Below are 1,153,433 nucleotides of genomic sequence, written 5' to 3'. Positions count from 1 at the left end.
TTATGGTTTTTACAAATACATTAAGGACAGCAGGGTAGAGAATAGGGCCCCTCAAAGATCAGCAAGGTGGCCTTTGTGTGGAACAAGAGGAGGTGGGGGGGGATGCTAAAAGAGCATTTTGAGTCAGTGTTTACAGTGGAAAAGGACATGGAAAGTGGAGTCACAGGTAGATAGGATAGTGAAGAAAGTGTTTGGTATGCTTTCCTTTATTGGTCAGAGTATTGAGTATAGGAGTCGGGAGGTCATGTTGCAGCTGTACAGGATATTGGTTGGGCCACTTTTGGAATATTGTATGCAATTCTGGTCTCCTTCTTATCGGAAAGATGTTGTGAAACTTGAAAGGGTTCAGAAAAGATTTACAAGGATGTTGCCAGGGTTGGAGGATTTGAGCTATAGGGAGAGGCTGTTTTCCCTGGAGCACCGGGCGTGAGGGGTGACCTTAGAGAGGTTTATAAAATTATGAGGGGCATGGATATGATAAGTAGACAAGGTCTCTTCCCTGGGATGTAAGGAGTCCAGAACTAGAGGGCATAGGTTTAGGGTGAGGGAGGAAAGATATAAAAGAGAACTAAGGGGCATTTTTTTTCACCTAGAGGGTGGTATGTGTATGGAATGAGCTGCCAGAGGAAGTGGTGGAGGCTAGTACGATTGCAACATTTAAAAGGCATTTGGATGGGTATATGAATAGGAAGGGGTTTGGAGGGATATGGGGCGGGTGCTAGCAGTTGGAACTACTTTGTGTTGGGATATCTGGTCAGCATGGACAGGTTGGATCGAAGAGTCTGTTTCTGTGCTGTATGTCTCTATGACTCTATGTCCTGTGGAGTGAGTCAAATTGGCTGAAGACTGACTTAGGAGGAGGCTTAGGTGAATCATCCACTCAACACTTCTGGCTGAAGATTACTGCAAATATTTCAGCCTTACCTTTTACACTGATGTGCTGGGCTCTTCCATCATTGAGGATGGAGATATCTGTGGAGCCACCTCCTCCAGTGAAGTGGTTCATTGTTCACTGCCATTCATGACTGGATGTGGCAGGACTGCAGAGCTCAGATCAGATCTGTTAATTGTGGGATCACTTAGCTCTGTCTATCACTTGATGCTTCCACCTTTTGGCAAGCAAATATTTCAATTAGTTGGCTTCAACAGGTTGACACCTTATCTTCAGGTGCTGCTCCTGACATGCTCTCCTGTGGTCTCATTGAACCAGAGTTCATCCCCTGGCTTGATGGTCATTGCTGAGTCGGGTATATGCCAGGCTGTGAGGTTACAGATTGTGTTTATAATGGCCCACAAGATCTGATGAATACCCAGTCTTGAGTTGCTGGATTTGTTCCAAGTCTGTCCCATTTAGCATAATGATGTTGCTACATAATTCAATGAAGAATATTCTCAGTATGAAGGCAGGACTTTGTCTTCACAAGGACTGTATGATGGTCACTTCTTTGATACTATCATGTACAGATGCACCTGCAGCTGACAGATTGGTAAGGATGAGGTCAAGTATGTTTTTCCCTGTTGATGATTCTCTCAATGCTTGTTACAGCCCCAGTCTGAGGGCAATGCCATAGATTCATAGAGATGCACAGCATGGAAACAGACCCTTCGGTCCAACTCGTCCATGCCGACCAGAAATCCCAACCCAATCAAGTCCAGCACCTGGCCCATATCCATCCAAACCCTTCTTATTCATATACATCCAAACATCTCTTAAATGTTGCAATTGTACAAGCCTCCATCACTTCCTCTGGCAGCTCATTCCATACACGTACCACGCCCTGCATGAAAAAGTTGCCCCGTGGGTCTCTTCTATATCTTTCCCCTCTCACCCTAAACCTGTGCCCTCTAGTTCTGGACTCCCCGACCCCATGGAAAAGACTTTGCCTTGACAAAGGGTCAGTTAGACTCGAAACGTCAGCTCTTTTCTCTCCTTAAAGATGCTGCCAGACCTGCTGAGATTTTCCAGCATTTTCTCTTTTGGTAAAAGACTTTGCCTATTTACCTTATCCATGCCCCTCATAATTTTGTAAACCTCTATAAAGTCACCCCTCAGTCTCCGACGCTCCAGGGAAAACAGCCCCAACCTGTTCAGCCTCTCCCTATAGCTCAAATCCTCCAACCCTGGCAACATCCTTGTAAATCTTTTCTGAACCCTTTCAAGTTTCACAACATCTTTCCGATAGGAAGGAGACCAGAATTGCACACAATATTCCAATAGTTGCCTAACCAATGTCCTGTACAGCCGCAACATGACCTCCCAACTCCTGTACTCAATACTCTGACCAATAAAGGAAAGCATACCAAATGCCGCCTTCACTATCCTATCTACCTGCAACTCCACTTTCAAGCAGCTATGAACCTGCACTCCAAGGTCTCTTTGTTCAGCAACACTACCTAGGACCTTACCATTAAGTGTATACGTCCTTTGGGACCTGACCAGTAATGCTGTTTCTGAACCACTCTTGGTGATGGACATTGACATTTTGTGTCCTTACCACTTTCCATGATTCCTCCAAGTGTTGTTCAACATGGAGGAGTATTGGTACATCAGCTGAAGGAGGACGGTATTCAGTATTCAGCTGGAGCTTTCCATGCCCATATTTAACTTGAAGCCATGAGACCCCATGTTGTCCAGAGTCAATGCTGAGGACTCCCATGGCAACTCCTTCCCGAATGTGTACCACTATGCCCTAACCTCTGTTAAATCTGTTCTTATGATGGGAGAGGAAAGATCCAGGGTTGGTAATGGTGGTGTCTGGGACATTGTTGATGAAGGATGATTCCATCAGGGTGGCTATATCAGACTGTTGCTTGACTAGTTATGAGACAGCTCTCCAAATTTTGGCATTAGCCCCAGCTGTAAGTAAGGACAACTTTGGACAGGGCTGTTTCTGCCATTGTCTTTTGTCGGTCAATGTCAGGTGGTCTGCTCCGTAAGACCATAAGACATAGGAGCGGAAGTAAGGCCATTCGGCCCATCGCGTCCATTCAATCATGGCTGATGGGCATTTCAACTCCACTTACCCGCATTCTCCCTGTGGCCCTTAATTCCTTGTGACATCAAGAATTTATCAATCTCTGCCTTGAAGACATTTAGCGTCCCGGCCTCCACTGCACTCCATGGCAATGAATTCCACAAGCCCACCACTCTCTGGCTGAAGAAATGTGTCTGCATTTCTGTTCTGAATTTACCCCCTCTAATTCTAAGGCTGCATCCACGGGTCCTAGTCTCCTCGCCTAACGGAAACAATTTCCTAGCGTCCATCCTTTCCAAGCCATGTATTATCTTGTAAGTTTCTGTTAGATCTCCCCTTAATCTTCTAAATTCCAATGAATACAATCCCAGGATTATATGTTACACCTCGTATGTTAGACCTACCATTCCAGGGATCATCCGTGTGAATCTCGCTGGACACGGTCCAGTGCCAGTATGTCCTTCCTGAGGTGTAGGGACCAAAACTGGACACATACTCCAAATGGGGCCTAACCAGAGCTTTATAAAGTCTCAGTAGCACAACGGTGCTTTTATATTCCAACCCTCTTGCTCTGTTCCATATCTGTATGTTTCATTCTTTGAGACTTTGTAGTAACTAGAATGGCTTGCTGCGCCATTTCAGAGGGCAGTAGAAAATGAAGACTGCAGAGAGATTAAGGGTTTATGCTCAAAATGTCAGTTCTCCTGTTCCTCAGATGCTGCCTGACTGGCTGTGCTTTTCCAATACCACACCTTCGACTATTTCAGAGGGCAATTGAGAGTCAACAACATTGCTGTGAGTCTGGAGAGATTGAGTGAATTGCGACTACACTCATTGGAAATTAGAAGAATGAAAGGGAAATCTTGTATAAAAATACAAAATTATGAAGGGAATAGGTAAGATACAAGCAGGGATGTGAATACCACTAGCAGGTAAAAGTAGAACTTAGGGACATAGCCTCAAAATAAGGGGGAGCAGATTTAAGACTGCGTTGAGGAGGAACATCTTCATTCAAAAGGTTGTGAATCTGTGGAATTCCCTGCCCAGTGAAGCAGTTGAAGCTGCCTCATTGAATATTTTATGGTAAAGTTTTGAACAGTAAAGGAATTAAGGGCATGCAGGTAAGTGGAGCCGAGTCCACAAAACAAACAGCCATGATCCGATTCAATGGCAAAGCATGCTTGATGGGCCAGATGGTCTACTCCTGCTCCTATTACTTATGGAGCCACATGTAAGTGAGTCCAGCTGACGATGGCAGATTTCCTCCCTTGAAGAACATTAGAGAAGTGGACGTGTTTTCCAACAATCAGCAATGGTTTCTTGGTCATCAGTAGATTCTTAATTCCAGAATTTTAAAACTGAATTCAAATCCTACCATCTGTCCCAGTGGGATTTGAACCCAGGTCCCCAGAACATGAGCTGAGTTTTTGGATAGTAGTCTAGCGATAAGGTGCTAAGACCTCATGGCAATGGTGACGGAGCCCCTGTTTACTTTTCTGGGTGAGCACAGGACCTGGCATTGGAATTGGTGGCTGCTACATCAACAGACATGATGTTGACGAGGTCAGCCCAGCAGTGAATGATGATGCCTGAGGATCAGCAGCGTTCTTGTTGGTTGGATCTGGCACTGGTAGCAGCGAAGTGGTGGCAAAAGGGCATCATGGTTGCAGTGATGAGGTGGACTCAGCAATGAGAGATACGACTCTGACATTGGTTGGTCCGGTGCAGGTGGCACCAAGGCAGTGATGGAGGAGAATCGGCCCAGCGGTGAAAGATGGTGCCTGAAGAGTGGCGATTTCAATGTTAATTGGGTCCAGTGTAGATCCTGGCAGTGGAGGAGGGCACAGGTTTTGTTGATGATGAAAGCAAATTACTGCAGATCAACATTGAAGTCGCCACTCTTCAGGCGCATCTTTCACCGCTGGGCCGACTCTGCTCCATCACTGTCAGCTTTGACAGAGGGTCAGTTAGACTCGAAACGTCAGCTCTTTGTTCTCCTTACAGACGCTGCCAGACCTGCTGAGATTTTCCAGCATTTTTTCTTTTGGTTTTGTTGATGATGAGCTGGCTCAGGAGTGATGGATTCTCTTTAAACTATATCTTTTTATTTTTTTCTAATTGTTAAAACTATGCAAAATGGCATCATTTCATGGCACCAGTGGAAACATTTTTCACTGTATTTTACTGTTTCTTTTGCTCTAAAGTGCACATGACAATGAAATCATTCATTCAATAGGCTGGCCGTGCATTGGTACATTCCACAGCATCTGACTTTGGGGCATCAGATTACAGATGTCCTGCAAACTGACTTTGACCACTCGTGTGAAATCACTTCTTGTGGCACTGCTGCCTGATCCTTGAGTCCAAATGCCAGGAATTGACCTCCTTGGCTTTTTGATGCAAATACCTTCTGAAAGTTATATTTTAGGGAAACACAAACATCCCTCCTTCTGTTCAATGCCACTCCCCAAGGCATCCTGCACTGCATTCATAATTCTGGAGCCTTGTCTTTTTTGTTCCATTTCCCTTATTGAAAATTACAGTAATTCAGTGCTACTTCCATTTAAACCGGACACACTGCCCAGAAGAATGGAACGCTATGACTCTCTGCTGAATGCAGGACCAGATAGCAGGGCAGCAGTCATTCCCTCTGTGACACGATCAGGTAAATGAGGTGGCAGCACTAAATTTGTGTGCTTGCCCTGCCCCCCGCTCCACTGGATCTGATCAAACAGGTTGTGAATTTGACTCCTATGCTCAATGAAAAACACCCCAACATTTAGCCCAGTAAATAAAACAAGGAGTAATTTGCATAATAGCAATCATGTCAAATGATGGAAAAAGATTGCAAAGTGACTTGCTAATAATATATGAATTTGTGTGTGCATCTGGCTCGGTAATTTAATTTGTAAATTATCATATTTATTAAAAGTAAATATAAACGACTGGATCGGTACAATATGACAAGTCCTGTCGCTCATTAATTCGATTGCTTACATATCAGTACAAATATCCCCTGAACGGCCAATTAGGTTGCCGATTATGGTCAAGTGACTTCTTTCGAAATAACTTAGCATCTGGCTTGTTATTTTTGTTTAACATTAATGTGTGTATATTTTACATAAAGCTAACACAAGTGTCTTTATCCTAGAAATAGTGCATTGGTCAGCACTGGGCCTAAGAACGAGATTTAACATCATTCTTGGTGTTGAAAAACAATTTTTTTTACAGCTGTTGTCACACTGGTTTAAAATACAGACTACCAGCAACTAAATATTGTCAACTAACTTAAGAGCATAGACTTTAGTTTTGGAGAAAGCAATAAAATTTAATCTGTGACTCTTTTTAAAATGGTGAAAATCATCTGACCTGAAAGTAGCCAAATGTAATAGGAGTTGAAATATGTACCATACCATGAAAAGGTGATGCAAGAGTAGTTGCTTGGACACGAGAATTCATTATCTGAAAATAAAGCTTATAATGAGACCTTCAAATATCTGAGAATGAAAGTTCTTGACTCCTGATATTTCTGAAAAATCAGCCGTGCCTCTAACCTGTCAAACACTTTTAATATTTTGTAAGCTTCAATGAGATCACCTCTCATGCTTTGAAACTCAAGAGAATACAGGCCCAATTTGCCAATCTCTCTTCATTGGGCTACTCTCTTTATGGGAATAATATCATTACTGAGATAAAAAGAACTAAATTGTACACAGTATTCCATGTGGTCTAAGCAAGCTCTTCGACAATTTACTCCTATATTCAAATCATCTTGCAGTAAAGGCTAACATTTGATTAGCTTTCCTAATAGTTCCCTGCACCTATATGCTACCCTTTAGTAACTTATTGCTCAGGATAACTCAGGGTCGTAAGCACTGATCCCTGAAGTACCCCACCAGCTGCAGCCTGCCAACATGAGAATGACCAATGTAATCCAACTCTCTGTTTTCTATTAGCTAATTGTTAATCTATGGCAGTGCAAAACCTTCTATCCCATGAGCTGTAACCTTTCCAACCAGTCCCTATGGCAGACCTATTAAAACTGTCTGAAAATCTAATTATACCACCTTCAGTAGCTCTCCTTTATCAATTTTCTTAGTAACATCTTCAAAAATCTCCAACAGGTTTATCAAACAAAATTTCCTATTCACAGATCCATTAACTATGCCTAATGAGAGTATTATCATACAAGCGTATATATAACCTAATACTAATTATATTTTCTTGCATTTCCCTTATATGATGTAAGGCTAGCAGATCTGTAGTTCCCCGTTTTCTGTCTCATTCTCTTCTTAAATAATGGGGTGACATTCATTACCTTCCAATATGTAAGCATCACTTTAGAATCTGTGGAATTTTGGAACATAACCACCAATGCATTGACTTTCTCGATGGCCATTTCTATTAACACTCTTGGATGTAGACCATGAGGTCCTGTGGGTTTGCTAACTTTAGCCCTAATTATTTATACAGCAAATAATTCTTAGTAATGCTAATTTGTTTCAATTTCTCATTCTCCTGAACCACTTGGATCTCTACTGTAAGATATTTCTGTTATCTTCCTCAGTGAAAACAGACACATTTCACTCCTTTGGCATTTTTCTATCTCCCATTATAAATTACCCTGACATCCTTTTAATGGACTCACATTTGTTTGAACCAAATGTTTCCTTTTTATATGCCAATAGAAGCATTTAAAGTTAATTTTTCTTGTTTATCAATAGACTGCATTCAAATTCAATTCTCAATTCCTTATCAGTTTCTTGAAACGCCTTTGATCTATTTGATAAATACCCAATGTTTATTTTTATGTTTATTGTTTATTGATATTTCTGGCAACGGTTTATGCCTTTTCTTTTGACCTTACATGTCCTGAACTCCTTTGTTCCAAACAGTTGATAAGGCTTCTTTGAGCTTTTGCACGTTGAAGGAATGTATAGTTGCTATAAGTCATGAAATACTTCTTTAAAGACGACCACTGCTTATATACAGTCATACCTTTAATATACTTCACAAATCCACTTTAGCCAATTTGTGTCTCAAGGCTTCATAATTTCACTTATTAAAATTTAACACTCTTGCTTCAGAATGAACTACCTCTTTTTCAAACATAATTTAAAATTTTATCATATTGTGGTTTGTCATCCCTAAAAGTTAATTTACATGATTAATTAGTTATTTTTCATTACATAATACTAGATCTAAAATTGCTCAGCACCTAGATAGCTTCTCAACATACTGTTCTAGCTAATATCCCCATGACACTCCAGAAACTCATCCTCCATAGCTTTAGTGCTCAGTCAGTTTACCCAGTCTATATGCAGATTAAAGTCATTAATGATTATTATGTTACATGCTTCTCTCATCTCTTGACAAGTACCATTCCCCACACTACCAATATAATTTGGTGGCCTTTAAATAAATCTAATCAATATCTTCTGATTCTTTCTGTTTCTTAACTCGACTCAAACAGATTCCAGACATTGTTCTTCTGATTAGACTTCCTCCCTTAAGAATATATTGGTCTATCCCATAATACCGGACCAACACTATCTCCACTTCCTTCTCATCAGTCTTTCCTAAATGTTGAATATGCAACCATGCAATCACCATGCAATCACCATGCAACAGTGGTTAGGTCAGACTCATGTGTCTCTATTTGTGCCTTTAGATTGTCTACCTACTGCAAATGCTGTGTATATACAGATACAGTGCCCTTGGATTTGTCTTTTTTTCCTGTTTTTAAAGTATATTCAATGTTTGCCTTTGTTTCTCTTGTCTTCTAGTATGCAGGACATCTTTTTGACTTCCTGTTCTGACTTGGTTCTCCTGTTAGGTAGTAAGTCAGTTGTCCCTTCATAACTGACCTCTTGCTTCTTCTGCACTGAAATTTTGGCAAACTGAAACTAATGGCCTCCGGTCTATTTATATACTCAGCAGTGTAAACATTCCATCCATTCACACCACAGGTCTTCTGCCAGTCACTTGATTGAAGTAATGCACCTTGTATTTGGGTCTATTTAGGTTATTGTTCCAAATGACTTTCTGACTTCTAAGAAAAACATGGACTTCACAATTTAAAATCTATCTGTCTCTATTTTAAAAATCCAAATCCCAAATTAGAGTACAATTTAGAACTACCTACTTTCAGTAGAACAATAGAACAAGTTCTGCTTGACCACCCCCCTTGCTAGAACCTCAAGTTGAACATCAGAATGTATAAGATTTGTAATTGTTATTCAGTTCTATTCCCAACAATGAACCTTGCTTTGCTTGCTTGTACACCAGTATGACACAAGGAACATTGAACGTTAGGAGCAGTTGTATGTCATTTGGCCCTTGAGCTAACTTCAACATTCAAAAAGAATATGACTGATCTGGTTCTAGTCGCAGTTTCACTTTCCTATCTGTACCATTGAATTCCTTGTCTATCAGAAAGATATTGAACTCAACACTAAATAAATTTAAAGACTCAGCATCCACTACCTTCTGGAGAAGAGAATTCTGCACTCTACTCATCCTTCGTGAGAAAATAAATCCTCATCTGTCTTCAAAGTGACTTTTAATCTATTACCACTAGTTTATGTACGAGTATGTGTCATGATGTCGAGGATGGCATTTACCTTTTTAATAACATTTATACCTTTTACTGAGTGAGTTTATAATGTGAAGGTCAGTGTCAAATCTAACCTGGTGACACTTCATGAAGTATTTTCAAATGTTCAACCATGTTAAAGGTTCTATATAAATGGAAATTGCCAATGACTTCTGCTTTATTTTCAGTACAATTAGCTTGCTGAATAAAAAGTTTGGAAGGAAGAAAATAAATTAATTACTACAAGTTGCTAAGCAGCATCAATATGTGCCACTGGGGAAAAAAATAAATTCTGTTGTCATTCAATATTGTGCCATTCGTTAATGCAACGCTATCATGAAATTTCTACCACAATAAAAGCAAAGTAAAACAAAATGCTTAAATCAATCACCTAATCAACAATGGCACTTGACTAGTTGAAACTACAAGACCATAAGAAGTGACATCTGGTAAATGCGTAGTCCATGTAATATCTGCACAGCATCACAATTCTGGTAAACCCATTCAGATAATACAAGCATGGAACAGAGCCACTGAAAGTAACTGTACAGTTCAGTTGTCTTGAATGTAAAATGAATGACTCAAAACAGAAAATGTCATTGGACAGAATTACTATTATCGATAAGTTTAGTGGAGATACTGTGTAGAATCACAGTTGACACATTAGAACATAGAACATAGAACATAGAACAATACAGCACAGAACAGGCCCTTCGGCCCACGATGTTGTGCCGAACATTTGTCCTAGCTTAAGCAACCATCCATGTACCTATCCAATTGCCACTTAAAGTTCGCCAATGATTCTGACTCTGCCACTCCCACAGGCAGCGCATTCCATGCCCCCACCACTCTCTGGGTAAAGAACCTACCCCTGACATCTCCCCTATACCTTCCACCCTTCACCTTAAATTTATGTCCCCTTGTAACACTCTGTTGTATCCGGGGAAAAAGTTTCTGATTGTCTACTCTATCAATTCCCCTGATCATCTTATACACCTCTATCAAGTCACCCCTCATCCTTCTCCGTTCCAATGAGAAAAGGCCTAGCACGCTCAACCTATCCTCGTACGACCTATTCTCCATTCCAGGCAACATCCTGGTAAATCTTCTCTGCACCCTCTCCAAAGCTTCCACATCTTTCCTAAAGTGAGGTGACCAGAACTGCACACAGTACTCCAAATGTGGCCTAACCAAAGTCCTGTACAGCTGTAACATCACTTCACGACTCTTGAATTCAATCCCTCTGCTAATGAACGCTAATACACCATAGGCCTTCTTACAAACTCTATCCACCTGAGTGGCAACTTTCAAAGATCTATGAACATAGACCCCAAGATCTCTCTGCTCCTCCACCTTACTAAGAACCCTACTGTTAACCCTGTATTCCGCATTCTTATTTGACCTTCCAAAATGGACAACCTCACACTTGGCAGGGTTGAACTCCATCTGCCACTCCTCAGTCCAGCTCTGCATCATATCTAAGTCCCTTTGCAGCTGACAACAGCCCTCCTCACTATCCACAACTCCACCAATCTTCGTATCATCTGCAAATTTACAGACCCACCCTTCGACTCCCTCTTCCAAGTCATTAATAAAAATTACAAACAGCAGAGGACCCAGAACTGATCTCTGTGGAACTCCACTTGTAACTGGGCTCTAGGCTGAATATTTACCATCTATCACCACTCTCTGACTTCGACCGGTTAGCCAGTTTTCTATCCAACTGGCCAAATTTCTCTCTATCCCATGCCTCCTGACTTTCCGCATAAGCCTACCATGGGGAACCTTATCAAATGCCTTACTAAAATCCATGTACACTACATCCACTGCTCTACCCTCATCCACATGCTTGGTCGCCTCCTCAAAGAATTCAATAAGACTTGTAAGGCAAGACCTACCCTTCACAATTCCGTGCTGGCTGTCCCTAATCAAGCAGTGTCTTTCCAGATACTCATAAAACCTATCCCTCAGTACCCTTTCCATTACTTTGCCTACCATCGAAGTAAGACTAACTGGCCTGTAATTCCCGGGGTTATCCCTATTCCCTTTTTTGAACAGGGGCACAACATTCGCCACTCTCCAGTCCCCTGGTACCACCCCTGTTGACAGTGAAGACGAAAAGATCATTGCCAACGGCTCTGCAATTTCCTCTCTTGCTTTCCACATAATCCTAGGATATATCCCGTCAGGCCCGGGGGACTTGTCTATCCTCAAGTTATTCAAAATGTTCAACACATCTTCCTTCCTAACAAGTATCTCCTCTCGCTTACCAGTCCATTTCACACTCTCCTCTTCAACAATACGGTCCCTCTTGTTTGTAAATACTGAAGAAAAGTACTCATTCAAGACCTCACTTATCTCTTCCGACTCAATACACAGTCTTCCACTACTGTCCTTGATCGGACCTACCCTCGTTCTCGTCATTCTCATGTTTCTCACATACGCATAAAATGCCTTTGGGTTATCCTTGATCCTATCCGCCAAAGATTTTTCATGCCCTCTCTTAGCTCTCCTAATCCCTTTCTTCAGGTCCCTCCTGGCTATCCTGTATCCCTCCAATGCTCTGTCTGAACCTTGTTTCCTCAACCTTATGTAAGCCCCCTTCTTCCTCTTTACAAGACATTCAACCTCCCTCGTCAACCAAGGTTCCCTCACACGACCATCTCTTTCCTGCCTGACAGGTACATACATATCAAGGACACGTCGTATCTGTTCCTTGAAAAAGTTCCACATTTCCATGACATACTTCCCTGACAGCCATGCTCCCAACTTTTGCTCCTCAGATCCTGTCTTACAGCATTGTATTTACCCTTCCCCCAATTGTAAAACCTACTCTGTTGCACGCACCTATCTCTCTCTCCATAACCAAGGTGAAAGTCATAGAATTGTGGTCACCATCACCAAAATGTTCACCCACTAACAAGCCCATCACTTGTCCCGGTTCGTTACCGAGTACCAAATCCAATATGGCCTCCCCTCTGGTCGGGCAATCTACATACTGAGTTAGAAAAGCTTCCTGTACACACTGCACAAACACCGCCCCATCCAATCTACTTGATCTAAAGAGCTTCCAATCAATGTTTGGGAAGTTGAAATCACCCATGACTACTACCCTGTGGTTTCTGCACCTTTCCAAAATCTGTTTCCCAATCTGTTTCTCCACATCTCTGCTGCTATTGGGGGGCCTATAGTAAACACCCAACAAGGTGACTGCACCTTTCCTATTTCTGACTTCAGCCCATACTACCTCCAAAGGCAGATCCCCCTCGAACTGCCTTTCTGCAGCCGTTATACCATTTCTAATTAGCAACGCCACCCCCCCTCCTTTTTTACCACCCTCCCTAATCTTACTGAAACATCTGTAACCAGGAACCTCCAACAACCATTCCTGTCCCTCTTCTATCCATGTTTCCGTGATGGCCACAACATTGTAGTCCCAGGTACCGATCCACGCCTTAAGTTCACCCACCTTATTTCTGATCTCCTTGCATTGAAGTATACACACTTGAGCCCATCTCTGTGTCCACAAGTACTCCCTGTCAGTGCTACCTTCTCCACAGCCTCCCTACATTCTTGGACATCCTATTACTTTGAGAAATATGAAAATTCAATCAATGTACAATAATTAATTGACTTCAACCATATCTTTTTCACAAAAAAAGCTTATAAATATTGTTTCAAAATATTTGAAAATCACTAAGAAATGTTAACATGTGTTCTTGAGAGCAATTCAAATTAATTGCATTCCTGAGCCTCGGCATGATCCTCTCTTGGACTCAAATCGTTAAGGTCGGTTACAAAGCTGGAAACTTTGGCTTTAAGCAACTCAAAGATGTTTAAACATGTAGTTTGAGCACCATGCACCTGTCAATGTTCCTGTAGCAACCTTCACCATTTTGTCAGGATTTTGACCACTGACATGTAAAGGAGAAAATGGAACAAAGCAAAAAAATACGAAAAGCAAAGACTTCAGTACACAAATGTCAAGGAAAAGCAACTTGAAGGTATCAAGAAAAGAGGGAAGGGAAAATATAGAGAAAGATATGACAATGCAAGACACCAGAGGTTCTCAAAGAAAATGTGAGATCAAGGGTATGCTGGCTGGCATACAGCAGCGTGTTGCTGAAGGTCTGCATCAGTCCTGCATTTACTATTGAAGGTCCTGCAGGCACCTTGTCTAAAATTTGAACGAAGGAATATTGTTCCTGACAACTGAACCAGGAGTAGATGTCACTTCTGCTCTCTCACATTCAAGACAACTGAACTGTACCAGTTACTTTCAGTGGCTCTGTTCCATGCATGTATTATCTGAATGGGTTTACCAGAATTGTGATGCTGTGCAGATATTACATGGATTATGCATTTACCAGATGTCACTTCTTCTGGTCTTGTGGTTTCATCTAGTCAGGAGCCATTGCCATTGATTTTATGCAATTTGTTCTACTTTGCTTTTATTGTGGTAGAAATTTCATGATAGCATTGTATTAACAAATAGCACAATACTGAATGACAAGAGCTTATTATTCCTCTAGTGTCACACATTAATGCTGCTTAGCAACATATTGTAATTAATTTATTTTCTCCCCTCCAAATTCTTATGCAGCGAGCTAATTGTACTGAAAATAAAGCAGAAGTCATTGGCAACTTGCACTAATATAGAATCTTTAACATGGTAGAACATTCAAAATTATTTCATGAAGTGTCACCAGGTTAAATTAGAATCTAGAAGCATGGGCAAGGACTAGTAAATGAGCAATGGCCATTTTTTGCTGATTCCTTTGCAATTACAATGCACCAATTCATTATAATTGCAGGTGAGGAAGGAGGAACAGGCTCCCCTTCTTTATTATGTAGTCATAGAGATGGGTGGAACTTAAGAAGGTTCCCTAGTTTAACTTAATATGTATGATTCATGGAGAAATTAGTTACAGTTTAGTGCTACAGGTGTGACACTTGTGCACCCTGGTCAATTACAATATGATAGCAGGGCCTGTTAGTCCTTCTTTCCTTCATACAGATTGCCAGCTCAGAGAAACTGTCAGCTTGCAGATATTTGCTACGAAATAATTAGCCCAAACTCAAAGGTGGTGGTCAAAACTACTAATCTGGTAATATCAGTTGCTCGAACAGATCTCCCTAGACCTAGAATGAGTTTGTGCATTTGCTTTTAGCATTATTACATTTCATGTGTAATAACATCATCATCTAAGCATTCGCAAATCACTCTATTGATGCCAAACTACTGCATGTACAGGGGAGCCTAGGATAGAGAATCTAGGAGCATGGGAAAAGACTAGTAAAGTAGCACTGGCCATTGAGCACCATCTTCACCCGCTTCTTCAAATGACCTACCCTCCATCACAAGGTCAGAAGTGGAGATGTTCACCGATGATTGCACAATGTTCAGCATCATTCACTGCTCATTGACATTCAATGGTGTTACCATCACTGAATCCCCAACACCCTGAGGGTCACCATTGACCAGAAACTCAACTGGACTCATCACATAAACACTGTGGCTACAAGAGCAGGTGAGAGGTTAGGGATATTGTGATGAGTAACTTACTTCCTGACTCCCCTAAGCATGTCCATCATCTATAAGGCACAAGTCAGGAGTGTGGTGGAATACTCCCCATTTGCTTGAACAAGTGCAGCCCCAATAATATTCAAGAAGCTTGACACCATTCAGGACAAAGCAGTCCACTTGATTAGCACCACCTCCACAAGCATCTACTTCCTCCACCACCAATGCTCAGAAGCACTGTACTATGTACAAGATGCACTGCAAGAATTCACCAAAGACCCTCAGACAGCACCCTCCAAATCCATGACCACTTTAATCTAGGAGGACAAGGGCAGCAGACGCAAGTTGCCCTCCAAGTAACTCACCATTCTGACTTGGAAATACATCACCATTCCTTCACTCCCACTAGGTCAAAATCCCTCCCTAACAGCGATGAAGGTCAACCCACAGCAGGTGGATTGCAGTAATTCCAAAGGACAGCTCACCACCAACATCCCAAGGGCAACTAGGGATGGGCAATAAATAGTGGCCAGTCAGTGATGCCCACATCCTACAAATAAATAAAATATAGAGTAATGCAGCCAGGCAGTTCCTCGTCTTGAGCAAAGAGAGAGATTGGCTCTGGAATGATTTTGGATTTGGGAGAGATTTTGATTTGATTTATTGTAGTTGTATGTACCTAAGTACAGTGAAAAGTTTTGTTTTACAAGCAGTACAGGCAGATCATAGCAAACACAGAAATACCGGTCATCGGGTGCTTAGACAGAGAGAGGCATACAACATTACAGCTGCACAGGAGGTGCACAAAGCAAGATTAACATTAGCAAGATCAACATATTTGAATTCAGTAACATTATCTAAAGAAGAGCTGACTGTACCAAAGACATTCCCCAACATTGCTTTCAGTTGCTGCTGCTTCATTGGACATCTAAGTTCTGATTAAATAGACTACCCTTCGAGTTGGAAGGCAGCTGTGTTTGTCACTTGGTAATGATATAACACTTGCAGGTAGAGTTTCTGTGTCTATATACGCCTTGTGGTTGCATTCCTGTGACACAGCCAGATATTAAACAAGGAGGAAAGATGGCTACTGTATGATGGGACCCTGTAACAAATACTGAATTGTTTTTCAAATAAGACATTGTTGAAGTTTCATTTCACAATCTGAATAACTCACACACCACCTCACAGTCTATAGGTAGATGGTGATGTTCACACCTTAAATATTCTTATTAACTAAATATCTTTGTGCTTAAATGAGTCTATTTACTTCTGTGGACATCCACTGAATTCTGAAAAGTCTTTTGTGTCTGGGAATGTTTTCTGTTCTTTTGTCTTGAGTTAAAGGAGAATTTGAAGCCATAATTCTGACTGGCATCTTTTACAGAAGTCATTTTAAATTTCAATCTTTTGTTTGTGCAGAGTAACCTTTCAAAATACATTTTTATAAGTTCATTGCATTGTCATTGATGGTTATGTTGTTTTACGTTCCAACATATTTCTATTCCTTCCTTACTGGGGATTCCTATGCGTTTCCTGTTGTTAACATGATACAAACTGAACTACATTTTCCTTGACATTTTCTATCTACCTTTTGAAATATCAGTGTTGGATATAGCTTTCCAGATGAAATATAACATTATGGGAACCATGATGTAGACAATCTTTTAATAAGTTGCCTAATGGCAAATTGGTCAATAAAGTAAGAGCCCATGTTGGTTTGAGAGAATACCAGCACACAATTTAACATCAGTTTAACTTGGAATAATATTAAATAGCATCCTTCATTTTATTTTGATAATATGATCTTTGAAGCAAAGATGATAGTTATACCTTAACAAACCTGATGAACTCTAAATAGGTAACCAATATGAGAATATTATAAACAACCACCCTTTCTCTGTGTTTCTCAGCAGCTTAATGTAGTGTTCCGTTACTGGTTGTTTGAAGCCAATAAAACGAGTTGATATGTATCTTACACTTGTTATTGCTCAAAAGAAGGCAAGTTACATTGAGAAGAGAGGTCCAAAGACTGTCATCAACTTTGCTTCAAGGGAAAGACAAAGAAACTTAAGCTACAGCTCCAAAATTGGAACCACCACACTGTTGTCACCATTCTGGTGCATCTACCGTCAAAGGCACATGAGTTGTCTAATGATCTGGCGAAATCTCTTCCATCAGGAGCCAGTAAATCACAGATTAGTTGGCCTTGTCTCAGTCACCTCAAGACTCAGATTTGTTACTGCACCATCACCATCATGCATGTGCATGAAGTCCAAAGAAAATCCACTGATAGTAAGTATGGAGATCTATCCAAGCAATGTAACATCTCCTGGAATGTCCATTAATACCAGAGGCTTGTAATTCTGAAGAGGTGAAGATTTTCAACTTTCAACCAGAGTCTGCACTAAACAGTGGCATGGATGCTGTGGTGATAAGACAAAAATAATAAAGGTGTAACACTAGCTCCTCAATGGTAAATTGACCACGAGCCGCTCACCAGTGAGACAAAATAGAGCATTTTGTTCTCAGTGTCTTATTATGTTGCTCAAGAATAATTACTGAGTCTACTGGGAAAAGGAAAATATTGTGTGGAATCTCCCAGGCCCTTAATCACATGGGTAATAGCTAGTTAAGTAGGAAGTATTGTATGAAATGGCCAATGAGAAACTTCTCAACTTTGAAGGCAAAATGCTTTATTTTCCAACCCAGTATTAAATGCTGATAGGTGATTTTCACTGGCGAGTGGCTCGTGGCCAATTTACCATCTTCAGCATTGTATTACCATCCTCAGTATAATGCCATTTTACCTCATTGATATGCACGCTTCCATTCTCTTGCCCAACAGATAGAAACCAGGACGTAATAATTCCCAACATGAAAGTCAGAACAAAAACCTGGTGACTCCAGTCACTTCCATCACAAACATCTCAGAGAAACACACCATGGGCAGCAATTACATGCACCTCCCCATCCAGTAGGACCTTCAGATCCCAGTCAGCAAAGCAGGGTACCAAATTGTGGGAGGACATGACAATGGCTGATACATCCACCTACAGTGAGTAAGTCAGTACAACTTGTGGGTGCCATGGGGTAATGAGACATGGATGAGTTTGGGAAGATAGTATGAGAAATTCCGTTAGGTCCTGTGGAGGGAAGTTTTATTTTTGCAATTTGGTTATTGTGCTGGTTAGCCAGTGAATATATTCACAAAGGCACCTCATAACATTGAAGAAGCATTTTAATATGCACTTGCAATGTCAAATCATCCAAGGATATGGGTTAACTGCTGGAAAATAGGATGAGAATAGTTAGTGATTGTTGGGTGACCAGCACAGACTGAATGGGCCAAAAGTCCTTTTTCTGTGCTGAATGATTCTATGACTTCAAGTCTGTTCAAAATACAGAAGAACACATATTTATTTTTTAAAAAGCAATAAGCAAAGAGGATCTCATCATTTGGAGCAGGGTTCTGAGGAGCCTGTCTACATGTGCTGAAGCGACTTGGGTTGCACCAGGCAAAAGGGGCAGGAGAAGAAAGAGGAAAACTCGGTAATCACATGAGGGTAATCAGATGCCTGTAAGAGAATACATATTCCACTCTCTAATAACATGAAATTTATTTATTAGCATCACTTGCAGAACAATGTTTGTAGACTGAATGCAATTCAATCAGTATACAATAGTCATGGTTGAAATTGTATTGCCTTCTGTAATCTTGCCACTTGTTTGCTACAGAACAAATTAGTTATTTTGGCTGTAATCCTACTTTACCACAATTACCTCATACTTCCTTTTTCCACAGCCAGTTAAACTTAACTTAATGCATAGTTGGCAATGATGAAAATATCAATTAGACTGATCGTTAAGCTTTAGACCTGAAAAGGAGAAACCAATGAGCCATTTCCCACATCACATATCCATGTTATTGTATTCCATTATTAGTCACATTGGAAATGGGGTTAAGTGCTGTCTATACAGAAGGATACTTTTACCAAGGTAATGTGTAGCAGTATAACCTCATGTGAATTCTGTATTTGTTTTGGTAGCTGCTGGTTCACAATAGTGCAGTGGAAAATAAGAGTCTGACAGTTCTTGAAGTCTCTTTTAGTACATTTTTAACATAATTTGCTTACTTGTTGACATGTTATCCGTAGCTGACTACATCCAGAAGCTCTTAGGTACATTGCATTAAGGACTTTTGAATAGGTTACAATATGTAAAGTGTGCTTTATGAGGTAGCCACGGTCTTAAAATCTGTCTACGCTGAAGCAGTGTTGTTACTCTGCATATAGAGTTAATTTTTGTAAAATATGTTCTACAAAGTTAATTCTGATTATTCTAGATGTTAATGAGACAAAATATTCTTTGTGAACTGATGAGCTCAGTGAAATTAACAATATTAAGTATTTGTTAGGAACTCTACTAGTCTTGCTAAAAATATATTGTGTCAAATTACCTGAAGTGATCTTGATAAATTGAAAGGGGAAGCCATGATATTTAAGGACATGGGCAGCTCAAAGATTATGAAGATTATGAACCAGGAATTCTTCTGCCCACTGGCAGGAGGTATTTATAAATATGAAGTGAGATTAAGATAAACTATAGATACAGAATATATATGTGAGAACATGCGTGTTTGAGAAAATCCTTAATCTGCCTCTTCATCTTTACATGTGGTTTATGAGGAGAGACTGAGTAGATTGGGAATATATTCATTGGAATTCAGAAGAATGAGGGAAGATCTTATGGAAACATATAAAATGATGAAGGGAATAGATAAGATAGAAGTAGAGAAGTTGTTTCTGCAGGTGGATGAAGCTATGACAAAAGGGCATAGCCTCAGAATTAGGGGGAGCAGATTTAGGACTGAATTGAGAAGGAACTTCTTCACCCAGAGGGTTGTGAATCTATGGAATTCCCTGCCCAGTGAAGTGGTTGAGGCTTTCTCAGTAAACGCTTTTAAAGCTAAGGTAGATAATATTTTCAACAGTAAAGGAATTAAGGGTAATGGTAAGAGGACGGGTAAGTGGAGCTTAAGCCACAAAAAGATCAGGCGTGATCATATTGAATGGCGGAGCAGGATCAAAGAGCCAGATGGTCGACTCCTGCTCCTGGTTCATGTTCTGACAAAGATTACTTTTCCTCCAGAGAGGATCCAATTGACTGGTCAAATTCCCTTACTTCAGTTTTCTCCCTCTTCGTTGGTACCTACTGCAAAGACCTTACTACGTATTTCTTTGCTTGAGACCTGCCATTTCATGAAGCTGTACACAAACACAGTGACTATTTCTTAAGGCACGGTATAACAGCACACTATAACAGTTTGATTGTGCCATGATGGCAAGAAAGTTCAGGTTCATGTTAGTGCCAGCATTCTCATCTTATAGCAGATGATTGGAAAAAGGGATTCAGTAATGGTAAGGTCATTGAATGCCAAGTGATGATGGTTAAATTCTCTCCCGTTGAATATGCTTATTGCCTGGCATATGTGTGGCACAAATGTCACTTGCTACTTCTCAACTGAAGTCTGGAAATTGTCCACTTCTTACTTCATTTAAAAATTGACTGCTTCAGTGTCTGAGGAGTTGTGAATGGAACTGAACATTGTGCAATCTTTGGCAACTCCTTCACCTCTGACCTTATGATGGAGGGAGGGCCATTCAAGAAGCAGCTGAAGATGTTCAGGCCTAGGACATCACTCTGATGAGCTCCTGGAGCTGAGATAACTGAGCTTCCCCAACCACACTCATTATCTTATGTACCAGGTATGACACCAAACAGCAGAGAGTTGTCCTCTGATTGCCGTGGACTGCAGTTTTGCTACAAGTTGCAGCAAGTTTTGGAGCACATCTTCAGTACTGCTGCCTGAATAATTTTCTGGCCCTGTTGCCTTTACAGTATTCAGTTTCTTGCTATCACATGGAGTGAATGAATTTGGCTGAAGACGGACATATGTTATTAAGGGGGCCTTTGGGGGAGGCGGAAATGGATATGTTAAGGTGTTTCCTCTCCGGTGAATTGTTTAAATGATTCATTATTGAGGGCAGTCTCATTTTAAGTGGCCAGCACTGTCACTATTGCAAGCTTTTGGAACATCCCTTGGACAGCATCAACCATGCGCTGTATGGTAGAGATAGGAAAGCAAGGACTGGATCTGCACAGTCTGTCAGCAATCTATTCTGTCTGCCTCTACAACTTGATATCTACATCCTGATCCACTTCCACAGTCAGATGCTGGTCTTTATCCTGTTTTCAGGAGTTCAGACTTTCCCAATATCCAATTGACATGATTCCGAACATCAACACAAGATAATTAAGGTTGTCACTACTAAGGCTCCTCAACTCTATCTGAACATTCCCATCCCTCATCACTTTGGCTGGGCAGTCATAGACTCATGCAGTACACCTTCAACTGCCTGTCTCTGTTAGATTTGAAGGAGGGATCCAGGCGCATGATGCAGATGAGCTTCACCAGTTCCTTGTATTGAAAGACAAGGCTCTCCTCTTTGGCTCCCTTGCACTCATGAAACCTCTGCTGTAGCTATGTCAGGCTATTAATGTCCACACAAAACCTTGTCAGAACCAAAAAGATCCTCTGCAGACTTCTTTGAATATCCATACCTCTCTCTGGGTTCAATTCCAGCCCTGGGTGACTGCCTGTGTGGAGTTTGCACATTCTTCCTGTGTCTGCTCCAGGTTCCTGCCATAGTCTGAAGATGTGTAGGTAGGTTAGACCATGCTAAATTGCCCATAGTGTTCAGGGATGTGGCAGGCTAGATAGATTAGCCATGGGAATTGTGGGAATTATAGGGCTGGGTCTGGGTGGGATGTTGTTCGGAGGGTTGGTGTAAACCCGATGGGCTGAATGGTCCCTATTGGCACTATGGGGATTCTGTGATTCTAAGTAATCCTCATTTACTCAAAGGTTTGATGCCCATGACACAGCTATCCCTCTAGAATACAATTAGGATTTACAGGGTCTCATCAAAACTTAACAGGTACGGTGGCTCAGTGGTTAGCACTGCTGCCTCATAGCACCAGGGTCCCAAGTTCGATTCCAGCCTCGGGCGACTGTCTGTGTGGAGTTTGCACATTCTCCCTGTGTCTGCGTGGGTGTGCTCTGGTTTCCTCCCACAATCCAAAGATGTGCGGGTCAGGTGAATTGGTCATGCTAAGTTGTCCATAGTGTAATGTTGCATCCCAGAGGGTTGGTGTGGACTTGCTGGGCTGAATGGCCTGTTTCCACACTGTAGGGAATCTAATACTGGAAAACTGCAGTCTTATCTCTCCCTTGTCTTTTACAGAATTTCTCCTTCATCCCTCTCCTTCATCCCTATCCTTCCCTCTGCACTTCTTTATCACCTGTTATACCACTAATATTTTCCAATTTTCATGAGAGATCATTGAGCTATTCACAGTTGCTGCCACACTTGCTGAGAATTTCTGATAATTTCCATTTCTAATGTGCATTTTCCTAACTCAGATACTCGATTATGTTCTGGACTCAGAAAGGTCACACAACTGAATTTATGTATTCTCTTCTACAAAACAATTAAAAAAAGAGAACACTTCTGTCCTGTTTTTAACAATCTCAGAGTATCCTAAAGTGGATTTGAATATTGTGCAATCATTGGTGAACATCCCCACTTCTGACCTTATGATAGAGGGAAGATCATTAATAAAACAGCTGAAGATGGTTGGGCCTAGGACTCTACCATGGGGAACTCCTGCAGAGATGTCCTGGAGCTGAGGTGACTGAGCTCCAACAATCATAACCGTCTTCCTAAGTGCCACGTATAACGGCACGGTGGCTCAGTGGTTAGCACTGCTACCTCACAGCACTTGGGCTCGATTCCCACCTGTCTGTGTGGAGTTTACACATTCTCCCTGTCTCTGTGTGGGTTTCCTCCCACAATCCAAAGATGTGCAGGTGAGGTGAATTGCCCACAGTGTTAGATGTGTTAGTCAGGGGTAAATATAGGGTAGAGGAGTGGGTTTCTCATCGGAGGGGCAGTGTGGACTTGTTGGGCCGAAGGGCCTGTTTCCACGATGTAGAGAATCTAATCTAAACTCCAACCAGCAGAGATTTTGCCCTGATAGCATTAATTAGTTTTACAACAGGTCTCAGTCAAATGTGGCTTTCATGTCAAAGACTGTGGAATCAAGGGTTATGGAGATAAGGCAGGAACAGGATACTGATTAAGAATGATCAGCCATGATCATATTGAATGGTGGTGCAGGCTCAAAGGGCAGAATGGCCTACTCCTGCACCTATTGTCTATTGTCTATTGACTGTCACTGTTACCTCATCTCTAGAATTCAACTCTTTTCTCCATGTTGGAAGAAGGCTGTAATGTGGAGAGGAGCTGAGTGGCCCTGGAGGAATCCAAACTGGACATCACTGAGCAGGTAACTGCTGAGCAGGTGCTGCTTGATAACACTATTTCTGACGCCTTCCATCACTTTACTGATGATCGAGAGTAGACAGATTGGGCAGTAATTGGCCAGATTGGATTTGTTCTACTTTTTGTTTCCAGTCTTCCCAGAATCTATCCAGCTTCCAACTCTCAGCAAGTAGAATATCCAACCAAGGGTAAGGTTCGCATTCCTCTGTAGCGTCAAGTGAACACACATTGGGTGTCTCTCTTTGGTTTGGCCTTGATATCCCATTTTTCTCTGTCAATGCCTGAGCCTTCAATGTTCCCTGAACAGCTTCAGTGTCTTTCATGGATATTGCCAATTTTCCAGCTGTCCAGTTCATTTCCCAAAGGTAGACTAGAGGATTTGACATTAACCCACCAGCAACAGTGGAATCCAGTTAAAAGTATTTCACAAGGGATCTAACTCCAAGTAGCAGGCATATCCTGGCAGCCATGGAGACTGATGTCTCATGCTTACCCTACTTCATAGGTGCCGTCTTTGCCTCACTAATGGCTCTGTTGCTGCACCTGCTGGCTAGGAATTGCCCAGAGATCCCACATTCAGGTGGTGATAATTGGCCCCAATGATGGTAGGAACCGGCTATCACCTTTAACCTGATGGGGCTCATGAAGATGTCTTCTTGGTTGATCAGCTCAAGGATGATAACTTTAAGGCCTTAAGATCATAAGATACAGGAGCAAATTAGGCCATGTGACCCATCGACTCTGCTCCACCATTCGATCATAGCTAATATGTTTCTCAATCCTATTTTCCTACCTTCTCCTTGTAACCCTTGACTCCCTTACTATTTCAAACCTATTTATCTCTGTCTTAAATACAGTCAATGACCTGGCCTCCACAGTTGTCTGTAGCAATGCGTTCCACAGATTCACCACCCTCTGACTGAAGAAATTCTTCCTCATCTCAGTTCTAAAGGGTCATCCTAGCTTAGGTTAGATTATCTATAGTGTGGAAGCAGGCCACTTGGCCCAACAAGTCCACACCGACCCTCCGAAGAATAACCTACCCTATTTGTAACAGTGAACCTCGTTACTCGCAGACCTTCAATTCAGCTGTGGCTTGCAATGTTTTGAAGATCATTTCATAATATCATTAGCTATAGTTTGAAGAGATGGGCCAATCTGAATTTGTTTTAAAAACCCACATTCTTCCTGAGGGAACCCTGTTCCCTGCTCAGAACATGGATTAAGTTTGTGGGAGGTTTAACACAATTTGGTTTGCTAAGTGACTCACCTTAATTAAACTGCACTCACAGCTCCAGCCTAAATTCAGGCAGCGACAATTTAAATTTAAACCCTTGTGGGCATAATATCAGAAACATGACAATTCCAAGACATGTGGTAAGAAAATTGCTAGCTGATAATAGAAGGTAGAGCCCTGGAAAAAAAAATGCTGTCAGTTTTCTGAGCTTGTGTGCACTTAACAGATTTGATTGTTGCACTATCTTGAGCATATTGGTGAATTCTTAAGCTTTGTCTTGGCTAGCATGTGCCTGAGCTCTCAGTACTAAAGGAGATGGGCTGAAGGTTTCCAAGAGAAGATCAGGGTAAATTGAGATTTGAAAGAGAAAATGACATTTGATAAACCATGGGAAAGAAAACAAAATCATTTGCTGAAGAAATAGCGATAAAAACCATCTGTGGAAATGTGCATAGATGGACAGGATGAATTTCATTAGCGTTTCTGCAGTGCATGTGGTGCTAAGAATTTTGTTATCCTGTTTTTATTTTCTCTGTAGTGGAGTTGATCCACAATGTTAGTACCAAAAGAAGTAGGATGACATGGATGAAATGGAATCCTTTTCTAAAATGCTTCTTTTGAGAAGTTAAAGTCTGAAGGACATTATGCCAGGTTTAGTGAAACATCCAGAGTTGATTTTGAGCAGGTTTGGGTAATTTCAAAGTTTGGCAGGCACAGCGGTATACAGTTGAGAAGGTGTTGCCCTGGGAGCCTGCAAACAGTGACTCCCGTCAAGATGAAATCTCATGTCATCAGGTCAAATATGGGTAAGGAAACCTCATGCTGATTAACATGTGTTGTTCTCCTTTGGCTAATGAATCAATCCTTCTCCGTGTTGAATAACATTTGGAGAAAGCACAGAGGGTGGTAAGGGTGCAGAATTTACTCTATGTGGGGAATTTCTATGCCCACCACCAAAGGTGGCTTGGCAGAAGCACTACAGTTTGAGCTGATCATGTCCTAAAAGCCATAGCTGCTAGACTGGGTCTGCAGTAGCTTATGAGGGAACCAACAAGAAGGAAAAACATACTTGACCTCTTTCTCTGCCTGTTGTAGATGAATCTGTCCATAATAGTATTGATAAGAATGACCACCACACAAGTCTTTGTGGAGAGAAAATTCCATTTCCACAATGAGAATACCTTTCATCATGCTATGTGGCACTACCACTCTGTCAAATGAGACAGAGCTCAAATACTCTAGACTGAGCTCCATGAGGCACCATGGACTAACAACAGCAGCAGCAAAACTAACGTCATTTACAAGATATCATGTAAGAACTGTGAAAAACACTACATCGGACAAACAAGCAGGAAACTTGCCACCAGGATACATGAATGCCAACTAGCCACCAAAAGACATGACCCACTATCACTTGTTTCCATACAGACAGACAAAAAAGGACACCACTTTGACTGGGACAACGCACACATCCTAGCACAGGCAAAACAAAGACATGCATGAGAATTCTTAGAGACATGGGATTCCAGCCAGAACACCATCAATAAGCACATCGATTTAGATCCCATCTGCCTTGTCTTGAAAAAAAAACTGGAAATAACATCAGCCACCTTGAGAAACAAAACCTATAAGTAGAGAGGTGGGACATACCACCAGTGCTTCACTGATGATGTTACCTAGTCACAAAACATCTGAAAACAAAGCTTCCAGCTCAGCGAGCTAACTTACATACTAATTACTGCTCCATTAGTTTTCCCTCAATCATCAGTAGAAGTGTCATCAACAGTGCTGTCAAGCAGCACTTGCCTAACAACAAGCAGCTCAACAAGCAGTTCAGTTTGGGTTTTGCCAGGACCACTCAGCCCCTGACTTCATTCCAGCCTTGGTTCAAACATGGACAAAAATGATTCTAGAAATAACTAAACACAGGCTGGTATCCCATCACTCAGTCACCCTTTATTTACACAAGAACTGTCACAGAGTCATAGAGATGTACAGCACGGAAACAGATCCTTCAGTCCAACTTGTCCATGCCAACCAGGTATCCCAAATTAATCTAGTCCCATATTCCTCTAAATCCTTCTTATTCATATACCCATCCAGCAGCCTTTTAAATGTTGTAATTGTACCAGCCTCCAGCACATTCTCTAGCAGCTCATTCCATACACGCACCATCCTCTGTGTGAAAAAGCCACACCTTAGGTCCCTTCTATATCTTTCCCCTCTCACGCTAAACCTATGCCCTCTAGTTCTGGACTCCCCCACCCCAGGGAACAGACCTTGTCTATTTACCCTATCTATGCCCCTCATGATTTTATAAATCTCGATAAACTTAATCCCTAAACTCCGACGCTCCAGGGAAAAAAGCCCCAGTCTATTCAGCCTCTCACTATAGCTCAAACTCTCCAACTCTGGCAACATCCTTGTAAATCTTTTCTGAACCCTTTCAAGTTTCACAACATCCTTCCAATAGGAAGGAGACCAAAATTGCACACAATATTCCAAAAGTGGCCTAACCAATGTCCTGTACAGCTATAACACAATGTCCTGACTCCTGTACTCGATGCTCTGACCAATAAAGGAAAGCATACCAAATGCCTCCTTCACTATCCTATCTACCTGCGACTCCACTTTTAGGAACAATGAACCTGAACTCCAAGGCTTTGACTATAGTACTGCCCCATACACAGTCAGGCACCAGAGTGTCAGTATCTCCGACATGCAACCTTTTTTATGTCAGCCAGGGCTTTCTGATTGGACCAGATATACAGAACAAATCAGTGAATTCATATTCTATGACATCCAGCTGACTGGCTTCATTACAATAGCTACAGCGATATGGGAAATGGGGGAATTCAATCCTAACAAAGAGAATGAGTGTAAGTATCAATAAAGTATCAATAAAGTTTGAAAGTGGGCGGCACGGTGGCAGTGGGCAGCACAGTGGCAGTGGGTGGCACGGTGGCACAGTGGTTAGCACTGCTGCCTCACAGCGCCTGAGACCCGGGTTCAGTTCCCGCCTCAGGCGACTGACTGTGTGGAATTTGCGCGTTCTCCCCGTGTCTGCGTGGGTTTCCTCCGGGTGATCCGGTTTCCTCCCACTGTCCAAAGATGTGCAGGTAAGGTGAATTGGCCATGCTAAATTGCCCGTAGTGTTAGGTAAGGGGTAAATGCAGGGGTATGGGTGGATTGCGCTTCGGCGGGTCGGTGTGGACTTGTTGGGCCGAAGGACCTGTTTCCACACTGTAATGTAATCTAATCTAAATAAAACAGAGAAAAAGGATTTTTTTTCTTCACTGTAATGGTGGCACTTTTGGGGTAGTGCATAACCATTGAGGAGAAAGTGAGGACTGCAGATGCTGGAGATCAGAGCTGAAAATGTGTTGCTGGAAAAGTCAGGCAGCATCCAAGGAGCAGGAGAATCGATGTTTCGGGCATAAGCCCTTCTTCAGGAATGAGGAAAGTATGCCCACCAGGCTAAGATAAAAGGTAGAGAGGAGGGACTTGGGGGAATGGCGTTGGAAATGCGATAGGTGTAAGGAGGTCAAGGTGAGGGTGATAGGCCGGAGTGGATGGGGGCAGAGAGGTCAGGAAGAAGATTGCAGATTAGGAAGGCGGTGCTGAGTTCGAGGGATTTGACTGAGACAAGGTGGGGGGAGGGGAAATGAGGAAACTGGAGAAATCTGAGTTCATCCCTTGTGGAACCTTCCAACCACAAGAAGGGCTTATGCCTGAAATGTCGATTCTCCTGCTCCTTGGATGCTGCCTGACCTGCTGCACTTTTCTAGCAACACATTTTCAGCTCTGATCTCCAGCATCTGGAGTCCTCACTTTCTCCTCCACAATAAAATATTGGTCAAGTTTTTGAAGAAACACAATAAGCAGACATTGAAGTGGTCTAAGATATGTGCACAGCTATGGAAATGGCAGAAAGAAATAGTTTTGGCCTACAAGGAAGTTCATTTTTGGGACCAGCAGGGAGTTTCAGTAGACTTCAGCATGATCTAGGCCAGGCTTGCCAAGTTCACTACCTGAGTGTCAGGAAATTAGATTTTTCCATTTAGATCACCATCGTCTGTTTCCAATCAAAGCACAATGTCTACAGGAAAGTTGGTCCTCTCCAGGTTGTGGAGCAGAGGAAATAGCACTGCTCCAAGCTTCAGCCATGTACCAGGGTTAATGTTGTTGAAGATCTAAAGCTAGTTTAGGAGCCTATAAATTTTTGAAGGTGCATATGGTAGGTGTGGAAATAGAGGTTAATGTCATTGAGCAGGAATATCTAGAGATCTGTCGTAGGTCAGGGAGAAAAACCAAATACCACGTAGAAAATGAGGATATTAGGGCCCATGGTGAAAGTTCATCATCCACAGTCCACAGGAAAATCTGAGATTCATAACTTATTTCTATCATTGAAACAGCTGCAGCTGAGTCCATAATATCAGAGAGTACAAATGTCCATTATTGTAAAACCAGTGTAAAACTGACTCTACTAACAGTTTTTTGGGTGAGTTTGTACTAAAGTGGATTGCAATATTGCATCCTATTACTTGCTGTTCAGAGTAGTAAAAGGGAAGAAAGTATCATTGATGGAAGGAATTCTCTGTAGATGATACAGGGGAGAATTATTCACAGTAGTACACAAAGTGGTCTAACCTTGCCTTCCAAAGAATACCATCCCTCGGAGCAGGAGATGTTCAGAGGTTGACACTGATTTTGATGGCTTATCAGTACAAGATTAAATACAAGAAATCAGTGGATCATACAATTATTGGTATTCTCTTAAAATTTCCTGTTGAGATCAATTTATTTTTAGCCACAGCTTTACCTGAAAATTACTTTCTATATATGAATCACATGACAATGTCTATCAGAGAAATTAGTAAAAAAAAAAACTCACAAGGATATGATGCTAAGTATAGCCTTGGAGTATAACAATGCAAAACTGCAAGAGTATTGCAAATGTAAAAATAACCTGAGTATACCTTAAAGAGTCTCTTATGAGGTTTAAGGGTCATTACTCCAACTAGATTTAGAGGAAGATTGTTCGAGAAATTTCGACATGAACGCAAAGAGATAGTCTGTATGAAAGTAGTAACAAGAAACTTTCTTTATATTCAAACCTAGGTAGAGAATTTAATGTGTTGGTGAGCAGTTATGAAGCGTGTCTCAGAATGAGAAATAATCAAGCCAGGATTCCTTTCAATTTACAAATAAATACGAGGAAGCAGTGGAAATGACTCGATGTCAAATTCTTTAATTTGGAAGGGAAAGAGTACCTTGTTTTAGTCATAAGTTACAGCAAGTAGTTTACATCAGAAGAGTTTGAAATATTTATAATTAAGAGCAGAGTCACTGTAAGAACACTATAATATTACCACTTACCACTGAATACTGCTGCAAAGGTTTGTTAACAGATCTTTGCAGAAGTATTTTCTGGCAGGCAGTAATTTCTCTTTCTCTTCAATGCAGGCTGGACTTTTTTTTGTTCCTTTCCCGAATAACCCCTCAGTTTCCTTCAGATTGTTCAGTTTAACAGTTGGTGTAGGAAAGATTTAAATCTGTGTAATAGAATGCCACTGTGAGTTAGAACATAGAATATAGAAAAGTACAGCTCAGAACAGGCCCTTTGGCCCAAAATGTTGTGCCGAGGTCTAATTCTATTGTAAAATATAGTAACTTAACCTACGCACCCCTCAACTCACTGCTATCCATGTGCATGTCTAGCAGTCACTTAAATGTCCCCAATGACTCTGCTTCCACCATCACAGCTGGCAACTCATTCCTTGCATTCACAACTCTCGGCGTAAAGAACCTAACTCTGACATTTCCTTTATACCTTCCTCCTATTATCTTCAAACTATGACTCCTTGTACCAGTCAATCCTGCCCTGGGGAAAAGTCCCTGGCTATTGATGGTATCTATTCCACTCATTATTTTGTACATTTCAATCAGGTCTCCTCTCTTCCTTCTTCTCTCCAGAGAGAAAAAAAATAAATCTTAATAAAAACAGAAAGATGAGAAATTAACTCATACATACTCCTAGGACAGGGCTAAGTTCACTTAACTCTGATATCATAGTAAAATAAAAGAAAACAATGCAAACTAAAGTTGAGTTGTGAGCAGGCATGAAAAATGAGGAGTTCCGTGCTGGTTCAAACTCATTGTGAAATACCATTGTGGTGATAAGCACTATGCAATTGAAGTTGTTTTAAACAGACTGGATGCATTCATATATTGAATTAAGATTGAATGAATACTCCATTAGTATCATGTAGTTCATTTTCTTCAAAGAGGAAATCTGATAAAGAGAGAACATGATAAAAATACAAACTTTAAATTAATCCAACAACCCAAATAAAGTGACAGTCAAAAAGTAACAGAACATTTTCTAATACTACAAAATCCACTATTTGAACAAAGTGGGTCAGGATTTTTGGTAGCAATAAATTAACTAAGGAAGGAATTCCAATGGTAAAGTCCTAGTGCAATTTGCAGCCAAAATAAAAGTTCAAAATTGATGCAGTCAGAGATGTTGAGAGAGATTAGTCGAGCAATTTGAAATAGAAGGAGATAGATAAAGGAAAAAAGAAGCTGGGGAGTTGGTGGGGGGGTTGGCTAACTTAAAATACATAGGTAGAAAGAAGAAATAAATTGTGCATTTGAATACTTCTTGTTAAATGATGACGCTTTTGTTAAATACTTGATGACATTGAAGAAAAATGTTTGTTTCCATGTACATTACTCTGGTGTGTTATTTATATGTGTATTTTGGTTATGATTACAGTTAAAAAGAGACATACAATCTAACCTATTAAATTTCAGTATGTTGATTTTGGTTTATTTATATATTCTAGGAAATTCTGTACTTGTACCATTTCACATCTTAATACATACATTTTTGCCAGTAAGTGGGAAGGGAGTGTAATATGTTGAAGTTCTGAGCATTTTCTTATACTGCCTTCTCTGCTGGGGAGGTGGAAATGATATACCTCCATAATGGCTACCTGCAATAGAGTAGGACAGGGCATAATGAATTCACTTGCATACCTGCTGCTGTATCAGTTGCAAAGTTACATAAACGTAGGAATAAATGTCATTTACACCATTCTCTGACTGTTTATAAATAGGGTAATAGGCAGAATGCTTTAACATTTCACGCTGTGCTGTCATCACAAAGCATTTCTAATATATATATTCACTTAATTCTCAAACCATTGATACATTATCACATTGGAGAATTGCAGATGCTGGAGATCAGAGCTGAAAATGTGTTGCTGGAAAAGTGCAGCAGGTCAGGCAGCATCCAAGGAGCAGGAGAATCGACGTTTCGGGCATAAGCATTCCTGAAGAAGGGCTCATGCCCGAAACGTCGATTCTCCTGCTCCTTGGATGCTGCCTGACCTGCTGCGCTTTTCCAGCAACACATTTTCAGCTACATTATCACATTGACGTTTTTGGGTTAAAGTAAACATCATGCAAACACTCTAATTCTTTTTTGACAATTGACCTAATGCTCAAATGATCCATAACAATATTTATGCTTGATGGAAAGGGCAGAATTAAAGCAGCTATCACCAAGAAAACTCATGCTTCTAACAATTCATTTTAAAGTATTTGCACTGGAAGGGAGCATTGGTAAACTTAAGTACAGGTTATGTCTATTTATAGACTGTGCTTAGATACTTTATTCCAATGCTTGGCAGGCAATGTCAGAAAGTAAATAAAATACATGCCGAGTACATGAATACCAAAAGCAAATGTGTTCAGAACTAACCATGTTAGAAATATAGTTATTTTATATGGAAGGTGCATTAACTGCAATCTAAGTACAGAATAGTATTTGTTATAGAAGCACCTATTGAGACACTTGTTATGTAATAATTTGCCATGAAGTGAAATGTACCTTTGAAGAGATATTTTTGCAAAATGTATTAAATCTTGAGAAATGTTGCCTTTGGTAATAATTAGATGGGGGACAGGGTGTCATCATTGGATCATTACCTAAGCTCAATACAGTTGAACCAATTTTGAAACAACACTTGGACAATATGATGCATTTATGTAGCTACCATCCCAAAATTTGACATACAATGCAAAACAGAATCAAATAACTTCACACATGTGATCAAGATGGGTAAAGTCTGTAGGGACATTATCTTCTTCTATTTATCCAGCTTCATTCTCCTGTTTACCAAATGTACCTTTTTCAAATGTACATCTATGACTCTATGACTCTAAATCAACACCTTGATGTCAATAAAAAATTAGTTGTGGTACAAGAAACATCTCAAATACTCAGATACCTTCGTTAGTGAAAAGTATTATTTCAATACATTTTATCTATCCAAAGGACTTCTGTTAGACTTCAAAAGATTTCAAAGAGAATGCATCAATGACATACATAGTTCAGCATCAGGACCATGATTGTTTTTGATATATACTGATGAATTGGAAGTAAGGGTATATGCAAGTAAGGTTTGAAATTTACAAATGGTACAAAGCTCATAAATGTAATAATATAGTGAGGAAGATAGCAATAAACGTCAATAGACAAGCAGAAGGCTGGGAGAACACAGCAAGCCAGGCAGCATCAGGAGTTGGAGAAGTCAATGTTTCAGGTGTAACCTTTCTTCAAGGCTGGGGTGGGTGTAAGGGGAGCTGCAGATAATGTTGGGGGGAAATGGGCAGGGTGGTGATGGAGGGATAGGTGAAGTCAAATAGACAGTACAACTTGATTGGTCGATGGGAGGAATGAATCCGGTTGGTGTCTGAGAGGAATAGAAGGGAGGGAGGGGCTGGAAAGGTAGTCGGGGAAGGGAAGGGAGGTTATTTGAAATTGGAGAGCTCAATATTGAGTCCTCCAGGCTGTAGGCTGCCCAGGGCGGAGGATGAGGTTTTGTTCCTCCAATTTGCGGTTTGATTCATTGTAGCAATGGGGAGGCCAAGGATGGTCATGTCGGAAAGGGAGTGGGAAGGGGAATTAAAATGAGCAATGACTGGGTCGTACCCTCTACCTGTCTTCACTTATCCTCACCTCACCAACCTGCCCCTCTACCCCCTTAACCTCCAGCTCAGTGAGCTAACTCACATCCATATCATCAATTTGAGCTACAAACTTTCTCAAAAATGTAAGCATCCAGTATATATTGCCTTGTGATAGATACAGATTCCTATTCTGACACTTACGTTCCATCTACATTTCCTTTCTTTCTATCTAGCACAATCCCACCTTACAGTGCTTTATTTTCTGTCCTATGCTTATCTAATTCATTTTTAAACCATTGAAGCTGTTTGCCTCAACTATTGCCTCTTCCTTTCTGTCTTATGTTTTACCAAACTAGTTTACCTAGCTTGACTATCATTTTCTTACAGTTTGACATTTTTAAATCTATTCCCATAGTATTGAGTTGGAAGCAGCGAACAATATTTTGCTGATTTAATTACACCTAACTATACAGATGCAGTAACTAATATGTCTTTGGTTTCGGTTATGGTGGAAGCAGAGACAATATATTTCAGACACGAGCTTAAAGAGTATTTGAAATACAAAATATACGAGTGAGGACAAAGCAATCAAACAGCTTTTCAAGATATCAAGGTAAACTATTTTTGCTATTTCCTTTTGTTATTATTAAAGTAAAAAAAAAGCATCCTGTCTTTCTCCAATGACAGTAATCTCTGAAATAGTTTCTACTTGGGAATCTCATGTGCATGTTCAAATTAGTAATTATCTGACAGAACTTGGTGGTCTCAATGTAACAATAGGATTCCAGCTTACCAAGAGACCCTGTAACGTGCATTGAGTGTTATGACAGGGCATTAATTCCTCTGAGACATTGGCTTACAAGCTCCATCTTTCTGATTTGTTTGTATCTCCACGCTGCAGACACTACTTGTTTGAAACTGACAGTTTTTGCAACACTTGCCTCAGCTGAAAAGAGAGCTGATGCATATTGATTAAAATGGCAATTATTCTTTCTACAACATAAGAGGGATTACAATTCAATAGATATTTCCGTTATATTTTCCAAGACATAGGGAATTTGTGATGTTGAACTAAAAGATTGAAGTGAAAATTCAATATGTGTTTTGAATTCTAATAAGCCACTTCCCTTTGAACCTGGCTTTTAAATACTTCAATATGTCTGAGCCAATTGCGTTTCAGTTTTAGTAAATTGCATCAAATAATATGTTTATATTAAAATATGAATGACCAGTTGTAAAGAAAGTTTGAGTTAATTTCTCATCTTTCTGTTTTTACTAAGGTTCCTTTTTTTTAGAAATCAAATTCCTAGTGCTATTCTCTGACATGAATCTAAAGCTTTCCTGGAAGTGTGATTCCCAGCACAAGATAATGGGGAAGACTTTAGCTGGACTGACCCCACAACAATTTCTCGGCCCACCTGATGTGTGAAGCACAGGAAAATGTCAAGTACTCTAAATGTCATTTGATTTAACTGGGAGTGGATAAGCTGTAGCAAGCTTTTAAACCGAGAGTTTGAAGCTCTTCATGCTTTTCTCATACTGACTACAGGGCACAGAGTTGAGATTTGACAAAATTGATATGGAAATTATTCAGACCACGTTTAGAAGCAGGAGAGGGGAGGGTAGCTTCTTAAAGGATGATAGGATCTCGGGATTATAGAGTCAGGTAATCAGGCTCTTTAATTTCCTGCCAAAGTAAAAAGGCATTTAAGGTAAAGGGAGTTGGCCACACTGTCCACACACTTACTACATTAGACAAGCAGCAGTTTTTGTTTGAGTTTTATCAGTTTTCTCGCAATCCTGGAATGGGTCCTTGTCTATATGTACCTCCACATTCATTTTCTTCTGTTACTCTGTGTTATGGAGTGCATCAACAAATCGTCATATATCATCTGCATTATGTTTTCCATTGTGACCACCTTAATGCTGAATGACAGACATATTTGAATTTATTAGCATCCACCATTTCTACAGCAGACAATATAAAGTTGAAAATGACCTAACATCTCCTGGAGAGTGCAATCAATCATGTGTTATTACTACATTGTCCCTCACCGTCAGAAAGTAAAGAGTCCTCACTAACTCATGTACACTTCATGATACACAGAGCACAAATCAATAGGAGCAGAGAGTAGTGGCATGTGTGCAGGAAGGTACAGTAAATCAGAATGCATCCCCTTTAAGCTATTTTTCATAGCCTATGTTGATAGAAATAGTACTGCAGGTACTAGAATCCTTGTCACCTGAGTTCTGTAAGTCATACCTTAGGTGGCAGTGTGGGAGTTTATAAGGAGGAGTTTGTACAGCAATCTACTATGGAGCAAAAGGAGTTACAAGAAATTGTTCAGCAGTCAATTCTACCTCAGAAGGCTTTATATAAATCTATGCTCCCTATTCAGAGTTGCTCCAGTGACTTCAGGCAGCAGATTGGAGAGGGCCATCTTTCCACTACTGACAGGCTTGATAACCATTTGTAAACAACCTAGATGCAGCCTTTCACTTAGTTCATTCAGACTATTATGTACACCTTCCTTCAGATTAATGATATTGTAGAAACAAGAGAACCATTACTAACAGTACACCAGGAAGGAAACATGGATGATGATTACAGTACATGTGCCCTCCAACTCAACACTAGAACATGTAGCTGAAAAGACGCATGGTCCAGCTTCCCATAAAATAGGAAATGAGGTGCTCCCTGTAGCAGACCTTAGCACTCAGCTTCCACGAGAAAGTGAATTCACAAACAACAGAAGTTAAAGGCATAGGCACCTGCTTTACACACTGTAATTAAGCAGAACTACAGTAGTAAGAAGCATTACGCACATATGCACAAACTACGAACTTCAAACCAAATTAGGCTAACATGCAGATATTGGTCCAGAATTTTCATGGAGCTGCTCCTCTTCTTCAGAAATGTGGTGCAAAACCCAGTTACCATCTCCAGTGAAATAAGAATGAGAAACGCAGGCAGAATTCCTCAAAAGGTCTGACAGAGTATGATGAAGGGTATGAATGGGAGTTGATTGACAGTAAAGAGAAGTTGGTAAATAATGGCATAAGTATGTGTTTTCAGGGGATCTAGATGCAGACAGCATTGCAGTAAGTGTCACACCATCCCATATAAACAATTTCTTCCCCACCATCTCCTGCTGCAATTAGAATGAAGATATGATAGATTTTCCATTTTCTTTGCTCCATCTCTAATGACTGTCATTTTAATTATGCATGTGCCCTTCAACATTCAGCGCAGTCCAGTGAGATCATCACATTTCTAAATTAGAGGCTGTAGTTTTAAGATCTACTCTAGGGCTTAACACAGAAGGTAAGATCACACTTTGGTGCAAGATTTCATAATATTAATGGTGCTGTGTTTTAGATCATATATTTATAACTTTACTGCTTCAGCTCACTACAAAAGACCACAAGGGCAGTAATCAATGTAAATCAAGGAAGGGAGTTTTTATGATGTTGGAAATCACAGCAGGTCCGACAGCCTCCATGGAGGGAGAATAATCTAGATGACTCTTCATCAGAGCTGATGTGAACTGTGGAGAGGGTAGCATTTATGCAATAGTGAGAGTTGGGGGTGGGGTGTGGAATGCTGGACAAGAAAGGGTGTTGATAGTGCAGATTAAGTGATTGGAATGTGAGAATGACAGAACAATAACTACCAAACAGAAAACACCAGACTGTCCCATTGCAGTGGGGGGAAGAGAGAGAGGACATGGTGACAGAGAATGTAACAAATAAAGCTAAAAGAAAGAGAAGGAATGGGAGTTTTTCCAGGTCAGCTCTGATGAAGAGTCATCTAAACTTGAAACATTAGCTTGCTCTCTCTCCATGGATGCTGCCTGATTTGTTGTGATTTCCAGTATTTTTTTTGTTTACAATGCTTTTTCCTGGATGATATCAGGTTGCTTGAATAATGTTCGACGTGAACTCATCCAAGAAAGTGGAGAGTATTTCTCACTTGTCGGTGAAGTGAAGGGTTTGGATAGTCAGGAGGTGAGCTCATCACCTCCCTCAATCAACATCATAGAAAACAGATTCACTATTAAAAAGATCCATCCTATGTTTTTGGGACTTCAATGTTTTACAAAATGGCAGCTGTGCTTGTCTGCACAGCAGGAGCGACTCTTGTTCCAAAGGAATTTATTGCATGTGAAGAGCTTTGGAATGCCGTCTGAACAAGATTGGGTAATGCGAGTTATTTTCCATTTCTCCCACAATCCATTCCCCCTCCCCGAACTATTTTACCGTTCATCTTCAATAAGCATTTGTTGCCGCTTCTTAACCTTCCCCATCTCCAATGGAGATCCTTTTGTCTGTTTACTAAATCCTGTTCCAAACATTTCCAAACATGATTGTGTAAGATTAATTTGTTGTGAAGCATATTGTGATCAATGTTTTCGATCTGCGTAGTCTGGTTCAACACTTAGGAAAGCAGACAACCAAGTTCACATGTCCTGATTCAATTACTTCAATAATTCCATTGAACATTGAAGAGGTATTTGTCTTAATTCATTAGTCAACCATTTACATGTCTCTCATGACATCTTTAATCTGAATGTTTTTAACTCTTTAAATATTTTGAATTTAGACAGTCCATAGATGCACAAATGTCCACTTCTTCTGAGGTATTAGAAATCATTGGATGGAGGACAGCTGGTATTTTCATATGTGATAAGCACAAGAACATTTACCTCTACTTAGATATTGATATATCACTACAAAGTAGTGACATTTTTGTGTCCTTGTCAATCCCAGCAGACTTCAAACTATGTGAACTAAGGATTCAGTTTACTCCAGTTAATTACTATCACATAATCCCAGCATGGGAAAGACTGCAATTAATCACAAATGCAATTATCAAGGGAGCAATTGTAGCTGTTGTACTAGAAGTGACTTTCACTGTCTTTTCTTATGCCTTCAAGATTGAAAGAAATATATTACAACTGGGGCAGTCCTTTTCCTGAAACATATTCATTTCAGTTTTCAGAGGTTGAAAGGGAAATGCCTGAAAATACTCAATATAGTTTGCTATCTAATTGTATCCTATCCAACACAGAACATTATAGGTTTAGGCCTCAACTGGGGAATTTAACTCCTTTTATTTGCAAAAATGAAATTAAATTCTTTTATTTTTGTTGTGTCTTCTGCAACCCCAGGATATTCTAAAGCATTTTGTAGTCAGTTAGGTACTTATGAGGGAATTACTGCGATAATACAATATAGGATACAGCCAATTTGTGTACAGTAAGAACCACAAATAACAATGTGCTCTTAATCAGTTTATCTTGGTTTTCGCAATGTTGAGTTCTTGATTATTATTAATCAATACGTCAGGAATATCTCACCTTCTCTTCTTCAAAATTGATCTGTCACATCCTCCTTAATGTAGTTTAATTCTCAGTGTAGGGCCCTATCTTCAAGACAACACCTTGAGCAGTGTAGCACTCATTCAGTAATGCAGTATTTTGTTCAAGACTTTGATGTAAGATTGGAATTCATAGCCCTTTAACTCAGTAGCAAGCATGCTACAGCCTGATCCATGTCTGATACTTAGGCAGCAAAGGGATTAAAAGCAAGTGCCTCCATTTGCAACTTCAATCTTATTCTTGTTCTTTACTAATGGCAGATGCCTGTCAAACTTAGAAGGGAGTCTTATTAATAAATTCTAATGGTTTACCTAGGAATCCAACGTGATTTTAAAATGTCTGGGATGTAAAATTCACCTGACAGTCATGGAGGCCTGTGTTGGACCCATTTCACTGTTTAGCTGAATGTAAATAATTGCATAGCACTCACCAAAAAGCAGTAAGGAGGGGATTGTTTAATACTTTTACTGAATATTTATCGGTTAACCAACATCACCAAACTAAATTACCTGGATATTCATCTCATTGATTTTTGTGGGATCTCACTTTGCATAAATAGGGTACTATCTCTTCCTGGAGAAAGTGAGGACTGCAGATGCTGGAGATCAGAGCTGAAAATGTGTTGCTGGAAAAGCGCAGCAGGTCAGGCAGCATCCAAGGAACAGGAGAATCGACGTTTCGGGCATAAGCCGAAGAAGGGCTTATGCCCGAAACAACGATTCTCCTGTTCCTTGGATGCTACCTGACCTGCTGCGCTTTTCCAGCAACACATTTTCAGCTACTATCTCTTCCTGCTTTACAAGAGTGACAACTGATGAAGCATTTCAGGGTGTCCTGAGGACATGAAGGCTGCTGTGTAAACATTATCTCTTTCTTTCAATGATCTGCATTGATCACATCTCTGAAATACTATGGATTTTCTTTGATTTGCAGAATATTAGATGGCTGATGAAAGCAAAGAAGTCAATGCAAATTGTACAACTCTAATTATAATATATACAAGGTGGTATTACTCTGCTAATTATAACCCAGTGCACTCCAACTTTAATCACATTCCAGTCCAAGTCTTGTTATTTGATTGTACAAGGCTGCTACCCATCACTGCCTGACATGAAACGAAAGAATATTTACCAAATTCTCTACATCTACTTACATAAGCTCCACTTGTTGTAAAGTCAATGTATGTAACAATGGAGAAAATACAAAATAAGCTGTTAATTCTAATTACACCATTGTACAACATTATACTAGGCTAAAATTACTCCTAGTTAATAATTTCAAAGTGCAGTGATTGCTAATACAAAATTATTTCTATGGAACTTACCATTCTTGACAAGGAAAAATAGAAACATACAAAATAGGAGCAGAAGTCAACCATTCAATAAGATCACAGCTGATCTGTGTGTATTTTTATTTCCACATTCCCATTTAACCTTTCATTCCTTTTGTTAACAAGAATCTATCCACTACTTCTTAAACAAAACTCAATAACCCCGCTTCCAACCCCTTCAAGTGCAGAAAGTTCCAAAGTCCTACACACCTCTGGGAGAAACCCCATTTTTCCTCATCCTTGCCATGAAAGAGTGACAACTAAATTTAAAGCAGTTCTGGGGTCACTTCTTTACCATGTTCACTTGTTGAGACCTTTCAGGATTTTATTCACTTCAATCAAATCGCTTCTCACCGCTTCTAAACTCCAGTGGAACAAGGACAATCTGTCCAACCTATCTTCATGAGACAATCCACTCATTCCAGTTATTGATCAAATAAACCCCCTCTGAACCAAATTCAGAGCATTTGCTTTCTTCCTTAAATAAGGAGATCAAGTCTGTACATACTAAGCAAAATGTGGTTTCACCAATGCCTTGTGTAACAAAAGTGATATCTCTATAGTAAAACAGATATCATAGAGTCATAGCATCCTACAGTGCAGATAGAGTTCAGTTCATTTAGGTGGTAAAAACAATGACTGCAGATGCTGGAAACCAGATTCTGGATCAGTGGTGCTGGAAGAGCACAGCAATTCAGGCAGCATCCGAAAAGCTTCGAAATCGACGTTTCGGGCAAAAGCCCTTCATCAGGAATAAAGGCAGAGAGCCTGAAGCGTGGAGAGATAAGCTAGAGGAGGGTGGGGGTGGGGATAGAGTAGCACAGAGTACAATAGGTCAGTGGGGGAGGAGATGAAGGTGATAGGTCAGAGAGGAGAGGGTGGAGTGGATAGGTGGAAAAGGAGCTGGGGAGGTCATCCTAGTTTCTAACCCTGGGGTTGAAGTGTTCCGAGGCGGAAGATGAGGCGTTCTTCTTCCATGCGTCTGGTGGTGAGGGAGCGGCGGTGGAGGAGGCCCAGCACCTCCATATCCTCGGCAGAGTGGGAGGCATTTTTGCAAGAGGTAGGGTGGCACTTTCCCCTGCCACCGCAGGAACTGTAAAACCTGTGCCCACACCTCCTCCCTCACCTCCATCCAAGGCCCTAAAGGAGCCTTCCACATCCATCAAAGTTTTACCTGCACATCCACTCATATCATTTATTGTATCCGTTGCTCCCGATGCGGTCTCCTCTACATTGGGGAGACTGGGCGCCTCCTAGCAGTGCGCTTTAGGGAACATCTCCGAGACACCCGCACCAATCAACCAAACCGCCCTGTGGCTCAACATTTCAACTCCCCCTCCCACTCTGCCGAGGATATGGAGGTGCTGGGCCTCCTCCACCGCCTCTCCCTCACCACCAGACGTCTGGAGGAAGAACGCCTCATCTTCCGCCTCGGAACACTTCAACCCCAGGGCATCAATGTGGATTTCAACAGCTTCCTCATTTCCCCTTCCCCCACCTCATCCTAGTTTCTAACTTCCAGCAACACGATCCCCTTGACTTGTCCGGACTTGTCCGACCTGCCCAGCTCCTTTTCCACCTATCCACTCCACCCTCTCCTCCCTGACCTATCACCTTCATCTCCTCCCCCACTGACCTATTGTACTCTATGCTACTCTATCCCCACCCCCACCCTCCTCTAGCTTATCTCTCCACGCTTCAGGCTCTCGGCCTTTATTCCTGATGAAGGGCTTTTGCCCGAAACGTCGATTTCGAAGCTTTTCGGATGCTGCCTGAATTGCTGTTCAGTTCATTTAGTCTGCACTGACTCACCAAATAGCATTCCAGCAACACCACACCACATCCATTCCCCATAACTCTGCATTTACTGGAGCTAATCTGTCTAGCCTGCACAATCCTGGACACTATCGGGCAATTTAGCTCATTCCTGATGAAGGGCTTTTGCCCGAAACATCAATTTTCCCGCTCCTCCAATGCTGCCTGACCTGCTGTACTTTTCCAGCACCACTCTCATCTTGACAGCAATTAAGCATGGCCAATCCATCTAACCTGCACATCTTTATAATATCATGTAACTTTGATATTATAATTGTGACTGTAAACTTTTATGTTTAATTCCTTTCTTAATAAATGATAGTATCCTATCAGCCTTCAACACGTAGCCAGACAGATAAATCAAATCAACCTCATTATGTTTGTATTTGAAAAACAGTAAAACTAAAACTTTCAAAGACCCTAAAAATTGACCAAATGGTTTCTAACCAGACATTTTGAATAACCAGTCCTAGACTTTGTAAATAATCAATCCTAGACACCAGGTTTATAGTTTAAACAAAATACTTAACAATTTGTTAACAGTGCAGTAGCTTTAGCAGAGAAAAGTTGAGCAATAAAGTAATCTAATTAATGTCTATGATTTAAACCCATTACCTTTGGTTTCAGTCCCATACACACAATAGATAGACAGAAAAACAAACTAAGCAGTAAATCTTTGAAAGGAAAAAGAACGAATGTTGTGCCATCATTCAAGAAGGGCTGCAAAGAAAAACTTGGGAACTATAGACCAGTAAACTTAACATCTGTTGTGGGTGAGGTACTTGAGAAGATTCTGAGTGATAAGATATACATGAATTGATTAGGAGTAGTCAGCATGGCTTTGTGAGTGGGAGATCATGCCTCACAAATTTGTTAGAGTTCTTTGGTAAAGTGACCAAGAAGGTTGACAAGGGCAGAGTAGTAGATGTGGTCAACATAGATTTCAGTAAGGCCTTTGATAAGGTACCACATGGTAGGCTGCTCTGGAAGTTTGGATTGTATTGAATCCAGGGCAAGCTGGCAAACTAGATAGAAAGTTAGCTTGTTGGTAGAATGGTAGTGGAAGGATTCTTTTCAGACTGGAGGTTTGTGACTAATGGAATGCCTCAGGGATCAGTGCTGGGCCCATTACTGTTTATTATCTATATCAATGATTTGTATAAAAATGTACAAGGCATGATTAGTAAGTTTGCTGATGTCACTAGAAAGGGCAGTATTGTGGACAGTGAGGAAGGTTATCAGAAATTGCAGCAGGACTTTGATCAGCTGGGGAAGTAAGCCCAGAAAGGTAAACGGAGTTTAATATAGATAAGTGTGAGGTCTTGAATTTTGGAAAGTCAAATCAAGGTAGGAGTTTCATGGTGAATGGTAGGGCCTTAAGGAGTGTAGTGGAACAGAGGGACCTTGGAGTTCAGGTGCACTGTTCTCTGAAAGTGGAGTCACAGGTAGACAGGGCAGTGAAGAAGGCTTTTGGCACAATGGCCTTCATCAGTAAGGGCACTAAGTATAGAAGTTGGGAGGTTATGTTGCAGTTGTACAGGATGTTGGTGAGGCCATGCTTGAAACATTGTATTCAGTTTTGGTCACCTTGTTAGAGGAAGGGTGTTATTAAACTGGGTAAAAACAATGACTGCAGATGCTGGAAACCAGATTCTGGACTAGTGGTGCGGGAAGAGCACAACAGTTCAGGCAGCATCCAAGGAGCAGCGAAATCGATGTTTCGGGCAAAAGCCCTTCTTTAGGAATAAAGGCAGAGAGCCTGAAGCGTGGAGAGATAAGCTAGAGGAAGGTGGGGGTGGGGAGAAAGTAGCATAGAGTACAATAGGTGAGTGGGGGAGGAGATGAAGGTGATAGGTCAGGGAGGAGAGGGTGGAGTGGATAGGTGGAAAAGGAGCTGGGCAGGTCGGACAAGTCCGGACAGGTCAGGGGATCGAGTTTCTGGAGGTTAGAAGCTAGGATGAGGTGGGGGAAGGGGAAATGAGGAAACTGTTGAAATCCACATTGATGCCCTGGGGTTGAAGTGTTCCGAGGTGGAAGATGAGGCAATCTTCCTCCAGACGTCTGGTGGTGAGGGAGCAGCGGTGAAGGAGGCCCAGGACCTCCATGTCCTCAGCAGAGTAGGAGGGGGAGTTGAAATGTTGGGCCACAGGGCGGTGTGGTTGATTGGTGCGGGTGTCTCGGAGATGTTCCCTAAAGTGCTTTGCTAGGAGGCACCCAGTCTCCCCAATGTAGAGGAAACCGCATCGGGAGCAACAGATACAATAAATGATATTAGTGGATGTGCAGGTAAAACTTTGATGGATGTGGAAGGCTCCTTTAGGGCCTTGGATAGAGGTGAGGGAGGAGGTGTAGGCGCAGGTTTTACAGTTCCTGCGGTGGCAGGGGAAAATGCCAGGATGGGAGGGTGGGTCGTAGGGGGGCGTGGACCTGACTAGGTAGTCACGGAAGGAACAGTCGTTGCGGAAGAGGGAAAGGGGTGGGGAGGGAAATATATCCCTGGTGGTGGGGACTTTTTGGAGGTGGCGGAAATGTTGGCAGATGATGCGGTCTCCTCTACATTGGGGAGACTGGGCGCCTCCTAGCAGAGCGCTTTAGGGAACATCTCCGGGACACCCGCACCAATCAACCACACCGCCCCGTGGCCCAACATTTCAACTCCCCCTCCCACTCTGCCGATGACATGGTGGTCCTGGACCTCCTTCATCGCTGCTTCCTCACCACCAGATGCCTGGAGGAAGAACGCCTCATCTTCCGCCTCAGAACACTTCAACCCCAGGGCATCAATGTGGACTTCAACAGTTTCCTCTTTTCCCCTTCCCCCACCTCACCCTAGTTCCAAACTTCCAGCTCAGCCCTGTCCCCATGATTTGTCCGGACTTGTCCTACCTGCCTATCTCCTTTTCCACCTATCCACTCCACCCTCTCCTCCCTGACCTATCACCTTCATCCCCTCCCCCACTCACCTAAGAGTCTCTTTCTCAGTTCACCTAAGCATAGACAACAATGCATCTAACTCAACTTTCTTCTTTTGGGATTCTAGAAGTTGGTGTATCAGATTAGGCAGGGAGCTTTCAAATCTGCATGCTGTCTCAGCAACAACCCAGGACCATCTCACAGAAAACATGGTTCAAAAAAACTAATTTTAACTCAGGTTCTGCCTTGATCGACTGTTAAAGTCCTCAATTACCATTCAACAAGTGCCATCTGCTTGAACATTGGATCTCTGCCAGATTTCACTGCACCAATTTCCAGGTACTGATCTCATTAATAGCCAACATCTGCTATTTGTTTGAACCCAATGCTCTTCCTGGTGGGACTGTGTCTGTTAGAACTTTTCATTAATCAAGGCTCAATTACCAACCCCTGGCTGCAAAACAAACAAGGCTCATTTGCTCTGTTCTTTTCCTTTTACCTCAAACTGTCCCAAAATCCATCAGTCATTTCCAGCTCATAATTCAAAATTGATAAAAGAATAAAAATAAAAATCATGAAAAGTCAGTGAGGATTCTAACAGGATGCATTAGTTGTTGGACAGTCAATCACCTGAAGATGCTACTGACCAGCTATAATTGTGTTGAACACTCCTTCGTACATCAATGATCCATGGGCTGGGTCGAGAATTTTGTATTCTGAAGGGTATAATAAAATGTAGAACCAATTACAAGTTCTATTAGCCTTTCAGCTATGTTAGCTTTGATTAAAATATGTACCACACCTTTACATCAAAACCTGCCTTTGTATTGGTCAATTGTTTCACCTGGCTGTTGTTGATATGAAATGGACTCAAGCTGGTATATGAGTCAAAAAGTGTGGTGCTGGAAAAGCACAGCCAGTCAGGCAGCATCCAAGGAGCAGGAGAGTCAATGTTTCAGGCATAAGTCCTTCATCACATTCCTGATCTCCACATCTGCAGTCCTCACTTACTCCTTCCTAAAGCTATCCTGAAGTTGACCCAAACTTGGAATATCTTTTAAGATCTTGACAATGTCTGGTCAATCTTTACAATCAGCATTAGAAATTCTGTTTTTTTCTTACTCTTTAATAAAGTAATCAGGGGTTTTAGTAAAAATCATAAAACTGAAGATGCTGGAAATCAGAAACAAAAACAGAAATTGCTGTAAAGGCTCAGCAGATCTGACAGCATCTGTGGCGAGGAATCAGAATTAATGTTTTGGGTCCAGTGACCCTTCCTCAGAACCAGGTTTTACTGCCTGTCTTTCTTTGGCAGCTACTTGTTGATCTAAGGGGGAATGATTGATTCTTTCTTTAAACGACAAAATTCTGACAGAATGTCAGTGGATTTCCAGTCATAGAATCACAGAGATGTACAGAGTGGAAACAGATCCTTTGGTCCAACTCGTTCATACCAACCAGATATACATTTGTCTCCAATCAGCTTTCGAAAGTTCTTGCCTAATTCTGTCAAAATTGGCCTTTCTCCAATTTAGAATTTCAACTTTTAGATCTGGTCTATCCTTTTCCATCTCTATTTTAAAGCTAATAGAAATACGGTCGCTGGCCCCAAAGTGCTCCCCCTCTGACATTTCAGTCACCTGCCCTGCCTTATTTCCCAAGAGTAGGTCAAGTTTTGCACCTTCTCTAATAGGTACATTCACATACTGAATCAGATAATTTTCTTGTACACAATTAACAAATTCCTTTCCATCTAAACCCTTAACATTATGGCAGTCCCAGTCTATGTTTGAAAAGTTAAAATCCCCTACCATAACCATCCTATTATTCTTTCAGATAACTGAGATCTCCTTCAAATTTGTTTCTCAATTTCCCTCTGACTATTAGGGGGTCTATATTACAATCACAACAAGGTGATCATCCCTTTCTTATTTATCATTTCCACACAAATAACTTCCCTCGATGTATTCCCAGGAATATCCTCCCAAAAGAACAGAGGAACCTCGATTATCCGAATATCAGATTATTTGAAGGAGATCTCGAGGTCCCGATAGAAACATTACATCAAAGACATGTTTCCAACATGATCGCTTCATTTGTTTATAGTGATTAAAAGTGAACTCGGCTTACTGAAATGCTGTCGAAATAGTCCTGGTCGTTGATAGGAGCCCAAGCACCGTCTGCAAATGACTGACCTCTTGCCCTCTTGCTCTCCCCCCCCACACTTTCCCTGGAGTTCGACACAGGGGTGGACCCTAAATCCCCTTTCCCCAGATAATCTCTCCAACATTGTCCTGTACAGGGCAAAGATGGAACCTGTCAAAAAGTTGTTGTAAAAAGTTGTATGTGTGTGTGTGTGTACACGTTGGAGACTCATTCACCCCAAAGGCAGCAGCTGCAGTCTTGCTGTTGGTGTCTAGTTTGGCTGCCCCTGAGAGGCGGTGGGGCAGACGGGGAGCGCACCGGGGGTGCTGGAAGGTCCATGGGGCGGGGGTTGGGGTGGTGGCGGTGTTGCATGGGGTTGGGAGTTGGGGTAGTAGGCGGTGTTGGACAGGGTTGGGGATGGGCGGGAGCAATGTTGGACGGAGTTGGGGGCAGTGTTTGATGGGGTTGGGGCGCAGGGGTGGGGTGGGGCCAGGTGGAGGGGCAGTGTTGGACTGGGTTTGGGGGACGGGCGTGGGGCAGTGTTGGATGGGGTTGGGGGGCAGGTGGGGGGTGGTGTCGGATGGGGTTGGGGCTCGGGTAGGGGTGGGCGCGGAGCAGTGTTGGACAGGGTTTGGGGGGCAGGCGGGGAGAGGGTGTGGGGCAGTGTTGGACTGGGTTTGGGGGCGGGCGTGGGGCAGTGTTGGACAGGGTTGGGGGGCAGGTGGGGGGTGGTGTCGGATGGAGTTGGGGGGCTGGGGTGGGTGTGGGGGTGGGCGGGGAGCAGTGTTGGACAGGGTCTGGGGGGCAGGTGGGGGAGAGGGCGTGGGGCGGTGTGAGATGGGGTTGGGAGTTAGGGGAAAGTAGACGGTGTTGGACAAGGCTGGGGATAGGTGGGAGCGATGTTGGACGGAGTTGGGGGCAGTATTTGATGGGGTTGGGGCGCTAGGGTGGGTGGGGCCAGGTGGAGGGGCAGTGTTGGACAGGTTTGGGGGCAGGTGGGGGGTGGTGTCGGATGGGGGTGGGGGGGGCTGGGGTAGGGGTGGGGGTGGGCCGGGAGCAGTGTTGGACAGGGTTTGGGGGCAGGTGGGGGAGAGGGCGTGGGGCGGTGTTGGACAGGGTTGGGGATGGGCGGGAGCGGTGTTGGACGGAGTTGGGGGCAGTGTTTGATGGGGTTGGGGTGCAGGGGTGGGGTGGGGCCGGGTGGAGGGGCAGTGTTGGACTGGGTTGGGGGCAGGTGGGGGATGGTGTCGGATGGGGTTGCGGGCTGGGGTAGGGGTGGGTGTGGCAGGGAGAAGTGTTGGACAGGGTCTGGGGGGCAGGCCGGGGAGAGGGCATGGGGCAATGTTGGACTGGGTTTGGGGGGGCAGGCAGGAAGGGGGCATGGGGCAATGTTGGACTGGGTTTGGGGGGGCAGGCAGGAGAGAGGGCATGGGGCAATGTTGGACTGGGCTTGGGGGGGTGGCGGGGGAGAGGGCGTGGGGTGGTGTTGGATGGTTTTGGGAGTGGGTGGAGAAGCAGGGTCTCGAGCACGGTGTGCTGCTGCCCAGTCTCCTGAACGGGAGTGGACTTAACAGAAAACTCCGAGCCATAGAGGAGAAGCATTGAACCAATTAACTGAATAATCACTTATCCAAACAAAATAATGCCCGCCCATTTTGTTCAGATAATCGAGGTTCCTCAGTACAGCAATAATGCTATCCCTTATCAAAAATGCCACTCTCCCTCCTCTCTTGCCTCCCTTTCTGTCCTCCCTGAAGCATTTGTATCCTGGAACATTAAGCTGCCAGTCCTGTCCTTCCTTGAGCCAGGTTTCTGTAATTGCTCTGATATCCCAGTCCCATGTTCCTAACCATGCCCTGAGTTCATCTGCCTTCCCTGTTAGGTTCCTTGCATTGAAATAAATGCAGTTTAATTTATCAGTCCTACCTTGTTCTCTGCTTTGTCCCTGCCTGCCCTGAATGTTTGACTCATTTCTTTTTTCAACTGCATCCATCTCAGATTGATCAGCATTCTCAAGTATTTGCTTTCCATTTTTTCTCAACTCTGTGTTTTTTTTACTATATCAGTGTGCAAATAGGTATTGAAAAGTAGTATGTACTTGTAGAGTAATTTTTACATAAAACTTTACATTTTATGCTTGTAATGATAGATGGTGTTTTCATTTTAAAAAAAGTCATGATATAATTTGTACCTCTCCATTAATTTTCACACCATTTCAAGAGTAACGGTGCGTAGTTGACTGACATCTAGATGTAGGTAAGCATTCTCCTTCTCCTTGGATGCTGCCTGACCTGCTGCGCTTTTCCAGCAACACATTTTTAGCTCTGATCTCCAGCATCTGCAGCCCTCACTTTCTCCTCGCAGGCAAGCCTTTCTAATGTAAAACACAGTTTTATTTCGGCCTTATTTTGCTCCAGGGCAAAGTTGATGGATTGGCGTTGTCCTTCAACACCATTTAAAATCCTGATTTTAAATTGGGTCAGGTGTGACCACCCCTTTTGAAGAAGCATGTATACCAGAAATGTTTCTTTGGTTATGGTTTTTATTATTCAGTGCAGATTTATTGAAATTTAGTCTTGGTTGTAGATGTAACTTCACCTCTGGATTTAGGTAAATAATGAACAGTGACTATTAAATTGACACTGCTGTAATCACCACTTTAGCCTTTCAGTACCAAACAACTGGCATTGCTTTACTGTGACCATTAGCTTTTAGTACCCACACAATTCCATCAATATATGGCATCGTGACATGGTTTTTTAAGTCTTACCACGCAGCCAGTATGCTCTGGTCTGAATGCCGTCCTCTTTGCTAACGGATATAACATATACTACAAATATTGGGTCCTTGTTGAGTCAGACATCTTAAAGTTTATTAATAATGTTATGTATTAACGTTGTTATTCTATGACGGACTTATACAGAGTCTGTGTGCTGTGCTTACTGATGTTATAGTTCATGACGTAAATATAATTGAACACATGACACATACTCCATCGTATTCAGAGACTGATTGGAGCCAAGGTGGGTATTCTTATGCCAGAACAGCACATGCTGTGATGTCATATAACTGCCATAAAAGTACATTACCTGCCTGGTCAGAAATCTATAACACAACACTAACCAATTGACCCATAAATTCCACCACAACATTTCAGGACAATGACAATCAGAACCATAAAATATATATCAAATTACCTTTGGCATTCATGTACTTTGTTGCTGTTTCAACTTAAATCTCTAAGCTACATTTAATAAGAAGTACAGAGCAGAGGTATCATACAATTATGTAAGTCCTAGTTATTGTCTATGTAATAGCTCAGGTGCATAAAAAGATGATGTTATTTGCAATGTTTGTGTTGGCCTTCACTTACAGTTGTTTACTGCATGCTGCTAGCATCTTCCAGCTCTTTCTATAGCTTTTTTAAATTTTCCCTGAGTCCACATCCAAGTTTAACTGAGTGAGAATCAGAAGCCAATGGATTCACTTAATCAAACGTAAAATAGTTGAACACAAAATTTGTGTTCAATCAAGGTTACATTACTTTACCAGTTACATACTAGTGACATCCTGCATATGGTTTCTGATTAATTTATGTGAATCCACTCATACATTATTGCCTGAAGTAGTCAGTCAAGAAAGGTTGTAAACCCTTACTGCTATTGCATTGCCATTGAAATATATAAGAAGTAAATTGATACTTGTTCCCTTTAAATGAATATTCCCACTTATTGACATTTAGAGCATTTCAATTGATTCTTTCAAGTCAAAAGTGCTCGTTGATTACAAGCAACAATACAAATAAATCTGTTTTCGTGATGCTGATTGGAATGCATCCAGAAAGCATCTGCCATCTACTGACAGCATTAACACACTGCAGCTTACAATGATGTGTCCTTTTTAATATCAAACAGCCAAATTATGGTCTCAGCAGTTCTATTGGACTGTAAAAGTCTAACGTGCCTAAATTTTAACATCATAGAGGTCTACAGCATTGAAAAATGGCCCTTGAGTCATTGAGTCTGATGGATAAAAACAATCACATAACTATTCTGATACTATTTGCCAGCACTTGGTGTATAGCTGTGTACGCCTTGGCATCATAAGTGCATATCAAAACACTTCTTAAATGTTATGAGGGTTTTTGCCTCTAACACCCTTACAGGCAGAGAGTTCCAGATTCTCACTCCTCTGGGTAGAAAGAAATCTTCATGTCTCTTCAAGTCATCTGCCCCTTGGTCTGTATGTGTCGTTTTCCTGTAGATGCTAGTTTGAAGTTCCCCATTGGCTGTTTGCTCTATTGTGACATCTAGGAATGGCAGTTTGTTGTTGTTTTCCTTCTCTTTAGTAAATTTAATGCCAGTAAGGGTATTATTGATGGTCTTGAAGCTTTCCTCTAATTTGTTTCGTTTCGTGATGACAAATGCACCAACACACTAAAACAGCAGCTAATAAACACAGCCCACCAATTTCTCAGTGACAAGCCCAAACAAGCAGTCAAAACATGTCCAAAAACCTGAGCCACATTCCCCTACATCAAAGACATCTCGGAAATGACAGACTACTCAGACCCCTTGGCATCATGGTAGCCCACAAAATCACCAACACACTAAAACAGCAGCTAATGAACTTGAAAAACAACAAGCAAAACTAATGTCATCTACAAAATACCTTGCAAGAATTGTCACAAACACTACATTAGACAAACAGGCAGAAAACGGACCACTAGGATACATGAACATCAACTAACCACAAAAAGATATGACCTACTCTCACTAGTATCCTTACATACGGGTAAGGAAGGACACCACTTCGACTGGGGCAACACATCCTTCCTAGGACAAGCCAAATAGGGACACGCAAGAGAATTCCTAGAAGCAAGGCATTCCAACCGGAACTCTGTCAAAAATTTTGAAAGCTGATTGGAGGCAGATGTTCGCAGATAAAGGGACGGCTGGAAAATGCGAAACCTTCAGAAATGAGATAGCAAGAATCCAGAGAATGTATATTCCTGTCAGGGTGAAAGGGAAGGCTGGTAGGTATAGGGAATGCTGGATGACTAAAGAAATTGAGGGTTTGGTTAAGAAAAAGAAGGAAGCATATGTCAGGTATAGATATGATAGATCGAGTGAATCCTTAGAAGAGTATAAAGGAAGTAGGAGTATGCATAAGAGGGAAATCAGGAGGGCAAAAAGGGGACATGAGATAGCTTTGGCAAATAGAATTAAGGAAAATCCAAAGGGTTTTTAAAAATATATTAAGGACAAAAGGGTAACTAAGGAGAGAATAGGGCCCCTCAAAGATCAGCAAGGTGGCCTTTGTGTGGAGCCACAGAAAATGGGGAAGATACTAAATGAATATTTTGCTTCAGTATTTACTGTGGAAAGGATATGGAAGATATAGACTGTAGGGAAGTAAATGGGGACATCTTGCAAAATGTCCAGATTACAGAGGAGGAAGTGCTGGATGTCTTGAAACAGTTAAAGGTGGATAAATCCCCAGGACCTGATCAGATGTACCCTAGAACTCTGTGGGAAGCTAGAGAAGTGATTGCTGGGCCTCTTGCTGAGATACTTGTATCATCGATAGTCACAGGTGAGGTGCCAGAAGACTGGAGGTTGGTAAACTTTGTGCCACTGTTTAAGAAGTGCGGTAAAGACAAGCCAGGGAACTATAGACCGATGAGCCTGACCTCAGTTGTGGGCAAGTTGTTGGAGGGAATCCTGAGGGACAGGATGTACATGTATTTGGAAAGGCAAGGACTGATTCGGGATAGTCAACATGGCTTTGTGTGTGGGAAATCATGTCTCACAAGCTTGATTGAGTTTTTTGAAGAAGTAACAAAGAAGATTGATGAGGGCAGAGCAGTAGATGTGATCTATATGGACTTCAGTAAGGCGTTCGACAAGGTTCCCCATGGGAGACTGATTAGCAAGGTTAGATCTCATGGAATACAGGGAGAACTAGCCATTTGGATACAGAACTGGCTCAAAGGTAGAAGACAGAGGATGGTGGTGGAGGGTTGTTTTTCAGACTGGAGGCCTGTGACCAGTGGAGTGCCACAAGGATCGGTGCTGGGTCCTCTACTTTTTGTCATTTACATAAATGATTTGGATGCGAGCATAAGAGGTACAGTTAGTAAGTTTGCAGATGACACCAAAATTGGAGGTGTAGTGGACAGTGAAGAAGGTTACCTCAGATTACAACAGGATCTGGACCAGATGAGTCAATGGGCTGAGAAGTGGCAGATGGAGTTTAATTCAGATAAATTCGAGGTGCTGCATTTTGGGAAAACAAATCTTAGCAGGACTTATACACTTAATGGTAAGGTCCTCGGGAGTGTTGCTAAACAAAGAGACCTTGGAGTGCAGGTTCATAGCTCCTTGAAAGTGGAGTCGCAGGTAGATAGGATAGTGAAGAAGGCGTTTGTTATGCTTTCCTTTATTGGTCAGAGTATTGAGTAAAGGCGTTGGGAGGTCATGTTGCGGCTCTACAGGACATCGGTTAGGCCACTGTTGGAATATTGTGTGCATTTCTGGTTTCCTTCCTATTGAAAAGATGTTGTGAAACTTGAAAGGGTTCAGAAAGGATTTACAAGGATGTTGCCGGGGTTGCAGGATTTGAGCTATAGGGATAGATTGAACAGGCTGGGGCTGTGTTCCCTGGAGCATCGGAGGCTGAGGGGTGATCTTGTAGAGGTTTACAAAATTATGAGGGGCATGGATAGGATAAATAGACAAAGCCTTTTCCCTGGGACCAGGGAGTCCAGAACTAGAGGGCATAGGTTTAGGGTGAGAGGGAAAAGATATAAAAGATATACCTAAGGGGCAACTTTTTCACACAGAGGGTGGTACATGTATGGAATGAGCTGCCAGAGGATGTGGTGGAGGCTGGTACAATTGCAACATTTAAGAGGCATTTGGATGGGTATATGAATAGGAAGGGTTTGGAGGGATATGTTCTGGGTGCTGGCAGGTGGGACTAGATTGGGTTGGGATGTCTGGTCGGCATGGATAGGTTGGAACGAAGGGTCTGTTTCCATGCTGTACATCTCTATGACTCTATGAATTGATGACTTGGATCCCATTTACCACCCCAAACAAACAGGAAATGACATCACCACAGGAAATGATATCACCACAGGTAATGATATCACCAACACAAGGAAACCCAAACACATAAGTAGAAAGCAGGCTATACCACCCGTGCTTCATCTGGAGACCCCCGCAGCTGTTACCTAGTATGGTGACGAATTGACCAGTGAACATGCATATCAAGCTACCTCTGACGTCCAGTGCCTCCCAGGCTCCTACTGTTCATCAAGTATTCGCTTCTCTTGTTTGTCCTGCCCGAGTGCATCAGCTCAAACCTTTATCCTTCTGTAATCTAAGGCTATCCTCCTTACTATTTAGTTAGATTAGAAAGATGGCATTGGAGTAGGGCTCCCCAGTTGGAGCTCATCTGCTCTGGCCATTTTTGTTTTTTTTATTCTGTCAATATCTTTATTAACCTCTTGACCCTGAGCTTGGTCGGCATCAATAACTGCAAGTGCCCAGCGTGGATCTTGAGTGGACAGACCTTGAGTCGGCCCAGCACACGGACCTTGAATGGGTCCACTGCTTGGAACTTGAGTGGACCCAGCTTGCAGACCTCGAATGGAGCTAGCACGTGGCTCTCAAGAGAGCCCTTACTTTTCTGGGGTGAGCATTGGAATTGGCCATTGCCACCTTGGCGGAGGTGATGTTGGCGCGGTAACCCCAGCAGTGAAAGATGGTACCTGAGGATTGGTGACTTTATCATTGGTTGGGTCTGGCACTGGTAGTGGTGAAGCAGAAGCAGAAGGCCATCGCAGCAACATCGATGAGGTGGGCGAGAGATGAGACTCTGATGCTGGTTGGTCCTGTGCAGGCGGTAGTTGAGGAGTATCAGCCCAACAGCGAAAAATGGCGCATGAGGATCGGTGACTTCAATGTTGGTTAGGTCCAGTGTAGACGATGGCAAAGCAGTGGACGAGGGTTGGTGATGCAGGCGTTGTTGGTGATGATGAGCTGGCACTGGACTGATGGATTCTCTTTAAGCTACGTCTTTGTTTTTTCTTTTCCTTATTCTTAAGCTGTTCAAAATGGCACCAAATCATGGCCACAAATGAAAGCTTTTCACTGTATTTTGTTGGATTCTTAATGTAGAATACATCTGGCAATAAAATAATTCATTCAAGTCAATCATTCATTTATTCACAACTAACTTTTGTATCATTCCCAGACTTAATAATCAACTTACCTACATTCAAGTCTAAGTCATTTATATACCACAAACAGCAAAGATCCCAATACTAATCATTGCAGACCCCACTGGATACAGGTTTCTTGTCACAAAAACACCCCTCGAAGATCACCTTCTGCTTCCTGCCACTCAGCCAATTCTGTCACCAATTTGCCTAGTTTCCTTGGATCCCGTGGTTCTGGATTAGTGGTGCTGGAAGAGCACAGCAGTTCAGGCAGCATCAGGATGAAGGGCTTTTGCCCAAAACGTCGATTTCAAAGCTCCTTGGATGCTGCCTGAATTGCTGTGCTCTTCCAGCACCACTAATCCAGAATATGGTTTCCAGCATCTGCAGTCATTGTTTTTACCTTGGATCCCGTGGTCTCTTGCCTTCACTATTAGTCTCCCATGTAGGACCTTGTCAAAAGCCTTGCTGATTCTGATTAATTAATGCAGATTAAATCTGTCCCTCAGAATTACTTTCAATAGTTTCCCCTCCGCTGAGGTTAGCCTGACTGACTGGCCTGTAGTATCCTGATTTATCCCTTACTCCCTTCTTGAATGATGGTACCAAATTGGCTATCTTCTAGTCCACTGGCACTGCTCCTGTGGCCAAAGCGGAATTGAAAATTATTGCTAATGCTCTGCTATTTCCTCCCTTGTCTCACTCAACAGCTTGCACAATATTTCATCCAGATTTGCAGATTTATCTATCTTTAAGCCTGCCAGTCCACACGGAACCTCCTCTGTGTCTAAACTAACTACTTTAAGTACATTATAGCCCTCCTCCTTGATATTTTTGTCCACATCATCTCTCTCACTCGTAAATACTGACACAAGCTGTTCATTTAGAACTCTACCTATGAATTCTGGTTCCATGCACAAATTACCACTGTGGTTCTTAATAGGTCCTATTCTTTCCCTAGTTATCCTTTTTGACTAATACTGATAGTCAGTTATTAAATATTTAACTAGACTACTGAACTTTAACCTTCAAAAAGGAGAGGGAAAAAAAGCCAGTTCAATTTTCACACAGTTCCAAATTCCAAAAAGCACACTCACTCAGGCAGTGCCTCACTTAACCTGTGTTCTGTCCCAAAAGCTCAAGTGAAACTGACTGAAAAAAGAGCTAAAATAATAAGATGAATTTTTTTTTGACAAAGCTTTATATTAGAATAAGAGGAGCCTTTGTTTAGTTTGGATTTGTCTCTTTCACCTTGAATGTACAGAATGTTAATTACTATAAGGAGCAAAGTGGTTCAATTTTATGAACCAAGAGATTCCTATTTAAATGAAACATGTAGTCGCCACTTCCAGTTGAAATATTATTTTGAAGATAAAACTTTCATTGAAGGATATCTATTAATCTAGCCCAATCTGCATTAATGAAACTCACCTTTTTCCTAAAAGAAGACAGCAAAATATTGTGTTTAAATCTTGTGATGATTGCTTCATGGATTCTCAGAAATAATGCTTTTATTTGAATACATTTTTAATGACAGGATTTCCTTGAAGTTTGAGTAATGGTTAGAGGTCATGATATGTTGACCCAGTGACCAGAGAGAGACATTATACCTTGGTGATTTTTCTGGTGCTTAACACATGAATATTAGAAGTGGCTTATTTTATTTATTGCTGCCCTATACTATGAAACAGCTAGTTTTCATTTTTACTTGGCTTGTTATACATTAATGATGCTGAGGAAATTGATAATCACTAAGTCAATAATTTTAACCAACATCCCTGTAATCCAGATTTATAGATGCTATGAGAGGTTGCCTCTTAAGTACTTATTTGAAAGGTTTTTCACCTTCAGTTCAAAAGCATGAGATTGAACATGAACAAAATCTACAAGTAGAGTTCTACATTGATAAGCTTAATCTTCTTATGAGCTCCGTTCACAGTTCAGGTCAGAGATAAGAAAAAAGCTAACAGCAAGTAATGTAAGGACTTTATACCTTTATACCAGCATGATACAAAATAAATCATTCCAAAAATCATCCAATATAAATTATTTGACAATGTAACAAGGCTTGTGATCAAGCAAATTTCACTTAAATTTATTTATACCCCTGTAGATGCAAATTTGAGTTGGGGTTAAAGCAACTTTGTAAACAACAGAGGAATTATAGTTCATTTTAAAAAAATGCTACACAGCCTAATTTTCCAGTGTCACAAAGCTAGTCCCTTTTTTCCTTGGCTCAGGGAGACTCTGTCCTTGATTTTTTTCAGAGTGGCAATAAACTGGGCCGGGATCCGATCAGTCTGATTTGGTACAGAGATGAAAAGGATTTTGCGAGGCCTTTTGTTTCTATGTAAACAGATGAGACCTCAGGCCAAAGTGGTCATGTTTTAGAAGTGACCTGTATAGTGAAAGTGGAGTGGTCAGCTCTTTAGCTGAGCTGAGCAACATTAGTTCAGTCTTGAAGTGGGAAGTCAACAGGGAGCTGTGTGGAAACTCTCTCTCTTTTCTGTCCTTCAACTTCAACCTGTAAGCATGTGTTCCATTTACACTGGGCTTTAAAAGGAGTTTGCTGATTGGAACTATTGTGTATATTTGGAACAGCATAATTAAGTCTAGTTGGATAGGCTAAGTTCTGCAGGAGTTCTTCATTTTGTTCTTTGTGTTTCATTGTGTAATTTTGTGAATACATTTTTGTTGTCATTTTAAAATCTAGTAGGCAACCTAGCTATCTTACTCTGGGTAATTTTCACTGCACACTTATCAAAACAAACTGCAAAGTTAGGTCTAGGGCTGCCTGCTTAACAATGGTTTGAGTTGTCTGGCCCAGTCCCTAACAAAGGGAAGCGTTGCAAATATGATGATAATTGTTGAGAAGAAAATTATTTTGACCTAGATCATTGAATTTGTGGCTTTGCAGATCAGTTTGTGGCGGAGGAAAAGGAGAAGGACACTCGCCAATCCCAGCAGTTGATAGTCTTGCAGTCAGTAACTCTACTCCAGTATGGTCAACTTTCTGGAAAGGATGGGGAGAGGTTAGAGTTAATTTGGAAATTATGTATCCTACAACTGACTGCGGACAAAGGGGGCGCAGTGGTAGTCTGGCGCACTGACCTCTACATCGCTGAAGCCAAACGCCAACTCGAGGACACCTCTTCCTACCGCCCCCTTGACCATGACCCCACCCCCCATCACCAAACCATCATCTCCCAGACCATACAGAACCTCATCACCTCAGGAGATCTCCCACACACAGCTTCCAACCTCATAGTCCGGGAACCCCGCACTGCCCGGTTCTACCTCCTTCCCAAGATCCACAAGCCTGACCACCCTGGCCGACCCATTGTCTCAGCATGCTCCTGCCCCACTGAACTCATCTCTACCTACCTCGACACTGTCCTATCCCCCCTAGTCCAGGAACTCCCCACATACGTTCGAGACACCACCCACGCCCTCCACCTCCTCCAAGACTTCCGTTTCCCCGGCCCCCAACACCTCATCTTCACCATGGATATCCAATCCCTCTACACCTCCATCCGCCATGACCAGGGCCTCCAAGCCCTCCGTTTTTTCCTCTCCAGACGTTCCCAACAGTACCCCTCCACCGACACTCTCATTCGTTTGGCCGAACTGGTCCTCACCCTTAACAATTTCTCCTTTGAATCCTCCCACTTCCTCCAGACCAAAGGGGTAGCCATGGGCACACGTATGGGCCCCAGCTATGCCTGTCTCTTTGTTGGCTACGTAGAGCAGTTGATCTTCCGTAATTACACCGGCACCACTCCCCACCTCTTCCTCCGCTACATTGATGACTGCATTGGCGCCACCTCGTGCTCCCGCGAGGAGGTTGAGCAATTCATCAACTTCACCAACACATTCCACCCTGACCTTAAATTTACCTGGACCATCTCTGACACCTCCCTCCCCTTCCTGGACCTCTCCATCTCCATCAGTGACGACCGACTTGACACTGACATCTTCTACAAACCCACCGACTCCCACAGCTACCTGGATTACACCTCTTCCCACCCTACCTCTTGCAAAAATGCCATCCCGTATTCCCAATTCCTCCGCCTCCGCCGTATCTGCTCCCAGGAGGAGCGGTTCCACCATAGAACACACCAGATGGCCTCCTTCTTTAGAGACCACAATTTCCCTTCCCACGTGGTTAAAGATGCCCTCCAACGCATCTCATCCACATCCCGCACCTCCGCCCTCAGACCCAACCCCTCCAACCGCAACAAGGACAGAACGCCCCTGGTGCTCACCTTCCACCCTACCAACCTTCGCATAAACCAAATCATCCGCTGACATTTCCGCCACCTCCAAACAGACCCCACCACCAGGGATATATTTCCCTCCCCACCCCTCTCCGCCTTCCGCAAAGACCGCTCCCTCCGTGACTACCTGGTCAGGTCCACGCCCCCCTACGACCCACCCTCCCATCCTGGCACTTTCCCCTGCCACCGCAGGAACTGTAAAACCTGCGCCCACACCTCCTCCCTCACCTCTATCCAAGGCCCCAAAGGAGCTTTCCACATCCATCAAAGTTTTACCTGCACATCCACTAATATCATCTATTGTATCCGTTGCTCCCGATGCGGTCTCCTCTACATTGGGGAGACTGGACGCCTCCTAGCAGAGCGCTTTAGGGAACATCTCCGAGACACCCGCACCAATCAACCACATCGCCCAGTGGCTCAACATTTCAACTCCCCCTCCCACTCTGCCGAGGATATGGAGGTGCTGGGCCTCCTCCACCGCCGCTCCCTCACCACCAGACGCCTGGAGGAAGAACGCCTCATCTTCCGCCTCGGAACACTTCAACCCCAGGGCATCAATGTGGATTTCAACAGTTTCCTCATTTCCCCTTCCCCCACCTCATCCTAGCTTCTAACCTCCAGAAACTCGATCCCCTGACCTGTCCGGACTTGTCCGACCTGCCCAGCTCCTTTTCCACCTATCCACTCCACCCTCTCCTCCCTGACCTATCACCTTCATCTCCTTCCCCACTGACCTATTGTACTCTATGCCACTCTCTCCCCACCCCCACCCTCCTCTAGCTTATCTCTCCACGCTTCAGGCTCTCTGCCTTTATTCCTGATGAAGGGCTTTTGCCCGAAACGTCGATTTTGCCTATCCTCGGATGCTGCCTGAATTGCTGTGCTCTTCCAGCACCACTGATCCAGAATCTGGAAAGTGAAGAGCAACTCCTTCTCCACAAGAACTGGAAGCCAATGAGAAGCCCAGCAGCTGTTCAGTACCTGCAGCGCCATTGGGACTAGTAACCACTATCTGGACTGTAGCAGACTCCAGGCCAGGAACCATACTGGAGACAATGGGACAGATGAAGTGGGGGTGGGGGAAGCTGACCAAGACCTATTAAGTAAGCTACATTAGCAGGTGGACAGCTGTTAGTTGAGAGAGCAGGAAGGGATTTCAGTCCATTGTGGGTAAAGTAAAATCGTAGAAAAAGAATCATCCAATGAAATCTAAACTTTAGTTAACTTTGTTTTGTGATGGTGCTGCTCCTTTAACAAGGTTATGTTTCCTTGGTTTTCTTTCAGAGGGGCCATAAAATCAGAGGTTCCAATATGTCTAGGTTTATCTACTTGAGAATGCTTTTTGGTCTTTCTTTTACAACACCTGTACAATGAAAGGGGAGTGGCCAGTTCTCTCAATTCAGAGTCTGATTTAGTTTTAGCAAGCAGTCAGTGTTTGAGGCTGCTGGTCAAAGAAACAGCTCCATGCTGATCCTTTCTCTCTCTCTGACATCTCTCCTGTAAGAACCTGGGTTTGATTTTACCTTTTTTTTTGCTAAGGGACGTTTATAGGACGTTTACAAATATTTCAAACAGCAACATTAAGTTGAGTCGATTGGGTTTTCAGGTAAGTCATGTTATTTTATATTCTGTTCTCTTTTGTTCACGTATAAATAAATATTGTTTTGTTTAAATCTGAATGTTTGGGCCAGCTGCATCACTCTTGGAATACCCACTGTACACCTGCATAAAACAATTAGAACAGTTAGGGTCTGGGCTACCTTCTTGAAATATTTTGAGGGGGTCTGGCCCGGTCCATAACAACAGTTATGGACCGGGCCAGACCCTTTGAAGCATTCAAACAACAGTTGGATTCTGAGGCAGAGCTACATTATCCAACATATTGTCATAGGCTGAAGTATAAATATTCACAGTAAGCAATTAGTATTACATCAAAACACATTGCAAACTCCTGCTAGATCCCCACCCAGATGCCTGATTTTTTCTCACCTGTCTTTCTAGCTAGACTACCTGATGACTACCATTAGATTTACATCCAATTTACCATCAAGGTAGTTGGTAAAGTGACCAATTAAAAAATGGCCTGAGGCAAACTTGCAATCTAGCTTCAAGCCTTCTTCTTTTAGCATAGAATTCACTGTCCTCAATCTAATTTAACTGGCAATTTTTCCCATATCCTTCTTACTGATGTCTCATGCTCCATCCTCCCAAAGCTTTGACTCATTCAAATGGAGCCATAAGTCAATCTAACAATCCAGCTTCCATCCTTGCCAAAATACACGCACTCTGCTCACCCAACACATGACTTGTTTTCCTCAAATTCCAATGGCGTATTCTTTTGAATTAAAATCTATGTCCTTGGCTTCAAATCCATGCTTGCCTTTCTTTGCAGAGTTTTTATTCCCTTCCATTGAAATCTTTCAGTCATGTTTCAATGCTTTTTCTCTCTGTTCCTTCTTTGGCAAGTTGCCTCCATCTCTAGAGACTTGAGGCTAAACTTTTGCATTTCTTCCTTAAAAACCTTTTCAAACATTACTTTTTGACTGAACATTTGGTTGCCAATTTCATGAATGAATGTTAAATATAATTTTCTAATGACTTGATGAATTCTTAAAACTTTTTTTCCATTTGAGAATTGTCTTGGTGCACATTAATTCAATTGACAAAAACGCCAGAAGGAAGATGGGAAGGTCTTTTAACATGGTGAACTGTTATGAACTGGATTATGTGCCTGCAATAGTGATGGATGAAAGTTTATTATTAACTTTCAAAAGGGAACTGGATAATCGGTGCCGATTCCAAAGAGTGAGAACAAATTTCAATGTGGTGGATGCAGTTCCAGCTGTGATCCAAAGGTGGCAGTCTCATATCTGAGTGAAAGAATTGAAGATTCAAGTCATTTTTATCAGAATATAAGAATCCAGGCAGAGTCTACAGCAAGGAGGGAGTGCTGCAGTGTTGGAAAAGTTGTTGGGTGGTGTTGATGTGGAGGTAATGTCACTGGACTTGCAATCCAGATTCTCAGACCAATGTTCTAAAGATCTGATACAAGTCCCACCATGGAAGATGTTAAAATTTAAATCCAATCCAAGCATCTAAAATCGAAAGCCAGCCTAATGATGACCAGGTAACCATTGTTAATTGCTATAAAAACAGATCTGGTTCACTAATGCCCTTGAAAGAAGGAAATTTGCTGATCTTACTTGGTTTGGCATACATGTGACTTCAGACCCACAGCAATATAGTTAACTCTTAATAAATACTAGTTAAGTGAGTGATGCCATATCCCATGCACAAATTAAAATCATATTAAATCAAGATACTGTTTGTCCTCTCAGGTGGTCACTATTTGTAGAAGAATTGAAATTATCTCCAGTGTCCTGGCCAACATTCACCCCTTCAATGGCATGACAAACATGCTATGTGTCATTATCATATTTCTCTTTGAGAGATTTTATGGAGGTCAGTGCATGCAAATTAGCAGATGCATTTTCTACTTTGCACTTCATGGGTTGTGATTCCTGTTATTGTGAAAGATGTCAAATAAATTCAAGTCTTTCTTTGAATGGCTTCCCTCTATCCTGTACAGTTCTTTGATAACACTGAATGTGATAGTTAACCTATAGGTTCCTAATAATTATGCAGTGATGAGTACGGTCATGTAAAAGTGGCAATTCTCTGGTGAATACTTGGCACATAGTTTGAAATGTTGATGAGGACCGACTGATACTAATGAACTGATTTGGTTTTGCACACTTCAATTTTCATAAAGGTTCTGAACTCAAAACACCGAAAGAATTATTTATTCCTCCAAGATGGCACAATTCATTGTATCCTGAAAAACTAGTTAAATGTCAGCATCAGCCAGGGGTCATAGACATGTTTTGTGCATCTTTGTCATTACATACTAGAGAGACACTGTGCCTGACAACTTTTCCTAAATTATTACAATTAACTGTACTTACTTTGAATAACTAAGAAATGCTTTTCAGCAACAAGTACAACAGAAAATAATGGAAGGGAACACACCCACACAAAATATTTCAACCATCAATTAATATAGACTACTGGTTTTTTTATGTGACAGTTGAAAACAATTCTTTGGCTAATCTTGCCTTGTAATGCCATGAATATTCTGACTATTTCACTTTTTACGATAATTGCACATCATGTTTGAGATAAAAAAAACGTTGTTAAAAAATACAAAATTAGACAAGACAGTGTGTCACTTTCACTCAAAACCATTTGTAATTGGTATTAAGCTCACAAACTTGAGAGAATGGAGGTGTTTGCCATTTAAAAATGAAATTTCAAAGTTTTGTGCTCTCTCAATTTCTTTTTTACCTTTTGTAAGGCAGAAAGTCTATTCCAAGAAAACATCACTTAACTTTAAATTTCTTGGCCAGCTAAGATCTGTTACAAAGGAAGACAATTTATTTTGTGTTTTATTTAGCAAAATCATGAATCAATTTTTAATTATTTTTTCATGGAATGTGGGTGTCGCCGACAAGCCCCATATTAAGCCACTCCTTTTATAATAACAATAGTACAATAATACAATACAAGGAACAGGCCTTTCAGCCCATCACATCTGCGCAGAGTCATAATCCTTATTTTACCCACTACTTATTACACTTACATGATTTCTATCGCTCTCTTCACCCCCCATTCATGGTCTATCCTGGTCTATCAAGATATGCCTTTAGTGTGGCTAACATGCCTGCTTCAACCACTTGCACTAGCAGTGCATTCAAGGCATCCGCCACCTTCTGTGTGAAAACCTTTCCCTACAATTCTCTCCTAAACTTTCCACCTCTCACCTTGAACCTGTGCCTCGTGTAGTTGACTTTTCTACCCTTGGGAAAAGCCTCTGACAAGCCACCCTGGCTCTGCCTTGCATAGTTTTGTAGATCTTTTACAGGTCACTCCTCAGCCTCCAGTGAAAACAATCTGAGTTTACCCAACCTCTCCTCATAACTAAGACCCTCTAGACCAGGCAACATCCTGATAATTCTTCTCTGCACCCTCTCCAAAGCATCCATGTCCTTCTGGTAGTGTGGCAATCAGTTCTGTCACAATATTCCAAATGTAGCTTAACTAAAGTTTATACCGTTGTAACAGAACTTGCCAAATGTATATTTGGTGCCCTGGCCGATGAAGGCAAACATGCTGTATGCCTTCTTGACCACCTTATCCACCATGTGTTACCACTTTCAGGGATCTGTGGACCTTGTACACCTAGATTGCTCCTAAGGGTTCTGTGAAGTGGAGATGCTGGTATTGGACTGGGGTGGACAAGGTCAAAAATCACACAACACTGGGTTATAATCCAACAGTTTTATTTGAAACCACAAGTTTTCAGAGCCACCGCTCCTTCTTCAGGCAGCGAGTGAGAGACAATAGATTGGACACAGAATTTATAGGTAAAAGATCAAAGGATCATACAACTTATCCAAATATATTGAACAAACCTATGTGACTATTAAGTCTACTATTTATTATATAATTTACAGCTGAATTTGATCTTTCAAAGTGCAACACCTCACGTTTGTCTGGATTATACTTCATCTACCAATTATTTGCCCAAATCTTCAATCAATATCCCACTGTATCCTTTGACAATCCTTCTCACTGTCTTTAACTCCCTCAATTTTTGTGTCAGTCCAAACTTACTAATCAGACCACCTACATTTTCCTACATCATCTATGTATATATTACAAACAACAAAGGTCCCAGCACTAATCCCTGCAGAACAAAATTAGTTACTGATCTCCATTCTGAAAAGCAACATTCCACCAGTACTCTCTGTCTTGTATGACTAAAACAGTTCAGTATCCACCTAGCCAGCTCACCCTGGATCCCATGACACTCTATGTTTGTACCAGCCTGCCGTGAGGTAACTTATCAAATATCTTACTAAAATCCATGTAGACAACGCTTTCCCTCATCAATCATACTTGTCACCTCCTCAAAAGGAGAAAGTGAGGACTGCAGATGCTGGAGACCAGACCTGAAAAATGTGGTCTTGGAAAAACACAGCAGGCCAGGCAGCATCCGAGGAGCAGGAGAATCGACATTTCGGGCATAAGCCCTTCTTCAGGACTGAAGCGGGGATGCCAAGTGGGCTGAGATAAAAGGTAGGGGGGAGGGAATTTGGGGGAGTGACGCTGGGAATACGATAGGTAGAAGGAGGTGAGGGTGAGCGTGATAGGCCGGAGAGGGGGTGGGGGCGGAGAGGTCGGGAAGAAGATTGCAGGTCAAGAGGGTGGTGCTAAATCCAGGGGTTGGGACTGAGATAAGATGGGGGGAGGGGAAATGAGGAAGCTGGAGAAATCTACCTTCATCCCTTGTGGTTGGAGGGTTCCTAGGCTGAAGATGAGGCGCTCTTCCTCCAGGCATCGTGTGGTCAGGGTCTGGCGATGGAGGAGGCCAAGGATCTGCATGTCCTTGGCGGAGTGGGAGGGAGAGTTAAAGTGTTCAGCCACGGGGCGGTTGGGTTGGTTGGTGCGGGTGTCCCAGAGGTGTTCCCTGAAATGTTCTGCAAGTAGGTGGCCTGTCTCCTCAATGTAGAGGAGACCACATCGGGTGCAGCGGATATAGTAAATGATGTGTGTGGAGGTGCAGGTGAATTTGCGATGGATATGGAAAAATCCATTGGGGCCTTGGAGGGAGGTGAGGGGGGAGGTGTGGGCACAAGTTTTTCACCTCTTGCGGTTGCAGGGGAAGGTGCCGGGTGTGGAGGTTGGGTTGGTGGGGGGTGTGTACCTGACGAGGGAGTCGCGGAGGGAGTGGTCTCTCCTGAACGCTGATAGAGGTGGGGAGGGAAATATATCCCTCATATCTTGACACACCAGCCTCATTCCTAAAGAAGGGCTTATGCCCGAAGCGTCGATTCTCCTGCTCCTTGGATGCTGCCTGGCCTGCTGTGTTTTTCCAGCACCACATTTTTCACCTCCTCAAAAGGCTCAATCAAATTAGTGAGATATGACCTTCCCATGACAAACCCATGCTGTCTATCACCAACAAGTCCATTTACTTCCAAATGTGAATAAATCCTGCCTTTCATTACCTTGTCCAACATCTTCCCCACCACTGATGTCAGGTTTACCATCTTATAATTACCTGCATTATCTCTGTTTCCCTTCTTAAACAAAGGAACAACATTGGCCATTCTCCAGTCCTCTGGAACCTTGCCTGAGGCCAAAGAGGATGCAGACATATCTGTTAAGGCTCCAGCTATTTAGAAATATGCCTCCTGGTTTTGAATTCCTCACTGTAGGGAAAAGACCTTTGTTATTCACCTTATCTATGTCCCTCATGATTTTATAAATCTCTATAAGGTCGCCCCTTAATTACTTACGCTCCATTGAAAAAAAGCCCCAGCCTATCCAGCCTTTTTACAACTCAAACCCTCCATTTCCTACAACATCCTGGTAAACCTTTCCTGAAATTTCTCCAGATTAATAATATCCTTCCATAAACAGGATGTCCAGAACTACACACAGTATTGCAGAAGAGGCCTCACCAATGTCCTGTACAACCTCAACATGATGTCCCAACTCTTATGCTCACAGGTCTGAGCAATGAAGGCAAGCGTGCTGAATGCCTTCTTAACCACATTCATCACATCCCTCTCTTTGGTGGATACCAATATAAAGAATCTCACTCTTGCTCCACATATAACCTCCCTCCTTTATCATTGAGTGGGGCTACTCTTGCCCTAGCTACACTCTTGATCCTAATATATGTATAACATGCCTTGAGATTCTCCTTAACTCTGCTGACCAAGAACATTTGATAGCCCCTTTTAGCCTTCTTAATTACCCAGTTGAGCTCTTTCATACTTCCTCTGTAATCTTCAAGAACTTTGTCTGTTTATAGTTGCACAAGCTTCAGGTATCCTTCCTTTTTATTTGACTGAGCTAATAATTTCCTCTGTTATCAAAGGTTCCTGGATGCTGCCATTCCTGTCCTTCATTTTCATAGGAATATGCCTGTCCTTCACTCCAATCAACTTTAAAAGACTCCCATATATCAGATGTGGATTTATTCTTAAACAGCTGCTCCCAATCCATTTTCTCCAATTCTAGCCTAGTTCAGTTATAGCTGGCCTACCCCCAGTTTAACACTTTCATCTGAGGTCCACTCTCATCTTTATCCAAAAATTTACAGAATTATTGTCGCTATTATTAAAATGCTCACCCACTGAAACTTTGATCTTCTGGCTGGGCTTATTTCCCAATATTATATCCAATGTAGTCCCCTCTATCATTGGACTGTCCACATACTGCTTCAAAAAAAAATTCCTGCATGCACCTAACAAATTGCTTCCCATCCAAACCCCTGGCACTAAGGGAGTCTGAGTCAATATGGGAGAAGTTTAAATCACCCAGCACAACAACCCTGCTATTTTCACATCTTTCCAGAATCTCACTACATACCTATTCCTCTATCTCTAGCTAAGTGTCTGTAGTACAATCCCAGCATTGTGATTGCACTCTTCCTAATCATGAGCTCTACCCATAATGCCTTGCTAAAAGACCTCTCCAGGGTATCCTCCTTCTACACAGGCATGATATACTCCCTAACTAGAAATGCAACTCCCCACCTCATTTGCTTTCACCTCCGTCTCATCAAAAACATTGATTTCCTAGAACGTTAAGCTTTCAATCCTATCCCTCTCTCAACCATGTCTCTGTGATAACAACAACATCATCATTCTATCTGAAATGTGCTTGTGTTTTTGAAGGTACAATCAGGAAAGCTTTCCCTAAAGTTTTCTGTGTTGATTTTCTGTATTTTTTTCTTTTTTCCATTATTTTGTCCACAATCATTCAGTGAGGACAGTTTGCTCTCCTTGAGTTTACACACAGAATCATTCATCGAGTGCAAGCATTGTTGATGAATTGCAGCAAACGTTTTGGCCAAGTGAGGATTCACATAACCAAAAGAAAAAATGCTGGAAAATCTCAGCAGGTCTGGCAGCATCTGTAAGGAGAGAAAAGAGCTGACATTTCGAGTCTAACTGACCCTTTGTCAAAGGATTCACATATATGAGTAAGCAAATCCAGTTCTCAGTTGGCATTCACAGTCACAGTGTTTTGTAACAGTGATTAGGTGCAGGAAGAAAGGGACAGGAAAAGTCATTGAGCAGATCCAGTCAGTCATTCTGATTGCTGTGCAATTTAATCCCACATTCCCTTTCTTTCTCCATATCTCTTAGCATTCAAATTACTGGTTTGACCTTTGTGACAGGAATGACAGCTACATTATTAGCCTCCACCTTCATTGCTCTTCTAAAACTGACACCATCTTCTGGAGTCCACACATGCCCAGTTAAACGCAATAGTCCAAAGGTTGTGTCTATGGTGCTGTTGAGAAAATCATAACTTCAGAGGGTGAAAGGGTTTGGAAATGGGCTAAGGGGAGACAGTGGTTCAGATCATGGAATAAGCAGCATGTCAGCAAGTCAATTCACCGACATCTACACTCAGAGAGTGCATTCAATACTTACTGTTTGCATGAAAATGCCCTCAGGAGTTGTGGGTTGCTACTTTCGAAGTTTATTACAAGCTATTTCAACTTTGTGGGTGTACAGATTTCCTGGACCTTCTGGCACTCACTATTGTATATGAAGTGAGAGCTTGGTGACTATTAAGAGAGCTGACAAAGGAATACTATCGAAGAAATAAGATCTAACAATGAGTCTAAATCATAAGACCATAAGATACAGGGGCAGAATAAGGTGATTTGGCTCAACAAATCTGCTTAGCCACTCGAATAATGGCTGAAATGTTTCTCAGCCCCATTCTCCTGCCTTTTCCCCGTAACCCTTGATCCTCTTCCTAATCAAGAAGCTATCTACTCTGTCTTAAAGACACTCAATTACTTGGCCTGTAAAGCCTTCTGTGGCAATAAGTTCCATAAATTCACCACCCTCTGGCTGAAGAAATTCCTCCTCGTCTTGGTCCTAAAAGGTCAGACCTTTACTCTGAGGTTGTGCCCTTGGGCCCTAGTCTGTCCTACTAGTGGAAACATCTTCTCCACATCCACTCTATTCAGCTTTATCACTCAGTTTTAATGAGATGCCCACTCATCCTTCTAAACTCCATCACATACAGATCCTGTGTCCTCAACCATTCATCCAGTCTAAGTGAAATGGCTTTTACTCACATTAGTTTTTTTTTGTTTGATCATGGGATATGAGCATTGCTAACTAGGCTAGGATTTACTGCCCATCCTTAATTGCCCAAAGGGCAGTTAAGAATCAATGATATTGCTGTGGGTCTGGAGTTACATGTGTTGCAGATCAGGTGAGAACAGCACTTTCCTCCCCTAAAGTGAACTGTATGTTTTGTTTTTGACAATCAACATTGGTTTCATGGTCATCATTAGCTCCTTAATTCCAAACTTTTATTGAATTCAAATTCCACCATCTACCATGGTGGGATCTGAACCCAGACCTCAGAACATTACCTGGTTCCGTGGATTAAGTTTAGATATAATAACATCAGGCCAATGTCTCCCCCTTTCTTGATCTGAGAGGCAACTTGTATTACTTTGGAGAAGTTCTCACTATTTTGGAGAATTATACATTTGATCTCAACTTTCTGTCATTCATCACTCATCAGAGTCACTGCTTCTGCTACTTGAACCTTATGAGTTCCTACTCTCCACTGTTGTACGGGGAAAATATTTAGATTATATTAGATGACTTACAGTGTGGAAACAGGCCCTTCGGCCCAACAAGTCCACACCGACCCACCGAAGCGCAACCCACCTAGACCCATTCCCCTACATTTACCCCTTCACCTAACACTACGGGCAATTTAGCATGGCCAATTCACCTAACCTGCACAGTTTTGGACTGTGGGAGGAAACCGGAGCACCCGGAGGAAACTCCACACAGACAGTCACCTGAGGCAGGAATTGCTCCTCAAAACTGCTTACTTTCTTCTGTTCATTGCTGTCAATGATTGTTGACTTTTCTGCTAAGGAAAATAGGTCATGTTATCCACATAATTTTACCTCAATTAAATGTCCTCTCAGCCTTGTCTACCCCAAAGGACAAAGGTCAACCTTTTCAATCTTTCTCACTAAAGCTTTTCAGTCCTCATACTCTCACTAGAGACAGAAAGTCACCCCACCTGTAACACAGTGACCCAAACTGTATATTGTTCTCCAGCTGTGGTCTAACAACTGTTTCTATATTTTAGCATAACCTCCCTGCTCTTTTATTCAATTACTTGACCAATAAAGGAAAGTATCCCTTATGCTGTTTCAAACACCTTATCTACCCACTACTTTCAACTTCTCAACACCCAAACTCATTCTCATGAAAATGCATACATTTCAGTATGTATAAGGTAAACAGAAATGGTAAAACTGAATAAATCCTGGAAATAAATGATAGCTGTTATTTATAGAGTCATAGAGATGTACAACATGGAAACAGACTCTTCGGTCCAACCTGTCCATGCCGACCAGATATCCCAACCTAATCTAGTCCCACTTGCCAGCACCTGGCCAATATCTCTCCAAATCTTTTCTTTTCATATACCCATCCAGATGCTTTTTAAATGTTGCAGTTGTACCAGCCTTCATCACTTCCTCTTGCAGTTCATTCCATACACGTACTCCCCTCTGCATGAAAAAGATTGCCCTGAGGTCCTTTTTATCCTTCCCCTCTCACCCTAAACCTATGCCCTCTAGTTCTGGACTCCCCTACCCCAGAGAAAAGACTTTGTCTACTTATCCTATCCATGCCCCTCATGATTTTGTAAACCTCTATAAGGTCACCCCTCAGCCATCGACGCTCCAGGAAAAATAGCCCCATCCTATTCAACCTCTCCCTATAGCTCAAATCTAAACTTCAGATTTTAAATGTAACAAACATAAAATATCCATCAAATATTAAAGTTAGGTTATTTTAATCCCCAAGTGTGTGAAACTTGTTAAATTAAAAATAAGCCTGAAATGAATTTAAGCAAGTTTCCAAATAGTAATTATAATGAATTTATTGGGTTGTTTAATTAATGATTGCGTAGAATGTTTCACTTTGATAATAATCTTTATTCAATATTTGTTGAAAGGACCACCTACTAAAATGAAGGTGCCTGATAAATTACTAAGTAATGTAACTTTGACTTTACTCTTGAAAACCAGAGTTAGGTGACGATGCTGTCACTTTGAAAAGATTATTTTCTCCTGGGTTTTTTTGAAGAGAGGTTGTAAAGGCAGAGGTGCCGAAGAGTCTAAGTTTAAGAGGCCTTTGGGTTTTAAAAAATAATTAAACAATGGGAGTGGAATGACCAATTCTCCCAGTTCAGGCTTTCTAGTTATTTTTAGCTGTAGCAATCACAAGATGTTGGAGTCCAGCAGAGTTGCAAGCTTCAGTAAGTGATTCCTCCTATTTCTCTGAAATCTCTCTCTGGATGTTGTTCCCTCCATCCTGTAAGAATCTGTGTTTGAATTTACCTTTATGCCAAGGTTTGTATTTACGAGATGTTACTATATTGGAACAGTTAATTAGTAACAGTTGCTGTATCAGGTCAGTTAAGTTTTCCAATAGTTAGGTTATTCTAAATTCCTTTTTTTGTTCATGTTTTAACTGTAGTGTTTAAATAATTAATGTTTTGCTTAAAGCTGAGTGGTTTGACCAGCTGCATCAAACCTGGAACATCACTTCACATCTCCCTTTACAATAAGAAAATGTTAAGGTCTAGGCTACTTTCTGAGGGGGTCTGGCCTGGTTCATAACAGATTGGTTCAATTTCCTTAGTCAAGTTTCAGGTTGGTGGGCAGAGGGACTTGTTAAATAAGTCATGGGACTTATCTGATTGCAACTTTATTTTTCAGAATGAATATTGTGCATTTACCTACTAGGGTATGGGCAAGACAACTACTATTTTTTATGTCCCTGTTAAAGAAATATATCCCGTTGTATGTATTACTAAAAAGTAACTTTCAACCATATACTCCTGTATTAATCTCATATATTATGAATCATTTTCCTTCACACTACCTCACTGATGAATAACTGAACTAGTTTAAATCCTATGAATTTCTATTGTGGAATATAACACATTTCATTCCCCAAACTATTGTCAGTTTCTTTCTTCCACAACTAGAGATGTTGAGGCCAGTTCTAGTGCTTTTATCATTTCAGGAGCTGAAATCGGCTGAGTCCAAAAGTGGGAAAAGTAAATGGAGAGAAACCTACAATCTATTTCACCTCAGAATGCCTACCAAATCTATCAGGCAGCTAATTGGTTTTTCCTGTGATAAGAAATCTAATTGAGAAAATATCATCCAGAAAGAACTGTTTCCCAGTCAGAACCTGGCAGCACAAGCACTTAACAGTGTCTGGAAGGAAACTGTAGCTGCTATTGCAACACGCTGTGGATTACTAGTACAATGAAATGGCCCAGAGAAAAGAAAGAGTGCTGTTTGGGTGGGAATTGTGGTGTGGTGATGATATGTATGGTCCATGTTGAGGTGGAGTCAACAGGAGGAAGGGCACTGGTGTCTGGAGTGTGAATATGAGGTGAACTCTGTACAATCATCATGCTGTACTATGTCACGCCCTCAATCGTGCACAAATCCTACAAATGGAGGCCTACTACTATACATTGCCACCACCCGCCAGCCCACCCACATTGGTTTATCAGATGGGTGAGTTGATTCATTTCTGTCTCACCTGTAATTGAAATAAACCCAGCTCAGGAAAGCTTAGGTGCTTCAGCAGTCATTCATTCACAACTTAAGGCCTCGTATGGTGGTGGGGCTGTAACATTGCAGCCAGAAATTAATTCCCCTTGAGGTCAGGAAAGTAATATGGTTCTGGTCCACAACCACCCTACCCAGTGATGATACTTTCTATCCTCTGCCCACCAACTCTGGGATTGGGAGATTCCACCGTTCATATCAAACTTTCTTGGCTTTTGTGCCTCATTTTCTGGGCGAGCAGAGCCATTGAGGGAACTGTTTCAAAATAACAATGGAAGACAACATGGACACCTATTATAAACAGAATTCTCCCTCAGTTTGTGGGTTTGTACCATTTGTGTACTGCAATCTGTCACAAGCTGTATTTTTGAACTGTAAAGCCATTTTTCATTTCATCATGCACACTGAATTATTATGTGTAAGAAATCTTTTAATTAGGATTTGGCAGCTTTTGTCTTCACATATCATTTTTAATCTGTTAGCACATGTGTCATGAATACTGGGAGCTTTCAGATAGTGACAATCCCTTTCATCCCTCTGCCTGCAACTGTCTTGCCCACAGAAATACCACGTTGCGACTACCTATTCTTGGCACAGATACAGATTGTTGTGCTGGTGCCAATCCAATAAAACAACTCCTTTCTTCATATTTGTATCTGTAGGTGATACCTCACTAAAGTATAACACTAGACAGCTGCACATAATTTATGGCATATATAAAGGCATCACATATATAAAGTAACTTTTGTAACAATTGTATGCGCCCTAAGCTGTTCGATTATTTTATAGATGTGTTGACTGCACAATTTTCCACAATTTTGCATACACATTGGACAATGCTCCAATCAAAAAGCTTTTTTAGCAATAGGAAAGCATTGTTTTATTTTTACATGTTATAAATCACTCCTCCTTCTGCTTACTTGAATTTTTATCAGCTTACTACTTCTGATCCAGCTGCTGTAATGTTGTGAAAATAAAATATGTAGTAACTGGTTGGAAAGGCAATAAATCTTTTGCAAATGCAATAGCAGTATTACTTGTAGTGGGAGGATATGTGACAATTGCATTAAGGATACTTAAAAAGATAATTCAGAGAATGATAAATATTTTACTATAAAACCATTGATCTAAATTCGTAAATACCCAAATCTTAAGCAATAAGGCAAAATTCTGTTTTTGCATTCTCATTACTGCGTAGGATCATCTGTTGTGATTGCAGAACCAGCTTTATTTATGATGTTTTATAGAAAGACAGTTAGGCAGATTCCTTTATATGTGTACACTGTGCCCAGCTTACCCAGGCTGATGTGGAGAACTTGATTCAATCAGTTTTACGCCCTGATTGTAGCAGAATCTGCTGAATTAGAGAAAAAATTGCTCAACAATTTTAACTTAAAGTGAGATACACCCCAAGCCACTTACTGTTCATGTAATCAGAGGGTCTACCATGTGACTCCACTATCATTTCCAAGTCAGAATCCTCAAAATTTCACCACCAAACACAATTGTGAAAGTAAGAAATGCAGCAGGTCAAAGACAGAACATCTCAGGGGGAAAGAAAAGTCCTTATTATCATCGTATATAAGCCAAAACCATTTTTCAGACAGATAAATTTTTATTTGATTAGGGCATCAAGTGTTATAGGGAAATGGTAGGAAAGTGGAATTGAGAATTATCAGATCAGTCTTGATCTCATTGAGTGATAGAACACACTTGATGGGCTGAATGATCTGCTTCTGCTCTTATGTCTTATGGTTGTATTTTTGTAAATTACTTTATCATCAACTTCAAAAGGCCTAATGGCCAGGGAAGATCTGATTACTTTCAACATCTTGTTTTTCTTGACCATGCGATTGGCCAAGATTGTAAGCACATACAGAACATGGACTGGGAAAATGTTATTCTTCTGATCAAGCTATCTCTTCCATAATATAGACCAGCTTTGTCATTGATATTACTTAATAAATTTTGCTCTCCAAAGAAAAATTCTGTGAGGCTTTCCTCTATTCCCTAAGGTAAATGAATCAAAAATCTAGAATGCTCCTCTAATCTAGCATTCTATAGGATTCATCTTTGATTGGTAGCCTGCATTAACATGATACTCTTATACATTCTACAAGTTAAGAATAATATGATCTAAACCTTTGATCAGGGATTGTTGCTGTAAATATTTCATGTTCATACCAAATCATCTTGTTAGCAAGACAAGATTCACTGCAGAAAATGAGAAACGTTATAATTTATGATATGTTCAGATTTATTGCCTTGATCTATGCTCTGTGAGTCATGCACTCACTATTCCCAGGCCAATTGAGAAACCTCCTCCCCGTCTCTGTCAATACAGCTCAATAACTGGCTGCAGTCCAGGATAAATCACTGTCCAGTATCTCTTCTATACATGTGTTTGGCATGACTGGACAGAGTGCATGACAAGGTAAATAGTTCAACTTCAGTGCAAGATAAATTGTCATTGACTTATTTTTCTCTGTCCCTCACTCCTGGCTTTTATTCTGAGAGTATGATGAAAAGTACTTACTGCTGATGTTTTGGTCCAGAGATAACTTGATTGCTAACTGAAGAAAAATGATTGCAAAATCTATAATAAGTGGGGGGAAAGGGCAAAGGATGACAAGAAGGGAATTACATCTTATTTAAGCTTATATAACTTGACCTGCAATTGGATCATTTCACAAGCAGGCTTTTGCCAGTAAATAGCAAACACAAGATTCAATAAATAAATGCTAATAATGACAGATTTCATCATCAAATTATCATAATCAGGTATAGACGGCCTCAACTGCTTCCACTAGCTTGGTTGAATATTACTAATTAATTCTAAATTGTCCATGAAACGTAGCTAATTTCAACAACTTAAACAGCATACTTGTTTATCAGGTGACAAATGGACAGTCAGGACTTTATTGATCCCAAAATCCAAATGATCTGATTGTCAGGTGGACCTATAATGGATAAGACATGGGATGAGTAGTTTTGGATAGGAAGCTTCTTACATACTTAAATCCAGTTTGGAAGTTAAAGCTTCGATAAATCAGAAGTACAAATTACCAGAGAATAGTGAAAGCAAATGTTGGCCCTTTAGAGGATGAAATTGGTGAAGTAATAATGGGAAATTCAGAAATGGCAGATGAACTGAACCAATTTTTTGCCTCTGTTTTCACAGTGCAAGATAATTTCTTTCCAAAAATTGCAGTTATTACAGAGGAATTTGTTGAAACTACTATAACTCGCGAGAAGGTATTAAGTAAACTGATGGAACTAAAGGAAGATAAATCCCCAGGGCCTGATGGCCTATATCCTAAGGTATTAAAGGAGGTGGCAACAGAGATAGTGGATGCATTAGTTTGATATTCCAAAATTCCCTGGATTAGATTAAGTAATCTAATCTAATTAGTTTGATATTCCAAAATTCCCTGGATTCTGGAAAGGTACCAGTGGATTGGAAACATGCTAATGAGACACACTTAATTAAAAAGGGAGATAGGCAAAAAGTGAGAAAGTTAGTTTGGGTCTGGAACAGAGTAGTTGCTGGGGTCAATCATAAAGGAAGAGATAACTAAACACTTGGAAAAAACAAAGCTCAATTCACCACAGTTTCATAAAGGACAAATTGTGCTTAACAAACCTGCTGGAGGTCTTTGAGGATGTAATCAGCAAAGTGAAAAATGGGCATCGAGTGGATAGGTATGTCTAGTCTTCCAGAAGGCATTTGAATAGGTGAAGCATAAAAAAAAAACTGATCCAGAAGGTTAGATGCCAGGGGGTTAGGGATTGGGTATTGGCTTGGATAGAGGATTGACTGAAACAAAACAGAGTGTTGCGATAAATGGGTCCTTCTCTGGATGGCAAACTGTAATTAGTGGGGGCTACAGGGTTCCCTTTTCTGAACTCAGCTATTTACAATGTATTTACAATCAGTGACGCAGAGCAAAAAACACAGAGAGATACTAAAATATGTGAGGGAGCAGGCTGTAATGAGGAGGTAAAGAGATTACAGATGGATATTGATAGGCTGGGAGAATGGGGCAGAAACTGGCAGATGGAGTTTAATGTGGATAAGTGCAAAGTTTTCCATTTTGGCTGCAAAAATAAATGTGCAAAGTATTATTTGAATAGGAAACAGCTGCAATGTGTGTAAGTGGGCAGGAATCTGAGTGTCTATGTGCATAAATTGCAGAAAGTAGGTATCCAGGTACAGCATATAATGAGAAAGATAAATTAAATCCTGGCAGTTATTGCAAAAGGACTGGATTACAAAAGTAAAGAAGTGTTGTTACTATTATACAAGGCACTAGTGGGACTATACTTAGTAAATTATGTCCAGTTCTGGTCTCCTTACTTGAGGAAGGATATAGTAGCCCTGGAAGCAGTTCAGAGAAGGTTCATCAGGTTGATTCCAGGGCTGAAGGGGCTGTCATACAAGGAGCAGTTGAATAGTTTGGGCTTGCACTCACTGCATTCAGAAGAATGACGGGGACCTGATTGAAGTATATAAAATGCTGAAGGGGATTGATAAAGTGGACATGGAACAGATGTTCCCCCTTTTGGGACAGTCTCAAATAAGAAGTCAGAGATATACAGTGAAAGGAGGTAGGTTCAAAACTGAGATGAGGAGAAGCTACTTCTCTCAGAGGGTTGTGAATGTGTGGAACACACTGCCCCAGAGCACAGTAGAGGAAGAATCAATCAACAGATTCAAGAAACAGATCGATATGTTTCTGATGAAAAGTGGAGTAAAAGCTTATGGGGTGCAGGCAGGAAAGTGGAGTTAAGATCAGGATAAGATCCACCATGGTCATGTTAAATGGTAGAAAGGCTCGATGGGCTGAATTGCCTACTCCCTGTGCTAATTCTTATGTTCCTATGCACATATGAAACTCTTCTCAATCAGCTCTTTTTAGTCAATAATAGATTGATATTTGCAAACACATTTGCAAGGCAACTACAAAAAGAGGTTTCTGGAAAAGCTCAGCTGGGTCTGGTAGCATCCGTGAAGAGAAATCCTAGATTGTTGAACTTCTCCCATTAACTCAGATCATTGAATCTTTTTAAATTTCTTCCGCACTCTTTCCAGTTTAATAACATCCTTCCTATAGCAAGGTGACCACAACTGAACACAATACTCCAAGTGTGGCCTCACCAATGCCCTGTATAAATACAACATAACTTTCCAACGTCTATACTCAGTAACCTGAATGATGAAGGCCAGTTTGTCAAAAGCTGTTTTCACTGTCCTGTCCACCTGTGACTCCTCTTTCAGGAAACTGTGAATCTGAACCCTCTGTTCCACTATACTCCTTAAGGCCCTACCATTTACCATGAAACTCCTACCTTGATTTGGCTTTCCAAAATGCAAGACTTCATACTTATCAATATTAAACTTAATTTGCCATTTCTCAGCCCACTTCCTCAGCTGATCAAGGTCTTGCTGCAATTTGTAATAACCTTCCTCACTGTCCACGGTACTGCCTATTTTAGTGTCATCTGCAAATCTAATAATCATACCTTGTACATTCTCATCAAAATCATTGATATCCATAACAAACAGTCATGAGCATTCCACTAGTCTCAGACCTCCAGTCCTAAATAGGACCCTTCAGCCCATTAAGTTGAAAGACCTGTCAAATGAGGTTTGGTTTAAGGTTTGACTAAACCAAGACCCTCAATCCATATAACAGAGATTGCAATTGGCAACTGTGATTTTTGATTTCTGTTTTACTTCAAAGTTAACTCTTTGCTATAATTGCATTTGTTTTGAAACTTTAGAAACACCACATCCAACTATATCTTTTACGAAATCCAGTAGATGAGAAAAACTCTCAGGGATTGGGCCTTGTCTCTTTATAATCCTTCTAGTGTTTTTAGTAAGATTTGTTAGCATTGACTCTTCTTTTCATAGTATTAAGAATGTTAATTCTTTACTGCCCCAGAGCAACAAGAATATTGAGTATTACACAGTGAAGAATTGCAACAACAGCAGGGTTCGGGTTTAGTGTGAAAATGTGTTTTAGTTAAAGCAAAATTATCAGCGTGTCTTTTTGAAATCTAATATATTTCCTGTTCTATCTTGCTGTGCTCAGTGGTATGGTCTCTTGAACTAATATGTTCCCTGTAACTGAACATAATCATTATTTTTCCTAACTTGCAGTAAGTTTTACACTATGAATATTCTATTATATATAGACTAACTCATCAGCTTCCAAATGTGAACAAAATTTGATTAGTTGAGTTTAAATGACTATGAAGGTATAATAACGTGCCCATATGGCTATGCGTAATTTAACAACTATTAGTCACTTAATCCAATATGTCCCTTTGTGTTACCACATTTAGTTGTATAATTATAATTTCACATTACAGAAATTTATACTGTATTTCAATAAAAGATACAAATCCATTGCTAGTGAATTGAGAAATGCGAATTGGGGCCTACATTCATCAGCATCCAAAATCAAATGCACTGCAAATAACATATTAAAATAGTAAGCCAGAATGGAAAGGTCCACAAATACACCCTTAAACCTCATCATCATCATCATCATCATCATCATCATTTAGGCAAACTATGAATATTAAAATATTTGCGAAGAAACAAACCACAAAGGTCCAACGAATGCAGTCAAGATGAAATGACAATAGCTGGGTAAGGAGTTGAACATAAAAATAAAGCAAAAAACTGTGATTGTAGCAGATCTGAAACAAAAATCAAACTTTCTGGAGAAGTTCAAGAGGTCTAGCAAAGTTAACATTTTGAATCCAGTAACCCTTCTTCAGAAGAGAGTCAAAGATGTTACTTAATGGTGCATGAATCTTTTGACAGGGAGTTGATATGTATTGTGCTGAGATACAGGATGGTCTTGTCCATTTAATAATAATTACTTACAGCAACACTTTTATACCACTTTTATTTGGTGATTTAACTATAGAGAAAAAACATTTCACTGTGGAATGTACCACAGTATTGAATGCCAATGATTTGCCAATAAGCAGCAATAAAGTTAATCACGTTCATTGATGTGAGTAACACATTATGTGTTACTTTATGTATGAGCAGGATGTCCAACTGGTTAGTGTCCAACTTGGTAAATTCAAAAGTACAATTTTTCAAAATTCTATCATCAGATATTCTATGATCCAAAGTATGAAGTGAGCAGCTCCTCCACCATATACGTGGAATGGTTGAATCATGTGACACATAGTTTGGCAACAAGGCTACGTCTTTCCAGGTCGACAGAAGTTGCTAATGTATCACCAGTCATATTCAGTCATTACCTTGCATGATGTGGTGAGGAGTCCTTGGGGCAAGGATTTGGACTGCATACAATTGGTTAATGACTTGGGTTCACAACGCATGTAATGCACGTAGGTGTGTTATTACTTACACCACGATGAAGGCCAACAGGGATCCTTCCTTAAACAGTGAGTCTCAGGCTCAGCCTTTTCATCTTGGTGAATCCCTAAACCTAAATGACCAATTCCCAGGACCCAGCTTCATTAACCTCATAAGATTTGTACCTCCCTAAGTTCCCACTCGTCATTTGTCTAATTGACCCTCCTCCCCCGCAATGTAAAGAAGCCAGGTCTAGTAATGTGTTGTCCCCCAATAAAAGCCAGCATGCTGCTTACAGTCAATAATGCCCCCACCCACATGATCTTTTTCCCTGCCATTCTGTACGATATCACCCCATATATATTGAGTTGCATCACTTCTGTGTTTTAATCCCTTCTTGATCCCAGTCTCCTGACTGCAATCCCCACAATTAAGTTCCTAAGCATCCCTCTCACAGAGATGTAGTTCCTGATGTACTCCCTCTTAACATTTCATGGACAGACCTCCAGGAGCGACTGTGGTCCACCTCCTTGAGTGACTTAACTGGGCGGCCCCGAATGATGAGTAGCCAGATGCCTGACTGATTTCTATACAGCACCTCAAATGTCTTCAGAAGACTCCCTGAACTGATTGTACTGAATAAAACAGGGTTGACTGTGCACCACTCCCTGAAGTGCAAAGCTATGGACTCCTGACCAAGCACACCCTAACCAGTCTGATATTGGAGACTGCCCTTGACTTACTCTGTCAGGAACACTGGGCTGAAGGGTGTTCCCTTCAACTTAAGTGAGGACAATTTTCCTTTGACTTTGTGGCCTGGCCATTTGTTTCTAGCATGTGCAGTGCGTTAGCTGTAAATGTGACACATGGTGCAGGGACGAAATTGAGGTAGCATGGTGCTGTTCAGAAACACGTCCACCCCTTTGACTGATGGCTGCTGACTAGTATGACAAGCTGTCTAGCTTTGTTTCGGCAAGACCGATGTATGTGAGACTTTAAAGTGCAGTTCAGGGGGCAAAGTGCGAAAGGACAAGGCAAGATAAGGCAGCGATGCTGTGAGCATGGAAGTAGGCACAAAGTGAGTGAGCACTAATTGGGAAATCAGGCAGCTTGGAACAATTCATGACCTCAATCTGACAATAAATTACCTTTCAATTCTATTCTTCCGATGCACCAAGTGTCTGTACAAGAGCATTCCAATGATTGTTGCCTGTATGTGCCAGAAGCTGTGCAGTGAACTGTTCATGGATCAGAGATGGGCCATAAATATGAGGAAAGGTTGGTAGATGTTGGATGTCCATGGATGGGAGGTGTGTGTATGCACTACCCATGCAGTGTGCCCTGAGATTTTAGTACTGAGTATTCAAGATCACAAAATCGTAGAATTGCTACAGTGTAAAAGGAGGCCATTCTGCCCAATGTGCCTGCTGAACCAGATCTTCAAAACAGCACCTTGACATTGCACCAATCTCCTACTTTCTCCCACACCCTCACACATTATTTTTATCCAAATAATCATCTAGTGCCCTGTTGAAAAGCTCATTTCAACCAGCCTTCATCACACCTCCAGGCAGTGAGTACAAGACTCTAACTACTCTCCAATTTTGTCACATCACTCTTGTTGCTTTTAAACATTACTTTAAATCTATATCCTCTCATTCTTCTTCCTTTTATGAATGGGATCAGTTTCTTCCTATCTACTTTATCCATGATTTCAAAAACCCCTTTTAAATTTCTTGTCAGCCTTCTTCTCTCCGAAGAACAGTCCCGACTTCTTCAATCCATCCTCATTACTAAACTTTCTCATTACTGGAACAATCTTGTAAATCGCTTCTGAACTCTCTCCAATGTATAACATCTTTCATACAATATATTGCTTACAACTGTACAGCTGAGATCAAACAAGTGTTTCATACAAATTCAACATCAGCTCCTTGATCTTGTACTCTATATCCCTGTTTATAAAACCTTGAACACCACATGCTCTATTAACTGCTCTTTCGACTTGCCACCTTCAATGGCATGACCATCTTCAATTACGTGTGCGCATATACATCCAGGTCCTTCTGTTTTTAGACTTGTATCCCTTATTTATAGTGCTTTTCAATGTTCTTCCAAAGTGTACCCCATCGTCCTCACATCTCAGCATTAAACCATATCTGCCACCGATTCACCCACTATATCAACCTGTCAATTTCTTTTGGACCTCTCACATCTTCTACTCACAGTTTGTAATTCTTCCAAGTTTTGTGTCATCTGAAAACTTGTAAATTGTCCCTTGCACACCAAGATCCAATTCATTAATATACATCAGGGAAGGTAAAGGCCCCAATACAGACACCTCGGAACACTATTACAAACCATTCCCCACCAAAAAATTCCATTGATCTTTATTCTCTGTTTCCTATTATTCAGTTAATTCTGTATCAAGTTGCTATTGTCCCCTTTTTTACCATGATCCATAATTTTCCTCACAGAAAGATTCTTTGGCACCTTAATAAATGCCTTCTGGAAATACATGAATAACACATCAACATTACCGTCATTGAGCCTTTCTGTTACCTCTTCAAAGAAAGATAATTAAACAAAATTTATCCTTTAGGAATACATGCTAAATCTTCCAAACCAACACAAAAGTTTCCATGTGACTACTGATTCTATCCCAAATAATTGTTTCTAGTTTCCCCGCTACTGAAGTTAAACTTCAGGGCGGCACAGTGGCTCAGTGGTCAGCGCTGCTGCCTCACAGCAGCAGGGTCCCAGGTTTGAGTCCAGCCTTGGGTGACTGTCTGTGTGGAGTTTGCACATTCTCCCCGTGTCTGCGTGGGTTTGCTCTGGCTTCCTCCCACAGTCCAAAGATGTACAGGTCAGATTAATTGGCCATGCTAAATTGTCCCATAACATTAGGTGTATTAGTCAGAGGGAAATGGGTCTGGGTGGGTTACTGTTCAGAGGGTCAGTGTGGGCTTGTTGGGCTGAAGGGCCTGTTTCCACACTGTAGGGAATCTAATCTAAAAAAACTGATTGTTCTTACAATTGCAAGGATTATCTTTACAAACGTTTTTGAACATGGCCATACGTTTGCAATTTTCAGTATTCTGGCACCATCCCCAAGTCCAAAGAAGATTGAAAAAATATGACCAATGCTCCTGCAATCTCTACCATTATTTCGTTCAAAATCCTTGGATGCATCTCACCAGTCCTGGTGCCTCGTCAAATTTAAGCACCAAAAATATATCCCGGTCTTCATATTTATCAATTTTGAAACTGCTAATGACAGGGTTTCTTCCTCTGTCACCATAACCTGAGCAGCATCCTCCTCTTTTATAAGGACAATTGCAAACTATTCATTTAACACCTTTATGGCCCTGCCTCCATATGTAAATGGGAGAAAGTGAGGACACTCTTGATGAAGGGCTTATGCTCAAACGTCGACTCTCCTGTTCCTCGGATGCTGCCTGACTGGCTGTGCTTTTCCAGCACACACTTTTTGACTCGGATCTCCAGCAACTGCAGTCCTCACTTTCTCCAAGTTGATTATAACCTTACTGTGAAGCCTGTTTCAAGGATGCCCACCTTGAAGAAGTTCTCCTCCTCCTTCTCCATATGTCAGCCCCAAATTGATCGAGAATTGGTCCTACTCCTATTTTTACCATTCTTTTACTACTTATATGCCTAGGGAGGCTTTAGGATCCCCCATCATGTTAGCTGCTGGTATTTCCTCATAATTTCTCTTTACGTTTCTCATTTGTTTTTTAACCTGCCCTCTAGACTTTTTGTAATCTTCTTTGTTCTCGATTGCATTTTCTGCCTTATGCCTGTCATAAACATACCTGTTTCTTTCTAATGCTAATTTCTATCTCCTTTTATAATCTAGGGAACTCTGCATTTGTTTGACTTATCTTTCCCATTTTAGGAAATATAGCTTGACTGAACCCAACCCATCTCTTTTTTGAAGGTAGCCTATTTTTCAGTTACTGCTTTTCCCACCAATGTCTTGTCCCCTAGTCAATCCTGCATAGCTCTGCTCTTACTCTACTGAAGACAACTCTCCACCAATTGATTTTTTTCTTTCTCTAGGTTGCGACATTTCATTCTCCATGACCATCTTGAACCTTATGATACACTGATCACGATCTCCTGAATGCTCCCCCACTAACATTTAATTCACTTTGCACTTTCCAAGGACCAGAGCCCACTGCATCCTTCCTTGTTGGATTGACTTTGTAGAAAACTCTTCTGAACACATCCTGGGAACACTTGCCCACCACTGCCATTTATACTACCAGTATCACAGTCTATATTTAGGTTATTAAAGTGCCCCATTTTAACTACTGTATAATACTGGCACTTCTTTGTAACTTCCCTGAGGATTTGTTCCTCTACATCCTTTCCACTAATTAGTGGCCTAGAGGCTTACAACGAGCAGTGGATTTGTCCCATTTCTATTCCTTTGACTTCCTTTTCTAGTTTTCATGAACAACTTACACCAGTAATATTCAAGACCCAGTGTTGCCTTTCCTTGTGCAAAGCCTCTGGTGTATTTCATCATATTTCCACATAGCAATCTGCAACTGTAACTCTCCAACCATTTCCCTATACTCCATGCACTAACACAAAGGAACGTTAACTCTGTTTGATATTTCCTTTTTTTCTCCCCTACATTGACTTAACCCATTAAATTGGTGTTCTCTGATTTAGTAACATTTGTATCCCCAAGTATTTTATTAACCCTGGTACTGTCCTCTACCATTCTCCCCTTGTTTCCATCCCCTGTCAGGTTAGTTTAAAGCCCTCCCTATGGCACAAGCAAAATGCCTCGCAAGGACCTTAATCCTAGCTCTGTTCAGATGTAACCCATTCAGCTTGCAGAGGTACCATTTTCTCCAGAGCCAGTCCTAGTGTGCCAGGAATCTAAACCCCTCCTTCCTGTACCATCTTTCCTCAATCCTGTACCATCACTCATTCATCTGCCTTATCCTGCTATTTCCGCACTCACTTGCACATGGCAGCGAGATTAATCCAAAGATGGTTACATTTGAGGTCCTGCTTGCTATCTTTCTATTTAGCTCCCTAAATTCTAATTTAAGGACCACATCCTCCTTCCTTCCTATGGTTTTGGTACCAAGATGGAACCACAACATCTGGCTATTCACCCTCCCACTGAACAATATCCAGTAGCCATTCAGTGACATCCTTAATCCTGGCACTGGGAAGGCACATACTATCCTGGAGTCACATTGATAGCCACAGAAATAAATGTTTGTCCATTCCCCTAATAATTTTCCATCCTCATTTCAACCTGGTCTCCAAATACATTGCTGCAGTACAACTAAATGGAGAAAGTAACAACTGAGTAGTACGGGCATAAATTGATAATTGTGGCTATCTCATAAGTTGTTTATTTAGCATAATGCACCACAATGGCCACCTTATGTAATTTTGTTTGTAATACAGGTACTTCAGCTACAAAAACCAGTTCCTTTTTTGCCGTTGTTTTATAAGTAGAATGGCCTGTATTGCAGGAAGATGAGCTGGTTGAACAAGAATGGAGTTGCAGTCCTTTGCGGTCACTGGCATTGACAATCCAAACTCCTTCTTATTACAGGGTTTGTCATTCAAAAGATCTGTAGAGAAGCAAAGCTTGAGTGAAGAATGTGATGACCATTTACATAGAAGCAAGTAAGGAAAATGTCTAATTTCTTTAAAATGTCCATGTAATCTGTAAACCACTTCAAAGAGTTTTTAAAAACAACTTTCAGAATTGGCATAAATTGCATCAGGATCAATTATACTCTATTTGAATAATAAGAAACACTGGGCTATCTGACCTGGAGACCCTTGACCTGAGAGTAATACCAAGGTATCAAGTCAACATATGAAAATCAGATGACAAAACAGAAAAGAGAGCCGCAGCAGTGGAGAGAACAGGGAAGATGTATTTACAAGAGGCCATTTGCGTGTAATACAGTTAAGCAGAACAAAATGAACAGAAGAACCAACGTGAAATGTATCTTAGAGTCATAGAGTCATAGAGATGTGCAGCATGGAAACAGACCTTTCGGTCCAACTCGTCCATGCTGACCTGATATCCCAATCCAATCTAGTGCCACCTGCCAGCACCCGGCCCATATTCCTCTAAACCCTTCCTATTCATATATCCATCCAAATGCCTTTTAAATGTTGCAATTGTACCAGCCTCCACCAATTCCTATAGCAGCTCATTCCATACATGTGCCACCCTCTCTGTGGAAAAGTTGTCCCATAAGTCTCTATTATATCGTTCTCCTCTCACCCTAAACCTATGCCCACTAGTTCTGGACTCCCCGACCCCAGGGAAAACACTTTGTCTATTTATCCTATCCTTGCCCCTCACAATTTTGTAAACCTCTATAAGGTCACCCCTCAGCCTCCGACACTCCAGGAAACATAGCCCCAGCTGTTCAGTCTCTGCCTATAGCTCAAATCCTCCAACCCTGGGAACATCCTTGTAAATCTTTTCTGAACCCTTTCAAGTTTCACAACATTTTTCCAATAGGAAGGAGATCTTGTTACCATTTGCCTGTCAATTCAAGTTTAATTTGCATTGGTTCTGATTGTGTTAAAATACAAGTTACAAAAAGTGAATTCTTGGTACTGTCTTGATTTGGGTGACATTTACAAAATGTGATTATTCTGGTTTACAGTACCATGATAACAAGACTACTTGGGACAGTCATTTGAATGGAGTGAAAATGAGAAAACAGAAAGAAAGACAGAAACATGCTAAGAATATAAATAGGAGCAGGTATGAAGAATTTAAGTCACTGAGAGCTGGAAAATCACTGAAAACAGTATCAATCAAGACTCAAAAGCAACAGAATATAAACGACAGCTATGCAGCATTGAACCAGTTTCAGAGATTGTAAAGAGCTGATGGCTGATTTCTTCATATTATGACTACTTTAAGAAACGAATTAGAGTTAAATAAAAAATGGTGCTAGTGCAGTACCATTGTGAGATGTTCTATTTCAATAGTTTTACCATCTTGGCACTTAAACTGGCATACTAGAATGCAATATAAATGCTTTTATTGAGATAGGTGACTGCGCTGACAAGGTTTGTATGATTTACATGGCCGCATCAGAGACTCTCATTTATTATTTTACCTCCTTGTCCTTGCAATTTCACGTGCTGTTAATTTCTGAAATTGACAGAGTTGTAACCATTTTCAGGCATCATCAGTTCATGATGGGCTTACCGCAACTCTACTTAAATATCAGAGGTCCCTATGGATACTTGTAATAAACATAAAATTAATAATCTGACAGGGTATAAAATTCAAAACTGGAACAACCTGAGCCATCTATTTTCTTTGTGAAATATTTGCCATTTTATTTCTCGAAGAATACTGATCAGCGTGTGAAAAATTGTTATTTGATAGCTAAAGGCGTATTTAAATGATCAGTGCCATTGTCACTACCTCTTTAATAAAGCCAGAATTATATGTAATTGTCAGATGTGTTTTTATCCTTTGCAATATATTTTATCATGAAGTGAGAATAGCAAATGAGAGTTGATGGTTTGCTGACTATTGGTGAAGTATTACCTTTATTGGAGAACTTTCCCTGATTGCTTATGACTGTCTTATATCGACCTGAACCATATTGTCCAATCTGTGCCAAATTAGGTGACCTCAGCCAAAGTGGCAGTCATCAAGTCATAGAGTCATGTATACAGAAACGGACCCTTCAGTCCAATTGTCCGCGCTGACCAGGTTTATTAAATGAACTAGTCCCATTTGCCTGCATTTGGCCCATATCCATCTAAACCTTTCCTATCCATGTACTTTTCCAAGTGTCTTTTAAATATTCTAATTGTACTCTCCTCTACCACTTCCTCTGGCAGCTTGTTCCATATATGTTCTGTGATAACGATGCTCCCCAGGTCCCTTTTAAGTCTTTCACCTCTCACCTTAAGACTATGCCCTCTAGTTTTGGACTCCTCTGCCCTGGGGAAAAGACCTTGACTATTCACCTTATCTTTGCCGTTCATGATTTTATGAACCTTTATAAGGTCACCCCTCAGCCTCCGACGTTACAGGGAACTGCTCCTATCCAGCCTCTCCTTTTAACTCGAACCCTCTGTTTTAAAAAATTCTCAAGGTCAGGTTCGTAGGAGAGTAGTCTGACACAGAACAAACGACCAAGAGGCGAGTCTGCTAGAATATGAGCATTTTATTCCCCGCAGCGTCGCCACAACCAGGTCTCATACTTACAACGGGTCTGGCTTATACTCACTCTACATGTTACCGGAACTGGGAGCCGTCAGTTCTCGTAGAGCGGTTGCCAACAATCCACGCTCGGCGGTTAAACGTAACCCCGGAGCAGACTCACCGAACTGGAGACTTTTCCAGCTGATATACTCTTTTCCAGATGTAAACATTCATGTGAACAGCAGAGCAAGGCTAAAAAACACATTCCATTCTGGTTACATACAGATAAGAAGATTCACACGGGGAGGTGTGTAATAAGATTCACACGGGACTAAGCAACACCTCCATTCCGGTTAGATTCACACATGTATTGGGACATAATTTTTAACCGTTTCACCACATTCCACTGCTTGGCCCAATACATGTGTTACATTATGATTCACACATGTATTGGGACATAATTTTACACCACATTCCACTGCTTGGCCCAATACATGTGTTACATTATGCTTAATTCAGTTCAATTCGTTTCAGTTAATTTCAGTTCAGTCAATTCAGTGTAGTTCAATTCAGCTCAGTTCAGGTCTGTTCAGTTCAATTCAATTGTGTTCAATTCAGTTCCGTCCATTTCAATTCAATTTAGCTCAGTTCCATTTTGTTCCGTTCAATTTGATTCACTTCAGTTCCACTCAGTTCAGTTCAGTTCAATCCCATTCAATTCTGTTAACTCCGCTTCAGCTTTTTGGACATGCCCACATCCTCCGCTGTACCCCAGGCAAGGGGTTCTTCGGCAGGACTGGGATCCTCTCAAGGGTGGACAGCAGCGACCCTGGGGTTCCTCCGGTCGCCCCCCACCATTTCTCAAACAAACTGCCACGTACATGCCCACATCCATGCCATCCCGGGACGGTCGGGACCTCCACAGTTTGTTCTTCTGGTTTCTTAGTCTTTTTCCAAAACATTGTTCTGTATCAAAATCTCTCCTCAATTGCGATTGACCCTGCTCGCAGCGCCAAAATGTTTTAAAAAATTCTCATGGTCAGGTTCGTAGGAGAGTAGTCTGACACAGAACAAACGACCAAGAGGCGAGTCTGCTAGAATATGAGCATTTTATTCCCCGCAGCGTCGCCACAACCAGGTCTCATACTTACAACGGGTCTGGCTTATACTCACTCTACATGTTACCGGAACTGGGAGCCGTCAGTTCTCGTAGAGCGGTTGCCAACAATCCACGCTCGGCGGTTAAACGTAACCCCGGAGCAGACTCACCGAACTGGAGACTTTTCCAGCTGATATACTCTTTTCCAGATGTAAACATTCATGTGAACAGCAGAGCAAGGCTAAAAAACACATTTCATTCTGGTTACATACAGATAAGATGATTCACACGGGGAGGTGTGTAATAAGATTCACACGGGACTAAGCAACACCTCCATTCCGGTTAGATTCACACATGTATTGGGACATAATTTTTAACCGTTTCACCACATTCCACTGCTTGGCCCAATACATGTGTTACATTATGATTCACACATGTATTGGGACATAATTTTACACCACACCCTCCAGTCTCGGTAACATCCTTGTCAATCTTTTTTGCACCCTTTCCATTTTGATAATATCCTTCCTATTGCAGGGTGCCCAGAATTGTATGCAGTACTCCAAATGTGGCCTTACCAATAGCTCACAGCATCATTGAATCTCCATAGTGTTTGAACAGGCCATTTGGCCCAACAATCTACACCGATCCTCTGAAGAGTATTCCACCCAGAACCATTCCTGTACCACTCTACATTTCCCCTGACTAATGCACCTTGCCTTCACATCCCTGAACACTGTGGGCAATTCACCTAACTTGCACATCTTTGGACTGTGAGAGGAAACCGGACCACCTGGAGGAAGCCCACGCAGACAAGTGGAGAATGTGCAAACTCCACACAGACAGTCACCCGAGGCTGAAATTGAACCCTGGTCCCATGCACGGTGAGCTACCGTGCCACTGTTGCATGATATCCCAACTCCTGTACACCATGCTCTGACCAAGGAATGCAAACATGCCAAACACTGCCTTCGCCACCCTGCAACTCCACTTTCAAGGAACTAAAAACCTGCAGCCTTAGGTGTCTGTGTTAGACAACACTCTGCAGGACACTACCATTAACTGTGTAAGTCCTGCCCTGATTTGTCTTACCAACATGCATCATCTTGCATTTACCTAAATTAAAATCCATCTGCCAATCTTTGGCCGACTAACCCAGTTGATCATGATATCATTGCATACTTTTATGGCATTTTTAGTGTCAAAGTTTCACACTCCTGATTGCTATTCTTCCTAAAAGGAGTGGATGAATGAATTATTGAGTTTTTTTTTTAATCAACCTTTTCAGATGTTCCATGACAAATCTCTGGATCAGGTAGCTTTTAAACATGCACCTTCTGGCTCACAGGTATGGCCACTACCACTTTGCCACCAGATACAGCCAAGGCAATTTAGATACTGACACTAGGATTGTCCGAAACCATGGTTAAATGATCCAGGGGCACTCATGGACACGGATAAGAAAAGGCCAGTTATCTGGAGAATGTGGTCATGGAGCTCAGTTCCTCAGGACAGCCAAATTTAACATTAGGACATGATTTCATACTTATAGAGGAGAGCATCAGTCACTGGCTTGGGAAATTGTCTTTGTCCCCATCATTTCCGTTTGAGTGCCTTATGTCAGATCCACTCCGAAGGCATAACCTTCTGAGAAGTATCTTCAACAACACCAGTGAGGTAAGAAAGGAACAGTCATCTCACCCTAAATTCACATCTATATTTTAGTAACAAAATGTCTGTCTTTAACTTTTGTCTGCTGATAATACAACTGAGCATTTCAATTAAAACACATGAGAAAAGTACTGATGGTTCTGATTTTGGTTACATCTTTCCTCACAAATATGATTGCTACATATAGAATGAGGAATGTTTTTGTTAAAAATTGCTGTTTGACCACTCCATCAACAGATGAAGTGTTTTTGAAAGGTTAGTTGAAAAACAGATTATCTATCATAAGTGTGTGACCTTTGCGCGAACAAAGGAAATTGAGAAATAATAAAAATTTTCCCACAGCACTTTCTGCTTTATCACACATTGACGAGCAAAGGCAGATAGCAGAAACAGCAGATTTGTGTGAATCTGCTGGACATGTGAGCAGACAAGCATTAGCATGAAAGTCTTGCTTGTTCCTAAGGATTGTCAGTGACCAGGCTGTCACTGTGAACCCGGATACCCTCCGGTGTAAGTAAATAGTTATTGGTAAATGGATGATTAGCAACTTAACAGCAAATTCTGGTTAATTCCTCAAGAGTTAATTACTTGATCTTTTGTTGCTAATTGCTCTACTCACAATTTCATCACTGCCTTTTAAACACAACGATTATCATGGCATCCTATAGCTAGTTAGAAAATTAATGGACTCTTCATTAAACTATTGGATGATTCCAAACTGTCAGGAAGTTCTTTCACATCCAGGTATTCTATATTTATAAAACTACCGAATACAGGTATTGAAAAGAAAATGAAAGTACAGAAAATTGTTTTAATGCTCCTATAATTTTTCTCCAGAGTAGCTCACAGGAGTAGCATGTAGAAAATTGATCTTCCATTCTTTAAGGCAAATCTGTGGCACTAGCAATCAGTTGCAGACTGCCTTTTTCTTGGAAGGCAGACACAAATTATATGAACTGAAATGGCAAAGTAGGCATAATTTTGAAAGAAATTACTGCTTGATCTAAAAGGCCATAACTTTTTTCTGTAGTTTTGATTGTGGAGCAGGATAGCACAATGGGTCAGGGGTTAGCACTGTTACCTTACAGTGGCAGGAACCCAGGTTCAATTCCAGCCTTGGGTAACTGTGTGGAGTTTGCACATTCTCCATTGTCTGTGCGGGTTTCCTCAGGGTGTTCTGATTTTCGCCTACAGTCCAAAGATGTGCAGGTTAGCTGGATTGGCAATGCTAAATTGCCCATAGCATCTAGGGGTGTGCAAACAAAGTAGATTAGCCATGGGAAATGCAGGGATAGGGTGGATCTAGGTAGGATGCCCTTCAGAGGGTCAATGTGGACTTGATGGGCTGAATGGCCTACTTTGCTACTGTAGGGATTCTATGAAATGGGAAAAAGACTAGTTTAAACAGCAAAGGATTGGCTGCATTTTTTTTAAAAGCAAGTTACCTGACACTCATTGTAAGTGCTGTTTTTACAAGAAGGGGTAAAGAGGGTGTCAGAGTATACTTGGGAGATAAATCAGGTGAGCTAAAAGGGACACAGGAGGCTTTGGCAGATAAGGTAAAGGAGAATCCAGAAAAATTCTACAATTACATGTCGGCAAAAAAAGTAACTAGGCACAGAATAGGACCTCTTAAAGATCAACAAGGTCATCCATGTGCAGAGCCACAAGAGATGGGTGAGATTCTAAATGAATATTTCTCATCAGTAATTACTGTCAAGAAAGGCACAGACGCGAGGGAACTTGGGGAAATAAATAGTAGTATCTTGAAGAGAACTGACATTATAGAGGAGGAGGTGCTGAAAGTCTTAAAACACATTAAGATAGATAAATCCCTGAATCCGATGAAGTGTATCATAGGAAATTGTAGGAGGTTAGGGAGGAAATTATGGGGTGCCTAGCGGAGATATTTGTATCATCGACAGCCACAGGTGAAGTGCCCCATAGTTGGAGGGTGGCTAATGTTGTGCCATCATTTAAGAACTTGGTGACAAGATGTTCATTTTTGTTTCATGTACTTTGCACTGAGTAAGCCAGCACACTGCAAACATTGTAACGTTCAGGAAATAAGCAGCTCAAAGGGCTGATGTTTGAGAATATCTCAATGTGTGTGTGTGTGTGTGTATAGCTGTGGTCTAATCACCATCTAATTATAATCGTCCTGCAGAAACATTTTCACAGTCCTTTCATAATGCAGTCATTGATTTCTTGGCTCCCACTGTAGGACCATACACTATATAGTTAGTTGCTGTTTCAGTTCCTCTGGACCCTTTTGTATCTGTCTCCTCTTAACTTAAACCTATGACATCTAGTTTTAGATTCCCCTATTATGGGGAAAATCTGTCGGCTATCTACCATATCTATGCCTGTCATGATTTCACAGACAGCCAGGCAGTATCAGGACATTGAAGTCAACTTTTTAGGTATAACCCTTCTTCAGAACTGGGAGTCAGTGTAAGGGGAGCTGTTGATAAAGGGGGCGGAGTGGTGGGGGTGGCAGGGTGGTGAGATGGGGATAGACGTCGACAGGTAGAGGGTACAATCTGGTTGGTTGATTGGAGGAATGAATCCAGTTGGTGGCTGGGAGGAGTGGAAGGAAGGGGGAGGGGGAGGGGAGGGACTGGGAAGAGAGTCAGGGGATGGGTCTCCGAGCTGTAGACTGTCCAGGCGAAAGATGAGGTGTTGTTACTCCAATTTGCAGTTTGATTCACTGTAGCAATGGAGGAGACCGAGGATGGTCATGCCGGAAAGGGAGTGGGAAGTGGAATTAAAATGGGCGGTGACTGGGAGGTCAGGTCGGCCCCTGCAGGCCCAGCTGAGATGCTTGGCAAAACGTTCTTTTAGTTTACGTTTAGTCTCCCAGATGGAGAGAAGACTGCATAGGGAGCATTGAATACAGTAAACTAGGTTGGAGGAGAGGCAGGTGAACCTCTGTCTCACCTGGAAGGACTGTTTGGGGCCCTGGATGGAAGTGAGGGGGGTGGTGTGCCTCCAGGTTTTGTATCTTTTCCAATCGCTAGGGAAGCTATTTGGAGGTTTGGGGGTGGGGTAGGTTGATGGGGAGAGTGGCACAAACCAAGGATTAGCAAATGGAACTGTCCTTATGTAAGGCAGAGAGAGGTGGAGAGAGGAAGATGTTTTTGGTGGTGGGGTCTAGCTGGAGTTGCTGGATGATGCTTTGAATGCGGAGATGGTGGGATAATAGGTGAGGACAACGGGTCTCTGTGTTTATTGCAACTGTGAGGGGGAGTTTAGAGCAGTGGAACGGGGAATGGAGGTGGTGCAAGTAAGGGCTGTCTGGATGACAGAGGGAGAAAAAGTACGTTGTTCGAAAAAGGTGGACATCTGGGATGCTTGGGAGTGGAATGTCTCCTCATTCGAGCAGATGCAGCAGAGGTGGAGAAATTAGGAAAATTGAGTTTTTGCAGGATATTGAGTGGAAGGAGGTGTGGTCCAGGTAGTTGTGAGAGTCTGTGGGTTTGTAGCAAACATCTGTCTGGAGACTGTCGCCGGAGATGGAAATGGTGAAGTCCAGAAAGGGGAAGGAGGTATCTGAAATGGATGATGTGAATTTGAGGGCAGGGTGGAAGTTGTGGGAGAAGTCAATGAACTGCTCCAGTTCAGCCTGGGTGCAGAACATTGCGTCGATGCAGTCAGCAATGTAATGGCAGAAGAGTTTGGGCACAGTGCCTGTGTAGTACTAAAGAGGGAATGCTTGACGTGGCCGACAAAGAGGCAGGCTGAACTGGGTAACGTTTTGCAGAGCATCTCAGCCGGGCCCGCAAGGGCTAACTGGACCTCCCAGTCACCACCCATTTTAAGTCCCCTTCCCACTCCCTTTCTGACATGACCATCCTTGACCTCCACCATTACCATAACATCTCAAACCACAACTTGGAGGAACAACACCTCACCTTGGCAGCCGACAGCTCGGAGACTCAACATTGAGTTCTCCAATTTCAAGTAACCTCCCTTCTCATTCGCAACTACCTTCCCAGCTCCTCCCCCTCCCTCTCAGCCACCTACTGGATTCATTCCTCCCAATGACCAACAAGGTTGTACCCTCTACCTGTCTCCACCTATCCCCACCTCACCACTCTGCCCCACCACTCCCTTTATCCACTCTCTTTATCCCTTTACAAACACCCCAAGTCCTGAAGAAAGGTTACATCTGAAACGGCGACTTCTCTACCTCTTGATGCTGCCTGGCTTGCTATGTTCTCCCAGCCTCCTGCTTGTCTACCTTGGATTCCAGCACCTGCAGTTTTTTGTCTCTCATGATGTTTTTGACACATTTCACGGTGAGAATGATGACGTAGATCAAAGTAAACAGGATTGACATAGTGAGTAGTGTTAAGTGATGCACCCACAGGTATATCTGTATGTATGAGCTCCAGTTCCAGCAGTCATCCTACCAATTAGTCACTTTAATTTCTCTGATACCCTTCTGAATTTGCTTTGTTTGCTGAATAACAGTAGCAAAAATGTGATTGTAACTGGACCCGCTGTAATTTTTCTAGCAGGAGTTCAATGTCAGTGTCATACTTCACTGACATTGACAAAGATCTCACTCCTCATAAAGATGTCTATGAGCTTGATTAGGCCTATCCTGGCTACTAGGTGTAACCTATTACTAAAGGTGGTGTTTTGGACGTTACAGTAAAGGTGCCATACTGACCGTATTCTCCCTTCCCCGTATACACATCCCTGCTGTAATGTTCAGGTTCCAGATCTCTACAGTGCATTTTAGAATGGTGTTTGTCAGAAAACCAAACAAGGCATGTTCTTTTGAACATCTGCATTGGTCAACACTTACTGGATAATTCAGAATTTACAAAGTATTATGCTAACAGATAATTTAGGATTTTCACTTGGAATCACAATTTGACATGCTGACATGTACAAGAAGTTGCATATATTAATACACAAGGCCCTATTCTTGGCAGACAATGATAACATGTACAAGCACTACATCGTTTCAACTCAACAAAATAGTAATAGCCATTTACTGGTTCATTTCTCGGGGCAATGCTTTGACCAATCACAGTCAACTTGCCTGCTTTAAAATGTAGGCAACAGTGAGGACTCCAGATGCTGGAAATCAGAGTCTACATTAGAGTGGTGCTGGATAAGCACAGCAGGTCAGGCAGCATCCGAGGAGCAGGAAAATGTAACAAAGCTTGGTAGCTAGCTGTCAATCGTCATTAGTTGATGAATTCATCATGGTACTCCTCTAAAATAACATTCAACACTGGACCCCCCCAAGGATATGTCCTCAATCCCCTACTGTACTCCCTGTACACCCACGACAGTATCACCAAATTCCAAATGAACACATCTACAAGTCTGCTGACGACATCACCATGGTGGGTTGGATATCTAACAATGATGAGTCGAAAAACAGAAGGAAGATAGAGGGTTTGGTGATGTGGTGCAATGAGAACAACCTCTCTCTCAATGTCAGCAAAACTAAAGAACTGGTCATTAACTTCAGAAAGAAAGAAGAAGAATGTGTCCCCATCTACATTGATGGAACTGAGGTTTAAAGGTTGGAGAACATCAAGGTCCTCAGAGTGACGATAACCATAAATCAGTCTGGACATGCTACGTAGATGTGATGGTCAAGAAAGCACAACCCTACCTCTTCTTCCTCAGGCAGCTCAGGAAATTTGGCATGCCAATAAGGAGAAAATGAGGTCTGCAGATGCTGGAGATCAGAGATGGAAATGTGTTGCTGGAGAAGCGCAGCAGGTCAGGCAGCATCTAGGGAACAGGAGAATCGACGTTTCGGGCATTAGCATTTCGGGCATTCCTGAAGAAGGGCTAATGCCCGAAACGTCGATTCTCCTGTTCCCTAGATGCTGCCTGACCTGCTGCGCTTCTCCAGCAACACATTTCCATGTCAATAAGGAGCCTCACCAACTTCTACAGATGCAGTATTGAAAGCATGTCCGGGTGCATAACGGCCTGATATGGCAACTGCTCTGCCGAGGACCATAACAAGCTACAGAAGGTGGTGTGCACAGCCCAGACCAGCACAGAAGCTAACCTTCCATCCATGGATCCCATTTACATGGCTCACTGCTGTGGAAAGGCTGTCAACATCATCATAGACCCATTACACCTCAGTAATGCTCTCTTACAATCTCTTCCATCGGGCAGAGGATACAGAAGCCTGAACGCATGCACCAGCAGATTCAGGATCAATTTCTTCCCAGTCATTATTAGATTGATGAATGGGCTCTATAGCCTCAAATATTGCGGATCTTGCTGATGCTGATCTTGCCTCGCGTACGCCCTGTGCAACATAACAATATGCCTCTGTCTAAGTCTTTTTGATCTGCACACCCTTGCTTACTATGATCTGCCTGTCCTGCTTGTAAACAAAGCTTTTCACTGTACTTCGGTACATGTGACAATCAATCAGTCAATCAATCAACATCTTTACAAAACAAAATCTTGTCAATGGCAAGTCAAATGCTCTTTTGTTCTACATCATGAGGCTATGTATCAAATCAGGGTTACCTGTTTATGACCACAAACACATTGTTGTAAGTAAACAGAAACTTGCAATCAATTAGAGATAGTAAAGGAAATTTACCAAGAGTAAAATACTTAATGTTTAACTTCAATATGAACTTCTTTATCATTAATATGTCATTAATGCTCTCAAAACAGCCACAGGAGTTATAGAAACAGACATTTTAAAACTAATTGGGTGTTTGTGTAAAGAAGTAGATTTATAAATTAAAACAGTCAGGGAACCAAGCCTAGTGCACATTCTGAGAAAGAGAGAGAGAGATAGTGAAAAAAAGACATCTGCATAAAATAATTCTAAAAAATAGATAAAACATTCCAACCGCTGAAGAAATTGTAGATCCCATTTTTTTTCAAATTTCATACCCAATTTAATAAGGGTAAGGCAGGATTGCATTTAGTGCAGTTACCGCTGCTGTTTTCAAATATCCCACTGATGCCTTCCAAGAATCAGAAGAACTCAGCCGTGACATTAACTGTATAGTTTAACACAGCCTCACATTACCCCACTTAATTATTTCAATATATCAGTCATCGTTATTTTGTGTTCCATATAGAAACATTTTTAATATTTAATGGAAGTTAAGAAAGACTCACATTTTCATGAAAATAACTGATTAAATTCACAGCTAAATGTAAATACATGTTGAGGGACTTTTATTCTTTATCTTGTTGGGATAACTATTATAGAGATTATGATGTTTTCCCTAAGTTTGGCTACTGTATTGGAAATATAATTTTGAGCAAAATAATTCTTCATCGTTATTTTCTATCCTTTTTGATTTTGGTAGATTTTATCCCAATCTTTCAGCTCTGTAAAAATCATATTTTTTGTGTTCAAAATATTAATGTCAACACTGAGATGATAAATCCTCTTTCTAAGCAAACAGGCATTTGTACAGTCTCCTCTTTCAAATATTTAATTAGGAAATAGTCCTAACACAATCAAATTATTAATTGAGTTCAAATAATTCGTGGATTTGTTGCTGTAGTCAGTAGCCACTTAAGCACAGCACAGTAGGAGACCATTTGACCCATTATGTCCATGTCATCAACAAATGTCTGATTATACCAATCCCACTTTCCAGAATCCTGAAAGCTCCAGCAGCGCAAGTTAATATTTAAGTGCTGCTTAAATGTTACATTTTTTTTTGACACAAGCACCCTTTCAGGCAAGAGTTAAACTCGCACCATTCACTGTATTAAAAATTTCTCCTCGACTGATCTCTGCGTCTTCTGCTTGTTACCATAAATCTTTGTCCTCTGCTTTTTGACCTCTCTATAAATGGAAAAATTGCCTTCCTATCCACCTTATCTAAGATCATTTTAATCTTATGCACCTTTATTAGGTGCATAAAGGGCTTTCAACTTTTGCTGTCAGAAAGAAACAAAATCAGTGTATCCAATCTTTCCTCACAGCTCAGACCCACTATGGAAGGAAGTATCCTGGGAAATCTCATCTACACCCTCTCCAGCGCAACTACATCCTTCCTTTAATGTGGTGACCAAAATGGCATGCAGTAAACCAGTTGTGGCCTATACCATTCCAGCATCATCAATGTAAACAATATTTAAACATGTGAAACAGGCTCTCAGTAGAGGTATTCCTCCTCCAAATTGTGTTAAGTCGACGTTATTACAATTATATAGCTTTTCCTTCCCTGATAGATTCTCTATAATGACAAAGCTGAACATGTTAACAAGAACAAAAACAGGCCAGTTGGCCCTTCAAGCCGGTCCTGTCATTTATCTCTCCCCCCTTCAGGCTCTTTGCCAGTATTCCTGATGAAGGGTTTTTGCCCGAAATGTCGATTTTACTGCTCCTTGGATGCTGCCTAAACTGCTGTGCTTTTCCAGCACCACTAATCCAGAATTATGTTATGGACCAAACCAAACCCTTTTAAAATATATTAAGAAGACAGCTTCTATTGTTCCAACTTTAAAAAAACACAAGACCTCGCAATTTGTTTACTTGATTGGTTTTGGAGCAGACTACTCATCATCTCTGCCCCATTATGAAAGAAACCAGGACCAAGTACACTTCTTAAAGTGATAGTATCATTGCGCAATCAGTGAGGTCATGATTGATCTGAATTTAACATCAACTCTACATTCCTGCAAAGCCCTGATCATCTTTCATTCCTTTGTTAATCTATCTACCTCTGCCTTTAAAATATTTAAAGATTCTGCATCCATTCCCCTTTGAGGAAGGAATTCCAAAAACTCACAATCTTCTGAGGGAAAAAAAAATTCCTCATCTTTGTCTTAAATGGGTGACATTTTTTTAAAAATTGACCCCTAGTTCTAGATTTTCCCACAAGAGGAAATGTCTTTTCCACATCTACATACATCCAGTCAAGTCCCCTCAGGATCTTAGATATTTCAAGTACTTCACCTCTGATACTTATAAACCCCACAGGATATATCTTAACCTTTCCATATATAGAAATCTGTTCATCATAGATATTAGTCCATTAAACCATCTCTGAACTGCTTCCAACACATCAACATCATCCTATAGGTATAGTGAACAGCGCTGTACACAATACAGTCAGTTCTGATGTAATGTGATAGTTCCATTCTCATTCAATCTTGCATTATAAGAAAATTTCATAATAACCTCACCATTTAAACTAGTGGGACTGGAATCGTATTATAGCCAATACTGGTAAGGAAAGTTCTCATTCGACAAATAATAGTCTAAATTTTTGAACTCATTAAAACCAATTCAATTTGAAGAAACTTGCTTTATAACAGAACCAACTGTATTCCAGATGCAGCCTCAGCAATACCTTGTATAACTGAAGCATAACCACCCTACTCTGGTATTCAATTCCCCTTATAATTATACATAATGTTTTGTTAGCTTTCCTGATTACTTATCAACCTGCAGACGAACATCGTGTGATTCCTGCCCTAAGACACCCAGAATTCTCTACATCTCAGAGCTCTGCAATCTCTCACCATTTAAATTATATATTTTTTTTATTCCTTTAGCCAAAATGGACAATTTTACACTATCAATTTGCTAGGTCTTTAACCACTCACATAATCCTTTGTGTTGTTTCACATAGGCTTTTCAGACCATGGGGGTTGTTCTCTCATTAGAGAGAAGCAACTGGTGGTGAGTTAATCCGAGGGCGACCAGACCTCAGGTAAGGTAACCTCAAACCAGTGATGGGAATTGAACCCATGCTGTCGGTATCACACTGTTCTGCAAAACCAACAATCCAGCAACTGAGCTAAACCAATTCCTATATGTCTTGGTAGCTCATTATTTCAACCTCACAGCTCACCTCCCTGTCTACTTTAGAGTCACCAGCAGATTTAGCTACCACACTTTCAATCCTTCATTCAAATTATTTACATTAATTGTAAAAATTTGAGGCCTCAGTGCCAAGCACCGTGGCACACTTCTGACATCCTGCCAGCCTGAAAAACAGTGACTAATTCCTACTATTTACTTCCTGTTAGTGAGCCAATCTTCTCCCTATGTGTATATGTTACCTTTGCATCATTTGTTTTCATTTTCTACAATAACCTTTTAGTGTGAAATGAATGCACAATGAATCCACCGATTCTCCTTTATTTACAGCACAAGTTACTTATTCAAAACACTCAAATAAATTAGTTAAATATGATTTCCTTTTGACAAAACTATGTTGACTGCCTGATTACTTTGAACTTATCCAAGTTTCCTGTTATAACATCTTTAATAAGAGTTTATCGCATGTTCCTTATGACAAATGTTAACAGCCCTGCAGTTTCCTGCTTTCTGCCTCTCTCCCCTTTTGAATAAATAGCAATAGCTTTTTTTCAATATAAAGAAAATTACCCTGAATGAGTTTTGAAAAATTACAACTGATGCATCAACTATTTCACTAGTTACTTGTTTTAAGAACCGAAGATAAAATCCATTAAGACCTGGGCACTTGTCAACTTGCAGTTCTAACTATTTATTCCATACTAATTCCCTAGTAATTGTAATTTTCCTGGATTCCTCTATCCCTTTGAAATCCTTATTTATAGCTATCTCTGGGATGTTATTTGTATTCTCTTCAGTGAGGATCAACACAAAATATCTCTTCAAGTTGTCTGCCATATCTTTATCCTCCTTTATTAATTCCCCAGACTCACTTTCTATAAGACCAACACATTGTTCTCTTTTTGTTCTTTTTAAAGTATTTGCGTATGTTTCCTTTCTGTTTTTATATTTATGGCTAACCTTCTCATTTTTCTCTCCTTATTCATCTTTTAGGAATTCTTTTCTTTGTTTTTTTTCATAGTCTGCCCAATTTTCTGACCTGCCAGCTATATTTGCACATAAACCTTTTCTTTGAGTTTGATATGATTTTTGAATTTTTTTTTAGTTCACCACAGTTTGCAGGATCATCCCTTAGAATTTCTCTTCTTTCTTTGGAATGCACGTATTCTGCATTTTCTGGAAAATCCATTTAACTGTTTGCTGCCGCATCCCTATTGACCAATCTGTTAAACTGATCTACCAGTTATATTTTTTCTAGTTGCCCTTCTTTAAATTTAAAATATTAGTGTTGAATCCATACTTCTTTCCCTTAAACTGTTCGTAACATTCAATGATTTTATGGTTGTTGTAACCCAGGAGTGTTTTTATGATTTTATAATCCTGTCTTGTTTGTCAATAGCATGTCTAGAACAGACTGCTCTCTGGTCAGTACCAGAACATGTTGGTCTAAAAAATTGTCTTATAAACCTTCAATTAATTCCTCATTTAGATGAAAGTTTAGAATATCCTTTATTGTCGTGTGTATTCAATGTAAAATGCCGTGAAAAGTGTGTACAATCACACGTACATAGACGCCATTCACGTTAACTTAGAGTAAAATAAACAAAAGAAAACTTAAAAAGAGTCCAACTTCGCCATCCCCGCTACAACACCATGCCATCACCAGAATCCTGTTCTGGGATTCCCAGCCCACACCATGCCGCAGGGAGTAATCCACTCTGGGCTTCCCAGCTCACACCATGCCGCAGGGAGTAATCCACTCTGGACCTCCCACAGGGAATAATCCACTCTGGGCCTCCCAGCCCACACCATGCCGCAGGGAGTAATCCACTCTGGGCCTCCCAGCCCACACCATGCCGCAGGGAGTAATCCACTCTGGGCCTCCCAGCACACAGCATGCCGCAGAGAGTAATCCACTCTGGGCCTCCCAGCCCACACCACACTTCAGGGAGTGATCCACTCTGGGCCTCCCTCAGGGAATAATCCACTCTTGGCCTCCCAGCCCACACCACACTGCAGGGTGTGATCCACTCTGGGCCTCCAAGCCCACACCACGCTGCAGGGAGTGATCCACTCTGCGCCTCCCAGCCCACACCACGCTGCAGAGAGTGATCCATTCTGGGCCTCCCAGCCCACACCATGCCACAGAGAGTAATCCACACTGGGCGTCCCAGCCTACACCATGCCGCAGGGAGTGATCCACTCTGGGCCTCCCAGCCATCACCATGCCGCAGGGAGTAATCCACTCTGGGCTTCCCATCCCACACCATGTCACAGGGAGTAATCTACTCTGGGCTTCCCAGCCCACACCATGTCACGGGAAGTAATCCACTCTGGGCCTCCCACAGGGAATAATCCACTCTGGACCTCCCAGCCCACAACATGATGCAGGGAGCAATTCACTCTGGGCCTCCCTGACGGAATAATCCACTCTGGGCCTCACAGCCCACACCATGCCACAGGGAATAATCCACTCTGGGCCTCCCAGCCCACACCATGCTGCAGGGAGTAATCCACTCTGGGCCTCCCAGCCCGCGCCATGCCACAGGGAGTAATCCACTCCATCCTCCCAGCCCACACCACGCTGCAGGGAGTGATCCACTCTGGGCCTCCCAGCTCACACCATGATGCAGGGAGTAATCCACTCTGGGCCTCCCAGCCCACACCATGCAGCAGGGAGTGATCCACTCTAGCCTCCCAGCCCACACCACGCCGCAGGGAGTAATCCATTCTGGGCCTCCCAGCCCACACCATGCAGCAGGGAGTGATCCACTCTAGCCTCCCAGCTCACACCACGCCGCAGGGAGTAATCCACTCTGGGCCTCACAGCCCACAACATGCCGCAGGGAGTAATCCACTCTGGGCTTCCCAGCCCACACCACGCTGCAGGGAGTAATCCACTCTGGGCCTCCCTCAGGGAGTGATCCATCTGGGCCTCCCAGCCCACACCACGCTGCAGGGAATGATCCACTCTGGGCCTCCCAGCCCACACCATGCCGCAGGGAGTAATCCACTCTGGGCCTCCTAGCCCACACGATGCCACAGGGAGTAATCCACTCTAGCCTCCCAGCCCACACCATGCTGCAGGGAGTGATCCACTCTGGGCCTCCCAGCTCACACCAGGATGCAGGGAGTAATCCACACTGGGCCTCCCAGCCCACACCATGCCGCAGGGAGTAATCCACTCTGGGCCTCCCAGCCCACACCATGCCGCAGGGAGTGATCCACTCTGGGCCTCCCAGCCCACAACATGCCGCAGAGAGTAATCCACTCTGGGCTTCCCAGCCCACACCACGCTGCAGCGAGTAATCCACTCTGGGCCTCCCTCAGGGAGTGATCCATCTGGACCTCCCAGCCCACACCACGCTGCAGGGAGTGATCCACTCTGGGTCTCCCAGCCCACGCCATGCCGCAGAGAGTGATCCACTCTGGGCCTCACAGCCCACACCATGCTGCAGGAGTGATCCACTCTGGGCTTCCTAGACCACACAATGCAGCAGGGAGTGATTCACTCTAGGTTTCCTAGCGCACACCATGCCACTGGGAGTAATCCACTCTGGGCCTCCCAGCCCACACTATGCCTTAGGGAGTAATCCACTCTGGGCCACCCAGCCCACACCATGCCGCAGGGAGTGATCCACTCTTGGCCTCCCAGCCCACGCCATGCCGCAGGCAGTGGTCCACTCTGGCCTCCCAGCCCACACCACTCTGGGCCTCCCAGCCCACACTATGCCTAAGGGAGTAATCCACTCTGGGCCACCCAGCCCACACCATGCCGCAGGGAGTGATCCACTCTTGGCCTCCCAGCCCACACCATGTCACGGGGCGTAATCCACTCTGGGCTTCCCAGCCCACACCATATCACGGGGAGTAATCCACTCTGGGCCATCCAGCCCACACCATGCCGCAGGGAGTGATCCACCCTTGGCCTCCAAGCCCACACCATGCCGCAGGGAGTAATCCACTCTGGGCCTCCCACAGGGAATAATCCACTCTGGGCCTCCCAGCCCACACCACGCTGTCGGGAGTGATCCATTCTGGGCCTCCCAGCCCACACCATGCCGTAGGGAGTAATCCACTCTGGGCCTCCCTCAGGGAATAATCCACTCTGGGCCTCCCAGCCCACACCACGCTGCAGGGAGTAATCCACTCTGGGCCTCCCTCAGGGGGTGATCCATCTGGACTTCCCAGCCCACACCACGCTGCAGGGAGTGATGCACTCTGGGCCTCCCAGCCCACACCATTCTGCAGGGAGTGATCCACTCTGGGCTTCCCAGCCCACCCCATGCAGCAGGGAGTGATCCACTCTGGGCCTCCCAGCCCACACCATGCCACAGGGAGTGATCCACTCTGGGCCTCCCAGCCCACACCATACCGCAGGGAGTAATCCACTCTGGGCCTCCAAGCCCACACCACGCAGCAGGGAGTGATCCACTCTGGACTTCCCAGCCCACACCATGCCGCAGGGAGTGATCCATTCTGGGCTTCCCAGCCCACACCTTGCCGCAGGGAGTAATCCACTCTGGGCCTCCAAGCCCACACCACGCAGCAGGGAGTAATCTACTCTGGGCTTCCCATCCCACACCATGCCGCAGGGAGTAATCCACTTTCGGCCTCCCAGCCCATACCATATCACCAAGAGTGACCCTCTTGCCCATACCATGCCACCACAAGTGACTGACTCTGGGCTTTCCAGCCCATGCCATGCCAACAGGTGACCCACTCTGGGTTTCCCAGCCCACACCATGCCACAGGGAGTGACCCACTCTGGGTTTCCCAGCCAATGACATGTTGCTGAGAGTGCCCCACTCCAGGCTTCTCAATCCACGCCAAGCCATGGAGAATGTCTCGCTCACCCATGCCATGCCATAGATCTTGTCCCACTCCGGGCTTCCCAGCCCACACCACACCAGGGCCCACTCCACAAGGAAACGAGAACACTGCTCCAGGCTTCACAGGCCAACTGACTGGCTCTGTCGCCATGCTGCCTCAGTACACCCTATCCTATAAGTTGTGACTGCCTCCTGGTACAAATATCCAGGTAAGTTCACCCTTCCACGATCGCAGTGTCTAGTTCAGCCTCCAGCTCAACCTCTGGGCTGAACCAACTCAAACTTCAAAGCCTCACCGTGGATATGTAAGCACTGGATCACAAAGGTATCCATCCCATATGATACAGCTTTGATGCACCACATGTGCTGTCGTCCTTAATGAGTTTTTGTTAATTATTTACTCGAATTGTTCACTTATTTATGTTGCTTTTTATATATCCCATTACCTTTACCACCAATGTACATACAATGTAAAAACTTGATAATAGAATAAGCATCAACTAATTAAAAGATAGTCCTCCTGGCTTCAATTCCTCCCCTTCCAACATCAGGCAATGAAATTAGATTGATGTCGGTCTTGATTGTTTCAATAAAAATTGACTGTAGGCCATTCTTCCTGGTTTGCCTCACTGCATTGTTGACTAAAGGCAGCTCTTTCCAATGTGCTTCACTGCGATACTGACAGCAGGCCACTCTTACATGAAAAAAAAATTGCATTAAGAGCTTCCACCTCACTGAAAAGATTTTAGGTCAATCCACATCCAGCAATCCAAACTGAAAACTTTGATCATATTTCGAGTGCCATGAAAAAATCCACCATAGCAGTGGAGACATTTCCACAATATTCTAAATCAATCAACCCACTATGTTCTTTTAAATTGGTTAGTTCATCCGATGGTAACGATTTTTTTCAAATCTAGATTTGTACCCACGTCAAGATCTAAATAGTTCTTCCCAGGGCCAAACCCTACCTGTGTACTTAGTTTTATTGAAACAAGTGCATCGGTCTTTGAAACTTCTCATTGCAGACAAACAAGTACACGGCAACAAAAACGTTACTTCCATCCACTTCAGTAATGAAGGCAAAGAGGTAGAACGATTTTCTTTAAAAGGTCATAGTTTCCATCTGGGTATTTGAAGGAAGTAATAGCTCATTATGCCAAGATTTGTGTAAGATTTTCCTTTGGTATCTTAATGGGCTCCACCTTTGAAATGGAAGTCAAATTTTTTTTAGAATTAGAATCCGAATCCCTACAGTGTGGAAACAGGCCCTTCAGCCCAACAAGTCCACACCGACCCTCTGAACAGTAACCCACCCAGACCCATTCCCCTTGACGAATGCACATATTGCCCCTGAACACGATGGGCAATTTTGCATGGCCAATTCACCTAACCTGCACATCATTGGACTGTGGGAGGAAACCGGAGAACCTGGAGGAAACCCACACAGACACCGGGAAAACGTGCAAACTCCACACAGACAGTCATCCGAGGCTGGAATCAAACCCAGGTCCCCGACACTGTCGGGCAGCAGTGCTAACCTCTGAGCCACCATGCCACCTCAAATGAGTTCCCTTTACTTGATATCCTAGTTGAGGAATCAGTCAGGTGGCTCTCTATTACTGTCTACCACAAGTCTACCTTTAAGGACAATATGAATGTTCAGATTTCAATAATTCCACAGTCTATAACATGGCCCCAGTAGCAAGCATGTAAAAAACTGGTCTATGCTATTTGTTCACTCTGCAAGCTGATATCGAATCTGCTAGTAGGGTGCACCTAAATGATGCTGCTTGATTATGACTACACTGATCTTATCACTTGGCATTGTATATCATGCAAACTCATGAACAGGCCTAAAATCATCATTTTTGTTGCTGCAAAGAGTCCAGTCTACCTCAGATTACCCTGGGGATAAGGTATCTCAAAAGACCAAACAACAGATGGCTCCAGCTGTCCATAAGCTGTCAGGCCTAGAAAGGCAGACCTCCTGTTATTCAAACAGTCTCCTTTGGCACACAGTCTGTAAAATGCACAACAGCTAGGGTGGGTACAGGACATATGCTGCTCCTCTTCTTTGGGGGATTGTGTGCCCAGAACACTTGCTCAATCTCACTGCTTCTGGGTTCAGGTAAAAGTGACTTTAATGGGTTTGCAAAGCATTGACTAAATATTGGCTCAAATCATCTATAGGAGCTGCCATTTTCAGTGCTGTAATTCATAGTATCATCTCCCTTAACTCTGGTCCTTGTGGGAGTACAATCACCACAAGGTGCCCAGGAAAGTTGATGGGATGCCAATGTTGCAGGCAGTAGTGGGGAGAGAAGCATACAAATTGCAAGGGAACCTTCACAAGACAGTGTTGGAGATAGGGAGTCTGGATTAGTGTGCTGGAAGAGCACAGCAGTTCAGGCAGAGATAGGGAGTACCCCTTTCAGATGTATATAGCCATAGAAGAAATTGATGTGAGCATGGTGTCGCAGAGGGTGTTCTACTGGTGGTAACCAACATTAACATAACCATCAAAGACAAGGATTAATAAAACAATAATGTGAGTTCCTTATTTAAATATATAGCGATCTGCATAGAAAATTAATTTCATATGCATATATTTAACTTCTGTATCTTCCCTCTTGTCTCACTCCAGTAGCATCCCACTCTCCTGCCAGACGAGTTTAAACCCTGCTGAATAACTCGAGCAAGTCTCTCCGCCAGGATAGTCATCCCCTTCCAGTTCAGGTGCAACCTGACCCTCTTGTACAGGCCACTTCTGCCCAAAACCTGAATCCCTGCCACCTGCACCAGCTCCTCAGCCACACATTCATTTGCCCCATTGTCCTATTTCTACTCTCACCAGCATGTGAAACTGGCAGTAATTCAGAGATTTCTAACCTTGAGATTCTGCTTTTTAACCTCCTGCCTAACTCCCTATATTCACTCTGCAGGACGTCATTATTTTTTCTAACTATGTTGCTGGTACCGACTTGTACATCGACTTCTGGCTATTCTGATCCTCTTTGAGAATTTTCTGCAACCATTGAGAGACACTCCGAGACTCCCTGACACCAGGGAGGCAACATGATATCCTGGAGTGTCAATGGCAGTTGCAGTAATGACTGTCTGTGCCCTGAGCAGACAGAGTCCCCTATCACAAATGCTAACAAGGACTTTGCCATGTCCTGGTTTGCCAGTCATGGTGCCAAAGACCTGGCTGTTGCTGCTATCTTCCCCTGAGAGGCTACCCTTCCCAACACAAAATGGTATCAGAGGGGCATAGCCACAGGAAACTGGTACAATACCTGATTATCTCTCCTGGAGGTTCACCCATCTACCTAACAGAACTTACAGTGTGACCAGCTCCCTGAAGCTACTGTCTATCACACTGTCTGCCTCATGTATGTTCCTCAGAGCTTCCAATTGCCACTCCAACCGATCCATGTATCCCCAGCCAGACAGACTTCCTGTAGAGATAGTCACCAGGGACACTCGACTGCTCCCTGATCTCCCACATCTGATAGGAGGGGAATACCACACCACTGACTGTCATCTTGGCCCCTTTAACAACCAGCACACTCAGGGGAAAGAAAGGTCTTAATATAGCCCTTACCTTGTTGCTGCTTGTCCTCATTAACAAAGCTCAGTATTCACCTCGGCCTGCTCTTAGATCAAGCCAGTAATGCCTTCACCACAAAGGAGCTCCTTTCAAAGAAAGCTGGAAAAAGTACACAGCAATGCCTTCCTCCCCCACTTGCCAAAATTCCCAAATCACTCCCAGTGATTGCACATTCTTGCTGGTTGCACTCTTGCTGGTCACCTCTTATTGTTCTAAACTCAGTGGATAAAAGCTGATACCAAAAGAGAAAATGCTGGAAAATCTCAGCAGTTCTGGCAGCATCTGTAAGGAGAGAAAAGAGCTGACGTTTTGAGTCTAATTGACCCTTTGTCAAAGCTAAAACAAAGGAGGTATTTATACTGGGCTGAGAGAAAGTGAGTTGAAAAATGTGGTGCTGGAAAAACACAGCAGGACAGGCAGCATCGGAGGAGCAGGAGAATTGACGTTTCGGGCATAGACCCTTCTTCAGGAAGAAGGGTTTATGCCCAAAACATCGATTCTCCTGCTCCTCGGATGCTGCCTGTCCTGCTGTGTTTTTCCAGCACCACATTTTTCAACTCTGGTCTCCAGCATGTGCAGTCCTCACTTTCTCCTGAGATAAGGTGAGTCATGGCTGCAGAAGCAAAGGTAGCAATAAAGAGGGGGATAATAACAGTGCATAGAGAGATTATAGGGAGATTAGGAGCTGCGAATGACCAAGGCTGGAGCCGGTGCTATATGACAAAATATGTGGGGGATGTGGGGGGAGAATGGGTGAAGCAGAGGCAAAATGGAAAACAGGGGAGAAGAGTAGTAAAGGGGGAAGATGAGAGGAAAAAGATGATGAGAGAGAGTGGGGAGCGAGAGAAAGAGAGACAACCGAGAAGTAAGAGGTACAGAACAGTGAAAAAAATATAAAAAAAGATAAATCAAATAAATTAAATAAAATTACGGACCAGAATGAAAACAGAGGGGTCGAGATGGGATGATCATCTGAAGTTGTTGAATTCAATGTTGAGACCGGCAGACTGTAACGTGCCTAGTCAGAAGATGAGATGCTGTTCGTCCAGTCTGTGTTGAGCCTACCGTCTCAACATTGAATTCAACAACTTCAAATGATTATCCCATCTCGACCCCTCTGTTTTCATTCTGCTCCGTAATTTTATTTTAATTTATTTATCCTTTTTTTTTCACTGTACTGTACCTCTTACTTCTTGGTTGTCTCTCTTTCTCTGGCTCCCCACTCTCTCTCATCACCTTTTTCCTCTCCTCTTCCCCCTTTCCTACCCTTCTCCCCTGTTTTCCATTTGCCTCTGCTTCACCCATTCCCCCCCCACATCCCCCACATATTTTGTCACATAGCGTTGGCTTCAGCCTTGGTCATTCCCAGCTCCTAATCTCCCTATAATCTCTCTATGCACTGTCATTGTCACCTCTTTATTGCTACCTTTGCTTCTGGAGTCATGACTCACCTTCTCTCAGCTGAGTATAAATATCTCCCTATTTCTCCCTTTTTTTAGCTTTGACAAAGGGTCAGTTAGACTCAAAATGTTAGCTCTTTTCTCTCCTTATAGATGCTGCCAGACCTGCTGAGATTTTCCAGCATTTTCTCTTTTGGTTTCAGATTCCAGCATCAGCAGTAATTTGCTTTTATCCAGAATAAAAACTGATGTTCCTCATAAAGAACCCTTCCTGTCTTATTCAACTCCAGGTAAAAATTGAGTCAACCTTCTCTGAACTGTTTTCAATGCAATTAAGACATTCCTAAATTAGATCAACAATACCCTATTCCAGGTAACTTCTCATCTGCACCCTGTACACCTGAAGTACAATCTTCCTAGTTTGCTATTCAATTCCTCTTGTGATTAAGTAATAACATCAGTTATCAGTTTAGTTTGTGGTTAGTTTTACAAATTACTTGCTGGACTTCTATATTAAGCTTTTACAATTCACACGCGAGGATGGCCAAATCCTCCTGTTCCCTCAGAGCTCAGAAAATGCTCACCATTTTGACAATGTGATTTATTTTGTTCTTCCTACCAAAATGCACATTTTCACATTTTTTTCTGACATGATATTCCACTTGCTGCATTTTTACCGATTCATGCAACCTATTTGTTGGTTTTTCACGACAACATCACATCCTGTCTCAGGTATCATGACTGAAAGCAGTTTAAGATATACTCGCTTAAAAGCTACATCATATCACAACATCCTTTTTTTTTTCTAAACTAAAAATGTACTTATAAAGAATCAAACAATTTACATGACTGCAAAAGGAAATAACATTGTGTTTAAAAATGCTCTGATACAAAGCATTAGACTTACAAGACTCCAATATGCATCAGTAATTTGATTATCCATCAAGACTTAGCTACAGTACTCTTGCCCAGATGCTGGTGTGTGTTTTCGGAATGCTGGCTATGGATAAATGTGCTGTTTTGGGTTGCATTCTGGTTGAAATCTGAATACTCGGTGACTATAGTTGTGGCATTGCTCTGATTTGACATCTGTTTCAGCTCATTGCCAATTGGAGTTTGTATGCTTTACAATCTAGGTTCTGGGCATAGGCTGACAATTTCCGATTGATTGCATGTGCCATCAATTGGGTGTTATTCTCTAATTTTTGACTGACATTCAGGTTGGATATTTCATTACCCACCTATTAGTTATTGACATTTTTCATATTCCCATGTTTTTCCAGTAATGATCATGTATCAGTAACTAGTAAGGGAAGGTTGTCCAATATGTGTCTGCCAACTAGAGATTCTGTGGGTGAGAGAACAGTCACAATAAGTAATGTCACTCTAAGGTGCAGCATAGCTACATGTCAACCATGTTTTGTTTAAATCATAGAATCCCTACAGTGTGGAAACAGGCCCAATAAGTCCATACTGACCCTCTGAAGGGTAACCCACCCAGACCTATTTCCCCGTCCTATTTTTCTAGATTTACCCCTGACTAATGCTATGGGCAAAGCAGCCAATTCACCTAATATGCACATCTTTGGGTTGTGGGAGGAAACCAGAGCAGCCAGAGGAAACCCATGCAGACACAGGGAGAACATGCAAACACCACACAGGCAGTTGGCCAAGGTTGGAATTGAACCCTGGTCACTGGCATTGTGAGCTGAAAATGTGTTGCTGGAAAAGCACAGCAGGTCAGGCAGCATCCAAGGAACAGGAGAATCGACGTTTCGGGCATAAGCCCTTCTTCAGGAACGAGGAAAGTGTGTCCAGCAGGCTAAGATAAAAGGTAGGGAGGAGAGACTTGGGGGAGGGGCGTTGGAAATGCGATAGGTGGAAGGAGGTCAAGGTGAGGGTGATAGACCGGAGTGGGGGTGGGGGCGGAGAGGTCAGGAAGAAGATTGCAGGTTAGGAAGGCGATGCTGAGTTCGAGGGATTTGACTGAGACAAGGTGGGGGGAGGGGAAATGAGGAAACTGGAGAAACTCCAGTTTCTCCAGCATCTTCAGTCCTCACTTTCTCCACTGGCATTATGAGGCAGCAGTGCTAACCACTGAGCCACCGTGTTTGACAGCATACTGGGGTGAAGGGTTTTTCAGTTAAACCACATGATCTGCAATTTTATGACATCTAGGAGCAAGTGGTGGCCTGGTTGACTCCACACCTCATACATCAAAATGTGCAAATTTCAACAATGGTTTTTGCTTGTGCCAGCAATAACAAGGCTGTCTACTATATTGATGTAACATGTGATTTTCACATGGTGCTGTCCATTTCTTATGGTAAAACATCCTGGCTTAAGGTGAGCATAAACGGCAACCTTTGGAAATAGTATCTACTGAAAGAAGTATGTCCTTAGTCCTGGGATGTCTTCTTCAAGTGCATTAATGAGTAGCCATTTTTGGCTTCAAGTTTAAAAAATAATTTGGTCTTCCAGACTGAGGGATTATCTCTCCAAGTGTGAATGTTTTATGAGGGCATTATTCTAAACTTCACACCTTACATTTAAGCAAATGTTTGTGGGGCCATTCCCTTAACAACACTCTGATGAATCTATATAAATCTACATGGTGCTGAACTGTTTAGACTATGTCATCTCTCTCCATGATATCCTTCTTGGTTTTCATATTGTTCGGGAGTAAAGTACTAAACTAGATGCAGGTCAATGGATCAAGTGGCATCTGTACACCATTGGAGCACAGGGGTGAATGTTGGAACCCTTTCAAGTTTCACAACATCTTTGCGATAGGAAGGAGACCAGAATTGCACGCAATATTCCAACATGACCTCCCAACTCCTGTACTCAATACTCTGACCTATAAAGGAAAATATACCAAACGCCTTCTTCACTATCCTATCTACCTGCGACTCCACTTTCAAGGAGCTATGAATCTGCACTTCAAGGTCTCTTTGTTCAGCAACACTCCCTAGGACCTTACCATTAAGTGTATAAGTCCTGCTAAGATTTGCTTTCCCAAAATGCACAGGGGTGAATGTTGCTCTTCCTGATAATATATTTTAAGATTGAGATCTTGAAATACAGGGCATCAGTTCAAAGTTCCTAGATTATATGAAACTTGGAAGCATTGTGTTCATTAAGGAGAATAGGGTCATATTTCAAAAGGACATAGGCACGCTGACAGAATGGACAGATAGGTGGCAAATTAAGATTAGAGTGACGCTGGAAAAGCACAGCAGGTTAGGCAGCATCCGAGGAGCAGAAAAATTAACTTTTTGGGCAAACGCCCTTCATCAGGAAGTTCCTGCTCCTTGGATGCTGCCTGACCTGCTGTGCTTTTCCAGCACCACTCTAATCTTGACTCTGATCTCCAGCATCTGCAGTACTCACTTTCACCCAGGTGGCAAATTAAACCTAACACTGAGAAGTGTGAAAAGATTCACTTAGGTAGGAACAACATGGATAATAAAAAGATAAAAAAAAGATACAGTTCTAAAGAGAGACCTTGCTGTATATCTGCACAATTCATTGAACGTGGAGGGCAGGTTGAGTTTGAGAGAATAGCTAATAAAGCACACAGTTCCCAAAGCTATATCAATAGGGTCTAGATTGTAAAGGCAATGAAGTTATGTTTACTTCCATTGAGTATTATTTTGGAATATTGAATCCAGTTCTGGATGCCTCACTTTTAAGAAGCTGTGGAGAGATTAAAGTGACTGCAGAAAACAATCATGAGAGCAGTTCCAGCATTAAGGAACCTCAGTTCCATTGAAAGATTGAGATATTGCAGGCTGATTTCCTTGGAGGGTGAAAGGGTGAAAGGAGATTTGATACAAGTGTTCAACATTAGGAGGTTTTGGATAGAGCAGAAAGGGCTATGGAGCCTATTGTAATGTAATAGTTATGTTCCTACTTCTGAACCAGAGATCTGGGCCCAAGTACCATCCCATTCCAGTGGTTGTAACAACATCTCTGAGCAGGTTGGGAAGGAAAATATCTGGAGTTGAAAGGGGAAAATCTGTTCCCATTGGTGAAGTGATTCAGAACAAAAGAGGACCGATTTAAGGTACAGGCAAACAAGCAGTACAACATGCAGAAATCATTTTTTGATGCAGCAAGTGGTTAAAATATTGAATTTTTTGCAATGGGAATATAGTGGAGCCAGCTTTAATTGAAGTTTTCAAGAAGGAAACTTCCTGAAAAGGAAGATAGTGCAAGACTATGAGGAGAATGAAGGTGAGTTAGTCATAGAGATGTACAGCATGGAAACAGACCCTTTGGTCCAACCCATCCATGCCGATCAGATATCCTAACCCACTCGAGTCCCACCTGCCGGCACCCGACCCATATCCCTCCAAACCTTTTCTATTCATATACCCATTCAAATGCCTCTCAAATGTTACAATTGTACCAGCCTCCACCACTTCCTCTGGCAGCTCATTCCATACACGTACACCCTCTGCGTGAAAAAGTTGCCCCTTAGGTTTCTTTTATATCTTTCCCCTCTCACCTTAAACCTATGCCCTCTAGTTCTGGACTCCCCGACCCCAGGGAAAAGACTTTGCCGATTTACCCTATCCATAATTTTGTAAACTTCTATAAGGTCACCCATCAGCATCAGATGCTCTAGGGAAAACAGCCCCAGCCTGTTCAGCCTCTCCTTGTAGCTCAAATCCTCCAACCCTGGCAACACCTTTGTAAATCTTTTCTGAACTCTTTCAAGTTTCACAGCATCTTTGCGATAGGAAGGAGACCAGAATTGCACGCAATATTCCAACATGACCTCCCAACTCCTGTACTCAATACTCTGACCTATAAAGGAAAATATACCAAACGCCTTCTTCACTATCCTATCTACCTGCGACTCCACTTTCAAGGAGCTATGAACCTGCACTTCAAGGTCTCTTTGTTCAGCAACACTCCCTAGGACCTTACCATTAAGTGTATAAGTCCTGCTAAGATTTGCTTTCCCAAAACGCTGCACCTCGCATTTATCTGAATTAAACTCCATCTGCCACTTTCAGCCCATTGGCCCATCTGGTCCAGATCCTGTTGTAATCTGAGGTAACCCTCTTCGCTGTCCACTACACCTCCAATTTTGGTGTCATCTGCAAACTTAGTAACTGTGCCGCTTATGCTCGCATTCAAATCATTTATGTAAATGACAAAAAGTAGAGGACCCAGCACCGATCCTTGTGGCACTTCACTGGTCACAAGCCTCCAGTCTGAAAAGCAACCCTCCACCACCACCCTCTGTCTTCTACCTTTGAACCAGTTTTGTATCCAAATGGCTAGTTGTCCCTGTATTCCATGAGATCTAACCTTGCTAATCAGTCTCCCATGGGAACCTTGTCGAACACCTTACTGAAGTCCATATAGATCACATCTACTGCTCTGCCCTCATCAATCCTCTTTGTTACTTCTTCAAAAAACTCAATCAAGTTTGTGAGACATGATTTCCCACACAGTTGTTCAATGTTCAAAGGAGATCTGCTGCAGATACAATGATCTGAATGGTCCGTGCCATAGTGATTTTCTATGATATCTCTGGAAAATCACTGTCTCTTTCTGCACTGGGTGCTGGACCAGCTTGAGGTATATTCTGCATTCCAGGTAATTTCTGCCTTGCTACTTGACAATGGTTTCTGTGTGTGCTCTCCTGCCAGTTAGGGACCTTTCTTTGTGTCATGTATTACTGCTGCACAGGCTTGCACTGGAATGTGGGAAGGAGCTGGATCTATATCCAGCTGCAGCATTCCTGTTGGCAATTTTAATTGGTGACCTTGGCAGAACGCCATGGTTTTGGTACTTACAAAGTCAGGAGCTGCCTCTTTATTCTTCCTGCGTGAAATTCCAGTAAGAATGAACAACAAAGAAAATGACAGCACAGGAACGAGCCCTTTGGCCCTCCAAGCCTGTGCCAACCCAGATCCTCTATCTAAACCTGTTGCCAATTTTCTAAGAGTCTGTACCCCTTTGCTCCCTGCCCATTCATGTACCTGTCTAGATATATCTTAAATGATGCTATCATGCCCACCTCTACCACCTCAGCTGGCAACGTGTTCCAGGCACCCACCACCCTCTGCATAGATTAGATTAGATTCCCTACAGTGTGGGAAACAGGCCATTCAGCTCAACAAGTTCACACTGACCCTCCGAAGAGCAAGCCACCCAGACCAATCCCCCTACATTTATCCCGTAAAGAACTTTCCACGCATACCTCCCCTCTCACTTTGAACTTGTGACCCCTATAAATTGAGTCCCCCACTCTGTGAAAAAGCTTCTTGCTATCCACCCTGTCTATACCTGTCATGATTCTGTAGACCTCAATCAGGTCCCCCCTCAACCTCCATATTTCTAATGAAAATAATCCTAATCTCCTCACCTTCTCTTCATAACTAGCATCCTTCACACCAGGCAACATCCTGATGAACCTCCTCTGCATCCTCTCCAAAGCATCCACATCCTTTTGGTAATGTGGTGACCAGAACTGTATGCAGTATTCCAAATGTGGCCAAGCCAAATTCTTATCCAACTGTAACATGACCTACCAACTCTTATACTCAATACCCAGTCATGCCATATGCCTTCTTGACCACTCTATTGACCTGTGTTAGCAGCTTCAGGGTACAATGTACCTGAACACCCAGATCTCTCATATATCAATTTTCCCCAGGACTTTTCATTTATTGTATAGTTTGCTCTTGAATTGGATCTTCCAAAATGCATCACCTCGTATTTACCTGAATTGAACTCCATCTGCCATTTCTCTGCCAAACTCTCCAATTTATCTACATTCTGCCGTATTCTCTGACAGTCCCCTGGTGTTGGGGACGTCTGGAGGTTAATGTCCCGGCGGCCTCCCAATGTCCCCAACAGTACCCTTCCACCGACAATCTCATTCCTTTGGCCAAACTGGTCCTCACCCTTAACAATTTCTCCTTTGAATCCTCCCACTTCCTCCAGACCAAAGGGGTAGCTATGGGCACACGTATGGGCCCCAGCTATGCCTGTCTCTTTGTTAGCTACGTAGAACAGTTGATCTTCCGTAATTACACCTGCACCACTCCCCACCTCTTCCTCCACTACATTGATGACTGCATTGGCGCCACCTCGTGCTCCCGCGAGGAGGTTGAGCAATTCATCAACTTCATCAACACATTCCACCCTGACCTTAAATTTACCTGGACCATCTCTGACACCTCCCTCCCCTTCCTGGACCTCTCCATCTCCATTAGTGACGACCGACTTGACACTGACATTTTTTACAAACCCACCGACTCCCACAGCTACCTGGATTACACCTCTTCCCACCCTATCTCTTGCAAAAATGCCATCCCATATTCCCAATTCCTCCGCCTCCGCCGTATCTGCTCCCAGGAGGACCAGTTCCGCCATAGAACACACCAGATGGCCTCCTTCTTTAGAGACCGCAATTTCACTTCCCTCGTGGTTAAAGATGCCCTCCAACGCATCTCGTCCACATCCCGCACCTCCGCCCTCAGACCCCACCCCTCCAACCGTAACAAGGACAGAACGACCTTGGTGCTCACCTTCCACCCTACAAACCTCCGCATAAACCAAATCATCCGCCGACATTTCCGCCACCTCCAAAAAGACCCCACCACCAGGGATATATTTCCCTCCTCACCCCTTTCCGCCTTCCGCAGAGACCATTCCCTCCGTGACTACCTGGTCAGGTCCACACTCCCCTACGACCCACCCTCCCATCCTGGCACTTTCCCCTGCTACCGCAGGAACTGTAAAACCTGCGCCCACACCTCCTCCCTCACCTCTATCCAAGAACCTAAAAGAGCCTTCCAAATCCATCAAAGTTTTACCTGCACATCCACTAATATCATTTATTGTATCCGTTGCTCCCGATGCAGTCTCCTCTATATTGGGGAGACTGGGCGCCTCCTAGCAGAGCGCTTTAGAGAACATCTCCGAGACACCTGCACCAATCAACCAAACCGCCCCGTGGCCCAACATTTCATCTCCCCCTCCCACTCTGCTGAGGACATGGAGGTCCTGGGCCTCCTTCACCTCCGCTCCCTCACCACCAGACGCCTGGAGGAAGAACGCCTCATCTTCCGCCTCAGAACACTTCAACCCCAGGACATCAATGTGGACTTCAACAGCTTCCTCATTTCCCCTTCCCCACCTCATCCGAGTTTCAAACTTCTAGCTCCGCACTGTCCCCATGACTTGTCCGGACTTGTCCGACCTCCCTAGCTCCTTTTCCACCTATCCACTCCACCCTCTCCTCCCTGACCTATCACCTTCATCTCCTCCCCCACTCACCTATTGTACTCTATGCTACTTTCTCCCCACCCCCACCCTCCTCTAGCTTATCTCTCCACGCTTCAGGCTCTCTGCCTTTATTCCTGATGAAGGGCTTTTGCCCGAAACGTCGATTTTGCTGCTCGTCGGATGCTGCCTGAATTGCTGTGCTCTTCCAGCACCACTGATCCAGAATTTGATAGGAACTGTCTGATTACACCAGTTGTAGTCTTTTTGACAACTGAATGGCTTGCAAGGCTAACTTAGAGAATAATCAAAAGTCACTCATGTTGAGTGTAGGTCTGCAGTCCCATATTGTTAAGACTAAGTAATAATAGCAGGTTTCCATCCCTAAAGAGCATTAGTGATCCAGCTGAGTTATTATAACAATCTACCAACTTTATCAGCACTGCTACTAATGCCAACATTTTGCTAGATTTATGAGATACTTCAAATTCTTACACTGTTATGGATAGATATGAGCATCACTCATCAGAAAAAGGTTGGAATTTATTATTAAGGAACTCCTGGCAACTGTCATGAGAATACTAGGTATATCTGCCTGCGAACTGTGAATTTGTAGAGCTTATTTATTTCCTCTTTTAGCTTTTCGAAGAATCCAATTTAAAACCAATCATAAGCAAAGCTTAGTTTTAAACATTCTATTATGAAATACTGAATAAATTGAGCATTTTTGAGTTCACTATAATAGAAATGATCTCATTGAAACAGAAACAATTCTGGAGGGGCTTGATAAGGGTGACATTGAGAGATTGTTTCCATGGGCTGGGGAATCTAGAACATGGTGGTGCCATCGCAAGATAAGGGCAGTCTCATTTACAACTGAGATGTTAAGAAATGCCTTCACTGAAAACATTGCAATTCGATGGAATTCTTTACTCCAAATGGCTATGGCTGTGCCATCATTGAATATATTCAAGGCTGAGGTAGACAGATTTCTTTGGTCTCTGAGGGAATAAAGGAATACAGAGAGCAGGCAAGAAAATGAAGAGAATTATTTCAAAATGTAAAGTAGGCTTCAGGTACTAAATAATCAATTGTTCCTGATACTTTATGTTCTTAAGTCATAGTCTTTAGATTATTTGTCCAGTTCTTTGGCTTACCAGTCCAATGATATAACCGCTAACTTCAAATACCCCGTGTCATAATCCCTCCTGATAGCGCTACAAACACTCACTATTTTTGTTCTGTCCATGAGAAGTAGCTTGAGAATGTATCCTATGCTACATAGATGTAACTTCTTGATAATTTGTTTGAAACAAATTCCAAAGTAAATTTTGAAAATCTGTCATTGAAATTTGTGCTCACTGTAATTATATGTATGTAATGTTGTACAACAATTATTTAATTCCAATGATACATACATAATAGGAATAGCTTTTTAATTTCATGTTTTTGGCATGTTAGAAATGTTGATATATGCTGTGAAATATTTGTCACAAAACCTATAAAGTGCAACTTTTGATATGTACCTGTATACTCTGATTGGGTGCACAATGTCAGGACATTCCCTTAATCATTTGACAAAAGATAAGAGATTAAATTACTGACATTTTTGTCACCTACTGGACTAACTAGCAAGTCAATGGGAAACTCAGATAGAATTTTTCTCCACTCTAAAAAACTGTAGCATGGACAAGTTATATTTATATGAATGATGTGTATGAAGAACAGTCTATTTAATCCCAATAAACCATAAACAATAGGGCTAACCACAATTGATGTTGCCTTCTTTGACATTTATCATCTGAGTTCCTCTTTCTGTAGTCTTAGAGAACATCCTGCAAAATGGTTTTAGAAATTGTCTGGTGATACCTGGGGAACATGATTATGACAAATAAATTAACAATAGAAATCACTTTATTTATGAAGAACAATGTCACCACAAATGGTAATGGCATTCGTTATTTTCAGCAACAACTCAAGTCTCAGCTTGAAAATGACAAGCACATATTGATGGAACTGTTCTTGCTATAACCTTCTCCTGAGGAACTGATTACCTCAGCCATCACAATTTGATCATTTATTTCTTCATTTAAGTTTGCTGTTCATGAAGAGTGAGAAAATTGAAATGTAGAGGAGGATTAAATCAGCAATGGAATGAAGTCACAAAACAAGGCTTCCTGAGGTAATGTGATAATAAAGTAACACTACGAAATGCATGAATTAAATGTACTAATTTGCTACAAAGCCAAATAATACCACTGAAGAGGAAACCACACTCTATGGGTGATTCTGCTGGCTGTCTGCAGTTATGCAGTAGAGAGTTATAGGCTAATTGTGCTACTTTTCTGAGAAGAAGACTGTGTAAGATAATTAAATCAGAACATTTACAATTACCTGGTGTAAAAATATCACAGAAGTTGAGAAAATTATCTTAGAATATGATATTTTTAAATGCTGATATTATAAAGGAATTCTGTGATCATTTATCAATTGCATTTGCCTATGTGTTACATGATATATTGAATAACTATGATTTACTTTCGGCTGTCTTAGGGTGCGATCATTGTGAAACCATCTTAATTTCAAATAACTCCTTCATAATTGCATCAATTATGTACCATATGGGACATGAACCAAGATGATCAGGCCTCATTAAAAGTGAGAAACTTGGTCACCATTTCTGGAAATTCACTCCGTACCAACTATTTTCACTTCCAGTTAACATGTAGTATAGAGCATGAGTGGTAAATTGATCCAACCACTAGTATTTAGTACCTAACCAATTACCAGAAACCAAGATGAGCTAAGTTGAATTTTCTCATAAGAATATTAAAAATAGGAGAAGTAGGAGGCGTTATGATCTCTCAAGTCTGCTTTGTTGTTCAATAAGGTTATGCCATCTTTGACCTCAAATCCACTTTCCTATTGGATCCCTGTATCCCTCAATTCACTTTAAGTCCAAAAGCCCATTGTTTCTAACCTTGAATATTATTTATGAGTGAGCTTCCACAGCCCCTGGGTTAGCAACTTACAATGATACAAAATGTTTGAGTGAAGAAATGCTTCTTGCCTCAGTCTTAAATGTAGGGGTAGAGTCCTTGTGTTTATTTAAGGCTGAGATTGATAGATTCTTGACCAGTAAAGGAATCACGGATTACAGGGCAAGGGCAGGAAAGTGGATGTCAAGGTTGTCAGATCAACCGGCATCCTATTTAATGGTGGAGCAGGCTTGAGAGGTTGAATAAGCCAGTCCTGTTCCTATTTCTTCGAGGCTTAAGGCTCTTGTACAAGTTCAACAATTAACTCCTTGCTTTTGTACTCAATGCCCTGATTAAAAAAGCCGAGAAAACTGCACACTTTATTAACTGTTCTGTCAATCTGTCCTGTCACCTCAATGATCTGTACACACATACTATCAACTCACTCTTCTCCTACTCCTCCTTTAGAATTCCATCTCCTATTTAATGTTGTCTTTCATTTCTCATCCAACCAAAGTGCATCACTTCACACATCTCTGTATTGAACCTCATCTGCCATCTGTCTACCCACTCTACCCTACCTGTCAATATCCTTTTGGATTAGATTAGATTACATTACAGTGTGGAAACAGGCCCTTCGGCCCAACAAGTCCACACCGACCAGCCGAAGCACAACCCACCCATACCCCTACATTTACCCCTTACCTATCACTACAGGCAATTTAGCATGGCCAATTCACCTGAACTGCACTGCACTGCACATCTTTGGACTGTGGGAGGAAACCGGAGCACCTGGAGGAAACCCACGCAGATACGGGGAGAACGTGCAAATTCCACATAGTCAGTCGCCTGAGGCGGGAATTGAACCCGGGTCTCAGGCGCTGTGAGGCAGCAGTGCTAACCACTGTGCCACCGTGCCGCTCACAACTATCCTCACACTATCCTCACAGTTTACAATTCTTCCAACTTTAGTGTCATTTGTCACTTGGAAATTGTCTCTTGCACACCAAGATCAAGATCATTAATATGAATCAGGAAAAGCAAAGTTCCCAATAGGTCCCCAGGGAGCTACACTACAAATCTCCCTCCAGTGCAAAAAATATTAATTGACCGTAACTCTCTGTTTCTTATTACACAGCCAATTTTGTAATCATGTTGTCTCTATCCTTTTTCTATCATGACCAATAACATTTTTTTTACAAATGTGTGATATTGTATCAAATTCCTCCTGAAAAACAATACATACCACATCAAATGCTTTAGCTTCAACAGCCCTTTCCATTACCTTTTCAAAAAAACTCCAGCCAGGTAGTTAAACATGATTTCCCCTTTAGAAATCCATGCTAACTTTCCAATTAACCCACCTTTTTTTCCCGTAAGATTACTGATTCTGTCTCAAATATTTATTTCCAAAAGCTTCCCCACTGCAGAAATTGAACCGACTATTTTTTAATTGCTGGGATTATCCTGACACTCTTTTTGAACAAAGTTGTGATTTGTATAATTAGTATTCACAGGTTTGGAACACCTTGCGGACAGGTCTTAATTTGCACATGAAAGCTTGATTAAGTCAATAATAAGTCTGTATTTTTGGTTAAGATGTTCAGTTTGGACAATTTCAGTTGCTTATGCGTTCCCCTAAGGATAGATCAGCAGTAACCTCTGTGTGGTATCCTCCCAGCTTCCCACTGTTTTTGCCATTTCTGCAGGATTTCTGTTGAACCTTGAGTTAAAGCAAGAGAATGGAAAACTTCAGTCACTTAAAAAGAAAGAATTCACCAAAATATATGGGCATTTGACTTTAGTTTAGCTCATTTACTGTACTGACTTGTTATTGACATGTGCAAGAAAACAGATTTAAGTATTTTTTTCAGGAACAGAATAATAACAACTTGACCCTAATCCTACACCAATTCATCACGTCATGTACTCTATTTGTTTTAATCTCACTGATCTGCAAGAGTAATCAAGCAAAACTCTCATGTGTCCTCATTTCTTCACCATGCAACTTGGATCTGCTGTCCTCAGTAGTCATTGCTTAGCATCTCCAGGCATGTCATAACCTGGCAGTGCAAAAGACATTTGTCTGAATTATCCAGTCAGTTTTAAGCTTAAGTGGAACTGATGTAGTATACAAATCATCCCTCCTGTCCAAACCATAGCATGCTGATGCCACATGATTTTAGCATCTGTCTAATTTAAATATTGCTGCTGAGTTTCAGATATTGCAAAGACCTGTGACTGGGAGCTCACTGAGTGATATCTAGAAGATCATGCACTGGTTTAACTTATCAAACTCTTAAAGAGGTAAGCTGTTGTTGCTTCCAGTTTGGAAACCAGTAAACCCTGGAGCAAAATGTGCAACAAGAAGTCTGCAGACCTGTTGTGAACCCAGTGTTAAGGGGAGAGACAGACTCTACCACCACGCTGCAATATACCATAAAAGGTTAAGGAAAGTTCAGCCAAGTAAAAGAGGCCATTTCACCTTGCTTTCATGCTGTACAATAAATATGCACATCTCTTGCAATGACCGACCCTTATGCTGTCTTAAAGTACTCTTATACCTTACCATGACATCCTGAAATGCTGCAGATTTCCATATGCACCCTATCCTATAACTTTCAAAAGCTCCATCACTGCTTGCCTGAAATACAATCAACTCCCATCTACTGTCCCATATAATGTGGCTGAAATTGAGCATGCTTGATATTTTCCCCCACTTATAACTTCCCACTTTATTTAGTATGCTTGAACAAAGAAAGAAATTCATGAGAACTATGTGACAGATGTCTACAGAAAAACATCTCACTTTTGGGGAAGTAATTCTTGTAATCATTTGAAAAGAATAACTTAAAGGATGCTGGATACAAGAAAATAGAAGATGTATTGTAACATAAATTCTTTATGAACTTTCACTGTTCATCCTTTCCCATCATATTCCCTAATTCTTTCCATAGGGATTACATCTTGATGCTGTGGGAAAGGAATGCAGTTCCTGGAAGAGTCATCCAAGACATGAAGGTCAAAAAGGAGGCAGATGATAGCAAGTCCTCCCACACAGAGTTGTAAGTTAGGCTAAGATAATTCCTGCTTAACAATGCTTTTTCTTATGGAAATAATCTCAGCAATAAGGCAGGTAAAAATAGAAAATACTGGAAATACGCATCAGGTCTGACAGCATGTTTTGTCAAGTGAAACAGTTAACAAGTCAGTTTAACAACATTTCATCAGAACTGGAAAAGTTTGGTAACATATTTTAAACAAACGGCGAGGCAAGGAATGCAGTAGGAAAGGGAGAGTCTTGGGGTCCGAGGGAATGTAGGAAAGCTTAAGTTGTAAAAGAGTTGATAGTACAAGACAAATGGTGGTGGTAGTGAGACTTCTAAAGAAATAAAAAATAACTCTAAAGCGTATATAAATGGAAAAGAAATGGGTGTTGCAATGTAGCATTGAGGACCAAATTGATAGGTTTGTTCTTTTGATGTGATCTTCCTTCAGAAAGTTGATCATTCCCATGAATTGTAAAGAGGTCAGGTCTCCATTGCTGAATGTTTGGTGTCAATGATGTTTGGTGTTAATGATGCAGAGTAACCATGGCCATTATGCTTGCATGTATCTATACTCCAATGTTATGGATCTAGGGCATTGAGTGCTGCTCCATTGAAATTGTGAGCTCTGAGTTAAAGGTGGCATTGTCTTCCATTTCAGTATACACATGCTCTTTAGGATTCTAAGAGAAAGGATATTGGCTCTCTAGTATCAATCTTTGCTCATAATCTGAGTTTTCTACCATAGATAATGTTGATGGTTACAAATGCTTTGAATGGTGCAATAGCATCCATGCATTCTGCGACATTAATCATGTCAAATTCTCACTCACTGTACTTTCTAGGGCTTCAGTCATTGTTCATTTCTTCAGTTTTTCTCACCACTTCATGGATGTAATTCCCAATAGGTTTGGCATGCCCTCTGTTTCTGACACAATGCTATATTTGTTGATCACTTAATCAAATTTTGCCATGTGCTTTAATTAGCTCTGCCTGGTTAAGTTATTTAAGCTGTTTTTTCCAGTGTCCTTTGCCACAAGACTCACGTATCACATGGTGTGTCAGGAAATTGTGAGTAGCATGCTCATGACCACATCTTCCACATAGTAAGACCATAAGACCATAAGACATAGGAATGGAAGTAGGGCCATTCAGCACATCGAGTCCACTCCGCCATTCAATCATGGCTGATGGGCATTTCAACTCCACTTACCCGCATTCTCCCCGTAGCCCTTAATTCCTTCTGACATCCAGAATTTATCAATCTCTGCCTTGAAGACATTTAGCGTCCCAGCCTCCACTGCACTCTGCGGCAATGAATTCCACAGGCCCACCACTCTCTGGCTGAAGAAATGTCTCTGCATTTCTGTTCTGAATTTACCCCCTCTAATTCTAAGGCTGTGTCCACGGGTCCTAGTCTCCTCGCCTAACGGAAACAATTTCCTAGCGTCCACCCTTTCCAAGCCATGTACTATCTTGTAAGTTTCTATTAGATCTCCACTTAATCTTCTAAACTCCAATGAATAAAATCCCAGGATCCTCAAGCCGTTCCTCATATGTTAGACCTACCATTTCAGGGATCATCCATGTGAATCTCCGCTGGACACGGTCCAATGCCAGTATGTCCTTCCTGAAGTGTGGGGACCAAAACTGGATACAGTACTCCAAATGGGGCCTAACCAGAGCTTTATAAAGGCTCAGTAGCACATCACTGCTTTTATATTTCAACCCTCTTGAGATAAATGACAACATTGCATTTGCTTTCTTAATCACGGACTCAACCTGCATGTTTACCTTTAGAGAATCCTCGACTAGCACTCCCAGATCCCTTTGCTCTTTGGCTGTATGAATTTTCTCACTGTTTAGAAAGTAGTCCATGCTTGTACTCTTTTTTCCAAAGTGCAAAACCTTGCGTTTGCTCACATTGAATTCCATCAGCCATTTCCTGGACCACTCTCCCAAACTGTCTAGATCCTTCTGCAGCCTCCCTATTTCCTCAGTACTACCTGCCTGTCCACCTATCATCGGCAAACTTTGCTAGAATGCCCCCAGTCCCTTCATCCAGATCATTAATATATAACGTGAACAGCTGCTGCCCCAACACTGAACCCTGCGGGACACCGCTTGTCACCGGCTGCCATTCCAAAAAAGAACCTTTTATTCCAACTCTCTGCCTTCTGTCAGACAGCCAATCCTCAATCCATATCAGTAGCTCACCTCCATACCAGTAGCTCACAGTAACACCATGGGCCCTCACCTTGCTCAGCAGCCTCCCGTGTGGCACCTTATCAAAGGCCTTTTGGAAGTCTAGATAGACCACAAACACTGGGTTTCCCTGGTCTAACCTACTTGTCACCTCTTCAAAGAATTCCAACAGGTTTGTCAGGCACAACCTCCCCTAACTAAATCCATGTTGACCTGTTCTAATCCGACCCTTCTGTTCCAAGAATTTAGAAACCTCATCCTTAATGATGGATTCTAGAATTTTACCAACAACCGAGGGTAGGCTAATTGGCCTATAATTTTCCATCTTTTGTCTTTATCCTTTCTTGAACAAGGGGGTTACAACAGCGATCTTCCAATCATCCAAGACTTTCCCTGACTCCGGTGACTTTTGAAAGATCTCAACCAACGCCTCCACTATTTCCTCAGCCACCTCCCTCAGAACTCTAGGATGTAGCCCATCGGGGCCAGGAGATTTATCAATTTTAAAACTTTTTAGCTTTTCTAGCACTTTCTCTTTTGTAATGGCAACCATACTCAACTCAGCCTCCTGACTCCCTTTAATTGTTGGGATATTACTAATGTCTTCCGCTGTGAAGACTGATGCAAAGTACTTATTAAATTCTCCAGCTATTTCCTTATCTCCCATCACTAGGCTTCCAGCATCAGTTTGAAGTGGCCCAATGTCTACTTTTGCCTGTCGTTTGTTTCTTATGTATTGAAAGAAACTTTTGCTATCATTTCTAATATTACTGGCTAGCCTACCTTCTAGTTTGCTGGATTTGGTTCATTTAGCTACCATGTCAATAATTGAAGCTGCACGCAGCTGCACACAGAGTATGTACCCTGCAATGATTACCTTATGTTTACACACAACATTAAGTAGTGCCTCAAGCATTTTAGTTTTTAGTTTTGATAGAAGACTATTTTGATAAATCTCAAAAGATGTTGCTGTCACTGATTTGATGATTCTATCAGCCAATTCTGTGTCGGAAAATTGGCAATCTCTGCCCTTTTCTCTACAGCAGATCCATAAACGATCTCTAGACATTTCTGGCTGTTGACTAAAAGGTATGAATTCCAGGTAATGACCCCTTGTTTGTTCTACTGAGATGTACCATATGGTATTTGATTATTTTGTTTCTTTTTTGATAACCCTTGACATGTGTAAACTAGAAAGGCCTTCATTACCAATTGCAATTTTTATCTTCACAGTTTGCTGTCTGTTTTGACACTTTGATAAAACCATAATTGGCCAAATGATAAATCACAGTTTTTTGTGCTGCTCAAATAGCTTATATTTCGGAAGAATATCTGCTATTTTACAGTTGTAACATGGTAATTTGACTGCTATTGTAATGGTTGTAATTTTTTTTTTCCAGTCTTTTTAATCCTTCCTGAAGCTTTTTGAATCTTTTGTTTGATTGACCTTCCTTGGTACTAGGGAAACTGCAAGCTGCCTCCTGTTGTTTCCTTTACTCATGCAGAACACAAATGTACCAACCACTGCAATTGGAACGGTAAACTCAAATGAGAGATTTTTACTCATGAAGATTAACTTGCAATGCACAATCTTAGAAAGCGCCTGAGAAGACATCTTACTTGGATTACTAGACACTGTGGACCACTTATCATATTGTATGTGCATAATCTCCTCATCAGTGTTGTATGAAGATCATAGTCTTGCCATGTATTCACTTCCGACTATCCAATTAAGTTCTTAAACACTACTCCCTGTTGAAATAACATTTTATTTTGACTTTTTACAATTTATTATGAAGTATATGATGCTAATGATGTGACTTTGTCTGCATAGAGGAGAGAAAATGCAGGTTGTGTGGTTGCTTTGCAAACATCCACATTCAGTTTACAATTGTGCATCTGAGCTTCCCATCATCTATTGCTTTAATTCTCCATTCCACTCTCACTCTGATCTCTGAATCTTCCATATCCTACACTGATCCAATGAAATCTGATGTAATTTTTCCTTCTTCCTGCTCCCTTTCTACATCCAATCTTTCTTTCCATTACTTTCTTTCCCTTTCTGAACCTGCACATTGAATATATCCACTTTAACTTTACCTTTGGATTTGGAATTTGCACTGTTGTTTTATTTATTCATTCATGGATGTGGTTGTCACTGACTAGCCAGCATTTATTACCCACCTCTAGTTACTGTTGAGAAGATGATGTTGAGCTACCCTCTTGAATTACTACAATCCATTTGGTATAGATACACACACAATGCTCTTCTGAAGAGTGTTCCACGATTTTAACCCAGTGACACTGTAGGAACAGTGATATATTTCTAAGTTAGGATGATGTGTGTCTTAAAAGGGAACATACAGGTGGTGGTATTCTCATGTATCTGCTGCCCTTGACCTTCTAGATGGCAGTGACAGTGGGCTTCAACAAAGGAGTTATATTACTATCTTCCAATTTACTGGACCATCCCTGAGGAATCAAGCAAAGGAAAAAACGCAAAGTACTAACTTTCTCATTCAGCACTTTTAAGACACTAGGATGAAGCCCAGCTGAACCCAGGCATTTGTCAGTCCATAGCTCCAACACTTTACTAAGTACCACTTCTAATGATTGTGATTTTCCTGAGCTTCTCACTCCATTTCTTTCCTGATTTTTTTTTCGCTGCTTCTAGGTCTTGGTGAATTTCTGCAGTGTATCTTGTGGATTGTACACACTGCTGCCATTTTAAGGTGGGTGCAGTGCCACTCATGGATTTTGCTTTGTCCTGGATGGTGTCAAGCTTGTTAGTGTTGTTGGAGCTGCACTCATCCAGACAGGTGGATAATATTCCATCACATTGCTTAACTTATGCCTTGAAGGTTGTGATGAGGCTTTGTGGGGGGAGGGGGTGGGGGGGTGAAGAAGTGAGTTATTCACTGCAGAACGTCTAGTCTTTCACCTGCAGTTTAGCCACAATATTTACATGGCGAGTCCAGATCAGTTTCTGGTCAATTATCACCTCGAGAATATTGATAGTAAGCATCAGGTGATACCTTCACATTTAAAGATAGAACAAAGAACAAAGAAAATTTACAGCCTAGGAACAGGCCCTTTGGCCCTCCAAGCCTGAGCCAATTTGAAGGGATATGGGCTGGGTGGTGGCAGGTGGGACTAGATTGGGTTAGGATATCTGGTCGGCATGGATGGGTTGGACCGAAGGGTCTGTTTTCATGCTATACATCTCTATGACTCAATGACTCTATAACTCTATTTTCCAATTCCTAAGGATCTGTATCCCTTTGTTTGCCACCTCCCATTCATCTGTCCAGACGCACCTCAAATGAATCTACCATGCCTCTACTACCTCTGCTGGCAACACATTCCAGGCACCTACCACCGACTGTGTAAAGTACTTTCCGAGTGTATCCCCCTTCAACTTTTCATCTCTCACCTTGAATGTGTGACCTCTCGTTACTGAATCCCTCACCCTGGGAAAAGGCTTATCTCTATCCATCATGTCTGTACCCTTCATGATTTTGTAAACCTCAATGAGGTCCACCCTCAATCTCCTTTTCTCTAATGAAAACTCCTTCTATCTGATTGGTTATGATAATACACAGTTGCTTGCTTTGTTCACTCAGCTCCTAGATAGCTTCTAATTTCCATCTTCTATTTAATAATTTCTATCTCACACTTCCAGAGATTTGCATGTGCAGGCGTTTGGAATATCAATAAACAGTGGCGAAGGTTAGTTTAATAGCCACTGACCAGTTGCCATTATATTTGGGTCAATATAAATCATAATAGATATTGGCCAGTTTCCTTAGGTAGCTCTTCTGGACTAATACTGGATCCTTGCATTTTCTAGGGTGTCCTATTTAACTATGTAATGGACAAATCCTCAGCCTATCCCTTTCAGAGCCAATGAAATAAAGAAGAAACCTTAAAGGCAGAGCAAGTGAGAAGGGATTTCCTGCAATGGGAAGAGTGGAGGAGTGGAGGCCATTGCTTCATGCTTATGTTTTTACCAGATTTTTTCAGTCATAAAAATTATAACATTTTTGACATTTTTAAATTTCTATTAATCCTAATGAAATTCATTATGCTCAACATTCTTATTGTACATTCCCAATTGGAAAATAAAACAACAAATGTTATTAATTTTCATTTTAGAAGGGATAAAGATTCAAGAATTTGTTCATGTGCAACCACAAAACTACTAGATGGTTGTGAAGACCCAATGTATCACAATAGACCTTCTTATGATATTGTCCTTATCCAGTCCAGCCTAGGTGTGATTTCAGTCCCACCACATTGTGGTTGACTGTTATGTTTATGAAATCAATAGTAATTTCATAGTCACCATTGATGAGACTACCTTTAAATTCCCTATGTTATTAACTGAATTCAAATTCCACCAACTAATTTTATGTATTAATTTGTGGGACATGAGTGTCACTGGCTGGCCAGCATTTATTGCTTGTCCCTAGCTGCCCTTCAGAAGGTGGTGTTGAGCTGCCTTCTTTAACTGTTGCAGTCCACCTGCTGTAGATTGACCCACAGGACCCTGAGGGAGGGAAATCCACTTGCTCTTGTGGGATTTGAATTTATGCTCCAAAGGATTATCCTTGACCTCTGACTCGTTACAATGATGGTATTGCCAGTGTGTTACCATCAAAATGAAATATCCTAAGGAACTTCACATGAATATGACAGTAACAGTGACCTACATAAGGAGTTCAATGGCCTGATGACCAAACATTTGATCAAAAAGTTAAATTTTAAGGGAGAAAGTGAGATAGAGAGGCAAAGGGAGAGTGTTCCAAAATATTTTCACCACAGTATGCAAGTTAATATTTACGAACAGCAGCAAATGAACAGTACCACTCTTTCACTGTTCTAAGTATAGGACAATTTGGTGTGCAGTAACTGGAATGTCTGATTGAAATCAATAGCACATTATCAAGAAAAGCACTTTCACAAATTTAGTTGAACTCTTTTGACTCTCTTCAGTCTAATGCCATTTATTTTTGTATCCACTTGAAAAAGCGATTGTTTTACTGTAAGTGCCTCAGAATGAGGAATTGTTAGCAACAATACTGGAATATTTGTGTTCCCAGACTTCGAATTGTAAGGCAGTCAACAGACATCCTTTTAAATTTGACGCAAACTCTTAGAAATCCAAAATTGTCAAACTCTTAAAAACCCTAAACTGTCAAGCCCTTTGGCCTCGCAATTGGAATACATAGCCCTCTTATTTTTGATGCTGCAGGTTCCAATTTGAGGCCAAAATGACACTTGTGTCTTGGATGCACACCTCTGTGCTGGTGTTAAGACCGTATCTCTTTCTTTTTATACATTTTTGATTGTGGACTGAAATGGGAAATGGGCTGTTTTTGAAAGGCAAGGATTGTTGAAGGATTGCTGCACTTTTTTTAAAGTTAGTAAATGATGCTCATTGGAAGCATTGTGTACCCAGCTATGTGTTCAAGGTGTAGTTGAAGCCCAGTTTGCAAATAAGCTGGAGCCATGCAGTTTGTACAAACGAAACTATGGTCAGCAACAAGTAGCTGATTAGTCTGTGACTAGTGATCTGTTGTCATGCACATCAGCCTTAGGTCTGCCAATAGCTACACAATACTATCAGATAAACAAAACAAAGAACCAAAACAGAAATTACTACAAAAAACTCAGCAGGTCTGGCAACATCAGTGGAGAGACAGCAGTTAACATTTTGGATTCAGTGACCCTTCTTCAAGATTGATTGTAGCAAGGACAAGGTTTGTATATTTACTGAAGATGTGTTGGGGTTGGGGTGAGGGTAGGGGAGCGGGGTAAACAATAGGTGGAGCCCAATAGAACAGTTGTGCAGACAAAGGAATGGGTAAATGTCAGCCTGGGAGAATCAATAGCTGCAAATAGGGACAACACTATAGCAATAGGGTCCTCCTGGTCCTCATTTACCTTCCCACCAGCATTTGCCTCGAGAGGATCATTAGCCACCATTTCCACCAGCTGCAGTGGGATGCCACCACCAGACACATATTCTTCTCCCCTCCCTCGTCAGCCTTCCACAGGGACCATTTCCTCAGGGATACCCTAGTCCACCCCTGCTGCACTCCCACACCTCCCACAACCTCAAGGCACCTCCCATTGCAATTGCTTACTTCCTCCCTCCAGTTGCTTAACGCTGTGATCTTTTGCTCTCAATTCTGTGTCTTATGATCCTGCTCCACAACCACCTGATGAAGGAGCAGCGCTCTGAAAGCCCGTACTTCCAAATAAACCTGTTGGACTGTAACCTGGTGTTGTGTGATTTTATACTTTAAATACTCACAGTTAGGATGGCATCTGAGAACTTTATGCCCTCTGGTCACATGTAATGACAAAATGATGATATTATGAGCATATATTTTCAAGGTATACTGACATCCTGACTCTGAGAAATAACACAACTATTTTCTCTTAAAGGCCTCTGCTCATAACATGAACTGGTTTTGCATGCACGACACTTAAATCTGAAAATGCTTCTCAAAACAACTCTTCTTCAATGTGGACAATCACCCTTGGGCATCACGTAGGTCAGTGCCTGTTATCCTGGCTGCAATCATGATGATGGCGCTCCTTCTCTCCCAGTTCACCATCACATTAGCATTTGAGACACCATGAGAAATCAAAGAGTGACTACGTGTTGAAAAGGATGGCTCTAATAGGCAACCAACAAAGATAGCATGGCAGCATTCATATAACGAGAGCCAAGCTGCAACAAGAAACATCATCTGGTAGACCACTCAGACACTTGAGCAACACTGCCATCCTGTCTCTATGATAGTCCATCATGGCCTGCTCCGGTCTGTATAGCCTCATTCTCAACAGACACGCTCTGATGAACTCAGAAAGAGAAAGTGAAGGAGGAGGAAGAAACAGAAAAAAAGAAACTAATTTTCCAGCGGGGCAGTGTGCAATTGGTTCATCCAAGTGTCAGAGATATATTTCCATCCCTACTCCATCCGCCTTCCATAAAGACTGTTCCCTCTGTGACTACCTCATCAAGTCCACGCCCCCCAACAACCCACCCTCCCCTCATGGCACCTTCCCCTGTCACCGCAGGAATTGCAAAATCTGCACTCACACCTCCCCCCTCACCTCTGTCCAATGCACTAAAGGAGCCTTCCACATCCATCAAAGTTTCACCCGCACTTCAACACATATCATTTATTGTATCCATTGCTACTGACGTGATCTCCTCTACATTGGGGGAGACAGGATGCCTACTCGCAGCGTGCTTCAGAAAACATCTCCAGGACATCAATCAACCCCACCACCCCGTGACCGAACACTTTAACACCGCACCCTCTCCCCCCATTCTGCCAAGGACATAGGCCTCCTCCATCACCACTCCCTTACCACCAACGCCTAGAGGAAGAATGCCTCATCTTCTGCCTTGGGACCCTCCAATCCCAAAGCATCAATGTGGATTTCACTATTTTTTCATTTCCCCTCCCCTCATCTTACCCCAATTCCAACCTTCCAGCTCAGCACCGTCCACATGACCTGTCCCATCTTCCTTCCCACCTATCCACACCACCCTCTCCTACGACCTATCACCTTTACCGCCACCGTCATCCACCTATTGCACTCAGACCCCCAGCCCTACTCCCCTCCCATTTATCTCTCCACGCCCGAGACTACCAACCTCCTTCCTGATGAAGGGCTTTTGCCCAAAATATTGATTTTCCTGCTCCTCGGATGCTGCCTGGCCTGCTGTGCTTTTCCAGCACCACACTCTTGGCCTTCATCCAAGTGTCATTCTAGTGCAGACAAATCCAATTTTGCAATCATCAATTACAATATGTACACTTTGTTGCAACCCATCATTGAATCCGCTTGATGCAGGGCTGTTGTGGTGGTGTGGTTGTGTCCCTACTTAGGTTTGGGTTCAATGGTATCTGCTCCAGAGGTGTGCCATAACACATCTAACCTAGATGATTGAAAAAAGTACCAGAACCCTCTTGACCACTACACTGAAAGAAAAACCACCATGAAACTAAATTCCTAAACCAGCTTTAGAAATCACAGTGGTGATTATTCTATTAAAAAAAATCAACTTGATCACCCTTTCACTTGCTCTTAGTGCCTTTAAAAGTCCTGGTGCTCCAACACAGTGTTACACTGTGGGCGGCATGGTGGCACAGTGGTTAGCACTGCCTCACAGCGCCAGAGACCCGGGTTCAATTCCCGCCTCAGGCGACTGACTGTGTGGAGTTTGCACGTTCTCCCCGTGTCTGCGTGAGCACCCTCCAGGTGCTCCGGTTTCCTCCCACAGTCCAAAGATGTGTAGGTCAGGTGAATTGGCCATGCTAAATTGCCCGTAGTATTAGGTAAGGGGTAAATGTAGGGGTATGGGTGGGTTGCGCTTCGGCGGGGTGGTGTGGACTGTCGAAGGGCCTGTTTCCACAATGTAAGTAATCTAATCTACTCCAGAGGCTGCTGCATGCCTGATGGAAGGCTGCAGTCTTTCAGAGTAGGAGACCACAGATGGTGTAGAATTACCTCCTGTATATCTGACATTAGGAAGCATTTTTGCTCAGGATTTTTCTTGCTTCATCTCAAAATAGGTGATAGGAGTCAGGACTTGCTGGGTGACAGACAAGGTCACAGGCCTAGATGGAATGTTAAGGCCATGCACACTGAAAATCTGAGGGAAGACAGCAGAAAGGCACTTCCTACAGCAACTGCCAATCATCTGGAGTGGTGACTCAGCAATCCTAGCAACCCTCTGATGGGCTGGACAGCTGGTAAAAACAATGACTGCAGATGCTCGAAACCAGATTCTGAATTAGTGGTGCTGGAAAAGCACAGCAATTCAGGCAGCATCCAAGGAGCAATAAAATTGACGTTTCGGGCAAAAGCCCTTCATCAGGAATACAGGCAGGACACCTGTAAGAAGCTCCAAGTTATTGGAATGGCAGCCATGATTCTAGCCTAAACACATTTGAAAGTTTGGCAACCAATTTGGATGAGATTATGCAATATTATGCTGTAAACAAAGTGCATAAAGTTTTGTGCTTGTCCTTTAAGGTTCTTGCCAGTCACTGTGAGTTTCTGTCAGACATGCCAATACATCAAGCAAAGCCAAAAGTCACATGACACCAGGTTATAGTCTAACAAGTTTATTAGAAATCACAAGCTTTCAGAGTTCTGCTCCTTCATGAGGTGAAGTAACAAAGCAGCAGAGCTCTGAAAGTTTGTGATTTCAAATAAATCTGTTGGCCTATAACCTGGTGTCGTGTGATTTCTACCTTTGTCCACCCCAGTCCAACACAGGCACCTCCACATCAAGACATCAAGCATTTCAATACCTATACCCAGCAGCCTTTTTATGTACCTCTAAGTCTATACCTGAGTAGCCTACAGCAGAACCACGATTTGACTTTGTTACCTGACTAGCTGAGAGCTGTACTATCCTTCTCCCCGCCCTCTCTCCCTGATTGCAGGCTACCAATGCCCAGTATTCACATTATCTGCAGATCCTATCGAAGGGCCAGGTTCTAAATTATTCAGTGTTGATATCTGAGCTGGCGATTGTGAATACGAGATTCAACGACAGTCTTTCTTCATAAGCATCTTTTCTTTCTCCTCTGCCTTGCTTCAGAATTACTGCTTAGCCAGGTGACAGTTCTTTTTTCGACATTTGAAAAGTGAAATGCTTGAGGATGGGGTTTTGGTGAGGCAAGGTGGGACGACCAAGTTTATTGTTTACTCCATCCACAGCTTTTAAATCAGAAGAAGTGGGTGAGCATTTTTCCTTGCATGAGGACATGCATCAATGAGCTGTTGATTCTGGTCATTACCATTGTGTCCTGGAGATAGGGGGAGAGAGTGAATGTGGTATAATCTGTTTGGGAGTTATTCCTTTGGTAGTTGAACAGTTGTACAAGCTGTGAGATATAGGTGTGAACTTGCAGCATAACTGTGTGTGTGAATATGAAGTGAGGCTATAAGAGAGAAGCATGAGCAGTGGTTAATAGAGATTGTTGCTCAGTGAGTAGAGGTAGTGGTAAATGGAGCAGTTTGCGAATCCAATAGTGCAATTATAGCAGACAGAATTTGAAAATATATTCCTTGGCCTTGGTCACTTGTGTGAGGCCATTGGAATTCTTTGAGTACTGCATCCAGATTCTTGAGGTTATAGTGCTAATACTTACCTCCACTACACTGCTCCCATTGCATTCTCTGGGTCTGTCTGAAGGGAACATGATGCCTCCATCTGAAGCAACGTTCCCTGAGCTCTTCTTTGGTTTTTATTAAATTTGACGATCTTTCATTCCTTTATCTGTCACTTCCTGACTTTGGCTTTCTGTTATGCAAGCTACCCAAAACCATGAACTAAATTTTTGCAAATCTCTTTTAACCAATCTTAACAATAGCTGCAGAGCTCTTTGCTTTACTGTTCTGATAAAGCATTCTCCTCAGGACACTAAGTCCACTTTAATCGTTACAAATTCTTAATTAGTATATTTTTAGCTTTTCTGTCTTATTTTGAGATTTTTCCTTTCCTTTCTAATTGCACAGAGGGCACTAACTAGTTATGAAACCTACCAGGCAGATCAAACAGATAAGAGCTTTCAGTGATACAATATTGAAGATGTTTGCATAAACACTGTTGCTGATAATTAATTTGATGTTATAGGTGGATTCATTACCATAATGATAGAGAATGCATCTCATGATATGGCTCTCACAGGAAGCCACCTTATTATTGATAGCGTCACACAAAAACAATTACTAGCATTTTTTAACAAACACTGAAAACAGCAATTTCTGGTTGCCATTGACGACAAATAACTGGACTCATCATATAAATAGTGTGGGTACAAGAGCAGGTTAGAGACTAGGAATATTGTGCGAGTAGCTCACCTCTTGACATCCTAAAGCCTACAAGGTACAAGTTAGGAATGTGAAGGAATACTTTCCACTTGCCTGGATGAGTGCAAAAATACTCAAAAAGCTTGACACCATCCAAGACAAGGCAGCCTGCTTGATTAGCACTACTTCCACAATTATTTACTCCCACCACCACTAACACTCAGTAGCAGCAGTGTGTACTATGTACAAGGTGCGCTGAAGAAATTTGCCAAACATCCTTGGACAACACCTTCCAAACCACTTCCTTTTAAAAGGACAAGGGTAGCTGGGAACACCATATATATGGGAACACCACACCTGCAAGCCACTCACCATCCTAATACTGAAATATATTGTCGTTCCTTCACTACTGTTGGATCAAAATCCTAGAATTATTTCCCTAATCACAATGTATGTCTACCTCCAGCACATGAACTGCAGTGGTTCAAGAAGGCAGCTCACCACTACCTTCTCAAGGGCAGCTAGCGACAGGCAAAGAATACTGCCCAGCGATGCCAACCCTCCACAAAAGATTGTTTAAAAATCCCACCATCACAAAACAATTTCTGCCTGGGTGCCTGACAACTATGAAAACCTGATGAAAGATTTACTCCTTATCCCTCTAAATGTGCTTGAACACACCACAGTATTCCAAAATCCACAGTCATTTAGTGTAGAGAGCTGCAGAGCGTCCAGAGAAAGAATTACCAGGATTAACTTCTAAGTTCACAAAGAACGGAAAATCATGGCCAATACAGTTTCAAGTTTTCTAAGTTGACTCAGCAGCAGAAACCTGGGAACTGAAAATGATGTGTCTACCTGTAGAAGACTACTTGCATGCCAAACAGCACGAGCAGCATGTGATAGACAGACCTAAGCAATCCCACAAACAAAGGATCAGTTCTAAGCTCTGCATCCAGTCAGGAATGGTGGTGGACAATTAAACTCACTTGAGGAGGAAGCTCCACAAATATCCCATCACCAATGATGGAAGAGCCCAGCACATCAATGAAAAAGATAAAGCAGAAGCAATTGCAAAAATCTGCAACCAGAAGTGCCAAGTGGATGATCTATCTTGGCCACCTGCATTGGTCCCCATCATTATAAATATTTCAGCCAATTCGATTCACTCAACATAACATCAAGAAACAGTTGGAGGTACTGTATGCTGCAACAACAATGAGGCCTGACAACATTCTGGCAATAGTATTGAAGACTTGTGCTCCAAAACTTGCTGTACTCCTAGTCAAGCTGTTCTAATACAGTTTCAACACTGGCATTTACCCAACAATGTGGAAAATTGCCCAGGTATGTCCTGTACATAAAAAAACAGAACAAATCCAATGCAGCCATTTACTACCCCATCTGATCACCAGTCAAGTGACAGAAAGTGTCATCAACAGTGTTATCAAGTAGCACCTGCTCAGTAATAACCTGCTCACTGACACCCAGCTTGGGTTCCACCAGGGCCACTCAAGTTTTGACCTGATTACAACTTTGGTTCAAACATGGATACAAGAGCTGAATTCCAGAGGTGAAGTGAAAGTGATAGCTCTTGTCATCAAGGCCTCTTTCATGATGTTATAGAGGTACACAGCTCAGAACAGCCCTTTGGTCCAACTTGTCCATGCTGAGAAGGTTTCCTAAACTGAACTAGTCCCATTTGCCTGTGTTTGGCGCATATCCCTCTCGGAGAAAGTGAGGACTGCAGATGCTGGAGATCAGAGCTGAAAATGTGTTGCTGGAAAAGCGCAGCAGGTCAGGCAGCATCCAAGGAACAGGAGAATTGACGTTTCGGGCATGAGCATTCCCGAAGAAGGGCTAAAGAAGGGCTTATGCCCGAAACGTCGATTCTCCTGTTCCTTGGATGCTGCCTGACCTGCTGCGCTTTTCCAGCAACACATTTTCAGCATATCCCTCTAAACCTTTCCTATCCATGTACCTGTCAAAATATCTTTTACATCTTGTAACTGTACTCACCTCTACCATTTTCTCTGGTAATTCGTTCCACAAAAACACCAATTTCTGTGTGAAAAAGTTGCCCTTCAGGTCCCTTTTAAATCATTACCCTCTCACCTGCCTTCAACCATTTCTTGATACCACGTTGAGTGAATTAAATTGGCTGAAGACTGGAATGCTGAGGATCACTGGAGGAGACTGAGATGGATCATCCACTTGACACATCTGCTGTCAATTGCACGAGAATTATTGTAATGTGAACACATGATTAATTGTGATCACAATAAATTCATTCAACATTAGTTAATGAGAGTCTTTAGTTTCATGCTAATTATAAGGAAAAAGACATTGCAATCTTATAAAAACAGACATATGATTCAGTGAAATGCAAGAGGTACATACAGCTTGCAAAAATTGAGAATCTATCATACAATTGTTATATTTTAGACTAAAATATCTCAATCAAATCCATAATTCAGAACCTCAATCAATGTTATTTATAAAGTATTACACCACAGAGATTAATTAGAAATAAAATACTGTCAGAATTCATGGAACAAAAGGCAAAAATGAAGAAATGAGGCAAAAATAATTAAATTATCAATTGAAGTTATTCACTTAATGAAATACAGTTATCTGGATCAAGAATAATACTAATGAAATAATTGCAAAGCAGCACACCAGCAATCATCTGTTCTTGCTGCTGTTGAGACATTTGAAAAGGTGAAGACTGTGATTGTGCTCCTCAGAATAACAGATATGATCAAGCTCATATTGTTCTTCTATCAGGGGCAAACTCTCTGCTGGTTGGAGAGTTCCTGGCACATAGGAAGTTGGTTGTAGTTGTTGGAGGTCGGTCATCTCAGCTCTAGGACATTGGAGTTCCTCAGGTAGTGTCCTAGGCCCAAACATCTTCAGTTACTTCATTAATGACCTTCCCTCCATCATAAAATTAGAAGTGGGGACGTTCGCCAATGATTGCACACGGTTCAGTGACTCCATCGATACTGAAACAGTCTATCTTCAAATGCAACAAGATCTGGACAATATCCAGGCTTGGGCTGACAAGTGACAACTAATATTTATGCCACACAAATGCCAGGCAATGATCATCTCCAATTAGAGTCTATCTAATCAGTGGCTCTTGTCATTCTATAGTGTTACTCTCACTCAACAGGACTGGCCACATAAACATAGTAGCTACAAAAGCATGTCATAGGCTGTGGTAATTCTGAGTAATTCACCTCTGGACTTCCCAAAGCCTGTCCACCATCTACAAGGCACAAGTCAGGAGTGTGATGAAATACTGTCCACTTGCCTGAATGGTCCAACTCCAACAACACTGAAGAAGCTTGATACCATCCAGGACAAAGCAGCCCACTTGATTGGCACCACATCTGCAAAAATCCAATACCTCTACCATCAATGGCCGGTAGCAGCAGTATGTTCTATCTGCAATAAGCACTTGCACAAATTCATCGAAGATCCTTAGAGAGCACCTTCAAACCCACAACTACTTCCATCTAGTAGGTCAAGGGAAGCAGATACATGGGAACACCACCACCTGCAGTGATTCAAGAAGGCAACTCACCATCACCTTCTCAAGGGCAACTCAGGCCAGTCAGCACTTTCCACATATCATGAGTGAATAAAAAAATCAAATTCCTTAATTTCTAAAATATTGCTTTGTGTAGGGTTGGAACCCTGAAGCTTGACAGTTCAGACTGACTGGCATGTTGGGAGGGGTGATACAGCAAACTGAAGTTTTAGACCCCAGGGAGCTCAGGGCCATCATATGACAAGAGAATCAGGAAAATCCCTGAATTGGTGCTTGTTCCTTCCCAGTAAAAAAAGACATTCTGCTGTGAGCAGTGGAGCAGTGTTTTTAACCTGAAGAAGCTAAGTATTTATCCTTCTGGAAAAAGATATGAGAATGAGTCGGTATTGTATCCATTGCAGTTGCATGAAAATGTCCAGGGCAAAGGGTGGCTGTGAGGAAGGAAAGTGAAAGAGGAAATAAATTAACGGTTCAATGCACTTCTGCAATTTGCTGTAAAGCTTGCAAAGACATCAAGGCATAGGTGTGAAAACAGTTTACATGAATAACATCTGCTGTCAATTGCAAGAGAATTCTTGTAATGTGAACACATGATTAATTGTGATCACAATAATTCATTCACATCAGTTAATGAGATTGTTTAGTTTCATGCTAAGTATAAGGAAAAATACATTGCAATCCTGTAAAAATAAACTTATTATAATTCAGGGAGATGCAAGAGGTAAATGCAGCTTTCAAGAATCGAGAATCTATCATAGAATTGTTATTATATTTTTGACTTTAAAGTATCTCAATCAAATCCATATTTCAGAACTTCAATCAATGTTATTTATAAAGTGTTACACCACAGAGATTAATTAGAAGTAAAATACAGTCAGAATTCAGAGAACAAAAGTTAAAAATGAAGAAATGAGGCAAAAATAATTAAATTAACGATTGACGTTATTCACTTAATGAAATATAGTTATCTGGATTAAGAATAATACTAATGAAATAATTGCAAAGCAGCACACCAGCAATCATCTGTTCTTGCAGCTATTGAGACATTCAAAAAGGTGCAGATTGTGATTGTGCTCCTCAGAATAACAGATATGATCAAACTCATATTGTCCTTCTAAAATTAAAAGGTCAGCTTTTTTTTGGAACTTTTTCTTCAAATTTAAATCATTTGAAGATAACTGAAAAAAAAACTGATCTTGTTTACAATGCAAGATGTAAAATCTTTTAAGCAAAATGCTATTGTGGCAACTAAATGAAAATTTGGATTAATACTGCCATTTTGTACATTAATTTCCCCTAGGAAATCTCAGCTTGAATCTGATGAATTGAATATCAAAGCTATTTTGGATAAACAGTACTTTCAGTCAGAGATACTCAACAGAATGCAATGAAGTTGAAAATTAGGTTATTTGCACCCATGGCATGTATTGTACCTTGCTATTTGCTAGACATATAATTTCTATTCAAAACTGGTCAAATTATGAATCTAAATAATTAACACTTGACTATCAGGTTAGGCATAAGAATATGCTTAAAATATATTCATAAATAAAGAGCTGTCTTCCCATTTGTAAAACAAGGTTTGTTAATCATATTGATGTGCTTTGAAGATTTTTTGATATAAAAAGTAAGTTTTTGATATATGATGTTTAGCTACCCATTTCCGAACATTTTGAAGACTTTGCTGGGTCACAATTATCAAATGTTTCAATTGTTCTGCTGCAGTACTCTAGAATTTTAGACATTTCACTGCGCAGACCTGGGAAATTAAAGCCAAGAACAATGTAAAGCTATGTTATAGAAATGTAATAATATGTATCTTGTTGAGGTCCATCATCTTTTTAGTACTGAGTGCCTTCAGCCATTTTATGATATCATACAGAATTAATTGAATTGACTGAAGACTGGAACCCGTGATGATGGGACCTCTAGAAGAGGCTGGGATGGATCATCAATTCAATATTTCTGGCTGAAAACTGTTGCAAATACTTCAGCCTTATCCTTTACAGGAAAGTGCTGAGTTCCTCTACCATGGAGGATGAGAACATTTGTGGAGCCTCCTCCTTCAATGAGTTATTAAATTATTTGCCACCATTCACATCTGATCCATTGCTTGTGCAACTGCTTAACTCTGTCTATCACTTGCCATTTATGAGGTTTGACACTACTTGTGGGCTTCACCAAGTTATCGCCTCATTTTTAGGTATATCTGGTGCTGCTCCTGGCATGCTGTATTGTACTATTCATTGAGTCAGTGTTGACCGCTGGCTTGATGGTAATGATGGAATAGGGGATAATATGGGATAAGTCATATGTCGACTGGTTTTGAGTACAATTTTTATGCTGCTGACAGCCATAGTGTTATATGGAAGCCCAATCTAGACTTGTTAGAGTTGTAGAAAATCCATCCTGTTTAGCATCATGTTAATTCCACACAACATGATACATGATGCACTTTTTTCCAAGGAGGTGGCACGGTGACTCAGTGGTTAGTACTGCTTCCTCACAGCACCAGGTTCCCATGTTCGATTCCAGTCTCGGGTCACTGTCTGTGTGGAGTTTGCACATTCTCCCCATGTCAGCATGGGTTTCTTCCGGGTGCTCTGGTTTCCTCCCACAAAACGTGCAGGTTAGGTGAATTGGCCATTCTAAATTGCTCATAGTGTTAGGTATGTTAGTCAGAGGGAAATGGGTCTGGGTGAGTTGCTCTTCGTAGGGTCAGTGTGGACTGGTTGGGCCAAAGGGCTTGTTTCCACACTGTAGGAATCTAATCATGAACTGTACAGTGGTCACTCCTACTTATACTTGCATAGACAAATTAATCTGTAGCAGAGAGATTTGTATAGATGAGCTCAAATATGTTTTTCACATTTTTTAACCCCTTTTGCCACCAAATTGTATACTATATCAACATTTGAAAATCTTATAAATCCTTAATCACTTCCTAGAGGCTAATAAAACAGTTAGTTCCTTTATCTGTAGCAGAGCAATTCCCATTTCCAATTCATTCCAATGAATTCAGTTCTGTCTCTGACTGCTTGTCTTCAAGTCTTCACCTTGCCTGCTCCTCACACTGACGCTGGCTGTCTGCCTCAGGGTCCTTATTTTGTCTGCTCTTCCCAGTGATGCTAACTGCTTCATCGCATTTACTTCAAACTGAAAATATACTGAAACTTTAATTATTGGGGTCAATGATTTTTCATCAGAACTGATGAGCTCTGCTTTTCTCTCTGGACACTGCTGCCTGACCCATTAAGTGTTTCCAACATTTTCTGGCTTTACTGTCAAAACATGTCCTGTATTGCTGAGATAAAAATGGTTTAAGGTTGATTGAATTGACATTTTTAGATTGGAAAATGCATTTAATAGCAAGGAAACAAATAATTAATTTCCTCTGTTGTGAAAATACAGAAAAAAAAGAGTGGGGCATGATGTTAAAATTAAAGTGAGGCTATTCGAGAGCAAAATCAGGAATCACTCTTTTACAAAAAAGGAGTATCTGGAGTTGTCTTCCCCAGAATGCTGTGGATACCAAGCAAATTAAAATTTGTAAGACTTTTGTTGATTTTTGTTAGGTAAGGATATCGAAAATGGCAACGGCGATTTGCATTTATATAGCACTTTTAATGTAATGAAACAATCCAAAACACTTCATTGACAGATTATCAGCAACATTTGACACTGAACTTGGTAAAATAATTAAGTTTTAAAGAGTGTCTTAAAGGAGGGACAAGCGAGGGGTGCAGGGTAGGGTTTAGCAGATGAGGGTGCTGTTGACAGTGGCAGAGCAATTCAAATCAGTGATGTTCAAGAGGACAGCAATGGGTGCTTTTGTGACTGGAGCACATTACAGGGGTGGAGAGGGGAGAGGCTGCAGAGTGATCTGAAAATGAAGGTAATATTTTAAAATTGCTGCTTCACCAGGAACCAAGATATGTCAATAGACACAGGACAATTGAATGAGCAAATTAAGATATGGTCATGAAAGATTTAGATGGTCTCAGATTTAAGGTGAATAGAACATAGGTGACCAGCCAGGAATACTTTGGAATAACTAAGCCACGAAGTAACAAAGGTATGATCAACAGATGAGATAAGACAGAGGCTGTGACATGCAATATTATGGAAGTGGAATTAGGCCATGTTCAAACAATGCAAATGTGTAGTTAACATGAAGTCAAATATGTTACCAAAGTTGTAACAATCTGATTCACCCTGAAACAATTGTCAGGAGGGGAATTGGTGATTAGGAAATTGAACACAATTATTTTGATCTCAAAACTTAATTGGAGGAAATTTCTTCTCAACATGCACTAGATGTCATTTATACATCTACCTAATTACTCTTCCATTATTGTTGAGCTAAGATTTGGTCATACTTTACCTCCAGGGCTGTTGGCTTTCCTGCAACTCAGGCAATTGTTGAGAAACAAATAGTCACTCTATTTGTTTCCAGTGAAATATAATTTTCAGCATCAATATAATCCTCCATTTTATTCCACAGCCTGATCGCATTATTCAGGAATTCAGACTTTTGGATTATTGAGATCTCTTCTGGTGCAGAAGTGACCTGTACAATAGGGATTGGTTGCCACTGAACTGGAGGGGGAATAATATCCTGGTGGGAGATTTGCTCGAGCAACTCGGGAGAGTTTAAACTAGTCTGTCAGGGGGTTGGGACCCTAAGTAGTAGTGAGACAAAACATAAGTTTGAGGCTGATCCAGAAGTTAAAGAGAGCAAGGTAAATGACTAGGCAGGCAGGAGTATGCAGTGAACAAGGAAAGATAGATAAACTATCCATTTGTTTCAATTCAAGAGGCCTGGCAGGTTAGGCAGTTGAACTCAGGGTATGGTTGGGAACATGAGACTGGGATATCATTGCTACTACAAAGTCATGATGGAGGGAGGGACAGGACCAGCAGATCAAGCACAGATGATATAAGAAGAATAGAAGGTGAAACAAGAGAGGAGGGGATTGACATTTTTGTTAAGGAAAAACATCACAGCAGCATTTAGAGATGATATTCCTGAGGGATTGTTCAGTAAACTGGATGGGTGGAACTGAGAAAAAGGAAGGGGGTGGTCATTTTGATGGGATTGAGTCTAACTAAATGGTTAGAATAGCATGAGTATGTATCAGAGTTGCACGATGAGAATCTAACCAAAGTAGCAATGTTTGTCTCTAGCATCATCTTATTTTTGATTATTTGTAATTATCTCTGTCTTAATTAATCAGTTCATAGGTCATCCGTTCACTTGTTATTCAGTTGTTGACACTTCACTCACACCATTTGTATTAAGCTATTGAAACTTTTGATAACCTGCAAAGACTTGCTATTCAGCCAGTTGACACTCTACTTAGACTATTTGTAATTATCTGCTTCCACTCTTAATTACCTGAATTTATCTTGCTATTATCTCTCTGACTATATATTCTGTGAGAGAAAGTGAGGGCTGCAGATGCTGGAGATCAGAGCTGAAAATGTGTTGCTGGAAAAGCGCAGCAGGTCAGGCAGCATCCAAGGAACAGGAGAATCGACGTTTTGGGCATAAGCCCTTCTTCAGGAAAACCTTTCCTGAAGAAGGGCTTATGCCCGAAACATCGATTCTCCTGTTCCTTGGATGCTGCCTGACCTGCTGCACTTTTCCAGCAACACATTTTCAGCTATATATTCTGTGCCTGTGAGCATCCCTCCACTTCACCTGATGAAGGAGCAGTGCCTCAAAAGCTTGTGATTTTAAATAAAACTGTTGAACTATAACCTGGTGACTTCTTACTTTGTCCACCCTGTCCAGCACCGGCACCCCCACATCATGATTAGTAATAGTCAGCATGGTTTTGTGCATGGGAAATCATGTCTGACAAATATGATTGAGTTTTTGGAAGATGTGACCAAAAAGATAGATGAAGACAGAGCAGTAGATGTTGTTTACATGGATGGTAGCAAGGCCTTCAACAACATTCTGCATAAGAAGGTTAAATCACATGGGATCCTGGGAGATCTACCCAACTGGGTACAAAATTGGCTTGACGTAGGAGACAGAAGCTAATGGTACTGGGTTGTTGTACAGATTAGAGGTCTGTGACCAGCGGTGTGCTGAGAGAATTGGTACTGAGTCCATAGTTGTTTGTAATTTATGTAAATGGTTTACATGAAAATATAAGAGGCATGCTTAATAAGTTTTCAGATGACACCAAAGTTGGTGGTATAGTAGACAGTGAAGAAGAGTATTTAAGAATACAATGGGATCATGACTAACTGGGCTATTTGGCTGAGGAATGGCAGATAGAGGTTAATTTATGTGAGTTGTTGCATTTTAGTAAGACAAACTAGGGGAAGACTTACGGAGTTAATGGTCGAGCCCTGGAGAGTGTTGTCAAGCAGAGAGACCTAGGGATATAGATGCATCGTTCCTTGAAAGTGGCATTAAAGGTAAAGAAAATGGTAAAGAAGACATTTGACACACTTGCCTTCATTGATTAGAGCATTGAGTACAGGAGTTGGAATGTCATATTGTGGCTGTACACAATCACAATTCGAATCCTGGTCGCTCTGCTGTTGAAAGGATTAAACTGGAAAGAGTGCAAAAAATATTTTTAAACATGTTACCAAGACTGGAAAGTTTGAGTTATAAGGAGAGGCTGGATAGGCTGGGATATGTTTCCCTGGAGTGTAGGAGGCTGAGGGTTGACCTTATAGAAATTTATAAAATCATGAGGGACATGGATAAGGTGAATAGCCAAGATATTTTCCATAGTTCAAAACTAGAGGTCATTGGTTTAAGGTGAGAAGGGAAAAATCTAAAGGCACCTGAGGGGCAGCTTTTTCACGCAGAGGGTGGTGCACATATAGATTGAACTGCCAGAGATGGGTACAATTATAACACTGAACAGACAGTTGGACATGCACATGGATAAGAAAGGTTTAAAGTAATATGGGCCAAATGCAGGCAAATGAGACTAGTTCAACTTAGGAAACCTGGTCAGCATGGACGAGTTGGGCTGAAAGGTCTGTTCCTGTACTGTATAACTCTATGATTCTATGATGGTGGGGGTAAAGTCATTCAATATTTCTAAACCTGAGTCAGATAGACTCTTGATTGACTGGAAAGTCATAGAATATCAGGGCTCATTAAGAAAGTAGGGTTGAGGCCACAATCAGATTAGCCGTGACCTTATCAAATGGCAAAGCAGACTCAAGGGACTGAATGTCCAATTCCTAATTTGTATGTTCATTTGTATATCTGTTCAAATTAAATATCATCTGTATAGATGTTCTGCACAGAGATCTGTAGATATATAGGAGAGTACCTGGCACAGTGAGGTGACTGTTACTTTATTATAATGAATGGCTCTTATGTTTTTCACAAGACTCTTAAAGCATGTCTCAAAGGAGAGTGTCTGATGAAGGCAGACAAAGATGGGAGCTGAGCATTGCTAGGTGGCACAATTAAAACAGAGATATTCACTGAGACAGACTTCAGATGAGGTAAACGCTGCTGCTTGTCATAAACCTATAAAGGCTTTTATGGTAAGAAAATCAAGCAGCTCTGACTGATCTATATCTGACTGACCAATTCTAAATAGCTTTGGAGTGACTAGACTAGAATAGAATGTTTCTCTGACTATGTTGACCATATCACAAGAACTTCTTTTGTAAATAGATTCAAACTGTCAAATGAAGTTGCAGTGGTCATGGTTATTATAACCGTCCTTGACAAAGATGAATCCATTGTTTTTTTTCATAAAACTTGTGCCTTTTAGGAAAATTACATGTGGAGCAAAGTGTGGAATAGCATACAATGGTGCAGTATTCCAATTTCTTACAAGATCATCAGGGAAGGTGCAGGAAGGATACTTCTTCTGGTCAGAAGTCACCATCACAGAGTAGCAGATGACGCATTTGAGACTGAGATGAGGAAGAATTTCTTCATTCAGACAGCAGTGATTTTTTTTTCAATTCTCTGCTCTGTTGGGTGGCAAAGACTCAATTGTTGAGAATATTCAAGACAGAAATTGTTACATTTTACACAAAAAATATCAAGAAATACAACAATTGTTCAGGAAGGTGACCTTGAGATAAAAATTTAGTCATGATTTCATTTAAACAGCAGAGCAAGCTTGACGAGCTGAAGGGTTTTGGGTTCTGTGTCTTTTTTTATGTTCTTACCACATGTCATGAAATGACTTCTGTCTATGAATTTTTATTCAAGTTCTTGACATGATTTCTGGCAGACTTTATATGGTGCTTGCACCACAAAACAATGTAGCAAACATTAACTCCAGTCATACATTTACAGTGCCTAACAATTAGTATGAGGATGAATTTAGCAAATGCCTGGATGTAAGTGATTTCTTATTCCTATGCTCTTAGAATTGATGTGAAGTACAAGAGAATCTAAAAAAGAAGACTCTAGAGGGATATGGGCTGGGTGCTCGCAGGTTGGATTAGATTGGGTTGGGATATCTGGTTAGCATGGACGGGTTGGACCGAAGGGTCTGTTTCCATGCTGCACACCTCTATACATGGAAAATTGTGACAATGGATGAGCAACAGAAATATCAATACCTTGTTTAAGCATAGGCTGTTATTTACACTTTCAGAGGTAGTGAGGATAATGGTGAGTGTGATGTCTTAATCAGGCTCAAGTCCAAACAATCAGATTCCTGCTGCTGAGTTAAACTTCAGCAATTAAGTTCTTTTCCACTTAGATGAGCTCATTTCTTACCATCAAGTGGTAAAAAGCCAATTTGTGGGTATTTATCCCTCATAAATTCACAACCCTTTGGAATTACCTAACTTTGCCTTATCAATTAACACCAGTCTAGTTGAGCCACTTTGTTTTAGCAACCTCACCACATATAGTAAGCATGTACATGTTGACTTACTCTTCAGCTTCCAGTCTGGGTGAGTTTTGGTTGCCAGTGAAACCTTCTCAAGGTTCATCATCTTCACTTTTGCTGTTAGCTTTACATCTGCAGTAGCTATGTTTAAGAGACGCAGGAAGAATGTGTCCCTTGATCATTTTAGAACCAGAGAACAGCAGCACACCAGTTTCTGCTTACAGTGGAAGCTTAGTGCATAGAGTTAGCCAAAGGTTTTTGTCTCAGACTGGTAATTTAGTGAGAAAGGCAAGGAGGCAGCTTGCATCTGTAGGGAACAGTGAAGCATCAACACAAACGGGGGGCATATGACAGAACGTATTTTGCTGAAGGGCACGAAGTTCCACCAATATTTGATGTATTTTTTGTTGATATGCAGCAAACATAGTACATGGTCAAGGCAAGTTATGATCGCACTGACCTCGCTATGCAGAGGATGCAGTGTCAGCAAGGGCATCAGAATCTTCAGGGTTCAAATGAGGACAATGACAGTAACATAAAAAAGTTCAACCAAAATAGAGGTAAGGTGAAGAGTCTTTGGTGAAACAGATGGAGAACATAGTGGCATGATGAAGGATCACAAGCAAAATCTGCAATTCACTGCAGTAAACATTCATTCTAAAGCTCATCATTTCAATCTGAAAATCAATGTTCAAGATGCTTTCAATATCAACAAAACAGGACTCAAGGTGGAAGGAATAATGGACGTGTGTGTTTGGGAGTGGTGGGGGGGAACATAGGAGATAGAAGAATAGGGTAGTGGGGCAGCTGCTCCATGTCATGGTCACATTGACACTTTTGGCCACCCGAAATGAGGTCAGCATGATAATTGTACATGAAAAAGGATATTGTCAGGCTGAAAGGTCATATAGCAGTGGTAGATACTTCAAGGCATCTGTGGTGCTGGTGGCAAGGAGCTGGCCTCTCAAGCCACATGACAATGTAGGTTGACATGGAGTGTTCGTTGGTTGGTGCTTTTTCTAGGTGTGGGACTTACCTCTGTGAAAGCATAAACTGGCACTTCGTGGAGAAGAATATCAGGGATAAAATGTGCCTCTCCTAAGCTAGTAAGCTTTCGTTTACTGTTCTCACAGATCTCCTGTATGAGAAAGGAGCATGCCAGAGATCAACCCTGCTATTTATCATTTGTTCCCAGGAGCTGTTGCTGAAGATTGCTAATACAGCAATAGCAGCAGCAAATGATACAGCCTGCAAAGGCAGAAGCAGCAAGATAAGAACCATCATGGAGAAGGAGAGTTCTAGCACAAAACAGAATCTACAGGTTTTGATGTTGCTATCAGCAGATGAGTGAGAGCCAGTTTGAAGAACAACTCAGGATGTCCTGAGCTTTTGTCTCATGCCTTCACAAAGTGTAACATTCCATCTGATTTCTCTTCCTCCTGCACAGACCTCTGAGGTTCATGTGTGGCAGCAACTTCCAGATGTGGAGTCATAAAACAGCATAATGATCAACATGCCATTGGGCTTTCCAGCAACTGTGCAACTGAGAGGGAGCATTACCAATGCACTCTGGTCCAATGAGCTGAGTGGCAATTCATTTCAGAAGCCCTAAATGTAACAGTTTCCCTCAGGTTCTTTGTCAGTGACTAGTTGCTGTGAGCTACTTTGTGGCATTTCATAATTTGGAATGTTGCTCATTGTGTTTTGCAATAGCCACCAATTCTTTAGTTTTTCCTTTGTGTTGTAGGGTGGGGGGGTGTCAAGCAGCTAAGGCATTAAGCTTCTCAGTTGGCACTGGTTTCATGGTGTAATACCAATTAGAGTGTCCCAATATCAACCAGTGTCATGATCAATAGGAAAGAATTCCACTCCCTTATTGTCCAAATCCTTTGTGGCCACAACAGTCAGATAATGCAGATCTGCACTCAATAACTGCAGAGCTACCATGCCTCATAGCTCTTGGACTCCTTGTGGATGCCAACCACTTCAAAAGACATTTGGCCCATACAAGAACAGTTGCTGGGCAATGGGATACACACTCCATGTCTGGCTGATGTCACCTGTAAGAAATCCACAGACTGCCCTGAAGAGATGTAGAACTTTAGAATCATCGAGAAGCTACAGCACAGAAAAAGGCCATTCAGTCCATCGTGTTGTACAATACTTCAGGTGTAGATCTAAGTTCCTTTTAAACTAGTTGAAGCTTTCTGGCTCCCTCATGAAATCAGGCAGTGAATTCAACCATCAACCACCACACATCACCCTCTGTTGAAAAGTTTATCTATGTCCTCGCTAATCATTCTACAAGATACATTAATTTGTGCATCCTGTAACTTACTTTCAGATGGGAAAATGGGTCTTCCCTGTCCATTCTATCCAGACCCCTCATTACTTTGTCCACCTCAATTAAGTCACTCCTCGGCTTCGTCTATTCTAAGGAAGACAGACTTAGCCAGTTTAATGTTTCTTTACCAATGCAATTTTAAATATTATTGTATGTCTCTTCTGTATGTTCTCCTTCCTGGACTGTTGTGATCAAAATGGTACTTGAAATTCCAGCTGTAGCTGAGTATTTATGAAGGTTTAGCATTACATTTCAGCTTTTGTTTTATACACCTTGTCCATTAAAGGAAAGCATTCCAAATTCTTTCTTTAGCATTTTATCAACCTGTTCTATACCAGCAGGGACCTGTGGATCATTCCAAGATCGCTCACTTCCTCAACCTCATTCAACATCCTCCTGATTATTGGACATTCCCTTGCTTCGTTTGTTCTCCACCATTATATTACCTCATTCTTGGCTGAATTGAATTCCATTTCCCTCTTTTCTGTGTATTTGACCAAATTATTCATTCAGACAGACAGTCATTCACTTCACTATTAACTATAAAGCGAAGTGCTGTCTCATCGACTATATTTCCCATTCATTGCCTGCAAATCATTATCATAAATGATGAACAATAAGTACTGTCCCTCTTTCTGAGCTCTGTGGAATCCTTCTGAAAAATGCTTTCCATTCAAAACAAAACTCCACCATGATCCACTGAACCACCAAGGGATCCAAATGCCTTATATTTAAGGAGTTGGTTATCAGTCCTCTGCTTGCTGTATGTCACATTCCTCAAGAATGAGTTATTTTTCTATTTACTTTATCTATGTAATAAAATGGCAACTTTTTCTTCTAACTGTAGTTCAGATTTTCTTATGTGAAACCAAAATGCACATACAAACCTTGTTGTGAACAAACAATAGCACTAAAGCAACTGTGATACATTGAGCATTTCCATGACCATGCACTCCAGTGTAATTGGACTAAAATTATCCTTACATAAAAGACTTAAGAATCACATGAAAAATATCTACTCCCAGGTGAATGAGTTGTCCCATATCATCAGACTACTCCTTATACACTTTACACACAAAATCCTGCAGAAGATAATGATTCTTCACTATATCTTTGCAATGCCCAAGCATTTGTTTTGATTTGGTTTATTATTTGTTTTGAGTTATTATTGTCACATGTACCAAGATACAGTGGAAAGCATTGTTTTGCATGCTTGCGGAATATCGTATTACAGCTACAGAGAAGATGCAGAGAAAGATTATTTCTAATAGATAAGAGGGTGTTCATAAGTCTAATAACAGTGGGGAACAAGCTGTTCTGAATTTGTTAGTATGTGTTTTCAAACTTTTGTATCTTCTGCCTGATGCAAGATGGTGGAAGAGAGTACAACTGGGGTGGGAGGGGTCATTGATTATGTTGGTTGCTTTCCCGAGGCAGTATAGACTGAGGAAGTATAGACAGAGTCAATAGGTGGAAGGCTGGTTTGCATGATTGGCTGGGCTGAGTTCACAACTCTTTGGAGTTTCTTGTGGTGTGGGGCAGAACAGTTGCCATACCAAACTATGATGCATCCAGATAGTATGCTTTCTATGATTCATCTATAAAAATTGGTAAGAGTCATTGTGAACATGCCAAATTCCTTTAGCCTTCTGAGAAAGTAGAGGCATTGGTGTGGTTTATTGACTGTATCATCAACGTGGATGGATCAGGATAGATCATTGGTGATATTTACTCCTAGGAACTTGAGGCTCTTGACCACCTCCACCTCAGCATCATTGATACAGACAGGGGCATGTCCTTCACTCTGCTTCTTGACTTCAATGGCCAACTCCTTCATTTTGCTAACATTAAAGGAGAGATTTTGTCTTTATAAAGTGCCATCCAATAAAGTTTCTAAATCTATGGGCTATGAAGTTTTGAGCTCTTCATTCCACTTGGCTATACAATCATGTGATATTGATGCATGATATGGTAATAGATAAACACACCCTTCAGTTTGGGAATCCCATACCTGGAATGGTTCCTTCCATCCTGGAGCCTATAGATACATGGCAGTTACCACCATTGAGTGTATATACAGATCCACCAGTTGGGGTTTCCTGGTTCCTGCCCCAAACCTTATCATTACTATCATTGATCTCGAGAATGATCTGTATCACCATTTCTCCATTCCCCATGTTAGAGATGTGTGGTCCTCTGATGGATGAGGTGCTCTCCTGACAACATTTTGCTGCTTATGAAAGAGGCATCTAGGTGTGGCATTTGAAAAGTAATGCATCCTTTCGATAGTGGAAGGTAATCTGTATCTTTCACTTCCGACAACCTTTTCGGCTCCTGTTGGTATCATAAGATCACAACAGGCATTAGAATAATGCAAGTGAATAGATATTTACAAAATTTAGTTATTATATAGGCTTGATGAACATCTATGCCAGTGATTTACCCTCAGAAAGATTTTCTCTTTCACTAGTTTGAGGTGGACTCCAGACATCCACAGATAGGGTGAAGTAAGCCTGATGACTGGCATGCCCTGGTGACTTTGAAGACTTGGTGATATCCTCTGGTGCCACTGTGCCTAAAATGGTCCTGGTCTCTGCACATTTCTAACACAGGTGCAGACTCACTCTCCTTGGCCTCAGTTGCAGGAGGGAACAGGATCGCAGGAAGAGGCAAGGTGGAGGGGCAGGACACCTCTCTGGTGCCCTGAGAAGAAACTGCCAGGGTGCCAGCCTTGCCCTCCTCCTTTCTGCAGGTGCTTCCTGTCATCAGCTGTCTTCTTGAGAAGCAGGAACAGCTGGAAAGAGGTCACAGTGCCTCATCCTCCTTGCACCTTGCCATTGATGCTGAGAACTCATGACTGGAGAATTGGAGTGCAAAACCAGCTACCCAGTAATTTGCAGAACCTGAAACACCAAGCTGCCGCCACAATGTTTTTTTAGATTCCCTATAGTGTGAAAACAGGCCCTTCAGCTCAACAGGTCCACATCGACCCTCCGAAGAGCAATCCACCCAGACCCATTCCCTTACATTTACCCCTGACTAATGCACCTAACACTACGGGCAATTTAGCATGGCCAATTCATCTAACCTGGACATCTTTGGACTGTGGGAGGAAACCGGAGTACCCAGACACCCATACAGACACGGGGAGAATGTGCAAACTTCACACAGATAGTTGCCTGAGGTGGGAATTGAACCCAGGTCCCTGGCGCTGTGAGTCAGCAGTGCTAACCACTGAGCCATCGTACCTTGGAGGCAGCCGAGTACTCAAACACCAGAGGCACCACAATAACGAGAATGTGGACTGACTCCTCCACTTTCTGCTTTGGCCTACCTAGAGTCTTTAGCACACTTGTCTTTTGTCTTTCTGCCGGTTTCTTCAGGTTGAGCATGGGTGAACACAAAGGCTCAGTTATTGCTTCGGGCAGAGCAGCTGGTCTCTGGTGGCACTTTCTTCCTGCATGACCTATGGACATGGGTCAATGATGTGCTCATCAGATTGTCTCCCTGAGTGTAATTTAGCTAAAAGAATGCACCCAGCGAGGTGATTATCTCTGTGCTCCTGCAGGAGAATGCCTTACCAATAGGTTTGCTGATGTGTCACAAACACCCCCCCTTAGAGGTGGTGCTGGTACAGGACTGGGTCAAGCTACAACTCCTTTTGTTGGACTTGATCTTGGGTACTGCTGGGTCCTTGAGAAATGAAGGGAATTGGTTGATGCTCATGCAGAGTGCTTATCTTTGTTCACATCTGGGAAGAACAAACGGTAATGTTGCTTCCTGGATTCCTGGGCCATTCTTGACTCCCTCTTACTGCAGAAATGGCTGCAATGTTTTATACCCAGCTGGACAGCTCTTTCATCAATGAGTGTGAGGATTTGTATGGCTGATCAGTTTGTGTTCTGAAATCCACATTCCCAACTAGCCTAAGTAATCTTTGATGCCCTAACAAGAATTTAGCTATGTCCACCTTCAAAATGCTTGATGACACAATCTCTATTGCTTTCTTTTTTCGATTCACTCAAGGGACATGGGCTGCCAGCATTTATTATCCACTCCTAGCTGTCCTTGATCTGAGTCATTTGCTCGGCCATTTGACAGTCACATGTAGGCCAGACCAGGTGAGGATGGCCGATTTTTTTTCCTGAAGAACATTAGTGAACCAGATGGGTTATTGCTCACCAATCAGCAATGGTTTCATGGTCATCAGTAGACTCTTACATCCAGATTGCTTTTGAATGGAATTCAAATTCCACCATCTGCTGTGGCAGGATTCAAACCCAGTCCCCAGAATATTAGCTGAGTTTCAGGATTAATAATTTAGTGGTGGTAGCCATTGCTTCCTCTTCTACGACAGAGAGTTCTGAAGTGAATAAACCTCTGAAAGAAAATAATTCTGCTCTTGTCTGTTTTAAAGAAGTGATCCCTACTTTTTATATAATACTTCCTAGTTGTGGATTCACCCACAAGCAGAATCAACGTTTTAACGTACACCTTTTCAAGACTGTTCAGGATCTCGTACATTTTAATTAGGTCATCCCTTCACTTCTCAACAGTGGAAGTAAGCTCAATCTGTCCAACATTTTCTCATAAAACAACTTACTTATTCTAGTCATCAGTCTGACAAATATCCCATGCTCCATCACCAATGTATTTGCATCCTTCCTTAAATAAGAAGACAAAAACTGAACATGGTCTTCGAGATGTGGCCTCACCAATACCCTGTAAACTGAAGCATAATGTCTAAACTTTTCATTTTGCACTTCATCAAGACAATTCACGTGAAATATCAAAGTGAAAGGAAAATAACATTTGTACTGTCTGATCTTATTGAATGTTGGAGCAGATTTGAGATGCAGAATGATTGACCTTGCTCCAAATGTATGTCCATATACTAAAAATATCCAGTAGAAAAATAACAGCTGTCATTGCAGCACCAATTCAGCAGGGTAATCAATATCTGATTTGGAACCCTTTCAATATTAACATACTGCCCATGAAATACCAATGAGAGGAGAAGCAATAACAAATGTATAAGACAAAACTGGAGACAGGTGAGATTTGGATGTTGTGTAAAGAAGGTTCACAATGACATTAGCTTGGTAGGAAAGTTGAACATTACTGTTGTGAATGTGTGCATACCAATTAGAATACAGGTAGAATTTGTAAATAAAACAGCTATCTAGTGGACAGTTGAACTTTCTTTCATCTTGTCTTTAGTTCACAAGGGTTCCAAGCCTAATCATCCTTGTCCTTTTGGAGGAAGCATGATATTATTTGTTGCCTTTTATAAAATATTGTAAACCAGTGGTGTGAGATTAATATTATTATTAATCTGTTAAAGCTCGTTGTTTTATACCATTTGGGCCTGAATCATGCAACAAATATAACTGTTTGTTGCAATTATGGCATGAAAAATTTGATAACAAATAGAAAATGAAATGTTTTACTGTGGCCAAAACTGGACAATACCTGTATGTGTACTCTCAATTCTATTGACAGGAACAAAGAGTCAGAGAGTCAGACCACCAATTCCTCTGGCAGCTCATGCAATACCTTCTGCATGAAAAAAATTACCCCTCTGATTTTTAAAAAATCTTTCCCCTCTCACCTGAAACCTATGCCCTCTAGTTTTTGGCCAAACAATTTCAGGGCTTAGATATGATAGCATCTGACTACCTGGTATTAGAACATGTGTCCACTAGAGGTGGTTTATATTGCTGTTAGATAGAGGAATACATTGCCTTCATCTTCCCTACTCATTTTTCTGCCCTCTTAATTACATTCAATTGCCATACAATTGGGCTTTTTGATCTTGGTTAATGGTATAATCTAATATCCCATTTAATAAAAAATCGCATTGTGAGAGAAACATAATGTGTGACTGAATCAATATTGGTTGTCAAATTTATTCCAAACTCATTCTTTTCACATCTGGCTGGTGTGTGCAAGTTTGTAAATAAAAATAAAAATAAAAATTGAAGGTACATGTAAATCACAATTGATATATATGGCTTAAAATTTTTGTTAAATGTTCATTCTTTTCACCCAGCCTTGGACAGTGGCCAGGGTGCACAGGGGTATTTAGCTATGGGAAAAGAGAGGTAGAAGGAATTCATTTGAGAGTACAACTTAATGGTTAGCCAGCTGCCAAATTTTAGGATGCATGGCAAGTTAGTCAAGATTAGCTTCAGGCAATTTGAAAATCTGACACTTTGGTTAAATGTGGGTCATTTAATATTCCAAAAGCAAGCTAGATTTAGCAAATTACTTGCCATCCTGATGTCTTTTTTGAATAGTAAGCGCAATACAAGATCACAAGAGACTGCCTATCCCCAAGAAGAGATTTCAAAGCAACAAGCTACTCATGTATGCATTAGCTGAGACATACTTCCTCAGCCGCAGACACTCTGCTTTATAACAAAAGGGCTAATTGGTTGGTGAAGGGATTATGGGCATTTAAAGAAAAAGAACCATGAATGCTTCTTTGATAATGCATAGATTAGCTATGATTAACTGAGATTGACCTGAGAAAATTAACTGCCTGGTAAAGAGATTGACCTAATTATTCTGAATGGCAGAGGCTGAATTTTAACTGCCCATGGTGGATATATCGCAATATAGCTCTGTAATGAAACTTTCTTTTTCAATCTACAAATAAATTATTAATTTCTATAGAAATAATGGATGGCACAGTGGCTCAGTGGTTAGTGCTGCTGCCTCACAGCAACAGGGACCCAGGTTTGATTCAGCCTCAGGCAACTGTGTGGAGGTTGCACATTCTTCCCGTGTCTGTGTGGGCTTCCTCCAGGTACTCCAGTCTTCTCCCACATTCCAAAAGATATGCAGGTTAGGATGAATTGGCCATGTTAAATTGCCCATAGTGTAGGTTATTAGTCAGGGGTAAATGTTGGGGAATGGGTCTGGGTGGGTTACTCTTCGGAGGGTCAGTGTGGACTTGTTGGGCTGAAGGGCCTGTTTCCACACTGTAGGGAATCTAATTTTTTTTAAAATGATTTTGTTTATGCTTTGACTGTATTGTTTCAAACATATTAATAATGTTGAATAGATACAATAATAAAATATATCTGTTGACCACACAGATCTAAGCAGATTCAGAATTTTCTTCTTTGTATGTTGAAATTTGTGGGGGAGTTGATGGTAAGCGGAATTCAAGATTCATGTTTTCTGTTATGCCACTGTTGCTGGAACACACTCTATTAGGCACAAGTGGGTAGTTAAGCTACTTTAGTGAGATTGGTTAGGAAGAATGGCAGAACATAACAGTTACAAAAGCAGTCAGGTTTGTTTAATGCCAGGAAATACTTAATTTCAGAGCTTAAATTGCGAGTAATGCAGTTTTTCTGTAAAAGGTCAAAAGAGAGAGAGAGACAAATTCCTGAGAATGACTAAAATGTTTGCCACGAAAACACTGAATTCGCTTGACACTAGAAAAAGTACCTTTCACAACCAAAGAAGAACTTCCTAGATTCATTTTTTCCAAAACCAAATAATGTTTTTCCTGTGTTTTTCCTATCTAATAGATACTATGATGTACAAGGGAAATGGTAATAATAGGTTGCACATTTTATGTTGCGCTGAGATAGGGCTACCTCATTGTGTCAGATCCGTTAGTCTTTACCTGTCTTTCTTTCATGGATGTTTATAAATTTGTTGAGTCACTGTTACACAAAATTACAAGAATTTACTAACCAGATCAATAAGCCTGGTTGTACAGAGGTAAAACTTTTCTAATGTCATTGTTACAATAAACTTCTTCGACCAATCATTTTCAAGTGAATATTATTGTAAGCTCATGCAATATTACATTATACAGAATGTTTCCAATGGTAGCAATCTGCAAAGAAGTGACATAGATGGGGGATTAAACATGATATGTTTTGAATAAAGAGAAGAAATATTTTACAAAGTGGTCTGTGATGTTATGAAATGCATTGTTATGGGAAGATTATATACAGACAGCCATTCATATGGAGAACATGTGATAATATTTTGATATCTGGTTCAGTTATTTGCAACTTCATTGATTTCAACCACCTCAATTTGCCTATTTAGTAGGTTCAGTTTGGGTGGATAAGACATAAACCTATTAAGGCAAAAGCAGAATTCTGGATAATAACTTTTAAAGGGAGTACATTAAAAGCAAAAAGATATACATAATTTAGAAAAAATGCTTTTTGCAACTTCATGAGACTGATCAGGCTTGAGATGTACAATGCTCAAACTCCTTTGTTGGACAGAGTGAGAATAGAGCTGACAGGGTTTGGGAAACCCAATAAGAGTCAGGCTGGTGGAGTTGAACAATGCAAGTTGGGCTGGAATGGAAAATGTATCTATAAAGTGGACTGGCTGAGGAGGAAAAACTAGGCTGAAAGACAACTTGCTTCCAACCATCACTTCTGAATAAACTCTGCTGAGGCCAGCTTTGAGTGTGTGCCACCAGAGTTAGTGTTAGTTAAATCTGACTCTTTAGTTTTGCCCTGGTCCCCACCCCCACCCCTTGGGGTCTGGTCTGTCACTCTCTAGCCCTATCTCTTAACTGAAAAAGCAAACATTTTTATTAACTGCTGTTTGGCACTGTTTATTGGTCATTTTTTATTAATTACTCATTAAAATGATTAGCTATTTGCTTTGGAATTAGTTTTATTCCCTAAAATTTTTGTTTACTATTCATGTAAATGTTAGCTTTCTAAAATTTGCTCATTGCTCAACCAAGGGAGCAAAACATTGGAATGTTGCCCTTCATGGACAAGCCTGGTTCAATATCAGGAAGACTCTAGTTAGCACATAATATTTAAATGAACATTCTTTTCTCCAGGATAAGGTTACAAAAGCTACTTAATAGATTTAAGAAAAGCATACAGTTGTTTGAGTATAACATAACATTAATACAAATACTAATTAAAAAAGAATTATTCAATTGTAGTTTATTTGAACCTCTCTACTTAGTCAACCCCCAGTTTCTGATTGGTTATTAATTATACAGTAATTCTTGATTACTATATTTTAACAATCACAAAGTACAGAACACAAAGAATACAAAATGGCTCCTTTAGTCCTAAGATACTCTCAAAATGTCTTATTTGGCCTCATTAGCTTGCTGGTGACTATGATATGAAAATAACCAAAATGGTCAAGTTATCTAAAAGTTTACTGGCCAGGTCTTTGCACAATTGTTTCTGTGCCCTTTCACAAAGCCTCAACCAGTTCTATTCTGTTCAGTAACTTTCCAACTCTCAGGTTCAGTTTGCTTCCTTGGAAACTGGGAGGGTCAGTTGCCTTTCAGGCCACAAGACCATAAAACATAGGAGCAGAAGTAAATCATTCACTGATCAGGTCCGCTCCACCATTCAATTAGAACATGGTTGATCTGAAAATCCTCAACTCCACTTTCCTGCCTTTGCCCCATAGCCCTTGATTGCTTCACTAATTAAAAATTTGTCTCTTTCAGCCTTGAATATACTCAATGGCTCAGCCTCTACAGCCCTCCGTAGTAAGAAATTCCACAGATTCATGACCCTCTTAGAGAAGGAAGTCCTCCTCATTTTTATTTTAAATGTGTGACCCCTTATTCTGAGATTGTGTCCTCTGATCCTTGACTATCCCACAAGAGGAAACAAACTTTCCACTACCCTGTTAAGTCCCCTAAGATGCTTTTATGCTTCAATACATTCGTTCTCATTTTCCTAAATTCAAACAAGTTTAGGCTTAACCTAATGAAGCTCTCCTCATAAGACCATCCCTCCATACCTGGTATCAGTGTGGTGAACCTTCTCAGGACTGTATCCATTGCCAGTATATGTTTCTTTAGATAAGGGTCACAAAACTGTTCAGTATCCCAGCTGTGGCCTGACTAATGCGTTGTGTAGTTTTAGCAAAACTTCCCATCTTTTATACTCCATTCCCTTGAAATAAGCACCAACATCATTTGCTTCCCTACTACCCACTGAACTTGTATGCTACCTTTCTATGATTCATTGATGAGGGCTCCTAACTCTCTGTGATCAATAGTTTCTTGGAGTCTTTCTCCATTTTAATAATATTCCGCACCTCTATTTTCCTGCCAATGTGCACAAGCTCACATTTTCCGGCATTATATTCCATCTGCCAAGTTTTTGCCCACATGCTTAAATTTTGCAGACTCTTTGTGTCGACCTCATCACTTATCTTCCTGTGTCATTCCCAGACTTTCCAAATCCAAATTATTAATATATCAGGGCTGATCCCAATGGCCCTCCATTTTGCATAGTTCCAGGTTGCCATATGAAAATGCCCCCTCATGGTCATTTAGTTGTTAGTCAGTGCTCAATCCACACTAATATACAATGTCCAACACCTTGGACACTTACCTTGCTAAGCAACCTAATGTCTATGTTTCCTTTCTGGACCATAAGACCATAAGAAATAGGAACAGGAGTAGGCCATTCGGCCAGCTGAGCCTGTTCCACCATTCCATAGGAATATGGCTGATCCGATATTCCTCACATCCAACTTCCTGCCCTGCCCATAACCCTTGATTCCTTGACTGATCAAGAATCTAAGTCTTACAACCATTAATAAACTCAAGGACTCTGCCCTCACAAGTGTCTGTGACGAGGAGTTCCAAAGACTCACAATGCTTTGGAAGAAGTAATTTCTCCTCACCTCAGTCTTAAACTGCTACCCTAATTCTGTGACAATGCCCCTAGTCTTAGACTCTCCTATGAGGGGGAAGCATCTTCTCAGCATTTACTCTGCCATCTTCTTTAACGATCTTCTATGTTTCAATGAGATCAGCTCTCATTCTTCTGAACTCCAATGAGTAGAGTCCCAACCTGTTTAACCTTTGCTCTATACCAGGATCATCCTAGCAAACTTCCTCTGAACGGCTTCCAACAAAATGACATCTTTCCTTAGAAACAGGGACCAAAATGGCTCACAATATTCCAGATGTGGTTTCATCAGCACCTTGGATACTTGCAGTAAGACTTCCCTACTCTTATACTCCACCCTTCTTGAAATAAGGCTCAACATTCCATTCACCTTCCTGATTATTTGCTGCACCTATGTGCTAGCTTTCTGTGTTTCATGCACAAGTACTTTCAAGTTCCTTTGTGTTGCAACTCTCTGCAGTTTTCCTGCATCCAAATAATACTGTTCTTTTGTTCCCTTTTCCAAAATGAAAAATGTCACATCATTCCACATTCTACTCCATTTTTCCAACTATTTGCCTACTTACTTATTATTTTCTGTTTCACTTTTTGGTTTTGGTTTTCTGTTCAGTTATATTCAGCTTTCCACCTGCCATTTTAATATCTTCTCTTCCGAACTTTTAAGTGTAATGACTTCACAGCTTAGTTATCTTGCATCATATCAGATATTCACTATTTTAAAGTGAATTTTCACTCATTTACTGCAGTTAAAATGTTAATTTCCAAAAACAACAGGCTATGTTCTAAAATATACGATTCAGATACCACAGCACCATTTAAACTATCCTGCCTTCCATCCCTTTGCAGAGCAGCTCTTTTGTTGCTACTGCCTGTCCTTCTTTTCCCTATCTCTGCATGAGCTCAAAACCTGTTTCACCTCAATTTCTGTCAGTTGTAAGTGCAAGGTTAACAACCTGAATTATTAATTGTGATTTTCTCTCTCCACATATTCTGTCTGACTTGCCCAGTATTTTCAGTGGCTCAGATGGAATCTGAAAAAAAATGGTTCAAGTCCAAGAGATATTCTTTCTCCTTTGCTTTAGAAAATGTTTTTAAAATTCTTTTTTCAGAGTTTTTATTTGCATTTTCAATGTCTTACAATATGTTTCCAATATTGTTCTTTTCTAAAAAAAACAGTTCATAGACCAGTTCCGGCCACAAACAATTCCGTACTCCCAAGTTCCTCTCTGGACAGAAATATCTCCTGTTCCTTTCATGTGTTTCTTAATGGTAATTTTACATAATGATCCATGTCACTGACTCTTCATAACAAAAAAAATTCTGACTATCCATTCCTTCTAAATAATTCAGAACTTGATTTTTTTCAAAAAACCTTTCGTAAATATCTGCTATTCATTCTCTGCGGGATTAGTCTCAGCATCTCAAGTTTTCTCTCGCAACTATAATTCCCTATAATTGGCCACATTCTAATTAAAATACGTTAGTGGTGACAGGAGAGGTTTCAATGTCCTTGGAGGGCTCAAAACTCTAACACCACCGGATGTGAAGTGTGAGCCAACAGTTGTTTTGTAAAAATATAATTATTATCTCCTTCCACTTGAACTCTATGAACTCACAAGACCTTAAAACCTACTGGTCAGTTGTTTGTAAATTCTCCGACCTGCACTCACACATTTTGGGTAATTATGTATCTGAATCATTTATCCAAACTCTGTAGGGATCTTCTCCACAGCAAATTACAGGTCGAATTGGCACCACTTCTGCTCACGAATGTTTTCCTTAGGTTTTTGACAGCAAGCCACGAGGGGGAGTCATAGGCTACCTGCCACATTTCGCATTTCCAACGTTTTATTGCTTCCCTAAATCTAGCAGTTGTCTTTCCCCAGCTCCATGACGCAGAATTTTGACTTTTCTTTCTAATCACCTTATCAATTGAACCTAGAAATAGCCATAAGACAGTAAACCACATGACCACGAACGCAAAGTGCGCGCACAACCTTTTAAAGTGTGGATTCATTGCCATTGTGACTGACAGGCATTCAGTTCAGTTTAAAGCGTGCAGATTCAAAGTAATCTGAAGGATGGATGATTTTCGTATTTTGAAAACTATTTTAAAGTTATGGTTCAGTGTTCTTTATGATTGTTCTCGCTTGAGTAAAGTGTTTGGAACATGTACTGATAGGTCAGATTGTTGCGGTCTGGACCATTGCACATCCTTCCATTTAGTCTGTGGTATTCACGTCTCGCTTACTTGAGCGAGATCAAAAGGACAGCACGTAGTCTGACTGCTGTACATGTGGTCTTCACATCTACATCTCCAGTGTCAACTGAACTTTGCCTGGACCTTTCACTCAATGGCAGTTTCTTGCTTCAACATTCAGAGGCACTGTTTGAGAAGGAACACTGGGGAAAGCATATATTTTGGAGTTGGATAAAGGCAGAGCTTGACAATAATGCATTCATTTTTTTAGATGCTATGTGATTCAAAGTAATGTTAATGAAAAGGCTATCTGAAAGCATTGGAAGAATTTGAAATATAAATACAATTCGATATCTTTATTGCTCGAAAACCTGAAACAATTGCAGAATATAGTTGTCTCTATGGAATTGATAAACAGTTTTAATTGTAAAATTGATATGATTACTATTTAACTTTCACACAATACATTAATTACAGGATGTTTCGTGTGAAAAAAAGCCTTCTGATGTTTTTACGCAGCTTTATCAAATATTAATAACCGTGTGGGACCTTATAAAGAACTTTCACAGTTTGTGATATTTTAACTTTCTGTTTCAGTCGCACTTACCAGGAATCCAACAGCAAAATGTGAGTGTAGTTGCGAGATTTAAATTCTAAACGTAGCCTGAGCAGACTAACACTGGGCTCTGATATAACTTAGCGTGGCATTTACAAATTTTCCTCGACTGCTCTTGAAAATTTACTTCATTGGCTGGAAAGCATTTTGGGATGAAATAAACGTTAAACTAATACCAAGTTTTCCTTTAGTATAGTAACGGTGCTTTTAGGACAGCTCCAACATGAAAGGTCAGCTCTGTGAATTGCAGACCTTGTACTGCATATCATCGACAAGAAGCACAAGTCACGTGGGCACGTTTATTGCACACTAAGCCATGATTTGCTACTAGAGTAACTCAGGTTAATGGTTCTCATCATTATTGACGCATAAAAGGTAGATGTCTACTTAAACTCGAAAGGCAGAAGTCACCAACCCATTTGTTTGATTTTGCTGTTAGCTCCATTAAACAAAAAATCATCTCAATTGAATGGAATAAAATTGACATGCTTTCATAATAGGTATAAAATAAGTTTACATCACTGAAAGTTAAATTTTCTTAATTTCAATAGATGTACTTTTATTTCTTCAATCAGTGGAATCTCTGAAAAGGTTTACTCAGAAAGGCACAGGATGAGCCAAGTAGCTTCTCCCTCCCTCTCTCTCTCTCAGTAAGCAGTATCTCAGAGGATCTCTAAACATTATCCAAAACAGGGCCATAAACCAAAGCTAATAATTTCCAGTAAACGAGTCCAAGCAACTATCTTTAAAAAGAAGTCTTAATGTCTCAGTGTCTCCTTTAAAAACAACTTTGGTTTTCTCTTCTCAATAGAATATAGAACATTACAGTGCTGTACAGGCCCTTCAGCCTTTAATGTTGTGCTGACCTGTGGAACCAATCTGAAGTCCATCTATCCTACATTATTCCATTTTCATCCATACATTTATCCAATGACAATTTACATGCCCTTAAAGTTGGTGAGTCTACTACTGTTGTAGGCAGTGATTTCCATGCCCCTACTACTCTCTGAGTAAAGAAACTGACTACAATAACTGTCCAATATTTATCACCCCTCAATTTAAAGCTATGGCCCCATGTGCTAGCCATCATCATCTGAGGAAAAGGGCTCTCACTGTCCACCCTATCTAACCCTCTGATTATCTTGTATATCTCAAATAAGTGACCTAACAACAGTGAATGAAAACAGCCTCAAGTCCCTCAGGCTTTCCTCATAAGACCTTCCCTCCATATCAGGCAACATCCTAGTAAATCTCCTCTGCACCCTTCCCAATGATTCCACATCCTTTCTATAATGCAGTGACCAGAACTGTACACAATACTCCAAGTGAGGCCGCACCAGAGTTTTGTACAGCAGCATGACCTCATGGCTCCAAAACTCAATCCCTCAACCAATTAAGCCTAACACACTGTATGCTTTCTTAACAACCCTATCAACCTGGTTGGCAACTTTCAAGGATCTATGTTCATGGGGACTGAGATATTTCTGCTTATCCACACTACCAAGAATCTCACTATTAGCCCAGTACTCTTTATTCCTTTTGCTCCTCCCAAAGTGAATCACCTCACACTTTTCCACATTAAACTCCATTTGCCACCTTTCAGCCCAACTCTGCAGCTTATCTATGTTCCTCTGTAACCTGCAACATCCTTCAGCACTATCGACAACAACACCGACCTTAGTGACATTCGCAAATTTACTAACACATCCTTCTATGCCATCATCCAGGTCATTTATAAAAATGACAAATAGCAGTGGCCCTAAAACAGATCCTTGCCATATACCAGTGGTAACTGAACTCCAAGATAAGCATTTCCCATTAACTGCCATGCTGTGTCTGCTTTCAGCTAGTCAATTCCTGATCCAAACTGCCAAATCACTTTCAATACCATCCCTTGGTATTTTGTGCAATAACCTACTGTGGGGAACCTAATTAAATGCCTTACTGAGATCCATATACACCACATCAATGGCTTTACCCTCATCCACCTGTTTGGTCACCATCTCAAAGAAATCAATAAGGTTTGTGAGGCATAATCTACCCCTCACAAAACTGTGTTGACTATCCCTAATCAATTTCTTCCTCTCGAGATGATTATAAATCCGATCTAAACAAAGAACAAAGAAAATTTACAGCCCAAGAACAGGCCCTTAGGTCCTCCAAGCCTGAGCCAATCCAAATCTATGGTCTAAACATATCACCCAGTTCCTAATCATCTGTATCCCTCTGCTCCCCACCTACTCATGCATCTGTCCAGATGCATCTTAAATGAATCTACCATGCCTGCCTCTACTACCTCTGCTGGCAACCTATTCCAAGCACATACCACCCTATCTCTTATAACCTTTTCCAACACTTTACCCACAACCAAAGTAAGGCTCACTGGTCTATAATTTCCAGGGTTGTCTCTACTCCCCTTCTTGAACAAGGGAACAACATTTGCTATCCTTCAGTCTTCTGGCATTATTTCTGTAGACAATGATGACATAAAGATCAAAGCCAAAGCTCTGCAATCTTGTCCCTGGCTTCCCAAAGAGTCCTAGGATAAATCCCATCTGGCCCAGGGGACTTTCACACTATTTTCGCACTTTCTAGAATTGCTAACACCTCCTCTTTGTGAACCTCAATCCCATCTAGTCTAGAAGCCTGTATCTCATATTCTCCTCGACAACAATGTATTTTTCCAGTGTGAATACTGAAGTAAAATATTTTTTTTGTGCTTCCCCATCTCCTCAGACTCCACACACAACTTCCCACTATTATCCTTGATTGGGCCTAATCTTCCTCTAGTCATTTTATTCCTGCTATACCTATAGAAAGCTTTAGGATTTCCTTGATCCTGTCCACCAACAACTTCTCATGTCTCCTTCTTGCTCTTCTTAGCTCTCTCTTTAGGTCTTTCCTGGCTAACTTGTAACTCTCAAGCCCCTAAATAAGCCTTCATGTCTCATCCTAACATGAGCCTTCTTCTTCCTCTTGACAAGAGTTTCAACATCTTTAATAAACCACAGTTTGCTCGCTCGACCACTTCCTCCCTGCCTTTCAGGTACATACTTTTCAAGGACACACAGTAGCCGTTCTTTGAATAAGCTCCACATTTCAATTGTGCCCATCCCCCGTGGTTTCCTTCACCCTTCTATGCATTCTAAACCTTGCCTAATCGCATCATAATTACCTTTCCCAAGAAATACTCTTGCCCTATGGTATATACTTACCACTTTCCATTGCTAAAGTAAAAATAACCAAATTGTGGTCACTATCACCAAAGTGTTCACCTACCTCCCAATCTAACACCTGGCTGAGTTCATTACCCAGTACCAAATCCAATGTAGGGCCTCGCCCTTTGTTGGCTTGTCTACATACTATGTCAGGAAACTCTCCTGCACACATTGGACAAAAACTGACCCTTCTAAAGTCCTCCAACTATAGAATTCCCAGTCAATATTTGGAAAATTAAAAGTACCCATAACAACTACTCTGTTACTCGCTCCTATCCAGAGTTATTGTTGTTATTCTTTCCTCTACATCTCTGGAACTATTTGGAGGCCTATAGAAAACTCCCAACAGGGTGACCTCTCCTTTCCGATTTCTAACCTCAGCCATACTACATCAGTAGGTGAGTTCTCAAACGTCCTTTCTGCCACCGTAATATTGTCCTTGATTAACAATGCCACACCTCCTCCTCTTTTACCATCTTCACTGTTCTTACTGAAACATTTAAATCTCAACAACCATTCCAGTCCCTACTCTATCCACATCTCCAAAATGGCCATAATATCAAAGTCGCAGGTTCTAACCCATGCTGCAAGTTCACCCACCTTATTCCGGATACTCCTGGTGTTGAAGTAGACACACTTCAAACCACCTTCCTGCTTGCCAGTGAACTCTTGTGACCTTGAAATCTCATTTCTGACCTCACCACTCTCAACTCCTGGACACTGGAGCTACAATTTAGGTTCCCATCCCCCTGCTGAATTAGTTTAAACCCTACCAAAGAAATTCCACCCACTCCCACAGGATATTGGTACCCCTCTGGTTCAGGTGTACACTATCCAGTTTGTAGAGGTTCCACCTACCCCAGAATGAGCCCCAATTATCCAGGAATCCATAACCCTTCCTCCTGCACCATCCCTGCAGCCACGTGTTCAACTCCTCTCTCTCCTTATTCCTCACATTGCGAGCACGTGGCACAGGTGACAAACCTGAGAAAACTCTGTTTTTTCTTGCACGAAGCTTCCACCCTAGCTCCCTGAATTTCTGCCATAAATTCCCATCCTTTTCCTACCTATTTCGTTAGTACCTATGAGGACCACGACTTGGGGCTGCTCCCCCTCCCCCTCAAGGATCCCCAAAACACAATCCAAGACAACTGGGAGGCAAAGCACCAACCATGAGTCTCTCTTATTCCCACAGAATCTCCTGTCTGTCCCCCTAACTATGGAGTCCCCAATGACTAATGCTCTGCTCATCTCCCCCCTTTCCTTCAGATCAACAGGGACAGACTCTGTGCCAGGGACCTGTACTCCATGGCTTACCCCTGGTAAGGAGTCTTTCAAATGAATTTCTCTTACAAAAAGAATGAAATGTCTTTGTAACTTTGTCCAGAAAAGAGTGAAAAGAAAGAAAAGCAGAAAATGTTTACCAATCCATAGTTATGGAATCAAAAGAAACTTTGATGAATTGAATTAAATTCTCTTTCATGTGTACACAATCAAAGTGAGTTTCATAACATTCCATTGAAATTTCTTGTGCCTACTTTTATAATGAAGGCTCCCTGTGTAAACTTATACCACTGTAGTACTTCTAAGTGTAATTACAGTGTGACAGGTTAAAATGGACAGAAAGCATATTATAAAGAAGCAGACAAGATATTTATACAGGTAGTTATGTAGAGATACACATCTCATTTTAGCATTCAGATACCACCTTTGATTCAACAAACCTTAGGTGTCACATTTCAAGCATCACTTTTGTTATACAATACGCTTGCACTTGAATAGCTGAACTGCCACTTTCATAAAGAGCAACACATCAGTCCAAGTGGAAACACAGCAATTAACAAATACAAGCAGGAAAGGAAGGCACCAGTCCTGAAGATCCATGAATCAAAGATATGAATGTCAAAACAGTGACAAATACAATGACATAAATTTATTTAGGAAGTTCTTTATATTATGATTTTGATTTATTCAATAAATTGATACTTCACACTCACATGAGGCTATAATATGATCAAGGTATAAACTATTACAGGCATTTACTATGTTTGAAGTGTTTTCCCTTGGAGAATCACATCTGTATAAGAACCATCAGCCAGGAAGTTCATGAGGCTTCCCAGGGCTATGATTCTGATACTAAAAGATTTCTCAGATTGGAAATGTGATTGAAACAAATATTATTCTTTAAACTTGCAACATTGTCAAAGTGTGATTGATAGCAAAACAGCACTCACAGTTCTTCTCATTTCTAGTGGGTCTTGCCCTCTTATGAATGGAAAGTTACTGCAGATGAGCCCTCTCAGGGGAGTCATTATTAGGCAGAGTTAAAGTATTTCCCACATGAGTTTTCTTTGTATACTCAACAAAAACAAGTTAACATGATCACCAGGTAATATTAAAACCAGAACCATGATATATTGTCAGTTGATGAAATGTCAAAGACCTACTGATTTAACTGTTTCTCTTGCCACAGGTGCTGTTAGACCTGCCGAGTATACATTTTCTGTTTATTTTCATATTTCAACACCACAGTATTTTGTTTGCATAATCTTCATATTAGCTGATTAATGCAGTAATGGTTAAAACAAAATTAAATCTGAACAAAGTTGAAAGTGAGATGTGGAGAAATACTTAGAATAAGTTTTTAAAGTTTATTTTATTTATGTTTAATTATCTCAAAATTGAAATATAACCATTATGTACATGAAAAAAGTCATAGGTTCTAGGAGGATGGCATTCTCTTTCTAATTGTGAGGCATAATCTGATTCAAATTCTCATTTAAATATGTATACGTAAACAGAACATTTTAGTTACACTAAGTTTTGTAATTAAAATATTGGTAAAGCAAAGATGCACATAAGGAATTACTTTTCATTTGTTCAGGGAATGTGGGCATTGCTGGCTAGGCCAGAATGTTTGTCATCACTGGTCTAACATTTTAGTGCATTTTTATATTTTGAGGTAGTCACTATGAAAACTGTACTCTAAGATGTTGAACTACCCTATTATCCTGCCTTGTTAGCTCTCTCCAAATATATTATTTTCTAGTTATCTTGATTGAAGTCTGCTTGATACTGTCCAACCAGCAGAGTAGTCCTTTGATAACTCTCGGCATCCTCCTGTTGTTTTCTTCATTATCAACCACATAACCAATGTTTGTATCCTCTGGAAACCTCTTGATTATGTCCTCAACATTCAAGTCGAAATCATTGATGTCAAAGAGTGGTCGAGGCTGGTACAATTGCAACATTTAACAGGCATCTGGATGGGCATATGAATAGGAAGGGTCTGGAGGGATTTGGCCCGGGTGCTGGCAAGTGGGACTAGATTAAGTTAGAATATCTGGTCGGCATGGACGAGTTGGACTAAAGGGTCTGTTTTCATGCTGTATGTCTCCATGACTCTATGACTCAATGCTGAGTCCTCTGGAACCCCATTGAAAGCAACCTTTCTTACGATAATGCCAACTGACCATTACTATTTGCCTCCAGCCTCTGAGCCAAATTTTGATCCACTTTGCCAATATGCCTTGAATTCCATAGGCATTTTCTTTCATGATCGGTCTGTCATGTGATATTTCATCAATCGCTTAACACTTCTTGTTGCCTCCTCAAAAAATGAATTATGTTAATCAGACATGAATTTCTTATATCAGTCTAAACTGAATGTCTTTGATTAATTTGTGTCTTTCTAAACATTTATCCCATCCCTGATAATTTTCCAATAATTTTCCTACCACCCAAATCAGAATGACAGACCTACAATTACTTGGTCTATTGATTTCCCTTTTTCTTATACAATAGCACCATATTAGTTGCTCTCCAGTTCTTTGATTTACATCTCTAGTCAGAGAAAATTTTACAAATTATAGTTAGATTCCCTGTTTTTACTTTTCGTTTCCCGTCATAGCCTTGGATAGTTTTCATTCAGGCTTGTTAAATAATCCACCTCCAGCATAATGCAGTACTGTACTTTCCAATCTCTTCCATCAACTGTAGTGTTTGGTTATCCACTCTAGTTTTTGATATACATATTCAGAAAGAAAAGTCTGCAGAGTGTCAACTAATTTAATTGAAATATTTGAGGAGATAACAAGGAAGCTCAATAAGAGTAATGTCTCAGTCCAGTCTTCAACTATTTTAGTAAGGCTTTAGTGAAGCTCTAACATGGAAGACTGATCAGGAAAGTAAGAGTTCATGACAGAAGATGATGGGTAATTGACAAGATTCATCCAAAATTGGCATATTGGCGGGAAGCTATGGGTAATGTTTAAAACCTGTTTTGGTAATTGAAAGGTTGTTTCTCGTAGAGGTCCATAGAGCTCAGTACGTGGTCCTGTCTTTCTATCATATGATTTATTGTAAATGCTTGGATCATAAGTAAGACATTAGCAGATGATTCAAAGCTTGGTTCTGTGATTGATGGTGATGGTGAAAGTTGAAGAGTATCAGCATTGGGTTGGTCTGATGAATAGAAAAGTGGCAAAAGGAATTCAATCTGAAGAAATGTGATGGAATGGTTTTGAGGAGGAAGCATTGTGGCTTAACTGGTAATTTCTCTATCTCTGAGCCAGGAGCTTCAGGTTAAATTCGAGAATGTGGTGCTGGAAAAGTACAGCAGGTGAGACAGCATCCGAGGAGCAGGAGAATCAACACTTCAGACAAAAGTCCTCCATTAGGAGTCCTTCATCATCAATCCTGATGAAGGGCTTTTGCCCGAAACATCGATTCTCCTGCTCCCTGAATGCTGGCTGACCTGCTGTGCTTTTCCAGCAACATATTCTCAACTCTAATCTCCAGCATCTGCAGTCCTCACTTTTGCCTTCAGGTTAAAGTCCACTTCAAGACTTATTGGTGACAAAAGAGATGTTCATGATATAATTCAATAAGGTGATAATCAGCTTACTAATCCTTCCAATTCTTTTCCATTATGTCCCATGAGGAAAAACAGTATATGAAGGCACAAACAAATATGCACTTGAGGACAGCAAACAAGACAAAGGAATGCGCAATAAATTATAGGATTCGGAGAAACTGTAGATCATCCTGGAAGTAAATATCTGCAGATTGCTGAATGTGGCAGGATGGATAAATAACCAAGTAAATGGGATATTTTCCTTTTTTATTTGAGGCATAGAATATCAGAGCACAAAGAATAGACTACAAACTGCACAAAACACAAGTCAGGCCAATACTTACACATATTAGAGGAAAAAGACAATGACACTAGAGAGGGGATAGAAGAGAATTATGAGAATGTTTGCAGGATGGAAAATCTTAGCTATGAAGAAAGATTGGAGATGTTGAAGCAGAAGAGTCTGAGGAGCTGTTAAAATGAGATGTATAAAACGATCAATAGTCTAGATTGAATGGATGGGAAAGAATTTTTCTCTTAGCAGAGATATCATTTCCAGTGGCAGAAATTTAAAATAATTGGCAGAAAAGACTGGTTGTGAAAAGAATTTTGGAATATCACACCGAGGTGATGATGGTGGAGGTGTGGGTGTGGTGGAGTGGCAATCAAGAATTGTTGGGTATGGTCTGGTCCTTTTTGCTCAAATGGTAACAGAAGCAAAAACCCTCATTCCATTTACCTTATTTCATAACATTTGAATTGTTGAAACCCAAACGACTACAGGCCAAGGGCTGGAATGTCTGCCTGAACTGGCATAACGACAGTGGGTCAAATACAGTGGGCCTGGGCTGTAAATATTCTGCCCCTTTGGTTTAATTAAAAACACTTCCTTTATTGTGATGGTCTTTTTTTATTTCTCTTGTGTTATGACAGGCAATAAACAATGTAATCATTCAAAGCTAATAGTTACAAAGATTCTTGTAGTAAAATGGAATATCAACAAAATCAATTTTAAATTTCTCTGAGCTCATAAGGGTGCAATAAGTGAGAATCAAAATTTAAATTATGCGCCATTCATGCCATCATATAATAATAGAGTGAATAAACAGTTTACCAGTTTCCTGTTTTTTGCTGATTGAAGTTGAAAGAATGGGAGCTGCCAACTATAATGCATGCTTCTTTTTACAGGTAGACAAATCAACCTTACCACCTGGCACTTAATGCAGTTCTTTGTCCATTTATGAGGTTTTAGAAATGCCAAGTCGCTATGGTGTTAATTTGCTAGGAACGAGCTTGACCTATATCCCCATAATTACGATGATTATAAACCACCTTTCCTTTCACTCCATCATTTATTGCATCGCCATAAAGACAAAGCATTATGTTTTTTTCTTAATTTAAAATGCTACTGTTATCATGGTCACTTGAAAGGAGAATTATATACCAAAAGGAAAAAAAAACCAAAACAATTGAAGGTTATTCGCTGAACTTTACAAATGGATATACTAATTATTACTGAAAGGCATCTGCACTGCCAAATGAATAGCCCCTTCTTCCTTGCGGTGGCAGGCATCTATGGGGAGACTCTAAGCCTCGATTGTTTAACTCCACTCTAAAAATAACGACCGATTATTTACGGTCGCACGATCCTTTATGAAAGGAAGAGCTCAAGCATTTTGTGCAGATAGTCTGTCTTATCTGTACCGAGCAGCAATGTTAGACACCGGCAGCTCAACATTTGTATGTCTGCTGTGATCTTGCTAATGGATGGGGGTGGGGGTGCAGGAGGGAAAGACAGTGGCGCTCAAATCTCTAAAGCTTGCAGAAACAAACAACGGGTAGCGGACAGTGACATCCATTTTGCACATGTATTGCTGCCAATTAATCGAGCATGTAAAGTACCTTGAGTAATTCCACGATTATGCCAACCAGTGCCAAATGTTTCTTTGGACTGAATTCGCGTATGTGATTAGGGATCTATTTTTTAAATCTTAAAATCTTCATTAAACAATAAAGCTTCAATGATGTGACAGTTTGTTGATTCATAATTAGGAAGATTGAGACAAAGAATATTCTACCTAGAAGGCATCATTTCATCAATTATTTTTCTGAAGTTAACAAAACAGCATATGTTGATTATACATATTTATGGGTACTTAACACCCACATTCACACACAAGTAGATTAGAAAAACTCTACCAATACACTCGGGAAGTCGTCTTTGAATTTCCCAAGTTACAAAATAAATGGAGCTCACTAAATACGGATATGAGTTTGGGATCATTGTTACGGATTCGTGTCACTTTATTTTTGCCTAGTATAGCAATTAACTTTAAACTAGTTTTGAATGCCTCGAGTCATATGTTTAATAGCAAAAGGAACATCAGCTGGCGTGGATAACCTTGGTTTGAATCAAAAAGGCAACACACAGATTTTGTAATGCTCTTCTGTTGGCTCTCTGCAATTAGGTTTGACGTGAATGTACTCGGAATCAAGTGGAACGGCAGCAGATGGAGTCGCGCGGTTGGATGTCTACGTGTTGCTCAGCCTGTTGGCCAGTAGAGTGCACTCAGTACATTAATACTGCAAGAGGTTTGGTACTGGCCGCCTCCACACAACTGTATATTTAAATCTGCTGATGTGCTCTTAAAAAGAACCATTGGCATTAATGGTAAATAATTGGCAGAATAATGGCATACACACACACACATATATTATAGGTATATCGACTCTGAATTATTATGGAAACAGTGCATTATTGTTTATTTTTCACCAGATTATTTCCAATGTACCAAATGCAACATTTGTAACCTGAAAGCTTCCTCCATCTCGCTTCTTTGCTGCTGAAGAATTAATAGTCTCGGGTGTTAGATAGACACAGTGCAGCAATGCTGCGTGGTGCATTTGAGCTAATGTGGTCCCTCAGTGGAATTGTCGCTTCGCTTCATTCGTGGCATGTGCTCCAGGACAGCACAGAAAGGACAGTCATTGAGGGAGAGCGAGAAGCTAATTGACCATTCAGAGCGATAGGCCTGTAAAAAGCTGCAAGCTAACACCTGCCGAAATGGCTAGCAATGGGCAAGGGCTACCTGAAGTGCCCTTATAAGCAGATCATTGTCATCTGCTAACCTCTGCTCTCAGTGAACATACTTCACTGTTTCAAGTCAGGTTTTTCTTCATCGCAACCTTCTGGATGCCAATTCTCACGACAATGGCAGAAAGTCAGAAGTGGGAATGTTTGCCAATAATTGCATAATGTTCAGCACCATTCATGACTCCTCAGATACTGTAGCAGTCCATGGTGAAATGCAACAAGGTCTGGATAATATCCAGGCTTGGTCAGAGAAGTGGCAAATAACATTTGCACTACTCAAATGTCAGACTATGACCATCACAAATAAGAGACAATCTAATCACCATCCCTTGGCATTCAACAGTGCTACAATCACTGTGGCAGTTATCATTGACTAAAAACTCAACTGAACTCACCAATAAATACAGTGGCTACAATAACAACTCAGAAGCTAGGAATACTGCGGCCAAAAGCTCACCTCCTGATTTCTCAATACCTGTCCACCATCTACAAGGCACAAGTCAGGTGTGTGATGGAATGCTCCCCACTTTCCTGGATACTGCAGCCCCAACAACACTCAAGAAGCTCAACACCATCCAGGACAAAGCAGCCTGCATGATTGGCACCACATCCACAAGTATAGCAGCAGTGTGTGCTTTCTACAAGATGCACTGCAGCAGTTCACCTCAGATAACACCTTCCAAACTGGAAGGACAAAGGCAGCAGATATATGGGAACACCAACACCTTCAGTTTCCCCTCCAAACCACTCACCATCCTGACTTGGAAATATATTGCTCTTCTTTGTCGGTCACTGTCACTGGGTCAAAATCCTGGAATTCCCTCCTTAATGTCTTTGTGGGTCAACCCACAGCAGGCAGTTCAAGAAGGCAGCTCACCCAAGGATGGGCAATAAATGTTGGCCAGCCAGCAATGCCCACATCCTACAAATGAATAAAAACAAAAACGAAATCTAGGGCAATAGAGCAGGGTGAAAATCAATGATGGCACTATTCGGAAGGCGCGAGAACTTGAACGCAATGGAAGGATAAGTCTCGAGATGAAGCATCCATTAAGACTGTCAATCAGACATTCAGGCATGACAGTCAATCGTTCAGATGTACCCACCACCCTGTCTTTTCAAGTTGCAAAGGAGGCATTACCGTTGTAAAGCAGCATGGCGCTGTTGGAATCCAGGTCAGTTGCTGCCAACTTCAGGGACAACCACGAGATCATATAAAGATACTGCGCTGTACAAGATGTACATGTTCCCACATGTATATTCGCACAACAGGCTCTTTTGAATTAGCAGAGGCAAGTAAATATCTATATTGTTAACTTTGTGTGAAAGCTACAGGAATTGTATGATTATCAAAATAAATTGATTTACTAACGGAGATCGGGGTGCAAGAACGAGTTCGAAATTGCCGTCACGCGCTCAATGTGTTTACGTGTGAATTTTCAAAATTTGTACGAAAGACAGGAAACTCCAACTTGGTCAATTCTGTAACAAGAAGGCCTACTAATAAAACATGGAGTGTTCTTATTACAGTTTTCTTGCAACATAACGTGCACACGGGCTGCAGGAAGCGGTATCAACTCTCACAGAAACACAACAGTCACAGATTCCAGCCAGAAACCAACGCCAGTCTTCCTGAAGGATGTAAATCTCGGATCTGCGACTTAGCAAAGGGTGCGCTGTGTCAGAGAGCGCATGTCAGCATCTCCTTGGCCTGTGTGCCGTTCTGTGGCAGTTACACCTCGTAAAGAAACATTGTCAGCGTAATCACCATGGTGTGTGCAAACGGTGTTAACTCCACTTCTAGCTCAAGGAAGGAGTGTACCGGTGCGCGAGTTTGCATGCTGTCAATCTGTGTGTAGCTCGGAGAAGCTCTGGTTGGAACTCATACCGCATTTCACATGATGAGGCCTGGAGGAACGTGATGTTGGCTGTTCAGTTTAAAAAGCTTGCCTTCCGCGAATAACCTGGAGCTGAGTACATTTGCCCTGTTGTGTATTTATTGGGAGCACGTTTATACGAAGCAATGGCATATTTTTATTCCTTATTCAACTTCACAGAAGAAGTAAGCCAACAGAGAAAGACTTGCTAATGTTGAACTAATCACGAGGGCTCGTGTTGAACAGAGACTTGTCTAAAGTAATGTCACTATTAGAAATGCAAGAAAAGCAGATATCGCTTTGGTTATATTACTCAGTACGGGGGATTTTTTTTTATATTGAGGTGCGTGTTGTATGAGACACTATTTATGTATAAGTTAATAAGAACATTAATTTTCTGCCCTTTTAAAACGATTGAAAGTGGTTCCCTAATTAAACAGTTAGTGGGTTATTAATGTGCCACATCTCAATATTCATCCGTTCGGCCATAGTACTGTTGCAGGATCAAGAGAACGAGAAAATCGTATTTTATTGTATATACTTTTGGTTTCCATAGAAACCATTTGAGACATAACTGCGTTAGTGTTGGACTGAGGGGTAATATTCCCTCTGAAACACGTGCAGGAACTGGAAACAGTAACCAGCAAGAGGATACATTCAATCTCATTCGCGTCTTTTGTTTTAGTAAACGTTATTGAATTTAAAGGTACCATTATTACTTGTCTTAATAAATGTTGGAAGGCGTGCTGGAGCTTCCAGTCTTCTGCGTTGCAGGGTTGTTATTAACTTACAGTTCTTCATTGCCTTATATACTTACATGAGGCAAATTCCGAATCAACTTCACAGTCCCCTTGTTCATTTATTAATGGCGCCTTCGTTGTGCTTATCAAGATAATGGGAAGGAAGAGTAGGAAATTAAATTCCACCATACATCCAATTACAGAATGTAACATACCAGGATAAGGAGCGGACAGACTTAGATCTACACAAGGTTCAACCCTCCATTTCCCAACTGCACTGTGTGTTGGATGAGACATTGGTGCTAGGCCTGTCAGCCTACTCTAGTGTGTATGCAAAATCAATGAGTTTTTTGCAAGAGAATAACAGTGACTTCTGATGTTTCAGCCAAGATTCCTCTCTCAAATACCTCTACTAAAACAGATCAGTGAATCAATGCGCTTGGCTCCACAATTCGGGTCACACGTTATCCTTTGGGCATCTAAAGCTCGAGAAAGTGAAAAGACACTCTATAAATGCATTTTTTTTTCCAACATATCAGTTTCCCCCAACAGAAACTTCACCTATCAAGCCATCACGAGCAGTTTTGCGCCTGGATTTATCTTCAGAAAGAACCGCCTTACCCTGAATCTTGCCCGAAGCATCCATAATCTCAAAAGGGACAGTTGTCTCTGTGTATGTGGCTAGCATCTTGCTAAGTCGCAACACTCGTTACTTCCAGATAGATGACAATTGCTTTTCAAGAACCGACAGATAACGATGTTTTAAAACAGTATCCAATCTCCCGCAAGAGGTGATGGGCGCAAGAGTCATAGAGACGTACAGCAAGGAAACAGACCCTTCGGTCCAACCCGTCCATGCCGACCAGGTATCCCAACCCAATCTAGTGCCACCTGCCAGCACCCGGCCCATATCCCTCCAAACCCTTCCTATTCATATACCCATCCAAATGCCTCTTAAATCCTCCACCACTTCCTCTGGCAGCTCATTCCATACATGTACCACTCTCTGTGTGAAAAAGTTGCCCCTTAGGTCTCTTTTATATCTTTCCCCTCTCACCTTAAACCTTTGCCCTCTAGTAAGTTGAATCTGAGATGTACAGCAGGCGCCACTGTTAATGCTCAGCACACCGGCCCGGCTTATTACAAAGGCCTCTGACTGATGGAGGGATTCTTTCCACTCAGCTCCAGTTAAGCCTGAACAGACAAAAGGAAACCTGTGTGCTGTCTAAATCCCATAGTCCTCTGTGTATTGTTGGGCATTCGGAAACCTTGACTTCTGTCAACTTTGATTAATTCTCTCTGAATGTCATTAAAGCCATCCTATCCAATCCCTCCCCAATCTTCTCTCTTAGTCTCAAATCCCCCTTGAAGCTCAAACCTTTGACGAGGCAGCTTTGGCTCTTTGTCAAGTTTTGTCTGACGAGTCTGGCGTAGAACAGCTTGAGCAGTTTTACTCCATTTCAGTCTATTACATTATGCAAGGGGTTATGATCTTACAATCTGCAATCAGGCAATAGACAATTGCACTGAGGTGGATCACTCGTTTTCTGGATTTCGTGAGGCGTAGCACAATGAGGGACATTCGTCCATTTTTGACATTCAGTTACTAAAAAAATACAGATTAGTAGCGGACACTCCACAGTGCAACACTAATTTATGATCATCAGCCAGTTACTTTTCAAGGTTAACTCCATCAGTTTGTGTGCATCGGGAGCATTGGGAAAGGCTGCTGCCAGTTTTGATGGTGGCATCATTTCCTTTCCTGGGGCAGCTAAGTTTCAGCTACTACCTCTGATAGCAAAATACTCCAGCTGCAAGACAACTGTGTGTTTCGCCCCTTCGCTTTTGTTGCCTGATTCTGTCCATATCATTATGGCTTTGTTTGTGTTTTCACCGACATTGATACTGTCACGCAGGGCACAATTTCAAAATGTGCTGATGAGACAACACTCGGAAGTACTATTAACCATTAAGATGGTAACTTCAGAAGGGAATTCGCAGGTCGGTGGAATGGACAGACCAAATGGCAGATTAATGCAGAGAAGTGTGAAATGATTCATTTTAATGGAAGGATGTGGAGAGACAATATCAAAGAAAAATCGCAATTCTAAAGGAGGTGCAGGAGCAGAGGTATTCTGGGTGCATATGCATATAATCCCCTGGAAGTTGCATGACGGGTGGAGAGCGCGGTTTGTAAAACATACAGCATCCTGGATTTCACCAAAAGTGGCATAGAGTACAAAAGCAAGCTTACAATCAAACCAGCATAAACATACAAGTTCAGTTCCAGCCGTGTCCTGTTCTGAGCACACACTTTAGGTTGTAAAGGTGTTCGGAGGACGGCAAAAAAATCCAGGAGAATGGTCACATGTGCAAAGATTCTGGGTTAGTGGTGCTGGAAGAGCACAGCAGTTCAGGCAGCATCCAAGGAGCTTCGAAATCGACGTTTCGGGCAAAAGCCCTTCATCAGGAATAAAGGCCCTTCTCCACGATGAAGGGCTTTTGCCCGAAACGTCGATTTCGCTGCTCCTTGGATGCTGCCTGAACTGCTGTGCTCTTCCAGCACCACTAACCCAGAATCTGGTTTCCAGCATCTGCAGTCATTGTTTTTACCACATGTGCAAAGAATTTCAGTTATATGAGAAGATTCAGAGAAACTGAGACTGTTATCCTCGAAGACAAGAAAGTTGACAGAGAATTTGATCGATGTATTTACAAGCAAGAGAAGTCTGCATAAAATGGATAGGGAGAAGCTGTTTTCGTTGGTGGAAGGTTCCAGAATCCGGGGCAAAGGTTTAAGAGCAATGCCAAATGGATCAGTGGCCAACATGGAGGAGTTGTTTTCTTTCCAGGCAACCGGGTGCGGATCACAGATCTGTCAGAAAGTGAGATGGGGCTTTCAAAAAGCTAATTGCATCATTATCTGAACAAGGGGAAAATGCAGCTCCTAGAGAGGAGGGTAGTGGCACTTGGGGAATTGCTCACACACAGAAAAAAAAGCAGACAAGATGGGCCAAAGAACCTCCTGCCTGCAGGCAATCGAAGATTCCAGAAGGCTATTCCACGGTTATCCAGAGGTGTCCTGATCAGAATCAGAAACACTCAGGCCTCCTGAACAATTGGACACACCTTGCCCCATTGATCTAATGTTGCAGAATTTCAGAGACTAATGTCAAGGAGCTGAGATGGTGCAGAAGGGCGATTTCTAAAGTGGAAGGGTTCAAATGACTGATCGGCCGGGAGAGTGGGAATCCAGCAGTCTAAGGTCAGGCACGGCTGTTTTAAAATGTTGTCCACAGGAGGACCTGGACTCATGTAATGGAGGAGCGTAGAATGCGGCTTGAGAGACATGAATATCAGGTCATCTGTCACTGAAGGATGGGAAACTATCGTGTAACAGTGGGCCAGCTCAGAAACCAAACACTGGCTGTCCTTCTTGGACGTAGGTGATAGTTTAGGGTCTGGAGTGGCTCGATGATCTCATACTTGACCCTAGAATTGGGGACGGACTGGGAGAGCTTCTAATATTGGAACCAACTGGTGTGTTGGGAACTGCTGCTTAACCAGCTCGGCCCACCAAGGATACCTGCAGGGTGGCTATGCTCCCTGGCTCCTGTTGATTGCAACCGCCTCCCATGAGGATGCTTGTCTGTATTGGGATTGTTTGGGGTAGGAGGAAGCTGTCCCCTTTCACTAATCTCTCCGCACCCCCTGCATCTCGCGGTCAGGTCTGGTCCCAATGGGGAAGTCAGCGTACTACCCCAGAGACACAGGAAATACTTCTGGGTAGTTTGATTGGTTGAACATGTACGTGGGCCAGGTACCCAGCTGAACGTTTGGAAAACAAAAAGTTTGGCTTTTTTTTCTTGTTGTTCGTGAGTTTTTCTCCCAGGTGCGATTGAAAGCGGGACCGAAAGTCCCAGGTCCGAATGTGGAACCAGAAACCATTAGACCCCGCGGGCCCTGTCAGAGAAAACTCCGGCTCCACCAGCGATGATTCACTCCCTTCCACTCCTCGTTCACAGTTGGACTTTGAAGTTTTCCAATTGGCCCCCGCGAGTTAAATTGCGACCGTTCCTCAATCGCTAATGAGGAAGGTGCCCAAATGGAATCTGTTTTCTGAGAGACAGAGAGAAACAGTGCGGTTATGAAAAAGGCCGAGGGGTTAGCCTGAGGGCGCCGCGGTGTGTGTGTGTGTGAGAGAGAGGGGTGGTGCCGGGTAAGGAGAGGGGAGTGGGGCCTCGCTCACTCCCACTGTGCTCTCCCTCTGCTGCTGACGAGCTTCAATCACGCAGTCTGTACGTCTCCGGCTGTGGGCGAGCTCCATGCTCAGCATCGGGGGCACGTACTGAGCAACGTGATTCTCCAGCTCCGCTAAATATCTACTCTTCCCCCATCCCGACCCTCTCTCTCTCCGCCCTCCCCCCGCCCTCCCAGCAGCAGCAGCAGCAGCAGCACCCAGTCCTATCTCAGTCTCCAACCACCCCCCCCCCCCCTCACCTCCAGACATTCCAGCGAAGGGGCCGGCTGTGGAAGATTGTTCCTCTCTCTCTCTCTCTCTCTCCCTCTCTCTCCTGCGCGGTGACATCTTCACAGCCTCCTTTAAGCCCGGATCGAGCGGTGAAGCAGCGTCTCTCTCTGCACGTCCAGAACTTCTTGTTTCAGTGATTTGGTGTGTGTGTGTTTGGCTGTGCGGATCCAGCCCTCTCTCTCTGTGCTACGAGAGAGGAGGGGCAGACGGCTACTTGGAGCCGAGTCCACCCCCCCCTCCCACGGAAACAGGTTCCAGCCTGATGTGGAGCTGCTGAAATCCGATAGACACAGGAGTTTGCTGTTTGATTTTTTACTGCCTGCTGCTGATCTTGGCACAAGGATGGATGTGGCTGAGCGGTGACCGAGAGGCTTTTGTTAATCGTTCTCCAGGGAGCTTGGCGTGAGTTACTTGGACAGCTCTTCTCCCTCCCACCCCCCCCCCCCCCCCAACCCCTTTGGGCAGCAGCAAAAAGCCCCCGTTTTCCCCGGGCGGACCGCTTTCCAATGGCTTTGCTCTCAGCTCTGACCGGGCTCCCGGAGCCTTGAACCGCCGACGCCTGCCAGCCCGTGCTGCCCAGAGCAGGCGATCAGTGGGAGCTGGTGTGGCCGTCTTCCTGCGCTCGCCCACCCCCGCGGGACTGGCAGAGGGGGCATCGCTAACGGAGGACCCCCGTACCCAGAGCGAGCTGACAGAACGGATATGTTCAGAGCAACGTGAAGATGGATTTTGCTTGTCTGCTGCTGTGGCTACTGACACTCGCACTGGAAAGCGTATCGGGTCAGGGGGTTTACGGTGAGTTTGCAAACGGGAGCGATTTCCCCCTTTCTGGGGATGGGTACCAAATTGTCCTCCTTTAACTGTAAGCCGGAGGCGTTTTTCTCAACACTTGCAGCAATTTAGCGCCGCGTTGAGCCAGTAAGTGAGCCGGTAGCACTGGCCTGAAAGCTCTGTCTGTGTTTTCCCTTCCAGCAGGTAGAATTCCGTTTGATGTGTTGGTTTGCACTGAGTCACTTCATTGTGGTAAATGCAAACACGGATCTTCAAATGGCAAAGTACTGAAACCGCGGCGCTTAATCGCCGGCCCGTTAAAGTGGAGCTCCGATAAAGCGCTTTCAAGGCGATCAGAGCAGCTGTGGAATATGTGCACTGTCTCACTCAGACACACTGGATGTGACCAGGGTTGTGCAGTGGGAACACTTGTATCTGAGGATATATGAAACTGAATTGTGTCCATGCAGATAGAGCGTGTGTCTCTCTGTGTGTGTCTGTCTGTGTGTGTGTCTGTGTGTGTGTGTGTCTGTGTGTATCTGTCTGTGTGTGTGTCTCTGTGTGTCTGTGTGTGTCTCTGTGTGTGTCTGTCTGTGTGTGTGTCTGTCTGTGTGTGTCTCTGTGCGTGTGTGTCTGTCTGTCTGTGTGTCTGTGTGTGTGTGTCTGTGTGTGTGTGTAATAGCCACTTGCACCTCATTATCTCCAAGGGGGATTTCAAACTTGAGAATCTGAGCCCCCAAACTGACAGGAGGCACGGAGGAGTGCTTACTGTTCAAGGTGCTCTTTTCTGGTCGATTCGCGGGGTTTAAGCGCCAAGTTTCCAAAGTGTGGAAAATTCTTTTTTGGAAAAAAAAAGGAAACTGACACCAAACTAAAAGTGCGGGGCAACGAGACATTCTGATCTCGAGCTTGCTTGAAAAGTGCAATAATCTCAAGCTCCCTCCCTCCCACCGAGAGCGGGTCACTGTTAAACACCAATAACCTCCCCATTATTTACTCCCATCGCACTTTGTGCCAACTGGATTGAGGGACTTTGTGCAAATAAAACCGACATAGATTTTTTTTGCTAAGGATAGTGAAGGGAAGTAATTTCTTCCCTGGCAGGAAAGCATTGCCAAAGAGAGACAGAGAGGCCTCGGTAACTGCTACATTCAGCGATTCATTCTCAAGGAGAGTTGTTGCATTCTTAAACTTTGAAATGAGAAAGATTTGAAAAAGCGATGCCATTTGTTTCATGGAATTTAATTATCTTTACACCCCCCCCCCCCCCAATCCCACTTCCCATCCCTCCAAACGGAGGCCGTGAAATGAAGGTGTCGCCTTGACAGTCAACATATTGTCTCCTGCTGCAGATCCTGCATGTCTAATATTTAACATTAGATAATGTTTAACCCTACACTGGGCAATGGATGCGACAGCGATGGCATCAGCCAGGCTCCAAGTGAGTCGACCACAGGCTTGTTTTGTTTTTGATTCCGAAAGCAGGGGGTTAAAAGGAAGGTGGTTCGCCGAGCGGAAATGCGAGTATATTCACCCAAGCCGATTCTGCAGCCGGCATGTTAACAATTGCGCGGAACCTGTGCTGAATAGCCAGATGGATGTCGGGGAATTGGTTCCGATATGGATGGTTGCAGAGGTCCCATTGTGAAGCGATCAATGGGCTCGGCTGACTCACCCATTAGTCCCTTGGACCCCATCCCCTCCACCACCACCCCCACCCCATCCCCTCCACCCCCCCCCCCCCCCCTCCCCCGCTCCTCATCACCACCACCACCACTCCTCCGAGTTCAATCCCTTGTCAAAAACAAATTGTCGGGCGCCCTTCCTACCGACGGCGCTGTAAATTTGCTCAATGAGACGGTGGATTTTAACATCCGAACCTTCCAGGTTCTGGCCAGTCACCAACTGCTGGCACGCGTGAGTTCAGCAGCGAGCTGTCAGTAGTTATGTTAATTTCACGAGTGAAACTGACAGGCCTGTCCCCTGGTGATCAATCACTATTGCAGGATTCGAGGGAAATCAAATTATTCGCAACACTTGTAAATGTCAGTTTCTGTTGTGTGCCCGCACCCCACTCCCACCCCATGCAACATAAGTAGCTAAACACACCGTATTATAATGTTAAAAATAATCCGTGAAATGATTAATAGCGAAGTAATTGGCTGTCTAAGTCTTGCAGGTTTCCCGTAGACCCCCTTGCTTTGTGACTGACTGCCAAAAATGCCCGGATCGGGAGTCGTAAGCACAAGTGATTTGTACAAGAGAGCAGAGTGCTGAACTTGTTTATACAGAGAGAAATATTCAATGTAGAGCAATTCAGATGTTGGTACATGTACGGATTATTCTAGATGCAGAAGTGAGAATCGTTTTTGTTAAGGCCAGCGGCTTCTCTACTTGGATCGTAGATCGAATATATTAAAGACGAAGGCGGTCAGTTAAAGTGACAATTCCGCATTACTAAAATTATCAGGATCAGAATTTACTGTCAGTGGGCGTTGGAAAACAGATAATTCGGCTACTGTTAATCTTATCTGTTCTAAAACAAAGCCAAAACAAAATTTAAATTTATCAGCCATACAACCAGGGCTGTATTTTTTTGTTTCAGCTCAAGTAACTCATCTATTGGAAATTTGCTTTGCTTTTATGGAAATTGACTCTGCCCACAAATTGCATATACTTAGTGGCAGGATTCTGAAATTGGTCACTGCCTAAACCCCCTGCAAGATCGACAAAGTCAGTCCAGTTGGAAGCGTATATTCCACTAAAATGAGTTACGAATTCAAGCGAGCAACTGGACTGATTGAATCAGGGGCAACCTCATAGTTTTGCTTCTGGATAACTTTTAGAGATGCTCATCCTTCTTTCATCCACCAAACTGATTCATTTTCAATGACTGTTTACAATATTGCAATATTTCAGTGCAGTTTATGCATTTGTAGTAGGAATACAAAGAATGAGTCCAAACTTTGAATTTTATTTTGCTTTAAAAAGTACAAAGAGAAGAAGAGACAGACATTCATTCCAACTGCTGTAACCCATATTTGACATTCTATTTTTAGTTAACAGCTGGAAGTGGAGGTATTTAAAATAGTTAATTGTACAGGAAAGATGATTGTGATGAATTAACATAAAATTTCATATGTAGGACAAAGGCTAAAAGTTCAGACTAATAAAAGATGAATATAAATGTTTGCATTTCACGAAGTTCAGCACAAACCTGAAGTTAAGGTTCAGTAGCAATGACAAAAAAAATCTCACATTTCTTTCTAAACCAATTAGATGCTGTAATAGGAGGAGTTGAAGATTTTTGTGGATTGCCATAAATTACATTGAATTGCTGGCCATGACATAGAATTACTGCAATCCATTCAGGCTTTTGTGCTCGACATGAACCATCTACACTTCATTATCTATCTCCTTCCGCATACTCTTTGGTTCTTTTTTCTATTTAGTTTTAAAATCTGATGGAAAATGATGGACCTAATCTCAAAATTAAAGTTCTAAATTGGAGGAAGACCAATTTTGATGGTATTAGGCAAGAACTTCCAGGAGTTGGTTGGGCCAGGTAATTCGGAGGTAAAGGGATGGCTGGAAAATGGGAAGCGTTCAAAAATGAGATAACAAAGGTCTAGAGACAATATGTTCTTGTTAGGGTGAAGGGTAAGGCTGGTAGGTGTAGGGAATGCTGGATGACTAGAGAAATTATGGTTTTGATCAAAAAAGCAGCAAATGTCAGGTATAGACACCAGGGATCGAGCGAGTCCCTAGAAAAGTATAAAGGTAGTTATACTTAAGGGGGAAATCAGGAGGGCAAAAAGGTGACATGAGATAGCTTTGGCAAGTAGGGTTGAGGAGAATTCAAAAGGATTGTACAAATACACTAAGGACAAAAGAGTAACAAAGGAGAGAATAGGTCTCCTTAAATATCAGCAAGGTTGCTTTTTTGAGGAAATACAGGAGATGAAGGACATACTGAATGAGTATTTTGCATCAGTGTTTACAATGGAAAAGGTACCGAAGCTAGAGAACTTGGGGAAATAAATAGCAAGATCTTGAAAAGTGTCCAGATTACAGAGGAAGAGGTGCTGGATGTCCTAAAATGCTTTTATGCACCTTTATGCATTTTAATCTCCGGGATCTGATCAACTGTAACCTAGAACTTTGTTGGAAGATGGGCAAGTGATTGCTGGGCACCTTGCTGAGATTTTTGTATCGTTGCTAGCCACAAGTAAGATGCTGGAAGATTGGAGGTTGGCTAATATGGTACCATTTTTTTAAAAAGTGGTAAGGAAGTGCCAGGGAAAACTGAGGAGCCTGACATCGTTGGTGGGCAAGTTATTGGAGGAGATTCTGAGGGATAGGATTTACATGTATTTGGAAAGACAAGGGCTGATTAGGGATAGTGCATGGCTTTGTGCATGGGAAATCATATCTCACTAACATAAATTTTTTGAAGAAATAACAAAGAGGATTGTTTAAGGCAGAGTGGTGGACGTGATCTATATGAACTTCAGTAAGGTGTTCGACAAGGTTCGCAAGGTCAACTGGTTAACAAGCTGAAACTTTATTGCTGGAACAGCACAGCAGGTCAGGCAGCATCTAGGGAACAGAAGATTCGACGTTTCGGGCACATGCCCTTCTTCAGGAATCAGGCATGTGCCCGAAACGTCGAATCTTCTGTTCCCTAGATGCTGCCTGACCTGCTGTGCTGTTCCAGCAATAAAGTTTCAGCTTTGATCTCCAGCGTCTGCAGACCTCACTTTCTCCTCAACTGGTTAACAAGGTTATATCACATGGAATACAGGGAATACTAGCCAATTAGACCACGAGAACTGGCTCATAGGTTGAAGAACCAGGGCAGTAGTGGTGGGTTGCTTTTTGAACTGGAAGTTTGTGACCAGTGGTATGCCACAAGAATCGGTGCTGGGTTCATTATTTTTTGGCTTTTATATAAATAATTTGGATGTGAATATAGGAAGTATGGTTAGTAATTTTGTAGATAACACCGAAATTGGTGGTGTAGAGGACAGTGAAAAGATTTACCTCAGAATACAACAGGATCTTGATCAGATGGGACAATGCACTGAGGAGTGGCAAGTGGAGTATAATTTAGATAAATGAGAGGTGCTACATTTTGGAAAGGCAAATCAGGGCAAGACTTATATATACTTAATGGTAAGGTCCTGGGGAATGTTGCCGAACAAAGAGACCTTAGGTCCTTAAAAGTGGAGTCACAGATAGATAGGATAGTGAAGAAGGGGTTTGGTATGCTTGCCTTTATTTGTCAGTGCAAAGAGTACAGGAGTTGGGAGATCATGTTGCGGCTGTACAAGGCATTAGTTAGGCCACTTTTGGAATACCGTGTTCAGTTCTGGTCTCTCTGATATGGGAAAGATGTCATGAAACTTGAAAGGGTTCTGAAAATATTTACACGGATGTGCCAGGGTACATGTTTTTGAACTGTAGGGAAAAACTGAATAGGCTGGAGCTGTTTTCAGTGGAACATTGGATGCTGAGGGATGACCTTATAAAGGTTTATAAAATCACGAGGGGCATGGCTAAGGTGAATAGCCAAGGTCTTTCCCCCAGAATAGGGAGTACAAAATTAAAGCACATAGGTTTAAGGTGAAAGGGGAAAAATTTAAAAGAGACCTTAGGGCAACTTGTTCACACAGAGGGTAGTGCGTGTATAGAATGAGCTGCCAGAGGAAGAGGTGGAGGCTGGTACAATTACAATGTTTAAAAGGTATCTGAATGAGTACAAGTGAGAAGGTTTTAAATGGATTTGGGCCAAATGCTGGCAAATGGGACTACATTAATTAAAGATATCTGGTCAGCATGGATGAGTTGGACCGAGAGATCTGTTTCTGTGCTGTACATCTCTATAACTCTATGATTCAAGGCCCATCTAGCTTGCCCTTGATTGTCTCTGTATTATCTGTCACAATAAAAAAGTTTTTCTTCTCATTTATGGGATATGTGCATTGCTGGCTGGGTCACCACCTGTTGTCCATCCTGAATTGTCCAGAGGCACAGACACTAGATTACTTTTCAAGGTCAGAAAAATTGTGCAGCAGTAGTTATAAACTGAATATGCCATTAAAAACCCACCTCATTTAACATGGTATAACTTTTAGAAGGGTTTTTACTGATTAGCTCAGTGATATTTAACTGAACATAACTGTGGGGACTTCAACCCTATGGAAAAGCATAGAATCACTGACAGTTTTGGATTGCCATATTTAACTGCACTTTTGCAGACTCCAGAAATTATTGTCAATTTCAGTGATGTAATGATGATGAACACCATCATTACTGTCATCAATACTATCACAAAATCCAGACGAATATATGCAATAATTTGAGTAAGTCTTTTTTGCAGAGGTTAGTTGTGGATTTAATTTATCCAAATGTTATTCAGTATCATAAATGGGAAATTCAATTAATTGAACAATTTATTGTTCCTTCATTATATTGAAGCTATTGATGCCATTGAAGCTCCAATATAATCCCTTGTAAATGCCACTATCTATAGAAGGTCGTGAAAATTTCTGTGTAGAAAGACATCATCTCACTCACTGTGATTGTACTCATGAGAGTTCTATATTGAAACTAATCATTCCAACTCCATTTCTACAACTGGATTTCAAGTTATAAATGAACAGAAGAACTTCCATTTAAGTAGCTTTATGCAAATCACATGCCCCGTACATTAATTGCAAGGGAAATTATTTGATATCTTTCTGTTGCAGCTTAGCAAAATACAGCCAAAGATTTTTCACGTATCAACATTTTAATGACTACATAATCTCATTTACTGATTGTTGCTGTTTCGATGGATCAAGTCCATAGGAAGTGAAAGTGAGGGTGGACCTTGATTTTAATGCATCTATGGTAATACAACACTTCATCAGTATTGTAGTGAAGTGTTTACTTAGATTATGGCTGAAATCTTACAGACCTTGCTTATAGGCTGGAAGGAGGGAGGCTCCAATGGTACAGAATATAGACAGCGTGCCACATACCACCCATCCATCTTTCCTTCCATTGTATAAGCGGGTAATAGAGTTGTCATGTGGCTCACCCACCTTTGGGCCAGTTGAGGCTCTTAGGTGACCAAATAATAGCCACTTCAGTGCTTTATTCCACCTCCACCACTAATTTATCTGTGGCCTGGGTAGACCCTACTGAGTGAGCAGGGGTCAGGCAATGAAGTGGGGGCTAACTTTCTTTTGGAATCCCTGTGCCCATTTGAGATAACCCCGTTTAGTCCTTCCCCATTCTCTCAAACCTAGACACTAGCCCCTTATCCTGTTGCTGTGACCTGAAACTAGGCTACACCGATACCCTGTACTTGCACAAATTCTGGTCTCCATTATCTCCTTGACTGCTGCAACCTGGTGCTGCTGGGACTGTAAACCTGCCAGCTCATTAGATTGACTGGCAGCTGTCTAAGAAGGGTCTTCATCCCAAGTGGAATTGGAAGTTTCACCCTTAGATAAATGTCCATCATCCTGCTGAACAATAAATATCAGCAGGGAAGTCAGCATAGCATTCCCTCATGGTTGGAATGGGGAGGAAGGGAGAAATGGAAGGTGGTTCGCTGTGTCCTAAAAGTCCAGGTTTATGTAGTTAAGTCTACTTGAACTTCCAACTAACTGATTGAAGTAAGAACACTTCACTGAGCCAGAGCCATTGAAAATATACACTTTTCAGGCATATTAATAAGGAATAGGGTACCATGAATTTGTAATGTTTTATTACAGCAGCATTAAACAGGGGTAAGAGGCAAAAGAAATCATAAGAAAAGAATGTGAAAACTTGTAATTTATGTAGAGAGATTAAGAAAAATTAAAAAAGAGGAATGAATTAATGTTTTTCCCCTTTAACTGATTTATAATATTTATACATTAAATAAGTAAATGTACCACTGCCCAGAATGACAAAATGATATAGGAGAAGGCTTTTCACCCCATCATATCTGTGTTGGTATATCATGTTTGGTAGATATAGCTGTTTAATTCTATTTTTTAAATATTTTGTCCATTATAATTCCCTTTTGAATGTTTGTGAATCTAGTTCCTTTCACCTTTTCAAACAATGTATTCCATTTCACAATATTTCAATTTGTAATAGCAGAAGTTTCCCCATACCACCTCTGTTTACTTTGCCAGTCACCTTTAATTTATACCTCCCTGTTGTTCCTGTCCCTTTACTACTGGAAGCAGTTTCTTTGGATTTACTCATCAGAATCTTGAATGATTTTGCACCTCTTTATCAAGTCTCCTTTCAATTTTCTCAGCTCATATAAACACAACACTCATGTCTCCAGTCTCTCCATGTTCCTGAAATCTTTCATCCCTGGTACCATTTATGTCAATCTCCCTTAACATTCTAGGTAAAAACAATGACTGCAGATGCTGGAAACCAGATTCTGGATTAATGGTTCTGGAAAAGCGCAGCAGTTCAGGCAGCAACCAAGGAGTAGTAAAATCGACGTTTCGGGCAAAAGCCCTTCATCAGGAATACAGCCTTAACATCCTTCCTAAAGAGTAGTGCACAGGATTGAACACAATACTCCAATTGAATCCTGACTGGTGTTTTATAAAGGTTTAATATAACTTACCTACTTATGTACTTTGTGACTTTGTTAATAAAGCCAAGGATCCCATCTGTTTTGTAACACACTTCTCATCTGATCCCAACACATTTGAGGATTTGTCTACTTACACTTTCAGCTTTCGCTTTTCTTGCAGCATGTCAAAAATTGTATTAATTCATTCATAGTGCTTGTTCTTGCTTTTCCTACCAAAATATTATCTGCATTAAATGTAATTTCACATCCATTTGCCTATTTCATCTGTCTATGTCTTTTCAAATGTTTATTACATTTCCAAGTCATCATCTTAAATATCTAAAAATTATACCTTTAACACCCAATTCCTGGTCATCTATATAAATAAAAAAAGAACAATGAGCTTACTACAGTTGCTGGGAAAAATCACAGTATAGTTCCTTCCAAAGTGAGAAGCAACTGTTCATTACTACACACTGATTTTTTTGACCCTTGGCCAACTTTGTAACCAAGCTGCCACTGCATCTATTTTGCATTCAATTCTTGTTTTCACACTGACTGTATTTTATGTTGTCTTACCTGCAATTGTTATTGAGGTAGTGGTATGCAAACACATTGATCAATAATTGGAGTGCAGACACTGTAAACACACTCTTGTAGTTATTCTGGCATCAATGTGGATCGCATACTCAACGAATGAGTTCCAAATTGAATTTCTAATTGATACAGAGTTTTGGCAGTTAAACACATACTATTCAGGTTTTGAATGCATCATCCAAGCTGTGGTTGAAAGCTACTATTATGTATCACCATAATCTCATGTTCACCTTTTGCGTAAATGTTTGATGAAGTATTTATTCCACTTATCTTGAATGTGGTAGGATACACAAAGAAGAGTAGCATAACCTGCATGGGTTGGCAGAGAAATAAATTTGATGTTCTGATTGGTGGAACCACTCATCAATAGGGTTTTAAATAGCAACTGAAAACACTGAAGAAATTCAGGCGGTCTGGCAGCATCTGAAGAGAGAGAAGCAGAATTAATATTTTGAGTCATATTGGATTCAAAATATTAACTCTATTTCTGTCTTCACAATTACTGTAAAGTTTAAAAGGAACTTTCTGTTTTTATTTCAGCATCCACTGTACTTTGGTTTTTATTTCAGTAAGGTTTGTTATGTATTACTCTGTGGTCAGCAGAATGGTTGCACTACTTTACTCACTGTCAATTGCTTGGTGAGAATTAAAATCCAAATCATCCCCTTATCTTTCTTCCATGCCCATGATGTTCTTACCCAACAAGAATCTAAATCTTGAAAATTCCATTTGTCTGTGCACTCACAACCTCTTGGGAGCAAGGAGACTTCCAGATTTCCATTACTTCGTACAGGGCAAAGCATGCTTTCCAGCTTCATTCTGATCAGCACTAGCTTAAGATTTTATTCTCTTGATCCTCTACTAACAGTTATTCTTTGTTCACTCTGCATTACTATTTATTATTTTAAGCAAATCTATTATAGATCACATCTCAACCTTCTAATCTGAGAGAATTCGAAGCCAAATATATGCAATCTGGCCTTGTTTGTTGATTCTTTTAAGTTCTAGTATTATTACGCTACATCATTTACAAGGCCAACATATCTTTACTGAAGTTTAGTGGACAAACCTGAATGCATTGTTACAGATTACTGGAAACACACACACACACATAGAATATTACAGCGCAGTACAGGCCCTTCAGCCTTTGATGTTGCACTGACCTGTGTAACCAATCTGAAGCTCACACTATTCCATTATCATCCATATGTTTATTCCATGACTATTTCAATGCCCTTAGAGTTGGTGAGTCTACGACTGTTGCAGGCAGGGCATTCCACACCCTTACTACTCTCTTGAGTAAAGAACCTACCTCTGACATCTGTCCTATGTCTATCACCCCTCAGTTTAAAGCCGTGTCCCCTCGTGACAGCCATCTCCAATCAAGGAAAAGAGTCTTTTACTGTCCACCCTATCTAATCCTCTGATTATCTTGTATGTCTCTATTAAGTCACCTCTCAACCTTCTCACTCTAACAAAAAAGCCTCGAGTCCCTCAGGCTTTCCTCATAAGACCTTCCCACCATACTAGGCAACATCCTAGTAAATCTCCTCTGCACCCATTCCAATGCTTCCACATCCTTCCTATAATGCAGTAACCAGAACTGTATGCAATACTCTAAGTGCGGCCGCACCAGAATTTTGTACAGCTGCAACACGACTTCCTGGTTCTGAAACTAAATCCGTCTTCCAACAAAACCTAACACACTGTGTGCCTTCTTAACAACCATATCAACCTGGGTGGCAACTTTCAGAGATCTACGTACATGGACACCAAGATCTCTCTGTTCATTCACACTACCAAGAATCTTATCATTAGCCCAGTACTGTGTATTCCTGGTAATCCATCCAAAGTGAATCACCTCACACTTTTCCACATTAAACTCCATTTGCCACCTCTCAGCCCAGTTCTGCAGCTTATCTATGTCCTTCTGTAACCTGCAACATCCTTCAGCACTGTCCATAACTCCACCAACCTTAGTATCATCTGCAAATTAACTAACCCATCCTTCTATGCCCTTATCCAGGTCACTTATAAAAATGACAAACAGCAATGGCCCCAAAACAGATCCTTGTGGTACCCCATAGTAACTGAACTCCAGGATAAACATTTTCCATCAACCACCACCCTCTGCCTTCTTTCAGCTAGCCAATTTTTGATCCAAACCATTAAATCTTCCTCAATCCCATGCCTCTGTATTTTCTGCAAGAGCCTACCATGGGGAACGTTATCAAATCATATACACCACATCAACCACTTTACCCTCATCCACCTGTTTGCTCCCCTTCTCAATGAAATCAATAAGGTTTGTGAGGCACAACCTATCCTTCACAAAACCGTGTTGACTATCCCTAATCAAATCATTTCTTTCAAGATGATTATAAATCCTACTTCTTATAATCCTTTCCAACACTTTACCCACAACCGAACTAAGGCTTACTGGTCTATAATTACCAGGATTTTCTCAACTCCTTGAACGAGGGGACAACATTTGCTATCCTCCTGTCTTCTGGGAGTATTTCTGTAGATTGGGTGCTGGGTTCTGTTTTAAAAACATGGGTAGTCAGAATGAAGAAAACTTTCAAAGATGCAAGTCTCTGTCTTGGTTGGAATATTTGGAAACCTGGTAAAGTTTCAACACCTTGGTATTTTGATTAGTTTTTAAATCCTGAGAAGCTAAACTATGACCACTAACCAGAATTAGCCTAATTTTCATACAAGCCCAATGTTTACCTATATGATCTTCCATTACACACTCTGTGGTTGTGAAGAATTCAATGCCCGTAACATGAAACCTGATGAACTATGAGAATTCATCAAATTCTATCTTTTTTTTTGACCATTAGCCAATAAAGGCAATTGTGTTTTCTTTCCCCATTTGCAAATATCATCCCTGTAGAGTTTGTATTTTGTATTGTGTGAGTGAATTTGTGCTGGGATGAAAAAGGAATATAGTGCTAATTCTAGATTATAATTTAGTTGTTAACCAATTTTGCCACTTGCTTTTTGCCAATGAGAATTGGTTTATTAAAAAAAACAGATTATTTTTGAGTGGCTTAAAGAATCCTAGTGAAAGGTTTTGTTTTGTTTCCATAGCAGGACCAAAATCACCTTTTTAGTAATTAGTGGATCGAAAATACTTACATGATTGTTGTGATTCATGGTGCATTGGGGCATGATTACCATCACATTTCTCTTGTCTCAGTTGTAACAAGATATAATCTGATAAAGCTTTATCCAACTGAAGCATTTGTTCCTCTGTGTTATATTCTAATTCCCAAAAGCCAACATTCCATCTTCAATAAATTTTTTCACTTGTATACAATTTTGGGTGCATGGACACTTAAATCCCATTGCTCCTCCAAAGTGACTACACTGCCATTCGGTGAATATGCTGATTTTTGTCTTTCGTAGCATGCAAGTCACTGACCTCACATCCTCCATTGAATTCCATCTGTCATTGTTTTATACTCTCTCTATATTCATTTTAAATTCTAGGTCATATCAACATAGCTTCTTCAATCAAACTAATGAAAAGTCAACCGAAAACAGGGATCTACCACTCTCTATTCCTTCATCCATAACAATGATATATAGGATGAAAATATGAAGTCAAACTGCATGTACCTAGGAAACATCACTTGCCACGTTGTGTTGATCTAAAAATGAATCCTTGATCTCTATTCTTTGCCTCACTTGTCCTTATTTTTGGTTTGCCAATGTGTATCATGATGTCACATCTAATTTTGTGATTTTAATCATTTTTACTAATAGCCTTTTGCATCCAGTCTTATCAAATATCTTCTGGACATCCATTTAGATAATATCAGCAAACACTTACACAAAAATGAAACACTGCAGATGCAAGGTCATCGGCTCTGATAAAATTGGAAGAGAATGGGTTCATGATAGTTACATGCCTGGTTTTGGATTTTTGTACTTTAACTTTTAATATAATCCTAACCACCCATCTGTGGAGTTTAGATTTAGATTCTTATGTGTTGGATTTTCTCTACATCATGAATTCAGGTGAATTGGCCATGCTAAATTGCCCGTAGTGTTAGGCAAGGGAAAAATGTAGGGGTATGGGTGGGTTGCGCTTCGGCGGGGCGGTGTGGACTTGTTGGGCCGAAGGGCCTGTTTCCACACTGTAAGTAATCTAATCTAATCTAATGAAGATTCCATAGCGACATGGCGTATGGGACCTGGATACTCAAAACCCAAATTGAACAGGGTCATTTCAAATGAATTCAGCATTCAAATAGATCCTTTTTGGCTGATCCATGGGCATTAGCCTGTGATATGGTCATCACAAAGTGGTGGAGGAAACAAAAATGTTCTTGAAGGACAGATAAGGTTTGTTTAATGGTCAAGATGGTTGCAAATAAGGACACTTCAGCCAGAGCTGCTCTGCTTCACCTGTTCTTTTGTCTTGTTTTTTTCTTTCCTCTTTTCGAAAGTGTTTTTTTAAAAACTTTTAACTTAAACTTACTTCAAGGGGACTGAAGGAGGCAACTGCCAGACCAGAGGCTGTCGCAGGGAGGCGAGTCCCAGACCAGAGGCCGGCATGAGTGTCAACAAGGAGCGTATAATTACTGCATTATTAATTATTGCATTTATTTCCTTTAATACTCTGGGATGAAAATCATCAATCACTTGAGATACATTTATCTTAAATCCCATTTATATTTTCATTTTTAACATATGTGAAACGCACTGTACCTCTCCTTAATTCATTACTATTTTACTATTTGGTAGTGTGTCCATTTCCTCTACAGTGAAGATGGAGACAGAGTATACTTAGGATTCCATAGAAGGTTTCAAAAGAGAGCTCAATATATATTTGAAAGTGATGAATTTAGAGGGCTATGGAAATAAGGATGGAGAATGCGACTAGTTGGGTAGGTCCATTAGGAGTCAGTACAGAAACAATGGGTTGAATGGTTTTCTTCTATAAAATTCTATGATTCTATGGTTAACAGACTTAAGGGAACTGCAGCGAACTTGTTATTGCATGATTTTAAATCTGGTAATAACCATAGCTATTAATTTTGTTCTGTCAATCATACAGCCATCTATCCTATCTGCTCATGTCCTTGTTGCTCTTACTAGAAGGATTTGAAACTTTCCAAAACACAATTCAGTTGCCAGACATAATAGAAATTATGGACATTTCATTCATGTTGTCAATGTGACATCAGGGCTAAAATAAAGTCTGAGGATTCTGGAGATCTGAAATAAAAAGAGAAAGTTCTGGAGAAACTCAACATGTCTAGCAGCATCTGTGGGCACAGACAGAGTTTACATTTTGAATACAAAGTTGCAAAAATATTGGACTTGAAATGTAAAGTCTACTTTTTTTGGCACTGATGTTGTCAGACCTGCTGGGTTTTACAGTGCTTTCTGTTTTTATTGCATTATGGCTACTTGTGATTTTTGCTGATGAGAAATCGCTGGTAACTGGTTCCTTTAGAATCAAGGTCTTTTAACAGTTTGAGTGATCGTGGGCTTCAAATCTACTTTTGCTGTTGCTCTGAAATCTTTAATAGACTCAGGTTTTATTTGTTCCAAGTAAGATTCTATATACACTTTGTGTTTCGGGTGATGAAAAAACTGATCTGACAATTTTAGAGAATGTTTTAGATTTTAGAGGTAATTTTTGACAATTGACAATTGCTTAACACAGAAGACAGTCAGGATTTATAGGTCATTCTTCCTCTTCTTTCACCTCATCTTCTGCCTTGGGACCCTTCCACCACACAGCATCAAGGTTAACTTCACTAGTTTCCAAATCTCCCTTTGCCCCACCTCATCCCAGATCCAACCCTCCGATGTGGCATCACCCTCTTGACCTGTCCTACCTGTCCATCTTCCTTTCTATCTATTCGCTCCATCCTCCCCACCAACCTATCAGAATCATCCCCCATGTGCACCTTCTATTGTCCCTTCTATTGCCTTCCCAGCTACCTTCACCCAGCTCCACCCCCACCCTACTATTTATATCTCAGCCCCCTTCTTCCCCCCCACCCCCCGCATTCCTGATGAAGAGTTAATGCCCAACATGTTGACTCTTCTGCTCCTTGGATGCTGCCTGACCTGCTGTGCTTTTCCAACATCACACTTTTCGACTCTGACCTTCCAGAATCTGCAGCCCTCACTTTCTCCTAGTCCCTGCAACTGTATAAAGTCTTTTAACAAACCTCTTTTCTAATCCTACCAATGTGAATGGTACCAACATAGATGATGGCTAATGGATTCCTCCTCTTTCTCCAAGTTGCTCTTTAGCCCTGAAGAAATGCCCTTAACACTGGCACAGGTAGTCAACACAGCTTTGGGATTCCCACTTACAACTGTAGAGTACAGTATCTATCCCTCTGATTTTGCTGTCCCCTACCACAACTACATTCCCAATTCCTTTCCCTACTTAAATGCGTACAAGATTATATTGAGGGGGGAGAGGTTGACAGGGTAGATGCAAAGATGTTGTTTTCCGTATTGAGAGAGTCTAGAAACAGAGAGCAGTCAAGGAACAGAGGGCTTATTCGCATAATAAGGGGCCACATGATTTAGACAGGAATGAGAAGGAATTTTTCTCTCAGGTTGGCTAGACTGTGGAATTCACAACTGCAGAGGGCCATTGAAGTTGAGCTATTATGTATATTCAAGGCTGAGATAGACAGATTTTTCATCTGTAAGAGAATCAAGCATTATGAGGAAAAGGCAAGAAAATGAATTTAAACATGATCAGATCTGCCAAGATTGTATTGAATGTTGAAGTAGGGTTAGGGGGTCAAATGGCCTACTTTTGCATTTGTCTTATGGTCTTATTCTACTTCTGTGGATTTCTCAGTCATTTGATTTGCAGATTCTGAAGTCAATGGTTTTCAACTGAAGAAAATGAAGGATGGAATGGTGTGGATAATTGTGGCTTATGATTGCCTTTGAATTGAATGAGCTAGAATTCCAAAATCTGAATTGACTAATAGTTCTTTGTCTTTGCTATGGTTATTATTTGGTCAACCAGGAAGGGAATGCTTATGTTTGGGGGTTCACCAAAATGAAGCGGCTGAGCTTTAGACTCAGTGTTCAAGGTGTAATCATTGTTGGCTTCCATCACGCTGGAAATATGGAAAGGACATGAAATTATTGTGCCCGTACCTAGACTAGGTGGGGTAAATTATTTATTTGGAGTGAAAAAGGTTATTGATCTTCATCCTGCACTGCTGGCCATTCCTCCAGCATGCTGAGCTGGGTAGAAGCCTTGGAGCAGAATGGCAGGATCTGGTGCCTTTGTCAGAATGATGATGGTCATTCTGAAGGTGATGATGTTCCCACACCTCTCCCACCCCTGTCCTTCTAGTTACTGAGGTCACAGGTTTGGAATCAAAATCAGAAATTGCTGGAAAAGTTCAGCAGGTCTGGCAGCATCTGTGGAGAGAAATCAGAGTTAATGTTTCAGGTAGAGGGACCCTTCCTCAGAACAGGTTTGGAAGTTGATATTAAAGAAGCTGTGACAAATTGACTAAGTGTATCTTGCAGCTAGAGTGCACTGTAGGTACATGCAGCAATTATGGAGAGAATAGATATTTACAGTTGGCCACTTAACAAATAACCTTGTATAGAGATGTTTAGTTGAGCTGCTCACAAGGTCATGCAGCAGTAATATGCATGACATTTGTGTGGAGAGCCCACTTGTGCTTCTAGTTAATGACAACCCACAAGATATTGGTAAACACCATTATTATTTCCATTTGTGGTCATCAAGTGTACAGTTAACAACAATATTCAAATATTGTCCAAATCATGACATGAAAACACAAATTAGTAGGAAGAATAGGCCACTCAGTCCGTCAATCCTGTTCAATATGATCGTCGTTGATTTAATTACTCTATCTTCTTGCCTAATCCTGATAATCAATATACACCTCACCTTGTCCTCCTTACCATAAATATAAACACTTCTGTCTTAAAAATACTTAAAAAGATTCTGCTTTCAGTGCTACTTGAGAAAGAATGTTCCAAAGACACTCAATTTCTCTTATCTCTGATATAAATGGGCAATCTCTTCATTTAAAATGACACCTAGTTCTCGGTTCTTTCGTAAGAGGAAACTTCATCTTCCAGGTCCACCCAGTCTGTGTGCTGTGGAGACATCAAGACAGGGAGCCAGTTTTTCCTACTTTAAGCAAGGCAAGAGATAGAATATCATGGAAGTGGATGCAAGAGCAGTTATTGGTCATGTCAGAGCAGAAGTGGTAGTCAGGTGTGCTCAGTAAGTGAGTAGGAATTGTAGAGGGCAGGAAAGGCTAGTAGCTTTGGAGAATGATGTAGATGTGAGCGCGAGAATGGATGAGGTGCATGGGATATTGTGGGTCTCTGTCCATAAGCCTTGGTGAGATTTCTGTGCAGTGACAGAGTGAGAGTGTGAGTGTGAGTTATCAGAAAGAAAATGATGGCACTTCCTCTTGCAGAGTGCAGAAGATCTTTGACCTTCTTGTGGCTTTGCTGTATGACAGTTTTGATATTGAACACAACACTGACTTGTACTGCAATCTCTGCCCTTGCTGTTTGGTGGCTTGGCCTCCTTTGCAGGAGCAGGGATATCAATCCCCTCCATCACCCATTCCAGCAACTCAAGATCCCTGTCCTGGAAGCATACCTTTCTTCCGTGACATTTCATGGTTGAATGCTGCTGTTTAAATATGGCACCAGAGTTAGGTATGCCAGAGTTGGGTATGCCAGAGTTGGGTTCCGCCTCTCTCACCATGTGATTTCATGAGAATTGCGCCAAAGAGCTTGATATGATAATGAACGAGGTGAAAATTATGTTGCGATTATGTGAGTAAATTCACACAGTAGACTGAAAACGGTGACTTACGCATTAGCATTGCTACCTCACTGTGCCAGGGACCTGGGTTTGATTCCAGGCTTGGGTGACATCTGTGTGGAGTTTGCACATTCTCCCAGTGTCTGTGTGGGTTTCCTCCAGGTGCTCCAGTTTCCTCCCACAATCCAAAGATGTGCAAGTCAGGTCAATTGGCCATGTTAAATTGCCCATAGTATTCAGGGACATGTAATTTAGGTGCATTGTCAGGGGTAAATGCAGAGTAATAGGGCAGGGGAATGGGTCTGGGTGGGTTATTCTTTGGAGGGTTGGTGTGGACTTGTGGGGCCAAATGGCCTGTCCCTACATTGTAGGGATTCTAATATCAAAGTGGCTCACCACACTAACTGCATATGGGAGAATTCAGCATGATGAGTTGGTCGGGCTTTTCTTGGTCACTTATCTTTTACAGTCTGAAATAATGGAACATTTCATTTTTACAACTGAAGCGTATTGCAGTTGCTCAAGTGAGAATTCAAGCTAGATATTTTTATAATAGACCATTAAAGCTTCAGTTCCATTTTATAATTTGCCCTACCTCAGTTCAATGAACAGACCATAGCAGAGGATGGCCAGTAAGATCTCCCAAATGCCTCATTTGGAAGATGTTGATTGATGGATATATTGATTTCAAACCTGACCTTACCAATTCTTCTGGAATGAACATTTGCCATTACTTTACTGGGAAAGTCATCAGAGATTACTCATACACATTATCACACTGACCAGATTGAGAACGATGCATTGTACCTTTTGTGTTTGCTGAGACTATGGTAATAATCTCATCCTTTTTCTTCCAAAAGTAAGCCCTTATCGCAGTGCTTTTAATAAAAGGGGATAACCAACTTTTGCACAAGTCAATGAGCCATAGTGATAGTGAAATGTTACATAAATACATGCATCGCTTATTATGCATAGCTTGTTGCTACACATTGAGCTACAAAAAAAAATTCAAATGAAATTAGCTTTACAGTGTGTTTGGGCTGAGATATAGCAGTCTCACTGAAATAATAAGCTTGATAATCAATGACATTTCAGTATTAAAATCCATTCTTTTAATCATGGGGTAACCAGGGTAAAATATGCAAAATAATTTACTTAAAATGAAACCCTTTTTTGTTTCCCAGCTAAACAAACTAATTTCAAAGCCTGCTGCATTGTTAACTTGTAGATTTGGATGATGATAAGCAGTGGATTGCAAAACTAAATAAACAATTTATGTAAATACATAATGAATAATTTATGTAAATGATCTGAATAGTAACAACAATTATGTTATAGAATCTGTAGTCCAGAAATCTGGACTTAAGATTCAGAGATGTGAGTTCAAGTGTCACTATAGCAGTAAGAGAACTTAAATTCAGTTAATTAAATAAATGCAAAATAAAAAGGTAGTATCAGTAATGGTGGCCATGTAGCCTCAGATTGCTATTTAGGGCAGCATGGTGGCTCAGTGATTAGCACTGCTGCCTCACAGCGCCAGGGCCCCAGGCTCGATTCCAACCTCGGGCGACTGTCTGTGTGGAGTTTGCACGTTCTCCCCGTGTCTGCGTGGGTTTCCTCTGGGTGCTCCAGAGGAGCACGAATTGGCCATGCTAAATTGTCCACAGGTTAGGTGCGTTAGTCAGAGGGAAATGGGTCTGGGTGGGTTACTCTTCAGAGGGTCGATGTGGACTTGTTGGGCCGAAGGGCAAATTTCCGCACTGCAGATAATCCAATCTAATCCAATCTAAAAATCCATCGCGTAGAGTCATAGAGTATGGAAACAGATCCTTGGTCCAAATCATCTGCACTGACCAGGTATCCTAAACTGATCTTGTTGCACTTGCCAGCATATGGCTCATATCCCTCTCAACTCTTCCCATTCCTATACCCATCCAGATGTCTTTTAAATGTTACAATTCCACCAGCCTCACCACCTTCTCTGAACTGCAGGAATTACCAAACCTGCTGAGTATTTCCACCATTTTCTGTTCTTAACCTAATATTTATTAACAGTCACAGGCTAGGGGAGGTTTCACATCCAATCTTAGTTGTGCACCAACTGGACTACTACCAGTAACTGTTAGCTGCTATAATCAGTTTTTGTATGCTTCCAGATAATTGCTATCGAACAATAAATCAACATAATACAATGTTGCTACCTTTTAGTTTTCCATGAGGTGTGATTGCTGCTTGTAAACCCAATGTTTAATACCAACCTCAATGTCATCCAAAGATGTGCAGGGTCAGGTGAATTGGCCATACTAAATTGCCTGTAGTGTTAGGTAAGGGGTAAATGTAGGGGTATGGGTGGGTTTCGCTTCGGCGGGTCGGTGTGGACTTGTTGGGCCGAAGGGCCTGTTTCCACACTGTAATCTAATCTAATCTAATCATTTTATTGGTTCATGGAATGTGGATGTCACTGGCTGGGACATTCCCATTCCTAATTACCATGAGAAGGTGATGGTAAGTTGCCATCTCAAACTGTTATGGATGGGGTGTACAATTAAGAAAGGAGTTTCTCCATTGTTAGTGAAGGAATGGTGGTCATGTTTCAAGTCAGGATGGTACATGGCTTGAGGGAGAACTTGCAGTGGGTATTGTCTCATGTACGTGCTTTACTTGTCCTTTGAGGTGATAGTTCATGGGTTTGGAAGGTCCGGTCAGAGGAGCTTTGGTGAATTGCCTTTGAGATAATGAGGTGAGCCAACTTCTTAACAACTGAATAGTTTGCTAGGTATTTCAGAAAGATATTGTGCATCATATGCTGAGGAGCTGAATTCATACATAGGCCAGGCTGGACAGGAAGGTTTTTTTTTCTCAAAAGGAAATTGGTAAGTCATGAACCAAGTTTACAATGAATACGTCAGTACCATTACTTATTATGTTGAATTATTTAACTACCTGAATTTAAATTCCTTATTTGTTATGGTGGGTATTGAAATTATGTTTTTGGATTACTAGTCCAGTAACATAACCATTATGCTGATATTCCCACAAACTGTCTGCATAATTTATTTTCCATTTTGCATTTACATAAACTTGTTTAAAAAAAGAGAATATTTTTGCATGTTATTTCATCAGAATTGAATTAATACTAAGGTAAATGAAATGTTCTTAATATTAATGTGAAGAATCCTAAACAGTGCTGGTATTACTTAAATTATGGTCACAACTTGCATTGCTTGATTTATATTGTATACAACGGTAAATTTTGAAATAGTTAGCATTGACTCTAAGATAATAGTGGAGTTTTTGGTTTTTGTAAAGCAGTGAATTTGATCATCTTAAAATGTTCTAATTTAATGCATAGAGATGACACAAAATTGAACAGATGGTCGGTTTGAATCACAAAGGTGTTTGCAGTGTGAAGTTGACTTGGAGTCATGTGTTCATGAGGTGACCCATAAGGAACACTGCAAAGCTCTTTACTTTGTGACCTAACCAGCTGTTACATTCCTGCTTTGACTTTAATTAATTTTATTTCCAGTAAATACAATGACTGTTGTGTTAGGATACCAGCTTGATAGGTACACAGCCTGAGCTTCCTTTCTCAAAGTGATTGGCTGTGTGGTGTTGGGTTCTAAAGTAAAAGAAACCAATTACCGCCAATGGGAAAAAAAGATAATGCAGAACTGATGCTTCTATGTTCAAAGTTAACCTTTGTAGAAACGTGTTTACTGGAATTGTAATCACAGCTGGAGATTTACCGCAGAAATATGCTATACAGCAGCTGACATCTTCATGTGTCTGATAGAATAGAGCTAGAAACTATGGTGTTATAAACCAATAAACTTTGTTGCCTATTTACATTATATATCGCAGGACATGGTCAGAATCTTCTTCAGTTTCCAGCTCCATGTTATCTGAACCATTGATGATGCACACGAACAATTCGCAGAAAAGCTACTAACCCCTTTTACTGCATGTTTTCTGAACATCACACAAAATGACTGTTGAAGATACAGTATAGGTCCTAGATTTCCTCTAGCGAAATAGAGCTCTCAACTTTGCTCTCGAGAAAAATACTCATTTCAAATAGAAACTTCCCAAAAGTAGTCATACCCATTTTATTCACCAAACTTCTTTTTATTTGCTTTCAAATTGCTTTGATTCTAACTGTAATGAAAAAAAAAATCAGTTATTTCTTAAAGTTTATTATTCTGAGCCAGTGATCATACTCATTTGAAAAGGGTATGTTGCTCTGCTGGTACCAAATATAGTGCCTGGCATAAGTTGAATCCAAAAGGATTACATTTATAATGTGAATGAGTAATTATACTGAAACACAATCCCAAACGTATATTCTGACCCTGTAATTTAGCTACATAGTTAAAAAAGATTCAAGCAAATGCCAGTTAGATAATGCTCTGGTGTTAGCCAAAATGATTGATTAGAACATTAAAACAGTATGTAAGAAGATACAGCTTGCTGTTTCCTTACCTGTTCTGTGATTTACTCAATAGCTTGTTTTAGCAGTTATTTCAGTCAGACTTCCTGATCCATTTCTTAGCCTATATGTTGATCATTTAACAAAAACTGCTCTTGAGCTATTGTTGAGCAATGCATTAACTTCAAAGGTCATTGGGAGGGGTTGAGAATGTCCAGAAATTGTATGAATGCAGGTATGGTGGTGTTTCAGATGTCCTTTCTCTCCTGGTCACAAATTAAACTTTTTTGTGCCATTGTTCATGAAGAGTGGTCATACTGGTAAGATAACAATTGGCTTCTTGTTTTTTTAAATAAGAATCACCACCTTTAGGGAAAAATAATGCAAAAAATTGGCTTTGTTGTCTCCAATGTATCTGCTAAAGGAACTTAATGACCATACTGTGTCCATACTAGACAATCAATAGAGTGATCAGTAACATGTTACATTCTTTTGATAATTTAAATCTAATAATCAAATGAATAAATAAAGATCAGTGAACAGAGATGTATTTAAATGACTGTAGTGTAGCTGAGGGAGGTAAATGGCATTTTGTGCTGTATGAACAAAGGTTGATTAACATTTGTCATTAGAGTGCCCGCAGACTGAAGTATTGCTGTCTTCCATTGATAGCTTTTTTTCTCTCTCTGCAATTTTCTTTGTACTTTTCCAAGCACACTCATGCTGAGTGTGGCTCCCAAGAATCTAGGAGCCTGGGGTACCTTCCACAAATATATATTTTGTGTGATCTTTGGCATTTTGCGGTTTGCATTGATTCAGCTATCAGTAGGAATGAGTTGGCCGAAGAGGAAGCAAAAATTGGCTCAGTATGGAGATACATCAAAAGAAGGTACATTGTCAAACTCAAATGAATGAGGGTTGATAGCTCTGACGCTGATCACAGTGTTGCACATGACCAAGATGCTTTTATCTTTTATGTCCTACATAAACCTTTTAGTCCCTGAAAAATTGCTGATTGCTCTGGAAATTTTAAATTTAGCAGTTGTTTCATTTGAATTTCTTGATATATCTTTTGTAGAGAGTGGATAGTTAATATCTACTGATTGCATTAAAAAAAACCTGCATGTTTTATAATGAAGGTAGTCCAAGTGACAAGAAATGTCAGATGGCAGGGAATGACGTGACAACTCTGTTGCAATGGCGGTTAGAAACCTATGATTCACTCTGTACATTGCTCTATTATCTATGCCCATAGATTGCATTACAGCCCTGTAATTATTCTCATGCTGCTGAATGTAAATTGTGATGCTTGAAAATAATTCTTTCACACAGGGGTGGCAGTATTGCCTTGTGGACCTAAGGCACGTGATATTTATAGGTCCAGCTGCAGTTACAGGGCCTTCCATTGGCATTCACTGCCAGGAAGATAAGATGATGGCATTAATGGATTCAGCTGCCCCGCAGCTACATAGCAGCAAATAGTCTTCATACTGTACTCCTGTTAGCTTCGGCATCCCAAAGGAAAGAGGGATGAAAAAAATCAATTTGTATTCCACTCATGACTGTTGCTCGGTATCTTCAGGCTGAAAGCTTCTCGTGTTTGGCCAGGTTCCAGCTTGACTTTAACGCCTGACATGGTCACATAGTCTGCTATTGGTGGACTGGTCAAGGTAGATGGCTGTAACAACATGTTCCAGAACACACTCCTTTTAAGAGAGAAGGAAAGAGAATTGAACAGATACCTTGTTAATTCATCATACTTTTATTATGGTCCAATGCTTCATATTGCAATGTAAAAATGTAAATAGAGGTTAGAAGGCGTAGGGTAGAAAACTTCATTTCCTCAAAGCAAGGCTTTAGACCTTTGAGGCAACTGTCTTGTTCTCTTGCTTTCTTTTTCACGTGTACAGGGTTTTTGGAAATTTGAATAAGAAATTTGGATACAAATCTTCATTCCTTCATTCTGAAGAAGGGTGACTGGATCCAAAACCTTAATTCTGCTTTCTCTCCACAGATGCTGCCAGACCTGCTGAGTTTTTCCAGCAATTTCTGTTTTTGAATCTGACTTCCAGCTTCCACAGTTCTTCAGTTTGTGACGCATTAGGTTTTTTTTTTGGTTTTTGGCTCTGGAAGTGTAGGAATCCCCGTCATAGCACACACTGAAGGAATTGTCTCAGAAATTGAATTTTCTGCTGGGCATTTCTTCTTTGCCAGGAAGTCTTTGAAAGATTACATTTAAATCAAAGACTTTGGAGGATTCCAAATAATTTAAGTACATAATTACTCAGAAAATGTTAAACTATTAAATACATAGACAACTCATGAATAACTATTCAACTAATGCCAAACTTAGCTCACATGTTCACAACTACATCTCCCCTAGATCACTTACACCCCCTGACCCTCCCAGGACATGTCACTCCTCTCTCCCACAACTGGACCTGAACTGCCGCTGATCCCTGTCCCCTTCCATGGACTTGACATGGCCTGACCATCCCCCTGCTCTCCATGTCGGAACTGAAAGAAGTATACCATCCTCTCTTCCTGCTGGACTTGATTTTCCCACCCACATAGACTTACCCTAAACACTGCATTATTTACCTTGCCATTTTGTATGCTGACTCCCAACCCACTTGGCATCTTAACCCTTTCCCACTTGGTATCATGCTCCAGACACCTGACACCCTAACAAGCTGGTGTCACTCAACTTACCTAGTATTATATCCCATATTAATCTATCCCACTACTTATCTGACATCCTTCACCCCACTACTCATCTGGCTACTTATCTCTGCTACCTTACCCTGTTTCTAGCTTACACCTTACTCAGTTGGCACCCTATTTAGTTGGAGCCTGGCACCGTCACCATCAGATACCCTGCTTACCTGGCTCTGTATCCCCTCTTCAACTGGTACTCTAGCCAGCTGACATTGTACTTGATTGGCACCCTACCCAGCTAGCACTCCACTAATCTGGCACCCCACCCCCATCCATCTGGCACTCTGCTCCTCCACGGCTAACACACTTCCCAACTGGCACTCTACCCCTCTGGCAGACTATCCACTTAGTTGTCTGGCACCTAGATTCCCAGCATCTTTACATCACACAAAATTTAGTTACTTACAGTTTGACAGCAGCTGTCAGAATAGCTGTATGGATATTTAAATTTCAGCTTACAGAGTTGACTGTTGAGAAAAGATGATGGCAATTCTACACTGCGAGGGAGCCCTGAATAGAATCTCCATTCAGAAATGCAGAGCTCTCTTCCTTCATAACATGGAGGAGCTGGAGTAACAATCTGCATAAGATTTCCATCTCTCGGAAAATCCAGCCCACTACGATAACACAGCTCATCCCTTTTTAACTGTAACAATCTACATGTGGTGATACATAGGTGAGTGTGTGTGTGCTTGTGTGTGTAAATATATATATTATATTACACATATATATGCCTATATTTGTAAAAGATCTATTACTTTTTTTGAAAAAAAAGTTTGTATTTTTGTAAATCCATAAACTACACACTGATAAGTTCAGGTGAAACATATTGAATGTCCAAAATGACAGTTACCCTGACACCATGCTCTTTTATTTAGAATGGAATGAATTAAACTAGGTCCACACATTTTTGGGGAAAATAATTGGGCAGTGTTATGAACGGATAAGTTCATAAGAGTTAGGAGCAGAGTAAGGCCATTCAACCCATCATGTCTACTCTGTCATTCTGATAGGATACAGCGCTCTCATCACACTGGTGTCAATTGCTAAGGCATTTTACTCCTGAATTTCAAATCTAACACAGCATTTCAAGTTTAAGGTAAGATTTATTTCCTGTCGCTAATTGCCCAGAGGACAATTAAGCATCCACTACCTTGCTGTGGGGCTGGATTCACATGTAGGCCAGACCAGGTAAAGGTGACAGAGTTCCTTCCTGGAAGGATGTTAATCAAAAACAATGGTTTCATGGTCATCATTAATGAGACTCTTAATTCCAGAGTCTTTAATGAATTCAAATTCCACCTTCAGCCATTAGCTGAGTTTCTGGATTAATACTGAAAAATGTGTTGCTGGAAAAGCGCAGCAGGTCAGGCAACATCCAAGGAGCACGAGAAATTCCTGAAGAAGGGCTTATGCCGGAAACGTCGATTCTCCTGCTCCTTGGATGCTGCCTGACCTGCTGCACTTTTCCAGCAACACATTTTTCAGCTCTGATCTCCAGCGTCTGCAGTCCTCACTTTCTCCTTTCTGGATCAATAGCCTAGTGATAACACCCTCGGCCATTGCCTCCCCATAATAGATCTTGAAAACAACTAGTCACAAACAAAAGTGCTGATGTGAATTAAGAACTGATAGATTTAAGTTTAAATGTAGTTTTCACAAAACAAATTGTAAGAAAAGAATCAGAATTACTTTTTAGCTTTTAAATGACCACTCAGTTGGTAGTTGCTCACTTGGCACCTGTAGTACTCTGCCCTCTGGAAATACCACACACTCCAGGCTGGAGTCTATGTTGCTTGACTGGAAACTACATTGAAGCATAAACTGTGCCAGAAAACAGAGAACTGACTTAGTGAGGATACATCATATACTGTATAGCTATGAACAAATTGATTAGTCAGCTATGAAATCGTTACAGTCAGAATGGACCAGAATTCCTATAGTGTAGATATTGGACATTTGGCCCATCAAGTTGCACCAACACTCTGAAGACCATCCCACCCAGACCTACCTCAATCACCATGGCTAATCCAACTAGCCTGCATGTCCTTGGACAGTACAGGGCAATTTAGCATGGCCAATCCACCTAACCTGAACATCTTTGGACTATGGGAGGAAATCAGAGAACCTGGCAGAAACAGGGAGAATGCACAAATGGTCGCCCAGAATTCAAATCAAACCTGGTGCTGTGAGGCAGCAGTGCTAAGCACTGAGCCAACATACCAACCAAAACACTCTGCAAAGATAATCAATTTTCTGGAATTGCCTAATAGACCAGAAAGAAACTCATGCAGACAAAAAGTTGATGCGCAGCAGATGGAAAACATGGCATGTTAAGAGCGGCATGTGTTGGAATTGAATGTTCTGAGGTAATATGATAATAGCTCACAGTGCATCATGGTGAGTTCAAACAAAATGTTCTTTGAGCAATATCAAACTCTTGAGCTCTCAGTATGCAAAATCTCAGAACCAGGATAATGGCTCTATTAGAAAAAGAAAGCTCAATTGCACAGCATGGGATGTAGAAACCAAATGTTTCAACTCATATTTATAGATTAAAATCTAAACAAGGAGAAAAGACTGCTTCTGGTGATAAAGCTATAGAACTCATGAGTCTTGTGTAGATCTTAAGCAAAATGAATTTGGATTTCATGAATATTTGATTATGCTCATGATTGAGAACTATTGAAAAATCCATTGGGTGTATTTATATAGCCTGGTGAATGTGAATACCATAGTGGAGACTATGAAAACTAAGCAAAGATTATAGAAATGGAAGGCAAGCTGAGACAATGGCAGAGACATTCCCTCCCACGTCACCAACAAAAATGATTTGATATTTTCAAGATCAATCTCAAACTCTCTTAACAGCTTGTTAGATTTCAAATACAGGCAAGATATCTTTCTGTGATTGATACCAACTTCCTGAGAACCTTGAACTCTGCCCTATAGCATATTGAGTAGAATTTGGCTCCAGAAATAAGTTGAACATCTCAGATCAGTTCACAAATTAATGTTTGACTCTAAGGCTAAAAAAATGATAATTTCAGTTGGCATTAAAATGGATACTGCAGCTTTGGTTTGTGAGGAAGCACTCAAAATCAAAAAGCTTGATGTGTAAATGATCAGAGAAACTTTGAATGTTCACTGATGCCATCTGATTTATGTGTTGAATGGAGTTAGGTCATTCACTAAACTCCACTGTGTTTTTAAAAAGAGGATGAGATAACTTGTAGAGTGATCAAGATGTTCTACAACATTAAGTTCAGACCATGAACTGTAGAAGAGTTCCATCTTGTTTCAATTTTGTTTTCAGCAACCAAATAAATTCATTAGAACATTTTTAATTATCAGATCAAAAATTGCTATCTAAATGATCTGTAATTTCTGGGGTCAATTTGAAATTGACTCTGGATTTTCAGAACAGTGTCAGCAACTTGACATCCAGATGAATTTCCGGTCCCAAAATTGTTCCCAACACTGCTCAAGCACTGCAAACTTTAAATGTAAACAGTCTACTTGGTCTGGAGGTGGATTGGCACTCAGGAATGGTTGCTGAGCACATCCAAGAAAGCTTGCTTACCTGGTAGCAATGCCACCTACAAGCAGCAACTATGTTGGGGATAGCTGCTGCTGCCATGCTGATTGGAACAGCAACTTCTGGTAAGGCCAAAGAGATGGAATAAGATGTTCAATGGCTTTGCACTGCAAACTAAAGACCAGAGCTCATTCATTTTAAAATTTATTCTTTCACTGTAAGAATGATTTCATTATACTTGAGAGGGTGTAGAGTTGATTCACCAGGATTTTCTTAGGTTGAAGGCTCAGGGACCTGAGAAAGTGCAGAAAATTATGAAGTACATTGATAGTTTGGACAAGAAGGAACGTTTTTTCCTTAGTTGAGGGATCAATAACCAGAGGGCATAGATTTTATGTTTGAGTTGCAAGGAGATGCTGGATATGCTGGAACCTTTTTCACTGAAATTTAGGAGGTTGAGAAGTGACCTTATAGTGGTTTATAAAATAATGACGGGTACAGATGAGGGGAATGGCAGGTGTCTTTTCCCTAGGAAGGGGGATTTCAAGACTAGGGGTCATACATTTAAGATGAGAGGAGAAAGATTTTAAAAAGACGTGAGTGGCAATTTTTTTACATGGAGAGTGGTTCGTGTTTGGAATAAACCTCCTGAGGAAGTAATGGATGCAGGTACAGTTACAACATTTAAAAGACATTTAGCTTAGTACATAAATCGGAAATGTTTGGAGGGATATGGGCCAAATGCAAGCAGGTAGGACTAGGTTCGTTTGGGATTATGGTTGGCATGGACTGGTTGGACCAAAGGGTCTGTTTCTGAACCTTTGACTCTATAACTCTATGATTCAAGTTAAAGTAAGGCGAAGCAGCTTAAGAGGTGATTTATGGAAGAACTTTTCCCCCTCTCACAGGGTGGTGGGAATCTGGAACTCATTTTCTGAAAGGTTGGCAGAGGCAGGAACCATCAGACCATTTAAGAAGTATTCAGATGTACACTTGAAATGCTATGGCATATAAGGCTACAGGCCAAGTGGAATATAGGACTAGAATAAATAGGTGCTTGATGACTAGTGCTGACATGATGGGCAGAAGGTCTTTTTCAAAGCTGTAGAATGCTATCATTTTATTCGGCCACTTCCCTTTCCTCTACTTACCTCCAGCACTCTATTGTAGTTTTTACTCAAATACTAAGTTATACTAGGTTGGCTAGCTTTATATGTTCCTAACACAAAAGGGCTGCCTAGCTTACTTGATGGGAGATCAACTTTCTCATTAAGCTGCATTTTCACTGAATTAAACCCTGCTAAAGGCTGGCAACTACTGAAGAAGGGCTTATGCCCGAAACGTCGATTCTCCTGTTCCCTGGATGCTGTCTGACCTGCTGCGCTTTTCCAGCAACACATTTCCAGCTCTGATCTCCAGCATCTGCAGACCTCACTTTCTCCCCAACTACTGAATTTAGACTGTTAGTTTCAATCTAATGCCAATGCTAAGCTATAAACAAAATTTAAAAATCTAAAATTAGATCTAAATCTAAATTTAGATTTTCTTACCCAACAGCTGCATTCTCTCAATCCTAGTCAGGCCCATGCTAACAGTTTGTCATACACAAGATAAGACTGGAACTAAGCTGTACTCAGTATGTAATAGGGCAGAGTTTAAGGCTCTCAGGAGGCTGGTGTCAATCTTTGAGACATTTTGCTCTTATACTTCAAGTCTAATAAGTTATTAAGATGGGAAAGTTGCTTTTGTAAAGGTAGTTAGTGATCCAGAGGGTTTTTATAAACAACAATCAATTGTTGTTGTCATGGCCACCATTACTAATGGTCAGCCTTTCTGTTCCAGGTCTATTACTTGAATTTAAATTATACCAGACATCAGGTGCGATTTGAACCCACATTACTACAGAATTAGCCTGGGCCTCTGGATAATTCACCCACTGATATTACCACTACCCCACCAGGTGATGTGAGCTTGCTCTACGCAAAAGTTTCAAAAATAACAAATTTATTCTGCAGCAAGCCTGACAACTGGACACTGACATGTGCGTGACTGTTCATTGAAAAAAAAAATTAAAGTTGCATTTGTGAACAAACAGATCCCGAAATAAGTTTGTCAGTATGCTGAATAGGCCATGGATTGTCTCCAAGTATATTTCCCACACCCTGTACCTGTCCTGCCTTTTGAAAATTCCAACTGTTCAGGAGACAGCAGATCATGCTGCATTCCTTGCGCCATGATTACCAAAGTCTGCCCACACCAGATCCTGACCCCAATGCTGTTTATAAAGCCCAGTTCAAATCAATTTCATTAATACATTTCCATATTGGCATGTAAATGTTATTTCTGTTAATTTCAGCTTGTGAAAGGTCAGATCTGACATCACCATGTGTATTTGTATGATTAATGTAGTGAAGAGATATAATCCCATGTACATTTGTTTGTATGAAAATATGTGAATTGTTATTGGCAAATAGACTAAGTAACAAACAAAGACAGGAATTAGAAGTCTAAGCAGACATTATTTATGATAAATAGGGTACAGGGTCAGCTCAGTGACAAAACTTATTCCAGAGGAATGTTTAAAATATTTATGTAAATATGAATTTGCTACACTCTGTCTTATCTAGAGACAAAACACAATTTTGAAAATCTTACATCTTTGTAGTCCTTGAATATTTTATTATGTTCTTATTCTACTGCATAGACCTATGGATAGTCAATAATTAAATATATTCAAGACAGAGCTTGATATAATTTTATCATAATGTGAGAATTTGGAATTGAAATAAAGAATCAACCATGAACCTGCTGAATAGTGTAGCAAGTTCAAACAGTCAAATGTCTTACTCCAACTCATTCTTATTGTCTTATGTTGTTTATTCTCTGCATAAATATGAATTTCTTTACCTATTAGCACACCAAAAACAAGAAGGCATGATGGAATTGAACTAATTTTCCAATTTCTTTTAGAATTAGCTTTTCACTGAGGCAGAAAAGATGTATTCAGCTGCGAATTCTCTCTTGTACTTAACAATCCTAGTCAGGTCTCTCCCTCTGCTTTCTCTGTCTTAGCACAGAACTTGAAAGTGTTCAGAAAAGAATTACAAGAATGTTGCCATGGTTGGAGGGTTTAAGCCATAGTGGGAGGCTGAATAGGCTAGGACTATTTTCCCTGGAGTGTCGATGGTTGAGGGCTGACCTTATAGAGGTTTATAAGATCATGAGGGGCATGGGTCGGGTGAATAGGCAAGGTCCTTTACACAGAGTAGGGGAGTCCAAAACTAGAGGTTGTAGGTGAATTATTAAAGCATTTTTGTTGATGAAGCACACTACTGTCACTATGTACCCCAGGTGGAGGAAGGAAATTACTGCTCTAGGATCATTTGTCCATGCACTTCCTGCTCTCTTGACCTACTCTTAGCTATGATGGTTAATTTGCATTATCAATGTTTCTTTCCCCTCAAGTATTACTTCTTTACCTCTCAAGTCCTTGAATGTGCTGATTCTAACTCTGTGCCTATCTTTTCCCATCTCTAGGTACTTTTTTAATTTGAACTCGTCTGCTTGAAACTTTGGCTTCCTCATTCCTAGGGAGCTAACAAATCCATATCTTCCTCCAGGCATAAAAATAACCCAGACCTGTCTCTCTAACATGATATGCTCATCAGGTGCTGACATTTTAATCTGTAAGTTAGTAACTTGCAAACTTGATGAGGCCAATGAGATTCTGGACAATTTCACATTCACCATTCTTGGTAAATATCTGGTTATCCAAAGCTTTCCTGCTCACACGCAGTATATCATCTATAGTTGATATACTTGCCGATCTAAATTGGCATCTGTTTTCCCAAAACCTCTATATTAAAATCCTCAACTTCATGTTTAAATTCCTTCATGGCCTGTACTGACTGAACTAAGTAACCTTTACCAGCCCTTAAACTGGCCACCTCTGACATCAGCATTCTCTATTCCTCCAGCTCTGATCTCTTATTGTTTCTTCATCTTATGATTGTCACTTGATGCCTGGGTGACCAAAGATCCAAGACCTGCCCCTCTTCACACATGTCTCCTTAATAACCGTTTCTTATTCTTAAATTTTGGGCCAGCTTCTGTATAATCTCTGCATTGGCTCAGCTGATTATGTTTCTGTGAAGCATTTTATGATATTTCTTGAGGTGATAACTGTATAAATGTGAGTTAGAAGCTGATAGATTCAGTATGCATCCATCTCAAAAAATGTTAATGCTACCTTGTCATTTGTGTCTACTTTTGGCACATGAGCTTTAACTGCTTGTTTTCTTGTTTAATCTTGTTAAGCTTTGGGCCACAATCAGAGCCTTTTGTAATGTTAAAAGTTACATTTATGTGACATAATTCTCTTGTTAGATATTGAAGAACATGGATATAAACAAATGGTTCTATTTTGTGGATTATGATGTTTATGTGGGAATTCTTCTGTCCCCCTCAACTTCATATCCCTCATAATATTCACTTTCTTCTGTCTTATTGAAAACTAGTCCATCACAAATGATCTCATACCAATCAAACGTTATGTCATATCAATCGTTCAGAATCAAATAGTTATTTTGCCTCCTGCACCTCATAGCCAAAGCTATTGTAGTGAAATATGTTTTAACCACACGAGTATGAAGTAAACATTCCCTTTGAAGTAATATGTTCAAGAGCAAAGCAAATGGTTGTAAAAGCAGTGGCTGTATTTTCTATAAGCATATTAAATGCAAATAAAGAAGACAAACAACTGAAATTGATTTGCACTATGTAAATGTGCTAGATGTTGGTAAAAAAAATTCAAATTATATTTTGGAACTTTGTTGAACTTTGAAATGAAAAGTCAGGTAAAAGAAAATCCAAAAGTAATAGACAAGATTAATCATTAAATATCTCAAATCAATTTGTTTGCCTCAGGACTATCTCAAAGTCTCTCTCAAGAGTTGAGGGAGCAAAAGTTGTCTTTGATGCCAGTAGAAAAGAGTTTGTTACAGATAGGCAACCCTATCCCTAACCCTAACCCTATCACAAGCACGTTTTTTTACAAATCCACCCAATTTACTTTCTGTTCCACCTCAACTACCCTAAACACCATTCTCCCACCCCAATGCAGAATCTTGTGTAATGTTTCTGTTTTAGTCTCTGTTTAATGTGAGAATGGACCAATCAACCTTTTATTTCCCACAGATCCACATGTAATTGGGCCCCAAGGTTGATTTTTTGTATTAAATTGCTCATACATCTAGTTAGTACACCCATTTGTTATCCACATTCAGCCAAATTTACTTGAAGTGGAAAACATTGAATGAATTTGAGCATATGCATGAGAGTTTGTTTTTGTTTACTTGGCAAGATTAAGTTTGTAAATATTGGAAAACAGGACACAGCCCATCAATATCTAGTCCAGGTCAGCTTCAGTGCAGTTTGAGGCAAAGTAACAATTAATTAACTCTGTTGCTACACTAGAATAATAGTTTCTGTAGCACTCTTTGCATATTTCTATTATATTTGAATAAACCATAAGACTGAAACTACCTAAACTCATTGATGTAAACAACAAAAAGGTAAAGTCTGTGATCCTGAAATGTAAACAAATTAGGCTGAAGCTGCACAGCAAGTCAATAAGGAAAACAAAATCAAACTTTATATGATGCGTTGGATATGTATCTGTCCATTTCTCAGAAGATTGACAATTAAAATGAAAGATTCTGACGAATTTAGTTTAATCAAGGGTTAGACACCCAAAGTATCACAATTTCTTTTTCTTGTTTATAGATTCTGACCGGGTCTGCTGTGTAATTACAGTGTACTATTATCTGTTTTACTCTGGACCTTTAGATCTAACAAATGATGAAGGTAGTTTAAACCCATTGGCTGAATTTGTGTTGACCAGGAATTTGTATCAAAATCTTGGTGTTTGAATCTGAAAAAGGTGATTACATAGAAATTTTGCAAGTTATCCAGTGACTTACTGCTTAAGGACAGAGGAATGTTAGCTATTCAGTCCAGAAGGTGCTGGGTTAAATTCGGCTTTAGACTGATGTGGGATCAGGTGATGAGATTTTAACCTCCCTGTTCCAGGGAAGGGAGAGGGTTCAGTCAGTTTTGATACTCTTGGTCACTTTATACAATGTTTACTAGTAACAAAAATGGACATGTATGAATTCAGAACAGGACTTGGCTCAAAGCTGATGCCTGCCATTCCATGTGGAATAGCTACATAGTTTAAATATCAGAGTATTTTTGATGTTCACAAGAGCATGGAATATCAAGTGTCAATGTCATTAGGAGAGGCTTGTGAACAAAAACCTTCAAGGTAGAAATTCTGGGCTTGTTTGTGGAGGCTTTGGGAACTCAGTTGCTAACTAGACAGATGGTGAATGACTGTTGTGGTTCCTCCAGGAAGGCCTCTCTGTATTAAGTATCACTTAGAAAATGGCAGCTGTGTTGAATGGCAGTGCTACTGCAGTGGCCATGGCTGATGCCAGGACAGCATCCATTGCAGGCCCAGGATTGAGGAGCAGTTCATGCTATGGGTCAGTAATGGTGGAAGTGATTTTGTGAGGTAGGCAGTTAGAAGAATTTAGGAAGGTCAGCAGCAAAGGCAGGGAAGTGACTCTTTGTGGCCTTTCCCACACCCCTTTATGATGTCTCATTTCTCCGATTACAAGCAGACCACACTGCCTTTCCAGTTGTGCACACCATAGCCAACAGGCTCAACCAGGTTAATTCCAGCCACTGTGGGGTGAGGACGTAAGTGCTTATTAATGGCCATTTAACAGCCTCAGTTGGTAGGGGTGGGAAGGCTGTTCACAGGCTTGTTACCATGACTTAATTCAGGTGGAGGCAGGAATGCAGCAGAGTTCAGGCACACTGCCATCCTATCTAATTAATTACCATCTGCATCTTCAACCACAAGAGAGACCAGAAATCTTCACCCAATCAGTATGGATGCTGGAGATCTTAACCAAAGACAGAAAATGTCAGGTGACCCTTAGTAGGTCAGGCAGAATTGGTGGACAATTTCATAGTAATTGTGTTCTGTTTCTGTACAAAATAAATATGTTGTATTCAGGGTGCTATGTCCAGCTGAATGTAATTCAATTTATAAGAGTTATTGCATTTTATTCATTCATGGCATGTGGGTGTCACTAGCTTGACCAGGATCCGGGGTCACATCTAGGTCTGGCCAGGTAAAGATGGCAGATTTCTTCTATGATGGACATCAGTGAACCAATTAGGTTCTTCCTGACAATTGACATCATTGGATTCTTATTCCCAGATTATTATTGAATTCAAATTCCACCATCTGCCATGACAGAATTAAAATTCAGTTCCTGAGATCTCTCCATCAATAGTCTGGCAATAATATTATTAGGTCATCACTTACTCAAAATGGTTGGTGAAAATAATTCATTAACAGCCAGCACATGTTTTGTACGATAGCAAACTAAAAAGTAAATGTTAATTTGGCCCATAGATATCAAGACGAGAGTGGTGCTGGAAAAGTACAGCAGGTCAGGCAGCATCTGAGGAGCAGGAAAATCGACGTTTCAGGCAAAAGCCCTTCATCAGCTCTTCCTGATGAAGGGCTTTTGCCAGAAAAGTCGATTTTCCTGCTCCTCAAATGCTGCCTGACCTGCTGTGCTTCTCCAACACCACTCGAGTCTTGACTGTAATCTCCAGCATCTGCAGTCCCCACTTCTGCCCGGCCCATATATGTGCACACTGATGTCACATAAAGGAATCAGAAGTATACCAGGGAGTGTTGCTGAACAGAGACCTTGGAGTGCAGGTTCATAGCTCCTTGAAAGTGAAGTTGCAGGTAGATAGAATAGATAAGGTGGGCATTTGATATGCTTTCCTTTATTGGTCAGAATAATGAGTAGGAGAAAGTGAGGACTGCAGATGCTGGAGACCAGAGTTGAAAAGTGTGGTGCTGGAAAAGCGCAGCAGGCCAGGCAGCAGGAGCAGGAGAATCGATGTTTCGGGCATAAGCCCTTCTTCAGGAATGAGGCTGGTATGCCAAGCGGGCTGAGATAAAAGGTGGGGGGTATTTGGGAGAGGGGCGCTGGGAATACGATAGGTGGAAGGAGGTGAGGGTGAGGGTGATAGGCCGGAGAGGGGGTGGGGGCTGAGAGGTCGGGAAGAAGATTGCAGGTCAAGAGGGCAGTGCTGAATCCGGGGGTTGGGACTGAGATAAGGTGGGGGGAGGGGAAATGAGAAAGCTGGAAAAATCTACATTCATCCTGTGTGGTTGGAGGGTTCCTAGGCGGAAGATGAGGCGCTCTTCCTCCAGGCATCGTGTGGCCAGGGTCTGGCGATGGAGGAGGCCAAGGACCTGCATGTCCTTGGCGGAGTGGGAGGGAGAGTTAAAGTATTCAGCCACGGGGCGGTTGGGTTGGTTGGTGCGGGTGTCCCAGAGGTGTCCCCTGAAACGTTCCGCAAGTAGGCGGCCTGTCTCCCCAATGTAGAGGAGGCCACATCGGGTACAGCGGATACAGTAAATGATGTGTGTGGAGATGCAGGTGAATTTACAACGGATATGGAAGGATCCATTGGGGCCTTGGAGGGAGGTGAGGGGGGAGGTGTAGGCACAAGTTTTGCACTTCTTGCGGTTGCAGGGGAAGGTGCCGGGAGTGGAGGTTGGGTTTGTGGGGGGTGTGGACCTGATGAGGGAGCCGCGGAGGGAGTGGTCTCTCCAGAACGCTGATAGGGGTGGGGAGGGAAATATATCCTTGGTGGTGGGGTCTGTTTGGAGGTGGCGGAAATGACGGAGGATGATACGATGTATATGGAGGTTGGTGGGGTGGTAGGTGAGGACCAGTGGAGTTCTGTCCTGGTGGCGATTGGAGGGGTGGGGTTCAAGGGCGGAGGTGCAGGAAGTGGAGGAGATGTGGTGGAGAGCATCGTCGACCACGTCGGAGGGGAAATTGCAGGCTTTGAAGAAGGAGGCCACCTGGGTTGTTCGGTATTGGAATTGGTCCTCCTGGGAGCAGATGCGGCGGAGGCAAAGGAATTGGGAATATGGGACAGTGTTTTTACAGGGGGCAGGGTGGGAGGAGGTGTAATCTAGGTAGCTGTGGGAGTCGGTCCGTTTGTAGTAAATGTCTGTGTTGAGTCGGTCGCCCGAGACAGAAATGGAGAGGTCTAGGAAGGGGAGGAAGGAGTCTGAGATGGTCCAGGTAAATTTGAGGTCGGGGTGGAAGGTGTTAGTAAAGTGGATGAACTGTTCAACCTCCTCATGGGAGCACGAGTTAGCGGCAATACAATCATCGATGTAGCGGAGGAAAAAGTGGGGGATGGTGCCACTGTAGCTGTGGAAGATGGACTGTTCCACATATCCGACGAAGAGACAGGCATAGCTGGGGCCCATGTGGGTGCCCATGGCTACTCCATTAGTTTGGAGGAAGTGGGAGGATTACAAGGAGAAGTTGTTAAGAGTGAGGACCAGTTCAGTCAGTCGAAGGAGGGTGTCAGTGGAAGGTTACTGGTTGGGTCGGTGGGAAAGGAAGAAGCGGAGGGCTTGGAGGCCTTCGTGATGGCGGATGGAAGTGTATAGGGACTGGATGTCCATCGTGAAGATAAGGCGTTGTGGGCTGGGGAAGCGAAAATCATGGAGGAGGTGGAGGGCGTGGGTGGTGTCCTGAACGTAGGTGGGGAGTTATTGGACTAAGGGGGACAGGACAGTGTTGAGGTATGCAGAGATGAGTTCGGTGGGGCAGGAGCAGGCTGAGACAATGGGTCAGCTGGGACAGTCGGGTTTGTGGATTTTGGGCAGGAGGTAGAAATGGGCAGTGCGGGGTTGTGGGACTATGAGGTTGAAGGCGGTGGATGGGAGATCTCCTGAGGTGATGAGGTTATGGATTGTCTGGGAGATGATGGTTTGGTGGTGGGAGGCGGGGTCATGGTCAAGGGAGCAGTAGGAGGAGGTGTCCGCGAGTTGGCGTCTAGCTTCAGCAGTGTAAAGATCGGTGCGCTAAACTACCACTGCGCCTCCCTTGTCTACCGGTTTGATGGTGAGGTTGGGGTTGGAGCGGAGGGAGTGGAGGGCTGCGCGTTGTGAGGGTGAGAGGTTGGAGTGGGTGAGAGTGGTGGACAGGTTGAGGCGGTCAATGTCAAGCTGGCAGTTGGATATGAAGAGATCGAGGGTGGGTAAGAGGCCAGCTCGGGGTGTCCAGATGGATGGGATGTGTTGGAGATGGGAGAAGCGGTCGTCAGAGGGTGGGCGAGAATCCTGGTTGAAGAAGTAGGCACGGAGGCGAAGGCGGTGGATGAAATGCTCGATGTCTAGCCGCGTGTCAAACTCATTGATCCGGGAGCATAGGGGGATGAAGGCGAGGCCTCTACACGTGTTGGGAGGTCATGCTGCGGCTGTACAGGACATTGGTTAGGCTACTGTTGGAATATTGCATGCAATTCTGGTCTCCTTCCTATCGGAAAGATGTTGTGAAACTTGAAAGGATTCAGAAAAGATTTACAAGGATGTTGCCAGGGTTGGAGGATTTGAGCTACAGGGAGAGGCTGAACAGGGTGGGGCTGTTTTCCCTGGAGTGTCAGAGGCTGAGGGGTGACCTTATAGAGGTTTACGAAATTATGACGGTATGGAGAGGATAAATAGACAAAGTCTTTTCCCTGGGGTGGGGGAGTCCAGAACTAGACGGCATAGGTTTGGGGTGAGAGGGGAAAGATATAAAAGAGACCTAAGGGGCAACGTTTTCACACAGAGGGTGGTACGTGAATGGAATGAGCTGCCAGACGAAGTGTGGAGGCTGGTACAATTGCAACATTTAAAAGGCTTTTGGATGGGTATATGAATAGGAAGGGTTTGAAGGGATATGGACCAGGTGCTGGCAGGTGGGACTAGATTGGGTTGGAATATCTGGTCAGCATGGACGAGTTAGACCGAAGAGTCTGTACATCTCTTTGACTCTATGACTTTATCTAAATAAGAACTAAGTTTTATCAAATTTTGATTTTCAAACATCGATTTCTAGAGTTAAAGCCTGTATATTAGTCACTGGAAACATAATGACAACTTAATCATGTAGGCATCATTTAACTTGAACAGACCATAGAATGCCTTTTTAATTATCCTATTCCAGCTCAGTCCAAATTCAGAAATCTGATCTTTGGCTCCTATAAGAGTTGCATGTCTGAATATCACAAGGTTGTCTTTAAAAACGTGTTTCTTTTTTTGGAAGGAATTATTTACATGTCTGGGAAACAAGAAAATGTCAAAACCTGCTTGAGACTATCGTTTTTAGAACCAGAATGCTAACACTTCACAAATCCACTTGAAGTGGACTCACTTTCTGTCTTCTGGAATCTTCCTTCCCCAACGACTTTCCCTTTGGGACAACCTCTCTTGGATCACAGGGTGCATCCCAGAGATTCCTCAGATTCAGTTTAATGTAATTAAGAGAAGACTCAATGACAGCAATTTGCTTAAATATCAACATTTATTAAATAATAATAATAAAAAAGAAAAAGTGACTGAGATATGAACATTTATTAAGTAATAAAAACAGATGAAAAAGGAACAAAAAGGAACAATAAGCCTCACACCTTTCTGTCTGTCAGGGACCCCTGATTAATGGCTGGTCTGGAGGCTTAGGTTCACTCCTGGCACTGTTCCCAATCCCGGTCTGAGGTAAAGTCCCACGAATCGGAACTGAACTCTCTTTCTTCCGCAGTGTAATACGTCAGGAGTACAGAAAAACACAAGTACAGAAAGTGCAGTAAAACAAGTTTGATTGTACTATCTTCGGCATATACAGTAATGTTCACAGAACTCATTCAAGGTCATGCAGCTGTTGAATATCATCATCAATGTTAGCCCTTCCTGTACACCATCCTTGTATGGTTCCATCCTTAACCCGAGTGCTGCCATGTATTGTCACCAATTATTTACTTTTAAAACTCCCAAGTATAACCTGGTGTTGTGTGATTTTTAACATTGTACACCCCAGTCCAACACCGGCATCTCCAAATCATGTCTTCCAATGTCCTCCTCATCCTTATGGGACCAGCTTCCATGTTTGCTAATAATATATAGCCCACCTCTCTACCACTCAAGTGTTATCTAATTGCCGGGCCAATATAAGTCTTTGATGAATCACAGCTGATTCATGCTTTTCACTATTAACTCAGTCCGCTCCATCATGGTTGAAAGTTCAGACTGAAACAAATTCTGCAAAATCATAACATCCTATCTGAACCACCACTCCACATCAAATTCAAACTGATATCCTATCTTACACCTTGGCAAATGAAGGAGACATCCCATATTTAATCTCTGCTGATTTAAGCTAGAAAGCTGTTGCATTATCCTGGAATCAATTGTTTTTTTTTATTGGATCCAAATGATATAGTGTCTGTATAACATCTCCTATCTATTTATTGCTAAATCTAACCTTTGTAGGTGCAAACTAAGGTGTGCAAGTCGGTCGCTATGAAATCAGAATTGATGATATAACCAAAAGGAAGTAACTTTTCAATGTTATGCTCTGGAATCTGACTTTTAAAGACCAAACTAATAATGATACTAACCTTTAGCAACAAACCCATGTGCTTACAGTCATTTCAAGATTACAATCAGTTGTGTCCAGATATTTTGAATGGACTAATCAGGCACACATTTACAAACAGATAAGACTTAGGGCTCATGGCTTTAAAGGAGAGGACACTACGACTGCACCATAAGGAGCCCTACCTATTGCACCTATGTCACTTAAAGTTAGTTCCCCTATCTCTGGGCCTGAAGATCTGCGTTCATTTCCCATCTGTCCCAGTGGTGCCTAATAACATGGCCAAACAGGTTGATTTCGAAAAATGATTGATTGTCTCTGCTGTAGATTGGTAACAATTGCAGCTGGACTATTAGTCTTGCTTGCTGAAGGTGTTAAAAAAGATTTTTAAACATATGCAACCTTCAGTGGCTAAGCAGCTGCCTTAACAACTTAAGCAAGAATTGTATCAAGAATCTTAAATTACCTGAAGTAATTCAAAGTGACATCTGTAGGTAGCGCTTGATAAATGTTTGTTGAATTAAACCCACTGTCTGCTTTTAAGGTACTGTGGCGCTGCAATGGGATGCATAAAGCTGCACAAATTGGATTGGTTTCACTCCTGTGATTATTCTTTCACTTTGTCTTGGGTGACCAGCTGTTTTTAATTTTACACTGTGAGCGGACCACGGTGTGTTGCTCTGTGTGCAGTGCAGCACAGTAGTGCGACCTTCTGTGGCTGCTTTGTGCCTTCTTGCATGAGATTATCTTGATCCTGGATGAGAATCAAGCCCAGTAATAAACATCAAGACACGAAATAGGGAATAAAAGTTAAATAGGGAATGGAAGTTAAATAGGAAATTGGCTTTGCAATGAACAGATAATGGCAAGTGTAATGCTAATTTCTGAACTGCAAAATGAAATAAACAGTAGTTTTGAAGCATGCCCTCCAGCATTGAAACCCAGGGCATGCATTGGCAGCCATTTACTTAAAGCTAATTTACTGTTATTAAATGCTTACAATCTGTTAAGGGACTAAACATGAAGCTATAGTTATGCATACAGTGGGAATTCAGGTGTTTATGTTGAATTGACTGTTAAGGCAATGGAGATGCTGTAAACTGACATGGGCAATGACTATAAGGGTTCCTGTTTGTTATACACAATTAGTTTCCTCAAATCTGGAAGGACATAGTTAGATACAAAGCTAAGCTAATTTTATTATGTTCCAATTCATATTAGCAGCAAGAAAGTGCAGTCACAGCAGTGGCTGCATATTTTCATACCTGGGCCAGTGTGGGCCATGAGCTCTTGCTCAATGGTTAGAGAACTGGAGTGAGTCCTATGTAGCTTTTCCCCTAGAGGCATTGTGGGCTATTCAGAGATCAGCAAGAACTTGCCTGCATGGCATCCGCTTCCCGAACAGTTGAGGCCAGCAGCTCTCCAGTGATGGTGGGAGTGGTCCCCACTATGGGAGTATGCTAGGGCCTACCTTGAGATTGACTGATGATCCCCAGATTGAACTGAGTGTGGGCCAGATGGGGTAGCAGAAAGCAGGGTACGGGCTAGGAGTTGACTTGGAAACCAAGGAAGTTGGATGGCTTCTCCCTTCCCACAGCTGAGTCCCTCATCTCTCCCCCCACCCCCACCATGTATACCAAGGGTAAATCCAGTAGAGTTTGCTGGATGGTGTCCCACCATGGCAAGATGCCTGACTGCCATTATTTGAATACTAGCTGCAGCAGTAGACTATGGTCCTTATATGGAGATTAATTTGACAGTAAAGAGCCTCAGTTGGTATTCAGACTGGAGGACATTTTCAGACCTAATCAGACAGAAGCAGGTCAGAACAGGACATCCATCCTATACTGTCCCACCTAATCACATGTCTGGAGAGACCATCAGTTTTCGCATATTCTCATCTTTTTTTCCTGTTCTGATGATGCCTCCTGGTTTAAAGCTTTATCAACATGAATAACCCTTGGATAATTTGCCGAAATTTCTGTTTTTCATGGGGATGTTGGCAGCCATTTCAAGCATGTGCACGTCTTAGCTGAGATTGAGCAATACTCTGTAAAAATCCACAGGGCTTTGGAAGGCCCCTTGTGGCACAGTGATAGTGTACCTATCATTGAGCCTGGAGGTATGGGTTCAAGTCCTACTTGTTCCAGAGATGCAATGTCTGATCAGGCTATTTTAAAAATACCGAAGGTTTCTAACAGTGATCATTGGACAAAGTACACTATCTTGTTTTTCTCCTTCCTAATCAAGGGATGCTGAATCTACCAGGGGTGCAATCAGCAATATTACTTCAGATTAATTAAGTCAATCATATAAAGACCATTGTTCACATTTTTTGGTTGCCATTTTTGTCACATCATTTTTCTTATTCTCTCATGGGATGTGGGCATCGATAGCCATGCCAACATTGATTGCCTATCCCTGGTTATTAATGAGAGGGTATTGATGAGCTACCTTCTTGAATCACCGCAGTCCATATGCGGTAGATTGAAGCATAATGCCATTAAGGAGGGGAATTCCAGGGTTTTGACCCAGTGACAGTGAAAGGATGGCAATATATTTCCAAGTCGGGATAGTGAAAGACTTGGAGGGGAATTTGCAGATGGTCATGCAATGCTTTCAATGTTACAATCTCAATAGAGTCTGATTAAATTTCATAAAGAAAGGAATCCCCATGGTACCAATGGAAAGAAAACTGTTGGACAAGATTTCATTTTCAAACATTAAAAAGTGAGTGAAATTTAGCCAATGTTTTGCGGTTTAGGTGTTTAGAAAATTAGAAAAGAGAATGAGAGATACAGTCTCAGAATAAGTAATAGGCTATAAAAGTTGGAATTAAATTCTTTAATTTAGACGGTGGTGCCTCTTTCGAATTCTCCACCCCACAGGGCTGTGGAATCTCAATGATTGAGAATGTTCCATCATATCTTTTCAGGCAATGCCAGCTTCCACAGAAGCACTTACAATGTAATTTCTTTTTCCTTAAATGAGTATTCTTTTCCACCATTTTTGACAGTGCCCTCAACTATGTCAAAGCCACTTCCCAAAATTCTACCACTCATGTTTTCTCTTCCCTGCCAGAACAATGATAGGGTTCCACTTGTCTTCATTTACCCACTTCATCAGTCTTGGCATTCAAATTGGCATCCTCTGCCACCTCTAGCAGGATGCTATAACTTAACATATCATCACCTCCCTTACCTTCTCAGAATTCTGACAACCATCTTTCCCTCTGTGACGTACTGATCCAAATCACTATCACTCCCAACATCTCTTCACTTGGCACTTTCCCACGCAAACTCAGATGATTAATAATTGTCCATTCACCTCCTCCCTCCTCATTATCCAACACCCAGAAATATCTTCAAAGTGAAGCAGCATTTTACTTGTGCTTCTTTCAATCTAGCCTGTTGTATATCCTGCTTACAATGTGGTCTTCTCTTTATCGACAAGATCAAGTGCAGACTTTGCGATCGCTTTACAGAACACCTTTGCTCTGTGCATATAAATGACCTCAACCTTCTGGTTGTTTGCTATTTCAATAAACTATCTTGCTCTCAAGTGAACATTTCCATCCTAGTCTGCTGCAGTGTTCCATGAAAACTAATAAAACTGAAGGAACTGAATTTTATTTTCCTCTTAGGCATTTTGGAGCCATCATGACTCAACTTTGAATTTAACAAGTTCAGACCATGACTTCTGATCTTTATTTTGAATTTTTTTTTTAGATTAGATTACTTACAATGTGGAAACAGGCCCTTCGGCCCAACAAGTCCACACCGATCTGCCGAAGTGCAACCCACCCAGACCCATTCACCTACATTTACCCCTTCACCTAACACTACGGACAATTTAGCATGGCCAACTCACCTAACCTGCACCTTTTTGAACTGTGGGAGGAAACTGGAGCACCCAGAGGAAACCCACGCAGACACGGGGAGAACGTGCAAACTCCACACAGTCAGTCACCTGAGGTGGGAATTGAACCCTGGTCTCTGACGCTATGAGGCAGCAGTGCTAATCACCGTGCCACCCACAAATTATTTCCTTCCTCATCCCTCCAGTGTGTTTTTTGCATGGGCTTGCTCTCAGCAGAGCTGACTAATTTTTTTTGCTATTAACACTTGCCATTAATATGCATGGTTTCTCTATGCTTCCTTTCTTCTACCATTTGCATTCTCTCTGCCTTTTTCTCTGGGGAACCTTTCCCATCTGTTCCACTTATTCTTGTTCCCAATACAGGTTGTTCTGGTATAAGTGAGTTTTGTCAATGTGAATTGGCTAGAACACGATTGTAGGTGCTGTTTGGATAATGTGAACTTTCTGTTGGACAGGTATTACGATATTCTATAGCTATCTTTCAGAGTGTGATCTTCTAGCAGTTTCCCAGAGCACGATTTTCTATTGCAGGAGGCTGCAGAGGAACAAGACTGTTGCTTCATGCCAAAACACCCTGTATATAGAAAGAAAAATCACTTTTCCAACCCCTTCAGAAATTTGCAAAAAGATTTGAAACCTTAACTTCATTGATCTCTTCACAGATGTTGCCTGATCTGCTAAGTTTCTGCTTTCTGTTTTTATGATGGAAATCTCACTGTTTTGAATACCTTCACTCCCTTGATTTCAGTGGTTCAAACAAATGGCTTGAAGGGCAATTTGAGATAGACAGTAAATGTTGGCCTTGTAGTCATGCTCGCACCTCAGTAAAGTTTGAAACAAAAACAAATAAAAGCAAAGTATGGAAACATAAACACTCAGGGCAATGCACCTGATCACCATTTTAATGGGACCTACAACAGAAAGTAAATGCAACATTGACTTTAAAAGTGACTGGTCTTCAAAAGTCATTGGTTGTGAATCACACAAAGAAGCAAAAAGTGCAATATAACTTCAAGTTTCTTCCTTTCTGCTCTGTAGAGGCAATGAAACCAAAACTCTAACTACACATCAGCAGGTCTGTGTATACCCTCTTCACATTAAATGATACATTCCAAATAACTGAAGATAGGGAGGAAAGGTGATGTTTGAAGACAACTAGTCACCTTTTCTATACCTCTGTTCTTGTTCTTCCAATGCAAGCTGCTTCGTATTGGCTGTGTTTTAATTCCAATTTCAGAAGATTAGTTACTGTGAGAGGCACCCGGCATTTATCTATTTAAATTCAGCTCCCCCCCCGCCCCCGATAGGCAACTTTCCAAGGAATATTGAGTCTGCTGGCCAGGTAAGAGAATGGGATTCAGTCATGTATATGCCAGGAGGCAGAGACAAGTGAACCTTCCAGCTGAGGTGAGCAGTGTGTCTGTTTGCATGAGGATTAATAACTGTCTGCCACTTTGGACTGTGGGCGGGAAGACGAATGCCAGCTCCAAATGGCATAAGGAGTCTACCAGCTTGAATCAGAGTGGAGGACTTGTGGGGTGCATAGCTTTAATTGAGGGAAGCAGTAAAGATTGCCAACATATGAATCCGTGCCTCACTGGCGGAAATGAATATACTTGACTTGGATTTTAGGGATCTCTGTGGTCTGTTTAAATATCCCACCCACATTTACGTTTTCCTCTTGGATTAGTTATGAAAGTATTTTAAATCTTTTGGAAAAGAAACTCAGGTGGGATGTAAAACAGACTGCCAACTCACTGTTGTTCATTTTGCGTGGCTGCTGGAGAATAGTTTCAACTTCCATATGTCACAAAATCTAACAAATTGTTGGTTAAAGAATGTGCTAATGAGTTTGCTCCGCCTGCTTCATCTCTTTTTTTCAAAATGCTTAACTGCGATTACCTGCTTGCACATACATGGAGGTGCAGATAATTTGATACATTTTGTCACGAGGCATTAGCTGCATAATTGAAAGGACCCTCCTCCACCATCACTTTTGTCCTGCACTGTGGGATTAAACTGTCTCAGTTCATTTTAAATGGCTATCTGACATGAGCAAACATTTAATGTGTTTCCTGCTGCTTCAAAGAATGTGACATAAGAGCTTTTTATTTGACTGAACAGTTAGAGTCCCACAGACAATCTGGTGAAGCAGGTCATAGTTGGATGCCTGCTCACCTTCTTGAGTACATCTACACAGTTCCACACTCAAATGTATGAATCATACATCAACAGCAGTCATTGTATAAATCAAACCAAAATTCAGATCCCTCTGTTCTAATCTAAGACTAGGAATACATTTTGTACCTTTTGTTAGTTCTGTGGCCATTGAGTTATTGGTGCCTCCTCTCACGAGCCCAACAAAATGCTGCGGCAATGAAAATGCTGAAGCCCGAGCCAAAACCATTCCCATGGAGGTCTGTCTCCTCCACACAAATTGAACTAAGACGTTACTCAATATATAAAATTTAAGCAGGCTGCCAAATTCGAGGTGCCATCAATCTCTCTCACCAGCTTTACACAGACTCTACTGGCATACGCCGTCTGGCCAAATCTGTGCCCTCCTACTCTTAACTGGATGGTGAAAGTGGAGGCAGCTGTTAATTTTTTGTCTCCTGTAGATATATTTAATCAACCTGCTCAGACATAATATGACACAAGTGTGGATCAGGACCTTCTGGCCTATAAGTAGGGACACTATCACTGCTCCACAAGAGCTTGGCCATTCCTATATAGAAAAGCGCGCTACAGAAATGAGCAATATTGGGAGCTGGACTCAGCCTCAAAGTCTGAACATTTTTAATGTGATAATGTGCTCTTTTTAAAAAGTGATGCGGTTATCGCTATTTGACCAGTATTTATTGTCCATCCCTAAGTACACTGCAGGAAATAGTAGTGAGCTGCCTTTTTTAACTGCTCCTTGGATGCTGCCTGAACTGCTGTGCTCTTCCAGCACCACTAATCCAGAATCTGGTTTCCAGCATCTGCAGTCATTGTTTTTACCTGCCTTTTTTAACAGCTGCAGTCTTTGGGATGTTGGGACATCCACATGTTGGTAGGATGGATGTTCCAGAGTTTTGACCCAGTAACAGGGGAGCAACAATGGTATAGTTCCAAATTAGGGTGGTATGTGTTTTGGAGAGAAACTTTCACTTGGTGCTGTTCCCATGCATCTGCTGCCCTTCTCCTAGGTGGCAGAGGTCACAATTTTGGAAGGTCCTGCCAAAGGACTGTTAGTGAGTTACTGCAATTGATTTTATGGATGGTAAACACTGCTGCCACTGTGCAATGGTGGTGTAGAATGAATGTAGAAGGTGGTGGATAGGGTGTCAGCCAAGCATGCTGCTTCATCCAGGGATGATGTCAAGCTTCTTATTGTTGTTGGAGCTGAACATACTCAGTTAATTAGACACTACTCAATCATGCTCTTAACTTGTGTTTTATAGATGGTGGACAGTCTTTGAACAGATAGAAGGTGAGTTACCCATCATGGAATTCTGAGCCTGGTCCATTTCAGTTTCTGATCCACATTAATCCCCAAAATGTTTATAATGGGGACTTCAGTGATGGTAACGCTAATGAACATCAATGGATTATGGTTAGGTTCCCTCTTGTTGGAATGGTAGTTTCCTGGCTCTTGTGTGGCATGAAGGTTACTTGCTATTTAACGGGCCCACATTTCATCCTCTGAATTGGAGTCTATTTCTATCTGATTAACTGTTGTTATGCACTATGGAACACTTTATTCTATTAACAGAGCTATGCATTACTGATTGTTATATGACAGAGCCTTATACATCATTGTGTAAAAGTATATTATAACATTTTGGAAAAGCACTACAATAGTTTTGGGGAACAATGGGGAACAACCTGTTTATCACCCTGCCTTCTTCCCAAAATGAATTGGTTGATATAACAATTTAACCAGCTACTTCAAGGTGTCAAATTCTGATAGCTGCTAGGGGCAGCAATAAATGTGGCATAGTACTGAAGGTGTTGAGAAATTCATAGATTTACTGTAGGTTAATGCATACAATGACAAACCTAGTTTAGTAAGTTCACGTTCATTCTGTATTTGGATTTCAATAAATGATGAATGGATTTCTGATTGTGACACTTCAGAGAAGAGAGTTCACAGGCAAAAGAAAAGTGTGGTTCCAGGAAGTTCTTCATATACAGATTGTGAACAACACTTGGCATAAGATTTTGAATAGTGGAATGCGGCAAACTATTTAAGAATTGGAAGTTGTAACGAGAGTTTTATTTTCTTAATGATGGTGCTTTCTCTTTTATATCGATCTTATGTTGTCAAGTTTGACAATTGGTATTGATATTCTACATGAACACTTTAGAATTCACACAAATCTTGCTTTCCTGGTTTAGGGATAGCTACTGTTAGGGTATTGCTCCAGTTTTAATCTATACAGTACTGTTATTATGTCAAACAAGGTCAAATGATCAATCACAGTCTGGACAAATACTTTGGAGAACTCCAAAGTTTTTGACTGTGATAAATAGAACTATGCCATTCTGAAGATTTTACACGTTTTTCACACTTTTCACCAAGTACAAAAGCAAATTACTGCGGATGTTGGAATCTGAAACCAAAAGAGAAAATGCTGGAATATCTCAGCAGGTCTGGCAGCATCTGTAAGGAGAGAAAAGAGCTGACGTTATGAGTCTAACTTCAAACAGCTTTGACAAAGGGTCAGTTCGACTCGAACGTCAGCTCTTTTCTCTCCTTACAGATGCTGCCAGACCTGCTGAGATTTTCCAGCATTTTCTCTTTTGGTTTCACCAAGTACAGTTAGGATGCCATTTCTGAACCAAGAATCAGAATCATTACTGGGATGCTGGGACATTTAGATGACATGTGCCTGGATCATATCATAATCAATCTTCTTTTAAAAGTTATTGACTTTTGGTTTCTCAATGCCAAAGGACACATTGTTTATCTTTCCATCATAGCTTTTACCGTTGCAAATGATCTGCGTAAACAAAGCTTTAGAGTAGAGGTTAACCACTTCGTCATCAAATTAGTGACTAGTGACGTTCCAACCGGAACTTTATCAACAAACACATTGACTTGGACCCCATTTACCACTCCCTGAGAAAAAGAACAGGAAATGACATCACCATAGGAAATGGCATCACCACAAGAAATGACATCACCAACCCAAGGAAACCCAAACATATAAATAGAAAGCAGGAAACACCAACAGTGCTTCATCCGGAGGCTCACTGAAGATGTTACCAAGTATGGTGATGAAACATCTGAAAATGAACTTTCCAGATCAGCGAGTAAAACTACATCCAGAACTTCAACGTGAGCAATAAATCTTCTCAAAACTTGTTAGTGATTTATGTTGGTGTTAATGAATGAGACACTGTGTGCTTAAATAGTACATGGTATATATGTTTTGCTTAATATTCCTTTGGCTCGTAGTATCAACAGTATGTGGACAGGTGGGTTTCATCACTCTGTAGGTAGATATAGTACTTACATTATATGACACAGCATTTATAATATAGAAGCAAGATCTTTTAGCCCAAATGTTCCATGCCAATGATTATACTCCAAATTAATTGCTCCCTGTCATTATTCTATTTTCCCTAGTTCCGTTCTCAGCCTCTTAAAATTTATTTTGGTTAAAAATTATCACTTTGATCTTTATGATCTTCTTAATCTTTATCTTAACCCTTGTTATTGTTATGATTGCTATTATCCCAATGCTTCCCTGGGCTTCCTTTTTTTTTGTTTCATATCCTATTATTAGATTCAGCAGTGCTTCAAATTTTCTTCTTGTTCCATACTGGATAGAAAAGAGTTTCTACACACTGAATGTGTTTTGCAATTTTGACTGTTTATTTTAAGATAGATTAAAAACATAAGAAACATTAAATATTTTGCCTGTTTGGGAGATTCGAGTTCTCCCACTGAGCCAAACCGATACTGGAATTAGGGTAATAATTTGGTTACTAAAAATTCACAATGGACTGTGGCAGTTTATAGGTCTGTATTTTCAAATTAGAATTTAGTACTTGCATTGTGATGGGTCTAACCTGCTTGGAAAGATACTAGCGATCTGTGTCAACCAGTATCTGTGCTCAGTCAGGGCAGGGATAAAGAGCTAATAAGTGACTCTCAGAAAATAATCTTAATGAGTAAGTAGTGCAAGTTAAATAGGAAGCCATTTAGATATTTATTAATCAACAATATTAATGACTTCAATTAACCTCCAAAAAAACCCCATCCATTATTGCATTGCAGAACAAATTTTCAACTCACTGTCCAACTTTTCCTGGCTATGCTGTTGCTACTCCAGTATGATCGTAGGGAGCAAACAGCAGCATATCTCAGCTCAAGTAAATTTTGCACAGAACAATTAACATGTAGTCAAACAGGAAGCCAGAAGGTCATGATTCGTAGTCTTGTCCCTCAAGCTGCCTGACCTCTATTAAAACCTAATTACAGAAAAAGATATTTATTACTGTATTTGATCACAGTAAAACAAATGCTTTCAATGACCTTGTTTAGTTCATTCCATAATCCATATCTGTGGGTTAGAAGATGGTCATAGGGTTACTTAGTGAAGTCTCAGGTTATAGTATAAATCAAGTATCATCAGTCATGATTTTTACAATTTCCTTCTCTCACACTCTAATGGTAAATGTGTATCAAGTATAAATTTCAGAGCACTGTTTACTCTCAGATGCAAAGCCCTGTTATTCAGATCTGAACCTAGCTGGGGAGTATCATGCAACTCTGAAAGACTGATTCATTTCTTCCTTTACTTGACTTTTCTCCCTGAAGACAGGAACAGTGCTATGGCTTTCCCACAATGAGGATAGTGGATTCCAAATATGGTGCAGTCAAAATAGAGATTGAACTCTATGCTGTTGGTGCCAATCTGATGCATACCAGCCATGCTACCATCGACATTCCCCCCACCCTCAGTACAAACACAAAAGGAGTCTGAGTTGCTGTGGCTTTAGGTGCCACAATTTCTTTCCACCACATAGCTGACCAGGAATCTCTCCTGTTCTTGTCATGTGCCATTAATACATGTTCTAAGGATTTACTATTAACACAAAACCAGGTCGGAGTGTGAGTGCTGAGGATCCTGTAAAGAGGCTTTGAGGTGATTTAGACAAGCTGTGTGAGTGAGCAAATGTACGGCAGATGCAATATAACATTGATAAATATAAAGTTGTTGAATTTGATAGAAAAAAATGGCAGAGTAGTAGTTCAATAATAATAGATTTGGAAATGTCAATGGACATAGCGACTTACATATCCTTCTACATCAGTCACTGAAAATAAACATCTTGTGCTAATATGAATGAGGATGCAAGAAGCAGATGTGAAATAAAAGACACCATTTTATACAGTGTGAGAAAAGGTTGGTGATTAGTTGGACCATCATTGGCACGGTGATCCATCAAAAACCATTAACTGTCGATCTTATTTCTGACAAGCAGGCAGTTGGGGTCTGATTGGTTAGGTTGTTACTACCAAACACAACAGAGATTAGCTGTTTTCATAACAGGGAAAGATAGTAATCAAGACTGCGCAAAGAATTACACAGGAAACCAGTTTAAGATCATCAGTCGGGCTGGCAGTATGATGCATTTGCACATAAATACAATTCACTGTTTTATGATGGCAAAATGAATTTGTACAAACATTGCACCTTTTCATAGAATGGAGACAGCCGATCTCTACTGCATCCCCATGAAATTGCCCTCACCAATCAGAATCTACCTTTCTAGTATGATAATTAAGATTTACAGTGAATTGTTCTTATTATATTACCAATGATGTCCCAACCAATCAGTACTCTCTTCTCATACTTTATAAAATGGTATCACTTTTTTAATGCATGCTTCTCACATCTTCAGTCAGATGACTGCAAAATGAAAAAGCTTCAACTTCCAGTCTCCTTTGAGTAATAGGGCAAGCAGATGTTACAGCTTTCCTACTGGGCCTTGATGAGAATACACCCGGAATATTGCTTGTGGTTTTGGACTCCTTACCGAAGAAACTATATACTTGTCATAGATGCAGTGGTAGAGGAAGTCTGCTTGACTGGACTGATTCCTGGAAAGGCAGATTAATAATTTAAGGAAGAATCAGGCTGACTGGGCTGTGTTCACTGGAGTTCAGAAGAATAAGAGGGAGTCTCATTGAAATTTAAATTCTGGCATAGATGGGCAGATTGGGTGCAGCGATGTTTCCTTGACCATGATTATGTTAAATGGCAGAATGAACTTGATAGGCTGAATGGCTTTCTCTTGTTTCTATTTTCTAAGTATCGAGGACATGCAAGTTCACTTTCAGGCTGTTTGGCTATGTTAGGAGTACCCCTGCCTTGACCATCAAGTCGTGAAGTGGATCCTGATCCTGTAACTTTTGGATTAGAAGCAGGGATGTTACCCATGGTGCCATCTTCTGATCTGAGCTTAATCTTGTCTTCACCTGATATCCATACACATAATACCCGAAGGTGGCATGATGGCACAGTGGTTAGCACTGCTGCCTCACAGTGCCAGTACTCAGGTTTGATTCTAGCCTTGCGTGACTACCTGTGTGGAGTTTGCATATTCTCCCCATGTCTGTGTGAATTTCTGTTGGGTGCTCCAGTTTCCTCCCACAGATGTGCAGATTAGGTGGACTGGCCATGTTACATTGCTCTGTAGTTCCAACAATGTGCAGGCTAGATGGATGAGCCATGGGAAATGTGGGGTTACAGGGATAGGGCAGGGAGCTGGTGGGTGTGGGTGATATGCTGTTCGGAGGATTGGTACAGACTTGATGAGCCAAATGGCCTCTATCTGTACAGTAGGGATTCTATGATTCACCCCACAAATCTCTAATTAGCTACCAGAGCAAGATGACTTTCTGATACAGTAGTCCTCCCCATAACGGTGTGGGATATGTTCCAGGACCTACCACAGAAGCCTGAAACCACAGATAGGAGTGAACCCATTCATTTAAATTGGTAACATACCTTCCTGGCTGGCTCCTGGTCCCTGATGCTGGAACGTTTCCTATAATATGTTCTGGCTGTGGTGAAGCGCGGAAAATAATTCCACAGATACGGGGGTCACCCTGTAGTGTTATTAGGTAAATTGTAGCACCCCACTATTGCTCCTGATGAGATCAGTCAATTTATATGTAAGAACTGAACTGTACTGTTTAGTTTATCGCAAAACAGTGGCACTGAGTTTCTTTATGGAAACATAAGAGCAGATATTAATAGTTTATTACATTTTCATTGCACGTTCTGATCCATTTGAAATGTTATTGGCATCATTGTTGAATCATTACTGGTACTTTCTTGCTTTTCATGTATTGTTTCTTGTACATTGAGGCCTTGGTGACAATCTTCACTCTCAGTGGTGTGATTCCATTGAAGCTTGTTCGGAGGAATTAATATAATGCTTTATTGATGGATGTTGCTGATCTGCATCGAAGGTTCTTTGTCATTTTTATTTCTTTAATTAAGAGCTCCAGTCATCTGTTACTGGATTACGCCATGTCTTTGGGATTAAAACTCAGATTTCCTTCACACCAACGTCCTTGGGAATAGTGACTTCAATTTTCAAGCACCAAACTCCTATAAACAATGTTAATATAGGAGTTAGTTCAATGTTTCAAGAATTTAAAAGATTTATACTTATTAAGCTTGTCTTTAAATTGTAATGGAAGTTTTGATATCAGACTATTACAATTGAAAGGAATGGTGACTCAGAATGGTACATCTTTTGTATAATAACGTCAATAACATTGAATCAAGATGAACTTTATAATGCAATGAATTCACTGAATACTGTTGAGTGAATGAAAAAGTAGGAAATGAAAGTCTTTCTAACCAACATGTCTGCATGGTCCTTGTTCGAAGAAAATAGGTTATAGTAATAAGTTCAGCTAATCTGGTTTTACAGTTCTTACCACAATGGCAACAGACATTCCTTCTGTGCTTTTACTTTTATTCCTCTCACTTCAGTAGATTGAGTTTGGAATGCTATTTATGCCAATTTAGGATTGCTGATTTTCGTTTGATGAGGTTGGACTTCTTGGCTATAAACATTCATGAGCATTTTATCAGGTCCCAATTGCATGTTCACTAACAATGCTGATCAAAATGTTCAAAGATGCATGGAATACGAATGTATGTCTGGCTTGGGAAATAAAGGAAATGTTTTGGGAAATGAATCCATGAATTGTACAGAAATAAAATATTCATGAGGTGTATTATCTGAACTGAGATTGATTCTTGAAGAGAAAGTTGAACTTTCTGCAATGAAACCCAGGTGACAGCAGGAAAATAAAATCAAACAACAACTGAAATATTGAATATTACATATAATTTCTTATAATATAAATATTGGGGTTGGATTTTGTGGAGCACACAGTGAAGAGAAATGTGGTGTGCTCAGTGACTTAATTAGGCAGGATGTGAATTTTCAGTTTCCTAAAGACTGTTTGGGATGCAATGATGTATTTGCAGAAAATTAATGAGCATGTGAGATAATGTATATTTACAGGCCAAGAAAATGTATTACTGTGAAACAAATTGCAGTAGTGTCCTGACTCCATAACAAAATAATACATGAGAATCGCATAGCACCTGCTTTGTGGTCATTTAAAAGTGACATGTACTGTTAACTTTGTGCCATTATGTATGTGCAAGGTCAGTGATTTTCCTTGGGTTAAGCAAAAGGCATAAGGGAGGAGCAGAAGAATGGATTCTTGCATGGCAGTTCAGGTCTGACAAGGGTGAATGAGTGGTGAAGTGGGTTATTGGGTTCGATTGGAGGTATAAAGGATTGAGGATCCAGGGAGGATAGAGGACGGAGTCAGGGGTATGGTGGAGTGAAGTTTGAAGGATCTGCTTTCCTGGGCATGATGAGTTTTATGAGGACTGTTTATCAATGTAAGAAAATGAGGGGCATGAAGGGCATTGGCAGTATGATCAAATGTGTGTCAATTTACCATTTAGGCTGGCAGAATCCTTGCAGAGTTTTGAGTTCACCTACAAAATTTTGATTATCTCCACTGAGATTGCTCTCAGTCAATGTCTTTTATCACACCGTCAGGAGAATTAGTTAAGATGGCAAGTTCAGCCATATCACACAGAGTGGTAAGTACAACACTGGTTTCTAACATGGACATTCAATGAACAAAAACACAACAATGTTTCTTCCACAGTAAAGAAAATAGCTTGATCTCACCTTTATTCATAAATATGGCCAACAGTGAGGTATGCCACTACATTTAGGTCTTGGCTAGGCTAGTCTCTACAAAGAATGATGATGTGTTCAGAAATAAAAGTGAAACTGATGTAATTTGCAAGCGAAATTTAATTTTGAAAACCTCTCATGTCACAACCATATAATTACAGGAAGCAGTAGCTCTGAGAGACAATCAGAAATGAAAATAACCAAACTGAAAATTCACCAGTAGCCAAATGCTTGAAAGTATTCAAGGGAATGCGTCAGTCAAAATAGTCTTATGTTGACCCAGCCCCATGACTGTCTCACAATCGGCAATAAATCAGAAGCACATCGATTCAAAGTTTAATCCATAAATTTGGCATCTATTTAGTTGTTATTGAAATGGAAAAACAAAACAAAAGGATCCCATTATTAATTATGGGAAATCCATGCAAAGATTTTAAGGTTACAAATAGGTCAGTCATCTAGAGGATCAACTAAAACTGCAGACCTCCATGCTGCAACCAAATATTCAAATGCTTTCCTACAAAAAGCAGTCACAACAAAGTCATTAAAAGGTTAGTTAACTTTAGAATTAACATTATTTTTCTTTTTTTTAGTTAGTTAGTACATAGTAGTTAGATTTTTACAAAATAATGTGAATTTTGAAGAATATATAATTGACGTTTCTTGGATGTGGCCTTATTAGATTACAACTAACACAATGTGGCCTTCCAATATGAAAAGGTTCCCCACCTCTGTCCTAGCCAATATCTTTAAGTTAAAGCAAAAGAATCTAATCTTTCCCATAAAAGAGGTAGATGTAAATATATGTGGGAGGAGCATCATCACTTAGTTTATAAATGAGGTCAAGCTATTTCCTACCTGTGATTGCCTGGAAAGTTGAAGTTCCAAATGTGTATTTTCTTTTTCAAATTTACTTGACTAGTTTCAAATGGTAATGATAAACATCAAAATCCGAGAATGTTCTAACATAACATTGTGATACCTGCTGGTAAGTTTATGTGCATAATGTAGTATTATAGTCCACACGTAAGTCTTACAAGTTGTATGGTTTGTTTTCATTGTCACTGCAGGTCCTGAAATATTTTGAGCAAAATTATAATTTTACTTGTAGATTTTGCTTGCTGTAAAATGAACAAACAACAGTATTTTTGTGATTAATGGCGTCTGAGATGAATAACTTGGCTGAATAGGAATTGGATTTACACTTCAACTGCAAAAAGAAATTGCAAGACAATGGGTAAAATCAAGAAAGTGGAACTAACCAAATAACTCTTTTGAAGGTGTAGCATAGGTAAAATAGACTAATGACCTCCTTCTATGACTCTACCATTCTTAAAGACTGTCTATTTTGAAATGATGCAACAGCCAGATTGATATTTTGGATTTTCTTATGTAATTGTGTATCCTTACATAGTTTATATTTCCTTCATATTTCCAATGCTTTAACAATATATCTAAATGCAAGAGATCAATTTTCCTTCTTTTATTTAGGGACAGCCTTGTGTAGTTTTTGTTTGTCCATGAAATATTATCTCCCTGATTAGAAGCACTGAGTCATTCTGGTACACAGGTAGAGTTTCATGGATGATGGCTGTCTGAATTTAGATATAGATATTTGTTTCTTCACTCAGCATCTGATGTTCTTCAATGATTTCTGCCCGTGTACCCTTCACTGTGTAGGTCTTTGGTTGGAAAATGTGATAGGATTCTAGGTTGACTCAGTTTCTGGTTGGAATAGCACAAGAAACTTACAATAACAGCTGAGTCATTTGAATGGATATTAATGAAAAGTTTCTTTTTTTTTTCTTTATTTGATTGCGTGGCAGTCGCAGAATTTTGAGATTGTGCACAGGAATTAGCATACAGTACTGAAATGGACTTTGATAGATTTTTTTTGAGAACAGACTACAGGAATTCATAAATATTTCAACAACATTGCAAAACAAGTTCATAATAATCACAACAAGGATTTTTTCAAAGACCAGCTGAGTGTTGGTCTTTACAGCTGATTGATTTAGAATAATCATATGTCGGAATATTAAAGAGCAAGTAAGTTGTTTATTTGCCAAGAATAATGAAACTGATTTATAACTTGAAACTCATTCTTACTTTGAAAAGATTATTGATTTTAAAATCACCCACCAGTACACTCATTTTGTTTACCCGATCTTTAAATATTTTATAGGATGCATGCAGTGTTTGAATATCCAGGATTTATTCCCCATTCCTCATTATGTTGAGAAGGTGGTTGTGAGTGATCTTCTTTGACAGACCATTTCTGAAGGTAGTTAAAAATCCAGTAGGTTAAATTGGATGAAGATGATAGATTTCCTTTCATAAGGGACATTGCTGAGTTTATCATAACTACAAGAGCAGAATCCTGCCTGGTGGATATTTCCATATTGTCTACATTCCCTTTCAACATAATGTTGATTGACTATCATTCCGACCAATAATTCTGATTTGTACACATCAGATCCAAGTTTTCCTTTTGATTTAGTCCCTACTGGTATAGTTTAAGGTGCAGAGGTAGTGAATATCCAAGCTCCCAATCAATATAGGGAAAGAGTACAATAGAGGCACTGAAGGAATCTTGAAGAGTTATGATTTAGAAGAGATTCTATAAAAGGAGACTAGCAGTGTTACAAGGAGTACTAAAAAATAGATTCAAAGTCAATTTCAAAACAGGGGAAATGGTTATGGATGGTACAAAGCTAAGTGGGAATCTAACTTGTGAGGAGGATGCAATGCAGCTTCAGGAAGAGTTGGGAAGACTAAGGAAGACTATGGCAGTGTGAAAAAAAAAGTGAGGCTATCCACTTTGGTTAGAGAAACAGGCATGCAGAGTATTTCTTAAGTGTTGAGAGGTTGGAAAATGTAGATGTTTAAAGGGTCCTAGGTGTCCTTGTCAATAAATCACTGAAGGCTAACATACAGGTGAAACAAGCTATTAAGAAGAATGATGGAATATTAGTCTTTATTGCAAAAAAAGTATACGAGTTATTAAGTCTTGTTTAAATACTATAGATATTAGACAGCATATAATGTACAGTTTTGGTGTCCTTATTGCAGAAAATATATGATTATCTCAAAGTGAGTGCACCAAAGATTGACTAGACTTGCTCCTGGGGTGGTCGGACTGTCTTATGAAGAAAGATTGGATAAACTGGTCCTGCATTCTATAGAGTTTTGAAGAATGAGATCGTTGAACCTTACGTAATATTTAAACTGACAGACAGGGTAGATCATTTCCTTAGCTTTGGAGGCTAGAATAAGAGGGCACAATTTAAAAACTAAGGAGAAGGAATTCCATTCAGGTTCAAGATGAGGAAAAAGTTTTTAATCTGGAGGGTTGTAAATTTTTGAAATTTTCTTCTGCAGAGTGGAAGCTCACGTTTTGAAAATGTTTGAAGTCGAGATTGATTGGTAGACTTTTGCTGACAAGTGGCTTATGGGAATGGGGTGGATAAATAACATTGAAATGTTTGATTAACTGTGATCATTCTAAGTGGTGCAGCAGGATGGGCTGAATGGCTTACTTCTGTTTCTATGAAGGAGAACTTGTATGACAGAATGAAGACATGGCTGACAAATATTTGTGATATTTTTACAACAGTGAAAATGGGTCAATAGAAATGTCTGCAGAGGATGTTAAAGAGAATAATAGGCAAGCATTTATAAGGAAAGCATTACATATGAAATAACAGGACAAAAGCCATTTGATATGGGAGTGTCAGCAATATCCAAAAAAAGAGGAACACTGGATGAGAGAAAATGAAACTAATAAACTTTTTCCAAAAATCTTTTAATACAACCTTGCTAAAGAAATGTATAATTCAAGAGCTATAACAAGATAATTTAATTCCATTAAGTGTGAACTACAGTTTACAGAGTTTCCTTTTTGTTGATTGCATTTGGCAAAAATAGTGCCAGTTTTGAAAATGTTCCTTCAAATCCCTCACTTGCACCACCTCCCACAACCAAATTTCTCTTCATATGTATTTGTAAAGCACTTGGAAGCAAAATTCTTCTTGAGCCAATACAATTGGGCAACATAATTCTATTTTCAGCAAATTTGCATGGATGGCTTTCTATTGCATCATTAATAAAATGGGGAGCATTGAAGCATGAAACCATCTCATTGTGGGACACAAGTCACCATTTACTAATCAGAGTACCTGTCCATTATCCTGACTCTCTGTCAATTATTAAATCTAAATTTTGTTGTAAACAGTATTTATTCAACATCGAAAATTTCACTTGAGAATGTGGTAATGGGCTGTCCTCTTGAAATGCTGTAGCATAACAGGTATAGTTAGTAAGTTTGCTACTGACACCAAAATTAGAGGTGTAGTGGACAGTGAAGAAGGTTACTTCAGATTACAACAGGATTGTGATCAGATGGGCCAATGGGTTGAGAAGTGACAGGTGGAGTTTAATTTAGATAAATGAGAGGTGCTGCATTTTGGGAAAGCAAATCTTAGCAGGACTTATGCACTTAATGGTAAGGTCCTAGGGAGTGTTACTGAACAAAGAGACCTTGGAGTGCAGGTTCATAGCTCCTTGAAAGTGGAGTCACAGATAGATAGGATAGTGAAGAAGACGTTTGGTATGCCTTCCTTTGTTGGTCAGAGTATTGAGTACAGGAGTTGGGAGGTCATATTGCGGCTGTACAGGACATTAGTTAGGCCACTGTTGGAATATTGCATGCAATTCTGGTCTCCTTCCTATCGGAAAGATGTTGTGAAACTTGAAAGGGTTCAGAAAAGATTTCCAAGGATGTTGCCAGGGTTGGAGGATTTGAGCTTTAGGGAGAGGTTGAATAGGCTGGGGCTGGTTTCCCTGCAGCGTTGGAGGCTGAGGGGTGACCTTATAGAGATTTATAAAATCATGAGGGGCATGGATACGATAAATAGACAAAGTCTTTTATCTGGGGTGGGGGAGTCCAGAACGAGAGGGCATAAGTTTAGGGTGAGAGGGGAAAGATACAAAAGAGACCTAAAGGGCAATGTTTTCACACTGAAGGTGGTACATGTATGGAATGAGCTGCCAGAGGATGTGGTGGAGGCTGGTACAATTGCAACATTTAAGAGGCATTTGTATGAATAGGAAGGGTTTGGAGGGATATGGGCTGGGTGCTGGTAGGTGGGACTAGATTGGGTTAGGATATCTGGTCGGCATGGACGGGTTGGACCGAAGGGCCTGTTTCCGTGCTGTACATCTCTACGACTCTATGACTCTATATATATCCATAATGCGGTCTGAGAGGGTGTTCCAGGTTTTTGACACAGTGACAGTGAAGGAACAGCAGTATTGTTCCAAGTCAAGTCCAGAAAATATTTTGCCTGGCAGGGCACTTGCAGATCACAGTGCAAATACCTGTTGGCCTTGTTCTTCTAGGTGCTAGAGTTACAAAGTTTCAGCAGTGAACCTTATAGATGGGACACGCATTTTTTGTTGCTGTCTGCTAGAGGTGAATGTTGATTATTTAAAGTGGTGGATGGTCAATCAATGGGGATCCTTTGTCCTATGTGATCTGAGCTTCTTGACTATTCATGGAGCAGTACTCATTCAACTATGTGAGAGCATTCCATCACAAGCCTGATTTGCACCCTCTAGATAATGGAGATGATTTGGCAATTTAGAAGGCAAGTTAATTGGCACCACATCTCCAGTATTTGACCTTCTCTAGTAAGTAGCAAGATTTTTATGGCCCAGTTAACCCTTTATTGGTAATCTCCAGGACGTTGATGATGGGGGTGACTCTGCAATAACTATGCTGTTGAACATCGGAGGATAATGGTTAAGTACTCTCCTATTGAAAATGGTCATTGCCTTGCACCCGATCTGTGCAAATGTTACTTGTCACCTTTTAGCCCAAGACTGAACGTTGTCCAGTCTTACTGTATGTCAGCCAATTGCTGCAGTACCACAAAAATTATGAAATCATTAGCAAGTATTCACACTTCTGACCTAATGATGCAAAGATTATCATTGATGAAGTGGGTGAAAATGATTTAGACTGAGAGCACTACCAGGAGGACTTCATGTTTCCATTGTGTTCCTGTGCTGAGATGATTGAGCTCCAACAAACACAATCATCTCCATTTGTGTTAGGTATGACTCTAACCAGTGGAGCGTTTCCTCTGATTCCCATTGACTTCAAGCTTGCCATGGCTTCTTGATGCTACAATTGGTCAAACGCTGCCTTGATGTCAGATTAGTCACTTCCTCCTCACCTCTGGAGTTCAGCTCTTTGTCCAGTTTTGGATCAAAGTTATAATGAGATGAAGAGCTGAGTCTCTCTGGCAGAACCCAAACTGAGTGTCAGTGAGCAGGTCATTGTTGAGTACATGCCACTTGATAACAATGTTGATAACACCTTCAATCACTTTGCTGATCATTGAGGCTAGGATGATGAATTCAGGAATTTGCTGCATTGGACTTTTCCTGCTTTTTATAAACAAGACATACCTGAGCGACGTTCTATGTTTTTGGCTAGATGCCAATGTTGTAGCTACACTCCAATTTATTCCAAAACGTCAACCACCTGCATTCAATCTCTTCAGCTCAGCTTTATTTAGCAATATCTTATCGGAGACTTTATCAAATGCCTTCCGGACTTCCATGGAATATTCAATGATATAAATGACATTAGTGTCTCCTCTTTGAAAAATTCAATTGTGTATGTCAGGCATAATCTATTCTGTACAAATCCATGCTGTTTCTCTTTGATCAGCTAAAAACTTAAGGTTTTCAGTCATCCTAATATAATGACAGAGTCTATCAATTTCCTGATGATGATGGTTAGGCTAACTGTGCTGTAATGCCATAGTCTTCTCCTCTTGCCTCTGTTACAAAATGGGCTGAAGTGCAATGTTCCAAACTCAAGGAATGGTTCTGAACAGAAAGAACCTTAAAAGATTATAAAAAGGGCATTCACAGTGAGTCTCACTTAGTCTGTTAGAAGTCCTAAGATTGGGCGGCACGGTAGCACAGTGGTTAGCACTGCTGCTTCACAGCGCCAGAGATCCGGGTTCAATTCCCGCCTCAGGCGACTCTCTGTGTGGAGTTTGCACATTCTCCCCGTGTCTGCGTGGGTTTCCTCCGGGTGCTCCGGTTTCCTCCCACAATCCAAAAAAAATGTGCAGGGGTTAGGTGAATTGGCCATGCTAAATTGCCCGTAGTGTTAGGTGAAGGGGTAAATGTAGGAGAATGGGTCTGGGTGGGTTATGCTTCGGCGGGTCGGTGTGGACTTGTTGGGCCGAAGGGCCTGTTTCCACACTGTAAGTAATCTAATCTAATCTAATCTAAAATTGAAACCATCTGAGTCTGTTATTTTTGCTGCTTTTTAACAGCATTATTCTCTTCTTCATTTACTTTGCTTACATCACTTCTGTTGAATTTCAATGGGCTGCCTGAAATGCTGACCCCTTCATCAATAGCAAAAAACTGCTATATAGTCATTACTTAGTGGCATTTTCTTACTTTCATTGACAATATTATTGTTTCAATTTGGCTGATTTGTAGTTAACTGATGCGGACAGGCATGTTTTGCTACGTAACTTGCAGGTTATTCATGTTTAAAATTTCTACTTGAAATTTAAAATGTTCAACTAAATTTCAGGTTTAGGTATTCTCACCAAGACTGACCAGAAAATTTCCATGAACAATAAATTCACATTCTTGTCTCTTCATTTCCATTGTACTGTACCCCTTTTCTGACCGCTATGTACAAGCAATGCACCCACAGTAGTCAATTCCTTGATATGCAAAGACAAAAATAAAAGAACTAGGCTTAATAATTACCTTTTATTGTCCTTGCATTGAGAAGAGTGAGTTGAATTTCAACAGATTCCTCAAAGGCCTGCAAATGAATACAATTAGCAGAAACATCCAATAGTGATCAATTCACACTGCAATTACTGTATATGCAAACCCCAGACTTGGAATCTGTGGAATAATGAAGTAAATGGGACTCAGACTAGCAGGATAGAGCATCACAATTTACATGATTATTACGTTGCTCTTATTATTACTGTTTGCATTACCAACATTGGAAGAAGAAAATCAGGCATGTGGTTTTGCAGGGAATCTAGCCAAGAGTAGAGAGATGATTTAGAAACAAAAGAGATTGAACTTATGAACAATTATGTGTCATCTTTTCTTTCAGTAAACTAAGTAAACATTATTATAAAGAAATAATATTAATACTTGTTGCTAACTGAAAAGCATGGCTGACTCATGAAGAATAGTAGGAAGATAGAGCTAAGTTAGTTCAGTGGTAAATGGAATTCAAAATGGAGAATCGAAGAACTGCTTGTGGCAATAATGAATATCAACAGGTTAAATGTATGCTAATAAAACATGATCAAAAGATGCCGTTATATACTTCTTAAGTTGTCAGTGCACGTAGAAAAAGTCAGGAAAGAAAATTGGACCCAAGGTATTTTATACTTTACTGCAAAAGAAAGAAGGTACTGTTGACTTTGTGAAAGACCTCATTAGGCCATTGGTGGATAATTGTGTGCAGTTTTGGACCCACATTAGTGAAAAGTTGACAGCAAAGATGTACTAAAATGACACCAAGGAATCAAGATGTATATTTAAGAAAAATAATTCAAAAAAATTAGAGCTTACTCTCTAGAACAGAAGAAGAAGATAATGGGAAATCTAATGATGGTTATTCAAGTGGAAAGTTTGAAATAGTAAAACATTTTGGGATAATTATAACTTGTGGATCTGCTTGCAGTTGCAAAAGACCCATCGGTGGTTATTGAAAACAGATGTTCATGGCACAATGTTTGTTAAAGCCCTTTATCTCAATCGTGGCATTAGGTTCAAGGCTTAGGATTCCTGAGAATTAGAGTCACAAAATGGTTACAGCACTGCTGAAGAGGCTATTTGGCTCATTGCACCTATTGCACCTCTGCTACCACAATTCGCCAAGTTCTATCTTTTCTCTTTTGCCCTGAACATTTTACATTTTCAGATAATTTTCCAGTTATCAGTTGAAGGCTATAACTGAATCTGCTGCACCACAATCTTCGGCAGTACATTTTAGAATACTTGCTACATTAAAAAAAGCTTTGTCTCCTGCCATTGTTGCTTCTTTCATCCATCATCTTACATCAATGTCATTTGATTTTTGATTGTTCTTTTGAGAACTGTTTCTCCAAATGTATTCCATCCAAGACATCTCATGATTTTTTTAATAAATGTGAACCTTCCCTTCTTTGGGGAGAAAAGACAACTCCTCCAATCTATCTATATGATGGAAGCTCCTCAGTCCTGGAATTTTTCTCATGAATTGTTCCAGCACTATCTGTGATGATTTGACATGCTTTGCAAAGAAATGGATGCAACATGCCTATTCAGGCCAGTCTATGTTTTATGCAGATTTATCATAGTTTCTCTACTTTTGTACTTACTCATAGTTGAAATCCAGTAGAATGTTTTTTTTAAAGCAATCTACTTCAGAAAACTTGCTTAGCAACTAGAATTTTTATGTATACACTGCGCAGAATCTAATTCCCATATACTTTGCCCTCCTCACTGAGAATTTCTGGTGGGTGCCAATTTGTTGTGCAGCATTTTCCCATTAAGTTAACTGAACAAAATGGAGAAAAACTGCATAGAGAAAGGCAAAAACATGTTACTGAAGTCACATAGACAAGTAAGGCAACACCTGAGGCAGGCGGAGGGCGAAGGTGATCTCGGGTGACAGTTTGCTCAAAAGGAGGTACAGGAGATAGGTTGCTGAGCCCTGACTGAGGGATTGGAGGAAGATGTTTCACAGTGAGTTACCAATAAAGTGGTCGGGATCTTGGTGGTGGAATTGGAAATCCAAGGGCTCAAAGTGGAAGGAAATGTAAAGTCCATGATGGAATCAAAGATCATGTGGAGTTGGGCTTGATGGGGACAATTAGTGTCGGGAACAGGGCTAGCCAAATGTAGATGCTCTCCAGGCATGTACATAGATCCAGGAGGTTGGCGAAAAGTTACTCCCTCTTCAAGCTGCCAAGTGCTACTTTGATGGAGCTACCGTGTTTCCTGGTACATTCTGATTTCATTTAAAGTCAGAAGTAAGTAGTTTGGAGGCAGATTGGGATTGGGCAACAGTTTGTATTCCTGAAATGGAGGTTGAGGCCCCAGGTGGAGCCACAAGGTGAAATTTTGGAGTTGTAATCTCTGAGGCAGCAACGGGCGCTGGAGATTTGGCAGAGCTAGAGGAGCTGTATTCCTGTTCTAACAGGACCCCACTCTAACAGCACCCCACATTCACAGTTCTCACCAGCAGAATGCCACAATTTTTAAACTTCAAAATAGAGTCTCAGCAGTAAAAAAGTTTGGGGAATCACCAGTTTACACTTTAATTAGTCTCAATTACTCCAAATCCATCCATTTTCTTCAAGTTTGTGATTAGCTCTGTCGTCTCTCTTAGTTGGTGAAATGTTGACACACAGAGCGTAAGACTAATATGATTATGATTAAAAGAACAACAAGATTATCCAAATTATTCCACACAAATGGTTATTAGAACAGAAAATGTTTTGCCACATGGCTTTTTGAAGCATTCACCATATACTCAATTAAAATGGTATTTGACAACTACACTTAAGGAGAAGGGGGTTTCTGATTCCATGTCACCCATTCTGTCCATTGTAACCTTAGTATGATTTGATGCATCCTGATCCATTGGATATGATATGTATTTACTTTAAAAATGAATGAAATGAATAATGAAAACTGTTCACCATTCTTCTTTCAATGATTCACACAAACTGTCAACATCTATAGAGAACTCCTTTGATTGCGCAATTGTCTTAGCATTAAAGCAGCTGGCCAGTAACAAATCAATCAGAACTACTTAATACTCAGGAGCTGTTGTTAGATATACATTTGTGGTCCTTTAGCCCTTTGGCAATCCAGTACAAGCTGTGTGCTGTCAACAGCAAATTGCAACAAAGGCTGTGTTGGCGCATTAGCAATTCATCACTGCATTGGAGATTTCAGAGAAGTTCACTTTAACTTAAAAACATTAAGGTAGAACTATTTAGAACATCTGAGCCACTCACTTATATGACTTTATTTATTGATATGCACTAACCCTTTTTCAGCCGTCAAAATTGACTAAGATTGTGCTGATACTTGAAAATATATTTTTCCATTATTTTGTCCCAATTTGTCAAGATGCATTTCACAGATGAGCTGCATTTAAGCAGATGTATGGTTCGAGTCTTAAATCACTGTCTATTAATAGTTGATGGAAATGGTGACCTAAAGTTCTTCTTATTAGTGGTCAACATTTTTTTTTGCAGAGATGCTACCGGAATAGCACTTTTTTGCAGTTTTGAGTAATTTAATACAATAAAACATAAAAATCAGTTTCTTTGTTACAAATTTGTATACTTGTATAGAATAGTTGATTGTAAGATCAGTTATTGTTGATCTCTTTAGTAATATAAGATAATAAGATACCAGTAGACATTAGAAAAGATTTATATGCTGTTTTTTCTGAACACATCAGATGCTATAAGGCAAGCCTTGTTCAATATCCGATCTGAGTTACAAAGTTTAGGCTGTGTATTTGAGACACTGCTCAGCTATGAAAGAGCACACTTTGAATGTGGGACTTTAGTCCAGTACTGCTCATGGAAATGGAACATAGAAAAAGTGGAGAATTTTCTGATGAACGCTATGAAATCCAATGTAATTGTGAGTCAGCATTCAAATCACAGCATCACTTCCAACACCTAAGATTATTGAGACAGTGTTTAATCTTTATTTAGTCAAAAGTCATCAGCTTCATTCCTATAAAAGATAACATTTTGTCTTAAACAAGACAGTCAGATAGATTATTCACCATCTTCAGTGAATTGTAATCCTCATCATTTAGGGTTCAGATCCAATCAAATTAACAGTTAAACCACTGATAGCACAGATTGCATAACCAGTGAGGCACAAATTTCAATTTCACACCCAGCCACCTCAGTTTAACTTGATTTTTCTATTTTTGGGTGGCAAAGACTTTTAAAAATGAGGTGTACCTCACATTGGGAATGCATCCAGGGTTCCTAAGTTGGAGCAAATGTATGTTGGTGATGCATAGCTCTCCCTGTCCATCTTCAAAACAAGAGAGCTCAACTCCAGCCTGGACATCCGACCTGCCGTAGTATGACATTGATATCTCCTACATCATCTATCCTGTACCGTAGCAGTGTGAGACGGCTACTTGGTCCTAAAATATGAGAAATACTGTGATTGTGGAACTGCATATGTTTCACTCAAGTCTCTTCCAGATATAAGGGAGAGAATATGTCTAACTTATAATGAGAGGTCATGCTTTCAAGGTGAGAGGTGGAAAGTTTAAGGGGGATACAAGCGACAAGTACTTCACACAGATGGTGGTGGGTGTTTGGAATGCGTTGCCAGCAGAGGTGGTAGAGGCATGTACGGTAGATTCATTTAAGATGCGTCGGGACAGATGCATGAGTAGGTGGGGAGCAGAGGGATACAAATGCTTAGGAATTGACCGACAGATTTAGACAGTATATTTGGATCGTCTCAGGCTTGGAGGGCCAAAGGGCCTGTACCTGGGCTGTAAATTTTCTTTGTTCTTTGTTCTTAACTATGCATGTCCTTTCTAAGTCTGAATGACATAAACATTCTAATCCACCCATATCTTCAGCTGAGTTGTATTGCTTGCAAGATTGTTAGGGTAGGGGCTCTACTATAATTTCATTACTAGAAGGAAAATAAACACTGTTTGGAGGTACACCTTTCTAAGGTACTCAGTGAATGTCACCTTTAGCTGTCAGCCTTATCTAAACCAAAAATGAGCACAGACTGAGTTTTGATGTATTTCATTCTTGTTTTGTCAAAACTAAATTTTCACTGCCAATGGAAATCAAAAGAACAATCCTTCCGTAAAATACTGGTATAAATGAACCATCAGGCATTATTTGTAAGCAGGTGGGTGAAAATACTTTTCATGATGAAATTTAGAACAAATAATCTAATTGATATTTTATAGTGGCTGAAGACCAGTGATATAGTTGGGAAAAAAATAAAGACTTTCTTTATGAGGAGCCACATAACTTGGAATACGCCAATTGTCATCTCTGAAAATTAAATTGGCAGATAATTTAAGAACATAAAAATTCAGTGTAGACTATAGGTCATTTAGCCTCGAACCTGGTCTGCAATTCAATAAGATCATGGCTAACTTTATTTTCACTTTCTTGCCTGTACGCTATATGTCTCAAGGCAAATGTTAACTTTCACTACACTGTAGGGTACAAAATTCCAAAGATTAGTTATCCTCTTGAGAGAAGAGATTCTTCTTCATCTTACTCTTGTTATGGACCAGACCAGACCCCCTCAAAATATATCAACAAGATAGGTTGACCCAAACATTTTCTTATTTTAAAGACAGATGCCAGGAGTTTTGTTCCAGATGCAATTAGATTAGGCAAACTGAAGCAAAACACACTTTATTCATACACCATACTTAAAAATATAACAAAAGAAAGAGGAAATTGGAATAACTTAACACTACTGGAAAACTTAACAGAATAATAGATTATTTAACAACTAAACAGTAACTGTTCCAATAGTAACATCCCATTAACACACCCTTGGCAAATGCAAAGTCAGTAAAATAGATTGTTTCACATAGAATTCTTGCAGCTCAGGAGGAAAACTATCAAGAAAATACTCTGAGAGAGTGTAGCAGGGAGCAATATACTGCAGCTTCCAAACCAAGTTGAGACCCCAGCAACAACAGCTGCGACTGACAAAAATAAAAAGAAAAATTATAAATCCTGGTTCTGTGGGAGCTGGCCACAATCATTCAGGCTGCTTCTATTGTCTGATTATCAAAAAAAACCCAAGGCCTCACAAGCTGTTATTTTATGGGTTTTTAATAGACAACTCTGTGCCTCTGCCAGAAAACCTCTCAAAAAATGGACAAAATACACCTCTTAAAGCCAGAGTATCATCACACTCTTACAAAGGAAACAATATTATTATGAAAATGTGTCCACAAGTTCTAGACTGACACACAGAAATGTTCACTAAGCATCTACCCATCTTCTATACTTCAATGAGCCAGTGGGCTGAGGAGTGGCAGATGAAGTTTAATTTAGATAAATGTGAGGTTCTGCATTTTGGAAAGGCCAATCAAAGCAGGACTTATACACTTAATAGTAAGATCCTGGGGAGTATTGCTGAACAAAGAGACCTTGGATTGCAGGTTCATAATTCTTTGAAAATGGAGTCACGGGTAGATAGGACAATGAAGAAGGCATTTGGTATGCTTTCCTTTATTGGTCAGAACATTGAGTAGAAAGGTTGGGAGATCATGTTGCGGCTGTACAGGACATTTGTTAAGCCACTATTGGAATATTGTGTGGAGTCCTGGTCTCCCTCCTGTAGGAAAGATGTTGTGAAACTTGAAAGGGTTCAGAAAAGATTTACAAGAATGTTGCCAGGATTGGAGGATTTGAGCAACAGGGAGAGACTGAACAGGCTGGGGCTGTTTTCCCTGGACCATTGGAGGATGAGGGGTGACCTTATAGAGGTTTATAAAATTATGAGGGACATGGATAGGGTAAATAGACAAGGTCTCTTTCCTGGGGTGGGGAACTCCAGCTCCAGAGTGGCACGGTGGCTAGCACTGCTGCCTCACTGCACCAGAGACCTGGGTTCAATTCCCACCTTGGGCAACTGTCTGTGTGGAGTTTGCACATTCTCCCCGTGACTGCGTGGGTTTCTTCCAGGTGCTCCAGTTTCCTCCGACGGTCCAAAGATGTGCAGGTTAGGTGAATTGGCCATGCTAAATTGCCCGTAGTGTTAGGTGAAGGGGTAAATGTAGGGGAATGGGTCTTGGTGGGTTGCTCTTTGGAAGGTCGGTGTGGACTTGTTGGGCCAAAGGGCCTGTATCCACACTGTAAGTAATCTAATCTAGAGGGCATAGGATTAGGGTAAGAGGGAAAAATTTAAAAGGGACCTAAGGGGAAATATTTTCACGCAGAGGGTGGAACGTGTATGGAATGAGCTGCCAGAGGATGTGGTGGAGGCTGGCACAATTACAACATTTAAAATACATCTGGATGGGTACATGAATAGGAAGGATTTAGAGGGCCAAGTGCTGGCAAATGGGACTAGATTAGATTAGGATATCTAGTCAGCATAAACAACTTGGACTGAAGGGTTTGTTTCCATGCTGGACATCTTTATGACTCTATCTGTCATTTTGCTAAACACCAAAGAGTATAGGCTTCACCTGGTCAACCTTTTCTCATAATCTTTCCTTAATTACTGGAATCTACCTAATCAATCTTCTCTGAACTGCCTCAAATGCAAATATTTCCTTCCTGCTAGATTACAACGTTTTACAATAAAATTAAACATTGCATTTGCCTCTGACTGACTACCTGTGTGCTTTATTTTTGCTATTTGTGTATGAGAAAAGCCATTCCTTCTGTACTGCAGAATGCTGCAGTCTCTCTCCATTTAGTTATTTTGTGCTTGCCAAAGTGTACAACCTCAAATTTTCTCACAATGTTCTTCATTTCCCAAATTTTCCTCTTTGCCCATTTGCTATTAGATTTTCACTAGCTTCATAGTTCTGTCTTTTTTTTAAGAAAGCTGGCTGCAGTGTCATTATTTTAGTCAAACATAAGCCCCTACAGAGCAAAATGAATCAGCTTAACTTGGCAATCCACATTGCAAAGATCTAATGAATAAATGTCCCTTGTCAACAGCAATGTAACAGCAATGATGAATGGCAAACAGAATGTTAAACTATCTTTGATCATCTCTTGCAACGAACACGAACTGAAATAAGCTTAATGCCCTATCATCTGTGAGGTTATCACCTTTGCCCTCTAGTTCTGGAGTTCTCCACCCCAGGAAAAAAACCTTGTCTATTTACCCTATCTATGTGCCTCATGATTCTATAAACCTTTATCACTTAACCTATCTATATCCTTTTGTGAAAATTTTCTGCCCATTTCACAACTTGCCTTCTGATATTTTTTGTAGCATTAGCAAATTTGGCCATAATGCACTTCGTCCAAGTCATTAACATGGATTGGATATAGTTGTGACGCCAATGCTAATGTGTGTGGCACTCCACTAATTATAGTTTGTCAACCTGAAAAGGATGCATTTTTCCTGTGTCTATATGTTTCGAGGTGTGATCCTCATGAGCTGAGGCTGCATTTATTTTCTATCCTTGATTGGTGAACTGCTTTCTTGAAGTCCTGGGGTCTTTGACTGGTGTGGGTACACACAATGCTGTTCAAGAGGGAGTTACAAGTTTGACCCAGCGACAGTGATGGAACAGTGACACAGTTCCAAGTCAGGATAGTGGGCGGCTTGGAAGGGAATTTGTAAAGTGTGGTGTTCCAGTTTCCCAGTGGCTGGGAGCTTTCCATAATATAGAGAATTTTAGAGCATTATCTCTGCACCTAATTCTTTTAAGACCCCAGTCTATTTCTGACTGTCTTTGTGCTGTGGTTGTGTTATATTCAGAAGGTGAGAGCTAATTCCTGAAATAATGGGTTTCAAAAACAGCTCTCAATCTATTGTGTTGGTACACACAATGGTCTCTTTGTGATACGATCAAATGTCCAGCATGATTGTCATAATACTGAAATATATAATTTAGTTCAAGTAGCTGGAAGGCTAGTTTGCAAAAATGATGTCACCAACACAGGTTCAATTCCCATACCAGCTGGGTCAAGCTCATCACTAGCTGGCTCTGTCTGATGTAAGAACAGCCTATGGTCCTCTGGGACTATGGTGAATTTCACTTGCATGTAGATTTTACAAACAAAAATAACAGCAATTACAATGAGCAAAATCAATGTAAGGGGCTCTTATTGTTAATATATACGGGCATTTTAAATCAAATCTGTATGTTTTGTTGCCTTCCAGCTCAAAGGTAGCAAATTCATTTAAAATTGAATAATGCAAATGGATTTTTGGTTAAATTGAAAAAGTTGTTTCCACAATTGATGCGATTGAAGAAATGAATTAACCCTTGCATGATTCTTGAACTTTTCTTCAAAACCAAAATCATCCAACACTTTTTTAGCTAAAAACTTCTAAGCATCAATTTTAATTTTCATCTTCGCCCTCAGTGCAAAAATGTTGCATTGTCATCATGATTTTATGCTGCTTGAAGTCCATAAAAGTCCCTTGTCAAGATTAAAACAGTTTTTCAATCAAGCTCGATATTTTGAGCTTTTCAATATAGCCTACATAAGTAAAATGTGACAATAAAAATGGCTACAATCTTGATTGTCACTTTGGTTTTGCTATTAATAATTCACGTAGATCCTCTTCAGTCATGATTTGTAGGGTTTGCTTCAATATCGACCTTTAGGAGCTATCTCTTTCTTTCAATCACTTGTTTCTGCCATAGTTATAAGTCTTCGATTGTGTTTTGGAACCTTGACTTGATATGTATTAAGAATGCTATGATCGAGATAAAGTTAAGGGGTTAACCTCACAGATGATAGGGCATTAAGCTTATTTCAGTTGGTGTTCATTACTAGAGATGATAAAAGATAGTTTGACATTCTGTTTACCATTCACCATTGCTGTTACATCAACTTTATTCATTAAATCCTTATAGTGAGGATTGCAAAGTTAAGCTGATTCATTTTGCTCTGTAGGGGCTTATGTTTGACTAAAAGATGACACTGGAGCCAGCTTTCTGAAAAAAAAAGACAGAACTATGAAGCTAGTGAAATCTAACAGAAAAAGGGCAAAGAGGAAAATGGAATACGAGAGTCAGGAGGTAGAAAATTAGTTTATTGCCAACCAACTAAAGTGGGAGTGTGAGGTCATTATTCTATTTTATTATAAAAGACCAGTTTTGCTGATGGAAACATCTAAATCTGGTCATAGCTATTGTTATGCATATTCAGCAGATGGGAAATAATGTAACTTACTGATTCATGTCATGCCTTAACTCCCAAGTGCACTCAATGTGCCTTTAGAGAAATTGAACAAAAACATGTACAAAAAACAAATATTCAAGTCAGAATAAGGATTTGCTGTGTTTGAATCCTCATTTTACAATCTCTTCAAGTAGACATAGTCAGCTCCAAAAACAGTAAATTATTCAGACGACATTTGGGCATAAGTGACTTCAAACAACCTAAGGAGATATTTTCAGAACTCTCAAATGTGAAACAATCCTCAAACTGTAACCCTCCCACTCAACGATCTGGCTGTGACCTCTATACTTCTGTTCTACCCTCAACTTTGTCTGATTTATATCATACTGTAATGGAAGCTTTAATGCAGGAACTGCCAAAACTTCAACAGCTCAAAGATAGAAGTTTCTCCTCCAGGAAGTGGGACTACCTAGGGATATTGAAGCAACGTTATGTAGCTGTGAGAGCATTGAAATCAAACTTCTCTCCTACCTTAATAGATTCAACATAGTAACAGGAGCTATCAATGGAAATCAAGTGAAGTGAAGTTGTGTTACTTTCATGAGTTTTCTTGATCACTTACTTTTGTGGTTATTTAGTCACTAACTGAGCCACATATACAAGGAAGGGCTTAAACCCTGGAATGCGTTTCACTAGTTCTGACTAGGACAAGGTAGGAAAAATGGATTAAGGTTCCATCATCAGCTGGAAGTGCGTATGTGTGGGTGTCACCCAACAATGCCATCTGCTTCGGAATGGATTCTACCTACTAGTGATTGAGTCACATTTTTAAGGTTGCTTTGTGTTTTGACTTGGTATGTGGTAAAGCAACCTAATTAATAACTTGTATCATACCTCATTCCACTAAATATTTGTTTAGTTCACTTTTGACAAGACTGAAAAGTTCCTGTTTGAAAGGCACAAAGTTATTGATTCAGGTCATGAACATTATTGTTTTACTCTCTCTAGTTCAAGTTGCTATCCAGCAATATTTCTGATGAAGGGCTATTGCCCAAAACGTCAATTCTCCTGCTCCTCGGATGCTGTCTGACCTGCTGTGCTTTTCCAGCACCACACTCCCGACTTTGATCTCCAGCATCTGCAGTTCTCACTTTGTCAACCCAATATTTGTCAACCCAAGTCTCCCCACCGCTAGTAGGATTCTCAGACTATGACAGGAATGACTAATGTCACAAAATCAGAGAATGTTTCAATGCATGTTGTATATGTCACTAGGTGAAGGAAACATTTTGAATTTAGGTAGCAGCTTTCATGACTTCTGGACATTGTAATGTGCTCTATATCCAACTAATTACAAGAAGCTGCATTTTGGATAGTGATTTCTTGGTAAGTTCTGCAAGTTATTATTGATGATTTTCGTCAGTAACATTGCTGACGTTATTATCGTCAATATTTTAGATATGCTGTTGCACTGGTTGAAATTGAAACTTAATTGGCCCACTTTGGTCCAAATGAACATGAGGTGTTTTGATAAGAAAGATAACATTCTCATGCAAGCATAATCCATTTGTTGCAGGAACCTCAGTGCACAGCTGCCATTGATTTTAGTATATCTACTTCTTAAGAATTTGGAAATGTTTAAGGATGATAAAAGCTTGCATTCGAAGAGCAGATAATAGGTATAAAAACAGCCAACATTGTTCAGTTAAATGAAATGTGAAATCTGACCTGGGTATTGTATTTTAAGAGGAACTGAATCTCTCTGGAATACTGGCAGTCAGGGCAACTGAAAGGACAGCTTCAAATACACAAGCTGAAATTCCTATTACTTCACTAAGATGACTGACATGAAAGGTTTCACTCACGTTATGTAACAAAGTCATAACAACTGTAAGAAGATAGGTTCCATGCAGTTGGCAATGAATCATTTAACTTTGCCATTTTTCAATAAACATTCTTCAAGTTTCTTGTAAATGGAATAATTGTGATAATCACTGAGTATATTAGCAATTCTCTGTTCACCAATAAGCTCAGTTGGGAGGTACTTTCTAATTATGGAACTGAATCATGCTAAACAGGACAATCAATCCCTTGTCTGTGCCAACAAAATCAATCACAAACCATGGAAAGATACCAGTGCAGTTAACCTCCTGTGTCCATTGGCTGCGGAGGAAGATCAACTCGAGTCCTATGTGTGACTTCCAGAATACAGAGGAAATCAAACTTAGTTTGCAGTTTCCAAGTGTTTGAGGTCATATCCAAAGAATCACTCAGAGAGCAGCTCAGGCATTAGAAAACTCCTGTTATCCATGAATCCACACTTGTAGGAAGATATGGAAGAAAACTGAAGGTTATAAAATGAAAGGTCAGTGCAACAGAAAATCTGATGGGGAGAAGTAAGTTTTCAATTCATTATTCTTTTATTTATTTGAAAATCTAAACTAAGGCACATTTATAGGTTAGCTTATGAAATTCTAACAACTTTTCTCATAGAACTAAAAGTTGTTTTGATCTTTTTCCAAAATTCCGTGAAAGTAGAGTTGCAGGTAGAGAGGGTAGTGAAGAAGGCGTTTGGTATGCTTTCCTTTATTGGTCAGAGCACTGAGTATAGGAGTTCAGAGGTCATGTGGCTGTGCAGAACATTGGTTAGGCCACTTTTAGAATATTGTGTGCAATTCTGGTCTCCTTCCTATCGGACGTTTGTTGTGAAACATGAAAGGGTTCATTAAGATTTGCAAAGATTTTGGAGGATTTGAGCTATAGGGAGAGACGGAATTGGGTGGGGCATTTTCTCCTGTTGCATCAGAGGCTGAGGGGTGACCTTATAGAGGTTCATAAAATCATGAGGGGTATGAATAGGATAAATAGTCAAGGTCATTTCCCTGGGGTGGGGGAGTCCAGAATTAAAGGTATAGGTTTGTCTCTCTCTGCGTCTCGATAACTTGCTTCTAGTTCCAATCTGCTCAGTTAGCTGAGAGTCAATCAGCTTCATTTGTAAACAACTTCTTGCTTTCTGATCATCTGTACATTCCAGGAATCGATAGCCCCAAAACAGAGTTTACAATAGGTACCAAATTCCTTGTCGTAAAGTAATTCTGGTAAATCCCTGCTTTTAAAAATAGTCCTTTCTCATTCTAATTTACAGCTCTTAAGCACACAAGAATCAAGAAGAAACAATGCACACTGCTACTACAAACGTGGTGGTGAAGAGAGTGAAAGTTTGTGGAGGCAGTGACAATCAATCGACTGCTTTCTCCTGGATGGTATCAAATCTTTTGGGTGTTCGAGTTGTACTCATCCAGACAAGTTGGAAATATTCCATCACACTCCTGACTTGTGTCTTGTATGTGATGGACAGGCTTTGGGGAGTCAGGAATTGAGTTATTCACTGCTATTATAGCCATTGTATTTATATAGTTAGTCCAGTTTCCGCTTAATGTTGATCACCTGGAAATTGATAGTTGGGGATTCTGTGATCGTAATGCCATTGAATGTCAAGGGGAGATTGACATTGGAGATAGATATTTTCTGGCAAACAATGCATGCCACTTTCCTGGATGTTGTCCAGGTCTTGCTGCACTTGGACATACAGTTATAGAGTTATAAGAGATGTGCAGCATTGAAATAGACACTTTGGTCCAATTTGTCCATGCCAACCAGATATCCTAAATTAATCTAGTCCCATTTGCCAGCAATTGGCCCATATCTCTCAACTCTTCCTATTCATATACCCATCCAGATGCCTTTTAAATGCTGTAATTGTACCAGCCTCCAACATATCCTCTGCCAGCTCATTCCACACATGCCTGAAGAGTCGTGAATGCTACTAACATTCTGCAATCATTCCCATTTCTGACCTTGTGATGAAGGAAAGATGATTATTGAAGTAGGGTCCAGATTAGAGTGGTGCTGGAAAAGCACAGCAGGTCAGGCAGCATCAGAGGAGCATGAAAATCAACATTTCAGGCAAAAGCCCTTCATCAGGAATAGAGATTATCGAAGTAGCTGATAATGGTTGGGCCTAAGACAGCATCTTGAGGAACTCAAGGCGCATGTGGCACAATGTGTCAGAAGTTCCTGACTCTGGGTCAGAGGGTCCATGTTCAAGTCTCACCTGCCTCTAACATATCTAAATTGGTTAATTTTAGGGGAAAAAAAAAGCTTCTTTGAGGAAGCCCTGATGTCCTAGAGCAAAGATACCTTTAGCAACCAAAACCATTTTCCTTTGCGCTAGGCAGGACTAACCATTGGAGAATTCAGCCCCTGATTTCCATTGATTCTACTTTTGCTAAAGTTCCTTGATACCACACTCAGTCCATGACATCAAGGCCACATTTGACTATCACTCTCACCTCACCTCACCTCTGGAATTCAGACCTTTGGTCCACATCTGAACCAAGGTTTTAATAAGGTCAGGTGCTGAGTGGCACTGGTGAAACCCAAACTATTCGTTAGTGAGCAGGTTATTCCTGAGCAACTGCTGCTCCATTGCACTGTTGATCACACTTTTCATTATTTTACTGATGATTGAGAGTAGATTGTTGGAATGGTAAATGGTGAGGTTGGGTTTGTTATGCTTTTTGGTCCAAAGGATACACCTGGGCAATTTTCCACATTGCCAGGCAGATGCCAGTGTTGTCAATATATTGGAATAGCTTGGCTAGGGGTACAGCAAGATCTAGAACATAAGTCTTCAGTACTGTTTTGAATAATATTTAAGCCAGAATATTTTCAGGGCCCATAGCTTTTGCAGTATCCAGTACCTTCACCTGTTGTCTTGATATCATGTGGAGTCAATTGAATTTGCTGAAGATTGTTAATCGTGGTGCTGGGGAGCACTGAAGGAGGCTAGGATGGATCATCCACTCAGCACTTTTGGTTGTAGATTGAAGCAAATGATTTAGTCTTACCTTTTGCTCTGATGTGCTAGGCTCTTCCATCATTGAGAATCATGATATTTGTGGAGCCTTCTCTTCCACTGAGTTATTTAATTGTCTGTCACCATTTATGACTGGATTGACAGGACTACAGAGCTTAGATCAGTGGATGATATTATTTGATCTTTAGAACTCTATTACTCATTAGTGTTATTTTCACTCCAATTGTTCATTTTCATAAATGGTTGTTACTTTATTTGGGTTTGTGCCTTTTCTTCCAAGAAAGAATAGTAGCTGTGCAGAAACAGGTCAAGTCATTCAATTGGTGTTGTACTCTATATAAGCTTTCTCTTACCTCTGCATCAATTCCTACTAGCAAATCTGTCTATTCCTATCTGTCACATTTGCTTATCTAGCTTTTCCTTGAATACATCTATGCTTCTTTCCTCAACTAATTAATGTGCCGCCAAATTCCACATTCCAAACTCTGAGTAAGTTGCTCCTAAATCTCTTATTGTATTTATTAATAATTTATAGATGTCCTCTGGTTTTAGGCTCATCCAGATATGTTGCGCTCTGTGGTTTTCTCTCTGTGTGAAGAAAAGAATACATTTAGATTTCCAAGAAGGTCTAAACATTGGAATCTGTGTGTATTCAAGGAATATGAGGCTATTTGTCAGCTTTGTTTTAAGTGATTCCTGTAACATGGTGAATATGCTTTGTTTACATGTGGCAACCACAAGTGTACAAATTTAAATGACCAATGGGAAGATATTTGGTCTTATGTTTCAAGCCTATCAATTAACTGTGACACCTAGGAAAACCAAGTTCTCAAAAGAATATACCACACGGTCAGTTAGATTATAAATTATAATTAGTGAATTCCTGAAGCCTAGAGCTGTCTTTCTGGTCTGTCATATGTAGAACGTTATGCTGTATTTTGGATATTTGTGTCGCATATAATCACTGAATCACTGAGTCTGTTTTGGACCGGGTCCATTTGACCATTAAAATTGGATGATTAAACACTTACTACTGTTCATGTTGAGGCTTTACCTTGCACTTTCCTGAAGACAAGTGACACTGATCTTAGCTTGGGAGGACAGAATATGTTTGAGCCAAGTTAAAGGGAAGACAATGTGCTTTAGTGTTTGACCACCTTACATTATGGTACCAAAGAGGGACTGGGTCACAATAATCTTCAGTGCATTCTCAGTTTTCAATTTTGCAAGGGTTGCATGTCGGCTGGTGGGTTATTTTCGCTACTCGGTTTGCATGTATGTGAGCCAGTCAGATAGTCACATTATCAGAGCTCGCTGTATGATTGGCCAAGTGGCCACGGTTATCAGAAGATAAATAATTAATGTTTTCCCTCAATTACATTTTGCCCTATTCAGCCTGTCTATTTGAAATAGACAAGCAGGAGGCTGGGAAAACATAAGCCAGGCAACATCTGTTGATGTTTTGGATGTAACCCTTCTTCAAGCTGAATTTTTTAAAATGTTGTGTAGCTGTGGATGTGAAGTGTCATCAAAATGACAAGTTATAAGCAACCTTCACATTGATTACTGGTTTGTCACATGGGTGAACAACTTTAAAAACGCAATAGAGTTCTAGAGAGAAAATCAGTAAAGAGGAATTAAAATTGGACCTTTTTGTTTACAACGATCACTCTTTTCTGCAATGTTTTAAAAGTTTGTGAGAGTGTTATATAATCAAAGTTTCAACATACTGGAAAGTATTTTAGTTATGGTTTAATCTGAGATAAGAAACCTCTTATTTCAGTGAAGGTGAAGATCAGGATTACAGATGCTTGAACACAATGTGAATAGGTACTTTCAGGCTGAGGAGTCCGAGAACAACAGTAAGTGACAATATACTTCTGAGAAATTATTTAGGAGGTGTTTTTGTCAGTTGACTTGTGGATTGAACTGAAATTACAAGTGGTGAATTCCTGTAACTGTAACTGCACATTATGACCCTGACTGTGAGAATGGTTTCAAGGCACTGAAACAGTTTGATTACATTCTTTGTAATTGAGGTCCTTGAGATATAGATTTGGTGGATCACCTTTCATTTTGCAACACTAGGTGACCAAGAAACTCCCTGTCAGTAAACCAGTTCCTGCTGCATATGGTTGTAGTTATGTCTGCACTGTTGTTTTACAATCACTGGTTAGCTTTGCCATTAAGTAAATATTAAGTAAATGAGCAAAAATTAGAAATAGAAGGTATTCTGTATAATAATCTATTCTTTTAATTATTGTGAACAAAGCCCAGGTGTCAAATGAGAATTGATCGGCAGAGGTCTCCAATGTACTCCAATTTGTTTGCCAATGTCGTGGTAGTAACTTGATGATAAGAAATGTATTAGTCACACATGAGAAGCAATGTGCACTGTAGATATGTATCATTTTGGACAAAGATTCTCACTAATTTTCTAACACTCACTCGAAGAAAAAAGGGAAAAAATGCATTGGTGTTGGCCACAAAAATTCAATTGTTCTCAAACAAAATCATGTTTAAAAATTTAGTCAACCCACTTACTTTGCTTTAATTTAAAGACTGATTAATTTAAAGAATGAGAGGCTGTGGGTGGCCACATGATTCACATTATTATTAGTTCTTCCCCACTTGGATGGAATTTAACCAAGTATACACTGGCAATTATTTTCAGCGTTAATTTGAATGCCTGTGTTATAACAAGGTCCATGGTGAGATCCATTCCCAAGGTCACAAATGGCTTTTATTTTGTTAAGCAAATCATTCCAGATGGATCAAAGCATCAGTAGGAAAGGATTATACATTTTTATCACAGCAGTCATCTTACAAGACTGTAAGAAAGTGTCCGGCACACTCTTCAGATAAATGCTATGTACAATTCCAACCTATTATTTGTTTTTCTGCCATTCTGTGTGCAGTAAGTGTCATCAACATTGTTTACTTATGACCTTTCCCCCATATATTTTAAATAACTCAGTCATAGGACTTCAAGCTGACGATATCTTGATCATTTTCTGGAGATGGTGAGGCGGCTCTGGCTGCCTCATTGTACTGATCAGTTTGAATGCATAAAATGAATTGTATTAGTGTTTTTGAAGAAGAAAATGTATACTCAGCAATTAGAAATAACAATAACAATAAAGGCTGTGTCAATTGTAGTGGTATAAGAACTTCAGACACTTTGAGCCCAGGATGCAGCATCTGAGTCATTCAGATCTTGCATTCTTGTTGTCTCATCCTATTTTTAAATTTGTTTTGATCCTGTTATGGGGTAGACAAGAAAGTAGAATTCAGCCACTGTCTGATTTGCTTTGTTCTTATTGAAGGCGGGGCAAGCCCAAGGAGCTGATTGGCTTACTCCTACTCTTCACTTGTATATTTGTAACTGGACAGCTGCTAATTGGTTCAAGTATTGCATAACTATATAAAGCAATCAGAGTCAAAATGTGTGGCACTGGAAAAGCACAGCTGGTCAGGCGGCATCTGTGGAGCAGGAGGATCGATGTTTCAAGCATAAGCCCTTCATCAGGAATGTAAAGGGCTTCTGCCCAAAACATCGATTCTCCTGCTCCTTGAATTTGCCTGACTGGCTGTGGTTTTCCAGTGCCACATGTTTTGACTCTGATCTCGAGCATCTGCAGTGCTCACTTTCTCCAATACAAAGCAATCACTTCATCCTTGACTTGGAGGAACCGGTGTTGGACTAGAGTGAATAAAGTTAAAAGTCACACTAGGTTATAGTCCTCAGGTTTACTTGGAAGCACTAGCTTTCAGAGTGCTGCTTCTTCATTAGGTGGTTGTGGAGCAGGACCATTAGACACAGAATTTATAACAAAAGTTTATAGTGATACATTGAACAAACCTAGGTTGTAAAGTCTTTCATCATTTAGAATGGATTTGCTGGTTTCGGTTCTTCAACACGTAAATCCCAGAACTTCTTTAAAATCACATTGTCAAGATAATTTAAGGTTTTAGAACAAAAGGTGTAATCTCAGCTCAGACAATGCCTTACAGGTGTGAGTCAGACCAATCATGCATCAAACTGGTTGTATTTCCAAAGTGGAATTTATAAATATTTTATGGATTGACTGTCTGCATTGACTGCTTGCAGGTTCTGCATTTGTTGAGCAAAACAGAATGTATCTGCAAATATAATTCTGCAAATACAAGTTCACCCCATAAACTTATGTATCTGTGCGTGCAGGAGAGAGAGAGAGAGACAGAGTGAGTGCATGTGTGTGGAAGTGTGTGTGTAAGCTTGGTAAAATGTATGTGTGAGTGTGATGATGGGGCAAAAGCCTGTGAGAGAGTACATGTGTGGGTGAGAGTGTGGTAGGTGTATGTATATTTGCATGAGAGAAAGCTTGTGTATGAGAGAGAGGGTCTGTGTGAGTGTGAAGTGCATTGGGGACATCTGTAGTGTGATATGAACCCAAGGTCCCAGTTGAGGCTATCCTCATGGATACCGAACTTGGCTATCAGCCTCTGCTCGACCACTTTACGGGACAGGCAACAACACAAAGTGGCCAAGCAGAGGCTGATAGCCAAGTTCGGAATCCATGAGGTTAGCCTCAACTGGGACGTTGGGTTCATATCACACGACAGGTGACCACACTGCATTACTTACACACACACACACAAGCTGTCTCTCGTACATACACCTACACACACTCACCCATGCATGCACATACACCTACCATACACTCACCCATGCATGAACCCTCACAGGCTTATGCCCCATCAAACTCACATACACACTTTGCCAAGCTTGGACACATACATGCACACATTCTCTTGCGCTCTCTTGAAATAGAACTGGTCTGACTCACACCTTTTCAGGCATTGTCTGAGCAGAGATGTCACAGTTTATTCTAAAACCTTAAATTATAATGAGAATGTGACGTAAAAGAAGTTCTGGGATTTACATATTAATGAACTGAAACCAGCAAATCCATTCTAAAAGCTGAAAGACGTACAATCTAGGTTTGTTCAATGTATCAGTGTAATTTTTTGCTATAAATTCTGTGTCTAATGGTCCTGCTCCACAACCACCTGCAGAGAAAGCAGTGCTCCAAAAGCTAATGCCTCCAAATAAACCTGTTGGACTACCTGGTGTTGTGTGATTTTTAATTTCACCCTTGACCACAGCACATGTGATATGGTCTAAATATGATCTGGAAGCACTTTGAGAATTAAAAATAATGAATGCTGATGACTTCTGGGAAATCTGGCCAAAGTTGTCTTTCACCATTTCTCAAACAGGGAATGCATCTTGGAGTTTGAAACCTATACTGACTATCAGATGTCCTCATTGTCCCCATGAGCTAGATCATTCAGAAGTCACTGCTGCTGTTAGGTACTCTATTGCAGCCAAGTGTTGACCAGGATTTTGAAGGTCTGTATGTTGCACTCCTACATATCCAGTGCCTGAGCTTATGTGCTATGGAAGTAAATGAAACGTGGACAATTCTGCTCGATCCAGAACTCTCTGAGCAGGTCATGGTGAGGTCTGAATTCCTGACCAGGGTCAGTTATATCTGTCATCAGATGCCTGAATTTGTTCTGATACTATTACCTCCTCATCCTCAATTTTACTCTGTAATTCTCTATCTGTACTCCTTTGAACCACACTAAGGATGACATTTATCTGGAGTAATGTGCAGCGATAATGGTAATAGTAACAAAAATGCCCTGGGTTGCTTTTTTCTTTGACACTGACTAGTAAATCACTGTGTTCTTCTCATTTCATGATAAACAGAATGGGTTACATAGTTCACTGAAACAGAATGTAATTACGCAGTTACACTTTCACTACTGTACTCATTGTGATCTTGCTCCAGCTAACTTTGGTATTCAGTAAGATATATTGTAAAAAGGAAATGACAGTCCGAGCATCAGTTTGAGGAAACCCTCCAGTTCTATATTGCCCATTGCTCTTGGATTCAGAACGTTCTGGGATAATGAACTGCAGTTGAAATTTACAATTTCATTTTCCCTGTTGTTTAGTCTTTTTACGTTCAAGTAAGTTTCTTATTTCTCAAGTCATCTGATTGATGTGTTCACCATTTTGGTAATTTATGCAAGTTTAATTGAGAAACAATTCACTGAAATATTAGCTTGAGTTCACTTTCTTTCACATCCGTTTAATGTTAAGTCGCTGTTAAGTTTGATATGTTTAAGCTAATAGGTTTATTCCACCCCATACCATATATTTTGCATGTGCTGTTCCTTGAGTGGGCTTGTGAATTACCAGTGACTTATTTTAAGGGGTCATTCCTTTGAGAGACATGCAGATATTCTGTCTCATAGATTGAAACTTTGTAATCCTGCACTCACTATCCTAAAGCTTCAAGTACCTGGTTTTCAAAAGGACAATTACTGCGCTTCCTATTTTCTGTGTCGGCAAATACACTCCTCAGGTAACACCCAGATGTAAAAAGCAAAGCCATATATCAGTATGTACCCTTCACATTTTAAAATAAGTCTGCTCACATTTATCCAGCTTCTTCCCTTTCCTCTTTGATGCCTTTCCCTTCATCCACTTATCTAATCTGATCTTGAATGTTGGCTGGTTCCTCCATTACTAAACCCAGAAGTGTACAACTTCACATGTCTGTACTCGATTTTCAATGATTTGCATTTATTTGTGTATCTTTGGCCCCTTGTTCTTCACCTTTCTGCTGGACGCAACCTGCTTGGTCTACCTGGCCCAACATTTTGCTTCAAGTTTCTAAGATATTGTCCCATAATCTGATTATCTACTTTAAATAACTGAGTGCAAAACTTAAAAATTGCAATAAAAGCCCTTGAAATTGGAGCTTTCCAGCTCTCATTGATCAGGGTGAACTGCCAGAAAAAAAACTTTAGAAAGAAGGAAGAATTTGCACAATAGAACAGGGTGCTCATTTTTGATCTATTGTAGACATGGGGATGCAACAGGACCTGTTAATTGTGTTGGTTAACTATTTAAATACATATCGGTTAGGCCAAATCTGACTGTTATAGAGATGCAGTAATGATTTGTTTTCTCTATAGTGCTATACTCAGTGAAAAGGATATATTACTTTTACTGCCAAGTGATGTGGTTCTATTTGTGAATAAATGTAGATTCCAGCTCAGGTGGATGAATCACAGTGCCAACTCAACTGATATTCTTAAAGTGGTTTCCAGAGTAATTTTTATCCATACCAGACAGCCTCCAAGTGAAACTGTTACTTCACGATCTTGTGCATAGTATTGACCATAAATATTCTGAGATCCTTCGTGGTTGATATGGGGCTAATCATTATCACTTGGCTATTGTGTTCTGTATCTCTTGAGATTAGATCAATCCAAGGAACTGTCCAGTAACCTGTACCTCCAGTCCCTTTGCTCTTCCAGGATTCTGAGTTTGCTTTGCTCACATATGCAAGTTCGAAATCTTGCAGTAGAAATTATTCACTGGTGGTGCCTATTATTTGCAATGTCTGTCTCTCAATTCCATTGACTACAAATAAACAGAATATCTATGGCTACGTATTAAAGGATTCCACCATTTCGTACCACCGTCCAAGAAATGTCTGCCTCTGATTAATTAGCATTTTAAAGAGGTTGTGTAAAACATTGTTGCAGTCAGTGTGATCATTATGGTGTAAATAATCTGATAATAAATTAGATTACAACATTATATAACTTCAAAGAATATACATTTATCAAAATTTATAATTTCAAAATTTGTAAGACCAAAAGTAAATTGAAATAAATGTCAGAAGACATCAAAATACAATCAATTTGTAGTGTAGATTTACAGCTCACTGAAACCTGTTTATACTCTGTTTCAAACAGTTGAGTACATGCTTTTTAGAGTCATAGAGATGTGCAGCATGGAAACAGACCCTTCGGTCCAACTTGTCCATGCTGACCAGATATCCCAACCCAATCTAGTCCCACCTGCCAGCACCTGGCATATATCCCTCTAAACCCTTCCTATTCATACACCCATCCAAATGCCTTTTAAATGTTGCAATTATTACCGGCCTCCACCACATCCTCTGGCAGCTCATTCCGTACATGTACCACACTGAGTGAAAACGGTGCCCCTTAGGTCTCTTTTATATCTTTCCTCTCGCCCTAAACCTATGCCCTCTAGTTCTGGACTCCCTGACCCCAGGGAAAAGACTGTGTCTATTTATCCTATCCATGCCCCTCATAATTTTGTAAACCTCGTAGGTCACCCCTCAGCCTCTGAAACTCCAGGGAAAACAGCCCCAGCCTGTTCAGCCTCTCCCTATAGCTCAAATCCTCCAACCCTGGCAACATTCTTGTAAATCTTTTCTGAACCCTTTCAAGTTTCACAACATCTTTCCGATAGGAAGGAGATCAGAATTGCACGCAATATTCCAACAGTGGCCTAACCAATGTCCTGTACAGCCGCAACATGACCTCCCAACTCCTGTACTCAATATTCTGACCAATAAAGGAAAGCATACTAAACGCCTTCTTCACTATCCAATCTACCTGCGACTCCACTTTCAAGGAGCTATGAACCTGCGCTCCAAGGTCTCTTTGTTCAGCAACACTCCCTGGGACCTTACCATTCAGTGTATATGTCCTGCTAAGATTTGCTTTCCCAAAATGCAGTACCTTGCATTTATTTAACTTAAACTCCATCTGCCACTTCTCAGCCTATTGGCCCATCTGGTCAAGATCCTGTTGTAATCTGAGGTAACCTTCTTTGCTGTCCATTACACCTCCAATTTTGGTGTCATCTGTAAACTTACTAACTGTACCTCTTATGCTCACATCCAAATCATTTATGTAAATGACAAAAAGGAGAGGACCCAGCACCGATCCTTGTGACACTCCGCTGGTCACAGGCCTCCAGTCTGAAAAACAATCCTCCACCACCACCCTCTGTCTTCTACCTTTGAGCCAGTTCTGTACCCAAATGGCTAGTTCTCCCTGTATTCAATGAGATCAAACCTTGTTAACCAGTATCCCATGGGGAACCTGGTCAAACGCCTTACTGAAATCCATATAGATCACATCTACTACTCTGCCCTCATCAATCCTCTTTGTCACTCCTTCAACAAACCCAATCAAGTTTGTGAGACATTATTTCCCACGCACAAAGCCATGTTGACTATCCCTAATCAGTCCTTGCCTTTCCAAATACATGTACATCCTGTCCCTCAGGATTCTCTCCAACAACTTGCCCACCACCGAGGTCAGGCTATTTGGTCTATAGTTCCCTGGCTTGTCTTTACCACCCTTCTTAAACAGTGGCACCACGTTAGCCAAACTCCAGTCTTCCGGCACCTCATCTGTGACTATCGATGATACAAATATCTCAGCAAGAAGCCCAGCAATCACTTCTCTAGCTTCCCACAGAGTTCTAGGGTGTACCTGATCAGGTCCTGGGGATTTATTCACCTTTTATGCATTTCAAGACTTCCTCCTCTGTAACATGGACATTTTGCAAGATATCACCATCTATTTCCCTACAGTCTATATCTTCCATATCCTTTTCCACAGTATGTACTGATGCAAAATACTTGTTTAGCATCTCTCCCGTTTTCTGCGGTTCCATACAAGGCCGCCTTGCTGATCTTTAAGGGGCCCTATTCTCTCCCTAGTTACCCTTTTGTCCTTAATGTATTTGTAAAAGTCCTTTGGATTCTCCTTAATTCTATTTGCCAAAGCTATTTCATATCACCTTTTTGCCCTCTGTTAATTATACTCCTACTTCCTTTATACTCTTCTAAGGATTCACTCGATCTATCCTGTCTATACCTGACATATGATTCCTTCTTTCTCTTAACCAAACCCTCAATTTCTTTCGTCATCAAGCATTCCCCATACCTACCAGCCTTTCCTTTCACCCTGACAGGAATATACTTTCTCTGGATTCTTGTTTTCTCATTTCTGAAGGCTTCTCATTTTCCAGTCATCCCTTTACCTGTGAACATCTGCGCCCAATCAGCTTTTGAAAGTTCTTGTTGCTTGCTTCCATTCCACTTGTGATGAAACCCTGAAAGGAGAAAGCTATTTCAGTATCTTTGGTACGCGCATTGCATAGAATGTGAATTTAGTCATAGAAATGTGGTTTAGCATGGCTTCTTTATAGTATTTTTGATTATTTTTTAGATATTCAGACTGCATTCCTCGTATACTGGTATTAACTCCTGTGTAACAATAGTGCATAGAGAGTGTGGTGCTGGAAAAGCACAACAGGTCAGGCAGCATCCGAGGAGCAGGAAAATTGAGATTTCTGGCATAAGCCCTTCATCAGGAATAAGGCTTGTGGGCCGGGTGTTGAGAGATAAATGGGATGGGCTGTGGTTGGGGGAAGGTAGCTGGGAATGCAATAGGTTGATGAAGGTGGGGGAGAAGGTAATAGCTTGGAGAGGAGGGTGGGCGGGTAGATGGGAAAGACGATGGACAAGTCAGGAGGGCGATACAGAGTGAGATGCTTGGGACTGGGCTAAGGTGTGGGGAGGGATGATGAGGAAATTGGTGAAATCCATATTAATCCCATATGGTTGCAGGGTCCCAAGGCGGAATATGAGGTGCTCTTCCTTCAGGTGTTGGGTGGTAATGGTTTGGTAATGGAGGAGGCCCAGGACCTGCATGTCCTTGGTGGAGTGGGAAGGGGAGTTGAAGTGTTCAGCCATGGGGCAGTGGGGTTGGTTGGTGCGGGTGTCCCAGAGATGTTCTCTGAAATGATCCGCAAGTTGGCGTGCTGTCTCCTCTATGTAGAGGAGACCACATCGCGTGCAATGGATGCAGTAGGTGACATTGGTGGAGGTACAGGTAAATTTTCTGTCAGATGTGGAAAGATCCTTTAGGGCCTTGGAAGGAGGTAAGGTGGGGGAGGTGTGAGTGCAGGTTTTGCACTTCCTGTATTGTCAGGGGAAGGTGCCAGGAGTGGCAAGGGGGCTGGTAGTGGGTGTGGATCTGGCAAGGGAATTGCAAAACCTGTCGCTACTCCTCCCCCCTCACTTCCACCATACCCCCCTCCCATTTATCTCTCAACTCCCAGTCCACAAGCCTCATTCCTGATGAAGGGCTAATGCACAAAACGTCGATTCTCCTGCTTCTCGGTTGCTGCCTGACCTGCTGTGCTTTTCCAGCACCACACTCTCAACTTTGATCTCCAGGATCTGCAGTCTTCACTTTCTCCTGCATAGACAATGTGGTATTCTTGCTGAAATTTAAACTTTTTTTTTGGCTATATGTCAGTCACATTGCCCTCCACCAGCAACATAACAGCTCACCATCCAAAATGCCACAATGCTCTCAGCACATAGCTGGAATGGCTGACACCCTCTAGCATGTACAATATCATTCTCTTATTCGAGTTGCTGTTTAACTACCATGACACAGTTTATCTGTAACTAGCTACATCTTATCTAAGCACGTTTTGTACTTTACTGCTATCCTGTCTGTAGTGCCCACTGTGGATCTGCAGCTTGGCATTTTCCAATAGGGAAATATCACAGACAGTTAGATAAATCCAGAGACGAGCTTTTATTTCCAGGCAGCACAATGGAATACAAATAAAATGAATAAAGGCTGAATTTTACCCCCACAATGGAGATGAAATGTTGCCATCATGAGCAACAACTATTTTATAATCTGTGATTACCTACTGTGCCCATCTTCCTTCAAAATCAGGTTCTGTCTAACTTATAGTGCCCAATGCAACTGAGCTCTGACATCCTTCCGGGGGAGCACCCTTGTCCTTGGAAGTCTTCTCCCAATTTGTCTACTTCCTCAGCATCTATTACGTTGCTCCAGTTGTGCAGAGCACAGTACTCCAGGAAGATGTGGCACACTCTAGGCTGGACTACAAGGATGCCATGTAAGGCTACTGACTGAACATTTGTTCCAGTTCCAGGCCTGCTTGGAGCACAGGCATCATTGTATCTGCACTCCGCATTAGACAGGGTGTCACTCGACATGTTTCAGCCATTGTCACAGCTGGTAGCCCTTATCCATCAAGAATTCACCTTGAGGCACCTGGCCTCAAATGCACCAGATACAAGATACCTCCAGGATGCAGCTGCTGAGTAACCTGCAAGAAGTGATGTTCAAAGATGACCTGCATGTTAAATGAATCAAAACCCTTTCTGTTTCTGAATTCTGCAGCATAATGACACTGCCCTCTCAGTGCCATGTTGTGTGCAGTCAATTCCACCTTGGGGAGGCCTGCTACATTTCCAAGTTCTACTGTCTGGAGGATAGTACTAACCTTCTCATCTGGAAAATAAAATGAACCCATGTGATTTTGCGTAAACAGCACTGGTAACTGTCCTGATGCATTTGTGGGATATGGCTGAGATTCCATACAGGTCACCTGTCACTCCCTAAAAGGAGCCATTAACACAGAAGTTCAAACTGTTGCACAGCTCTAGGGAGAGGACGGACGTACACACAGACAGACAGACACATATACCCCTGGCACTGAGCCATCTTTGTGTGTCTGGGGACATGCAGAGCCTATGCTGATATGCACCTTGATCATCTGCAGGGGTCCTGTAGACCAGTCACGTCCTGTGATGTTGGCCCTGTGGTTGTGATAGCTGAGCTGCAAGCTCCTCTTCCTCCTAGACTTGTTATCAGCCCTGGCCATTGTGCGTCTGCCTTCAACTGGCAATGTAGGGAGTCAAACAGGTTTTAACTCTGTGAGAATAGTCAGTTGTGAAATATCCTGCAGGTGAGGGCTGCCCACAGTGAGGCATGTAGAAGCCCAATAATGAGGACTATTTCTTCATCATTCATTCAGCTTCAGCCTCAACAATGTGAAGGCTGTACACTGATTGCATGACCAATACACTTCATCAAAACTTGTTCCCCATCCCAGACCCACTCCAACCATAACTCACTATCATAGTCCATCATAATACATGACAGATGATGAAGCATTTGCCTTGCCTCCTGCAACACCTTGCTCATTTTTGGCCCTCATTCATCTCCTTAAATCATTGGTTTCTCATGAAGCAGGAATTAAAGACAATATTCAATTTGCTGGGACTAATGGCAAGGTGCAAATCAGCTTTGACCTACATTTGAATCCAAAGAATGTTCACTCTACATGCATTCCAAATGGACTATGAAATGCTTGTAAATATATTGTGGCTTCAGTTTACATGTTTCATGGATTTGCCCCTTCAATATTCTAGCCTGCAGCAGACATGGATCTCCAGTTTTTGCGAATATATGCATTAAACGTACAGTCTGCCCATTATTCAAGCCATTTTCCAGTTATAGTTAGTATCTTTTGACTCTTGATGCTTTTCTTGATCTCCTCCACCCTTCTTTAGCACCAAACCCATTCTTTCCCGCCCGCCCCCCCAACTGGATTGAATTTGCCCCAGAGCTCTGACCAACTTTGAGTAGCCAATGGACTGTGAGTGAGAAGTGATGAAATTGGGATCCCTTGACTGAAAGCAGCACCCCTTTTGACCATAGCCTGATGACAACCAACCTGCCCGCCTTCTCAGAGAGAGACTGTACTGAAAGCTCATGTGCACAGCAGTACAATAGCCTTTAACCTCTGACTGAAGGCACTAACATCCATTGCACAGCAAAATAGAGATGTATGAATGTGGGCAAGTGCTCAGTGTGTGAGTGCCAATTGAGCAGCCCTGAGATGCGGCCGAGCCACTGGCAAACTGGGATCTGTTCCTGCATACTGTGACCCTGCAGCAGCTTTTCAAATGTTAGTTGCTTGTCCACCCGATGGTGTAAGTTTCCTGCAAGAGGACCAGAGAGGTGCTATGAGGATCCTGAGGAGTTGGCAATTATCAGATACCACCTGCCTTGGAAATGCATGTGGCTGGTGCCTGTGGCTCATCCCTGGGATGCTGTTGCATGGCAAACAACATGGAGACTCTGTGGTCAGTGGTGAACTGAAGTCAAAAGTACCTGCTCTGCTTGCCTTTGTCTAAACTTTGTCATTTTTTTTGCTATGATGGTAAGATAGGAAACTGAATATTAATGAAGTGAGCTGAGTACTTAATTAGATTGTTAACATGCACTAATTTTCCTTTAATAGGCAACTCTTTATTAAATGCCTGGAACTTAGTTAAAAGATGTAGTGAAAATCTCTTAACATTAAAATGGGCATCACTGGACCTTGCACATTTCTCACTGTTGTCCATTTCATTCAGATTCTGCCAGTGTTGTTCAGTGATCAGAATTTCTGTGGAAAAAATGTTTTTTAATGAATTCTGAACATGTAATTTTGAAGTACTCAATTTAGAAATGGAGGTACCAATGCCAAATGTGCCTTTTGCCAATTGCATTCTCCTTTCTGTGCCCTCTCAAAAGCAAAACAATTGGCACAAACTGTTGGCAGTCTTAACCAAATGCACAAGATCAAAGGCAGGTGTCTCTGTTTGCCATTTTAATGTACCTGATATGAAAAACTGGCAAAAGCTTGTCAACAGCTTCAAATGAGCTGACAATGTAGAAACACTAATATTGTGACAATATTCTCATCCTTCTCTAAGGTTTCATTTCACATCCATCACAATCAGTGGATAGAAAATCAAAGCAGCAGATATTACATTCCAAATTACCTGCTCCCCAGGAGCATGATCGTGATAATTATAGTCAGGAGCTTGTGGGTTCTTCACAATTTGAGACATAAGTACATACAATCATTTTAGCAGTTTGTGGCAACAGCAGTCCCTTGTTCACTGAGAAAGTGGAAATGTAATGGTAGTCTTTGAATTCGAAGTCTAACTCTATCCCACACCTGGGGAGAAAGTGAGGACTGCAGATGCTGGAGATCAGAGCTGAAAATGTGTTGCTGGAAAAGCGCAGCAGGTCAGGCAGCATCCAGGGAACAGGAGAATCGACGTTTCGCGATTCCTGAAGAAGGGCTTATGCCCGAAACATCGATTCTCCTGTTCCCTGGATGCTGCCTGACCTGCTGCGCTTTTCCAGCAACACATTTTCAGCTCTATCCCACACCTGTCATTCCCCCAGCCCTCTAGGAGCTAGATACGTATTTGCATCATATTTGCAAAAAAAAGCCATTCAGCCCAGCAGGTGGTTGCCAGCATTCCATGCAAATCACCTCCCACACTATTTCATTTAACCCTCCATTTCTGTCTCCATCTTGCATTCATTGAAAGTATTGCCCCTAACAACTGTTATAGTGTGTTATGCATTTCAACCACAGTCTATGAAAATAAGTTCCTCGAATTCTTTTTCATAGTTTTCAATGAGACTTGCATTTATGATGTGGAGGTGCTGGTGTTGGACTGGGCTGGACAATGGTAAAAATCACACAACACCAGGTTTATAGGCAGGACTATAACCTGATGTTGTGTGATTCTTATATTTATGGCCACTAGCCGATAATGAAAGGATATATTGATAGATCAATGTGAAGTCAGTGGAGAAAGCTCAATTGAAACACAGAAAGCTCAATTGGAACTCTTGACCTACCCTCCCTCTTAAATACTCTCTTTAATTGTCTCCTACCCCATTACAGCTTCCCTGGCTTTGAATATAGTACTTGCTCTAGCTTACAGAAACTTTGGTTTCTGAACTCCTAAACTTCCCATGAGTGACCCCACTTTGTTAAAAAGGTGGGACTGTCATTTGGGATATCTCGGGTAGATCCACTGCTACCAATCCTTATTAATCTGTTAAGTTACTGATATCGTGTGGGGAAGGGTTAGGTAGAATATTGGCTCAATCTTGATGAATAGAAAATAAGTTTATTGATTAATAGCTAGTCACATTACATTAGAGATGCTTGATATTCTCTGGTGAGGTATCAGTCTCAACTTAGCAGCAAGAACAGATAACTGCATTAAACAGTATTGGTAGCAATCATTTAAAGCACTACACTCACTGCTTGTTCTTCACAGCTTCACTATCCACCAATTCGTGCACTCATGAGGTCAATCCCAGGCGGAATGTTTTTCTGTCATTGAAAGGTTTTGACAAATTGCTCAGTCCTGCCTTGTAGATAGGAATTTCTATCCTAGCACAATCCTTGTTTTAGTTCTGTCGAGCTGAGGTCCATGCCCCTACCCAGTGCAGATAACAAAAACTCAGTGTTGAAGGACTAAAAGAGAACATGTGGAGAAAAGCTGTAGCACCTCCCAGCAGCAGTACTTTATATCCGAATGGGTGGAGCTTATCGTGTAATGTTAGTAAACTCTTCCAGTGCCTGATTCTCAGAGTATTATTCAGACCATGCAATAGGGTTCTACCATTGAAGCAGTATTGCCTAGGATTTGAGAGCCACAGTGGAAGATTGAGCTTGGAGTTCATACCAAGAATCAGAGCAATCAGCAGAAGGAAAGTCTATATCAATTGTAAATCTATCTCATGGTAGTGTAGTGTGAACAGCGTACCATATAAGTGCGTGTAAGTGGTTGTCATCTGTAGGATGTTTGGAGTGTGTTTTTTGTGTCTAGTATCTGGTGAATTTTAGATTTTGTTAGTGAGTAACTCTTGGTCCAGTGGGAAGTTTCCAGGAAGCTGGAAGCTGTATTTTGTAGTAGTTCTTTCCTTTCCTAAAGAACAGGAATTTCCATAGAACCTTTCATTACCTCTCGATAATGTAAAACAGTGTATAACATATGAAATTTTTTTTGATATGCAGTAGCTGTTGTAATCCAATTTTAATTTGTGGGCGGCACGGTGGCACAGTGGCTAGCACTGCTGCCTCACAGCGCCAGAGACCCGGGTTCAATTCCCGCCTCAGGCGACTGACTGTGTGGAGTTTGCACGTTCTCCCCGTGTCTGCGTGGGTTTCCTCAGGGTGCTCCGGTTTCCTCCCACAGTCCAAAGATGTGCAGGGTCAGGTGAATTGGCCATGCTAAATTGCCCGTAGTGTTACGTAAGGGGTAAATGTAGGGGTATGAGTGGGTTGCGCTTCGGCGGGTCGGTGTGGACTTGTTGTGCCAAAGGGCCTGTTTCCACACTGTAATGTAATGTAATGTAATGTAATGTAATCTAATCTAATCTAATGCACAGTTTTCAAAAGGTGCTTGGATTATTCAATTCAAACAAAGCAAATGGCCATTAGCAAAGGCATTCTTAGACAGATAAACTTGTCTGCTTCTGGTACCAAGCACTTAAATGTTTCACTTTTCTCAGCCTTTCTTTCTAAACTGTACACCACCTGAAGGGAACACAATGTTCATTGGGCACCATAGTAGTCTCGGACCATAGAACCACGTCAGTGCCATACAGCCAACTGAGCTTGCAATATGGTCATGGCTGATCAACATTCAATACTTGTTTGTAATTTTGCTCACTGAGCTGGAAGGTTTGTTTGCAGATGTTTCATCACCATTCTAGGTAACATCATCACCATTTACCAACCTCCGATAAAAGAACCGGAAATAATGTCACCCACCTTAACAGACAAAGACACACAAATAGAAAACTGGACAGAACCCAGTGCTTCATCAGAGGCTGACTGATGACATTACCTAGCATGTTGACAAGACGTCTGAATGCAAACCCTCCAACTCAGCAAGCAAACGTACAACCTGAACCTCAACCTGATCTACAAATCTTCTCAAAAATCACAAACCCTTCAATATATTTTACTCGCTCCATCTTGATAAGACTACACACCACTGCAATCAGAAATCCATCAATCTCTACTCAAAGACTAAATTTCCACAGCCTCTGTGGTAAGGAAATCCAAAAGTTCACAGCATTCTCAGTAAAAATAAAAATTCCCTGATCTCGAGCCTAAGTAGCATCGCCCTTTCATTTAAATTGTGCCCCTGATTCTTGACTCCCCAATCAGGGGAAACCTCTTTTACATATGTACCATGTCTATCCCTTTACTTATTTTGTAAGTTTCAATGTTCTCATTCTTCAAAGCTCGAGAAGAATAAAGGCCCAGTTTGCTCAATCTTCAAAGGACAATCCTGTCATCTTGGCAAGAAGTCTGGCAAACCTTTGTCATGCTCCTTCTATGACAATGATACCTTTCCTACAATAAAAATGCACACAGTAGTCCAGGTGTGGTCTAACAAAGCTCCTATACAATTGGAGCAAGTCTCCATACACCAAACGTTATACTCAAATCCTCTTGCAATGAATTTGATGCAGGTAATTGCCTTGGAGCTGACGCATTCTGGGAATGTGACTTTGTAGTTGCAGTGTTAACAAAGACAGTCCTAAAGAATTGTTCATAGGCTGATACAAAAAGTGCCTAAAAGGTGCTTGGGATGTATTGTGCCACCTCATTGACTGGAATAATTAAAATAATGTCCTGATTGAGAAGCAGAGCACCAATCTAATTGTATTGATGATTCAGTTTGACAAAAAATCTTGCAATTTGTTATGTTGACTCACTATGTTTTGTCTTGCAAAATAATCAGTAAATTTCTTTAATTACAATTTTATCCTAATAGAACAATGAGTCCTTTTTTTCCCCAGCCCACTGCAGATAAGTGTATTCTATCAAGGCATCTTCTCAACAAAGCAGTGGTGCAGGATGAAACAATTATCAAAGATGTAGCTTTGTGAACAGCAGTGAAATAATTCCTGATTACCAACATTTCCCAGTGTAGAAGTGGCTTTTCAACCATGTCGGAAAGGAGTTTGGGGAAGAGTCTTGAATGTGAAAATCATTGACCAGAGGAGACTGGGAATGGGATAGTTGTAGGTTTTTCTATTGAAATGAAACTTGTCAAGAAATTTACTAGAAGGGAGTGTTTTGTCATGGTAATATATTGTAAGCTAAACCCTGGTCAGCTGTAGACAGACCTTAGTGGTGCTCCAGGAAATGCATACCTTTTCTCAATGGGTTAGGTAATTTGAACAAAAAGAATGAACATCTGTATTTAGGGAATACTTTTCTAATATGTGGCAATGCTTTTCTTGAACACTTTCTTTCTTTCAAATATAGATTGGAATATTTGCTCTTTTTACTACTTGCCCTCTCATGTACTTATCTTTTTCTTTTTAAATGAATTTATGCTACTTGCCTCAACTACATACTATTTTTCAATCACAAAATGAATTTGAAACTATTTATTAATATTTTCTGTTTAACTCTTCCAACTTTCTGTTCTTGCTTTTACTGACACTTATAACTAAGCTAGGCGCAGGATTGGCCATTTCACACTCTTCAGCCTGCTCTACTATTCGTTATGATTGTGGCTGACCCATCTCAGTCTCAACTCCACTCTTCTGCTCTCCATGACTCTTCAACCAATTAATTAAAAATGTGTTTACCTCCTCCTCACATTTACTCAGTGTGCCAGCATCCTGTGCACTTGGAATAGTGAATTCCAGAGATTCACCACCCTTTGAGCGAAGTAATTCCTCCTCATCTGTTTTAAATCTTCAACCCCTTATCCTAAAACTATGACCTCTCATTCTAGATTTTCCCCCATGAGAAAACACCCTTTCTACATCCACATTGTCATTTCCCTTTAGTAAATTGTACAAGTCAATTAAATTTCTGCTCATTTGTCTAAACTCGACAGAGTACACCTTTCAGACTCTCTTCATAAGACAAAACCCTCACGTCTCGAATTGAGTTAATGAACCTCCAATACAATCGTTCAATGCTTAGCACTGCTGCCACACAGTGCCACGAACCCGGGTTCAATTCCAGTCTCTGACGACTGTCTGTGTGGAGTTTGCACATTCTCCCCGTGTCTCCTCTGAACCAGTTTCCTCATACAGTCTAAAGATGTGCAGCTTAGGTGAATTGGTCATGCTAAATTGCCCAGAGATGTTCAGGGATGTATAGGTTAGTGCATTAGTCAGCGGTATAATATAGAGTAATAGGTTAGGGGAATGGGTCTGGGTGGGTTACTCTTCAGAGGGTTGGTGTGGACTTGGTCGGCCAAATGGCCTGTTTCCACACTGTAGGGACTCTGTGAAATACTCCAGCTGCAGTCTCATTATTGCCTTATACAGTTGCAGCAACACTTCTCCACTTCATTCCTTTAACAATAAGTAACAAAATTCCATTTACTTTCCTTAGTATCTGCTGTACTTGCGTACTAGTTTTGTGATTCATGCACAAAGACATTCATATCCCTCTACACCAAAACACTTTGAAGTTGCTATCCATTCAGATAAGTTGCCTTTCTATTCTTCCAAGCAAATTAGATAACCTCATGCATTCATATTAAACTCCATCTGCTAAATTTTGGATCATTTGCCTAACCTATCCATTTCCACTTGTAATTCTTTTTGTTTCTTTATTACAGCTTCCTTTCTCACCTATTTCAGTTTCATTTGCAACTTTGGCTATAGTGCCTTCTATCCCTGCATCCAAGTCGTTGTAAATAATTGTAAAAGGTGAATTATGATGTGATACTCTCTAATCAAACCTCTTTACCTTGCATACCACACAATTATTGTGGTGTGAAGTTCTTGATTTCTGCTTTTAAATAACATTATGGTACTTTGAACATTAATGTTCTCTACTGTCAAAAGTTAGGCTAACACCATTAAATGTGCAATGAACAGAATTCACTTCTTAAACCATTTGCATGAAATAGCTCTATTCCTATCTTCAAATGTTTCCTAAAACCTAACTCTTTTATCATGTGATCAGCTTCTTCTCCCTTTCCTCTTCAAGTGAATTATATTGAAATAATCTTTTACATGCAGAATGCTAATGTAATTTATAAATGTAAATTATTAATGCAGGAATCTGAGACACATTGAGAGTGAACCCGAGTCAAAGAACTCCTTGAAGTTAACGGCACGTTCCATCAATTCCTCTACTTTAATTGGAACAAGGTCCCATTGGGGAAAGTGGAGCTTTAAAAATGATTTAAAATGCTGAATGTTTTGCAGGTTCAAGACCATTTTTCATCTAATCAGATATGTTCACAGGTCACTAAGGAATCTTCTCTATATTGGTATGTTGCTAATCTATATTATATCATTAATGACTGCATAAAAGTGACCCAGGGCCACCCAAAGTCATCTATCTAAGTTAACCTGATAGTATGTATCAGGAGATAATGCTGGGTTGATCCCATCCCTGCATGTATACTATCCTTCAGGCAGAAGGTGCATGGCTACCACAGGTAAGACATTATTTTTATTAATAAATTGTTCTGTATCTATGTAAAATGTTGTTGTTCCTGCTGGGGGACAAAAATATCAAGTTGTTCATCAAATTTGATTAGTAGTTCTAACTGCTGAATTGAATGAATAATTATAAAATTCGTAACAAACTAAAGTGTTTTTTTAATGTTTATTAATGGCATTTTGCAACTACATCAAACTCAAGTTGCTTATTTGCTGTTCCCTGAACCACTTTCTTTGAACAAATTGCAAATGTGAATCTTTAAATCTGCAAATTTATTTCAAGGTTTCCTCCATAAAGAACAGGGAAAAAATGCATTTGTACTGTGGCTCAATTTATCAGAGCATGCTATACAGCTTTCGCTACTTTGGAAGTATTGTCACTGTGTAATGTAGCAAAATGGTGTCAATTAATTTCCCCACATTGGGGTTCCAGAAATATTTTTAAAAATCTGCTTTTGTTATAAGTTTAGGAGTAAATATTGTCCATTTCAAGACAATCTGTCTTTATTCCTGCACTATTGATAATGATTAGACTGTTCATCTGACATCCAATATCAGATGAGCACAAATTTCCTCCAATTAAATCGTGACAAACTGAAGCCATTGGTTGGAATACTCCCAGGCCTTAGTCAACATGGGAAATGGTGACAAATGTTGGAAAATACAACAAGAATGAAAAAAAAAGTCTGTGACATTGAGAATTAAACTCTGCTTCTCCCTTAAAGATTTCAGGACAAGATCTCATTGAGCAACTATTGCTTTATTTTCCATGCTTTTGTGTCTTGTCAATACCCCTATCAGCATCTATTTGCAATTCTTCTATCTTCTCCCAAGAAACTAGATGTTCACAATTCTTGACTTGAAAGTCAGTGTGGTTACCTGGGCAGAGGCAGCTCATCACTTCCCTTCACTTTAATGTTCCTTCTCTCAAATGTCCTTAATTGCTTATAGTCCATGTCCCCCTCCACTCTTTGTCTGTTGAAGTTGGCATTGGCAAACTCACCACAGTATCATGGCTGATCTTGAACCAACTTCAGAATCCACTTCAGCCCTTCAGGACTTCACTTTGCAGCTCAGGACTATCCTTGATTTGTACGCGCTTGTCAGGTCACATTGTGCCTAGAAACCTACATGCATCTAAACAGGATGTATCATTGGGCTTCTATGCTTGAAGGTCCTGACAGTGAAGGAATGTCACGTCTCCTGCCACTTGATTCCATGAAAATGACACTAAAGAAGCCAGTTGTTTAAATTGAACTGAGCAGCAGAAGGTGTGTTTGAAAATTGTTGTGAACCAGGACTGGACACCAGCAGTGAAACTTCCTGAAAAATCAGAAAATCCCAGCCCATTGTTTTGGTTCCCATTTCCATTGACTTCCTTGGATAATCTGAGATTAAGGCAATCATTTGAAACCTTAGTGTCACCTTTTTCAATCTCAGGAGGTGCCTCCAAGCTCATCTTGATGCCTTGACTAAGACTGTCTATCTCCATAAATTGCAAGTGTGAAGTTTTAAATCTGCAGATTTATTTCAAGGTTTTCTCCATAAATAACTATGAAAAACTTACCCTCATTTTCAGCTCATTTGCTAAAGCCCTTAATTAGGCTTTTTCAACTTTTTTATTCCTATTCTACCATTGATAAGCCTGAGTGTCTAAAACTCTGCTCTCCATTTCATAACTCGGAGAAAATTTCATTCACCTATCATCCCTGTGCTCATTGACCTACATTTCAGTCCTGGTGAGAATAATTTAAAATTCTGATCCTTGTTTTCAAATTATTTTGTGAAATCGTACTTCTCAATCTGTTCCAGCTCCACAATCCTGCATGATACATCCATGCCTTTTGAATTCTGTCTTTGGATGAATCCCTGATGTTAATCTCTCCATCACTGGTGGGTTGCACTTACAGTTGCCTAGACTCCAAGCTCAGCCCTCTCCATATCACTAAACCTCCTTGCCTTGCTTTAATCTTTTGGGTGGCACGGTGGCTCAGTGGTTAGTGCTGCTATGTCATAGTGCCAGGGACCTGGGTTCGATTGCTACCTCAGGTGACTGTGTGGAGTTTGCATGTTCTCCCTAATACATTGCAATTTATGGAGATAGACAGTCTTAGTCAAAGCATCGAGATGAGCTTGGAGGCACCTCCTGAGATTGAAAAAGTTGACACTAAGGTTTCAAATGATTGCCTTAATCTCAGATTATCCAAGGAAGTCAATGGAAATGGGATGCGGATGCTCCGGTTTTCTCCCACAATCCAAAGATGTGCAGTTTAGATGAATTGGCCATGCTAAATTACCCATAGTGTTAGGTTTGTTTGATGGGGTAAATATAGGGTAGGGGAAAGGGTCTTCAGAAGGTTGGTGTTGACTTGTTGGGCCAAATAGCCTGTTTCCATACTACAGGTAATCTAATCTAAAGCAATACTTCAAGCCCATCTCTTTGAAAATTTGTCGTATTCATTCTTCAGGCTAATTCTCATAGGCTTGTCTCCTTTTTTTCTCTGTCACTACCTTCAAACCTATCCCCAAACATTCCTCTCTTACTCTAGCCTCTACTACAGTTTTCTTCCTTTGGTTTTGGTTATATAGGCTGTACAATATGGAAACTGTTCCTCAACATTCTCTGCCTCTTCACACTTTCAGATTAACCTTAAAGCCTGTTCAAAATGGATGGCTTTTTTGATGATCCCTTTGAAACCTCTCTCTAAATGATTCATTTGACTTGATGTCAACTTGTAGATTCAAATTCTTTTGAGAAAAATCTCCCAAAACAATTAATAGGATTATCAAAAAGTGAAGGTCAAGTCAATGGAGTAATTGGGTGCTCAGTGAAGGTTAGTTCTTGTTGTGAATGACAATAGTATTTGCTAAAGTCATGTATCTCTCTTGAATGTATGACTCAGCTAAAAGTGTTTCCATAAGCCAAACTGACACTTGTATGTTTGTAATTGTAGTTGACTTGTTTTCCCCAATCAGTGTCGTACAATTCCTCCATATTGTATAAGGCTGTTTAAGTCTGAATATGTCGATGCTGAGGAGGGTATTGAGTAGGATCCACTATTATTCTGACATGTGTGCTTGGTAGCTGAGGATTGCAAAGGAGTGAGACATAGAATTTGTGTATATGGACTAAAATACATCTGGTTTAAGACAAGAGCCTTTTATTAAATTCCGAGGTGGTATTGCTCTGTTACGCTGGACCAAACAGATTTATAGATCTCAGCCCTGTAAGAGGATAGAACAGCAAATCTACGTTATAGTTGGTAATAGTACAGAGAGCTGTGGTGCAGGTGATTCATACAACGCTCCATATCTACCCACCATAATTCCCAACATGACTTCTTAAATTTAAATCAATTCTATCTCCACTTTGTTCTTTTCAATGAGCATACTGATCCATAATCTGTTATAACCGACGCCAAATTGCTAATGCAAAACACAAAGAGTTAAAGATTTCACTTGAGCACAATTAGGAAATTGCACCCGAAATGCATTTAAAATTACACAGTCTCAATAATAATTCAAGAGTTTCTGACAAAATCAATCGACATTGTCACAAACCTCTGTGGAACTGCAACCTGGAATGTAATTATTTAATTTTGTTTGACTTCCCATCAGAAGCTATTCCTGGATGTATTTAAGAGTGGTAACCTAGCACAATTTTATTAGTAGGAAATAGGTTTCCAGCAAAATTAGGCATTTCAGTGACAATATTGTGTCTACTAAGATCCTGATTTGAAATCACTGAAAATGACTTTCAAAGAACAATAATAGCCCATTAGTAATTTTGGCATCCAATAGTCTGTCTTGAAGAAAACTTCTTTTGATATGAAAAGATATTAAAATATCTTTTGCCACTAATGCCTGTGCACCTGTAAAGTGAGTGTCAATTGCAAAGCCTTCTGCCTAAATTCCATGAATGTGATAGAGAGAAACTTGTCCACCATATTTGGAAGTGCTTGTTGTTGATAGATGCAAAGTTTATTTCCTAATGTGAGCTTTTCATATGGAAATTTTCTGCTGCATGAATGTGGACTGATTGAAATTTGACATGGTATGTGTGATGAGTTTTAAATTTAGAGCCTGATTTGGATCAACTAAATCTTGAAACAGCATAAAAGATAATGCAAAACATAAATGTGAGTGATTTTAAGTGTAACTCACTTATACTCAAAGTTACTGGATCATTTCACCAGTTTTGCTCTCACTATTGACATATGTGAGCAGAGACTCCAAGCTCACACCACAGCCACACTGGGTGAAAAAATAGTTCTGATTGCAGTGAAGCTGATATAAAAAGGAAAATATTGCAGTTCAGTTTGTAGGTTCAGGAGTCCTTAAAACTTCAGCTGTTTCGCAAGTAATATTATTGAACTAAGGTTTTAAAGAGTTTTGGCTGAATTAGCAGGCAAGAGTCCAGACTGAATATTTGGCCCGAACTATACCTCTGATGGAAATTTAATTGCTTGCTGATAAGTTGTCCAGTGGAGGTTTAGCAGCAACATTTATTGTCAAGTGGCCAAGGTTAGTTTTAGCAGCTGAGGCCCTGGGGTCAGCTGTCAAATCTCCTGTTCATTCAAATTTGTTCAAGAGCAAATTATTAGAGATATCATAAAGCTGTTAATTATTTGTAATTGAGTAAGGGTCAGTAAATATTCTTTTGCCTCTCAAGGCCTTTGAAGGAGGTGTGGAACTCAGACTGATGTGATAAGGATTTTCCAACTTTTCTGAGACTAATTTGAATAATTACAGATTAAATTAAGTTAAAATAGATGACCTACAGTATGCAAACAGGCCCTTCAGCCCAACAAGTCCACACCAACCCTCTGAAGAGTAGCCCATTCAGAGCCATTCCCCTACTCTATATTTACCCCTGACTACTGCACCTAACACTATGGGCAATTTAGCACGGCCAATTTATCTGACCAACACATCTTTGGACCTTGGAGGAAACTGGAGCACCAGGAGGAAATCCATGCAGACACTGGGAGAATGTGCAAATTCCACACAAACAGTCACCCAAGGCTGGAATCAAACCCAGGTCCTTGGTGCTGTGAGGCAGCAGTGCTAACCGCTGGGCCACCACTGAACCGTCCAGCTCAGTGAGTATACTTACATCCACTGAGCCATCATGCCACCCAAAATCTGATCAGAGACTGGAATCTTCAACCTTTCAATTTTGACCAAGGGGTTTAGTCCAGTGGTGCAGAATCAGCACAAAATATTGTGGAAAGCATTAAAGATTTGGGGGTAACTAATTTACATTTAAAAATATCCAATCTTAGTGCTGATTTGTTTATTCCACTCTACACTGATATTGCTGGTGGAAATCCAAGCTTCCTGATGTGGTTGTGTTTGATGTTGCTTGACAGACAAAAATAAAAACTAGTTGCACAATGTGTCTGTAACTGTGTAAACAATACCCCAACATACATCAGGACCCAAAGAAGAATAAAGGAGAAATTGGTGGCTAATAAATAAAGAAAATACAATCTAAGTGTCAGGGCAGTGTGGCACACCGATTCAATGAACTGAATTAGTGCCAAATGGTATTGGAACTCATTCAATTTTGCTGTGGTCTGCAATCTTGTAGGAAGTCTAAACCTCTAGTGACTATGGTAATTTAGAGTTATTTTCCTATCAAATTGCTACATCAGTAAATATACACATTAGGAATGTTTCAAACTTGTTACACTGAATTACATCTTTGAATGCAAAAATAATGCAATTTCTGACTTAAATTTAGTTTCAGTTCTCTTAGGCATGAAATTATTCACCACAGTGAAGATGTCAGTAAAATTTTCTTGCTTTTTTTTAAAAAAACAAATCCTGTATATTGTTTGCAAAACCAGTGGTGGTTTTCTTTGGGACCTCATTTAGGCAATAAGTAATGTGTTAACTTTTTTAGTGAGTTGAAATATACACTGAGTCTTTTGAATGGTCGGTATTGGCCCAGATTATTCAACTGGAGTTGAAAACCCTTTTTCCAGAGCCTGGTACATGTGACACAACCTGCAAGTTCCTCTTCAAGCCACTCACCATCCCGACTTGGAAATATATCGCCTTCAGTATCACTGGGTCAAAATCCTGGAACTCCCTTCCTAATGATCTTCCTATACCAACTGGACTTCAGTGATTCAAGACAGCAGCTTGCCACCGTCTTCTGAAGGGAAACGAGCAATTGGAAACAAATGCTGGCCCAGTAGGTGCCATGCACACCTGAATGAATTTTTAAAATATCCTCAAATTTCAATCTCAAACTGTCTTTTAAAAAGAGATCTAAAGGCCAGGTAAATTACAATTCCTACAGTCAGCTCCATTGGAATCTTCACATCATCCTTCTAAGTGACTCCAATTAACGCTGCTCATCCGAATTTCTGCTGCATAATGATGACTTTGGTTGCTGGCCATGGTCCAGACATTCAAGCCAGGCAGCATCAGGAGATGGAGAAGTCAACATTTCGGTTGTAACCCTTTTTGGGTTACACCTGAAACGTAGACACCTCCTGATGCTGCCTGGCTTGTTGTGCTATTCCAGCTTCGTGCCTGTCTACCTTGGTTTCCAACACCTGCAGTTTTTCTGTCTTTAACCATGGTCCAGATATTCAGTAATGAAAACCTGTCCTAAGCTATCTACCAATATTCTGACATTTAAATGAGAAAACCAAATTGTGACAAAGACTCACTAAGCTGTTCACACCAACCCTGCTCTGAAAACCAGTGCAAGAGTTATGGCAAACCTGGGATTAGTTAGGGGTAATGCTTACATGAGATCACCACTTACTCGAGTGCATGGTGTTCATTCAACCTCTGAACAGCAGCACTTCCTACTATTCATTTGTGCTTTATTTTGAGAGTTTTTTTTTTGTTTCTTGATATGTTGCCACTGCTTTCATTGTTCTGACAAAAACAAAACAGTGGGGAGTGTGCATTGCTGTGCACCAGAGCACAAAGGTATGGGGACACTCAGAAGGTGGAAGCAATTTCACTCTCCGACATTTTTCAGCTCCTTCTGAGTCGAACTAACTGGAGCATATCACCTGATACAAATGGGAGGGGAAGAAATTGGTTCGGACAGTTGATCAGCAGTAGCCCCTTAGCAGCCAGTCCAAGTGGTTTTCATGACTTGATCTTCACAGTGAGAAATACATTTTGGTTGATTAAAGTTCTAGAGTACAGAGAGATCCTTAGGTAATTAAAAATTAGCTTGTGTAGTTTGAATTTACTGCCCCACTATTTACTCAGTTTTTGAACTAAGGTGGCACAAGTTCTATCGGCTGTTTCACTCTGTTGTTCTAAGACACCTCTGGCATTTTCTGTCAAATGATGAGATAGCATGGTGGCTTAGTGGTTAGCACTGCTACCTCACAGTGCCAGGGACCCAGGTTTGATACCAGCCTTGGGTGACTTTTTTGTGTGGGTTTCCTCTGGGTGCTGTAGTTTCCTCCCAAAGTCAAAAGATGTGCAGGTTAGATGAATTGGTCATGGTAAATTCCCCATAGTGTTCAGTGACCTGCAGGTCAGGTACATTAAGCATGGGAAATGTAGAGCAATAGGGTAGGGGAATGGTCTGGGTGGGATACTCTTCAGAGCGTCAGTGTGGATTTGTTGGGCCTAATGGTCGTTTCCACACTTTTCAAATTCTATGACACTAGGTATTAATAATTGAAACAAGTTAGTGAGTCCCAGCGCATGATGAGGATGTGCTATCCAACATGATTTCACTCATTGTAACTTCAGAATGTTGCTTGTCCCACTTGGTCTAAGGATGGTATGGGAGACAGGAATTTACCATGTAGAGTGTCACTTTGCCTAGATCTATTACCAAGTCCATAGAGTCATAGAGATATACAGCACAGAAACAGACCCTTCAGTCCAACTTGTCCATACAGACCAGATATCCTAAATAAATCTAGTCCCTTTTGTCAGCATTTGACCCACTTCCCTCTAAACCCTTCCTATTCTTATGCCCATCCATATGTCTTTTAAATGTTGTAAATGTACCCGCCTCCACCACTTCCTCTGGCAGCTCATTCAATTCATGCACCACCATCTGCGTGAAAGAGTTTCCCCTTCAGTCCCTTTTTAAGTCTTTCCCTTTCACCTTAAACTCATGCCCTATAGTTCTGGATTCACCCACCCCTGGAAAAAGACCTTCTCTATTTACCCTAATCATGCCCCTCATGATTTTATAAACCTCAATAAGGTCACCCCTCAGCCTCTGACATTCCAGGGAAATTAGCCCCAGTCCATTCAGTCTCTCCTGATACCTGAGCCCCTCCAACTCTGGCAACATCCTTATAAACCTTTTCTAAACCCTTTCATGTTTCCCAATATCCTTCCTATTGTAGGGAGACCAGAATTGCATGCAATATTCCTATATTGGCCGAACCAATGTCCTGTCCAGCTGCAACATGACCTCCCAACTCACATACTCAATGTGCTGGCCAATAAAGGCAAGCATATCAAAGGCCATCTTCTCTATCCTATCTACCTGCAAATCCACTTTCAAGAAACCTGAGCCTGAAGTCCAAGGTCTCTTTGTTGAGCAACACTCCCCAGGACTTCTTCATTAAGTGTATAAGTCCTGCCTTGATTTGTCTTTCCAAAATGCACATTTATCTAAATTAAACTTTACCCATTACTCCTTGGCCCATTGGCCCATCTGATCAAGATCCTGTTTTACTTTTGAGGTGAACTTCTTTGCAGTCCACTACACCTCCAATTTTGGTATCATCTGCAAACTTACTAACAAGACCTCCCATGTTCACATCTAAATCATTTATATAAATTACAAAAAGCAGTGAACCCAGCACTGATCCTTCTGGCACATCCACTGGTCCTAGGCCTCCAAACCGAAAAGCAACCCTCCACCACCATCCTATCTCTTCTACCTTCGACCAATCAAATCAATTCTGTAAAATATTTTTAAAATTCTTCAAAATAAAAGCCAGTATGTAATTACTTACTCAAATTTACAACTAACATCATAATTTCATCATCACCATCTCTACCCCGCCCCCTCCCACCCCCGATCAGAAGTCGATAAGCCAATGGTTTAAAAAAAAGTGCTGAGAACCTGAACTTAGCACTAACCAGGATAAATTTTCACTGGGTTTTACTTCTGCTCATTTACCTAATCAAGCATTTGTCTATCATTATTCCCACTGGATCAACATAACTAATGTCACTCGAATTTCTGTGCATTGTTTGTAATCTTTATTGTATAGAAGCTGAAGAGGCTGGTGTAGGGTGGTGAGATTAGGTTTGATATCACACGATGGTTGCTCATTTTTAGTAAGCTAAGAGTTACGAATGTTATGATACTCAGTATGCAAGCTACATAATTGAAGTTGTGAATGTCAGCAGGGAAATTTGGACAGTTTCATGTTTGGATGGCTCCTCTATCCTCTCCCATTCTCAAGTGTTTCCAAGTAAAAACTTTCATAGGAATGGGCAGCTTACTGCATTTCAGTGGGAAGCAATTTAAGGACCCACTTAGGACACATTTCCTGAACCTATTACTGTTTCGCTGGTGTTGGCTCCAAAGCCACTGACTCTGGAGCTAGCCAGAAGGCTATCCGTGCCACCCCTTGCTGATTCAGTGAATGAGCCACAACTATGTAAAGATCACAATCATCCTCAAAACCATTCCTGTGGTGGTATTTCCCCCCTTCACTTCTAACATCTGTAACTTTTCTTCACTTTAAAATTTTTAGCTGTTTTCTGAGATTATTTCTGCATTGAGGAGACTTCACATTCTCCCTTCTGCATCATCTGTGCCCACCTCTCCCAAGCAGTGAGATTGCCAGTTGTTCACTCCTGGAAGACCAGCCATTCTCCCTAGTTGACAGAAAATGTGTGTGTGAGAAATTAGGATCCTGCCTCAGGTAAAACTACATCATCTGGTGACAAGGACAGGCTTGGGACCCACGTACGGTTCTGACATGTGTTGTAGATTCTGGGAAACTTCAGTCCTTTTGTCTACTTCTTACCAATGGCTGTAAGATGGGGAGAGTAGTGATATAGCAAAACAATTTGTACATTCCTTTCCAACCTCTCTCAAATTGGACCTATCTCTCCCTATTTCTTCTCCTTTTTACTGAGTCCCTGCTCCAGGGAAGGCAATGACCTCATGATATTATGGCTGGACTATTAATCCAGAGGCCCAGGCAATGTTTTGGCACCTGGATTCAATTCTTGCGATTTTGGAATTTAAATTCAATAAATATCTGAAATTAAGAGTCTAATGGTGATTTATTAAATCATTGTCAATTGTTGGGGTAAATCCCATTTAGTTCACTAATGTCCTTTTGGGAAAAAATTGTCTTCCTTACCTAGCCTGGCCTATATGTATCCCACATGCACATCAATGTGGTTGATTCCTAACTATCCTCTTCATAATTACTGATGAGCAATAAATGCTGGCATAGCCAGTAATGCCCACATCCAGTGAATGAATTTTTTAAAAAAGCAATTTATTCCTTATTTAAGAAGGGCAGAGGCTTTTGAAACTACTGGCAAATCTGGAATCTAACAGATTCCAATATTTCCATGGGTCACTAATGGGACAGGATGTGACAAATCAGCCAACATTGCGAAGTAAATTTAGTTGTGCTTTTTCCTAAGTTTACAATGGGTATGTAAAGCATTCTGAAGACAAGCCACAATTGGAGTATATGAAGTATCTATCTGGGTTCTGAAGAATGGGAGCTGGACCACTGCGTGCAGGAAATGAAATCATTCTTGAGTTACAGCAGGCATGGTGTAATCACAGAATTCAATGCTGTATTTTTCCAGTTTTGATCCATGTTGAACAACCATGTGAAAATGACCAATATGCAGAGAGATTCTGACAAGATTTTAAATTCTGCAGCAAGACAAAATTATGAACTATTTCTTTTGCACAGTTTTGCTTTCATTGTCCCCTACTTTTCCCTTTTCACTCTTTCTTCATTTGATGTACAGTATCCAATTTTGGAGACACAATTTCCAAAAATGTTAAAATGCAAGTGAACCACAGAACTCAGATTTGGATAGTAGCAATAGCAGCAACAATCTGCACTTACCAAGCACATTTCATATCGAAAACATCCTTTTCTTTTGTTACCAGGGAGCGGGAAGAAAACATAATGAAGAAATGGACACTGACCCATAGGCAGAGCAGGAATAATTGGAAGAAGCTACAAAGCAGATGGTTTACAGGGTGGAAATTTGAAAAAGTAGGTCTGAAGCAGCAAAGAGCTTAGCCATTTAATGAGGAAACAAAGAGCCATGTCACCTAAAAGAGGGTAGGTGGTCACAGTGATGAGATTGAGTGAGACGTTCGAATGAACCTGAACATAAAAAATGAGGATTTTATAATCAAGACATAAATTACAAACAGCTGCTGTTTGGTTAGGAAGAACAATGGTGATGGATGATTAGTATGTGGTGTAGAACAGAAGATCCCCTAGGTAAGTATGTATTTGTACTGTATTTTGAAGGTTATTTGGGCTGAGGAAGAGTAGAAAAAAGAAGCAAAGATACCATGGGCCTCCCATCCCTCCTAGGACATCTGCTCCTGCATGACTTGCGTGGTATATACCAGGAAGACATGGAAAAAAAGCATGATCTTATGGGCTAATGTATTGGATACAGAGAGAATGGTTCATCTTGTGAGGAAGAGCATAATTGGAGGCTATCAATATAAGATAGTCACAAGAAAATTCAATAGGGAATTCAGGGGGAACATTTTTCACCAAAGATGGTGAGCATGTGGAACTTGCTACTGTAGGGTGAGGTCACAGCAAATAGCACAGATGCAATAAAGGAAAAGCTAGATAAATGAAATGAACAAGACGGCTAAAATTATATGTTTAGATGATAAATGATGGAAGGAATCTCAGGAGGAATATAAACACCAGCATAGGCTGGTTGGGCCAAATGGACTGTGTGTTGTATGCAAGCTGGTCTGGGTTTTGAGGTCTGTGCCCATTCTAAGCAGGAAATATTGACATCATTCTTTTTAGCTTCAGGCATGGATACACTAGATTTCAGCCTGCTATTAGTGAGGCCTGTATCTTTCACTGGCTATCCATGATGGCTTTTTACAAAGTCATATTAAAATCAGAGCTTAAACAGCCACTTCAGCGGTTTCATCATATGCTGCAGCTAGTCTTAACAGCTGCAAGAGCTGAGGATTTTATAGCAAACTTTTCTGGCAATTTTGAGCTTATGTATAAATCCACTGAAATGTTGGCAATGTTGTTTTCATTTGAAGACCTGAAACAATAATTGAAATGCACTTAAGCAGATTATAGCCACCAATATTAAATTGAATCCTAAACCAAGTGTCCTACTTTGTGGAAAAAAAAAGCAACTTCCTGGATGATTAACAGAAAATAAGTCCATTCAGAATGCACTCATTCTCCATGTTGAGGCTGAGATTAACAAAAGCAATAAAAGAAAGTCAGTCATTTAAATTGGTTTCTAAGATGCACTCAGTCGAAGCAATCTGGATCATCCTGAACTAGAAGTTAATGTGCAACTTGTATAGCACTCATTTGAATTGCTTTTCCACAATTGTGTCCATTTAAGTGGCTCAGCCACAAAGAATGATGTAACTGAGCAAGTATTGCAGCGTGCTTGTTATTTTCAAAACAATAAAATTTAAAAAGGGCCTGATTTATTTGTTATAAATTAAGTTTTTGGTTTTTAAAGATAAACCATTATTTATGGATGAGTTCAAGTATGAAAGAAGTAATTTCAAAAAAAAATTCCTTTCCCCACCTTAAATATTCAGGATTGATATCCAATCAACACATTTTGTTTCATCTTAATTTATAGTGTAAAGTAGGTTGTTAAATGCTTGTTACTCTGAAGAAAGAGCAATGTTTAACAATAGAACTAGGTCTGATGGTAAGTACTGGCACCTGATATTGAAGCCTTCCTTTGAGTGTCAGCAAAATAACAGACTACATTAAAAACAGTGATCATCTCACAACTGAAAATAATGGATGCACCTGCTATTGTGAAGGTTGTGTGGAATATGATCTTACTGGTGCATGTACATTTAAACTTGACCTGACAGGCTGCTTCCAGAGTTGTAGTTGATTTGCTAGTAGTGGTCCAAGACAAGCTCCCTATGGTAGGGCATTGAGGTCATCAAGCAAATGTTTTGAAGCTGCTTCGAAAGGCATTCCCATTTTATGATTTCTCATCTGTCATTTTAAATGTATCTTTACAGATTGATTACTGATAAGATCTGATATCCAATAGCATAAAGCTTTCCAATGTACCATCAACCGCCACCACTTATTGTCATCAATTACAGATATTTAAATCTGTAAAACTGTCATGGCTATGTGCAAACATGCCCTTTGTAAGTTTGGATATACCAAAGTTGGAATGACTATGCACCTTGATACCAAGTCATCAAAATGCAATAAGTGACTTTCCAGCTAACAAGTCAGACAGAATCTAAGAGTAACAGGAATAATTCAGGCTCATTTTAAAGAATCATGTGTCTTTTTTCAAGGTTGGGATACTAGAAACTTGCAGCTCTCTCCTTTTACCCTGTCAGATATTGCTTCTTTTATTGTTTGACTATAGAAAAATACCAAAACTACTCTGCATTTACTAGTATTAGGACGTTACACATTAAAATTGAATTCATTTGCTAGCAGATGATTTGCATCAAGTGCCTGTGGAGTAGCACATTGTAGGATTATTGAATATTTCAACACAGAAATAGTACTGTCTCAGTACTCTGTATGAGGTGCCTCGACTTGAAAGTATCCCATTCACCGCCATCCTTTTTAATAGTTCTAATTCTTTCAAATAACTAAATCTCTTTGAAAATAATTAAGGATCTTGCTTATACAACAGTTGATGAATCAGTTTCCACATATTAACAATACTCTGAATTTATAGAGTCATAGATTCATACAGAATTTCCGAAATTTTACCTTCATTTTCTACTCCCTATATTGCCTCACCTAACAACAGAAGCAATCTATAATATTTACTTTTTTTATACAACTACCTTGTATCCCCATTTCCCTTACTATTCTCCCATTGTTACATCATGATTTTAAATGACTGTCTGACAAAGAGCATGATACACTCATTAGGCAAAAGCAAGGACTGCAGATGCTGAAGATGAGTCAAGAGTGTGGTGCTAGAAAAGCACAGTAGATCAGGCAGCATCCGGTAGCAGGAAAATCGACGTTTCTGGCAAAAGTCCTTCATCATGAAGGGCTTCTGCCCGAAACATTGATTTTCCTGTTCCTTGGATGCTGTCTGGCCTGCTGTGCTTTTCCAGCACCACACTCGCGACTCATGATACACTCATTGCTGAGCCAACAGCATCAGCTCTGGCTTGGTAGTATTCATCTGATGAAGGATGGCCATGTACCCAAAGATATTCTTTGTAGTGAACCTACTAGCCACAGAGTGGGGGCCTGTTGGATGTCCATTCCTCCATTAAAAGGACACTTCTGACCAAGACATGAAGATGACAGGTATTGACTATGACAACTGGGAGATGATATCTGACATCTGTGTCCTTTGGAGGTTGACTGGTTTTTCATTTTGGCTCACCTGTTTTCAAGATGCTTCCTCTCTGATCTATCCAGTGAAAACAGAGGACAGCAAATGCAGCAGAGACTGCTATACCAGAGTGAGGTTCCTGACCTTGGGTGATGTTTAAACAGAGTTGCTCACCATAATATCAACTACCATCTTACAAAATGGACGACTGTCATTGAGTCTCTTCTTTGTCTTTCAATGCTGTCATATCTGAGATTATCTAATTAAACAAAATCAGGGATTAAATCTGAGAGTATTCTAGTTTGTGCTGCACCAGGAAGTGCCAAATACCATTTCAGTCATGCTGTGTCTGCAAAGTTTATTCAAAATGGGTATTTTACAAATATATTAAGGACAAAAGGGTAACTAGGGAGAGAATAGGGCCCCTCAAAGATCAGCAAGGTGGCCTTTGTGTGGAGCCAAAGAAAATGGAGGAGATACTAAATGAATATTTTGCATCAATATTTACTGTGGAAAAAGGTATCGAAGATATAGACTGTAGGAAAATAGATGGTGACATCTTGTAAAATGTCCAGATTACAGAGGAGGACGTGCTGGATGTCTTGAAACGGTTAAAGGTGGATAAATCCCCAGGGACCTGATCAGGGACCTAAGAACTCTGTGGGAAGCTAGAGCAGTGATTGCTGGGCCTCTTGCTGAGATATTTTTATCATCGATAGTCACAGGTGAGGTACCGGAAGACTGGAGGTTGGCTAATGTGGTGCCACTGTTTAAGAAGGGCAGTAAAGACAAGCCAGGGAACTAGAGACCGATGAGCCTGACCTTGGTGGTAGGCAAGTTATTGGAGGGAATCCTGAGGGACAGGATGTGCATGTATTTGGAAAGGCAAGGACTGATTCGGGATAGTCAACATGGCTTTGTGCGTGGGAAATCATGTCTCACAAACTTGATTGAGTTTTTTGCAAAAGTAACAAAGAAGATTGATGAGGGCAGAGCAGTAGATGTGATCTATATGGACTTCAATAAGGCGTTCGACAAGGTTCCCCATGGGAGACTGATTAGCAAGGTTAGATCTCATGGAATACAGGGAGAACTAGCCATTTGGATACAGAACTGGCTCAAAGGTAGAAGACAGAGGGTGGTGTGGGGGGGTGTTTTTCAGACTGGAGGCCTGTGACCAGCGGAGTGCCGCAAGGATTGGTGCTGGGCCCTCTACTTTTTTCATTTACATAAATGATTTGGATGCGAGTATAAGAGGTACAGTTAGTAAGTTTGCAGATGACAAAATTGGAGGTGTAGTGGACAGCGAAGAGGGTTATCTCAGATTACAACAGGGTCTTGACCAGATGGGCCAATGGGATGAGAAGTGGCAGATGGAGTTTGATTCAGATAAATGCGAGGTGCTGCACTTTGGGATAGAAAATCTTAGCAGGACTTATACACTTAATGGTAAGGTCCTAGGGAGTGTTGCTGAACAAAGAGGCCTTGGAGTGCAGGTTCATAGCTCCTTGAAAGTGGAGTCGCAGGTAGATAGGATAGTGAAGGTGGCGTTTGTTATGCTTTCCTTTATTGGTCAGAGTATTGAGTACAGGAGGTGGGAGGTCATGTTGCAGCTGTACAGGACATTGGTTAGGCCACTGTTGGAATATTGCGTGCAATTCTGGTCTCCTTCCTATCGAAAAGATGTTGTGAAACTTGAAAGGGTTCAGAAAAGATTTACAAGGATGTTGCCAGGGTTGGAGGATCTGAACTGCAGGGAGATTCTGAACAGGCTGGGGATGTTTTCCCTGGAGCATCAGAGGCTGAGGGGTGACCTTATAGAGGTTTACAAAATTATGAGGGGCATGGACAGGATAAATAGACCAAGTCTTTTCCCTGGGGTCAGGGAGTCCAGAACTAGAGGGCATAGATTTAGGGTGAGTGGGGAAAGACATAAGAGACCCAAGGGGCAACTTTTTCACACAGAGGGTGGCACGTGTATGGAATGAGCTGCCAGAGGATGTGGTGGAGGCGGGTACAATTGCAACATTTAAGAGCCATTTGAATGGGTATATGAAAAGGAAGGGTTTGGAGGGATATGGGCCGGGTGCTGGCACGTGGGACTCTATTGGGTTGGTATATCTGGTCGGCATGGATGGGTTGGACTGAAGGGTCTGTTTCTATGCTGTACATTTCTCTGACTCTATAACATTATTTGAAATGGCGATATGGCATATTGCCACCGATTACAAAGGGCAGGAACTTCCTTTCTCAATTTGTACTCCATCAACAAGGAGGGGATTCTACAGATCCATAACATTTTCAACCAGCATCATAAGGACTGTGTAAAGTGAACTGTGTGTGTTTTTCTCTCCAAGTAATCCAATGTCTGTTACATCTCTTAAATTAAATTATCATTTCTTTCTACATGTCTGTGTTTATTTGTTTTGGCTGTTATGAAAACAAATATTTGTCCTTTCTTTAAATGCTAAAAATACCAGAAAGCCTGTTTGTAACTATTCTTTCAAGTCACAAGCATTTGATTTTTACCAAATTACAGGTAGTTATACGCTCAATTGTAATACAAGAAACTGGTTTATATTTAAGCTAAATTAACATGAGTTATTTTTATACCAGGCTTAAATTTAAACAGATCAGAAAGAACAGTGCCATAACCTTTACATAGACAAAATTGAATTGTTTACTTTATGGAAATCTTTTGGAATCTGATGTTTTATTTTCAGAAAATAATTTTTATAGTTGATATGCGATTCAAAACTTAACTCATGAGCTTTGACCATCCTTCTCAACATTCTATGGATTGTCCCATGCACCTAATCTGTTTTCAAGATAATAGAAACCTTTGTACAGGGCATTGATATTAAAGTTAGTCTTAAAATTACGTAGAGCTCCCTAGGATGCTTCATAATCACTCCCACACTTACTTTCTAGTTTTCTCATGCACACTCTCATTTCCATGATACATTCTCTCACACACAATGGAGATTCATGTCAAGTATCAATGCAAACCTTTTGACCCAGTTCCTAAATTGCAACCCGATAATCTATCCATGATGCTGCCAAGCTGCTGTTTGCTTGAGTCTAATTTTTTGTCATTTGATAGTGCAATCTTAAGCCTGTGCTATTACCTCCTTCTATGGGATAGTTTAATACATGGTTTTGAGTATCCTTATTCTTGTTCATTATTTCCTGTATAAACTCAATCAGATATCTCCTTTTTCACCGTTGTTGTGGATGAGGTGAATCATTTGAGGTGTAATCTATTGCCCTGTGATATAGCCTGAAATATTTTTATGTTGCAGCCTTGAATCATCTTGAATTAAAAGGAACTGCTATTTTGGAACAGAATTACTACAGCAAGGACAAGTATGTTTATGTACCAATATTAAAAGCAACTTTAGTTAGAATAAGTTCAGCAGTTTGGTTAACTTGAACCGACTGCAATACAAAACTTTGCTGATTAGCATCATTACTGATGTTTGAAATGAAATTTGGTGGCAATACCTGAATTTCATTAGTGTGATGTTTGGATGAAATTTGTGGGTCAAAACTTTGACAGTGGCAAATAATTTCTGATTGAAATTCCAATGATATGGTGTGCACCAAGGTAACAGAGTCTGAAAGTTATGGTGTAACATGAGGCATCATCTTGAACTTTTTTTAACTCTCTGAAAAATGTATCGATGTTGATGAAAATCATGATGAATAAATCCTAAAAATGCTTAAAAACAGTGTCGTTGACCAAAAAAGGAATTCTGCTTGCAGCCATCAACTCTGTCACTGAGATTGAAACCACCACCAATGGGCAATTCAATGTGAGAAATACAGATATATTGGCAGAGTTCCAGCCTCAATGTTGTTCTAAATCAGAAGTTGCTGGAAAAGTTCAGCAGATCAGGCAGCATCTGTGTACAGAAAGTTGGATTAATGGTTTGGTGGCTCAGTGGTTAGCACTACTACCTCACAGCACCAAGGACCCAGGTTTGGTTCCAGTCTCGGGTGACTGTCCGTGTGGAGTTTGCACATTCTCCCTGTGTCTGTGTGGGTTTCCTCCTGGTGCTCCGGTTTCCTCCCACAATCCAAAGATGTGCAGGTCAGGTGAATTGGCCATGCTAAGCTGTCCATAGTGTTGGGTGTATTAGTAAGAGGGAAATGGATCTGGGTGGGTTACTTTTCAGAGGGTCGGTGTGGACTTGTTGGGCCGAAGGGCCGGTTTACACACTGTAAAGGAATCTAATCTTTATGTTTCGGATCCAGTGATTCTTCATCAGAACTGATAGTAGTTCAAAATTGACTGGTAACTGCTCAAGGAGGGGGAAGAGTTAATGATGGGTAGAGATAGAGCTCCCATCTCTATGGGTGAGAAGAGAAAAGAAAACAGTGGGGCAGACAAAGGAATGGGTAAAGGTCAGACTGGGAGATGCAAATGGGGGCTGTTCATGGCTGACAATGGGTCGTTTGTGGTAACAGCCCAGTTGTTGTCAAGGCCTGGTCGGTGGGGGTTCTGGTAAGAACCTGAGAGAAAATGCTCGGGGGCATAAAGCTATTGAACTCCGTATTGAGTCCTGAAGGTTGCAGGCTCCCCAAATGGAAGATGTGGTGTTCTTCCAGCTTGCGTTGAGCTTACTGGAGCACTACAGCAAGCCCGAGACAGAAGTGTTGGCAAGGGCTCACAGTGGTATGTGGAAATGGCAGGCAATCAGAAGCTCAGGATCATTTTTGCAGACGGGATGTAGGTGTTTCGCAAAGCAGTCGCCCAGTCTGTATTTCATTGAGCAGTGAACACAGTAGACTAGATTGAGCGAACAGCAGGTAAATTGCTGCTTCATTGAATCATCGAGTCATACTGCACAGAAACAGACCCTTCAGTCCAACCAGTCCATGACAAAAATAATCCCAAAATGAAGTAATCCCACTGCCTGCTCCTGGTCCATATCCCTCCAAACCTTTCTTATTTATGTATTTATTTAAATGGCTTTTAAACATTATTATTGTACCCACATCCACCACTTCCTCAGGAAGTTCATTCCACACATGAACCACCCTCTGTGTAAAACATTTGCCCCCATGTCTTATTTTAAATCTCTCTCCTCTCTCCTTAAAAATGTGATCCCATTCTTGAAATTCGCCAATCTAGGGAAAGAACAACTACATTAACTCCATTTACACCCCACATTATTTTACAAACTTCTGTAAGTTCACCTCTCAACCTCCTAAGCTTTGGTGAAAAAGTCTCAGCCTATCCATCCTTTCTGTACAACACAAACCTTCCACTCCCAGCAACATCCTGGTAAATCTCTTCTGAACCTTCTCCAGCTAATAATACCCTTCCAAAAACTGGGTGACCAGAACTGGACACAATATTTCAGGAGAGACTTCATCAATGTCCTGTACAACTTCAACATGACTTTCCAATTCCTATACTCAAAGGACTGAGCAATGAAGGCAAGCATCCCAAATGCATTTTTAACCATCCTGTCTGTGATGCAAACTTTAAAGAATGATCTATCTGAACCCTTAGGTCCCACTGTTCTCCAATACTACCCAAGGCCCTACCATTAATTGTATAAACTCTACCCTTGTTTGTTGTACCAAAGCACAATACATCGCAGTTATCTCAATTGAACATTATCTGCCATTTTTCAGCCCATTGACCATTTGATCAAATCCCTTTGTAATCTTAGAGAACCACTTTCACTGTCCACTCTGCCACCAATTTTGATGTTCTCTGCAAACTTGCTAACTATGTCATTGACTTTCTCATCCAAATCATTGACATAAATGACATACAGCAGAGGATCCAGAATTGGTCCTTGTAGAATGCCACTGAAGACAAGTCTCCAGTCTGAAAAGAAACTCTTCACTGAGTGTCGATCTTTTGCCGTTAAGTCAATTATTTATCCAATTGGCAAACTCATCCCGAATCCCATCTGAAAAATGTGTGGGGTCCTGGATAGTGAGGAGGGAGAAAGTAAATGAGCAGCAGTTGTACCTTTTTCCCATTGCATGTGTAGGTACTGTGGGAAGTTGGGAGATATTGAGAGTGAAGGAGGAGTGGACAAGGCTGTCCCAGAGGGAACAGTCCCTGTGAAAGGCTGACAAGGGAGGGGAGGGAATTATGTGTCTGGTGTTGGTATCCCACTGGAGGTGGCAGAAATGATGGCTTGCTGCTGCAGAAGGTGTAAAAGCTGTGCCCCCACCACGCCCCTCCTCTCCGTCCAAGGCCCCAAAGTATCCTTTCACATCCAGCAGAGCTCTTCCTGCATATCTAAACACCTCACCTACTGTGTCTGTTGCTCTTGATGTAGGCACCTGTACACGGGGAAACATGACACCAACTCATGGAATGTTTCAGGGGATATCTATCAAACAAACAACCTCTCCGCCCTGTGGTCAACCACTTAACTCCCACTCCCACTCTGCCAAGGACATGCAAGTCCTGGGCCGCCTCCACCGCCAAATCCTAGCCACCTGACATCTGGTGGAAGAATGCCTCATCTTCCACCTTGGGACCCTCTAACCACATGACATCAACATTGACTTCACCAGTTTCTTTATCTCCCTATCCCAGATCCTACTCTCCAACTTGACACCACCCTCTTGAATTGTCCGACCTGTCTATTTTCCATCCCACCTATCTGCTCCACCCTCTGCTCTAACTTATCACTATCACCCCCCACCTGCATCTATCGCCTTTCCAGATACTTTCGCTCCACCCCACCCTCCTATCTACTTCTCAGCCCCTTCCCCACTCCCCACATTCCTGATGAAGGGCTTATGCCCAAAACGTCGACTCTCCTGCTCCTCAGATGCTGCCTGACTGGCTGTGCTATTCCAGCGTCACACTTTTCGACTCTGATCTCCAGCATCAGCAGTTCTCATTTTCTCAAGAGTGATTAGAATAGATTTGATAACAGTGTGGAAACAGGCCCTTCGGCCCAACAAGCGCACACCGACCCGCAACCCACCCAGACCCATTCCCCTACATTTACCCCTTCACCTAACACTACAGGCAATTTCGCATGGCCAATTCACCTAACCTGCACATTTTTGGATTGTGGGAGGAAACGAGAGCATGTGGAGGGAACCCACGCAGATATGGGGTGAATATGCAAACTCCACACAGAGGGTTGCCTGAGGCAGGAATTGAACACAGGTCTCTGGCACTGTGAGGCTGCAGTGCTAACCACTGTGGCACCCGTGATTGTGCTCATTTGAAAAACATTAGAAAATTCCATTCTAGTCTGCGACAACTCCTAAACAAGCTCCCTATAAGGCATTTAAAGGCCATTAATTGGCATTATCCATGTTCCTCACTTTCTCCCATTGACTTCCTTTTGAAAATCTGGAACAGTCCTGCAAGGGTCAATATCTCAAAACAACCTCCAGTACCATTAGTTTCACTGCCTGCTCGTATCAGGCCCTGACCCCTTTGGCAATTGAAAATCAAACCCATTATGTGTTGCGCTAAAAGGCAATATATTTTAGCCCTTTTCTGCCATCTTCCATCAGGGCAGTAGTTATTGCATTACTGCTTGATTCCTCTGAGAGTTTAAAGAACAAGAGGTCACTTTTGCTGCTCAATGCTGATTTAGTTAAATGGATAAATGCTTTCCAGATTTTATCACCCCTTGGCATTCACAAGGCTGACACACTTGTTGAAGGTATTTAAATCTTTCAGCATTGTATAAGTGATATTGTTAACATTTTTTTTTAAGATGTTTAACAATTGTCATTTGTGTTACATTTTCAAAATAATGAGCGGTACACTTTTGGCTCTAAATATAAAGCCTTTTCAAAACAAATTGTGGAATTTTGTGCTTTGGGTTGGGACCCTGTTGACTCTGTCAAATGCTGGAATCAGCCCCAAATTATATTGGGAATAGTCAAACTGAATGTCCATTTTGCTTGGATTAACTGATTTATTAGTGGCCAGAGAATGCCATTGCTGACTGATGAAGGATGGTAGATGGGCCCCTGGCCAATGGAAGGCTCTCCAACATGAAAGGAGCTGCAACATAAACAGCAGGCATCTCTAGCTTGTGCTCTCTCCGAACTTAAATATTTGAAGTCAAAAGTGACCACAGTTGCCAGCCTGCCATTGTAGTGCAGGCACAACTGTGTTCAGACAAGTGGGGAGGGGGGCCTCAAGGTCTCCCCAACTGAGAGGTGGCTTCCATATACCTGTGGTATGACAGTATGGCAGGTTGGTTGTAGGGGTGGCACAGTAAACTGTAAAATTCCAGTTGACCCCTAAATGGCTTAATAGACCTCTTAATGATATTAAGCTACCTGTTGCTTGCCATTCTGCCACTGATCCATCCTTCAGGAACATAGATTAGGGCTGGGATAATGTGTGGAAAATGGGCATGTCAGGTAGCAGCACAAAATTATCTACTTGCCTCCATTTCCACCTATGCTCAAGGTAGCATCTTCCATTTTCATCAGGTTCCTCACTTGCCTGTTCAAGAAAGAAACTGAGTTGACTCTTAAAGCATGGTCTGCTCTACCTTCTTCCAATCAAGCAGATTGTAAGACTACATTACGCCTTCCTCTGAGTTCATGTTTCCAGGGGTAGAGATCCCACCCAGACAGGGCTACTGGGCAGCAGATCTTGCACTCAGCACCTCCACAGACAACGCAGTGAGTGCTACCAGATGGATGACCAAGATCGCATGGTCTTAATTAATTGCTTTTGAAGGTGGTGGGGCACAATACCTGAGATGAGGGATGTGGAGGATCAGAAGCAAGTGCAGGGGTTGGCTCTCAGTGGTCACTCCACCACCCTAGGTCTATGCCCTACATCATGCACACATTAGTAACGATCAAGGGACACTCTCTAGCTGCCAATGTGCCCTCACTGGTTTACCATTTTGGTGTGGAGGATACCATTTCAGAACATTTGGATGATATGAAACTTAGAAACATTGGAAACTGTGAGGTAAGAGTGTAGAACTCCAAAGTGGATGTGAACAAGTTTGTGTCAGATAGGTGTGGATGAAAGTTTAGGATGCAGAAATCTGAGATCATATTTTTTTCTATGAAGAACTTGAAAAGTCAATATAAAATAATAGCTGCTACTCTAAAGTGGGCAGAGAAGTAGATGAATCTGAGTGTATATGTGATATTGTTTATAGCTTTCAACTCTCATTTGGAGCTAATTTAGCCTTGCCATTCTTCTCTATTTCAAATATCAATTCCCATAATCTAGATTCTATTTCCATCTATTTCAATGCATTGGACTTGGAAGGAATGTGTCCAGCTTTTCGTCAAATCTTGTCTATTTCTTGCTCTGTATCTTTATTTTATCTGATCCTCCAATGGCTCAGTTGACTATTCATCCTCATCGATAATGGACTGCCATTAAAGTCTTTCAATGCTTGAATTATGTTCCCTCACAGGGACCAAGGCTTGATTCCATGCGCAGGTGACTATCTGTGTGGAGCTTGCACGTTCTCCCACTCTCTGTGCGAGTTTCCTGCGGGTGCTCTGGTTTCTTCCCACAGTCCAAATATCCAAATAGGTGGATCGGCCATGCTAAATTGTCCAGGGATGCACATGCCAGGTGGATTAGCCATGGGAAATGTGGGGTTAAAGAGATAGGATAGAGAGGTGTGATGCTCTTTGAAGGGTCGGTATGGACTTGATAGGCTGAATGGCTGCTTCTGCACTGTAAGGATTCTGATTCTTAATAGCAATAAATTCTAAAGTTCTTCTTTATTGTAATGATCATTGTTCTCACATTCAACACATCATTCTTCTTTATTACTACATATTCCCTATCCACTTTGTAACTCTGCTCTCATTCCCTGTCTGCTACTGTTCTTTATATTCAGATTGCCCCAGCTACATCATTAACATTCTGTCTCACCACATACACACATTAACCAATGCATCACGTCAGTACACCATTTCACTACTTACTATTTAAATCCCATGTCCTGTTTGAAATTACAGGAATAATAGTATCCTGGAACATTGCAATAATCAATGTTTCATTATACTTTCTAAAATGATCATTGTACAATAAAGATTTCATTTTGTAATGTGAAAATCATAGTAGAGAGGTTCATGAATCCATTGTGACAGATATCCAGTTCGAGCTGAATCATAAAACATAAATGGCAATCTAGGCACAATGAATGTCTCTTTCTTTTCTATCAGTTATAAAAGATATGTTGATGACAACTGACCAAAGTTGGAAAATAGCATAATTGTAAACCTTTTTAGTTCAGTATTTATATATTCTCTGCCAGTAATTGTAATCTGGTGGCCTCTTAAGGAGTGGAGGGAGGAATGATTATTCATTTTTCCAGGACCGTATCAAACACTCTATAATCAAGTCTTATGTAGGTTACTTTTCTTCACTGCTCTTTTCATATGATCAAATAAATGAGCTTGAAAACAAACAAAAACAGCTAGAGAAACTTAACGAGTCTCGCAGAATCTATGGAGAGAAAACAGAGTTAACTGTTTCCAGTCCAGTGATGCCCTCAGAAGAAGGGTCACGAGACTCAAAATGTTTAACTGTGGTTTTCTCTCTCCACAGATGCTACCAGACCTGCTGAGTACCTTCAGGGAGTTTGGATTGGGTTTTGTTTGTTTCAGATTGCCAGCTTCTGCAGTTCTTTGTTTTCGTTGAATGAGTTGTAACCCTGATCAGGTGAAGGATTTGCTGATGAAGGGCTTATGCCCGAAATGTTATTTCTCCTGTTCCTCGGATGCTGCCTGACCTGCTGTACTTTTCCAGCACCACACTCTCTACTCTGATCTCCAGCATCTGCAGCCCTCACTTTCTCCTCCCTGCTCAGGTAGCAAATTAGTATTTTTCACTCCCTGCCAGCAATCTCCATGTTCAAATGAATGCATAATTTCCTACTAAAAGCATTACTAAAAACAGGATGGTGGGTTCAATGGTAGGTTTGATTCAGCCTCTTTGTCCTTCCCAGTCAAATAAAGAAGTATATTCTCGTCCTTCGGTAGTATAGAACTGGAGTATTACTGAAAAAGACACACTTTATCGAAGATTTTTGTCTCATTTTGATGTGGACAATTTGCAAGAAGCACTAAAATAAAAGGAAAACCATATTTAGACCGTGTAAGAAGCATGGTCATCGTTAACCAAGTCTTTCTCCTTCGCAGTGCCCCTACCAATCAAAGTTCACTTCCCAACCAAACAGCGCCTTCCTCTCATACAACCTGATTTTTTTTCTTTTGCTTTGAGGGCAAGATGAAAAGTGCCAATAAAATGGATGTTCTTTTTTCAGCAATACTGAAGTATCATGCCTCACAAGAATGCAGGAGAGTGCAGGAATAGCATTTTCACCACAGAGCTGCGGTAGCTGCTCATTAGCGAAAATGTGAATCAGGGTTCTCAACCAACAAGTCTTTCATGCATAACAAGGAGAAATTATTGTCAGTAATCTCTTCTATTAACCCCATTTATGCAACCATTTCTTTCATCCCTCTGTCATTGCTTTTTTTTCCCTATCCACTCTAAATACAAAGATACCTGCAGATCGGAAACTGATTAAGGTTACCCTATTCATTCATTGAGAAAATGAGCTGAACCGATTACATGAAACACATCCAAGCATACTTCATGCTCTCAATTACAGCACAACGATACCTACTTAAAAAGAAAACGAACTGCCAACTATCTTCCAAATAAGATTATTCCAATCTTTTTTTAAAGTTACTTTTTAAAAATAAAAGTAAGATTTGAAAACAAATCTAATGATTGGGACTCTGTTGAATACTGGATCCTATTGGAGAAGACCTGTTAATTAATCTGACATTTGTCATAATGATGTCTCAGTAATTGACAGATGTTCTCATTCATTGCTATGTCCAGACTTTGAGGGAAACAGAAAAAAATGAGGCAGACTCCTTTAAACTTGTCTCTCAGCTGAGCCTTGATGTTACATCAATACCTCTGTGGCAGCTTCGTTCATTGGCATTTTAAGGCCATAAAGAGACTTGGAGAGACTTCATTTCCTTTATCAGAAACGGTTGTATACATACTCAGAATGATATCAAAATGGTATAGATGTGGAAGGTTACAACCAATTGGAAAAGAGGCAAAAGAAAATCATTTGGAGGATGAGTGAACTTGATCTGGAAAGACTCAACAGGCTAAAGCCATTTTCTCCAATTGTGAACTGATGGGGTCTTCCATCTATAGAATCCATCTACCAGGCCCGCTGTCAAGGAAAGACCGCCATCATTCTCAAAGATCCATCCCAACCTAGCAATGTTTTTCTACACACTCTACCATTGGGGAGAAGGCACAGAAGCCTGAACACACCAACCAGTTTTGAAATGGTTTTTCCCTATTGTTGTTAGAATACTGAATGGACTCACAACCCTTTAGCATTTGCCTGTACCTGTGTTTTTGTTTTTGCCACTGTTTATCTATTATTTACTTATCTATGCTACTTAATTCTGCCCGTGTTGCTCGTAAGACCATAAGACAAAGCTTTTCACTGGGCCTTGGTACACGTGACAATAAATTCAATTCGATTCTTAAAGTCTTTAATAGAAAAGGCATGGAGAATATGCTTCCACTTGTAGAAAGCTGAAACCTAGAGCTTATTATTACAATATTGTTATTGTTATTCTTAAATCTGATATTGACTTAGGAGAAACTTCCTTACACACGGAATAGCAAGCATGAGGTACCCCATTCCAAAAGGAGTACATGAAATACATAGCCCAGATATGTTTAAGGGGAAGATTAATCTGCACACAAAAGAGAAAAGAATGCAAGACTACAGCTTTAGGATTAGGTGATGAAGAGTGAGAGGAATCTTGTATGGAATATAAATACTGGGATGTGGCAAATGGCCTTGCTGCTTACTGCAGAATCAATATAACTCAATATGTGACACTTTTAAATAACATGATTGATCTGAGATCATTACAATTTAAGGCGCAGGATTGGACACTTCATTGACTGATATTTTTAGCTCAAGGTGTGTTATGGATAGGAATTGGAATTTTTAGTCTTGTACAAATGCAAAATAAAGACCCATAATCATGAAATAATGTAAAATGCCAGTATTCTTCAGGTAAGCGTATTCTTGAATAATATCCATTTTCTCTCCGAGAACTCTCTATGGCCCGACTTGTATTCTTGTGCGTTATGTTACATAAGGTGAACGAGTTAACTGAAAGACCCTGTTCTGATATAGTCTGCCACGAGCTGTTCTAAGAAACTGTGAAAGTCTTCACGCTTTTGAATGGAATAGTTTGAAAGGTGATTAAATTTGGGTGCTTTAAGATAAGTGGAATAGATGCAGAAAAACTTCTTTTTATCTCATGAGAAAATCTAAAATGAATGGTCATATTCTTAATTTTAAAACATAGAATAAAATCAAAGGACTTTTTAAAATGAAAATAATGGAATAGTGCAATTATCCCAATAATTGGACAAGTTGTGTCAATTAAAAATCTCAGTTGAAATGAACAGATTTTGATTGGAAGAAAGTGAGGACTGCAGATGCTGGAGATTAGTATTGAGAGAGTGGTGCTGGAAAAGCACAGCAGGTCAAGCAGCATTCGAGGAGCAAGAGAATTAATGTTTCAGGCATAAACCCTTCATCAGATTTTGATAAGGTATTGGTTGTGGTGAGAGGTTGATCAAAGACAGTTAAAGGGAATTGGGAATAAATATAAAGTGGGGTGGTTGTGGTATAGTGCTATTGTGGCTAGACTGATAATCCCAATAGTGTTCTCAAGATCTGGGTTCAAATCCCACATTTGTAGATGCTCTGGAATTGCAATTGCATTTAATGTTAGTGCTGGACAAGTGAGATCCAGAATGAAACCTGACTTGATATATCTTTCTGTAAAACATTTTAACATTGTGGTCATTCACTGAAACATAAACAAAGAAGGCTGCAGATTTTCTTTTGCAATAAAAGTTCATTACACAAAAGGGAAAATAAGGAAACCAAGCCTTTCTAAATAGAACACAGTTTGGAAGACCTTACAATAAGCAATAAAATTACATCAGATTTATTTCCCCTAACATAAGCAATGTATAGTTTAACACCCCCTCACCAACATGTTTCCGCTGATGTGTGAGCGCTGAACCAGAGGACACAGCTTATAAATACGGGGTGGATCATTTAGGACAGAGATGAGGAGAAACTTCTTCACCCAGAGAGTGGTGGCTGTGTGGAATGCTCTGCCTCAGAGGGCAGTGGAGGCCCAGTCTCTGGATTCATTTAAGAAAGAGTTGGATAGAGCTCTCAAGGATAGTGGAATCAAGGGTTACGGAGATAGGGCAGGAACAGGATACTGATTAAGGATGATCAGCCATGATCATATTGAATGGTGGTGCAGGCTCGAAGGGCAGAATGGCCTACTCCTGCACCTATTATCTATTGTCTATTCTACAGATACACTATTGACAGCAAGATATCCAGGTCTAGCCTGGTATGGTGACTGCTCTGCCCAGGACTGTAAGAAACCACAGAAGATTATGTGCATAACCCAGACCATCATGGAAGCCCACCTTCCATTCATGGACAGTATTTACATGGCTTGCTATCAAAGTCACCAAAGACCCATCGCATCCCGGTAATGATCTCCTACAACCTCTTTCATCAGGCAGAAGACACAGAAACCTGAACACACGCACCAGCAGGTTCAGGAAGAGCTTTGTCCCAGCTGTTTCTTGACTAATGAATGGACTCTTTAGCCTCAAATAATGCTAATCTTGGTAATGGTGATCTCACTTCATGCACTCCCTGTGCAACGTAACTCTATGTCTAAGTCTTTTTGACCTGTACATCCTTGCTTACTATGATCTGCCTGTACTGCTCGTAAACAGAGCTCTTCACAGTACTTTGGCACATGTGACAATAAATCAATTAATCAGAGAAAGAACCCCTCTATCTCAAATCCTGACATTGAATTCATCTGATTCTACCTAGTTTATTCCTGTGAATTGTGAAGTCACCTTATAGTTAATAATATAACACCAAAAGCTTAGAATTAAAAACTGAAAGTGCTGGTGAAACATAGCAGGCCTGGTAGTAACTGTGGAGAGAGAAAGAGAGTTAACATTTCAAGTGCAATGACTCTTCTTCAGAACACTGAATTGAGTTTTAAGAAGAGCTATTTGACTCAAGATGTTGACTCTGTTTCTGTCAGAGGAAACTCTGCCTGAAACTCATCTGTCACCAATTTGCAAGCCCACCAATATGTCAATGTCCTTATGACATTTTGCACTGTTCTCCTCATAGTTTGCAAAACGTCGAATTATTGTATCATCAACAAACTTTGAAGTTGTTCCATGTACAACAAGGATTTTATCATTAGTATATATCAGGATAATGACCACTGGGAAATTCCTCCAACCTGAAAAAATATCAATTAACTTTTACTCAATGTTTCTGTTTCCAATTACTCAGACAATTTTGGATACAATATTCCCCTATCCATTTTTATTGGATGACCTCTAGCATTGGGATTGACCTTAGAGAAGTTTATAAAATCATGAGGGGCATCGATAAGGTGAATAACAAAATTCTTTTCCCTAGGGTTGGGGAATTCAAAACTAGAGGGCATAGATTTAAGATAAGAGGGGAAACATTTAAAAGGGACTTGAGGAACCAAATTTTCACACAGTCGTGTGTGAAATAATTTCACAGAAGCTGGTATCCCACCACCAAGTTACCCTTTAACTTACGCATGAACGACCCTTGACTTTAGTACTGCCTCTTCAGAGTCAGCTCTGAGTGGCAGTATCTCTGACACTTTGATCTGATTGGACAGGATTAACAACCCCGTAGGTAAAAACAATATCTACAGATGCTGGAAACCAGAGTCTAGATTAGAATGGTGCTGGAAAAGCACAGCAGTTCAGGCAGTATCCGAGGAGCAGTAAAATCGACGTTTTGGGCAAAAGCCCAATGGGGAACCCATATTCTATGAAGTTCAGCTGCCTGACCCTGTTGCAATCACTTGTGTGTATATATGGAATGAACTGCCTGAGGATATGGTAAATGCCAGTACAGTTACAACATTTCAAAAACATTTGGACAGGTACATGAATAGGAAAGATTTAGAGGGATATGAGCCAAATTCAGTCAAATGGGACTTCTTTAATTTGGGAAACTAGTTGAGATTGACGAGTTGGACTGAAGGGCCTGTTTCCGTGCTATATGACTCAATGACTCCATAAGCCTGATGTGTGGCCATTCATCAAATTCCTTTTGAAGTCCATGTACACTACATCAACAGCATTGCCATCAACAAATTTCGCCATTAAATCTTCAAAGAGAAACCTCCAGCAATTTGGTTAAACAATACATTCCATGAAGAAATCAAAGCTGACTTTCCTTAATTCATCCTAATTTGTCCATGTGATTATTAATTTTATCCTGAATGATTGTTTCTAGAAGTTTCCTCATAATTGAAGTTAAACTCACTGGACTGTAACTATTGGGCTTATCCTTGCTTTTTTTTTTAACGAGGATGTAATATTTGAAACTTCTTAATCCTCTGGCACCACTCTGAGTCTAAAAAAACCCAGAAAAATCATGGCCAGCAATTCCATTATTTCGACACTCGCTTTCTTCAGTATTCTTCAATGTGTCTTATCAGGTCCTGGTGCCTTGTGAACTTAAAGTAGAGACAGCTAATCCAATACCACTATCATATACATTTTGAAATAAATTTTATAATCATGACTAGGTAACTTCTGATTCCATGGTAGGGTCAGGTACAAAACATTCATTCAACATTGCAACCAGATCATCTGCTCTCATTTGTAAGTCCTCTTTTTTTTCCTTTGGTTCATATTCAGCCTCATTCCTCCTCTTACCTTCTTTTTACTATTCATGTGCCAATAGAAGACATTGGGACTCTGATTCTCTTTCGTGTTAGCTGCTAATCCTATTTCATAAAATCTATTAGCTTTTTCAGTCTCATTGCTCACTTTTGAATACAACTTAGTTCTCAAGTGTATTTCCTACCTGGCATCCATCTTAAACCTATATTTCATTCATATCTTAATTCCTGTATCATTATCCATCTAGGGATTTGCTTACCTTTTCCCATTTTGAGGAAATGTGACTTAGCTGTACCAAACCATACCTTCTTTGAAGGTATGCTGTTGTTTATCCCATCAATCTTTAACTCCAGTCTAATTGCCCCAGTTCTGTTCTTGGCCAGATTATTGTTCTGAGGCTGGCTGTTCCATTGTTCTTAGCCAGATGTTTCAATGTTCTTTCTCACCATCATCTTAAACATACAGTGATCCCTGACCCATGAGTGTTCTCCACTGTCACTTGACCTATGTAATCCACCTTGTTTTCAAGAACCAAGTCAAGGAGAGCCTCCTTTCTTCTGAGACTGGCAAATTAACACTGTCGGAAATTCTTTTGAATGCTATTGAGGAACATCTGTTCTTTTAATCTGACACTACTACTATTCCAGTCTACATCTGAAGAATTGAAATCCATCAATATAACTACACTTATATTTAAACACAATCCATGCTGGTCTCCTTAATGTACCCATATTTGTCTAGATGATTATATATTCTACCTGAATTATTGTTTCTAGAAGTTTCCCCACCACTGTTGTTAAACAACAGGACTGTATTGGGCTTACCATTGTATCGATTGTTCAACATGGGCATAATATTTGCATTTCTCTAATTTCCTTGCAGATTTGACCCTCATACTAGTTGGTTGCCTGTAAACAGCTCTGAGCAATGCTGTTTCACATTTTTGTCCCTGTGCTCAAGCCAAATCGATTGTGTCCTTGAACCCTCTGAGACATTGTCTCTCTCCAGTACAGTCGTACATTCATTATCAAATAATGCCCCATCACCCCTTCCCCTCTTCCCTTCAGTCTTTCCTGAACACTTAATATTATTTGCAAGTTTACCCCATTTTTTTTCTCCCAGGTTTGTTTTGTCATCTTTCATTGGTTTTTAAAACTTTCCCAATCTTCTGTCTTATGACTATGCTTTGCACATTGGAATTTTTTAAACTTTCAATTTGATGCAATTCTTATCTTACTGGTTGGCTTATCCTTTTTCTAGAATCTTCCTTCCTCACTGGGATGTATCTTTGCAGTAAGCCATGAACTATTTTATTAAACATCTGACATTGCTCCTCAGCTGTCTTTGCTGTGAAACTTCTTTCCCAGGCCATTCCAGCCAGCTCAGCTCTCATCTCTTTAGTTGTAACCTTTGTTTAAGCTGAGCACAGTTGTTTCTGACCCAGGTTCCTTGTCTCAAACTGAATGCTAAATGGAAATCCAGGCAATCTTTTAAACTGACATCATCTCATAAATCTGCTTCATTACAGATCACCAGATAAAAAAATAGCCTGATTCCTGACTGGATCCACAAAATATTGTCCAAGGGAACTGTTCTAGATATAATCTGAATTCTTCCTCATGGCTTTATCTGCCAATCTGATTATCCCAATCTACATGAAGATTTAAAGTCATCTATGATGAGTATATTGCCTTTGTTACATGTTTTCAATATCTCCCGATGTGTTCTCTGTCCCACCATATAACTACTGTTAGGGGATCTGTAGATTACTCCCAACAGTATCTTCTTGCCCTTCTTTTATTTCTTACCACCTCCCATATGGATTCTACATGTTCTGATCCAGAATCATTTCTTGCTCCTTTTCTTCCATTCCATACCAACAATGCTACCCCACGATCCTTTCCCTTCCTATCTGTCCTTTCAAAAAGCTACTTACAACTGAATATTTAGTTCCCAACTTTGATCTCCTTGTAACCATGTCTCTGTAATGGCTATGAGATCACAGATGGATTAACAGTGCAAAACCAGACTATTTTGTTCAGAATACAATGTGCATTGAAATAAACAGTTAATGTTGCTTTTTTCACAATTTTTATCCTTTTGTCCGTATTTACTGTGTTTTCTCTATGTTTGCCTACTCTGTTCGTTCCTGACCATTCTGGATATCATTATCCAAATAGTTGACCAACTGATGCTGCCACGTCCTCTTGCTTATATTTCCCCTTTCCCCCAGTTCATTTGTTTAAAGCCTTGTCTGCAGCTCTAGCTATTTGATTCACCAGCATTCTGGAATCAGCATGGTTGAACTGAAGGTCCTTACACCAGAACAGTGCCCTCCTACCCAGTGTGTCTGAATCCACCTCCAACAACACTCAAAAAACTTGATATTATATCGGACAAAGCAACCTGCATGATTGACATCCCATTTCTAACTTTCACCATTCACTCCTTCCACCATGAACACTAAGTAACAATATTTTAAAAATGTATTGCAACAACTGTCTCAAAGGCATCTCCAACCTTTCAAACCATTCCAAAACCCTTTTACATAGAAGAACTAGGGATGATGACCACTTGTAAGTTGCCATCCAAAGCTCCTATCATCCTGACTTGGGACAATATTGCTGTTGCTTCACTATCATTGGGTCAAAGTCCTGTAACTCTTCCCCCCTCCTCTTGCAGCGTACTGGATGTATTTACATCATATGGTTCAAGAAGGCAGCTCACTACCATGTTCTCCAGGGCAATTAGGTGTGAACAATAAATATGGATTAGCAAGTGACACTCACATCCCATAAATGAATAAGTATTTAAAACGGCTAATGAGGATTCCGTGGTATGAAGTTGATAAAGAGACTAAACTATGAAAACTGTTAGCTAACCTAACTATGATCCATACATTTACAATTCTTCCTGCCTTACAGAATAACATATAACTCTAAGGATATAAGATTTTGGAGAACATGATTGAGGATTTCAAGTCTGCTTTACCATTCAATGAGTTGATCGGTACCACAACTCAATTTGCCTGTGTTTACTCAATATCAGTTACTACCTTTATCTACCAAAACCATTAAGGTAGATGAAGCCTGGTAGATATTGTAAAACTCAGTGTCTGATCTTAGCAGAATGAACAGCTTTCTACGTCATTATATCAAATGTTATGCCTTTTACCCACTAAGTTTAGATTTGCTCACTATCTAGATTGCTAAGTTATCTTTGTGAATGCTCTGAATTATTTTTGAAACATGACTTTTGAATTAGTGTTTTACTTTGGAAATTAGTTTGATGTATATTTAAATTGAATTTATAAAGCATGTGATTAAACTTCTGTTGCTGAAGTCTCCTCTTCAAACCTTAATTGAAGTGGCTATATTTAGGAGAGGCTAATGCTTTGCAATTACTGAAACTGCTTAAAGTAGTCAGCCTATTGACAGAGTGAAAGATAAATACATATTTCATTCTAGTCTCACACAGGATTATGTCAAATAATTGGAACACCTCTATAATGCCAGATAAAAGTTCATATGATAGATGAACCAAATTTGTGTCAATTTTTCCTGGAACTCCATGGTTGAATGATTTTGCATAGATTTCAACACCAGTCAGAGTAATGAAATCTCTCTAACTTGCCCAAATCAAAGACCTAAAGTATTTCCTCTTTCTCTGTGACCTTGGTACACTTTTCTCATCCTCACTACTGCCCCAAACACATCTGACCACTCTAGCTGTCTCCTTGTTTCAGTATCTTTTCCAGTTCAGGGGCATTGTTTGGGCTTATCCTAACATATCCATTATTGAAAAAAAACTCATGTAATTTATTCTTTTCGCTGTCTGATAATATTTTTTGAATTCTACAAAATACATTCCACCTCTGTTGTCAAAAATCCAAACATAGGAAGAGTCAGCTTCTTTACTCATTCACAGGTTGAGGGCATTGCTGGCCATGCAACATTTATTGCCCATCCCTAGTTGCCCAGAGGGCAGTTAAGACTCAACCACAATGCTGTGGATCTGGAGTCACATGTCTGCTAGATCAGGTGAGGATGGCAGTTTCCTTTGCTAAACAGCTGTTTGGTCCTTCAAACCAACTCCTCATGCAGTAAGATCATAGACAATCCTATTTTAACATCTTTGCATATCCCCAATTTAATCTTTCAACCTCCTTAGGGTTTTAGTAGTCAGTGTAGACAGGAATCTGTCTCCCTCTCCTTAAAATTTAAAGATTCTGAATTCACTGCCTTTTGAGGAGGGGGTTTCCAAAGATTCTCAACAATGGGAAAGAAATGTTTTCTCATCTGTCTTAAATGGGCAACCCCTTATTTGGAAATTATATCACCTAGTTCTAAAATCTCCCTCAAGAGGATTCAACATCCATCTGGTCAAGTCCCTTCCTTCAGGACCTAATATTTCATTTAAGTCACCTCTGACTCTTCTAAACTTCAGAGGATACATGCCAAATCCTTTTGGCCATTCCTCATAAGGCAATCTGCTCATTCCAGGTATTAGTCTAGTAAATTTTCTCTAACCTGTATCCAATGCATTAATGTCTTTACGCAAGTACGGGTGACCAATGCTGTACACAGTACTCCAGATGCAGTGTCACCAGTGCCCCATGCAACTGAAGTATAATCTCCCTACTCTTGCATTCAATTCCCCTCACAATAAATCATAACATCATATTAGCTTTCCTGATCATTTGCTGTACCTGCATACTAACCTTCAACAATTTATAATCTACATACAGTCCATTTGGTGACTTCACCTGAAAGAGTAGAGTCAGCTTGTCTACATAGCTGATGATCGACATCTGTCATCGCCTTTGCCTCTGCTTTCAGACTGAATGTTCAAATTAGTCCTCTGAGATACAGTTCCTCCAGTTAATTAACACTAAGGCAAGGCCTCGGTTTGTGGTCTTCAACACAAACCCTGTGATATCTTTGTTTGCTACTATCCTGTTGTCACTGAACCTGTTCCCTTTCCTGTCATTGTCTCAAATTGAAACAGACTTTTCTCAGTATTCTATGAAACTCTGAGCTGAGATTTTGAAGTCTCCCTGATAAAGACTTCACTGTTTTCATCTCAGTCCCATGCTTCAGCTCATTTAGTGCTGAAACTGTTGCCCATTGTTTTGGCATCTCCTGATTGAACAAGTGTAGTACCCTTCTGATTACTTCCCTTACGGAAATTTCAGCTGATCAAAACATCTGCTGCCTGTATCCTATTCTAAACCAAGTCCTGTTTACCTATTAATCTTATTCTTGCTGACTTACGTTGGTTCCAGTCTCCCACTGCTGATCTAAAATCCTGATGTGTTTGTTAACATCTTCATGGGCTTGCTGTTCTCTAGTCCAGTAATGTTTAACATTCCACTCCTTTCCAGAGTTTTCCATTCCTCTGACACTGGCTTACCCTCTGGATTCCCTCCCAGTTCTTTTCATTTTAAGACATGTCTTAAAATATACTTTTGAATTTGTCTAAATGTATCTTTCTATGAAGCCCATTTGGCTCCTTTTGCATATTACATAGCAACTTGATTTTCTTATGAGAACTGCTATCATTAAAGTAATTTATCTATGATCCGCATGTTGCGTATCTTAAGATTAAACTAATGTTGGAGGCAAGTCCATTGTTTGCTTTTCCAAACTCATGCTCTTGCAGGACTGAAAGAAAACCTGCAAGTGCCTGTCAAAGTGAAACATACTGTTCATTCCATAGCTGTGCACCTTGACACTGTGCTGTTATTTAATCAGGAAAAGTGTGTACAGCAATTGATGGATTCACACTGTGAATTATCATTTATAATGTCTCGCAAACGTAAAACATCAACCTTGTTGAGGGTGAAACTCTTGAGGTCTAAAATAAAGTGCTATAACTTCCAACTTAGCAAAAAAGTAGAATGGGAAATTTGTTTTACAACCACCTATCATCTTGTATACAAAGAGACATTTACTCAACGTTCTTAGAACTATTTATACCCCCAAAGAGCATGTCGCACATGATATCGATTTGCACATTTTGAGGGAAAAATAGACTTAATTTGCCACATACCCTTTGCAGTAAGGATTTCGATTACTGAGTTACAACGTGCTCTTGGCACTTCCATGTTTGTTTTGATGTTGAGATAATCAACCCGATGTTTTTCTGAAATGAGACTTCTCCCATTTCTGCTGATGTATGGAGGAATGATGCCTGTCTGTTTGTGGAGCAACAGGATCTCTCCACATTTGAACATTGAAACATCACATGAACGCAAGAAATAAAGCAGCAGGGTGCATATATATAGAGCTGAAGCTGTGTTACAGAATACGTGGCAAAGATGAGGAAGTTTTCTTAGCTGTCTGAATCCCACAAATGCAGGTTGAACCTTAATTTCCTTTTTAAAAGGGTCTTCACTTGTGCCTTTTTAAAAATCTCATTTTTGGTGCAGTTTTGACTCAGTATGGTTTTCATATCCCATCAATAAAAAAAATGTAAACTAGTTAACTGAAGCCGCAAAATGGAGATGTCTGAAAATATATTGACTATTATGGATTCTGAAGGATTTGGTTTCAATACTGTGGCTTCATGTAAACGGTTGCTGAATTATGGCCAGAACACATTGAACAGTAAACTATTCAATCATGTCAGAATGTTTTAATTTGTAACCTAAGAAGAGGTGCTTCTGAATTTAGTTTATTGTGTAAGGGTACTAAGACCCTGGAACAACCTTGAGTAGTCTCTCAGAGCTGTGCATCACTCAGCATAAATACCACAATGGAGGTGGAATTAGAAAACTCTGCAAAGGTCACAGTAGATGTCCGTGGAATGTGAGTCTCTGAAATAAATGCTGAAAGCACATTAACCTCTTACCTCACTGCAATGGTAACCCTCATGTCCCAATTCTAACCCCAGCTTGCCACGTGTCATTCTAGGATAACTTGGTATTCAATGGATATCCACCAAAAGAGTGATATTCTGTGGATCCATGCCATATTTAAAAGCTCATTTTTCACCTGACAAGTATTCTCCATCTGAAGCTGCCCTGCAGCTGAAACTGAAACCCTGCTACATGAAGAAATTAGAATCTTTTGTCATCAGGAGGCTAGAGGTCCTGCTGGATGTGGTTGTGTAGATGGGGATGTCCTCTTCTCTCCATGTTCATCCCTCCCAAACCCTAGCCCAGGACCAGTAATGGGAAGCACCACGCTGGACACTAGGTGGCAACCTCATGTAAAGTGAAGTTGCCACCGAGGTCAGTGCTGACTCTGTTGTGTGGAGGAATGCACAGCACTATAGGAGCACATCAACCCTCTCAAATCATCCAATGTAGGTGCCACCATCTTTAACTCATTCTGTCCCTGCTACTGTACCCATCAGAGCTCATTAACTTCTATTTTTACACTTGTCTGCATAATCTTACCCACTATCTGGGTGTCCCTTAGTGCAAAATGTCCATTACAATGATAGTTGCTGATGCAGTACTGAAGTGCAGAGGGTCTTGTAAGTGGATTGGAAATATATTATGAGAGTTGTTACAAGCTGGAACATGTCATATACCCTACGTGTGGATGTGTGGTGCAACTGGCTGGTGCTCATGAAGTGTTCCCTGAGTAGATGTTACTTGGTCTAGATTAGAATGGTGCTGGAAAAGCACAACAGGTCAGGCAGCATCCGAGGAGCAGCAGCAGGTTTCCAGCATCTGCAGTCCTTGTTTTTACCTAGTTGATTTTAACCCTCCTGCGAATCCTCTTGCAAGAATGCCTACCTTGAAGAAGTTCTCCTCCTCTCGCTACAAGAATCTGTGAGTCTCTCTCTCTCACTGCAACACCCAGGTCATCTCCTCTGCCCTGAAGCTCTTCAACCATGTCCTGAAACAGACTTGCATGACCTGTCCTACCTGCCTATCTTCCTTTCTACCCATCCACTTCACCCTCCTCTCTGACCTATCGCCTTCATCCCAATCTCCACTCACCTATTGTACTCTATGCTACTTTCTCCCCACGCCCACCCCCCTCTCATTTATCTCTCCACTCTGCAGGCACCCTGCCTCTGTTCCTGATGAAGGTCTTTTGCCCGAACTGTCGATTTTCCTGCTCCTCGGATGTTGCCTGACCTGCTGTGCTTTTCCAGAACCACTCTAATCTAGACTCTGGTTTCCAGCATCTGCAGTCCTTGTTTTTACCTAGATGTTACTTGGTGTCCAACATTGAATTCCTTAGCTTGCTGCATGCTCCTGGGGTCATGAGTAGTTACACTCATTTCTGACTCACTTGGTATCTAGTTTGCTCACATTTCTTAAGATAGGAAGCTGAATATTAGTTTGGTGAAATGTGGAGATAACAAGTTGTTAGCAATTTTAATTGGAAAGTTGGAAACCTAATTGGAAACTCTCACTTTGCTGCTCAGCAAATGAATAAAAGATGCAATGAGATTCTCTCAATGTCATGATATGTCTCGTCAGACTTTGTATCTGATTCAGCCACAAATTCTGCCATAGCCCACATCACTGCTAGAATTCCACCCATAATGTGGTATCAAACCCATAATAAAAGATTATATCCAAGGAGCAGTAATGTTCAAACCTATTAAAGAAAAAGTTTCATAGCCTTGCACAGAAATGCCAATGTCTGAATACCAGTTTGGTAATGTCCATATGTCCTGATAGGAGTAATGCAGGGTAATTAGTGTAACTCATAACCATTATCCTTGGCAACCCAAAATTAATTTTTAATTGTTCAGAGTATGTTACTGTTGTGGTAAGGCTAGCATTTGTTTTCTGGCACTAATTGCCTTTGAGAAAGTGGTTCCATTTTGTGGTTCACATTCCAGGATTCTGACCTAATCATAATGAAGAAACTGTAGTATGGTTCCCAGTCTGCATGGTGTGTCACTTGAACCTGAGCTTGCAGATGATGATTCTCCCATGTATCTTTTGCCACTGTATTTTCCTGGCAGCAGAGGTTGTAGGTTTGCAAGGTATTGTTGAAGAAACCTTGATGAGATTCTGCAATGCGTATTGTAGATGTTGGACACTACAGCTATGGTGTTTCAGTGGTGGAAGAATTGAAGTGTTAAATGTTGTTGAACTTCTCATGTGATGTTGGAGCTGCACCTGTCCACACAAGTTGGAGACATTGCATAACACTCCTGACACTCTTGGGGAGAAATCTTGAAGAAATCCCAGCTTCTAACCTGCTGTTGTAAGCACGGCATTTGTATGCCTGGTTCCAGTTTAGTTTCTGGTCAATGGTGACCCCTGAGATGTGGAATTCAGTGATGGCAATGCCATTGAATGTAAATGTGACGAGTTAGATAGTCTCTTACATGAGATGATCTCTCTCTGGCACTTGTATGGTGGAAATACTATTTGCCACTTAACAGTGTCATCCAGGTCTTGATGCCTGAAGGTGTTGATTGCTTCATTCTAAGAGAAATGATAAATGGGATGATATCTGTGCAATAATCGGTGAATATCCCACTCTGACATTATGAAGAGATAACATCATTCATGAAACAGCTGAGAAAGGTTGGGCCCAGGTCATAGCCTTGAGCAACTCCTGCTGCCGTGCCTTGGTGTCTTGCATTAACAGGATGACAATTGTTTTATAACAAATTTACATGAATAAAATGGGATTGATAATCAAGAGAAATATGTTAATTAATATATTTTGTAGTTGTGGTGACTAGCATTACCAGATTGTTTTTCTCCAACTATGTATTGGTGTTGCGTGAGACCAATTGCATTATAGAACATAGCATCCTTATCACACATTGTAAGTTAGTACATGCTTTTATTGTAGATTCTTGTCACATTTCAGATCCACTAATCAATATAGGGTATCCATCCAGTAAATCACATCAATGAGCAATCTCTATCAATGCCATGACATTAGGGACATGTTTCTTCCAGCTTTGTTGAATTCAAAAAGAAGTACTGCAGGTGTTGGAAATAAGATGTAATAAAAACAGTAAGTGTTGAAATATTCAGCAGGTCTAGCAACATTTGTAAAAGAACAGTTTGTGTTTCAAGTTGAGAATGACCAATGGGCTGAGGAGTGGAAGATGGAGTTTAATTTAGATAAATGTGAGGTGTTGCATTTTGGTAAGGCAAACCAGGGCAGGGATTACACAGTTAACAGTAGGGCCTGGGGAGTGTTGCTGAACAAAGAGATTTGGGAGTGCAGATGCATAGTTCCTTGAAAGTGGAGTCACAGGTAGACAGGGTAGTGAAGAAGGCACTTGGCATGCTTGTCTTCATTAGTTAGAATGTTTAGCATAGAGGTTGGGATGTCATGTTGCAGCTATAAGGACATTGGTGAGGCAAGTTTTAGTATACTGTATACAATTCTGGTTGCTCTTCTATAGGAAGGATATTGTTAAACTTGAGAGGGTGCAGAAAAAAAATGACAAAGGTATTGCCAGACCTAGAGGATTTGAGTTATAGGGAGAGTCTGAATAGACTGGAGCCTTTCTCCCAGGAGCAACAGAGGCTGAGGGGTAACCTTATGGAGGTTTATAAAATCATAAGGGGCATGGATAGGGTGAATAGCTAAGGTCTTTTGCCTAGAGTGGGGAAGTCCAGAACCAGAAGGCATAGGTTTGAGGTGAGAGGGGAAAGATTAAAAAAGACCTGAGAAGTAGCATTTTCATGCAGAAGGTGGTGTGTGTTTGGAACAAGCTACCAGAGGAGTTGGTGGAGGCGGGTTCAATTTAAATTAAAAGGAACCTGGACGGAATGAGTAAGGAAGGTTTAGAGGGATATGAACCAAACCCTGGCGAAAGGGACTAGGTCAGGTAGCGATGTTTGGTCAGCACGGATGAATTGAACTGAAGGGTTTGATTCTGTGCTGAGTTTATGACTCCATGACTGATTTGTCCAAGCAAGAATCATTCATATTATAATGTTAAGGCCATCTCCCCACAGATGCTGCCAGTCCTAAAGGGTATTTGCAACACTTTCCCTTTTTGTTTGAGTATACTTATTTAATGAGCCATACATGAGTGAATTCAGCTTCTCAGTTACTGCATGTTTTGTATTGAAGAGGTACATCTACTGGCATTCCTCAATGAACTCCAGTCCTATAATATTATAGGCAATAGGAGGGCAACATGCCAATTAACTTTAGTAAAATGCATTCCCAAAACAACAGTACCATTTGTAAAATATATCCAGTAGATATGTATGTGTTTACTTGTAAAACAAAAACAATTGATAAGGTTAACCAACAGTTGCACATTTTACATTGCCATATTCAACCTTGATTGGTCAAAGATTGCATACAATATAATTGTGGAGTGACCTCTAAATGCTGATCTCTGATTTAGCAATTATCACAACCCTCAATTACAATATTTATATATCCAAGGATTAACACCATAGCTGCACCCACTGCTAAGCATTTTAATTTTCTGCTTTGATTCATCTGAGAATTTTAATTTATTTTGCTTTTCATCCTTGGAATATTTTATTTTTCATCTGCAGGCTTTATTTTCTGGCAGAAAGGTTCCCTGTCACCAGCATTGAGAAGTGGCCAGAATACGTTAGCATATAACTTGACCTTTGAGTGTCTTCTGGTTCAAGTCCCTCCTGCCTTGGAGGTGAATCACAAGTCTGCATTGGTTGATCCAAATAAGACTTATGCACAGTGGGTGGTCACAATTTTGAAATGTGAGAAACAAAAACATATCACACGTAATTCATATTAATTTAAGGTGATGAAGAGCATTGAATAAATTAATTGCATAGAGTTACTTTTAATTAAAATGAAAGTATTTTTGCCTTTCCAAATACATGTACATCCTGTCCCCCAGGATTCCCTGCAACAACTTGCCCACCACCGAGGTCAGGCTCAACGGTCTATAGTTCCTTGGCTTGTCTTTACCATCTTTCTTAGACAGTGGCACCACGTTTGCCAACCTCCAGTCTTCCGGTACCTCACCTGTGACTATCGATGATACAAATATCTCAGAAAGAGGCCCAGCAATCACTTCTCTAGCTTCCCACAGGGTTCTCAGGTACACCTGATCAGGTCCTGGGGATTTAACCACCTTTAACTGTTTCAAGACATCCAGCACTTCCTCCTCTGTAATCTGGACATTTTGCAAGATGTCACCATCTATTTCCCTACAGTCGATATCTTCCATATCCTTTTCCACAGTAAATACTGATGCAAAATATTCATTTAGTATCTCCCCCATTTTTTGTGGCTCCACACAAAGGCCGCCTTGCTGATATTTGAGGGGCCCTATTCTTTCCCTAGTTACCCTTTTGTCTTTTATATATTTGTAAAAACCCTTTGGATTCTCCTTAATTCTATTTGCCAAAGCTATCTCATGTCCCCTTTTGGCTCTCCTAATTTCCCTCTTAAGTATACTCCTACTGCCTTTATAATCTTCTAAGGATTCACTCGATCTATCATATCTATACCTGACATTTGCTTCCTTCTTTTTCTTAACCAAACCCTCAATTTCTTTAGTCATCCAGCATTCCCTATACCTACCAGCCTTCCCTTTCACCCTGACAGGAATATACTTTCTCTAGATTCTTTTATCTCATTTCTGAAGACTTCCCATTTTCCAGCTGTCTCTTTACCTGTGAACATCTGCCTCCAATCAGCTTTCGAAAGTTCTTGCCTAATACAGTCAAAATTGGCCTTCCTCCAATTTAGAACCTCAACTTTTAGATCTGATCTATCCTTTTCCATCACTATTTTAAAACGAATAGAATTATGGTCGCTGGCCCTAAAGTGCTCCCCCACTGACACCTCAGTCACCTGCCCTGCCTTATATCCCAAGAGTAGGTCAAGTTTTGCACCTTCTCTAGTAGGTACATCCACATACTGAATCAGAAAATTACCTTGTACACACTTAAGAAATTCTTCTCCATCTAAACCTTTAACACTATGGCAGTCCCAGTCGATGTTTGGAAAGTTAAATTCCCTACCATAACTACCCTATTATTCTTACATTAAGCTGAGATCTCCTTACAAGTTTGGATGTGAGCATAAGAGGTACAGTTAGTAAGTTTGCAGATGACACCAAAATTGGAAGTGTAGTAGACAGCGAAGAGGGTTATCTCAGATTACAACAGGATCTTGACCAGATGGGCCAATGGGCTGAGAAGTGGCAGATGGAGTTTAATTCAGATAAATGCGAGGTGCTACATTTTGGGAAAGCAAATCTTAGCAGGACTTATACACTTAATGGTAAGGTCCTAGGGAGTGTTGCTGAACAAAGAGACCTTGGAGTGCAGGTTCACAGCTGCTTGAAAGTGGAGTCGCAGGTAGATAGGATAGTGAAGAAGGCGTTTGGTATGCTTTCCTTTATTGGTCAGAGTATTGAGTACAGGAGTTGGGAGGTCATGTTGCGGCTGTACAGGACATTGGTTAGGCCACTGTTTGAATATTGCATGCAATTCTGGTCTCCTTCCTATCGGAAAGATGTTGTGAAACTTGAAAAGGTTCAGAAAATATTTACAAGGATATTGCCAGGGTTGGAGGATCTGGGCTTCAAGGAGAGGCTGAACAGGCTGGGGCTGTTTTCCCTGGAGTGTCTGATGCTGAGCAGTGACCTTATAGAGGTTTACAAAATTTATGAGGGGCATGGATAGGATGAATAGACAAAGTCTTTTCTCTGGGGTCAGAGGTCCAGAAATAGAGGGCATAGGTTTAGGGTGAGAGGGGAAAGATATAGAAGAGACCTAAGGGGCAACTTTTTCACACAGAGGGTGGTACATGTATGGAATGAGCTGCCAGAGGATGTGGTGGAGGCTGGTACAATTGCAACATTTAAAAGGCATTTGGATGGGTATATGAATAGGAAGGGTTTGGAGGGATATGGGCCAGGTGCTGGCAGGTGGGACTAGATTGGGTTGGGATATCTGGTCGGCATGGACGGTTGGACTGAAAGGTCTGATTCCATGCTGTACATCTCTATGACTCTATTTTAGCACACATCAATTTCATTGTCTTTATCAGCAGATGCAATAGATCATCAAATTCATTCTGAAGCACTTTGGCTAATAATATCATGCTAGGAGTAACACTGCAGATCAGATGTAGTGTTTTTGTTTTCACAATCATCCCTCCTCAACAAATAAGTTGCCCCCCCCCCATCCACTGAATATGGCACAAATTGTTTTTGAATGATGTGGTGACAGTTTCTGCACTCACAGTATTTAATGATAAAACCACGCATAAACATCACAAACATTCACTTTGAGGAAATACATTTACATAAAGCTTCCATCCTTGAATGGCTTGTTGAGGCAAACATCAAAGGGTTTAGTCCACTTGGAGAAAGTGACGTCTGCAGATGCTGGAGATCAAAGTTGAAACTTTATTGCTGGAACAGCACAGCAGGTCAGGCAGCATCCAGGGAACAGGAGATTCGACGTTTCGGGCACAGGCCCTTCTTCGGGCACAGGCCCTTCTTTCCTGAAGAAGGGCCTGTGCCCGAAACGTCGAATCTCCTGTTCCCTGGATGCTGCCTGACCTGCTGTGCTGTTCCAGCAATAAAGTTTCAACTTTCGTCCACTTGGGATAATTGAAATGTAGTTATTACTTTTTAGCAATTTCATCCTGGTTTCATTAGTTATAGGCAATCTCAATGTATACTGTACTGCACTCATGAACTGTAAGCATTATGTAGGCCACAACGATACCATTTCCCCTCACAATCATAACTTCACTCCATCCTCAACCATTCCACCATTGTCATGGACAGAGAAAAACCTCTGCAGGGAATTTGATTTGTGGTTTTATATTGCAAATCACTCTAGGCTTTAATATTCCATCAGCCATGTAGGCTGACCTATCATCTCTTGTCATCTGGTTTTCACTAGAATTGTTTTGAACCTATCCATGTCATAGTTCAATTACCAGGCATATTAAAATTAATGATATGGATGTATTTATGCACACAATATACAGATTTGGGCTGACAATTGGCAAGGAACGTATACATTGCGCAACTACTGGGCAATGATAATCTCAAACAAGCGAATCTTAATATTCAATCGCGTTTCTATCGTTGAGTCCATTCTGTAGGTTACAATCAGCCAGAAATCAAACTGGACTAGCAATACAAACACTACGGCTCTAAGTCCAGGTCAGAGTGTAGGAATCCTTCAGCAAATAACTCAGCTTCACCTCAAGTGATTCCCCAAAAGACTGTGCACCACCTATAAGGCACAAGTCAGTAGTGTGCCATCCACTTACTTGTATGAGTTCCTAAAGAACAATCCTAAAGAAACTTCACACAATCCAGAACAAAACAGCATGCTTGATTGAAACTACATCTCCAAACATTCACTCCCACCACCCTTGAAGCTCAGTAGCAGCTGCATTTATCAACTACAAAATGCTTTGTAGAAATTTACTGAGGCACTTTAGACAGCACCTTCCAAACCCCTGACCTCTCCCAACTAGAAGGACGAGGGCAGCAAATTTAGGGGAACACTACAACCTGCACATTACTCTCCAAGCCACTCTCCACCCTAACATGGAAGTATACTGCTATTCTTTCCTGCAGTGTCACTGAGTCAAAATCCTGAACTTCTTCTCCAATAGCACTATGAGTCTACTTAAAGCAAATGGCCTACAGTGGTTCAAGAAAGCAATATCACCAACTTCTCAAGGGAAATTGGGAATGTGCAATAAGCGCTGTTCTAGCCAGTGATGCCCTCCACACATGAAAGTATTTTAAAGACCATACCGTTAATGTGACATAATGGGCACTTATGTTTTTGGTGCTGTGTGATGAATTGCCGGAGGCAAATAATTTTGGTATTGAGGTCTTCCAATAGTCTGTGGATGATCTTGGTCTTCTGTTGCAACACTTGAACTTTTTTGTTTCATGAAGGAGCTACAGTAACCAGCGCAACACAGGGGTTGATTTAAGTTTGTATATTTATATTGCATTTCTGGCACTGATTTTCATGGAACAATCCAATGCAAGATCAGGCCACAGGATGGTCCCTGTTCTTATGGCATGTTTGTTTTGACAATTATCTTCAGGAAGATTCCTTTTCCTTCCTGTCTTACACTAGCTTTTCAGTAATGGGCCAAATTCCGTATCTGTCACAGTTATTTGACAAGCTAGCGAATGTTATACCTGTAAGCAGCTTCATACTTCATTCATTTAGTTGCAAGACTGACGTCTCTTTGTCATTCACCATACAGGATCTGCTCTCTGCGGGCATCTTCATCTCTTGCACAACTTTACAGCATAGCCCATATCACCTACTCAATACATTGTACCCTATTATAAGGCAACCAAGGCATGCATCTGTGGGATGAAAAATTGAGGTTATTACTGAGGGCATAGCATGGTATAGGTGGAAAGTGGAGTTACTTAATATGCTGAGTATGTGCAAAGTTTGATTTTTGGGATCATCTTACATGCTGGGTTCACTTGCTGGTCCATTGCTCAGTTCACTTGTTGTGACCACTGGTTTCAAATGCTCAAATGTTTTGTGTTTAAATATACTGACCAAAACATTTGCATATTAATATTCCATCTTTATCAATGAGTTGGCTGATTTCCATTACTGTTTAATAAACAGGTTCATTTTAAGTTACAATGGAGTTTGGCTAGTCATGGTGACAAATGATTTCATCTGAGTCTGCGTGAGTCAAGGAATCAAACATTTTATTTGAGCATAGGTAAGAGAGGTTTTCAGTTACCCAGATAAATTCTGAACAGTAGAGTTTGCAGATCATTTCTGTAATACTCAACTTCATCTTGGTCCATGTTATCTTAAGCTTTATTTTTTGGTCTGCTAGTTTTCATGATGACTCAGCTGTCCTCTCTGGTCTTCAGTTTCCCTCATCTCCTTTTCCTGTATTGCAATGATGATATGCATGCACAGAGTATTATTGTTACAACCGCTGAATAACATTACTAAAACCTTGGTCAAGCATCCCATCATACCATTGAGCTGAGCTACAGCACATGGTTCAAGACTACTATGCACTTTAATTTTAAGCCATCTCATATTAAACTCATGTGAAGGAGTTCAAAAAGTGGGGGGTGGGGGTTGGGTAGAGAGAGGCAGGAAGTAGCAAAGTACAGAACAGTTTGTTTAATGTCTGTCATTGGGAAATGTTAAGAATTAACTTTTTAGATGTAATAACAAAACATTTGGACATAATTCATCAAAGTCATGTTTGACTAATTTGCTAGAGTTCTTCAATGATGTAACAAGCAAAGTGAATAATGGGAGACCTGTAAATGCAGCATATCTGGACTTCCAGAGACATTTGATAAGGTACTGTGCAAAACATTAATACACACTATAAGATCACACAGGGTAAGGAGTAATATATTTGCTAAAGTAGAGGATTGGCTCAACATAATTCAGCATGTCAGAATAAATAGGTCTTTTTCTAATTGATGACAAGCTTTAAATAGAGTTTGGTCCTCAGAATCCCAACTATTTTGCAATCTGTATTAATGACCCGCATGGCTAGAATATACTATCGCCAAGTTTGGACTAAAATTGGTGGGAAAGTAAGTTTCAACAACAAAAAAAGAAATTTACAAATGGATATGGGTAAGTTATGTGAATGGGCTAAAATTTGGCAGTTGGAGTTTAACATGGATAAATGTGAGGTTATCCGTTTTGGTCGGAACACTATGAAGACAATTTATTTTCTAGATGGAGAGAAAGTTCAGAGTGTTTCAGCACAGAAGGACCTTGGTGTCATTGTGCATGAATCACTGAAAAGTATTATGTAGGTACAGCAGGTAATGTTAGCAAATTGAATTATTGCAGCCATCGTTAAAAGAATAGAATATGAAAAGTATGAAAGTTTGTTGCAACAGTACAAGGCATTAGTGAGACTTCAGCTGGAATACTGTACACAGTTTTGATCCCCTTCCTTGAGGAAGGTTGTAATTGCATTAGAGGACGGTCAGAGAAGTTCACTACATTAATTCCAGAAATGAAAGACATGTCTGATGAGGAAAGATTGAGCAATCTACATTTACACTTGATTATACTTGGGTTGGCTGGATTGTTGGCTTGCAATGCAGAGTGATGACAACAGTGTGGTTCAATTCCTGCACTGGCTGGGGTTCCCATGAAGGATTCTCCTTCTCAACCTCTCCGTTCATCTGAGACGTGGTGAACCTCAGGTTAAAGCACCACCAGGTGGTGTCTCTCAAGTGAGAGAGCAGCCCTGTGAAATGATAAGGCTGTGGTGACTTTACTTTTACCCATTAAACTTGCTAGAGTTTAGAAGAATGAAAGGAGATCCAGTTGAGATACTAAGATACTAAAGGAGCTTAATGCAGTAATCATAGAGTGGATGATTCCTCTCATGGGGCAGTCTAAAATGTTTGAATTCATGGTTTTAAGCTATGAGGAAAAATTACTTTTCACAAAGAAATCGGATCTGTGCAATTCACCATCCAAAGTGTGATGGATGCTGGGACAATGCATAATTTTGAGGAGACAGCTTTTTAAATATTTATTAATTGAAGGTTTATGGAGAGCAGGGAGAAAATTGTAGTTGGGTCAACTGAGAACAGTTGTGACCGTAATAAATGATGAAGCGTATTCAAGGGTTTGAAATGTCTACCCCTGCTCCTACGTCACATGTTCTTTTGAAGTTTTTCTCAGTTTGACCTTGTAGATATGAAAAGATTAAACCTGCAGTGACATTCTCATCTAATAAACAACAACATGATACTCCCATTAATAATATCTCTGGGAGATATTATTAATGTGTGTAATAGCTAGCAATCTTTTATATCCATATTGTCTATAAACAGGCTTTTTGCCTGGGACAAAAATAACTTCAGTGTTTAGAATTGTAATTTATATCACAAAATAATCAGTCATTTAATATGAGGCCTCTGCCCCTGCAATATTTACTGAGATGTATTTTCAAAACAATTACTTTATTGACTTGACTAATTTCTGGGCATTGCTGAGACCATCGTTTCAGAGTTGCTGACATGCATCGAGTTAGGACAGAATCACCCAACATTTCTTCTTTTTAAAAAAAAATCTTTATTTTCAGATTTGTTGGAAATGGTAATCAATTGGTAACCATTGATTACCAATGTTGCAAATGGTAACCATCTCAATTCTGTTCTTAAATAAAACAGCGTGTCGCATTTTGGTTGACTGCAAGTGTTTTTTTTAAGCTTGTCCAGTAGAAAAAAAAGTGTTATTTTCTTGCTACTGACTAAAATTAACAATATTAATTGCTTGATATACCCTGTTCTGACAGCAGTCTTCAATAATGCTAGAGCAAAAAAACTGGATTCTGTATACTTGAAATTGGTACAGGGTATGGTGGAAATCATCAGCAGTCTGGCAGCATCTGTAGAGGGAGAAACTGGATAAATGATTCAGGTTGTGACCTTTCAGCATTTTTCAAATGCTATTCTGTTTGTTGGAACTTTACATTCAACAGTGGTTTTATGTGGAATGCTAAGAGAGAGAAGTGTTGTGATGGTGGAAGTAAACAAAGCTATTTGAATAATAAATAAGTAAAGTCGCCAGAGGACCAGAGGTTATTCTCTCTCATTAGAGAGCAAGGAAGAGTGGGAGTATAACTTGAATATCATCATGCCTCGAGTGGGACCCCCGTTGGTGTGGGAATTGACTTGACACTGTTGCTGTCATTCCACATCACACATCAGGCATTCAGACAATTGATTTAACCACCCCTAACCATGTGGTTATTTGAATATGTGTTTATAAATATGCCAGATTGGATTTAAAAGTCTCAAGAAGGAAGGAAAGGCTAAGAATTTAAAGAATAAATGCTTCCAATGAATAATGAATTAGAAACCTTGCGAAAAGCCTTAGTTTCATTCTTGCCACTTTTGCAGTGGAGAGGGAAAGTATGAGAAATTTATAGCAAAAGAAACTAGGATAGATAATTTCGAGGAGCACTGATCATTGATTCAATAAAATTACTTTGAATATCAGAGATGAGACACTAAACATGTTACCTTTATCTTGTCCAGGAATTTAAGCCTGGCACAAAATTATATTGCATCGAAAGTTCTTTAGAGAGCAGAAATTTGTTTTTTTTGTAAATAAGGAAACACAAATATGAAAATTAATCCCATATTGTAATTACCTTAACTGTAAGCATTCTTGTTAACTGAGTAGTTTAAATTGTTTAACTGTTAATTGATAAAGCCATAGAGTCATACAACACAATAAAGCCCCTTGAGTCTGTACCAATCAAAAACAAGGCATCTATCTATTCTAATCTCATTTACCAGAACTCTGCCAATAGCCTTGTATATCTTGGCATTGCAATTGAACATCTAAGTACAACTTAAATGTTCTGAGGGTTTCTGCATCTACAACCCTACAGGCAGTGAGACACAGATTCTCATCACCTTATGGGTGAAAAATCTGTTCGGCACTTCTCCTCCTTACATCTGTGCTCCCTGGTCATTGTTCCCTCCAATATCCCTCCAAGGGGAAATATTTCTTGAGTGAAAACACCAAATGTTGGAGATCACAGCAGGTTAGACAGCACCCATGGAGAGACAGAAAGCTAATGCTTCAAGTCCAGATGACTCCTCATTAGAACTGAAGTGAAGCGTGGAAGGATAGCATTTATGCTATGTTTGGGTGTTGGTGGTGAGGTATTGGGTGAAGGGTGCTGGTGAAGAAAAGATGTTAGCAGTTTACGTTAAGTAATCAGAATATGAGAATGGCAGAATAATGGTGTGTCTCCTGCCAGACTTGAAAAGACAGTAAATGGGATGTGGAGGAGGGAGAAAGGACATGATAACAAGTTAAAAGGAAGGGATGAAATAATTCACAATTTGAAGGTGCTGAACTCAATATTAAGTTCAGAAGGCTATAAAGTGCCTAGTTTGAAGATGAGATGTTGTTCCTCCAGTTTGCACTGTGATTCACTGGAACACTGCAGCAAGCCATGGACAGACATGTGGGCAGGCAGGCAGGACGCTGTGCTAAAATAACCGACTACAGGAAGGTTAGGGTCCTGCTTGTGCACAGACTGGACGTGTCTGTATAGGGAAATGACTGCCAGACTACTCAGACTCCTTGACATCATGGTAGCCCACAAACCCACCAACACACTAAAACAGCAGCTCATGAACTTGAAAGACCCTATACAAACAACAAGCAAAACTAATGTCATTTACAAAATACTGTGCAAAGACTGTAACAAACACCACATTGGATAAACAGGCAGAAAACTAGCCACCAGGATACATGAACATCAACTAGCCACAAAAAGGCATGACCCTGTCTCACTGTTATCCTTACATACGGATGAGGAAGGACACCACTTTGACTGAGACAACACATCCATCCTAGGACAAGCCAAACAAAGACATGCACAAGAATTCCTAGAAGCATGGCATGCCAACCAGAATTCCATCAACAAACACATCAAGTTAGAGCCCATCTACCACCCCCTGAGAAAAGGAACAGGAAGTGACTTCACCACAGTAAAATGACATCAGCACAGGAAATGATATTACCAACCCAAAGAAACCCAAATATATAAATAGAAAGCAGGAATTATCAGCTGTGCTTCGCCTGAGGCCAACTGAAGATGTTACCTAGTAGGGTGATGAAACGTCTGGAAATGAACCTTCCAGCTCAGTGAGCAAACTATATCCAAAAAGGGATCAGGCTATTTTGGAACTGGTAAGGTGTAATGATGCAGGTTTAATAAATGCTCTAAGTAAGGCATTCCCTCGGGAACAGTGACCATAACATAGAATTTGACATTCAATTTGAGAGTGACAAACTTAACTTGGGAACAACTGTGCTAAACTTAAATAAGGGTAAATAGGTGAAATGCAGAGTTGGCTAGAGTTTACAGATCGAGGGGTTTGGCAGAAAAGATGTCTGAGAAACAATGGCAGGTGTTTAAGAAAATTGTTTATAACTCAGGGCTTTGATACACTCCAATGGGGAAAAAGGATCCTCGGAAGGGGATAAACCAATCATGGCTGAAGAGCTTGGATAAATGGATAAACTAATCATGGTTAACCAAGAAAGTTAAGGATAATAACAAATTGAAAGGGGAAGAAAAACATACATGTGGCAAAGATTAATAGTATATCAGAGGATTGGGAAAGTTACAAAAACCAACAGAAGGTGACCAAAAAAACAGTTAAAAGGAAGAAAATGAACAATGAAAGCCAAGTAGTAAGTCCTATAAAAAAGCTTCTTCAAACACATAAAAAAGAAGACAGTGGCCAAAGTGGACATAGGCCACTTAAGAGAACAAGAATGGGTAAAGAGTAATGGGAATCCGAACATGGCAGAAATGTTGCATAAGTAATTACATCAGTCGTCATGTTAGAGGACATTGATAATTTAGTATTTTTGGAAGAGGCCCATTGGGACTGGTGATTGAAATAAACACAATAACTATCACAAGAGAAAAAGTACTATGGAAACCAATGGGGGTATCTATTGATACATTCCATCGATTTGATAGATCCTAACATTTGAAAAAATGTAACTACAGAAATAGTTGACACACAGGTAGTAATCTTTCGAGAATCTTTAAATTGTTTTGCCACCCAGCAAGGTAAATTGTGGAGCCTTAAAGGTTTCTTGGAGACTTCTACAATTTTTTGTTTAAGATTAAAAGAATACACCCATACCTTAGAGAAGAAGATGTTTCATTTCAGTTTTTACTTTATCGAGGGATTGGCCATCCATGGTGAACAGGAGGCAGTAAGAGCCAGGGAACTGGAAATTGTCAGTATGGTGGAGGGCATCAAAGGAGTCATGGATGTAGGTGGGCAGGGTCTGGACAAGTGGAGAGAGAATGGAGTCAAGGTAGGAGGAAATGAGTTCAGAGGGGCAGGAATAGACTGATATGATAGGTCTATAGGGGCAGTCTGGTTTGTGGATTTTGGGAAGTAGGTAGAAACGGGCTCTCCGGGGGTGGGAGACTATTAGGTTGGAGGCAGTGGGGGGGAGGATCTCTGGAGGTAATGAGGTCAGTGACTGTCCTGGCAACAATGGATTGATGTTCAGATGTGGGAGCATGGCCAAGAGGGCAAAAGGAAAAAATGTCTGAGAGTTGGTGTTGAGCCTCAGCAAAGACTGCAACAGCACCACCTCTGTTAATAAACTGGCTGGCAAAGTTAGGGTTGGACCTAAGAAAGCAAAGTGTGGCAATGTCAGAAGGGGACAGGTGAGAGTGTCTGTCAACACTGTCTGCCCCTCATAGATTCATACTTCTCAATCAGCAAGTCTCCTCTGTGTCATCTATTTTCTATTTATGCCCCAAATTGCAGTAATGTTCTATATAACCTGAATTTGATATTAATCTCTGCCTAAATATGATTAAGGAGGTTAAACCAATACAATTGTTCATACAACCTTTCTATTAAAATTATCTTGGAAATTTCTTCTTGGAATTTGTCCAACAGTAAACAAAACATTGACATGGTGTTTGTAGTTGGTCATGAAGTATTATTACTGCAATTGATTGCAGTGTTCTTTACTGGGCATTCTCAGTGTGGAGTAGTGGTGATTACATAAAGGGATTTTCACAGACAACCAAACCAAAAATCCAAAGCAGTAAAATAAATTTGCTTTTAAATTCTTTTGCGCAGGACAAATTTAAGATTTAAACTTACACACGGAATAGAGGGAGAAGATTATTTGAAAGAAAAAGATTATTTTAAATCAATTAGGCAAAATGTACATTAAATATAGTAAATAATGATACTTTGCAAGTATAAAACTATTTCTTCAGGTACCATTCAATTATTTGTCAATTGTTATTATGCACATTGGTATTAAAACTTCAGTTACATCTGCCTGAACAATGTATATCTTCTGCTGGAATTTCTAACAGTAGTGTGGAGTGGAAAAACTGACATTCTCACAGATTGTAATGATAGCTGATTCTGAGGAAGGTGAATGGTGTGTCAAAGACCTAAGCAGTAAATCACAACTTGATAATTTCAACATTAACCTGAACCTGGATTGTGTTAATTTACACAGGGCTAATAATGATGAATGCCAAGAGTTTGTGGCTGACTTCTTCCTACTGGGTTATTGTATATTTAAAACAACAATTCACAGAGTCATAAAGTCATAGAAATGTACAGCAGGGAAACTGACCCTTCGGTCCAACTCGTCCATACTGACCAGATATCCTAACTTAATCTAGTCCCATTTGCTAGCACTTATCCCATATCCCTCTCAATCCTTTCCATTCACATACCCATCCAGATGCCTTTTAAATGCTGCAATTGTACCAGCCTCCACCACTTCCTCTGGCAGCTCATTCCATACACAGAACACCCTCTGTGCGAAAAAGTTGCCCTTTAGGTCTCGTTTATATCTTTCCCCTCTCAACCTAAACCTTTGCCCTCTAGTTGTGAATTCCCCAACCCCGGAGAAAAGACTTTGTCTATTTATCCTCTCCATGCCCCTTATAATTTTATAAACCTCTATAAAGTCATTCCTCAGCCTCCAAAGCTCCAGGGAAAACAGCCCCAGCCGATTCAGCCTCTCCCTATAGCTCAAATCCTCCAACCCTGGCAACATCATTGTAAATCTTTTCTGAATCATTCAAGTTTCACAACATCTTTCCAATAGGAAGGAGATCAGAACAGCACACAATATTCCAAAAGTGGCCTAACCAATGTCCTGTACACTGCAACATCACCTCCCAATACCTATACTCAGTACTCTGACCAATAAAGGAAAGCATACTAAACGCCTTCTTCACTATCCTATCTACCTGCGACTCTACTTTCAAGGAACAATGAACCTGCACTCCACAGTCTCTTTGTTCAGCAACACTCCCCAGCACCTTACCATTATGTGTGTAAGTCCTGTCTGACTTGCTTTTCCAAAATGCAGCACCTCAATTTTCACCTCGTTCATTCACTGTTGGATTTTTTTGTTTTGAGGTATGGAAGTGACCAGCCTGTTTCAGGTCACCATGGTAGGATAGGTGTCAAAAACATCCAAGCAGCAAACAAATATCCCTGTTGTATGCTGCTGTTATGTAGTAGTAACCTCAGTGATATTTGAACAGGATGCTGCTGTCAAACCAAAACAGTGTCCTGCCTATCTCACAAGTGAGTAATGTCGTTTACGAATTTCAGTGCCAATGTGATGCCAGTTATGTAGACCATATACCCTAAGCAGTGGTGGATCGTATCAAATTGCATATCTCTTTGTATGTTCTCAACAAGTTTACCCAATCAAAAACTTAAAACTCCGTGTTCAATTTTAAATGTGTTTTTGTGATTTGCAATACTTGCTGAATAGAGCAGGGTGTGATAGGAATTGCATTGACATCCAATTTAATATTCAGTAAGGCTTGCACAAAAGATTGTACTGGAAACTACATAGATTAATACACGGTTTGCGGACAGAAAGTTAATGTAAACACATTGCATCTGTTTCAACTCAAGTGGCAGCAGCCATTAACTGGTAGATTTCTTGGGAAAAACCTTTGGCCACTCAGAGTCAAAATATCTGGTTTAACTTTAGGCAAAGCGTTGCAGTTAACTGTCAGTCATTAAAACTGGTGCATTCCCCATGACAATGATTGTGTAAATCAGTAATTTCCTCTGATAGTGTTTTAATATTTTCTCTTTCTCTTAGCCACTGCATTTCCTGATTAGTCCGAGACAACATTTCGAGAAAATATGAGTCTTTATTAATTAATACTGAAATGTTTAAACTGTCAGATTGCCAGACAGGCCCTTGCTTTGAATAGCTCATAGAGCAGTGAGATTCAGATTAGTGCAGATTTGCTTGTATAACTGAAATGAGATCTTTTGTGTACCTAGCAACATTTTTTCTTTGTGTTTTCTGAAGTATCATCATTTACCTTTCTAATGTGCAGAATTAGATTTCTTTCCAAAAGTAAATTTACAGCTGTTACCTAATCCATTTAAAAAAAAGTTAGTGTTTGAAAGTGTACAGTTTCCATTATGTCCGATAACTTGTGAGATTGGGGAGATTTAGTCATAGATCCATAGAGATGTACAGCATGGAAACAGACCCTTCGGTCCAACCCATTCATGCCAACCAGATATCCCAACCCAATCTAATCCCACCTGCCAGCACCTGGCCCATATCCCTCCAAACTCTTCCTATTCATATACCCATCCAAATGCCTCTTAAATGTTGCAATTGTACCAGCCTCCACCACATCCTTTGGCAGCTATTCCATACAGGTACCACCCTCTGCATGAAAACGTTGCCCCTTAGGTCTCTTTTATATCTTTCCCCTCTCACTCTAAACCTATGGCCTCTAGTTCTGGACTCCCCAACCCCAGGGAAAAAACTTTGTCTATTTATTCTATCCATGCCCCTCATAATTTGTAAACCTCTATAAGGTCACCCCTCAGCTCAAATCCTCCAACTCTGGCAACATCCTTGTAAATATTTTCTGAACCCTTTCAAGTTTCACAACATCTCTCCGATAGGAAGGAGACCAGCATTGCATTCAATATTCCAACAGTGGCCTAACCAATGTCCTGTACAGCCACAACATGACCTCCCAACTCATGTACTCAATACTCTGACCACTAAAGGAAAGCCTACCAAACACCTCCTTCACTATCCTTTCTACCTGCGACTCCACTTTCAAGGAGCTGTGAACCTGCACTCCAAGGTCTTTGTTCAGCAACACTCCCTAGGACTTTACCATTAACTGTATAAGTCCTGCTAAGATTTGCTTTCCCAAAATACAGCACCTCGCATTTATCTGAATTAAACACCATCTGCCACTTCTCAGCCCATTGGCCCATCTGGTCAAGATCCTGTTGTAATCTGAGGTAACCCTCTTCGCTGTCCACTACACCTCCAATTTTGATGTCATCTGTAAACTTACTAACTGTACCTCTTATGCTCGTATCCAAATCATTTATGTAAATGACAAAAAGTAGAAGACCCAGCACCGATCCTTGTGGCACTCCACTGGTCACAGGCCTCCATTCTGAAAAACAACCCTCCACCACCACCCTTTGAGCCAATTCTGTATCCAAATGGCTAGTTCTCCCTGTATTCTGTGAGATCTAACCTTGCTAACCAGTCTCCCATGGGGAATCTTGTTGAACGCCTTACTGAAATCCATATAGATCACATCTACCACTCTGACCTCATCAATCCTCTTTGTTACTACTTCAAAAAACTCAATCAAGTTTGTGAGACATGATTTCCCACATACAAAGCCATGTTGACTATCCCGAATCAGTCCTTGCCTTTCCAAATACATGTACATCCTGTCCCTCAGGATTCCCTCCAACAACTTGCCCACCACTGATGTCAGGCTCATCGGTCTATAGTTCCCTGGCTTGTCTTTACCACCTTTCTTAAACAGTGGCACCACATTAGCCAACGTCCAGTCTTCCGGTACCTTACCTGTGACTATCGATGATACAAATATCTCAGCAAGAGGCCCAGCAATCACTTCTCTAGCTTCCCACAGGGTTCTCAGGTACACCTGATCAGGTCCTGGGGATTTATCCACCTTTAACCGTTTCAAGACATCCAGCACTTCCTCCTCTGTAATCTGGACATTTTGCAAGATGTCACCATCTATTTCCCTACAGTCTATATCTTCCATATCCTTTTCCACAATAAATACTGATGCAAAATATTCATTTAGCATCTCCCCCATTTTCTGTGGCTCCACACAAAGGCCGCCTTGCTGATCTTTGAGGGGACCTATTCTCTCCTAGTTGCCCTTTTGTCCTTAATATATTTGTAAAAACCCTTTGGATTCTCCTTAATTCTATTTGCAAAAGTTATCTCATGTCCCCTTTTTTGCCCTCCTGATTTCCCTCTTAAGTATACTCCTACTGTCTTTATACTCTTCTGAGGCTTCACTTGATCTCTCCTGTCTATATCTTACATATGCTTCCTTCTTTTTCTTAACCAAACCCTCAATTTCTTTAGTCATCCAGCATTCCCTATACCTACCGGCCTTTTGTTTCACCCTGATAGGAATACACTTTCTCTGGATTCTTGTTATCTCATTTCTGAAGGCTTCCCATTTTCCAGCCATCCCTTTACCTGCAAACATCTGCCTCCAATCAGCTTTCAAAAGTTCTTGCCTAACACTGTCAAAATTGGCCTTTCTCCAATTTAGAACTTCAACTTTTTGATCTTGTCTATCCTTTTCCATCACTATTTTAAAACGAATAGAATTATGATCGCTGGCCCCAAAGTGCTCCCCCACTGAGACCTCAGTCACCTGCCCTGCCTTACTTCCCAAGAGTAGGTCAAGTTTTGCACCTACATCCACATACTGAATCAGAAAATTGTCTTGTATGCACTTAACAAATACCTCTCCATCTAAACTTTTAACACTATGGCAGTCCCAATCTATGTTTGGAAAGTTAAAATCCCCTACCATAACCACCCTATTATTCTTACAGATAGCTGAGATCTCCTTACAAGTTTGTTTCTCAATTTCCCTCTGACTATTAGGGGGTCTATCATACAATCCCAATAAGGTGATCATCCATTTCTTATTTCTCAGTTCCACCCAAATAACTTCCCTGGATGTATTTCTGGGAATATCCTCCCTCAGCACAGCTGTAATACTATCCCTTATCAAAAATGCCACTCCCCTCCTGTCTTGCCTCACTTCCTATCCTTCCTGTAGCATTTGTATCCTGGAACATTCAGTGCCAGTCCTGCCCATCCCTGAGCCATGTTTCCGTAATTGCTATGATATCCTAGTCCCATGTTCCTAACCATGCCCTGAGTTCATCTGCCTTCCCTGTTAGGCCCCTTGCATTGAAATAAATGCAGTTTAATTTATTCGTCCTACCTTGTCCCTGCCTGCCCTGACTGTTTGTTTGACTCGCTTCTGTTCTCAACTGTACCAGTCTCAGATTGATCTCTTTCCTCACAATTTCCCTGGATTCCCCCCCATCCCCCACCTTACTAGTTTAAATCCTCCTGAGCAGTTCTAGCAAATTTCCCTGCCAGTATATTAGTCCACTTCCAACTTAGATGCAATCCATTCTTCTTGTACAGGTCACTTCACAAAAGAGATTCCAATGATCCAAAAATGTGAAGAGGAGAAAGTGAGGTCTGCAGATGCTGGAGATCAAAGTTGAAACTTTATTGCTGGAACAGCACAGCAGGTCAGGCAGCATCCAGGGAACAGGAGATTCGACGTTTCGGGCACAGGCCCTTCTTCAGGAATTCCTGAAGAAGGGCCTGTGCCCGAAACGTCGAATCTCCTGTTCCCTGGATGCTGCCTGACCTGCTGTGCTGTTCCAGCAATAAAGTTTCAACTCCAAAAATGTGAATCCTTATTCCATACACCAGCTCCTTAGCCATGTATTCATCTGATCTATCCTTCTATTCCTACCCTCACTAGCTCGTAGCACTGGGAGTAATCCAGATATTACTATTCTTGAGGATCACCTTTTTTAATTCCTGCCTAACTCTCTGTAATCTCCCTTCAGAATCTCAACCTTTTCCCTTCCTATGTCATTGGTTCCAGTTTATATGATTAGATTAGATTACTTACAGTGTGGAAACAGGCCCTTCAGCCCAACAAGTCCACACCGACCCTCTGAAGAGCAACCCACCCAGACCCATTCCCCTACATTTACCCCTTCACCTAACACTATGGGCAATTTAGCATGGCCAACTCACCTAACCTGCACATCTTTGGACTGTGGGAGTAAACCGGAGCACCCGGAGGAAACCCACGCAGACACGGGGAGAATGTGCAAACTCCACACAGAGAGTCGCCTGAGGCAGGAATTGAACCAGTGTCTCTGGCGCTGTGAGGCAGGAGTGCTAACCACTGTGCCACCGTGCCACCCACAAATTATTTTGGGAGAAGCAATATTTTTGTTCAGCTTCACTGAATGGATACCAGTTCTCTTGGTTAGGCACTCCTCCCTAAGTGGAAGAGCATGCCATGTTGATAAAATAGACAGAGATGAGCCTCACTTCACAACATGAATGCACCACTGTGGATTGCAGGATACATAGCATTTTTGCAGTAGTGTCCTTTTGTGCAAAATTGAACAAAATTAAATTAAAGATAAATCATGTGATAAATAATCAATTGTTAAACAGAGATTCCAAAATGAGAGCCTGATTTTAGTGCAGTAGGTAAAAGCTGAGCTGAATGAATATTGCCTTGGATGGCAACTTTGTGATGCTCAGGTCATTTTAACAGAGGACATCATTAAAACATTGCAGTATGGGTTCCTGGTGAGAATTGCTGGGTGAGTGATCAGAGTGACCACATGATTTCACGTGGTAGGAGGCCACCAGCAGGGACCTGAAGGAATAACCCCCAGCACCAACACAAGTATGAGAGTTAGTGGTTAGAAGGCAATCAATCACAGTTAGAAGAGGGAGGAGCTGTGAAGACCCAATGTTTCCTTTTATTGCCAAAAGACACTAAATGTCTTCTTTGCCATCAACATACATTTAAAAATAATAAAATTAGTACTCAGCTGTCGACTCTTCCTCATGTATAATTTCACTGGCAGATGAAACAGTGATTGGTACAATCTAAAGTTTTTTAGATTACTTAGTGTGGAAACAGGCCCTTTGGCCCAACAAGTCCACACTGACCCTCCGAAGAGCAACCCACCTAGACCCATCCCCTACACCTAGCACTACAGGCAATTTAGCATGGCCAATTCACTTGACCTGCACATCTTTGGACTGTGGGAGGAAACCGGAGCAAACCCACACAGACACTGGGAGAAGGTGCAAACTCCACACAGTCAATTGCCCGAGGTGGGATTTGAACCCGGGTCTCTGGCACTGTAGCAGACCACTGTGCTAACCACTGTGCCATTCTCTTAAAAACACATCAGAGCCTGAATGAAGTCACTGAACTCCAACTGTTGTCGAGGAATGAAGTCCCAGCTCGACAGTGCAAGGTTGCTGTAATGCTAAAAACCTTGCAGTTAAAATGGCAGTGCATGGCAATGGAATTGGACTTGCTTAACTGTCATTTCTATCACCTTCTCACTGGGAGGAGCATTTAGACAGCATGGAGTGTGATTTTAAAAATAAAATTAATTCATTGATGACAAATTGTTTCTATGTATGCCTTATCATAATTTTGTTGCATTATTTAGGCTTGACACTGAAATCTGATGGCTAAGTGTTCATACACACTGTCCTTAGCCATTATATCAGGATATGAAAATCTGCTTAACTTGGTCATGTTCAATTTATTTTCCCTATATTGTCCCATGATCACAATTAGATGAAATTGAGTAGTAACATTAAGATAATACAAATTTTATTTCCTTTCATCAATTTTGGGCCATCTTGTACCTTCTGGTTAATGAGTTATTTTATGCTCTCTGCACAGAAAAGTAATTAATGCATTTAAAAAGGGACATTGGTGTACTTTAAATGTATTCCTATCTAAAAATGAGTCAATTTAAAAATAGATATTTGGGATAACTTGCTCAAATGCAAAATTTCACTCTTCTATCACTCCTGTCCTATGTTAGATCTCAGTGGCAGTATATTGAATTGGCCATAAAGTTTTTGTCTTCATCTGTAAGTCCCTCCATGGCCTTTTAATGTCTCTTCTCCTGCTCTGGATTGTCTGAAACCTCAATTTGCTCTCGCCCTCAATATCCTTTCTAGCTTCAGCTGTGAAATTCTCATTTGGAATTACACACATTAAAAAAAATTATTTGAAGAGGTAGGTACTTATATTGGGGGTAGTTCAGAGGAGGTTCAATAGATTGATTCCAGAGATGTGGGCCTTTTTTTAATGAAGAGAGCTTGAGCAGTTTAGATCTATACTCTCCAGCTCAGACGAATGAGAGGAGATCTAATCAAAGTGTATAAGATGCTAGGGGATTGACAAATTAGACATAGAAAGGGTGTTTCCTCATTGGGCAATCTAGAATGAGAGATCATAGTTTTAGAATAAGCATTGGAAAATGTAAAACCGAGATGAGGAGGAATCACATCTCTCAAAGGACTGTGAATTTATAGAATTCACTAACCCAGAGTATGATGAATGCTGGGGCATGGAGTAAACATAAGGAGGAGATGGACAGATTTTTCATTAATAATTAGTTGAATGGTTATGAAGAATGAGTAGGGAAGTGGAGATGAGGGCAAGATGAGATCAGCCATGATCGTATTAAATGGCAGAGTAGGCGTGAGGGGCTGAAATGCCTACCCCTGCTCCAAGTTCTTATGTTCAGATATTCTTGTCTGAATGCCTCCACCATATCGCCTCTTCCCTGCTTTGAAAACCACCTTTAAATTTTCAATGGAAACAAAAACATCTAAAATGGTTAACAAGTCAGGTAGAGTTGGCAGAAGGATACTTTTCTAATATTCCCTTATTTCAGGCTTCTATCACCTGCAGTACTTTGGTTATTTTGCCCTAAAATTTATCTCTTTGATATTGCCTTCTCTAAGATTTCTCCCAGCACTATTAACTGCCTGAAGTGTTGTAGGGTGTTTTGTTACATTAAACTGTCTATAAACGTGTAAGTTGTCACTTTTTAAATTGTGTAGAGTTCATTAGTGTTCACATAATGTATGACTTTAAATGTCACTGAACTTTATAATACCTGGAATTGAATTGTGTCATTGCCAACATCAATTACCATCCAGATACTGAAGTGAAGAATTGCTGAATGTACATTAAAAGCAGAGTCAAAGAAAAGGCACTGCGTGGGCTGTTATCTTCAAAGGATGAAGTAAGCTGTTATGAATATAGCCTTGACTACTTTAGGCTGCTGTTGAAATTTATTTTGGAGAATTTAATACTCAGGGTAACTTTTAGTGTTTGCTGGAGTTTGAGAAGTTGAAGGAATTCTATACTAAGCATTTTATCTTGTAAAGTTCTCTCAAAATATGACAGGTTGCAGCATGATTGCATTCCTGGGTCTTTGATTTAGATCAGATTTATTGAGCCTTGGAATTTGAAAATAAATGTATATAATCATTCCACGAATTTTAATGTGAATCAAATCTAATAACAATAAGGGAACAGTCTTGAGTTGATTACTCTAATAAACTTGAGTGGTGATGTGTGACTTGGTTATATAAATGATTGCACAAAAATGATTTTTTGTGATCCAAATCATTACATGCAAATGAATCAAAGTTTGAGAGAACAATCGCGATATCTGAGGCAGTAATGATTAGTTCAGTGATGAGTGATTTCAGAAATATAAGCCAAATCTTAATATATTCCACACCACCAACTCCCCCCCCCCCCCCCCCCCCCCCCCCCCCGCCCCCCTCCCCACCAAAAACAGGATGACCAGGCATCTCATTTTAGAATTGATCATTTGCTTAAATATATTGTGGCCTTTCTCATTGAGATGAACATTTACTTTTTAAAATGTGTCTTTTGTCTTTGTATTTTGTGATCTCTTTGAAATGTGTCCCTTATTAGTGATTTATTCTTGGACAGAAGCAAGTAGCAGCTAAGGCTTACAGATAATTACGTGTCAAGTGCCCTTTGCAAAACATGACCGAAATTTACAATCAGAGAAACAGTGTGACTTGACAAAATTCAGCTGAAAGCTGATAATTTCTGACTGAACTGGTAAACAGCCAATGTTTGATCATCTGATATTTTTGTGCTGTTTGGCATTTTACAATTTCTTTCATGTTAAGTACTTGCATATGATGGCTGTGCTGATTGAAGCATTTCTCTGAAAAACATCCAGTGCTCAGACTTTTTTTATCTTGGAGATTCTGAAATTCTAAAGAACATTCCAATCGCACTTGAAATATTAACCTTGTTTCTTTCTTCGCAGATGCTGGCAGACCTGCTGAGTTTCTCCAGTACTTTGGTTTTATATCAGATTTCTGCAGTATTTTGTATTTGTCCTGATGGGAGGGCGATCATTTCCTCTCCCCTGCTGAAGGTGTTGAATCTTGCTTGAGTGGTTCTGTGATTGCCAACAACATGACTCCTATGGCCAATCTTCAAAAAACAATAAAGTTCTTTTGTGTGAAAACTATCTTAGAAATACAAGCTCTTTTAGAGGTTCTCTTGTAACTAATAAACAAAATTCTAAATAAATTAGTCTTTAGGCTTCTTGAAAAAGAGCTTTGATAATTAATTTATGATGAAGAATTGCTGGTAAAGAGCTTGGATAGACTCTTTTTAATTCTATGGTCTTCAATGTGAAATGAAACTAAAGAGTAATACATAATGCAAATGTTTAAGACATGTAGCAATATATAACAAACAGGACTAATGTTTTCTAATTGGAGTGTTCTTGCTTTGTGTCTCAAAGTGTCGTCTTATTAGAACTTCCACTAACGTGTCATGTCATGAGGAGGAAGTGACATTGAAAAATCTGATCGAACATTTGAAGTAATTTGTTAGAGAGTTCCTTGCAGTTTTTGGAGCAAGAAATATTCACAGGAACCTTGAACCTAAATGGCAATAAAAGACAGAAATGAATAGTACACATTTTTACTAAATTTCTGTGAATCCTACTCTTAATACAAATAAGTGCTGCAATTCATCCCTCTTTGATTGCTGTAAGGGCTCTAAACCAAGTTTAGTGAATCCAGTGAGGTCCAGACAGAGTACATAAGCAAAATATATTTCCACTTGAGAAAAGAACAACTGCAAGGACACAGATTGAAAGCAAAAGTGATGTGAGGAAAAGCCTTTTCATGCAGTGAGTGTTTAGGATCTGGAATAATCTTCATGAGAATGTGATGTAGGCAGGTTTAACTGAGTCACTCAAAAGGAAGTTTTGTTGTTACTTATAAAGGAAGAATGCACAGAATTATGGGACAATACAGGAGAAAAACTCATTTGGAGAGCCTGGAGAATGTAATAGGCTGAATGGCTTCCTTCTGTGTTGTAAAGATTCTGAGATGGGGTCGAACTGCTCTACAATCAATTTTAATTTGCAACATGACAAAGCCTAGAAAAATGTTACTCCAATGCAATTGGGGCCATGTTTGGTGGTTGAAAACAAATCAAATTGTTAGACCAGAGAAAAATATCTGCTCCTTCTGTTCTCTGTCTTCATGCTATGCAATTGGGAGCATTGATGACATTAGGTTTGAAATTTATAACAGATCATCAACATAATTCTAATAGCTTTCTCATTTTGAATGGAAGCATTACTCTTTGCAGTTGACTTATCTTTGAATTGGCAAGTTTGATAATGGCAGACTGGAACTAAATTGGTAAATTGTAATCTGATGTTTGAGTTTGGCAGGTCCATAATAACACATTATGCAACATCAATTGCCCAATCAACTTAAAACCAAGACTTCAATCTTTTTCTATTCTGATGGAGATCAACCCTGTAGGGCAGCACTCTGGTTTGGGGTGGCCATAGTGACTCAGCACTGGCAACTTTGTGTTCCCTTCTGGTCAACTGCAAAACTTTATTATGCAAAACTCTAGATGCACACACTTGCATTCTTGAGAGCCCCTAATAGAGTCATATAGCGCAGAAACAGACCCTTCAGTCCAACTCATCCATGCTGACCAAGTTTTCCCAAATTAAACTGGTTCCACTTGCCTGTGTTTGGCTTGTATCCCTCTAAACCTTTCCTATTCACAAACCTGTTCAATTGTTTTTAAGTGTTGTAATTGTATCTTCATCTACCACTTTCTTTAGCAATTCAATCCACATATAAACCACCCTCTGAAAAAAATTGCCCACACATCTCTCTTAAATCTTTCTCCTTACAAAATGTAATATCTCACATTTATCCAAATAAAAATATGCCCTCTGTTTTGAATTCCCCTACCCTAGGGAAATGACCTTTGCTAATGGCCTGTCTATGCCCTGTATGATTTCATAAACCTCCATAAGTTCACCCCTCAACCTTCTATGCTCCAGTGAACAAAGTCCTGGCCTATTCAGCCTCTCCCTATAACTTAAACCCTCCAGTCTCAGTAACATCCTTATAAATCTTTCCTGCATCCTCTCCAATTTAATAATATCCCTCTTATAGCAGGGCAATCAGAACTGTACACAGCAGTGTGCAGAAAGTTGGCCTCACAAACGTCCTGTACAACCGCAGCATGGCATCCCAACTCTTATACTCGTTGGTCTGAGCAATGAAGGCAAGCATGCCAAGTACATTCTTTACCACCCTGTCTACTTGTGACACAACTTTCAAAGAACTATGTACCTGAACCCCTAGGAGTCTATCTGGCAACAATTGGCAGAGTCATACCATTAATTGTATACATGCAGTGGAGATGCTGGTGTTGGACTGGGGTGTATAAAATTAAAAAAATCACATATCAACAGGTTATAGTCCAACAGGTGTTAATTGTAAAAGTCTTGCCCTTGTTCATCTTACTAAAATGTAATACCTCACATTTATTCAAATTAAACTCCATCTACCTCTCATCAGTCTCTAGGCCCAATTGATTGAGATTCCTTTGTAATCTTAGATAACCTTCTTCACTGACCACTGTACCACCAATTTTGGAGTCATGTGCAAACTTACTTACTATATACCCTAATTGGCTGGACTTAGATGGGATACTGAGAACAGAAAAGGAACTCCAGATAGATAAATCAAAGCAAATGTGGCTTTTCAACCAATTTAGTTTTGGAGACTCTGAATTTAGTGTTAGGATTTTGCAAGCCAGAAAACAAGCTGACCAAAAAGAGCTGAGACAAGACAGAACCTTTCAAAATCAAATGAGTGTTGACTCTTTTTTTTGTGTCTTATCACTCTGCTGACAGTGATTTCAAGCCTGAGGCAGTCAGCTGCCACAGGAACTCTTTGATTGAAGCCAACAACCGTTTACTCTTTCTCTCAGATATCATCACCGGACACCTGCAATGGATTTCAGCATGCACATTAGATTTGGACATCCCTATTAATGTTTGATGTGAGTTGCTGCAGTGATAAATGTGAAGGTGAAGCAAATCATGTGAATGATTTAGGTTGAATTGAGCAGCATCTGAGGCTAGTAATATAGGCAATGGGATATGGCATGTCAAGCTGGTCTCATTCACTATGACCATCCATGAGCTCATTAACCCCCCCCAACACACACACACACACAGACCCACACACGCGTCCACACACGCGTGCACACACACACATACGTTTGTGGGGTGAATTTGTACTTGCAGAGTTACATTGTATTTTGCTCAAAAATTGCATGAATTCATGTAAAACTCTGTTATCTCACTTTTTAGATTAGAATCGATCTAAACATCATGGGGCTAACACCTTTAGCATATTGTCTAGCTAATGCCAATTGTTACAGTTAACCTGAGAATGCAACTTTTAAAAAACAGTTTTGTGCTTTACACATGAAAGAAGAGAAACTATCATGGTATTTGAACAGATGAAAGACTCCACAGACAATCAAGGTATTTTTTAATGTTACATCACACTGTAAACTTTTGCTATAAATTCTGTGCCTTACAATTGTGTCCTCCACAACCACCTGATGAAGGAGCGTTGCTCCGAAAGCTAGTGCTTCCAATTAAACCTGTTGGACTATAACCTGGTGTTGTGTGATTTTTAACTTTGTACACCCCAGTCCAACACCGGCATCTCCAAATCATTTTGTTGGTACACTGCAGAGATGAATATGTTATGGTGATTAGAAGTTTCCAGTTTCAAGCAGATTAGATAACACCATCTTGGCGTTTGGACACAGTAGCATGTTGTCTTTTTTTTGAGCTAAGTAGATGTTAGACTCAACCAACAGTTTAAAAAAAAAACTACCTGAACAAGTTTCTCGCCACCTTTTTATCTACTCCTGCCCCTGATTGTTAAATTCCCTCTTCATTTATGTCTCAAAGTGCTAGCAATCGGACTGAGTCAGCCTGTCTCACAGGACGGATGTTTATGGCCTCATTAGCATTTTGCTGGTGGAATAGCTCCTTATCATGCACAGATGCTGCCATCTCAATGGACACAGCCTCCCTCTGGCAAAACAGGAAGCATTCAGATCCTGAGGAACCATGTTCCAAAGACAGCCGTCCAGCTGGGACTTCCAAGGTTCCAGGGCTGCTGGCCCTCTGAGTTGGCCAGTAACTTCGAAAGCTAGCCTACCATTCTTAATAAGAAGTTCCTGCAGGAAATCTTGTGCCAATTTCCAGCAAGTGCAGGTTCAAGATTCCAGTTGATCAGAATCTTGAACACTCTGGTAAGAACAAACCTGTAGGACGCTGGACAACACCAGCTCATTTGTTTGTTTTGCTGCTTACCTAGCAAGTTTAAATACATTGAGTTCATTTATCATGGGAGTTTGCTTCATGCTCCTATCCAATATTTGAAAAGGGATCCTTTCTGCTGTCGCTTTTTGGACTGGATCAAAAGTAACTTATGAGTGGCGCGATGGCACAGTGGTTAGCACTGCTGCCTCACAGCGCCAGAGACCCGGGTTCAATTCCCGCCTCAGGCGACTGACTGTGTGGAGTTTGCACGTTCTCCCCGTGTCTGCGTGGGTTTCCTCCGGGTGCTCTGGTTTCCTCCCACAGTGCAAAGATGTGCAGGGTCAGGTGAATTGGCCATACTAAATTGCCCGTAGTATTAGGTAAGGGGTAAATGTAGGGGTATGGGTGGGTTTCGCTTTGGCGGGTCGGTGTGGACTTGTTGGGCCGAAGGGCCTGTTTCCACACTGTAATGTAATCTAATCTAACTATTGTTACATTTAGTTTATTTACCTTTTGCTAACCATTGCAATTTAGTTCACATTTCAGTTATCAAATACCGGCTCTCCCTTAAGACCATGCTGTGTTTGACAGCAAGGTCTGTTCAGTCATAAAAAACAAAAAAAGCAGATGCTGGAAATCAGAAAATAAAACAAACTTTGATGGGCAAACTCAGCAGATCAGGTAGCATCTGTAGACAGAGAAAGAGTTAACATTTCGGATCCAATGACCAGAGTCCAGTTCTGAAGAAAGGTCACTGAACTCAAAATGTTAACTCTACTTTTTCTCCATGGATGCTGCCAGACCTGCTGAGTTTTTCCAGCAATTTGTGTTTCTGTGGCTGTTCAGACACGGTAATTGTATCCTAGTGTTAGCAACTGCACTTATGAAACGATTTGAGTGATGGCACTTTAAAATGTACTTGGCGCACTGCATTGACAAAGGTAGAAACCTATATTACAGAACTGAATTAATAAAACAATTATCAGTAAAAGAATACAATAAAATATCATACATCACTTTAAGGAAACACAGCTCTGATTGCATCACAGAGCATCCATGTTGAACTATCCATATCAGGATACATCTGTATTCCTAGCTCTGGTATCCATCAATATTTCAGTTTACATTTCGCATATCTATTCATGTGGCACTTCCCAAATTATAACTTCTTATAGACACTGTTATCAAAACATTTTTTTTTAAATGTAGAGACACGAGAGCTAATTAAAGCATTTTGCAGGGTGGGATTAACTGGTGACTTTTTAAGAGAACAGGCACAGGGTTGATGAGTTGCCTGGCCTCTGTTGTCTGAACTTGTGATACTAACAGATTTTAAATTATAATTTGGAAAGACGATGCTGCTAATTTTTCACCTTTGAGGCTAATAATGAGTGAATGTTATCTTTTGAAGCTCTATGGCTGTTAATTCAGACAGTTTGGCTCTTGGAGAGTTTGGAAGATCTAGGTAAGTGTGAGGACACCTCCAAGCTGAAAGGAAAATCAAAATACCTGACCAGGGTAATAGGTCCCTGCTCCAGTTGTGTTTCCCTTTTTCTTTTGAGGTTCCTGGGTTTCTGCAATGAACACCATGTTCCAACAGCAAGTTCAGCCAAATCGGCCACAGAGTCCGTGCTGATTCTAGCAAAGCAAATGCAAATCACTCAAACTATCTGAAGCTGATGAGGACTAGAACCAGAAGTCTGCTCACCTGTTTGTGCAGACAGCATTGCAAAGGGATGATGCCCTGTTCTAACACTGTAAAGTATACAATACTGACAAGTTTTGCAATACAGGCAGTTTTCCAAAACTAAAGAAGCAATGATGATGATATTTGCTACATTGGCAGGTCTTGAAAGTGATTGATAATAAGCGAGTAGAGAGTGTGCCCTTTACATGAAGCTATACTCAATTCATGAGCTTCTGCATACTTTGGTTGTCTCAACAATAAATCACAATGCTTAAATAAATGAGGATTACTGCATACCATTTTGTCCTGATTGGCAGCAGCATGAAATTGGTTATTTCTCTTTATTATTCTAGCTTCGTTCTTCTTTGCATTTTGTGTATTTCATTTTTTAATGTCATAAATAGGTTTCTAGAAATATGAAGTTAAAAATCACACAACACTAGTTTATAGTCCAACAGGTTTATTGGGAAGCACTAGCTTTCGGAGTGCTGCTCCTTCATTAGACCTGGTGTTGTGTGATTTTTAACTTTGTTCACCCCAGTCTAACACTGGCATCTCCAAATCATTTCTACAAATAGATACATAGGATTTAAGCTGGAGACAGCTACTGGAACACATTATAGAATCTCTTATAAAATGAAGGGCAATTTTATGAATGTTATTTTAATCAGAATAACCTTGAATTTTTTGTGTTGTTTGTAAAATAAAGGAAATTGAAAAGAAATTGTTTCACTTACATTCTATGCCCTGCTTTACATGCGTTGCTCCTATTCATCATTTCTTTGCATTCTGGAGGAGCAGGAAAGCAGTGAGGGTGTGGAATTAGATCCTCCAATCGTTGAGAAAGTCTGTAAAATAAAATCAGTTTATTTTGAACATCATTAAAACTCAATGAAACTGGCAAGAGTCAAACCAGCCACTGTTAAACTAAATGACAACCAGCAATTACCGCTACAGTTCCCATACACCACTTTCGTGCACTTCAGTTGGGAAATTAATGTAATACAAGTTTCTATGATCACAAAATATCATCAAGCTATTTTGACAGCAAGATTTGTGATGAGACTGTGCATTGTATAATGATGACTGCTGAAATGTATGTTTAAATAGTACAACACCATCAGGGTCACATAGTATAAATGTTTCAATGGTCTAATGAATATAATACTCAACGTAGACTATGTTTGGAATAAAATAGTATTATCATTGTATGCATGTTGCTCATATAATAGCTGTGGTTAATTTTTAGACGTTATGAATACACTTCGTTTTGTACATTTTTAATTTTGTCTTTGCTCCTTGGGCACATCCACCGATATGAAGGTAGAAAGGCAGATAGACAAGGTGGTTAAGAAGGCATATGTAATATTTGCCTTTTATTAGCAGACACATAGAAAACAAGAGCAAAGAGGTTATGCTGGAACTATATAAAACATTGGTTAGGCCACAACTGGAGCGCTCTGTGCACTTCTGGTAGTCACATGTTAGAAAAGATGTGATTGCACTAGTGAGGACGCAGAGAAGATTTGCCAGTTGCTGCCTGAACTATAGGGTCTAACCTATCAAGAAAGATTTGGATAGGCTGGGGTTAGTTTTCCTTGGAGTAGTGAAGGCTGAAAGAATACCTGATAGAGGTGAATGAGAGAGATTGGAAAGTACATTTTCATTTGAGAGTGGTCGACAATCAGGGGTATAAGTTTAAGGTAATGAGTAGATGGCTGAGGTGAATGAAGATTTTTTTTTCTTTGAGGGTCTTTGGTGTCTGGAACTCACTATCTGAAAGGATGTTTTGAGTCAAGATTTAAAGAGTATTTAGATTTCTGCTTCAGTTGCCATATGGACCACAAACTAGAAAGTGGGATTTGTGTAGTCAGATCTTTATTGAACTGTACAGATATTATGGGCCAAAGACCACCTTCTCTGTTGTAAATGTCTGAGTCCAGTCAACAAAAGTGCAGATAACCTGGTTCATTGTCTCACTGGTGTTTGTGCTAATTTAGTGCGTTGATTGTTCATATAATAGCTGTGTCAATTTTAAGGCTGAATTTACTGCAATAACTGTACAATCGAACCTGATTGAAAATTCAGATTGCTAGTATCTGTAGGAAATTTAATTTTGTACCTCAAATTCACAGCTTCTCCAGGTCTCACTGAGCTCATCTACAATGTGGACACAAAGTAGAATTCATTTAACAAGAGTGATAAACATACTTAATAAAAAGCAGTAATGACAGCAAGAATGTTCTTCCTCCAACAAGAATCAGAATCCTTCAATTGCTGACAGTACAGCTGGAATTTTGTCTTTGTCCAAGCTGTGCCATGCTATTGTCACTATAGAGGTGATGGTGACTTGTGCCATTGACATTTTGAAACCTTTTGATGTTTATCTCTAATTTTTGAATATCATGTGCTGTATTTGGACATGCCTGTATCAACTCTTCCAATTGCTTAGAAATGCATCATGATATGATACAAACAACTCTGCTGGACTTGGCTCCCTTTAGAGGATGAAAATGATTTCTTTAATCCAGCATGACATTTGATTGATCAACTATCTTCTCCCTAAGTGTTATTGATGAAAGTGTGAAGTCTTGTTCTTGGCCTGACAGGGGTGCAGCTGTGTCATGTTTGTATCAAAAAGAAGAACTACTTGAATTTCAAGCCTGCATTCACCGTCAAGTCATGTTGCATTGTCTTCTTTTACCAGACTATTTTCTAGTTAAACAGTTAGTCAGAGTCCTCTTAAATTTTTTAGCTGCAGCAGTTCAAAGACAATGACCCATGTCAATTCACTGCGACCTATTGTTGTAGTAAAGGTTACATTTCTTGCCTGGCAAATTAACCAGGGTGATGTGTTCAGTGATTTGACCAATCTGGGCAATGTTCCTCAGTGGATTTAGAATTTGTTCCATATTACTTTCATTTTGAGTGACTTATGTAAAGTTATTATAATTAGATGTTCAGTGAGAGAGTTGAGAAGTTTCGGATGATTTTGTTAATTTGTGCAATAATTCTGTTCACAGCCAAGAACTTGTTAAAGGTAACCAACTACACATGCAATTGTCTTTACGAGAGAGTCAATTAGACAGATGGAATTTGTGCATTTGTACAACTCAGTTGGCTGGTTTGCGATGGCATGGTTCAATTTCCACTCCATTAAGGTCTTGCCTTTTCAACCTCTTCCCAAATCTGAGGTGAGGTTAAACTCACCACCAGTGATCTCTCTCAGAGAGCAACCCTGTGGTCCTCTGGGATGACTATGATTTTACCCAGCCTGACTCCAGTAGAGTATCTTGTAGTGTAGTGCTAATATCCTAATCTCTCTGTACCAAAAAGGTTGGGTTCAACCCCTGGCAATTGTGTTACACCATATCTGAATAGATTGATTAAAACTAAGTGGCACTTAGTGACACACGGACTTACATCAGTTTCAGTAACAAATTTGACACAGTGTTAAGTAATTCTTAACTTATGCCAAATGCTACATATTGAAAGCAGTGTGGTCTATTTCGTTGCTATGCATATTTCTTTTTGGTTGTGTGCTAAAACACTTGCACATCTTAGATATTGCAAAATCAGCAAAATAAGAAGCAGCCATGCCAACAGATTTGTCAGGAGTCTCAGTCTCAGTTATTTATTAGAAATGTCCCCTTGTTGGACTGTCAAAAGATATTAGTCTCCCCATATTAAACCTATCCGCTGCTTGGAACAGAACTCAAATGGAGACCTGCACAGCCACATGTCAAACCATTCTAGCAATACTTAAAACTGAATAATATTCACCTTCTAATTTGGCCATCAGTGCATCCCAATCGGTTTAACTGTCTTGGCCCAAGCTCTGGTGTTCCTTCTTACATATCGTCACTTCTCTAGCTGAAATTAAGGTGAGATGACATAAGGATGTAAAAGATTTTGACAGGTTTAGTTAAGATAGACCAGGAAAAACTATATGCATGAGCTGATATTCGATTATAGTGGCAGTTGGCTTTTTGGGAGTTTGAAAGATCGCAGGATTCCAATAACAGCTGTTGAGTCTCCAAATACAGCCACAGTAACACCAGACTGTAGGGAATAAACACCAGTCTGGGTATGCACTAAATATGATGACCTGGACCTTCAGCACTTTGAGGTGAAGGCAGAGATATCCCACTGTCATCACTGTATTGTGCGCCATTTTCCTTAACCATGCATAGTTAATTGTTTGGCTTCTGCATGATCATGTGTATCCAGCATCCTGTTCTAAGCGGAACAATCCTCACTTTCTGACCAACCGCTGATGACCTTGCCACTACCAGATGATGCCACCACAAACGTCATAGAGATGTACAACTTGGAAACAGACCCTTCGGCCCAACTCGTCCTTGCCAACCAAATCCTTCCTATTCATATACCCATCGAGATGCCTTTTAAATCTTGTAATTGATCCAGCCTCCACCACTTCCTCTGGCAGTTCATTCCATACACATATCAACTTCTGTGTGAAAAAGTTGCCCCTTAGGTCCCTTTAACATTTTTCCCTTCTCACCCTAAAGTTATGCCCTCTAGTTCTGGACTCCCCCAGCCCAGGGAAAAGACCTTGTCATAAAATCATAGAGTCACAGAGATCTACAGCACGGAAAAGATCCTTCGGTCCAACCCGTCCATGCTGACCAGATATCCCAACCCAATCTAGTCCCCGGCCCATATCCCTCCAAACCCTTCTGATTCATATACCCATTCAAATGCCTTTTAAATGTTGCAATTGTACTAGCCTCCACCACTTCCTCTGGCAGCTCATTCCATACATGTACCACCCTCTATATGAAAAAGTTGCCCCTTAGGTCTCTTTTATATATTTTCCCTCTCACCCTAAATCTATGCCCTCTAGTTCTGGACTCACCCATCTCAGGGAAAAAACTTTTGTCTATTTATCCAACCATGCCCCTCATAAATTTTGTAAAGCTCTATAAGGTCATCCCTCAGCCTCCAACGCTTCAGGGAAAACAGCCCCAGCCTGTTCAGCCTCTCCCTATAGCTCAAATCCTCCAACCCTGGCAACATCCTTTTCTGAACCTTTCAAGTTTCATAACACCCTTCCGATAGGAAGGAGACCAGAATTGCATGCAATATTCTGACTGTGGTCTAACCAATGTCCTATACAGCAGCAACATGACCTCCCAACTCCTGTACTCAATACTCTGACCAATAAAGGAAAGCATACGAAATGCCGCCTTCACTATCCTATCTACCTGCGATTCCACTTTCAAGGAGCTATGAATCTGCACTCTATTTACCTTATCTGTGTCTCTCATGATTTTTTACACCTGTGAGGCTACCAAAGGGGAAACTTCCTCTTGTTTAAACGCAGAATTATAGGAGTACTATTCTTCAAGGTAATGTTATCTATATTTTCTGTTTAAATCTTGCTATCAGATTCAAACGCAGTGTTCACTCCTCTTGTTCCCACTTATTTTGCTAAATATCTTATATGGTGTCCTGTCATCTTGTTGAGCTGTTAAGACCATGAGTACAGTTAGGGCATTCAACCCAATGAGACTTCTGTTTTGAGAAAGGGTCATTCAACCCAAAATGTTAACTTTGATTTCTCTCGACAGATGCTGACAGATCTTTTCCAGCAATTTCTGTTTTTGTTTGTCATTCAGTCTACTCCACCATTCAATGAGATCAAGATAATTTGATTATCCACAACTCCACTTTTCTGATTACCTTGGATTTCCTTGCTGTCTATCTCACCCTTGAGATTGGGTCAATAAGTAAATTCAACAGCCCTCTGTGGTAGAGAATTCCATAGATTCACTATCCTCTGAGAGAAGAAATTCCTCCTTAACTGTATCTTAGATGTGTGACCCCTTGTTCTGAGTTCATGCCATCTGGTCCTAATCACTTCCCATGAGGAGAAATGGCCTTTCTGCATATACCCTGTCAATTCCCAAAGGGAATCTTGTATGTTTCCATAAGGTTACCTCTCATTTTTCTAAACTCCATTGAGTACTGGCTCAACCTTTCTTCATGAAATGGAGCCTGATTATATTTTGATTAACTCTGTTGGGATCTTTTTCCATTTCGACACAATTTTTTTTTATTTACAAATTTCCTATTTAACATTCTCAATGAACTTTGAATGCCTTCTTAATAGGACAGCTCCAGATTCCCATCTAGTCATGTGACCTCGCACCACACATCAAGACTTCTTAGAATCCCGTTGTTAATCCATTATTTCACATAGAGTAAATCTGTATCAACAAATTAATGCATTGATATAAATAATATCATATTTTGCAACTGTGTAAAACACAGAATCATTGCCATTTATTTTGATTTATGAATTATTTTTGATCACATAGAATATATCCTTAAGCTCAAACACCCACATCCAACAGCATTGCTTTTTCACTTTTATCTCTGATCAGCAGTTACCCAGAAATCAAAAATAGAAGAAATTCAATTCCAAAGAGATGTTACCAGCAGGCTTACTTTGATTCTCCATATAGGCAGTACCGGAGCTCACTGCCTGTACAGCCCATGGAACTTTTGTTTCAAATCTAGAAGTAACAATCTATGAATATATTCTCTTCCATTCTAGTTTTTAACTCCTCAAATTCATCTGAATTTTTATTTGAATGATGCTTTCAAGATGTGGACATGCGCAGAAAAGTTTGCTAAGGGACATTTACTTCAGGATGTGATGTTTGTTCAAGCCACCATCTGTTACTGTTTGGCTTCTTGCTGTGTGATGGGCCGGAGGAAAATGGAGCATTTTACATTTAGGTAGAGTGAATGAGAACTGTTGGACCTGGTGTCACAAGGAAGTGTGAAATTCAGGAAATATGACAAAAGATGACCTTTCCCCAATTTATGATGAAACGGTATTTTATTGTGCACCTGAGCTAGCCATTTTGGGGGCAGGGGGTGGAATTATGTTGAGATATGAGTGCTGATTGGCTCACCACTGTTGTAATTGGAAAGTCACAGGACCTGCATTAGCAGCGTAACTGAGGATTTCCTTAACCAGACAGATTGAGTGCTGATCTTTCTTCTCCATATTCAGACCTGAAACAAGACTCTCTGCAAGTTCAGCTAATTTCTTTTCCCTTTATTCTTTCTTTAAATATGGCCATAACTGGCAAGTAAGTATTTATTTCCTATTCTTGGTTGCCCTTGAGCTGAGGCCAGTTAACAGCCAACTACTCAGAGTCATAGAATTATACAGAACGGAAACATACCCTTCATTCCAACTTGTCTGCGCTGACCAGACATCCCGCTCTGACCTCATCCCATTTATCAGCATTTGGCCCATATCCCTCTTAACCCTTCTTATTCATATACCCATCCAGATGCCTTTTAAATGTCGTAATCATACCAGTCCCCATCACATCCTCTGGCAGCTCATTCCATAGACACACCATCTGCCACTTCTCGGACCACTGGCCCATCTGATCAAGGTCCCATTGTATTCTAAGATAATCTTCTTCACTGTTCACTACACCACTTATTTTGATGTTACCTGCAAAGTTATTAAACATACCTCCTATATTCACATCCAAATTGTTTGTATAAATGACAAAAAGCAGTGAACCCAGCACCAATCCTTGTGGCACACTGCTGGTCACAGGCCTCTAGTCTGAAAAGCAACCCTCTGCTACCCCCTCTGTCTTCTGCCTTCAAGCCTTATCCAATTGGCTATCTCCCCCTAGATGCCATGTGCTGAAAAATATGTTGCTGGAAAACCGCAGCAGGTCAGGCAGCATCCAAGGAGCAGGAGAATCGATGTTTCGGGCATAAGCCCTTCTTCAGGAATGAGGAAGGTGTGCCAAGCAGGCTAAGATAAAAGGTAGGGAGGAGGGACTTGGGGGAGGGGTGTTGGGAATGCGATAGATGGAAGGAGGTTAAGGTGAGGGTGATAGGCCGGAGAGGGGGTGGGGGCGGAGAGGTCGGGAAGAAGATTGCAGGTCAAGAAAGCGGTGCTGAGTCCGAGGGTTTGGACTGAGATAAGGTGGGGAGAGGGGAAATGAGGAAGCTGGAGAAATTGCATTCATCCCTTGTGGTCGGAGGGTTCCTCAGCGGAAGATGAGGCACTCTTCCTCCAGGCGTCGTGTTGCCATGGTCTGGCGATGGAGGAGGCCAAGGACCTGCATGTCCTTGGCGGAGTGGGAGGGGGAGTTAAAGTGTTGAGCCACGGGGTGGTTGGGTTGGTTGGTGTGGGTGTCCCAGAGGTGTTCTTTGAAACGTTCCGCAAGAAGGCGGCCTGTCTCCCCAATGTAGAGGAGGCCACATCGGGTGCAGCGGATGCAGTAAATGATGTGTGTGTTCACCTGCACCTCCACACACATCATTTACTGCATCCACTGCACCCGATGTGGCCTCCTCTGGGACACCTGCACCAACTAACCCAACCTAGGAACCCTCCAACCACAAGGGATGAAAGCAGATTTCTCCAGCTTCCTCATTTCCTCTCCCGACCTTATCTCAGTCCCAACCCTCGGACTCAGCACCGCCTTCTTGACCTGTAATCTTCTTCCCGACCTCTCCGCCCCCAACCCCTCTCCGGCCTATCACCCTCACCTTAACCTCCTTCTACCTATCGCATTCCCAACACCCCTCTCCCAAGTCCCTCCTCCCTACCTTTTATCTTAGCCTGCTGGACAAACTTTCCCCATTCCTGAAGAAGGGCTTATGCCTGAAACGTCGATTCTCCTGTTCCCTGGATGCTGCCTGACCTGCTGCGCTTTTCCAGCAACACATTTTTCAGCTCTGATCTCCAGCATCTGCAGTCCTCACTTTCTCCGAGATGCCATGTGGTCTAACCTGAGTAACCAGTCTATCATGCAGAACCTTGTCAAATGCTTTGCTGAAGTCCGCCTGTGGGACTGGAGTCACATGTAGACCATACTGGTTAAAGATGGCAGATTTGCCATCCAAAAGGATATTAATTACCTAGATATATTTTTCTTTGTTCAAAAATCAATGATCGTCTATCTTACTAAGACAAGATTTAAATTAACTGTTTATTAGTTGAAGTCAAATCCCACCAGCTGCTGTAGGCGGATTTGAACCTATGTACCCAGAACACTAGGTTTGGGTCTCTGAATTAGTAGAATGACATTATTATTATGCCACCATCTCCCCAGATAATTTTTAAATTTAATTTTTGAAAAGGTGAAACTCAAAAGTAACTCATACTTTCCATATGCTAAATATCTCAAAACATTGAATAGAATTGGTGTTCAATTTTAACAGACTACTGTTCATAGACAATAAATTGTACACTTAGGTATTGAGGCTTATGCTTTGTTTCATGACTAAAATTAAATATGTTATATTGCACATTTACTTGAGTTTGCAATTCTATAAAATTGAAATAGTGCATTCAAATCCTGTGATTGGATGGCGTCTGTTGCTATTGTTCTTTGCTGAAGGATGATGCTAAATCTATTTGTCTGTTTTAATGCAGCCTTAAGTATTTATGGCAAACTTTAGCATTGCCATCTGCTGCTTCTGGTAGAATGTACCATTAACAGATCTGTGGTGTTAGGGAAACAGACTTGCTTTCGCTTGGCCAACATCAATCATTCTGCTCGTACAGAATTAGATGCAGCTTAGAATGCCTGGGTCAGTGCTTCCAAAATTTTGTCTGTGAATTGGATGATGTACAATACCAACAATATTATTAAGCCAGACAGGCTGTTATTTGATATTTCCAGAATAAAAGGAGTTTCCAAGACCCTTTTGCAATAGCTCACTGAGTATCCACTCTGCCAAGGTTTCTCATTGTATCAAAAGTACCGACTCATATAGATATGCTTTCCTCTGACCAATGTGAAAAATGTCAGCATACATATCAAGTGAGAAAATCCAGTTTCAACTCTGCACTGATAAACCAGTGTGTCCAGCTCACTAAGAGGTGGTAAGGCTACCTGTGACACTAAAGGTCTTTTCTGTTCTGCTAACCTCTGAGATCCCGAGAAGTAAATTTGCCAATATCCCTTTTTAAAATGTAAATTTAAATGATTTGTGGTCCTGACAACATATACCCTATGTACTCTTTCTGGGAGTGAAGCAATTAATTTATTTGTGAAAAAGATCAAACAAAATTAGATTTTAGCAGCCATGCAGAGAAAGAAATCATTTCTCTGTAACTGTAAACTGAATTGTTTTAATTACAAAAACAAATCTTAAAAATTGGAATGACAGCTCTTGCAATTTCAACTTTATTTGCTAGCTACAAGCCAATATTATTTCCTGGAACAAACCCTAATGCTGAAGTTTCACAGCTTTGGTTTGATTCACTTTACGTTATACCAAATCTGTCACATTCCATACATTTACATCACTGTTTAGTCAAAAGAAATTGAAAATGAGACATTGTTAATGTTCTAAACAAAAGTGCACTCTCAAAAGCTTGAACATGAATGAATGTTTGTTGCTTGCAAGGGTAACATTAGAATTTAATAGATTCTCTGGGGACTTGACAAATCCTACCTCTCAATCATTATGTGGTGTTTAATTACAAGAGTGTCACTCTTCAGATTGAGAGGCTCGTTTTGCCTTCTTTCAGAAAAACCTGCTGAATTAAGTGCCAATCATGTGACACACCCCTTCCTGAGTTTGCCATCAAGGCTGGTCCGACCAGGAGTAGCAAATGCCCAATTGCATTGCTCAAGGAACCATCAAAGTGTAAGTCTCTCCAAAATATCAAGGTGGTGATCCACAAAGAGGATTTTTACTGCAACGGACTAAATGAAACAACAACTAATCATTGCTTAATAAGCAACTAATGCAATAAACCACAGAAAATACATCATTATTAAACAAAACCAGAAATTGCTGGAGAAAATTCAGCAGGTCTAGCAGCTAAAACCAAAGAATTGCAGATACTGGAAATTTGAAACAAATTGCTGGAGACACTGAGCAAGTCCGTCAGCATCTGTGGAGAGAAAGCAGAGTTAACATTATGGGTCAGTTCTTCAGAACTGACATCATTATAATTGTTTTAATGCACTCAAAACCCACATCACATTTATAGGTTGCAATATGCAGTCTGCAGGATTACAATTTTTACAAGAATCATTTCAAAGTTACTCCCAGCTTCTCATGAGCTTGTTTTTCCCTATTTTGCTAAGTTGTCATCCGGTAACTGATGATCCTTTGCCCATCTTCTGAGATATTCTGAACAGATCTTCAGCAGCACAACTCATTCAGGTTTGACTTGACACCCTGCCCGCACACATTCCATGTGGCAAAGGCCACATCTTTGTGAGATCAAATTAAATTCCATCCATAAGGTGCAGAGGATGGAGGCACTTCCCTGCACCAGAGGTCAAAAAACAGAAGACTTGTATTATTCCAGTAAAAAATATTTATCCACTGCTGTGAGCCAGTAGGATATGCTGAACCCATATCTATGTTAATACACATTATTGTATAGTTTATAATTAAAATAAGTGAATCTAATCATAACTGTTACTTAATGTTCATGAGTGTTAAATAAATTAACTTAACATTGTCAAGCTCCCTCCTGTGTCCATAGCTTTCAGAGGTAATGAAGGTGCAAACTTTTATGCTTTTCACAAGTGGTGTGGCAAGATTCTCACTGCAGGAGCAAGTTTCTACTTGGTTTTTATTCCATGTCAAATGCTTTGTTAACAACCCAACTCACCTCATTAAGTTTAAGCCTCCTGTATTAGCAGCTCACCAAACAATCTCAACATCAGGAAATTTGACAGGGAATTCAAAGTGCAAGAGTGGCTGTACAATCTACTTGCCTTTTGCTCCAAATGACCTCCATGTTAGAAACCAAGCACCAACATCTCAAGACTCACTTCCTTGTCTCCACCCAAACACATACCATGTGCACATGTGCTGGCATCCAAAATGTGCTAGCTTGTAAAAGCCCTCATTGCACTTTTCTAATCAACTTATAGTATGCTTCTGCGCATTGATTCTACATCTCTGACTGCACTACCATCTGCCCTTGCAATGCTACAGCAAGGACACTGTACTCATGGACAAAAAAACTCATGGATTGGAGCAGACTGCATCTCCAGGCTCTTCGCTGGCTGTCATGGTGCTCATTCAGTCTGAGCCGATTGGTGGATACTTACAGCATCTCTGCCTTGCATTGTCTTGCCTTAGCTTTTTGTGCTTTGCCACTTCAGCCAGAGGTATCAAGCTTTCATTAGTCCTGTACTGTTGTGCTGTTTAATGCAGACACACAGCAGGAAGCTTGTCATAATTTTCAGTATCTCAGTCAAGTCCAGGAGGATCGACTCCAGTCAGAAAGTCCCAGATCAGTAAGTCAGGGGCAGTCTCCAACATCTGTCCAAGCCATACTTGAGGCAATCAGACTTCAGATTTTCTTCTTGTCAGGGGTTTTAGAGCTTAAAGTGGCCAGCACTCCATCTGACACAAGCTTTTTCTGTCCTATTGTGGGCTGTTTTCTTCATGGAATGAGAAAGAGGCAAGTATTATGAGAAACTAAAGTAAGCAACATCAATATTATTGTTAGTGCAGGTCTCCTAAGTGACAAGGTAGAGTAGACACTATGTAGAGTTAGTGATATTGGGAACAAGAATGTGTAAGGGTGTGTTGGGAAGATGTTACAGGCATTTAATGAGAATGGTAGAGGGTGAACTTTGGTGGGAGGTGAGTACAGTAGCAGAGAATGTGTGAGAGGTTTCGGAGAGAGATGACAGTAGTGAGTTGGGTGATATGGAGAAAGATATTGACCTTCTCCCGACATGCTCTGCACTCCTCATCGGTGAGAATATTCACACCAAGGTGGAAACCTCATGGCCTGGTGTCGTGGCCTCAACTGCTGGTCTGGGAGGAGGAGGAGGTTATTCTATCTCAGTACCACTCTGCCCAATGGGTCCTCCAGTTCCCTGCCCACAGAGCAAGGTATTGATTTTCTCCCTATCTGCCATATCCAGGGCAAAGGTCAGCAATTGTGCAGTGTCACTCCAGACTGACCATGTTTGTCTGGGTGCACAAGGATCTTTTACAGATGGCCGACTTTAAGAGATGTCAAGATGAATTCCAAGATGCCCGCAGATTGGCAGTTTATTCTGATAACGGCACGTGGTAACTTGGGTTGGAATTCCAAATTGAGACACCACTGGGCCTTAGTAGGAAGTTTCTGTAGCAAGTTTGGTAAGATATAATGAGAGAACTCACCATGCCTCACAGTGTCAAACCTTTCAAAAGAAAACTTGATGTAGTTCCAACTTAGCCAAAATACATAAAGTTTTGCTCAAAGATCCAGTCCTGATCACAAGGATTAGATTATTTACAGTGTGGAAACAGGCCCTTCGGCCCAAAAAGTCCACACCGACCCGCCGAAGCGCAACCCACCCATACCCCTACATTTACCCCTTACCTAACACTACGGGCAATTTAGCATGGCCAATTCACCTGACCTGCACATCTTTGGACTGTGGGAGGAAACCGGAGCACCTGGAGGAAACCCACGCAGACACGGGGAGAACGTGCAAACTCCACACAGTCAGTCACCTGAGGCGGGAATTGAACCCGGCTCTCTCGCGCTGTGAGGCAGCAGTGCTAACCACTGTGCCACCGTGCTGCCCGTGCACTGCTGCCTCACACCGCTAGAGATCCGGGTTCAATTCCCGCCTCAGGCGACTGACTGTGTGGAGTTTGCACGTTCTCCCCGTGTCTGCGTGGGTTTCCTCCAGGTGCTCCGGTTTCCTCACACAGTCCAAAGATGTGCAGGTCTGGTGAATTGGCCATGCTAAATTGCCCGTAGTGTTAGGTAAGGGGTAAATGTAGGGGTATGGGTGGGTTGCGCTTCGGCGGGTCGGTGTGGACTTTTTGGGCCGAAGGGCCTGTTTCCACACTGTAAGTAATCTAATCTAATCTAAACCAGGATCTGATAGCCCTCATACGTTTATATGCAGGTTGGTATGGGTGAATTCATATAAAAATAAAATGCTCAGACAACTTACAGGAGTAATTGACCCTCCAGACATCAGAGATGTATCGATTTCAGAGTTGACTGCATCATCCACTATCTGATTCCCAGGAATTTCCTCTTTGAGCTATATTATGACAGGAAATTTAAATGGCTTATTTTATTGTGTAACCATAAAGAAACTCGAGCATCAGCTTTTCGTTTGCCTAATTGACAGGAAATATTGATGCTGTGAAGAGGCGAGCAACACTTACAAATGTATTCTGTTTGACTTTACACAAAAAGTACAACAGCTTCCATTTAACATGCACTCATTGACAGGTGCATTTCTTTAATAGTCAACCTTTTCATAGATATATTATGTATTCAGCTTACAGATTTCTACATTAAACCAGTTTGTAGTTCTGAAATGCTTTTGTGCCTAAAATGTCGAATAATGCCCGCAAACACTACAATCAAGTGGCCCTGTTTTGGAACTGACATTATTGTGTGATACATTACAAGGAATCTAAACTTTGATGGAAAAAACAACTCATCAATGAAATGCAACTTGCTCTGCAATATTTCATGAATACCTTGTTGTAAGACTTTAAACCCAGGAGAAAAGTGGGCTAAGCTAGGCACACACATCTAACATAGAAAATCAGCTTTTGAAAGAAATTATCCAAATAAATCTTCCTATTAAAATGGCTTACTGTGCCACACTAATATCACTGATTACTGAAGAGATTAAGGGCATGGATAGATAAATTATAGGATGTTGGATTATTTTGTGTCCTAATCCTCTCAGTGATTGACCTTATACTTGACGTCATAGCCTGGCCATAAAAGAATTGGGTCTGATAATGGATTATCACTGGCACTACATGTAACCCTACCAGACTGCTCTGTATTTGCAAATCTTACTTACTGTCCTCATCTAACACCATTACCTTGATAACTTCTTATGATCTCTCTGCCATAATTAGTTTGTTCAGTTTTGCATTACTTGTTACTTTGATTAGACCCTCGACATGCAACTCTAAGACCTATAATGTTATTCCAGCCTCTTTTTGTTTGTCTCCAGCATCGCTTTGTTTTTTTTTGTTAATTATCTCTTTGCCTCAGTTAATTGGATAATAATAGGTGATCCCCTTCACTTGCTATTCAGCTGTTGACTAGGTAACACTCTAATCTAAAGTCAGGAGTCACACAATGCCAAGTTACAGTCCAACAGGCTTATATGAAATCACAAGCTTCCGGAGTACTGCTTCATTAGGTGAAGTGAAAAAAAGTACAGACACCGAATTTATTGGCAGAGAGATCAAAAGATCATACAAAAGATATGAGTGGAGTGTGAAATAATAAGTCTCTGCAGGTGATCAAAAGTGTCAACAGCTGAATGGATTACAGTGGTGCTGGAAAAGCACAGCAGGTCAGGCAGCATCCGAGGAGCAGGAAAATCGATGTTTCAGGTAAAAGCCCTTCATCAGGAATGCAGGCAGGGAGCCTCCAGAGTGGAGAGACTCCTGACTTTATCTACCCCAGTCCAACACTGGTACCTTGACAGTATGAGTCAGCTTTTGTGATGGATTCCATTTTTGATTTAAGTTCCAGTGCTTACCTTGAACACCTATGTCCCCATAATCAGAGATTGAATTTATCAGTCTTTGGTTGTACATTTGGGGAAGTGATGGATGTAGCTGAGGGAAAACAGGAAATTGCTCTTTGTTTGGTCCAGACAAGCAAGGGGCCTGCTGATGTCTGTGGAAACCATTGTTAACTGAGCTATTTCACTCTCTTAATTAGAATATGGAGCAGTATTTCTGTGGCATAATCTCTCTGTGATTGTCCCACTAAGTCCAAGCTACAACTAAAACTCTCAGGAAAAATCCAGATAAGTTTGAATTTTCCTAAGTTTCACAGATCTCCATGACAATATGGCATGCTCTGCGAATGCGCTCAAATGGGCCTTCTGGTTAATTACCTTGCGTGTATGATTTCTTCTTTGATCTGAAGAAAGAAATCTTGTTTCCACCTAGAGATCATTCACTGTTTAAGTTTCTTCATCTACTTTATTTTATTGTGCCTTTCTAACTCAGCCTCTTCAGTCAACATGGCGTAAAGCTTGTTTTACTTGTATTCACTTCAAATAATTTTCTATAATTAAAAACTGCACTTCCAAAAACTAACATTTACATTTCAAAATACATGAATCATGAACTAGAGATTTGCAATAGTAGGAATAGCTAAAAAAGGTTACTTTTTATGCTACATTTCCAGCATTGATGCTCATCATTATTTGAAGTAAGATTGTTTTACTGAGTGTTGTGGAAGATATTTGACATCTTCTGTTCAAGCCTTTATTGGTCAGTGCATTGAGTACAGGAGTTGGGAGGTCATGTCGCAGCTGTACAGGACATTGGTTAGGCCACTTTTGGAATACTCTGTGCAGGTTTCATTGGGGCAGCACAGAGGCTCAGTGGTTAGCACTGCTGCCTCACAGCACCAGCGTCCCAGCTTCAGTTCCAGCCTCGGGCGACTGTCTATGTGGAGTTTGCACATTCTGGGTGCTCTGGTTTCCTCCCACAGTCCAAAGATGTGTGGGTCAGGTGGATTGGCCATGATAAATTACCCATAGTGTTAAGTGCATTAGTCAGAGGGAAATGGGTCTGGGTGGGTTACTCTTCGGAGGGTCGGTGTGGACTTGTTGGGCCAAAGGGCCTGTTTCCACACTGCAGGCAATCTGATCTAATCTAATTCTGGTCTCTCTGCTCAAGGAAGGATGTTGCGAAACTTGAAAGGGTTCAGAAAAGATTTACAAGGTTGGGGGGTTTGAGCTATAGCGAGAAGCAGAATAGCGTGGGCTATTTTTTTCTGAAGAGTCAGATGCTGAGGGGTGACTTTATAGAGGTTTATAAAATCATGTGGGACATAGGGTGAATAGACTAGGTATTTACCCATCGAACAGTGTGGTGCTGGAAAAGCACAGCAGGTCAGGCAGCAGCCAAGGAGCAGGAGAATCAATGTTTTGGACATAAGCCCTTCATCAGGAATGTGCCCGCAGTGGGGGAGTCCAAAACTAGAGGGCATCGATTTAAGGTGAAAGGGGAAAGATTTAAAAGGGACATAAGGGGCAACTTTTTCAAGCAGAGGGTGGTGTGTGTATGGAATGAGCTGTCAGAGGAAGTGGTGGAGGCTGGTACAATTGCAATATTTAAAAGGCATCTGAATGAATATATGAATGGGAAGCGTTTAGAGAGATATGGACCAAATGCTGGCAAATGGCATGAGATTAATTTATGAAATGTGGTTGTCATGGAATAGTTGGACCAAATGGTCTATACAACTCTAAGTTCATTAGATAGAGCCAAACTAAGGTCTTTGAACCTGACGTTATGTCCTTTTCTTTGCTCTTGGGTTATTTCCACATTTAGAGATATCGTTATTTTGTGCAGTCACCATTGCTTTTCATTTTATTCAATTTGGTTGCATCTCTTTCACTTATTTTAATGGTTATGATGAGTCTGGGAATTGAATGAAAATAGGGAGGTTACATTTCAGTTGTATGGGACATTGGTGAGACCATACCCAGATGTTTGTGTACAGTATTAGTCTCCTTATTCAAAAAAGATGGTGAATGCATTGGGCATAATTCAGACAAAGTTTACTTGACCAATACCTAAAATGGGTTGGTTGATGAGGAAAAGGCTGGGCTTGTATCCACAAAAGTTGAGAAGAATAAGAGGTGACTTGCTTAATGCATATAAGATCCTGAGAGGTCTTGATAGGATGGATGTAGAAAGGACATTTCCTGTTGTGGTATGCTCTCCTTTATTGGTCAGGGTATTGAGTACAGGAGTTGGGAGGTCATGTTGTGGCTGTACATGACTTTGGTTAGACTGTTGGAATATTGCATTCAATTCTGGTCTCCTTCCTATCGGAAGGATGTTGTGAAACTTGAAAGGGTTCAGAAAAGGTTTACAAGGATGTTGCCAGGAATGGAAGATTTGAACTATAAGGAGAGGTTGAATAGGCTAGGGTTGTTTTCCCTGAAGCATCAGAGGCTGAGGGGTGACCTTATGGAGGTTTATAAAATCATGAGGGACATGAATAGGTTAAATAGACACGATTTTTTGGGGGTTGGGGAAAGTACAGAACTAAAGGGCATAGGTTTAGGGTGAGAGGGGAAAGATATAAAAGAGACCTATAGGGCAACTTTTTCACTCAGAGGGTGGTATGTGTATGGAATGAGCTGCCAGAGGAAGTGGTGGAGGCTGGTACAATTGCAACATTTAAAAGGCATTTGGATGGGTATATGAATAGGAAGGATTTGGAGGTATATGGGCCAGGTGCTGGCAGTTGGTACTAGATTGGGTTGGGATATCTGGTCAGTATGGACGAGTTGGACTGAAGGGTCTGTTTCCGTGCTGTACATCTGTATGACTCAATGACTCTAGAACCTAGAATGATTTTACTAATTTTAAAAAAGGGGTCATCCATTTAAAATGAAGATGAGGAGTAATGTTTTTTCCGAAACTGTAGTGGATCTTTGGAATATTCTTTCTGAAATTCTTAATTTTTTCAAGGTAGAGTGAGCTAATTTCTTGAGAAGCAAGGGATGAAAGATTGTCAGGGGTAAGTATGAACCAGTTGTGATCTTATTGAATTGCAGAGCAGGTTCAAAGGTCCAAGTGGTCTATTGTTCTCTATGATAGGATATTTCTATTTGGCACTTCAAATGTCGAGATGGTGGTATCATACCTTCTTGCAATTTCTGTTCTATACAAATTGACTTGAGTATCTCTTGACTTACATTGAAAAACAAACCTTAACAATCATATATAACTACTTTTAGAAATATAGTTTGGCCATCCTTTCTGTATAATTGTAATCAGTGTATCCCTGCCTGTTGTCGTAGACAAAGCTCTCAGGCAGTAGCAGCAAGGCTTTGTGCCTGTGCTAAATGCCCGATAGGAATTCCTGCTAACTTGGACAGCCTGTGTTTGCATTGCAGGTCCTCAGGTTCTTCCTCACCAAACATTTGAATGATTGATGCGTGTGAGAAGTCCTGCTGGGCCCGACATTAGAGTTTCCATTTAATGTAGTAGACTGTAAGGATGAGCTCAGAGTCTATTCCCAGCTCAACTATCACCAAATTCAAGTTGCGCTGGATATGAAGGATTTCTCATTTTAGCAGCAGCCGGGGATGGTGTTGCAATTTGGTCAGGAATTCCCTGTTAAAATGGTGTTCGTTTCTGACAGAAGTTGTAAGTTTATAGCATTTTATTTCCACAGAGGAATTTCAGCCCTGCTATGTGGACATTTGAATTTATATTTGAGACTGAGATTACAAGGAGTGTTATCATTCCCAGAAGTGAGATTTTTGCACTGCATAGTTTTGACTTTGAGCATTACTTGTAAGTAAAAATATGTGTCCCATCAAAATATAGTGAAAACAGGATTCTTGCTCACAAATATTATTCAGTTCACAATTCTTATCATCAAATCCCAAGTTGAAGAGAAAAAGGTTGGACTAGACATTCAACAGAATAAAATAGTCTAGATGAACTAGTATATTATCAGTATTCACAATGCCAGAAGATTATTAGCAAAAATTGAACATGCACAAAATTGAGGGAACATTTTGTATGGCTAGGGAAATGGACTGGGAAATGGGGACATAGAATAAACTGCACATGCTACAATTGACAGAATGTGACTTGTGTGCCCAGATTTTCATCTTGGACCAGCAATATGTAAATCAGGTGAAATTGTGCCTTCAGAAACACACTCCTGACTTATGTCTAACTTTTGTTTCTCATAGGGAATATGATAAATGGACGCTAGGTGATCATAATCTGATGGGCATAGTCATCATGGATTTGTAAATGGGAAATCTTGGCTGATTAACTTTTTTGGAGACTTTGAGGAACTTAGAAACAGGATTGATAAAGGGGAGTTGGTGGGTATAGTATGAAAACAGAAAATACTTGAGAAACTCAGCAGGTTTGGGATGGAAGCATTGTCCTTTGAAGAGAAATTTGGCAAACTGGGCTTGAAAAACAAGAGATGATTTGATTGAAACTAACAAGATTTTCAAAAGGATAGATAGCATAGATGCAGGTAAGATGTGGAATCTAAAACCAACGGACTCAATGCCAAGATGAGGGGGAAACTGCGAAGAATTGAGATGAAGACTCTTCTTTACCCATGACAGCTAAGGAAACTCAAGCATTGAATATGCTTAATGTATAGATTGAAATTATTCTAAATATGATTGAGGTAAAGCACCATAGAAATGGTGTGAGGAAAAGGCATTGAAGTAAATGATCAGCTGTGATTGGAAGGAACGTTGGGCTAACATTGATGGGCTGAATGACTACACCTGTCCATGTGTTCTATTTTCATGCTAGGGTAATGTGCATTGTACTACTTAGTGTTGCAGTGTGGTATGCTATGTGTGTGGGTGCCAATGTCTAATTGTGTTGTTTAGAAAGGCTTTTTTTGGGGGGGCAGTATTTTTATTGCACCTCAAGCTTATTCCTTACCCCACACCCACTGCCTTACCACATATAATGTCCATGATCTCTCCCCATTTGCCCACTTCCCACATATTCTGCCAAGCCACTCACCGAGTATCTACATTGTATCCTCATGTCCAGAAAAGTACCCATAGCCACGGAGCTAATCTCTAGAACAGACAGGAAGCTTCAATGAATGTTTTCAATACAAAGCTAACACCACTCCAACGTCAGTCACAAAGCTTCAATATGAAAATTAAGCTGCAAGGCATTGTCAACTCCCCCTCTGAAGTATACCAAATATGATAAGCTAGAGATCCTCTTCCAAGCAGCTCCCACACTCACCACCATTTATGATCAATGGCAAATCCTAGACAATGTGCACCATTTTCTATATTTTGGCCACTTGTTCTCAATAAACATAGAACTAGATGGCAAAATTAATTTCTGCCTTCAGTGAACAGAGGAAAAGAGTAATTATAGAGTCATAGAGATGTACAACACGGAAACAGTCTCTTCCATGCTGACCAGATATCCTAACCTAATCTAGTCCCATTTGCCAGTACTTGGCCCAAACCCGTTTCAAACCTTCCTCTTCATAAACCCATCCAGATGTCTTTTAAATGTTGTAATTGTACCAGTCTCCACCACGTCCTCTGACAACTCATTCCATACACGCACCACCCTCTGCATGAAAACTTTGCCGCTTAGGTCCCTTTTAATTTTTTCCCCTCTCACTTTAAACCTATGCCCTCTAGTTCTGGACTCCCCCACCCCAGAGAAAAGACCATGTCTATTTACCCTATCCATGCCCCTCATGATTTTATAAATCTCTATAAGGTCACCCTTCAGGGTAAACAGCCCCAGCCTTGTCAGCCTCCCCTATGCTCAAATCCTCCAACCCTGGCAAAATCCTTGTAAATCTTTTCTGAACCCTTTAAAACAGGATCTCAAATGTAAGACTAACATCATGGTTTACGGAGCAGCAGTTTTGTCTGCACGCTTATACACTTTAGAGACTTTTAACAACCTACAGCAGGCCCCTCAAAGTACTAGAGAGGTGACCAAGAAAGTAGATGAATGTAGGGCAGTTGATGTGGTATACATGGACCTCAGTAAAGCCTTTGATAAGGTTCCACATGGTCGGCTGTTGGAGAAAATGCAGAGGCATGGGATTGAGGGTAATTTAGCAGTTTTGATTAGAAACTGGCTTTCTGAAAGAAAGCAGCGAGTGGTGGTTAATGGAAAATATTCAGCCTGGAGACTGGTTACTAGTGGTGTGGCACAAGGATCTGTTTTGGGACCACTACTGTTTGTCATTTTTATGGATGGCATAGATAGCAGGCAGAGCTGGATGGATTAGTAAATTTGCAGATGACACTAAAGTTGGTGGAGTAGTGGACAGCTTGTAAGAATGTTAAAGATTGCAGGGGGACTTGGATAAACTGCAGGATTGGGCTGAGAGGTGGCAAATAGTGTTAATACAGCTAAATGTGAGTTGATACACTTTGGGAAGAATAACAGGAAGGCAGAGTACTGGGTCAATTGAAAGATTCTTGGTAGAGTGAATGTGCAGAGGGATCTTGGAGTCCATGTACATAGATCCCTGAAAGTTGTCGCCCAGGTTGATAGTGTTGTTAAGAAGGCATACCATGTGTTAGGTTTCATTTGTAGAGAGATTGAGTTCCAGAGCCGCAATATTGTGCTGCAACTGTACAAAATGTTAGTGCGGCCACACTTGGAATATTGTGTCACTTCTGGTCGCCCCCATTACAGGAAGGATGTGGAAGCATTGGAAAAGGTGCAGAGGAGATTTACCAGGATGTTGCCTGGTCTGGAGGGAAGGTCTTATGAGGAAAGGCTGAGAGACTTGAGTCTGTTCTCATTGGAAAGAAGAAGGCTAAGGGGAGATTTGATAGAGACATACAAGATGATCAGAGGATTAGATAGGGTAGACAGTGAAAGACTTTTTCCTAGGATGATGACGTCAGCTTGTACAAGGGGCCATAACTACAAATTTAGGGGTGATAGATTTAAGACAAATATCAGAGGCAGGTTCTTTACTCAGAGAGTGCTAATGTAGTTAACTCAGCTACATTATGGAGATTTAAACAATCCTTGGATAAGCTCATGGATGATGATGGGATAGTGTAGGGGACGAGCTGAGAATAGTTCAAGCGTCGGTGCAACATCGAGGGCCGAAGGGCCTGTTCTGCGCTGTATTCTTTTATGTACTGCATGCAGTTCTTTTGGAAGATTCTCCAAATCCAATGGCAAGAAAAACTGTCCAACAGCAGCAGCCTTGCCCAAGCCAACATGCCCAACATTAAGGCACTAGACACTTAAAATTAGTTTAGTTGCCTGTGGCACATCACTCATATATACTTGATAACAAACTTGTGAAGCACTTGCAAGAGATTTCCAAAAGGACAGTAGAAATGATTTAAGGATGTTATCAAAGTATCCCTTGAGATCCTGGGAGTTCCCAGCTTGCAACCAGCTAAAACTTTCAATGTTTATTCAGGAAGGCTCTAAACACATGAAGGGACTTCAGAAGCATGCAGCGGCAAAGTTGAGGTATTGGAGACAGCACACAAACCTCCAAACATTTAATTTGCCCACTCCCTCAAGCACATGCTGCCTCTGATTTAGCAGAATCTACAGATCATGCATTGGACATAATATTCATCTCCATTGAATGGAGGGAATCATCTTCAATCCTGAGAAACTAAAATGGCTCACAATATAGAGTCCACAGAAGCAATATAATAGCAACCAGTGCAGGTGTGAAACATTAACTCTGCGCCAGTTGACAGAACACTCATTCAATCCTCTCTCGTTGATACTGTGAATGAAACTGTAGGTGCATAGAAAACAATTTAATTCCTTACACACCATTAAGCTGTGTAAACAAACAACCATGTATCAGGAACTATATCAAACCAGATTATTACTGCAACTTCTTAAAACTAAACAATGTACTTTAGATTAAACTCTATCTCAATCCAGGATCAGAGGTAGAACTGTCTGCTGGTAAGGCCTATGCTTGCAACTCTCTTTCTGAACCTTTCTGCCTTGCTACTCCATGCTGTGCTTTCATACACTCCTTGTCTTTGATATTTTCATTGTCATCACTTCTAGAATTTCCATTTGTCCTTACTTTTCTTTCTTTTCCCATTTGTGAATGTATTGAAATATTTAAGGTATTTTGAGAGCAGAAGTTATTTTGTTCACTTTCTGTGATTTGAAATTCACTGTAGACGTTTATCATTTAATTATCTATTTGAACCAGCTCTGTCATGATAAGATGCCATGTGCTATCATCTGAACAGAACCTCTGCTAAATTTACTTGTTAGACTGAATTTGCCACATACTCCATATTGAACTGGATAGTCAGGTTGTCTGTAAACTTCTAAAACATAAATTGGACATTGAAAATTTATTTATCCTTTATATTTTAACACTAGTTAATTGTTTTTGCCAATTTTAATGGCATCCTTATATGTTACAACGTTGGTGTTGATGTGGAGTCACTTAGATTTTTTAATGACTAATATATTAAAATGAAAAAAAAATCCCTGACCTTCCATAAGGATTTGTTAGAAGGTGACAACTAGTAACTAAGCATTATATATATATTTTTTAAAATTACTAAACATTTTTATGTAAAGTAATCTGAGGAATTAGAATTTACTACTTATACTTCTGACTATACTTCTTACTGTAAACTTAGTAGGCTTGATAGCACTCTGGCCATTGAATTAAATATTGCTTCTTCAGTTGCTCAAAAGAAGAATGACATTTCTCTGGGTTTTCTTTAGAGTTACAGACTGAGTTAACCCCAGTTGTCTGAGTTGCTATAAAAGGTCTCATGGATTTTCAGCAAAGAACTCAGGATTAATTTGGTGTCCTGGCTAAACGGACACCATTAAAACCAGATTAATCCTTTGCTGTTTGAGGGACCGTAATTGCTTGTCAAATTTACTTATATAATGCCAGTGAGTGGACTCCAAAGTAATACAGTGATTTAGAATGCATGACCTTGCATTGTGATGATGGGTTATGCAACTGCGAATTATTTGTTTTTTCCTTCTTTCACAAAGCTGGTTTGATTGTATGTACATTCAAATGAAGACTTGAGGTCTGTTTGACTGGATTGGGCTCAAAATTACCTTTGTCTACTGGCCAGTTTTCTTCTTCATTCACAAGACAGCTACTGTCTTGGAGAATGGTATTATTCGAGGCAATTTAAACAGCAAACACCAATTTAAATTATATTTTAAATTAAATTTTAAATTATATTTTAAATTAATTTTTGACCAAGGTTTGTGTACTTGTGATGCATTTGCTTTACTGGCAGAAAAACTGCCAATAATAAGCTTAGATTTACAAGATGCCAGCTTTGTGTTTTTGCCAATTTCACAGGTATCTGAAATACATTTTTAATTTAGAAACTGATGTCCACTAATACAACTTAAACATCATCTTGTAGACAACTGATGGCACACCAATACTATAGAACATTGTTATATCTGTCCAGTTTTTGTTGAATAGAGGCTGTGTATGCTTTTTTGGTTCTTAACAGTTTTGTGCTGTTCAAGATTAGATGAGTAATAGATTAAAATAACTTGATTTGCTCTACAAGAGTGACTGGGACAATTCCTTAATCTGTCTGATGGTAAGACAGCAACTCTTTGGATCATACACCATGAATATATTAATCTGTACAAGCCCGAGATCATGTTTCCTTGGATGTTGATAGTCCACTTACTGAGATCAAAGTAATGTTGGATGCAGGAGAAATTTAAACTGCAACCATTAAGTGATTTTTCCTGCAGATTAAAAAAAAAGAAGAAAAAGCACAGACTAAAGGTGTTTATACCTTTCTAAGATACTATATACAAGCCAAATTTGCTTCAGCAATGCATTTTACAAGGATGCAGCACCTTTAAAGTTTGCAAGGAAAACTGCCGCAATTCAAAGTTACAACTTCATAGAATCATAGAATCCCTACAGTGTGGGAATAGGTCCTTTGGCCCAACAAGTCCATACTGACTCTCCGAAGATTAATCCACCCAGACCCATTCTCCTAACCTATATTTACACCTGACTAATGCACCTATCCTACTCATCCCTGAACACTATGGCCAATTTAGCATGGCCAATTCACCTAACCTGCACATCTTTGGACTGAGAGATGAAACTGGAGCATCTGTAGACAGTTGCATATTCTCCCCCTTACAATGGAAAGATTTGCTACTCTGACTTGTCCAAAAGGTTTCACACATCACATTATTTTAACACTGATGCAGTTAGCTAATGACCCAGATGAGTTGCATGTTGAGTGATGTCAAACATTGGTGACCTTTTCGATATTGGGATACACATCATTGTGTTGTTAGTGATGCAACTTTAAAGCCAGGGAATCAGTCAGTATGATAAAAGAGTAAACAAAGTGCAAATCTCATACAAGTGTGAAAGGGAATATAGGCTTTCTGAAATCTGGAAGCTAAACTGGAGTGAGGCGATGACCCAGAGATATTATTGCCCGACTAGTAATCCAGAGATGGTAAAGAATGGAGCTGGACAAAGCTCAGAAGGTCAAGCAGCATGACTGGAGCAGGGGAGTCAACATTTCAGGTCAGGATGTTTCATCAGTCCTCTGATGCTGCTTGACCTGCTGTGCTTTTTCCAGTTCTGCACTTTATTGACTCTGACTTTCCTGCATCTGCAGTCCTCACTATCTCCTAGTAATCCAGAGACCCAACAACAGTAAGCACAGCCCTTTAAATCTTGCAAAGACCTCTTTCCTAATCACTGGGGGCTTGTGCTAAAATTGGGAGAGCTGTCTCATAGTCTAACAACAGCCTTACATAGACATACTAACAGAACCGTACCTTAACAGACAATGTCCCAGATAAAACCATCACCATTCCTGAATATAACAGATCTAGCAGAGGTGATGGCACAGTTGTATAGAATTGGGAAGGAATTCCTCTGGGAGTTCTCAACATTGACTCTGGACATCCGGGCAAACGTGAGCAAGGAAACCCACTGATTAGCCTCTTGGCTGATGAACCTGTACTCTCCATATTAAACAATACTTGGAGGAAGCACTGAGGGTGGCTGGGGGCAGAGTGTAGTCTGGATAGGGGACTTCATTGTCCATCATGAATTGTGGATTGACAGCACTGATCAAGTTGATCGAGTCTCAAAGGACATAGCTGTTAAACTGGGTCTGCATTAGGTGATGAAGAGACCAACAAGAGCGAAAAACATACTAGACCTCATCCTCACCACTCTCTATGTTGCAGATATAGTCGTCCCTGACAGGGTCAGTCAGAGTGACCACAGGCCCTGTGGAAACTAAGTCCCATTTTTACTTTGAAAATACCTTGCATCATTTTGTATGGCACTATCACTTTGCTCAATAAGATAAAGTCAGAAGTCACATGACACCAGGTTATAGTTAACAGGTTTATTTGAAATAAGGGGCTTTCAAAGTGAAAGGTGTCAGGTGAAGTATAACTTGGTGTCATTTGACTTCAGACTTTCTCCACCCCAGTGCAACACTCAATGAGCTAGACTTCAAATGGGCTAGTGAGTACAGAAAGAGAAGAGGGCAGATGAATGAATGAGTCAAGAGTTGATGCAGGAGGGAAGTTTTAGATTCTTGGATCACTGGGAAACTTTTTGGGAAGCAGGATGGTCTGCAACTGAACCAGAATGAGACTAACATCCTTGCAGGTGGGTTTGCCAGTGCTGTTGGGAGGTATTTAAACCTGTTCGGCTGGGGAAGTGGCACAGTGTTAGTGAAGGGTGAGGGAGTTCAGCCATGTTGTATTTCAGGGGAATAAGGTGAGGCTGGATGGCCTCTGTTTTAATGCAAGGCATATTACAGGTAAGGCAGTTGAGTTAAGGGCGTGGATTGACATGTGGAATTTCGAGGTTGTTGACATCACAGAGGTAAAGGAAAGGCAAATCCACATTCCTGGAGATGGAATCTTCAGGTAGGTCAGGGGAGGGTACAGAAGGGGAGGTGGTGTTGCAATTTCATTAAGGAGTCAGTTACTGTTAAGGTTGAAAGTCTGGCTTCGTGAGTAGAGCTTGGAGTAAAGAAGGGTGCTGTCACATTGCTGGGAGTGTAATACAGGCTGCGAGGGTGTTATAGGCACCCAAATAGATTGTGGACAGTAGAGCAGCAGATATGTTGTCAAATCACTTAAGGTGTGTAAAAACAATACGGTAACTATATTACAGGATTTCAACTTCTCCAGCATTTATCAGGATAGTCATATATCAAAGGTTGAGAGGGGCAAGTTTCTCAATGTATTTAAGAGACATTTTTATATCAACACGAAGAAAGTCCAACAAGGGAAAATGCAGTGCTAAACCTAATAATGGGGAGAACAGAGATGGGGGAATGAGGTGCTAGTGAGATCACATTTTCGTGAAAGTGAACACAGCATCGTATGTTTTAATTTTGTTGCAGAAAAGGAACAAGATGGCCTTTGAAAATAAAAGGTTTTGGATTGCGTTAAAGCATATTTTATTAAAATAAGGCAGGATCTGGCCAAAGTAGAAAGGGAACAGTCACTTCTGGGTAAATCTACAGCAAAACAGTGGGATGGAGACATTGCCAATGGAATTGGGGAAGAATATAGGCTTAAAAGATGAGGGAAAGAATAGAAGCCATTAAGGACCAAGGATATGTGCATTTAGCCAGGAGACATTAATAGAGTATGAAACAAGGATTTCATATCTGTCTTCACTTTGGAGAGTAGGGTCAGAATCAGGGCTCTGGTGGCACAGTGGTAGTTTCCTCCTCTCTGAACCAGGAGGCCCAGTTTCATGTTCCACTTGCTCCAGAAGTCTGGATAAAATCTCTGAACAATGTGATTAGAAAAATATGTTGGTACAAAATTTGTGAAGTTGGACTGTAACATTTTTAAGCAGTTTGACATGGGAATGAGGAGGTATTGGGCGTTTTGGAGTGTTTAAAGGTAACAAATTCCCAGGTTGAGCTGAGTTTTATCCCAGGCTGCTGTGGGAGACATGGGAGGAAATTACAAGGGCTCTGACCCAAGTTTTTAATAGCTGTGTGGCCAAAGAGGAGGTGCCAGATGCCTGGAGGACAACTAATGTGCTTCTACTTTTCAAGAAGGGTGGTAGAGATAAACCAGGGAATTACAGATCAGAGAGTTTCACATCAATGATCAGGAAAGTAATTGAAAATTCTGCAGGAGAGAATTAATCTCCACCTGGAGGGGCATGGTTTGATCAGGGATAGTCAACATGGTTTTGTCAGAGGAAGGTCATGTCTAAATTTCATTGAATTATTTTGGGAAATGACCAGATTTTTAAATGAGGGTCATGCAGTTGATGTAGCTTAAATAGATTTCAGAAAGTCATTTGACAAGGTCCCACATTGGAATCTAGGTAAGCTGGATTCCAAATTTACTCAGTGGTAGGGGACAGACGGTGCTGTTAGAAGGCAGTTTGTCTGATTGGAGGCTGGTGCCTGCAGTGATCAATGCTGGATCCCTTATTGTTTGTGATGTATATGAGTGACTATAGAAGAAAATGTTGGGAAGATGACATGAAGATTGCCTGGATGATTAATGGCAAGGAAAAATGTCTAAAGTTACAGGAGGATGTAGGCTGATTAGTTAGATGGGCAGATTAGTGACAGATGGCATTTAACCCTGAAAAGTAAGAGGTGCTGTACTTTGGAAGAAGTAACAAGACAAGAGAGTACTCAGTAAATGGCAGGACAATAAGAATTTCAAACGAACAGTCAGATCTTGGGATGGTTGTCCACAGACCTCTGAAGATGGTAGGACAGGTTAGTAGGGTATTAAGAAGACATATGAGATGTTTGCCTTTATCAGTCATAACATAAATTTAAAAAGCATGTAGCTTGTTGGAGGTATTCAACACTTTGGTTAGATTGCAGTACAGTGTGCAATTGTGGTCACTGCACTGAAGGGAGGATGTGATAGCACTGGAGGGGATGTGGAGAAGATTCGCCTGGAGCTTGCCTATTTGGGGTGGGAAAGCAGGTTAGCTATGAAGAAAGACTGCATAAGCTCAGGTTAAATTCTTTAGATTGGAGAAGTTTTGAGAGGAGACCGAATTGAGTTGCATAAGATTGAGGGGCATAAATATGGTTGATATGAAGCAACTGCTCCCCTTACTTAAAAGACCAATACCAAGGGGCATAATTTTAAGATGGAAGGCAGGAACTTTAGAGGGCATTTGAGGAAAAATTTTGTTTCACCCAAAGGGTCCTGGAAACGTGGAATGTTCTACCTGGGAGGGTAGTTGAAGTGGAAAGTCTCAAAACTATTAAAATGTACAGCTCCAAAGTTGAACTATAAACTGGTGTTGTGTGATTTTTAACTTTGTACACCCCAGTCCAACACCAGCATCTCCAAACCTTTAAAATGTACGTGGACGAGTACTTGAAATATCATAACATTCATGGCTATGGGCCAACTGCTGGAAAGTGGAGCTAATGTAGATTTAGAATAAATTTCATTGGTGCAGACTCAATGGGCTGATGTGCTTCTTCTGTACTGTATGATTCTATGATTGGAAGACTAGAAACTGAAGACTGGAAATTCATGAAGCAATATGGATCATCAGCAGCAGTCATATTGTACTCCAAAACAATCTACAACATCATGGCCCTGCATATCACCGTTAAGCCAGGCAATCGACTCGGGTTGAATGAAGGGAGCAGGAGGGCAGCAACAACACTAGCAGCTATTCAACAATGTGTAATCCTGCAGTGACGAACTCACCTCATTTCTCTCCAAAACCTGTCGACCATCTACGAGGCACAAGTCAGCAGTGAGAGTGAATATTACCCACTTGCCTGGTTGACTGCAGCTCAACAAAACTCAAGAAGCTTGACATCATCCAGGACAGAGCAGACCACTTGATTAATAGCACATCTACAAACATTCACTCCCTTCACAATGACTCTCAGTAGCAGCAATTCACCAAAGTTGCTTGGCACCTTTCAAACCCATGACCACTACTATCTAGAAGGACAAGGACAGCAGCTACACAGGAACACCACCACTTGCATGTTCTTTCTTAGCCACTCACCATCTTCACTTGGATAATATAACAAAATATTGTTGTTCCCTCAATGTTGTTGAGTCAAGTTGTTGGAACCCCCTGCCATTGTTGATGCAACTACAACAAATGGGCTGCTGTTGTTCAAGAAAGTATCCCACTACCACCCTGTCATGAGCAATGAATGCCAGTCCAGCCAGCGATGCCAATATTCTAAGAGGAAATAAAATTTATATACGTGACAACATGTCAACTAAACATTTTGAAATGTAGTCTGTGAAACACTGGGACATTTTCCATTCATGAAAATCTGTACAGAGGAATGAGTCTTTCTTTTTACTAATGAAATTTGCATGGAGTCTGTGTATGCACTGCCTTGGATGCAAACAGATGGCAAAATTGCAGTCCAGAAAATAAGTACAGGACCAACTGCACTCTTTGACTGTGCTATGCCAATGTCCTGGCACACAGCACTGTCCTGATACTCATAGCTTCAATGAACTGTTCTGAGTAAGATATGTGACTATTATTTTAATTACCATGAAACCATCAGCCTTGAGATAAATGATTGGGATGGAGCAATCATGACCACAGTAGCAAGGCAGGTACTGTATGTGCTTGTGATGGGCTGAGCTCTGCACTCCCAATGTATCGTGGAGTTCATAGGCAGTGCGTCATTGGAATCTGCAGGTGCAGAGCCTGTGATTTTCTGCCCATGGTCAATCAGCCATGATTTCCTGTAATAAGCTTTCAGCAAGTATCATTCCTCACTGGAAACATGTCATTGGCCCATGGTTTCATTGGAGGTTTTACAACTTGTTGTAATATTTACAAATTTAGTGAGGACAAGTAATTCGCCTAAGAAATAAATGTTATTGTGGGTTAAGTAACTCCACAAAGGCTGGTATCGCAACACCAAGTCACTTTTTATTTGCATGTGAAAAGTTCTTGATACTGATCCAGCTCCCTCAGAGCCAGCTTTAAGAGAACAGAACCTCTAACACGCTCCTGTTTCTTTTTTTTCTTTTTATAAACTGCCTAACTGCAGTAGTACTTATTTTTTCCCCAGCACCCACGTCGTGTGTGTGCAGGTGTAAGACACAGTGAAAGACTCAAGGTGCATGAATCCTTATTCAAATTTCCACCACCAGGAAGAAAGGAAACACCCAAGTGGCCAGTGACAAGCAGTGCCCTTGACATCAAAGGGGAATGCTGTGTGATCAAACAGTGAAGGGGAGGGCAGGGATTAAATCAAAATAGAGTTGGAGGGGGAAATAATGCACTCCACTCCCTGCGGCACCCACGATCTCCCTGAACAACTCCAGGGTGGAGACCGCGTGCTCCTTCTCCAAGGACACCCGGGCTCTAACATAACCGCGGAAGAGGGGCAGGCAGTCGGCCCTAATGACCCCCTCCACGACCCGCTGCCTGGATCTGTTTATGGCCAGTTTGGCCAGGCCCATGAGTAGACCCACCAGGAGGTCTTCAGACCTGCCCTCACTCTTCCGTATCGGGTGCTTGAAGATAAGGAGCGTGGGACTGAAGTGCAAACTCTCCTGTTAATTTTTTTTTTCAGAGTGAACAAGTTGTCTGACCCTCCTGTTCTCTTTTTTTTTGTTTTTTTTCTTTATTTTTCTTAAACTCTTTTGTTTTTTTTTCTTTTTTTGGGAGGAATTTCTGTATTTTTTTCTTTTCTTCCTTTTTTTTAACCCCCACACTACCGCCTAATTGTGGTAGTGCTTATTTTTTCCCCAGCACCCATGGTGTGTGTGTGTGTAGGTGTGAGACACCGTGAGAGACACAAAGTGCACGAATCTTTATTCAAATTCCACCACCAGGAAGATAGGAAACACCCGAGTGACCGGTGACAAGCAGTGCCCTTCACATCAAAGGGCAATGCTGTGTGATCAAAACAGTGAAGAGGAGGGTAGGGACTAAATCAAAATAGAGTTGGAGGGAGAAATGATGCACTCCACTCCCTGCGGCGCCCACCTCTCCCTGAACAACTCCAGGGTATTGGTGGACACCGCATGCTCCTTCTCCAAGGACACCCGGGCTCTAGCGTAACCGCGGAAGAAGGGCAGGCAGATGGCCCTAACGACCCCCTCCACGGCCCGCTGCCTGGACCGGACTCTCTTGTTTATATTTTTTCTTTTTTTTTTCTTTTTTTTCTTTTTTTTTCTTTTTTTTCCTTTACCCCCTACAGATACTGATCCAGCTCCCTCAAAGCCAGCTTTAAGAGAACAGAACCTCTAACACGCTCCTGTTTCTTTTTTTTCTTTTTATAAACTGCCTAGGTGTGGTAGTGCTTATTTTTTTCCCCAGCACCCATGGTGTGTGTGTATACGTGTGAGACACAGTGAAGGACACAAAGTGCACGAATCTTTATTCAAATTCCACCACCAGGAAGATAGGAAAACACCCGGGTGACTCTCTTGTTTATTTTTTTTTTTGTTGTTTTTCTTTTTTGGGAGGGCAGGGAAATGACCTGTTTCCAATTTTTTTTTCTTTTTTTTTATATTAACCCCCACACTACCACTTAAGTGCGGTAGTGCTTATTTTTTCCCCAGCACCCATGGTGTGTGTGTGCAGGTGTGAGACACAGTGAAAGACACAAAGTGCACGAATCTTTATTCAAATTCCACCGCCAGGAAGATAGGAAAACACCCGGGTGACTCTCTTGTTTATATCTGTCTGCCAGGGTTCCCTGATTGGACCAGATTCATAGCCCAAATCAGGGAGCTCATACATTCTATGAAGTCCACCTGGCTGACCTCATTACAATCACGACAGCAGGTTGTACAGTAAGTCTAATCCCAAATCAATGTTTGGAATGGTGTTCAACTTCATAAATACTAAATAATTTGACTGCGACAGTTATATTAACATTGTCCAGGAATAAAGTTGCCATCCTCTACATATGATAGTCAACTGATTTTAATATTATCTGGAAATTTTAACTAAACATTTTAATGGGATAACAAATGGAATTTAGAAGTCCATTTTTTGAATTGTCATTGAGTTTTGATCAACATTGTCAAACTGAATCAATATATTGGCATCTGTAAATAGTAAATTGTTCAGAAAAGACATAGTCGGTCGATGCAGTTTTAAAATTTTTGAGTGATTTACAGGTTTTTTTTTATTCTTTGATACTCTGTTAATTTCACTGAGACTGGCTTTTAACCAAAACCTTTCAACACTTAATAATGGGATTTAATGGAATTCTTATTAAAACTATGTAACAAATTACAGTTTTCGTTTGTTTTGTTGTAAATTACCTACCCTTACAACCCACATTGGAAATCAGGCAGATTCAACATTCAAAATAACTATTACCTTGGTCACTAATGGAGATAAACTTAATATTGGCATAATAGCATTTTAGTGTCACAAAAATGGCTGACTTTTTCCAATGGTGGCAGGACACAGAAGACAAGACTCTTTCTGGGTCTCACTCACACCTGTGTTTGGTCACGCACTGGGATTTTCAGAATGGTCTTCATAATTGGCATAGAGTCAGGTTCCCTGTCCAATTAAAGGCAATTGATGGCTTTTCAAAACCGGATGGCTAATCAGAGGCATTCCAGTCAGAGAGAAGCAGCAGAGTGTGATGATAGGTAAATAACAGAGATGATGCTTCAACATGGAGATGCCTTGTCATCAATGTTTCCAATACCTTAAAGTATTTTCCTTTCCAATGATATGGGTGAAAGGTGCCTCTTTAGGATGGTAAGTGGCTGTACTTATTTTCAAGGAGGCAAGGAGGGCTTCCTGCTCTCTGTTTCTTTATTGCTGGTCACCTGCCCCGAAGAAACTAAACTGATTGCTGCAAATGTCTGAAACTGGAGGTTGACTGAAAAATTAAAGCCATTTATTAGTAAATTGGTTAGACTAGGGAACTTGACAAACTTAATCAGCTGTCACATCAAGGCAAGTAGCTCTGTGAACACTGATCCTACCTAGTCTCATATGGGCAGTGTTCAGAAAAACATTAGAAAATTGGCATGTTTTCAGGCCAGTTCCACCTCAGTTCCCATATGTTTTGAAATCTAGTACCAATCACATTAATATAACTAAAAAGCCTCATCTGACTGGTCAAACTATGCTACACTTTTTTGGCAGATTCCAGAATGAATCTCAAGTGCTTCAATTCTGCATTGCTGTTCCTTGGAGCTGAGCTCAGTTCTGTGATCTTTATTGTTTGAAATTAGCTTGAAAGTTCTGTCGACTAATTTTTAAAAATGACATAGCAAATCAAGGGTAACCATTATTTGCGGCTGCATGACAAGTAGCACTTTTGCAATTTTTTTTGTTTAATGCTTTTCTAATTGCTGATCTTTTAGTTAAAAATCTACTGAAACAAAATGTGGTTCATACACCATGCATCCCTTGGGGTGTAACAAGTTAGGTACAACTTGAAGGAAGTGAATGATGATAAGGTTAAAGATGATTACACCATTACTCTCAAGTGAGAAAAAATGATATTTAAGAACAGTGATCATTAGTAATATTATGCTAATAAGAATATGATGCTGAAGTTTAGCTTTGCTAAATTGTGGGGAGTCCTTACGGTGATATCCTGTGATCTACCCATTGGTATAAAATTTCAAACCTAAATGATCTTCAGCCTATACTGGTTAGGGAACTGTTACAAATTGGGTCAGATGTTCAGTGCAGTACATGTAACCCATGATCAGCTTGTCTGCATAATTAACCACACACAACCTTGCCCTCAAATAGAAACTTAGTCTAAGGTGTGAGTTGAAAAATCTTAGTCTTTATTATGCTAAATGATGTGGCAATAGTTTGACGCCCTTCTCTACATTTCAAACTATAATTGGCCTGTACCAAGGCTAAAAGGGTAGAGGAACTGAAAGTAATATGAAAAATTAAACATAATTTAATGGTGATGTAGAATGGTTGGTATTGGAGCAGCTAAAAAGTCCTTCTATCTATTGCAAGGCCAATTTAGTGAACGTGGTAGAACAAGTTACTGTAGATGCTGGAATCTGTACTGAAAACAACAAATGCTGGAAATCACAAAGGAACAAATTACTGCAGATGCTGGAATCCAGTATATGTTGTTTTTAGTGAAGATGGTACTCCTGTTAGTAACTTGATGGAGCTTTACCCAGAATATAAATAGTGTAGCTATTTGGAAAGAGGCCACCTAGTGGATCTCCCATTGTTTTCAACAGTTTTGCTAATTTCATGTAATCATTTGAAGCATCTCTCTTATTGTATTCAGTGCCATGAAATCCTGTCAAGCAAACAATTTTGATTGTTTCCCATGTTATTGTGATCTGTTTACAGCTTCTTATAAATTCAAATTCTGACTGGGAGCATAATCATATGAGTACCAGTGGGTGTCCTGTTTCACTACCCAAATCTGATTCACTGAGGCCCAACCTCATTTTTCTGCTACTATTGTTTCTGATAGTTGGTCTACATTCAAAGTAGGACTGCAGATGCTGGAAACCAGAGCTTAGATCAGAGTAGTGCTGGAAAAGCACAGCAGGTCAAGCAGCATCCGAGGAGCAGGAAAATTGACATTTTGTGCAAAAGCCCTTCATCAGGAATAAACGTTGATTTTTCCGCTCCTCGGATGCTGCCTTGACCTGCTGTGCTTTTCCAGCACCACTCTGATCTAAACTCTACTTTGAATGAGGTCCATGCCTTCTCTCTTTGTCTCTAAACTATCGTTTGTGAGTGCCTACATATTTTCTGTAACCACACACAGACATATGTACCGGTTTCGATTCATAATTCCTCTGCTACTACACGATTGGATTTTAAAACTTGGTGCAGCCTTTTTGGACTCTATGCTGTCCAGTTTGTTTTAGTCAATTGTGCAGTTCAAAAATTAGTCAAATTGGGAGTTTGCTTAAGCACTGCAGATGTCCAAATGTCAGGTGTCAGCTGGATGTTCTACGCCCATGTTAAAGTTTGGGTTCTTGGTAGGCTCATGAAAATAATAATAGTTTTGTAAGCAGGAAGGCATCCAAGCTAATCAGGAGTGCACTGAATGGAAGGAATCAGCCAGCTGAGAGGACCAGCAAGGTTTTCTCAGGGACAGAATACCCATTGTGCATCAAACTGTTAGTGGATTGAGGAAATAAAACAATCTACGCGAAGGTATATACTGGCTCACTGAATGATCAGAGAATGTTTCAGGTTACTCTTGTGGAATATAAGTTTTGTCATTGCATTTTTATTGGACATTGAAGCACAGTAGAAGTGCAACAATGCCCCTGAAAACAGAGAAACATTATAAAAAAAATCATTCCAACATGTGAGAAACGAAGCTCACTCACTTCAATAATTTCAGTCAGAGACAAGATCTGAAGCAGTAGTATCGTTTATTACGCTCTTGCAAGGGGGGGTGTGGTGTCTACTGTTTACAAAGGCAGTCACACACACACCGAGTTTAACGAGTAACACAATATTTATGTAATTTGTTTCTCTTCCCCCCCCCCCCTTCCATTGCTCCTCCCCTGTTTACATTTCCCACTACTCTAATCCTGACGCCCACTACTCTTGTTTATCTCTGAACTCATCCGGCCTTGTCCGTGACAAAATGTTTATCTCTGGCCTCACAAGGCTGTTTGACCACATCCCTTTGTGGTCTTATTGTTATATATCCTTCTTCACTGCCATCTGTTTCCCTCGCTTGCCAAAGCAACATTTCCTTTTGTTCTTTGTCCATACTGGACCTTATGACCTCATGATCTCTTGATTGTGTTTTGTTCTTGTTTTTGCAGAAGTGGGAAACAGATGCTTATAACTACTGTTTGTATAGGCATATCTAGCTTAACCCCCTCCCCTCACAGCATCTTATCTATTTGTCTCTAACATCTACCGTTGTTTGCAGGCACATTTCATTCTTGTATGCACATTTTAGCTAATACAAAAACAATTATATATTTCCTTCACATAGTTTTCATTCTTGTTAACTCAGCTCTTGGCTGAAACAATTATACACTGCTGTGAGTTCATTTACCTTGTATAAGCAATTATGATTGTAACACTGCTTTACCTACATCCCACAAACAGATGAGTCTTTTTTTTTTGCCTTATGGTGAAAATGGTGAGAAATACCTAACAAAGCAAAATGGGATGCTGTTTGTTGACAGCTCTCCCCCAACAGAGACCAAGGGGGGAATTAGGAGTCAGTCCATTCTCTGACTTCACAAACCTGCCTCCTGGAATCCAGTCCCTACTAATGCTATGTTCGTGATGGGGCGGTGGAAATGGGCTGAATTCAAGACTGTTATCACCAGAAGCAAGTCTGAGGTGGAAATGGAGTCAGGCGGATGCTAATGCTGGAAGGTTAAGAAGCCTGCCTCCTTTCACTGGAACACCACCTTAGTTTAGCCGATACATGAGATGTTCCCTATTCCTCATTTCTTACCTGCTCACCTCCTTAACCCTCTCTCTCTTTACATCTTTACTCACCCACTATCCATTATGTATAAACTTAGGAATGCTAAAAAAAACAATAGGAAGTATTTTAAATGTTCATTAACCTGTCAAAGTATATAATCAGTACTTCATAATGCACTTGTAAAAACATAGCCATATTAAAACCTTATAAAATTGTTCAGATAAGCAGTCAATCAAAAACCACTTCAAAAGATTATACCTATACTACTAAGAGGTCATACAATGATCAAAATAACTAAGCTCACAGCTTAATAGTTATATCAACAACTCCTGCTGAGATGAATCTATTAGAGTTTGGAGCTCAGCTATTCACAATGAAATGCCATTGCACAACTGCATCATCAACTCATGCATTTGAACATATGTAACTTTTCATATAAGATTTCATTTTGACATAGAATCATAGAGACATCCAGCACAGAAACAGACCCTTCGGTCCAACTTGTTCATGCCGACCAGATATCCTAACCTAATTTTGGCAGCACTTTGCCCATATCTCTCTCAATCCTTCCTATTCATACACCAATCCAGGTGTCTTTTAAATGTTGTAATTGTACCTTGTGAAGTTGACAAAGTCTTTTGAATGAAATGGTTATGACCAAGGTCAAAGCGTCTGACACCAGATCAGAACCCATGCCGATGAAACCTTTGAACAAGTGTGGATCATGGTGTCTTTAAATGTTAGCCTAACTACATCAGAAATGCAAATATCTGAGGTGATCATCTTCACAGTGGAGTTTGCAATGTCAGAACAGCTGTGTGTAGGCATGTAACTTGCATGCTTAGCCAATCCAGTTCTAAAATTCCAACAATAGGATTGCCACTGGCATTCCTGATATCACTCCTAAGCCCCTCCTCCACCCTCCATTAATTTTCAAGCCTACCCAATACAGGCTGATCCCACTTCACTGATTGGTGGGTTGTGGGGATGTGGAAATCTAATAACAGTGAGACAGTCTCAGTGAGGCCAAGGTTTAAATTCCTCTGAATGATTTTAAGGAACGAGTTGTCATTGGTATTAAAATAACACCAATCCAACAATCTGTTGCTTGTAATTCAGCTGATGCTGCTGTCTCTCATTGCCCTGAGTTCTAATTTTGATATATTTTGTGGATCTGCATGTCCATTTACAATTAAAGCATGCTTTGAGTCGGACCTTGTTTAATATGCATTAATTAGTGAAGTATTAAAACAATAAAACCTACAAGTTACAACATGAACCAAATTGATGGGTGGAATCTTCTCAGCCCCTGAGTGATGGGGTCAGTGGTGAGTTAGTTAGGAGACAAAGACAATATTGGCAGAAAGTAGATATTCAATGTCGAGTGAGAAAAAGATCAAATATGCAACCACATTTTGAACGGTGTGATGAAAAGCTCACTAGTGAGTGACAACAGGCCCAAAGAGAAATAGAGAACACACACCGGATCATCAACGCCACACTCTCAGGAATCCGATTCACTAGAGAGGAAGAAAAAGATAACCAACTCCCATTCCTAGACGTGATGGTACAGAGAACACTGAACGGAGAATTCACCATCACTCAGGAAGCAGCCTTTGCTGGTGCATGCTCTAGAGGAGGAAGCCACACATCCTGCAGAAATGGTGGAAGATGAAATGTTTTTCGGGCCACTCTCTTAAGAACAGAGACTGTGTAGATAGTTGATATTTGCAGGAAACAGAAGACAGAATGAATTTCCAAATAGGGGTAGATGTTTGGGCATGATAAGAGAATATTTGCAGTGGTGGTAATGGGAGAGCAGCAGAGCAAATAGGCAATGTGTCTTCCTTCCTCATTGGGACATGGAGGTTTCAGCATCTCGACATGAGCTATCTTCATCCACTTAGAATCATGGAGTCATAGAGATGTACAGCATGGAAACTGACCCTTCAGTCCAATCCGTCCATGCTGATCAGATATCCCAACCCAATCTAGTCCCACCTGCCAGCACCCGGCCCATATCCCTCCAAACCCTTCCTATTCATATACCCATCCAAATGCCTCTTAACTGTTGCAATTGTACCAGCCTCCAACACATCCTCTGGCAGCTCATTCCATGCCAGTACCACCCTCTGTGTGAAAAAGTTGCCCCTTAGGTCTCTTATATCTTTTCCCTCTCACCCTAAACCTATGCCCTCTAGTTCTGGACTCCCTGACCCCAGGGAAAAGACTTTGCCTATTTACCCTATCCATTCCCCTCATAATTTTGTAAGCCTCTATAAAGTCACTCCTCAGCCTCCAACGCTCCAGGGAAAACAGCCCCAGCCTGTTCAGCCTCTCCCTCTAGCTCAAATCCTCCAACCCTGGTAACATCCTTGTAAATCTTTCCTGAGAGTGAGGAGACAGATGTAGGGCACCCTCACCAGCCATCTTGGCTCTCTCTGCCCTATTGCGAGCCATTTCTTTGCCTGGAATGAGGAAAAAAAGGAGAGGGATTGAGTGAGATGGAAGTGGTGGTACAGCTGATAGTGCTGGCATTGACAGGGGAACAAAGTGGGTGAGCTGCCCTGAGTGAAGGTGAAGCCAGTGTAGAGAACACATAATGATAGTAATGTGGCGGTTTGAGCAGGTGAGAGTGAGGGATAGGGCCACATGCAGCAGTGAGATTAGTAGACCATAAGCCTTGTTGGGTGGTGGATGCAGAATTAGGGTGAGTTTAAGGTAGCTGAGACAAGATGGTGGCACTTACCCTTGTGGAATATAAAAGCTAAGACCATAAAGCAATAGGAGACCTGAGCAGAAATAGGCCATAAAGCCCATTGATTCTGCTCTGTCATTCAATGAGATCATTGATCTGATAATCCTTAAATCTACTTTTCTGCCTTTTCCTTGTAAACCTTTCATTAATCTTCTTGCAGCATTGTTGAGTTTTTCTCTGGTCTGTGGAAATGGTACTAAGCCAGGATGGCATAGGTCAGTGCCATGTGCTCCTCTGGTGATTCTGAGGAAAGAAAATAGCCTTGCTCTGCACCATCCCATCCACCAGGACCTCAAGTTCCCTGACATCAAAGCAGCTATCTCCAGGGCAATTCCTCACAGTCAGAAACAGTGCAGGGCATTTCTGGACTGATGGCACTTGGCCTGCTGCATAATTACATTTTAAACAATTTGTTTATTGCAAAAATATACTTTATCTGCATTAACAGATGCTGAAGCAGTTTTTACTGTCTTTGCATATTAAGAAAAACAAACAATGGAATTTGACATTTCCTGCAATAACAAAACCAAAGGCATTTCTTACTCATGTGGGACAGTATTTACATACAATGAGGCAATGAGATGGTCCGATATCTGAACAGACCCTCGTTATACTTTGGCAAAACGACCTTAGACTGTGGTTTAAGCTTTAGTACGTACCTCCGCATGTGGTCCTGGACTTTGGAATGCGCCAGTCTGCAACACTGAGTCAAGGTCAAATCTTTCCCCTGGAAGATCATCAACTTTCAGGCAGACCAGAGTGCCAAGAATCCCCAAAGCCCTGGTAGTCGAGGCTCTGCTGCTGGTGAGTAGACAATAGTGTGCGTGGGGATTGTGGAGGTGTGCTGAGTTGCTAATGATGTGAGCTACGGAGATTAGCATGAGAGAAATTACGAATGCTCAGAGAGAGAAACCCTTCATGAAACTTCCTAGAAATTGACATTCAGCTTATTTTGGGTAAAATTCAATCGATGCCTGACAGTGCAGTTGGTTCAATGTTAATACATTTTTCCACAAAACGGAAACTTAAACACCAAATCAAATAATGTAAATATTGATTTACAACCTATTATTCTACATCAGTGAGGGGAATATTAAATACCCTTCCCCAGAGAAAATACTTCTACTTATACATTGCTTTTCATGAGCACCAGATACCTCTAAACACTGTACACCTAATGAAATATGTTCAAAGTTATAGTCACTATTGTAATGTTGGAAATAAAAATGACGGGCAACATTCACACAGCAATGTAATAATAACCAGTTAATCTGTTTTAGTATTTTTGATTGTGGGATTAATATTGGTTAGCATATCAGGGATAATATCCCTACTTTTATTCAGAAATTTGCAATGGAATCTTTTACATCCAGCTAGGCAAGCGATGGGGTTTTGATTTAATGGCTCATCCAAAAGACAGTAGACTCAACAATGCTGCACTGCCTTTGTAGTGCACTCGCATGTGAGTGTAGGACTTTTTTTTCTGTTAAGCTTTGTAGTCAGACAGAATCTTGGACTTACAGGCAAGACTGAGTCACAGCTGAGTCTGAACAAAATGACTGCCTTGAGGTAAGCTGTCTGCAGATCAGGTGAAGCTTTGTTTAATTTGATTTAAGGCTACAAAATCTAACTGGACTGGTGCTGAAATCCAATCTTCCACTTGCTAAGCTACTCCCTGCAGAGCTGTACTCTGATTAAACACTCCCTAAGGGTAATTTGTGACTAATTGCTGTTGCTGAGGTAAGTTTACATGTTGAAGTACTAAATGGTGGAAATGGCAAACTTGCTTTATTTTCTGTCTTTGGTCAGGGTAGATCAGATCATTGGTAGGGACTAAGGACTATTTGAGATCAAGGAGCTCTGAAATCAAGGTAGGCAGTGCATTTAATACAAACCGCTACAGCTAAGAGCTGGCAGAAACAAAAGCCAAGTGACATTGTTGTATTGTTGTAAATTTCTACAGTGTTATGGTCTGGAATGCTCCACAATAAAATCTTGGGCCTTTCTTGCCTTTCATGCATTTGGGACCTTCTCCTGACTCCTCCCACCACCTAACCACCTAGTTCAATACCTTAGCTCCAACAGCAGCCTTCTGCTCTCCTGTTGACTAATGCTTAAAGCTGGATGCATGTCGGAACCATATGCAGACTATACTGTTGTGGCCTGGGAGCTCAGGTCTCCTGACCTTCCTGAAACTGTGGGCCAGATGATTTCTCATTAGTTTCAGCTCTTACCCACCTAAATTCTGCTGGAAGTTAATATCTAGGTTTCAAATTGGACTGAATCAGTATTTCTGTGGTAAATTCATCTGCTCAGCACAATGGCGGATTCTGCCCAACTTTACTTTTTGACCATGAAAAGGACTGTTTGCTTTATTTCTTCATCACACTGACTTGTACATTGCATGCTTCTCCTGGACCTCATTTAACACATCCATAAAAACTCCCCACTTGTTTCTTTGCTTTTACAGCAGAAATCAATTAAAAGGAAGATAGTTTATTTTTTGGAATTGTACTTGATGAATAGAGCCTGAATTTATCCTTGCATTTTTTTGAAAGCATTACATTTAAGAAGTAACTTTATCAATGTACTGCCTAGTTGTTAAAGGAATGTATTAAAACAGAACCTTTAAAATAAGGTACAGAGATTTATTTTTGTTCAGTGATATGCCTTTACTTGTACTCTTGAATAATGCATCCAAATATCCTGGCAGGGGAAATCTAGGAGAATATGTTTAATAGAAATCCTGTGATTTAAATGGAATTTGAAATACCAGTGTGAATTCTTACTTTTGACAAAGTATCCAAGTTGGCTCACATCAAGAGTTTGGGAACAAAAGGACTGAAAGAACATCAGTGCTCTCCTTCCATTTTAATTTGTAACGTTGATGATTTGAATGGCCATTTTCAGTTGATTTTTTTTTGCAGTTCATTCACCTTCTCAGTTTCAGCGTGCTCAGTCACTCTCAGGAACTGTGTGTTTATGAATGTGAATACTGTCAGTTGGGTTTGTCTACCCCAGGGTTTCATCCTTCGCTGCCACAGAAAATGTTCTTGCAACAAAAATAGAGATTTCTGGAAAGCTCTGTGGAGAAAAAAGTTAACTTTTTGGGTTGAGTGACTCTTCCTCAGAATGTTTTGTTTCTGATTTACAGCATCTTCAGTTCTTTTGGTTTGTAAATGTTCTTGCAATTGGGTTGTCCTGTTTACCCACTGCCAACTTCAAAAATCATCTGTTTCTGTCTTCATGGTGGCAATATCTTAATCAGTAACATCTGTAGGTTTATATTGGAGAGTAGAGTAGTGCTGACATATTGCTTTTTTATATATTAGTTTCTCTCACCTGTCAACGCTATTGACTTCCATAGTAATCTGCAAGTCCAACATCATTTAATCTTCTTCCTAATGCACAAATCTGACATAAATTGAAATTGCTGGAAAAGCTCAACAGGTCTGGCAGCATCTGTGGAGAGAAATTAAAGTTAACCTTTCAGGTCGAGCGACCCTTCCTCTGAATATTACCTTTTAACTGAGTGTTATGTTCTGATAAAATGTACCTTTTAAGGAAGTAGTACTTTAAATTGCTGTCACTCATTACATACCTTGACAGAATATGGCGTTTTTGTGGTGTACAATATTTTATAGCAAATATAGATATTTTCTAATCAACCTGCTCAGATTTATTATTACGCACCTCTGGGATTTGAAGACTGGGACTATCCTCACTGGAATTTAGAAGAATGAGGGGGGATCTTATAGAAATATATGAAATCATGAAGGAAAGAGATAATATAGAAGCAGGGAGGTTGTTTCCACAGGCGCGTGAAACTAGAACTAGGGGCATAACCTCAAAATAAGGGGGAGCAAAGTTGAGGAGGAACTTCTTCACCCAAAGAGTTGTGAATCTGTGGAATTCCCAGCCCAGCTGAGGCTTTCCCATTGAATACTTTTAAGGCAAAGATAGATTTTTGAACAGTAAAGGAATTAAAGGTTATGCTGAACATGTGGGTGAGTGGAGCTGAGTTCATGAAAAGATCAGCCATGATCTTATTGAATGGGAGAGCAGGCTCAAAGGGCCTGATGGCCGACTCCTGCTCCTATTTCTTATATTGTTATGATATACTGATAATGGCACCACCATGTCATGGAATGTGACCTGATGGGATAAAGTTCTGTCTCCATCTTACTGACTTCTGTCTTTTTGCAAGAAGACATACTGAGGGAAGTGTTCTAAAGTACATCCGAAGTACTTAGCTTCAGGTCAGGCAAACAACTGCCTGTGATATTCATGTATATATGTAAATACCAGAAGCTATAATAAAGGTTTGTTGAATTCTTCAGTAATACCTGACCAAAATCTCATCTTTATGTTATAAAAGCTAATATAAGTATCATAGCACGATAAGGACAAGTTCCATGACTTGACACAGTCTGAAAAGGCAGTGATACAAGTAGATGGTACAATTTGTGGCTCTCAGTGAATGATTTCTGTGTATAATCTTATCTACAATTGAAGAACCCACATTGTTGTTTCCTTGTATGTGATTGGTATGTTTTTTGTCTGAAATAAAGACATTTTTGGATTGATTGGAAAAAGCTGATCCCCTCACTGGATAGCCACAAGACAGAGCCAGGAGAGGGTGGGAGGTCAGAGGTCATGCTCTGAAGTTGTGAAATTCAATATTGAGTCCTAGAAGCTGTAGAATGCTTAAATCTTTTAGGCATATTGAGCTTCACTGGTACACTGTAGCAGGCCAAGAATGGGAATGTTAACAGCAATGTATTTTATCAAAATGGCAAGCATCTTGTTGACTTTTCCCTCAGTAGAGCAGACTGATTTTTCTCATTTTCGCAGTTAATATTTAGATCTATTTTAGATGTCTATTTTACACATCTCCCTCTCCTTTTATCACTGCTTTTGTCTTTTGCTCTGGGCATCCTTACAATCTGTTCCATGTGCTCCTCCACCCCATCTGTCTTTAGCTTGAAAATTGCATTTTCTAATTCCTTCGAGCTCTAAAAAAGAGTCATGCCGGACTTGAAACAATAGCTATTTATCTCTCCACAGATGTTTCCAGACCTACTGAGTTTCTCCAGCACTTTATTCATATTTGTGGTTTCTAGTTCTCAGTCCTTCTGTTAACGGGGATAATTTTCTCTGTCTACCTGTCCGCTCTCAAATTTGGACACTAGAAATTAATCTAAAATATATGTCTGTCAAATATTTGCTTCTAAGTTCTCCTGTGAAGTGCCTTGGGACATTTTATTTTGTTAAGAGTGTTATGTAAATACAAAGGTTTGTTATTGTCTGCAAAACTCTCCTGTGTGACACCTAAATACTACTTTTTTAAAAAATATTTTCCGGCATGGAGTGAATTATTGATCTCGCTGTACAAAGCCTATGTTTAAAGGTGAAAGCTGTTCTCCATCTGCTCATATAATTCTCAAAAATGGCATGCAATGTTTTGCCGTGTCAGTGGATTAGTGCCTTTTTTCTGCTTTCCGTGTTAAGCAATATTGCTGATACAAGCTCATAGCTAATTTTGAAAACACATAAGAAGAGGTCTGATTCAGACCAATTTGAATTATTCTGAGCACACAGGCAAAATACCGCAGACGTTGATAATCATGTGTTTTTTTTTTACAAAAAGCATGCTAAAAGTACTCAGCTGGTCTGACAGCATGTGTGGAAAGAGAACCTGAGTTAATGTTTCAGGTTGATGATTCTTCGTCAAACGTTCTATGCGTTTTCCAGAGGTTAGCAAATGTCTTTGTATCAGTCAGATGAGGCCACATGTGCCTGAGCTCAGTCAAATGGACATTTGTAAGCTATTGTTCTGTTGATGTAGAATCCCAAGGAACCAATAACACTGAGATTTTGATAAAGGTTGACAATAGGACACTTGTTCTGAGGTGGTTGCTGTGATCTACAGTCTCCAGGAATTTGACAGTGTAATGTAAGGAAGTCTTATGTTTATAATATGACAACAGTCAAACTTGACATGGAAAAGACATGTCAATTGTTGCTAATTTTGTTTTCACAAATAGCAAGAAGTCAAAAACTGAACAGGAAAGGATATAAACAGACAAATTAGGTACATAATCTTTCATTGAAAACTGCATTGTATGAAAATATTCAAAACTGAAATGTCAGCAGCATTTTTTGACAGCTGAAAAGATTTTTTTTTGTCTTTGTTCCTGTAAACTAATGAGTCAGTGCTGAAAATTAGACCTACGGCATTACTAAATACAAAAAAAATGCCATTTTGCTCTCATCACTTGCCAATCAAGCCAACCTGAGGTCCTTACACTTGGAGCCAGAGATAGCGGATGGTTCCTGGAAACTGATGGAGAACCTTGAAAAACATGGCCAACAATACTTGACAAGTATAGAAATAAGATGCATCTAAAATACAATGGATGCTGGCTGACAATCAGCATTATTTAAAAAAAAACAGCAAGCACAGAAGTTCCTGGAAGAGGAAAGTGTTAACCATCTTGCTTCTTTATGGGAAGAGCAGGTAGTGACGAGGGCCTAATACCACAACATGCCTGATTCCTGAGGTGTCCAGGATGGCCTGATTCCAACACACTTGACTTAGACTGAGGCTGTGTACCAAGTGCCAAACACTTTCTGAACCCATTGATTCCCATGAAATACTTGCATCAACTAGTCCCACATTTTTTACCAGGATGTTGCCTGGTATGGTAGGAAGATTGTATGAGGAAAGGCTGAGGCACTTGGGGTTATTTTCATTGGAGAAAAGAAGGTTTAGGGGTGACTTGATAGAGGTGTACAAGATGATTAGGGGTTTAGATAGGGTTGACCGGGAGAACCTTTTTCCACGTATGGAGTCAGCTATTACGAGGGGGCATAGCTTTAAATTAAGGGGTGGTAGGTACAGGACAGATGTTAGGGGTAAGTTCTTTACTCAGCGAGTCGTGAGTTCATGGAATGCCCTGCCAGTAGCAGTGGTGGACTCTCCTTCTTTATGGGCATTTAAGCGGGCATTGGATATGCATATGGAGGATAGTGGGCTAGTGTAGGTTAGGTGGGCTTGGATCGGCGCAACATCGAGGGCCAAAGGGCCTGTACTGCGCTGTATTCTTCTATGTTCTATGTTCAACAGGTTTCACTGACATGCATTGTTCATCAATAACTGTTATTATTTATCATAAGAAAGAAGGTCACATGAGAAACAATAGGCAAAAAATGATCAAGACAGCACTATGGAGCAGTGTAATAAATTTTATAGTATTGAGAAATGTAACTAGCTGCATACTCTTGGGCAACTACAGTTCCTTTCTCATCCACCCCTGCATGACACAACCCTTGTCAGAACATCTTGAGGCAGCCTGTTCATATTGATGCTCTGGTAGTTCCAGTACTCTTGGCTGACATCCTCTGGATTTGCAGCTCAAGATTTCTGCTATTTTGAATCCTGACAGGACCCCAATAGAGATTTCTGAACTAAGGGTGGAGCTCAGATTGGGACAGCAGTGTAAGTGTTGCAAGGAGCATTTTGTGTCTTGTTAGGTATTGTGATTAGCTTTCGCTATCTTCCCTCTCATGGGCTGTATTTACCTGATAGCAAAGAACAGGAGAGCACTTTTCACATTAGTGATGTGCTGAATAACCAAAGTGAGTCTTTCCTCCATCCTGTTTAATGGTGCAGGCCGAGGGCAGGCCATTGAGGGCATAATGCACATTCTTACTTGCAACATCTGATAACATTGCATGTGGCCATTATTTCTCTGGTTGCTGATACTAGTGCAAAAGATTGAAGCTTCATGGCACTGATACTGTGAATGTTCTCCAAGCACTCTCTCCAACAGTGTCAACACAACTGGAAGTATCAAAAGAAGCCCACATCTTTTCTTTCTGCTCCAGAATGGTCCTGTTGGTTGATAGTCCCTGATGATGAGAACTGGTGTCCAATTAAACAATGCTTGGAGTTTCTTGTGCCTTCCACAGAGTGTGGAAGTTGTCAGATGTTGGTGGGGTGGGGAGGGTTACTCAGTGTGTGAGTGATTGGGGTTCGGGATGAGTTAGAGTTAGAGCCGGTCTTAGTCCTCTAACATTTCCTGGGTAACTGTCCAGGTTGTTAAATCCAAACCCTCTGAAATTTCCAACTCTCACTTGCAGTTGCTGATTTCTTTTTTTAAACAGATTCCAGGTTCCACTGGAGGTTTAAGCTTTTGGGTAATTAACTCATTGACATTGTGTTGTGAGTTCTGAAGGATTTGAATGTACATCTTTCAGTGTGTATCTGGTCCCTAACTTGCTTGAGACCAGACCATTAAAGACCTTGTAGATAGCTGTTCAGTGAGTGGGAGTGAGCACTTGAATTATTGCCGAGGATCCAATATTCCATCCGAAACGAAGTCAGTTGTGCGGGGTGGGTGGAAGGCTCTCAGACAGTAAAGGGCAGAGGAGTCGCAGGGTTTCCCTGCGTGGTCTTGGAATATATTTCATCTAATCCTACATTGACTTATTCAGAGAAAGTGAGGACTGCAGATGCTGGAGATCAGAGTCAAAACACGGTGGTACTGGAAAAAGCAAGCTGGTCAGGCAGCATCTGAGGAGCAGGAGATTTGACATTTTGAGCATAAACAGTACATCAAATGTTGACCAGCTTGCTTTTCCAGTGCCACACCTTTTGACTACATTGACTTACTGACAGGTTTCACTGGAGAATCTGGCGTTTGGCTCAACAATTATAATGGCTAGTTTAAATTGCTGTTTTAATAGTAATTAGCATTTTAAGACTCCAAACTCTAAATATTAATGAGGTTGAAAAATGTGGTGCTGGAAAAACACAGCAGGCCAGGCAGCATCCGAGGAGCAGGAGAATCGACATTTCGGGCATAAGCCCTTCTTCAGGAATCAAGGGCTTATGCCCGAAATGTCGATTCTCCTGCTCCTCGGATGCTGCCTGACCTGCTGTGTTTTTCCAGCACAACCTTTTTCAACACTGGTACTCCAGCATCTGCAGTCCTCACTTTCTCCTATATTAATGAGGTTGTCATCTACCGGAGGCACATGATAGGCTGCTGTCTGGTAGCTGCTCCTTGGTGCCAGGGAGCACATGACATGGAGCTGTCAGCTCTGCAGGGCAATGGGGTGAGGACAGCTCAGTTTAAAATGACAGATATTTTGGTATTTAATGCAATAAACAGCAGTTCCAAGCAATAGTTAGTTTCAAACTAATCAAAGTTGAAATTGCAGCCCTGCTTTAAATGCTTTTTTAGTCATCAATGGTGACACAAACATTGCCACAAGGAATAAAGTTAATTTGAATTCTGCTAATATATGGAAATGCCTGCCAATATATTTTTCCAGAATTTCAATTTGAATTTTCTACTACTGGTAATCTAATTCCTGTCTGTTTCACTGCTGGGAGCATCAACCAAGATGTCCACGCTATGACTGGGACCTGTGTACTGTCCGACAGAAAACTGACTGCATAATCCAGTATGACTCTAATGGGCAAATACTGAGAGAGAATTCTACTCTTACATTCATAGGCTGCAAGACATTGCCCCTTGACCAGTTAAATCATACCACTCCTTGGCAGAGAGTAAGAATGCAGAGTCATCAAGACCTGAATGACTGTTCACATCTTTAATAAAAGGCAGCATTGCAATAACCTGCCAAGATCACCAAATTTATATGGTCTCACCTGGGACCAGTAACCTTTTATGTTTCAAGTTGATGAAGTTTGAAATCCCAGCTATCTAATCATAGGATAAAGCCACAAGGTCCATGGTTTTGAACCAATAAACTAAACTTTATGCAGTTAGAATGCTAAAACAATCTACAATGTCTACACAACTTATCAACCAATAAAGAAAGCTGAGATTTAAAATGAGATAAATACGGGTAACAGACAACTGAGCACTTAGCAAAGCACATTAAGTAGTAAATGTGTTCAAAACAGCCCCCACAGATTTCTCAGCACTCTCGACACCCAGATTGTAGTGACACTGTCTCACTAAATATCATTAAATCTTTATTTTCTTTACAAGACATTACATTTCTTCACTTTCAAAACTCAAACTTTGGAACTCTCTCAAAGGTCGCACTATCATAGACTGCATCAACAGCTGCTCACATTTTGGTGTACAATCTCTTCTCCCGAGTTTGCATTTCTCTGGATTCCCAAGACCACGCTCCACTGTCTAATCTCAGACACAATTCCATCTCTTTCACAAACAGTTGGCTTTACCAAGCCAATGGTGACATTGCCCCTGGGTTTCTTCAGGCTCTAATGTTTCTCACCTATACCAAACAAAACCTGCCTATGGGTTTCTTTCACCCCCATCTTCAGCTGCATTTAACTACCAAAGACTCCCAAGGCTCATTCTGAGTCTTCTCTACAACTGACAATTCCCAGGGCTCAAGCCTCCATTCCCCAAGTCCCTGCAGTGGGATTGAAATCCAAACATTGTGACTCAAAGGCAAAAGTGTTATGGTTAATGGTTGAACTTGTGTTTTTAGAATAAAAACCTTGCAGTTGAATGAAAAACTCTTGGAAATAATTGTTTTGATTTACAATTATAGATCCTAGTGACATATTTTTAATTGTTTTGTGGAGTAGACCAAAAGTGTTAAGTAACCAGATTTGCTCAATCATGCTAGCCCTAAAACAATATGCGGAACAACCTCTCGAGTGTGGAGCTGGAGTTTTGAGCTGTAAGGATGAGAGTTGTGGCTGGGTAAAATTTGGACTCGATTAATTTGTTAAGATTGATGAAATTCTTCAAATGTCAAACTATACTAGACCTGTGGTGAATTGGAATGTTGTTGCAACAGCAGTTTCTCTTTATGAGTATAAGGTATTGATTTAGCTCAAAATATTTATATTTTGACCAAAGTGTCAAGTTTGTTTGTTTGTTTATTTTTATACTGAAATACCACATATAAAAATAGGATCCATCGCATAGTAAATCACCAAGATTGAAAAAAAAATGCTCGTAAAATAATAAAGCTGGGTAGAGCATCTGGGTACTTCCATTCTTGGGTCTTGAGAAGCTGGAAATGGGAAGACTGAAGGAGGAGTGGTCAGCCACACTTTTGAGAGTCTGGAGATATTGGATTACAACAGGATAATGAGTTCTAATGATAAATCACGCAGAATGATGTGGTGTATAGTTCCTTTGTGGGCATTGAAATAATGAGACAGGCAAGTTTAAATATTTAAATATTTCATCAATATGAAAATAGAAAAAGAGTCAATTTGTACTGAAAGAAAAATGAATTTTTCTGCATGGTAACAGAAACATTGAAGACCAGCAATTGAAAAAATGTTGTGCGATGGCTCAGAATTGTGGCCCTCAGGTGGAAGTATTGGGTTAATCCCATTAGTGGGCAAAAAAAGCCCTGCAGGAGCCAGAGTTTATTTGGATAAACCAGTACAGACTCCTGCATGACACTGTGATAATGGAGTGTCTTTGTGATGGGGTGGGGTGGGGGGGGGGGGGAGCAGTATTAGTACCAGGGGATTGTAGCCAGGAACTTGTGGGAATAATTCCCAGTAATCCATAGCAGGGGTGACATGAGCAATCATGGCCATGATTGGGAGGGTAGAGGCATGAGAAGTTAAAGGCAAATTTGGGGCTCAGGGATGTAGAAGAAATCAGGATTGGGGGACGGGAGGACTGAGGTTGGAATCAATTGGAGTTGGTGTGAAGGAATAAATAGATGTAATTGATGATTTAAAGTTTGGAAGTTACCTTGTGGGGCAGTGGGGGTTAGTTGTCTTGGGGAGGATTTGGTTTTGCAGCTCCTAGTCAGAGGGTGTTTAAAAACAGATGATTCTCCATTTACCTTGGTCCTTTTTCTAGCCCATTGCCTCCCTCAGCCTTGTTTTGTGTTATCAGACAGCTAACAAAATGGTGCACTCCTGTGGTGAGGAGGAATTGGCTTTGACATTTGCATATTAACATAAAAACATAGAAAAGAGATGCAGACATAGGCCCATGGATTCTGCACCACAATCCAGTATGGTCATGGTTGATCATGCAATCTCAGCATCCCACTCCCATTTTCTCCCCATACCTCTTGATTCCTTTAGCCACAAAGGCCACATTCAGCTCCCTCTTGAATATATCTAATGAACTGGCCCCGACAGCATCCTGTGGGAAAGAATTCCACAGGTTCACAACTCTTTGAGTGAAGAAATTCTTCCTCATCGCAGTCCTGAATGGCTTACCCCTTATTCTTAGACTGTGATCCTTAATTCTGGACTTCCCCAACATCAGAAAAAATTATTCCTGCATCCTGCCTATCCAGTCCGATTCGGATTTTATATGTTTCTATGCGATTTCCCCCCTCGTTTTTCTAAATTCCAGCAAGTACAAGTTCAGTTGATTCAGTCTTTCCTTATGTGTCAGTGCCAGGAATCAGTCTGGTGAACTTTCACTGAACTCCCTTAACAGTAAGAATGTCCTTCATCAGACTAGGAGACCAAAACTACACTCAACTACACAACTAAAGTTGTGGCTTCACCAAAGTCCTGTATAACTGCAGTAAGATATCCTTACTCTGATACTCACATTCTCTCACTATGAAAGCCAGCATGACATTAACTTTCCTCACTGCCTGCTGCACCTGCATGCCAACCTTCAGTGACTGTTCCACCATGACACCCAGGTCTCATTGCACCTCACCTTTTCCTCGACTGTCACCATTCAGATAATAATCTGCCTTCCTGTTTTTATGACCTAAGTGAATAACTTCACACTTATCCACATTATATTGCATTTGCCAAGTATTTGCCCACTCAGCCAGTCTGTCCAAGTCATCCTTTTAGCATCTTCCTCACGGCACACATACCCAGCTTAGTGTTATCTGTAAATTTGGTGATATAGCATTCAATTCCTTCATCCAAATCGTTAAAGTACATTGTAAACAGTTTGGCTCCCAGCACTGAACCCCGCGACACCCCTCTCACCACTGCCTGCCACTCTGAAAAGGACCCGTTTATTCCAACTCTCTGCTTCCGGTCTGCCAACCAGTTCTCTATCCATGTCAATGCTTTACCTCCAATTCCATGAGCTTTAATTGTCCTTACTAATCTTTTGTGGGGAATTTTGTCAAAAGCCTTTTGAAAGTCCAGATATACAATATCTACTGATTCAACATTGTCTGCTGTACTGGTCACATCTTCAAAAAATTTCAGAAGATTTGTCAAGCATGATCTCTCTTTCGTGAATCCATGCTGACTCGGATCGATTCTGTCATTGCTTTGCAAATGCTCAGCTATTGCATCCTTGATTTTTCCCCATTGCCGATGTCAGGCTAACCAGCCAATAATTCCCCATTTTCCCTCTCCCACCTTTCTTAAGGCATGGGGTTACACGAGCTACCCTCCTAGCCATTGGAACTCTTCCAGAGTCTACAGCATGCTAGAAAATGATCACCGATATGTCTGCTATTTCTAGGGCCACTTCTTTCAGAGCAACAGGCTCTGAGGACTTACCAGGTTTTAATCCCATCAATCTCCCCAATACCATTTCCTTATTAATAAGGATTCCCTTCAGTTCTTCCTTCATGCTTGACCTGATGTCCCCTGAGCATTTCCTGAGGGTTTTTTTGTGTCTTCCTCAGTGAAATCAGCTCTAAAGTATTTGTTTAACTGGTCTGCCATCTCTTTGTTGTCCATTATGAACTCACCTGATTCAAACTGCACGGGATTCCTGAAGAAGGGCATGTGCCCGAAACGTCGAATCTTCTGTTCCCTAGATGCTGCCTGACCTGCTGTGCTGTTCCAGCAATAAAGTTTCAACTTTGATCTCCAGCGTCTGCAGACCTCACTTTCTCCTCAAACTGCACGGGACCTACATTTGTTTTCACTAGTCTTTATCTCTTGACATATGTATAGAAGCTTTTGCAGTCAGCTTTTATGTTTTCCATAACCTTACCTTCATATTTCATTTATCCCTTCCAAATTAAACCCTTTGTCTTCCTCTGCTTTGTTCTCCTGGTCCTCAGATTTGCTGCACTTTCTGGCCAATTCGGCTTTATCTCTATCCCTGATTTCCTTTGTTAACCATAGTTAAGCCACCTTCCCTGTTTTACTCTTAAGCCTGACAGGGATATACAATTGTTGAAATTCATCCATGTGTTCTTTAAATGTCTGCCATTGCCTATCCATCGTCAACCCCTTAAGTATCCTTGGCCAGTTTATCCTAGCCAATACGTGCCTCATACCATCAAAGTTAGATTTCTTTAAGTTCAGGCCCCTAGTTTCAGATTTAATTATATTACTCTCCATCTGAATGAAGAATTCTACCACCATGTTGCTGATTAATTCTCTCTCATTACACAATACCCAGCTTAGGATGGCTTGCTCAGTAGTTGGTTCCCTGATGTATTGGTTGAGGAAACCATCCCTCATCTATTCCAGAAAGTCCTCCTCCATTGCATTGCTACCAGTTTGGTTAGTCTAATCAATATGTAGATTGAAGTCACCCACAATAACTGCTGTAGTCTTACTGCATAGATCTCTAATTTCCTGTTGAAACAATCCTAACATCACAATTACTGCTTGGTGGTCTGTACACAAGTCCCACTGATGTCTTTTTCCATTTTGTGTTCCGCACCTCCACCCATATTGTTTCCACAACGTCCAGGCTAATGTCCTTCCTTACTATTGTGTTAATTTCCTCCTTAACCAGCAATGCTTCTCCACTTTCCTTTCTATCTATCCATCTATCCATCTATCCATCTATCCATCTATCCAGCTATCCATTTATCCATCTATCCATCTATCCATAAAACTGAATAACACTGGACATTGATTCCCATCCTTGGCCACCCTGGAGCCAGGTCTCCATTGTCCCAATTACAGAGGAACCTCGATTATCCAGCATTCGATTTTCAGAATATTGGATTAGTGGCAAGATCACAAGGTCCCAATGTTCGGCTAAACGATGCTATCTGGCATTCGACTATCCGGAATTTAATTAACTGAACGAAATACTCCCTGTCTGTGTTCTTCGGATAATCGAGGTTCCTCTGCACATCATATTGAATAATAATTGTTTACAGTAGTTAATTCATCCACCTTATTACAAATGCTCCTTGCCTTGAAGCACATAGCCTTTAGGCTCATTTTTCTTGACATGTATTGCCTTTTGGAATCATGATGTAATGTGGCCCTTTTTGAATTCTTTTTGATTTCTCTGCCTTCCACTATCACTTTTCCCCTTGCTGTTTTTTTATTTCTGTTCCTACTTTACTTCCCTCTGACTTCCTGCATTGATTCCCAGCCTCTTGCTATACATGTATTAGTTTAAACCATCCCCAGCAGCACCAGCAAACACTCCCCAAGGACATTGATTCCAGTCCTGCCCAGGTGCAGCTGTCCAGTTTGTACTGGTCCCACTGTCCCAGGAATGCAAATCCCTTCCCTTGCACCATCCTTCAAGCCATGTATTCATTTTAGCTATCCTGCCATTCCTACTCTGACTAGCACGTGGCACTGGTAGCATAACTCCATTATTTAAATTGTAGGACCTCACCCCTTTTTTCTATCTACATCGTAGGAGTCTACCTGCACCATGACAGCTGGTTGTTCACCCTCCCCCTCCAGAATGTCATGCAGCCACTTTGAGAAATCCTTAACGCGTGTACCAGGGAGATAACATACCATCCTGGACTCTCAGTTGCAACCACAGAAATATTTATCTATTCCCCTTACAATTGAATCCCATATCACTATAATACTGCCGCTCTTTTTCTTGCCTTACTGTGCAGCAGAGCCAATGAACCAGGCTGCTGCCATCTTCCACTGGTGAGCCTTCTCTCCTAACAGTATCCAAAACCGTATATCCGTTTTGGAGGGAGATGCAGGAGGGCACCCTTGTATTGCTTTCCGACCCTTCGCCTGTTTGTTGGTCACCCATTCCTCAGTAATCTGTGGTGTGACCAACTTAGTGATGGTGCTAGCCATGATTCCCTCAACCTTGCAGATGCTCCAAAGTGAATCAAACCACAGCTCTCGAGCTGTTAGGCGGTCAGACAGGAGCTGCAGTTGGTCACACTACCTACACGTGAAGGATTCGGAACATTGGAATGGTCCCTGAATTCCCACATTGCATAGAAGGAGCATGACACAGGCCTGGGATCTCCTGCCCTGACTTAACCCTTAAGTTAACATCAATAGCAAAGCAAAGAGAAAATAAGAAAGAGGGAAACATTATCCAGCCATTCACTTATATGCTGCCTGTGACTGCACCATTAAATTCCTTTTCATTCACCTTTACTTTCATGCCTTCAGTAGCTGCAGTAGTTTGCTCCTCCTCAGAATGCCTTACCTTACTGCTGCTCGCCCTTCTCACAGAAGCCCAGAATGCGTGTAAACCTCCAGCAGCACTTCCACCATTAAGCAGCCCTTCTCAAAATGGCCCCTCCACTGTAGCTTGACTTCCTTTTATTTGCTTTTGGGCAGTGACTAAAACTTTTAAGAATAACAAAAAGATGGGGTACTGGGCTAATGGTCGGATACTTGGTAGTGTGGATGAGCAGAGGGATCTTGGTGTCCATGTACACAGATCTCTGAAAGTTGCCACCCAGGTAAATAGTGCGGTGAGGAAGGCATATGGCGTACTGGCTTTTATTGGTAGAGGAATTGAGTTCCGGAGTCCTGAGGTCATGATGCAGTTGTATAAGACTCTGGTACGGCCGCATCTGGAATATTGTGTGCAGTTTTGGTCGCCATACTATAGGAAGGATGTGGAGGCATTGGAACGGGTGCAGAGGAGGTTTACCAGGATGTTGCCTGGTATGGAAGGAAAATCGTATGAGGAAAGACTGAGGCACTTGGGGCTGTTTTCACTAGAGAAAAGAAGGTTTAGGGGTGACTTGATTGAGGTGTACAAGATGATTAGGGGGTTAGATAGGGTCGACAGTATGAACCTTTTCCCGCGTATTGAGTCGGGTATTACAAGGGGGCATAGCTTTAAATTAAGGGGGGGTAGATATAGGACTGATGTTAGGGGTAGGTTCTTCACTCAGCGAGTCGTTAGTTCATGGAATGCCCTGCCAGTAACAGTGGTGGACTCTCCCTCTTTATGGGCATTTAAGAGGGCATTGGATAGGTATATGGAGGATAGTGGGTTAGTGTAGTTTAGGTGGGCTTGGATCGGCGCAACATCGAGGGCCCAAGGGCCTGTACTGCGCTGTATTCTTCTATGTTCTATGTTCTATGTTCTATTTCAAAAATATACTTTATTCATAAAATACTTTGATGATCTGTACAACTGGACATGCCATACATATGTAAACATTCCATTTGTTTGCATACCGAAACAGAGTAATTCCTATTTACAGGTCGGTATGATTACATTTTTAGCTGAGGCGTCAGCAGAGCCCAAATGACTGCCCCTGTTCTTCTTTAGGCAGGCAGATATTACACGGTGGTCTTTCCCCACTGCGCCTTGGCGGCAGCTGCCCCAAGCTTCAGCGCGTCCCTCAACGCGTAGTCCTGGACCTTGGAATGTGCCAGTCTGCAACACTCAGTCGGGGTCAACTCCTTCAGTTGGAAGATCAACAGGTTTTGGACTGCCCAGAGAGCGTCCTTCACCGAGTTGATGATCCTCCAGGCACAGTTGATGTTCGTCTCGTTGTGCATCCCGGGGAACAGGCTGTAGAGCACGGAGTCCCGCGTCACGGTGCTGCTCGGGACGAACCTCGACAAACACCACTGCATTCCTCTCCAGAGTTTTTCAGCGTAGGCACATTCCAGAAGGAGGTGTGTGACAGTCTCGTCCCCCCGCAGCCGCTTCGAGGGCAGCGTGCGGTGCGGCTAGAGTCCGGGCATGCATAAAGGATCTCACAGGCAGAGCCCTTCTCACCACCAGCCAAGCCATGTCTTGGTGCTTGTTGGAAAGTTCTGGCAATGAGGCATTTTGCCAAATGGCTTTGACAGTCTGCTCAGGGAACCGCTCGATAGGATCCGCCCTCTCAAGGACACTATGTGCTGACCACTTCCTGATGGACTTGTGGTCAAAGGTGTTTTTCTTCATAAACTTCTCCACGAAGGACAGGTGATACGGAACAGTCCAACTACTCGGAGCGTTCCGCGGCAGCGAGGCCAGGCCCATCCTTCGCAACACCGGGGACAGGTAGAACCTCAGTACGTAGTGACACTTAGTGTTTGCGTACCGGGGATCCACGCACAGCTTGATGCAGCCACACACAAAGGTGGCCATCAGGGTGAGGGTGGCATTGGGTGTATTTTTTCCCCCGTTGCCCATATCTTTGTACAGCGAGTCCCTTCGGACCCGGTCCATCTTTGACCTCCATATAAACTGGAAGATGGCCTGGGTGACTGCAGCGGCACAGGTTCTGGGAATAGGCCAGACCTGTGACACGTATAACAGCAATGACAGTGCCTCACACCTGATGACCAGGTTTTTTCCCGTGATGGAGAGTGACCGTAGCTTCCATCTGCCCAGTTTCTGCCTCACTTTGCTGATACGCTCCTCCCAAGACTTGGCGCACGCCCCAGCCCCCCCGAACCAAATACCCAGCACCTTCAGGTGGTCGGTCCTGACGGTGAAGGGGATCGAGGATTGGTCGGCCCAGTTCCTGAAGAGCATGGCCTCACTCTTGCCTCGGTTTACCTTGGCCCCCGAGGCCCATTCGAACTGGTCACATATGCACATGAGCCTGCGCACGGACAGTGGATCCGAGCAGAAAATGGTGACATCATCCATGTACAGGGAGGCCTTAACCTGCAGGCCCCCGCTGCCAGGAATAGTCACCCCTCTCAGGCTCGCATCTTTCCTGATGGACTCGGCAAATGGCTCTATGCAGCACACAAACAAGGCAGGAGAGAGAGGGCAGCCCTGCCTGACTCCAGATCTGACTGGGAAGCTATCTGATTCCCACCCATTGATTGAGACTGCACTGACAATGTTGGTGTAGAGCAGTCTGATCCAATTGCAGATTCCCTCCCCAAAGCCCATTTTGGAGAGAACATCTCTCATATACCTGTGTGATATCCTGTCAAAGGCTTTCTCCTGGTCCAGGCTGATCAGGCAGGTGTCCAACCCTCTGTCCTGCACGTAGGCGATCGTATCCCTGAGGAGCGCGAGACTCTCAGCGATCTTCCTGCCCGGCATAGCACAGGTTTGGTCAGGGTGAATCACCGACCCCAGAGCAGACCTGACCCAGTTGGCGATTACCTTTGACAGAATTTTGTAATCTGCATTCAACAGTGAGATTGGTCTCCAATTTTTGAGTTCCTCCCTCTCCCCCTTCCGCTTGTAGATGAGGGTGATGATGCCTTTCCTCATGGATTCACTCATGGTACCTGCCCGAAGCGTACTAACATACACCTCCAGCAGGTCCTGGCCAATCAGTGACTTAAACAATTCCTCCCAGAATCCTTCTCAACAGCGCACACTGTTGGATGCCCTTGCACCATGCGTTGACACCAGCTCTTCTGTGCTCCCTTCTCGGTTGCAGTGACTAAGACAACTTCTCTTAAAATCCTCCTTAACAGTGCCTTTTCTCCTAACCACGTTTAGTGCATGCTTCACCCAGCACCTGAATCTCTATTGTATGTATTACAGGAACCAGAATTGACATTGGGTTGCTAGATATTGCTATTTTAAACTCCTTGTCTCATCCCAAACAGTGAGACCAACATCCCTGTTATGGGTTTCTCATGCTTGTCATCCAGTTAACAGCCTTGTTTATCTGTCTGCATTTTAAATTAAAATATTGGATTGAAAGCAATTTTTGAATATGGAATTGAAGACAGAGAAGCTAATTTTACTTCATTGGAAAATGCTTTTGGCCTGTGGATAGCTATGATTGTCACAAAGCCCTAAGTACCGTAGCAAATCTGATTAAAGTTAACTAGTCTAAATTAGCAAAAATGTTTTGATGCTTTTGTAGACTTTAACAGAATTATTTTGTAAATAATGAATGATAATGGGCAATTTCATTGTTGTGATTTAATTGTAAATTTTCAGAGTGGCAGTTTACAAGTGTGAAAACCCAGAAAACAACTAGAGACGAATGTCAGTTATATTTTATGCATTTTGAAAGGGACTAATTTTGAAAATTTGAAGGATTACATTGCAACATTGAAGGCCATATTTTTGGAATGTGTTATTTGTTTGATCTTCTGTTCATCCACTCACATTGAAAGTCCTGAGATTACTCATTGAGTTATTTATTTTCTGTCTTGAATTTCTCTACTCTCTTCCTCCTATTGATATTCTCTACTATCTTAATTATCAACCTTTCATTTCAGTTAATGCTGGATTGTGATCTGGAATAGAAATCTTGGCTAATCTTCCCTTCCCTAACTCTTGAGAACCAAATCTTGAATGTCCCTTCTGTGTTTGACACAGACTATAGCGTAGGATAGAGTACCAGCTGGAGTTTGTATAGTTGGAGTAACTTTAAAATATAGGCAGGGTTTGGATGAACAAGTCCTGCACCAGTTTCCAGCAGCTCCCAGTGTTGGTGCTGGAGAAAGGGAGCAGGCCAGGAATCACATAGATGGGAAACCTGAGACTAGTTTAGCCACCTGAAATTTAGTACTGAGTTCAAACAAACTCTTTTGGCTGTTTCTAAGTCTTGAACCTACAGAGTGAGAGTCATGAATTGATGAAAGAGATGTAAATGTTCTTGATGGACAGAAAGAGCCATGATCTTAAGTCAATTAGATCTCCAGCACTTTTTAAAAAAAAAACTGCAGCTGTCAGGGTTTTAAAAAAATGCTGTTGCAGTGCATTGATTGAAACACTATCTGGTTTAACATGGGAAAAAGTCATTACTGTCTTCTCCTGCAGTTACTATAGTCTCATTTGTTGATGTTTTTCAGTATACTATTATTACTATGAGCCCATTTTAAATAGCTGGATTTTCCAAAACCGCTGACGTCTGCTGGGAGGTTGAGTTCATATTTGGATTCACAATTTAAAGAGGTGACTAAAAACAAATTCTATCTTTGATGTGGTTACTGATTAGAAGTTTGTTGTTATAACAAATGGACCACTTGAGAATGTTTGTTTAAAACTAATTGTATAGGTGCGAGAGATCTCTTAGAGTATTGGTCATTTATTTTCACCACCTGGTCCCTGGGATCTGCCCATGGTCAATACTGGATGAGTTACTATGGAGGTGGAGTGGTGTGAGGTAGTATGAAGTGGCATGGAGTATACGGACAGCTTAGGGCTAGGTGGTCTAACCACCTTTTATAAAATGTAGCTGAAGTGTTGTGGAACAGAGCTGTGACTTCTCACTAACCCTCTTCAGCACTCACTGAACTTCATGGTCACATCCAAAACTGGCAGACCAACTTAGTCATTACAACTACTAGGTTGGAAGCCATCATCTCTAATGCGAGTTACAAATAATTCAAAACAAGCACAGAAGGATGTAAACTCCAAATGTCTGTGAGGTGAGATCTTAATGACTCAGCATTTTCCCATCTTTTGCATTTGTTATGATGTTTTGCTTTGCCACAGTTTCTGCAATTGAGAGTGAAGACTGCACAGTTGCTCATGACCAACTGCTGTTCTGCTGGGTACTCAGCTGATTGGATTAGTATTCTCTACATGAAACAATAGTGAGGTTGTCAATATTTCTTTGTTCTCATGGCAAGGTGCTCCATGGGATGTGGATAGAGGCAATAACGGTCATTAGTTGTCGATTGAATACATTTGATAATATATCTTCAAAGCTATTAGTGGAATTGTTAAATTTTTGGTGGAGCTTTTACAGCACTCCCTTTGGACCCTATTTCTATAGAGAAGAGATACAAAAGCAATTCACACAATTAAGTTTTTATAAATGTGAGCTGTAAATCTGTAAACTAAATGTATTCACACTATTGCCTTTGGAACCAATAGCACAGTTCAATTTCTTCCTGTACCTCCAACACAAAATAACTTGATTCAAAGAATTTTGAGCTGGATGTTTCATCTCAAGTCATTTTAAAAAATGTTGCAAATATGTTCAAAATTTCTAAAATTATAGTTTTCTTAGCTGTATCCAAAGCAACAGAGGCCAAACTTGGCTATTTGAAAGTTGGAGAGAATTTCAAATCCAAAGTGGAACTAATTTTCAATTATATTTTGGAATATGTCAGATCAAACTGTGAAACTGAACTTAGTTAAAATTTGTGATCTTTGAAAATCTCCCATCATGGAGCTAAACTCTTTCACCACTACTGTGACCAAGAATAAAGATGGTTCATCTTTGGAGTCAGATTGCTGAAACTTCAGGGCATTTTGAAGGAGGCAGCAACAAGCTTTGGTGTCAGTATTGTTGTGCGATGTTTTAATGCCAGCTGCAGAATCAATTCCTTTTTTATGATAGAATCAAAAATATGGGCATGCGTGACAAAAAAAATCTTCATTCTTACTCTGTTGCAGGTTAGCTACAAAATATCGATATGAATTTATCAGGGAATGAATCAACATAAAAGGTTCCTCTACCTGCACCCTATTTAATGTTTTGATCCTATCATCCACACCAGGAGCAAATCCCAATTTAGTAGGTTTAGAGAATGTCCTTCCTAAATGACATTTGCTTTCTCATCTGATTAGCAATTCTCTTCTGAACTTATTATATTTTGGATACTCTCACTCCCAAAGCTGGAGATATTTTACATTAGCAGATCTTATAACTGAGGATTTGTAGTATGGTGAAATTAGTTCCTGAACACATTTAAAGCTCTGCATAGCCTGAGGTTGGCTGGGAAACCTTTGAGATTATGCCAAATTTTCTGGACTGATGAGTTCAAGTCCCAAAAAGAGAGTAGCAGTTACTTTTGCTCCCACTCTGTAAATTTGTTGAAATGCACAAGTATTGGCTAAGGTGACCACTTCTCTGACTGTTTGATACCCTCCTTCTGAGTTTCATTGCACTGCACTATGCATCGTATTCTGTCTTTAATGAGTGATTTCAACATGGGATAACCTTCCATCTCTTGCTGGCTGAGGTGCTGTGATTTAGGGTAAGACAGTAGTCATTTTCTTGTATACTTTAAACATGCCAGTTTGGTGCCTTATTGTTTCAAGTTGAAAATTGATCAATATTATAACCCTAAGACTTCTGTTTGCCTTTTTCTCCCTGGTTTAACAGTTGGTTAGATTAATTGATTCAGTTTGAACATGTTTGCTCTCACTCCTAATGGGGATAAATTAACAGTGACAATGCACAGGTTGAGCCTGAAGAATTGCTGAATGTAGAAAAGTCATGACAGTCGTAACTCAGGAGCCATCGTCATCCTATTGTAAGACGGGACAAAGCTAAATGAATTTAAAAGAGCAGGAATTGATCCAATGTTATGGCCATTGCTATAACAAGGAATGTGTAATCTTTTTTACAGTTGCCACTGACTTGAATCAATATGAGTGCTATTGATCGTTTGACCAAGGAACTGCAAGTTATTTTGAAGCAAGGTTATTATGGTCCTTATAATGGGAATTTTGATAACTTTGTCTTTACATGCTTTGAGATGGGAAAATAAAAGTGACATGAAAAATAATTTTGTACTGCCATTTCTTTTCATAATCATAAGGCTGGGAGGTCAGGTAGATCAGGCAGATTGGTGGCAGGCATAAGGCTTAGATTAATGCCAACAACATGGATGTAATTGCAATTCCAGCTGTGGACCTGCCTCCTCATCCTGCCACTGAGAGTAAAAAACCAGTAAAATCTGTCATTGACATAGTAATGGCTCAAAGTACCAGACCGCAATTTCCCCCCCGACGTGATCGACGATGCCCTCCACCGCATCTCCTCCACTTCCCGCTCCTCCGCCCTTGAGCCCCGCCCCTCCAACTGCCACCAGGACAGAACCCCACTGGTCCTCACCTACCACCCCACCAATCTCCATGTACAGCGCATCATCCGCCGTCACTTCCGCCACCTCCAAACAGACCCCAGCACCAAGGATATATTTCCCTCCCCTCCCCTATCAGCTTTCCGTAGAGACCACTCCCTCCGCGACTCCCTTGTCAGATCCACACCCCCCACCAACCCAACCTCCACTCCCGGCACCTTCCCTTGCAACCGCAGGAGGTGCAACACTTGCGCCCACACCTCCCCCCTCACTTCTCTCCAAGGCCCCAAAGGAAACTTCCATATCCGCCACAGATTCACCTGCACCTCCACCCACATTATCTACTGCATCCGCTGCAGCCGGTGTGGCCTCCTCTATATTGGGGAGACAGGCCGCCTACTTGCGGAGCGATTCAGAGAGCACCTCTGGGCCACCCGGACGAACCAACCCAATCACCCTGTAGCACAGCATTTCAACTCCCCCTCCCACTCCACCGAGGATATGCAGGTCATTGGACTCATCCACCGCCAAACCACAACAACGCGACGGTCGGAGGAGGAGCGTCTTATCTTCCGACTGGGAACCCTCCAACCACAGGGGATGAACTTGGACTTCACCAGTTTCTTCATCCCCCCTCCCCCCATCTTGTCTCAGCCGAATCCCTCCAGCCCGGCACCGCCTTCCTGACCTGCAGTCTTCTTCTTGACCTCTCCGCCTCCACCCTACTCCGACCTATCACCCTCACCTTGACCTCTTTCCACCTATCACATTTCCAACGCCCCTCCTCCAAGTCCCTCCTCCCTACCTTTTATCTTCTCCTGCTGAACACTCTCTGCTCATTCCTGAAGAAGGGCATGTGCCCGAAACGTCGAATCTTCTGTTCCCTAGATGCTGCCTGACCTGCTGTGCTGTTCCAGCAATAAAGTTTCAGCTTTGATCTCCAGCGTCTGCAGACCTCACTTTCTCCTCAAAGTACCAGAGCACAATGAACCAAGAACCTAATTTCAGATAGAGTGCATATATTTTCACAGACATTATCCAAGTTCAAGTCAAATGATTTTTCAAAGATCATGCATCTTGTTCAATGATTGGTTCTAGAAAGGCTTGGGTTAGTGACTGTAGGAAAATCAAGTGATTTACCTTAAGCTTCTGAAGTTGCACCCAAAACAAATAAGATAAATTCAGACTATTGTTTCTGTATTTAGATAGCAATCTTGCATATGTTGTGACTCAGAATTCAATATTCACACTTAACAGGCTGGGGTTCAGGAAATAAAGTAATAATTCCAATACTTTTCCAATCTAGGATGTTCCATGATTGAAATAGATATTAATTTGGAAGTAAATAAGCAAATTCATTCCTTCATAGCTTAGCAGACACTGTGACCTAGGATAAAATTAGATCCATGCAAATTAAACACGGTGGTCAAGAATTTTTGTTTTGTGTATAATTGATAATCAAAGAATAAATTATGCTCCGGATTGTGCGAGCTTTCAGAAATTTCTGTTTATATTTCGGTAATGTATGTACATGTTGCTGTATAAAAAACTTCTATGGACATTTGTAAACAGTATTTCAGCTTCATGAAAAAATTGCATAATATCAATATTTCTGGATATGTTTGAGTAGTAAGTTGATGCAGTTTAGGTACTGTAACTGCATGTAAGTTAATGGGACAAAAAAGCATTTTTTTAATCAGTGTACAGTTTGCTGCATGTAAGTAATCTGATTTTAAATAACAGTAGATATTTCCAAAAAACTATGCAGAACCAATTACTCATTTCAGTGGCATGCAATAGTGAGTTCCTTACTAAATGAAATCTTTTAAAAGGTATGTATTAATATTCTTGTGACTGAAAAGAACAACTTGATTTTACAGTCCTCATTGAAGCTTCCAGTTGTGGTTCAATTGAGATGGAAATGTCGCCAGTTTTGTCTGCTGGGCCAGCTGCAAGATAATTTTAAACTAGCCTACTCGATTTTGGACAATCAAATTTATGCTCATAATTCTTGTTTCATAATGTTGGTTGGGCTGATATTGATAAGTTGGCCTGCAAAAAGATCAGTTCATTCCAGTAGAAACTCTTCTCACAGTTGTCATTATCTTGACCGCTTCACATTGCCATAGCTCTGTCATTAGCTACATCCAAACTGCAGAGCTGAATTAATAGCTTGTTGTGTTGTAGTGGCACTGTGGGACTGATTCCAAGTGAAGTTAGTAAGCAATGCATTGAATGTGAATAGATTATATTTTCAGCCTTTTTAATAAAGTTTTATACGCTAAACATATAACATAATATTTTTGAAAAAATATTACAATACAAATGCTAATCAGATTTTTAATTTCCTTTTGCTAAACTAGCATTTATAGTATCTTATGAAATTAGATGAGCTGTAATTTCTTTCACTTCTATGCAATTTTTTTTCCTGGTCCTTTTGCTCACTGTGTTACATATTATCAGGGGATAGGAATGGGTGGTGGGGGCGGGCACTGTGTGGGGAGTGATAAATCCCTAGGTGTCATCCAGATTATTCTAAAATCTTGAAACTTGCCATTGGTAAATCTTGACAGCCACCAAGACACAGAAAAGAGAATTTAAAAGATGGATTGAACTGATGGATCTCTGTCTTTTTGCCTATAAATGTCTTACAACATTGTAGATGAGAAGTAATGGAGCTCAACCTCTTTAAGAGTTTTTTTGCCAAATGCAATGAAAGACAGAGCACCTAATAAAACACAACAGTCCATAAAGTGCAGATGAACCTTCACAGATTTAATTAGTAGCAATTCTGTCTTTTAAAAAAAAACACTGCTGTCACTCCTCAGGGCTTTTCCTTCAAATGTTTAAAAGCTTGCCACTACAGAGAAACTTGAAAGGCAGGTAAGTGAGCTTCTCCTTGCCCTTGTCTTTCTTCAGTTGCATGAGGTCAGTGGCAAATAATGTCCTACAATTTCCTCTCCTCTGAGGAAATTATGCTTGGAACCGACCTGTTTGTAAAATCCAACTATAAGGCAGTGGTATCAATGTCAAACATTTGTGAGAAAATGGATGTATAATCCCAAAAACATTGAAAGTTGACAAATGAAAAGCTGGACATAAAAGGAAAACGAAGTGACGAGTGTTTTAGTTTTCCACCACTTTATGCATGATAATGCAAAATGAGCATGTAATAGAGCAGAATGCAGAGTGAAATCTTCGAAGGCAGGTTATTCTTATTACCTTGATAGCCCTACTTTCCAATTCCATCTCCAGAAGATCTTTTTCCCATCATGGCCTAATACTTTTAGTAATGATATTTTGAATTCTGCTATTCTCAACAAATGAGAAATAAAAACAAATAACTGAGCAAATGAACAATTTATTTGAGAGAACAATCTAAAGATAAAAGTTGCAATAGTCCCTGAGGACCATAAAGCTACTCTTTCGTCATAGAGAAATGACTAGTGGCGGTTTAACCTGAGGGTCACTGTGCCTCAATTGAGAGGAGAGGTTGAAGGAAAGTCCTTCATCAATAACTCAGATGCTATGGGAATTGAGCCCACACTGTTGGCGTCACTCCATATTGCAACCCCAACTGAGCTAACCAGTCTCCTGGATAACAATATATAAATATAGCAATTGCACCTGAAATTATTATGCATTTCCTATGAGCAAAATAAAATATACAACTAGCCAAACCCCTGTCAGTGGAGGGGTCCAGACTGAGGACAGTATTGATGTATTCAGGGTTGGTAACATAATTAAACCAAAGGTTCAAACAGAGCAAGGGAATGGGAATGGAGAGTGGGGGGAAGCCATCAGGAAAACCTTTCCTGAATTGACTGCTCATCAAGTGAAACCACTATATCTGAAAATTGTACCATTTTGTCATGCAGAAGGTTTGTTGTGAGCATGTTTATTAACTGGGAATGGCAGGACTGCACATAGCCACTTTTTGGTTTTTGTGCTAATTTAAAACAGAAGTTGCATGTGTCTTGAAAATGGATCTTAGCTTGTCCTCAAGAAATGGTAATCAAAGCAGAACAATGCAGAAATAAAGTTAGTGGGGCTACTGTAATTCTGAGCAATGGAGCTCCCTGCACTCTGGAAAATAGCAACTTGACTGATGCCCATTATTATGACCATTTTCTCTGAGGCCTGTTCTGAAAAGTCAACATTCCACACTTCCTCAGCATTTATCCTTTCAAGAGATTAGCAAGTCTGCTGATACTACAGCACCCTGTGTGTTGTATGCATCACTATAACACTCTTTAACAACTAATCACATTGTTCCTGGAATTCTTCATTATAAATATGTTTTCATTTAGCTTTGAGAGAAAGCTGTCGGTAAATACCTATATTTTGTTTTGTATTAATTTCAACAGTATTCCACAGCTCCATCATGCAAGTATTTTAGGGTTTATAATGTTGTTACTTCATCATATGTTTTCAAACTGGGCATTGATATCTCTTTTCAGAATATAATTTGGAATTAATAAAAACAAACCGAGCAAAATCACTCAACCCCCTGTTGACCTGTTCATGCACATTTAAAATGGCTGCCAGAGTTCAAAAAATTGCTTTTAATGTTTTATTTTTCATTTTCATAAGTAAAGCATAAATGAATTCTGCACAAATGGTTTTACTAATTGATTAAAAGATTATTATCACTGGAACTGTTAATCCAGAGACCAAGATAACATTCTGGGGACACAGGTTCAAATCCCGCCATGGCAGATTGTGGAATTTGAATTCAATGAATATCTGGAATTAAGAATCTAACGATGACCACAAATCCATTGCCAACTGTCGGGAAAAACCCATCTGGTTCACTAAGGGCCTTGAGGGAAAGTAACTACCATCCTTACCTGCCGACATCTGACTCCAGACCCACAGTAATGTGATTGACTCTTAACTGCCCTCTGGGCAATTAAGGATGTGCAATAAATGCTGTCTAGTCAGCAATGTCCTCATCCCATGAATTAATTTTAAAAAGTGCTCCATTTGTCAGATTTTTGTCCACTCACCTAACCTATCTCCATCCCTGTCAAGATGAGAGTGGTGCTGGAAAAGCATAGCAGGTCAGGCAGCATCCAAGGAGCTCCTGCCCGAAAAGTCGATTTTCCTGCTCCTCGGATGCTGCCTGACCTGCTGCACTTTTCCAGCACCACTCTAATCTTGACTCTAATATCCAGCATCTGCAGTCCTCACTTTCGCCTATTTCTATCCCTGACTTATTTCTATTCCTTTGCATGCTGCTTATGTTCTCTTTTACAACTTACTTTCCTAATGTTTTTTGTGTCATCAGTAAATTTTGCAACACTGGCTTCTTCTCATATAGAAAAATCACTCCTTTATACTTTTTCTCAGTTTCCTCTTAGCTAGCACATCTTATATCCTTACCAACATGTTACCCACCTACAATGTGGGCTTTTATTTTCTGCAAGAACCTTTGAAGTGGCATCTTATAAAATGACTTCTGGAGATCTAAACACAATTCATCCACTAGATAAAAGCAAATTACTGCAGATGCTGGAATCTGAAACCAAAAAAGAGAAAATGTTGGAAAATCTCAGCAAGTCTGACAGCACCTGTAAGGAGAGAAAAGAGCTGACATTTTGAGTCTAACTGACCCTTTGTCAAATTTATCCACTGTTTTCCTTTTTTTAAACAGTGCATGACACTTTTTGAAGTACTTTATTAAATTGGTTAAATATGATTTCCCTTTCCCAAACCATGTTCAATGATTACCTTGAACTTTTAAAAGTTTCTAACATTTTCCTTTGGCAAATATTAAGCAAACTGTCCTGTAAATTATTGTTTCCTGTCTCCCATCCTCTTTGAATAAAAGAGTTACATTTGCTAATGTCCATCTAATAAATCTTGCCAACATTGAGGGAACATTAAAAATTCAAAGCGAATGCGTCAACTATCGAAGTATCTACTTCTCTTAAGACAATAAGGATGAAGTCCATTGAGACCTTGTATTTGTCAGCTCCTAGATTCAATAATTTGCTCAGTCTCACTTCTCCAATGACTGTAATTATCATGTGTTCCTCCTTCACTCCATTTTCCTGAGGTACCGCAATTCTGGATGTGACTATTATCAAATGATAAAGATTGATGCAAGCTACCTCTTCAATACCAATTCCCCTAAGATGCCATCCTGTTATTTTCTGCAATGTTGAAAGGATCATCACTGTCATCTCCTTGTCGAAATCCTGAGACTAAAGGCACCACTAACAACAAAAAAAACTTTATTCAAAAGTACTTTTCACAAAACATTAAAAAACAAATTATTTAGCTTCTTGCATTGCCCTAGTGTCTGTTTTGTGGGTACCTTTTCCTGACCTAGTGCTGGTATGCAGTTCTCCCCCAGTAGCTGCAGCATGGCCAGTGGATGTCTGGTGGTTTTCACATGAGAATGCAGCCGATATTTGTATGTTAACCTGGAGCAGTCCTGGGCCTTGATGGCCTGGGTTCTGAGCTGCACTCCCCAACGTGTGCAGCAGCAGTCTCATGAAATATAACAGAAAAGAAAGATTTGCATTCATGTTAAAATTTTCACAACTACTGGACATACCTTCCAGCCAATAAAGTACTTTTGAAGTATCATCATGTTGTAATGTATGCAATGTGGCAACCAATTTGCACATAGCAAACTGCCGAAGGTAGCTGTAGTGAATGTAACAAGGTCAGCCAGGTGGACCTCATAGAATGTGAGTTCACTGATTGAACAACATTAACAGCCCCAATCAGGGAACCCTGGCTGACAGACATATAAGGAGTGTCAGAGGCTCTGTTAACTCTGAGAGCTAGATCTGTGTCAAGAACTCTCCATGTGTAAATAACAGTTAACCAGGTGGCCTCTGTGGAGTTATTTCAATTGCAATGTGAATGACAAGCTAATCTGCCTTTTTGAAGCTGAATTAGCCCTAAATATTGGCTAGGACCCCATGGATAACTTCTGTTCTTTCACAAAATACTTCCATGTGATCCTTTGCATTCATCTGAGCAGCCAAAAACATCCTCTGAATGATGCCACCTTCAGGGGTGCAGATTCCCTCAGGACAGCACTGGAGCATCAGTCTTGGTTTTTGTGTGAAAGCATTAGAAAGAGAGGTTGTAACATTTTAGGTTGCAATGTCTTTGCTCAAAAACATTTACAGTCACATCTTGAGGCAAGTTACTTTTGTTTTCAATAAGATTAAGTCTAAGCAGTAAATTTATCAATATATATTTCCTGATAGTATGTGTACTCTTCAAGTTTCATAGATCCACTAGTATGTGTTACATATGGGAAAAGGACATGATTAAATAAATTATATACAGATACCAACTTTAATTGTTATGTTGTTAAAAGGGCAGACCTATTTGAATGTCCAATCCTTGAGGTTTCATCAATTTCTATTTAGAGTCATAGAGATGTAAGCGCGGAAATGGACCCTTCAGTCAAACTCATCCATGACTCTAGCTGAAAATGTGTTGCTGGAAAAGCGTAGCAGGTCAGGCAGCATCCAAGGAGCAGGAGAATCAACGTTTCGGGCATAAGCCCTTCTTCAGGAATGTGGGGGCATAAGCCCTTCCTCATCCATGACTCTATCCCATCCAATGTAGTCCCACCTGCCAGCACCCGGCCCATATCTCTCCAACCCTTCCTATTTATATACCCATCCAGATGCCTTTTTAAATGTTGCAATTGTACTAGCCTCCAGCCCATTCCACACACACACCACCCTCTGCGTGAAAAGGTTGCCCCTTAGGTCTCTATCATATCTCCACCCTAAACCCCCCCCAACCTATGCATTCTAGTTCTGGACTCACCCACCTCCGGGAAAATACCTGGTCTATTTACGCTATCTATGCCCCTCTTTGGGCGGCACGGTGGCACAGTGGTTAGCACTGGTGCCTCACAGCGCCAGAGACCTGGGTTCAATTCCCGCCTCAGACGACTGTCTGTGTGGAGTTTGCACATTCTCCCCATGTCTGTGTGGGTTTCCCCCGGGTGCTCTGGTTTCCTCCCACAGCCTGAAAAAATGTGCAGCTTAGGTGAATTGGCCATGCTAAATTGCCCGTAGTGCTAGATGAAGGGGTAAATGCAGGGGAATGGGTCTGGATGGGTTGCTCTTCGGAGGGTCAGTGTGGACTTGTTGGGCCGAAGGGCCTGTTTCCACACTGTAAGTAATCTAATCTAAAAAAAAGATTTTATAAACCTCAATAAGGTCACCCCTCAGCCTCTAATGCTCCAGGAAAATGGCCCTAGCCTGTTCAGCCTCTCCCTATAGCTCAAATCCTCCAATGCTGGCAAGATTATTGTAAACCTTTTCTAAACCCTTTTAAGTTTCACAACATCTTTCTGATAGGAAGGAGACCAGATTTGCGCACAATATTCCAACAGTGGCCTAATCAATGTCCTGTACAGCTGCAACATGACCTCTCAACTCCTGTACTCAACACTCTGACCAATAAAAGAAAGCATACCAAGATCCCATTGTAATCCAAGGTAACTTTCTTCATTGTCCGCTACACCTCTAATTTTGGTGTCATCTGCAAACTTACTAACTATACCTCTTATGCTCACATCCAAGTCATTCATATAAATGATGAAAAGTAGTGAACCCAGAACCAATCCTTGGGGCACTCCACTGATCACAGGCCTTTAGTCTGAAAAACAGCCCTCCACCACCTCCACCCTCTGTCTTTTACCTTTTGAGCCAGTTCTGTATCCAAATGGCTGGTTCTCCCTGTATTCCATGAGATCTAACTTTGCTAACCAGCCTCCCATGGGGAACCTTATCAAATGCCTTACTGAAGTCAATATAGATCACATCTACTGATCTGACCTCATCAATCCTCTTTGTTACTTCTTCAAAAAAACTCAAGCAAGTTTGTGAGGCATTTCTCACACACAGAGTCATGTTTAGTGAATTCAAGGAATTAATTCATGAATCAATTTCATTATCACGTTTGAATTTTTTCTGTAGGCTCATTGTTCATAATAGTTTCTGTTTATTCAGCTATATTTTTCCATGAACAATGAAAGAACCTAATAATGGTGAATAAGTTAATTCTTCAAAGCAATCTATATGACTGACCTGAAGCAATATTTTTTGTGCAAGCATAAAGACACAGATATTTGAAACAGAATAAAGGTGCAAATGTTGGGTTAGTTTAAGAATGACAAACTGTCAAGCTTTTTAATCAATTATATTATTCAATAATGTTCTCCCCAAATAAAATTCCCAATTTTGAGGCACTTTAGCTGCTCCTAGAACTGATTTTCAAGTCACTATGGATTATCTGCTGCCTCACAGCGCTAGAGACCCGGGTTCAATTCCCGCCTCAGACGACTGTCTGTGTGGAGTTTGCACATTCTCCCCGTGTCTGCGTGGGTTTCCTCCGGGTGCTCCGGTTTCCTCCCACAGTCCAAAAATGTGTAGGTTAGGTGGATTGGCCATGCTAAATTGCCCGTAGTGTTAGGTGAAGGGGTAAATGTAGGAGAATGGGTCTGGATGGGTTACGCTTCAGCGGGTCGGTGTGGACTTGTTGGGCCGAAGGGCCTGTTTCCACACTGAAAGTAATCTAATCTTCTTTTACCTAAACCAGCTTTTAGGAATTCAGTGAGATATTATCCAACATCTCTCCACCTACATTTAGATAGACAAAGCAATGATCTACTATCTCTCAGTGATTAAGAGTTTGCAAGAAGAGTTTCCTGGATAATTGGGGCCTCTACAAACAGGAGGGTCTTACCTGAACCAGAGGGATATCAATATCCTGGGGACAAAATTTGCTAATGCTCCATGGGTGGTTTTAAACTAATTCAACAGGGGGATGGGAAATGAAATTGCAGTTTGAGTATACAGGAGATCGAGAGTAATGAAGTCAGAACTAAGATTTCAAGATCACAAGAAGGCACTACAAGCAAGACGTTGGTTTGAAGGGTGTGAACTTGCAGCATGGCTTGCTACCTGAGATTTCAATGTTGTGGCCATTTCAGAGACATGGGTAGAGCAGGGACAGGAATTGTTATTGCAGGCTCCAGGATTTAGATGTTTCAGTAAGAACAGAGAAAATGGTAAAAGAGGGGCTGGTGTGGCATTGCTAGTCAAGGACAGTATTACGGTTGCAGAAAGGACGTTTGAGGACTAGTCTACTGAGGTTGTATGGGCTGAGATTAGAAACAGAAAAGGAGAAGTCACCCTTTTGTGAGTTTTCTATAGGCCTCCAAATAGTTCCAGAGATGTAGAGGATAGGATAGCAAAGATGATCGTTGATAGGAGCGAGAATGACGGGGTAATTGTTATGGAGAACTTATCTTTCCAAATATTGACTGGGAAGTTGGAAGGACGTGAGCACTTTGGTGATAGTGACCACAGTCCAGTTATGCTTACTTTAGTGATGGAAAGGGGAAATGTTACAGCTGGGGGAAAGGCAAATACAATGCGATTAGGCAAGATTTAGGATGCATAGAATGGGGAAGGAAACTGAAGGGTATCGGCACAATTGAAATGTGGGACTTATTCAAGGACCACCTACTGCATGTCCTTGATATGTATGTACCTGTCAGACAAGGAGGAAGTGGTTGAGCGAGGGAACCATGGTTTACTAAGGAAGTTGAATCTCTTGTCAAGTGGAAGAAGGCGGCTTATGTTAGGATGAGATGTGATGGCTCAGTTAGGGCGTATGAGAGTTACAACTTAGCCAGGAAAGACCTAAAGAAAGAGCTAAGAAGAGCCGGGGCGGTGGGGAACCATGAGAAGTCGTTGGCGGATAGGATCAAGGAAAATCCTAAAGCTTTCTATAGGTATATCAGGAATAAAAGTATGACTAGAGTAAGATTAGGGCCAACCAAGCATAGTAGTGGGAGGTTGTGCCTGGAGGTGGAGGAGATAAGGGAAGTGCTAAATGAATACTTTGCATCAATTGTCGCACTAGAAAAAGACAATGTAGTTGAGGAGAATACTGAGATGCAGGCTACTAGACTAGATGGGAGTGAGGTTCACAAGGAGGAGGTGTTAGCAATTCTGGAAAGTGTAAAAATAGATAAATCGCTTGGGCCAGGTTGGGATTTATCCTAGGATTTTCTGGGAAGCCAGGGAGGAGATTACTGATCTTTGGCTTTGATCTTTGTCATCATTGTCACAGGAACAGTGCCAGAAGACTTGAGGATAGCAAATGTTGTTCCCTTTTCAAGAAGGGGAGTAGAAAAAACCCTGGAAGTTATAGAGCAGTGAGCCTTACTTCTGTTGTTGGTAAAATGTCTGGGAAAGGTTGTAAGAGATAGGATTTATAATCATCTAGAAGGAAAATGTTGATTAGGGATAATCAACATGGTTTTGTGAAGGGTAGGACGTGCCTCACAAACCTTATTGAGTTCTTTGAGAAGGTGATCAAACAGGTGGGTGAGGGTAAAGTGGTCGATGTGGTATATATGGATTTTAGCAAGGCATTTGGTAAGGTTCCCCACAGTAGGCTATTGCACAAAATATGGAGGCATGGGATTAAGGATGATTTAGCAGTTTGGGTCAGTAATTAGCTAGCTGAAAGAAGACAGAGGATGATGATTGATGGGAAATGTTCATCTTGGAGCTCAGTTACTACTGGCGTACCGCAAGGATCTGTTTTGGGTCCACTGTTGTTTATCATTTTTATAAATGACCTGGATGAGAGCATGGAAGGATGGATTAGTAAACTTGCGGATGACACTAAGGTCAGTGGCATTGTGAATAGTGACAAAGGATGTTGTAGGTTACAGAGAGACATAGATAAGCTGCAGAGCTGGGCTGAGAGATGGCAAATGGAGTTTAATGTGAAAAGTGTGAGGTGATTCACTTTGGAAGGAGAAACAAGAATGCAGAGCACTGGGCGAATGGTAAGATTATTGGTCATGTAGATGAGCAGAGAGATCTCGGTGTCCAGGTATATAGATCCTTGAAAGTTGCCACCCGTGTTGATAGGGTTGTTAAGAAGGCATACGATGTATTAGCTTTTATCGTAGAGGAATTGAATTTTAGAAGCATGAGGTCATGCTGCAGCTGTACAAAACTCTGGTGCAGCCACATTTGTAGTACTGTGTATAGTTCTGGTCACTGCATTATAGGAAGGATGTGGAAGCTTTGGAAAGGGTTCAGAGGAGATTTACTAGGATGTTGCCTGTTATGAAGGGAAGGCTGAGGGTCTTGAGGCAGTTTTCGTTAGACAGAAGAAGGTTGAGAGGTTACTTAATTGAGACATATAAGATAATCAGAGGGTTAGATAGGTTGGACAGTAAGAGCATTTTTCCTCTGATGGTGATGGCTAGCACAGGGGGACATAGTTTTAAATTGAAGAGTGATAGATATAGGACAAATGTCAGAGATAGTTTCTTTACTCAGAGAGTAATGGGGCATGGAACACACTACCTGCAACAGTGGTAGACTCACCAACTTTAAGCGGATTCAAATGGTCATTGGATAGACATATGGACGAGAATGGAATAGTATACGTTAGATGGGCTTCAGATTAGTTCCACGGGTCAGCACAACATTGAGGACCGAAGGGCCTGTACTGCGCTGTAATGTTCTATGTTCTAATGCAGTACTCTTTTTCGAATTTTTCCAATTTTCAGGTAGTCCATTGGATCAAATGTCAACTTGGTGTATCATTGTTTCCAGCCCATAAAGATATCTCTGTATGTTTATGAGTACTTATTTATGGTTGCAGTGGTCCAAAGGAATCTTTCTTACCATGATTATCCAAAAAGAAGTGATTTTGTGTCCTTTTCTGAGCGATTTTGAAATGCACATAACCGAGCAGTCAATGGAGATGCAAACAGTCAACAGATTGTATCTCCAGTTGGTGAAACTGTCATTCAAAGGGATAGGCTGCATCACTATATTGAGGAGGATCATGTCCCACTAGCAGCTCTCTGAAAGCATGTCCCTCCAAATTCACCTGTTGGACTGTAACCTGGTGTTGTGTGATTTTTAACTTTGTCCACCCCAGTCCAACACCAGCAACTCCACATCAAGGAGGGTAGTGACAGTGCATTCATACAATTTATTGAGAGTTGTCCCATTCATTTCACTACTTGCAAGGTTTGATATTGTACTGTTGAGAATTCAAACTTATGAACTGTGTCATAACTTACTAGTGATCCTTTTCCTTAAGAGGCAAAAGAGGCCAACAAGATGCTCGCAGATGGAATATAAATGAGGATAGCTCTCTGTGACTGGAAAGTGAATTACCAATCCAAGCAGGTACTGAGTATACCAGGGCAGTGTTGAGATATTTCCTTCAGAGTTTCCAACCACTGAATTCATAGAAATATTTTCCATGGCATTTGAGGGTACAGATTATGATGGCATTGGTCTTGTATTCAGTGTGCTCGGTGTACAAGAGCAGATCCTTCTTAATGATTTCCAAGTAAATCTTCAAGTCACTGAGAGTCTCCAAATAAATAAAGACGGAGCTGCACTTAAAGCCTCTATACTTGCCAGGCAGCAAATACCAGTGTGGTTATACTCTGGATATTATTATAGAGCTGAGTGGTACCACCTTTAGTGAGCCCTGTACTGTCTTTACCTCCACTGGACATCACAGCCCTGAGATAAATGTCTGTGATGCTCCAAGCAGTGTTGACGATGAGTGATCACTTGGCTTCTTGAGAGGGGTTTCAAGGGTTGAATTTATCTCTAATTGTTTCAAGCTGTCAGCCACTGTGTCAGAGGGATAGAGAAAAGTCAGCAAATGTTCAGGTGGCTAGCAGTCATCTTGTAAGCAGGAGGACAAACAAAAATTTACTAATTTCTTGGAAACATTCCTCTTCAATGATTGGAAACTTGCTGACTGCATGTTCTCTTATATTTCTTAAAAATCCCTCCTGGAGGGAAATAGTACCCCAATTTAGAGAATAGCAGTGTCTTGTTTAAGAATATAAAGGGAGCATTACTTTCAAACATGCATTTTCCTAAATGCTGGAGAGACTTGACTTCCATAACTGTGCTGACTTCTTGCAATACATGAATAGGGGAGAAAGTGAGGACTGCAGATGCTAGAGATCAGAGTCGAGAGTGTGGTGCTAGAAAGCACAGCAGGTCAGGCAGCATCCAGGTAGCAGGAAAATTGATATTTCAGGCATAAGCCCTTCATCAAGAATAGATACATACTTATCTTTCCTCGACTTTGTCTTGGAATTTCCTGGACCGGAGCCTCTTGATATGAAACAGTGGAGATCAATCCAGCAGCAGGGAGAATCAATTTCAAAACTATGCCCCCTTTACATTAAGTGTTGCAATTTGTAGTTTAAATGTCCATTCACTGGTTTGACAGCTGCTGCAAATGGATAAGATGGCAAATGCGGAGTTGGAGAGTGGAGGGGTAGGGGCAAGTGTGTCAGAATGCTGAGAGGTTAGGATGTCAGGTGGTTGAACGCATTGGGTGGCTGGTGGGTGAGGGTGTCATTGGGTGAGGGGCTAGGGTGCCAAGTGGGTTTGGAATGTTCAAGGCATATGGAGGGTAGAGATAGGGTGACTGACACATGAGTGGGTTGCAGTGCCAGGTGGGTGAGGTGTGAAGGAGGCAAATAAGTGAGATCATTTGGTTTTAGGGAAGTGGATGAGAACTTAGGGTCGATCAAAGGGTTGGTTCAAGGGCTGGTATCAGGTCCAGCTGGGTTTGGTGGTGTTGGTGTTTTGGGTTGGGAGATTATAAAGTGTCGGGGGCGGGGGGGGGGGGGGGGGGGGTGTAGTTTTGTACAGGTTATGGTGAGTCAGTGGTTCTCTTTAATAGTTGCCCAAGAGTTAGAATAGGTTTTTAATCTTGTAACTTTCCTGTTTGCACATTTAACTCAAATGAGTTAGAGCCCTCCAAAATCCTACAATGACAAGGGACTTTTTCAGAGAATTCCAGATGTGGAGTAATCAGCCAAAGGAAATTTGTATTTGCAGAATAGCTCACGTTGAATCAGCTGCTTTGGGGTTTTCGCCTGGTCCTGTGTGCAGTTGCAGCCTTGCAAAAACCACCATTGAAATTTCTGCAGCCTTCTCATTTCCCTCTCTCCTGATCTGCTATCTGCAGAGTATTTCCAATAATTCTGTTTTTAATTTCAGATTTTCAACATACAGTACACTATCTTTTGATTTAGCATCATTTTTGGCTGTTTGTTTTTTTTAAACTTTAAAGCAATCTCTAAAATGCTATTTTGTGATAAGGCAGTTGAAGGAAATAAGTAGTTCATTCTGCTACTCAGAGAAATGTTTGTTGTAGATCAGTTTTATTATATGTATGAGATTGAATTACAATGATAATTTAGCTTCTTTCAATTTAGCAGATCATTTCATAAGATAAGTATATTGTTCAGTAGTTGCTGTCCTTGAATGATTAAGCGTGGCAGTCAATATAATTTAACATTTTATATCTTTTGTAGGTTTTCTGTCTCATAAAATCATCCAGCAAATGTTTAGCACAGCTGGATATATTCTTTAGTGATGTTTATGCATTCCCTCGAATGTCATTTGCCATTTTAGCAGCATAGGGTACGAATGGGATGATTATGTGCAGAAGATCCACTGTGCCAGAATGGGATAGACTCAGTAATAGCAGCTGATCATTAATTGTCCTTCTTCCCCGCAGCAATTTCATAGGCATAACTAACATGATTCTTATAAACTAATCTTACTGTTTCTGTACAAAATTCCTTTAACTCTGGAGAGTAGCATTGTATTTACAGAAAACTGTACTTGGAAGGCAACAACAAGATTATAATCACAAATAGTTATCTTTTGACCTGTTTTGGTATCGTTGATTAAGGGAGAAATATTGGCCAAGAAATTAGAACAATCGTGTGCCCTTCAATGAACCCTGTTGAGTATTGGCATATTTTACATCTTTTTTACAAGGTTTGTGAAGGTTTGTAGCTCAGGTTGAGGTTTAGGGTGTAGGCTTGCTCGCTGAGCTGTAGGTTTGATATCCAGACGTTTCAGTACCTGGCTCGGTAACATCATCAGTGGCGACCTCCAAGTGAAGCGAAGCTGTTGTCTCCTGCTTTCTATTTATATGTTTGTCCTGGATGCGGTTCCTGGGGTTTGTGGGGATGTCATTTCCTGTTTGTTTTCTGAGGGGTTGATAGATGGTAGATAGATCTATGTGTTTTTTTATGGCGTTGTGGTTGGAGTGCCAGGCCTCTAGGAATTCTCTGGCATGTCTTTGCTTAATCTGTCCCAGGATAGATGTGTTGGCCCAGTCAAAATGGTGTTTTTTTTCATCCGTGTGTAGGGCTACGAGGGAGAGAGGGTTGTGTCTTTTTGTGGCTAGTTGGTGTTCGTGTATCCTGGTGGCTAACTTTCTTCCTGTTTGTCCTACATAGTGTTTGTGGCAGTCCTTGCATGGAATTTTGTGGATGACGTTGGTTTTGTCCATGGGTTGTATCCTGGTGACTAACTTTCTTCCTGTTTGTCCCATGGGATCTCCGCTATCAGGATTCATAGCAGAAGTGGTAATGCAAAGACTAGAACAAACAGCCCTACCAACCATCAAATCAAAAATCTGGGTCCGCTACATAGATGACACCTTTGTCATCACAAAATGAAACCCTCACAGGCATAAAGTTCACCAAGAAGGAAGAAACCGACAACAAACTCGCATTCCTGGACATCACAGTCGAAAGAAAGGACATCTGAGAACTACAAACCTGCGTATACAGAAAACCGACAAACACTGACCAAATACTTAACTACACCAGCAACCATCCCAACACACACAAACGAAGCTGTATCAGGATACTATTCCAATGAGCCACCACACATTGCAGCACATACCACCTATACAACGTATTCAAGAAGAACAGATACTCAAAAAATACAGTCCGCAGATTCCTCAGGAACAAACCACGACAAGCAGACCTAACACAGCCAGAAACCCTAACCACCTTACCATCCATCAAAGAAGTCTCAGAAATGACAGCCAGACTACTAAGACCCCTCGGAATCCCAGTAGCACACAAACCCACCAACTCTCTCAAACAAAAACTAACAAACTTAAAAGACCCAGTACAACCCATGGCCAAAAACCAACGTCGTCTACAAAATTCCATGCAAGGACTGCCACAAACACTACTTGGACAAACAGGAAGAAAGTTAGCCACCAGGATACACAAAAACCAGCTAGCCACAAAAAGACACAATCCTCTCTCCCTCATAGGCGTACACACAGAGGAAAAAACCCACCATTCCGACTGGGCCAACACATCTATCCTGGGACAGGCTAAGCAAAGACATGCCAGAGAATTCCTAGAGGCCTGGCACTCCAACCACAACGCCATAAACAAACACATAGGTCGAGATCCCATCTATCAACCCCTCAGAAAACGAACAGGAAATGACATCACCACAAACCCCAGGTACCCCATCCAGGACAAACATATAAATAGAAGGCAGGAGACAACAGCTTCGCTTCACTTGGAGGTCCCCACTGATGATGTTACCTAGCCAGATAATGAAACGTCTAGATATCAAACCTACAGCTCAGTGAGCAAATCTACACCACATATTTTACATCCGTCTGGTGCATATCTTGAATTTAACTTATTCCAAAAGATAGAAGCTCCAACAGAATGGCAATCTCTCAGTTCCGCATCTAGATGTTAGTTCAAATTACAGACAGCAATTCTGAAGTAGGGTTTAATGTAACAGTCTTTATGTATGTAAGTGGGTTTGATATTGTTGAACCAAATTATAGTATGGAATGTAAGTGAACTGTTTTCAAGTCTGTGCCAATGTTGTTCTTGTGCTGGTCATTTCCTGGAGAAGTATCTTTTGATTTAATACTTCACTAGTCATGAGGAAAGCATTATATGGACAAACCATATTGGAGAGAATGCACACCCCACCTCGTCATACACCAACAAACAATGAAAAGAAACCAATTTATCTGCCTTTCTCCCATACTCAATTTTCTTAACCTTATTTTTCTTCTGTATCTTCATTAGCCAATGAGCACAATTGTAGAGTCACATACTTATAAGAATTGGCCAATTCCTCCAGAATATTCTGAAATACAAAATATTTCATGTGTGACTTTCTGGGAACTTGTAGAGAACCAAATTGGTACCACTTAACAGCTCATTTCACTCAGCTGAGTAGAGCTTCTGGACTGTAAACCTCCCAATGTTATCCAGGTGGAACATTGTTCAGAGAATAGGAATTTACAGCAGATGAATTGTTTTAAATTGGGGTAGAACAGGTCTTGGATTTTCACTGAACAGGAAATATTAATCAGGCATTTGTAAAATTAGTACTGACTGCACCTCTTTTTATTATTCTTCAGCTCCGCCAACTGTGAGCATCATGCACTCTGGTCAAGCATGTAACATAGAAGAAGAACGATATACAGAAAGGGTGTACACAATTCGGGAAGGAGAAACCTTGGAGCTAACCTGCCTTGTTAGAGGTCACCCACGGCCACAGGTGAATCCAAAATCCTTTTCCTATTTGAATTGCCAATTTGTCGTCTTAATTTTGTTATGTGGTGATTTTATGAATTTTATTTTAAGTTATGTACAATTAAAAGATTAATATACTCCTTGCAAATATGATGTATGAGGCACTTAATAATATGGGTTAATGTTTGTCGTTCAGTTCAGAGACAGGGTTTAACTCTAATGCAGAGAAGTACAATGAAACAACCTGTCTGCTGAATGTTCAGCTCCATATAAAATAGTTTGACCTACTTCAATCCAGTGGCCAGTGGAAACAGCACATTACATGAAACACTCCTAATTTGCTACTAATTAGTTCTGCAAATTCTCAGTTTAATTGTGGTCATAAAATTGTTGCTGGTAAAAATGCAAACAATTGTTTCTCTCATGCTGTCAGGAGTGCTCTCTCAAGTTGGAGCTGAGACTAATTAATGGGGGACCAGGGATGTTAGACTGAATTATCATAATTTTCTGAGTGCATTGTTTTTGGCACATTAGATGGAAAAGTAGATGGCACTAACATTCTTCACTCTGAGGCACAAGAAAGTAAAAATTAAGATAAGCGTATCACTAAACATCTTTTAATTTGCTTTCTGGTGTTTTCCACCTTAGCCATCACTCTTGATTGCTTCCTGTCTGATGTATGCCGTCACTGATAATCTGTCTGTGCCTCTATGGTGTGTAATACTGTGTTTTTCAATCAACTTCTCTTTGTTTGAAGATGCACTTGTCAAACAGGCTGCAGCTCATTTGCACTGTGGACAGGTAGAGTTGGCACTAGCACCATTTCTAAATTTAAAAAAAAATGAAGAATGTTTTCCTCACATTGTGCACTCTCTTCCAAATCAAAACAACTGTGAATAAAAATGAAAAATGAGCACATATAGGATCAGACCAACTTTAATAATCGATGACAATATGTTGAAGTGCCACATTTTTTTCTTTATTCATTCACAGGGTGGGGGTTACCATTGGCTCGACATTTATTGTCCTAATTGTTTGAGTCAATCACATTGTATGGGTCTAGAGTCACATTTAGGCCAGACCAGGGAAAGTCCTTTCCCAAAGTGAACAGATTGCGTTTTTCCAACAATCAATAATGGATTTGTGATCATTTTTAGCCTCTTAATTCCAAACCTTTTTGAGATGAATTCCAATTCCACCAACTGCCATAGCTGAATCTGAGTCCCCAGGATCAGAACCTAAATCTCTGGGTTAATAGTCGAGTAATAATATCACTATGTCGTCACTTCCCTTTATACTGACAGGTCCTATTTTGGCAACAGGGAGAGTGGATGGGGCAAGAATCACATGAGTGAGAAACTCAAACTCAGCAAGGCTATTTTAAATCCATATCAAATTTAAATTTACCTTATTTTCACAATTCATATTTTGATTGGCAGTTTTATGAGACTATTACAAGATGATCTGTCTTTAATGTAATTCGTGAATAAAAGTTTGATTTGACAACAGATTTACCACTTGTGGAAATATAACATTTTTGAATGGATTTCATGATTGGGAGTCTTTCAGTATCCAGTGATTATGAGTGAGAGCTCACTTAGATTGCTAGAATTTTAATTCCTTTCTCATCACCTCAAGGCCCATGGTGGATATTAGTTAAATGACTACTGGGGGCAGGGGTTTGGGTTGGGAGTTGAGGGTTACAGACCTAACAGCCTTTTATACAACTGAACCAAAGTCTCAGAGAATGGAGCAGAGTTTACGAATTAGTTTGGCTTGACACTCAAATATCTGTGTAGCCACCCCCAGAACTCTCTATGGGAAGGGGAAATCTGCTGAGCTGGTCAATTTTCCAACTTGTATTTCCTATCTTGATTATAAAATAATAACAAGAAGCTGTAGACTTCAGACAGATATCAATGGAATAATCAGTTAAGTACCCCCACCGTCACCCTACTAAAATCACATCGGGTTGGGGGGGGCATGAAAGATCCAGCTTTAAATGTTTGAGATTTTCTACAAGTACAGTCTCAATGGCCACTTTAAAGTTATCTCATTATTATAATGAGTGGAGATGAGAGAACCTTTCCAGAAAATAATTTATGTTCTGACATATTTCGGTTAGGTTTCCCATGATTACAAGAATTCTTAGTGATGAGCATGATTTGAGTTAATTTTTTTGAGAGATTTAGTTTTGCTTCCTCCCAGATGAAGCCAGTTTCAGTTAGATATGCTTTAACATTCAGTAATACCGTATACAGACTAAGTTTATCCGGCAAAGAACATCTTCTCTCTGCCTCAACCATGGTGTATTTGTAACAGCTAGAAGCACTGGAATGTATGAGGTGCCAGAAAAAATTAATTTCAGTTTTCTAAACAGAGCAGTAAATAATTGGAGATAATGAAGAAACAGTTATTTATGCATATAGTAATTCTGCTAACAAACTGGTAGAAAGCCCACCTTACCCTGCAGGCTCAACAACATTAATACAATTATTTCAAATTTATCCATTGAATCCCCTCTGGCAATAAATATGACTTAGAATATTTTCTTCTTGTCAAACATTAAAGTCATTAGGCATTTTTTTGTCAAATAGTTAACTGGCAACTATATGCCCTTAAAGTCGTAACTGAAGTCATTGAAAAGACAAAGTGATTTGGACCTAATCTGATCCAATGCTTCATTAACCCCAACTTATTTAAAGATTTGTTTTCCCACTCAAAAGAATAAAGCAACAATTTGTGAAAGAGAATTGCCCACCATAACTAAGAAAAGAAAGTTGTAAAGAATATCTTTCTAGCATTCATTTAAAATCCTTTTTGCTCATTGCTTAAGTTTGTGACCTACTTGACCAATTTGACTGGCCTGTAAAAACAATTTGGTTCTCCTGCCGTGATTATGTTTTGTCACCACTTAACACTTTTTGCTGACCCGAAACAGGCCTAACTTTGCAAGTTTCTTCTGTAACTATAACTCTAGTAATTGCTTTGTGAATCTATGCTGTACCATTTTCATTAAATTTTCATTCTTCCTGAAATGGAGTGACCCAGACTGTAAACACATCCAAATTTATCAGCTATATTGACATCTTGTACAGACAGACCCATTAGATTGTCATGGAGACTGATGTTCCACAACTACAGAAACAAATAGAATTTAGATGGGTTTGATGGAAATCAAAACTTAATAAAATTATGTCCACGTTTACTCAAAGATTTGATTTGTTTTAACAGTTATCCCCATCTATCTTAAAGAAAGCAGATTTAACTTGGCACCCAAAATCTTCTGGTCAAAATCGATGCCCAATGCATTGATGCTGTTTATGTGGATTCCTGCACTGTAGTCCTTGCACAATTCTTTAGCTGGGTCTTCTGACCTGACTGAAGCATTGATGGTCAATGCAACATCGATGGGTAGACCATCGAGTGCAAAAAACGACAAAGTAAGGGAACTCCACTTTTTCGTGACTGTAGCTGATGCATCCCAGCATATTTTAAAAAGTCCAAATATTTCAGTGGATTAGTATGTGGGTGAAAGAGTGACTGAGATGGTGGTCGGCTGGGGAGCTGTTTGGTCTGTTGGATGTTGGTGATTGTAGTGCTCAGATGGTTATGTTGGCTATCAACCACATTGAGCCTACTGCAAATATGACCCAAGAAATTGATAACTGCAGTGGAAATCAGCTCTTTGGAAGTTAAAACTACCCAGGTAATTACTGCCCGTGCATGTGCACCAGGAATTCCACAGAATTTGAACACAACTCCCAATGTGCATCCATTTTCCAGCTATCCAGACAATGTACTGGACGATTTGGGCTAGGGAAAGCGTTCTGTGGTATTAACTATGGACGGGAATACTGCTCATTTCTTAACTGTACTGGCACTTCTCTTAAATTTTCTGAATTTGACAATTTCATTCCCAAAGAGAGTGTGTAATCAGTAGAATTCTAAAACAATTTTGGAGCTGACGAAACCTAGCCATCTACCTCTTTATACAATTTGGCCAAGAGCTCTGTACAGGAAAAATCTGACATTTTTTGAACAGAATGATGTATTCAGAAGCATCTGGTTCTTTGTTAATTCTGATTGCAAGTCATTCTGTTTGGAATATTAATGCTGATTTTGCAACACCATGCTTCAAATTAAATTGCCCCAGGCAGCTGCAAATGCTCAACACCTGGAAACTACATGGATGAAGGAAACAAGAGCATTTCTCACTGCATAAGTATGTACTAAATATATTCATGAGTCATTTCATCCAACAAGGAAAGCCTTTCAGTGTTAACCTTAGACAAGAAGAATTGCATTCTCTTGTTAATGAATTTGTAAGACAAAAATTCCATGGGACCAAACTGACATCTATCATGACAGGTATCATAGAATTGCCCTTTATCTATGTAGTAACAATGTATTGAAGGATTTGAAGGTGACATTGTTAGACAAGTTATCCTTGTGAAATTTAAGTGTATGACATGAATATTCCATTTCAGTACTTCCCTATTTGATTCAATTGATTTTTTTCTTGTAAGGTCCCATTAAGTTTACACAATGGTTGGCAATGTGGTCCAAGTGCCTGAGGCATTGCTGCAGTTTGGGTCATAAAATATTCTCTTTTAGCATTGTAAACAGTTACCTTGCAGTGAATGCACACTGCTCAGAAACAGAAAGCACTGACACTCTAGAATAATTAGGTCAAATGGAGCAATGGATACTATGACCATTACTCCTCCCAGGCAACTTCAAAGGTGCTTTCATCTCATATTGGTGTTATTTGATAAGCTGAGAGTGTTGCAGAGATAGCTGATGAGAATCAAAAACTTATCTTGAAAGTTGGGATTATGCTATCACTTTGACCGACAAGGGTAAACACTGAAGTGAAGTACAGTGTGTTCCACATCACTAGAGAATGTAGGGCACAGTATCATCTATATCATGAGAGAGCTGCAGTACCATCTTGCCAAAACCTTCATCTCAACTTGCAGTCAGGTGCAAAGCAATGATAATTGTTGCTGATTTTGAAGAAAACTATGCTGAGCAGATTTCATGATCATTTTGGAGTATGACCTCTCTTGATGGACAGTTGATTCCAGTGTTGTTTGATGGGTATTCCCAATACTGAGCTGCAGTGATAGCATCAAGCTGTCTAAATAGGCAATCATATTAAAGAAATCTCATGGACGGCAAACCTGGAAGTGGAAATCAGTAATATTCAAATTCTTGTGGAAACATATTGCAGAGAGCAAATTAAAGACTGGGACATAAACATTGTGTTAAAATAGAAGCTGAAAGATGGCAAGGAAATTTTTAAAACAAAATGACTTGTTTAAAAAGCAATTCATTAAAGATGCAGCTGGTAAGCGCATCTGCAAGCAAGTGGATAGGGAACCAACAGAAAGGAGAAGACCACTTGATTTTGTCTGCACCAATCAGCTATAGCAGAACAGTACACAATCAGCAATGTAATCTAATGCCTGGCTCTCCCACGCTACCATTGTCATCAAGCCAGGAGATCAATCCTGGTTTCGGGAAGAGTGCAGGAGCAGCACCAGACATCATGGAAAATGAGTTCTGAACATGGTGAAGTTACATTAGAATTAGAATTGGAATCCCTACAGGCCCTTTGGCCCAACAGATCCACACCAACCCTCTGAAGAGTAACCCACCCAGACTCATTCCCCTACATTTATCCCTAACTAAAGCATCCCTAAACATTATGGGAAATTTAGCATGGTCAATTCACTTGACCTGCACATCTTTGGACTGTGGGAGGAAATCGGAGCACCTGGAGGAAGCCCACGCAGATACTGGAAGAATGTGCAAAATCCACACAGACAATTGGCCGAGGCTGGAACCAAACCCAAGTCTCTGGCACTGTGAGGCAGCAGTGCTAACTACTGAGCCACCATGCTGCTCCCCACCTCCCACCCCACCCCATGTATGAAGACAGCCAAAATCAACAGGGTTCTCCCACAACTAGCAGTTCAAATCTGAGTTTTGAGGTGGTGTGAAATCTAGGTGGAGCAACTAAACAATGGACAGGAAGGTAGAACTCCACAAATATTCTCAACCTCCAAGATGAGGGAGCCTGACACATTGGTGCAAAAAGGCAAGGCCGTTGCACTTGTATCGCCTTCAACCAGTAGTGCCACATGGATGATCTATCTGAGCAGCCTTCTGAGGTCTTCCACAGATGCCAGCCTTCAATTACTTTGTTTCACTCTATATGATATCAAGAAATGGTTGAAAACACTGGATTTGTACTGAGGATTTGTGCTCTAGAATAAGTTGCAGCCCTAGCCAAGTGTAGCTTTCCAGTGTAACTAAAAAAACTGATGTCTCTCCAACCTTGTGGAAAATTGCCAAGGTACATGCTGTCAATGAAAAAAGAGAAAATCCAATTCTATCAATTGTTGCCTCATCAGTCTACTCCCAATCACCAACCAAGTGATGGAAGGCAGTTTCAACAGTTCTAGCAGCTAGCAGCCTGCATACACATATTTGGGTTCCACAAGGGCCACTCAGCTTCAGATGTTTTTACAGCATTCGTGCAAATATGGACAGAAGAGGTGAGGTGAGAGTGTCTGTCTTGATGTCAACGCTGCATTTAACTAACTATGGCATCAAGGACCCCAACCAAAATTGGAGAGCATGGAAATATGGGTAAAACATTCCAATGGTCAGAGTCATATTTAACATACAGGCAGGTGATTGTAGTTGTTGGACATCTCAACTCTAAGACAGTGAACAGGAGTTCCCCAGAGTAGCGTCCTGGATCTTCAGCTGTTTTATTAATAACCCTTCCCTCCATCTTATGGTTAAAAGTGACCATGTTTGTTGATGATTGCACAATGTTCAAATCTATTTTTTAAATTTATCAAAGCTGTTCTCACTCTGTTCTTAAGTACATATTAAAATAATACCAGTTTTGGGTGGATGAATTCCTTACCATTGTTTTAAATCTTAAAATATTATGAATCAGATTATTGGAAAAACATCAACTACTATGAACCATCATCCGATTAGAACTAATTCAAAATGTCAGTATGTGCTGACTCCATAATTGGTCCAGTAGCATTTTGCACCAAGTCCTCAGGGCTGAATGCAGTATTTTGGGAATGAAGTAAGTCCACTTTGAGTCATCACTGTATATTGTAAATATTTGAACACCCTGTTTGAGAAAACACATTTACATTCTTAAATACATTTCCTGGCATTGTACTGATCAGTTGAGTCCATAGTCTTTTTTGCTTTACTGTTTTTTTGTAAATTACCTTTCTGCTTATTCAACATCGAGTACTGGATGAGCTGAGATTTCCCCTGAGTTACTATTAGAAGATTGAAACCCTTGTTTTTGGTCCCCATTTTCAAACTCTGTTCCCTAGCTACTAACTCCATCCCTTTCTCTGACAAAAATCTTGAATTAAGCCAGTCTGTTCAAAACCTTGGCATCAGATCTGATCCTGAGAGGAGCTTCCAAGCTCATATTTCGGTCTTCACTAACAGTGCCTATTTTCACTTTTACAACGTTAGTCAACATTGACCCTGTTTCAGTTGATCAGCCACTGAAATCCTCATTCATTCATTGTCATTAACATCACGTCTTCTGGTGCACTCATGGCTCGTCCCCCACATTCCACTGCCTGTAAACCTAAGATTATCCAAAACTCTATTATAGCAAGTTCCTTTCACCACTCTTCTCGTGCTTCCTGACTGACATTGACTCCTAGGCAAGCAACATGTTCACTTTAATTTTCTAAATTTGTATTCAACTCCCTCCATAGCCTCATGCCTTACTATCATTCTAATCTCCTCAAGCATTGCAAACCCCGAAGGGCTTATGCCCGAAACGTCGATTCTCCTGTTCCCTGGATGCTGCCTGACCTGCTGTGCTTTTCTAGCAACACATTTTCAGCTCAAACCCCTGAGATACCCAGCTCTTCTCATCCCAGTCCCTTGTGCATTTCTAGCTATCATTGCTCCAACACTAGGCCTGGCATTACCTCCCTACACCTTTCCACTCTCTACCTTGCCTACTTCATTCAAGATACATTATAACATCTATACCTACCTCTTTGCCAAATTTGTTTTGTCATCTGACTTAATATATTCTTATATCAGTTGGTTTTTGTTGTGCTATAGTACCCCCATAAAGCATTTGGGACTGATCTTACTGTGCTCCACTTTTAAAGTATAACTTGTTGTTATTGATATTTTTTATGTTCACATAATATTATGTTGCATTCTTATTGAAATTGATTTTCAAGCACTTTGAGATTTTTGACTTGGACATTCTGAACATTCTTATTTAGTTCTTTCTAAGCAAAGTCAACAGTTTCCAGTTTTTAACAGTATTTTGTGAACTCTTCCCCTGTCTGGCTTCCTCCTGCTTTGAATATCTGGATCTGTTCCTTTATACCACACATCTCAGTCTCTTTATTCCCTAAATTATACTGGATTTCTGATACTTACAAATCATTGAGTGTTAATTGAAGATCTATGGAGTTTGCTTCAGCCCTCATTCAAGTGTCCTAGTTTTTGTGATTGACACTGAATTGTTCTCATTAATTCTGATTTTTCATGAGCAAACTTATTTATGTTGACAAAGGTTGCTTCTCTGCATTGATCAATTCGTCCTTCAGTGGCTCATTATTAGCAATAAGCTTTTTGTGTTTGGCCACAGTAAATTTGAGGAGCTTCACAAACTCAACATAATCACGCAACCGCTTGATGTTATTCTCTGAACCAGCAACTTTAAAGACTAGAGCTGCTTCTGTTTTCTTCAGAAAAGTTGTAGCAAGGACAGTCATTTTCAACAAATACCATACATTTTACCATGAAATCCTATTTGTTTAATTCCATTGAGTTCCACTGAATCATCTTTTTTGAAATGTTTGAAGATGCTACTTGGTCTCAGCATTCTGTAATCTTAGATTTTTTTTCGATCTTGCTATAACATACTTTATGATCCCAGTTATGAAAATACTGGACAAGCCAGATCTTTATGATTAGGCTGGATAGACCATTATATTTTAAAGAACTGAATGTGTGGAAGAACCTAGGGTAAGGAAATAAGTGGCAGGTTTCCACAGTTAAGTTGAAATACAAAACAATTTGCACTATAGTATACAAATTTGAATAAATCAAACATAAACAATATTGAATAAATAAATATACTGAATATTTGAGATAATAACTCTTAACTATATGCGTTATGTACACACCTTACAAGCAATCAGTATTAATAGGAAGTAAATATGTATTAACATAATAAATATGGTCAAATACTTTGCCAGCTCTATTACAAGTAGTCGATCTGGTCAAGATAGATTCCACACAGACTTTAAAGATATTGCGTCACTAAAGCTAATTAAAATCTATTTCCTTGGTGAGGAATTCCAAATTAACGCTCTTAATGGTCTAAGTTTGGAATACACACAAAGTCTCTTTGATTTGGATTGCCTCAATAGTTGTTCATGTGCCGGTTGTTCTCCTGAAACTGAGTTCCTCAACAGTTCTGAGATTGCTCCTAAGCATCTAATTATTGGAACAATTCCAACTTTTATAAAATAGCTCATTTCATGAAGTTGCTACTGAATTTATCTTGGCATCAGCCCTCCAGCAGTGCATTAGGCAAATGTTACTTGTGTGCTTTCTTAACCCCACTCCCAACTATAGTGAGCTATCAATGGCTTTCAAGACTTCTATTAAGCCTAACCATTTTTTGCATCCATGGAATTATCATTTTATGAGACTCTTCCTAATTGCCTGCTGTGTACTAACAGCAGCAAGAGACACTACTTCTGCTTTGGCAGAGGACAACTTGGTTGCACTTTCCCAAGTTGAAACTTTATTGCTGGAACAGCACAGCAGGTCAGGCAGCATCCAGGGAACAGGAGATTCGACGTTTCGGGCACAGGCCCTTCTTCAGGAATTCTTGTGCACTTTTCTGAAGAAAACAGAAGCAGCTCTAGTCTTTAAAGTTGCTGGTTCAGAGAATAACATCAAGCGGTTGCGTGATTATGTTGAGTTTGTGAAGCTCCTCAAATTTACTGTGGCCAAACACAAAAAGCTTATTGCTAATAATGAGCCACTGAAGGACGAATTGATCAATGCAGAGAAGCAACCTTTGTCAACATAAATAAGTTTGCTCATGAAAAATCAGAATTAATGAGAACAATTCAGTGTCAATCACAAAAACTAGGACACTTGAATGAGGGCTGAAGCAAACTCCATAGATCTTCAATTAACACTCAATGATTTGTAAGTATCAGAAATCCAGTATAATTTAGGGAATAAAGAGACTGAGATGTGTGGTATAAAGGAACAGATCCAGATATTCAAAGCAGGAGGAAGCCAGACAGGGGAAGAGTTCACAAAATACTGTTAAAAACTGGAAACTGTTGACTTTGCTTAGAAAGAACTAAATAAGAATGTTCAGAATGTCCAAGTCAAAAATCTCAAAGTGCTTGAAAATCAATTTCAATAAGAATGCAACATAATATTATTGTGGAAACATATTGCACTTTCCCAACAAATGTAAGACAAATTGAAAACAATTTTGAGAAAATGCTTTTCCTCCATCACACCCCCTTAACTGGACAGGGAGACTATCTCCACACCTATTAAGTGGTTTCCTCTGTTTTTCCTCAGGGTGGGTTTCAAATGAGGAAATGTCCTGACTCCTGATTCCTGGTCCTGAAGCAAACCATTGGCCATTGTTTATACCTGATATGATGCTGTCAAAATACTGAGTAAAGTTAAATGCAGTGAATTTTCAGTTTCAAATCTAAAGGTTCAGCATTTCTTGAAAATTTGCAAAATGGTGTCCTTTACTGTTGCCTTTTTGAGAATCAAATAAAGCAACATCTGTTAATAAAGAACATCTTATTAACGAATATGATGGTCTCCCAGATACAACAACATGGTAAAAGATTGACCTTTACCCAAAGTTTCTATGGAATGATGGAACATTAGGGAATGTTAATTAATTGAGAGCAAAGTTTGGTCACAATGTTGTTCAGACTAAGAGATTTTAGTCCGGGCGCAGGGACCCTGTATATCTTTGAATCTTTTCCAGCACATTTTTTTTTATCCTTTGATGATCAAAATGGCTTAAAATATATTTAGGTTCTGTATTCATCTAAATTTTCACAAGTCTAACAGATTCTAAATAATTCAGCAGTCTATTTTATTAATTGGTAGACTCTTATTGTGCCTTCTGCTTTAAGTATAATAACCATTTCTAATGATGCTTGCTCAGATCAGATGGACCAAAACAGCAGGAAGTGCCTCTGACAGGTTTCACGACAACAGTGTCTTCAATGAGACCCTGAGGATCACAAAAATCCAACGTCACCAGGGAGGCCGTTACTACTGCAAGGCTGACAATGGCTTGAGCACCCCTGCAATCAAATCCATCAGAGTAGATGTATACTGTAAGTAATCTATGTCACATTGTCACTTCTCAGGCACTAGATCAAACACAGATTCAAATTTGCAGAAGTTTACAATTGCTTTACACATTTGTGACAATTCTAGTGAAGTAGCTTTGATCAGGAAAGGTCAGAAATTGTACTGAGAAAGTAAAGAAATGCAAGAGAAAACCATAAGTCGATTGACAGTGTTACTGACTAATCGACTGCTCTGTCTCATGCTGGTGCATGTGATGCTGTACAGAGATACTCCTGAGACATGAAGAGATGTGTTACTCAGAAGATAGTACTTAACTTTGCAACAGAGTATACACCTGTGGTTTGAAATTAGGTCATTCTTTGTATTCGAGCTAGGAGCTTGATTGTATTTGGACAACTAGTTTGGATTTGACTGGATTTTCATTCTGTGAGGAAGATTGAAAATACTTAGAAACCAAAGTAAAAAGACTGTAGAAGCTGCAAATAAAGAGAGAATGTTGGAAATGATCAGAAATTCTGATTCCATAGTGTTTGGACTGCAGAAGTTCAAGAAAATAGCTAAACACCAGCTTCATTAGAAAAGCAAGGGACGTGTAATATATTTCCAAATCAGCTTTGAATTCAGTTTCTTTTAATTCACTCATTGGACGTGTGTATCATTGGCTGGGGCAGCACATATTGCACGTCCCTTATTGTCCCTCAGTATGTGATTCGTGGTAGAATTGGACCCTTGTTTCTTTCACTTTTTAACAATTTATTAATTAAAAGTATATAACCTGAAAACATTTTGAGTACAGTCACCTGGTTGGAACATTGCCAGGCCTGCTGTTTTGAACATGGATGCCTTGACCATATTGCAGCCACACTGTGCCTATTTTATCAGTTTATTTGAAGTAGCATGAGTAACTTAAGTCAAGCAACAATTTTAAAGCAAAATGCTTGTCTTCGTGGTAGCTTGTTGAAAGTTGGGGTTGCATTGTGCTGTGAAATGTTACTGATATTTAATTGCTTGCGGTTTAGCATTCAATGATTATTCAAGGAATGATAGTTCCAATGGTGAAGTAGATGGCTAATAAAGTGACTTGAAAAATTATGCTCTAATATGTGTCTTTATAAGATTCATATAGCATTGCTTATCTTAATAAATTTGCTAACGCAAGTAAAATGAAACATTTACTTCCTCTGTTGAAACAATAAATAGAAGAATGCAGGAGAAGGTTACTTGCATCATTTCACATGTTCTTGATTTGCCTTCTCTGTATGAAGACAATTTCATGAACACCTCTGCATACTCATGGTAAACTAATGAGTCCTCTTCATGAATTCCCCAAAACTTTATCCTTCATTCATAAATTTTCGGATGATAAAATAAAGGATTTTGATTGGATTAAGATGGATGGTAAATAACCAAATGTTCTTTAATACATGACTTTTAAAATTTTTACAATATTATTCTTCATAATGGCGAATTTTGACATTTTCATTTCATGTAAATTTGTTTCTCAAGAGTGGACTTCCTTATTTGTTGAGGGCAGGTCTAGCACCAAACCTCCTACCAGTTTATCTGGAGCAGTAGGCATAGTTTAGGTAGAGCAGTCACCTTACAGCGAAGAGCTTCAATAGATTTTTAAAAAGTAGTTATTTGTTCCAAATCTGTGTTTCAATAAGGATAATTATGAAGTTAGTTTGCCAATAAATACCCAATTTCACCTTATTCCATTCAAGGTGTACAAGTAGTCTAAAAGTGTGCATTTATGTCTATTCAAAGATTTCCCATTGATTGAGCACAGGGGATGGGGACATCAATAACTTTAGAAATGCAGAATCATTGATAGCATTTTCTAAATTTCTAAATTATTCTATTCATGTACGGATTCCCTGTTGTTCGTTTTTAGTGGTGTCATAACAATAAGTGCTAGCAGCTTTGCTATCATTCTCCACTGCAAATCTGTGCCAAAACTAAATTCCTCACACTTTTCTACTCCAGTGTAAATTGACCTAATATCTGGAATCTCTTTTCAGAATTATACGTTCTTGTCTCTGGCATTGTTCTAATGAATCAGCCACCCTGTATAATTGTAATGTTTTTCCAAAAATAGCCAAAGTTGGGATTCACACTATTCGAATCATGAGTAATGTCTTGTACAAATGTATCAGAACTTCTCCACTGTAATATTTTAATTATACAATGGACAATATTATTCCTTTTGTTCATCCATGTCAGTACTGAATTCTTATAACAGGATGCTAAATGTCTAGGAGACAGAGGTAACTAAGCAGACATGTTTGGTGAATGAATGAATGAATAGTATTGAAATATATAAGGAATCTAGCAGCCCTATCTCTGAGCTGAAATGACAAGTTTCAGGTCTTACCAGCTCTACACCATTCAGCTATTTGTCATTGAATGGAAAATATAATTTCATGTTTTCCTATTCACACTTATTCCCATTTCGTTATAGCCATTAGGTTGTCCACGCTTTGCTGAGGTTTTTTGGCTGTTTGCCTACTTTTGTGTATTTAGCACATTTTGAGATTGTGTCCTCCTTATTGAAGTGCAAAGCATCCAATGATGAGCCAAGCTGGACTCAGCTTTGAAACCTGAGTGACATTACTTGACCATTCAGTGGTGTGAACATTTAAAATGTATTATTTAACTTAACTTTGCTTCTGACCTGTCAAATCAGGTTTTATCCATGAGCTAAATTTTCTCTCAAAACATATGTCTGAATTTATTTTTAACAATTCTTTTGTGGACCACTTCCATGCTTCGAAAATCCATATGTTTACTTAATTTCTTTCAGCCACATTTCTTTAAATAAATTTTCAATAGATGTTTTTCAAATATGAGAACATAAATTGGAGCAGGGATAGACGTATAACCCTTTGAGACTGTTCTGCCATTCAATATAATCATAGAAACTTATTTACCTCGACTCCACTCTCCCATACCCTCTCCATCCCCTGAAAGAACAAATTTCTATCTATCTTGTATAAATTAAATGATGGAATATTCACAACCATCTGGGGTTATAAATTTCAAAGATTCACAACCCTCAGAGTGAAGGTATTTCTCTTTGGTTTAGTCTAAAATGACCAAACCCTTGTCCTAAGACTGTGCATCCTTGCTGTCGATTGTCCAACAAGGGAACCAGAAGGGTACCAATATCCTGGAGGGTGGGGGTGGAATTTGCTAATACTCTTTGGGAGGATTTAAACCAATTCAATGGGGGATAGGGACCTAAATTGTAGTTCCAGTATTCAGGAGGTTGAGTGTAGTGAGGTCAGAAATATGGTTTCAAGGTTGCAAGAGTGCACCAGCAAGCAGGAAGGTGGTTTGAAGTGTGTCTACTTCAACACCAGGAGAATCTGGAATAAGGCGGGTGGACTTGCAGCATGGGTTGGTACCTGGGACCACAATGTTGTGGCCATTTCAGAGACATAGATAGAGCAGGGATTTAGATATTTCAGTAAGAACAAAGAAGTTGGTAAGAGAGGAAGGTGTAGGATTGTTAGTCAAGGACAGGTGGTAGAAAGGACATCTGAGGACACATCTACTGAGGTCGTATGAGCTGAGGTTAGAAACAGGAAAGGAGAGGTCACCCTTTTGAGAGTTTTCTATAGGCCTCTGAATAGTTCTAGAGATGTAGGGGAAAGGATAGCAAAGATGATTCTGGATAGAAGCGAGAGTAACAGGGTAGTTTTTATGGGGGATTTTAACTTTCCAAATATTGACTGGAAATACTATAGTTCAAGTACTTTAGATGGGTCAGGTTTGCCCAATGTAGGCAGGAGGGTTTCCTGACACAGTATGTAGACAGGCCAAAAAGGGGCAAGGCCGTATTCAATTTGGTACTGGGTAATGAACCCAGCCAGGTGTTATATTAGGAGGTAGGTGAGCACTTTGGTGATAGTGACCACAATTTGGTTATGTTCAATTTATCAATGGAAAGGGATAGCAATATATCGCAGGGCAAGAGTTATAGCTGGGAGAAAGGCAATTATGATGCAATTAGGCAAGATTTAGAATGTATAGGATGGGGAAGGAAACTGCAGCAGAGGGGCACAATTGAAATGTGGAGCTTATTCAAGGACTAGCTACTGCATGTCCTTGATAAGTACGCACCTGTCAGGCAGGGAGGAAGTGGTGGAGTGAGGGAGCCATGGTTTACTGAGAAAGTTGAATCCCTTGTCAAGAGGAAGAAGGTGGCTTAGGATGAGATGTGAAAGCTCAGTTAGGGCACATGAGAGTTGCAAGTTAGCCAGGAAAGACTGAAAGAGAGAGCTAAGAAGAGCCAGGAGGAGACATGAGTAGACGTTGGGAGGTAGGATCAAGGAAAACCCTAAAGCTTTCTATAGGTATATCAGGAATAAAAGAATGACTAGACTAAGATTAGGCCAATCAAGGACAGCAGTGTGAAGTTGTGTGTGGAGTCCGAGGAGATTGGAAAAGTGCTAAGTGAATATTTTACATCAGTGTTCACAGTGGAAAAAGACAATGTTGCAAAGGAAAATGCTGAGATATCGGCTACTAGACTAAATAATGGGATTGAGGTTCACAAGGAGGTGGTGTTAGCAATTCTAGAAAATGTGAAAATAGATAAATCCCTTTGGCTGGATAGGATTTATCCTGGGATTCTCTGGAATGCCAGAGAGGAGATTGCAGAGCCTTTGACTTTAATCTTCATGTCGTCATTGTCTACAGGAATATTGCCAGACGACTGGAGGAAATCAAATGTTGTCCCCTGTTCACAAATGGTAGTAGAGACAATCCTAGTAATTATAGACCAGTGAGCTTTACTTCAGTTATGGATGAAGTGTTAGAAAATATTATAAGAGACAGGATTTACAATCATCTAGAAAGGAATAAGTTGATTAGGGATAGTCAACGCAGTTTTGTGATGGGTAGGTCATGCCTCACAAACCTTATTTGAGATGGTGATCAAACAGGTCGATAAGGGTAACACGGTTGATGTGGTGTATATGGATTTTAGTAAGGTGTTTGATAAGGTTCCCCATGGTAGGTTATTGCACAAAATACAGAGGCATGAGATTGAGTGTGATTTAGCGGTTTGGATCAGAAATTGGCTAGCTGAAAGAAGACAGGGTGGTGGTTGATGGGAAATGTTCATCCTGGAGTTCAGTTACTAGTGATGTTTCATAAGGATCTGTTTTGATCCACTGCTGATTGTCATTTTTATAAATGACCTGGGTGAGGGCGTAGAAGAATGGGTCAATAAATTTGCGGATGACACAATGGTTGATGGGGTTGTGGATAATACCAAAGGATGTTGCAGGTTACAGCGAGACATAGATAAGCTGCAGAGCTGGGCTGAGAGGCGGCAAATTGAGTTTAATGTGGAAAAGTATAAGGTGATACACTTTGGAATGAGTAACAGTATTAAAGAGTACTGGGCTAATGGTAAGATTATGGGCAATGTGGATGAGCAGAGAGATCTTGGTGTCCATATACATAGATTCTTGAAAATTGCCACCCAGGTTGAAAGGGTTGAAGGCCATACAATGTGTTAGCTTTTATTGGTAGAGGGATTGAGTTTTGGAGCCACAAAGTCATGTTGCAGCTGTACAAAACTCTGGTGTGGCTGCACTTGGAGTATTGTGTACAGTTCTGGTCACCACATTATAGGAAGGATGTGGATGTTGCCTGTATGGCGGGAAGGTCTTATGAGGGAAGGCTAAGGGACTTGAGGCTGTTTTTGTTAGAGTGAAGAATGTTGAGAGGTGACTTAATTGAGACGTATAAGATAATCAGAGGGTTAGATAGTTTGGACAGTGAGAGCCTTTTTTCTCAGATGGTGATGGCTAGTGGGGGGGGGGTCATAGCTTTAAATTGAGGAGTGACAGGTATAGGACAGATGTCAGAGGTAGTTTCTTTACTCAGAGTAGTCGGGGCGTGGAATGCACTGCCTGCAACAGTAGTAGACTCACCAACTTTAAGGGCATTTAAACGGTCATTGGATAATCATGTAGATGAAAATGGAATAGTGTAGGATAAATAGGCTTCTGATTGGTTTCACAGGTCAGCCAACATTGAGGGCCAAAGGGCCTGTACTACGCTGTAATGTTCTATGTTCTATTGAAACAACCTCTGTGTCTACTCTGTCAAACTTCTTCATAATCGTACATGGTTCAATAGGGTCACTTCTTATTTTTTTTAAATTCCAGTGTGTTCAGACACAATGTATTCAGGCTAATAGCAGATAATTCCCTCAGCTAAGGAATTAATTGAGTGAAACTTGACTCTGCCGTCTCCAAGGCAGCTTTATTCTCCCTTAGATATGTAGACTGAAACTGCTCCAAGTACTCCAGATCTCAACTCAACAAAACCCTGTACAGTTGAAGCAAGATTTCCTTGTTCTTGTACTCCATTACCTTTGCAATAATGGCCAAAATGCCATTCACTTTCCTATTTTGTTCTTTCATCTTTTGTACAATTGCATACAAGTTTGTCAAAACATCATATTTTGAAAGTCTTACTCATTTAAAAAAGAAAAACCAATTTTATTCTTACTACTATCCTCAAACTTTCACATATTATCTTCCGTTCCCACCTGGTTTCCCATAGGCTGAATCTATCTCTGAGCAGGATGTAGCATTTTTCAGGTGAAGTTTTCTCCCCTGCTACTCTAACTCAAAAGACAACATAGAACTGGCCCCTATCAGTGTTTGACTAACTGGTAACTAATTACCCAGTTTATCCTTCTGTTCCTTCCAGGATATTACATTTCCCAATCTCAGTCCCTTATCAGAGGTTGCACACTAAGCAGGGATTGGCAATGTGATGAAAGCTTTCACTTTCTCCTCTTTTTCATCTTTCAGCATCATAGGATATATATCTTCAGGCCATGGTGACTCACTCGTCTTGAGTTCTGCCCTTTTCTTTGAATCAATTTTTTTTTTAATAATGTTACAGTAATTGCTATACATGCACTTCTAGTGTTAATTGAATAACATAAATATGTGTATGCTAAAATCAGAAATAAATTTTAATTTCCTCATTTGTAAATGATTACCAATTGAATTTAATCAATGTGTCCCAGAATGTGAACAGTGGTGACAATAGTTAAATTCAGCCTGAACATGGAGATTAAGTTGAATTTTTTTTTAATCCACCAGACTTACATTATATTTTGTAAAAGTGCTCAATAACAGCAGTTGATAGTTTTGAAGTGCTTTGGGACATCTTGAGAGTATAATAAATCTTACTAAAATACTAATATCATATATATTACTGATATTTGTTATTTTGTGATGAAGGTTGGCTTTGTAATGTCACAGTGGGTAACAATGTCTGACCCGTAGTAGCAAGCTGAGTTCACAGCAATTTTAAGCCCTGCACATCATTGACACTGGCTTTCTACTCAGAACGGGCAGAAAATGGTGACCAAACTGATCACCATAAGAAAAATAACAAAGGTACACTAATATTCTGACTTTCATACAATTTGTCAGATTTTCCATGCGGTGTTGAGAATTGCAACAAAGAGTCTGGGTGGCAGGGCATAGAAGTACATTGAAGATGATCAGTTTTGCTTTTCATGTCCATCTCTGTCCCTAGAATCCAGCAGCATTATAAGATTAATGAGTGGTCACAGTATAGAATTTGGCAGGATTTATATGTTTCTTTGTAAATGTTGACAAAAACACTTAATCGGGTTGACTGGATTACACTCTCAACAATGCTGGAAGACATTAGAGTGGAAAAATAAAACTCATTTTCTCTGTCTCAAGTTGTTATCTTTCCTTCTGCACACTAGGGGCACTTCTGTAACTTTTCCTGTCAAACTATGGAAGTAAATAAATCAAAACCCCTCCAAAGTCTCTGACACTAACTTGAAGATGTGGACTTTTTTGGAGGGTTACAAGCAACAGATAATTCCCCATTGGAAATGTAACCTTCTCAGGCAATTACCATGCAATCATTGCAACGGGATCTCTGAGGGATCCTGACACGCATCTTTCAGATAATGCCCAATCTCTGATTATTTGGAGATGCAAATTTCAGCCAATTTATTCATGCTACCTAAGGCATGGGAACAACAGTAGGTCATTTAGCCTCTTCAATCTAATCCAACATTCAATTAGATCCTGACTGATCTGTACTTCAAATTGATTTCCTGCCTTTGTTATACATTTCTGAATACCCTTACCTAATATAAATCTATCAATGTCAGGCTTAAATATTTCAATTAACTCAATGTCCACAGTCTTCTGGGGGAAAGCAAAGTTCAGATTTCTACGATGTGTGAAAATGCACTTCTGGATTTCATTCCTAAATGGCTTAGTTCTAATTTTAGATTTATGCCTCCTTCTTTAGGGTTCTCACCAAAGGAAGTAATTTTTTTTCCTCTACCCTGTTGAATAATTTTAATGGTATCAATTATATCACCCTCAAATCCTTATTAAAATTTATGCAAACTATCCTCATAATTTAGCTTATTATGCACTGGCTACACTCTAGTAAATCAGTGCCATAAATCCTCCAAGACGAGCGTATCTTGCTGAGGTTCTCCGTGCACAACTAATTGTTATATTTTAGAGGAGGACTAGCCAAGTATTGCTCTAAGTCAATGTTATCATAAACTATGTATGTTTCCAAATTCAGTTCTAGTGCATAATGTTTGATCATCTGTTTGATTATACTGAACCGATAAATGGAAGACTCCTTTCTTTTACCCAGTCTTTTCTTGGACATTGGGTCCTGTTTTTCAGTTGGTTGCACCAAAGTTGCTGAGCATCCTAAGAACTGAGTTATTCTCACATAATCTGGACAAGTAAAATTTTGTACAGAGGAGCCTAATATTGAGTAGAAGTGAAAGCTAGTGAGCACTTGCATGGCTCAGCAGATATAGTGTTTAAATAAGCACAGAGCCTCTGAGAAAAGACTGAAAGGTTTGTAACTTTGATTGTGCTGTTTGTAGTGACAGTGGGGTGGTAGACTGCAGTGGGGTGCAATGTTGTTGCAGAAGGGCATAGAAGTGTTAAAGGAAGAAATGAAAATAACTTCCCCAACTTTGATTTGACCATGTCTCAATTAATATTAATTTCTGGGCATCAGAAGCCAGAAGATGGATTATCAATATTTGAGAGTGCAATGTGGATTATTAGAATGATAGCAGGACTTCAAGATTAAGGTGCAAGGATATACTCATTGGAATTTAGAAGGCTCAGAGGTTGTTTTAATTAAAGTCTTCAAGAAATTAAAAGGAATAGATAGGGTAGTTTGGGAGAAACGTTTTCAGTAGCATGAGGATGTTTGGTCCAAAGATTATAATGAATTGAATTGAATTATTTTTATTGTCACATGTACTCAAATAAGTACAGTGAAAAGTTTATTAGTCGCCACTTACGGTGCCTTCGTAGCTACAAACATATCGATGTATAACCCTTAGCTTCAAAACAGAAAAATGAAGAAAAAAAATTACATTACAGCTGTACACAGTTTAACCATAGGTCAGAAAGACAAAAATTACAGTCTCTTTCTTAAGGCCTTCCGCAGCAAACCAGTGCAGGGGATCTCAATGTGGTCTGACTGCTGACAGCTTCACATTCAGCACTGGGCCACTGATATTGCCTCTCGGGCCATTGGTGTCCCCATTTCAGTCCATTGGTCGCTGGTGTCCCCATTTCAGTCCATTGGTCGCTGGTGTCCCCATTTCAGTCCGCTGGTCGCTGGCGTCCCCATTTCAGTCCATTGGTCACTGGTGTCCCCATTTCAGTTCATTGGTCACTGGTGTCCCCATTTCAGTCCGCTGGTCGCTTGTGTCCCCATTTCAGTCCATTGGTCGCTGGTGTCCCCATTTCAGTCCGCTGGTCGCTTGTGTCCCCATTTCAGTCCGTTGGTTGCTGGTGTCCCCATTTCAGTCCATTAGTCGTTGGTGTCCCCCTTTCAGTCCATTGGTCGCTGGTGTCCCCATTTCAGTCCATTAGTCGCTGGTGTCCCCATTTCAGTCCGCTGGTCGCTGGTGTCCCCATTTCAGTCCATTGGTCACTGGTGTCCCCATTTCAGTTCATTGGTCACTGGTGTCCCCATTTCAGTCCGCTGGTCGCTTGTGTCCCCATTTCAGTCCATTGGTCGCTGGTGTCCCCATTTCAGTCCGCTGGTCGCTTGTGTCCCCATTTCAGTCCGTTGGTTGCTGGTGTCCCCATTTCAGTCCATTAGTCGTTGGTGTCCCCCTTTCAGTCCATTGGTCGCTGGTGTCCCCATTTCAGTCCATTAGTCGCTGGTGTCCCCATTTCAGTCCGCTGGTCGCTGGTGTCCCCATTTCAGTCCATTGGTCGCTGGTGTCCCCATTTCAGTCCATTAGTCGCTGGTGTCCCCATTTCAGTCCATTGGTCGCTGGCGTTCATATTTTTCTCGAGTGATATTCGTAATCTCTTTTTCAGAGATGATGTTTGGAATTCCCTTTTGCTGTTTGCAATCCATATTAGATCTGTTCTTAACTTTAAATCTGGGATTGCTAAGTTTTTTAAAAGGAAAGGTGAAGATGGGTGTATGGAGTTAGCCCTCGGTTCACACCTGGCAGAATAGACACTCAGGCTAAATATCCTATTCCTACTCCTGTGTTTCCATGTACAGCTCTGCAGTTTGTTACATCAAAGTACAATTGCTGCAGTTTTTCTCACTCACTTAGTCTGTCTACAAGACTTCTGAGACTTTCTGCTCTCCTTTACACAACTCATTTCATCACCAGATATGTTTATAAGCCTTAATGCTTGAGACTGACAGTTTACTGCTGAATCCTACACTCCTCCTGAACTAGATTAGGAGAGTCCAGAATCACTCCATTTACCAACAAGGCATGCGTTTGTCAGAGTGATTATTATTCTTTCAGCCTATGCTGAGTTTGGAGCTGAAAAGTCCTAAGGCTAGATTTTTAAAATTCATTTGTAGTCAATTGGCAGAAAATCTATATTCTCATCTAATGTGAAAAGTGCTGTATAAAGAGTCTTTTGGTTTCTTTTATGCTTGAATGCTGACCTAGGTTGCCCCAAGTCAATGTTATCATAAGCTACGTATGTTTCCAAATTCAGTTCTAGTGCATAATGTTTGATCATTTGTATGATATACTTAACTGATAAATGGAAGACTCCTTTCCCTTACACAGCACTAAATTCTTTTCTTGGACTTTGGGTTCTGTTTTTCAGTTGGCTGCACCAAAGTTGCTGAGCATCCTAAGAACTGAGTTATTCTCACATAATCTGGACAAGTAAAATTTTGTACAGAGGAGCCTAATATTGAGTAGAAGTGAAAGCTAGTGAGCACTTGCATGGCTCAGCAGGTATAGTGTTTAAATAAGCACAAAGCCTCTGAGAAAAGACTGAAAGGTTTGTAGCTTTGATTGTACTGTTTGTAGTGACAGTGGGGTGGTAGACTGCAGTGGGGTGCAATGTTGTTGCAGAAGGGCATAGAAGTGTTAAAAACAAAAAGTTTACTTTCAGGATTTAGGAGTAGTAATCCAGGAAACAACTTCCAGTGTTCGACTGATCACTTCAATCTCGAGTAGATAGTTCATTCGTGGTTAGAAATGTTTTTGGCTAGTTTATTATCTTACCCCAATACTTTTGATTTGTGGTTAACATTATCTCTTTACTCTAAGGTAGCCTAGTTCACTGTATATCCTTCCCTACTAAGAACCGCTAATCTACATAGCCATCCTATTTCGACAACTTCGCAGGACTGCCCACGATAAAGGTCCTCTCTCTCTTTGTCTGTCTGTCTGTCTGTCTTTCTCTCTTTCTTTCTCTCTCTGTCTGTCGCTCTCTGTCTGTCTCTCTCTCTCTCTCTCTTTCTGTGCCTCTCTCTCTCTGTCTCTCTCTCTCTCTCTCTTTCTCTCTCTGTCAGCTATGTCCGCCAGTTCAGCTTCCCATCAGCTTAAAGATAAACAAGTTCTGGAACTCTCTAACAAGCTTTGAGGTCCCATTACTTTACCATTCTGGGCTATAAAACAACCTAAATAAATAAAAGCCAGTAGCATTTCACAAAACTCATTTACTGTAAAGCCAGGCTTTAAAATCTGTTTGTAAAAGAAATCACCATGGCTACAGAAATGTTTGCAAGGTGATTATTAACTTCAGGCACACAGAAAAACCACCGGTTATTAACTCAAAAAACCTGAAACTCAAACTGTCAACAAATAACATTAAAACTTGTACATCCCACAGTTTACATCACATAAGATTGAAAGAAAATCACAGTGTTTTGTTTACTTGCTGCAAAGTGTATTTGTTTAATGCAAAAGCAGAAGTTGCTGGAAAAGTTCACCAGTCTGGCAGCATCTGTGAAGAGAAATCAAAGTTAACGTTCTGGGTGCAGTGACCCTTCTTCAGAACTGTTCCAGGGTTACTGGAACGCTAACTTTGATTTCTCTTCACAGATGCTGCCAGACCTGATGAACCTTTCCAGCAACTTTTGCTTTTGTTTCTGATTTACAACATCTGCAGTTCTTTCAGTTTTTATTATATATTTATTTAATGTTTACTCTATTAGATTAACAACTGCTGAATGGGACAATGATTTTGAAATAATTAAAAAGGCACCCATTTCAATTTATTCCAAATAAACCTCTGAAGTCGAAAATATTTGTTTGCTGGTAGTCTATTTTACCCTTAACCTCTGATCTAGTTTCTCTTCTCTTTTGGGTAACAGCTGTAGTCTATAGACTGAATTTCCAATTGACTTTGTGTCAAAGAAAACTAACCAATCTCCCTGAGAACTTCTGGAACTTTTGTATGAAGCTGATCTGTGAAGAGCATAATGCAGTTTTTGTCCAAGAACTCTTATTAGGTGCAACATTGACTGATTGTGAAATATTATTGAATATTCTTGTTAACAGGTGTGAAAAGAAACTGAGATTATTATTGTGTCATTTTGTAGCTGATTATAGAATCGAATATAACATGATCTTGGAAGAAATAATCTGAGATCAGCTTGCTCTTCTGTTGAATTTTATACAGTTTTCATCCTTTTGATGGTACTTGTGTGTACAGGGCACATGAATTGCAATGTGATGTGGAGTCATGTTGTGCAGAAATGAGTCTGACTGTTTAGTTGTAAGAATAAAGGAGGACATGTCTATTAGATAAAGTTACACTGTGGTCTGCTGACAAATCTGCCAACTTTTACCAGTGTCAGTGTAATCTTCTGCTTCTCCTTTAATATTGTTTTTTGATCCCTGTAGATAAGATAAAAATAGTGTTATGATTTTATTCAATGCATCAAGATGCAACAAAATCAATGACTTATTTATATGGCGCTTCCATCTTAATAAAATGCCTCGAGGCACTTGACAGTAATGTTATCGGACCAAATTTGTCATTGCATAAGGTGGTTTTAAGGCAGATGGCCAAAAACGTGGTCAAAGGTAATGCTTTTAAAGATGATCTTAAAGGAGTAGACAGAGATGTAAGAAAACAACTTTAGGGAGATTCCTTGGTGGTGCTGCTGTTTAATTGAGCTTCTATCCCCTGACTTCCACAATGGAAGTGACTTTTGACTCTGGGTGCTTGTTGCTGGTCAGTCAAGTGCCTGTGTGGAATAAGATGCAGCATGCCTTCCGTCAAGAGAGGGCTCTTGCCTGCTTTCTACCTCCACAAGATTCCAGCCCTTATCTAGTCCGCAGGCACTATTCGCACACCTATAATTGATGAGAAATGAGGTTGTGCCGAACACGAGTAAAATTGGATTCCAAATTGTCATAGTGGAGAGCATGATATTGAATGTATTAGTGACATCTACTCAACATAATAACAGTTAAATGCCAATTGGGAGTGTGATATTTAAGGAGAAAGTAAGGTCTGCAGATGCTGGAGATCAAAGTTGAAACTTTATTGCTGGAACAGCACAGCAGGTCAGGCAGCATCCAGGGAACAGGAGATTCGACGTTTCGGGCACAGGCCCTTCTTCAGATTCCTGAAGAAGGGCCTGTGCCCGAAACGTCGAATCTCCTGTTCCCTGGATGCTGCCTGACCTGCTGTGCTGTTCCAGCAATAAAGTTTCAACAGTGTGATATTTAATGCTGTCAACAGATTCTGGATTTTCAAAAGCCCATGAGGATGAGGTGATGTGGATGCATATTGGAAATCTCAAAATCAGATGCATCACTAGTTATAGATTCTACTGGAACACGATGTGACTTTTAATGGCAGGATAAGAGGGGCTGCGATTACATTCTGAATAGCTCCAGTTAAGAAATTGTTGACCTAATTGCAGAACATTTGTAACAGTCTGGGGAACTGCTGTCTTCACTATATCACCAAGAAGTATGGGGAACTAGTGACTCAGGGATGCATTAGAGTGTAGCTTTTGGGGAGAAAGCAGGGATCCATGAGTACAGTTATGTGAACAGGAAGGATATACTCAGATGCTGAACCAGTGGCACAGCATTGCCATCACTGGTACTGAGAGGTTTGCATACATGAAGAGTGAGTAGTTGGCTTCTTGAGAGAGATGTGAGCCTGCTGGCATCAGCTGGACATCAGTTGAGAGAGAAGTTCCAAATAAACCAGTGGTTGAAGGTGTTGAGATAATAACAGGAGACTCTGACATTGGACAGAATAATGAGGGAAAGCTTCAACCATGTATCCTCCTGGTCTGGAGAGGTCAGAGAAGCAGAGTGAGGGCTGTGAAGGGAAGGGAGGATTACCCAAGACATCAAGTGTACCACCCAAATGTCAGTTCTGTAAGCATGTGCTGAAGAGATGTGGATCTCAGCTTTTCTCCACCCAAATGTCACAGAGTGGCAGTTCCGCAGATTAGATTAGATTACATTACAGTGTGGAACCAGGCCCTTCGGCCCAACAAGTCCACACCGACCCGCCGAAGCACAACCCACCCATACCCCTTACCTAACAATACAGGCAATTTAGCATGGCCAATTCAACTGACCTGCACATGTTTAGACTGTGGGAGGAAACCGGAGCACCCGGAGGAAACCCACGCAGACACGGGGAGAACATGCAAACTTCACACAGTCAGTCGCCTGAGGCGGGAATTGAACCCAGGTCTCTGGCGCTGTGAGGCAGCAGTGCTAACCACTGTGCCACCGTGCCACCCACTTTTGGACATTTGTGCTTTCCTCCTAGCAAAGTGACCGTGATGTGGAATATTAATATATCAGCTTCAGACAAGAGTGGCAGCTCTCAGTCATTAGGCTGCAGAGAGTTGGAGACTGTATTCGTCCTGAGACAGGCAGACTATTGCAGGCACAATAGGCAATGGGCTTTGCTGCCACTGAGGGATGACCTCAGATCCAGGAGTCAACAGTTGCATTCATATAGCCATCAAAGCACTGACTGACCGACAACCAGATTGCCAGAAAAATCTTCCATGCAGTGAATGTCCACCAGCAAGCTTTCTTTTGAATTTCAACGGCCTCACATTTTCAAGAAAGTGATATTTAAATTATTTTGAGTAAAAGTAGCAGAAAGACACACAAATTGGTCATTCAGGTTCCAAATTACGAGTTATGATTAGATTCAATTCCCTACAGTATGGAAACAGGCCCTTCGGCCCAACAAGTTCATACCAATCCTCCAAAGAGTAACCCACCCTGACCCATTCCCCTGACTGTGGGCAATTTAGCATGACTAATTCACCTAACCTGCACATCTTTGGTTTGTGGGAGGAAACCAGAGAAAAACCCACGCAGACATGGGGAGAATGTGTAAACTCCACACAGTCATTTACCCAAGGCAGGATTTGAACCTAGGTTCCTGACACTGTGAGGCAGCAGTGCTAACCACTGAGCCGCCGTGCTGCCTTGTGATTGTTATCTTGTTATTCATTCAGGGACTAAGACTACAAGATCCTGGCCAAGTTTCCACATGCTGTATCAGCATGTAGATAAGAAATAGAGAGCTCTGATCCTCAGGCAATGTTCACGGTAACTGAAGAAGCAACACAAAGCATGCTTTCTGTACCATATGAAAACAAATGCAGTAAAGATTAGATTACTTACAGTGTGGAAACAGGCCCTTCAGCCCAAAAAGTCCACACCGACCCGCCGAAGCACAACCCACCCATTCCCCTACACCTAACACTACAGGCAATTTAGCATGGCCAATTCACCTAACCTGCACATTTTTGGACTGTGGGAGGAAACCGGAGCACCCAGAGGCAACCCACACAGACACGGGGAGAACGTGCAAACTCCACACAGTCAGTTACCCAAGGCAGGGATTGAACCTAGGTTCCTGGTGCTATGAGGCAGCAGTGCTAACCACTGTACCACAGTGCCGCCCCTTCACGTTCAACCCCTAGAGAGAAATGCATGAAAAAGGAGGGAAAACAAATCAAATTTCAGTCACCCGCTACTGAATTTGAGATGGATGGAAGTTTTCTATGCGTCAATCTGTGCTGAACTTGATAGCAGAATGTGGAGTTAATGAGGCAGCTATGCTGTTGGGAAACAAAGTCACAGCAGAAATTTCAACTCCATTTTCATGAGCTTTCCCCCTTTCTTCGTTCTGACAAATGTTCCCTGTTTATGTCAATAGTTAGAGCTCTTTAACTGAGAGCTAAGGAAAGCAAGAAAATGGGGAAAATGAGAACAAATGTCTGAAATTTGCTCAGTCAGCTTACAGACCTATGATTGAGGTTTAGCCTGATGCAAATATCACTGTTCTTCTTCCACCTAAAATCAGAAAAGGGCACAGTGAAACTACCAGCAGACAAACGTTGGTTGGCACTGACCCACCCACCAGCTGGCAGCTGTTACTTTAATTCATTCATGGGATGTGACAATCATTAAGCTCAAACTTGTTACTCAACTCTTAATTGCTGCTCAGAAAGTTTTTGATTCACTCATGGAATTTGGACATTGATGGCTATGCCAGGATTTATCGCTTATCTTTTGAGAAGGCAGTTTTCAGCTGGCCTCTTAAACCATAGCAGTCCCTTGTGGTGTGGGTACACCCATGGTGCTTTAAAGGATGGGTTTCCAACAAAGTAAGGAGCAACAATATAGTTCCAAATCAAGTTGGTGTGTGGAGGGGAGGCAAGCTTGAAAGCGATGATAGAGTTGTAAAGCACAAAAAAGGTTCTTCAGCCTATCAAGTCCAAGCTTAAACTAATGTCATTATCCAGCTCTCTTGGCCTTAGTCTGGATTGTTATGACATTTCAAGTGCTCATCCAAGTACTTTTTAAACATTATAAGTTTTCCCGCCTTGACTATTCTCCTAGGCAAGGCAATCAAGTTTCCCACCAGCCTCTAGGTGAAATTTTATTTTCCTCAGGTCCCTTCTAAAGCTGCTGCCTTTCACCTTAAAGAAGATTCCTGCTTCTCTTCCCTCAACAAGGGAATATCCCTTCAGTCACATCTTTGTCCATCCAACTACAAACTTTTTGAGCCTTCTGATAGGTTTTCCTGTTCAGCTTGCCAAACAAATGCTTCCTGTAAATAATCCTTCAACTAAGGAGAACAATTGCTTCCTATCCACTCTGTCCATGCCCTTCATAGTCCTGTGCACCTTAGTCACGACTCCTGTCATCCTTTTCTATCTACAGAGAACAACCTGAGCTTATTCAGCGCCTCTTCAAAGCTAAGGTGCTCCATCATGGGCAACATCCTAGTGAATCTCCTCTCCATAAACTCCCATCTAATTACATCCTTCTATAAGATTGGCACAGTAGTTCAGTGGTTAGCACTGCTGCCTCACTGCACCAGGGACCTGGATTTGATTTCAGCCTTGGACGACTTTGTGTGGAGTTTGCACATTTTTCTTGTGTCTGCGTGGGTTTCCTCTGGGTGCTCCAGTTTCCTTCCAAGGTTCAACGATGTGCAGGTTAGGTGGATTGGCCATAGGAAATGCAGGGTTAGAATACGATGGTAGGTCTGGGTGGGATGCTCTTCAGAGGGTCAGTGTGGTCTCAGGGGAGTCTGCTTCCACACTGTAGAGATTCTATCATTCCAGTGTGGTGACCAGAACTGCACAAAGTACTTCAGCTGTTGCCTAACCAAAATTCTGTACAGCTCCAACGCGACCTCTCTGCTCATGACTAATCAAGGCAAGTGTCCCAAATGCCTTTATAACTGTCCTATTAACCTGTCAGCAGCTGTTGATAAGTACTGCAAGATCCCTCTGTTCCTTTGAGCTTCCTAACATTCTGCCATTCATTGAGTCCTCCCTTGTCTTGTTACTACTTCCACAGTGAATCACCTGACACTTTTCAGGATTAAGTTCCATCTGCCACCGAACTGTCCATCTGATAAATCTATTTATATCTTCCTGTAACTTAAGACCTCCTTCTTCACTAACTATCCAGCCAAACTTACTTACCACTACGGCCCTCATTTTCTTCTACATCATCTCTATATCACAGACAATATGAAACCCTGCATTGATTCCTGTATGCGTCACTGGACAGCAGCCTCCAGTCACACAAACAGGTTTCTACCACGACCCCCTATCTCCCACAACTAAGCCAGTTTTAGATCCATCTTGCCAAGTTATCCTGGGTCCCATATGTTTTTACTTTCTTTATTAGCCTCTCATGTAGGACCTTGTCAAAGGCTTTGCTGAAATCCATGCACACTACATCAACTGTACTACCCTCATCTATAAACATGATCACCTCCTTAAAATCATTTAGTTAAATTTGTTGGACATGACCTCCTTTTGTCAAGCTTGGAGAAAGTGAGGACTGCAGATGCTGGGGAGTCAGAGTTGATAAAGTGTGGCGTTGGAAAAGCACAGCAGGTCAGGCAGCATCCAAGGAATAAGAGAGTTCAGGTTCAGGAAAGGACCCTTCATCACAACAGGGGAGGATGAAGGATGCTGAGAGATAAATCAGGAAATAGGGTTTGGGCTAGGGGAAAGAGAGATGGCACTTGGTGGGTGAAGGTAGGTGATTGTGATATTTCGGTGGGAAGTGTGGAGCAGATCAGTGGGAAGGAAGATGGGCAGGTAGGTCAGGTCAAGAGGGTGATGTCGAGTTGGAGGGTTGGACCTGGGATGGGGTGGGAGAGGGGAGATTTGGAAACTGGCAAATTAAATGTTCATGCCTTGTGATTGTAGGCTCCCTAAGCGGAAGAAGAGGTGTTCCTCCTCCAGTTTGCAGGTGGCCTTGTTTAGGTGGTGGAGGAGGCCCAGAATGGACATGTCCTCAGGGAGTGGGAGAGGTAATTTAAATGGATGGTCACGTGCGGTTGGTTGGTGTGTACAGACCAGAGATGTTCCTTAAACTGCTCAGCGAGTTTGAGCTTGGCCTCTCCAATGTAGAGGAGACCACATCGAGAGCAACAGATGCAATAAATTAGGCTGGACGATGTACAAGTAAACCTTTGCCAGATTTGAAATGATCATTTGGGGCCTTGGACTAAGGTGAGGGGGAGGTGTGGGTGCAGGTTTCACACCTGTTATGGTGGCAAGGGAAGGTACCAGGTGTGGAGACAGGATTGGTGGGGAATGTGAACCTAATGAGGGAGTAGCAGAGGGAACAGTCCCTATGGAATGCATCTAAGAGAGGGAAGGGAAACATATTTTTGGTGAAAATAGTGGAGAATAATGCTCTGGATTTGAAGATTAGCGGGGTGGAATGTGAGGACTGGAGGAATTCTATCCTTGTTGCAGTTGCGGGGGTAGGGCTCAAGGGTGGAGATGTAGGAAATGGAGCAGATGTGATTGAGGGCACCGTTGATCATGGAGCAGTAAAAATTGCAGTACTTGAAGTAGGAGGACATCTGGGATGTCCTGGAGTGGAATTGCTCATCCTGAGAGCAGATAAGACAGAGGTGGAGGAATTGGGAGTAAGGGATCATGTTTTTACAGGAGGGAAGTTAGGAGGAGGTGCAGTCAAGGTAGCTGTGGGAGTCAATGAGTTCGTAGCAGATATCAGTGTTGAGTTGGTCACCAGGGACAGAGACGGAGAGGTCCAGGAGGGGGAAGGAGGTGTTGAGATAGTTCAGGTGAATTTGAAGTCGGGGTGGAAGATATTAGTGTGGTAGATGAACTGTTCAAGTTCTTCGTGAGTGCACGAGGCAGCACTGATGCAGTCATCAATATCATGGAGGATAAGATGGCAAATGGTGCTGGTGTAGCTATGGAAGATGTACTGTTCCACAGACCCGATAAGGTGGCATATGGTGCTGGTGTAGCTGTGGAAGATAGGCTGTTCCACATACCCGACAAAGAGGTAGGCAGAGCTGTGGGTTCACCATAGCCACTGCTCTAGTTTGTAGGAAGTCAAAACCACGCTGATTATCCCTCATCAATTATACTTCTCCAAGTAGAGATTAATTCTCTCTGACAGAATATTGTCTAATGTGTTCCCTCCCACTGATGTGGGACTCACTGGTCTATAATTCCCTGGTTTAGTTTTACCATCTTTCTCAAAAAGTGAAACCACATTAGCTGTCCTCCAGTCCTCTGGCACTTCCCTTTGGCCAGAGAGGAATTCAAAATTTGGGTCAGAGTCTCCTCTTCCACAGCAAACATACTCTTTTAATATACAACTCATCTGGACCTGGTAATTTGTCAACTTTTAAGCTTGGCACAACGTCAAATGCCTCCTCATTTCCAAGGTAGATAAGGAGGAGGCTGGAAGAACACGGCAAGCCAAGCAGTGTCAGGTGGTGGAGAAGTCAGAGGTTTGGGTATAACCCTTCTTAAGGACTGGGGGTGGGGATGGGAGAGCTGCAGATAAAGTGGGGTGAGCGTTTTGGATGGGGAAAGGGGCGGAGTGGTGAGGTCATGATAGGTGGTGAGTATGACGATGGGAGGAATGAATCCAGTTGTAGGTGGAAGGGAGGGTCAGTGGGTGGGATGGAAGGGAAGAGGCGGGGCTAGAAAGGCAGAAGATCCTGCAGCCCGGAGGACTCAATACGTCCCCTCCACCTGAACATCCCATGCCAGTCTGTTACCCGCTCTCGATCTCGTTATTTCAAAATTAACCTCAATTTCAATTGGTTCTCCAATTTCAAATAACCTTCCAATCCATCTCTCGCCTCCTCCCTTCCATCCCTCCGACTGACCATTCCTTCTAGCTTCCAACTGGATTCTTCTTTCCCATCGACCAACCACATCGTACCCACCACCTGTATTCACCTATCTCTACTTCACCACTTTGCCCCTCTCCCCACCCATAACCTTCCTCCCCCCCCTTTCCCCCTCTACCCCCACCTTGAATCCTGAAGAAGGGTTATACCCGAAACTTTGATTTCCCCACTTCCTGATGCTGCTGTGTTCTTCCAGTCTTTTGTTTACCTCAGATTCCAACATCTGCAGTGTTGTTGTCTCTAACTAAGTCCTCATTTAAATGTCAATCTGCTCAAGACCCTCACAATCACTCATCCCAAGATCTATATCTACATCCTCCTTTCCCTGAATGAAGACAGGTGTGAAGCATTTGTTTGTCACCCTGCCAATAGCCTCCATTTCCATGCATAGTTTGCCCCTTTGGTCCGTAATGGCTCCTAGTCTTTTTCTGGTTATTCTCTTCCCCTTACTACATTGTTAGAATAACTTCGGATTCTCCCTAATTTTACCTGTCAGTGTTTTCTCATGCGCCTCTTTGCTTGCTTAATTGTTTTCTTAAGATCCACCCACAATTTCTATCCTCCACCAGGGCCTCTATCGATTTGCTCCTTTTGCATAATATGTGATACTCTGGTGTATCTGCTGTACTTGCCCATCTAAATGGTCAAGGTCACAGGTTTCAAAGGTTGTCTAAGGAGCTCTGCTGAGACATTACAGTGCATCTTGTAGATTGTACACACTGCCACTGAGAGTTGGGGGGGATGGATTGACTGTTGAAAGTGTGAGATGAGACGCCAATCAAGTGGACAGTTTTGAGCCGAATGGCTCAAGCTTTTTGAGCATTGTTGGAGCTGCAATTATCCTGGCAAGTGTGGAATATGCCATCACATCCCTGACCTGTGATGGTGGACAAGGGTTTTGTGGAGTTAGAAGGTGTTTCTTTTCATCTGGAGAAGGGCAGGACATGAGTTTACCCATTGAGTCCAAAAGAAGATTTCTGTTTTTCTTCACTCCATAAGAGAAATTTTCTTCAGTCACATCTTTGTCCTTTCAACTACCAACTATTTGAGCCTTATAGCAGGCTTTCCTGTTCAGCCTACCAGGGTACATAACACTCTGCTTAGCAGTTGGGCATGAGGTGCCTGCCTCAACCCTGGGTCCCTAATTCCCGAGTGTGTTTGCCAGATCATCAACCATCAAAGCCCATAGTGTTAAAACCTGAAAGAGAGAGAGGCAAGGATCAGGAAGGGAAGACATTCCATTTTGACTGTCTATCTCCTCCATTTTTACTCAGTGGGAAGAATTAAACATTCTGCACCATAATTTGTTCATTTCATTTCTTCTGCAGCCATAAACGAGAAGTCGCATGTCATTAATCATCCTGAATCTTTTGAGGAAGTAATTAACAGTCAAAATAATTAGGTGGGATATTGAATATTCAACAAGTAACCTTTTGGAGAAAGTTATGAAATTAATGAGAAGCTAGTGAGCTGACTTGGAGGCAAGAGGTAGAAGCTAAAACTCTATGGGGGGGTGGGGGCTCGGTGGAGAATGGGTGTCTTCTGGGCTTTGCTTTGTTATCCAACCAAATTATATTATGCGCCCAAGGATGTTTAACAGTAAGTTAAAAAGTGTTATTCCAATAAGCCTCAAATATAAAACTTTTAGCAGCTTGATGCAACTAATCTTCAGGAAGATTCATTTGACATAGTGGAAGGAATAAGTGAAAAGTAGCTAGGTTTATTCCACATCTTGGCGTCATGTTTTCTAGTGGAAATCAGAATTGACACTGGAAGCTCAAACAGGGATGTAATCCAGGTCATTATTACCAATAATTTTCCACTGTTTTATTGAAAACATCTTGGCACATTCTGCACAGGGTCATAATGAATGTATCTGGTTATTTTTATGTAAAGTCACTCACAACAGGAGATTCCCAGGTAGATAACAGAAAAGCTTTAGGGATGTCACTGAAAAGGACCCTGAAAATATCAACCAGCTATTGGAGATGTGACCAAGTGGTGATGACTTTTGTTTCAGCCACTTCTGTAAGGAGAAGTTGCTGGACTTGTCAAAAAGGCTCTTCAGAACAGCACAATGTTTTGTTAAAGCTTTTCAAGCTTAATGTGAAACTGCCTAATCCATTTCCCTCGGATACACTGTGGAATTCCTCACGGGATTGACCAGGCAGAGTTTAGGTTTGCGATAGACAAAGACTGATTTTTCTTCGGTCCAGTGATTGCTAGTCATTGCTGCAATTGTGCAACCAGTACACATGATAAATATGGTTAACATAATGCCTTCTGCTCGGCTACATCTAATGTTTCTGTTTCCATCATAACCAAATGATTTGCATAAACTACTTAAAGTAAGGATTGCAATACAAGAAAAGGAACAATTTTATATCAATAGATAGCATGACTTACATTTTAGTTCAATCAACACGGGGTTATAAACTAACTGTGTAATCTTTGTTTCACATTAAACACTTGAGATTACGTGGGTGAAGGATTGAAGCAGGTATTTGTTTCTGTAGAAAGAACAAAATTTTTCTTGGAATTTTTCCATGTCAGACTAAATGAATAAATTTGGAAAGGAATAATTTCCCACAAAATCTCACTTGTGCATTTGGTCTGTTAATTATTTCAAAATATCAATCGATCTGCTTTCAAAATGCAATCAAAAATTCGACATTATGCAAATTATATGCACTAAATAAATAGAGTTATGGATAATCTCCGGTGATAATCTAAAACCACTTTCAGACTGTCAGGAAAATTGATGATGTAAATGTAAGACATAGATTTAGAAGATAATAAATGGCTGTTAAATAAGTTTATGGGTTTTTACATCAGACTGAGGGGCAAAGTTATTAAAGTATATAACTGAAGAAATTGATTTTTTTTGCTACTGTCTAATGACAACGCTAAAAATATAATAAAACTTGGAATGATATGAGGCCTACCTTCTTTTCTCAATATGGTTTTATATGAAACACTGACCATAAATCATTCTCTCCCGTTTGTTGCCTATTCCATTACTTAAGTGAAAGGAAGGGGTCGCTGGCTCTGTAGGGGTCCGAGTTTTTAATATTTAATTCAAATCATTCATGGGATGAGGCCATTGCTGACTAGGCCAGCATTTATTGCCCATTCCGAATTGCCCCAAGGATGGTTAAGAGTCAACCACTTTGCTGTAGGTCTGGAGTCACATGTAGGCACATCACGTTTCCTTCCCTAAAAGATATTAGGAAGCCAGATGGACTTTTTACCAACAATCTTTAATTGATTCATGGCTATCAGTAGACTCATAATTCCAGATTTTTCTTAACATTGAATTCAAATTCCATCTGCCATGGCAGGATTCAAATTTGGGTCAGCAGAACAAAACCTGGGTCTTTGGATGAACACCACGTGGTCATTACCTCCCCTAGTCTAATCTAATTAATCTAGTTTCATTTTCTTTGCAAATCTTGGGTTCGAGAAAATCTTCCAATGCAGTTTTCTAAACTAACATACACTTTATTGAATAACAGACTTCTTGAACTGAAAACGAGTTGTGTTTGAATTCAGATTTCATCAATCTACCTTTTGATTTTCTATTACAATGCAACTGTTACAACTTTGATGATCATTGGTGAGAGGCAGATGAATGGCTGAGCTGATTCTTTTTGGCAGACGAATGAATTTGTGGAAAGGTAATCAAAGAGTTGATATTCTACCAAGTTATTGGAGCGTGGCTTCATTATTTCCTTATTAGGCCTACAATGGATCTCTTTTAGTGTTAATTGTGACTGCCTAACTAACCTGTATAAATTGCATGGAGCTTCAGAAGAAACTTCAGAAAAACCACTATATGAACAGACAGAGTGATTGACGACTTTGTTTCAACTCTGGAGATGTGCAACCAAATGGCTGGTATGATAGTAAATTAAAAATTGTCACGCAGTTGTCTCACTTTATCATACTTAATGCAAAGTAACTCCTAAAATTTAAATTGGATTTCTTTTCTTTCAAACGTTGGCCACTGATCATTTGTAGTGATGATGTTTAATGATTGAAAAATTAGTTTTAATTTATAGTGACTGGACAATGGAATTGTACTGTTTAAAAACTTTTTCAGATTTTAACAGGGAAGATTCAATTTAATGAGCAGAGGATTGTAAACTTCAACAAGATGAAGTTTGATAATAAGAGGGCCAAGGGTTTCTAAGGATGTGGGATAACTCCAATCATTAATATTTTTGTGCAAAGTTCCGGGCACCAAGAAAGCTGGATTCACAAGGAAGGTCCAGGTTGGGTGGATTGAAGAAAACTTTGCTGTGCTCACTGTGGAGATTGTTAGATCCACATTTGAACCTCAATGATCATGTCAGAAAAATATTGCAACATAATTTTAATGGGAAGCCTCTTGTGATCTCCATGCTTTTTCTGTCTCACTTTCCATCTCCACTGATCATTTCCCAGCTGAATGTACTCCTCCCCTTGAGCACCAAGAATTGCACCTTGCACAAGTGTTTCCTCCTATTTGTATCTTCATGACACGAATGGCCCGTTCATGTTTTGTCTCATAGTTAATAGGCCGGTACACTTTTAAGTGACAAAATGTACTGGTACACCTTTAAAAGACACACTGTTTCATCACTGTATCATGATATGTGACCTGAGGGTATCGAGCTCTAAAACTCCTTATTCACTTGAATCATTTGAAGCATATCACATTACCAGAAGCATAGGTCCTTTGCTGTAGCCAAACAGCCTAATACTTGCCCAGAGACTGAAGAACCTGTATATGTAATATTTGTGTATTACAAGCAAGAATAAAATATCAATACTCTGTCATCTATGCCTAATTTCTGATGTTATGAGGGTTAAGATAATCATTGTTGCATCAGGTAAAATATCCTGCTGGAGTCAAAATCCACATTAAACCATTACATTTCTTTTTCCATTCCCATTCTTTGTCAAGATACAAACTGTTGAACAGCTTATCCCCTCCATCCTCTTTTCATGCCAACGGAAACCAACAATTCTTAATATCTAAGCTTGTATTTACCATTGTTGAGCAATCTGTAGCTATTCCATCATTTCAGTTCTTCCATCACAAATTCAGCAGTTGATTGACCCCAACCTGAACCCAAATTAGTCTTGACCCAGTTACCAGAATGCTCTTGTGAGGCTGAACCTTTCCACGTCAATGTGGGAGTGGGCTGGAGGGTATGAGTTCCCTCAGCTGAGGCAGAGTGCCACATAGCTGGTCCCTTTTATTCTAAAAGCTGTTCCTTTTCTCAACGATACAGTGTCCTTGGATTTTTTTCAGAGGGGTCATAAACTGCTCCCAGTTCTGATTAGACTAGTTTGGTACGGAGATTCAAGGGTATTGAGAGGCCTTTTTGTTTACATGTAAACAGGTGAGACTTCAGGCCAAAATAGTCATGTTTTAGAAGTGACCTATATAATGAAAGGGGGTAGTCAACTCTTTAGTTGAGCAGTTCAGTCCAGAACTAGTTAGGAGTTCAGCTGTGTGGAAACAAGGTTGCGAAACTCTCTCTCTCTTTCTGCCCTTCTAACTTCAACCTGTAAGCATTTGTTCCATTTCTACTGTTTTTTTAGGGTGGCTTGCTTATTGGGACTGATGTATATATTCGGAACAGCGTAATTAAGCCTAGTTTGGATAGACTGAGTTCTGCAGGGGTTCTTTATTCTGTTCTTTGTGTAATGTTGTGAATAAATTTTTGTCTGTTTTAAAACTTAGTAGTCAACCTCGCCAACTTACTCCGGGTAATTTTCACTGTACACTTACCGAAACAAATTGCAAAGTTATGGTCTGGGCTGCTTACTTAAGAATGTTTTGAGTGGTCTGGCCTAGTCCAGAACAGATTGGGGGCTCTTTGCGGGAATTTAGGTGCCAGTGTCTTTATTTCGGGAGTTGGTTTGGTTAGGTTGACCGAGCTTGGGATAGTAATGGCTCTTTCAGTCGCTAAAAGTTTTCTGGAAGTGGATGCGGTGACTTTGGAAGTTTTGCAAAAGGTAAATAGGACCAAGCTGGAGGAATTAACAGACCAGCTGGGATTGGTTCTGCCTGCTTCTGTGAGGAAAGGAGAGATGATTACAGCAGTAGCTCCGTATTTGAACTTGCTGGAGAAACCATCAGAATCTACAGAGATGGCAAGAATTCAATTGCAAGTGAAGCAGCTTGAATTAGAGGGGAGAGGTAAGGAAAGGGCAGCAGAAATGAAACAGTTTGAGTTACGATTAACAGTAGAAGAGAAAGAAAAAGAGAGAGAAGCAGAACAGAGAGAAAAAGGGAGAGTGTTTGAACTTCAGAAACTGACACTTAAAAAGGAAAGTCAACTTAAAAGGCTGGAGATAAAAGCTGAAGGTAATCTTAACAAGGAAGTAATGCAAACTCGTGGAAGAGTGGAGTGTTAAAATGGCAAGCTGAAGTGGCTGATGATTATGAGCTGGTTCATAGAACTCTGTTTGGCTTCCAGAATCAATTTCAATCCATGAGGGATAGAAATTGGGGCAAACAGCGATTCTCACTTGGAAAGGGAAAGGTAGATCTCATAAGGATAACTTGCCACAGGGTAGAAAAAAAACCCTTGAAGGGGACAAAGAAATCAAAAAGTTCTGGTGTTTTTATCATAATATAAAGGTGGCTACACAAAATCACAATGTTGATGGGCTAGGAGAAAGTCAGATGTAGGAAAACTGGACAAGCCTGGGAGTTTTGTTGGACTAGTAACAAAAAGCACAAGGGCAGTTAGACAACTGCCTCAGAGTGTACAAGATGATCAGAGGTTGGTTAAGGAGGAAGTGCCAGATCTGCTTTAAAAAATATACATGCAAGGGTAAAGTTTATTCACACAGACCAGGAGTAGCAGGTAAAGGGATTACAATATTAAGGGACACAGGATTGTCTCAGTCTGTCATGCTGAAGGATGAGGAGATATGTACTCCTGAGGGATATTGTCAGAAAAGGTACTGGTAGCAGGAATTCACGGTGAGACAAAAAGTGCTCAATTATGTAAAGTGAGGCTAGAGGGTCCAGAGAAGAGTGCAGAACTTGTGGTAGGAGTACTGGACTAACTCTCAGCTCCAGGAATACAATTTGTCCTTGCAAACAATATAACTGATTCACCAGTAGGTGTGCTACCTACTTTAGTTGAAAAGTCAGTGGAGATGCAAGCAACTGAAGAAATGAAGGATGTTATCCAGGAATCTTCCCAGATTGTGATCACAGAGGCACAAGTTGAAGCAGGAGAGAACAAAAGGTACAGACAAGGAAGCTGATATAGCTTTATCCAAGACTTTTTTTGATCAGATAAGTGGGACGGAGCAGGAGCAACTAGCTAAACATACAATTATCTTTAGCTCTGCTAAGCTTATCGAATTACAGTAGAATGGTGAGAACTTAAAACAGTTATATCAAAAGGCATATACAGAAGAGGAGAGTGAATGCATCCCTGTGTGTTATTACTTAACATATCATGTCTTAATGAGGAAATGGAGACCATCACACATTTAAGCAGATGAGAAATGAGCAGAGATTGGTTTGCCAGTAGGGTATAGAAAGGAGGTACTGTGAGTGACAAATGAGCTACCACTTGGAGGTCATTTAGGGGTGAGGAAAACACAGGCTAAAATACAAAGACATTTTTACTGGCCTGGACTACACAAGGATGTAGTTGAATCTTGCCAAACGTGTTATACATGTCAGCTAATTGGAAAGCCACAGGCAGAATTAAAACCTGTACCTTTAATACCTATTTCAGCATTTGAGGAACCTTTCACAAGAGTCTTGATTGATTGCGTAAGTCTAGATTGGAGTGGTGCTGGAAAAGCACAGCAGGTCAGGCAGCATCCGAGGAGTATGAAAATCGACATTTCGGGCAAAAGCCCTTCATCAGGAATGCCCGAAACATCGATTTTCCTGCTCCTCGGATACTGCTTGACCTATTGTGCTTTTCCAGCACCACTCTAATCTAGACTCTGATCTCCAGCATTTGCAGTCCTCCCTTTCGCCTGATTGCGGAAGTCCCCTACCTCAAACAAAAAGTGAGAATAAGTATTTATTAACAATAATGGATGTGTCGACTAGATTTCCAGAGGCAATCCCATTACGCAACATCGCAGTTAAAAGGGTAGTAGAAGAATTATTTAATTTTTTTTACTAGATATGGACTACCAATAGAAATCCAGTCAGATCAAGGATTAAACTTCACATCCAAGCTATTGAAGGAGGTTATGGATAACTAGGGAATAAAGCAATTCAAAACCACTGCATCCCATCCAGAATCGCAGGGAGCACTAGAGAGATGGCATTAAACACTAAAGACCATGTTGAGAGCTTATGGTCAGCATTATCCAAATGATTGGGATAAGGGAGCTCCCTTTGTACTTTTTGCGATCAGAGATGCACTGAATGAATCGACCAAATTCAGTCCATTTGAATTAATTTTTGGGCATGAAGTAAGAGGACCGTTAAAATTGATTAAGGAGAAATTAATAAGTCAGAATTCAGAGACCACCCATTTGGAATATGTGTCAAATTTTAGAGAATGATTAAATAGAGCTGGAGAGTTGGCTAGACAGCATTTAAAAGTATCACAGCATACAATGAAACAGAAAGCAGATAAGAAATCACATATCCACAGTTTTGCAATTGGAGAGAAGGTTTTGGTGTTACTTCCTGTAACAGGTGAACTTTTAAAAGCAAGGTTTAGTGGACCTTATCAAATTGAGAGGAAATTGAGGGAGGTGAACTACTTGATAAGGACTCCAGACAGGAGGAAGTCTCTGAGTGTGTCATGTGAATAAGCTCAAAAGATGTTTTGATAAGGAAGGAAAGCAAGAGGAGAAAGTGTTAATGATTACAGCACTGAAGGAAGAACCAAGGTTGGAGCATTCTAAATTGGACATTCCGCAATTCAAGTTAGACAATGAGGAAGTTGTCAAAAATTGGGATAAATTACTGAGATACCTTCCACAAGAAAATCAAAATGACCTGAATGAGTTATTACTATCACATGGGGAGATTTGCGGAAATAAAGTGGGAAGTATTAACCTAATTATGCACGATGTAGATATAGGAGATGCTGTTCGATTAAACAACATCCTTACAGGCACAACCCTCTAAAGATGGCACAGATCCAGAAGGAGATAAAGTGCATGCTCCAAGATTGCATAATCAAAGTGAGTTACAGTGACTGGAGCTCACCGATAGTCATGGTACCCAATGGCTATATGTGGAATATTGCGAAGTCAATGCTCTTACAAAGACTGATGTACATCCAATTCCACAGGTTGGAGGACTGTGTCGAAAAAGTGGGACAAACAATTTACATTTCTAAGTTGGATTTGGTCATAGGCTATTGGCAAGTACCTCTGTCAGTTCAACATCATGCCATTTGGTATGAAAAGCAGTCCATCCACATTTCAGAGACTGACTAATATGGTCATTGCCAGGTTACCCAATTGTGTTGTTTACATTGAAGACCTGGTGATTTTTTTAGTCACTCATGGAAGGAACATTTACAGCATTTATCAGACTTGTTTGAATGACTTTGGAAGGCAGGTTTGGTGGAAAACATGGCTGTGAGAAACAAAGCTCACTCACTTCAATAATTTCATTCTGAGACAAGATCTGAATCAGTAGTGTCATTTATTTTACCCTTGCAAGAGGGGCGTGGTATCCACTGTGCACAAGGCAGGGATACACACACACTGAATTCAACTAGTACACAACATTTATGTAATTTGGTTCCTATTCTTTCATCCCATTGCTCCTCCCCTGTTTACATCTCCCACCTCTTTAAGACCGGCACCCATTACTCTTGTTTATCTCTTGCCTTATCCAGCCTTGTCTGTGACAAAATGCTTAAATCTGGCCTCACAAGGCCATTTGACCACATCCTGCTGTGGTCCATTGTTAGGTATATCCTCCTTCACTACCATCTGTTTCCCTCATTTGTATGACCTCATGACCCCTTGATTGTGATTTGTTCTTGTTTTTGCAGAAGTGGGAAACAGATGCTTATAACTACTGTTTGTACAGGCGTATCTAGCTTAACCCCCTCCCCTCACAGCACCTTATCTATTTGTCTCTAACATCTACCATTGTTTGCAGGCACATTTCATTCTTGCATGCACATTTTAGCTAATACAAAAACAATTATATATTTTCATTCTTGTTGACTCAGCTCTTGGTTGAAACAATTATACACTGGTGTGAGTGCATTTACCTTGCATAAGTAATTATGATTGCAGAAGTAACACTACTTTACCTATATCCCACAATTTCCCCCTTTTTCTTTAATTACCATTTGTTACCTTCTGCATTTTTCTTTTAAGCATCGCCCCCAAAATTCGCAAGTATCATTCCAGAGATTTCATCCATCTTGGTCTCCCTCATCCCCTCATTATTTAATCAATAAAGTTCCTCTGCCTGATTCCCTTTTAGGGGCATCTGTTTCATTAAGGCTGTCTCAATCAGTCTTTGGATGAGCCCTCGTATACAGGGTATGATACAACAACCAATGGCTACCAATACCCTGGCTACTACTATCAGGGAAGTAAGGATGGAAACCACCAACCCCTTCCATTTTCCAAACCATGATTCAAGCCATCCTGTGAGAGATGTGTCTACTCCTGAATTCTCAGCAAGTTCCTCTGCTAAGGTAGTCAATCCCCTTAAGGCCCGAGTAATTGAACCATCAGGCGCAGTGTTATTAGGAATAAAGGTACAACAGCTTCCTCCTAACATCACACACACACACCCTTTTACCGCGAAAATCATATCAAGGGCCATTCTGTTTTCCCATGCCATCCTACTTGTCGCATCAAGCTGTTCTGATATTCCTTTAACCGCATCTCTTGTATAATTTATAAATCACTGTTGATTACAGAAAATGTAATGTATCCAATCTACATTTTTATTAACTGTTACCCACCAGAAGAGAGCTGACTCAAAGCCTGCTGCAATCTGGTTGCGAGCTTGAACTCATCAGGTACCACCCCCCCCCCCAGAATTGCTTCATGCCATGTGGTTTTCTTTATCGTTAGGTATATTGGGTTACGCTCTTTATCGGGACAATCGAGAGCTGATTGGAAGGGGGCCCAGTGTATTGTGACAAGACCATTGTACCAAGTACCATCCCCAAAGGACTTAAGATGTATCTCTGAGCTGCTGTACTGTCTCTGATTATCTACATCCCCACAATTTACTAAGCTGCATGCATCAGGTCTATTACTTGTGGATTATCAGATTCAGGAACTGTTAATAACACATATGAAAATAATGTTTGACAAAATCCCAATATTAAGAGCGCTTGTATCATAACTCTGAGCATCCCCAGCATTCTAAAAATCGTGTTGAAGCACCAAAAGACTTAATATACAATCCCATAGAAATAATCCCGCGCTCGGGTCGCCACTGTATAATTGGTTACTCAAAGTCTCTTTAGTCTGAGTTTCAGCGGTTCTTGCGTTGATTCGGCTGTCCAGACTTCTTCCTCAACTGGAGATTCCACTGGCCCTTTGATCTGAGTGTAATGAGTCCAGCCTTTCTCCGCCGTCCTTATTGCTGTTTTAGTAGTCAAAAGAGCCTGGTACGGCCCTTCCCAGTCCGGCTGCAATTTAGTCTCTGTCCATGATTTTACTAAGACCCAGTCTCCCGGTTGAATCGGATAAACAGCGGGGCGGAGTCTGTGCCAATAAACCCTGTTTCCTGAGGAAAGACAAAGAGGAGGACAAGCTCAGTATATACTTCTTTAAGAACAAATCTTTAGTTTCTGGGATTTGGCAGTGGCCAGAGATAGGACCTTTCCGAGGACCTGGGACAGTAGGTATTAGGGAATAAGCCACTGCTTCCTGTGGATTCAGGGCTGCTTCTTTCGTTACCTCATCAGCCAGTAATGTAGCTTTCCATTCTTTAATTAACAATGAATTAATGCAGTCATGTTTTAAATTAACCATGAATCAATATGACAGGTCACTGAGAATGTGTGAAGGGATCCTGCCAATTAATATAGATTCAGGCTAGCACAATCAATTTATTATAAATATTAATTATTAATTATATATTATATAAATATAAAAATCATTATCTGTAATTCAGAGTGGAAACTCAACAAATGACCAAAACAGTTTTAAAACTATAATTGTGCAGTTCTGTTTGTTTACCAGTCACTTGTGGCTTCTCATTCTGTTTCTGTAATTGTTTTGCTTGAGCACAATCATTTTTAAGAACCTCAACAGATTTCATAGCGCCATTTGCAGTTAATTCAATTCCAATTTGGTGGCAGTATTTTGTCATGAGCACAAAACTGATTCTTCGTGCCTCTCATCACAAAACCGTCGCCATAATCCAATTAACTCTTTTGTTCCCGCTGCCTTGGGCTTAAATTTTAAGGATGACCTTGCTGCCCCCGTATCGACTAGGGAAACTATGTCCTCTTTATAAAGTCCCACCTTTAAATTTATCATGGGTTCCTGGTGGGTCCCCGGGGGCAGGAACCCCTGACACCCCTATTTTTCATCAAGGTTCATAAACGGTACTGTCTTTACTTCCTTTTTCAAATCTGAACACTCTCTCTTAAAGTGACCCGTCCTCTCACAGTAATAACATCCCGCCTGTGGGGATTTCCACTTCGATCCTTGTTCCTGTCTACCAGACCCCTTAACATCTCCTCCCTGACCATTCTGGTTTCTTTCTCCTTTTTAGTTTTGTTCATTTCTTTATTTCCTCATCAACCGTGGGCTATCATTATTTTTGCCTTTTGTTTCTCCTTCTCATGTTATGTTGCCAGATCAATTGCTGACCCGATTTAACTGAACAGCTTTAGGGCCACCTAATGGCCATTCTTCACCACCCAATGTTTTATTTAGACCTTGAGAATTTTTTTTAAGAAATATTGCAATACCTCTTGCTCCCTATAACTTCAAATACCAATTCATCAATTTATGCTTGTCTAACTTTAAAGCCTGTTCCTAACTCGTATATACATATTTATATATTATAAATTCATTTATTCAGTATTCAATATTTAAAATGTAAAATGCATACAGTTCCCAACTTTGAAATCCACTATAATTATCCAGTTTTAGTCCCTTAGTTTAAATCCAAAATTAGTTTTCTTAAGTAGTCCTGACCAATCATTGCTTAGTTACAATGCTTTCGGTCGTGAAATAAATGGAGCTGCCTTAAAAGGATTTGTCTATTCAAGTTAAATAAAAACTTCTAATGCAGGAACAATGGCCGACTCTAAAGTCACAGATATTAACCATAGGATTTTTTTTACTACGGCCTAATGTTGAACTGAAACTTCGACTGTCCTCCGTAAATCGCTTTTATGTAAGGATAAAAGAGATTAGTTAGAAACTGATAGTAAGGCAGTCATGACCTGTAAAAAGAACAGGAGTTATCATTTTATTTCATAATCACTATAGAATCCTTAACCTTAAAAGAAATCATGTTAAATTTCCATAATAAAAATCAGATTCAAAACAGTCCTGGATCTCAAGCTCCAGGGATCAAAGCACAAACATTTAATCACCAACAAACAAATGTGCACTCAAACCGAATCACAAAGGGTTAAACTTTCTACCAGCTCTTTTCTCTCTCTCTCACACACACATACACACCATATCTCACAGATACTTTTTGAGCTTCCCACAACAACACCTCTGGGTGCTCCTCGCTTCAGTCCTCTATCTTTTGAATATGTTTCTGGATGTCTGGCCATGATTTAGTTACAAAGTGTACCCTCAGTAGCCTTTCCAACTTGAAGAATAATCTCATTCCTCCTGACTGTAAGGCTGTTTTTCATTAAGATATAAATTCAAATATTTACAAACCCAGTCTTTGTCCGACCCATACTTTGGCCAGAAGACGGAGGGATGAAGAATGGATTCCTTAGTCCATACAGAGCAACAATATTTAATCATCTTTTTCCTATTTTTTTCCCTAGTACAATTATTATTTTTCAAATTCCACAATATCCTGCCCAACGGACTTTCTTGAGGTATGTTGTAAGGGACCCTGCCTCCATTTCCATTGCCTTTTTCTTCTTTTGTTTTCCCGGAGGCTTTTTCCTTACCCATGGCATAGCCCATATTGAGTTCCTTAGTTAATCCCTTAAAACTCAATCCCGGCCACCAAGGCAGTACTTAAAAGTCAATTTTTTTACCTTGGTCTGTACACAGAGTTGCCTGGCCCCTTTTTGCCGTATTTCCTATGAACCTAATTTCACTGTCTGATTCAGATGTCTCTCTTGTGGGATTCGTACCAGTCGCCCAAGGGAGCGGACCAAACTGAGAAACGAGACCGCTCCTCAATTGGGAACGGGACGTGTCTTCCCAGTGTCCAGAGCCAGCCACACCTCCCCCCCCCCCCCGGCGATGGAAGAATATCCCGGACGAGCCCCCAGTTGTGAGAAACAAACCTCACTCACTTCAATAATTTCAGTCCGAGACAAGATCTGAATCAATAGTGTTATTTATTTTGCCCTTGCAAGAGGGGTGTGGTATCCATTGTGCACAAGGCAGGGACACACACACACACTGAATTCAACTAGTACACAACATTTATTTAATTTGGTTCCTATTCTTTCATCCAATTGCTCCTCCCCTGTTTACATCTCCCACCTCTCTAAGACCGGTGCCCATTACTCTTGCTTATCTCTTGCCTTATCCGGCTTTGTCTGTGACAAAATGCTTATTCTGGCCTCAAGGCCATTTGACCACATCCTGCTGTGGTCCATTGTTAGGTATATCCTCCTTCACTATCATCTCTTTCCCTCATTTGTATGACCTCATGACCTCTTGATTGTAGTTTGTTCTTGTTTTTGCAGAAGTGGGAAACAGATGCTTATAACTACTGTTTGTACAGGCATATCTAGCTTAACCCCCTCCCCTCACAGCACCTTATCTATTTGTCTCTTACATCTACCGTTGTTTGCAGGCACATTTCATTCTTGCATGTACATTTTAGCTAATATAAAAACAATTATATATTTCCTCCACATAGTTTTCATTCTTGTTGACTCAGCTCTTGGTTGAAACAATTATACACTTGTGTGAGTGCATTTACCTTGCATAAGTAATTATGATTGCAGAAGTGACACTACTTTACCTATATCCCACAATGGCTAATAGTGAATTTGCCAAAGCCCAGGTCACCTTCCTGGGCCATGGTATTGGACATGGCCAAATGGCCCCACAGGATGCAAAAATGAAAATAAATAGGGAATTTCCCACAGTTGACAAGAAAAGCAGTTCTCCCATTTCTGGGATTGAGTGGATTTTACTCAATGTTTATGCCGAACCTTAGCAGCATGGCTGCTCCACTCACCGAATTGTTAAAAAAGGGCAAGGAATTTCAGTGGACAATGGACTGTCAAAAGGCATTTGACAGCCTAAAAACTGTGTTAACTACTGCCCTAGTACTAGCCACTCTGGAACACACAAAGCCTTTCAAGATGGCTATCGATACCAGTGATGTAAGTGTTGGTGTGGTGCTCCTGCAGGAGGATGATGAGGGAATAGAAAAACCCATCAGGTATTTTTCTAGGAAGCTGAATATTCATCAACAGAAATATTCAATGGTAGAAAAAGAGACTTTAAGCTTGGTGTTGGCATTACTGCATTTCAGTGTTTATATTGCAGCAATGCATCTGAGACAATCATATACATTGATCATAACTCATTGACATTTGTGGAAAGATTTAAGGACAAAAATGCCAGATTGTTTATATGGAGCTTGTTGTTGCAGCCATTCAATTTGACAATTGTGTATGTGGCAGGTCATGAAAATGTGATCGCCAATGCATTATCAAGACACGAATGAGATACGGAGGCATTCGGTGGTGGGTGTGCCACAGCCTGAACTCGCATGTGGTTGTGCATGTTTGTATGTGTGTAGTTAGTATTGTGTATATGTGTGTTTTAGACGACTAACCAGTTTGTTTTTGAAGGGTTTTAGAAATGAAGCCATCTTTTGTTATTGATGGTTCATTTTTTAAGGGGGGAGGTGTCACAAAGCTGGCCCCTTTTATTCTAAAAGCTGTTCCTCGGCTCAAGAATACTGTGTCCTTGGTTTTTTTCAGAGGGGTCATAAACGATTCCCAGTTCCGATTAGACTGGTTTGGTACAAAGATTAAAGGGTATTGAGAGGCCTTTTGTTTATATGTAAACAGATGAGACTTCAGGCCAAAGTGATCACATTTTAGAAATGACCTATATAATGAAAGGGGAGTGGTCAGCTTTCTAGCTGAGCAGTTCAGTCCAGAACTAGTTGGGAGTTCAGCTGTGTGGAAACAGGTTGTGAAACTCTCTTTCTTCTTCTGCCCTTCTAACTTTAACGTGTAAGGATTTGTTCCATTTTTTACTGTGTTTTTTAAGGGGGTTTGATTTTTGGGACTGTTGTGTATATTTGCAACAGTATAATTAAGTCTAGTTTGGATAGAATGAGTTCTGTAGGGGTTCTTATTCTGTTCTTTGTGTAATTTAGTAAATAAATATTTGTTTTAAAACCTGGTAGTCAACCTAACTAACTTACTCCAGGTAATTTTCACTGTACACTTACCAAAATAAATTGCAAAGTTATGGTCTGGGCTGCCTGCTTAAAAATGTTTTGAGTGGTCTGGCCTAGTCCATCTCAACAGCCTCTCTGCAGCCTGCAGAAAGTGGAGCATGGTAGTTTTGTAAAGTGTGTGAGTCAGGTGAAAAGGTGGGTTTTCTTTTCCTGCTCTCTTGTTTTCCTACCAACTTTCACAGTTCAATAGGGGCAGGAGAAGACCAAGGCCCAAGCTCTAGGAGATTATTAAGAGATTAACTAAGCAGCACAAAAGATAAATAACAGTTAGAGACTAAATTTCAACATAAAGTGAGTATCTTTAAAATTCTGGGAGAATTGTTAAGACCTAAAGCAATCATCTTGTCACATATTAAAAGCCTGGAAACCATTTGGAATCTCATATTAGTATCTGCTTGCTAAGCTTGTACTTTCCCAGGATCAGTAAGATGGTTGATCTTGCAGCTGTACTGATATCTGACAGTGAACTCTTTCTAGCATAGGAATGTTCTTCTTTTACAAGAACCTATTGTAATACTAACACTTGCTTATCAGCTACTAACTAGCACTGCCTAGACACTGTGGGCAAAGTGCCTACTTGCTTATTATACTGCAGTTAACTGTTTGCTAATTGTTAAGTGATTGTACCCTATATAATCACGCAACTGTATCTCGTCAGAGTGACTTGTGACCATTTGGTTGACATGTCTCTCCCTGTGAGCTTACAAATAAACAGTCAATAACTTTTAAGGTTTGTTTGGTGTGATTTATTGTTCCTCTAAATTGGACCGTTACAAGCGAGTTATCCACTGCATAATTTATCCCATCCCCAACAAAGACTAAGTTGTCAGAAAAGATAGCGAGCAAGATTGAATATGTTCAACTCTAGGTAATGGTAGGTGAAGTCAGCTGAGTGGAGTGTGTGAGCTGTCACATGGGGAAATTATTGACTCTATCTGTATCCTAGATGACAATATGTACAGGAAGAGCTCTCAACTGCAGAAACTTGACCTTTGTGATTTGGGGCTTGAGTGATGGCTGGAGACAAAATCCACATCACCCTATTGCATCTTCTTTCCCATTCATTTTCTTTGCCAAGACACATAAAACAAATTCTGTTCAACTGCTTATCTCCTTCCGTCTTCCCTTCATTGCCAACAGAAACCAACAATCCTTAATATCAAAGCTTATATTTACCTTTGCTTCACCAATCCATAGCTTTTCCGATGGACATGCACCATAAATAGCTACATGCGCAACCCCAAAATAGTCTTGTTGCAGTTTCTTAGTCTGTGGTTAATCTGTGATGTTGAGAGTTATATGGCTACCACGTTTGGAAAGGTGGTCACATCACAGTTCAAGAGACTGGAGGAATGAAGTGAAATGGTGACAGCAGACAATCAAAGAGAATCAGGCAGGTCATGCAAGAATCCCTTGTGTCGTGCTGACAAATCAGTTTTCCAATTCAGGAAAGGCATTGGCCTGATGGTACTAATCCAAAATGGTATTTAATCCAAAAACCCAGGTAATGTTCGGGGGACCCAGGTTCAAATCCTACCATAATGAATGATGAAATTTGAATTTTTAAAAAAATCTGAGATTAAGAATCTAATGATGACAATGAATCCATTGTCAGTTGAGGAACCAGCACCCACGTCAGTTTTGTTTAATCATTTGTTTATGGGATGTGGGTGTCTCTGGCTAGACCAACATTTATTCCCCTCTCTAATTGCTGTGGGTTTGCTTTCCCATGTAGGCCAGACAAGATAAGGAGCCAGATGGATTTTTCCAACAACTGACAATGGATTCATTGTCATCATTAGATTCTTAATCTCAGATTTTTTAAAAAATTCAAATTTCATCATTCATTGTGGTAGGATTTGAACCTGGGTCCCCCGAACATTACCTGGGTTTTTGGATTAAATACCATTTTGGATTAGTACCATCAGGCCAATGCCTTTCCTGAATTGGAAAACTGATTTGTCAGCACGACACAAGGGATTCTTGCATGACCTGCCTGATTCTCTTTGATTGTCTGCTGTCATCATTTCACTTCATGAAGGAGCCTGGTGGAATAGAAAGGAGGGATACCATCTTGGAAAACCATCTTCAAATGAAGCTTTGTGTGTGGTGCTTTGCAATATAAAGGTGGCGGTCACACTGCTGGAAATGTATTATAGGCCTTAAGTCAGTGGGCAAAAGAGGAGCAGATATGTAGAAAATTCACTGAGCTGTGTATAACAATAAAGTAATTATATTTGTGGATCTTAACCACCCCAACACTGATTGGGTTAGTCGATGCAAAGGGTTTCGAGGAGACAGGAGAGTTTTACATATCAACATTTAGAAAGTTTCACAAGGGACGGTGCATTGCAAGACCTGATATTGGGGAACAAAGTCAGATTGATAGTCCAGATGGCAATGGGAGAGCGTTTTCATGATAATGACCACAACTATCACTATCAAGATTTTAATAACATAAGGCAGGATCTGGCCAAAGTAGAAACAAAAACAGAAATTGTTGGAAAAACTCAATGGGTCGGGCAGCATCTGTAGAGAGAAATCTGAGGGCTCACTGGACCCAAAATGTTAACTCTGATTTTCCTCCCCAGATGCTGCCAGACCTGCTGTGCTTTCCCAGTAATTTCTGCTTTTGTTTCTGATTTTCAGCATCTACAGTTTGTTTGTTTATTATCAGGCCAAACTAAATTGGGAACAGCTATTTCTGGGAAAATCTGCAGCAGAAACAGTGGAGGGCATTCAAAATGAAACTGGTGAAAGTACAGACCCAACATGTTCCTTTAAAGTGAAATGTAGGAGCAATGCTTGATGTCGAGGAATAATCATGATTCAATTAGAAGGAAAAGAGAGGTTTTCAACCGACACAAAGGGAGCAAATCATCAGAAAGTGCAAGGGGAAATCTTGTGCAAAAATGGGGCATTTGAAAAAACATTGGTGGGTAAGATTAGGAAGAATCTCTAGATATTCTGTTTGTATATTAAGGGGAAGAAGTTGACCAGTGAAGGACCCATTGGGTACCAAGAGTACAATTTGTGGGTGGAACTGGAGGCATTGATAGATTGTAAAATGAATACTTCACTCAGGAGAAAGAGGATGTAGGTACAAAGATCAGGAAAAGGAACAGTCAGATTCTTGGGCAGTTTGACATCGGGAAAGAGGAGGTACTGGAGATTTTGGTGAGCTTAAGAAAGGACAAACACTAGGTCCATACGAGCAACCTAGGCTTGGGAGATGAGGGAGGAAATTACAGGGGCTGTGACACAAATCTTTAATACCTCACTGGACACAGGGGAGGTGCCAGAAGACTGCAGGATGCAAATACGATTCCAAGTTTCTTGAAGGGTAGTAGAGATAAACCAGGGAATGACAGACCAGTGAGCCTTACACCAGTGAGAGGGAATGTACTGCAGAAAATTCTGAAGGAGAGAATTCATCTCCATTTGAGGAAGAAAAGTTTGATCAGGGATAATCCGCATGACTTTTCAGAGGGAGGTTGTGCTTAAGAAATTTGCTTGAATCTTTCAAGGAGGTGATCAGGTGTGTAGATGAGGGTAGTGCAGCTGATGTAGTTTATATGGATTTCAGAAAAGTCTTTGACAAGATCCCACATGCGAGACTGATAAAGAAGGTAAGTGCACTTTGGAGCCAGGATAACTTCGCAAGTTGGATCCAAAACTGACTTAGTGCTAGGAGTCAGAGGGTGATGGGAGAAGGCTGTTTGTGTGACTGGAGGCCAGTGTATGTGGCATAACACAGGGATCAATACTGGGCCCTTTATTGTTTGTGATATGAATGTAAATAATATAAAAGAAAATGTAGGGGTGGGGGCAATGATATGTACGTTTGCGGATGACACAAGGCTGGGTAGTTGACAGTAAGAAAGAAGGTTTTGGATCACAAGAGGATCCCGATGGATTGGTCAGTTGGACAGATTAGTGCAAGATGGAATTTAACTCTGATAAATGTTGCTTTAGGATGGAACAGTTTAGCTATGAAGAGAGACTGAATAAGCTTGGTTGTTTCCTTTTAAGCAGGGAAGGCTGAGAGGGGACCTGACTGAGATGTACAAGATTATGACAGGCATGGGCATGGTAGATAAAGAGCTGTTGATCCTCGTAGTTGAACAGCCCATAACAGGGGGCATAATTTTAATGTGAAAGGCTTAGAGGTTTAAAAGAGATTTGAGGAAAATGTTTTTTCACCCAGAATGCACTGCCTGGTAGAGTAGTAGAAGTGGGAAACCTCACAACCTTTACAAAGTACTTCAATGAGCATTGAAATGTCACAATGTTCAATACTATGGGCCAAGTGCTGAAAAGTGGGACTCATGTAGATTGAGCAGCTGTTATCAATGCAGACTCGATAGGCCAATGGGCCTCTTCAGTACTGTATCATTCTAATACAATGGATACCGAATACAATCTACAAAATACAATGTAAGGAGCTAGAATAGAGGCACCTGTGACCATATGTTTCATATTGAGCATAGTTTCTTCAGTAAATGACTCAGTCACTTATTCGAGGAGAAAGTGAGGACTGCAGATGCTGGAGATCAGAGCTGAAAATGTGTTGCTGGAAAAGCGCAGCAGGTCAGGCAGCATCCAAGGAACAGGAGAATCGACGTTTCGGGCACTTATGCCCGAAACGTCGATTCTCCTGTTCCTTGGATGCTGCCTGACCTGCTGCGCTTTTCCAGCAACACATTTTCAGCTCAGTCACTTATTCCTTTGACTGACCGTAGCAATCAGATTTCCTGACAAAAGCTTGTGTGTGGGAAATCATGTCTCACAAGCGTGATTGAGTTTTTTGAGGAAGTAACAAAAAGGAGTGATGAGGGCAGAGTGGTAGATGTGATCTATATGGACTTCAGTAAGGCGTTTGACAAGGTTCCACATGGGAGACTGATTAGCAAGGATAGGTCTCATGGAATACAGGGAGAACTAGCCATTTGGATACAGAACTAGCTCAAAGGTAGAAGAAAGAGGGTGGTGGTGGAGGGTTGTTTTTCAGACTGGAGGCCTGTGACCAGTGAAGTGCCACAAGGATCTGTGCTGGGCCCTCTACTTTTTTGTCATTTATGTAAATGATTTGGATGCAAGCATAAGAGGTACAGTTAGTAAGTTTGCAGATGACACCAAAATTGGAGGAGTAGTGGACAGCGAAGAGGGTTACCTCAGATTACAACAGGATCTGGACCAGATGGGCCAATGCGCTGAGAAGTGGCAGATGGAGTTTAATTCAGATAAATGCGAGGTGCTGCATTTTGGGAAAGCAAATCTTAGCAAGACTTATACACTTGCTAAGGTTTGCTAAGGTCCTAGTGAGTGTTGCTGAACAAAGAGACCTTGGAGTGCAGGTTCATAGCTCTTTGAAAGTGGAGTCGCAGGTAGATAGGATAGTGAAGAAGGCGTTTGGTATGCTTTCGTTTATCGGTCAGAGAATTGAATACAGGAGTTGGGAGGTCATGTTGCGGCTGTCTAGGACATTGGTTAGGCCATTATTGGAATATTGTGTGCAATTCTAGTCTCCTTCCTATTGGAAAGGTGTTGTGAAACTTGAAAGGGTTCAGAAAAGATTTACAAGGATGTTGCCAGGGTTGGAGGATTTGAGCTATAGGGAGAGGCTGAACAGGCTGGGACCGTTTTCCTGGAGCGTCAGATGCTGAAGGGTGACCTTATAGAGGTTTACAAAATTATGAGGGGCATGGATAGGATAAATAGACAAAGTCTTTTCCCTGGGGTCGAGGAGTCCAGAACTAGAGGGCATAGATTTAGGGTGATAGATATAAAAGAGACCTAAGGGGCAACTTTTTCACACACAGGGTGGTATGTGTATGGAATGAGCTGCCAGAGGAAGTGGTGGAAGCTGATACAATTGCAATATTTAAGAGGCATTTGGATGGGTATATGAATAGGAAGGGTTTGGAGGGATATGGGCCGGGCGCTGGCAGGTGGGACTAGATTGGGTTGGGATAGCTGGTCGGCATGGACGGGTTGGACCAAAGGGTCTGTTTCCATGCTGTACATCTCAATGACTCTATACCAGCTGTATATCTTTCTTTCAGTTTTGGGCAAATTGTTGTGTTGACCTGACATTGCTATATGATCAAACCCCATCTTGGGCTGAAATGTACAATAAAGAAACCATAAAGTTTCCATCAGGTTGGAAAATAGCTAATGTAACTCTTCAATTCAATTAGTGAGGAAGGCATCAAACAGGAAATTATAAGGTGAGTTAGCTTGATGTCTGTCATGAGAAGCATGTTCGAATCGATCCTTAAGGAAGTTATAGCTAGATATTTTAGAAAACTGAAGATGTTTGGAAGAGTCAGCATGATTTTGTTAAAGGGAAATCATGTCTAACCAATCTATTGGCATTCTTTGAAGAAGTAGCATGCGCTGTAGATATACTGGAGTCTGTAGATATACTGGAGTCTGTAGATATACTGGAGTCTGTAGATATACTGGAGTCTGTAGATATACTGGACTTTCAATTTCAGAAGGCTTTCGACAAGATGTCACATGAAATGTTAATACGCAGAGTAGGCTATTGTGTGGAGCAAACATAGAGCTTGGATTGAAAATTGGCAGGAAATGTATTATGCATAAATGGATCCTTTTCTGAAGGGTAGAATGAGATGAATGAAATTTCTCATTGAGCCTAGCTGGAGCCTCAGATTTTTACAATTTATGCCAATGACTTTGATGTGGGAAACAAAGGTACAGCAGCTAAATTTGCAGATGACACAAAGATAGGTAGGATAGTATGCTGTGCAGACGATGTGGGTGGATACACATAAGTTTAGAATATGGACAAAATTCTGGCAGATGGGCAATGTGCCTAAATATGAAGTTGTTGACTTCATAGAAAGATTAAAAAGCAGATGGGAATCGGTTTAGCTCAGATGCCAACAGCGTGAGTTCAACTCCCATCGCCAGTTTGAGGTTACCATGAAGGACTCTCCTTCTCAACCTCTTCCTTCATCTGAGGTCTGGTGGCCCTCAGGTTAAATCATCACCAGTCACTTCTCTCTAATGAGAGAGCAGCCCCTATAGGCTGATAACAAAAAGCAGAGTATTATGTGAACGGAGAATGATTGCAGAATTCTGAGGAGCAGATGTGTCTTGCATTCTGTTGCATGAGACTCAAAAGGTTAGTGTATAGGGACAGCAAGTAATTAGCAAGGCTAATGAAATGCTGTACTTAATTATAAGGATGCTTAATTATAGGGCATTGGTAAGACCACATCTCAAACTGCATAGTATTTGTTTTTTGTTATTTTAAGGAAGAATGTAAATACATTGAACATATTCCAATGGAGGTTTACTAGATTGATAAGTGCAATGAATGGGTTGTTTTAATCAGGAAAATTCGGATAGACTGGGATTGTTTCAGTTGGAATTTAGAAGAGGGCAGGTGTGACTTGATTGAACTATGTAAAATCCTGCCCGGTCTTGACAAAGTGAATGTTTCTGTTTATGGATGAGTCCAGCATTGGGGAGCAGTGTTTTAAAATTCAGCAGGAGAAAGTGAGGACTGCAGATGCTGGAGATCAGAGCTGAAAATGTGTTGCTGGAAAAGCGCAGCAGGTCAGGCAGCATCCAAGGAACAGGAGAATCGACGTTTCGGGCATAGGCCCTTTTTCAGGAATGAGGCAAGTGTGTCCAGCAGGCTAAGATAAAAGATAGGGAGGAGGGACTTGGGGGAGTTGAACTCCCCCTCCCACTCCACCAAGGACATGCAGGTCCTTGGACTCCTCCATTGCCAGACCATAGCAACACGACGGTTGGAGAAGAGCGCCTCATCTTCCGTCTAGGAACCCTCCAACCACAACGGATGAACTCAGATTTCTCCAGTTTCCTCATTTCCCCTCCCCCCACCTTGTCTCAGTCAAATCCCTTGAACTCAGCACCGCCTTCCTAACCTGTAATCTTCTTCCTGACCTCTCCACCCCCACTCCGGCCTATCACCCTCACCTTGACCTCGTTCCACCTATCGCATCTCCAACGCACCTCCCCCAAGTCCCTCCTCCCTACCTTTTATCTTAGCCCGCTGGACACACTTTCCTCATTCCTGAAGAAGGGCTTATGCCCGAAACGTCGATTCTCCTGTTCCTTGGATGCTGCCTGACCTGCTGCGCTTTTCCAGCAACACATTTTCAGCTTTAAAATTCAGCATCATGCTTTCATTTTGACCGCTTTGATTTACTTCTCTCAGGGGTTTAAGTAACTTTGGAACTCAAGTCTCAAACACTGGTGGAGGATAAGTCATTGTGTTTTTAAGGCAAAGGTGGATTGATTCTTGTTAAACAAGGGCATCAATTGTAATGAAGAGTTGATGGGAATGTGGAATTCAAAATGCAGGTAGAACAACCAGATCTTATTGAATAGTAAAGAATACCCAAGGAAGCGAATGGCTTACTTCTGTTCATAATTTATCTATTTATATGTTTTGTTCTTTATTTAAACAATGCAGTAAAACTCAGCTTTATATAAAGGATCCTTAAGAGCTCCTTGAGCTTTGATACATCTTATCTGTCCTTGATTAGTCAAGCTTCCATATTGTCTTCCCTGACCTCATTTTACATTTCTAAAAATCATACAAGGAGACAGTGAAGACTGCAGATGCTGGTGATCATAGTAAAAATGTGTGGTGCTGGAAAAGCACAGCCAGCATCCGAGGGGCAGGAAAGTCAACGTTTCGAGCATAAGCTCTTCATCTTCATTCCTGATGAAACACTTATGCACGAAACATTGGCTCCCATATGTTCCTCAGATGCTGCCGACCTGCTGTGCTTTTCTAGCGCCATACGTTTTGACAAGAATCACACAACACCAGGTTATAGTCCAACAGGTTTACTTGAAAGTACAAGCTTTTGGAGTGCTGATCCATCATCAGGTAGCTAGTGCTCCAAAAGCTTGTGCAGAACAACCTTGATTATCCGAATGAGATGGGCGGTGAGTATTTTGTTTGGATAATTGATTGTTTGGTAACTGATTGTTCGGATATTGGATAACTTTTTTTTGTAAATATATTTATTTGCAAATTTTTTTGAACTTTACAAACATATAAAATTATTGAAAAATACAATCAATAACAAGTATCAGAATAATAAAAACTAAAAAACCCCACAAATTACAATACAACTACTGTCTACCAACTACTAACCTACCCTATAATACAAAACAAACCCTAACACTATGCAAAGCAACACCAAAAAAAAGAAAGAAAAGTATAAAAAAACCCTCAAAATTCAGACCAGCTATGCTCAGCGCAATGCTCCCAAACAAAGGAACGGGAGCCTTGTATAGATACCTGTATTAACTCAGGAGACCCCCTCCAGGGCCCAGGGCTTGACAAGTCTAACCATCCTGGTTAAATGCCCTAGTTAAGATAAATGACAAATCTATATCCAAATAACTCCAGTAGGGCTGCCATGTTTTATAAAAATGGTCTGTTGTGTGGTACACCATGTTTGCAAAAAAGGTCCAAGGGAATGTGCTCCATAATTAATTTCTGCCATCCCAGCAAGCCCGGCGGGTTCTCAGACACCCAATTCATCAAAATATTCTTCCGTGCACAGTATGTAAGAATATTAAATAGTTTCTTCCCATGCCCGTCTAAAGATGGTAAATTCGGTAGACCTAAGAGGAGAGATATCGGGTCTACTTTGACTTCAGTCCTCAATAAACTCCCTATCTCTCCTGCCACAGCGCTCCAATAAACACGGGGCCTGTGGCATGTCTAAAAGCAATGGGTAAGAGTACCTACACTTATTTTACATTTGGGGCACACTGAAGAAGCCCATTTTTTAAACTTCGCCAGACAGTCTGGTGCCAGATGAGCCCTGTGCAGAACTTTTAACTGCGTAGCGTAGTCCTGTTACAGATTGAGAACTTTCGAGTATTCTCCCATATGTTCTCCCATGTTTCAGAAGAGATCTCTACTCCTAGCTCTTGCTCCCAGACCTCAATAGCCAGTTAATATCTTGCCAGGCCCTGCCACCCAGCAGGTGATAGAGGGCACTAACCGAAAGGGTGCTTGTGGAACGTAGCAACAACCTCTCTGTATCGGGCTTATAGTGCTTAGTGAGAAGCATAGTCTTCTTCTGGATGAAATCCCTAACCTGAAAAAAACGGAAAAGATCTCTGCTGGGCAACCCATATTTATGGCTCAGTTGCTCAAAATACATCATAACCTCCCCCTCAAACAAGTCTCCCAAACTAGAAACTCCTCTCGCTGCCCATAGTTTGAATCCTGAGTCCATCATCACTGGTCGGAACCCTGGCATGCCAACTATAGGTGTAAGCGGCGAAGTCTTGGATAAACAACCCTCACTCTGAAGCATCGCCCTCCATGCCTTGATTGTACTAATGACAATAGAGTTCTGGCAGTGGTCCACAACTGTCCTGATCTTATCCATGAACAACAGGTTAATAAGAGGGCACTTTGCCTGGGAGATCTCGATATCCAGCCATATTGAGTTTGGATTGTTACCTACCCAATCACAGATCAAGGACAGCAGGGAACTGAATTGATACCTCCTGATGTCTGGGAAATCAACTCCTCCCCCTCCTTGTGGCGACTGTAATTTAGTAAGTTTGATAAGGGGCCGCCCACGATACCAGACAAAGAAACCAAACCACCCCATAAGCTTCCGCAACGTTGACCTGGGAAACATTATAGGGAACATATGTATGGGATAAAGCAAACGAGGAAGAACATTCATCTTAATGAGAGATATTCAGCATGAAATTGGAAGAGCCTCCCATCTCTGGAGATCTCGCCTAATATTGTCGAGCAAGTGAGCAAAATTAGTCTGAAATAACAGATCAAACTTGGGGCTAATAAAAATGCCTAGGTATCAGAACCCTGCCCATGACCACTTAAAAGGGAACTTAGAGCCACCTTCAACTTCTGGCACATCCTTAAGGTTCCCCAAATGCATGGCCTCCGATTTAGCAAAGTTAATCTTATATCCTGAAATAGCCCCAAATGAATTGTTACATTGTACCAAATGGGGTACGGAGGTCATCGTGTTCGATAAAAACAGGAGGACATCATCTGCAGTGTAATCTTGTGTACCCACGTTCCCACTTTCCGAGCGGTTATGTGGCCCTTCTGACGAATAGCCTCTGCCAGCGGCTCTATCACCAACGTAAACAACAACGGTGAGAGGGGGCAGCCTTGCCAACTACCCCTACCAATCCTAAAATTCCTAGACTTCACCCCGTTAGTGATGACCGTGGTGATATAAAACCTCTACCCATCTTGCAAAGACTCCACCCAACCCAAACTGTTCTAAGACATAAAAAAGATACAGCCATTCCACCCGGTCAAATGCTTTCTCTGCATCTCAGGAAACCACCAACCTCTGAATCGATCGTTGCTGACAAACTTGGACCACATTCAGCAACCTTCTAATATTACTAGAGGACCTGTGGCCCCTTATAAAGCCCGTCTGGTCCTCTTTAATAATATGGGGCAACACCCTTTCCAATCTCAGCGCCAGGACCTTGGACAGAATCTTGAAATCTGAATTTAATAGAGAAATGGGCCCGTATGAGGCACAATCCTCAGGAACCTTCCCCTTCTTAAGAATTAAGGAAATATTAGCTTCTCTCAAAGATGGTGGTAGGCTTTCATGCATATAGGAGTGATTGTACACCTCCAACATCGGCCCTGACAGAATCCCTATAAACTCCATATAAAACTCACCCGGGAGACCGTCAGGGCCAGGCGCTTTGCCACTCTGAAGTTGCCTAGCTGCCATCTGTATTTCCTGAACTGTTAAGGGGACATTAAGGAGAGAGGCCTGCTCCAAGGTTACCCCTGGGAAGTCCAGGTTCTTAAAAAGGTCTCCATTTTAACCCTTCTATCCTCGCAACCTTTCAGACTGATACAATTCAGAGTAAAAGCTCCGAAAAGCCTCATTAATCTTTTTAGCATCATATGTAAGGACCCCGGCGTTGTCTCTGATTGCAGTAATGAATTGGGGAGCACGCATTTTCCTAGTCAGGTACGCTAAATACTTCCCTGGCCTATCCCCATATTCGAACAGCCTTTGTCTAGCAAAAGTTCTTTCTTTGCATTTTGTCAGTATTGAATTCAAGGCAGCCTGGAGGGCCATGATCTGCTGTAGCTTAGTCACCGAAGGCCGCGCAAAATGTGCCGCCTTGGCGGCTTTCAACAAGTCTCAAGTAGACGTTGCTGTTCCTCCTTCTGTCATTTCCGGATGGCCGAATAGGAAATAGCTAATCCCCTAGCAAAGGCCCTAGCAGTCTCTCACAGCATAGACGACTACCAGCTGTGCCTGAGTTGATAGTCGAGAATCCCTGAAACTCCTTCAAAATGTATTCCACAAATTTGGAATCCTTAAGGAGAAAAGGGTCTAAACGCCAGTGCCGCAAACCTCGCCCTTCACTCTTGGCCTTAACCTCCAAATACACAGCCACGTGATCAGAGATAGCTATATTCCCAATTTTACAACCCATAATCGAATCTAGAAGGGCCGAGGGAGCCAGAAAGAGGTCAATCCTCATGTGACATTTATGTGGGTTTGAAAAAAAAGGTGAACTCCCTGCCGGTAGGGTGGAGACATCTCCAAATATCCACCAGCCCCAACTCCTCACATTAGTCAACCACCTGCTTGGCCTGCGAAGAAATAGTTGAGGGCCCACAAGGCATCCTGTCCACTGTCAGATCCAAAAGGCAATTAAAATCCCCCCCTATAATAAGGTGCCGTGTTCCAAAAGCACTCAACTTAGAGAAAGCTCTAATCAAAAATTTGAGCGGATGTGCTGGAGGACAGTAGACATTTAAAATGCCATATTCCTCTTCATGTATCACAAACCATCCCTGCTCATCTTTCACCTGCTCTAATAATGTGAACGGCAGATTTTTCTGGATAAGTACCACCACTCCCCTACTTTTAGTAGTAAAGGATGAAAAGAATACCCGATCATAACCCCCCTGTTGTAATTTCAGGTGTTCCCCATCATCAAGATGGGTTTCCTACAACAAAGCGATATCAACCCTTTCCCTCTTAAGGCTAGAAAGCATTTTTTTCCTTTTAACACGCGAATGACTTCCCTTAATGTTCAGGTGCACCATTTAATAAGACACTTAGCCTTATCCTCTTTCAGAGACCCTTGAACCTCTCAGAGGGAGAACCCTGCTTACAAAGCACAGAGCATAAATAAATAAAAACTCATAGAGTCGAAAAACTATATATACAAAAACTACTCTATCATAACTATAAACAACTATTACTACCAAAAAACTACAAAGAAAACCAACTATTAAACCTTGAATGGAAGACTCTTCCTCCTGCCCATAGGGGGCACTCACCCTACCCAACCCCTCGTTCACAGCTCCTTCAAACCTGGACTGTGCCCCAGCATTAGGCCAGAAACAAAAACAAGGAGATGATCCTTAAATCAACAGAAAAAGGACAAAGTCAGGATGAGCACTCCACCCATCCCTGGCTTCATGTCACCCCTACTTGTGACTAAAAGAGAAACAGAACAAACAAAACAAAATTGGGGGAGAGACAACAAAGAACATTCACAAACTTTCCCATCAGAAAATCCAGTTATTTAAAAAAAAGGAACAGCTTATTCCAAGGTCTTTTCCCTCCTTTCCAAAAAGGAAATTATTAAGGAGAAAGAAAGGAATAAAAAAAAGGAAGAGAAAACATGGGGAAAGATAGAAAGAGAACAAACATTAACTGTATTCTTCAGGCCAATCCGTCTATTTTAAAATGCCACAAAGTTTTTAGCTTTATCTGCTGAGTCAAATGTATCAACTGAGTCCTTGTGGCTGAAATCAAGCACTGCGGGGTATCTCATAGAGTACTGGATGCACAGGTTCCTCAGCCTCTTTTTAACTTCATCGACGGACTTCCTCTTTCGAATTACAGCTGCAGAGAAATGCTGGAAAAACATTATTTTTGACCCTTGTACAGCAGTGCCTGCGGATCTTTTCCCAGGGATCTGGAAGCTTCTATGACTTTTTGCTTGTCCTTATATGAGTGGAAGTGCACTAGAACTGAGCGGGGGCGCTGCACTGGGCCTGACTTGTGCACTGTAACCCGATAAGCCCTTTCAATCTGCAGCCTGCTGGACTCGATGTGAAGGCCCAAAAACTTTGGCAGGCAGTTTTCAAAGAAGTTGACTGGCTGCTCACCTTCCTCACCTTCAGGGAGCCCGACAATTTGGAGATTTATCCTTCGACCTCGATTTTCGAGGTCGTCGATATGGTTTCACAAGACCCGTACCTCTCGCTCCAGCACCTGGATCCGACTGGATGAGGACTCCATCGCAACTTCCAAGGCTTTAGTTCGACCCTCCACCTCCTCCAGCCTCTCCCCAAGGCCCTGGATATCCTGCTCATGCTTCTGCAGCATGGATGCGATAGGTTGGACCTGGGCGCAAATCTCCCCATGGATCTCCTCAATCGCAGCCCCAACTTTCAAGGTAAGCCTCTCCATCGCGGCAGCCAATTCCTGTGAGTCTGTCAGGTCCCCAAGGGGTTCAGGAGAGGTTGCTGCTGTTTCAGTCTCTGGTGTGGTAGGTGCTGCAGGGGAGTGTCCTCCCTGCTGCTGTTTGCTTGTTACTTTTCCCTTTGGCATCCTTCCCACTCCCAAATATTAACAAACATGTGTTCTATAAGGTTTTAAACTAATAATTCCACCACATAAGTTGGCCAGGGATGGCAAGAAACACCTGTATGCCTTGGCTGTTAGGCAGAGCTGTCCACAGCAACTCTACAGAATCGCCGCCATTTTGCCGAGTCCCATGGATAGTGTTTTTACTGGACCTTGAGATCTTGTTTGGATAATCTTAAATTTGGATAATTGATGTTCACATAACCGAGGTTGTTCTGTACTTCCAAATAAACCTGTTGGACTATAACCTGGTGTTACTAACACTTCCACCTTGTTTAACATAGCATTGAAGTGTAACTGTCTATTGCCTTTTCTGATATCTGTTTTTAGGTAATGGGCTTTATACCTATGCATTTGCAGTCCAAAAAATTATGTTTTCCCGTATCCACTGAATGTAATTCGCAGCATCAACAATGATTGCAATTTTATTTTGAAATGTCATTGTCCTTGCAAAGCATGCTCACAAAACTTGGTCAATTTTTTTTTAGATTTTGTTAAAACTATATATTTTATAATGACACTCTTAATTTGAGGAACTTGTACAGGAGCAGTTAAAGCTAACATCAGGAAAATGCAAAGATGAAGCCTTGGTAAGACCTCATCTGAGATATTAGAGAGTCTTATTCCCTTTTGTAAAGGAGAAATATACTTGCCATAGTGAGAGTTCAGTAGAGGTTCACTCGATTAATCCTCGTGACAAGATTCCCGTGTAAAGGGAGGTTAAGAAAGCCGTGTGCTTTTTTTGGGTCTTGAAGATTGAAAGGTGATCTCATTGAAGCAAACAAAATTCTTATAGGGCAAGACAGGGCTGATATAGATAGGAGAAAGTGAGGACTGCAGATGCTGGAGACCAGAGTTGAAAAGTGTGGTGCTGGAAAAGCGCAGCAGGCCAGGCTCCTCGGATGCTGCCTGGCCTGCTGCACTTTTCCAGCACCACACTTTTCAACTCTGATATAGATAGGACATGATCTCAGGATAAGAGTTAAGTAATTTAAGGTGGGGATGAGAAGAAACCTCTTCACTTGGTGGATGGTGAACCTTTGGAATTTCAGTACCCCATAAGGCTGTGGAGGGTCAATCATTGAGCCGGTTCAAAATAAAGATTGATAGGTTTCTTGAGATAAATGATATTAAGGCCAATGGGAAGAGTGTGTGAAAATAGCATTGAGAAGATGATCAACCATGATCTAAAATGGTGGCTTGAAGCGCAGAATGACCTACTCCTCTTCCTATATTCCCATAATCTTAGTGGATTTCTCAAACACAAGAATTTCCTCTTTGTTAATGTTCAGCTGGAATCCATAAAAAGATTATCATGCATGTCCCTGTAAGGTTTCTGGGAAATAGCAATAATACCAGTCATATTATGCTCGATGGCTCTCACACATATCTTCCAAGTTTTAAGCAGACTAGTTGGAGACATGCAACACCCTCTCAGGTGCCCTACCATTAAATGGCACAACCGAAGCCATGTGAGCACAAAAGAGATAATTGAGTTATCTATTCAGATACTGAAACTACAACTCCCGAATCTTGGGTGTTCCTAGATCTGCCATCACTGCACACCACTGAGTATGGTATTGGTCTGCTATGCTTTGCACAACATAGCCCAGCTGAGAGGTCTGCATTTACTGGAAGAAGTAGGTGAGGACTGTGCTGCACCTTAGAAGAAAAAGCAGGAAGGATTGCTGAAGGATGAGCCTCACGTGGCTCCAGCTGCATACTTGGTTAGAGACGAAAAAACTGCAGATGCTGGAATCCAAAGTAGACAACAGGAGGCTGGAAGAACACAACAGGCCAGGCAGCATCAGGAGGTGCAGAAGTCAACATTTTGGGTGTAACCGTTCTTCAGGACTGGGGATGGGTGTAAGGGGAGCAAGGGGAGCTGCAGATAAATGGGGGTGGGTGGGGGAGGGGAGTTGCGGAATGGTGAGGTAGGGGTAGGTGAACATAATTAGAGGGTATGACCTGGTTGGTCGACGGGAGGAATGAATCCGGTTGGTAGCTGGAAGGAAGGGTCAATCAGAGGAATGGAATAGATGGAGAGGGGCTGGGAAGGAAGTCAGGAAATGGGAAGGGAGGTTATTTTAAAGTGGAGAACTCAGGGTTGAGTGCCCCGGTGTAGGCTGCCCAGGCAGAACGTGAGATGTTGTTCCTTCTATTTGCAGTCTGATTCGCTGTGGCAATGGAGGAGGCCAAGGATAGTCATGTCAGAAAAGGCATGGGAAGGGGCATGTAGAAAAGACCACATTAGGAGCACCAGACACAGTAAACTAGATGGGAAGAGACGCAGATGAACCTCTGTCTCACCTGAAAGGACTGTTCGGGGTCCTGGATGGAGGTGAGGGGAGAGGTGAGCAAGTAACCTTTGTGACTCCCATAACAACCTAGACTACATCTCCTCCCCACCCAGTTGCCTGCAAGAACTCCATACCGTTTTCCTAATTCCTCTGCCTCTGCAGCATCTGCTCGGATGAGGAAACATTTCACTCCCAAGCATCCCAAATGTCCACCTATTTCGAACAACGTGCATCTCCCCCCTCTGCCATCCAGACGGCCCTCCACTGCACCTCCTCCATTCCCCCCTCCACTGCTCTAAACCCTCCCCCTTCTAAATGCAATAAAGACAGGGTTTCCCTTGTCCTCACCCACCACCCCAACGGTCTCTGCATCCAACGCATCATCCTTAAACACTTCCACCAACTTGAACTAGACCTCACCACCAAAGACATCTTCCCCTCCACACCCATTTCTTCCTTCCGCTAGGACCAGTCCCATCACCAATTCTTGGTTCGTGCCATTCTCCCCACCAAACCCCCATGATCCCCAGGTACCTTCCTCTCCAACTGGAAAAGGTGAAAAACCTGCTGGCACATTACGCCCCTCGCTCCAAATGGATTCTTTCCTCCCATCGACCAACCAGGTCATACCCTCTACCATTGTTCACCTATCCTTTCCTCACCAGCCTGCCCTCCACACCCCACCCCATATATCTGCAGCGCCCCTTACACCCACTCCCAGTCCTGAAGAAGGGTTACACCCAAAACGTCAACTTCTCCACCTCTTGATGCTGCCTGGCTTGCTGTGCTCTCCCAGCCTCCTACTTGTCTATCACGTGCACATTTAGATGCCATAGATACTCAGGTTCACAATATAGGCACAATTCAATTAATCTGAAACTGTTTGACTGTGAGGATCCACCACATTGCCCCCTCACTCCTCCAGCACAAAATGTTCTTAAATAACCCTTCCAATTCACTGACACTACTCAACTCAAGTACTACTTTAATTTTGCTGTTTACCTTGAAGCTGCATCCATTTGGCAGACAAAAGGTGATCATGGTGATACCTAGACAATAGGGTTGGAATCAAATTTATGGTGTGTAACAATTGCAATAAAGTGAAGAGATTACAGACATTTGTGTGCCCAAGTGATTTTGTTTCCTAGATACAAGTTACATTTCGTCCTTTTTCAATAACTCTTGTGTCATGCTATCCCTATCTTTGGAGGTGTTGGTAGACACTGACAGTTGAATTGCTTGTGCTTGACTCTCTGCAATTTGGAGCCTGTAAGACCCATGCTGAATATGCAACAGCACAAGGGCAGAACTGATCATCAGAAGAGGGGTGAGGAGGGAATGGTAATAAGGAAGGAATAGGACATCCTTGAGCAAAGACCACTTTACTATGTCTCTCTTCTCCGTCTTCCCTCTTAAGGTTCAGTTATGCTTTTCTGCTGGCGAGAGGTTGCTGAGGACCTTGCTGCTCTTCATAGGGTTTTTTCTTCATCCTGTTTGAATCAGCAGATGGAGAATGCAGGCCAATGGTGGAAACTAATATACACTGTGCTATCATTCACATCTGAATCTTCTCAAAGGAACTGAAAACAATACAAATGCCTTAGATATCCTGCTACTTATGTGGAAACATACTGCTCCAATCTATCTCCAGTACTGAGCAATACATCTGGAAATGTTGATTTAACATGCCCGTATTTTCTGCTTCTGCTCCTGTTTTTGGTCAATGATCCCTGAAGCTCAGCATCTGCATCCAGCTGAGCAGATATTGGAAGACTGTGCAACCTCCAACAGGGACCATCCACTACTGTCTCTAACATGTACTTCTGCTCACTTATGGTTTGTAACTGATTATGGTATAATCCAACGATGTGTTTTGAAGGTCCCAACAAGGTATCTGTGTCTGAGCCAGTGGAAGGTGTCAATGTGATTCCTCAGTGTAGCCTACCTTCTACTAAGGACTCCTTCATTGCTTCCTGCACTAGCTCCTGTGTCATGTTTGAAAAATGTGCAGGAGATGAATATAAACTGTAGTTTACAAGGAGAAAAGATTCAAAGTTCCAATTGTACCAAGGATCATGTTTCAGTTTTGGGTGATAAGGTATTAAGATATTAAGTTTTCTGTGCTGTGTGACTGTGAAATATCTATTGGATATCTAGGAGGTCCTCATTTCTATCTCTCCAGTGGATAGTCAGTGCAAAACTTCGTGATTTTTGATGCATCTGATTTTAAAGTGCTCAGTGTGGCTATACTAGGAGGAGCACTTTTGATTCTCTGCCTCTCCCTTGAGTTCTGCTTCTGACCTCTCCTACAAGGAGAGAGAATAGAGTGTTATCAGTGTGAGAAACAGAACAGTTTGAAAGCATGCTTGTACATTTGTGAAAGGGACTGTAGGGAAAGTAATAAGGAAGTGGATAGCTGTGTTGATGATTTGGATGGGAAATGTAAGTCGATGCCTTGACAAAGAGAAGCATTTGGGATTATTGGTGCTGGAAGAGCACGCAGTTCAGGCAGCATCCAAGGAGCTTCGAAATCGATGTTTCGGGCAAAAGCCCTTCATCAGGAACAAAGGCAGTGAGCCTGAAGCGTGGAGAGATAAGCTTGAGGAGGGTGGGGGTGGGGAGAAAGTAGCATAGTGTACAATGGGTGAGTGGGGGAGGGGATGAAGGTGAGAATGATTTGGTCTGATGAGTGTTGTGCTGGAGATAACGGTAGGTGTCTAGTGAGAAGTTTGAGATTGAAAATGGTGTGTCACTCAACCTTCTTGCCCCCATAAGGTTGCCTCAATCCATATTTTATCCAAGGTCATGTGGCCACACCCCTGCTGTTGATCTGCTTTGGATCCACCAGCCATGTCTATGAGCTTACAGTTGCTGGCCTCTATCTGCAGACCAATGTGAATAAAATGTTCTTTTTCACATGCAACCTCTAGGTGTGCCTCAGAGAATCAGAGGGATGCCGGGGTGGGCACATATTGATAGACTGTTACTCCTTTCCAAGAGTTCTAGCCTGTGTACTGACTCTCGGAGAACAGATAAATTGTGGCCCCAACTGGACTCCAAGTGGAAACAGTCATATGTAGGTCATCATCAATTTTTGCTTGCACCAATTGTTTAGGAAACCTGAATGTGGAATGCTGGTGTCATGTGTTAGAAAGTCCTGGGAAAGTCTCCCCTTCAAATGTTCAGATTCCTAACCCATTAGTCAGCCATGTTGAAAACAGGTCCACATGTTAAAATTCAGCCACTTGAACTCTGATGTCCCACAATGAGGGTAGCATGGTGGCATAATGGTTAGCACTGCTGCCTCATATCAGGGACCCAGGTTAGATTCCAGCCTTGCGTGACGCTGTGTGGAGCTTGCATGTTCTCCCTGTTTCTTCCAGGTGCTCTGGTTTCCTTCCACAGTTCAACAATTTTAAAGCTGGGTAGACCAGCCATGGTAAATGTGGGGTTGCAGGGATAAAGTGGAGGTGGAGGTCAGGGTTGCGTGCCCTTTAGAGGGTTGTTGCACATTTGATAGACCAAATGGCTGTCTTTCTGCCATTTCTATTGGAATTCTATGATTTTATTTCACAGCCTATTACTGGCATCCCTACCGACTGATCCATCCAAATATCTGTGATTGCCTTTATTCCTTGATGTATCCCATATTTTGCTTTCTCCGGGCATAGTCCATGAGGTCTTGGCTAGTTTAAAACAATTAGCAATGATCAAGAATTATTCATCTTTCATCATAGATATCATGTAGAAAGACTTGATTAAAAATTTCCAAGATTTTCCATGTTTTGATGTTCTTTGTAAATTCTCATTTTGCATGTACTGGAGGATTTCAGACGTTGTTATGGAGCCTGCTGTGGGTTGGTAGAGCAGAAATCACATCACTGAAGTACTGTTTTACAGCATTACAGCTCTCCCCTTGGGCAGATGTTGAAATAAAAATATAATGTATCTTTCCAAAATAGATTTTTCATCCGCATGCCAGAAGGTTGGTCAAGAATTCTAAATGCTCAGTAAAGATTCCCCAGTCCACTGCATGGTCTGGGTTTTATGCAGCCCTGTACAATGGAAACCATGGCAAACAGGCCCAATAATTGTAATCTAGGCCTTGCATCGTGTCAATGATAAAGCGTGTCTGGATTAGGTCAGAGAGGGGAAGGAGCTGGCAGGGGATTCCAAGCCATCAGCAACAAGATGATGATTAGGCTCATTAATGAGTCTAATTAAAGTCCATTATTCTTGAGCCCACCACAATTTCCTCAAGACTGAGAGACTAAAGGAAGGCAGCACAGGCCTCCAGTTGCCTCAGAAATCTGTCCAGCTAAACACATCAGGTTTATTCTTAACCTCCTAGGTGGATGGTAGGTGGTGAGAGATTTGAGGGAACGGACAGAGTAGAAAAGGGGTCAATTGCCAACAGACACTCTGTGGCCAATTCAGAGACCTGGTTTCAGGCAAGAGAATGGCAGCTAAAAGATAACCCCCTGCCCTAACCTGCAGTTTTTCAGACTTTCATTGCTGGCAGCCCAATTCACAGGGAAAGCTTAACAATTGCCAAATAAGTGCTTGCAAGGCATTTAATTCCATCAGGCCTCCTCGCACTGTTGATAGGGTATATCTACTTGCTATCCAACTGCTGGATAAGACCACTATCATTCTAATAAAACCCAGGTTCAGAATTTAACAGGTATATCTGTCAACCATTATAAATAACATTAAATCTGTATCCAAAGTCCTGTTTAGCAGTCTTATGTAAATTGTTCTGGCGTGTGTTTACGTTCCTTGTACTAATAAATGATTTAAAAATGTGTTATGAATTATTAATAGATTATATATTTCACACACAAATTGACAGAGACAGCCATTAATGCATAGATGGGCCATAAATACCTACAATGCTATTAGAATTTGGAAGTGGTATTGTGAAAGGTCATTGTACTCTTGCCCGGAAGCATGATCTCCTTTATTGAAAGAGGGAGATTTTAACTAATTAAGGAGCGACTGCCTTAACAGTCTGTCTTCTATTCCAGAGTCATATCTAAAAGTTGTTACTCTGGAGAATATACTGGTCTGTAAATGTGCATATTTTGGTACAAACCGTCTGATTTTGAGAACTGAATGTTTATTTGGAGCATCTGGGTTTTAAATGAAAAGAATTGCTGTATTTTAATCCATGCATTGGTTGTAGCACATTTCATTAGAGCTTTATGACATTTAATGTAAGGAACAATGAAGTATAGTGTATAAATATTAAGAAAGAAAGGACATATATTTATAGATATGTTTAATCAACCTTTGGAGCAGATGGATCTTCTAGCCCAGAGATAAGGACATCACCATGATACCACAAGACCTATAATGAGCACTGATTTGGTGAAAACAATGAAGGCTTTGACTTGCATTTATATAATGTTTCTCATGACCTTTGGGCATCCCAAAGCACATCAAATATTTTTTGAAGTGTAATCACTGTTGGTAAATAAGAGATGCAGCAGTTAATTTCACACAGCAAGGTCCCACAGCTGCAATGTCTTAACAATCTTTGTTTTTAAATAAAGTTGATTGATAATAAATATTATACAGGAAACTTAAGAACCTCAGTATTCTTTGAAGTAATGCCATGGGACTATTTTGTATTCTCCTGGGAAACAGATAGGTTTCTTAATCTTGTCATCAGTGGCTGTCCTTGCTTTGAGGATGACATTTATTCAGGATTGCAAGTTTTTGCCATGGCCTTTATGTGATTTGAATAGGCTGATTCACAACGTATGACCTATACAAATGTGGAGCAGGTTGGCCCATGAGGTAATAGGATTCAGACAGATGGATTTGCCTCCTTTTCTTTCCTTGTCTGCCATGGTTCAGTCTGATCATTAAGACACTGGGATCCTGAGCGTGATGCAGCTTGATGAAGAACTTGCTGCTGTTCTGAACACTTGGTAAGCTCTCAATGTGAATGCTGCTGTGTTTCAATGTTAGTTTCAGAATGTTTCTGAAATGTTCTCTTTGTCCTCTGTCTGAATATTGGTTAATTGAGATTTGAGAAAACACGAACTGGTGGGGATCTTGGTTGTCAGCCATCTGGACACAGTGTCCAGTCCACCTACGTTAATTTAGCATTTCTGCCTGAATGCTTATGGAGCGCAGTTCAAGACGGGCACCAGCATTTGTTTGATGGTCCTCTCATTGAATCCAGGTGACTTGGTGGAATTTCTCTAGTGCTCTTATTTGTTGATGCAGTTTAGAAGAGTAAAAGGTGAATTGGTTGAAGTATATAAAATCCTGAAGCATCCTGACAGGGTGAATGTTGAAAGGCTAATTCTTCTTTTGGGAGACTCAAAAATGAGGGGTCACGACTTCAAAATCATTAATAACAGCTTGTATCATAAAGATTGTTTTTTTTTTTACAGATGGCCATTGGTCTTTGGAACTCTCTTGGTCAAAAGACAATGGAAGCAGATTCTTTAAATATTTTTAAGGCTGAGGTAGATTCTTAATTTAAAAAAAAGTGGATGCAAATTTATCAGGGATAAATAGGAATGTGCAAAAATCCAATCAGCCATGATCTTATTGAATGGCAGAGCAGGACTGAAGAACCAATTGAGATACTTCTGCTTCTATTGTGCGATTTGTTTTTCATCCATTTGATTGCTTGTTACAATTCTTCCATCTGATGGTGGTACACTCGTGGATTCTACTTTGAGATTGCCGAGCCTTTGACATTGATCTTTACATCGTCATTGTCTACAGGAATAGTGCCAGAAGACTGAAGGATAGCAAATGTGGTTCCCCTGTTCAAGAAGGAGAATAGAGACAACCCTAGTAATTGTAGACCAGTGAGCCTTACTTCAGTTGTTGGTAAAATGTTGGAAAAGGTTATAAGAGATAGGATTTATAATCATCTAGAAAAGAATAATTTGATTCGGGGTAGTCAGCACGGTTTTGTGAAGGGTAGGTCATGCCTCACAAACATTATTGAGTTCTTTGAGAAGGTGACCAAATAGATAGATGAGAGTAACCGGTTGATGTGTGTATATGGATTTCAGCAAGGCATTCGATAAGGTTCCCCACAGTAGGCTATTGTACAAAATGCGGAGGAATGGGATATAGCAGTTTGGATCAGTAATTAGCTTGCTGAAAGAAGACAGAGAGTGGAAATGTTCATCCTGGAGTCCAGTTACTAGTGGTGTACTGCAAGGGTCGGTGTTGGGTCCACTGCTGTTCGTCATTTTTATAAACGACCTGGATGAGGGCGTAGAAGGGTGGGTTAGTAAATTTGCAGATGACACTAAGGTCGGTGGAGTTGTGGATAGTGACGACGGATGTTGTAGGTTATAGAGAGACATAGATAAGCTGCAGAGCTGGACTGAGAGGTGGCAAATGGAGTTTCATGCGGACAAGTGTGAGGTGATTCACTTTGGTCGGAGTAACCAGAATGCAAAGTACTGGGCTAATGGTAAGATTCTTGGTAGTGTCGATGAGCAGAGAGATCTCAGTGTCCAGGTACACAGATCCTTGAAAGTTGCCACCCAGATTGACAGGGTTGTTAAGAAAGCATACAGTGTTTTAGCTTTTATTAATAGAGGGATCGAGTTCCAGAACCATGAGGTTATGCTGCAACTGTATAAAACTCTGGTGTGGCCGCACTTGGAGTATTGTGTACAGTTTTGGTCACTGCATTATAAGAAGGATGTGGAAGCTTTGGAAAGGGTGCAGAGGAGATTTACTAGGATGTTGCCTGGTATGGAGGGAAGGTCTTACGAGGAAAGACTGAGGGACTTGAGGCTGTTTTCGTTGGAGAGAAGGAGGTTGAAAGGTGACTTAATAGAGACATATAAGATAATCAGAGGGTTATATAGGGTGGACAGGGAAAGCCTTTTTTTAAGTATGGTGATGGCGAACACGAAGGGGCATAGCTTTAAATTGAGGGGTGATAGATATAGGACAGATGTCAGAGTTAGTTTCTTTACTCAGAGAGTAGTAAGGGTATGGAACGGTAGTAGATTTGCCAACTTTAAATACATTTAAGTTGCCATTGGACAAGCATATGGACGTACATGGAATAGTGTAGGTTAGATGGGCTTCAGATTGGTATGACAGTTTGGTGCAACATTGAGGGCCGAAGGGCCTGTACTGCGCTGTAATGTTCTATGTTCTATTAGTAGTCTGGCAAGTTTTATCACTGGCGATGATGGATTCATAAATGGTGAGTTATTCAAAATATTTGTCCAGCATTGACAGATGACATTGTTGTCATTAAGAAGAGAATCACCATGCTATAAATGAAGAGAATTTTGTCAATTTGACCTTAGTCAATTGATAGCCCTGGTGGCTTCAAATAAAGCTTTGTATGTTCTGGTGGTCAGCATATTGTTAGGTCTCTTGGGTTTTCTCTTTCCATTGCTGTCTTTTGAACTTGCCTCTTTGAGTCAGCATTAGGCTGCTGGAATGTTCTCTTTAAGGTTGTGATCTTGGTTGTTCTGTCAGGCAATGAAGACTCCTGAGTTTTATTCCATGAGGCCATATATTTTGGCATCATTGTTATTGACATTGTCCTGGTGATGATGATGTTCAACGCTGGTCATCTTGGTGCAAGAGTCCAGTGAAGCTGACTTTATTTGATTCAATCTTTCAAGAACTAAGTTGGATACGTGATGATTTTTTTTTAACCTTTTCTGTCTTTGAATGCACTTGGAATATGCATGTAATGAAATTATCCAATTACATGCTCAATGACTGCGTTGGAAGAATTAAATTCCCATTTTGAGATGTTGAGAAAGCCTTGACAGTTCAATGTCTCATCCAATAAGAAGGCATCCCAACAGAGCTCCACTCCCTGTCTACTGACCTGAAGAACCAGCATAGATCACCTGCTCATAGTGGGACTATGAACCCATAAACTCTGATTCAGTGACAAAGGTCCTAGCAAGTCTGGAGTCTGGCAGCATCTTAAATCAAACACCTATCTTTTCTTTCACTGCATGGCAAATCCTGAAGCAATTAAATTCTTTATGACCCTTTATATGTTGAAACTAATTTAGTGCAAACATGCTCATTTTAATGAGCATGTGGATACACCATGCCATCTAATATATTCTATGTTTTGAGGAAAGAGCAGATAAATTGCTGCATAAATACAGCAAAATTGTTTAAATAAAGAGAAGCTCATGCAAATAAATACACAGGAATCAGTTTTATAAGCAAGATCAAATTGCTTTGTATAAATAAATGTTTAATTAAAGAGATTGGATTAGAACCAATCAGAGGAAGACTCAAACAATTAAACAGAATGTTGTGGTTTTAAGCAAGTTGATTTATTTTGTGAATGATTAGCCCTCTCTAAAATATTTATTCATTAATAAATAAATAACAACTATTTCTATACTCAGTATAACATAGTTACCCACATTATATCATTTAACATTTCCCAAAATTCAGCCATATCTCTTGCTTATATAAGTAAATCTGTTGTTGGTCCCTAATCAGCCTTTTCACATCTTTTTTACTATTGCTGTGCTTGTAGAAGAATTTGGGATTCCCCTTAATGTTAGCCGCGAGACCTTTCTCATAAACTGTTCTTGCCTTGCTTCTTGAATACACTTTTTCATATCCTCTCTAAACCTTCTGCATTCATCTTGGTTCTCACTTGTGTGTGTGTTTTTTTTTACCTTATTTCTGTCATAAGAATACCTTTCTCCTTTATTTTAAATTCCATCGGATCAGTAGTAAGAATGGGACAAAAACTTGTATTGTTCTCCTGGCATGCCATACTGTTGGTATTGTATACATATTCCAGTCAAACCAACACAAATTAATGGCAGACAAAACGTTAACACCAGCCAATTCGAAATGAAAGGGGGAGCTATCAAAACTCTTTATGTCTGAGATAATACCAATGGCCCCACAGTTAACTGCTACAAAACACAGTTTTTTTTTAATAAGATACATCAAAGGCCATTTTGACTTCTCTTTTACTTTCCTTTCTATACCCAGTCAGAAAACAAGAAAAACAATTCCAGACTCAGCTAGGCCTGCGTCAAAAAGTTTCAATCTCCCTTGAAATTTCATTGCTCTATTTCACCTGAAAAGTGAAATAATTTCCCATCCTACAAGAAATATATTCCTGGGCCTTGAGAGGAATCCACCTATATCTGAGTTTGTACAAAAAATGTTCTACCAGATCAGCCAACTGCAAGAATTCACTTTTTAAAAATATTTGTTGTGGGATGTGGGCACCATTGGCGACATCAGCATTTATTATCCATCCTTAATTACCCAGCAGGCAGTTAGGAGTCAACCACCTTGTTGTGAGTCCAGAGTAATACATAGGCTAGATCAGATAAGAACGGCAGACTTCCATTGCTAAAGTGTGGTGCTGGAAAAACACAGTAGGCCAAGCAACATCCGAGGAGCAGGAGAATCGACGTTTCGGGCATAAGCCCTTCTTCAGGAGTTCAGGGCTAATGCCTGAAATGTTGATTCTCCTGCTCCTCGGATGCTGCCTGGCCTGCTGTGTTTTTCCAGCACCACACTTTTCAACTCTGGTCTCCAGCATCCGCAGTCCTCACTTTCTCCTCCTTCCATTGCTAAAGGCCATTAGTGAACTGGGTGAGTGTCTTTTTAAACAGTAATTGCCATTAGCCTTATTTTAAATTCTAGATTTTTTTTAGTTGAATCCAACTTTCACCAACTGCCATGTTGGGAATCAAACCTGTGTCTCCAGAAATTTGATTGTATTGCTAGTCCAGTAATATTACCATTACACCACTATCCTCTGTGCATGGTAATTAGGCAAGGACTTACTGGACTTAAATTTATGTCAATTAATTAATTAATGTCATAACCTTTTCTCTTTTTCTTCTTTTCCATTGTTTCTCTCTCTTTCTTCCCATGCATGATTTGTGTGTGTGGTTGTGTGGTTGTTTGTGTCTGTATGTGTGGTTGTGAATCTATGTGTGTGTGCGTGTGTATTGTCAACCATATACCCTGGTGTATGGTTCACAATACGCACACACACACATACACACACACACACAACCAATTAACAATAAAGAGAGTTGTTGTGAATCGTTTAAAAACCGGTCAAGTAGAGGATTTTGGGATAAATGCACAACATAACTTCAGAGATAAAATGAATAAAAATAAGAACTAAATTTAGGTTCAGCACTATTAAGGGCAGAAGAAAAGAACAGATAATTTAATTTACTTTCTCCCCGGTGAGTGACTGTGCCTCCTCACTGAAAGCTCCCGGTTTGGCTATACTTTGTTCTATCTGCTCTGATCAAAATGCCAGTGACAGCAGTGTGTCTTTCATCATCAAATCTCTCCCTTTATTCCATTTCCTCTTTCAAGGATATTTCTGCCTTTCACCCTTCTCCTGTTGCCTTAGAAATCCATTTCTCATCTGTAAATCTTTTTCTCCCAAAGCTGTACTGAGATTCTTGTCAAAATATACATCCTCCTTTCCTCCCTCACCATTAAGATAATTTCATTCTCTCTACTTCACTTCACCATTCATGCTTGGTCCTGCAACCACCCTGCAACATGACTGAACATCTTCCCTCAGCGTCATTATCCTTTCCTTAAGAACCATCTACAGTCCCTCCTCTTGGATCATAATTTGTCTTTCTTCTGATTTGCTTCCGCCAGTCCTCATTCCATTGCTCCCCTGTTTTATCTAACCATGATCAGCCACCCAATGGTATCCTTCAAAACACCTTACGTTTGGAGAACAGTAGGAATTTTTGTTGTTAACACAAATAACAAGCAGTCATCAAATGGAAAGATGGAAGTCCCAGCCAGGAAACACTCAACAAGTGAGAGCAAAGAGCATTGAATAACCGCTCCACAAACATGCTGTAAAGGTTCAGCAGTCAGCAAATAAGATGAGACTGAAATAGATATGTTTCACAGGTTCAATATTCAAAGCATTAATGAGGCTAAATGTGAGTGTTCAACACAAAAGATGCACCACAGGAATTCACCAAGATTCATTATAAGCATCTTTCAAAACTGTGACCATTAGGACACAGAAGGACAAGGGCAGTGGTTATATAGGAACGCCACCATGTGTTCCCCTCCAAGCCATTCACAATCTTACCTTGTAGATACATTACTGTTCTTTTCGTGCTGATGGGTCAATATCATGGATCTTCCTCCCTAATGGCATTGTGAACATATCTACAGCAAATGAACTGCAGCAATTCAGAAAGCAGCTAACCTTCTTAAGGGCACTTATGATGGGCAATAGACACTGGCTCAGTAAGCGAAACCTACATCTCCCAATAAATTTAAAACAAAGGAAATGACGCTCAATATTTACAAATCTGTGCTTAACCATCAACTGGGATATTGTTTACAATTCTGTGTACCAAAGGGCATCAAGGCCTGGGACATGACGCAGACAAGGTTAATTAAGATTTTACCAAGAATGACGGAGTTTATGTCCAGAAATAGGAATAGCTAGAATTTTTCAGCTTTAGAACCAGAATGTTTAGGGAAGACTAATTAATGGATTCAAAATTATGAGGGATTCTAATGAAGCACAGAGATGGAACCGATTTCATCTGGCAAATGGATTGGTAATCAAAGGGTGTAAACATAATAGAAGCATGGAGGGGAAATGAGGGGACATTTCTTCCACAAGATGTTAAAATCTGGAGCAGTACCTGAAACAGCATTGCAATCAGATTCCAGAGGAATTTATAAAAAGGACTTGGGCATGTTCTTGAAAAGGACAATGTTGCAGAGTTCTGTGAAAAAGCTGGGATTTGAGTCTATACAGCTAACACAGAGATGGCAAACCAACCTTTTGTGTTTAAGATTCTCTGATCAAAATGGGAAGTAATGTTCATGACATATAAATGTGAGGTAATCATCATCTTCAAGATTAGAGAGAGATACTAGCTACTTCCCTTTGATATTCAACACCATGACTATCATCAGGGCCCTCATCAACAAACCCCTGATGAGCACTATTGACCAGAATTACACCAATAAAAATTCTAGATAAATATTCTAAGTTTGAGGCAGATCACCCTGTGTGACTTGTTTCCTTCCTAACTCCCCAAATCATCATCACTATCTTCACCAAAACCCAAGTTGGAGTGTGATGAAATACTCTGTACTTAACTGGATGGACGTAGATATAACAACACTCAAGAAGGTCCATACTATTGAAAGTAACACAATAAATTTAATTGGTACCTCATTGACTGACTTAAGCATCCAAGTCCTCAACCTTTTGTATTCTCCACTGTATTCTAACTACAGCCAGCACATCCCAAACCCATGAGTTCCACCATCCAGAAATACAAGCTTAGCGATGCATGTGAACTCCAGCCTCTCGCAATTCCTTTCCAAGTCACTAGCCATCCTTAGATACTTGACTGTACCTTCAGTGTCATTAGATCAAAATCCTGAAATTCCCTGCCTAATGGCATTTTGGGAGCTCACAATTCAAGAATGAATTCAGAAAGGTTAGGATGGCTGATATCCCATGTGTTGAAATGACCATTGTCAAACTGTATCAAGATAATTTATTTTTAATATTGAGAGAATTACCAGTAGCTTTTAAAGTTGAGAACCATTTTTGGTTTGAGATGAATCTGATGCACTGAATTCTTCTGTGAATTACTAGTTTAGTGAGACATGGCTGATGTCTCAGGTCCCAATCTGACAAGTTTCAAATTTCAGCCAGATTATCAGGCAGCCATGAAACAGGAAAGGAAGGTTATTTGAGGAGTCCATGTTGACTGCTGTCATGCAAGTGACCTATTTCTTAGGTCCTTATAGTTGTGTTTTCAGGATGGGTCATTCAGGCAGATCACAAAGAAATCTGAGGAAAGAACAGGCACAAATATGAATAAAACACAAGGTGAATAGAAACACTGAATAGCTTAGTATGGTGACAGGAGATATCAACAAAAATGTGCAGATGGTGCTATTGGACTGGGGTGGACAAAGTCAGAAGTCACACGTTGTAGTCCAACAGGTTTATTTGAAATCACAAGCTTTTGGAGTGTAGTTCCTTCATTGGGTGAAGTGGAAGGAAGCACACAGGCACAGAATTTATATGCAGAGAGATAATGGCAAGGTAATTCCAGGTAATTCAGAGTGTCAGAAGATAAACATAAATGGTGTGAGCAAAGTGTCAACGGGCTGAATAACAAGTCCTTGCAGGTAATCAAAAGGGTCACACAGTGTGAGCCAAGTGTTAACAGCTGAATAGGAAATGAAAGGATGACTGATTAATATTTACAAAAAAAATCAAAAATAAGATGACGCTATAGAAAAACCAAATGACTGGAATAAAATGATAGGTATAAGAGTCACATGACAAGGGTCCAACTGAAGTAACAAGTAATCCAAAATTATACAAACTAATTGAGGTAGCGAGATAATAACAATTTTTCAAGGTGATGGTGTCATAGCAGGATCTACTCAGATGAGGAGGAATGCAGCAGACGCATACAGATGCTGAAAGATGGCCTCAGAAGAACAGGATATGATGCTCACCTCATCGATCACCAGTTCTGACATACCACAACAAAAAACAGCAACACTCTCCTCTGATGACAGACACGGTTCATGACCAATGGGGAACCCTTTGTTGTTCAGTATTTCCCTGGAGCAGAGAAACTATGTTATGTTCTTTACAGCCTTCAACATGTCATCGATGACAACGTACATCTCACCAAAGCCATCCCTACAGTTCCACTTAGAACATAGAACATAGAACAATACAGTGCAAAACAGGCCCTTCGGCCCTCAATGTTGCGCTGACCTGTGAACTAATCAAAGCTCCCCCCCAACATTATCCCATCATCATCAATGTGCTTATCCAAGGATTGTTTAAATCTCCCTAATGTGACTGAGTTTTCTCTCCTTCAAACAGCTGCCTCACATCAAACAGACCATGGTTTGCAGCAAACTATCCAGCCTTCAGGAGAACAGTGACCACAACATCACACATCCCTGCCACTGCAACCTCTGCAAGACATGCTAGATCATCGGCATGGATACTATCATGTCACTTGGGAACACTACCCACCAAGTACATGGCAGATACTCATATGACTTGGCCACTGTTGCCTATCTTATATTCTGTAGGAAAGGAGGCCCCGAGGCCTGGGAGATCGGCAAGACCATGCAGACACTAACAACAACAGTGAACACTGCAACAATCGCTGGGCAGGGGTGTTCCATCCCAGTCAGGGAACACTTCAGTGGTCAAGAGCATTCAGCCTCCAATCTTCAGGTAAGCATCCTCCAAGGTGGCCTTCAAGATACACAACAATGCAGAATCGCCAAGCAGAAACTGATAGCCAAGTTTGGTACCCATGAAAATGGCCTCAACCATGATCTTGGGTTTATGTCGTGCTACATGTAACCCCATCATTCTGTTCTGTGTTTGTACAATCTTCCTTACTGTTAAGTTTTGATACCATCACCTTGGTAAGTTGTTATCATCTACCTAAATTAGTTTGTACAGTTTTTTGGATTACTTGTTACTTCGATTAGACCCTTGTCAAGTGACTCTTACACTGATCATGTTACTCCAGTCATTTGGTTTGTCTCCAGCACTATCCTTTTTTGACACTTTTGGAAATATTAATTGGTCATCCCTTCACTTTCTATTCAGCCGTTGACACTTTACTCATACCGTTTGACCCTTTTGATTACCTGCAAGGACTTGTTATTCAGCCCGTCGACACTTCGCTCACACCATTTATGTTTATCTTCCGACACTGAATTACCTGGAATTACCTTGCCATTATCTCTCTGCATATAAATTCTGTGCCTGTGTGCTTCCCTTCACTTCACCTGATGAAGGAGCTGTGCTCCAAAAGTTTTGATTAAAAGTAAACCCGTCGAACCATAACCTGGTGTTGCGTGACTTCTGACAAAAAAAAAAGAAGCATAAGCTAAAACAAGGTCATTTCAGTAATGATAAGAAAAAACAACCTGCTAAGGCAGAATTTGTTGGCAACTTAATGTTTCAGGACACAAATGCTGTAGGCAGGATAGAAAGGGGAGCAAGAGAGGAGAGGGAGTGGCACGTTTGATAAGGGATATTATTACTGCTGTACTTATGGAGGATATTCCGGGATATTTGGGTAGAACTGAGAAATAAGAAAGTAATCATCACCTTATTGGGATCCTATTATAGACCCCCTAATAGTCAGCGGGAAATTGTGAAGCAAATTTCTAAAGTGATTTCAGTTAACTGTAAGAATAATAGGATGGATATGGTCGGGGATTTTAACTTGCCAAACAGAGACTGGTACTGCCATAGTGTTAAAGGTTCAGATGGAGAGGAATTTATCAAGTGTGTACAAGAATATTTTCTGATTCAGGATATGGGTGTACCCACTGGAGAAGGTGCAAAACTTGACCGACTCTTGGAAAATAAGGCAGGGCAGGTGACTGAGGTGTCAGTGGGGGAGCACTCTGGGGCCAGCCATTAGTTTTAAAATAGTGATGGAAAAGGATAGACCAGATCTAAAAGTTGAAGTTCTAAATTGGAGGAAGGCTAATATTGATGGTATTCGGCAAGAACTTTCAAAAGCTGATTGGAGGCAAATGTTCGCAGGTAGAGTAGAGTAGAGGAGCTTTTATTTGTCATTTCTACCATATATAACAGTAAAAACGAGATAGCGTTCCTCCAGTACCGAGGGTGCTACATGGACAGCATAAACTACACAATCTTACATGGTATAAAGTGCACAAATAGTGCAAAATACACAAGTTACAGTGTAACAGAAGAATGATAAATAATACACATTTTTCTAGCAGCAATTCAAAGTTGTGCAAAGTATTTCAGATGGGAAAGAGTCTGATCATACAGTGGAAAGGAGCCTGATGGCTTACGGGAAGAAATTGTTGCACAGTCTGGCCATGAGAGACCGAAAGCTCCGGTATCTTCTGCCAGATGGCAGGAAGGATAGGAGTTTGAGTGAGGGACTTCCACAATGCTCTTATCCTTTTGGATGTGGACTAAATGTCTGTAATGGAGGGAAGAGAGACCCCGATGATCCTCTCAGCTGTCCTCACTATCCGTTGTAGGGTCTTACAATCCGAGACAGTGCAATTCCCGATCGAGGCAGTGATGCAGCAGCTCAGGATATTCTCAATGTACCCTCTGTAGAACGTGGTGAGGATGAGGGTTTGGAGGTGGGCTTTCCTCAGCCTACACAGAAAGTAGAGACACTGCTTGACTTTCTTGGCTATGGATCTGGTGCTGAGGGGTCAGGTGAGATTCTCCGCCAGGTGTAGGCCAAGAAATTTGGTGCTCTTCACGATCTCTATGGAGAGTGGTCGCTCTGTGCCTTCCTGAAGGCAACAACCATCTCTTTCATTTTGTCCATGTTCAGAGAAAGGTTGTTGGCTTTGCACCAGTCTGTTAGCTGCTGCACCTCCTCTTTGTATGCTGACACGTCGCTCGTGCTGATGAGACCCACGACAGTTGTATCATCAGCGAATGTGATGATATGATTGGACCTGTGCATCACTACACAGTTGTGTGTCAGCAGGGTGAACAGCAGTGTACTGAACACACAGCCCTGGGAAGCCCCTGTGCTCAGTGTGATGGTGTTGGAGATGCTGTTTCCAATTCGGGCTGACTTAGGTATCCCAGTCAGGAAGTCTAGGATCCAGTTACAAAGGGAGGTCATTCAAGCCCAGCAGACTCAGCTTTCCACTCAGGTGCTGAAGAATGATAGTGTTAAATGCAGAACTGAAGTTGATGCACAGTAGTCTGATGTAGGTGTCCTTCTCCAGATGGATGAGGGCCAGATGGAGGGTGGTGGAAATGGCATCACCTGTTGAGCGATTTGGATGACATGCAAACTGCAGGATGTCCAGTAAGGGGGTTGGCAAGGTCTAAATATGCCTCAACATGAGTCTCTCAAAGCACTTCATGATGAAGAGACGGCTGGAAAATAAGAAGCCTCCAAAAATGAGATAATGAGAGTCTAGGGACAGTATATTCCTATTTGAGTGAAAGGAAAGGCTGGTAGGTGTAGAGAATGTCGGGTGACCAGAGAAATTGAGGTTTTGCTTCAGAAAAAGAAGGAAGCATATGTCAGGTATAGACAGGAGAGATCTAGTGAATGATTAGAAGAGTATAAAGACAGTAGGAGTATACTTGAGGGAAATCAGGAGGCCAAAAAGGGGACATGCGATAGCTTTGGCAAATAGGGTTAAGGAGAATCCAAAGGATTTTTAAAAATATATTAAGGACAAAAGGGCAACGAAGGAGAGAATAGGGCCCCTCAAAGATCAGGTAGGGTAAAGTGAGGACTGCAGATGCTGGACATCAAAATTCCTTCTGCTCAAAATATCGACTCTGCTGCTCCTCGGATACTGCCTGCCTAGCTGTGCTTTTCCAGCACCACACTCTTTGGCCCCTCAAGGATCAGCAAGGCACCCTATGTGTGGAGCCACAGTAGATCAATGGTTACTGCGGAGAAGGACATGGAACATTTGGAATGTGGAGAAATAGATGGTGACATCTTGAAATATGTTCATATTACAGAAGAGGGGATGCTGGATGTCTTGAAAGTATAATAGTGGATAAATCCCCAGGACCTGATCAGGTGTACCCTAGAACTTCGGGGGATGCTAGGGAAGTGATTGCTGGGCCCCTTGCTGAGATATTTGTATCATCAATAATCACAGGTGAGGGGCCAGAAGACTGGAGGTTGGTTAACGTCGTGCCACTGTTTAAGAAAGGTGGTAAGGACAAGCCCAGGAACTATAGACCAGTGAGCCTGACATTGGTGGTGGACAAGTTATTGGAGGGAATTCTCAGGGATAGGATTTACATGTATTTGAAAAAGCAAGGACTCATTAGGGATAGTCAACATGGCTTTGTGCATGGGAAATCATGTCTCACGAACTTGATTGAGATTTTTGCAGAAATAACTAAGAGGATTGATGAGGGCAGAGAGGTGGACATGATCTATATGGACTCAGTAAGGCGTTTGACAAGGTTCCTCATGAGATAGTTAGCAAGGTTAGACTTCATGGAATACAGGGAGAAGTAGCCATTTAGGTACATAACTGGCTCAAAGGTAGAAGACAGAGGGTGGTGGAGCAGGGTTGCTTTTCAGACTGGAGGCCTGTGACCAGTGGAGTGTCACAAGGATCAAAACTATGTTTCGTCATTTATATAAATGAATTGAATGTAATCATAAGAGATATAGTCAGTAAGTTTGCAGATGACACCAAAATTGGAGGTGTAGTGGACAACGAAGGAGATTACCTCAGAGTCCTACAGGATCTTGATCAGATGGGCCAATGGTCTGAGGAGTGGCAGATGGAATTTAATTTAGATAAATGCGAGGTGCTGCATTTTGGGAAAGCAAATCAGAGCAGAACTTATACTCTTAATGGTAAGGTCCTGGGGAGGGTTGCTGAACAAAAAGACCTTGAAGTGCAGATTCATAGTTCCTTGAAAATGGAGTTACAGGTATAGAGGACAGTGAAGAAGGTGTTTGGTATGCTTTTCTTTTTTGATCAGAGCATTGAGTACAGGAGTTGGAAGATCATGTTCTGGTACGGGACATTGGTTAGGCTACTTTTGGAATCTTGCAATCTTAGTCTCCTTCCTATCAGAAGGATGGTGTGAAACTTGAAAGGGTTCAGAAAAGATTTGCAAGGATTGAATTGAATTAAATTTATTGTCATGTATACTGAGGCACAGTGAAAAGTTTTGACTTGTGAGCAATACAAGACAGATCACAGAGTTAAGTAGCATAGAAAATAAATAATAGGTAAACAGCTGCAAAAACAAAAATACAAGTACTGGCGAATGTTAAGAGTTTGTGAGCCCCTTCAGTATTCCAACAACAGTAGGGTAGAAACAGTTGCGAAACCGGCTGGTGCATGTGTTCAGGCTTCTGTATATTCTCCCCGATGGTGGAGGTTTGTAGAAAAATATTGCCAGGGTGAGATGGATCTTTGAGAATGCTGGTGACTTTATTTGACAGTGGACCTGGCAGATGGATTCTATAGATGAGAGGTTGGCCTTGGTGATTGTCCAGGCTGAGTTCACCACTCTCTGTAACCATCTCCGATCTTGAATGGTACAGTTGCCATACCAGGTAGTGATACATCCAGACAGAATGCTCTCAATGGCGCACCTATAAAGGTTGGCAAGGTATTTGCCGTTATACCAAATTTCCTCAGCTGCCTGAGGAAGAAGAGATGTTATTGGGCCTTTGTAACCAGTGAAGAGTCCAAGAAAGCTTGTTGTGGATGACCATTCCCAGGAGCGTGACACTCTCCACTTGTTCCACCTCTGTGCTGTTAATGTGTAGGATGAGTAACATCCCGGTTTTGCTGGCATTGAGAGCGAGGTTGTTCTCACTGCACCATTTTCCCGGGTCTTCCACATCCTGTCTGTAGTCGGCTTCATTGCCATCTGAGATTTGACTGACTATGTTGGTGTCATCAGCGAACTTGTAAATGGCATTAATCTGATATTTGGCGACTCAGTCATGGGCATATAATAAGTACAGTAGAGGGCTGAGTACACACTCCTGGGGACTCCAGTGTTGAGTGTTAGTGAGGATGAAATATTGTCCTCAATCTTCACTGATTGTGGCCTGTGAGTCAGGAAACTATGGACCCAGTTGCAGATAATGGGGCTTAGTCTGAGATCACTAAGTTTAGTAATCAGTCTCGAGGGGATAATAGTGTTGAAGACTGAACTGTAGTCAATGAGTAGGATACTTACGTAGCTGTTCTTGGTGTCAAGATGTTGCCAGGGTTGGAGGATTTGAGCTACAGGGATAGGCTGAATAGGCTGGGGCTGTTCTCCCTGGAGTGTGGGAGGCTGAGGGGTGACTTTATAGAGGTTTATAAAATCATGAGGGGCATGGATAGGTTAAATAGAGAAGGTCTTTTCCCTGGGGTAGAGGAGTCCAGAATTAGGGGGCACAGGTTTAGGGTGAGAGGGGAAAGATATAAAAGGGACGCAGAGGGTGGTGCATGTATGGAATGAGCTGCCAGAGGAAGTGGTGCAGGCTAGTACAATTACAGCATTTAAAAGGCACTTGGATGGCTATATGAATATGAAGTGTTTAGAGGGATATGGGCCAAGGGCTGGCAAATGGGACTAGATTGGGTTGGGATATCTGGTTGACATGGACGAGTTGGACCGAAGGGTCTGTTTCCATGCTGTACATCTCTGTGACTCTATGACTGGAAGTTCATAAAAATTAATGAAATCAATTGTGGTCTCATTCCAGAAAACCAATGGGTCAAGTTCCAAAAAATAAGAAATAAAAAATAATAATTTTCGATTTACAAAATCTTTTGGATAGCTTTATGGGATGTCATTACTAAAACTATTGTAACTTTATTAATTCATTTTCAAAAATTGAAAAATTAGTTTATGGAAGTAAGGAAGGTGATGGAACTCCATAGGAATGTATGAGTTACATATGGTGTAGATATATCCTCCTCTTTTGATTATCTTATTTTTCCCAATCTTTCATCAGTAGCGTAATGACACTTCCTCTAGCATTTCCAATTGAGAAGCTTTTTTCAGATTTCATTGTAAAGACCTCCTATTCATCACTGGAGCTGATGCTAAAAATATACAGCAAGTTGAATTGTATCTGCAAGACAGAAACCTTTTTTCAATCTCCCAGGAGTAATGGAAATTTGATGTGAAATTAAGTGTTGTGTTTCTCTTTCCAAATTTTGACTGTGTTATATATTTATGAAATTTTCTCTCTATATTTCAAATTTCCAGCACCTGCATGATCACTTTTACTGGAATGTCCAGTGTTAGAACACATTCTCCAATAGAATGAGAAAGATTAACTCTGTTTCAGATTATTAAACTACAATTAAAACATAATAGTTGTGTCCTAACATCCTTGCATAACGAGTTATCAGTTTTTGGAATTTTCATGAACAGAAAGGACAATCTGCAACCTCTTAAATTACATTGTCAAGGGCATTTTGGCATTCCACTTCTGAGTGTGTACATAAATCCCCCCAATGCAATCAAGAAAGATGGCAAACAGATCACTGTCTCTTTGTTCTTGCATCCATCCTAATGAATGATGAGAGAAGAGCTCTGGCACCAGCCAATGAACAGTTCATCTATCTTCCTCTCTCAACTAAGTGAAGCTTAAGTACAAGGAGCACAAAACAAATCTATTCCTTGGGGCTAATGAAGCAAGTGAAGACAACTGCTTCATATGAAGAAAATACACACATTGAGAACAAAAATGTGGTTGAGCTTCATGTACGTGAAAAATTTTATTCTGAAGAAACCACAATGAAAGTGAACCATTCATTTTATTCCTAAGCTATATTTTCATTAATTCTAACCACAAACATCAGAAATAAAATATGTTCATTGATGGACTTCCTCTGAAAAATGTAATAAGTACAGAATATTCCCCTGTGTACTTTTTTTTGGAGCTCTTCAATAGAATAAATAATCTTCAATCTTGTAACGAGAGCTTGAATGGGACTTGGATTACATTTATTGAACTTTTAATGGCTTTAATTTGATTGTTTTAATGACAGTTTTATCACTGAAGTGTGGGCAAAAACAATCTATATTCGAAGAATAGATCTACTCCTGTGAACGATTAATGCAAATGCTGATATGTTTGTTGAGATTTGATCTTGAGTCAATTGTCACTTTTTGGCTTCCACATATCATTTACTTTCTTCACATATGGTTAACCACCATGAATGTTTCACAATTTTGAAAACTACTTTTATGCCCTATTTACAGAACAATGTCTAATATCATTTGCTAATTTTTACTAATCTCAAAACAAAAAAAAACAAATCTAAAGGTTTACCTTATTTAACTTTTCAATGCCAGCTCTGATCAATTAAAAAAATTACCAACGATAATTTTTAAAAAATCAGCACTTGAAGTTGGGGTTAATGTACAAAATATTCATTGTCTTTCAAAGGACCAATATTGTGATTAGTTTGAATTGAAACGCATGCTACAGCCTGACTGCTGTTTGATTGCTGCAAATGCAGGAGTTATCTTTCAAGATTAGATTAGATTAGATTAGATTAGATTAGATTCCCTACAGTGTGGAAACAGGCTCTTTGGCCCAATGAGTCCACACCGACCCTCCGAAGAGTAACACACCCAGACTCATTTCCCGCTGACTAATGCACCCAACACTATGGGCAATTTAGCGTGGCCAATTCACCTGACCTGCACATCTTTGGACTGCTCTACATTGCACCATGCTTTCCCATTCTACTTCAATTCACATTATTGTGCAATAATAAAGTTTCACAAATTGTTACTTTCAAGCAAGTAAAATGTTGAAACTGCAGTATAATGTACCATCTGATCATCTTGTTATATTGTCCTTTCTGCATCCTTCCCTTTTAGGGAGGTATGAATAACTTTATAATAATGGTTGCCTACCATTGAGTCTGTGTTAGTCTTGTCTAGTACACTAAACAAAACAAAGGTAACTCCAATGTTGGGTGAGAATTATCTTCCACAATTCATTTGATTCATCAGCAGAGTCCCCAGTGCCTGAGGATATTAATGTTCCCTGTGTGCTGCACACTTCTCTGCCCCAGATATCTCTGACCACCGCATTCAAACAAACTCTTTTGAATTCAGAAGCCAGGGCAAGAATAGAGATGTCATAGGATAAAGGGAAATGGTGTCAGAAAGACTTGTTCCTCTTGCTTCCAGATGCTCAGCAGACTCTCAACACAGACATTGACCCATTGATATCCTGTATGGACATGACATGAGGTATAATGCTAGCACTGATATATTCTTGGCTATACGGAGACTCAAGGAAACAAATGTACTGGAAAGACAATGGACCTTATACAAATGAACTTCATTGTGAAGTTCAATGTAATGTGTGCCACTAATGAGCCCTCAGTATGTTTTCCTTTTCCTTTCACTCCCATTGTATCTTAGTGTCAGCCCTGGTTCCTTAGCTGGGGGAGAGGGAGCCTGCTCTACAGTGGAGCCTGGTTACCAAGAAGGTTTGGTCAGGCAAGCAGGGCAGATGGTGTGGAATCTTTCAAGACATACTGAAGGGCTGCGAGCCAGAGGCAAGTTAACCCGCCTTGGCTTCAACCCCAAGAGTTGGAGGGTAGCAGGCAGCATGGAGCTGAAAGGCCTGACCACCAGTGGATTTTCCTGACCTGTCCTGAGCGAGGAAAGGACAACTGGAGTGCACACCAGGTTCCCCATGCCCCTGTTTGCCATAACTTCAGTCCTGAGGACCAATGGGCTGGGAGTGGGCGATGAGTTGTAGTTGTCGCCCCTCTCCAGCAGCCCCTGAGGAAGCTGGGCCTAGCTCTCCATGGCAGACACCAATCTGGCCATAGAGGCAGAGAGATGGCCACATCATTCTGTACTGCTGCAGCTTCTGGACAGTGAGGGCCTTAGTGTCCCACATATATGTCTGCTTTTCTGTGCATTTGGACAAAGTCCCTGATGACTGACACCACAGGATCCTCTTTTGCGTGGCACTGAACAGTGCCTGCACTCCAGCAGCCCTCTGTGTTCTGACCAGCCTGAGGTATCTCCTCCTGGACCAGCAGTGGAGCTGACAAATTCATGAGTTTATGCTCCCTACCATTCGAAAGCTAATCTTCCGAGTGACGCATTAGAGTGTGCACTTCTGGGTGTGCTGGGTGCTCCCCGGGGCTTGAGTAGCTGGTGTCTGGGAGAGCAGGCTATTTTACCATGGAACTGGTGGAGATGTTGGCGTTACTTGCAAGAGAAAAGAGAATGTGGTTAGTTGCAGTATGCAGTGACTGACATTGACAATGAAGTTAATGTGAGAGTTGTAGAATGAAGGATGTGATTACTCAGATGGTTTGACATGGGTATATTGACATCCCTGTGGAAGTTTTCCCAATTCTATCCTGAGAGGGCCTAGAATCTCTCCACACCAGGACTGAGGAGTTGAATGTCTGGTTCGCCTCTTTCTGTCTGGACCTTTCCTGATTTATTGTGGGTTGCATCCACCTGTACTGAAAAGGAGGGACTGACTGAACTGAAAGTAAGTAGCAGAGTTTTTCCTGCTGTTGCGAGTGGAATGGTAAGGTATTCAGAATAAGTGAGTAGCGGAGGCTATGATGGGTACACAGAATGTGAGATTAGTATGGGCCAGGGAAGGAGGAGGGGCTATATGTGGAGGTCTGTGCAGGGGAAGGGATGCACAGATTAATGGTGATCAAAGCAAGTGAGAAAAGTTGTTGCAGGCGATAGTAAGAGTGATAGAATATGAGCCTTGGTAGGAGGTGGGTGTAGTAGCGTAGTGCTGGAAAAAGTGCAGCAGGCCAGGCAGCATCTAGGGAGCAAGTGAATCAATATTCCAGGCATAACTCTTCATCAGGACTGCATGGCTATGACTGAAACATTGACTCTCTTGCTCTTCAGATGTTGTCTGACCTGCTGTGCTTTTTCCAGTGCCACACTTTACCAACTCTGACTTCTCCAGCATCTGCAGCCCTCACTATCTCGTAGTAGCAGGGCAAAGGTGCATGTGAACTGCAGAGAGATGAATGTGGCACTTACCTTGGCAGAGTGGAGAACGGCATTGAACTTCTTACGGCATCTCTTGTCATTCTTACACACGGTTGAGATGGCAGTGACTAAGATGACAACCTCCAGCCAAGTTGCCAGGGTCTGGTGGCATGGCCTTCTCCAGCAGTGCTCTGGGAAGTGTATGCTCGTCCTCTACACCACCCCATCCATCAGGACCTCAGAGAATTACAGTTCTACGCCCTACTTCGCCCACATGTTCAAAATAATAAATCAAGTCAAATAAAATCCCTACAGTATGGACAAAGGATATTTGGCCCATTGAGTCCATCCTAACCTCTGAGTAGCTTCCCAACCAGACCCACCCCCTACATTATCCGTGTAACCCTGTATTTCCCATGACCAATTCACCATCCTGCGCACCCCTAGACATAGTGACACGTCTGTTTGTAATTACAGTAAAAACAAATATGCAATTGTTGGTATGGTCATATTGTATTCTGGGAAATTCTGTGCACGTGCCATCTTTTTTTAAATGTACAATTCTTTTTAAAGCAGGCGGGTTTGTGCTTTATTGTGCATTCTGCGCATTTTGTTCTATTGCCCTCTCTGTTGCTCTCTCTATTGGGGAGCCATAAATAAAGCTGGTTTATTAATCCTGCATATAGATGAGCAAGTGATACTCCTTCCCTGTGTAAAGCACAACAGGAGCTGCATCTTTTCATGGGTTGAAGTCTTGTTCTAAAGTACGATGTAATGTTTACAATGAGGTCAACCATGTGCACCTCGTAGAATATGAGTTCCCTGACTGGGGCTGTTAACCTGTTCCTGACAGATGTAAACAGGACTGTCAGTGTTTCTGTTCACTCTGACAGCTAGCTTTGAGGAAACCAGACCAGTGTTAAGTACAAAACACATGAGAATAAAGGGTGACTTGGTGATGGGATACCAGCCTCTATGGAGTTATTTCATAAGGTGTAGCAGAGCTTACAAACATGACTGTGAATTCATGACATTACCTCTCACAATGAGCTTTTAGATCAAAGGGAAGACAACTGTTTGGCACCAAGTCTGTGATTTTTTTTGTATAATGAAGTGGAAACTCATTAATGAGTACATCACTAGATTATTGCAAGTGTGCAGTATTCTGAATCTAATGCATAGTACTGCTTGTACACTAACTATCAGTCTGCAATGTCTTGCAGTGACTTTGATATACAGGTATTGACTGTAACTAAGTGCTTCAGTTGCAAGTTGTTTGTTCCCAGGTCTCTTTAATTACAATTTGTGTCTACCATTGAATAATTAGAGGCTACTAAAGAGACATTGTGTAACTTTTAGCAGCCATTGACCAGCTATACATTTTAATTACATTGAAATATGTTGATTTCAGAGAAAGCTATACAGGCGACGCTGGTGGTTGTTAATTATTTAAGTCTCAATGGCTATGTTGTTCTTCAGTGATGCTTTGAATTAGAAGATTACATGCGTTATAATTTCATTCTCAATAAGCTTGTACTTTAATAATTATTCTGTCCCTTTTAACTCTATTTCAAACACTTAACATTCAACTAAGATTGTTAACTTTTGTAGTGATTTGTTTTAAACCTATTTCAATCTGAGAAATTTGGATCTCACACTCCTTCCTTCAATTTACATGGTGTGAACAAAATTGGGGAAAAAAATCTTTTTCTGTCATTTTGTAATCGAGATCCACTATATTCATGAACACTTTAAAATTTAATGTTACACATGATCACTGTCCACAAATGTTTATTTGTCCTAATATTAATCTAGAGCTGTGGTGAGTGGCAGCTGGTACAAAGTTTAGGTGTTGGGCAGGAAGGACGGCATTCCCTGAGGTAATGATAAATTTAACAGCAGGTCATGATTAGTATTTTTAGAATCTATTTCCCAGGGACCTTAGAGGTTTATAAAATCATGAGGAGCTTAGTTAGGCTGAATAGTCATGGTCTTCTTCTCAAGGTAGGGAGTCCAAAACCAGAGGTTTAAGGTAACAAGATAAAGATTTAAAAGGGACCTAAGGGACAATTTTTTCACACACACGGAGGTGTGTGTGTGGAATGAGCTGCCAAAGGAAGTGGTGGAGGTTGGTACAATTACAACATTTAAAAGGCATCTGGAGATATATAAGTAGGAAGGATTTGGAGGGATATGGGACAAATGCTGGCAAATAGGACCATGTTAATTTACAATATCTGTTTGACATGGATGGGTTGGTCCAAAGGGTCTGTTTGTGTGCTGTACCATTCTATTTCTCTCTGATTCAATATAGTCAGGGGGAAGAGTGTAGTGCTGAAAAGCACAGCAGGTCAGGCAGCATCTGAGGAGCCGGAGAATGGACATTTTGGGCATAAGCCCTTCATCACTTTCTCCTATTTAATTTAGTCAGCCTGGTTGATTTGCTGTGGAGCAGGTTGGCCTTCAGCATCTGGCCATAACAGACAGAGGCTAGGAGCGACTGGATATCAAGGGGCATCAACAAAGGACTGTGGGAAATCAAAGGAAGAGGAGAGAAGATTCAAACACGGCCTGGAAGAAAAGGAGGAGTGGTTGTTATATTTCTGTGAATGACAGGGGAACTGCAGGAGAGGATCTCAGGTCAAAGTAGACATCAGGAGAATATTAGTTCATGAACAGTGATTTGATTGCTGTGAACGTAGAAGGGTGTCCGTGATGAGGCAATAGAAATGAATTCTTCTCCTTGACGATAAGCAGCATTGACAAAGTACTTTCTTATTCTTTGCATCAGTTTGTGCCTCCCTTTAGTTCTGAAATTTTCTGAGATCTGGGAAACACAAGTAGGCACCACTTAAAGTTGGAACAAGAAAAAGAAGCTCCATGACCAACCCACTTTCCAGCAATAAGTTGGTCAGTCACCTTCTTTTAAAGTTGGAAGTTGGCAGCTTTGGGACATGTTATATTCATATTTGAGATATTTTCTATTCATGCTTTGACACTTGATGGGGGTAAGCTGGGTTAAAACTCCCCTTCGTTTGGTGAAATGTTAACTTATGCAGAACCCGCACAGGGTTAAAATTGGGCCTATTCAGTCCAGGTTGCTCATGACGACAGTTTGTGTTATTTGTGCAGCCATTCTCACTGATTTCAATCTGTCTTTTATTTACAGCCTGTCAGGGTCCCAGTTTAAACTGCCTAAACCAAACGACTACACCTTACAACAAAATCTACCTTTACTTGGATGTTGATCAAAACTAAATTGAAAAACGTGCAGAAAGTCCACAGAGTACTTAATCTCAGTTAATGCAGGTGTGAGCACTTCTCAGGAGTTCAGACAGAGGCTCTTTGATAGGGTTGAGGGAAAGTTAGTCATGCCCTGAGAATGTTTGCTGTTGACAGGATTTGAAATAAATAGAAAATATTTTCTTTCTTGCCATTGACATTATTCACCTTGAACACAAATTTCATAAAGCTGAGTAGCAGAAAAATATAATTATATCTCTTCCATCAGTTTATGCCAGCAGAAAGGTACATGGAGAAGGAAGAGTATTTCACTCCTGAAACTGCAGCTGGCATTTCACCTAAGATTTATGATACAAATTCCACAAACAGTATTAAAATGATTGATATTCAAGGTTATTCAACTCAACTGAAGATTTTTCTTTTTGTGTTTTGCAGATTTGGATGACCCTGTACTGACGATACATCATAGTATAGGTGAAGCAAAGGAATTGTTTTACTTTGAAAGAACTGTATTCCTTAGGTGTTCAGTCAATTCAAATCCCCCTGTCCGATACAGTTGGCGTCGAGGAAGAGAAATTCTATCACAGGGATCAGACAAGGGGATTGAGATCTATGAACCCTTTTTTACTCAGGTACATTATTGACCTTATTGTCAATGTCTGAACAAAGTAACTGAATCCCATTTGACTTGTTTGTCATTTTGTTGTAATGCGACAATCATGTCTCTCAGCAACCTCATGCTATAGAAAATCACGCAATGGAAAACCGCTATTGAAAATCGCACTGTAGAAGATTGCTATCGGAAATTGCTATACCCATTCACTGGAAAGTTTGCATAATCCAAACATCATCCATAATTTGTTAATTGCGTTATAGCCAATTTGTGTTAACAAAACGAGTGTAATAGCAAAGTAACCTGCATAGCAGACATGACTTCCTTGTTGATGGCTAGGCTGAAAATGCCTTCCATTAAGCTGTGTTCTAAATTGGCTGGAAATTTGCAGGAGTGGCTCGGGAGGATAATCTAACCGCACTCTTCCTCCACGATCACTTTTTAATACTTCAACCAGTCTCCAGACTGGCTGCATATGGTATATTTTGCAAATGGACAATCTGCCATACAACAAAGCTTTTGATGCAAATTAAAACATAATAAAATGAATTAAGATATAACAAATTTAGTGAATAAAGCTGATATTTCAGGTGAAATAGTGCAATGCGGAAGTCTTCTGACATCACAGGTAAAATTTCAAATATTTATTTTAAAATATATTTTAAATGTCCATTTTTAAAGTAAAATGCAAGAACTTTCGTATTTGCATTTTTATTTATACTGATGTACTGTTCAAATTGGTCTAATTACAACATGCTGATTAGTGGTACATTTTGCTGATTGAAGCATTTCATTCAATTGCAGATTTCACACACTCCACCCCATTTTTTATCCTTGGCACCAAATTTGTGACAAGATCAAGCTGTTTCACTAATAAGAGAGATATGTTTTCTAACAACAGTATGCTCAAGTAATCCAAGATTAACACATCCTCTTTGACCCATGGTCTGTCCACTTAATTGTGTAATGATAAATGCCTCAGATTGTGGTAATGGCCTGGAGCAGATGGACATAGACAGATGGAGCAGTTCTCTTCAGCATCTGTACAGCTATAGCTATAGGATTTTCTAAACATTAGGCACTAGCTATTGAATTTACTTTATGAAGTATAGAACAATTGGACACTTGGTTATACCAATTTTTTCCATTTGAAAGGATAGGACTATAGTGTGCCTTATTGTTGTGCAACAAATGTGTCGAAATTTGCTATTAATGTTAGGAGATAATTAGTAAAAGGAAGTACTATAAACCTTCTAGCATTCTCAATGCAGGTTGCCCGTCTGAATTTTAGATAATATTAACTCAAAAAGAAAATCCCACCGTTCTAATTTTGTAGAAGCTGCAGGGTTTTGCTTCAACCAGAATCACAACATCAGCGAACTTCCTCAAGCATGCTCCAGCTGTCTGCCTTTTACTACCATTCCTAATTAAAATAAGCATCTGCATCCAGAAGTCACTGTCTACTAAATCTATTTTACAGTTCAGACTCTACAGTTATATTTAACACAGATGAAGTGATATGGTAAATTGGATTAATGTGTATTTACAATTCCTTTTGTTGTTTTGAGAGTTGAATTAACATTTAAAAAGATGCAAAATTGTTGATAATTTTAAAAAGTCAATGTTTTGAGCTGAAGAATTACCTGGAGCCACCTTCGCCAAAGTGGAGAGAAAATTCCTCCTGTTCACTTGACGATTTAATTAAATTTGAGAATACAAACCCTTGCAGGTTTCATTATCTGCTTCAATATTCATTCTAAAAATTAATTTCTTAGTGGATGACACTGAGAATTAAATTGATATCAACAATCATACTAACTTTGGAGCAATTTTTAAAAGACGCTCCTGAAACTAGGATGTTAGTCCTAACATGTCCTTGAATTACCAGCAGTTTGGAATTAAGAAAGTTTGCAAATTGTGTTAGCTATAGTTCAATGGGTCGTACTCCCACGTCTGAGTCACAAGAATGTGAATTGATGACTGGAGCAAGGAAATCTAGTTTGACACTCCAGTGCACTATAGAGGGAATTTTGCATAGCCAGAAGTACATTTTTTCAGATGTGATATGAAACCGATGACCCATTTGCTCTCTCAGTTGAAAGAAAAGGTTCTGAGGCATTATATCAAACAGCCAAGGAAGATTTCCCTGCAGCCTGTTGAATCAACATCACACGAGCAGATTATCTTGCTATCATCATATTGCTGTTTGTAGGAGTGTGCTATGTGGAAATTGGCTTCCTCACTTCCTATATTACAACAGTGACCACACTTGCAAAAATGCTTTCCGGTCTATCAATTGTTTTGTGATGACCTGAAATTATGAAAAGAGCTTTATCACTTTGTTACCCTTCTCATTTCTGATTTTAAAGGAGTAATGTAAGAAATACATTAATAATGTAAATTGACTATTAATGCAGAGGCCTGAATGAATGTTTCAGAAACATGATTTCAAATCTTGCCACAGCAGCTAGGGAAATTTAAATGCAATTTATTAAAATAAAAATCTGGAATAGAAAGCTAGTCTCAGGATGAAAGTGCCATTACAAGCCAGTCGGGTCATTAATAAGTATAGAAAATCTTTAGATAGTCTGCCCTGTATGTAATCTGAGATGCACGGCATTGTAGTTGACTCTTAACTACCCTCTAAAATTGTCAAGTCCTCCTGGTGTATCAAATGAGAATAAGATAGGACAAATGTCACCATTGACTTAGATATAAAATGTGATATGACCAACATACACAGAAAACCAAAAAACTGTGGATGCTGGAAATCAGAAAGAAAAACAGAAATTGCCTGGAAAAGCTCAGCAGATCTGGCAGCATCTGTGGAGAGAAAGCAGAGGTAATGTTTCGGGTCGAGTAACCTGTCTTCAGAACTAGTACTAGGTGCTGCCTATTGTGTTTTTCCAGCAATTTCCAATTTTGTTGCATAAAACCAGTCCACCTTGCAACGTTCTCCCAAATACCACCCATATATTTAGACTAAAATTGGGAAAACTGTCACTGACTAGTTAGTGAGCAATCACACATACAGAATCATTCTCTACAACCAATGTTCTTCTTGGTTACCTCCTGACCCATTGATCACATTGAATGACCAGATGTGACAGCACAGTGACATACATTCAGAAGTACTTGGATGGGATAGATTCAGAATTCCTGATGAAGGGCTTTGGCCCAAAACGTCGATTTTCCTGCTCCTCGGATGCTGACTGACCTGCTGTGTTTTTCCAGCAATACACACTCAACTCTGATCTCCAGCATCTGCAGACCTCGCTGTCCTAGATTCGGATCAGTTTATAGCAGGCTAAAACACGGGGTGCTGTGAGCCAACATTTGCAGAAGAATTATACTTTTTTTAATTTATAAACTCATTCAACTCCTCAAGCCTGTTTGGTCATTCAGTAAGATTATAGCTGACCTGACTTCGGCTGCAACTCTACCTTCTGACTTAGCCCTAATAACATTTAACTCCCCTGTTAAGTAAGAATTTATCTCTGCCTTAAAAAAAAATTCAAGGGCTCTGTCTCAACTGCACACTGAAGAAGGGAGTTTCAACAACTCGAACATCTGAGAGAAAGATATTCCCTCATCTGCTTCTACAATTTTTACATTGGCCCAGATTTTCTGGATGGTTGGACAGTTGTTATTTCAGTTGAGTTGAGAGTTACATGTGGGTACCCTGTGGAATCCCTATTTTAGTACAAGAATGAGAGGTGACTTTCTTAAAACATACATTATTCTTAAAGGATCTGGCAAGGGCAGATGTGAAAAGTATCCCCTTGTGGGAGAGTCGAGGGCCACAGGGCATAATGTCAGAATTAAGGGTCACACATTTAAAACATAGATGTGGAGAAATTTCTTCCCTGAGGATTGTGAATCTAAAGACTTTTTTTTACCGCAGAGGTCTATTGGTGTTGGTTTTTTTAGGTATATTCAAGGCTGAAACTGTCAGATTTCTAACAATTAAGGAATCAAAGGTAATGGGGTAAAGGCAGAAAAGTGGAGTTGAGAATTATCAGGTTATCCATGATCTCATTGAATAGTAGAGATTCGATGGGCTGAATGACCTATTTCTGCTTCAATGTCTTATGGAATTGCCTGAGATTTTGAAGATTCCAGTGGGTTATTCGTTTGCACCTGTTACCCTCCAAAGGTCTCCATTTAAATCAATGGATTCAGATGGTTCTGATAAAATTAAGTAAACAGATACTTAGGAAAAAATAAGGTCATTCAACACACAGTATAACCTTTGGATAGCTGTCCAAATAACCCGTACTTACCTCTCACACCCACAGCTGCATCTCCCCTGGAAGACTTATACTACACCAATCCTAGTTCGACAGTATCACACCTCACCTGACCCCTTTGTCCTCCACCGACCACTGCTTCCCTTACTCTGTACCTGCTCTATTCCCCCCCACTTCCCCTGCTGTTTAATATGCCTAGCTCTCCCTCCATTCCGTACCCAGACCCCTCCCCCTGCTGCTGGATCCCGGCAACCTCCCCCAAATCAATACAAGGATGGCACGATGGCTCAGTGGTTAACACTGCTGCCTGACAGTGCCAGGGACTCAGGTCCAATTCCAGCCTCAGGCAACTGTGTGGACTTTGCACATTCTTCCCATGTCTGTGTGGGTTTCGTCTGGGTGCTGTGGTTTCCTCCCACAGTCCAAAGATGTGCAGTTTTTGGAAATTAGCCATATTAAATTGCCCACAGTGTTCAGGCATGGGTTAGGTGGATTAGTCATGAGAAATGTAGGGTAGGGGAATGGGTCTGGGTGTGATACACTTCGGACGGTCATGTTGGGCAAATGGCCTGTTTCAATACTGTATGGATTCTATAGTAATACCCAATCTCATGATTGTCTCACTTCCTGCTGCCCTTGTGAGCTTGCACTTGGCGTCCTCTCCATCTGACAGCTTACCTCCTACACCCTTGTCCTTTCAGCACCATAACCCTCACACTTTAATATGTGCTTATCTTTTGACAGCAGCTGTCAATGTGGCTGTCTGTGATTCTGGATATTCACATCCCTGAGTGTGACAGCTCACTGTTGTGAAAAGGGCCTGTGATTTCCATTCCCCTGGAAGTCTGTACTACAAAAGAATTGTCAAAAGAAAAGTACAGTTCCGCATTTTGAAGAAGCCCTGGTCAGAATAATCTCTCAGCAATGTGAAGCTCCTTCTTTACACTGGAGAAAAATAGGGGCAAAATGGCAACTTGTGTGAGATTGTCACTCCTCAGAAAATCAGGCATTCCGTGTCAGATTTGGGTGGTGCAGTGGCTCTGTGGTTGGCACAATGGCCTCACAGCACAAGGGATGCAGGTTCGGTCTTGGGCGGCTGCCTGTGTGGAATTTGTACATTCTCCCTGTGTCTGCTTGTTTCTTCTGGGTGCTCTGGTTTCCTCCCACAGTCCAAAGATGTGCAAGTTAAGTAGATTGGATGTGTTAAATTGCACATCGTGTCCAGGGATGGGCAGGATAGTTGGATTAGCCATAGGAAATGCAGGGTTGCAGGGAAAGGGTGAGGATGGTGGATCTAGGTGGAATGCTTTTCAGACGGTCCATGCGTGCCTGATGGGCTGAATGGCTTACTTCTACACTGTAGGGATTCTATGTGTCCTCCTTGTTCTAGACATTTCCACAAGAGGAAACATCCTCAGAAAGCAGTGGAGGCAGCTTGGGGGATTTGGAGCAAAATGACGCTGCAACCAGCAGAACCAATTAATGATAGCCAATTGCAATTTTATGAAGGACAGTTGTGAGTGGCGCAAGACAATTAAACAATAAATGGAAGGATAGAAATTTCATGCAAAACTCAGCATATCTGGGAGCATCTAAGGGGAGAAAGCAGAGTTAACATTTCAAGGCCAGTGACTCTCCATCAGAACTCATGGTGAAAAGTCACTGGAGTTGAAACATTAACAGATGCTGCCAGACTTGCTGAGTTTCACCAGCAATATCTTTTTTTTCAGATCTCCAGCACCCACAATTCTTTGTTTTATTATAATGAATGGCAGGAGCAAGGTCCTCAGAGACCTCAGTTTTGTGAAGGTCAGAGGTGAAGCAAAAGTGACTGTGTTTTTGTTGTGAATGTTTAGTTTCTCTGCTTTTTTCCCCTATCATAGGTAGATAACCTCAAATGTTTCCCGCATTATACTCCATCTTCCACATTTCTGACCACTGCAAAGTAACTTACCTAGTCTGTGTCAGACATTCAGTCCCTTTAATCATATTGAACAAAGGCTACAATGAGGAACACTTGAGTAGCCCAATATCTAACATGGAGGACAATCTCTCAACCTCAGAATACTGGTTCAGGAGTTTTTCAGGGCAGTCTCCTAGGGCCAATCATCTTGAGCTCCTTTATCAATGCTATTTGCTCTATTATAAAAGCAGAATGGGAATGCATGCTGATGATTGCTTAGTTCAGTCTTATAATAAGTTCCTCAGATAATAAAACAGATTATGCCTGCTTGCAACAATACCTCGAGTTCAAGCTTATGCTAATAAGTGGCACAGTGCATTCATGCCACAAAATACCCAGGAAATGGCCATCTACTCTTGACATTCAATGGCATTGACATCTTTGAAACACCCGCCATCAATATCTTTCTATTGATCAGAAACTGAACTGTGCACGGCATGTAAATAACATGGCTACAAGAGCAGGTCAGAGGCAAAGATTTAGTTCATTTAGTTTCTCTCTAAAACTGTTCAAAAGGCACAATTCAGTCAAAAGCCAATTATGTTTTATGTTTTGGCAATATGTAGGTTTTATGTGTGTAACACACGTTTTATTTCCAAGTGCTGCAGAAATATCCACTCTCTGGCTTCCAACTTCTTGCTTTTGAGAATGCCCAGTGTGCAGATTAATCACAAATGATGGAAATGAATAGCCAGAAAAGTCTAGAAGACTTAAACTGCAGACACAGAAAAGCATGAAATAAAAACAAAATTGACACTTGTATCGTCTCTATGGAGAGCAACATTGGGTAAACAATTCAGGTTGACTGGCCCTTCTGAAACCTGTCTGGACATTGATCTCAAACATTCACTCAATCATTCTCTCTCCAGACATCATGAGAGACTGATTGAGTGTTCCCAGAGTTTTATGCTTCTTTACAAACTCAACAACAAACGGGTTGGGAGCAGGGTTAGTTGAGTTAGACATTCAGTCCTGCTCTGCCGTCATTAAAATCATGGCTGATTTGGTTATTCCATATTTTTATCCACCCTGACATTCTCTCACCCTTTGCTTATCAAGACCTTGTCTACTTTATTCAAATATTCAAAGTCTCTGCTTCCATCATCTTTTGAGAGAAAAAGGGAAGCATAGTGGTTCAGTGGTTAGCACTGCTGCCTCACAGCATCAGGGTTTAATTCCACTCTTGGCCTGTGAGGAGTTTGCACATTCTTCCCATTTCTGCATAGGTTTCCTCCCAACGATGTGTAGGCTGGGTGGATTGGCAATGGGAAATACAGTGATAGGAGTTTCTGGGTGGGATGCTCTTTGGAGTAGGTGAGTTTACCCACAATGAGCTGAATGGCCTGCTTTCGCACTGTAGGGATTCTATAAAAATAAGTTTGAAAGACTCCTGACTCTCTTTGAGGAAAATTAGTGCTCCCCCTTGTTTTAAACAATTAATTCCAGTTCTAGATTTTCCTGTAAGAATAAACATTCTGTCCACATCCACCCTGTCAAGACCCCACAGGATCTTGTATATTTCAATCAAACCACATCTAAGTTTTCCTAACTATAATGATGCAACCTTACCGTGGCCAACTTTTCCTTGAAAAGACAAGCTGTTCCAGGCACTAGACTCGTTAACCTTCTCTGAATTGTTTCCAACGTACTTACGTCTTTCCTCAAATAAAGAGACTAATACTGTACACAACACTCCAGATCTAGCCACCAATGCCCAACACAACAGAAGCAGCACCTCCTTACTTTTGCATTCAATGTTCCTCGCAATAGATAATAACATTCTATTAGCTTTTCTAATTAGGATCTATAACTGCGTATTAACCTTTTAAGATTCATGCAAAAGGGCAGCCAGATCACTCTGGTTTTGCAAGAGAATTTGGTCCTGTGGAATGCTCCTCCTGCAATATGTGAGAGCGCATGGACACTTCAGTGTCCACAGTGACCATGTATGCAGGAGATGTGTTCAGCTGCTGATGCACTCACTATGGAACATCCATGATGTTGAGGACGTGCATAGCACATTTAGTGAGCTGGTCATACCTCTCCCCTCAACTCTGTCCAAACCCCAAAGGATCTTTCCACAGCCAATAGAAATTTACCTGTACCTCTACCAATGTCATCAACTGTGTCCATTGCACCCGATGTGGTCTTCTCTACATCGGGGATACAGGAAGCCAACTTATGGATCGTTTCAGAGATCATCTCTGGGACACTCGCACCAACCAACACCATTGCCCCATGGCTGAACACTTTAACTTCCCCTCCCACTCCACCAAGGACATGCAGGTCCTGGGCCTCCTCCATCGCCAAACTCTTACCCATGAGAAAGAACACCTCATCTTCTGCCTTGGGACGCTGCAACCACACGGGATCAATGTGGAGTTCACCAGTTTCCTCATTTCCGCTCCCCCAGCCTTATCTCAGTCCCAAGCCTCCAACTCTGCACCGCCCCCTTGAATGGTCCTATCTGTCCATCATCCTTTCTTCCCACCCATCTGCTCCACTGTCCGTCTTTGATCTATCACCTTCTCCCCCACCTTTATCTACCTATCACATTCCCAGCTAACTTCCTCCCAGCTCCATCCCCTCCCATTTATCTCTCAGCCCCCTGGCCCACAAGCCTCATTCCTGATGAAGGGCTTATGTCTGAGACATCAATTCTCCTGCTCCTCGGATGCTGCCTGACCTGCTGTGCTTTTCCAGCACCACACTCTCTACACCGCTCTTAAAGGCGGAGAAGTGTTGGGTGACCACCCAGCAGAGAAGTAAGCATGGGCAGGCACTAAAGGAGTCTACTGTGGCCATCCTCTCTCAAACAGATATACCATGTTGATTACTGTTAGGGTTGGCACCTCAGGGAAAAGCAGTGACAGTCAAGTTTTTGGCACTATAGTTAGCTCTGCTGAATAGCAGGAAAGGAAGGTTTTAGAGAGCACATTAGTGATAGAGGCCTGGATTTTGAGGGGAATTGATAAGCAATGATATGGCCACAAATGGAATTCTCAAATGGTATATTGCCTTCCTTGTGCCAGGTTCAGGGATGTCTCAGGGATGCTGCAGGACATTCTGGAGGAGAGTGAACCATTGACAGTTGTGGTACATATCAGTACCATTGAAATGGATTTTTTTAAAAATGAGATCGTGAAAGAGAAAGTTATATAAGTTTTTTAAAAATGTGGCTCAAGCGCTGATCTCTGAGGCACCATTCCTTACATCTTGTCAACTAGAAAATAACCTATTTATGCACATGGTCTGTTTTATGTTTGCTAGCCAATCTCCTATCCATGCTAAAGCTGAGCTTTTATTTTATACAATAGCCTTTAATATGGCACTTTATTCAATGTTTTCTGCAAACCTAAGTACAGTACATCCACCAACTGTCCTTTATCCACATGTTACTTATTCAACGAATTCCAAGAAATTGGGTAAACATAATTTTCCTTTTAGAGTCAGAGAATCATAGAGCATGGAAACAGGCCCTTCAGTCCAACTCGTCCATACCAACAAGATATCCCAACCTAATTTAGTCCCACATGCCAACACCTGGCCCAGACCCCTCCAAACCCTTCCTATTCATATCCCAATCCAGGTGCCTTTTAAATGTTGTAATCATACCAGCCTCCACCACTTCGTCTGGCAGCTCATTCAGTTACACGTACAACCGTCTGAGTGAAAACATTGCCCCTCAGGTCTCTTTTATATCTTTCCCCTCTCATCCTGAACCTATACCCTCTAGTTCTGGACTCCTCCACCTCATGGAAGAGATTTTGTCTATTTATCTGATCCATGCCCGTCATGATTTTGTAAACCTCTCCAAGGTCACCCCTCAGCCTCTGACACACTAGGGGAAAACAATCCCAGCCTATTCAACGTCTCCCTGTAGCTCAAATCCTCCAACCCTGGCAACATCCTTGTAAATCTTTTCTGAACCCTTTGAAGTTTCACAAAATCCTTCCAATAGGAAGGAGATCAGAATTGAACACAATATTCCAACAGTGGCCTAACCAATGTCCTGTACAGCCACAACATGACCTGCAAATCCTGTACTCAATACTCTGAGCAATAAAAGAAAGTAAACCAAATGCTGCCTTCACTATCCTATCTACCTGTGATCTTCTTTCGAGGAGCAATGAACTTGCATTCCAAGGTCTCTTTGTTCAGCAACACTCCCCAGGACCTTACCATTAAGTGTATAAGTCCTGCTAAGATTTGCTTTCCCAAAATGCAGCACCTCACATTTATCTGAATTGATCTCCATCTGACACTCCTCAGCCCATTGTCCCATTTGATCAAGATCCTGTTGTAATCCGAGGTAACCTTCTTCACTATCCACTACACCTCCAATTTTGGCATCATTTGCAAACTTACTTACGAGACCGCTTATGGTCACATCCAAATCATTTTTATAAATGATGAAAAGTAGCGGACCCAGCACTGATTCTTGTGGCACTCCACTGGTCACAGGTCTCTAGTCTTTTGCAAAAGATTATTGAGTCAGCCTGATTACCTTGAATTTTTCTAAGTGTCCTATTATAACACATTTCATAAGGATTTTCAATACTTGCTCTATGATGCGCTTTAAGTTAACTGGCCTGTAATTTCCAGATTTCTGTATTCCTTCCATGATGAATAAAGGAGTTACATTCACTATTTTCCAATCTGGAAGCTTTCCTAAACTTAAAGAATTTTGGAATGCCCAGAGGGTAATACCTGGAAATGAACGTATTGACCGTGCATCAGCTAGCTCCGTAACCACTCAATTTAAGATTTTGAAAGTGCAGTTCCTCTCGTACTAAGATGGATTAGTATTGCAACAACACAATCAGCTGTAGGGTAAAACTAACTTGTCTCATGATGGTCTAATCCCGGCCTGCGTTCCCTATAAGTAGGTGAAAAATCCAATGCTTGCTGAATTCTGCTTTACACTGATAGAAGAGCTGAAGTTGAAGGATCCAAAAGTGACCCTACCACAAATGCCTGGTTGTCACAAGCCAGTTATCCGTGAGGTAACTTCTCAAACACCACTTGCTTAAACATAAAAGATCGAAAGGATCATGAGGCTTAAATCCTCTATGTCACTAAAGACTGAAAGCATGATCCCTGGCTGATCCTGAATTTCAATTCGACTGAGAAACTTATCTGGCACCTACTTTGCTGTTCAAAACAGGCAACAACTACAAATCTATACTCTTGAATCCATGTATCTGCTTACAACTGTTAGTTAAATTCAATTTTAATTCAAACCAAGATTTGCTACTTAATATATTTTTCATTGTTAGCCAATTTCAGTTTGAGATTGTTACAAAAGTGATAATTTTGTTCATATACTTTTCCCAATCCACACTAATGACTTGTATGTTCTAGCATGAAATTTGTTAGTGCTGATAGACAGTTGATCGGGCAAAGTTGCAGTCAGTGTGATGGGTTGAAGTGTGCCTATTTTAATACAAGAAGTGTCAGGAATAAGGGGGATGAACTTAGAGCTCGGATCAGTATTTGGATATCACAGGGGCAGGAATGGTTGTCAGGTGTTCTGGGGTTTAGATGTTTCAAAAGGAATTGGGAGGGAAGTAAAAGAGGTGGAGGACTGGCATTGCTAATCAGGGCTAGTATCACAGTTGCAGAAAAAGAAGTTGTTGAGGAGGGCTTGTCAGAGTCTGTATGAGTGGAAGTCAGAAACAGGAAAAGAGCAGTCACTCTACTGAGTTTTCCACAGACCCCACAGTAGCAATAGAGACATGGAGGAGCAGATTGGGAGGCAGATTTTGGAAAGATGCAGAAGTAATAGGGTTGTTGTCATGGGTGACTTCAACTTCCTTAATATTGATTGGAACCTGCTTAGTTCAAATACTTTGGATGGACCAGTTTTTGACAGGTATGTCCAGGAATGGAGATAGGCTGACTAAAGGGGAGGCCATATTGAATTTGGTGCTTAGCAATGAACCAGGTCAGGTGACAGATCTCTTAGTCGGAGAGCATCTTGGTGATAGTGATCATAACTCCCTGACCTTTAATATACTCATGGAGAGGGATAGGAGCAGATGGTATGAGAATGTATTTCATTGGGGGAGGGGGAATTACATTGCTATTAGGCAGGAACAGTGGAGCATAAATTGAAAACAGATGTTCTCAGGGAAATGAATGAAAGAAATGTGGAGGTTGTTTAGGGAGCACCTGCTGGAAGTGCTGGATAGGTTTTTCCCACAGAGGCAAGGAAGGGATAGTAGAATGAAGGAACCATGGAGGGCAAGAGATATGGAATATCTAATCAAGAGGAAGGAGGAAGCATACTTAAGTTTGAGGAAGCAAGGATCAGACAAGGCTTTAGAGGAAGGAACTGAAGAATGGACTTGGGAGAGCTAGAAGGGGGCATGAAAAAGCCGTGGCGGGTAATATTAAGGAAAACGTCAATGCATTTTACACTTATGTGAGGAACAAGAGGATAGTCAGAGTGAGGGTAGGGCTGATCAGGGATAGTGGAGGGAACTTGTGCCTGGAGTCAGAGGAAGTAGGGAGGTCCTTATTGAATACTTTGCTTCAGTATTCACTGGTGAGAGGGCCTTTGTTGTTTGTGAGGACAGCATGAAACAGACTGATATGCTCAAACAGGTTGATGTTAAGAAGGAGGATGTGCTGGAAGTTTTGATAAACATGAGGATAGATAAGTCCCCAGGGCCAAATAGGAAATACCCAAGGTTGCTACGGGAAGCAAGGGAAGAGATTGCTGTGTCTTTGGCAATGATCTTTGTGTCCTCACTGTCTATTGGAATGGTGCTAGATGTTTGGAGGATGTTTGAATAGGGATAATCCTGTTAATTCCCTGGGTTATCCCTAGTCCCTTTTGTTCAAGAAAGGGAATAGGGATAACCCTGGGAATTACAGACCAGTCAGTCTTATGTCAGTGGTGGACAAATTATTGGAGAGGATTCTGAGAGATAGGACACATGTTATTTGGAAAAACATAGTTTGATTAGAGATAGTCAGCACGGCTTTGTGAGGGGCAGTTCATGCCTCACCAGCCTTATTGAATCCTTTGAGGATGTGACAAAACACATTGATGAAGGTAGAGCAGTGGATGTGGTGTATATGGATTTTAGAAAGGTGTTTGATAAGATTCCCCATGGTAGGTTCATTCAGAAAGTAAGGAGATATGGGATACAGGGAAACTTGTCTGTCTGGATACAGAATTGGTTGGCCCATAGATAACAGAGGATGGATGGAAAGTATTCAGCCTGGAGTTCAGTGACCAGTGGTGTTCCGCAGGGATCTGTTCTGGTTTGTAATTTTTATAAATGACTTGGATGAGGAAGTGAAAGGGTGTGATCGTAAGTTTGCTGGTGACACGGTGCTTGGATAGTATGGAGGTCTGTTGTACATTACAACAGGATGCAGAGCTGGGCTGAGAAGTGGCAGATAGTGTTCAACCTGGAAAGGTGTGAGGCATAGTTTTAAATTAAGGGGGGGTAGGTATAGGACAGATGTTAGGGGTAGGTTCTTTACTCAGCGAGTCGTGAGTTCATGGAATGCCCTGCCAGTAGCAGTGGTGGACTCTCCCTCATTATGGGCATTTAAGCGGGCATTGGATAGGCATATGGAGGATAGTGGGCTAGTGTAGGTTAGGTGGGCTTGGATCGGCGCAACATCGAGGGCCGAATGGCCTGTACTGCGCTGTATTCTTCTATGTTCTATGTTCTATGTTCTATGATTCACTTTGGAAGGTTAAATTTGAATGCTGAATACAGGGTTAAAGGCACGATTCTTGGCAGTGTGGAGGAACAAAGGGATCTTGGGGTCCATGTCCATAGATCCCTCAAAGTTGCCACCCAAGTTGATGGGGTTGTTAAGAAAGTTTGTTGGCTTTCATTAGCAGGGACTGAGTTTAAGAGCTGTGAAATTATGCTGCAGCTCTAGAAAGCCCTGGTTAGACCACACTTGGAATATTGTATTCAGTTCTGGTTGACTTATTGTAGCTTTCGAGAGGGTACAGAGGAGATTTACCAAGATGTTGCCCAGACTGGAGGACATGTCTTATGAGGAAGTGTTGAAGGAGCACGGGCTTTCTCATTGGAGCAAAGAAGGATGAGAAGTGACTTGATAGAGGTGCCCAAGTTGATGGGAGGCATAGATAGAATGGATAGCCAGAGACATTTTCTCCAGGTGGAAATGGCTATCATGAGGGGCCATAATTTTAAGGTGCTTGGAGGAAGGTTTAGTGGAGATGTCAGATGTAGGTTCTTTACTCAGAAAGTGGTGGGTGCATGGAATGCACTGTCAGTGGTGATAGTAGAGTCAGATACATTTGGGGCATTTAAGCAACTCTTGGATGGGCACATGGAAGATAGTGGGCGGCATGGTGGCACAGTGGTTAGCACTGCTGCCTCACAGCACCGGAGACCCGGGTTCAATTCCCGCCTCAGGCGACTGACTGTGTGGAGTTTGCAAGTTCTCCCCATGTCTGCGTGGGTTTCCTCCGGGTGCTCCGGTTTCCTCCCACAGTCCAAAGATGTGCAGGTCAGGTGAATTGGTCATGCTAAATTGCCCGTAGTGTTAGGTCAGGGGTAAATGTAGGGGTATGGGTGGGTTGCGCTTCGGCGGGTCGGTGTGGACTTGTTGGGCCGAAGGGCCTGTTTCCACACTGTAATGTAATCTAAAAAATCTAATCTACAATGAAGGGTACGTAGGTTAGTTTGATCTTAGAGTAGAATAAAAGGTCGGCACAACATCGAGGGCTGAAGAGCCAAAACTGTGCTGTGTTGTTCTATGATTCAAAAACATATATACACAGAAAGAATAATGACATGTAAGTTCTTGCAAAGATATTTACATACTGTACTTAAGAACTGAACACTGACATGCAAACATAATTTGAGATTTATGAATTTGTCATAAAGTAATAAAACACTTAGGTGAATGTGCTCCCTTCTAATCCCTTGCCAATATGTTTGATGTTCAATCGTCAAAGCAGTCAGATGTCCACTCTCGATTGTTTTCTCTTTTCATGATAGGATAAATGTTCAAAGAGAGAGGAAAAATTGTTATCTTACCACCTGCCTTTTAAGAGCATGTAGAAATTTAAGTCAACAGGGGTGTAGGTTTGCTCGCTGAGCTGTAGGTTTGATATCCAGACGTTTCATTACCTGGCTAGGTAACATCATCAGTGGTGACCTCCAAGTGAAGCGAAGCTGTTGTCTCCTGCTTTCTATTTATATCTTTCTCCTGGATGGGGTTCCTGGGGTTTGTGGTGATGTCATTTCCTGTTCATTTTCTGAGGGGTTGATATATGGTATCTAGATCTATATGGTTATTTATGGCATTGTGGTTGGAGTGCCAGGCCTCTAGGAATTCTCTGACATGTCTTTGCTTAGCCTGTCCCAGGATAGATGTGTTATCCCAGTCGAAATGGTGTTTTTTTTTATCCATGTGTAGGGCTATGAGGGAGAGGGGGTCGTGTCTTTTTGTGGCTAGCTGGTGTTCATATAACCTGGTGGCTAACTTTCTTCCTGTTTGTCCTACGTAGTGTTTGTGGCAGTCCTTGCATGGAATTTTATAGGTGTCGTTGGTTTTGTCCATGGGTTGTACTGGGTCTTTTAAGTTTTTTAGATTTTGTTTGAGAGTGTTGGTGGGTTTGTGTGCTACTGGGATTCTGAGGGGTCTCAGTAGTCTGGCTTCAGAAATTTCAGAAATGACAGCCAGACTACTGAGACCCCTTGGAATCCTAGTAGCACACAAACCCACCAACTCTCTCAAACAAAAACTAACAAACTTAAAAGACCCAGTACAACCCATGGACAAAACCAACGTCATCTATAAAATTCCATACAAGGACTGCCACAAATACTACGTAGGACAAACAGGAAGAAAGTTAGCTACCAGGATACACGAACACCAGCTAGCCACAAAAAGACACGACCCTCTCTCCCTCATAGCCCTACACATGGATGAAAAAAACCACCATTTCGACTGGGACAACACATCTATCCTGGGACAGGCTAAGCAAAGACATGCCAGAGAATTCCTAGAGGCCTGGTGCTCCAACCACAACGCCATAAACAAACACATAGATCTAGATGCCATCTATCAATCCCTCAGAAAACAAACAGGAAATTACATCACCACAAACCCCAGGAACGCCATCCAGGAGAAAGATATAAATAGAAAGCAGGAGACAACAGCTTTGCTTCACTTGGAGGTCGCCACTGATGATGTTACCTAGCCAGGTAATGAAACGTCTGGGTATCAAACCTACACCCTGAACCTCAACCTGAGCTACAAACATTTAAGTTAACATTTGAATGTAGGGAAGTTGTAGTTCAGTAAAAGAAAATAAAAAGAGATAGGAATACTGGCCGGTCATCGAATACAGCAGTTATAATCAGACCAATATTAAAATGGAATGAATAAATTGAGGATTAATTGGATAGTTAAAATAGAGACTGAAAATGAAATGTACTAGTGTTCAAGGCTATCCTAAATTTGCCAAGAGCTTTCATTTGTATATCATTATTGGATTATTTAGTTCAATCGTTCAATTTTAGAAAATAGCTCAAAAGGTAGAATCTTTGTGTTCAGGCCAATATCAGCAGATGAAGCAGAGTAGTTACTAAGATGGTCGAAGTGTAAAACTGTTTTCCTCAAAAAGAAAAATATGGCTGTGGACCACATCAATAATTAAAAATGTGCTCACCCTGCTTTGCTTGTAATTTGTGTTAGTGACCTCAAATGAGATCAACTTCAAGTTTAGTATCACCACAAATTCAACAAATGATGACATCTTTAAAAACTGAAATCTAATTAGTTGAAATGCAGGCTGTGCTTTCCTCCTCACTGTGAATATTTCACATTTTCTAACATGTCAAGTTTGCTGTATAAGTTAAAGCTAAGCCCAATATATAAACAGGTTCAGTTTCAAGAATATTTGATACTGTTACATGATTTCATGAAATAATAACACTTAATTTTAAAGTTTAAGTTATTGAATTTTAAGTTTTACAGACTTTTGTGTATTACTACCTTTGGGGTGCTTTTGCACTAAGTGTATTGTTCATTCAGTATTACATTACAAAAAGTATATTCTTACTCAATTGCTATTTTTTAAACAGGGTGAAATAAAGATCCTGAAATTAAAGAATCTACGTCCTCTGGATTATGCGAATTATAGTTGCATTGCATCAGTCAGAAATGTTTGTAATATCCCTGACAAGATGGTTTCATTCAAGCTCAGCAATGCTACAGGTAGGTAAAGTCTCACTTTAAATACAGCCATGTAGACAAATGATGCATGTTCAGGCACTTTGTTCCTCTTAATATTCAATCCGCATCCGCTGAGTCCTTTTTGATTTATGGTACTTTAGCAATAGCCCTGTAAGTTCACAATGTGCAGCACCACCCATGCACAATGTGGTAGGCTGCTGGAAGGAACCAATTATCCAAATCTATTCAAATGTTTGAGAGCTGAGATGCCCACTATCTATTTACACTGTGCCTTTCAGACTAGCTGTCAAAGTAATGCACCAGTTTTTGTATGTACCTGGATGCACAAGAAAGGCAGTTTTAATATAATGCAGCTTCAGTTACATATATTGAACATTGTTTCTTCTGAATCACTAAACACTATCACGGTGATCTGCAGGTGAAAGTAGCAACAATGGATTTCACTTATGTTGCACCTTTAACCAACCAGAGTGTAATAAAACAAAATTTGACATTGAGTTAATTAAGGGAATACTATATTCGAGCAGGTAACCTAGCTCTTGACTAAAGTGGCTGCATTCTAAGGTGCAGCTCATTGGAGAAGAGAGAGAGAGAGAGAGAGTGAGAGAGATGCAGAGAGATTCAAGGAAACCATTCTAGAGGGTGAGTTATGGATGCCTAGGAGAATAAGCTCTAATGAAGAAAGATGAAAACTGTGTATATAGTAGACTCAACAATAGAGAAGTTCAGAAATTTGTAAGTGTTGTTGGATCGAAGGAGGTTGCTGAGATCAGGAGTGGCAAAGCCAGGGAATGATTTGAAATCAACAATGATAGTTTTTAAAAATTCCGTGATTGTTGGACTAGAATCAGTGTAGGTTAGCAAACAGTGTTCCTATAATGGATAAGACTATAGCCTTGTCACGAATGCAGAATCGATCTACGTCTGCAAACCTATTCACTTCAAAATCAGATCCATACTGTTAATGGGACATTGGGCAGTTTCAGTACATGTCATGATACTATGCATTGTCTCATTGAATGATAAACCTGATTCTATATCTGCTCCACTGATTTATCCGTTTGTGTGACTTTTGGTGAAAGCATATTCTAATTGCAGTTAGGTTTGTTTGATTCAAAATGTTTTGACACAATTCAGCATATAGACTAGAGTGACAGCATTCGCAGTAACATATGATTCAATCATCATAAATTGGCATTAATATCATTTTACAGCTCTAACACGTCATTCATTTCAGCCTCCCACCTCAACGTATATAATTGTATGGTGCCTTACAATTCTACTGCATGCAATTTATTACCAGCCTCTAGTCTTAGTGTAAAGTATTTGGCTGCTATCTTATTCCACTCATTAAAAATGCACAATGTCAATGTCTGTAATTAACTTCAACCAACAGCTCTAATATATGCTATTGATTATTACCTTCCAGCTCAACTTATATCATTGACTGTCAGCCTAACTATGTAACTTACTATGTTAGTGTGATGGATGTGTCGGAGCTTGACTTATATTTTTTGCTCAGGGCACTGGAATTTTATGAGCATTGTTTAGTATTATTCAATACAAATTGTCAAGTAACTTAGCTTCAAAGCACAGGCTTTGCAGTTTAGAGCCCTGCAGGGTTATTGCTGGACTACAATAAATCTACACAGTGAAATTTACTTAAAATGGTCATCATTGCAGAATACACAGCTACTCTTCACAAATAGATGGTTTTGAAATGTAGTTACAGGCCAAAGTCAATGCTGTATTGACAAAATTATAGATGAATGGTCACTAAAGGGTCTATGTATGTGAATATACATGGTTTTTGTGATCTTTAAGGTAATTTTCATCATACAGATTGCTTTCAAAGAAATGGTGAACATTTCATAAATAGTTTGCTATAATAGATTGGGAGTATTGGTGTGTAATGGAAACAATGTTTTCAGAGAGTTAGCAATTTAAATATATTTTAAATGGTTCTCTAGGATTACACCATAAAATGCAGAATATTACAGGAACAAACTAAAACACGTTTAATTGATTTATAACACATGTTAAAGTTATCTTAGAAAGTTTACAAACAATGCAGCATTTAATCTTTTGATAGATGTCAAATGTTTCTCATGGTTTAGCTTTCTATTGCACAACACTATAGGAGAAAAATTAAAATGCATAAGGTATAAGATTGGAGAAGAGGGTAAATGCCAGGGTTTTAAAATTACACTTTATGATACTATTATGTACAGACTTACCCCATTTATTTCTATACTCGCTTAGCATTGTAACTCATTTTTTTTTAAAAAAGGTATAAACCTTGTACTGAAATATCAGTAAGGACTTTCAATAACCAACTGATTGTTTATACATGGTGTACTAGGTCATCATTTCAGGATCATGGATTTTAAACCATGACTTTTTAGTATCAGTAACTTCTGCCAGTAATTTGGTAGAGTTTCTTTTTGGCTGGACAGTTGGAGTCAAATTTACGTTGTAGTTGAAGTTATGCTCGCAGTAAGTGATGTTGAGTGTTTGAGCACAAAACTGGTCAAGGCACAGCTAAATTTTCAAATAACAATTTCTTCCCATCTCATTCAAAAATCCCTTTCCACATTGGGAGCAGATGTTTCAAATTCTGTAGAATTTTTAGACTTTATACCTGAGAAGACTCTAGGCAAAAGATATACCTCATAATTTCTTGCTTGTTGATGACTGTTGCCAGTTCAGAGCTGGAAATGCAGTGTAACATGGTCTTGCCCTCCTATAAATCCAGCTTCAGCCTTATGATCTCCATGAAGAACACTGGAGTAATTAACAGCCTGCTCTATGAAAGCCTTACTTGGATCTCAAACTCCCTGGCCAGATGTTGTCAGCACATAAATTCACTTACCTTAGCTGTCTCTACCTGTCCATAATGATGATGAGAAAAATGCAAGAACTGGCAAAGCAATTGTATCCTTCTTATACTTTATCCAGCAGTCTGGAAATGAGGGTGAGTACATCTGTAAGAAACACTCCTACCCACTCTGCTTTCTGCACGTGAGGCTTAGACTGTACCAATATTAGGCTGAAAAGCTTGACCCCTTTTCTGTGAGCTACCTTCAAAGTTTCTGAAGGTGAGACAGCAGGACAAAATACAAAAAACTGAGGTCCTCACCCAAACTGACATGCCAAGTACACGCCATAGTATCAGCCACAACTGGGGTGGGATGGTCATGCAATAAAGTCTGTGTACCTGTACCACATGGACTGCAGCAGTTCAACAAGAGATTTCACTACCAACTTCTTAACAGAATAATGGGGAAAGCTCACCCAAGATCATTACACTGGTACAACCAAACTGAATGTGCCTCCTTTGAAAGTAAGCAGATCACAATTAGCAAGAAAATGCAAGGGACAGGTAACCCAGGACCAGATTATTCAAACTACAGCCATCTGTAGGATCCCCTCCTCTTTGCAGCCAAAGTTTCTGGGCGCAGATTAGCCTCAGCAGTCACTTGTGTATACTCCAGAACTCTACCAAACACAAACAAAAACAGAAATTGCTGGAAATGCTCAGCAGGTCTGACAGCTTCTATAGAGAGAAGTCAGAGTTAATGCTTCAGGTCCAATGACCCTTCCTCAGAATACTGTCAGTAGTTAACACACTCAGCTTCCCCTTGAAGGACAAGTAAGAAGGAGCTTCTGTGCAAATAAAATTTTCTATGAATCAGTGGGTTGAGGGAGGGTTATTGTGTGGGTGCAATTCATGAAGCAAACAAAAACGCCCTGCAGGATAATACGTGTTAGCAGCACTTGTAACTGCAAATTCTATGAGTAATAAAATAACACATTCTGATGGTTGAAACACAAGCTAGAATTAGAGATATCAGTGGGTTATAACAATGAAATGTTGAGTCACTAGATGTGTGATAAGAAGGCAGTAAATGGATACTAACTGACACTATTGTAGGAAGGTGCTTTCAACTGTAATCGCTTCTTTGTCACAGTTACGCACATTTCTTTTCAGGTATTAACAACAAAAAAAAACACATCTGATGAAGAAACAGAACTCATTTTTAAAAATTATGTTGTTGTTATCAGAGCTTTCCATTGCTTCTGGTCCTGGGTTACCTGTCCCTTGCATTTTCTCGCTAATTGTGATCTGCTTACTTTCGAAGGAGGCGCATTCAGTTTGATCTTGGGTGAGCTTTCCCCATTACTCTGTTGGCTGGCACAGTTGCTCAGTGGTTAGCACTGCTGCCTCACAGCGTCGTGGGCCTGAGTTTGATTCCAGCCTCAGGTGACTGTCTGTGTGGAGTTTGCACATTTTCCCTATGTCTGCATTGGTTTTCTTTGGATGCTCCAGTTTTCTCCCACAATCCAAAGATGCGCAGGTTAGGTGAATTGGGTACGATAAATTGCCCAAAGTATCTAGGGTCGTGTAGGTTAGGCATATTGGTCAGGGGAAAATGTAAAATGTGAAAATGACAGGGTTGGGAAATGGGTCTGTGTGGGATACTCTTCGGAGGGTCAGTGTGGACTCACTGGGCCGATTGGCCTGTTTCCACACTATAGGGATTCTATGATTCACTTAAAATGGTTCTACACTAACAATTATTAATTCTTAAGCTACATGGAAACTGATGTGGGCAGGAATTACTTCACTGTACATTTTCAGTCTCTTTACCATCATGTGTCACTCTGAGAGTATCAATGGAGATGATGAGAATGAATAACCATCCTGTCACACGTCAGTATAAGCAGATGATTAAAGTACAAATTTGCTACATCTTCAGAAGCATGGGAGCATACAAGTATGAAAAGCCCACCAGTCTTTTACTCATTTGTGTGTTTAGTTTTAGTCCAGCAGTGAATTGGTGCATATTTTTCTTCAGAGAGCTCCATGTTTTGGGATCTGTTTCGTGTTTCTTCAAGTGTATTTATTATTTGCAAATGCCTGGGTTAGGTGCTCTTTGGGCAGTAATGACTGCTATTTTGAAAGCTGAAGAGGCATTTAATTTTCAAACTGCTGCCAAACCTTTAAACTGCTAATTTTGTTGTGCCCTTTATACTGAACAGACTGGAGTGATTCAATATGCATTGCATGAAGGGCAACCTTGCATTCTATTAGAATGTAACCTTCTGAGAGTCACGTGGCAGTTCAATCTTTTAGTGATGTGGGCATAGGGAGTGTAAGTACCATTCTGTGAATTATGTTACCAAGGCTGGTGGGAAATAAAGTCAATAAAGCCTGGAATCACACAACAGGCCATTTAACAACGACGGAGAAATATAGGCAGGTCTATGTTTCATATGCTAGCTGCCAGTTCACACCCTCTCATTAAAAGCATGAAGAATATACTTTTTTATAATTGTAAAGAAACTCTAAAATGGCACTTACTGAATCAGCTTATTAGCTGAAACTGAGCAAAATTCCATAGGTGATCATGTGTTTTTAAATCTTTGTGGTTACGTTGTATTTTGCCCCTTCCTCAAACTGACCTATGGGTAATAGAAGTGCACATTATTGCATTCATAATATATGCAAAAATGGAAGGCACTTTGGAATCAAAATGCATATCTTTGGCATGAAATATCTCGTTTAAATATTGCAGCACATTCACCCCAAACGACTCCACACAATGATCCAATGTTAACAATCTTGCTTTAGAAAAGAAACAACTGCATCTGTGGTGAACATTTAACATCACATAAGAGGAGGTGAGCAATATCTTGTTCGGATTTATATCGCGCCTTAATACTTAATATTTTCTCATCAGTCCGATTTTTTAAAAAAAGACAGCGAATAGTAGAACACATTTTGGAAGCAATGTGCCTCACATTGTCCATTCTTCTTACTTTATGCATTATGGGAGCTATTTGTGGAGGTTTCATCACCTGACCTATCACATTGTTTGGGAAATCAGTCTCTGAACTCTGGAGATGGCAGGCCAATCCTCCAAAACGTTGAGGGCACATTTTTGTGGACAATTTACACACTGGACTAAAGCAAAATAGATTGATGTTGCTATTTTGTTGTAACATAGTTAAGAGTTAGGTACTGATTACCATCGGAATGTATATCTGGCTGTGCTACATTTACTGTTGGGTTGCAACTACATACCAAACCACGACGTTTTAGACCACCAGACACATTAAAAAACTGCAGGAAATATGTTCAATAATGCTCCAGTATTATGATCAGTGTGTTCCACCAATAAATGTATATTTGAAAAGAAAATATCTGAAATTCAGTTATTTCCTAAAAGAATGGAGCCACAAGATTCCATGATTGGAAGCAAATTAATTGTTATTGTACAAGAATCTTACAAAAAAACATTAAATACTCTCTTGAGTAATACAGTGTTTCGGCCAGAATCAACTCAATTTAAACACAACTTAACCTTAATAGGCAATTTTTTGTCCATTATATATAATAGATTATACATTAAGTGGAAGACACAGAAATACTCAGAAGATACTCAGACAGAGCTTACAAACTGGCCTGGAAATTTACTCAGCATATTTATTGTCACTCACAGTCACAAAGTCCTTCATAATGTTTTCTTCTGTTGTACTTGCCTTGTTGCCCACTTCATTTGTCAGGACCCTAAGCCTAACCTGTGCTCACTTCAAAGGCCCTTTTCATCTGTCTCCAATATTCCCCACCACCCAGAGCTCTCCCTTTGGTCTTTTTTTGGCATCCAATCTCTCATTGAGAACTGGCAACATGACATTGGCTGCTTTAATTTCTCTGTTCCCCTCACTTGGCTGACCTGTCTCCCTCTGAATTTGCTACACTCTGTTCTCTCCGGGCTAACCCTGACTTTGTTATCAAACCTTTGTTTAGAAGGGTGGTGCTGTTGTCATCTGGTTTGCTGACCTGAAGCAGACTGAATGTCAACTCTCAAACACTTCCTTCTCTCTCCCCTAGACATTTCCAGGATTTGCCAGTTACCTCGTCTCCTCCAGAGTTCTCCCATGCATAGCTTCCTATTTCAAATTCCTCCAGACAAGCATAGCCCACTTCTACCTTCTTCCTGATTGACTGATCCATTTGATTTATTGTGACGTATACAGTGAAAAACTTTGTGAGCAGCGCAGGCAGATCATAATAAGCAAGGACATACAGATCATAAGGTGAAATACACTTGGACAGAGTGAGGCATACAGGTTACACCATACAGGACTATATGCAGCAAGATCAACATTAACATGATAAATGCCATTTGAAGTTAGAGAATCCATTCATTAGTCTAATAACGGCAGGGAAGAAGCTGTTCCCGAGCCTGCTGGTGCGTGTGTTGAAGCTTCTGTGTCTTCAGCCTGACAGAGGAGGTTGTAAGAGAGCATTACGGGGATGAAATGGGTCTTTGATGATGTTGGCCACCTTTCTGCTGCATGAGAGCTGTAAGTGGAGTCCATGGATGGCAAGTTGGCTTACGTGATGGTCTGGGCTATGCACCCGGACAGTACGTTTTCCATGGTAAAAGTTGATGAGGGTCCTTTTGGAAATGCCAAATTTCCTAAGCTGCCTGAGGAAGAAGAGGTGTTGTTGTGCCTTCTTGACCATCTCATCTACATGGGAGATCCAGGACCTGATTGTTAGTTATCGTCACTCCTAGAACTTGACGCTCTCCACCCTCTCAACTTCCAATTCATTGGGGTGTGATCTCCTCCTTTCTTTCTGAAGTCAATGATCAGTTCTTTAATTTTGGTGATGTTATCATTGCACCATGTCACCATCTCCTTTCTGTATTCTGACTCATTGTTGTTAGATATCCGTCCTCCCACACTGATGTCATCTGCAAAGTTGTAGATGATGTTCATTTGAAATTTGACGACACAGTCGTGGGTGTACAGGGAATACAGTAGGGAGCTCAGAACACATCCCTGGGGGGTTCCAGTGTTGAGATTTAGTGTAGAGGAGGTGCAGTGGTCTGTCTTCATTTTTTTGCGGTCTATAGATCAGGAAGCTGAGGACTCAGTTCCAACGGGTGGAGCTGAGGCCTAGGTCTCAGAGCTTTAAGATCAGTCCGGAGGAGATAATGGTGTTGAAGGTGAACCTGTAGTTGATGAACAGGAGTCTGACGTAGGTGTCCTTGTTTTCTCGATGTTCCAGCGATGAGTGCAGGGCCAGGCAAATGGTGTCCGCTGTGGACCTGTTTCACTGGTAGGCAAATTGTAGGGGGACTGAGACAAGCTGGGAGATTAGAACTGTCGCGGGCCATGAACAGCGGGACATGCAGGTCCTTGGACTCCTCCAGTGCCAGACCATGGCAACATGACGGTTGGAGGAAGAGCGCCTCATCTTCTGTCTGGGAACCCTCCAACCACAAGGGATGAACTCAGACTTCTCCAGTTTCCTCATTTCCCCTCCCCCCACCTTGTCTCAGTCAAATCCCTCGAACTCAGCACCGCCTTCCTAACCTGCAATCATCTTCCTGACCTCTCCGCCCCCACCCCACTCCGGCCTATCACCCTCACCTTGACCTCCCTCCACCTATCTCATTTCCAAAGCCCCTCCCCCAAGTCCCTCCTCCCTACCTTTTATCTTAGCCTGCTGGACACACTTTCCTCATTCCTGAAGAAGGGCTTATGCCCGAAACGTCGATTCTCCTGTTCCTTGGATGCTGCCTGACCTGCTGCGCTTTTCCAGCAAGACATTTTCAGCTGCTTTATTTTGTGTCCTGTTATGTTGTTTAGGCCTTGCCACAGACAGCGGATGTCTGTATAGTTGGTTTGGGCCTCTAACTTGATCCAGTTCTGCCTCTTGGCATCCCTGCTGGATTTGCAGTGGTCATATCTGGATTGCCTGTATAGTTCTGTGTCATCTAACTTGAATGCTGCATGCCTGGTCTTCAGTAGGGAGTGGATTTCCTGGTTCATCCATCTCACAGTGCGTTCCATGCACCCACCACTCTCTGCATAAAGAACCTACCTCTGCCTATCTACTCTACCTATGCCTCTCATTACCTTGTATGCCTCTTTCAAGTCACCTCACTTCCTTCTTCTCTTCACTGTGAAAAGCCCGAGGTCATTCAAACTCTCTTCATGAGACAAGCCCTCTAATCCAGGCAGCATCCTGGTAAATCTCCTCTGCATCCTCTCTAAAGCATCAACATCCTTCTTATAATGAGGTGACCAGAACTTAGAGTCATAGAGATGTACAGCATGGAAACAGACCCTTCGGTCCAACCCATCCGTGCTGACCAGATATCCCAACCCAATCTAGTCCCACCTGCCAGCACCCGGCCCATATCTCTCCAAACCCTTCCTATTCATATACCCATCCAAATACCTCTTAAAAGTTGCAATTGTACCAGCCTCCACCACATCCTCTGGCAGCTCCTTCCATACACCACCACCCTCTGTGTGAAAATGTTGCCCCTTAGGTCTCTTTTATCTCTTTCTCCTCTCACCCTAAACCTATGCCCTCTAGTTCTGGACTCCCCAAACCCAGGGAAAAGACTTTGCCTAGCTACTCTATCCATGCCCCTCATAATTTTGTAAACCTCTATAAGGTCACCCCTCAGCCTCCGACACTCCAGGAAAAACAGTCCCACCCTGTTCAGCCTCTCCCTGCAGCTCAGATCCTACAAGCCTGGCAACATCCTTGTAAATCTTTTCTGAACCCTTTCAACTTGACGCAATGTTCCAAGTGTAGTCGAACCAGCTGCAGCAAAACCTCCTGACTCTGAAACTCAATCCCCCTGTTAATGAAATCCAAAACACTATACACCTTCTTAATAACCCTATCAAGGTGGGTGGCAACTTTGAGGGCTCTGTGTACATGGACACCAAGATCCTGCTGTTCCTCCACACTGCTAAGAAACTTGTCTTTAACCTTGTGTTCAGCATTCAAATTCAACCTTCTAAAATGAATCATTTCACACTTATCCAGGTTGATGTCCATCTGCCACTTCCTAGCTCTGCATCCTGTCAATGTCTTGTAGCCTGTAACAACCCTCAACACTAGCCAATAACTCCACCAACCTTTGTGACATCGGCAAACTCACTAACCCACCCTTCCATATCTTCCTCCAAGTCATTTATAAAATCTACAAAGAGCAGAGGCCCAAAAGCAGATTCCTGCAGGACACGACCGGTCACCGACCTCCGTGCAGAATACTTTCCATCCACTACCACTCGCTGTCTTCTTTTGGCCTGCCAATTCTTTATCTAGACAGCCAAATTTCCCTGTATCCCATACCTTCTAACTTTCTGAATGAGCCTTCCATGGGGAACCTTATCAAAGGATCTTTACTCTGTTTTCTGCTGAGTACTTGAACACGGTCCAGTCCACCAACTCCAAGCAGTCCTAGAGATGGTCTTTCGCTACTTCGGAGTAGCATTACACTTCTCTTTGTGAAGGGTCTTCTCGGTTCAGCTTCTGCTTGTGAGCTGGGAGGAGGAACACAGTGATTTTCTGCAGTGTCGGTGGTGGATGGAGCAGTAGGATCTTTGTTGGTTGTGTAGCAGTGGTCCAGGGTGTTCAGTCCTCTGGTGGGGCAGGGGATGCGTTGGTGGGACTTTGACAGCACCCTCTTAAGGTTGGCCAGGTTGATGTTGCCGGCCATGATGAATAAGGTCACAGGGAATTTCATCATCAGAGTTTTGCGGCAGTGTAGATTTCATCCAGGGCATTCTTCATATCCACCTGGGATGGTACATAGACTGCTTTTAGGATGGAGGAGATAAAACCTACACGGCAGATAGTAGGGATGACATTTCACTGTAAGGTATTCTAGGTCCAGGGAGCAGTGGCTAGCTAGGGTCGCCATGTCTGAGCACCAGGAGCTGTTGATCAGGAAGCATAACCCACTGTCCTTTGCCTGACATGAGGATGCCGTGCGGTCCATGCGATGTACAAAGAACCTGTCAGCTTGCAAGGCACAGTCAAGTATGGCAGGAGTGAGCCATGTCTTGTGAAACAGAGCACGCAGCCAACTCTCATTTGCCTCTGGAAGGTAAGTCACACAGACAACGAGGGACACTAGTTCAGCTGGGACAATACATCTATCCTGGCACAAGCTAAACTAAGGCACATATGGGAATTGCTCGAGGCCTGGCATTCAAACCAAAACTCCATCAACAAACACATTGATTTGGCCATTTACCAACCTCTCAGAAAAAGAACCAGAAGTGATATCACCCACTACAACAGACCCAGACACACAAACAGAAAGTGGGACAGTACACCAGTGCTTCAACGAAGGCTCACTGATGATGCTACCTAAAGTGGTGATGAAACATCTGAGCACTAACCTTCCAACTCTGTGAGCAAACTTACAATCTGAGCTCTTGAGGCGAGTAGTTCAATACATTAAAAACATAGGTAGAGGAGAGCAAAATAATTACCCTGTCGCTTAGCAACAAGATGTCCAATGACAGAGGGAAACAGGATAATAGTCAAATTACTTTCAAAAAGCAGTGTGCTTTTTCAGTTTCAGTTGGAGAGAAGAAGGTCCTTCAGAAGACTTGAGTGGCTAATGTGTCACAAAGAGAAAGGTTCTAGAAAACAGAGGATAAGGAAGAGGAGTATCATGAATCTATCTTAAGAAATAAGATAGCAATTTATTTGTGGGTCTAAGGAAGAGGTATTAACTAAAAGGAAGCAACAAATGAATGCAGAAAAATTCCTAAAAATAAACTAATTACAGTCCTTGATGGAATAAGGGTCTTTAGAATGCAGATAAAGTGACTTTCACTGAGGTTTGAGAGTTTGAAGGTGCTTGTTGTCAGTTAAAAGATGAATCTTTATATCTGATATTTGTAATAAAGTTTTTTTTCATGCCGTTCTTTTAAAGAATAATAATGTTTATGTTTTTGTTTTCTTTTGAATGACAAACTTTTTATGTTGTTTTGTTTAAAGTATGTTAGCAGCCATCTTAGAAAAATGATCAATGACTGATCACCAAGTAAACAGAAAGCTAAAATTACATTTATGATCTAACAAACCAGGTTTTACTCTGAAATCTGACTTGTCTAGTAGTACCATCAGCTGGGATCATAACACTTGTTCAGAAAATCAACAGCATGAACTGACTCTTACCTCAGCCCAGAAACTCATGTTACTGAGTTGGATGAATTGACTTTGGCGGAAGAGGTGAGCTGAATTGCTGAAAATCTCTGACCTGATTTTTATTGTCAGTCCCATTCATCTCACAGTTGTACATAAATTCTTACCTTTTCTTTTCTGACCTCTAAAGGAGCTAGCTGACCTTTCCCTCTTCACCAGGTGCCTGTTAAAATTTCTAAAAGTACTTTATTGTGTGAAATTCCGAAATGACTTTGCAGCATCAGCCTCACAATTTATCACGAGCAGTAGCTATGCATTATTTCTGTGGAAAATAATTTTAATTTGCACATTTCAATCAATTTTTCTCTTGTTATTAGTGGCACTAATTTGGATTGATTTATTTCAATCTAATTCAACATTAAAACCATTTAAAATGCTGTTTCTGCTAGTCCCCGTAGTTTTAAAGATATCATACCTTTGATTCTAGAATACTTGTGTGATGGAATCATAGTTTTAAAACATTACAGTGTAAGCCAATTCTCCAATGGGAATGATGAATGCCAAATCTGCAAGATAGAGACACAAGACCCTACCACTTAAGTGATAGTATGAATAACATCTTGAGAAAAACAGCCAACACAGATTCTTAAGGTGTTCAGTTGAATTACGGCAGTGATCATTAACCTTATACAGTTTAAATTATCCAGAACAAAGTTAATGAATGTAATGGTTATATTGATCTAGAGGCAAAACACTTTCAAGAAGGAAGGATGGTCTTTAGTTACATAATTCATAAAGAGTTATGAATTGATTATTAATGGAATCTATATCCAGAGCGTCACATTTTCTGTTTCAGCTGTTGAGTAATAAGCCTCCATGCAACCACATGGAGAAGCGGAGGAAATACGCTTGATGAAGTACAAACATTTGAGTCTAAAAGGGTGATTATTCCATACTTGCAGGAACTAAAAGACATAATGAATGTAGCAGCCACCAAGAACTCACTTGAGATATATATTCCTCAAACCACATATTTAGTATTTAAGCTGAGCAAATACCTATGTTTGCAGGTTGATACGGTATAGAATTAGTCAGTGTGAAAACAGCAAGAATTATTGCAAGGTTTATGAAGGTTTGTAGCTCAGGTTGAGGTTTAGAGTGTAGGTTTGCTCGCTGAGCTGTAAGTTTGATATCCAGACGTTTCATTACCTGGCTAGGTAACATCATCAGTGGCGACCTCCAAGTGAAGCAAAGCTGTTGTCTCCTGCTTTCTACTTATATGTTTGTCCTGGATGGGGTTCCTGGGGTTTGTGGTGATGTCATTTCCTGTTCGTTTTCTGAGGGGTTGATAGATGGTACCTAGATCTATGTGGTAAAAACAATGACTGCAGATGCTGGAAACAGATTCTGGATTAGTGGTGCTGGAAGAGCACAACAGTTCAGGCAGCATCCGAGGAGCAGTAAAATCGATGTTTCGGGCAAAAGCCCTTCACCAGGAATAAAGGCAAAGAGCCTGAAGGGTGGAGAGATAAGCTAGAGGAGGGTGGGGGTGGGGAGAAAGTAGCATAGAGTACAATAGGTGAATGGGGGAGGGGATGAAGGTGATAGGTCAGGGAGGAGGGTGGAGTTGATAGGTGGAAAAGGAGATAGGCAGGTAGGACAAGTCGTGGGGACAGTGCTGAGCTGGAAGTTTGGAACGAAGGTGAGGTGGGGGAAGGGGAAATGAGGAAACTGTTGAAGTCCACATTGATGCCCTGGGGTTGAAGTGTTCCAAGGCGGAAGATGAGGCGTTCTTCCTCCAGGCATCTGGTGGTGAGTGAGCGGCGGTGAAGGAGGCCCAGGACCTCCATGTCCTTGGCAGAGTGGGAGGGGGAGTTGAAATGTTGGGCCACAGGGCGGTGAAGTTGATTGGTGCGGGTGTCCCGGAGATGTTCCCTAAAGTGCTCCACTAGGAGGTGTCCAGTCTCCCCAATGTAGAGGAGACTGCATCGGGAGCAATGGATACAGTAAATTATATTGGTGGATGTGCAGGTAAAACTTTGATGGATGTGGAAGGCTCCTTTAGGGCCTTGGATGGAGGTGAGGGAGGAGGTATGGGCGCAGGTTTTGCAATTCCTGCGGTGGCAGGGGAAGGTGCCAGGAGGGGAGGGTGGGTTGTAGGGGGGGCGTGGGCTTGAACAGGTAGTCACGGAGGGAACGGTCTTTGCGGAAGGCGGAAAGGGGTGGGGAGGGAAATGTATCCCTGGTGGTGGGGTCTGTTTGGAGGTGGCAGAAATGTCGGCGGATGATTTGGTTTATGCCAAGGTTGGTAGGGTGGAAGGTGAGCACCAGGGCGTTCTGTCCTTGTTACGGTTGGAGGTGTGGGGTCTGAGAGCGGAGGTGCGGGATGTGGATGAGATGTATTGGAGGGCATCTTTAAACACGTGGGAAGGGAAATTGCGGTCTCTAAAGAAGGAGGCCATCTGGTGTGTTCTGTGGTGGAACTGGTCCTCCTGGGAGCAGATACGGCGGAGGCGGAGGAATTGGGAATACGTGATGACATTTTTGTAAGAGGTAGTGTGGGAAGAGGTGTAATCCAGGTAGCTGTGGGAGTCGGTGGGTTTGTAAAAAATGTCAGTGTCAAGTCGGTCGTCATTAATGGAGATGGAGAGGTCCAGGAAGGGGAGGGAGGTGTCAGAGATGGTCCAGGTAAATTTAAGGTCAGGGTGGAATGTGTTGGTGAAGTTGATGAATTGCTCAACCTCCTCGCGGGAGCACGAGTTGGCGCCAATGCAGTCATCAATGTAGTGGAGGAAGAGGTGGGGAGTGGTGCCGGTGTAATTACGGAAGATCGATTGTTCTACATAGCCAACAAAGAGACAGGCATAGCTGGGGCCCATACGTGTGCCCATAGCTACCCCTTTGGTCTGGAGGAAGTGGGAGGATTCGAAGGAGAAATTGTTAAGGGTGAGGACCAGTTCAGCCAAACTAATGAGAGCGTCGGTGGAAGGGTACTATTGGGGACGTCGGGAGAGGAAAAAACTGAGGGCTTGGAGGCCCTGGTCATAGCGGATGGAGGTGTAGAGGAGTTGGATATTCATGGTGAAGATGAGGCATTGGGGGCCAGGGAAATGGAAGTCTTGGAGGAGGTAAAGGGCATGGGTAGTGTCTCGAACGTTTGTGGGGAGTTCCTGGACTAGAGGGGATAAGACATGCCGCGCTGGCCTATTACCTGCCTCCACCTGGACATCCCGCGCTGCCCTATTACCTGCCTCCACCTGGACACCCCGCACTGGCCTATTACCTGCCCTCGACCTCTTCATTTCCAACTGCTGCCCCAACCTTTCACCATCACAACGTGCAGCCCTACATTCCCTCTGCTCCAATCCCGATCTCATCATCAAGCCAGACTACTAAGACCCCTCGGAATCCTAGTAGCACATAAACCCACCAACACTCTCAAACAAAAACTAACAAACTTAAAAGACCCAGTACAACCCATGGACAAAACCAATGTCGTCTACAAAATTCCATGCAAGGACGGCACGGTGGCACAGTGGTTAGCACTGCTGCCTCACAGCGCCAGAGACCCAAGGGGTTCAGTTCCCGCCTCAGGCGACTGACTGTGTGGAGTTTGCACATTCTCCCCGTGTCTGCGGGGGTTTCCTCCGGGTGCTCCGGTTTCCTCCCACAGTCCAAAGATGTGCAGGCCAGGTGAATTGGCTATGCCCGTAGTGTTAGGTAAGAGGTAAATGTAGGGGTATGGGTGGGTTGCGCTTCGGCGGGTCGGTGTGGACTTGTTGGGCCGAAGGACCTGTTTCCACACTGTAAAGTAATCTAATAATCTAATCTCGACTGCCATAAACATTACGTAGGACAAACAGGAAGAAAGTTAGCCACCAGAATACATGAACACCAGCTAGCCACAAAAAGTCACGACCCTCTCTCCCTCGTAGCCCTACACACGGAGGGAAAAAAAACACTATTTCGACTGGGACAACACATCAATCCTGGGACAGGCTAAGCAAAGACATGCCAGAGAATTCGTAGAGGCCTGGCACTCCAACCACAGCGCCATAAACAAACACATAGATCTCGATGCCATCTATCAACCCCTCAGAAAACGAACAGGAAATGACATCACCACAAACCCCAGGAACCCCATTCAGAACAAACATATAAATAGAATGCAGGAGACAATAGCTTCACTTCACTTGGAGGTCACCACTGACGATGTTACCTAGCCAGGTAATGAAACATCTGGATATCAAACCTACAGCTCAGTGAGCAAACCTACACCCTAAACAGCAAGAATTGCCTGAAGTGTCAATGCATGTCATGCAGCCCTGACTTGGCATATAAAAAAATTGCAATTGGAAGCTTGAACCCTGCTTTGATAGGAATCTCCAAGACTATGCAAAGATACTTTATGGTTTGAGGCAAAGTTGGAACAGCAGGATAGTTAGAGGATGTTACTGAAGATTAAAAAGTTATGTTTTAAGGCAGCTTTTGAAGGTAGAAACAGCACAGGTTAGGGAAGTTTTTGGCCGTTATAGAAATGTGTTTTTTTTAAAATATGCAAGGGCTGCAGTCATACACCTTCTCCTTGACAAGAATGCATGCACAACACAGTCAAACACTTGAAGACCGATTAAAGAATAAATGAGCCAACATGCATGCAGCCAACGTTGAGTGTAGTCAAGTAAATACACAAATTAGAGGTAGGGCATGAAACTAATAGGATAACATTTTTAATGAGCCAGAAAAGTCATGATGGACCAAATGGATGCTGTATTTGATGTAGGATTCTATTATAGCCAATTTGAGCTTAATCTTCTTTCAGCATCTGTGCACCTTTGGGCAGCTGAACAATCTCTCTAACCTTGAAAAAAATAATTTATGCATATAGTCCCTTGCACTCATAAAGAAATTAAATTTGTGTTTTCTTTTTCTTTTGAAAATGTTTTCCTGTCTTTCTCTTGCATATCTTTCTCTCATTCCCATTTGCATTTATTAATCTTAATTGTTCTTCAAATATAATTTACATGTAATTTGTTTTTGCCTCCTACTTCTTTACTGATCCTGGACCTCATTGAAAGTGCTTTAATTTTGTTTGATTGAGAAGTCTCCCGATTACTTGTCCTTTCCATCGACCCCACAGAGGTGTCCTTCACAGGACACTGAATTCAAATTGGCAAAGGATTACTGGGAATCATTGCCAATAAACCTGCAAAAGATCTGTGGGCAGCTGTAAGCAAGGTGAATGGTGAAAACTGAACCTTGCTAGCTCACAGCAAAATCTAAACCATTATAGACCAATACTTTTCTATAATTCTCTGAGGAGCTCCAGTTGTTAAGTGTTTATATGCAAGTTAAATGGTTAGGCCTTGAAACTTGAACTATCAGCTGCTCTCCAGTAAAATTGTTGTTACAGACTAAAAGTAGAGGATAATTCTGTTTACATGACTCAACATCATGATCTTAGTAACGTGTTTCAAATGCTACAAGATCATTATTATAATGAAGGAATTCTTAGCACTGGTTTAGTTTTTGTTACCATAATAACCGCATTCGCACTCACAGTGGTATCTTGACCTATTTGTTTTGTTGCCCCTATCCATCCATAAAGTGATTACTGAGGTGGATCAGATACTTGATTACCATCTTTCCTGCAGCAGCCAAAAGAAACCTGACCAAAATTTACAAGCAAAGGGATAAGCGACTGTACTGGCATTTAGTTGCAATTATTGCTTCACACCTTGGCAGTGTAACCCAATACAGGTGCCAAGCATCATCAAACAAACAGAGGTTTGAATGCTTTCAATGAGCACATTAGAGGCACACAGTGAAAGATGAGCTTTGTACTACAGGGTTACAAGGGTTTCTGGAAGCAGCAAGTGATTCCAAGCAGTCTACAGACCACATTACTGTCAGCAATACACTGTGTTTGATTTCTCGGTTATGAGTGGTTTGCATCTATTATATTGATTTATGTGGCCTTTCAAACTCCAGGCAGAGTCATTTTCTGAGGTTAAAAGCCCTCAGGATGCTAATGCACAGAATCCTTTGCTGTTTAAGTGCCACCAGCTGAACTGATGCAAATACCATTTCATTAGCCTTAATAACTGAGCTTAGCACCAACCAAAGCAGCTTACTTATGTGTCTAGAGTTGCAACATTAACAGGGATAACACTCTTGGTTAGATTTTCAATACACAATAAAGACACAGCAAAACAAATAATCTAAATTTCCATTAGATCTAGTGTTTGGGAGGACAGTGTTGGGCACTGTTTAGTTCATTGATTTTTGGAGGTAACTTTTTCAGTATTACGTGCATTCAGATGAGAAATGGTGTAGTTTAATTTTGCGAGTCAGCTGTTGTATGTGTTATTGATGTGGATACTCAAATTGCTGTAGAAATTTTCACATTACATAATGCACATACTCCATTTTGCAAGACAAGAATTCATGTATCATTGCAAAGCCTCCAACATAGCTACTCTCTGCAATTGTATATAGTGCTCTCACTCAGTAAGAGTTTCTCAACTTTTCAAAATCTTAACTCATAGACTCAAAGACTTTTACAGCACAGGAGACATTTGGCACTGGTCAACATAATCTGAGTACATCTAACTTTCTAGCTCTTGACTCAGACCTGGAGGCCAAGCCAAAACAAGTAAAAATTTAAATACTGCTTAAATTCAAAGTTGCTGATGGAATGACCCTCTCAGGCAGTTTATTCCAGACCCTCAAACAAAAGTTTCTCTTCCATTCTCTTAGCCTTCTACCTCTTACCTTAAATCTCTGCTCCTTGGTTATCAACCCCCTCTAATAATGGAAAAAAATGGCTTTCAATCTATCCTATCTATGCAGCTCATCATCTTATACATCTTTTTATGGTCCTCTCTTAAACTTTGCTTCTCCAAGGAGAACAAACTCAGCCTCTCCAATCTTTTCTTATTGCTCAGACCTCCCAGCTCAGACCGCATTCATGTAAGTCCTCCTGTACCCTATCCAGTACAATTGCATCCTTCATATCATGTGGTGACCATAACTGCTCACCCTACTCCTGTTGTGGCCTAATTAACATTTTATACAGTTCCAGCATAACTTCCTTGCCCTCGTATTTTAATTCGGAGCAACTTACCGCAGATGCTAGAATCTGTACTAAAAATAAAAGAAATCTAAGCTTTATCAATAAAGGCAAATATCACATACACTTTCTTAATCACTTTATTTGCTAGCCCTGCTACCTTCTGATCTATGGATATACACATCAAGATCCTCTTGATGTTCAGTACTTCCCAGGGACCTAATATTCATAGTGTAATCCCTTGCCATAATAGTCCTCCAGAGTGTATTACTTTGCAGTTTCCTGGGGTCAATTCCATTTTCCACTTCTCTGCCCATCTGAGTAGTCTTTTTCTATCCTTCTCCTTACAGCTGTCCTCCTCTCTATTTGCCTCCACATCAATTTACATGATCCATGAATATCTTGATCGTACTCCCACAGGGACAAGAAATAATATTGATGCTGCAAAAAAAAAAATGGTGAAGGTTGTTGTGATAAACATAGAGAGCTGAATGCATGTTGGAATGAACAAAAACAGGCAATAGTTCTGACAGTGTAGAGGAACCATCTCCAAGCTTTGTTTCCTTATTGTATTGCTGTGAAAATGATTTGCATGGTGTAACATCTGCATTGACTCAACTTTATACATGACTGATCAGCAGCTTGGGAAAAAAGGATGGATAAAATCCCATCAATGATGCTACAATGAATAAAATGGAAAAAAAAGTAACTCGCATTAGACAGTGCCTTTCATGATCCCCGTGTGTTCCAAAATGTTTTACGCCCAATGAAGAACAATATATTTGAAGTGAATTCATTGCTATACAGTTATGGTATTGCAGCACTCACTATGCCTACTCCTGACGAAGATTTCAGTATTAAGGAAAAGTTACACCACAATTTTATCTTGTTGGTCACATGATAGTCTTTAAACTGTATGTGGTGTCTGGGATATTTGTGTTGTTTGTGGGAAGCAATTGCTCTCAGTAAATAGAGTATGATATCTAGCCTATTGACTTTACCTCCATGGCTGGTGAAAAGCAGCTATTGAATTACAATGAATATGCTAAACCAGGATGAGTTACTGACAAATAATATCTTTCTATGAGCCTCTGTGCAGAAACATTATCGGTAGGAAAACAAGCTGCTGCTTCAGGCACAATGACCTTCATATGCCACATGTACCAGCCGGCTTGATTATTACCAATGGGAAAGATGAATAATGACATGCACTCCCTGCAGGTCCAGAACACTCCACTGAGAAATCAGGACTAAAAATAGACAGAGACCACCAGGCTTCAAACCAGCGATTTCCAGGTGATTCCAATTGAATGAGCCCATTATTGTTCTTACTAAAATCAATCTTGAACATTGAAGAACTATTTACAAAGAAAGACAATTAGCTATGCCTCACAGGGTTTTAAAATGTCATTTGCAACACAGTTTGCCACTCCTGCACTGAAACACCCTCTAATACACATTGCTTACAGAGAGCATCTGAGACTCACGATTAGTCTTAAGACTTGTCCCCTGATATGCTTTGAAATATAATCATGATTGACAGGCAAGATATTTATGTAGGCTGCATGGAAATTGTCAATCAGTCACTTTAATCTCAGCAGGGCAAGAACCTTCATTTTAATGCTTCCCACACTAAATAGGACTTAAATTGTGATAGTCCACTGAAGGGGGTAGAACTATTGAGTTTAGACTTTGGTAGGTTATGTAAACCTAAAATCCAAGATCCTGACATTCAACTTGCATTCATGCAGCTGTGTGCTCATCATTTTTGTCAAACCACTTCAGAAATATCTAATGGAACAGGATAGAGCTGCATGCTGCCCCTAGACTCTAATGCATGCTTCTCCTGTTTTATCTAAAATGTTGCACGAATGCAGAATTTGTAAGATAACATGAGGTACTGCTTTACGTGGTAAATAAGCAACGTATAATATATACAATGGTACTTTTAATAAAACAAAATACTCCCAGCTGATATTTAGGAAGCATTATTAAAACCAGACTTATCTGATGAATAAATGATCCTATTTTAAACGGATTCCCTCATTTCACCCAATAGAGATGGTTCATTTGAGTGTCCACACTTGGCTCGAGATGCTGCTTTGACATCAATGACCAGGAATGTCAGTAAATGGCTTCACTGATATCCTACAAATTGGTTTTGCAGCTCTTAACATAACTAATTGCTCAATAGTAGAATTCAAAATAAGAGTGAACTATTTAATGTTTGTTTTTTTTCTCACTAATAATAATGCTTTTATGGTGAATGTATCACAGGCAATAGAAATGATCCTTTTTAAACGAATGATCATCTAATTACTGGGCTTTTATGAAGCTGTCTGTCACCATGTAAAATTTAAATTTTTGAGTAAAAGTGTGTTCTTTGCAGACTTGATAAAAGATGACTAAGCATCCATATTTATATTTCTTCCATTGATTTTTTTTCCTTACAGCTTCCCCTTCCATCAAGTTGTTGGTTCCTGAGCATATTGTAGTAAACCCTGGGGATTCACTTTCCATGGTGTGTGTCACGACTGGCGGAGACCCCCCTCCCACCCTAACCTGGATCAAGGCCATTGGACCTCTTCCAAAAACAAGTGTGTTAAAAGGAGGGACCTTAACGTTGCATTCAATCAATGTAGAGGAGGCCGGAGCTTACAGTTGTCTCGCTAACAACAATGTGGGCAACCCTGCCAAAAAGTCGAGTACAATCACTGTAAGAGGTAAGGAAGCTTTATGTCTCAAGATATGTCTGTTTCAAGATAATCATGCTATTATGGTGCTGAGAGCATTTTATCTTATGTAGGTTAGCTTAATTCAATTGGGACAGTAAGCAGTACTGCAATTGGTGCTACTGCCCATGCTCTATGGAGGAACATGTTGTCTTGAGCCCCTGTTTCTGATTGCCATGAAGCAATTCCTGCTGATGGTGCACTGTTTGAGCAGACAATGTGGACAGGGACAGGCACAGGCACCCAGAAGCCCATAGATACTGGTTGTTTCGATTCAAGCAGGAAGAATGACGAGTTGCAACTCTATCTCAGCAGAGCAACTGAATGGAGGAGCGAGAAAAAGATGAAAGCTAATTGGGAACACCAAAGGATTATTTTGTCAATTATTGATTTGTTGCCCTTTGTTGGAAATTCTACTGCAATAACCAGAGCCCTCACCCATTCAATATACAATAACTAGCTTCAGCACACTAGGAGGTAAAACTTTGAATTTGTATATCATAAGGGGTCCAATTTGAATTCTGATTGACAATTTGAGTTTATATTGTGCATAGCCCTCTTTACATGGAATCCTCAATGAAGAGAAACTATTGGTAATTGAAGTGACTTGATATCATTCAACATGAGTTGTTATATAAACAGTCCATGTTAATACAGTGCTGTGAATCTATCTTTGCAGGTGTCCAGTGCTCAGAATTAAAACATACGCTAGATGAGAAATGTTCAATATTTTTATTGCGATGATGTTGAACACAAATTGCTCTGTAAACCAGTTACATTGAAGTCTACAAACTGGAAGACAAGTACACTGAAAGATACATGAAGTTAGTGCTCCAAATAGTTGGCAGGGACGGATGCAGAATTTGTAAGATAACATGAGGTACTGCTTTAAGTGGTAAATAAGCAACGAATAATATACACAATGGTACTTTTAATAAAACAAAATACTCCTAACTGATATTTAGGAAGCATTATTAAAACCAGACTTATCTGATGAATAAATGATCCTATTTTGAAATGTTGAAATGCAGCATTTGACTCCTAACACGTAATGTGGTGGTAGTCTTTAGATAGCTGATTTTAGGGACCCTTTTAAACATAACATACTGGATAAGGACATGATAAGAAAGTTCATTTTCTGAAGAAATCCATATATTTAAGAAAGTCTTGTTCATTAGAATATCTGGTGCTTAAACAGCAGAAATAGAATAGATGAAGTCCAGGGTGACAATGAGAGATCCAGGACACTGGCTTGTTAGACAGAATGAACTCAAATGTGTGCTCTTTATTATAGGTTTTTATTTTTGGCACAAGGTGAAGATGAATCCTGCAATAAACACTGGTGATCTAAAATCCACAATAGGTACCCTCCTACGCATCATTACTACCATTAGATTATATATTTACTGTGGGCTTTGCTGCTTTCCATTTTGTTGCATTAATGGAGGGATTTTACTTGTTACATTTGTTATATAGTTTCATTCTCAATGATTATCAGTTGCAGTGCTGCTGTGTCATTTTAATAAAAGTTTATTTTTAATATTTTTTGCATGTAATAAATATTGATATGGAATGTATTATGCAGTTTCTATGGCTCCCCTTCTGCTGAATAGGGTTTGAGTAGTTCTGTGAGCTGCTCTTGAGCTCCTTCTAGAGGGATACATTTTATTGGCTATTTGATCTATGGTCTCGAATGCTGTCGTGATCTCCCTACATAAATCATCGTCTGGTGTGTTAGGTACTGTACCAGACGGTAAAGTTCCTTCTGTTGAATGATCATTGCTTAGCCCTTAACTGACCATCTGAATTTTGTAATGCGGATTGCTCTCTTTGATTGCTCAGTCACTCTCATTATATTTTAGAAACCGGAAGAAAGTGACCAATACAATGAAAATGTAATAGTTCAGAGACTCTAAATAACAATTGGAGTTAAAATTATTTGTAACTTCATTCATGTGCTTGTGTATCTTCTAAGGTGTCACTTGGGGAAAAAAAGACTTACAAACGTTCATAAATTAATTCTAACACTTGGTCAAGGCTGGCTGTTACAATACAGTATTCCTCATTACAGTCTCTCCCTATGTTAATGATGGAGAATGTGCTTGGCCCACTTTCTCCCAGTCCTAACTGTAGATCTTCATTTCCTTTATAATTTTTTCCATCCCTCAGACTCAAACAAGGCTCTCATCTGTGGCAACCTTCAAGTGTTCTTTTATTTCCCTGCCATTTCACCTGCTTCTGATCTAAATGAAACTTCACTATTAAAAAGAAAGTGTGTCTGAACATTCTATATTCTGCTTGCTTGAGGTTTCTAATCAGTGGCCTTCATCACAAGATTTGAAAGAGGTTCCCTGTAAAATTTTAATGTAGTTTGCAACCATGTTTTTCATCTACAATACCATTAGATTTTGTTAGCCCACTCAGTCAAAGACTGCATGTCGTTGGGAAAAGGCCTGTCAGAGACTTTCCAGGCTGCTTAGCACATGGAAGCCTGGGTAAGAATATTTTATGTGGTGGGAGTCAGGAGAGACTGATTACCGAAGTGTTGATGATGGAAGGCAGAAAGAGATTGTAACGTAACGGGACAAAATTAGGGACAGAAAAAGGTTAAAATGGCAATAGGATAATTATAACCTACAACTTCTGTTTGCAATTATTGGCAGTACAGCTATGATTTCGAATTGTTTGTGTTTGGAAGGCTAGATTGCCTAGTCAAGGGTGAGGTTCTGTTCCTTGAGACTACATTGAGATTCATTGCAACAGTGCAAAAGGCCAAGGCATTGATTTCAGAATGGGACTGGGACTGAAATTTAAAATGACAGGCAATTGGAAGCTCAGGATGAAGCTTGTAGATAGAATAGAACTTTTCTCAAAGTAATCACTCAAGCAGTGTTTGACATCCCTTGTGTAAAAGAGACCAATCATAACTGTGAATACTGTATTCTGACTTGGAATAAAGTACAAGTAAATGATTGTTTCATTTGGAAGGAGTGCATGAGGCTCTGGAGAGTGAGAAAAGTGGACATCAAAAGGGTTGCATTTCATTGGAATGCAGGAAGTAGGAGCAGGAGTTGGCCATTTAACCCATCGAGCCTGCTCTGCCATTCAAGCAGATCTTTGATGATAGTCCATCTTGATAGATTAATACTTATGATCCCCACGTTTATTGATGGTCTTTCCTGTGTTTTCATGATAAAGTACAAAGGGAAGGCAAGAGAGTGATTGAGGAATAGATCAGGCTGTTGCCGAGGGAAAGGTCCCTTTCAAATTCTTTAGAGAAAAATGTAATTGGTGGTTCCATCATACTGGAGAGGGTGGATCTAACAATGGGTTATTTGTTCAATGTGGAAGTAAATGAGGTAGAAAGTAAGGATTTGGTTTTGGGAGAGAATATAGTCCTACTAACTTTGACTCTCTTCTCACATCAGTCCTGCCATCCCAGGAATCAGTCTGGTAAACCATTGTTGCACTGCTACATCTTAATGCTTTACAATACACTGACAGTGGTATTGACATTGACAGCAAGACATCCCTGCTCCCATAATTGAGCCTCTTGCTATGAAGGCCAACATACTATTTTCCTGCTTCTCCACCTGCATGCTTACTTTCAGTAAATGAAGTATAAGGACACCCACGTCTCAATGTACCATCCAACCTATCACCATTCGGATCATAATCTGCCTTCCTGTTTTTGCTAGTAAAAGTGAATAAACTCACATTTATCTACATTAACTTAATCTCCAATGCATTTGCTCACTCATTCAACTTGTCCAAATCAGTCTGAGGCATCTTTGCAACCTCCTCACAGTTCACCCACTGTGTCACCTGTAAACCTGGCGTTATTATATTTACTTCCTTTATCTAAATCATTAATGCATATTACAAATTACTGGGGTCCAAGTGCTGATCTGTGCAGTACCTACTAATCACTGACTGCCACTTTATTCCTACTGTTTGTTTCCTGTCTGTCAACCAATTCTCTGTTCAGGTTAGTACATTACCCCCAATCCCATGAGCTTTAATTTTATTTACGTGGGAACATATGAAAGCCTTCTGAAACTCCAAGTAACTCACACCCACTGACTTTCTTTTATCAATTGTGTTCATTGCATCCTCAAAATTCCAGCAGATTTGTCAATCATGGTTTCCCTTTCATGTGTCCATGCTGACTCTGTCTGGCCTTGTCATTGTTCTCCAAGTGTTTGGTTATTAAATCAATTACAATGGATTCTAATACATTCTCCGCTATTGATGTCAGGCTAATCAGTCTATAATTGCATTTTCCTTCTGTCCTCTTTTTTTAAGTAATGGGGTTACGTGAGCTACCCTACAACGGAACTGTTCCAGAGTTTGGAGAATCTTGCAAGATGGCCACTCAGTTTGTAGGTTCCTTGCAATCTTATTTTTGTATTCTATTTTATCCCTCTTAATCAATCCGTTTGCCTCACTTTGCTGAAATTGAAACTACTCCCTGTCCTCAGGTCTGCTTTTCTTTGGCCAATTTGTAGGCCTCTTCCTTGGATCTAATCCTATCCTAAGTTTCTTTTGTTTGCCATGACCACCTTCAATGTTTTATTTTTGCGCCAGACAGCAATGAATAATTGTTGCAGTTAATCCAGCTGCCCCTCAAATGTTTATCATTACCTATCCACTGTCATCTTTTTCAGGTATGTTCCCCAATGTCTCTCAGGCAGCTCATGCCGAATACCATTGTATTTAATTTATTTTATTTATTTATTGTCACGTATATCGAAGTACAATGAAAAGCTTCATTTACGAGCTGTACAGGCAGATCATAGTAAGAAAGGATGTGCAGATCAGAAAGACTTAGATTCAGGCCTGCCTACAAGTTACATTGCACAGAGAGTGCAGTTGGCAAGATCAGCATTAGCAAGGTTAGCATTGTAATTTCCCATATTTAAGGGAGTCAGTTAGCTGGTTAGCTGGATGGCTGGTTTGTACTGCAAACTGACGCAGCAGCCAGTGTTGAATTCCCACACCAGCTGAAGTTACTATGAAGGTTTTGGCTTCTCCACATCAACCCTTGTCAGCCATCTCTCTCATGAAAGATCAGTCCTCTGTGACTATGGCAACTTCACATCTTATTTAAATTCAGGAACGGAGTCTCAGAGTCAACCACATGACAATTTAGTTGAATGAAGAATTCTATCTTCTTATAGTCCCAAGGGATGTTGCACAGCTAGGTTTCCAATTGTTCCTTCATCAGAAATCGTGAAAGAGGCTGGGGAAGGTCAGAACCAGAGATGAAGCCTGAGAAGGTGAGAGAAGGGTGTAAATTGAAAGGAATGCTAGTGAAAGAGAAATGTTAGCTGTGAATGTGCCAAAGATGGAAAAGCATTATCATTCAGGTTGCGAATAACTTGACCACGGTTTACATCCACATTGGACAGGCATCACAAAAATCTGTGAGGATCACAATCTCACACAAAGTTGTATTGAGCAGTTTCAGTGGGAACGTTTTCTAGTCCTATGGATATTTTGTAGCCGTACATCAAAAGTAGAATGAACATCCTTGATTTCTAGTTTCATCTGGTTAGTGGAGCTCCAACTTAATGGATTCCTCCCACACAATGCTATAAATAAAATTACAATGAGTTGGTGCTGTTAATGAAACATGCTTACCTCTGGAAAAACCCTGTGCAATTGTGGGAATTTAAATAAACTTGATAAAAAACATGTTGGCCTTCTTAGCAGGTGCACTGTAAGCTGACATCTGGCAGCTCTGGTTTTGTCCTGTGGTTAAGGATCCACAATCCTGCAAAGCTCAGTGTTGGTGACTCTAATCAGCCACTCAGTACTTTTAGGTCACCTCTCCTATCTGAGAGAGGGAAAGATGTGAACGAGCAAAGAGTGGAGGGAGGAAAACGAGATTGTCTCCTCATTACTTCAATGTAAAGTCGTTGGCCAAGAAGAAGAGTGGGATTCGGAAGGAGGAGAATGTGGAAAATGTGTGGAAGAGCATGGAATAACTGAAAAGTGTAAAAAGAAACATTCAGAGAATGAGCAAAAGTGGAACGGAGGAAAATAAAAAATAGCAGAGAAATATGGTGAAATGAATTAGAATGGCTGAAGTGAGAGTAGAAAGCAGGAGAAACAGATGTGATGGAAATTGGTGGAAGATATAAATGTATTCTTAAGGTTTGCAAGCATTCCAAATGAGCTTCAGAGTTGCACATAAGGCTTACTCATCATTCTGTATGAGTAAAATGTCAATCTCATCAAATACTGTCTGCTCATTAATTGTGCTTCAAAGATTCAGCTTGTGCTGTACAGCATTCTCTGGTGGGAGTTTATGATCAGTTGCCATGACTGCTAGTGTAGAAGGTGGAACAGACTAATGGTGATTGGGAAATTGGAGAGAAAGCATGTACCAGATTTATACCCATTGGCATGCACATGACCTTCCAGTCATCTAAATTTCAATAGTTTAATTTAAATGTTAGAATGCATTTAAATAGATTTAAATGAAACTGCAGAATTTTATTCAGTTTAAGATGGGGTCATGATGTGAATTGATCTGAAGTGGGTATAAAGGGAAGCTTCATGTCTGATGGATCTCTTAAAGGAATTATAATTGATTTTTTTTTTGCAACTGTTTCCCATGCACGTTTCCTACAGGCTTTGGTTTCTTTTGTTTTGTGTGGGCTTCACATTTTTATTTAATTCTATTTGGTGAGAACAGCAGAGTTTTTTTTATGTTAAAGTTTAAATTAAGCAAACTGTTTTACTGGAGACCTGAGTGTAATTTAAACATTTGCAAATGTTTAGCTCAGCAAACGAACTGTGGTTGCAAGAAAGGTACATTCAATGACTCTGCACATTGCTTCGGAGGAAACAAGTTTGCACATTAGTTAGTTACTTTTAATTGTCTTTTTAAACAACACATTCTTGCACTCCTTTTTAAAATGGCCTCCAGACGCAAAGTGGTCATTCCCATTCAATGCTAATTGCTCTCCCCATAAACTAAATAATAATGTGCTTCTGGCTTGTCTCGGTAATTGAGGAAAAATACCTCATAACCATTGTATCTGAACAACCCTTTTATCCTAAAGTGTGACTGGAGAGATGTAAAAAGAGAGAAAGCTCACAATAGAGTTAAGTTTTAAAAGAAAGAATATTTGATGCTTTAAGTAAAGCCAGACATGCTAGAGGAATGGTAGAAGACCAATTGTTTGAATAAGAAAAACCAATTGATAAAGAAAGCATGACATACCACTTATTTCATATCATTCTTTGAAGGTAACTGGTATTTTGTGCCGTTTGAAATCGATGAGTCTGGTTACGATAGTTGCTCTCTATTTCACTTATAAAATAAAATAGTGTATCAATTCTTCTCAAACCTTATCCCCACAAGTGCTAATTTACTATTGGTGGAGATATTAAAGGTGTACTAAAATCTCAAAATATTCAGATCTCAAAAAATGACTTTTTTTTTCATTCCTAGATGCATAATTATACAAAAACATATAAAACCATATGAGGCAAGTTGCAATATTATTGGAGCAACTATTGTTAGTAAAAAAGAAACAATTTTAGTTTACACAATTATTAGTTCTTTTATAACATTTCTGTAAAGTTAGACTCAGCTTAGAAAGGTTAACACTTGAGGCTACATGCAATAAACTTTCTCAACTTTGGACTAGTTTCCTAGCTTTTGTCTCACAATTACTGACATAGTTTATATACTTTGAAGATGCACAATAGAATTATTGGAGTTTTTATTTATTTTTTCCTGGGATGTGAGCATTACTGGTATTTCCAGCATTTGTTGCCTATCCCTAATTGCTCTTGAACTGAGTGATTTCCCAGGCTACTTTGGAGGATGCATAATTGTCAACCATTACCATGAATCTGAAAGTCATGTGGTGGCCAGACCAGAAAAGGATGACAGATGTCCTTCTCTTAGTGAACAAGGTGAGTTTTCCCAACAGCAGATAATAATTTCCATGCTCATCAATACAGACATTAGCTTTCAATTCTAGATTTTTTTATTAATTAAGTTAAATTCCACCATCTGCACAGTCAAATTTGAAGCCATGTCATTGGAGCCACTAGAATACCAATCCAGCAAAATTACTCTGACACCACCATCTCCTAATAATAAAAATTAACAAGAACCAAAATATTTGTCTACATTTTGTACAACTCTATCTGGTGGTAATTTATTAGCTGGCTAGAGGAATAAAATAACAATCATATATTTTTCAATGAGGTCACCTTTCAAATGTCATGAAAAATTATCTGACAGATATGGATGGCACAGTGGTTAGCACAGCTGCCTCACAGCGCCAGAGACCTGGGTTCAATTCCCGCCTCGGTCAACTGTCTGTGTGGAGTTTGCACGTTCTCCCTGTGTCTGGGTGCTCCGGTTTCCTCCCACAGTCCAAAGATGTGCAGGTTAGGTGAATTGGCCATGCTAAATTGCCCATGCTAAATTGCCCATAGTGTCAGGTGGATTAGTCTGGGGTAAATATAGGGGTGTGGGTTTCTCTTCGGAGGGTCGGTGTGGACTTGTTGGGCCGAAGGGTCTGTTTCCACACTGTAGGTAATCTAATCAGATACAGAAAATATGTTTTACATTGCCAGAGTGAGTAATTAGGTTTCTTTCTGAAAAGAAAATTCTGAATATCTGTTGTGGGAATGCACATGCATTTGAACATAAGAATAATAGACTGTTGGAGCCTTTAGATAATGAAAGATTCTGACAAATTAATTTGGGAATCAGCTTTCAGGGGATGTATCAATGAGAGAGAATTTCCAAGAAATTCAAAGAGATATCATTAAAAATGTTAAACTTGTGAGCTCCTCAGTCTTCAGTTCTGATGGTTTACATTTAAATTAAAATGACTCTGGTTTGTGGAAGTTTGCATATAAATTAAGTTCACATTGAAATTGGGTCAAGAAATAGAGCTGTGGTTTTCACGATCAACTAGTAAGGTGGAGATCATTTTGAAAAATATTTGAAGGAGGAGGAGAATATATTTCACAGATATTGATTTTAGCAAACCTATTTAATGCAAATATTCAAGCAGCAATCTTTGGATGAGACACATAAGTAAATGTGATGTTGCAGAAATCTGAAATTATAAATTTCTTATAGTACACTAGGATGTCCACTTGGATTGTTCCACCAGAAATATCTCACTTTTTTTTCCAGTGAGTCTAATTACATTGACTAAATTTGATAAATTTGAAGAAAGTGAGGACTTCAGATGGTGGAGATCAGAGTCGAGAGTAGGGTGTTGGTAAAGCACAGCAGGTCAGGCAGCATCCGAGGAGCAGGAGAATCAACATTTTGGGCATAAGCCCTTCACCAAGAATAGCTTATGCCCAAAATGTCAATTCTCCTGCTTCTCGGATGCTTCCTGACTTGCTGTTCTTTTCCAGCATCCCACTCTAAATCTATAGAAATTAAAGAAGGTTTGGAAACATACACTGATTCAGATTTGATTTCCACTGACTCAAAGGGAAGCTTTGACATCTGGTCTGTTTGAAGTAAATTTTAGTTGAATAGACACCACCTGTAACAAATAAGAAATTTGAACATGCTTGCTGAGCTAACATTTACTGTTGATGATTTACTCTTTCTTTTATTCCATTATTTCATTCTTCCTATACTTGCAGTCTTCTTGTCAGGTTATACTAATGCTTCACACGAGAGTTGGTAGTGGGTTCAGAATCTGATTTTGAAAGTTTTGAATTTGACCTTTCAAAGTATATATGTGGATTAAAATTATGGCTATCTCTTTCCCCCATAAAAACCTAGACTGAATCAAGCCCAAATCCCTTTGGCCTTAACAATGCGAATGCTTGCTATCTGAGAACTAAAAAGGGCAATATGCTGTAAAATGTGAATGTGAATGACATACCTCTGAGGTATGTTACAGTGCTGCAAATAAAAATGGTCTATTTTACTGACAGTGTCCCCAGACTCCACAATCTATAGCTGGAACATGGAACAACAACATTAGAATCACATGACCAAAAGGAAGCCAAATCTATTAGATATATACATTAAAAATATGAGCAGATACAGTCATTCACAGGCCTTATTAACCATTTAATAAGATTATGGTTGATCTTCAACCCCTACACTGACATAGAATCTTAGAATCCCTATCGTGTGGAAACAGGCCCTTCAGCCCAACAAGTCCACACCGACTCTCTGAAGAGTAACCCACCCAGGCCCATTTTCTTCCCCCAACCCATTTTCCAATATTTACCCCTGATTAATGCACCTAACCTACACATCCCTGAACACTATGAGCAATTTAGCATGGACAATTTACCTACTTTGTGCAATTTTGGATTGTGAGAAGAAACCAGAGCACCCAGAGGAAACCCACACAGACTTAGGGAGAATGTACAAACTCTACACTGACAGTCGCCCGAGGCTGGAATCGAAACCAGGTCTCTGGAGGCAACAGTGCTAGCCACTGAGCCACCATGCTGCCCTTGATCCTACTCTCTGGTTTTTCTTTTTCCTTTATCTTTTTGAATTCACTCTAATCTTCTTAACCAATGCTGTCTTGTTCCCCCTTTTCAGACTCCTGACCACCTCCTTCAGTAAGCTCCTGTATCCCCTTTATATCTCCAGGGGTTCCCTTGATCTCAACTGCCTGTACCTGAGTCATACCTCCTTCCTTTTACTTGAGATAATTTTCCAAAATTTTCTAGATTCTGGGGCAGTTCCAGCAGATCGGAAAACAACAAATATGTTTAAAAAAAGGAGACAAAATCCCTTCCCATATATGGAGCAGGTGAATGGTCTCTCCCTAGTATGACTGCTAAAGATTTCCAGCTGGAATGGATAATAGTATTCTTTCTCACAATCCTCATATTTCCACGGTTTCTCCATGGTGCTGAGGCAAACAGGATTGTTTGGATGGATTTCCAGTTACTACGGATAACTGAAACCTACACTGCATTCATCACATTTCCTGCATTTCTCATCAGCACTGGAACTGATGCGACAACACCAGTGGATTACAAGCCATGATCGATAATTAACTCCTTTACAACAATTCCGTTTTCATAATGTTTCCATGGGGCAGGTATCCTTGTGTCTTTCTGGTTGCATGATTAATTGAAGACTTGTCCTCATACAAAACAAATCTGTGGCTTAATTGTTCCTGGGAAATGTGCCATGTTTTTTTAGACTTTCAAAAACAATGAAATCTCTCTCCAGTCACCACACTAACATGGACTTTTGTGTATCTCAGTACGTTTTCGAGTCACACTGATATTTGAAATATTTGTCCACAGACCGAATACACATCTTTCCTTCCACTTGAAAAGGCCAGTGATATTCAGATCATCACAGATTAAGTAACTATCAGTTCTGAGCGTGAAGTTCAATTTGAATTTCTCAATTCCAAATCCACTCTTTCAGTACCCTTTCTCCTTTCATAGTTAAATGCCAATCATATTCAGATGCTGGTGATTCTGCTGACTGTAAAAACTTGTTTTTGAGATCCCGGTCTCAATTATTCCCAATTAATATGACATCTCATCACTTATAGGGTCATAGTGTCATACAGCATGGAAACAGACCCTTTGGTCCAACCAGTCCACGCCGACCATGTTCCCATACTAAACCAGGCCCACCTGCCAGCATTTGGCCCATTATCTCTCCAAACCATTCCTATTCGTGTGCTTATCCAAATGCCTTTTACATGTTGGAACTGTACCTGCATCCACCATTTCTCTGACAGTTCATTCCACACACTAACCATTCTCTGTGTAAAAAAAGTTGCCTGTCCTGTCCTTTTTAAATCTTTCTCCTCCCACCTTTAATATATGCCCCCACCCAGTTTGAAATTCCCTTAGCTTAGGGAAAAGACCCTTGACATTCACCTTATCTATGCCCCTTATGATTTTATTAACCTCTATAAGGTCTCCACTCAACCTCCTATGCTCTAGTGGAATAAATCTGAACTTATCCAGCTTCTCCTTATAACTCAAATCCTCCATTCCAGGCAACATCATGGTAAACCTTTCCTGAACGCTCTCTCCAGTTTAATAATATCCTTCCTGTAACAGAGAGACCAGAACTGTACACAATACTCCGAGAGGCTTCACCAACCTCTTAATCAACCTCAACATGACGTCCCATCTCCAATACTCAAAGTTTTGAGCAACAAAGGCTAAACACCTTCCTAACCACTCTACCTGTATCACAAATTTCAAAAACTAATGTACCTGAACCCATTTGTCTGTCTCTTCTACAACACCACCCAGGGCCCTACCATTAATTTTATAAGTCCTGCCCTTGTTTGTTTTACCAAAATGCAATACCTTGTATTTATTCAAATTAAACTCCATCTTTCACTCCTCAGCCCATTGACACAATTGATCAAGATCTCTTCTTCACTGTCCACTATACCATGAGTTTGGGTGTCATCTGCAAACTTACTAACCATGCTTCCTTTATTCTCATCCAAATCATTTATATAAATGACAAACAAAAATGGACCAGGACCAGGACAAATCCCTGTGGAGCATCGCTAGTCAAAGTCCTCCAGCCCAAAAACAAGCCTCCACCACCATCCTCTGTCTCTTCTCTGTAAAGCCAATTTTGAATCCAATTGGCAAGCTCACCCTGAATCCCATGTGATCTAGTGTCAAAAACCCCATTACTCTCTTTCTTGAATATATTGAATGACTGAACATCCACGGCTCCTTGGGATAGAATATTCAAAAGATTCACAAAGAACTGAGCACAGAACCTTTGCTTTGTCTGAACTCCTAAAAAGTCGATGTCTTATCACATGACTCTGTATAGTTCTATATCCCCAGCCAAGACCAACATCCTCAGCACCCACCCTTTCAGACTCCGTAAGAAGTCTATACAGAGGAATTATCTGAACGAAATGGGCGGGCACTATTTCGTTTGGGTAATTGATTATTCGGTTAATTGATTTCCTCTGGGGCTCGGAGATTTCTGTGACGTCTGCTCCCTGTTCAGGAGACTAGGCAGCAGCACACCACGCATGAGCCGCGCTCCCCTGCCCGCCTACAACCCCATCCGCCCCCCAACCCCATCCGCCCTCACCCTGCCCGCCCTCCAAACCCTGACCCCCCCAAACCCTGCCCCAAACCCCCGTCCACCCCCCCAAACCCCGACTGCCCCACCACACCCCCACCTGTTCCCCTTTACAGGACAATGTTGGTGAGATTATCTGGGGAAGGGAGGTTCAGGGTACATCCCTGTGTAGAGCTCTAGGAAAAGGGTGGGGGGAGAGAGAGGGTGGGAGGTCAGTAATTTGAAGACAGTGCCTGGACTGTACAGGACTGTTCTTGACAGCAGTGAGCTGAGTTTGTTTTCAGTCATTGTCCCTGTAAACAAAAGACACAATTAGGGTTGAAACAGTTCTTTGACGTAATGTTTCTATCAGGATCTCGGGATCTTCTTCGGATAATCTGATATTTGGATAATTGATATTCGGATAATCGAGGTTTCTCTGCATTTCAATGAGATATCGCTCATTCTTCTAAACTCAATGCAACATTATTCTAGACTACTCAGTCTGTTCAAGCAATTATGTCCACTTCATTGCTAGTGGAATCAGCTTGATGAATATTTGGTGCATTTCTTCTCGGATGAATACAGCCTGACGTGCCCTCTGCGGTGATGATACTAACTCTGGTAATATAAACACCGAGATTGGCTTCTTACTCAGAACAAGTATCAGAATATTTATTCATAGAGCATCTAAATTGAATCCAACTTGATCACAGACATTCTGGGCTCAAACTGGTTGGCTAACTAGCCTTCCTGATTGATTGATTACAACGTGTAGCAGTAACTACTCAAGAAGAAAGTAATACCTTTACCCAATAATATCACATGACATGTCACACTAATGTCAATATTTAATCCTCTTGAAAAATGTGTGTGCTTGTCTGATCATAAATACAAGCGATATCACAACATTCTTTCTTTACCTTCCAGGAATAGGATTTCTCCCATGAGAAACATGAACAAGAATATATTTCAAAAATAACAGATGCATTTACACACATTATCTTTTCAAATTGAGATATTTTGATGATGTATAGTCCAATTAAATCAAGTTCTTTTTACAATTCTGAGGATGTGGTTTTACGAAGTTATGCAGTTATCTATTGTTTGCAATTATAAATTAATGTGGACTGGTCAGTGTTGATAAGTTATCACATCATTCTAATACAATGCTTTCAGTGCCTGTCTGATCATTTGAGAATATCTGTGGATTATCATATGTAATGTTTCATCATGGAACATGACCATTGCTCATAGCAACATAGTTTGATCTGGGTTGAGTATATGTTCTCAAAACTCTGTGTTATTGTCTCGCAACTTTACGCTTTGACCTGGGTGAAGCTAACATAATTGTCTATATATTCTTCAAAGGTGTTCTTGCTCTGTTTTCTCTCTATTCTTCCCAAAAAGGAATTATATTCAACTAGTTAGGTAGGAAACATATGAGATGGAAGGATAATATGGTAATCGTACAAGCCTATGCATTGTAAGTGAGGATGGATTCTTTGTTTTGAGTGTTGCTGAGAAGTTTATCATGGCAATTCAGAGGTCTTGACATGTTGACTTATATTGTAATTGCAATATGCTCTGCCAGACAGTTGTAATGTGGATAAATGCCGGAAGAAGGTGATATGCTGGACTCCCCATTTCCTGCATGATCTTGGAATAGCTTGTCAATGGCCTGAGGACCATTGAGGACATAATCTGCTGGAAATACCAAACATACTGAAGATAGAAATTAATCTGTTCATGACCATGGTCCTGGTAGTATCCTTGATTTGCCTGGAAGGAAATTTTGTAAAGTAATTTGGCACCAATATATAATCTTTACTATGGACTTGAAATAGGTTTGTAGCAATCTTCGACCGTAAATTAGAGGGAATTATGTTGTGTGTAAGTGATTCTTTACATTGCTGGGATCGATGAAGTTGATATGTCTCACATGATTGTATCAATCAATGTCTTTCTTGTTGTTAGGACAATGGTCATGTTTGCATCTTACCCTTTTGGTTTTTTCAGCACTTCTAATCATTGTGAAGATGCTTCAATATATCTTGATGCACAATTATTAATATCAACACTTGCCTGTTTTTGGAAATAACATTTCTTGATAGGCCAAGAGAGTCAATGTTTTGAGTATGTGCTCTTCATCAGTAACTTTCCTGATGAAGAGTTTATGCTGCAAACATCAACTCTCTTTCTCCTCAGTTGCTGCCTGACCAGCTGTGCTTTTCCAGTGCCACACTTTTTGATTCTGATCTCCAGCATCTTCAGTCCTCATTTTCTCCGAGTCAATATCAGTAAGACCAAAAGGAACATTCTTGTCCAAGAAACTACTTGATGCGTTCAGACCATGCACTAATGATGATATGTTTTAGCTGTGTACCTGGTCATCATCCGATGTGGTATATTGTGAATTTGTCCTGCTAGTTATGACCAATGTGGATTAAATACATGTATGGAATGAGCTGCCAAAGGAAGTGGTGGAGGCTGGTACAATTGTAACATTTAAAAGGCATTTGGATAGGTATACCAATAGGAAGGGTTTGGAGGGATATGGGCTAAGTGCTGGCAGATGGGACTAGGTTGGGTTAGGATACCTGGTCGGCATGGATGGGTTGGACCGAAGGATCTGTTTCCATGCTGTACATCTCTATGACTCTATTTAATGGTTCATTGTTAGTATTGTCTGGATTTAGCCCCATCCAGAGTATGGATTTGATGTAGATCTCTTTTGTTCAGCACACAAGTGAGGTCCAAAAGGCATGATGTATAACCCTAACGGATAATATTGTTGTATTCAATTGTATTGAATTCCATTTTGAGTTTGTCCTTTATATGGAGTTATGTTTCAAAAGATGCAGTGCATCAACTTTAAGATGAAGGATCGCCTTAGATGTTGCCATTGGTGTCGCGCTTATCAGAGGTATCAACTTGTGAGATGATGAATGGATTCAACTCATTTTTTGTGTGATTATAGATACATGCAGTGCTGAGATAGATAATTCTTTCACTCTTTAAGAATCAAAGGGTTACAAGGAAAAGGCAGGAAAGTGGATGTGAGGGATGTCGGATCAGCTATGATCCTATTGGATGGCAAAGCAGGTTGGAGGGGCCAAACAGACTTCTCCTGTTCACATTCCTTACGGTCAATTTCACAGCATATCCTTCCTGCAGGAATGAACCAAAACTGTGCACCATATTCCAGGAACAGCCTCACTAAGGATCTATATAATTGGAGTGTGACTTATCTACTTTGATGCTTCAGTGTAAATTTTGAAAGGCTCATGTGCTATTTGCTTTCCGAACTGATTGTTGCATCTGCCTGTTAATTTTCTTTGATTTCTGTAAGAAGATCTATAGGTCTTCTGAACGCTAATATTTCCCAATTATCGACATTTGAAGAAAATCTTCTCTATTTTCCTGACAATGTGAATAGGTTCACAGTTTAGATTAGATTTCCTACAGTTTGGAAACAGGCCCTTCGGCCCAACAAGTCCACACCAACCCTCCGAAGAATAACCTACCCAGTCCCATTTCCCTCTCACTAACGTACCTAATACGATGGGCAATTTAGCATGGCCAGTTCACCTGACCTGCACATCTTTGGACTGTGGGAGGAAACCAGAGCGCTCGGAGGAAACTCGTGCAGACACTGGGAGAATGTGCATACTCCACACAGACAGTTGGCCAAGGCTGGAATCAAGCCTGGGACCCTGGTACTATGAGGCAGCAGTGCTAACCACTGAGCCATTGTGCCGTTCTCCATATTATATTCCATTTGGCACATTCTTACACTTGCAATTAATCAGTCTATATCCTTTTGTAGACTCTGCGCCCTTGTCAACTGCCTACTTTCTCACCTTATTTCAAACCATCAGCAAACTTAGATATACTGGACACATCTAAGTCATTGAGACATCTTCAAATAGACACAGCTTTATCTTCCACTCTGAGAACAAATACAGAACAGATCCATGTAATTTCTATTCATTTCCTTATTCCCAATTACTTTGGCCAAAATTCCAGAAGTGCCAATAGTTAGACTCCTTGGGAGTTGCTTAGGAAATTTGAACTTTTAATGGATAATTTTCCTGCTTCTTGATACATGTGGAAAGGTTTCTAAATGAGATGGAGTTAAAGAGTTCTGACTGACTTACCTGGTTAGTTACCCATGAAATCTGAAACGGAAAATTCCTAATCTAACTCCTGAATTCCTATACAACTGATTCCTCAACAACAACCCACACGCTAGTGGGTGGCGTGGTGGCTCAATGGTTAGCACTACTGCCTCACAGCGCCAGGGACCCAGGTTCGATTCCCACCTTGGGCGACTGTCTGTGTGGAGTTTGAACATTCTCCCTGTGTCTACTTGGGTTTCCTCTAGGTGCTCTGGTTTCCTCACACAATCCAAAGATGTGCAGGTCAGGTGAATTGGCCATGCTAAATTGCCCATAGTGTTAGATGCATTAGTCAGGGGTAAATATAGGTTAGGGAACTAGGTCTTGGGCGGGTTACTCCTCTTCGGCGGGTCAGTGTGGACTGAAGGGCCTATTTCCATATTGTAGAGAATCTAATCTAAACCTGCACTCCAACCCTATCACCCCAAACTAACAGTCATCCATACTGATGTCCCCCATTCAACTCCACCTAATTACCCCTTCTGACCAGAGTCTGACTATAACATGCTGAGGCCCTCAGCTATGTCAAGTTTCAGGCATCCATAGTATTATCAAAAATAAATTATTATTCTAACAGGGTAAGTAATCTGAAAGTAGAAAAGCTTTATATTTTCAAATTTAATCAGTAACAACACAACCAAAACATTTTAAGACATATTTTGCAGTAAGTCCATCTGCATTATAAAATACTTTAAATGGAAATGCTTTATGATTTCTTCATCAGCAAAATAAAAACTTTTAATCTGCAACTACTCAAGGCAAATTACAAAGATCAGCTCTTACTCAATAAAAGCAACAGTACCATCTAAATAAAATGTAAAACATTTTCTTTGTGATTTTTGGACAGCAATGTCACTGATGATGTCATCAAATGATAAGCTACAAAGTTTATTACTTTCTCTACACGTATTGCTGACAGCAGTGAGTTTTTGTTTGCAGCATTGTTGACTGAAATCCATTCTTGGTGTTTTCCAACTGCAAAATATGACCTTTCTCTTGGGTAGACTGTTACCAGCAGACTCAAGAAGAACTACAATTTTGCTTGAACATCCAGGAAAGTCAATGGAGTCTTACCTTGGATGATGGTTTCATACAGGTTTTGGTGGCATAAATGTCCTTTATCTGAATGCTTTTTCCTATATATAAGCTTGACAGTACGTTACAACAAGGTTAAGATCCACATCATCAGGGTTACTTTTCATCAGAAGCTTCACACGTTTGTGTAGCTGTTTATATACAGTATCTAAATCAAACAAAAATGAAAAATTGTTTGTCACATTTTTGTATATGATTGCTGCTTCTTCAAGTTGATTTCAAGTGTATCCAACATAGGAATTAAGAATGTCATTTGAAATCTGTCTCTTGGAAGAAGGCGTTTCATCAGCATTCAGTGCCTCACCACTATTTATTTATTTTTTTCTCATTCCTTTATTTTTTTATTCACACACTTGTCTCTACATCAGGCAGGTTTCCTTTTGCTTTGAGTTCTCTTTCATCAAACACTCCTTTTATATGTAATACTGCCTTGAAAAAGCCACAGAAGGCAATTTTATTTCATGATCAAAGTTTCAAAATGGATCACATGGCTGTCAGAAGTGAAGGGAAGGGGTCAGCACCATGGAGGTGTATTTGACCTGCATTCATCACTGTGAGACACAGGAGTCTGGCAGTCTGAGTACTGCACCTTTTTATTGGAGACTGGAAGTAAATCCAAGCTCTCTGATTATGTTCATTAGACAAACAGGACTGCAGGATACAATAATTATGTAGCTGAATATTAATGCAAGTATATTTTTGTCATATCACAACAAAAAAAAATTCAGCTTTAAATTATTTTTTCTTGCGTCTGTTTTATGTTTCACATAATTATTTAAGGCTTCAAAACCTCTCATAACCTATAATCTATGATGAATGTGATGCCCAAATCTGTATCTTATTTAGCTTATGTTTAATTCCAGTGCTGGTCCCAATTCATTAAGGCCTACCCCAGCTCTCCCCTAATCCCAGCCTCCAATCCTGGTATGTAATTCTGGTCAGCCATCTTCACCTGACTACCCTCGAACCTGAACGGACTATCCCTTATCAAATACTCCCTTATAGATCACACTCACCACCCATCCGCCACCCCATGCCCACCTGCATACCTGCCACCGTGTACACACACCCATTCAACCCACCCTCTAACCCCCTCACCTCCATGCACCCTGCCCATCTGGTGTTCTACCTAAATGCCACCTGACCACCCTAACCATGAACCAACTTATTCACCAGCCTTCCTTTCCATTTACTTATATACCCCATCTACGCTATCCATTCACTCATTCATCTATTCTCCAGTTGTTAACATTCACACTGCACATTTAAATTTACTTCATGGCAGCTAGTGCCATAAGAAAAGGTGTGACATGTCTTCTGTGCTGATTCTCTTCGTTGCTGTCTGTGTGGATTCCTGGAAGAAGGCAGTTCTTCTAGTTACTGGATGTCAGATCTCGATAAATGTTTACTTTTATATCTGATTATTGTTGGACATAATGGTTCCAATGCTGATTGGAAAATCTGAGCTAATATCTTTTATCTCTGCCTTTAAGCCCACATTCACATTTGCTAATCACTTGCCTTTTATATACTGATAAAATCTTTTTTAGATATATTTCTTGGTAATTAATTCACTCAATTTCCCCTCGGCTTAATAATGTTTAGGTCACCCTTTCCTGAATTTTTAATTTCTCTTAATACAAGTTGGCAATTTTTAAAGAAAAAGTTATGAACCAAATCCTTTTATTCAGTCGTATTTTTAATTTCTTTTGATGACATATTGGAGCATTCTTCTCATGAGGTTTTTAATTCCTGAAGGAATTATTTGTTGTGACTGTCACTCAACCTGAAACGTTCACTCTAATTTCTCTCCACAGATGCTGCCAGACCAGCTGAAATTTTCCAGCAATTTCTATTTTTTGTCTCTGATTTACAGCATCTGCAGTTTGTTTGGTTTTTGTTTGTTATTCATTACTGACAGAGACCAGCACAACACTTGTGATCAAATTAATACCCTTACTGCAACAATATTTTAAATGTGGAATTTCCAGTTATTCTTTCACCAAAACGTTAAGTAGTATCAAATCATCACACTCTGACAAGAGCTACATGACTGTCATGTGTTTGAAAAAAAAGGGCCTGGAAATATAATTGCAAATCTTGTCAATGGACTGGCCTTGTAGTTTGTTTGTAGTCAGAACCCGAAAGTCTGAAACTTTGTGCTAGAAATGAAGATTCACGAGATTTATATAGAAATTTGTGGAAAAGTTGTTAGGTGTTTCAGAAGAATATTTCAGAGTTAATTCTACAGATGAAAATGATGTTAACAGTTTATACTCTTCTTCAGAACTCAAAAGAAGAGTTATATTTTCCAACCTCTTTCAATTCTGCAGAAGAGCCATTTTCAACTTGAAATATTAAGTGTTTCTCTCTCCACAGACTCCGCCAGACTGAGTTTCTCCAGCACTTTGTTTTAAATAGGTGTTTTAAATCTTTTTTTAAATGATAGATACAACAGTCAGATTACACGGAAATAAGGTGATTAAGCCTTGAATAATATTGAGTCCATCATATATAAACCTATCTTGTCAACTCAGGAGAAAACAATTCCAAATTAGACTGACAGATTAAAAACCGAGAGAACTGTGGATGCTGTAAATCAGGAATAAAAACAGAAATTGTTGGAAAAGCTCAGTAGATCTCCATGATTTGGAGAAAAATCAGAGTTGAAATTTTGGGTCGAGTTTTGAGGAAGGGTCACTCGATCTGAAACATTGACACTGATTTCTTTCTAAAGATGCTGCCAGACCTACTGAGCTTTTCCAACAATTTCTGTTTTTATTCCTGATTTACAGCATCCATAGTCCTCTCGGTTTTTAACCTGTAAGTCTAATTTGTTTTCTCCTGAGTTGAAAAGATCGGTTTATATATGATGGACTCAATTTTATTCAAGGCCTAATCACCTTATTACCTTGTGCTCTGACTGTTGTATCTATTTTAAAAAAAAAAGATTTAAAACACCCATTTAAAACAAAGTGCTGGAGAAACTCAGTCTGGCAGAATCTGTAGAGAGAGAACCACTGTTAATACTTTGAGATCAAAATGACTCTTCCATAGAACTGAAAGAGGTTAGAAAATATAACTCTTCTTTTGAGTTCTAAAGAAGAGTATAAGCTGTTAACATCATTTTCATCTGTAGAATTAACTCTGAAATATTCTTTTGAAACACTTGACAACTTTTCCACAAGTTTCTATATAAATCTAGTGAATCTTCATTTCTAGCACAAAGAATAACTTTCAAACAATAAATTCTATCAAATATTTCTCGACACCTTTTGCTACACTTAAACAATTCTATCATCTCATCCCTTCCTCCCAAGCCATTCCTGTTTTCCCATATTATCTTCATCTAATGCCATTCCATCCATCCCATACCACTCCATCCATCTTGCCATTATAATAATCTAAATGCTGGGAAAAGCCTGCACCTTTTGTTTTTTATGGTGAATGTCCATTTCTGACCAAAATGGCCATGGATATGTAAGCATTGGATTTCCTAATTTTACCATCACTAAGTTCCAAGCAACTCTTATGTGATTTCAGATTGCCATATTGATAAATAACTAAGAAGCAGAGGTAAACAAAAAGCTGATTGCATTATGGTTCAATCAGCCTGTGTTTTCTGACTTGCAGCTCAGAACAGAATGAGAAATTGCTTAAACAGAAAACAATGAACGAGTTTTCTAGTAAGCAGCTTGGTGTTGAAACAGGGCACTGAGAATGTAGCATGACAAGCCCTGTTACAACCTGTGTGAATGCCCACCCAGATTGCAACTTACTCCTCCATGCTCTCTAACATAGTGCTCAGGTTCATGCACAGGCAGCTTCACAGACCAAACAGTTACATAGAACATAGAACAATACAGCACAGAACAGGCCCTTCGGCCCACGATGTTGTGCCGAACATTTGTCCTAGCTTAAGCACCCATCCATTACCTATCCAATTGCCGCTTAAAGGTCACCAATGATTCTGACTCTGCCACTCCCACAGGCAGCGCATTCCATGCCCCCACCACTCTCTGGGTAAAGAACCTACCCCTGATATCCCCCCATACCTTCCACTCTTCACCTTAAATTTATGTCCCCTTGTAGCACATTGTACCCGGGGAAAAAGTTTCTGACTGTCTATTCTATCTATTCCTCTGATCATCTTATAAACCTCTATCAAGTCACCCCTCATCCTTCGCTGTTCCAATGAGAAAAGGCCTAGCACTCTCAACCTATCCTCGTATGACCTATTCTCCATTCCAGGCAACATCCTGGTAAATCTTCTCTGCACCCTCTCCAAAGCTTCCACATTTTTCCTAAAGTGAGGCGACCAGAACTGCACACAGTACTCCAAATGTGGCCTAACCAAGGTCCTGTACAGCTGCAACATCACTTCACGACTCTTGAATTCAATCCCTCTGCTAATGAATGCTAATACGCCATAGGCCTTCTTACAAACTCTATCCACCTGAGTGGCAACTTTCAAAGATCTATGAACATAGACCCCAAGATCCCTCTGCTCCTCCTTACTAAGAACCCTACCATTAACCCTGTATTCCGCATTCTTATTTGACCTTCCAAAATGGACAACCTCACACTTGACAGGGTTAAACTCCATCTGCCACTCCTCAGCCCAGCTCTGCATCATATCTAATTCCCTTTGCAGCCGACAACAGCCCTAGTCACTATCCACAACTCCACCAATCTTCGTATCATCTGCAAATTTACTGACCCACCCTTCGACTCCCTCTTCCAAGTCATTAATAAAAATTGCAAATAGCAGAGGATCCAGAACTGATCCCTGCAGAACTTCACTTGCAACTGGGCTCCAGGCTGAATATTTACCATCTACCACCACTCTCTGACTTCGACCGGTTAGCCAGTTTTCTATCCAACTGGCCAAATTTCCCTCTATCCCATGCCTCCTGACTTTCCGCATAAGCCTACCATGGGGAAACTTATCAAATGCCTTATTAAAATCCATGTATACTACATCCACTGCTCTACCCTCATCCACATGCTTGGTCACCTCCTCAAAGAATTCAATAAGACTTGTAAGGCAAGACCTTCCCCTCACAAATCCGTGCTGGCTGTCCCTAATCAAGCAGTGTCTTTCCAGATATTCATAAATCCTATCCCTCAGTACCTTTTCCATTACTTTGCCTACCACCGAAGTAAGACTAACTGGCCTGTAATTCCCGGGGTTATCCCTATTCCCTTTTTTGAACAGGGGCACAACATTCGTCACTCTCCAGTCCCCTGGTACCACCCCCGTTGACAGCGAAGACAAAAAGATCATTGCCAACGGCTCTGCAATTTCCTCTCTTGCTTCTCACATAATCCTAGGATATATCCCGTCAGGCCCGGGGACTTTATTCAAAATGCCCAACACATCTTCCTTCCTAACAAGTATCTCTTCTAGCTTACCAGTCCGTTTCACACTCTCCTCTTCAACAATACGGTCCCTCTCATTTGTAAATACTGAAGAAAATTACTCATTCAAGAACTCTCCTATCTCTTCCGACTCAATACACAGTCTCCCATTACTGTCCTTGATCGGACCTACCCTCGTTGTCCTCATTCTCATGTTTCTCACATATGCATAAAATGCCTTGGGGTTATCCTTGATCCTACCCACCAAAGATTTTTCATGCCCTCTCTTAGCTCTCCTAATCCCTTTCTTCAGCTCCCTTCTGGCTATCCTGTATCCCTCCAATGCTCTGTCTGAACCTTGTTTCCTCAACCTTATGTAAGCCTCCTTCTTCCTCTTTACAAGACATTCAACCTCGTCAACCAAGGTTCCCTCACACGACCATCTCTTTCCTGCCTGACAGATACATACATATCAAGGACACGTCGTATGTGTTCCTTGAAAAAGTTCCACATTTCCACGACATCCTTCCCTGACAGCCTATGCTCCCAACTTATGCTCCTCAGATCCTGTCTTACAGCATCGTATTTACCCTTCCCCCAATTGTAAAACCTACCCTGTTACACGCACCTATCACTCTCCATAACCAAGGTGAAAGTCACAGAATTGTGGTCACCATCACCAAAATGTTCACCCACTAACAAGCCCATCACTTGTCCCGGTTCATTACCAAGTACCAAATCCAATATGGCCTCCCCTCTGGTCAGACAATCTACATACTGAGTTAGAAAAGCTTCCTGGACACAGTGCACAAACACCGCCCCATCCAATCTACTTGATCTAAAGAGCTTCCAATCAATATTTGGGAAGTTGAAATCGCCCATGACTACTATCCTGTGGCTTCTGCACCTTTCCAAAATCTGTTTCCCAATCTGTTTCTCCACATCTCTGCTGCTATTGGGGGGCCTATGGTAAACACCCAACAAGGTGACTGCTCCTTTCCTATTTCTGACTTCAGCCCATACTACCTCCAAAGGCAGATCCCCCTCGAACTGCCTTTCTGCATCCATTATACTCCTTTTTTACCACCCTCCCTAATCTTACTGAAACATCTGTAACCAGGAACCTCCAACAACCATTCCTGTCCTTCTTCTATCCACGTTCCCGTGATGGCCACAACATCATAGTCCCAGGTACCGATCCACACCTTAAGTTCACCTACCTTATTTCTGATACTCCTTGCGTTGAAGTATACACACTTGAACCCATCTCTGTGTCCGTAAGTATTCCCTGTCAGTGCTACCTTCTCCACAGCCTCCCTACATTCTTGGACATCCTGACAAACAGCTAGCCTACTTGCTGGACTACAAGTCCGGATCCCATCCCCCTACCAAATTAGTTTAAACCCCCCTGAAGAGTGCCAGCAAACCTACCTCCCAGGATATTGGTGCCCTTCTGGTTCAGGTGCAACCCGTCCTGCTTGTACAGGTCCCACCTTCCCCAGAATGCAGTCCAATTGTCCAAATACCTGAAGCCCTCCCTCCTACACCATCCTTGCAGCCACGTGTTCAACTGCACTCTCTCCCTATTCCTTGCCTCACAGTCACGTGGCACCGGCAACAACCCAGAGATGACAACTCTGTCCGTCCTAGCTTTTAGCTTCCAGCCTAACTCCCTGAGCTCCTGAATGACCGCCCCACCCCTCTTCCTACCTATGTCGTTGGTGCCAGAAGGGATGCACCATGACTTCTGGCTGCCACTCTCCCCCTTAAGGATTCTGAAGACACGGTCCGAGACGTCTCGGACCCTGGCACCCGGGAGGCAACAAATCATCCGAGAGTCTCGCCCATGTCCACAGAACCGCCTGTCTGTCCCTCTAACTATAGAGTCTCCTGCAACTAGCACTCTCCTCCTCTCCCCCTTTCCCTTCTGAGCCTCAGAGACCCGGTCAGTGCAGCTTACCCCTGCTTGGCCGTCCCCCCCAACAATATCCAAAGCGGTATACTTATTGTTGAGGGGAACGACCACAGGGGATCCTGCACTGCCTGCTTCCTCCCCTTCCCACCTCTAACTGTTACCCAGCTACCTCTGTGCTCTGGCGTAACTATGTCCCTGTAGCTTCTATCTATCACCCTCTCAGCCTCTGGAATAATCCTCAGTTCATCCAACTCCAGCTCCAGTTCCCTAACGCATTCTGTGAGGAGCAGGAGCTGACTGCATTTCCTGCAGATGAAGTCGGCAGGAGCATCGGTGGTCACCCCTACCTCAAAGATCCTGCAGGAGGAACATTCCACTGCCTGCGCTGCCATTACTCTACACTTAGTCTCCAAAACAAGAACACTGAGTAGCTTACCTGTGGACTTTAAAGTTAGGTTAGAGGAGGAGGATGGGAGGGAGGCTCTACTTTGTAGGGCCTGGGGTCTAGAACAAACCCACACAAATATCAATCACTTACCTTCCCGACCAGCTCTGCGCTCCAACTTCACTTTCGCCAAGCTCCCGCCGCTCTCTGCTGTGAAAAAGGGTTGGGGGTACAGTTGAGTCTTATTTTAAGTTTATTGGTTGGTTGTTAGCAGTGTTTGTATCTTCTGCAGCCAGGAAAAAATTCACTTTCACACTTTGGCAAATTGCTTCCTGGAACATTCTAATTCCTTGTCCTGGTTCTCGAACGTGTATTCAGTAAATTTCCTGGTGTAGATGCTGTTTAACTGAGCATCTAAATTATGTGGGCTGGTACTTTCCTGAGTTGATGATAGTTTATTCTTCGCAGACCTGGCCTCCTCCTATCCAACTTCTGTTGAGCCTAAGACTTATATGGACAACTGGAAAGGAAGTCAGCTACTAGGGTTAGTAATTAATAAACATAGACAGTCGAGTGGTAATTAGAAAACTTGTGGCTTTGACATGCAGTGTGTTTTATCAACAGATGATGGTAAGAAGAGAGTGTGAGAAGTGAACAAGTTATGTGTACCTTACTGTGTGGTTGTGAATGTATCAATATTGAGGATTGCATGTTGTTGGTGCCTGAAAGATGACAAATGTCTGGTGAAATGCGAAGCATTATCATGAAGACAATAGTGGGGGTAATGTTCAACCATTTGCAGTGGATGACTCTGTTTGAGGAGAGTGAGGGGAAGCAGGGAAAGTGAGACTAAAAATGGAGAGAGCTACGGATGATACATGGTGAATGACATTATGAAAGGTATGACCAAGGTCTTACCTTAAGAAGTCTGATGGGATTATTGCAACTCGTACAACTTTACAACAATGTCCTACCATTTCTGATGCTGGGAAAATTTCCATGATGCACCATGCTCTTTTAAAGGAATAAAAATTCTCTCTATATGATCACCTCATCTCCTGATACTTCTAAAGAAAGGTAAAGAGCACTTCACACAGTATCTCAGACGAGATGGTCAAGCAGGCATTTGGCACATTTGCCTTCAATGCTCAGACCATTGAGTACAGGAGTTGGGAGATCATGTTGTGGTTGTACAGGATGTTGGTAAAGCCACTTTTGGAGTACAGTGTACAGTTCTGGTCACTCTGCTATAGGTAGAATATTATTAAACTAGAGTGGTTGCAAGAAAGATTTACCCCCAGAATGTTAGTGGGACTGGAGGGTTTGAGTTATAAGGAGAGACTGGACAAGCTGGGATTATTTTCACTGGAGCATAGGAGGATTGGGGGAGACCTGATAGAGCTTTATAAAATCATGAGGGACATAGATAAGGTAACTAGGAAGGGTCTTTTTCCCCAGAGTAGAGGAATTCAAAGCTAGAGGGCATTTTTTTAAGGTAGGAACAGAAAGATTTGAAAGGAACCTAATGGGCAACTTTTTCATATAGAGTTGTTTGTATGTGGAATGAACTGCCAGAGGAAGTAGTAGATGCAGGTACAGTTACGACATTTAAAAGACATCTGGATAAATGCAAGAATAGGAAATGTTTAGAGAAATATGGGCCAAATGCTGGCAAATGTTTAGTTTAGTTTGGAAAACTTAGCATGCACAAGTTGGACTGAATGGTCTGTTTCCATGCCGCAAGACTCTATAACTCTGCCTGACATTTAATCTATTTAATTCCAATGCTGACAACAGCAACTAAAGTGTATCTCAACTTGTAAGAGTTAGAAGTCATATTGCATGCTCCCTCTTGCACCACCTCAATCATTGAATTACCAATAAACAGAATTAATAGTATTGACCACTTGACACATGCAACCCTCTGAAACACCACTTACTTTGATTTTGGCTTCAACTCTCTGAAATCCTCTGGTCTGAAGGGGTCCAGCAACAACTGAAAATTAATCAAGGCATGTTTCAAAATGTCTGTGGTGAGTGGGGATAACCTAGGCTCCTTGGACTGTTGCTCTCAAGCTGGAGCCACAAGAACAGCTGCCTTGTGTTGGAACAAACTGGTCAGGAATATGCCAGCGATCTGTTCGATACAGAAATAAATGTCTTTACATATTTCATGTGCCTGAGCACCAAATTAACTTGGAACAAAGCAAACATTGAGTTCTCCCGTTAATGGCAATCTTTTATGGAAATAGTTTCAAAGGATGGAAAAGGTGATCCTCAAGAGAAAACATTTGTCATTTTAACTATCAGCAGATTCCTAGTTTGTCTAAACTGAAAATGTTAACAATAGGAATGATTTGATGCAAGAAAATCATCAGTTATTAGCTTCATTCATATGCATCTTTGAAATATTAAAGATAATATGACAAAGGTTTGGATAGTGACCCAAGCAATTTGAACATCGTGAGACTATCTGAAAGCATATTAATCATTTTAGCTTTAACCATGTATTTAACTAGAAATTCAGGTTGAATCCTGTAGGAGTAAATCACATGGTCTAAATGGATAGTATTGATTATCTGACATTTAGGGTTATTAGCATAATTGTGACATGCTATAGCTTTAATAGGTATTATTTTAATGCCAGTGATAACTTATTAATTTTAAAATAGCTAGATAATCTGAGCTGATGTATTACCATTACTATGTTTCAGCATAACTGCAAAATTTGCTTTGATGTCAAGAATCCAACATCAGATTCCTGAAATTGGACTTTTACCCGATAGTGAATCCTCAAGTATAATTTTATAAACCTGTGTTACTGAAAATGAGACCTCTAATTTCAGAATCCTAGTGCAAACAGAATGTAAAATGCTTCAAGTTCAACAGAAATGTCACTTATTAATAGAGCTAAAAGAACAACAGTATAATATGCTAATCTATCGACAAATTAATACATTGGTCATAACCTTCAGAAATGAAATTGTTTGAAACAGCACAAAATACTATTCTAATGTATTTTCTGATCAAACTGTTCAGAGGTGGTATGACACATCTGTGGAGCAGGTGGGACTTGAATCCAGGCCTCCTGAATCAGAGATACAGACACTATTGCTACATGGTAAAGGCCTCAAAATGCAATTCTAATAGTATGGAGTATTAATGAGCAGGGTAATATCTCAATAATTAGGTTTCAAAATAATGTTGATCTAATAAATTCTCTTCAATAATGACTTTACTAAGAAATTATGCTTTTCATTGTTTTACAAATGATGTACAGCTCTATATGATCATTGGGAAAAGGTATCTTAATTTATAATTTTGTCTAGAATTTTACTGTAAATCAGAAAATGCAACAAATAAGGTTTTGTTTAAATCTAAATCAAAGTTACTTAATGCATTAATCTAATCTTTTGGAAGTCTATGATGACATTACGCACAAGGGATGCAATGGAGTCCCAGTAGATGTGGTGCACCTAGATTTCCAAAAGGCTTTTGACAAGGTGCCGCACAAAAGGCTGCTGCATAAGATAAAGATGCAAGGTGTTATGGGCAATGTATTAGCATGGATAGAGGATTGGTTTACTAACAGGAAGCAAAGAGTGGGAATAGGTGAGTGCTGTTCTGGTTGGCAATCAGTGACTAGTGGTGTGCCTCAGGGACCGCAATTATTCACAATTTACGTAGATGATTTGGAGTTGGGGAGTTTGCTGATGACACTAAGATGAGTGGTAGAGCAAAGTGTGCAGAGGACTGTGAAACTTTGCAAAGGGACATAGTTTAATTGAGCGGGCAAAGGTCTGGCAGATGGAGTACAATGTTTATAAATGTGAAGTCATCCATTTCAGTAGGAATGACAGTAAAAAGGACTATTACTTGAATAGTAAGAAATTGCAGCATGCTGCTGTGTAGGGAGACCTGGGTGTCCTTGTGCATGAATCACAGAAGGATGGTATGGAGATACAACAACTAATTAGGAAGCAAATGGAATTTTGTCCTTCATTGCTAATGGAATTGAGTTTAAAAGCAGCGAGGTTATGTTGCAGCCATATAGGGTGCTGGTGAGGCCACACCTGGAGTACTGTGTACAGTTTTGGTCTCCTTACTTGAGAAAGGATATACTGGCATGAGAGGGAGTGCAGAAGAGATTCATTAAGTTGACTCTGGAGATGAGGGGTTTGGCTTATGTGGAGAGACTGAGTAGACTGGGATTATATTCATTGGAATTTAGAAGAATGAGGGCGGAATCTTATAGAAGCATATGATGTTATGAAGAGAATAGATAAAATAAAAGTAGAGAGGATGTCTCCACTGGTGGGTGGAACTAGGACAAGAGGGCATATCCTCAAAATTAGAGGGACCAGATTTAAGACTGAATTGAGAAGGAACTTCTTCACACAGAGGGTAGTGAATCTGTGGCATTCCCTACCCAGTGACGTGGTTGAGGCTTCCTTATTGAATGTTTTTTAAGCTAAGATAGATAATGTTTTGAATAGTGAAGGAATTAAGGTTATGGCGAGAAGACGGGTAAGTTGGAGCTGAGGCCACAAAAAGATCAGACATGATCTTATTGAATAGCAAAGCAGGCTTGAAAGGCCAAATGGCCTACTCCTGCTCCTAGTTCTTATGTTCTTATTTACCAGTTAATTAATGAAAAGGAAATGTAAACTGTATTTATAGTGAGCATATTATATGAATATATTATGAAATAAAACTAATTTTTTAAGGTTTTAATAGCCATCATCTTTATAGTCTTGATCATCAGACAATTTTTGAGAATGTAGATATAATAAATCAAATTTAATTAATTAATTAAGGGTGGTGGTGGAGGGTTGTTTTTCAGACTGGAGGCCTGTGACCAGTGGAGTGCCACAAGGATCGGTGCTGGGTCCTCTACTTTTTGTCATTTGCATAAATGATTTGGATGAGGTACAGTTAGTAAGTTTGCAGATGACACCAAAATTGGAGGTGTAGTGGACAGCAAAGAGGGTTACCTCAGATTACAACAGGATCTTGATCAGATGGGCCAATGGGCTGAGAAGTGGCAGATGGAGTTTAATTCAAATAAATGCAAGGTGCTGCATTTTGGGAAAGCAAATCTTAGCAGGACTTATACACTTAATGGTAAGGTCCGAGGGAGTGTGGCTGAACAAAGAGTGCAGGTTCATAGTTCCTTGAAAGTGGAGTCACACGTAGCTAGGATAGTGAAGAAGGCGTTTGGTATGCTTTCTTTTATTGGTCAGAGTATTGAGTACAGGAGTTGGGAGGTCATGTTGCGGCTGTACAGGGTACTGGTTAGGCCACTGTTGGAATATTGCATGCAATTCTGGTCTCCTTCCTGTTGGAAATATGTTGTGAAACTTGAAAGGGTTCAGAAAAGATTTACAAGGATGTTGCCAGGGTTGGAGGATTTGAGCTATAGGGAGAGGCTGAATAGGCTGGGGCTATTTTCCCTGGACCATCAGAGGCTGAGGGGTGACGTTATAGAGGTTTATAAAATTATGAGGGGCACAAATAGGGTAAATAGGCAAAGTCTTTTCCCTGGTGTTGGGGAGTCCAGAACTAGAGGGCATAGGTTTAGGGTGAGAGGGAAAAGATATAAAAGAGACCTAAAGGGCAACTTTTTCACACACAGGGTGGTACGTGTATGGAATGAGCTGCCAGAGTAAGTGGTGGAGGCTGGTACAATTGCAACATTTACAAAGCATTTGGATGGGTATATGAATAGGAAGAGTTTGAAGGGATATGGGCCGGGTGCTGGCAGGTGGGACTAGATTGGGGTTGGGATATCTGGTCGGCATGGACAGGTTGGACCGAAGGGTCTGTTTCCATGCTGTACATCTCTATGACTATATGACTCTATGTCAATGTACCTAGTAGGAATGGAGCAAAGTTTGACCTTCTCCTGGAAAATAAGACAGGAAAAGTGACTGAGGTGTTCGTTGGGGAACACTTTGGGATCAGTGATCATAATTCTATTAGTTTTAAAACAGTTATGGAAAAGAATAGGCCTTATATAACAATTAAAATTCTTAACTGGAGTAAGGCAAATTTGACGGTATGAGACAGGAACTTTCAAAAGTGGATTGGAGTAGACTGTTCACAGGTAAAGGGATGACTGGCATGTGGGAGGCTTTCAAAAGTGAGATATCAAGAGTTCAGAGGCATTATGATCCTATTAGAGTGAATGGTAAAGCTGGTAAGATTAGGTAACAATGGATGAAGTAAGATATTGAGGTTCTGGTCAAAAATAAGGAGTCATATATTAGGTATGGACAACTGGATCAAATGAATCTCTTGAAGGATACAAGAAACAGGAGGGTGAGAAGGGGATATCCTTATCCTCACAGATGAGGATAAGGATAATCCAAAAAGGTTCTACATGAACTTTAAGAACAAAAGAGCAACCAGGCAAAGAATAGGCCCCCTTAAAGATCAATGAGGTTATTCATGCATGAAGCCAGAGCTCATGGCAGAGATACTAAATGAACATTTCACATCAGTTTTTACTGTGGACGAAAACATAGAGGATGGGAAATTTGAGGAAATAAATATTAACATCTTGAAAACATTTAACGTTACAGAATAGGAGGTTCTAGAGATCTTAAAGATGGATAAATCTCTAAGATGTGATCAAATGTTTCCCAGGATGTTGTGAGAAGTTAAGGAAGAAATTGTGGGGCCCGTAGCAGAGATATTTGTATCATCTATAACCACAGGTGAGGTCCAGAAAACTAATATTGTAGCTAATGTTGTGCTTTATGTAAGAAACATTGTAAGAAGGAGCCTGGAAGACCGATGAAGTCTAAAATTCAATGGTGGGTAAGTTGTTGGAGTAGATTCTGAGATATAGGATATACATGCATTAGCAGATGCAAGGACTGATTAGGGGTAGTTACCGTGGCTTTGTATGTGGGAACATTGTGTCTCACAAACATGACTGAGTTTTTTGAGGATGTAACCAAAAAGGTTGATGAGGACAGAGTAATAGACATTGTTTTACATGGACTTTAATATGACAAAGTTCTTCATGGTAGACCGATTAGTGAAATTAGATAATATGGGAATCAGAGCAAGTGGTAGATGAAGGTACAGTTACGATATTTAAAAGACATTTGGATAAGTACATGAATAGGAATGATTTAGTAGAATATGGGCCAAATGGAACTAATTTAATTTTGGAAGCTTGGTTGGCATGAACGAGTTGGACTGAACGGTCTGTTTCCATGCTGTATGACTCTATAACTATAAACGTTGACCTGCAATGTTGGCTACAAAGTACCTGGGCAATGTAATTGAGATGCTTGATTGCACTGGATATAGAAAGCATTCAGTGTCTGTTTCACAGGATTCACACCTAAGTCATCAGCTGCTGACATGTGTAACTTCAATTCTGCAGAATAAAGTGAGGAGAAAGGTCATGGCTGTAATTTAGAGTATATGCCTTGATATGATTCAATCTGATCCACTTCTGTAGAAACAAGTTCAATGGCAAAGCTTCTCTTTTTCATTATTCATAGAATCCCTACAGTGTGGAAGTAGGCCATTTGGCCCATCAAGTCCATACCAACCTTCCAAAGAGAATCTCAACCAGACCCAGCTCCAATTGTATCACTGTAACTCTGCCTATTCCATAGTTAATCCACCTATTCTACACATACCTGGAAGCTATGGACAATTTAGCATGGCCAATCCACTCAATCTGGACACCTTTAGACTGTAGGAAGAAACCAAAGCAACCGGAGGAAACCTACACAGACACTGGAAAAATGTGCAAACTCCACACAGAGAGTTGCCTGAGGGTGGAATCAAACCTGGGTCCCTAGCACTGTGAGGCAATAGTGCGAACCATTGAGCCACTGTTCCACCCCTATTATTGGCATTTAAACTAGGGTGGCAGGGGGCTGGAAACCAGAGTAGCAGGTTAGCAAGTGGAGGGATTCAGGGGAAGGTAGATTTTAAGCCCAGTCAGTCAAAAAGGAAGTACAGGCAGAGACAGGTAAATAAACACAATAGTAATAATGAGCTAAAATGTGTTTATTTCAGTGCAAGGAGTATTATAGGTAAGGAAGATGAGTTGAGAACTTGGATCAGTACATGGGACTGTGATGTTGTGGCCAAGACAGAGACTTGGTTGAGAGGACAGGCCTGGCTGGTCAACTTTCCAGGCTTTTTGTTTTTGACCAGATAGAGAGCAAGGTAAAGGAGATGGAGGAGTTGCATAACTGATCAGGGAAAATATCACATCTGCACTCAGAAAGCACATACTGAAAAGATCATCCACTGAGGCAAGATAGGAAGAGTTCAAAAATAAGATGGGTCAAATCACTCTGATAGGATTATACTATAAGCCCCCCAAAAGCCACTGAGATGTTGAGGAACAAATGTGTCGGCAGATTATGGTAAGATGGAATAACAACATGGTTGACATACGGGTGACTTTAACCTCCTCAATAAGAAATGGGACTTCCGAAGAGTATGAGGCTTAAATAGGGCAAAATTTATTAAGTGCATCTAAGAGGGTTTCCTTGATTCATGGGAGATGCCAGAAGACTGGAATTTGTCAGCATTACAATTTTGTTCAAGAGAGCTTGCAAAGATAAGCCTAGCAATTACAGACCAATCAGTTTAACTTTGGTGATGGGGAAAGTTTCTGGATACGATTACTTGGGATGAAGTTAGTAGTCACATGGAAAAAGGTGAGTTGATTAGGAAGAGTCAACATGGATTTATGGAGGGAACATCATGTTTAACTAACCAGCTTAGAAAGTTGACTGAAGAGACTATAATAATTTTAATACCTCAGCCCAATCAGTGGATAGTTTCCCAGAGTTTCCCAGTCCTTTTGGGGATGAGTGGGATTCAGGTTCTGGGGTTTTTTTAGTCCTTGCTGGGAGTTGGGAACTCTGCTGAACCCACACTCCTCATACACTCCAGCATAGCTCACAAAATGCATTGAGAATATGACTCAAGGCAAAAACACAAAAGCGGGTGTCATTTTATTTAAAATCATTCACAGGATGTGGGTATTTCTGGCTGGGCCAGCATTTACTGTCCATCTCTACTTGCCCTAGAGTAAGTAGTGGTAAGCTGCCTTGTTAAAACGCTGCAGTTCATGTGCTGTAGGTTGGTCCACAATGCCCTGAGGAAGGGGGTTTCAGGACTTTTATTCAGTGACATTGAAGGAATGGTGATTTCATTTTCCCAAGGCAGGATGGTGAGTGGCTTGGAGGAATGGTCATGTGTGGGTCTGGTGTGCAGTTTGTAAACACCAAAGGTATACACATTAGAGTGTGTTGAAAACAAAGGAAGGTTTCTTCTCACGTATATAACAATATATTGCCCTTGTAATGACATCTTGTCTGTTATGTCCAGTGGATAACCCTGATCACAGTGCAGATGAGAAGGAGAGAGAATGCATCAAGAAGTAGATTCTTATCCATTCATGAGATATTGGCATTACTGTTTAGGCCAGTATTTATTGCTGTGGGTGTGGAGTCACACATAGGCCAGACCAAAGTAAGGATGGCAGATTTAATTTCCTGAAGAATATTATTGAATTGGATGGGCTTTTAAAACTATTGATAATAGTTATATGGTTGCCATCAGGAATGTAGAAAAAAAAATCAGATTTTCTTCCAGGGAAAAAAAAAGTGGTCATTTGCGCACAGAAATTTGTTTCTGTCCTTGGATGGAAAATTCGGCTTATTGAGTAGGATGGAAGGGTATCAAAATTTAGGCTGTCATTGTGAGGACTTTGCCCAGATCATATTGTCCACCAGTGTACCAGCATGCTGAATAAATCCAACTGGGAGGGTGGATTTAATATATTTGCAGATGTTGGTTCAAGTAAAAATAGACATAAAATCGTGAAAATACTCAATAGGTTGGGCATCATCTATGGAGAGAATGAAAGTTAAACTTTCAGATTGATGTTGGTCCTCTGGATGATGAAGCATTGGTCTCGACCTTAGCCATAGCAATGTAAGATATTTGGGCTTTGATATCTCAGAATAGATCACCACCAAAAGAAGGAATTCAGCACATAGTTAATGGGCCAATGAATATTAATGGATGGAGCCATTTCCAGTGTTCTTATTGCAGAGATTCTAAGCTTTGGCATTGTGTACTTGAAAATCTGCATTATTTTCTACCAGTTATCAATGATTGAAATCTTTAAACAACCAACGGATTTTGCTCTCTGTTCATTGAAAGAGTGAAAGTGTTTACTCTCTGCATTATCATGATCGAAAACTAAAATATCTATAAAGAATGTTCTGAAACTATTAGTAGATTCGAAATGTCGGACAATGTATTGTAATTCCATTTCAGATTTCAGGATAAGTCCATGGAAGAGTAAAAAAAATTCAATTTTAAGATTTTTCTATATTAATTTTTTTGTTGGTGGAAGTTCCTACACCAGTCTCCAGCAATCTTGTCCATATTGTTTTCCATGGTGAGTCAGACGCTTGATTTTAAACAGTTTTTTTTATCTCCAGTGTTTCCACAAATTGATTAACTTGTGAAAACAAATAATTCCTTAACTTGTGAGTCTTCTATTCATAGCACATATCTAATGATACAATGATATTTATACATTCCATACGTGGTGGGGGTTGGTACAATTGCAACATTTAAGAGGCATTTGGATGGGTATATGAATAGGAAGGGTTTGGAGGGATATGGGCCGGGTGCTGGCAGGTGGGGCTAGATTGGGTTGGGATATCTGGTCGGCGTGGACAGGTTGGACCGAAGGGTCTGTTTCCCTGCTGCACATCTCTATGACTCTATGACTTGGTTAATCAAAAATACAGTCGTCCATCTTATCTGGGGGTTGGATTATCTCAGCTGGCTGGATTGTTAGTTTGCAAAGATTGTGATGTTAACAGTGTGGGTTCAAATCCTGCATCAGCTGAGGTTACCAGAATGGTTAAATCACCACCAGTTGTCTCTCTCTAATGAAAGACTAGCTGTATGCCCTATGACAACACAACTTCCCCAGAGTTCACAAACATTGAGATATAATTCTTGATTTGCAATTTTATAATGGATCTTTTGATGAGCAGCAATCAGCTTCGCCAGTTTAACATTTGATTGGTGAAGCTGGAAGTTACCCAGGACTGAAGGCCATATCCTGATTTTTTCTTGCAGAAAGGAGGTCCTGACTAAGCTACAATAGCACCAGAGGCTCAAATCCAGTTGTGCCACAGCTGAACATGTTCCCTTTCACTTTTGGCAGGGGAGGGGAGGGAGGGGGGGGGGTGGCATTGGTGGACAGAAGATTGTGGTTTGTGCATTCATGGTTCATTGGTACACCTCCACTTATTAAAGTCTGAGTTCCACAGGTGGGAATTACAAAGCATGACTTGTATATTTTAGACCCAACAGGAGAGAATCTAAACTTGCAGGAGCCCTTTGGTAAGGAAGGGGTTATTTTTGGACAGGTCAGATATCCTTTTGGATATGAACCCAGAACACTGTTGTCAGGTATCCTGAGGGTTATCATTATAGGACTAATGCATTGTAGCCAATTGCACAATCTATCATTGTCACAGTGGGATGACTGTCAATTCATAGTTTGATGCTTCGAGTGGGACTGTGGAGTGTTTTTTTATAATGAATTAAAAGATATTAAATATCATTCATTTGCTCATATCAATGAAAGTGGTTTTCAAATAGTAACTTAAGAACTTTGTCATCTCTGCATGCATCCTATCTGCTCAAAGTCAATGGTTGAAAAGTTAGCATGGAAGATTTAAGAATAAAAATGGTGGATGGGAAGCATTAGTAGATTTCAGTTAGCACTAAATTGTCATATAGATTATAAAGCACAGCAAGGGGTGTTAGCAGAAGGACACAGATTGATATTTGCCCTTTTGGGTGGGTTAGGGGCATAGGTTGGCATGAAATATTTAAGAATCCAGGGAAGAGAAACACAGGGTTTGACTGTCAAAGAGCTTACAACGGGACATGGGAATGCCAAATTGTAAAATGTTTGAGAAATTGAAAAGCAGACTGAAGATTAGTTTGGATTTGCTATTTACAAATTGAATGTAGGATATGAGTTGTACAATCCGCCATAGTTGAAGAAGAAAGAGCACAAGCATTTTATGAGGAAAACTGAATGGACAATATCTGTCAGCTTTATTCCAATATCATATTTTGAAAATTAATGTTTCAAAATTATGACCAAGCAATTCGATTTCAAGAGCAATCTGACAGTATAGTAGTTTGAGAAGTGATTCTTCTTTGTTTAGCTTCCATTCACAATAGTTTTACATTGCAACATGGAAAATCTGCCATGTAGCAGGACATTTAGATGGTATTTTATAATGTATTTCTTTAATATATTACATTTTAAAAAAAACTTTATTATCATTGAGTGGTAATGCAACATTGTTAAAATACCCAAAAATAGGTTTATCATTAAAAAACATTTTTTTTGTTAGAGTGTCCAGTCCACCATCTGTGACTAACCAAGTTTTAAATACTTGATGATTGTTTAGAAAAGTTATATTGAAGCGCTTACTGGTTATATTGATTATATGCATTTTGGATTGCTTTCTTATTTAAATTTGTCTTATGGACCTTATGCTGTAGAGTATAAATACACTTTTTTTAATAATGTAAGATGAAATTTTATTGAGACACCCAGATTGGACAGCAATACCTCCTTTAACTATCTTCTTTTATAGATCGTCTTCATGTGAACGTAGTAATTTTGAGTTAGTGTGAATAGCCACACATGTGTGTATTCTCTTGAAGAGGAATAATTTGTGAGTAGCCTGCTCAGTACTCCCACATTGCTCACTCAAACAAATATAGGGTGGAATCTTTTGAACCCTTAAATTAAGTTGGCATTGGTAAGAAAGTTGGGAAAGTCACATGAGATCAGCAGCAAGGAGCTTCCGATCATTGAGAGCAAAATGTCCCATTTTCCAACCGAGTGTTGACCAGTGAGAGGAGACACAATTCTCACTTGTGAGCCACAAGAGGATTCAGCATCCTTATATTCCATCATCTTGACTCACTGATGAACAGTCTCCTATTCTTCCACCCCCTCCATAGAAACTGGGCAGCGACAGTTCCCAACATGAATGTCAGAGCAGTAACCAGGAAACTCCAGTCTGGTACTTGGTCTTCTGGATTTTCATCAGTCACCAGCATTACAGGGCAATGATGGTATGCACCCTTGGCCAGCAAGAACTCCAAGTTAACGTCAGCAAAATGGATGATAATTACCATCTCTCAGACATGTCCGGAGGAAATAAAACGAATTGTGCAGGTCATCTGTGGATTGCAGGTGCTTGACTGAATGCATTGTTGAGCTTTATAGATTATACCAGCACCAGGAACATGAGAAAAGCTCCAGGACAGTGGATACTACATACACTTCCAGCAGATAGGGGAATGCCATCAGAGGGGTGCAATAGTATGCATACCTTATGGGGTGACTTTGGGATGACAACATGAGAAAACTCACTAGGGCTCACAAACAGAAACCCTCCATGAAACCTGTGAAGCATTACACATAACTGCTTCCTGGTAAGATTCAGCCCATACTATTTTCATCTCTGATCATGACATGATCCACTTTGATGGCTTGGGGTGGCCAATGGCCATGAGGGATGGACAATAAACACTGGTCGAGCCAGTGATACTCACATCTTGTGAATGAATAAAAGAAATTCTATACACTTTATGAATAGGTTGTAAAGAAGGAAAGATACATACAAATGACAGCAGAAAAAAAAAAGCCTTGACTTTTGGTTCCTCCTTATTCTCTTCCAATCATCATATTGCCATTGTTAAATTGTCGTTTTGAATTCCATGCCATTCCTCATAAACACCAGCAGTGAAGCTGACATATTCCAGACCTCACGGACATGGTTGAGAGAATTTTATACATTCCATCATTCTTCTTTATGTGTGGAGATATTGTTGCCTTAAGCTCCCTTACATAATACATAGTTTACAGTCCATGCTGAGCAGAAAACTATTTTAACTCATTGTCTGCTGATTCCACAGGTTGCATAGGACATTCCATTGTTCAGGTTCTATTAGAATTCCATTTCCACATTCCCCTAGTTTTTGCTGTTCTTGATCTGGATAATATCAGTATATGCATCCCAGACTATCCAACAATGACGTCTCATTGTAGCCCTGAATTTCAAGCACACGAACCTTAGTAGATCACAATTATCATATTAGTAATTGAGACAGGGCTAGTAAACATTCTTGTCATGTTCTTTAACAATTGCCTCAACCAAACAACTTATTGCTGGAGGTAAATCTTCGCTTTGTGAAACAGCTCTTCTCATTTATCAAACAGTTACAGTTTCAGTAACAAATGATGGCCAATACATAAATTTATATTCAAAAATGCAGACTTTGTTACTTGGTGAATTAAATAAAAATGATCATCAGTAGAAATAGTTAGCTCATTTCCAGGTTTATAAACATGCAGATTATCATCAGCACTATAGCATTTTAAACATTCTGCAAGATGACAACGTGGTGCTTTTCAACTACAAAATGTCTTTGTGATATTATGCGACTACACAGCAATCCTCAATTTTTTTTCAGGTCATACCTCCAGTACCACTAAGATAATCACAGTTGATACTGACTCCTTAGCACCATTTCAAAAATATGAAAAAAAATTAAGATTTCCACAATTTAGTAGTTTAATCAAGCTCGATAATTCCACATTATTCAAACCAATATCTTATTAAGTAAACACAATAATCACCAGATAAATTAATCAAAGGAGCAATTTGTGTAATCTTCTTCCTTTACTTAAGATGGTTTTACAAATTACTACATACATATTGAATTTAACAAAAAGGTTAATTTCCACATTCTCGCACAATATGATCTAAAGGGGAAAGGATTCTCATAGTTTATGAGCTGCAAAACATTGTATTCTGCTGAAAATTATAGAGTATTTTCAACTTGTGACAGTAGTAATGAAAAAGAATATTTACGTTTCCTCCTTATTTTATAACAGAATATTTGAATATCTTTAACTCTGAACACAATTTGCAATTTCTGATTTTGTTTTACTTTTTGGAACCTCAGGAACTTGGGATCTCAAACCTAAAGAAACCAAATTAAGAGAACAGTGTCTTGTGAACACTTAAATTAGTTTGAGGTGAGACCACACATTTCGAGCTAAAAAAAACTGCATGAAGCAATCACAACTTCAGTTTCATTCCAATTAAAACAAAGCACATTGAAATTTTCAAATAAGCCTTACTTCACTGTGATTCACAGATATGTAAGTATAATTTAGCCAAATAAAATCTACTCTGATATCTTTAACGAGTCTTTAACGGTTTCCCCATTTTGAATGCACATGAATAATCACATTGACACTTTCCTAAATGCAACACCCAAATAATAATTTAGACTTCACAGTCATTAGCAAAGCATGGGCTTTTACTTTAATCTTGGGGAAAAAAGGTCTCGTTGAAATGGCTCTGCTGAGACACTTACCTCCATCAATGTGCAATGATATTAAAGCTGCTGGCAGCCTTCTTTCCCAGAGAAATCCAGTCCAGAGCAGGCTGATGTCATCATGCTGTCCAAGCAACCAATCAGATTAAAGAATTTTCACAGACATTCAAGCAGGAAATTAAAATCAATAAAACAAAATCATTTCCAAAATCATTTGACAGCGTAAGTTAAAGATTGGAACATAGACGTGAGATGAAGCTAGAAACTAAGCTATTCTGTCAATGTTAAATTATTAGAAGATTGAGTTTTAAAAATGTATTACTTAACAGAGGACAAATAATATGTTACCAATGGGTTTTGAGAAGATTTGTAGCTCGGTTGAGGTCCTGGATGTAGGTTTGCTCACTGAAAAAGAACAGGAAATGACATCACCACAGAAATTAACATCACCAACCCAAAGAAACCCAAACATATAAATAGAAAGCAGGAATCATGTACACTGCTTTGCCTGAGTCCCACTGAAGATGTTAGATAGTAGGGTGACGAAAAGTCTGAAAATGAACCTCCCAGCTCAGCAAGCAAACCTGCATCCAAATATGTAAACAATTTCTCAGGGCCAGTTCTGTTCATAGTGCAGTTAAAATTTCAATTATACCTGACTGAACAAGGTATACTCTTTGGTAGAGTTTCTAACAGTGACAGGGGAGTGAGAAAGTTGAAAATTCTTGCTGATTTAAATGTTTTCTGTCTCTGAGCAAGGTTTACAGTATAATCTGTGGCAGACCTCTGAGTGACAGAACATATCTTCAAAATACTTCTGTGTTAATTTGTGCATGCCTAAACCCAATCCTTGGTTATGGTCAGTTTTAAAGAACTACTGAAGATGAATGATGACACCTCACTGGTAGCCTCCCCATTGTCCATCACAAAATCTGAGCCATTTACACTTGAAGTAGATGATGAATTCAAAGTGCTTATCTATACATGATGATAAGCTCAAAGAATATACAATTCAAATGCATTTCAAAACTAAAATCATGGCTCAAGGATCTGATAAATAATATGCATATATATGGATAGAATGTGTAAACAATGATCAAACCTAAAACAGCACACCCTTGTAGGAAAGACATTAATTAAAACTTAATAGTTCTAAAATCAAAAAGCAAAGCAAGAGAGGGTAAATAAAAAGAAAGGTGGTGACCACATTGAAAACATAATGCAGACATTTTATTTTAAGTAGTTCATTCCCATATGAAGAAATTTCCACAAATTGTATCAGAAGCGAAACAAAAAATAAATTACCTTTACCTTCCTACAACAAAATGAGATGAAAATACTTACATTATTACTTTTACAAAGCAGTTTGTAATTTTGTTATGGGCTTTTTTCTTTTTCTCCTCGTCCTTTTTTAATATCTCTTGTGTCAAGCGGAAAATCTTTTTTTACAGAATATTTTTACAACATTCTTGTGCTGTGAAAGGGCTCATATTAACTCTGATGGTACTATCTGTATGTACAAACTGTTTTATTTCTGTGTTTTTCTTTAGCTTCCCAGTCTTCTCTCCTGCTAGGAGTTTCCAAAAATCACTCAAAGTAGTATCACTCTCATGACTGCCATAGCAACTGAAGAATTGATGCTCGATATCTCCCCATCCACTCAAGTGTGGAACTCCAATTCTCCACTTCAGTGGAAGATTGGTTGGTTGTTTTGTTGATGAGTTCCTGTGGAGACAAAGAGGCATCTAACTCATCCACTCTGTACCTAACTATTTCAGAAGTCACATAACACCAGGTTATACTCCAAGAGGTTTATTTGGAATCACAAGCTTTCGGAGTGCTGCTCATTGATCAGGTGAAGTGACTTGACAAGATGTTTACTGCAACAAAAGACTAAATGCTAACTTTCTCACCAATATGATCAATAAACCAGAAAATAGAATATTTCCGTTTTCCTTTTAGTGCAACCAAAAACACAACTAAAGGATGGAGCAAGATGCCCCGAATGCTGATAAGCTTTGCTGGACTTCTTATCAGATTTTTCCACTATTAACAACGTAGCCCATGATGCTCAGGCTGCTATGGGATTCCATCCATAGTGTATGAGTGGTAAAACTTTAGAGAAGTCTTAAACAAATAAGGTTTTTAGAAATGTCAGATTATGAAGTTACTTAAATTGTCAATCTTTTAAAACAAAAACTACCTGCCCATGTCTGAAAGCTGTCAAATGTTTAACTTATTGGATCTTTAAAAATGAAAAAGCAGTCAGTGAGATATAGGAAAACCCTTAAGCAGACAAGTTACTTAATTGTCAAGAGTGTGCTGCTAAAAAAGCATAGCAGGTCAGGCAGTATCCAATGAGCAGGCGAATCAACATTTCAGGCAAAAACCCTTCATCAGGAGGGCGATGATTCCTGATGAAGGGCTTTTGCCCAAAACATCGATTCTCCCACTCCTCTGGATGCTGCCTGACCTGCTGTGCTTTTCCAGTAACACGCCCTCGCCTCTGATCTCCAGCATTTGCAGTCCTCACTTTCGCCAAGTTATTTAAATGGCAAACCCTTTAAAATCTGAAAGAAAATCTGTCAGAATTGAAATAGATTTTTGAGGATTTCAGTATCTGTTTGTTGGCATAATGATAAATAATATCATCACAGGAATGATATTGCTTGATTGATTTCTACAAGCATCATAACCATAGTGGGAGGGTTGTATGTTCATAGTTTGACAAATAGCATAAAGAGATTATTAAAGGTTTAGCTATCTTTAATTTTTTTATCATAAGTTCTTTCTTATTTCATTCAATTACAGCATGGCATCTGAGGTCTACATATTGTGAATACTGGATAAGTTGGCATTGAGGTTTAATGGCATGGGGTTGAGAATGGGAGGTCAAAAAGTGTCATGAATTAACACCACTTAGGCATAATGACTACAGGATTCATGGGAATGGATACATGAGTGGCCACATGTTGACATGTATGCCATGAAAAGTGAATGAGGTCTTGAAGGCAAGATTTGAGGGCAAGAGGGCCCGAAATGTAAAAACAAATTGAGATCAAATCCCAGGGAACCAAGGCAGAACTTCTAAATATCCTGCCCCAGCACAGGGCAGTTTCTGTGGCCATCTATAGTAGGGTGGTCAAGGCCCAAATCCATTAGGCACCCTCACCTCTCCAGAATAAAGATTCTGCCATTTGAGGCCTTTTCCCCTGAACTGGGTACGATGACCCAGAAAATTTCTGGACTCCCACAACCTGACTTGGAGGGGAATATCCATCTATTTCTGTTTACTGCCAATTCATATTGGCCACACAATCCCATGATATTTCATCTGTATGATTAGGAAACTTTAGGAGGCAAAAGGCTAGTGTTATTATCACTGGACTATTAATCCAGAGTCCCAGAGACTGGGTTCAAATCCTATTATGGCTGATGGTGGAAATTGAATTCAATAAATATCTGGAATTAACAGTCTAATGTTGATCATGAATGTATTTCTGATCTGGGTCACTAATGTCCTTTGAGGAAGGAAACTATCATCGTTACCTGGTCTGGTCCACATGTGACCCCAGACCCACAGCAATGCGGTTGACTTTTAAATGCCCTCTGGTCAATTAGGTATGGGCAATAAATGCTGGCCTAGCCAGTGATACCCTCATCCCATTGATGAATTTTTAAAAATTATTTTGTACAAGTTAAATTGAGTCTTAAAGCTCTTAATCCTACACCCATTAATAAACAATTGTGTTAATTTAAATAGTGCTGAACATAAAGATCCTGCTTAATTTATTTTATCTCCTTCATTGTTTCCAGGATTTATAATCCATTAAAGAAAATAATTACTATCCTGTATTAACCCAAAATTATTCAGTAAACTCAGAGTTTATAAGCATTTAGTTTAATTTTGTTTGAAATTGTAGTTAAATGTGCCATTACATTATTATGTAACTATTTTTTTCATTTAAAGGTTGGTGAATAGACAATTTGTTGATTGGATTGATTGTTGTGGATATTTCAGTGTTGCCAATGTCATCAAATGATGAAATAAGACTGTACACTATGACAGGAAGGATAGTTAATGCAAGTGCATTTGTAAATTACTGTTTTGCTTTTTTGTGGAAAAAATCTATTGAATGTGACGAGCTTTTTGATGAGATGAGAATGGTCTTGTGCTGAAAAATGAAGCTTGTTGCTGAGATAATGCTCAGTAACAAGAAAAAACTCTTGATATGTTTGGCTGTTAAGACTGTCACCTGTCACAGCTTTGTCAAAATGGATAAAGACTTTCAGTGTGATGTTTTTCTTTCTTTACTGAGTTCAGTATTAGCAAGATATAGTAGACTAGTGAGGTATTGAGATGTGAATTGTCGAAGATAGAAAATTGAAAAGGTAGCAGTGTTATAATTGGCCACAACTTTTGTAATTAGCAAAAATATTACATAATTAAGAAATAATGGCAACTTCAATCCCCAAGTCTGTTGACCTCCAAGTAAGGCATCTTGGGATGTGATAATTAGTGCTGTATCAATGTAATCTGTGAAATATTTAATCTCTATCAGCCATTCAGTCAGCATTTAAATAGCAATCACAAACATTTTATAAATGGCTATCAGTGTGTACATTGATAAAATACGACCATGCTCTCATGGAGGTCTGCTGGAGCATATAGGATAGAGTGCCGCCTGGAAACTGGCAAAACAATCTTTTTGATAGATGTTAAATCAGGGAGGTCGCCATTTCAAATGTTAAACAGTCCGTTTACAATTCAAAGGATCTTTGAATTTTTGTTATCTGATCTGCCATATGGTGTTATAATTTAGTACAATTTATTTGTCAAATTTTGGCTGCTAATTGCTTCCAAATATACATCTCAAAAATCTTGGTCTGCTATTTATCCCTCCCAACTTCATATTTTTTCTATTAATCTTATCAGCCCTCACCTCTCCACTTGACTATGTTGACTTCATTGGAGTATACTCCAAAGGTACCTTTTTCATTTATGTTCTGCAGGACACAAGGAAGTTCAGAGAAACTGAGGGATCTTGAGGTGCTTGTCCACAGATTCCTGAATGTGGCAGGACAGATTAATGGGGTAGTTAAGAATGCAGCTGGGACACATGCCTTTATCAGTTGAGCTGAAAAATGTGTTGCTGGAAAAGCGCAGCAGGTCAGGCATCATCCAAGGAGCAGGAGAATCAACGTTTCGGGCATAAGCCCTCCTTCAGGAATGAGGAAGGTGTGCCAAGCAGGCTAAGATAAAAGGTAGGGAGGAGGGACTTGGGGGAGGGGCGTTGGGAATGCAATAGGTGGAAGGAGGTTAAGGTGAGGGTGATAGGCCGGAGAGGGGGTGGGGGCAGAGAGGTCGGGAAGAAGATTGCAGGTCAAGAAGGCGGAGGCTGAGTTCGAGGGTTGGGACTGAGATAAGGTGGGGGGAGAGGAAATGAGGAAGCTGGAGAAATCTGCATTCATCCCTTGTGGTTGGAGGGTTCCTAGGCGGAAGATGAGGCGCTCTTCCTCCAGGCAGGATTCTCCTGCTCCTTGGATGATGCCTGACCTGCTGCGCTTTTCCAGCAACACATTTTTCAGCTCAACTGATAAAGGCATGTGTCCCAGCTGCATTCTTAACTACCCCACATTCAGGAATCTGTGGACAAGCACCTCAAGATCCCTCAGTTTCTCTGAACTTCCTTGTGTCCTGCAGAACATAAATGAAAAAGGTACCTTTGGAGTATACTCCAATGAAGTCAACATAGTCAAGTGGAGAGGTGAGGGCTGATAAGATTAATAGAAAAAATATGATGTTGGGAGGGATAAATAGCAGACCAAGATTTTTGAGATGTATATTTGGTCTGGTTGCCATGGTCTGGTGATGGAGGAGGCCAAGGACCTGCATGTCCTTGGTGGAGTGGGAGGGGGAGTTAAAGTGTTGAGCCACGGGGTGGTTGGGTTGGTTGGTGCAGGTGTCCCAGAGGTGTTCTCTGAAACGTTCCGCAAGTAGGCGGCCTGTCTCCCCAATATAGAGGAGGCCACATCAGGTGCAGCGGAGCAGTAAATGATGTGTGTGGAGGTGAATTTGTGACGGATATGGAAGGATCCCTTGGGGCCTTGGAGGGAAGTGAGGGGGGAGGTGTGGGCGCAAGTTTTGCAGTGGAGATACGGTGGAGAGCATCACCACCAAGGATGCATTTCATGCTCTCCACCACACGTCCTCCACTTCCTGCTCCTCCAATCGACACCAGGACAGAACCCCATTGGTCCTCACCTACCATCACACCAACCTCCAGATACATTGTATCATCCTTCATCATATTCGCCACCTCCAAACAGACCCCACCACCAAGGATATATTTCCCTCCCCTCCCCTATCAGCGTTCCAGAAAGACCACTCCCTCCGTGACTCCCTTGTCAGGTCCACACCCCCCACCACCCCAACCTCCACTCCCGGCACCTTCCCCTGCAACCGCAAGAAATGCAAAACTTGCGCCCACACCTCCCCCCTCACTTCCCTCCAAGGCCCCAAGGGATCCTTCCATATCCATCACAAATTCACCTCCACCTCCACACACATCATCCATTGCATCCACTGCACCCGATGTGGCCTCCTCTACATTGGGGAGACAGGCCGCCTACTTGCGGAACATTTCAGAGAACACCTCTGGGTCACCCGCACCAACCAACCTAACCACCCCGTGGTTGAACACTTTAACTCCCCCTCCCACTCCGCCAAGGACATGCAGGTCCTTGGCCTCCTCCATTGCCAGACCATGGCAACACGATGCCTGGAGGAAGAGCGCCTCATCTTCTGCCGAGGAACCCTCCAACCACAAGGGATGAATGTAGATTTTTCCAACTTCCTAATTTCCCCTCCCCCCACCTTATCTCAGTCCCAACCCTCAGACTCAGCACTGCCTTCTTGACCTGCAATCTTCTTCCCGACCTCTCCGCCCCCACCCCCTCTCCGGCCTATCACCCTCACCTTAACCTCCTTTCACCTATCGCATTCCCAAAGCCCCTCCCCCAAGTCCCTCCTCCCTACCTTTTATCTTAGCCTGCTTGGCACACCTTCCTCATTCCTGAAGAAGGGCTTATGTCTGAAACGTCGATTTTCCTGCTCCTTGGATGCTGCCTGACCTGCTGCGCTTTTCCAGCAACACATTTTCAGCTCTGATCTCCAGCATCTGCAGTCCTCACTTTCTCCCTTTATCAGTCGAGGCGTGGATTATAAGAACAGAGAGGTTATGTTGGAGTTGTACAGAATTTCGGTTGGGCCACAGTTAGAATATTGTGTGCAGTTCTGGTCACCGCACCATCGGAATGATATGATTGCACTGGAGAGGTGTAGAGGAGCTTTACCAGGATATTGCCTGGGATGGAGCGTTTTAACTATGTAGAGAGGCTGGATAAGCTCCTGCCGTTTTCTGTAGAACAGAGAAGGCTGAGGAGGAATCCGATTGAGAGTAAGAGGAAGGTGGATATGAAGCAGTTATTCCCCTGAGTTGGAGGGTCAAAGTGAGGGGCATAATTTTAGGATGAAAGGCAGGAGATTTGATGGAAAATCATTCAACCAGAAGGTGGTGGAAAATTTGAACGTATGGCTTAGGATGGTAGTTGAGGCATGAAACCTCATAACCTTTTAAAAAAAAATGGATGGATACTTGAAATTTTATACCATAGAATTCTTACAGTGCAGAAACACACCAAATTGACCCAACAGGGCCACACCGAACCCTGAAAGTGTAACCCACCCAGACCCATTCCCCTACATTTCCCCTGACTAATGCACTTAACCTACACATCCCTGAACACTATGGGCAATTTAGCATTGCCAATTCACATAACCTGCACATCTTTAGACTTTGGGAGGAACCCAGAGAACACCTACACAGACACAAGGAGAATGTGTAAACTCCATACAGATAGTCACCTGAGGCTGGAATCAAACCCATGTGAGGCAGCAGTACCAATCACTGAGCCACCATGCCACCCATAGACATTCATGTCTATGGTCCAAGTTCTATAAAATAGGTCTAGTGTAGATTTAGAATAGTTTTCATCAGTGCAGACTCAATGGGCCAAAGGGTATCTTCTGTACAGGATGATACACTGGTTCTCTGATTCTCAAGCTTAAATAGTGCATGTTAACGCTAGACTGAAGAATGATAGTGCTGAGACACTTGTTAGAATATAGAACAGTACTGCGCAGTACAGGCCCTTCGGGCCACAATGTTGTGCTGACCTTTTGTCCTATTCTAAGATCAGATTAATCTACATACCTTTCATTTTACTTTATTCCATGTGCCTAACCAAAAGTCACTTAAATGCCCCTAATGTATCTAACTCTACTAACTGCTGGCAGTACATTCCACGCACCCACCACTCTGTGTAAAGAAACTACCTCTGACATCTCCCCTAAACCTTCCTCCAATCATCTTAAAATTATGCCCCCTCATGATAGCCATTTCTGCTCTGGAAAAAGTCTCTGGCTATCCACTCTATCCATACCTCTCATAATCTTGTACACCTCTATTAAGTCAGGTCTCATCCTTCTTCACTCCAATGAGAGAGCCATAGCTCCTTCAACCTTTTTTCATAAGATCTGTCCTCCAGTCCAGGCAACACCCTGGTAAATCTCCTCTGCACAGTCTCTAAAGCTTCCATATCTTTCCTGTAACGAGGCAACCAGAACTGAGCACAATATTCCAAGTGTGGTCTAAGCAGGGTTTTATAACTTCACAGCTCTTAAGCCCAATCCCCCTGCTAATGAAAATCAATGCACCATATGCTTTCTTAACAACCCTATCAACTTGGGTGGTAACTTTGAGCGATCTATGGACATGGACCCTAACATCCTTCTGTTCCTCCACACTGCCAGGAATCCTGCCTCTAACTTTGCACTCTGTGTTCAGATTCAACCATCCAAAGTGAATCACTTCACACTTTTCCAGGTTGAACTCCACTCTGCATCCTGTCAATGTCTTGTTGCAATCTACAGCAGCCCTCCACACCATCTACCACTTCACCAACCTTTGTGTCATTGGCAATGTACTAACCCACCCTTCCACTTCCTCATCCAAATAATTCATATAAATCACAAAGAGCAGAGGTCCCAGAACAGATCCTTGCATAATACGACTGGTCACTGAACTCCAGGCTGAATACTTTCCATCTATTCCCAACCTCTGTCCTCTATGGGCCAGTCAATTTTGTATCCAGACAATCAAGTTTCCCTGTATCCCATGCATCTTTACTTTCTGAATGAGCCTACCATGGGGAACCTTATCAAACACTTTGCTAAAATCCATATACATCACATCCACTCCTCTACTAGCATCAATGTGCTTTGTCACATCCTCAAAGAATTCAATAAGGCTTGTGAGGCCTGACCTAGCCCTCACAAAGCCATGCTGACTATCTTGAATCAAACTATCCTTTTCCAAATATCATAAACCCTGTCTCTTAATATCTTTTCCAATTATTTACTCACCACTGACATAAGACTGACTGATCTGTAATTCCCAGGGTTATCCCTATTCCCTTTGTTGAACAAGAGAATAACATTTGTCACCTTCAATCATCTGGTACTACTCCAGTGGACAATGAGGACACAAAGATCATTGCCAAAACAATCTCTTCCCTCGTTTCCTGTATTACTATAGATATATCCCATCTAGCCCAGGACACTTATGTTTCCTCATGTTTATCAAATTTTCCTGCATATCCTCCTTCTTAACATCAGCCTGTTGGAGCATATCAGCCTGTTTCACACTGTCCTCGCAAATGACAGGTCTCTCTCAGTAGTGAATACTGAAGCAAAGTATTTATTAAGGACCTCCCCACCTCCTCCAACGCCAGGCACAAGTTCTCTCCACTATCCCTGATCATCCCTACCCTCACTCTGGCTGTCCTCTTGTTCCTCACATAAATGTAGAATTCCTTAGGGTTTTACTTAATTCTACCTGCTAAAGTTTTTCCGTGCCCCCTTCTAGCTCTCCTAAGTCCATTCTTCAGTTCCTTCCTGGCTACCTTGCAACCATTTAGAGTCCAGTCTGATCCTTGCCTCCTCAGCCGTAAGTAAACTTCCTTCTTCCTCTTGACTAGATGTTCTGCATCCTTTTTCACCCATGGTTCTTTCAATCTATCATCCCTTCCTTGCGTCAATGGGGCAAACTTGACCAGTACTATCAGCAAGTGCTTCCTGAACAACCTCCACATTTCTGTTGTGCATTTCCCTAAGAACAGTTGTTTAGGTTAGTGCCCTCATGCACACGTAAAGCAGTTGCCAATCCTTAGGAAGTAGAAACAGGTTTTAAATGGCAGATTTTGTCTACAACAAGCCAAGCGTACTGAGGATAACTTTAGAATCACCCAGGGCCTTCTGCCTCCAGTTTGAGAGAAGGCAGGCAGTAATAGCTTCTCTTCCTAGAATCCAATGTGAAAAAGTTGGTATCTGTGCTATTTAAAGCAATATGGCAGATTCTACAAATTGCGCCACTTCCAAAATTGCATAGCTACATTCTCAAAAGGATATATCCTTGAAACTTGCAGCACACTATTGAGAGTTACAAGGCTGTAATCTATATCTATTGAACCTACTGCAGCTCAAAACTGAGCTCTCGGGACCATAGCATTCACAGGTGTTTATGTTAAAAGTTTTTACTTTAGTCTCAAGCCCTGCTTATTTTTAAAAATCTCTTCAGCATTTTGGAGACAGTTAAAATTAATCCATGAAAAATGCATCATATGTTGTATTCAGCTATGTTTATAATATTTCATAGTGGTGCAAACCACTGACCTAAACAATAAGGCATTGTTTTCTTTTTTATTTTCAATTAATATACTTATATAGAAAATTCATGATATCTTATTATCTGGAGGTTAGTGAATATTCTATCAGTGCTGAATATCACAAAGTAGCTACGATAATGAACTAACTCTCTTTTTGTCTTGCTGATTTATTATTAAGAAATAGTAGCTTGGTCTGACCATTGATATTTGTGACAACAGAAAAAGAAATGAATTCTTTATGTCTGTCGCTCCACCCAACCAGATTGCCTCATCCATATAGATAATATGGAAAAGTTGCTCATTATGTGCAAGTACTGAATATGTCATGAAAAGGACTCAAAAAACAAAAATTAATTTTGATCCGCATCAGTGTAAAACTCAATTTTCTTTCGTCATTCATTTTAAAGTCCAATCATACATTGATCATTTGAGAAATGCAGAATGCTCTTATCTGCAGATTAATTTCTGTAGACAAATTTTATGGGGATTATATTACAAAAAATGATTGATTGCAGTGATTCCTGGATTTTTTAGTTAGATAGCCCTGACAACAAGATAAAATGGAAATCTCAAATTCCAATTATTGTTGCATTTGGATGTCTATGCCTGTGAACTTTAGTTTGTGATATTTATGGTTTGTTTTCATGTATGACGTATAAATATTTATCAACATGTCATGGATGTATCTGTAAAAGAAGTTAACTACACAGGTAAATATTGTAATAGTGCGTTTTTTGCAGTAGATCTTTGGAAAGTAAACTATACATTACTGTAAAAATAAATTGAATTTACAAGGCTCTTGAGTGCAGCCATACACTTTCTGTGAGCACAGATTGCAGTGGATAAGCTTCATGCTGTGATAGAAACCCGAGGGGATTGCTCTAGAGAATATATGATTCTTTACAGTTTGGAGAGTGGAATTGGTCCATTCTGAGATTCATTTTAGTTTTAGTTCTGGGCTCTGTTGAGTGTTTGTTTATTACTTATGGAACTACCTGAACAAAACTTAATCCCTCAATGTAGATCATCAGTAGGCAGGCCGAAGTAACCACAATAATTATCTGCAGAACTGCTTCATTAAGCTTCTCTTCATTAGTTATGTTACTGTTTCTCTATATAGTTACCTCTTGCCGAGCAGAAAGAAAATGACAATATGGAAGGCCCTAAAGTCACTTGGCTAACAATAAATCATTCAGGCACATGTTGATGGGATATGAGCTAAAGAATTGTTACATGTGATATTTGCACTGATTGCCATTGCTAACATCTCGTGATGCCTGCCACCTCTGCCAGTTTGTGGCTTTGGGAAAGGGTTGTTTGAGATGATTTGCTTCCACTGATCTTTCTTTGTCCAGGCTTGTTTTAAAGCCTGTCTAATTGTCAGTGGCAGAGGTAGATCACTTGACAGAAGAGCCATTTATTGATAAGACAGCAATATGAACAATTCACATTAGTGACCAGTTATATATGCTGAAGGTTTTGAGGAGCTGTAGAGAATACAACTGTTCATTAGGAAGGTCAATGCAGAATTCCTTGGCCCCACCTAAAGACTGTGACATCATCAGATTAGATAGAGTTACAGCTATCTGATACAATATCTTCTCCCAGCCTGATTTCTTAAAGTGAATGTATTAAACGATCACACATATAACTGTATTATTGCTGAAAAAGACACATTTTTATGAAGCTTTCTTCCGGGGAACAACATTTTATCTAGTATGAGAAGAGATACTGCTTGTTTAGCAAATTAACTCTGATTGGTAGCAATCTTGTCATGAAGAATGCAGCACATTGATGATGACTGCCAGTTAACTTCCAGATTTTGTTGAAATTTAAACAAGGAAGTTGACACTTGATTATTCACGGCATTGCTCTGAGGAATGAACCAAAGAATGAACCAACTTATTCTGATAAACTGAAACAGGTTGAATCCATATGTCTGTTACTTCTGTATGTAAAGAACAAAGAACTCTGTATTATCATGGAAAACTACAATATTTAACAACTCAGAACATCCAGGTTTAGTTAGAAAAATATGTTTAAGTAGACAGCAAAATAAGGAATGAAGTTTAATAAAGATGTGTACAATTGTTCAGAGGGGAAAGAAAAGTAGGCAATGTATGTACTTTACAAATATTGCTGAAATAGACAAAGGTGAAGCTGAAGAGTTCTTGGAATCTAATTGGACGCTATTCACAAGCAATGGAAAGCAGCAAACAACCAAGTGAATAGAATGGTGAACTATACAGCAACATAAAAAAGATGAGTGGGTCTGCTCCACCTGCATTCACACATGGACCACAACCTGCATCTACACATGGACTTATATCAACCCTCACCCATAGAAACATAGAAAATAGGAGCAGGAATAGGCCATTCAGCCCTTCAATCTTGCTGTGCCATTCATTATGATCAATGCTGATTTTCACCCCATCTTTTCATCCTTTTAGCCCTAAGTGTGATAATCAGAATCATACAACATTGAAGCAAGCCCTTTGGTATGCCATCTCTATGCCAACCATAAAACACCAAACTACAGTAATCCCATTAACCTGAACATAGTCAAGAATCTAGTATGTCCTGGCATTTTAAGCACTCATCCACGTGCTTCTTAAATGTTGTGTGAATACCACCCTCTCAAGCAGCAAGTTCCATATTTCTACCACCTTCTGAGTGAAAAAGTCTTTCTCAGATCTCCTCTCAACTACTTGATCCTTATTTTAAACTTATGTTGTCTGGTATTAGACAAGTTTGACGTGGGAAAGAGATTCTCATGATCTACTCTGTCTATATCTCTCATAATTTTGTACACTTCAATTAGATACCCCTCAGTCTTTCCAGGAAAAACAAACCCAGCCTATCCAATATCTTCATAACTGAGACTTTTCATCCAAAGCAACATCCTGGTTAATCTCCTCTGCACCGTCTCCAGAGCAATCACATCCTTCCAATAGTGTGGTAACCAGAACTGCATAAAGTGGCCTAGCTAATGTTTTAAAAAGTTGTAACTGGACTGCCTTGCCGTATTCTACATACGGCTAATGAAGGAAAGCATCCCATATTCCTTTGTCACCACCCTGTCTACCTGTGCTGACACCTTCAGAGATCTGTGTACTTGTACACCAAGGTTCCTTTGATCTTCAGTAATTCCCTCAAAGGTCTACCATTCATGGTGTAAATGCTTCTCTTATTAGACCCCCAAAATGCATCAGCCTGCACTTACTGGGATTAAATTCCACCTGCCACTGCTCTGCCCAGTTTACCAGCTGATCAATATCAGACTGTAGCCAGAGACCATCCTGTTCAGTATCAACAAAACTGTGTGTGTGGAGTTTGCACATTCTCCCCGTGTCTGGGTAGGTTTCCTTCAGGTACTCTGGTTTCCTCCCCCCGTCCAAAAATGTGCAGATCAGGTGAATTGGGCATGGTAAATTGCCCATAGTGTTAGGTGCATTAGTCAGCGGGAAATGCATGTGGGTGCGTTACTCTTCGGAAAGTCGATGTGGACTTGTTGGGCTGAAAGGCCTGTTTCCACACTGTAGGGAATAGAATCTAATCAAAAACCACCAAAATTCATGCCAACTGCAAACTTACTAATTATACTTCCTATATTCACCACCAAGTCATTAATTTACATAACAATTAGCAAGGGTCATAATGGTATACTGCTGATCACAGTCTCCTAATTACAGAAACAACCCTGCACCATTACTCATTGCCTTTTATTTGCAAGTGACTTTTGTAACCAGTTTGCCAACTTGCCTTGGATCTCATGGCTCTAAATTTCTAGCCTTCCATGTGGGTCCTTGTCAAAGACCTCACTGAAGTCCATGTAAACCATATCAACTTCGTCATATATTTAGTCACTTTTTCAAAAAACTCAACTAAGGTTACTAAGACAGGATTTCCCATGACATATCCATGCTGAACATAGAACAAAGAACATTACAGCACAGTACAGGCCCTTCAGCCCTTGATGTTGCGCCGACCTGTGAAGCCAATCTGAAGCCCATCTAACCTATACTATTCCGTTTTTATCCATATGTTTATCATTTAAATGCCCTTAAGGTTGATGAGTCTACCACTATTGCAGGCAGGGTGTTCCACACACATACTACTCTCTGAGTAAAGAAACTACCTCTGACACCTGTCCTATATATATCACCCCTCAATTTACAGCTAAGTTCCCTCATGCTTGCCATCACCGTCCAAGGAAAATGGCTCTCACTGTTCACCCTATTTAACCCTCTTATTATCTTATATGTCTCAATTAAGTCACCTCTGAACCTTCTTCTCTCTAAAGAAAACAGCCTCAAGTCCCTCAGACGTTCCTCTCAAGACCTTCCCTCCAAACCAAGCAACATCCTAGTAAATCTCATCTGAACCATTTCCAAAGCTTCCACATCCTTCCTATAATACTATGTCCAGAGCTGTATACAATATTCCAAGTGCGGCCGCACCAGAGTTTTGTACAGCTGCAGCATGATCTCATGGCTCCTACACTCATTAACTCTACCAATAAAAGCTAACACACCGTATGCCTTCTGAACAGCCCTATCAATCTGGGTGGCAACTTTCATGGATTTGTGTTCATGGACACCAAGATCTCTCAGCTCATCTATACTACCAAGAATCTTACTATTAGCCCAGTACTCTTTATTCCTGTTGCTCCTTCCAAAGTGAATCACCTCACACTTTTCTGCATTAAACTCCATTTGCTACCTCACAGTCCAGCTCTGCTGCTTATCTTTGTCCTTCTGTAACCTGCAACATTCTTCGGCACTATCCACAACTCCACCGACCTTAGTGTCATCTGCAAATTTACTAACCCATCCTTGTACACACTCATCCAGGTCATTTATAAAAATGACAAACAGCAGTGGCCCCAAACCAGATCCTTGCAGTACACCACTAGTAACATAACCCAGGATGAATATTGCCCATCAACCCTCTGTCTTCTTTCAGCTAGCCAATTTCTGATCCAAACCACTAAATCACCCTGCTGACTATCCCTGCTTTTCAAATATTGATGAATAGTGTCCTTCAGAATTTTTTCCCATAATTTCTCCCTTTCTAACATCAAACTAATTAGTCTGTAATAACCTGGACTATCCCTGTTGCTATTCTTGAACAAAGAGCGCATATTAGCTATCATCCAATCATCTGTCACTTTGCCGGTGGCCAGCAATGTATTACGTAATTCTGCCAGGGCCCCATCAATCTCCTCCCTTGCCTCTCAGAGCAGGCTGGGACCCATCTCATAAAGCTCTGGGGACTTACGCACTTGTATGCCTGTTAAAACATCTAATTTCTCCTTCTTATTAATGTGAACATGCTCTAGAAACTTGCTATCCCAAATAAAATCCCTGGCTACAATGTATTTCTCCTTTGTGATTACAGGTGAGAAGTTTTCATTTAAGACCTCACACATATCCTTTGGCTCCATGCACAGTATTCTCCTTTGGTCTGTAATAGGCCCACCCTATCCCTGATAATCCTCTTACCCTTAATATACTGAGAACAAGCTTTGGGGTTTTTTTGATTCCCCTTGCCAAAGATAGTTTGTACTCCCTCTTAGCCCTCTTGGTTTCCTTCATAAGCATCTCCTACATACAGTATACTTTTGAAGGGCCTCCCTGTTTTTAATACACTGTACCTGACAAATGTTTCCTTTTTTTTGTTAAATTCACAATATTCCTTGTCATCCAGGGTTCTCTGCACTTGCTGCCCTTGCATATCATTCTTAGAGGATCATGCTGGTCCTGAGTTCTCACTGTACTACTTTTGAAAGATTCCCACTTGCCAAATGTAGACTTGCCTACAATTAGCTGCTCCCAGTCAGTGTTTTTCAGATCTACGGAGAAAGTGAGGACTGCAAATCAGAGTCGAGGGTGTGGTGCTGGAAAAGCACAGCAGGTCAGGCAGCATCCGAGGAGCAGGAGAGTCGATGTTTCAGGCATAAGCCCTTCATCAGGAATGAGGCTTGTGGGCCTGGGTGGCTGAGAGATAAATGGGAGGGGGTGGGACTGGGGGGAAGGTCGCTGAGAGTGTGTTAGGTGGATGAAGGTGGGGGAGAGGTGATAAGTTGGAGAGGAGAGTGGAGTGGATTGATGGGAAGGATGATGGACAGGTAATACAGTTCATAAGGGTCGTGCTGAGTTGGAAGGTTGGATCTGGGATAAGGTGGGGGGGGGGGAAATGAGGAAACTGGTGGTCCACATTGATACCATGTGGTTCGAGGGTTCCAAGGCAGAAGATGAGGTGTTTCTCCTCTTGGCGTCGGGTAGTTGAGGTTTGGCAATGGAGGAGGCCCAACACCTGCATATTCTTGGCAGAGTGGGATGGGGAGTTAAAGTGCTGGGCCATGGAGTGGTGGGGTTACTTCATGCGTGTGTTCCAGAGATGTTCTCTGAAGTGTGCTGCGAGTAGATGTCCTGTCTCCCTAATGTAGAGGGGACTGCATCGGGAGCAATGGCTACAGTAAATGACATGTGGAAGTACAGGTGAAACTTTGATGGATGTGGAAGACTCATTGGGGCCATGGACGGAGGTGAGGGGGGATGTGTGGGCACAGGTTTTGCAATTCCTGAGGTGGCAGGGGAAGATGCTGGGAGGGGAGGGTGGATTGTTAAAGGTCATGAACCTAACCAGGTAGTCACAGAGGGAATGGGCTTTACGGAAAGCCGATAAGGGTGGGGAGGGAAATATATCTCTGGTGGTGGGGTCCGTTTGCAGATAACAGAAATGGCAGAGGATGATGTGGTGAATGCGGAGTTTAGTGGGGTGGAAGGTGAGGACTGAGGGGGATTCTGCCCTTACCAGGGGGATCTGTTTTTCAGATCCTGTATAATGATACTGAAATTAGCCATCCCCCACTTTTGGGCTCATAACTTCTGCACTATCTTTATCTGTTTCCACAATGACTTTGCAGCTTAGAGAGTTATAGTCACTATTCCAAAAATGCTTGCCTGCTTGACTGGCTTAATTCCCTTGGATTAGGTATAGCACTCTCCCATATCTAATAAGTATAGTAATCCTTGAAATCATACAATGTTGGCCTCAACTCTTTCTGTGGTAGTGAATTCCACAGGCTTACCACTCTCTGGGTGAAGAAATTTCTCCTCATCTCAACTCCTCTACATTAGATTGTGACCCCCGGTTCTGAACTATCCCACTATTAAGAACACACTTTCTGCAGTTGCCCTGTCTAGTTCCATTTGAATTTTATAGATTCATCCCTCATTCTTCTGATCTACAGTAAATATAATTTGGTCTGATTGAATGTCTCCTCGTCCATCGTCCTACCATCCAGGAGTCAGTCTAGCAAGCATTCACTGCACCTTCTCTCCAGCAAGAGCATCCTTCCTCAGATAAGGAGACCAAAACTAGATACAGATTTCTGGTGTGGTCTCATCAAGGCCATGCATAATTGCAGCAAGCATTCAGCACGTGTTCACATCTTGACAGTTGTGGTATAAGGGAGATATTTGAGAGGCTAAGTGGTTTCCTAATATTTAATTGCTCACCTAACCAGGTGACTGAGTTACAATAAACCCTTGAGGATTAAATTATTCTGAATATGAAGGATTAAACTGAAATGCACATAGCATGTGGCCCTGATGGCAGAGTTGCACAAAGGTTTTACTCTCACCTGGTTTTTGTTGAAGGGTGATTGGTGAACAGTGATAGATTTTCTATATATGTTATTTATCAGCAGCTATACTCAGGAAGTACATCTTGGCCATGGTTGAGTGGCATTCTGAGTGGGTCACTCACACCAATTCCTGGGATAAACTGCCTGAAGACCCCAGCACTTGATTCCCTGTTGCAAGTGTATTGGTGTGCTCACTTGTGTGACTGTTCAAATTGAGGCTGAAGTAACTTTCATCTTGGCTGGGCAATGCCACAGGCTGGTTCTCGGCTACACTTGTTTCCTCTTCATTTGCAGAATGATCCAGCATGTTTTCTCCAATTCCAGTTTTTTTTTTCATTCTTGGCCTCTCTGGCAGATATTTGGCTCATATCTTCCTGGAATAATGATTGATTAATTGTTATTAAGCAAATACTATGAAAATCCTATGACTCAATCAGCAATAAACAGATTCTCAAAGTCTTTGGGAGAAGCGTATCCCTCTGCACAAACGCAAAATTCTTAATGGTGGTCCTGTCAGTTATATAGTGTGATAACATTATCAATAATAGATGGAATCAGGATAACTTAATTTCATTGCTCACTTTGTTTAAAATGGGCCTAGTGCCTTCATCCAGACACAGTAGGTGAATCCATCTCGGTATATTGAATGAAGTTGACCCGTTCTGCTGGATACTCTCAGAGGGAAAAGAGCACAGCTGTAATTTGCTTGCTGCTTGTGCAAGTGGATGGATGTGATTTTGCTTCTGAGCATATAACAGATGCTGTTATAAGTAAAACACAAAACACATCTGCTATTATTACATAAAGTGGTCAGAAAGGACTTTGTGCAGGAGCAGTTCCACAGAGACATGACTTTGGCAATCTTTTGCACTGGTCTAGTATGGAATGGCTCCTGAACAATAAAGTTCACCTTAAAGATTGAGTAAGATTTTATTGTGGCTGGTTCATTGCACTGAGTTTGTGAGTTTTAGTCTACATTTGAGCACCAACATAGAAAGATGAAATATCTGTACTAATTTCTACTAAATTAGGAGACTGTTCTTAGCGATCTTGTCAGACTGCCTGGAGAGTCGGTTCTTATATAATGCAATTGTATGATCTTGTGTTATAAGAAAATCGCTCAATCTTCACGTTATTGCCATTACAGGTAAGGAAAGTTTGCACTCTCCAGATAATGGTCTGAATTCTGCGATTGCATTAAAGCCAATTCACATGACAGAACAGACTGTAAAACTACTTCCTTTATTTATGCGAATATGCCTTAGCCAGTTGTGTGAATTTCTTTTCTTTTTATCAGTCTCTTCTCCTCCATAGAACTTATCTCATGTGCATTACGTACTATAAGACTTAGATTTATCTCTATCCCTCACAATAAAATTACATTGCTGGATTTCACTGTTGAATCATTATATTACATGTGTACAAATGCATGACCAATTGATCAATGGATGATTCTGAAGGCTAAATCAAAACTAGTCACCAAACTCAAGTTCATTTCATTAACAATCCAACCTCCTCCAGTCAGCATCCAACTAAACATGAATACTCCAAAGCGATATGTTTCTGCTATCTACCTGAGATGTTTATCGCTCTCCAATTACATTCATGTTTTGTTAGTTATACCTATAATCTCCAGATCTACTAGTGTCTCTCGCTCTGAAGCAAGAGTCTACTGTTCCTTATCTGAATTCACGAATGTTTTATATGCTTCAGAAAGTTCTGTCTTAATTAACAGCCTTCTTTCCAATTTGTAAGTTTGAGCCATTTGAATCTTCAGAGATACAACCCCCACCCCCACACCCCCTCCACACACTCTTTATACTTAGAATTATTAATGTTGCATTTCACCGCTTCATTGAAACATTTGCATAGTGCTTTTCATTACATCTTCCCAATCCCTCTACAGTGGTGTGACCAGAATGATGCACATTACTGTCAGCAGAATTTGACAAGTGCATTTTACAACCTCAATAGACTTGTGTTCATGAAAGGTTATATATTCCAGTATTTTATTTGATTTAATTGACTTGCTACATTGCCTATAGATTCACTGTTATTTTCAAATCTCTTTCTGAATCTTTCACTGCTAAATTAATCCTTTCATTTTGTGCTTATGTTGTTCATTGTTCCACATTGTATGTTTGCCAATATTCAGTGTAATTTGTCATTTGTCTTACTGAAATGCAAAAATCAAGTGAATCCCTCTGAAAGCAATTAATATATTTAAATTTTTACTGGAGATGATACTAAGGAGAGGCCCATGGGATCACAGTTTGAACCTTTGTTGCTCATTCATATTTTGTAGAATCCATAAATTTGATAATCACATATTTTATTTTAGTATCGAGAATTATGTGCATAAAGAACAGAAATCCAAGCTGACGTTGTCGACTAAGTTCAATTTATCTAACTTCAGCTTTCCTCGACAAATTTCAATTTCCATATCAGGAACATATAACATTTCTTTCAATTGAATGTTGCATGATAACTGCAGATAATTCTGCATGTGATCCAATCACTTTTACACCCATTCATATATCCTTGCTTGACTTCCAACTCTCTCATTAACTTCTCAACCATCCTTTTCTCAAGTCTTCCGAAGAAATCATCAAATTTGTCTCATGCAATACCCCAGGTTTTTTTTGCACAAAAACAGAAAATAAAAGAAAATCATTATTTGAACAAGAGCTGAGAACTCTGGAAATGCACATTTGGTAAGGTCACAGCTGTAAACTGTAAAGATTTAACATATCAAGTGTAGGCTTTTAATTAGAAGCATTCACTTGTGGTTTCGCTTTACAGATGTTGGCAGTCTGCTTTGACCTTCCAGCATTTTCTATTTGTATATTTTCATCTGTAATGCCCTCGACCAGCTCCTTAACCTATTATGACTTTAATCAATCAGTGTTTTTCTTCAAAATCACAGTTTTTGCTACTTAGATGATGATTTTTCCTCAGAACTTTTATTTTGCAACAAAAATTTGATATGTATTTGTATAGCCTACTTTAACATAATAGTTTTTGAAACAAACACGTTTTGTGTGTGAAGAGTAGGGCTTGAAAACACAGTCCAATATTTGGACAATAGGCTGTCATCCCAAATTTTCCATAGGGCATCCTCTGCAAGTACTACTTTTTGACAGGTGTACCCTTTCCTAGAATCATTGTCACTGTCAACAAACTTTACCTCTGAGGTTAAATTTTCATTTTAGATATTCTTTCTTTCAGGCTATCTGCCTTGCATCATTGATTTCTCTTGCAAAATGTTTTTGGAGATTGCTGTCATTCTAAGCTTTTCTGCCTTTAGTCTTTCTTTTGATTTGTGTTTTCATCCATTTTCCAATTATACTTTCATTTTAATTATAAGATCAGATTTCTAAAGAAGGTTCACAATAGTTGTAGTGAACTGAGAATGTACTAATCCAAATTGCTGAGATACTTTTCACAATAGACAATAGACAATAGGTGCAGGAGTAGGCCATTCAGCCCTTCGAGCCTGCACCGCCATTCAATATAATCATGGCTGATCATTCCTAATCAGTATTCTATTCCTGTCTTATCTCCATTGATTCCACTATCTTTGAGAGCTCTATCCAACTCTTTCTTAAATGAATCCAGAGAGTGGGCCTCCACTGCCCTCTGGGGCAGAGCATTCCACACAGCCACCACTCTCTGGGTGAAGAAGTTTCTCCTGAGCTCTGTCCTAAATGGTCTACCCCATATTTTTAAGCTGTGTCCTCTGGTTCGGCACTCACCCATCAGTGGAAATAAGTTTCCCACTGCCAGAGTGTCCAATCCTTTCATAATCTTATACGTCTCAATCAGATCCCCTCTCAATCTTCGAAACTCAAGGGTATACAAGCCCAGTCGCTTCAGTCTTTCAGTGTAAGGTAATCCTGCCATTCCAGGAATTGACCTCGTGAACCTACGTTGCTCTCCCTCAATAGCCAGAATGTCTTTTCTCAAATTTGGAGACCAGAACTGCACACAGTACTCCAGGTGTGGTCTCACCAGGGCCCTGTACAGCTGCAGAAGCACCTCCTTGCTTCTATACTCAATCCCTCTTGTTATGAAGGCCAGCATGCTATTAGCCTTCTTCACTACCTGCTGTACCTGCATGCTTGCCTTCATTGACTGGTGTACAAGAACACCCAGATCTCTCTGTACCGCCCCTTTACATAAATTGATTCCATTGAGGTAGTAGTCTGCCTTCCTGTTCTTGCTACCAAAGTGGATAACCATACATTTATCCACATTAAACTGCATCTGCCATGCATCTGCCCACTCACCTAACTTGTCCAGGTCACCCTGTAATCTCCTAACATCCTCATCACATTTCACCCCGCCACCCAGCTTTGTATCATCAGCAAATTTGCTAATACCATCTTCTATATCATTAACATATATTGTAAAAAGCTGCGATCCCAGCACGGATCCCTGCGGTACCCCACTGGTCACTGCCTGCCATTCCGAAATGGATCCGTTTATCACTACCCTTTGTTTCCTATTAGCCAACCAATTTTCAATCCAATCTAGTACTTTGCCCCCAGTACCATGCGCCCTAATTTTACTCACTAACCTCCTGTGTGGGACTTTATCAAAAGTGTTCTGAAAGTCCAGGTACACTACATCTACTGGATTTCCCTCGTCCAACTTCATAGTTACATCACTTGACGGCATCAAGGTTTGCTCTTGTATTGTCACATTATTGCCCTTGTATGTTCCTGAATAAATAGTATTCTTGACAATTGTAACAGTCCAGGACATCAATGAATATGAGAAGTCATGAAGGATGGTGCGTTGTACCTCTTACCTGACCACTTTAATGCTGAACTGGAAAACCTAACCAAGATTTCTGTTTTGGAAGGTTTTGCCAAACGTTTATTGGTATAGGCAGAAGATAAGAAGGGGTGGCACAGTGGCTCAGTGGTTAGCACTGCTGCCTCACAGCATCAGGGACCCAGGTTCAATTTCAGCCTGGGCAACTGTGTAGAGTTAGCACATTCTCCCTGTGTCTACGTGGGTTTCCTCTGGGTGCTCTAGTTTCTTCCCACAATCCAAAGATGTGCAAGTTAGGGCGAATTGGCCATACTAATTTGCCTATAGTGTTCAGGGATATGTAGGTTAGGTGCATTAGTTGGGGTCAATACAGGATAATAGGGTAGGGGAATAGGTCTGGATGGGTTACTCTTTGGAGGACTTCTGTATGGACTTATTGGGCCGAAGGGCCTGTAGGGATTCCCTAGTTCTCTGAAGTCAAGCAAGGATATAGGAATATGTGTAAAAATGGTTGAAACACATATATTGGGGGTATTATCTGCAGTTATTGCTGTTTCTCCATTTCCAAATAATGTTTGATTTAAAACAAGTGATCCGTGGCAGATCGATGAACAACATAGTAGTATAAGGCAACCTTGGTTCAGTGGGAGCTTTCGCACCACTGAAACAGAATGTTGTGGATTCAAGCCCCATGCTACAGACAAGTGCTTAATTTCACCTCCTCTTACTGCATATTGAGAGGTGGCAGTGGCTGGATTCTTTTTGCTGAGATGACACTGTTTTTCATCTGTAGAAATGACTGCAGAAGATTCCATGACCCTATTCAATGAAGAACAGCAAAGTTCTTCCAGTGACCTAGCTATTATTTATTTCTCAATCAATACCACTGTTCTGAGATTATTTGGTCATTTATCTTGCTGCTACTTGTGGGACCTTGGGTTGTGCAAAAAGGCTTTTGTTTTTATATTAAGGACTACGGTTCAAAGGTATTTCATTGGATGTGAAATAGTTGGGGACATCTTGAAAATGTGTAAAGTGGTATAGGAATATGAGTTCATTTTGACTTACTGGATTCAGTTTGCTACACATATAAACTAAAGTGAATGAGGTTTTGTTTTAATTATAATGCCCCATTATTTTAGGTGCTAGTAGTGCCAAAGACTTTGAGGAATGTGGTAAAGATTATCAACTGCAAAATAAGAATCTTTTTTAAATGACATAAGGAAGGTGAGGCAATCTCTGGAAAATAAATTATGTTGTATCAAAGTATATAATACTATATAAAGGTATTTGTTATTATAAGGCATATCCAAAAATCAGTTAAAAAAAAATATTTATTTCTGTAAGAAAGTGAATTTAATATTTTAGCCATCACATAACAGGTTTACATTTTATAACTACTCATGGTTAACATTATCAATGCTTAGGTTTTCCATCGAGATATTTTTTTTTAAAAGTCAGGGTCATGTATTAAAGCACATTTCTGCTCATTCAATTAATAGCATTTCTATCTCTGAGTCAGTTGGGTACATGTTCAAGGTCCACTTGACATTCTAGTGCAGCACAAAGAGCTGTTACATTGTCAGTTATGAATGTAGGAGGTTTGTTTTATAAGATGCTTTACATTATATCTTTCCTTTTGATTGTCATTCTTCCAAATATTTTTTTGTAATTAGAATGGTTTTTGGTGACTGCATTCTTAGTTTTCTTTGTATCTCTGTTGTGATGGGGTTGGGAATGAATTGCCATATTACCTGGCTTTAGAATCTGTAATTTTAAACCTTTGGAACATAGAAGCAAGAGTAGGCCTTTCATCTACTTGAGCTGGTTCTGTCATTGTTAGATCTGTACATCAACCTGTTTAGAAGCCTTTGTTCAGCTCAATATTGCTTGATATTCCAAATGATTAAAGTCAGACCATCTCAGGCCTGAAAATTCAATTTATACAACATTTACAGGCTTTTCTGGAAGTGAATTACAGGTCCCTGTCTTTGCAGAAAGCTCTACCTAATTTCGGATATGGTCTTTATCTAAGTTTAAGATTATTCCCCTTGTTGTGAATTCCCACATTGGAAGAAATAATGTATTTGCATTTACCCAATCTAATTCTTTCACCATTGAATAACCTTTCTTTCATTCTTTCATGGAATATGGGCATCGCTGACAAGGCCAGCACTTGTTCGTCATCCCCAATTGGCCTTGAATTGAGAGCTTGCAAGGCCATTTCAAGGCCTAAAGGATTCCTGTGGGCCTGGTGTCACACGTAGGCTAGACTAGGCAATGACATCAGAGTTCCTTTCCGATGGAATATTTGTGAATTAGATGGGTTTTTACAACAATATTTTCCTGCTCATTAAGTCTAGCTTTCAGTTCCAGACTTACTCATTAAATTCTCATGGTGAGATTTGAACCCATCATGCCAAAGCTGCAGTCTGGGCCTCTGAATTACGAGTCCAGTTGGCATTATCATGACACCATCATCTTCCCCATAAATTAGAACACTCTTCAAAATCCTTATTGCAATAAATACAAGTTACATTTATACAATCTGACTTCACAATTTAAAGATGAAACAAAAATTACTGGAAAAGCTTAGCAAGTCTGGCAACATAAGTGGCAAAAAGTCAGAGTTGACTTTTCGGGTCTGGTGACCCTTCTTCAGAACTGATGGTAGCTAGGAAAAGATTTATTTTTAATGCAGAAGATAGGGTGGGAAGGGGGGTATGGAGTAAACAATACGTGGAGATAGAGCCCAAAGAGAGAGAATAGTTGGACAGGCAAAGGAGTGGATAATGACCAGCCTGAGAGAGTGAATAGCTGCTCCCCACCTCACCCCCACATACCAGGCCTTGTTAACACATGGTCTGCTTTTACACATGATCCATTGTTAGCCACAGATAGTCTCCAATTGCAACTATTGATTCTCCAGGGAATAAGCTGCAACTTAGGCCTCCATTGGATGGGTGATTCTCTACATTCAGGTTTGGTGATGGCTGCTTCAGCGGCAGCCCCCACCCCAGTCCATTTTGGGGAGGAGTGGTGTAGTGTTGGGGTGATATGGATACCCAGCTAGCCTGAGGGGAAAGGGATAAGAGAGGTCTTGGGAAACTCAGGTGGAAGGGAGAAGCTGAAAAAAAGGATAATGAATAAATTAGACTGCTTCTTGGGTCTTGTCAAACCTTGCAGTCCCTCTCACCTGAAGCATCTCAGGTCTCATCAGGACCCCACCTCTGCTTCTCAAGTTCTGAGAGCAGCTAAAACTGCACCTATCTCCATCTCGCTGCTCCCCCACACCTCCCACCTCAACCCCCAGAGTTGGTCACCGTGCTTTCATTTTGCATGTAACTGTATTTTTCAGTCACCTGAGGGGATGGATTGTACTTACCACTATTTCCTGGAAACATTTTGCGTTCCTCCTGTCATCACAAGCTCAGTATCTGTCATGGAAATTAAATTGACTTGACTCAAATGCTAGCAAGAGCAAAGAAAATGTTTATTCGGACTCTGCAGAATCGACCCAATACATTTGGCAAAATGCCTCATGTAAGGGGTGCCTGAATAGCTTTCACATATTCCCTTTATACTAAACTTTGCTTACTCTTATCACATCTCAAGGTCAAGAGCTGGGAACATTCAAGCTCCTTTCCACACATGGAGTTATTTTTCTCATTCCTTGACTGTTGATATGATAGTTTACTGTTTTTGTGAGACTACTGTGAGTCTGGTTTAACTTTTACATTTTCCCTGACTTTGCTTTTCTGCCTCCCTGCAAGACTTTACAAAGTATTCTTTCACAGATTTCACAGTAAATGCTCATGTTCCATTACATGTCCAAATGTGACCGTATTAAATGACTCTTCCCTCTTAGTCAAGCTGTTCTGCTCGGTCTGAAACATACTGTACTCCCTGTAGGCGAAAGTGAGGATTGCAGGTGCTGGAAATCAGAGTTGAAAAGTGTGGTGCTGGAAAACCACAGCCAGTCAGACAACATCGGAAGAGCAGGAGAGTCAATGTTTCGAGCATGAGCTCTTCATCAGAAATCTGGGGGGGCCCAAGGGGGCTGAGAGATAAATGGAAGGGGGGGGGGATCTCGGGGGAAGATACCTGAGAATGCAATACATAGGTGAAGGTGGAGGTTGATAGGTCAGAGAGGAGAGTGGAGTGGATCAGTGGGAGATAGATAGGTAGGACAGTTCAAGAGGGCAGTGCTGAGTTAGAGAGTTGGATCTGAGATAAGGTGGGTGCAGGGAAATGAGAAAACTGATGAAATCGACATTGATCCCAAGTGATTGGAGGGTCCCAAAGTGGAAGATGAGGCATACTTTCTCCAGGCTTCGGTTGGTTAGAGTTTGGAGGTGGAGGAGGCAAAGAACTTGCATGTCCTTGGTAGAGTGGGAGGGGGAATTGAAGTGTTCGGCCACAGGGTTGTGGAGCTGATTGATGCTTGTGTCCCAGAGATGCTCTCTGAAACGTTCTGCAAGTTGCCATCCTGTCTCCCCGATGTAGGGGATACCACATCGGGAGCAACAGACACAGTAGATGAGTGTGGAAGTACAGGTAAATCTATCAGATGTGGAAGGATCCTTTGGGGCCTTGGAAGAGGTGAGGGGGGAGGTGTGGTTTACAGGTTTTGCACTTTTTGCAGTGGCAAAGGAAGATGCCCAAAGTGGAGGGTGGATTGGTGGAGGGTGTGGACCTAACAAGGAAATTGTGGAGGGAATGGTCTTTGCAGAATGCAGATAGGGGTGGGAGGGAAATAGATCCCTGGTGGTGGGGTCTGACTTTAGGTGGCAGAAATGATGGAGGATGATGCGTTGTATCCGGAGGTTGATGGGAGGACCAGAGGGGTCCTGTCCTTGTTGCGATTGGAGGGGTGTATTCAAGGCCGGAGGTGAGGGAAGTGGAGGAGATGCACTAGAGGGCATCATCAACCACGTGAGAGGGGAAATCGTGGTCCCTGAAGAAGATGGCCATCTGGGATGTTCTATGGTGGAATTGATCCTTCTGGGAGTATATGCGGTGGAGACGGAGAAGTTGGGAGTAAGGGATAATGTTTTTGCAGGACTGTTCCATGTACCCGACAAAGAAGTGGGCATAGCTGGGGACCATGCAGGTGCCCATGGCTATCCCTTTGGTCCAGAGAAAGTGGAGAATTCGAATGAGAAATTGTTGAGGATGAAGACCAATTCAGCCAGTGTGTCAGTGGAAGGGTCCTGATTGGGATGGTGTGAGAGGAAGAAACAGAGGACTTGGAGAACTTCATCATGGATGTGTATAGGGACTGGATGTCCATGGTGAAGATGAGTCGTTGGGGGCAGGGGAAACAAAAGTCACGGAGGAGGTGGAGGGCGTAGTTAGTGTCCCAAATATATGTGTGAAGCTCTTGGACTGGGGGGACAGGACAGTGTCAAGGTATGCACAGATATGTTCAATGGGGCAGGAGCAGGCTGAGACAATGGGTTGACTGGGGCAGTTAGGTTGTGAATTTTGGGTAAGAGGTAGAACTGGGTGGTGAGAGGTTCCTGGACTATGAGGTTGGAGGCTGTTGGTGGGAGATTCTCTGAGGTGATGAGATTGTGGATGGGATGGGAGCTTATAGCTTGGTGATGGGAGGTGAGATCGTGCTTGAGAGGAAAGTAGGAGGAGGTGTGCGTGAGTTGGCCCCTAGCTTCAGCAGTAGAAAGGTCAGTGTGCCAAACTACCACTGCATCCCCCTCGTCTGCTGGTTTAATGACTTTACTCTGTACAATGCTGTCAACACCAACCTATCATTCTGTTCAACCTATTGGTTTTCAAGTGCTGTGATTACTAGCATGCACCTAAATTGAGCTGTTTCATTTTCATCATCTGCATATTGCCTTTACAATGGAGCTCTGTGTCAAGGACACATGCTGATTGATACAAGACTAATTGTTGACTCTGTTCCATTTATGATCTTATTGAATAGTTGCAAGCTCATAGTACTCCATTGTGGAGTATTTCACCTGTGCATGATTTTAATCAGGACTCAAAAGAAATAATAAAACAAACCTGCTTGTCAAGGCAATTAAACGTCTTCCACATCTATCAGAAATATCAGAAAATTCATCGACAATTGAGGCTAACAAGCTGATAATTAGTACTGAGATTTTTCATGTAATCTGCTGTAAACCTGTAGTTGATACCTTGATTTGGTAAAAAGAAATTGATGTTGTGTACCCTGTGGATGAGCATTTATATCAGTACAGAGATAACCAGATTTCAGTACTATTCTTGTATACGCACGTAAGAAGGAAAAACAGGAATAGGCAATTCAGCTCCTGGACTCTGCTCTGCCAGGATATGATCATGGTGAATCTCATCTTGGTTACAACTCCATTTTCTTGCCCACTCTCCAGAATTATTCAAACCATTACTAATTAAAAATCTGACTGCCTCATCTTTGAATTACTCAATATTCCAGCAACCATTGCAGAATGAGGTAGTGAATTCCACAGATTCATGATCCTTTGAGAGAAGTAATTTCTCCTCATCTCTGTTTTAAATCTGAGCTTGTAAAAGGTCCTTCCCGAAATGTTGAATCTCCTGCTCCTCGGATGCTGCCCAACCTGCTGTGCTTTTTCCACTACCACATGTTACCACATGTTGCGACATAGTATAGGAGATAGTGAGCACTTTGACTCTCCAGCATCTACAGTGCTCACTATCTCCTACACTATGTCGCATAACAAATAGTTTTGATTTGTGATTCCAACTAAACAGGTTTTGTCTTAGGTCCTCAAGAACATTGTCTCTTTCTAATATTGAAATAACTTGCCTGAATCAAAGTTGTTAGCCTCTCCTTTTTACCTTTTCTATCTTTCCTGAATACCTTATATAGAATCATAGAATCCCTACAGTGTGGAAGCAGGCCATTCAGCCCACTGATTCCACTCTGACCCTCCAAAGACCATCCCACCCAGACCCACTCCTTACCCTATTCCTGTAACTCTGGATCTCCCATGGCTAAGCCACCTATCCTGCACATCTCTGAACACTATGGGCATTTTGGTGAGATTAGAGTGGTGCTGGAAATGCACAGCAGGTCAGGCAGCATCCGAGGAGCAGGAAAATCGACGTTTTGGGCAGGAGCCCTTCATCAGGCAATTTAGCTGGCCAATCCACCTAATCTGCACATCTTTGGACTGTGGGAGGAAACCGGAATATCTACAGGAAGCCCACACAGACACCAGGAGAAGGTGCAAACTCCACACATACAGTCACCCAAGGCTGGAATAAAACCCAGGTCGCTGGTGTTGTGAGGGGGTAGTGCTAACCACTGAGCCAACCGGTATCCAAAAATATTAACATTCCCATCCTCTGTTTTTGTGAGTCATTTCTCAATCATAGAGAGTACATCATATTTCCATTGGTCAATTTGCACCTCCAGCTCAGCAACCAGTTTGAGCATTTAAACACACAGGCGTGGAAAATCGAAGCCTTCCCTTGCAGTGAGTTTGGACACAGGCATTTATTTGAGTCTTCCAAGTAGCAAGTGGAAGTCCTTACCTGTGATGTCCATGAGGTATAAGAAATTATCCATGATGTGTAAACTTCAGATGTGACCTTGAAAGGTTCCAATTATTTGTGAAACATTCAGTTTGATCAGTGACGTGAAAAGCAATGAAGCAGCCATACAACCATTATGCTTAGGCCATAAACCTTTTTAGCTGATATTATAAAAACAATAGATTCCACTGCTCTTCTGTCGTTAAAAGAAAATTTATAAAAATGTTCTATTTTGCACTTTTTAATTGAACTAATCCAATACTATTGTTTCAAAGAAATGGTTCGGGGTACTCGGCTGGTAAAATTAATATTTGAAGAGATTAAACATATGACAGATTTGTTTGTCTTTGGCATTCTCTGCTCTGTGTTGATGTCAAGGTTCAAGAAGTCCCAGAGGTTACTGTGAGTCTAGACAACTAGGTCCTTGTGGCCATGTCACACATTGAAATCAGTTAGCTCAGCACAGGTTCAAGAACAAATTTGGAAGTTTTGGGACTTTACAGTTAAGTACCTTTGGGGTGTGATTTTGATTATCAAGTTATGGAGAAGCAATGCTGTTAAATTGAACAAATGAGGTATTAATTTGTGCTTTAGTTTGGATTCCACATTCTGATGGGAAATACAAACATTTCCACTGTGTTGGTGATCTGATAGCTACTCCGGGCATTATGCTGATGTCATTTATACACATTAGACATGAGTTATGAAATACAAACACAGTACGCTGGAGACACTCAGCAGGTCTACCGACATCGATGGAAAGAGAAGCAGAGTTACTGTTTTGAGTCCAATATAATTCTTCTTTGGAACCAAAGTTAAATTGCAAAGAAGAATCAGTGGACTCTGGTTTTCTCTCTCCACAGATGCTGCCAGACCTGCTATGTTTCTCCAGTACTTGAGGAGTTATATTTCAGATCTCCAGCATCCACGGTATTTTCCTTTTCTTAGACATGAGTTATATTCCTCCCATCAAAGTGTATGGAATATGTGCTTAATTCTTATTGTGATTTGTGTAATAACCTATTGACCATTATGTTTACTGTTTTTACTAGCTTTGAAAAAAGGACGTTTCTGGATAACACCAGATCCATACCATGATGATGACAACATTCAGATCGGCCGTGAAGTTAAAATTTCCTGTCAGGTGGAGGCCATTCCCCCGGATGAGTTGACTTTCTCTTGGTTCAAGAATGGACGTCCCCTTCGGAGCTCAGAAAGGATGGTTATCTCAACAACAGATCCTGATGTCTCACCTGGCACGACCAGCCTGGACATCATTGACCTAAGGTTCACTGATTTTGGAACATACACTTGTGTAGCATCTCTCAATAGCCAGGCTGTACCTGACATCAGCATTGATGTGAACATCTCCAGCAGTACTGGTGAGTGCTTAAACCCCAGGTAGAGATGACCAGTTTATCTTGAATTAGTTGCTGGTCAGTCAGTATTTTCTTCCACTTTGACATAATTTCTCGATTGCTCCATCATTGCTCTTCTGCATTTTAAAGATTATGATGACATGGAATATAATAGGAAATGTGTAAGATGATTTGTATAGGGATTTTATGTGGGTCTGAAGTCAATGAGAGAGTCAATAGATTTACAATTCTTCTATTCAGTTACTGGGCCATTGGAATACCACAGGCTGCCAATGATTTCCTCCGACTGCTGAAAGGCTGGATGGTAATGTTGTGTATTTCTTTACACTTGCTGATTTCAAAACAGCAATTGCTGCTATATAGCAATTAACAACAACTGAATTTGTATAGTGCCTGCAGGATAGTTAAACAATCTGAACTTACTCATGGAAGCATGAACAAATAAAAATGAAGACTGAGCCAAAGAAGAGGATGGTAAAATTTCCATCAAGTTTGATGAGTGAAGGTCATGAATAGCAAAGGCCTTGTTTCCAAGTGATTGAGGGGGCATGTGGAAGGACAGGTATTGTTAGTTTGCTGGCTAAGTACACAGGGTTAACAGTGAAAGGAGTAGTAGGGATGGGAAGGAGGTTTATGGGGTTAGTTAGTCTCCAGCAAGTGCTGGGATGAAAGAGAGTGCAGTGGGATCCTTGGAATTATTGCTCATTAGCAGGCATATTTTCATTGTCCGCCAGAAAATGGTCAGGGAGGAAGAAAAAACATGGATCTTATTTTTAAAAATTGCTGAGCCTGGGATGGGGACAAGAGTATGTGCACGTCGAGGCGTAATGAACGTTTGGGAAATGAATTTCAATTGGGGTGGAGTAAAGTCGAAGTGAGAGGAAAAGTGCAAGGAGGTATTTCTGGTAACAGGAAGGGAAAGAAACAAGAGAGAAGACTTTAAACAGTGTAAATCGAAATCCTGTGAGCAGTTGGCTGCCCAAAGTGTGTAGGTGAAAAGACATTGGGAATCTTGGGTTACAGAGTCATGAACGGTAATTTATACGTATATTTAGAGTCATAGAGATGTACAGACCCTTTTGTCCAATTTGTTCATGCCGACCAGATATCCTAAATAATCTAGTCCCATTTTGCTGGCATAAGCTCATACCCCTTTAAATGCTTCCTATTCAAAAACCCTTCCAGAATATGTTTAAATGTTGTAATTGTACCAGCCTGCATCACTTCCTCTGGCAGCTCATTCCATTCACACACCTACCTCTGTGTGAACAAGTTGCCCCTGAGTTCCCTTTTAAATCTTTCCCCTCTCACACCCTAAACATATGCCCTCCAGTTCTGGACTCCCCCACACCAGGGAACAGACCTTGCCTATTTATCCTATCCATGCCCCTCATGATTTTATAAATCTCTACAAGGTCACCCCTCAGCCTCCGATGCTCCAGGGAAAACAGCCCCAGCCTATTCAGCCTCTCCCTGTAGCTCAAATCCTCCAACCCTGGCAACATCCTTGCAAATCTTTCCTGAACCCTTTCAAGTTTCAAAACATCCTTCCTATAGTGGGGAGACCAGAATAACACACAATATTCCAAAAGTGACCTAACCAATGTCCTGTACAGCTGCAACATGACCTCCCAACTCCTATACTCAATACTCTGACCAATAAAGGAAAACATTCCCAATGCCTTCTTCACTATCCTATCTATCTGCAACTCCACTTTCAAGGAACTATGAACTTGCTTGTTATCTTTGTTCAGCGACACTCCCTAGGATCCTGCTCTGATTTGCCTTTGCAAAATGCAGCACCACATATTGACCCATTTGATCAAGATCCCCTTGTAATCTGAAGTAACATAGAATATAGAACATAGAACATAGAAGAACATAGAAGAATACAGCGCAGTACAGGCCCTTTGGCCCTCGATGTTGCGCCGATCCAAGCCAACCTAACCTATACTAACCCACTATCCTCCACTAACCCACTATCCTCCATATACCTATCCAATGCCCGCTTAAATGCCCATAAAGAGGGAGAGTCCACCACTGCTACTGGCAGGGCATTCCATGAACTCACGACTCGCTGAGTGAAGAACCTACCCCTAACTTCAGTCCTATATCTACCCCCCCTTAATTTAAAGCTATGCCCCCTTGTAATACCCGACTCCATACGCGGGAAAAGGTTCACGCTGTCAACCCTATCTAACCCCCTAATCATCTTGTACACCTCAATCAAGTCACCCCTAAACCTTCTTTTCTCTAATGAAAACAGCCCCAAGTGCCTCAGTCTTTCCTGATACGATCTTCCTTCCATACCAGGCAACATCCTGGTAATCCTCCTCTGCACCCGTTCCAGTGCCTCCACATCCTTCCTATAGTATGGCGACCAAAACTGCACACAATATTCCAGATGCGGCCGCACCAGAGTCTTATACAACTGCATCATGACCTCAGGACTCCGGAACTCAATTCCTCTACCAATAAAAGCCAGTACGCCATATGCCTTCCTCACCGCACTGTTTACCTGGGTGGCAACTTTCAGAGATCTGTGTACATGGACACCAAGATCCCTCTGCTCATCCACACTACCAAGTATCCGACCATTAGCCCAGTACCCCATCTTTTTGTTATTCCTCCCAAAGTGAATCACCTCACACTTAGCTACATTGAATTCCATTTGCCACCTTTCTGCCCAGCTCTGCAGCTTCTCTATATCCTGCTGTAACCTGCCACATCCTTCCTCACTGTCAACAACTCCTCCGACTTTCGTATCATCCGCAAACCTACTTCATTGTCCACTAAACCTGCAATTTTGATGTCATCTGCAAATTTACTAACCATACCTCCTATGTTCACATCAAAATCATTTCCATAAATGATGAAAAGCAGTGGACCCAGTTCCGATCCTTGTGGCACACCTCCAGTCATGGGCCTCCAGTCTGAAAAGCGACCATCCACCACCACTCTCTGCATTCTATCTTTGAGCCAGTTCTGTATCCAAATAGTTAGTTCTCCCTGTATTGCATGAGATCTAACCTTGCTAACCAGGCTGTTATGAGGAACTTTGTCAAAAGCCTTACTGAAGTCTATACTGCCCATACTGCACATTGTTATTTTGTAATTACAGAAGCTATGTGGGAGGCCATGGAACTTTTTGTATAGGCATAGCCAGCACCCTAGATGACATCTACACAATTTATATTCATGCTGAGATTTGGTCATCATATAAAATTGCTGCTAAAAGCCTATTCCAAATGATTTATAAATGGAATTTCATTGTGCCACTTTCTGGAAGTTCACTGGTCATCTTTTCCCAAACAGAATATTTTATTTTTATTAATAATGTGTCATCTATTGTCAAATCAAGCTCCACTGTGTCTCTCACGTCCTAGTATTTTCATCACTCCTCTAATCCAGGATTGCCTCCCAATCCCCTATTGTGTTGTCTTCTTCGATATATTGACATCATGCTTTGTTAAATAACCTTCTTATAAAGTACCTCAGGACATTTCATTACATTTAAGGCGTTATATAAGCATAAGCTGTTGTTGTCACTGTTCACCTCAGATTGCATCTCAAAGGCAACTAGAGATGGGCAATAAATGCTGGTCCAGGCAGTGACATCCACATCCCATAAATGAGCTTTAAAAAACCTACAACATTAGAGTTTTGGATAAGCTGCGGCATGATCAAATGAAGTTACCTCTGGTGACAGCCCACATCACCAACCACCGACCCACACTCCCCCACCCCCCACCACCCCCAGTGACACCGACTGAATTTTCCTCAGGTACACCGAAAACATGCAGAGCTACCCTAATGTCAGCCAACTTGATGCCTTCACTGTCTCTAAAATTGTCAGCTTGTTCATTCTTCAAGTAAAATATTGGCAAGACTGAAGCCAATGTCATAAGTCCCAGCGACATACCCCTTTAAATGCTTCCTATTCAAAAACCTTTCCAGAATAACATTTAAATGTTGTAATTGTACCAGCCTGCATCACTTCCTCTGGCAGCTCATTCCATACATGCACCACCCTCTGTGTGAACAAGTTGCCCCTGAGGTCCCTTTTAAATCTTTCCCTTCTCAACTTAAACCCATGCCTTCTACTTTTGGACTCCCTCACCCCAGGGAAATGACATTGTCTATTTACTCTATTCATGCCTCTCATGGTTTTATAAACCTCTATAAGATAACCCCTCAGTCTCTGATGCTCCAGGGAAAACAGCCCCAGCCTGTTCAGCCTCTCCCTGTAGCTCAAATCCTCCAATCCTGGCAACATCCTTGCAAATCTTTTCTGAACCCTTTCAAGTTTCAAAACATCCTTAGTGGAGATAGTGGGGAGACCAGAATAGTACACAATATTCCAAATGTGACCTAACCAATGTCCTGTACAGCTGCAACATGACCTCCAACTTCTGTACTCAATACTCTGACCAATAAAGGAAAGCATTCCCAATGCCTTCTTCACTATCCTATCTATCTGCAACTCCACCACTATCCTATCTATCTGCAATTCCATCCCCTACCCTGGCAATGATTTGAGGCTGAACCAGACTTTTCACAACTTTGGCATGAAATACCATTCTGAGATGAGCTGCCAACTACATATCTGCACTCTCCCTGTGACTATCTACTTCCACATCCATAACATCACTTAACCCCTCCCCTGCTTCAGCTCTTGTGCTGCTGAAACATGCAGCTATGCCTTTGTTATGTCTGGACTTATCTATCGGATATGTTAGTGGCTAGTCTCCTGCAATCTGTTCTCTGCTAATTTGAAGACATCTGAAACTTTGTGTGCCCTAATACACAACAAACATTGTTCACCCATTGTCGAGATTGTGACGCTGGTAAAGCACAGCAGGTCAGGCAGCATCCAAGGAGCAGGAGAATCAACGTTTTGAGCATTAGCGCTCCATCAGGAATTTGTTTGCCCATCTCCCCTGTGCTTGCTGACCTGAATTAGTTAAACAAAAGCTCAATTTTCAATTTCTCATCCTTGTTTTAAAATCCATCCTGGGCCTTGTCCCTCCCTGTTTCTATCACCTTCTCCAGCCCCACAGCCCTCCAAGCTATAAGTGTAACCTGAGCATCCTCAATTCTAATAATTACACTATTTGTGGTCATACCACAAACTGCCAAAGCTCTAAAGTTGGAATTCCTACCCTGAAACTTTGCATTTCCACCTTACTTTCCTCCTTCAAAATCCCTTCTTATACTCACCTTTTTGACTAAGCTTTGACGAAGACTTTACTCATGAAACTCTTGTCATATTTTATATTGCCTCTCTGAAGTGCCTTGGGATGTTTTAAAATCTTAAAGGCCCTATATAGAGGGAAAGATTGCTATTAAGTGGAGGAATATATGACCTTAGGTTCATTTTAATATGAGATCTGAATATTATTTGAGATAAAGGACAGAAAATTAACATTCGAAAAAGCCATTCAATATTGAGAAGAATAGCCTTTGAAAAATATCCAATATGCATAACTTTTCCGTCTTTGCCTGGATGAGGGTAGTGGCAATGTTCTATTATTTAAAAGGCTTTAGCAACATGCTTGCAAACAGGACTTTTGCAGATTTGTTCAAATAGAAGTACTTTCTTTATTCATATCTGGTAAAGAATAATGATACAGAATTCTATCTTGTAGTCTAAGTATCAACTGCATTCAAACACAGCCCAGTGCAAAGCATTAACATTTTAATTAAATTATTCACAGTGCCTGAAGCTTTATTCTAGATTCTATCCACCTCTACTCCAACAGAGAGCACATTTCTTAAAGGCTGAGTAAGGTCTGGTTTCCAATGATAATGGATACAACTGATCTCTCAATGATTGTGGCAATTAAACAGTTTTTGATCTTCACTCTGAACATTAGAAATTCATTCATCTCTAAATAGAGAATTTAAAAATGTATTTACTGGTCTTTTCTCACTTCTTTTCCTTATCAAATCAACTTCATTGTGGAAAAAAAACAAAAACTTTTGTGGTAAACAATTCTCAGTAAAGTTACATTCAATGCAAAAGAGCTACATGTGCACTTGTGTACTGCCTAGCAAGACAGATAGTGATGAGGGTCAATATTAGTTCTCAGCTACTTCACATAAATATGGTGAAATAATAGAATCTAGGAATTATTAATAAACAATGCACTGCTGTGATTTTCCAATCTATTAAATGTTTCCAGTGTTCAAGTCTTGATTTAACAATGAGATGAAGAGCTATTTGGTGAAATGGAGTTATTTTTATTTCTGTTTACAAGTGCCGCCAACTTTATCTGTCCCGAAAGGAAGGTCACCAATGGTTACACGAGAAGGTGACACGGTGGAGCTACAGTGCTTGGTTTCTGGAAAGCCCAAACCCATAATTCTTTGGTCCCGTTTTGATAAGGAAAAGGAGAAGGAGCTCCCAATGCCTGATGGCACCATGCAAATGGAAAGCTATGATGGATTACTCCGCATTGTGAATGTGTCCAGGGATATGAATGGAATATACAAATGCCAAACAAGCCAGTATAATGGGTTTAATGTGAAACCAAGGGAAGCAGCCGTGCAGCTTATTGTACAGTGTAAGTAAATCATATTTCTCCTTGCACTATATCTTCCTGGATACTAATAACTTTATGCCTTCTAACTAGAGCAGTATTCTGCAGTCGATATATTATCCAAAAGTTTTTCGTTTGAATAAATCAAAATTCAGCTGATTTCTGATGAGTATATGTTCAGTCAAATTATCAGAAGAAATGCTTTATAATTCCCTATTAAGTAGAAGTTTCAATCCAGTTATCAAATTTCCCAGCATTCATATTAGCTTTATGCTTTTAGTTTTACACATTCCAACTTTTTTAAAGATCCAGTTTTTCAGCAGCATTTTGGTTTAGTATCTTTACAACCTACTAAAATGAAAGATTTGGAAGGAATTGTGTGTCAGTCACTTCCTTTTTTAGACAGGCTTGACAAGTTTTAATCTGAGCACAAATAATTGCCAGACAAGTTAATGTGTTCAATCCAATTCCACTGGGAAGAAACATAAAATGACTGCAGATGCTTCAGGTTCCCCTGTGTACATTTAATATGAATCTGGACAGGCAAGTGATCCTCAAGGAGCCATCTGCAGTGAAACAGTTGGAGGATTGATGGACATTGAAAAATAGTTGCAAATCAGGACTATGGGATTATTGTAAAGAATAATGCAAATTTAAAAGAGGGCCATGTGAAGTATAGCCTGGAAGAGCAATTGAGAAACTTTGTGCTGAACCTGCTTGGGATCAATATATCATTACATTTCCTGAAACAGTGCAAATGGCTATTTTCTGAGGTTATCACTTGGTACCAAGCTATGTAGTTTGATGGAAACACAGCTGAACAATTTCCTTTGTCTGCACGTGCATTTCATTTCAGTACGACGGTCTGGAAATTCAGAAGAAGGTTGAAAGATGCTCGTTCAATAAATGTGGATGGCTTTTTAAATATGTCCATAAATGTGCATTGTTACAGTGCAGCATGAGGCCACTTGGCCCGTTGTCTGTACTGGCTTCTGGCAATAAAATTTACCAAGTAATTCAAATTTCTGCAATGTATGGACATATACAGACATGATGTATAGTGGTCACAAGCAAACATAAAATGTTCTAATTTTGACAAGCAACAAAACCATGAAATGCCTTTTACAAAGAGCTATGATATTAATTGTGAGCTGTGCAGTCCAACTAGTTCAGGTATTTTGTCTGTTATTAAATGCTAAGTTAGCAGGAAAAGGGCAATAGGACAATCAAATGTTTGGAGCTTTTGTGTAAGAAAATTACATTGATTGTAACTGGCATGCATAAAACTTTATCATATTTAGTCAGCAAGTCCCAGAAATGGGAATTGGGAGGGGGGGGGGGGCACTGAACCCGGGTTGGAGATGGCCCCACTGCACTCAACTCAGAGACTGGAGGTCAAGGCCAGAAGCAGCTCAGGGTCTATGATTTCTGTCATTGATACTAATCACTGTAACAATATCATTAGTTAACATGGAACCTACATCAAGATATACGCAGCTGTAAATTATTGAAAAAGTTGGAATCTTTAGTTTCACACCACAATTTCCATGTCAAGTGGCTGCTGAAATACACCTTCTCTGAAAAAGAAACCTTCTTTCAATTTCAAATGTACCAAATGTTCATTTTTTATTGCTAGTCAATCTGTGCTATCTGTGTTATTAATGAACATTGCGTGCTTCTGCATGATTTGCTGCAGTTGTTTGGTTTTCTTTTCAATGTTGTGTATGTTTTTTTATGGATAAGTGTAGGCAAATAGAGCGATAAATGTAGAAAATGCCCAGGGGCTATTAAAGTGTCTTCAAGCACTTCCAATGAATTGCTTTCCAAATGGACTAATTGTTCTGTTTACAAACAGGACATTTTAATGCCAGAATTACTGTACATTCCATAAATAGGAAAGAGCTCGTCAATGTAATATTTGATGGTTTTGACTGGGGAAGAAATGTTGACCAAGAGGCAAAGAATCTTCCCTGCTGTTATGGACCAGACCAGACCCCCTTAAAATATTTTGTGAAGGTAGCCTAGATCTTAATTTTTTTCTTATATTGAAAGTAGACGGGAAGCACTGTGTTCCAGATGTGATACAAACGGTCAAACTAGTCAACATTAAGAAAAACACAGTTCTTTTTAAACACTGTAGTTACAATGCAAACAAATAGCAGAGGAATTTGAATAACTTGCCTATCAGAAAATTTAACTGAATCATAAATATCAATTAACTGCTCCAATATAGTAACATCCCATAGTAACACCCCTTGGCAAAAAGGCAAATTCAGACACAGATTCTTACATGCAGCTCTCCAATCCTGGAAAGAAAAAGACATCAAGAGAAATTTCAGAAGAATTAACAGCTAGGAATCATTCACTGGAGCTCCAAACTCTTTTGAGACCCCAAACAGCTTCTGCTGCTAAAGTTGAACAAATTAAAAATTGGAAAGCCTGGTCCGAGAGATCTGGCCACACCCATTCAGGTTGTAAAAAATACCAAGGCTTCATAAGTTGTTTAATCGAGTGGTTCTGGTGGACTGCTCTGTACCTCTGCCTTTACAACCCCTCTTCAAAAAAAACAAGGACAAAATAACCTTTTAAAGTGACAGCATCATTACACCTTGAAAAAATGACCAATCAACATACAAAGATGGCCTCACTTTAAAGCCCTTAGTCTTACTCTATTAGTACACTACAATACATATACGTTGCATTGATTCTAAGCATGAAAACATTCACAATGATATTCTATTTCAGTCCATTTCCTCCCGCCACTGAACTCCTCCATCTTTCTTCATCAAAGTCGTGACAAGGCATTGGCAATTATGTTTTCTCATCCTTCTGTGTGTATACTTTTCAAATTTAATGACAACAGTAATAAGTTCCATCTAAACAGTATGGAATTTTTGTTGTTAAATTTCTCCAAAAAATTTAATGGGTTATGATCAGTTTATACAGTTACCTCAGACACATTACTGGCAAGATAAATGTTGAAATGTTCTAATGGCAACACAAAGCGCAGGTTTCTTTTCTCAATCGTGCAATATTTCTGTTGATGAGTATTCAATTTTCTGGAAAAATACCAAATACATCCTCCAACCTTTCATCGTCATCTTGTAAGAATGCAGCACCGACACCCACATCACTCGCATCGATAGCCACCTTGAATAGCGTTGCGTAATTAGGTGTGGCTAATACCGGGGCAGTGGTTAACACAGCTTTCAGGGTATCAAATACCTTCTGACAGTCTACCATCCACTGAAATTTTCTGCACTTCTTCAGTAAGTCAGTCAGTGGAGCAATCACACTGCTAAAATTCAGGATGTACTTCCGATAAAACCTATTTAATCCCAGGAATCGTAGTACTGCCCTCTTTGTCGATGGTAAGGGAAACATCCCAATAACCTTTGTTTTCATATTCCATGGAGCCATCTGTCCATATCCAATAACATGGCCTAGAAACGTAACATGGGCTTTTGCGAATTTACTCTTAGCCAGGTTTATCATCAAGCCTGCCTCCTGAAGTTGGTCAAACAATTCCAAAAATGCTGCAAATGTTCCTTCCATATATGACTAAAAATTATCAAGTCATCAATGTACACCACGCAATTGGTTAATCCAGAAATTACTTTATTGGTTAATTTTTGAAATGCGGCTGGCGCATTGTTCATACCAAATGGCATGACTTTAAATTGGTACAGACCATTAGGTGTCACCAAAGCCGAAATTGTCTTTGCCCTTTTGGATAAAGGTATCTGCCAGTTTCCTCTGAGTAAGTCCAACTGTGAAAGGCAATTTGCTTGTCCCACCTTCTCAATGCAGTCTTCCAAACATGGAGTGAGACATGAATCAGATTTTGTAACTACATTGCCTTTGCAATAGTCGACACATAATATTTGGCTACCGTCTGGTTTTGCAACCATTACTATGAGTTAGCTCCAGTTGCTGCAACTCACTGTGATTATGTTGTCTTTTAGCAAGGGTTCAATTTCTTTTGAACCTGTGCCAACTTTAGAGGGTTAGGTTGATAAAGGTGTTGCTTGATTGGAACATCATTTCCTCTATCTACATCATGCATATTTAAGTTAGTACTTTCCATCTTATTCCAATGTATCTCCCCATGCAATAGTAAGACCTCTTTCAGGTAATTTTGATTTTCCTCTGGAAGGTAATTTAATTATTTATCCCTTACTTTTAGAACTTCCTTCTTGTCCAATTTAGTTTGAGTAATGTCCAATTCAGAATCCTCTGAACCTGGTACTTCACATTGTGTTGGAACCAGTAACACATTCTCCTTTTGCTTCCTACCTCTATAAAAATGTCTTTTGAACATATTCACATGACACACTCTGTGATAGTTTTTTCAGTCTGGTGTTCTTGTCAAATAATTCACTCAATCTTCTTTTGATTTGATAAACCTTGTCTTTAGAGGATTACCTATCATTGAAAGTAACACTAAAACTTTATCTCCACTGGAAAAATTGTGAATGTTTGATTTCTTGTCTGCTTCTTGTTTCATCATATGCTGTGCTACTTTGAAATGCCAACTCACACATTCCATTTAATCTTTCTCTGGAATTTGACACAGTCCAAATATGTGGTCTCTAAACTCTGATTCACCAATTTCTCCTTAATTAATTTCAGTGGCCCCCTCACCTTCTGCCCAAAATCAAATTTAAATTGACTGAATTTGATAAATTCATTTGTTGCATTCCTAATTGCAAAAAAGTACAAATATAATTCCTTCATCCCAATCCTACAGATTGTCTTGACTATAAGCTCTCAACATGGTATTTAAAGTTTATACTACCATTCTAGTTATCCCTATGATTCTGGAGGGTATGCAGTGGATTTGAAATGTTTTATTCCTAAGTTATCCATAACGTACTTGAATAATTTTGATGTAAAATTTGACTCTTTATGTGATTGTATTTCTGTGGGTAGTCCATATCTAATGCAATCCTTTTAGCTGTGATATTGTGTAAAGGAATGGCCTCTAGTGGACACATCCATTATGGTCAACAAATACCGATTCACATTTTTTGTTTTAGGTAGGGGTCCTACACAATCAATTAAGATGCTTGTAAAAGGTTCATCAAATGTGGGAATGGGTATTAAATGTGCTGGTTTTATCACTGCCTGAGTTTTTCCAATTACTTGACACTGTGACATGTCTGGCAAAATTCTGTTACATTCTTGTGCAGTCCGGGCTTGTAAAATGCTTTTGTATTTTGGCTGGAGTCCTCCTTACTCCCAATGACTTTGAATTGGTAATTCATATGTTATCTGCAACATCGCCTTTCTATAGCCCACTGGTAATACAACTTGATGAACTACTATCCATTTCTCAGCCACCTGAATATGTGATGGTCTCTATTTCCTCATCAAGAGATCATTTTTAAGATATTAACATCATTCTCAGATACACTGAGATTCTCCTTCAGTGTACGCTTTTTGATACAATTGCTTCAATTTTTCATCTTTCTGTTGTAAGTCAGTTAATTTCTCTGAATCAAAGCTTTCCACTTTGTCCTCCACTTGTTTTTGATTTTTCTCAACAATTTGATCAAATGTGGTCTCTGACAACTGCATTTCAACTTCCTTATCCTTATTCTTTGGTTTCTCCTTTGTTTCTACCTGTGGCTTTGTGACCTTGTCATCACACAGTCAGGAAAAATCCCAGGATATACTACCTGAAATGTCTCAGTTACCTGATTTTCCACTGGCTTCTGAACCACAGTAAGGCAGCACTCCTCCCTGTGAGCCAGCTATATCGTTACCAAGGACAAATTGTATTCCTGGAGTTGAGAGTTTCTCCAATACTCCTATCAACACTTCTCCACATTTCATCAGACACTCCAACCTCCCTCACCATGAATTCTGCATCTTATCACTTTTTTTCTGGCAATAGCCCTGCTGAATTACATATCTCCTTATCTCTCAACATGAAAGATTGACATACACCTATATCTCTTAAAATTGTAATTTCTTTAACTGCTTCTCCTTGTCATATGCCAATAAATCTTACCCTCACAAGTAAATGGTTTAAGAAGATCTGACACTTCTTTTTCAATCAATCCCTAACCAGGTTGTAAATTCTGGTGCAGCTTTTTAGTTTCCATTGTACTATCCTTTACTGTTTCAACAAAATTCATCGGCTTCTCCTGATACCCCACACCGGCCATCCTAGTGCGTTTTCTAAACCACCAACTTCATGTTGCTGACTTTCTACCCGAACTTTTTAAATTCTCTTTCCCTTTCATGAGTTTCCTATTTTACCCTGTGGTAAACTATCTTTATTATCTTCAATGAGATCTCCTTTTCCCTTACCACCTAAAGATTTCTCTTTTCGCCAGTTTCTATCCCTCACGGATTGAAATTGATGTTGGAAACCAAACTTTGATTTATGAGCTAATCCCTAATGCTCAGCCATTTCAGCTGCTAATCTTGTTGTTTGAACTCTCTGCTCTTCCACATAAGTTCACACTACTCCAAGAAGTGAATTTTTAACCTCCTCCATAATAATAATCTCTACAACAGGATCATATGTTTGATCTATTTTCAATACCCTTATCCACCTACAAAAATTAATTTGTTTGATCCTTTCAAACTCAATGCACTTTTGACCAAGGTCCCTCCTTAGATTCCTAAAACGTTTTCTGTAGGCTTCTGGCACAAGCTAATACGTATGTAAAATGGCTTTCTTCACCTCCTCAAACTCACGACATACGTCTTCTGATAGTAATGCAAATACCTTACTAGCTCTACCCGCTAACTTTGTTTGGATCAACAAAGCCCACATGGTCACTGGCCACTTCATTTGTTTAGCCACTTTTTCAAATGAAATGAAGACTTCCACATCCTTCTCGTCGAATTTAAGAGATGCTTGAACATATTTAAACAGATCCCTACCAGCCTTTTGGCTATGATGGGTTTGCTCATCATCACTATCTTCCTCACTAAACCTACTTTCTACCTTCACTTCCTCTCTAATTACTAACTTCTGAAGTTCAAATTTTCTCTCTTTCTTCTGCTTGCGCCTTCCTCTCCTTTTCTTTTTCCTCTGCTTTTAATTGTAATTCAAACTATTTCATTTCTTTTACCCTATCTTTTTGTTCTGCCAGGGCTATTCTTTCCTTAATTTTTGCCTTTAATTCAAGCTGCTTCATTTGCAGTTGAATTCTAGCCAGCCCCAAAGATTCTGATGGCATTTCTGGCAATTATAAAGGTTGAGCAATTGTTGCAATTAACTCCCCTTTCCTCACAAACCCAGCCAACCCTAACTCCAGCTTGTCTACCAATTCCAGCAACTTTGCTATGCTTACAGTTTGTAAACCTCCTGAAGTCACTTCTTCTAGCCCCAGAAAACGCTTAGTGACTGAAAGAGCCATCACTAAATTAGGGGCACCCCGTTTAAAACAACCAAATTCAATACCCGAAACAAAAGATACCAACATCTACCACTCACTGCCTTTGAGTCCAATTTGGAATTATAGATTTCAATCCCAAATGAACGCCCAGTTTGTTCTGGTCCAGAGCAGACCTCCTCAAAATATTTTAAGAAGGTAACCTACATCCAAACTTGTTCTAATTTTAAAAGTAGATGAGAAGTGTCGTGTACCTGATGCAGTGTGACTGGTCACACTACCTGACATTAAGCAAATAACAGCTTCTTTAAACACTAGAGTCAAAATACAAAGAAAAGGCAGAGGAATTTAGAATAACTTAACTTTTGGAAAACTTAACCAAACCATAGATACAATACCATGACCAATTAACTGATCCAATATAGTGACATTTCATAAACACACGCCTGGGCAAAAAAAAGGCAAATTCAGACACAGACTGTTACATGCAGCTCTCCAACCCAGGAGGGAGAAAATATCAAGAGAAATTTCAGACAAAGTAGTAGGTAGGAATCATTTGCTGAAGCTTCCAATATATTTGGGACCCCAAACAGCTTCTGATTCTAAAGCTAAAAAAAAACTAGAAAGTCTGGTCTGTAAAAACTGGCCACACCCATTAAGGCTGTTTTTAAAAAAAAAACCAAGGATTCACAAGTTGTTTAATCGAGTGGTTCTGGTAGACTGCTCTGTGCCTCTGCCTTTACAACCCCTTTTAAAATAAATGAGGACAAAATAACCTTTTAAAGTGACAGCATGTTCCCCAATGATCCATAACCATTTATCTGAGGTTCATGTTTAATTTCTCACTTAAAACAAACAGGAAACTAGCAAGGACAAAGCAGAGGCACTGGTTTACATGTGTAAACAAAAAAAAAGAATAATATCAAGAGAGTGTTTGCAATTTTGGATAAGTCCTAAAAATAGTAAGCAAAACTAAAAGATAGCAACTAACAATTTTAATTAAAGATAGGAATTTATTTATTTTTAATTAATTTAAGGAATGCTGACAATGTGAAAATTATTGCCACTGGAATGTTGAGAAGATAACATTTGGGTCACAAGATTGCATGTTTTACTGTCAGCCTCATTCACCTGATTTGCACTGTAATGTCCATGTCAGAGAATGGAATTTAAGGTATGGAATGAGCTGCCAGAGAAGCGATGGAGGCTGGTACAATTGCAAATATTTAAAAGGCACCTGGTTGTGTATATGAGTCGGAAGGGTTTAGAGGGATATGGGCCAAATGCTGACAAATGGGATTAGATTAAATTAGGATATCTGGTTGGCATGGAAGAGTTATACTGAAGGGTCTGTTCCTGTGCTGTACCACTCTATGACTCTGTGAGTCATAGAGTGGTACAATCATTCAAGAAAGTCCACATGAAGCCATAACCATGTAACTTAATAAATGTGTAATTCTAGGTAATATTTTCTAAATGGAAACATCCCAAACCTGAAGACTTATGAAAGCACCTTTATTTAGAAGCAGCTGCATCAATAAGTAGCACAGGACAGTTCACACTCATTCTCTCTCAGTGAGCTGGTAAATGGGAAGGGAAATCAAATCATGTTTCTCCTCTGCCCATTTATACTGCTGTCCAAGATGAGGTTAAACACCAGTGCATCGATACCATGAGTTTTTTAAAAAAATTAATTCATGTTAATTTGGCAACATTGCATAAGCAGCATATACTGCCTGACCCTGACTGCCCTTGAAAGGTGATAGTGGCTTTCTTTTTGAAACATTGTAGTCCTTGAAGCGGAGGAGCATGCAAAATGCTGTGCAGGAGGAAATACTTGGATTTTGATTCAGTGACAGTGAAGGAGCAGTGATATAGATCCAAGTGTCAGGACTGTGTCTTGTTATTTTTGTGTTTCTGCAAACTGGAAACTGAAATGGCAAAAAAAAAATTGTTTATGAAAGAACATCATTTGAAAGATTGTCTGGAGTTTTGAAAGCAAGTCATCTGAAACCTTTGCAGAGGCTGGAAACAATTGTTTGATCAAGCAGAAATTGAAGTTCAGACTGCAGGAAATCTGGAGCATGGGTGTGTACTAATGCAGCTCTTGGTAGTAACAAGAAGTTGACTGGACTTTGGACTAATGGCAGTTATCAATGACCTTTTGCTTGCCAAAAACAGTGTGATTTGTTCTTGGGTGGTTGAACAGCCTGAAGCTGGAAACAAGTTACAGAGAAACAGAGACAGAGAGAGAGAGCATTTACAAAGTTTACAGATCTTCTCCCAGCCCAGAACCTTCCTGTTCTCTGCGGTCAAAACTCAAATTTAAACCTGCAAAAAACCAGTTACATTAAGTTCAAGAGGTGCTGTAAACTGTGCCTTTTGAATTGTGATTTCAAAGTGAATCAATCAGTCTGTACTAATTACAAACCAGTAGAAGCTTCCAGAGAAAGACGTCTGAACAACAGGTCTGGCCAGCAACAAAGGATCATCTCAACACTGGAATCTGGAAGCAAAGAGCATTGACTGGTCTATCAATTTGTTTTACCTTTGCCAATAATTTATTTTCCTTATTTGTCAGTTTGTGTGTTAATGTGTAAGGGGAGTTAATCAAGTGATTGCAGATTTAGTCAATCGTGTTACATACCAATGGTTTATATCTGTTTACCTGTAGAGTAATTACTTGTAAAACAACATAATTCCTGTTCAATATGGAAACCTGGTCCACAATTTCTATCAACTTTCTATCTGAAAGTCAAATAAATGGAGGTCCTTAGAAAAAGAACTTGCATATTTGGTATGTCTGTAGGAATAGCAGAGCTCAATTTAAGGCACAATATCCCAGGGTGTCACAACACAGATAAGAATAGTGCTGGACGAGATCTTGTGCATAATAATATTCCAAAGCATTTGTGGCCCTCATGTTCGGTGCTCAATTATCCTGCGTAGTTTATTGAATGATAGAAATGCACAGTCTCATATTCTTATGTATGAATATTTCTTTACATGAATTTTGGAAAACTCCTAATTGACCTTCTGCCAGTCCTTGTCAACCATGTCCAAATGGTATTTACTTTTTTACCAAATAATTTTCTCTGTAATTGCGGTGATGAGTGAAGCAAATTTTGGATTTAAACTTGATTTGATTTAAATCCAAATTCTAACTTAAACTACCATTTGAACTATGAGTCCTTTGTTTGAGTACAAATGGCTAATCCAGGACCTTAGTAAATGATCTCTTAATATTAGTGAAGGAATTATCATACCCCTTAATATCATTATCCAAATTTAAAGAGAAAATGCAACATAATACAACTTTGTGGAGCCATAATTGTCCAGAATATTCCAATGAAGTATTTTAATTAAAAAATACTGAAGAAATAGATGCAATAGTGTGTTTTAAGTTAGAAATATTAGAATGGATAAATAGAAATATGTTGTATTGTAGGATATACAGATGTTATTTTGAGTAGCACCACATCTCATGATAAAAATACATAGAAACAAAGAATAAAGTACATATGTTTTGTAGTGCAGAATTTGAGTATCGCTGAAAAAAAAGGTCCTTTGTCAAAGTTTTTTTTTAATCTTTACTCATCAGGACAATTTACAAGAAAGGGAAAGACAATAAAGGGGAAAATACTGTATGAGAGGGGAGTACTGGTTAGTTGCAAGTGGACTGTTCCTCTTCGACAAACTGTGTCTTTTTTCAGCAATGCAGAAGTTAAGTAATTTGTGCACATTACATTGTTTGCCAAAATGTCTCCTACTCTAGGTGAAACACAACTCAGACACCAGATAAAAATGTAGAATGTACATTTTACAAAATACTTTGTTGTGTATAGTTATACCAGTAACACAACACAAATAGTTATTGTGTTCGCTGATATTGTCTGGACTCAACCATGTTGTAGCATAAAACAGTTATTTATTATGTCAATAATGGGAAAAAAGATGTACTGTTTACAGAGAGAATTAAAACATTAGGAAACTTATTTGAGAGATCCTAACTAATGTTTTCATGTGTGAAAGTGACACCAATGCTTCTATTCATTGGTTTTAATTATTGTAATCAGGCCAGGTTCTGTGTGTGTTTCATTTGATAATGTAATCAGAGACCAATTTATTTCATTACTTGAGAAATACTGATACCTGGGTACAACTGAGATGTTCTCACATATTGAATTCAGGTATATTGTCTTCTATTGAAAAGCTTTAACTTAGATGTTTAGCATAATAAAGTTTATAACTGCTTTAATTTCAGAATGTCAGATGATATCTGTGGGATAGAAAAGACCTACTAAAGATTAACATTACTGAAAGTTGATAATTCACCTATTTGATACATTTATGGTCTCCTTTGGGCATTGCATTTAAGTGCTCAAAAGTGACTCCATACTGATAACAGTTAATAATATTTGAGCATTAGTGAGACTTAATACTGTTAATGATCCTGTTAGGGGCAATTAACATTTAAAGAGAATATCTGAATATTTCAACGATGAACCGACCAAGCTACAGCACGTGCTATGTGTCCTTCCTGTCACTTCCATATTGAGAATGGTCCGATCTTTCAATGGGTCCTCAATCTTTAGGCTTCTGAGATTTCCCCCTCAAATGTTATAAAATTCCATGGATGCCCAACAACATTTTTAAAATTGTTATCAAAAAATATTTGAAATTTATTGCAGCATTTCTCTTGATGTGAGGAGGTAGCTTCAAAAAGCACAGACGTATATCTTGCTCAATGTTTACCCTTGGCTCCACTATGCTTCATTAGCAAATTCTTGCCACAGTTTAATAGGCTGTCACTGTAAAGTTGTGCACTCTCATTGAAGTTAGACAGTCACTGAGGATGTAGACTGTGAATGTAAAGTTAATAGCATGTTACTTAGATGATTCTTAGTCACAGTGTGGTTGTTCAACTGTTGCTTTGAGGTTGCTTGATTTTCACTGTGGGCTTGGTCTTATTAATGACCTCATAAGAAAGAATCCTCGAGGGAAGAGTGATCACAGCATGCAGAATTCTAAAATCAATTGGAGGACAAGAAACTGGAGTCCCACAGAGTTCAGGAATTGGGCAAACCTAATTACATATGTATGAGTTTAATCTGGCCCTACTGGACTGAACACAAAGACTAAAAGATAGGATAGTTGATGAGCAGTGGCAGATATTTACAGAGATACTCAACTGCTCCCAGCTAAAACATAATCCAGAAAGGGGGACAAATATTAATGGTTAAGCAAGGAAGTTAAAGATACTATAAAAACAAAATTTAATGCATATTATATTGCAAAGGCCAGTGGAAGTTTGAGAAACTTTTAAAGATCATCAAAGAGTGTCTAAATCTTTTTTAAAGAAAGCAAAGGTAAATTATGGAAGAAAACTCATGCATGTATAAAAACTGATATCAACAGCTTCTATATGTATATAAAAGGAAACAGAGTAGTTAAAGTGAATGCTGGTCCCTTGGAGGATGAGACAAGGAAGTTAATAATGGGGAAGGCAAAAAAGGCGGACTCAACAAACCAGTATTTTGTTTCAATTTTTTATAACTTACTTTTGGGATGGTAATACAGTTAAAAGCTAACAAGTAATTGAATGAGCTGCTAGAGGAAGTGGTGGAGGCTGGTACAATTGCAACATTTAAGAGGCATTTGGATGGGTATATGAATAGGAATGGTTTGGAGGGATATGGGCTGGACGCAGGCAGGTGGGACTAGATTGCGCTGGGATACCTGGTCGGCATGGACGGCTTGGACCGAAGTGTCTGTTTCCATGCTCTGCATCTCTATGACTCTATGACTCTATGTGATGCAGATGTTATAGAAAGGGAGGAACTTAGAACCAGCAGCATCACTTGGGAAGAAGTAATGATCAACCTATTAGGATTGAAGGTAGACTTATCCCCAGGAAATGATGGCCAATTTATTGCGGTATTAATGGGAATAGAAGCAGAAACAATAGATCAATTGGTTACAATATTCTAAAATTTCCTGGATGTGAGAAAGGTTCCAGTGGATTGGAAGAATGCAAACATAACATTAAAAGGGAGGGATATGGAAAGAAGAAAGCTACAGACCAATTAGTTAAACATGTGTTGTTGGGTAATTTTAGAATCCATTATTAAGGAAATAATAACAAGATATTTGGAAACACAAAATACAATCCATCAGAGTCAGCATAGTTTTATGAAGATGTAACAAGCAATATGTATACAGGGATCTTGTGGATGTTGTATATCTGAATTTATGAAGGCATTTCATAAGGTGTCGCATAAAAGGTTAATACACAAAGTAAGATCACATAGGGTTAGGGTTAATTCATTAGCTTGGTAGAGGATTGGCTAATCAACAGAAAGCAGAAAGTCATGATAAATCAATCTTTTTTTTCTGGTTCGCAAAACATAACTAGAGGGTGTCCGCAGGGTTTGGTCCTCAGCCCCCAACTATTTACAATCTATATTAATGGCTTGGATGTGGGAATAGAAAGTACCATAACCAAATTTGCAGATAGCACTGAAATAGTTGGTATGGTGAGTTGCAATGAAGAAATAAGGAATTTAAAAATGAATCTGGATGGGTCAGGTGAATGGGCCAAAATTATACAGATGAAATTTAACACATAAGTGTGAAGTTGTCCATTCTAGCTGGGTTAATAGAAAGATAACTCATTATCAAAATGGGGAGAAAGTTCAGAGTGCTTTGCTGCAGATGAATCTGGGTGTCCTTGTGCATGAATCACAAAAAACCTAGTATGCAGTACAGCAGGTAATAAGGAAGGCAAGTGGAATTTTGCCATTTATTGCTAAAAGAGTAGAGTATAAAAGTAGGGAAGTGTTACTGCAACTGTACTAGACTGTCCACATCCTGATGATTGGACATAATTCTGGTCCCCTTACTTGAGGAGGGATGTAATTGTATTGCTGGCAGTTCAGAGACAGTTCACTAGATTCATTCCAGAAATGAGGGGTTTGTCTTATGAAGAGAGATTGAACAGTTTAGGCCCATACTTGCTGGAGTTTGGAAGAATGGGAGGAGACTTAATTGAGATATATAAGATGCAAAAGGACATTGAGAAAGTAACTGTCAAATGGATGTTTTCTCATGCCAGATAATCTAGAATAAGAGTGTTGTGCTTAAATCACCACAAGGTAGCTTTAATCTGGCTACTTATTAAGAAATCTCACAAACAATCAATACCAAAATATTAATTTTAAACTTTATTGCAGAGAGCAACCAAAATAAGACTCAAGTAAGCAAGTTAAGCCTCCGAACCAAATTGCCTATTGTCTGATTAATGGTGGAATTTATCTATGATTCCAAAAGAAGTGTCTTTTACTGCAAGTGTCCAAGGTTTGATCCCCGTGAGTTGTTATTCTTCAAAGTTCTGCTAAAGGAAAGCTATAGAATTGTTTTTTTCACATTTTTTTCTCTTTCAAGTTTGTGGTGTGATATATTGATGATCCTCAAAATTTTTTATCCCCAACATTGATTACACATCTGGAGTTCTTAGCTTGCCTTATTATCAGAAGCAGCTCCCCTGTTCCTTCTTACATTCAGTGCGAGTTATCTGTTTGAAACAGCCTATCTTGAAATTAACCCCTTTACTTCAGGACAGTCCTCTTGCAGCCTGTTTTAATTGCCCTGCCATCATAAGGCAGCAGGTTATCAAACAACTATTATCTCCTCCCTCCCACTGTTTACGTTGCTTTGACTTCTTTCCCGACATGGTTAATTAGCATATTGCTTTTAATTCCTTTATAACAACTTTTCCTTGTCCTTTTCATCTTGGGAAACAATTTATTCCAGGCAGAGTTATTGCTAATTCTTTCAATCCCCGAAGTTTACATTGCCACAAGAGGTCATAATTTTAGGATAAGGGGTAACAGAATTAAAAACAGAGATGAGCAAAAATCTCTCAAAGGTTTGTGAATCTGTGGAATTCACTGTCCAAGAGTGTGGTGGATACTACTGCATTGAGTAAATTTAAGGAGGGGTTAGACAGGTTTTTAGTTAGTAGTGTGTTGAAGGATTACTTAGAGTGGGCAGCAAAGGAGTGTCAAGACTGGGATGAATTTAGCCACGTTTACTCAAATGGCAAAGCAGGCTCAAAGAACTAAACTGTTTCCTCCTGATCAGAGTGATGAAAGCTAATCCCAAAATAAAATTTTAAAGGAGTGTTGGACAGGTTCTTGAAGATGGAGAACTTAAGGGTTACAGCTAAAGGAAGAGGTACATGGGCTTTAACATGACTGCTGTTTATAGAGCTAGCCATCAGGGCTCCTTCTATTCTGGGCATTTCTATAATTCTGTGAACTCAGCAATGGTTCAATTGGTAAGTATCATACTCATTTGAGACAGTTTTGAGTGGAGTTAGTAAACCGCACCAAAGTGGATGGATCGATCACGAGAAGAGGTTCAGAGTTTAGCACCCAGGGAATGAAAAGCCCTGACACTGTTGGAGAGGAAGGAGGATAAGAGATTTTCAGCCAAGCCAAGCTCACTGACATGCCCAAATTGAAGGGGGTTGCAGAAAGAATATGGCATTGAGGAATTTATAAATGAGGGCTAACATTTTGAATTCAGTGTATGGGGTCAAGGGGTTTTGAGTGATTCATTGTGATAACTTACAAATTCCGAGAGCAGAAGTATTGGGAGAATAGGGCTTGGCACTGGACATTTAAACAATAAATTATAGCACATGTGTAGTGCAGCATTAGAGAGTGGCAAAGCAATGTTGCGCTGGGAGTAAGACTAAAAGCAGTAACTGGTATTTATCTTGCAGTGTAAGTCAGGATTTGAACTATAGTTGATCACAGGGAGAGTACCATGGTACTGTTTAACGTGGTCCAGCCAGAGCTGGGCTGTTAAACACAGATGGGCATAAGTCAGCAACCGTCAGATTGGAAAGGGTGGAAGTGACAATTGAACCAGGGCAAGGGATAGGAGACTGAGTAAGAGTTGAGTAAGTCCGCAGGGAGAACTGAAATTTAGCAAATTTGAGTTAGTCGGTGCTCACCAGTTACTGACCTGATCATCTTTATGTGCTATTATATTGGAATTACAGCATAGAACATAGAACATGGAAAAGTATAGCACAGAACAGGCCCTTTGGCCCACAATGTTGTGCCGAGGTTTAATCCTAATGTAAAATATAGTAACTTAACCTACATCCCCTCAACTCACTGCTATCCGTGTGCATGTCCAGCAGTCGCTTAAATGTCCCCAATGACCCTACTTCCACCACCTCAGCTGGCAATGTATACCATGCATTCACAACCTTCTGCATAAAGAACCTACCTCTGATGTCTCCTTTATACCTTCCTCCTAATATCTTCAAACTATGACTCCTTGTACCAGTCAATCCTGCCCTGGGGAAAAGTCTCTGGCTATTGACTCTATCTATTCCACTCATTATTTTGTACACCTCGATCAGGCCTCCTCTCTTCGTCCTTCTCCCCAAAGAGAAAAGTCCGAGCTTATTCAACCTTTCTTAATACGGCAAGCCCTCCAGTCCAGGCAGCATCTTGGTAAACCTTCTTTGCACCCTCTCCAAAGCCTCTGTATCTTTCCCAAAGTAGGGCGACCCGAACTGGACACAATATTCCGAGTGTAGTCTCAGCAGGGACTTGTAGAGCTGCAGCAAAACCTCGCGGCTCTTAAACTCGATCCCCCTGTTAATGAAAGCCTAAACACCATATGCTTTCTTAACAACCTTATCTACTTGGGTGGCAACTTTGAGAGATCTATGTACTTGCACACCCAGATCCCTCTCTTCCTCCACACTGCCAAGAATCCTGTCCTTAATCCTATATTCAGCATTTGAGTTCAATCTTCCAAAATGCATCACTTTACATTTATCCAGTTTGAACTCCATCTGCCATTTGTCAGCCCAGCTCTGCATCCTGTCTATGTTGCGCTGCAGCCTGCAGTAGCCCTCTATACTATCGACCACACCTCCAATCTTTGTGTCATCTGCAAATTTACTAAACCACTCTTCAACCTCCTCATCCAAGTCATTTATAAAAACTATAAAGAGCAGAGGCCCAAGGACAGAGGCCTGCGAGACCCCACTCAACACTGACCTCTAGGCAGGATACTTTCCATCTACAACCACTGTCTGCCTTCTGTCAGCCAGCCAATTCTGAATCCAGATAGCCAAATCTCCCTGTATCCCATACTTCCTGACTTTATGAATGAGCCTACCGTGGGGAACCTTATCAGGTAGACTAGAATTATGCTCTCGACTCCATATGAGCCCCATCCCAACCTAATTGTCTTTCCCTGTTCTTCTCATTGTGCCACTCCTGCCTTCCCTTGAATCACTGTTATTCACTTCAACTGTTTATTTTTCTAACGAATGTTGCATTTTCACAAGTCTCTGGTAAAGCAGAAAAATATGCTTTTGTTTTGTTCACAATATCTATGCTCCTTGCTCTGGTCTCATCTATAAATGCAAACCATTGAAACTTCTGATAATTTTGAAAACTGTGATCAGGGCTTGGTCTTCTATGTTTGAGGTGCGTCAATAATTCCCACTAATTGCATCGTTCAACTTTAACACCGTTTATCATCCTTCCTGAATATTAAATGGACAGGGCTACCAATTCACACTGACTAATTAAGTCAAATTCTTCTTTTCTTTAATGGGACTCTGGATGTTTTCTCGTGGTCTTGTGAATTGAATTCTCTAATTCCATCTGTTTTTTCCCAAGCAAGTCATAAATCACTGGCCCTGGTGATGGATTAATGGAGATACTGGTGATGCTGTTCAAAGCTGCTCTGTTACTATGGTTGCTATCTTGCTGTGAAGTGATAACATCTGTTTAACAATAGTCAGATTCTCAAGTCACTGTTGCATTTATTGGATTATTGCACTTTAAGCTGTTTACTGGCATTAACAGACCATTGGTTGAAATGCTTCTGGGGCTGTATTGTTCTATATTTAGCTTTACACAATTATCTTCCACGTTTGAGTAATCAATAGAGAAAACCTGTTTTCTATAAGTAAATAAAATGTGTTTCTCTCCTTAGGTGCTGTCATTGTAAGCTCAGTATTATAAAGTATGACATTCATTTGTGTTCATATACTTGGGCAGAATTCTTAGTCCTGTTTAAACTTTACCTCATGAATATTTACAGTTGACATAAATATTGCAGCTAATCTGCTCTTGATTTTAAGAGAGCTCTTCTCACATTTGCTGTGGATTTCAAAATGGAGGATGACATTAAAGTCCAGTACAACACGGGAGATAATCCTGTGGCTATTATTAAAAGCACTTCAAAATTTCAGCTGTATTTTTCCATCTAGTGACCTGTGTAAAGTTACAGACTTTAGACAAATTGCATTATTAAAGAACTTTGAAGTTGAAAAATACCCTCAGGCCACTTTGGCCTAATTCATAATTTTTAAGAATACAGGAGAAAATATAAGCCATAGGATCCCTCGAGCTCTTTCATCATTCTATCAGACCTGCACCTCAATTCCACATATCTGCATTTGTTACATAATCCCACAATGCTCTTAAATCTTAAAAAATTCTGTTGATTCAACATCTATAGCATTTTGCAGGAGTGGAGTTCCAGATTTTCCCTATTATCTGAATGAAGCCAGTACCTCCTGATTTCGGTATCCAGTGACCTAGCTCTAATTTTAAGATAACATGAATTCAGTTTAGATTCCCCACCAGGGACATAGTTTTTCTCTATCTATTCGATTCAATCCTTTTCTAAATTGGAAGAAATATAAATTATGTTGATTTAATGTATTCTCAAATGTTAATAATTTCAGCCAAGATATTATTCTGGTGATTCAAATTAATGTGTTTCTCCCTGACTTTCTTAATAGACTCATATTTGCAAGTTTCAATCCAAAGGCACAATTCAAAATCTTACGAGTATTGGTGAAAATGGCCGCTAGTTGAAGCTTTACACCTTGCACTCATCTGAACCTAAAAAGCATCAATGGTAATGGAAACAACATTTTACACTATATGAAAAAAGGAGTGCAGATAGGTTGGCAAGTTGACCCTGATTGGAAGAGCTATTTCCATGGACAATGCACCAGTCAGATGATGACAGACATTTAACTACCAAGCTTTCAAAGTTAATTGTCACTTATCATCTAAGTAGTTCACTCCACTTGGCAATGCCTCTATCAATCAAGTTCTACATGCCAATCAAACAGCACTCTCCTCTTATACAGAACAAAATATTGTTCCTGTTTAAACTGGTATTCATGCAAATGTTCTGATGAACACAAAACTAAAACTTTGACAAAATATGTCTTTTTTTTTAGCAATGCACAACAAACCAACTATTTAAATCTAGAGAGTTTCATAAATTTGTGACTAAAATGTTTGCAATTTTTTCACTTATTTATTTTAGTGGCCTGGATTTTGCAATAGCAAAACTGTCACAGTGTGCAAGTATTCTTCTGACGTTGATTGTAATTTCTAGAATCTGGACACAAATGAAATCAATGATTCTCCACTACTCGATCAGCTACACTGTTGTAGCCCACCTTCACCTCCCCCCCCCACCCCCAATAACTGACTACAATTAAGTAAAAATAACTGAAATGAGAAAAGCTTGCACAGATACTCTGTTAGCTTTGTTGTATAAATCATCCGGAAAGTTGAATGAAGTGTGACTGGATTTTTAACAGCAAACTGAACAAGGTTTCCTCTGAAGTGTATAACTTTACTATGCTGCAATGATTTAAAACATACCATACAGTGCAAGAAATTGCTTATAAATGATACTCCTGTAAGGTTTTTGTGTGTACTTCACAAAAGGCATGTAGCTTAATAACAAGCTGCATGGATCAAAGAAAAATGATTGGTACTTTGTTTCATTTGTTTTTTCTGAAGAGTAAAACATTATTGGAATGGCTAGTATTTATTGCCCATCCCTAACTACCTTTGGAAATGTGATGGTACTTGCTTGAAATATGACTATTTATAATTACTCCTGAAAACTCTCACTGACCCTGGGTAATTTAATTTTCTATGAAGAAACAATTACACATTGAAAGAGCATGTCAAGTAAAGATGAATTTTTGATAGGCTTATAATTCTATCAATCAAACAAAGATAAGAATCCATTCCTCTCCCTCCCCTATCCCACTTCTGCTAGCAACCCTTACATGATTAAGTTCATTTCTTCATCTTGGAGCTCAGCCAAACATTCAAAATGAGACTATCTGGAAAAACAGATGGCTGACCATCAGTTTATCCTGCATTTGATGATACAGCTGCTCATCAAAATAGAGTGTCTAACAGGAGTGTCGGGGTAGGGTTGGGTGTGAAGGGTCAGTGCTAGGACATGAAAGATAGAATTAGGTCTGAAGATACCATTGTCCTCAAGGTTTCAACTCTGCTATTCATGACTGCTGATAATGATAGAAAGCATCACTTCCCTTTAGAGAATATCTGTACATGTATGTTGTTCCTATTAGGAGATATTTAATAAAGTAGGTATCCTTTCATCTTAAAGCCTTGCATCTTGGGTGTGTCTTGGTTCCCCATTAATCAGTGCAGTATACTTGAGAAGGACAGTCAGTTTTAGTTTGATGCAATAAGAAAATGCATGTGCAGATTTTCAAAATCAATAATTGCAGCACAAATCTGCTCACCTTGGGAGGTCATGTTGCGGTCGTACAGGACATTGGTTAGGTCACTTTTGGAATATGTTTGCATTTCTGGTCTCCTACGTATCGGAAGGATGTTGTGAAACTTGAAAAGGGTTCAGACAAGATTTACAATGATGTTGCCAGGGTTGAAGGATATAGGGAGAGGCTGTATTGGCTGGTGCTGTTTTCCCTGGTGCATCATAGGCTGAGGGGTTAGTTTATGGAGGTCTATAAAATCATGAGAGGCTTGGATAGGGTAAATAGACAAGATTTTTTCTCTGGGGTGGGGGAATCCAGAACTAGAGGGCATAGGTTTAGGGTGAGAGGGGAAAAATTTAAAAGGGGCATAAGTAACAACATTTTCATGCAGGAAGTGGTGTGTGTATGGAATGAGCTGCCAGAGGAAGTGGTGGAGGGTAGTACAATTACAACATTTAAAAGGCATCTGGATAGGTATATGAAAAGGAAGGATTTTGAAGGATATGGGCCAAGTGCTGGCAAATGGGACTAGATTAGGTTAGGATATCTTGTCAGCATGGACGAGTTGGACCGAAGGGTCTGTTTCTGTACTGTACATCTCAATAACCCTATAACTTTCTTGAAATACTGAAGGGTCTTTTGAAGGATGCTGCACTTTGACCAGAATGGGATCTGAGACAAGTGTCCACTCCTGAAACTATGCAGAAAGGTATTAACAGCAGTGTGTCTGGCATATTACCACTGCACCTAAACTTTGTACCACTTGGTACTTCCAGACACACAACTGAAGATGTCAATTCATCACATCAAGCAATTCATCATTGTATCACTCCCAAAACAGGTAACTGCTTCTATGACGTGCCATCAGGCACATGTCATGCAACATGTGTCATTGGCACCCATTAACCAAGCAGACAAAATTTGAGCAGAATGTGATATTCCTAAAAGTACAGTCCACCATTGGTTTTTCTCATGTTATTGAAGTATCCATTGGCAATGGATAAAATTATTTCCAAATTCAGACTTAAAAATAGATGAAGAAGAGAAAATGTGCAATGGTTCTGAAATATGTTCTCAATGTTGTTTTTGCAGAACGACATGTATAATTCTACATTTTCTTTTAAGTGTGAGCAGACATGACAAGCCAAGATTATTATGGTTGGAGAAAACCATTTGCACTATTATTATTTAAGCATCCAGAATGACTGAGAGCTCTCCACATTGTTGTAACAAAATAGCCCTAAAATGATTTCAATCTCCCATCCATTTCCACATTGTAATATTCTTTCTCAGAATCCATTCCATGTATTAATTGGTTAAATAAGAATTTGAGGTGCAATCCTAAAATTGCTAAATTGAACCTGTTTCCTTATGTACCTCTTTTGAATATAATTTGAAGCAAATTTTAGCTATCGTTTTCATTTTATAATCTTCTATACTTCTTTAAGATCATACATCAGGTGAATCTTTCTGGGCTGAGAAGTCTAGGTTTCTGCAATGTTTCCTTAATTAAACTTGCAAGATTTTAGTCTAATTCATTCTATTGCTTTGCTGCATTGCTTTTTCTGCATTGCTTTTTCCAATATCATTACCCCCTTTAGTTTGTTATCCCCAGGAGGGCTGAGCTATTTTCTTTAGATTTTTCAACCTAAGTCATTAACGTATGCAAGATGTAATAATGTTCTCTTGAAGCACATCTCAGCTACCCCAACCACGTCCACCCAGATATTTCTTTGCTGATAAGTACTTGTGTCTTCCCATGTTTTAAATAATGTTTTTACCTGCACTCAAGAGAGACCCTTGTAGATTCTTTAGAGTTCCATCATGTCACACTTAACCAAATGCTGCTTTGATGTCAAGAGCACACTCACCTCAGGTCTGGAAGCTGAGTGCATATATTGTAGCATTGACTTCCATAATTTTTATGTGGAAGTGTCACTCAACGACAATGCCTTAGATCACTTTAATATGGAAGCGTAGAAAATAGGAGCAGAAGTAGGTCATTTAAACCCTTTGGATCATTTTTAATATGATCAAGACTGATCATCCAACTCAGTGACCTGTTCCTGCTTACTCCCCATATCCTTTGATCCCTTCAGCCCTAAAAACCTCTTGAAAACATTCAATGTGTTAGCTTCAATTGCTTTTGGTGGCCTAATGCTGGCTATTCTCTGGGTGAAGCTCTTTATTTCAATCCTAAACGGACAGTGAGTTTTGGTACTGGAAGTCCCCAGCGATTGGGAACATCCTTCCTGGGTTTGTCCCGTTAGAATTTTAAGGGGTTCTTTTCTCATTCTTCTAAACTGGAGTGAACATTGTCTTAACCAATCCGATCTCTCGTTATATTTGAGTCCTGCTATCCCAAGAGTCAATCTGGTAAATCTTTGCTCATGATTATGTGACAAATGATAATGGGAAAACTGGCAGATTTGTATTTTTTCACACTTTGAGGCTCACATCCAAATTCCGGATTATGAAATGATCAAATTTGCATTTCTGTGAACTTGGTGTGTAACATTGGAAAAAATAACTCAGTGTGCAATTTGTAAGAGTATTTATAATGGGCCGAATCTTGGAAAAGCACAGCAGGCCAGGCAGCATCCGAGCTTATGCCCAACATGTCAATTCTCCTGCTCCTTGGATGCCTGATTTACTGTGCTTTTCCAGCACCACACTCTTGATTCTGATCTCCAGCATCTGCAGTCCTCATTTTCTCTCATGGGCTGAATGTTGTCATGTCAGTGTTTCTCTCTCCATGGCCAAGTCTGATTTCTTGTCCTTTGGCCAAAGTTGCGTCACTAATTAGCTCCTGTCTCATGTGATGCACTCGTCTAATACTAGCTCACCTGTACAACATACCAAACCCAGCAAAACTTGTCATATCAGGATATCTCGAAATAGATTGCCACTTGTGGTACTGGTGCCATCTTTAAAAGGCCATTATTACTTAGAAAGCACTGTCAGCCCAGAGCAGCCCTGCACAGTAACTAACATTTGCCCCAAGCATAGCAGAAAAGAGGAAAATGGCATCTTGCTTGTTGACAAGGTTCCTCCAGTTCCTCGAAAACCGCGTTAGGAAACTGGAGCTGGAGTTGGATGAACTTTGGATCATTCGGAAGGCAGAGGGGGTTATTGACAGGACTTACAGAGAGGTAGTCACTCCCCAGATAAAAGAAAATGACAGATGGGTGACAGTTAGGGACAGAAAGGGAACCGGCAGGCAGTGCAGGGATCCTCTGTGGCCATTCCCCTCAACAATAAGTATACCATTTTGGATACTGTTGGGGGGATGGCTTACCAGGGGAAAGCAGTGGGGCATCTGCTGCTCAGAAGGGAAGGGGAAAGAGGAGCAGAGCAGTAGTCATTGGGGACTCGATAGTTAGGGGGACAGATAGGACATTCTGTGAGGACAAGAGAGACTCACGGTTGGTGTGTTGCCTCCTGGGTGCCAGGGTCCGTGATGTCTCTGATCGTGTTTTTGGGATCCTTCGGGGGTAGGGAGAGCAGCCCCAAGTCGTGGTCCACATTGGCACCAACGACATAGGTCGGAGGAGAGATGGGGACTTGAGGCAGAAATTCAGGGAGCTAGGATGGAAGCTTAGAGCTAAAACAAACAGAGTTGTTTTCTCTGGTTTGATGCCCGTGCCATGTGCTAATGAGGTGAGGAATAGGGAGAGGAAGGAGTTGAACACGTGGCTACAGGATGGTGCAGGAGGGAGGGTTTCAGGTTTTTGGATAATTGGAGCTCTTTCTGGGGTAGGTGGGACCACTACAAGTAGGATGGTCTTCATCTAAACCAGAGGGGTACCAATATCCTGGGTAGGAAATCCGCTAAAGCTATTAAGGTGGATTTAAACTAATACAGCAGCGGGGTGGGAATCAAAATTGTAGGACAGGGTACAGAAGAGGATGAGAGTAGGGAGTTTCAAAATCAAGTATCTGACACTGGCAAGCGAGAACCTGGTTTGAAGTGTGTGTACTTTAACATGAGGAGCATCCAAAATAAAGTGGGTGAACTGGCAGTGTGGGTTGGTACCTGGGACTGCGATGTTGTGGCCATTACGGAGACATGGATAGAGCAGGGACAGGAATGGCTGTTGCAGGTTCCGGGATTCAGATGTTTCAGTAAGAACAGAGAAGATGGTAAAAGAGGAGCGGTTGATCAGGGACAATATTACAGTTGTAGAAAGGATGTTAACTGAGGTGGTATGGGCTGAGGTTAGAAACAGGAAAGGAGAAGTCACCATGCTGGGAGTTTTCTATAGGCCTCTGAATAGTCCCAGAGGTGTAGAGGAAATGATAGCAAAGATGATTCTCGATAGGAGTGAGAGAGGCAGGGTAGTTGTCATGGGGGACTTCAACTATCCAAATATTGACTGGGATCACTACAGTACGAGTACTATAGATGGGTCAGTTTTTGTCCAATGTGTACAGGAGGACTTCCTGACACAGTATGTAGACAGGCCTACAAGGGGCGAAGCCACTTTAGATTTAGTACTGGGTAACGAGCCTGGCCAAGTGTTAGATTTGAAAGTAGGTGAGCACTTTGGAGACAGCGATCACAATTCTGTCAGGTTTACATTAGTGATGGAAAGGGATAGGTGTACTCCACCGAGCAAGAGTTACAGCTGGGGGAAGGGAAATTATGATGCAATTAGGAAAGATTTAGGAAGCATAGAATGGGGAAGGAAACTGCAGGGGATGAGCACATTAAAAATGTGAAGCTTATTCAAGGAAAAGCTCCTGTGTGTCCTAGATAAGTATGTACCTGTCAGGCAGGGAGGAAGATATAGAATGCGTGAGCCGTGATTTACTAAGGAAGTGGAATCCCTGGTCAAAAAGAAGAAGGCTTATGTTAGAACAAAATGTGAAAACTCAGTTAGGGCGCTTGAGGGTTACAAGGAAGTCAGGAAAGACCTAAAAAGAGAGCTCAGAAGAGCCAGGAGGAGACATGAGAAGTTGTTGGCAGATAGGATCAGGGTTAACCCTAAGGCTTTCCATAGATATGTCAGGAATAAAAGAATGATGAGAGTTAAATTAGGGCCAGTCAAGGATAATAGAGGGAAGTTGTGTGTGGAGTCAGAGGAGATGGGGGAAGCACTAAATAAATATTTTTCGACAGTGTTCACTCTAGAAAATGAAAATGTTGGCAAGGAAGATACAGAGACACTTGCATCTAGACTAGAAGAGATTGAGGTTCACAAGGAAGAGGTATTAGAAATACTGCAGAGTGTGAAAATAGACAAGTCCCCTGGGCCGGATGGGATCTATCCTAGGATCCTCTGGGAAGCAAGGGAAGAGATTGCCGAGCTTTTGGCATTGATCTTCAAATCATCATTGTCTGCAGGAGTAGTGCCTGAGGACTGGAGGATAGCAAATGTTCAAAAAGGGTAGTAGAGACAATTACAGAACAGTGAGTCTCACTTCAGTTGTTGGTAAAGTGTTGGAAAAGGTTATAAGAGATAGGATTTATAACCATCTAGAAAAGAATAATCTGATCAGGGACAGTCAGCATGGTTTTGTGAAGGGTAGGTCATGCCTAACGAATCTTATTGACTTTTTTGACAAAGTGACCAAACAGTTAGATGAGAGTAAACTGGTTGATGTGGTGTATATGGATTTCAGCAAGGCGTTTGATAAGGTTCCCCACAGTAGGCTATTATACAAAATGCGGAGGAATGGAATTGTGGGAGACATAGCAGTTTGGATCAGTAATTGGCTTGCTGAAAGAAAACAGAGGGTCGTAGTTGATGGAACATGTTCATTTTGGTGTCCAGTTACTAACAACGTACCGCAAGGGTCGGTGTTGGGTCCACTGCTGTTCGTCATTTTTATAAATGACCTGGATGAGGGCTTAGAAGGGTGGGTTAGTACATTTGCAGATGACACTAAGGTCGGTGGAATTGTGGATAGTGACGAAGGATGTAGTAGGTTGCAGAGAGACATAGATAGGCTGGGCTGAGAGGTGGCAAATGGAGTTTAATGTGGACAAGTGTGTGGTGATACACTTTGGACGGAGTAATCGGAATGCAAAGTATTGGGCTAATGGTAAGATTCTTGGGAGTGCAGATGAGCAGAGAGATCTCAGTGTCCATGTACACAGATCCCTGAAAGTTGCCACCCAGATTGACAGAGTTGTTAAGAAGGCATACAATGTTTTGGCCTTTATTAATAGAGGGATTGAGTTCCGGAACCAGGAGGTTATGCTGCAGCTGTACAAAGCTCTGGTACAACCACACTTGGAGTGTTATGTACAGTTCTGGTCACCGCATTATAAGAAGGATGTGGAAGCTTTGGAAAGGGTGCAGAGGAGATTTACTAGGATGTTGCCTGGTATGGAGGGAAGGTCTTATGAGGAAAGGCTGAGGGCCTTGAGTCTGTTCTTGTTAGAGAGAAGAAGGTTGAGAAGTGACTTAACAGAGACATACAAAATAATCAGAGGGTTAGATAGGGTGGACAGGGAGAGCCTTTTTCCAAGTATGGGGACGGCAAACACGAGGGGACACAACTTTAAAGTGAGGGAAGATAGGTGTAAGACAGATGTCAGAGGTAGTTTCTTTACTCAGAGAGTAGTAAGGGTATGGAATGCCTTGCCTGATTCGCCAAGTTTAAGTGCATTTAAGTCGTCATTGGATAGGCATATGGACGTACATGGAATAGTGTAGGTGGGATAGGCTTCAGATTGGTATAGGGGTAAAAATAATGACTGCAGATGCTGGCAGATTCTGGACCAGTGGCGCTGGAAGAGCACAGCAGTTCAGGCAGCATCCAAGGAGCAGCAAAATCGACATTTCGGGCAAAAGCTCTTCATCAGGAATAAAGGCAGTGAGCCTGAAGCGTGGAGAGATAAGCTAGAGGAGCTATGACAGGGCGGTGCAACATCGAGGGCCGAAGGGCCTGAACTGCGCTGTAATGTTCTATGTTCTATGTTCTAAGTCTTGGTGGATGGATGATACTAGGACTCGCAAAACAGCAGTCCCTTCTAGCCTGATCTGGCACTTACAAAAGTGTCAGTGCAGTCCAAGCTCTCTGGAGGAATATTCAGCAGTGTAGCAAGAAAGCCAATGACCAGGGTAAGAGCAACCATATTCTCTCTGAAACTGCACTGATTCTACGTTTGCTGCTGTACTTACTTCCCTCCAAAGCTCAAGCTCTATCACTCTCATTATTGAGGACAATACTTTCCTTTATCCCCTTTTGCCCATCCCAATAGCCAGCACCACCAACCCTGCACACACTCTGCACTGCCTACTCATTCATTCAGGACAATTCATCACTCACTCTTCCCCCAATTACACCAACGCTAAAAGTTGTGGCATTTGCTTTCATCTCATTCAGTCTGTCCCTTTCGTTCTGGGAGAACGGAGCAGAAAGAGTCAAGATGGTTTGTGTGCTCCCCAGTTTTCAGCTCCTCTTCCTTAGAGTAGAGGCTTCTGACCCTTGCAGTCCCACAAGACTGACTGAACATGCCCAAGACTCCAGACTGATATCAGCGGCTGCCCTTGGCTCAGTATACTCATGACTCCCTGATTGAAGGGACTGACTTACAAGCATCCTGGATTTGTGAGTTAGCCAAGCAGCAAACCCCAACATAAATATATTCGGAGTATGGTAGCTCTCGCTGAAGGGGCAAAGTGCTAAAAGGCCAGGCAAGACAGAGATGCTCATGGTAAATGGGTGCGAAGAGAGTGAATGAACTGCCCGGAGATGTAGACTGATCCAATCCATGAGCTGAATGACTGGCCTTGCAATATCATTCCAATGGTAGCTGCCAGTGCAACTCAAAGTGAAGCTTTAAAGTAGAGAACCAGGATGTGAGTGGATTAGAGACTTATCATGAGGATTCTGAGAGGCAGGCAGATTTTGGATGCCAACATCCATGCGTATGGGGTGTGTGTGGGTGGTGCCTTGGAGTGGTCCCTGAAATGTTGTTGCCGGGTGTCGAAGATAGCAGATTAGAGGAGCAAGTGATGAGCTGATGTTGTCAGGTACCCGCTCTGACTTGCATGTTCTGAATTACTGACATCTGCTTTCTTCACAGTGAGTGGTAGAGTAGGAAAGTATATATTAGTGAGGTGCGATTCATCATCAATGAGGCTGTTAGCAAGCAATAATCCTCCTTAATAGGCACCTTGCTGCTGCCTAGTGAGAATCTCATCTCAACGCCCAGAACTCTGATTATAAATGCAACAAGTCACTCTATTTCTCATTTAATTTTCCTAGCTCTCTCACCATAGCCCCTATTAGGTTCTGCCTGAGGATTTTATTTAACAAAGAGTTTAGCACAGAGGTTGAAGCTGTTTTTCATTTAGTATGCAACAACTGGCAGATTGCACTGTTAAGATCAATGGTTTAATGTTTTATACTTTCACTGGCATGCCAACTGCCAAATTTGGTTAGAATGAGTTCACGTAGAATCCTGCAAAGAATTCAGGATTACTTTTATATCTCAAAAGACACAGCATATGCAAATATCTAGCCTAGGTTTTTGACTCAAGACATACTGTTTTGTTGCAATTTTTAACAGGAGTTACTCAACAGAGATTATTTCTGCTGTAATAAAGTTTCACACTAATAGAAAATGAGAAGAGAGTATCAAGGGAATTTGCTATTAGAAAGGTAGCTTTGGATATGTGGTCTATAGTTACGTTACCTAGACCTCTGACTGATGACAATCATGTGATTTTCCTGCAGATGAGTAAAATCTAATGAATCTTTAATCTTAGTGGAGAAAATGCTCCATGCAATAGTCCAGTTACCTTGTCACAAAGATAGTGAGATAGCATCAACAAAGCTACTTCACTAGCATGCTCAGAGTAGACAAACTAATTATGGCGCAGGATGTTAGAATGAGTTCAGACTACAATTTAACAAACCTACACAAAATTCAGCGAGATTAAACAAATCCAATAAGGAACTAATCTGGGTAACATACTTGGACAAACTGTGTTCTCACATTACCCTATTTATGCTTTAATGTATATCCCTCATACAGTTGTTCCCCTTCACAATTGCCCAGCCCTTTTCTCCAGCCTATAGTCACCAATTCCTTTCCACATTAGCATGACACCTACCCTGGGAAACCAAAGACTTTATTTCAACAGTGCTGTCCATTCTTCCAAACTGTAAATGCAGCACTGACCCAGGCGGCGACCTTTGACCAGGCTGCCAGGGTCTCCTGGTGGCCTCCTTGCCAGTCCAACTGGAATGCCTCTCCTCTTCATCAACCTACCTACCATGGCTTCCAGGTTCATATCAGAGAACCACTGTGCCATTTTTCTCTCCTCTGGCATCTTCAGAATGATTGTCTATCACCAAGCAGTACAACTTCACAATGCCAGTGATTGTCTTAAGATATGGTGAGAAGCTTGCTTGACTTCATGATATGAAATTCTTCATGAAATTCAGTGCAATTGAAAACTGCTGAATGAAATGTAAGATTCACCCCTAGATTTCCATCTCCTTGAAACAAAATACTCTGCTCATTTCTTTGAATGTTTTTGTCCGCTATAAAAGTATGGAAAATGATTTTAAAGACTCTTCAACTCAATAGTTCAGAATATATCCTGCATCTTCCTCAGTGTCTTAGATTTTTATCCAGCTCTTTCTGTTGACGATCACTTGCGTCTTTTGGATGTCAAGGGCATTTGTAAAGAGAAGTTGGGCAGTCTCAATTTAGTTGAGAAAGCTTTATGCAAAATTGTTCCTCATTTGGCAATAATGGGCAAACTAACACATAGTGGTGATCGAGTAGGAAATTGACGCAAAGGTTTCTCCTCAGTATTTGTGATGAAGCATTTGAGAAGAGTAGAGGAAGCTTTTCACTGCAGGGGGCTATACACCACCATAATTGGTGTGTTTGATGTCTGTTGTTAGAAAATTTGAATAGAACTCTTCCCTGGGGAAGTAAAATAACTTTTGAATGGTGCTCCATATCCTCAGCAGAAACATTGATCACTTGACTTAGCTCAAATTCTCCAGAAAATGAGTTAAATCCACAGAACCATGAAAACAGTTTCAGAAAGTGTTTATTCCTGAGGTCAACCACGCATTTAAAAAAAAAATCAAATTGCCCTGATTGGGCATATTATTAGCCTGATCTGAGGCTGTTGCAACATTTTTTTAACCCATTTGTGGGCATCACTGGGTGGCCAGCATTTATTGCCCTAGAGAAGATGGTGGCGAGCTGCCTTCTTGAATAGTTGCAGTCCACATACTACAACTTGATCTACAATGCCATTGGGAGGGAATTCCAAGAATTTGACCCAGCAACAGTGAAGGAAATGTAATATATTTCCAAGGTCAGGATGGTAAGTAGCATGGAGGGGAACTTGAAGGTGGTGGTGTTCCCATATATCTGCTGCCCTTGTCCTTCTAGATGGAAGTGGTCATGGGTTTAGAAGGTGCTGTCTGAAGATCTTTGGTGAATTTCTGCAGTGCATCTTGCAGGTAGTAGGCACTGCTGCTACTGAGTGTTGGTGGTGGAGGAAGTGAATGCTTGTGGATGTCATGCCAAACAAGCGGGCTGCTTTATTCTGGATGGTGTCAAGCTTCTTGAGTGTTGCTGGATTCATCCAGATAAGTGGGAAATATTCTATAACTCTTATGACTTGTGCCTTGTAGTCTTTGGGGAGTCAGGTGTTGAGTATTCCTAGCCTCTGACCTACTGTTGTAGCCACTGTGTTTGTGTGGTGAGTCCAGTTGAGTTTCTGGTCATTGACAACTCCAGGATATTGATATTGGGGGAATTCAGTGATGGTAGCACCATTAAATGCCAAGGTCATTGACTTGAACCCAGACCATTTAGACCAGAGGTAGGATCATGACCATTGTACCATAACAGTCCGTGGAAGTATTAATCAGGCTTAAGCTTTCAAATGAACTGAATTTATGAGAGACTTTGAGCTTAATTAATTTGGTACAAAGCAAGTGTTAGCTGAGGTTTTAACTACACCCAGAGATGAGTGGAAAAAGGATGACATTTCCTCATAAGGAGATTGATTATTTTGTTTAATGCAGAGTAACAAATTATTCATTTTATAAATTTATAAGGTTAATCTACAAGCTCTGTGAAATAATTCTGCGATTAAGTTACTGGTTCATTTATTATTAGTAAGTATATTTGACATTGAAATACTAAACTCGGCCTTGTTTCAGAGGTCTTAAACATGAGAATAGAAAAAGGAAAGAACTAATAGATAAAGGAATTCAGAGAAGGATAACTCAAAGCACATCATCAAGCTCACCTATACATAAAGACAACTGTAAACACTATTCAGGGCATAGTCAGAGATCACTGACAAGGGCTGTCTGAAACACAGATACAAAACCAAATAAAAATAAAACTCGCCCCTCTGCAATATTGATTGATAAAACCTGCAGGAATGTGTTTATAGTCAGGATTGTATTGAGAAAATGTGAATAGATATGACAAAATAACTGATGGGAGTTTTGACAAGCAATTGTGCAAAAGTAAATTGCACCCACTGAGAATTGTAAAATATGTTGCAAATCTACAGACATGAGATTATAATAGAGGTAAACATCCCAGGAGTCCTCTTAGGAATTAGTATAAATCCAAGGCTGAGGTTTAGGTTCACACAGTATCAGGAATTCAGTCAAGAACATGCATTAGATTAGGAATTTGATAAGGTACATGCCTTCTCCAATGCAAAACCGCACCATTTGTTTTGCAGTGCAGTTCAAAGAAATGACTTATGAGATGATTTAATTTTGTTGTGGCCTTGACAGAAGACCATATATCTGCAGAACAAATACACAGAACTTATCTTTGTTACTTAGATTTATTCTTTATATTCTTTGCCTAAAGTAACAATTCCATCCAGATTTCACCATTTTTTTCCACTGGGCTCTTCAGTTCAAATCATGTCCCCATAGCTTCGTTTTGTGGAGTATCTTAATGTAATCCAAGTATTGATCTAGGTTGGTCCATGGTCAACCTTTGACCGAACCACCAATTGAAGCCCTTAGGTGACCAATTAATGACCGGGCAATTCAAAACAAAGGATTGAATGTTTCATTTAATTGGAAACTTGGTCAGACCCTATCTGAGGTACAGTGTTGAGATTATTGGCACATTGCATAAATTGATTTTGCTTTGGGAAGAATGTGCCTGGATCACAGACCATTACATTTCTAGCAAATTTCAGCTGTTTACTTTGGTAAAAAAAACATGTTCCTGCTGTGCAGATGGATAACACATGGAAAATCACCTCTACATTTAAGAAACTTCAAAATGATTCCTGAAGTGCTACGTAGAGTTTTAATTTGCTTTGTAGGTACAGGTACTCGATCCTTTATCCGAAACATTTGGAACCAGCTGGTTTTTGGAATTCGGAATTTTTCGAATTTTGGAATAAGTGACAGCTCAACAGTGAAATTTTTTTAAAATCTTACCGGATAGCAGACTCAGTGTGAGTAATGGGCCCTGAGGCAGAAATGAGGCCTGCCAGTGCTGAGCCACAGTCCCCCTACGTCACATCTAAGTGACACGCATCGAGTGGGTGTGAAGTTGGGTTAACTGTTTGCACGCCAAGCAACCTTGTTAATTAGATAAAAACTTCACAAAAACATCCTCGGATTTTGGAGCTTTTCGGATTTCGGTATTTCGGATAAAAGGTTGTCAACGTATACTACGCACTCTTTCCCATAGGTACACCTTTCACTTGGTTAAGCTTGGAGTGTTTAATATCATTTTGATATGAAGTGAGGTTTAATGGTTTTCAGATGTGTATAGAATTGTTTCAAGGTTCCAATTAACTGAAGCGGACACAGTTAACAGCAGGAAGCATAAGAAGATGTCTTATTGGTAGTCTGGGCAATGCTATGTTACTTGTTTAGGTACCTGTTTCCATGGTTATCTCAAGCTGAGTGGTAAGGTCCCAGTGCAAAGTTCATCATGACGAAGACCTTCTTGTTCAGTGAATGGTCATTAAATAATGTTTGGGTGCAACAAATGAATGAAAATTTAAGTCAGTGCGATTATCGTGTCCCTAAAGTAATTGAGTAGAGTGCTCCAAATACTTGGTTAAAACTTTTATTCATTAGCATAAGTACTCTCTGCTCTTAACTGAAAGAACTCTCATGGAGAAAGAAATAAATATTTTGAAGGGAAAATTAAATTCTTATTGAACGTATTCTGATAATCCTGTAAATGCACTATTTTGCCAATTGCTATTGACTAAACAAGCCTGATTCAGGAGCTGTGTAAGTGTGGAATATCATCATCTTTAAGTAAGTAACACCTAATTGCCACAAGTGATTTGCAAAGCTGTGCCACTTCCTAACTGCACTCAAGAGAAGTTGGACAACAGCGATCTTCACTTGCAGTTTTTCACTTGTAAATGAAGCAGTTGCGTTATGTATTGCCTTTGAATTCTCCAGAAAATAAGTTCTGCTTCAGGTGATTACTCCTAACTCCCCATTGCTCCTAGACATGCTCAGCTTTGTGTGAAATTTCCTGGACATCTCTTGCTCATCAGATTGTGTTAGCTTGTCAGATTGCAGTGAAGCATCAGCACAGTGATGGTTTAAAGACCTATAGTCCTATTATATGCATGTGGTCACATTGAATATTAATATTCAATTGCAACAGCTCTTGTGCTCATTAGTATTCACTTACCTAGATTTTGTGTCCATTAATATTCAATTGCCTGGCCACTGCAGAGACACAAGGATAACAGCATATTTTCCAAGCAGTGGTAATGCAGCCTCCTGTATGATTTCAGTTTTGTAGAATCTGTTAGCAGGGCTTCCCAGTAGGTGAGTGTCATTAGCCAAAGTTTTGTGATTGTGAACTCCGAGGGAGCTGCCACAGAGCTCTGACAGAGTGCTAAGAATAGCAAAGTTCTTTAAAAACTCATCTTCATTTTAATGGTGTATATAGGGCCTAATTGGTTGGTTTTCAAGCCCTGATCCCTATCCTGTAAAATCCAGTGATAAAGTAAGTGCTTTTTACTTAAAGGTCGTGCAGCATAAACAGGCCCATGCCCTGCTCTTACATCTCTCCACTTCCACCAACATCCCCACCCCGACCCTTTCCCAGTCCCAGTAATCTACCAGGTCTGGATCACAGCAGTTTTTGAACACCAATTTTTTGTCATAATGAGAACATTTTGGAAAGCTCTGCTTTATCCACGGTAAAATGAATTGTTTGAGATAAAAGCCACAATGTGTTTAAAGAGAGAGCTCATCAAATACAATAGCAATCAGCTCAGATGCTCTGATAGGAATGTAGTTGCTGATGAGCTATAAACTAGCATTGCATGTCTGGACCCAGCAGAATTCCTCTCCTAGTTGACTCTGTAGGGAATGACCAGGAAGCTTCTGATGAACAATTATCCTCTCAGATAGTTCCTGACTTTAAGTCAGACTGTTCTGATTTAGTTAATAGTTACAAAGGAAAAGCTGAAGGAGTGGAACCTGCTCTGGGTAAGGGCTGAACTGATATCCATGACTCAGCTCTACTCCCCTCCAACTCTCCACTCTGTCTCACTGACCCACCCTGATAACCCCTACTAACTCCAACATCACACCTATCCCGACCAGTCCTCAACTGAATCATGATGTAGCCTTAGTCCTCACCCATGTACTTCGTCGTTCCCCTTCTTCCCCCGCCATCCACTCCCTTACCTCAGTCATTCACAACCATTTATTAGTTCTCATGAACTAACAATGAATGTTAAAAGAAATGTGTCAGGGGACTAGAAACTCTGCAGTGAGTAATGAGCCTTTCGTTTCCTCAATGCCTGCCCACCATCTACAAAGCACTAGTCAGAAGTTTGATGGAATTCTCACCATTTGCCTGGTTAAGTGCAACTCTAACAATACTCAAGAAGGTCGAAGCCATTCAGAACAAAGCCTACTTGACTGGTGAACCATTCACTAACGTCAACATTTACTCCCATCACTACATATGTACACTGCCAGCAGCGTGTATCATCTCAAGAAGTGTTTTCACAATTCAGCAAGGCTCCTAAGGTAGCACTTTCCAAACCCATGATCTCTCCCATCTAGCTGGACATCGACAAGAGTTACATGGACAAACCACCCACTTACAACTCCTTTGCAAGTCATGAACCATGCTGACCCAAAACTACACTGCCATGTCTATACTGTTACTGGGTCAAAATCCTGGAATACCCTTCCTAACAATGCTGTGGGGGTCCCTACAAATCAAGAACTGCAGCAGTTCATGAAGGCAGCTGACTATCATGTCTCCAGAAAAACTAAGTAATGGCCCAGGCAGGATCACCAACATATGGTGAATAAGTGAAAAAAAAGAAAAGCTAATTGCATTTTGTTATTAAATGCCAGTGAGATTAAATCGTTAAAATAGATTTTATCTATAAACTTACAATTTGTAAATAAAAATAACATTAAATATTGAAAAGAAATAATAAAACAAATTAAAAGAATAATAAAGTTGAGATTGGAAAAGGGCAGATTTTAAGAGTCTAAAAGTTGAACTGGAGCAGGTTGATTGGAAAAGCATTTTGTTGAGCAAAACAATAGATGCAAAATGGGAGAACTTCTAAAGAGATGAATAAGGGCAAAAACAGAAGTTGCTGGAAAAACTCAGCAGGTCTTATGGTATCTGTGGAGAGAAAGCAGAGGTCAAAGGAGTCCTGAATCCAAAGAGTTAACTCTGCCTTCTCTCCACAGAAGCTGCCAGACTTGATTTCCAGCATCTGCAGTTCATTGGTTTTATGAACAGGGACAAGATAGAACATAGAACATAGAACATAGAACAATACAGCACAGAACAGGCCCTTCGTCCCACGATGTTGTGCCGAACATTTGTCCTAGCTTAAGCACCCATCCATGTACCTATCCAATTGCCGCTTAAAGGTTGCCAATGATTCTGACTCTGCCACTCCCACAGGCAGCGCATTCCATGCCCCCACCACTCTCTGGGTAAAGAACCTACCCCTGACATCCCCCCTATACCTTCCACCCTTCACCTTAAATTTATGTCCCCTTGTAACACACTGTTGTACCCGGGGAAAAAGTTTCTGACTGTCTACTCTATCTATTCCTCTGATCATCTTATATACCTCTATCAAGTCACCCCTCATCCTTCGCTGTTCCAATGAGAAAAGGCCTAGCACTCTCAACCTATCCTCGTACAACCTATTCTCCATTCCAGGCAACATCCTGGTAAATCTCCTCTGCACCCTCTCCAAAGCTTCCACATCTTTCCTAAAGTGAGGCGACCAGAACTGCACACAGTACTCCAAATGTGGCCTAACCAAGGTCCTGTACAGCTGCAACATCACTTCATGACTCTTGAATTCAATCCCTCTGCTAATGAACGCTAATACACCATTGACCTTCTTACAAGCTCTATCCACCTGAGTGGCAACTTTCAAAGATCTATGAATATAGACCCCAAGATCCCTCTGCTCCTCCACCTTACTAAGAACCCTACCGTTAATCCTGTATTCCGCATTCTTATTTGTCCTTCCAAAGTGGAAAACCTCACACTTGACAGGGTTAAACTCCATCTGCCACTCCTCAGCCCAGCTCTGCATCATATCTAAGTCTCTCTTTGCAGCCGACAACAACCCTCCTCACTATCCACAACTCCACCAATCTTCGTATCATCTGCAAATTTACTGACCCACCCTTCGACTCCCTCTTCCAAGTCATTAATAAAAATTATAAACAGCAGAGGACCCAGAACTGATCCCTGCGGAACTCCACTTGTAACTGGGCTCCAGGCTGAATATTTACCATCTACCACCATTCTCTGACTTTGACCGTTTAGCCAGTTTTCTATCCACCTGGCCAAATTTCCCTCTTTCCCATGACTCCTGACTTTCCGCATAAGCCTACCATGGGGAACCTTATCAAATGCCTTACTAAAATCCATGTACACTACATCCACTGCTCTACCCTCATCCACATGCTTGGTCACCTCCTCAAAGAATTCAATAAGACTTGTAAGGCAAGACCTACCCTTCACAAATCCATGCTGGCTGTCCCTAATCAAGCAGTGTCTTTCCAGATACTCATAAATCCTATCCTTCAGTACCCTTTCCATTACTTTGCCTACCATCGAAGTAAGACTAACTGGCCTGTAATTCCCGGGGTTATCCCTATTCCCTTTTTTGAACAGGGGCACAACATTCGCCACCCACCAGTCCCCTGGTACCACCCCTGTTGACAGTGAAGACGAAAAGATCATTGCAAACGGCTCTGCAATTTCCTCTCTTGCTTCCCACATAATCCTAGGATATATCTTGTCAGGTCCGGGGGACTTGTCTATCCTCAAGTTTTCAAAATTCCCAAAACATCTTCCTTCCTAACAAGTATCTCTTCTAGCTTACCAGTTCATTTCACACTCTCCTCTTCAACAATACGGTCCCTCTCGTTTGTAAATACTGAAGAAAAGTACTCATTCAAGACCTCTCCTATCTCTTCCGACTCAATACATAGTCTCCCACTACTGTCCTTGATCGGACCTACCCTCGTTCTCGTCATTCTCATGTTTCTCACATACGCATAAAATACCTTGGAGTTATCCTTGATCCTATCCGCCAAAGACTTTTCATGCCCTCTCTTAGCTCTCCTAATCCCTTTACAGATTACATTACAGTGTGGAAACAGGCCCTTCGGCCCAACAAGTCCACACCGACCCGCCAAAGTGCAACCCACCCATACCCTTACATTTACCCCTTACCTAACACTACGGGCAATTTAGCATGGCCAATTCACCTGACCTGCACATCTTTGGACTGTGGGAGGAAATCGGAGCACCCGGAGGAAACCCACGCAGACACGGGGAGAACGTGCAAACTCCACACAGTCAGTTGCATGAGGCGGGAATTGAACCCGGGTCTCTGGCGCTGTGAGGCAGCAGTGCTAACCACTGTGCCACCGTGCTGCTTCAGCTCCCTTCTGGCTATCCTGTATCCCTCCAAGGCTCTGTCTGAACCTTGTTTCCTCAACCTTATGTAAGCCTCCTTCTTCCTCTTTACAAGACATTCAACCTCCCTCATCAACCAAGGTTCCCTCACACGACCATCTCTTTCCTGCCTGACAGGTACATACATATCAAGGACATGTCGTATCTGTTCCTTGAAAAAGTTCCACATTTCCACGACATCCTTCCCTGACAGCCTATGCTCCCAACTTATGCTCCTCAGATCCTGTCTTACAGCATCGTATTTACCCTTCCCCCAATTGTAAAACCTACCCTATTGCACGCACCTATCTCTCTCCATAACCAAGGTGAAAGTCACTGAATTGTGGTCACCATCACCAAAATGTTCACCCACTAACAAGCCCATCACTTGTCCCGGTTCGTTACCAAGTACCAAATCCAATATGGCATCCCCTCTGGTCAGACAATCTACATACTGAGTTAGAAAAGCTTCCTGGACACACTGCACAAACACCACCCCATCCAATCTACTTGATCTAAAGAGCTTCCAATCAATATTTGGGAAGTTGAAATCGCCCATGACGACTATCCTGTGGCTTCTGCACCTTTCCAAAATCTGTTTCCCTATCTGTTTCTCCACATCTCTGCTGCTATTGGGGGGCCTATGGTAAACACCCAACAAGGTGACTGCTCCTTTCCTATTTCTGACTTCAGCCCATACTATCTCCAAAGGGAGATTCCCCTCGAACAGCCTTTCTGCAGCCGTTGTACCATTTCTAATTAGCAACGCCACCCCCCCCCCTCCTTTTTTACCACCCTCCCTATTCGTACTGAAACACCTGTAACCAGGAACCTCCAACAACCATTCCTGTCCCTCTTCTATCCACATTTCCGTGATGGCCACAACATCGTAGTCCCAGGTACCGATCCACGCCTTAAGTTCACCTACCTTATTTCTGATACTCCTTGCGTTGAAGTATACACACTTGAACCCATCTCTGTGTCCGTAAGTATTCCCTGTCAGTGCTACCTTCTCCACAGCCTCCCTACATTCTTGGACATCCTGACAAACAGCTAGCCTACTTGCTGGACTACAAGTCCAGATCCCATCCCCCTGCCAAATTAGTTTAAACCCCCCCCCGAAGAGTGCTAGCAAACCTACCTCCCAGGATATTGGTGCGCTTCTGGTTCAGGTGCAACCCGTCCTGCTTGTACAGGTCCCACCTTCCCCAGAATGCAGTCCAATTGTCCAAATACCTGAAGCCCTCCCTCCTACACCATCCTTGCAGCCACGTGTTCTACTGCACTCTCTCCCTATTCCTTGCCTCACTGTCACGTGGCACCGGCAACAACCCAGAGATGACGACTCTGTCCGTCCTAGCTTTTAGCTTCCAGCCTAACTCCCTGAGCTCCTGAATGACCGCCCCACCCCTCTTCCTACCTATGTCGATGGTGCCAGAAGGGATGCACCACGACTTCTGGCTGCACACCCTCCCCCTTAAGGATTCTGAAGACACGGTCCGAGACATCTCAGACCCTAGCACCCGGGAGGCAACAAACCATCCGTGAGTCTCGCCCATGTCCACAGAACCACCTGTCCGTCCCTCTAACTAGAGAGTCACCTATAACTAGCGCTCTCCTCCTCTCCCCCTTTCCCTTCTGAGCTTCAGAGCCGGACCTCGTGCCAGAGACCCAGTCACTGCAGCTTACCCCTGCTAGGCCTTCCCCCCCCATCCAAAGCGTATACTTATTGTTGAGGGGAATGACCACAGGGGATCCCTCACTGCCTGCTTCCTCCCCTTCCCACCTCTAACTGTTACCCAGCTACCTCTGTTCTCTGGCGTAACTATGTCCCTGTAGCTTCTATCTATCACCCTCTCAGCCTCTCGAATAATCCTCAGTTCATCCAACTCCAGCTCCAGTTCCCTAACGCATTCTGTGAAGAGCTGGAGCTGACTGCATTTCCTGCAGATGAAGTCGGCAGGAGCATCGGTGGTCACCCCTACCTCAAACATCCTGCAGGAGGAACATCCACTGCCTGCGCTGCCATTACTCTACACTTCGTCTCCAAAACAAGAACACTGAGTAGCTTACCTGTGGACTTTAAAGTTAGGTTAGAGGAGGAGGATGGGAGGGAGGCCCTACTATGTAGGGCCTGGGGTCTAGAACACACCCACTCAAATATCAATCACTTACCTTCCCGACCAGCTCTGCGCTCCAACTTCACTTCCGCCCAGCTCGCGCCGCTCTCTGCTGTGAAAAGCAGATACATACCTATGAGAAATAAATATGAGGAATCAAAGCTAGAGTACCCTGGATGAATAAAGATATTGGTGAGAAAACAAAGAAGCAAAAGGAGACATGTGATGAATACTGGAATATTAATAACAATAGAAATCAATCAGGAAGTGTAAGTCAAAAGCAAGAAAGAAGCTAAGGCTGGAATAAGGAAGGCCACGAGGAAGCATGAGGAAAGGATAGCAGGCTAAAAGAAACAATAAAATGTTCTTCAAGCATATTAATAGTAAAAGATTAGTGAAGGTGGAATGGGGCCCATGAAAAACAAGCAGGGTAAGTTGCTCACTGAAGAAAGAGGTATTAAATGAATATTTTGCTTCAGTCTTTACCAAATCAGAAAATGGTGATAATGGCCTGGTTTAAAAAATGGGTGTTGAGCAACTGAGCAGTGTAATGATAGTTAAAGAAGAGGTGCTATAAACACCTGGCAGGTAGAGATGTCACCAGGCCTGGATGGCATGCATCCTAGATTGTCGAGAGAGGTAAGGGAACAAATCATGAAGCCATTGACAGAAATGTTCTTGGCCTCTCTGAACACAGAATTAGTACCATGAGACTGGAGGACTGCAACTGTGACATTGTTGTTTTAGAAAGAGGCAAAGGATATCCCAGGAAACTACAAAATGGTCAGTTTGACATCAGTAGTGAGAAAACTATGGAGGCTATAATAGGGTAAGGTAATTTTAGAGTTAGAGAAAATTAAGTTAACACGAGACAGTTGATGTTGCTTTTTCAAGGGTAGTTCATGTCTGACAAATTTAATTGAATTCCTTGATGAGGTGATAAAGAGCACATAGAGCTACGTATGTTGTATATTTGGACTTTCAGAAAGAACTTGATACAGTACCATATGGCAAGTTGGTTAGGAAATTAAAAATGTTGGGATTGGTAGGTCCTTGGCAGCATGGATTAGAAGTTGGCTAAAAGAAAGGAAGCAGAATGTAGATATAGATGGGTATTTATCAGATTGGAGATGAGTTGAAAGTAGTGTTCCCCAGGGGTTGGTTTTGGAGCCTTGCTTTTTCTGATTTATATTAACAATTTGGAGATGGGTGTTGAGGGCAAAATCCCTAAATTTGCAAGTGATATTAAGCTTGGAATAAAAGTTAACTGTGAAGATGATGCTGAATGACATCAAGGAATATTTCCTTGGGCAGACACCTAGCAGATGAATTTCAATGCAGAGAAATGAGGTAAAAGAAACATGGAAAGACAATACAGACTCAATGATAAAAACTTGAGGGATGCACAGGGACATCAGGGCTCATAATTCTCTGAAGGTGGCCAGGCACGTTGAAATAGTTATAAAGAAGGCTTATAGGATGCTTGGGTTTATAAATTGAAGTATAGAGTAAGTCAAACCACATTTGGAGTATTGTGTTCAGTTCTGGGCATCATATTTAAGGAAGAATGTTAAAGCCCTGGTGAGAATTCAAAGGAGATTAACTAGATGATCTAAGGAATAAAGAATTTTAGATACAAGGTGAGATTAGAGAAATTGAATGTGTTCTCCTTGGAGCAGAAAAGATTAAGATAATCCTGAAGTGTTCAAAATTATGAACAATTTTGACAGGATTAGACAATAGACAATAGACAATAGACAATAGGTGCAGGAGTAGGCCTTTCAGCCCTTTGAGCCTGCACCACCATTCAACATGATCATGGCTGATCATTCCTAATCAGTATCCTGTTCCTGCCTTATCTCCATAACCCTTGATTCCACTATCTTAGAGAGCTCTATCGAACTCTTTCTTAAATGAATCCAGAGACTGGGCCTCCACTGCCCTCTGGGGCAGAGCATTCCACACAGCCACCATTCTCTGGGTGAAGAAGTTTCCCCTCATCTCTGTCCTAAATGGTCTACCCCGTATTTTTAAGCTGTGTCCTCTGGTTCGGCACTCACCCATCAGCGGAAACATGTTTCCTGCTGCCAGAGTGTCCAATCCTTTCATAATCTTATACGTCTCAATCAGATCCCCTCTCAGTCTTCTAAACTCAAGGGTATACAAGCCCAGTCGCTTCAGTCTTTCAGTGTAAGGTAATCCCGCCATTCCAGGAATTGACCTCGTGAACCTACGCTGCACTCCCTCAATAGCCAGAATGTCTTTCCTCAAATTTGGAGACCAGAACTGCATGCAGTACTCCAGGTGTGGTCTCACCAGGGCCCTTTTCAGCTGCAGAAGCACCTCTTTGCTTCTATACTCAATTCCTCTTGTTATGAAGGCCAGCATGCTATTAGCCTTCTTCACTATCTGCTGTACCTGCATGCTTGCCTTCTTTGACTGGTGTACAAGAACACCCAGATCTCTCTGTACTGCTCCTTTACCTAAATTGATTCCTTTGAGGTAGTAATCTGCCTTCCTGTTCTTGCCACCAAAGTGGATAACCATACATTTATCCACATTAAACTGCATCTGCCATGCATCTGCCCACTCACCTAACTTGTCCAGGTCACCCTGTAATCTCCTAACATCCTCATCACATTTCACCCTGCCACCCAGCTTTGTATCATCAGCAAATTTGCTAATGTTATTGCTGATACCATCTTCTATATCATTAACATATATTGTAAAAAGCTGCGGTCCCAGCACGGATCCCTGCGGTACCCCACTGGTCACTGCCTGCCATTCTGAAATGGAGCCGTTTATCACTACCCTTTGTTTCCTATCAGCCAACCAATTTTCAATCCAAGTTAGTACTTTGCCCCCAATACCATGCACCCTAATTTTACTCACTAACCTCCTATGTGGGACTTTATCAAAAGCTTTCTGAAAGTCCAGGTACACTACATCTACTGGATCTCCCTCGTTCATCTTCAGAGTTACATCCTCAAAAAATTCAAGAAGATTAGTCAAGCATGATTTCCCCTTCATAAATCCATGCTGACTCTGTCCTATCCTGTTACTACTATCCAGATGTGCCGTAATTTCATCCTTTATAATAGACTCCAGCATCTTTCCCACCACTGAGGTCAGACTAACTGGTCTATAATTTCCTGCTTTCTCTCTTCCATCTTTCTTAAAAAGTGGTATAACATTAGCCACCCTCCAATCCTCAGGAACCGACCCCGAATCTATCGAACTCTGGAAAATAATCACCAATGCATCCACGATTTCCCGAGTCACCTCCTTCAGTACCTTGGGATGCAGACCATCAGGCCCCGGAGACTTATCAACCTTCAGAGCTAACAGTCTCTCCAACACCAAATCCTGGCAAATATAAATTCCCTTAAGTTCAGGTCCTTCAGCCACTGTTCCCTCAGGGAGATTGCTTGTGTCTTCCCCAGTGAACACAGATCTGAAGTACCCATTTAATTCCTCTGCCACTTCTTTGTTCCCCGTAATATATTCCCCTGTTTCTGTCTTCAAGGGCCCAATTTTAGTCCTAACCATTTTTTTGCCTTGCACATACCTAAAACAGCTTTTACTATCCTCCTTAATATTCTTGGCCAATTTACCTTCGTACCTCATTTTTCCTCTGCGTATTTCCTTCTTAGTAATCCTCTGTTGCTCTTTAAAAGCTTCCCAGTCCTCAGTTTTCCCACTTATCTTAGCTATGTTATACTTTTTCTCTTTTAACTTTATATGTTTCTTAACTTCCCTCGTCAGCCATGGCCGCCCATGGCTCCTCCTGAGATCTTTCTTCCTTTTAGGAATGAACTGATCCTGCGACTTCGGCATTATACACAGAAATATCTGCCATTGTTCCTCCACGGTCATCCCTGCTAAGGTATTGCACCATTGAACTTTGGCCAGCTCCTCTCTCATAGCTCCATAGTTCCCTTTATTCAACAGAAGTACTGTCACTTCCGACAGTACTTGTAAAGGATATTCTATTTCCATTAGTTGGTATCTTAGGAACTAGGGGGTCAGAATTTCAAGGTTGTCAGCAAGAGAGCTAGGAGTGAGATGAAGAGCAACTTCTTAGGAATTTGTTAGGATTTGGAATGCGCAGCCTGGGAGAGTAGTGGAGACAGATTCCATAAGAGGTTTCTAAAAAGAGTTGGATATGTATTTGAAATTGATGAAGTTAGCGGGCCATAGGGATAGGACAGGAGAATGGGATGAGATGGGTTGCTCTTTTGGAAGCCGGTGCAGAAATAATGGATTGAATGGCCTCCTTCTATACTCTAAAATTCTAAAATTCTATCATTCTGTATCATATCTTTAAAAAAGCTACAGAAAATACATTGTACTTACCTTTCCATCTAAGTCCTGTCTCCTTCTTGTCTCTGTCAATGTTCCCAGGACTTCTGTTATCATGGCAGATATGAGAGATGTGTAGCTTGGCTGGGTCAAGGCCTGGTGTTAGCAAGCTGAGATAGAGCTATCATGGTCACAGATGTCTGACTACAGAAAACACAGTGAGATATGTGGGCATTTTTAAAATAATGATGGTCTGGATTTTCTGAGGAGTAGCAATCCCCTAATTTCTTGCATGAGGAGTGAACTTTGCATTTCTCATAGATCCCTGACTCCTGATAATGATCACTCCCCCATCCCAAATTCCCATGGTTAACTCTCCTAATCCTTGACAGGGATCACCTCGCCCAACATCCCACAGTCATAGAACCCTGACAGTGCGGATAGACGCTGTTCAGCCCTTCGAGCCTACACCGACCCTCTGAACAGCATCATAACTCAGATCTCGTGCTCTTTGTTATATACAATATGGATGCAGCCAAAAACATTTGGGAGAGTTGGAGGAGTGATACCACCACTAGATTTGTGCAGGCAAATACTTTGGGGATATGGGTTCACATCCCACCATTAAGATTCAGTTAATACATTTCAAATATTACGCTAGTCTAATGATGGTAACCACATTATTAACAATAAATCTGTTTCACTAATCTTCTTTTGGGAAGAAAGTCTGCCCTACAAGTGATTCTGAACCTGAAGCAATGTCATTGACTCAACCCCCCTCTGTCACTTAGTTTTATAGCAGTCAAGATGGTGGCCTTGCCAGTGATACCTACATTACATGAAAGAACAAAACAAAGCAATAAAAAAAATCTATAACCAAAAAGACAAACTGCAAAATATGATCATTCAGTCGCTGTCAAGTTAGGTCCAAGGATCCCCTTATAGACCATGCATGAAGTTATGATAGACATATATCTGGTTAAAAGGAAAACAGCTCATGAAAATTGGCAAACATTTACTTCTGCTTTCTGTATGAAAATGTTTGCTCGATTAACCATCATTCATATTCATTAAGCACAGCATGATTAGGAACCTGCAATCAGGGATCCTTCTCAATTTTTAATTTGCCTTACGTTGTAAAATCCATTCCAAGAAATAGAAAGTACAGAGCAGATTTCAGTGAGAATTTTTTCTTTTGCTTTGTTTAAACCTCATAAATGTACAATTGCTGATGTCCTAAAGCCATCTTTACTTGAGCCAATCTTGTAATTTGTTCTGGGAGCCTCCTTACATATTGTGGGAGACTGACAAGCAGGACCTTGCCTGATTCACTATGCTGTGAATATTTAAATCCAATAGTTTCCCAGCTTTCAAGAAGCCTGAGTTAAATAGCAGAAGAAATAATTGGTTTCCTTTCTCTGTTTTGAGATCATTGCTTTCATTGCTCTTACTCCTTAGGGTTTACTTCTTGTATTTCAGTATTTTCTTCTCCACCTTTTCTTTCAAATAGCAGCCTTGCTCTTGGCTGCTCTTTTACTTACAGCAGCCAAATAGGCTCAGCACAGATCCCATTGAGGATTCAACTGACCTTGTTAGATTTGGATACGGAAGAGGAGACAAAAGAGATATATTTGTTTACACTTGAGATGTTATGCATATACTTGCCCTTACTACAATGGGTCTCCTGGGAATGTCAGGGGAGATCTGCCATTGCAGCTTCCATTTCAGCGAGAACACAATCAATGATTTATTCCACCTCCTTCAGTCTGTGTTGCAGAAATCTTTCAGCACAATATCTCTACTCAGGGTGATGAGTTCTTACCTATGTGATATCAAATCCTTCCAAGTTACGATATTGTTGTCAAATTTACTTAGTGAATTGCAGATCACAATGTAAAATGAGCAGCATGGGATTAGTCTGGCGAGGGAAATGCTTGTCTTACTGAGTGATAATAAAAGGATGCAGACCTTCCTTACGGAGGACTTTCCTAAAAGCATGAGGCATTACATTTCACCTGCAGATGGACAGCAAGACATCTGCCATGGCCTATTTGAAGAGTGTATGGATCCATTCTGTGGTAATCAAATTATTCAAATGGAAGCTTTCATATCTTGGCAGTTCTGAAAATGCCATCATTCTCTATCAGTCCCCAATCCTACCTTGATTTGAAAGGGAAGGAAGACAGGAATGGTAGTTTCTCAGCATCTATGGGTATCCCTTGGTTTGTAGAAATCATGAATGGCTGTAGATTGAACTCAATGAAGCTCATGCTACCATAGATTCCCTTAGATGAGGAATTGAAATCGTTTAGTTGGACAGACCTCATTTTGTAGGCTGTACTTTCATGGTGTTGGTGATGTTGCATGCTGGTGAAAGAGTAAGAAAGAGTTAATACTAAGGGGTCCATTAAACACCACTCACTATGATGATGTTCTACTGACTGGATGGGAGAACAGCTTAGGATCTCAAAGGTGTAAAACCCACCATCTGGATCTTCCTCATAGTCTTCTAATGATACTGTCACACCAATGCAGCTTGTAACTAATCAGAGCAAGTAAGTGAAAAGTTAAATCCTTTTGGAAAGATTAGATTACTTCCAGTGTGGAAACAGGCCCTTCGGCCCAACAAGTCCACACCGACCTTCCAAAGAGCAACCCACCCACACCCATTCCCCTACATTTACTCCTTAACCTAACACTATGAGCAATTTAGCATGGCCAATTCACCTAACCTGCACATTTTTGGATTGTGGGAGGAAACCAAAGCACCCGGAGGAAACCCACGCAGACGCTGGGAGAACGTGCAAACTCCACACAGACAGTTGCCTGAGGCAGGAAGTGAACCCGAGTCTCTGGCGCTGTGAGGCAGTAGTGCTAACCACTGTGCCACCGTGCCACGCACTGCTATGATTTCCCATAAAAAAAACCTTACCTCCAGAGCAGAAATACAAAGTACTAGAGCATTTTCTCCCTAGCTTGAGTTAATGGAGCCAGGAATTGTCTTGAATCAGTGTTCCCACTGGGGAGTGAAATTGAAGGCATTGCTGTCTCAAATTGTCCGTGTTTGGCTGCTCTGACTCATTTTTTGCCAATGGTATTTATGAAAGGAAATCACTCAACTGCCTTCCATTGGCTGAATGCAGTATCAGAGCCAGATGGGTAAAGTCACATCTCATTTCAAGCTGAGTCTTGTGCTTGTAAAAATTATTTAATGAATAAAAAAGTTGGAAGGTGATTAGACTGAATTCTAACACCTACATTGAATATATCATCTTCCATTCCAAAAAGCTGTCACAGGAGTGAGAGGAACTAAAATGAAGAGAGAGAGGTTATGAAAATCCCCACTGAAATGAATCACCTCCAAGCCCTGCAAATATTTTCAGTCAGCCTGCTGTCTCCCTGAGCATGTTGGGTTTTGGAGGATCAACTCGACAGCTCAGAGTGCACTTACTTATGCATCGCGAGCATTTCTTGTAAAATCATGAACTGTCACTGAATGTTGCAAGTTACTTATGCTGCAGTCAGTTCTATGACCAATATTTATCCTGCAACTTACTAAATGTGAACTAATAGATGGTATTTTGCCCAGACATTTATTGCCAGAGTTACAAGTATGAATGATATTTTACAAGCAATATAAATTAAACTTAATAGTATTACTCTTTTAAGTTAATTTTAGTAATCTTATAAAATTCATTAATTCGTTTTGAAAAGAGAGCATTAATTTTTTTCCTTTCATATGGACATGGAGAACAGTCAAACTGGATGAAGAATCTTTATCATGCTGTAATTCACATGTGTTTACAATTGTATATTTACTGGAGTGTGAGAGAAATGATGACCATAAAAGCAAGTTTTCAATGTTGAGAAATTGTTGAGGTTATAACTAATCTATAGTCTTACATAATCCCATTTGCCATTGATAATTTAAAAGTTTATTGATAAGTAAAATATTCATCACTGATAATCTTCTTAAAACTTCCATTGCTTTCAGAGTAAAGTGGCACCATTTTTGTCGACTAAAATGTTATTTTCATTTTTTCATGAGAAAAATAGCATTCATTTTTGAAGATATGTGATGCACTAGTTTTGTTCAGTCATTGGATTTAAAAATACATAGAATGTTGCACTTTTGGTGACCAGGACTACAAAAGATGTTGGGTAATCTCAAGATTGCAGCTATTGTGAATGTGAAAAAAAATTTCTAAGATTCAGGGGACAGGAGTGTGAATTAACAACTTAAGTGGAGGGGTCACTACACCCAAACAAATTAATTTACCAGCATCAGGGCATATTGCCTCCTGCTCAAATCCACATTCCCACCAAACAAAGCTTTATGTCAAGAATGGAATCTTGTAAAAGTTACAGTCAGATCTCGAGAATTTTCATGCTAACCTTGTGTTACAACTTTCCTCCAACTATTCAGGGAGGAGATAGATATTGTTCTTAGGGCTAATGTAATCAAAGGATATGGGGGTAAGAAGGAACAGAGAATTGGATGATCAGCCAAAATTATATCCTGATGAAGGGCTTATGCTTGAAACGTCAACTCTCCTGCTCTTTGGATACTGCCTGACCGGCTGTGCTTTTCCAGCACCACACTTTTTGACTCTGATATCCAGCATCTGCAGTCCCCACTTTCTCCAAGTTCAAAGGACCAGATGGCCTAACCCTGTTCCTATTTTCTAAACATTTATGTATTTTGTTTTTTAAGTGAAGTGTATTGATGTCATCCCTTTAGCAGGGCAGCAAAGGAAGATTCTGAATAGTGGGTAAAATTATGATTATTATTTTTAGTTATTTTATCAACTTTTTTACTGTGACACATTGTTACTGTCATCTTTAGAGTACCCAAATAATTGTTCAAACAGTATTGTTAAACCTAAATATAAAATTAGGTTTTTAGAGTATCTATCTGAGTCTTCCAGTTCTATTAGATAATACCTTGGGTCTCTAATGCTGCTTGCATACAGTTCTGTGAATGGAATGATACCCTGCTTTTAAACAGTGTCATTGACAACTTCCAGCCTTTTGAATGGCAGTATCTGTTTTTAGGTTGGGAATATGTCAGTCAAACTGGACACAAGAAACTCCGAGTCATGTGACAATGATCAGACACATCTGCTTTGTTATATTGGTTGAAGAATATATATTTGCTATGTCACCAAGCAGAAAATCACTATTTCTTCTTCAGTTAGTTTCATGTGTAGCTGTAGCTGCATCCACCAGTTCTTCTGGCAGTTCATTCTACACAAAAACCACTCTGTAAAAACGTTGCCCCTCACGTTTTTTTTTAATTTTTCTCTTCTCACTTTAAATATGCACCCTTTGTCTTGAAATCCCCAACCCTAGGGAAAAGACATCTGCTATTGACCTTCTCTATGCCCCCTCATGATTTTATAAACTTTTACATGGTCACCTCTCAATCTCCCAATCTCTACTGAAAAAGCTCCCAGCCTTTCCAATGGAACGTTAACATCAATGGTTCAAGCCTTGAGAGTGTGAATTGAACCGATGATCTTCTGACCTTGCAATAAGAGTGCAACCAGTTAAGATGAGGGCCGCAACTGGAAGGAAGTGCTAAAGAGCACAATGAGCTCATTTTTTGCTGAGTTTCATTTCCCCCACTGTCTGTGGTGAGGAAGTTTTCGTACAATATATTTTTATAGAAGTCAACACCTTCTCATGGCACTCTTTGCATACAAACTGGTATTGTTGAAAAAATGACAAATTTTAGAGATTAAAATCCCTACAGTGTGGAAACAAGCCCTTTGGTCCAACCAATCCACACCGACCCTCCGAAGAGGAACCCACCCAGACCCATTTCCCTCTGACTAATACACCTATCACTATGGGCAATTTAGCATGGCCAATTCACCTAACCTGCACATCTTTGGACTGTGGGAGGAAACCAGAGCACCTGGAGGAAACCCATGTAGACACAGAGAAAACGTGCAAACTCCACACAGATAGTCGCCCAAGGCTGGAATCGAACTTGGAACCCTATTGCTGTGAGGCAGCAGTGCTAACCACTAAGCCACTGTGCCACCCTTTATTCAAGTTCATCCTTTTGTACACATTAGGACAATTCACAAGAATACCAATTTAAGGGAAAACCAATATTTATACTGTATGAGAGAAGATAATTGATTAGTTGGTAATTGGATAGTGATTTATTTAATGCCACATAAACTCGTCACGTAATGATGACTAACTGTTAATTATCAGGCTTCTATTAAAATTTAAACCAGGCAAGTTGACTCTGGTCAAGGCAATGCCCTGAAAAATGAGCCAACAAATAGCTATCACCAAATTTTGTGTAGTTGAAGCAGATACAATATATGTATATGTTTTTTCCGTCCGTAATAAAGAGGATTTTGCACATATTGCTTTGGTGTTGATATCGTGTCATGAAAACCGTACATCCTAACATGGATGATGTATCAAACAAATATCCATTTGGCTGTTTGCAACAAGCAGGGTACTGACTACACCCAACCAACCCAGACTTACAAAACATCCAACATTAAATGTGATTCCGCAATTGAACAATATTTGCTGGATAATCCCAAGCGTGTGAAGGGATTTAGGATTGTCAGTTGGGTTCACAGTGTCATGCTGTTGCATGTATTATAAGTTGCATATATTAAAACTTAGGGCTCAGTTCTTTGCAGACACCATGAACTCGCACCATACCTGTTTCAACTTAACAAAATAGGCAATACCCATTCACTGGTTCATTTCTCAGGGCAAAGCCTTTGCCAATCAGAATTTAAACAGTACATTGCAGTTGACTTTGACCTTTAGTCAACATTAATTGATACATTTGCCATGGCAATGCCTCTACTAATCAGACTTGTCAGCCAGTCACCTCAGACAGTATAAATTTTGGATTTTCCCTTAATTGAAACGTTTTCAAACCATCTTGATGACTGCAAGATGAAACACTTTGACAAAATGTGTCTCTTTTCAGCAATGCGCATGTACTATCAAATGACAAACTAGTATCATGTTAGCCCCGTGTAGTGTGCTGTTCTGTTCATATTTTTATTTTAAACATGAAAACTAATCTGTTTAAGACAATTCCATGGCAATTCTCTTGTTCTCTTTAATGAAAATACTGGTAAATCTCCCACTGGGCAGTAAAACATACCATGTTTAGTTGCTGACCTTCCTTTAAGACCTTGCTTTATGTGATTTAAATACAAGTAACTGTAGCTACTGCTGTTTTTATTCAGACAGGAGATGCAAGTACTTGTAATTTAAAGGCTCAAGCCTATTGATTCTGAACACTTTTAAGATGGATGTATATTTAAAACTTAGATTATATTGAGAGAAGGCAAATAATGTCATCCATAAATGAGGTCTTACTTTGGCAATAATCAACTGGAATTATTAATACATTAATTAAGAAAATTAATTTTGAGTTAGCAGCCCATGATATCAAATTAGAAATCTTTGCATTTAAAATGCAGGCAAATAAAAGGCATACTTGACCATGTCCTGCCTTTTTAAGTTTTGATTCTCAAATATTCTTGTGTTTAAGCAATCTTAATTCTTTTCATTATTTTTCTTTAAATATGTCATCTTGTTAATTGGTTCCAGGAATCAACTGTGCTTTTTTCAAAGACTTAACTGCTAACATAACTGACTATAAGCTCTAAAATGTGGTCACTTACTTGAATTTACACAGAGTTAATTATGTGTTTTACATTTTGGAGCATAGGATGGGAATAGGTGGATCGAAGTATAAATGGAAGATAGTCAGATTTACTTGAGGTAAATAGAGGATTGAAAATATCTTTTTAAAAACAAAGCCTAAATTTAGGCTAAGATATAAATGCCACATTTCTATCGAGGATCAAAGTGATTTTTAAAAAAAAAATATGTTTCCAGAGTTCTTACGATTAAATAACCAGTTGATGTATATGGTCAAATATGCTAATTTAGTCACAGAGAAGGAGACTTTTTTCTTTCATTTTCTGTTAGAAGAGAAGATTATGGAATCATGACTGCTCCTGCAAATTGGACAGCTGGGCCACCAAGGGAGCACATAAATATGACAGACATTTGTGGAAGCATTATTGAGAAGGTTAATGCTTTGACAGCAGACATTAGGTACCTCAAAATGAATAGAAGCATCTGGGAATTTTGATGAAAGTGAAGGAGAAAGTGGACTGCCTTCAGAAAACTCTTCTGAGAGAGGCTCAACTGTTGAAATGTAACTCATGCATTTCGAAATTTTAGAAAGGAACAGAGTCGCGGCCACAAGTATTATCATCAGGCTAAAATGAGATTCTTTTCTTTTATTTATTCATGAATAGCAATGTTAGCATTAATTAACCAGTGAAGGTCATCATAAGCTGCTTTCTTGCTATGCGGTGACACCCACATTACTGTTGGGAGACAAGTTCTGGCATTTGACCGAGTGACACTGGAGAAGGGCACAAAAGCCAAGGTTGCGTGTGATATGGAGAGGGACTTGCAAGGGGTGGTATTCACATGCATCTCCTGCCCTTTTCCTCCTCAATGACCTGGTTGAGGGCATTGAATTGTTAGGTGCTGACTGAACAATCCCTCAATCTCTCTAGGTTGGGGCTATTTTCCCTGGAGTATCACAGGCTGAGGGGTGATCTTACAGAGATTTATAAGGGGTATGGATAGGGTAAATAGGCAAGGTTTTTTCCCTGTGGTGGGGAGTCCAAAACTAGAAGACATAGGTTTAAGGTGAGTGGTGAAAGATTTAGAAGGGAGCTAAGGGGCAACCTTTTCATGCAGAGCATGGTATGTGTATGGGATGAACTGCCAGTGGAAGTGGTGGAGGCTAGTACAAATGCAACATTTAAAAGGCATTTGGATGGATATATGAATAGGAAAAGTTTCGAGGGATATGGGCCAAATAATCAATTAATTTAGGATATCTAGTCAGCATGGATGAGTTGTACTGAAGGGCCTGTTTATGTGTTGTACATCTCTACGACTCTATGAATCTATTTATGAGATTCAAATCAGAAGCGAAGTGAAATATTCACCCCTCATCTGCAACAACAACAACGCTCAAGAAGTTTGACAATGTTAAGGTCAAAGGAGTTCACTTGTTCTTGCTGCTGATAGAAGCTGCAGGACATATCACGCAGGTTGCACTGTATTACCTACAACAGCACCTCACAGACCTGGCCCATTACCTCTGTGCACAAGCCGCTGTATTATTCTAGCTCATGTGGTAGGGAGGTGGGAATCAAAGCAGTAGGTCAGCAAGTGAAATGACGAGAGAGGAGTTCAGGACTAAGGCCAGTAAGGCTAAGAGGAAGAACAAACAGAGAGTAGTTACTGAATACAGGGACTGGCAGTCTGAAGTGTATTTGTTTTAATGTGAGGAATATGACAGCTGGTAAAGCAGATGAGTGAAGGAAGGCTAACCATCACACTATTAGACAGGAACTGGGAAAAATAGATTGGGAGTGGCTGTTTGAGGGAAAATCCACACAGAACATAGAACATTACAGCGCAATATAAGCCATTCAGCCTTTGATGTTGCACCGACCGCACTGAGCCTATCTATCCTACATTATTCTATTCTTATCCATATTTATCCAATGATCAATTAAATACCAGTGTACTATTGTTGCAGACAGTGCTTTCCACACCCCAACTACTCTCTGAGTAAAGAAACTATCTCTGATATCTGTCCTTTTTCTATCACCCCTCAATTTAAAGCTATGTACCCTCATGCTAGCCATCTGAGGAAAAAGGCTCTCACTGTCCAGCCTATCTAATCCTCTGATTATCTTGTACCTCTCATCTTTCTTCTCCCTAATGAAAACAGCCTCAAGTCCCTCAGACTTTCCTCATAAGACCTTTCCTCCATATAAGGCAACATCCTGGTAAGTCTCCTCTGAACCCTTTCCAACACTCCCACATCCTTCCTGTAATGTGGTAACCAGAACTGTACATAATACTCCAAGTGCGGCTGCACCAGAGTTTTGTACAGCTGTTGCATGACTGGAACTACAAATTAGGTTCCCAGCTGCCTTCTGAATTAGTTTAAACCCTCCCAAAGAACAATAATAAATTCCCCCCAACTCCCCCCAGGATATTGGTGTCCTTCTGGTTCAGGTAAAGAGTATCCTGTTTGTAGAGGTCCCACCCACCCAGAAAGAGCCCCAATTATCCAGGTATTTGAATCCCTCCCTCCTGCACCATTCTTGTAGCCACGTGTTCAACTCCTCTCTCTCCCTATTCCTTATTAGCACATGGCACAGGCAACAACCCAGAGATAACAACTCTGTTTGTTCCAGCACTAAGCTTCCACCCAAGCTCTTTGAATTTCTGCCTTAAATCGCCATCCCTTTTCCTATCTATGTTGTTGGTACTTATGTGGACCATGACTTGGAGCTACTCCATCTCCCCGTCAAGGATCGCAAAAACACGATCCAAAACATCATGAACTCTCACACCTGGCAGGCAGCATACCAACCATAAGTCTCTCTCATCCCCACAGAAACTCCTATCTGTTCCCCTAGTTATGGCATCCCCAATGTCTAATCATCTGCTCATCTCCCCCCCCCTTCCCTTCTGAGGAACAGGGACTGACTCTGCGCCAGAGACCTGTACCTCATTGCTTAACCCTGGTCGATCATCCCCCCCAACAGAATCCAAAATGGTACACATTGAGGGAAACAACCACAGGGGATCACTGCACTGTCTGCCGGATCCTTTTCTACCCCTGGCAGTAACCCATTCAGCTCTTTCTCGCACCTGACTACCTCCCTGTATCTCCTCTCAATAACCCTCTCCACCTTCCGAATGATCCAAAGTTCAATCAGTTCCAGCGTCAGTTCCTAGTGTGGTTTTCGAGGAGCTGGAGTTGGGTGCTCTTCCCACAGCTGCAGTCAGCGGGGACACTACTGATGACCCTTACCTCCCAATTCTGCAAGAGGAACATAAAACTGCCCGAACTTCCATTTCCACTATTCTAAATTCCCAAAGAGACAGTAGAAAAATAAAGAATAAAAAAAAGTTACCTTACCAGTCTGGTGCACTGAACCTTTTTTTTGGTTAGAGGAGGAGGATGGGTGGGAGACACTAACTAAGTAGTGTTTTGGGTAATGCAACTACCTAAATATATTACTTCATTTACTCAGCAGTCCCATATCCACTCCTGCCCAGCTTGCGCTCTGCCTATTCACACAGCAAGTTTTTAAGTCAGTGATTCACCTTCCCATCAGCCCCCAGTCCACACTCCCGCTCTTCCTGCTGCTGAAACCAACATGGAGGGCCCCAGCACTCAAGGTAAGTTTTCAATCACATCTGTCACGTGGGAATATCTTAAAAGCTAGTTGATTAGAATTCAGGACCAGCATGTTTATGTGAAGATAAAGGATAAGGATGACAAGATTCTGAAACCTTGGATGACAAGAAATTGTGAGCATCATCAGAAAGAAAAAGGAGCCATGCATAAGGTTTTGGAAAACAAAAAAAAAGTCAGAGCCCTTGAAAGGTATAATGAAAGCCAGAAAAAACTTAAACAAGGAGTTGGGAAGGTTAAAAGTGCCATGAAATGTAGTTGGCAAAAAGGAACTCATAAAATCATAAGGCATTTTATATGTACATAAGGAGCAAGGGGTAGCTTGGGAAAAGATAAATCCACTCAAGGAGAAGGGAGGAAATTTACATGTGGAGCCAAAGGAAGTATGTGAGGTCCTTAATAAATACTTTGCATCAATGTTCACCAAGGAAAAGGACTTGGTGGATGGTGAGTTGAGAGAGGGGAATGTTGATATTTTAGAGCATGTTGATATAAATAGCAGGAGGTGTTGGGTGTTTTAAAAAGCTTCAAAGTAGACAAATCCTCAGAATTTGATGGAATCCATCCCAGAAAACTGAGGGAGGTGAGAGAAGAAATTGCCGGGCCTTTGTACCTCTTTAGTCACAGGAGAGGTCCCAGAGGACTGGAGAATAGCCAACATTGTTCCTTTGTTTAAGAAACGATAATCTGGAAAATTACAGGCTGGTGGGCCTCATAACAGTGGCAGGAAAATTACTGGAGAAGATTCTTAGGGACAGGGTTTACTTACACTTAAAAATATATGGACTTATTGGTAATAGGCCATATGACTTTGTGGGGTAAAAGGTCATAAATCAGAAACTTGATTGAGTTTTTTGAGAAAGTGAGAAACATGATTGCTGAGGGCAGAGCGGTAGATGTTGTCTGTGTGGACCTTAACAAGGCCTTTGACAAGATCACTCATGGTAGGCTGATACAGAAGGTAAAGTAACATTGAGCTGATAAGATGGATTTAAAAAACTGGCATGGTCATAGAAAACAGAGAATAACAATAGAAGGATGTTTTTCTGACTGGAGATGTGTGAGCAGTGTTTTTGTTTTATTTGTTCATTTGTGGGATGGGGGCTTTGCTAGGTGGCCAGCATTTATTGCCTGTCCCTAGTTGCCCTTGAGAAAGTGATGGCGAGCTACCTTCTTGAACTGCTGCAGTTTATCTGCCCTGGGTTGGCCCACAATGCCATTAAGGAGGGAATTCCAGAATTTGACCCAGTGACAGTGAAGGAACGATGATATATTTCCAAGTCAGGATGACGAGTGGCCTTGAAGAGGAACTTGAAGTTGGTGGTGTGTGTGGAAGGTCATATCTTAACTTGTTTTGATGTTCTTCAAAACAATTCGATGACTCAAAAACATAATGAGGATATCCTGAGGATAATGATAACTTGTTGTTTAAATGCATACAATGACTTTCTATTTGGCAGTAATTATAAGATTAAACATTGCAAAGTTTCATTAATGCAAGTGGATACTTAATGAAGCAAATCAAATATTGTTCTGGAATGGCCAATAAATCCAAGAATATTGTTCAGTCATACAGTACAGCAATACAAGAGTGTTTGTCGTAATTCAAATGAGATTTTAATGGTTCAGTAAATGTGCAGAGAATACCAAATGTTTCTTTTTAAAGTTTTCGGTAAAACCAAGTTAGAGAAGAGTGAGTGGGGTACAGGTTCAAGCTTCGAAACAATTAACAGTCAATGTATATCGAGTCGTAGAGATGTACAGCATGGAAGCAGACCCTTCGGTCCAACCCGTCCATGCTGACCAGATATCCCAACCCAATCTAGTCCCACCTGTCAGCATCCTCCAAACTCTTCCTATTCATATACCCATCCAAATGCCTCTTAAATGTTGCAATTGTACCAGCCTCCACCACTTCCTCTGGCAGCACATTCCATACCCGTACCACTCTCTGTGTGAAAAGGTTGCCCCTTAGGTCTCTTTTATATCTTTCCCCTCTCACCCTAAATCTATGCCACTAGTTCAGGACTCCCCAAACCCAGGGAAAAGACTTTGCCTATTTACCCTATCCATGCTCCTCATAATTTTGTAAACCTCTTTAAGGTCCAATGCTCAAGGGAAAACAGCCCCAGACTGTTCAGCCTCTCCCTATATCTCAAATCCTCCAACCCTGGCAACATCCTTGTAAATCTTTTCTGAACCCTTTCAAGTTTCACAACATCTTTCCGATAGGAAGGAGACCAGAATTACATGCACTATTCCAACTGTAGCCTAACCAATGTCCTCTAGAGCCGCAACACGACCTCCCAACTCCTGTACTCAATACTCTGACCAACAAAAGAAAGCATACCAAATGCCTTCTTCACTATCCTGTCAACCTGTGACTCCACTTTCAAGGAGCTATGAACCTGCACTCCAAGGTCTCTTTGTTCAGCAACACTCTCTAGGACCTTACCATTAAGTGTATACATCCTGCTAAGATTTGCTTTCCCAAAATACAGCACCTCACATTTATCTGAATTAAACTCCATCTGCCACTTCTCAGCCCAATAGTTACAGTTTTGGGGACTGTACAAGCAAAGTCAGAATTGGGAATGATGTTTTGTTGCACAAAACTGTTCAGTTGTCTCAAACTCTTACAATTTCAAACATTTCTAACTAGAGCAGTTTAACTTTACAACTTAAAATCAAACTGCACACTTGACAGTTTCGGAATTAGTGCTTCAGAACCAATTAGATATATTTGAAGTGCGATCACTGTTATTTTGTAGGTGAATGTGGCAATTAATTTGTACACATCAAAGGCTCAAATATAATGAAATAAAAATGCAGTTTCTTGGCTGAGGTCTGAAAGTTAGCTAGGACAATGTTAGAATTCCTATCTCCATTTTGCAAAAAGCTGACTGATGTAAGCCCATCTGCACCAGCAAATAGGCCATCAGTTTGATGTTTTATATGAAATATAGCCCTTTTAACAATGATTCAATACATGTTTCAGCATTGAAATATCTGGTGAAATTACATTTACACATATCTATGTGGAGCTAGTTGAACCCAAATGTTCAAATTGTGGCATGAATGTGCTACTGCCTGAGTCAAACTGAGACTTGAAACATCATCATAGAGAAGACAAATGGATAATTTCCAATGGTAGATGCGTCGGGAGATGTTTGAATTTGAATTTGAACGATTTGTTGTCACTTGCCAACTCATATCAGTGACTGCATTAGAAGGAAGACACAAGCATGTAATACAAAGCTAGAAAGATAAGGTTAATGTGATTATTGAATCTGACTGACTTGAAAGTAGCAACAATGAAAAATCTGTGTAACATTTGCCTTCAAATTCTAGATTCAGCAAATAGTAACAAAATATGATTGATGAGACAGGGCATTGAAATGACAGCACAGAGGCTGGTGTCCTATCACCCAGTCACCCTTTGTTTACTTGTGCACAGTACACTGGCTGTGAGCAGCTCACATCTCAGAGTCAGTTGCCTGAGCTGAGGAGATTCTCATCTGCATATTTTTTTCTTTTTGTAAATTCTCACACCAGCGCCAAACAGCAGTAGTGCTTATTTCTCCCCTGGACCCATGTTGAGTGTGTGCAGGTGTAGGAAATAGTGAAGAAACGTCGAGTGCAGAAATCATTATTCATATTCCACCACCAGGAAGAAAAGAAACACCTGAGTGACCAGTAGTACCCTTCTCAACACAGGGCACTGCCTGAGTAACCTAAAAAGGTGAAGAGGAGGGCAGAGATTAAATCAAAATAGAATCAGAGGGGAAAATAAAACACTCCACACCCTGCAGTGCCCACTTCACCCTGAAAACCTATCTCCTGGTTATGTTGGTCAGCTAGGGCCTGATTGGCCCAGGTTGACAACTCCATTCACTGACCTTGTACTCAACAATGTCAACCTGGTTCCAAAGGAGAAAGTGAGGACTGCAGATGCTGGAGATCAGAATCGAGAGTGTGATGCTGGAAAAGCACGGCAGGTCAGACAGCATCCAAGGAGCAGGAGAATCAAATTTTCAGGCATAAGCCCTTCATCAGTCATTCCTGATGAAGGGCTTATGTCCAAAATGTTGATTCTCCTCTTTAGGGATGCTGCCTGACCTGCTGTGCTTTTCCAGCATCACACTCTCATCCTGGCTCCAAACGCAACAGTTCCCCCCCCACCCTCCCCAACAATTTCCGGGGACGTGTGCGTCCAGAGCATCTCAGGGGTTTTCTCCTCTTCTTCCAGTGATAATGGTATCGAAGCTGGATTCATCTCGGGCTCTGAGATTTCCCCAACACCAGATGGAGGGGGGTACGGCTGTGGTTTCAGGCAGGGTTCCTGGCTGTTCTGAGAGGCCAGGTATGTTTTGCTCCTACCCTGTTTGTGAGGTAATAGCTTTCAGGTGATCAATGTGTTTGTTCCGGACTGCATCCTCTACCCAAACTTTGTAAGGCATGGGACCTGATCTCGCATTCACCTTGCTTCGTACACACACTAGGCCATTTCCATTGTCCTGGCACAAACTGCATCCCCTGAATTAAATTGTCCCTCTTGCTTAGAGGCAGTATGTGACTGGCATTAGCGTTCCTGCTGCCGTTTCACCCACCTCTCCAGGTCTGGAATATCATGTTTAATGTGGTGAGGTGCCTTCCCCCCATCTGCAACTCTGCTGGAGTTATTCCTGTTGTCGCCTGTGTAATGGTCCTACAATTGAACAGGAACTAGGACAGTTTGGTCTCAATTGATACAGTAGACTGCTTCTTTAAGCCTGCTTTCAATTTTTGGACCGTTCTTTCGCTAGACTATCCGTCTACTCCTCCCTCACTCCCAACACTCTCCCTCCTGCAGCCCAATGGCACCATACCTTGCAACTGCAGGAGGTGTATTACCTGCCCTGTTTACTTCTTCCCCCCTCAGTATCCAAGGGCCCAAATGCACCTTCCAGGTGAAGCAGCATTCTACCTGCACTTCACTCATTCTAGTCTACTGCACCGTGGTCTCCTCTACATTGGGGAAATGAAGCATAGACTGGGTTACCACTTTGCACCACCTACGTTCTGCCCGCATAAAAAGATCCTGAGCATCCAATTTCCTGCCACTTCAAACACTACTGTGTTCCCTGGCCAACATCTCCATCTGTCTTGCAGCAATGTTCAAGGAAGAACAAGCTGGAAGAACAGCATCTCATTTACCACTTGGGAACTCTACAGCCTTTAGGACCCAATATTGAGTTCAACAATTTTAGATCTTGAGGCACCTTCCCTCATGTCCTTTCCCCAACCCCCATATGCCAGGCCTTGTTATAATGTGGTCTGCTAAAACACACAACCTAATGTTCGCCATAAATAGTCCCTGTTAGTAGCTATTCATTCTCCAAGGCTGATCATTATCCACTCCTTTGTCTGTCCAACTGTCCTTCTCTCTCTTTGGGTTGTATCTCTACCAATCATTTCCACCTCACCCCCCACCCCCATCCCCCACTCTATCTTCTACATAAAAAACACCTTTTTCCTGAAGAAGGGTCACTGGACCCAAAACGTTAACTCTGTTTTATCTCCATGGATGCTGTCATACCTGCTGACATTTTCCAGAATTTCTTACATTGATCCAAGTGATTGTGATTGTTCTTGAAATTAGATTTTGCTGTTTTAATCTTATTTCTGTGATTTTTCCTTATATTGTATTACCTTCTTTTTCTTCTTTTCTCCCTTCCAAATACATATGCAATTTCCTTTTCACCAACAGCTTATTTTACGCTCTCAGCCTAAATAGACATCTGTACAAAAAAAGTTTCATTTTGTCATGTCTCTCCATGAATAGATTCTTCTAATTCTCTCTTTGTCTTTAGAGTGGTAATCAATGCCCTCTTTTCATTAATTTGCTAACTGGTAGAAGCCATTCTTCATGGTGTACCTTCAAACCTTTAATTACTTTGAAAATATCAGGTTGACATAGCAATATTATTACAAGGAACTGAGTGCCCAACTCAAAATCATGCCAATGTGAAAGCAATTCATTTCACAGCAACCATTTTGATTGGTTCTGCTATGAGAAACTGGCTCTCATGTAATTGATTCCTGAAGAAGGGCTCATGCCTGAAACGTCGATTCTCCTGCTCCTTGGATGCTGCCTGACCTGCTGTGCTTTTCCAGCAACACATTTTCAGCTCTCATGTAATTTCCCTCACATTGAGAGAAGGAAATATTTGGAGAAATAGGTGACTGTAGTATACTATAGTGCACTGAGAACAGTATGGGCATCTGAATGACTTGAATGTATCTGAGACAAATGTGTTCCAAGTTATAGGCTGAGACTGGTAAAATTCATTTATCCATTATTTATCCATTTGTTCCAATGGGTATTGATAGGATGACACAAAAAATGGGGTACAATGCTTTGTAAAGGCAAATGTTTATAATAGATTCAAAGTCATGTATCTTTTAAAAAAAACGAAAATACAAATCATTGAGTCATTTTGCCAAAAGTGTCATTCTGTGGATACTGTGAAACACACCATCAGGCTATTCAACTCTTTAATTTTTGCACTCTTCTCAGAAGACCATTTCTGGTGTTAACTATCTAAATCCTAAATACATGTTTCAATTTTCTCCAATATTACTGGAGTGTGCTCAGTTGTTGACCCCTGCTGATGACATGAGGAAAACACAATATAGGTTTTGCATTCTCTTTAGCCTCTTTCCACAATGCAAAATTCATTCTCATCTTTGTGTGTCAGCAGAGAACGAGAGGTCAAAAGATGAAATTCAAATTATGTAAGCAGTAGAATGAGATTTGGCATACTTTCTAATTAATTCTCCATGGATTTCCACTTGCTTTAATTAAAAAGCTGACAATATTGCAGAATATTCACTTCTATTTCTCAAGGATAGATTTTACTTTGTGGAGACTACAACTTCTCTGAAAATGTTGTTTTCCACTCAAAGGCTATTGATATTTGATAATATTATTGTATTGTGGAACTGAGGGCAGATTGTACTCTCAGCATGAGGTGTTTGGTCAACTTAAAGCCTTAAATACTACATACTATAGAATTATCTGACAAAATATTTTATTTTTTTACTTTGCAATTTGTCACCAATTTGTCCATAGATATTATGGAGTGTTAGAATGTTGTGGCATGCTTCTGGGTATATCTTTCCTTGCTGTAAGAAATGTGAGCATAAAATTACATTTAAGCATACCTGCAGCTAATGTGAAAAGTACTTATTCTGAATCAACACTATAATGGACCCCGCGTCAGGTTACTTCCTTTCAAAACATATAGCCACCCTTTTAAATGCTGGCTTTAAAACAGCTTTCTCATTTCAGTCCACAGTATTAAAACAAAACAAAAAGACACAGTCCTAACATTGCCATCGTCCCAGCTTTTATGAATTCATTTGATGATTATTCCCACATTATAATTTTGGAAGTTTGAACTCTTTAAACTAATTCTTGTCAAACAAAGCTGGAAGTGGTGTTGATAATGTCCAAATAAATCTTGAGGGTAATCCCAAACTCTGATTTAATCTTCTATTCCCTTCTCTACTTTATTCCACCCTTTCTCCTACCAACTCTTTCTTTATCTTCTCATTATAAATTTCTTTCTATTTTAATTGGAATGATGGCTTTGTTTATACGAAGCAGCCAAAGTCAATACTTCTCCCTTTACCTTTCAAACCCAGTACAAAATGTTTGAAAGTTGACCTTATACATTTTACAAATTGTTTAGTGCATGGAGAAAGTAAACATGGAATATGTCTTTAAATTAACTTTAAAGAAGAAGGACCAGCCAGTGCAATTTTAAACTAGTAATTTTGTGATGAATATCAAGAAATTCTTCTTCATACAATGACTGAAGGTGGAACAGCTTTCTCCATAGACAACTAAGGCTAAATCCTTGAAATAATTTGAAAAACAAATTGGATTTCATAATTAAGAGCTTTCGGGATAAATAAATTAGAATGAGCTGAATAGATCCCTCCCCCATAATATTTTGTCATGCTCTGAGAACCTCTAGAGAAGGCACTACCAATTACCATCCAAAAATTCATATACTTGATTGTAAGATCCAAACTCTCAGAAGCCAAGCCCTTTCAAAATACTTTAATGCATGAGATTTATAGCTGGTGAATGACTTAAATGTATAAAGACAGCAAATCCGATCTGTTGCTTGACTGATTCTTGTTTTTACAAAAGTAAAATATCTGCCTTCACTTCTTCAATCTATGGGACTAACTATAAGACTGATTCAGAGCCATAAAACAGTTGAATATTGCTGATCCATGCTCTGTATGTACTTGAATTCTTAATCATAACAAACTTCACTCTATCTATCTAGATCAACAGCACAGCTCTATTTAATGGGACTGTCATGTACAAGATGTCCTAGGCCTGATTGCACAATGTTCAGCACTATTATCAACTCCTAAGACATTGAAGCAGTCCATGTCTACATGCAAGATTTGGACAATATCCAAGCTTAGGCAGTTAAGTAACAAGTAGCATTCACACAACATTTGTGAAGCATTGACAAGCTCCAACAGAATAAATTCAACCTTCCCCCTTGGCATTCAATAGCATTGCTATCTCTCAATCTTTCACTGTCAACATCAAGGGATGCTATCATTGATGAAAAAAGGAATTGGGCCAGACATAAAAATACTATGGCTGTAGGAGCAGACCATAAAACTATAAGACTTGGAAGCAGAAATATATTTGAAGCCCAGCCATGAACCCAGCCAAGTGTTGGCAGTCCAGAGCTGCTCTTCAGTGAAAGAACAGCCACAAACCAATGCTTCTTAGTACACATAGGAGGCAGGGCTGACACTTCATTATATAAAAATGCAGTTTCACATCTATTGCTGTTTAGGATTCAAGCCACCACAACGTATTTGTCCTGAGCCTCATCCCACTATACAGCCCTCCCCAAGTTATTGGTACTCTTTCATGTGAGTTTTGAGAAGATTTGTAGCTCAGGTTGAGGTTTTGGATGTAGGTTTGCTCGCTGAGCAGGAAGCTTCATTTCTAGACATTTTGTTGATCTACTAGGTAATGTCTTCAGTGGGCCTCAAGTGAAGCAATGCTGAAAATTCCTGCTTTCTATTTCTATGTTTGGGTTTCTTTGGGTTGGTGATGTCACAAATCAAGTTAGACCCCATCTACCACCCCCTGAGAAAAGGAACAGGAAGTGACTTCACCACAGGAAATAACATCACCAACCCAAAGAAACCCAAACATATAAATAGAAAGCAGGAATTTTCAGCATTGCTTTGCCTGAGGCACACTGAAGATGTTACCTAGTAGGGTAACAAAACATCTGGAAATGAACTGTCCAGCTCAGCGAGCAAACCAATATCCAAAACACTTTCCAGTGTTCAACAATTTCCAGATTGTCTATATTGTTCAACATGACTTGTTACAAGACTTTGATAACTGACCAGACTCCAACTGATCTTGGTGTTGCACCCTCACTGACCTATTAAAAATCTTCTGATTGATTGCAATGGATCCTGAAGGCTGACTGAAGCCAAATCTCTGGACCAAAGTGATATTCACTGCCTGATCATGTTTACCTGAAGTGGTCAACTGATCATCTCCAAGCCCCTGACTAAAGTTGGATAATGCCCATGACTTATTGTATCAAGACCCCGTGAATGATGGAAGCCCTGTTTGAATAAGGGGTGGCGGTGGCTGGTGTTATTGTTGCTAGATTCGTAATCCAGAAACACAAGTTAATGTTCTGGGGCATGAGTTTCAATCCTATCATGGCAGACGGTGAATTCAATAAGACTCTGGAGCAAAAGGCAAGCCTAAAGGTGTCCATGTAATCACTGTCAATTGTCATTAAAACTCATCTGGTTCATTAATATCCTTTAAGGAAAGAAATTAACTCTGTCTAGTTTACATGTGACCCTCCAGCCTCATAGCATTTCTTACTACCCCGAACAATTAGGTATGGGTAATGAATGTTGGTCTGACTAGTGATGCCCACATCCCATGAATGAATAAAAGTACAATTGGTTGAGGATTACTCCTCTTAGACTTTGAGACGTGACCATTTAGTTGATGCACCTGCAATGTATTTGTTGCTTAAGCTACTATCACATGCTGTAGGTGAGAGATTAACATAGCATGGTGTTGTATCACAATATGTCCTCTTGGGGGCTGGTAGCCTGACTTTTTATCTGCACAGATCAGAAAGGCAAGACTGAAGGGTCATATAGCTTTAACTTCCAGATAAAGGGGCAAAATGTCAAAAGTCATGGCAAAGTTGCTGTGAGTATTGAAGTAAACACCAAGTGCAGAGAGAGTGAGTGAGCAGCTTTGAGATGCAGCATGATGCAATCCATGATTTGAGTGTCTATCCCTCATTGCAAACTGTTCTTCTGGTAGCAGCATTCCAATGAAATGTGACAGTGTGCTTTCAAGTGCAGTATTAAAGGGCATATCTATACTGTAAGTGGATCAGAGTTTGCCATGATGCAGTGAGGCCGGTACATGTCAGATGACATCATCCATGGATGGAGGTTGCTGTCAGCATGTGGTTGCTGTCCTTGGAGCATGCCCTGAGATTTTGCTGTCCAAGCTGAAGGATGTGGCATGTTAGAGTTACCAGGGACCTATTCTGACTTTCACATCAGGAATTGTCAGCGTCCAGTTCCTATCCTACAGGAGGAGAATGGGAAACTGCATATTAATGAGGTAACATTAAATTATAAGGATATGTGAATACCTGCAATTGCATCCAAATAGCTCAGTAGTAAGAATCTCATCTCACTGTTCAAATCTTGGTTGGAAATTTGAACATTTTGCTCATGACATCATGAAAGCTCCTCATCGACCGCTAGTGATTTTCCCAACTTCCTCATTGCAGCCCATAGTTTTCAGGAGATGGGAAGATTTCACCCATGGCTTCAAATCCCAACGTGACAAATGATAAAATTTGAATTTAGTTAATAAATCTGGAATTATAAGTGATGGTGATCAGTCATCACTTGTTGTAAATATTTACTACTGTACTTTAGGGAAGTGGATCTGCTGTCCTTATTCCAGTCTGCTTTATATATGATTCCAGAACTACATTGATGATGCTGACTCTTAACTGCACTCTGCAATGGGTCTAACAAACCATTCAGTTAAAGGTGGTTTGGGGTGGGTAACAATTGCTGGCTTTGCCAGTGTTGCTCTCACTGCCAAAAAGAATTAATTTTTTAAAAATGCATTTATTATGTGGCTTCTGTTGTAGGCAAAGGAAAGAAAGAAAAAGTGATAGCAAAAGTTAAAAAAATGAAGAAAATGGTTCCCAGTTGATGGTAAATAATATGATTGTTACAGCTTGCTGCATTCAGCTAGAAACATACTTTCAGTGCAGAACACCTCATATATATGGGTGACTGTTAAAAACGTCAGACCAAGAAAGAACATGTAATTATTTAATGCTTTTCACAGAGTCATGATTTCCCAACTAACACTTTCCAGCTAATTTAACACTTTTGAGATGTCATCAGTATTGAAATGTAGGCAAATTCAGCAGCCAGCTTTTATAGCATTGACCCACAAACGGCATGGAGGTCAACCACCAATAACCTGCAGTGATCAACTTGATTGGGGAATAAATGTTGGCCAGGACATTTTAGGAGAACTCTTTAGGTCTTCTTAGAATAGAGCTGTTAGAATCCATTTTTTAATCTACCTGAGAGGCCAGTTTTGTGCCCCAGTTTAACATTTCTGATAACACAGTCCACCTTTACTGCTGTGTCGAATGATAAGCCCAGATCCTGTGCTCATTTACGGAATCTGATTCAGTTCACATCCTCTTGACTCACTGATGAGAAAGCTCTTTGGAACCAAGGCTGTTGCAAAGGTAGGTCTGGGTAGTTTTGTCTAGTTTGCCAAATTTACCTGGACCATCTCTGACATCTCCCTCCCCTTCCTGGACCTCTCCATCTCCATCAGTGACGACCGACTTGACACTGACATTTTCTACAAACCCACCGACTCCCACAGCTACCTGGATTACACCTCTTCCCACCCTACATCTTGCAAAAATGCCATCCCGTATTCCCAATTCCTCCGCCTCCGCCGTATCTGCTCCCAGGAGGACCAGTTCCACCATAGAACACACCAGATGGCCTCCTTCTTTAGAGACCGCGATTTCCCTTCCCACGTGGTTAAAGATGCCCTCCAACGCATCTCGTCCACATCCCGCACCTCTGCCCTCAGACCCAACCCCTCCAACCGCAACAAGGACAGAACACCCCTGGTGCTCACCTTCCACCCTACCAACCTCCGCATAAACCAAATCATCCGCCGACATTTCCGCCACCTCCAAACAGACCCCACCACCAGGGATATATTTCCCTCCCCACCCCTCTCCGCCTTCCGCAAAGACCGTTCCCTCCGTGACTACCTGGTCAGGTCCACGCCCCCCTACGACCCATCCTCCCATCCTGGCACTTTCCCCTGCCACCGCAGGAACTGTAAAACCTGTGCGCACACCTCCTCCCTCACCTCCATCCAAGGCCCTAAAGGAGCCTTCCACATCCATCAAAGTTTTACCTGCACATCCACTAATATCATTTATTGTATCCGTTGCTCCCGATGCGGTCTCCTCTACATTGGGGAGACTGGGCGCCTCCTAGCAGAGAGCTTTAGGGAACATCTCCGGGACACCCGCACCAATCAACCACACCGTCCCGTGGCCCAGCATTTCAACTCCCCCTCCCACTCTGCCGAGGATATGGAGGTGCTGGGCCTCCTCCACCGCCGCTCCCTCACCACCAGACGCATGGAAGAAGAGCGCCTCATCTTCCGCCTCGGAACACTTCAACCCCAGGGCATCAATGTGGATTTCAACAGTTTCCTCATTTCCCCTTCCCCCACCTCATCCTAGTTTCTCCGGACTTGTCCGACCTGCCCAGCTCCTTTTCCACCTATCCACTCCACCCTCTCCTCCCTGACCTATCACCTTCATCTCCTCCCCCACTGACCTATTGTACTCTATGCTACTCTATCCCGACCCCCACCCTCCTCTAGCTTATCTCTCCACGCTTCAGGCTCTCTGCCTTTATTCCTGATGAAGGGCTTTTGCCCGAAACGTCGATTTTGCCTGTCCTCGGATGCTGCCTGAATTGCTGTGCTCTTCCAGCACCACTGATCCAGAATCTGGTTTCCAGCATCTGCAGTCATTGTTTTTACCTCTGCTCTTGTATAACTTTGTTCATTCACTATATGAGAGTGTCGCTGGTTAGGCCAGCATTTATTGCCCATATTGAATTGCCCAGAGGGCAGTTAAGAGTCAACCACATTGCTGTGGGTCTGGAGTCACATGTAGGTCAGACCAGGCAAGGATGGTAATTTCCTTCCCTAAAAGACATTAGTGAACCAGATGGGTTTTTCCTGACAATCGATTCATGGTCAACATTAGACTCTTAATTTCAGACTTCTATTGGATTCAAATTCTACCATCTGCCATGGCAGCACTCAAACCCAGATTCCCAGGACATTACCTGAGTCTCTGGATTAACTGTCCAGTGATAATATCCCTAGGTCAATACCTCCCCTTCTCTCTCTCACTAAAGGAAATGTAGGAATTTTAAAAATTTATGGAATTAAAAAAATAATAAACTACTTAAACCCCTGCAGATTTCATTGCACACTTTCTAACGTGAGTCAAATCTACTGAAGGGAAGTGTCCTTCAAGATTTTCTAAAAACATATTTTTAGCTACTGGATTTCATTCAGTTGGAATAAACCATAATGTATTATTCAAATCACTTAAAGACTAATGGTATGTCTTGTGGCTGCTCTGTTTTACAGTTGATTTTGTCTTTCTCTTTGGCCATTTTGCTTTTGACATTGATGTAAAGCCGGTGGATATTTTATTTTAAATGGACAACAAAAAAATACATTTTATTTTATCGACTTTCATTGATTGGCTCTGCTTGCAGAGTCTGTTCCTGTGGTGACAGCGTGAGGTTATCACATAGTATTCCTAATAGTAATGTTGTATTATGCCAACGTGGCTTCAATATTCTGCTCAGGCACGCTGACCTAAATGTCTTGGCCAGCCTAACTCATGCAAAGTTTGTTAGACCCCTATAGTGCACTTCATTTATAGAAAAATAGAGTTAAGTAGATGTGGTAAAGTGGGACATTTAGTTGGCTGTCCTGACATTCAGGCTGTCAAGGTAAAAGCAGATCAAGTTAAAAGTGATGTTATAATAAAAAAAACGTTTTGTTAACAGTTATCCATCTCTCAACATTGTTTGAAATTATGTCCAACTAACGCGGTGAAGCCAATTGAGCATCAACTCAGGAAAACAGATGTTGCTGTTCATGAGATCCAGTTGTGTGCAAAATAGGTGCTGTTTTCTACATTATGACTTTGACTATAAAAAGTACTTCATTGATTGCAAAGCTAACTTTACTAGACAACCCACATAGAATATAACTATAAGAGGAGGCCAGAGCCTAGATATTTGGCAATGAGGAACTTATCTCCAGGCTCTCCAAAGCCTATTCACCAACTACAGGGTCCAAGTCAAAAGTGTGATGGGATGCTCTCCACTACAGCAACACTCAGGAAGCTCAAAACAATTAGGATGAAACAGCCCACTTCATTAGTGCTCCACCCACGTTCAACACTCACTTCCTTCTCTAGTAGCTTATTGTGTGTACCATCTACCAAATGCATTGTAACAACTGGAGAGAGTTCAGACAAGATTTACTAAAATGACACCAGGAATGAAGGATTTTAGATACCAGGAAAGTTTAGAGAAATTGGATGTATTCTCCTTGGATCAGGGAGGGTGATCTTATTGAGATGTTAAAAATTAAGAACAATTTTGACAGGATAAAGAAGGATATTCTGTTTCCACTAGTTGATGTGTCAGTAACTAGGAGTCACAGTTTCAAAATAGTCAGCAAGAGAGCTAGGATTGAGATGAGGAGAACGTCTTTACTCAGAGAGTTGTTAGGATTCCGAATGTATTGCCTAAGAGAACGCTTGGAGGCAGATTTCATCAGAGGTTTCAAAAGGGAGCTATATCTGCATTTTAAATTGATAAAATTAGAGGACTATGGAGGTAGGGATGCATGGAGGGACTAGCTGGGTAGCTCTTTTGGGAGCCAGTACAGGCATGATGGATCAATTGGCTTCCTTCTGTACTGTAAATGTTAGTGATTCCAATTCATGAAGGCTTCTTCAACCACATTTTAAAATCTATAACCTTTCCTGTCTAGATGAATAAAGGCAACAGATGGACAAGAACTTTGTGAAATAGTTATCTATTCTCGGATGAATGGAGCACCTACTGTGCCGAAACCCACATGCACTTGAAACTCAACAGCACTCAGAATAGCCATAGCTGTTCAAACAATAGTCTGCTCCCTGGGAAGGGAGGACAGAAGGTGTTTATTTCAACTTCAAAGCAGAGTGCTTGCAAACCATTATAAGAAAACAGGCAGTAAGATTGCGTCAAGTATCAAAACCATTTACATAAACTGTAGAGAAAACTAACAGCAGAGACTTTCAGGACATTTTGTCTCTGGACAATAGGTTTAGACTCAAAGACTGATGTGGTCAAAATTATTTCAATTCCTGAAGCACTGGTGTCAGTACTGGGCAAGGTGGGGGCTATATCATTGGGTTAATCGAGTCCTGAACCGTACCATGTTCTAGCTAGTCACACAATGAGGGAAGTAGAAAAGATTTTAAACCAAGTCATGGGGTAAGGAATCAAATTTGGAAAGATGTGGTAAATCAAAGAGTAGAGACAAATTAAAGGAGAATGCAATAAATCTGGGAAATGATAAACAAATTGTGGCTGGAAGAAATAGAGAGAGAATATGTGTAAGTGTAAATCAACAGTTACACCTTGGAGATTACAAAAATAATAAATTGACCAAACCAAAGGCTGTGTCTCTGAACAAATGCAACATTTGATACAAAACATTGAACTGGTAATGAAAATAAACATGAATAAGTATAATCAACTAACCACTATGAGATGTGGCTATGGAATGATGTAGATTGAGATCTGAACATTGAAGTGTACTTGATAATTTGGAAAGTCAGGAAGCTAGGGAAAATGGAGGAATGATTCTGTTAACTAATCATGATACCAGCAGAATAACAAGGAGTGAACTAAGTGATGGTATACAAGTGGTTTGGACAGAGATGAGAAATAATAAAAATATGAGCTAACTTGTGAAACGTGTTTATAACCAACACCCAAACCCCTCTCCCAATACCCCCACCCATTCCATGGTAACCACATGGTATGTTGGAGCATAAATAAGAAACAATGTGAGTTTCCCGGATAAACATGGTGAGAATCATGGAAGATTTTAATTTGTATATAACCTGGAAAAATTAGATTGTCAACGGCAGCCTAAATGAGGAGCTCATATACTATTTCTGGGTTACTTCCCGAGAACAGCATGTTCTGGAGCTAACCAGAGAACAGACTGCACTTCATTTGGTATTAACTAATTATCTCAAAGCAAAGGTTACAGTGCTTACAAGATTAGCTAGGTAACAGTGATCATAATTTGGTAGAATTTTACATTCACAGCAATTTACAATTTATATCAATGATTTGAATGAGGCAATCAAACGTACTATTTTAAAGTTTACTGACAACACAAACCCAGGAAGAATTGAGAGTAAAAAGGTTTCAAGAGGATGTAAAAAGAGTTCAAAGTAATTCATACAAGTTGAATGAATTGGCAAATACATGCCAAATTCAGGATAACAGTGAATTGTGAGGTTATCCAATTTGGTAGCAAATACAGAATGGCCAAGTATAAATTATGATAGATGGGAGAGACAAGGAATGGGTAAAGGTCAGCCAATAGCAGCTATTGATTCTCCCAGATCGACCTTTAACAATGCCTTTGACTGCCCAATTTCTGTTTTCTCTCTCTGGGCTCCATGTCCACCTCTCGTTCAGTCAGTCCCGCATATCCCACTTCATCTTCAACATCTATCTTTTCCTTTTCCTAGCTACAATCAGTTAGGAAGAAGGGTCACTGGATCCAAAACATCAACCCTGTTTTCTTTGCACAGATGCTGCCAGACCTGTTGAGTTTCTACAGCAATTTCTGTTTTTATTTCCAATTTGCAGCAACTGCAATTCTTTCTTTTTTTTAGCTTAAGGGATATATCACCAGCAATGTCTGACATCTCAGGAGACCGTACAGAATACACATGATAGATAATTCCAAAGAGAAAGAAAAATTCCAAAGGTGGACTCTGTGTTAACTAAAAGAATTAAAGATAATCTCAAGCATAATTAAAAAGAAAATAATTACGCAAAGATGTGTGGCAAGTCAGAAGTTTGGATACAACATAAAAACAGCAAAATTGACTAAAAGGAGGAAAAAAGTTGATATGTGAGAACACTATCTGGAAAAATGAAAAACAGGTAGTATATATTTGAAACTGAAAAGAGTTTACAAAGAGCTTGCTATTCCTATAGCAAGTATATTTGGAGAATTAATAATGGAAAATAAGCAGATAGCAGATGGATTGAATCAGCATTTTGCATCAGTTTTCACTGCAGGTGATACAGGAAATATCTCAGCAATAGTTTGAATCAGGAAATGGAAAGAGGGCAGGACCTCAACATTACAATTTTCAGGGAAGTATTTCTAAGCAAATGATTGGAGTTGCAGGCTGACAAGTCTCTTGAGGTCATGTTAGACTTCAGCCTCGGGTCTTAAAGCAAGTGGCTATTGAGAAAATTGAGATGTTGGTTTTAAATTTCCAAAATATCTTAGATTCTGGAAAGCTCCATTAGATTGGAATATAGTGAGTGTTAGTCCTTTATTTTAAAAGGGAAACAGAGCAGGAAACCACAGGTCAGTTAGCTTAAATGTTGTATGGCAGATGGTAGACATTGTGATGACAGAAGTTACAGCAGGGGCCTCAGAAAGGCCTAAAGTAATCAGTCAGTGGTCAGTATGGTTTTTTCAAAAAGGATATCACATTTAAGCATTTATTAGAGTTCTTTGAGGAAGTAATGTGTGTTGTGGATAAAGGAGAACTAGTGGAAGTGCAGTACTTCGATCTTCAGAAAACTTTTGATGAGGTTCCATATCAAAAAGTTGTTGCAGTGACTACAAGTTTGAGGTAATATACTGGGGAGAAAGTGAGGTCTGCAGATGCTGGAGATCAGAGCTGAAAATGTATTGCTGGAAAAGCGTAGCAGGTCAGGCAGCATCCAGGGAACAGGAGAATCGACGTTTCGGGCATAAGCCCTTCTTCAGGAAGGTAATATACTAGCATGGATAGAAGACTGGCTGGTTAACAGGAAAAGATTGGCAATAATGAGTCATGTTCTGGTAGGCAAAATATAATGATGCCACAAGAATCAGTGCTGGGACCTCAACATTTTATAATTTTTACAAATGGCTTTGATGAAAGGACTGCAGATATGGTGGCTAAGTTTGCTGATGACACAAAAATAAACAGCAATGTAAATTGAAGAGGGGATGAAAGGATGCTTCACAAGGATTCAAAGAAGTGAAGGTTAAATGAATGGACAACAATTTGGCACATGGAGTATAACATGACATATGGTACAAATGCCAATTTCAATAGGAATAAAAGAAAAAAAACATTTTAGCGACATGGTGAGAAGTACAAAGCTCTGCGTTACAGAATGATCTGGGTGTCCCAGTGCATGAATAACGAAAGCTTAGTCTACAAGTACATTGAGTAATTAGGAAAATGAATAGAATGTTATTGTTTATTGTGAGGGGAATGGAATACAAAGGTGAAAAGGTTGTGCTTCAATTAAACAAGACATCGGTGAGATCACCTTTGGATATTGTGTACAGTAGTGTTCTCTTAGGTATGGAATAATATAAATGCACTAGAATGATATAAATGTTCAGAAAAAGTTTACTAGACCAAGAATGGGTGTATTGTCTTATGTGGAATGATGAGCAAGGTTCTCATTCACTAAGTTTTGGAGGTGATTTGATTGAAACATATAAGATTCTGAAGGGTCTTGACAGAGAGGATGTGGAAAGGATGTTCCCTCTCACGAGAATCTCTAGAACTAGTGGCCACTGTTTTAAATTAAGGAGTTGCCTAATTATGACAGAGATGGGGAGAATTTTCCTTGCAGAGGGTTGGAACTTTCTTCCTCAAAAGCCAGTGGAAATAAAGTTTTTCAATATTTTTAAGGCATAGGTCAATAAGTTATTTTTACAAGGTAGATCGTGAAAGGTTGTGAGGGGTAGGCAAAATTGAGATTTGATACAATTAGCCATGAAGCCTTTGAGTGGCAGAACATGCTTAGAAGGCTGAGTGGTCCCATGCTTCTAATTCATATGTTCACAAGTAATACTTTTCACACATTATGGTGTTTTCTCCATCAGAATTATAATGTGATGCATGAGAACAAATACACAGAGTTGCTCAATGGAAGGATGCACTTGTCTTCAAAGGTCAAATGTCCGTGATGAACCTCAGCATGAAAAGCACATTTACTTTGTGATTTTGCAGCAAATAATGATATTTGAAGATTTGAAAGCACTTCACATTTACCTTCCAAAATGCTCCTGACTGCTCAGCAGGCTTTCCATTTTCTTCACTGACTCTCAAAAAATGGAATGTTTCAATAGGTTTCCAAAACCTTAAGCAATGAAACAAAATTGGTACACTAGTGGAGATTTGATTTTTTTTAGATTAGATTCCCTACAATGTGGAAACAGGTCCTTTAGCCCAAGAAGTCCACACCAACCCTCCGAAGAGTAACCCCTCTGACTAATGCACCTAACACTATGGGCAATTTAGCACGGCCAATTCACCTGACCTGCTCCTCTTCAGATTGTGGGAGGAAACCGGAGCACCTGGAGAAAACCCACACAGACACTCAGAGAATGTGCAAACTCCACACAGACAATCGCCTGAGGCAGGAATCAAACCCAAGTCCCTGGTGCTGTGAGGCAGCAGCACTAACCACTGAGCCACTGTGCCGCCTCACTTTTCCTCCTTGATTGAAAACAGTGATCGCAGCCTCAGTAGAGGGTGTGTGTGTGTGTGTCTGTATTTTACATATTGGAACAACTGATTTGCAAAAGGGCTGAGGAAAAATGCAGAGTTGAAAATGGAGAGGGAAATTGGATTTCTGCCAAAAAGCCATTAAATACCCAAACCTATCTGGAGTAACATACAGACCACTATCTCAACATCTGCTATTGACAAGAAAGTAGAAAATTTGGCAAACAATGACACTACAAAAAAAAAAAAGGCGGATTCATGGAAATCGAAGATTGGAATCAAATTCCATTTCACTTGGATAAATTTTAGGCAACATATTTTTGGAAAAACACAACGATTATGTGAATGCACTAAGTGAAAAGTTACTAAATGGTATGAATAAACAAATAGACTTAAGGCTTAAATATAAAATCCTTTGAAAGTGGAGAGGCAAAACATTTTTAGTTTAATAGATATCGTATAGAGCTCAAACCTAAAGCAATATTGTTGTATTTATATAAAGTGCTGGTTACGTCACAAAGAAGAGTACTTGAGGTGCTTTAACATCAATTATAACAATATTAAAACTGTAGAGGATGATAATGCCAAGCATGTGACATAATAGTTAGAAAGAAAGACCCAGGATGCTGAAACTACCTTCACTGAACAAAGAAAGCTAAAAAGAAAGTGAATGCAGCTTTTCAATTCATGAAAGGTTTCCATGGAGAAAACTGATTATGTTTACATGAGGAATCAATTTAAAATGATCAGCCAAAGACTGAGAATAGGGACTGAGAATAGAGATAATTGCAATGTGCAATGTTTTTACACATAAATGGTTCAGGCAGAGATTTTTTAAGAGAAATTTGGCTAAATGCTAATACAGGGGCCATTGAAAGGGATTAAGGGAGTGAGATCCACTTAATTGAAGAATTGTCACTAAAACAACAGATTGAAGTGATGCAAATAGATTCCTGTGGTTCCAGCAAAGTGAGGAAAATGTGAATGCATGCCATGAAACCCTTATATACTATGGATTATGGAACATTGTGTTAACTTTCTAAATGGCAATTGTGTCCAAAAACATAATATTCCCTTTCATTTCCCTAGGATTACAGCAAGATAGGCAAAGCCATGCAATGAGTAAAGTTGGATGTAATTTCCGTATAGGTCAGGTCAAACTGAAGGTCAGCCTTTGAATACTGAAGCAGCACGCTCCCTCTCAAATGAGAATATTTGCTTGTTTAAGGTAATAGAGGGTAGTAGGTAAAAGCAGCCAGGCTAGCACTGTAAAATTTGCCTCTCAAAGCATTTCTGTGTTTGACAACTTGACTTGTGTTCAACTGCAGATGATTCTTGCACTCTCACTGCACTTCACTGCTTTGCAATTCAAATGATAAACTTCTCCTTTGTGTGGAATGACAGGATGACTATTACTTTCAGGTTGAACAGTTCATGACGAATTACTGCTTGAGAGCCCCTAATTAACATTGTTTTCACCTGTGTGCAGGATTAAGAGGAGAGATTACATGAGTAAGTCACTTCCAAAATGAGCGATCTGTATTCCAAGCAATGCACCAGAGAACTGGCTCTTCTGCCAGTGCTTCAAACTTATCTATTTTAAGAGTGTTCTAAATGCCAACATGTGCAGGTTAGCAGAGCTGTTTTATCCCTATGGCAACAGTTTTCACATGACTGTTTTTACATAAATTATTATTCAGTGCTCTGGTTGGAGACCAATAAATAATGTGAGATTTGCTAAAGCACTTGTGTGAAAAACTTTATATAGTTCATTTTTGGGTGTTTATCATGTTGATTTTATTTAACCTCTTCGCTGAAAACTTCTGGGTGCCAAGATTGCTTTACTTTCCACTTTTCGGGATCTGCTGAAATTCAGACAATGACTCATTCTTCATACTTGGGTGTCCTATGAAATTGAAGCATTATATTCACTGATGTTCTCGGTGCAATGTTAGTAACCTTCTGAATGCAGAACCACTGTGTTAGTACTCATCCCTACCAGAGAGTGATCTGAAACTCAAATTCCATTCAGATGCAAAGGACAGTACAAACAGCTAATGCTTTGCTCTTGTGATGCTCCCGTGGTTGGCACAGGCAAAGTTGCAAGTCAGACAAATAGCATAATGTAAGTATTTTATTTCTGTGCTTTTTAATCAATGGAATTAAAAGGTTATTCATGTCTCTGGATATTTGGTACAGTTTTCAAACTCTGCTCCTTTCTCCCTACTCTGCATTTTTCACCAATATTCTATGGTCCATTATCTACCCTGAAGTTTGCAGTCTTCACTGTGTGATCTATTTTGTCAGCACTGTGGTGGTTTGCTGTCTATGTTAATTGCTCTCACTTCTGAAATGCCAGAAGCCATTTACATCTTTGAGTTAAAGATCTCAGAAGAGTAGTGCTCGAACAGATCACAACTTTGATGTGCCTGTTGCCCTTTTGCAACTGTTTCCAATTAAGGCCTGTTGTGACATCTCTTGAGGAAGCAACAGGACCATCTTACTCTGACAAAGACAAACCTGAATGCAAGCATAACTGGCACTGAGACAATAGCTTTAAGGCAAACGCTTTTCTTCATTATGCAATCACAGCAGAAAAGGAGCAGTAACCTTTATGTAGTGAATTCTTCACAGTCTTACTTCAAGTTACACTATCAAAGTGACACATGATAAACAGAATGAAATGGTCTTCTAAACAGGACTGAAAAAACCAAACTTCCCCTTGCATTCTAAATTTGCAGCTCATGTGGTTAAAACAGAAACATATAAGAATGGTTTTCCTTGAATTCTGATGATAAATGTGAGAGATTAGGATAAAATTAACATATGTCCCTTATTCATTGCACACTGGGGACAAATTTGAATTTTAACTTTTCTCTATGTTACTTTATGGTATAGGAGTGCTATTTCTCTGTTCAAGGTAATAAAACATTAACTAAAAATAAACTGTGCACTTATATGGTGTATTTCACATCCTTCATGACCCTCCAAGGCACATCATAGCCAACAGTCACCTTTTATTCATACAGGTAAATGTAATAAAAGGGCACAATTGGGAAATTGATGAGGGTGTTTAAACAAAAGACAAAAATCCATCATGTACCTGCAAACAGTTTTTGGTAGCAAAATGTTTGATTCTCCTGATGTCCAATGTAAAGTTGTAAAAACAACAATTGATGTTCCTTGTGTTGGGTAATATGAAACAATCAGATCGCCAGTGTGAAACAATTACGAATGATTTACCGATGAGTCTTCAAAATGTATATGTAACTTTTCAGAGGATATTGCTGTTTTTACAATGTTACATTGGACATCAGAAGTATCAAACATTATGATTTGAGAGATTAAATATTCCCAAATTAGTTCAATTTTCCTACATTGAAAAATACATTCTTGCACCATCTCAGGTTCTGCCCAAGTTTTGACATTTAACACAATTATTACGAACTTCATAACTGACATAGAAGCAATGGAAAAGGCCCAATGTAATGCCTGCTATGTTTTTATATAGATCTTTGACATCGATCCAAAAGTACAAATAGAACAATAATCTTCAATAATAATCACCACAGAATGACTTACAAGAATTTCATTGAGGTAGTAAAAAAATTTATTATTCAATAGGAACATAAAGCTCAGGTTCATGGAGAAGAAAGTAGCTATCAAAATAGGGATCAGGACACAGTCCTAGCAGTATCTGTGCATTTTAATATTGTCATAACTGTCTGGAGACCAATAAACCAAAAGAACAGACCAGACTAGGAAATCAATGGGCAAGATTTCAGCTTCATTTGAATTTATGTTGATTTTGGCTTCATTGACAAACATGAATTGAAAGTCAAATAGTGGTTAATAGGAAATAGAAAATATGCATTGAATAGGAGAAACACCAAATATAGACCCAATGGAGCTCTTGGATAATTTAAGTAGGATTATATTTGGTAGTAATTTCAGCCACAAATTCCCTCAAATCTCTGAGCTTCCTCCAATAAAATTCCAGCTCCTTTTCACAGCAGCTTTTTTCATTTGTTTATTCATATGTTGGATGTGGGCATCGCTGGCTGGCCAGTGTTTATTGCTCATCGCTGGTTGTCCTTGAGAAGGTGGTGGTGAGCTGCCTTCTTGAACTGCTGCAGTCCACATCCTATAGGTTAGCCCACAATGACCTGAGGGAGGGAATTCCAGGATTTTGACCCAGCAACAGTGAAGGAATGGTGACATATTTCCTAGTCAGGATGGTGACTGACTTGGAAGGAACATGCAGCTGGTGGTGTTCCCATATACCTGCTGCCTTTGAGATGGAAGTGAGACAGGATATATTTAGGGATGGTGATGGTGGTGTCTGGGACATTGTCTCTAAGGAATTCAAGCCAAGATTCACAGATACAGGTCATGCAAACAGTGCCCTTTGTCACAGTCCTCTCACATCCAGTTCCCCCATATCCAGTGTTCTTTTCCGGGTGAGCACTGATTGTTACCTCTTCACTCCAAACTGGTGACCAGACCCATTTACAAAGCATGGAAGCTGATGCGGTTGTGGGATGCACCAGCAACTCAGATGTGCTTTGCTGCACTCCAGCTGCTGATGCTTGTTATGCTGTTCCAGAAACTCCTGTAACATTAAATTACAAAATAGTGCAATAGAGAAACACAAAGGCACAGAGACAGAGGAAATATAACAATGCATTATAGTCTCTCAGCACTGTAATCTCCAAAAGATTGAAGATACCACTGTGGGGATAGTTGTTCAAGTTTCATGGTAATGCTAAATTTCATCTCCTTACAAATGTGTCTCTCACTCACCAGCAGTCTGCTCCACTAATGTGGAATTCTTGGAGAAGACTTTTTGCTTTTCATTAAACATAGAACAATACAGTGTAGAACAGGCCCTTTGGCCCTTGATGTTGCCCTGATCTATGAACTAATCTGAGCCAATCCCCCTACACTACCCCATCATCATCCATGTGTTTATCCAAGGATTGTTTAAATCTCCCTAATGTGGCTGAGTTAACTACATTAGCAGGTAGGGCATTCCATGCCCTTACTGCTCTCTGAGTAAAGAACCTGCCTCTGACATCTGTCTTAAATCTATGCCCCCTCGTACAAGCTGACATTATCATTCCAGGAAAAAGACTTCCACTGTCTACCCTATCTAACCCTCTGATCATCTTGTATGTCTCTATCAAATCCCCTTTTAGCCTTCTTCTTTCCAATGAGAACATGCACAAGTCTCTCAATTTTCCTCATAAGACCTTCCCTCCAGACTAGACAACATCTTGGTAAATCTCCTCTGCACCTTTTCCAATGCCTCCACATCCTTCCTGTAATGGGGCGACCAGAAATGTACACCAGAATTGATGCTCTATTCCCCATCTCCAACTGTCAGCAAATGCAGGTTTCACTGGGGATTCACTTTACTATGGAGTCACAAATTCTCTATTTGATTGATGAGCAATAACCAATCATTGGTAGAATTATACGGGTACCCCAAGGTAAGATTTCTTGAACACTGAATATGCCAAATTAATCAGTGTTGGCGTCAGTCAGAAATCTTTGTCAGCAGGGTTTCCGTTGAATGGTTACACCTCAAACACTAAGACCATAAGACATTGGAGCTGAAGTAGGCCATTCAGCCAATCAAGTCTGCTCCACCATGGACAATGATGGTGGCATAGTAGCTCAGTGATTAACCCTGCTTGCTTAGCACCAGTGACCTAGGTTCAAATCCAGTCTTGGGTGACTATCTGTGTGGAGTTTATACATTCTTCTCATTTCTGTGTGCTCCAGTTTGCTCTCAGTCCAAAGATATGCATGTTAGAAAGTTTGGCCATGCTAAAAAAGCGTGGGATTACAATGATGGTGGAGGGTTTGCATGAGATGCTCTATGAGGAGAAAGTGAGGTCTGCAGATGCTGGAGATCAAAGTTGAAACTTTATTGCTGGAACAGCACAGCAGGTCAGGCAGCATCCAGGGAACAGGAGATTCGACGTTTCGGGCACAGGCCCCTCTTCAGGAAGAGGGGCCTGTGCCCGAAACGTCGAATCTCCTGTTCCCTGGATGCTGCCTGACCTGCTGTGCTGTTCCAGCAATAAAGTTTCAACAAATGAGATGCTCTATGGTGGGTCAGTGTGGACTCAATGGGCTGCATGGACTCTTTCCATACTGTAGGGATTGGAGAATTTACTGTTCACCGAGATTATGGGTGATTTTATCATCTTCAGTTCCACTTTCCTGCCTTTTCCCCTCGATTCCCTTACTGATTAAAAATCTGTTTATCTCAGCCTAGAATATACTAAACAGCCCAGTTTTGACAGCAATCTGGAATAATTCTTTTTAGATTAGCCCCCTTTGAGAAAAGAAATTCCTTCATCATCTCTGGTTTGTATGGGTACCCCTTGCTCTGAGATTACATTCTCTAGTCCAAGATAGTCCCAAAAGGGGATATAACCTCATAGAAACCAACTTGTCACATTTTCTATGCATCTTACACATTTTAATAAGATCACCTCTCATTCTTCTAACCTACGCAAACCTTATCAGAAAATCCCTCCATGCCTTGGATCAAACAAGTGAACATTTTGCTTTTATTCTTGCTTTCCTTTCTCATATAACATGCCAGTTTACCTTTTAAAGTTTATGTTCTTTTGTTTAGTCATCTTTTGTTGCTTTTTCAGACTTTCCCGATCTTACTACTAATCTTAACAAGATAATTTCCACCCTTAACTCCACCTTTATTATCACTCTCAACACAATTTTTGCCATTTTGTATGTGTTTCATTTCTTTCAATTTGGTAATATCCTCGATTTCAGGGGTGGCATGGTGGCTCAGTGGTTAGCACGGCTGCCTCACAGCGCCAGGGACTTGGATTTGATTGCAGCCTCTGGTGACTGTGTGAGGTTTGCATGTTCTCCCTGTGTTTGCGTGGGGTTCCACTACATGCTCTGGTTTCTGCCAATGGTCCAAAGATGTGACTTTCAGTTGGGTTAACCACTCTAAATTGCCTATGGTATCCAGGGATGCAGGCTAGGTGGGTTAGTTACAGTAAATGCAAGGTTATGGGGATAGGGTGGGATGCTTTTTAGAAAGTCAGTATAGACCCGAAGGGCTGATTGACCTCTTCATGTGCTCTAGGAATTCTATGACCAATGATTCCCTGAATAAAATACGTACAACCCAGATGGCCTCCTTCTTCAAGGACCGCAATTTCCCCGCCGACGTGGTCGACGGTGCCCTCCACCGCATCTCCTCCACTTCCCGCTCCTCCGCCCTTGAGCCCCGCCCCTCCAACCGCCACCAGGACAGAACCCCACTGGTCCTCACCTACCACCCCACCAATCTCCATGTACAGCGCATCATCCGCCGTCACTTCCGCCACCTCCAAACAGACCCCAGCACCAAGGATATATTTCCCTCCCCTCCCCTATCAGCTTTCCGTAGAGACCACTCCCTCCGCGACTCCCTTGTCAGATCCACACCCCCCACCGACCCAACCTCCACTCCCGGCACCTTCCCTTGCAACCGCAGGAGGTGCAACACTTGCGCCCACACCTCCCCCCTCACTTCTCTCCAAGGCCCCAAAGGAAACTTCCATATCCGCCACAGATTCACCTGCACCTCCACCCACATCATCTACTGCATCCGCTGCAGCCGGTGTGGCCTCCTCTATATTGGGGAGACAGGCCGCCTACTTGCGGAGCGATTCAGAGAGCACCTCTGGGCCACCCGGACGAACCAACCCAACCACCCTGTAGCACAGCATTTCAACTCCCCCTCCCACTCCACTGAGGATATGCAGGTCATTGGACTCATCCACCGCCAAACCACAACAACGCGACGGTCGGAGGAGGAGCGTCTTATCTTCCGACTGGGAACCCTCCAACCACAGGGGATGAACTTGGACTTCACCAGTTTCTTCATTCCCCCTCCCCCCACCTTGTCTCAGCCGAATCCCTCCAGCCCGGCACCGCCTTCCTGACCTGCAGTCTTCTTCTTGACCTCTCCGCCTCCATCCTACTCCGACCTATCACCCTCACCTTGACCTCTTTCCACCTATCACATTTCCAACGCCCCTCCTCCAAGTCCCTCCTCCCTACCTTTTATCTTCTCCTGCTGAACACTCTCTGCTCATTCCTGAAGAAGGGCCTGTTCCCGAAACGTTGAATCTCCTGTTCCCTGGATGCTGCCTGACCTGCTGTGCTGTTCCAGCAATAAAGTTTCAACTTTGATCTCCAGCATCTGCAGACCTCACTTTCTCCTCGAAGATTCCCTGAATAACCCTCACTCATTTAACCCTTTCCTAGAATCTTCTTTCCTCAGAATTTTAACATGCTTTTTCACTTCACAATTGGTGATCATCTATTTCTATCCAGTCTCTTTTCATTTCAGAGTTTTAACATTTTCATTCTTCCTTTTCATTTAATCTCGATGACTAACTCCACTGCTTGTGAGATATGTTATAGCAGCTTAGGATAAGTTGTAAAATCTCATCTATTGGAAGAAGTCAGCTTATTAGCTCAGTAATAATATTTGACATACATTGAGGGAAGCAACTGGTGAAAATATTTTCAAGGCTTATAAGAAAGGTGGAAATCTCAAGGAGCTCGTCTCTTAGTGTCACCATCTGTAGTTTCAGTATTCTGCAAATAGCAAATGTAGCGTTGTTAACGTAACAAAATTTGTTGGAGAAAATAGATTGAGCAATCATCAAATAAAGAAAAATAGATCTGTTGAAAATTGAAGTTTTGAAGATACTTATAAAGGTGGCGAGGATGTTGCTAGTCCAAAATGACTTAGCAAATAAGCTCCAGATGTTGCACTGAGACAGGGAAAGCCTTGATTGTTATATGATAAACAGCAGATTGAGCTGCACCAAAATGATATTTGGGCTCAACAAAATGTGTAATGTAATGTAAAACTTCATGCATTTGATCCTCTTTGAATATTTTCTAATTAACCTAATGCGTAGGACGTATGGAAACCAGACTTTGGAAGTGATGAGCCTGTCAAACATATAATGATGTATGATTGACTAGTTTGATATCTTTGCTGAAGATGCCAGTGTATTCAACATGAAGGTGTAAACCTCCAACACTTGTTGCAAGACTACCCAAAATCTTACTCAGAATATTCCTTCTGCAGGTTCTGGATGTTGAATGTCTCCTTTTCTAACAAACCTGAATGATGTGATTCCACAGGTTGTTTCCTAAGAGCCTCAACGCAACCAATTCTCCAACTAAATGACTCAGCTTTGCAAAAACTCAAAGTTCATCTCACACCAAATTTGGAGGTGTGGTGGACAGTGAAGGTTACCTCAGATTACAATAGGATCTTGATCAGATGGGCCATGGCTGAGGAGTGTCCGATGGAGTTTAATTTTGATAAATGCAAGGTGCTGCATTTTGAGAAAGCAAATCTTAGCAGAACTTATACAATTTATGGTAAGGTTCTGGGGCGTGTTGTGGAACAAAGAGACCTTGAAGTGCAGGTTCATAGCTTGTTGAAGGTAGATGGGATAGTGAAGAAGGCATTTGGTATGCTTTCCTGCTTTTCTTTATTGATCAAAGTATTGAGTACAGGAGTTGGGAGGCCATGTTGCAGCTGTACAGGACATTGGTTAGGCCACCTTTGGAATATTGCGTGCAAATCTGATCTCCTTCCTATTGGAAAGATGTTGTGAAACTTGAAAGGGTTCAGAAAAGATTTGCAAGGATGTTGCCAGGGTCGGAGGATTTGAGCTATAGGAAGAGGTTGAATAGGTTAGGGCTGTTTTCCCTGGAGCATCGGAGGCTGAGGGGTGACCTTGTAGAGGTTTATAAAATCAAAAAGGGCATGGATAGGATAAATAGACGTCTTTTCTCTGGTGTGGGGGAGTCCAGAACTAGAGTATATAGGTTTAGGGTGAGAGAGGAAAGATATAAAAGAGACCTACGGGGCAACTTTTTCACTCAGAGGGTGGTAAGTGTATGGAATGAGCTGCCAGAGGAAGTGGTGGAGGCTGGTACAATTGCAACATTTAAAAGGCATCTGGATGGGTATATGAATAGGAAGGGTTTGGAGAGATATGGGCCAGGTGCTGGCAGGTGGGACTAGATTGGGTTAGGATATCTGGTTAGCATGCACGAGTTGGACCGAAGGGTCTGTTTCCATGCTGTACATCTCTATGACTCTTTGACTCTGACACAAGTCAGCCCTTTGTTATTCCATGTAATGTAAAGGGATTGAATAGTTCAACAAATAACCTAAATACCCCTACTAAAAATGAATTTAAAGGATACATTGACTAAAATAGAGTAATTCAGCACAAGTTGTTGATCAGGTCCTACGCATATGGTATTTAAAAGCCCATTGTATTGGAGGTGGTATATTAGCATGTTTAGATGATTAACTAACTAACAGCAGACAGAGTCTGGATAGGGGGAGAGGTAGGGTTGGGGAGCATTTTCTGGATAGAACCCTGTAACTAGCGATGTGCCCCAGGGATAAATGCTGGGGCCATAAATGTGTATTAATAGCCTGGATAAGGAAAGTAAATGTACTGTCACCAAGTTTGTGAATAACACCAAAATATGGGGAAAGGCAAGTGGTGAGGATTGCACAACGAGTCTGCAGAAGAATATAGATATGTTAAGTAGGCAGGCAAAAAGTTGGCAGATAGAATATCGAGCAGTACAGCACAGGAACAGTCCCTTTAGCCCACCATGTCTGCAACACCATGATGCCATTCTAAACTAATCCCATCAGTCTGCACATGGTCCATATCCCTTTATTCCCTGCCTGTTTGTGTATCTGTCTAAATGTTTCATAAATGTTCATATTTGTTTCAATCACCTCCCTGGCAATGCATTCCAGGCATGGGCCACCAGCTGTATAAAATTGTTTTCTCACACATCTCTTTTAAACACACCCTATCTCACCTTAAACCTGTGTCCCCTTATATTTGACACTTCCAACCTGGAAAAGAGACTCTGATGTCCACCCTATCCATGCCTTTCATAATTTAATATACTTCTGTCAGGTATTTTATATCCTTCCTCAGCTTCCAAATATCAAGCAAGATCAATCCAAGTTTGTCCAGCCTCTACCTACAGCTAAAATTAATGTTTATGATTTAAATCCAATCTTCCTTGATTCTAACCCTTACTCTGACACAAAGTCAGACAGACACAGAGGATAGCACAACGAGTGTGCAGAAGACCTCAGACATATTAAGTGAGCAGGCAAAAGGTTGGCAGATAGAACACTGAATAGTATTTACCATGTGCGGAAATGTGAGGCTATGGCAGGAAAAATAGAGGAGCTAAGTATTGTTTAATAGAAAAAGATGACAGAAAGCTACAGAATATTGGGATTTGGGGTCCTTGGCCATGAATTTCAAAAAGCTAGCATCCATTTTCACCTGGGTTAATATTGAAGCAAAATGCAATGTTGACCTTTGTTTTAAAAGAAATGGAATATAAAAATAGGGAGATTCTGCTGAAACTATACAAGATAGAGGTCAGAGACATGACAGTATTGATGCATGAGTCAGTGAAATTGGCAGGACAGGAAGCGAGAATTGTTTATAACGCTTATAGTTTTTGAAACTTCATTAATAGGGACATAGAATACAAGAGCAGGTAAGTTTGATCATTTTGTGCAGGACATTGGTTAGACCTCAGCTGGAATATTGTGTCCAATTCTGCATACCAAACTTTAAGAAGGATGTTATTGAATGAGTAACAGCACAATAGAAATTTATGAGAATTGTTCCAAAGATGAGAAACTTCAGTGATGAGGTTGGATTGGAGGAGTTGGAACCTATTTCCTCTGGAGAGGAGAAGGCTGAGAGGAGATTTGATAAAGTTTTCCAGATCAGAGATCTGGACAGAGTTAGTAGGGAGAAAATGTTCATGCTCATGAAAGGACTCTGAAACAAAGGCCGCAATTATGAAGTATTTTGCAAAAGAAGTAAAGAAGGTGAGAAGACTTTTTTCACACAGTGAGTAGTGAGGGTTTGGAAAGTATTGCCTGGGTGTATACTGCTGAGTGTGGAGGAGGCAGGTTCAATCAGAACATGCAAGACTGTGTGATGATTATTTGAATGTGCAGGATTATGATGAAAATACAGGATATTGGCACTAAATTATAATACAGAACAACCTCAGTTATTCGAACATCAATTATCTGAATTTCAGATGATCCGAACAAGATCTCAAGGTCCCTGTAAATTCATTTCAACTGAAGTAGGAAAATTCTATTCCTCATCCATTTAATACATCATTTTGTAAATTTGAACAGGAATATAGATGCAAGTATGCTTTAATAAATAATTAATTTCAAATATATACTCAAGACATGACTTTAGAGTGAAGTCTTACACTTTTTATAAAAAGGCTCTCCGATACTTACCCCCCCCCCCAAGGACAAAGGTTTATGACTGTGAACATACAAGAACAACATATGTACAAGCCTGAGCTGTGCACCCGAACGGCAAGGTTCCCTCTCAACATTGACTCACTCCGTTTTGCAAACTCAACAATTTTTGTCCTCCGCTCATTCTCCAGAGATTTAAGCCAAAAAATGCACTTGCAATTTTCATTTCCGTTGCTTTTTGGATGGCGGGACGACACCGAACAGAAAGATGCCAGCTGCTGTCAAGGACGGGTTAAAACCGAGGAAAATGTCAATGAAAACTTTCACAGAATTTAGTCAAATTCTAGCCAAAAAGTGATTTTATTTGTGAAATATCATGAATCTTTAAGCAATGTCCAGTGTATGTGCACATTTTATCAATAAAATGAAATAAGAACTGTGGAAGCATGCTTTTTTAATGTAATTGTGTTCAGTATGACTTCCTTTGTTTACGATCAGATCAGTTATTGGAACAAAATACACCCGCCCATCTCGTTCAGATACTTGAGGTTATTCTGTACTGAGAATGACAGTTCAGACAAATAGACTCTTTATGCACAATCAAGAGAGTGGTGCTGGAAAAGCATAGCAGGTCAGGCAGCATCCGAGGAGCAGGAGAATGCTTGAAATGTCGATTCTCCTGCTCCTCGGATGCTGCCTGACCTGCTGTGCTTTTCCAGCACCACACTCTCAACTCTGATCTCCAGCTTCTGCAGTCCTCACTTTTTCTTTGCACATCATAAAAATTCTGTTCTGTGAAAACCACTTGTAGAACTGGATCTTTTGAAACTCAGCCAAGCACTCATAATGCAGCAAAAATCATGATAAAGCCTTTCAGTTCCACTGTAGAACAGGGTATCTATTTCCATTTTAAAGTGGAGTGTCTGTCAGTCAGTTGATGGCAGGACAGCTGCAACCCATTTTTCCAGCTTCAGAAGCAGATTATTTTCTTACTACCAGATATAGTGGTCAATTCAAATATGGGCACAAAAACATGGCAGCAGATAGCGTACTTTTTACCATGTTCATTGCATCATGATGCTTTGATTAGATTAGATTCCATACAGTGTGAAAACAGGCCTTTCGGCCCAACAAGTCCACACCGACCCTCCGAAGAGTAACCCACACAGAACCATTCCCGCTGATTAATGCACCTAACACTATGGGTAATTTAGCATGGCCAATTCACCTGACCTGCACATCTTTGGACTGTGGGAGGAAACCGGAGCACCAGGAGGAAACCCACGCAGACACAGGGAGAATGTGTAAACTCCAACTAGACAGTCACCCGAGGCTGGAATTGAACCCAGGTCCTTGACACTGTGAGGCAGCAGTGCTAACCATTGGAAAAGCAGAGTAATGTGTGCTGCAATCACAGAAGGCTGGTTAATGTCAGGTCAACTTACCATTAAAAAGATAGGTCCCTCTATTGAATCACACTCACAATATAATAGAGCACCTGATAGGGAATTGAAAGTGAGAAAACTTTTTCACTGGGTCATCGAAGTTGCAATGCCTCATCACATCTGTGCCAGCTTTTTCAATGTGCTTCACATGTAGTCTCATTCTCCTGCCTTCCTCCATAACTCTGTGCTTCCTTCCTTATCAAATAACCATCTGATTCCATTATAAATACGTTGATAGATCCTGATTCCAACATACTGTCAGGCAGTGCATTACAGACCCTAACCATTATCTGAAAACTTTTGTCTTTGTATCACTTTTGATTCTTTGATTCCTTTAGATCTGTGCCCTCTCATTCTCAATCCTTTCACAAATGGGAACATTTTCTCACTATGGTTCTCCTTTCACTAAATGTTTCTCCGACAGATATAAGACTTCCACTGGTTCATGAAAGACACTTGCAAATTGCTGCTTGTTATTTACACATCATTGCCTCCAGGAATTTTTGAGGGAGATTTGTTTTTCTTCTTTTGTTTTCTGAGTGGTCAGGTATGAGATAAAGGATCAACAGACTTTGAAGAGAATTAGTCCAGGTCTCTGATTTATCAGTCAAAAGAGGTAGCCATGATGTTATAGGATGATGTGCTGTCTCCCTGGTGCCAGGGGCAAGGATGTCTCTGAACGGGCACAGGATACTCTGAAAGTGAAAGGTGAATAGCCAGAAATTGTGGTCCCTATTGGTACTAACAACAAAGGAAGAAAAAGAGATAAGGTCATTTAGGGAGTTGGTAGGATATTGAAAAACAGGACCTCTCACCTTATAATCTTAGGATTACTCCCTGTACACATGTGCCTGTGAGGATAGAAATAGGAAGCTAATACAATTGAATGTATGGCTTAAGAGCTGGTATAGGATGGAGGGATTCAGATATGTGCATCATTAGACTCTCTTCTAGGGCAGGAAGGACGTATAGAAGGAGGATGGGTTGTATCTAAATTGGAGGGGCACTAATATCGTGGCAGGGAGGTTTGCGAGAGCCACACAGAAAGGTTTAATCCAGAAATTATAGGCCAGTGAGCGTGACATCAGTAGTATGGAAATTATTGGAGAAGATTCTTAAGATCAGGATTTATTTGCATTTGGAAAATAATGGGCTTATTAGAGATAGTTAACGTGGCTTTATGTGGGAGAAGTCTTCTATCACAAATTTGAGTTTGTTGAGCAAGAAACAAAGATGATTAATGAGGGCAGTGCAGTGGATGTTGTCTATAGGGACTTTACTAAAGCATTTGTCAAGGTCCATGATGATGGACTAATCCAGATGATTAAGTCGTTTGGAATTCATGGTGAGTTAGCAAGTTAAATACAAAACTGGCTTGGTTATAGAAGAATGAGGATCGTTATGGATAGGTGTTTTTCTGACTGAATATCTGTGACCACTGGTGGGACCTCTGTTGCTTGTAATATATATAAATGACTTGGATGAAAGTGTCAGTGGCCTGATTAGTAAGTTTGCAGCTGACATAAATATTGGTGGAATTGTTGATAGTGAGGAAGGATGTTAAAGGATACAGCAAGGTATAGACTAGATGGGTGGAGAAATGGCAGATCAAGTTTAATCCAGATAAGTGTGAGGTGATACATCTTAGCTGGTCAAATGCAAGAAGGAAGTATAGTAAATGGTGGGATCCTTAGGAGCACTGATATGCAGGTGGACCTTGGGGCGCAAGCCCATAGCTCCATGGAAGTGGAAATGACAGTGTTGGACTGCGGTGGACAAAATCAGAAGTCACATGACCCCAGACTATAGTCCAATAGATTTAATTTGAAATCACAAACTTTGGGAGCACTGCTCCTTTGTCAGCTGAAAGCTTGTGATTGCAAATAAACCTGTTGGAGTACAATCTGGTGTTGTGTGACTTCTGACCCTCAAAGTGATAGCACAAGTGGACAAGGTGATAAAGAAGGCATATGGAATGCTTGCCTTCGTTATCAGTCGGGACATTAAGTATAAAAGTTAGCAAGTCATATTGCAGCTATATAAGTCTTCAGTTAGACCACATTGGAGTATTGTGTGCAGTTCCGATCGCCACACTATAGGAAGACTTTGGAGAAGGTATGGAAGAGGTTTACCAGGATGTTGCCTGGTTTGGAGTGTATTTGTTATAAAGAGAGGTGGACAAACCTGTGCTAGAGTGTTGGAGTCTGAGTTGCAACCCAAGAGAAGCATGTAAAAAAGGCATGGAAATGTGGATAATTGGAGTCTTTTTCCCAAAGCGGAAATGTCAAATAGTAAGGGGCTTAGATATAAGAGGAGAGGGAGAAGTTTGAAAGAGATTTGCGAGGCAAGCTTTTTACACAGGTATGGTAGATGCCTGAAACATGCTGCCGGGAGATGTGGAAGAAGCAAGGTATGATAGCAATGTTTTAAAAGCACTTATATATACACATGAACAGGCAGGGAAATAAGGGATATGGACCACATACAGGCAGATGGGATTAGTTTAGAATGGCAATATGTTGACACAGACATGGTGAGCTGAAGTGTTTTGTGCTGCATTGTTCTCTGTTCAATGTTACTATTTCCCTGCTGTTGACTTTTTTTGATAACTGTGCTTGTCTATCATGAGAATTGTACAGTAAAGTTCACTTTTAAATATTTTAGTGTCATTTCTTGTTTATCCCACTTGATGCACAACAGGCGTAAAATGCATGAAAGAAGGACTGTTGGTTCCCTGCTTACTACCAACCTTTTATGACTCATAGCATTGGCCTTTGAAGTTCAAATAGATGTAGACCATTTGACAGAAATGGACCATCTTGAAAAAGAATGACAAGAACCTATGAAACCTCACTATTGCTATTTGTTCCTAATGACTGCTGAGTGAATGGTGTGCTGTTGAGGCTTTTAGCAAAATTGCAGAAGGTTCCTACGTTGCACAGGATGCTGCCTTGATAACTCTAGCACACATTGCACTGGTCCCTCACTTTCTATTTACGCTATCTAGTGTTTATTGTCTGAGGAATGGGGCACTATGGACCTCAATGATAATCAGATGGACCCTGACCTGCCACTCTAAAACTATGACATTTTTGGTTATATTATTATGTCAAAATGTCCACATTAATACAATAACTGATATTACATTATGTGTTGTCTAAATAAGTATTTTTCAGAAGTCCACACAAAAGATAAAAATGATGCTTATCTTCATCTCAGTGTTTATTTGTCCATCATGCAGATGATAAATATGGAAGATTTAAGCTTCCTCTTTAAAATGATGCTTATGTTATATTTTGTCCAAGAAACTACATTTCCTTTGACCGAGAAATGTTTACGCGATTGACAGCATATGAAGATGGCTCATGAATTCAAAGCTCATGATTTGAAGCTCAACATTTGATATAAATATCTGTAAGCTCAGCTTAATGACAGAAATCTCACTCAAGTCTACATGGGTCAAAGAATGAGCCATGACAGCCTATTTCAACAGTGCCCTCGACCTCTTCATAGCCTACCTGCCCTCGACCTCTTCATAGCCTACCTGCCCTCGGCCTCTTCATAGCCAACTGCCGCCGCGATATTAACCGCCACCTGAACTCCCCCACCCCTCTCACCCACTCCAACCTCTCACCCTCGGAACGCGCAGCCCTCCACTCACTCAGTTGCAACCCCAACCTCACTATCAAACCAGCAGACAAGGGAGGCGCGGTAGTAGTTTGGCGCACCGACCTCTACACCGCTGAGGCCAAACGCCAGCTCGCAGATACCTCCTCCTACTGCCCCCTTGACCATGACCACACCCCCCACCACCAAACCATCATCTCCCAGACCATCCATAACCTCATCACCTCGGGGGATCTCCCATCCACCGCCTCCAACCTCATAGTCCCACAACCCCGCACCTCCTGCTTCTACCTCCTGCCCAAAATCCACAAACCTGACTGCCCCGGCCGACCCATTGTCTCCACCTGCTCCTGCCCCACCGAACTCATCTCTGCATACCTTGACACCGTCCTGTCCCCCTTAGTCCAAGAACTCCCCACCTACGTTCGGGACACCACCCATGCCCTCCACCTGCTCCATGATTTTCGCTTCCCCGGTCCCCAACGCCTTATTTTCACCATGGACATCCAGTCCCTGTACACCTCCATCCCCCATTACGAAGGACTCAAAGCTCTCCGCTTCTTTCTTTCCCGCCGTACCGACCAGTACCCTTCCACTGAAACCCTCCTTCGACTGACTGAACTGGTCCTCACCCTGAACAACTTCTCTTTCCAATCCTCCCACTTCCTCCAAACGAAAGGAGTAGCTATGGGCACCCGCATGGGCCCCAGCTATGCCTGCCTCTTCATAGGATATGTGGAACAATCCATCTTCCGCAACTACACTGGCCTCACCCCTCACCTTTTCCTCCGCTACATCGATGACTGTATCAGCACCGCCTCGTGCTCCCACGAGGAGGTTGAACAGTTCATCCACTTCACCAACACCTTCCACCCCGACCTCAAATTCACCTGGACAGTCTCAGATTCCTCCCTCCCCTTCCTCGACCTTTCTATTTCTATCTCAGGCGACAGAATCAACACGGACATCTACTACAAACCGACCGACTCCCACAGCTACCTGGACTACACCTCCTCCCATCCTGCCCCCTGTAAAAACGCCATCCCATTCTCCCAATTCCTTCGACTCCGCTGCATCTGCTCCCAGGAGGACCAGTTCCAAAAACGCACATCCCAGATGGCCCCCTTCTTCAAGGACCGCAATTTCCCCCCCGACGTGGTCGACGATGCCCTCCACCGCATCTCTTCCACTTCCCGCTCCTCCGCCCTTGAACCCGCCCCTCCAACCGCCACCAGGACAGAACCCCACTGGTCCTCACCTACCATCCCACCAATCTCCATGTACAGCGCATCATCCGCCGTCATTTCCGCTACCTCCAAACGGACCCCACCACCAAGGATATATTTCCCTCCCCTCCCCTATCAGCATTCCGTAAAGACCACTCCCTCCGTGATTCCCTCGTCAGATCCACACCCCCCACCAACCCAACCTCCACTCCCGGCACCTTCCCCTGCAACCGCAGGAGGTGCAAGACTTGCGCCCACACCTCCCCCCTCACCTCTCTCCAAGGCCCCAAAGGAAACTTCCATATCCGCCACAGATTCACCTGCACCTCCACACACATCATCTATTGCATCCTCTGCACCCGATGTGGCCTCCTCTATATTGGGGAGACAGGCCGCCTACTTGCGGAGCGTTTCAGAGAACACCTCTGGGACACCCGGACCAACCAACCCAACCACCCTGTAGCTCAACATTTCAATTCCCCCTCCCACTCCACCAAGGATATGCAGGTCTTTGGACTCCTCCATCGTCAGACCACAACAAAACGACGGTTGGAGGAAGAACGCCTCATCTTCCGCCTAGGAACCCTCCAACCACAAGGGATGAACTCGGATTTCACCAGTTTCCTCATTTCCCCTCCCCCCACCCTGTCTCAGTCAAATCCATCGAATTCAGCACCGCCTTCCTAACCTGCAATCTTCTTCCCGACCTCTCCGCCTCCACCCCAGTCTGACCTATCACCCTCACCTTGACCTCTTTCCACCTATCGCATTTCCGACACCCCTCCCCCAAGTCCCTCCTCCCTACCTTTTATCTTAGCCGGCTGGACAAACTTTCGTCATTCCTGAAGAAGGGCTTATGCCCGAAACGTCGATTCTCCTGTTCCCTGGATGCTGCCTGACCTGCTGCGCTTTTCCAGCAACACATTTCCAGCTCTGATCTCCAGCATCTGCAGACCTCACTTTCTTCTCAAATATTTCAACAGTGCACACACACACACACACTTCAGGGTACAGACTGTTGCTCCTGTGATCTGGCCTGCAGTGCATTTAAAAAAACCACGGTTAGCATTCCAGCATAATATTAAGGAGTACAGCAATGCTAGAAGTGCAATCTTTTAGATGAGGTGCTAAACCAAGGTCCTTTCTGGCTTTTCAAATGAGTGTAAATGATCCTACAACAGTATTTTAAAGAAGAGCATGTAAATTCACTATCCCACAGTGCAGTGGATTCTGGGACTGTAGTGATTGTAATGAGGCCACTCAGCTGGACCTCATGATTATGAGTTCCCTAACTGGGGCTGTTAATCTGGTCCAATCCTGACTGACAGATATAAGCAGAGTTTTAGGCGTCTTGGGAGGCTGTCCTTCACAAAGCTGGACATCAGCCATGTAACCTTGACAATTGTGGTTAGATGAGGGTGCCCAAAAATACATTATGATTAATACCCATAAGGATTTGTACTAATATATGAGATTGCCGTTTAGTGTATCATTAGCCTGTGCAATCTTTCAGCAGACAGTAGAAAATATTTTATAAAATCCATTTTGCCATTTATCTAGATGATATGTGAATAACTGGGAAGACCAAAAAGGAGCACTTAGAGGGCCTTGGACATAGTCCTTAGTTATTTCTCCCAGGTTGGCATATTCTTTAAAAGGGAAAAACATGTGCTCCAGGTACCCCCAGTGACCTACTTGGGCTACAGAGTCAACAAGACTAGGTTACATCTGTTGTCAAGAGTGTGGTGCTGGAAAAGCACAGCTAGTGAGGCAGCATCCGAGGAGCAGCAGAATCGACGTTTCAGGCATAAGCCCTTCATTAGGAATGAGGCTTGTGGGCCGGGGCTCTGAGAGATTAGATCAGATTACTTACAGTGTGGAAACAGGCCCTTCGGCCCAACAAGTCCACACCGCCCCGCCGAAGCGCAACCCACCCATACCCCTACCCCTACATTTACCCCTTACCTAACACTACGGGCAATTTAGCATGGCCAATTCACATGACCTGCACATCTTTGGACTGTGGGAGGAAACCGGAGCACCCGGAGGAAACCCACGGAGACACGGGGAGAGCGTGCAAACTCCACACAGTCAGTCGCCTGAGGCAGGGATTGAACCCGGGTCTCTCGCGCTGTGAGGCAGCAGTGCTAACCACTGTGCCGCTGTGCCGCCCAATAAAGGGGAGGGAGGTGGAGCTAGGGGAAGGATAGCTGAGAATACAAGAGGGAGATGAAGGTGGGGTGGGCAGATGATAGGTCGGAGAGGAGGGGGGGCAGATAGGTGGGAATGACGATGGACAGGTCAAGAGGCCAGTGCCAAGTTGGAGGCTTGGGACTGGGAGAAGGTGGGGGAGGGGAAATGAGGAAACTGGTGAAATCCCATGTGGTTGCAGGATTCCAAGGTGGAAGATGAGATGTTCTTCCTCCCGACATCGGGTGGTTAAGGTTGGCAATGGAAGAAGCTCAGGACCTACATGTCCTTGGTGGAATGGGAGGGTGAGTTGAAGTGTTCAGTCATGGGTCGGTGGGGTTGGTTGGTGCAGGTGTCCCAGAGAGACCTTCCCCTTGCCCACCCCCCTCCCATTTATCTCTCAAGCCCCTGCCCGGACGCCTCATTCCAACTCCCAAGTCTGTACCGGAGCTTAGGTCTTCCCTTGGATTGGTGAATTATTATTGAAAGTTCATCCATAACCTGGCCTCCATCCTGGCTCCTCTGTATCAACTCTTAAAGAAGGATAAACCTTGGAAATGGTTGCAGACATAGTTCATAAGGACGTGAAGAAACAGCTATCATCCTCTAAGGTGTTGGCATGTTATGATCCTATGTGAGATCTGGTATTGATATGTAATGCCTCCCCATATGGTGCCAGGGTAGTATTATCTTATAGGTGGTCCAATGGAGAGGAATGTACAATAGCGAATGCATGCTAGATTTTGGCTAATGCTGTGTGTAAATATGTCCAGATAGCGAAGGATGGTTTGGCGGTCATATTTGGACCCAGGAAGTTCCACATGTACTTTTACAGAAATCAATTTGTAATAATAATGGACCAAAGGGCCCTGCCAGGTCTACTTAAAGAGAAGACGGCAGTGTTGCGCATAGCTTCAAACTGAATTCAGCCATGGAGTCTCATGCTATATGTGTCTAATTACAAGTTGGAACACTGTCCGGGAGGCCAAGCAGCAAATGCCGAATCATTGAGCCATTCCCCCACTGGCAGAGACATCACCGGTGGTACCGCCACTGCACAAGTCCATAATAGTTTTATATTTTCTGGACATGCTTCTAGTCAGAGCTTCCAATATCAGACTTTGGATGCAAAAGGATCTGGTCCTAATCAAACTGAAACAAATGTTTTTTGGATCTGGAGAGACCAGATTTCATTGCAGGATGGCATATATTACCATGGGGCGCAAGAGTAATTGTCCACAGGAAAGGCCACCTCCAGTTACTGACTGAATTTTATCTGGGTCATTCAGGAGTTTCCAAAATGAATTAATATCTTTGGTCAAGATTGGATGCAGACATAGTTGAATTGGTGGGGCATGCTCAGAGAGCCAACAAGGACAAAAACTCCTGCCAGCAGCTCTCCCATATCCATAGGAATGGCCAGGTAAATCTTGGACTCCATTACATGTTGATTCTGTAGGTCAGTTCATGGGCATAAAGTTCTCAGTCATTGTGGGTGCCTGCTCAATGTGACTGGATGTGCATGGAGTTCATTCGTCAAACAATGGAAAAAACTATGTGCATCTTTTATAGTACTCAGACTCCAGAAGAATTGGTCACAGATAATGGGCCATCATTTACTAGCAGGGAAGTTGAGTATTTCCTGAAATCAAATAGTTTGTGATCCATAAGGACAGCTCCATACCATTCATCATCCAATGGTCTGGCAGAAAGAGCAGTCCAAACTTTAAAGGCAGGCTTAAAGAAACAGTCTACAGCTTCACGAGATACGAAACTGTCCCAGTTACTATTTGATTATAGGACCACCCGTCCTACAGTGACATGCATAGCTCCAGCAGAGTTGCTTATGAGGGAGGAGACTTTGATCTGTGTTAAAGCTGATCTTCCCAGACTTGATGGGTGGGTATGGTGATGAAGCAGCATCAGGAATGCCAAGGACACAATACTGCTGATTGACAGAGTAATTTCCTGAAGTGGATGACGTTTTGTAGGAACCATAAGAACGGCCCAGCATGGGTAAGAGGCAAGGTCAATTGAAGATCAGGTCTAGTGAACTATAAAGTTTGAGTGGGTCTATTGGTCCTGAACAAACACATGGACCATACGATAGCCACAATTTCACAAACAGTCCAGTCAAAATGTGCCGAGTTCCTCAAGAGTCTTTCTGGAACCCATGGGTTCTCTCTCTCTCCATCAATCATTGAAGATACTTTGGAATCTGGGATAGATATGATGGATGTGGCTGTCTTGATGCTTGAAGAGGAAAATGAATTTCTTACGAGATGCTCTTGGCACAAGAGGAGAGCTAATGTGTCTGACACTTCACCCGCATCACAGGCAGAGTTAGAGGCACCTGATCTGGTGCTAAAACACCCCACTAAGAGCCAAAAAAAAATCAACCGGCCTAAGTCTGTGAGAGTCTGTGAGGAGGGATAGGTACTTGATGGGGCAGTCAATATGATAAGTTGAGTTGTCTATTTTAATGTAAGAAGTATCAGGAAAAAAAGATGACAGACGCAGAGCAAGGATCAGTTCTTGGAAATATGATGTTGTGGCCATTACAGAGACTTGGATATCACATGAGCAAGAATGGTTGCTGGATGTTCCAAGGTTTAGACGTTTCAAAAGGAATAAGGAGGGAGGTAAAAGAGGTGAAGGAGTGGCATTGCTAATCAAGGATAATAGAACAGGGAGGTCATCGAGAAGGGTTTGCCTACAGAGTCAGTATGGGTGGAAGTCAGAAACAGGAAAGAAGCAGACACTTTATTTTGAGTTTTCTACAGGCCCCCTCTATAGCAACAGAGACATGGAGGAGCAGATTGGGAGGCAGATTTTGGAGATATGCAGAAGTAACAGGGTTGTTATCAGGGTGACTTTAACTTCCCTAATCTTGATTGAAACCTCCTTTGTTCAAATAGTTTGTCTGGAGAAGTTTTTGTCAGGTGTGTCCAGGCAATATATAGATAGGCCAACTAGAGGGAAGGCCATATTGGATTTGGTGTTTGACAACGAACCATACCAGGTGTCAGATTGCTTGGTGGGAGAGTATTTTGATGATAGTGATCACAACTCCCTGACCTTTATTGTACTCATGGAGAAGGATAAGTGCAGACAGTATGGGAAAGTAGGCAAAAATGAGGACTGCAGATGCTGGAAACTAAAGTCTATCTTAGAAGCAGGAAAATCAATGTTTCAGGCAAAATCCCTTCATCAGGAATTCCTGCTCCTCGGATGCTGCCTGACCTGCTGTGCTTTTCCAGCACCACTCAAATCTAGAGTATGGGAAAGCATTTAAATGGGGGGGTGGGGAATTACAATGCTATTAGGCAGGAACTGGGGCACCTAAATTGGGAACAGATATTCTCAGGGAATGCACAACAGAAATGTGAAGTTGTTTAGGGAGCACTTGTTGAGAGTGCTGGATAGGTTGTCCCACTGAAGCAAGGAAGGGATAGTAAGTTGAAAGAAACTTGGGTGACAAGGGGTGTGGAACATCTAGTCAAGAGGAAGAAGGAAACTGAAGAATGGTTTTAGGAGAGCTGGAACGGGGCATGAGAAAGCTTGAACAGGTAAGATTCAAAAACACTAAGACATTCGGGTGGCACGGTGGCACAGTGGTTAGCACTGCACCACAGCACCAGAGACCCGGGTTCAATTCTTGCCTCAGGCAACTGTCTGTGTGGAGTTTGCACATTCTCCCTGTGTCTGCGTGGGTTTCCTCCCACAGTCCAAAAATGTGCAGGTTAGGTGACTTGGCCATGCTAAATTGCCCATAGTGTTAGGTACATTAGTCGGGGGTAAATGTAGGGGAATGAGTCTGGGTGGGTTACTCTTTGGAGGATCGGTGTGGACTTGTTGGGCCGAGGGGCCTGTTTCCACACTGTAGGTAATCTAATTCTACACTTGTATAGGAACAAGAGGATGGCCAGAGTGAGGCTAGGGCCAATCTGGGATAGTGGAGGGAACTTGTGCCTGGAGTCAGAGGAGCTACCTGATGTCAGAACTACATGGTGAAGGAACAGCGCTCCAAAGACTAGTGCTTATGTGATTTTTAACTTTGCATTAAATTAGGAACAACCCATCATACTGAGTGCACCTTTACCATATCAACTGTCTATTTCTCCTCACAGACTCTCTGTACACTGTATCTAGCTGTTCATTACCTACTCAATCATCTAATCCACAGCTCCCGTTCCCATCCCCTGACAATCTAGTTTAAACCCTCCCAAATAGCACCTGCAAACCTCTACTTAAGGTGAAATCCATCCTTCTTGTACAGGTCTCACCTTTCCCAAAAGTATCCCAAATATCCACATATCTGCTGGTTTCCCCAATACACCATTTCTGCAGCCATGCATTCAGCTGCACTCGCTCTCTGTTCCTTGCCTCACTAGCCTGTGGCACCAGTAGCAATCCTAAGATTACTACTCTGCTTGTCCTGCTGTTTAGCTTCCAATCTAACTCCCTATATTCACTTTTCAGGTCCTCATCCCTTTTTCTAGCTATGTCATTGGTACTGATGTGTACCACAACTTTTGGTTGCTCCCCCTCCCCCTTATGAATCCTTAGACTCAATCCATGACACCCCTGACCCTGGCATCCAGGAGGCAACATACCATCCAGGAGTCTTGTTCGCGACCACACAATCCTCTATCTGCTCCTTTCACCATTGAAACTACTATCAGTATTGTTCTCCTATTCTCCCCTCTTCCCTTCTGAGCCACAGAGCCAGGCTCAGTGCAAGAGACATGGCCACTCTGGCTTTCCTCTGATAGGTACCCTCACCCCTCACCCTACAAGTATCCAAAACAATATACTTATTCTTGAGGGGAACAGCCACAGGAGTTCTCTGCACTGTCTGTTGATTCCCTTTCATTCCCCTGATGGTCACCCAGCCATCTTTATACTGTAGGAGAAAGTGAGGTCTGCAGATGCTGGAGATCAGAGCTGAAAATGTGTTGCTGGAACAGCGCAGCAGGTCAGGCAGCATCCAGGCAACAGGAGAATCGACGTTTCGGGCATAAGCCCTTCTTCAGGAATGACGAAAGTGTGTCCAGCAGGCTAAGATAAAAGGTAGGGAGGAGGGACTTGGGGGAGGGGCGTTGGAAATGCGATAGGTGGAAAGAGGTCAAGGTGAGGGTGATAGGTCAGACTGGGGTGGGGGCGGAGAGGTCAGGAAGAAGATTGCAGGTTAGGAAGGCGGTGCTGAGTTCGATGGATTTGACTGAGACAGGGTGAGGGGAGGGGAAATGAGGAAACTGGTGAAATCCGAGTTCATCCCTTGTGGTTGGAGGGTTCCTAGGTGGAAGATGAGGCGCTCCTCTTCCAACCGTCGTGTTGTTGTGGTCTGGCGATGGAGGAGTCCAAAGACCTGTATATCCTTGGTGGAGTGGGAGGGGGAGTTGAAGTGTTGAGCCACTGGGTAGTTGGGTTGGTTGGTTCGGGTGTCCCAGAGGTGTTCCCTGAAACGCTCCGCAAGTAGCGTTTATGCTGTAACTTTTTCCTATAACTTAGGTGTGGCTACCTCCCTATAACTCCTCTCTACCACCCCCTCAGCCTCCTGAATGATCCGAAGTTCATCTACCTCCAGTTCCCTAACATAGTATGTGAGGAGTTGGAGTTGGGTGCACTTATCGCTGGTGATGTCAGCAGGGACACGAGTGGTGACCTTTACCTCCTATATCCTGCATGAAGAGCATACAACCACCCTAGCTTCCATTCCCTCTACTACAGTTCCTGCAGCAAACTAACACAGATTGTCTGCCAATCGAAATGCCTTTAAGAGTATTTTGGCAGCATCATGCCAGCATTTGTAGCAATTATTAGGTATATAATTCAAACTAATCACTTGGATCTGTAGTCAGGGGTATAGTGCAAGGGCACTTTCAACTTTAAACTGCCAGGAGAATAGGTTCCCTTTGCTTTTGGTTGGAGAGCCTTGGCAACACTACAACCTTGTCTATAGTAGCAATAGTGGAAATGTGTTGCTGGAAAAGCGCAGCAGGTCAGGCAGCATCTAGGGAACAGGAGAATCGACGTTTCGGGCATTAGCCCTTCTTCAGGAAATGCCCGAAACGTCGATTCTCCTGTTCCCTAGATGCTGCCTGACCTGCTGCGCTTTTCCAGCAACACATTTCCATCTCTGATCTCCAGCATCTGCAGACCTCATTTTCTCTCTATAGTAGCAATAGTGTTGAGGAAGCAAATGCTTGGAAATATTTGTGATCTAGTATCTTTTTGGAATTTTTGAAAACAAAGATAAAATAGATCAAAATTTACATTAAGAAGCAAAGTAACAGGGCAGAGATAACTGCACTTTTAGCGATCATTCAACTTCGTTATAGTTCTAAAATGGTAATTTAATTGGTTCCAATTATCTATTTTTCTATCAGTCAGGGCATGTGACTCAGGAAATATATTGCTAGCTGTAAGCTTTGAACATGAACGCGATCGAAGATGAATTAACAAGGTGCGCAAAGAAAAAACTTCAATTGTTTTAGAACTTAAACACTGAGGCAAAATGAATATTCAAAAACTCAATGCTCTGCAGAAACTGGAAGTTTGGTAGAAGCAAACAAAAAGACACTGAAGGAATATGCTTTAATACAACTGGAGTAAAAAAACAAAATGGGACATAAGTTTTAGTACAGAAGTTTTCTCCAAATGACACCATCTTCAGGCATTTGGAACACTCTGATTGCTCCACGTGGATTTGACTGAACAGAAAAGCAAGATATTAATATATATTGAATAATAAGCAATGTTGCCCCCTTCAATACCAAGATCAAAGGAGATAAATGATTGATTATATGAATAATTATTTGATTATGTGTGTCTCCTGCTAATTTTAAGGTAGAGAAAAGGGCAAAATATGAAAGTGTTTTTTGTTTTGGAAAAGCTGAGCATGGATCATGTAAGCTTTCAACTACATCTGACCTGCAATTCTGACAGTAGCCAGATATAATTGTGTGGAATTAACTGGATTACCTTGAGGGACCATATTTCCTCACTTCTGAACTGGAGGAGCCAAGGATGAGCTGGGAAGAATTGTTGGAATTAAATTCAGTGGTTCAGGCAGCGTCTGAGGAGCAGTAAAATCGACGTTCAATTATCAGTTGAGTTTTTGAATATTCATTTTGCCTCAGTGTTTAAGATCTAAAACAATTTAAGTTTATTCTTTGCACACCTTGTTAATTCATCTTCAATCGCGTTCATGTTCAAAGCTTACAGCTAGCAATATATTTCCTGAGTCAGATGCCCTGACTGATAGAAAAATAGATAATTGGAACAGTCCATCTTCCGTAATTACACAGGCACCACTCCCCACCTCTTCCTCCGCTACATTGATGACTGCGTTGGTGGCACCTCGCGCTCCCGCGAGGAGGTTGACCAATTCATCAACTTCACCAACACATTCCACCCTGACCTTAAATTTACCTGGACCATCTCTGACACTTCCCTCCCCTTCCTGGACCTCTCCATCTCCATTAATGACGACCGACTTGACACTGACATTTTTTACAAACCCACCGACTCCCACAGCTACCTGGATTACACCTCTTCCCACCCTACCTCCTGCAAAAATGCCATCCCATATTCCAAATTCCTCCGCCTCCGCTGTATCTGCTCCCAGGAGGACCAGTTCCTCCACAGAACACATCAGATGGCCTCCTTCTTTAGAGACCGCAATTACCCTTCCCCCGTGATTAAAAATGCCCTCCAACGCATTTCGTCCATATCCTGCACCTCCGCCCTCAGATCCTACCCCTCCCACCGTAATAAGGACAGAACGCCCCTGGTGCTCACCTTCCACCCTACCAACCTTCGCATAAACCAAATCATCCGCCGACATTTCCGCCACCTCCAAACAGACCCCACCACCAGGGATATATTTCCCTCCCCACCCCTTTCCACCTTCCGCAAAGTCCGTTCCCTCCATGACTACCTGGTCAGGCCCACGCCTCCCTACAACCCACCCTCCCATCCTGGCACCTTCCCCTGCCACTGCAGGAATTGCAAAGCCTGCGCCCACACCTCCTCCCTCACCTCCATCCAAGGCCCTAAAGGAGCCTTCCACATCCCTCAAAATTTTATCTGCACATCCACCAATATCATTTGTTGTATCCGTTGCTCCCGATGCGGTCTCCTCTACATTGGGGAGACTGGACTCCTCCTAGCAGAGCGCTTTAGGGAACATCTCTGGGACACCCGCATCAATCAACCACACCGCCCTGTGGCCCAACATTTCAACTCCCCCTCCCACTCTGCCGAGGACATGGAGTTCCTGGGCCTCCTTCACCACTGCTCCCTCACCACCTGACACCTGGAGGAAGAACGCCTCATCTTCCGCCTCGGAACACTTCAACCCCAGGGCATCAATGTGGACTTCATTTCCCCTTCTCCCACCTCACCCCAGTTCCAAACTTCCAGCTCAGCACTGTCCCCATGACTTGTCCTGCCTGCCTATCTTCTTTTCCACCTATCCTGTCCACCCTCCCCCTTAACCCATCACCTTAATCCCCTCCCCCACTCACCTATTGTACTCTATGCTACTTTCTCCCACCCCCACCCTCCCCATAATTATCTCTGCACCCTTCAAGCTCTCTACCTGTATTCCTGATGAAGGGCTTTTGCTCGAAATGTCGATTTTACTGCTCCTCGAATGCTGCCTGAACTGCTGTGCTTTTCCAGCACTACTCTAATCTAGACTCTGGTTTTTAGCATCTGCAGTCATTGTTTTTACCCACGGAATTAAATTCAGTGTTAAATCTTGGAATTTGTCATAAAACAAGTATACCTTATACGGCTGCATATAAATATGTAGAAGTCACAGTTCAGAAATAGATAATTCCTCTCTAACCCTATCAACATATCCTACTATTTATCTTTCTTCTTTGTTGTTTAAGTTAATGGATGTGAGAGAATTAGTGCTAAGCTATAATGAACACCATCTGATCTGATTATGTTTCGTAGAGGAACAGTTCATTTTGTACTATGTCTTGAATAAAACATATATAACATATTTAACTCCTGATAATTGTATAATGCATAACTAGTTGATGTTAATTCTACCTATAGCTTTATGAAATTAACTGCACCTTGTTATGTAAGACAAGTGTCTCTTCTTAAAACTCTATAGTGGCTTATCCTCTATCATTTTTAGTTAGACAGGTCCTTAGGTGACGCCAGAATATAAAAATAAATATATATTTAAGATAAAGTTTTGTGATAAAGTTTTTAAAATATTTGATAATTACTTCAGTCTGAGACCATATATAATTCTTCAATGAGCAACATCAATGGTGCTGAGGTGGAGATGGTCAAGAGTGTTTCAATTTTCAAACCAAATGTTAATTTTGCTTTTTGTGCACCTTTTTTGTAGGAGTAACATTTTATTTCTCACTCTGTAGAATCACCCTGTGATCTTTGTGTGGTATGAGCTGCCTGTACTGCCCACAAAACAAAACTTTTCACTGTACCTAGGTACATGTGACAATAATAAATCAAATCAAATTTACCAGAAGATTTTGCCTTACAGAGGAATTTCAATTTCATTAATTCTCACTATAGATAGAATAGAATATCCTTTATTGTCACATGGACTCCAGTATAGAAGTACAGCTGTACATTGAAAGGTTTTTACAATGGCTGCCTTTAAGGCACCATTTTAGATTCAAATCTTGGATACAAAAGAGGAATAAAAGAAAAAGTACCTTGTAGTGTTTAAAAAAGAAGTTAGAAACAAAATAGTTATAACGTAGTAAAAGGATTGATATTAAAGTCCAGTAAAGAATTTCAAATAGTAACATCTCAGCACATAGTCTGACCGCCTGGGCCAGGCCCCAGTCCAACAATTGTTACACTCCGCTCCAAGCCTTTCGTCCATTCTGCACTAGCATTCAGCTGCACCAAGATAAGTTGCGCTACACCGGGGCTCAGTTCTCTTCTCAAAAAGGTAACCGGAAAACTGTCACAATGGAGATTATTTATGAGTTTTTGTCAGTTTTATTTAATATACAAGCAAGATTTAATTTTGGAGAAATCCATTCAAATTGTGCCCGAAACAAAAACCAGAAAGATACTCAGATTCTGAGAGAAGAAAAATAACCCTATCCCAAGAGAGCAACAGATCCAGTTACTTTGTAACATTCAAACATTATAAAGACGCATGTGAAAGCCAACACAGAGCATATCAAAAGCAGATACACGTACACAATCCTTTATCCGAAATTCTTGAGACCAGTTGTTTTTTGGATTTCAGAATTTCGGATAAAGGATTGTGAACCTGTACTAGGAGAATATAGATTTCAACATCTTGAGATGCTTATTCCAGGCCTTTAGATTACAAGTTCAGAACCTTACTAGTTCAGATATTGCTATATCTGGTTTTTACTGTAAAATGTAAAAATAGCACATTAGTTAATAAACAAGGCTACCTGCAATGAATTACTTTAATACAGTTTAAAATGCAGAAAATGTTAATTCAATGTAGACTTTATAAATATTTTAAAATCTTCTTTGTTGTGGTTACCTCTGCTGATGGTCACTACAGTGAAAGTTGAAAAATGTGTCCTTGGTTAAAAATGAGCTAGCATGGATGCCTTAGTCTCTTTCTCTAAATCATTTCCCTACCTCGTTTGCTGTCCCTACACTTACTTCCTTTTCTGCTGCCACCTCTGCACTTGTCATCTCTCCACTCTTACTGATGCCTTTATCCTGAGGTCCATTCTAGACTGATCTCCCACCCCACTGCCTCCTGCTCCTCAACCTCGTCATATTCCTGTAGGCCCCCCACCTTCCTGGGCAGCAACAAAATACCCAAACTTCTAGGCACGGTAGTATTCTGTTTATGTTATCAGCTGTATGAAGTATGGACTAATAAGACAGAGACCATGAGTTCAAATCCCAGTCGATAATTTGAAAATTTGAATTCAGTGTTCATGATATAGCAGTTTGCTAAACACTGTCAGGAACTATTTGTCAAATTAAGCATTTTTCTGTGGATAGTTTGTGCCCTTTGATAATTTTAAAGTAACACATCAGAAGAAACACAAAGGGAAATTATATTTTTCACAAATTTGCTTGAAGTGCTGTGAGATTTCTTGCATTTTTGTCTTGCAATTTATACCCAATGTTTTAATCTTAATCTAAAATGTATATACCAATGAGCTGCAAGCACAGCAGTTAATGTAATGCAAGTGATTGCTATGAATTTAGATTGTCCTAAGCCTACTGGTGTGATCTTGATAAAGTTTTTGTCAGTTTAATTAATCAGCTTGCAATATATCAGGCTGATCATCAGTTATCAACATCCAGAACTATTTTTACTTTGGGTTTCCCTTCGCTCAATAGAATTTGCAGTCTTTCTGTGGCATATTGATGTAGGTTGTGCAATTAATATGTGACGCTTCTGTGTATTTTTGATGGTGATGAAGACTGAGCGGGAAAATAAAACATTTTCTTTCATGCTGTGCTGGTGCTCCTGCATCAGATGTCACGGGCTCAGTTGCAATGAAAGTTGCAACATGACATTGAGATACCAGTTGGAGCTCGTTCTCAGAAGGATACACTCCGTTGTGTTAGCTGACTTGCCTGAATCAACCCCTGTTATTTTTACTTCCCAATTTTATGATAAAACCTTTTAGCATTGTGGCTGAAAGTCTATTTTGTATGGTGTTCAATAGATTCCATTAAATAGAACATTTTGAACAGTAGTTAATGACTATTGTAACTCAGAAACATTATTCGCTCTGCACATATTCCTCTACATTACAGCGTGGAAATGACTGAATGAGCTGTGCAAATCTTCTTTAGATTACTGATTTTTTCGCAAAGTAGTACCAGGACCAGATGAAGGCAAACTTTGATTTCTCCGTATTGCCTTGTCAGGCATTGTTTGGTGGCAGGCACTTCATCAACTGCAAAGAGGCTGAATCATCACATATAATTTGCAGGGATTCCAATCTACAATTCAGCATTTGTAAAATTCCACACTCATGCTTTTTACCCTCCTGCCAATTGTGTAATTGGCATGGAAGCTACACACCACATCCTATAGTGGTAGAAGAGTGTGTCTTGATAATTTGCTGAGACATTGCCTCAGATTGAAAAAAACTATTTGCTGCATTTTTAATATATGTGACTACAGTCTTCATTCTGCAGGCTCTTGATGCTAGGCTTCTGTGTTGATACAAGACATATACTTAACATAATTTTACCATGTTGAAGATCTAACATAAGTTTATTTTATAATAAAAATAGAAACTATGGTATCCTCATTATCTGTGGCAAAAGTGAGGACTGCAGATGCTGGAGATCAGAGTCTAGATTACAGTGGTGCTGGAAAAGCACAGCAGGTCAGGCAGCATCCGACGAACAGGAAAATCGACGTTTTGGGCAAAAGCCCTTCATCAGGAATGAAGGCAGGGAGCCTCCCGGGTGGAGAGATAAACGGGAGTGGGGTGGGGCTGGGCAGAAGGTAGCCAAGAGTACAATAGGTGGATTGAGGTGGGGATGAAGGTAATAGGTCAGAGAGGAGGTTGGAGTGGAAAGGTGGGAAGGAAGATTGGCAGGTAGGACAGGTCATGAGGATGGTGCTGAGCTGGAAGGTTGGAGCTGGGGTAAGGTGGGGGGAGGGGAAATGAGGAAACTGGTGAAGTCCACATTGATGCCCTGTGGCTGAAGGGTTCCGAGGCAGAAGATGAGGCTTTCTTCCTCCAGGCATCGTGTGGTGAGGGAGTGGCGGTGGAGGAGGCCCAAGACCTGCATGTCCTTGGCAGATTGGGAGAGGGAGTTGAAATGTTGGGCAGTTGGGTTGATTGGTGCTGGTGTCCTGGAGATGATCCCTAACGAACTCAGTGAGAAGGCGTCTAGCCTTCTCAATGTAAAGGATACCACATTGGGAGCAATGGATACAATCAATTACATTGGGGGATGTGCAGGTCTAATCTAGACTCTCCTCATTATCTGTCTCTAACCAGAAAATTAATGAAGCAACAAACATTTTCACAAATACAAAAAGTGGGTATAAAATATAAACCTGAATTTTCACAGGGAGGAGACTTCTGATATGGCCAAAATAGTGCTCCTGTATCCAGCATCTACCATGACATTGAGGAGATTGAAGGCAGGTCATATTTTGGACATGTGTTTTATACAGAGACAGCTGCCTTCCAGTAGATACAATTTGCATTAATGATATTCTAAGACATGACTTTTTTTTTAAATTAAAGAGCAGGAGATTGAAACCTTTGACAGTTATAATGAACATTACAGTTTCAATGAGTTTATCCATGTCTGCTCTTAATAATCCCAAAGGGCACTTAATTCTTCCATTCTCCTTTATACTTTTCAATGTATTTAAATGTATTGAAGTTTCTTGGAGAGGCAAAGGATAGGTCTGGGGCCTAGTTGGATATATAGGATGTCCTTTGACTAGGTGCAGGGACTCCTTTGGGAGAGTGGAAGACAAAAGTTTCCTGCTTTCTATCTCCCTCTCTTCTTGAACAGGGACACCACATTAATGATTAGATTACTTACAGTGTGGAAACAGGCCCTTCGGCCCAACAAGTCCACACTGACCCGCTGAAGCGCAACCCACCCAGACCCATTCCCCTACATTTATCCCTTCATCTAACACTATGGGCAAATAATTTTCCAGTCTGCTGTAATGCTCCCAGAATCCAGTATTTTCTGGAACATTTTGACCAATGCCCCTTTTTTTTGCATCTACTTCTTTTAAGAACATTTGATAGATGTTCCAACCATTTTCTCCCTGGTTGGGTTTGTGGAGTCAGGAATTTTCTTGACGTTCGTGCTCCTGACTTGAGTGAAAATCCCTCGATATTCATTCTAATGCCTTTGGAAATTTGGAGTCATCCTGTATTTTGATGAATTAGCACAAACCATTTTTTAAAATAGTATTGATTAATTCATTTGTTGTTATGCTAATCTATTAGTGTAATGAACAGTCTGTCCATAATAACTTTAAATTCATAATGTCTGTGCAGACATGCCTTTCTGTTTTTCTCACTTGTCTTACCATTGTTATGTTTCTGACAGACATTTCACATCAGCTTTTGTCATTATCATTTCCAATATTTTGCACATATATCAGAAAACACTTGGATAAAATCATAATTCTGATTCTGTTGTACATTCATAAATTTTCCACACCCTTAAATGTTTTCTTTTTTAATTTTTAAGAGCTTCTCCCCTTTTAAGCACTAGTGATTTCAATAATTAAGGCTTTAAATAAATTTAACATTTTTTAAAAACGGCATTTTATTCACAAAAGCAGGAATTAGATTTGTTCATTGAACTGCTTTTATGTAATTTCATTTTTTTTGATTAAAATTAAGATTGCTTATACCTGAAATGCTCAGTCTTTACTGAAGGTATGGGCTTCAGTTAGTGTTAATTCTCAGCCGAGATGATTTTCTAAGCTTTACACTTTCCCTGAGGCTGGGATGACAGAGAGGAAGGATTGTAAAACTGCTATTGCACTGTCACTTCATCGCCTTCATAGGTCTTTTATCCATGACGAACAGGCATCAGATGCTCACCTATGGTTCAGTTGAGGCTCTTAGGTATGTGGTCATATAAGGCACTCCTCCTACCACCTTTGGGATTTTCCCATAATTGGGAGGTCCACATTAAGTATTTAGGATGCCAGATGATTCTGATGGGAGCAGAGCTTTGTGTTCCCAAATACACAATAGAGGACACTTTCAAGGTATTCCCACCAGATTTCCTCTCCCATGCTACGAGATTTCCTTTCCTCCGAGACTTGTCAAGTGTAGCCTCAGCATCCCCATTTAAAAAAAAAATCTGTTTCTGAGACTTGCCAACATGACCCTGGCAAGACCCCAGATGGACAGAGAATCGAGGCTCTGTCATCAATGTCTTTTCGTAACGAGGTGCAATTTCAGAAGTGGCCATAATTCCTAATAGCATTGGTGGGACTAGTTGGTGGAGATATTAGAACATAGAACAGAATAGCACAGAACAGGCCCTTCGGTCCTCGACATTACATCAACCTGTGAGTTAACCTAAGCTCATCCCCCTACACTATCCCATCATCACCCATGTGCTTATCCAAGGATTGTTTAAACCTCCCTAATGTGGCTGAGTTAACTACATTGGCAGGCAGGGCATTCCACACCCTTACCACTCTCTGAGTAAAGAATCTGCCTCTGAAATCTGTCTTACATCTATCACCCCTTAATTTGTAGTGATGCCCCCTCGTACAAGCTGATTTCATCATCCTTTCACTTTCTATCCTATCTAATCACCTGATCATCTTTTATGTCTCTATCAAATCCTCTCTTAGCCTTCTTCCTTCCAATGATAACTGACCCAAATCTCTCAGCCTTTCCTCATAAGACCTTCCCTCCAGACCAGGCAACATCCTGGTAAATCTCCTCTGCAACTTTTCCAATGCTCCCACATCCTTCCAATAAAACCTAACACATCTAATGCCTTCTTAACAGCACTATCAACCTGGGCACCTCATATTTATCTGCATTAAACTCCATTTGCCACCTCTCAGCCCAATCCTGCAGTTTATCCAAGTCTCCCTGCAACCTGCAACATTCTTCCACACTGTCCACTGCTCCATCGACTTTAGTGTCATCTGCAAACTTACTAATCCATCCACCAAGGCCTGCATCTAAGTCATTTATAAATATGACAAACAGCAGTGGTCCCAAAACAGATCCTTATGGCACACCACTAGTAACTGGACTCCAGGCTGAATATTTTCCATTAACCACCACTCGCTGCCTTCTTACAGAAAGCCAGTTCCTAATCCAAACTGCTAAATCACCCTAAATCCCATGCCTCTGCATTTTGTCCAACAGCCTTCTATGTGGAACCTTATCAAAGGCTTTACCGAAGTCTATGTATACCATGTCAACTGCCCTACCCTCATCTACATACTTGGTCACCTCAAAAAACTCAAAGAGGTTTGTGAGACATGACCTGCACGTAACAAAACCATATTGACTATCTGCAATCAACTTGTTGTTTCCTAGATGATTATAAATCCTATCTCTTATAATCCTTTCCAAAACATTTCCTACAACAGATGTAAGGCCCACTGGTCTATAATTTCCTGGGTCGTCTCTACTGCCCTTCTTGAACAAAGGCACACATTTGCAATCCTCCAGTCCTCTGGTACTAAACCCGTAGACAATGATGACTCAAATATCAAGGCCAAAGGCTCCAATATCTCCTATCTAACTTCCCAGAGAATCCTCAGATAAATCCCATCTGGCCCAGGGATTTGTCTACTTTCACTCCTTCCAGAATTGATAACTCTTCTTCGTAACTAACCTCAATCCTTTCTAGTCTAAGATCCCGTATCTCATTCTTCTCCTCTACAATATTCTCCTTTTCCTGAGTGAAAACTGATGAGAAATGTTCGTTTAGCACCTCTCTAATCTCCACAGGATCCACACCCAACTTCCCACATCTGTCGTTGACTGTCCCTATTCCTACCCTAGTCATCCTTTTATTCCTCACATATAGAAAGCTTTAGTGTTCTCCTTTATTCTATTTGCTAAAGACTGCTCATGTCCTCTCTTTGCTCTTCTTAACTATCTCTTTAAATCCTTCCGAGCTAATCTGTATCTCTCCATTGTCTCATCTGAACCATCTTGTCTCATCATCACATAAGCCTCCTTCTGCTTAACAAGAGATGCAATTTCTTTCATAAATCACGATTCCCTTACCTTATCACATCCTCCCTGCCTAACAGGGACATACCTATCAAGGACACGCAATATCTGTTCCTTAAACTAGCTCCATATTTAAATTTTCCCCATCCCCTGCATTTTGCTACCCCATTCTATGCATCCTAAGTCTTGCCTAACTGCATTATAATTGCTCTTCCTCCATCTATAACTCTTGCCCTGGGGTATGTACCTATTCCTTTCCATCGCTAATATAAACATAACTGAATTATGATCATTCTTTCCAAAGTACTCACCCACCACTAAATCAAACACCTGGCTCGGTTCATTACCAAGCATCAGATCCAGTGCGGCCTTCCCTCTTGTTGGCCCTTTGACATACTGTGTCAGGAAACCCTCCTACAACACATTGGACAAAAACTGATCCATCCGACATATTAAATTTATAGCATTTCCAGTCAATGTTGGGTAAGTTAAAGTCCCCATAATGACCACCCTGTTTCTTTCATTCCTACCCAGAATCGTTTTGCTGATCCTCTCCTCCACATCCCTGGAACTCTGCGGAGGCCAATAAAAAACTCCCAACAATGTGACCTCTCCTCTCCTGTTTCTAACCTCAACCCATACGACCTCAGTAGACAAGTCCTTGTCAAAAGTTCTTTCAGCCACCGTTATATTGTCCTTGACTAACAAAACTACACCTCTCCCTCTTTTACTAACTTCCCTGTTCTTAACGCAAGATCTCAACCTTGGATCCTACAACATCTGTTTCTGACCCTGCTTTATCCATGTCTCTGAAATGGCCACAACATTGAAATCCCAGGTACCTATGCATGCTGCAAGCTCACCTTCCTTATTTCAGATACTTCTGCTGTTGAAGCAGACAGACTTCAAACCAGCTTTCTGTCTGCCAGAACATTCCTGTGGCTGTGAAATCCTGTCCATGCCCTCCCTACTCTCATCCTCCTGTGCACTGGAACTATCCCCCTATTGAGCTCATTTAAAACCACCCGAATAGCACCAGCAAATTTCCCACCCAGGATATTGGTACCCTTCTGGTTCAAGTGAAGACCGTTAAGTTTGTAGAGGTCCCACCTTCCCCAGAATGAGCCCCAATTATCCATGTACCTGAAACCCTCCCTCCTGAACCATCCCTTCAGCCATGTGTTCAGTTGATATTTCTGCCTATTTCTTGCCTCGCTATCACATGGCGCAGGTAACAAACCAGAGATAACAACTCTGTTTGTTCTAGCTCTCAGCTTCCACCCGAACTCCCTGAAATCCTGCCTTACATTTCTATCCTGCTTTCTACTTATGTCGATGATACCTACATGGACCATATTCAAAGGCCAGACTTCCTCTTTGATAAGGTGCTGACCATTCAAAGGCCTGAGGGTCACTGAGTGCTATGTCGGTGCATCACTGATGTTTATATTGACAGCAGAAACACTGTAGCCATATTTCCCAGTACAAAAGCCAGCCCAGGATCTCTTGATCTTTTCTCTCAGGATCATACAGTTCAGGCAGTTGCAGAGTAATACATTTTTCAGGATGTGTCAGCTATATTTATTGATAGTATTCTTTAACTTCTACTATGGTTTCAACTCAAAAGTTCTATTAAGTTTATTCAAAGAAAAGCTAGTCAATGAATTTTAGAATGGTGAATTTCACACTGATTTTCTTTTAAGAATAATGGAGAGGCTTCTGCCTTCACACTTGAAATCTTTTGTGTTGCATTAACTTCAAAAATGGAAAAGAAGTAATGGATTGAAAGGCTGAGAAATAAATAGGAATATTTTTATTCATGCTGAAGTTTAACTACATGGAACACCTAATGACTACACTTGGATTTAGAGTATCCTTTAAAAAATTCAAGAAACATCAACAAAAACATCCACCTTTGTAAAAGTGATTCTTATTGAAAGCATTTCTTAGAGAGATGAGGTCAGCCAGTGTAAAAGCCACCTAGGAAGAATACCCTACAAATTGTTTCTTCTTTTGTTTCCTACATTGAAATTTGATAATTTGCCTTATAAAAAAAATCTGAATTTTGAGAACAATCAAATAATCTGAGAGAAAGGTGGAAAGGAGATTGCAAGTTTGAATAAGATAGAAAGGGGACTTGAGAGAAATAAAGAGAGAAGATGGAAAGCTGGAGAAGGCATGATGAAGAAAGCATTGGGAGACAGACGATGATGTAATTTGATGAGGGGTTTCCATTATAAATATTTGTGGAAGAATTTACAATAGAAGTGTAAAAATCAAAACAGAATTTAGAACTTGAAGATGGGAACCTGATGTGAACATTTTGGCCTAATTATTCCCTTGTCTTTAATCTGATTTCACTCCCTGTCTACATTTGTAGGTGTTAAGTTGCGATCCACCATGCTTCAGGAGGTTGACAAATATCTGATCATAAAAGAGACTTTTTCTATTATCCTCATTTATATTAGATGTTACCTGAGCAAACTGATCACATTGTAAGAGAGAAAGACTGGCATTTATAGATTGTCTTCTTTGATCATAGAATAACTCAAAGCATTTTGCAATCAATTAGATACCTTTTCTAGTGTAGTCACAACTGTACGGTTGAAAGTGTCACAGTCAGTTTCATGAAACAGGGTACCATTTGCAGACACTTGTTAGGGACTAGATAATTATTGGCCATAACATTGGAAAGAATGCCATATTGCCCTCTTTGCATCGTGTAGGTGGAGCTTTTATATTTAAACTAAGATCGCACTTGCACTCTCAGTTCACATCTCATCCAAAAAGCCGATCCAAATCTTCTCTTTATTCTGTGTGTACACGCTATTCTGTTACCAAGTTTATAATGAGTTAAACCAAAAAATACAAGTCTTAAACATGGAGTTAATTACATCAGCACCTGCCCTTGCTTCACTAAAAGGTAACATTTGAATTCAATTCCCAAATACAAGTCACACAAGGTCGACTGGTTATAAGTACTATTAGGCATTGTTACTTTGTGATATGGATACTATTTAAACTTAACAGTCTTCTATGAATCCTTAATGAAATTCTCCTTTAGAGCTCTCCAGTTCTGAAAAGTCGCACTCGAAACTTTGTTTTTCTCTCCATATATGCTGCCAGACCTGTTGAGTTTCTCCAGCATTTTCTGTTTTTTTTTAATTTCAGGCTTTCAGTATCCACAGAACCCTCCTAATTGACACTCTCAAAAATTGTAATTTAAACTCAAGTCCAACATTTCCTTAGGTTTGAATCTTTCTTCTGTTGAGGTCTGTTTCACACAACACCCTCTCTCAGCTAAGCCTCTGATAGTTTGAATGATTATGATTATAAATTTCTTTGCTCTTTGGCCAAAAGGAATACCAATGTGTATATTGTCACAAAATGAGCCATTTATAATCTCAGTAGGGTATTATGGGATTGATGTTGTCCTCATTTTGCCTCGAGTGAAATAGGGAACTTTATCTTCAAGTGTCAACTGCACCCAGGCCCTGGAATAATGGTGGTGGTTGGGGTGAGGAGCAGTGGAGATATTCTGATTTTATGGCCCAGTAGTGGTTCCCAAGGCTCCAGGAGGTTTGACAATAGACAATAGACAATAAACAATAGGTGCAGGAGTAGGCCATTCTGCCCTTTGAGCCAGCACCACCATTCATTATGATCATGGCAGGTCATCCTCAATCAGTATCGTGTTCCTACCTTATTCCCATAAGGATTCCACTATCCTTAAGAGCTCTATCCAACTCTTTCTTGAAAGTATCCAGAGACTTCGCCTCCACAGCTTTCTGGGGCAGAGCATTCCATACACCCACCACTCTCTGGGCGAAGAAGTTTCTCCTCAATTCTGTTCTAAGTGGCCTACCCCTCATTTTTAAACTGTGTCCTCTGGTTTGGGACTCACCCATCAGCGGAAACATGCTTCCTGCTTCCAGAGTGTCCAATCCTTTAATAATCTTATACGTCTCAATGAGATCCCCTCTCAGCCTTCTAAACTCAAGCGTATACAAGCCCAGTCGCTCCAATCTTTCAGCGTAAGATAGTCCCACCATTCCGGGAATTGACCTAGTGAACCTATGCTGCACGCCCTCAATAGCCAGAATGTCTTTCCTCAAATTTGGAGACCAAAACTGCGCACAATATTCCAGGTGCGGTCTCACCAGAGCCCTGTACAGCTGCAGAAGGACCTTTTTGCTTCCATACTCAATTCCTCTTGTTATGAAGGCCAGCATGCTATTAGCTTTCTTCACTGCCTGCAGTACCTGCATGCTTGCTTTCATTGACTGATGTACAAGAACACCTAGATCTCGTTGTACTGCCCCTTTACCTAACTTGACTCCATTTAGGTAGTAATCTGCCTTCCTGTTCTTGCCACCAAAGTGGATAACCACACATTTATCCACATTAAACTACATCTGCCATGCATCCGTCCACTCTCCGAGCCTGTCCAGGTCACCCTGTATTCTCCTAACATCCTCCTCACATTTTACCCTGCCACCCAGCTTTATGTCATCAGCAAATTTGCTAATATTACTTTTAATACCTTTATCTATATCATTAATATACATTGTAAAAAGTTGCGGTCCCAGCACTGATCCCTGCAGCACACCACTAGTCACCGCCTGCCATTCCGAAAGGGAGCTGTTTATCACTATTTTTTGTTTCCTGTCAGCCAACCAATTTTCAATCCATATCAGTATTTTGTCCCTAATACCATGTGCCCTAATTTGGTCACTAACCTCCTATGTGGGACTTTATCAAAGGCTTTCTGAAAGTCCAGGTATACGACATCCACTGGATCTCCCTTGTCCATCTTCAGAGTTACATCCTCAAAAAAATTCCAGAAGATTAGTCAAGCATGATTTCCCCTTCATAAATCCATACTGACTCTGACCTATCCTGTTACTGCTATCCAGATGTGTTGTAATTTTGTCCTTTATAATTCACTCCAGCATTTTTGCCACCACTGGGGTCAGACTAACTGGTCTATAATTCTCTGTTTTCTCTCTCCCTCCTCTCTTAAAAAGTGGGACAACATTAGCCACCCTCCAATCCACAGGAACTGATCCTGATCTATAGAACATTGGAAAATGATCACCAACGCATCCACGATTTCTAGAGCCACCTCCTTCAGTACCCTGGGATGTAGACCATCAGGCCCCGGGGACTTATCAGCCTTCAGACCTAACAGTCTCTCCAACACCATGTCCTACCTAATATAAATTCCCTTCAGTTCAGGTCCTTCAGCCACTATTACATCTGGGAGATTGCTTGTGTCTTCCCCAGTGAAGACAGATCTAAAGTACCAATTCAACTCTTCAGCCAGTTCTTTGTTCCCCATAATAAATTCACCCGTTTCTGTCTTCAAGGGCCCAATTTTAGTCTTAACCGTTTTTTTCTTTTCACATACCTAAAAAAACCTTTACTATCCTCCTTTATATTTTTGGCCAGTTTACCTTCGCACCTTATTTTTTCTTTGTGTATTTCCTTTTTAGTTATCCTCTGTTGTTCTTTTAAAGCTTCCCAGTCCTCATCTTTGCTATGTTATACTTTTTCCCTTTTGTCTTTATATGGTCCTTAACTTTCCTCATCAGCCACAACCACCCTGCTTCCCTTTAGGAACTTTCTTCCTTTTTGGAATGAACTGATCCTGCACCTTCTGCATTATACCCAGAAATACCTGCCATTGTTGTTCCACTGCCATCCCTGCTAAGGTACTGCACCATTGAACTTTGGCCAGCTCCTCCCTCATAGCTCCATAGTTCCCCTTATTCAACTGAAATATTGTCACTTCCGATTCTACCCTCTCCCTTTCAAACTGCAGATTAAAGCTTATTGTATTGTGATCACTACCTCCTAATGGCTCCTTCACTTCAAGGTCCCTGATCAAATCTGGTTCATTGCACAACACCAGATCCAGAATTGCTTTCTCCCTGGTAGGCTCCAGCACAAGCTGTTCTAAGAATCTATCTCGGAGACACTCCACAAACTCCCTTTCTTGGGGTCCAGTACCATCCTGGTTCTCCCAGTCTACCTGCATGTTGAAATCCTCCATAACAAGTGTCGTAATATCTTTGCGACAGGCCAATTTCAGCTCCTTATTCTACTTACACACTACATCTAGGCTACTGTTTGGGGGCCTGTGGATAACTCCCAAGAGGGTCTTTTTACCCTTAGAATTTCTCAGCTCTATCCATACTGATTCTACATCTCCTGATTCTAGATCCCCCCGTGCTAGGGACTGAATATCATTCCTTACCAACAGGGCCACCCCACCCCCTCTGCCAGTCAGCCTGTCCTTACGATAGCACGTATAGCCTTGAATATTCATTTCCCAGGCCCTGTCTACTTAAAGCCACGTCTCAGTTATCTCCACAACATCGTAACCACCAATTTCCAAATGAGCCTCAAGCCCATCCACCTTATTTCTAATGTTTTGTGCATTCATATATAATATTTTTAATTTGTTACTCCCCTCACCCTTCCTATCAATTCTTATTTCACTTGACCTTACGACATGATCCTTTTTTGAGTTTTCTGCTCCATTGATTCCATTGTCTTTCTTGACTTCTCTTGTTCTTACTTTCCCTTTAACTTCCTTCTTAAACTTCCAGTTTGTCCTCTCCCCCCGGCTATTTAGTTTAAACGCAGCTGGTCAGGGTCACAGCCTACTCTGCCCAAGATACAGCCAGGAGTCCAGGCTAGGAGTAGCACAGGCCCTTCTTTTCTGTCCCAGCCCCTCAAGCTCCCCTAATATTTCCAAAAAAAATCATTGGCTACTCTTTTGGTCCTGAATGGTTCTCAGGCATTGGGCTCCTTTTATAATTTCATGAAGGGCTTAATGTTTATTTAAGATCACCTTCATGAAATTGGGATACCCACAATGGAACAGTTTTAGCTTTCAAATCCTTAGTGCCACTTTTGTTTAAAAGTCATGTGAATCTGGGAGCAGCAGAAATGCCCTTCCAACATCTCATCATTTCTGTTAGCTGAAGCCATGACTGTTTAATTTCCTAGTTTTGACTCATTTCCCACCACGCTGCTCACTTGAACCTCTTACACTTATCTAGGAGGCACACTGTCCAAAATCAGCTGACTGAACTAAATGAGTTGTCCATTCAGGCCTGACGGGCACCAGCAACTTGGTTACATTATTGGCTAAGTCCCCCAAACCCAATGACAACACCTCAGGCCTGTATCTCCCTTCTTTAATCAGTGGACTGAAGTACTTCAGAGAGACACTCATGCAGATTAAGTTGCAATCAAGGTGTAACATAATCCAAATAACTTTATGTCCCTCTTTTTTTTGTGGATTAGATTAGATCCCCTACAGTATAGAAACAGACCCTTCAGCCCAACAAGTCCACACCGACCCTCCGAAGAGTAACCCACCCACACCCCTACCCTATATTTACCCTTAACTAATGCACCTAAAACTATAGGCAATTTAGCAAAGCTAATTCACCTGACCTGCACATCTTTGGACTGTGGAAGAAAACCGGAGCACCCGGAGGAAACCCGAGCAGACATGGGGAGAACGTGCAAACTCTGCACTGACAGTTACCCGAAGCAGGAATTGAAGCCGGGGTCCCTGGCGCTGTGAGGCAGCAGTGCTACCCACTGAGCCACCATGCTGCCCATTTGTTGCGAACAAAGATAAGTTAAATACATCATACTGCTTTTATGAGCTTAGTTAGTTATTCCTGGTTAGTTCTCTGACCCTGGCTGGTTATGAGCTTGAGAGGACTGTGTCTCCTTTCACTATGATATACTTCCTACTCATCGCTATGCTTCTCTGTCTATTTTCTACATATTTGTTTCCCCTGATCTCCAAAGTAGATCGATCATTAAACAGGCAGGAACAGTGCTTAATGAAAGAAAGCTGATTATGATGATAGCTGATAAGGGAGCCAGGACTAACATTTTAATTGGATCTACGAAACAAGTTATTCTAATACAGGAGATAAACTCAGTGTGAGCTATTAGCTTGTGTCATAAACTAATAATGAGTCAGATGTTCTGGGTTCAAGTCCCAGTTTTTCCAAAAAAAGTCTCAGAACAAGTTAATTAGAAAATAAACAGGATGGAGTGGGCTATTTGAGGGTTCTTGTGGTGGGGTGGTAATAGCCATACCTTTGAACCCAGGAGGCCTGGGTTGAAGCCTCACTTGCTCCAGAGGTGTGAAATGATAATTCTAAACAGGTTGATTAGAACATATCAGGTGTGAGGTGTTGGGGAGATTAGAGGAAATGGTACAATTTCCAGGGCCAAGCAGGGTGGAAACGATGGAAGAGATTGACTTGCCAGACGGAAAGTAGATGAAGGTGAGAGCAGCTGACAGAATAATTTCAATTTTAATGTTCAAGATGTAGTACGTTGCATGCACCCTGAAACCTACTAGGCTTGTGGGATTAAAATTCCTCACCTTATTCAATGTTTACACTCAACTGTTACAAATTGGTTTTATGTACGTGGTTAAACATTGAGTGTATTATTCAGTGCCTCAATTCCACCCACTGATTGTTGTCCAGACAGATTTAGCTAACAAGTCATGTTTTATCCTTTGTCTATGTGAGTGACATTGTACAATAATGTATGATTGTAATCTGCGGTGATGCAGAAATAAACATTTTGATAAATGAAGGAGAGTTTCTGGCTGTGTGACCTTGATAAAGGTGTGAGAAGTAATTAGCTTCACATTGCACAGCTCCACCTCAGAACTTGAACAGTGACAGGAATGTCCATTAAAGAGACAGTTCTAACAGCCTGGTGAGTTTGGAAGGTTTGAAATGAAAGAAGCCCAAAATACAAAGAAAACTTTTGTGGATAAGCATTTTTCGAGATTTAGTGATTTGAACTCCAATATCGACTGATTGATGGATGAGTTGAGCATAAAATACAAGGAAGGCACTTTCAGGATGCACCAGGTATATAATAAAATTTTTCAGCACTGTGAAAGAATACAGAAATGAACCCGTGCTGTTGAGCAGGAAATTTGACATCAGCAGCACTTGCTCAACTCCCAGACACCTTGACAACACAAGAACAGAGGAATGTGTTTTAAAAGTAAGATATTGTCAAAAAGGCCATATCTGAATGTAATGGGGTGGCAGTAACATTTCAGAAATTGACACAACCTATGTTTGAACTTTTATTGCTTTCTCCAGAATCCTTTGGAGAGATAATCAGAATACCTTGCATGAAAAGGACCACAGCCTTACTTTGAAGCAATATATTATTCAAACATTATTCTTCACTCTCTTGTTCAATATTCCCACAAGTATATGCTAACATACATATATAATAAAAATACTTGCGATCTCTCTAATGTATGTAGCAATAAAAAAAATGGTGAATATTAAATATCCAAAATAAAAACATGAATAGCTGAAAATCCTCGCTGGATTAATCAGCGACTGAAAGTGAGCTGAATGATGTTTTTGTAGCTCTTTGCCAAAGCTCTGACAATGACAATGACAAGTCAGAGCTGAAATGATAATTGTTTTTTTCCCATTTAAATGATGATCACCCTGCAGCTTTGTTTCTCTCTGAATTTAAGTAAATGGGTTTCTTGACTCTCCATTAAAATGCTTTGCTAAAATAAAACTGATACTTAAAAAGAATCCTGATGTTAAAACAGCAACAGCTGTTGATATTAAGAAAGAGGGCAAGAAGTCAGTTACAGGTGCGATAAGCAGTTCTATTTATGGAACAAGTTTGAATTAAATTTGGATCTTGCTGACTGGATCTCATAGAGTCATAGAGCCGTAGAGTCGTACAGCATGGAAACAGACCCTTTGGGCCAAGTTGTCCATGTTGACCATGTTCCCAAACTAAACTAATCCCACCTGCCTGCATTTGGCCCATATCCCCGTAAACCTTTGCTATTCATGTACCTGTCCAAATGTCTTATAAACGTCATAACTTGTACGTGGATCCACTACTCCCTCTGGCAGTTCATTCCACAGACTAACCACTCCCTGTGTAAAAGTTACCCCTCATGTCCTTTTTAAATCTTTCTCCTCTCACCTTAAAAATATGGCCCTAGTTTTGAACTCCCCCACCCTAGGGAAAATATCTTTGCTACTGACCTTATACATGCCCCTCATTATTTAATTAACCTCTATAATGTCACCCTGAATCTCCTACCCTCCAGTGAAAAAGGTCCCAGTCTATCCCGCCTATCTGATTAACTCAAGCCTTCCATTCCTGGCAACAACCTGGTAAATCATTTCTGGACGTCTTCCAGTTTCATAATATCCTTCCTATAAAGGGCGACCAGAACTGCACATAGCACCTCAGAAGTGGCCTCACCAATGTCCTGTATAATCTCAACGTGACTTCCCAGCGCCTATACTCAAAGGTCTGAGCAATAAAGGCAAGCATGCTTAACACCTTCTTAACTACTCGATCTACCTGTGATGCAAATTTTAAAGAATTATGTACCTGAACCCCTATGTCTTTCTGTTCTACAACACTCCCAGAGGCCTGACATTAGTTGTATAAGTCCTGCCTCTTGTTTGTTTTATCAAAATGCAATTCATTGCATTTATCCAAATTAGATTCCATCTGCCACTCCTCAACCCATTGATCCAGTTGATCAAGATCCCTTTGTAATCTTAGATAAACTTCTTCACTGGGAGAAAGTGAGGACTGCAGATGCTGGAGATCAGAGCTGAAAATGTGTTGCTGGAAAAGCGCAGCAGGTCAGAATTCTCCTGCTCCTTGGATGCTGCCTGACCTGCTGCGTTTTTCCAGCAACATATTTTCTGCTCTAAACTTCTTCACTGTCCACTATACCACCTAATTTGATGTATGGTGAAGGAAATTGAAATATAACTTTCAAAAGGGGTTTGGGTAAACACTCAAAGTGGAAGTGAATTTGTGGGGCTAGACGTAAAGAATAGGGGCATGGGACAAGCTGGATGTCTGTTTCAAAGGGCTGACACAGACAAATGGGATGAATATGCTGTAAAATTCTATCGTTTCCTGCAGTGAGACTTAGGAAAGCTAATTAATTATTTATTTGTTTTACTTTTTTACACCACTTTTCCCCTTTAGTTGTTAATATGGATATGTTGGAGTTCTTAGTGGGTTGTTTATCAACTGTTGAACTGCAACATGAACACTTGCAAAAGTATCCTGGAGTGAGATTTGAACTTAGAGATTCCTGACAGCAGTGATACCTACTGAGTCCCAACACCTCCAGAGGCCTTGATGATTGACATTGGCTCCACAGGTCGCATGATGCGCACCATTGGGCTAATGTCATAGTGAGAGAAGCTGGCTGAAAAATGTATTAACAGCAGGTTCTCGTACACAAAACACAGGTGTTGTTATTTCTTGAACATGGTATAGTGGATCATACTGGATTGGATCTCTGAGGAGATCAATTCTGTGTACAAGCTCATGTTTTTCCAGTAGTCAACATCAGACAATATATTACTCCTTGCACGTCCTCATCTTCCTGAACTGTCAGTGTCTTAATCAGTGATTTGGCAACAGTGCAATGAATCAAAATGGGGCAAATCTGTTGCTTTTACTGCCATTCAGAGTTTAGGATATTGCACAGGTAGTAATCGTTATTCTTCTGAAGACTTTATACATGAGAACTTTCCTTTGTATTTTTCTCCTCCTTCTGCAACTTTGTAACTGATTTACAGTTATTGGTAAATGAGCCAAGTGACAAGTGCATGCAATTGATTGCTAATGGTTTGGAATAGAACCCGTCGTGATGGGAGTTTGCTTCGGTGCCTGCATTTATCTTCTTTTCTAAAACACAATTAGTCACTTGATCAGATTTGGAGAAACTGTTAAATGTAAAAGGGTAGCTGTGGAATTATTTTTAGCATTTACTGTTGAATAGAGATGGACCCTGTTTGGACAAAATATTTTGAACTGTTTGGATCCTGAATGTTTTGCCTTTGCACTTCAGCACGTTGAGGCCCATGATACAATTTTTGAATGTTTTCACAATGTGTGGAATGGGAAAACTAGCAATTCAGTTTTACTCATCCTCCTCCATATTAGACCCAGATATTAATGATCTTACACCATTGTTTCCAAACCCTGTCAAATACCGTTCCATTGTGCAGCTGCTTCAGATTTAACAGTAATTCCAACATATGTTCAGACATGTATGTACTTAATCCCAAAACTACTGTGACAACAGACTATCAAGAAAATCTCAATCAACACTTGATTCTCTGGAAAGTAGTGTAAAAAATAAAAGTTTAGATGGACTGTTAAATTTATATAAACCTGAACAGAACTGTATGCAGTTGTGCAGTTTTGAAAACCAGAAATGTTGAAGTAATAAAGATGTTACAATGCAGTTTCAGGACAATGCTGCCAAATATGGGAACGCCAGACAACAAAGAAAGCTTTGCAAAAGTTGGATTCTTTCAGTTAGAACAGGAAAGTATTGTAGTGATGTGATGTGGTATTCAAAACTAAGATTGTGCTGAGGAGGTAGAAACAAGTGTTTATCTATGGTAGGGAACAGACGAAATAGAACTAAAACGTTGAAAGGGAAGTGAAAACTTTGTTTGAGTTTTTGAAGAATATTCATAATAGATAAGGGGGAACCAGGAAATGTAAATGTATTTTACTGAGTTTTGAGAATATTTGCAGTTCAGATTGAGATTCTGGATGTAGCTTTGCTCGCTGAGCTGGAAGGTTCAGTTTTAGACGTTTCATCACTATATTAGTTAACATCATCAGTGAGCCTCCAGTGAAACAGTGGTGTTATGTCCCACTTTCTATTTGTGTGTTTAGGTTTCCTTGGGTTGGCGATATCATTTGCTGCAGTCTATGCAGAGCTTGAGCAAACAGCTCTGCCGACCATCCAACCCAAACTTTGGGTCCACAATGTGGATAACACCTTTGTCATCACTAAATAATACAAGTTAGAGGAAACCTTCAAGACCATCAATAATATCCTTATTGGCATAAAGTTCACAAAAGAGGAGGAAAGCAACAACAAACTGCCATTCCTCGATGTCACAGTAGAGCGAACAGTCAATGGGGAACTTCAAACCAGGAAACCAACACATACTGACCAAATACTGAACTACAGAAGCAATCATCTCAACACCCACAAATAAAGCTACATTAGAACATTATTTCAATGAGCCTCCACACAGTGTAGCACAGAGGAACTACAAAGAGCAGAGAAAAATCACCGATACAGTTATTCATAAAGAACATGTATCCACTGAACACAGTCCATCAATTTCTCAGCAACAAGCCTAAACAAGCATACAAAATGCACCCAGAAACCCTAGCCACTCTCCCCTACATCAAAGACACCTCAGAAATGACTGCCAGACTACTCAGACCTCTTGGCACCATAGTAGCCCACAAACCCAACACACCAAAACAGGAGCTAATGAACTTGAAAGACCCTATACAGACAACAAGCGAAACAAATGTCACATAGAAAATACCTTGCAAGAACTGTAACAAACACTACATTGGACAAACAGGCAAAACAAACTAGCCACCGGGATACATGAACATCAACTAGCCACAAAATGACATGATCCACTCATGTATTCATAAGAATCCTTACATACAGATGAGGAAGGACACCACTTTGCCTGGGACAACACATCCATCCTAGAACAAGTCAAACAAAGACATGCACAAGAATTCCTAGAAGCATAGCATTCCAACTGGAACTCTATCAACAAACACATCAATTTGGACCTCATCTACCACCCTCTGAGGAAAAGAACAGGAAATGACATCACCAGCACAAGGAATGACATAACCAACACAGGAAATGTCATTACCAACACAAGGAAACCTAAACACATAAATAGAAAGTAGGACATAACACCAGTACTTCATCGGAGGCTGACTGATGATGTTACTTAGTATGGTGATGAAACATCTGAAAACTAACCTTCCAGCTCAGCAAACAAACCAACATAGAACATAGAATGTAAAACATAACAGCGCAGTAATGGCCCTTGATGTTGCGCAACTTGTAGAGATACATCCAAATGTACTTTAATTTTTGAAAAACATTTGGGTAGTGCTGCTTATAGTCAACCATGTGGATCTCATAGGATTTGAGTTCCTGATTAGAACCGTTAACGTGGTCCAATCAGGAAGCCCTGGCTGACATATTTGGTTAAGCAATATTACGACCCGAAGCTGCCTCTAATTCTAAGATGCTCTTGCTTTTACTCAGCAGTTCGAGACCAGGAGAATCTGCGTTGGGATCTTTGACCAAGGCCAAGATGACTGGCAGGGGAATGTGACTTTGGTTTAAATCTTAATGAGATGCTGACAGACTGTGGTATGTGGGATTAATGATGTAACCATGCAGAAGCACCTTCTAGCTGAAACCCAGACTTCAATCAGGCTCTACACCTGGCTTTGGTGTTCAAAAATATGACAAGTGGAGCATATGAGTTGCACGGTATGCCAATAGAAGTGGCCACCCTTGCCAGTCCGAATGAGCTCGGGGAACACCACTTGAGTGAAGGCAATTGCATAGCATCACTCAGGACATATTCTGAACAGAGGGACTCTAGGTCAGCCCACAGCAAAACTCCAAAACAAAGCCAAGCCTCAGCCAAGCATTTTTGTCAGAGTCCTGGATAGCAAGCCATTATAACTGCTGCCAGCATTTGGACTCAAGATAGCAGAAGTGTTCCACCAGTCCTGAATCGAGTAAGGGAACATATAGGCCAGTATCCAGGAGAGTCCACACCCTGGAAGGTCCACCTCCAACTGATTTGGAACAGATAAACTGCTTAGTAACACCCACCTCAGAAAGAATAAAAAAAAAATCTGGTTAAATGGTCACCCAGTTCTAATGGAGGTCAATACCAGTGTAGCTGTTTCAGTGATTGCAAAACCTGTCTTTTGCAAAATTCACTCTGGACTCCAACCCTTAAGTTTGTGTAAGATTTCAGTTAGCCTGAGAACCAATACCAGGGTAAATTTACAGATTAATGGTACAATTTGGCTTCTGGTCTCTTATGAGAAGGAGCTGGTTCAGTTACCAATTTCGTAAAAAGCTCATGCTAAAGCCTGATGGGGCGAAATTGGTTGAGAATAATTTGACTTGTTTGGCTCAACATTTTTCGATTAGAAAATAGCTGCCTGAGTGAAGTCCTAATTAAACACATGGAAGTTTTTCAGGAAAGTCTCTGGACTATCAAAGCAGACAATGCCACCTTGCATGTTGACCAGGAAGCAATTCCATGATTCTGCAAGGCCCGCCCAGTGCCATTTGCCTTATGGGCAAAAGGTAGAGGCAGAAATCAAGAGGCCGGGAAGTGAAGTAATCATCAAACTAGTACACTTTGAGGAATAGGCAGCACTGGTTGTACTGATTATTATACGTGGCATCCATCCTGGCACCCTTAAATCTATTATTGAAAAAGGGTCGGTCTTTGGAAATGGTCTAATTGCCAAGACATAGCCTTTAGATAAATGAAGAAGCAGGTATTATCATCTAAGGTGTTGGCATACCATGGTCCTAAGCAAGATCTGGTGCTAACATGCTGTCCATATGGTTTTGGGATGGTGTTCGCTTACAGATGGCCCAATAGAGGGGAACACTCAATAGTGTTTACTTCGTGGACTTTGGCTGATGCAGAGTGAAAATATGCCCCAATAGAGAAGAAAGATTTGGCGGTCATCTTTGAGGTGAGAAAGTTCCACCAATAATATCTTGGATGCAAATTTGTAAAAGTAACAGCCCAAAACCTCCTACTACATCTACTCAAAGAAGACTGTGCTGCCTATAACCTCAGGTCAAATTTAGCCATGGCCCCTTATTCTCAGAGTGTATAATTATAAGTTGGAACACCATGTGGGAAGGGAGGCTAAACAGAAAATGCAGATGCCTTGAGCTACCTCCTGCTGCCAGAAACTTGACCATTTGTTCCATTAATGGAGGAGTCCATAATGGTTTTAAATTTTCTCGACACTTTTCCAGTCACAATATCAGACTGTGGATGCCAAAAGGTCCAGTCCTGGCAAAACTAACACAGTAGTGATGGGGGAAAGAAAGGGGCCATCACAACCAAAATTGAAACCTTTCTGGACTGGCAAGACCAGATCACGGTAGAGGATGGCATTTTATGATCCAAGCAAAGGTTGCTACTAGATACTGGCTGAACTCCACTGGAGTCATCCAGGGGTGTCCAAAATGAAGATGCTAGTAAGCAGTTATGTCTGGTGGCCAGGATTCGATGCAGGCATAGTTACATTGGTGGGGCATTGGCCAGAATGCCAACCAGGACAAAAATTACCACCAGCAGCTCACCCATGTTCATGGGAATGGCCAAGTAAACCCTGGACTTGGTTATGCTTCAACAATCTTAGTCACTGTGGATGCCCACTCAAAGTCGCTGGCTGTGCATAGAGTTCATTCATCAAACACAGGGAATGATAGAAAAACGGTGCATATTGTTTTAAATACTCAGACTTGCAAAAGTGTTGGTCACAGATAACATGCTACCGTTCATCAGCAGGGAATTCGAATACCTCCTAAACTCAAATTGCCGTCTGTTTATAAGGACAGCTCTATATCCTCTTTCATCCGATGGTCTGGCAGAAACTGCAGTCCAAACTTTGAAGGCACGCTTAAGGAAACAGCCAAAAGCTTCACTCGATACCAAGCAATCCTGGTTCTTAATTGATTATTTGACGTTACACCCATCCACAACCCCCCCCCCCCGCCGCCCCCCACGATCGCAACTACAGGGGTACTGCTGATGGGGAGAAGGCTCCATATCAGGTTAAAACTGACCTTCCCGGATCTGGAAGGTAGATTCAAAACAGCATCTAGAATGCCAATGCCAGACACTAGACTCTTCTAAACAAGAGGGACAGTTTACTTCAGGGGACAAGATTTGATGGAGGAACCATGGGAAGGGCCTTGCATAGGTAAGAGGCTTGGTCGATGTGAAGTCAGATCCAGTGACGTATAAAGTTCAGGTAGGTGAGGTGGTCAGGAACAAGCACCTAAACCACATGAAAGTGGCAAACTTGCAAGTGGGGTAGAAACAAAATATATGCAGCCCTTAGAATAGCAGGAAAGGCTGTCAGAACCCTTGGGTCCTCCCCCTCCACCTAGCATCGAAGAAACCTTGGAATCTGAGATGGACATGGCAGATATCGCAGCCTCAATGCTTTTACTACCCAAAGGAGAGGATGAATTTCTTCTGAGATGTTCTGGGCACAAAACAGGCTACAGCTTGTAATACACCATCCGTATCTAAGGCTAAGTCGGAGGAATTGGACCCAGTGTGAAAACTGCCCAGGAGATGTTACAACAAACAGAATAGGCTAAGGTCCCTGGACTTAGAGGGGAAGGGATATAGTGATTATAATGAGATCAGCCAGATGGACTTCATAGAATCTGAGTTCCCTGATTGGGACTGTTAATCTGGTTCAATTAGGGAGCCCTGGCTGATAGATATAAATAGGAGTTTAGAGGCTCTGTTCACTCTGAGAGCTGGCTCTGAAGAAACTAGACCACTGACAAGTACTATGCATGTGTAAATAAATGGTGACTTGGTGACAGGATACTGGCCTCTATGGAGTTATTTCTCTACTCACAAGGGCACAACATAAAATAAGATTTAGGGATTGGGGTTGCTATAACAGTATGGATTCAGGATCGAGCAGTTAATAAGGAATGGGAATAAAATGATCAATTTCTATTGGCAAAAGTAAAAATATTGGACACAGGATTACTGTTCATACAAAGGAGAAAAAATCATGGGACATGTTGTGATGAATGATGTCTTTACTTGGTGCAATTTGCATATAAAACAAAGATAGTGAGCAACCAAATGCCTAGAATCCATTAGTCCTGGGTAATAATGTTCAGTGACTGTAACAACGTTCATTGTTTGAATATGGTGTCAGTATGCAATCTGTGAAAAGGTTCATCCACAATAAAGATCACTGTGTGGATTTGCTATTATTTTTAAAAATGCACACCAGGAACCAAACAAACATATCCCTTATTCAAGGTTGTCTTCTAATATTTTGACTGGATTTGTCATAACTGTGGGGTCACTTCTTTATTGAAAGGGTATCAGGAATCAGATTACTGAAACCTACTGAACAAGCGCAGATCCAACAAGTCAAGAATCTTGACACCATCCAAATCAAAGTATCCCACTTGATTGACACCCCAACTAATACATTCAACATTCATACATTTTACCACTGATGCACAGTGACCCCCTTGTACCATCTAGAAAATGCATTATAGTAACTCACAAGGCTTTTCGACAGCACCTTTAAAATGCATAACCTCAACCACTAGAAAGGCAAGGGCAGCAGATGTTTGGGAATGTGTTAGTTTTCTACAAGCCACACATTATCCTGACTTGGAACTGTATCTTTATGCCCTCACTGCCCCTGGATCAGAGTCCTGGAACTCCCCTCCTAACAGCTCCTCTGCTTCCTAAGATCCACAGTGATTCCAAATGGCAGTTCAACACCATCTTATCCAGGACAGTCAGCGATGGCCAATAAATACTGGGCTAGCCAGCAACGCCTGCATCCTAGAAATTATTTTTTTTAAAGCCACTACAGGAAGATGTCCATGCGCATCAGGGACTACAGGAGCTTTCTATTTTTAGCTACATGACTATCACACAGTCAGTCATTGGATGTGACAATACAATATTATTGTATTGTTGAAGAGGAGAGTGTGAAACGGACTGGTAAGCTAGAAGAGATACTTGTTAGGAAGGAAGATGTGTTGAACATTTTGAACAACTTGAGGATAGACAAGTCCCCCAGGCCTGACGGGATATATCCTAGGATTATGTGGGAAGCAAGAGAGGAAATTGCAGAACCGTTGGCAATGATCTTTTTGTCTTCACTGTCAACTGGGGTGGTACCAGGGGACTGGAGAGTGGCGAATGTTATGCCCCTGTTCAAAAAAGGGAATAGGGATAACCCCGGGAATTACAGGCTAGTTAGTCTTACTTCGGTGGTAGGCAAAGTAATGGAAAGGGTACTGAGGGATAGGATTTATGAGTATCTGGAAAGACTCTGCTTGATTAGGGACAGCCAGCACGGATTTGTGAGGAGTAGGTCTTGCCTTACAAGTCTTATTGAATTCTTTGAGGAGGTGACCAAGCATGTGGATGAGGGTAGAGCAGTGGATGTAGTGTACATGGATTTTAGTAAGGCATTTGATAAGGTTCCCCATGGTAGGCTTATGCGGAAAGTCAGGAGACATGGGATAGAGGGAAATTAGGCCAGTTGGATAGAAAACTGGCCAACCGGTCGAAGTCAGAGAGTGGTGGTAGATGGTAAATATTCAGCCTGGAGCCCAGTTACAAGTGGAGTTCCGCAGGGATCAGTTCTGGGTCCTCTGCTGTTTTTAATTTTTATTAATGACTTGGAAGAACGAGTTGAAGGGTGGGTCAGTAAATTTGCAGATGATACAAAGATTGGTGGAGTTGTGGATAGTGAGGAGGGCTGTTGTCGGCTGCAAAGGGACTTAGATATGATGCAGAGCTGGGCTGAGGAGTGGCAGATGGAGTTCAACCCTGTCAAGTGTGAGGTTGTCCATTTTGGAAGGACAAATAAGAATGCGGAATACAGGGTTAACGGTAAGGTTCTTAGTAAGGTGGAGGAGCAGAGGGATCTTGGGGTCTATATTCATAGATCTTTGAAAGTTGCCACTCAGGTGGATAGAGCTTGTAAGAAGGCCAATGGTGTATTAGCGTTCTTATGAACGGCGAAGGATGAGGGGTGACTTGATAGAGGTTTATAAGATGATCAGAGGAATAGATAGAGTAGACAGTCAGAAACTTTTTCCCCGGGTACAACAGAGTGTTACAAGGGGACATAAATTTAAGGTGAAGGGTGGAAGGTATAGGGGGGATGTCAGGGGTAGGTTCTTTACCCAGAGAGTGGTGGGGCATGGAATGCGCTGCCTGTGGGAGTGGCAGAGTCAGAATCATTGGCGACCTTTAAGCGGCAATTAGATAGGTACATGGATGGGTGCTTAAGCTAGGACAAATGTTCGGCACAACATCGTGGGCCGAAGGGCCTGTTCTGTGCTGTATTGTTCTATGTTCTACGTTCTATGGATGAACTGTCTAACTCCCAGAGACAGACATATTCTCTATTATATCATATTTAAAACTGACTCCATTGGTAGATACCCTTTGAGCTGACCCATGTGAAGTTTATGTTTATTCTATAAACATACCATAATTTACTGTTCACTCGATCAATATCTAATTTAAAGCATGGGAAATGAAAAAGAGCTATTTATCTCTGTGAAATTACAATCAAGTCTTGGTGGAGATGGGCAGCATTCCACAAATCATTTAAACCTGTGTTCATGTTTTTGCTAAGAATCCCTCAACCATAGAATAAACAGAATATCTAACCTTGATGATAAGGTCAAGGCCTTCTTCCACTTGTGTGGAAGAGCTTCATAACTTATCCAGGCCTGCAGCAGCTTTGACTGATGTCACATTTGCACGATTGAAAGTTCTGCTATAATTTACAAGAACTGGAGAGCTGCTCTTTATTTTGCCACCTCACAAAATCATTTTCTCCTCACTGAGGCAAATAAAAATCAGCGACTGCAGCTTTCCCAAAGCAAATCAAAGAATTAAGTTTATAACTTTAAACATATTTATTTAAGGAGAAGAACCACAAACAATGTGTAGCAAAAGCTTATTCTTATGTCAAGCTGATTCTCTTAACATAGAAATATGGAGAACAGGAACAGGAGTAGGCTATTTGGCCTTTTGAACCTGCTACGCTATTCAATATGATTACGACTGATCATCCAACTCTGTATCCTGTTCCTGCTTTCGCTTCATACACTTAGATTCCTTTAGCCCGAAGAAGTATATCTAACTCCCTCTTGAAAACGTTCGATGTTTTGTTCCCAATCTCTTTCTATGGCAGAGAGTTCCACAGATTTACCACTCTCTGGGTGAAGAAATTTCTCCTCATCTCAGTCTAAACTAACATACTCCATATCCTTAAAGTGAAGGAGATGGGAAAGTCAAGTTAGTCAACTTCCTGACTTGACATACCTATTTCCTTTAAAAAGGCTGTTGCCCACCATTTTTGTTTTCTTTTGAGGGCTCATGGATTGGGTGGAGTGAGGCTCACTGCCTCTGGAGGTAGGGCTGAAGTGTTAATGGGCTGTGGTGGATGGGGTAGGCCCATAATCTGGATCAACTGCCTCTATTTACTGGGATATCAGTCCCATTCTAATTGTGAACATCAGCCCCTCAAACTCTCACACCTGACTCTGTCACCAGCCCCAAGTGCTCTTTCATAACATTGTGCATAATATCCTTCAGGCTGCTTCAGACTCCCAATGCCTCCTCCACTCTCCCCAGACATCCTTGATAGGTATTCACCCAGTATCCACTTTTTACAGATATTAGGATAAATTTGAAATGGGCATAAATGCAAAAACTAATAAACAAATAAAAGTATTGCAAACCCATCAAAGGAAATGATGAATGACAATCAGGGAGACAAAGCAGAAACACTGAACATTTAAACTTGGAGCTAAGCATAATAGGTCCCAATCAATCCCAAATGAGTTTGCAGCCTATAAATGTTTTGTATAATGGGTTTATAGCCTCCAAAATAATGCAATAATTTCCATGTTTTTATTTTAAAATTGATATCGCAGTATTACTGTGTAGTCATTGATCAAGGCTTCTGTAGCTGATGTCAGCGAATGTCCTCAATGAAGGATTAGTATTTGACTAATGCACTGAGCAGGAGTGCACTGATAATCTGCAGTTTGGTGTTTGAAATTGCTGCACAGGCAGACATTTGCAGTCAATAATGAATGAACCAATGACCAATTTAATGGAACAACGGATTGTATGGACTACGTTGTCACATCTCACTGAGGCAATGGACTGGAAAGCAAGCTTTGCTTTGTTGGTGTCATCAAAAATATTAAAGATAAAAATACACAAAGAAAATAAGTACACAAAATTCCCCAATTTACCTGATGTTCAGAGCAAATGTGATCAAAAGTATGAGCCAGGTTTCTGCACTTAACAAGAATTACAATTTATTGTAATTAGAGTTTAACTAAACCATTGTGTTGTATACCATTGGCATTTAACATTGTAAGTTAAAAATGTAAACTCTTATAAACTCTCCCATATCACTCACTCTCTCTCACTCCCTCAATTGCACATGCACAAACAAAAATACAGAAACAATGGGCTATTGGCAGAGCAAGACTGGGAGGCAGTTCAATGCTTCCTATTCACAATTTGATGAAATTATCCTTATCCTGGTCAGAATGTTGCTTCTCAGTTGGTTTTCTCCACATGCTTCACTGGTTTTCAAAAGACACCCAGTGACCAAGGCTGGGAACTGAATGTTTAAGGATATTAATCGTTTCAGAAGGATAGACAAAAAGAAAAATGGAGTTCTGTATTGCTGTTAATGAAGGATTAGAGCAATAGATTAATAAGACAGATAAGATGTAGAATCAGTTTGGGTGCTGCTAAGGAAGAGTAAAAGACAGAAAACATTGGCAATAGTTATTTATCGGTCCGAAATAGTCATGGAATTGTTGGGCATGGCCTAAATTAGGACATGCTATGGAGAATGAATTCCTGGTATGTAAACAAGATGGTTTTCTAGGAAAGTATGTTAAGGAACCAAATAGAAAGTGACTGTCTTGAGATCCATATTTGTCATGAGAATGGGCTAATTAATAATCTAAATGTAAAGGAGTGTCTTGGGAAGAGTGACCATGATATGATAGAATGGTACATCAAGTTTGAACATGTAGTTGAACCTGAGACCAAGGTCTTAAATCTGAACAAAGAAAACCATGAAGGCAGGAGGGGGACAGGTTAGCTGTAGTAGACCACAAAACTGCTTTGAAAGATAAGATGGTCGACAGGCAATGGCTAGCATTTAAATAGTAAATACGTGGTTTGCAACAAATTAATATTCCTTTGAGTAGAAAAAGTAAGTAATCATTACTCACCTTCAATGATCAATTCCAAATCAGTACAAATTTGAACAATATGCAAATTACTCAACACTGAAACAAGCAATAATATGATTTGTATTCATAGCACAATGGCTAAAACAATTTTAATTATAATTTGAAAAAAAAAATTCTTGAAAGAATGATCAGAAATTCCATGGTATTTCCAGTGGAGAAGTTAGTTTTCAAAATGTCATTTTACAATTATAAACGAGCAACTGCCAATAAAAACAAAAATTGCTGGAGAAATTCAGCAGGGTATCTGTGGACAGAAAGCAGAAAGCAGAGTTAATGTTTCAGGTCCAATGGCTCTTCATCCAATCCTCACTAAAGCTGAAGATTGTATTCAAAGCTTACAAAGTTTCACAAAAAAGTTAGTAAGCTTGAGGGGTAGGGCAATTTAGAATTCAGGAAAAGATAAATAAGAAACTGAGATTTAAAAAAAATATGAAAGTAAACTAATGAGACACTTAAAATAGATTGTAAAATTTTTAATGGGTGTGTAAAAAGGAAAAGATTAGCAAAGAAATATTTGAATATTTGTAGTGACAAGAGAGTTTATAACAGTGAATCAGGAAATGGCAGAAAAAGTAAACTCGTCATCTATGCTTGTCGACATGAAGGAAAATGGAACAACAAAAGTGGAATATTAGGGAACCAAGAGACTAGCAAGAATAAGGAACCAAAAGAAATTAGTATTAGCGAAAGGAAAGTAGTACTGGAGAAGTTAATGTGACTTAAAGGTAATAGTTCCTATGTACCAGCTGATTGACATGCCAGAATGTTGAAAGTGGCTGCAGGGATATTGGATTTATTGGTGATCATTTTCCAAATGTCTATAGTTTCAAAATCTACTCCAGTAATTTTAATCCCAATATTATAGAAAGAGCAAGAGAGAAAACATGAAACATCTGCTAGCCTAATATAGTGATAACTGGACTTTTAGAAAATAATGATCAGATTGTGCAGATCCAACATTGATTTATGAACAGGAAATTTGTCAAATAGTAGAAATACAGGTTATGTAACAGTGAGGTATTGAAAAGTATTGATACACAAAGGAACCTTGATTTCCTTGCTTATGAGCCACTAAACATGCTGTGGCAAGCAATTAGGAAGGCAAGTGGTACACCAGCCTTTATTACAAAGAGATTGTGTTATGGAGTAAAGAAATTTTGCTGCAATTATTTAGAAACTTGGTAAGACTATGTCTGCAGTATTTTGCAGCGTTTTAATTCCTCTTTGCCAGTGAGAGTGCAATGAAGTTTTGCCAGACTGATCACTGGGATGGCAGAATTGCCTTGTGAGAAAAACAATGAGGAGGCTGGTCTTTTTTTTAATCTCAAGTTTAGAAAAATGACAAATGATTTCATTGAAGCATAGAAAGTCAAAATTCAACGGACGTCCAATGGGTAATAGTCTCTGAATAAGAGTTAGGTGATTTACGAATGAGATATGGAGGAGTACCTTCACTTAGAGGTGGGGAATCTTTGGAATTCATGTGAATTTTATAGAGGTTTATCTCCCTACCAATATTCATCATTTTGTACAATCTTTTTTCATTGAACTTTATTTATCACCTTTCCACCCATTCCACCAAGTTGTCTTTATTTTGAAGTTCTCTAGTGTCTTTCTGATGATTCACAATGCTTCCAAATTTAGCATGATCCACAAATTTTGAAACTTTCCTGTGTATACAGAGGTCTCTATCTCATTAATGTAAATCAGGAGATTGAGGATCCCAATTACACAGAGAACTCCAATACAAACCTTCTTCCAGTTTGAAACATACATTAACCATACTCTCAGCTCTCTATCTCCCAGCCAATTTTATATCCATACTGTTACAATCCTTTTATTTCAAACCACAACATAGTTCATAAATATGTGGTGTTGGACTAAATAGCTTATCAACTAAAAACAATATTATCAATCCGAATAGGTATTAACAAGTAGATAAGGAATAAGTGTTCCAATTGGTGGAAGGATTTGGGAATGACAGGGCACAGACTTGAGATAAGTCGATAAAAAGGAATGGAAAAAGCATGAGAAACTTTTACATTCATCAGACTGTTAAGGTTGAGAATGAGTTGCCTGAGAGTTGATAGAGTCACATTCAATTGGGGTATTCGACAGGATATTGGATTTTTATCTCAAAAGAAAGCATGTGCTGGGTTACGGGAAGAAGGCAACAGAATGATACAAGATTCATTGCTCATTCGGAGGTCAGGCACAGACATGATATATTGAATGGCATGCGTTGTAATAATTTTGTGATTTTCAATTTCTCATTAGCTTCATCTTTCCTGTGCAGTACAGAGGGGTTGGTGCATTGTCAGAGATGATGTCTTTTGATGCGAAATTAAATTGTAAACTTGTCTGCTCTGTCTGGCGAGTGTAAGCACCTACAAGTTACATGTTTTGAAAAAGAACAAGGGAGTTGTCCTTCAAGTAAAAGCAAATACTACAGTTGCCAGAGATCTGAAATAAAAACAGAAAGTGCTGGAGATACTCTGTAGGTCTAGTGGCATCTGTGGTTCTGAAGAGGAAATATTGGACTTGAAATGTTAACTCTGTTTCTCCCTTCACAGATGCTGCCAAACCTGCTGAGTTTCTTCAACAACTTTTGTTTTTATTGTAAGGGAGTTAACATTGATATTGTGGCTAATGTTTATCCGTTAAACAACATCAGTAAAACAAATTATTTGGTCATTATCGCATTGCTCTTGCGGGAGCTAGCCATGTGCAATTTGGCTGCCATATTCCCTACCTTACAGCAGTGACAACACTTTGAAAATACTTAATTAGTTGTAAAGTACTTTGAGATGTTTTAAGTTAGTGAAAGGCATTATATAGATGCAAATCTTTCCTTTTTCATCTTTGTAATTGCTTTGGACTATTTTAATACATTAAAAGTCATATAAATGGAAATTGTTTTATTGTCATTTTTTCATGTACCTGACAGAATAAAATTGTAAAGCTAATTAACATGACTAACTTCAAATTTAGCACTCTGACAAAGAAAAACAAGTCCTTGTATTAATGTATCATGCAGAAAGTGGAATGGCCAGATTGTTGTCAGAGCAGATTAAATTGAAGCAAAGATTTAAAAGAGGCATTTGATCTGATGAAGGTATGTGATGGTGTCAACTATGGAACAAAAGGAGACCATTCAGCCATTGAATCCATGGTGACTCTCAGGGAGGCAGTCAGTCCCCTTCCTGGGCTCTATCCCTATAATTGTGCAAGTTTATTTCTCTTAAGTGACCATCCAATCTACTTTTGAAATTATTATCTGTCTCTTCTTTTCCACATGGAAAGTAGTTGTTTGCACTGGTGGGAGAGTTGATTCCGAGAAGGTATAGATCTAAAATAATGGGCAGAAGATCCAGGGGAATAGGCCAAGATTTGCTGACACCACTCACATCTCTGCATGCACACATGCATGTGTGCTGAATTTGAAATTATTTTACCATATCAAGTCTGCACACGCACAGTCAGTCACTAAGTCATCATGTTGACTTCCAGTATCAGGTCCTGGGCGTACAGGAGGTCTGTGTCATGTTAGGGTCTAGGAGAGGTGTGTCAGAAGTTTGGGATGTCAATTTAATCATTACTCAGGAGTTAGACCAATTATTTAATCTTTTAACCATTATAACTATTCATTTTACTGTAGCAGAGGCCCCCAAATTCTCCAATGGATACCTGCAGAGGATTCTAGTTGCGGAAGAATTGCCCAGTGGAATCTTCAATTTCCCATGCAATTCCTTCGGAGCCTGCTATGATGGTGATTCTGCAGGGTCTACAGTGACAACTGCATCTACACTTTAGAAATGACTGTCTAGCCATTGAAAAGTCTAGACCATGGCAAGCAGTTACATAACAGATTTAATTTAAAATCACAGCAGATGTAAAGCGTCTGCAGACTGTAGAATCGGTTAGCATTGCTGTATTCTGGTTTCCTCCCACAGTCCAAAGATGTGCACGTTAGCTTAGTATCCAGGAAAGTGCAGGCTAGGTGGGTTAGCCACGGTAAATATGGGGTTACAAGGATAGGGATGTGTCTGGGTTAGATGCACTTCGAAGAGTCAGTGCAGACTCGTTGGGCTGAACGGCCTGTACCTACAATGTAGGGATTCTGTTATTGACCAAACAAGACCCCATCAGAATATTTTAAGAAGGTAGCCTGGACCGTAACTATTACTTAGGTTAAAGTCAAATGTGAAATGTCATGTTCCAGATGCAATGCAACTTGTCAAACTACTAACATGAAGCAAAATAATTTATTTAAACATTCTAGTTAAAATGCAATCAAAGAAAGAGGAACTTAGAATAACAACTCTATTGGAAAATTTAACAGAATAATAGATATAGTAACTATTACTAATTAACTGTTCCAATATAGTTAGATCCCATAAACCACTCCTTAGCAAAAAGGAAAATTCAACAAAATAGATCTGTCTCACAGGTAACTTGCAGCAGATAGAAACCACAGGTCCTAGCTGTAACCGAGAGAGGAAAAAGATAGCTTCTACTTTTCAAATCCACAACAGCAACTACTTAAAGTTAAATCTAAAATCTACAAAAAGCCTAGAAAGCCTGGTCTGTGAGAGATGGCCACGCCCAGCTAGGCTGCCTCCATTGTTCCACCTTTAAAACAAACCCAAGGCCTCACGAGCTGTTTCGATTAGAGTGGTGCTGGAAAAGCACAGCAGGTCAGGCAGCCTCCAAGGAGCAGGAAAATTGGCATTTCGGGCAAAAGCCCTTCATCAGGAATGAGGCAGGGAGCCTCCAGGGTGAAGAGATAAAAATCACTCCACCCCAGAGGCTCCCAGCCTCATTCCTGATGAAGGGCTTTTGCCCGAAACGTCGATTTTCCTGCTCCTCGGATGCTGTCTGACCTTCTGTGTTTTTCCAGCACCACTCTAATCTAAACTCTGATTTATAGCATCTACAGTCCTCACATTTGCCTCACGAGCTGTTTGCTCCAGTGGTGTCGGTAGACTGCTTTTCTCTTCAGCCTTCCAACCTCTCTTAAAAAAAAACTGACAATGTAACCTCTTAAAGCCACAGCATCGTCACAATTCTATGATTCTACTCCATTCTATAAAAATATTCTTGATCATGGAAGTGAGTCATTGTGGAAGATTTAACCATTCTTATTACTGACAGGTTGACATATGAAAATGAGATATAACGGAAAAGAGCAATGCTGTATTGTAAACTCAGCACAAAGTTTTGTTTAAATATCATGCATGACATGCCTCTTTCCTGAAACACAATTGAAATTGTTTTTGTTAAGACACAGTGGTGGGAACTATAGACCAGTGAGCCTGATGTCAGTGGTGGGCAAGTTGTTGGAGGGAACCCTGAGGGACAGGATGTACATGTATTTGGAAAGGCAAGGATTAGGAATAGTCAACATGGCTTTGTGTGAGGGAAATCATGTCTCACAAACTTGATTGAGTTTTTTTAACAAAGAGGATTGTTGAGGGCAGAGCAGTAGACGTGATCTACATGGACTACAGTAAGGCATTTGACAAGGTTCCCCATGGGAGATTGTTTAGCAAGGTTAGATCTCATGGAATACAGGGAGAACTCGCCATTTGGTTACAGAACTGGCTTGAACGTAGAAGACAGAGGGTGGTGGTGGAGGATTGCTTTTCAGCTTGGAGGCCTGTGACCAGTGGAGTACCACAAGAATCGGTGCTGGGTCCTCTACTTTTCATCATTTTGGATGTGAGCTTCAGAGGTATAGTTAGTAAGTTTGCAGATGACACCAAAATTGGAGGTGTAGTGGACAGTGAAGAACGTTACCTCAGATTACAATGGGATCTTGATCAGATGGGTCAATGGGCTGAGAAGTGGCAGATGGAGTTTAATTCAGATAAATGCGAGGTGCTGCATTTTGGGTCAGCAATTCTTAGCAGGACTTATACACTTAATGGTACGGTCCTAGGGAATATTGCTGAACAAAGAGGCCTTGGAGTGCAGGTTCATAGCTCCTTGAAAGTGGAGTTGCAGGTAGATAGGATAATGAAGAAGGCGTTTGGTATGCTTTCCTTTATCGGGCGGAGTATTGAGTACAAGAGTTGGGATGTCATGTTGCGGCTCTACAGGACATTGGTTAGGCCACTGTTGGAATATTGCGTGCAATTCTGGTCTCCTTCCTATTGGAAGGAAGTTGTGACACTTGAAAGGGTTCAGAAAAGATTTACAAGGATGTTGCCAGGGTAGGAGGATCTGAGCAAAAGGGAAAGGCTGAACAGGCTGGGGCTGTTTTCCCTGGAGCATCAGAGGCTGAGGGGTGACCTTATAGAGGTTTATAAAATCATGTGGGGCATGGACAGGGTAAATAGACAAGCTCTTTTCGTGGGGTCGGGGAGTCCAGAACTAGAGGGCGGAGGTTTAGGGTGAGACGGGAAAGATATAAAAGAGACCTAAGAGGCAACTTTTTCATACACAGGGTGGTGCATGTGTAAAATGAGCTGCCAGAGGAACTGGTAGAAGCTAGTACAATTACAACATTTAAAAGGCATCTGGATGGGTATATGAATAGGAAGGGTTTGGAGGGATACGGATCGGGTGCTGGAAGGTGGGACTAGATTGGGTTGGGATATCTGGTCAGCATGGACAGGTTGGACTAAAGGATCTGTTTCCATGCTGTACATCTCCATGACTCTATGAGTGCTTTTGTTGGCGGGATGGACCATAGGGTACAAAATTCAGCTTGTGGTTCAACTTGTATTTTATGAACAAAATATTCATTAATTGAATACCAAATGAGCATTTCCCTAACTCTCACAGCATTTCCCTTTTATCTAGCCCTATCTATTCGAGAAAGGATATTACCCACAATTATCCATGTGTTTAATCTGGAATCATTTCCTTTCTGATGGAAAGCTAGCTCTCTTCGACAAAGATATGTCTCTCAGGTCAGGGTGGATTTTCTCTGGATCTCATTGACATACAGCATGGTCTTCTGTTATGAGTTTTGCTGCAAATCTTCACTGAGGGTCTGGCTTCTCAGTGTGTGTTTTTATCCCTCCTCATCCCAGATCTTCCAGGCAGTCGTCTATGGACCATTGTGTAAATTGCTCAGTACTGAAACAAGTGGGTGTAACCATAATAAATGCAAGAAAATGTAATGTTTATGAGCAATCAGCTGAAAAATGTGGGTGAGCTGTGGAATTACTTGTCCCATTGAAGTGTGCCGATGCAAAAGTTTGGAACCATCATTAGACACACCCCTTTGAGTTTGAGGATTGAATTCAAACCTCATACCAAGATCTGAAGGCATGATCTAATTTTTGAGCAGTCCAGTGTATGTCAAAAGTACTGTCCTTCAAATGGATGTTGATGCAAGTCTGATCTGGGACTTGACTGCATTTTAAATATTACAAAAATTAAACTGTCAGCATTCTGGTCATCAATTCTCACCCAGCTTCATTTCGGTTTTGAAGATTTTGTTTTGTCTAAAATTGTTGTATTTATTTACTTACAGCACAGTAACTGACTACCTTACTGGCTGGAATTTGATAGAGTGCGTCATCTTGGGATATGCTGAGTTAGGTAGACTTCCCTGCACCTTTCAATCTCAATTTTATTTGCCATTTATCTTGCTTGCACTGTGAGCTGATGATGGTGAATGTAGGAAGCAGAGAATCTGGAACAGTTGGTGTGCAATGGAACCAATGACATATCACTGTAATCAATGAAATGTAAACGTTGAGAAATAAAAGGGGAGGAGGATGAATTAAAGGAAATGTATTTGTTGTGAAATTAGGTTCAAAAAGACAAGTAAAAGTTAAGAAAAGAGATTGTTTTAGACAAGAAAAAAAAACAAGAGATTGAAAGAAAAGTAGGAAAAAATATCCAATTTGAGCTTTGACGTTTTAAAAATTTCCAATGATTTGCTGCTGAAAAAGCTGAGACACCAAACGTTACATTATTTGCTTTCTAAGCCCAAACATGAATGAAAATCAGAAACATTTAATACATTTTAAAAAGAGTATTCATTCTGTTAACCATTAGACCTAACTCTTGAATGGGTCATTAATGTGAAATTACAACATTTGTGTGAAATACAGAGAAGTTGGCATGGCATGCCATTTTTGTAACATTAACATTGAAATGGTGCATGTGTCTTTCCAAGTTTCCAGGTGACACAAAGTGGGGGGAGAGGGTGAGCTATGATGAGGATATTGAGATGCTTTAGTGTGATTTGGACAAGTTGAGTGAGTGAGCAAATGCTCAGTAGATGTTCAAGAATAGACTCTCTAACCTCAAAGAATGCTAATCTGTTCACGTTGATCTCACCTAGCACACACAACATAGTCTGTATGCCTCTGTCTCGATTTTTTTTACAACCTTTGACCTGTACCCTCTTACTATGATCTGCCTGTACAGCTCATAAATAAAGCTTTTCACTGTTCTTCGGTAAATCAAATCAAATCAAATCTGTAAGATAAGTGTAAGGTTATCCACTTTGGTAGCAAAAATAAGGAGGCAGAGTATTATCCGAATGGCCATTGATTGGGAAAAGAGAGATTTGAAAAAGATTTTGATGTCCTTGTCGCTATGAAAGTATGTATGCAGATGCAGCAGGTAGTGAGGAAGGCAAATAGTATGTTGGGCACATGGCGAGAGGATTCGTGTACTGGAGCAGGAATGCAATTGTACAGGGTCTTGATGCAACCACATCTGTGTGCAGTTTGGTCTCCTTATCTCAGGAATGGGATCTTGCCTCGAGAAGGAGTGCCACAAAGTTTCATCAGACTGATTCTTGTGAGCAAAGAATGGACAGATGAAGGGAGATTGGATCGGTTAGGACTAATATTCACTGGAGTTGAGAAGAATCTTATAGAAAACCCGAAAGATTCTAACAGGAATAGAGGGTCAATGCAAGAAGGATGTTCCTGATGATTGGGAAGTCCAGTACCCGGGTCACAGTCTGAGTGTAGGAGGTAAGTCACTTAGGATTGAGATATGAGAAATTTCTTCACCAGAAGAGTGGTGAGCCTGTGGAATTTTCAGCCACAGAAAATGGTTGTGACCAAAACATCTATGTTTTCATGAAGGAATTAGATATCGTTCTCAGGGATCAAAAGGTCTGGGTTGAAAGTGAAAAAAGGTTACTGAGTTGGATGATCAGCCATGATCATATTAAATATTGAAGCAGTCTCAAAGGACCAATGGCCTATATTTGTTCATGCCAATGGTGGCACAGTGGCTCAGTAGTTAGCACTGCTGCCTCACAGCGCCAGGGACCTGGGTTCAATTCCAACCTTGCTGCGTGGAGTTTGCACATTCTCCCTGTGTCTGCATGGGTTTTCTTCGGGTGCTCCAGTTTCATCCCACAGTCCAACAATGTGCAGGTAAAGTGGATTGGCCATGCTAAATTGCGCATAGTGTCCAGGGAGGTGTAGGCTAGGTGGATTAGCCGTGGGAAATACAGAGTAGGAGGTGAGTCTGAGGGGCTTGGTCTTCGGAGAATCAGTGTAGACTTGTTGGGTCGAACAGCTTGTTTCTCCACTGTAGGGATTCTGAAAAAGAAAGTTTTCTATGTTTCTAGATCTGGTGACTTATGATAATTTGCAATTCATAGAATCATAGAAAGTTGACAAAGCCCACTAGAACATTGTGTCTGCACTAGTCTAAAGCTGGGCAGTGAAGAGGGCTATCAAAAATTACAGAGATCTTGATCATCTAAGTCAATGGACTAAAGAGTGGCAGTTGGCGTTCAATTTGGATAAATGTAAGGTATTTCATTTTGGTAAAACAAACAGGGCAGGACTAATACAATTAATGATCAGGCCCTGGGTGTTATTATAGAGCATAGGGGTTCAGGTACATAATTGTTTGTAATTTGTGTCACAGATAGACAGGGTGGTTAAGAAGGCATTTAGCATATTTGCCTTCTTTGCACAGACTTTTAACTATAGATTATATGTTGAGTTGTACAGGATGTTGATCAGGTCTCATCTGGAGTACTGTTTACAGTTCTGATCATCCTGCTATAGGAAGATTATTATAAATTGCAAAGGGTTCAGAAAAGAGTTATTTGGATGTTTCTGAAAATGGAAGTTTTGAGTTATAGATATAAGCTTTATAGGCTGGGAAGTTTTTCACTGGAATGTAGGAGGTTGAGGGGTACTCTTGAGGTTTATAAAATCAGGAGAAGCATGGATAAGGTGAATAGCAAGTATCTTTTCCCTCAGGTGAGGGACTTTAAAACTAGGGGGAATAATTTTAAAGTGAGAGGACAAAAATTTTAAAAACTCATGAGGGGCAACTTTTTTTACACAGAGAGTGGTTAGTATATGGAATGAATTGCCAGAGGAGGTGATGGATGCAGGTGCAGTTATAACATATAAAAGATTTTTGGATAAATACGTGAATATGAAAGGCTTGGAAGGAAATGAACCGAATGCAGACAAGTGGGGCCAGTTTGGTTGGGAACATGATTGGTGTGCACTAGTTGGACCAAAGGGTCTATTTCCATACTGTCTGAATCATAGCTCTTACAGGCTTTGCTTGCAAATATCAATTGGCCACAGGCGTGTTTTCCTGGTGGTGGAAATTAAAATAATAATAAAATCTGTTCACAAAGCTGTTTTCATTTGCTGTCTTACTGAGAAAAAGAATGGAATTAAACACAGGTGATTTAAAACAAAACAAAAGAGAAAATGATGGTCAGACTTTCTGTGAGTTCCTCCCTAACTTCTTTTAATTGATGGGTGTACATTTAATCCAGCACCAGATTATGCTAATCCAATTAATACGTGTTCTTGCCCAATATTAATCACATCCACTCATTCTCTCTCTTCCTTCTTAAAAACATTATCTGCATCATCCATGTTATTTGTGAAGACAGACACAAAATATCCTTAAGCCTTAAACCCACATCAATGACAATAAAAACACAAAAACACATAAAGCACAATTCTTTGTTTTTATTTCTACATTCCCTGCCTCTACATGGATTTCATATTAGTCTTTTGCTAGCCTAACTCTTTCCTCAATTATATTCTCACTTTTAAAGTATTAATAAAACATCTTTGCATACATATTGATTTTGATTGTCAATATTCTTTCTTGCTCCCTTGTTGCTTTCCTGATTTTCTTATTGGTTTCAGCCCTAAATTATCTATACTCATTCCTGCTTTCTCTTGTATTTAGTTCTTGATGTCACATATAAGCTTCCTTTTTCTGACTTATCCTGTACACTGCTTTACATCCCAGAGGGCCCTAAGTTTGTATGTCTCATGCTGTTTTATTGTGACAGCCTAGTTATTCTGAATCCTTTGAATTTCCCTTTTGACTGCCTCCCACCCCTCTGATTCACCTACAAGTAGCTGTTTCCAGTCCACTTTTCTTAAATCTATGCTTAGAAAATTGGCCTTGACCCAACGTAGAATTCTAAAAACTGCAAGACTGTTCCCTCTGGGGCACCCTGGTCTACTCTTCCTTCACTCTCAGCAGCCCACCACACCCCCAATGCACCTTCCCCTGCAACTGCTGAAGGTAAGACACCTGCCCATTTATCTTCTCCCTCCTTGGTATCCAAGGGCCCAAACACACGTTCCAGGTGAAGCAATACTTTTCCTATACTTCAGACAATCTGGTCTCCTGCAATCACTGCTCACAATGTGGTCTTCTTTACATTGGGAATTGAAGCAGAGACTGGGTGACTGCTTCACAGAGCATTTATGTTCTGCCCGCAAAAAGACCTTGAGTTTTCTGTTGCATGTCACTTTAACACACCACCCTGTTCCCTGGCCAAAATCTCTGTCTCAGGCTTGCTGCAGTGTTCCAGTGAAGCACAGCACAAGCTGGAAGAATAATACCTTATTTTCCGCTTGGGGACCCTGCAGCCTTCCAGACTCAATATTGAGTTCAATAATTTTAGGGCCTGAACTCTCCCCGGTCCTAGCCCCAAACCCCACACACCAGGCCTTGTCTGCCATTACAACCTATTTTGAGCCACTAACAGTCTCCATGAACAGCTATTCACCCTCCCAGCCAGATCGTTATCCACTTTTTTGTCTGTCCAATTGTTCTTCTCTCTCTTTGGGCTCTATCCCCACCAGTCATTTACTTCTTACCCCATTCCCCCACCCTATCTTCTGTTTAAACTGACATTTTCCTAGCTACCATCAGTTCTGAGGAAGGGTCACTGGACCTGAAACATTAACTCTGATTTCTCTTCACAGATGCTGTCTGACCTGCTGAGCTTTTCCAGTAATTTCTGTTTTTGTTGTTGGAGAATTCTAACTCCTGTTCAGTTTTGTTCTGTTCTGTAACTTCCTTAAAGCTAACTGAATTATGATCATTGTGACAAAAATGTTTTCCTGTTGTGACTCCCTCTATGTGTCCAGCTTAATTTGCTAAAACTTGATATGGTATCTCTTCCTCAACATTATGTCCTGGTCAACATCCAGTTTTATGACAGTGTGTATTGATTAAAGGCATTTTTTTCAACAAATTCTGGCCAGTGTTTCTAAAATATTTGTAAACCATTCTGATAAGGTGCTACTAAAATGCAAGTTTTCTTCCTTTTCAATCAGTTTTATTATTTAAAGGGTATCATTACCTATACAAGTCTTAATTGGATGTGTTGCTAATTGTTCATAATCATCTCCATCAATTACTTCACAAGATACTGCTTTGATTTTAAAAAAATTTTGTCCAAATTTTCTGTTTGCCATTAAGAAACCTGATCACAAAATGAACACATTGACTCAAGCATGTCTTTCCATTTTGCAGACCCACCAAGTGTGGAGCCTACATTTCTGGAGATTCGACAGGGTCAAGGCAGGAGCATTACCATGACCTGCAGAGTACTGAAAGCCTACCCAACTCGTGTGCTGACCTTTGAATGGAAGCTGGGCAATAAGATTTTATTAACAGGGCGATTTGAATCACAGGATTATACACAGATCAGAGTGGACAATCTTTCCAAAGACAGCTATGGAGTTTACAACTGCAGCATAATCAATGAGGCTGGTGCTGGCACGTGTAGTTTCCTTGTGACAGGTACTCATTTGAAATGTCATTAATGCGATATATTTATATTACAGGTTGTATTTTATTCCCCTGTTGTCTTAATTTAGCATGGTAAAAATGTTTGTTTTCCTGCATTTGTCCGATTCACCTGGCAGAATCATTTTGCAGAGAGTTTGCTGCCAAGACTTTAGTATCCAGCAAGTAAAGGGCTGGATTTTACATTTCCCTTGGACCTATTGAGAACCTGAAATGGTCAATTCATGGCCACTTGTGGGCTTCATCTGCCGCCACTGATATTTCACCCATGTCAGTGGTGGTGGTGGGATGAGGATGGACTGGGGGGAACATCCCATGAGAAGCTTTTGACTCCCCAAGTGGTCTGCCTGATTGCTGCAAGGAGCTTCTTTTACAGGGCACCATGCCCTATGTATTACCTCAGGATCATCAGTCCCCCACCTGGCCTCTTGAATCACATTTCAAACCCCTCGTCAAGGGGTCATAGTTTAAGGATAAGGGGTAAACCTTTTAGGACTGAGTTGAAGAGAAACTTCTTAACCCTGTAGCTGGTACGCCTGTAGAATTCATGACCACAGAAAGCAGTTGAGGTCAAAGCATTTTGTGTTTCCAACAAGGAGGTAGATATTGCTGTCATGGTGCTAAAAGGGGGAGGATTGGGGTGAGAATATTGAGCTCAGTAGAGGAACAGATTTGAGGAGTTGAGTGGCCTATTTTTCCCCCCTGTCATCTTCTGTGAGACACCCAACTCCAGACTTCTTTGAAATCCCTCGCATGGTGAGACCCATTGGTGCTGGTGGGACTACAAAGCTATCAAATCGCGAGTCACTTTCTAAATTGGAGTGTCCTGCAGAGGTAGAACACGATGTCTTGCTTTTAAACAGTTAATGCTGCTCCCAGTGTTAAATTGCTGCAGGGAAGCCATTGAGAGTGAGTGTAGATTGTCCCTAACCTTTAAGGTCTTGTGGGCCAGGATTGTCTGTTTCATAAAATCCAGCCCATAGTTTCAGTTCCCTTTCTGATTACCATTAGCATAATTTTCACCTTATTGCCATTATAATACATAGCTTCAGCAGAGTAAAGGTATATGTCTGAAGACTGAAGTATATATCCAGAATTAAAACAAATTGCATTAATTACCATTGTTAAAATGAATTATTGGAACTACTTAGCAGCTAGAAGGAACAGATAGTAGCAAGTGAAAGAGAAAGATTTTAATCTCGCGGTGGACATAGCATTTATAAACCTTTTCAAGGTTGATGGTTATAATGTGTGAAGACGTTGGTCTGTTTTTTCCTTCACATATATGATTTGGGAATGAGTTATTTTTGAGCATCACTTATGAAACCAAAATGACTTCACGAGCTGTAGAAAAGCAAAAATGTTAAAGACTGCTGACATTGAAGACAGTATTGAGGTGAGGTGAGCCAACTTGTGTAATATCAGAGTTCACAGTCTGTTATAAAATGCTGGAGAGCACGTTACTGGATCATCAGATCTAAGAAAGATCCAGGTTCTATCTGTAGTAATCTAGGAACCCAGTAAAATACACTGATGTTATCCTTCAGGGTGTCTCAACATCAAGCATCAACAAATAGCATGTTGTGTAGTGAGATATTGATGTCAAGACATCATTTACAGAAGAACAGATGTCTGTGGCATTGGTGCAATCATCTTAGACAACATTAATAGTGTAGTGTGCAGTTTTGCATTGGTGAGAGACCAGATTAAGGAGACAAACAATCATCGATTTCTATCTGTGATTTTAATTATTCAACATAACCTTAATTTGGCAACAGAGTCTCCACATACTCAAGCATTATTGTGTAAATGTCAAGCAGTAGGGTGAAGGTTATTGGCTGTAACTGAGTTTTAGCTTTTGCTAAAGATTTTTGTGTCATTAACATCTGTGCCAAAGATGACGTTGAAGTGCTTGTCATTGTGTCCAGATAAAAAAATATTTAAATGTCTCATATTTTGAAATCATTACTGTTGAACCCATTATAGACTCTACTTCCTGGCTAAATGAGGGAGTTCAACGTCAACAAAAACTTATATTTCGAAAGCACCATAACATAATAATTCACCGCAGGTGGACTCAAGGAATAGTGTCAAACACATCGCACTCTCATCTCAAAATTACCTCACTGAGCCCTGTAAGGAGGGTCAGGTGACTCAGGTTTTTGATTTTAACAAATGCCTTATAGAAAGAAGTGAGGTGGAGAAGATTAGGGAGGGAGTTCCAAAGTTTGAGATCGAGGCCTAAATCTGAAGAATGGTCACTGGACCCGAAACATTAACTCTGATTTCTCTCCACAGATGCTGCCAGACCTGCTGAGTCCTTCCAGCAATTTGCTTTTGTTTGAGATCTAGGCAAGTGGAGAAATGCCACCAAGAGTGGAACAATTACAATCAAAGTTGCTTAAGTGGCCAGAAATAGGCATTGCAGATGTTATGAAGAGTTGCGTGGTTGGAAGCTAAAGAGTGAGGCATTGATGATTTTAAAAAAAAAAGATGAAAATTTTAAAATCATGATGCTGCTGAGTGGGAGTCAACATAACTCAGCGAGTATAGAGATTATGGGGAAAAGGAATGTGGTGTCAGTCAGGACACAGGCAGCAGAGTTTCAGATAACTGCGTTTACCATGGGTAGAATATGAAAGGCCACCTAGGAGTGAGTTGGAGTGGTCAATTTTAGAGTTAATGACGGCATGAAAGAGGGTTTTGGCAGTCGATGAGTTGAGACAGGGGCCAAGTTGAGCAATATTATGTAGATGGAAATATGCTAACCTAATTGTTGAATGAGCATATGGTTGTGAACTTGTCCCAGAGTTATATAAGAGACCGTGGTTGCCAACAGTCTGTTTCACTCTCAGATAGGTGGGAGGAAGAGAGACAGTGTTGGTAGCTAGGGCACAAAGTACAGATAGGGGTCCACAAACAGTGACTTCTGTAATCCCAGTCCATATCACTCCATTCCCTGCCTTTTTATGCATCTTTCTAAATACCTCTTGAATGTTGCTATCATGTGCTTTTACCATCTCCCCTGGAGGTGCATTCCATGCACCTATCGCCCTTTATTTAAAAAAAGTTATCTCACACATCTCCTTTAAACTATTTACCTCATACCTTAAATCTATGCCCCCGAATATTTGACATTTACGCCCCGGGAAAAAGACTCTGACTATCCATGTCTCTCATAATTTTATGTATCTCTATCAGGTCACCCCTCAGCCTCCAACTTCCAGGAAGAGTTGGACATGCACCACTGTGTCCCCTGTATGCCAATACTCCTCTCGCAATTGATCTCATAACATACATCACCACACTTGTCTGGATTAAACACTATTTCTCAATCCAGCTTTCCAACGGATCTATATTGTGCTGTATGCTTTGATAACTTTCCTTATGAGCCACAGGTCTACTAATGGGTGGCACGGTGGCACAGTGGTTAGCACTGCTGCTTCACAGCACTAGAGACCTGGGTTCAATTCCTGCCTCAGGCGACTGACTGAGTTTGCACATTCTCCCCACGTCTGCGTAGGTTTTCTCCGGGTGCTCCGGTTTCCTCCCATAGTCCAAAAATGTGCAGGTTAGGTGAATTGGCCATGCTAAATTGTCCATAGTGTTAGGTGTAGGGGAATGGGTCTGGGTGGGTTGCGTTTTGGAGGGTCGGTGTGGACTTGTTGGGCCGAAGGGCCTGTTTCCACACTGTAAGTAATCTAATTTTCATGTCATCCGCAAACTTATTAATCAGACGAGTTAATGTTTATCCAGATTATTAATATATATTACAAACTCAAAAGTCCCAAACTGATCCCTGCAAAACACCACTGGTCACAGACCCTCTGTCAGAATAAAACCCCTGCACAATTATCCACAGTATTCTATGACCAAGCAAATTTTGTATCTAACATAACAACTCACCATGGATACCAAGCGACTTAATCTCCGAGACCAGACGATCATGAAGGAATTTGTCAAATTCTTTAATAAAGCCTGGGTAGACAATAATCTCTGCCCTACCCTCATCAATTATGTTTGTAACTTAGTCATAGAGTCATAGAGATGTACAGCATGGAAACAGACCTTTCGGTCCAATCGTCCATGCCGACCAGATATCCCAACCCAATCTAGTCCCACCTGCAAGAACCTGGCCCATATCTCTCCAAACCCTTTCTATTCATATACCCATCCTCTTAAATGTTGTAATTGTACCAGCCTTCACCACTTCCTCTGCAGCTCATTCCATACGCGTACCACCCTCTGTGGAAAACGTTGCCCCTGATGTCTCTCCCCTCTCACCCTAAACCTATGCCCTCTTGTTCTGGACTCCTTGACCCCAGGGAAAAGACTGTCCATTTATCCTATCCATGCCCCTCATAATTTTGTTAACCTCTATAAGGTCACCCCTCAGCCTCCAACGCTCCAGGGAAAACAGCCCCAGCCTGCTCAGCCTCTCCCTATAGCTCAAATCCTCTAACCCTGGCAACATCCTTATAAATCTTTTCTGAACCCTTTCAAGTTTCAAAACATCTTTCCGATAGGAAGGAGACCAGAATTGCACTCAATATTCCAACAGTGGCATAATCAATGTCCTGTACAGCCGCAACATGACCTCCCAACCCCTGTACTCAATACTCTGACCAATAAAAGAAAGCATACCAAATGCCTTCTTCACTATCCTATCTACCTGCAACTCCACTTTCAAGGAGCTATGAACCTGCACTCCAAGGTCTCTTGTTCAGCAGCACTCCCTAGGACCTTACCATTAAGCATATAAGTCCTGCTAAGATTTGCTTTCCCAAAATGCAGCACCTCGCATTTATCTGAATTAATCTCCATCTGCCACTTCTCAGCCCATTGGCCCATTTGGTCAAGATCCTGTTGTAGTCTGAGGTATCCTTCTTGGTGTCATCTGCAAATTTACTAACTATACCTCTTATGTTCACATCCAAATCATTTTTGTAAATGACAAAAAGTAGAGGACCCAGCACCGATCCTTGTGGCACTCCACTGCTCACAGGCCTCCAGTCTGAAAAACAACCCTCCACCACCACCCTCTGTCTTCTACCTTTGAGCCAGTTCCATATCCAAATGGTTAGTTATCCCTGTATTCCATGAGATCTAATCTTGCTCACCAGTCTCCCATGGGGAACCTTGTAGAACGCCTTACTGAAGTCCATATAGATCACATCTACCGCTCTGCCCTCATCAATCCTCTTTGTTAGTTCTTCAAAAAACTCAATTAAGTTTGTGAGACAAGATTTCCCACCCACAAAGCCATGTTGACTATCGCTAGTCAGTCCTTGCCTTTCCAAATACATGTACATCCTGTCCCTCAGGATTCCCTCCAACAACTTGCCCACCACCGAGGTCAGGCTCACTGGTTTATAGTTCCCTGGCTTGTCCTTACCACCCTTCTTAAATCATGGCACTACACTTGCCAACCTCTAGTCTTCCGGTACCTCACCTGTGACTATCAATGATACAAATATCTCAGCAAGAGGCCCAGAAATCACTTCTGTAGCTTCCCACAGAGTTCTAGGTACAGCTGATCAGGTCCTGTGGATTTATTCACCTTTATGCGTTTCAAGACATCCAGCACTTCCTCCTCTGTAATATGGACATTTGCAAGGTGTCACCATCTATTTCCCTGCAGTCTTTATCTTCCATATCCTTTTCCACAGTAAATGCTGATGCAAAATACTCGTTTAGTATCTCCCCCATTTTCTGCGGCTCCACACAAAGGCCGCCTTGCTGATCTTTGAGAGGCCCTATTGTCTCCCTCGTTACCCTTTTGTCCTTAATGTATTTGTAATCCTCCTTAATTCTATTTGCCAAAGCTATCTCATGCCCCCTTTTTGCCCTCCTGATCTCCCTCTTAAGTATACTCCTACTGCCATCTTTTAAGGATTCACTCGATCTATCCTGTCTTTATCTTACATATTCCTCCTTCTTTTTCTTCACCAAACCCTCAATTTCTTTAGTCATCTAGCATTCACTAAATCCACTTGCCTTTCCTTTCATTCACCCTGGATTCCCAGTATCTCATTTCTGAAAGTTTCCCATTTTCCAGCTGTCCCTTTACCTGCCAACATCTGTCCCCAGTCAGCTTTTGAAAGTTCTTGCCTAATACCATCAAAATTGGCTTTTCTCCAACTTAGAACTTCAACTTTTAGATCTGATCTATTACTTTCCATCACTATTTTAAATCTAATAGTATTACAGTCGCTGGCCCCAAAGTGCTCCCCCAGTGACACCTCAGTCACCTGCCCTGCCTTATCTCCCAAGAGTAGGTCAAGTTTTGCACCTTCTGTAGTAGTACATCCATATACTGAATGAGAATTTTTTCTTGTATACACTTATCAAATTCCTCTCCATCTAAACCTTTAACACTATGGCAGTCCCAGTCCATGTTTGGAAAGTTAAAATCCCCTGCCAAAACCACCCTATTATTCTTACAGATAGCTGAGATCTCCTTACAAGTTTGTTTCTCAATTTCCCTCTGACTGTTAGGGGGTCTATAATACAATCCCAATAAGGTGATCATCCCTTTCTTATTTCTCAGTTCTACCCAAAAACTTCCCTGGATGTTTTTCTGGGAATATCCTCCCTCAGCCTAGCTGTAATGCTATCCTGTATCAAAAATGCCACTCCCCCTCCTCTCTTGCCTCCCTTTCTATCCTTCCTGTAACATTTGTATCCCGGAACATTAAGCTGCCAGTCTTGCCCATCCCTAAGCCATGTTTCTGTAATTGCTATGATATCCCAGTCCCATGTTCCTAACCATGCCCTGAGTTCATCTGCCTTCCCTGTTAGGCCCCTTGTATTGAAATAAATGCAGTTTAATTTATTAGTCCTACCTTGTCCTTGCCTGCCCTGACTGTTTGACTCGCTTCTGTTCTCAACTGTACCAGTCTCAGATTGATCTCTTTCCTCACTATCTCCCTGGGTCCCACTACCCCACCTTACTAGTTTAAATCCTCCTGAGCAGCTGTAGTAAATCTCCCTGCCAGTATATTAGTCCCCTTCCAATATAGGGGCAAATCGTCCTTCTTGTACAGGTCACTTCTACCCCAAAAGAGATTCCAAAGATCAAAAAATGTGAATCCTTCTCCCATACAGCAGCTCCTCAGCCATGCATTCATCTGCTCTATCCTCTTATTCCTGCCCTCACTAGCTCGTAGCACTGGGAGTAATCTGGATATTACAGTTCAAGGACCTCCTTTTTAAATTTCTGCCTAACTCTCTGTAATCTCCTTTCGGAATCTCAACCTTTTCCCTTCCTATGTCGTTGGTTCCAATGTGAACAATGACCTCTTGCTGGCCCCTCTCCCCCTTGAGAAAATTCTACACCCTCTCTGAGACAGCCTTGATCCTGGCACTAGGGAAACAACACACCATTCTGCTTTTTCGCTGCTGGCCACAGAAACGTCTGTCTGTACCTCGGACTAGAGAATCCCCTAACACAATTGATCCCTTGGAACCCGACGTACCCCTCATTTCATTCGAGCCAGTCTCAATACCAGAAACTTGGCTGTTGCTTAAAACAATAATTGAAAATTGTGAAACAACACCTCTCCTGATGAAGCCATGCTGACTGTCCCAAATAAGTCTAGTACTTTACAATGCAAGTAAATCTTCTCCCGAAGAATCTTATCCAGTAATTTTCCTACAACTGATGTGAGGCTCACCAGCCAATAATTTCCTAGATTATACATGTTTCCTTTCTTAAACAAAGGCACAGCATTGGTTATTTTCCAGGCTTCTGGGATCTCGCCTGTGGATGAAGCAGAAACAAAGATTTCTGCCAAGGCTCCAACAATCTCCTCTCTTCAGTATCCTGGGATAAATCTCAGCATGGGAACTTACCTACTTAGTGTTTTTCAAGACACCCAACAAGGCTGGTCAGACAACCAAGAATCTTGCCTTGCTAGTCAGCAGTCTTCATTGAAGGGGTTGCACAACTTGTTGTATGCTCATGAACTACATCAATCTCACACCTGACCCATCTGCCTACATCTTATTCAGAAAACACATTACATTTGCAACAAGAACCTATCATGTTTCAAGGTATTCAGGGAGTAGTCTACACTGAAGTCAAAAGAGGCATTTGTCAGTCATGGGATCACGACACTGAAAGCCAGCCTTTGATTCCAGTCCAGAGTTTGGCCATGGTCAAGCACTGGTTGGCATATTCTTGCTCAGGAGTCAGTGACTCTATAATCCATGGAGTGGGTCACACTAAGTTCCATAGCTCCAAAAATGCTTGTCATAGATCAGATTCATGCAGCACAGAAATAGACCTTTCGTCTAACTAGTCCATGCTGACCATAATCCCAAACAAAGTTTGTCTCACATGCCTGCGCTGGCCCATATCCCTCCAAACTTTTCTTATCCATGAATATTTATCCAATAAAAGTCTGGGGCTCAGGGCCAAAATACTAGGGGTGGGGCAATGTGGATTCAACCAATCAGAGTTCTAGCTGTCAGTCACAACCTGCCAAGATGAGAATGATCCAGTTATATCTATTCTCTATTTTCTGTCTGTTAGCCAACATTAATCCATGCCATTATCTTTTCTCTTATTTGATGTGCCAAGTTTGGCAAACACTCTTTCCCATTCAGAAATCCATGCTATGGCCAATCAGATCTTTATCATTCTATTTATCCAATCCTTTCTAAGAGATTATACCACTTTCTCCACTATTGATGTAAGGCTAGCAGGTTTGCATTTTTCCCTCTTAGTTCCTTCTTAAATAGCGGGCTGACATTTGCTGGCATCAAATCCACAAAGTTAAAAATCACACATCCCCTGTTTATAGTCCAACAGGTTTATTTGGAAGCACTAGCTTTCGGAGGACTGCTTCTTCATCAGGTAGTTATGGAGCAGAATCAAAAGACACAGACTATATAGCAACAGGGTTGCATTGTCATGGAATGTAATATTAAACAAATTAAGCTTATGTCTTTATCTTTTGGAATGACCATGTTAGCTTCGGTTCCTTCATATGTAAATCCCACAAGTTTTTAAAGTTAAATTTTCAAGATATAATTGGGAGGTGCCGGTGTTGGACTGGAGTATACAAAATTAAAAATCACACAACACCAGGTTATAGTCCAACCAACTGATGAAGCTAGTGGTTCCAATTAAACCTGTTGGACTATAACCTGGTGTTGTGTGATTTTTAATTTCCAAGATAGTTTTTGACAATGGGTGTCACGTCTGCTCAGATAATGCATTTAAGGTGTGAAGTTAAAGTCTGTCCATGTCCCAATGTTAGGTCACACTGATTTTATTTCTAAAATGGGAGTAATAGAATCTTACAAAGATTTATGCAGTTTTTGAGTAAAACAAAATGTAATTCTGCAAATACAAATTCACCCCACAAACTTATATGTATATGTGTTGGTGTGGGTGTGTGCAGAGGAGACCAAATGAGTGTGTGCATGTGGGTGTATGTGAGGTGGGGGTGGGGATGGAGGGACGTGGTGGTGTTAGTGTCTGTGAGAGAGTGTGTGTCTGTGAGAGTGTAAAGGGGTATAAATCCTGTCTGGTGATTGTTGTGCAGTGTCCATTCATCCGTTGCCATAGCTTCTGCTTGGTCTCACCAATGTAACATGCCTCAGGACATCCTTGCCTTCAGCATATGAGATAGACAACATTGGCTGAGTCACATGAGTACCTGCTGCATACATGGTGGGTGGTGTCCCCACGTGTAATGGTGGTATCTGTCTTGCAGCATCTGCCGCGACAGGGTTGTATGGTGTTGGCCTGAAGGCCAGGCGGTTTGCTGTGAACAATGATCTGTTTCAGGTTTGACGGTTGTTTAAAGGTGAGAAGGGGAGGTGTTGGGTAGGTTTTGGCAAGGTGCTCATCCTCATCGATAATGTGTTGGCGGCCAAGAAGAACATGGCGTAGTTTTTCGGCTCCCGGGAAGTACTGAACAATGAGTTGCAGCTCGTGTCTGTCTCCTGTGGAGGTCATTACGGTTTTTTGCTGTGACATGTCGGAACTGGCAGTCAATGCACAGGACCGCCAACCAACACTATACACCAGGTACATTGATGATATTTTCTTCCTCATGGCAAGGAGTCACTGAAACAACTACACAGTGATATCAACGAGTTTCATCCCACCATCAAACTCACCATGGACTACTCTTTAGTATCTGTCTCATTCTTGGACACATGCATCTCCATCAAGAATGGACACCTCAGCACCTCACTCTACCACAAACCCATGGATAACCTCCCCATGCTACACTTCTCTAGCTGCCCCCTGAAAAATATTAAAATATCCATTGACTACGGACAAGCCCTATGCATACAAAGGATCTGTTCAGATGAGGAGGAGTGATGGACAGTTAGAAGCACTCATACATGCTCTCATAAGAACGGGATACGATGCTCAATTCATCGACCGCCAGTTCTGACATGCCACAGCAAGAAAGCGTAATGACCTCCTCAGGAGACAGTCACTAGCTGCAACCAATAAGGTACCCTTCGTTGTCCAGTACTTCCCAGGAGCCAAAAAACTACGCCATGTTCTTCATGGCCTACAACACATTATCGATGAGGATGAGCACCTCGCCAAGACCTTTCCCATGCCTCCACCTCTTGCTTTTAAACAACTGTCAAACCTTAAACAGATCATCACCATACAACCCTGTCATGGCAGACGCTGCAAGACCTGTCAGAGTGTTGACTCAGATACCACAATTACACGTGGGGATACCACCAACCATGTATGTGTCAGGTACTCATGTGACTCAGCCAATGATGTCTATCTTATATGCTGCAGGCAAGGGTGCCCTGAGGCATGATACATTGGTGAGCCCGAGCAGAGACTACGGCAACAAATGAATAGACACTGCACAACAATCAACAGAGAGGAGTGGTCCCTCCCAGTCGGAGAACACTTCAGCGGTCCAGGATATTCAGCATTGGACCTTTGGGTGACCATCCTCCAAGGCGGACTTTGGGGCAGGCAACAACATAAAGTGGTCAAGCAGAGGCTGATAGCCAAGTTCAGTACCCATGGGGATGGCCGCAACTGGACCTTGGGTTCGTGTCACATTACAGGTGACCCCACTACACTATACATGCGCACACACACACACACAACACAGAGACCCTCTCTCAGACACAAGCTCTCTCTCGTATGCTCACACACACGCACTCTCTCACAGACTTATACCCCTTTACACTCATACACAGACACACAATCTCTCACAGACACTCACACCCACCCCACACACACCCACATGTACACACTCACACACACACACCTATCAGTTTGTGGGGTGAATTTGTACTTGCATAATTACATTTTGTTTTTACTCAAAACTGCATAAATCCATGTAAGATTCTGTAACTCCCACTTTAGAAATAGAATCAATCTGACCTAACACTGGAACACAGACAGACTTTAACTTCACACCTCCAATGCATTATCTGAGCTAAGGTGACACCCATTGTCAAAAGCTATCTTGATAATGTAACTTTAAAAAGGTTCTGGGATTTACATATAAAGGAATCAAAGCTAACATGGTCATTCTAAAAGATGAAAGACTTAAGCTAAATTTGTTTAATATTTCATTCCATGACATTGCAATCCTGGGGCAGTAAAGTCTGTGTCCTATGATTCTGCTCCACAACCACCTGAAAAAGGAGCAGCACTTTGAAAGCTAGTGCTTCCAAATAAACCTGTTGGATGATAACCTGGTGTTGTGTGATTTTTAACTTTGACCACCCCAGTCCAACACCAGCTCCTCCACATCATGCATCCAATCCAAAGGCATCATTCCAGAATGTATAGAATTTTGGAAGATAATCACCAGTGCATTGACTATCGCTATCACCATCTCCTTCACTCTGGGATGTAAACCATCAGGTGTTGGGGATTTATTAGCTTTAAGGCTATTAATTCCTCCGGGCCAATCTTATTAATGGTACTAATTTCCATCAATACCACACTCTCTCTCGTCACTATGATCTCTGATTCTGAAAGATTTCCTGTATTTTTGTCAGTGAAAACGGACAGGAAGTAATAATTTAGGGTCCCTGCCATTTCACTATTCACTGTTATAAATTCACCTGACTTGCCTGTAATCGACTCACAGTCATTATGGAGTCATAGAGTTGTACAGCATAGAAACAGACTATTAGGTCCAACTCAACCATTCCGACCAGACATCCCAATCTAACATCGTCCAATTTGCCAGAATTTGGCCCATTTCCCTCTAAACCTTTCCAATTCATATACCCATCCAGATGATTTTTAAACTTTTTAATGATACTCGCCTCCACCACTGCCTCTGGTAGTTCATTCCAAACATGAACCATTCTCTGCTTGAAAAAGGTTTCCCCTTAGATCTCTTTTAAATCACTTTGCTCTCACCTTAAACCTATGCCATCTAAATTTGGACTCCCTTACCCTGGGAAAAAGACCTTCACTGTTCACCCTATCCATGCCCCTCATGATTTTATGAACCTCTACAAGGTCACCCCTCAGCCTCTGACACTCCAGGGAAAACAGCCCCTGCCTATTCAGCCTTTCCCTATAGCTCAAATCCTCCCATGCCAGCAACATCTTTGTCAATCTTTCAAGTTTAACAACATCCTTCCTGTAGCAGGGAGACTAATTTTGAATGCAGTATTCCAAAAGTGGACTAATCAACAACCATGACATGACCTCCCAACTTCTGTACTCAAAGCACTGCCCAATGAAGGCAAACATGCCAAACACCTTCTTCATCACCCTATCTACCTGCGATTCCACTTTCAAGGAACTTTGCACCTGCACTTCTAGATCTCTTTGTTCGGCAATATCCCCAGGGTGCTACAATTAACTGTATAAGTCCTGCCTGATTTGCCTTACCAAAATGTAATATCTCACATTTATGTAAATTAAACTCCCACCTGCCACTCCTCAGCCCACTGGTCTATTTGATCAAGGTACCGTTGTACTCTGAGATCACCTTCTTCTCTGTCCACTACACCACCCATTTTGGACTCATCTATAAACTTATTAACCATCCCTCCTATTTTCACATGCAAATCATTTATGTAAAAGCAGTGGACCCAGCACTGCTCCTTGTGGCATATTGCTGTTCAAAGGCCTCCAATCTGAAAAGCAACCCTTCACCATCACCTTCTGTCTCCTACCTTCAAGCCAATCTTGTATCCAACTGGTCCTTTTTACGAATACAAAGAAGCTTCTATCATCCATTTTTGTGTCTTTTTTTTTTGCGAGGTTGCATTCATTTGTGATTTTCTCTTTGCATATCAATTTCTTGGTCCTTCTTTTATTGTATCTCATAAACCTCCCAATCCTTAGAATTATTGCCAATTCTGACAATTTCATAGGCTTTTTCTTTAAATCTTGTATAATTCTGAACTTCTTTTGTTAGCCAAAATTGACTGAACGTCCAGGGAGTTTTTGCACTTTGAAAGAATGTACAGTTAATGTAAGGTATGTAATAGTTCTCTAAAGACCATCTAATGCCTATGTACAGTCATAACTTTTAATCTAACTTTCCAGTCCACCTCTGTCAATTTGTGCCTTGACACCTTCATAGTTTCCCTTATTCAAACTTATTATCCCTGTCTCAAATTGAATTGTCTCATTTTGAAACATAATCTAATTCTATTCTAAAATTCCAAATTAAGTAAATAACTACTCAGGAGAAGTTAGGCTACTCACAACTAACTATTTAACTGACACTGATACTAAACTCACAGACCCTTAACTAAACCTCCTCTAAACCACTTCCATCATTCCCCCCAAGCCTGACCCGATGACCCTATTCCAACATTCCACCTACCTTACATACTCACTGTTTGACAACAATTGTCAGTGGCTCCCTGCAATTCTGGATTTTCGAATTTCAGAATACAGCAGCTCACTGCCGTGAAAAAGGGAGATGGTTTGCTTTCCCCTGACAGTTCCGCAGTTGAGGTAGCTATTAGAATGCAGTTATGGTTTTGTATATCTGAAGGAGCCCTGATCACAATCTCCTGTCTGAAATGCGGAGCTGTCTGGTTTTGTGGAAAAGGAAGGGGCGGAGTGAGAATCTGAATGTGATCATAAAATTCAGCTCACAAGAAAAGATTCCAGTTGAGTCAGCATTACTCCAATGAAGAATTTACACTTCCTCCATTCCGAGAATACAAATGTTTGAAATATTGGACAATAAAGACAGAAGGATATATTGAACTCCCAGCATAGTTGAAAGCAGTATGGTGCTATAGTCCACAAGCTGTCTCAGTTCATAAAACTTTATTAGCAGCTTGACGCTGGCTTTGTTAATGATTTCTTTCCTGTCATCATGGCAATCAGTGAGGTTACAGAAGAATACATCCTGGGATTTCAATTTAAAGCTGCTTAAATTTGACCTCCCACTGAAATAGTGCCAGCTTATTCTTATGAGCAGGTGTTTCCTGCTGTAGAGTGGCTCTGGAACATCTGCAGTGGAACTTGTTAATGATTCCATAGATCATTATGTGGTCAATACCATGGGTGTAAAATGAAAGAGTCCTTTCTAACCATTCCTTCATCTTTTAAGAGCACAGTTCAGTCTTTGGTGGACAGACCATGCTGTCATTCTGTTGCGCATTGAACAAAATAGCTTTTCATTTGAACATTTTTTTCTCATGCACAAAAATGTTGCATGTGCTGCTCCACCAAACATCAAGGAAAGTTTATGCACTAACCATTTAATATGCATGAGGCAGACCATCTGGTCTATGATAGCCTATCCATTTTGAAAAATCTACAAACAGCATCAATACATATAGTTGTCTTTAAACTGCTTGTGTTCTACAGTCAGGGTTTCAGATAAATTAATTAAGTATTTTATTTCATCTGTAGTGGGATGTGAGCATTGATGTGAGACAGTGATGCTGAGCTACCATTTTGAACGGCTGCAGGCCACTTAATGTAAGTGTATGCATAATACTGCAATGAGACTTGTGCGCAATTTAGGGGAGCCCTTACTTGAGGAGGGATGTAGTTGTATTGGAGGCAATTCAGAGGAAGTTCTCTAGATTGGTACCCAAAAAAGGGTTTATGTTATGAAGAGAGATTGAACAGTTTTGGCCTCTCTGGCATTTAGAAGGATCAGAGGATATCCTGCTAAGGTATATCAGATGCTAAACAGGATTGACAAAGCAGACATAGAAGTGACATTTCCGCATATGGAACAATCTAGATTGTGAAACCATATTTTTAGGATAAGGGGTAGCAGATTTAAAACAGAGACGAGGAGAAATTACTTCTCTAAAGTGTTGTGAATCTATGGAATTCACTACTCCAGAGTATGGGAAGTTAAGTAAATTTAAGAATGAGATAGACATATTTTTCAGTACTAATGGTTTGAAGGCTTAAGGAGAGCAGGCAGGAAAATGGAGTCGAGATCAGCTATGATCATATCCAATAACAGATCGGGCACTGGGGGCTGAATTGTTTACTTCTGCTCCTAGTTTTATGTTCTTGGAAAAGTGTTCCAGATTTTGACCCAGCAATGATGAAGGAACAATAATACAATTTCAAGTCAGGATGCTTTCTGATTTGAGGGGAACTTGCATGTGTGGATGTTGCAATGCACCTACTGCCCTTGTTTATCTAGATAGTGGAACCCCTGGGTTCACAAGGTGCTGTTGAAGGATCCGTTGTGAATTGCTGCAGTGCAGCTTGTTATTGTTATACACTACTGCTGGTGGTGGGAAGAGAAATATTAAAGCAATGGTTGGAGTACCTACCAAGTTTTGAATGGTGTTCAGTTTCTTGAGGGTTTTTTGAGCTCCATTATCCTACGCAAATTGAGCGTATTTATTCAGACTCCTAGTTTGTGCCTTGTAGATGGTGGACATTGGGGAGTCAGAAGACAGATTATTCACTGTGGAGTTACTGTCCACTGACCTGCTGTTGTAACCCAGTACAACTACCACCACCACAAGGGCATTTAGGAATGAACAATAAATTACAGCGAATCCATTTATCTTTGTGACAGTGGGTAAACCCTAAGATGTTTATGGTGGGAGATTCAACTCAGTTAATTCTGTTGGATATCAAAAGAAATCATTTTGATTACCTGGCACTTGTGGTCAGTAGTTGCCTGGCACTCAGATGGTATGAATATTATTGACCACTTAATCAACACCTGCTTGAATATTGCTCGGGTCTTGCTGCATGCAGGGAAGACTGGCTTCATTTCCAAGGAGTTACTTGTGTAACTCAATACTGAAGCCCTGAAGAAGGGCTTTTGCCTGAAACGTCGATTCTCCAGTTCCCTGGATGCTGCCTGACCTGCTGCGCTGTTCCAGCAACACATTTTCAGCCCTAACTCAATACTGTACCATGGTAGTGAATATCACCACTTCTGGCCTAATAAAGTCATTGATGTAGCAATTAAAGTGGTTAGATGTGTACATTTCCCCGAGGATATCCCATGACAATAACTTGAGCTGGGGTGTTGGACCTCTAACAAAAATAAATACTGTCCTTTGTGTTCAGTACAACTCAAGCTGGCTAAGGAGATTTCCTCCTGATTGACACTGGCTTCAGTTTTACTAAGGCTGTTGGGATCACATTTGATTAAATTCTGCCCTGATATTAATGGCAGTCATTTTCATCTCACCGCTTGGATTCAATTTGTTTTTCCATGTTTGGACCAACACTACAATGGTATGTGGAGCCAGCTCGTCCTAGTAGAACCCAAAGTAAACATCAGTGAGAGAGTTCTTGGTAAATAAGTGCTGCTTTCTAATAGTATCAACAGCAACTTCCATCAGTTTGCTGATGATTGAGAGTGTGCTCAGAGGGTTGTAATTAGCCAGATTGGATTTGACCTGACAAGACATAATTTTCCACTTTCCAATTTTCCACATTACGGGTAGATGCCAGTGTTGTGACTGTACTGGAGCAGCTTGGCTAGAGGCACAGCTTGTTCCCCAGCTCAAGTCTTCAGTAGTACGGCTGGGATGTTGTTGGAGTTTGTAGCCTTTGCTGTATCCAGTGAGTTCAGTTGTATATTAATATCATGTGGGATGAATTCGAATGGCTGATGATTAGCATTTGTAATGATGTGGACCGTAGTCTTAAATTTAATCCCAAGCTGAAGGCGATTTCAAATGCTTCAGCTGTTTCTTCATGATGTAGTCCTGTGTTGGCTTCATCAAATTGGCAACTCATTTTTGAGCTATGTCTGGTGTTGGTCTTCATATCTCAGCAGGTCTGACAACACCTATGGGAAGAGAAACAGAGTTAATATTATGAGCTGAATGTGATTCTTCTTCAGAACTGTTCCTAATATTCTCCTCTGTACTTCTCATTCAAGCAAATTTGGTTTCCTGTCTAAATGGGAATGATAGATGGAACATGCTGCTTGACAGGGTGGCAGAGGTCACTACTCCAGCAACATTTAAGAAACATCTGATTGAACACTTAAAATGCCAGGATGTAGTAGGCAATGGACCAAGTGTCAGTACTATAATTGTAGTTTGATTGTTTGTTGGTCAGCATCGACATGGTGGGGCAAAGGGTATATAACAAAATGGAAGAGTCTCCAATGATATTGAATTTTCTAGACACGTTTCCAGTCACGGCTGACAATATCAGACTTTGGACACAGAAAGATCCAGTCATTTCTGAACTGAAACTGCTGGTATTAATGTGGGAAACTAAAGGTTGAGGATTGAAACCTTTTGGGGCCCAGAGAGGCTAACTCATGGTAGAGGACAACATATTGTTATGAGGATCAAGGGTGACTGTCCCAAGCAAAGGTCACTGACAAATACTAGCTGAACTCCACCCTGGCTATCCAGAACTCTCTGAAATGAAGATGTTGGTGAGGAGTTATGCCTGGTGGCCAGGTCTGGAAAATTGGTGGGGCATTGCCCAGAGTATCAACATCGGAATACTTGGGTAAATGTTGGACTCAGTTGCAAATCGACTGTCAGGGTCCTTTCATCGGCTCAATGTTCTTAGTTATTCTATGCAGCCACTCAAAGTGGTTGGACGTGCATAGGTCCATTTGTCAAACACTGGGATGAAGATAGAAAAATTGTGCGCATGTTTTGCAATACATGGAGTCCCAGAAGTATTGGTCACAGCTGACAGGCCACCGTTTACCAGCAGAGAGTTTGATTATTTCTTAAAGTCAAATGGTATTCAATACATAAGTCAGCTCCACACCCTCCATCATCCAATGGCCTGGCAGAAAGTGATCTAAATTTTGAAGGCTGGATTATAAAGGCAGCCTACATCCTTGCGAGATAACAAGCTGCAACATATCTTAATTGATTAAAGGAAAGCTCCACATGCAACTACAGGGATAGCTCCAGCAGAGTTGCTAATGGGTAGAAGACTCCGCACCAGGTTAAGTCTGATCTTCCCAGACCAGGCGGGGGAGGGGAGGCTGGAATGGTACCAGGAACTCCAGTGCTGGACTCAAGACTTTGCCAACTGAGAGAGAGAGAGAGAGAGAGAGAGAGGAGAGAGAGAGAGAGAGAGAGAGAGAGAGAGAGAGCTTGATACAGGGGATGAAATTTAGTGTAAAAATCATGGAAATGACTCTGCATGGGTAAGAGACATGGTTGGCACAAGGTCAGGACCGGTGAGGCAGAAAGACTCAATATTAGCTTGTTCTCTCTCCATGGATGCTGCCTGACCTGCTGTAATCTCCAGTATTTGTTGTTTTCAGTACAGATTCCAGCATCTGCAGTAATTTGAGCCTAGAATATTTGGGTTGGTGCGATGGTCCTGAACAAGCATGTGGACCATAAGAGAGACATAAATTCATGAATGGTGCAGGAACAAAACCAAGTCCTGTCAAAACTGTCAGAAAGCTGTCAGAACCCATGGCTTCACCCTCTCCAAGTGTTAACGTGTCCTCAGAATCGGAGACGGACATGATGGCTTTGCCACCGGAAGGATAGAGTGAAATTCTACCAAAGAAATCCTGGTGCAAGAGGCAAGTTCCCAAGCAATACACACTGCCCATATTGGATGCCACATCAGAGGAATTTTACCAAGTGCTAAAACACCCCAGGAGGATCTCCAAGAGGAACGAGCAGCCAATGTCCTCAGACTCAGAGGGGGAGGGATATAGTGATTGTCATGAAGTCAGTCAGATGGATCTCAGAGAATATGAGTTCCCTGATTGGGCTGTTAACCTGGTCCAATGAGGGAGCTCTGGCTGACATAAAAAGGTTGAATGTCAAAGATACTGTCACTCTGGTGTTTGACTCTGTAAGAAGCAATACTGTAGTCAAGGACTGTTCATGTGTAAATAAAGAGTGACTTGGCAACTGGAAATCATCCACTGTGGAATTATTTTAAAATGGCTTGTTTTAAGTGCAAATTAAAACAGATGGAAGCCATTGGTCATGGCTTAGCTCTATTTATCAGTTACTACTTATGCTGTTTGACATGTAAGTATCCCTGTGTTTTAGCTGCACCTGGTTGGCACCACATTTTCTTTTTGGTGTGTCTGATGCAGCTCCTAGCATGCCCTTTTTCACGTTTCATTGAACCAGGGTTGATCTGCTGGCTTGATGGTAATGGTAGAGTGAGGGAGATGATGGGCTATGAGGTTGCAAATTGTGTTTGAATACAATTATACCGTGCTACTTATCCTAAACACCTTATGATTTGCTAGGCTTTGAAATCTATCTTATTTAGCGTAATGGCAGTGCCACAGAATATGATGGAGGGTAACTTGATGTAACTTGAGCCAGTCAGGCATCTGTATGCTTTATTGGTCAACTAGATCAGTCAGTAGTGATGCTGCTGAGCTACTCTTTGTGTTGGATATTGAAGTCCTTCATCCATATACACTCTGTCATCAAAAATTATTTCTTCAACATGGAGTAGTGCTGATTCATATCCTGAGGAAAGTTGGGAAATGGTAGCTACAAACAGCAAAAAGACTTCTTGCTAATTTGACCTTATGCCGCAGTTTACAGGGTCTGGAGTCAATGTTGAGGAGTCTTGGGGCAAATCCCTCTTGACCTGTATACCACCATGCTGCCACTTCAGCTGGTTTTGTCTTCCTGAACACACTCAGGGATGCTGATAATGGTTCTTGAGGCATTGTATGGTACAATTTCATGACTTTGACTATTTCAGGTTGCTGCTTGACTAATCTGTGAGACAGTTTTCCCAATTTTTGGCGGTAACCCCAGTAAGGAGGATTTCGCAGTGTCAACAGAGCTGAGTTTGTCATTGCCATTTCCACTACCCAAGTAAATGTCACTGGCATACATGGTTTTATTTCTTTTGGTTTAATATTGCTAGACTATTTTATAGAATACCTACAGTGTGGAAGCAGGCCAGTTGCCTCATTGAGTCCACAAAAACCCTTTGAAGGTCACCCCACCCAGACCCATAACCTTGCATTTCCCATGGCTAATCCACCTAAACTATACACCTCTGGATGCTATGGGCAATTTAGCATGGTCAATCCACCCAACCTATACATCTTTAGACTGTGGGAGGAAACTGGAGCACCCGTTGGGAACCCACACAGACACGTCAAGGATATGCAAACTCCACACAGGTTGTCACCCGGGATGGAATCAAACCTGTGGCTCCTGGCACTTTGAGGCAGCAGTGCTAACCACTGAGCCACTGCAGGCCACCACCACTATGGCTGCTGTGAAGGAGCCAAGAGACCTTCCTCCGTTGCGACAACAGCTTTCAACTTCGAAATCAGGAATTCAGCAAATCTTGAGTGTTTTCAGACAGGAACCACACAACTGGAACATATATTTCTGAAAGGGTAGACCCCATCTGTGAATGCAAATTGTGTCAAAGTCTATTCAGAGGATTTCTCAACCTTATCATACACAAGAGGTTCTACCGCTCTCTAAGCCTAAATATAGATGAACAGATACTTGGAGTAATTTTTGCAATTTTTAGGGCAGTTAACAATCAAACATGTGGGTCTAGAGTCACATGTCAGCCAGATTTCCTTTGCCAAAGGAAATTAGTCAGCCAGATGAAGTATTGCGACAATAGTTTCATGGTTGTCATTGGACTTTGACTTCCAGATTCTTAAAATGTCTAATTCCAACCATCTGCAATGATGGCATTCAAAGTCAGGTGCCCAGATTATTATTGCATTATTCCAATGACAATACCTATATGTCTCCTGCAAATTCGATAAGTTGGTGATGGTAAATGTTAAAACTGTTCAACCTTTTCTCCTGACTAGCATATGGTGTCCCAATCTCGCCAGTTTATAGGAATGCACTGAGGGTTCAGACTTGGTAGAATCACAGATTGACACTATCATTCAGGTTATTATTGTTCCACTTTCTCTTCATCATCTTGGTCAGAACAGATTCAGCTTTTGTGATGCACATGTAAATTTTAGCATCAAGTGACTAATTTCTGGTGATTGTGGAGCTAAGATATGTGCAGCTATCAACAATCATCAGCATCACATATTCAACAGTGAGATCTAGTGATACAACAATATCCAGGACCATTAGCTTTATCTTCCAAATGCTAATGGTCAAAACTAACATTTTACAGGTTGGAGATAATCTGTCTTTTTCCACTGAAGGTGTTCTTTGAGGAATTTGACTGAAACATTACCAGCTGGAGTATTTCTTGGATGAAGATACAGCAAACCCATGTTACAAATGTCAGGAAAGCAAGGCTAAATAGTTTTCTGTCCGTTCTGGTTAATAAATAGACATCCTCTTTGGATGGCCTCAATACATGTAACAACAGCAAAGAGAAGAATGTACCAAAGAGTGTCAGTGCCAGGGCACAATGACCATGCTGTGAATCTTGAAGTGTTTGGCACTGTTCTGTTATAGCTGACCCTAGCCGTCAGGTCATCATGCAAAGACTTTATTGAGAAGCATCAGCAAGTTGCCAATTTTCTCCAGTAGACCTTTTCTGCTCACTTAGTCAAATGCTGTGATAATATCAATAAAATGGGACAGGTATTAGGTGGCCTCCTTGCTCAAACCTTGAATTGCACACTGGAGCTGGGGACTATGCACTTAGATGGATGGATGCTCACATCATTCCACATTTTAACTCAAGTGATGAGACTTAACCATGTAACTATAGGCTCATTAGCTGTCTTCAGTAGTGAGTGACTCAAAGTTAATCGTATTGATGCTCAATACGACTACTCTGATAAGGAAATTATTTCCAGGAGCATCCATTCAAATACCTGAAAACAAAGTCACTTCTTATGAAGTGTTCTGTAAACTCAATAGGTTAAGTAAATGGGGGTAACACTATGAACATTTTCAACCTGAAGCTTCAAAAAGATTTTAATAAGGGTCCTCTCAAGTGGCAAGTCTCCAGAAGTTTGAGGAATCCAATAGCGGTTCTAGTGAATTGAGAACTGGCTGAATGCTGTAAACAGAATGTTTTAAATAGATTTAGATCTACGTGGAGACCAGTTACCATGGTAACCTTCAGTGTTTCATCCTATGGTCTTTACTCTTTATTATTTTCATTAATGACCTAGATGTAGCGACTGTGGAAATGATCTATGGGATGGAGGTTGATACAGAAATAAATGTGAGAGTTAGCACTGTAGAGGATGCTCAACTGCTAAGTGCATATAACTTATTTTGGAAGGATAGATTTGGTCATTTTTGTAAACTTGAGTCGTGCATGGAGGCTAGTTGAATACTAAGTATGTACACAGCCTACAGGGAACAGTGCTAATGTTTGTCGCAAAAGAATTATAGAGCATCACACTCAAAAAGTTCATGGCCAGAGACATGAGGTTTAACTAAAGCAAGCATGGATTTACATTGTATTCACAGGGCAATACATGATAAAACAAATAAACCTTCATGTTTTTGTAGAAGAACTTAATTAGGCATCTGTTGATTTGTGATCTGTTCATAAGTAAGCGACACTGTGCCACCTTAGCAAATAAACCCATACTTCAATATTAAAGAATAAACTATATTTCAAAAAAAACCTCAAAGGTGATTTGATCTCGGTTCATAAAACAATGATGGGACCAAGATTGTGTTTACAAGATTCAATTAATTCAACTCGATAGGTTAAGTAGCACCAGAGGTCACATTTACAAGTTATATAAGCATAAAACTAGATTGAATGTTAGGTGGTTATTTTCCTCAAAGGTGCCTGCACTATGAATCCTACTTCATTATGTTTCTTCAAGAATGAGTTGGATCTCTCTCTAGCTGTGGCTTTAACTGAACAAAATATTGCTAAATTGTAATGTCAATCTAGTTTCTGTGCTATCTAACGTGAGTTTTGATTGCCCAAAGGTGGAATTATCCATATTTTTCCTCCGTTATTGAAAGTTTAGGCTTTTATCTGTTTTTTTCCCACTTCTCTCAGGAGATTATAAGGTTCCAGCTCAGGTAGAGTCTGTCCCATGATTTATAAATCATCATAACTCCATGGGGCACACTTAGTGGGCCAGCTAGTGTCCCTCACTGTCTTATTTGGCATATAAAAGTGCTGGACAAACTTAACAGGTCTGGCAGCATCTGTGGAGACAGAAACAGCTAATGTTCTGAGTCCAGTATAACAGTCTTTTAGAACTGTCATTTTTGTATACTTGTGCTTTTGAGCAGTCAACCTTTCAAAAATCCTGTATATTTAGTTTGTAGTTGACACCATCTCTGCAGATTGTTTGTGGGAAAGAAGCTGTAAGTGTCTTTGAGAATGTTTGCCCTATTACTGTGCACAAAGAAAAGAGACCTCTTCATTTAGTCTTTTTTTTTCTGTGGAGAAGGAATCCTATATTCAGCACATTTGTTTTAAATGAATTCTTATCCATAGCACATTCTCAATATTGCACCTGTTTATTTAATTATTTCATCTGCAATATCTCCAAAATCTTCCATACTCAGCAGTTTCCTGAAGAACATTTTTAAATACTTTCCAAACTTGGCTTGTGGATTGATTTCTGATTCAGTGACTCCCTGCCCTCAGCAAATTGCTAGCATCAAAGTAAATTTCTTTATTATCTTTCTTCTCACATACTAGAATTACAATGCAGCATAAAAAAACGGTGACTGGTTAAGGTCTCACAGTACTGACAGATGAGGAATTACAACTGAGGATCAGTGAGATGGAGGAAATAGCTCAAAGAAATGCACCAGGGAGAATTGTGTGTAGGATTGGAAATAAGACCTGTTTCATTATTTTGTGAGATGAATCATTCTGTTGGTACAGTACACACACATTGTTCAATATGAAACAGTTAACTTTGTAACTGTATACCTCTTGGTTCTAAAGGTCTCATTAGACCCTGTATTATGATATTACCAGCATTATTCCTAGGTCACACAATGTTGTTTGGCAAATATATGTCAAATGTGCTGTCCACTCAAAGGCCTGGCAATTTTTTTGGCAAACCCTTCATGCTGACAGATCTTCTTGGCATCCCTTTTTAGTGATGTTTTCTTTTTTGGTCAGATGTCTGTGTTAGTGATGTCATCTAACAAACTGGCATACAGTCTAACGTCTGCACCCTCTTCCAATAAATTAGCAGTTCAAGTAGCATTAAGCAACACTGACTGTGCCCTTACCAGCTGTCTGATCAGCTTATTTTAATCACCTTGCACAATTTACAGTCAGCAGCCTTGCACATTCAGCTTGGATCTGGAACCAAAGTCTGTGCTTACATCTAACTTTTCCATTCCGAGTGTGCCTCTTTAACACTGGCCAGCTTCACACAACACATCAAGATTCTGAATCCTGTAACCATTTCTACTTATTACAGCTGGTCACAGAAATCTAAGGTGATCCCTCACTGTCTGGATAATTCACATGTTTTGTTGTATATTGTGAGAAATCACTGATGCCCACTGTAGACTCCAGGCCAAGTTTCATTGCACTGCATTCGTAATCAGAAGATTGGGTAGGCTACAAAAAAATCAGAAGATTGGGAAGGCTACAAAAACAAACAGAGGATAACAAAGAGAGACATAAGGAAGGAGAGGATCAAAAATGAAGGTAGGCTAGCCAGTAATATTAGAAATTATAGTAAAAGTTTCTTTCAATACATAAGAAACAAATGACAGGCAAAAGTAGACATTGGGCCACTTCAAACTGATGCTGGAAGGCTAGTGATGGGAGATAAGGAAATAGCTGGAGAACTTTATAGGTACTTTGCGTCAGTCTTCACAGTGGAAGAGATGAGTAATATCCCAACAATTAAAGGGAGTCAGGGGGCTGAGTTGAGTATGGTTGCCATTACAAAAGAGAAAGTGCTAGAAAAGCTAAAAGGTCTTAAAATTGATAAATCTCCTGGCCCCGATGGGCTACATCCTAGAGTTCTGAGGGAGGTGGCTGAGGAAATAGCGGAAGCGTTGGTTGAGATCTTTCAAAAATCACTGGAGTCAGGGAAAGTCCCGGATGATTGGAAGATCACTGTTGTAACCCCCTTGTTGAAGAAAGGATCAAGACAAAAGATGGAAAATTATAGGCCAATTAGCCTAACCTCGGTTGTTGGTAAAATTCTAGAATCCATCGTTAAGGATGAGGTTTCTAAATTCTTGGAAGAGCAGGGTCGGATTCGAACAAGTCAACATAGATTTAGTAAGGGGAGGTCGTGCCTGACAAACCTGTTAGAATTCTTTGAAGAGGTGACAAGTAGGTTAGACCAGGGAAACCCAGTGTTTGTGGTCTATCTAGACTTCCAAAATGCTTTTGATAAGGTGCCACACAGGAGGCTGCTGAGTAAGGTGAGGGCCCATGGTGTTCGAGGTGAGCTACTAGCATGGATTGAGGATTGGCAGTCTGACAGAAGGCAGAGAGTTGGAATAAGGGTTCTTTTTCGGAATGGCAGCCGGTGACAAGCGGTGTCCCACAGGGTTCAGTGTTGGGGCCGCAGCTGATCACATTATATATTAATGATCTGGGTGAAGGGACTGGGGCATTCTAGCGAAGTTTGCCGATGATACGAAGATAGGTGGACAGGCAGGTAGTACTGAGGAAGTGGGGAGGCTGCAGAAGATCTAAACAGTTTGGGAGAATGGTCCAGGAAATGGCTGATGAAGTTCAATGTGAGCAAATGCGAGGTCTTGCACTTTGGGAAAAAAGAATACAAGCATGGACTACTTTCTAAACGGTGAGAAAATTCATAAAGCCAAAGTACAAAGGGATCTGGGAGTGCTAGTTGAGGATTCTCTAAAGGTAAACATGCAGGTTGAATCCATGATTAAGAAAGCGAATGCAATGTTGTCATTTATCTCAAGAGGGTTGGAATATAAAAGCAGCGATGTGCTACTGAGACTTTATAAAGCTCTGGTTAGGCCCCATTTGGAGTACTGTGTCCAGTTTTGGGCCTCACACTTCAGGATGGACATACTGGTACTGGAGCGTGTCCAGCGGAGATTCACACGGATGATCCCTGGAATGGTAGGTCTGACATACGAGGAACGGCTGAGGATCCTGGGATTGTACTCATTGGAGTTTAGAAGGTTAAGGGGAGATCTAATAGAAACTTACAAGATAATACATGGCTTGGAAAGGGTGGACGCTAAGAAATTGTTTCCGTTAGGCGAGGAGACTAGGACCCGTGGACACAGCCTTAGAATTAGAGGGGGTAAATTCAGAACAGAAATGCAGAGACATTTCTTCAGCCAGAGAGTGGTGGGCCTGTGGAATTCATTGCCGCGGAGTGAAGTGGAGGCCGGGACGCTAAATGTCTTCAAGGCAGAGATCGATAAATTCTTGACGTCACAAGGAATTAAGGGCTACGGGGAGAATGTGGGTAAGTGGAGTTGAAATGCCCGTCAGCCATGATTGAATGGCGGAGTGGAATTGATGGGCCAAATGGCCTTACTTGCACTCCTATGTCTCATGGTCTTATGGTCACCCTGAGTCTCACTGATATTTCCTTTCTTTCTTAAGATTATGAAAGTAAGTGTAACAAAAAACAATACCCGTAGCTCACCAACTCTGTTCTGTGCTGTCACATTGCACACAGCATAGCTGCCTTGCTGAAATCTGAGTCTCATTGTAAAATCAGTAACTCTGGAACCAAACATGATTCATTTGATACATCCAAGTGAGGAGTCACTTGAATCATTTCGCAGTGCACTCGGAACCAGAGTGAACTTGTTGAACTTGTGATTTTCTTCTTGTGAATGTAATCTAGGGCTTAGTTGTAAAATTAAGTTTATTCTTGTGGTGGCACAGGATTTGGATGGTGAATTATATTAACATACCCTTCTTTCACATTCAGAGCTTGTCTTCGACATCAGCTGGTACGCGAAAGATTTGCATAAAATGTTAGAATGGCTTACATTAATCTGAGTATCATCAATGTCATGCCACCTGTGAAGTGGTGAATCTGTATATTTACCCAGGCACTCAGAAAAGCTGCAAGGGAAATGTAACTGTGTTGCAGTAAGGAATATTCTAAGTCGGAGTGTGAAACATGTTCTTTGGAAAATGCAAAGAGAATGGAGCATAAGCTAAATGCAATTTATAAATAGGTGATGCTGATTAAGGCTACAGAAAATAATACTAAGTCATTTTCCATGCTACTAACCAGCCACATCTTGATGAAACCAAAATCCAACTTGCAATGTGCAAATTCTTAACATATGCAAATTGCTGATTTACATAATATCTCAAATTTTCCCTTACCTCTTCTTTCAGTAATTGTCAAAGATTCCCAACTGTATGAAAATGGTGCTGATTGTGCTGCTTTCCCTAAGCAGAAAGTTCAAACAGCATCTGTCAGAAATATCATCTGTAAGTGTTGCATTTGTACATAACACTCTTAAAATAGTGAGATGTCCCAAGTTCTGTCACCCAAGTGTTAACAGACAAAATCTGATGCCAAATCATTTGAGATACTCTGACAGTAGCTTTTAAGGAATGACATAAAGGAAAACAGGGAGGCACGAGGCAGCTGAAGGCATGGTCGCCAGTGGTGGTGCAATGGAAGTATAAATGAGCAAGAGAGTAGTTACAGGAATTGAAGAGCAATAGGGTGAAAGGTGGACTTGGAGATAGGATGGGTGAAAACACAAAGTGATTCCAGCAGAAAGATGATAATCTTAAAGTTCGGGTGCTGCTGGAGCAAGTTAAATTGTATCAACAAGTACAGAGTTGATGATTGAACAAGACTTGATGAAACTTAGGATATTAGGGCAGTTGAGTTTTAGTTGTGTTCAAGTTTGAGATGGTTATAAAATGCCAACCATGAGAGTTGAGTCTAGAGATAACAAAAACATGGATAAAGATAAGCCGAGGGACTGAGGTGGTGGGTATGAAAAAACTGAATGCAGGCAGTCTTAACAATGTGGTCTCCTCTACACTGGGGAGACAGGACGCCCACTTGCAGAGCACTACAGAGAACACCGCCGGAACACACGCACAAATCAACTCCACCATCCCGTGGCTGAACACTTCAACTCCTCCTCCCACTCTGCTGAGGCCTTGCAGGTCCTGGCACTCCTCCACTGCCACTCCCTTACCACCCGACACCTGGAGGAAGAATGCCTAATCTTCCATCTTGGGACCCTCCAACCGCAGGGCATCAATGTGGATTTCACCAGTTTCTTCAATTCTCCTCTCCCTGCCTAACCCCAGTTCCAACCTTCCAGCTCAGTACTGTGTGAAGGGCACCACATCTGCAAGCATTCTATTCCTCCTCCATTGACCCTCAGCAGCAGCAGAAGCAGTGTGCACCATCTACAAGATGCACTGCAGAAATTCATCAAGGCTGCATCTTCAAAACCACTACCATCTAGAAAGGCAAGGGCAGCAGATACAAGGGAAAATCATCGACTGCAATTTCTCTTTCGAGCCATTCACCATTCTGACATTAAAATATATTATTATTCCTTCAGTGTTGCTGGGTCAAAATCCAGGGACACCCCCCAGAATGGCATTGTAGGTCTATCTACATCAAATAGACTGCAGCAGTTCAAGAAGCCAGCTCACCGCCCCCTTCTCAAGCGCAACAAGGCAATAAATTCTGGCCCAGCAAGTAATGCTCACATCCCGTGACTGAATACCTAAAAAAAAAATCAGGACTTTAGTAATCACCAAAATGTGACACTGTGAAACTGCAATCAGTCTTGCAAACTTCATATTAAATATTTTTATATTGCTCCTCATCTATACATTGATATTTCAGTGCATTTCACAGGATACTGTCTGGAGCATGGATACTGAATGTATCTAGAAGCTAAAGTACAAGCAAGGAAGAGGCTTCAAAAGTCAGGGAGATGGGAAATAGACTTTCAAAGAGCAGGATCCCGGTGAATGAGTTGCTGGGGATGTTGGAATAGAGGGTTAAAAAGAATCCAAAAATCTGATGACTTATTGGAAGTCTAAATTAGGAAATGTTTATGTCGTTAGGGTAGAGCTGAAATCATTGAAAAAATCACGATTAATTGTGAGAATTTTGAAATCAACATATTAGAGCAAAGAGAGTCTGTGCAGTTTAAAAGAAGAGTGTTCTGGAAGTATAGGACTTAGGGCGGAACTTAATGCCTTCCTGTGGTGAGTTTAATGCTGGGGGGTAGGGGGGTGGGAGTGGTGGGACCCCTTCCAGCCTCTGCCCAGGTTAAGTCAATGGTGATATGGTTCACTGCCAGCCTACCTACAATAAAAGCCTGTAAATGAGCCATGAAGGTCCACCCAGGAGCCGCGTGGCAGTGCAAAATTGGCCAGGTGAAAGCCTGTGGAACTTACTTTGTCAGGACCATTTGCAGGTTCCCAATTGAGGGTTCCCCAGTTCAGAGACACTCAGTGACTGATTGATGAGTCCAACATCAGGAAAGGGATCCAGCTGAAAGTGACCTCTCCTTGAGGACTACCCTTGTACCACTAGAAGAAAGTGAGGACTGCAGATGCTGGAGATGAGAGTCAGGAGTGTGGTGCTGGAAAAGCACAGCAGGTCAGGCAGCATCTGAGGAGTCATTTCTGATGAAGGGCTTATGCCAGAAACTTTGACTCTCCTGACCCTTGGATGATACCTAACCGACTATGCTTTTCCAACCCTTGTACCACACCTCATTCACAAACCCTCCCATGACTGATGGGCGCATTACCACCACTTCCCTCCAATGTTTGTGAGGTTTCAGACATTGGGATTTAACACCCCCTCCCCGCCCCCATCTGAGTTCCTTTTTCCTCAGCTGTCTGTCTGTGCCCAGTTCGGAATTTAATTGGCATTTACTTTGGCTGTGCTTTCTGAAATAATGCAAGGCTCTTACTTGGTTCTCCAGCTGGCATCGTGTTGTTTGAGGGAATAACTGGTGACATTGAAGGGTTGAGGAGGAGAGAACACCCAAAAGGCTGTTAGTGAAGAGCATCTGTATGATGTAGACGTAGACTACGAGTGCAACAGCAAAAAGGGAGAAATGGTTTGGCTAACGGTGAAAGGCTGATGTGACAGTGATTTTTAAAAAAAAATCTGGTCTGGATGTTTTGCCTCAATATCCCACAACGTGAATACCAAGTGATTTCCCATTCTCAGTTGTGATTTTTCAACCACTGAAAAGGGGCTACATTGTGAAATTTCTTGGCACGCTGTTTCAGTGTATTCAGGAGTGTTGAAGAGGAAATTCCAAGATTTACAGTGTAACTGCTCTTTTAATCCTTTAACGGCTCTGCACAAGTGTGCATGACCAGAATCTGTTGAATCATTATTAATTCACTATAATACAGACCGAGAGATGGTTCTATATTAAAGTTAAAGTAATCTGCTGTGTCCACCTCCCCCCACCTGCTTACACCTTTCCCAGATGGTCCCAGTAACATTGCTGCAATGTATGTTTGTGTGATTTGAGCTGTGTTTTTGTCATTTATGCAGTGCCCAAGAGCATGCTGCAATGATGCCAAAAGTGCAGTATGAAAGCAACGTCAAATTATAATATACGTCAGATTCTACTAAAGCCGCTTTCCTTTGGCTGTGGTGCTGCTTTTCCTCACAGGACACAATGCTTATCTGTTCTTAGTTCAATACCATGTATTGAATGTTAACACTGTGCACATTGGCTACTGTGCTGACACTCAGTAATTCAGTGTGCTTGACTAAGAGGTCACTTGTTCTGTACTTTAAATTAGCTAGTAGGTAAACTGGACTTTATTCACTGAGCTGATTGTAATGAAGAATGGGCTCTTTAATCAGTCACTTCTGACAAGGGGTCCTTCACAAATGGCAGTTTGTGTGTGATCAGCAGACTAAACCATTGTTGTAACTGGACAGTTCTGATTATAATTGTACTGAACCCTAGAATTCTCAAACTCCTCACAGCATTCAAAATTGTGGACCATGGACAGAATTATAATCTTGTCTGTGTGGCTTGTCCTTCAGATGTCTGCTGAACAACTTCATTGAGTTGCAGCAGCAGCAGGCTAGAACACAAACATTGTGAAGTGATGAGACTTAGGCTTGTAATCCACCTCCCCCCTGCACTTGATGCAGTTCCTATTCGCTGCTGCAGCACCTGAGGAAAGGACTGAGTAGGTGCCATGGTAACTGGTGCAGGGAGGTGAAGCAAAGAGGGTGGCACGGTGGCACAGTGGTTAGCACTGCTGCCTCACAATGCCAGAGACCCGGGTTCAATTCCCGCCTCAGGCAACTGTCTGTGTGGAGTTTGCACATTCTCCCTGTTTCCTCCGGGTGCTCCGGTTTCCTCCCACAGTCCAAAAATATGCAGGTTAGGTGAATTGACCATACTAAATTGCCCGTAAGTGTTAGGTGAAGGGGTAAAGGTAGGGGAATGTGTCTGGGTGGGTTGCTATTCGGAGGGTCGGTGCAGACTTGTTGGGCCGAAGGGCCTGTTTCCGTACTGTAAGTAATCTAATCTAATGTGAAGAGTTATCATTGGGTCAGCCTTCCTAATAGCTCGTTACAAGTGTCTCAGAGCGGGATTAGAAATGATTCAGCTTTCCACTTCCATGGAGCAGTATTAGCGACATCAGTGGAACAGGGAAGGGTACAACATAAAAACAGACTGAAAATGTTAATGATAGGTAGATTGAAATTTGAGTGTTCCATAGTGAAGCCTGTAAAGAGAACATTATTAAACTGTGACAAAATCATGGAGACTATTTTAGATAGTGGATAGGTTATGAATTTGGCTATTTTTACTTATAACAGAATGAGTTTGTGTGGCTGTTGATTTAGATTAGATTCCCTACAGTGTGGAAACAGCCCAGCAAGTCCACACTGATCCTTCGAAAAGTAACCCACCCAGACCCATTTGCCTCTGACTAATTCACCTAACACTGGTAATTTAGCTTGGCCAATTCACCTGGCCTGCACATCTTTGGACTGTGGAAGGAAACCGGAGCACACAGAAAAAACCCACGCAGACATGTAGAGAATGTGCAAATTCCACACCGACAGTTGCCCGAGGCTGGAATTGAACCTGAGTCCCTAGCACTGTGAGGCAGCAGTGCTAATCACTAATCCACCATGCCGCCCCAACTGAGCCACCGTGCTGCCCCACTGAGCCACCATGCCGCCCCACTGAGCCACCGTGCTGCCCCAGTGAGCCACCATGCCACCCCCAAATGATTTAACTGATAGATTTTGGCTGACGTTGACAATTTACTTAGTAATCTATATTTTCACAGCACATTTCCCAACTTCAAAAAGGTCCCAAAAAGGAAGGTTTGCATTTATGTCATGTCTCTCAAGATCTTATGGTTAAGTGTTCCGAATACAGTGACTTTTTGGATGTAGGAGAAGGAAGACAAAGAAGAAATAATTGGAAAACATTAAAAAGGAAAAGATACTGCCTGATATTAATATGCTTGACTTTGTATAAATGTGCGAAGCATTAGAAGTAAAGTTAGGGAACTAATGCTGCAAATTTAAATGGAAGATCATGATATGATAGCCTTAATAGCAAGTTCAGTTCAGGCAGGGCAAGAATCAAAATTGTGTATTCTTGTCTATAACCTTTCCAGAAGGCTTAAAAGAAAATTTGAGGAGCAAGCTGTTTAATCAAAAGACTTAAACATTCAGAGCAGTTTTCTTTTTTAATTCCCTTGTGGTGCTAAGTACCTGGAGAAAGTGAGGACTGCAGATGCTGGGGATCAGAGTCGAGAGTGTGATGTTGGAAAAGCACAGCAGGTCAGGCAGCATCTAAGGAGTCATTCCTGATGAATGGCTTATGTCCAAAATGTCAATTCTCCCTTTCCTCGGAAGCTGCCTGACCTGCTGTGCTTTTCCAGTGCCACACTCTCAGTGCTAAGTACGTTTGGTTAAAACTAATAAACAAATAAAACAACCCGGATTGTGTGATGTCTAGCCAAGTGCATAGAATTCATATGTTTTTTAAAAAAGACATTGCATTTAAAACCACTTTTCCCAACCTAAGGATGGCCCAAACTGCTGTACTGTCAGCTACAAACTTTGTGAAGTGTGGTTAATATGAAACACAGCAGCCAATTTATGTGCAATTTGCTCCTACAAAAAAACAAAATAATAATGACCATACATTTAGCTGAGGGATATTATATTGGCTAACATACTGAAGAAAACCTGGCTGTTTTTTATTTTAAAAGAGTACGGTGGAATCTTTTACATTGTTATGAGGACTTGGTTTAATATGTGATCCAAAAAGCAACACAGATAACTTTGCAACACTGTCATTGATGCATTGTAAATCTTGACCTTGTGTTCAATTCTCTGAAATGGGCTTGAAACTATAATCTTCTGACTCGGTGACACATATGTTACCATCTCAGGTGAGATGTGACTCTGCAAGATACTAAAGTGGCCACAGCTAAAGTAATGTATATTGCCTTGATTATTGCACTCCCTCATGCAGTGGTTCAAGAAGGCAGCTCACCACTACCTTCTCAAGGACATCTCGACCAATTGATGATCCAGCCAGTGACATATATGTCCCACGAGTGAAGAAAAGGAAATGATTGTGCAGCAAATAAAGACAGTGCAGAACAGGACAACAAATCCAATATCTAAAAAACAGCTGCCCTATGAGGAAATTATGAAGAGCATTTTCAAGGATAATATTGATTGGTGATTCAGAGAGGTTTGCACAGGGAAGGGAGTTGCAAATCACATCCTTTGTGTCGGTGACAAGAGTAAATTTTCCTTCCTCATCTTCCTCAATCTGTCTGCAGCCTTTGATACGGTTAGCCACACAATCTTTCTCCAATGTCTTTCCACTATTATCCAACTGAGTGCCACTGCTCTCACTTGGTTTCACTCCTATCTACATAATTTTATCCAAAGTTTCACTTCCAGTAACTAATCTTCCAACAATGTATCCAGGATCTTCTATTCCTCATGTACATGCTGCCACTCGGTGACAACATCTGAAAGCACAGCATCAGTTTTCACTTGTATTCTCATGACACCCAGTTCTCCTTCACCACCAGCTTCACATCACTTCTACTGTCAATAAATAATCAGATTGTTTTTCCAATACCCAGGTGTGCAAAGATTTCCTTCAATTACAGGAATGAAGAAATTGTCTCAGCTTCAAACTGTTCATTGGTGTCAGTGTGGACAATTGGACTGAGACTTCACCAGTCTGTTTGTAACCTTGATATAACATTTGATCCCAGGATGAGCTGGGATTCTGCACATCAAACATTACCTGGCTTCAGTCTCCCTGAGCTCATCAACTCCTGGAACCTTCATATAAATGTTTGCTATCTTTAGACTTGACCACTCTAGCACACATTTGGCTGGACTCCCATATTGTACCTTCCTTAAATGTGAGGCCTTCCAAAACTCTGCTGTCTATGTCGCAATTTCCATCAGGTTCTGTTCATCCAACATGACTGACCAACATTGGCTCCCAGTCAAACAGCATCTGGGATTTAACATTTTCAAAATTGTTTTCAAATCCCTTTGTTACCATATCCCTCCCTATATATGCACAGTCCTTCAGCCCCAGAAACCTCAGAGGTATTGGTGCTCTTTTCTCTCTACTGTGTTTTCCTCATTAGAATCTAAAGCTTTGACCAAACATTTGGTGATTGACCTCACATTTCCTTATGTGTCTCAGTGTCAGTCTTTCTTGCTTTGGGTGCTTCCATAAAGTCTTTTTGATTGTTTTATTATGTTAAAGGCACTGTACAAATATGAATTGTTGCAATTCAAACATAGAACAGAGAACAGTACAGTACAGCAACAGGCCCTTCAGCTCACCATGTCTGCACTAACCACAATGCCATTTTAAACTAATCCCATCTGCCTGCACGTGGCCCATATCCGTCCATTCCCTGCCTGAACACTTCAACATCTAAATATTGCAATAAGGCAAAAGTTTGAAAAATGGAGAAGGATTCTTACAATGCGTCCAAAATTAGTTTCCTGATGAGCACAGATCCATCAAGGATAGACGTCACATTGAATCTGGTTCTAGGTGATTGAATCAGGACAAGAATACTTTTTTTATTAGCACTGAAGTAGAATACAGTGAAAGAAGAGTTGGAACCTGTCAGAGATAAGCGGATGCATCCCATACTTAGGACTGAGGGAAGGATGGACACTTTAACAATGAGATCTACAGAGAATCTAGGAGAAACATTCAATCACAATTGTATTTTTAAGAAATTGAATTAAAATTCAGAAGACGAATGAAGCACAGATTCATGAATTCAGAACAGAAAGGTGGAAGGGACAGTAACAATATTAGGCTTTGAGTACTGGTGGGAAAAAAAAAGCTTTGTATTACCTTGCTCAGGTCAGGTGCAAGAATACCAAATTTCAAGAGGACCAGCTATTTATAGCACTGGAGGATTGATTGGTTGTTCAGTCTGCTCTGGATGAGGTGTTAATATGGAGAAGCACATTCCAAAGATTTAGCTAAGATTAAGTTATCTCAAAATACACTAATGAATGTTCCAGCCTTTACATAGAGGGGAAGAACAGTAAATCATTGATTAATTGTTCTTACCACGTTTGTGCATAGACATTTATAGAACATAGATAGAACATAGAACAATACAGCACAGAACAGGCCCTTCGGCCCACGATGTTGTGCCGAACATTTGTCCTAGCTTAAGCACCTATCCATGTACCTATCCAATTGCCGCTTAAAGGTCACCAATGATTCTGACTCTGCCACTCCCACAGTCAGCACATTCCATGCCCCCATCACTCTCTGGGTAAAGAACCTACCCCTGATATCCCCCTATACCTTCCACCCTTCACCTTAAATTTATGTCCCCTTGTAACACTCTGTTGTACCCGGGGAAAAAGTCTCTGTCTACTCTATCTATTCCCCTGATCATCTTATACACCTCTATCAAGTCACCCCTCATCCTTCACCGTTCCAATGAGAAAAGGCCTAGCACTCTCAGCCTATCTTTGTACGACCTATTCTCCATTCCAGGCAACATCCTGGTAAATCTCCTCTGCACCCTCTCCAAAGCTTCCACATCTTTCCTAAAGTGAGGCGACCAGAACTGCACATAGTGTGGCCTTACCAAGGTCCTGTACAGCTGCAACATCACCTCACGACTCTTGAATTCAATTCCTCTGCTAATGAACGCTAAAATGTAGCCTCAACTGGCTACAGTTTGGGTAAATAGAACAGAAAGTAAGCAAAATTGATATATTACCTCAGCGTCATGCAAAAGGCAACTGTAGTAATACCTGCACAAACATGACCATATTGTGGAATAAAAATAAAGCCAATTGGGATATTACTAAAGCTGACTGAGACAAGTTATCAAACCAATCTTAAGACTCTCAAAAAATTCCCTAAACAGCTAAAATGTTGATGCTCAGCAAAGTTTGCTCCATGCATAGAACATAGTACATAGTACATAGAACATAGACCTCACAATGGACAGGAGAGTGTGTGGAGAAAGAATGTTAAAAATGTTGTGTTCTTCCTCCAGATCTCAAACAATTGCTAATCTACTTGCACACATTTTTATCTTAACAGACTTTATTCCACACCTTTGAGGAGAAAGTGAGGTCTGCAGATGCTGGAGATCAGAGCTGAAAATGTGTTGCTGGAAAAGCGCAGCAGGTCAGGCAGCATCCAGGGAACAGGAGAATTGATGTTTCGGGCATAAGCCCTTCTTCAGGAATGAGGCTCATTCCTGAAGAAGGGTTTATGCCCGAAACATCAATTCTCCTGTTCCCTGGATGCTGCCTGACCTGCTGCGCTTTTCCAGCAACACATTTTCAGCTTTATTCCACACCTGACATTCCCCTTAACAAACCAAGAGCATCATCATAATATTTAAGTCAGAGAATCACAGTATTGAAGAGAGTCTGATTTAAATTTAATGTCTGCAGGTTGGGTTTCTCAAGCTTGGTGTGTGGATGTGAATTTATTCTTCCTTCCTCCTGATTGCAGTCTGGCCCCTCCCCCTTTAATCCCTCTACATCTCTCGTCCCCCCTCTCCTGACTGCTTGTCCAGCACCCTTCATTCCCCTTCTGCCGCATTATATCTTCTAGTTCAGAGTCCTGCAGTTCATAATATGGATTGAAACTAGTGAAGGTCTGGGCTAGATGGAGATTGTCAACATGAATGCCAGAGGAGAATTTGTCTGATTTAATTGAAATCTTTTAGAGAAATGAAAGAGTGTGTAGATAATAGAATAATTGTTGTAGATGTGGATTTTCTTGAGATTTTTAACAAGCTGCTATGCAAGAGACAAGAGGCAAACAATGCATTCTTAGGTATTGGAATGCATAGAGATTTTACAAAAAAAAATCAAGGCTATGATTGGAGTATTTCCTCATCTGGGCTGAAACATGTACCTTGAGATATCTAAAGAATAGAAAGTTATGAAATGTGATTGTGGAGCAGAATGAAACAAGTCACTTGGAAAGGACATAAGAGCAACATAAGGTTCTTAGAATGGCAAAGGAAGACACATCATTAGTGAATATCAAGAAAAGTCAACAACGTTGGATTGCCCATATTATCAGACATGAAGGAAGTGATTGAAGGAAGAAAAGAGAGATCTGGACCAAGTGAATGGAAGAGAATGGTAACGTTAGTCAAATTGAGATTAAAAATGCAGATGCAGGTCTTTGGACTCCTCCATCGTCAGACGCAGGTCTTTGGACTCCTCCATCGTCAGACGCAGGTCTTTGGACTCCTCCATCGTCAGACCACAACAAAACGACGGTTGGAGGAAGAACGCCTCATCTTCCGCCTAGGAACCCTCCAACCACAAGGGATGAACTCGGATTTCACCAGTTTCCTCATTTCCCCTCCCCCCACCCTGTCTCAGTCAAATCCATCGAATTCAGCACCGCCTTCCTAACCTGCAATCTTCTTCCCGACCTCTCCGCCCCCACCCCAGTCTGACCTATCACCCTCACCTTGACCTCTTTCCACCTATCACATTTCCGACGCCCCTCCCCCAAGTCCCTCCTCCCTACCTTTTATCTTAGCCTGCTGGACAAACTTTCCTCATTCCTGAAGAAGGGCGTATGCCCGAAACGTCGATTCTCCTGTTCCCTGGATTCTGCCTGACCTGCTGCACTTTTCCAGCAACACATTTTCAGCTGAGATTAAAAATGGTCAACTCTTATGAGCATTATCAGAGGAAAACACAAGATCATGAAGCATGTAGAAATGAGCAGAGAGCTTCCCTTAGGGTAAATCGCCAATATTACACAGGACACTTTTTAAGAAAAATAGAGCCACACAACTAGTAAGAAGATGTGGTACAAGTAAAGAAAATAGGGAAATAGATTTTTTTTATTTTATGTGGTTAGTGATGGATCCCAGGAATCTGAGCTATTTTTAGGTTCCATTTGCATCAATAATTTGGCATAAAGTACAACAGGATTGGTGGAAAAGTTATTGGTAGTATCAGTTTAGTTGCTATTCTAAACAGTGAGTAATAATATATTTGGTTATTATGTGAAGAAATTGAGTCAGGAAATGGGTATGGAAAAAATGGAGCTAATGCTGCAGGAAGAAATAATAACAAAGTACTTTCCTAATGACAAGTTTAAGTGTGGAGTTGCTGAGAGACCTATGTAGAACTTTAAAGATAGGAGCATAAGTAGTGAAAGGCCTTAAAGTGGATTTTGTATCAGAAAATACAGTGGGATCACATATATAAACAAGCAACTCTTGTTAAATTTGAAATTATATTTATAGGTCACAAGTAGATTACAGCTGATAGTTATAAAGAAAGATATCTTAGGAAACTAACTGTGGCCCTTTCGATCAAACAATTATCCAAATGTTGGCTCCAAAATTATTAAGGGTTTGAAAAGATAAACTATAATAGATCATCTCCATTGATTAGTGAATCTGTCACCAGAGAATTATCAAGAGACAAATGAAGGGGAAAGTTTGAAGCTATTTTCACCTCAAGGTCATGAGAATATGGAATTATGATCACAAATCGATACTGAGACAAAGATTCCAGCAGTAAAAAGGCAGTTCGATAAGCACTTGAAGTAGAAGTGAACGGAATTAGTCACCTGAGTGGAAGAGCTAGTATCTCACTGAATTGAACAGCCGTCCTTGCTGTAAATTCCATAAAACCAGAGGTAATGCAGATGCATATCTACTCAGTTTAATATTCCATTTAAATTATAATAAAAGTGATACAGTTCACAGTTATAAGCATATACTGGGTCTCTGCCTGTCTTATAACTAGTCTTAGAAAGTAATAGGAGGGAAATTGATAAATTAACTGGGCATCTGTCATACAGTGAGGCCCTTAAGTTGTTTTAATAGTGAATTAGTTCCTTAAAAAATCATACACAAAGTGTTCCATGAGATTTGATATCTCAAATGAAGAAAAATACCATTTCAGATTAAATGAATTAAATGCCCTGTCCTATGTTCCAATATTTTATGATTCTGTAAGTTGTTAAGACAAAGTTTGAATTTAAATGTAGTATTCTGCTTTCACTAATGGCCAAGAAATTATTTTAGATTTGTGCACTATTTCTCACAGTCAAATCAGATTCTCTGTCACAGATGGAACATGAATAATGCATGGAGCAAACTTTGCTGAGCATCAACATTTTAGCTGTTTAGGGAATTTTTTGAGAGTCTTAAGATTGGTTTGATAACTTGTCTCAGTCAGCTTTAGTAATATCCCAATTGGCTTTATTTTTATTCCACAATATGGTCATGTTTGTGCAGGTATTACTACAGTTGCCTTTTTCATGACGCTGAGGTAATATATCAATTTTGCTTACTTTCTGTTCTATTTACCCAAACTGTAGCCAGTTGAGGCTAGATGATATATTTGGATCTGGATTGTGATGAGTGGATTGTAGGAGAGGCTGTTGTGAGGTTGGGAAAACTGGGAGATTCAGGTTTTCCAAATGCCCTGCAGAATCTAACTGCAGGGCTGTTTTACACTTCTTTTTCAACAGGGTTTCGTTGACATGCAACCTGACTGACACATGGGACCTCTGTCAGGACCTGGTTCTCAACCCTATAACCCTTCAGCAGCTGGAGGTGTATGGGGGATTATGAGAATGTGAGGGTCAGACACTGTAGTGGATCTGTGGATGGTAGATGGGGAGAGGATAGTGTGAAGTTGCAGTTGAGTTCTGGATTATGGGAGGTCGCAGGAGAGCTGGAGTGTGGAGTGTAGTGTTCATCTGGGGGCTGGGTTAGAAGGCATGTGTCTCGTAGTCATTCAAGAGATCCCCATCAAAAGAATGAGTGTCTGGTGGTGTTTTGGGAGTTTAGACAGATCCTTGAGCACTTGTGGACCAAATGACTTGTTAGAGGTAGAAGGAACACTCCTGCTCTTCCAGGTGCATATGTTTTGCTGTTAAAGGCACCTGCCCCATAGTGTCCATCATTCTTGACTTTTTTAATTTGCTGAGTATCCCAAGGCCTGAGAAACCTGGCAATTTATGGTTAAAAATAGAATGACTGCTAAAATAAAGGCAGGCAATCTTGTTATAACATTGACATTCATAACTTGCCCTCAACTTATCTTCACCAAACTTTGATGAGGTACGTTTGGTTTCAGTTCCAGATTTTTTGAATTTGCACACAGATATGACACCAACACAATTTTTCTGAAGATGTTAAGACTAGACATTTTGGCTTTCAGTATTGACTGTGTTAAAGAGCGCATCTTGATATCTTGGTTCAGTCTGAATGACAGTAAATTACAGTAAAATTATCCAAAGTAACTCAGATTGAGGTGACTGTAAAATGGTAACCCCAAGAGCATAGGAGTAATGCAAAACATGCTGAAAAAATGTTCTTCAATTTATTTGCATTTATTAATAGATTGATGAGCTAGAAATTTTTGAAAAATGCTTTTCATGATTTCAATATATCATGAATCTGGGGTCTGTCAGGTCACTCCCAACATTGGCTCCAATACCTGGATCCCCAACTCCCTGTGAGAGTCAACAGAAAATGATTGACTTTCATGTCATTGGATTTTCTGGAGACTGAACTTCCAAACATGATCCCTTGTGTTTCAAATCCAAAGTTCTCTGATTGGCAGCACTGGCAATGTGGGTTGTCAATGTTTGGGCCTGTGATTTGCTGAGCAGCTTGTCAGTCAGCTTTTAACAAGCTGATTGGAGGGCCAGAGAGTCAGTCACCACACAACATGCCTGCTCACACACCTAGGCTACAAAATGGCCTTATTCTAGGAAAGCTTTACTGCACCTTCTGTGTGGTTCTATACCATTTTCATAATATGGACACTGTTCACACTATCCCAAATATGATCCAACCAAGATTCTATGTACATTAACTATAATGGTGCAGATCTTCTGATTAAGATCAGGAACCATATTTCTAACCCTTACCAGGCAACACAAAAGTTCACAATTCCCTTGCTTTTACTTTTCTGTTCAATGTGCTTTTCTGATGAAGCATCCACCAGAACCGACTCAGTGCAGCACATCCCACAGAAGTCAGTGCTGGGACTTCATACACAGGACATGCCTCCTTCAGTAAGTGAACAGTTTAAATGTCCCAAGGCTTCTTTGAAAGACTACTGACAGAAAGTAAGTGTGCAGAGGGTAGGCTGAGTGAAATAACTCCATAGAAGCCAGTATCCTATCACCAGGTCACACTTTATTTACATGTGGAGAGTCTTTGACACTGATCCAGCTCTCTCAAAGCTAGCTGTCAGAATGAACAAAACCACTGACACTTCTGTTCTGATCTGTCAGCCAGGGCTCCCTGATTGGAGCAGGTTAACAGCCCCAATCAGGGAACTCACATTCTATGACGTCCATTTGGCTGACCTTGTTACAATCAATACCGTGGGTAAAATAATAGCTTGGCATGGGTAAGTGGAGTAAGTGAGGTAAGTGGCTAAGTTGAATAATAAGATGGGATGGATTAATATTAATGGATAAGAGGATAGGGTGCAAATGCGTTGATTGGTCAGATATGGGAGCTGGATGGTTGGCTTGAAGGGGAGTTGTGTCAAGATTAATAAGAGATTAGTGTGAATGGGCAGAGTAGCATTTCCTGTATAATTATAGGGATGTCTGGAGAATTGTCATTGGATACTTTTGCAGAGTATCTTGCAGGTAGGAAATTGGTCATCTGAAATTCAAACTTCCCAGTCAATTCCTAGTGCCTACGTATGTTGGGACTTTTGAGACATCGTCTCGGATATGTCTGATCTCTAACCATCCAGACAGCAGACAATCTGGCCCAACATCTCTGCCTTTCAATTTTATTTAACACAAAGAAACCCAGTGCTTTGCTTTTATCGTCGTTATTAAACTGTCTCACCACTTTTAGTAACAGAAACAGAAATTGCAGGAAGAGTTCAGCAGGTCTGGCAGTATCTATGGAGAGAAATCAGAGTGAATGTTTTGGGTCCAGTCACCTCTCCTCAGAAAAAATATTACTTTTAGTAATGTGTGTCTATGTATCCCCAGACGTAACATTTCCTTTGCCTTTGTTAGGTGGGATTTTCCAAATGGAATGTTCCCTCCCAACTCTTCCTATTAAAATGTACTATCTCACACATGCCTATGCTTAAGTTTATTTGCCTTTATTTATGACCTTAATGAATGTAATTACTGTATTTCAATATCATTCAGCTCTGCATTAACTGCAACCCTTTGTAGGCATCTTAACAACCAAATTGGACAGAGTGAGGTCCCATAAACAGCAATCAGACAATGACCAATCAGTCTGTTTTTATCATTGTTGGATGAAGGGTAACAACTGTTTAGGACAGGTATTGATGTGATTTGGCCAATTCCTGGACATGTACGTTAGGCACTGCAAAAGTTCACAATTATTTAAGATTTGCTCCTATATAGCTTATGCATCTATTAAGTGCACAGTACATTCTGTGAAAGTTCTGTTTTGAGCATTTATTACATGGCAACTCTATCCTGTCTGGAAACATACCACAAGGAAGAGTTGTGTTGTTTTTCCAAAATCTATTTACCATCATTCTTTCATCAATAACATGGTTTGTTAGATTCTCAAAGACCAGTTCTTCTGGTACATTACCACTTACCTCATGCACATCATTCTTGCAACAGAGTTCAAACTCAATTATGTGCTAGTACTCTGGGACCTTGGCTGAGTATAGCAGCTGTACAGTCATGGAAATAAAAACACAGACAGCTGGAACAACACAATGTACCCGTCTATATCTGTACTGAGAAAAGTCAGGATAATGTTCTTGACTTCTAACTTTGGCACTATTAGAAAGAAATGGCAGTTGAATTCTTGTAGAATTGATCAAAACAGGAACTAACATGAAGGAAACAAATGAAGTTTGGAAATGATTAAAGAAAAAAATTGAACTGGATTTAAAAAGGTGAAAAAGGCAGATGCTGGAAATCTGAAGCAAACATAGAGAATGTTGAATACACTCGGTAGGTCTGGCAGTATCTTTGGAGAAGGAAACAGAGTTAATGTTTTGAGTCTGATTATGACTTGACTTCAGAACTGACAAGTTCAGAAAGAAACATTTTTTTTTGTTAGCTTGAGTTTGCTGCTTTTATTCTTTGGGGCACTCTCACAGCTCCTCCAACACAACCCCTATGACGTTGCTGCCAGTGATGCCATAGAAATTGTATCATGGCTTCATACTTAACATCTATTTTGTACAGCAGCCCAGTGCCCTTGAAATAAAACTGTTGACCCAGAAGAGTACCCAGGAAGAGCACTCAGTGTGCCACTCATCACCGCACTTTACCCTGCTCTCTGAGGGAAATGCCGATCTGGACAGCACGGTGAGAGGAGTAGCGAGAGGAGTGGCCAGCAGGACAGTGAGAGGAGCAGCGAGGGGTTAAGGAGCAGGGAGCCAATGACAAGAGAGCAGCCAGGGTTCAACCAGTGGTGACGGGGCAGAAAATGGAACAGCAAAGAAGAAGGCAGAAATAAAAGGCGTAGTACTTGCCATTTGCAACAAGATTATTACTTTTGGTTCCAGCGCAGTGTGGATGTAAATGATGACAGAAGCAGGTAAAGTGAGGACCCTGTAACATAAAGTCAGCATCACTGAGAGGACTGAGTAAAGTGAAGACCTTGTGGTAGGCAGTCAGTTTCACTGAGAGGAACAGAAGATCCTTGTAAAGAAGTAGAAAGATCCCTTTTGGATCTGAATCAGGAGACACATGAGAAAAAGATACTTGTGATCTATACTTAAGCAGAGTAATGGTAAAGTAAGAGCAAGGAGCTATATGCTATTTAGCTGTGGTAAATCTGGGGAGCTCAGGCCTGTGATGTGCACACCGTGTACAATGTGAGAATTCCCAGTTGCTCCTGGCAGTCTGCATGACCCTACATCCAGGAGGTACCCCCACCTGCAGCAACTCAAGCCCTGGGCTTTTGGAGCTTGAGGGATATTGAGACATCCCACAGCTGAGAAAAGTGCAGGCAGTGAGAATTGCTGACCACCAGACAGAAGAAGGAAACCAGGCAGGTAGTGAAGGATTCCCTGAGAACATCTTGCTTGCAAATCCTTTCACATCTTTGGTGAGGATGATGGTTTCTCTGTGGAGGCCAGCCAAAGTCAAGGCCAAGGTACAATGGATGGTCCAGTTGCTCAGTGTAGGAGAAAGAAGGATGGAAGGCAAGATTGATAGGGGAAACATTAATGAGGAGAGTAGACAGGTATTTCAGCTGTAGGAGTGAGTTGAGGATGATAGATTTCCTCCCAGATGTCAGGGTCAAAGGGAATAGCTGAAGGACATTCCAAAAGGGGAGGGTGAACAGCCAGAGGTCATGGTATATGCTGGGCCCAATAGCGTAGAAAGAAAATCAGAAGTCACACGGCGCCAAGCTATAGTCCAACAGGTTTATTTAGAATCACAAGCTTTAGGAGTGCTGCTACTTCATCAGGTAAAGTGGAGGGAGATATACAGACACAGAATATACAGACAGAGATAATGGCAAGGTAATTCCAGTTAATAAAGAGTATCAACAGGTAAGCACAGAAAACACAGTTCATTGGTCATCTCTTCATTTGTTATTCAGCTATGATGAGGAGGTGCTGGTGTTGGATTGGGTGGACAAAGTTAAAAAATCACATGACACCAGGTTATAGTACAACAGGTTTATTTGAAAGTACAAGCTTTCGGAGTGCTGCTCCTTCGTCAGGTAGTGTCATTTTTAACTTTGGTATTTGGCTATTGACACTTTATTCACACTGTTTGCATTAAGCTGTTAAAACTCTTGATTGCCTGGAAAGACTGGTTATTCAGCCTGTCAACATTCTACTCACACTGTTTGTACTTACCTGAACATCTAATTACCTGAAATTATCTTACCATTATCCCTTCACCTATATGTTCTGTGCCTGTACATGTCTCTCCCCATCACTTGAAGAAGGAGCAGTGTTCTGAAAGCTTGTGATTTTTAATAAACCTTTTGAACTATAACCAAGAGCCATGTGAATTCTGACTTTGTCCACACCGTCCAACATGGATATCTACACATCTTAGGAAGAAAGAGAAAGGAAGTCCTGCAACAGAATTTAGACACTTAAGCAGATATTTGATAAACAGATTTCAAAGGTAGGAGTTTTTGGATTGCTCTCAGTTCCAGACAGTATTGAGTGTGGAATAGAAATATAGAGTGGGTGAATGTTGTCGGAGGGATTAAAATTAGATTGACGGAAAGATGGGGTCCTGTTAAGTGACTTAGAGGGGAAAGAAGCAGAGATGGATTTGGAATTTACAACATGAGTGAGCAAGCCTGGAAGGCAGAGAAAATATAAGCCATGTAATAAAGCAAGGCTTTCTGGAATAGATTTTAATGCAATAATCCTGAAGAAGATGACAGATTAATTGAGAGCACAGATAGGTCCATGGGAGTATGACATCATACCAATAACTGAGACTTGGGTGAAAGATGGGCAAGATTGGCAACTCAACATTCCTGGTTATAGGGTTTTTAGATAATGTAGAGAGAGGAAAAGAAGGAGGATGGGTGTTGCAATATTGACCAATTATAGCAGTGAGGAGGGATGATATCTTGGAAGAGCCATCAAATTGGGCCATGCGGGTAAAAGTAAGAAAAGACAAAAGAGGCACACAGACTGAGTGTGTATTTAAGCCTCCAAATGATCAGAGAGAGATAGAGGGGCAAGTATGAAATCAAACTTTGGACAAGTGTAACAATAATAAGACATGAATAGTCTGGGATTTTAAGTAGACAAATATTAGGGAATCAAATAAGCACATAGTACAGAAAAGGCCTATCAGCCCATCAAATTTGCACTGTTAAAAAAACCATTCTAAATTTGGTCCTACTTTCCTGCACTAGGTCTATAGTCTTGAATATTATAACAGTTTGCTAATTGATCCAAGTACTTTTTTAAAGGTTGTGAGCTTTCCAACCTCAACTACCTTCCCAGGCAGTGCATTCCAGAGTCCCACCACTCACTGGATGAAAAAAAACTTTCCTCAAAGCCCCTCGAAATGTTCCGCCTTTCACTTAAAAATTATGCCCCCTTGTATTGACCTTCTAACTAAGGATAACCTGTTCATCCTGTCCACACCTCTCAGTATCTCATAAACCTCAATCAAGTTCCCTCTCAGCTTTCTCTGCTTAAAAGAAAACAACCAGAACTTATCCAGCCTTTCTTCATCACTAAAGTGCTCTATCCCAGGTCACATCTTGAGGAATTTCCTCTGCATCCCCTCCAATGCATCCCCTTCACATCTTTCCTATAGTGCAGTGACCAGAACTGCATACAATTTTGTTAATTATGTAAACAGCAAGGGAAAAAGCCAGGGAACAATTAGGGCCTATTAGTGACCATACAGGTAATCTGTGTGTGTCGACCTGGAAGACTTAAGCATATTCCTCAATTAACGTGTTGTATTGCTGTTCACAATGGGAAAGGACATCTCTGGCATGGACATCAGGGCAGAGAACTGTGAAATATTAGGAGACATTAATTTAGAGAGAAAGGAGTTATTTGTGGATAGATTTGCTGGCTCAGATGTGAATCAGAGTCAAAAGGTGTGCTGCTGGAAAAGCACAGCTGGTCAGGCAGCATCCGATGAGTAAGAGAGCTGATGTTTCGGGCACAAGCCCTTCATCAGGAATCCCCCAAATGTTGAAGGAGATAAAGAAGGAGATATCAGTAATTTACAAATGTACTCTGGCCACAGGTGTGATGGCCTCCAGAGGGCTGAATGATTGGTAACATTGTTGCAGTATGTAAAAATGGGAAGAAAGGATAGGCCAGGAAATTACAAGCCAATTTGTCTAACCTTGGTGATGGGAAATTTTGTAAGACAGAATTTTAGTGACAGAACCTGGAGAGACATTGATTACTCAGGGATGTTCAGACTGAGCTTATTAAGACAAGGTCGTGTTTCACAGACCTGAACAAATACTTGGGGTGGTAACCATAAATATTGATGAAGCTAAGGCATTTGATCTGGTTTACATAGCCTTTTACAAAGCTTTTGATAAGGTCCTGCATAGTGGACTATCAAGAAAGTAAGAAGCCTGGGACGCAAAGCAATGTGACACATTGAATCTAACATTGGCTGAGAGGCAGATGGTCGAAGGACATTCAGTGCCTGGAAATCTGTTTCCATGGGGTTTTGCACACTTTGGTGTCAGAGCTCTTACAGTGTGTGGTCTATATTAAATCTTGGGGGCATCATCAACACCACTTGCAAATGACATGACGGATTGATAGGGTGGTGAAAAGTGAGGGTGATGGCTGTAAATAGTAGGATTTGCCAATGAATCGGTCAGCTGTGCAGAGCAGTGGCAAATAGATTTCAACTTAGAAAAGTGTGAGGTAATGCACTTGAAGAGGGTTAGTAATACAAGGCGTTATACTGTGAATGATAGAATCCAAGGTAGTCGAGCAAGTGTGCTGCTCTGTCTTGGATGATATTGAGATTCTAATAATTATCAAGACTTCACTTCATACAAGTGGAGACAATGCATCACATACCTAACTTGTATTCTGTAAATCGTGGACAGTCTTTGGGGAGATGGGAACTAAGTTACTCACTGCAGAGTTCCCAGCCACCGACCTGCCCTGGTTGCCATAGATTTTACTTGGTCCAGTTCACTTTCTGTAGTCAATAGTAAACCACAGAACCTTGTTGCTGTAAGCTCTAATTGTTCTAACGTCATTGAATGCCAAGGGCAGATGGTTAGATTTCTCTTGTTGGAGGTGGTTGTTGCTTGATCCAAGTGGTATCAATGTTACTTGGCAGTTCTCATGTTGTGTAGGCTTTGTTGCATGTCAGCATAGGTTGTACAGGAAAATACATTAGTGAGCATTAGTGAGTGTAAATTGAGAGAATGACCAATATTTTCCAGAGTCCTAACAATGGTGTAGAAGGAAGCAAATGACCAGGTAATGTATCTCTTGCAGTTGAAGAGAGCAGCATCTGAGGAAGATTAGCTGATGGTAGATGTGATGAGTAAATGAAGATTGAATAAAGGTTGATTTTAGAAAATGTAAAGAAGGAAGAGAATGGACCAGTGTAAAATGCTATGCCCCGCCGTATTTAAAAGACAATTTCATTTTGCCTTTAAGTACAGTATAACCATGACTTCTCTGTCATTAAGCTATTCTAGATCTGTGATTCTCAAGGTTTTACACTCTTGTGATACTGTAGTGCGCCAATCGAGTCGTCATAAATCGTGGAAACAGGAATTAACAATCTTCTTGTGTTATTAAAGCTTTTGCAGTGATGTTTATTGACCTTATTTTAATTTGGCTAGTTCTATAAAAGGCTATATCCTTACCATTCCTCCTTGTTGGTGATATAAGGTCACATTTTGAAGCATCAACGTTTCTGTTTCTTTCACAGATGTTAATTGATCAAGTTTACGTTTACACCATTTGCTGCTTTCATTTTGGATTTCCAACATTCAGATCTTTGTCTATCACTCCTGGAACCTATTTCTTTACCCACACAAATAGCACACATATTGTCCCAGGTGGACAAGTTCATATTTTACTGCCTTCATTCTCTACCTCTTTGAGGTTCTCCGACCTCTGCAGATTGTCAATCACACATTTCAGTTATTAAATACCTTGATGTGGTAAAACTCTAGTCTGGGGTAAACCATCTAGATACTCCAACCTCCTTTAATCTGTGATGGAGTTTCTTTACCTTGATGACTTTGTGCCACAGAGCAAATATATTTTACAGCTGAAGTAAGAGGTGATGTGCGATCCTGTGTCAGATTTTGCTCTTTGTGTTCCTTCACTGACTTCCCAACAACTGCCTTTGGCCATTTATCAGCAGATTCCTTTGCCTCATATAAATCAAACTTAATTTATATTACTACATGTTTATAGATGTCACTTTTCAGTTACAAATTGGGAAAGAAATGTTGCTGCAGTTTGAACTCTGATTGAACTTGGAATTGGAAACCACCCGATCCCAAGAAGCCTTGTGTTTTAAAGTAAAATCCTCCTTACACTAGCGACATTAATAGGGTGATGACATACTTCAGCCTGGCATCTGTCCAGCTTTTGTAGACTCTGGTTGCTGCACATCTTGGAAGACTTCCACCAATGTGGTTAGGAAATTTGGCCAATAAACATTTTAATTCATGACAAGTGACTACAAAACTTTCAGTGACCAATGTGCCCTGTAGCTAAGAATGACCTTTGGCAACCCATGCTGCCAATTTTATTGAAAATCAAGTAACTTGGTGCAATGATGTTACAGGACTTACTTACTTCCTAGCATACTGTTGAGAGACAGAGGTATTGTGCTGTTATCATAAGATCAGAATTGTGAATTGTTGCTCATGTCCCAGGGCTAATGGAAATAAATCTGTCTCTGTTTCATTTGTATTCTGAAAAATCTATGTATTCAGTGATGTTTGAAAATGTAAGTTAAGAAAGTGCCAGAATACTGAAAAGATCCCAGAGGGCAGAGAAGGCGTAGATGCTTTTCTGAATCCCTAGAGAATAAAGTTACAATCAAGACACCAGGAAAGAAGTTTATAAAAAATATGGGCCAGAACTGCGTAGCTTTGTTACATGGAAGTGTGAAAAATACTACTGGGATTTGTCAAGAAGCAAATCTTTCCATGATGGTGGATGTTATTGTCAATCTCCACCTTCTGGTTTTTTGTAGGTATTGCAAAACTGTATAAAAATTATTCCAACATGATAGCTTGGATTTTAAACAAAGAATTGCTGAACTATCACACTCACTGCTATTTGGATATTTTAAAAGTTTCATTAATTTTGTTTTTGTTTTCTCTTTATCATTTTACCCAATCTGTCTTTCATTCACTTTATTTCACTTATTACAACAGAAATGTGGAAGCTGTTTAAGGAGCGTTTGTTGCGAGTTTTGGATAACTTTTGTCCCACTGAGACAGGCAAGGAATGATAAGGTGAAGGAGCCTTGGATGACAAGAACAGAGGAGCTTCTCATCAAGAGGAAGAAGGAAGCTTACTTAAGGTTGAGGAAGCAAGGATCTGGCACAGCTTTAGAAGCTTACAGGAAAGAACTCAAAAATGGACTGAGAAGAGCAAGGAGGGGTCACAAAAAAGCCTTGGCGGAAAGGATTAGGGAAAACCCAAAGGCATTCTGCACTTACATGAGGAATAAGGGAATGATCAGAGAGAGGGTAGGACTGATCAGGGATAGTGGAGAGAACTTGTGCCTGGAGTTTGAAGAGGTAGGGGGAAGCCGTAAATGAGTTTTTTGCTTCAGTATTCACTAGAGAGGGGGACCTTGTTAATAGTGAGAACACCATCGACCAGGTTAATCGGCTTGAACAGATTGATATTAAGGAAGTGGATGTGCTGGAATTTCTGGGAAGCATCAAGATAGATAAGTCATCAGGGCCAGACCAGATATGTCCAAGGCTACTATGGGAACTGAGGAATGAGGTTGCTGAGCCTCTGGAGATGATCCTTGCATCCTCACTCGCCATGAGAGTAATAGTGGATGATTAGAGGGAGGTGAATGTTGTTCCTCTGTTCAAGAAAGGGAATAGGGAAACCCCTGGGAAGTAAGACCAGTCAGTCTTACATCTGTGGTAAGCAAGATACTGGAAAGAATTCTGAGAGATAAGATTTATGACTATTTGGAAAAACATTGTTTGATTAAAGATAGTCCGCATGGCTTTGTGAGAGGCAGGTCATGGCTCACAAGCCTTATTGAGTTATTTGAGGATGTGACAAGACAAGTTGACAAAAGTGAAGCAGTGAATGGGATGGCTATGGATTTCAGTAAGGCATTTGATAAGCTTCCCCATGGTAAGCTCATTCAGAAAGTTAGGTGGTATGGAACACAGAGAAACATGGCTGTCTGGACACAGAATTGGCTGGCAGAAAGAAGACAGAGTGGTAGTGGATGGAAAGTATTCAGCCTGGATGTCGGTGACCAGTGGTGTCCCGTAGGGATCTGTTCTTGGGCCTCTGCTCTTTGTAGTTATTATTAATGACTTGGATGAAAAAGTGGAAAGGTGGGCTAGTAAGTTTGCTGATGACACAAATGTTGGTGGCGGTGTAGATGGTGTTGAGGGCTGTTGCAGGCTACAACAAGACATTGACAGGATGCAGAGCTGGGCTGAGAAGTGGCAGATTGAGTTCAACCTGGATAAATGCAAAGTGATTCATTTTAAAAGGTTGAATTTGAATGCTGAGTACAGGGTTAAAGACAGAATTCTCGGTAGGGTGGAGGAAGAGTGGGATCTTGGTGTCCATATACATAGACCCCTCAAAGTGAAGATGTATGTTTTTTTAGCTTTAATTAATAGGAGGATTACATTTAAGAGCTGCGAGATTTTGCTGCAGTTCTATAAAACCCTGGTTAGACCACACTTGAAATATTGTGTCCAGTTCTGGTCATCTCATAATAGGAAGGTTGTAGATGCTTTCGAGAGGGTGCAGAGAAGATTTACCAGCATGCTGCCTGGATTAGAGGGCTTGTCTTATGAAGAGAGGTTGAGTGACCTTGGGATGTTCACAGTGGAGAGAAGAAGGAAGAGAGGTGACTTGATCGAGGTGGACAATGTAATGAGAGGCATAGATAGAGTAGATAGCCAGAGACTTTTCCCCAGGGCAGAAATGGCTGTCATAAAAGGTTGTAATTTTAAGATGATTGGAGGAAGATATATAGGAGAAGTTAGAGGTAGGTTCTTTACACAGAGAGTGGTGAGTGTGTAGAATGCACTGCCAGTGCTGGTAGTAGAGTCAGAGACATTAGGGACATGTAAGCGACTGCTGAACAAGCACATGGACAGCAGTAAATTGAGGGCTATGTAGGTTAGGTTGATCTTAGTTTAAGATAAATGCTCGACCCAACATCATGGGCCGAAGGGCCTGTACTATGCTGTACTGTTCTGTGTTCTATGTTCTTTGTTCTGTACAAGTTTTGGCATTGAATTAAATTTTCCAGCTTGCATTTCGAGTTGAGGCTGTATTTAGGTTTAGCTTGAAGAGATACACTTTTATTGTTATTTCACATAAACCCAAGACTGTTTGTGGTAGGCACCATTCTGTTTGACTGTCTCGTTACCACAGGTTACAGTACAAAGGTTCGAGAAAGTGCAACAAGTGGTCCCCACCATTTATTCTCCATTGACAGCAAATCTATTCTAATGTCTGATCCAGTGAATTCTGCGGACAAGCTGATAAGAAATTCCAATAAGACATGAGCTTTCATTTAAGAAGCTAAATATTATACATGTAATTCAATTGTGAAACATTTATTCTTTGGTGATAAATATTTTTTCATTGTTACCTTATAAAATATGGTAAGAGAAATAGAAAGAACCAACAATATTTTGTTAGATGATCATGAAATGCATAGCTGATAATCTTATTCAAAGTTGTCGCAGTTACTCAGCAAGACTGATGACCTTCCTTCTCACTTTCGGTGAGAAACATTGAATATGTACAGAAAATGCAGAAACTGAAGTGAAAGAAACAGAGTTACTGTTCCAGGTGAATAATTATTTGCTTGTCAGAGTAGCAATTTATGTCAGTTAATTTCATGAGACCATCATTGAGTCGTTCAGCTCATCATGCCTGTTCGTACAAGTAAGCCATGACTTTGATACCCCATTCAGTTTCAATTCGCTGCCCTTTTCCATATCTTTTAAAGCGTTTCATTGCCTCCCCTTTGATGGCCCTCTATGGCTTGTGATACATAATTTCACAAGTTCTTACATCAGGAACTTTCTCCTGAACTCACTTATAACCAGCTTCACTCAAGTTTAAGAGGCCTCCTAGTTAATTATCAACTGAAAATTTGAATACAGTTCCCTCTGTTTCTAAGCGCAGTGTATTTAAAAAACTGGGGCCTCTCGCTCCAGTGCAACCATCAGTGACGCATTTCATGATCAGCTAATAAAATGCGACTATGTAAAATATTCAATTAGAATACTTGGACATGGTTTTCCTTTCAAAAACTAAATCAATTCTCCCTAAACAGCTTATACTTTTCCATGTGCTTGTTTCCTATGTCTCTAATGAAATATTCTAGAATGTTCTTGATACTAATGTTAAATTCACCCTCTGCAGGAATTTTTGTTTCTCATTCTTAATTTGAATGAAAAGACAATGTCAAACAAGAAACTGTTAATAGCTTGGAAGTGGGGACTAGATTTGAATTTTATAAAAATCTAGGTGGTGAGAAGCAACTCACCTTCATTAGAATATATTTGAAAGCATTTGTTGGGCAGCATTACGTTTGGATTATGAATATACATGGAGAATTTACGAATTTTGGATCTGAAATCTTCAAGGAACGACTGGCTAAAACAGATACAAACAGAGCACATATTCCAGCTGGAAGGAGATTCTGACAGTTTTTAAGATGCCAACATGCTTCAGGTGGATGGAAATGAAAGATATAAATTAAACATCCCAGAACGGGAAATTCAAAGTGCATCAGGGACAGCAGACACAACAGTGAGGAACTGACAAATAATGCAAGAGAAAAATGATCGCACCTCACCAATCAGTATCACAAAATGGTGTTGACTAAGATGGACACTGCTCATTCTGCCCTTTGAAGCAAAGGAAAACTCCGTGGCCATCATAAAAAAACATTAATGCAAAACTGTAGCAGCTGAAAATAGATCAGGTCCCAAAGAAAACCCTTTTACAAACCCTGGTCCTGAATTTCCTTTTCGGCTGGCCACAAACAGTTTGGCTGGGTTTGAAATTCTGCTCGAACCAATGCCAGTGATCTATCACCCTTTCAAGCAGTGCATTTCAGATTGTAGCCACTCACTGCATTAAAAAATACTTTCCTCATGCTGCCTTTCCCTCTTTTGCTAATTGCTTTAAATTTCTGTGCAATGGCTCTCAGCCCATCTGCTACTGGGATTGGTTTCTCTCTATCTACACTGCTCAAATCCCTCATGACCTTGAACATGCCCATTAAATCTTATGTCAACCTTCTCTTCTTTAAGAAGATCAATGTCAGCTTCTCCAGTCCATCCACCATCAGTTGGATTCATCCTCATAAATCTTTTGTGCATTGTTTGTAAAGCTTTCACACTGAAAGTGCTGTGTATGGAACTGGAGAAAATATTCCAGCTAAAGCCAAACCAAGGTTTGGAACATGTTAGTGGTCGAGGACAGAACGATCAGAGTGAGATGCAGATTTGAAATAGCAAGGAACTAGCACTTGTTGGTTGAAAGTTATCATTCAGTATGTTATGCAGGAAAGAAAAAGATTACCTGTTTTCCATATTTAATAAGTCATTTCCATTTTAAGGATGAAGTAAATGCCTATGATCCTGGGAAATCTTACTGTTTCCATATCTTCCAATCATCTAATATTCTCTGATGTGTTCAGGTAATTATGCCATTGTGTCCTTAGACATTTTAATAGTAAACCCAATAATTATTCCATGAACTGTGATATTTTCTTCTTGAACCCTTCACCATGCCATCTTGAACCACGGCAGTTCATGTACTGTAGGTGGATTCATAATGTTGTTAGCAAGGTAATTCCAGGATTTTGACCCAATGACTCTGATGAAATGGCAATGGATTTCCAAGTCAGGATGGTGAGTGGCTTAAAGGGGAACTTGCAGATAGTGGTGTTCCCATTCATCTTTCCTTTCCAATCTTCCACAGAAATCCAAGTTTGTTTCCCTTAAATTACATTTTCACCCCTCCCACATCATTGAACTGGAGTTGTGTGGAGACTAGTAGATATAGGATTAGAATTAGGCCATTCAGCCCATCGAGTCTGTTATGCCATTCAATCATGGCTGATATGTTCCTCAACCCCATTCTCCTGCCTTCTCTCCATAATCCTTGCACACCTTACTAATAAGCCCATAAGATACAGGAGCAGAACTGGCCATTCAGCCTTTAAATAAGAACCTCACACAGTCCCACTCTTATCTATCCAATTGCAGGCAGAATCTCTCTAGCATTAGCTTCTCCACCGTGAGCTTACAGGCCACAGGTAGATTGATCCTTGGTTATTTTCTCTTCCTTGTTTAACTTATGCCATTATGCCATTATCAACACTCAAGTGGTCAACTTCCACGCCTAATGTGACCTTAATATTAACTTTCTCGACACCTCTATTGTGTCTGTAATATTAGACTGCTTGCCTGGCATCAAACTGTGATGAAGCTGTGCTGTGAAGATTAAAGCCATCATCTTCTTCCCCAAACTCAAGCTCAGCCCCTTCCCAAAGACTCAGTTCCTTGCAGCAAACTTAACACTTGCAAATTCAATGCTTTGTTTAGCTCTGGGTTCAGCTTCTGTTTCCATGACTATCTGCCTCCAGCGATAACTGTCCATACACTCTTCCTACCAAGGTTGTTGTTGCAATCTTCAGCCATGGCTGTGTCAGACTCAATCAATTCAATGTCCTCCTGGACAGCCTCCAATCCTCCATCATCCATTTCTTTCAACTAATTAAAAGCTCTGATTTCTATATCTTATTTCACAGGAAGCTCTGCACAAACTGGCACTTCATCTTTCTCTTTAAATCATATCAAGGTTGTGTATCCTTCCTATCTCCAATTTCTTACTACATTCCGACTCCACCAGCATCTCAGCCTCGATGACTCTATATTCCCCTGGGCTTGTTTCTTTTTATAGGGCTTCTTGCCTTCACACCAGTGTTAGCAACTACAGTAGCCATTTGTGGGTGGCACGGTGGCACAGTGGCTAGCACTGCTGCCTCATAGCGCTAGAGACCCGGGTTCAATTCCCGCCTCAGGCGACTGACTGTATGGAGTTTGCACATTCTCCCCGTGTCTGTGTGGGTTTCCTCCGGGTGCTCCGGTTTCCTCCCACAGTCCAAAGATGTGCAGGTCAGGTGAATTGGCCATGCTAAATTGCCCATAGTGTTAGGTAAGGGGTAAATGTAGGGGAATGGGTGGGTTGCGCTTTGGCGGGGTGGTGTGGACTTGTTGGGCCGAAGGGCCTGTTTCCACACTGTAAGTAATCTAATCTAATCTTCAACTAAATGGCCTCATGTTCTGAAACAATATGTCAACTTTAGTCCATCAGCCACTCCTTTAAAACCATGATGAACATCTTTCATCGACTTGTAGATATTCCTGAAAATATTTCTATTTGGCTTGGCATCATTTTATTTTTCCATACAATTCTTTGAAGTGACTTTAAATACAGATGCTATACAAATACATGTGGTAGTGCTGGAGTATGCAGGTTTGTTCTTTTTTGTGAGTGGTATCTGATTTTCCTAGGAATCGAGTGATAGTGTACCTGCTCACTTGCATTTACAATTGAATGTATGATAGTGGGATTCCAGTAGCCATTTGTCAGAGTGTATATGTTCCCCTCAAGGGCAGTATGCATGAAATATCCTTCAATACTGGCAGGTTGGGTAGACTGGCACACCATCTACAGGATAAGGTACACAATTGATTTGTTCTGTGGGATAATATAGCATTGCTTTCCCTTTGTAGTGGTTTGTTAATTAATTATCAAGTCAAGTTGCCCAGAAGGTAATTAACTTTATTTCAGCTGTATAAATTAAATGTATATAACTCTGCCAGAAAAGAAAAGAATTGTGCAAATCCAGTCAGGGCTCTTACGCTATCTAATTGCCTAATTAATTTAACAGAGAACTTGAAAACTCCTAAACAGTTTTGACCTATAATCTGGACAATATGCAGTCATTATATTGCCATTTTTTATTGTTATAACTTGTCCTGGAACAGAACCCTGCCAAGCTGGCCCCAATACAAACATCTTGAGGTTTCCTTCTCCAGGTTACAGCAATGAATTGATATTTATTGGCACCATCATATAAGTACCAACTTGCTTCCTCACAGCTATAATTAAGTCTGAAAAAGTGGTCATTAGTGTAATTGCTCCCATGAACTGTTCCCATGAATCCATTAACTTTGACCTGCAACTAATCCTTTTTATAATCAATGCATTGTATTTGATTTCACTTGTTCTTTTTTTATCTATTCATATCTGGTTGGCTGGTGAATAGGTTTTCTTTTATTCTCTGGGTTCTAATAGTATTTTGCAGTCTTTTTGCTACAGTATAATTGGCATTTCCTGATGCATTTTTGTTTTCGCTGTGTCTCATACCATTATTTTCTCATCAAATTGGTGGATGGGCGCGAAATAAAAAGCTGCACTTGTTACAGACAATATTGATCAGATTCAGCCATCACTCTCCATTTGTTATTGATTTTTGGATTTAAAAGGGGAAAGAATCCAGAACAAATCAAAACTCCTTTATTATATTGTTACTAAGCCCAGAAAAGAAACTTCTTTTATGCCAATAATCATCAAGGAAGATCAAAGTGATAAGTCCTATTAATGTCAGTCATCTGAACCATTTACCATTACTTTTCTCATCGGGCAGCGTTAGTCATGAGATATCATTTCTTGTTCTATTTCCTATTAGTCTGCAGTTTTCTCCATCTTGTATGAATATACATCTTCCTCTAACAAGTTTCTTCTCAGGTTCATGAATGCTTTCCTTGGGAGCAGTTACACAATGCATTCTTCTAAAATCTCCATCACACTTGTAAAAGATGGTATCTTTCCACTTAACTGCCAAATTTCTACTTCACCCTCTTGAATTATGCCTTGAATTGCCTCCTGCTATACATCTTCTCTTTACCTCTGCTTCTGTATAGTGAGTATAAAATTGAACAGAGACTGTTTTCTCCAGCTTCTCCTCTGTTGCCTCCACTAGGTTCATTTCTGTCAATCATACTCTTGTTGTACTTGTATATGTCAGTGTGGTATGACCGTGTTTTCCAGTAAATTATCTGGATATTCCTCCTCATTTGTCAAAGTGACTCTATTTCATGTTCCAGTTCAATGACTCTGAGCTGGAGGGATTTAAAACATCAACTTTGCGTTCCCTTCTTTGATGAGTAGTTATTATTGAATTAACGGATAATTGAACAGTCATAATGATACACTATAGATACGTCATAGCTGCTCACTTTGATGTTCTGCATTGTGCACTGAACCAGACACACAATCCCTGAATATTAACCTTTACATGGTTTACAGGTTAGTTTCTGACCACCGGCTGATTCTTGCTAGCCTGTTATTTTTCTGTGATGGACTCAGATGAATAGCTCAATTAGAAAAAAGACAATCTCCAATGCACTGTTCAAAACTTGAACATGACCAAATAAATTGAAATATGAACTTCTTAAACTTGGATAAAGCTGCCAATTATGTATGTGTTCAAACAGGATCTTTTTTCTCTGAAATGAATGTCTAAGACTAGAATTAGAACAGGAATTAAAATTAGGCTTTATTGTCACATGTACTCAAATATGGGGTACAGGAGTAGAATGAAAAGCATACAAAACTGCTATTCCTACCATCGTAGGAGTGATAGGCCTCAATCAGCCATTGAGAACTGCTTAATTTGTTTTGAAATAGCCCAGATCTGATATTAGACCCAAATCAGGTATCAGTAAATACTTTCTAACTTATTTCTTTATTTTTCTACTTTTGTATCTAAGATTTTGCACCTATAATGGTGCTGGGAATAGCATTTTTGTATGCTTTTCACTCTACTCCTGCACCCCATACTTGAGTACACGTGACAATAAAGCCTAATTTTAATTCTTGTTCTAATTCTCGTCTTAGACATTCATTTCAGAGAAAAAAGATCCTGTTTGAACACATACATAATTGGCAGCTTTATCCAAGTTTAAGAAGTTCATATTTCAATTTATTTGGTCATGTTCAAGTTTTGAACAGTACATTGGAGATTGTCTTTTTTTCCAATTGAGCTATTCATCTGAGTCCATCACAGAAAGATGATACATCATAGACAGAAAAATTTGCTTTTTCTCAGCCAACACTGACCTAGTTTTATTAGGTGCTGCTAAACCTCAAGTGATCCCTTGACTACAATAATGAGTCAAAAAAATGCCAATTTATAATGTATGTTTGTCCTATTTTTACGAGAGAAAAATAATGTGTAGTTGAGGCTAATGGCATTTTGCGTCTCTAAAAGAGAATACAGATCCACTCACTTTGCTTGATGGGATTTATGACAGCAATCTGACTGCTCCATGCAGGAACTATTGTAGCAAAAGAATTCCCTACAGTCTTGAAGCAGCATATATATTATTACATCAGTGCTATGAAAGTGCTCCTGAGTGGGTGCAAAATTAAGTGGGAAGCTGATACTTATTGATGAATCACTGCATGTACGTCTGTTATTTTTAAAAAAAAATCACTGGAGGATGACAGGGGTTGTCTTTTGTGATAAGTCATTGAGTTTACTATTGTGACATTAAAGCAGCATCTCTGTTTTCCCCCAGTATGATACACACATTGTATTTCTGCATTGCAGCACTGATCAAACATAAAATATTCCTCACCTACTGTAAAGGCATTAATACATCAGTTTCAAAACCCGTGAAACAAAATTGTATGAATGCGATCATCTCACTAGTTAACTCATTTCTCTGCATTATTCTGCACATATTTTCCAGCAAAGTCAACTGCACTGAACATGAAAGGACATGATTCCAAAAATAACTGACTGGTTGTGTTTTTCATTCCTCCTTCTCAATAACAGCTTCGGCATAATCAATTGTCAAGTGATTGGAGGCACAATTGTGACAAAGTGGTGATCTGTTTGATGTAGTCAGTGTTTCTCCTCCCAATGTCCGTTATGTATCAGGTTTAGCGACAATAAGATAAATAAAAACAGGAGCAAAATCTGGAACACTGGGTTTCCACCTGTTTTGTTCTTGACATGTACTTTCATGGAATGGACAGAAAACTCCCACCTAGGCGGAAGTGGGTACTGCAGATGCTGGAGATTAGAGTCAAGATTAGAGTCAAGATTCCTGATGAAGGGCTTTTGCCCGAAACGTCGACTTTCCATCTCCTCGGATGCTGCCTGACCTGCTGTGCTTTTCCAGCACCACTCTAATCTTGACAGAAAGCTCCCACCTGGTGAGAGCATTTACTTAAGAATTACTAACTGAAGAAAGGCTGAGAGCCATTTTGTTTGACTTTAAAACCTGGCTGTTTCATGAAGCAATGTCTCTGGAATTGTTCACTAATTCCAGCAAACACTCACCATCACTTCACCTGCTGTACATGACATGATGTAAACACCAGTGATTGAGTGCTTTAGGGCACAAAAAGCCAAGGTTACCTGTTCCTCCCAAGCCAGTTCCCAAATACCAGATCTCAAATCACCCATGGACCACATTTCAAAAGAATTTACTGAATTGAATAAAATCTCATTTTAATTTAAATGAATTAGTACTAATTGCTTTTCACTTTGAGTGTGATCACCAGGTTGTTCACTTGCTCACGGAAATATTATTGGCAATTTGTGGATTTGCGTTTGGCAGGAAGATAAGAAGGGAAACAGTATCGAAGCCAGACACTACATACCTTGAACCAATGCACTTCTGCTTTTAACAGAGGAGGAATACAAGCATGAGAGATCAACCATCTCTCAGGCACATATCTCATTTAAATATTAAAATGAAGCTATGTGCCTGCGTTTATTCTTCCTACTTCCACTTTAAGGTTTTTCCTTGAGGTGGTGAGGAAAGCTGTTTGGAACAACAAAGTGCCTCTGCAGCACAACCTATAAAAAGCCTTCTAACACGCTCACTTCTTAACCTCCTGAATGACTAGACTCCTTAACACTTGCTCCTCTCCATCTCAACCACCACACGTTTTCCTTCCCAACATCATCATGTAATCTTCTCCATCATCATTGTCCCAGTCACTGATCTAACTGGATACGCCACTGATGTCTTCCCCAGTGCTTGATCTCTCCCTCCCTGCCTTCTACTCCTCAGCTGTGGCCCAAAGCACCAGGCTTGTTTGTTTGATAGCCAGTTGGTCCCTCACTTTGCTTGGCTGTGGTTGGGAAATAGAGGCAGAAAGTTCCAGTGAAGCCCTGCTGCTAAATTCAATAGGACCTGATGGGAAATTGGTCTTCTTAGTTCATTCCAGGGCTATTGGTTCCATACATTAGTTGTTTTCAAGACCAACCTGTCAAGCCACTTCATACTTGTAGCTCATTCAATCACTCTGCTTATTTCTTCAGCCATGTGTTTCCTCTCCATTTGCTTTATAAATAAAGAATAGGCCATTCCCCTTAACCAGACTCCTGGTTAACTAAATTAATCAGCACAAGGAAAATTCAATCCCTGTATCATGACACTCCTCTTCCTAGAAAACAATTACCTCAAAATATAGACTCCTGCCTTCATAAGGAAGCATTTTGTAATGGAAAGACTGTATGTAAAAATGATTAATGTTGATGAACCAACCGAAACGGTCAAAGTGTTTTTTAGATAGCATTTTTCTTCAGTAAATAATTTATTTGTTTTTGCTGGAGAAGAGACATTTCTGGACTTGAGTTAAGAGTTTTCAAATGGTAGTTCCACTGGAATGTTTGTTTGGTACCTTATCGCAATATTTAATGGACAGTAAAACCTGGGAGTCACACCTGGTCACATGCTGGACAACAAATTAATCTGAGGCCAGATATCATGTAATAAAGCTTATTCATAGGCGATGGGGGGAAAACAAATCACGGGTTGCATGCCCAACAGCCAAATATCCATTGTCAGTACTTGACATTACAAAGTGAAATTCATTAATTTATCCAGTGATGATAATGTTAATACATTTATTTAAGTAAATTGCATAACAATGGAGATCACTTGTGTTCTTTGATGATGCTATTCAAGTTTAGGATGTAATTACAAAAGAAAAAAATATTTAATACTTCATGTGCTATTGACAATAAAATTAAAATAATCCACAATTTCATAAGATTATTGATATAGAAACATAGAAACATAGGAAATAAGAATGCACCACCATTCATATGATCATGGCTGATCATACAGTTTCAGTATGCCATTCCCGCACTCTCCCCATGTCCAGCTTCCTCTTGAATATATCTAATGAACTGGTCCCAATAGCTTCCTGTGGGCGAGAGTTCCACAGGTTCTCAATTCTCTGAGTAAATAAATCCTTCCTCATCGCAGTCCCCTTATTCTTAGACTGTAATCCCTAGTTCTGGACTTCCCTAACATTGGGAACATGCTTCCCGAATCTAGCTCTCCAGTCTCATCAGGATTTTATATGTTCCTATGAGATTCCCCCTCATTCTTCTAAATTCCAGCAAGTATGTGCCCAGTTGATCCAATCATTACTCAGATGTCAGTCCTGTCATCCTGAGAATCAGTCTGGTGAACCTTCGCTGGATTCTCTCGATAGTAAGGATGTCCTTCCTCAGACTAGAAGACCAAAACTGCATACAATACTCAGGTTGTGGCCTCACCAAGGACATGAATAACTGCAGAAAGATTTCTTTACTCCTATTATCGTTTAAGGAAATAGAGAAAAATGAATTTCTAGAATACGTCAAATGAACTCTAAAGTGAAATAATGTATTGTATTAGATTCAAAAATTAATGAGTTTCTAGATTTTTGAATAAGGTATATGAAAAATTCTTGTTCCAAATTATATGATAACAAGCTAACATTAACTATAAATAGAATTCATACCTAATGAACATTAAAAATAATTTTTACCCATTAGTTTTAATTCCTTTGCAAACTAAATTGGTTAGCAGTATGCAATTGAAATGCATGCAGTATTCATGACCCTTGGTCATCTCTTATTATGTGACAGTGAGTTTAGCAACATCATTAACAATGCATCCAGTTCATTTACTGTAATTTCTAATGGGAAGATCATTATAAATGGATAGAAAGATGGACAATCAGGCTATTGGCATCAGTGGAGATAAAATGTATTTGGGGAAAATCTTTCTGAATTTCAAAATGAAAGGCAAGCATGCATAGTAATAGACTGGAATAAAATAAAGTCTCCCCAGCATTGCAAATACCAGACTTCAGCCAATTTAATTCACTCTGTGATATTAAGAAACAGCTGGAGGCAATGGAGGGCCGCAGAGGCTATGGGCCCTAACAACATTCCAACAATAGTACTGAAGACTTGTGCTCCAGACCTTGCCGTTCCCCTAGCCAAGCTGTTCCAGTAGAGTTAAAACATTGCCATTTACACAACAATATAGAAAATTGCCCAGGTGTGTCCTCTACATTAAAAGCAGGACAAATCCAACTCGGGCAATTACCATCCCTTTAGTCTATTCCAGCTCATCAGTAAAGTGATGGAAGGTGTCATCAACAGTGCTATTGAGCAGCACCTGCTCAGCAATAACCTGCTCAGTTACGTCCAGTTTGGGATCCACCAGGGCCACTCAGCTCCTGACATCACTACAGCCCTGTTTCAAATCTAGATGAAAGAGCTGAATTCCAAAGATGAAGAGAGATTGACAGTCCTTGATATTAAGGTCCCAGTCAACTGATTGTGGTATCAATGAGCCCCAGCAAAATTTGAATCAATGTGTATCGGGGACAGATTCTCCATTGGAACATTGGAAGACGGTAGTGATTGTTGGAGATCAGTCACCTCAGCTCCAGGACATCTCTGCAGGAGTTCCTCAGGGTAGTGTCCTTGGCCCAAACATCATCAGCTGTTTCATCAATGACCTTCCACCCCCCACCCTGCCATCATAAGGTCAGAAGCGAGGATTTCCACCAATAATTGCAAAATGTTACGCACCATTCGTGACTCCACAGACAATGAAGCAGTCCATGTTCAAATTCAACAAGATCTGGACAATATCCAGGCATGGACTGACAACTGGTAAGTAACAATTGTGCCACACAGATGCCAGGCTATGACCATCACCAATAATATACAAACCAACCACTGCCCCTTGATATTCAATGGCCTTATCATCACCAAAATCCTGACTATCGTTGACCAGAAACTCAACTGGATTCACCACATAAATGCAGTGGCTACAAAGACAGGACTCAGGTTAGAAATGCTGTGGCGAGTAACTCACCTCCTGCCTCCCTAAAGTCTGTCTATCATTGACAAGACACAAGTCAGGGGTGTGATGGGATAATCCTCACTTTCCTGAATGAGTGCAGCTTGACTCAAGAAGCTTGACACCATCCAGGACAAAGCAGCCCGCTTGATTGCACCACATCCAGGAGTACCCACTCTCTCCACCATTGATGCTCAGTAGCTGCAGTCTGTACTATTTACAAGATGCACTGTAGAAATTCACCAAAGATCCTCAGACAGCATCCTCCATAGCCATTACCACTTCCATTTGGAAGGATAAGGGGAGCAGAACTGTGGGAACACAACCACTTTAAATTTTCCTCCAAGCCACTCATCATCCTGACTTGGAACTATATTGACATTCCTTCACTGTCACTGGGTCAGAATCCTGGGATTCCTTCCCTAATAGCATTGTGGGTCAACCTGCAGCAGGTGGACTGCAGCAGTTCAAGAGTGCAGCTCACCACCGTACCCTCAAGGGCAACTAGGAATGGGCAATAAACGCTGGCCATCCAGCGATGCCCATCTCACACATTCAAATAAAAATAAAAAAGTATGTAAAAATAGGTTTTAAAATGAACATGGTGAAACATACAAAAACAAATTACACTAAGCTTCAATGCTAACTTGGCTGAAACGCTTAAATCAGAGCCAAATATCAGATTTGACACAAGCTGATGGAGTTTCTTTTGGTTACTATCCTGGTTCTATTTCTGAATGTGAGGCCAACAAGAGACTTGATGATAATGGAGTTTTCATTTTGTCATTGAACTGCAGGGATGAACTGTTTAGCAACTCTGATTTTAGCCCGTGCTAAATGTTAACGTGATATGCATTTAGCTCAAATCTGATCAAAATCTGATGTAAAGAATCCGTACATGAGTGCATTCCCTCAGGGATGGACTAGTATAAGATTTTGCAAAGCTGAGTAAAGGCATAATCTATCCATCATGGTCCCTGCAGCTCCCAGCAGAGCAAGCTGTTTATCGAAAGAAAAGCTACAAACTCCCAGAGGAAGCGTGCACCATTCCTTAAAATACACGCAACAGTTTAAAAATGAGAGGGAGATGTTGATTGTACGGGCTTTGTTTTATTGACAAGTTTTTCGTGTAAAGCTCCAGTGCTTCCTTTACAATGTTACATGAACTTCACACTGTATCTGCAAACAAGAGGAATGCATTACTTAAAAATGTTTTCATGTTGAAAAACTAGCTGAGGGATGTATCACTCCAGTCTAATAATGCTGTCTGAGGGATATATCACTCCAGTGTAATTTAATAATACTGTCTGAGGGATGTATCACTCCAGTGTAATTTAATTATGCTGGCTGAAGGATGTATCACTCCAGTATAACTTAACAATGCTGGCTGAGGGATGAATCACTCCAGTGTAATTTAATAATGCTGGCTGAGAGATGTGTCAGTGTAGCGTAATTTATAAATGCTGCCTGAGGAACGTATCACTCCAGTGCAAATTAATAATGCTGGCCAGCGGATGTTTCACTCCAGTGTAGACCATAAGACATAGGAGCGGAAGTAAGGCCTTTCGGCCCATCGAGTCCACTCCGCATTATTGCAACAGTGTAGTTTAATAATGGTGACTGAGGGATGTTTCTCTCCAGTTTAATTTAATAACGCTGTCTCAGGGATGTATCCCTCCTGTGTAATTTAGTAATATTGTCTGAGCGATGTATCCCTCCAGTGTAATTTAATAATGCTGGCTGAAGGATGTATCACTCCAGTGTAATTTAATAATTCTGGCTGAGAAATGTGTCACTCCAGTGTAATTTAATAATACTGGCTGAGGGATGTATCACTCCAGTGTAATTTAATAATACTGGCTGAGGGATGCATCACTTCAGTGTAATTTAATAATGCCAGCTGAGGAATGTATCAAGCCAGTGTAAGTTAGTAATTCTGGCTGAGGAATTTATCACTCCAGTGTCATTTTTTAATACTGGCTGAGGGGTGTGTCGATTTTACTGCTCCTCCAATTCTGCGTGACCTGCTGTGCATTTACAGCACCTCTCTAATCTTGAGGGATGTATCACTCCAGTGTAAATTAATAATGCTGGCTGAGGGATGTTCATTCCAGTGTAAATTAATAATGTTTGCTGAGAGATATATCACTCCAGTATAATGTGATAATGCTATTTGAGGGATGTGTCGCTCCAGTGTAGATTCATTCTGCTGGCTGAGCGATATATTACTCAAGTGTTAATTAATAATGCTGACTGGGGGATGCATCACTCAACTGAAATTTAATAATGCTGGCTGGGAGATGTGTCACTCCAGTGGAATTTAATAATGCTGGCTGAGGGATATATCACTCCAGTGTAATTTAGTACTGCTGGTTGAGAGATATATCATTCCAGTGTTATTTAATACTGCTGGCTGAGGGATGTATCACTCCAGTGTAATTTAGTAATGCAGGCTGAGTGGTGAATCAAGCCAGTGTAGTTTAATAATGCTGGCTGAGGGATGAGTCACTCCAGTGTAGTTTAATACTGCTGGCTGAGTGATTTATTACTGCAGTGTACATTAATAATGCTGGCTGAGTGTTGTATCACTCCAGTGTAATTTAATAACACTGTCTCAGAGATGTATCTCTTCTCTGTAATTTAATAACATTGGCTGGGGGATGAATCCCTCCAGTGTCATTTAATGATGCTAGCTGAGGGATGTATCACTCCAGTGTAATTTAAAAATGCTGGCTGAGGGATGTGTCAGTCCAATGTAATTTAATCCTATTGACTGAGGGATGTATCCCTCCAGTGTAATTTAATGCTACATGAGGGATGTATCACTCCTGTGTCATTTAATAATGCTGGCTGAGGGATGTATCCCTCCAGTGTAATTTAATAATGCCACGTGAGGAATGTATCATTCCAGTGTAATTTAGTAATGCTGGCTGAAGGATGCTTCACTCCAATATAATTTAATAAACTGGCTGAGGAATGTGTCACTCCTGTGCAATTTAATAATGCAGACTGAGAGATATATCACTCCAGTGTAATTTAATAATGCTGGCTGAGGGATATATCACTCCCGTGTAATTTAATAACGCTAGTTGAGGGATGTATCCCTCAAGTGTAATTTAATAATGCTGGCTGAGGGATATATCACTCCCATGTAATTTAATAACGCTAGTTGAGGGATGTATCCCTCAAGTGTAATTTAATAATGCTGGCTGAGGGATGTATCACTCCGTGAAATTTAATAAATCTGGGTGAGCAATGTGTCACTCCAGTGCAAGTTAATAATTCTGGCTGCAGGATGTATCACTCCAGAGTAATTTAATAATGCTGGCTGTGGGATTAATCACTCCACTGCAATTTAATATGCCTGTCTGAGGGATACACCACTCTGTGTAATTTAATAATTCTGCCTGAGAAATGTATCACTCCAGTGTAATTTAATAGTGTTGGCAGATGGGGTGTGTCGCTCCAGTGCAATGTAACAATGCTGTCTGAGGGATGTTTCACTCCAGTCTAATTTAGAACGTTGGCTGAGCAAAGTATCACTCCGGTGTAATTTAATAACACTGGTTGAGGGATGCTTCACTCCGGTGTAATTTAATAACACTGGCTGAGGGATGTTTCACTCCTGTGTAAGTTAATAATTCTGGCTGTGGGATGTTTCACTCCTGTGTAATTTAATAATGCTGATTGTTGGTTGTATCACTCCAGTGTAACTTAGTAATTCTGGCTGAGGGATGTGTCACTCCAGTGTAATTTAATAAATCTGGGTGAGGGATGTGTCACTCCAGTGTAAGTTAATAATTCTGGCTGTGGGATGTATCATTCAAAAGTAATTTAATCATGCTGGCTGAGGTATGTGTCACTCGAGTGTTGTTAGTAATGCTGGTTGTGAGATTTGTCTCTCCAGTGCAATTTAATCACGCTTGTTGAGAGACATATCACTCCAGTTCATTGAATAATACTGGCTGAGAGTTGTTTCACTCCACCATAATTTAATAACGCTGGCTGAGGGATGTATCACTCCACTGTACTTTAATAATGCTGGCTGAGGGTTTTGTCACATCATGTGTAACTTATTAATCCTTGCTGAGGGATATATCACTCCAGAGTATTTTAATAATGCTGGCTGCAAGTTGCATCTCTCTAGTGTCATTTAATAATGCTGGCTGAGGGATGTATCACTCCGGTGTAATTTAATTATACTGATGGAGCGATATGTCCCTCCAGTGTAATTAATAATGCAGGCTGAGAGATGTATCATTCCAGAGTAATTGAATAATACTGGCTGAGGGATATATTACTCCAGTATAATTTATTAATGCCAGCCGAGGGATGTATCACTCCAGTGTAATTTAATAATGCTGGCTGAGGGATGTATCACTCCAGTGTAATTTAATAGAGCTGGCTGAGGGATGTATCACTCCAGTGTAATTTAATAATGCTGGTTGAGAGATGTCTCATTCCACAGTAATTGAATAGTACTGGCTGAGGGATATATCACTCCAGTGTAATTTAATAACGCCGGGTGAAGGATGTGTCCCTCCAGCGTAATTTAATAACTCTGATTGGATGATTTATCACTCCAGTGTAATTTAATAATGCTGGCTGAGAGATGTTTCATTCCACTGTAATTGGAGAATACTGGCTGAGGGTTATATCACTCCAGTGTATTTTAATGCACCACGCATTAAAATAATGTGTAATTTAATAGGACTGGCTGAAGGATGTGTCACTCCAGTGTAATTTAGTAACACCGGGTGAGGAATGTGTCACTCCAGTGTAAATTAATAATACTGGCTGAGAGATATATGACTCCAGTGTAATTTAATAATGATGGCTGAGTGATGTATTACTCCAGTGTAAATTAATAATGCTGACTGAGGGATGTGTCATTCCACTGTAATTTAATAATGCTGGCCGAGAGATATATCACTCCAGTGTAATTTAAAAATGCTGGCTGAGGGATGTGTCGCTCCAGAGTAATTTCATAATAGTCTGAGAGATGTCAGTCCAGTGTAATTTAATAATGCTGGCTGTGGGACGTATTACTCCAGTGTAATTTAATAACGCTGCCTGAGGAACACATCACTCCAATACTGGCTGAGGGATGTATCACTCCAGTGTAATTTAATAATGCTGGGTGAGGAATGTATCACTCCAGTTTAATTTAATAATGCTGGCTGAGAGATGTTTCATTCCACTGTAATTGGAGAATACTGGCTGAGGGTTATATCACTCCAGTGTATTTTAATATTGCCGGCAGCAGGATGCACCACTCCAGTGTAATTTAATAGGACTGGCTGAAGGATGTGTCACTCCAGTATAATTTAATAACACCGGGTGAGGGATGTGTCACTCCAGTGTAAATTAATAATACTGGCTAAGAGATATATCACTCCAGTGTAATTTAATAATGATGGCTGAGTGATGTATTACTCCAGTGTAAATTAATAATGCTGATTGAGGGATGTGTCACTCCAGTGTAATTTAATAATGCTGGCCGAGAGATATATCACTCCAGTGTAATTTAGTAATGCTGGCTGAGGGATGTGTCACTCCAGAGTAATTTAATAATAGTCTGAGAGATGTGTCGGTCCAGTGTAATTTAATAATGCTGGCTGAGGGATGTATCATTCCACTATAATTTAATAACGCCGCCTGAGGAACATCTCGCTCCAGTGCAAATCAATAATGTTGGCCAGGGGATGTGTCATTCCAGTGTAGTTTAATAATGGTGGCTGAGGGATGTGTCAGTCCAGTGTAACTTAATAATGCTGACTTTGGGATGTATCTCTCCAGTGTAATTTAGTAATGCTGGCTTAGCGATGAATCACTCCAGTGTAATTTAATAATGCTGGCTGAGAGATGTGTCAGTGCAGCGTACTTTTTAAATGTTGCCCGAGGAATGTATCACTTCAGTGCAAATTAATAATATTGGGCAGCGAATGTGTCAGTCCAGCGTAGTTTAATAATGGTGGCTGAGGGATGTGTCAGTCCAGTGTAATTTAGTAATGCTGGCTGAGGAATGTATCACTTCAGTGTAATTTGATCATTTTGGCTGAGGGATGGATCACTGCAGTGTAATTTTTTTAATACTGGCTGAGGGATGTGTCCAGGCTCCTGCCTGACACGTCGATTTTACTGCTCCTCTAATTCTGCCTGATGTGCTGTGCCTTTATAGCACTTCTCTAATCTTGAGGGATGTTCACTCCAGTGTAAATTAATAACGCTGGCTGGGAATGTATCACTCCAGTGCAATTTAATAATGCTGACTGTGGGATGGGTCACTCCAATGTAATGTAATAATGCTAGCTGAGGGATGTTTCATTCCACTGTAATTGAATAATACTGGCTGAGGGATCTATAACTCCAGTGTAATTTAATAATGCCGGGTGAAGGATGTGTCCCTCCAGTGTAATTTAATAACTCTGGTTGAGTGATGTTTCACTCCAGTGTAATGTAATAATGCTGGCTGAGGGTTATATCACTCCAGTGTATTTTAATAATGTTGGCAGCAGGATGCACCTCTCTAGTGTAATTTAATAGGACTGGCTGAGGGATGTATCACTCCATTGTGATTTAATAATGCTGGCTGTGGTATGTATCACTCCCAGTGTAATTTAATAATGCTGGCCGAGGGATGTATTATATCCATGTAATTTAATAATGCAGGCTGAGGGATATATCACTCCAGTGTAAATTAATAATGGTGGCTGAGGGATGAGTCATTCCAATGTAATTTAATAAGCGTGGCTGAGGGATGTGTCAGTCCAGTGTAACTTAATAATGCTGGCTTTGGGATGTATCTCTCCAGTGTAATTTAGTAATGCTGGCTTAGCGATGTATCACTCCAGTGTAATTTAATAATGCTGGTTGAGAGATGTCTCATTACACAGTAATTGATTAATATTGGCTGAGGGATATATCACTCCAGTGTAATTTAATAACGCCGGGTGAAGGATGTGTCCCTCCAGCGTAATTTAATAACTCTGATTGGATGATTTATCACTCCAGTGTAATTTAATAATGCTGGCTGAGAGATGTTTCATTCCACTGTAATTGGAGAATACTGGCTGAGGGTTATATCACTCCAGTGTATTTCAATATTGCCGGCAGCAGGATGCACCACTCCAGTGTAATTTAATAGGACTGGCTGAAGGATGTGTCACTCCAGTGTAAATTAATAATACTGGCTGAGAGATATATCACTCCAGTGTAATTTAATAATGCTGGCTGCGGGATGTGTCGCTCCAGAGTAAATTAATAATAGTCTGAGAGATATGTCAGCCCAGTGTAATTTAATAATGCTGGCTGAGGGATGTATCACTCCACTATAATTTAATAACGCTGCCTGAGGAACATCTCACTCCAGTGCAAATTAATAATGTTGGCCAGCGGATGTTTCATTCCAGTGTAGTTTAATATTGGTGGCTGAGGGATGTGTCAGTCCAGTGTAACTTAATAATGCTGGCTTTGGGATGTATCTCTCCAGTGTAATTTAGTAATGCTGGCTTAGCGATGAATCACTCCAGTGTAATTTAATAATGCTGACTGAGAAATGTGTCAGTGCAGCGTACTTTTTAAATGTTGCCCAAGGAATGTATCACTTCAGTGAAAATTAATAATATTGGCCAGCGAATGTGTCAGTCCAGCGTAGTTTAATAATGGTGGCTGAGGGATGTGTCAGTCCAGTGTAATTTAATCATTTTGGCTGAGGGATGGGTCACTGCAGTGTAATTGTTTAATACTGGCTGAGGGATGTGTCCAGACTCCTGCCTGACACGTCGATTTTACTGCTCCTCTGATTCTGCCTGACGTGCTGTGCCTTTATAGCACCTCTCTAATCTTGAGGGATGTTCACTCCAGTGTAATGTAATAATGCTGGCTGAGGGATGTTTCATTCCACTGTAATTGAATAATACTGGCTGAGGGATCTATAACTCCAGTGTAATTTAATAATGCCGGGTGAAGGATGTGTCCCTCCAGTGTAATGTGATAACTCTGGTTGGGTGATGTTTCACTCCAGTGTAATGTAATAATGCTGGCTGAGGGTTATATCACTCCAGTGTATTTTAATAATGTTGGCAGCAGGATGCACCTCTCTAGTGTAATTTAATAGGACTGGCTGAGGGACGTATCACTCCATTGTGATTTAATAATGCTGGCTGTGGTATGTATCACTCCCAGTGTAATTTAATAATGCTGGCCGAGGGATGTATTATATCCATGTAATTTAATAATGCAGGCTGAGGGATATATCACTCCAGTGTAAATTAATAATGGCGGCTGAGGGATGAGTCATTCCAATGTAATTTAATAAGTGTGGCTGGGGGATGTGTCACTCCAGTGTAATTTAATAATGCTTGCTGAGGGATGTATCACTCCAGTATAATTTGATTTTGCTGGCTGAAGATTGTATCACTCCAGTGTAATTTCATAATGATGGCTGAGGAATGTATGACTCCATTGTACAATAATGACGCTGGCTGAGGGATGTATCCCTCCAGTGTAATTTTTATAATGTTGGCTGAGAGATATATCACTCCAGTGTAATGTGATAATTCTGGCTGAAGGTTGTGTTGCTCCAGTATAAATTAATAATGCTGGCTGATGGATGAGTGATTCCAATGTAGTTTAATAATGCTGGCTGAGGGATGTATCAGTCCAGTGTAATTTAATAATCCTAGCTGAGGGATGTATCACTCCAGTATAAATTAATAGCGCTGGCTGAGGGATGAATTACTCCAGTGTAAATTAGTAATGCTGACTGTGAGATGTATCGTTCCACTGTAACTTAATAACCCTGGCTGTGCGATGTATCACTCCAGTGTAATTTAATAATGCTGTCTGACAGATGTCTCACTTCACTGTAAGTTAAAACCACCAGGTGAGGGATGTATCACTCCAGGGTATTTTAATAACACTGGCTGAGGGATGTATCACTCCGTCATTATTGAATAACACTGCCTGACGGATATATCACTTCAGTGTAATTTAATAATTTTGGCTGAGAGATATGTCACTCCAGTGTAATGTGATAATGCTGGCTGTGGGATGTGTCACTCCAGTATAAATGAATAATGCTGGCTGATGCATGAGGCACTCCTGTGTAGATTCATACTGCTGGCTGAGTGATGTATTACTCCAGTGTAAATTAATAATGCTGGCTGAGGGATGTATCACTCCACTGTAATTTAATAATGCTGGCTGTGGGATGTATTACTCCAGTGTAATTTAATAACGCTGCCTGAGGAACATATCACTCCAGTGCAAATTAATAATGCTGGCCAGCAGATGTGTCACTCCAGTATAGTTTAATAATGGTGGCTGAGGGATGTGTCAGTCCAGTGTAACTTAATAATGCTGGCTTTGGCTTGTATCTCTCCAGTGTAATTTAGTAATGCTGGCTTAGCGATGAATCACTCCAGTGTAATTTAATAATGCTGGCTGAGAAATGTGTCAGTGCAGTGTACTTTTTTAAATGTTGCCCGAGGAATGTATCACTTCAGTGCAAATTAATAATATTGGCCAGCGAATGTGTCAGTCCAGCGTAGTTTAATAATGGTGGCTGAGGGATATGTCAGTCCAGTGTAATTTAGTAATACTGGCTGAGGAATGTATCACTCCAGTGTAATTTAATCATTTTGGCTGAGGGATGGGTCACTGCAGTGTAATTTTTTTAATACTGGCTGAGGGATGTGTCCAGACTCCTGCCTGACACGTCGATTTTACTGCTCCTCTGATTCTGCCTGACCTGCTGTGCCTTTATAGCACCTCTTTAATCTTGAGGGACGTTCACTCCAGTGTAAATTAATAATGCTGGCTGGGAATGTATCACTCCAGTGCAATTTAATAATGCTGGCTGTGGGATGGGTCACTCCAGTGTAATGTAATAAAGCTGGCTGAAGGATGTATCTCTCCAGTGTAAGTTAATAGTGCTGGCTGAGGGATGAGTCATTCCAATGTAATTTAATAAGCATGGCTGAGGGATGTATGACTCCAGTGTAATTTAATATTGCAGGCTGAGGGGTGTGTCACTCCAGTGTAATTTAATAATGCTGGCTGAGGGATGTATCACTCCAGTGTAATTTAATATTACAGGCTGAGAGGTGTGTCACTCCAGTGTAATATAATAATGCTGGCTGAAGGATGTATCACTTCAGTGTAATTTAATAATGCTGGCTCGGCGATGTGTCACTCCAGTGTAATTTGATTTTGCTGGCTGAAGTTTGTATCACTCCAGTGTAATTTCGTAATGTTGGCTGAGGAACGAAAGACTCCACTGTACAATAATGACGCTGGGTGGTGGATGTGTCACTCCACTGTAATTTAATAATGCTGGCTGAGGGATATATCACTCCAGTGTAATGTGATAATGCTGGCTGAGGGATGAATCACTCCAGTGTAATTTAATAATGCTGGCTGAGAGATGTGCTAGTGTAGCGTAATTAATAAATGCTGCCTGAGGAACGTATCAATCCAGTGCAAATTAATGATGCTGGCCAGCGGATGTTTCACTCCAGTATAGTTTAATAATGGTGGCTGAGGGATGTGTCAGTCCAGTGTAACTTAATAATGCTGGCTTTGGGATGTATCTCTCCAGTGTAATTTAGTAATGCTGGCTTAGCGATGAATCACTCCAGTGTAATTTAATAATGCTGGCTGAGAAATGTGTCAGTGCAGCGTACTTTTTAAATGTTGCCCGAGGAATGTATCACTTCAGTGCAAATTAATAATATTGGGCAGCGAATGTGTCAGTCCAGCGTAGTTTAATAATGGTGGCTGAGGGATGTGTCAGTCCAGTGTAATTTAGTAATACTGGCTGAGGAATGTATCACTCCAGTGTAATTCTTTAATACTGGCTGAGGGATGTGTCCAGACTCCTGCCTGACACGTCGATTTTACTGCTCCTCTGATTCTGCCTGACCTGCTGTGCCTTTATAGCACCTCTTTAATCTTGAGGGACGTTCACTCCAGTGTAAATTAATAATGCTAGCTGGGAATGTATCACTCCAGTGCAATTTAATAATGCTGGCTGTGGGATGGGTCACTCCAATGTAATGTAATAAAGCTGGCTGAAGGATGTATCTCTCCAGTGTAATGTAATAATGCTAGCTGAGGGATGTATCTCTCCAGTGTAAGTTAATAGTGCTGATGAGGGATGAGTCATTCCAATGTAATTTAATAAACATGGCTGAGGGATGTATGACTCCAGTGTAATTTAATATTGCAGGCTGAGGGGTGTGTCACTCCAGGGTAATATAATAATGCTGGCTGAAGGATGTATCACTTCAGTGTAATTTAATAATGCTGGCTGAGGGATGTATCACTCCAGTGTAATTAAATATTACAGGCTGAGAGGTGTGTTGCTCCAGTGTAATATAATAATGCTGGCTGAAGGATGTATCACTTCAGTGTAATTTAATAATGCTGGCTCAGCGATGTGTGACTCCAGTGTAATTTGATTTTGCTGGCTGAAGTTTGTATCACTCCAGTGTAATTTCGTAATGTTGGCTGAGGAACGAAAGACTCCACTGTACAATAATGACGCTGGGTGGTGGATGTGTCACTCCACTGTAATTTAATAATGCTGGCTGAGGGATATATCACTCCAGTGTAATGTGATAATGCTGGCTGAGGGATGAATCACTCCAGTGTAATTTAATAATGCTGGCTGAGGGATGTGCTAGTGTAGCGTAATTAATAAATGCTGCCTGAGGAACGTATCAATCCAGTGCAAATTAATGATGCTGGCCAGCGGATGTTTCACTCCAGTATAGTTTAATAATGGTGGCTGAGGGATGTGTCAGTCCAGTGTAACTTAATAATGCTGGCTTTGGCTTGTATCTCTCCAGTGTAATTTAGTAATGCTGGCTTAGCGATGAATCACTCCAGTGTAATTTAATAATGCTGGCTGAGAAATGTGTCAGTGCAGCGTACTTTTTAAATGTTGCCCGAGGAATGTATCACTTCAGTGCAAATTAATAATATTGGCCAGCGAATGTGTCAGTCCAGCGTAGTTTAATAATGGTGGCTGAGGGATGTGTCAGTCCAGTGTAATTTAGTAATACTGGCTGAGGAATGTATCACTCCAGTGTAATTTAATCATTTTGGCTGAGGGATGGGTCACTCCAGTGTAATTTTTTAATACTGGCTGAGGGATGTGTCCAGACTCCTGCCTGACACGTCGATTTTACTGCTCCTCTGATTCTGCCTGACCTGCTGTGCCTTTATAGCACCTCTTTAATCTTGAGGGACGTTCACTCCAGTGTAAATTAATAACGCTGGCTGGGAATGTATCACTCCAGTGCAATTTAATAATGCTGGCTGTGGGATGGGTCACTCCAGTGTAATGTAATAAAGCTGGCTGAAGGATGTATCTCTCCAGTTTAATGTAATAATGCTAGCTGAGGGATGTATCTCTCCAGTGTAAGTTAATTGTGCTGGCTGAGGGATGAGTCATTCCAATGTAATTTAATAAGCATGGCTGAGGGATGTATGACTCCAGTGTAATTTAATATTGCAGGCTGAGGGGTGTGTCACTCCAGTGTAATATAATAATGCTGGCTGAAGGATGTATCACTTCAGTGTAATTTAATAATGCTGGCTGAGGGATGTATCACTCCAGTGTAATTTAATATTACAGGCTGAGAGGTGTGTCACTCCAGGGTAATATAATAATGCTAGCTGAAGGATGTATCACTTCAGTGTAATTTAATAATGCTGGCTCAGCGATGTGTCACTCCAGTGTAATTTGATTTTGCTGGCTGAAGTTTGTATCACTCCAGTGTAATTTCGTAATGTTGGCTGAGGAACGAAAGACTCCACTGTACAATAATGACGCTGGGTGGTGGATGTGTCACTCCACTGTAATTTAATAATGCTAGCTGAGGGATATATCACTCCAGTGTAATGTGATAATGCTGGCTGAGGGATGAATCACTCCAGTGTAATTTAATAATGCTGGCTGAGGGATGTGGTAGTGTAGCGTAATTAATAAATGCTGCCTGAGGAACGTATCAATCCAGTGCAAATTAATGATGCTGGCCAGCGGATGTTTCACTCCAGTATAGTTTAATAATGGTGGCTGAGGGATGAATCACTCCAGTGTAATTTAATAACGCTGTCTCAGGAATGTATCCCTCCTGTGTAATTTAATAATGCTGGCTAAGGGATGTGTCTCTCCAGTGTTACTTAATAACGCTGTCTCAGGGATGTATCACTCCACTGTAATTAAATAATGTTGGCTGAGAGATGTATCACTCCAGTGTAATTTAATAATTATGTCCATAAGACCATAAGACATAAGAGTGGAAGTAAGGCCATTCGGCCCATCAAGTCCACTCCGCCATTCAATCATGGCTGATGGGCGTTTCAACTCCACTTACCCGCATTCTCCCCGTAGCCCTTAATTCCTTGTGACATCAAGAATTTATCAATATCTACCTTGAAGACATTTAGCGTCCCGGCCTCCACTGCACTCCGCGGCAATGAATTCCACAGGCCCACCACTCTCTGGCTGAAGAAATGTCACTGGATTTCTGTTCTGAATTTACCCCCTCTAATTCTAAGGCTGTGTCCACGGGTCCTAGTCACCATGCCTAACGGAAACAATTTCCTAGCGTCCACCCTTTCCTTAGGGTTGTATCTCTCCAGTGTAATTTAATAATCCCGGATGAGGGATTGTGGTACTCCAGTGTAATTTAATAACACTGGCTGCGGGATTAATCAGTGTAATTTAATAACACTGGCTGAGGTATTTATCACTCCAGTGTAATTTAATAAATCTGGGTGAGCGATGTGTCACTCCAGTGCAAGTTAATAATTCTGGCTGCAGGATGTGTCACGCCAGAATAATTTAAAACTGCTGGCTGAGGGATGTATCACTCACTCCAGTGTATTTTAACAACACTGGTTGAGGGATATTTCACTCCAGTGTATTTTAGTAATACTGCCTGTAGGATGCATCTCTCCAGTGTAATTTAATAATGCTGGCTGCGGGATGTGTCACTCCAGTGTAATTTAATAATGCTGGCTGAGGTATTTATCACTCCAGTGTGATTTAATAAATCTGGGTGAGCGAAGTGTCACTCCAGTGCAAGTTAATAATTCTGGCTGCAGGATGTGTCACTCCAGAGTAATTTACAACTGCTGGCTGAGGGATGTCACTCTGCAGTTTAATTGAATAGCGCTGGCTAAAGGATGTATCACAATAGTGTAATTTAATAATGCTGCCTCAGGGATGTATCACTCCAGTGTAATTTAATAATGCTGTCTCAGGGATGTATCACTCCAGTGTAATTTAATAATGCTGGCTGAGAGATGTGTCAGTGTAGCGTAATTTATAAATGCTGCCTGAGGAACGTATCACACCAGTGCAAATTAATAATGCTGGCTAGCGGATGTGTCACTCCAGTGTAGTTTAATAATGGTTGTGAGGGATGTGTCAGTCCAGTGTAACTTAATAATGCTGGCTTTGGGATGTATCTCTCCAGTGTAATTTAATAATGCTGGCTTAGCGATGAATCACTCCAGTGTAATTTAATAATGCTGGCTGAGAGATGTGTCAGTGCAGCATACTTTTTAAATGTTGCCTGAGGAATGTATCACTCCAGTGCAAATTAATAATACTGGTCAGCGAATGGGTCAGTCCAGCGTAGTTTAATAATGGTGGCTGAGGAATGTATCACTCTAGTGTAATTTAATCATTTTGGCTGAGGGATGGGTCACTGCAGTGTAATTTCTTAATACTGGCTGAGGGATGTGTCCAGGCTCCTGCCTGACACGTCGATTTTACTGCTCCTCTGATTCTGCCTGACGTGCTGTGCCTTTATAGCACCTCTCTAATCTTGAGGGATGTTCACTCCAGTGCAATTTAATAATGCTGGCTGTGGGATGGGTCACTCCAGTGTAACGTAATAATGCTGGCTGAGGGATGTATCTCTCCAGTGTAATGTAATAATGCTAGCTGAGGGATGTATCTCTCTAGAGTAAGTTAATAATGCTGGCTAAGGGGTGTGTTGCTCCAGTGTAATTTAATAAGCATGGCTGAGGGATATATCACACCAGTGTAATTTAATATTGCAGGCTGAGGGGTGAGTTGCTCCAATGTAATATAATAGTGCTGGCTGAAGGATGTATCACTTCAGTGTAATTTAATAATGCTGACTCAGGGATGTGTCACTCCAGTGTAATTTGATTTTGCTGGCTGAAGTTTGTATCACTTCAGTGTAATTTAATAATGTTGGCTGAGGAATGTAAGACTCCTTTGTACAATAATGACACTGGGTGGTGGATGTATCACTCCACTGTAATGTAATAATGCTGGCTGAGGGATGAATCACTCCATTGTAATTTAATAATGCTGGCTTAGGGATATATCACTCCAGTGTAATGTGATAATGCTGGCTGAGGGATGTATCACTCCAGCGTAATTTAATAATGCTGGCTGAGGGATGTGCTAGTGTAGCGTACTTAATAAATGCTGCCTGAGGAACGTATCAATCCAGTGCAAATTAATGATGCTGGCCAGCGGATGTTTCACTCCAGTATAGTTTAATAATGGTGGCTGAGGGATGAATCACTCCAGTGTAATTTAATAATGCTGGCTGAGAGATGTGTCAGTGTAGCGTAATTTATAAATGCTGCCTGAGGAACGTATCACTCCAGTGCAAATTAATAATGCTGGCCAGCAGATGTTTCACTCCAGTGTAGACCATAAGACATAGGAGCAGAAGTAAGGCCATTCGGCCCATCGAGTCCACTCCACATTATTGCAACAGTGTAGTTTAATAATGGTGACTGAGGGATGTTTCTCTCCAGTTTAATTTAATAACGCTGTTTCAGGGATGTATCCCTCCTGTGTAATTTAGTAATATTGTCTGAGCGATGTATCCCTCCAGTGTAATTTAATAATGCTGGCTGAAGGATGTATCACTCCAATGTAATTTAATAATGATGTCTTAGGGATGTATCTCTCCAGTGTAATTTAATAACCCCGGATGAGGGATTGTGGTACTCCAGTGTAATTTAATAATGCTAGCTGCGGGATGTGTCACTCCAGTGTAATTTAATAATGCTGGCTGAAGTATTTATCACTCCAGTGTAATTTAATAAATCTGGGTGAGCGATGTGTCACTCCAGTGCAAGTTAATAATTCTGGCTGCAGAATGTGTCACTCCAGAGTAATTTACAACTGCTGGCTGAGAGATGTATCTCTGCAGTGTAATTTAACCTTGCTGGCTGAGTGATGTGTCACTCCAGCGTAAGTTAATAATGCTGGCTGAGGGATGTAACTCTGCAGTTTAATTTAATAGCGCTGGCTAAAGGATGTATCACAACAGTGTAATTTAATAATCCTGGCTGGGGGATGTATCACTCCAGTGTAATTTAATAATGCGGGCTGAGGTATGTTTCACTCCACTGTAATTTAAATAATGCTCGCTGAGGGATGGAGTACCCCAGTGTCATTTAATGACGCTGGCTGAGCAATGTGTCACCCCACTGTCATTTATTAATACTGGCTCAATGATGTATCACTGAAGTGTAAATTAATAATGTTGTCTGAGCGATGTATCCCTCCAGTGTAATTTAATATTGCTGCGTGAGGGATGTATTACTCCAGTGTAATTTAATAATGCTGGCTGAGGGATTTATCACTCCAGTCATTGAGTCAAAGAGTCATAGAAATGTACAGCACAAAAACAGATCCTTCAGTCCAACTCATTCATGCTGACCAGATATCTCAACCCAATCTAGACCCACCTGACCAGCAGCTTGCCCATATCCCTCCAAACCCTTCCTATTCATGTACCCACCCAGATGCCTTTTAAATGTTACTCACCTCCACTACTTCCTCTGGCTGCTCATTCCATACATGTACCACCCTCTGAGTGAAAAAGTTGCCCCTTGGGATTCCTTTATATCTTTCCCTTCTCACCATAAACCTATGCCCTCTAGTTCTGGACTCCCCAACCCCAGTGAAAAGACTTTGTCTATTTATTCTACCAATGCCCCTCATGATTTTATAAACCTCTATAAGGTCACACCTCAGCCTCCGATGTTCCAGTCATATTTAATAATGCTGGCTGAGGGATGATTCACTCCAATGTAATTTATTAATGCTGGCTGAGGGATGTATTAATCCATTGTAATTTGATAGTGCTTGCTAAGGGACGTGTCACTCCATTGTAATTTAATAACGCTGGCTGAGGGATGTATCACTCCAGTGTAATTTAATAACGCTGGCTGAGGGATGTATCACTCCAGTGTAATTCCATAATGCTGGCTGAGGGATGTATCACGCCACTATAATTCAATAATGCTGGCTGTGGGATGTATTACTCCAGTGTAATTTAATAACGCTGGCCAAAAGATGTGACACTCCACTGTAAGTTAATAATGCTTGCTGAGGAATGAGTCACTCCACTGTAATTTTATAATGGTGGCTAAGGGATGTATCACTCATGTGTAATTTAATAATGCTGGCTGAGGGATATATCACTCCAGTGTAATTTAATAATGCTGGCTGAGGGACGTATCACTCCAGTGTAATTTAATAATGCTGGCTGAGGGTTGTACACTTGAGTATAATTTAATAATGTTGGCTGAGGTATGTGTCAAACCAGTGTAATTTATTAACTCTGGTTGTGGGATGCATCAGTCCAGTGTAAATTAATATCGCTGACTGAGGGATGTGTCTTTCCAGTGTAATTTAATAATGCTGGCTGATGGATGTGTCACTCTGGTGTAATTTTATATTGCTGACTGAGGGATGCATCACTCATTTGTAATTTAATAACGCTGGCTGAGGGATGTATCACTCCAGTGTAATTTAGCAACGTTGTCTGACGAATATATCACTCCAGTATAATGTAGTAATGCTGTCTAAGGGATGTCTCCCTCGTGTTTATTCAATAATGCTGTCGAGGGGATGCATCACTCCAGTGTAATTGAATAATGCTGGCTGAGGGATATGTCACTCCACGGTAATTTAGTAAAGCTTGCTGAGAGATGTATTTCTCCAGTGTAATTTAATAATGCTGGCTCAGAGATGTGTCACTGCAGTGTAACTTGATTATGCTGGCTGAAGGATTTATCACTTCAATGTAATTTAATAATGCTGTCTGGGGTATGCATCACTCCAGTGTAATTTAACAATGCTGGCTGTGGTATGTATCACTCCAGTGTACTTTAATAATGTTGTCTGAGGAATGTATCACTCCAGTGAAATTTAGTAATGTTGGCTGCGGGATATATCACTCCAGTTTAATTTAATAATGGCGGCTGAGGAATGTGTCACTCCAATGAAATTTAATAATGCAGGCGAAGGGATGTATTACTCCAGTGTAATTTAAAAACGCTGGCTGAGTGATGTGCCACTCCCGTGTAATTTAGAATCATAGAGTCGTAGAGTCATCGAGATGTACAGCATGGAAACAGACCCTTCAGTCCAATCCGTCCATGCCGACCAGATATCCCAACCCAATCTAGTTCCACCTGCCAGCACCCGGCCCATATCCCTCCAAACCCTTCCTATTCATGTACCCATCCAAATGCCTTTTAAATGTTGCAATTGTACCAGCCTCCACCACTTCCTCTGGCAGCTCATTCCATACACGTACCAGCCTCTGTGTAAAAAAGTTGCCCCTTAGGTCTCTTTTATATCTTTCCCCTCTCACTCTAAACCTATGCCCTCTATTTCTGGACTCCCTGACCCCAGGGAAAAGACTTTGCCTATTTACCCTATCCATGCCCTATATAAGGTCACCCCTCAGCCTCTGACGCTCCAGGGAAAACAGCCCCAGTCTGTTCAGTCTCTCCATATAGGTCTAATCCTCTAACCCTGGCAACATCCTTGTAAATATTTTCTCAACCCTTTCAAGTTTCACAACATATTTCTGATAGGAAGGAGACCAGAATTGCATGCAATATTCCAACAGTGGCCTAACCAATGTCCTGTACAGCCACAACACGGCCTCCCAACCCCTGTACTCAATACTCTGACCAATAAAGGAAAGCATACCAAACGCCTTCTTCACTATCCTACCTACCTGCAACTCCACTTTCAAGGAGCTATGAACCTGCAAACCAAGGTCTCTTTGTTCAGCAACACTCCCGAGGACCTTACCATTAAGTGTATAAGTCCTGCTAAGGTTTGCTTTCCCAAAATGCAGCACCTCACATTTATCTGAATTAAACTCCATCTGCCATTTCTCAGCCCATTGGCCCATCTGATCAAAATCCTGTTGTAATTTGAGGTAACCCTCTTCACTGTCCGCTACACCTCCAATTTTGGTGTCATCTGTAAACTTACTAACTGTACCTCTTATGCTGGCATCCAAATCATTTATGTAAATGACAAAACGTAGAGGACCCAGCACCGATCATTGTGGCACTCCACTGGTCACAGGCCTCCAGTCTGAAAAACAACTCTCCACCACAACCCTCTGTATTCTACCTTTGAGCCAGTTTTTTATCCAAATGGTTAGTTCTTCCTGTATTCCGTGAGATCTAACCTTGCTAATCAGTCTCCCATGGGGAACCTTGTTGAACGCCTTACTGAAGTCCATATAGATCACATCTACCACTCTGCCCTCATCAATCCTCTTTGTTACTTCCTCAAAAAACTCAATCAAATTTGTGAGACATGATTTCCCATGCACAAAGCCATGTTGACTATCCCGAATCAGTCCTTGCCTTTCCAAATACCTGTACGCCCTGTCCCTCAGGATTCCCTCCAACAACTTGCCCAGCACTGACGTCAGGCTCACCGGTCTATAGTTCCCTGGCTTGTCCTTACCACCCTTCTTAAACAGTGGCATCACATTAGCCAACCAACCTCCAGTCTTCTGGCACCTCACTTCTGACTTTCGATGATACAAATATCTCAGCAAGAGGCCCAGCAATCATTTCTGTAGCTTCTCACAGAGTTCCAGGGTACACCTGATCAGGTCCTGGGGATTTATCCACCTTTACCTATTTCAAGATATTCAGAACTTCCTCCTTTGTAATATGGACATTTTGTAAAGTGACAGCATCTATTTCTCTACAGTCTATATCTTCCATATCTTTTTCCACAGTAAATACTGATGCAAAATACTCATTTAGTATCTCCTCCATTTTCTGAGGCTCCACACAATGGCCGCCTTGCTGATCTTTGAGGGGTCCTATTCTCTCACTTGTTATGCTTTTGTCCTTAATGTATTTGTAAAATTGCTTTGGATTCTCCTTAATTCTATTTGCCAAAGCTATCTCATGTCCCCTTTTTGCCGTCCTGATTTCCCTCTTAAGTATACTCCTACTTCCTTTTTACTCTTCTAAGGATTCACTCGATCTATCTATGCTTCCTTCTTTTTCTTCACCAAACTCTCAATTTCTTTAGTCATCCAGCATTCCCTATACCTCCAGCCTTTCCTTTCACCCTACCAGGAATACTCTTTGTTGTGGTTGTGTTCGCCGAGCTGGAAATTTTTGTTGCAAACGTTTCATCCCCTGTCTAGGTGACATCCTCAGTGCTTGGGAGCCTCCTGTGAAGCGCTTCTGTGATGTTTCCTCTGGCATTTATAGTGGCCTGTCCCTGCCACTTCCGGTTGTCAGTTTCAGCTGTCCGCTGTAGTGGCCGGTATATTGGGTCCAGGTCGATGTGTTTGTTGATGGAGTTTGTGGATGAGTGCCATGCTTCTAGGAATTCCCTGGCTGTTCTTTGTTTGGCTTGCCCTATAATGGTAGTGTTGTCCCAGTCGAATTCATGTTGCTTGTCGTCTGTGTGTGTGGCTATTAAGGATAGCTGGTCGTGGCGTTTCGTGGCTAGTTGATGTTCATGGATGCGGATCGTTAGCTGTCTTCCTGTTTGTCCTATATAGTGTTTTATGCAATCCTTGCATGGGATTTTGTACACTACATTAGTTTTGCTCATGCTGGGTATCGGGTCCTTCGTTCTGGTGAGTTGTTGTCTGAAGGTGGCTGTTGGTTTGTGTGCTGTTATAAGTCCTAGTGGTCGCAGTAGTCTGGCTGTCAGTTCTGAAATGCTCCTGATGTATGGTAGTGTGGCTAGTCCTTTGGGTTGCGGCATGTCCTCGTTCTGTTGTCTTTCTCTTCGGCATCTGTTGATGAAATTGTAGAAGCATGGCACTCATCCACAAACTCCATCAACAAACACATCGACCTGGACCCAATATACCAACCACTACAGCGGACAGCTGAAACTGACAACCGGAAGCGGCAGGGACAGGCCACTATAAATGCCGGAGGAAACACCACAGAAGCGCTTCACAGGAGGCTCCCAAGCACTGAGGATGTCACCTAGACAGGGGACGAAACGTTTGCAACAAAAATTTCCAGCTCAGCGAACAGAACCACAACAATGAGCACCCGAGCTACAAATCTTCACCCAAACTTTGAACACCTACGGGCGAGAGACACTAAGACAAGCCAGGAAATGGGAATCCTGCGCTAACTGCCTAAGCACCACATACGAACAACTCCGGTTCCTGCACGAATGTCGAAAGAATCGAATCCTTCCACGATGTGTCAGATACAGGCCGCCAGTCAACAACCCACAAGCCAGAGACACAGACAGACAGAACGGATTCAGGATGATCCAGGTAATGATTACAGACGCGCACAACAGACTTCACAAATACAGACAAGAAATTGCGTGCCAAAAGTCGTTAATTTCAAAAACCACTAATCAGGAATGGACCCAGACCATAGAACGGGCTGTCACCATAGGACAGAACAGGACCACACACCGCAAAAAAACGGCACTAAAAGAAAAAATGGCCAAACTAACACACAACAAAGAGGACACCACAACACACACCTGGGTCAAAAACCTCTCCCACAGACAGCTCACAGACACGGAAAGAACAATACTGGCCAAGGGACTCAACTACAACCACAGGGACGCCAAGACAGCAGACTTCCTAGCAGCACTAGAATGCACACTCAGGAACAATGGACTGACAGAAGAGTCACAACAAACAGTGAGGCAAAGTATCGTACCTCTGATAACAAGGAAAAGACAAACACATAACCTCAACACCAAGGAGAGGGAAGCACTAAAATCACTAAGAAACGATAAGAACATAATCATACTACCAGCAGACAAAGGCAGAATGACGGTCATCCTGGACAAAGCAGAGTACACCCAAAAAGCACAACAACTACTGCAGATACCAACACCTACCAAAAGAGGGAGTTTGACCCCACCCCACAGCTCACCAATAGGATAAACAACACACTGAGGAACCTACAAAAAAATAGACAGATAACCAGGTCGGACCTACAAAGAATGAAACCTGAAAGCAACAACACCCCCAGATTCTTTGGACTACCTAAAGTGCACAAACCAGACATCCCACTCAGACCCATAGTATCACTACCAGGGACACCATCACACAAACTGGCTAAAGAACTACAGCAGAAACTGAAACACCTGATCAGCAGATCCAGACAATCTATACAATCAACACAGGAATTCTTGGACATCATCAGAAATATACACATAGACAAGGAAGAAACTATGGCCTCATTCGATGTAACGGCACTGTTCACCTCTATCGACAAAACCCTAGCCAGAGAAACAATAGCCAACCTGCTGGACAAACAGAACAGACAACAGGACGTTGAACCTATCAACAAAGACGGCATACTTAAACTACTGAACTTGTGCCTCACAACACACTTCAACAACCAGATATACGAACAAATCAACGGAACACCCATGGGCTCACCGATCTCTGGACTCATAGCAGAAGCAGTAATGCAAAGGTTAGAACAAACAGTCTTACCACAAATGCAACCCAAACTCTGGGTCAGATATGTTGATGACACCTTTGTAATCATTAAAAACACAGAAATAGAGAAAACACACCGGATCATCAACGCCACACTAACAGGAATCCGATTCATGAGAGAAGAAGAAAAGGACAACCAACTCCCATTCCTAGACGTGATGGTGCAGAGAACACCGAATGGAGAATTCACCACAAAGGTATACAGGAAAACCACACACACAGACCAAGTCCTGAACTATGAAAGCAACCACCCCAACACACACAAAAGAAGTTGCATCAAGACACTATTCAAAAGGGCCACAACACACTGCAGCACAACAGAACTGCAAAAAGAGGAAGAGGAACACATGTACAAGATATTCGCCAAAAACGGATACCCATGCAATTTCATCAACAGATGCCGAAGAGAAAGACAACAGAACGAGGACATGCCGCAACCCAAAGGACTAGCCACACTACCATACATCAAAAACATTTCTGAACTGACAGCCAGACTACTGCGACCACTAGGACTTATAACAGCACACAAACCAACAGCCACGCTCAGACAACAACTCACCAGAACGAAGGACCCGATACCCAGCATGAGCAAAACTAATGTAGTGTACAAAATCCCATGCAAGGATTGCATAAAACACTATATAGGACAAACAGGAAGACAGCTAACGATCCGCATCCATGAACACCAACTAGCCACGAAACGCCACGGCCAGCTATCCTTAGTAGCCACACACACAGACGACAAGCAACATGAATTCGACTGGGACAACACTACCATTATAGGGCAAGCCAAACAAAGAACAGCCAGGGAATTCCTAGAAGCATGGCACTCATCCACAAACTCCATCAACAAACACATCGACTTGGACCCAATATACCGGCCACTACAGCGGACAGCTGAAACTGACAACCAGAAGTGGCAAGGACAGGCCACTATAAATGCCCGAGGAAACACCACAGAAGCGCTTCACAGGAGGCTCCCAAGCACTGAGGATGTCAACTAGAAAGGGGACGAAACGTTTGCAACAAAAATTTCCAGCTCGGCGAACACAACCACAACAACGAGCACCCGAGCTACAAATCTTCACCCAAACTTTGAATACTCTTTCTCTGGATTCTCGTTCTATCGTTTCTGAAAGCTTCCCATTTTCCAGCCATTCCTTTACCTGCGAACATCTGCCTCCAATCAGCTTTCGAAAGTTCTTGCCTAATACCTTTCTCCAATTTAAAACTTCAACTTTTAGATCTGGTCTATCCTTTTCCATCACTATTTTGATTCTAATAGAATTATGGTCGCTGGCTCCAAAGTGCTCCCCTACTGACACCTCAGTCACCTGCCCTGCTTTATTTCCGAAGAGTAGGTCAAGTTTTGCACCTTCTCTGGTAGGTACATCCACATACTGAATCAGAAAATTGTCTTGTACAGACTTAACAAATTCCTCTCCATCTAAACCCTTAACACTATAGCAGTCCCAGTCAATGTTTGGAAAGTTAAAATCCCTTCCAGAACCACCCTATTATTCTTACAGATAGCTGAGACCACCTTACAAGTTTGTTTCTCAATTTCCCTCTGACTCTTAGGGGATCTATAATACAATCCCAATAAGGTGACCATCCCTTTCCTATTTCTCAGTTCCACCCAAATAACGTCCCTGGATGTATTTCTGTCAATATCCTCCCTCAGCCCAGCTGTAATGCTATCCCTTATCAAAAATGTCACCCCCCTCCTCTCTTGCCTCCCTTTCTATCCTTCCTGTAGCATTTGTATCCTGGAACATTAAGCTGCCAGTTTTGCCCATCCCTGAGCCATGTTTCTGTAATTGCTATGATATCACAGTCCCATGTTCCTAACCATGCCCTGAGTTCATCTGCCTTCCCTGCTAGGCCCCTTGCATTGAAATAAAAGCAGTTTAATTTATTAGTCCTACCTTGTCCCTGCCTGCCCTGACTGTTTGACTCGCTTCTGTTCTCAACTGTACCAGCCTCAGATTGATCTCTTTCCTCACTATCTCCCTGGGTCCCACTACCCCACCTTACTAGTTTAAATCCTCCCGAGCAGCTCTAACAAATTTCCCTGCCAGTATATTAGTCCCCTTCCAATTTAGGTGCAATCCGTCCTTCTTGTACAGGTCACTTCTACCCCAAAATAGATTCCAATGATCAAAAAATGTGAATTCTTCTCCCATATACCAGCTCCTCAGCCATGCATTCATCTGCTCTATCCTCCTATTCCTGCCCTCACTAGCTCGTAGCACTGGGAGTAATCCAGATAATACTAGCCTTGAGGACCTCCTTTTAAAATTTCTGCCTAACTCTCTGTAATCTCCCTTCAGAATCTCAACCTTTTCCCTTCCTATGTCGTTGGTTCCAATGTGAACAATGACCTCCTGCTGGCCCCTCTCCCCCGTGAGAACATTCTGCACCCTCTCTGAGTCATCCTTGATCCTGGCACCAGGGAAGCAACACACCATTCTGCTTTTTCACTGCTGGCCACAGAAACGTCTGTCTGTACCTCAGACTACAGAATCCCCTAACACAATTGACCTCTTGGACCCTGACGTACCCCTCAATGTATTAGAGCCAGTCTCAATACCAGAAACTTGGCTGTTCGTGCTACGTTCCCTTGAGAATCCATCACCCTCTACATTTTCCAAAACAGCACACCTGTTTGAAATGGGTATATCCACAAAAGACTCCTGCACTAGCTGCCTACCTCTCTTACCTTTCCTTGAGTTAACCCATCTATGTGACTGTATTTGAGACATACCCCCCTTCCTATAACTGCTATCCATCACATACTGTTGCAAATTCCTCATCGCTTCTGTCTGTTTCTCCAACCGATCTATTCGATAATAATACTGGCTGAGGGATGTATCATTCCAGAATATTTTAATAATTCTGAAAATCTGTAAAGTAAGTTGCAAATACAATTTCGAGATACATTCTGCAACAGCTGTAGGTGATTAATGGAATGGCAAGATACAGTATCAAAGTACTTGAATCCCTAAAGTTACGATTGTTTTTTTTTCCACCGAGTAAAGAAGAATGAGGGCACAAGTCACTGGAGTAAATGTCAGCCTTTCAGCTGATTGAGCCTGTCCTGATCTAATATCGTCAACTCCACTTTCCTGCTTTTTCCCCACATACCTTGATTTCCTTACTGATTAAAATTCTAGCTTAGCCTTGAATATTCTTAACAACCCTGCCACAGCAACCCTCCATCTAAAGAATTCCACAGATTCTCCCTCCTCATTACTCCTCATCCCTCAGTGAACTCTTGACTAAATTCCTGGATTTTTTCATATTAATCTAGTGACTATTAAAGGAGCTGAGGCCACCTTGCATGTTGATAAGGAAACAATTCTGCAAGGCCTGCCCAGTGCCATTTCCCTTACATGTAAAACTAGAGACAAAATTCAGGAGGCTGGAAAGTGATGGGAACAGTTTGCAGAATGGGCAGCACCCATTGTATCGATGGTGAAGCCCAACCACTAGGTTCATCTTTGTGGGGATTTTAAACTAACAGTAATGCACTTCTTGCAGCTAAACAAATATTCACTCCCTCGCACAAAGGGCTTACACCTAAAATTGGTGGGGGGATCGTCCTTCACAAAGCTGGACATGAGTCATGCATATTTACAATTGTATTTCCATCGGTATTCCCAGAGATATGCTACAATTAATATCCATGAGGGTTTGCACTAATACACAAGATTGCCATTTGGAATATTGTCAGCTTGTGCAATTTTTCAGCATATGATGGAGAACATTTTACAAGCTTTATCCTGGGTCACCATTTATCCAGATGAGTGGCAAAAAACAGGGAAGACCAATAAGGATCATTGAGAGAACTTGGGCATAGTCCTTAGATGTTTCTCCAATGTGTGTTTGAGGCACCCCATGTGACCTACTTGGGCTACAGAGTCAACAAGATTGGGTTACACTTGCTGGAAGGTAAAGTGAGGGCAATCAAAAGTGACCCGGCTACCATATCTGTATCAGAGCTTAAGTCTTTCCTTGGTCGGTGAATTATTTTGGAAAGTTCTTACATAGCCTGGCCTTCATCCTGGTACCTATGCTTCAATTCTTAATAAAGGGTCAGCCTTGGAAATGTTTACATAGCCAAGCCGTAGCCTTCAAGGATGTGAAACAGCTGTCGCCCTCGAAAGTGTTGGGAAACTATGATCTCAAGTGAGATCTGGTATTGACATGCAATGCCTCTCCATACAGCATCAGGGTATTATTAGCTGATAGCTGGCCCAATGGAGAGGAAGGCCCAAGTGCAAAAGCATCCAGGACTTTAGCTAATGCAGAGAGTAAATACACCCAGATAGAGAAGGAAGGTTTGGCGGACATATTTGGAGTTAGGAGGTTCCACCAATACCTTTACGGATTTAAATTTGGAATAATAATGGACCACAAACCCTTGCTAGGTCGACTTAAAGAGTACTAGACTGTGCCACCCATAGCTTCAGGCCAAACTCAGCAAGGGGATCTAATACTGTGTGCGTACAATGACAAGTTGGAACATTGTCCAGCAGGCCAAATAGCAAGTGCAGATGTATTGAGCTGTCTCCTGCTGGCAGATACACCGCCAGTGGTACTGACGCTGGAAGCATCTGTAACACCTTTAAATTTTCTGGACTCACTTGCACTCACAGCTGGCAATACTGGAACTTGGATGCAAAAAGATCTGCTCCTGGCAAAACTGAAACAGCTAGTGGTGATGGGGGACGTCCAAAGGGCTGTCACAAGCAAAAGGAAAACCTTTTTGGGCCTGGAGAGACCAGATCAGAGTAGAGGGTGGCATATTATTACAGGATATGAGAGTGATTGTCCCGAGCAAACGTCACTGCCAGATACATGCTGAGCTCCACCAGAGTCATTCAAGGGTTTCTAAGATGAAGATGTTGGCAAAATATTATGTCTGGTGGCCAGGATTGAATGCAGGAATAGTTCTATTGGTGGGGCAGTACCCGGAGTGCCAACAAAGACAACAATTACCACCAGCAGCTCCCATGCATGTGTGGCAACAGCTAGGTCAACCCTGGATGTGGTTACACATTAGCAATGCAAATCCTTTCATGGGCTCAATGTTCTCAATCATGGTGTATGCCAACTTTAAGTGGTTGGACATGCATAAAGTTCATTCATCAAACACAGGGCTGGCAATAGAAAAACAGTGTGCATTTTTTAAAATACATAAACTCCCAAGAGTCACAGATATCGGGGCAGTGTTTACCAGCAGAAAAGTTGAATATTTCCTAAAGGTGAATGGTATTTAATATATAAGGAAGCTCCATTATCATCCATCATCCAATAGTCTGACAAAACGAGCACTCCAAACTTTGAAGTGAGCCTTAAATAAGCAGCCTACAGCTTCACTAGATACCAAACTGTCCCAGTTCCTATTTAATTATAGTACCACCCCTCTTGCAACTACAGGAATAGCTCCAGCAGTGTTGCTACTGGGGAGAAGAATCTGCACCAGGATAATTCTGATCTTCCCAAACCTGGGTGAAGGGTGAAATGACATCAAGATCACCAATGTGGACACAAGACCCCACCGATGTGGACACAAGACACAAGTGAGAGAGACAGTTTACTTCAGGGGATGAAATTTGGTAAATGAACCACGGGAATGGTCCTGCATGGGTAGGAGGCATGGTTGAAGTGAGTTCAGGTCCAGTGACCTATAAAGTTCAGGTGTGGTATGTTAGTGCTGAACAAGCGTGTGGACCATATGAAAACTGCAAACTCGTAAACAGTGCAGGAGCAAAGCTTGCCCCGATAGCCTTTCCCATTGTGCTAGAACAAGTCAGTTCTCTCTCACTCATAAGCGTTGAAGATACCTTGGAATCTGAAAAGGAGACAGCAGATCTTGCCATCTTGACACCTTTGCCACCTGACGAAGAGAATGAATTTCTTCTAAGATGTTCTGGGCTCAAGAGGCGAGCTGGTGTGCATTACACACTGTCCGTATCAGAGGTGAAGTTGAAGGAACCAGACCCTGTGCTAAAATGCCCCAATAGGAGCTAAGAATAAGAGAACCAGTTTATGACCTCAGACTCGTGGGAGGGATGTAGTGATTGTAAAGAGGTCAGCCAGGTAGTTCTCATAGAGTATGAGTTCCCTGATTGGGGCTGTTAATCTGGTCCAATCAGGGAGCCCTGGCTGACAGATAAGAACAGGAGTGTCTCTATTTTGATTTAGTCCCTACCCTCCCCTTCACTGTTTTGAACACACAGCACTGCCCCTTGATGTGAAGGGCAGTGTTTGTCACTGGCCACCCGGATGTTTTCCTATCTTCCTGGTGGTGGAAATTGAATAAAGATTGGTGCACTTTGTGTCTTTCACTGTGTCTCCCACCTGCACACACACACCATGGGTGCTGGGGATAAAATAAAAAAAAAATAAAATATAAACAGGGGATTTAGAATTGCCTCAGATCAGGGAAAAAATATATAACCAGAGATAGCCAATGTATTGCAGGGAAAGGTTTTCTTGACTAGGAGACAAAATATATATATAAATAAAAAAATGAACAGGAGTGTCATCTGTTCAGTCTGAGAGTTGCTCTGAGGAAGTTGGATCAGTGTTAAGGACTCTCCACCTGTAAATAAGGGTGACTTGGTGATGGGATACAGGCCTCGATTGAGCTATTTCTGATGCCAAAAACTGTTCACAGTATTCCAGCTGTTGTCTGACTAATGCCTTGCACAGTTTGAACAAAACCTGTCAATGGTTTTATTCCACTCCGTTTGAAATGAAGGCCATCTTTCTATTGACTTTGCCTGTTACCCCTGAACTCGGATGGTAGATTTTTGTGATTCCTGGATCAGTACTCCCAAATCCCTCTATCCCATAGCTTTGTGCAGTCTTTCATTCTTTAAATACTATTCAGCTCCCCTATTCCTCCTGCCAAAGTGTATAACCTCACATTTTTCCACATTGTACTGCATCTGCCAAGTGTGTATCAACTCTTTGGGTCATTCTTATCACTTGCCATCCAGTTATTTTAAGTCATCTGAATACTTGGCTCTCATACATTCATTTTCCTCATCTCAACCATTAATAATGACATTTATATCATAAATACTTTCATATAAAAGTAAGCTATTGTAATTGTAATACCGAAGGCTTGCTATTAAATTACTTTTTATTCATTCACGGGAGGAGAGCATCACTGACTAGGCAGCGTTTATTGCCCATTCCTAATTACCCAGAGGGCTGTCAAGAGTCAACCACATTGCTGTGGGTCTGAAGTCACATGTAGGCCAGAGCAGGTCAGGAGGACAGTTTCCTTCCCTATCCATCAACACAAGAAAGTACTGCAGATGCAGGAAATACGAAGTAACTCCTGGAAATACTCAGTGTGTTAAAATGCATGAGTTCAAATTAAAGAATTTTCAAATCCATGAACAGTAATGATGTTGGTCATTGACAAGAACATTAATTCTATTTTTCTCTCTATAGATGCAGGTTCAGCAACTGCGTATTTCATGACATGAAGCAGTTAGTTTTAGTGCTGCTCTCTCAGAAAGGTAATGTGGTACAGATAGACAGCCCATTATTTTTCACTTGTTGAACTCACCATTAATTGAACAGAGTTGGGTTTGTAGATTCACCTCCTTGTCAATGTTAATATTCTGTCCAGAGCCATTTTTGCAGCTATTTATCATTCTGCTTCAGGTGCTAATTTTAATATACAGTTCAGAGTCCTATGGTAAAGATAGAACAGCTTTGACCATCCTCAGACCTGATATTGTACCTACACATTATGCTGTAGGATCAACGCTAACAAGTGAGTGTGGGTAATTACTGGAATTGCAAAAGCTTTAACATTAAGACTTGCTTCATTTTACCACTTTGAACTTGATTGAGCCTATTTTGAACTTCAACTGGATGGTTGAAAGTGCATTACCACAATCAAATCAAGAATAAGGAGGTTTTTATTATAGAGGTCAGAATGCTTCTACATTTTCCCTGCAACTTTATCCATTCCCCTCTTTAAACTCTGAAGGTGTTAGGTGGAAGTCACCTGTCACATTTCTGAGTAGCCTCACAGCCTTCTTCCCCCTCAGCAGTATAAGCTGATAAACTGTGTGCACTATCCTGACACATAGCACATATGGAGTCTGCTGTATATTGTTTAAAAGTAAGACTGAAAGAATGAGAAAATGTTGCGAAATAGATGGGAAGGAATTGAAGGAATGACTCAAAGATCAGACTTCATAATATCAACACATTTAAATCATTCAGACTTGCATAATTCTAAAAAGGTTGCTTGCATGATAAATTGAGTTCAGTTGTAGATAATTGATAGCTGAGATTTTGGACTGACAGTATTATTCAAATCAACTCTACAAGATGTGAAGCTGCACTAATCAATGGCATTGGCAGTGAACTTCTTTTGAATGAATAAATCGATCCAAGGAGATCTGAAATTAGTCACTCAGGTTTCACAGAGATTTAGTCAACAAACTCAGAAGAAGAAATAATTTGACTGAGTGTCAGCTACTGATGAGGCTTGTTATGAAAACAAAGATTAAAATTCTCAAAATCATATGATAGAAATGAAGAGCTGGATGTATCCATATGGGAACAACAGGGAATCCCTTGCAATTTTCCATTTACAAACCTGATAATATTATGTGGTTTTATTTTAATAAATTTTGCAGACTTGAGTTTGAAGTGTTGTGGATATCTGGATTTTTTAAGAGGCCAATTAAAGAACAAAGGGACATTTTTAAAACAAAACATTTCTTGTAAGTCGCTGCAGACAAGATGGTGAAATGGCCTCCTCCTGCATCAGAAGAATTCTTTGTGTAAAAGTCACATGTCCCGTCATAACTGACTGTTTACTCTAGAGCCCCTGTCTGAATTTATGACTGTCCGGTTGCAGATTCTGCTTTGGAGATTCTTTGGATTTTTTCCTTCAGGGAATGAAAATAGTGTTGCAGCCCAGCTCTCCTATCTCTGAGAAGACATTTGTCATGAGTCCACATGAATAACTGGAGTCTAGGTCTAGTCTGAACACTGATTGCCCTCCTAAAACGTATTCAGAAGAATCCTCAGTATTATGTTTCCTGGGCAAACTCTGTGGCAAACATCTCAGATGCATCAGCTCACTCTTAGTGATGTCCATCTTTGTGTGACAGAACCTCAGACCAACAGCTGTCTGAACATTTCACACGTTATCCTTTTTTTGCCTTCAAAAAGTAAGATATATTGGCCAAAGGTGATTCTTTTTCAAAGTGAATTTCTGCAGAGGGTATTTCTCCTTCTTTACCTGCTGTGCATGTTTCTGTGTTTGTGTACATTTCAATTTATTTGGAGGGAGAAATATTTTTATTTCGATCAAAGAAACTGTAAGTGCGTTGACCATGTTTGTTTGTATAATCATTGAATAAGCTCTCTTAATCGTGTATCATTAATTTTGTGTTTGTTAAAGAAACTTGATGTTGAATCATTTTAAGTCTAATATAAGATAAGCACATAATTGGTCATTTTGGAATTGGAACTGGGGAAAACAATTACATGTAATCTGTAACCCAGGGAATAGTGGAAATGGAGAAAGACAAGGCACTGCTCCCAACTTGGTGAAAGCAATAATCTATTCTCTGTTGCTATAAAAATATTATGATTGTTTGTTGCCTGAATCTATTTATTTTGTCTTCATTACTGCTTTAAAATACTTTAGAGCAAGTTTGATTCGCAAATGTGTATTTGGGTCTTGTCTGTGATTCTCATTGTTGCAGCAATGGTACAAATTTGTCTCTCATTTCTTTTTATCTACTCCTTCTATGTCTCGTAATAAAAGAAATAGACAGCAGCCATTTAGCCCCGGAGTCCTGGTCCACAATTCAATTTCATCATGGCTGAATTCTACTTCAATCTCATCTAACCACGATTACTCCATATGCCATTAGTTAATCTTTCTATCTCATTCTCAAAAGTTTTAACTCTTCCTTCATCCACAAGCTTTCTAGAATTCCAGGTTTCTGCTACCCTTGTCTGTGGATGTGTTCCTGACTTCTCTCCCAAACATCCTAGTTCTAATTTAAATATCATCCCATTAACCCCAGTCCCTCAGTTCCAGATTTCTTCACAAGAGCAAATAGATTATTTGGATCCATCCTGTTGAACCATTTCATTGTTATATTTGTCTTCCATCTTCTAAACTCAAGTGAAATAAGCCAACACCATGTAATCTACCCTTTTAATATCAAATTTTAACCCCAGTATCCTTCTCTCCGCACACCCCACACCAATAATGGTCATGTCACCTTTCTCAAGTGTAACACCCAAATCTGAATGAAGCACTCAAGACATTCTACTAACTCTTTGATTTGGTTTTGCATCTCTCCAAATTTTCAGAATGTGTACATGCGTTTCTCACAATTAGAACACACTAAAATTCGTCTAAGACTCAAAGTGGATTACTACAACCTTAGCTGCATTGAACTTCATTTGAAACAGTTTTGCATTTATAATCTGTTTATAACATGTTTGTAAGTTCCTGCTTCAATCAGTGCTACTTCATCCAAGTTGTGGCCCTGAATCTTCCACTTTATTGACAAACTGCGAGTTGCATGCAGTTTTTTTTGGCGGGTTTCTTGCTGTGAGGTTTTGCACTGTATCTTACAAAACATGCCTCATTACCTATCATCCCCAACCCAGTGGTGCCCCCCACATTTGCTACTATCCCTGTCTTTCCATGGACTCTTCCCAAAAAAACACATCACTCGTTAGAAATCAGCCAAAAGACCACCATCCCGAGCTGCCGTGTCATCTTTAGAAGCCCATTGTGCATCTGTGCGAGCGCTGTCTTACTGTAGCTGCCCCGCACAATTCAAGATATTTGCTCTGGTCATGGCAGACAAGGAGGAATTGGTGTTATGAGATGTAAGCAGGGAGCTCTTGCTGGATGGAATGCTGCACAGGTGGGACTTCCTCTTTGTCCAGGATGAGAAGTAGATAACATGACCTCAGACCATGCCAGCCTGGTCCACAGTTACCATTCAGGTTAAAGCAGTCTCAGTCATCTGGAAGAATTCACAACAATGTCGGAAGGTTAATAGCATTGGTGTAAGTTCTGACATCTTCTGTCACAAAACTGGTCCCTTTTTTCTAAAAGCTGATCCTTTTCTGAAGGATACTGTGTCCTTGGTTTTTTTCAGAGGGATCTGTAATGGAAAATTTAAAAATTTTGCATTTATAACAAATTTTACATTTACTGTGAAATTTGAAAGAGAATGCGTTTCTAAACTTTAATGCTGTGTTGAGCATTACTTTGACGAGGTTTGCAGCCAGCTTGTCTCTGTTTGAATTTTGTAAACATTCAACCCAACCTTGCGACAGTTGAACTCAGCGAAAGCTGAAGAACTGTTATGTCCAAGACCAGGGGATGAGAGAATAATAACTTGAGTTTTCCCAGTCTTTGTCCTTGAGAGCGTGATAAGAAACAGTATAACGCAAGTATCTGAACAATGCTCAGGCACCCTTTACATTGAGGCATCTAGCTGAATGTACTGGATCAATTCTGCAGAATTTAAATAAAGCTCCTTTCTTTGCTCTTGCTTACAGTTGAGTCAAGTCGATTTAATTTCCACAACAGGTCATAAACCAGCTCCCGGTTCTGATTAGACTGGTTTGGTACAGAGATTGAAGGGTATTGAGAGGCCTTTTGTTTATATGTAAACAGATAAGACTTCAGGCCAAAGTGGTCATAGAGTCAAAGAATCATAGAGCTGTACAACATGGAAACAGACTCTTCAGTCCAACCTGTCCATGCCGACCAGATATCCCAACCCAATCCAGTCCCACCTGCCAGCACCCGGCCGATTCTCTCCAAGCCCTTCCTATTGATACAGCAATCCAAATGCCTTTTAAATGTTGCAATTGTACCAGCCTCCACCACTTCCTCTGGCAGCTCATTCCATACACGTACCAGCCTCTGTGTGAAAACGTTGCCCCTTAGGTCTCTTTAAATCTTTCCCCTCTCACCCTAAACCTACGCCCGCTAGTTCTGGACTCCCTGACCCCAGGGAAAAGACTTTGTCTATTTATCCTATCCATGCCCTTCATGATTTTATAAATCTCTATAAGGTCACCCTTCAGCCTCCGATGCTCCAGTTTTAGAAGTCACATTTTAGAAGTGACCTGTAAATGAAAGGGAAGTGGTCAGCTCTCTAGCTCAGCAGTTCAGTCCAGAACTAGTTAGGGGTTCAGCTGTGTAGAAACAGGCTCTCTCTCTCCTTTTGCCCTTCTAAGTTAAAACTGGAAACATTTATTCCATTTTTACTGTTTTTTTTTGGAGGGGTTGCTTATTGGGATTGTTGTGTATATTTGGAATAGCATAATTAAGTCTAGTTTGGATAGACTGAGTTCTGTAGGGGTTCTTTATTCTGTTCTTTGTGTTTCATTGTGTAATTTTGTGAATAAATTTTTGTCTGTTTTAAAACCTAGTAGTCAACTTTGCTAACTTACTCCGGGTAATTTTTACTGTATATTTCCCGAAACAAATTGCAAAGTTATGGTCTGGGCTGCCTGCTTAAGAATGTTTTGAGTGGTCTGGTCCATAACACTTCTCTCTGATATCTCTGCTGCTGTATCAATGTCCCACCAAGACTCATGCTAATACTCTCACTATTGCTGGGAACATCTTTCACATTCGCTCTCACTACCCCAACCATTGATAGCACTAACTCTGCATACCTCTGCACTGCCAAATCACTGGCTTGGGACAACTCCCCATCTGTACCAAAAATTATAGTTGTGTTGTCCACTTTCATCTTCCCTCTTACCTGCTCTTCCCTCATTCCAGGAGTGAAACAACCCACAATAGGGGCAAAAAGAGGCAAGACAGCTAGTTGGCTGCCAACTTTCATCTCTTCACCCTTTATGAGTAGATTATCCTTTTGTGACTGCCCTGAACACATGATTAATTATGCTAAAGACCCTTGCGTTACTGTACTGGAAGCCCCTGACCAAAATGCTGTTCCTTGACTTGAATGAAGACTGCAGCCAACCACGACATGCATCCTGCCTTTGTGTCTGCACTAACAAATGGTCAGTGCAGCAGTCATGTGAACCTGGTATCTCTAGCTGAGGACAAAAGGCACAAAAAGGCAATGAAAGGCAGGGATGCTGTGACCATCCAGGTCAGCTTAAAATGAGCACATGAGCATTATGGTAGTGAGTGAAAAGCCTAGAGATCTGGTCTGGTCCCATCCATGAGCTGGGTATGTATCCCTGAGCGTAGCATTATCCCTTGTAGCAGCCTTAAAATGGCAGTTGCTGTTGCACCCCAGGGTGTAACATTGAATTGGAAACACAGCCTGTAAGTGGAAATAGGGTGATGTGTCATGGGGGTTCATAGATGCTGGCACACATCTGATGTCAATACATTTGGACATGGGTTGAGTGTGACGAGTACCTGAAAAAACCCCCACAGAGACTGGTATCCCATCACCAATTAACTTTTATTTAAAATTAGAGAGTCCTGGACACTGACCCAGGTATAGCAGAGCCAGCTGTCAGAGAGAACAGGGATGTCTGACACTCCTGTTTATATCTGTCAGCCAGTTGTCCCTTACTGAACCAGATTATCAATCCCAATCAGGGAACTCATATTCTATGAAGCCCACCTTGTTACAATCACGAGAGTATCCATTCAAGGCTGCCCTGAAATGTTGGCCTCCAATATCCAACACAACAGTCTCTGGAGCAAGTGGTGAGATGAGATCACCAGACACCCATTAGAGTGGTGAAACAGCTGAACCTCAGGGCAAACTTGTTTTGCTTGACAGCTCTGGCCCTTTGATCTCAGCTGTGTGTTGCACAATGTTTATTTATACAAAATAAATACATTTTAAGTACTTACTATGTTTACTATTGATAATATAAAAAGCCTGGATGATTCTGGAATCATAGAGGTAAACAGCACAGAAACAGACAAAGGAGATATAATAAAAAGGTCTTTTATTGTATATTCTATTATCATTATAGGATTCATTCATTCTCCGGAGACTTATAACTGTCGAATAGGCATGGACGTGTCACGGTTTGGTATGGAGGATATGAGGTGTCAATGAGAGTGGGTGGGGTAGGAGCAACCAAACACCTGCTCTAGTTTCCATATCGACTCTTTTCCAACGTCTAGTTTGTTGGGCGTATTTGATAAGATTGCAATCAGAATGTGAATTGTGCTGATAATAAAGACCTTAATAAATGCTAATCATTGTCAATTGGCACGTTGCATCTGCCTGGTGAGCATTTCACCATACAACTTGTGAAAAGTGTAAAAGATGGGGCAATATTATCTCAACGTCATTTTGGGCCTCACAATGTTTCTCAGCCAATTCTGCAATTTATCTCGTTTTAGCCCATGTCACTCCAACTCTTTAAGATTCTGTCCTATATTCTTTAATATTAAAGTTTCTTTCAGTGTGCAACATGTGACTAAGTCCTTATTTAGATGATGCAAACAACGGCAGTGCAGCTGGTGTTCATGGGTTCCCATATCTGGCAGCAAGTGTGATAGTTTGGTTCAAAGGAAACTAAAGGATTCTCAGTGTGACCTGGAAGGATGTTCCTGACCTGCAAGGAAACTTAAAAAATACATTTCAAACCTCCTTGCTGAGCCAATTCTGTCCTAGCATGAACCTGTTGGCAGGTTCCATATTGGTCGGAGCAGAATTCTCATCCCCTCCTGCCCTAGAACTTTTACTGTTCAGGCCTCAGGTTGAGTTTGGAGATTAGATGACATAGTTAGACCTAATAAAACTGGATCCCTGCTTTCTTCCTTTATTCCCAGCTCAGAGGAGCAAGTTACAATGGGAACATCTCAGAATGGAAATGGGATTAAACGGCTTGACCAATTCCTGTTTTTTTGTCTTTAACAACTCTCTGAGACTTCTCACTAGGTTGAAACATTTAATATTGAGCCCAAAGTAATGATCTATAGGAACAATGGAACTAGACTGAGGAAACACCTGGAAGGAAGCATTGAAACAAGCTATTGATAATGGGCAAATACAGACTGGTTATATTTATTTCTGACAGTAGCAGGGTAAGGGCCATTTTGGACAGTGTCATACATCTCTTCCTTGGTTAATGTTTCTCAATAAATCCAGTTAGTTAATTCGGAATCAGAGCCAAGCTTGTCTGAAGTTTATTCCCGTCTTCTCTTGTTTCATTGTAGCTGGAGAGCTATAAAGTGAGTTGGATATTAGCATTCTAATGTTGTGTGACCCCCTGAGGTTTCTACAGGGTTCCAGCTTCTTCTTCGAGGTGGAACATGCAGAAAGACCTTTGCGAAAGTAGGTACCTCACTAAAGGACAGTAAAAGTATGTTACAATAGTGGCGGACAGTTTTTGAAAATAACCAGTACGTATGTTGCAAGCAACCTATTGAATCGAATAACTTAATATCACCTAAAAAAACTACTGCAGAAAAAATAATTGTTATATCCCATTCAAAGTGAATCCAGTTGCTTTCATGCACCAACAAAAATATAGTAACAATAGTTTGTACAGCTTGCTGTGATCATCTTTGCTATCATTTCTAATGTTGTACATACAGATGATTTAATCTTGTCTTTGCAATAAAATGCCATTTGCCTTCCTACCTGCCTGCCAACTTGTTTGTGTAGGAGGACACACAAATCTCTCTGGTCTTTAATATTTAATAGTCTTTCGCTCCAGTTGTCCTCTGTGCTTTTGTTTATTTCAAACAGGGCACAATGCTGAGATATACTCCTTGTTTATGCAGAGAACAGGCCCCTGCATATGAACATACATGACTTCTAACGTGTACGTGAGCCACATTGTGAACTTGGCTCGTGATCCTACATTTTTTGTTAGTATAAATTTTAGCACACTCAGCTGCTGTACAATTGAGGGACCACGTTTTCGTTTTCGCTATGAAATAGCCTCTGGAGTTTAGAATTACAATTAATCCAAAGAAATAGGAACAGTTAGTATTACAAGTTCTAAATAAGGTTGTTCGGTGGAAGGAATCAAATTGGTTTGGATGTTCTCGACTTTCAAAAATTTACCCTCCATGGAGGACTGGGTGGCATTGGATGCAACACCAAATTGTGTTGCCACTATCTCAATCAAAAGAAATCTTGGAAGAAAGTAGGAAAGGAAAATCATGAGAACATGGGAGGTGTTGGCCTAGTGGTATTATCGTTGGACTTTTTAAATTCAGAAATCCAGGTAATGTTCTGGGAACCTGGTTTAAATCCAACCATGGTAGACAGTGGAATTTGAAATCCATGAAAAATAGAAAACCTGGATTGAAGAGTCTTCTGATGACCAAAATTCATTATCAATTATTGGAAAAAAATCCATCTGGTTCCCTAACATCATTTAGGGAAGGGAACTACCATTCTTACCTGATCTGACCTACATGTGACTCCAGACCCACAGCAATGTGGTTGATCTTAACTGCCTACCAGGCAATTAGGGATGGGCAGTAAATGCTGACCTAGTCAGCGACACCCTCATCCTATCAATGAATAAAAGAAAGAGTACAAGAAAATTAGGTTTGGATGTTAAAATGACTTGCTGATATCTGCCCTTAATTTTCCTTTTGCTAACATGAATCTTAGTCACCTTGTCATACTTTCAATCTAGTTAGAAGTAATTTGCCCAATTTACCTTTTCATATGATTTAGTATCTTGCATGCTGTTAGAATGACACATTTCTGGCACTTCTCCCGGTTGGAAATGTTAAGAGTCTCAGAACGAAATCTGAAAGGATTTTGACAAAGCTTTGTGAGGGATATGGCTCAAAACAGTGTAATAAATATTTTTGATTGTCTTGAAATGTGAACTAATTGGCATTTACTTTTTAGATGGGTACATTGTAATCAACACAAACCAGCTGCAAGTGTGCTTAAATCCTTACATCCATCTTATTTTATTGTTTATGATAAAGCAAAATTAAGCTGGACAAATGAATAAATATGGATTCCAGTTATTCAATCACTTCATTTAAGTTGTGAAATAAATATATTAGTAAATTATTGTTACGCTGTGCAATGTTTTTTGGTTAATTTGAATGATGATGTGATTTAATTTCTTAAGTGCAGAATTGACTTTAAATTATCAGGAATGGCTGCAGAAGGATAGCAATAAAAACTAATTGCATTCGATCCACCAGAATTTGATTTTAACTTTAAATTCTTGCTCCAGAAGGAGCAATTAATAGCACTTGTGAATTGTACATACTATCTAACTTGTCTAGTACAGCTCAAAGTGGAGCTCCAGTATTTCCCTGCATTCACCAACTATTTCTTTTAGCAGTTAATGCACATGTTTGTCTATCTGAGACTGGCAGTTGATTTTGGATTGATATTTGGGCAGTAGTAGGTCCAGCCACAGCTATGAAAAGAGGGAATTGAGTCTAAAGCACATTAATGGTTCAAAACAGCAAGAGTGTCAAGGTAGCAGACTCAAATTAAAGACCAGTTTGTCTCTTGTGGCCTGTGTGAAGCATGTAACTTGCTGCATTTATTTACGTGCCTCAGAATTGTGACTAATTTGTGAAGGAAACTCTAATGCCGAGGATTTGTTCTGCATTGATAACACTTCTGTGAGTGTTTAGTGATTACTTATCCCAGCATTTAGGATGATAGGAGGTGGCAATCCACTGGAAAATTATTCTCTTCTAACTAGCAAATAGAGTGCAATTTGTACAGAAGTTGTCAAAATGATCTTATAAACAATATAATGATCAGCACCCACAGGAGGGACCTCTCTTGTGATATCCCAAGATTTATGCTGCTGTCTTGTAATACAACAGGAACCATGACATTTTGATGTTGACTGCAGCCAAGTGGCATCTCTGGTTTAAAACATTGTGATTTGACTTGACAACTCAGCCAATTAGTGATCATATAGGAAATGGACCAAGCTGTTTATTACTCATTTCTGTCTGTAATTCATTTGACCTATATCAGGAGTAAGGTACTTTTGGCAGTCAACATGTCTTTGAACTTTACAGACTTAGTTGTGAAAATAGCCAGAATATTCCAAACGTTGAACAGATGGGGATAGTCAGTATTGTTGCCAGAATTTGTCACATTACAAGACTGTCCAAAATACAACTGGAGATGCGTCCTGTCATGTTGATGTACAGTGGAGGAATTTAGCAAATCAGGTGTAAATGATAGTCTCAATAACAGCCACGAATAACAGCAATCTAATCTTCCCTGAGAGTTGGCCACTTTATAATCCACAAACAGGAGTCATCATTAAGACAGACAAGTTCTGCTTCCTGTTTTATGGATATAATGTCCATATCACTTCAGGGCAGGTTTTAAGATCTTGCTTTAGAACTAGTGGGGAACTAACCATGCACAAACTCTACCCAACAGCATCTTGTGGAGAAAGGATCACTTGTATTGTCAGTCAGTGAAACTTCTTTAACGGTTCTAGTGAATTGCTATTTTAATTAATTCTATGAAATTTGGTAATGTCTTTTCATGACATTTTCCTTATTTAATTTTAATTCCTTAATGTTAAAACAAAAATATCCCTTATAAATAATGTCAAGGATTAGTAAGTGTCAAAACAAATCCTAAACTAAATTATTAATAATGCCGCACCTTCATTCTCATCACCTTCATATCAACATTCAGTGCAGCAACTTAACATCTTGGGAATCATTCTTCTGTTTAGCATGTCACACACAACAATTATATTTCTCTATGTGGCTGTATTTCACTTGTCTAGACATTCCTTTAATTATGTGAATTAGATCAATTCTTTGAATTTTGGTGAGTAACCTGCAAATTGTATTCATGCAAACTTTTAAAATCAATCATAAAACCAGCCATCCTAACTGATTTGGATGTTAACTGGTTATTTTTTGAGATACTAAATGCAATATGAAGAGTAGAGTGTCCAGGTCAGGAGATTTGATAATATAGGACATCAGAACACATATTCTACCCATCTCTTTAAGTCCATCTGGATGTTGAAATGAATAGTTTCAATCTTCCTAAACACTGAAATTGTTTTTTTTTGTACAGTCAGCGTATGTTCAATCTCGCTCCAGTTTTATTATAATTGTTTCTTACCCTTACAGTTTGTTGTGTTATGGGTAGTGATAATTTTCAATTTAATTATCGGGGCAGTCACTTGGTGGAATGTATCACCAGTTTTTTTACAGATGTTCTTATAAAGGGTGCTCTATCTGCTCAATCAGGTCACTGCCCAAGTGACGAATGGTGGGAATAATCCCTTGAAACTAGTACAAATAAAATTTGGTCTTCACTATCTGTACCTAAAACATCCTGGATTGAGTACTGTGAGGAGAATGAGACAGGAGGATGATGTTCCCATAGTACAGCCTGCCCAATGTTTCTTCAGTGTAGATGATTGAAAAGAACATCAGATGACTCTATTGAAATATTTTATATTCTAAATTCACCTATTCATAAATGAAGTAACCTTTAAACTAAAATGTTTAAAAAGAGAAATGTATCTTGCTACCTACCATATCTCATTCCCAATAGTAATCCTGCTTCTCTAGTCTCCTGCTCCCTGTGCGGTCTCTCTCCCTCTCCCTTCCAGTCCACCCTCTCATCACTTCCCTCTTCTGGTCTTTCATTTCTGTTCAAAACCCAGATTCAATCCACTCTGATGTAGAAGTGCTGATGTAATGATTCAGAACTGCTGGGGATTTGCCAATCCTTGCTGTTTCTAAATATTCCCACTCTTGGCCTCCCTCTCCTGAATCCTGAGAGATTGCCTGAGAGAAAGGCAACGAGGACAGAAACAGCTTTGAAAGTTATTTTAAAAATACATGAATTATCAAAGACTGAGCACTTCTGAACCCCCAGGGATCTCATCTCCATAATATCAGAACTTCAGCTTTAGACTGAATCTGGATCTCGAGCGGAAACTCAAGAGCACTTGAGGAAAGCTGCTTCTGGGTGAGCTGAGGAAACAGAGGTCCCAACAAAGAGGTCAGGAAGTGGTAAAATGCTGGAATTCAGAAGATGGAGAATAGGGAGAGGCATCAAGTTAAATGGCAGAGAGAAGGTGAGTTCGCAATTTGAACATCAGGAGTGTGGAGAGACCAAAACATGGAGGTCTGGAGTGCCAAAGAAGCTTCATCTTTAGGTTGGAGGAAAGCAAGAGGTTAGGGAATAGGAGAGGCACCAATCAGGTTATGTTCAAACAATTCTCAGCAATACTTAATGAGTTTGTAAACTCCATTAATTTACCAAAGGTAAAGTAAATCAACATTAGACAAGGTAACTTTAAATAAGGGCTCAATGCGCAAAATTCCACCGTATAAACTTCGAAAGAAACCATCATTTCAGAATCCATTTTCTGTGAAATTTTGATTTGTTTATTCAGTATTTTGATATCCTAAGATTATTGCACAAAACCCTTTTGTTTTAAATGGTCCTTAATGATCTATTTCTATAAATGAAATCATGCTTTGTTAAGTTTGAGTTCAGTTACATGTTCTGAATGTTCTGTTTCTCATAATCTTGAGATTATGTGACCTCAAGAAACAAAACTGCCTTCCTAGTGGAAAAAATTGTATCATTCATAATGAGTCTCATGGATTTCAATGCATTGTTAATGTCACCTTGCACTCATTTGAATTACTGATTTCTGAAGCTGCTTGCAATGTATCCTCTTATGTATTCCATTATTGTTCATGGAGTGTCAGCATTGCTTATCATGGGGAAAGTACATTATGAACAGATCATTCTATTTTAATGCTCTGTGCACTTTGTGGTTCAGTAGCTCATATTTTTTTTTTGTTCCAGGTAAAGCTTACCCTCCTGAATTCTATTATGATACACCAAACCCACTCTGGCAAAACCGAGCACGCGTGTACTCCTACATGTTGCAGTGGACTCAGATGAACCCAAATGCTGTTGACCGTATCCTTGCATATCGTTTGGGGATCAGGCAGGTATGGAAATTTAATCACCTCCATCTCTCCCTCCCAGAGAAATAGTTTGGCTGTTCCTCAAGGATTATCACTTGAAGGCACAATGAACCGTCATTTGGTTATAACAGGCACTAATTTGACCAGTTGTGCTGTGACAGTGGTTTAATGAGTCAGTTGAAAGATGCAGTGTCTCCACATGATTCATTATTTCAGACATTGTCAAAGAAGGAATATGACTTTTTATTCATACAATGGTAAATAAAATCATTGTCACTATAAAATAATTACCATGTTGGCAGCAACTAGTCACAGGATAATACATTGACTTTGTTTTAACTCACCGAAGAATAGGTTCAAACAAGTGAGCGCTTCTTATAATTGTCTTGATTGTGCTTGTGGCAAGTTTCTTTAAATAGCTTCTGAAGCCTATGTCAAGCAATAAAGATATGTAAATACATTCAAAAGATGTTTGCCCATAGCCATTTGTATTGTCGCTTTGCATGATTCAGTCACTGGATGAAATTTGCTGTCATTAACAGTGATTTTCCGTCATCTTGAGAAATATTAGCCAAAATGCAAGCTCTTTGAAAAAAGATGAAGAATTAAATAAAACACAGATGAATGGATCCTACTCTAATGAAAATTACGCTAATGTAATTTTGTAGAAAATTAGTAGATTCATTCAAAGGTAGACTGGTATGTGAGTTTAATTTTGTCACAGAATTTCATAGTGTATTGGGTTCTGTCTTTAACCTTTTGGCTTGCCTTCAAGTCCCAATACCATGCATATTAAGCAATAAATGAGCAAGTTCTTCTCTCAGCTAGTTAAATGTTTGCTGTGAAATGCATTTAGATGATGTTAATCCAGTTCCCCTGTGAACAGAAGCTGACAATACAAAAGTGCTTCACAATGAGCTAATGTAGGAGTATAGAGTGAGAATGGAGGATAATGTTTTGGTCATGCAGTGGTAGTAAAGTCCTACCTCTAAACCAAGAGAACCTGGCTCAAGTCCCGCCTGCTCCAGAGATGTGTATTATTTCAGAGCAGGTTGATTAGAAAATACCTAGTATGAGAATTGTGGAGCTCTTGTGGTACACTGGTACTGTCCCTACCTTTGGTCTAGAACACTCAGGTTCAACATCTTAGTAATGTCTTAATATCTAAAAATATCTTAATACCAATTTATAGTGTGAGTTCGGCCATGTATTTGAACCCACTCGTGTGGTATATTGCTAGTGACAGGAGGCCCAAGTTCGAATCCCATCAACCTCAGAGGTGTGTCATAATATTGCTAAAGAGATTGGTTAAAAATATCTGAGTGAGAATGGTTTTTATGAGTCTGCTCCTGGACATGGCTGTCAACAGGTCGAGGCAATGGGGTCGTAGTTCCCAACTACCCTTCCTCTGTCATGGCTGTATTTGTACATGCGTGTCCATTATTCTCGATGTTATTCGAGAGAGAGGGCACCTCAGGGGATGGAGTGCCTTTCTTTCCCCCTCCAATTCCATTTTGATTTGATCCCCACATTATTTCCTTTGTCCCTCAACTTTGATGTTATTGCAACACTTCTGATGAGCTGTATCCGTTAATTGATGTTTTAACTGGAAAGCAGAGGTGTTTTGATGGTGGAGGATAAATAAAAAAAAAAGCACTGATAATTTGGTGTTGGAAAAAAGATCTCCAGTTTTGCATGAAAACAATACTGGATATAAAAAAAAATAGAAGAAGAAGAAATATTGAAAGAGAATGCAGCATAGGGGCACTTTTCCCTACCTCTGTGGTAGGAGGCCAGCTTCGGGTCCCACCTGCTCCAGAGGTGTATAATAACAGATTGCTTTAACAAGTCGAGACTGAGTATGACAAACCAACTCTTTTGTGGGTGGACTTGATGCTATTTTGTCTCGATAGCACAGACAGAGAATAGAGTTGCAGTTGAGAGAATATTAGTTAGACAGAGATTCACAGAGACCAGCCAGACATATTAAAGACTTGTTGACTGACGGATAAACATTTTCTCTCATTGTGATCATATGCATCAAGATGTTCAGCTATGTTATCATGTGCTGAATGGCAGTATACTCACCTCTAAGCCAAAGGATCATTGATTCCAGACTCATTCTACAGCCTTGAGTATCATGACTGATACTTGCAGTACCTAAGAATTGTTACACTTTCAGAGATGGTTTATTTGAGATTTTAAGCTGAGGCTCTAGGGTCATTGTAAGACCCAGGGCATTAATTGAAGAAGACCCAAGGAATTTGGCCTAATGTTTATACCTGACCCAAAACTACTAAAACCAACTCATCTGGTCACTTCCATTATAACTGGGAATAGGAGCTGATTGTGCACAAATTGGCACCCATGTTTGCTATGTTATTATAATGGTGTCTTATGAGGAATTGATTCATTATAAAGTGCTTTGATGATCTTGGAACTGTTAATTTCCCCCATCTTATGTTAAAATGTTTCATCAAATAAGGTTCATGGTACCCAATCCACCGTGGCTCGGAGTGACTTTTCTCATGCAGTCTCTGCCTGTCACCTTGATAGTTATGCGTCTGGATGCCACATCGCCTTTCTCTTGGCAGAAGGTACTGGCCACTGCAAGGACCTTGCTTCACTCAAGGTGCTGGTACCATGTTTGAAGCCCATCTGCACACTGGCAGGCAGGACCTGTCTCCACCATTCTCAATGATCACCTTGCCCAGAAAGACAAGGTATTTCCTCACCTTACCCACTGAGACATGGAAGTGCTCGTGGACAACGTGAGCAGCACTTTATCCTACTGACTGGCAAAGGAGGACAAATCACCAGTTAAACAGATCACATAGCAGTGCAGGAGAAGGGTCAGTGATCTTCTGCACTCCACAAAAGTAAGTGCCACCATCTTTTTTTCTGCAACCTCACACTCCTAGGAGTACCACTCACACTATCTCTGCCACTGTACATGTTTCTCACCAGGGCTCACAGACTACACTTTCATATTGCACACAGCATATCCACTCAATAGTTCTTCCCCACCTTATGCTTCCAAAGTACTAACCCTACCTGCCCTCTGTGCTTGCTACTCACTCACTTTATCATTTTATCACCTGCCTGTTCCTGTGTCACTATTAACTGCTCTTCCTTTGAGTTCCAAAGCTCAAACTCTATCTTTGTCTTCTGACAGAAAAGCTTGGCCAGTATCAAGGCCAACAGGTTCGAAACCAATGGAGGAATAGCAGACCTCACGATGCACATGTGCTATGAGGGAAGTTGGTTGGAGAAGGGTGCAGGTGCTCACGTGAGGATGTGGAGACCTCAAAGGCAGCCAACCAGTTAAGCTTCATGGTGTTGAGTTGTGGTACTCTCCCATTCTCATCCAGGTTAACTCATTCTTAACCTACACAAGGTTTATCTCACTTAGACAACTAATTCTCTTGCTTTACCCATGCTGGCACGAGTGACACCTAATGAAGAGCCGGCAAGAAGGGACCAGCACCGGAGACCCTCCGCTCCACCTCCTCCTCCTCCGAGGAAGCGACTGAATCCTCAGAGATACAATGTCAAGGCTTTCACGCAGACCATCCACCAGCTCAGAGACTTTCACATTGGTGGGTGTGTTTTCTAGACTAGATTCAGGAACACAATCTGCTGAGAATATCCCTGCCATGTTTCCACAGCTGGTTGAGGAAGAATGCCCACTTCTCTGACCCTCCAAGAACTACGGGAGGTGACGTACCTACGAAGCTTCAGGCAGAAGATGATCCCATGTTGTAGGCCATTAATGACTTTGCTGACATGTACAGACAGGCACAAGAATATCAGGATATTTTGTCAGAGGCCATTGATAAACTGGATTGAAGGATGGAGGAGCACACCAATGATATTTGCACCATGCTGGTTCTGGATTGTATGCATCTGGCTGGCTCTATGATTGGTTGGTGACCACCTTAGAGACACAGAACATCCAGCGGGATATCAGAGTCTGCAGATTTGTGCATGGACTTGCACTTTATTGCTGTCGCTATAGGTCTTTGACATCAAAGGCACAATGACAAGGGGATAAGGGCTTGGATGAGTTGTCCAAGCATTTAAACCTGGAATTTTCTCTCTCCACCTTTACATTTCTTTCTGATTGTTGAAGTCATTCCTTTAAACCTGCATCTCTGACAAAGCTTTTGGGTCACCTGTCTTAATGCCTATGTGTGACTCAGTGTTAGGTTTTGCCTAATCATGCTCCTGGGAAGTTTTACTATGCTAAAGATCCTACATTTAAGTGCAATTTGCCACTGCTGTTAATTAGAAAGTGCTAAAAGTGATAGCAATATAATACTTGTCTTACATTTTAATGTTTTTCTGCTTACCTGTGCTCTTAATTGCAAACTGTTCAACAAAGAGTCTTGCTTAATAGATGAGACACTTTCGGGCACATTTTCTTCCTGTGGCTTTCGATTGTGCTTTGTGCCATTTATTTGCAATTGACACAAATACAATTTTCTGTACATAACTATCTGGAAATGTGATGCAGAATTAAAATTATTTGGCAATTCCAATAGTACAATTAAGCTGAATCTAACTCACAAATTCAAACTATTTATGCAGTAATGGTTCCAGTAATAGCCTAAAAAATGCTAATAGGCTGGTTGCATGCATCAATGGATACAGCAACCAAACTTCTTGCATGCTTTGTTATCAAATGTGTATAAATGCTTCAGCCACAGCAAATCACTGAGCAGCAATTTGGTGCTGGATGGAGAAAATGAGACATCAAACAACTTGAGACCAGCAACCATAACATTTGTTTTTGGAGCACTGTTGGAGCAGAACAAATAGTCATGATTTGCAGCAAACTATTTATAATGAGAAGATTTCACTACCTAACTGGGCTTACCAAAAGTCTTATATGCAAATTTGAAACTTGGGCAGGTGGCTGTCCTACTTAATTCAATAGGTTGTAATTCCCATGGCAATTCTGCTGATCAAAATTGCCAAAATAAATCACAAAACTTTTCCCAGTATCCAGAACAATAATTTGCAAGTGTAGAGTTTTTGACCCAGAGTTATACTCTGTATGCTAATAAATTCATGTTCTTACAGAACATTGAATTGCAAAAGTGGCAAAGTCATTGGTAGGAATAGTCTATAGGCTCCTCAGCAGTAGCTCTACAATGTGATAGAGAATAAATCAGGAGGAATGGGGGCATGTAAAAATGGCAGTATCTTAATCATAGATGATTTTTAATCTTCACATCAATTGGGATAGTCTGACTGACAGAGTAGGAATTCATAGAGTGTATTTAAGACAGTTTCCTCAAAACAAAATGTTGCAGATCCAGCCAGGGATCAAGCTATTTTAGATCTTGTGACTTATGATGAGAAAGGTTTACTAAATGATGTAAGAATAAATGATCCCCTAGGAAACAGTGACCATATGGGGGCGGCACAGTGGCTCAGTGGTTAGCACTGCTGCCTCACAGCGCCAGGGACCTGGGTTCGATTCCTGCCTTGAGCAATTGTCTATGTGGAGTTTGCACATTCTGCCCGTGGCAGATGTTTAAGAAAATAGTTAATATCTTACAGTGAATGTGTACCCCAGTGAGAAGGAAGGCGGCTAAGCAGGCGATAAGCAAATGATGATCAATCAGGGAAGTTAAGGATGCATTCAACTTGAAAGAAAATCACATGATGTGGCAAAGCAAAAACTGTCAAAGTTAGAGGATAGGGAAAGTTTTACAAAACAACAACAGAACACCAAAAAAGTAATAGAAAGGAGGAAGAACATTAAGGTAAGCTTACAAGTAACAATGATGGACAGCAAAACTTTTTTTATATATTTAAAAAAAGACCCCAAAGTGAACGTAGAATGAGGATGGGAAAATAATAACAGCAAATCTGGAAATGGCACCGGAGCTGAATAAATATTTTTCATCACTCTTCAGAGTAGAAGAAGCCAATAGCAATTCACAAATACTAAATAATCAAAGAGGAAATGGACGAGAGAAAATAAATTCAATAACTATCAGTAGAGAAAAGTGCAAGAGAAAATATTGGGGTTAAAGACCAATCGGTCACCTGGACCTGATGGATACATACAATATTCAAAGAAATAGCTATGGAGATAATGGTTGCGCTGTTTGCAATCTTCCAAGAATCCTTAGATTCTGGAGTAGTTTAAGATGGTTGGAAAATTGTCAATTTAACATCTTATTTTAAAGGATAGAAGAAAAAAAAGAGCTAACTACAGGCTAGTAAGCTTAACATCAATTATTGGGAAAATGCTAGAGTTTATTATAAAGAATATAATAGCACAACATTTAGAAAAATACACAATATGATCAAGTAGAGTCGATATTAATGAAGAGGAAACCATGCCTGACAAATCTATTAGAGGAGGCAGTGATAAGCAGAATAGATAAAGAGAAACAATGGATGTAATTTATTTGGCTTTTCAGAAAGCATGTAATAAGGCACCATATGTTAGGCTACTTAATCAGATAAGAGCCCATGGTTTTGGGGATATTAAATCAGCATGGATCAGAGATTAGCTAATTAATGGAAATCAGTGAGTTGGGATGAGGACTTTTTTTTTAGGATGACAACTTGTGACTTGTGGATCAGTACTGGGGCCACAATTATTTACAATATGTGTAATGACTGAAATGAGGAAAATCAATGTACTAAGTTTGTGATCACCCAAAAATAAATGGGAAGAGGTATGGATAACACAAAGAGTCTGTAGAGAGATATAATCAGGTTAAGTGAGTGGGCAGATAGATGATAATGTGGAAAAGTTTGAGTTATGCATTTTGGCAGGATGAGTAGAGGAGATGAATATTATTTAAATGGGAAAAAAACTGTAGAAAGCTACAGGACAGTAAGCTTTGAGTGTGCTTAAATCACAAGAAGCTAACATATGTAGAATGGAGTATAAAAATAGGGAAAGTTTGTTAAAAAAATACACAATGCACTAGTTAAACCACACCTGGAATACTGTGAACCGAATTTGTCCCTTTGTTGAAGAAAAGACAAACTGGCATTGGAGGTAGTCCAGAGAAGGTTCGGTCGGTTGATCTGTGGCATTGAAAGATTGTCTTCTGAAGGGAGATTGAGTAAGGTTAGGTTTCAATCATCAAAGTTTAGAAGAATGAGAGGTAATCATATTGAAGCATACAAAATTCTTCAGGGATTTGACAGGGTAGATATGGAATGGTTGTTCCCCTTTTGGGAAAGTTTAGAACCAGAGGACATGAGCTGAAAATAAGGGGTTACCCATATAAATGTGTCTAATTGCAAGAGAAAATGCCTCATAATAAAGCAGAAAGCACCAAGACAGATGGTGGCATGCCTGACGTTTGGGTCCCCACTTACTATGAGACGATGAGACGTTGCTGACTATGCCTGCCCTGAGCAGCTGACTAATCATGCCCAAGCTCCTGACCTGTATTGGATGCTACCATGGTATTGCAACCTCCTGTCTGAAGGATGTCTCCCTTAACTTGACTAAGGGCTATTCCCCACAGGCTTTGAGACATAGTCATTTGAAATGCAGTGTGATCACTGTGTGCACTGGAGGCACATGGTGCAGTTTTAAGATTGACATAGAACTGTGCTGTAATGTAACATGTCCTCTCCATTGACTGATCACTGCTGACAACAATGCTAGGTTGACTAGCTTTGTGGCTGTGCTAAAATGTAGGACAAGACAGAAGCAATGTGAGTCTTTTAAGCTCAAGCCAACAGGGCAAAGTGCAAAACAGGATGGTAACGTAAAGTAGATATACTGTGAGTATTCAGAAAGACTCAAAATAAATGAGAGAACAAGTGAAAAGCCCTGAGATGCAGCCTGGGTCCAGTCAATGATGCGGGTGCTTGTGTCTGTCTCCAAAATTTCCTGTCATTAGCATGGGAATGAAAGGTGCTGGAGCACTCCAGAGAGCAACACTGAGCTTCAGAAGGTGCACTGCCAGTGGATTGGAGATGGTGCATGATAATACAGCAATGCTGGCACATGTCAAATATCAAGGTTCGTGGACGGAGGCTGTCTCAGGTCACTGGATAAAAGAGTGTGTCCTGAGATTCTGGTGGCAGGAACCCAAGCTGGAGCTCCAGGGAAGCAAGCTACAAGGTGAAGTCACCAGGTACTTGCTCTGACTTCCACATTGAAAACTCTTGACACCTCATTTCTATTCAGTAAGTGGGAAAATGAGAAACTGCATATTCATGAGGTGAGCTTAAGTAATAAGAAGGGTGATGATAAATAATAATCCATGCTACTAGGCCTCTGGTCACTCATAGAACCCCAGCTTCTGTCGCGACACTACAGATTTCTTACAGAAACTCAGCGGACCAGTCGAACCGGGAACATTCCTCGTCACAATGGATGTTTCCGCACTCTCCACCAGCATCCCCCACAATGATGGCATCGCAGCAACAGCCTCAGTACTCAACACCAACAACTGCCAATCTCCAAACACCATCCTACAACCCATCCGCTTTATCCTTGATCACAACGTCTTCACCTTTGACAACCAGTTCTTCATCAGATACATGGAACAACCATGGGGACCAAATTTGCACCCCAATATGTCAACATTTTCATGCACAGGTATAAACAAGACTTCTTCTCTATGCAGGATCTCCAACTAACACTATACACCAGGTACATTGATGACATTTTCTTCCACTGGACCCACGGAGAAGACTCAACAAGTTCCATCCCACCATCAAACTCACCATGAACTATTCTCTACTATCTGTCTCATTCTTGGCCACATGCATCTCCATCAAGGATGGGCACCTCAGCATCTCACTCTACTGCAAATCCACGGATAACCTCACGATGCTACACGTCTCCAGCTCCCACCTGAAACATATTAAAACATCCATCCCCTGTGGACAAGCCCTATGCATACACAGGATCTGTTCAGATGAGGAGGAACATGACACTTGGAAATGTTCAGGCATGCCCTCATAAGAATGGGGTACAATGCTCAACTCATTGACCACCAGTTCCGACTTGCCACAGCGAGAAACCGTAATGGCCTTCTCAGGAGACTGACATGAGCTACAACTGACCGGGTACCTATCATTGTCCAGTATTTCCAGGAGTCGAAAAACTGCACCATGTTCTGCCCAGCCTGCAACACATTACCAATGAGAGTGAGCACTTTGCCAAGACCTTCCCCATGCCTCCATTTCTCACCTTTAAACAAACCCCAAACCTCAAACAGATAATTGTTCGTAGCAAAGTGCCCGGCTTTCATTATGATAGCATACAACCTTGTCACAGTAGACGCTACAAGACGTTTCCGTGTGTCAACACGGACACCACTATTACACATGGGGACACTTCCCACCATGTATGTGGCAGGTGTTCATGCGACTCAGCCAATGTTGTCTATCTCCTACGCTGCAGGCAAGGATGCTCTGAGGCAAGACCAAGCAGAGCCTACGGCAACAGATGAATGGACACAGCACAACAATCAACAGACAGGAGTGTTCCCTCCCAGTTGGAGAACACTTCAACAGTCTGGGATGTTCAACCTCGGACCTTTGGTGACCGCTCTCGAACATGGACTTCAGGACAGGCAACAACGAAAAGTGGCCAAGCAGAGGCTGATAGCCAGGTTCGGTACCCATGAGGATGGCCTCAATCAGGACCTTGGGTTCATGTCATGCCACAGGTGACCCCATTGCACTATATACATGCACACACTCATGCAGACCCTTTCTCAAACACTCTCAGAAACAATCCCACACGCATCCTCTCACAGACTTATACCTCTTTACACTCACACACACACACACACTTTTTCCAGACACTCATAACCACCCCTCACCCCACCACACACATATAAGTTTGTGGGGTGAATTTGTACTTGCCGAATTACATTTTACTTTGCTCAAAAACTGCATGAATCCATGTAAGATCTGTAAATCTGTTTTTAAAATTTCAATCAGTCTGACCATTGTGGCACAGACAGCCTCGCACAGGGAAGCTCACAGCTTCAATACATTATCTGGGCAAAAACATGACACCAATTCTTAAAGTCCACTTGAGAGTGTAACTTTTAAAAAAATGTTTTGCGATTTAAATATGAAAGAACTGAAACCAACATGGTCATTCAAAAAGATAAGAGATTTAATGGACAATCCAGGTCTTTTTCAATATCTAATTTCAGTTACATCACACTTTTGCTCTTTGTAAACTTTTGCTCTAAATTCAGTGTCTTACAATCTTATTCTCCACAACCACCTGATGAAGGAGCAGTGCTCCGAAAGCTAGTGCTTCCAAATAAACCTGTTGGACTATAACCTGGTGTTGTGTGATTTTTAACTTAGTTAGAAGCTGGTCTCCCTGTTCAAAACTTTCCTGAAAAATGCGACATTTTGCTCTCAATTCTGAGAAGGTTCTTGCTGGACACCTCACCCGATATTCCCATATTTCCCACAATGGCTCATGTTGTAGCATGCTGGGAAGATTCTGCATGATGTTCTGGTCTCTGGACATAGAGAATAAGTGCATCATTTTCTAGTCCATAATTTATTCTCAATGGCAATGGATGTACAGAACATAACTGAATAAATGAAAAAAAATAGACTATCCTCAAATGTGAGCCTGTATTCAACCGGAGACTGATATATTTTTGACAAAAGACTGATATGAAGTATAAGTCCACGCCAACCAGAAAATAGCTAGAATTGTGGTTAGAATAGAAAAGAATCCTCAGGATTATGGGTGGCACGGTGGCTCAGTGGTTAGCACTGCTGCCTGACAGCACCAGGCCCCAGGTTCAATTCCAGCCTTGGGCGACTGTCTGTGTGGCATTTGCACATTCTCCCCATGTCTGCGTGGGTTTCCTCCGGGTGCTCCTGTTTCCTCCCACAGTCCAAAGATGTGCAGGTCAGGTGAATTGGCCATGCTAAATTGCCCATAGTGTTAAGTGTATTAGTGAGAGGGAAATGGGTCTGGGTGGGTTACTCTTCGGAGGATCAGTGTGGACTTGCTGGGTTGAAGGGTCTGTTTCCACACTGTAGGAAATCTCATCTAATCTAATCATTATGGTAATTCGGAATTCAAATAATGTAGAAATAGTTGTCAACATTTCAAATGTTTAAGCTGCCAATACTGTAACAACAGCAAGCTATATTTATACACAACATTTAATATACTGAAATACCCCAAAAAATTTCAGAGGGCATAAAGATCAAAATATGAAAACAAATGACATGGGGATTTTGATTCAGAGGACAAGGATTCAGTTAAAGAAGCAGGTTTTTAAGGAGTGCTTTAAATGAGGAAACTGGGGTAGAGAGGCAGAGAGCTGGAGGGAGGCTATCCTGCAGACAACTAAAGACAGTGGCATCAATGGCAGAATAATTATAGTTTGGCACAAAATGCCAGAATGAGAGGAGCACATGAACCTCAGACAGTTTGAGGACTGGAGGAGATTACAGAAGTAGGGAGATCTTGTCTGTGGAGGGAATTAAAAACACAGAATAAGCATTTTGAAAACAAGACAATGCTTGTCCAAGAGCCAGTGTAAGCCAGCAATAGGTGTGATAGCTAATAGGCTATTTTGGCATCTTAGAAGGTTAAAAAGAACTTGACCTCTCCTTCTCAGTTTCCATGCACAGATTGAAAGCTCCTACCAAAGCCATAGCAGCCTAGCCATGACTGTGGGAGAGCTAACTCCTCTGGCAAGGTGGGATTGTATGGGGGCATGGAGGAGTCAGCTATTGTCTGTGGCTGTGGCCCAGCTTGTGTTATGGGTCAGGCAGTTGAAGGGGGTTCTCTCATTTTACCTTACAGTAAACCACCCCAATCCCAGTCCATACTTGCCCTCCTCATCATCAGCCACACATTTTCACCCTGAGCTTAGAAAAGTCCTGCACATAAGCTGCCCATATTGCTGCGTTACATCAGTCAGTGTAGGGATCAGACCTTATTAGGCTCATTCTGATTGGCCTTCTGTCACCAGGAGACTTTATGGCTGCTGTCACCGATTGGTTGGGGAATGAGATCCCAGGCCTTTAGCTATCTGGAGTATTGAAAATGAGAGTGGATATATCTAAAGCTTGTCATGAAGAGCTGGGGTCTGGATGTATATACATTAGAAATCCAGCCCTGTAACAATGATAAAGATGGAGCTTGGTCACAATCACAAAGGATGCCATTTATGGCTTTGGTAAGAGCTGTTTCAGTGCTGTAGCAGGGACAGAAATCTAATTCAGATATACAGCTTCAGGAAAATAAGCAAGGATTTGGGGGGTGCAAACACATTCAAGAAGAGAAATAGGCTTCAGACCCTGACAAAATAATCATTCCATGTTTCATAATTATTGGGCAGGGAGTTGAGATTTGCTGTGCCAAAGGAAAAACTTAATCATTTATATTCAGTCAAATCAACCAGTGGATGTTTATTTGTATAATACCGAGAGAAACAGTTTCAGTTGTTTAAATTTGTTGAGCTCATAAGAGAAGTTGAATTTGATTACAGCGTTGGAAAAGATGTTTCTTCTAGCTTTAGAATATTCTGTTCAAATGCTAGTCTGATGAGATTTTTTTTGCCACAGGATAGTTGTTTCTTTCCCTCATGTAATTACACTTGAGCAAATTCTGAAGCTATGACACTAATTATGGAATTGCCTTGATATGTGTGCATTTTATTTGACTAATAATTTTCAGTTTCTTGCTTTTCTCCCAGTAAAGTAGAAATATTGCTCTGTAACAACCCTGGTAACTTTTTATTGCAGTTTAATTAGTTCTTTTATTTAGTTTAATGAGTTATTTTCTTTTTATTCTTGCTTAATGCATGTTTTGCCAAAAGTGCGACTCATAAATTGGACTGTGCTTTGTGTGTTCATACTGTTGGGATTTCAAACTCATCAGCAAACAGAGCTGGTTGCTTTGGATTGAGTGTTCTCAAACATGGTGTACAATTTAGGTTAACTGCAAGAGGGCAACATTTGCCTTTTTAGCTATTAAAGTGATTGCAGGTCACTGTGTGTGCTTGCCTGAAAATGGACAACTGTAGATTGGGACTCTATTCCAATGGGATAATAAGCTTGCTTGACACTGCATCAGGTAGCATTTTATTCACTCTCCCTCCCTGAAAGCGATCTAACAGACAGGAGGTACTTGATCAGATGGAATGATGCAGCAAGATGGATAACTGTACCCTTCTTAACAACCCCTTCATAGCTCATGGCTGAGAACAGTTTTAGACCCATTTTCCAGGAAATCTATAGCTAAGACAGCAGCTAAACAGTTGAACTCAAGACTGTTCTTTCTTGCAACCCAAGGGAATCTTAAGATCTGCAACTGCATCTGTCTATATTTTCCCCTTCACACCATGTAGCCATGCCTTACACCATTATACACTTGTTACCTATTTTTCTGATATTGTTTTGAGTGGAGGAGCTGCTGTCAGTAAGAAATCACCACTCTCACTCAAGATTTGAAAAATCATGTGAACAAATCTGAGGTCAGTTGTCAGGCACAATTAATTTCCTCTGAAAAGGCAAAAACACGACTGAATGATATAAACTCTCTAAAGTTTGCCATTTGTCAGTTTATCAGAAACACATTAGCCCAATTAATGACCAGCGTTGCTGAATAATTAGGTCACTGGAGGCAATTCGGTTGAAAATTCACTGTGAATTTACTGCAATGATTTACTACAACAAAACTATTCAGAGAGAATAACACATTTCCTATTGCTTGGACCTTGTTATGAGTCTTGACATAACACATCTTTGTACACTTAGTGACACACATACTCCATTGACCATTTTGCCAGTTTTGCTAGTTTCATTGACAATTCCAATGAGCACATTGTTAATGAATTTTAAGCACTTTTCATACACATGCATGCCGACTTTTATTAGTTCTGAAGCTCTCCCAAAGAGTATATTTCTCAAGTGTCCCCGGTGGAGTAGACTATCCTCTAAAGGGGTTCATTGGCTATCCAACCTACTTTTAGCAGCTCTAGTCTGCATACATTGGGTTTCTCATTCCTGGGCAATCAAAGTTAAAGAAGGTGGCTACTGATATTGATAGGAGGCCGCTTCTGTCAAACACACCCAAAGGAATCTGGATCCAACCCCATTCCTGCCTCAGCAAAACTTAGAAGTACCTTGTTTGAGGTGGGAATTCTGATGTTCAACCACATTTGCCATTTTTGAAACAACTAAGAGACTTTTCATGTGATGAAACTTTCGGCCATTGTCTCCAAATGAGCTATCTATGCTTACAGAAATCCCTTGATCCTTCTAAATTCACCAGCACATCTTGCTCACTTAACCAAAGCTTGAAGAATCTTAATGACCTAATCGAAACCATATCTTTACTTCCATCACACAAAATACATTAGTATAGCAAAGCCATATAATTTAGTTGCTTTTCATTATGTCTCACTAGATATTCTAAATTTTTCAGCCAATTTTGTTTCCAATGGATCAATAGTTTCAACACTTTGTTCTTTACCATAACTGTCCGTGCCTACAATCCCATGATATTTTTTTATTTTGCTAATCTGTAAATCTATTATGTTATAGATTATTCTACATGCTGTTGGGGCAGATGGATGTGTTAAGGTAAATTAATTTTCATTGTATAATGCTTCCATGGAAATACACTTCCATTTGATAGCCCTTGAAAAATTCTGCTGTTCTGACTGATCTGTGTCATAAAAATGCTATCCAAAACTTCCAAAATCGTGTGTAAAAATATTTTATGCCAAAGGGCTAGTGGATGGCAAGAAAATGTGGCAAAAACCAGGGTCTCATTGCAATCTAAGGAAAACAACTGGATTGCCTTTTCGCTGTATTTCTTCATGATCTCAGAACCCCATTACCATGCACCATTCAATCACATCATAATGCGTGGTATAGTAGAAGGAGTTTATTTGATTTTTATTTTTTGTCTATCAGATAACTGTCAGAGCTCCATGTAAGTTTAGATCTATATTGTATGTGATCTCGAGTTACATAAGACATACAGCCATACAGGTGATTATAATGATTTTAATTTGAGTCTTTCTCCTATCCTCCTTCAGTTCATATTAATGGTCTCTTAGTTATGCACTTCCCCACAAAAGGAAACATTCTCTCTGCATTCACCTCATTAAAACATTACATAATTACAAAGGATAGGGGAAGCTTTGAATCAAGCCTGATTCCTCTTCAATCAGTATATCCATCTATGTCTCCTTCATATGCTAGTCTTACTTCTTGAATATGTCTACACTGTTGTTTCAGCTATTCACTATGTTAGCAAGTTCTACATTCTCATCAATCTTCGGGGGCAGGATTTCCTTCTGAATTCCCTTTTGGATTTCTTGGTGGTGATTTCATATTAATGGTCTCTTAGTTATGCACTTCCCCACAAAAGGAAACATTCTCTCTGAATTCACCTCATTAAAACATTACATAATTACAAAGGATAGGGGAAGCTTTGAATCAAGCCTGATTCCTCTTCAATCAAACAAGCCTGGTGATTGGTGTCACTACAGCATCAGGATATATGAGAAAGAGGAGGCTATGGCCTAGAGGTATTATCGCGAGACAATTAATCCAAAACTCAGCTAATGTTCTCTGGATCAGATTCAAGTCCCACCACAGTAGATGGTGGAATTTGAATTAAATTCTGGAATTAAGTAACTACTGATGTCCATGAAATGATTGTTAGAAAAAACCCATCTGGTTCACTAATGCCCTTCAGGGAAGGAAGTCCGCCATCTTCACATAATCTGGCCTACATTTGACTCCTGATCCACAGCAATGTGGTTGATTCTCAACTGCTCACTAACTCTCAATTCTGTTCAAAGGCAGCTGTGGGTAGGCAGTAAATGCTGGCCAGTAAAGCCCACTCCCACAAGTAAAAAAAAGCCATTAACCCATTGAGCCTGCTCTGTCATTTAATCTGTTTATGACTGATTATGGAGTTCAACGCCTTTTATCCACACTGTCTCCACTACCTTTTACGCCATTGATAATCAAAAATGAATTAACCTCTACTACAAATACACTCAAAACCTGAGCTTGCAAAACTCAGGGTTCTAAAGATTCACGACTGTCTGAATAAAGAAATTTCTCCTTAGCCTGGTTCTAAGTGTTATCTCCCTTATTTTTAAATGTCTCCCCTGGTTATCAATTTCCAAACAAGTGGAAACATCTGACCTACATCCATCCAGTCTATCTTTCTAACGATGCTCTCCATTTCAGTGAGATCATCACTCATTCTTTGAAACTCCAGTGAATACAGACTCCATTTCAGAATCTCTTTTCATAAGATGCTGCCATCATCTGTAGCAATGATATCTTTTCTGAGATAGGGTGACCTAAATTGCACATAGTACTCCAGGTATGTTCTAAATAAGCTTTTAAACAACTGAAACAAGGCTTCACTACTCGTGTGCTTAAATCCTCTTGCAATAAAGGATAACATTTCATTGGCTTTCCTAATAGCTTGCTGCTCCTGCATGTTAGCGAGTTATTGACAAGGGACATCTATACTTCCCAATATCTCAATATTTCTCTCTTCTACCAAAATAAATTTGAGAGGAAGAAGATAGAACCTGAGGTAACAGTGTTACAGCTGAATGAAGGCAACTACAGAGGCATGATGGAGGAGCTGGGCAGAATTGACTGGGAGAGGAGGCCAGCAGGAAAGATAGTGAAACAACAATGGCAGGGGTTTCTGGGAGTGATACAGGAGACACAGCAGAGATTCATCCTGAGGAAAAAGAAGCAGAGCTAAGGGAGGATGAGAGAACCATTGCTGATGAAGGAAGACAGGGATAGCATTAAAGCAAAAGAGAAAGCATATAATGTGGCAAAAGGTAGTGGTAAACCAAAGGATTGGAAAGCTTACAAAGACCAGCAGAGAATAACAATAAAAAGAAATAAGGAGAGAGAAGATAAAATATGAGGGTAAGCTAGCCAGTAATATAAAGGAAAACTGTAAGAGTTTCTTTAGATATATAAAGGACAGAAGAGAAGCAGAAGTGGACTTGGGCTACTGGGAAAGTGACGCTGGAGAGGTAGTAGTGGGGAACAAGGAAATGGCTGAGGAACTGTATAATTACTTAGTTTCAGTCTTCACGGAGGAAATCATGAGTAAAATTCCAAAACTTCAAGAGAGTGAGGGGGGAGAGCTGAGTATGGTGGCCATCACCAAGGAAACGGTGCTAGAAAAACTGAATGGCTTGAAGGTGGATAAATCACCTGGACCAGATGGACTACACCCCAGAGTTCCAAGGGAGATAGCTGAAGAGATAGCAGAGACGTTAGTATGACCTTTCAGGAAATGCTAGAATCCGGGTGGGTCCTAAAGGACAGGAAAATTGTTAACGTGACACCCCTGTTTAAAATGGGAGTAAGGCAAAAGACAGAAAATTACAGACTGATTAGCATAACCTTGGTCATGGGTAAGATCCTGGAATCCATTTTGAAGGATGAAATGTCTGAATATTTGGAACTGTATGGTAAAATAGGGCAAAGTCAGCATGGTTTTGTCAAGGGGAGGTCCTGCCTGGCAAATCTGCTAGAATTCTTCGAGGAAGTAACAAACAGGTTAGACCAAGGAGGCTAATGGATGTCATCTACCTAGACTTCAAGAAGGCCTTTTACAAAGTGCCACACAAGAGGCTACTAAATAAGATAAGGGACCATGGTGTCAGAGGCAAGGTGCTAGCATGGATAGAAGCTTGGCTGTCTGGCAGAAATCACAGAGTGAGGATAAAAGGCTCCTTCTCAAGATGGCAGATGGTATTCAATAAGGCTCAGTTTCACTTTATACATGAACGATCCAGATGAAGGAACTGAGGGCATTCAGGCTACGTTTGCAGATGATACAAAGGTAAGTAGAGGCACTGGTAACATTGAGGAGGCAGGGAGGCTGTAGAAGGATTTGGGCAGATCTGGGGAGTGGGCAAAGAAGTGGGAAAATGTGAGGTCATGAACTTTGGTAGGAAGAATTGAGGGACGGCTGGAAAATGGGAACCTTTCAGAAATGAGATAACGAGAATCCAGAGAAAGTATATTCCTGTCAGGGTGAAAGGAAAGGCTGGTAGGTAGAGGGAATGCTGGATGACTAAAGAAATTGAGGGTTTGGTTAAGAAAAAAAAGGAAGCATATGTCAGGTATAGACAGGATAGATCGAGTGAATCCTTAGAAGAGTATAAAGGCAGTAGGAATATACTTAAGAGGGAAATCAGGAGGGCAAAAAGGGGACATGAGAAAGATTTGGCAAATAGAATTAAGGAGAATCCAAAGGGTTTTTACAAATACGTTAATGATAAAAGGATAACTTGGGAGAGAATAGGGCCCCTCAAAAATCAACAAGGTGGCCTTTGTGTGGAGCCGCAGAAAATCGGGGAGATACTAAATGAGTATTTTGCATCAGTATTTTCTGTGGAAAAGGATATGGAAGATATAGACTGCAGGGAAATAGATGGTGACACTTTGCAAACTGTCCATATTACAGAGGAAGAAGTCCTGGATGTCTTGAAACGCATCAAGGTGGATAAATCCCCAGGACCTGATCAGGTTTACACGAGAACTCTGTGGGATGCTAGAGAAGTGATTGCTGGGCCTCTTGCTGAGATATTTGTATCATCGATAGTCACAGGTGAGGTGCCGGAAGACTCCAGGTTGACTAATGTGGTGCCACTGTTTAAGAAGGGTGGTAAGGACAAGCCAGGGAACTATAGACCGGTGAGCCTGACCTTGGTGGTGGGCAAGTTGTTGGAGGGAATCCTGAGGGACAGGATGTACATATATTTGGAAAGGCAAGGACTGACTAGGGATAGTCAACATGGCTTTGTGTGTGGGAAATCATGTCTCTCAAACTTGATTGAGTTTTTTGAAGAAGTAACAAAGAGGATTGATGAGGGCAGAGCGGTAGATGTGATCTGTATGGACTTCAGTAAGGTGTTCGACAAGGTTCCCCATGGGAGACTGATTAGCAAGGTTAGATCTCATGGAATACAGGGAGAACTAGCCATTTGGATACAGAACTGGCTCAAAGGTAGAAGACAGAGGATAGTCCTGGACGGTTGTTTTTCAGACTGGAGGCCTGTGAGCAGTGGAGTGTCACAAGGATCGGTGCTGGATCCTCTACTTTTTGTCATTTACATAAATGATTTGGATGCGAGTATAAGAGGTACAGTTAGTAAATTTGTAGATGACACCAAAATTGGAGGTGTAGTGGACAGTGAAGAGGGTTATCTCAGATTACAACAGGATCTTGATCAGATGAGCCAATGGGCTGAGAAGTGGCAGATGGAGTTTAATTCAGATAAATGTGAGGTGCTGCATTTTGGGAAAGCAAATCTTAGCAGGACTTATACATTTAATGGTAAGGTCCTAGGGAGGGTTGCTGAACAAAGAGACCTTGGAGTGCAGGCTCATTGCTCCTTGAAAGTGGAGTCGCAGGTAGATAGGATAGTGAAGGAGGCGTTTGGTATGTTTTCTTTTATTGGTCAGAGCATTGAGTACAGGTCATGTTGCAGCTGTACAGGACATTGGTTAGGCCACTGTTGGAATATTGCATGTAATTCTGGTCTCCTTCCTTTTGGAAAGATGTTGTGAAACTTGAAAGGGTTCAGAAAAGATTTACAAGGATGTTGCCAGGGTTGGAGGATCTGAGCTACAGGGAGAGGCTGAACAGGCTGGGGCTGTTTTCCCTGGAGCATCAGAGGCTGAGGGGTGACCTTAGAGAGGTCTACAAAATCATGAGGAGCATGGATAGGATAAATAAGCAAAGTCTTTTCCCTGGGGTCGGGGAGTCCAGAACTAGAGGGCATTGGTTCAGGGTGACAGAGGAAAGATATAAAAGAGACCTAAGGGGCAATGTTTTCACACAGAGGGTGGTAGGTGTATGGAATGAGCTGCCAGAGGAAGTGGTAGAGGCTAGTACAATTGTAACATTTAAAAGACATTTGGATAGGTATATGAATAGGAAGGGTTTGGTGGGATATGGTCCAGGTACTGGCAGGTGGGACTAGATTGGGTTGGGATATCTGGTCAGTGTGGAGGGGTTGGACTGAAGGGTCTGTTTCCATGCTGTACATCTCTATGACTGTATGACTCTATATTTCACTTGCCATACCCTTGTCCAATCAGTAAGCTTGTCCAAATCTTAATGAAGCTGCTTTGCACATCTTCCTGACAATACACATTCCCACTCCATTTTGCATCATCTGTAAATTTGAAAATATTGCATTTGATCTCACATTTTAAATCATAGATATATATTATGAACATCTGGGCTCAAGGTATTGCTCCTTGCAATACCACATGAGAAACTTAATATATCTTTCATTCCTGGAGAAAAATCCAGCTGGTGAATTGTTGCATTGAATTTAAAATCTTCACACGCATTGTCCCTTCTATCATGAGTTCTCTACTGCCTCTTCACGTCTAACCTAGACACTACTGTTAGTTTTATCGATGACATATGGTTGGTCCCATGGTTTTCTGGTGCTTAACTTGGATAATATTAACCACTTCGATACATCTACAATGCCTTCATCATTTTAAATTACTGATTTACATTCCCTCTAACTCACCGCTGTTCCAAGATAAAAATATATTGCTCTTGTTAAATAAAAACTTTCAAACTATGAATTTATCAAAGGATTGTCCTCTCTATTTTACTATTGTTTTTAAATTGAGTGTGCAAACCTGCCAAGTTGAAATAAATTGGCAATTTCATTCAAACAGAATCCCCATAATGTATCTGGTGCAAATTAAACATAAATGTCACAGTAATGGAGTTTAGGGAGATTAATTTTGAGATTGGAACTGAGGCTTGTCATTGGGACAAAGGAGAAGTAGCAGTTCATTAGGCTGATACCAGGGATGGCAGGATTGTCATGTCAGGAGAGATTGATTCAACAGGGTGTGTATTGACTAGAGTTTTGAAGAATGAGAGGGGATCTGATTGAAACATATGGAAGTCTATCAAACTGAACAGAGTAGATGCAGGATGGATGTTTAAATGATTAGGGAGTTTCGAGCCTGCCACACATTCTCAGGGGTGAACCATTTAGAACTGAGATGAGGAAAAAGTCCTTCACTCAAAGAGTAACGAAGCAGTGGAATTTTCTCCCAAAGTCAGCTGTGGAGGCCAAGTCATTGAATGCATTCAAAGAAGGAATAAATAAATGTTTTGATTTTAAAGACATCAATGGATATGAGGAGAAAGTGATCCCTTCAGAGTGGTCACTGGACTTGAAATGTTAGTTCTGTCCTCTCTCCAAAGATGCGAGCAGACTTGTTGAGTTTCTCTTGCAATTTCTGTTTTTGTTTCAATGTTTCTTTGCTCGAACTCCACTAAAACTGGTTTGGACTGCATGATGTCCCTGAATTGGGAAATAGTCCATGGCTTAATATTCCTCACTGGAATGAAAACCCCAAATAACATTAATAATCAGATAAATAAGCAAAAATAAAATAATCCCATTGAAGAATTAATATAGTGAAGAAATAATTTCTTTCACACCATTGGAGATGAGTTCTTCTTAGTTTCTGGCATCAAAAATTGTTCATTCTAAAGACACTTTTGACCTGTCTGCCTGTTAACATCTCTTTATAATGATGGTGTCTTATTAGTGAAGCCTGAACACATCATTGTTCACAAATGAAATGAATTAGGCAAATGGTGCTGTCACTCGGGCCTGAGATAATAACACAATCTGGACCACACTCAAAGGCAGTGAATGGATCTTATCAAAGATGTAGTTCATAGAAAGCCATGCTCAGTTCAATGTGTATTAAATAATACTCAACTTGTCTAGGCTAAGCAGACACAATACTGTAAATAGATTTGCTTAAAATCATACATAAGAATAAAATAATTTTAATTTGTAGTTAAGTTTTAAAAAAATGACTTTTTGTGTATTCTATTTTGATAACAGTATAAGTTAATGAGAGAAATGCGTATTATTGCAAATGTAATTAATGTTTTTTTTAATAACTAATTTCTTTCAGGCTTCTGTATTGTTTAATTAATACATTATCTTGCCTTGAGAAAAAAAATTGCATTCAATTATTGCAAGTATCGTCTGCTCTAGTTGAATAGGTGAATTCAAATCAAGCTGTTAATTTTGTATTTTGCTATGAATATGGTACTAGCCTGTGCCAGTAGATTATTTGCAGGAGCTTGCAAAATATTGACACTAATTTTACATTGCAGATTTTTGATTTTATTCATTTTGTGGGATGTGGCCGTTGCAGGCTGGCCAACCTTTATTAGGCAGAAGTGGGTAATACAGACGCTGGAGATTAGAGTCAAGATTAGAGCGGTGCTAGAAAAGCACAGCAGGTCAGGCAGCATCCGAGGAGCAGGAAAATCGACGCTACGGGCAAAAGCCCTTCATCAGAACTCATTCAAATGAGATGCTGGGCCTGGATCTCCATGGCAGACACCAACCTGTCCATGGATGCAGCGATGATCACATGACTTGGCACTGCTTCTGTGCAGGGAGGTACCATCAATCACATATTCTAATCAGTTGCTCCATTCCCTCTCTGTGAATGATTAGGGGTGGGGGAGGAGGGTGTTGCAGGAGGCAGCTTTACCAATGAGACCTAAGTATTCCTGTCCTCAGAGGTTCTGGGGAACTCCAGCATTTCGCGATGGAGTTTACAGAGATGATGGCAGTTCCTGCCAAACAAAAGAGAGATGGCATCTCAGGTAGTGACTAGAAATTGGGTGTCACGAATGAGATTACCAGCAGAGTTACTGATAGAGTTACAACGGAACAGGAGTGGTTCGTGCTCCATTGGTAAGATATGGATGTCTTGACATTCTCGTGGGAGCAGTCCCAGTTTTCTCCTGTGAGGGATAAAATTCTCTCCTCAAGGAGTCTGAGAAATCAAATGCAGAGCATTTTTCTGTGCACTTTCTACCTTATTGTGGACTACCCCTCTCCTGCAATGAGAGCAAGGGGTGCAATTGAATGGGTAGAAAAGATATTAGTCCTGATGTAGGTAGGTGAAAGGTAGAGAGGTGTTCATATTTAATAAGTGGGCAGCACAGATAGAGACCATACAAGGTTTGTGAAGTGAGGGGTTGGGGAGTTAAAAAGAGCAAGTGAGGGAAGATGGTGTAGGCAATAGTGAGAGTGGTGGGCATGAGTCGTCATGGTCGTAGGTATAGTCACAGAGGCAAAATGAGTGTGAGGTAGAAGAGAGAAGAGTGAGACACTTACTCTGGCAGTGAAAGTCATTGACCTTCTAATGGCAGTAATGTCATTTCTCTGCATTGTTAAGATGGCACTGACCCAGGTGGTGACCTCAGACCAAGTTTCTAGTACCTGGTGCTGCATCTTCCTCTGCAGGCTCTCTAGGAGGAGGATGCCTCTCCTTTGCACAGTCCTTCATCAGGACATCAAGGTCTCTGTCAGAGAATCAGGCTGCCATCTTCCGCTGCTCTGACGTGTTCACGTTCTGTCCTTGACTGAGCAGGGCAGCATCTAAATACCAGTGCTTGTTCTGGTACACAATGACTTCATAAATATGGAATGGATGCCAGGGAAGCCAGTCTTGTGGTGGATATCCGCTGAGTAGTGAGCTGTTCCAGGAATGGTGCATGGTCAGGTGATGATGGGACTGGGCACAAGGGACACCACTGGTGTTGGGTAGATATTTAATGAGGTTCATTTGGTGTGAAATCTTACTGGGGGTGGTGATGGGAATACCTCCCAAACCCTCAATGCAACTTGCATTTATCCAATAAAATGTAACATTCAGTCCCTTGTATCTGTATTGCTAGCAATCATTTTAAGGCATTTACTTGATTAATTTAACAGCAATAGTTCTGAAATAAATTAAATTGCCCTTTATCTTGTTTAAGACTCAAGTTTTGCTACTTGTTATTTATAACATGTCAAGCTTCACTGGGTAGAATGGTGAAAATTAAGCCCAGATTTGTCACAAAAGTTAAGGATTTTATAAAGTATGCCATTTCCCAATTTACAAAACTTTCACACCCAGTTTGATAGAATGCATACATTCTTATTACATGATTTCTGCATGTAATACGAATCAAGTAATTGCACTCTAGCTACAGATAAACAGTTACAAACCATTGGCCTCCTGCTCTACAAATTAAATCTCTGATACCCTCAGAAACTCCCATTCACATACACACTAAGAATGACATGGACGGGATTTAAAAAAAAACATAGAGTCATAGAGATGTACAGCATGGAAACAGACCCTGCGGTCCATGCTGACCAGATATCCCAACCCAATCTACTCCCACCTGCCAGCACCCAGCCCATATCCCTTCCTATTCATACTCCACCACTTCCTCTGGCAGCTCAGTCCATACACATACCACCCTCTGTGTGAAAAAGTCTTAGGTCTCTTTTATATCTTTCCCCTCTCACCCTAAATCTATGTCCTCTAGTTCTGGACTCCCCCATCCCAGGGGAAAGACTTTGCCTATTTACCCTATCCATGCCCCTCATATTTTTGTAAACCTCTATAAGGTCACCCCTCAGCCTCCGACGCTCCAGGGAAAACAGCCCCAGCCTGTTCAGTCTCTCTCTATAGCTAAAATCCTCCAAACCTGACAACATCCTTGTAAATCTTTTCTGAACCCTTTCAAGTTTTACAACATCTTTCTGATAGGAAGGAGACCAGAACTGCACGCAATATTCCAACAGTGGCCTAACCAATGTCCTGTACAGCTGCAACATGACCTCCCAACTCCTGTACTCAATACTCTGACCGATAAAAGAAAGCATGCCAACTGCCTTCTTCACTATCCTATCTACCTGCGACTCCACTTTCAAGGAGCTTTGAGCATGCACTTCAAGGTCTCTTTGTTCAGCAACCTTCCCTAGGACCTTCCCATTAAGAGTATAAGTCCTGCTAAGATTTGCTTTCCCAAAATGCAGCATCTCACATTTATCTGAATTAAACTTCACCTGCCACTTCTCAGCCCATTGGCCCATCTGGTCAAGATCTTGTAATCTAACATGGTTATGGACAGATAGAAAAACTGAGAAAGCAGTTCAGTGTTTCTGTTCACAAGGGTTGCTGAGACCATTCTTATGACTCTTGTACTGTTTAGAACTCTATTTCTTAGTTGTCCTTCTCCAGATGCTTCCATTGGTTTACAAGAGGCACAGGGTGGCTGGTTCATTTATAAATGATCTCTGATTTATGGATTTAAAATCACAGCTTATAGCAATTGCTGAGCAAAAGGTAAACTGATTTTCTTCAGGCTTGGTGTTAAGCTAGTGGTGGTCCAGGGTGAGTAAATATTAGCTGGCTTTATTGAAGATAACTGCACAGAAGGGCTGGCGAGAAAAAAACATCTCTGGAATCCTACAGGCACAAATTCCAATTCTATGGTATCTCCTTTATTACATGTTGGATAATCACTGAGAGTAAAGATAACATTTACCTTCTTCACACTCCACAGCTCCAACATTAGCAGAGTGCAGTATTGAAATGTGCTGTATTTATGCTGAGCAGCATTTGTGAGACATTACATTGCAGAATCTGAGTGATATAATCTTATTTGGTGCCCAACAAATTAATAGAACTCAAGCTGTAACAATTGGCACTTGTAAAAATAAATGCATTTCTCAAATGATGACATGGTTCTTTACACTCATAATAGTACGTATCAAGATAGCCCTCTGTAATAAAAATAGAAATACTGAGAAGATCTGGCAGTATCTGGGGAGACAGAAACAATTAAGATTTCAGGTTGATGAACATCACCAGAATGCAAGTATTGTTTTGAACAATAAAAGTTAAATCCAGAATTTAAGAACTCTCTTCCTCCCCTATTCTTCTGTGTGAACAATTACATTTTGCAGCATCTTAAAATACATATCTCTTATATTAGCTTCTGAAAAAAGTCAGAGCATTTGCTTCTGAATTTAATTGACATTCATGTGCATGCAGAATATGCTGTAGATTCAGATGTACTGAGAGGTGACTATACACTTTGCACCAGAGTTCTAATATTCAAATTAGCCTTCTAATTATAATTTGTAAAATTGAAATGAGGTCTCTGAGGTTATTTCACTTGCACTTCACTGTAAGTCATGAGCAATGTGTTCTTTAAAAATTACAATTCTGAAGAGCAGTCATTTATTTTCTTCTCCCTTCCATTCCAATAATAAAACTGCAGAGCAGCAAATCCACATAATCTTGGTGACATCTCCTTTAACCTATGTTAACTTTGGTGATGTGACTTCTATTGCCCAGGGCATTCCCTTGATACTATACTCTGCAAATGAGGAGCTTGTTTGCATGCCTTCAGTTTCGACTTCCTGAAAACCGAGTTGTAAATGTTGAGGTGTAAATGCAATAGGAACTCATTGACTGTTGTGTTTGCACCTTGCCTGCTTAAATATCCAGATAGCATATGCTCACAATGAGCTATAAAAGGCAATGTCACTCACAGCTGATACTAACAGCCCAAGGACAGCCAAAAAAAGGATTGTGGAAAGGAAATATCAGACAAGAAAGTACATGCTACATGATTATGCTTCCTAAATCTGACAAAAACAGAAACAAAAATTGAGTGACTTTATTTCTCAGTAACATTAGTGATAACAGAAAGGATCTCCCAAAAATAGTATTAAAATCAGTGGACATTCTAGTCAGCTTGTATCCTATCTGGACTTACCTGGTGTCATTATTTCATGCTGTGTGTGCACACCATTGAGGATGAGCAAATTTTGCAACATTACGAAGTGCCAATCTAATCTGTGGCTCATGATACAACAGGACATGGTGTTGCAATTGTATGGGGAGGCTGCCATCTCCAAAATGAACTGTTTGCTGAACACAGCATTCAGGCAGAATAGTGTGGAGCTGGGAATTAATTCTTAAAAACCACTAAACTGATAATTATTTTCAGTGGCTTAAAAAACTAAATGAAACATCAATTTCATGGTTTAGAGATTGGCAATGGGAAGGGGGAAAGGCTAAGGTGATTCAGTTTTAGAATTGACCTCTATCTGAAGAAACATGGGGGCTGAATCTTAGCAGAAAGTGTCAGTTTTGTCAAGTTTCATGGAGGGCTTCTCTCTGCAAGACTAAACAAGTCTTAACTAGTTGTTTTGGTACTCCTCTCATCTGTTATTAGCCTGATTCTCCAACTCAATGCAGCTAGGACATGCTGGGATTCCTAATGCCAGTGCCATCTTTAAAAGACTGTTGTATATCCAATCAAGGATTGGCTATCTTGCATGGTGTGTGGTATTTACCTCAGGAATTGCAGGTAAGGTGAAATTGGCTGAATTGTGGACAGTGATCTGGGTGGATGAAAGTGAGGACTGCAGATGCTGGAGATCACAGTCAAGATTAGAGTGGTGCTGGAAAAGCACAGCAGGTCAGGCAACATCCAAGGAGCAGAAATCAATGTTTCAGGCAAAAGCCTGATTCCTCTAATCTTAACAGTGATCTGGGTGGAGTCCAGTGCAACAGAGAGCTGTCTTCAATCCCTGATATTGTTAGAGGGGACCAAGCCTCCAGGTCCTGCCAGTGTGGTCTGGGGCTGTACCTGGGTCAATGCAGCAATGCTACAAAAAAAATCAGTGATTAATTCCACGCTGCTGCAATAAGAGCCACTATCTTCTCTGTGCTACCTTACACAAGCTCTATCTCTGTCACTCCATCAACCTCAGACCTAAGGCACATGAAATTCCATTTTCACTGTCACCTGCACTGCCTCACCCCTGTCACCAACACCTCCATCTCACTAATTTTGCATGGCCTCTGCACCTCTTACTCACTTCCTTGGGACACATCTACAATGCTCCCCACCAGCATGACCTTTATTAGATGCTGCTGTGAGTAACCACACACCTGGAATGATATTAGACAAAGCTATAGCTTCCAACCGCCCCCCCCAAACACTGCCAACTTTACTTCACTGAGGACCACTCCCCTTTGACTTTGAGACTTGGCTATTTGGTTCATTCATATGCAGTGTGTTATCTGGGTACCTCCAAACAGTCCACCTCCTTTGATTGATCACTGTTGACAACCATGACAATCAGGAGCAAATTATTGCTTCTGCTAGAAACTGTACCAAAAACAACAAATGCTGGAAATCACAATGGGTCAGGCAACAACCATGGAGAGAGAGCGAGAGGGATAGAGAGCCTCGATGATTCTTCAAGGTAACAATCAGCTTGTCTTGAACAGCAATGCAAGACAGAAGTACTATGAACCTTTAAGCTCTGGCTGAGCAGGCAAAGAACAAAAAGGCAAGAATGCTGTGAGTGTTCAAGGAGGTGCAAAGCGAGTGTGTGACGAGGGAGCGGGGGGGAGCAGCCCTGAACTGCAGCCTGTCCCAGTCTGTTCACTGTGTGTAAAGTGTTCTTACAGCAGAATTGTAATGAAAGGTCCTGGTTTGCTGCAAGTAAATGTCAAGCGCACTGCAAGTAAATATGAGATGTGCTATGATGATGAAATGGAGGACCCCAATGTCCATGCATTCTTGTCATTTTGTTTTCAATCAACAGGTGGGAGAATAGGAGCCTGCATATTAATTTAGTGAAATGAGTTCGTAATGACATTATAATGAATGAAGATCACTTAATAGACCTCTTGGCACTCGCCAGTGAAAATCTTGTGTCAGCATCCAAGACTTATTTGGTAACTGCAACGTTTTGGTGTTGATACTGGGACATTGTACATCCCAACATTGCGCTTGACCTTTTCCAAACTTCTCACCATCAGCCGTCTCATTGATGTGGTGAGAATATTCTGCCCATGTTCTCTTGCCTTGACTGCTTAATGATCATGAGCCTGTCATCCTCTAATAAGGAATGATTGTATGATGTCTTTAATAACAGAGAATGCAAATAGGACAGCTACCAGGAAAATTCAGAGTGCTGATGTGGCAACTGAAGAGCACCTAGGCAAAAATGAGGACTGCAGATACACAGCAGGTCAGCCAGCATCCGAGGAGCAGGAAAGTCAACGTTTCGGGCATTCCTGATGAAGGGCTTTTGTCCAAAACGTCGATTTTCCTGCTCCTCGGATGCTGGCTGACCTGCTGTGTTTTTCTAGCCCCACTCTAATCTTGACTTTGCAGTCCTCACTTTCGCCTAGGTGCTCTTCAGTTGCAATATCAGCACCACTCTAATCTTGCCACTGAAGAGCACTTGGCAGGCTATCCTAACAAAACCACCTCTCCCTTGTTAAACTGCTGTTCAAGGAAGAATCACCCATCATGTACAGCAATATGAAGCAAGGCAAAGTCTCGATCACTTTGTACGTGAATGAGCACCCTGAAGACATTAAGTCTTACAATGTAGGCTGTAGCACAATGTCATACTTTCTCAAGAATTGCCCTCAAGCAGAATGTCATTGAGGTAACTAGAAATAAAATACAGTTAATGAAAGTAAATCATTAGAGCCTGAAGCAACATGATAAATATCTTTGGGGCTGACATTCATTTTCCTTGCAAAATACAATTGCAAGGAGATCTCTGAAATGTCTTGTATTCTGACAATGCATCTGTAGTCTCCTTAGCCTGCATGTCCCCATCCCACCACTCCCCCTCCATAATACCATCTCCCTCCAGACTCTCCCTCTCCAGCCATTTCGCTCTGGATCTTCCCTGCTTTCCTTTCAAAGGCTAGACTATTGCCTTCCAATCCCAAGCTCATGTAGCTTGCATATTATCCAACTAGCTTCACATTTAATATACACTCAGCCCTTCCATTTATCAAACTCCTTCAGTTATCAGCTGGTCATAACCAGCCTTTCTTTTCCAATATGCACAGTTGAAATTTCCCCGAGTGGTTCCTTTTGTACATTCTCGCAATGTTGCAGTTGAAACCTTTTTGGGAGCATGTGCCATTCTTTGCTGATTTTTCACCGAAATGAGCTTAAAAGTCATATGAAGTCACTTCTGTTAGATGGATTGAAAGAACTGCTGAAAGGGAATGTATGTTCATGTCCAGAAAGTACAAAGTCATTACAGCTAACAGCAAGGAAACATCCTTTAGATTTGTCCTGTTTAAGAATTAAACTATGCCTGACATTAATATTGACATTTCATTTCTGAGAAAATAACTTGTATTCAAATACCAGCACCTCTGCTTTCTTGTTGACCTATCCCTTTCGTCAGTTGAGCAGTGATAGGGAGCTGTTAAATGAACAAAACAGTAACAACCATGGGCACAAATGCAGCATATGATTTCAAGAATAAAACCTTACAAAGGACACAGGCTGACATTTAAAGAAAACTGGGGGGAAATGAATAATGGCTGGCTTCCAATTAGCATTTTTGTGAGTATCGCTTGAAAGGGCCAGTGCTAATTTGTTATACATCCTTGGATACAATTGTGGATTAATTAGGGAAAGCTCGTATAGCTTTGTGAAGGAAAACTGACATGATTGAGTTTCTGATGCAATTTCAGAGAGGGTTGATGAGGATAATGGAGTTGAACGTGTTTTAGATTAGATTGCTTACAGTGTGGATACAGGCTGTTCGGCCCAACAAGTCCACACTGATCCTCCGAAGAGCAACCCACCCAGACCCATTCCCCTACATTTAGCCCTTCACCTAACACTATCGACAATTTAGCATGGCCAATTCACCTAACCTGCACATTTTTGGACTGTGGAAGGAAACCAGAGCACCCGGAGGAAACCCACACAGACACGAGGAGAATGAGCAAACTTCACACAGACAGTTGTCTGAGGCGGGAATTGAACCCGGGGCTCTGGCACTGTGAGGCAGCAGTGCTAACCACTGTGCCCCATGTTGTTTTATACGGGCTTCCAAAAGACATTTAATAAAGTGACACGTTACAGGCTTGTCAGAAAACTCACAGCTCATGGATTAAACAGGGATAGTGATGGTATGAATATGAAGTTGGCTGAGAGACTGCAACAGAGTAGTAGTGAAGGGTTGTTTTTCAGGCTGGAGAGATATATATAGCGAAACTTTTCAGGATTGATATTAAACCGCTGATTTTCATGATATTTATTAATGACCTTAACTTTAACACAGCTTTGATATTTGCTGATGACACAAAGTTTGGAAATATATTGAACTATGGGGAGGATAATGATAGATTTCAAGATGACATTGACAGCTAGTGGAATTTACAGTCATGCGACAGATGCAATTTAATTTAGGGAAATACACAATTATACATTTTGATAAGGCAGATGAGGAGAGATGAAATAAAATTAAGGATGCAATTCTGAAGGGGGTGCAGGTGCACAGTGAATTGGGTATATTTGTGAACAAATAATTGGAAATGGCAGTTTGAGAAAGCAATTAATAAGATGCCGCAGAATTCTGGAATTTATAAATAAAGTACAAAACAGGGAAGTTATGGTGAACACTTATAAACATTAGTTTGGCCTCTCATCAGGAGGAATATGAAGACTTTAAGCTGCTGCAGAAAAGATTCCAGGAAAGGTTCCGGGGATGAGGAAACCTCATGGATAAATTGGAGAAGGTCCATTCTCCATAGAGAGTGGAGAGTTAATTGTGTTGTTCAAGATCACAAGGTTCCAGACACACCAAAATGGGTGGAGATGCATAATTGGCAGAAGAGTGGAAAATCAGAGGACACTGATTTGTGCTGTGTGGCATAAAAACCAAAGGTGTTGGGAAGATATATGCATTCTTGCAGTGAGTGTATAGGATGTAGAATGTTACATGGAGATCATTTCCATAATAGTTTGATAAAGGGGATTGAAAATTAGCTGAAAAGAAAATAATCTTTCAAACTGTGGAAAAAGCTGGGTAAGTAGGTCATGTTGAATTTGATTCACCCACTCAGATGATCTATGTGAAATGAGTTAGCATTTTGTGGCACATCTGCCAAATCTTCAATAAAACGTTGTGGGCATTAACCATCCATATTCCCTGTCTGCACTCCCTTCAGCATTAGTCTGATGTGCTTCCTGCCTTCTCTGGAAACCGGGCATCTTCCCCGGCCAAGACCTCTCAACAGAGAGAGTCCAGGCTGGTGTCACAATATCTGAGAGACCTTTCTTTCTCTTGTGCCTTTACATCTTCCTGAATACTAAAAGGTAAATTATCCAGCAGCTTACTGTTCCTGGTTGCAGTTTTCCCTTTTATACACGTTGTCCCTTTAAGAAGGAAAGGCTGCCAACAGTTTGTTCAGAATCTGATTCAGTCCTCTGGAGTGTGGAGAGGGCAATTACAATGAAATGGAAACTCCAAGTTACACAGGACCGGCTCATACATGTCCTCTGGATGCAGGTACACTGCAAATTGAAACCCCTGCTCCCAATTATCAGCCTGAATGAATTTTGCATTCACATCAAGGTGGACATTATAGCTTAGCCCTTAGTTAACATCCACAGATTCACACATTTTAGTGCAAGATACTGCAAACCAAGCCACAGTTTGAGAGTTTTGATCATTTCTTTTCCTTCATAGGCAAGTTTTCTGGACTGAGTTATCCTTTATGGTTCGTGCTTTAAAACAAAATAAATTGAAGTGTGTATAAATGAAAGGACAACAGGCTGCAAGGTTTGAAGACATGTTCAAGGCAGTCTGGCCAGCTTATAGAATAACAAAAACCAGCTTATGATTATATAGGAATTCTAATGTCGTAAACTGGCCCAAGTTACTTTACAGAAAGATTATTGAACAAAATTTGACAAAACGCTGCTTGAGAATTTAAGACAAATTTTGACCAAAGGTATAGTTTTTAAGATGCATTTTAAGAAGGGAAAGAGATGTAGAGCAACAGAGAGATTTAGAGAGGGAATTCCAGAGTTCTGGGCCTGATAGCTGAGGCGAAAGTGAGGTCTGCAGATGTTGGAGATCAAAGTTGAAACTTTATTGCTGGAACAGCACAGCAGGTCAGGCAGCATCCAGGGAACAGGAGATTCGACGTTTCGGGCACAGGCCCTTCTTCAGGAATGAGCAGAGAGTGTTCAGCAGGAGAAGATAAAAGGTAGGGAGGAGGGACTTGGAGGAGGGGAGTTGGAAATGTGATAGGTGGAAAGAGGTCAAGGTGAGGGTGATAGGTCGGAGTAGGGTGGAGGCGGAGAGGTCAAGAAGAAGACTGCAGGTCAGGAAGGCGGTGCCGGGCTGGAAGGATCCGGCTGAGACAAGGTGGGGGGAGGGGGGATGAAGAAACTGGTGAAGTCCAAGTTCATCCCCTGCGGTTGGAGGGTTCCCAGTCGGAAGATAAGACGCTCCTCCTCCGACCGTCGGGTTGTTGTGGTTTGGCGGTGGATGAGTCCAATGACCTGCATATCCTTGGTGGAGTGGGAGGGGGAGTTGAAATGCTGTGCCACAGGTTGGTTGGGTTGGTTCATCCGGGTGGCCCAGAGGTGCTCCCTGAATCGCTCCGCAAGTAGGCGGCCTGTCTCCCCAATATAGAGGAGGCCACACCGGCTGCAGCGGATGCAGTAGATGATGTGGGTGGAGGTGCAGGTGAATCTGTGGCGGATATGGAAGTTTCCCTTGGGGCCTTGGAGAGAAGTGAGGGGGGAGGTGTGGGCGCAAGTGTTGCACCTCCTGCGGTTGCAAGGGAAGGTGCCGGGAGTGGTGGTTGGGTCGGTGGGGGGTGTGGATCTGACAAGGGAGTCGCAGAGGGAGTGGTCTCTCCGGAAAGCTGATAGGGGAGGGGAGGGAAATATATCCTTGGTGCTGGGGTCTGTTTGGAGGTGGCGGAAGTGACGGCGGATGATGCGCTGTACATGGAGATTGGTGGGGTGGTAGGTGAGGACCAGTGGGGTTCTGTCCTGGTGGCGGTTGGAGGGGCGGGGCTCAAGGGCGGAGGAGCGGGAAGTGGAGGAGATGCGGTGGAGGGCACCGTCGACCACGTCGGGGGGGAAATTGCGGTCCTTGAGGAAGGAGGCCATCTGTGTTGTACGTATTTTGAACTGGTCCTCCTGGGAGCAGATGCGGCGGAGACGAAGGAATTGGGAGAATGGGATGGCGTTTTTACAGGGGGCAGGATGGGAGGAGGTGTAGTCCAGGTAGCTGTGGGAGTCGGTAGGTTTGTAGTAGATGTCCGTGTTGATTCGGTCGCCTGAGATAGAAACAGAAAGGTCTAGGAAGGGGAAGGAGGAGTCCGAGACTGTCCAGGTGAATTTGAGGTCGGGGTGGAAGGTGTTGGTGTAGTGGATGAACTGTTCAACCTCCTCGTGGGAGCACGAGGTAGCGCCGATACAGTCATCAATGTAGCGAAGAAAAAGATGGGGGGTGGGGCCAGTGTAGTTGCGGAAGATGGATTGTTCCACATACCCTACGAAGAGGCAGGCATAGCTGGGGCCCATGCGGGTGCCCATGGCTACTCCTTTTGTTTGGAGAAAGTGGGAGGATTGGAAAGAAAAGTTGTTCAGGGTGAGGACCAGTTCGGTCAGTCGAAGGAGGGTGTCGGTGGAAGGGTACTGGGTGGTACGGCGGGAAAGGAAGAAGCGGAGTGCTTTGAGTCCTTCGTGATGGGGGATGGAGGTGTACAGGGACTGGATGTCCATGGTGAAGATGAGGCGTTGGGGCCACAACCATCAGTGTTGAAGCAATTAAAATCGAATATGTTCAAGCCAACAGTATTGGGAGAATGCAGGTATACATTCAGAATATAGAATGAAGGAAATGAAAGTGAAGCAGAAGCAATGACATGGATCATTGGATTAATTTGCCAATACTTCTCAATCAGATATGATTTTGGATAGAAAGGGAGTTAGCAGTCAACGGATGTGGAGATTTGGAAAGGGAAGTAGATTAATGTTTGGTTTTGGCTAATGTTGGAAGATATTAGAAAAATGCATATTACCATGATGTATACTCTTTGGGACTTATTAGTCCCAGTGCTCATGAAAAATTGTTGCTTTTGTAGGTCTCCAGCCAGAATTGACTCAGATATGTGGAGAGAATAATATTCTGGAACTTTGCCTCATAACCTTATCGATTTGGGACTATAATTGTGTGCTGATCCATTATTATGCACTGACAAAGTATTAAAGACTGAACGCTTGAGCTTAAGGTTGTAGATGTAAAGATTAATCTAGAAAATGCCATTCACTTCCCTGTGGATCCTTGCTCATCAGTTTCATATTTCTGTTGATAAAAGTGGCATACCCTTAAGATCCATTTCCAATCTAATGTTGCATTATTTTTCACAGTATTTTAACGAGAAAATACAAAATATCATATTTATTGTTCTGACTGACTTGTTTATTTGCAGTTTTTGTATCATTGTTTAAATGGGAACACCAGATAAAGAACTGTGGCTCTCAGACCTCAGTTCTTCTATTCACAAAGTTGGATGTACAATCAGAGCAATTTTCAGCTTTGCAAGGCTGACTTTTAAACATCAGGGATGGGGAGCATTGGGCTAAGTTAGATTTTGGAGCGGGTGACCCAAAAATAGGAAACTGTTAGAGCTGGGCCTGGCATCAAGGCCTGCCCAGAGCACCAGCACAGTGTCCGAATTTAAAAAACAAACAATAAACTATCCCTCCAGCCATTGCTCCTTACATTCCTTAAACTTTCCATGCCACCTCTATGCTATGAATCCACCCCCATAATCTCTTAAACACTCCATACTAAATTAGCCACTTTACTCACCCCTCATTTCTTTCACACCTACCAGTACCCTTACGCTCACCTCCCATGGTTCTTTATACACCATATGCTAACTTAGTGCAAAGTTATTGTGGCCCCATGATGACTTATGTTAAGCATCAGAGTGAAAAAGCAAGATTTTTCTTTCTATTCGTGACACTTATTTTTAAACATTTAAAGGGCAGTAGATTTTGACACATCCACTTCACATTTTTTGACAGGACCTCTTGACAGTTGCTTTTGACAGTTCTGTTGACCGTTCCAATGAGTTAGACAGTTCCAATGGGTTAATCAGATTATGCATTTTTAAATGCATGTTCACATCTTCTCCTAACGAAAATCTCTCCCAAAAAGCAGTTTACCTCTTCCAAGATTGTCCTGGGAACATATCCAAAAGAATGCTTTACCTCTCCAAAAGGATATGCTGGCCATCCAAGGAAATCCAAAGATTCAGACTTGCTCCTGGAAGCCAAATATTTCTTGCTGGTGTGTCAGGCTCTAATATCACATAGGAGTGGAGACAGTTGCTTGCACAAAATGTAAATGTCTGAAACATGACCTGACAACACTGTTAGCTCCCCAAAACTGACACTTCTGATTTTTGGCTATTTCTTTTAATTTTGAAACAAAGGAAAGGCTCATAAACAAAGGAGAACCAGTGGATATGATCTATTTGGATTTCCAAAAGTCCTTTGACAAGGGGCTGCACTAGAGGTTGCTAAATAAGATAAGAGTCCATGGATGTGTTAGGGGGCAAGGTACTGGCATGGATAGAGGGTTGGCTGACTGACAGATAACAGAGAATGGGGATAAATAAGTCTTTTTTAGGATGGCAGTGGTTACAAGTGGAATTCTGCAGGAGTTTGTGTTTTGGACCTCAACTATTCACATTATACACTAACTACCTGGATGAAAGAACTGAGGGTAGTGTTGCTAAGTTTGCAGCACAACACAAAGAATCATGGAAGGACAGATAGTGTTGAAGTAGCAGGGAGGTTGCCGAAGGACTCGAACAGGCTAGGAGATGGGGCAAAAAAGGAGTGGTGGATAGAATATAATGTGGGAAAGTGTGAGCTTCTGCGCTTTTTTAGGAAGGCTCGAGGTGTAGACTATTTTCTAAGAGGAAAGAGTTTGGAAATCTGAAGCACAAATTGACTTAGAAGCTCCAGTTCAGTGATTCTCTTAAGGTTAACATGTAGGTTCAGTTAGCAGTTAGGAAGGCAAAAACAAAATTGACATTCATTTCAAGCTGGCTAGAGCAGGGACATATTGCTGAGGCTGTATAAGGCTCTGGTCAGATCGCATTTGGATATTGTGAGCAATTTTATGCCCCATATTTGAGGAAGGATGTTGTGTCCTTGGAGGCAGTCCAGAGGAAGTGTACAAGTATGATCCCAGTGATGAAGGGCTTGTCATATGATCTTCAGTTGAGGAGTCTGCCCCTATATTTGAAGCTTTGAAGGATCTCTTTGAAACTTACAGAATACTGAGAGGCCTGGGTAGAGTAAACATGGATAAGATGTTTCCACTTGTAGGAGAGACCAGGACCTGAAGACACAGCCTCAATGTAAAGGGGCAAGCCTTCAGATCTGAGATGAGGAGAAATTTCTTCAGCTCATGTATGATGAACTTGTAGAACTCATTGTGCCACAAAGGGTGGAGGCCAAGTCATTGAGTGTATTTAAGACATAGTTTTTTGATTAGTAAGAGGATGAAAAGTTACAGGAAGAAGATAGGAGAATGGGGTTGAGATACATATCAGTCATGATTGAATGGCAGAACAGACTCAATGGAGCAAATGGCCTAACTGTGCTCCAGTATCTTATGGTCTTATGGTCTCTTCATTGTGGCAAAAAGTCACATTAATGAAGGGCACCTTTTGTGCATAAATGGTTTGACTGTGTATAAGATTTCAAGAAGAAGGAAGGGAAGAGTCTCTCAGTTTCACACCCACAGGCGAGTAAAGCCATGGTGACATTAAAGCTGCTGGGTTTCATTATTGTTCTGCTGATCCACTTCCTGGAATGGACAGGATGTAACTGCAGGATTTGCAAAAGATCTTGGTTGCTCAGTGGCATTCAGATGTGTGTGGACAAATGGAGAATGGGGTAAAGTTCATAGCAAAGGAAGCTTAAACTTTCCAGATGGGAGCTTTAGAAACATTGGTTTTCAGAATTTATTCATGCCGTGACCCTTTTCTGACTTACAAAGAGCAAGGATGCTGTGGAGCACTTGGTCAGTTTTAAATTCTATAACGGCCTGACTCAATTCTGGTTAAGTTGCATTGTAGATGGCTGCACTGGCTTCAAGGTGTGCCTTTGCTGCATTGTGTAAATGAAAACTGAAATTGAATGTTGTGAAATCTAACCACCTTTTAGGATAGGAAGCAACCAGATCAGTATGACTAAAATTCCAGCTCCTTCTTCGGTGTAACTCATTACTCAATGGAAGATTATGCAAAAGACAAAAGAACGCTTTAGAATACATGGTAATATTACCGCCGCAACTTTTAATAAAATATGCCAATTTTATAACTGCAGACAGACAAACAGCACTCTTTTAAAACACAAAGACAGCCTCTGGCATTATAGAATGTCTGCCAGTATTTACACTGGAGTTGTTTCTCTAATGATTTCAATAGAAACTTTTGGATGAATGCCATGTACTTGCAGCTGTAAAACAACAGAGAGGTAAGAATTGTACTGTGTTAAAGTAAAATACTGTTGAAGTACTGCTATGCAGTATTAATAATAAACGTTTCAATGCATGCAAATGGCAATTTGCTATCAGTATTTTCAGCAAAATCATGAACAATTGTACCAAAGCAACTAGCCTGTATATATTGTCTTTTATGATTTCAGGATGCCACAAATTGATGCTCAACCAAATAATTGTTTTCAAAATATAGGCCACAACATTCTCAGGCATTGAATGGTGAGAGCCATTATGAGAAATTTCAGAGAATCACCTGAGATGGCCAGTGGGGAACTTCTCAATGTCAACAGCGAAAAGTCCCATTTTCTTATAAAGTGTTGAGTGGCACAATGGGATTCTCACTAGTGAGCAGCAAGAGGACTATAAGCATGACCACACATGATTATCTCATTCTTCATTAATCTTGCCTCATAGTTCCCATTCTCATTCAAAGCAGTTATGTGGCAACTTCAGTTTACCACTTGATCCTGCAGACCTCCACCTTGGAGACCAGGCACTAATAGCTCAAGGGACACTCCAAGGATAACAACCCCATCTATAGACATTAGCATTCAACACAAATCAGCCTCACTGTATCATCATGACACATGTTTGAACTACTTATGGTATGGTACCCCACTTTAATGCTGCAAGCTTAAAGTGTACTGGTACAGTTCATTGTAATGCTGCTGCTAAGACACTTAGTGCTGAGGGGTAGATTCCCATCTCATGGAGTAGACCAGGCTGCATCTGTGGAGAGAAATCAGAATTAACATTTTGGGTCCAGTGACCCTTCAGAAGGCTGGTTCAGATGCTGCCAGACCTGCTGAGCTTTTCCAGCAGGTGTTGTTTCTGATTTCCAGCATCTATAGTTCTTTCGGTTTTTAGTTAGTGCACTTTGATGTTGAACCGCTTGAGGAGATATAACGAGAGAAGTAGATTTGAAAGACAGTTCTAAAAGAGGAAAGAGAAATGGAAAGAGAGAGAGGTTTAGGGTTGAAATTCCATAGATTAAGAAGCTGAAATCTGAAAGTCACACAATCACTTGGCAAAGGGTTGGAAATAGTGATGTGCAACAATTGCAGTTGTTATTTTAATATGTAAAGGTCCCAGGTGTTTCAAAAGAGTCTTATTTCATGTCATTTCATAGTTGCAATTTTAACATGGACTGTGCTTGTACTTCAGTTTCTGTAATTGTCTTTATTTATTTAAAAATTGACACTGCACTCAGTTTCTTTGTTTCATGGTTTGCAATATATCAAGGGGAAGCTAGCGAGGCCAGTTATTCACAAGTTAATGGTGAAAGGCTACCTTCTGTTAAATATCAGTGGCTGTTAAACATGTTACTGAAACTGGTTCCCTGATATGGAGGCCTCCATCTGACTTCTATTGTATCCCAAATCTGAGAAGAGACCAGAGCAATCTGTGGAATAACATCAAAAGATCAGCAACAGATTTGCCATTCAAGAAACCAAGAGGCGTAAATGTCTCTTAAAAAAACCCTCCCAACCTGATTCCAAACTGCAAGGTTACTTTAAAGAAATTGGAGCTTCTGATACAACAGCTACAAGTGCGAGTCTGCGTAACATGCTGAACAGCCTTTTCCTCAAAGGAAATCTGCTGTTTATCCAGATATCTGACCCCCAAATATTTGAGCGTACTTAAAATTCAAGTCAAGAATGGAAAAGGTTTTCTTCTTCAGTAGACTCTGAAAATAGGAACTGTCAATTAATCCTTTGGTTCAATACTTGTAAATTGCACACCTCTGTTTAATTGTATTTTTTATGAGTATGTGGTCTAAGACTGATGTACTGACATTTGACTGATGGAGAGAGCTAAAATAGACAGGTGTCACTTTCCTTAGACCAGAGAGGGCTGAGTCGGACCAGATTGAGCTATACAAACTTAAGGGGAATATATAGGATGGATGGATGATTTGAATGATTTTATTGTCACATGTATTTTCCAGTGAAAAATATAATAAAATACAGTGAAAAGCTTGCACCATCACTCTGATCCAGTGCCATTTTGAATAGTTTAAGAATCACAAAAAGAAAAGTAGAGCTTAAAAAGAGTCCATGACCCTTCTACCACACTTCGCTACCACCAATGCTAGACCCTTCAGTCAAAGCAGTTATGTGGCAACTCCAGCTCACTGCTTGATCCTGCAGACTTCCACCTTGGATACCAGACACCAACAGCTCAGGGCACACAGCAAGGGCAGCAACACCATCCACAATGTCGAAGTCGCTGATCCTCAGGCCCCATCTTTCACCATTTGGGCTATCTTGCCAACATTGCCTCCACTGATGTAACAGCTGATACCGGATCCTGTGCTCACCCCTCCACCAGCCGTATCTTCGCCTATGTGTGTCAGAGTTCTGCTTCGGGCTCACCAACTGCCACCACATGCTGGACCCCAATGAAACTGCCTTCCGTCTTTGTTGTCAAAGCTGTTGCCACCAATGCCACCACAACCGAGCTTTCCCCAGAAGACAAGTAGAGGCAAAATCAAAATAAGAGAAAAAGTAAGAAATAAGAAAAAAATAAGCCAACAGATATAGTGGCTGAACCCTGCGCTCAGGAACCTGGATGCTGCCTACTCCACCACCACCATTTTGAATCTGTAATAGGATAGATAGAAGTAAACCTTTCCCCTCAGTGAAGGAATCAATAACCAAGCATTAAAAGGTAGATTTAGAGTGAATTTAAGAAATAATTTGTTCACTCAGTGATGATTATCTGGAATTCACTGCTTGAAAGGATGGAGAAATGAGAACTGTCACAATTTTAAAGAAATATTTAGATGAAGTGACATGCATAGAAGAATACAAGCCAAGTGCTGGAAATTTAGACGTGAGTAGATAGGTGCTTTAAGCCAGCACAGACATGATGGGCATCAGGGCCTTCTTCCGTGCTTAAACTCTATGATTCAAAGACTTTATGTTTCAGTGGTACGTAATGTCACCCATTCAAAAGGAACAATCAGATAATCAGAATGCACTCGAAGAATCAACCTTGATGGATTTGAGAACTTGGCTCAAGGTTTCTACAAGAAACATTTTGTAAGATTGCTTTTATTTCTCTCCTGTCCTATTTTGTAAATGGATTTTTAAAAAACAGGAAAAATCCTCAGCAAGGGAAATTTGGTTCTCCAAGAATCTGGATGCCTTGTTCTGCATTTTATAATGTCACAATGGATACGAGCTAATATTTTCATTCCAACAAAAAAGATGAAAATTTGTGAGAAGATTTGTAGCTCGGGTGCTCGTTGTTGTGGTTCTGTTCGCTGAGCTGGGAATTTGTGTTGCAGACGTTTCGTCCCCTGTCTAGGTGACATCCTCAGTGCTTGGGAGCCTCCTGTGAAGCGCTTCTGTGATGTTTCCTCCGGCATTTATAGTGATTTGTATCTGCCGCTTCCGGTTGTCAGTTCCAGCTGTCCGCAGCAGTGGCCGGTATATTGGGTCCAGGTCAATGTGCTTATTGATTGAATCTGTGGATGAGTGCCATGCCTCTAGGAATTCCCTGGCTGTTCTCTGTTTGGCTTGTCTTATAATAGTAGTGTTGTTCCAGTCGAACTCATGTTGCTTGTCATCTGAGTGTGTGGCTACTAAGGATAGCTGGTCGTGTCGTTTTGTGGCTAGTTGGTGTTCATGGATGTGGATCGTTAGCTGTCTTCCTGTTTGTCCTATGTAATGTTTTGTGCAGTCCTTGCATGGGATTTTGTACACCACATTGGTTTTGCTCATGCTGGATATCGGGTCCTTTGTCCTGGTGAGTTGTTGTCTGAGAGTGGCTGTTGGTTTGTGTGCTGTTATGAGTCCTAGTGGTCGCAGTAGTCTGGCTGTCAGTTCAGAAATGTTTTTGATGTATGGTAGTGTGGCTAGTCCTTTAGGTTGTGGCATGTCCTCATTCCATTGTCTTTCCCTTAGGCATCTGTTGATGAAATTGCGGGGGTATCCGTTTTTGGCGAATACATTGTATAGATGTTCATCTTCCTCTTTTTGCAGTTCTGGTGTATTGCAGTGTGTTGTGGCCCTTTTGAACAGTGTCTTGATGCAACTTCTTTTGTGTGTGTTGGGGTGGTTGCTTTCGTAGTTTAGGACTTGTTCTGTGTGTGTGGCTTTCCTGTGTACCTTTGTGGTGAATTCTCTGTTCGGTGTTCTCTGTACCATCACATCTAGGAATGGGAGTTGGTTGTCCTTTTCTTCCTCTCTAATGAATCAGATTCCTGTGAGTGTGGTGTTGATGATCCAGTGTGTGTTCTCTATTTCTGTGTTTTTAATGATTACAAAGGTGTCATCTACATATCTGACCCAGAGTTTGGGTTGAATTTGTGGTAAGACTGTTTGTTCTAACCTTTGCATTACTGCTTCTGCTATGAGTCCAGAGATCGGTGAGCCCATGGGTGTGCTGTTGATTTGTCCATCTAGGTTGTTGAATGTGAAGTGTGTTGTGAGGCACAGGTCTAGTAGTTTGAGTATGCCGTCTTTGTTGATAGGTTCCCCGTCTTGTTGTCTGTTCTGTATGTCCAGCAGGTTGGCTATTATTTCTTTGGCTAGGGTTTTGTTGATAGAGAATTCCTAGAGGCATGGCACTCATCCACAGATTCAATCAATATGCACATCGACCTGGACCCAATACACCGGCCACTGCAACGGACAGCTGGAACTGACAACTGGAAGCAGCAGATACAAATCACTATAAATGCCGGAGGAAACATCACAGAAGCACTTCACAGGAGGCTCCCAATCCCTGAGGATGTCACCTAGACAGGGGACGAAACGTCTGCAACACAAAATCCCCAGCTCGGCGAACAGGACCCCAACAAAAATGATGAAAACTAAACAAAACACTAAAGCATTTGATGCAAAATTATCGAGTCAAATGGAAACAATTTTAGAGCCAGACCATATCACAGGGACTTCTTCAGTCTGTGGTTACTGACTGAAAATATTTTAGACATCATCTTGAAAACATCAGGATATTTAAAATGCTGCTTAAAGAATCTTAGTTAGGCCACACTTGGAATATTGTGTGCAATTCCAGTCACCACATGACCCTGAAGGATGTGGATGCTTTGGAAAGAATACAGAAAAGAGTGACCAGGATCTTGCCTGATAAGGAGGATTTTAATTATGAAGAAATTTGGAAAGACTGGGTTTGTTTTCACTGGAATGCAGGAGATTGAGGGGGTAACCTGAGTAGAAGTTTATAAGATTGTGAATGCCATAGACAGTATTGGAAAGTGTGAGGCATTTTCCCAGGGTGGAGGGGTCAATTACTAGGGGACATGGGTTTTTTAAGGTGCAGGGGGAATGTTTAAAACAGATGTGCAAGGCAGGTTTTTCACACAAACTGTGGTGAGAGCCTGGAACACATGTCAGAGGGGGTGATGGAAGCAGACACAATAGCAGCATTCAAGAATCACCTGGAAAGGCAGAGAGGGTTACAGATCCTGTAAGTGAAGACAGTTTTGGTGTGGAAGGGCATAACGTGTTGATGCAGGTTTGGAGGGCTAAAGAACCTGTTCCTGTCCTGTACTGTTCTTTGTTCCTGTTCTTTGTTATAATAGCCATGTTGTTACTAAATAAAGTCAATTAATTCAGGCATGTGAGTAATGGACAAGTGAGTAGGTGAAGTTAAATGCTTACCTGCCTCTTTATTAGTCTGACAGTTGCAATATAATAGCATAAAGTTGAAATTTTGATATTCTGATTAATTTTGATAATATAAGGCACCTTTGGTAAATACTTTCCATTTTTTTGTATTCAATTGTGGTATGTGGGTATCGCTGGTTGGCCAGCATTTATTGCCCCTCCTTAGTTGCCCTTGAAAAGATGATGGTGAACTGCCTTCTTAAAATCGCTGCATTTCACCTGCTGTGAGTTGACCCACAATGTCCTTAGGGAGACAATTCCAGGTTCTTGACCCAGCGACAGTGAAGCAATGGCGATATATTTCCAAGTCAGGATGGTGAGGGGCTTGGAGAGGAATTTGCAGGTGATCATGTTCCCATGTGCTGCTGCCTTTGGCCTTCGAGATAGAAGCGGTTGTAGGTTTGGAAGGTACTGTCTGAGGATCTTTGGTGAATTTCTGCTGTGCACCTTGTAGATAATGCACACTGCTGCTCCTGAATATTGGTGGTGCAGAGAAGAGCTGTTTGTGAATTAAGTGCCAATCAAGCTTTGTCCTGAATGTTGTCAAGCTTCTTTATTTAAAATGCATTTATGAAGGCCCTTTGTTAATTTAGTATAGTGTTAATGGAAGTTGATCTTATTGTTTAGTGTGTGCAAGTGAAATCAAAATCCATGTTACAGCAAAATCCATGAATGGGCATATTCCTTCATGTTCAAACTTTTGTCTCAATTATCATATACTCTTGAAGACTCTTCTCATGTGATTTCTCTTGCTATTTTGAAGAAAGTCATCACCCAAGTACTCATACCTGAATGATGAAGAAAATAATCACTCAAACTAAATATATTTTTAATACTGTTTAACAGTATGAAACACAAAATGCCAGGCTGAATATTAATTTGATTTTCTTTTAATCTTGATGTAATAAATATAAAATTAGAACATGTCAATGATTTTTATCCACTTCACCTGTAATTTTATACTCCTTGCTCTTACTTTAAATCATAATTAGATTATAGTGTTTAGCCTGTGCAGACTAATGAATTTCCATTTCTGTTTCGCACTATTCTGTAATTGTATTAAAATGTAAATGTAATTAAAGTATTTCACCTGGTAGTATTAATCATACATTTAAAAATAAAATGAGCAACATTACCATTGAAAACTTCAATTATCTTTATATTGGGTTATACTACAGAGACAGACCATTCAACCCAACTAATTCATGCTGGTCTCTACGTACCTCTCAAACTTTCTTTCATCTTTCCTCATATACCCACACATTTCGGTTATTATCCTTGCACACTTTCTCACATCCTCTGTAGTTCCTCAGTATGGTTTTTATAATATGGCAACCAGAACTGCACACAGTAATCCAAGAGTGTTCAAAAGAATGTTCAATATGGGTATAGCATAGTTTCTCTAATTTTCAATTACATCCCTCAAGAAATAATGCCTATTGTTTGCATTTTACATAACCTTACTATCAAGTTAAACAATTTTTAACAATGGACATTGTGGTCTTTGTCCTTTTACTCTGCTTAGACGTATCATCTTCCAAATAATAAGTCACCTTCATATTCTTACTATCAAAATATACAAACCCACATTTATGTGTGGTGAACATCATTTGTCATTTATATGCCCATTCTGTAAATTTATTGATGACCTCCTGTAACTTCTTGCAGTACACCTCTTCATTGTCTCTACCTGGCACCCACACTCCCAATGTGGTGCCAGCACTAATCCTTTCGGAAGATCATATTGCAGGTTTTCTGAAAATCCAGTTGAGTTACTTAAATGAAAGATTACGAACTGGAGTTTCACTACTGAGACAAATAGTTCAAGTCAGGAAATTTCTCAAGTTGGCAGAGTTGACCCTGAATGAAGCACCTATTAGATTCTAATTCTAGGAAGTCAAAGAGTGATCATTTGTGCACATTCGATAGTGAAAGATAACAAATTCGTGAAACCAATTCAAAACTTTCAAATCTCAAATGTTTAATTTCATAAAAGAAAAAAAAGACCCAATATCAAAGAAAGCTAATTCTTTAATAGCTTATTTAAACTGTTAATTACATTGTAAACTCAGAAACGCATGCTAACATTATGATAGCATTTGAAACTCAACTAGATTTTAATAATGATGTGAGAAAAAACATTGGCTAAAACCTCTGTTGAAACTGTACAAACAAATTATTTTCATTATATGTTACTAAAGCTAGTTTATCAATCAAAGAAGTCTGCAGAGGGTTTCTCTTCTCTGTTGCTGACAGTTTCTGTCTATTTCATTCATGTTTAAACAGCAGAGGATTTAAAAAGAAGCTTCAGATCATGACATTTAAAAAGCCTTTACCTGCCCCTTAGGAGACCATTTTTAATTTATTTCATCAATGTGTGCCTCCTACATTCAGGTAATGTCCTTGCCATAGTCAGAACATGTTTGTTTGAACTTAGCAATAATTTCAAATGGTCCTGCTGAGTTTAAATTTCTTGCCAATGAAAACTATTCTCCACCTCCTTCCCCTGCCAGCAAAAGTTGTATCTCTCAGAAAGAGGAGTGAGACTTCCAAATCCAGGTCTTGCCCATCATTTTTAAAGGTTTGTGACTCTGCAAAAATCCAACCTTACGCTTACTCTGCATTTATAACTTTTTTCTTTGGCCCATTTGGATCTATCTATATTTAAGTGTAATTTTATCACCTATTGCCTTGCATAGAGCATTACTGCCTTAAGAGCTACAATACAACAAGGACTTGCATTTAAATAGCACTTTTCAATCTCTTAAGATATCCTAACATGCTCAATGCCCAATGAAGTACTTTTTCTTAAATTGCAGTCACTAGTTTGTTGTTGAATACAAAAACTTGATTATATTTAGTGTTGTTCATTTCTTTATAATAAATAGAAACGTGTTGTCGTCAAGGAAACATTGAGACCCCATGTAACTGCCATCTTTATTTTGTTTTAATGATGCAAATTCACCTTTTAGTACATTCTGGCTGCCAATGTTTGCTTGGCAACAGAATGAGTTAATAATAGAATATTGTTAAACATTATTGAACATGTGCATGCACATAGAGGAATCTACCGAAGATAAAGTATGTTGAGACAATAAATACGTTCATTAAATATGATTTAAGAAATACTCCGTGGATATCTGTGATGTTGACATGCTGAATGTTAGAACTGCTTTTGAGGGTTAGTGCAGGTAATGTAAAAATGGAAATGCATGATGTCAGATGATGGTGCAGTGATAATCAAAATGACTTCTAATAGTCTAAATATTTGAGAAGGTTTGAAATGCCATAGGAATTGTAAAGGCATTATTAGGTTTGCTCTGTACACATCATTAACCTTTGAAAGAGACAGACTTGATATGACATTGAGGTTTGAGGGACTAGAAGTGCAAGGACTAATTTCCCACTTCTAGTTACTTAGTCCCTGATATCAGCAAACCCAGATGGGACAGTGAGTGTCTAAAACCAATGTGTTTCCAAGGGCTGTTAGAGTCAGTGAGAAGACAATTAAGCAAGTCAATGAATGACTTCATTGTTCACAGATCTAGTCTTTTTTTGGATGTGGAGAGTCATTTGTGCAGGAAGGTTTCACACATGCCTCTCCTTTAACCTGAGTACCCAGATAGTCTTTGTGGAGGGATACTTTAAATAGATATCTCAAGAAATCAATTAGAGGCTGCTTTTTGTAGAATGTTTCAGTAAATTCAGTTTTTTATAAATCCACACCTTTTAACTCTGGGGAGAGGCAACGCTATTGAATGTTGTTAGGGGGAGTGGGGTATGTCAAATCATAGAGTCATAGAGATGTACAGCATGGAAATAGACCCTTTGGTCCAACCTGTCCATGCCGACCAGATATCCCAATCCAATCTAGTCCCACCTGCCAGCACCTGGCCCATATCTCTCCAAACCCCTCCCATTCATACACCCATCCAAATGCCTCTTAAATATTAGTTGCTGAGATATTTGTATCATCGATAGTCACAGGTGAGGTACCGGAAGACTGGAGGTTTGCTAATGTGGTGCCACTGTTTAAGAAGGGTGGTAAAGACAAGCCAGGGAATTATAGACCAGTGAGCCTGACGTCGGTGGTGGGCAAGTTGTTTTTAGGGTATCCTGAGGGACAGGATGTACATGCATTTGGAAAGGCAAGGACTGATTAGTCAACATGGCTTTGTGCATGGGAAATCATGTCTCACAAACTTGATTGAGTATTTTGAGGAAGTAACAAAGAGGATTGATGAGGGCAGAGCGCTAGATGTGATCTATATGGATTTCAGTAGGGCGTTCAACAAGGTTTCCCATGGGAGACTGATTAGCAAGGTTAGATTTCACAGAATACAGGGAGAACTAGCCATTTGGATACAGAACATCAGTCATTAAGTAAGTGAGAATACATCTTCGTGATTTTCCAAAAAGGAAATCTTTCTGACAAGTGTCTTTAATTATGTAACTTGCAGGAAAGATAGTGGGAAACTAACAGAAATAACATAGCTTGATTTTAAAAAGGCTTACAATAAGATGTCACACAAACAGTTAATCATGACATAACTGATGGCAGCAGATTAGGACACTCCATTTAGAGCTTTTCTGTTCCACCCGTTCTTTTTCTTTTCCTTTTTCTCTTTTATTTTCAAACTTTTAACTTTAAATTTACTCGGAGGGAAATGGAGGAGGTGACTCCCAGACCAAAGGCCATCACAAGTGAGTTCCAGACCAGGCCGGCTCAGGAGGCAAGTCCTGAAGGTGAATCCCGGACATGAGTCCTGGACCAGAGGCCGTCTTGGGGAGACGAGTCCCAGACAGGAGGTTGGCACGGGAAGGAGAGGCCCTTCTAGACTGGAGGCAAGGCCGCAAGGTTTGAACCCCAGCGTGGTATGGAGACTTGGCCCATTGCAGTCTGGAGGCTCATGCTGGCACAGACTGGGGTGAATGGACTGTAATTCAAGCACTTTTTCTTTTCATTCTTTTATGGACTTTTATTTATTATGCTTTCAATTTTGCACCAAATTCTTAAGTATCTGTACCTAAGACGACACCACAAGTGATGACATTGCAAACTTTTCACTGCATTCACTCAAGTGCACATGATAATTCCAATTCTGAGCGTTCTTTCTTTCTCATGATTTAGATTAGATTAGATTAGATTTAGATTAGATTAGATTACAGTGTGGAAACAGGCCCTTCGGCCCAACAAGTCCACACCGACCCGCTGAAGCGCAACCCACCCATACATTTACCCCTTAACTAACACTACGGGCAATTTAGCATGGCCAAATCACCTGACCTGCACATCTTTGGACTGTGGGAGGAAACTGGAGCACCCGGAGGAAACCCACGCAGACACGGGGAGAACGTGCAAACTCCACACAGTCAGTCGCCTGAGGCGGGAATTGAACCCAGGTCTCTGGCGCTGTGAGGCAACAGTGCTAACCACTGCGCCACCGTGCCTCCCACAATATTCTCTTATACTTTCTCTTATACTTTGAAGTGTGACATGTCAAGTGTAACAGACACCACTAGACGAATGAGGACTGCACCAATTCGGATGCTTTGATGCAGTAGAATTTAAATATCTGCATTGTTTGCCATGTCCTGTTTGTACAGATTAGCATACCAGACAATTCACTTCAGGAGCACTGTATGGTACTTAGATGCTTACAACCATTCTATTCAGTTAATCCACTTTGAGAGCTTAAGTCAAACAGACAATCAGGCTGGAATTTGTTTCCATTCTTTATTTACTTTCCATTCGGTTGGGCAAATATTTCAAAAAATGTTTAAAGTTACCAACTCTGGCAGGACCAATTCCTGGTTTTATCACTTGGCTATTTTCTTGTTGCCCATTGCCCCAACCATGCCCTTGCCATCGGTTGTTGATACATCTTTTCTCTAAGTGTACTACCTTCTCACACTAAATGAAGAAGAAAATGGACTTCATTAAAGCAATTAATTGATTCTTGGATGTCAGTCAAACATTTTCCCATGTCAGCTGTTATTATAACCACAAAAATAAAAGTCTTCCTAGAATTTGTTTTTTGAAATCACATTTTTTTGTAATGTTCCTCCAAATGTTCTCCCATTCTGCTCGCAGCAGAATCCTGGAATTCATTCTTTTATTCCAGAGAACTACAAGGCCAAACCAGGGGATTGACAACCTTATCTCGGAATAACAGTTAACCTGGAGTTATTAAGAGATGTCAACATCCTTTGTTCCTGTTTCGTTTCAAACCAGATTGGCTTATATTTCTGTGGCAAGCTTGTTTTACCTGGAGGGCAGTCTGTAGTTAGTTTCAGATTTGCAGCCAACAAATTAATAACTGTGTGTTTTTAAAATGTTGATTCAGCCGAGAAAGAGAGTTATGCCAGATGAAACCGTAAAGCTCAGTTTGTCATCTCAGTTTAAAGGGCAAATTTATTATATTGTGTATCAATATAGATTTATTTATATGTCTTTAAGAAGTGCATGCCACATAAGTTTTACATTGCTCGTATATTACAAGGTACTCTATATTGCAATAGTAGATAGTATTATACAGTATGCTACTAATTTTATTAGAAACATTTACAGAGAAAAACAAAGCAAAAGGCTGAAGCTCAGTAACTAAGAGTACATCTTAATCCATTTTGGTGAAAGATGAATTACATCGAGGCATGTTTGTAAGTGATGCCTGTAATTCCAGGAGTTGGTCTGTCAAGTTACAGTTCTCTGAGTTATCTTGGATCTTGTTAACATTTTCTAAAGTATCAGTCACTCTGGTCCTTAAGGGGCACACTTCTCATTTACAGGGGTGGGTTATGTTGCTGTACCAAGGAAATACTGGAATAAAAGTGTAAATTGTGTCTATGATGGAAATTCAGATTAGATGATAAGATAAATCTGAAGTGTGATGGACAAGAAGTGTAGACCACATGTACAATGTTTAGAGCATTCACAGTTCACAGTCAGTCAGGGAAATATGCTGTCTTGTAACATCAGGACTCTTATACCATGGTAACACATCTGGCTTATTGATTTATAGTTGCTGAATATGTCAAATTAAACAGACAAATCACAGATTCTGAAAATCATTTAGACCTATGTTCATAAGTGTTGGAAAAGTGAACAGAAGCAAGAAATTACTGTTGATTGGCTGTCCATTCCAATTTCCAGGTGAACGTCATTGGAAATTGTCAGCACTCCACTAGAAACATGTCATAAGGCAGATAATGTTGTCAGGATCACTATCATTTTCATTTCAGCATGCACTGCTTAACCCTATTATGACCCCTCACGATGGATAGCTGCCAGTGATTTGATTTTAATGGTATTATCAGCTGTTTCTAGTCAAAAGATTTACAAGAATTTTGCACAGGGTGGAGGGTTTGAACTGTAGGGTAAGGCTGAATTAGCTGGGGCTATTTTCCATGGAGCAACGGAAGTTGAGGGGTCACCTGATAGAGGTTTATTAAATCATGAGGGGCATGGGTAGGATGAACAGCCAAGGTCTTTTTTCCAGGGTAGGGAGTCCAAAAGTAGAGGACATAGGTTTATGATGCGATGAGAAAGATGTAACTGGGACCGAAGGTGAACTTTTCCACGCAAAGAGTGGTGCATATGTGAAGTGAGCTGCTAGAGGAGTGGTGGACACTATTTCAATTACAACATTTAAAAGGCATCTGGATGGGTAAATGACTAGGAAAGGTTTAGAGGGATATGGGCCAAATGCTGGCAAATAGGACTAGATTAATTTAGGATATCTGGACAAGTTAGGCCGTATAATCTGTGTCTGTGCTGTATGACTCTCTGATTCCATAAATACTTATTACTTTGCAAAATTGGCTACTTCAATTTGCATTTAAGTGTTTGTATTATACGCTGATTTGAGAGAACTAAGGTATTCATAGCAGCTTTTTATTCAGTTTGGGAGGGTACTGTGTACTGATTTCTTTTCAGTGTTGGGAGAGGCTGGGAACTTATTTCTCATTTCCTGGGGAGAGAATTTTGTAATAGGATCTGCTCAATGGATGGAGTGCTATGGCTGTATTTCTGCTCAGTTGTCAGATTGGGGAGAGGTAGTTGAATAGATTAAGTACAGGATGGGTTCAAAATGAGATTTCAGTTCAGTGGAGAGCCATAAGACAAAGTAGGCCATTGAATTCATTGAATGTGCTCTGCCATTAGATGACATCATGGTTGAACTAATAATCCTCATCTGCAATTTCCTGCTCTTTCTCCATAACACTTAATTATCTTCCTGATTAAAATCTGTCTATTTCAGTCTTGAATATACTTAATGACACAGCCTCTGCAGCCCTCCGCAGTAAAGAATTCCATAGATTCACCACCGTCTGAGAGATGAAATTCCTCCTTATCTCTGTTGTAAGTGGATAACCCTTTCCTCTGAGATTATGATCTCTGGTCCCAGACTGTCCCACACAGGAAAGCAATGTTCCTGCATCGAGACTGTCGAGTCTACTGAGATATTTGTTTGTTTCAATAAGGTCACCTCTCATTCTTCTTTGCTCCAATGGGTACAAGCTCAATTTACTCAATCCCTCCTTTTAAGACAATCCATTCATACCAGTTATCAACCTCGTGAGCTCTCTTTGGACTACCTGCAATGACAATATATCTTTCCCGAGTTATCTAAAACTGTCCACAGTATTCCAAGTGTGATCTGACTCATGCCTTGCACACTTTTAGAGAGTCAATTAGCACAGTTGGCGAGATGGCTGGTTTGCAATGCACAGTGATACAAATAGTGTGGGTTCAATTCCTACACCTTGATGTTAACATAAAGAACACACTTTCATAGCCCTTGCCCCACCTGAGGCATGGTGAGTCACAGGTTAAACCACACCAATCACCCCTTTCTAATGAGAGAGCAGCTTTATGGTCCTGTAGGACTACGATGACTTTACCTTTTTTAGAATAGTCTTAGGAAGACCTCTCTATTTTTATACTCTATTTCCTTCAAAATAAAGTCCAACAATCAATTTGCTTTCCCAATTACCTGCTGAGCTTGTTTGCTAGCTATTTGTAATTTTGAATCATAAAATCCATATCGTGTGTAAACAGCCCATTTGGCCCAACAAGTCTGCACCGATCCTCTGAAGAGTATCCCAGCCAGAAACATTCCCTTACCCTATTATTCTATATTTCCCCTGACTCATGCACCTAACCTACACACCTCTGAACACTACGGGCAATTTAGCATGGCCAATTCACCTGACCTGCACATCTTTGGATTGTGGGAAGAAACTAGAACACCCATGCAGATACAGGGAGAATGTGCAAACTCCACACAGACAGTTACCCGAGGCTGGAAATGAACCCGGGTCCCTGGCACTGTGAGACAGCAGTGCTAACCACTGAGCCAATTTATGCAAATGAATCCCCAAATCCCTCTGTGCTGCAGCTTCTGCAGTCTCCCTTCATTTAAATAAAATTCAAACCCTCGATTCCTGCCAAGGCTGACACTTTTCCACATAATATTCCATCTGACAAATTTTTGCTCACTCGCTTAAACTGTACATAACCCTCTCTAGACTCCTTGTGTCATTCGCATCGCTTGATCTCTCACCTACTTTTGTATCATAGTGTCATAGAGTCGTACAGGATGGAAACAGGTCCAACGAGTCCATGCCGGCCATTTTCACAAACTAAACTAGTCCCCATCTGCCTGCATTTGGCCTATATCCCTCCAAACCTTTCCTATTTATGCACTTATCTAAATGTCTTTTAAGTTTAAGTATACCTGCATCCACCACATGCTCTGGAAGTTCATTCTACATACTAAGATCTCTCTGTGCAAAAACATGTCCTCTTTAAATCTTTCTCCTCTCACTGTAAAAATATACCCCCTGCTATTCATCTTATCTATGTCCCTTATGTTTTTATAAACATCCATAAGGTCACCCCTCAACCTCCTACATTCCAGTGAAAAATGTCCCAGCCTATCCTTACAACTCAAACCTTCCATTCCCGCCAACATCCTGGTAAATCTTTTCTGAACCCTCTCCAGTTTAACAATATCCTTCCGATAATGGGGCATCCTGAACTGCATCCAGTACTCCAGAAGAGGCCTCACCAATGTCTTGTACAACCTCAACATAATGTTGCAGTTCCTTTCCTCAAAGGTCTGCACAATGAAGGCAAGCATTCCAAATGCCCTTTTAAACACCCTGTCTATCTGTGATGCAAATTTCAAAGAGTTATGAACCTGAACTCATCGGTCTCTCTGTCTTTGTTACAGGACTTCCTCATCCCAGTAATTAATATATACTGTAAATAATTCTGGCCCCAGCAGTAATCCATGAGAAACTCCATTACTTACAAGTTGCCATGCTGAGGAAGCATCCCACCCATCCCAACTTTCTATTAGTTAACCAATCCTCTGTACATGTTAATATGCAATCTTCAAAACCATGAGGTCCTGTCTTATTAAATAGCTTAAAGTGTACCTTATCAAAAGTCCATGGATGAGTGCCAAGCTTCTAGGAATTCTCTGGTTGTCCTCTGACATCTTGGAACTGACAGCCCGACTCCTCCGACCACTCGGACTTATGACAGTACATAATCTGACAGACACGCTCAGATAACAACTCACCAGAACAAAAGACTCAATGCCCATCATATGCAGGATAAATGTGGTGTACAAGACTCCATGCAGAGACTGCATGAAATGCTGTATAGGACAAACAGGCAGACAGCTAGCAATCTGCATTCATGAACGTCAACTAGTCACTAGACGCTGTGACCAGCTGGCCCTAGTACCTATACACAGACAACAAGGACTATAAGTTCAACCGGGACAACACAACAATAACAGGACAAGCTAAACAGAGGATAGCTAGAGAATTCCTAGAAGCATGGCACTCGTTCACAGTCTCCATCGATAAACACTTTGACCTCGAACCAATATACCGACCATTATAATGAAAACCGCAACAAGCAACCAGAAGCAGCGGGAACAAAAGCAAATAAATTCCAACTAACACAGTACAGCAGCACTTCACAGAAAGCTCCACAGCACTGAAGATCTCATCTAGACAGGGGACAAAACAACTGCAAACCAAATTCCCAGCTCGGCGAACACACCCACAACCACAGCAACCGATACCCAAGCTACAAATCTTTACACAAATCTTGAACTTTTTCTCAATGATAGTTAATATGTTCATTTCATTCCCTTCTTTTGCCCTGTGAGTATTTATTATTGTTAGAATGCTATTAGTGATGGAGGAAAAGCACTTATTCAACTCGTTTGCCATTCCCTGGTTCTCAATTATTATTTATCCAGCCTCATGCTCCAATTGTTAACTTTGGCCTCTCTTTTCCTTTTTATTTAACGAAGGTCTAGCTATTTGCTTTTATGTTACTTTCTAATTTGCCTTCATAGTTTATTTTTGCTTGCTTTATTTTTATTTGATTATCTATTTTTGTTTTTAGAAACTTTCATAGTCCTCTGTCTTACCATTACTCTTTGATACATTATATGCTTTTGTCTTTTGATTTCATGCTACCATAAACTTCTGAAAATTCCCCAGCTGGTTATCCCCTTCCTAGAATCCTTCTTTCTCAATGGGATATATATATATATATATATATATAATTGTTGTGAACCATGAACTATTTTCTTCAACATCTCCCATTGTTCTTAAATTATCTTTGCTGCTAACCCCTTCCCCAGTCTACCCCAGAGAGCTCTACATTCAATTCCTTAGTTATTCTTATTTAAGCTTAGCACAGTTGTTTTGAATCCAAATTTCTCTCTCTCAAGCTGACTGCTAAATTCTACCATGTTGCTGTCACTGTTTCCTGGGGATCTTTTACTCTGACTTTTTAAAAAATTAAACATGCCTCATTAGACAACACCGAATCCAAAACAGGTTAATCCTTGATTTTGATCCACAACATTTTTAAGAAACGTTTTAAGGAACTATCCCAAATATGCTTTATGAATTTTACATCGTGGCTACTTTGTTGTATATAAATCCTGCAGGAACCAGGATTTATGCTTTCACACTTACTCTCATAATCACTGACATTGATTTTCTTTTGTGCTTGACAGTAGCTTATGACCATATCATTAACTGCGGGCGACAGACTGTATTTTTCTTTTAATTTTGTTATTTACCATTCAGATCTGCTTCATTGTAATTAATAACATAGCATTATGATTGCAGCATTGCACTCTGGCATAGTTTGCCATTGTGTTATGCATTTCATGATTTATGCTGAACTTACACAAAATTAAGTAGCAAAATACAACTCTAATATTTATTATTTAATTCATCACATTTTTGTGCATTAATAAAGATGAACTGCACTCTAACCTTTTATGCAGATTCATAATGTCTGGTCATTCAAATTAATTGAGATTTGAGTTTTCTTTTTCTATCAAACAATTGTCGATAAAAGTTTTTGTGTTCAATTCCCATGACGCATGAAGTTTTACTGCATTCACAGACTGCTTTGTCTCTTGACAGGGAAGCACATACCCATTATAATATTTGAAGAAACAATAAACAAATGATTGAATTCTGAGCTGAAAGTTGCTTTACTGACTGCAGGGGAGCTTTAAACACAAAGTGTGTTGATTGCAAATTCCCCAGTGGTCTACAGAATCTGTTTTCTCACTTAGTTTACACAAACAGGTTTTACTTGTCCTAAGTGAAAGTCTGAGCTTCTTTAGAAGTCAGATATGCAAGCGACTTTAATGGGAAGCTGACATTTATACATTCCCTCAATCTTACTCCAGAGTTATCAAACATGTAAAATCTCTCGTGTTTCATGTGAAAATGAACATTGTGACACTTTTTAAGTGGCTGTACAGTGTACACTTTGTGAAGCAATCCTGTCACCATTGCTTGTGGGAATGCTTTGGCAGCATCCTAACCACAGGGAAATCATGTCTCACAAGCTTGATTGAGTCTTTTGAATAAGTAACCAAGAAGATTGATGAGGGTAGAGGGGTAGAATTTATTTACATGGACTTTAGTAAAGCATTTGACAAGGTTCCACATGATAGACTAATTGGTAAAGTTAGATCACGTGGGATTCAGGGTAAGCTTGCCAATTGGATACAAGATTAGCTTAACGGCAGGAGTCAGAGAGTGATGGTGGGTTGTTTTTCAGACTGAAGGCCTGTGGCCATCAGTGTTCCACAGGGATCGGCACTGGGTCCACTTTGGTTTGTCATTTATATGAACAATTTAGAGGAGAACATAGAAAACATGGTTAGTAATTTTGAAGATGACACCAAGATCAGTCATATAGTGGACAGTGAAGAAGGCTATCTAAGATTACAAAGAAATCTTGATCAGTAGTGACAAGGACTGAAGAGTTGCAGATGGAGTTTAATTTGGATAAATGCGAAGTCTTGCATTTTGGTAAAAACAAACAAAGGCAAGACTTATACAATTAAAAGTAGGGCTTTGGGCTTTTTTCATTCATTCACAGGATGAGGGAATCTCCAGCTAGGCTGGCATTTCTTGCCCAGCCCTAATTGCCCAGAGGGCAGTTAATAGTCAGCCACATTGCTGTGGCTTTGAAGTCAAAGATAGAATGGACCAGATAATGATAGCAGTTTCTTTTCCCATAGGACATTAGTGAACCAAATAGGCTTTCCATGGTCATCATGAGACTCCTAATTATAGACTTTTTATTGAATACAAATTCCACCATCTACCATGGTGGAATTTAAACCCAGGTCCCCAGAACTTGACCTGGCTCTTTGGATTAACAGTCCAGCAATAATATCATTAGGCCATCACCTAGAATACAGAGACCTAGGGGTTCAGGTGCATAATTGTTTAAAATTTGCGTCAAGGTAGACTGGGTGGTTAAGACGGTATATAGCATGCTTGCCTTCAATGCTCAGACTTATGAATGCAGGAGTTGAGATGTCACATTGAGGTTGTATAGGACATTGGTGAGGCCTTTTCTGGAGTGCTGTGTCCAGTTCTGGTCTTCCTGTTATGGGAGGAACATTATTAAATTGGAGAGGGTTCAGAAGAGATTTGACAGGAAGTTGCCAGGAAAGGAGGGTTTGTGTTATAAGGAGATGCTGGACAAACTGGGGCATTTTTCACTGGAGCTTAGGAGGTTGAGAGTTGACCTAATAGAGATTTATAAATTCATTAGGGGTATAAATAGGATGAATGGTGGGTGTTTTATTTTCCTTAGGGTGGGGGATTTCAAGCCTGAAGGCATATTTTTAAGATGAGAGGAGAAAGGTTTTATAAAGGCATGAGGAGTATTTTTTTTTACACGGAATGGTTTGTATGTCGAATGAACTTCCAGTGGAAGTTGTGGAAGTGAGTACAGTTACAATGTTTAAAATAGACGTTTGGATAAGTATGCAAATAAGAAATGTTATGAGAGATTATAGGAAAGTGCAAGCAGGTAGGACTAGTTTGGTTTGGGATTATGGGCTGGTTTGACCAAAGAGTCTGTTTCTGTGCTGTACGACTTCATGACTATGTAAATGCCAATATTTGTGAATTATTAGCTTTTCATTATTTGCGCACTGAACTATATGACTCTTCTTTCTCATATTTTCATCTGTGAAGGATTATACCACAATCTTGTTTCTAACTCCAAGTCAATGTGTGTTTGAAGACTGGAATTCCAGCCTTATCATTTCCAAATGGCTTTGACATTCATATTCTTGGTATGAATTCTATAGAATTGAAATGATCTCAAGCAAATACAGGTTGGAGATTGAGGAGAAAACCAGCTTCACTGTGACATTGTATCCTTGGCAAGGAGCTGGTCTTAGAGTTACATATCATTGCAGTACAAATTGTAATCAATTTAAAATGTTTATGTGACTTTAAAACCTGTATTCTGAGACATTGGTTTTAATTTTTTTTTTATAATTCATTCCAAAATGTGAATGTCACTGGCAAGACCAACATTTGTCCATCCCACATTACAGTTATGAAGGGGATGGGAATGCTGCCTTTTCTAACTGCCATGATTTGGAGATGCCGGTGTTGGACTGGGGTGTACAAAGTTAAAAATCACACAACACCAGGTTATAGTCCAACAGGTTTAATTGGAAGCATTAGCTTTCGGAGCGGACAACCACCTGATGAAGGAGCTACACTCCGAAAGCTAGTGCTTCCAATTAAACCTGTTGGACTATAACCTGGTGTTGTGTGATTTTTAACTTTACTAACTGCTTCAGTGCTTGTGCTGAATGTGTTGCCTTTGTGTTGTTAAGTATAGAGTTCTGGAATTTGATTCAGCAATGATGAAGCGATGTATGTTCAAGTCATAAAGGTGTGCAACTTAAAAATGGTAGCGTTGTGTGTGTCTGGTTGGTAGAGGTCATGGGTTTAGAAGGTCATGCTGCAGAAACCTCGATACGTTGCTGCACTGCATCTGTTAGGTGGTACATACAGCTGCCATAGTACTCCATTGGGAGAAGGAGTGATTTTTTTTCTGATGATAAATAGGATGTCAATCAACTGAGCTCCTTCATCCTGAATGTGTAGATCCTTTTGAATGAGTCTGAAATTATAACCATCCAGACATGTGAAGAGCATTCCATCACACTCCAGACTTGTTTAAACCAAAAGAACTGCAGATGCTGTAAATTTGTAACAAAAGCAGAAACTGCTGGAAAAGCTCTGCAAGTCTGGCAGCATCTGCAGAGAGAAATGAGAGTTATTGTTTCAGGTCGAGTAGCCCTTCCTCAGAACTGATGGTATCTAGGAAAATAAAAACTGAAAGAACTGTGGATGCTATAAATCAGAAATTGCTGGAAAAGCTCAACAGGTCAAGTAGCAACTGTGGAGAGAAACCAGAGCCAACATCTCAGGTCGAGTAACCCCTCCCCAGAACTTCTGAGGAAGGGTCAGACTTGTTAAACCTCTCTCTGTATTATTAAATATATTGCAGGTTCACCTCACTGTTTAATTCCTGATTGAATGGCCACTTGTTGATTACAGCTCATTCTCTCACTCATTTTGGGGATCTGAATAAATGTCTCCAGTCTCTGCATCATTTGTTGTGCTCTTCCAATTCTAGCCTCTTGGGCATCCCCAATTTCCTGGCCCCACTGTTATATAGTCCATACCTTCTGTTAAATGTAGGAGGTTGAGGGGTAACCTTACAGAGGTTTATAAAATCATGAGCAGCATGGATAGGGTGACTAGCAGGCGTCTTCTCCCCAAGATCGAAGAGTTCAAAATAAGGGGCAAATTTTTAAAGTGAGAGGAGAAAGTTTTAAAAAGGGCATGAAGGGCAATCTTTTTAGACAGAGAGTGGTTAGTGTGTGGAATGACCTTCCAGAGGATGTGGTAGATACCAGTACAGTTACAATGTTTAAAAGACATTTAGGTAAGTACATGAAAAGGAAAGCTTTGGAGAGATATAGTCCAAATGCAGGCAAGTGGGTCTAGTTTTGTTTTAGAATATGGTTGGTCCGGACCACTTGGACCGAAGTGTCTGTTTCCACACTGTCTGAATCTTTGACTCTAACAGTAAGTGCATAAAGTCATGTAATTCAATTCCTGCCAAGGTCTGAACTCTTCCTTCCTTTCCTTCTCTGCTCTGCAAGGTAAAACCAGACACTGTCTCAGCATCCAATTTGGACCAGAGCTGACCCATTGACTCTATATCCCATTCATCAAAAGGACAACATACTTTCAATTCTGCAACATTCCCTTAACGTGGTGATTGTCAGTCACCTCTTACATTGTTGAAACCTTATTTTATCTCAAGACTCAAATTCATTAACAGTCCTCTCATTGTTTTCCTGATGTTCTTCAGTACATACTCCCGTTCAACCAAAATTCTGCATCCTCTCTCCTTGTGTTGCTGGCTTCCATGAGCTTCCTGTCTTTCAGTAAATTAATTCAAATTAATTTGAAAATTCTCTGTCTTTTCACTCTTTGCTCCAACAACACTTTGCATACATCTAGCACCTTTTACAGAACAAAACATCCCTGTGAGCTTCACAGACAAAATGAGGCAAAATTTAATACCATATCAGAACTAATGACCAAAGCCTTGATTAAAGGGGTGAGTTTAAAACAGTGTCTGAAAGAAGAAAAGTGAAGTGGAGACACACAGGGGCCTGGAGAGGAATTCCATAGGTTAGGCCCAGGTAGCTAAAAGCACAGTCACCAACATTGGAGGAATTAAAACCAGGGACTCTTAAGACTAGCGAATTGGAGGGGAGGAGATGGATTCAATGAGACTTTCATAATTGAGGCATTGTCTAACTGGGATGCATTTTGAGTGGCACAGTAGCTCAGTGGTTAGCACTGCTGCCTCATAATGCCATGGACTTACGTTCAATTCCAGCCTCGGGCAGCTGTCTGTGTGGAGTTTGCATATTCTCCCCCTGTCTGTGTGGGTTTCCTCCGGGTGTTCCGGTTTCTTCCCATAATCAAAAGATGTGCATGTCAGGTGAATTGGCCATGCTAAATTACCCATAGGTTAGGTACATTAGTCAGGGGTAAAAATGCAGGGGAATAGGTCTGAGTGGGTTACTCTCATGTGGGTCGGTGTGCACTTGTTGGGCCGATGTTCGTGTTTCTATACTGTAGAGAATCTAATCATTGTAACTAGATCAGTGAGCATAGAGTCATGAGGGAACAAAATTTCAAGCATGTTAGGACCAAAACAGAGTTTTGAACGACTTCAAATTTAGAACTCAGGATGAAAACTAGGAGTACATTACAATAATCAGAAGAAGAAATGGTCTTGGTGATCAGTCCTTAGGAAGAGTCGTACTGGACTAGAAACATTATCTTTGTTTTTCTCTCTCCATTAGATGCTGCCAGACCTGCATTTCTCAAGCATGTTTTGTGTTGGTTTCAGATATCCAGCATCTGCAGTTTTGTACTTCCATTTCAGTAGTCAGGTCTGGAAGTAAAACAGGCATGGACAACCTGTGCAATTGCTTCCAGGTTTCTATTCCAGCTTCTATAGTCGTCTTAATCTGTATTCCTGTGACTTTGCCACTGTTAACTGTTCTGTTACAGCACCTTCCAGATGCATGTTCCACTGGCTCTGTATCAAGATTTGAAAAATCAGCCTTTCAGATAAATTTAAGCCATTAATCTTGCAACTCAAACCAACAGCACAGATAGAAATCTGGCTCACTTTCGTCTTGTTCTTGACTCTGAGTCTTAGTGAAATGGAAGATTTTAACCTTCATTAAGTTGTCAAACAGCAGTCAGATTCGAGTTTCTTTCTGCTCTTGTCAGTTTGCTGAGTGACATGGATAATGACAAGTCTGTTGAAGTGATTCCCAGTTTCTTGATCAGTGTTATTGTTAATTTTATTTTCAGACTGGCCAACAGCGTTGGTGGGAACAAGAAATTTCAATGAATACTATGATCCAATCAGGAGAATTAATCACACACAACCTGACTGAATTACTGAAGCCTGAGGCCTATGAAGTTCGTCTGACACCGATTACACGATTTGGAGAAGGTGATTCCACCATTCGAGTCATTAAGTACACTGATGGTAAGAATTATACTTAGAGATATTTCAAATTCTGATAATTCATATAAAAAACTCTGAAGATAAATTGCTTGAGAGAAATCCAGCAATATGTCAGCTTGTTTAAAATTTTAAAATATGTAATATATGAATGCATCCTTTCATCATACAGAGCATCATTTACAATTTTTAGAAAGGAAATCATATAACACTGATGCAGCCTTTTCATGCCTTGCTTTTTATGTGGTGAAAAAGCTCTTTGATTCAATATAATTATTCAAATTAGGCCCATTAACTAAAATTACCAGACAGTTTAGTCAGTCCCTTAACCTTGACTAATTTTAAGACATGCATTGGTGTATGACACTTGAGAATCTTGTCAAAAAGACATTCAACTATAGGTCATAAGCACACCAATGGCCTATAAAACAAAATGAAGTGGAAAATGTATTACACTGATTTTTTTAAGGAGTGATTCATAGTTCTGTCATCAATTTTGTGCATTCTCTCAGTGGTTCATGTTGCCATGACATATTGTGTTTTAGACTGGGGTTTTGAGAGAAATAAAGAGCAGCAGAATGATATCAAAATGGCTTCAGAAGGGAAGCGCAATGTGTTCATGCTACTGGGGAGGGTAGTTCCCACAGGAAGCCATTCTGGTAGGTAGAAGTCATGCTTGAAGGTAATGGGAAGGTAATTATATATACTAAACAGTTAGGTCATGAAAAGATATTTACCAGAGATTTTATATTTTGATGCATGAGAAAGCAAGAATTCATCTTCGCTAACTCTAAGGAAGTAGATGTTCAGTTGAAGATACATTGTTACTGTAGTCAGCAGCCGTTGTAAGTGGTGGCAGTAGGGAAGGTGTGAAAGAGTAGGCAGTGACAATCCCAATCTGGAGTCTATCCAAATCTATCTGACATAATGGATTGTGCTGTCAAACTTGGTAGTTGTATGCATGGAGTTTGGGGCTCAAGGTCCTGAGAATTGAATGCAACAATTTTCAATGTGCCCCATTCAATCAGATCTTGAGATCTCATTTAGGAGCATCAGAAAGGGAGGGTGCAGCAGCACTCCGGCATCAGGATTAGGAGGCTAGAAGGACAAGGAAAACACAGGCTGGTGAACTACCAGCCTCTTGCACAAATCACACTACCCACCAGAGAGGTGTGACCTCTGAGGCCCTGCTTTCCACAAATGCTAGAGCAGCAGTGTCACCAAAGATTGAGTCTCTCCAGGGAGACTGTACAAAGTGACAGAAGAGGATCCGAGACCAAGGGGAAGTGGCACACTCCTGTTGCTGTAGTGAAGGCGTCTGTTGTGCTGAATCTCAACACCTCAGGATCATTCCCAGGATCCATTATAGATATCTATGGGATCTCATATTCTATATTCTGGATTAGTGGTGCTGGAAGAGCACAGCAGTTCAGGCAGCATCCAAGGAGCTTCATATTTTATAGCTCATTGCCACCTCAAGATGGTCATTAATGATCTATTGAAGGGGAAGGGTCAATATATGCACTGGATATTTAAACTGAGAGTTCTATAGGAATCAGGACCATTATCGACTGCATACATATGGCCCTGAAGAGAGTAGACAGCAGCCTCTATTAACTGGAACAACATTCTCTTGCTCTAAGTGTGTGTGTGTGTGTGTGTGTGAGAGCATTGCAAAAGGACCTTTCAGGTTTGTGCTAGGTTCCTGGGAAACTGTCACGATGCTGTCATATTTCAGTAATCCAACATACCTGGCTTTTTCAGGTGCTTCTTTGGCTCTGTATGTCTGTCGAAAACGAAGTGCAAATGCAGAGGAGACATGCAATAGTTGCCATAGGACAACTCAAGTGACCATCATGCAAAACATTGCTTACAAAGATATGACTCACAGGGCCTTTATATACCTCAGCCTTTCAATATGTCCCAGCAAAGTTGTTGCATATCTTTGTAGTCAGCTGTTCACTATAAAACCTGGTGTTAAAATACAGAGAAGTGTTGAACAATGAAGACAACTAGGAGCATGATACCTCCCTCAAGGATAAGGATATGGAGGAGAATGGTGACAAGGCATCGTACAGTGAGAACTTCAAAGGAGCACCAGAAAAGACAATATGATACATGTGAGATAGGCTTATGGCTCACAAGCAACTTATACACTTTTTATTTGAGTATATGTGACAATAAAGCCAATTCTAATGCTAAATAGAAAGATTTCTCCCAAATTTTCCTCACACCCCTGTGTGAATCTTACAGCTTCTGTAGCCTGTTGTACTTTTCTTAAAAACCCTTAAAATGTCACAGATCAGAAGCTGTTAGCATGTGAGTCTCAGGCTTGGGAAATGCATTGATGTCATTGAGTGTGCTCTTTCTCACTGCACCCATTAACCGACGCTGAACCAGCCATTTCTGAAGGAATATCTCTGTGATGCAGCGTGTTAAAATTCATTATAAGCAATTAAGCAGCAAGGTGACATCTAAACATATAATTTAACCCTCTGAAATCCAAATAGTTTCTCAACTACTTGTGAATGTAGTGTTAGCTGACATAAAAGTGAAAGGCTAATTTCCTGCTCCATGCTCTACACTGGCATTGGCAGTCATCTTCTGGTTGTCTGGGGCCTTGAGACTCCAGACCTCTGACTACTCATAACCTGGAACATGTTTTTGTATCGACCTGGGCACTCTCTGTCTGGGTCTCACCAACTTTTTATGCGCTGTCTTTATGCCTCCCAGCTCCAGTGCCTTTTTTTCTCCAGCTGTGAGGATATTCAGGAGATTCAACCTTCCAGTTCTTGATCTTTCTTTTGTAATTAGAAATTTCCATTTTATTTGTCCATCAAGAGCACAGACTACAGCTATAGAAGTGAGAGCCTAACTGTGTGCGATGTGACAGAGGTGACTTCTGCATACAGCCATTCAAAACAGATAGTGCAGAAGTTAATGCTGCCTAACACAGAGCTGTATTGTAGAAACCAGGAGCACATGTGAGCCTAAGAGCATGCTCCACCTTTCAACATGATTATGGCTGATCCTCCATTTCACTACAATATTTCTGCTTGTTCCCCATACCTCTTGGAATGCAAGTTCATTGTCCCTTGAAAGTGAAGTCTGAAATAAATAGGATAGTGAAGAAGATAGTTTAGTATGCTTTCCTTTATTGGTCAGAGCATTGAGTATCGGAGTTGTGAGGTCATGTTGTGGCTGTACAAGACATTGGTTAGATCATATTTGGAATATAGTGTGCAATCCTGGTCTCCCTCCCAGAGAAAGATTGTTGTGCAACTTGAAAGGGTTCAGAAAAGATCTACAAGGATGTTGCCAGGGCCGGATGGTTTGAGCTACAGGGAGAGGCTGAGTAGGCTGGGGATGTTCTCCCTGGAGCGTCAGAGGCTGAGGGTGACCTGACAGAGGTTTATAAAACTATGAGCGGCATGAATAGGGTAAATAGACAAGTTCTTTTTGCTGGTTTGGGAAGACATGGATTTAGGGTGAGAGGGGACAGATTTAAAAGGGACCTAATGGATAACTTTTTAACACAAAGAGTAGTGCATGTATGGAATGTGCTTCCAGAGGATGTGGTGGAGGCTGGTACAATTAAAACATTTAAAAGGCATCTGGATGGGTACATGAATAGGAAGGGTATAGAGTGCTAGCAAATGGGACTAGATTAATTTAGGATATCTGATTAGCATGGATAAGTTCGACTGAAGAGTCTGTGCCATGCTGTACATCTCTTTGACTCTATGACACCGAAGTGTATGACTTCACATTTATCCACTTTTATACTGCATCTGTCACGTGCTTACCCATATACCCAACTTGTCTCAGTCATCCTGAAGCCTCTTTGCATCCTCCTTATTACTCACAACCCACAATCCTGACCAGTTTTGTGTCATCAACAAACTTGGAAATATTGCATTTCATTCCCTTATGCAAGTTATAAATCTATATTGTGAATAGCTGGGGGCCAAGCACTGATTCCTACAGTACACTTCTTTGCCTGCTACATAGAAAAAGATCCATTTATTACCACTGTCTAATTTCAGCCTGTCAACCAGTTCTCAATCTATGACAGAATATTACCACAATCTTGCATGATTTATTATTTCCATTAACTCTTCTGTGGGAACTTATCAAAAGCCTTTTTCAGAATCCAAATATATCACATCCACAGGTTCTCCCTTAACTATTCTATTGGCCACATTGCCAAAAAATTCTAGAGAATTAGTTAAGCAATCATAAACTCATGCTGACTTTATCTAGTCTCATTAACACATTTCAAGTGTTTTGTTATCACATCTTTTATAATAGGTTCCAGAATTCTTCCGACTACTGATGTTAACTGGTCCATAATTGTCTGTTCTTCCCCTCCCTCCTTTGTTCAATATTGGGGTTACGTTTGCCACTCCCCACTCTGGAGCTGTTCCAGAGTCTCCAGAATTTTAGAAGATGATGCTATTGCATCAATATTTCCAGGGCCATTTCCTGTAGTATCCTGCAATACAGATTGTCAGGCACTGGCAATTTGTTAGACTTTAACCCCATTAGTTTCTGCAGCTCTTCTTTTTTTTTAATAATACTGACTTTCTTCAATTCTCCCTCTCAGTGGACACTTGATTCCCGAACATTTCAGAGAAATTACTTGCACCCTCTTTTGTGAAGACACAGCAAAAATACATGTTCAATTCTTTCTTCATTTCTTTGTCCGTCACTGTAACTTCCAACTTTTCTGACTGTAACAGATAATTGTCTTCATTTTTTTTTGTGTGTTTGCATACTTATAGAAGCTTTTACAGTCAGTTTTTATGTTTCTTGCAAGTTTCCTCTCATACTCTATTTTCCCCCACTTGGGCAATCTTTTTGTCATCTTTTGAAGGGTTTTAATCCTTTCCCAATCCTCAGGCTTTGTGCTTTTTCTTGCAATTTTTGTGTCTCCTATTGGAATCTAATGTTATTCCTAATTTCTCTGGTAATCTATCTTTATCTTGCTGTAACCTAGAGCCAATGCTGCTGTTTGACCAGGTGGACACTCACTGCTCCAAAATCATATTTACTTTGAGTCACATTTAACTTCATATTAGGTCAGCTTAACATTATATGCTGCATTCACTTTGCCTGGACACATCAGGCCATTGACCACCTTAAGGCTCCATAGCCGAGTATGTGGAACAATTGGCTGCTTAACTCCTCTGCTATCACTATCCAGATCTATTTCATTCCACCAGCTTATCTCCTTCTGATATTTCAAGGGAACAAAACTCTAGTCACCCAGAGGAACAGTATAAGTGAATCTATGCTCTGCATTCAGTTGCAGGAGCACAAGAAGTAGAAACAGCAAAAGCCATTTGCTCTTTTGAAGTTGCCACTCATCTACATCATAACTGATCCTGTACTTCAGCATCAAACTCCTGCATTATTGTTACATCCCTAAATGTCTTTGGAGGGAAAACATTACTCTATATCTCATTCCTAAATTGCATCCCTCTTGTTCTGAAACTGTGTCCACTGATTCTAGCCTCACCAGCCAGGACAAACATCTTTGTGTTTCAATGAGGGTGACTCTCATCCATCTACGCCCTAGACGTGAAAGTGCTACCATTGAGCCATAACTACACTCTGTAGCAACTGCTCCATATGTCTGAATAATTATTTCAAATCTTTTAACTAGTGATCAGGCCTCAGCCATAAGTTTCATCTTGAGCTGCAGGTTTCAAGTTTGGTGGTTGACTTTATCTGCAATAGTGCTTTTAATGTCATAGAAACATTGGAAAGAGGTCACCTTGTTCGACCATTTTGAAGTCTTTTCTGTTTTAATTTTATGCCATTCATGACAAAGGAAATAATTTAAAGATATTGTGTGTTCATTGAATGTATGATTTATTGAATATATGATTTATAGGCAAAACAAATATTAAAGAAATTCAGTTTTCATTACAATAAGGCCACAATGGATTGTTAGAGTCAATATGGCATGATCTTAGCTTATAATATTTAAAGATTACATACAGAAGGTTACTTTACTTGAGACAAAGATGGGTTTGTGTTTTGTGCAGCAAAAAATAGTTCCTGTATCAAACCAATTTATATCAGGCTGAAGCCCTGATACCAAAGGCTGAGTTCATTGTCTTTCAAATAATCTCCAAACTGGGGACTTGTTTAACAAATTCTCCTCAGGCTTTTTATTCATTTGAAATGTTTAATATTTCTTTTCTACGCTTCCTTATTTCATGTCGTTTTATTGAACTTGCCATTTGTGAAAATGAAGCACCTTTTGCAGAGGGTTAATGGTTCTTTGCTGGGACTCAACTAATCACTATTTATTAACCATTTAGACAGTGGGATAGAAAGGCGCATATCCAAACTTACTGATGCCACAAAGAAAGGCAGCATTGTAAGTCATGTAAATGGAAGCATAAAATCACAGAGAGATTACATGAATGGGAAAAACTGTGGCAAATGGATTTCAGTGTAGAGATACTTCAAATTGGACCTCAAAAGGATACATGAGAATGCTATCTAAATGGTGAAAAGCCAGAATTACTAGAAATCCACAGAGTCTTTGGGGTGCCAGCACAGAGATCATTTAAAATGGCATAAACAAATCTCCTGAAACTAACAGACAAGGCCAATTAAATGCAAACCTTCAGTGCTAAAGGACAAGGGTACAATGGGGTAGAGGTTATACAAAGCCATTATTTGATCACACTCAGTAATGGGAACAGTTTTGGGCTCTATATCCTACAAAGGGTATGTAGGAATTTAGAGACTACGGCATAGTTTATCAAATGATACCTGGACTCCAAAGGTTCAATTAAAGTAGACCATACAAATTTGTGTTTATTCTCTGGAATTTAGATTGTATGGTGTGATGTGATCAAAATTGTCAAGGCGTTAATGGGAACCATTTTCTCTCTATTTATCCTTGGTTTATGAGTTAGAGAGTTCAGCACTGGGGTGCATAGGGCCACATGCACTGTACAAAAATTAAAGCCAGCGAGTCAAAATGACAATTTGAAAAGTCTACACAAAAAAGTGGTAGAATTAAGGAACTCCTCTGCACCAGCAATAGATAGATGCTAATTTTAGATCTGAGATTGGGGTTTATTTACATCCAAAGGTGCTGAGGGATATTGGCCCAAGAAATTCGGTTGCAGATTAACCAAGAGTTCATTGAATGATGGAAGAGGTCTGAGGGGCAAAAAGACCCAGTCCCATTCATTTGGCAGTAAGAAAAAGATACATTTTGGATTTTGGTGTTGCTATTCCAGCATGATTATGCAGTTTATTTATATAACAGGTTTCTCATTAGCTTCTTTTACCCTTTGTGGATAAAACTTAACTATTATTTGTATTTATGATAGTTTTATGAAACTGAAGAATTTGGTGTTACATCAAAAGCATGTAGCGAAGTAATTAGCAGATTAACATTTGCATTTGTGACAACCGTGATACTAGTTGTAAAATTATAAATAATCAAACCGCAAGAAATTTTATTAAGATAACTTTAAGATAAAGGCAATTATCTGCCTTTATATGAATGCAACATTCTGTACTCTGATTTTGTTTTGAAATATCAAAGTAATTAAAATTGCCAATATTTGAGCTGGTACACAGAACAGTACAGGCCCTTCAGCCCTTGATTTTGTGCCGACCTTTTATCCTATTCTGAGATCAAACTAACCTATATAACCTTCATTTTACTATCAACCAAGTGTCTATCCAAGAGTTGCTTAAATTATCCTAATGTATCCAAGTTTGGATGTATCTAACTCTACTACACCGCCGGCAGTGCATTCCACGCATCCATCTCTCTCTGTGTAAAGAACTCTCTCTGATATCTCCCCGAAACCTTCCTTCAATCACCTTAGAATTATGCCCCCGTCATGATAGCCATTTCTGCCATGGGAAAAAGTCTCTGGCTATCTACTATGTGCATGCCTCTCATCCTCTTGTACACCACTATCAAGTCACCTGTCATCTTTCTTCACTCCAATAGAAAAGCCCTAGCTCCTGCAACCTTTCTTCATAAGACCTGCCCTCCAGTCCAGGCAGCATCCTGATAAATCACCTCTGCACCCTCTCTAAATCTTCCACATCCTTCCTATAATGAGGCAACCAGAACTGAACACAATATTCCAAGAGTGGTCTCACCACAACTTTATAGAGCTGCACTATGCCTTGCGACTTTTAAACTCTATCCCACTGTTAATGAAAGACAGCACATTGTAGGCCTTCTTAAAAGAGTATTGACACTATTCTGTTAGTGCTTGGATAAATTAGATAAATGTTCATGTACAATAATTGGAATTAGAAAATGTTGCTTCGCAAATAAAGACTACAGGACTAATCCTTTGCTATGACTGTAAATAATCCATGTTATAAATAATGTTATGCCAAATTGATACAATTACAATATTTAAAAGGCATCTTAATAGGTACAAGAATAGGAAGGGTTTCAAGGGAGGAACAAATTACTACAGAATCTGTAATCTGTACTGAAGACAACAAATGTTGGAGGTCACAGCAGGTCTGACAGCCTCCATGGAGAAAAAGGAAGCTAATGTTTTGAATTCAGATGACTCTTCATTGGAGCAAAAGTGAGGTGTGGGGGGTGGGGGGGTGGGGGCAAGCAGAGGTACTGAATGCAGGGTGCTGGTGGAGAAAATATGTTTTCAGTTCAGATTAAGTGATCAGTATATGAGAATGGTGGAATAACGGTGTGTCCACTGCCAGACTTGAAAGGGCAGACACTGGGATGGGAAAGGGGAGGACATGACAACAAGCTAAAAAAAGGGAAGGAATGATTCACAATTTGAAGGTGTTGAACTCAATATTAAGTCCAGAAAGTTGTAATGTGCCTAGTCTGAAGATGAGATGTTGTTCCTCCAGTTTGCACTGTGATTCACTGGAACACTGCAGATGCCGAGAACAGACATGAGGGCAGGCAAGCAGGACGTTGTGTTAAAATGACCAGCTGCAGGAAGGTCAGGGTCTTACTTGTGCACAGACTGGAGATGTTCTGCAAAGCGGTCACCCAGTCTGCGTTTGGTTTCTCCAGCATGGCCTACTCTGGTGTGTCTGTCCTCGGCCTGCTGCAGTGTTCCAGTGAATCATGGAGCAAACTGGAGGAACAACATCTCATCTTCAGACTAGGCACTTTACAGCCTTCTGGACTTCATATTGAGTTCCACACCTTCAAATTGTGAACTATTTCTTCCCTTTCTTTTAGCTTGTCATCATGCTCTCTCTCCCCTCCCCCCATCCCACTTACTATCTTTCCAAGTGTGGCAGGAGACACACCATCGTTCTGCCATTCTCACATTCCGATCACTTAATCTGCGCGATCAACATCTTTTATTCTCTGACACCCTACACCCACTACCACTAGTGCCCACCGTCCCCCCAAACTATCAAATAAATGCTGACCCCTCCACACTTTACTTCAGCTCTGATGAAGAGTCATCTAGACTTGAAACATGCTGTCTGGCCCACTTGATCTTCAGTATTTATTGTCTTCAGTAAGGGTTTAGAGGGATATCGGCCAAATGCTGGTAAATAGGACTAGATTAATTTAGAATATCTGATTGGCAGAGATGAGTTTGATGAAAAAGATGTACACCTCTGTGACTCTAAGTGGGTCTTTGGTACTAATTATTGTGAAATCAGAATCCAAAGTCTTTAGAAATGTCTGAGATCACCAGCCTATTGGTTACTAAAGGGTAAACGTCTTTTTGGAATGACAATCTGATGGTAAATGCAGGCTTGAACATAGGGGGAATGTTGGCATGGCAACAGAATATATATTAAATTGCGTTTAAAGTTTCAGTGAGCTATTCAAAAAGCTAATACCCAATTGGACTTAGGAAATGCTATCACAGTCCTACAGAATTTTCTGAGAAGTGTGTGTGTGTGTATGTTTTCTCTATTTTATTGTCCATTGATTTGAATCTTTGTTTTTATATTTCTGTGTGTTCTCACTCCCTCTCCTCTATGCCTGTCTAGCCCTTTCATCTCTTACTGATTCTTTTTATGTTTCTTTTCATTCTTTAGGTTTCTCAATTCATCTGTTTGTCTAGAGTTCTATCTGTCTCCCTTTATCCCCAGTCAGATCCACAGTGATAATTCAGAAGTAAATATGTGCAACAATGAAATGTGCATCAGAGCAATGGGAAGCTGACTACCTACCTTTTAAGAACTTGGCATGCAGCTGCTTCTATGCAAAACGTTTCTATGGAATTGTCAAGTTTCCCCACATCATTTGTTTTTAAACCCAAGCACTGACTTATACTTATTTTATATCATTACTGTGGAAACAAAAGAGTTCATTGTAGCCTATCAATTCTATACAAATAAGTGATTCAGGTTTAAAGGCAATGTTTTCTTGTTTATCTACAGAAGGGCTATCTCCCACAGCCTGAGAACCACTGGCATCGCCAGCCTGGTGTGTGAGCTGTATTGGAATTATACAACAACTATTTGTGTTTCTGTAGCATTTTTAGCATTACAAAATATCCTGAGGTGCTTCACTGGAGCCTTATCAAAGAAAATTCAACACACATTGCAGTATCGTATTAGGTGTGAGAAAATTGTCTGTTTCAAACCAGTGGCATGCATCAAGTGCTGCCTATGGTGCAATTTAAAGTTTTGACATAGACAGTGAGAAACAGTAGTTAACAATTCCTCTTTGTAGAATGTTTTGAGAGCGTCGGGATCCCTTCATTTTTTTTGTTTGTCTCATCCCCACCCCTACTGTCTGTCTTGAAGATGACCACTCTTTGCAGGGCTATGATGCTCTGTTCTAGTTCTCTGATACCTTGCCAAATCATAAGAGTAAGATGTCGGGGCAGAATTAGCCAATTTGATCCATCAAATCCACTGCATCATTCAATTATGACTGATAAGTTTCTCAACTCCATTCTCCTGCCTTTTCCCCATAACCCAAGATGTTCTTACTAATCGAGAATCCATCCATCTCTGTCATAAATTCACTCAAAGACTTGACCTCCACAGGCTTCTGCTGTAGTCAGATCCACAGATTAACCCCCTCTGGCTGAAGAAATTCCACCTCGTCTCAGTTCTAAAGGGCCAATTCCTTCACTCTGAGGCTGTGCCCCTGGGTCCCAGTCTCTCCTACTAGTGGAAACATCTTCTCCACTTCCAGTCGATTCAGCCTATCAGTATTCTGGAAGCTTCAATGAAATACCACCTCATCCTTTTAACATCCATCGAGTACAGACCAACAGTCCTCAACCACTCCACATATGACAAGCTGTTCATCTCTGGAGTTATTCTTCAAACTTTCTCTGGACCTCTTCCAAGGCCAACACATCCTTCATCGGAATCAAGAGCTGGAGTAGGCAATTTAGCGCTTCAAGCCCACCTCACTTGATATTTTCTGAGACACAGGGCCCAAAACGGCTCAGAATATTCCAAGTGCAGTCTGACCAGAGCCTTCTGCAGCCTCAACACTACCGCTCTGGTCTTGAATTCTCACCCACTTGAAACGAATACTAACATTACATTTGCCTTCCTAACGTCCAACTGAACCTGACTGCTAACTTTAAGAGAATCCTGAACTAGTACTCTTAAGTTCCTTTGTGTTTCAAATTTCTGACGCCATTTCCTGTTTAGAAAATAGTCCATGCCTCTATTCTTCCCACTAATGTGTGTAACCTCATACTTTTCAATGCTGCATTCCATCTGCCACTTCATTGCCCACTCGCCTAGCCTATACAAGTTCTTCTGCAGCCTTCCCATTTTGTCAACAATGCCTGTCCTTTTACTTACCTTTGTATCATGTGCAAACGTAGCAACAATGCCATCAGTTCCTTCATCCAGATCGCTAATGTACAACATTAATAGCTGTGGTCTCAAATCAGAGCCCTATGGAACTCCACTAGACATTGGCTGCCATCCTGAATTGACCCCATTCTCCTCACAGTCTACCTTCTGCCAAAGTTACAAATCACACAACACCAGGTTATAGTCCAATAGGTTTATTTGGAAGTACAAGTTTTTGGAGCACTGCTCCTTCATCAGGTAGCTACGGAGCACTCCGAAAGCTTGTACTTCCAAATAATGCTGATGTGGTGTGATTCTTAACTTTGTCTTCCCCTGTCCAACACTGGCACCTCCACATCATGGTTGTCGTCTGCCAGTCAGCCAATCCTCTATCCATGCCAGAACCTTAACCCTAACATCGTGAGCTCTTATCTTATTTAGCAGCCTCCTGTGTGGCACCAAAGGCCATCTGGAAATCCAAATATGTTGCCAAAGACATAATTCATCACATCTGAACCTTAAATATGAATGTCAGCAAGTTACTCAGCTGAGCAGTATGCTGATCTTATCCTCAAGTCTTCATCCACATGAGATTTCTATTCCAGTTCCTGACTATTAATTGTAAAAGAAACCAAAAGTTGATCTTCTGTTTGCTGACATATTTGTTACTTCATTTTGGTTTGTTATGTTTGTTGATTTTAAATTTGGATCACGAATAATGATGTAAATGTGCAAATAAATTAAAGAAAACCTAATGAAAATCTAAATAATGATGGATGTTCTTTGTCTCAGAAAATACTATATGCACAACTGATTATTCATTTGGCTAACTCGGGACTGGACCTTCTAATTGTTGATAGGTTTCTCCACAGTTGGGACACAAGGATTATGAGAAATAATAAGACCATACCCGTTATGTTTGCATTTCACAAGAACCATGAATCAAACACGAGGTAGATGGAAGGTAAATTTGAACAGGGAATACTTTATTGTAGGTTTCTTAGCTCCACAGTCAATGTTTAACTGCGTTCCCTAGCTCCTGTGCCAGATCACCTGACATGCTCTCTAAAAGGGGCAGCACACACCTAACTGCATACATAATATGTCTCTGCTTTATTTCCGTATCCTTGTAGACGGAATGTGGAGACAGGCCACTTGGCCCAATAACTCCACACTGACCCTCTGAAGAGTAACCCACCCAGACTCATTCCCCTAACCTATTACACTACACATACCCTTGACTAATACACCTAATGTACACATCCCTGAACACTACGGGCAATTTAGCACAGCCAATTCACCTAACCTGCACATCTTTGGATTGTGAGAGGAAACCGGAGCACCGGAGGAAACCCGTGCAGACATGGGGAGAACGTGCAAACTCCATGCAGACAGTCACTCTAGGATGGAATTGAACCTGGGTTCCTGGCACAGTGAGGCAGCAGTGCTTATCACTGAGCCACCATGGTAACTACATATATATGTGTGTATATATATCCGACAATTATAACTATTATTTAGGCATGGTGTAATAGTTAACATATGTACATAATTAGGAAGTTTTCTAAACAGAAACAAATCATGGAAAAAGAAAGTGACTGTCTGGCAGTCTACATTGACAAGATCACTCTCTCAGGGAGATGGTGATTCCTTAAAGACGGTCTCAGGAACCTTATCTGATGTGGTCTCCCTGAAGCTCCTGTTGTTCTGCAGGTACATCTCTCTCTGGCTGCCATTGTCCAGGGACAAAGCTGCTGCTATCTCCTTGGGGATGGCCAACTCTGTCTCAGAGATACATGACTCGGTTGACACCATTGGATCCATCTGGACCGTCTCAGTGGTCTGAGGGACAATCACCCCATTGGCGAGGTGCAGCAACCAACTGTCTCCTCCAGATCATCTTCACCCCTGGTCTGCACTGTATATGACAATGGTCCTGCTGAAGCCTCCGCCACTGTTGGGATCCATTTCTCCCCAGAAGTGTAATTCCAGGCCAACGTGATCTCTCCTCTTTGGAATATCCTTGACTTTGAGGTTCCTGCTCATCTATCTGTCCTTCTTGATGTCACTCTATCACCTCTCTGCTCTCTTCAAACATGGTTCTCAGCCGGCAGTTGAACATTAGGGACATTGGCAAATGCTGGGTCTTTGTTGTGTGGTGTGTTCCTGTACGTGCTGAGGGACTTGTTGAGCCACTGTCCTATTGAGTACCCTCCTTGTGAGGCCTTTAAGGCCTACTTCAAGGTTTATACAAATCTCTTCATTTGGACATTTGTCACAGGGTGGTATGGAGCCATGTCAGACTCCATGATTTTCCAGATACCCCTTGAACTTTCACGACACAAACTGTGGACCATTGTCACTCATGCTTTGTTTGAGGTTCCCGAACCTGGTAAGGATTTCATCTAGTCAGTCTATTGTTGCTTCCATTGATACCAACTTCATGACCACCACCTTGGGCCACTTGGAGTGGGCATCCATGACCACTAGTACCATTTCTCCCTCTACTGGTCCTGTGAAATCGACATGAATCTACTGCCATGGTGATTGCGGCCATTCCCATGGGTGAAGGGGTGATAATGGTAGCAGTTGTTGAAAAGTGTGGTGCTGGAAAAGCGCAGCAGGCCAAGCACTATCCGAGGAGCAATTCTCCTGCTCCTCGGATGCTGCCTGGCCTGCTGTGCTTTTCTAGCACCATACTTTTCAACTCTGGTCTTCAGCATCTGCAGCCCTCACTTTCTCCTAGTTGATAATGGTGGTACCTTCCTTACTAATGGACAGGATTGTCATGATCTCGCTTTCTCCTCAACCTGGAAATCTCCATTCAGCCATCAAAAGTAGCTCCTGGCTATTTCCTTCACTTGCACTATGCCAGGCTGCCCTTGGTGCATTTGTTCCAGCACCTTCTTTCTTAACGGTGAAGGGATAACAACTCTCACTCCCCTCATGATACAGACAACTCTCACCTCCTGGATAGGTAAGGGTATAATTCTGAGCAGTTTCTAAGACAAGTCCTTTCTGTCAGGACTAAGTCCATCATTCGGCTCAACACTGGGTCATTCTGGGTAGCGCTCTGCGCCTGACTCACTCACACTGGCACCTTGTCATCCTGGAAAAAGTACATAATTTTCAGGTTCCAGTCAGGAACATTCTTATTTGGTGACAAAGCATTGTGTGTATTGCTGTGTTTCTCTGCCTGTTGGTATCTGATTTCATTAGACTAGGCTGACAGAGCCAATGCCCATCTCAGCAGGCATGCTGCTGCCATTGAGGGTATATTACTGGCACTGAACAAGATGACAGCTGAGTAGTAGGGCTGCGTGCTGGTTCTTGACCCCAGGGCTCTTTAACTCCCATCTCCTTGCCTTTTTTGTTCCTTTTCACTTCTGCTCTTTTTCTTTTTTGCCTCTTGTTTTTTAATTTGTTTTTCTTTAAAGTCTTTTGCAGGGGGTTAATCAGTGGCATCGGCCTGGGAGCGAGAGCGGAATAGTAGCAGCCTCCCAGAAGTTGGAGGAGGTGGAGGTGGTGGACACAGCTCCTCCTGGTGATTGGAGATGGCGGCTGCAACAGACCTTTCAAGATGGTGGGCACTGGCATGGCAACATCTCAGAGGAGTGCAGGCAGAGTGGGACACTTTGCAAGGCAGTGGCCTGGCCTGGCAGCAGAGCCAGGGACTTCTAGTTGCAGTAGATCCTGAGGAGGGACTCCAGGCATTGGCGAGGCAGAGGCTGCAGCACTGTATGCCCTGAGGCGGGACTCCTGGTGTTATTGAGGCTGCAGTAGAAATTCCTGCTTATGGTCAGGGCAGGTCCAGAGCGGGGAGTTCTGGTTATCTATGAGGCGGTAGTGGCAGCTCCTCTTTGTGGTAGGCCCAGAGCTAGGGAACTCCTTGTTACGAGGTGTGTGGGGGTCCAGCACTTGACCCTGCATCAGCAATGGTGTCCGTGAGGTGGGCACAGTGGCAAGGAAATGGTGCCTAAAGAGTGGTGACTCCTATATTGGTGGGTTCAGGATTCGTGGTGGAGGCAGTGGGATGGCAATTGACTTTCTTTCTGTTCTATCTTTTTATTCTTAAATTATTCAAAATGATGGTGGATTGTGGTGACAGTTAAATTTTTCACTCTATTTTACTGTGTTATTTACTGTAAAATACAAGTGACAATAAATCATTCAATTCAATTCCTTTCTGTAACCAAAAATGGCCTGTAGTCAGTCAGCAGCACAAAGTGCCTGCTGTCAAGGAACTGGGTGAACTTCTTAACACTGAATCCAATGTTCAATCCTTCCCTTTCCACTTGGGCATACTTCTCCTCCATCTTTATTAGTGACCTCAATGTGAACACAATGAGCCTTTTCTCTCCATTCAGCAGGATGTGTGACAGTACAGCCCCAACCGCATAAGGCGAGGCCTCACACACCAAGTGCAGTGTCAACTGCGGGTTGAAATGAGTCAACCTTTCGATCATTTTAAGGCTTGCTTCATCTGGTGAGCCTCCTCACATTCTTAGGTCCATTTCCACAGCTGCCCTTTGCCCAGCCACCAATGCAGAGGTTTCAGCACAGTTGCCAGATCAGATATGAACTTACAGTCATAGAGTCTTAGCGATGTTGAGCAGAACGATCTCAGTTGAGGCACATTCTCTAATCTCGGGACCTTCATGATAGCCTCCATCTCCTTGGGTGCCTTGTGTAATCCCTTGCCATTGATCACATGACCCAACTACTTTATGAATTCTTCACAAAAACTCACATTTCTCTCTTTTTACTCGCAGGCTGTGTTCCTGCAAACTCCTTAGGATTTTTTTCTAGGCTTTTCAAATGCCCCTTTTCAGAAGATCCAGTAATAAAAACATTGTCCAGATAACACTGGACCCCTGGCAATCCACTCACAAATTGGATGTTGACCCTTTGGAATAGAGCCAGCACTGACATGATGCCAAAGAGAAGTCGCTTCATGCAGGACAGTCCCCTGTGGGTACTATTGTCAGCAGCAACTGACACTCCTCCATGACCCCAGATGTAAGCAGGCCTGCGGCAAATTCATTTTGAGAATTTCTTTCTCCCGGCCAGTCCCTTGAACAGAAATCAGAGACACTGCTGCAGCCATATCCACTTCAATCTTTACTGTCTTCTGCTCTGGAAGGACCCAGGAACAATCAGTTTCACGCCATACCAACAGGATGTTCAACTGAAACTCTGCTGACTCTGGGCCTTCTTCTTCTCCCGCAGACCCAGCTGACTTTCAGTCTACTTGCTGACAGAATGGACCTGATGACACGCTCTCTGAATGATGTCCTTCTCTTGTACCTAATGATTTCAGTCAATATGTCCCACTCGGTTACACCTGCAGCATTAGCTTCTCGAGTACAATATATTGACTCCTTGCAGCCACTCTTGCCACATCGGCAGCATTCTCCGAGTGATATTACACTCAGCTACGACTCTATGCACCTAGGCATCATCAGTCACCTGTGTTGGCAGCCAACTTCGTTGAGGTAATGATTTGGAATCTCCCCTTGTTCGTAACTTCTGTTGGATGGCTTTGTGTTGGAAGCCACAAATCACATGATCCCACAAGACATCTTGGTGGAACCCTTCGAATTCGCAATGTTCTGCTAATCTCTTTAAGGCAGCCAAAAATTGGGTGATGGACTTTCCTTCACGTTGTATGTGTTTATAAAAACTTAAATGCTCTGCAATCATCAGTGGCTTTAGTGCAAGATAACTCCCCAACACATTACTTAGATCATGATATGTCTGGGTTTCTCTGATTGTACCAGATACATTAGAATCACAAAGATCTTTCTCTCAATGGTGCTGAAGAAAACCTGTACCATAATGTCTTCAGCCACCTTATTCGCCTTTAAGTACACATTAAAACGTTCGGTATAGAATCCAACTTTTTGTCTCTTCGGTAAACAGTACCATCATTCCAAATTGACCCACCATTTTGTTTTCTCGCTGGCAGGAATTTTTCTCCCATTCAAGTCTAGTCACCACTGCAGCCTGAATCCCCTCAGTGAATGCTCTCTGTGCCAACCTCTCCCTTACCAGCTATGCTAGTGTACCACTCTTCCTTGGCATCACTCACGACCCGAGTCCTCTCATGACCACTTCCCTCAATGTTATCTCCACAATCCTACATCTTTTTCAAAGTCTGGGCTACATCCTTCCACCCAACCAAAAAATGAAATTTGCACAGTTTGTGGGCTGGAGCTCACTCTAACTCCCACCTCCTGTTCATGTGACCCATTCTCTTAAAGGGGCAGCGCACACCCAACTACAACACGCACATACTGACATTAAATATTAAGCTTTATGCGCTCAGGCAAGCAATGCACACAGAATAAAGGCTCAAAACAGAATATAAAGAAAAACAAACCACAGAGCTCATACAAAGCAAATGCACACAGAATTATATCTTTCAACCAGAAATTAGCTCTCCTTAGCCTCTGAATAAAGATGATTTAACAATGCAGTACTCAGCTTATTAAATTGTTATATAGTTGCATGAGTCATAAACTCCTTTTTATTGCAGACTTTTTTTTTGATGATGGGTCAGGCTCCCACAATTTTTCTGATGATGCGCCAGACTCCATAGATATTTTTGCAACAATGCATTGGACTCCCTTAAACATCCAGGAGAAAGTGAGAACTGCAGATGCTGGAGATCAGAACTGAAAAGTGTGTTACTGGAAAAGCGCAGCAGGTCAGGCAGCATCAAAGGAGCAGGAGAATCGACATTTCAGGCATAAGCCCTTCTTCAGGAATGAGGAGGGTGTGCCAAGCAGGCTAAGATAAAAGGTAGGGAGGAGGGACTTGGAGGAGGGGCATTGGGAATGCGATAGGTAAACAACGCCCCTCCCCCAAGTCCCTCCTCCCTACCTTTTATCTTAGCCTGCTTGGCACACCCTCCTGATTCCTGAAGAAGGGCTTATGCCCAAAACGTCGATTCTCCTGCTCCTTTGATGCTGTCTGACCTGCTGCACTTTTCCAGCAACACATTTTCCATCCCTTAAACGTCCACCCAACAAGGGTTTTAGGCTTTCTTAAATATTCCACTAAAGATGAGGTTCTGTCGCCCTTAAATAACTAGTCCTGAGCTGAAAACAGATGATTTGTTCTGCAAATGAGTCACGCTCCTTTTTTGGCTGCTATTCTTCTCTTGGCTGCAGCTCTCCTTCTGTGATTAATCAGTGTGCCTGCAGCCACAAGGTTACCAGCTTCTTTTACATCTAGTTCCTTTCAATGCTGAACATGATGTTACATCGCCAAGGCCTCACTGGCCTATCAATGACAGCCTTGGATCAAGATAACCAGTGATAGATCACATTTTGTTTCAATCTTAAAGTTAAACCACATGACACTGCACATCAGCAGACTTTCTTTCTGTAAATTCCGGTCTCGAATACTACCTTAACAGTTGAATGGCTGGTTGAATGAAATCACACATGCCTAGCTGAGATACCTCCTAATGAGGCTTTATAACAAAGTGTGGAATCTATGTGGAACATCATTTTGCACAGATCTTTTATTTTGACTATACCATGTCTATTTGATTAATAGCACTGTTTGGTTTTGATACTTTGCAGAATCCTAACAAGCTTTGATTTTTTTTTAGAGAAAAGGAATTTCATTCCATTACATATTCAGTTGAAAGTCTTTCTTTAGAATTTAATCAAAAATGTTTTTGTTTCCTGTTATTCATTTCACTGACTTGTTGTGCAAAGTCATGCAAGAAGGATTACACTTTGACATCAACCAGTAAACTCTTGCATATCCCTTTCCATTTAGAAATATGAATTGTGCTGCATGATTTGTCCATTAATTGAGCGGTTGATTATTATTGGCTGTTGTATTGCCGGTAACACATTCCCTGTACTTCAAGTAAGTGTTGCAAAATGTTTTTGAGACATTGTGAATTGTACTACAGAAATTGATAACATAGAGGCCTGTCAATTCATCTTGTGTGACAATTCCTTATGAGAGCAATTAAAACAGAACCTATTTGCTTTATTTCTTTTGGCCGTGTTCTCATCCTGTAGCCCTTTGTTTCAAATACTTATTGATTTCTTTCTGGAAAGATTCAATCATTTTTGCCTCAAACACTTTCTTTCAATAAAGTCATATATTTATAAAGCACTTTTAACATAAGAAAATGTTCCTAGGCTTTTGCAGAAGCATTACATAGCAAATTAGACACTAAGCCACATAGATGATAATGAGAATAGACGGCCAAAAGCTTTGTCAAAGCAGAAGGTTTTAACGGAAATATTTGAGGAAGAAAGAGAGGTAAAGAGTCAGAGACATGTGAAGAAGGATTTCCAGATCTTAGGACCAGGTGTGGCCTCTAATGATGGATTAAAATTCAAGTATATTAGAGAGGCTAGATTTAGATAAACAAAGATATGTCGGAGGGATGTAGAGCTGGAGGAGATTACAGCGATAATGAAGCTTGAGTCTTGGAAGAATGTGAAAAAAAGGATAGAATTTTAAACCAAGATAATGTTTGCCCAGTAACTATTTTCGGTTCGCAAGCACAGGGGTTACATATGATTCGATGCATTTCAGGACAGGGAAGGCAGAATGTTTGGTGAGTTCAAGCTTACAAAGGATATGATGTGGAAACCAGCCAGTGATATACTGGCATAAATGAGTCCAGAGATAAGAAAAGTATGAGTGATTATTCAGTAATAGAATAGCCGAAAACAGGATATGGTCGAGAAATGATAGCATAGTAGAAAGGCGATCTTACTGAATTTATCGCTATGTAGCCAGGAGCTCATCTTGGAGTCAAATGCGAAATATAGTTTAACAATCCTTTAAGAAGGCAAACTTCCACAATCTCTCATTCAAAAAAAGACTGAGGGTCACTTGCTGCTTCCTCCAGATGCCAGTTAAATAATTCTTCACAAGGTTCGCTGTAATTTAATAAATGTATTCAATTCAACCTCCATTTAGCCTCATCTGTTCCAATGGAAATATTGCCAGTACCTCGTATTTCTTCTCCTAATTACTGTTCCTATCTCTGGCAACGTCTGGGTCAATCAGTGGAGCACAATATTTGGCTAAAGTGGCTTTTCTGTCATTGGGTATGCTAAACATGGTTTTTCAACAGTCACTTGCTTTTTTACTAGGCAAAAGTGAGGACTGCAAATGCTGGAGATTAGAGTCGAGAGTGTGGGGCTGGAAAAGCACAGCAGGTCAGGCAGCATCCGAGGAGCAGGAATTGGACGTTTCAGCACACCATACACTTGCTTTTTCACACTTGTTTCACAACGTTCCTCGGTGTAAAATTCAACATGCTATTGGTCTTCTTCTGGATTTATCGACCTGATTCCATACTTTCAGATGTTTCCATCTTTGTACTTTTATATTCCTCTGTTCAGTCACACTTTTCATATCTTTCACATCAAAGCACAATCACATTCTTTTCTTTACCAAACATATTGTGTTGTTAATCCCAATCTCTTAAAAACATCAAGAACCAAAGTTAGAAATTAGTACTTTCTGTCACATCACTTCCAACCTTCCTCCAGTCTGAGCAATGCCTGTTTCCTTAAACCTTGACTCCTATTATCAACTAATTTTCTCAATAAATACCCAAATTAAATCAATTCTTTTCCCTTTTTTCCCACTCACTTCTCGTATAGTTGCTTTCCAGTTCACAAGGAAGTTTGTTAAGTTTAAAACTTTTGTAATATGCATAAACATGATCATCTATCTGTTCATTAGTGTTTAATAGTTTCATCTGATTGCTAAATATATGGGGGGAGAAATTGTTTTGTGCAGCATTTCATTTCTACTGGTGCTGTGCAGATTTACAGTAATTTCCCCAGGGCAGATAGTGATGCCACTTGTACACACATGGCCCACACAATGTTCTTCATTGATAGAAGCGACAGTACAAAAAGAATTATCAGCCTTGTAACCCAGTGCATCATTATTCTGCTGCCGTCCAGAAACAATGATTATGTGAAAACATGAGAGAGAATTAAAAAGTATATAATAACAATGTGAGCAGTTTTCTCTGAATTCCCAGGACGCATTGGAAGAATATCTCAGCAGATGAAGAACAAGCTTAAATTCACAAAGAGCTATGACTTGTGATAGTATTTGAAAAGGTTGAAGCAAAAACTATTGTAATGTTAAAGAAAAGGAACTGAAAAGGTGTTTCAAGAATTAACACTGCTTTTATGTTATGCATTTAATGATGTGCTGTAGCTAACTGTCATCACTTAAACTAATCTCTAACCTTTGGTTCTCCGTTTCAAAAGAAATGTTTGAATTAAAATATTGGCTTAATGGGACTATGGTAGCACTGATCTCAAGGCTAGGTAAGTGTGAATGAATTAATATGGTAAAATATATTTGGCTTGTTTTGGTTTTAAGTGACACATGACAAACTGGAATGAACAGAAATATGTAGAGTTGTGGAAATAGTGTAATAATGTGCAAGGGGCTCAAAATTCCTTTTTGTTTTATTTATAGCTCCCATGACGAATCCACATTTAGGTAAGTGCATTTTCTTTTCTTCTATGGACTCACCAATCTATTTGTACTATTTGGTTCTTTTTCTGGTTGGAGGATTGTGACCATAATTATGTGATTTGTTAAATTTTGAATTGGGGTCTGCCACCATGTATTTACAAAGCACAATTTTTCAAACAAAGATGCCTTCACTTTCATGTGTGCCAACTCCAGCACCCTGTGGAAATTTTCATATTAGGTAGCATTAAAAAAGACTTTTAAAAAATCTTTTGAAGAAATACCTTGAAAATGTGTACTCCCCAAACGATGTCTGATTTTTTCATTAGACTTTGGTTTCAAACTTTTTAAGCTCTCTCAGTTAACTATTCTGAAGCAGTCGATTTGTTTGTCACTTGCAAATGATCATTACCTAGACGGAATACCATTAACATCATGTTGATAATTTAGGACTGAAAGAGCAGACTACAGGAGAGATAAAAAATTGGTTGCATGTTAGCAATCAGAAGATTGTTATTAATAGTCATCCTCTTGCATGGAACTTGATAATGCAGAGTCCTGCAGGAATTTCTGTGAGGATTATTAGTCAATAATATCTGTGTTAGTGATCTGGGTGAACTAACTGAGGGAACAGTCCACATGTTGTGGATTATTTAAAGATTTATACTAATGTGTAGGGAAAACAAAAACTGAAATCGTTGGAGAAATTCAGCAAGTCTGGCAACTGTGGAGAAGAAGCAGACTTAATGTTTCAGGTTCAGTGACCTTTCTTCAGAAGTAGCCAGGAAAACATGGTATATAAGCTAAAGGTCAGGAGTGGGGTGCGGTGGCAAAGGAATGTGCAGATGGGCAGAAATGGAGCCCAGAGAGAGAGAAAGAATGACAGGTTTCAGATTAGATCAGATTAGATCACTTACAGTGTGGAAACAGGCCCTTCAGCCCAACAAGTCCACACCGACCCGCCGAAGCGCAACCCACCCATACCCCGACATTTACCCCTTACCTAACACTACGGGCAATTTAGCATGGCCAATTCACCTGACCCTGCACATCTTTAGAACTGTGGGAGGAAACCGGAGCACCCGGAGGAAACCCACGCAGACACGGGGAGAACGTGCAAACTCCACACAGTCAGTCGCCTGAGTCGGGAATTGAACCCGGATCTCTGGCGCTGTGGGGCAGCAGTGCTAACCACTGCTGCCCCACAGCGCCAGGTAGCGAGACAAAAGGTGTTCAGCAAAGTAGTCATCCAGTGTGCGTTTTATCTCCCCAGTGTAGAGGAGACCACATTGTGAGCAGCAAGCACAGTAAACTAGTTTGAGTGCAGTCGAGGTAAATTGCTGCTTCATCTGGAAGGTTGATCTCGAGCCTTAGATAGTGAGTAGACAAATGGGCAATTGTTATACCTTTAACAATTGCATCGGTAGGTGCCATAGAGATGTGGATGGTGTTGGGAGTGGAGGAAGCGTAGATCAAGGTGTCCTGAGGGGAACCTATGAAATGTTGACAAGGGAAGACAGGAGAAATGTGTCTTGTAGTGGCATTCTGCTAGAGATGGCAGAAATGGTGGCTTATGATCCACCTTTACATATAAAACAACTTTTCTTAGTTACTATCAGTTCTGAAGGATGGTCACTGGACTTAAAATGTTAATTCTGTTTCTCTCTCCACAGATGCTGCAAGATCTGCTGAGTTTCTCAGCAATGTCTGTTTTTGTTTTGGATTTTCAGCATCTGCAATTCTTTGTTTTATTCTAATACTGGGAGGTTCTGTTATTTGTAGGTTTCACTGTGTGCAGTGTGACATTTGGATTTGCTGATCCCTATCTTCCTATCTTGACACAAATTTCCTTCAAATGTCCAAACGTGCTTGGACCTGATGCTGATGTCACTGCTTGCAGAAGGTAATTGGGGTGCTCAGTTCAGTGTCTCATGATCGACAGGGAAGAGCAACTCATTTCAGCTCCAGGGTTCAGAGAGAAATTTTATGTTTTATGTGGAGAGGTGGAATAGATTGATCTATACTCACTGGATTATAGAAGAATGAAGGATGATCTTATTGAAGCATACATGATTCTTAGGGGACTTGACAGGGTAAATGTTGGAAGACTGTTTCCCTTTGTGGGGAATGTCAAGGGCATCATTTCAGAATAAGGAATTGCACATCTGAAATGGAGATGAGGAGGACTTCCTTCACTAAGGATAGTGAATCTGTGAAATTCTTTACCTCAGAGGGCTGTTGAGACTGGGTTGTTAACTATATTCAAAGTTGAGATAGACAGACTTCCAATCAGTAAGGAAATCAAAGATTACAGGGAAAAGACAGGCCAATATAGTTGAGGATTATCAGATCACCTGTGACCTGATTGAACAGCAGAACTGGCTTGATGGGCTGAATGGCTACTTCTGCCCTTATGCTTTATGGTATTATGTTAATCCAGGTTGACCGATTTATTTCTACAAGTAGATAATAGGAGCAATGGGAGTCACAACAATTAATTTTACGAATGTCAACAGAATACACTGGGTGCATAGTGAGTCTGCAGCTATGTCTTCACTCCCTAAGCAACAGAGATTTTTAAAAATATAATCATTTTAAAAAAATAATATTTATCAAACCCAACCACGAGCTTCCAAAGACTAAGTTCTACTGACATCTTGTAGACTGTGATGATATATTGTGAATAAGACAACACAAAATAGGGCACCTAAAACATAAGGCTGTATCTTATGTTTGTTTGGTTAAGTCTGAGCTGGGTCAAATTTCTGCAGCAATTTCTGTTGCGGAGCACAGCAAGTTTTCTCACTGTATTTTAACACACTCACTTCATTAACTACTTATTCGACATCCATTACATCCAGTTGCAACCCGAGTTTACAATGTCATACCCAGGCCATTTTTTATTCACCAGTTATCCTGGAATTCACTGACATCCTTTGCCTGTACCATGCGTAAAAGTGTATTATGCACCTGGGTAAGCACTGTTAGTCCAGAGCTACTCTGCATAGTTCCTGACAATTGCCTCGCACATGGCAGCCAATGGGAAATCAGTAACCCAATGTGCAGGAAGGAGCCTAGAGCTCCTGCTGGGATGGGTGATGCAGAGGCAGGAGCTCCTCTTCGCTAAGGCCCACCAATGGAGGTCACGTCACCAGACCTTGCAGCTTGGTCCAAGGTTGCCATCTGTGTTAAACCATTCACATCCATTTGAAGAAATGTACAGGATGAAGGATGGTCAATGACCTTCATCTTTCCACCATTGTAATTGCCACCATCCGATACCTCCCACCTATTCCACCTCTGCTCCTGTACCACTGTACCACTTCCACTATTGGCTGTAACATCTTCCCTCACTCACTGTCACGCAGCCCAATCCCCAAAATCACTAACCCTGTGCTGCCTACTTACTCACTTGGGACACCTCTTGACCTGCACAAACATAACCGCTGTACCATGCACTTTCATCTCCCTTAATATGCGTCTCTTTCTCATTCCAGGAGTAAAGTAGCTCCCCCCAGCAGGACAGTAAACCTCAAGTTGGGTGGTGGGCTGTCTGATGTTCAGCTCCTCATTCATTATGTGGAGACCATCCTGACTCTCACCACCCCAAGTGACTAACTGACTATTTCCAAGTTCCAGGACTGGCATCAGAGGCTGGTCTTGACTTATTGTGCTGGGGTCCCTGAGCAAAGGTTATCTCCCTTGGCTTTACTGAGGCTAGCTCAATACCATGAAAAGCTTCTTGGCTTTGTGACAGTGTAATACCACGATGTGGAGGTGTCGGTGTTGGACTGGAGTGGACAAAGTTAAAAATCATAACTAGTTACCTAATGAAGGAGCAACGCTCTAAAAGCTCGTACTTCCAAATGTACATGTTGAGCCATAACCTGGTGTTATGCGATTTTAACTGCGTAAAACCAGGCAAAGCAACACAGCAGTAATATGAGCCTGATATTTCTGGCTGAGGGAGCAAAGTACACAAAGGTAAGACAAGGCAAGACATTCAGGTAAACTGAGAGTGAGTGAGAACTATGACAGTAAGTAAAGATCCCAGAGATACACCATAGTTGAGTCCATGGAAATGAATGTAAGTCCTTGACACACACTGTCCTTGTTACAGCTTTACAATGATAGTTATCCATGGCAGCATTGAAGTAAAGGAGTACATGTAAATGAATTGGAAATCTGCCATTAGCAGTCTTACAGACCGGCACATTTCAGATACCAATGTTCATGGACGTGCAGTGCATGCGGTCCATATCCTTTGAATGTGACCTAAAATATTGCTGCTCGATGTCCAACATGGAGGTCCTTTGGTGCAAGTGGGGAGCTGAATCCACCAGGTTCCGATTTCCATGTCATGTTTTCTCAGTATCTAGCTTGTTTGGCAAATTTGACACAACATCTGAATATTAATGAAGGGTGTTGGATCATCAACACTGCATTTAACAAGCAGCAATCCCTCTTAATTGGCAATCCACCCCAAAAGATGCAGCGAGATACTCCTGATGTCAAGATTGGCCTCTATGGAATTCTAGTCTAATTCTGCCACAAATTTCTCCACAGCCCACATTGTTCAGATCCCAATAAGATTCCCGCCATTGTTCTATGCTGCTGATAGTGGACATGGTGCACCTCTGTGTGTAGAACAATGAGGTTATTTCAATGTTCTTTCTTTCCAGCAAATGACATTTCATCAAAATTTGGAAATGATCAAACAAGAAAGTTCAATGCACTCAGCCATTTCAATGAGATGGCTGCTAAGGCATGACCAGATTTTTAGGCAGTTGGCTGAGTGAGGAAGGTATGAAAGTAAGGAAAAATGTTGCAACATTTCTCGTTGATCACTAAGTCTGTCCAAACCTTCCCTTTGCACAGTGTGTACTTCTTACCGTCTATTGACATAAAATTTAAGTGCGATAAAAGATGTTTTATAACAACTTCCACCAGGCAACAGGGAAGGACAGGATGACACAGTATCTCAGTATATTCTGCTTTTGCCTCAAGGTCCTGACATCAAAACTTGTCTGATCTAATTTGTTGAAAGTTTGTTTGTTTGTTCTGTCTCCTGGCTGGAAGGTGTCTCAGTGAATTGAGTTCAAAAAATCTCCAGCCAGTTTCATGTGCATTTGGGCCTGCAGCACACAACAGACTCTCAGGAACACTGAACAGATTGGATGAAATAAAACTGCTGGTGTCCACTTTGCCCATCCAAAGCCCAAGCATTAATTCTACAGCTGTACATATCATGATATGCATCTGAGACAGTATCATTTCAATGTAAAAGTTTCATGCAACTGTCTCCCTGATTTATACTGTAATCTGCTACCAAACTTCGATGTGAAATCCAGATCCATATTGACTGAGGGTGTGTGAGTGTATTGGTGTACACTTTCAGAAAGGAATGCAATGACCTCCATGTAAATTTGGGTAAGTCACAGTTGTAGCAAGGCTGGGGAACTGACGTAAAGCTGCTTCTGTGTATCTGTTTAGTTGTGAAACATGGGGTGAAATAAGCAGATCTGAGGAACTAGCTCTAAACACTCAATGAACAATCATGTGAAGTGCCTAACTCTAAAAGTACAAATATCTGGGGGCTGCAGCTGGAAAGTCTGACATTGCCATCACAATATTTGGGAGTTCTGACCAGAGAGACTCTGTTCTGGGTTTGAAAGATAATGGATTCTTCTGTATAAATTGACAAAGTCAAAAGAAATCCCCTTTCTCTGACATCACCTCCTGCATTTGTCGCTAATTCAAACATATTTTTATCATTACTGTCTAGACTGTCCGTGTTTTTGAGGAAGTGGATTTAATGGTGGATGAAGCCCTTTAATTGAGAAAAATTTGAAGTGGGAATTGTGAAATTAAGAGCAGTGGCAAATGTTGAAAGTTAGCAAATATAATTTATGCAGGTATAATTAACAGGTATAGAGAAAGCTGCAGGTTTTATATTGGCAATATGTATTCAACAGCATGATCGACTGTTATTTTTAATATACCAAATTTGTGGTAGTCTGAAAAATTCAGTTATTTATCACTAATTGTCAAAAACAGAACAGTTCACAGAAAGCAGAGGCACAATAAATTTATTTAGGAAGTAAAATCTTTTTAATGTCCTGTGTACTCTGCAAATTCCTGTATTGTTCAACATATTGATGAGTTTAACAATTGCTATGGACATTAACCCCTGTAATAAATGAGCACTGGAAATTTCAAATGTTAGTGTTCCTCCCAATGATAATTCATTATTAATAACAGAGAAGGGCCAAATTTGGTCTGATATTAAACAGATTTATTACAGAAATTAAGCTTTATTCCAACTAAGGGCTTTTGTACAGCATCTGTGCAATGAAATGTAGGTTTGAGCTAGGACTCGGCATCCTTAGCATTCTATCAGGGAAGTCATTTTTAAGGGATGTTTGAACACTTCTTGGATACAATAAAGAAAATCAAACAGAATTTAAGTGAACTGGAATTTAAGATAGTGCAAATTTAACAGCAAAGCATTTATTTTAACTTGAGTGAAACCCATCTGCTATTTGAGCAGAAATAAAATGTTGGAATTCAAAAATTCCAAGATGATGAACAGAGAAAGAATGACCTATCCTTGAATTTTTTCAGGTGAAGTGCATTTTGAGGAAAGTAGCAGATGGAATATAATGTGGAGATGTGTGCATTTTTGTAGGAAACACTGAGAAACAGATTATTTTTTAATTGATGATAAACTGGAGAAATTGTGTGCCCTTGTGCATAAGTCACAGAAAGTTAACATGCAGGTGTAACAAACATTTAAAAACAAATGATTTATTGTATTTTATGCAAAGGAATGAGAGAATAATAGAATGAATAAGTCTTAATGAAATCATTATGTGCCATGATGAGATCACACCTTCAGTATTATGTGCACATCTTATGTCCTAAGTAAAGGAGGGATTTCTTGCCTTAAGACGAGTGTGATGAAGATTCAACACGCTGATTTCTGGGGAAAAGTAATTGTTTTATCATAAGAAATTGAGCAGGATAGGTTTGTGTTCCACACAGCTTGGAAGAATGAGAGATAATTTAATCTTTAGATAGCTTGGTAGCATAAAAGCTGAGAGGAAGATTGATCTGGTGGGGAATCTAGAAATTTGAAGCTGGTCATTTAACACTGAATTGAGGAGGAATCTCTTCACTCAAAGCATTGTCCATCTACAGAATTCTCTACCTCCTGAGAGCTCCAGAGTGTTTGAGGAATTGAGTATTTTCAAGTCAAGAGATTGATAAATTATTTGGATACGAGAGGAATCTAAAGCTATGTTGATAATGTAAGGTGTAGCTAAGAGAGAAGTTCAGTCATGATTCTTTTGATTGGCAGAGTAAAAGGCCTGAGTCCTTATGCTTCCTGTTTCTCTGACACTGTTATTAGTAATTAGTTAAAAATCACAAAACACCAGGTTATAGTCCAACAGGTTTAATTGGAAGCACACTAGCTTTCGGAGCATCGCTCCTTCATCTACCACCTGATGAAGGAGCGGCGCTGCAAAAGACTGAAGAAGGGCTCAAGCCCGAAACATCGATTCTCCTGCTCCTTGGATGCTGCCTGACCTGCTGCGTTTTTCCATCAACACATTTTCAGCTGTTGGACTCTAACCTGGTTTGTGTGATTTTTAACTTTGTACACCCCAGTCCAACACCGGCATTTCCAAATCATTAGTAATTAGGAACACAAGACATTCAATCGCTGATCTATCAGTATGTTAAGATATTGTTGTAATTGAATATATCTCTGTTAAACATGGGAGCAGTTCAGTTCTATGCTTCCAAAGCATTAGAAATGCACAAATAAGAACAGTAAGTGCTAGAGAAACTCGTAGGTCTGACAGCATCTGTGGAAAGAGAAACAGAATTAATATTTTGAACCTGTATAAATCTTCTTCCAAAGAAAGGTCACATGAAGCTTGAGACATTAACTTTGCTTCCTTCTCCACAGATGCTGCTGGAACTACAGTATTTGTCCAGTACTTTCTTTTTATTACATATTTCCGGTGTCTGCTGTATTTTGTTTTTGTTTAAAAATATCCACTTAATTTCTTTGTGTATTAATGCATTAAAAACATGGTGTGATAACAAAGCATATTATAAATCAACAATTTAATGCGGACAAAGTCTAATATTCACAGTGAACAAATAAATGCAGTAATAATCTGTTCTATCATCTTAAATTAAAATGTAATTAAACAGATATTGGCAGAGTTCTACAGTTATCAGTGTGACTGCAAAGTTATTTCGGCGCAATGACAGCATTATTAATGCAACTTAAGATAATGTGTTGTAGTATTCCAATGAGAAAAATGGTTTTGAAATATTAACACTAGCCAGCCCAATATAATTTGTGAATACTGGATCTGTAAAGAGCTTCATTAATGATGTCTTACATCATAACAATTAACTTTTCAGTACTTGTATGATTTTTCTAATTCATTCATGGGATGTGGTTTTACCAGCATTTGTTGCCCATCCTTAATTGCCTTGGACCACTTTCTTGAACTGGTGCAGTCCACATGGTGGAGGTACAAACACAATGTTGTGAGAAGGGGAGTTCTAAGATTTTGTCCTAGCAACAGCGAAAGCGCAACACAATAACACCATCCAAAACCTCAATCTGAGCTACAAATCTTCTCAAAACAAGCTAAGACTGTAATTCAGCATCAGGATTGGATGTGGTTTTGAGGTGTATCTCCAGTATACCTGCAGCCCTTGTACTTCTAGGTGGTAGAGGTCTCAGGTTTAGAAGGTTCATCGAAGAGCCTTGATGAGTAGCTGCTGTGTATCTTTTAGATGATATGTACTACTGCCAGTGTACTTCTGTGGTGAAGGACCATGAATGTCTATGATGTCAGATTGGGTGCCAATGAAGTGGGCTGCTTTATCCCAGATGGTGTCAAGTTTCTTATGCTGTTGGAACTGCAGTCATCCAGGCAAATGGGGGTATTCCATCACTCTCTACTTTGTTCAGCAGAACTGGTTTAAAGGAGATAGGAGGTGAGTTACTCATCATGGGTTTTCTAACCTCTGACCTGTATGAGTTTTCTTTAGCAGTAATGGACTGTTCTGGGGCTGCCCACAAAATATGTTAAGGAAATTAATCAATATCCTCTTTGTAAGAAAATGAAGAACATGGGTTCATGGATCAAAGGAAATAACAGAAAACATATGGAGATTCTGTTAGGATCTAAATACAGTTACATAGAGTCATAGAGATGTACAGTATGGAAACAGACCCTTCTGTCCAACTCATCCATGCCCACCAGATATCCCAACTTAATCTAGTCCCACCTGCCAGTATGCATCCAAACCCTTCCTATTCATATACCTATCCAGATGCCTTTTCAATGTTGTAATTGTACCAGCCTCCACCACATCCTCTGACAGCTCATTCCATTAATGTACCACCCTCCGTGTGAAAAGGTTGCACCTTAGATCTCCTTTATATCTTTCCCCTCTCACCCTAAACCTATGCTTTCTAGTTCTAGACTCCCCGACCCCAGGGAAAAGATTTTGTCTATTTTTCATTTGCATGCCCCTCATAATTTTATAAGATCACACCTCAACCTCCAACGCTCCAGGGAAAACAGCCCCAGCCTGTTCAGCCTCTCCCTATAGCTCGAATCCTCCAACCCTGGCAACATCCTTGTAAATCTTTTCTGAACCCTTTCAAGTTTCACAACATCCTTTCAAGAGGGCCATTGGCCCATCTGGTCAAGATCCTGTTGTAATCTGCGGTAACCTTCTTCGCTGTCCACTACACCTCCAATTTTGGTGTCATCCGCAAGCTCACTAACTATACATCTTACGCTCACATATGCTTACATCAGGTGTTGAAATACAGGAAACTGGAACCCCCAAGCCTGGATGTCAGTGAAGTAATTCAGCTGCATGTAGGTGGTGGATGGATGAGAGGTAGAGTTGGATGTCACCAGTATACCTTTGGAAACTGAATGTACGCGTTGAATTGATTTGGCCCTGATAGGGCCAACGCAGAAGTCCGTAGATGCAGAGTATCTTACTGCTAGCTGACCTGTCAGTTTCCTCTATCAACCTTAATGCCCACCAACCCAAACCATTGTCCTGGAGGTAGGATTGTGTGGGAGGAGTCAGTAGAGTCACGCACCTGTAAGTAGCCATGAGTTGAGATTTTCTAGCTGGAAAAGCACAGCAGGTCAGGCAGCATCCGAGGAGCAGGAGAATCGGCGTTTCGGGCCAGAGTCCTTCATCAGGAAGTTCCTGATGAAGTGCTCTGGCCTGAAACGTCGATTTTCCTGCTCCTCGGATGCTGCCTGACCTGCTGTGCTTTTCAAGGAACACACTCTAGACTCTGATCTCCAGCATCTGCAGACCTCAGTTTCTCCAGTAAGTGGCCATGAGCCAATTCTCCTCAATGATGGTCTAATGAGGTCTATTGCTGAAAGCCAACTCGAATTGTCCAGTCAGTCTCCAGGTCCTTGGATACATTGGGCACCATTGTCTGAAGTTATAGAGTCATAGAGATGTACAACATGGAAACAGACACTTTAGTCCAACCCGTCCATGCCAACCAGATATCCCAACCCAATCTAGTCCCACCTGTCAGCACCCGGCCCATATCCCTCCAAACCCTTCCTATTCACGTACCCATCCAAATGCCTCTTAAATATTACAACTGTACCAGCCTCCACCACTTCCTCTGGCAGCTCATTCCATACACGTACCACCCTCTGTGTGAAAATGTTGCCCCGTAGGTCTCTTTTATATCTTTCCTCTCTCACCCTAAACCTATGCCCTTTAGTTCTGGACCGCCAGCCCAGGGAAAAGACTTTGTCTATTTACCCTATTTACCGTGCCCCTCATAATTTTGTAAACCTCTATAAGGTCACCCCTCAGCCTCCGATGCTCCAGGGAAAACAGCCCCAGCCTGTTTAGCCTCTCCCAAGAGCTCAAATACTTCAAACCTGGCAAGAATCTTGTAAATCTTTTCTCTACCCTTTCAAATTTCACAACATCTTTCCGATAGGAAGGAAACCAGAATTGCATGCAATATTCCAACAGTGGCCTAACCAATGTCCTGTACAGCCGCAACATGACCTCCCAACTCCTGTACTCAATACTCTAACCAATAAAGGAAAGCATACCAAATGCCTTCTTCACTATCCTATCTACCTGTGACTCCACTTTCAAGGAGCTATGAACCTGCACTCCAAGGTCTCTTTGTTCAACAATGGTCCCTAGGACTTTACCATTAAGTGTATAAGTCCTGCTAAGATTTGCTTTCCCAAAATGCTGCACCTCGCATTTATCTGAATTAAACTCCACCTGCCACTTCTTAGCCCATTGGCTCATCTGGTCCAGATCCTGTTGTAATCTGAGGTAACCCTCATCGCTGTCCACTACACCTCTAATTTTGGTGACATCTGCAAACTTACTAACTGTACCACTTATGCTCACATCCAAATCATTTATGTAAATGACAAAAAGTAGTGGACCCAGCACTGGTCCTTGTGGTACTCCACTGTTCACAGGCCTCCAGTCTGAAAAACAACCCTCCACCACCACCCTCTGTCTTCTACCTTTGAGCCAGTTCTGTATCCAAATGGCTAGTTTCCCTCTATTCCGTGTGATCTAACCTTGCTAATCAGTCTCCCATTGGGAACCTTGTTGAACGCCATACTGAAGTCCATATAGATCACATCTACTGCTCTGCCCTTATCAATCCTCTTTGTTACTTCCTCAAAAAACTCCAAGTTGCCTCCAAGTGGCAGACTAGGGTTGAGGTAGAGCACCAGTGTTCCTCCAGGCAGCCTGAGAGAGTCCCACTAACTGCATAGGTATACCTGCACTTAAAACCTGAGTTTCAAATGTCTTCAAGGCTGGGACTCACGCTGGGTGTAAGTTTAGAGTCTTGGAGGTTGCCTCTAAATGTTGACACCTCAAGGATAGTCTTCAATATTCAAACTGCTGCTGGTGGACTAAGGGAGCCAGGAACCCGTTCAGCCTGGTGGCCTCCATTCAAATATTGACATTCGAATTTTCAAAGGGCAAATCAGCAAACCCAAATAGTTTGCTACACACTAGTTCCTAGCTGTCAGGTTCCTCTGATGAAACATCTAAAAGATTTTTTTTGTAATTTTATTTTATTTGTTTCATCGGCCAGCTTGTGCCATGTCAAGTGATGTACCTGCATTTTACCTTCACGGCCACTTTGTTCTGGGTCAATACTGCTGGCGTCTTCAAAGGAGCTGTCAATGAGATTCCCAATTAGAACATTTATGTCCCAAAATCATGTTGTAGAGTCTGAAACCAGAATTTATCTGGGTTTTGGATTCTTTACCCTGCTCTGAAAATCCAGCCCTGGAATAGCTTTGCACTTTTCCCATATAGTATTCCAAAGATTTCACAAGAATGAAAGTAGCATTAGGTGTCGATATGCTATTTTGTACTAACGTGGGGAACCAATTTACTTGCGATAATGATCAAGAAGACAAGGTAATAACCTTGATTTATTTGCCCATTTTGTGTTTGACAGACGCTCTACTGATGTGTTTAAGTCAAAGATATGTAGAACTGAACTCTCAAATAAATTGCATCATGTATGCAAAGCTTCATTATAACCTAATTTGCAGGATTATAAACCCACACAAATTTAGGATCTTAGTGCACATTATAATAGAAACTTCATTTGAAACTAAAGAGGACATAACTTTAAAAATAAAAGATGTTGATTTAAAACATGGCATGCATCGATTAAAGATGCATTTATATAATTCATTACCTCCAGTACTGAAGGTGAGAGAGATAATGTTTTCATCCTTGTTTATCTGTTTGTAAACAGTAATCTCAAAAACTAATGTACTGATTCCAATGCAAATTGGTATCCAAAGTATGGTCAAAAGAAGAGTTGATTAATGTTTAACTAAGACGTGGACCTGAATATTGGAACATTGTAAATAAAATATCCATGAAACATTGTGAGAGAGGGCAAATTAATGTTTTTAATATTATGGGTTGTTTCATTGTTTCATTCAATAAAACAATATTGGTGATTGTTTTAGAATGCTGTGGATTGGTTCAACTGAGGTGTTCAAAAACTGCTAAAATGTAAGCAGAGCTTTCACAGCAGATTATAAGATTGCCTGAATCCTCAGTGAGCTGGAAGATCTTAATAAATAGTGTACTTTTTTGGCTCAGGTTCCTGCCCCAGGGCATGGCAGGTGCTTGATTCAAGGATCCATGTCTGTGTAATCTGGAGATTGTGAGGATTACAGGACGGTGGTTAAAAACAATGATTGCAGATGCTGGGAACCAGATTCTGGATTAATGGTGCTGGAAGAGCACAGCAGTTCAGGCAGCATCAGAGGAGCAACAAAATCGACGTTTCGGGCAAAAGCCCTTCATCAGGAATAAAGACAGAGAGCCTGAAGCATGGAGAGATAAGCTAGAGGAGGGTGGGGGTGGGGAGAAAGTAGCATAGAGTACAATAGGTGAGTGGGGGAGGGGATGAAGGTGATAGGTCAGGGAGGAGAGGGTGGAGTGGATAGGTGGAAAAGGAGATAGGCAGGTAGGACAAGTCATGGGGACAGTGCTGAGCTGGAAGTTTGGAACTAGGGTGAGGTGGGGGAAGGGGAAATGAGGAAACTGTTGAAGTCCACATTGATGCCCTGGGGTTGAAGTGCTCCGAGGCGGAAGATGAGGCGTTCTTCCTCCAGGCGTACTCTCTCAGAATTGCAAAGGACCCACTCTGCACTACATCCTCAGGAGAATTCATACTCTCAACAAACAGTATTTTAAGTCCATCTCAAACATCAAAAACTGTAAGTACAACAAACTTTTTTCTACCCACCTCCATAACCAGTGCTCCTCAAACACTCCTGAAAATACCCTGGCCTCTGTAATTACTTAGACTCCATTAACCATGCGGCTGTTGCAACTGCCACCCCCACACGGATTGATGATGTCACTTCCGCCCCCATCATGGCCACTCCCACAACCATTTCCGCCCCTCACAATTCCTCATACATCACATGTGACATCACTTCCGCCCCTCACATCATCGCTGATGTCACACGCTCAGTGACTTCCGCCACCCCGACTGCCGTGTCTGCCATCACTTCTGCCCCCCACCAACGCCACTCACCTGCATTCTGCTGACACACCCCCCGCATATCCCACTGTCACCATTCCCATCCCCAGAACCCTGAGGGGAGCACCATTCCTGCTCATGAGTCCAACCCCATTCCCCCCACCATCACACCCACTCCAGTCACTGGCTCTGCCCCCACTCCCAGCTCCACACCCACACCAGATCCCAACTCCCAGCCCTGCCAAGTTTTCACCATCCCTCCAGACCTTCCCCTCACTGAGGATGACCGATCAGTCCTCAGCAAAGGACTCACCTTCATCCCCCTCCATCCACACATCAATGATTTTAATACACGCCGTAATGTCGAATATCTCTTCCGCCGCCTCCGAGCTTACTTTCACAATCAGTATTCCCGCCCATCTTCCGAGGACCCCTTCGCCCACCTCCAACACACTGCATCCACCTGGACACCCTGCACTAGCCTATTACCTGCCCTCAACCTCTTCATTTCCAACTGCCACCGGGACATTAACTGCCGCCTCAACCTGTCTACCTCCCTGCCCCACTCCAACCTCTCACCCTCACAACACACAATCCCTCTGATCCAATCCTGACCTCATCATCAAGCCAGCAGATAAAGGGGACACAGTGGTAGTCTGGCGCACTGACCTCTACACCGCTGAAGCCAAACGCCAACTCAAGGACACCTCTTCCTACAGCCCCCTCGACCATGACCCCACACCCCATCACCAAAACATCATCTCCAAGACCATACAAAACCTCATCACCTCAGGAGATCTCCCACCCACAGCTTCCAATCTCATAGTTCGGGAACCCTGTACTGCCCAGTTCTACCTCCTTCCCAAGATCCACAAGCCTGACCACCCTGGTCGACCCATTGTCTCAGCATGCTCCTGCCCCACTGAACTCATCTCTACCTACCTCAACACTGTCCTATCGCCCCTTGTCCAGGAACTCCCCACATACGTTCGAGACACCACCCACGCCCTCCACCTCCTCCAAGACTTCCGTTTCCCCGGCCCCCAACGCCTCACCTTCACCATGGATATCCAATCCCTCTACCCCTCCATCCGCCATGACCAGGGCCTCCAAGCCCTCCGTTTTTTCCTCTCCCGACGTCCCAAACAGTACCCTTCCACCGACACTCTCATTCGTTTGGTCGAACTGGTCTTCACCCTTAACAATTTCTCCTTTGAATCCTCCCACTTCCTCCAGACCAAAGGGGTAACCATGGGCACACGTATGGGCCCCAGCTATGCCTGTCTCTTTGTTGGCTACGTAGAACAGTTGATCTTCCATAATTACACCGGCACCACTCCCCACCTCTACCTCCGCTACATTGATGACTGCATTGGCGCCACCTCATGCTCCCGTGAGAAGGTTGAGCAATTCATCAACTTCACCAACACATTCCACCCTGACCTTAAATTTACCTGGACCATCTCTGACATCTCCCTCCCCTTCCTGGACCTCTCCATCTCCATTAATGATGACCGACTTGACACTGACATTTTTTTACAAACCCACAGCTACCTGGATTACACCTCCTCCCAACCCACCTCTTGCAAAAATGCCATCCCGTATTCCCAATTCCTCCGCCTCCGCCGGATCTGCTCCCAGGAGGACCAGTTCCACCACAGAACACACCAAATGGCCTCCTTCTTTAGAGACCGCAATTTCCCTTCCAACGTGGTTAAAGATGCCCTCCAACGCATCTCGTCCACATCCCGCACCTCCGCCCTCAGACCCCACCCCTCCAACCGTAACAAGGACAGGACGCCCCTGGTGCTCACCTACCACCCTACCAACCTTCACATAAACCAAATCATCCGCCGACATTTCCGCCACCTCCAAAAAGACCCCATCACCAGGGATAGATTTCCCTCCCCACCCCTTTCCGCCTTCCGCAAAGACCGTTCCCTCCATGACTACCTGGTCAGGTCCACGCACCCCTACAACCCACCCTCCCATCCTGGCACCTTCCCCTGCCATCGCAGGAACTGTAAAACCTGCGCCCACACCTCCTCCCTCACCTCCATCCAAGGCCCTAAAGGAGCCTTCCACATCCATCAAAGTTTTACCTGCACATCCACTAATATCATTTATTGTATCCGTTGCTCCCGATGCGGTCGCCTCTATATTGGGGAGACTGGACGCCTCCTAGCAGAGCGCTTTAGGGAACATCTCCGGGACACTCGCACCAATCAACCACATCGCCCCGTGGCCCAGCATTTCAATTCCCCCTCCCACTCTGCCGAGGACATGGAGGTCTTGGGCCTCCTTCACCACCGGGCGCCTGGAGGAAGAACGCCTCATCTTCCGCCTTGGAACACTTCAACCCCAGGGCATCAATGTGGACTTCAACAGTTTCCTCATTTCCCCTTCCCCCACCTCACCCTAGTTCCGAACTTCCAGCTCAGCACTGTCCCCATGACTTGTCCTACCTGCCTATCTCCTTTTCCACCTATCCACTCCACCCTCCTCCCTGACCTATCACCTTTATCCCCTCCCCCACTCACCTATTGTACTCCATGCTATTTTCTCCCCATCCCCACCCTCCTCTAGCTTATCTCTCCACGCTTCAGGCTCTTTGCCTTATTCCTGATGAAGGGCTTTTGCCCGAAACGTCGATTTTGCTGCTCCTCGGATGCTGCCTGAACAGCTGTGCTCTTCCAGGATTACAGGACTGACAGTCTGGATAGGGTGGTGACATGGGTCTTGAGGGTGCACTAACCTTTCTATAATGAGCCATAAGGAGGCACTGACTGTGATGACAATGTATGGAAGAGCAGTTCGCGCTGATATAGGACCAGGAGATGTTATAAAGTGTCCCCAGTGAGTGAGTACGAAGTGCAGAGGGCAGAAAGGTATGGGAGCTTGTGAGGATGAGATGTAGTGTTGAATGTATATGTTACTTGCAGTACTGAAAGTTGTGGTTCATGAGTGTGAGTGGCATAAGACGTAGGAGAAGTAAAAATAGGCTATTCAGCCCATCAAGTCTGTTCTGAAATTCAATGAGATCATGACTGATCCGATAATCCTTAACTCCACATTCCTGTCTTTTTCCCACAATCCTTGGTTCACTTAAAGATAGCTTTATCTCTCTCAGCTTTCAATGTATTTACTGCCCCAGCCATAAATAATTCACAGATTTACAATCATCTGAAAGATAGAATTGCTTGTCATCTCTGTCTTAAAAGTGCAACCACTTTTTATGAGATTATGCCCATTGGTCCTTAACTCTCCCACAAGTGGAAACAACTTTTCCTATATACCCTGTCAAATTCTCTCCAAATCGTATATGTTTCAATGAGTTTGCATCTCATTCTTCTCAAAGTGAGTGGTGGTCCTGTGAGTGTGAGGTAGCAGAGATGTTGGTGACACTCATCCTTGTGGAATGCAGAAGACCAGGCATGGCTTTGTTACCAGGGCCTCTGCACAGTGTGGGCTGCTGTCTAATATGGGGGTATGGCCTCTTCTGCTGGTCAGCTGGATACCGCACTGTCCTTCTTTCTACCAAAAGTTTCATGTCTCTGTAAGTGAACTGAGGAACTAACTTTCCCTTCTCAATCATTTGGTGTAATGCTGTGGGATGACAGAGTGAAGGGCAGTTCTTGGCTTATAACATCTGAAGTATTGTGGAGCTGGGGTTTAAACTTGGTCCCAGGTTTGCAAGTGTCTCGAAGTCCCAGCAGTGGCAATCCCTCCCACATTTACGAAAACTGCTTTTATATTGTCTGACATGCGTACTAATACTGTTGGTTCGCAATACTTGGAAAATTCTGACAAGTAATGGAAATTCCCAAAACAAACTTGCAGGATTCATTAAGGCTGGCCGTGCTTAGAGATAACAAAGTTTCTGGTAGTTTTGTGAATCTGATCTATTTGGTGCATGCTAGGAATCCGCAGAGTCCGCAGAGTCACCAAGAGTATGAACTGTGACTGCAACATAATGGTCTGCATGGGTTGACATGTAGTATGTTTTGTTTGATGGATCCAGCAGAATATTTTGATGATGAATTGGATTTAATTTGTTTATATGAAGTCAATGTAGATGAAGACTGTGATACAGTGCCGCTACGCAGGTTACTTTACAAAGTAAAAATGATAAGAATAAGGAAGCTTGGAAGTTTAGAACTAATTGTTTTGTTATTAAGTAAGCTTGATCAATAGTTTGTTCTCTATAGCCATATATTCTCAAAGATATTAGCACAGTTTGACAATGACAGTGAGAGTAAATTCGGTGATTTCAATATGTCTAATGATGAGTCATAGATAAAAATGGATCTTTTGGTGTTTCCATGAGGACCTTATCCAGGCAAGGAGGAATTTTTCTGAATTCTTTTTTCAAATTAATCACCGCTTTTCTTTTACCTCCCATGTTACTCATTTTACCTTTTGGAGAGTGTAGCAAATGAAGTTGTATAATGAAATGGTAGAGGAAGATTAATGGAACCAATTCAGTTTTATTATCTTTTTGTACTCATGTATATTGAATGCACTTACCAAATGCAGTCCTGTATGTCAAAGTGTCTAATTTCCTTGAAATGGTGTTCAATTTATGATATCATTGATTACAATATGAACAGTAGGTGCAGGAAGAAGTTGCATGCAGTTCAACTTGATAGTTTTTCTTTCCTAATCAACCTTTGCAAAGGTGTTGTTACACACCTCTCGGGTCAGGTAAAATTTGAACCCAAGTCTTCTGGTACTGAGGTAGGGACATTACCACTGCATCACAAGAGTTCTTCTGTGCAAATTCTTTATATACATAGTGGGGTGGCACAGTGGCTCAGTGGTTAGCACCAGGGTCCCAGGTTCAATTCCAGCCTCGGGTGGCTGTCTGTGTGGAATTTGCACATTCTTTGCATGTCTGTGGGGGTTTCCTCCCACAGTCCAAAAACGTGCAGGTCAGGTGAATTGTCCTTGCTAAATTGCCCGTAGTGTTGGGGTAACGGGTCTGGGTGGGTTACTCTTTGGAGGGTCGCGGTAAACTAGTTAGGTCGAAGGGCCTGTTTCCACACTGTAGGAAATCTAATCTGAATATGTTTTTATCCAACTTTTCTAATCAACCACTTCAGAAAAGTTATTGCCCAGTTCTGGAGTGGGTGGGACTTGAACTCAACCCTCCTTGTTCACAGGTGGAAACAGACCACTGCACTGCAAGAGCCCTTCAATTCCTATTTACTGTATCCTAGTTTTCTAATCAACCTGTTCAGAGATCGTATTACAGACCTGAGGAGCAGGTGGAACGTGAACTTGGACATCTTGGTTCAGGGCTAGGAACACTACCATTGCACCACAAGAGCCCTTCAGTTCCAATTCATAAGTTAAACTCGCAAGGGACTGTTAGAGACAGAGACTCTTGTTTGAATAATGCATGAGTTGTTGTGTACTGTGCATAGGCTGTCATTTCTCTTTGCATTTATGACAGTGTGTTTTGGGAATGATGGGATTATACTTTTACTGTTTGCTTAAAAGATGGTTTGATTTATTCTATTTTATCCACATTTATTCTGTTAATAAACTTCTTATTTATTGTCAAGCCAAAATCTACAGCATTGTATTCTTATGTTTCAGCAAGATGCCACAGTGTTAAAACCAAAATAAAATAAAATAAGATCTACCAAGCTAATCAATCTGGATCTGCAGCTATAACAGGATTGTAATAAACATTATTGCATCAAACCTTTATGGTCCAGTTACTGGTACATTTAAGCTGTTACTGGACTGTCATATATTCAAAATATATAATGATAAATACAGCTGTAATAAAATGATTCGAAGTTGCATGTATTTGTTAACAGGCGAATTCAACTGTGCATTTGAAAATGAGAAGATCTGTGGATTCACACAAGATCGACTTGATAACTTTGACTGGACGAGACAAAGTGCTTCAACCAGGAACCCAAAGTACACTCCAAATACAGGACCCAGTGCTGACCGAAGTGGATCCAAGCAAGGTAAAGCAGCAATTTCCATTTACCAAAAAGGCCCTGTCTAAACAGAAATATATTCACAATTCTAAAAGAAAAGTGTGTAATATAATCCTGTTTCTTTTCATTGTCACCGTTTTACCTCGTGATATTTTATTTGATTGATATAACATCAAGTTGGAGCTGGGAGAATCATTAACTGTGGATACATAATGTGGGGTAAAACTAATTGCTTGGATAAAATGAATTATTGTAGTTACACCTCAAATTAAATGAACTCAGAGCTCCTCCAGAGAACCATGCTGTTTCTGGCAGACACGATGAACTCCACTGGAGTAAAATCCAATCCTTCATAGCTTGATTTTTTTAAAAAAAACAAATGCATTTTGTTTTCACATGGCCTACACATTATAAAATAAAATCAGGAACCATTCAAACAATTCTATGCATTTTACATTTACTTATAAACTGTCCTTTAAAATTTTGGGATGTAATTTAATTGGTTAAAAAATAGGAATAGCTATAATTTCCAATCACAGGACCCATGCTGTGTGTTAGACTTTCTATCATGTTTGGATTTTAGAAATGCTTTACATCACGATTTGTGAACAAAGCAAGCTGGGAATCAGACAGGGTATTGGGGAGCATGAGTGAACAGTCCAAATTACTGTATAACTTTTTAATGAATCACCCCAAAGATTGTGAAATAAACAGTTCCGAAGTTGAGGAGGAAACATAAATTTAAGTGGGTGAATTTTCAACATCAAAATCAGGTTACATTTACATGAGTGAATTTTCTATTGTCTGACAGCAATTAACTCACATTACATATACTTAAATGGATAAGACTTTACTTTACATTGTTAGTTTAGCCCACACCTACCACACTAATATAGTAACCTCATGGCCTTCATGATGCAGTGAAATCCAGCCTTAACGAAAGGGAACTTTTGGATTTACAAACTTAACTGTGCATTTGTACAAGCCTAAAGATGCTGTGGCATTTGCAATAATTTATAAGTGCCATGAACTTTGTGGTTATTTTAGCAGCAAATATAATACTTTTCTTGTTGACATGGTAACATAAAGCATAAAAAGAAAACAACAGAATTAGTACAGTGTAATGAACCTTGATTATGCTTCCAAAAAATTTGCAAGGCAATTATGAACTGTTTCTATCACATTTCATTGGCTCAGGAAAGTGGTGAACAAAAATGGAATAACTTGTCTGGTTCTGCTGAATTAATGACAACGGAAAAGAAAATTGTGTGTTCGGATGCAAATTTGCATATGAACAATGAACATCCATCAACACCAATTTCAAACAGGGGAGCATTATTTTTCTCGTGAGCAGCACGAGAGAAGAAAATGAAGCTTTAACGTTACAGAAATTTTCACAAGAACTCTACACAAATATAATAACATGCAAACACTAGCTTATTTGATGTTTAATTCTTCTATTTGGTGTTTGACGTTCAATATGGCAGGTGTCTCTTTGGGCCACCACAATGCAGCTCTTTGCCATTTTTCTTTCAGGTTTACAATATTGGGGTTGGGTTGGAGTTGAAGTTCAGTTTTGCATTTGGGTCCATTATAACTCCTCAAGTTTCACTGTTAGCAATCAGCATTAGAACTTTAAAGCATTACACTCCTGATGCATCACAATTCTTTCCCGAACTCTTTGTGGTAACTACTTTTAATATCCTCCTCAAAAACTGCTCATCGAACCAAAGACTCAAGAGTCTAGAAGAAGCCCTTTGACCTATCATGTCTGTACAACCAAAGCTGCACTAAATGTACACTAGTCCCATCTTCCAGCACCAGACCTACAACATTGGAAGGTGTGACACTTCAAGTACTTATCTCAGTGCTTTTAAAAGGTTGTGAGATTGCCTGCCGCAACTACCCTCCCAAGCAGTGCATTCCACACCCCCACCACTGTCTGGATGAAAAGAATTTTCTTCAATCACCTCTAAATGTTCAGCCTTTCACCTTAACATTATGCCCCTCATTATTGACTCTTCAGCTAAGGAGAATAGCTGCTTTCCAACCACCCTTTCCACTTATGAGATTAGAGATCAGATTCCCTACAGTGTGGAAACATGTCCTTTGGCCCAACAAGTCCACTCCAATCCTCTGAAGAGTAACCCACCCATATCCATTCCCCTACCTGATATTTACCCCTGACACTGTGGGCAATTTAGCACGGTCAATTCGCCTGACCTGCACATCTTTAGATTGTGAGAGGAAACCGGAGCACCCAGAGGAAACCCATGCTGACACGGGGAGAACGTGCAAACTCCACACAGACAGTTGCCCGAGGTGGGAATCAAATCCCGGTCTCTGGTGCTGTGAGGCAGCAGTGCCAACCACTGAGCCACCGTGCCGCCCGATACTTCAACCAGGTCCCCCCTCAACCTTTTCTCCTCCAAAGGAAAGAACAATCTGGGCTTATCCAGCTGCTCCTCACAGCTAATTGCTCTTTTGTACAAATCTTTGGTCACATACATTAACTCTTCCCTAATTCTGATTTAATGTCTTTTTATCTTCCTTTGCCTTTCCTTTTCTGCTCTCCAACTCACTGAACTGCTTTGACCAAGTTCACATGACTAATGTATTCCCTCCACTCTGTGCTTTGCTCCTTCATCTTGTTCCCACCTGATGGGTGTCTTGCTTTAATGAATTAATGCTGCAAATTCACTGGACTGAATCATTACTCCTTCCTGGAGCAGATAGAGTCATAGAGTCATGGAAATGTACAGCATGGAAACAGACCCTTCAGTCCAACCTGTCCATGCCGACCAGATATCCCAACCCAATCTAGTCCCACCTGCCAGCACCCGGCCCATATCCCTCCAAACCCTTCCTATTCATTTATCCATCCAAATGCCTCTTAAATGTTGCAATTGTATCAGCCTCCACCACATCCTCTGGCAGCTCATTCCATTCACGTACGAAAACGTTTTCTGTGTGAAAACGTTGCCCCTTAGGTCTCTTTTATATCTTTCCCCTCTTACCCTAAACCTATGCCCTCTAGTTCTGGACTCCCTGACTCCAGGGAAAAGACTTTGTCTATTTATCCTATCCATGCACCTCATAATTTTGTAGACCTCTATAAGGTCACCCTTCAGCCTCCGACGTTCCAGGGAAAATAGCCCCAGCCTGTTCAGCCTCTCCCTGTAGCTCAGATCCTCCAACCCTGGCAAGATCCTTGTAAATCTTTTCTGAACCCTTTCAAGTTTCACAATATCTTGGGGACTCGATAGTTCGGGGCACAGATAGGAGGTTTTGTGGGAACGAGAGAGACTCACGTTTGGTATGTTGCCTCCCAGGTGCAAGGGTACGTGATGTCTCTGATCGTGTTTTCCGGGTCCTTAAGGGGGAGGGGGAGCAGCCCGAAGTCGTGGTCCACATTGGCACCAATGACATAGGTAGGAGGAGCGCTGAGGATGTTAGGCAGGCTTTCAGGGAGCTAGGTTGGAAGCTCAGAGTTAGAACGAACAGAGTTGTTGTCTCTGGTTTGTTATCCGTGCCACGTGATAGAGAGTCGAGGAATAGGGAGAGAGAACAGTTAAATGCGTGGCTACAGGGATGGTGCAGGAGGGAGGGATTCCGGTATTTGGATAGCTGGGGTTCTTTCTGGGGAAGGTGGGACCTCTATAAACAGGATGGTCTACACCTGAACCTGAGGGGCACCAGTATCCTTGGTGGGAGGTTTGCTAGTGCTCTTGGGGGGGGTTTAAACTAACTCTGCAGGGGCATGGGAACCCAGACTGTAGCTTTAGGGTGCAGGACCTGGAGTGTAGGGAGGTTAGGAACATGGCATCAATTTCAAAGGAGGGTGCCTGTAAACAGGAAAGTGGTTTGAAGTGTGTATACTTCAATGCAAGAAGTATACGAAATAAGGTAGGTGAACTTGCAGCGTGGGTTGGTACCTGGGACTTCGATGTTGTGGCTATTACGGAGACATGGGTAGAACAGGGACAGGATTGGCTGTTGCAGGTTCCAGGGTTTAAATGTTTTAGTAGGGTCAGAGGTGGGGGTAAAAGAGGGGGAGGTGTGGCATTGCTTGTCAAAGATAGTATTACAGCTGTGGAAAGGACGATGGATGAAGACTCGCCATCTGAGGTAGTTTGGGCTGAGGTTAGGAATAGGAAAGGTGAGGTCACCCTGTTAGGAGTTTTTTACAGGCCTCCTAATAGTCCTAGAAACGTAGAAGAAAGGATTGCGAGGATGATTCAAGAGAAGAGTGAAAGTAATAGGGTGGTTGTTATGGGGGACTTTAACTTTCCTGATATTAATTGGGAAAGCTATAGCTCAAGTTCGTTAGATGGGTCAGTGTTTGTCCAATGTGTGCAGGAGGGTTTCCTGACACAATATGTAGATAGGCCAACAAGAGGTGAGGCCATACTGGATTTGGTTCTGGGTAATGAACCAGGCCAGGTGTTAGAATTAGAGGTAGGTGAGCACTTTGGGGACAGTGACCACAATTCGGTGACCTTTACTCTAGTGATGGAGAGGGATAAGTGTGCACTACAGGGCAAGAGTTATAGATGGGGGCAGGGAAATTATGATGCTGTGAGGCATGACTTAGGATGTGTGGCCTGGAAAAGTAAGCTTCAAGGCAAGGGTGTAATTGATATGTAGAGCTTGTTCAAGGAGCAACTATTGAGTGTCCTTGATAAGTATGTGCCCGTCAGGCAGGGAGGAAAGGGTCGTGTGAGGGAGCAGTGGTTTAATAAGGAATTGGAATCCCTTGTTAAATGGAAGAGGGCGGCCTATGTAAAGATGAGGCATGAAGGTTCAATTGGGGCGATTGAGAGTTATAAGGTAGCCAGGAAGGACCTGAAGAGAGAGCTAAGAGCAGCAAGGAAGGGACATGAAAGGTCCTTAGTTGGTAGAATTAGGGAAAACCCTAAGGCTTTCTATAGGTATGTCAGGAATAAAAGAATGACTAGGGTAGGAATAGGTCCAGTCAAGGATAGTAGTGGGAAGTTGCGTGTGGAGGCTGAAGAGATTGGGAAGACACTGAATGAATACTTTTCGTCAGTATTCAATCAGGAACAGGACATTGTTGTCAATGTGAGTACTGAGTCACAATTAAGTAGAATGGATGGCTTTGAGGTATGTAGAGAAGAGGTGTTGGAAATTCTGGAAAGGGTGAAAATAGATAAGTCCCCTGGGCCTGATGGCATTTATCCTAGGATTCTCTGGGAAGCAAGGGAGGAAATTGCAGAGCCATTGGCCTTGATTTTTATGTCCTCGTTGTCTACAGGAGTAGTGCCAGAAGATTGGAGGCTAGCAAATGTGGTTCCCTTGTTCAAGAAGGGGAGTAGGGATAACCCTAGTAACTATAGGCCGGTGAGTCTCACTTCTGTTGTGGGCAAAATCTTAGAGAGAATTGTAAGGGATAGGATTTATGAACATCTGGATAGGAATAATGTGATCAAGGATAGTCAGCATGGTTTTGTGAAGGGCAGGTCGTGCCTCACAAACCTTATTGAATTCTTTGAGAAGGTGACGAAGGAGATGGACGAGGGGAAAGCAGTAGATGTGTTGTATATGGATTTTAGTAAGGCGTTTGATAAGGTTCCCCATGGTAGACTACTGCAAAAAATATGGAGATATGGCATTGAGGGTGAGTTGGAGGTTTGGATTAGGAGTTGGCTGGCTGGAAGAAGACAGAGGGTAGTAGTTGATGGCAAAGGTTCATCTTGGAGTGCCGTCACTAGCGGTGTTCCGCAAGGATCTGTTTTGGGACCATTGCTGTTTGTCATTTTTATAAATGACCTGGAGGAGGGGTTAGAAAGTTGGGTGAGCAAGTTTGCGGATGATACGAAAGTCGGAGGAGTTGTAGACAGTGAGGAAGGATGTGACAGGTTACAGCGGGATATAGATAAGCTGCAGAACTGGGCAGAAAGGTGGCAAATGGAGTTCAATGTAGCTAAGTGTGAGGTGATTCACTTTGGTAAGAGTAATAAAAAGATGGGGTACTGGGCTAATGGTCGGATACTTGGTAGTGTGGATGAGCAGAGGGATCTTGGTGTCCATGTACACAAATCTTTGAAAGTTGCCACCCAGGTAAATAGTGCGGTGAAGAAGCCAGGCTGGCATACTGGCTTTTATTGGTAGAGGAATTGAGTTCCGGAGTACTGAGGTCATGTTGCAGTTGTATAAGACTCTGGTGCGGCCGCATCTGGAGTATTGTGTGCAGTTTTGGTCGCCATACTATAGGAAGGATGTGGAGGCACTGGAACGGGTGCAGAGGAGGTTTACCAGGATGTTGCCTGGTATGGTAGAAAGATCGTATGAGGAAAGGCTGACGCACTTGGGGTTGTTTTCATTGGAGAAAAGAAGGTTTAGGGGTGACTTGATAGAGGTGTATAAGATGATTAGGGGTTTAGATAGGGTCAACAGTGAGAATCTTTTTCCTCGTATGGAGTCAGCTATTACAAGGGGGCATAGCTTTAAATTAAGGGGGGGTAGGTATAGGACAGATGTTAGGGGTAGGTTCTTTTCTCAGCGAGTCGTGAGTTCATGGAATGCCCTGCCAGTAGCAGTGGTGGACTCTCCCTCATTATGGGCATTTAAGTGGGCATTGGATAGGCATATGGAGGATAGTGGGCTAGTGTAGGTTAGGTGGGCTTGGATCGGCGCAACATCGAGGGCCGAAGGGCCTGTACTGCGCTGTATTCTTCTATGTTCTATGTTCTATGTTCTATCTTTCCGATAGGAAGGAGACCAGAATTGCACGCAATATTCCAACAGTGGCCTAACCAATGTCCTGTACAGCCGCAACATGACCTCCCAACTCCTGTACTCAGTACTCTGACCAATGAAGCAAATCATATGAACGCCTTCTTCACTATCCTATCTACCTGCGACTCCACTTTCAAGGAGCTATGAACCTTAACTTCAAGGTCTCTTTGTTCAGCAACACTCCCTAGGACGTTATCATTAAGTGTATAGGTCCTGCTAAGATTTGCTTTCCCAAAATTTAGCACCTCGCATTTATCTGAATTAAACTCCATCTGCCACTTCTCAGCCATTGGCCCATCTGGTCCAGATCCTGTTGTAATCTGAAGTAACCCTTATCGCTGTCTACTACACCTCCAATTTTGGTGACATCTGCAAACTTACTAACTGTACCTCTTATGCTCACATCCAAATCATTTATGTAAATGACAAAAAGTAGAGGACCCAGCACCGATCCTTGTGGCACTCCACTGGTCACAGGCCTCCAGTCTGAAAAACAACCCTCCACCACCACCCTCTGTCTTCTACCTTTGAGCCAGTTCTGTATCCAAATGGCTAGTTCTCCCTGTATTCCATGAGATCTAACCTTGCTAATCAGTCTCCCATGGGGAACCTTGTCGAATGCCTTACTGAAGTCCATATAGACCACATCTACTGCTCTGCCCTCATCAATCCTCTTTGTTACTTCTTCAAAAAACTCAATCAAGTTTGTGAGACATGATTTCTCATGCACAAAACCATGTTGACTATCCCTAATCAGTCCTTGCCTTTCCAAATACATGTTCCAAATCCTGTCCTTCCGGATTCCCTCCAACAACTTGCCTACCACCAAGGTCAGGCTCATCGGTCTATAGTTCCCTGGCTTGTCTTTACTGCCCTTCTTAAACAGTGGCACCACGTTTGCCAACGTCCAGCCTTCCGGCACCTCACCTGTGACTATCGATGATACAAATATCTCAGCAAGAGGCCCAGCAATCACTTCTCTAGCTTCCCACAGAGTTCTCGGGTACACCTGATCAGGTCCTGGGGAATTATCCACCTTTAACCGTTTCAAGACATCCAGCACTTCCTCCTCTGTAATATGGACATTTTGCAAGATGTCACCATCTATTTCCCTACAGTCTATATCTTCCATATCCTTTTCCACAGTATAATGGGGGTTTACTTCACTCAACACAACTTTAACTTAACTTACACTGATCAGATAACTGATTAAAAGCCAAAATTAACTGATTGACAAGCTTCCAGTCGACCAGGGAGATAGTCAGTGAAGACTCCAAGACTGTGTAAGCCCATGACAAATAGGTGGGGAGGAGGGGTGCAATCTTGAAGGTTATAGTGGTGTGTGGTAAGCGCAGTAACAAGTCAGATCACAGCGGGGGTGATCAGAGATTTTTGGGAAGCTGCAGGTTTGTCAAAGCTGCATTCAGAGTGAAATAGAAACTGTGTCACTCAGGGATTAGTGGCAGCAAAGTAATCTTGCATCTTAATCTGTACAAAAAAGGCAACCATGCTGTCACATTATTTCTTATGCAACTCTCAACAAAGTTCCTCCCATTTCTAATATAAAATCAAGGAAATAGAATTCATACCTGCACGCATACTGCTGAGGATAATTAGTGTGTCGCGTTGTTTGCCTCCTTAATGCTGTTTGAAGGTTACATTGGAACCATGTTTTTTGAAATTGATAAATATTTATTCTGGACTTCCTGTGCCATATGGAATTAAGTTCATGTCTGAAGCAGAGAAGGAAAGAAATATTTGTTACATCAATAGTCTGCTGTGAATCTCATCACATCTGGTGTATTGGTGTATTTGAGGCATCAGAAAAAAAGGTATACTTTACAAATACTACTTGTCAAAAATGCAAGTACGTAGCAATTATGATCGTAGAAATGAAAATAGCAGTGTTATACAGCTACACTCATACATTTGTTGCCATGATGGGAAAGAACACAGATTGATTGAAGGAGTTTAAATTCCCACTAGTCTGACCTTTAATTTTAAATAATAAGTCAGTCTGCACAAGAGCTGACCTAATCCAGTCTCATGAATCACTCTTTAAAACCACTTTAGTCATTGAACACAACAAGGGATCATGTAGAATGTTTAATAAGAAAAGGTTGGTGCCTCTGTTATGCCTATTACCCACACGTTATTCGTTATGCAAGCTTTCAGAGCTAATGAATACCAGAAATTTCATTTGAAGGAAATTGCTTGTTGTAAGTGATATGTTTGCAAATGGACATGGGTAGCATTATAACCAGAGACATAATAACTTACAAGCATCTTGGTAGAAGTAATCATGATTCTGTACGTTTAATGCTTTCTACAGTAAAAGTAAGGGCAAATTATGAACTCCCTAAATAGTCTTTTGTGAACGGATAAGCATTTGGTTCTGTCTGCTGATTGACAAGTGCAATGATGTTAAATAGACATTGTCATAAATAACACACCTATTTACGGATTAGATAATAAAACTATGCCTAATTAAAAACAACAAGGCCTACAATTCCTGGTCCTAGTTGATAATCCCAGTCAGAATTGGGTCATAGCTGTTGTCAGGAACTTTCAGCTTCTACATTTTTTTCCTCAAATTTCCCTCCCTTCTTAACTTGAGAGCGCTGGCTGACTGGGCTGGCACCCTAGATGTCTTTTCAAACAGGAATAACTCTACAGAGACTGGTATCCTGTCACCATGTCATCCATTATTTACATGTGGAGAGTCCTTGCCATTGATCCAGCTCCCTCAGAGCCAGATCTCACAGTGAGCAGAACCTCTGACATTTCTGTTTATATCTGTCAGTCAGGGTTCCCTGATTGGGATTGTTTTTCTGGACCAATCATGGAACTCATATTCCATGACGTCTACCTGGCTGACCTCATTACAAATCTTTGCTACTATGGCTGTTTGTCATGAATGGGCACGATAACTGGCAACCAACACAGCTGATTCTGACCTTACCTCCACACATGCACTTTTTCAAAGTTAGTTATTCAACCAGTAGCAACCTGGTTTGGTGTTTGATACGTGGAACCAAATACAGTGTGCCTGCTGCCACTCTGATTGACCTGCAGTATACAGATATGAGCCAAGGATGAAACTTTGTGAATCTTTTAGGCTTATGTTCTACGTTGTGCAATGCGATTGCCAATTAAGCCTTTAAGCTAGTGCAAGTTATACATCACGTATTGCTCCTAAATAAGTAGATTCAGCAGTGTTATAACAATGCAAGTTTGTTATAAATGATGCCAACATCATCTTTGAATTTTTGTATTGTGATTAATTCTCTCCAATCCAATTTATCCCTGCTCTAAGCGCCATATATGTTGCGCCTAAACCAATGATGCAAAGTCAAATGACAACTCACACGTGACGCATATACTCAGCTTTGCCAGGGATCAATAACACTATACCATGATAGAAGTCTTAAACAACATTTCTTAAAGCTTTTTAGATGTCATGAAAAAAATGCAACTAGTAAAATTCCCATGGATTTCATGCTATAGATATTATTTTGGTTCCAAAATGGCATCAATGCCATACACACAACCCACACTGGAAGCCATTTTGAGTCAGTTGGGGCACAAATTGGAGGTATGCTGATTAGGGAGATCGGGATATCAGTCTGCATCACCACTTTTCAGCGTAGCAACCTTCCTGCTTCCACAGTTAATACTACTTCTTCAACACACACAGCTGAACATGAATTCAGGAAGTACCTCCTACCTGAGTTATTTTAAGAGATTCAGAACAGAAGGAAAAGGTTTTGGATATTTTAGAAGCATGGCAAGCTAAGTCTTGAAGAGTGTGTGCATAATATCCATTTTATAAGGAATGTGCTCATGGAAATCTTCCATCTCTTGCACACACAGCTGCATTCTCAGAGCAGGGCCAGAATACTGTGCATAATACACCGAGGCTGACCATAGCCCTGAATTTCTTCACACCGGGATGCTTCCATTTGTAGTAAGGGAAATCTCTAACATCAATGTTCACTGCAAAAAAAAATTATGAACTCTTCATTAGCAGAAAAAAGGAACATATTGAGTCTTCTCTCAACAACGAGATGAAGCAGATGAAGCATACACTCAGCTTTGCCAGAACGCCAGGCTTCCTCATTGGTGTGGAACACCATCAGCTGCAGAGAATGACACCACAATAAAGGTTACCATTCAATCAATGTACAGATGGTGTGAGATCATGGTCAGCATATCGTACTCTTTGAAAGTGTCAAAGGAGGGAGTTAAAGAAGTTAAATAACTGACAAAATTTGGCAGATGGAACATTTTGTAGAATAAGGTGAACTTGCCCATGTTGGCAGGAAGGAAAGAAAAATAATTAATTATTTCAATGGCGAATTTTGCAGTGAGCATCTGGGAATCACAAAAATGTTAACCTTTATTAGTCAAGGTATTGAATACAAGAACAAGGAGGTTATGTTGGAGCTGTACATATTGTTAGTCAAGTCATAGCTGGAGTACAGTGTGTATTTCTGGTTGCCACTTTATAGGAAGGAGGAAAGCTCCGGTTAGGCCCCATTTGGAGTACTGTGTCCAGTTTTGGTCCCCACACCTCAGGAAGGACATACTGGCACTGGAGCGTGTCCAGCGGAGATTCACAAGGATAATCCCTGGAATGGTAGGTCTAACATACGAGGAACGGCTGAGGATCCTGGGATTGTATTCGTTGGAGTTTAGAAGATTAAAGGGAGATCTAATGGAAACTTACAAGATAATACATGGCTTGGAAAGGGTGGACGCTAGGAAATTGTTTCTGTTAGGCGAGGAGACTAGGACCCGTGGACACAGCCTTAGAATTAGAGGGGGTAAATTCAGATAAGAAATGCGGAGACACTTCTTCAGCCAGAGAGTGGTGGGCCTGTGGAATTCATTGCCGCAGAGTGCAGTGGAGGCTGGGACGCTAAATGTCTTCGAGGCAGAGATTGATAAATTTCTTGATGTCACAAGGAATTAAGGACTTTGGGGAGAATGCGGGTAAGTGGAGTTGAAATGCCCATCAGCCATGATTGAATGGCAGAGTGGACTCGATGGGCCGAATGGCCTTACTTCCACTCCTATGTCTTATGGTCTTTTGGTCTTATGCACTGGAGAGCACATTGGAGAAAGTGGTGAAGTTAGGCTAAGCCATTATGAAATATTAGTTTATTCCCACCTGGACTACCAGACTAGGAAGGACAAACAAGCCTTGGAGGCAATACAGGACAGAGATTAGATTAAATTCCCTACGGTATGAAAACAGGCCCTTCGGCCCAACAAGTCTACACCGACCTTCCAGAGTAATCCACTCATACCCATTCCACTAACTAATTCATCTAGCACTATGGGCAATTCACCTGACCTCTATTCCTGATGAAGGGCTTTTGCCCAAAACGTCGATTTTCCTGCTCCTCGGATGCTGCCTGACCTACTGTGCTTTTCCAGCACCACTCTAATCTAGACTCTGGTTTCCAGCATCTGCAATCCTTGTTTTTACCTAAATCACCTGACCAGCACATCTTTGTATTGTGGGTGGACCGGAGCACCGAGAGACTCGCAGAGAATGTGGAAACTCCACACACACACACTCGCCCAAGCTGGGAATCGAACTTGGGTCCCTGGCGCTGTGAGGCAGCAGTGCTAACCACTGAGCCACCATGCCGCCAAAGCAGTTTGTAGCTATGGTTCTAGGGTTTACGAGTTTCAATAATAAAGTTAGATAGAAGAAGTTCAGAATGTTCTCCTTGAAGAGTAGCTGGCTAAGAGGAGATCTAATAGATGTTTTCAAAATCATAAGCAGCCTGGATAGGCTAAACTGACACGCTTCTAAAAGGAATTAAAACAAGAGCGCATAGATTTAAAGTGACCTGCAAAAGAAGCAATCGTGAAGTGAGGAAATTTTGTTTCACTCAGAGAGTAGTTAGGGTATAGGACACAATGCCTGTAGGTGTGGGAGAGACAAAAAAAACTTGAAGATGCTGGAATCCAAGGTAGACAAGCGGGAGGCTGGAAGAACTCCGCAAGGGTTACATCTGAAACATTGACTTCTCCACCTCCTGATGCTGCCTGCCTTACTGTGTTCTTCCAGCCTCCTGCTTTTCTACCTTGTAGGTGTGGTAGAGGCAGATGCAGTTAAGGCAGTCAAGAGGGCACTGGATGAATATTTGGATAAAAATAATGTGCAAGGGTATGGGAAAACAGCAGCAGATTGGCACAACATAATGATGCTCACTTAATGAGCTGGTAAAGCATGATGGGCCAAACAACCACCTTCTGCTCCATAACAATTCTTCATGGGATCAGGAGTCAACGTTCATAAAATCCTGGGCAAATCTATCCCGATGTACACCAATGTTTGTCCATCTCTGCTGGAGCTGTCTTGGCTCTGGGACAAAGCAAATGCAGGAATGGTGATGGTAGTGTCTGGGACAGTGTCTGTAAGCTACAATTCAGTAAACATGACAATTTCAGACTGTTGCTTAATTAGTTTGAGGTATAGCTCTTCCAAATTTGACATCAGCCCCTATATATCCATAAGATAGTGTTTGCCGCTATCATTTCCAGTGGTTAGATCAATGCCGGGTTAACTTCTGATTTTATTCATTTTAACCTTTGGAGCATTTTTATGTAATGGAGAACTTGGTAGTGCATTTCTGAGAACATTCAATTTCAGTGCGGTGAGTTTGAAATGATATCAAGGCGAGATTGTATAAGAGAAGATTTCCTTCCCAGCTAATGTAAATAATTTCAAGGTTACCAATACTGAGATGAGATTTTAATACCTTATTTGTTCATTGAATTCAAGTTTCATCAGCTGGCTTAGTGAGGTTTGTACCTGTGTCGCCAGAGTATTTGTCTGAGCCACTGGATTATTCAAGCAGTATTATACTCTAGTGTCCTGATGAAGATTGGAATTCAGAGGGAGAATTTACTTCATTACACAAACAATCAATTAGCATGGCTTCATACATTAAGTGAAACAGCAGGTGAGTGGAGTACAACAGCAACATTCCTTCCTGAAAATGAGCCAATTGTCGAACTGATTGGGGAAAGGCTTCAGAAATCTGAAGCACCAAGGCACTTGGGAGTCCTCGTTTAGGATTCTCTTAAGGTTGACGTGCAGGTTCAGCTGGCAGTTAAGGCAAATGTAATGTTAGCATTCATTCCAAGAAGGTTACAATACAAGAGGAAAGATGGTCAGCATGGTTTTGTGAAGGGCAAGTCGTGCCTCACAAACCTTATTGAATTCTTTGAAAAGGTGACGAAGGAGGTTGATGAGGGGAAAGCGGTAGATGTGGTATATATGGATTTTAGTAAGGCGTTTGATAAGGTTCCCCATGGTAGGCTACTGCAGAAAATACGGAGATATGGCATTGAGGGTGAGTTAGAGGTTTGGATTAGGAATTGGCTGGATGGAAGAAGACAGAGGGTAGTAGTTGATGGCAAAGTTTCTTCATGGAGTGCCGTCACTAGCGGTGTTCCGCAAGGATCTGTTTTGGGACCATTGCTGTTTGTCATTTTTATAAATGACCTGGAAGAGGGGTTAGAAGGTTGGGTGAGCAAGTTTGCGGATGATACGAAAGTCGGAGGAGTTGTTGACAGTGAGGAAGCATGTGGCAGGTTACAGCAGGATATAGAGAAGCTGCAGAGCTGGGCAGAAAGGTGGCAGATGGAATTCAATGTAGCTAAGTGCGAGGTGATTCACTTTGGGAAGAATAACAAAAAGATGGGGTACTGGGCTAATGGTCGGATACTTGGTAGTGTGGATGAGCAGAGGGATCTTGGTGTCCATGTACACAGATCTCTGAAAGTTGCCACCCAGGTAAATAGTGCGGTGAGGAAGGCATATGGCGTACTGGCTTTTATTGGTAGAGGAATTGAGTTCCGGAGTCCTGAGGTCATGATGCAGTTGTATAAGACGCTGGTACGGCCGCATCTGGAATATTGTGTGCAGTTTTGGTCGCCATACTATAGGAAGGATGTGGAGGCATTGGAACGGGTGCAGAGGAGGTTTACCAGGATGTTGCCTGGTATGGAAGGAAAACCGTATGAGGAAAGACTGAGGCACTTGGGGCTGTTTTCACTAGAGAAAAGAAGGTTTAGGGGTGATTTGATTGAGGTGTACAAGATGATTAGGGGGTTAGATAGGGTCGACAGTATGAACCTTTTCCCGCGTATGGAGTCGGGTATTACAAGGGGGCATAGCTTTAAATTAAGGGGGGGTAGATATAGGACTGATGTTAGGGGTAGGTTCTTCACTCAGCGAGTCGTTAGTTCATGGAATGCCCTGCCAGTAACAGTGGTGGACTCTCCCTCTTTATGGGCATTTAAGAGGGCATTGGATAGGTATATGGAGGATAGTGGGTTAGTGTAGTTTAGGTGGGCTTGGATCGGCGCAACATCGAGGGCCCAAGGGCCTGTACTGCGCTGTATTCTTCTATGTTCTATGTTCTATGTTCTATGCACTGCTGAGGTGTACAAGCTCTGGTTAGGCAGCATTTGGAATGTTGTGAAGCAGTTTTGGACCCCATATCTAGGAAGGATGTTCTGACCTTGGAGGGGTTCCATAGGAGATTTAGAAGAATGATCCTGGAAATGAAAGGCTTGTCAAATGAGGAGCGATTGAGGGCTCTGGGTCTGCATTCAATGGAGTTTAGAAGGATTAGGAAGAATCTCATTGAAATTTACAGAATATTTAGAGGCCAAGATACAGTAGATGTGGATAAGATATTTCCACAAATAGGCACAGCTTCAGAGTGAAAGCATGACCCTTTAGATCTGAGATAAGGAGGGAATTTTTCAGTCAGAGGGTGGTTAAACTGAAGGCTGTGGAAAGTCATTGAGTGTATTTATGACAGAGATAGATGGATTCTTGATTATTAACAGGATCAAGGTTACAGTGAGAAATCAGGAGAATGGAATTGAGAAACTTTAATGGCAGAATGGTGTGGACTTGATGGGCCAAACGGACTAATTCTGCTCCTATATCTTATGGTTTTAAAATCTTAACATAATCTATCCTGTATTCGAGCTCCATGAAGCAATCTCAGAATAATTTCTGGTTAGACTTTGTGGTGAAATTCATTAAATATTGACAATAAGAAAATCATTACAACCTCACAGCAGATGGAAAATTGATGTCTTTTCTCTTCTATTTAAGTAAAACTCAAATTAGAGATATCACATCAATTTATTTTTCAGATCCATAATACAAAGGCTGGTTCAACCATTAAATGAAATATTTTTGTCCTTTTACGTCAAAGTGATGCCTGATGTATGTTCAAGGCAGTAACAAGAATTGATGACATTGAGTCTCCTGACAATGTATATCAAAATAAATTCCTAATTCCAAAACTAATTCCCTTGATAGCACATTCTAAACCCACAGAGTCACTTCTAGCTAGAAAGAGAAGGACAGAAGATATACCACGAGCTGCAAGTTTCCGTCCAAGCTAGTTGCCATCCTGGAATTATATTGCCATTCCAAGCCTGAAATTCCCTCCTTAACAGCACTGTGGGGTCTACCTATAGAACACAGAATGCCCTTTGAGGAAGGATATTCCACAGTGTGTCATGACTGGCAGAGTCAAAGGTCTTTGTGAGATTGAAGAAGGCCACATACAGAGGTTTGTGCTGTTCCTGTACTTTCCTTGGATTCGTTGTGCACTGAAAGCCATGTCCATTGTGCCTCTTGATGGGTGAAAGCCACATTGAGATGCTTCAGCCACTGTGTAGAGGTGGTTGAGGAACATTCTCGTGCTGGCTTTTTTCCGAGTAAATAGTTGGGAAATATCTCTGTAATTTCCACAGTCAGACCTGTCTCCTTTCTTGAAGATGATCACAATTCCCACGCCTCTGAAATCTCCTGGCAAGCTCCTTTCCTTTCAGACCAATGCGGTGAAGTCATGGATTCATGTCAAGTATCACAATTATATAATTACTGCTCAATAACTTCATCAAAAAAGATTCTACTCTGTAATCAAAGTAGGAATCTCCAGCCAGGGAACACCCCTGTTGTCCATTTCTTTTCTTTCTTTCTCTCTTTCTTCTCTTTTGTGACTTTATTTCCTTTCCTTCCTCTCGACAATGTGCTGAACTCCTGGCCTTAGAGTAGTCCCGGTATAGCAGTCTCTCGGCCCAGCATGGGAATCTCTTGGACTGGAATTGCAGTTTTCCGGTGCAGCATGGCTATCTCTCGGCATGATGGTCCCTCAGCCTAACGTGGCAGTATCTCAGTCCAGTGTAGCGGTCTCTAGGCCCAGCATGGCGGTCTCTCGGCATGGCAGTCTCTTGGCACAGTGTAGCAGTCTCTCATCTGAGCGTGGCAGTCTCTTGGCCCAGCGGAACTGTCTCTCGTCCCACCATGGCAGACTCTCAGCGTAGCAGTCTCTCGGCTTGGCATGGCGGTCTATTGGTCCAGTGCAGTTGCCTATTGGCCCAGCGTGGCATTTTCTTGGCTTGGCATGGGTCTCTCTGCCCAGGGTGGTGGTCTCTCAGTCTGACGTTGTGGTCTCTCAGCCCAACGTGGCAGTCTCTTGGTTCGGCGTGGCGGTCTATCGCCCCTGCTTGCTGGTCTCTCTGCCAAGCGTGGTGGTGTCTTAGAGTGGCGGTCTCTCGGCCCAGTGTTGCAGTCTCTTGGCTCGGTATGGCAGTCTGTCAGAAAGCGTGGCAGTCTACCTTACCATCGTGACAGTCTATCGGCCCAGTATGGTGGTGTCTTGGCCCAACGTGGTGGTCTGTTGACCTGGTGTGGCATTCTCTCAGCTTGGCATGGTGGTCTCTTGGCCCAACATGGCGGTCTCTCTGCTTGGCATGATGGTCCCTCGGCCCAGCATGGTGGTCACTCAGCTCAGTGTGAAGGACTCTTGGCTCAGTCTGGTGGTCTCTCGGCCTGGTGAGGTGGTCTCTCGGCTTGGTATGGCAGTCTATAGGCCCAGAATAGTGATCTCTCAGCCCAGTGTGGCGGTCTCTTGGCCGAGTGTGGCTGTCTGTCGACACATCATTGCAGTCTCTTGACATGGCATTTTCTCGGCCTGGTGAGGTGGTCTCTCGGCCCGGCATGGCAGTCCCTCAGCTTGGCGTGGCAGTCTCTTCGACTGCGTGGTGGTCTCTCGGCCTCGCATGACGACCCCTCGGCCGGTGTGGCAATCTCCCAGTTTGATGGACTCTTGGATCGCTGTGATAGTCTCTCGGTCAGGTGTGTTGGTCTCTTGGCCCGGTGTGGTGGTCTCTCGGCTCAGTGTGGCAGTCTATCGGCTCAGCACGGCAATCTCTTGGCCCAGCATGGCGGTCTCTTGGCCTCGTGTGGCAGTCTGTCGACACAGCATGGCAGCCTCTTGGCCTGATGTGGTGGCCTCTCTGCCAGGCGTGGTGGCCTCTCAGCCTGGCATGGTGGTCTCTCAGCCCAGCGGGATGGTCTTTCAGCCTGATGTGTTGTTTGTCAGCCTGGTATGGTTGTCTCTCAGCCTAGTGTGGTGGTCTACTGGCCCAGCATGGTGGTCTATCAGCCCAGTGTGGCGGTCTGCCAGCCTAGCATGGTGGTCTCTTGGCATGGCAATCACTCAGTACAGCATTGTGGTCTTTCATCCTGGCATGGCTGTCTCTCGGTCCAACATGGTGGGCTCTCGACCCAGCATGGTAGTCTCTCAGCCTAGCTGGTGGTTTCACAGCCAGATGTGGTGGTCTCTCAGCTCAGTATGATGGTTTCTCAGCCCAGCATGGTTGTATCTCAGCCTGGCAAGGTGGTCTGTCAGCCCAGTGTGGTGGTCTATCGGCCCGGTGTAACGATCTATCGACCCAGCAAGGTGGTCTCTTGGCCCAACATGGTGGTCTTTCAATCCAGCGTAGTGGTCTCTCAGCCCGATGTGGTGGTCTCTCAGCTCAGTCTGATGGTCTCTCAGCACAGCGTGGTTGTCTCCCAGCCTGGCATGGTGGTCTGTCAGCCCAGTGTGGCAGTGTCTTGACCCAGTAAGGTGGTCTATTGGCCCGGTGTAGCGGTCTATCGGCCCAGCATGGTCGTCTCTCAGCCCGGTGTGGTGGCCTCTCGGCCAAGCGTGATGGTCTCTCAGTCTGGCATGTTGGTCTTTCAGCCCAGCATGGCAGTCTCCAGCTGTGATGTGGCCTTAGCCTGGACTTGCAGCTTCAAGATGAACCCCAGACTGGAGGCTAGGTGCTGGGATGTGCTGGGTTGGAAGGATTGTTATTCTGAACTTTTATTTCTTTATTATTCTAATTTTTTCCCCTAAAAAATTGTGCTTAAGAAGCTGTATCTAAGTATCTAAGTACGTAAGATGGTACTGTAACTGGTGAGTTGTAAACTTTTCTCTAATTTGAGTAAATGTGACAATAAAGCTAAGTCTAATTCTAATTCTAATAAATCAAAATCTGGCATCTGAGTCACTTGCCAATTCCTCATTACGCATGAAAATGGTTGCAGACGATGATTACTGTATATCTAAGATTTTTTTCTTAAATAAAACAACCCTGAAAAATTGTAGGTAGTTGTGTAATGAGTGTTTTTTTTAAATTCATTTTAATTCATTTATAAATGAGCCGTAACAATGCAGAAAACAAAAGATTGTGGAGGCTGGATAATTAAAATAAAAAGAAATTGCTGCAATTGCTCAGCAGATCTGGCAGCATCTATGGAGAGAAAAATACTTCGAGTTGATGCCTTTTCATCACTTCACAGTTTCTGCATGACCTGTTAGGTTTTTCCAGAATTTTCTGTTTTTATTTCCAAAACATATTACAAAGTTTGACTGATTCAAGAGTCCAACATGATTGTGTACAAAATACAATAAGAATCTCTTGGAAACATTCAAAGGTAAATTTCTTATTATTAAAGATATGCCTATATTCTGTACCTTCAAGAGGGAGGGATTTTCATTGTTGGAATGTCAAATTATTCACAATTATTTTGATGGTGTTCTCATTCTTGGACCCTGTACGACCTGCAACAAGGGCCAGATGTCATGAGGTTGTATAAGACATTGGTGAGGCCTCTTCTGAAATACAGTGTGCTGTTCTGGTCGTCCTGTTATTGGAAGGATATTATTAAATCAGGGAGGGTTCCGATTTACCAGGATGTTGCCAGGAATAAAGGGTTTGAGGTATAAAAATAAGCTAGATAGACTACGACTTTTTTTCACTGGAGCTTAGGTGGTTGAGGGGTAACCTTATAGAGATATATAATATCTTGAGGGATACAGATAAGGTGAACAGCAGGTGTCTTTTCCTTAGGGTTAGGGATTTCAAGACTGGGGGTATATTTTTAAGCTAAGAGGAGAAAGATTTAAAAAGACTTGAGGGGCAACCTTTTTGCAAAGAGAGTGGTTCAGGTGTAGAATGAACTGCTAGAGGAAGCGGTGGATGTGACAATGTTTTAAAGATGTTTGGATAAGTTCTTGAATAAGAAATATTTGGAAGGATGTAGGCTAAGTACAGAGAGGTGGGACTAGTTTATGTTTGGATTATGGTCGACAGGGACTGGTTAGACTGAAGGGTCTATTTGTGTGCTGTCTGACTCTAATGACTCGGTGGCTAATTCACTTACAGGACAACAAGATGGTGTGACTATCTTTGTCATAATTTCAGACTTATTCAGAATGATACTAAGTTGTAGGTAAGTATAGATATGAGGCATAAAACATATTTTTCAATTTACTTAATTATGTTCCGAAAAGCTTGTTTATGTAATTATTACAAGTTATAGGTTGTGACTGCATCTGTAATTTAAGGTAAATGGAGGCGGTCATGTAACATGTTCTGAAGTTTGCCTGAGAATAAGCAAACATGGTTTGATTGCTCAAGATCAAAGGATGGCTTTAATTGTTGTCCTGAGAAGAAGGTGAAAGTTCTTAATGAAATAAGAAGACAGAATCCTGGAAATAGCAGGTCAAGTAATATGTTGAGGAACCAAACAGAGCATAGCTTATTTTAGATTTCATCTTAGACAACAATGATGTAGTTCAATCTGAATTAAATCTAAATAAGGGCAATTATGAAATTATGGGAAGAAACTTGCCTGTGGCCAATTAGAAAAACACATTAGAAGGTTTGACATTAGATAGGAAATGGATCGTATTGAAAGATTTAATGGTTGTTTTTCAAATGAAAGGTATAAATTCCTTTAAGGCAAAATAGCCAACAGAGGAATTGAGAGAACCATGGCTAATGAGGAAAGTTGAGCAAAGTCTAAGTTCAAAGGAAGTGGTTAATAAATGTAAGTCTGATGATAGGGAGAATTTCAGGATTCAGCAAGGAAGAACCAATGAATTATTAACAGAGAGAATAGAATCTGAATATAAAACAGAAAGAGACATAAAAATAACATGTCAAGATTCAGTAGGTGTGTAAAAAGGTAAAGATTAATGAAGATAAATGTGGGTTCTTTACAGCCAGAGACAGAAGAATTTATAAGAGGAAACAGAGAAATAGCTGAAAAACTGAACAGAGATTTTATGAATGTTTTCTCAGAGGAAGACAAAAGAAATCTCATTGAAATAATTAAGATCCAAGGCTTTGGTGAGAATGTTAACCTGAAAGAAAGTGACATTTGAAAAAATTAGGTTTGAAGAAATTAATAGGATTTAAAGCTGACAACTACCCTAGACCCAATGGCATTTATCATAAAATGTTGAAAGAGGTCTGAGAATTTTGGGTTATTCAAGATGGAGGACAGGAAAAATTTCTGCTCCTTTTTTGAGGTACTTTAGGTGGAGGTGATTTCCTCGAATTCCAGGAGCAGCAATTACAGTTTTATATGCTGTTGCATTGTTTTGGAACTTTGGAAAAAAAAAGTCAAAACAACAGCAGTTTTAAAAGGAAGAAGAACAGACAAAAGAAGCACATGGTGAGGTCATTGCAGGAGAGAGAGAGAGAAAGAGAGAACCTGCACAGTTACTGCCTTTGCTGTTTGAATTCATGTATCGTTGGACATCGGAGTGCATCTGAGAAAATTAACAAACAGTGAAATTCACAACTGATCTTGGAGGAACTGTTCGGCGAAGTTCACAACACAGAAGCAGATAAGTGTATTGTATTATATTTAAGTGTGGCCTACAGAGAATCTGCAGTAGTGAGAAGAGTGGGTTCTTTCTTGATTATATGTTTTTGGAGATAAGTCTCTTGATTAAATTTAAAATATAAGCCATAACTATTAATTTAATCTGGGGCAGTGTTTGTAGAGGAATAAGACGGTGTTATTTTCTGGGTCTATAGATTGTGAATCAGCAAAAATGGCCTTTAATAGAGTAATATGTACTTCTTGTTAGATTTGGGAGTTTGAAGAGAGTTTAAGGGTTACTGCGGATTATATCTGCCATAAATGCTGTTGGCTGCAAATCTTATCAGATTGAATGGATCGGTTGGAGAGACAGATAGAAGCAATGAGGAATTTGCAACAGCAACAGTATGTGATGGATAGCAGTTACAGGAAGGGGGGAAAGTTTCAGATACAGTCACATAGATGGGTTAACTCCAGGAAAGGTAGGGGAGGAAGGCAGCTAGTACAGGAGTCTTTTGTGGATATACCCATTTCAAACAGGTATGCTGTTTTGGAAAATGTAGGGGGTGATGGATTCTCAGGGAATATAGCATGAACAGCCAAATTTCTGGTATTGAGACTGGCCCTAATGCAATGAGGGGTACGTCGAGTTCCAAGAGATCAATTGTGTTCGGGGATTCTCTAGTCCGAGGTACAGACAGACGTTTCTGTGGCCAGCAGTGAAAAAGCAGAATGGTGTGTTGCTTCCCTGGTGCCAGGATCAAGGATCTCACAGAGAGGGTGCAGAATGTTCTCAAGGGGGAGAGGGGCCAGCAGGAGGTCATTGCCTGCATTGGAACCAACGACATAGGAAGGGAAAAGTTTGAGATTCTGAAGGGAGATTTCAGGGAGTTAGGCAGAAATTGTAAAAGGAGGTCCTCGAGAGTAATAATAACTGGATTACTCCCAGTGCTACGAGCTAGTGAGGGCAGGAATAGGAGGATAGAGCAGATGAATGCATGGCTGAGGAGCTGGTGTGTGGGAGAAGGATTCACATTTTTAGATGATTAGAATCTCTTTTGGGGTAGAAGTGACCTGTACAAGAAGGATGGATTGCACCTAAATTGGAAGGTGACTAATATACTGGCAGGGAAATTTGCTAGAGCTGTTCAGGAGGATTTAAACTAGTAAGGTGGGGGGGTGGGACCCAGGGAGATAGTGAGGAAAGAGATCAATCTGAGACTGGTACAGTTTAGCACAGAAGCGAGTCAAACAGTCAGGGACAAGATAGGACTAATAAATCAAACTGCAGTTATTTCAATGCAAGGCGCCTAACAGGGAAGGCAGATGAACTCAGGGCATGGTTAGGAACATGGGATTGGGATATCATAGCAATTACAGAAACATGGGTCAGGGATGGGCAGGACTTGCAGCTTAATGTTCCAGGATACAAATGGTACAGGAAGGATAGAAAGGGAGGCAAGAGAGGAGGGGGGTGGCATTTTTGATAAGGGATAGTATTATAGCTGTGCTGAGGGAGGATATTCCAGGAAATACATCCAGGGAAGTTATTTGGGTGGAACTGAGAAATAAGAAAGGGATGACAACCTTATTGGGATTGTATTATAGACCCCCCAATAGTCAGAGGGAAATTGAGAAATAAACTTGTAAGGAGATCTCAGCTCTCTGTAAGAATAATAGGGTAATTATGGTAGGGGATTTTAACTTTCCAAACATAGACTGGGACTGCCTTAGTCTTAAGGGTTTAGATGGAGTGGAATTTGTTAAGTGTGTACAAGACAATTTTCTGAGTCAGTATGTGGATGTACCGACTAGAGAAGGTGTAAAACTTGACCTACCTTTGAGATATAAGGCATGGCAGGTGTCAGTGGGGGAGCACTTTGGGGCCAGTGACCATAATTCTAATAAATTTAAAATAGTGATGGAAAAGGATAGACCAGATCTAAAAGTTGAAGTTCTCAATTGGAGAAAGGCCAATTTTGACAGTGTTAGGCAAGAACTTTCGAAAGCTGATTGGGAGCAGATGTTTGCAGGTAAAGGGACAGCTGGAAAATGGGAAGCCTTCAGAAATGACATAACGAGAATCCAGAGAAAGTATATTCCTGTTAGCGTGAAGGGAAAGGCTGGTAGGTATAAGGAATGCTGGATGACTAAAGAAATTGAGGGTTTGGTTAAGAAAAAGAAGGAAGCATATGTCAGGTACAAACAGGATAGATCGAGTGAATCCTTACAAGAATATAAAGGAAGTAGGAGTATACTGAAGAGGGAGATCAGGAGGGCAAAGAGGGGACATGAGATAGTTTTGGCAAATAGAATTAAGGAGATCCAAAGAGTTTTTACAAATACATTAAGGACAAAAGGATAACTAGGGTGAGAATAGGGCCCCTCAAAGATCTGCGGCCTTTGTGTGGAGCCACAGAAAATGGGAGAGATACTAAATGAGGATTTTGCATCAGTAATTATTGTGGAAAAGGATATGGAAGATGTAGACTGTAGGGAAATAGATGGTGACATCTTGCAAAATGTCCATATTACAGAGGAGGAAGTGCTAGATGCCTTGAAATGGTTAAAGGTGGATAAATCCCCAGGACCTGATCAGGTGTACCCTAGAACTCTGTGGGAAGCTAGAGAAGTGATTGCTGGGCCTCTTGCTGAGATATTTGTATCATCGATAGTCACAGGTGAGGTGCCAGAAGACTGGAGGTTGGCAAACGTGGTGCCACTGTATAAGAAGGGCGGTAAGGACAAGCCAGGGAACTATAGACCGGTGAGCCTGACGTCAGTGGTGGGTTGTTCGAGGGAATCCTGAGGGACAGGATGTACATGTATTTGGAAAGGCAAGGACTGATTAGGGATAGTCAACATGGCTTTGTGCATGGGAAATCATGTCTCACAAACTTGATTGAGTTATTTGAAGAAGTAACAAAGAGGATTGATGAGGGCAGAGCGGTAGATGTGATCTATATGGACTTTAGTAAGGCATTCGACAAGGTTCCCCATGGGAGATGGATTAGCAAGGTTAGATCTCACAGAATACAGGAAGAACTAACCATTTGGATACAGAACTGGCTTGAAGGCAGAAGACAGAGGGTGGTGGTGGAGGATTGTTTTTCAGACTGGAGGCCTGTAACCAGTGGAGTGCCACAAGGATCGATACTGGCTCCACTACTTTTTGCCATTTATATAAATGATTTGGATGTGAGCTTAAGAGGTACAGTTAGTAAGTTTGCAGATGACACCAAAATTGGAGGTGTAGTGGACAACAAAGAAGGTTACCTTAGATTACAACAGGATCTTGATCAGATGGGCCATTGGGCTAAGGAGTGGCAGAAGGAGTTTAATTCAGATAAATGCGAGGTACTGCATTTTGGGAAAGCAAATCTTAGCAGGACTTATATAATTTGGATGTGAGCTTAAGAGGTACAGTTAGTAAGTTTGCAGATGACACCAAAATTGGAGGTGTAGTGGACAACAAAGAAGGTTACCTTAGATTACAACAGGATCTTGATCAGATGGGCCATTGGGCTAAGGAGTGGCAGAAGGAGTTTAATTCAGATAAATGCGAGGTACTGCATTTTGGGAAAGCAAATCTTAGCAGGACTTATACACTTAATGGTAAGGTCCTAGGGAGTGTTGCTGAACAAAGAGGCCTTGGAGTGCAGATTCCTAGCTCCTTGAAAGTGGAGTCACAGGTAGATAGGATAGTGAAGAAGGCGTTTGGTATGCTTTCCTCTATGACTCTCTGACTCGATGTTGTTCAATGCCATTTTCCTATGAAACACTATGTCTATTTGGTGTCATTCATATCCATTAATCTATTGATCCTAGGCCTGAACAGTCAATGGCTAAGCTTCCACATAGAATTCCCAACAATTCTTAGCATCTGAGTGAAGAAATTACCCCTCACCTTGGTGCCAAACAGATTGCCTTTTATTCTGAGATTGTGTTTTCTGAGTCTAGACCCTCCAGCCAGGCAAAACATCCTTTCTGCATCACAATTAAAAATCAAAACACTGAATGAAACCACTTCTCAGTCATCAAAACTTGAGAGAATACAGGGCATGCTCCACAATCCGTCCTCACGAGGCATTTGGCTATCCAAGGAATTAGTCTTGTGAACTGTAGGGTGGGTATTCCAGAACTGAGGGCACAGTCACTGAAGCCACACCCACTAGATCTAGAAATAGGTGAGCACTGACAGGAGTTAGATGATGGAGAGTTTGGGTCGAGGAAATGCAAAGGTTTTGAAACCAGGGTGAAAACTTTAAAAGTGAAAATAGTGTAGGTCAGTGAGTACAGGCATAGTAGGTGAATGGCATCTAGCCTGAGTTGGGACAGGACCAGCAGAGTTTTGACGACCTGACATCTTTAAAGAGATTTATGTCCGAGGGCAGCTGGAAGTACATTAGAAAAGACAAGTCTGTGTATAACAAATGAATCGTTAATGTGTTTACAGCAGAGATTCTGAGATTGGGGTGGGGATGGGCAATTGTTATGAAGGCCTCGTGATGGTGTGAATATGTGATTGGGAGTTCACCTTGGGATCACCTATGCCACTGAAGTTGCAAACAGTCTGGTTCTGCTTCAAATAGTTGCCAAGGAGTGGTCACGATGGCAATGGAGTAGGATTCTCCAAACGAAGCTCCTCCAATCCTTCTGTTTCCTTCTCTTGTTTTTGTTCCCCCTTGGTCTCTCGGTGGCTCTCGGCCCGGTCTCTCAATGAAACATGGCAGCTCTCAGCCAAGTCTCTCGGTGAATCATGGTGGCTCTCGGCCCGGTCTCTCAATGAAACACGGCAGCTCTCAGCCCAGTCTCTTGGTGAATCACGGTGGATCTCGGCCTGGTCGCTGGCTGAATCACGGTGGCTCACAGCTCAGTCTCTCGGTGAATCACAGCAGCTCTCAGCCCAGTCTCTCAGTGAATCACGGTGGATCTCAGCTCGGTGTCTCGGTGAAGCATGGCAACTCTGAGCCTGGTCTCTCGGTGAATCACGGCAGCTCTCAGCCTGGTCTCTCGGTGAATCAGGGTGGCTCTCAGTCCAGTCTCTCGGTGAATCACAGTGGCTCACAGCCCAGTCTCTTGGTGAATCATGGCAGCTCTCTGCCCAGTCTCTCGATGAATCATGGCAGCTCTCAGCCAGGTCTCTCGGTGAATCACGGCAGCTCTCATCCCAGTCTCTCGGTGAATCATGGCAACTCACAGCCCAGTCTCTCGGTGAACCACGACAGCTCTCAGCCCGGTCTCTCGGTGAATCACGATAGCTCTCAGCCCAGTCTCTCGGTGAATCACAGCAACTCTCTGCCCGGTCTCTCGGTGAATCACGGCAGCTCACAGCCCAGTCTCTCAGTGAATCACGGCAGCTCACAGCCCGGTCTCTCAGTGAATCACGGCAGCTCACAGCCCGGTCTCTCGGTGAATCACGGCAGCTCTCTGCCCGGTCTCTCGGTGAATCAAGGCAGCTCTCAGCCCAGTCTCTCGGTGAATCACGGTGGATCTCGGCCCGGTCTCTCGCTGAATCACGGTGACTCTTAGCCCGGTCTCTCGGTGAATCACGGTGGATCTCGGCCTGGTCTCTCGCTGAATCACGGTGGGTCTCGGCCTGGTCTCTCGGTGAAGCATGGCCACTCTGAGCCTGGTCTCTCATTAAAACACGACAGCTCTCAGCCCGGTGTCTCAGTGAATCACAGCAGCTCTCTGCCCGGTCTCTCGGTGAATCACGGTGGCTCTCAGCCCGGTCTCTCGGTGAATCACAGTGGCTCACAGCCCAGTCTCTTGGTGAATCATGGCAGCGCTCTGCCCAGTCTCTCGATGAATCATGGCAACTCTCAGCCAGGTCTCTCGGTGAATCACGGCAGCTCTCATCCCAGTCTCTCGGTGAATCATGGCAGCTCACAGCCCAGTCTCTCGGTGAACCACGACAGCTCTCAGCCCGGTCTCTCGGTGAATCACGATAGCTCTCAGCCCAGTCTCTCGGTGAATCACAGCAACTCTCTGCCCGGTCTCTCGGTGAATCACGGCAGCTCACAGCCCAGTCTCTCAGTGAATCACGGCAGCTCACAGCCCGGTCTCTCAGTGAATCATGGCAGCTCACAGCCCGGTCTCTCGGTGAATCAAGGCAGCTCTCAGCCCAGTCTCTCGGTGAATCACGGTGGATCTCGGCCCGGTCTCTCGCTGAATCACGGTGACTCTTAGCCCGGTCTCTCGGTGAATCACGGTGGATCTCGGCCTGGTCTCTCGCTGAATCACGGTGGGTCTCGGCCTGGTCTCTCGGTGAAGCATGGCCACTCTGAGCCTGGTCTCTCAGTGAATCACGACAGCTCTCAGCCCGGTGTCTCAGTGAATCACAGCAGCTCTCTGCCCGGTCTCTCGGTGAATCACGGTGGCTCTCAGCCCGGTCTCTCGGTGAATCACAGTGGCTCACAGCCCAGTCTCTTGGTGAATCATGGCAGCGCTCTGCCCAGTCTCTCGATGAATCATGGCAGCTCTCAGCCAGGTCTCTCGGTGAATCACGGCAGCTCTCATCCCAGTCTCTCGGTGAATCATGGCAACTCACAGCCCAGTCTCTCGGTGAACCACGACCGCTCTCAGCCCGGTCTCTCGGTGAATCACGATAGCTCTCAGCCCAGTCTCTCGGTGAATCACAGCAACTCTCTGCCCGGTCTCTCGGTGAATCACGGCAGCTCACAGCCCAGTCTCTCAGTGAATCACGGCAGCTCACAGCCCGGTCTCTCGGTGATTCACGGCAGCTCTCTGCCCGGTCTCTCGGTGAATCAAGGCAGCTCTCAGCCCAGTCTCTCGGTGAATCACGGTGGATCTCGGCCCGGTCTCTCGCTGAATCACGGTGACTCTTAGCCCGGTCTCTCGGTGAATCACGGTGGATCTCGGCCTGGTCTCTCGCTGAATCACGGTGGGTCTCGGCCTGGTCTCTCGGTGAAGCATGGCCACTCTGAGCCTGGTCTCTCAGTGAATCACGACAGCTCTCAGCCCGGTGTCTCAGTGAATCACAGCAGCTCTCTGCCCGGTCTCTCGGTGAATCACGGTGGCTCTCAGCCCGGTCTCTCGGTGAATCACAGTGGCTCACAGCCCAGTCTCTTGGTGAATCATGGCAGCGCTCTGCCCAGTCTCTCGATGAATCATGGCAACTCTCAGCCAGGTCTCTCGGTGAATCACGGCAGCTCTCATCCCAGTCTCTCGGTGAATCATGGCAGCTCACAGCCCAGTCTCTCGGTGAACCACGACAGCTCTCAGCCCGGTCTCTCGGTGAATCACGATAGCTCTCAGCCCAGTCTCTCGGTGAATCACAGCAACTCTCTGCCCGGTCTCTCGGTGAATCACGGCAGCTCACAGCCCAGTCTCTCAGTGAATCACGGCAGCTCACAGCCCGGTCTCTCAGTGAATCACGGCAGCTCACAGCCCGGTCTCTCGGTGAATCACGGCAGCTCTCTGCCCGGTCTCTCGGTGAATCAAGGCAGCTCTCAGCCCAGTCTCTCGGTGAATCACGGTGGATCTCGGCCCGGTCTCTCGCTGAATCACGGTGACTCTTAGCCCGGTCTCTCGGTGAATCACGGTGGATCTCGGCCTGGTCTCTCGCTGAATCACGGTGGGTCTCGGCCTGGTCTCTCGGTGAAGCATGGCCACTCTGAGCCTGGTCTCTCAGTGAATCACGACAGCTCTCTGCCCGGTCTCTTGGTGAATCACGGCAGCTCACAGCCCAGTCTCTCGGTGAATCACGGCAGCTCTCAGCCCGGTCTCTCGGTTAATAACGTTGGCTCTCAGCCCAGTCTCTCGGTGAATCACAGCTGCTCTCAGCCCAGTCTCTCGGTGAATCATAGCAGCTCTCAACCCCGTCTCTCGGTGAATCACGGCAGCTCACAATCCCATCTCTCGGTGAATCATGGCAGCTCTCAGTCCAGTCTCTCGGTGAATCTCGGTGGCTCACAGCCCGGTCTCTCGGTGAATCACGGTAGCTCTCTGACCGGTCTCTCAGTGAATCACGGTGGCTCTCAGCCCGGTTTCTCGGTGAATCACGGCAGCTCAGCGCCCAGTCTCTCAGTGAATCACGGCAGCTCTCAGCCCGGTCTCTCAGTGAATCATGGTGGCTCACAGCCCAGTCTCTCGGTGATTCACAGTGGCTCTCAGCCCAGTGTCTCGGTGAATCACGGTGTCTCTCAGCCCGGTCTCTTGGTGAATCACGGCAGCTCTCAGCCCAGTCTCTCGGTGAATCACAATGGCTCTGGGCCTGGTCTCTCGGTGAATCACGGCAGCTCACAGCCCAGTCTCGGTGAATCACAGTGGCTCTCAGCCCAGTCTCTCAGTGAATCATGGCAGCTCTCTGCCTGGCCTCTCGGTGAATCACAGTGGCTCTCAGCCCAGTCTCTTGGTGAATCATGGCAGCTCTCGGCCCGGTCTCTTGGTGAATCACGGCAGCTCTCTGCCCGGTCTCTCAGTGAATCACTGTGGCTCTCAGCCCAGTCTCTTGGTGAATCACGGTGTCTCTCAGCCCTGTCTCTCGGTGAATCACGGCAGCTCTTGGCCCTGTCTCTCGGTGAATCACGATGGCTCTCAGCCCAGTCTCTCGGTCAATCCCGGTAGCTCCCGGTCTCTGGGCGGTGTGACAGTTGGTCTCTCAGTGGTCAAGGCAGTGTCTCAGCTCAACATGAGAGTGGACCTTGTCCGAGTATGTTGCTGAGGCAACGGGGGTGATCGGGAGGCAGCAGTTCCAGCAGCAGTGATGATATCTGTGACAGTGGTATCAAGAACAGGCAGCTGAGCAAGATTAGCGGAGGACTCATGAAAGACTGTTGAACTTTTAACTTATTCCTTTATTTTCCGAGTTTAAACTATGAAAGATTTTAATGTAAACTATTACCTAGTTCTTTATTTTTCTATTCTCTTATGTCTCTTATTACTTTGTACCTAAGCTACTTTTGTACCTAGATCCCTTGGAACCTAAAATGGGACCATATCTGGTAACATTATGCACTTTTGACTATACGTCTGTACTTGAGTGCAAGTGACAATGAAATCTAAAATCTAAAAGTTTGGAGCTGATGGTGAGCTAATGGAGTTTCTGGAATGGCCTGAAGACAATGCTTTGGTCTTCCCAATATTTATTAAGAGGAAGTTTGTGCTTATTCTGTGCAGAATATTGGTCAAATAGTTTTGACAATCTAGCGACGAGATCGGGTCATGTGATGGTGAAGTAGAGCTGCATGTGATCAGCCAACAGAAGGAAACTGATTTGAGTGTCACTGAGTACAGCATGTAGCTGAGGAATGGGAGGGGGCTGAGGATAGATCTTTGGAAGTGACAAAGATATAGGAATGGGAGGAGAAGACATTAAAATCTGTTCTTGAACTGCAGTTAGATAGATAAGAAGGAAACAAAGTTAGTGTACTCTTGTCCAGCTTGATGACAATGGTGAATCTTTGGAGGTGGATAGTATGATCAAGTGTATCAAAGGCAAGAAGTACAAAGAGGGCTTTATATATTTGTACCAATTACACAGCATATCATTCCTATAGGAGGAGTAAATACCTTGTTGGCGTGATTCAAACATGGAGTTTCAGGGTACAGGGCACGCATTTGAAGGTGATAGCACTATCAAAGCTATTTCAAAGGACCAAAGATATAAAACATTGTTTTTCTGAGGAGGAAGGTGTAAAACATCATTTTTCTGAGGAGGAAGCAGAACTAGACCATTCGACCTATCAAGTCTGCTGCACCATTCAAACATGGCTGCTCCAGGTGAGGGTGGAAGATATAGTGGAAAGAGATTTTAACTAATAGTTTAAAGTAAAGAATTTGGACTTTACCTTTACATCCACCATATCGTTCCAAGTTTACATCCGTTGAATTAAGGGAGCATAGAAGTGGACCACACTTGGGGTATGGTCAAAGTGAGATAAAGGAATGGTTTTAATGGGATCTAAAGCATTGAAGATATAGGTGGGAACTTACTTGAGAAGAATCGTAACTGTAGAAAGTCATGGTGAACAAAGAGGCATCGTACGACAGTTGATTATTTGAGAATGCAGGCACAAAAGTTGGGTTTTGGAGGGAAGAGCAGGATATGAGGAATTCATATAAGGAATTGTTCTGGCCTTAATTTTTTTGATACTATGGGGGTAGAGAGACCATGTAAGTTGGCAGGTTATGTCACATAATGAGATTGTAAGCATGATTGATACAAGTATTGAAGTGCATCAATTTATTAACAATTGAATAGACCAACTTTTTTCTATAAATTATACTGCGGCAAAGAACTTTGTATAAAGAGTTTATTGGGAAAAATTTATGATAGAATTGTTCATGCAGTGATAATCTTTGCCATTATCTTGTCTGCCGGACGCAGTATTTATTGTTTTTGAATCACAATGTTTTATTGTATAAGTCTCATCACTATCAATTACCCAACATGAGACCCTCAATGTGACATTATTAGATAATAAAATGCTCCCTGTTGTTTTTAATGCCTCATCTTTATTGATCTAGCAATTGCAGTGTGGGTATACATCTTTGCAGTAAATATATATCATTTCTGGTTAATCCATTGATGCATTCCAATATACAGAATTAATCTTTGGGAATTAAAGTTTAGCTACTGGAATAAGCTTCAAGATTCAGAAAATGTAATATTGAAGAAGTGCAACTGTTGGAAAAATATTATACTGTAAGCTATGAGATTCATTCATAATATCAGCTTCCATTCAGATGATACACTTCTTGTTTACAGCTTTGCTGGTAAATGTCAGTGGGAAAATGTAAATTTTCTTCACCAACAATATTACTGGTTGCTACAGGCCAGTATTCAAGGTGAACACATGCTGGGAAAGAGCAATATATAAAGCTGCTGACCATGGTTTAGTCTGGTACTGCTCTGTATATGCAATTGGTTTAATTGCAGACCTGCATTCAAATGGTTCCTCTTGAACCATTGCTGAAAATATATGATCTTAAAAGTACTTAAATGAAATTTGTAAGTAAAACCAGAGTACAACCTAATTTTCTTCCCTGGTGAAGTAAAGATAAAAGACTGCAAATTCTGGGAAAATGAAATTGAAATTGTAAATGCTCTGTTTTTGGGCTCCTTCACTTTTCCAATGAAGCCCATGAACAGCACCTGATCATTCTGCTAGATCAGCTCTCTGGCTTTAACAATACATTCAGAAGATTTAATCTCAAATAACAGGCATTAGCAGTGAAGGGTGCTGCTTCACAGCACTTGGGAGTAAGGGAGTTATGGATTAGTGTTTGGGGTTGAATCCCTTATCATGACTAGTTGGTTAAGTTGTCCACTGTCCTGATGTGGTGTTTGGTCCATTATCCTAGGCCACAGTTTTCATCTTTCCCTCCATTTGTTTGAAGTGATTGACACTTTTTCAATATCAATTTTAAAAAAATTTAAAACAATTCCATCACGCAACAAGGCATTGATGACTGAATCTACATTTATTGCCTATTCCAAGTTGCCCTTGAGAAGGTAGTAATGAGATTCCTCTTGAACCCTTTGGTGTGAGAACACCCCCAATGCTATGAAGGGTGGAATTCCAGGATTTTGATTCAATAACACTGAAAGAATGGTAAAATATTTTCAAGTTAGGATGATCAGTGGTTTGGACAGTGGTATTGATTTCATTTATCTGCTGCCTCTGTCTTTCTATATGGTTGTTGTTGTGGATTTGGAAGATGACATCTAAGGATTTTTGCAGTGCATCTTTTGCACAGTATATACTGCTGCTACTGACCATCAGTGGTGGAGAGAGTGGATATTTGAGGATGTGCTGCCAATCAAGCGGGCTGCTTTGTTCTGGATGGAATGAAGGTTCTTGAGTGTTGTTGGAGGTGCACCCATCCAGGCATGTGGGGAGCTTTCCATCCCAGTCTGCACTTGCTTTATTACCAACCCCTTCAGAATTTATCATCATTCCTTTTGTCATTTAACCTTCAGCTTACCACAGACTTTTGTTTTTTTTTCTATCATACATCTTTACATTGTTTTTATTCCTTCACAAGTGTTGGGAAATGGGTAGATTACCGCACTGGTGATTTGTTTGCAACTATACACATGGACCGATAATCTCATTCTCATCACAATGAGAGTTTAGAAGTTTGAATTCAGTTTTAAAACTTAGATTTATATGCATATATATGTGTATGTCAGAAATTAATAAAAATATTGGTTTTATTAAAAGAAAAGCTGTCATATTATTATAAAACACCAAATGGCTCACTATTGTGCATTGCAGAAGAATGTCTTTTGGCCATACATTGTCTGACCTATATATTTCACATCGATATACTTGACTCTGAACTGGCCTAGTAAACCATTCAGTTGTTTCAAAGTTAGACAACTAGGGATGGTAATTTCTGGCCTTGCTGGATATTTATATCCTGAATTAATGAATAATATAAAGAATGAACTTGTACTTACGTAGTGCTTTTCATGACTTCATTATCCAACAATTGCAAAGTGCCCTTGACTCTCTTATTTTGGTTCTAGGGGTTGTCCTGATGTATATTTGCAAAATTTTTAAAGATCACTTCACACCTTTCCTTTCCAGGAAGAAAAACCTACATTTCTTTCATAATGATTTATCAATCAGGATTTTGACACTGAGTCTCCAATATATTGGAATCTCAGAGTGGTGGGATGGCGATTGTTCAGGCAGTCTGCAGTAGGGAAGGTTGGAATTTAAATCTTAACTGAAAAATGAAATAGATCTTCATGTTGAATACGTGAATATTTATTTTTCTGAGCAGATTCCCAATCCAGCAAATAGTCTGATTGCTCAAACTAAAAACACTCATCGAGGGAGGCAATCACCTAATAAACTCTTAATCCAGAGACCCAGGTAGTATTCTAGGGCCCCGGAGTTGAATTCTGCCATAACAGATGGGGACATTTGAACTCAATTACAAGAAAATATCTGGAATTAAGAGTCTAATAATGGTCATGAAACCATTGTTGGAAAAACCCATCTGATTTACTAATGTCCTTTTAGGGAAGCAACTGCCATCCTTACCTGATCTGGCCAACATGTGACTCCAGACCCATAGCGGTGTGATTGACTCTTAACTGCCCTCTGGACAATTAGGGATAGGCAATAAATGCTGGCTGAGCCAGTGAAGCCCACATCCTGTTGGATGGCACCTTTGAATAGAAAGAGTGAACTTTTCAGGTTAACAAGTTGAAATCAGATACAGAATGGATCATTGAAATGAAAGGTTATTTCAAAACATATGCTGCCTGAACTGCTGAGTTTTTCCAGTATTTTCTGTTTTTATTTCAGTTTTACTGCTTCTGACATATTTTCATTTTTGCTGACTCCCTGTTAGGTGGGTACACTCCAGAGGGGTGGATAGGGCTTTAAATTATCAAGATAATAAGGTTCAGATAAGGGCATATTTATGGGATGAAATTTACCACATACTTGGGCCCCAGTGCAGAAAGTGAGTCCTGATCCTATACTCGCTAGCAGTGGGATTGGTTGTGCTTAGAGGCAGCTTCTTTGCTGGCAGTCTGCGAGCATTCTATTCCGATAGGGATATCATGTGGGCTCTTAATCTCACTAGTTCAATCTGAGGATTGGCCACTTCTGTCGTGTTAGCAGCATGACCAGGATAGGTGAGCACTGATGAGGCACATAGGACATCTCAGGGACTTTCACACATAAGAAAAATATTCAGTGCAACTGAGACTCTGAGGTGAAATCTCTCCAACGGTGGGGGAGGAAGGATGGACCCCGGATCCTTGAAGCCTCCACTTCCTGCAGTCTCCTGTTTTCACCATGGCACCTGCAGTTCCAATGACCTTCTGCTGGCTACTACAGGGACACTACTTCCCCTCAGCAGTGAAGCATGGAGTCACCCCACTATAGGCAAAATGCTGGCAGCCCCCATAAGTGGCTATTCATAGGTCCTTTAAAATTTCTCTTTAGGATAGGCAACCATCCTGCCATACTGCTGGGAAACTTACCGTTGTGCTGGCATCTATAGTGTCTGTCTCAACTTGACTCTCCACCAACTTAATTATCTACTCCACCATCTAGCACCAGTGAATTACTGTCCTTTATATCTAAAGAGAAAAATCAAAGCTGTCAAGCAGAGAAAGAACTTGGGTAAAATCACGCACATGTGACAAGAGAGCAAAGTGTCAGACCATTGTAATAAAGCTTAGCACAAGGCCACTTCAAGGACAGGTAGTAAGATGATAATATGAATGTTACTTTCTATAACAATGGGAAATGTTTGCACAAGATACATAAATTAGACATAATTGTAGATGAATATGCTTGATAAAGCAGCCTTACTGAAATGTGGTGGCATGGTGCCCGACGATAGAAATCCAGGAAGTCCTGATACTTGACTTTCTGAAAAGATAAGGCGAAAATGGAAAAGGAAATAGAGTCGCTCTGATAGTAAAGGATGAGATAAAACCAATAGTGAGAACAAGTCTCAGCCTAGAAGAATAGATGCAGGATCAGAATTAACAGAATTAAGAAACAGGAAAGGGCAGAAAACTCTAGAAAACTCTATTGTCTAACCACATTTACAAAAGTTGCTTGTAGGATAGGTTCATGGAATCCATTAGAGGCAGTTTTCTAAAGTAACTTATCAAAAAAGCAAATAGTGAACAGGCTATTTTTGATCCAATACTGCATAGCGCGACAGAGTTAAATAGTAATCTCGTATTAAAGAATCCTATGGTAAACAATGATCATTATAAAAGTTTATATTGACTTTGAGAGTAGCAGGTTAAAGCTAAAACTCAGATTTTAAATTACATCAATTACAGGTGCAAAGTCAACTTGGCCAACATAGCTTAGGAACCTGGATTAAAATAAGTGATAGCAGTTAATCAATGAAATACCTAAAATTAAACAAATCAGGATTTTAAATGAATACACATGCCCACGAAGAATAAAAACTGCTGGAAAAGAAGAACAGCCATGGCTGCATACTAAAGTTAAGGGTACTATTAAGATTCAAAGAAAAGATTGACTAGATTGCTAAAATAAATGGTAAGCCTCGGGATATAGATGATTTGAAAACTAATAAAGAACGTCTAAGAACTTGATAAAATGGGAGAAAATAGAATATGGAAGCAACAAAGAAGATTTTTTAAGAAATGATTGTCGTGAAAAGGTGGAGATTATTTAAAAAAAACACAGTTGGTCCTTTATGAGATGAGACAGGGAATTAATAATGAGGAAAAATGAAGAAATAGCAGATATGCTAACCAAGTATGCTTCATTTCTCTACATTGGAAGCCACAAAGAATATATTAGAAATACTGGGGATCTAAGAAGTATTGATAGTGAGAAATTAATATTCTTAATATTGATTATTAGAGAAGTTGATATAATTTAAAGCTAACAATCTGATGGGTCTGACAACTTATGCCCTTGAGTTTTAAATGGGTTGACTGAAATAGTTTGGCCTTGATCTTTCAGACTTTCCCAGCTTGTAGAAAATTCTGAGTCAATTGGACACCACTGTTAAAGAAAAGAGAGAGAGTGAAAGCAGGGAAATAATAGCTAATTAGCAGAGCATCAGTTATACGGAAATTGTTGAAATCCATTACTTAGGAGATGGCATCAATGCATTTGCAAAATCACCACATGAATACTGAGAGTCCATGTGATTTTACCAAAGGATGTTCGTGTTTGACTATCTTTTAAAGTGTATTGAGGTCTAAATGATAGGACAAATTTGGGAAAAATAATGGATGTAATATATTCAGAAGGCATTTAACAAAGCGTCACACCAAAGATTTTTGCACTGATTATGGCTTTTAATATACTAGCATTGTATGAGAATTGATTAACAGATAGAAGGTAGAAGTAAACAAGACATTTTTGAGATAATAGGCGATAATTCATGAGAAACTGCAAGGATCAGTGCTTGAGCCCTCAACAATCTATTCTGTGTACATTATATGATATGTCAATGGTTTAGATGAAGGGATGATGTGTCATGGATTGAAGCTTTTTGCTGATACAAAGCTAAATTTGAAGTAAGAAGAATATAAAGAGGCTGCATAAAGATACAGACCAAGAATAGATCATTTGGCCTGTTGAATTAACCCTGTCATTCAACATGATCAGGACTGACTTTGGACGTCATCGTCAATTTCCTGTCTGCTCCCCAGAATCCGTCATTCCCTGAGAGATCAAGAATCTGCATGCTCCTGCCTTAAACACATTTGCCAATGAATCATCCACAATTCTTTGCTGCAGAAAATTTCACGTATTTATAAATCCTTGAGTGAAGAATTTCTCCTCAACTCAGTTTTAAATGGTCCAGGCATTAAGCCAAGAGTATCCCCCAAGTGAGAGATAAACAACCTTACAGTGTTTGTCCTGTCAAACCCCAAATCAGTGATAGGGCAAGAAGAGGGCCAGTGGAATGTAATGCTTGAAACTGGTGGGGAGAGTCGAAAAACAAAACACTTTTATAATAGTGAATATTTATATGCAGAAAGTTAACGTGCATTTCAAGAGATAAATACGAACATAGGAAGAGGAGTAGGCCATTCAGCCCTTTGAGCCTGTTCTACCATTCAATAAGATCAGGGCTCATTTGTGACCTAACTCCATATGCCTGCCTTGGGCTCATATCCCTTGGTCTCTTTGCTTAATAAAAATTTGTCCACCTCAGATTTAAATTTAACAATTGAATTAACATCGACCACCATTTGAGGAAGAGATTTCCAAACCTCCACTACTCTTTGCTTTAGAACATCTCTCCTAAATGACCTGGCCTTATTGTTGTGGTTATGTTCACCGAGCTGGGAATTTGTGTTGCAGATGTTTCGCCCCCTGTCTAGGTGACATCCTCAGTGCTTGGGAGCCTCCTGTGAAGCGCTTCTGTGATGTTTCCTCCGGCATTTATAGTGGTTTGTACCTGCCGCTTCCGGTTGTCAGTTCCAGCTGTCCGCTGCAGTGGTTGGTATATTGGGTCCAGGTCGATGTGTTTGTTGATAGAATCTGTGGATGAGTGCCATGCCTCTAGGAATTCCCTGGCTGTTCTCTGTTTGGCTTCTCCTATAATACTACTATTATAGGACAACCCAAACAGAGAACAGCCAGGGAATTCCTAGAGACATGGCACTCATCCACAGATTCTATCAACAAACACATCGACCTGGACCCAATATACCAACCACTGCAGCGGTCAGCTGGAACTGACAACCGGAAGCGGCAGGTACAAACCACTATAAATGCCGGAGGAAACATCACAGAAGTGCTTCACAGGAGGGTCCCAAGCACTGAGGATGTCACCTAGACAGGGGGCGAAACATCTGCAACACAAATTCCCAGCTTGGCGAACAGAACTACAACAACGAGCACCCGAGCTACAAATCTTCTTACAAACTTTGACCTGGCCTTAACTTTTAGACTGTGACCCCGGTTCTAGAACCTTCAACCAGTGGAAATAGTTTATCCTTATCTTCCAGTCATTCCCTGGTAACATCCTGAAAACCTCAATTAGATCACTCCTTAACCTTCTACATTCTAGACGATATAGGCCTATTTTGTCTAATCTCTCCTCATAACTGAACACCTGAAGTCCAAGTATCATCCTTGTAAACCTGCATTGAACTCTCTCCAGGGTCAAAACATCCTTCCTAAAGTGTGGTGTCCAGATCTGCTCTCATTACTTTAAGTGGGGTTTAACTCGAGTTTTGAATAACTGCAACACAATCTCTACATCTACTCAAGCCCTTTGGATATGAAAGCCAGCATTCTATTGGCTTTCTTCACTATTTTCTGCACCTGATTGTAGTACACCTGATTGCTGTGTACCTGAACCCCCAAATCTTGTTGGACATCCACTGTAAAACACCCTGATGTCTCCTTTTTTTGGTTTGAAATGGACAACCTCACACTTGCCTATATTACAATCCATCTGTCACAGCTTTGCCCATTCACCCAATCTATCAATATACTATTGTAATTTTATGTTGTTGGCAATACTGTCTCTAATGCTGCCCAAGTTTGTGCCATTATCTAAGTCAGTAAGGAATATTATGAACAACTGGGCCCCCAACACAGATCTGTGCTGGACACTCGTTAGTCACATCCTGCCAATTTGAGTATTTATGATTCCAACTCTCTGTTTCCTGCCACTCAACCAATGCCCGAAACGTCGATTCTCCTGCTCCTTGGATGCTGCCTGACCTGCTGCGCTTTTCCAGCCACACATTTTCAGCTCTGATCTCCAGCATCTGCACTCCTCACTTTCTCCTAGTTGATTTTAACCTACTGCGAATCCTCTTACAAGGATGCCTTCTTTGAAGAAGCTCTGTTCCTCCCTCTACAAGGATTTCAGTGAGTCCCTCTCTCACTGCACACCCCAGGTCATCTACTCTGACCTATCGCATTTCCAACACCCCTCCCCAAATCCCTCCTCCCTATCTTTTATCTTAGCCTGCTTGGCACACTTTCCTTAATCCTGAAGAAGGGCTCATGCCCGAAACGTTGATTCTCCTGCTCCTTGGATGCTGCCTGACCTGCAACACATTTTCAGCAGTAACCACACTTAGGCAACGGTTTTGAAGGTGTAACCTTGAAGATGACTTCAGCTGGTAATGAGAATTCTGCATCATTTCTGCATCAGAAACCAGTTGTCCAGCCAACTGAGCTAAACAACTCACACACAGCTGCAATACAACACATGGCTGACAAATTGATGACACAGAACATTGATTCCATGCTTTGTGTCTATTGATGGTAAAGTGAGGACCTTTATACAGGAATATCCCGAAATCCAGGGGTATCATCCAGCACTGTTAAATATAACACTGCCTTCCTGCGATCTATGTAATAAAATAACAGAGAGAGTGAAAACTCAGGATCCTTGTCTCAGGATTAGGGGTCTGCCATTTTGAGGAAAATTTCTTCATTCAGGTTATGAATCTTAGGGATCCGCTAGCCCAGAAGATTGTGGATGTTAGTTAATAACCATTCTGAAGACTAATAAGAATTGACTTTTGGATACTAAGGGAATCAACCAAAATGGGTCAAGAAAATGAGAATCATTAAAAGTTGAGCCACAGACATATCCTTTGAACAAGCAGGCCCGAGGAACTGTCTAGTCCACTCTGCTTCTATGTATTATGTTCTAATGTTCTTATTTACAAGGAAGCAATTCAGGCTATGATAATATTAATTTCTAATTTTAACAGAGGCTGCATGAGCGACCAATTACTCTTAGGCTGTTGGTCAGTTGTTGAACACTGTTAATTGGGCTACTTGCTTTCACTTTAGCAGCATTTCTGACTTTAACCCAAATTAGTTGGATATGCCAGGCCTCAAAAAGGGATCTTCATGGGGTGACATTGGGAGGGGTAGCAGTAGTGACAATGTGGGAATGGGTAGGGGGAAAGAGGGTAGAGCTTGGCTGAGGGGTTCAGGTTTATCACTTCATGGGGACAGGGAGGTGGGCAGAATGCTCTCAAAGATCCCTGAGCATAAGGGAGAGCCTGGAATGGGAGAGATAGGGTGGTCAAGGGAGAGCCAGAGATTAAGGCATCAAGTCAAAATTTGACAAGATCCAAAGATGCCATTAAAAATCACACAACACCAGGTTATAGTCCAATGGGTTTATTCAAAAGGACTAGCTTTCGGAGCGTTGCTCCTTCATCAGATATAAGGTCGTAAGACATAGAATTTATAACAAAGATGCAGTGTTAGCAATCACTGGTGGATTGAAGTTGGATTGGGAATCTATTGCAGTTAATGTAGTGATATGATTTATAGACAGGTCCATGCAATAATTTGGAAATATAGAAGGGTTACAGCAACTGGAGGCAGCCATTTTGCCTGTTATGTATGTATCGTCTTTCTACAATAACAGCCCCCATGATCATAATCCACAACCTTTTCTCTGTAGTCTCGCAAATTATTTTCTCTTCAGATAATTTTCTAATTCTCTTTTGAAGGCCCTGATAGAGTCTATATATTTTTGGGCATAACTTTCCAAATGACAGCATTTCATTTACCTGATGTATCCAGTCCTTCTATAGCGTTGTTTATCTGCTAGTCTCTGGAGGACTAGAAAACTCAAGCAGAAATTCTGTTAGAATAAAGGCAAACAGCCATATAACAGTGTTCAACAACTGACCAGCAGCCGAAGAGCATTTAGTTGCTCCCGTCTCCATTGAAATCAAAAATGATGCAGGTTTGAATAGATTGTACTCCTGTTTCAGATTTTTAAATTATAAATTGCTGCCTGACCCAAACCATTTTGGGTGAACACTGTGATCTGAAGTTCAGTCTCATTCTTTGCATTGTCTCTATAGATGAAAGCAGCCTTGTTCGACCAGCAGAACAAGACACAACACTCAACACATGGTCAGAACAGAGCACTCTACAGTTTGGTTACGTCTTCTGACATGCATTCAACTGTTTTAGTAGTCAATATTAAATATCATAGAATTTTTTTGTAGTTAGCAACAATTATGCTGTATGATTCAAATCACAGATCTGCCCCTGTGCAGACTTCCTGAAACACAATTACTTCTCAAACGTGTAGCAGTGTTTTTATAACAGCATATTATCTATGAAAAAACAATACTGCAATATTCTATCCACTATAAAAGAAGTGCAGGGGAGTATTGAATCTCTTAGGTACAACTCCTATTTCAATTCATTTTGTCAAAATGAGGCAGTAATAAATTCACCTCATTGTATCTTTCTTCTGAATGAAAGCTGCAACTATCATCTTTTGAGATATAAACAAATCATTATGTCAGAAAGACATGGTCTCTAATATTTCCAGACATTATCTGGCTGAGAGGGGAGTTAGGGAGCATGGGCGAGGCTCTCCACTACATTTCCTGTGTATCAATTTTGAAGTTAGTCACGTTACTCAATGTTGAGCGCCATTGTAGAGAAGAATGGTTGCTTCACTGATCACGAGCATTTAATCAGTTGTGTACAATATGTTGAACATGTGAGTCTGATTGTATTGATTTTTGAATCTTTTATAATCCCAGCTGATGCTAATACTGGAAAAGTCAATTCCCAAAGTGACACCTGACTTGATAAACTTTGTGACTTCTTTTCAACCATGGAGGCCAATTATGAATAAATTCCGAGAGTCTTACGGTATACTTTTAAAACAAAAAGTGTTTCATAAACAAAAAGAGCATAATTTATGTTACATAAGTTGAAAGTTCGGAAAAACTTCACTACAAATGGCAGAAAAGAATTCAAATTCAGTCTATCTATTTTATCCCAGCAATATAGAACATAGAACATAGAAGAATACAGCGCAGTACAGGCCCTTCGGCCCTCGATGTTGCGCCGATCCAAGCCCACCTTACCTACACTAGCCCACTATCCTCCATATGCCTATCCAATGCCCACTTAAATGCCCATAATGAGGGAGAGTCCACCACTGCTACTGGCAGGGCATTCCACGAACTCACGACTCGCTGAGTAAAGAACCTACCCCTAACATCTGTCCTATACCTACCCCCCCTTAATTTAAAGCTATGCCCCCTTGTAATAGCTGACTCCATACGTGGAAACAGATTCTCACTGTCGACCCTATCTAAACCCCTAATCATCTTGTACACCTCTATCAAGTCACCCCTAAACCTTCTTTTCTCCAATGAAAACAACCCCAAGTCCCTCAGCCTTTCCTCATACGATCTTTCTACCATACCAGGCAACATCCTGGTAAACCTCCTCTGCACGCGTTCCAGTGCCTCCACATCCTTCCTATAGTATGGCGACCAAAACTGCACACAATACTCCAGATGCGGCCGCACCAGAGCCTTATACAACTGCAACATGACCTCAGTACTCCGGAACTCAATTCCTCTACCAATAAAAGCTAGTACGTCATATGCCTTCTTCACCGCACTATTTACCTGGGTGGCAACTTTCAAAGATCTGTGTACATGGACACCAAGATCCCTCTGCTCATCCACACTACCAAGTATCCGACCATTAGCCCAGTACCCCATCTTTTTGTTACTCTTACCAAAGTGAATCACCTCACACTTAGCTACATTGAACTCCATTTGCCACCTTTCTGCCCAGTTCTGCAGCTTATCTGTATCCCGCTGTAACCTGCCACGTCCTTCCTCACTGTCTACAACTCCTCCGACTTTCGTATCATCTGCAAACTTGCTCACCCAACCTTCTAACCCCTCCTCCAGGTCATTTATAAAAATGACAAACAGCAATGGTCCCAAAACAGATCCCTGCGGAACACCGCTAGTGACGGCACTCCAAGATGAACCTTTGCCATCAACTACTACCCTCTGTCTTCTTCCAGCCAGCCAACTCCTAATCCAAACCTCCAACTCACCCTCAATGCCATACCTCCGTATTTTTTGAAGTAGCCTACCATGGGGAACCTTATCAAACGCCTTACTAAAATCCATATACACCACATCTACCGCTTTCCCCTCGTCCACCTCCTTAGTCACCTTCTCAAAGAATTCAATAAGGTTTGTGAGGCACGACCTGCCCTTCACAAAACCATGCTGACTATCCTTGATCACATTATTCCTATCCAGATGTTCATAAATCCTATCCCTTACAATTCTCTCTAAGACTTTGCCCACAACAGAAGTGAGACTCACCAGCCTATAGTTACTAGGGTTATCCCTACTCCCCTTCTTGAACAAGGGAACCACATTTGCTAGCCTCCAATCTTCCGGCACTACTCCTGTAGACAACGAGGACATAAAAATCAAGGCCAATGGCTCTGCAATCTCCTCCCTTGCTTCCCAGAGAATCCTTGGATAAATGCCATCAGGCCCAGGGGACTTATCTATTTTCACCCTTTCCAGAATTTCCAACACCTCTTCTCTACATACCTCAAAGCCATCCATTCTACTTAATTGTGACACAGTATTCACATTGACAATAATGTCCTGTTCCTGAATGAATACTGACGAAAAGTATTCATTCAGTGTCTCCCCAATCTCTTCAGCCTCCACACGCAACTTCCCACTATTATCCTTGACTGGACCTATTCCTACCCTAGTCATTCTTTTATTCCTGACATACCTATAGAAAGCCTTAGGGTTTTCCCTAATCCTACCAACTAAGGACCTTTCATGTCCCCTCCTTGTATATTTATAAACATCAAAATCCAGCAAAGGTTTACGACTAACTCCATAAGAAAGCTTTTGCTTTGGCTGGCACAGCTGTATTTGGTTTCCTTCTGGTGAATTTCTGCTCATTCATTCAATAACTCTTTTCTTCAGCTACTATTTTTCCCAAATTCCATTTCCAACTTACGTGTAGGATTTCTTACTGGATAGTATCTGGCATACCCATACTGTGACTGACTGACGGACTCCCTCCCTCCTGGGTGTGTGTCTCTATGCGTCTTTGGATCCCAATGTCTAGGCAACAGCAGAATTTTTTTCACCACTTCTTTTACTGCACTAAACTACAAAACCACCTCTCTTCACTTCCAAGGATGTAAAACCTCGTTAAAAGTGCATGTAGACAAACAGGTCTCCAAACCTCCAACCACCAAGCTCACAAGAACAACTGGGGGAAAAAATGCCACTCAGCACGTACAAAATATGTAAAGTAAACTTATTTATAAGAACTGGGTATACTTCAGTTGTAGAATAATCATTGATTGTAAAGTATGGACGTAGAGACCTTTTCAGAACTCAGTGAAGCATCACTGGCTAGACCAGCATTTATTTCCCTAATTGACATTAAGAGTCAAACACATGGCTGTGGGTCTGGGGTCCTTCACTAAAGGGCATCAGCGAACTATATGGGGTTTTACAACAGTGTTTACATTGGGCTAGATTTTAATTCAACATTAATTCTTTTTGAATTCAAATGTGTCCATGTGCTATGGTGGGATATGAATATTAAACTAAGCTCTGAATTACTCGCCTAGTGATGTTACTATTACATCACTGCTTCCCTTGTGGCTTTAGCTACTGCTTTTTACTTCAATGGAGAGACAACATCTCCTTCTATGTTTGAAAGAACTGTTACCTGGAATAATGGAAACATGGTAACGTGTAATATCGCATGGAAATCTCTGTTTTAGTCCTTCACACAACCAAAGCTTTCATGACAAGAATTCCTGAAATTACATCATTAATGAATAGGAATGCTTCATATTCCCACTACCTGTATGAAGATTCCAGTATGTTGATCCAAACATACTTTATAAATTGGTGTTGATTACAATGGTTGGCTCAGAAATAGGAAATGGTGGAGAAACTCAGTAGGTCTGGAGACAGAAGATATTTTGAGTCCAATTATCCTTTGTCATACAGTTAATGGTTCCTCTGTTGAAGAATACTTTTTAGCCTACAATAATAATTCATATTTGATGGGAATATTTCATCTTTTTTATGCATGCTACCACTGTACTTCATATATCACTTTCTGATCACATGAATTTTTGATTTTACCTTATGTATTGGGACACTGAAACACTAATAGTAGTTGCTATCAAAAGCAAATTATTATAGACAATCAGTAAAGTCTCAATCCAAACTAAAACTTGAAAATACATTACGTCGGCTCTCTCTGCTCTCCCATGTTCATTTCCGCTGACTCTGTCCTGTTTGTACTTTATCATTGCTAATCTTTGTACCTCAGAACATACTTGCATGGCTATTCATCATGTTCTTTCTCTCGAGTGCTTTCTCACTGAAGACTGGGTTTGAAAGTGAATTTTTCAAAGTTGACAGCTCAGACTTGAATTGTTGATGAGTCTTAAAATCGAGACTAGCTTAATCTGCCTTATCGTTTTATATGTTAAAACCAAAAGGCAGCTACCAAATGACTATAATCAGTACCTTCTTCTGCAGCCTAACAGCAACCAGATAATTAAGCATATTAACAGTGCCTGAAGAGAAAAAAGACTTCACTCTTTCTCTTTTCAAGTGGAGTCAGAAGACGCTTTAGCTTCAGATTGCTCTCAGAGCATCGAATAATGCAGCAGTAAATGGTAAAACAACGACATTCATTGGACAGGATTTTAACTTCTAAGTGGGGGGGGGGTGTTTAGGTGTGAGCTGGCAGTTAAACAGCAACAGTCAGAACTTCCAATTACGCAGTACTATTTACATACTAAAACATCACAAGGTCAGATATTCAGTCGGATGACTAAAAGTTTGACTCAAGAAGTAAGGTTGAGCAGTGTAGAAAGTGACATATATAGATATACAAACAAATTGAGAGATAGAGAGTGAATTCCAGAGTTTGGGTAGCTAAATGAACAGTGACCAATTGTGGAGCAAATAAATTTGGGGATGCTCAAGAGGCCAGAACTCGATGAACATAAATATTTCAGAGCATTGTGTGCCTGGAGGAGGTTACAGATAAATGGAGGGATGTGGCCATCGAAAGATGTTACTTAGTCACGAAAGTAGTTTCCAGGGAAACAGACAGCATCAGTAGTTAGAGAAAAGAGACTGGAGTAGGGAACAGAGGCTTCAGCTTTCCCAATATTTAAATGAAGGAAATCTCTGTTCCTCTCTTGCTCGATGCTGGATAAATCAACAGCCAAGGACAGAGGTGGTGATGAGATAGAGTCGGGTATTATCTGTGTCTGTGTGATCCTTGAAGGAGCTGAAAAACATGTTGCTGGAAAAGCGCAGCGGGTCAGGCAGCATCCAAGGAGCAGGAGAATTGATGTTTCAGGCATAAGCCCTTCTTCAGGAATGAGGAAGGTGTGCCAAGCAGGCTAAGATAAAAGGTAAGGAGGAGGGACTTGGGGGAGGGGCGTTGGGAATGCGATAGGTGGAAGGAGGTTAAGGTGAGGGTGATAGGCCGGAGAGGGAGTGAACAACTACTCTTTCCAATCCTCCCACTTCCTCCAAACCAAAGGAGTAGCCATGGACACCCGCATGGGCCCCAGCTATGCCTGCCTCTTCGTCAGATATGTGGAACAGTCCATCTTCCGCAGCTACACTGACAACACCCCCCACCTTTTCCTCCGCTACATCGATGACTTTATCGGTGCTACCTGGTGCTCCCATGAGGAGGTTGAACAGTTCATCCACTTTACTAACACCTTCCACCCCAACCTCAAATTTACCTGGACCGTCTCAGACTCCTCCCTCCCCTTCCTCGACCTCTCCATTTCTATCTCGGGCGACCGACTCAACCCGGACATTTACTATAAACTGACCGACTCCCACAGCTACCTAGATTACACCTCCTCACACCCTTCCCCCTGTAAAAACGCCATCCCATATTCCCAATTCCTTCGCCTCCGACGCATCTGCTCCCAGGAGGACCAATTCCAATACCGAACAACCCAGATGGCCTCCTTCTTCAAAGACTGCAATTTCCCCTCAGACATGGTTGACGATGCTCTCCACCGCATCTCCTTCACTTCCTGCTCCTCCACCCTTGAACCCCGCCCCTCCAATCACCACCAGGACAGAACCCCACTGGTCCTCACCTACCACCCCACCAACCTCCAGATACATCGTATCATCCTTCATCATTTCCGCCACCTCCAAACATACCCCACTACCAAGGATATATTTCCCTCCCCTCCCCTATTAGTGTTCCAGACTCCCTCATCAGGTCCACACCCTTCACCAACCCAACCTCCACTCCCGGCTCCTTCCCCTGCAACTGCAAGAAATGCAAAACTTGCGCCCACACCTCCCCCCTCACTTCCCTCCAAGGCCCCAAGGGATCCTTCCATATCCATCACAAATTCACCTGCACCTCCACACACATCATTTACTGCATCCGCTGCACCCGATGTGGCCTCCTCTATATTGGGGAGACAAGCCGCCTACTTGCGGAACGTTTCAGAGAACACCTCTGGGACACCCGCACCAACCAACCCTACCGTGGCTAAACACTTTAACTCCCCCTCCCACTCCGCCAAGGACATGCAGGTCCTTGGACTCCTCCATTGCCAGACCATGGCAACACGACGCCTGGAGGAAGAGCGCCTCATCTTCCGTCTAGGGACCCTCCAACCACAAGGGATGAATGCAGCTTCCTCATTTCCCCTCCCCCCACCTTATCTCAGTCCCAACCCTCGGACTCAGCACCGCCTTCTTGACCTGCAGTCTTCTTCCTGACCTCTCCGGCCCCACCCCCTTCTCCGGCCTATCACCCTCACCTTAACCTCCTTCCACCTATCGCATTTCCAATGCCCCTCCCCCAAGTCCATCCTCCCTACCTTTTATCTTAGCCTGCTTGGCACACCTTCCTCATTCCTGAAGAAGGGCTTATACCCGAAATGTCGATTCTCCTGCTCCTTGGATGCTGCCTGACCTGCTGCGCTTTTCCAGCAACACATTTTTCAGCTCTGATCTCCAGCATCTGCAGTCCTCACTTTCTTCTGATCCTTGAAGGACACTAGGTAACACGGTATGAAAGCAGGAAGGGAAAAATTGCAATTGATTCCCTGGCTATGATTGGATGGTTGTGAATGAATTAGGTGGGAGCAGAGAGACATTAAGAGGACAGTATGCTTAACCATGTCAAAGACTGAAGACAGGTCAAAATGGACAACGAGGAAACGTTGACATGTATTACATTTGTATAGGACTCCAACTGTGCCTTTGCTAAGAACTGTTTTGGTCCTGAGACGGGGAAGAAAACTACTGGGAAAATTGGAATGGATTTGGGAAGAGACAATACATCCAAAGACTTTGGAGGGGTAAGGGTAGTTCAAGAGTGACTGGTAATTTGTATTGGTGGCGAGGCTGAGGGACTTTTTTCAGGAGAGACGTAATGATGGCAGTTTCAAAGGAGAATGGGACAGCACTTGAATTGAGAGAACCATTAACAATATTGATTAACATGGACACAGGAAAGGAAATGAGTAATCAGCAGTTCAGTCAGAATAGATTTAAGGTATTAGGAGGTGGATCCCATGGATAAATTAAGCTTGGAGACGGCATGAGAGCAGATAAGAGAGCAAGATGCAAATTAGATCTCGGTCTGGACAAATCCTTTGAACAAGTTTGGTCAGGTGAACTGGTAAAATTAAGGAGCATGGCAAATGCTTCTGATTGTGTGGTCTAGATCACAAAGGAATCCCGATATCTTACCAATTTTAACCTGTGTGGATTTGCAGGCAAGTGAAAAAAGAAATCACCATGGAACTCATAAGTGATCAAAGTATATAAACACTCCCCTCCCCTCCCCCATGATTCAACTCACAATTTGACTCAGCATTTTGGCTTTAAAAGCTCCCTGAGCTATGTAGGACTCACCAGGGTCAGTCAGGTGAGAGCACAGTGGCAGGCTGGGAAGCCATCAAAGAATAAAGCTGAATAGCTGCAGCCATTCCTTGAGGTGAAAGGCTTGTATTGGCAGTATCAGTTCTGAGAGTGTTCTTCTACTGCATCATGGATGTTTTCCAACTTCATAGGGACTATTAATAGAGTCACAGAAGCATACAGCATGGAAACAGGCCCATTGGTCCAACTCATCCATGACAACCAAGTTTCCCAACCTAAACCAGTCCCACTTTCCTGTGTTTGGCCTATATGTCTCTAAGCCTTTCCTATTCATGTACTTGTCCAAATGTCTTTTAAATGTAACTGTACCTGCATCATCCACTTCCTCTGGCAGTTCATTCCACCCACAAACCCTCTCTGTATGAAAAGGTTGCCCCTCAACTCCCTTTTAAATCTTTCTCCTCTTCCCTGAAAAATATGCTCCTTAGCTTTAGACTCCTCTATTCTAAGGAAGATACCTTTATTATTCAACTTACCTATGTACCTCATGATTTTATAAACTTTTATAAGATCACCCCTACGCTGCAGTGAGAAATGTCCCAGCCTATCCAGACTCTCGTTATAACTCAAACCCTCCAGTCCTAGTAACATCCTTGGAAAACATTTCTGAACCCTCTCCAATTTAATAATATCCTTCCTATAGCAGGGCATCCAGAACTGTACCCAGTACTCCAAAAGTGGCCTCATCAATGTCCTGTTCAAACCCAGTACAACATTCCAACTCCTGTACTCAATGGTCTGAGCAATGAAGACAAGCATGCTAAATGCGTTCTTAAATATCCTGTCTACCTGTGACCCAAAGTCCTATGCATCTGAACCCCTAGATCTCTTTGTACAATAGTATTACCCAGGGCCCTACCATAACTTGGAAGGGTTCAGAAAAGATTTACAAGGAAGTTGCCAGGGTTGGAGGGTTTGAGCTAAAGGGAGAGGCTGAATAGGCTGTGGCTATCCTGCAGTGTCAGAGGCCGAGGGGTGATGTTATAGAAGTTTATAAATCATGAGGGGCATGGATAGGCTGAATTGCAAGGTCTTTTTCTCAGGGTTGGGGAGTCCAAAAGTAAAGGGCATAGGTTTGAGATGAGAGGGGAAATATTTAAAAGGGACCTAAGGGGCAACGTTTTCATGTAGAAGCTGGTGCAAATTTGCCATTAGCTGCCAGAGGAAGAGGTGGCAGCTGGTACAATTACAACATTTAAAAGGCATCTGAATGGGTATATGAACAGGAAGGGTTTAGAAGAATATGCGCCAAATTCTGGCAAATGGGACTAGATTTATTTAGGATAACTGGTCAGCATGAACAAGTTGGACCGAAGGGTCTGTTTCCATGCTGTACAACTCTATGACTCGAAGTCCTGCCCTTGTTTGTTTTACCATGGTGATTTTGTTTTACCAAAATGCACTTATCCAAATTAAACTCCATCAGTCACTCTTCAGCCCATTGACCCAATTGATCAAGATCCTTTTATAATTTTAGAAAGTCTTCCTCACTGTTGATTATATCACCAATTTTGTGTCATCCACAAACTTACTAACCATGCCTCCTAAGTTTGGATCCAAATCGTTCTTGGTCTTCATTCACTTAGATCTGCACTTCTTTTGCTGTCAGCTTTTGCTGCAGCACAGAGGCAGCTCTATCTTGACTTCTGATGAGCAACAGAAATGGCAGCAGCAGGAACACCAACACCAGCAGCATTTCCTCAGGCACTTGCTGATCCACAGGACAAAGAATAATGGCACAGATCGAGCTTGCAGGAAGTGAGTTCCCCAACTCAGGATCTACAGACTGAGGAGCAGCAGTCTTAGCAAGCCTGAGCACCAGGATCCTGGGTGTTTTGGGGGAGGGGAGCGAGACAGGGATTTTCAGCAGCTCCTATTGCTGATATCTGCAGTATTCAGGCTCAATGCTGCATTCTGATGAAAACAAGTGGGCACACGTGGCCAATGGGCTTCAAATGGACCTCCTTGCTGCCAGGTTATCTGCCTTTTTTCTCCTGCAAAGAGAGTGTAACAAGTGATTGAACACAGAGAAGGCAAAGATATCATGAAGCAGGGATTCTTTAATCCACTGTCATTAGGTCATTACAAATTGAAAGGAAATAAGATTAAAGATGAAAATACTTACATAGAATAAAGCCTGTGATTTAGATTGGGTTCAGAAATCCTTTGTCTTGTCTGCTTCATCTGATGAACCCTCCTTCATTTACAAGCACCCCTTTTCCAGACAGGGCCCATTTGACTGCTCCTGCCATCCTCCCTCACCATCATCACCTGCTGCTGGACATTCCAGAAACACAACTCCTTGCTTGAAACTGGTCATCCCAACAATATACATAGCATTTACTGACCATTTGCTAAGCTGTTGCAAGATTAGCAGGTTCAATTGCACTATGATGCCGAGAACATGTAAGTCCACATTAGTGGCAGAATACCATTCATGCACCAATTACCTGGGCAGATGGTAAATGTTGGGATGATATCAGCATTTGCTTGAGAGGGCCTTCTCAGCCTCTTATCTGTACTTGGACCTTCTAAGGGATCCTGGCTCTCTTTTTATGAAGTGAGTGGGTTCAGTGGATGTCTGGGCCATGAAGAGTGTTCGGATTACATGCCACAAGAGACCTCAACAGATTTTAACTCCCTGATTTTGTTGCTATCTCAATGCTTGGCCTCCTGTCCAATCAACATTATTTCCAGTCTGGTCCTGGAATAATGGTCCCTTGGACCAAATGAAGTGGTTGGGCAGGTAGGGCAAGGTTCAATTGGGGATCATGGTTTGGAGTGTATATGGGCTACTCTGGGTAGGGTAGGCCCAAAGTTTCTTTGTTGGGCCAAGAGACACTCTCCAGTTCCATTTGACAAGCAAGGAAACCTAAAAGAAAAGCGAAAAATCACACAACACCAGGTTACAGTCCAACAGGTTTAATGGGAAGCACTAGCTTTCGGAGTGCCACTTCTTTGGCGCACTGAAAGCTTGTACTTCCAATTAAACCTGTTGGACTGTAACATGGTGTTGTGTGATTTTTAACTTTGTACACCCCAGTACAACACCAGCATCTCCAAATCTTAAAAAAAAATGCTTTTGCCGGTTTATCTCTTTGAGTTTTTTTTACAACCTAAACCCTTTTCTTGACAGGGAAGGTACTCAGGTTTTGGGCTACATTTGCAGATTGGGACTGGAATTGTACTAATTGTATTTTTAAAGATGGACTACGCTGATGTCCACCATTTGGGTCCTTCTGAGCAGACCAATAAGCTATCTGCTCCATCTTTACTGCCCCACACTTGCCACTATTTTGTTGATTAGTGAGGAGGTCATATTGTCCTTTTTCCACTAGTCTATATCGAACAGGTTTCCTGAGATTATGTGAAACAGTGAGTGCTATTATGGCTATAGGAATGAAATAATGAACAGAAACAAACAACAGTCTGCCAGCCAACTTGTTATGGGCGGAATTTAGGTGTGGCTGGATGATGTAAATTTTCCATTCGTTTCCATTGTATTATACTGCTGAGGAAAGGTTTGAGCAGAAATCATTGACTTTTTTCTAAAAAAAAGTGAAACAGAAAGTCCGTGGAAGAGTTTGCCAGAAGTCAGTGTTAGGATCTTTGCGTCAATATATTCATGACCTGGATCTGTGAAGACAGTAGTGTAGAACTTCAAAAGAATGGACAGATAAGTGCAGGTAAAAGTAAATAGACTGAAATATATAAAGTGATTTATTCAGTAGAAAGAACATGGAGAGACACTACCCAGTAAAGACTCCTATTTAACGGGGTTGCAGGAGCAGAGGGACCTGGCTGCATGTGTGCATATATCATTAAAGGTCACAGTGGTTAATAAAGTAAACAATACCATAGGCTTTATTAATAGCACCAGAGAGTAAAAGAACAAGGAGGTTCTCTTAACCTTATATAAAGCAATAGATCAGCTTCACCTGGAGAATTGCATCCAGGTCTGGACACCACCCTTTAAGAAAGATGTGAAGGCATTGGGGAGAGTGCAGAAAAGATGGACAAGAATTGTCCATTCTGTTACATACCAGCTTGGAGAAGTAAGAAATGTTTCTTTGGAGAGGAGATTTGACAGAGGTATTCAAAATCAAGGACAGAGAAGAGAGAGAAAACATGTTTCTACTTTTAGAAGAATCGAGAGTATGAGGGCAAAGATTTAAAATGGTTCTCAAAAAAAATCAATGTTGACATAAGGAGAAACTTCTCACTCAGCAAGTTGTTAACATTTAAAATGTGCTGCCTCAGAGAGTGATGGATGCAGGTTCAATCATTACACTCCAGAGGGAATAGATTGTTATCTGGAAAGGAACAAAGCCCGGCTACAAGGGCAAGGCAGGAGCGTGGCACTGGGTGCATTGCTCCTTTGGAGAGTTGTTGCAGCTATAACCAACAAACTGGCTTCCTTTGGTGCTGTGACAGTTCTGTGAATCAAAGTGATGAAGCTGCTAATCATTGAAATAGCAATGTTAGTGCAACAGGGCAAGCACAAAAGGAGGAACTTTGTTGTTTTCTGACAGGGCCCATTTGACTGCTCCTGCCATCCTCCCTCACCATCATCACCTGCTGCTGGACATTCCAGAAACACAACTCCTTGCTTGAAACTGGTCATCCCAACAATATACATAGCATTTACTGACCATTTGCTAAGCTGTTGCAAGATGATGCTGAGAACATGTAAGTCCATATTGGGCTATGGTGGGATTTGTAGCAGAACCAGATGAGAGATCCAGTGAGATCTAGCTGGAGAGGATCTAGCTGGAGAGGATCTTGTATGCTTTTGCTGGGTTTCAACCAAGTTTCTCGGTTGGAGTGTTGCCAATTAGGAGGATTATAGTTAGCAAAATGCCTTATTAATAGCACAGCTTGTCTCATTATTATTCCACTTGTCATCTTACTAAATGCACCACGTAAGCTATATGTCAAGAAAATGTGACATGGAAAAGGTGCCTGGCAACTTCAATCTGCCCCTTGTTCCACCAGACATCACACTGGACAGCACTGAGCAACTTCTCAGGGCACACACAGTGGGCAATGGCCTCCATACATTGGCATCTGATATGTGCCAGCCTCAATTTCAGGAATAGCGGAAGACGGTGAAAAGTGTATCAAGTCACCAACCTCCAGCACCCTCTTAGTGTACAAGGGACAGGATTAAAAACAGAAACGGAAATAAAACAAACAGCCAAAAGAAAAGGAAATGTCCAGATGACTCCCCTGCCTCTGACAATAACCACCTTCAATACCAATTCAGTTCGATGGGCTAGATGCTATAAATGTTTTACATCATTAAAAGAGATGGATCGCCTATTGCTGGGCAATCTTTGCACAGATCTATACAGTGTTAGAATCCATGAGGTAACAAACTTAGTATTTGCAACACCGGTGCTGCAGACTGCAGCATTGATCTTGTACGTTTAGTCACAGCCAAGCAGAGCAGATTCAGCAAGCTGCATCAAATGATGACCAGGGACAACAGGTCCAAAAGCCTGAAAGCATCCAACAAGCCCCTGAGTCAGCAAAAATAAAACTAAGAACGACAGATGCTAGGGATTTGAAACAAGCAAAAACCAAAATTGATGGAATTATTGGCAGCATGTATGGAGAGCGAGAGAGAGAGAGAGACGGAGACAAAGACACATTTAACTTATATAAACGTATGAAAACATGTCAATTCCATACCTCAACAACTGAGGGGATATACCCTCCCACACAAGATTCCTTCTGATTTGTGATGGGAGATTGCCACTGGTATTTTCTACCAGTTCCTTCATTCCTGATGAAGGGCTTTTACCCGAATCATCATTTTCCTGCTCCTCGGATGCTGCCTGACCTGCTGTGCTTTTCCAGTGCCATTCTAATCTAGACTCTGATCTCCAGCATCTGCAGACCTCACTTATGCCTGACTGGTATTATCCATGAGGAGAAAGTGAGGTCTGCAGATGCTGGAGATCAGAGCTGAAAATGTGTTGCTGGAAAAGCGCAGCAGGTCAGGCAGCATCCAGGGAACAGGAGAATCGACGTTTCGGGCATAAGCCCTTCCTCATTCCTGAAGAAGGGCTTATGCCCGAAACGTCGATTCTCCTGTTCCCTGGATGCTGCCTGACCTGCTGCGCTTTTCCAGCAACACATTTTCAGCGCTGGTATTATCTATGGCCAGAATTTCATTAAGATCTGGCGGCTGACTATATCGCCAAGTTTTCTTGTGTGCAATACTTCAAAAATACCATAAATGCATCAAGTTAAAAATCTCACAACACCAGGTTATAGTTCAACAGGTTTATATTTGGAAGTACTAGCTTTCGGAGCGCTGCTCCTTTATCAGGTGGTTGTGGAGTATAAGATTGTAAGACATCACATAAGATCATGTAAGACATGAGTGCATTCATGTATTGGAACATTGACCACCATATTCAGTTTGCTCAGTGGTACCTTGACAAATAATTTCTCACAATGGTCAACTGTACATTAATCCATTCTTCCAAGATTTCTGCAAAAAACATTGGTGAGGCCACTTTTAGAATATTGCATTCAATTCTGGTCTCCCTGCTATAGGAACGATGTTGTTGAACTTGAAAGTGTTCAGAAAAGATTTACAAAGATGTTGCCAGGATTGGAGGGTCTGAATTAGACAGAGAAGCTGAATAGACTGGGATTTTTTTTTCCCTAGAACATCAGAGGCCTTATGGGGATGACGTTAAAGAGGTTTCTAAAATTATGAGGGGCATGCATAGGGTGAATCGTCAAGTTCTTTTTTGCAGGGTAGGGGCATCCAAAAGTAGAGGGCATAGATTAAAGGTGAAAGGGAAAAGATTTAAAAGGGACCTGAGGGGTAACTTTTTCACGCAGAGGGTACTGCATGTATAGAATGAGCTGCCAGAGGAAGTGGTGGAGACTGGCACAATTATAACATTTAAAAGGCATTTGGATGCGTACATGAGTAGAACGGGTTTAGAGGAATATGGGCCAAATGCTGGCAAATGGGACTACGTATTTATAGGATATCTAATCGCCACGGATGAGTTAGACTAAAGGTTCTGCTTCTGTGCTGTACAGCTCTATGACTCAATGATTCTAAATGTGATGTTCAACACATTACCTCATTTCCTAAACAAGTAGTCTTGCAGAATACACCATTCATTCTGAAAAATCCATGATCATTAAACATAAAGTGATTTGCCAAGATTTTTAAAAAGCTTTGTTAGATCTCTATGATACTCCTTTAGGCTATAGTAAACCCTCATTGGCAACTCGCATGTTGGAAGATTGATCCAATAGTACAAAAGCAGAAATTGCTAGAAAAGTTCAGCAGGTCTGGCAGCATCTTTGGAGAGAGATCAGAATTAAAGTTTCAGGTCCTGTCACCCTTCTTCAGAATGGAAGATTTGTCTGCACAGATGCTGCCAGACCTGTTGAGCTTTTCCAGCAATTTCTATCTTTGTTTCTAATTCCCAGCATCCGCAGTTCTTTTGGTATTTTTCAATCCCTCTTGTATTCTTACTACCCAATTGTTGGAAAGAAGTTGCCAGACCTGCTGAGTTTCTTCAGCAATTTTGGTTTTTGTTTGTTTCAGATCCCCAGGACCCACAACTCCACTAATTTTTGTGTCATCTGCAAACTTACTAATCTGACCACCTACATTTTCATCCAAATCACGTATACATATATTACAAACAATAAACATTCCAGTAATGATCTTTGATCAATGAGCAAACAGGCAGCAATCCCAACTTCAGCCATGTCAAAGCATCACCATGGCAAAGTCCAACATTGTTGAGTCCAGTACACCTACAATGACAGTAGTCAGGTCCTGTAAAGAAATAGATGATACATCTGGACTGCACATCACTAACTATCCATCACACAGGATGATACTGAAGATATCATGCCAGACAACAACCATACACCTATGATAAATGACACACATCCATCTGTGATGACAGCAAAGCACAGAGTATTGAAGCATCACTAACAAGTCATAACAACTGTATAAGAACTAAATCTGATTGTGCTGAATGTCCGCAAAGTGTTATCTGAATTTACAGAGACAATATATCTGGGTGTAATCTTTGTACCTGTTTTATCAGAACAAGGGTCCCATTCTTTAAAGGAAAAACGGAGGATATTTTACGATGGCACAGATTCTAGGCCAGACAGGCCTATACATTTAAGATAGTCACATGCCATCACAATGTGTGATGTTCTAATACTAAAAAAAAACTGCCTTGCCTTCAATCACTCTGTGCATGTAGTCAGTTATGGACATTAAAACTGACTTTGCATCTACATCTGTGATATTATAGTCTTGTCATCAGTGCATTTTGTAAATAAATTTCATGGTGTCTGACTCAACAGAACCCAGCCATCATAGTATATGTTATATGGACTGACATATGTAGAAAATTACAGAATCATAGCAAGCGGTGCTGTTACCAAGGTGCTCTTGATGATGAGCAGTGAAGGTCCTCACCACCCCACCCAGAATATATTCTGAATCCTTGCCACATGCAATGCTTCTCTTTGTCCATGCTGTGGGCCTAGAGTCAAATGTGGGCTGGGTTTCCTTTCCTACAGGATGTAAATTTATCAGATGAGCTTTTATGATTCATGGTCATCATTAGGCTAGCTTTCAATTTCAGATGTATGAATTGAATTTATATTCTACCAACTGCTTTGGAGAGATGTAAGTTTATGTCCCCAGAGCACGAGCCTGGATTACTAATCCAGTGACATTAGCTCTAAAAGACCAACTTCCTTGAGAAGGAATCAATTAGCTGATGGTACCGCAATTGGCACTGTTGTACAGTAGGGAGGGTCAAAGTGTAGTTCAGTGATAATGATAAGGGACTCTATATTCACAAATGAGTGTTTCTGTGACTGCAAGTGGGTTGTTGTGGAGAGGTGTTTTTCTCACTAGCAGTCTGTGACCAGAGGTGTTCCACAATGATCAGTGCTGGGACCTTTGTTGTTTGTAATGTAGGTGGTCTTCTTAGTAATTTGCAGATGACACAAAAAATGGTGGAGTTGTGGATAATGAGGAAGATTGTCAAAGAATACCATATAACAGAGATCAGTTGGAAAGTTGGGTGGGGAAATGGCAAATGGAGTTTAATCCAGGCAAGTGTTAGATGCTGCATTTTGGGAGGTTGAAAGCAAGTGAAAAGTATACAGTAAAAGGCAGTACTCTCATGAGATTTGGTATGCAGAGAGATCTTGGGTGCAAGCCCATATCTCCCTAAAAGTGATCATACAAATGGATATGGTTGTAAAGAAAGTGTGTGGCATGCTTACCTTCGTCAGTCAGGGCATTGAGTGTGAAAGTTGGCAAGTCATGTTGCAGCTATATAAAACTTTAGTTAGACCATATTTGGAGAGTGCAGTTCTGGTTAACACACTATAGAAAGGATGTGGAAACTTTGAAGAGGGTGCAAAAGGGTTTTACCAGGATGTTGTCTGCTTTGGAGTGTACTAATGATAAGGAGAAGTTGAATAAACTTGGATTATTTTTGTTTGAGCATTGAAGACTGAGGGAATGACCTGATAATAGTATATAAAATTGATGAGAACCATGGATAGTGTGGATAGTTGGAGTCTTTTTCCCAGGGTGGAAATGGCAAATTGTAGGGGGCTTCGGTTTAAGGTGAAAGGGGAAAGGTTAAAAGAGATACATGAGGCAATGTCTTTACACATAGTGTGGTAAGTGCATGGAATGTGCTGCCTGAGGAGGTGTTAGAAACAGGAGGTGTTAGAAACATATATCAATGTTTAAGAAGCATTTAGACAGACACATGAATAAGGTAAGGACTGGAGTGATAAGCACCATATCCAGGCAATTCGGATTAGTTTAGAATGGCCTCATGGTTGGCACAGACATGGTGGGGTCAAGATTAGAGAGGTGCTGGAAAAGCACAGCAGTTCAGGCAGCATCCAAGGTAAGTAAAATCGACGTTTCGGGCAAAAGCCCTTCATCAGGAATACAGGGCCAAAGGACCTGTTTTTCTGCTGTACTGTTGTATGTTCCATGTTTAATTTCAAGTGTTGTTCTGATTGACACTTTATATAGTTTTATGTAAATATAATTTGAAGTGAATTGGAGACACTTGAATGTTTGTTGTACAAATTTAGCTAAATTACTTTTTTTGATGTTTACAGGTTTCTACATGTATATAGAGACTTCCCGCCCTCGAACAGAAGGTGAAAAGGCTCGACTCCTAAGTCCTATTTTCAGCACACTGCCTAAAAATCCATATGGTTCCATTAACAGTGCTTACTGCGTCAGCTTCTACTATAACATGTATGGAAAGCACATAGGTATGTGTGAGCAAAAGAAATTTGTTCATCTGTTTGAACTAAAACATGTTTAACAGCATCTTCAATTTAACATTTACCTCTTTGGTAAAGGATCAATAGAATGCAGAAGAAAAGTGATCAAAATAATATGGCTAACAGGAAACAATTGACATAAATTAAAGGATAGATAATATTAAAAGTAGCAGGATAATAATGTGTATTCTTGCACTATTTACATTGAATCCAATAGGAAGTATTCACTTACAATACATTTTGGACACAGGAATATTACCTTGAAGTGTGGTAGTATCAGTAAATGAAAAGAACAATTGCTAAATATATCTGTTTATTGATCTAAATTGTCTTTTTAAAGTATTTTGTATGCAACATTTGGAAAGCAACATTTTATATTATTGTATAATGTATAATTTGTCAGTCTCTCTGGGGTTTGGGCCGAGAGAGTTAGGAAAGTGATGTCTTCAGTTCAAGGAGGGCTAGTAATTGATTCAAGGCTGAAGCAGCACTGCAAGGATTGGGATATGAGTAGGATGGAGGGTAATGTGAGAGTGGAATGGTACAGGTAGGCTGGTGAGAGAGTGAATTGAGGAAGCAGAGAGAGAGTGGGGAGGGAGTAGGGAAGGGAAGACCATAGTGAACCAAAGGAGGAGAATTAGTGATCGACAGGCTTGACGAAAAGAATTGGAAGTCTTTGGGATCAGAAGGAATGATCCACAGATGGTGAAATGTGGAGGGATGGAGTCGAGGCAGGTAGATGAGATTTGAGAAAGAATGCATAAAGCGATGAAATGAGGGACAGAGGCTTGGAAAGTGGGAGAAAGAGATTAAGAAACAGGACAGAGGAGGGAGTGATGAACGGAATAGAGGAAAATGGTTTCATCAGAACTGGAGGGGACCAACATCCTGGAGATTTGTTAGTGCTATTTGGGAGCCTTTAAACTAGTAGAGATAGGGATGGGAGAACCCTCATTAGTTGTGAGAATAGCAATGAGGATGGTTCTGAATTTAAAAAGAGCATGTTGGTTAGAAAAAGCAGGCAAAAGCAAGTCAGTGAACAAAATAACTCTGAAGAATTAAAATGCATTTATTTCAAAGCAAGACATCTTACAGGTAATAAAGATGAACTCAGGGAATGTATAGGATCATGGGGCTGGGACACGATAGCTATTATTGAAACTTGGCTGAGAAATGGACAGGACTGGCAGTTCAATGTTCTGGGGTGTAGATGCTTTAGGAAGCACAGAAAGTGAGGCAAGAGAGGAGGGGGAGTGGCATTTTTGATAAAGGCAAACACTACTGCTGTACTTAGAGGGGATATTTCTAAGGGATCATCCAGTGAAGCTATATGGGTGGAAGTCAGAAATAAGGAGGGGATGATCACCTTGAAGGGATTGTACTATAGGCCCCCCAATAGTAAGAGGGAAATTGAGGAAAAAATGTGTGGAAAGATCTCAGATGTATGTCAGAATAATATAGTTGTAACATTAGGGGATTTTAACTTTCCAAACATAAACTGGGGCTACAATGGTGTTAAGCGCTTGGATGTTGAGGAATTTGTTAAATATGTTCAAGAAAATTTTCTTTATCAATATGTAGGTGTATCCACTAGAGAAGGAACACAGAGCCATAGACTCATAGAAATGTACAGCACGGAAACAAACACTTCAGTCCAACTTATCCAAGCTGACCAGTTATCCTAAATAAGGCTTGTGTCATTTGCCTGCATTTGGCCCATATCCCTCTAAATCCTTGCTATTCATGTACCCATGCAGATGCCTTTTAAATGTTGCAGTTGTATCAGCCTCCACCACTTACTCTGGCAGCTCATTCCATATATGCGCCATTCTCTGCATGAAAAACTTTACCCTTAAATCACTTTTAAATCTCAACTTAAACTATGTCCTGTAGTTTTGGACTCCTCTATCCTGGGAAAAAGACTTTGGCTATTCACCTATCCATGCTGCTCGCAATTTTATAGACCTTTATAAGGTCACTCCTCAGCCTCTGACACTCCAGGGGAAAAAGCCCCAGGCTATTCAGCCTCTCCCGATAACCCAAACCCTTTAACCCTGACAATATCCTGGTAAATCTTTTCTGGACCCTTTCAAGTTTAACAAAATCTTTTCTATAACAGGGAGACTAAGATTACTTGCAGTTTTCCTATGGTGCCCTAACTAATATCCTGTACAGCACAACTTGACATCCCAACTCCAATACTCAATGCACTGATCAATAAAGGCAAGTGTACCAAATGCTTCTTCACTACCCTATCTACCTGCATCTCCACCTTCAATGAGCTATGAACCTGCACCCTGCTCTGTTCCCTAGGACCCTTACCGTCTCTCTTTAATAATGGGTCTATATTAGCCACCCTCCAGTCTTCCGATACCTTACCAGCGGCTACCAATGAAACAAATATCTTAGTAAAGAGCCAAGCAATCACTTTCCCAGCTTCCCACAAAGCTCTAGGATACACGTGATCAGGTCTCAGGAACTTATCCACTTTTATGCATTTTAAGATGTCCAACACTTCCTCCTCTGTAATACGGATCTTTTTCCAGACATCACTATTTATTTCTTCAAGTTCTCTAGCTTCCATATCCTTCTTCACAGTAAATGTTGATGTGAAATGCTCATTTAGTATCTCCTCCATCTCCTGCAGTTCCACACAGAGATCACCTTGTTAATCTTTAAGGGCCCTGTTCTCTCTCTGGTTACTCTTTTGCCCTTAATGTCGTTGCAGAATCTCTTTGCATTCTCCTTAACCCTATTTGCCAAAGCTATCTCATGTCTCCTTTCTGCCTTCCTGATTTCCTCCTTAAGCATATCTCTCCCTAGTTGTTCTTTTGCTCTGAATATATTTGTAGAATCTCTTTGGATTATCCTTAATCTTATCCACCAAGGCTATCTCTGCCATATTCCTTTTCTTGACCAGAGCCTCAATTTCTAGTCATAGCATTGCCTACACCTACCAGTCTTGCCCTTTAACCTAACAGGAGCATACTTCCTCTGGACTCTCATTATCTCATTTTTGGAGGCCTCCCACTTTCCAACCATCCCTTTACCTGCGAATAGTCTTTCCCAATCAACTTTTGAAAGTTATTGCCTAATACTGTCAAAATTTACCTCACTCCAGTTTAAACTTTAACCTTGAGATCAGGTCTATCGTTTTCCAAAACTATCTTAAAACTAGCAGAATTATGATCATTGACCCCATGGTTATGGAAAAGGATGGACCTTGTATAAAAGTTAAAGTTCTAAATGGGATTGAGGCAAATTTTGACAGTATGAGACAGGAACTTTCAAAAGTTGATCTGAGTAGTCTGTTCGCAGGTAAAAGGGATGACTGGCAAGCGAGATGCTTTCCAAAAGTGAGATAACAAGCGTTCAGAGGAATTATGTTCCAGTTAAAGTTAAGGGTAAGGCTGGTAAGAATATGGAACAACAGATGAATAAATATATTGAAGCTCTGGTCAAGGATAATTCGAAGTCATATATAAGGAATAAAAAAACTCAAATCAAATGAATTTCTTGAAGAGTATGAGGGGTAGGGGCATTTTCTTAAAAGGGAAATCAGGAGGGCAAAAAGTAAATTTGAGATAGCCTTGGTGGATAAGGTTAAAGATAATCCAAAGAGATTCTACAAGTAGATTAAGAGCAAGGGCATAGGGCTCCTTAAAGATCAATGAGCTTGTTTATGGGTGGAACCACAGGTGATGGGAGACATGTTAAACTCATACTCCATGCCAGTTTTTAATGTGGAGAAAGAAATAGAGGCTAGGGAACTTGGGGAAGTAAATATTAATGTCTTGACAACAGTCCACGTGTCAGAAGAGGAAGTGCTGGAGGTCCTAAAAATGTGAAGGTGCATAAATCAGAGGGACCTGATCAAATGTATCCCAGAACATTGTGGGAAGTTAAGGAAGAATTTGTGGGGCCCCTAGCAGAGATACTTATATGATCTACAGCCCCAGTTGAGGTGCTGAAGGAATGGAGGGTGGCTAATGTTGTGCTTTTATTTAAAGAAGGCTGTAATGACATGTGAACCAAACTTCAGTGATGAGTAAGTTGTTGGACGGAATTCTCAGAGATGGGATTTCCATGCATTTGGAGAGGCAAGGATTGATTATGGTTTGAAAGTGCTAGTGTTGGACTAGGGTAAGCAAAGTTAAAAATCAGACAGCCCCAGGTTATAATCCAAATGGTTTATTTGGACGTACAAGCTTTCAGAGCACTGCTCCTTCATCAGGTAGCTAGTAGGGCAGGATCATAGGGCACAGAATTTATAGTAAAAGTAGCTTGACGGTAGGAGACAGGATGTTGGTGGAGAGTTGGTTTTCGGAATGGAAAGTGAGATGCTTTCGGACTGGAATCAGTGATGGGTCTACTTTTGTTTGTCATTTATATAAATAATTTTGATGAGAAGTTAGGAGCATTGTTAGTAAGTTTGTGGATGTCACGAAAATTGGTGCTATAGTCGACAGTGAAAAAGGTTATCTAAGGTTACAAAGGGATCTTGATCAATTGGATCAATGGGCTGAGCAGTGGCAGATAGAGTTTAATTTGTATAAATGCGAGATATTACATTTTGGTAAAACAAGCAAGATCAGGACTTATCCAGGTAATGGTAAGGCCCTGGGTAATGTTGTCGAACATAGAGACCTGAGGGTTTAGATACACAGTTCTTTGGAAGTTGTATAACAGGTAAACAGAGTGGTTAAGAAAGCATTGATCAGACTTGCCTTCATTGCTCAGACCGTTGAGTATAGGAGTTGGGATGTCATATTGAGGTTGTAAAGAACATTGGTGAGGCCAGTTTTGGAGTACTGGGTACAGTTCTGCTCGCCCTGTTACAGGAAGGATATTACTAAGTTGGAGAGGATTCAGAAAATATTTACCAGAAAATATTTCTGGAAGGTTTGAGTTACAAGGAGAGGCTGGATAGGTTGGGGTGTTTTTCTCTAGAGTGTAGGAGGTTGAGGGATGACTTTATAAACGTTTATAAAATCATGAGGGGCATAAATAAGATGAATAGCAAAGGGTAGGTGAGTTCAAATCTGGGGGACATATTTTTAAAGTGAGAGGAGAAAGATTTAAAAGGGATCTGAGGGGCAACCTTTTTGTTGATTAAGCAACATTATACTCTAAGAACATTTTATTTTTCAAAGCATTCTTTTAGCTGGGGGTTGTGACAAGCTGCAAAGTTTTGATACACAGTAAGTTGCCCCAAGCAGAACCATTGAAAATTTCAGATTGATTCTGCAGTGGTGACACTTGTGATAGAATGTCACCATTCTCTGATTTGCATAAAGACAAACTGTGTTGCATCAGATGCAATTTAGCAAAGTGCTCTGACTTTTTGGAGAACAGTCAGCAGGAACTCTCAAGTTGGTATGGGAATGTTGATAATCGGCACAGTGTTCCAAATGAATTAGGATCCTATTTACAACCAACAAATCACTCAACCTCTCTATTGGTCCATGGTGCCAAAAGTTGCAGATGCTGGAAATCTGCAAACAAAACAGAAAATGCTGGAAATACTTGGCAATATGTATGGAAAGAGAATTAGGATTAAATGGACTGAACGTTTCTGGCCACCAATGTCAGAAAAGCAGAAGGAGGAATTGGTAAAGTAGCCGAGTTGGATTGGGTTTGTGGGGCTCCCTGATGCTACTCTTTTTTTTTATTCCCTCATATGTTGTGGGCAATGTTGGGTAGGACAGCATTTATTACTCATCCCTAATTGCCCTGATGGCAGTTAAGTGTCAACCACATTGCTGCAGGTCTGGAGTCATGGGTACGCCAGACCAAATCAAGGACGGCAGTTTTCTTCCCTAAAGAACATTAATGAATCAGATGGGCTTTGCTGATGCAAAATGGTCTGCAAATGGTCATCATTAGACTCCTCATTCCAGATATTTATTGAATTCAAATTCCACCATTTGCCAGCATTCAAACCTGGGTCCACAGAACATTACCTGGGTCTCTAGGTTAATTGTCTAGAAATAGTATCATTGACCGTCTCCACCCCGACCACAGACAAAGTTACTCAGTAGTAAATAGAAAGCAGGTTGTGGTTTGAATTGACTGTGGGCTGGCAGGAGTCTTGCTTCGTTAAGGCCCAAATAGTCTCTTTGTGGCAGGATGTGCAGAGAAGGACATGGACATTGGAGAAAGTGAGCAGATCAGAATCAAAATGTGTTGCACTGGAAAAGCATAGCAGGTCAGGCAGCATCTGAGAAGCAGGAGAATCAATATTTCGGACATAAGCCCTTCATCAGCAAACAAGGGCCTATGCCCGAAACTTTGATTCTCTTGCTCCTCAGATACTACCTGACCTGCTGTGCTTTTGCAGCGCCACACTTTTCGACATGGACATTGGAGCCAATACAAGTAACAATGGCAGCCTATGCAACCACAGTAGTTTCCTCAAAAGGGATTTTCTTTAGACCTTCTCACCTCGAAACATTTATTGTTAATTTGGTTAAGCTATGCCAAGCTTGAGAGGCCATATAATGTTGTCAAAAGAAGTGTATTATTCTAACAGTAAAAACAATAAAAATAGAAATATCAAAACTTTGCATTTGCACACAGGCAAATGAACAACAGAAAATATCTATTTAAAACATCTATCTTGCAATAAACCTATTTAAAATAGGAAGTGCTTACAAATGAAAATACTTTATGATTTTTTAAATTAGCTTATATCCAAACTTTTAATCTGGAGCAACAGAAAAGCAATGTCAAAAATCAGTATTTACCCAAAAGAAACAACAATACAAGCAGGCATAAAATTTAAAGCACGCGTTTCATGATCTTTGGAGGATGTTCTCAAATAATTAGCTAAGAAGTGGCCATTGCCATCTGTGACCAAAAAGGCCTCAACTGTAACCAATATGATGGTGTGTAATTGATATGACCATTTGGTGTTCCATGTCAGATTAATGGTGAACAGGGGTGCAACTTCAACAACAAGATGCCACAGGCGCTTTGCAAGGTCTATAGCATTCCCACCCTCTATCAGCCAAAGGATAATTCAACAGAGCTCCGCTTGACTGCGTATACACTTGCCTTCTGCGACTGAACAAAAGGGATCAGAATACCTTAAGAGCTTTTTTATGCTTTTAATAGCACCACACACACTCATCCACATACTATTCAGCATGCCGTCCCCTTTATAGATGAGACTCAGTCATTCCCATGCACCATCTCCTTGGGATCATTACTGTTTATGATAGTGATGGCCTACTCAATGAGTGACTTACAACAGGGTTTCACCAGTCATTAAATCCATCATTAGCCAGTGTAGTCAATGAGGTTGAAAAGAATTTTCAGACAAAACAGTGAGTATAACAAATTAGGCAGTCTGATTGTATTTTTCATTGTTAATGTTTTAACTCATTTGTAGGATGTGGGCATCACTGGCTGGCCAGTATTTACTGCCCATCCCTAGTTGCCCTTGAGAAGGTGGTGGTGAGCTGCCTTCTTGAACTGCCTGCTGTGGGTTGACCCACAATGTCATTAGGGAGGGAATTGCTGGATTTTGGCTCAGCGACAGTGAAGGAACAGTGATATATTTTCAAGTCAAGGTGGAGATTGGTTTTGGGGGGAACTTAAAGGAATTTTTTTGAATGAAATTTAACTTGGTTTCTGAATGACTGCATTGATTTCTCAAATGTGTCATTAAAATCTTGACAACATGAGGAATCTTTCTTCATCCAGAATGAGATATCATCCTTACTCAAGCTACCACAGAGACCAAGATCATTGGACTTTGTGCATCTATTTCCTTCAGATGGATTTCAGGCTCTGTGACATTCTCAGGTGTAGTAGTCACTTTCACTACTGTATCATTTATCCAAGTGAAGGAGCTGAATGCTTGTGGTTCCCATGTAGCTGTATGGCTCTTGAGTATGATGTTCCTCCTTTATTGCAATGCATTAACTGTCAACTTGCAGACATTGCTGTTTCTTTCTCTCCCTTTCCAAAAATCCTCACGATGTTTTTTAACAGGCACCTCGAAAATAATCGCTGAAATCAACGCTAGACATTTTTTTGAAAGCAATCCTTATTAATACTTATTCAACTCAATGCTTTCTAACATACAAGAAAGGAGCAGGATTAGGCCATTTTGCTCCTCAATTCTACTCCAGCATTCAATAATAATTGTAACATTAGCTCCACATTTCTGCTTACCTCTGATGACCTTTCATTTCCCTGCTCACCAGGAATCTATCCACAGCAGGTTAGGCAGCATCCAAGAAGCAGGACAGTCAACGTTTCGGGCATAAGCCCTTTATCAGCATCGACTCTCCTGCTCCTTGGATGCTGCCTAACCTGCTGTGCTCTTCCAGCATCTGTAGTCCTCAGGAATTTATCCACGTCCGTCTTAAAAATATTCAAACATATGTAGTTTCTGCAACATTTTCAATAAGAGAGTTCCAATGACTCATGACCCATTAAGAAGAGCATATTTACCTAATCTCTGTTCTAAGTGGACATCTTTTATTTTTAAACTCTGACCACTGGTTCTAAATTATTCCATAAGAGGGTACTTCATCTCCACATCCACCCTGTAAATTCCTGAGAGAAACTTAGACGTTTCCATCAAGTTAATTCTGACTATTCTAAACTCCAGCAAATGTAAGGTGAGCCTGTAAAATGCCCCCACCACTGCCAATCCAGATAGTCCCTTCTGGTGCACCTTCTCTGCATGGCTTCTGACACAATAATGTTGAACTGAACTGAACTGATTTAGGTTTGTAGTCACACGTACTCAGGCCATGTGCCATCCTCAGCACAGAGTCACCACAGTACAGAATCTTGGCGCAAAGTCGAAAAATAAAGGAAGCAAAGTTAAAAAGTTAAAAATTACAGACCCACTTACTGAAAAATAGAAAAATAATGCAACTCAGTTAACAGTTCAACACCACAGTCCCATAAACACCAAGCCATTCTGGGCTTGCAATCCTCCCAAGGGGTGGACCTCACCTGAACCAGAGATCTGGGCTGCCTGGTCTCTTCACCTTGCAGCTTGCTCCTGATCCCACAGCCTTGGGCTGCCTCGGGCTGCCTCTTACACACGTCTTTAAATGCATTTACAAGTAAAGTAGAAGTAAAAATGCAATACGTGCATTTCAACAATACTTATATTTATGTGGTGTTAAGGGAAGAAGCATTTTTGTTGTTTATTATTTTCTAGAAAATAAATGTATGCTTTGTTTTAAAGCTTAAATGAATATTTGTACTTTATATTTGATATTGTCTTGAAAAAGCACCACAGAGAACATTTAGTTATTGAACAAAGCATCTAAATGTGACTGTTAGTCAAAGGAAAGAGGTGGCTGCAGATGATCAGTGTGTGTCACAGAAGGCCAAGAGTCTGAGTACTACACTTTATAAATGGAGGATGGGAGTAAATCAAAGCTTTTTGATTGTGTTCAATATCTAAGCAGGACTGTCTTATGTAATAAATGTGTCATGATTTTGTCACATCAAGACACAAATGTTCGCTTTAAAGAGTCTTATCTCCCTGCTTCTTTTATTTCTTAATCAAATATGTAAATATGAAATTTAGTCTTTTTATTCATATTTAGAGACCTCTCATAACGTGAGGTCCTAGTTTATGCCTAATGGATGTGTGCTCTGATTCAGCCAACTTAAAGGCCGTTTTTTGGAATGTCAGTGAACCAATCCTACTGTTTGCAAGCACAGTCTTTGAACACCTATTATCCTGATTTTGGGATTCCTGACATGCAGAGTACAATTGAGTCCAGTGTTTCAGATTGATATTTCTTCACATGAATTGGAATATGGTACCCTGGAGCTGTAAGATTATACTCTCTTGAGGAATGCTTTAGTACAATTGAACTAATATTCTTTATTTTAAAAATACAGAATTTACAATCCATAAAAGACACAACTTTAGTCCAGTTCAGAATTGTTCATGATACACAACAGTAAAGCTTGCTGTTTATAATATCTTAATTGTACTTTACATTAGAACATAGAACATAGAAGAATACAGCGCAGTACAGGCCCTTGGGCCCTCGATGTTGCGCCGATCCAAGCCCACCTAAACTACACTAACCCACTATCCTCCATATACCTATCCAATGCCCTCTTAAATGCCCATAAAGAGGGAGAGTCCACCACTGTTACTGGCAGGGCATTCCATGAACTAACGACTCGCTGAGTGAAGAACCTACCCCTAACATCAGTCCTATATCTACCCCCCCTTAATTTAAAGCTATGCCCCCTTGTAATACCCGACTCCATACGCGGGAAAAGGTTCATACTGTCGACCCTATCTAACCCCCTAATCATCTTGTACACCTCAATCAAGTCACCCCTAAACCTTCTTTTCTCTAGTGAAAACAGCCCCAAGTGCCTCAGTCTTTCCTCATACGGTTTTCCTTCCATACCAGGCAACATCCTGGTAAACCTCCTCTGCACCCGTTCCAATGCCTCCACATCCTTCCTATAGTATGGCGACCAAAACTGCACACAATATTCCAGATGCGGCCGTACCAGCGTCTTATACAACTGCATCATGACCTCAGGACTCCGGAACTCAATTCCTCTACCAATAAAAGCCAGTACGCCATATGCCTTCCTCACCGCACTATTTACCTGGGTGGCAACTTTCAGAGATCTGTGTACATGGACACCAAGATCCCTCTGCTCATCCACACTACCAAGTATCCGACCATTAGCCCAGTACCCCATCTTTTTGTTATTCTTCCCAAAGTGAATCACCTCGCACTTAGCTACATTGAATTCCATCTGCCACCTTTCTGCCCAGCTCTGCAGCTTCTCTATATCCTGCTGTAACCTGCCACATGCTTCCTCACTGTCAACAACTCCTCCGACTTTCGTATCATCCGCAAACTTGCTCACCCAACCTTCTAACCCCTCTTCCAGGTCATTTATAAAAATGACAAACAGCAATGGTCCCAAAACAGATCCTTGCGGAACACCGCTAGTGACGGCACTCCATGAAGAAACTTTGCCATCAACTACTACCCTCTGTCTTCTTCCATCCAGCCAATTCCTAATCCAAACCTCTAACTCACCCTCAATGCCATATCTCCGTATTTTCTGCAGTAGCCTACCATGGGGAACCTTATCAAACGCCTTACTAAAATCCATATATACCACATCTACCGCTTTCCCCTCATCAACCTCCTTCGTCACCTTTTCAAAGAATTCAATAAGGTTTGTGAGGCACGACTTGCCCTTCACAAAACCATGCTGACTATCCTTGATCACATTATTCCTATCGAGATGTGCATAAATCCTATCCCTTACAATTCTCTCTAAGACTTTGCCCACAACAGAAGTGAGACTCACCGGCCTATAGTTACTAGGGCTATCCCTACTCCCCTTTTTGAACAAGGGAACCACATTTGCTATCCTCCAGTCTTCTGGGACTACTCCTGTAGACAAAGAGGACATAAAAATCAAGGCCAATGGCTCTGCAATCTCCTCCCTTGCTTCCCAGAGAATCCTAGGATAAATGCCATCAGGCCCAGGGGACTTATCTATTTTCACCTTTTCCAGGATTTCCAACACCTCTTCTCTACATACCTCAAAGCCATCCATTCTACTTATTTGTGCCTCAGTATTCTCATCGACAACAATGCCCTGTTCCTGAGTGAATACTGAAGAAAAGTATTCATTCAGTGTCTCCCCAATCTCTTCCGCCTCCACACGCAACTTCCCCTTACTATCCTTGACTGGACCTATTCCTACCCTAGTCATTCTTTTATTCCTAACATACCTATAGAAAGCCTTAGGGTTTTCCCTAATCCTATCTACTAAGGACCTTTCATGTCCCCTCCTTGCTGCTTTTAGCTCTCTCTTCAGGTCCTTCCTGGCTACCCTATAACTCTCAATCGCCCCAATTGAACCTTCACGTCTCATCTTGAGATAGGCCGCCCTCTTCCATTTAACAAGGGATTCCAATTCCTTATTAAACCACGGCTCCATCGCACGACCCTTTCCTTCCTGCCTGACAGGTACATAATTATCAAGGACACTCAATAGTTGCCCCTTGAACAAGTTCCACATATCAGTTACACTCTTGCCTTGGAGTCTACTTTTCCAAGCCACACATCCTAATTCATGCCTCACCGCATCATAATTTCCCTTACCCCAGCTATAATTCTTGCCCTGTAGTACACACTTATCCCTCTCCATCACGAGTGTAAAAATCACCGAATTATGGTCACTATCCCCAAAGTGCTCACCTACCTCTAATTCTAACACCTGGCCTGGTTCGTTACCCAGAACCAAATCCAGTATGGCCTCACCTCTTGTTGGCCTGTCTACATATTGTGTCAGGAAACTCTCCTGCACACATTGAACAAACACTGACCCATCTAACGAACTTGAGCTATAGCTTTCCCAATCAATATCAGGAAAGTTAAAGTCCCCCATAACAACCACCCTATTACTGTCACTCATCTCCTGAATCACCTTCCCAATCCTTTCTTCAATGATTCTAGGACTATTAGGAGGCCTGTAAAAGACTCCTAACAGGGTGACCTCACCTTTCCTATTCCTAACCTCAGCCCAAACTACCTCAGATGGCAAGTCCTCATCCATCGTCCTTTCCACCGCTGTAATACTATCTTTGACAAGCAATGCCACACCTCCCCCTCTTTTACCCCCACCTCTGACCCTACTAAAACATTTAAATCCCGGAACCTGCAACAGCCAATCCTGTCCCTGTTCTAGCCATGTCTCCGTAATAGCCACAACATCGAAGTCCCAGGTACCAACCAACGCTGCAAGTTCACCTACCTTATTTCGTATACTTCTTGCATTGAAGTATACACACTTCAAGCCACTTCCCTGTTTACAGGCACCCTCCTTGGAAATTGATGCCATGTTCCTCACCTCCCTACACTCCAGGCCCTGCACCCAGAAGCTACAATCTGGGTTCCCATGCCCCTGCCGAGTTAGTTTAAACCCCCCCCAAGAGCACTAGCAAACCTCCCCCCAAGGATACTGGTTCCCCTCAGGTTCAGGTGTAGACCATCCTGTTTATAGAGGTCCCACCGTCCCCAGAAAGAACCCCAGTTATCCAAAAACTGGAACCCCTCCCTCCTGCACCATCCCTGAAGCCACGCATTTAATTGTTCTCTCTCCCTATTCCTCAAATCTCTATCACGTGGCACGGGTAACAAACCAGAGACAACAACTCTGTTTGTTCTAACTCCAAGCTTCCAACCTAGCTCCCTGAAAGCCTGTCTAACATCCTCAGCACTCCTCCTACCTATGTCGTTGGTGCCAATGTGGACCACGACTTTGGGTTGCTCCCCCTCCCCCTCCAGGACCCGGAAAACACGATCAGAGACATCACGTACCCTTGCACCTGGGAGGCAACATACCAAACGTGAGTCTCTCTCGTTCCCACAAAACCGCCTATCTGTGCCACGAACTATCGAGTCCCCAATTACTACTGCTCTGCTCTTCTTCACCCTTCCCTTCTGAGTAACGGGGACAGGCTCCGTGCCAGAGACCTGAGCCCCGTTACTTACCCCTGGTAAGTCATCCCCCCCACAAGTATCCAAAACGGTATACTTGTTCTTGAGGGGAATGGCCGCAGGAGGTCCCTGCACTGGCTGCTTCCTCCCAGTCCCCCTCACTGTAACCCATCTATCTGCCATCTTTGGAGTTACTACTTCCCTATAACTCTGATCTATGACCCCCTCTGCCTCCCGAATGATCCGAAGTTCATCCAACTCCAGCAATTATTTCATTGCTGTCTTTCATTTTCAAATCAATTGACGATTAATTTGAGTTAACTTGCTCTTTATAATATCTTAATCCTATTTTACATTATTTCATTGCTGTCTTTCATTTTCAAATCAATTGAAGACTAATTTGAGTTTATAGAATTGCATGTCTAACAGTTGGCATGGAATAAAGGCAATAATTCACAAGCAGGTTGCTAATTTGTATGTGGCTTCCTGTCAGTTAGCAGATTTACACAAAGTTGGTGTGGTTAGTTTAACAAAAATAGTCACATTACAGGTGGTCTCAAATTATCTTTAATTCGACAGTATCTCTCTGAAAAGAATTTATGACTTTGCGGTGACTGAATTACATCTGAACATCCTTAACTGCTCTCTAATGGACCTTCAACACACTTAGTCTTGGTCCTTTGTGCAATGCAGTGACGCAGGGCATCAACTTGTTTTGAATATCTGATGCATTTCATGCATTTTGAAGACACAACTTCTACGTTTGTGAATATAATCTGTAGATTAAACATTAATGTGTTAATTATAAGACAAATAGAAGTATCGGATTGAGAAGATGATAAATCACCCTACAACATGAGTAATTCCAACAGATCGGGGTAATTATTTAATGAAGTTCACATTAGAATGGAGAAAATCCAAACAATAGATCACCCATCTCTCATCGTGTGGTGGAACCAGAGGGTCTAAAATTATCTGAGCAAAGATTTAAATTATCTGGTTCCTAGATAAAAAATAAATTAAAAGCAACTTGGAGCCAAAGGAGTTTCTTGGTAGAACCAGCCGTCAGATATATAAATTATTCATCTAGGCTTCCAAATCAAAAAAGATGTTTAGAAGGAAAGTAATAGTTTATTTACATTTCCATTTGGACCACTCTAGCGATGCCATAGTGCCATGGAGATGGACTGTGGATTTAGGGAGGTTTTTTTGTTTAAATTATTGATATATTTCTGTCAACAAAGCCAGCAGACATTGGAAGTTACAGTTTATTTCTATACGTTGCAGGTCACCGGGTTGTGAGAGCAAAATTGATTAATGTTAGCTGGATCTACATCTTACACAGATACAACATTAACATTATTACTCGTCATGCAGAATGCAGGTGGGAGCTCAAGTTCGGTTTGGAGGTATAATGCATGAAAGAGACATGAAGGAGCAGGGGAAAAAAAATCCACAGTAACTTCCATCATGAGAAAACGCAGTTCAGCTTTGCAACAGGTAGAGAGAGAGATACGTAAAGCAACTTCAGACCAGAAGCAATGGGGAAATGAGAAATCAAAAGCATTTCAAATGTAGAGTCACCAAATCTTGAAGTTGAATGAAGCTTATGATTGAGCTGGAGCTTCCACAACGTGACGTCCTTTAAAACTGGTGGGCAGTCACTTGGCTGAAAGGTTATGGAAGGAAACAAAGAAAGCTCATAACTCAAACATTAGCAGGAACACTGAGCATAATCAATATATATTGCTGCATTGCACTGGAACTGAAGGTACTTTCAAGAGTCTGATAAGTAGACAAAGACTTTGTGTGAGGAAAATAAAGTTAAAAGAGAAAGGTTCATTTGAAGATTTTGGTTTTAAAATATAAGTGATTTTGCTTCTTTTTATTGTATTGTAAATTGATAACCTAAGGTAATGTTTAGTTAGTAGCATTTGTTTTGTTTGATTCTTATATATTTGTTTAAACTGTGGAGTCATACAGGATCATTCTTTCAGAATCCAGTTTCTCTGTAAATGTTGATAGTTCCTTTGGACTGGGTGCTATGACACATTAGTTATTGTTTATACACAGATGTGCGATCTTAACATTTTCATCATATTAGTATTGTTGGTGTTGTTAACATTGAAACATTGCATGTAAACGGTTACAATGCAATCTATTTTGTTGCTCTCTGGTTGCACATTTCATTCACAATAAAAGACTATGTCATAGGTTTTATGACTCTCCTTCCAACTTTCATCAGAGTAGGGGAGACTGGGAGGGGACATGATTGAAATGTATAAAATTATGAGGGACATAGATGAGATACACAGGAAGGAGCTTTTTCCTTTGGTGGAAGGATCAGTGACTATAGGGCATAGATTTAAAGTAAGGGACAGGAGACTTAGAGGAGGTATGAGGAATTTCTTTACACCCAGAGGGGTGAGAGTTTTACACTCTTACACTCTTCTGCCTGTAAGAGTGGTAGAGGCAGAAAACCTCATAACATTTAAGTAGATTTTGGATGTGCATTTGCAATGCCAAGACACACAAGGCTATGGGTCAACAGCTGAAAAGTGGGATTAGAATGTTAGGTGGTTGCTGTTGGCGGGTGCAGACTCCTTGGGCAAAGAAGTCTTTTTTTCTGAGTCTGGGCTGTCTAGACTCTAACTCCTGCACTGACTCTTGGTTCTCCAATCTCTTTTTGCCTTTGATGACCCCACTCAGATGCAGTCTCTCAACTGTCCCAATCTATTTTTCTATTCCTTTCTGCTTCCATCACAGCCCCCATCGTAGAGCAAGGGCCAAATGTCATCTTGATTTTCTTTCTGTCACTTTTCACAAGGTATTTTTTGGCTGAATCAGCTAACATGCCCTCACTCTTGGAACTTGGAGGCTGTGATACAAAATTTGGAAATATCGACAGCCATGAGGAGGAAAGCAATAGCCTTTGAGAGGCTGGGGAGTGAGCAGACACATCACAGCTGAAACTTCCTGCAGAGAAATCTAATGTCACACATTTTAGGAGGAAGAATACAAAAAAGTAATACAAAATCAAGAGTTTTCTAAAGAGGTGAAGGGGCAAAGAATCATGAGCTTATATGGGCACAAAATGCACACAGACTCCTGGGCTCTGTAAATAGATGTACAGAATACAGGGCCATATAGGTTATAATGAATTTGTCCAAAGCATGTTTCACCCTCAATGGTGGAACTGATTCCAAGTTTGGGCACCATATTTTTAAAAGAATGTGAAGAGTTTAGAGAGTGCATAGAAAAGACTTACAAAGATATTTCCAGGTATGACAGACTTCAGTTCTATGGAACAATAGAAAACGTTGTTTGTTCTCCTTTGAAAATGCATAATGGAAAGGAGATGCGATCAAGGTGATCCAAAATCATGAGAGGTCTGGACAGTGTAGATCAAAACTGTAGCTATTGGTAGAAAGCTTGAGAACAGAGAATAAGTTGTTTAGCAAAGGAGCCAAAGGCGACATAAGAAGGATTCTTTCTTACGCTGTAAGTAGTTCTGATCTGGAATGCACTGTCTGAGAGTATGTGGAGTATTTGATTGTGGTTTTCAAAGGGGAATTGGATGTAGAAAATATGAAGAGTGACGGGCAAATGGCAAGAGTTGGTCTGGCTAGTTTTGCTTTGCAAAGAGCAGTTGTGGTGCTGAACAGCTCCATTGCTTCCTTCTATGCTGTAACCATTCCATGATTCTGACTTAGGTCAAATTCCAGTTTACTGGTCCCTTCTTCCCTTCTTGTCCCTCCTTTCCTTTGTCAGCCTTCAGCAGGACAACTCCCTCTCTGACACTCCGATCTCCTCTTCCTTCACTCCCAATATCCCCCCTCAGCCACACAGCACGTTCCGTTGCAACTGTTGACATCTGGCCCTTTACTTCCTCCCTTCTCAGTTTCCAAAGGCCCAAACACAGCTTCCAGATGAAACAGCGCTTCACCTGCACTTCGTTCAATCTAGTCTACTGCATTCGCTGCCCACAACGTGGACTTCTCTGCATTGGTGACCACTGTGCAGAACACCTAACTTCTGTCTGCAAAAAAGACCCTGTGCTTCCAGCTTCAACACATCACCTGCCCAATAGAGTTGATTGCTTTGTTCTAGATAATGTCAAGTTTTTTTGAATATTATTGGAGCTGCACTTCTCCAGACAAGTGGGGAATATTTCATCATACTCCTGACCTGTGGACAGATTTTGGGAGTCAGGAGGTGACTTACATACTTCAGTATTCCTAGCCTCTGACCTTCTCTTGTATCCACAATATTCAAATGGCGAGTCCAGTTCAGTGTCCTTTCATTGGTAGCCCAGAGGACATTGATAGTGGGGGATTCAGTGATGGCAATATCATTTAAAATCAAGGGATTATAGTTACATTTTATCTTGTTGAATATATCCCAAGGCTGATATTGTCCAATTCTTCCTGTTCCCATTCAGCATAGTCACATCTGGTTCTCATGCAGATCATTCAGTATCCGGATTCAGGTTTCAATTTGATTCTTCCCTCCCTCTCCATAGACTGTCAGGCCACACCCAGTTGCTATTGAGTCTTGTTCCCCACCTCCACCTCCCAGTGATATCTCTCTGACATAAAACCATCTGTTCCTCTGACAAAGGCTGAGTAATTAAACTTCTCCGATCTTTTAGGATAATGGGTCTGTTTAGCTCCGAATCTCAGACTGAACTGGTTCTTAGGAAGAATCAGTGTAGAATGAGCTAAGCTTGCTCCCTGAGTGTTTCCTTTCCACTTCACCCGACCCATATACATCAATATGGCCCCCGGGCCTTCATCCATGGTGCTAGATCGCCATGTTTCATGGCTAACCAAAAACAACACATGCTATCCAAGCACACTGTCCAGTTCCTGATAAGTGTTCAGCCAAGCCAACAACATGGGTTGCAGTTGGTGGATTGTTAAAGTCACCTCAATAAAACCAGACACAAACTGCAAATCACAATCTCCACACTCAAAAATCAAGGAAACAAATTGTACTTTTGTGTGCTTTTTAGTGCACAAATATTGCCTTTTAATGCCCAGATTTCAAGCCACCTCTAGCACATACTCGCATAATTGAGCATCTGCACAAAGCTCAGGAGGCATTTTTTGACTTAGCAAAAGTTTTTTTGATTGTAGAAATTGATTATATGCTATGTATTGTAGAAATTGATATGTGAGTCAAGGTTTTTGACAGAATGACTGGCCTCCTGAAGTGAAGCTAACATGAAACTTATCCACCCACTGTGCAGTTTTGCATGTATTTGTGTGCAATAATTTGGTTACGACTCGTCTTTTACATGACAGATTAATTACTCAGCAGAAGGCAGTGTCATCAACAATATTGCTTTTTGGAATAATAGCCACCAAATTATTAATGAAGATGAAAATTAGCTCAGCACAGAGCTAAGTACTCCTCTCTAAGGAATCCTTGGGCACATGTTGTCATAAAGAGGTATATAATTTATATGTGTGTTCTGTGAGGAAATCGTGGAACTAATTTGGCAGCTGGATATGTGTGTCTATTAAACCTCAAGAGTGATTTATAAGCAGTATGTGAGCACCTTTATCAGCTTTCACTGCTTTAAGCTTGCTCTTTGGTTTCAGGGCTGAATTTTCTGATGGGCTTCAGAACACTGACCTTGATTGTTCTGTAAATCATTTCTCTCCTGGAGGCTCATTTATCTCATGGACGTACTTTGTCGTAGATATTGTTCCTTCTAAACCTAATGTTTTGTCTGTTACATTATCTGAAGGACCCTTTATCTTCTGACCTGTCCATATCATCATCTGGGGATCACATAATTTCATGAATTGTTACTATATATGGTGGCTGCTCGAATGCAACATACTTTTTTGTAATATTCTGGATTTCTGAGCCACATCATTTTTTCCTTAACTATGTTCTGAATATGTGGAAGTTGATCTAGCTTCCATGGAGTCAAATGCAGCTCAACTTCATTTTGTTCAAACAAATTTTTATTCTCAATTGTATTGAAGAATGTAAGAACTTGACTTCAACTTTTTAAGTTGGTTGTATATCTTTGTTCACTCTCTGCAGATATCATCTGGCAAACTACGTATTTTTGCAATCTCAGTCATAGTGGGGGAGGATTGCTAATGACTTAGTGTTATTCTTGTCACTGGTAATAACAACAATGTTTGGAAGGCAAAGGATTGAAATGTGTTCATGCCATCATCTAGCAATGCCTAAGTGTTCCCTGATATATCCTTGAGGAGAAAGTGAGGTCTGCAGATGCTGGAGATCAAAGTTGAAACTTTATTGCTGGAACAGCACAGCAGGTCAGGCAGCATCCAGGGAACAGGAGATTCGACGTTTCGGGCACAGGCCGAAGAAGGGCCTGTGCCCGAAACGTCGAATCTCCTGTTCCCTGGATGCTGCCTGACCTGCTGTGCTGTTCCAGCAATAAAGTTTCAACCCTGATATATCCTTTCCAAGACTTCTTAATGAGGGGAAGCTGAAATAACTGGTCTTTGGTCATAAACTAGTAAATGCTTTATATGTTTGAAATACTGAGAGTGCTAACTGTGTGATCTCGGTCAACACATTGAACTTTTGGTCTGGCCGACCTTCAATGCAACACTAGAAAATAGTTTCCTGATGAAGGGCTTTTGCCCGAAATGTCGATTTTGCCTGTCCTCGGATGCTGTCTGAATTGCTGTGCTCTTCCAGCACCACTAATCCAGAATCTGGTTTCCAGCATCTGCAGTCATTGTTTTTACCTACTGGAAAATAGTAGCACACTCTTCATCATTCTTTCCTTCTTATTGAATTTATTTGAGATCCTTTTGTCTTGCTAGCCACTGGCACTTCTGGCCATGTGAAACACTTCTTTATGCCATTGTAGGTAACGTCAATGGATTATTTTGTTCTTTTTGAATTTGGCCATGCTTCTAGAAAGTCCATTGAATTCTTCTACTGATTTTGCCTTGCCTGTTTGATCACCAACAATTTATTGCTGGGTTAGCTTTCCCTTGAAACTGGTTGAACATCTTCTGTTCCCTCAAGGATGTTGAGGTCAAGATTTGTGTGGAAGCTCAAAAGTAAGAAATGCTGATTAGACATTATGCATACGTTTTCAACTCCCTTACAGAGTTGCTTCAAACATATCTTTAATGTTAAGAATTATTCCACCTGGACTATGTAACTTCATATTGTTATCTATAACATTTGTTTCTTTAGCCACAGTATTTGATCTGGTAGGACAGCCCCATAATTAAAAATGTAAAACTAGGTCATGAAGTTACTGAGATGTCCATTGTCATAAGTAGGTCTATCATAATTGTGACAATTTTATCACATTAACAACTTTATATGAGTAAGCATTTTTGCTGCTCTGACACTCCATCCTACTTCTACACATCATTTGGAAGTGTCCTGTAGTTTTACCTATGTGGCATTCTTTTGTCATAGCTGACATTACTTGTACCTGTAAGGCTGTTTTGGTCCATAACATTGACACAAACTATCTGGTGTCTGGCCTATGTTTGTGTTGGCTTGTTATGTGTGTCTGTGAAATACTTGTACCTTACATAATGATGGATTCTGCTATTTCATGAAATAATGTTGTCTTTGTCCTCTCAGGATTTGTCAAAGAGTTTTCCAGGTTTCTGCTTCTAATGCACTTTGAATAGCTCTCTTCAAATTCAAATCTTCTTTGGACTGTAGTAAATATTAGGGTGCTTCATCAGTCAATCAACCAACAATTAGTTCAGTTAAAAATTCTAATTGCAAAGTTCCATGATCGAAATTTTCTACTAATCAGGAGAAATCATTCATGAAGTTATCAATGGATTTATCCAACTCCAATAATCTTCTATTCTGTCTTGCTTTTCAAGAACTTTGATTTCCTTTTCCTAAAATTAAAGTCATTACCAAAAGCTTAAACATGTTTTTCAAATTATATATGCCTTATTTCACATTTTTATGATTTATAACTCATTTGTCATATTTACTATTGACTACAGTGGTATATTTACTTATTCAGCTTGAGATTTCTTATTTAATTTTAAAGTAATTGTGTCCTTTAAGTACTATTTTCTCCAAGGTGTCCAATATCTGATTCAAGATGGTGGCAGTGTAGCAGGCATGTGTGTGGGCAGTTGCCCAGGTACCTTTCTTGTTTTTCTCTTTATACTTCTGCTCTTTTTTCCTTTCTTTTTTTCTTTCATTTTTCTTTTCTTTGGAGCATTTTATGCTGGGGGTTAGTTGGTCAAATTGGCATGGCTGCTTGAGCAGGTAGTGCCTGGGATGGCAGCTTTTCCCAGTGGTCAGAGGTAGTGGCTCCTCATGGCGACTGGAGACAGTGATGGCAGCAGCAGCAGCGGCAGTGGCAGCAGGGACGTCCTCCCAGTCTTTGGGCCTGATGGCGGCTGCGGCTGCAGCAACAGCAAAGCCCCTCCAGTGGCAATGGTAGTAGACCTTACAAGATGGCAGTGCCAGCAAGTTGACACCTCAGAGGATGGTGGGGCTCTTGGTGAGGCAGCAGCAGCACCCTGGTCTGGCAGCAGAGCCAGGAACTCCAGTCGGCTCAGTTGGCAGCACTGTATGACCAGAGCTGAGACTCCTGGTTGTGGGGCGAGTGTGGGTTCAGCTTGGGACTCAGCATTAGCACTGGTGAGGTGGGCCCAGAGGTAAAGAAATGGTGCCTAAAGAGTGGCGACTCCTACATTGGTGGGGCTGGCACAGATGATGGTGAGGCAGAAGGATGAGGGCTGGCAGTGCAGGTGTCACGAGTGAGCCAGTTCAGGGTTTAGGACTCTCAGTTTTAACTTTTGTCCTTTTTATTCTTAAACAATTTTAAATGGCACCGGATTATGTCATTGTTGAAGCCTTTAACTGTATTTTACTGCATTAATTACTGTAAAATACAAGCAACAATAAATAAATCATCATCATCAATTTTTTGTTGTCTTTGACTCATCTTTCTTTTAATCTTTGCAGTATTGTTATTTTTATTTCCATGTCTTCTTATTGTGATTATTTATTCATCTTCCTTTCATGCTGTTTTAAATTCTACAGTATCTAAATGCTGTTTAATCCTTGGATGAGTTTTGCTTGCATAAATAACAATGTTGTTTATATTTTCTTTGTCTTACAAGCTTTTGAATTGAAAACAAAAAAATGCTGGAACTCACGGTGGGTCAGGCAATGTCCGTGGAGAAAGAGCAAGCTAACATTTTGAGTCGAGATGACTTTTCATCCAGAATTGAAATGTTAGCTTGCTCTCTCTCCATGGATGCTGTCTGACCTGCTGTGATCGCCAGCATTTTTTTGCTTTCAGTACAAATTGCAGTATCTGCAATGATTTGCTTCTACAAGCTTTTAAAATGTTTGGTATAGCAAGGTTGCTTTATTTTCTTCCAATAAAGTTTCCTATTCTATGTCATAAAGTTTCCTATTCTATTTTCACCATGGACATCCAGTCCCTGTACACCTCCATCCCCCATCACGAAGGACTCAAAGCCCTCCGCTTCTTTCTTTCCCGCCGTACCGACCAGTACCCTTCCACTGACACCCTCCTTCGACTGACTGAACTGGTCCTCACCCTGAACAACTTCTCTTTCCAATCCTCCCACTTCCTCCAAACGAAAGGAGTAGCCATGGGCACCCGCATGGGCCCCAGCTATGCCTGCCTCTTCGTAGGATATGTGGAACAATCCATCTTCCGCAACTACACTGGCCCCACCCCCCACCTTTTCCTCCGCTACATCGATGACTGTATCGGCGCCGCCTCGTGCTCCCACGAAGAAGTTGAACGGTTCATCCACTTCACCAACACCTTCCACCCCGACCTCAAATTCACCTGGACAGTCTCAGATTCCTCCCTCCCCTTCCTCGACCTTTCTATTTCTATCTCAGGCGACCGAATCAACACGGACATCTACTACAAACCGACCGACTCCCACAGCTACCTGGACTACACCTCCTCCCATCCTGCCCCCTGTAAAAACGCCATCCCATTCTCCCAATTCCTTCGACTCCGCCGCATCTGCTCCCAGGAGGACCAGTTCCAAAAACGCACAACCCAGATGGCCTCCTTCTTCAAGGACCGCAATTTCCCCCCCGACGTGGTCGACGATGCCCTCCACCGCATCTCTTCCACTTCCCGCTCCTCCGCCCTTGAACCCCGCCCCTCCAACTGCCACCAGGACAGAACCCCACTGGTCCTCACCTACCAACCCACCAATCTCCATGTACAGCGCATCATCCGCCGTCATTTCCGCTACCTCCAAACGGACCCCACCACCAAGGATATATTTCCCTCCCCTCCCCTATCAGCATTCCATAAAGACCACTCCCTCCGTGACTCCCTCGTCAGATCCACACACCCCACCAACCCAACCTCCACTCCCGGCACCTTCCCCTGCAACCGCAGGAGGTGCAAGACTTGCGCCCACACCTCCCCCCTCACCTCCCTCCAAGGCCCCAAAGGAAACTTCCATATCCGCCACAGATTCACCTGCACCTCCACACATATCATCTATTGCATCCTCTGCACCCGATGTGGCCTCCTCTATATTGGGGAGACAGGCCGGCTACTTGCGGAGCGTTTCAGAGAACACCTCTGGGACACCCGGACCAACCAACCCAACCACCCTGTAGCTCAACATTTCAATTCCCCCTCCCAATCCACCAAGGATATGCAGGTCTTTGGACTCCTCCATCGTCAGACCACAACAAAACGACGGTTGGAGGAAGAACGCCTCATCTTCCAGCTAGGAACCCTCCAACCACAAGGGATGAACTCGGATTTCACCAGTTTCCTCATTTCCCCTCCCCCCACCCTGTCTCAGTCAAATCCATCAAATTCAGCACCGCCTTCCTAACCTGAGATCTTCTTCCCGACCTCTCCGCCCCCACCCCAGTCTGACCTATCACCCTCACCTTGACCTCTTTCCACCTATCACATTTCCGACGCCCCTCCCCCAAGTCCCTCCTCCCTACCTTTTATCTTAGCCTGCTGGACAAACTTTCCCCATTCCTGAAGAAGGGCGTATGCCCGAAACGTCGATTCTCCTGTTCCCTGGATGCTGCCTGACCTGCTGCGCTTTTCCAGCAACACATTTCCAGCTATTCTATGTCATAGCAATGCTGTTATTTTACTCCTTTTAAAACTTTAAATTCAATTAAAAGGCAATGTTGTTGCTCTGTACTGTTTACTGAGGGGTGACTTCACATATTTTCACAGTAAGATTGGTGGTTCCCCACCCTCTGCTGGTAAAATGTAAGATTTCCTGCCTTCTGTAGCCAAGATGAAGGTTTTCCCTTTGGAGTAGGTAAAATGGACACTTTCCCACGTTTCCACACGCTAAAACATAATACACGTTCTCTTCCATGATTTACCAAGAAAGCTTCATGGGCTATTGCTTTAAAAAATCATCCCACCAAAATTATGGTTTTGGTTATTGATCACCTACTATTCTCACAGTCTTAACAGTCTTTTAGCTATCTTGCTCTATTAGACTCTACCTTCTCTAACTTTTAATTTGACCTTTCGTTACATTAATTCTGCTCCACAGCAGCCGCAGTTTAAATTAACTCCAAGATCCTTGACTTTGTCCTATCACTTGTGCCTAATGATATGTGTTTGCAGTGACAGTGACACTTGTTGTGAATAGTAAGTAGCCCTTCCATAATTTAAGTCTTTCCCAGTCTGGCCCTTTTCTCATAAATTTAGATTCTTTCATTTATCAAACAAGATTTTTTGCTTTACTCTTGTAGTTCTGAAATGGTTAGTTCCAATCGAACTTCACATCAGGACAGCCCTTACAGATCTCTCTTCTCGAAGCACCTTGTTCTTGCCAAGTGTGACTGTTATTTTTTAAACTTCTAGAATCCATTGCTTTTCCTGCGCTCTTTACCAGGTCTGAAATGAAGATTTAATCCTCAGATGTTGGTTCTGCTTCATTGTTTTTTCCACGTGTTCAGTTGATTAACGCCCATCACTGACGACCAAGTTGTATGTGCTGCAGAACCAACCACTATTGGATATTGGTTTGGTTAGACTGCTTCCACTGATCCTTCCTCTTTACTGGGATTAAGGGCTAATTTGGTTAACACCCTAATTCTTTCCCCAGGAACAGAGTTTATATTTAGTTAGAGTGACTCTATGACCTGCATTGATCCTGACGGTTTATTGATGCTGGTTTTGGATGGTGAATAAGGTAGGAGATTTTCAAGTCAGGTCAAGTCAAGAGGCTTTTGCCTGAAACGTCGATTTTACTGCTCCTCGGATGCTGCCTGAACTGCTGTGCTCTTCCAAGTCAAGAGTAGCTTTATTTGTCATTTCGACCATATACAGCTAATACAGTAAAAACAAGACAGTGTTCCTCCAGGACCAAGGTGCTACATGGACAGCACAAACCACACAATCATACAGCGGCATAAAGTGCATATGAAATGCAAAACATGCAAGTCAGCACAGTAATTACTGACATGTCAAGACAATAGGTGTAGTGGTGTACAAATTACTGTATAATAAAAAATATTAATTAATAAAACATTGCTCTAGCAGCAATTTGAAATACTAATCAGAATGCGTCCAAATGGAGAGCACTCTAGTAGCACCTTTATCCCTTTCTGAGAGGGGATCCATGTCATCTCTTGAAAGTAATGGATGCCTTCGAAGGTGAGTCAAGTACTTTCTTTAGTGAACCCAAGTAGCAAGATGGCTCCAGTCCCTCTGCAGCCCTGAACCCTCCTGCAGATTGACTCTTCACCCACAAATCCATGCCAAGCCACCCTGCACCTCTGACCCAGGCACCTTGGTAGACCAATCCAACAAATTTTCTTTATTCATTCATGGGATGAGGGCATCGTTGGCTAGGCAGCATTTATTGTCCATTCTCCAGAGGGCAATTAAGAATCAATCACCTTGCTGTGGGTTGGGAGTCACATGTAGAGCAGACCAAGTAAGGATGACAGTTTCCTTCCCTAGAGGACATCAGTTAATGGGAAATTTGCAGAGTGAAAAGGTGGCATAGTCAACTGTAAACAGATCCTAGTTACAATCACAAAGGAAGTTAACTGATATTTATTTAGGGATGTACATTATTACGCAAAGATCACCGACTCTTGTTTTTCTTATTAAGAAGTTGAAAGGTTATCAAGATAGGCAGGACTGTGGATTTAGGACTACATTCTGACGAACCATGAGCTTATTGAATGACAGAGTAGGCTTGAGGGGGTGAATGGCCTACTCCTGCTCTTGATTTGTATGTTTCTATGCAACTGACTAACCAGAGACTTTGGGAAAGCTGCATCTGAAGTTTGAGAGCACTAATACATTCAGGACCACCATGTCTTGAATCAGAATTAAGAGCAGAGGCAACAACGACAACTGGTTTGATTTGTGTGCCATAACCCACAATCAGTATGTTCAAACTTTTATTTCTGAGCCACTTTAGCTGCATCTGAACCCAATCAATTTCCTGACCAAAATTCAATACATAGATTGTACATAAAGATAGAGATTGGCTTTATAAAGTGTGAGGGCATAGGGCGAGCTGCTCTAGGTCCATAAAACATAATCGGTCTTGTTTTATTTTTCAATAACTGGCTCATTTGGGAATGATTTGGCTTTTCTTTATTTTGCTTTTTGGCAGTAAAACTAATTTACAGAGAGCAAGGAATGGTATGACCGTAACCATGGCTAATATCTTTAGAATGGAAGAGTTATTGCATAATATTTTGAACAGGCCCAAATTAGGTTTTATTTCAATCTATATTATTGAGAAGTGATATCGCTCAAGTAGTTTCTATTTAAAGGGTCACTACCTTCCTGAAAATCACCTCACTGTCATTTGTGTATGGCACACTGTCAAAATGATGCATAGCCTCTTTGAACCCTTCCCCCACAATGCACTAAACTTTGTAATGATCGACATCCCTCTAAAATAACACCAGAAGAGAAGGAAAAATTCAGGAGGGCATGAAAATGAAAGAGTCTTCTGTTGGCATTGTTTTGAAGGATAGCAAGTTATATTTTTAAAAAATCCATGAAACTGAACTAAAAGCTGCCAACAAATTGTGCTTTATGTCTGTCCCACTCACAACTATTAAACCTATGGCAAAGGTTTGAAATATTTGAGATTGAAAATCCTTAAAAATGCTGCTCATCAGACTTGGATTTCTGATTTTCTTTAGGTCAAAAGTCATCTGTTGAGTAACATATCCAATGACTGTTTGAGCTCATTTATCTCCAGGAAATAATTGAGTTCAGCTGGAAGCAGGCAGGGTCCAGGAATCTTTTTGTCCAACAGCGGACATTTAGCAATCCATAAATGATCAGGCTGACTCCCGGCTACTGCTGAAAGCCCTTTGTTATAAGTTTCTGCCTCACAAAGCTGCTAAACCTGGCTGATGGACCCATCATCCCTATTCTTCTAGGACCATGTGTACAATAAAGTTGCTGAAGGCAGTCTGTTCCGGTTAAAAGTCTTTTGAAGCAAGTACATAAACACACCTGGTTCAAGACAAGTATTTCCAAAAGTTATGCAGTGGTTTAAACACTTTATATTAACTTTTAACTCTGAGAACAAAAACAAACCATTTTGTACTGAATTTGGTCAAGCAGACATCAAAGGTCTGCCATGTATCAATGGGGAAGGAGCCACAATGATCACGAAAAAAAGGATAAATACATCTATCTTACTGGTCTGCATAAAAGAAGGAGGATACTAACAATCCTGTATTCAAATCATAATGTAACTTCTTAACTTACTAGTTCATTTATTTTTACTGTTGAACAAGTGAAGTAACCTCCTTGAAAAAGGTATGAAGTGATTTCTGAGAGAGGAATTGCCAGCAGCTTTCCTCAGTAAGCTGTTAAATCCAGATCTCCTGCCCTGGTTGTCTTTCCCTAGGTTAAAGCATGGGAAAAGAACACCTACAATGAAGTGTATTGAACTGACCTATAAGCCCACCTGTTCATGAGAATTTGACAGATAGCAGCAGAAATAAGCTATTCAGCCCCTCAAGCATGTTTCAATAAATTCATCTAAACTTCAATGAGTCTGGTTCCAAACTACTCAATTTTTCCGAATGAGATCGACCCCTCATCTGTGGGATAAAGCTAGTGAACCTTATCTGAACTGCATTCAATGCAAGTATCACGAGTTGTTTGTTTATTGCATGAATATTTACTACTGTACTGTGATCGGCTGTCTGATTAAAACAATCTGTTAAAATATTTGAAGGCAGTGAAGTGCTGTATTTGAGATAGATTTTACAACAGAAAATCACTTGCTGAATAGAAATAAACAAAAACAAACAGAAATTCTTTAATAGTTAGAATACATTAATATTTTGTGACAGATCATTGACAATCTGTTTGATCATTTCACAGTTTGATTTGATGGTTTGTCTACGTGAAGTTCACATTGTCTATTAATTGCAGAATCATAGAATTGCAGCAGGATATGAGGAGCCCATTTGACTGATAGTGCCCATGTGGACTCTCTGAAAGAACATGTCAGCCACTCTACTCTGACTGTCACATCTCTCCTGTAGTCCTGTACATTTTCTCCACTCAGATAATTATTCAATTATCTTTTGAAAGTCAGGCGGAGCCTGGCTCCACCATACACTTCAGCATTGCATTCCAGATCTTAAATGCTTGTTGCATGGAAAATGCTTTGCCTTATGTTATTAGTTCTTTTGTCATTTGGTCTAGTTGTCTGGTTCCTGATCCTTCCACCAACAGGAGCAGTTACTCTCTGTATACTGTGTCTGGACCTCTCATAATTTTGAACACTTATTTCAAATCTCCTCTCAACCATGCATTCTCTAAGAAGAACAATTCCATATTCTCCAATCTATTCCCATGTGTATATGTCCCTTCTCCCTGTAACCATTCTCAAAAATCTTTTCTGGGCCCTTCCCAATGCCTGCTAAATTGTGGTGCCCAAAACTGAACATAAGTTCACCATAACTTGTTATTTTTGTTCTATGTGTGTGCTTCTTCTTAAAAAGCCTGGGAACTATGATTGTGCTCATTAATTCTTCAAACTATTGTATTACTTCTTAAAAACCTAGGAGCCTGTGAACTTTGCTCATTAATTTCTTAACTTATTGTGTCACTTTCAGTGTTTTGTGTACATCTAACCCAAGGCCCCTCGACTTCTGCATCCATTTTAGAATTGTTTCCTTTGTTTATATTGCCTCCCTAACAAAATACATGACTTCACACTTGTCTACATTACATTCATCACCTTTCTGCCTAATCCACCAGCTTGCCCAGTATCCTCTGGAACTCTATCACTATCCTTCACACAATTCAATGTTTGCTAGTTTGAAGAAGCACCTGCACACCAAAGTCAGTAATACAAATTATGAAAAGCAGTGGTCCCAATACTGACCTCATTGGACAGTGTGTTTTGCAACCTGGGCTGGTTATGTATGGTCACTTGTGGGAAAAAACTGAAGGGAAGTGGTATTGATACAATCCACCAGTCCACCAGTCTTTAGGATATACAGCCTACATATCTAACATCACGCCAGCATGGAAATTCATACAGCACATTAAATATTTGTGTGATAGTTAAAACATTTTTTTGGCTTGATGACATTTAGTTTGTGGCAAACTCCACTTGCATTGTTACATGTTACCAGTGTGAAACAACTGACTTCACCTATTGCTCAAACTTTTGAGATACCTTACCCTTTCAGGTAGACTATACACCTGTTATTAAGCTACTCTGTGAGGCTGTGTCCTTAGTTTGGATATAAAATTGGACATAGTCAATGCTAATCTTGGATCAGATCCAAAATCATTTTGTGGTAGCAGGAAGCAATTCAAAGGGCCTTGATTCTCTGGGGAGCTGAAACTACTTTTGTCCTTGTCATCTTTTCCTAATACCAATATTTTTAGTTACATGCCATTTTTCAGAATTCAAGTTTGATGAGCAATAACAAAGCGTCTCACCAATCTCCACTAAATTATCCCTGTCAGAAAAGTCTTGGGCTGTTTCTAAGGGCAGTTCAACATTGAAATTGTTTTGTAACATGTTGTTTTCCAGGTACTTTGAATGTGTTTTTGCGATTCAAAGGATTCAAAGGATCAACTGTGACTGAAAATCTCATCTGGACTATGTCTGGAAACCAAGGGGAACAATGGATGCATGCAAATATCAACATCAATCCAAGTGGAACTTTCCAGGTGAGAATGTGAAAATAAGATGAATACAGAGAGAGACAGGTATTTCTACAATATTGCAGATCATATGGATATTAAACTACATAGAGAATTCAGTTTTTTAAATGCCAGTCACTTTGTAATGCAAGAAAAATGCTAAGTTAAAATTGCACATAGTTTTATGAAAGATGTATGTGTAAGTCTAAAGCATTGATTTGTATTGAAGTATAGAAGCACATGATGGGTTCATTAATTTACTAAATCTTGTGGAAATGATCATAGAATCCCCACAGAGCAGATAGAGGCCATTTGGCGCATCAGTTCTGCACTGATCCTCCAAACTTTATCCCGCCTTATCCCATACACACAGTCGCCAAAAGTGTAAAGAGTAAAAAAAAATGTGAATCAGGGAAAAATAAATTCATTATTATTTGCCTAAAAAGAGCCCTTAGCTTGCTCAATCAGAGTTGCAAGGTGTCAATCTGAGTATTCCTGGAAGTCCATCCAGCCAGGTGACCCTACAGTCACCCACAATGTTTACTAGAAGGGGCCCTATGCTGGAGTTTGATAAAAGGTTGATATCCTTAACAATCTGTGACTGAAAGTTTCGCTCCACTGGATTCCTGATGGCAGAACTGGCTCTTTGTGTCTCTGTGTTATGTAAAGTGATTATAGACTGGTTACAATGCCACCTCAACCTGAAATTTGCTAATGCCATGAAAAATATCCTCGAAAAACAATTGCATGTAAGTAGATGGATTTGTTTCATCAAGGCAGGATGAAATGTTTTCCATTGTATTGCAATTTTGTATTATTAATTGTCATCCTAACATCACTCTGGCTTTGCACTGTCATTTGTTTCCTTAGAAAATTAGCTTCCTGTCTAAAAGCCGGTTTTCATTCTCGAGAGTAACTCAGGTCTTTTAGAGTCTAGACTAGTAAATTAAACTGTCATGTGTTTTCACCATACAGCCTACTGGGTTTCAACTAAATCTGCTCAAACAAAATTTAGTGGTGACCTTTAGCATTGCTTGCATCATTCTCGTCCATTATGTTGTACTGGTTCCAGACCCAAGGCAGTCACTTCATAGAAGATTCTGTGGAATCGTTTCTCGGAATCATTCAAAGCACAGTAATTTTCATGTGCCTGTTTCTAAGATGAAGCGATAATTAGTGTTTATTATTTAACTACTTATATCACATCAGATAGCTTAAATTATTTGAGAGTGTTTGTATTTTTTTCATGGTATATGTCAGGAATTTACCTTGGGGCCAAACATGGATTGACATAAGTAAAAATAATCTTTCTGGATCATCTGATAGTTTGTTGGGTAAGTACATTGTAATCTGGTACTGAGACCTTGTTCTGTTTTGCATTATATGCTGATCTCCGTTAGAATACCAGTGAAGATTTCAAGTTAGTCTCAGTGTCCTGGCTAAAGATGCAAATGAAAATGAATCATGACTCATGTTCCAGATCAATTTGCTTGGAAAGTATATTTTGTTGATAACGAGTGAGGGCAGAATTAGACTAAGGTCAGTCACGTCCTCCGCCCTGCCCCCTCCACCCCTCCAGGCAGCACGGTGGCTCAGTGGTTAGCACTGCTACCTCACAGCACCAGGGACCCAGGTTCAATTCCAACCTCAGGTGACTGTGTGGTGTTTGCACATTCTCCCTGTATCTGCGTGGGTTTCCTCTGGTGTGGTGGACTGGCATGTTAAATTTCTCATAATGTCTAGGAATGTGTCGGCTAGGTGCAGTAGCCATGGGAAATGTAAAGGGTTTGTGTCTGAGTGGGATGCCAATTGGATGGTCGGTGTGGACTCAATGAACTGAATGAACTGCTTCTGCACTGTAGGGATTCTATGATCAACAGCCTGCTGACATTGGTTGTCAATATAGAGTTGGATTGCCAGAACCCTTAAAGCAGCATGCACCACTTTATCAAAGATAAAATCAAATAATCTTACCAATATTAATGCAGCACCAAGTTGGTCCAAAGATCAGGCAAGTCACACTTGCCTTCAGTGCCCTGAGATTCGCAAGAACAAAGATTAATTCAGAGCCAAGGGCAGAGTGCTCACTGCTGCAGACTGCCATAAATGATGAAAACATTTATCCCAACCTTCAAAAAACAAAATTAAGCCATGAGGTAACAAGTCTTATTCATCAGCTGTCTAATGCATATCTATGTTACATGCAAAGCTGGCCTGCCCCATTTCTACATGTCATAAACCAACTCCCTGCCCATCATGTCCTCATCTTCCCACTGCCACTAGGGTTGACCATAATATAGGCCTATCACTTTCCCCATCACAGACTAATCCTCCTGCCTGGTCACAGGTACATCCCCCACCCACCTCAGGATTACCCTGTCACTGCAACAAACTCTGCTACAAACCAATCTCCTGCCCTTGCCCACCCCCATACCCCAACACTTGGTCATCACAGATCCATGTCCCACCATATTCCCCAGCCTGCAGGCCCATTGCACCATCATCACCATCCCCTATGCCCACAGAAGAGAAAAGCCATTGCGAGGCAATAACAGAAACGTACTGCAGCACTATACATTAAACTGGTACAATTCAATTCATAAGTCTTCAAGGTGCCCTGCTATGTCCAATAATTTCCAAATGTTTAATCTTCATTTACTGATCATCCATGTAACTCTTTGAGTAGTGTGAATGGAGTGACTGCTTTCATCCCCAATCCTAATGTAATCATTCAATTCAATGCTGTGCAACAAGAGTACTCAAACACATAAATATTCAAAGAATCACAGACAATACGAGACATATTCAGCATATGATTGAAATAGATTCTGTCACATAAATCACATCTTACATCCATTAACAAAAAAGAGAAAAGCACTTAAATGATGAGACTAATTCAGTGATAGTCAGTGTTTGAAACAATTTGTATGGGTTACTGGATGGAAGCAATTGAACTTCATGGCATTTGATACTTTCTGTCAGCCTGGGTCTGTATTCCATAGCACCATAGAAAAAATACAGTACAGAAAGAAGCCATTCAGCCCATCTGATCTGAATCTGATCCCATCTTCCAGCACCTTGTTCCGAGATTTGAAGATTACACTATTTTTAAATAGTTGAAGGTTTCTGCATCCAAAATTATGCTGGATGATGAATTCCAGACACCACCTTCCCTCCTCTGCAGGAGCTGTTCTTTTCTTTCCCTGTACTGTCTACTCCTTTTTACCAAACACCTTCAATCTATGAAAATATGTTTTTCCTGACTATTCAATCCAAGCACCTTATAATTTTGTACAACTCCATTAAATCACTCCACAGCCTCCTATGCACTAAGGAAACAACCCTAATCTTTTTTTATTTATTTCAAAATATACTTTGTTCAATAAAAAAACATAGTCACCAATGCAGTTTGGGTCTGTGCAGTGGCATAACAAGGAAACAAACATTGGAGATTGGCTCTATCCAAACAAACTAAAGGCACCTCTTACTTGAACCAAGCTAGGGACCAGAGAGTCTGATAACTGAATGGACATCCATTTAGCAATCCAATCTTTCCTTATAGTTGCAACTTTCCAGCTGTGGCACTATCCCATCTGTACTCTCTCTACAGCAACTGTACCCTCATAATGCAGTGACAAGAACTGTATGTAAAATTCCAGCTGCAACCTTCTCCAGTAAAGGAAAGCATTTCATGTATTTGTTTTACCACCTTATCTGTATGACCTTCGGGGACCTGTCCACATGTCATCCAAGGTCTTACACTGCCTCTATTCCTCTCAATATTCTCAGAGCACTAAATCAGATGGCTCTGAGCTGAAATTCCACTCCACAGGCTGAAGCACATAGTATTCCATTGAGATGGCAGCCTAGACTGAGGGAGTGCTGCAGTGTTGGAGGTATCGTCTTTCAAAAGAAATTTTAAAGCAAAAGCAATTTCTGCTTTTGTTTCAAATCTTCAGCATCCACAGTTGTTTATTTTAGTACAGCAGTAATGTGAGCCTGGTATCTCTGGCTGAGCAGGCAAACTGCAAAATGTCATGGCAAGGTAATACAAGTCAGGTTTAGGGTGAGAGAGGAAAGATATTAAAGAGATCTAAGGGGCAATTTTTTTCACGCAGAGGTTGGGACATATATGGAATGAGCTGCCAGAGAACATGGTGGACACTGGTACAATTGCAACATTTAAAAGGCATCTGGATAGGTACATGAATAGGAAGGGTTTGGAGGGATATGGGCCAGGTGCAGGCAGGTGGGATTAGATTGGGTTGGGATATCTGGTTGGCATGGACAAGTTGGACCGAAGGGTCTGTTTGCGAGCTGTACATCTCTAAGACTCTATGACTCTATAAGTATAGAAGCAATCCGTAAATGTATAAATACCACATGCATCCTTAGAGGTTGGCACATTTTGGATACCTTGAAGTGGACGTGGATTATCCGTGGCACTTGAGATGACATTGGTGCCCAATGTCAAACATTACCATTCTTTGGAGCAAGTGGCAAGCTGCAGTCACCAGGTACCTGTTCTGACTTCCACTTCACTCGCAATTTTGGTTTTTGTTTCCCAGCGCCGTGCCATTTAACACTAACACAAGCTTGTCAGGCCTCAGTCAAGGGAGATTGAGCCTTCTGTCAGGGGTTAGGGGCAAAATAAGTCAAGGGCAGTTTCTGATACCAGTTCAGGAGCTTGGACACAGTCAGTCTCAATTGGGTGGTCAGAGTCAGGACCCTCCCCTCATGAGGGATGAGGAGCTGAATATCAGAAAGCCCACTATCAGTATTGGTTCTTTCTGTCCAGTTGTGGGCTGTTTTTTCCTCCTGGAATGAGAGGGCAGGCAAGTATGAAGGGAGTTTTAAGTGGATGGTTGGTGCTGGTCCTGGGTGAGTACAGAGGCTGCGCAGGGTTAGTGATGGTGGGGGCTATGATGGGTGAAATTAAGTGAGGCAAGTTGTTATAAATAATGGTGACTGTGTTAGAACATGAGCCTTGATGAGAGATGGAGTGCAGCAACAGAGGTACAGTGCATGTGAGGTATTGAAGAGAAGATAATGGCACTAATACTGACAGAGAGGAGAAGGGTCATTGATGTTTTTCCTACACGACTGGGCATTCCAACAGATGGCTGACACTGCACTGATCTGAGTGGCTTCCTCTTCTGTTCTTGAGGGAAGAGTAAGTCCCACGTCGGTACCATCCCATCCAGCAGGACCATAAGGTCCCTGCCCACAAACTGGGGAACAGTTTTTCCCTGCCTGCCATGTCTGGACAAATATCAGATAACATTCAGGGCAATTCCAGACTGACAGTGCTGGTCCAGGTGCACAATGGTCTTTGGCACAAGGGCAAGAATGCTAGGGATCCTGGGATATCCCAGCAGTGCTGTGTTGTTCCAGGAATGGCATTTAGTTAAAAGGGGCTTGTATTTGATGTGAGGGATGCCTTGGGGGTGGGTGAGATAACTAATAAGGTGAGATTGGGAAGTTGCAGTGAGAAAATTCAATCAGCCTTGCACTGAAAAGCCCTCCAAAAAAACTCCACACAGCTGGCACTTTGCCAAAGAAAATTAAGATTCAGCTCTGCATTTGAAGGATATGAATGTTAACAGGTATCTGTTGCATCTTTGATTGGGTGTCTGAAATCCTGGCAACATGGAACGATAACTCGATGTTTGAGCAACTTCAGTCTAATTCCAAATAAATTAATTTAAATTCAGTTAGGGTTATGCTACATTGAATACTCAACACGGGGATGGTAAGTTGCCAGTTTTGATAAACTCTGGTATTGTATAGCGAGATTCTGGGAATAAAAGCAGATGCAAGCACCAAATACTACTGTACCACATAGAAACCAATTGGCCAGTGAAAGTGGTGCAAAATGGTTAAACTCCAGAGAGAGAGGACTTCTGCTCGGTTCTGCACAATATTAATTTTTTTTTGTGAACCATCTGGAGGGAATTAGCTTCACTTGTTCTTTAAGATTTAGTCTATTTGTATAGTTGTGCAATATAACTTGAAACTATTTACTGAAGCAAATTTGATCACACTTGGTTATATTTTACTTTCCTGAATGAGGAAGCACATGTTTGTCAAGTAAGTGACATATCTGTGGAGATGTACTTTGCGTAAATGTATTATTTTCAGCTGTGGTGTGAGGGTGAAGCAGAATCTAACTTGCTGTAAGTGGCTAAAATAAGGATCTGTGGTTTAAAGATTGTCAGATGAAATGAGTCAATGTCACTCACTTCAAGGAAGTTTACATTTCTGAAGTAGCGAAATGATTGTGGCACATTGGTGCACGGAGCCATTGAAGTGGGAGAAGTAGAATGTAGTTGTGGTAAGAGTTAGGGGAATAGATATTGTTTTCTGCAGCTGAAGTCCAAAACCCACCATAATGTTGCCATTCCAGTGTCAATGTGAATGACATTTCCAACAATCCTGAATAGGAACATGAATTAATTGTGAGGTTTATGTTGATACCACCAGAATGGGTAGGAAAGGGAGAAAGAGTTTATGCAGACAAAGCCATAAGACATACTACTTTAGGCCTTGTCTTGGATGACTTTGGTGTGTGGTCTCTAAAGTCCAAGGCCTGAGGCTTCTGGCCTGCCAAGGTTCTTCAGTACACATCTTTTCCTCTGCAACATCGATGACTGTATCGGTGCCGCCTCGTGCTCCCACGAGGAGGTTGAACAGTTCATCCACTTCACCAACACCTTCCACCCCGACCTCAAATTCACCTGGACAGTCTCAGATTCCTCCCTCCCCTTCCTCGACCTTTCTATTTCTATCTCAGGCGACCGAATCAACACCTGCCCTCGACCTCTTCATAGCCAACTGCCGCCGCGATATTAACCGCCACCTGAACTCCCCCACCCCTCTCACCAACTCCAACCTCTCACCCTCGGAACGCGCAGCCCTCCACTCCCGCCGTTGCAACCCCAACCTCACTATCAAACCAGCAGACAAGGGAGGCGCGGTAGTAGTTTGGCGCACCGACCTCTACACCGCTGAGGCCAAACGCCAGCTCGCAGATACCTCCTCCTACTGCCCCCTTGACCATGACCCCACCCCCCACCACCAAACCATCATCTCCCAGACCGTCCATAACCTCATCACCTCGGGGGATCTCCCATCCACCGCCTCCAACCTCATAGTCCCACAACCCCGCACCGCCCGCTTCTACCTCCTGCCCAAAATCCACAAACCTGACTGCCCCGGCCGACCCATTGTCTCTGCCTGCTCCTGCCCCACCGAACTCATCTCCGCATACCTTGACACCGTCCTGTCCCCCTTAGTCCAAGAACTCCCCACCTACGTTCAGGACACCACCAATGCCCTCCACCTCCTCCATGATTTTCGCTTCCCCGGTCCCCAACGCCTTATTTTCACCATGGACATCCAGTCCCTGTACACCTCCATCCCCCATCACGAAGGACTCAAAGCCCTCCGCTTCTTTCTTTCCCGCCGTACCGACCAGTACCCTTCCACTGACACCCTCCTTCGACTGACTGAACTGGTCCTCACACGGAACAACTTCTCTTTCCAATCCTCCCACTTCCTCCAAACGAAAGGAGTAGCTATGGGCACCCGCATGGGCCCCAGCTATGCCTGCCTCTTCGTCGGATATGTGGAACAATCCATCTTCCGCAACTACACTGGCCCCACCCCCCACCTTTTCCTCCGCTACATCGATGACTGTATCGGCGCCGCCTCGTGCTCCCACGAAGAGGTTGAACAGTTCATCCACTTCACCAACACCTTCCACCCCGACCTCAAATTCACCTGGACAGTCTCAGATTCCTCCCTCCCCTTCCTCGACCTTTCTATTTCTATCTCAGGCGACCGAATCAACACGATCATTCCTGAAGAAGGGCTTATGCCTGAAACGTCAATTCTCCTGTTCCCTGGATGCTGCCTGACCTGCTTCGCTTTTCCAGCAACACATTTTCAGTTCTTCAGTACACATGCAGGCGAAATGTCATTGGCCTGACCTAGTGGAAGCATTTGGCGAGGCATTTGGCTCCCTGTTAGAAGGGAGTTAGTGCAGTAGAGTACCACTAGGATGTCCTGGGATGACACCCCCTTGGTGACTCTCTGATTCTCCTCCTGCCTATCAGTGTGCAGTGACACTGCCTTCCCTTGCTGAGGGGATGGAGTCACCTGAAGGGGGGTCACGGTGCCTTAGTCCTCTCTGAACTGGCTCAACTGATGGAGTAAAGGTCCCTTAACAGAGCTGATGTAAACTGATAGTTCTCTGGCTGTTGCTGGTGGCCACCACCTATTTCATGCAGGCAACCTTGAGAATGCATACCTGAACCACACTATCAGTCAGAATTTGTCCCCTCTGCCCTTCACTCCAGTCTGTACATGATCATTTACACCTCTGCCAGACATTCCTCTGCTTGTCTCTTCATCTCCGTCTGTTTATGTCATCTGGAGGCTCATTACCCATACTAGCCCTAGCAGAGGCCTGTTTCCCAGCATTCCTTCATGTCAGAAACTTCGGCCATTTCTTCCTGCTCTAGCTACAAGTGCAGGGCTCACCAGACTGTGACTCTGAATCTACTCCAGATAGGTTACTCAGCAAGGTGAATGACTTGTCCTGATGGAGGGTGGACAATAGGCTTTGAAGCACAGCAGGTCAGGCAGCATCCAAGGAGCAGGAAAATCAACATTTCAGGCAAAAGCCCTTATTCAGGAGTGATTCATGTTGAAGGGCTTTTGCCTGAAATGTCGATTTTCCTGTTCCTCAGATGCTGCCTGACCTGCTGTGCTTTTCCAGCACCACTCTAATCTTGACTCTGATCTCCAACAACTGCAGTCCTCATTTTCATCTAATAGGCTTTGAAGGTCCATCCTTTGAGACTCGCAAGTGTTCCTTCTCAGAGGCATAACTCAAGTGGCTGGTGTAGATGGGCTCTAAGGCCTGGCATTCTGCTTTTGTTTGTCCTATTTTAAGACTGGCATCCAGACCCTGCAGAGAAAACACAAAGATTTGTTAGTTACCCAAGATTTCATGAAGACATGTTGCTGATTGCTGTGAAATAAGGAGAAGCAGATTTGAGAGGTTTTCACTAGCAGTTGTAAATAATTGAAAATGGAAGCACCGGCTATGCTGTAGCTCCACTGTGAGGTACACAAGTCAGACCAGTATGTCTGAGTCACCAATTTTACCAATTGTTTCGTTTTCTTTGGGGTCATCAATCAGGATGGCCTCTTGTTGCCGTCATATGGAGAAGAATCTCCCTTCTCTCCCAGATAGCCTTCAGAAGAATTTTGAGGGTGGCATTGTTAAAATGCAGTGCCATTTTTTGCCTGATCTCTGACATTCCCAGGGATGGGTGGGAATGATGTGAAGAGATTGAGTGAAGCTCCACATGCCTTTTAATTAGGTATTGGAGCAGCAGTTCTTTCCAGCCATTATTGCAAGATTACAATGATCATGGAATGAGCAGAAAGGAACCTCATTTGCACCAGAAGTTCTGACCAGATCTGCATTCCTATGTTTTGATTCATTTTAGGTTAGCAAAGATAGACAGAAGATTATCCGGCATTCTATTATCTGAATATCAGATTATCTAGCAAGATTACAAGGTCCTGATGTTTGGCTCAACAATGTTATCCGGCACTCGAGTATCCGGCATTCGATTAACTGAACGAAATACTCCCCACCTGTGTCCTTTGGATAATCGAGGTTCCTCAGTATGGAACATAGAACATAGAACATCGAACATTACAGCGCAGTACACACCCTTGTGCCAACCTGTGAAATTAATCTGAAGCCCATCTAATTCACACCGTTCCATTATTATACATATGTATGTCCAATGCCCATTTAAATGTCCTTAACCAGTCTACTAGTTTTGCAGGCAGGCTGTTCCACGGCCCTACTACTCTCTGAGTAAAGAAACTACCCCGAATATCTGTCCTAAATCTATCACCCCTCAATTTAAAGCTATGTCTCCTCCTGTTAGCCTTCACTATCTGATGGAAAAAATCTAACCCCTGATTATCTTATACGTTTTGATTAAGACATCTCTCAAACTTCTTCTCTCCAACGAAAACAGCCTCAGTTCCCTCATCCTTTCCTTGTAAGACCTTCCTTCCATGCCAAGCAACATTCTCGTAAATATCCTCTAAACTCTTTCCAAAGCTTTCACATCCTTCCTGTAATACAGTGACTAGAAGTGCACGCATTCCAGGAGTGACAACTGGACACTGAGATCTCTCTGTTCATCTACACTGCCATGAAATTTACCATTAGCCCATTACTCTGCATTTCTGTTATTTCTTCCAATATAAACTGCCTCACACTTTTCTGCATTAAGCTCCATTTGCCACTTCTCAGTCCAGCTCTGCATCTTATCTATGTCCATCTGTAACCCACAACATCCTTTGGCACTATCTACAACTCTGCCTTCCTTACTGTTATTTGCAAATTTACTAACCCATCCTTCTATATCCACATCCAGATCATTTATAAAAATGACAAACAGCAGTGGCCCCAAAACAGATCCTTGCGGCACTCCACTGGTAACTGAGCTCCAGGATGAACATTTCCCATAAATCACCACCCTCTGTCTTTTTTCAGCTAAAACACCTCCAATCTTGAAACTGTATTTTGTGCAATAGCCTACTGTGTGGAACCTTATCAAACGCCCTACTGAAGTCCAAATACGCCACATCAACCACTTTACCTTTGTTACCTTCTCAAAGAATTCAATAAGGTTAGTGAGGCACGACCTCTCTTCACACTATCTCTAATCATATTGTTCCTTTCCAGGTGATTATAAATCCTATCTCTTATAACCTTTAACAACACCTTACCCACAACTGAAGTGAGGCTCACTAGCCTATAATTACCAGGGACACCCCTTCTTAAACAAGGGAATAACATTTGCCATCTTCCAGTCTTCTGGCACTACTCCTGTTGACATTGGTAACATAAAGATTGAAGCCAAAAGCCCTACAGTTTCCTCCCTGGTTTCCCAGAGAATCCAAGGATAAATCCTATCCTGCCCAGGGGTCTTACCTATTTTCAGATCTTCCAAAATTTCTGAAAATTCCTCTTTGTCAACTTCAATCCCACCTAATCTCGTAGCCTGATTCTCCGTATTCTCACTAACATTGCCCTTTTCCAACATGAATACTGATGAAAAGTATTCATTAAGCACTTCTCCTATATCCTCAGATTCTACACACAACTTTCCACCATTATCTTTTATTGGCCCTAATCTTACTCTAATCATTCTTTTATTCCTGATATACCTATAGAAGGCCTTAGGGTTTTCCTTGATCCTATCAGCCAACAACTTCTCATGTCCCCTCCTGGCTCTTCTTAGCCCTCTCTTTAGATCTTTTCTGGCTAACTTATAACTCTCAAGCCCCCTAACTGAGCCTTCATGCCTCATCCTCACATAAGCCTTCTTCTTCCTCTTGACAAGAGCTTCAACTTCTTTAGTATACTATGGGTCCCTCTCTCGACAACTACTTCCTGCCTGATCAGCGTATCATCTGTCGTCATTTCCGCCACCTCCAAAAGGACCCCACCACCGGGGATATATTTCCCTCCCCTCCCCTATCAGCGTTCCGAAAAGACCACTCCCTCCGTGACTCCCTCGTCAGGTCCACACCCCCTACCAACCCAACCTCCACTCCCGGCACCTTCCCCTGCAACCGCAAGAAATGCAAAACTTGCACCCACACCTCCCCCCTTACTTCCCTCCAAGGCTCCAAGGGATACTTCCAAATCCGCCACAAATTCACCTGCACCTCCACACACATCATCTATTGCATCCGCTGCACCTGATGTGGCCGCCTACTTGCGGAACGCTTCAGAGAACACCTCTGGGACACCCGGACCAACCAACCCAACTACCCCGTGGCTCAACACTTCAACTCCCCCTCCCACTCCACCAAGGACATGCTGGTCCTTGGACGCCTCCATCGCCAGACCATAGCAACACGATGGTTGGAGGAAGAGCGCCTCATCTTCCGCCTAGAAACCCTCCAACCACAAGGGATGAACTCAGATTTCTCCAGTTTCCTCATTTCCCCTCCCCCCACCTTGTCTCAGTCAAATCCCTTGAACTCAGCACCGCCTTTCTAACCTGCAATCTTCTTCCTGACCTCTCCTCCCCCACCCCATTCTGGCCTATCACCCTCACCTTGACCTCCTTCCACCTATCACATTTCCAAAGCCCCTCCCCAAAGTCCCTCCTCCCTACCTTTTATCTTAACCTGATGGACACACTTTCCTCATTCCTGAAGAAGGGCTTATGCCCGAAACATCGATTCTCCTGTTCCTTGGATGCTGCCTGACCTGCTGCGCTTTTCCAGCAAAACATTTTCAGCTCGTGCCTGATAGGTAGATACTTGTTCCAGGGATGTCGAGGAAATGATAGCAAAGATAGTTATCCCACAGTAGCTGTTCCTTGAATAAGCTCCACATTCGAGAATATCCATCCCCTGCAGTTTCCTTCCCCATCCAATGCATCCTCAATCTTGCCTAATCACCCCGTTATACCTATCCCTACCCATTGCCATTGTAAACATAACTGAATTGAGGTCACTGCCCCTAAAGTGCTCATCTACCTCCAAATCTAAGACCTGGCCGCACTACCAAATCTAATATGGCATCACCCCTTGCTGGCTGTCTACATACTGTGTCAGAAAACCCTCCTGCACACTTTGAACAAAAATGTATCCATCTAAAGAACTTAAACTATTGTATTCCCAATCAATGTTGGGGAAGTTATAGACCTCCAAAACAACTACCCTGTTACTTTCACTCCTATCGAGAATCATCTTTGCTATCCTTTCCTCTACATCCCTGGAACAATTCGGAGGCCTATAGAAAACTCCCAGCAGGGTGACATCACCTTTCCTGTTTCTAAGCTCAGTCCAAATTACCTCAGTGGATGAGTCCTCACATGTTATCTCAATTGCTATCATACACCCTTGATTAACAGTGCCACATTCCCCCCTTTTTACCATCCTCTCTGTTCTAACTGAAATACCTAAATCCCAGAATCTGCAACAACCATTCCTGTCCCTCCTCCAACCATGTCTCTGAAATGCCCACAACATCGTAATCCCAGGTACCAACCCATGCTGCAAGTTCAACCACCTTATTCCGGATGCTCCTGGAATTGAAGTACACAAATTTCAAACAAACACCCTGATTGTCGGTGCCCTCTCACGACTTTGTAAATCTATCCCTGACCTCACTACCCTCAACCTCCTGTACACTGGAACTACAATTCACGTTCCCATCCCCCTGCAGCATTAGAGAAGTCATGATTGTGTAATCACGGGCAGAGGAAGGATTATGTAAAGAAGTGTAATGTTATTCAGCAGAACATCGGTTAAAAGGCATGAACCTTGTTAATGTCCAAAGAGAGTTAGATACATTAGCATAAGGGAAGAAAAAGTTTAGCATGCAGGTATAGCAGGAAATTAGAAAAGCACATACCATGTTGGGCTTTGTTGTTGGACTTGGAGGACGAGAAGAAGCAAGCCTTGCTACAATTGCGTGGAGTTTTGGTGAACTTGCACCTTGAATACTGCAAGTGGTTTTGGACTCAATATTTACAAGATTTACTCACCTTGGAGACAGTACAGTGAAGGTTAATTAGGTTGGTACCTGGGATATGAGGATGGTCCTCCAATGAGAGAATGAGCAAATTTAGTTTATATTCCCTGGAATTTAGAAAAATGAGATGTGATCTCATTGAAATATTTAAGCTTATGAAGATTATGGTACATACTGAGAAGTTGATTTCCCTGAATGGAGAAATTAGAACAAGAAGAGATATTTTCAGAATAAGGAGCTGATTATTTAGGAATAAAATGATGAGAATTTTCTTCACACAATGAGTGTAAATCTTTGGAATTCATTGAATAAATGTAAACTGTGACAGTCAGATTTTCAGTCTCTCAGGGAATTATGGGATACGGGTGAGAAGGTGAACTTGAGGCAGAAGATTACCATAGAGTCAACGTCATATAGAACAGAAGAGGCCCTTCAGCCTGTTGGGACTGCACCAATCTATCTACATTGATTCCATTTTCCAGTCATGGTCATGTTGAACGGCAGGGTAGGTTCAATGCACTTAACGGCTTTTTCCTGCTCTTATGTTTTTCCTTCTGATATACTTACCAGAGCAGTTAATGTAATGTTCATATTGAATGACTGAACACATTCCAATAAATGTAGAATAATCATCAGTCTTGGTGGGTAATCTTTGCAAGATTAATTTAACACTGAGTGAATTCTTGATGACATAAAAGTGGAGGTTAGGTTTCCTTGTCTGATACTAGCCTGTTTCATGACCTGTGTTTTTGTTGTGCTAACAGCATTCCTAAGCAGGATGAACAGCATTTGCTAATTACTTCAGAGGTTGTGGTTCATTCACATATTGTGTATTTCACACAATTCTCACAAGAGTTCCGATTTGCAAGAATGCAGCAAACTGAACTTGTACTGCCTGTGACAACCATGCCATTAATTACAGGATAACAAAAATCCTGTCTTCCTGTTTCCAGGTCTCTCAAAAGACTATAAATATGTTCTTCTCAATGGCTATGTTCCAGAATTCTATTCAATTAATATAGCCAATCTGGCTCTCCCCAGTGACCACCATACTCTTGCTGTTTTGCTAATACCTGTCTGCTGATTTTGGGCCAGAAATTCTGATCTCTAAACTATTCTTAGAGGAGGGAAAAAGAAAGAGAATCAGGGATAGAGAGTTTTTTTTAACAAACAGAAATCATCAGGTCGCTACATTTGTAAAAATGGCCACCAGACAATCAATACTCAGGATTATGGCTCTCGACCAACCAATTAACGTGACGGTAAGCTATCGTTTTTATTTCCACCAAAGATTGCAGATTGAGAGTGGAAACTCAATTGCAGGACTTAGATCATCTTTGCTATGTTGACACTCAAGTGCAATACTGACAGAATACTGCACAGTCGAAGATGCTCTCTTTCATTAGGCAATAAACAGAGAGACTGTCTATCTGTTCAGGTTAGCACAATCAAAGAAATGGGGAGCTTTTCTTGAGAGAAAAATCATTGCCATAAAGCACATGAAATGGGTCATTCATTTCTTTGACCTTTGTGAGTTTGACTGTGTGTGCAAACTGGCTGAAGTATTTTCTCAGAACATGGCACTAATTCAAACTTAGAAGGAAATACTTGAATGTGAAACATGTCACGGCTTATTGTGAAAGGGAATGGCACGACTTAATGTAAAAGAAAAGAGAACTGCAGATGCTAGAAATCAGAAGCAGAAACAGAAATTGCTGGAAAAACTCAGCAAGTCTGGCAGCATCCTGTGCGGAGAAAGCAGAGTTAATGTTTCAGGTCTAGTGAGCCTTCTTCGGAACTGATTGGAGAGAGGAAAACAGTTGGTATATTTGTTGATGATGGGTTGGGGGAGGGGAGAGGGTGAGTAAATGATAGGTGGAGCCTGAGCATTTTCTTCCATGTCCTTCCCCCAAACCCGACATACCAGCCCTTATCATCATTTGGGCAGCTACCATAAACAATCCATTGTCAACCACTAATGTTCCCCATTAGCAGCTATTGATTCTCCCAGGCTGACCTTTGCCCATTCCTTTTGCTGCCCACCTATTGTCCTCTCTTTCTGGGCTCCATCTCCACCTATTGTTTTCTCCTCTTACCACTCCCCCCCCCTTACCCACCCCATTTTTAACATAGATAACAATCTTTTCCTTGTTATAGTCAATTCTGAAGAAGCATCACCGGACACAAAACATTAGCTCTGCACTCCCTCCAAAGACGCTGAGAGACCCTGTCAAGTTTCCCAGTAATTTCTGTTTTTGTTTCTGACTACATAAATATAGTTCCTTCATTTCTCTTTACTTAGCCAACCACAGCTTCAAAGTCAAATGCAAGTGTATTGCACAATACAAACCAACCTGGGGCAGGTGACTTGCATTTAATTCTAAACTGAACTGGAGCGGTTTTATCAGTAAGGTTTATTAAAACACAACTGCTTTGAGGTATACTGTTCCTTGGGAAATAATTTCTGAAACAGTGTTTAAACACACAGTGGCTCAGGACAGTTAGCAGTACTCACCCAAAACATCAAGGACCTGGATTCGATTCCATCCTCAGGCAACTGTCTGTTCGGAGTTAGCCTGTTCTCCCTGTGTCTGGGTGGGGTATACTCTGATTTACTCCCGCAGTCACAATGATGTCAGGCAGATTAGCCATGCTAAATTACTCATGGTGTCCAGCGATGTGTAGTTTAGGAGGATTAGCTATGGGAAATGCAGGGCTATAGAATAGGGAGGGGGCGGGTTTAATTGGGATACTCTTCAGAAAGTTGGTGTGGACTTGATGGGCCAAGTCGCCTACTTTCACAATGTCAGGATTCTATGACTCTACGTTCCTGACAAATGAGAGATTCAAATAGTCATAGAGATGTACAGCAGGGAAACAACCCATCCATGCCAGTCAGATATCTCAACCCAACCTAGTCCCACCTGCCAGCACCCGGACCGTATCCCTCCAAACCCTTCCTATTCATATACCCATCCAAATGCCTCTTAAATGTTGCAATTGTACCAGCTTCCACCACTTCCTCTGGCAGCTCATTCCATACACGTACCACCCTCTGTGTGAAAACGTTGTCCCATAGGTCTCTTTTATATCTTTCCCCTCTCACCCTAAACCTATGCCCTCTAGTTCTGGACTCCCCAATCCCAGGGAAAAGACTTTGTCTATTTACCCTATCCATGCTTCTCATAATTTTGTAAACCTCGAGAAGGTCACTCTTCAGCCTCTGACTCTCCAGGGAAAACAGCCCCAGCCTATTCAGCCTCTCCCTATAGCTCAAATCCTCCAACTCTGACAACATCCTTGTAAATCTTTTCTGAACCCTTTCAAGTTTCACAACATCTTTCTGATAGGAATGAAACCAGAATTACATGTAATATTCCAAGAATGGCCTAATCAATGTCTTGTACAGTATTAACATGACCTCCCAACTCCTGTACTCAATACTCTGACCAATAAAGGAAAGCATACCAAATGCCTTCTTCACTATCCTATCTACCTGTGACTCCACTTTCAAGGAGCTTTGAATGTGCACTCCAAGGTCTCTTTGTTCAGCAACACTCCCGAGGACCTTACCATTAAGTGTATAAGTCCTGCTAAGATTTGCTTTCCCAAAATGCAGCACCTCGCATTTATCTGAATTAAACTCCATCTGCCACTTCTCAGCCCATTGGCCCATCTGGTCAAGATCCTGTTGTAATCTGAGGTAACCTTCTTCGCTGTCCACTACACCTCCAATTTTGGTGTCATCTGCAAACTTACTAACTGTACCTCTTATGCTCACATCTAAATCATTTATGTAAATGACAAAAAGTAGTGGACCCAGCACCGATCTTTGTGGCACTCCACTGGTCACAAGCCTCCAGTCTGAAAAACAACCCTCCACCACCACCCTCTGTCTTCTATCTTTGAGCCAGTTCTGTATCCACATGGCTAGTTCTCCTTGTATTCCGTGAGATCTGACCTTGCGAAGCAATCTCCTATGGGGAACCTTGTCAAACGCCTTACTGAAGGCGTTACTTTTTATTCTTTGTTACTTCTTCAAATAATTCAATCAAGTTTGTGAGACATGATTTCCCATGCACAAAGCCATGTTGACTATCCCGAATCAGTCCTTGCCTTTCCAAATACATGTACATCCTGTTCCTCAGGATTCCCTCCAACAACTTGCACACCACCGACGTGAGGCTCACTGGTTTATAGTTCCCTGGCTTGTCCTTAACACCCTTCTTAAACAGTGGCACCACATTGGCCGACCTCCAGTCTTCCGGCACCTCACCTGTTACTATCGATGATACAAATATCTCAGCAAGAGGCCCAGCAATCACTTCTCTAGCTTCCCACAGAGTTCTAGGATACACCTGATCAGGTCCTGGGGATTTATCCATCTTTACCCGTTTCAAGATACCCTGCACTTTCTCCTCTGTAATATGGACATTTTGCAAGATGTCACCATCTATTTCCCTACAGTCTATATCTTTCATATCCTTTTCCACAGTAAATACTGATGCAAAATACTCATTTAGTATCTCCCCCATTTTCTGCGGCTCCACACAAAGGCCACCTTGCTGATCTTTGAGGGGCCCTATTCTCTCATTAGTTATCCTTTTGTCCTTAATGTATTTGTAAAAACTCTTTGGATTCTCCTTAATTCTATTTACCAAAGCTATCTCATGTTCCCTTTTTGGCCTCCTGATTTCCCTCTTAAGTAAACTCCTACTGCCTTTATACTCTTCTCAGGATTCACTCGATCTATCCTGTCTATACCTGACATATGCTTCCTTCTTTTTCTTAACCAAACCCTCAATTTCTTTAGTCATCCAGCGTTCCCTATACCTACCAGCCTTTCCTTTCACCCTGACAGGAATATACTTTCTCTGGATTCTCGTTATTCTAAATTACTTTGTGTAATTTAAATCTATCTAACTATAGGTAGGAGTCAGCTTCAATGTTCTGAAATTTGACAAGATTACAAGTCAATAAAAGAATCAATGTGGTTTACTTATGAGTGTTGTACAGAGGTGGACATTTTGGTATTCAGGTAAGGTAGAATGAACCATATATCAGAACAAGTACCCAGTTTGGAAAACTTTGGTGTTACCAGACTTTGGAAGGGATCATGTACTGTTCCTTATTGCTATCATTCCTCACTTTAATGAAGACCGACATGATGTGCATCAAGAGTCCTCAGCTCACAACAGAGAACTATGCTTACAGCCCTGCATTTCGGTGAATTAGAGTATAAACTTTTATTGCTATCTACAGAGAACGGCTCACCTAAAGGCAGCTTCTCACTTGGTCATGATTACAAAGTCATCCTTTACACCAAAAGCAGATCACACACAATGCCAGGAATTAGAAAGAAGAGGGCAGTGATTTCTGAAGATACTTTGAATTTTCAAAGAACCCTTGCACATTGAATGTGACATTGTTAATCATTGCCATGAATGTTCGACAGTTTTCCTTACAACGTGTTCACCAGAGCATTCTATTATTTCATGTGTACCCATTGCAATACTAAACTTTCTGTTTGTTATTGTGCAGCTGATATTTGAAGGCATTCGGGGGCCCAGTATAGAAGGGGATATTGCAATCGATGATGTAACTGTAACAGAAGGTGAATGCAGGAAAGTTGACCAGCCTGTCAACAGTAAGTAAAAGAATGGGCTTCCGACTCGTTTTCTTCTTCTTCAATTGTCTATATTTGATTCTTCTTTTTCTCAGGGTTCACCAAGTAACACACAGGGAATTGAATTCAATGTTAGAGGGGCATAATATTAGAGTTAGTAATTATTAAACCATTTACCATTCCTCAATTTCTACTTCCTTTAAAGATACAAAATCAGATTAAACTAAAAATGGTCAACACTGAAGGTAGGGCTGTTGAAGTGGTGCACTTGAGTGTCACACAACAGATTTGTAAGGAGGATTATAAGTCATGAAGCAAAGGGGACATTAGTGACATGGATACAAAATTAGTTTGAGGGATAGGCAAAATAGAGTAATGGTTGGTTTGTAGTTTTCTGGGCTTGAAGAAAGTTTGAGATGGAGTTTCCCAGAGGTCAAACAAATATAACTGATCTACAACTTAGTGTGAAGAAGTCAATTTCAAAGTTTGCAGATGATACAAAACTGAGCAATTGTAAATTGTGAGGAGGACAGTGTAGAACTTTCAAAAAGGCTTTGACGCATTGTGATAGTGTTATCACTTTAACAGAGTTATTTTGCCCTTGGGTTTTTTTTAAGATAGGTTGGAATGGCAGAAGTGCTGAAATGTCTCAGAAAGAGCCTAGTTTAACAATAGCATGGAAATGGCCAGTTCTCCCAGTTCATTTTTTTTTCCCAGTTTGGTTTCGTTGCAGCACAGAAGCTGCTGGTAGCAGGCACAAAAGCTGCAGCAGAGAAAATATTTCATGCTTCATCAGATGATCCCTGGCTGACTTTTCTCTCTGAAAGCTTTCCTGCCTGTAAAAACCTGTGTTTGGATTTACATTTTGCCAAGGGGTGCGTTTATGGGATGTTACAGGAATTGGAACAGCTCCTTAGTTATGTTGCAGTGTCGAGTCGGTTGAATTTTCAAGTAGTTAAGTTATTCTAAATTCTGTTTTTTTTGTTTGTGTTTCAACTGTAGTGTTTAAAAAAAATCTGTTTTGCTTAAGGCTGAGTTGTTTGACCAGCTGCATCACACCTGGAATATCCACCTCACACCTGCCTTTAAAATTAAAAAAAAGTTAGATCACGGCTACCTTCTTGAAATCTTTTGACGGGGTCTGGCCTGGTCCTTATTACATTGGTTGAGTGAGAAGGTAGATCGCAGATAGAAATTCAATGCAGAGAAATGTTGATATTTTTAATCAACCTGCTCAGGCATATTTTGACACAGTCCTGAAGAAGGGCTTTTGCCTGAAACGTCGATTCTCCTGCTCCTCGGATGCTGCCTGACCTGCTATACTTTTCCAGCACCATACTCTCAACTCTAATCTCCAGCATTTGCAGCAGTCCTCACTTTTGCCTATATTTTGACATGTGTCTGGATTGGGTGAGACTCAAACCTGGACTTTCTGAACCAGAGGAAGGGACCATTGTACCACAAGAGCCCTTGCAAGGAGGTGTAAGATGATACACTTTGATACAAAGAACATTGTGAGACAATATGAAGGTCTATACTACAGGGTGCACAGGAGCAGAGAGACCATCATTAATAATGATGGGCAGGAAAAGAGAGCTTTTAATAAAGCATGCAAATTTTCTAGGCATCATAAAGAAGGAATGTAGAATATCAGAGCAGGGAGGTTATGATGAAAATACGTAAGACACTGGTTAGACCTCAGCTGGAGTATTGTGTACATTTCTGGGTGACACACTATAGAGAGGATGTGAATCCATTGGAAAGACTGCAGAAGAGAATGATTCCTTGAGGGAGGAATGAATACGCTGGGACAGTTTTACTCAGAGAGGAGAATGCTAACAGGAGATTTGATAGAAGTTTTCAAAATTTTAAGAAAACTCATAAACCATATCAAGAACCATAGGGTACAGTCTTAAAATGTTTCACCAAAGAAGCAGGTGGGATCTGAGAAGAATCATTTCACATGGTGAGAAATGTGCATCTGGAATGCACATCACGTAGGTGTGCTGAAGTTGGGATGAATGAAGGCATTCAAGAGGCCATGAAATGATAGTTCAAATTGAAACAAAGGAGAAACCAAGGGAAAAAGGAGGAGAGTGGCACAGAGTTAAAATGCTCAGACAGCCAGAGTAACTCCATCAGGCTAAATGGCCTTCTGATACACCATAACATTTCTGTGATTCTGTAGTCTCAGTGATTCATATGCTCTCAGTCTCATGCAATGTCATAATGTACTGCAAAGTAAGAATACAACTGAGAAACAATTTTCTTCTGAGATTTGACTGTATAACCTTGTGTGGAAATTAATTCCCTCTCTTTTCTGAGAATTGGTAATACTTTAACCCCGAGAAGAAAGTGAGGTCTGCAGATGCTGGAGATCAGAATCAAAAAGTGTGGCCTTGGAAAAGCACAGCAGGTTAGGCAGCATTGGAGGAGCAGGAGAATCGATGTTTCGAGCAAGAGCCCTTCATCAGAAACTAGGGGAGAGGAGGGGGCTGAGAGATAAATAGGAGGGTGGGGGTGGGGCTGGGGCTGGGGCTGGGGCTGGGGCTGGGGCTGGGGCTGGGGGGAGAGGTGGCTGGGTAGGCGATAGGTGGATGCAGATGGGGGAGTGATTGTGATAGATCGGAGCAGAGGGTCGAGTGAATAAATGGGAAGGGAGATGGACAGGTGGAACAGTTCAAGAGGGTGGTGTCAAGTTGGATGGTAGGATCTGGGATAAGGTGGGGGAAGGGGAGATGAGGAAACTGGTGAAATTGACATTGATGTCATGTGGTTGGAAGGTCCCAAGGCAGAAGCCCTTGGTGGAGTGGGGTGGGGGTGGTGTGTGTGTGTGTGTGGAAGTTGAAGTGGTTGGCCACAGGGCGATGGGGTTGTTTGGTGTGTGTGCCCCAAAGACGTTCCCTGAAACATTCTGCAACTTGGTGTCCTATCTCCCCAATATAGAGGAGACCACATTGAGAGCAACAGACACAGTAGTTGAGATGTTTGGATGTGCAGGAAAATCTCTGCTGGATATGGAAGGATCATTTGGGGCCTTGGACAGAGGGGAGGTGTGGATGCAGGTTTTACACCTCTTGCGGTGGCAAGGAAAGGGGCTGGGAGTGGAGGGTGTGGACCTAACGAGGGAGGGAGTTGAGGAGGGAATGGTCTCTGCGGAAGGCTGGTAAGGGTGGTGAGGGAAATATATCTGTCCTGATGGGGTCTGACTGTAAGTAGTGGAAATGGCAGAAGCTCTCATTTAATTGGTGTAAACAGGGAGCGTTCCTGGCTCCCTCAACCAACTTTGGGGTGGGAAGAGTTGAGGACAGCTTTCCCACTCAGAAGCTGAGGTTCTTCAAAGTTTCTTTGCCAGCTTCGTTGGTAAATAATGTGTGGTAAGTGAGGGCTACACCATGTGCACAAGCCAGCTGGCTTTGCCCATGGTCTCATGAGGGGCATCCCTTCTTCTTGGTGCAGCTTGTGCCCAACAGAAGGATTCATCAGGGACTTGGCCTCCATGTAATGACAGGCACCTCCCATAAACAAGAACCCACCGGCATTCTGCGGCAAACCCATCTTCCCAACCTTCAGCCCAGCAATGATCCTACACCCTCAGCCTCCTGCTATCGAGAAGGCCAAGGGCTGCCAGTACAGTGGGGTTAAAAGCAAATTACTGCGGATGCTGGAAAATCTCAGCAAGTCCGGCAGCATCTGTAAGGAGAGAAAAGAGCTGACGTTTCGAGTCTAACTGACCCTTTGTCAAAGCTCAGTGAAGTTGATGGCCTCTGAGTAGCTTCCCTCTCATGGAGGCAGGATATTGCCCTGACCATAATAAGGAGCCCTACACTGCTCAATAAAATTGCCTGATTGTCAATAAATTGCAAATTGGATATACAGAATTTTCGTAGCGGGTTTGCCTAGTCTCACCAACTGGTGAATGGAGCCCATACATTTCTAAGTCTGGTCCCTTGACTTTGTTACAGTGCAGATTAGAATGGTGCTGGAAAAGCACAGCAAGTCAGGCAGCATCCGAGGAGCAGGAAAATCGACGTATCGGGCAAAAGCCCTTCCTCAGGAATGACGCAGGGAGCCTCTGGGGTGGAGAGATAAATGGGAAGGGGTGGGGCTGGGGAGAAGAGTACAATAGGTGGATGGAGGTGGGGATAAAGGTGATAGATCGGTGAGGAGGATGGAGTGGATAGGTGGTACTCCCTCTTTGATACAGTGCAGTCTCCTCTAAGCAAAGTTATGATTTTTGTACAGTTCACCTGAAGTCCTGCAGTGTCATGGTGTTGTATTTCAGACAGCAGCTTATTTGTTCATTTTGAAGTTAAAAACATTTTATTGTGATCTTTAAAAAAGAACAAAGATGTTTGGGTTCTGGCTAGCATTCATTCCCCAAACACATTTTTTCCTAATTTTCAATCCGTGGGACTTTACATAAACTGATTTCAACATTTCGTTACAAGACAAAGGCAATCTATACTTCAAAAGTCATAAATTGATCAGAAGTGCTTGAGACATTCCATAATCATACATGTTCTTAGATTAGATTCCCTACAGTTGTGGAAACAGGCCCATCGACCCAGCAAGTGCACACTGAACCTCCAAAGAATAACCCACCCAGTCCCATTTCCCTCTGACGAATGCACCTAACACTAGGGGCAATTTATCATGGCCAATCCATCTGACCTGTACATCCTTTGGATTGTGGGAGGAAACCAGAGCACCCAGAGGAAACCCATGCAGACACAGGGAGAATAGTGCAGACTCCACACAGACGGTTGCTTGAGGCTGGAATCAAACCCAAGTCCCTGGCACTGTGAGGCTGCAGTGCTAATCACTGAGCCACCATGCCACCCTCTTGTTTCCCAGTAAAATGAGCCCCCTATGGGTATTGGAGACAAGTAACCCTGCTACACTGATTCCAGGGAGCTATCACTGTTTTAAAGCACATATTAATGTTTTCATTGCACTGACCATGTTATGTTTAACTCTGGACTCAGTATGCTTAGGAAAAAAAAATTAAAAATCAAAAAGTTCATGGATTGCAGCCTAGTTAAAATTAATTACATCCATCTCCCAATAATTGACATAATTGCCACTGTTAATTTAGCAATGTTAAAATTTTATTGCCTTGTTAAATTAGGTTATAACGTCTGACTGCCATCATTATTGAATGCCAACACTTCATAGCCAGCTGGTCATTAGCTGTGAGGCATTCAGTGAACTCTGTACCAGGCTGACTTTGATGCCAGCATTTCCTTTGTGAGCTATATATTTTTAGAAGTCTACAAAAGGAAAACAACAAACAACATGGACCTGTGGTGTCACTTTGGATTATGAGCTAGAGTGGCCTGGGTAAAGAGGAAAGATGCTGTGCTTTGCTCCACATCCTGTCTCCCAGTCAGACGCTGGGATTTATTTTACAGCATAGCTGCCAATATGTAACATCAAATACTTCATGGAGATTGTGAAGAATATTCATGTGGTGTATTAAAAATGAATTCTCCTTCAAGGATTTATTAATTTTATAGAGGAATTAATGCTTTTAATTAACCTGGTTCTTATATTCAGATACAAGTGACTTTATTATTTTGAGTACTTCATGGATCTGAAATTAATGGAATGGCATTGAGGACAGTTCTAGCCAAATGTTAAATGTGAAAGTTTACTGACTGCCATTGAGATGTTAGGTGGATAATTCTATTATCCAAGTTCTATGTACTGTTCACATTATAGCACATGACTGGCTGAATATCCTCCTATCATGGTCTAACCACTTAAGTTTTAGGAAAAGGGTAAATAAAAGTAAAAATCTGCTGTAGGAGCAGTCGGTTACAGTGTGTGGGGCACTGGTACCCACTTTGGGGAAAGTCAGAGCTCTACTATTGGGATGGATTCACCTGAATAGCAATAACGGTAGTGATAGTCAAAGTATGAGATGAAGGGACAAGGGACAGTGATGACACATTTAAGAGTGTTCCAGCAACTCAGGCCAAAGTTTGCAAACACATTAAAAATGTTGAATTACAGTTTCTGTATCAGAATGCCTTCAGCATTCACAATAGAACAGATGAATTGTTAGCACAAATAGACATTTATATGTTTGATTCAAAAACCATTACAAAGATGTGGTAATAAGTAAAACCAAAGCCAGGACATGAATTCACAGGGTATCACATTCATGAACCATAGAAAGGAGAGAAAAGGTGGTGGTGTGGCTCTGTCAATTAAAGCAGGCATTAATACTGTTGTGCAATACTTAGTTTCAAAGTTCAAGATGTCATAGCAAGAACGAGCAAAGAACACAAAACTTTGGTGTGAAGTACTAAATATCAGTGACAATGTAAATCATGGTATAAATCAATAAATAGGTGTTTACAACAAGGGTAGTACAGTAATCATTGGAGATTTCAATCTACATATAGGCTGGGTAGTCCTAATTAATACTAATGTTGAGTAAGATGATTTTTTGGAAAGTTTGCGAGGTGGTGTTCTCGAACAGTACATTGAGGAACCAGTGAAGGAGCAGATTTTTAAAATCCAGGAATGTGCGATGAACATGGACTAGTTAATAATCTTGTTTGAAAAGTGTTACCACAATATGATAGAATTTTATAATAAGTTTGAAAGTGATGTAGTTGAAGTAGTTGAAATAGGGGATTAAATCTAAACCAAAGAAACTATGAAATGATCAGAACACTTTAGCTCCGATGGATTGAGAAATAAAGTTAAAAGATGTGGTAGAAAGGCAATAGATACAGTCATAGGATCATCAAGGTGTACAGTACAAAAAACAGACCCTTCAGTCCAACTCATCCGTGCCAACCAGATATCCGATATAAATCTAATACCGTTTGCCAGCATTTGGCTCATATCCCTCAAAACCCTTCCTATTCATACAGTCATCCAGATGTTTGGCACGGATGAGTTGGATTGAAGGATCTGTTTTTTGTACTGTATACGTTGATGATTCTATGACTGTATCAATTGCCTTTCTACCACATCTTTTAACTTAGTTTCTCAATCCATCGGAGCGAAAGCGTTCTGCCAGGGTTGGAGGATTTGAGCTATAGGGAGAGGCTGAACAGGCTGGGGCTGTTTTCCCTGGAGCATCGGAGGCTGAGGGGTGACCTTATAGAGGTTTACAAAATTATGAGGGGAATGGGTAGGATAAATAGACAAAGTCTTTTCTCTGGGGTCAGGGAGTCCAGAACTAGAGGGCATAGGTTTAGGGTGAGAGGGGAAAGATATAAAAGAGACCTATGGGACAACATTTTCACACAGAGGGTGGTATATGTATGGAATGAGCTGCCAGAGGAAGTGGTGGAAGCTGGTACAATTGCAACATTTAAGAGGCATTTGGATGGGTATATGAATAGGAAGGGTTTGGAGGGATACGGGCCGGGTGCTGGCAGGTGGGACTAGGTTGGGTTGAGATATCTGATTGGCATGGACGGGTTGGACCGAAGGGTCTGTTTCCATACTGTACATCTCTATGATGCTATGACTCTATAAATGTCATAATTGTACCAGCCTCCACCACTTCCTTTGGCAGCTCATTCCATATAAAAACACACAATCCTATTCCTCTATAAATCCTTAATTCCTCTATAAAATTAATAAATCCTTGAAGGAGAATTTTTGCGTGGAAAAGGCTCCCTTTTGATCTCTTTTATATCTTTCCCCTCTCACCTTAAACCTATGCCCTCTAGTTTTGGACTCCCCTACCTCAGGAAAAATACCTTGTCCATTTACTCTATCCACACCCAAATGATTTTATAAAAGTCTGTAAGATCACCCCTCAGCCTCTGACACTATAGGGAAAACAGCCCCAGCCTATTCAGCCTCTCACTATCGCTGAAACCCTCCAATCTCGGCAACATCCTTGTGAATCTTTTCTGAACCCTTTCAAGTTTCACAACACCTTTCCTATTGGAGGGAGACCAGAATTGCATGCAATATTCCAACAGTGGCCTAACCAATGTCCTGTATAGACACAACATCACCTCCCAACTCCTATACTCAATACTCTGACCAATAAAGGAAAGCATACCAAACACCTCCTTCACTATCTTATCTACCTGCAAGTCCAGGAACTATGAACCTGCACTCCAAGGTCTCTTTGTTCAGCAATAGTCCCCATGACCTTACCAAGAAGTGTATAAGTCCTGCCCTGATTCACTTTTCCAAAATGCAGCACCTCACATTTATCTAAATTAAACTCCATCTTGCCACTCCTCAGCCCATTGGCCCATCTGATCAAGATCCCATTGTACTCTCAGGTAAACGTCTTTGCTGTCCATAACATCTCCAATTTTAGTGTCATCTGCAAACTTACTAACCATACCTCCTGTGTTTACATCCAAATCATTTATATAAGTGACAAAAACCAGTGGACCCAGCATTGATTCTTGCATTCAAACAGCCAAAATTCTTACAGGAATTAACAGGATTAATTTATGAAAGATGTTTCCCCTGGCTGGCATGCCTAGAACAAGTGTAAATCATTTAGAAATAGAAAGAGGAGACTTTTTTTTACTCAGTGATTTTTTACTAACAGTCCCAGATAACTGTGGAAGCTCAGTCATTGAGTATGTTCAAGACTGATATCAATAAATTCCCACATATTAAAGACACCAAGGGATATGAGGATAGTGTGGGCATATGGTGCTAAGGTAGAAGATGAGCCATGATCTCCTTGAGTGGTGGAGCAGGCTCCTTTTTTTTATGTTCTTATGTTCTTCTATGTTTCTATGATTACTGGAGTGAGCCAATTTCTTTTAAGGAATATGTCAGACTTGATAATGACATTTCAACAATATTCCTTCCACATAGAGGAACTAGTGAGTGATAAGATGTTGCAGGCCAGCCACACAACTGAGGGCATCAGAACTTCATTTTGTCTCACTAGCGGTTGGCCTTTGCTGATAATAAAAAGGGAAAAAAAAATTGCAACTTGGGACCAATCATGATTATTTTATCAGTGATTTCTTTTCTTTGCCATTAATCATCCAGACTTACAAAGGTAACATCTATTCTTTCTAGAGAGAAGAAAGGAAGGAGGGAAACTGGGACGTTGGGGGTAGGAAGTGAAGACCATTTGATCCTTTGAACCTGCTGCACCACTCAATATGATTATGGTTGACCTGGTATGGTCTAGGCCAAACACCTCCACCCTCAAACCCCACCCCTCCAACCGTTACTAGGACAGAACCTCCTTGGTCCTCACTTTCCAACCTACCAACCTGGTGTGGTCTTCACTTCACTTTCTTGCTAGAAATCCATAATGCTCAAATTCCTTGTCTATCAAAAATCTAAATTCATTCAAGGCCAAATTAGATAAAGATATCACCTTAACTACCTTCCGTGAAATACAATTAATTATAGTAATGACCCTTTGACAGAGAAAAATATTCTCCTCCTGTACCTTAATAAGGAAACCTTATTACTCAATTCCTCTAGTTCTAGTCTCTTCCACAAGAGGGTACATCCTCTGGCTGTCTACTACGTCCAATCTGCTCAAGATCTTATAATGGGAAAAAGAAGTTAGTACAGGGCTCGGGAGGAATGAAGTAGAGAAAGAAAAAAGAAAGTTGAAAGAAGCAAAATAATGAATGAAAGAATAAGAGAAGGAAGAAGGTAAGGAAGAACAATAGAAAAAGGAATATGTAAGCATAATTCTTGCATTCAGGAGTTGCCAAAGCAGCTTTTACTTTTCACAGTTATGCTTTAGGAAACACAGTAGCCAATCCTTGCACAAGAAGGCCTCGCAAATATCAAGAAATTAAAAGACCGTATTTTCAGGTTTCTTCCACACGATTAGCTCATACATGAAGATGGAAAATTGACTTTTCATGAGATGAAACTATTACAGAGACAGTTGCAATCCCTGTAAAAGAAATTGAATTAGACTATCTTTCAATCTATTCCCTCAAGGTTCTGGTAATGTCTGTAGTGAGAAAAAGTTTTGAATTTTGGTCTACCCCTCAGATATTTTGAGTGAACCAAGAGGAAAAATGCAATTAAAATCAAGGGACAATTTCCATTTTCATAAGTATATGTTTCACTATGGAGTGGTTAAGTCACGTGAAAGGCTTGAAAACAGGCCTTTGAGCATGACACAGCAGTGTTGCCTCTGTTCTGTGAAGTTTGATAATTGAACGTTTGTCCCCAGGAGGCTGACCAAAATGGTTCTTATTCTTAGAAAGGGACAATTCTCACATGGTGACAAAAGTATTGTGAATGAAACAAGAAATATTCTGCAAAATGTTCAACTCTTTTGTTACGCTCCTTGTATAAAGCTAGCTTTCTCAATTTGTTTCTTTGTCGGGAGGCATGTTTCTTGAATATAACCTTTGGAAAACTTATGAAGCAGAAAATTAGGCAAACATAAACTATGAAGCAAACATAGTTGTATTCAGCAACATCAGAAAAAAACTAACTGTTCAGGTTACAGAAACACAAATCCTGGCAATATACTCTTCTCTCTCAAGCTTTAAATCACTGAACAAACATGAGCTCGGTTCTCAGTTTAGTTTCTGAACTTCCCAGTTTCCCTCCTTCCTTTCTTCTCTTCTCTCTAGAAAGAATAGATGTTACCTTTGTAAGTCTGGATGATTAATGGTAAAGAAAAGAAATCACTGATAAAATAATCATGATTGGTCCCAGTTGCAATTTTTTTTTCCCTTTTTATTATCAGCAAAGGCCAACCGCTAGTGAGACAAAATGAAGTAAAATTTTGTTTTTGCAACACAAACACAAATAGCTACAGGGTAGAAGCAAAACTGGAGAGCTGTGTTATAGGATCAGGATTCCTCTCAGACAAGTAACCTCCAGCCAGATAGTCCTCTCTAACCAAAAGGGCAAGATAAAAATCTTCCACCGCTAGATGAAGCTTGTACATTCAGCAATTGTAGTTTATAACCATTTAACATTTTTTTTCTTTCATTGAAATCTTTATTATTAATGTGATTAATGAAAGTAACATTTTTCAGAAACACCTTTAAAGAAATTTACTAATGTCCACTTTTTCTCAAAATAGATTTAAAAACTGGTGGTGAAGCCTCCGTATTAATACATTTATGGCTGTTTCCAGTCACTCTTCTTATTGCCATGTTAAGTCATCGAAGGTGACCTTATTATGGCAGAGGCTGTGAAAAGATTCATCAGGCATTGCACAAAGAATGAATCTTTATCTATGGACCTTCGAGAATAATTACCAAAGATTCATCAGCTGATTGCAGACTCAAACTGTACGTGTGATGGTGGAAGGCATCAAGGGGGGATCAGAAAGGATGCCAGATTTAAACAAAAACAAACAAAAAACTGTATATGTCTAAAGTGGTGAACCCAAGAAAGAGAAGAGCTTTCCAAGTTGCTTTAGAGGCGTTTGAAAGTACAACTCCATCAAGATGGACTCTGAAAGAGCTACAGAAATTTTGTCAAAGCACAAAGATCTAGCTAGTTTAATTACAGTTGGACGGAGATGCTTGTCGCCAGGAGACATAATGGTTGGCCAACAAAGGAATTTCCTACTGGAAACAGGGTAACAGAAGTGCTGACAATTACTTGCCTTCAGAGTTTTCAGCAAAGCATTCGATAACTGTGGCTGTCTATTATGCTGTGAATACCTGATCTCTCAACCATCTGTAGCAAGCGTTTTATTCCTTTCCCACCTCTTCACTGTTAACTTTGCTGTGTTTTATTATATGTTTGGTGTCTCTGCATGCATTTCTGCCCACTGTATGTGAACTGGGCTCAAATAGTACTGGGCTACATAAGAGTTGCTTGTGGCCACGATAACGCAACTGGTCATCTGTCTGAAGTGAGGAACCTAAATCACCCACTGTTCACGACATGCCATAAAACCAAGTGCCTTCAATTTGGAAAAAAACATATAGAAGAATTGCCTGAATCATTTCAATACAAAACACTTTGCACTGCTAACAATGGAGTGTGTGGAACCTTTTGTATATATGTCGCAGCTGATTCCTACAATTAACAGGCAAGGAAAGCAAACAACCACTGTATCGTTCCTCCAAGAGAAACTCGAGTTACAATCAAAGCCCTTGGACAAGGCATTTAGTTAAAGCCATCAAAGTGGCTTGCAACCTGGGATCCTGTAGAATATTGGGAGCATCACTTTGTACAGTTATTGAGTGCAAATGCGATCACCAGAGCAAAGGTTTCTGGAAATGTGCACAGTGCAGAAGTAGCAAACAGATGATGGATTGAACTTATTTACAGTAATCTCCATTCAGATTGAAAAATAGGCAGTCTGTGTGAAAGCGCTTTAGTGACAAGACAAACTGTGCTGAATCACCTGTGATTTTTAGGCTTGCAAGCATGGAGTTTTCTTTGGGATTGAAGTCTTAACTGAAGACTACAAGAAGGCAACATGCCTCTGCCCCATTATCCAAATCTGTGCCGATTGTTACATCTTATTTTCCTACTTTAACAGGGGTGAAAAATGTAATGTTGCCTTTGGAACTCAAGAAGAAAAGGACAAGGTCACAATCAAGTCACATGAAACACTTCAGACCTTAGCCACATGGTCTCAAATTGTTCTTGACTACACTCAAATTGCTGGTTTTAAAATTCTGTGATCCTTTTTGTTTAAATTATTTGATCTTTTAAATTAATTCAAAAAATACTTTTTAGTCTAAAGATTGCATAATTATACACTCTGAAATCCCAAGCATTGACAAAAAAAAACTATATGCAAGAATTTGGATTAGAATTATAAACAAAACTGCATTGGAGAATTTGTGTGATCCAGAGCATTGATATAAAAAGCACAAGATGTAATAGATGATGATGAGGCTTGAACTTTTATTTTAAATTCCATAGAAAATGTGTCCATATTCAAGACAATATGGCTGCCAAGATGATTTTTCATTCATGTTCAATAAACCTCTTTTCAGGTATGGTGTGACTTATTGCATGTCTGATTGCTCGACTGGGAGATTTTAATTAAAAGGGAGATCTAATGAGATTCTACTACGCCCTTAAACTTGCAAAGTTATATTCTTTCTGCTTGAATTCATTTGCTCATTCCCACAGCCATCCTCAGCCCTGATATGTTGCATTTGATGTGGATTTCTCTGAATCCTTTCTCAAAATCTATTCTTGTGTTATTTAATCTCATTTTTTTCTTTATATCACAGCCTGATTCATTGTGAAATGGCAAGTTTCTTATTGCCCTGAATCCAACTGTTCACTTGACTCTCGTCTATCATTCCCATTTGCTGTTTTTGACTAAAAACATTGTTTAGTTTACCAAATTCACAAATTGAGCTGAAGTAATAGTATTTTTTATTGAGCAATTGCAATAATCATCACTGGCCTCCTTGTTTAAATAGGCTAATAATTTTAGGAAAAGAAAATTTCCTGTTATCTTTGTGTTGTAGATCTGGCTCACTTCAAATATTTTTCTGTCTGCTTTTCTAATAGAAAAATAAACCTTTTTTCTGTTCTCGATCTAGAATTAGCCACAAGAGACTTACAAATTTCAAGCAGAAGCAGCTGATGACAAAAATGACAACTGATACAAATACAATACCATGTTTTTTTTTGTACAGTCTTTCATTTGATTTCCAGTTGGTGTGGACCACTGCAAGTAGTAACATTGAAGTTGCAGTTATCACTTTTCTCAGGCCATTTATACACCTGTATTAAAAACTGTAAAACTTTACAAACGTATTGTCTCTTGTTTGAATTTTTGAATGATTTCTCCCAATGTCATAGCAATTTGATTTGAATTTTAAAGCCAGCGAACTGCATTGAGGAAAGAAAACAGCCTCATTCACTTGTGATTGATCAATGTAAACTCGAAGTGTGCCCACTTGAAAAGGATGCTGCAATGTTGCAGGCACTATGTTTTCTAAAGTGGAGGATGAGAGTGGGCAATTATAAAAATTAGACCAGAATGCACTGCACCTTTTGAAGGTTTCGAACCAGATCCCATCCACAAGTGAGGATCTCCTCTGTCTCATCATTGTCATCGTCATCTTTCCAGAGTGGTTTGAGCGGCAAAACGTGTTTACGTTAAACCCCAAAGTGATAAAGCTTGCTGTTCCCTGCAGCCTTGCTGTTCATCAAGAAAACACATCTTTATGTCATCCCAAGACTGTTGTTAAAGGTATAAGCTTAAGGAAGAAGATATAAAAGTGGAAAAGCCCATTTTGACCACTTGAAGATAAAAACAATATTTTTGCAGTGAAATTATCTTTTGGTAGATTTCATTTAGTCTTACTAACACCTCAATATATTGTGGGACTTTTAAATCTCTTCGTTGAAAAACCCAAGCACAACTGTTGTGAATTTCTAATTAAAAAATGCAGAGTTCTCAACTTAGATGGAAAAATCTCAAGTTGCTGCATTATATTAAGGATGGGGCATGTATTTCAGCATTTTGCACTGAATCTTTCTTTCCTATGTTGACAAATTCAACAAAGATGAATTTAGATGTATACAAAGGGATAACATTAGAGTTATAAGAGACACTACAGCTCATACAAACATACTCAATATTTGTAAAAGCTTCTAAGTATTATCATTCTCCGTTTGTAACCGAAAGTGCTCCCAAAAGTTAATAACTGCTGCTTTCATTGTTTTCACAGTGAGAACTACTAAATGTAACAGTTACTATTGCTGCTGAAAAACATATATTTTTACTTATTTTAGTGTGTGGCAATTTTTGCCTCTCAGAATTAGTGTGTAAGAACAATCTAACAGCATTTTATCTCAGCGTCATTAACAAATATAACATGGTAAAGGTATGTGTAGCCTAATAACTTGTGTCATTTAGTTCAAAATGTGTCTCAAGGTATTCCAAACCTAATCTTTACAGTAATCACTTCAATTTCATTTAATTACCTAGATTTTAACAATGGCAAGTGTGTGGTATTTTGTTAATCCTTGTGGCTTTTACTGAATGGTGAGCTGTGACTAAGAGCACAGACTGCTAACCTCATCCATATGCTCTAAAGGTAGACAGCTGTGAAGTAAATACAATGGCTCTGGGATCTATTTTATGTTTGTGAGCTATGAACAACTCATTTCAACATTTGTAACTATATTTGGATTCACACACGAATGGTGATATGGTGTTACATGCATTTTTTTTAGCCAGCTTTGCTGAAGTGCATTTGGAAATGAATGGCTACTTATATAATCAAATGTACCAATGATCAGTCTTAGCTGCACATTTCTGTGTAATTATCTGTTTAACTTTACTCACGATTAGAGCACACCTTTCAGAGAGAGGATATTTGTAAAGTAGCTGTCATTTTCATCATCAGTCATGCAGGTAATTCTTATTTTTTCTAACACTGCCTTAAGATTCACCACATCCAGTGCATAGCTGTATTTATTAAGACACACATCTGACCACCTGTTTCTATTTAATGTATTTTGCATTATATAGAATTGATGACTGGAAAAGGCACATTGAAAAAGTAGCACTTCCCAAATATTTTTCCACTGTGAATTCATTCCAAGGTTTTAAAATAGCCAGGACCTCACAATGAGAGCTCTGGGACTTGGGACTTAGGGAGGTATGAGATTGAGGTGGGACAAAGGGATTTAAAGTGGCTTTGAACTGGAAGCTGCAAGCTAGAGTTTGGGAAGCCCAGCATTGAAGTGTTAGAAATAGAGTGTAGACAAGTTCACAATTAGCTCCTTTGCTATGTGTATCACATAAACAGGGAAGAACAATTGTGATTTATATTATTAAAAAGCATTTGTCATATAATTATTATCCTTGCATGAAGATGAATTGACTATTAACAGATAGTAGATTTAAACTTTTTTTCAGCATAAATGGAACAGTTTCTATTACCTTTGAAAATCGCCTTTGCTTCACGTAAATTTAGAAAATAACAGCTCACTAACTTGACACAATTAATATTAAGCAGTTACGAAGAATTATAATTTATTTTTATATATTTTAGTATTGTTTCTCTGCTGGCTCATTCCATATGCTTCTTAATGGCTACTTAATTTACAAGACAAGTAAAATCTGTGACAGGAAGTGCAATAATTCAGATTTTGAAACCCAATTTCCACATCTACTGCTCTCAGTTCAGGTATAGCATTGGCTGTAAGCAAGATAACACTCCCTTTGCTGTCTAACAAACAGGCTATAGCCAAAAGTTCACACAGAACTTTTCAGTTTCTTGTATCAGATGACAGCCTCTCAGAGCAAGGCTCTCTGTTCTTTGGGTATGTTTTACTATCAACTAATCGGATGGAATGACCCCAAGCCGATTTGGCAAGAAACTCTTAAAGCTATGAAGTAGAGGAGTCTGGGATCCAATTCATTAGTCAAAGCTGAAGTCAAACTGATTCCAAAAGACGAAATGATGGTGAGTGAATGCAGTGCATGGCTCAGCTCTGTTTTGTTTTAGGCTCATTGTGCAATGAAGCTTGATGAAATCTCAAGGAACAAGCTTGCAAGAGATATTGCTGGAACATTCCTTGGAGCTTCTCCTATTTGCTGCTGTAACCTCAAGTATCACGGGTCAAGAGATATCTCTGCTCAACATCCAGTGAAATAACAACAGAATGTGAAGATATTACTGTCATTGGCCCCAATGTGCAGTGCACTGAAAATGAATTTATATACATCATTAAAATAAGATAATTGAAACATCTCAAGGTAATAACTGTGCCTCTGCAGATATTACTTCCACTTCATGACACTTCCAGCTTAGCTATCTTCCTTGAGTCAATAACACTTAAACTTTTAACTGTGTACTTTTTAATGTTAATTAGAATTATTGCTAATTGGTTTTCAAAATTAGATTGATCAAAAATTGTTTAATAGTTATCCACTGGTCCAAATATATGGTAGGTATGTTAAGTCAGAAATAACCCAGCATTTATGTAAACAACACAAATAGATTTTTTTTTGTTCATTCATGGCTCATGGGTGTCAATGGCTGGCCAGCCTTTATTGCCTGTCCCTAATTATCCTTGAGAAGGTGGTGGTGAACTGCTTTCTTGAATCATTGCAGTCCTCATGGTAGATCCACAATGCCCTTGGGGAGGGAAATCCAAGATTTTGACACAGCAATAGTAAAGGAATAGCAATATATTTCAAGTCAGGATGCTGAGTGGTTTGGAGGGAAACTTGGAGGTGATGGTGTTCTCATATATCTGCTGGCCTTGTCCTTCAAGGTGGAAGTGGTTGGTGTTTTATAAGGTGCTAAGGATCTTTGGTGAGTTTCTGCAGTGCACCTTGTAAATAGTACAGATTGCTACTACTGAGCATCAGTGGTGGAGGAAGTGGATGTTTGTGGATGTGGTGCCAATCAAGTGGGCTGCTTTGTCTGGATGGTGTCAAGCTTTTTAAATATTGTTAGAACTGCAGCTATCCAGGTAAGTGCGGAGTATTTCATCGCACTTCTTCAATTACACAGACTTGTGCCTTGTAGATGGTGGGCAGGCTTTGAGGAGTCAGGATGTGGCATACTCACCATATCATTCCTAGCCTTTGATCTGCTCTTGTAGCCACTGTCTTTATGTGGTGAGTCCAGATGAGGTTTTGGTCAATGGTAACCCCCTGGATGTTGGTAGTGAGTGATTCAGTGATGGGACTGCCATTCACTGTCAAGGCACAATGATTAGATTGTCTCTTTTCATAGATGGTTAGGCCTGGCATTTGTGTGGTGCAAATGTTACTTGCCACTTGTCAACCCAAGCCTGGATATTGTCCAAATCCTGTTGAATTTGTGCAGTGTCTGGAGAGTTGCAAGTGGTACTGAACCATTGGTAAACATCCTCACTTCTGACCTTTGGTGAAAAGAAGGTAGTTGATGAAACAGTTGGAGATGGTTAACCTACAGACACCATTCTGAGCAACTCCTGCAGAATATCCTGCACTGAGATGACAGACCTCCAACAACGACAACCATCTTCGTATATGCTAGGTATGACTCCAACCACTGGAGACTTTGACTCCTAATAGCCATTGATTCCAGTTTTGCTAAGTTGACTTGATGTCACACTCGATCGGATGCAGTAATAATATAAAAGGCTGTCATTTCAGCTCACCTCGAGAATTCAATTGTTTTATTCGTATTTGAACCAAGGCTGTAATTAGGTCAGGAGCTGCTAGTGTAGATGCCAGTGTTACAATTTACTAGAAGAGCTTGACTAGCGGAGCAGCAAGTTCTGGAGCACAAGTCTGCTGTACTTTTGCTGGAATGTTGTCAGGGCCCATAGACTTTGCAGTATCCAATTCCTCCAATCATGTCTTGTTATCTCATGGAGTGAATCAAATTGGCTGAAGAATGGTTTATGTAATACTAAGGACCACTGGAGGAGGTCAGGATGGCACTTCTGGCTGAAGATTGTTGCAAGAGCTTTAGGCTTATCTTTTGCCCTGATATGCTGGGCTCTTCAATCATTGAGGATTGGAAAATTTCCATTCAACTCCTCCACTAAGCTGTTTAATTGTTCACCACCATTCACCAATTGGATATGGCAAGATGGCAGAGCTTAGAATTGGTCTGTTGATTGTGGGATCACTAAGCCTTGTCTGTCACTTCCTGATTATGCTTATTGGTAGCTTCAACATGTTTGTACCTGATTTTTGGATATGCCTACTGCTGTTCTTGGCATGCCCTTCTGCACTCTCCAATGAACCAGGGTTGTTCCCCTGGCTTGATAGTAATGATTAAGTGGGGGATATGCTGGGGGCTGTAAGGTTACAGATTGTGCTGGGATACAGTTCTGCTGTTGCTGATGACTGACTGTGCTTCATAGACACCCAGTGTTTTTTTTAGATTAGATTAGATTACTTACAGTGTGGAAACAGGCCCTTCGGCCCAACAAGTCCACACCGCCCCGCCAAAGCGCAACCCACCCATGCCCCTACATTTACCCCTTACCTAACACTACGGGCAATTTAGCATGGCCAATTCACCTGACCTGCACATCTTTGGACTGTGGGAGGAAACCGGAGCACCCGGAGGAAACCCACGCAGACACGGGGAGAACGTACAAACTCCACACAGTCAGTCGCCTGAGGCGGGAATTGAACCCAGGTCTCTGGCGCTGCGAGGCAGCAGTGCTAACCACTGTGCCACCGTGCCGCCCGTTGTGGTGTTTGAATTCATTCCCATTTACCGTGGTGATAGTGCCACACAAAATGATGAAGGGTATTCTCAGTGTGAAAGTGGGACTTTGTCTCCACAAGAACTGTGCAGTGATCACTCTTACTGTTAATGTCATGGACAGATGCGTCTACAGCTGGCAGATTGGTAAGGATGAGGTCAAGTATGTTTTTCCTTTTTGTTGGTTCCCTCACCACCTGCCGCAGCCGAAGTCTAACAATTACGTCCTTTAAGACCCAACCATCTTGATCAGTAATGTTGCTGCCAATGGTCATTGAAATCGCTCACACAGAGTACATTTTGCACCCTCAGTGCTTCCTCCAAATGTGTTTCAATATGGAGGAGTACCAAATCACAGCAGAGGAACAGCAGTACATGGTAACCAGCAGGAGGTTTCCTTGCCCATGTTTAACCTGAAATTACGAGACTTGCATTTCTCCAAATTAAACTTGATTTGCCACTCTTCAGCCCTTTGACCTCCCCACCAACCTATCACAATCACCCCTGACATGCATCTACCTATCACCTTCCCAGCTACCTTCACCCCTACCCTAACCTCCACCCTTCTTTTTTATCTCTCCCCCCACCCCCCACATTCCTGATGAAGGCCTTATGTTTGAAACATCAACTCTCCTGCTCCGCAGATGCTGCCTGATCTGCTGTGCTTTCCAACACCACACGTTTTGACTCTGATCCAGCATCTGCAGTCCTCACTTTCTCCTAGCCCTTTGATATAATTGGTCAGGATCTCTTTGTAATCTGAGATAACTTTCTTTACCATCCACTATACCATCAATTTTGCCATCATCCACAAACTTACTAACCATATCTTCTATATTCACATCTAAATCATTTATATGAATGACAATCAAAAGTAGACCCAGCATCGATTCCTGTGGAACACCAGTGGTAACAGGCCTCCAGTCCAAAAACACAACCCTCCACTATCACTCTCTATCTCCTGCCTTTAAACCAATTTTGTATCCAATTAGCAAGCTTTTCCTGACTCCCATGTGATCTAACTTTACTGATTAGTTTACATGCGCAATCTTGTCAAAGACTTTACTAAACTCCAAGTAAACAATATCTACTGCTCTGCCTCATCAATCTTCTTAGTTACTTCCTCAAAAAACTCAATCAAGTTTGTGAGACATGATTTGCCTCATACAAAACCATGCCGACTATCCCTAATCAGTCTTTGCCTCTCCAAATGTACATCAATCCTCTTGTTCAAAACCACCATCAATGACTTACCTACCACCAAAGTCAGACTCACAGGTCAATAGTTCCCAGGCTTCTCCTTACATCCCAGCATTAGCCACTCTCCAGTTCTCCAGCACATCACCTGTAATTATAGATGATGCAAATATTTTATCCCCAATGTCCCACAATGTCCTGGGATACACTAGATCAGGTCCTTGGAGATTCTTTGAAGTGACTATTTCTGTATCTGACGGGGAGAGTTGAGGATCAGGAAACCAGCCCACAAACAGGTTGCAAATGGCGCAAGGCCAGAGGAAGTTGATCATTGGGGGGACTGCAACAAGGGCAAGCTCTACATGATGTCCTCTACCAGTTTGGGGCTGGGGTCCTGTCAATATACCCAGGATCTTAGTGTGCATGCTCATCAATAGTTTCCAGTGTGCTGTCCCATCATGACTGTCATCTAAGTCCTTGGCAGGATTTCCTGTCTGCAACCTTATGCTCTGCTGAACTGGCAGACAACCAATCTTTTCCTCCTTGGCTTTGCTTTTTTTATTTCCATTTGATTCAATGCGTGCAGATCCGAACTCTATGCCAGCATCACAGCTACTGGCTGCAAGCATCAGATCAAGTGGTGATTCCCCATCAATTGGAAACTGCTAATGTCTTCCTGGGTGTGCTGCACCGAGGGAGGCAACAAGATTTGAAAATCTCTCTGAAAATATAAAATTAGAAAGGCGAGATTTGTCTGAGAGAAAGAGGTGGATGGCAAGTAGATTATTTTAGAGCAATGTTTTAGTGATAATCCAGACTGGATGTGTGGTGATAAATTCTGAAAAAAGGACTTGAAGGTGAGTTTGTTTAAAGAAAGCTCAAGGAATAACTTATTAGAGGTTCCAGGTTAAAGACAGATTACCTTAAACCTATTGATGTGTTAGAGAAAAGGATTCAGATGTTGGTACTGTACAAAAGTCACAGCTGTGCACTACTCAAGGTTTTATCTTAAATTTGGAAGAAGTGTTTTGGGGTTAATGATTTATTAATTGTTTAAAACTCTTTGAATTTAAGTAACACATAAATTGTTTTCCTCCATTTTATCTTCACTTCCTTATGCTTAATGAATCTGTTGTATGGTTAAAACAAAATCTGTGTGCATCTATGTGATAGCATGAGACTATCTCCTTAAATACTAGAAGTCAATAGTGAACAGCAAGATGGGTGAAATGTTACCAGGGTAGGCAGGAATGCGGTTTGAGATTACAATCTGATCAGGCATAATCTTATTGAATGGCAGATCAGTGTCAAGGGGCAGAACATCGTACTGTTGACCTTTCCTCATATGTTTGTTGGTACCCCTACATTCACTGACCTACATTGGCTCCTGATCAAACAATATACTGATTTTAAAGTTTCCATCTTGTTTTCACATCCTTCCATGATCTTTCCTCTATCTCTATAATCTCTTCCAGTCCTACAAGCTTCCAATATATCTATGCTTCTCATGCTTGCCTCTTCAGCATTCCTTACTTTAACTGCTCCACCATTGATGACTGTGCCTTCAGTTGCCTGGATCCCAAAGATCTGGAGGCAAGTGCGATGCAGTTGCACAATGATGATGTCATTCGACTATTGATCCAAAGGTTTATGCTAATGCTTCAGGTTCAAATCCCACCATGCAAGCTGAATGATTCTGAATGAATGACTTTTATTGTCACATGTATTTGGGAAAATACGATGAAGAATGCTTTGTTGCCACAATCCGGCACCATTTTAGACTACAAAATGAATAAAAAGAAATTACTCAAATAGAGCTTCATCTTCTGTTTAATTGACAGAAAAATACAAAGGCAGAAACATAAGAAATAATATTAAACTTTGAGTCTTTCCTGTCAAGCACGGTTCCAGGTTTTCTTGCAGTTTCTGGGGTTTCTGGAAGATGTTCTGGTCTCCGGCCCACAGTTTGTTCCTATTCCAGGTCCAACCGATGCCTAAGAACTTCCCGGCTCCTCTGCTGCTGCCTTACCAACATTGCCAGGATACCCAATACGGATATTCCAGGAAAGATGCAGTTGGTCAAACCACATAGTTTGAAACAAAATGGTATTTATTTAAAAGATTACCGAATGAAACACAAACAAAAGAGAACAGAGTAATGAATAATGTAATCGATCCAAAAACCCAACAGACTATCCCAACTTAATGATGCTGTTCCCAATACTTGCAGCAATCCCCATAAATACCCCTTGGCACAAAAGGTAAAATCAAACACAGGGTCTTATAGGAGAGAGGTCAGAGAGAGAGAGTATCAGCCTGAAGCTGCTTTTTTGGGGTCCAGTAGCTTTTTCACACTCCTACTAAAATCCAAACCAAACCAGAGTAAAGCCGAGCTGGGAGAGCTGGCCAGTCCCCTTTCATTGTACAAGTTTTTTTTTCAAAATCTTGGAAGCCTCTTGCCTGAGGCAATATCTGTTCGTTATAATCAAACTGGCTCAAAAACCCCTTCAACTGAGACTTTTTGGAGCCTGTGTCTTTTCTGACCTCTCTGAGAAAATAACCAAGGACAACATAACCTTGTTAAAGGAGCAGCTTTGTCACAGGTGGCACAGTGGTACAAAATCATTATAATGTTGTACTTGAAGTCCTCAAAACCCATGAGGTCAGTTATGAACAAAAAAACTTACTCATTATTGCCTCCTGTCACTGATCCACCAACACCGTTCCTACCCACACTCAAACCCACTCACTCAATCAGTGCTGCTGTCTCTTGAAAACCAATTCGAAGAAACACTGTTGGTGGAAAGGGCACAGAACGTACACTGGATGGGTGGCCTTCAATGTTCATCACCAGTTACACTATCACTGACCAAGCTGGCTGAGTCCAAAAGGACAAAGCTGCTAGATTGGATTTTCAGCAGATGCTGAGGGAACCAACAAGAAAGAAAAGACTAATTGACCTTGACCTTCCAGATCTACTTATTTTGGACGTATCTGTCTATGACAGTTATGGTAGGCTCACTTCTTGTTGTGGACGTATCTGTCTATGACAGTCATGGTAGGCTCACTTCTTGTTGTGGACGTATCTGTCTATGACAGTTATGGTAGGCTTACCTCTGCCTTCACATCAAAGATACTTCCAGTGTGTTGGGTGGCACTACCAGTATACTGAATGGATAGATTTCAAACAGATCCACCAACTCAACGTTGGCCATCCATTAGGTGCTATCGGCCATCAGCAGCAGAATTAGGGAAAAACTCAAACTATAAACTCATTGCCCTGGCAATACCCCAAGCTACCATTACCATCAAGTTAATGAGACCAATGCTACTTCTCTGAAGAGACAGGAGAACATCAGGGACAGCACCAGGCGTACACAAAATGGAGATGTCAACCTAGTGAAGTTACAGGATGACTCGTATGCTAAACAGGATAAGCAGCATGTAAAAAACCTGCTGAAGAAATCCTATGACCAATACATCAGATATAAATTCTGCAGTCCTGCCACATCTAGTTGTGAATGATCATGGACAATTAAGCAACTCACTGGAGGAGGAGGAGGAATCCCACATATCAGTGTAAAAGACAAGGCTGAAACATTTGTAGCCATCTTCAGCCAGAAGTGCTGAACAGATGGTACATTTTTAACCCTCCTGAGCTTACCTAGTATCATGGATATTGGTCTTCAATCAATTCAATTCACTCCACCTGTCATAAGAAACAGCAGACGTAACTGGATACTGCAAAGGTTGTGGTCCCTGATGACATTCTGGCAATATTACTGAAGATGTGTTCCTGAACTAGTCACATTTTCTCATCAGGCTGTTCCAATACAGCAATGACACGAACATCTACTCAGTGGAAAATGGCCTAGGCATGTCCTATGTGCAAAAAGCAGGATGAATCCAATCCAGCTAATTACTGCTCCATCACCTTCCTCTCAAACATCAACAAAGTTATGGAAGTGATCATCAACAGTGCTTTGAAGCAGCAGCAGTTCAGTAACAACTTGCTCACTGATGCTCCGTTTGCATTCCACCAGGGCCATTCAGCTCCACACTACATTCTAGCCTTAACTCTAGTTAACTCTAGTGGGCGGCACAGTGGCACAGTGGTTAGCACTGTCGCCTCACAGCGCCTGAGACCCGGGTTCAATTCCCGCCTCAGGCGACTGACTGTCTGGAGTTTGCACGTTCTCCCTGTGTCTGCGTGGGTTTCCTCCGGGTGCTCCGGTTTCCTCCCACAGTCCAAAGATGTGCAGGTCAGGTGAATTGGCCATGCTAAATTGCCTGTAGTGTTAGGTAAGGGGTAAATGTAGGGGCATGGGTGGGTTGCGCTTCGGCGGGTCGGTGTGGACTTGTTGGGCCGAAGGGCCTGTTTCCACGCTGTAATGTAACCTAACCTAACCTAACTCAAAGATTAAAGTAAGACCTGAACTCAAGAGGTGAGTTAGAGTGATTACCTATTGACATCAGGCAGCATTTGATCAAATATGGCATTAAGGAGCTACAGCAAAACTGGATTCAATGGAAATCAAGGGGAAACTCTATTGACAGGAGTCACACCTTGGAAGTGTGCAAAGGAAGA

General features: G+C 41.1%; 1 protein-coding gene across 5 annotated transcripts; it reads left to right on the top strand.

Annotated features, from left to right (window-relative positions):
- Positions 1–185,865: 185,865 nt before the first annotated feature.
- Positions 185,866–1,142,224, top strand: mdga2a (MAM domain containing glycosylphosphatidylinositol anchor 2a). 5 transcript variants are annotated; one of them, XM_043697340.2, is made up of 18 exons: positions 185,875–186,182; positions 440,232–440,371; positions 451,607–451,781; positions 535,506–535,702; positions 552,996–553,128; positions 573,387–573,461; positions 574,619–574,888; positions 648,139–648,468; positions 654,726–655,031; positions 804,953–805,222; positions 913,534–913,682; positions 975,874–976,054; positions 998,303–998,326; positions 1,018,226–1,018,381; positions 1,078,516–1,078,674; positions 1,109,207–1,109,346; positions 1,128,455–1,128,560; positions 1,139,569–1,142,224. In XM_043697340.2, the coding sequence occupies exons 1-18, from the start codon at positions 186,110–186,112 to the stop codon at positions 1,139,658–1,139,660; spliced, it is 2,976 nt and encodes a 991-aa protein (XP_043553275.1). In that variant the 5' UTR covers positions 185,875–186,109; the 3' UTR covers positions 1,139,661–1,142,224. The 5 variants fall into 5 exon arrangements, with proteins under 5 accessions (XP_087845870.1, XP_043553281.1, XP_043553282.2 ...); XM_043697346.2 differs by lacking the exon at positions 1,018,226–1,018,381 and having other exon boundaries at positions 185,868–186,182; XM_043697342.2 differs by lacking the exon at positions 573,387–573,461 and having other exon boundaries at positions 185,879–186,182.
- The last annotated feature ends 11,209 nt before the right edge of the window (positions 1,142,225–1,153,433 follow it).

Source organism: Chiloscyllium plagiosum, unplaced genomic scaffold, assembly GCF_037043375.1.
Source record: "Chiloscyllium plagiosum isolate Xiang-an unplaced genomic scaffold, Cpla_swu_hap1 HiC_scaffold_8, whole genome shotgun sequence".
Classification (NCBI taxonomy): domain Eukaryota; kingdom Metazoa; phylum Chordata; class Chondrichthyes; order Orectolobiformes; family Hemiscylliidae; genus Chiloscyllium; species Chiloscyllium plagiosum.
This window is presented reverse-complemented; position numbering and strand designations above follow the sequence as displayed.

Coding starts and splice junctions, on each gene's coding strand:
- mdga2a (XM_043697340.2), top strand. CDS start 186,110: ATGGATTTTGCTTGTCTGCTGCTGTGGCTACTGACACTCGCACTGGAA. Junction 913,683..975,873: donor ATCGTTTGGGGATCAGGCAG/GTATGGAAATTT, acceptor TTTTATTTTCAG/ACTGGCCAACAGCGTTGGTG. Junction 1,109,347..1,128,454: donor ATCCAAGTGGAACTTTCCAG/GTGAGAATGTGA, acceptor GTTATTGTGCAG/CTGATATTTGAAGGCATTCG.